At 41.6% G+C, this 1,153,433-nt stretch overlaps 7 protein-coding genes, 1 long non-coding RNA gene, 2 other non-coding genes and 4 pseudogenes across 37 annotated transcripts; 2 read left to right on the forward strand and 12 right to left on the reverse strand.

Moving 5' to 3' along the window:
• The first annotated feature begins 102,665 nt into the window (after positions 1-102,665).
• LOC101107972 (transcription and mRNA export factor ENY2-like) lies at positions 102,666-103,070 on the forward strand (annotated as a pseudogene).
• A 98,396-nt stretch (positions 103,071-201,466) lies between these two features.
• TRNAC-ACA (transfer RNA cysteine (anticodon ACA)) lies at positions 201,467-201,538 on the reverse strand. Its single transcript has one exon. It is a non-coding gene; the product is annotated as a tRNA-Cys (tRNA).
• A 4,637-nt stretch (positions 201,539-206,175) lies between these two features.
• On the reverse strand, positions 206,176-234,168 carry TBX4 (T-box transcription factor 4). Of its 2 annotated transcripts, none has more exons than XM_004012423.6 (8): positions 233,641-234,168; positions 232,779-232,873; positions 224,339-224,458; positions 222,673-222,820; positions 211,920-212,072; positions 210,896-210,984; positions 210,534-210,769; positions 206,176-208,344 (listed from the first exon to the last, which is right to left on the reverse strand). In XM_004012423.6, the coding sequence occupies exons 1-8, from the start codon at positions 233,845-233,847 to the stop codon at positions 207,725-207,727; spliced, it is 1,668 nt and encodes a 555-aa protein (XP_004012472.5). In that variant the 5' UTR covers positions 233,848-234,168; the 3' UTR covers positions 206,176-207,724. The 2 variants fall into 2 exon arrangements, with proteins under 2 accessions (XP_004012472.5, XP_027831130.3); XM_027975329.3 differs by having other exon boundaries at positions 206,176-208,347.
• Positions 234,169-266,227: 32,059 nt separating this feature from the next.
• On the reverse strand, positions 266,228-277,574 carry LOC101108146 (gamma-interferon-inducible-lysosomal thiol reductase-like; annotated as a pseudogene).
• Positions 276,907-281,009, reverse strand: LOC132657388 (collagen alpha-2(IX) chain-like). Of its 2 annotated transcripts, none has more exons than XM_060395170.1 (2): positions 277,425-281,009; positions 276,907-277,014 (listed from the first exon to the last, which is right to left on the reverse strand). In XM_060395170.1, the coding sequence occupies exon 1, from the start codon at positions 280,978-280,980 to the stop codon at positions 280,024-280,026; it is 957 nt and encodes a 318-aa protein (XP_060251153.1). In that variant the 5' UTR covers positions 280,981-281,009; the 3' UTR covers positions 276,907-277,014; positions 277,425-280,023. Both variants share the same exon structure in this region, with proteins under 2 accessions (XP_060251153.1, XP_060251154.1).
• A 95-nt stretch (positions 281,010-281,104) lies between these two features.
• Positions 281,105-291,916, reverse strand: TBX2 (T-box transcription factor 2). 2 transcript variants are annotated; one of them, XM_042255349.2, is made up of 8 exons: positions 291,204-291,916; positions 289,815-290,082; positions 288,716-288,862; positions 287,461-287,537; positions 287,191-287,354; positions 286,143-286,777; positions 283,473-283,871; positions 281,105-281,779 (listed from the first exon to the last, which is right to left on the reverse strand). In XM_042255349.2, the coding sequence occupies exons 1-8, from the start codon at positions 291,596-291,598 to the stop codon at positions 281,501-281,503; spliced, it is 2,364 nt and encodes a 787-aa protein (XP_042111283.1). In that variant the 5' UTR covers positions 291,599-291,916; the 3' UTR covers positions 281,105-281,500. The 2 variants fall into 2 exon arrangements, with proteins under 2 accessions (XP_042111283.1, XP_027831129.1); XM_027975328.3 differs by lacking the exon at positions 281,105-281,779 and having other exon boundaries at positions 282,434-283,871.
• Positions 291,917-298,981: 7,065 nt separating this feature from the next.
• BCAS3 (BCAS3 microtubule associated cell migration factor) lies at positions 298,982-906,360 on the reverse strand. Of its 24 annotated transcripts, none has more exons than XM_042255338.2 (27): positions 906,124-906,360; positions 893,077-893,164; positions 888,960-889,014; positions 880,808-880,883; positions 860,238-860,344; positions 833,286-833,367; positions 794,843-794,915; positions 748,065-748,172; positions 747,254-747,330; positions 732,744-732,820; positions 729,284-729,367; positions 722,054-722,224; positions 710,821-710,914; positions 685,959-686,092; positions 669,191-669,455; positions 642,951-643,101; positions 631,988-632,032; positions 622,349-622,473; positions 620,052-620,217; positions 617,145-617,245; positions 591,305-591,405; positions 588,709-588,905; positions 582,649-582,746; positions 321,813-321,980; positions 311,359-311,424; positions 302,960-303,050; positions 298,982-299,785 (listed from the first exon to the last, which is right to left on the reverse strand). In XM_042255338.2, the coding sequence occupies exons 1-27, from the start codon at positions 906,179-906,181 to the stop codon at positions 299,749-299,751; spliced, it is 2,895 nt and encodes a 964-aa protein (XP_042111272.1). In that variant the 5' UTR covers positions 906,182-906,360; the 3' UTR covers positions 298,982-299,748. The 24 variants fall into 24 exon arrangements, with proteins under 24 accessions (XP_042111272.1, XP_060251139.1, XP_042111274.1 ...); XM_060395156.1 differs by lacking the exon at positions 906,124-906,360 and adding an exon at positions 894,561-894,622; XM_042255340.2 differs by lacking the exon at positions 631,988-632,032.
• On the reverse strand, positions 899,441-899,550 carry LOC114117045 (U6 spliceosomal RNA). The gene has a single exon (XR_003590840.1). It is a non-coding gene; the product is annotated as a U6 spliceosomal RNA (small nuclear RNA).
• Positions 906,361-910,014: 3,654 nt separating the features above from the next.
• PPM1D (protein phosphatase, Mg2+/Mn2+ dependent 1D) lies at positions 910,015-969,825 on the reverse strand. 2 transcript variants are annotated; one of them, XM_042255352.2, is made up of 6 exons: positions 969,170-969,825; positions 949,955-950,180; positions 941,231-941,355; positions 923,582-923,772; positions 916,040-916,282; positions 910,015-911,782 (listed from the first exon to the last, which is right to left on the reverse strand). In XM_042255352.2, exons 1-6 carry the CDS (start codon positions 969,639-969,641, stop codon positions 911,225-911,227), a joined length of 1,815 nt encoding a protein of 604 aa, XP_042111286.1. In that variant the 5' UTR covers positions 969,642-969,825; the 3' UTR covers positions 910,015-911,224. The 2 variants fall into 2 exon arrangements, with proteins under 2 accessions (XP_042111286.1, XP_042111285.1); XM_042255351.2 differs by having other exon boundaries at positions 949,955-950,183.
• A 29,966-nt stretch (positions 969,826-999,791) lies between these two features.
• On the reverse strand, positions 999,792-1,000,454 carry LOC114117020 (peroxiredoxin-2-like; annotated as a pseudogene).
• Positions 1,000,455-1,018,298: 17,844 nt separating this feature from the next.
• LOC114116991 (rRNA-processing protein FCF1 homolog) lies at positions 1,018,299-1,019,011 on the reverse strand (annotated as a pseudogene).
• A 41,049-nt stretch (positions 1,019,012-1,060,060) lies between these two features.
• APPBP2 (amyloid beta precursor protein binding protein 2) lies at positions 1,060,061-1,120,387 on the forward strand. Its single transcript, XM_004012425.6, has 13 exons — positions 1,060,061-1,060,506; positions 1,078,930-1,079,018; positions 1,081,222-1,081,373; positions 1,085,394-1,085,517; positions 1,098,682-1,098,850; positions 1,102,683-1,102,772; positions 1,105,252-1,105,319; positions 1,105,400-1,105,505; positions 1,106,374-1,106,498; positions 1,109,468-1,109,553; positions 1,111,259-1,111,449; positions 1,112,733-1,112,898; positions 1,115,409-1,120,387. The coding sequence occupies exons 1-13, from the start codon at positions 1,060,369-1,060,371 to the stop codon at positions 1,115,660-1,115,662; spliced, it is 1,758 nt and encodes a 585-aa protein (XP_004012474.1). The 5' UTR covers positions 1,060,061-1,060,368; the 3' UTR covers positions 1,115,663-1,120,387.
• A 905-nt stretch (positions 1,120,388-1,121,292) lies between these two features.
• LOC132657389 (uncharacterized) lies at positions 1,121,293-1,124,993 on the reverse strand. The gene is made up of 2 exons (XR_009595440.1): positions 1,124,734-1,124,993; positions 1,121,293-1,123,476 (listed from the first exon to the last, which is right to left on the reverse strand). It is a non-coding gene; the product is annotated as an uncharacterized LOC132657389 (long non-coding RNA).
• Positions 1,124,994-1,132,747: 7,754 nt separating this feature from the next.
• Positions 1,132,748-1,144,385, reverse strand: CHCT1 (CHD1 helical C-terminal domain containing 1). Its single transcript, XM_004012426.5, has 6 exons — positions 1,144,335-1,144,385; positions 1,142,074-1,142,175; positions 1,141,652-1,141,827; positions 1,140,192-1,140,291; positions 1,136,215-1,136,410; positions 1,132,748-1,133,228 (listed from the first exon to the last, which is right to left on the reverse strand). Exons 1-6 carry the CDS (start codon positions 1,144,383-1,144,385, stop codon positions 1,133,149-1,133,151), a joined length of 705 nt encoding a protein of 234 aa, XP_004012475.2. The 3' UTR covers positions 1,132,748-1,133,148.
• Positions 1,144,386-1,153,433: the final 9,048 nt, after the last annotated feature.

Genomic DNA, 1,153,433 nt, shown 5'->3' on the forward strand with positions numbered 1-1,153,433 from the left:
ATATAATTTATTCTTGCCAAAATCTTATTTTCTCCAAGGCTAAAAATTTCAGTTACTAAGAATGCATATAGAGATGTGGCACAAGCTTATAGTATTCCCAAGTGGTGGTACAAAAATTCTGTGCAATGATTTCATGGTAGAAACAGGTACATAGTCTCCTCAGATCACAGCTTTGACCAAGATGGTTTTGCAAGAAGTAAAGTACTAGGCCTTTATAAACAGTAGAAGTAGAACATTTTCATTAGTGATAAAATACTTTTTAAAGAGATGTTTTAGAAAGTTCAAGTTAAAACATATAAAAGCATTTAAAAGAGTATCTGACTTATGGCAAATCCTCAGTTATTACTTGGTAAATCAATCATATATGTGGAGCACACTCTTGCTTTATATGGAGTCTCCCCTAATGATGATAGATAGATTAGATAGATAGACAGGTGATAAACTGACAATAAAGACTCATTGTGTTGTATTCAGTTCTGTCGCCCAGTTTTGTCCAGCTCTGCAACCCCAAGGACTGCAGCATAGGCCCCCCTGTCTATCACCAACTCAAGTTCATCAAGTCGGTGATGCCATCCAACCATCTCATCCTCTGTTGTTCCAGGGTCTTTTCCAGTGAATCAGTTCTTCGCATCAGGCTGCCAAAATATTGACCACCAATGAATATTCAGGACTGATTTCCTTTAAGATTGACTGGTTGGATCTTATAGTCCAAGGGACTCTCAAGAGTCTTCTCCAGCACCACAGTTCAAAAGCATCAATTCTTCGGTGCTCAGCTTTCTTATGGTCCAATTCTCACATCCATACATAACTACTGGAAAAACCATAGCTTTGACTAGACAGATCTTTATATAGTAATAAGGAGAAGTCATTTGGCTAGTTTATTTTTTAAAGCTTTTGAGATATTTAAGACAGAAGTTTTTTCATCGTGTAATTTGCCTTACCCATTCAATCCAAATTAAATAATTATCTAATAATTTATTTAAAGACTAAAAATACATAGAACATACAGGCCACGAATCAGCAAAACAACTAGTTGGAGAAAGGGCTTGATTCATGGAAGAAAAGTACATTGTAAAGAGCAGATGTGTCGTGACTTTTAATATTTACATGAATTATTTTAAGTCTCTCAGTTGTGTCCGACTCTTAGCGATCCCATGAACTGTAGCATACCAGGCTCCTCTGTCCATGGGATTTTCCAGGCAAGGGTACTGGAGTGGGTTGCCATTTCCTCTCCAGAGGATCTTCCCAACCCAGGGATTGAACCTGGGTCTCCCACATTGCAGGCAGACGCTTTACCATCTGAGCCAGGGAAACCTGAATAATTGTGTTAGAAATTAATGCTTTATTCTTTCTTGTCTTTTATTTAAGGCATTAATTTTTTGAAGGCTTTTCTGTGTTATGTCTCTACAGTATGACCTTGTGCTACATTCCTATAGTTAAACACATTCAGGCTACTTAATTCTTTGGAGTTGCTTATAAAACTTCATGAAATCAAAACGCCTATTGTAAAATCACTTGAAAGATTGGTTATTGTCATTTAATCTCTGATGACATTTTTTGGATAGTTGCTTACTACACAGTTCTTGCTCGTGATCTGTTTAGCCTCAGATTTATCAGCGTGCTGCACAAGATTTTAGTTTAATCTTTATGAATTTGTGGTAGATTCTTATCTATTTCCATAGACAATTGCAGTCAATTTTTTGTAAATAGGCAGTATTAAAACTGAACTTTTTCATAATAAAAAATAAATTTAAGACCACATCAGACAGTGAATGTCTAAGAAAGCTAAAACTAATATAAAGTAGCTATGTAGCAATTAAACATAAAGACATCACTTCAGGAAATGGAAATTTAAATAGATGACCTAGGCTTATGATTTTCTAGCCTTAAATGATTTTCATGTCTACTGAAAAAAAAAGCATTTTGTTTCTTAAGGTTTCATTTGATAGACCATTAGCTGCCTGGCTTCCTGTACTCTACAATGGGGCCTTGTTATAATATCCACGTGATCTGAGCCAGTGGATCACCTTATTGGTGAAACCATCTTATAATGAAGTGCTTTCACTAATTAAACTCCTGGACAAGATCCAGAACAACCCATCTTATACCAAATTCCATCTGTAATAAACAAGTTTCAACATATGCAAGGAAAACAAAAATTATATGAAACTTGCTATTCCCATAAATTTAACCTTTGAAAATCTAACCTTTGTAAATTCTGATTAAAAGGAATATTTGTTAACAAGGCACAAAGAGGTAGATATTTAGTACACTTTAAAATAAAGCAACTTTTATGATTTTGATTCTCTTGTGCTTGTCCCAAAAATGTCATCATTTTACATTAAATTATTTCATGTCAGTATTTACAAAGATAAATTTAAAATGTTTTCTTTGTCTCCTTGCTATTACAAAGCACTAACTGTACAAGTGCCATGTCATTTATGTAAACTAACTTAGATGCCATCATCTTTTATATATGATACATATATAGTTGAAAATATTTAGAGATATATTAAATACTGATTGTTATTTTGTATCAAGTATTGTCTTGGTACATTTTCCCTTTTATTCAGACTTTTCAGACTTTCCCTTTTTTTCAGTGTTATGATATTCCTATTTAAATACTAACTATTCTTTCAAACATTGATCTCTTTTATTGTATCTGTTGTAAAAGGACCCAAGTAATCCACCTTGCCACTCAGGATTTTATTGCTTGTGAAGTTGAATTATTACCTAAAGCAGAAGGCAGTAGGAAATATAAAAAAATACTTTGTGCCATCCTTAGTATGTCCTGGGCTGTGCTCAGTCGCTCAGTCATGTCTGACTCTTTGCGACCCCATGGACTGTAGCCCACCAGGCTACTCTGTCCAGGGGGTTTCTCCAGGCAAGAATACTGGAGTGAGTTGCCATGCTCTTCTCCAGGGGATCTTCCCAACCCAGTTATCGAACCCAGGTCTCCCACATTGCAGGTGGTTTCTTTACCATCTGAGCCACCAAGGAAGCCCCATCCTTAGTATGGGCTTACCTAAATACAGTAAGGTAGAGTGATGTATTAATATTCCTCTATTTCAGTCTTTAAAGTTGATTGGCACTATACATGGGTGTTACCATTAGGCATGGGAACATTCCAGTTTCATCTGCTGACTTACTTTGAGCAAAAGTTATTTACCTTCTCTGAACTTCTGTTTTTCACCTTTAAATGTTAATAATTTCATTAAAAATACAGATCAAACATGAGTATCAGATACATAAAAGCTTTTTTTTAACATCAGACAAGGAGAAAGGTAACAGAATTTGGAGTCAAAAGTATGAGTTTGAGTTTTTTGGCCCTATTGAGTGGCCTTGGTCCTATAATTTTAACTCATAAAGCCTCAGCTTTATTTTCTGGGAGTGAAAAAAGTGAGTAATATCTACCTAAGAAAAGTATTGTGGTGATTAAATGAGATGATATGCAATATGTGAAAGTACTTTATAAATTTTGAGCTACTGTCCAAGTAGTAGTTCTTAGGAAACTTCATCAATAGTATAACTGTTACCTCAGGATCCTAAAATTGCACTTTCAAAAGGACTAGTAAACCTGTTAGAATTTGGTCCAAGTGCTGAAAGGCACAATTGAGCTTTGTTAAAGATTCTATGTGGTTATTCTTTCACTAGCAAGACTTAAGTATTGTGAAAATGTATTTTCCATTTCATTTTTATATCTTAAAATATATGCACGTTTCAGTAAAAAAAAAAAAAAGGTCATCAATAGAACACTGAATGTAAGTTGCACTGAGGATGTTCTATGTAAGATCCATAGGGGGGAGTTTTGTTGGGGGCGGGAGGTGGTCTATGTTGTTTACTGCTAAACTCCCAACATTATATTTACTGACTAAATTAATTGATAGACTCTATTAAATGTGTATTTCTATTAGGACTTTATATATGCTACTTGGCTCTCATAAATGCTCATTTCATTTGACTAATTTCTAGACTCTAATGACCCTTCTCTTTCCAAATTTGTTATTCTCATTGCCCTAACAGCATTAAATCCCTCATACTTCTTCTAATCCTTTAGTTGCAGGCCAGAGATTGTCTTTTCTCTTTCTTTTTTCCAAAGTGGATGGTTCTACCAATTTTAACCTACAAAGAATGTTGGATCTTTGTACATTCTGTTTGAGATGTCCATAAACAGCACTGTCCTTCACAATTGGATTCTAAAATAGGAATTGAATTTCATGTTAACTAATTGATCAGCCAAAGTGACAGCTATCTTGTAAGACTTTTAAGCCCATTGTCACCCTGGGACAAAGTTAGTTTTTCCTGCCTTTGTCCCAGTGTAATATTTATTATATGGTATTGCAATTGCTGAGAAGTCTGTCTCTCTGGCCCATTGTGACCCCTGAGGATCCAGACACTTTTCATCCTACCCGGCATTTAATCATTCATCTACTTACTCCTCTAACACATTTTGAGACCCTACTTTGTATTAAGAGCTACGCTAATACTCTGGGGATACCAACGTTAAGTATGACAAGGATATATCCGCTAGGGATTCACAACCTAATTCACATGTAAGTAAACACTCGTGCTACAGTGATAAGAGCTGTAGCACGGGCAAAGCAGTGTTTGTTGAGTATATGCATACTGTAATGCACAGTTGTGATTATAGAGGGTCTGTAAGTTAACAGCATCATCTGTTTAACACAGGAAACATCTTGACAGAGTTTTAAAAATATCTTAACGGAAAAATGCTTACAATTTTAAAATATATTCTCGAGGAATTGCAGAATATGCCTCGTTTCCTGAAGTTCCCGTATTCAGATCTCTTAGCCTCCCTACTCTGGATTATGGAATGTTAACTTACCCAGAGGGAACAAAGCAAGAACAGCAGTGCCTTGGAGTATAGCAGGTAGTGTAGTGTGTCAGAGAGCGTCCAGACCTGGTAGCTCATTTGGTTCTCAGAATACCCTGCCAAAGTCAGCAACACGGCGGTGTTATCCTTCTTCTTATAAATGAGGAAAATAAAACATTGCAGTGAGACTACAATCAAGGTCATGGTGTACTTTTCCACTCTTTGTCGTATTTCTGTGCTTTTGTATAAATTTTAGTCCACCTTTGTTTTCCAGACCCTCTCTATGATAGTTATAGTCTTGAAATTCTGAAAGCAAGGCTCACAACTTTATATTTTATCCGAAGGGGGTACTTTCCAGAATGTTTTTACAGCATTTTTACAATATTAAATGAAGATGCATTAACATTAAGGAGTATTAGCTTTTTGAATACAGAAACCATCCTGGAGCATAGTATACTGCTTGACACATAGTAGGTGCCTAGTAAATATCTTTTAATGAAAAGAGGTTGGGGGAGATGAAATCTCAAAACAACTCAAAAAGCTGAGCATTACCTAAGGTAACATAGCTGACTAATGACATTGGAGTCAGAACTAGAGCCAAAGTGTCGTAACTTTCTATTCCAATGTCCTAACACCTTTCCAGCACCTAATACCGAACCCTCAGCTTCTGACTTCCACTCCTGTGATTTCGCCTCCGTTTCATCTCCTCACTTCCACTGACTCAGCCCTACTCCAGTCCCCCACCTACACCTACTTCCTCAGTCTTCTCCTAGCTTATCAGCCTCCTTCAGTCTTTCCTTCCTTGCTTCCCAGTTTGGACTTCAGTCCGTCACTGGGACTATTCTCCCGCCAGCATCCTGAACTTCTGTCCACCTTTGTAATTCTATTCCAGTCCTGCAAAATCCTCAAACCTAGTTTAATATCAGTTTGTCTTTGCTGTTACTGCCCTGGAAAGTTGAGCACTGCTGAAATTTATGTAGAATAGTGTGGATTGGTGCCACTACAGAGTTATGGCTTCCAGCCTTGATTAGATTCTCAGCACTGCTTTTCAGCTCATGTATTTTCCCAGGCTATTAATAGTTCCCCTCTCCCCTTATCCACCAATAACTGGACTAGACTGACACGTTGCTTCTTTTCTCAGCCAAGTGCCCTTTCCCAGTTCTGTGCTTTCTCTGGATAATCGTATTCTCTTCTGAACTATGCGCTGGATGATTCCTGACACATCATCCAGCTGACTGCTCCACATCCTGGATATCCCATAGCATCTCAGTCTCGATTTGTATAAAACAATTCTTTTCTGAGACCTGCTCTTCCTGTTTCAAATGGCAGCACCCGCCGCCCCCCCCCCCAATCTATCTAGTTCTCCAAATATGAAACTACTACTCAAGTCATCCAAATTGTTGAGTTGAGCAAAGTTGGTCACTTTCCATCTTCATAGTGATTGCATTAATTCAGATCCTCAGAGTCTTTTCCAGACTAGCATTAATAGTTCTCCCACCAGTTCCACTGGTCCTTCTCCAGAAGTCCCTCCTTCTGCTTTGTTGCCATTTAGCTAGTCTAAAAAGCAAAGCATTTCACTCACCTGTTTAAAATCCTTTTATATACATGATCAGGTCAAAACTCTACATGAAGACATACCAGATTTTTTTTTTCATTCTACTGAAGTGTAGTTGATTTACAATGTCATGTTAGTTTCAGGTGTACAGCATAGTGATTCAGTCATATTTTTTTCCCTTATAGATTATTACAAAATACTGAGTACAGGTCCCTGTGCTATACAATAGGTCCTTGTTGGCTATCTGTTTTATATATAATAGTGTCATTTTATATATAATAATGTGTATGTGTTCATCCAAACCTCCTAGTTTATCTCCCCATTTTTTCCCCTTTGGTAACCATAAGTTTGTTTTCCAAGACATCTCAGACTTTCTTGTGATCTGGTCTTTGCCAGCATCTCAACCTCATCTCTTGCCACCCTGTGCTAACTTTATACTGAAGAATAGTATTTAAAACAAACCATGCCGTTTCACATCCGCTGCCTGTGCTGGTGCTCTTCCACCTATGCAGAGTTCTCCTCCCCTTTACGGGACAAACTCATACTCATCTTGAGAAGTTCAGCTAAGGCGTTAGTCTTCTGAAAACTTACGCTGTCCTCCCAACTGCGCTAAGTATACTTCGTCTAACTTTCTGCCCCTCTACAGCATATTAATTGTATTTTCAGCATTGCTTATTTTTGCTTCTGTCTTTTGTGCCAGACTTATGTTTGTACAGATTAAGACCATGTTTGTCTTTGCACTCTTGCAGGTGGTACATGCTTTAAAATAGGAAGTTCCTGATTTATGGCACTGTTCAGTTCCATAAACTGAGCCGAACCGTGTTATCCTGAGACTGGCGACTTTAGTTAGGTATTGCTTTTATTTGTTTATTATACTTTTGCTGCTGTTTTAGTATTTTAGATAGACCAGAAATTTAGAAATCATCTCCTTCCCTTGTGTTAAACAAGAGGTAACAGGCCCAGAGAGATTTAGTAGCTAAACCAAGGTCACTGATAGCAACACCCCACACTGTTTTTGGTGTAGTTTAGTTCGTATTAACTTAGCCTCTTTCTCAAGACACTCTATGAGAAAGGTACAATTTTAGATTACTAAAAATTTAAAAATTAAGATACTAATTATGAAGCCATTCAGTCACATTCTTTGGACTTCATCTAACTATAGAGTTTTTATGAGAAGCAGCATAGCTTGGTGATAATAGGCTTTAATGATAATATACTTGTTTTACAGTTACACTATGTGCAATGTCTTCTGCTTGACTAACATATGTACACAAACATACCTTAATAAATTACTGCATCCAATAGTCTGTATTTTTTGGAAACCAGCATAATTGTTAGTGTGCTATGCCTTTCCTAAATATTTTTCACCTTCTTCTTTTCTCAGGAATTTATTTGAAATGCTTTTTCAAAGAATACTGTGCTGATAAATATCCAAATAATCTTTCTGAACGTTAAATTGTACACAATCCTTTTGCCATTGTTTAACTGAGTTGAATACAGATGAGAAGAAAAAAAATTTATTTTATGCCACTCATGACATTGCTGCCCTTGAACATTTAAAAGCCACTTAAATGGTTTATCAGACTTCAGTAAACAATGAAGGTAAACTGACTGCATTGCTTCCTGGTCTTTTTCTAAAGTCTTCAAGTATAAATGAGGCAGGTTTTTTTTTTCATTTTCATGTGACTTCTGAAACAAAAAGCAATTTCCACTGTCTTAAGAATTGCGAAGGGCGAAGAAATAGAATCTCAAACTCTGTTCAAAACAAAAATGTATAAATAAGAAATGCCACTTTGGGACAGAGGAGGCAGTGATCTATCTGTGTCTAATAATGACTCCCTCCACCCAAATATTCCCAAGGCATACAAATTCAGATCTCATGCATGCTTTGACAGGCTTGACTTGGGAAAAGGATGGGCAATAACTCATGGAAACAACCTTCAGGATAAAAGGGACTCAGTTCCACAGCTCTTCTAAAAACAATGGGATGAATGCTTATTATATACAAACAAATGACACATAAACCCAAGTCCCTTTTCTTTTGTATAAATAAGTCTCAGGTTGCCTACTGCCCTTTTACAATTTCCCAGCCACTTGCAAAGCTGTTAATCATATTTACTTTTTTCCTGCCTATACCTGTTTTTAATGTTAGATAGAAGGGACTAGGCCACACATTATGATTTATCCCAGGCCCTGCACTCAACCAGAAATAATCCTAAACTCCGCTCATTGCTCAAAACAGTATGGCCAAGGAGAAACATACTAGTTTTATTCCAAAATACTGACTTAAAATAACCAAGCATCTATTATTTACCCATTTTCAACATCAGTGGATTCATCTAAACTCTCTTTTCTACCCATTTGAAAACTGAGAGTCTTAAGTTCTATGATAATATCAGTTCATTCAATACTTTAGCATAAAAGACACTTAAAACCATGACTTGGGATTTTCCCTGGTGCTTCTCCCTCAGAGGTGGACCATTCATGACAAGTCTGAATGTTTACTTTGGTTACAAATGTCTGCAGAAACATATGGTCAGATCATATGGTTCTAATAATGTTCCCTTTAGTACTTTGCAGCTTTGACCAATTTCAATATTTTTTCTGGAATTGGAAATTCTTTCTTGTGGGAATGTACTCATTTATCAAAAAATGAATATGTGGTTGTTAAGAACTTTTGGGCTTAGTGCAATATGGAAGACTGTAAGAAGTTTTTTTGAGAACTACAACTCTGCACAGATTCATAGTCTTTTTTATTACACAGATCCTTCCCATTTCATCTGTATACCTTTGAGCTTGAAGTGAAAGGCTATGTTGTTAGTTTTTTTTTTTTAACTACATCATGCAATGTCTCCTCATTCTGAGTTTCCATTCCTGCTTTTTCAGTAACTTCCAGGCACAAATGCAATTCATTCCCAAAAGAGGTTGGGAGGGTGGAGTGTGTAGTAGGCGTTCTTGATCTATTATCTTCTCTCTGAGGTTACTGAACACTTCTGTGGCAGAGGACCGTTAATTCCTACCAAAGATAGCAAGTGCTCATTGAATCCCGAGAGCTCTCACTTTCGTCATGAAAGTCTGGAGTTTTACTCACTTCATTAAAAGGCCAGTCCAACATAAAGATTGTCTTTACATATTAGAGATTTGTTTGGTGGATTATTCAATTGAACAATATGGAGAAACTTTTTGTCCTAAAAGCAGATATATAATGATGATACCTATTATTGTTATGAATGCGTACTGTAAAAGGAAGAATGTTGCTCCCACAGACATATTCCAGGGTGGAAGGTTGGACAGAATTACTTTAGTTTTTCTAATTGCTGAGGAACAAGTAGTATTCTTTTTAAAGTCTTCTCTTAGATTATGAATCTTCACATATTTTCTATTACAGGTTCTATTATGAGAAAGATTACATTCTCATTTTTACGTGATAATGAAATTTCTGTTTTAAAACTAACTGGTGTTAAAATTGTTAAGGGTACCATTCCACATTTAATTAATATAAGCAAGTTTTTCTTACTGTAGAATATAGAAATTTGTTCATAGTGGTCTCAATTATACATGGTTTTATTTGAAAACAAGGAATTACATTTTTCTTTTGAAAAACAGTTTTGATTCTTAGGAGGGCACAAAGGAAAATGGACTGGAGCATGAATTTTGGATTTGGACATTTTAAATCCCAGCCTACTGTTTTTAAATTCTAATTTGTACTCCCTGAAACCCAGTTTCCTTATCTGGAAAATGAGGACAATAATACATACTTCAGTGTTGCTGTGAGAGTAAACTTATTTGAATTTATATGATAGACATTAGCAAATGTCAGCTATGGCTTTTTTAAAGCTTATTTTCTATACTTGTCTATGTTAGACTAAAGATTATTGTTAAAATTTTCCCTTTTTAAAATAAATATGTTAGGCTAATGGTTTTCAAAAATATTATCCAGTTTTAATGTACAGTTCACTTTCTATTAGACCTTTATAAGTGAAATTGAGATGTTGAATCTGGTACTTCAGAGTTTATGAAAGGCCTTTTAAAATTTTTTGTATGCATGGAGAAAGGTTTATCTTTAAATGCCATCTGGAATATGAAAGAATGTTCTTTAACCAGCTACTTACAGTGTAGAAATTGTATCAACCAGTCTCTATTCCCATGTCCTTTAATTGGTGCTGAAATAAGTGACCCTAGAAACCTTGCTGAATCAAGGGTAAGTTTACATTTGTTCTTGAAATTTAATATGGAGCTACTTATACATAACTATACTGTGTGCTGAGGATGACTATAATTAATAATGCTCATTCTCTCTTTTAATTAAAAAATGCAAAGTATGATATGGTATTAAGGATGAACTATTCCTAGCATAACTTAGCATTTGGCATTAAACCATAAGTATTAAAGCTAAAACTAAAAACTCTTTTAGTATAGCAGCATAGAAAAATGAGACACTTTGTGCTTTCACATCACGGTGAAATTCCACTTTAAAAGTCTGCATTGTTAAAGTAATTCTCTCTTATCTCTGTGTGTTTTTTAATCTATTCATTTACACTTAATCAGACGATGCAAAGATTAGCCTTGTAAAATAGGGATTGGATTTCCAACTCAAGGTACACTACCAGTGCACATCCTAAACCAAGCAGATTCAAAATTATAGTAGTAATGTAAACAATTTGGTTATAGACTTTACAGTTCCATCAGAGGATGGAAGTGCTTTCACCAAATATATTCTTTGAATAAGACTATGTTCTTAAAGAACTACGAATAACATCACTTAAATAAAATGAAATCCCACGTAACCAGGTGTAGTATGATTTTTAAAGATATTTTCTTAGTGTAATATAGTAGGGCAGGTTAAAATGTGAACTCTGCAATGAGACTGGTTGGATATCAAATTCTACTTCTGCCTCTTTATTGGCTCTATGACCTAGAGCAAGTTGCTTATCTGTGCTTTATTTTTGTGCAAAACTGGGGAGATAATAATACCTAACTAATATGGTTGTTTTAAGGATTAAATGAGTTAATTCCTATAAACCACTTACAATGTTGTCTGGAATGATGATACAAGAGCTCATGCAACAATAATCATAATGATAATAATGCTATATTATTAATAATATTACTTTAGAAGTTTATTTATTAAAAAGAACAGGATCATTCATTATCCTAGCATTAACAAAATTAGAGACTAGAACATTTACCATTTTAGTTTTTAAATTATCTGATGATAGCTAGGTATATGAACAATTTAAACTATCATATTTCTGTTTTTGCATCATGAAATGGTAACCTAGTCCCTTAGCAACAAGAAAGGCTCCACTGCTGTGGATTTTATAAGGTGAGTTTCAATACACATTCAGAGGAAATACCATTTATAAGCATAGAGTTAATTGAATGCTCACAGGAAGAGCATAGTTAAGTACTATTCCTTGGTGGGCTGGTGAAATATGCCTTACAATTACTACTTCACTGTGGGAAAAAAAACAGCTTGTCTTTCTTCCAAGGAAGGTAAAATTGGCAGTATGGGAACATTGAAAAGTTCTGGCAGGTTTATATATATATATATATATATATATATTTAATTAACTCTTCCCAATTGGAAATATAATAAAGATTTTTCTAACAAGGTTTTGTTCCATTGTCTTGTCTGATAAGTTTAGGCAGGAGGGTAATCATGACCTTATTTTAGTTGGGACCACTGGGGATTATCTTTCAAATATGACTCTTTCTTGTGTAGTTATGCCTCTATATCATATCTATCCATATTACACAGTTTATTAGTGAGTTAGGAAATTGTATCATTTATCATGTGTTAACCAAACATTCCCATCACCTGTGTTCAGTTCAGTTCATTTGCTCAGTCGTGTCCGACTCTTTGCAACCCCATGAATTGCAGCATGCCAGGCCTACCTGTCCATCACCAACTCCCAGAGTTTACCCAAACTATGTCCATCGAGTCGGTGATGCCATACAGCATCAGGGTCTTTTCCAATGAGTCATCTCTTTGCATCAGGTGGACAAAGTATTGGAGTTTCAGCTTCAGCATCAGTCCTTCCAATGAACACCCAGGGCTGATCTCCTTCAGAATGGACTGGTTGGATCTCCTTGCAGTCCAAGGAACTCTCAAGAGTCTTCTCCAACACCACAGTTCAAAAGCATCAATTCTTCGATGCTCAGCTTTCTTCACAGTCTAACTCTCACATCCATACATGACCACTGGAAAAACCATAGCCTTGACCAGACAGACCTTTGTTGGCAAAGGTCTCTGCTTTTTAATATGCTATCTAGGTTGGTCATAACTCACCTGTGTTACTGAGATGTAACTTTTTATTCTCTTGCTTAATCTTACCTAATAGTAACATGGTAAATGAATTGATGCTTTTGAACTGTGGTGTTGGAGAAGACTCTTGAGAGTCCTTGAACTGCAAGGAAATCCAATCAGTCCATTCTAAAGGAGATCAGTCCTGGGTGTTCATTGGAAGGACTGATGCTGAAGCTGAAACTCCAATACTTTGTCCACCTGATCCGAAGAGCTGACTCATTGGAAAAGACCCTGATGCTGGGAGGGATTGGAGGCAGCAGAAGGGGACGACAGAGGATGAGATGGTTGGATGGCATCACCGACTTGATGGACATGAGTTTGAGTAAACTCCGGGAGTTGGTGATGGACAGGGAGGCCTGGTGTGCTGCGATTCATGGGGTCACAAAGAGTCGGACACAGCGACTGAACTGAACTGAACACAGTAAAATTCAGATATTATTTTTCTGCTTGTTTTAATATAGTTATTCTTTTTAAGTATTGAAGATATTTGGAGATCTAAAATCTGAAATGACTACATGCAAATGAAAGATTAGTTCTGCTGTTTCTGGTTTTACTGAAGGTGGGTTTTATAGCTGTAGTTGGAATCTCACTGATGAAAATAAAATGTGCTCTAGAGATGCTAATATTTTTAACCCAGATATATCATATGTAACTTAATAGCTTATGGAAGATATATTTTAATTATCATGAAAAGTAATAAACTATTTTCTCTGATTTATGATTTTTAACATCTCCCTTTTTCCTTTTATCTTTAAAACACACACTGAGTATTAGTTTTATAGAAAGTTCTGTAAATCTGTTTTTTCCTTATTGACTTATTTCTCTCACTTATTCCTGTTTATAACCCTTCTCTCTTTTTTGGCTTCTATTTATACTAAATTAGGACTTGCATACTAGTACTCCTTAAATAGGACTTCCCAGGTGATTCAGAACGTAAAGAATGTGCCTGCAATGCAAGAGACGTGAGTTCAATCCGTGGGTTGGGAAGATACCCTGGAGAAGGGAATGGCAACCCACTCCAGTATTTTTCCCTGGGAAATCCCATGAAGAGAGGAGCCTGGCTGGCTACAGCCCATGTGATTGCAAAGAGTCAAATGTGACTGAGCAACTAACTTGCACTTTCACTTAAAATAAATGTATATAACATGTCAATTGATTAGAAGATGTAAAATGTTAATTATCCCCAAATTGATAGACAGGTTTAATGAAATTCCTGTCAGAATCCCAGAAAGAGTTTTGCAGATATAGACAAAGTTTTAAAAATGTGTATGAAAAGGAAAAGGCACTGGAATAGCTAAAACAATTTTGAAAAAGAATAAAGTAGAAGTCCACTTGATTTCAAGACTTGGTATATACCCACAGTAATCAAGACTGTGTGACAGTCTTGACATATATACACTCAGTTCAGTTCAATCGCTCAGTCGTGTCTGACTCTCTGTGACCCCATAAATCGCAGCACGCCAGGCCTCCCTGTCCATCACCAACTCCCGGAGTTCACTCAGACTCACGTCCATCAAGTTGGTGATGCCATCCAACCATCTCATCCTCTGTCGTTCCCTTATCCTCCTGCCCCCAATCCCTCCCAGCATCATAGTCTTTTCCAGTGAGTCAACTCTTTGCATAAGGTGGCCAAAGTACTGGAGCTTCAGCTTTAGCATCATTCCTTCCAAAGAAATCCCAGGGCTGATCTCCTTCAGAATGGACTGGTTGGATCTCCTTGCAGTCCAAGGGACTCTCAAGAGTCTTCTCCAACACCACAGTTCAAAAGCATCAATTCTTCGGTGCTCAGGCTTCTTCACAGTCCAACTCTCACATTCATACATGACCACAGGAAAAACCATAGCCTTGACTAGACGGACCTTAGTCGGCAAAGTAATGTCTCTGTTTTTGAATATGCTATCTAGGTTGGTCGTAACTTTCCTTCCAAGGAGTAAGTGTCTTTTAATTTCATGGCTGCAGTCACCATCTGCAGTGATTTTGGAGCCCCCAAAAATAAAGTCTGACACTGTTTCCACTGTTTCCCATCTATTTCCCATGAAGAGATGGGACTGGATGCCATGATCGTTTTCTGAATGTCAAGCTTTAAGCCAAGTTTTTCACTCTCCTCTTTCACTTTCATCAAGAGGCTTTTGAGTTCCTCTTCACTTTCTGCCATAAAGGTGGTGTCATCTGCATATCTGACATTGATATTTCTCCCAGCAATCTTGATTCCAGCTTGTGTTTCTTCCAGTCCAGCGTTTCTCGTGATGTACTCTGCATAGAAGTTAAATAAGCAGGGTGACAATATACAGCCTTGATGTACTCCTTTTCCTATTTGAAACCAGTCTGTTGTTCCATGTCCAGTTCTAACTGTTGCTTCCTGACCTGCATACAGGTTTCTCAAGAGGTAGGTCAGTTGGTCTGGTATTCCCATCTCTTTCAGAATTTTCCACAGTTTATTGTGATCCACACAGTCAAAGGCTTTGGCATAGTCAATAAAGCAGAAATAGATGTTTTACTGGAACTCTCTTGCTTTTTCCATGATCCAGCGGATGTTGGAAATTTGATCTCTGGTTCCTCTGCCTTTTCTAAAACCAGCTTGAACATCAGGGAGTTCATGGTTCACATATTGCTGAAGCCTGGCTTTGAGAATTTTGAGCATTACTTTACTAGCATGTGAGTTGAGTGCAATTGTGTGGTAGTTTGAGCATTCTTTGGCATTGCCTTTCTTTGGGGTTGGAATGAAAAGTGACATTTTCCAGTCCTGTGGCCACTGCTGAGTTTTCCAAATTTGCTGGCATATTGAGTGCAGCACTTTCACAGCATCATCTTTTAGGATTTGAAATAGCTCAACTGGAATTCCATCACCTCCACTAGCTTTGTTCATAGTGATGCTTTCTAAGGCCCACTTGACTTCACATTCCAGGATGTCTGGCTCTAGGTGAGTGATCACACCATCGTGATTATCTGGGTCGTGAAGATATTTTTTGTACAGTTCTTCTGTGTATTCTTGCCACCTCTTCTTAATATCGTCTGCTTCTGTTAGGTCCATACCATTTCTGTCCTTTACTGAGCCCGTCTTTGCATGAAATGTTCCCTTGGTATCTCTAATTTTCTTGAAGAGATCTCTAGTCTTTCCCACTCTTTTCCCCTATTTCTTTGCACTGATCGCTGAAGAAGGCTTTCTTATCTCTTCTTGCTATTCTTTGGAACTCTGCATTCAGATGCGTATACCTTTCCTTTTCTCCTTTGCTTTTCGCCTCTCTTCTTTTCACAGCTATTTGTAAGGCCTCCTCAGACAGCCATTTTGCTTTTTTGCATTTCTTTTCCATGGGGAAAAGATCCCTGTCTGATCCCTGTCTCCTGTACAATGTCATGAACCTCATTCCATAGTTCATCAGATCTAGTCCCTTAAATCTATTTCTCACTTCCACAGTATAATCATAAGGGATTTGATTTAGGTCATACCTGAATGGTCTAGTGGTTTTCCCTACTTTCTTCAATTTAAGTCTGAATTTGGTAATAAGGAGTTCATGATCTGAGCCACAGTCAGCTCCTGGTCTTGTTTTTGTTGACTGTATAGAGCTTCTCCTTCTTTGGCTGCAAAGAAGATAATCAATCTGATTTCGGTGTTGACCGTCTGGTGATGTCCACATGTAGAGTCTTCTCTTGTGTTGTTGGAAGAGGGTGTTTGCTATGACCAGTGCATTTTCTTGGCAAAACTCTATTAGTCTTTGCCCTGCTTCATTCTGCATTCCAAGGCCAAATTTGCCTGTTACTCCAGGTGTTTCTTGACTTCCTATTTTTGCATTCCAGTCCCCTATAATGAAAAGGACATTTTTGGGGGTGTTAGTTCTAAAAGGTCTTATAGGTCTTCATAGAACCGTTCAACATCAGCTTCAGTGTTACTGGTTGGGGCATAAACTTGGATTACTGTGATATTGAATGGTTTGCCTTGGAAACGAACAGAGATCATTCTGTCGTTTTTGAGATTGCATCCAAGTACTGCATTTTGGACTCTTTTGTTGACCATGATGGCTACTCCATTTCTTCTGAGGGATTCCTGCCCACAATAGTAGATATAATGGTCATCTGAGTTAAATTCACCCATTCCAGTCCATTTTAGTTCACTGATTCCTAGAATGTCGACGTTCACTCTTGCCATCTCTTGTTTGACCACTTCCAATTTGCCTTGATTCATGGACCTGACATTCCAGGTTCCTATGCAATATTGCTCTTTACAGCATTGGACCTTGTTTCTATCACCAGTCACATCCACAGCTGGGTATCTTTTTTGCTTGGGCTCCATCCCTTCATTCTTTCTGGAGTTATTTCTCCAGTAGTGTGTTGGGCACCTACTGACCTGAGGAGTTCCTCTTTCAGTATCCTATCATTTCGCCTTTTCATACTGTTCATGGGGTTCTCAAGGCAAGAATACTGAAGTGGGTTGCCATTCCCTTCTCCAGTAGACCACATTCTGTCAGACCTCTCCACCATGACCTGCCAGCCTTGGGTTGCCCCACAGGCATGGCTTAGTTTCATTGAGTTAGACAAGGCTGTGGTCCTAGTGTGATTAGATTGACTAGTTTTCTGTGAGTATGGTTTCGGTTTGTCTGCCCTCTGATGCCCTCTTGCAACACCTACCATCTTACCTGGGCGTGGGGTATCTCTTCACGGCTGCTCCAGCAAAGTGCAGCCGCTGCTCCTTACCTTGGAGGAAGGGTACCGCCTCACTGCCGCCCTTCCTGACCTTCAACGTGGGATAGCTCCTCTAGGTCCTCCTGCGCCCGCGCAGCCACCGCTCCTTGGATGTGGGGTGGCTCCTCCCAGCTACCCCTGACCTCGGACGCGGGGTAGCTCCTCTCGGCCGTTCCTGCGCCGTTGCAGCCTGGCACTTTCGGCTGCTGCCCCTGACCTTGGACATGGGGTAACTCCTCTTGGCCGCTGCCCTTTGGGCATGGGGTCCTCCCGGCTTCTGCCCCTGACCTCGGACGTGCGGTAGCTCCTCTCGGCTGCTCTTAGTGTGCTGGTCGCAGCCGCCTGCACTTAGTATATGTACATTACCATGTCTAAAATAGTTAGTTAGTGGGAAGCTGCTATATAAAATAGGGAGCCCATCTTGGTGCGCTGTGACGATCTAGAGGGGTAGGATGTGGGGAGTGGGGGAGTAGGAGGAGGCTTAAGAGAGACGGATATATATATATACACGAGACCATCTTACCTGCCTTCTGAGAAATCTGTATGCAGGTCAAGAAGCGATAGTTAGAACTGGACATGGAACAACAAACTGGTTCAACACTGGGAAAGGAGTATGTCAAGGCTATATATTGTCACCCAGCTTATTTAACTTATATACAGAGTACATCATGTGAGATGCTGGGCTGGATGAAGCTCAAGCTGGAATCAAGAATGCCAGGAGAAATATCAGTAACCTAAGATGCAGATGACACCACCCTAATGGCAGAAAGTGAAGAGGAACTAAAGAGTCTCTTGACAAAGGTGAAAGAAGAGACTGCAAAACCTGGCTTGAAATTCAACATTCAAAAAACTATGATCATGGCATCTAGTCCCATCACTTCATGACAAATAGAAGAGGAAAAAGGGGAAATGGACAGATTTTTATTTTCTTGGGCTTCAATATCACTGCAGATGATGACTGCAGCCATGAAATTAAAAGACGCTTGCTCTTTGGAAAGAAAGCTCTTACAAACTGAGACAGTATATTAAAAAAACAGAGATATCACTTTGCTGACAAAGGTCTGTATAGTCAAAGCTATGGTTTTTCCAATAGTTATGTATGGATGTGAGAGTTGGACTGTAAAGAAGGCTGAGTGCCGAAGACTTGATGCTTTTGAAATATGGTGCTAGAGAGTCTCTTTGACAACAAGGAGAACATACCAGTCAATCCTACAGGAAATTAACCCTGAATATTCATTGGAAGGACTGATACTGAAGCTGAAGCTCCGATACTTTGGCCACCTGATGCGAAGAGCTGACTCATTGGAAAAGACCCTGATGCTGGGAAAGATTGCGGGCAGGAGGAGAAGTGGGAGACAGAGGATGAGATGGTTGGATGGCATCACCAACTCAATGGACATGAATTTGAGCAAACTCTGGAGATAGTGAAGGACAGGGAAGCCTGGTATGCTGCAGTCCACAGTGTTGCAAAGACTCAGACCTGACTGAGCAACTGAACAACAACAGGAACAACAACATAGTTACGACTGACTCGCATTGTTGTGTGGCAGAAACCAAAATGATATTGTAAAGCAATTATCTGCCAATCAAAAATAAATTAATTTTTTTAATGACTGTGATATTTGTGGAGGAGTAGACATGTGCATCAATGGAATGCCATAGAAAATCCACAAGTTTACCCATGCAAATATGCCCAGTTAAGTTTTGACAAAGATGCAAAAAAAATTCAATGAAAGAAAGATTACCTTTTCAATAGATGGGGCCACAGCAGTTGCACATCCAAAGGCAAAATAATGAATGGATGGCATCACTGGCTCAGTGGACATGAATTTAAGGAAACTGAGGGAGATAGTGATGAACAGAGAAGCCTGGTGTTCTGCAGTTCATGGGGTCTCAAAGGGTCGGACACGACTTAGCGACTGAACAGTAGCAACAAGGCAAAATAAAACAAACTTGGACAGAAACCTCACACCTTACACAACATGTAGCTCAAAACTGATCAAGGATTTAAATGTAAAGTTACTAAACTTTTATGTATTTTTAAAATTAATTATTTATTCATATTTGGCTGTAACAGGTCTTCATTGCTGCATGCGGGCTTTCTCTAGTGGCGGTGCATGGGCTTCTCACGGCAGTGACTTCTCTTGTTGCACCGCATATGCTCTGGGGCACACAGGCTTCAGTAGTTGCATCACACAAGCTCATAGTAGCGGTGCCCAGGCTCCAGAGCAATGAATTCAGTGTTCAGTAGCACTGAATGGGCGGGCTCAGTAGTTGTGGCCCATGGGCTTAATTGGCCTATGGCACGTGGAACCTTAGTTCTCGGACCAAGCAGCAAACTTATGTCCCCTGCATTAGCAGGCAGATTCTTAACCACTGGACCACCGGGGCAGTCCCTATTAAACTTTTAGAAAACAGTCATAGGACAAAAATTTTTGAGATTCAAAGCCAGGAAAAGAGTTTTTTAGACTTTACCCCAAAAGCATGATTCATAAAAGGAAAGAATAATCAAGTGGACTTAATTAAAAACTTTCAGTCTGCAAAACACGCTAGAATGAAAATTCAAGCTACAGAGTGGGAGAAAATATCTGAAACCACATTTCTGACCAAGGACTGTCAAATAGGTGAACCCTCAACACTAATCAGTAAAAAGAAACAATCCAATTAGGAAATGAGCAAAAGACATGAGATGTTTCACCAAGGAAGATATAAAAATGACAAAGAAGCACATGGAAAGACAGCTGACAGCATTAGCCATTAGAGAGGCAGATGAAACCAAAATCTGATATCGCTACACACCTAACAGAGTGACTAAAATTTTTAAGTTGTGACAATACCAAATGATGAGAATACAGAGAAACTGCATCGTTTAAGCATTACTATGGTAGTATACGGAGAAGGCTCTGGCACCCCACTCCAGTACTCTTGCCTGGAAAATCCCATGGACAGAGGAGCCTGGTAGGCTGCAGTCCATGGGGTCGCGAAGAGTCAGACATGACTGAGCAACTTCACTTTCACTTTTCACTTTCATTCATTGGAGAAGGAAATGGCAACCCACTGCAGTGTTCTTGCCTGGAGAATCCCAGGGACGGGGGAGCCTGGTGGGCTGCCGTCTATGAGGTCGCACAGGGTCGGACACAACTGAAGCAACTTAGCAGCAGCAGCAGCAGCATGGTAGTATAAAATAGTACAACCATTCTCAAAAACAATTTGGAATTTTCTTTAAAAACCGAGAATGACAGCTTCCCTGGTGGCTCAGTGGTAAATAATCTACCTGCCAATGCAGGAGACACAGGTTTGATCCCTGATTCAGGAGGATCCCACATGCTGTGGAGCAGCTAAGCTTCACTGAGAAGCCTGCGCACTGCAGTCACAACTAAAGGAAAGCCCAGGCAACAACAAAGACCCAGCACAGCCAAAAAATAAATAAAATTATATAAGAAAACAACAAACCAAGAATGAACATTCACCAAAATAGACTACATTTATTAATGAAAGAGTAGAAATCATACAATATCTGCTCTCAGACCACAATAGAATTAAAATAGAAGTAATAGTGCTTAGTCTCATCCAGCTCTTTCTGGCACCATGAACTGTAGCCCACCAGGCTCCTCTGTGGAATTTCCCAGGCAAGCATACCAGAGCGGTTGCTTTCTTACTCTGGGGATCTTCCCGAGCAGGGATTGAACCCGGGTCTCTTACATCTCCTGCATTGGCAGGTGGGTTCTTTACTACATGCATCCCCTGGGAGGCCCAGATATAACACAAAGATAACTGTAACATCCTCAGGAACATGGAGATTAAGCAACATGCATCTAAATAACACATGAGTCAAAGAAGAAATCTCAAGAGAAATTTTAAAATATTTTCAACTAAATGAAAAAACATCAAACTTTGTGTGATACATTGAAATCAGTGCTTAGAAAAAATGTACCATTGAATGTATTTATTTAACAAAGATCTAAAATTTTAAATCTAAGTTCTGATCTCAGGAAAGTAGAGAAAAGGGCAGAAGAAAAATAATAATATAGCAGAAATCAGTGAACTTAAAAATAGAATATAAGTAGAAAAAGTCAATGAAACCGAAAGCTGCTTCTGTGAAAATAAAAATTACTAAGTCTCTAGCCAGACTAACTAAGAAAATAGAGGACAAAAATTACTAGTATTCAAATGAAAGAGGGGACATCAGTACAGAACCTAAAACTTTAAAGAATAATAAAGAAATACTACAAACAATCTCTGTCCACAAATTTGACAGCCTAGATGAAATAGATCCCATTCCTCAAAAGACATAATCTGCCAAACTCACACAAGGAAATAAGCAATCTTAACAGGCCTTTATCTATTAAAGAAATTGAATCAATAAATAATAACCTTCCAAAACAGAATGTACCCAGCCCAAATGGGTTCACTGGTGAATTATACCACACATTTAAGGAAGGCATTATACTAACCCTTCACAGTCTCTTTCAGAGGTAAAAGGCAGAAGGCATACTCATGAGGCCAGAATTACCTTAACATGAAAATCAGACACCAACACTCCTTTTCAACATTGTGCTGTAAGTCCTTACTAAGGCAATAGACAATAAGCTATAAAAGATACATGGATTGGGAAGGGAGACACAAAACTGTCTCTGTAGATCACATGGTAGTCTACGAAAAAATCTGAAAGAATCAACAAAAAATCCTCCAGGAACTAATAAGCCATTCATAGCACAGAGTCGGACACGACTGAAGCGACTTAGCAGCAGCAGCAGCAGCAAGATGGTGGGATACAAAGTTAATCTAGAAAAGTCAAATGCCTTCCCTGTTACAAGCAATGAACAAGTAGAGTTTGACGTTAAAAGCACAACACCACTTACATTAACACCCCTCAAAGTGAAGTCCTAAGGTAGAAACCTAAATATGTGTAGATCTATATGAGGAAAACCATAAAGCTAATGCAGGAAATCAGAGAAGAAACAGATATTCCATGATTGCAGTTAAGAAGGCTTAACACAAGGTCATTTTTTCTCGAATTGATGTATAGATTCAGTGCAGTCCCAATCAAAATCCAAGCCAATTATTTTCTGGATAGTGCCAACCTGATGCTAAGTCTGTGGGAAGAGCTTCCTCCGAGGCAGCCATTGAAGAGCAGCAGCCGTGGCTCTGCTGTGGGCCTCATCAGGGGTCACAAGGGGACCACAAAGAAGCAAGCTGAGGCACTGCTGCTGCAGGGGCATGTCCTGAAGCACTGCAGTTTCATGGAAAACATGATTCAAGAGGCGTGCAGCTTTGCTTCTTATAAGCAGCAGGCCACGGACTGCTCAAGGCCTCCAAGGGCGAGCAGGCCCTCAAGTCCATCAGAAAAAGGCTGGGGATACACATCCATGCCAAGGGGAAGGGAGGCGGGCTGAGCAATGTCCTGGGAGTTATGAGGAAAGCAGCAGCCAGGAGCACTGAGCCTGTGCGCCTCTGTATATAATGAAACCTTTACTATATATATACAGTTTATTAGAAGAGTCCAAGGACCTGGAAAACCAACACAACATTGAAGAACAATATTATAGGACTGAGACTACCCAACTTTAAGACTTAACTGTAAAGTTATGGTAATCAGGACAGTGTGTTATTGATGAAATGACAAATAGATCAATGTCACAGAATAAGAGCCTGGAAGTAGACCCCCATAAATATAGTCAACTGATATTGGATAAGGGAGCAAAGTCAGTACAATGGACAAAAGGTAGTCTATTCAAGAAATGGCTCTGGAACAACTGGACAACCACATGTAAAAAATTTTTTTCACAAAAATTTGTTAATTTTTCACAAAAATTAACTCAAAATCAATCACAGACTTAAAACACAAAGGTATAAAACTTCTAGGAGATAGCACAGGAGAAAACCTAGATGACCTCAGGCATGACAATGACTTTTTAGATACAATACCAAAGGCACAATTCATGAAAGAAATAATTGATATTCTAGACTTAACTAAAATGAAAATTTTCTGCTGTGTGAAAGACAATGTCAAAGAGAATGGGAAGAAAAGCCACAGCCTGGGAGAAAATACTGGCAAAAGACACATCTGATAAAGAGCCATTATTCAAAACATATGAAACCCTCTTAAAACTCAAGAAGAAAACAAACAACCCAGTGTAAAAATGGGACAAAGACCTTAACAGATCCATCATCAAAGATGATATACAGGCAGCAAATAAGCACATGAAAAGACGTTCAACATCCTATATCATCAGGAAAATGCATATTTAAACAGCACTGAGATAACCACATACCTATTAAAATGGCCAAAATCAGGAATACTTACAACCCCAAGTGCTGATGAAGAGCAAGGAATTCATTCATTGCTGGTGGAATGTAAAACTGTACAGCCACTTTGGAAGAGTTTGACAGTCTGTTACAAAACTAAACATATTTTTGCTGTACAATCCAGTGATTACACTGCTTGGTATTTACTCAAAGAAGCTGAAAACTCACACATGAATGTTTATAGCAGCTTTATTCGTAATTACCAATACTTAGGAACAACAAAGATGTCCTTCAATAGGCGAAGGTACAAATAAATTGTATTATATCTGGTCAATGGAATATTATTCAGCACTAAAAGGAAATTAACTATTAAGCCATTAAAAGACACTGAGGAACTTTAAGTACATGTTACTAACTGAAAGAAGTCAATCTGAAAAGGTTACTTACTGTGTGATTCCAACCATATGACGTTTTGGAAAAGGCAAAACTATGGAGACAATAAAAAGATCAGTAGTTGCCAGGGTTTGGGGATGGTTGAAAGGATGAATAGGAAGACCACAGAGAAATTTTATGACAATGACAGTATAGCATAATTGTTGTTCTTGTTTAGTCTCTACATTGTGTCTGAATTTTGTGACCCCATCAACTATAGCCCACCAGGGTCCTCTGTCCGTGAGATTTCCTAGGCAAGATTACTGGAGTGGATTGCCATTTCCTTCTCCAGGGGATCTTCCTGACCCAGGGATCAAACTCAGATCTTCTTGCACTGGCAGGTGGGTTCTTTACTACTGAGCCACCAGGGAAACCTTTAGTATAAAAGGTACTATAAGGATGAATGTGAAAAAAGGGAAAGTGTTGCTTGGTCGTGTCTGACTCTTTGCGACCCTGTGGGATGTAGCCCACCAGACTCCTCTGTTCATGGAATTCTCCAGGCAAGAATACTGGAGTGGGTAGCCTTTCCCTTTTCCAAGGGATCTTTCTGATCCAGGTATCAAACCTGAACATCAGATGGTAAAGAGTAATGGTAAACTATAATCATAAACTATATAGATGGATGCTGTGCCAAGTCTCTTCAATTGTGTTTGCAACCCTATGGGCCACAGCTCACCAGGCTCCTATGTCCATGGGATTATCCAGGCAGCAATACTGGAGTGGGTTGCCATGCCCTCCTCCAGGAGATCTTCCCAAACCAGGGATTGAACCCACATCTCTTATGTCTCCTTCACTGGAAGGTGGTTTCTTAACCACTAGCGCCACTCTGGAAGCCCCAGGGATGGATACATGTAATTAATACAGCGAAAAGTGAAAGTGAAAGATGGTCAGTTGTGTCTGACTCTTTGTGACCCCATGGACTATACAGTCCATGGAATTCTCCAGGCCAGAATACTGGAGTGGGTAGCCATTCCCTTCTCCAGGGGATCTTCCCAACCCAGGGATCGAACCTAGGTCTTCCACAATGCAGGTGGATTCTTTACCAGCTGAGCCACCAGGGAAGCCCAATTATTACAGTATCATTATCCATTTTGTTCATAAATACAACACCAAGAGTAAACCATAATGTAAACTGTGGACTTTGTGTGATTATGATGTGTCAATGTAAGCTCATCACTTACAACAAATGTATCACTCTGGTGGGGAATGTTAACACTGAAGGAGGCTATGCATGCCTGGGGTCAGGTGATCTATGTAAATTTCTGCACCTTCCTCTCAATTTTTCTGTGACCATAAAATTGTTCTGTCTTAATTATTAGATGAAATCCCTTATGGTTATACGGTGGAAGTGAGAAAGATTCAAGGGATTAGATCTGATAGAGTGCCTGAAGGACTATGGACGGAGGTTAATGACATTGTACAGGAGGCAGAGATCAAGACCATCTGCAAGAAAAAGAAATACAAAAAGGCAAAATGGTTGTCTGAGGAGACCTTACAAATAGCTGTGAATAGAAGAGAAGCAAAAGGCAAAGGAGAAAAGGAAAGATATACCCATTTGAATGCAGAGTTCCAAAGAATAGCAAGAAGAGATAAGAAAGCCTTCCTCAGTGATCAGTGCAAAGAAATAGAGGAAGACAATAGAATGGGGAAAACTAGAGATCTGTTCAAGAAAATCAGAGATACCAAGGGAAAGTTTCATACAAAGATGGGCTCATAAAGGACAGAAATGGTATGGACCTAACAGAAGCAGAAGATATTAAGAAGAGATGGCAAGAATACACAGAAGAAATATACAAAAAAGATCTTCATGACCCAGATAATCACAATGGTGTGATCACTCACCTAGAGCCAGACATCCAGGAGTGTGAAGTCAAGTGGGCCTTAGGAAGCAAAACTAACAAAGCAAGAGGAGGTGATGGAATTGCAGTTGACCTATTTCAAATCCTAAAAGATGATGCTGTGAAAGTGCTGCACTTAATATGTCAGCAAATTTAGAAAACTCAGCAGTGGCCACAGGACTGGAAAAGGTCAGTATTCATTCCAGTCGCAAAGAAAGGCAATGCCAAAGAATGCTCAAACTACCACACAATTGCACTCATCTCACACGCTAGTAAAGTAATGCTCAAAATTCTCCAAGCCAGGCTTCAACAGTATGTGAACCACGAACTTCCATATGTTCAAGCTGGTTTTAGAAAAAGCAGAGGAACCATAGATCAAATTGCCAACATCCGTTGGATATCAAAAAAGCAAGAAAGTTCCAGAAAAACATCTACTACTGCTTTATTGACTATATCAAAGCCTTTGACTGTGTGGACCACAACAAAGTGTGGAAAATTCTGAAAGAGATGGGAATACCAGACCACCTGACCTGCCTCTTGAGAAACCTGTATGCAGGTCAGGAAGCAACAGTTAGAACTGGACATGGAACAAAAGACTGGTTCCAAATAGGAAAAAGAGTACATCAAGGCTGTATCGGAGAAGGCAATGGCACCCCACTCCAGTACTCTTGCCTGGAAAATCCCATGGACAGAGGAGCCTGGTAGGCTGCAGTCCATGGGGTCGCTGGGAGTTGGACATGACTGAGCGACTTCACTTTCACTTTCCACTTTCATGCATTGGAGAAGGAAATGACAACCCACTCCATTGTTCTTGCCTGGAGAATCCCAGGGACGGGGGAGCCTGGTGGGCTACCGTCTACGGGGTAGCACAGAGTCGGACACGACTGAAGCGACTTAGCAGCAGCACCTTGCTTATATAACTTGTATGCAGAGTACATCATGAGAAATGCTGAGATGGATGAATCACAAGCTGGAATAAAGATTGCTGGGAGAAATATCAATAAGCTCAGATATGCGACACCACCCTTATGGCAGAAAGTGAAGAAAAACTAAAGAACCCCTTGATGAAAGTGAAAGATGAGAGTAAAAACGTTGGCTTAAACCTCAGCATTCAGAAAACTAAGATCATGGAATCTGGTCCCATCACTTCATGGCAAATAGATGGGGAAAGAGTGGAAACAGTGACTGACTTTAATTTTGGGGCTCCAAAATCACTGCAGATGGTGACTGAGCCATAAAACTAAAAGACGCTTGCTCCTTGGAAGACAATCTATGACCAACCTAGACAGCATATTAAAAAGCAGAGAGATTACTTTGCCAACAAAGGTCCATCTAGTCAAGGCTATGGTTTTTCCAGTGGTCATGTATGGATGTGAGAGTTGGACTATAAAGAAAGCTTAGCTCCAAAGAATTGATACTTTTGAACTGTGGTGTTGGAGAAAACTCTTGAGAAAGTCCCTTGGACAGCAAGGATTTCCAACCAGTCCATCCTAAAGGAAATCAGTCCTGAATATTCATTGGAAGGACTGATGCTGAAGCTGAAACTCCAATACTTTGGCCACCTGATGCAAAGAACTGACTCACTGGAAAAGACCCTGATGCTGGGAAAGATTGAGGGCGGGAGGAGTAGGGGACAACAGAGGATGAGATCGTTGGATGGCATCATCAACTCAAAGGACATGAGTTTGAGTAAACTCCAGGATTTAGTGTTAGACTGGTAGGCCTGGCGTGCTGCAGTCCATGGGGTCACAAAGAGTCAGATGCTCCCGAGCGACTGAACTGACTGAATCATTACACACAAAAAAAATCTAATAGTGCAAACCCCATATAACAGCAGTAGTTCTCTAGGTATGTATCCCAGAGAAATGTAGACTGTGTTTATCCAGAAATCTATACACAAATGTTTACAGGAGCTTTATTTATATTAGCCAAAAGATGAAAACTATGCAAAAGTTCTTCAATAGATGAGTAAACAAACAGTATATACATACTATGAAATACTACCCAGCAACAAAATGAATGAATTATTAGTACACAAAACAACCTGGACAGATCTCTAGAAAATTAAGTAGAGTAAAATGTCAGTCTCAAAAGATTGCATACTGTTTGATTCCATTTATAAAAAATTCTTGAAATGAGTAAATTTTTCAAATGATGAATGGACTACTGGAGAATTAAAGAGGGATTAAGGAAGAAGTACAGATGGGAGCCCATGGGTGTGGCTGTAACAGGCCAACACAAAAGATCCTTGTCACACTGAAAATATTGCATGTTGACTCAATGTCAATATCTTGGTTGTGATATCATGTTCAGGTTCTGCAAGGTATTACACTTGATGAAACTGAGTAAAAATTCATAGGATCTTACTACTATATCTTACATATCAGTCTCTAATTATCTCAAAATAAAAGGTTTAATTCTCTAAATGAAGGAGAAATTGTGATCGTCTCAAGTGAACAAAAACAGAGAATTCATCACTAGCAAACTTTCCCAGCAAGGAATGCTAACCAGAGTCCTTCAGGCTAAATGAAAACACACTGAATGGTAACTCAGATCATCGTGAAGAATAAACAGCCCTGGTAAAAGGAACTACAGAAATAAATGTTCATGACTGTAAATTTATGTTTCTTTAGTAGCCCTTTTTATCTAACCTCTTTTCAATAACAACATAATGTAATGATTATAAAACTATCGATGAGGTTATAGTAAAGATGTAAGTTGAGTGGAAATGATAGTACAAAGGAGGGGAGAATGGAAATATCAGAGAAAAGATGGTGTGCACTCTTAAAATTAAGATACTGTTAATCTGAAATAGATCGTTTTAAGTTAAGATGGTGGTTGTAATCTCCAGAACAGCCACTAAGCAAATAACTCAAAAAATATGGGAAAATATGAATTTTGAGAATACAATTTAACTGATAACATTGAGCAAAATTTTCTCCTGTTTTTCTGAAGAATTTCTTCTAATATTTCTCGCAAAGCATGAAAGTTGTCTACTGGCAACAAATTTCTCTCCATTAAAAAAATTTTTTTCGACACATACACACCGCTATATTTATTTATTTATGGCTGCTCTGGGTCTTTGTAGCTGAAGCAGGCTTTCTCTAGCTGTGGTGCTCAGGCTTCTCCTTGTGGTGGTTTCTCTTGCGGAGCACAGGCTCTAGGCATGGGCTTCAGTAATTGCGACACGGGGCTCACTAGTGGTAACTTGAGGACGCTAGAGCATGCAGGCTTCAGTAGCTGTGGTCTCAGTAGCTGTGGCTTGGGAGCACAGACAGTAATTGTGGCAGACGGGCTTAGTTGCTCCATGGCACATGGAATCTTCCTGGATCAGGGATCAAACCCATGTTCCCCTGCACTGGCAGGTGAATTCTTATCCACTGGGCCACCAGGGAAGTCCAGATTCCCTCGATTTTTGTTTGTGTGGAAGGATATTTATTTTTCCTTCACTTTTGAAGAATTCTAGGTTGGTTACCTTTTTCTTTTAATACTAAATATTTCACTCCTCTCTCTTCTTGCTTGGATATTTCTTGAAGAGAAGCCCAATGTATTTATTCTCTTTGCTTCTCTATAGGCAATGTGTTTTCTTTCTCCAGCTTCTTTAAAGATTTTGCATTTGTCTTTGATTTTCTGAAATCTGAATATGATATGATTTGGTGCAGGTTTTCTGGAGATTTCCTCTTTAGTAGTGGATAAGCTTCCTGGATCTGTGAAAGTGAAGTCGTTCACTCGTGTCCGACTTTTTGCGACCTCATGGACTGTAGCCCACCAGGCTTCTCTGTCCATGGGACTTTCCAGGCAAGAATACTGGAGTGGGTTGCCATTTCCTTCTCCAGGAGAGCTTCCCTACCCAGGGATTGAACCCGGGTCTCCCACATTGTAGGCAGACGCTTTACCATCTGGTTTGATGTTTATCATTGATTTCGGGAAATTGTCAGTCATTATTGTTTCACGTATTTCTTCTGTTCCTTTTTCTCTTTTTCTCCTCCTTGTGCTGTTCTCATTACCCATGTTACACCCTTTGTGGTTGTTAACTGAATATTTCTTAAATATTCTGTTCTCTTTCATTCTTTTTTTCTCTTTGCATTTTACTTTTGGAAGTTTCTATTGACATTTCTTTGAGCTCAATGATTCTTTCCTGACCTGTGTCTCCAATCTATTGATGATTCCATGAAGGCATTCTTTATTTTAATTATTGTGTTCTTAATTTCCAGCATTTCCTTTAGATTATATTTAGAATTTCCATTTTTCATATTATTCATCCATTGTTAAATGCTGTCCACTCTTTTTTTTTTAATTTTAATTTTTACTTTATTTTACTTTATTGGTTTTGCCATACGTTGACATGAATCCGCCACGGGTGTACATGAGTTCCCAATCCTGAACCCCCCCTCCCACCTCCCACCCCATATCATCTCTCTGGATCATCCCCATGCATTAGCCCCAAGCATCCTGTATCCTGTATTGAACATGGACTAGCGATTCGTTTCTTACATGATAGTATACATGTTTCAGTGCCATTCTCCCAAATCATCCCACCCTCTCCCTCTCCCTCTGAGTCCAAAAGTCCATTCTATAATCTGTGTCTCTTTTGCTGTCTCGAATACAGGGTTATCATTACTATCTTTCTAAATTCCATATATATGTGTTAATATACTGTATTGGTGTTTTTCTTTCTGGCTTACTTCACTCTGTATAATCGGCTCCAGTTTCATCCATCTCATTAGAACTGATTCACATGTATTCTTTTTAATGGCTGAGTAATACTCCATTGTGTATATGTACCACAGCTTTCTTATCCATTCATCTGCTGATGGACATCTAGGTTGTTTCCATGTCCTGGCTATTATAAACAGTGCTGCAATGAACATTGGGATACATGTGTCTCTTTCAATTCTGGTTTCCTTGGTGTGTATGCCCAGCAGTGGGATTGCTGGGTCATATGGCAGTTCTATTTGCAATTTTTTAAGGAATCTCCACACTGTTCTCCATAGTGGCTGTACTAGTTTGCATTCCCACCAACAGTGTAAGAGGGTTCCCTTTTCCCCACACCCTCTCCAGCATTTATTGCTTGCAGACTTTTGGATCTCTGCCAATCTGACTGGTGTGAAATGGTACCTCATTGTGGTCTTGATTTGCATTTCTCTGATAATGAGTGATGTTGAGCATCTTTTCATGTGTTTGTTAGCCATCCGTATGTCTTCTTTGGAGAAATGTCTATTTAGTTCTTTGGCCCATTTTTTGATTGGGTCGTTTATTTTTCTGGAATTGAGCTGCATAAGTTGCTTGTATATTTTTGAGATTAGTTGTTTGTCATTTGTCCACTCTTTCAGTTAGAAACTTTAGCATATTTATCATATATGTTTTGAGTTACAAGTATGATAATTTCAACATCTCTACCATATCTGAGTCTGCTTTTGATGCTCTGTCTCTTCAAAAAAAATGTTCTTCTCTTGTAGTATACCTCTGTTGCTGTTTTTCAGTTGCTCAGTTGTGTCCGACTCTGTGCGACCCCGTGGACTGCAGTGCACCAGGCCTCCCTGTCCATCACCAACTCCCGGAGCTTGCTCAAACTCATGTCCATTAAGTCGTGGATGCCATCCAACCATCTTGTCTTCTGTCGTCCCCTTCTCCACTTGCCTTCAATCTTTCCCAGCATCAGGATCTTTTCTAACAAGTCAGCTCTTCTCATCAGGTGGCCAAAGTATTGGAGTTTCAGCTTCAGCATCAGTCCTTCCAATGAATATTCAAGATTTATTTCCTTTAGGATTGACTGGTTTGATCTCCTTACAGTCCAAGGGACTCTCTAGAGTCTTCTCCAACACCACACTTCAAAAGCATCAATTCTTCAGCACACAGCCTTTTTTATGGTCCAACTCTCACATCCATACATGACCTCTGGAAAAACTATAGCTTTGACTATACAGACCTTTGTCAGCAAAGTGATGTCTCTGCTTTTTAATATGCTGCCTAGGTTTGTCATAGCTTTTCTTCCAAGGAGCAAATATCTTTTAATTTCATGGCTGAAGTCATCATCTGTACTGATTCTGGAGCCCAAGAAAATAAAGTCTGTCACTGTTTCCATTGTTTCCCCATCTATTTTCCATGAAGTGATTGGACTGGATGCCATGATCATAGTTTTTTGAATGTTGAGTTTAAAGCCAGCTTTTTCACTCTCCTTTTCACTTTCTTCAAGAGGCTCTTTAGTTCCTCTTCACTTTCTGCCATTAGAGTGATATCACCTGCATATCTGAAGTTGGTGATATTTCTCCCAGCAATCTTGAGTCAGCTTGTGCTTAATCCAGCCTAGCATTTCACATGATGCACTCTGTATATAAGTTAAATCAGCAGAGTGACAATGTATAGCCTTGACGTACTCCTTTCCCAGTTTTGAACCAGTTCTTTGTTACATGTCCGGTTCTAAGTATTGCTTCTTGACCTGCATACCAGTTTCTCAGGAGACAGATCAGATAGTCTGGTATTCCCATCTCTCTAAGAATTTTCCATAAGTTGTTAATTAGTGTTTATTTAGATAAGAAACAATTATCAAACTCCACTGGATCCAAGGTATTTTAGAATTATAAATCTGAGTGAAACAATCCCTTCAAGTTTTTCAGAAAAGACCATCAGTAGAAAAAATTAATCAATGAGACTGCTAAATCTCCAATGACATGCTTTTTCTGTTTTCAGTGTTTGGAGATCAAACCAAATTGGTTTAAAATGTCTCTAAAAAATATGATACATACGACTTATAAAGAAGTTTGGTCTATTATTTTCCTAGCTGATCAGATAAGTGAGTAGTTAAAAAGGTGCCCTTTGTCTAGTAGGGATTTTGTGTTTTTCCTTTTTAGGGGAATCCATGTTAACACATTTGATAAACTTTTATCTTAATGCGCCTTTCTGGAATCAGTCTGACCTCAATCTGAACAAAGCCTTAGTCAATGTTTACAGGTGGTAGCTTGGTGATTTTCTCAGCCTGTACATTTATTATTGACTGTTAATCAGATTCATCATTAAAGGTTTCATCTGCCACACAAATGCATAATTGACTATGTCTGAGTGGCCACCTTTTGTCTTGAGCAGATTGTTAAAACTGCATTAAGCATCATTAGTCCAAAACAATGACCTTCTTAATTTGTCCTTTCTTGTTTTCTAACAGATTGGGTCTTACTATTATTGCAAACACACTATAAATAACAGTCTTAGGGAAAACTCATATGAATTCTTCTTAGTTTGTAACAGGCATTTTTATTGAAGGATATATGAAATAATTGCTAATTATGTTTATTAAACTGTTTCCTTTTGTGAGTATTATACTGCACCATTCAGAATCCTTGGGTTAAAAGTTGTATGAAAGTGAGAAATTTGTAAGCATTGCTCTTCTACTCTTGTATCTTATTATCCAACTTATTAATGAAATAATATAGAAGTTAAAAGGATTAAGTATATTATTTAAACTTACAGGTTTTCTCTTAAAAATCAATCAATAAGATAGAATTAAGCAAAAAATAATCATGAAAGTATAATTTTAAATACTATGTGTATATATCTACATTTTCCTACAACATATTTTTCTTAAACTCTTATTTGCTGATCCACAGAATTTTATTTGGAAAAATATCTATCTGATTTCCAAATGAATTATATGTAGTGACATCTTTCTTGTTTAATTTCTATTACTGTGGCTATGAAATGCATGAAGTTGGCTGTCATCTGTGTTCTGACAATTTCTTCATAATTGGTTTATGCAGAATGTGCTTCATACTGATCTCAGAAAATCTTTGGTAATCCGTCTGCTTCTGGAGCTGAGACTTGGCCACAAATGAAATTATTGCAGCCTTAGAAATGAAATCCTCACTGGTGAAGGGTTCAGGTGGACTTAGCTTTATAATCTGGTTTAAAAGTTTTGAGTAGATCGAAGTAGATGATTGTATTTTGTATTTTCTATCAGTGAGCTTTTAGGGAAGAATATTTATTATTTTATATTTTATCAAAGAACTGAATTCTCTCAAATGCATAAATTCAAAATCATACTGAGTTATTGTCAAGCATAAGTAAAGCAATTATTATAGGCTATAAAATTTATTTCTGTAGTATCTATTTGAGTGAAAATATTCACTTTAAAATTATCTAGTACCTTTGCTTTTTTACTATTCTCATTTAGATTTATCATACATCTAAGTTTTTTCCAGCTTCAATGAAATATAATCGACACATATATAAAACTGTATATATTTGAAATGTACAATGTGATATTTTGATATTGTGAAGTAATTACTGCCATCAACCTAATTAGTATACCTATCACTTCTCATTGTTACCTTTGTGTGTGGGTGTGTGTGTGGTGAGACAATTAATACCTACTCTGTTAGAAAATTTTGAGTATACAATACATGGCATCTGGTCCTATCACTTCCTGGCAAATAGATGGGGAAACAGTAGAAACAGTGACAGACTTTATTTTTCTGGGCTCCAAAATCACTGTAGATGGTAACTGCAGCCATGAAATAAAAAGACACTTGCTCCTTGGAAGAAAAGCTATGACCAACCTTGACAGCACGTTAAGAAGCAGAGACATTACTTTGCCAACAAAGGTCCATCTAATCAAGGCTATGGTTTTCCAGTGGTCATGTATGGATGTGAGAGTTGGACTACAGAGAAAGCTAAGCACTGAAGAATTGATGCTTTTGAACTGTGGTGTTGGAGAAGACTCTTGAGAGTCCCTTGGACTGCAGGGAGATCCAACCAGTCCATCCTAATGGAAATCAGTCCTGAATATTCATTGGAAGGACTGATGCTGAAGCTGAAACTCCAATCCTTTGGCAACCTGATTTGAAGAACTGACTCATTTGAAAAGACCCAGATGCTGGGAAAGATTGAAGGTGAGAGGAGAAGGGGACGACAGAGGATGAGATGATTGGATGGCATCACCAACTCTCTGGACATGAGTTTGAGTGAACTCCGGGAGTTGGTGATGGACAGGGAGGCCTGGCATGCTGCGGTTCATGGGGTTGCAAAGACTCGGACATGACTGAGAGACTGAACTGAACTGAACTGATACAATTCATTATTAGTTATCATAGTTACTATGTTGTACATTAGGTCTCTAGAATTTTTAACTGAAAGTATGTACCCTTTAGCCAATGTCTCTCCATTTTCTCACTTCCCCCTGCCCTACCTCTGATAACCAATTTTTTACTCTCTTACTCAAAGAATTAGGCTTTTTTAGATTCCACATATAAGTGAGATCATGCAATACTTGTATTTTGTGTCTGGCTTATTTCACTCAGTCTCTTGATGCCCTCCAGTTTCATCTGTGACATGCAAATGGCAGGATTTCTTTCTCTTTTTTTTAGGCTAAGTAATATTTTATATTACATTTGAGTATGAATGCATATAACATATATGCATATACACATGTACAGACACACCACATTCATTTTCTTTATCCATTCATTCATTGACAGTACTTAGGTTGTTTTCATGTCTCAGCTAATGTGAATAAAGCTGCAGTAAAATTGATGGCACCCACTCCAGTACTCTTGCCTGGAAAATACCATGGATGGAGGAGCCTGGGAGGCTACAGTCCATGGGGTCACTAAAAGTCAGACTCAACTGAGCAACTTCCCATTCACTTTTCACTTTCATGCATTGAAGAAGGAAATGGCAACCCACTCCAGTGTTCTTGCCTGGAGAATCCCAGGGACAGGGGAGCCTGGTGGGCTGCTGTCTATAGGGTTGCACAAAGTCGGACACGACTGGAGTGACTTAGCAGCAATGGTAAATGATGTTTGCTGCTGCTGCAGCCTACCAGGCTCCTCCGTCCGTGGGATTTTCCAGGCAGGAGTACTAGAGTGGGGTGCCATTGCCTTCTCCAAAATGATGTTTAGTACCTTGTAATTTACCCACTGTCTGTTCATATATCTTTTTTGGAAAAATGTCTACTCAGTTCCTCTGATCATTTAAAAATTGGATTTGTTTTGTTTTTTTTTTTTGCTGTTAGTAGTATGAGTTCCTTATACACACAACACACACACACACACACACACACACACACACGTATATACCTGGATATTTGTTTTCCAAATATTTTCTTCCATTCCATTGGTTGTCGCTTCACTCTGATGATTGTTTCTTTTGCTATGTAGAAGCTCTTTAGTTTGATGCGTACCCACTGATTTATTTTTGATTGTTGGTTTGATGCAGTCCCATTTATTTATTTTACTTTTGCTATGCATTTGCTGTCATATCCAAAAAATTATTGCCAAGACTAGTGTCAAGGGTCATGAAGATCTTTTTGTATAGTTCTTCTGTGTATTCTTGCCCTCTTCTTAATATCTTCTGCTTCTGTTAGGTCCATACCATTTCTGTCCTTTATTGAGCCCATGTTTGCATGAAATGTTCCCTTGGTATCTCTAATTTTCTTGAAGAGATCTCTAGTCTTTCCCATTCTATAATTTTCCTCTATTTCTTTGCACTGATTACTGAAGAAGGCTTTCTATTTCAAATCCTAATGCTATGAAAGTGTTGCGCTCAATATGCCAGCAAATTTGGAAAACTCAGCAGTGGCCACAGGACTGGAAAAAGTCACTTTCATTCCAATCCCTAAGAAAGGCAATGCCAAAGAATGCTCAAACTACCACACTATTGCACTCATCTCACATGCTAGCAAAGTAATGCTCAAAATTCTCCAACCCAAGCTTCAACAATACGTGAACTGTGAACTTCCTGATGTTCAAGCTGGATTCAGAAAAGGCAGAGGAACCAGACATCAAATTGCCAACATCCACTGGATCATTGAAAAAGCAAGAAAGTTCCAGAAGAACACCTATTTCTGCTTTATTGACTATGTCAAAGCCTTTGACTGTGTGGATCACAATAAACTGTGGAAAATTCTGAAAGAGATGGGAATACCAGACCACCTGACCTGCCTCTTGAGAAATCTGTATGCAGGTCAGGAAGCAACAGTTAGAGCTGGACATGGAACAACAGACTGGTTCCAAATAAGGAAAGGAGTATGTCAAGGCTGTATATTGTCACCCTGCTTATTTAACTTATATGCAGAGTACATCATGAGAAATGCTGGGCTGGATGAATCACAAGCTGGAATCAAGATTGCTGGGAGAAATATCAATAACCTCAGATATGCAGATGACACCACCCTTATGGCAGAAAGTGAAGAAGAACTAAAGAGCCTCTTGATGAAAGTGAAAGAGGAGAGTGAAAAAGCCTTAAAATTCAGCATTCAGAAAACTAAGATCATGGCCTCTGGTCCCATCACTTCATGGCAAATAGATGGAGAAACAGTGGAAACAGTGTCAGACTTTATTTTTGGGGGGCTCCAAAATCACTGCAGATGGTGAGTGCAGCCATGAAATAAAAAGACACTTGCTCCCTGAAAAAAAAGCTATGACCAACCTAGACAGCATATTAAAAATCAGAGACATTACTTTGCCAACAAAGGTCCATCTAGTCAAGGCTATAGTTTTCCAGTAGTCATGTATGGATGTGAGAGTTGGACTATAAAGAAAGCTGAGCACCAAAGAATTGATGCTTTTGAACTGTGGTGTTGGAGAAGACTCTTGAGAATCCCTTGGACTGAAAGCAGGTTCAGCCAGTCCATCCTAAAGGAGATCAGTCCTGAATATTCATTGGAAGGACTGATGCTGAAGCTGAAACTCTAATACTTTGGCCACCTGATGTGAAGAGCTGACTCATTTGAAAAAACCCTGATGCTGGGAAAGATTGAAGGCAGGAGGAGGAGGGGACGACAGAAGACGATATGATTGGATGACATCACCGACTCAGTGGACATGAGTTTGAGTGAACTTCAAGAGCTGGTGATGGACAGGGAGGCCTGGCATGCTGCAGTCCATGGGGTGGCAAAGAGACGGACATGATTGAGTGACTGAACTGAACTGAATGTCAAGGGGATTTCCCTTTATGTTTTCTTCTAGGAGTTTTACGGTTTCAGAGCATATATTTGAGCCTGTTTTCCATTTTGAGTTGATTTTCATGTATGATGTAAAATAAGGATGCAGTTTTTTTCTTTTGCATGTGGATGTCCAGTTTTCTCACCATCATTTCCTAAAGAGGCTACCCTTTTTTCATTGTGCATCCTTGGATCCTTTGTCAAAGAATTACTAGACTGTACATGCTTGGGTTTATTTGGGGGATCTTTATTCTGTTCCATTTGCCTGTGTGTTTTTGTTTATGCCAGTACTATACTGTTTTGGTTACTATAGATTTATAATGTAGTTTAAAATCAGGAAGTGTAATGCCCTTACATTTGTTCTTTCTCAATATTTCTTTAGCTATTTGGAGTCTTTTGTAGTTTTATATGAACTTTAGGATTTTTGAAATATTTCTGTTAAAAATGCTCTATCCTTTGCAGTTGTCAGGTTTTGTTGTTAGTAGTGGTGTTTTGTTTTTTTGGGTTTTTTTGTTTTTTTGTCCTTCTAAATACTGATATTTTGAACAATGAAGAGAATGGACATTGGTAGTCTTTTCAGATTGCTCTATGGGTAGTTCATCTCAATCATTTACCAAGTAATCTGTTTCCAGAAATTCAGTCTAAGATGACATATGTATATATACATACACACACACACATATATATGTTTTGTTGTTGTTCAGTCACTAAGGCATGTCTGACTCTTTGCAACACCATGGATTGTACCACACCATACTTTCCTGTCCTTCACTATTGCCCAGTTTGCTCAGACTTGTGAAAAAAAAATGCTCTAAAGTTTTTATGGGGATAGCATGATTTTATGGATCACTTTGTATAGTATCTAATTTTAACAATAATAATTATCCCAATCCAGTACAGATATCCTTCCATTAGTTTTTGTCTTCTTCAATTTCACTCATTAATGTTTTGTAACTTTCAGTTTAAAGATTTTTTGTGTCCTTAGTTAAATTTGTTCTTAAGTATTTTACCTTTTTGATGCTGTTATAAATGGGATTGGTTTCTTTTTTGGATAGCTTATTGTTAATGTATAGAAATACAGCTGATTTTTGTATGTCGATTTTGTGACTTTTAACTTTATTTATTAGTTCTAAAATTTTTTTTGAAGAAAAAAAAAGGTTTTTAGATGGTGTCTTTAAGGTTTTTATAAAGATCATGTCATCTGCAAACAGAATAATTTAACTTATTCACTTCCAATTTGAATGCCTTTTATTTCTTTTTCCTGCCAGATTGTTTGGGCTAAGACTTCCAGTACTGTGTTGAATAGTAGAGGTGAGAGTAGCTATCTCTGTCTTTCTCCTGACCTTAGAAAAAATTTTTTTTCAGATTTTCACCATTGGGTATGATATTAGCTATATACTTATCATAGATGGCCATCATTATGTTGACGTACAGTTCTTCTACACCGAATTTGTTGAGTTTATATCATAAAGAATGTTGAATTTTGTCTAATGTTTTTTCTGCTTCTATCAAGATGATCATATGATTTTTATTCTTTTGTCTATTAATGTTATATATCACATTTACTAATTTTCATATGTTGAATCATTCTTGCATTCCAGAGATAAATGCCACTTGATCATGGTATGTGATCCTTTTAATGTGCTGTTAAATTCAGCTTGCTGATATTTTTTGAGGGTTTTTCCATCTATGTTCATCAGGGATTTAGCCTGTAATTCTTTTCCTTGAAGTATCATTGTCTGGCTTTTTTAGTAGGGTAATGCTGGCCCCATAAAATGAGTTTGGACATGTTCCCACCACTTCAATTTTTATGAATTTGAGAAGAATCAATATTAATTCTTCTTTAAATATCTTGTGTATTTCACTCATGAAGCATCTGGTCCTAAAATTTTGTTGTGGGTGTGTTGGGCATTTTTAAAATTATTGCTTCAATCTTTAGGCTTCTGTGGTGGCTCAGATGGTCAAGAAACTACCTGCAATGCAAGAGACCCAGGTTCAATTCCTGGATCGGGAAAAATCCCCTGGAAAATGAAATGGGAACCCACTCCAGTATTCTTGCCTGGAGAACTCCATGGACAGGGGAGCTTGGTGGGCTACAGTCCATGGGGTCCATAGAGTTGGACACGACTGAGCAACTAACACACTTTCAATCTCCTTAATAGTAATTCATCTGTTTGGGTTTTTTATTTCTTCATGATTTAGTACTGGTAGATTGCATGTTTCTAGAGATTTATCCATTTCTTCTAGGTTACCCAATTTGTTCATAGTAATCTTTTATGAGGGCTTCCCTGATAGCTCAGTTGGTAAAGAAACCACCTGCAATGCAGGAGACCCTGGTTCAATTCCTGAGTTGGGAAGATCCACTGGAGAAGGAATAGGCTACTCATTCAAGTATTCTGGCCTGGAGAATTCCATGGACTGTGTAGTCCATGGGGTCACAAAGAGCAGGACACGACTGAGCAACCTTCACTTTCACTTTCAATCTTTTATGATCCTCTCTGCTTCTGTGGTATCAGTAGTAATGTTCCCACTTTCATTTCTGATTTTATTTTCCTTTCTCTTTTTCCCCCTTAGTCCAGCTAAAGACTTGTCAATATAATTTACTTAAAAAATAAAAAACTCTGTCTTTGATCTTTTCTGTTCTTTTTCTAATCTCAATTTCATTTGTTTTTGCTCTGATCTTTGTTATTTCCTTCCTTTTGCTAACTTTAAGTTTACTTTGCTTCCCCCGCCCTGCCCTAGTTCTGTGAGGTGTGAAATTAGATTGTCTAGTCAAAGTCATTTACTTTTTTTGGCCACACCACCTGGCATGTGGAATTTTAGTTCCACAAAGAGAGATGGAATCCATGACCCCTGTAGTGGAAGCTCAGAGTCTTAACCACTGAACCACCAGGAAAATCCCTCATTTTATTTTTTTACTGTAGATGTTTATGGCTTTCATTTCCCTCTTAGAACTGCCTTTGCTTTGTCTCTCAAGATTTACATTATGCTTCCATTTTTGCTTGTCTCAAGATAGTTTATTTCTCTTTTGATTTCATTTTTAACCCACTGGTTATTTAGGAATATGTGGTTTAATTTTCACATATTTTGGATTTTCCAGTTTTTCTCCTGTTACTGATTTCTGATTTCATATCATTTGGGTCAGAAAAGATATTTGATAAGATATCAGGATTCTTAAATTTCTTAATTCTTGTTTTGTGGCCTTACAATTTATCCCAGGAAAATCCTGTGAGCCTTTGCACGTGAAAAGAATGTACACTCTACTGTTATTGGATGGATTGTTTTGTTAGGTCTATTTGGCCTGAGGTGTAGTTCAAGTTCAACATTTCCTTATTGATTTTCTGTCTGGATGATGTATAGCTGTTGAAAGTGAATAATGAAATCTCCTACTATTATTGTATTGTAATCTACTTTTCCCAGACAGTGTGTTAATATTTGATTTATGTACTTAAGTATAGTAATGTTGGGTGCATATATATTTACAATTTCTATATCCTCTTGATGAATTTACTGCTTTATCATCATGCGGTGATCTTCATTGTCTCTTGTGACTTTTTTTGACTTAAAGATCACTCAGTCTGACTTAAAAATAGCTGACACCTGGTTTCTTTTTTTTCCCAATTACATGAAATATCTCTTTCCATTTCTTTCCTTTCAGTCAGTGTGTGTCTTTAAAGCTGAAATGAATCTGCTGTAGACAGTATATAATTGGATCTTGTGTTAAAAAAAAATCCATTCAGTCATTCTATGTCTTTTCTGGAAAATTTAACCCATTTACATTTATGTTTTATCTATTTCTATCTTATTGTTTTCTGGATGTTTTTGTAGCTTCTTTCTTCCCTCCTCTATTGCTACTGTCCTTTGTAAATTATTGATTATTCCTTAGTGGTATGCTTTTATTCCTTTTTCTATATCCTTGTGTATTTACAACAGGTTTTTGGTTTTTGGTTACCATGAGGCTTACCTAAAATATCTTATAGTTATAACAGTCTATTTTAAGGTGATGACTTCAATTGCAAAGAAAAACCCTACACTTTTCCTGCCCCCCAATATTTTACTCTTTTAATGTTACAATTTATATCTCTTAAAATTGTGTATTAATTAATAACTTTAGCTATAGTTATTTTTAGTACTTTTGTCTTTCATCTTTCATACTGGAGTTAAAAGTGATGAACACACTACCATTGCAGTATTAGAGTATTCTGAAACCAGTGAGTTTTATTGTTGGTTGGTTGGTTGGTTTTGATTGTGTTGCATGAATTGTGGTATTTTAGTTCCCCAACCAGGGACTGAACCTGGGCAGTGAGAGCACAGAGTCTTAATCACTGGATCTCCAGGGAATTACCCCTCCATATGTTTTTTATATTGCTAATTATCATCCTTTTGTTTCAACCTTGAGAACTCCCTCTAGCATTTCTTGTGAGGCAAATTTACTGATGATAAACTTATCAGCTTTTGTTTGTCTGTAAGAGACTTTATCTCTCCTTATTTCTGAAGGACAGCATTGATGGGCAAATTTTTTGGTCGGTAGGGTGTCTTTTTGTTTATGCACTTTGAATATACACATGCATGCCTGCTCAGTCACTTCAGTTGTGACCCTATGGACTGTAGCCTGCCTGTGTCTTCCAAACAAGAATACTAGAGTGGGTTGCCATGCCCTCCTCCAGGGGTTTTTCTCAACCCAGGAGTCAAACCTATGTCTCCTGTGAGTCTAGCATTGCAGGTGGATTATTTGCCACTGAGCCTGAATATACACATAAACACATCAATATTGTCTCCTGACCTACAAGGTTTCTATTGAAAAACCTCGTAGTCTTGTGGAGATTCCCTTATATGTGATGAGTCTCTTCTTCTACCACTTTAATAATTCTCTCTTTTTGATTTTTGACAGTTTGACTATAATGTGATCTCATGAAGCCCTCTTGGGTTAAACTTGTTTGGGGATCTTTGAGTCTCATGTACCAGGGTGTTCATCTACCTTCCAAGATTTGGGAAGTTTCCAGCCATTATTTTTAAACTTTTATGAAAAAATATCAATTTAATTAGTCAGTGTGCACTTCTTATAATAGATACCTTGATGTTATATTAGATTTCCAAATCCTTTGAAGAGCAGTTAATAAGTGATCTCACAGTTCATCATCAGTGAGTGAAAAGGAATTCCATTCATTATTATTTCAATATAAGTATACTTTTTAAATAAGAAGTCACTTACCGTTTCTTATTGTTCTATCTTTTCCATTTCTATGCTTCTCTCATATGTATTTGTTTTACTTTTACTCCTTCTGATATGTCTTCAGTATCCTGAGATACTTAGTTTATCATCCCAATAAAGTATTTAGCCATTATTTCTTTAAATAAGCTTCCTGCCCCCTTTCTCCCTCTCTTCTGAGATTCTCATAATGCATGTATGAGTATTTTATGGTTTCCCATATATCCCATAGTTTTTCTTCATTCTTTTTTATTCTTTTCTCCCCAACCCCTCTGATTTTATTATTTCAGTGACTTATTTTGAGTCTATAGATTATTTTTTCTGTCTTATCAACTATGCTATTAATGCTCTCCGTTGCATTTTTCACTTTATTTATTGTGCTCTTTAACTCCAGAATTTGTCTGGTTGTTTTTTATGAGTTGTGTCTCTTTGTTGAACTTATAATTTTGTTCATGTATGTTTTCCCTGGTTTTGTTGAGCGGTCTGTATTTGCTTATTGCTTGTTGATCTTCCTTAAACAAATTCTTTTGAATTCTTTTCTCCATATTCTCGTCAATACTTACTATTTTTTGTCTTTTTTTTTTCCTTTTTTTTTTTTTTTTAGTTTTTATTTTTTAAATTTTAAAATCTTTAATTCGCCATTCTGACAGCTGTGAGGGGATATCTCATTATGGTTTTGGTTCTCATTTCTCTGATAATTAGTGATGCTAAGTATCTTTCCAAGTGTCTGTTGGCTATCTGTATGTATCCTTTGGAAAAATGTCTATTCAGATTTTCTGCCCATTGTTTAATCAGGTTGTTTGGGGTTTTTAAAAATGTTGAATTGTATATATAATTTGTGTATTTTGGATGTTAACTTCTCTCTCTCTTTCTCAGTCTTTCTCTCTCTCTCTCTCTCTCTCTCTATATATATATATATATATACATATATAATTTGCAAATATTTTCTCTTAAAAATATATATAATTTAAAAATATCTTCTCTTAATCTGTAGGTTGCCTTTTCATTTTTTTGATAGTTTTCTTCACTGTGCAAAAGCTTTATAGTTCTATTTGTTTATTTTTGCTTTTGTTTCACTTGCCTGAGGAGACAAATCCCCCCTCCCCAAATATTACTAAAACCTATATTGCCTATGTTTTTTTAAGGATTTGTATGGCTTCAGTTCTTACATTAAAGTCTCTAAACAAGTCTGAGTTTATTTTTGTATATGGTGTGACAAATTAGTCCAATTTTATTCTTTTGCATGTACCTGTCCAATTTTCCCAATACCATTTATTGAAGATAGTGTCTATTCCCCATTGTATATTCTTGCCTCCTGTTTTGTAGACTAATTGAACGTAGATGTATGGGTTTCCTTCTGGGTTTTCTATTCTCTTCCATTGATCTATGTGCTTATTTTGGAGCTAGTACCATACTGTTTTTGATTACTGTAGATATGTAGTATAATTTGAAATCAGAGCATGATACCTCCAACTTTGTTCTTCTTTCTCAAGACTGATATGGCTGCTCAATGTTTTTTGTATTTCCATACAGATTTTAGAGTTATTTGTTCTAGTTCTGTGAAAAATGCCATTGGTATTTTGATAAGAACTGCGTTGAATCTGTAGATTGCCTCAGGGAGTATGGTCATTTTAACAATATTGATTCTTTATATTTATGAGTATGGTATATTTTTCCATTTGTTTGTTTCATCTTCAATTTCTTTCATCCATTTATTAGCAGTTTCTGAGTTGTTGTTTAGTTGCTAAGTCATGTCCACTCTTTTGCGATCCTATGGACTGTAGCCACCAGGCTCCTCTGTCCACAGGATTCTCCAGGCAAGAATACTGGAGTGGGTTGCCATTTCATTCTCCAAGGAATCTTCCCAAACCATAGATCAAACCCATGTCTCCAGCATTGCAGGCAGATTCTTTACCACTGAGCCACCTGGAAAGCCCGATAAAAACAAATTTTATTCTTTTTGATGTAACTGTAAATGAAATTGTTTTCCTAATTTATCTTTTTGATAGTTTGTTATTAGTGTGTAGATATGTAAGATTTTTGTATATTTTGCATTCTGAATTCATTCTGTATTGCTGAATTCACCTATTAGTTCTAGTAGTTTTTAAGCTTTTCTGTATGTTTTAAAGATCACACTCACACACACACACACACACACACACACACACACACATACATAATCATGCCATCTGCAAACAGTGAGTTTTACTTCTTCATTTTCAATCTTGATTCCATTTGTTTTTTTTCCTTGGCAAATTGCTGTGGCTAGGGCTTCTGATACCATATTGAAGAAAGGTGGTGAGAATGGGCATCCTTGTCCTATCCATGATCTTACAGAAGATGATTTCAGCTTTTCACCATTGAGTATGATCTTAGCCGCTTGCTTGTCATATATGGCCTTTTTAAATTTGAGGTGTATTCCCTCTCTACCCACATTATTGAGAGATATTACCTTAAATGAATGTTGAATTTTGTCAAAACATTTTTCTGCATTTATTAAGATGATCATATGAGTTTTTATTCTTCCTTGTTAATGTGGTGTATCACATTGATTGGTTTTTGAATATTGAACCATCCTTGCATCCTTGGGCTAAATCCCACTTGATCTTGGTGTATGATCCCTTTAATGGGTTGTTGAGTTCAGTTTGCTGACATTTTGTTGAGGATTTTTGAGCCTATGTTTATCAGTGATATTGGCCTTTCTCTGTGTGTGTGTGTGGTTTCTTTGGTTTTAGCTTCATGACTTTTGCCTTGTAGAATGAGTTTGAAAGTGTTCCTTCTTTTTTTTGGAATAGATTGATAACAATAGGTGTTGACTCTTTTTTAAATATTTGGCAGAATTTACCTGTGAAGCCATCTGGTTCTAGACTTTTATTGTTTAGAGTTGCTTTTTGTTAGTTTGTTTATTACTGATTCCATTTCATTATTGTTAATTGGTCTGTTTATACTTTCTATTTCTTTCTGATTCAGTCTTGGGAGTTTGCAGATTTCTAGGAATTTATCAATTTCTTCTAGGTTATCCATTTTATTGGTGTATAATTGTTTGTACTAATCTCTTATGATACTTTGTATTTCTGTGGTGTCAATTGTAACTTCTTTTTCATTTCTGATTTTATTTATTTGGGCTCTTTCTCTTTTTTGCCTGATGAGTCTGGCTAAAGGTTTATCAGTTTTGTTTATCTTTTCAAAGAAGTAGCTCTTAGTTTCACTGATCTTTTTTTTCAGTTTCTATTTTACTGATTTCTGCTATGATCTTTATTATTTCTTTCTTTGTATTAATGTTGAGTTTTGTTTGTACTTCTTTTTCTAGTTTATTTAAACATAAAGTCAGGTTGCAATTTTCTTGTTTCCTGTATTAAGCTTGGGTCACTCCAAACTCTCTTAGAACTGCTTTTGCTGTGTTTCATAGATTTTTCTATCATGTCATTTCCATTTTCATTTGTCTCCAGAGTATTTTTTTTTATTTCTTCTTTGATTTCTTCAGTGACCTAGTTGAAGTTTAGTAGCATAACTGTTTAGCCTCCACATGTGTGTTTCTTGCAGGATATTTTTGTTGTTGTTTTTCCTTTCATAATTTTCATATTTCTAGTCTTTTTTTTCTTCTTCTTTTTTTTCATTTAGAGAAGTCTGTTTAACATTTTTTGTAAAGCCGGTTTGGTGGTGCCAAACTCTCATAACTTTTGCTTGTATGTAAAACTACCTCTCCTTCAAATCTCAATGATAGCTTTGCTGTGTTGAATTATCTTGGTTGTAGATTTTCTCCTTTCATAGTTTTACATATATTGTGTCACTCCCTCTGTCCTGCAAAATTTCTCAAGAAAAGTCATATGGGTGTTCCCCATATGATATATCCCATACAATATGTAACTAGTTGAATTTTCTTTCTGTTTTTAAGGTTCTCTCTTCTCTTTAATTTTTGTCATTTTAATCACAGTATGTCTTGGTGTGGATCCACTTGAGTTTATCTTATTTGGGACTCTCTGCTTCCCCCAAATGAGTGTCAACTTTTTACCCCAAGTTAGGGAAATTTCCAATTATTATCTCTTCAAATTAGATCTCTGCCTTTCTCTCTCTCTTTCTTCATTCTGAGGCCCCTATAAAGTGAATGTTAGTATGCTGAAGTTGTAGAACTCTCATAAACTGGCCTCATTTTTTACAATTCTTATTTTTTTTCTGTTCACCTTGGGAGATTTCCACTAGTCTGTCTTCCAGATTGCTGATGCATTCTTCTATATCTTTAAATCTACTGTTAATTACTTCTTGTGCATTTTTGAAAATTTCAGTTATTGTGTTTTTCAGCTCTGTTTCATTCTTCTGTATATTTTCTAACTCATTGTTAAACTTCTTGCTATGTTCTTTCATTATTCTCCCAAGTTTGATGAGCATCTTTATGATCATTACCATGAACTCTGTTGAGTAGATTGCTTATCGCTACTTTACTTAATTCTTGTTCTGAAGTGTTACCTTATTTCTTCATTTGCAATATATTCTTCTGTCTCCTCATTTTGCTTAATTCTCTGTTTATTTCTATGTATTTAGTTGGTTGGCTACATTTCCCAGTGTTGAAGAAGTATCCTTATGTAGGAGACATCGTATGGAGCCCTTTCCTTCTGGTTATCAGAACTATGTGCCCTGGAAGCATCCTCGATGTGGGCTACATGTGCCCCTCTATTGTGGTGGGGCCAACTATTGTTGGCATGCTAATAGCCAGGGCTGGCCCTTGGCCCAGGTTGCTGTTAGTTCCTACCTCATGCAGGGGATGCTAGCTCACTGGTGCATGTGGCTGGTTTTGCTGGCTGCTTGACCTTGGGGGCATCCCAGGACTTGTATCAACCACCTGGTAGGTGGTAAAGCCCTGGAACTCATAGCCTAGAGGGAGGAGTCCAAAATGGTGTTGCCAACACTAGTGTCCTCTTTGTAGAACAAGCTCCCCCAGATGGCTGCTTCTATCATCTGTATCACCAGAGACAGACCCAGATGTCTTTTGTCTCTCTGGGAGTCTCTTCCAGATCAGCAAGTGGGTCTAACCCAGGCTTCTTTCAAATTACTGCCTCTACACTGGGCATATGAAACCTGTGTGAGCCTTTATGAGTGGATTCTCTTTTTCCTGAAGCCCTCTGTATCTCTCATATCCAAGCCCTGCTGGCCTTCAAGAGCAGATGTACTTGGCTTTTTTCTACCTAGTTCAGGACCCCTGGATGAGGGAGTCAAATCAGACCCCTTGCTCCTTGGGGAGAACCTTTTCGATTGTGATTGTTTTCCCATTTGTGAGTTGCCTACCCAGGGATGTGGGTCTTGAATGTACCCTGTTTCCCTTCCTCCTACGCATCTTGTTGTGGTTCCTTCTTTATTTCTTTATTTGTTGAAAATTGTTTCTACTAGTCTTTAATTGTTGCTCTGTAAATAGCTGTAATTTTGGTGGGAAGTGAGCTTAAGGTCTTTCTATTCTTGCATCTTGGCCACATGCTATCCCTCCCACCCCCAATGGGGAATATTTTTTAAAACTTTCAGCTATCTTCATACTTAATGAGAAACTTCAAACTTTCCTACTAAGATCAGTACGAAGCAAGGATGTCCCCTTTCGTCACTCCTTTCCAACACTGTTCATTGAGATACTTATGTATAGATCTAACAAAATAGGTACAAGATCTATACAGGGAAAACTATAGAACTCTGATGAATGAAATCAGAGAACAATGAAGTAACTAGAGAGATATTCCATGTTTATGGTTAGGAAGACTCCATATTGTCAAGATGTAAGTTCTTCCCAACTTGATCTCTATAGATCAAGTAGAGTCTTAATCAAATCCCAGCAAGCTATTTTGTAGGTATCAATAAACTGATTCTTAAATTTATGTGAAGAGGTCAGAGATCCAGAATAGCTAACACAACACTGCCTGCATACATGTACAGGTGCTCAATCACTTCAGCTGTGTCTGACTCTTTGCTACCCTATGAACTGTAGCCTGCCAGGCTCCTCTGTCCATGGGATTCTCCAGGCAAGAATACTGAAATAGGTTGCCATACTCTCCTCCAGGGGATCTTCTAGAACCAGAGATGGAACCTGTGTCTCTTGAAGAACAATATGGTAGACTCAGACTACCCAAGTTCAAGACTAACATAGTAATCAAGACAGTGTGGTATTTACAAATAATAGACACATAGATCAACAGAACAGAAAGAAGAGCCCAGAAATAGACCTCTGTAAATATACTCAGCTGATATCTGACAAAGGAGCAAAAGTAGTATAATGGAGCAAAGATAATTTCTTCAACAAATGGTGCTGGAACAACATGCAAAATCATCATTATACAAAAATTGACTCAAAATGGATTACAGATCTAAATGTAAAAGGAGCATAAAATTTCTAGAAGGTAACAAAAGAAAACTTAGATTACCTTGGGGGTATTGATGATGTTTTGGATAAGGACCATAAACGAAATAATTGAGAAGGTGAGCTTTATTAAAATAAAAACTTACGTTCTATGAAAGATAATATCAAGAGAATAAGATAGTTCATAGCTTCAGAGAAAACAGTCACAAAAGATTCATATGATCAGTTCAGTTCAGTCGCTCAGTCGTGTCCGACTCTTTGCGACCCCATGAATCGCAGCACGCCAGCCCTCAAGGACCATTATCCAAAATACACAAGGAACTTTTAAAACTCAAGGAAAAAACAACTCAATTTTGAAATGGGCCAAAGTTCTTAGCAGACACCTCATCATGGAAGATATACAGATGGCAAATAAGCATATATAAAGATACTCAACATCCTATGCCATCAGAGAAATGCATGTTAAAATGATGGAATATCACACACATCTATAAAGTGGAACACTGACAACACCAAATGATGACGAGAATGTGGAGTAACAGGAACTTTTTCATTGCTGGTGGAATGCAAAATTTTAAAGTCACTTTAAAATATAGTTTGACAGTGTTTAGGAGATAATGAAGGACAGGGAGGCCTGGCATGCTGCAGTCCATGGTGTTGCAAAGAGTCAGACATGACTTGGTGACTGAATAACAATAATATTAGTAATAATTTCAGCCAGGAATAAACTTAATTATGGCAAAAGATTAAGCACTTTTCTCTAAGAGCAGGAACAAAAAAGGATATCTGCTTTTACCACTTCTGTTCAGCATTGTACTGGAGGCCCAAGCCAGTGCAAGGAGTGGGGTAATAAAAGTAAAGCATACAGATTTTAAAGGAATACGTAAAACTGTTTTTATCCACCGACATCATGATCACCTGTGTATAAAATCATAAAGAATAGATCATTAAAAGTTACTGGAATGAATCAGTGTGCTTAATGAGGTCTTACAATACAAAATCATTACAGAAGTAAATTATATTTTTATATGCTGCTGCTGCTGCTAAGTCACTTCAGTTGTGTCTGACTCTGTGCAACCCCATAGACGGCAGCCCACCAGGCTCCCCTGTCCCTGGGCTTCTCCAGGCAAGAACACTGGAGTGGGTTGCCATTTCCTTCTCCAATGCATGAAAGTGAAAAGTGAAAGTGAAGTTGCTCAGTCGTGTCCAACTCTTTGCGATCCCATGGACTGCAGCCCACCAGGCTCCACCATCCATGGGATTTTCCAGGCAAGAGTACTGGAGTGGGGTGCCATTGCCTTCCAGTTGTCTGAAAATTCACTTCTTTCATATTTATTTTTGAAGGGTATTTTTGCTGGATGTAGAATTCTAGCTTATAATTATTTTCTACAACCATTTTGAAAATAGCAATCTATTGTCTTCTGACTTTCATTGTTTTCATTGGAATGTCATATGTCCTTTCTTTCCCCTGGCTACTTCAAAGACTTTTTATTTATCATTGGTGTTCAACACTTTGACTATGATATTCCCAGTCCACTTTTTCTTTATGTTTATTTTCCCTGGGGTATTAGCACTTCTTGAATGTGTGGCTTGACATCTTTTGTGAGTTTTGGAAAATTCCCAGGAATTTTCAAATCTCTTCAATATTTCAATATTCAGTATTTCACATCTTTTCAAATACTTCTCTTTCCCATTCTTCCTCTCTGCTCCTTCAAAAAAGTCTTGGAATTTTTGTACCCAACTTATTCCATGTTTACTGGAAGAAATACCCTCATCTCTCTGTGTTAATGTTTTTAGACAATCATGCTATAATTTTGTTGCATGGTATAACAGAAGTAATTCATTACTTAAGATGAGTACCAAAGCTCTTGAATAGCTTTCCAAAGGGCAAGTGTAATCTTTCTTTATTTGATTTATACCTTCCTGTGAATTAAATGGATGTTTCGGCTTTAACAAAAGAAGCATCAATCTCAAATACTGTTTTGGTACTTTGTATTTTATAAGCATTAACTTCTATTCACCCAAACTTATGGAAAAAGTCTGTATCCTTCATTTATTGCTACCAGCCAGGGATATATGATTGTGGATGCATATTTCTGTTTCAAGTTTTGTTTGAGCAGCTTCCAAAACATCATCCTATAGGTTTTTAGAATCTGTGCCAAGTTCTGCTCAGATTAAGTTTCTTTGTTAGAACTGCTTTTTAAAGCATCTGGATCAGAAATCATATACCTCTGCTGCATAGCAAAGAAACATTTGGAAATCATCATAGACATCACAATAGAGGATAATAGTATTGTATGTTTTTTCTCAGTATAGGTAAAGGCTACAACAACAAAAAATTATTAAGAATTTTTAAAATGTTGGGTTGATATTGTTAAAACACGTTAAGCAGCCAATAGCTTGCTTTGAAAATAATAATATTATTCCTAAAGCTATCATGGAATATTTCTGAGTAAAAGTAGAGATTTCTGCTTTTGCCTATTATTAGTGCTATACATACATACAGCCATGTTAAGAAGGCATGAAAGATTAAAATTGTTAGTTTATCATAATTTTATTTTTGTTTCTTGCTCAAAAGACCTAAATTATTCTCATATCATTTCAACAAATAGCATCCATTTCTTTGGGGTGATTTAGATTTCATTAGATGACAATAATCCATATGCTCTCCTAAAAAGAAAGACCTTCCTTTATTTAAAAAAAAAAAAGCAAACTAATAAACAAAAATCTCCAAGGAAAGCCTTCCATTTCTATCAATAATATAATATATTGTGTCATTTTCATGAATAGGCTAGAATTTAAGAAATGGTCTCAGAACTTTTGTGCCTATGAAACAAATCTATTGGTTTTAGACTCTCCAATAGTTTCCAAAATGATTAATGGGTTTGAGGGAGGTCATTTAATTATCCCATATATAGCCATAAGAAGGTACATTTAGGCTGCGGTCTGGAAATCCAAATGATTTAGTGGATAAGCTCCTGACTGGAGAACCAGAAGAAAAAGAATTCCTTTTCTGGCTGGAGTATGACCTTTTTCATGCTTCCTTCTGTGCTTTGCTTAAATTTAGAAATAACTTCCTCCTCAAGTTATCTAGGTACATCACAACCTAAATGTACTGTCCCATGACTACATGTGGTATAATCAAATGTCTCCAAATCTTACCAATCATGAAACCATACTAATTATGATTAGTATAACCATTTTGGTGCCTAATAAACATCTGTGGTTCTAATGTTTGTGAGTCAGAGCCTTCATATCGGTAGAGGTATTTTTCCAAAATCCCTGATACATATTCCTTTTTCTTCATCTTATTAGCTAAGGAAGATATTAGAGGAAAGAAGGACAGATTCTTCAGGGAGTAAAGAAATATACTTTTGCTTCTTTATAGCCTACCTTATCTCCACCTAAAAGACAGCTAGAATGTGATGTCTGAAATATGTGTAGCAATGAAGTTTTTATTGATTGATATAAATATGGATAGCTTTGTTCAGTTGAATACTGCTGGTAGGAGTTAGTGGCGTATGTAATACATTATCTTATTACACTCATTTTATGGAAGCTGGTCCTGTTGGGACAGTGGAAAGAGAGCTTACTCTGGCTTTCTGGAAAAGCAATTAATCCTCCTGCTTATGTAGCGACCATGTCTTGGATCACATTGGTGTGCTGGCACTCTTTCTCCTTTTATTAAAACAAAAATGCAGCTGCTGACCAGAAGTACAGCTCTACAAGTGGGGCTTTCATCGTTTTGGTAAGAGATTCATATCCAGGGTTGACATCATTTCAGTTATGGCATTTTCATTATTAAAGCTTGGAATTTCAAGTTTGTTTATTAAAGATTTAAAGCTATAGGTTAAATCACCAAATTGAAATCCACTTATTTTCCCATACTATGATAAGTGGATAGGTGTGCTAGAAAATATATTTTTCAGATTTTCCCACCAAATGAATTATTTTAATTGTGAAATGCATTGTATCATACAGAAACTGACACTGTCCCCCTGAATTAGCATTCTTCTTTATAAAAGTAACTTTCTACATCCTTTAGTTTCTAGTAAATTTAGCAAATAAATTTAGCTCTAAAAAGAGCTATTGACTATTAAGCGTTGACAAAAATAGTGGCGAGGACTTTTATTTAGCCCTTGTGGCAACTTTGCTGTGTACATCATCTGTTTCTCATCAGTCTCTAAAATTGATAATTCTTTAAAACATGTGGCATTCACCAATGTTTACAAAGGTTTTAAACTCAGTATAGTCTCGTATATACGGTTCCCTTAATTTGTAATCCTATCTTTTTCACAGCAGTGCATCTTTCATTGCAAAGCAAAAATTAGCAGAATGCTTGTAATCTAAGGTTTAGTGTAAATTCTATTTTAAATAGAAGAATTAACATTGTATAGTTAACAAAGACACTTTCACAAAAATATTAAGGAAACAAAGTTTCAGATACATTGAGAAAAGTCTGGAAGTGCCTGTAGTTCAGGGCTATTGTCCCTGTGGAGTCAGAGTGTGCCACCAGTAAATCTGTCTGTTCACCAACCAGGAAGCCCCCAGGCCAGGAGGTCCAGATAGTTTCATTACACTGGCAAGATTGATCAAATCGTAGAATATTGATTGAATGTTTGAGCCTGTCTCCTTTCCCTAAAGATTGGGCTGGCCCCAAATCTCAACCCTCAAATCATGCGTTTGGTCTTTCTGATGACTAGCCTTATCCTGAAGCTTTTATGGGCCCTATCTTGAGTAACCTCCTTAGCATAACAAAGGCATTTCTATCACTCAAGAAATTTCCAGAGTTTTTGAAGCTCTGTGCCAAAAACTAGGGACAAAGGTCAGATATGGGTTTTAATTACATCATAGTTCCATATTATAATGACTGTTAAATATAAATAGTTATTGCAATAAAACCCAAAGAGATATTTTAAAAGATAGTTCTGATGAAATTTCACTTGCAGAGATAATCAGTAAATAGATCAACCCTGGGATTTCTTTGGAAGGAATGATGCTAAAGCTGAAGCTCCAGTACTTTGGCCACTTCATGAGAAGAGTTGACTCATTGGAAAAGACTCTGATGCTGAGAGGGATTGGGGGCAGGAGGAGAAGGGGACGACCTGCTAAGTAGCTTCAGTTGCATCTGACTCTTTGAGACACTATGGACTATAGCCTGCCAGGCTCCTCTGTCCATGGGATTCTTCTGGCAAGAATACTGGAGTTGCCAGTATTATTGAGTTGCCATGCCCTCCTCCCGGGGATCTTCCTTAGGAATTTCCTCTCCTATGTCTCCTGCCCTGCCAGGTGGGTTCTTTACCACTGGCGCCATCTTGTGGGAGTTGCAAATTTTAAATTTCTATATCTACATTTGAAATAGATTTAAAGATCCATTATAACTGGTAACTTATTTGATGCAGAATTGTGAAAATAATATTCTGATTACAATTTTAATATCTAATAAATGCATCTAGTTTTTTTAAAACATAAACATTGCTAGAATTTCACAATCAAGTGTTTGCTGAGTATATTTCTTACATGCTCAACACTATGCTAATAGAGGGAATGAAGCGGAAGTTTAAGACATGGTCTCTGCTTTTAAAGAATGTAAAATCCAATGGGAGTTGGATTGAATTAGCATACATAGCACAACCACAGGAGTTATATGGTAGTGGTGTGGAATAAGTTAGCTTCACCAAGGAGGTAGAATTTGCAAGTTTTAAACAAAAAGCATGTAAATTCCTTCCTGAAGTTTTATACAAGCATTCCTGAAATCAGGTCTTCTTTGTGTTCATTAGGAGATTATAACGTCTTTCCTAAAAAGTATGGTTACCACAGTTCCTTTTACAGAGAAGCAGATCTATTTTAATGCTAAAACATCACTATTTTATGTTTTTCTAAAACATAGCTGCTAAAGATTTAAAGCCACATTTTTGCAACCTTTCCTGTTCCTACTTCAAGAACCAGATAGAGTTAAGTTGATGTTTTTATTCAATCCTGATATTAGGCTGCAAGTTCTACTTTCTTTTTTGTCCCTCCCCTTTGTAGAATAGATCAAGAAAAAAATATTAACAGGAAGTGTCCACAAAAACACTTAAATTATCAATGGGGATACATTTGCAGGAAATAGTTCTTCATCTTATTCCAATTCTATTAAAATTATTTCAGAAAACATAAATTTTTAATATGAAAACTTTAAACTAAAATTAACATCCATTTGGTGAATGTTGTTGTTAACTAGAATTGTACAGATCAAGACTGTTTTACAATAGAGGAGTCATTTGTGGTCAGTGGGGCATAAAATGTGGTTTTAGATGCCAAAGTGTAATGAAATTAAATTTATGTCACTCTTTTTGCTTTCTTTTCTGTGGACTAATCATGAATCTACTATGTCACTCAAGTTTGTTTAACAGCTGGTGTTGATGAAAAGACACTGGTCTTAAAATATAGTAAGGGTGGTTATAATAAACCTAGTACAATATGCTGAGAATTTTTATGAGTCAATTCATAAAGTACATGGGAACTTGTAAAAAGAAAATCAATACCTTAGTGAAGGATAAATTTGGGAGGGATGGATAATATCAGAGCTTTGCAATTATTCTATCATTTGTTTTTAAATTTTTTGAAAGCTATTTTAAAATTATATGTGGATTACATTTGCATATTTTAGCTGGCTATTTGTCTTATTAGATTAGTAAACAAGTCAAAGATACCTTACTAAAGAACTTTTCCCAGTCTGATAGCTTCTAGATGTTGAGAAAAATTGGGTATGATGATATTAATTTGCTGTTAACTAATGTCGTACAACATTGCTAAATGACAGTCCATCTGTCAAATTAACGTCATGACATCCTACTTGTTATTTTAATATGTTATGAGGATGAAATGTGTTTTTTAGATATGTTTTACATTTGCACTAAGTAATGGAAAGTACAATATATTATGTGCCTGTGCCCTGAGGAGAGTTTTTAACAAAAATAATTGAAGGTAATAAATCTTACTCCGTTTCCCTCTCTGTTGCCCCTGCACCAGCATACATACCTTCTGTATTATTCTATCTTCTATGCATAGGAATCTTGCTAGATAGTAACAAAGGCTGAACACGATTGTGTGTGCTATAGAATAAACTCCATAATACTTGCGAAAATTTTGCTTTGCCCTAAAATGTCACTTTAATAAACCTCTCTATGATCACTTTTATAATGTTTTGATCCCCTCTGCTAAGACTGAAATGTGCTCTTGAATGATGTTGCTACTGAACATAAGACAAGTTTTTCAAATAATTAGGAATGTCTATAAGCTAATAAATCTCTCCAATGTTTAATTTGTATACCTGGTAGGTGTTTTTGCTTAAAAGAGTGTGTATAAGGGTGATTGATTTATAATGTGTTTAAATTTTTTGTTTGTTTGTTTTGTTTAAATTGTCATAGGTAACAGTGATAAAATTTGCTGCAAAGAACTAATGCAATTCATATCTGATATATAACTTAACATTGTCTTTAATCATGCCTTTATCTTGCCAACATTTCTTAATGTGAATTTTTAAAATGTGAAGATAGTTCATTTTAAGCACATTATTCTAACAGCTGGTATTCCTCATAATGCTTTATTTTCATGTGTAAATATATAGCACATATGATTATTTTTAACAGTGATTAGAGAGTTTCATAGCTTTTGTGTAACAATACCCAGAGCAGTTTCAGTGTATATTTAAATGTGACAATGTATTGCGAAAAGTGAATTTTTAAACTATTTAAATAGGATACTTTTCAACAAGAAATAATGATGTGAATGAAAACTAATCCAATATATATGAATGTAGCCCAGGCTTGCAATATTGGTTTATCCATTAATTTTCTTACCCCAGGTGTTTGTTTAGTGGGAAGTCATCTCACAAAGTGATGATAGATGTATTTTACTCAGAACTGGTTATACAAGTCCAACATCTTGTACTTTTCATGCTCAAAACTGTTTGCTTAGAAACAATTGCCTATAAATGTTTTAAAGTCACAATTCAAAAAAATTGTTCATGATTTTTTGATAGAAGGAACACTTTCTAAAAGCTTTCAGTGAACAAATTAGAACATATAAAAACCTAGGTAGAAGTGAATTTTATTCATAATTTTATTATAAAATTCTTATTGAATAATAGAACAGAAATTTTTCTAAAATGGAAACACTTTACTGATTTTTCACACTCTTAAGTCATACATTATCATTTTTAAATAGCAGATTTTTGTTGTAAAAATCAAACAATAAGAAAATATCAAGATTGTAAATTTTACCTATAATCTCACCTTTCAGAGAAAACTATTGTTAACACTCTGTTGTATATCCTTCCAGGATATTTTTGAACAAAATACTTTAAAAATATACTTATGCATAGTACTTTGCGAGCTGATGTTTTCACTTCGTATATCATGGGTATCTTTCCATGTCAATGTAGGTAGTGATGATAATTTTTAATGATGACATAGTATTCTGGTCATAGTTAACTCCCTACAGGTAAACCACAATTCATTTGTTGTTATTTTATTTCATTTGGAAGATAATTGCTTTACAATGTTGTATTGGTTTCTGCCATACAACAGCATAAGTCAGCCATTAGGGTATATATGTCCCCCTCATTGAACCTCCCTCCCACCCCCACCGCATCCAATCTTTCTAGGTTGTCACAGAGCACTGGGTTGAGCTCCCTGTGTTTTACAGCAACTTCCCACTAGCTGTTTTACACGTGATAATATACGTATTTCAATGCTGTTCTCTCAGTTCATCCCACCCTCTCCTGCCCGCGCTGTCTGTTCTCTGTGTCTGCGTCTCTATTCCCTCCCCGCAAATAGGTTCATCCTTGCCGTTTTTCTAGATCCCATATATACGTGTTAGTATGTGACATTTGTTTTTCTCTTTCTGACTTACTTCACTCTGTATAACACACTCTAGATTAATCCAGCTCACTAGAATGGACTCAAATTCATTTCTTTTTATGGCTAAGTCCTATTCCATTGCATATATGTACCACAACTTCTTTATTCATTCATCTCTTGATGGTCATCTAGGTTTCTTCCACATCTTAGCTATTGTAAGTAGTGCTACAGTGAACATGGGGGTATATATATGTTTTTTTGAATTATGGTTTTTTCACCTCAGAATTTATTTAATGAATCTATTGACAGACATGTAGGTTGTGTCCAATTTGAGGCTATTATAAACAATGTTGTATTGTTTAATGATTTTCTTGGAAGAAAAATTTATAAAAATTGAAATTACTGGGTTAAGTGTTTAGATGCTTCAAAGTTTTACACAGCTCATCAAATTGCTCTCTCAGAGTTATGCTGATCAGTATATAAATTTACAGTGTCGCCAACGGTTGTATGGTGCTCTCCACCCTCCACCACCCTGTGTACAGTCCATGTTCCTAATATTTGCTAATTAGATGCAATGGAGTAGCACATCTTACACATTTATTGATGATTTTAGATTTCTTCATTTGTGGAGTACCAGGAAGTGCATGCTTTTTCCCTAGTCTTCTAAGTATTTGTCTTTTTCTTATTGATTAGTAACAGGTTTGTAGTGATGATATTAACCCTCTGTATATCATGTATTGAAGTTTATCCTTTAACATGATTGATGTTATATGTCAGCTTCTGGTCAATTATATTTTGTTAAATCTTTTTACTGATACAGTGCATGCTAAGAAAGTTCTTTCTCACCCAGGTTATGAAAGATATTTTATTTTATTCTAGTGCTTCTACAGTTTATTCCATTTATTTCCTTTCTAGTCATTTAAAACTGGTATAATTAACTTATGATAAGTTGCACATATTTAAGGTATACAATTTGACAAGTTTTTATATACTTGTGACCCATGAAACCATCAGCATGATCAAAATAATGAATATATCTGTCACCCCCAAAAGTTGTTCCATGTCTGTTGTAGTCCTTTCCCCCACCTCTTTCTTCCTCACCTCTCACCCCCATCCCCAAACAGTTACTGATCAACTTTCTGTCCTGTAGATTAGTTTTAATTTTCTAGACTTTCATATGAATGGAATCGTAGAGTAGGTATCCTTTTATGTTTGGCTTCTTTAACTTAGCATAGTTATTTTGAGATTCATCTATGTTGTTGCATATAACAGTAGTTCATTCTGTTTTATTGCTGAGTAGTATTCTTTCTATGAATATAATAAAATTTGTTTATTTAGTTACATGGCGATAGACTTTGGGTTATTTCCAGTTTCTGGCTATTACCGATAAAGTTACTGTGACCACTCATGTACAAGTTTTTGCATAGACATATGCATTCATTTCCCTGAGCAAGCAACTAAGTGAATGTTATGGTAGGTGCATATTTCACTTTTTGAGAAACTGCTAAACGTTCCCAAAGTCATTATACCATTTTACATTCCTTCCAACAAGGCCTAAAAGTTTCAGTTTTTCCATATTTTTACCAATATTTGGTAGGATCAGTTTTTAAAATTTTAGCCATTTCCGTGTGTGTGTGGTTGTATTTTATCACAGTTTTCATTTGCATTTCTCTAATGACTGATGATGGTGAGCATCTTTTCATATGTTTTAAGATATCTATATATTTTACTTGATGAAATGTCTGGTCAAATCTTATGTCCATTTAAAATAATTGGGTTGTTTCACGACCCAATCAAAAAATGGGCCAAAGAACTAAATAGACATTTCTCCAAAGAAGACATACGGATGGCTAACAAACACATGAAAAGATGCTCAACATCACTCATTATTAGAGAAATGCAAATCAAAACCACAATGAGGTACCACTTCACACCAGTCAGAATGGCTGCGATCCAAAAATCTGCAAGCAATAAATGCTGGCGAGGGTGTGGAGAAAAGGAACCCTCCTACACTGTTGGTGGGAATGCAAACTAGTACAGCCACTATGGAAAACAGTGTGGAGATTCCTTAAAAAATTGCAAATAGAACTACCTTATGACCCAGCAATCCCACTTCTGGGCATACACACCGAGGAAACCAGAATTGAAAGAGACACATGTACCCCAATGTTCATCGCAGCACTGTTTATAATAGCCAGGACATGGAAACAACCTAGATGTCCATCAGCAGATGAATGGATAAGAAAGCTGTGGTATATATACACAATGGAGTATTACTCAGCCGTTAAAAAGAATTCATTTGAATCAGTTCTGATGAGATGGATGAAACTGGAGCCGATTATACTGAGTGAAGTAAGCCAGAAAGAAAAACACCAATACAGTATACTAACACATATATATGGAATTTAGGAAGATGGCAATGACGACCCTGTATGCAAGACAGGGAAAGAGACACAGATGTGTATAACGGACTTTTGGACTCAGAGGGAGAGGGAGAGGGTGGGATGATTTGGGAGAATGACATTCTAACATGTATACTATCATGTGAATTGAATCACCAGTCTATGTCTGACGCAGGATGCAGCATGCTTGGGGCTGGTGCATGGGGATGACCCAGAAAGATGTTATGGGGAGGGAGGTGGGAGGGGGGTTCATGTTTGGGAATGCATGTAAGAATTAAAGATTAAAAAAAATAAAATAAAATAAAATAAAATAATTGGGTTGTTTCTTAGCAAACATGAGAAAGAAAATGGAGCAGGAGGAGTCGGGCTCCCTGACTTCAGATTATACTACAAAGCAACAGTCATCACAAAGTATGGCACTGGCTCAAAAATAGAAATATAGATCAACAGAACAGGATAGAAAACCCAGAAATAAACATATGCATTTATGGTCAATTAATCAATGACAAAGGAGGCAATAATATACAATGTTGGAAAGACAGTCTCATCGACAAATGGTGTTGGGGAACTGGAGAGCTACGTGTAAACAAAAATGAAATTAGATCATTCTTTAACACCATACACAAAAATAAGCTCAAAATGGATTAAAGGCCTAAATGTGAAATTAGACACTATAAAACTTCTAAAGGAAATCGTAGGCAGAACACCTTGATATAAATCGTAGCAATATCTTTTCTGATCCATCTCCCAGAATAATGGAAATAAAAGCAAATATAAACAAATGGGACCTACATAAACTCAAAAGCTTTTGCACAGTGAAGGAAACAATAAACAAGATGAAATGGCAACCCACAGATTAGGAGAAAATATTTGCAAATGATGTAACCAACAAGGGATTAGTCTCCAAAATTTACAAACAACCTGTGATGCTTAACAGCATCAAAAGAAACACCCCAATAAACAAATGGGCAGAAGACTGAAATAGACATCTCTCTGAAGAAGACATATAGATGTCCAAAAGGCACGTAAAAAGATGTTCAGCATCACTAATCATTAGAGAAATGCACATCAAAACTACCATGAGACATCACGTCACACAGGCAGAATGGCTATCATCAAAAAACCCACAAATGATAAATGCTGGAGATGATGTGGAGAGAAAGGAACCCTCCTTCACTGTTGATGGGAATGTAAATTGGCAGCTGCTATGGAAAACAGGACATATCTGAGCATATATTTGGAGGAAAACATGATCTAAAAGGATACATACAACCCAGTCTTTATTCATTTTTTCATGACTATGGGAAAAACCATAGCTTTGACTATATGGACTTTTGTTGGCAAAATAATGTCTGCTTTTTAATATGATATCCAAGTTTGTCAGAGCTTTTCTTCCAAGGATCAAGCTTCTTTTAATTTCATGGCTGCAATCACCATCTGCAGTGATTTTGGAGCCCCCGAAATAAAGTCAGTCACTGTTTCCACTGTTTCCCCATCTATTTCCCATGAAGTGATGGGACTGGAGGCCATGATCTAAGTATTCTGAATGTTGAGATTTAAGCCAGCTTTTCACTCTCTTCTTTCACCTTAATCAAGAGGCTCTTTAATTCATCTTCGCTTCCTGTCAATAGGGTGGTGTGCACAGAGTCGGACACGACTGAAGTGACTTAGCAGCAGCAGCATTGCATTGCATATCTGAGGTTGTTTATATTTCTCCTGGCAATCTTTTTTTAAAAAATATTTTTATAAATTTTATTTTTACTTTAATTTACTTTACAATAATGTATTGGTTTTGCCATGCATTGACATGAATCCGCCACGGGTGTATACGAGCTCCAAATCCTGAATCCCCCTCCCACCTCCCACCCCATATCATCTCTCTGAATCATCCCCATGCACCAGCCCCAAGCCTCCTGTATCCTGTATTGAACATTGACTGGTGCTTCGTTTCTTACATGATAGTATACATGTTTCAATGCCATTCTCCCAAATCATTCCACCCTCTCCCTCTCCCTCAGAGTCCAAAAGTCCGTTCTATACATCTGTGTCTCTTGCTGTCTCGAATACAGGGTTATCATTACTATCTTTCTAAATTCCATATATATGTGTCAGTATACTGTATTGGTGTTTTTCTTTCTGGCTTACTTCACTCTGTATAATTGGCTCCAGTTTCATCCATCTCATTAGAACTGATTCAAATGTATTCTTTTTAATGGCTGAGTAGTACTCCATTGTGTATATGTACCACAGCTTTCTTATCCATTCATCTGCTGATGGACATCTAGGTTGCTTCCATGCCCTGGCTATTATAAACAGTGCTGCAATGAACATTGGGGTACACGTGTCTCTTTCAATTCTGGTTTCCTTGGTGTGTATGCCCAGCAGTGGGATTGCTGGGTCATAAGGCAGTTCTATTTGCAATTTTTTAAGGAAATCCACACTGTTCTCCATAGTGGTTGTACTAGTTTGCATTCCTACCAACAGTGTAAGAGGGTTCCCTTTTCTCCACACCCTCTCCAGCATTTATTGCTTGTAGACTTTTGGATCGCAGCCATTCTGACTGGTGTGCAATGGTACCTCATTGTAGTCTTGATTTGCATTTCTCTAATAATGAGTGATGTTGAGCATCTTTTCATGTGTTTATTAGCCATCCGTATGTCTTCTTTGAAGAAATGTCTATTTAGTTCTTTGGCCCATTTTTTGGTTGGGTCGTTTATTTTTCTGGAGTTGAGCTGCATAAGTTGCTTGTATATTTTTGAGATTAGTTGTTTGTCAGTTGCTTCATTTGCTATTGTTTTCTCCCATTCAGAAGGCTGTCTTTTCACCTTGCTTATAGTTTCCTTTGTTGTGCAGAAGCTTTTAAGTTTAATTAGATCCCATTTGTTTATTTTTGCTTTTATTTCCAGTATTCTGGGAGGTGGATCATAGAGGATCCTGCTGTGATGTATATCGGAGAGTGTTTTGCCTATGTTCTCCTCTAGGAGTTTTATAGTTTCTGGCCTTATGTTTAGATCTTTAATCCATTTTGAGTTTATTTTTGTGTGTGGTGTTAGAAAGTGATCTAGTTTCATTCTTTTACAAGTGGTTGACCAGTTAAAGAGATTGTCTTTACTCCATTGTATATTCTTGCCTCCTTTGTTGAAGATAAGGTGTCCATAGGTGTGTGGATTTATCTCTGGGCTTTCTATTTTGTTCCATTGATCTGTAGTTCTGTCTTTGTGCCAGTGCCATACTGTCTTGATGACTGTGGCTTTGTAGTAGAGCCTGAATTAAAAAAAATTTAATCTCCTGGCAATCTTGATTCCAGCTTGTGCTTCATCCAGCCTGGCATTTCTCATGATGTACTCTGCATATAAGTTAAATAAACAAGGTGACAATATACAGCCTTGACGTACTCCATTCCCAATTTGGAACCAGTCTGTTGTTCCATGTCTGGTTCTAACTGTTGCTTCTTGACTTGCATACAGATTTCTTAGGAGGCAGGCAAGGTGGTCTGGTATTCCCATCTTTTGAAGAATTTTCCACAATTTATTGTGATCCACACAGTCAAAGGCTTTTGTGCAATGAAGCAGAAGTAGATGTTTCTCTGGAATTCTGTTGGTTTTTCTATGATCCAATGGATGTTGGCAATTTAATCTCTGGTTCCTCTGCCTTTCCTAAATCCAGCTTGAACATCTGGAAGTTCTTGGTTCATACTGTTGAAGACTAGCTTGGAGAATGTTGAGCATGACTTTGCTGATGTGAAATAAGTGCAATTATGCAGTAGTTTGTACATTCTTTGGCATTGCCCTTGTTTGGGATTGGAACGAAAACTGACCTTTTCCAGTCCTATGGCCACTGCTGAGTTTTCCAAATTTGCTGACGTATTGAGGGCAGCACTTTCACAGCATCATCTTTTAGGATTTGAAATAGCTCAGCTGGAATTCCATCACACCACCAGCTTTGTTCATGGTGATGCTTCCTAAGGCCAACTTGACTTCGCAGTCCAAGATATCTGGCTCTAGGTGAGTGATCACACCATTGTGGTTATCTGGGTCATGAAGATCCTTTTTGAATAGTTCTTCTGTGTATTCTTGCCACATCTTCTTAATATCTTCTGCTTCTGTTAGGTCCACAGTGTTTCTGTCCTTTACTGAGCCCATCTTTGCATGGAATGTTTCCTTGGTATCTCCAATTTTCTTGAAGAGAGCTGTAGTCTTTCCTAGTCTATTGTTTTCCTCCATTTCTTTGCATTGTTCGTTTTGGAAGGCTTTCTTATCTCTCCTTGCTATTCTTTGGAACTCTGCCTTCAGATGGATATATCTTTCCTCTTGTCTCTTTCCTTTTACTTCTCTTCTTTTCTCAGCTATTTGTAAGGCCTCATCAGACAACCATTTTGCCTTTTTGCATTTCTTTTTTTTGGGGGGATGGTTTTGATCACTGCCTCCTGTATAATGTTATGAAGCTCTGTCCATAGTTCTTCAAGCACTTTATCTTATCAGATCTAATCTCCTGAGTCTATTTGTCACATCCACTGTATAATCATAGTGATTTGATTGAGGTTATACTTTTATGGTCTAGTAGTCTTCCCTACTTTCTTCAATTTAAGTCTGAATTTTGCAATAAGGAGTTCATGGTCTGTGCCACAGTCAGCTCCTGGTCTTGTTTTTGTTGACTGTATAGAGCTTCTCCACTTTCAGCTGGAAAGACTATAATCACTCTGTTTTCAGTATTGACCATCTGGTGATGTCCATGTGTAGAGTTATCTCTTGTGTTGTTGGAAGAGGGTGTTTGCTATGATCAGTGTGTTCTCTTGGCAAAACTCTGTTAACCTTTGCCCTGCTTTGTTTGATGTTAGACATAGATTTTTTTGGTAAATACCTTTTAATAACTTGAAAAAAGTTTTATTTCCATTTGCTGAGCATATTTATCAGGAATAATTGTTGGATTTTGTGAAATGCTTTTTCTGTGTCTATGAGATGATAAAATAGTTCTTTTTTCAAGTGTTAATAAAATGATTCATATTGATTTATTTTTGAATGTTAAACCTACCTTTCACTCCTGGAAGAAATCCAACTTTACTATTTTATATATTGATTATATTTGCTAAAATTTTACATATAATTTTTATGTCTATGTTTGTTAGTAGTATTGGTTTACTTTTCTAGTTTGGTCTAGTTTTCTTTTCTTCTGATATTTTTGATGTCTTTGATATTAAAGTGATGAACTCATAGAATGAGTTGAGAAATTTTACCTACTACTCACTCTTTGGAAGTTTGTGTAGAATTGATATTATTTCTTCCTTAAATGTTAGGTAGGAATCAAAGTACAGTTTTCTCTGTGGGATTGCTTTTTTTAAAAACTTTTAATTTTATATTGCAGTATAGCTGATTGACAATGTTGTGATCATTTCAGATGGACAGCAAAACGTGGGATTGTTTTTTCTTTTTGTTGTTGTTCAGTCACTAAGTTGTGTCTGACTCTTTGTTACCTCAGGACTATAGCACACCAGGCTCTTTTGTCCCACACTATCTCCCAGAGTTTGCTCAGATTGATGTCCATTGAGTTGCCGAAGCTATCTGACCATCTCATTCTCTGCCTCTCCTTTCTCCTTTTGTCTTCAGTCTTTCCTAGCATCAGGGTTTTTTCCAATGAGTCGGCTCTTTGCATCAGATGGCCAAAGTATTGGAGCTTCACCTTCAGCAACAGACCTTCCAATGAATATTTGGGATTTATTTCCTTTAGGATTGACCGGTTTGATCTCTTTGCAGTCCAAGGGACTCTCAAGAGTCTTCTCCAGCACCACAATTTGAAAGCATTAATTCTTCAGTGCTCAGCCTTCTTTATGATCCAACTCTCACATCTATACATGACTCCTGGGAAAACCACATAGTTTTGTTTTACAGACCTTTGTTGGAGAGGTGATGTCTCTGCTTTTTAATATGCTGCCTAGATTTGTAATAGCTTTTCTTTCAAGGAGCAAACATCTTTTAATCCCATGACTCCAGTCACTGTCCACAGTGATTTTGGAGCATAAGAAAATAAGAATCTGTCACTGCTTCTACTTTTTCCCTTTCTATTTGCCATGAAGTGATAGAACCAAATGCCGTGATCTTAGTTTTTTGAATAATGAGTTCCAAGGCAACGTTTTCATTCTCCTCTTTCACCTTCATCAAGAGGCTCTTTAGTACCTCCTCACTTTCTGCGATTAGAGTGGTATCATCTGCATGTCTGACACAGCTGATATTTCTCCTGAAGATCTTGATTCCAGCTTGTGATTCATTCAGCCCAGCAGTTTGCTTGATGTACTCTGCATAGATAACTTCATTTGGGAAATAAAGCTAGAGACAGATGGGGCTTTGTAGGAGAAATTTAGTCTTTATCCTGCAGGTTATGGGAAGCTATCAAAGGATGGTAAGTAGAGTTAATGTGATACGTTGGTGTTTTGGGACGATCACTCTGGCTGCAGTATAGAAGATAGTTTAGGGAGGGACAAGACTAGAGGCAAGAAGACTAGTTAGAAAGTTATTGCAAAGGCTCAGGTAAGTAATGATGCGGCCTGAACTAAACCAGAAGCAGTGATAAAGGAGGTGTATTTTATTTTATTTTAAATGTTTGTTTATTTATTTATTTGGCTGCCCCTAGTCTTAGTTGTGGCATGTGGGCTCTGGAGCTTGACAGCTCAGTAGATGCCACGTGCAGGCTTAGTTGCTCTGTGGCATGTGGGATCTTAGTTCCCTGACCAATGATCGAACCTGTGCCCCTTGCATTGCAAGGCAGATTTTTAACCACTGGACCAACAGAGAAGTCCCCAGAGGCATATTTTAGAGATTAACTAAAATGAATTAATGATTTAGCTATTGATTTAGGTTGGAAATAATGGTGAAGATAAGAGAAGAGAATGCGGTGTGATGTTTCTCATCCATTCAGTTAACCATTGGATCTGAAGATAATTCTTAAATATCTTCTCTAGGTCAGGTACCCCACTGGGTGCTGGTGATCCACTGGTGAGAAAAATAGATATGTCTCCTACCCTCATGAAACTTACAGGCACTGGGGAGAGAAGAATTAGGCAAATAATTGCATAAATAAGGACATAAAAATTGTGGTAACAACTATGAAAGAAAGGAACAAAATACCTTGAAAGAGGAGAGCAAAAACTAGTTTAGAGTAGGAGATAAAGAAAGGCCAGCCAAGCACATAATTGAAAGGGAAAAGTAGCCTAGGTGGAGGGAGCCCCAAGTTTGAAGTTCTTGAGATAATAAAGAGCTTAGTGTATTTGAGAAACCAAAGGAAGCCAGAGTTGCTGGAGCTCCATGAACAATTCTATAAAACAAGATTGGTGAAGTCATCAGGGTCCAGATTATAAAAGGTCATGTGAGCTCTCTTAAGGATTATTAATTTTATCCTATGGAAAAGGGGAAACAACTGAAAAGTTATACTGAGGACCAACATGATCAGATTGGAGTTTTAAAAGATCACTGCGGGGGAATTCCCTTGTGGTCCAGTGTCTAGGACTCCAGCGCTTTCACTGCCAAGGGCACAGGTTCAATCCCTGGTCAGGGAACTAAGGTCCTGCAAGTCACTGGCATGGCCCCTCCCCCAAAAAATCACTGTTGTCACAGTATGAAGAATAGATTCGATTTGAGAATGACCATAGTGGAGGCATGAAAGCTCTTGCAGTGAACTGGGTAAGGAAAAAAGAGGTTGTGGGTTGGATTAGGGGTGACGTTAGAATAGCTGTATAGATATGCATGTAGAACCATCTTCAAAGCAGAATTAACAGGACCAAGTGATGAATAAAGCAGTGGGAGAAAGAGATATTGAATTAGAGTCTTTTTTAAGGTGACCCTTTTCCCTTAATTTCATTTTCAACACAATTTTAGCTCAGACAGCAATTCAGAGAGAGTTTCCCAGTAAATTATCTAAGTGGTCTTTTTTATATTGAAGTATAGTTGATTTTCAATGTTGTGTTACTTTCTACTGTACAGCAAAGTGATACAGCAGTAGTGTACAGCAAAAATATCAGTTTTATATTCTTTTCCATTATGGCTTATCACAGGATTTTGAATATAGCTCCATATATAGTAGGACCTTGTTTTCTATCCATTCTATGTATAATAGTTTGTATCTGCTAATCTCAAACTCCCAATCCATCCTTTCCCTACTCCCCCTCAAGAGAGGCAACCACAAATCTGTTCTCTGTCTGTGAGTCTGTTTTTGTTTTGTAGATAAGTTCATTTGTGTCATATTTTAGATTCTACATATCAGTGATATCATATGGTATTTGTCTTTCTCTGATTTACTTCACCGAGCATGATAATCTTTACGTCCATCCATGTTGTTTCAAAGGGCATGGCTCTTCTTTATGTCTGAGTAGTATTTCATTGTATATATGCACCACATCTTCTTTACCCATTTACCTGAGTAGACATTTATGTTGTTTCCATGTCTTGGCTATTGTCAATATTGCTGCTATGAACAATGGGGTTCATGTATCTTTTCAATTAGAGTTTTCTCCAGACATATGCCCGGAGTGGGATGCTAGAATCACATGGCTAGTTATTGTTCTTGGTTGCAAGATGTAAAAACCAACTCTGGCTGACTTAAACAAAAAGAGAAGTTTAAAAATAGGGATTATGAACAACTCATGAAATTGATTGAAAGGTTAGAGAAGTAGGATTAGGAATGATGGAGTAGAGTCAGAAGGAACTAATTGACAGCCTTATCAGGATACCAGCCCCAGAATGAAAGAAGTCTAACTGATTTTTCTATCTTTGTCTCAATCTACCTGTGACTCAGAGTCCCAGAAAAGGCACTCTGAGCAGCTGAGCATTAGCTATATGCCTGGCTTTTGGTATAAGACAATAAGAGAGGAAGAAAGCATTAATTGCATCTGGGAACTTCTTCAGCTTTCATACAGGGCAGGCACATTATCTTGATTTACAGTCCTCAAAATTGCACAAAATTTCGTGAAGGATATACCTACTCCCCACCCACAAAATTAAGGTGTGGTTAGAAAGGGAAATTGAATTTGGGCTAGCCAAAGAAAAATCAAATATCCACCTCAGAGAGGGAGATATCAGGGATGACTCCTTTTCTCAGACTTAAAAAACACAAATGTCTGATTAATCCAGTTAAAGAGAAAAACCATGGGCACAAAATGATGTTACTTGTGCTAAAACTCATGATATCAAACCTAGATTTAAGACCTAACCTAATTGCAGTTTTGACCTTCCCCAGAAATGTAATCTTAATCAGTTTGAAATTTTCTGGTCAGCATCAATCAGGTTAATCTGTCATGTGGACCCTCTCCATCACCCCCTCAGGAGGAAGAAGAGGCAGTCTGCATGATAAAAACTCTTGCTAGTTCTCCCACAAAGAAGACCTCTGGCCCCAAATAATCTTTTACTTTCTTTCTTAATTACTTCCTTGCTCCACCCTCCTTTCTACAAAAGCTTTCCATTTTGTACCATTTCTCTGAGTGCCTTCTAGTCGCTTGATGGGATGCTGCTTGACTCCTGAATTAATTGTTAAATAAAGCCAATTAGATCTTTAGATTTACTCAGCTGAATTTTGTTTTTTGACAATCTTCTTTGAAGTATTAAGAAGGTCTAAATGAAAGAAACAGAAGACCTCTTCACCCAAGGACATGACCTCTTTGCAGACTCTCTACCCTTAAAAAAAAAAAAATGGTGAGAAGCACCCTACTACAAATGGAAAAAGGAGCAAATTTGGGAATAAACCTGCAGTCCCCTGGGCATATTAATGACTGAAGGCCTTATAGTCCTCTTTAATCAGAGAAGGCAATGGCACCCCACTCAGGTATTCTTGCCTGGAAAATCCCATGGATGGAGGAGCCTGGTAGGCTGCCCTCCATGAGGTCAAGAAGAATCGGACATGACTGAGCGACTTCACTTTCACTTTCATGCATTGGAGAAGGAAATGGCAACCCACTCCAGTGCTCTTGCTTGGAGAGTCCCAGGAACCGGGGAGCCTGGTGGGCTGCCCTCTATGGGGTCTCACAGAGTCGGACACGACGAAGCAACTTAGCAGCAGCAGCAGCAGCAGCAGCAGCAGCAGCAGCAGCAGTCCTCATTAATAGGCTTCCCAGGGGGCGGTCCTAAGATGGTGGAGGAATAGGACGGGAGACCACTTTCTCCCCCACAAATTCATCAAAAGAACATTTAAACGCTGAGTACATTCCACAAAACAACTTCTGAATGCTGCCAGAGGACATCAGGCACCCAGAAAAGCAGCCCATTGTCTTCAAAAAGAGGTAGGAATAAAAATAAAAGACCAAAAAAAGAGACAAAAGTGGTAGGGACGGAGCTCTGTCCCGGGAAGGGAGTCTTAAAAGAGAGAAGTTTCCAAACACCAGGAAACACTCTCACTGCCGAGTCTGTGGCGAGCCTTGGAAGCACAGAGGGCAACATAAAAGGGAGGAAAAATAAATAAATAATTAAAACCCACAGATTACGAGCCCAACGGTAATTTCCCCAGCAGAGAAGCAGCGCAGATGCCTGCATCCGCCACTAGCAAGAGGGGGCTGGGCAGGGAGGCGTGGGCTGCATTGCTTAGAGTAAGGATTAGGCTTGAATGCCCCGAGGGTAATCAGAGCGAACTAACTTGGGCTAGCAAACCAGACTGTGGGATAGCTACCACGCGAAAAGCTCTAATATAAGACACCGCCAAGACCGCACACAGAACAATGGACGGAACAGAATTAGCCGGCTGCAGACCATCCCCCTCTGGTGACAGGCAGCCAGAGCCAGAAGGGCTGGAAGGTGGCAATCGCAGCCCCAGAGAGACATTATCTACCAGACTTCAAGCAGGCTTCTTTGCTAGCTAAGACTTCTTGGAGTTTGGACAGTCATCATCCGCCTGAGAAGGTGTGCCAGTTGTACACCCAGAGAACCGAGCAGCAGGGATGGGAGAGGCGGTAAGTTGCAGCAACCACACTCGACAAACACCTCATCACCTGAGCTGCTTGGACCTGAGAAGGGCACAAAACGCAGGCCCAACCGAGTCTGTGCCTCTGAGGACTACCCGAGTGCCTGAACCTGAGTGGCTTAGACCTGGGAGGTGCATGCAGCCCAGGGCCGGCCTCGGATGGTTCCCGTTGGAGCAACCTAGAGCCTGAGCTGTGTGCACCGTGAGGGGGCCAGGCCCAGTGTGGCTGAGACACTGCGAGCACACACCAGTGTCATTTGTTTGCAGTGTCCCTCCCTCCCCACAGTGTGACTGAAAAAGTGAGCCTAAAAAAGTGTCCACCACCACCCCCTTGTGTCAGGGCAGAAATCAGATACTGAAGAGACCAGCAAACAAAAGAAGCTAAAGCAGAGGGAACCGTCTTGGAAGTAACAGGTGCAATAGATTAAAACCCTGTGGTTAGTACCGACTACATAGGAAGGGGCCTATAGATCTTGAGAAATATAAGCCAAACCAAGGAACTATCTGAAAATGAACTGACCCCACACTGCCCACAACAACACCAGAGAAAGTCCTAGATATATCTTTACTATTTTTACGATCATTTTTTTAAACTTTTTAAAATTTTTAAGTCCTTTATTACTCCTTTAATTTTCATTTTTATAACCTACTATAACCTTTCAAAAAAAAAAACCCCATTTTTAAAAGCAAACTTCATATATATATATATTTTTTTTTTTTAATAATTTTTGTGACTTTTTTCTTTTTCTTCTTCTTTTCTTTAATATTGTATTTTTGAAAATCCAACCTCTACTCTAGATTTTTAATCTTTGCTTTTGGTATTTGTTATCAATTTTGTACCTTTAAAAACCGAATCTTCAGTACCCATTTTTACTTGGGAGTGAGATTACTGGCTTGACTGCTGTCTCCTCCTTTGGACTTTCCTTTTTCTCCACCAGGTTGCCTCTGTCTCCTTCCTCCCCCTTTTCTTCTCTACCCAACTCTGTGAATCTCCATGTGTTCCAGACGGTGGAGAACCCTTAGGGAACTGATTACTGGCTAGATCTGTCTTGCTCCTTTTCATCACCCCCCCCTTTTATCCTCCTGGCCACCTCTGTCTCCTTCCTCCCTCTTCTCTTCTCTGTATAACTCCGTGAACATCTCTGAGCAGTCAGACTGTGGAGCGCACATAAGGAAGTGATTACTGGCTAGCTTGCTCTCTCCTCTTTTGATTCCACCTCATCTCATTTGGGTCACCTCTAACTCCCTCCTCCCTCTTCTCTTCTCCATGTAACTCTGTGAACCTCTCTGGGTGTCCCTCAAAGTGGAGAAACTTTTCATCTTTAACCTAGATGTTTTATCAATGGTGCTGTATAGAAGGAGGTCTTGAGACTATTGTAAAAATAAGACTGAAAACCAGAAGCAGGAGGCTTAAGTCCAAATCCTGAGAACATCAGAGAACTCCTGACTCCAGGGAACATTAATTGATAGGAGCTCATCAAACGCCTCCAGCCCTACACTGAGACCAAGCACCACCCAAGGGCCAACAAGTTCCAGAGCAAGACATACCATGCAAATTCTCCAGCAACACAGGAACACAGCCCTGAGCTTCAATATACAGGCTGCCCAAAGTTACTCCAAAAACATTGACATCTCCTAACTCATTACTGGACACTTCATTGCATTCCAGAGAGAAGAAATCCAGCTCCACCCACCAGAACACCAACACAAGCTTCCCTAACCAAGAAACCTTGACAAGCCACCAATACAACCCCACCCACAGTGAGGAAACTCCACAAGAAAGAGAATTCCACAAACTTCCAGAATACAGAAAGGCCACCCCAAACACAGCAATATAAACAAGATGAAGAGACAGAGGAATACCCAGCAGGTAAAGGAACAGGATAAATGCCCACCAAACCAAACAAAAGAGGAAGAGATAGGGAATCTACCTGATAAAGAATTCTGAATAATGATAGTAAAAATGATCCAAAATCTTGAAATAAAAATGGAATCACAGATAAATAGCCTGGAGACAAGGATTGAGAAGATGCAAGAAAGGTTTAACAAGGACCTAGAAGAAATAAAAAAGAGTCAATATATAATGAATAACACAATAAATGAGATAAAAAATACTCTGGAGGCAACAAATAGTAGAATAACGGAGGCAGAAGATAGGATTAGTGAAGTAGAAGATAGAATGGTAGAAATAAATGAATCAGAGAGGAAAAAAGAAAAACAAATTAAAAGAAATGAGGACAATCTCAGAGACCTCCAGGACAATATTAAACCCTCTACCATTCAAATCATAGGAGTCCCAGAAGAAGAAGACAAAAAGAAAGACCATGAGAAAATACTTGAGGAGATAATAGTTGAAAACTTCCCTAAAATGGGGAAGGAAATAATCACCCAAGTCCAAGAAACCCAGAGAATCCCAAACAGGATAAATCCAAGGTGAAACACCCCAAGACACATATTAATCAAATTAACAAAGCTCAAACACAAAGAACAAATATTAAAAGCAGCAAGGGAAAAACAACAAATAACACACAAGGGAATTCCCAAAAGGATAACAGCTGATCTTTCAATAGAAACTCTTCATGCCAGGAGGAACTGGCAAGACATGAAAGAAAATAACCTACAGCCCAGATTATTGTACCCAGCAAGGATCGAATTCAAATATGAAGGAGAAATCAAAAGCTTTACAGACAAGCAAAAGCTGAGAGAATTCAGCACCCAAACCAGCTCTCCAACAAATGCTAAAGGATATACTCTAGACAGGAAACACAAAAGGGTGTATAAACTTGAACACAAAACAATAAAGTAAATGGCAATGGGATCATACTTATCAATAATTACCCTAAACGTAAATGGGTTGAAAGCCCCAACCAAAAGACAAAGACTGGCTGAATGGATACAAAAACAAGACCCCTATATATTTTGTCTACAAGAGACCCACCTCAAAACAGGGGACACATACAGACTGAAAGTAAAGGGCTGGAAAAAGATTTTCCATGCAAAAAGAGACCAAAAGAAAGCAGGAGTAGCAATACTCATATCAGATAAAATAGACTTTAAAACAAAGACTGTGAAAAGAGACAAAGAAGGACACTACATAATGACCAAAGGATCAATCCAAGAAGAAGATATAACAATTATAAATATATATGCACCCAACATAGCAGCACCACTATATGTAAGACAAATGCTAACAAGTATGAAAGGGGAAATGAACAATAACACAATAATAGTGGGAGACTTTAATACCCCACTCACACCTATGGATAGATCAACTACACAGAAAATTAAGAAGGAAACACAAACTTTAAACAATACAATAGACCAGTTAGACCTAATTGATATCTATAGGACATTTCACCCCAAAACAATGAATTTCACCTTTTTCTCAAGCGCACATGGAACCTTCTCCAGGATAGATCACATCCTGGGCCATAAATCTAGCCTTGGTAAATTCAAAAAAATTGAAATCACTCCAAGCATCTTTTCTGACCACAATGCAGTAAGATTAGATCTCAATTACAGGAGAAAAACTATTAAAAATGCCAACATATGGAGGCTGAACAACATGCTGCTGAATAACCAACAAATCACAGAAGAAATAAAAAAAGAAATCAAAATATGCATAGAAATGAATGAAAATAAAAACACAACAACCCAAAACATGTGGGACACTGTAAAAGCAGTGCTAAAGGGAAAGTTCATAGCAATACAGGCATACCTCAAGAAACAAGAAAAAAGTCAAATAAATAACCTAACTCTACACCTAAAGCAACTAGAAAAGGAAGAAATGAAAAACCCCAGGGTTAGTAAAGGAAAGAAATCTTAAAAATTAGGGCAGAAATAAATGCAAAAGAAACAAAAGAGACGACAGCAAAAACCAACAAAGCCAAAAGCTGGTTCTTTGAAAGAATAAATAAAATTGACAAACCATTAGCCAGACTCATCAAGAAACAAAGGGAGAAAAATCAAATCAATAAAATTTGAAATGAAAATGGAGAGATCACAACAGACAACACAGAAATACAAAGGATCATAAGAGACTACTATCAGCAATTACATGCCAATAAAATGGACAACGTGGAAGAAATGGACAAATTCTTAGAAAAGTACAACCTTCCAAAATTGAACCAGGAAGAAATAGAAAATCTTAACAGACCCATCACAAGTAGGGAAATTGAACTGTAATCAGAAAGCTTCCAGCAAACAAAAGCTCAGGTCCAGACAGCTTCACAGCTGAATTCTATCAAAAATTTCGAGAAGAGCTAACACCTATCCTACTCAAACTCTTCCAGAAAATTGCAGAGGAAGGTAAACTTCCAAACTCATTCTATGAGGCCACCATCACCCTAATACCAAAACCTGACAAAGATGCCACACACACAAAAAAGAAAACTACAGGCCAATATCACCGATGAACATAGATGCAAAATTCTAGCAATCAGGATCCAACAACACATTAAAAAGTTCATACACCATGACCAAGTGGGCTTTACCCCAGGGATGCATGGATTCTTCAATATCTGCAAATCAATCAATGTAATTCACCACATTAACAAATTGAAAAATAAAAGCCCTATGATTATCTCAATAGATGCAGAGAAAGCCTTTGACAAAATTCAACATCCATTTATGATTAAAAACTCTCCAGAAAGCAGGAATAGAAGGAACATACCTCAACATAATAAAAGTTATATATGACAAACCCACAGCAAACATTATCCTCAATGGTGAAAAATTGAAAGCATTTCCCCTAAAGTCAGGAACAAGACAAGGGTGCCCACTTTCACCACTACAATTCAACATAGTTCTGGAAGTTTTGGCCACAGCAATCAGAGCAGAAAAAGAAATAAAAGGAATCCAAATCGGAAAAGAAGAAGTAAACTCTCACTGTTTGCAGATGACATGATCCTCTACATAGAAAACCCTAAAGACTCCACCAGAAAATTACTAGAGCTAATCAACGAATCTAGTAAAGTCGCAAGATATAAAATCAACACACAGAAATCCCTTGCATTCCTATACACTAATAATGAGAAAATATAAAAAGAAATTAAGGAAATAATTCCATTCACCATTGCAATGAAAAGAATAAAATACTTAGGAATATATCTACCTAAAGAAACTAAAGACCTATATATAGAAAACTATAAAACACTGGCGGAGAAGGCAATGGCACCCACTCCAGTACTCTTGCCTGGAAAATCCCATGGATGGAGGAGCCTGGTGGGCTGCAGTCCATGGAGTCGCTAAGAGTCAGACACGACTGAGCGACTTCACTTTCCCTTTTCACTTTCATGCATTGGAGAAGGAAATGGCAAACCACTCCAGTATTCTTGCCTGGAGAATCCCAGGGACGGGGGAGCCTGGCGGGCTGCCATCTATGGGGTCGCACAGAATTGGGCACGACTGAAGCGACTTAGCAGCAGCAGCATAAAACACTGGTGAAAGAAATCAAAGAAGACACTAATAGATGGAGAAATATACCATGTTCATGGATCGGAAGAATCAATATAGTGAAAATGAGTATACTACCCAAAGCAATCTATAGATTCAATGCAATCCCTATCACACTACCAGCGGTATTTTTCAGAACTAGAACAAATAATTTCACAATTTGTATGGAAATACAAAAAACCTCAAATAGCCAATGCAATCTTGAGAAAGAAAAATGGAACTGGAGGAATCAAACTGCCTGACTTCAGGCTCTACTACAAAGCCACAGTCATCAAGACAGTATGGTACTGGCACAAAGACAGAACTATAGATCAACGAAACAAAATAGAAAGCCCAGAGATAAATCCACACACCTATGGACACCTTATCTTCGACAAAGGAGGCAAGAATATACAATGGAGTAAAGACAATCTCTTTAACAAGTGGTGCTAGGAAAACTGGTCAACCACTTGTAAAAGAATGAAACTAGAACACTTTCTAACACCATACACATAAATAAACTCAAAGTGGATTAAAGATCTAAACGTAAGACCAGAAACTATAAAACTCCTAGAGGAGAACATAGTCAAAACACTCTCCGACATACATCACAGCAGGATCCTCTATGACCCACCTCCCAGAATACTGGAAATAAAAGCAAAAATAAACAAATGGGACCTAATTAAAATTAAAAGCTTCTGCACAAAAAAGGGAACTATAAGCAAGGTGAAAAGACAGCCTTCTGAATGGGAGAAAATAAGCAACTGACAAACAACTAATCTCAAAAATATACAAGCAACTCCTGAAGCTCAATTCCAGAAAAATAAATGACCCAAGGAAAAAATGGGCCGAAGAACTAAATAGACATTTCTTCAAAGAAGACATACAGATGGCTAAAAAACACATGAAAAGATGCTCAACATCACTCATTATCAGAGAAATGCAAATCAAAACCACAATGAAGTACCATTTCACGCCAGTCAGAATGGCTGCAATCCAAAAGTCTACAAGCAATAAATGCTGGAGAGGGTGTGGGGAAAAGGGAACCCTCTTACACTGTTGGTGGGAATGCAAACTAGTACAGCCACTATGGAGAACAGTGTGGAGATTCCTTAAAAAACTGGAAATAGAACTGCCTTATGACCCAGCAATCCCACTGCTAGGCATACACACCGAGGAAACCAGAACTGAAAGAGACACGTGTACCCCAATGTTCATCGCAGCACTGTTTATAGTAGCCAGGACATGGAAACAACCTAAATGTCCATCAGCAGATGAATGGATAAGAAAGCTGTGGTACATATACACAATGGAGTATTACTCAGCCATTAAAAAGAATATATTTGGATCAGGTCTAATGAGGTGGATGAAACTGGAGCTGATTATATAGAGTGAAGTAAGCCAGAAAGAAAAACACCAATACAGTATACTAAAGCATATATATGGAATTTAGAAAGATGGTAACAATAACCCTGTATGTGAGACAGCAAAAGAGACACAGATGTATAGAACAGTCTTCTGGACTCTATGGGAGAGGGGGAGGGCAGGATGATTTGGGAGAATGGCATTGAAACATGTATAATATCATATAAGAAATGAATCGCCAGTCTAGGTTCGATGCAGGATACAGGATGCTTGGGGCTGGTGCACTGGGATGACCCAGAGGGATGGTATGGGGAGGGAGGAGGGAGGGGAGTTCAGGATTGGGAGTGCGTGTATGACTGTGTCGGATTCATGTTGATGTATGGCAAAACCAATACAATATTGTAAAGTAATTAGCCTCCAATTAAAATAAATATATTTAAATTAAAAAAATAATAATAGGCTTCCCAGGTGGCTCAGTGGTAAAGAATCTGCCTGCCAATCAAGAGACACAGAAGACACCCTGGATTGGGAAGATCTCCTGGGGAAGGAAATGGCAACCCACTCCAGCATTCTTGCCTAGGAAATCCCATGTACAGAGGAGCCTGGTGGGTTACAGTCCATGGGGTGGCAAAGAGCTAGACACAACTCAGCAACTGAACCACCACCACCTGTCCTCTTTAACACTCTTAAGGACTGGAAAACATTTTCTTTAGTTCTCCTATTTTCAAAACAATTAACTTCAGCTTCCTAGTGACCCTTATACCTACACAGTTTTCCTATTTTCTCTGCCACACCAAACTAAATGTTAAATTTCTTTCCTTCCTATACAATGTCTTCACTCTCTCGTTTTCTTCCTTCACTGATTGAAATAAGCAGTGCTGTGGAATTTGAGGTTTGCACAATTCAGTATTTCTTAGGAGTACTTTTTTGAGAGGGGTAATTTTAGATTTGGGGACCTTCTATTTGCAACCAAACAGCATCCAGAAATGTATGCATCTGATATTTCACTTGGTGAGCATGATAGGGGAACAGTATTAGTACTTTGGTCAAAAGCCCAGGCTTTAGGAGTTCTAGAGAACAAATTCCATATGGAAATTCCTGGAGTTGGTAGAAAATTAGTGCTAGTGCATGCATGCTCAGTCGTGTCTGACTCTGCAACACCATGGACTATAGCCCTCCAGGCTACTCTGTCCATGGGATTTCCCAGGCAAGAATACTGGAGTGGGTTGCTCTTTTCTCATCCAGAGGATCTTCCCAACCTAGGGATCAAACTCGCATCTCTTGGATCTGCCTGCATTGGCAGGCAGATCCTTTACCACTACACCACCTGGGAAGCCTTAGAAAATTAGAATTGTTCTCTAAGTCATGGTTGTATCTTTGGTCCTATTTGAAGAATTGACACTGCTATCTGGACATGACTATGAAGGTACTGTCATGAAGATGGACCTGAGTAAATGGGAACCACTCTAATAAACTGAGATCCTTTAACAAACATCATTTTGGTCAGAACTAGTGATGAAAGACTTACCGTTTGTAGTTATGAGACTATAGTATTTTTATCTCTCATCCATAGTCACCTATTGATGCAACACTTGGAAGCCATTTTGGATGCTTTCTTAAGATTGATTTTCTTTCCTACCTGTAAATGGGGTCTGAACCATGCTTCAGCTTGCCCTATTCACTTCCATAAATCTATCCTTGTCCCTAATCTTGTCTCAATCTGTCTGTTGCTTTAATGAGTTCCAGTCTAAATTAATCCCATTGTTAATCCTATTGTTTGTGCATTTTGCTATCGTTTTGCAGTCACCTTTTCCTGGTTCCTGCCATTTGACCACGCACTCACTTAATATTATTGCAGCTCCAACTTGTCTGCATAAAGAAACTAATGTGGTGTATATTGGTATTTGTTGGCAGATCTATGGGTCAGATGCCTGCAATGCAGGAGACTCAGGTTCGATCCCTGAGTAAGGAAGATCCCCTGGAAAAGGGAATGGTTACCCACTCCAGTATTCTTGTCTGGAGAATTCCACAAACAGAGAAGCCTGTCAGGCTACAGTCCATGGTGTCACAAAGAGTCAGATACAACTGAGCAACTAACACTTTCACATTTCTCACTTTCATCATTATAGTATCCTGGTGGCTCAGTGGTTACGAATCCACCTGCCAGTGCAGGAGATGTGGGTTCTATCCCTGGGTCGGGAAGATCCCCTGGAGAAGGAAATGGCAACCCACTCCAGTATTCTTGCCTGGGAAATCCCATGGACAGAGGACCCTGATGGGCTACAGTTCATGGGGTTGCAAAGAGTCAGACATGACTGAGAGACTAACACTTTCAACAAGCCCACAGTGGTTGAAAACTTCCCACTGGTTTTGAAGGTCATCATTGCAATTATATCAGTGAACACTTCTTTAAAGATGTAATGCCTGAATATGCTAGTGTAAAACTTAATAAACAGAAATTTCAATTAAAATAGAATCAGGTATTAAGTCAACTATACTTTATATATATGTATAAGTTTATATATATATTTAAAATTATATATATATAAAATTATATATATATATATATATAATTACTTGCACACACACACAAAAGAGTAGGGAGGCCACAGTGGGAGCTCTCATGCCCTACAACAATAGCAGAGCCCAAGAGGAGAAAGAAAGACCTACTCTTCTTGCCTGGAAAGAACATAGGGAATGAGAGACTGTCACAACTCAGCCAATGAAAAGCCGCTACAAACTCTCAAACACCAGTGGACTCTGTTTGCTAGAGACTGCCCAACTTCCCTTTCCCCTCTTTAAAAGAATTCTTCTCTCCTTGCTGTGTGGAGACTTGCAGGTGGCTTACCACAGCTGCAGACCCTGAATTTAATTCTTTGTTGATCCGAAGTGAATCCATGTTTTTCTGGAGAAATAACAGTGTATTTGTTTTATGTCAGGGCTAAGGACTGGGGAGGAGGATGATTCAAAGAGAATTCATAGTTCTTGCCTCAAATAGCTTACTGTCTCGTGAGGGAGAGGGAAAAATAAACAATTAAGTTCAACATAAGTATAAATAGGAAAACAAGCTCAAGGAACTCAGGGTCTTACAGAGATGAGGATAAGGAAGATTTCACAAAGAAGTTAGAATAAAACTATATTAAAAGTTTCTACAGTACCTTGTATGTTCTAAGTGCTTTACATATATTTTCATTCATGTAAAGTATCATTTTTAAAGATATAGGTAGGATTTTAATATATAACTACAGAGGGATGAGCATAAGTCAAAGCCCAAAAGCCTGACTCCCAAGTTCTTTCTTATCTGTAAAAAAGAAAGGTTGGACTAATATTATCTCTTTCTCAAGACCAGTAAAGGATCTGATTAGACTGCTTGGAGAAGTGGACTGCATGGCTGACGAGAAGTCCCCAGAAGTAAGATCTTTTACTAGGGTTAGTCACTGTGCTACCAAAAGCTAGATTATGGAGCTACTTTACCTACTATAATGTCAGCCTATAGTTATTTTTCTTTTTATAAATCTCACCTAAGTAGTGAATAATTTTTTCCCATTCAGAGAAGATAAGCATTTTGAGAGTGTGTTGCTATAGACAATTTGAAACAAGATGTACAAGAGAAAACAGGGCTACCTCCCCAAGCTGTGAACACAGGGAGAAGCCTTAAGTGCTTGGGTGGTGGCAACAAAAGCCGGAATTTAGCATTTCATCACAGGATGTGAGAGAGTAATCTCCATTTGTATGTGTAGAGAAGACAAGTCATTTAAACAATTTATCTATTGCTACATAAGGAATTGGTATTGGACAAGGAATTAAATCTAATTCAGCTAGCATATATGATCAGCTGCAGTTTAAATTACCTTTCAGGTAGTTGAATAAGCAGGAGGTAGAACATACAGCTCTGTTAATTTTGGCTAATGTCAAACTATCGTCTGCCTGTAACCAAGCAGGCTGTCATTTTAAGACCAGGGCCAGCCCCTCTATTTATAGTGCTATAAATCCCAAAGGTCTATAAGTTAAAGCTGGCCACTTACAGAGATCTCTTTGAGACTACATATATGAAATGAATAATGGGATTAAAATTTTAAAAATTAAATCCAGAGAGGTTTCCCAGCAGTTATGTATAAACCTTCACTAGGTACATTTTCCATTTTGGATTCTGATGGATGGGAGCCAATAGTTGGTGAAGCCAGCATCACATACTTCAATATACTTGATACTTAAATGCTTAGTATTTTTGGCTGAGTATAAACCAACATTTTCAAATCAAGTGAGCATGATGAAAATTTTCATAGGTTAAAAAAATACCCACCAGTTTTAATAAGACACTAGAATCCCATGATGCTTTGACATCTAATCCCAATATTTTAAAAAATATTTTTATTCATACATATTTCAATGTTATGTATGTATTTATTTTTGGCTGTGTGGGGCTTTGTTGCAGATAGTGGGGGCTATTCTTGGCTGTAGTGCATGGACTCCTCATTGCAATGTCTCCTCTAGTTGTGGAGCCCGGGCTCTAGGCTTGTGAGGTTCAGCAGTTGCAGCACATGGGCTCAGTAGTTGTGGCTCATGAGCTTAGTTGCTCTGAGGCATGTGGCATCTTCCCAGACCAGGAATCAAACCCATGTCCCCTACACTGGCAGGCAGATTCCTATCCACTGTACCACCAGGGGAATCCCCTAGCCCCCATTTTTAAGTGCATAGGGAAAAAAAAAAAGTATTTATCTTTGATGGCTTTGGAGAAGAATCCTTTGAGAATCCAAATAAAATAAATATATATATATATATTAATTTTTGTTTTTATTTTTAAATCTTCAGACTTAAGCAATGTATATATATATTTATAAAAATACATATAAAACAAATAAAATTATCTTCTTATTTTTAAATTGTCAGACTTAAGCAGGAGAAATTATATTAATGCAAACTTACACTCACTAAAAAACCAATATACAAATTGGAAGGGACAGAAGCTGTATGTGGCATCTTTCCATATTGCTTTGCTCTGGCTCCCTCTGGGAAAGTGAGGCATTCATAATGTCCTTGGAAGGGTGATGAATTGAGAAACATTGTCTTCTGGTGAGACTCTGAACTTAAGTGTAATCCTTCTTAGGAAGCTTCACATCAGTAGTTCCTTTACAGACCCAACAAGTTACCAGACAGAAACTGTGACATTTTCTCAGACAGAGATCCAGATGGCAACAAGCCAGAGATAAGAGTAAAGGTGTAATTTCTTTGGGTGTGATGAGAAACAGAGCTGTAGTTATATATTGAAATCCTACCTATATCTTTAAAAATGATACTTTACATCAAAGAAAATATATGTAAAACACTTAGAACATACAAGGTACCCAGCTGTGGATGTGACTGGTGATAGAAGCAAGATCTGATGCTGTAAAGAGCAATATTGCATAGGAACCTGGAATGTCAGATCCATGAATCAAGGCAAATTGGAAGTGGTCAAACAAGAGATGGCAAGAGTGAACGTTGACATTCTAGGAATCAGCGAACTAAAGTGGACTGGAATGGGTGAATTTAACTCAGATGACCATTATATCTACTACTGTGGGCAGGAATCCCTCAGAAGAAATGGAGTAGCCATCATGGTCAACAAAAGAGTCCAAAATGCAGTACTTGGATGCACTCTCAAAAACGACAGAATGATCTCTGTTCGTCTCCAAGGCAAACCATTCAGTGTCACAGTTATCCAAGTCTATGCCCCAACCAGTAATGCTGAAGAAGCTGAAGTTGAACGGTTTTATGAAGACCTATAAGACCTTTTAGAACTGACACCCAAAAAAGATGTCCTTTCCATTATAGGGGACTGGAATGCAAAAGTAGGAAGCCAAGAAACACCTGGAGTAACAGGCAAATTTGGCCTTGGAATGCAGAATGAAGCAGGGCAAAGACTAATAGAGTTTTGCCAAGAAAATGCACTGGTCATAGCAAACACCCTCTTCCAACAACACAAGAGAAGACTACACATGGCTGTCACCAGATGGTCAACATCAAAATCAGATTATCTTCTTTGCAGCCAAAGATGGAGAAGCTCTATACAGTCAACAAAAACAAGACCAGGAGCTGACTGTGGCTCAGATCATGAACTCCTTATTACCAAATTCAGACTTAAATTGAAGAAAGTAGGGAAAACCACTAGACCATTCAGGGATGACCTAAATCAAATCCCTTATGATTATACAGTGGAAGTGAGAAATAGATTTAAGGGCCTAGATCTGATAGATAGAGTGCCTGATGAACTATGGAATGAGGTTCGTGACATTGCACAGGAGACAGGGATCAAGACCATCCCCATGGAAAACAAATGCAAAAAAGCAAAATGGCTGTCTTGGGAGGCCTTACAAATAGCTGTGAAAAGAAGAGAGGCAAAAACCAAAGGAGAAAAGGAAAGATATAAGCATCTGAATGCAGAGTTCCAAAGAATAGCAAGAAGAGATAAGAAAGCCTTCTTCAGTGATCAATGCAAAGAAATAGAGGAAAACAACAGAATGGGAAAGACTAGAGATCTCATCAAGAAAATTAGAGATACCAAGGGAACATTTCATGCAAAGATGGGCTCGCTAAAGGACAGAAATGGTATGGACCTAACAGAAGCAGAAGATATTAAGAAGAGGTGGCAAGAATACAAGGAAGAACTGTACAAAAAGATCTTCACAACCCAGATAATCATGATGATGTGATCACTAATCTAGAGCCAGACATCTTGGAATGTGAAGTCAAGTGGGCCTTAGAAAGCATCACTATGAACAAAGCTAGTGGAGGTGATGGAATTCCAGTTGAGCTGTTTCAAATCCTGAAAGATGATGCTGTGAAAGTGCTGCACTCAAATATGCCAGCAAATTTGGAAAACTCAGCAGTGGACACAGGACTGGAAAAGGTCAGTTTTGATTCCAATTCCAAAGAAAGACAATGCCAAAGAATGCTCAAACTACTGCACAATTGCACTCATCTCACATGCTAGTAAAGTAATGCTCAAAATTCTCCAAGCCAGGCTTCAGCAATATGTGAACCGTGAACTCCCTGATGTTCAAGCTGGTTTTAGAAAAGGCAGAGGAACCAGAGATCAAATTGCCAACATCCCCTGGATCATGGAAAAAGCAAGAGAGTTCCAGAAAAACATCTATTTCTGCTTTACTGACTATGCCAAAGCCTTTGACTGTGTGGCTCACAATAAACTGTGGAAAATTCTGAAAGTGATGGGAATACCAGACCACCTGACCTGCCTCTTGAGAAACCTATATGCAGGTCAGGAAGCAACAGTTAGAACTGGACATGGAACAACAGACTGGTTCCAAATAGGAAAAGGAGTACATCAAGGCTGTCTATTGTCACCCTGCTTATTTAACTTCTATGCAGAGTACATCATGAGAAATGCTGGACTGGAAGAAACACAAGCTGGAATCAAGATTGCTGGGAGAAATATCAATAACCTCAGATACGCAGATGACACCACCCTTATGGCAGAAAGTGAAGAGGAACTCAAAAGCCTCTCGATGAAAGTGAAAGAGGAGAGTGAAAAAGTTGGCTTAAAGCTCAACATTCAGAAAACAAAGATCATGGCATCCGGTCCCATCACTTCATGGGAAATAGATGGAGAAACAGTGGAAAGAGTGTCAGACTTTAATTTTTTGGGCTCCAAAATCACTGCAGATGGTGACTGCAGCCATGAAATTAAAAGACACTTACTCCTTGGAAGAAAAGTTATGACCAACCTAGATAGTATATTCAAAAGCAGAGACATTACTTTGCCAACAAGATCCGTCTAGTCAAGGCTATGGTTTTTCCAGTGGTCATGTATGGATGTGAGAGTTGGACTGTGAAGAAAGCTGAGCACTAAAGAATTGATGCTTTTGAACTGTGGTGTTGGAGAAGACTCTTGAGAGTTCCTTGGACTGCAAGGAGATCCAACCAATCCATTCTGAAGGAGATCAGCCCTGGGATTTCTTTGGAAGGAATGATGCTAAAGCTGAAGCTCCAGTACTTTGGCCACCTCATGCGAAGAGTTGACTCATTGGCAAAGACTCTGATGCTGGGAGGGATTGGGGGCAGGAGGAGAAGGGACGACCAAGGATGAGATGGCTAGATGGCATCACGGACTCGATGGATGTGAGTCTGAGTGAACTCCAGGAGTTGGTGATGGACAGGGACGCCTGGTGTGCTGCGATCATGGGGTCGCAAAGAGTCGGACATGACTGAGCGACTGAACTGAACTGAACATCTTTGGATGTCGGTGACCTCTGTTCAGCCCTTATTAATATTCTTCCTCATTGGTAACATTAAAGGGAAAAACTTGATAGTATCAGGGCAACAGAGGATGAGATGGTTGGATGGCATCACTGACTCAATGGATATGAGTTTGAGCAATCTCCAGGAGATAGTGAAGGGCAGTGAAGCCTGGCGTGATGCAGCTCATGAGGTTGCAAATGGTCGGACATGACTTAGTGATTGAACAACAACAAACATTGGAAAGCAAAATCTTCGGGACCTTCATAAATTCAGACTTTATAAACTAAGGAGGAGATTTCAGAGCAATGACTGACAAGAGTTTCAATAAAGGAAAAAAGAATTCCAAACCAGGAATTTGAAAATTGAGGAAATTCTCAGTGTTGATGAAAGATATGGATATGGAGATTTAAGGAAAAGGAATTGGTTTCCCTTGGGAAGTCTGAAAACTCCCTGGAAGCGTTTTTTCCCTGGCATCCAGGTTGAATACAATTTCATTTTTTTTTCCTGTTCTTGAAATTCCTGGCACAGTGTCCATTTGGCAGTTGAGACTAATTTACATTCTCTTGTTTGCTGAAATTAGAAAATTTTGTTTGATTTTGAGGCACAGAAGTTATGTTTGTCCAGAATTACTATATTCCCACTATGAACCATTTTGCTGCCATTATATTTAAATCAAAATATATCTATGAGTCATGTAATTTTAAATCAAATAGAAATTCCATGACTAAAATTTAATTTCTCAGAAGATGATGATGCCAATCAGCTCCGAGCTCTTCAGTTTAGTTCAATGCTCAGTTGTGTCCAACTCTGCGACCCCATGGACTGCATCATGCCAGAGTTCCCTGTCCTTCACCAACTCTCGGAGCTTGCTCAAACTCATGTCCATCCAGTCGGTGATGCCATCCAACCATCTCATCCTCTGTCATCCAGTTCTCCTCCTGCCTTCAGTCTTTCCCAGCATCAGGGTCATTTCCGGGGAGTCACTTCTTCTCATCAGGTGGCCAAAGTATCGGAGTTTCTAGCTTTAGCATCAGTCCTTCCAATGAATATTCAGGACTGATTTCCTTTAGGATGGACTGGCTGGACCTCCTTGCAGTACAGGGATTCTCAAGAGTTTTCTCCAACACCACAGGTCAAAACATCAATTCTTTAGTGCTCAGCTTTCTTTATATTCCAACTCTCACATCCATACATGACTACTGGAAAAACCATAGCTTTGACTAGACGGGCCTTTGTTGGCAAAGCAATGTCTCTACTTTTTAATATGCTGTCTAGGTTAGTCATAGCTTTTCTGCCAACGAACAAGCGTCTTTTAATTTCCATGGTTGCAGTCACCATTTGCAGTGATTTTGGAGCCCAGGAAAATAAAGTCTCTCACTATTTCCATTATTTTCCCATCTATTTGCCATGAAGTGGGACCGGAAGCCATGATCTTAATTTTCTGAATGTTGAGCTTTAAGCCAGCTTTTTCACTCTCCCGTTTCACTTTCATCAAGAGGCTCTTTAGTTCTTCACTTTCTGCCATAAGGGTGGTGTCATCTGCATATCTGAGCTTATTGATATTTCTCTCGGTGTTCTTGATTCAGCTCTTAGAATACAGGAAATAGAAAATTCACTAATTTGGCTACAGCTCACTGGAAAATGCCTGGGGATTGAGATTCATTTTGTTGACCTAATTTGCCTGGGTCAATTTAGGTAATACAATGGAGGAAGAAGAGAAAACAAGGAGTCAAAGAAACCTGGCTTCTCATCCAGAGTGTCACTTATTAGCTAAGTGACATTGGACAAGTTATTTAACCTTACGGAGACTCAACTTTAAAATCTGTGTAATAGGGATAATAACACCTATTCTGCACTCCTCATAGGCTGGTCAGTTATGAGAATCAAAAGAAATAATACGATTAACAGTTCTGTATAGGACTTCCCTGGTGGTCTAGTGTTTAAGAATTTGCCTGCCAATGCGGGGAACATAGGTTCAATCCCTGGTCCAGGGATATCCCACATGCCACAGGGCAACTAAGCCCGCAAGCCACAACTACTGAAGACCGTGCGCTTAGAGCCCATCCTCAGCAACAAAAGAAGCTACTGCGAGAAGCCTGTGCATCATAGCTAGAGTAGCCCCAGTGCACAGCAACAAAGATCCAGTGCAGCCATTAAAAACAAAATTCTGTGTAAAGAGTTAAGAAGTGTCTAAATATACTATGCATTCACATATACAAAGGGATATATAACTATTAAGTAATTACTGCCGGAGTTATAAAACATAGATCTGATTGTGCTATTTTCCCACTAATTAAATGCCAGTGGTTCCCTGTTGACTGAAGATAAGTTCAGAATACTTTCTCATAGTATAAATAAACCTTTAGCAGATTTTACAGCTTTACCTTTCGCCTCTCACCATTCCCCACATCGACATTCATCAGCCGCACCAGCCTTCTCAGTGTTCTGCAAGCAAAGACACCCTTTCACCTCGCCACTTCTTTGCTCATGCCATTCCCTCTGCTTGCCATGTTCTGTTTACTTGTCAAGACTCAGATGGAAGATTATAGAATACAGTGGTTAAGAGCAGTTGAACTGAACCAGATGTGAGTTCAAACTACTGCTCTGTATCTGGTTAGCTCATGTGGCATTCGCCAAGTTAATTTACTTCTCTTTATTTCAGCTTCATGATCTGCAAAATGGGAAATATAATGCCTCCCTCATAGGATTGTTGTGCAAATTATACAAAATGATATAAGAGCACATTGTGAATGGCCAATGAATGGTAGCTAATTCTTTTTATTACTATTTTAAAATATTTTCTTTTCCGGGAAACCATTCCTGACACTGTCAGACAGGGTTGTTCCTTTACCTTCACGGCACTTTTATACGTACTGTGATAGCACTATGGAACACAGAATATGTAACATTTGAAATGATACTCTTTTAAAAAATATTTTATGTGTTATTTATTTGGCTGTGCTGAGTCTTAGTTGTGGCCTATGAGATCTTTTTAGTTGTGGCATATGAACTCTTAGTTGCGACTTGTGGAAGCTAGTTCCCTGACCCCGGACCCTGCATTGCCTGGAATCTTAGCTGCTGGACCACCAGGGAGGTCCCTGAAATGACACTCTTGTTCCTTTATTTGCTTGATTGACTACTTGATGGTCTTTCCATTGTGAACTATAATATCTTCCAAAAGATGTTTAACCATAAATGTATTAATACACTATAACAGATCATTGTTCCTGGAAAGAAAAGCTATGAACAACCTAGACAGCATATTAAAAAGTAGAGACATTGCTTTGCCAGCAAAGGTCTGTCTAACCAAAGCTATGGTTTTTCCAGTGGTCATGTATGGATGTGAGAGTTGGACCATAAAGAAACCTGAGCACTGAAGAATTGATGTTTTGAACTGTGGTGTTGGAGAAGACTCTTGAGAGTCCCTTGGACTGCAAGGAGATCAAACCAGCAATCCTCAAGGAAATAAGTCCTGAATATTCATTGGAAGGACTGATACTGAAGCTGAAACTCCAATACTTTGGCCACCTGTTGCAAAGAACTGAATCATTTAAAAAGACCCTGATGCTGGGAAAGATTGAAGGCAGGAGTAGAACTGGATGGCAGAGGATGAGATGTTTGGATGGCATCACTGACTCGATGGACATGAGTTTGAGTAAGCTCTGGGAGTTGGTGAGAGACAGGGAAGCCTGATGTCCTGCAGTCCATGGGGTCTCAAAGAGTTGGAGCGACTGAACTGAACTAAACTGAACAGCTAATTATAAAGTGAAACTCATGTAGCCACCTGAGCTGGACCATTTTATTTTCAAATTGATAACCTGGGAACTGTATTTCCCAGAATCCCCTTCCCTGAATGGCTCTGGTTTACGGTTGGGTGAAAGAACATATTGTGTGAGATTTGGGAGATGGAGGTGAAGCAGCAGCGATTCCTCTCTGGAGGCCTTTGGTTCTAACTTGTCCTCAATCTCCTCTGCTTCTCATGCAGCTCTTCTTCCCAACAGCCGTCCCAGGTTGATTACCAAATGTTTGGCTGCAGACTCACAGAGGCGGTAGCTTCTCATAGACTTCTCCGCTGGTTATTCCTTTGCTGTCACAGCTGAACAGCTGGGCAAGCTGGGCTTCAAACTCTTCCATCCTCCAACTCCCTCGTGAAGAACGTCACTTCTCCAGTTTCTCCTACAATTACTTATGGTCTAATTTCTGTAATAAATTCCTCTCTCTAACCCAAAGTGGATTTGCTTTCTTGATTAAACTATAACTAAACATACCATTATCCAAGTCAAGAAACAGAATATAACAAGCACCCAGGAAGTCCCCTATAGGTCCCATCCTGATCACACTTGTTTCCTTTCTCCCAGGAGTAACCATGACCTGACTTACAGTAATCATTCTTTTGCTTTTCTCATATTTTATTACATCTATGTGTATGCACTCTTAAAATATATAGTTTAATCTGTTTTTGAACTTTATGGAAATGGAATTTTACTATATGTATTTTTTGTGCCATGCTTTTTGCACTCAACATGAAGTTTTTAAGATTTGTTCCCATTACTATGTGAATCATATGCCAATTTGTTTCATAATACACCAAAATTTATACATTCTTTTCTGTTAAAGCTGTTTGTTTATATGTCCCTCTTCCCCATTTGGTTAACAGGAATGATGTTTTATCCATTTTTGCATCCTCCTTCCATTCCAACTCTATTTAACCCAACATATAACATAGTGTTTACCTGTCGCAACTAGGACCTCAACACTGAGTCACAACCCTCTGTATTTCTTTAGTCATCATTTTCCCCTCTTCTACACAACTTTATTTTAAATATTTGACATTGTCCATAAACCTTTAACTGTCTTGCATTCCCCTCATTTTCAGCAGATGATTCCTCTAAGTTCTCAGAAAAAAAAATAGATGTTATCAGATATGAGCTCCTTTAGGTTTGTGCCTTCAAACCTGAAACCTACCTGCACCTATATCCATCTTTTCCTCCTCCTCTCTTATTACAGCAAAAAAGATGCCTTTCCTATTATTCAAGACTAATTATTCTATGTGTTCACTGGATTTTCATTCCTGCCTTGGCTGATCATCTTCTCTCTTTTCTTTATGCTTAGCTACTCTTTCTAGTATTTAAACTTGCTGGACTCTCTTCTATCTCAAGAATAATGCATATTTATCTATCCACCAACTGTAATTATGTCTTCAGTTACTACACTCTTCTCCCTCAAGGTCAAACTTCTTGAAAGAGCAGTCTAATTCAATTTTCACATTCCTTCAACTCCTATTTCCTTTTTAGCTCATTGCAATATAACTTCCACCTGATCATCTCTGGGCTCTACATTAGAAACTCTCACAACTAACTTCCATTTAACCAACATAATACAAATTAATTGGTACTCTCCATTACCTTTATAAAGCATACCAACTGATGCCTACAGCACACTGAACACATATGAGTAATACGTTACTGCTTAGTTTATTTATGGATTTTTGTTCTCACTAGATTGTAGTGGGCTTACCAAGAATCAGTTACGTTGAGATATCTGGCGGTCTAGTGCTTCCAATGCATGGATGCAATTTTAATCCTTAGCCCTGGAACTAAGACTCCACATGCTGTGCAGGCAAAAAAAAAAAAAAAAATTAGTTGTGTCTATTCAATTTGTTTATACGAGGTATAATTTTTACTCTAATTATAGAAGTTGGTAATTATGGAAACCATCATTTATTATTATATGAAATATTAATAGTAAAAGAAGATACTTGTTTCTATGAAAATTGAATCAAATATTTTTGAAAAATCATAAAAGGAAAATGGCATTAAATGTTTTCATCGGATTGAGGTGAACAAAAATAGATTGGGGAAAATCATATTTAGGGTTCTGAACTCAGATTGTGAACAAGCACTTTTTTCCCATTTTTTTAAAATTATAGTGAACAATACACAGCATGAAATCTTAACCATTTTTAAGTGTAGAGGTCAATGGTACTAAATGTATTCATAATGTTGTGCTATCATCACTACCACCCATCTTCAGAACTCTTTTCATCTTGTAAGACTGAAACTGTATACCCATTAAATTCTAACTCCCCAATCCCTCCTCTCCTCCTGTCGCTGATAACTATGAATTTGACTACTTACTATCTCATGTAAGTAGAATCATACAGCATTTTTCACTTTGTGATTGACTTATTTCAGTTGACATGATGTCCTCAAGGCTCATCTATGTTGTAGCATGTCAGAACTGCATTCCTTTTTAAGTCCATATAATATTCCATTGTGTGCATATAACACATTTACTTATCCATTCATCTGTCAATAGACATTTGGGTTGTTTCTATGTTTTAGCTATTGTGAATAATCTGCTATGAACACAAGTGTACAAAATTTCTTTGAGATACTACTTTTAGTTCTTTGAGGTATACCCAGAAGTGTAACTGCTGCATCACATGGTAATCCTATTTATAATTTTTTGAAGAATCATCAAATTGTCTTACACAGTGATTATACCATTTTACACTCCCACCAACAGTGCACAAAAGTTGCAATTTCTCGACATCCTTATCAAAAGAGTCATCGTAATGGATACAAGGTGGTATCTCATGGTAGTTTTGATTTTCATTTCCCTAATAATTAATGAATTTAGAAAAAGCAGAGGAACTAGAGATCAAATTGCCATCATCTGTTGGATTATAGAAAAAGCAAGAGAGTTCCAGAAAAACATCTACTTCCTCTTCATTGGCTACTCTAAAGCCTTTGACTATGTGGATCACAACAAACAGGGGAAAATTCTGAAAGAGATTAGAATACAAGACCGCCTTTTCTGCCTCATGAGAAATCTGTATGCAGGTCAAGAGGTAACAGTTAGAACTGGACATGGAACAACAGACTGGTTCCAAATTGGGAAAGGAGTATGTCAAGGCTGTATATTGTCACCCTACTTATTTAATTTGTATGCAGAGTACATCATGAGAAACGCTGGGCTGGATGAAGCACAAGCTGGAATCAAGATTGCTGGGAGAAATATCAGTAACCTCAGATATGCAGATGGCACCACACTTATGACAGAAAGAGAAGAGGAACTGAAGAGAGCCTCTTGATGAAAGTGAAAGAGGAGAGTGAAAAAGTTGGCTTAAAACTCAACATTCAGAAAATGAAGCTTATGGCATCTGGTCCCATCACTTCATGGCAGATAGATGGGGAAACAATGGAAACAGTGAGAGATTTTATTTTCTTGGGCTCCAAAAATCACTGCAGATGGTGACTGCAGCCATGAAATTAAAAGACGCTTGCTCCTTGGAAGAAAAGCTATAACCAACCTAGACAGCATATTAAAAAGCAGAGACATTACTTTGTCAACAAAGGTCCATCTAGCCAAAGCTATGGTTTTACCAGCAGTCATGTATGGATGTGAGAGTTGGACCATAAAGAAACCTGAGCACTGAAGAATTGATGCTTTGAACTGTGGTGTTGGAGAAAACTCTTGAGAGTCCCTTGGACTGCAAGAATATCCAACCAGTCCATCCTAGGGGAGATCAGTCCTGGGTGTTCATTGGAAAGACTGATGTTGAAGCTGAAATTCCAATACTTTGGCCACCTGATGCGAAGAGCTGACTCATTGGAAAAGACCGTGATGCTTGGAAAGATTGAAGAAGGAGGAGAAGGGGACAACAGAGGATGAGATGGTTGGACGGCATCACTAACTCGATGGACATGAGTTTGCTCAAGCTCTAGGAGTTGGTGATGGACAGGGGAGCCTGGTGTGCTGCAGCCCATGGGGTCACAAAGAGTTGGACATGACTGAACAACTGAACTGAACTGAATAATTAATGATGTTAAGCCTCTTTTCATGTGGTTAATAGCAATTTGTATATCTTCTTTGAAGAAATGGCTGTTCATGTTCTTTGCCAATTTTTGAATGGAATTGTTGGGGGGGTTTGTTATTTTCTTTTATTTATTAAGTTTTTTTCTTTCAGCACTTTAAATATATCAGCCAACTACCTTCCAGCTTGCAAAATATTTAATGAGAAATCTGTTGATAATCCCATTGAAAATCTCTTGTATGTGACAAGTCACTTCCCTCTTTTGCTTTCAAGATTCTTTATTAGTATTTGTCTATCAAAAGTGTAATTATTATGTATCTTGTTGTGATTCTGTTTGAATTCATCTCTTTGGAGTTCCTTGGACTTTTTGGATGCTTATTTTTAATTATTTATTTTTATCAAATTGGGAAAATCTTCAGCCATCATTTTCAAATATTCTCTCTACACCTTTCTTTCTCTTCTCTTACAGGGATCCTCACAATGTGTGTATTGGTCCATTTGATTGTGTCCTACAGGTCCTTTAGACTCTCTTCACTTTTCTTCAATCTTTTTTCTTTCTATTCCTCAAACTCAATCATTTACATTGTCCAATCTTCAAGTTTCAAATCCTGAAAGATGATGCTGTGAAAATGCTGCACTCAATTTGCCAGCAAATTTGGAAAACTCAGCAGTGGCCACAGGACTGGAAAAGGTCTGTTTTCATTCCAATCCCAAAGAAAGGCAATGCCAAAGAATGCTCAAACTACCACACAATTGCACTCATCTCACAAGCTAGTAAAGTAATGCTCAAAATTCTCCAAGCCAGGTTCAACAGTTCGTGAACCATGAACTTCCAGATGTTCAAGCTGGTTTTAGAAAAGGCAGAGGAACCAGAGATCAAATTGCCAACATCCGCTGGATCATGGAAAAGCAAGAGAGTTCCAGAAAATCATTTATTTCTGTTTTATTGACTATGCCAAAGCCTTTGACTGTGTGGATCACAATAAACGGTGGAAAATTCTGAAAGAGATGGGAATACCAGACCACCTGACCTGCCTCTTTAGAAACCTACATGCAGGTCAGGAAGCAACAGTTAGAACTGCACATGGAACAGCAGACTGGTTCCAAATAGGAAAAGGAGTACATCAAGGCTGTCTATTGTCACCCTGCTTATTTAACTTCTATGCAGAGTACATCATGAGAAACGCTGGACTGGAAGAAACACAAGCTGGAATCAAGATTGCCGGGAGAAATATCAATATCCTCAGATATGCAGATGACACCACCCTTATGGCAAAAAGTGAAGAGAAACTAAAAAGCCTCTTGATGAAAGTGAAAGTGGAGAGTGGAAAAGTTGGCTTAGAGCTCATCATTCAGAAAACTAAGATCATGGCAGTTGGTCCCATCACTTCATGCGAAAGAGATGGGGAAATAGTGGAAACAGTGTCAGGCTTTATTTTTTGGGGCTCCAAAATCACTGCAGATGGTGATTGAAGCCATGAAATTAAAAGACACTTACTCCTTGGGAGGAAAGTTATGACCAGCCTAGATAGCATATTCAAAAGCAGAGACATTACTTTGCCAACAAAGGTCCGTCTAGTCAAGGCTATGGTTTTTCCTGTGGTCATGTATGGATGTGAGAGTTGGACTGTGAAGAAAGCTGAGAGCCAAAGAATTGATGCTTTTGAAGTGTGGTGTTGGAGAAGACTCTTGAGAGTCCCTTGGACTGCAAGGAGATCCAACCAGTCCATTCTAAAGGAGATCAGTCCTGGGTGTTCACTGGAAGGACTGATGCTGAAGCTGAAACTCCAATACTTTGCCCATCTCATATGAAGAGTTGACTCACTGGAAAAGACCCTGATGCTGGGAGGGATTGGGGGCAGGAGGAGAAGGGGATGACAGAGGATGAGATTGGTGGATGGCATCACCGACTCGATGGATGTGAGTTTGAGTGAACTCTGGGAGTTGGTGATGGACAGGGAGGCCTGGAGTGCTGCAATTCATGGAGTCACAAAGAGTCAGACAATACTGAGTGACTGAACTGAACTGACCTTCAAGTTTATTGATTTTTTCTTTTGCTGGCTCAAATCTGCCGTCGAATCCCTCTAATGAATTCTTAATTTCATTCATTGTTCTTTTCAGTTCCAGAATTTCTTTTTGGTTTCTTTCTAGATTTTCCTATTTCTTAATTGATAGTACCATTTTTTTGATACATTGTTTTCTTGACTCTCTCCACATTTTCCTTTAGTCCTTTGAGCATCTTTAAAGGAGATTTTTGTTTGTTTGTTTAATTTTTTTGACAACTCTGCATGGCTTGTGAGATCTTAGTTGCCCAAGCAGGGACTGAAGCTGAGCCCCTTGCAGTGGAAGTATGGAGTCCTAACCACTGGACCTCCAGGAAAGTCCCTTAAAGTCTTTATCTAGTAGATCCACTATCATGTCTTTTTCAGGTGCAGTTTCTATTGATTTATTTTTTTAATTGAATGGATCCTACTTTCATGTTTCTTTGTATCTTGTGGATTTTTGTTCAGTACTGGGCAGTTGACTTGAATAATGTGGTAGCTCTGGAAATCAGGTTCTCCTATTTCCCAAGAATTTGAAGAGTTTTGTTTTTGTTTATTATTATTATCATTAGTAGTAGTAGTATCTTGTGCCAAGGATTAACCTGAGGTGTAAACTTTGAGTTCTTTTCGGGTCTTTTCTGAGCCTGTACTTTTCCCTGGCCAGGCACGATGACTTTCTGATTTTCTTCACTCACCAAAAGGGAAAGGAAAAATGAAGGGAATATAAAAATGTACCAACCTTTTAAATTCCCTGAGGTCACTTCGGATAAGGGGATGGAGGTTGCAACAACTGGGGGAGGTACAACAGTGGGCACCCATCTCTCGGTCTGCACCTCCGAGTTTAGAACCAGTAATCAACAATCAGAGCACAGATCCCTGATATTTTATGGACAGAGATCTCTCTGCTACCTTGGTTCCTGTGAGCTACATTGCAAGCTGTTCCTGGAATCTGTTCACAGCTATCTGCTTCTGAACTGAGAGGTGGGGAGATGGATAAAAACTACTGTGCTAAGAGCTGAAATTGATCAAGATTAACCATAATTTACCATCTAAACCTTCCATTGGGATTGCAAGACTTCAGGAGAGTCTAGAGTTCCAAAATGGTTACATCAAACAGATTCCACCAGTATAATTGGTTTAAAAGGGAGAAAGAATCCTTGTGCTTCTTCATCATCTTTTCAGAATCCTCTCCATGAGTGTCTTTAAATTCTTGATTTACTTTAAATAATTCCCCCAAACAGGGAAATACATTTATGACAATGCACTTATGTATATTAGTTATGCAAGAAACCTGAGGCTGATTTCAATACACAGATTCAAATAACAAACCATAAAGCAATGTTTAAGCCCTATATCAAACACTGGCAAATAAATGTACAGTTGTATGTTTTAGATTAAAATAATATGGGAAATAGTGTAATTTTGTTTGTGATTACCCAATTTAATCACTTTTCAGTTAACTACTAACTGATTGGAGACCCAGGTTTGATTCCTGGATCAGGAAGTTCCCCTGGAGAGGGAAATGACAACCCACTGCAGTATTCTTGCCTGGAGAATCCCATGGACAGAGGAGCCTTGCAGGCCACAGTCCACGGGGTTGCAAGAGTCAGACACAACTTAGCAACTAAACCACCACCAATTCCCAGGTCCCACGCACAAGACATTAATTAAAAGAGTTTCTACTGTATTCTGGATAATCTGTAACTTATATCCTCTAAGTCCCATAGATGCATTTCATGCCAGCCTTACTTGACCTCTTGGCAATATCTGGCACTATTGACATATGTTATTATTTTTTTTAACGCTGTCTTTCTTTGGTCTCCATGCTACCACATTCTCCTGGTCTTCTTTCTCTCTTTCTTACTCCTCAGTTTTAGCAGGCATCTCCTCCTCTGCCCAGCTCTTAAACAGTATCTCAGGGGTTTTTCCAAGCTTTGTATTCTTTTCACTGTATACTTACCTTAAATGATCTGATTCATTCCTGTTGCTGATGCCTCACAAAGCTATAATTCCAAGTTCAGTCTCCATCTTGAGGCACGCACTTATATATCCAACTGTCTTCTTAATATCTTTACTTGAATACCCCTCTGGTACCTCAAGGATAGTATATTCAAAATGGACTAATCACTTCTCCCCCAATGAATGATTAGAGCTGATTCTTCAGTATCCCCAACTCAGTGAGTGGCACCATCACACCTTTGTTTTCAAACCAACAACCTAATAATTGTTCCTAACTCTTCCTGTCCTTATCTGTGATAGCCAATGAATCTGTTCCTTTTACCTTCTGAGTATTTCTCAAATCTATGTACCTCTCTTCATCTTTACTGCCATCATTCTTTCCTAATTTTTATAATAACCTACTAAATGTTCTTCCTACCTCCAGTCTCTCTTCCTACCATTTCACTCTGCAACTAAAGTTACATTCGCATGCTTCAGTGTGGGTACAACTGAATTAGTAAGATGGCTTGTTAGGCTCTGTATGGTCCAGCCTCTACCAGTAGTCTTGCTATCCCCCAAACAGTCTAGCCATGCTGACTTTTTTTTTCAGTTCCTACAACATCATGCTTCCTTGCCCTGAAGATTTTACATGCTATTTCCCTACCTGGAACACTTCTACTCATTTTTCAAATCTCAATTTTAAAGTCATATCCTCAGGAGAGTTAACCTTATCCCTAGACTAGCTTAGATCTTCCTGAAACATGTTCCTATTACTGTAATTACTTACTGTAATTACTTATTTAATATTTGTGTCCCTACTAAATGAAGTGTCTATAAGAATAGTGGCCTTATTTATCCTACTCACTGCTGGATCCATAATCCAGTGCCTAGTGATACTCAATAAATAGTTGTTGAGTGAGTGAATGAGTAAACAAATTGGCAATAGTTAGCACTTGATAAACGTTTGTTGAATGAAACAGTCAAAAAATATACTACAACTTTATATTCAGAGCAGAATTGTCCTCAGTGAGCCCAGTGACATGGAAGATGTTATTCAAGTATCTGGAATTCTGGAGTTCTTTTTGAAATTGCCTTCAGAAATGTGATATATTCTTCTAAATACCCTAGATAGTGGCAAATATTAAATGTTTACCCTTTGAGGATGGATTTTATTTTGGAATTAGCAAAATCACTCAGAGCCAAGATGGGTAATCATGCTGGGTAACACTATCAGAGGTGAAAAATTAGGTGTGACTATAAATTAATGAGTCTGACTTTTTTGTACGGCTCATAAACTGGGTCTTAAGGCAGTTCCAAAAGAGAAGTTCCAAAAATGTTTTGAGCAATGGCAAGATTGTTAGAATATTTGTATAACTTCCCAAGGGAACTACTTTGCAGGGGGTACTGCTCATTCAGATGTATACAGTCAGGGATGTTTTGTTTCATTAAATAATTCTTATTTCCTTTAGACACAATTTCTACCTATGTATAAGTTTTACTCAGAGCTTCAGGGAGAGCATGATATAGTAGATAGAGCCCAGAAATGTGAAGTCCATGTTACTTATCATCACCGTTATTGTGAACATTTAATAATGAGCAAAGCAATTACAAATTAATCATCACTATAATTTGGCCACATAGCACTGCAAAGTAAAGCTGCTTTAGCCCACCTACTTTAACTACCTCTCCCAGCTTAAAAAAAAAGTTATGAAATGTAGGGTAATCCTTTGCCAAATAAGATAGCTCTCAAGGGTACCAACCACTGTGAGATTTGGTTGGCTCAGTTTATTGAAGCTAATGAGTGAGACCAACTGCCACAGATGGTGCCTTCAGACTCTGGTCAGACATCTCAAAAATATGTATTATTGGTCACAAGGGAAATTATAGGCAAGAACAGAACTACAGAAATAAATCTATCTTCCCTATTAAAAGCAAAAATAATAGAACTCTCTTAGATCTCCCACTACATACCAGAAACTATGCTAAATTAGGCCCTTAATATATAAGTATTTTTTTTAATTTCAGAAATCAAAGCTAAGAGAAGTTAATTAATTTGTCCATTATCATACATCTAGCAAGTAGAAGAGTTAGACTGAGAACCTGTGATCTGTATAATTCCAAAGACCCAGTTCTTTCCACTTTACTCATCATATGCAAAGTTGGTACATTTTAAATCCCACCTTTAACACTCTAATTCTTTTTGTGGCCCATCTTCTCACCAGTGCCTCAGTTTTCTGGTGACTCTCCTTGCTTCAAAATGAGTATTAAAATGTTTCTATTGAGTATATTTTTCTCAACTTCTTACTATAAAGTTGAGTGTTTTCTGATTGTGGTCTCAGGAACTGTCTTTGAAGAGTTATGCCTAACTTCTAACTTCATTGCTCCAAAAGTTGTTACTAAGGCTCAGATCCTGCCTATACGACCTGCCCTAAATAAACTAACTTTCCATGGTCTTTGCTTCCTATGGAATGCTAACGCACCAATCTTTCTTTGTGGGGAATTTTTCTTGCCACCTGACATTGAGTCTTCTATGGGAAATGGGAATGGTGGTTGATGGGACATTTCCAATTACTAAATCTGATGTCTACACCTCGTCCAAGCATAGACTCCAACTTGTTTGTTCACCTTGCTACTGTCAGCCTCCCACATAATACGTTGACTGTCATAAAGTTTTTGTCATATTTCCATCTTGATCATGCCATTATGTAGATGGAACCAAATTTATTTACCACTTTTAACTGGATGCCCTTAAAGAAAAGCATTTGTCTTGGGTAGATAGTATGACACATTATCTCTGTCTTCTAACTTAAAATTAGCAAAAAAACTATGTTGCAAGAAGCTTTAGTCCCCAATGACAAGGAAACACGCACCTAAAGGAAATTAGAAAAGGATAGTAAAACTTTATGCCAAAAATTTAGCAATACATTCAAATATATACTAAACTATAAATAATTTTTTTTTACCTATTAACAAGCTAGTACACTTTAACTCCACGGTTTTGTATTTTTCCTTTTGTCTCTATCCCTGACTGATTTCATGGCATTTATTTTAAGAGTCTGTTTCTAGCTCCTGATAAATTTTAACTCTTCACCTGTCCTTCATTGTGATTTAATTATCATAAGCATCTCTTAAGTCACATCCATTCATAGAGCTCTTTTCTGGGTCTTAAAATAATGTTGAACCTTCTAAATCATGTTCTGTATTCTCAAAAGTCTTCTTGGATTGTAATGGGAAGATTACAGATGTGAAAAATAATCTTACCTAAGACAAATATTTTTTGGTAAAGTGAAAGTAACTCAGTCATGTCTGACTCTTTGGGACCCATGGACTGTACAGTTCATGGAATTCTCCAGGCCAGAATACTGAAGTGGGTTCTCTTCTCCAGGGGATCTTCCCAACCCAGGTCTCCCTCATTGCTGGCGAATTCTTTACTAGCTTTACTACCAGGGAATCCCTAAATATTTTTTAAGGACAATCAAAAAGAATATGCAATGAAGCTAATTAATAGGGGTCTTGAAATTGCTGTTTTAGCAGGTCTCTCCATCCATATATTTATCCTCCTCTTGCTCAGAACAACCTATAGTAGTATTAGTCTGCTAATATTAATTTTACAAGAGTTAGCATCGGGAATTATTCTTACCAAATATACTAGGGAACTAAGTCACAGCAGACTTTTACAAGGTCTTGTGACAATCACAGAAATAATATTTAGATGACCTGACTTCTCCTTAGTTATTTACTAAAAATAAGTTGATTTCTAAGGAGGTCTAACTACATGTTCCTTTGTTATCTGTTGGCATACGGTATTATTACATGTTAGAATACTACTATATATGCTAGTATAGTTATGTATTAGTCTATGTATTTTTCCTCCTGCAAAGCTTTAAGTGTGAAAAATAAATTCCAGGGTGTGATAATAAGTGCTAAGAGAGTCAAGGGTTACTAAGAAGAAAACCAGAGAAGAGAAACATGCGCACGGTGTTGAAGCAAACTAGCAATGATTTTCATAATTCTCTGACTCAGGGCCTTTCAGACTTTTAAAGCCACGATTCACATTAATAAATACATTTTATTTTAAGACTCAGAGTAGTTACCCTTGCTATGTGTAGTACACCTTTGATGCTATTTCTGTTTCATTTTAAAAAATTCTGATCAGAACCTAATAAATGGGCCAAAATTCATAGTTTGAAAATCACTGTTCTGGGCAACCAAGGAGTGCGTCAGGTAATGGTCATCAGCGCAGGGGTCATTTTGTAGCTGGGAAGCTCTCACCCTTGGAGATGGTGGTTAGCAAGATGCACAAAGATGTACAGATGAGAGCAGCGATTAACCAAAAGTTGATGGAAACTGGAAAAAGAGAGGGCTTCCCTGCTGGCGCTGCTGGTAAAAACAACCCACCTGCAATGCGGGAAACCTGGGTTCGATCCCTGGGTTGAGAAGATACCCTGGAGAAGGAACAGAATGCCTCAAAGAGTTGCTAGAAGCCAAGTTAATTAATGTGGCTGAAAGGACACAGTTGAAGTCACACCATTAAGAGGTAACTCAAGGAAAAGGACTACAACATGTTACTGTTGATGACTGGGTGGCTCAAATCACACCCAAAGGCAGAACCAGGTGCCTGACAGTGTAAAGGAGGAGCTCCTAGGAGAATAAGAACATTCCTTGCTTAGCAAGCCAGCCTTTAAGACTGAATTAGATTGTGTCGTTTTGTGGTTTTATTTCTGAAAGTAAAACTTGCCATAAATTAGGAATCAATTTCCCAAAATAAAATCCTTTTTTTTTTGGTATGATGGTATACAGATTTTGGCTTCCCTGGTGGCTCGGTGGTAAAGAATCTGCCTGCCGAGGAAGGAGACGCAAGAGACACAGGAGGATCCCTTGGAGGAGGAAATGGCAACCTACTGCAATATTCTCGTCTGGGAAACCCCATGGAGAGAGGAGACTGGCAGGTTACAGTTTATGGGGTCACAAAAAAGTCAGACACCACTTACTGGCTAAACAACAACAAATATGTTTTCAGTAACAATGCATATGTTGTATTGATTTTTTTCCACTCAATGTGTTGTTTTAATAAATATCTCAATGAATGAAGAAAAAAAAAATCACTGCTTTAAGTTGTCCATATCTACCAAGGGGGAGAAGAAGAAGAGGAGGAGGAAGAAGAATTAGTTAATGATGACATAGGCTAATCGAAGTCAAATTTAGTAAGAGATATTTAATATGATCCTTTTTTCCCCTCACTAACAAATATGTACCTTTTCTTCCAAAGAAACTTGTGTGTGAAGTCGCTCAGTCGTGTCTGACTCTTTGCGACCCCATGGACTGTAGCCTACCAGGCTCCTCTGTCCATGGGATTTTCCAAGCAATAGTACTGGAGTGGATTGCCATTTCCTTCTCCAGGGTATCTTCCCAACTCAGGAATCGAACCCAGGTCTCCCACATTGTAGACAGACGCTTTACCGTCTAAGCCACCAGGGAAGTCCAAAGAAACTTGGTATACTTGAATTCATATTTTACTTAACACTCACCTGGGAACGTAAAACATTGTGTTTACTAGTTATGGATCTTACAAGAAACATTTTTTTCTGAATTTTATACCCGATTTTAAAAACAAAAGATATGACACAAGTGGTATTCTAATTCCATCTTTAAAAATTTCCAAGGGAAGTTATGTTTCATATTTTAAGAGTCCTGAGGTTTCTTGTTCTTATTTCAAGTGATTGTCCAAAAGCAAAGATGTATTTGCTTTTTTAAAAGATCAGCTAGTGTGAATTTTGAATATCAGGTTTCTGCTTTCACAGATAAATCATTTGTATCAAATTCATCTGTTTCTTCTTCCATCACAAGTGGATTGCAGCTGGCTGCTTTAAAAACCAGAATTTGGATTCTATTAACAGCTCTGGTGTAAGTTGCCTCTCTGATGTCTGGGCTTCTTCAGTGCTGCACACACTGAACATGGCTTTAGCACAATTACTTAAAGCTCCTTCAATTAGAAATTGCAAGACAGTTGTCATCAAATTTATGTAACATGGATCAGTCAAGCATCTGGAAGAATTTGTATGTGCAACAGATTAAAAACCTACAATGCTTTCTCATCTTGAAATATATTATTGATTTTATAGCTAATGGAAAAATCAGCAGTGTTTCCCTTTTCCTGGTTTTAAAAATACATATACATCAAACCCAATCTCAAAGTATATGTTTTTTTTAATTGCAGTTAGGAAATACATAATCTAGCTTTTCTTTTATCAGAGTGAAATGTTAGCATTACTTTTAAGACATGACATAGAAAAATCACAAGAAATTGATAATTTTTGTATAAAGTAGCCTAGTTGCTAAGCATGATGAATTTTTCCATCTGGAGAGCTCATTTAAAACTTCACTCTACTTCTAAGCAATATTGTGTCGTATAGTAGAGTAGACGGTATAAAAGGCCAGGGATTTGGACTTAGCATATCAATTAATTGATAATGTAGATTTGGGTGATATGCTTATCCTTTCTAGCCCTTGGTTTCCTACTTTTTAATTTATTTTTAAGATTTTTAAAAATGTGGACCATTTTTGAAGTCTTTATTGAATTTATTACAATATAGTTTCTGCTTTATGCTTTGACTTTTTGGCCATGAGGCATGTGAGATCTTAGCTCCCTGACCAGGGATCAAACCCGCACCCCCTGCATTGGAAGGTGCATTCTTTTTGTTTTCTTTTAGTTTTCCTTATTTATTTTTATTTTTGGCTGCGCTGGGCCTTTATTGCTGCATGCAGGCTTTCTCTAGTTGTGGTACATGGGCTTCTCACTGAAGTGGCTTCTCTCATGGAGCATGGGCTCTAGGAGCGTGGGCTACTAGGCTTCAGTAGCTGTGGTTCTCGGGCTTAGTTGCCTAGCAATATGAGGAATCTTCCCGGAGCAGGAATTGAACCCATGTCCCCACATTTCAAGGCAGATTCTTAAACCACTGGACCTCCAGGGAAGTCACCTAATTTTAAAAAATGAAGATATTAACCGCATGGTTTCTAACTTCCATGGGAATAGTGAGGGTTGAGATAACTGAGTCTACAAATATTAACAAATTATCCACTTTTTTCTTTCTGCATTAATTAATGGGTACACCTCATAATCTAGATAGGAAATAAAGCAGTATTTTTGCTTGAATGTTTGAGAGTTTAATAATCCTTAAAAAAAAAAAAAATCTCTGACCCCACTTAGGAACAACAACAAAAAAAGAGGTTTCTGAAAGTCTGTCCTGGTTATCTAGGCAAAGCTTGTGATGACTAGAGTAAAAGAATAAATCCTATAGGAAAACACATTAGCAAAGACTGAAGTGAATAATAAGATGAAACAGTGTGCTCATCCACCCATGTCAGTGAGAAAAGGCAATGTGTTTTTGTACAATTGAATTGAATGAAAATTACACTAACATATGAATCCTAGGGCTACCCGAGAGAGAATGGTGACCATCTGGGGTGAAGAAGTTTCTTCTTCATGTAATCACAGTGATGACATCATCCACAAACGGCAGAACACAGTGAAGTCTTTATCTTTCATTCCACAAGGTGGTGTGTTTTATGTATAAACTATTCGGGTCGTGTTTTTATTCTGAATCTAATGATGTGCTTTTTAAATGGTTTTCTTATTTTTGCCTTGTTAGTACATCACTTAGTATCTTGCCTCTGGGTCTAACAAATTGCCTGATGCTGATCTAGGTGCACGTACTAGTTCCCAAATTGATAACACATGCCAAGATTTTCTGTCTTGCCCTCAATAAACATACTCCTGGGGGTGTTCTTGACCCTGATCTCAATGAAAACTCCGACTGTGTTCCCACTCTGCAAGAAGATAAGTTTCCATGTGCTTTCCCCTCTGTGGATATGACTTTAAAAATCAAATATACTTTCGGGAAATAATATGACTCTTTTCTTAGAAATATTATTTGCATATAGTATAGGACTGAATGAGGTTTGTGAAATAATATTAGAAGTTATTTAAAACAAAAGCTGAAGAATTGTTGGCAATAAACCTCACCAACTTTAACCTAAAAATCTACCTTGTTGCTGTTTAGTTGGTAAGTCATAGCTGACTCTTGCAACTCATGGACTGTAGCCCACCAGGCTCCTCTGTCCATGGGATTTCCCAGGCAAGAGTACTGGAATGGGGTGCCATTTTCTTCTCCAGAAGATCTTCCAGACCCAGTGATTGAACCCAGGTGTCTTGCATTGACAGGCGGATTCTTTACCACTGAGCCACCAGGGAAGCCCAAGAATCTACTCAGAACCTGCCAAACACGTAGGATTCTGCTTTTCTTCTTTTCCATAATGACTTCTTCAACCAAACTCCCTCTGAAAAACTGACTCTCAAAAGAGTCTAAGATTAGTTTCAAGGAGTCTAGGTTAAAAGTGTTTTCCAATTCTTTGTGTTTGTCTCCTAGATCTTTGTTTCAGATACCTCTGCAAACTGAACGTCAGTGGGGTAAGGTAAGATACGAACTTATTCACACACTGCAATGTATATTTAGAGTGCATTCACCATTAATTAACTCATTCATTCATTCTCTCACTCATTTGCCAAATATTTATTAAATGCCTCCATCGTTCCAAGAATTATGCATTAAAATTAAGGGTACAAAACAACAAACTCTAAGAATAATATTATAGTAATGACAGCATTAAACCTAGTAATATTCAGCAAGTTGAATGAAACAATAACTTTATTTTAATATCAAAGGTTTTCCCTCCATTTTTCATTATTGATTTGAAATTATTGTTTCAATTATTTTCTGGTTTCCTGTCTTCAGCATAGTTTAAGCTAAGAATTATTTATGGTTTAAACACCACAACTTGCCAAAAAAAAAAAAAAGGATCAGAAAATGCATTTAAACTTTTTATGAGTTTTAACTGACTCCTAATTGTTATTCCACTTTAATGTTTGCTTTAAAATAATTTTATAATCTTATCCTTGGGTCCTAGAATACTAGAAAAATGGAAGGAAATGTTCTCTGACAGCAGATCTATGGGGATTGAATCTTAGATGTTATTTATTTAGAGAAGATTATAATAGTAATGAGCTCAGAGATCAGGAGACAGTGTACACTACAAAAGCAAATATACTTATTAATAGGATACATAATAGAAGGTTTAACTGTGTATACAACAGAAATGAATAGTCACTTTCCACCCTGGGAGCGGCTGGTTGTCTTCTTAAAGAGTGTCCTTGTTCAAAAGTAAAGCAAAACTAGTGATCAAATGCTTTCCTTACTAGAGATTAGCTCAAGTGTTTACCTTTGACAGTCTTTCTACTTGGGGCATAAAAAATGGCGTGTTAAAATGAAAAAACATTCTGTATACTGAGAGAAAACGATGCTATTTAATGGCAAGATAATTCTTATTCAAACCAAAAATGTCTTTTTTTCTTTCACTCAAATTGAGTCATCAGAATGTTCAGTATTAAGCTTAAGCCGATAAAAGGAAGAAAGAATAAAATATTCAGAAGTTCAACATGTCCATACTTACACAGTTTCAAGCTAGAAAGGGTTGGTTAATTATCTGCTGCAATATTTAGTGCTGTCTATTTCTGAAGTGCTGTGCAAAGACCAACAAATTGGTTCTAAAAATTCTATAAAGTTTGCTAGGGTTGTCCTTGAGATTTCTAAAGCAAAGAGAAAAGAGATTATTTTAGTGGGTGTACTCTGGGTTGAGGGGACTAGAGCATGTTTAAGACACCCTTAAAATTAACTCTGATTGAAAGTAAGGTATGCCCTTCTGCAACATTTAGCGAGTCTTCAAGATTGTAAATGATGATTACCAAAATAGACAATAAATGCTAGGAATCAGCGTAGAGGAAACCAGATCTATAGTTGATCTTAGAGCAAAGAGTTATGCTACTCTTTAGGAACAGGAGGAATTAATATACCACAATTTTGTCTTATGCCCTAACTACTTCAGTAGTTAGATTGAAAGCAAGGAAGGTAGTTGTGCTTCCTCAGTGAACTCTGCACGCATATGGAACATACTACCCTTGCACTCAAAGGCAGTTACTCTAGCATCTAATAAGGGTGCAGCCATGCCTGTCAGATTTTTCCAAAACAAGGCTCAGTGAAAGCTATCCCTTCCCCCAGGAGCAGATCTTCAAAATTAGAAAAGTGATCAGAAATTTGGAGGAAAAAAAAAAGTTGGGGCAACACTGTGTCAGTTTCTATATGAACTCCCTCCTCCCACTGCCTTTTTAAAAAATAAATTAACTCATCATGAGATTTTCAAATGCATTCTTTTAACATATGGTAAGAGTGTAAACATACTGGATTTATTTCAGGGGGAAAGTAACCTGATCGATTCAAACAGTACCTCGGAATTTATTCAGTCATGTCAAAAGTCACAACTTCTTTTTATCACTTTGGATTCACAAAATTGCATCAGGGGAAGATATATGCTTGAGTGTGATTGCTCCCAGACATGCATTTTTCCCTCCATCAGGGATCTGAAATAATACTAAAAAAAGCCAACTTGTATTGGTGTGGGTTTTAGTGGCATCCATCCAGAATGATTTCCTACTGAATGCTATGCCAAACCTGTGAAATAATAAGGATATATCATGACACCAGTAATTTTCTCTCCGGCATCTAAAACTCAGATCCTTCTGTTGATAGAACTGTTCTCCCTTGAGTTGCTTCTGCTAGGTGAGGGGAGATGTACTGAGCAGGCAAGTATGGGAGTGAACCTGGGAAAAATCAAAAGAATGTGAGAAATTGCTTAATAATAGAAGGGTTCTAATAACAGAGATAATGGTATTCTTACACTTTGAAATGAGCAATGCGAAATTCAAAACTCAGTTTAATTGAATGTAGAAAAAGTATGCTGCGTGCTCAGTCCTGTCCAGCTCTCTGCGACCCCATGGACACAGCCTGCCAGGCTCATCCGTCCATGGAATTTCCCAGGCAAGAATACTGGAATGGGTTGCCATTTCCTCCTCCGGGGCGGGGATCTTCCCGGTCAGGGATCGAACCCGTGTCCCCTGCATTGGCAAGGCGGATTCTTTACCACTGAGCCACCTAAACTAAGGTGAAAATATCTCCTGGAATAAAGTCAAGTACTGCCAAGGATTGAGTCTTCATTCCTTCTCACTTGGACGAGTCCCTCCTCTTGCACATGTGTCTTCACGCTAATAGGCAGCAGGAGACACAGTTGCTCTGTTTTCTTCCCAACCTGAGAGGCCTGAGGATGAAGTCAGAGATCATCTGCTTGTGAATATGGGGAAAAGAACCCATTTTTACTGCAAGGATTTAATGTGACATTGATGGTAAGTGACGTGATCACTGAAAACACATGCCATCTGGAGTCTTGCTGATTGATGTGCAAACATCTGACAGCAGAAACCCACGTTGTCAGTTTGCTTTCCCGGTTGTCTTCCTGAGGTCTAGTCAGGAAAGGATCCTCTTCATTTCAAATGTTGGGGCATGAATCACGCTGACAAGAGAAATAAAAGGGCCTTCTAACTGGCCTTATTATTCCAAAGTGTAAGCAACAGGGGGAATTTTTCTAAAGGTGAGACTCAGGACTTTTGAAATCCCCTTTAACCAATTCTCTTAGAATGAATAACATCACTAGAACCTGTTTCCTTGTTTAAAACAATGTTTGATTGTCCTTTTCGACGTGTAGCTATTACCTTGAAAGTGTTTGCTGTTCTTCCGGTTCTCTATGTGACAACTTTGATTAACTCGTGCATTTTTGCGAAATGAAGAATTATGGCCCCTCATGCCTTTGTGTGAGTGCAGATACTGCAAAGAGAAAGCAGGACTTTACCATGTGCAGCAAGAGAGGGACTGACTTCAATTAGGAAACCTCTCAGGAAGCAGCCAGGAGCCTCTCCACCTGAACTAAGTTTGGGAGACAAGTGAGGTTTGGTTTTAATTGGTGCGGTCTGACCAAGCAAATCAAAAGAATGATGTATTTATAAGCTCTGGAGTGAATGGTATTCTTTAGAATCTCAAAAAACTATTTATTATGATAAATACTAATCGTACGTGATTCTGTAAAGAAAAGCACTTGGCAACAACATGTGAAATGATGGTATTGGATAATGCGATGTAGTGGAAAGTCATCTGAACCCAAAGCCTATAAATACTTCATTCCAAAGGCAGATTATAATTTTATTTTTTGAATTGGTTTTTCATTGGTTGGCTCATTTTATGTTTATTTTAATAACAGCACCTATTAAAGGTTTTCTACTATAAAAACCATACATATTTTTCATTTAAAAATTGGATAATATAAGCAAAACCACCCATAGTTTTACTACTGAAAGGCAATCAATGTATGTTTCTATCCACAAAATTTTATATTTTTAAATATATACCACATATAAAATTTTGTATTCTGCTTTTAAAACTTACTATATCACATATTTTGCATTAAATTCCAAATTTTCTTTTATTAGCTACGATGACAATTGTCAATTGAAAATACTATCATGTTTGCCATTTCTTCTCATGATAAAGAAGGCTGCAATGAACCTTTCTCTGCAAAGCTGTGTTTCTGGATCATGGTTTATATAATTAGTTTCCAGATATAGATTTATTAGTTTAAACTATAAAAAATTTCAAAGGCCTTTGATAGAAACTGTGAAACTGTTTTCCAGAATGACTGTTTCCCTACACTCTCTCTAGCAGAGTGTGATATTATTCGTTTTCATGGTTCATTCAAATGACTAATTTTTTTTTTTAACCCTCTTGGGATTTTTGTGAGGCACAGTGGAATTTGGAAAGAGATGTGATTGTTTCCTGGCTCCTTCCTTAACCCTTCTAATCTCTCCTTGTGCAATTTTCTTTATCGTGAGATGAATTACAAAATATCTCACCAAACTGTTTGTGTATATTTTACACAAAAAATAAAAATAAATGGAAAATAATTCATAATTTAAAAATATTCCTTAAATGCCTACTATACATGAGATTATTTTACATACAAGTATTTTTTTTTAAACTGGGAACACCTAACAAATTTTAATTTTCCCTAGATGATAGTAGTTTAGGGAATGAGAGGATGAAAATTTGGGGTTAGAGAATCAAGAGAACCACTTTCTGTTCTACTCTTTCACTAACTTGCTACATGACCTTGCACAAATTACTTAACCTCTTTGGGTCTTTGTTTCTTCATCTAGGAAGGCAGTGGATTTAACCAGATTATCTCTAAAGTGCTTTCTGACTCTTAAGATTCTTTGATGCTATCAAAACCATTTTTCCAGAAAATAATGACCCTCCTGACTATTCCTCCTTCCAAAATCCAAGTGGAGAACATCTGAAATATTATTTCCAAAAACTTTTAGTGAGTTCAAAACTAGATGTTTGTACTGGGGTAACTTTCATGTTCCTATCCAAATTTACTTTAAAGAAATATCATAATGAGATATCATCATAACCTTTGCTTGATCCCTTTGTCAGTTAAACAAAAACAGATGAAAGTAACAGCAAAGAATCCTTTAAAAATATAAGTATACTGCACAATGTGCCAAATGATGCCCTACGTTTTATCGTGTAATGGTGGGTTTCAGTGGAATTTCACACAGGTCTCTCAGATTATAATTTGGGAATCAAGACTGTAGCACAGTAAATATTCTGTCTCATAGATAGCAACACCTTATCTGGGCTGCAGTGAACATTTAGTTTGTTTATTTCACTTTTGTATACACTCTTAAATATGATGCTAACAAGGAAGAAATCATTTATTTCCTAGCAGGATTTTCTTACAGAACACTTAGTTTGATTTTTAAAAAATAACAGCTTTATTGAGATATAATTTACGTATCATAAAATTCACCCTTGAAAGTGTACAATTCAGTGGTTTTTAGTATATTTACAGAGTTGTAAAACCATCACCGTAAATGTGTTTTTAAAACAAAATGAAAGTGTGTGGACAGTACACCAATTGCTTCCTTCTGTTTATTGGATTTGGTATTATGTGTAGTTTTTTTTTTTTTTTCACTCAAGACATGGTTCAATTGCAAGAATTTAAACTATTCAGAGTTAATGAAATAATTGCTGTGTTATGGGCACATTTTTTATTTAATTTGAAATCCACCATCTACCAAATCCTACTTGGAAATCTTTTGTTTACATAATATAGAAAAATTGCCAGGGCATGTGTTTGATGGTTTTGCAATATGATGAAAGGTGAATACGAGACTGAGGAGAATTCACGTTTCTCAATGTATTTGAAATATTCAGAGTCAATCAAAACTTTTTGCTCCCTCTGTTGACTTAGAATTCTAGTGGATGATTAAACATGTAGCCCAGAGGGTGGTTGGGGGGACTTCTGAAGGTGAGAGAGGGACGATCTGGTCTTTTCAAGCCATGAAAAATAAAACCAAAATCCTGCTTACGTTTTGAGAAAGCATTGGTATGGTTCAAAGTGCTAAATAATAACTGAGACATTTATATTTTTATCCTAAACATTTCATAAAATCAGTTATGAAAGAGTTAACTAGATTTTTGTCACTAAAGCCTTTGCAGTAAACTTACTGTAATTTTTTCTTAACTATTGTATAAACAAACTGAATAACTTGCTACTGCGTCAAATGACTTTTTTTTTAACTTGTACCATTAATACTGAGGCTGTAAAAAATGCAACACTACTTTTGTAACTGTAGATAAAACCTTTTCTCTTTAATACTCCAATATAAAGTTTCAAATGTAACATCTCACTTTTCTTCCCCAGTCCATCTCTTAGGAATTGAGTGGGTTGTCATAAATTATTCTTTCATTGTTAACTTTGAGAAATTGACACCTGTGGAAAATTTGAAGCAAACCTCTCACTAGAGAGAGAGGTGACAAAGAGGAGGCCTAACATTCTTGCTAGGACCTCAGGGCAGTTGTAATGATAAAGAGTTTCTTCTTTAGGTGTAATTTGTACAAATTACTTGCAATGACCTTGAATAAGTCATTTAACCCTCACATGCCTTATTTTTATCATGCACCAAATGAGAGTAAAGAGTGATCTGAAAAATGGTGGTGATGATCTTACTTGCAAAGAAGAAGTAGAGACATAGGCTAGAGAACAAACATACAGATATCAAGGCGGCAAAGGCGTGAATCGGGAGACTGGAACTGACTATCAATATACACTATTGATACTATGCATAAAATAGATAGCTAATGCAAATCCACTGTATAGCACAGGGAACTCTCCTCCGTGTTCTGTAGTGATGTAAATGGGAGGGAAATCCAAAAAAAGAGGGGATATATGTGAGCAACAAGCTGACTCACTTTGCTGCAGGACAGAAAGTAACATAGCATTGTAAAGCAGCTATATTCCAATACAAATTAATTTTTAAAAATGAATGGTCTAGTTAAGTGATTGCTTATGATGATCAAAAGTATAGCATCAAATGTATATATTTTGTCCCTCAGAAGGACATTAAAAACTAATATTTTTAATGACTATCAATTTTCTGTGATACTTTTATCATATTCGGGGAACTAGTTGGACTCTTTAACCTGAAGTACACGGACACATTGTAAAGGAACGAATAAGCTCACTCTTTTTATGGTATTTTGGAAACATTGTGAACGTTGATTTTTGTTCTTTTGTATTTCGGTGAGTATTGAGATCTATACGAAGCAAAGTTAGCTCAAGGAAAATAGCTGACTCATAATGAGATATAAGAAATATTCAGAAAAAGAATGTAAGACAGCAGAGACTGAATACTTGGCTGAGAAAAAACAAACTTGGAAACAATAGAGACTGGAAATAGTGGGCATGATTTTAATTTTTGTAATATTGGTTGGTTATTTCTGGGAAGAGTCTGAATTGTATAAATATGATTTATATCTGAGTTGGATGCTACTTACTGAGGCAGCATTGTTCTCTAGAGAAAAGACAGCTCTCTGCTGTCATCTTATTTCCTCTGCTTGTTGTCAAAACAAAGAGGGAAAGAGCAGAACCCAAGTAGAGGGGTCCAGGTGCAGTGCTGGAAAATCCTGGTATCAGCACCCCCTGAGCTGAGTCGTCTGCCTATGTCTGACTGGTTTATAACTTCACTCAGAAGTGAGTTCATCTCTTCATAAGAATAATGAACATAATTCTTTTTAAAAGAATTTTTTCCTAGTCATTCCCTCTGATAGGCATGTATGCTGTGGGAATTCAGGAAAATTCGTATGAGGTAGACGTATCTTTTGTATGAAATTTGAAGTGAAGCTAAAATAGATTGCTTTGGTAATCAGAAGAAACCTCAGCTAAAAAATTTTTTGGAACTAATGAATTTATTTCATGAAGCGACCGAAAATGTAATTTGAAGTGTATGAACAGTGTATGAATTTGACTGAACCCAGGCCTGGTGTTGTTCTTTTTCATTATTTTATCAAAGCACATGGAAAATTCTGGCTGTAGATGGCAGCATTGCACTAATACATCCTTTCTAAAGCCTTCCAGGGTGAATTTGGGGAAAAGATGCTAAGAGCTCTGGTGCCTGGAGGACTGCAGTCCATCCACTAAAACCAGCCGCAATTTTTCTTTGTCGAAGGTGAAAACTTCCCTTGATTCTACAAGCATCCACCTCTGAATTCACTACATTCAGATTCATCCTCAAAGCTTTGAGAGTGCTCCTTTAGTTGTGGGGTTTGGCAGACACAATGAATATGTATTTTATTAGGGCTTCTGAAAATACCAGTTGAAGGGCCTTTGAAAACCCAGATTTGTCAGCCTTTTGCATTAATGGGTCTTTGAGTTGTTTGTTTTTCTTCCTGATTTATAGATAGCACCCCATTATAGAGGCAATATATCTTCATTTAAATAACTTTCAAGTTATTTATGACGGGCAATGACTCTGAGGCTGAGGTGTTTAACTTTGTTTTATTTTTGTTAACAGGTTCATTCTGGTGCTAGTGGTAACAGTAGAACCTAAAACAAAAGCAGTTTTACAGAGTTCTCTGGATGATTAGAATAATCTAGCTAATTGCATGAAAGAACCACGTTTTTCACCAGAAGTCCTTTTTCACTTTCAACTATATTCTAACTTTAAAAACTTTTTAGTTTATTTATTTATGTTGGCCGTGCTGGGTCTGCATTATGATGTACGGGCTTCTCTTGTTGCAGAGCTCAGGCTCAGTAATGGCGGTGTCCAGGCCCAGTTGCCCGGAGGCATGTGGAATCTTAGTTCCCCAGCCAGGGATCAAACCCACATCCTCTGCATTGGAAGGCAGATTCTCAATCACTGAACCACAAGGGAATTCCCTAACTTAAATTTTTAACAACAGCAAATCATAAGTTGCCAGTCAATGATAAAAACTCACTATGTGACAGATATGTATGGCTCTTTTGTGTCATATTTCATTTAACCCTTGTTACAAGCCTGTTCAGTTCAGTTCAGTCACTCAGTTGTGTACGACTCTTTGTGACCCCATGGACTGGCACACCAGGCTTCCCTGTCCATCAACAATTTTCCAGAGCTTGCTCAAACTCATGTCCATAGAGTCGTTGACGCCATCCAACCATCTCATCCTCTGTTGTCCCCTTCTCCTCCTGCCTTCAATCTTTTCCAGCATCAGGGTCTTTTCCAGTGAGTCAGTTCTTTGCATTTGGTGGCCAAAAGTATTGCAGTTTCAGCTTCAGTATCAGTCCTTCCAAGTTATTCTTATTTTGCGCATAAGGAAGCAAGGGCAAAGAGATTCAGTGACTTGCCCATATTTCATGACTAATTGTGGAGGAGCCAAGCTGCAATACAGGTTTTTTTTGTTTTCACATCAGTTTCTTCTCTTTTTTTAATATTTATTTATTTGGCTGCACCAGGTCATAGTTGTGGCACATGGGATCTTGGATCTCAGTCACAGCACACAAGCTCTTTAGTTGTAGCGTATGGGATCTAGTGCCCTGACCGAGGATTGGACCCAGGACTCCTGCATTGGGAGCATGCAGTCTTACCCACTGGACCACCAGGGAGGTCCCTCAGATCAGTTTCCTCAGAACCATCCCAGCTGCTTCTCTGAGGAGAAGGATGGACTGATAAGTAAGACATGAGAGATTTAAAACAGAAAGATGGACACCATTTGTAAGCAAGTGCTTGGGATGGGTAGATGGGTGATTTTAAAAATTGGTTTCTTTGTTCAATAAATACTTATTAAATGGCTGGTATGTTCCAGGTCCAGGATAAGAACTGCAGAAACATTGATATAGTCTACTATACACAGTTCTTGCCCTTTCATAGACCGTAGGGTGAGACACACACACAAGTCTATTATAATACCCAGGTACTCGTGTACTCTATCATTATCTGCCTTATGTGGTAATATAGGAACAAAGAGAAGGCAAATCTTACCTGGGGTAAGGAGAAGAGAGCCTTCTTGAAGGAAACGATATTTCAGTTGCATTTTATAGGCTGGACTAGTCAATTTTAAGGGATGGAGAAAGGGCATTCCACACAGAGGGGTAGCATATATCAAAGAGAGCATGATCAGCACATTAAATAATGTAATCTCTCCAGTGTTCTTGCCTGGAGAATCCCAGGGACGGGGGAGCCTGGTGGGCTGCCGTCTATGGGGTCGCACAGAGTCAGACATGACTGAAGCGACTTAGTGGCAGTAGCAGCAACTCTAATACTAAAGTGCAGAATTTAGAAATAATATTATTGAGTTCAGAGGGCTAGGGTCACTATTTTTTCATCAATCCTTACTATAACCTAAAAACTATTTTAATAATGCTAAATCTCAAGGACACTTACATGACAACCTTATCCATAAAAAATATAGTTAAGTACCTGGGAGGGGAAAGAAAATAAGAAGACTGACATTTATTGAATAGCATTCATGCTGTTTCAACACTTCAATTAACTCTGTAATACTAATATTAATTGTACCTATTTTATGTTACTTGGAGGAGGGCAAGGCAACCCACTCCAGCATTCTTGCCTGGAGAGTCCCCCTGGACAGAGGAGCCTGATGGGCTGCAGTCCATGGGGTCGCAAAGAATCGGACACAACTGAGCGACTAAACACAGCATATTTTATGTTAAGACTTAAAAACATTTAGGAACTTGCCCACACCAAGCTAGGAAATGGTAAAACCAGAGTTGGTGGTTTGGTGACTCTAAAGTCCAGGTTCTTTTTATGCTTTTGTAGGAAAGGAAAAATATCTTTCCCCCTACTGTCCTTCCAAGATTTTGACTGGGGTCCCTGTAACAAAAGACAGATTAACAAGAGTAAAGCAGACAAATTTATTTATGAGTTTTATGTAATATGGGAGCTTTTGTAAGGAAACAATGACCCTAAGAATGATTTTATGCAAGTGTGATGAAGAGTAGAAAGTCATGGGAAAGCGTGACAGGATAGAAAGAGTATAAGCTGAGTGTAGTAGACTGAGGGACACTCAGTAGGGCCTCTTTGGTGAGAGTCCTTTTGGTGTCCCTCTGTCTTCAGACATAAGGATGCTCCTCTCCTCCAGGTCTGGGTGGTGGCGCGGTTGGGGAGGGTGGGTAGGGCTCTCACATGAGAGTCTTATGATCTGTTTCGGGGAGGCATCAGAAAGTTCCACCTGGAATTGCTGCATCTCAAATTCCTTTAACGTAAGATATTCAATGGGCTTCCCTGCGGCACTAGCAGTAAAGAACTCGCCTGCCAATGCAGGAGACATAAGAGACATGCGCTCAGTCCCTGGGTCAGGAAGATCCCCTGGAGGTGGCTGTCCTGGAGAATCCCCGTGGACAGAGGAGTCTGGCAGGCTACAGCCCGTAGGATCACAAAGAGTCAGACACGACTAAAGTGACTTGGCCCGCACACACACACACACACACACACACACACACACAAGATATTCAGTGTCAAGGAGCAACATATCCTGAACCCCGTCACTTTATTTCCTTGTAAGAGCCCACAGTTAAGGATCACAAAGTCTATACACTGTAACTTCCTTATGTACTTTACCCATAAGAAAGTTCCTTGAACTCTGATTCAGGTGGTTTACTTTCATAAATCACAAATCTATTTCAGTTACCCACTTCTCATCATCTCAGACAGAGATTAAAAATTAACTTCCGCTCTCTGCCTCAGTTTTACCACTAGTACCACACTGCATACCACTTAAGCCATTTTCCTAAAACAGAGCTAGTCGCATCACTTATCCAAACAAAAACCTTTACTGCCTTCCAGTTGCCTTCATCATAAAGTTCAAGCTCTGCACAGTATTCAAGGTTTTCCACTTAGCCCTGGGCTTGTCCAGCTGTGTGTTTCTCTCCTTCCCACTCTCTCCCCACCCTACCTTCCCCTCTCTTTCTCCCTCTCCCTCTGTCCCTTGCTTCCTCTGTCTTCCCCTCTCCACCTGTCCCCTCCTCTTCCTCTGCCTCTTCCTCTGACTCTCTCGGTCTCATCCCCTTTCCTTTTACCGTGACCCTAGTCACGCTGGAGTTTATTATTGTTCCCTGAACATAGTATATTCTTTTCCCCTAAAATGTTCTTTCTATCATTCTCTATCTGATATGATCTGCCAAAATCTGATTCATCCTTCAAAGCACATTTAAATGTTACCAATCCTGTGAAATCATCTCCCATCCCCCCTGGGCTAAATTTACACTCACAATACTATTGTCACCTGGATTACTGTTCTTAGCATTTTATTTGATGATTCGCTGTGTATCTGTACACCAGTTAAATGGTGAGTGTGATCATGCTCACCGTAGAGTATGAAAGTCATTAGCCGAACCTCAAAAACTGAAATACTGGACACTCAGAATGTTTATCGAATAAATAAAGCTTAGTTATCCAAATTCACAGAGGCATTAAAAACAGTGAATTAGGAAGGGAAAAAGGAGATTATAAGTTATGATAGGCATCGTGATTGTAGCAAAAATGGCAGCTGTCACAAAGGGAAGGTAGAAACCGCATCTTCTTTATTGGCAGGTGGGTTCTTACCACTAGCACCACCTGGGAAGCCCCCACATAAAACATAAATGACTAAAAAATACCAGTCTGGGACACTTTGCTGTGGAGCCAAACATCCAATTTATTTTGGTGAACCTTGAAGTGGCACTATTATTATATTATAGAATATAATTGATACTAAGAGTAATGATCTCATATCATTACAAAAGTATTTACAATGTGTTCTGTATAGCGTGTTTAAGAAAGCATGGTAGCATAGACATAGTCATGTAGATGAGTGGAATAGAACTGAGATTCCAGAGATAAACCCATGTGTCCACAGTCAACTCATTTTTGACAAAAGTGCCAAGACTATTCAATGAGGAAAGCATAATCTCTCCAACAAATGGTGCTGGGACAACTGGAAAAGAATAAAGCTGGGCTACTACCTTACAGCATATACAGAAATTAGTTCATAATGGATCCTAAATGTTGTAAGCACTAAAACAGTATAACTTCGGGAGAAAATTTTGATGTCATTCCTTATGACGTTGGATTTGGGAGTGGATTCTTAGGTATGACACCAAAAGTGCAGGCAACAACAGAAAGAATAGATAAATTGGGCTTCATCAAAATTTAAAACTTTTTAGATCAAAGGACACTAGAACATGAAAAGAAAACCAAAGCACAGGAAGCGTTATCTGCAACTCATATACCTGATAAGCATCTATTATCTAGAATATATATAAAACTCTCACAACTCGACAGAAGATACACAGTTCAATTTAAAAATGGGCAAAGGACTTGAAAAGGCAATGGTCAATTAGTGCGTGAAAATATACTCAATATCATTTGTCATTCAGTTCAGTTCAGTCTCTCAGTCGTGCCCGACTCTTTGCGACCCCTTGAACAGCAGCACACCAGGCCTCCCTGTCCATCACCAACTCCTGGAGTTTACCCAAAGTCATGTCCATTGAGTCAGTGATGCCATCCAGCCATCTCATCCTCTGTTGTCCCCTTCTCCTCCTGCCTTCAATATTTCCCAGCATCAGGGTCTTTTCCAGTGAGTCAGTTCTTTGCATCAGGTGGCCAAAGTATTGGAGTTTCAGCTTCAGCATCAGTCCTTCCAAAGAATACTCAGGACTGATTTCCTTGAGGATTGACTGGTTGGATCTCCTTGCAGACCAAGGGACTCTCAAGAGTCTTCAACACCACAGTTCCAAAGCATTAGTTCTTCAGCGCTCAGCTTTCTTTACAGTCCAACTCTCACATCCATACATGACTACTGGTAAAACCATAGCCTTGACTAGATGGACCTTTGTTGGCAAAGTAATGTCTCTGCTTTTTAATATGCTGTCAAAGTTGGTCATAGCTTTTCTTCCAAGAAGCAAGTGTCTTTTAGTTTCATGGCTGCAGTCACCATCTGCGGTGATTTTGGAGCGGAAAAAAATAAAGTCTCTCACTGTTTCCATTGTTTCCCCAACTATTTGTCATGAAGCGATGGGACCAGATGCTATGATCTTCATTTTCTGAATGTTAAGTTTTAAGCCAGCTTTTTCACTGTCCTCTTTCACTTTCATCAAGAGGCTCTTTAGTTCTTCTTTGCTTTCTGCCATGAGGGTGGTGTCATCTGCATATCTGAGGTAATTGATATTTCTCCCAACATCTTGATTCCAGCTTGTGCTTCATCCAGCCCGACACTTCTCATGATGTACTCTGCATATAAGTTAAATAAGCAGACTGACAATATACAGCCTTGATGTACTCCTTTCCTGACTTGGAACCAGCCTGTCCAGTTCTAACTGTTGCTTCTTGATCTGCATACAGATTTCTCAGGAGGCAGGTCTGGTAATCTCATCTCTAAGATTCTTCCACAGTTTTTTTGTGATCCACACAGTCAAAGGCTTTGGCATAGTTAATAAAGCAGAAGTAGATGTTTTCCTGGAACTCTCTTGCTTTTTTGATGATCCTGCCCTTTTCTAAATCCAGCTTGAACATCTGGAAGTTCATGGTTCACGTACTATTGAAGCCTGGTTTGGAGAATTTTAAGCATTACTTTACTAGCATGTGAGATGAGTGGATTGTGCAGTAGTCTGAACATTCTTTGGCATTGCCTTCCTCTGGTATTGGAATGAAAACTGCTCTTTTTCAGTCCTGTGGCCATTGCTGAGTTTTCCAAATTTGCTGGCATATCGAGTGCCACACTTTAAGAGCATCATCTTTTAGGATTTGAAATAACTCAACTGGAATTTCCTCACCTCCACTAGCTTTGTGTGTAGTGATGCTTTATAAAGCACTCTTGACTTTGCACTCCAGGATGTCTGGCTCATGGTTATCTGGGTCATTAAGATCTTTTTTTGCCACATCTTCTTAATATCTTCTGCTTCTATTAGGTCCATACCATTTCTGTCCTTTATTGTGCCCATATTTGCATGAAATGTTCCCTTGGTATCTCTAATTTTCTTGAAGAGATCTCTAGTCTTTCCCATTCTATTGTTTTCCTCTATTTCTTTGCATTGATTGCTGAGGAAGGCTTTCTTATCTCTCCTTACTATTCTTTGGAACTCTGCGTTCAAATAGGTATATCCTTCCTTTTCTCTTTTGCCTTTCATTTCTCTTCTTTTCTCAGCTATTTGTAAGGCCTCCTCAGGTAACCATTTTGCCTTTTTGCATTTTTTTTTCTTGGGGATGGTCTTGATCACTGCCTCCTGTACAATGTCAGCAACCTCTGTCTATGGTTCTTCAGGCACTCTGTCCATCAGATCTAATCCTTTGAATCTATTTTTCACTTCCACTGTATAATCATAAGGGATTTGATTAAGGTCAAACCTGAATGGTCAAGTGGTTTTCCCTACTTTCTTCAATTTAAGTCTGAATTTTACAATAAGGAGTTCAGACCTGAGACACAGTCAGCTCCCAGTCTTGTTTTTGCTGACTGTATAGAGCCTCTCCATCACTGGCTGCAAAGAATATAATCAATCTGATTTTGGAATTGACCATCTGGTGATGTCCATGTGTAGAGTCTTCTCTTGTGTTGTTGGAAGAGTGTGTTTGCTATGACCAGTGCGTTCTCTTGGCAAAACTCTGTTAGCCTTTGCCCTACTTCATTCCGTACTCCAAGGCCAAATTTGCCTGTTACTCCGGGTATCTGTTGACTTCCTACTTTTGCATTCCAGTCACCTATAATGAAAAAGACATCATTTGGGGTGTTAGTTCTAGGAGGTCTTGTAGTTTTTCATTGAACCATTCAACTTCAGCTTCTTTAGCATTACTGGTTGGGGCATAGACTTGGATTACTGTGATACTGAATGGTTTGCCTTGGAAACGAATAGAGATCACTCTGTCATTTTTGAGATTGCATCTAAGTACTACATTTTGGACTCTTTTATTGACTATGAAGGTTATTCCACTTCTTCTAAGGGATTCTTTCCCACAGTAGTAGATACGGTCATCTGAATGGAATTCACCCATTCCAGTCCATTTTAGTTCACCGATTCCTAAAATGTCAGTGTTCACTCTTGCCATCTCCTGTTTGACCATTTCCAACTTACCTTGATTCATGGACCTAACATTCCAGGTTCCTATGCAGTATTTCTCTTGACAGCATTGGACTTTACTTCCATCACTAGTCAGATCCACAATTAGGTGTTGATGCCCTGGCTCCGTCTCTTTATTCTTTCTGGAGTTATTTCTCCACTATTCTCCAGTAGCACATTGGGCACCTACCGACCTGGGGAGTTCATCTTTCAGTGTCCTATCTTTTTGCCTTTTCCTACTGTTCATGGTGTTCTCAAGGCAAGAAAACTGAAGTGGTTTGCCATTCCCTTCTCCAGTGGACCACGTGCTGGCAAGGATGTGCAGAAATTGGAAATCTTGTGCTTTGCTCATGTGAATATAAAAAAGTGAAGCTGCAGTGGGAAGAAGTTCGGTGTTTCCTCAGAAAGGCATAGCATTACCGTATTATCCAGCAGTTTACTCCTAGGTATATACCCAAGCATTGAAAAAAATGTGTTCATACAAAACTTTGTAAACAAATCTTCAAAGCATCACTATTCATGATAGCTAAAATGTGAAAACAACCCAAATATCCATCAACTAATGAGTGGATTCTATAAATGTTAACATTTTGCTGGATTGGCTTTATTTTTGCTTCTCAAGAAATAAAATATTACAGGTAAAGTCCCTTTTGTATCCCTCCTTGATTCCATTTCCCTTCCTCCTGCTTCCAGAGAAAACCACTGTCCTGAACCTGATTTAAAGTGACTCTGTCCCACTTATTTTTTACATGTTGAATCCATAAGTATTCCATAGTGTTGTTTGATGTGATTTTTAAACTTTATATGAAAAGTATCATACCTATCCAGCTGCATTTTGCTTTTATCACTCAACATTTTATTTTATTTTAGGCTAAATCATGTGGCCTGTGGGATCTTAGTTCCCTGACCAGGGATTGAACCTAGGCCCTTGTCAGTGAGAGCACAGGATTCTAACCACTGGACTGTTGGGGAATTCCCTTGACATTTTAAATATATTACAAAACTTAGGTAACTTTGAGACATTAAAAGATTGTCACAAATGTCACCTAATTTGGTGTCCCTCCATTGAGTGTTCCACTGTCTCCATGCAACCCTGTTTAACTATTTCATTAGCTGAAAATTCTAATGAATCAAGGTAATATATGAAATACAAGACAATTCTGTGGTCCAAAAATATAGTTTTACTATGGTATATATACTTTTCTGTTAAAACTAAAATTAAAAAGTATTTAAGCATACTTAAAAGGGACAGCAAGTACCCAAGAATTTTGTTTAATTATATTTCAGTTTCTGGAGGACATTGGCCATATATGTAATTCAAATTTTTATAAAGATTAACATTACTGAGAAATGTAAGCACATTCCAAATAGTCAGATAACTTGGCAATAAAACTATGCAGATAATCATATAAAGTCAAAAGTATGGGCTAGATCATAACAATATTTAATATCAAACACACGTGACTCTGCATGTTTGTATCTTTAGATCAGAACTTACAATAGTGTATACTCAGACCAATACTTAGGCTTCAACCATATTTGCTTTGAGAAACTAACTTTATCAATGGGTAAACTTTGGTGTTTGATGGTTTTATACATCCTTCAGGTACTCCTACACCTCACTTGAGTCTGGCTGTTTTTCATAACTGTATATGAGACAAAGGCAATCATTCTTTTGACTCAGGAAAGATATTTATTCTGACATCAAGTGTTGTGTAAGCCCCTGAGCTTCTCCTCCCTCTCCCATTCTGCCATTTTTTTGTACTCATGCTGTGAGCTACAAGAACGCAAAGATGGACCAGAGGTTTATCTCCAGTTAATATCCTCCAGCACCTGAGCAATTAGGTTGGCAATTCATTTATGTATCTTTCTGGATGGATTGTGGCTAACTCATGATCCCCCTCAATGACAGCATTTTCCTGGGTGGTATTTTTTGTTGTTGATCATTACGCTTAAATATGAGTTATTTTTCTCTGTGAATCATTGTATCAACATATGTGTGGTTGGTTAAGTAAACACAAAGGAGATAAATGAGCTAAATCCGAACCTGTAGAAACACTCAATTTTCAGTGCTTATAGTAATGACTTGCACATTTGTAATATTTATATCTGGGGGGTAGTGAGTGTGCAAGCAGAAAAGAAGAAGATAGGTGGAGGTAGGTAGGGAACGTTTCCCATCATGAGCTCAAGACAGGGAAAGAAAAAACTGGCTTTTGAGTAACAAATATGCGCATTAAACACTTAAAAGGAAATAAAGATACTTAATAGTTCTCAGGTAGAATTAGTCACCATAACATTGTAATACCTTCCAAAGTGTGCTTCTTCTTTGAACTTCCAGTTGAAATGAAACTCATGTTAACTAGCATGCAGCTTCTTGTCTTAAATATCAACACATTTCAAAACCAGGTTGAGAAGTCAATTTCAGTGTTAATCTAGGAACAGCCTAGAATAACCTTGGAACTTCCTTTAACTTTAAAACAGACAGCCTTCCAACTCTATTTTTTTTAAAAAGTTCATTGAGGAACTTTTCAGCTTGTTTTTGCTTCATTTTCATTGTTGGTTTTCATAGAGATAATAGTTCTTAATAATAATTGTTTCCAGTGAAAAGAAGTTCAAGGCAAGTTGAAAATACTTTTGAATGAGCTCAAACAACTTACAATTTATATAGAATGCAGCACTCTCTTAGTCATAGGCAATATTGTTTGGTCATTGTTAACATGTTAGGTACAAGATCAATGATTTCTGCCCAATAATACCTTGCACTTTAAAGTGTGTTTAGTGTTTACTTATCATCTGGTTTTAATGTGGTGGAGTCATAATACATAAAAGAGGATATTCACTAGAGACATCTTTTGGGTTACACCCATTAACACAAAAGTTGTAATGTTTTCCAAAATGCCTTCATTTAATTACCAGTTATGCCAAACTTTTCACAAGTTGCATCAATGGTGAGTCACTTATACTAAAATCCACCAGTGTGTACAATAGAACAAAAGAAAGGCGCAAAAGAAGTTTCAGTCTCTAGACAAAAGTAGAATTTTCAAAAGGTACAAAGAAACAACCTTTTGTCAACTTTCCATCCTATAGAGGAGCTGTAAGAAAAAGACTAAATAGTCTAGTACCATGTAAACATTTAATAGAAAACTAATATTTCAGCAGGTGTGCATGTAGAATACAGTAATCCTTTGATCATGTTTCTGAAAAGGTTTTCTTTCCCAGATATGTTGCAGCAACTTTTCTTAAAGGTATAGCTTTCCTTTCTGGAAATCTTTTGATATAATTATTAGCTTTTGTTTAAAAAAATAATAAAATAATAAAAATAAAAACCTCCACAAAAGTAATTTGGAAAGTAAGTATTGGCCATTCTACTTTTAGAATAGAGTAGGAAATAGCAACCCGTTCCAGTATTCTTGCTTGGAAAATTTGGAAAATTCCATGAACAGAGGGGCCTGGCGGGAACCACGAGGTTCCAAACCATGTGGTTCCAAAGAGTTGGACACAACTGGGCACACATGTGCTGCTTTAAAATCTCTCCTATTTTGATAAATTTGCTAACTTCTATTATTAGTCTTGTTATTAACTGATTTTAAGCTTTAATGTAGTTAGAATTATCCTTTTCTTCCTAAGACCACACTATATTAACATAATTAATTTCACTAATAATTATAATGATAAAATAATAATTAGATGAGCGAGTTCGCTAATCAAATATTTATAGTATTCCTATTACATATTTAGAACTAAACGATATACTGTGTTAGATAAATTTAAGAAGCAGTTACTGTCTTCAAGAGGTTTATAGTCTGAGGGAATGACATTAACATACATTAACATAGTATGTTCAGGATTAAAACTATACATGACACCAAAATAATAGCCAGCCAAACTGTCAGCAATTAGAAAAGTTGTTGTTGTTTTAAAAAAAAACTATACAATTTTTAAAACTATAAAACATATTAAGGTTTTGAGGTTATCACCTCAAAACACTGCAAAATGTTTCCATCAAGTTTTGTCAAAGTCCTATTGACATAGGCTGAGGACAAATGTCTCCATCGCTGCCTCACATTCTTTAATTCAAACCTGCATCCTATCTTGCCTCCAAGATAGATTTCCTGCCTCTCTCTAATCTTACCCTCTCCTAAATCTGTCATCCATATTGCACCCGGAACAATCTGCCTACAACCGCTTGCTTAAAACTCCAATAGTTCCTCACTGCCAACAGAATAAAACACAAGTTCTTTAATGTGCATGTAAGGCTTCTGGCTCCTCATTGCTCCATCTAGACTTTTATGTTCTAGTAATACTGGATTTTCTTTTTTTTTTTTTTTTTGATCCCATATACACACGTACTATTTCAGACCTTTGATGCCTTTTTTCTTATTATATTCTCTTTACCTGGATTGCTCTTTCTGTGAGTCTTTACTTGTCTAATTTCTTATTCATCTTTTAAGACTGCAATTCAGGCATTTTCTCCTGAGGTCTTAGGCTGAACTTAAAAATCCCTTTCTCGATTATCCCATAACAACCTCTGGAAATCTATATTCAGGGTCTAATGTATGGTGAAAGCATTTATACACATATAAAGAAGATATGTCTTCCTTTTTATGTCAGCAGTGCCTAATACCAAACTTAATGCATACATTTGTATGTTTTCTGGTGTAACCATCTAACTGTATAATAGTTTAGTAGGCATTTTCTTTCTTGTATATTGCTTTACTATTTTTTAGCTAATTTGCTTGGGCCAATTATTTGCCTCTTTGTAACAGTTTGTTCATCTTTAAAGTGAAGATAATAATTGCTAACATTTATTAAGCACCTGCTATGTTACAGGTATTCTTCTAAGTACTTTGCGTGTGTGTGCAAAGTGGGGTAGATGCTATTATCATCCCTATTTGACGCATAAGAGAACTGAAGCATAAGAAAAGAAACTTTGGGGCTTCCCTGGTGGTCCAGTGGTTAAGAACCCACCTTTCAATGCAGGGGATGCTGGTTTGATCCCTGGTCTGGAAACTAAGATCCCACATGTGGGGCAACTAAGCACGTGCACTGCAACTGCTGAGCTCACCCGCTCTGGAGCCCAGGGAGCCACAGCTAGAGAGAAGCTCACACAAGATCCTCCTGACACAGCCAAAAATAAATAAGTATTGGAAAAAGAAAAGAAAGGTAACCATTTTGCATAGTTAGTAAGTGGGATAGCTGAACTTCTAGCCTTAAGCTGGCAGATTCCAGAATTCAAACTTTTAACAGCTTCACAATGCTACATCACATGAGCAAGGTTAATCAGGGGACTAAGTGAGATGCCAGTGACTACATTTTGTAAAAAGCATATGCTGTCTTTAGGGTTTTCTATGTAGAGGATCGTGTCATCTGCAAACAGTAAGAGTTTTACTTCTTTTCCAATCTGGATTCCTTTTATTTCTTTTTCTTCTTTGATTGTTGTGGCTAAAACTTCCAGAACTATGTTGAATAGTCGTGGTGAGAGTGGGCACCCTTGTCTTGTTCCTGACTTTAGGGGAAATGCTTTCAGTTTTTCACCATTGAGGATAATGTTTGCTGTGGGTTTATCATATATGGCTTTTATTATGTTGAGGTGTGTTGCTTCTATGCCTGCTTTCTGGAGAGTTTTTATCATAAATGGGTGTTGAATTTTGTGAAAGGCTTTCTCTGCATCTATTGAGATAATCATATGGCTTTTATCTTTCAGTTTGTTAATGTGGTGTATCACCTTGATTGATTTGCGAATATTGAAGAATCCTTGCATCCCTGGGATAAAGCCCACTTGGTCATGATGTATGATCTTTTTCATATGTTGTTGGATTCTGTTTGCTAGAATTTTGCTGAGGGTTTTTGCATCTATGTTCATCAGTGATATTGGCCTGTAGTTTTCTTTTTTTGTAGAATCTTTGTCTGGTTTTGGTATTAGGGTGGTGGTGGCCTCATAGAATGAGTTTGGGAGTTAACCTTCTGCAATTTTCTGGAAGAGTTTGAGTAGGATAGGTGTTAGCTCTTCTCAAAATTTTGGTAGAATTCAGCTGTGAAGCCATCTGGTCCTGGGCTTTTGTTTGTTGGAAGATTTTTATTACAGTTTTGATTTCTGCACATATGATGAGTATGTTCAGATTTTCTATTTCTTCCTGGTTCAATTTTGGAAGGTTACACTTTTCTAAGAATTTGTCCATTTCTTCCATGTTATCCATTTTATTGGCATATAGTTGCTGATAATAGTCTCTTATGATCCTTTGTATTTCTGTGTTGTCTGTTGTGATTTCTCCATTTTCATGAGTTTTGTTGATTTGATTTTTCTCCCTTTTTTTCTTGATGAGTCTGGCTAATGGTTTGTTTATTTCATTTATCTTCTCAAAGAACCAGGTTTTAGTTTTGTTGGTTTTTGCTATAGCCCTTTGTTTCTTTTTCATTTATTTCTGCTCTGATTTTTATGATTTATTTCCTTCTACTAACTTTGAGATTCTTCATTTCTTCTTTTTCTAGTTGCTTTAGGTGTAAAGTTAGGTTATTTATTTGAATTTTATCTTGTTTCTTGAGGTAAGCTTGTATTGCTATGAACCTTCCCCTTAGCACTGCTTTTGTTGAATCCCATAGGTTTAGGTTGTCATGTTTTAATTTCCATTCATTTCTATGCATGTTTTTATTTCCTTTTTGATTTCTTCTGTGATTTGTTGGGTTATTCAGAGGTGTGTTGTTTAGCCTCCATATGTTTGTGTTTTTAATAGTTCTTTTTTTCCTGTAATTGACATCTAATCTTACTGCATTGTGATCAGAAAATATGCTTGAAATGATTTCAAGTCTTTTGAATTTACCAAGGCTAGATTTATGGTCCAGAATGTGATCTATCCTGGAGAATGTCTTGTGTGCACTTGAGAAAAAGGTGAAATTCATTGTTTTGGGGTGAAATGTCCTATAGATATCAGTTAGGTGTAATGGGTCCATTGTATCATTTAAAGTTTGTGTTTCCTTGCTAATATTCTGTTTGGTTGATCTATCCATAAGTGTGAGTAGGGTATTAAAATATCCTACTATTATTGTGTTACTGTTAATTTCCTCTTTCATACTTGTTATCATTTGCCTTATGTATTCCTATGTCAGGTGCATATATATTTATAATTGTTATATCTTCTTCTTGGGTTGATCCTTTGATCATTATGTAGTGACCTTCTTTGTCTCTTTTCACAGTCTTTATTTCAAAGTCTATTTTATCTGATATGAGTATTGCTACTCCTGCTTTATTTTGGTCTCCATTTGCATGAAATGTCTTTTTTCTAGCCCTTCACTTTCAATCTGCATGTGTCCATTGGTCTGAGGTGGGTCTCTTGTAGACAGCATATATAGGAGTCTTGTTTTTGTATCCATTCAGCCAGTTTTTGTCTTTTGGTTGGGGCATTCAACCCATTTACATTTGCAGATGACATGATCCTCTACATAGAAAACCCTAAAAACATCACCAGAAAATTACTAGAGCTAACCAATGAATACAGTAAAGTTGTAGGATATAAAAATATACAGAAATCCCTTGCATTCCTATACACTAACAATGAGACAACAGAAAGAGAAATTAAGGAAACAATCCCATTCACCATTGCAATGAAAAGAATAAAATACTTAGGAATAAATTTGCCTAAAGAAACAAAAGACCTATATGTAGAAAACTATAAAACATTGATGAAAGAAATCAAAGATGACACAAATAAATGGAGAAACATACCATGTTCATGGATCAGTTCAGTTCAGTTCAGTCACTCAGTCGTGTCCAACTCTTTGTGACCCCATGAACTGCAGCACGCCAGGCCTCCCTGTTCATCACCAACTCCCGGAGTCCATCCAAACCCATGTCCATTGAGTCATTGATGCCATCCAACCATCTCATCCTCTGTCTTCCACTTCTCCTCCTGCTCTCAATCTTTCCCAGCTTCAGGATCTTTTCAAATGAGTCAGCTCTTCGCATCAGGTGGCCAAAGTATTGGAGTTTCAGCTTCAACATCAGTCCTTCCAATGAACAACCAGGACTGATCTCCTTTAGGATGGACTGGTTAGATCTCCTTGCAGTCCAAAGAACTCTCAAGAGTCTTCTCCAATACCACAGTTCAAAAGCATCAATTCTTCAGCACTCCGATTTCTTTACAGTCCAACTCTCACATCCATACATGACTACTAGAAAAACCATAGCCTTGACTAGATGGGTCTTTGTTGATGGATCAGAAGAATCAATGTAGTGAAAATGAGTATACTACCCAAAGCAATCCCTATCAAGCTACCAATAGTATTTTTCACAGAACTAGAACAAATAATTTCACAATTTGTATGGAAACACAAAAAACCTCGAATAGCCAAAGCAATCTTGAGAAAGAAGAATGGAACTGGAGGAATCAACCTGCCTGACTTCAGACTATACTACAAGCTATAGTATCATCAAGGCAGTATGGTACTGGCACAAAGACAGAAATACAGATCAATGACACAAAATAAAAAGCCCAGAGATAAATCCACACGCCTATGGACACCTTATCTTCGACAAAAGAGGCAAAAAATATACAATGGAGAAAAGACAATCTCTTTAACAATTGGTAGTGGGAAAACTGGTAAACCAGTGTGAAAGAATGAAACTAGAACACTTTCTAATACCATACACAAAAATAAACTCAAAATGGATTAAAGATCTAAACATAAGACCAGAAACTATAAAACTCCTAGAGAAAAACATAGGCAGAACCCTCTCTGACATAAATCACAGCCAGATCCTCTATGACCCACCTCCCAGAGTAATGGAAATAAAAGCAAAAAATAAACACATGGGAACAAATTAAACTTAAAATCTTTTGCACAATGAAGGAAACTATAAGAAAGGTGAAAAGACAGCCTTCAGAATGGGATAAAATAATAGCAAATGAAGCAACTGGCAAAGAATCTCAAAAATATGCAAGCAGTTCATGCAGCTCAGTACCAGTAAAATTAACAACCCAGTCCAAAAAATGGGCCAAAGAACTAAACAGACATTGCCCCAAAGAAGACATACAGATGGCTAAAAAACACCTAAAAAGATGCTCAACATCACTCATTATCAGAGAAATGCAAATCAAAACTACATTGTGCTGCCTCTCAAATGTTAGTTATTATAAATACAGTCACTGTGTGCTCCCTACAGGTGAATTTTATCACATAAATCTTCCCATTTACATTGTATGTATCTGAAATTAAATGCGCTTTAATCAAACTGGGTTTATTCCATTTGGAACCAAAAGGAAGTATTCCTAAGTGAAATATATCTATCATTGCAAATGAGGACTTTCAGGGTTGGCACCTTTAAATAACTTGCTTACCTTCTTAAAAGGCATGCGTTTAAATTTAGAATCACATATATACTAAATTACTTACACATATATTGTAACTAGTGGAGGAAATCAATTAAAAAATTCTATTATGATTTAGAAATCTAAGTAGTTCATTATCTAATTAGTTACTTCTTAAATAAGAAATATCAGCATTATATCCTCTTCTAAAGAATTATAGCAGATAAAATAGCCACAGACACATTAAAAAAAAAATCCTAAATTGGGATCCACTGCTTACTGGAAATAGAGGATATTAGTTCCAAACACCCTTACTTTAGTGGAGCTAGGTGACAAAATAGAGTGATTTCATGTTAGCGCTGGTTTTTAACATTTAATTTCCTTTTACTAAAGTAGTTTGACCTTTGTGGAACATGGGAAACGTAAAAGGACCGAAAGAAAACCCCAGGGTTCTCTCCAGAACCATCTTCTCCAAAGGATCTCACAAGCAAACCATCTGCTCTAGTATTACTCAGATGGGTAGGCTTATATCTTCTAACAGCAGAAATGCTAACTGAATCTCCTACACAAGAGACCCACAGGTTAATGTTGTCCTTAGAAGTTATATACATGATATAATATGGCATGTTTACCTAGCGGGCTTGCTACGTGCCTAACATGTGAAGTTCCTTCTCATGTCTGTTTGTTTCTGTTGGACTCTACGTGTTAAAAATAATATAAGGTCAAATTCCATAGGAAAGCATGGTTCTGATTGAATTTCCAGTTCCAAACTCTGGACCTAAGCCAGTAGGATCTGGGAATGCGGCAGGGAGAGTATGCCTTACATGGCAGCACTCAAAAGTGACTACTTAGGTTGATTAACTAGTGGTGAAGATAGGTTTGGAAAGAGATTTCAACCAGGCTAATTAGCAAGCAGTCAGATGTGACAGAACAGTGAGTAAAATATACGCCGCGTCTCTGGAAGGGAGCTAAAAAACGCACTGGGAAAAGAGGGAAATAAGTCAGATATGTGCTGGGGCCAGGGTGAGAAAGTTAGCCCCATTGCTTGCTTCATGCTGTTTAAAAATAGAAGCGAGAGCTCTTAAACGTGATTTGACTTAAGACTCAGAGTCCAAGCCTTAAGTCTGTGTCTTTAACTATATAATTTTTGGTGCAATTTATTATAGGCAATGTTGCCTTTAAACCTATTTTAGAGTTTGAATTAAGACATAAAATCTTAAAAAAAAAAACAAGCCCTTATGCATAGGTCTCCTGTTTTGATTATTAAAATTTAATCACTTTTCACACACACACACACACACACACACACACACACACACACAAAGACCTTATGATGTCCCTCCAAACTGCTTTAGTCTAAATTTAAACTCTGAAAGGATCAGTTTCTTATCTTCATAATTTCCTTTGTAAAATAGCCAGCAAAACACATGTATTTATGCTGACACTTTTTGGAGCTAATGATACTATCATATGAAAAAATCTGCTCAAGAAAAGTACCCTTTTAAAATGGATTGTGATTGTGAAGATGATGACTTCTCTTACGTGACTCACACAATTAAAACTTTTAACCATTGTTTGGTCACTCACACACACTCAATTTTTGTCTCTTGGATTTTGGTTCTCACTCATATTTCTGCTCTGGGACACTTTCAGTCATCTGCCTAGAATGCCTTTCTCACCTTTTTAGCTTAATAAAATCCTGTTCATCTTTCGAGGAATAATCACATTTTAAAATCTGGCTACACCACCTGTTAGTTCTGGCACTTGGGACTTTCAATCTTCATTATGACATGCAAGATCTTCAGTTACAGCATGCAGGATCTAGTTCCCTGACCAGGGATCAAACCCCAGGCTCCCTGAATTGAGAATGCAGAGTCTTAGCCACTGGACTATCAGGGAACTCTCTAAGCAATATTAAATATTATCTCTTATAGACTCTTCTCTGCTTCCCACCCTCCATTCTTCCCCACGGAATGATTCTTTCCCCCTCTCGTGGTTCTGTAGAATCCAGTACTGCTTCTATCACAGCATTTATCAGGTTATATTACAGGTAGTCTGTGTTTGTCATTCTCCTAAATGAATTGTAAGCTGCTTGAAGGCAGGAATTGCCTTCTTTATCCTGGAACACCTATTCTCCATGTTCAAGAAATTAACAGAAAGACTTGCACATGGTTGACAATATGTTTTGAAGCCAAAGAACCTTCAAAGTAGAAATTCTGGTGAGCAGGGAGCATCCTTCCAAACATTGTCCTGCTTTGCTATTGAACTAGGCTTCCTATTTGTCCACATTCTCCATGATATAGAGAGGGGCTTTCCTTCTTATACTGGCAAATTTGTTTACCAGTTGTTCTCACTATGAGACTGGACATGTTACTTTGAATCCATTTATTTATTCAGAAAGTGTGTGTTCACTATCTACTCTGGCATTGCTGAAATTTTCAGCAATGTGAACTCATCATTTTTCCAAAATACTGATAATCGTATCTACCACCACGATTGTTTATACAGCATTTTGCAGCTTCCAAAACTCTCATTTCATTAAAATTTCCAAAATGGATGGAGTGGATATTATTATTATCTCTACTTTTGAGGCGTTTCTTAGTTTCCTAGCTAATTCACTGAAGAATGTTTTTGTTGTTTTTCAGTCACTCAGTCGTGTCCTACTCTTTGTGACCCCGTGGAGTGGAGCATGCCAGGCTTCCCTGTCCTTCACTATCTCCTGGAGCATGCTTAAATTTATGTCCATTGAGTCACTGATGCCATCCAACCATCTCATCCTCTGTCACCCCCTTCTCCTCCTGCCCTCAATCTTCCCCAGCATCAGGGTCCTTTCCAATGAGTCGACTGTTTGCATGAGGTGGCCAAAGTACTGGAGCTTCAGCTTCAGCATCAGTCCTTCCAATGAATATTCAGAGTTTGTTTTCCTTTAGGATCGACTGGTTTGACCTCCTTGTTCTTGTTTAACCATGTGTAATTATAAAATTTAAGATCTCTAAGGGACCTTAAAGGGCTTCCCCAGTAGCTCAGCTGCTAAAGAATCCACCTGCAATGCAGGAGACCCCAGTTCGATTCTGGGTTGGGGAGATTCCCTGGAGAAGGGATAGGCTACCCACTCCAGTATTCTTGGGCTTCCCTGGTGGCTCAGATGGTAAAGAATCCACCTACAATGCGGGTGACCTGGCTTCAGTCCCTGGGTTGGGAAGACCCCCTGGAGAAAGGAACAGCTACCCTCCGCAACATTCTGGTCTGGAGAATCCCCACAGACAGGAGCCTAGCGGGCTACAATCCACAGGGTCACAAAGAATCAGACAGGACTGAGTGACTAAGCACACAGCATGGGACCTTAAAAGGTCCTTTCCTTCCTCTTACAGACGAGTAAAATATCTGGACAGACATAGTGGCTTCTCTGTCACATATCCTTTTCTTTAAAAATTGGAGTATAACTGCTTTAAATGTATTAGCTTCTGCTGTACAACAACACGCATCAGCCATATATACACATATATCCTCTTTAGCCTACTCCCAAAGTCTCCCTTTGGGTTCCCTGCATCATACATCAAACTCCCACTGGCCATCTATTTTACATATGGTAATGTATATTTTCCAATGCTATTCTCTCTGATTATCCCACCCTCTCCCTCCCCCACTGTGTTCAAAAGTCTGTTCTTTATGTCTGTGTCTCTCTTGCTGCCCTGCATGTAGGATCATCAGTACTATCTTTCTAGATTCCATTTATTTGCATTAATAAACAGTATTTGTCTTTCTCTTTCTGACTTGCTTCACTCTGTGTAATAGGCTGTAGGTTGATCCACCTCGTTAGAACTGACTCAAATGCATTCCTTTTTATAGCCGAGTGATAGTCCACTGTGTATATGTGCTACAATTTTCTTATCCATTCATCTGCCAATGGTATGTCACGTATTCTTAATAAATGGCAGAGTCTAACCTGCAGTAGCGTCTGTCTTCTGAGTCCTAGTTCTAGCCACTACCCCTATTGCCTCTAGGACAAAAACAGTCCTGAGGGCGTCACCCTCATTTTTGAGATATTCCATTCACTCATTTTGGGGAACTGTCGCTTCGGACACAGTTTTGTACGTCTTGGTGTTCGTATCAGTCTTCTTCCTGGGTTTGTGTTCTCTTTTTCTTTATCTGCCTTCACTACCTGAAATGTAAATTTTACGAGCTACCATAACTTTTCTATGCAATTTTCTCTCTCAAGTGGCTTTTATCTAACCCTCATGTTTTTCAAAACTCCTAGTTTCTAGGCCTTTAGTTCCTACTTCAATATTCATACAGGTAATTGGGTAGTTTTATAACATTTACCCAAAGGTCTACAGACATACCTGGGTGATGTGATATGTGGGCAACATTGCCTGGTCCTCCTCCGTTGCTGAGAATTCAAGAGTTTTAAACTGGAATGAATTATTAGAGATATTTGGTCTAGTTCTCTTGTTTGCCAGATAAGGAGAATGAAAATTTTAAAACTTGCCTAAATTTGTATAGCCTAGATCCAAATCCAGGATTCTAACGATGATCCTCCTACAACTTACACGGCTTGTTGAATGGAAATAAGATCTCTGAACAAGGACAAGGGCAATAATTGAATAGAAGGGTGGAGGGGGGGGTTGGGGAGGGGAGAAGGGAAAGCAAGAGTTTCTGCTAATAAGGCTCCCAAACCCAAGGATCCAAAACTGTTTAAAATTTTTAAAAATTGACCTACTTTGCAACCTGACAAGTCTTCTGCAGAGCCTGACAAATCTTATCTTCCTATTTTGATTAATCAAATTATTAGAAATGTGCTGTGTAGCACAGGGAACTCTACTCAGTGCTCTGTGGTGACCTAAATGGTAAGAAAATCCAAAAAGGAGGGGATATATGTTTCTATATGGGACTTCCCTGGTGGCTCAGTAGTAGAGAATCCTCCTGCAAAGCAGGAGACCTGAGTTCTATCCTGCGTTGGAAAGATCCTCTGGAGAAGGAAATGGCAACCCACTCTAGTATTCTTCCCGGTGAAATCCCAGGGAAAAGGAACCTGGCAGGCTACAGTCCGTGGAGGTGCAAAAGATTCGGACATGACTTAGCGGCTAAACAAATATATGTATACATATAGCTGATTCACTCTGCTGCACAGCAGAAGCCAACATAACATTGTAAAGCAGCTATACACCAATAAAGAAAAAGACATGAAATCATTTTTTCCTAAGGAAAGTGATCTTCGTGTGACAATTTTCTAGCGTTGTATGTCATTTTACCTCTAGAAGCAAGTCCTTTTATTCTTTTCAGGACACATTATAGAGAGACACTGATTGTGTCTCAGCTGAGACTAGTTGAACTTAAACACGGTATGTGAACCCTTTATAATTTATTAACAAGATTTGAGCACAGAGGCCGATTTTTGTAAAATTTGGTTCTGTGAGACAGAGTCTTTTGCATTGATTTAGGATACCTACATTCAGACTGAAACTTTCCAGACTTGAGAGTGTTCACATGTTCGTAGCTTAATTGTAAATCATCTTTCATTTAGAAGATTTAAAGACAGGCTCAAGACCTAAATCTTTTCAGTCACCTTCCTAACTGGGAAAAGCCTCTAGATGAGCCTTATTATGGTTTTTTTGAATGGATTAGAACAAACAGTTTGATAACAGTTCAAATAGAACAAATACCATCAGAAGAAAAACAACTCTTGCCTCCAAGAGTTAAATGTAAAATTAGGTGTCATTATAAGGCATTTGGAAGACGTTTGAAAGCCGTCTAGCCCAAGCAGGCCAAACCGCTTGACTGTAATGGGCAGCAAATCAAAACCAGAGTGGGAAGCTTGTTTTCTCCTATTTGTTTTGCTTCATTCTCTTTGATTATTTTGGCAAAGTTAAGCTGAAACGGCAGTGCTCTGAAGTTCTGTAAATGTAAGCTTTTAATTAGGTTAAAGACTCCTTTGCAGCTCTTGTCGAGTGCTCATTTTGTGCTTGGAATGCTTTCTTCCATACTTTGGTATGTTTTGAAAGGCGCTGTGGTCCTCTTTGTCAGTTCCCTCCAGTAGCCATGGAAACCCTCTGTGGCTCTTTTCCTGAGTTTTATCTTTTCTTGGAAGTTGCTCTGTAGGTGCTTCGTGCATTTGAACATCTCGGATTGTCTGCTCATTTGCACGATTAAAAAAAAACAAACAAACTGATTTCTGCTTCAAGTTGACTCTGTTTAAAGATCTTCTATTTTAAATCATTTTTAAGTGTTCAAAAACTTTTCATTAACCCCACCTGTAGATGGTAGATTTTTCTCACAAGAGAGTATTTTCTACTTCACTTTTTTTGCTATGATTCTCTTAAAGATTTAGCTGCTTTGCACATGTTTTTATACCTGTGGTTTTAACTAATAAATGGAACATAGGAGAGAAATGGTTATCAAATGATGGTATAAGACTGTAGCTGTATGTGTTAAGAAAAAAAAAGTATGGTTTTTACGTTGATATTTTTCATTTGGACAAAAACCTATAAATAATACTCTCATGTACTAGGATTTTAAGAAGTTCAAGTCTCCCCTTTGAAGAATTCTTTTGAACATTGTAAGGATCATGAGGAAAATCTGGATCAAAATCAAACAGGTTAAAAGTGTGTGTATAGAAACATAAGTCACGTTTAGTGTGTTTTGGTGCAGTTAGAGGAAATCGCAAAATGGGTTTCTTTCTGAAATAGGAAATATATTGCTTATAAATTAGTAACCACAATTAGAGGATACTCTATTTTCAGTTAGAATCTGGTCTGCTTTTTTCCTGGAATTTAACACTTATCTGTATTAAAGATTGGGCTTCCCAGGTGGTGCTCATGGTAAAGAATCCGCCTGCAATGCAGGAGACTGGGATTTGATCCCTGGGTTGGGAAGATCCCCTGGAGGAGGGTATGGCTGCCCACTCCAGTATTCTTGCCTGGAGAATCCTACAGACAGAGGAGCCTGGCCGGCTACAGTCAGCAGGGTTGCAAAGAGTCGGACACAACTGAAGCGACTTAACACGCATGCGCCGCTTGCACTACCTTCTAGATAAAGCAGCCACGCTTATGAAAATAGATCCTCAGGTATGTGTGCCAATATTCAGATGTTAAGACTGTCTACAGACAATCTTATCACACTTACTTTGTGAAACAGGTGACTGAACTGATCTGGGAGCTTTGGTTTTATTTTTGTCAGTGTTTAATTTCCTGCCACGCAGATGCACTTCGTGTTAAGGGATTTATGTGATTAAGTGGCAAAATGACAAACAAGGTTGTCTGGCGCTCATCTTCTCTCTTTAGTCGACTAATCACCTTTGGGATTCTGGGCTCGCTCAGTGAGTGAGTCCCTTACGCAAATATGCCACGCTTCTCAATCTAGACATTTGATCTGTAGACGACCATACTGTCAGAGGGGGAGTCAAAGACAAAAGTTACCATTTGGATTTAGGAAGAAATTTTATAATCCTTGATTGGACATGGTTTCCTTGGTTAGTGTAAGCATCTTTTCTCCTGGTAAAGTTGACAGCCCTGTCCTGCACATGTATTTACTTCAGCTTGACTGGGACTCACAACACCGTTGCCAAGATCTAAAGCCTCAGGAGAGTTAAACTAGTCAAGGCCATATCTTACAGCGATTCAGCATCATTTTCTTAGAAGCCTGCTGTTCACAGTGAAGCCCTGAGGCCTATACAAAATCATTCTGACACCAACACTATATTATAGTCTGCATATATCTCTCAGTTGCCCTTGACTTGACACACAGCTTGAGGGATTTAAGGTGATTAATAGCTCTCCCTCTCTGCTCTCTAAGGTGATGATTACCTCCCTGCAGGTACTATCATCCTAGCCTATTAGTGGTAGTAATGACTGGGATTTATGTAACACTGTCTTAAGGAAGATTACAAAGTATTTTATGCTTATTATATCCTCCCTTTGAGGTATAAGCCAGAATTGTTATTTAGAGCATTCTGGCGGGGAAACTGAAGCACTGTATTTAGAGGACTTATCTTCAGGCCCACAGATAGACAGTGGCATAAGCAAGGTTTATTGTTGATCTCCTGATTGCCAAACCACTATTCCTTCAGCCAGATTGCTGCTCCCTCTTCATTTTTCAAAGAAGCCATTGACTTTTATATTTCACCTGAGCCACTGAAAACAACAAAAATATATCTATGCACTACCTTGAGTTTGCATTGTAGCACACAATTCTCTGAATGTGGTTTGGCATCAGTTCAGTTCAGTTCATTTGCTCAGTCCTGTCTGACTCTTTGAGACCCCATGGATTGCAGCACGCCAGGCTTCCCTGTCCATCACCAACTCCTGGAGTTTGCTAACTCACATCCATCGAGTGGGTGATGCCATCCAACCATCTCATCCTCTGTCATCCCCTTCTCCTCCCACCTTCAATCTTTCTCAGCATCAGGGTCTTTTCCAGTGAGTCAGCTCTTCGCATCAGGTGGCCAAAGGATTGGAGTTTCAGCTTCAGCATCAGTCCTTCCAATGAATATTCAGGACTGATTTCTTTTAGCATTGACTGTTTGGATCTCCTTGCAGTCCGAGGGACTCTCAAGAGTCTTCTCCAACACCACAGTTCAAAAGCATCAATTCTTTGGTGCTCAGCCTTCTTTATAGTCCAGCTCTCACATCCATACATGACTACTGGAAAAACCATCAGTTCACTTCAGTCGCTCAGTCGTGTCCGACTCTTTGCGACCCCATGAATTGCAGCACACCAGGCCTCCCTGTCCATCACCAACTCCTGGAGTTCACTCAGACTCACGTCCATCAAGTCAGTGATGCCATCCAGCCATCTCATCCTCTGTCATACCCTTCTCCTCCTGCCCCCAATTCCTCCCAGCATCAGAGTCTTTTCCAATGAGTCAACTCTTCGCATGAGGTGGCCAAAGTACTGGAGTTTCAGCTTTAGCATCATTCCTTCCAAAGAAATCCCAGGGCTGATCTCCTTCAGAATGGACTGGTTGGATCTCCTTGCAGTCCAAGGGACCCTCAAGAGTCTTCTCCAACACCACAGTTCAAAAGCATCAATTCCTCAGCCCTCAGCCTTCTTCACAGTCCAACTCTCACATCCATACATGACCACGGGAAAAACCATAGCCTTGACTAGACAGACCTTAGTCGGCAAAGTAATGTCTCTGCTTTTGAATATGCTATCTAGGTTGGTCATAACTTTCCTTCCAAGGAGTAAGCTTCTTTTGATTTCATGACTGCAGTCACCATCTGCAGTGATTTTGGAGCCCAAAAAATTAAAGTCTGACACTGTTTCCACTGTTTCTCCATCTATTTCCCATGAAGTGATGGGACTGGATGCCATGATCTTTGTTTTCTGAATGTCAAGCTTTAAGCCAACTTTTTCACTCTCCTCTTTCACGTTCATCAAGAGGCTTTTTAGCTCCTCTTCACTTTCTGCCATAAGGGTGGTGTCATCTGCGTATCTGAGGTGATTGATATTTCTCCCGGCAATCTTGATTCCAGCTTGTGCTTCTTCCAGCCCAGCATTTCTCATGATGTACTCCGCATAGAAGTTAAATAAGCAGGGTGACAATAGACAGCCTTGATGTACTCCTTTTCCTATTTGGAACCAGTCCGTTGTTCCATGTCCAGTTCTAACTGTTGCTTCCTGACCTGCATACAGATTTCTCAAGAGGCAGGTCAGGTGGTCTGGTATGCCCATCTCTCTCAGAATTTTCCACAGTTTATTGCGATCCACACAGTCAAAGGCTTTGGCATAGTCAATAAAGCAGAAATAGATGTTTTTCTGGAACTCTCTTGCTTTTTCGATGATCCAGCGGATGTTGGCAATTTGATCTCTGCTTCCTCTGCCTTTTCTAAAACCAGCTTAGCTTTGACTAGATGGACCTTTGTTGGGAAACTAATGCCTCTGCTTTTTAATATGCTGTCTAGCTTGAACATGGTTTTTCTTCCAAGGAGCAAGAATACCTTGTAACGAAAACCTCTGTGACAGAGTGGCCTAACTCTGACTCCTCAAGGGTGAGGCATGGAGCTGTTGAGCTTCCTTTGTGTAAGCTGTTCAGCTACACAGCTTGCATGCTGTGAATGTGACTGGATGATATTAGAGGGGGTGTCAGCCCCCTTTATGTTTGGAGCTTCAGTTTCTCTTGTTTTTAACTTTCATTAGAGTCTTTCTCTCATCAGCCGCTGTACCAAACCTCACATTCACATGTGACTATAGGAGTTGACTTAACTATTTTGTAATTCTATCAAATTCATTATACAAAGTTTGGATTATGCCTTTGGTACTTATATGTACAACCAAACCCTCTAAAACTTAGTTCCTTTGGTCAGGATCAATATCTGTCTTATAGCCTTTCTAGCTATAAAAATCCACTCTGATGAAAAGAAGAATTTGGTTTCACTCACATTTCACTTTTAAAATGTTGTTGATGAAGGACCCCACCTAAGCATATTTTTTTCAGGTGAAATTGACTACTTCCTGAAATATAGGCATATTTTAAAACACAATTCTTTGTTGTTGTTGTTGTTTAGTTGCTAAGTTGTGTCCGACTCTTTTTTGACCCCGTGGACTATAGCCTGCCAGGCTCCTATCGTCCATGGAATTTTCTAGGCAAGAATGCTGGAGTGGATTGCCATTTTCTTCTCCAGAGCACCTTCCCGATCCAGGGATCAAATTCATATCTCCCGCATTACAGGCAGATTCTTTACTGCTAAGGCACGGGGGAAGCCCAGATAACTCCAACTTTAAAATTTTTTAAATTTTATATTGGAGTATCATTGATTAACAATGTTGTATTAGTTTCACACATACACATGTATCTACTCATTTTCAAATTCTTTTTCCACATAGATTATTACAGAATATTAAGCAGAGTTCTCTGTGCTATACAGTAGGTCCTTGTTGGTTATCAAATATAGCAGAGTGTATATATATTAATCCCAAGCTCCCAATCTATCTCTCTTCCATCCTTCCCCCTAGGAACCATAAGTTTGTTCTCTAATTCTGTGAGTCTATTTCTGTTTTGTAAATAAATTCATTTGTATCATTTTTTTAAGATTCCACATATGACTGATTTATTTGTCTTTGTCTGATTTACTTCACTTAGTATGAAAATCTCCAGGTCCATCCACATTGCCACAAATGGCATTATTCCATTCTTTTTAATGGAATAATATATTACAGATAATTCTTACTTTGAAGTAATTATTTAATGTGCTGTTTATAAAGGGAAGGGAAAGGAAAAGAAGGGATACTTAGAATATTGAGCACTGATTTTGTACCAGTCTTGGTGAGACATGTTTTCATAAATGCTATTTTATTCAAACCTCATAAAACCTGCAAGATAAATATTATCTTCTCCCATTTTAATAGAGGAGAAAATTTAGAATCAGAGAGGTTAAGTAACTTGAACCAGTTATGCAGTAATGAACTAATAAACAGCAGAACCCGGATTCAAGCACTAGTGTGTCTGGTGGTTATTAGCCAAACTATAACCGGAGACATAACAGATGGTATGGACCTAACAGAAGCAGAAGATATTAAGAAGAGGTGGCAAGAATACACAGAAGAACTATACAAAAAAGATCTTCATGACCGAGATAATCACAATGGTGTGATCACTCACCTAGAGCCAGACATCCTGGAGTGCGAAGTCAGGTGGGCCTTGGGACGCATCACTGTGCACAAAGCTAATGAAGGTGATGGAATTCCAGCTGAGCTATTTCGAATCCTAAAGATGATGCTGTGAAACTGCTGCACTCAGTTTGCCAGAAAATTTGGAAAACTCAGCAGTGGCCCCAGGACTGGAAATGGTCAGTTTTCATTCCAATCCCAAAGAAGGGCAATGCCAAAGAATATTCAGACTACTGCACAATTGCACTCATCTTACATGCTAGCAAAGTAATGCCCAAAATTCTCCAAGCTAGGCTTCAACATGAACTGAGAACTTCGAACTTCCAGATGTTCAAGCTGGATTTAGAAAAGGCAGAGGAACCAGAGATCAAATTGCCAACATCTGCTGGATCATAGAAAAAGCAAGAGAATTCCAGAAAAACATCTACTTCTGTTTCACTGACTATGCTAGAGCCTTTGACTGTATGGATCACAACAAACTGTGAAAAATTCTTTAAGAGCTGGGAATACCAGCCAACCTTACCTGCACCTGAGAAATCTGTATGCCGGTCAAGAAGCAAAAGTTAGAACCAGACATGGAATACCAACTGGTTCCAAATTGGAAAAGGAGTATGTCAAGGCTGTATATTGTCACCTTAGTTATTTAACTTATATCATGTGAAATCCTGGGCTGGATGAAGCACAAGCTGGAATCAAGATTGCAGGGAGAAACATCAATAACCTCAGGTATGCAGATGACACCACCCTTTGGCAGAAAGTGAAGAGGAGCTAAAAAGCCTCTTGATGAAGGTGAAAGAGGAGACTGAAAAAGTTGGCTTAAAACTCAACATTTGAAAAACAAAGATCATGGCATCCGGTCCCATCTCTTAAAGGTAAATAGATGGGGAACAATGGAAACAGTGACAGACTTTATTTTGGGAGGCTCCAAAATCACTGCAGATGGTGACTGCAACCATGAAATTAAAAGAAGCTCACTCCTTGGAAGAAAAGCTATGACAAACCTAAACAGTGTATTAAAAAGCAGAGACATTACTTTACCAACAGAGGTCTGTCTAGTCAAAGCTATGGTTTTTCCAGTAGTCACGTATGGATATGAGAGTTGGACCATAAAGAAGACCGATTGCCAAAGAATTGATGCTTTCAAACTGTGATGTTGGAAAAGACTCTTGAGAGTCCCTAGGACAGCAAGGAGATCCAACCAGGCAATCCTCAAGGAAATCAGTCCTGAATATTCATTGGAAGAACTGATGCTGAAGCTCCAATACTTTGGCCACCTGATGCAAAGAACTGACTCACTGGAAAAGACCTTGATACTGGGGGAGGCAGGAGGAGAAGGCAACAACAGAGGATAAGATGGTTGGATGGCATCGCTGACTTTATGGGTGTGAGTTTGAGTGAACTCTGGGAGTTGGTGATGGACAGGGAAGCCTGGTGTGCTGCAGTCCATGGGGTCACAAACAGTCAAACATGACTGAGCAACTGAACTGAACTGAACTGATACCTGGAGAGACCCCTGTATAAGTTTAAACAAGTATCATGGAAATAGTGGAACTAAGGCTTTCCTAAAAGGAAAGCTGTACACATGCAGATATTAAACAAAAGAAATCTCTCCCAGTCCTATAGGTTGTGGCATTTGAGAAAATCTTCTCACAAAACACCACTTTAAAAGCTAACTGTAATGTTTAAAAATCTTCTGAGATAACTATGAGAAAACCTGAGGGAAAATGAATGCCAGAGGCTCAATGGCTTGGCAGAATCAAACGTCTTTTGGTTTCAGACTTTGTGGGGGAGTAAATTTTAGGAGAATTTGATGCTTCCAGTCAATGTTTCAGCATCTGAGTAAAGGAAAAATTATCTGAAAAGGAGACTATTTCTATTGACCATTTCGCGTTTCTAAGCACTTACCATTTTAGATGGAGAGTTTTTCTTGAGAGGCAGGAATGGACGTAAGAAAAGCACCCTCTCCCCTTTCTAAAAGGATCTAAGCATAGACTGGGGGACATTAGATAACATTTTACTTCCAACTCTTTGATTCAATGGATTTAAGTAGTATAAATATTAAATTTGCTTGTAATTGTGACTTGACAAAGCTTCAGGAAAATGTAAGCCTCAAAAAAAAAAGAAAACAATAGCAACAGCAACATGGTAGTAATCAGACCCAGCACACACTTACAAACCAGAAGAGAGCAATAGGACAGGCTCCGTGAAGGTCAAGGTGAAGAAGTAGTTCCAGGAGGTAAGATGGAACCTAGATTCTGCGTTATAAGGATGTCTGCATAGAGTCCAGTGACACAGATACCCATGTCCCTCTGCAAACCATTTCCGAACTTTAGCAGGCTGTAGACTGCATGTGCTTGGCTGATGTTTTTCCGAATGTCTGATCCTAGCTTTGAAGTCATTTCATATTCTCAACACTAGAGGTCCTCAGCGCCACTTCAACTAAGTGCCACTGCGACTATCTCTTCAACGGAAACACTGAAAAATTCTCCCATCCTTGAATTACTTGGCATTTATTGTTGCTTGTGGAATTTAAGTCATTTTGTGGATACTAGTGTCTATTTTTATGTCACTAATAAATGAAAAAAATTGAGTCCTCATTGCCTGATCTTGGCTTAAATTTTCACAGTCTTTTGTGACAGCTGAAATGATGTGTCAAAATGAGTTGATTCCATAGTGGGATATTTGAAAAATACATAAATCATTTTCTTGAAATTTTGGAATAAAAAGACCATGAGAAACTATTTAGAGAAAACTTTATTTAAAGTTTCTTGAGATGAAGGACAACAGTGATTCAGTGGGGGAGGTTTTAGGGGTTACCAGTTCTGGAAATAGATGGCGAAACAGTGGAAACAGTGTCAGACTTTATTTTTGGGGGCTCTAAAATCACTGCAGATGGTGACTGCAGCCATGAAATTAAAAGATGCTTACTCCTTGGAAGAAAAGTTATGACCAACCTAGATAGCATATTCAAAAGCAGAGACGTTACTTTGCCAACTAAGGTCCGTCTAGTCAAGGCTATGGTTTTTCCCGTGGTCATGTATGGATGTGAGAGTTGGACTGTGAAGAAGGCTGAGTGCCGAGGAATTGACGCTTTTGAACTGTGGTGTTGGAGAAGACTCTTGAGAGTCCCTTGGACTGCAAGGAGATCCAACCAGTCCATTCTGAAAGAGATCAGCCCTGGGATTTCTTTGGAAGGAATGATGCAAAAGCTGAAACTCCAGTACTTTGGCCACCTCATGCGAAGAGTTGACTCATTGGCAAAGACTCTGATGCTGGAAGGGATTGGGGGCAGGAGGAGAAGGGGACAACAGAGGATGAGATGGCTGGATGGCATCACTGACTCAATGGACGTGAGTCTGAGTGAACTCCAGGAGTTGGTGATGGACAGGGAGGCCTGGCGTGCTGCAATTCATGGGGTCGCAAAGAGTCGGACACAACTGAGTGACTGAACTGAACTGAATTCTGGTTTTCTTAAAATTTCCAATTCACTTATGGTCTATTATGTTTAGAACTATGGATCTACAAGATACTTGAGGAAGGAGAGGGTAGATTTTGGGGGTTTTTGTTTTTGTCTCAGGGTTTTTTTTTTTTACTTGAATTTTCTGCCCATAGATACCATTCACTAAGAATGTCCCCAGTTACACTTTCTTTTCACCCAAACCCTGCATTGTCCTTGTTTGCATGCGTGCTAAGTTGCTTCAGTCATGTCCTACTCTTTGAGACCCCATGGACTGTATCTCGCCAGGCTCCTCTGCCCATGAGATTCTCCAGGCAAAAATACTGGAGTAGGTTGCCATGCCCTCCTCCAGGGGATCTTCCCAACCCAGGGATCAAACCCACATCTCCTGTGGTTCCTGCATTGCAGGGAATTCTTTACTGCTGAGCCACCCAGGGGAAGCCCGGCAATGTCCTTAATTCCCCCCAGTTGCTTATACTCCATAGCAAAACAATCACTGTATCTTTCAGTTCTATCTCCTGTGTATTGCTTGCACTGTTTCCCATCACGGCTCTAGTTTAGGCCTTTAACTTAGCTGTTGGAACTGTCTTCATGCTAATCTCCCTATTTCCAGTCTCGCCTCCTTCTAAACCATTCCCTGCATATTTACAAAACCACCTTCCTAAAATGCCATATTCTCGCTTAATACTTTCAGTGGTTTTCCATCACTACTCAATAAAGCCCAAATTTCCTTAACATAGCCTACGAGTTCTTTTATAACCTTGTCCCTAACTATATTACCAGCTTTACTGCTTCCTTCTCCCTTCACCACAGCCCTCAAACCTACGTTCTAACCATATAGTCAGCTACTTAGGGTTCTTCAAATGCATCTAATTATTTCAACCGTTCTGTCTTTATGTGCTGTTGTTCTGATGCTACTTTCTTCTCTAACTCCTTGTTTGCCTGAAAAACATCTAGCTTTTTCCTTAAGACTCTGGCCAAATATCTACTGCTTTGAAAAACGTTTCCTGAACCCCAGGCACAGTTAGACTCCTGCCCTTTGTGCAGATACTCTACTGTACATATGCTTCCTCTAACATACTCCCCATATTATATTAGCTACTTTTCCTGCAGACCAATGGTTCTGAGGGGAAGAGGGAGCGTTTGGCAATGTGTGGAGACATTTTTACTGTCACACAGGGCAGAGGCAGTGCAACCGGCACCTAGTTGGTTAGGAGACAGGGACTCGGCTTAACAACCTATAATGCCCAAGACAACCTCTCACAACAAAGAATTATTCAATCAAAAATGCCAGCACTGCCAAGGTGGACAAACTCTGCCAGACTGTAAATGTGTGTCTTTTTTCAACTTTGGATTCTCAGGATGTAGAACGATATTAACCAAAATTACATAATAAATACATAGGATTCAATGAGTAAAACATTTCATAGGATTCTCTGAAGGCATTCATCCAAAGGTAGAAAAAATTCTTTGAGAAAATAGCCGGAGCCCAAATTCAATCACGTGCAAAGGTATAATTTTGAAATGCATTTAAAAGTTCTCTTCATAAGCATGAAATTGACAGTGTTAGTTGCTCAGTCACATCCAGCTCGTTGGGACCCCATGAACTGCTGGCTCAGATGGTGAAGAATCTGCCTGCAATGCAAGAGACCTGGGTTTGATTCCTGGGTCGGGAAGATATCCTGGAGAAGGGAATGGAAACCCAGTCCAGTATTCTTGCCTAGAGAATCCCATGGACAGAGGAACCTGGTGGGCTACAGTCCATAGAGTCACAGAGTTGGACATGACCGAGCAACTAACACTTTTACCTTATAAGCATAGAGAGACTAGATTAAAATTACGGTCTGGTTATGTGCCTACTTCTTCTCTTAAAAAGTCATGTAAAATGTAAGGGAACATGTTAAATGAAGAAAAATTTCATCAGATAGATATTTTGAAGAATCTCTACAAGAGATTACAGAGGATAAAAGGAAGAAAATAATTAAAGAAATAATAGAAGAAAGTTTCCAAGATCTAAAGGGAAATAGAAGCCTTCAGATAGAAAAAGCCTACATCAGAATACCAAGGACAAAGAGAAATACCAGAATACCAAGGATAAGGAGAGGAAAACCAAATACTCTACAAAGGAATAGATGTCAGTTTCAGTAGTAAGCCTGGATGCCAAAAGATAATAAAACAATACCTCAAGTTAAAGATAGAAAATTATTTTAAAGCTAAAATCTTATTCCTAGCCAAGGTATCATTTAGGTAGGGTGGAGAGATGCAAAATTAAGACATTTTCAGACACATTAAGACTTGTAAGTTAATCACTCACAAACGTCCTCTTTAGAGAATTACTAAACAATACAACTCAACCAGTTTCCCCCCAAAAGGATTTATAGGATTAAAAAATATATAAGAAACAAATGCTCAGCAAAGAAACAAAACCTAAGTAAGTCTAATGATGTTCATGAACAATAAGAAATAATTAACAACAACCTGGAACTAAAATGCAGATAATTTCAGCATGGGCAGTAGGAGGGGAAAGATGAGAGTACAGGGAAATGAATGAATGCTTGCTAAGACAGTGCGGTCTTAAATCACTGCAGATGGTGACTGCAGCCATGAAATTAAAAGACACTTACTCCTTGGAGGGAAAGTTATGACCAACCTAGACAGCATATTAAAGAGCAGAGACATTATTTTGTCAACAAAGGTCCATCTAGTCAAGGCTATGGTTTTCCAGTGGTCATGTGTGGATGTGAGAATTGGACTATAAAGAAAGCTGAGCGCTGAAGAATTGATGCTTTTGAACTGTGGTGTTGGAGAAGACTCTTGAGAGTCCCTTGAACTGCAAGGAGAGCCAACCAGTCCATCCTAAAGGAGATCAGTCCTGGGTGTTCATTGGAAGGACTGATGTTGAAGCTGAAACTCCAATACTTCGGCCACTTGATGCGAAGAGCTGACTCATTTGAAAAGACCCTGACGCTGGGAAAGATTGAGGGCAGGAGGAGAAGGGGACGACAGAGGATGAGATGGTTGGATGGCATCACTGACTCAACGGACATGAGTTTGGGTAGACTCTGGGAGTTGGTGATGGACAGGGAGGCCTGGCATGCTGCAGTTCATTCATGGAGTTGCAAAGAGTTGGACACGACAGAGTGACTGAACTGAACTGAACTGAAGACAGTGTGGTAGGGGGCAAAAAGAGTATTGATATATAAACTAACCAATAGGAAAAATGATAGAAAATATTTTAAAATTTAAATTAATATTTAAAATGTAAAAATAACCATTAGAAAAGTAGAATCATATCTTTCAAAACAGTAAAAGGAAAATAGAGAACTAAATCATCCAACAAAATGCAATAAATAAGAAAAAAGAAGAAATCACAGTAAGTAAAAAACATAAAATAAGGTAGCAGGACTGAGTCCAGTTATACCAGTAATCACAATTAATGTGAATCAGGTTAAATTCTCCAACCAAAGGATAAAAACCCAATTGGGCTTTCAAATCTTCCTATATGCTGTTTAAATGTGTGTGTGTGTGTGTGTGTGTGTGTGTGTTTTACAAAATGATAAAGAAAAGTTTAAAAGAAAGAAATGGAAAAATGTATCTCATGTAAATGCTAACAGAAATAAAGCAGATATAGGAATATTAATTTCAGACAAAATATTAGTTTCAATCTAAAATGTGAAAACAATCCACCAAGGAGAAATAAGACTTTTGACCTTTTATCAACTAAGAACATAGCTTGGAAATATACAATATTAAGCAAAATCTGATAGAAGTACAAGGAGAAATTGACAAATCCACAATTAGAGTGGGAGTTTCTAGCAACCTTTTCTCAGAAATCAAATGATCAAGTGCACACACAAGAAGTACAGATAGAGAGGATCTAAAATACACACCAAAAAGCTCTTTTTGTTGTTGTTCTTAATTGCACTCTGGCAAATGGCAAAACTCTCAGAAAATGAGCCATCAGAGAAATGAGAAAGTGAACCAACTGGAGGAAACAGTGAAAGAAAGGATTAAAGGAGATACTGTGACCATAAAATGAGGAAAGTAAGAAAGATCTTCTCGTGCCTTTCCCTCACTCATTCTGTTCCTTGAAGCATCTCTGTTTTAATGATACACATAGAATATTATACCCAACAAAGAAGAATACACCTACTTTTTTTAAACATCCATGAAAGATTCTTAGAATTTAGCCATGAATTAAATTACAAAGAAAATTTTTACAGGCACCAGAATGGAATGATCTCTCTATGTTCTGCAGATCTCTGACCATAATGCAGAAAATGATGATTAGGAAGTAATAATTAAAGGTGTGTCCCCAAACCTCTCTGTACAGAAAAAAAAATTCGATGTCCTAAATGCTGTTGTATCAAATCACAAACTATTTAGAAATGCAAACCAATAAAAAAAGCACAACATATCAAAATCTGGTGGAATCAGACAAAGTGATATTTAGAGGAAATTTTCAAGCATTACCTGCATTTATTATAAAATAATAAAGATTAAAAATGAATTAAGTAAGCATTCAACTCAGAGAACTGGGGAGGGGGGACATAAACCCTAAAAGGACGAAATAACTAGTCAAGATGGCAGCAGAAATTAATAAGAAGATCAAACTAGAAACCAATAAAACTAAAGATTGGAGTTTGTTTTTGAAGACCAGTAAGAAGTAATTTGCTTAGGCAAATCTGACCCAGAAAAAAAGAAAGCACAAATAAACTCATTGGAAAATATATAAAGTTGTATTTATATATCCCAAATTTGAAAATCTAAATGAAATGAGGGATTTTTCTGGGGGTCCAGTGGTTAAGACTTTGTCAGGTTTCATCCCGGGTTGGGGAGATAATATCCCACATGCCTCTCAGCCAAAGAACATAAACAACAAAAGCCATATCATAATAAATTCAATAAGGACTCCACAGAGAGGCCACATTAAAAAAAAAAAAACCTTAAATGTTTAAAGAAAATAAATGAAAGACTTTCTAGAAAAGTATAACTTAGCAAAATCTACTTCACAAAATAAACAATTTTAAATATCAAAAGTAAAAGCAATTTTAAAAGTGTGAAAAAGCCTTCCTCTAAGAAGGCATCAAGCCCAGTTGATTCTTGATGGATAAAATGCTCTAGAATGTAGAGAATGAGCTCAAGCTTTCTAACTCAGCTCCTAGGCTGAACCCAAATCTAGCTGAGGTCAGTATGTACTCCAGTATACACTACTGTCGTTTATAAAAGATTCAAAACTTTAAATGACATATTCAAAAATCAAACCCAGTGATGTATTAAAAAAATAAGTGCAGTATGTCCAATTAATGTTTATCTCAGAAATTCAAAAATAATTTAATATTGTGTAAATTATCAGATTAATAGAGGGGAAAAAAAGGTGGTCTCCAAAGTCCCCACCTCAAAAAAAGAAACATTTAATATAATTCAGCACCATTCCTCCTTAAACAAACAAAAAACAATATAAAATTTAGTACATTAGTAGTAGAAAGAGACTTCCTTACCTTGACGCTTATCAGAAATATACAGGAAATATATTAGCAGTCCCTTCAAAATCTAAAACAAGATGGGATGCCCACTACAACTACTGTTTAATGTTATCACTGAAAGCCAATGCAATATGAAAAGGAAAAGAAATGAGAAAAATATTGGAAACAGAGACAAAAGTGTCATTGTTTGCAGGCCACATGAAAGTCTGGTTAGAAAAATCAACAGCTCTAAATACTAAGAGAATTTAGCAAAGACGCTAACTAAAGATCAACATAGAAAAATCAATAGATTTCTCATATCCCAGAAATTACATGTAATAGATAAACTGGGAATAAACCTAACAAGAAATCCAAATGACCTGTATAGAGTGAAATACAGAACTTCAGTGAAAGTCATAAAAGAAGAATCAATGGAGACAAACACCATGCTCTTGCTTGGTAGACCCAGCATTGTAAAGACGTCAGTTCTCCTCAAATTGCCTGTAAGTTTAATGCAATCCCAATCAAAATCCCAATAAGTATTTTTCATGGAACTTGACAAGCTGATTCTCATTTACTGAAGGCAAACTGAAGGAGACCATGAGAAAACTGTTAGACACAGAACAATGAGGGGGGAATTGCCTTACGAGATATGAAAATATACTGTAAACCTATGATAATTAAAACATTCTGACACTTGTGCAAGAATAAGCAATTCAGTTAATAGAACAAATGCAGAGCTCAAAAACACACGCTAGTGTACAGAAACTTAGTTTATGATAAAAACAGGTGTTTCAGGGTATCATTTACCAGTGAGGTAATTCACAGTCAACATAGACAAATAAATATCACAATCTCACGCCAAATACAAACCTAAATAACTTAATTAGAAAGCTAAAAGAAAAATAGCAGGAAAAATAGAAATCAATATTCTAAATTTGGTCTGTGAAAGTCCTTCCTAAGCATAATGAAAAATCTAGAAACCACAAAATAGACTAAGAGTAAATGAAAACTACTGAAGCTGAAAACATAGGAAGTGTTTTAAAAAATGGCACAACCGTAAGCATTTACAAACACTTCTGAACTCTACACTTACCATATATAAATTATACCTCAATTTTTGTTAAAAGATAAAAACTGTAGGGAGAAAATAATTGCAAGCTCCATGCAAAATGTATGTATATGAATAAACTAATTTGGCAGGCTAGACATCAAAATTTTAGTAGTGGATATTTCTGGATTATAGGCTAAATTTTATTTTCCTGTTTTCCTCCTTTGCAACCTGCAATTATTTTCATAGGTTTACAGCATATGTTATAAATTCATTTAATGTAAGAGATACAGAGTACTATAAAGCAATTAGAGAAATTAGAAACCAAGAGTAAATATGACAATAGACAGAAGAAATAAAAATAACCAGTTATCATTTGAAAAGATATTCAAATACACCAGTAATCAGGAAAAGGCCAATGTAAGCAATAAATACCACTTCTTTGCCCATTTGGCTGGCCAAAACTTTTAAAAAGATAAGTAATAGCTACTGTTGATGAGTGTAAACAGTAGACACTCGTATGAATCACTGAGAACTAATGGAGTTTGAAAGGTGATTTTAAGTTCTCATCAGCCATTCTCATCTCTGAAGTTTCTTGGTTTTTATCCTAGATAACTCCTTACACCTATAAATGTTGAAATATATATGAGGATGTTTATCAAAACATTGTTTATAACAGCCAAAAATAAAAGAGAAATAACATAAACATTCCCGGAGCTAAGTAGACTAGGATTCTACGGACTCATGAAATATGCTCTCATTTATAAACAAGACAAAAAATGAAAATATATAAACAAGCATAGATAAGATACAAATGTATAGAAAATAATCAAGAAGGATACACCAAACTATTGAGTAGTTACAACTTAGGGAGGAAGTAGAATTGGAAATAGAGATGAAAAGAAAGAACTTTTTGATATTTATGCTATCTACTTGCACATTTTTGAAAATTTAATGAGACTATTTCTTATATAAAAATTTTAAATTTACATAAATGTTTGAAATGATACCATTATTATAAAAGCAATGCATGTTTATTATAGAGAAGTTAGAGGAGGAAAACAGGAAAATAAAATTTAGCCTGTAATCCAGAAATATCCACTATTAATATTTTGATATCTAGCCTGCCAAGTTAGTTTATTCATATACATGCATTTTAAAATAGAAATGGCATTGTATACTGTGACCATCTTCGCTAACATAAAACTGTGTGCAACATCCTTTTCAAAAGGATATATTCTCCTTCATTTGTTCAGTAAGTACTAGGAATACAACACTGGGTTCAAGTATAATGTATTTAATTAATCTTCTGTTGTACTTTTAGATTTCTCCCAATTTTTCTCAGTGTTGAAATACCTCTATGACAATTCTGTCACTGCGATTTTATTTGTGATTTTATTTCCTCAGACTAGATTCCTAAATTGCTGGAAGTGTTGTTGCTGGATCAGATATCATGTGCATTTCCTAGACCTTTGACATGTATTTCCACAAGCCTTTTGGTAAACTACTATTTAATACCCACCAGCAGCGCCTGAGAGCAGTTTCCCAATGCCCTGACCAACACTGGGATATTGTAATTTTTAAAAACATGAATTTAATAAATAAAGTCTAGCATTTGTTTTTATTTGTGTTAGTCAATTCTTTGATTATGAATAAAGTTTAATATTAAGGATATTGACCCTTTGACAGTGTGTTGCAAAAACACATAAACTTTTTAGCCCCCAAGCCATAAACTAAGATTACATTTGATTGCCTTTAGAAGTCTCAGTAATATTAGTTGCTTAAACATGCCCTTAAGCAAGTATTATGTGTTTGTGTGTGTGTGTGTGAAATACATCACTCTACATACGAAAAAATAACATTACCATCTTGGCTTGTGCTTGACTCTCATATTCCCTTCTAGAAAAATTAATTTATTTTCAATCAATTAACAATGTTTTAAAAAAATTAAAATGTTTTCTGGAAAACTACATTCTTTGGGAAAGCCTTTCTTCATGAGAGATTAAAATCTGCCTTGGACTTTTACATGGATTAAGTTTTAAATTAGTATAGAAGAATAACAATATGAATCAATTTGATCAAAGAAAAAGTGTCACTAATTATTTAAACAAGACACTTACAACAGGGATTTAAAGGCAAAGCAGCGGATTTCCCTTGCATGTGGATCAAATCAGAAGTATCCCATAATTGACTCTTTACAAGACCCTGCTTCAGTATAATGGACTAGATATTAAAGCTCTAAGTATTTAAAGCTAGTTTCCGTCTTTCTCTAAATGGAGGCCCGCCACTAAGAGCTATTTTACAAGTCTGACACATTAGCTACATCGCAGGGAAATACACTGGCTCTGCTTCTAGGGTCCGGAATTTCAAGTGCTTTCAATAGTTAAATGGTGTGAAATGGGTAACATTGAACCTGTGAGAAGCAATGAGCGCCTAAAAAATAAATTCCAGATGGGAAGGCTGATGGAAAGGGATATAGATACTGTAACGGTTCTTTCAATGAATTAATTCCAAAAAGGGCTCATACTTTTTCTTTTTCCTGTATTTTTTAGCCAACTTATCTGTGCATGACTTTGGGAAAGAAAAATATATTATGATTTTCCCATTCTATTATTTAACTTTGTTTAGAAACAAAGCAGGTTTTGTAAACTATTACTGTCAGATCAAACACAGGAGTAGCATAGGAGGAGTCATATAAGGAGTATTTTATAACTTTCTTAAAGCAGTAAAGTCAAAAGGGTCAAGTCAAGACCACAGCTCTTCCTTACAGTGTAATGTTAGACTAAATAACTAACTGCTTCATATGTTAGGATTCCCACTACAGAATAGACATTTTGGTACCTACCCCTGCAGTACATTTTTTAGCGTAATGAGGTATGTTTTCATGTACCCTAGCATTTTGATCTCATAGCATCTTTAGTAGGTCACATACAAAACAACTTTGAGGAAGAATTATAGTGTAGTGAGAAGAGTTTTAATGTTTGGCTAGAATTGGGTTCAAATCACAAATTTGCCACTTAGTCATTAATCTGGGTCATTTTACTTAATCTCTCAGGGTCTCAGCTTCCTCCTTTATAAAACAGAGATCATAGTCATATCGCCAGAAATGCTGAGAGGATTATACAAGATGATGTCTGAAAAGTGCTAAACAGAGCAACTAACTTGTAAGTCCTCAAAAATCATAGCTCTTATTATATTCACTGTGAGTGCTTGTTGAATTAATTTTTGTGTAATGTTTCTACCCCATAATCAAAATAATTACTAATTGATATCCGAAAGAGATGTCTATTTTGACACGCAAATATTAGTCATTCTTTCTCCTGTACAGAATATAGAATGTTGGAAAATGCATTTGTGCTTCTACCACCCAATATAATGAATAGAATAGAGCCAGTGCAACACCCTCAGAGTGGATTTTTGAAGATCTAGCTTCATAACATATCAAGGCAACTGCAAAAACCAAGAGCTCCAAGCCACTGCCGTATTCCGTAAGTCTGAAAGTCACATCCGCCAGTGAAAGGGGACTCAACGGGCAATCCCCCGCCCTCCATTTGGCAGTAACTACTCGTCACTGAAAGGTGCTGGAGGAGTCGAGATCGGGGTCTGGCTCTGACTCTAGTTAAAGTCCTCCATGTTTTCATTACCAACTCCATTTTTATGGCTTAGATCTTGGCTATAGTAAACTCCAGATTGAATAGACGCCTCAAATATACATCTGAGACCAGCATTCAGTCTTAAATAGCAGCCAAGTTGCCTGCAGATGCATTTTTTTTTGAAATGGGCCATAGAAAGGGTTTTTTTTTTCTTTTTTTTTTTTAAAGTCAGGCTTCAAGCAGCCTCACAAATCATTTTTACGTGGCTTCCTGGACCTTTGTTTTTAGCAAATCCTTTAACGGGGGATAGACTCATTTGTGTATTTCTTCAAAGGAAGGATTTTGCAGGTAGCTCTTCATGAGGTCTGTCACCGTCTAGATTTGGGAGAAAGAGAGTTTTAAAAGAGTAGAGATGTTTACTTTGCGGAAGTCATTGTTTGGTACCTGTAGCCATTAGCACAGGAGCTAAACCACTGGCAATGTGGAGTAAAAGCCAGTGTCTATACTACAGGTCTGAGGTCCCAGGACTGAGCTGGAGATGAAGCAGTGATGTTTTAGAATCTCATTAACATCTTTCCATCTTACAATTTCTTTTTTCTCCAGCTTTATTGAAATCCTATTAGCATTACTAATAAATGGACCTGGCTCCCCATTAACCTAAGAGCAGATTGTGGCCTATTCATTTTATAAGTGTGAATTCTGTTGCACGATGCCCGTTCTGAAAGCAAAGTCATTTAACATTATGAAGTTATTTTTCGTCCCTTCATTCTGGGTTTTTGAAATAAAAATATATATGTAATTTAGGTGGCGTGTGCCTCTAACTAAGTTAAAACATAAGCAAATCTACTTAGCCAAAAAGCCAAATTTATTCTCATTTTATTAGGCAGGTGGTGTACATATTAGATGATTTCCCTCTCGGGTTTTACATTTATTTCATGTGTTTTCCTCCAAAGAACAGGAGTTATTCTGTCAAAAGTGGGGAGGTGAAACCTCGGTTAAGGGGATACTGCAAATTCTACCCTTTCAGCAGAAGTAATTTATAGTTTCATAATATTCCAGAGTTTCTCTTTGTCTTTTGCATGACAATTTATGACCAGGGTATTTTCATGTTTCCCTTACTCCTTGGTACAAGCCTGAACAAATAAACTGTGTGCATTTAGGGTCTGTTTCCCGGTGCTATTTTCCAGGTAACGTTATTTTTTCTTCCCCCGACCTCAGATGACATAAGCTGAATTCTGCATTGCAGTATTTTAATCCAGAAGGCACATAATTTGAAACTAAACTAATGAGAATGAGCTTTCTGTGTTATTTTGTCTAAAAATATTCTTTAATCTATTTGTTAAAAACCTATATCCTGAATAATTTTTTAAAGTTCTTGGCTTCATAAATATAAATGTATATATATATATATACATACATACATACATATATATGTATTTTGGTCTTTTGTTTGTTTTGTGTTTGTGTTTGGTTGTGCTGAGTCTTCGTTGCTGTGTGGGGGCTTTCTCTGGTTGCAGCGAGCAGGGGCTACTCTCTAGTTGGGGTGCATGGGCTTCTCACGGAGGTGGCTTCTTTTGTTGTGGAGCACAGACTCGAGGCGTGCAGGCTCAGCGGTTGTGGTGAGTAGCTTAGTTGCTCCCTGGCACGTGGGATCTTCCGGGACCAGGGGTCGAACTCATGTCCCTTGCATTGGCAGGCGGAATTGGATTCTTAACCACTGGACTACCAGATAAATCCCTTTATTTGGTATACCTAAAGAAGGACTTTTTCAGGCATCTGCTTTAGGGTTTTTACAAAAATTATTGTTACAGGTATAAAATTGAGGGAAAAATAATACAACAACCCCCTTTTTGCTCTAACTTAAGAAATGAAACATTAGCCATAAATCTGAGGTTCTCTGTGTGCCCATCTCCTTAGTTGCATCCTCTTTTGAGTCCCCTAGATGAGCGAATCTGGAATTTGTCATTTCTAGGCATTTCTGTATATTTTTTATTGCATATGTATGTATCCCTAACTGATATTTAGTATTAATATCCATTTTTAACATATTCTATGCATGTTGTCCTACTTGCTTATAAAACTTGCTCTTTTCTCTCAACATTTTGTGTCTGAGATTTGCCCACATTGATACATGTGGCTCTGACTCATTAATTTCCATAGCTGTAAGGTATTACATTGATGGTTAAACCACAATCTATGTAGACATTTCCTGTCAATGGACATTCAGTCTATTATTGCTTGCTAGTATTAACATGGCTGCTGTGAATATTCTTGTCCATATATTTTGTGCATACATATGAGGATTTTTCTAGGACATAGCCCCAAAGTAAATGCATATTCACTCTTTTCTACTTATCGCCAATTTTTTTTGCCAAAGTGGTTGAACCCCTTAAACTCCCACCAACAGGTTCTGCTTCACTGTCTCACCAACACTTAACACTATAAGGCTTGGAAATTTTGTTAATCTGGTAAGTATGAAACTCATTTCCCTGATCACTGAGTGAGATTTACTATCTATTTCTTTGTTAGCCACCCATGTTTTATCTTCTGTGGAATGTAAGCTCATGCCTTTTGTCTTTTTTTGGGGGGTGGGGAGGGGATTATTGGTCTTTTTTATACAGATTTGTAATATATCCTGAGCACTTAACCTTTGTTTGTTCTGTGTATTACAAGGCTCTTTTCTAGCCTGTGCCTTCTCTTTTCATCTTCTCTGTAGTGTGTCATTTGATAAACTAAAGTTTCAGTATCTAAAACAGTCAAATATATCTATCTTTTCTTTCTAGCTTTTGCTTTTTATGCCTTGATTACAATAGTTTCATAATAAATCTCAATTTGGGATGAGAAGATTTTCTCCATCTTGTTTTTATTCAAAAGCATGTCTTTGGATTTTTAAAGTGTGATTATTACTGCTTTTCTAATAGTAGGACTTTACTCTGAACAGCCTTTTCTAGATTTCTGATCATTGCCATACAGGCACTGATTATATCTTTTACTTCCTCTGCTCCTTCTCTACTTCATTTCCATCCGAGTCTTCTGCCTGCTTGGATTTCCAGAAAAATGTAAAAAAAAGAAATATGGTTATCCCTATGCAGATTGTCAAATGAATGATTGCTCACTCTATAAGGATAGAAGATTCATACACTTTTAATGCTATTTAAAATTTTTAATGCTAAAAGGAATCCTAGATGATTGATTTAAACCCCTTCGTAAATGATACAAAGATGAGAAAATCTTTAGCTAAATCAAATTTCTCTAGGTGGTAAGAAATCTAACTAATAATTAAATACAAAGAGCATTTGCTTTGGATTCAGCAGTTCCTCTTACCAGCTACATTATTCAGCCTCTCTAAACTTTGTTTCCTCATCTGTAGAATTATCCCACAGTGTTTTTTTAAAACTTTTAAAAAGATTACTTATTTACTTAATATTTTTTGGTCTTCGTTGCTGCTCATGGGCTTTCTCTCATTGGGATGAGCCTGGAGTCGGGAGTTGTGGTGCATGAACTTAGCTGCTCCAAAGCATGTGGGATCTTCACAGAGCAGGGATTGAACCCGTGTCCCCTGCGTTGGCAGGAGGGTTCTTAAGCACTTTTTCACTAGTGAAGTCCCCTATCACAAGTATTTGTAAGGATTAAATGTTAAATATCCTGCACGATGCCTGAAATAAGGAACGGAATAATGTTATTCTTTTGCTGCCCCCATGATAACCCTTTTTCTTGGTGGTGAGCACAGTGCTTTGGGAATACAGTCTTAGGGGACTCAAGAAAGCTTCCCTAAAGAGGTAATGCTCAGCTGAAACTTGAAGAATATGTAACGGTTAGGGTTAGGCAGGGCCAAGGACACTCCAGGACCACAGAGCAACATGTGTTTGGGAAGAGATCACAGTCTGTTTCTTTAGACCACAGCTATCTTTTGATAATTAATAGAGAAAAGGACTTCCAGAGTCTTCCCTGAAGGTTATATACTGTGGTGATGTTTTGGCATGAAGGGGTTGGCTTTCTTAATGAGTTTTGGATTTCCATTCCTTGCTAAGCATTTCTATCAGTTGTGATTGTGTCAGCATAAAGGCAGTATAGAGCAGTGTATTTCAATTTGGATGCAGCTCTGGGAGTTCCCAAGATCCTTTCAGGGGGCCCACAAGGGCAAAACTATATTCTTAACAATACTAAACATCATTTGCCTTTTCCACCATGTAAATATTTGCAGATGGCTCAAAATGATGGTAGATAAAACTGCTATTAATAACGTGCAGTAATCAATGCATTCTTCACCACTGCACACAAAAACAAAGCAACAAATAAAAGCAGCCAGTTTCATTTGAGAAATTCTTGATGAAGCGAGAAACATTATTAATTTTTATTAAATCTCAACTCTTAAGTACTGGGCTTTTTGAATAGTCCATGTAACAACAACAACAAAAAGCGTAGAGCACTTCTGACTGCTAAGGTATGATGGCTGTCTCTAGGAAAAGTGCTATGCAGCTGTTTGAGTTGAAAGTTGAGCCAGCTGCTTTTTGCACAGAATCTTGTTTTTACTTGAAAAAGTTACCAACAGACAAGTTGTGATTACTGAGGTTTGGCAGATATATTTTTCAGTTCAGTTCAGTTCAGTCGCTCAGTCGTGTCTGACTCCTTGCTACCCCATGAATCGCAGCACGCCAGGCCTCCCTGTCCATCACCAACTTCCAGAGTTTACTCAAACTCACGTCCATCAAGTCCATGATACCATCCAGCCATCTCATCCTCTGTCGTCCCCTTCTCCTCCTGCCCCCAATCCCTCCCAGCCTCAGAGTCTTTGCCAATGAGTCAACTCTTCTCATGAGGTGGCCAAAGTATTGGAGTTTCAGCTTTAGCATCATTCCTTCCAAAGAAATCCCAGGGCTGATCTCCCTCAGAATGGACTGGTTGGATCTCCTTGCAGTCCAAGGGACTCTCAACAGTCTTCTCCAACACCACAGTTCAAAAGCATCAATTCTTCGGCGCTCAGCCTTCTTCACAGTCCAACTCTCCCATCCATACATGACCACTGGAAAAACCATAGCCTTGACTAGACGGACCTTAGTCGGCAAAGTAATGTCTCTGCTTTTGAATATACTATCTAGGTTGGTCATAACTTTTCTTCCAAGGAGTAAGTGTCTTTTAATTTCATGGCTGCAGTCACCATCTGCAGTGATTTTGGAGCCCCCCAAAATAAAGTCTGACAATGTTTCCACTGTTTCCCCATCTATTTCCCATGAAGTGATGGGACCGGATGTCATGATCTTCGTTTTCTGAATGTTGAGCTTTAAGCCAACTTTTTCACTCTCCACTTTCACTTTCATCAAGAGGCTTTTAGTTCCTCTTCACTTTCTGCCATAAGGGTGGTGTCATCTGCATATCTGAGGTGATTGATATTTCTCCCAGCAATCTTGATTCCAGCTTGTGTGTCTTCCAGCCCAGCGTTTCCCATGATGTACTCTGCATAGAAGTTAAATAAGCAGGGTGGCAATATACAGCCTTGACGTACTCCTTTTCCTATTTGGAACCCGTCTGTTGATATATTTTTAATGACGAATAAAAGGAACTAGTTATTTCAACAATTAATATAGTATTTGTCAACCATGATAAAAGTCTAGCTTCCAAGAAAGATTCAAATTTTAGAAAACTTCAGATATTTTAAACTAAATCAATAGTGATATTAAGAAGGTTGATTTTTTCGTATTGCATAATGAAAAGTGCCAACATTTGGAAGATCTACCCAACCCAGTGAACAAACATTTTCCAAATTACTAATGACTGATATTTAAAACTGGGTAAATGATCCATTCTAAGTGCATGAGAGACTAATGATTTTAGTGTAACAGAGTAAAAAAACTTCATTGATAAGGTTGCAGATCCTACCTGGCAACTAACCTCTAAGAAACTACTACTTGTGAATTTCGGGGGGTAGCATCAAACAGAAACAGTCACAGCTATCTCCAAATCCTGCGTAAGACACTTTTCCAACTATGGGTCTATATGGCTGTTTCTCTTCATGTACTTCTGCCAAAACATTTCACAGCAGATCAAATGCAGAAGGAGGTATCAGGATCTCTCTGTCTTCTATTAAATTCAACATTAAAGAGATTTGCAAAAAATATAAAGCATTACAACTCTTCCTGCTATTTCTTGTTTGTTTGTTTTGGAAAATATAGTTTTAAAAAATTACTTCCATTAATATACATTATCATATAATGACATTATCTTTAAATCAATTAATAAGTACATACATATTATTTTCTCAATTTTAGTTTCTAGTTCTGTAAATGCTGATAGATATAACTTACATACATAAGAAGTCTTTGGGGTTCTTGAAAACTTTTACGAGTAAAGGGTCCTGAAACCAAAAACTATAGGCAGAGAAGAAACTTTGAGATTTAAAGAAAACAGTAACCAGTATGTTAGTAATTAGCACGGTTGATGGATTGTGTTGGGTTAGGGCAAAACTGTGATATATTACAAGATAGCAGAGTGAATTAAAAAATGTATCACTGGAGTCAGAACTGATTTCTCCTAATTCTACCATTAAGCTACAGTTACTTCAAGTCAAGTCACTAGAAGTCATTTCCTCTTAGGGCTGCTAGAATTAGCAAATAAAAACATAGGATACTCTGTTACATTTGAATTTCAGATAGGCAATGAATAATTAGTATGAGTATGTCCCAGATATTGAGTGGGATTCACCTTAACCAAGTGTCCTGCATTTTATCTGGCAGGTCTACTTCATTCCTGAAGGAGGGCATGGCAACTCGCTCCAGTATTCTTGCCTGGAGAATCCCATGGATGGAGGATCCTGGTGGGCTACAGTCCATGGGTGGCAAAGAGCAGGACACGACTGAGCAACTATCACTGTTTTTTTTTTTTTTTTAATAATTGATCCTTAAAAGTGCTTTTGAAATTTGGTTGTATAAAATGCGAAAGATTGGAAACCACTGCAGCAGACAGGATCTAAATTTTCTCCTGGCTCTTACATCTTATGGACTTTGCCTTTGGGAGTCAGGGGACATGGGAACTACGCAGACTTTTTCTCCTATATGCCTCTGAGACTCTAGTACAATTTCTTTTCTAAGTCGTATTTCCTCACTATGTAACATACAGAGAACGGCTCTCACTCCCCTCTCCTGCACCGTTACTTACTGGGAGTGAATGAAGTCATGTCTGGAAAGTGCTCTGAGCTCTTCAAAGAAGTACCTAGAGAGGGAGGCACCCGTACCCCGCACTGGGAGCAATAGCGGAGTTTTTTAGGATAAACTGAAAAGCTGAGAGTATGTTTAAAGTATTGTTTTTGATTTGCACATCTTCAGTTTGATCCTTAACAACATGTTTGCTCTGATTCCAGGAATTTTGTGATCTTAGTTCAGTGTTGACATTTCACATCCTCCCCAGGACTCTAAGTACTCTTTAAGGAATGCGTGGTTAATGTAGTAGAGAGAAAAATCCAAAATCACACTGTATCTGGGAGCCAAAAAGTCCAGCCTTTTTATTGGCTTCCAAAACTGGCCTTAAACAAACATAACTCACTTTTCTGGAAACACCTGTCAACTTAAAACAAGCGAAAAAGGACAAAAGGAAAACCCTCAAGATTCACTGAAGAGCTCAGTCAGACATCATTTCTAATCTTCCAAAAGTTGTGATTATTTGTTTATTTTTCCATCTAATTTCTTACACTAGCCTTTCACAAGAAATAAAGGCTACATAGGAAGTATCACAGGGAAGAGGATCCTTGATCCAAAGCTCCAGGGGTTACCTGACTTGATTATTCCACATGCTTGGTATTCTCTACCAAAATAGACTTCTTTTTAAAGAGAATCCAATTTCCAATGGGTTTAACCTAGAAAAACAGAAAAAAGCTAATAAAAGCTTGGAGGCTGGTCCAAGGAAAGCATTGTGGCTGCTACACGTTTGGAGGCCTGGTCCAGTGGAGAGGTTTGCAGTCGCTGCCAGTTTCTGCAGTGAATTTGCTGCTCTCTGGGTTGTGGGATGGGGTACCTGGTAGCCTCCTGGTAAGTTCTCAGGAATCAATTATGCTTGACTGCTTTCCTGTATTGCCAAAACCTGTAATAGTTGTGATACTGGAGTTGTTAACAGAAAAATATATTTTAAACACCTGGAATAATGCCTACCACTCTCCTATTCATTCTCTACCCTGAGGCAGTAAGTCCTCTGCATGCGAAACCTTGAAGTTGTGAACTTTCAAAGACTCAGACATGCGTTCGCATATCCAATCACGTAGGTTAGTTCACGTGTCTGGTGCACATTGTCATGTGTGTGCAGCCTCTGGTTGTGCTTTTGTGTACTTCGTACAGTACTGTATAGAATACAGAAATAGCGTATCTTTATTTCAATCCCAGGATGTCCGGAGCAAGTGTAAAAGCAGTGAAGTAGCTGGTACTACTGTACTTTTCAAGGTACTGTACTATAAGATTAAATTTTTTTTTAATTTTTATGTTTGCTTTTTTAATGTATTATTATATGAAAAGTATTATAAGCCTGTTATAGTACAGTACCATATACAGCCAATTGTGTTAGTTGGGTACCTAGGCTAACTTTGTTGGACTTAGAAACAAGCGGGACTTAGAACACACTCTAGCAATGGAACTCATTGGTATACAGGGGACTTATTGTACCTCACACCAGGAGTTTCTACCCCACATCAGGAATTCTAACCAAGCACTATTCAAACTTGATTTTTCTGTTATTAGTCGCTCAGTGATCTTAAGCACCAGATGGACAATGGCCTTCCCCCACCATTCCCCCACATAAAATCTGTGAATCTGGTGCTCTAAGTCCTGCTGTCAGATATAAGTCTTCGTATGATGGCTTTGTACAGATGGAGAAACAGTGGAGACAGTGGCAGACTTTATTTTTTTGGACTCCAAAATCACTGCAGATGGTGACTACAGCCATGAAATAAAAAGACACTTACTCCTTGGAAGAAAAGTTGTGACCAACCTAGACAGCATATTAAAAAGCAGAGACATTACTTTGCCAACAAAGGTCTGTCTAGTCAAGGCTATGGTTTTTCCAGTAGTCCATGTATGGATGTGAGAATTGGACTATAAAGAAAGCTGAGCGCTGAAGAATTTATGCTTTTGAACTGTGGTGTTAGAGAAGACTCTTAAGAGTCCCTTGGACTGCAAGGAGATCCAACCGGCAATCCTAAAGTAATTCAGTCCTGAATATTCATTGGAAGGACTGATGTTGAAGCTGAAACTCCAATACTTTGGCCACCTGATGCGAAGAGCTGACTCATTTGAAAAGACCCTGATGGTAGGAAAGATTGAAGGCAGGAGGAGAAGGGGACGACAGAGGATGAGATGGTTGGATGGCATCACCGACTCAATGGACATGAGTTTGAGTAAACTCTGGAAGTTGGTGATGGACAGGGAGGCCTGGCATGCTGCAGTTCCTGGGGTCGCAAAGAGTCGGATAAAACTGAGCCGCTGAACTGAACTGAACTGATGATGGCTCAAACAGTAAAGAATCCACCTGCAATGCAGGAGACCTGGGTTTGATCCCTGGATCAGGAAGATCCCCTGGAGAAGGGAATGGCTACCCACTCCAGTATTCTTGCCTAGAGAATTTCTTGGACAGAGGTGCCTGGTGGGCTACAGTCCATGGGGTCACAAAGAACTGGGCATGACTGAGCAACTTTCACTTCCACTTTTTTGCTTTTTTATTTGCATATATTGTATAGTATTGTATGGAAGATTTCACGTCTGCATATTGTCTAGGATCTGATCAGGAATTTCTATTTTACTTCCTGCTGAGTTTCAAAATCTACTTGTTTTCCTCATTTTCAGCAGGATTGACTAAAGACAAGAAGTTCATAAAAATTTAGCTGTCAAAGCTGTTAAATTGAGAGGATTTTTTTTTTTGGCTAGTTTTAAGGACCTAGTATGTCTCAATATTTCTCTGAATTCCAGGTTTCTTTGGCTGCTTCTTTTCCATATCTTAGAAAAACTGACTGAACACCCTCTAGATAAGAAAAGTTCTACCTAGAAAGTGCAAAGCAAACAATTAGGAAACATCATGATGGCCAAGGAGGAAAGTAGACATCAAATACAAAATAGTAAATGTCATTATATAAAAATTCTCACTGAGGCTCAGATTGATGCTACCTCGAAAGAGCTCATTTCCAGTATATTATACATGTGGGGAGAAGGAAATGGTAACCCACTCCAGTATTCTTGCCTGGGAAATCCCATGGACAGAGGACACTAAGCACACAAACATGTGGGATCCTAACATCTAAGCACACAAACATGTGGGATCCTAACATCAGTTTGGAGAAGGCAATGGCACCCTACTCCAGTACTCTTGCCTGGAAAATCCCATGGACGGAGGAGCCTGGTAGGCTATACAGTCCATGGGGTCGCTAAGAGTCAGACACGACTGAGCAACTTTACTTTCACTTTTCACTTTCATGCACTGGAGAAGGAAATGGCATCCCACTCCAGTGTTCTTGCCTGGAGAATCCCAGGGACGGAGGAGCCTGGTGGGCTGCCGTCTATAGGGTCGCACAGAGTCAAACACGACTGAAGCGACTTAGCAGCAGCAGCAGCAACATCAGTTAGTAGTTTGGGAGGGTAACGGACAAACAGAGAAGTTTTTGTGAGAGATGAACTCAGCCTGTTGGGTTTTGATGGGCCTGAACCACTGAGAAAGTCAGGTGATTCCAAACTAACTCCTAGAACAGCTTCAGGGAATTTGCTTCAGAGTGAATTTACTGAATCTCTCTGATGGGCCACAGAAAAGGTAATCGATAACTCATTAGAAAACAAAACTAATTTTTTGAGAGCTTACTGTGTGCCAGTAATTATGCACATGCTATTCTATTCTTAAGACAGCTCTGCAAATCAAGATGTTATTGTCCCCATTTTAGAAATAAGAAAATGCTTCAGAGAAATTAAAGGATTTAGTCAAGTTAATGAGACAACTGGAATTTAAAATCAATCCAGTGGCTTACAGGTTAAAGCGTCTGCCTCCAATGCGGGAGACCTGGGTTCAATCCCTGGGTCGGGAAGATCCCCTGGAGAAGGAAATGGCAACCCACTCCAGTATTCTTGCCTGGAGAATCCCATGGACGGAGGAGCCTGGTAGGCTACAGTCCACAGGGTCGCAAAGAGTCAGACACGACTGAGCGACTTCACCTTCACCTTCACCTATAGTCTTAAAAGTCCTTTGGTCTAAATTGGTCCTCTTTATACAAATAGGGAAGCTGAATCCCAGAAAAAGAATATGGACTTTCAAAGTCCATGCTGTTGGTAAGTAGGAAAGCTGTAGTTAGAACCTGTTTGGACTGTCTGATTGCATTTATATGAAGCAAATCTATAGACAGGAAGTGATTAGTGGTTGCCTAAGGGTAAGGTCTGGAGAAGACTCTTGGGAGTCCCTCAGACTGCAAGGAGATCCAACCAGTCCATCCTAAAGGAAATTAACCCAGAATATTTATTGCAAGGACTGATGCTGAAGCTGAAGCTCCAATACTTTGACCACCTCATGCAAAGAGCCTACTTATTGGAAAAGACCCTGATGCTGGAAAAGATTGAAGGCGGGAGAAGAAGGGGATGAAAGAGGATAAGATGGTTAGATGGCATCACCAACTTGATAGACAGGAGTTTGAGCAAACTCTGGGAGATAGTGAAGGATGGGGAAACCTGGTGAGCTGCAGTTCATGGAGCCACAAAGAATTGGACACAATATAACGACAGAACAAGCATAGGGCCTGTGAGGTATAAGGGTGTGATCGTAGATGACACAGAGCCTTTTTTTGAGGTGTTGAAAATGTCCTAAGGTTGAGTATGGTAATAGTCAACAACTCTGTGAACATACTAAAAATCATTGAATTGCACACTTTAAATAGAAGAATTACATGGTGCGTGAATTATATCTCAAAAAAGCTTTTAAAAAATGCATCAGTGAAAGAGAGTATTATAATTAGAGCACTTCTATTAGTACAAGGCCATACAAAGAGGCAGCAAAATAAAACTTTTCCAAATGTTTTAAAAAATGACCCTTAAAACTCAAAAGAAAAGAAAAGTGAGGTGAGGTATGAATTTGAAAAATCACAAGATCAAGGCTGACTAAAATCAAGTCACCTAACATAGGTTCTCACTCAATGTGTTGAGATCTTTCAAGAAATCACAAGGGCTCCCATTGTCAGTTTCAGGTCCTGTGTTTCTTCACATTCAAAAAATTTCTGAACAAGAAGGAAAGGGTTTAGTTGTGATAACAATGAGAAAAGAGGAGAATGCTTTCTGGGGGGCGTGGAGACAGTGGTTGAAATCCACAGAGATATATTAAAAGCCTATTGTATGTTTTGTACTAGGCCTTGTGGGAAACACAAAGATGAATAAAAATACTATGTCCTTGCCCATCAGGAGCTTGCAAACTCTAGAAGAGAAGATAGAGAAAATGATCAAGCTGCCTGAGATGGAGAGATGGAGGGAGGAGGGACTATCGGTCCTGAAGTTTTCTGTCACGTTTCATGCATCACAAGGTTAAAAACCTGGAAAAGCACTAACCAGACTGGTTACAGTCATGACACGGTGTGATGGATGTTTCTTTCTCAAGTGTCTGGTCAGGTCAATCTAAACTTTTCCAGTGTAGATCCTCCAGCAAATGCAACAGTCCCTCTCGGTGATGTGGTTTCTCGTTTCCTCCCCGTTTCCTTCACCGTCTCCTGTTGATCTCCCCACATCTAAATGGAGAGCAGAGCACAGTCCTTCCTGACCTTAAAGATAGCCATCTCTGTCTCCTGTGGCAATCAGAGTTTACCTGTCGGAGCCCCAAATTGGCCACTTGTTGCACGCAAGGCTTCTGTTGCCTTTTTTTTTTTTTAATAGAGCCAGTAATGTTCTGGGTGACTCTGCGGTTAACTGTGGTCTGACCCTGCACCTCAGTGGTTTTATTAGCTGTGTGTTTGGCTCTGGGATCCTCTCTCCAGCTATTGTCGTTATTGAGACTATTTGTGTCTCCAGTGAATCTCCCCTAAATCCCTGGCTGTTATCTGGCCTGGGTATGTGTGTCTAAGAAGTGAGTGCATTCCTGTCTGAAGTATGTCCTGACTGTCTCTGATAGCAGCCATTTCTGACCTAACTTTACTGGTACTCAGATTGATATGATTAAGATTAATGAGGCTCCCTCTCAGTCATGAACCTATTCAAGGATAAACTTGTAAATCCAATGAGTTCTGAAGATGACTAGTTACTACTTACCTTTCAACCTTTAGGGATTTGAAGGATGATTTACAACTGCAGTCTTTTTCCCTCCAACAATCTCATTAGAAAGACATCGAGAAAGATACTGCTTCTGCAGCCCCCAGCTTATTTTTCATGGAAAAACAGCTTTTATTAATAACAATCCATAAATTAGATTTATCTGTTTGTAACAAACAGTGGTTCAATAAAGTCATGGCCCCAAAGGCAGGATAAACCACACACCAACTGAAAAATGTACCGTTCTCATGTTTTCTGTGATAAAATCCTTCCTGGAACGGATGCTTTCAAAATGACGATTTAGAGAACAGTAAAGATCTAGAAAGACAGACAAGAAAATTACAAAATTGTACTAATGTAAAGATAAAGTTGTGAAAAGTATAAGGAGTCTGATTGTATGGTTGTTGTTATTATTTAGTTGCTAGGTCATGTCCAGCTCTTTTGTGACCACATGGATTGTAGCCAGATGGGTTCCTCTGTCCATGGGATTTCCCAGGCAAGAATACTGGATGGGGTTGCCATTTCCTTCTCCAGGGGATCTTCCTGACTCAGGGATCGAACCCACATCTCCTCCATTGGCCCTTGGATTTCCTTACTGCTGAGCCACCAGGGAAGCCCGATTGTATGGTAGAGCCTGTTTCAGGGAGTTAAGTTTTCCAGGTAGCTGGGTGCTTGCCCTTTAAGTACACTTTTCCATGAGTTTAACCAATGCCATTTCCCTGGCTTTTTAAACGGTTGTAAGTTAATCTTCTTTTTGTGACTCAGAGCCAGCCCTATGAATGCGGAGGCAGCATTAACAGTGGAAAAAGCACTGGCTCTAAAGTCTGCAAACCTGCGTTTAAATACTGGCTCCTGCTCTTCAGAGCTATGTGACCTTGGGCACATTTCTTGATGTTTTTGAGCTCTACTTTCGCATTTATAAAATGAGAGTGGTGGAATGAAACTTCACAGTGGCTGATTTGAGGACTAAGTAATATAATGCAGTGGTTTTAAGTATTTCTCACCCCACAGTTCTTTTTGCAAATGGTATCTTATGCAGAGTCCCATTGTGAACAAATAAAAGTGGAAATGCTTTGAGTTTTAAAAGTCACTGTATCTAGTACAGAGCCTGGCACATAGTAGATTTTGCTTAAACAACAGCAGTTTAGTACTGTTATCATTTCATGGGAAGCTTTTATTCGTATTAATGCTTCTATTCTTGTATCTACTTTTTTAAAAAAGTTGAAGTATCGTTGACTTATAGTATTGTGTTAGTTTTGAGTGTATAGCAAAGCGAGTCAGTTACACATACATACATATGTATGTATATATATATTTTTCAGATTCTTTTCCACTATATGTTAAAATATTAAATATAGATCCTTGTGCTATACAGTAGGTTCTTATTTATCTGTCTTACATATAGTAATGTGTATCTCTTAACCCGAAACTCCTAATTTATCTCTCCCCTCCTCTTTCTGTAATCATAAGCTTATTTTCTATGTCTGTGAGTCTATTTCCGCTTTGTAAATAAGTTCCTTTGTATCATTTTTTAAAGATTCTACATATAAGTGATATCATGTGATATTTGTTTTTCTGTCTGACTTAACCTGATAATCTCTAGGTCATTCCATGTTGCTTTTTAAAATTCTTTCTCATGGTTAAGTAATATTCCATTATATATAATTCATACACACACACATATATATACACACACATATATAGCATATCTTCTTTATCCATTTATCTGTCAGTGGACATATAGGTTATTTCTATGTCTTGACTATTGTCAATAGTGCGGCTTTGAACATGGGGCACACGCATCTTTTCAAATTAGAGATTTTGTCTTTTCTGGATACATGCCCAGGAATGGGATTGCTAGATCATATGGTAGCTCTACTTTTAGTTTCTTAAGGAACCTCCATACCGTTCTCCATGATGGCTGCACCAATCTTATATCTGCTTTCTTAATGTGGTCTTGCCATCAAGATGTCTTTTATCTCTTCTCCTTGTAATCATTGCTCTTGCTTACAGAAACCTTTCTTCCTCTTTTCACACATCACTTCTCTCTGATCAGCTCTGGACTTGAAAATCAGGCAACCACGACTTAGAATTATGCGTAAAACAAGAGCAACCAAGTTCTGCAAGAGGGTTTTGTACCCCTTATGTGAGTAAAATACACAATCACCTACTTTGGACTTATACTCTGTAACCCAAATCTTGGTTATCCAGAAACATTTTCTGAAAATACCTACATGGGGGAAAGAATCTGAGTTTGGAAAGCCAAATCTGAATGTTTGACTTCCATACTTGTTAGTTATATGACCTTGGGCAAGTTACTTGATTTCACTGAACCTCTTTAGAGAAAATGAAATCTGTGTGGTAGAATTACAATGATTGAATGAAGATATATATATATATAGATACATATAAAAATATATATAGTAGATAATGGAGTCCTAGACACATAGTACGTGTGTGTGTGTGTGTGTGTGCGCTCAGTCGCTCAGTCATGTCCAACTCTTTGCGACTATGTGGACTGTAGCCCACCAGGCTCCTCTGGGATTCTCCAGGCAAGAATACTGGATTGGGTCACCATGCCCTATTTCAGGGGATCTTCCCCACTCAGGGGTCGAACCTGCATCTCCTGTATTTCCTGCACTGCAGGCGGATTCTTTACTGCTGAGCCACCAGGAAAGCCTGCTGCATTCTTGATCATGCACTGTGCTGAGCTATCCTCTCTGTTAATTTTCCACATAAAATCTTGACGGTCATATGAACTGGAATTTGATTGCTTTGAGTAGCACCAATAGCTAAAAGGTTTGGGGACTTCTCTGGCGGTCCAGTGGTTAAGACTCCACTTTCCCTATGCAGGGGTATGGATTCAGTCCCTGGTGGGAGCACTAAGATCCCACATGCCGTGGCCAAAAAAAAAATAATTAAAGGGTTTTGTCTCCTTCAACTCAGGTCTTCATAAAGACTTTTAAAAGGATCTTTGGAGAATAACTATATATTACAGAATAAACTATATTTTATCAAATAGTTAATTTAAACCTAAGTATAAATACAACTATAATAATAAATGATACATTTCCAACGTTAAGTACTGGAAGAATGGCTTTCTGTAGGTCCAGTTCAGACCCTCATCTTCCCTTGTACGCCGTCTGCCTGTCTTCGTGCTGTCTGTAGTCCTCACTTTTCGACCCTGTCCAAATGCTTTTAACTAATCGCAGAAAATTTTCAGCTTCTCTGTCTGCAGTGGCTCAAAGTTTAGTCTTTAATGACAGTCCTTTTGAACTGTGCTTCCATAGCACTAGCAAAAGCTCTTCTGCGTCTGCTCCCGAGCAGAACCACTGAAAGCTCTCACATGGGAAGGCTGATTCTCTGTGGCTGTGCTCCCTGCAGAAGGCATGGCACCGCCGTCCACTCCTTATCTCACGCAGCTTGCGTATCTCTTGCGCTCGCTCACTTGTTTGCATTGTCGCTCTCTCTGTCTCTCTCTGTTTCTTCTTTTAAGAGTGAGACTAGTTTCCAGGTTGAAACAACTTGAGAAGTCTTCTCCGCTGTGCAGAAGAAATGATATTCTGTGTCATACCACACTTTCCTTTCTGGCTGTGGCAAACCAGAGTTCTGTCTAAATATTTCAGGCCCATGGGTATGGGAACATCAACTATCTAAGGATATCTTACTGAGTTATGCAAAATTTCCTACTTGTTTCCTTTGTTTTGTGTTGTTTTACTGTATTGTTCGGAGAAGACACTGGTGACCCACTCCAGTACTCTTGCCTGGAAAATCCCATGGGCAGAGGAGCCTGGTAGGCTGCAGTCCATGGGGTCGCAGTCAGACACGACTGAGTGACTTCACTTCACTTTTCACTCTCATGCGTTGGAGAAGGAAATGGCAACCCACTCCAGTGTTCTTGCCTGGAGAATCCCAGGGACGGGGGAGCCTGGTGAGCTGCCGTCTATGGGGTCGCACAGAGTCGGACACGACTGACATGACTTAGTAGCAGCAGCAACTGTATTGTTCTCTCATTTAATTCTGATCATGAAACGTAAGGTTTTATAAAACAGTCTCTGAGAACAAGAAAATCACTAAAACTAAAATTGGAGAAAGTATAAAAGAAAAAGGAATCAAGTTAGACAACAGATTTAATTCCTTTTAAAAATTTATACCCTCATTTAAGCCTTGATTGCACCTATCCAAGGTAGTTTCTGAGGTCCTTGGTGATAAAGAGATGCTACATGCTTTCTTTAAATGATAAGTCCCAAGTGAAAGTGTTAGTCACTCAGTTATGTCTGAGTTTTTTGTAACCCATGGGCTATAGTCCACCAGGCTCCTCTGTCCATGGGATTTCCCAGGCAAGAATACTGGAGTGGGTAGCCATTCCCTTCTCCAGGGACTCTTCCCAACCCAGGGATTAAACTCGCACTGCAGGCAGATTCTTTACCGTCTGAACCACCAGGGAAGCCCTAGTGAGACTTTTAAGAAGTATAAGATCAGTCTTTTAAGCAGTGAACCCATAAGGTGATGAGGATTCACTCTTGCTGCCGTGAAGCAAAAAGATTCTGATAGAGGTTTTCTTTCGGGAGGATGTAAACTCAGCACCAGCCAAAAGCCATTGGTAGATCAGAGGGAGCCCTGGAAGCTTCAGGAATGGTACCTTTCTGCGTCAAAAGAAGGATTCACAGGAAGGCAGTGGCTGGCCCCAGGACAACAGCTTGCTGAACTCAGGGCCACTTGGGAGATCTGAGGCTTGGAGAGCCTGGAAGACAGCAGTCTACGGCGGCACCAGAGAGCTTTGAAGCCAGTGAGGCTTCCACAGTCTGGGCTCTACAGCCGGTCCAGGCCCCACACTGAACATCTCCAGATGGGCCTGCATCTCAGCTGCCTTTCAGAGCTGGGCCGAGGGGAGGTTTGAGAGATCTGAGAGAAAAACAAGAGGCCCAAAGTAAAGAAAGCTGGACAGGAAGTTTCCTAGCACCGCAGAGGCCAGCAGTGGCAAGAGAATAGCGCGTCCCCCCACCAGCACTCAACCTTTTACGAAATGCAAAGATTGTGTCAGCGTTTCCATTTTAAACCCCTAATTTCATAGGCTTACAGCTCAAGTCATAAAAATTCACTCTGGGCTGGAGTTTGGCAACCCGTCTCTTAGCTGTTCTTGTGTGTGCAAAAGTAAAGACGTTTCTAGTTTCAGACCTTTGGGGGACTTCTAGAAATACCCCCAAAACTTCATCTGGGAAAAAGGAGTTTCTAACCTGTTATCTTCTATGCAGCAAAAGCCTGCTTCTACAAATACATGAGAAATCTGTTTTGAGAAGATAACATTGTCCCACCGGAAATATGGATTCTCCACACACTGCCCGAGGACAGTGGAAATGAGTGGAATCTAAGGTTATTGCATATTTCGAGTAAAATGTCATGTGACCTTCACTTTCCCTCACCACCGGGGGCTGGAGCTGTTCTTGTCCTAAAAGACATTTGAATTTCCAACTGAGCAGCTTTGTAGGGGGTTGGAGTCAGCGGTTGATTCCAATTTTTACAGGTTATTGGATCTTGACTGTTTACACCTCAATTTAGACTTCCCTTGAAGGTTTGGTACAATCAGAAAAGATAATCTGACATATTTTCTGTTCAGTCGCTCAGTCGTGTCCGACTCTTTGCGACCTCACTCTGCAGTACACCAGGCTTCCCTGTCCTTCACCATCTCTCAGAGTTTTCTCAAACTCATGTCCATTGGGTCAGTGATGCTATCCAACCATCTCAGCCTCTGATGCCCCCTTCTCCTCCTGCCCTCAATCTTCCCCAGCATCAGAGTATGACATATAACAGACTGACTTTCATCAGGAGAAACTTAATGGTAACTCAGGAAAGTATATGGGTAGTCATTACTGAAAAGTCCTCTAACCTCTTCATTTTAAGATTTCCAGGGACTTCCCTGATGGTCCAGTGGCTGAGCCTCCACAGTCCCAATGCAGAGGGCCTGGGTTCAATCCCTAGCTGGGGAACTAGATCCCATGTGCTGGAACTAAGTTCGAAGGCTGCAACTGAAAAAAGAAAAGATATCAAATGCCACAATGAAGATCCCACATGCTGTATCTAAGACGTTGCACAGTCAAAGAAAAATAAGTCAATATGTCCACCCATTCTGCTCTTCCCTAATACCTCTCACTGGCCCCTGAAGCTACGAAGACATTAAAAATATTAGGTAAATTGAAAAATAAATTCCCAAGAGAAAGCTCCTAACAGTGACGTTATAAACTCCAACGTTTGATTAATCAGACAAGTGACTAGGAGTTAATAATTCTATGGGTATGACGGGGTCTCTGAGACCTGTGAGAGCTTGAATCAGATGACTCAGCTCTGTAAGAGATGCTCAGGCAGCCCAGCTCCTTGTCACAGTCAGCTTGATCTGAAAAGAAGTTAGGAGAGGCTGGTCTTGGGACGTCCCTCGTGATCCAGTGGCTAGGACTCCCCCACTCCCAATGCAGAGGTCCCGGGTTTGATCCCTGATTCATAAACTAGATCCCAGTTCTGCAACCAAAGATCCTCCATGCCACATGAAGACTAAATGCAGCCAAATAAATAAGACTAAATAAATGTAAATATTAGGGACTTCCCTGGTGGCCCAGCGGTCGAGAGACTGCCTTGAAAGGCAGGGGATGTGGGTTCGATCCCTGGACAGGGAACTAGGGTCCTGCGTGCCATGGAGCAACTAGGCCCATCCACAACTACTGAGCTCATGCACCACAACTTGAGCGTCTGTGCCCCGCAACAAAAGATCTCCCGTGACACAGTGAGGATCCCGCATGCCACAGCTAAGACCCGACACAGCCACATAAATGAGTATTTTAAAAATACTAAAGAAGAAGATGAGGCTGGTCTTCTCGAGTGCAGAGATTTTTGGCAGCTAAGGAAGAGGAAGAATGACAGTAACTGAGGCATATGTCACAGTTGGAGGAAGGGCAGAGTGGGAGCAGGGCAGCCACCATATGGGACCACCCATGCCTGGGCAAGAGGTTGCCCTGCTTCCCAAACACTCCAAGAGACTGGGGGAGTCAAGGCTTATCTCAGGAGAGAGAGAGGGAAGTTCTGGCTGTGAGGCCTGGTTTGGAAACCAAGGGAGGAATTCATGACTCTGAGCCCCAGTCCTAAGCTGCCAACATGATTTCTCTCTCTGGAAACAGGTTTTTCTATCAACAAAGGGATTTTTTAGAAACATCTTCTTCATTAATGGAGGCATCGCTGAGATGTCTGGGGACCGTGTAGGGGTCAGGGAAACCTGAAGTTTAACTTTTACTTTTGAGATGTCAAAAGCAAACTTCAGATCGACCAACAGTTAACAATTTTACCTACTGCTGTCTAATCCTTTTATCCACTGCAAATTCCATTCCGAACGGAGTCATTAAAGCAAAGCAAAAGTGTTTGGTGAATACTAACTGATTAAGGAAGGGAAGTTAGTGAGATTCCTATTAAAACCAATGTGTTTCTAAGCCCTTAATACTTTCTTTATATTTTTAAATTATGCATTCAACAGAATGCATATAAAGTATGTATTAGGCAGAAGAAGAATGAGATAAATGCTGATGTACCCAAAACACTCCTGAATTCTTGCCTGGAGAATCCCATGGACAGAGGAACCTCGTGGGCTACAGTCCATAGATTTGCAAAGAATCAGACACGACTGAAATGACATAGCATGCATTCACGTGCTCAAAACAAGGCTATGAAAAGAACACCCATATGCCCAATGACTCCTGTATGCTCCTCCCCCGTTTCAGATTCTTTTCCCTCTTCCCTGGAGGTTACCATATCCTAGTTGTCATATTTATTACTCCTCAACTTTTCTCTAGCATGTGGCTCAGCTATTTGAGTGCATATCTCTAAAGTATACTCTCAATTTTTTCTCTTGAGCTTCATAAAAATGGTGTCACACCATATCTTTCTTCCACAATTTATTCATTCAACATGCTTGCAATATTCACCCATGTTGATATATATGGTTTAATTAATTTTCAGTGCTGTAGAATATTCCATGGTTTGACCGTACTAAAATATACCTAACCATTGTCTTTTTAGATGTTTTGGTTGATTCCAACGGTTGGCTCTTGCAAACAATTTTGCTTTGAATCTTATTACACCTGCAGCTTAGGGAACATGATGAGAATTTCTCTAGAAATTTATTCCTGGCAGCTCATAAAGTTTTCACATCTTCAACATCCCCTAAAAATGTCAAATTATCTTCCAAATGTTTATATACAACATCTAGCAATGTGTATTTGTTTCACTCATTCCATATCCCTTTAAATTCTTGGGGTTTTTTGGACATTTCTAAGTTTTGAATGTGAAATGTTATCCCTTTTGATTTTAATTTGCATTTCCCCGATTTTCAATGAGGTGAAGCATCTTTTGAGCTTCACAAAATGGTGTCATATTGTCTCTTTCTTCCACAATTTACTTTATTCATTCAACATGATGGATATATTTACCTGTCAATTATGTTTACTCTTCTGTGAACTGGTTTTTCTATGCAGTTGTTTACCTTTTTCTTATTAATTGGGAGAAATTCTTTCTGTGTCACTTGATGTGCTGCAAATATGTCACTGACTTGTCTTTTCACTTATTTATGCTGACTTTTGATAAGCAGAAGTTTTCATACAGTTTGTTATTACTATCTTTGTTCTTTTCTTACATGATTGCTTGTCACAGGAGGGAAAATAAGCTGGAATTCAGTTCACCTTTTGTAAATGGCTCTGCTAGTCCCTCTTGGGTAGTATTGGTTGGGATGGATCTGGAGTTGATTCGGTTTATTTTACACTTTTTTTTTCTTTTTCCAAAGCAGGAGCCTGTCTCTAGAGGGTCTCAAAAACGTACTGGCTTTTGTTGATAACTTTCACCTGTTTGGGAGGAATTCTGCTTAGTGTCAAACAACCATCCGAGTCTCAGAAAGATTTTCCTGTTTTAAGTCAGTGAGAAATTATAAAAAGGAATCCTTACCCTTACTTAGGGTTGGTGGTGATGTGGCCACACGGAGCTCACAAACCTGGCATCTAAGCCAAGTTCCAATCCTTATCTATGTGTAAGCTCTCAAACCCTCAGCTTTCTTTTCTATTTCATGAAGACAACTGCACTTGCCTCGCTCCCTTGTGAGACCCAGTGAGCTGAATCAGGTCAAGTGCCTCCATGACACACAGCTCTCAAAAATATGTGTTCCCTTCATATTAGGAAGGCTAGTCTTTTGACAGTAGACAGCCTGTTCGGCTCATCTTTGATCTTGGACCAAAAACCTTTCCTCCACAAATCTCCCCAAACTTGCACCTGTACATTTGGCCTATGTTAAAACTAGAGTAGACAAATAATTATTGGCTGGGACTTCTGATATTTTTCTCTTATTTTTTAAGTGCTTGGGAATATTAGTACCATGTGCTTAACCATTCCAACTCAACACACTCGCCATGTTTCATATATTTGTCAAATGAAAAGCTGGTCTTATATTTATAAGCAGAGAATCTTAGGGAAGATCACTTACAACAAAGTACAATTGGACAGTCTGATTTTCATTTTATTAGTCTCAAAGTTCGCTCACAAATGCCACATAGACTTTCCTTCATATTTGGTCTGTCTTCTCTCTCTCTCTCCAGTTATGATCAGAATGACTCAGAAGCAGTTGCATTAGTGTTCCAGTTAAAACCTTCCAATTCCATCTTTACTACTTTTTATCATACAATTTAGGAAGCTTTCTAAGACCTTTCTCCTTGGTCAACCTTTTCATTAATTGACCCTGCTGTGGCTGGCACCAGCATTTGTGATCATGGTAATGCGTTGACCTAGCATATATGCTGCTCATTTTTTCTTTAGTCAACTTTACTTTTTAGTAAGTGTACCAGCCCAGAATCTCAGATACTTTTCGTAAGCCATTCATTCCTTTATTTTACGATCTGTCCTGCTTGATCAGTTGCACTGGTTCACTCATCGCTTTCCCATTCTGAATTACTTTAACAAACTCTTCATTCATTCATTCATTTAATCAACATATGTTGAGTGTTATATTTTACTTTAAAAAATGTGCTCTTGGACATCCCTGGAGGTCCAGTAGAAGAAAGTTTGCCTCCACCAATGTAGGGGACGTGAGTTCAACCCCTGGTCCAGGAAGATTCCATGTGCCATGGGCAGCAAAGCTCATGAGACACAACTGCTGAGCCTCTGCTCTAGAGCCGGTGCTCCAAAACAAGAGAAACCGCTGCAATGAGAAGCCGTGCACCGCAGTGAAGTGCAGCCCCGGCTTGCCGCAACTAGGGGAAGCCCACGCGCGGAAACCAAGACCCAGTGCAGCTACAAAGAAATACATAATTAATTTTTTTCATGTGCTCTTAAATTTACTATTGCAGAAATCATTGCTACAGCTTAAAGTAATGCGGAGCATATTTAATCTGTGTTTCGTTGGTACGTACGGTGCTTTTATTCTGTATATATTCAGATGGTTCTATCTCATTCTACTTTCATTAATATCAAAGCTCTCCTTTGAAATGATGATCTCCGACGTTTCTGTTTTCCAATTCTGTTCTTTGCACACACCACTCTGATGGCATGAATTTTACACTGCTTTCTATCACAGTTATGATTTTACTTGTGTTATCTTCCCTTCTAGATTGTAAGTGCAGCCTAAGTGTCTGCCTGCCTTGTTTCAAAGATCGCTTTCTTCTGAGATCCTGAAGAAAAAGGGGGGCGTGGTGTTCATTTCAAGGGTAAATCTTGAATTGTTCTTCCACTCATTGTATCTACCAGCCACTCTGCCTCAAGTGGAGTGATGTGGAGAAGGCTTCACTTCTTTTTACTGCCCTCACCCTTGGCTTCCTGCAGACCACTTATGCCAAGCTGTATGGATAGCATATTTTCACTGGGGACATAGACAGGCTACCAACACAGCACAGCACACAACTCAGAAGTGAACATCCCTGTCCCAAAGTCCCCAGGCCATCCCCATTACAAAGAATTTTTCCCAGAGAGAAAGGAACTTTCTCTTCTTCGGTTTCCGCTTCTTGCCATCGTCTTAGGCTCTCTTTTCCCTCTTCATATCTCCAGACCTCTCTCTCTTGTGGTCCCACACCGTCTCTTTCACTCTGATATTCTATAGAAATTCAAGTCTTCTCTCTTTCTTTCACAGAGAAACTCAGCTCTCTCTGTGTTGAGCATATCTAGGCTAATCCTTTCTCAGCCAAAAAGTTCCGTCAAAGTGTTCTCCTAAACAATGGACAGGGAGGCCTGGCGTGCTGCGATTCATGGGGTCGCAAAGAGTCGGACACGACTGAGCGACTGAACTGAACTGAACTGAACGTTATGTACCCTGAAAATCAGTTTGGCAACTTCCCTATAGTAGAAGTGGCTGCAATCAGGTGTTTTTTAAATAGCATCATTTCACATCACTACAAATGTGAGGACTGTATCTTTCACACATCATAGCATCTTGCATACGAGGAGCTCTGATTTTGCTATTTCACTCTTTTGGCCTTATTTAACAGAACCATCTGCATTTCCATTGTATGTGAAAAGGAAAGGAGAGGAAAACGAAGGAGATGACTTTACTCCAAGTTTTCCAGCTTAGATGAGTCATCAGCCTCTGCATAGGGCAACAGGAGGAGGAACTTTTTGTGTGGGGAAAAGAGTTCAATTTTGAGCATGTCAAACTTCAGGTATCCGTGTGTGTGTTAGTCACTCAGTCGTGTCCAACACTCTGCAACCCCATGGACTGTAGCCTGCCAGGCTCCTCTGTCCATGGAATTCTCCAGGCAAGAATACTGGAGTGGGTTACCATTCCCTTCTCCAGGGGATCTTCCCAACCCAAGGATTGAACCCAGCTCTTCCCCATTGCAGACTCTTTACCACTAGATATCCATAACAATCATATCAGATAACAATTCAGATAAATATTCTGGTCTCAGATAACAACACCCAAATGGCAATACCTATGCAGATGTTCCACTGGAATTCCATCAGCTCCACTAGCTTTGTTCTTAGTGATGCTTTCTAAGGCCCACTTGATGTCACATTCCAGGATGTCTGGCTCTAGATGAGTGATCACACCATCGTGATTATCCAGGTCGTGAGGATCTTTTTTGTACAGTTTTTCTGTGTATTCTTGCCACCTCTTTTTAATATCTTCTGCTTCTGTTAGGTCCATACCATTTTTGTCCTTTATTGTGCCCATCTTTGCATGAAATGTTCCCTTGGTATCTCTAATTTTCTTGAAGAGATCTCTAGTCTCCCATTCTGTTGTTTTCCTCTATTTCTTTGCATTGATCGCTGAGGAAGGCTTTCTTATCTCTCCTTGTTATTCTCTGGAACTCTGCATTCAGATGCTTATATCTTTCCTTTTCTTCTTTGCTTTTGCTTCTCTTCTTTTCACAGCTATTTGTAAGCCCTCCTCAGACAGCCATTTTGCTTTTTTGCATTTCTTTTCCATGGGGATGGTCTTGATCCCTGTCTCCTGTCCAATGTCACGAACCTCAGTCCATAGTTCATCAGGCACTCTGTCTATCAGATCTAGTCCCATAATCTATTTCTCACTTCCGCTATATAATCATAAGGGACTTGATTTAGGTCATACCTGAATGGTCTAGTGTTTTTCCCTACTTTCTTCAATTTAAGTCTGAATTTGGCATAAGGAGTTCATGATCTGAGCCACAGTCAGCTCCCGGTCTTATTTCAAATTCTGAAAGATGATGCTGTGAAAGTGCTGCACTCAACACACCAGCAAATTTGGAAAACTCAGCAGTGGCCACAGGACTGGAAATGGTTAGTTTTCATTCCAATCCCAAAGAAAGGCAATGCCAAAGAATGCTCAAACTACCACACAATTGCACTCATCTCACAAGCTAGTAAAGTAATGCTCAAAATTCTCCAAGCCAGGTTTCAGCAATACATGAACCATGAACTTGCAGATGTTCAAGCTGATTTTAGAAAAGGCAGAGGAACCTGAGATCAAATTTCCTACATCTGATGGATCATGGAAAAAGCAAAAGAGTTCCAGAAAAACATCTATTTCTGCTTTATTGACTATGCCAAAGCTTTTAACTGTGTGGATCACAAGAAACTGTGGAAAATTCTGAAAGAGATGGGCATACCAGACCACCTGACCTGCCTCTTTAGAAACCTACATGCAGGTCAGGAAACAACAGTTAGAACTGGACATGAAACAACATGGACTGGACTGGTTCAACATAGGAAAAGAAGTATGTCAAGGCTGTATATTGTCACCCTGCTTATTTAACTTATATGCAGAGTACATCATGAGAAATGCTGGACTGGAAGAAACACAAGCTGGAATCAAGATTGCCGGGAGAAATATCAATAACCTCAGATATGCAGATGACACCACCCTTATGGCAGAAAGTGAAGAGGAACTAAAAAGCCTCTTGATGAAAGTGAAAGAGGAGAGTGAAAAAGTTGGCTTAAAGCTCGACATTCAGAAAACGAAGATCATGGCATCTGGTCCCATCACTTCATGGGAAATAGATGGGGAAACAGTGGAAACAGTGTCAGACTTTATTTTTGGGGGCTCCAAAATCACTGCAGATAGTGACTGCAGCCATGAAATTAAAAGACGCTTACTCCTTGGAAGAAAAGTTATGACCAACCTAGATAGCATATTAAAATGCAGAGACATTACTTTGCCAACAATTGTCTGTCTAGTCAAGGCTATGGTTTTTCCAGTGGTCATGTATGGATGTGAGAGTTGGACTGTGAAGAAAGCTGAGCACTGAAGAATTGATGCTTTTGAACTGTGGTGTTGGAGAAGACTCTTGAGAGTCCCTTGGACTGCAAGGAGATCCAACCAGTCCATCCTAAAGGAGATCAGTCCTGGGTGTTCATTGGAAGGACTGATGCTGAAGCTGAAACTCCAATACTTTGGCCACCTCATATGAAGAGCTGACTCACTGGAAAAGACCCTGATGCTGGGAGGGATTGGGGGCAGGAGGAGAAGAGGATGACAGAGGATGAGATGGCTGGATGGCATCACCGACTCGATGGACATGAGTTCGGGTAAACTCCAGGAGTTGGTGATGGACAGGGAGGCCTGGCGTGCTGTGATTCATGGGGTCGCAAAGAGTCGGACATGACTGAGCGACTCATCGGAACTGAAATGATGCAGATGTTGGTCCTCAAAAGAGGAGTAATTTATCTCTTGACTTGGGGATCACTGGGGTACAGGGCACTGGTTGAGCCAAAAGAGAAGTCAAACAGTATTCTAGGAAAAGAGAAAACACAATGAGAGAGGACATGACAGATATCGAACTCAGTAGATACATGACGCCCCTGAAAAGACTAGAACAAGTGGGATCAGATGCGTAATCAAATACGTAATGAAAGAAAACATAAGGAAAAAAGAAAGAAAAGGAAACACAAGGATAAAACACTAGGAGGATTTCAATAGATGTCAGGTCAAGACAAGAAGGTCTACTATCTCTCCACTTATCATGGTTGTCAGATAAATTCTATTCAATGACAAGATATTAATAAAGAGGAAGGAAGGGAGGGGAGAGGTCACAGAATGATCAATGTTTGCAAATGATAAGACTGTGTAATTAGAAAAACCAAGAGAAGCAAGTACAAACTACTAAAACCAAGAGAGTAAACGTACTTATTTACAAAGTAAAAACTGTTCTCCTCCTATTCCTCAGATACAACCACTTAGAAAATATAATGGAAAAGTATTAAAGTAAATATGCTTGTGCTAAGTCGCTTCAGTCATGTCCAACTCTGTGCCACCCTATGGACTCTAGCCTGCCAGGCTCTTCTTTCCATGGGGTTCTCTAGGCAAGAATACTGGAGTGGGTTGCCTTGTCCTCCTCTAGGGGATCTTCTCCACCCAGGGATTGAACCCAGGTCTCTAATGGCTCCTGAATTAGCAGGCGTATTCTTTACCACCGGTGCCATGCATAATAAAAAAAAAATAAGGAAAGAGCAGAAGAAGGAAGTTCAAGGGACTCCTTTCTTATGGTTCATGTTACGAGAGGTAACTATACCCCACACTTTTGCTGTTGCTGCATACGTGCTAGTTCTGAGCCCCCAGTTAAATTGCACACTCCTGGACCACAGGACCTGTCCCTCTTCTGCGTCTCATCTGAAATCCACAAAGTTAAGCACGATATGGGATCTTGGTTTCCTGACGTTGGATCGGGCCCCCACACCCTGCAGTGAAAGCGCAGAGTTTTGACCACTGGAGGACCAGGGAAGTCCATGCCATGCATGCTTTATAAGATAGCATTCCGTGCACATCACTGAAGGTTGGGTAGTTTTGGTGGCCACTTGAAACTTAAGTGCATACATTGTTCCTCTTATGCCAGTTTGATTACCTTTACCCACCATGTGCTGCACTGAAGTCTTATTTTAAAATAATTTTTAAAATATTCATTTATTTATTTATTTATAGCTTGTCCTGCCGGCATGCAGCCGAGCCAAAAAGGACACCATTCACTTTCAGGGCCTTACCACCGAATCTCTGGCTCGGACTTGTCTTCCAGCTCAGAATCTGCATGCTGGACTGCCATTCCACCTCTTGACCTGGGTGTTTTCTAACATCTCAAACCTTCAATAGAACTCTTGGTCTCCCACCTGGAAGTCCGCCCTGCCTGCTTTTCCCCATCATCCAAGCAACACCCTCACCACCCACTGGCTCTAGCCAGTTGCCCCGGATCAGGTTGGGGAGGGGACAAACTCATAGAAAAAGAGACCAGACTGACTTGTGGTTATCAGAGGTAGAGCTCAGGGGAGGCAGGATTTGGATAAAGGTGGCTCAAAGTTACAAATTTCCTGTTGTAAGTACTACAATGTAATGTATAACTTGATGACTAGAGCGAACACTGCTGGAAATTTGCTGAGAGTAAACCCTAAGAGCTCATCACATGGAGAAATTTTTTCCTTTCTTCTTTTTTCTTTCTTGTCATTTTAATTGTAACTATGCGAGAAGATGAATGTTAGCTGAACCTATTGTGGAAATTATTTCACAATGTATGTAAATTGAATCATCATGCTGTGTGCCTTCAACTTACATAGTGGTGTACTGCATGCCAATTATTTCTCAATAAAACTGGAGGTGGGGGATCCGCATGAATCCAGGGTGATATATGAAGAAACATTTAACTTAACCTAAAGATTGTCATTCTCAGTGACGTAAGTCAGACGGAGAAAGACAAATATCATATGATAGTGCTTCTATGTGGAATTCTAAAATGACACAAGTGAATTTATCTACAAAACAGAAATAGAGTTACAGATGTAGAAAACAAACTTATGGTTACCAGGGGATGATGGGGGAGAGAGAAACTAGAAGATTAGGATTGACATATGCATCAGTTCAGTTCAGTCGCTCAGTCATGACCAACTCTTTGCAACCCCATGGACTGCAGCACACCAGGCCTCCCTGTCCATCAACAACTCCCGGAGCTTACTCAAACTCATGTCCATCGAGTTAGTGATGCCATCCAACCATCTCATCCTCTGTCGTCCCCTTCTCCTGCCTTCAATCTTTCCCAGCATCAGGGTCTTTTCCAGTGAGTCAGCTCTTTGCACCAGGTAGCCAAAGTATTAGAGTTTCAGCTTCAGCATCAGTCCTTCCAATGAATATTGAGGACTGATTTCCTTGAGCATTGACTGGTTGTATCTCCTCTCAGTCCAAAGGACTCTCAGAGTCTTCTCCAACATTACAATTCAAACGCATCAATTCTTTGGCGCTCAGCTTTCTTTATAGTCTAACTTTCACACCCATACATGACTACTGGAAAAACCATGCTGCTGCTGCTAAGTCACTTCAGTCATGTCCGACTCTGTGCGACCCCATAGACGGCAACCCACCAGGCTCCCCCGTCCCTGGGATTCTCCAGGCAAGAACACTGGAGTGGGTTGCCATTTCCTTCTCCAATACATGAAAGTGAAAAGTGAAAGTGAAGTCGCTCAGTCATGTCTGACCCTCAGTGACCCCATGGACTGCAGCCTACCAGGCTTCTCCATCCATGGGATTTTCCAGGCAAGAGTACTGGAGTGGGGTGCCATTGCCTTCTCCAGGAAAAACCATAGCTTTGACTATATATGAGCATATATATGCATATATATTTATGCATACTACTATATATAAAATGGGGTTTCCCAGGTGGTGCAGTGGTAAAGAATCCACCTGCCCTTGCAGGGGACGCAAGAGATGCAGTTTCAATCCTGGGGTCAGGAAGAGCCCCTGGAGTAGGAAATGGCAACCCACTCCAGAATTCTTGCCTAGGAAACCCCATGGACAGAAGAGCCTGGCAGGCTACCATCCATGGGGTTGCAAAGAGTCAGGTACTATTGAGGGTCTGAGCACACACACATATATAAAATAGATAAATAATAAAAACCTACTGTATAGCACAGGGAACTCTATACAATACTCAGTAATGGCCTATATGGGAAAATACTCTAAAAAAGAGTGGATATATGTATATGTATAGCTGATCTACTTTGCTGTACACTGGAAACTAAAACTGTGTTGTAAATCAACTATACTCCAATAAAAATTTTTTTAAAAACTATGAAAAAAGTCTCTTCTAAATCACTAGTCTTTTATCTCAGTTGACTGAGCCTAGATTCCCTGCTTCAGTTAGAACAGAGTCACTTGAGGAGTAAAAATGCTTATGGAAATTCAAATAAACAGGGGTATAATAATATTGTATTGTGGCTATCATTTGCATTTCCCTGATGACTACTGAAATGGATCATATTTTCATAGAAGACTTTCAATTTTGACAATGTCATGACACGGATAACCTGAAAATGCTTCTGTTCAAAAACCTTCTGCAAAGTGGATAAAATGTAGCAACTTTCTGCTAAGACAGTAGATCTTAAAAGTTCTCATCGAAAAAGTGTGTAACTACATGTGGTGATGGATAGTAGCTAAACTTTATTGTGGTGACCATTTTGCAGTGTATACAGACATCAGATCATTAACTAGTACACCTGAAACCAATACAGTGTTACTCATCAACTACACCTCAATAGAAATATAGAGCAGTTTTCACTGAAGTGTACAGCTGACCCACTCCAGTGTTCTTGCCTTGAGAATCCCAGGGACGGGGGAGCCTGGCGGGCTGCCGTCTATGGGGTCGCACAGAGTTGGACATGACTGAAGTGACTTAGCAGCAGCAGCAGCAGCATACAGCTGAGCTCTCAAGAAAGTAAGAAAATCCTCAAAAAGGAAAACTGTAATAAGGAACGAAGATAGTCAGTTGTAAATTTAAGTTGATGCTTGAACTACCTGGGGGTAAGGAACCTATCTTACTCACCCAGGGGCTGAAATTTTTTTCTCTTTTTAATTGATTAAGGATTGTATTTTTTCTTTTTTTTAGTAAACTTTTTTGAAGTGTAACCTGCGTAGCAGAAATTTGCACAATCATAATTGTACAGGTTGATATTTTAACAAGTGAACACCCCCATGTAAACTAGTATGCACACCAAGAAACATCTTTTTTTTACTGGCACTCCAGAAATCTCCCTTGTATCCCATCCAATCACTGTCCACCTCTTCAAGGGAAGCCTCTATCCTAACTTCCAACAGCATCAAATTAGTTGTGACTGTTTGGACTTTGTATAATGAAAATGCGTTATCTGTGTACTAATGTGTATGACTGAAAAAGGAAAATGTTCGTCTCTCAGTTGTGTCCGACTCTTTGGACCCCATGGACTGTAGCCTGCTAGGCTCCTCTGTCCATGGATTTCTCCAGGCAAGAATACTGGAGTGGGTTGCCGTTTCCTTCTCCAGGGGATCTTCTCGCCTCAGGAATTGAACACAGGTCTCGCGCATTGCAGTGAGATTCTTTACCATCTGAGCCACCAGTGAAGCCCCTGCATACACATATACTTAATACAGACTTAAATACATACTCATCTAAGTCTTTTTGCTTGACATCTTATCTTTGTAAGACATATCTACAATCTTGCAGTAAGTTGTAATTCATCCATACTCATCGCTGTGTAGTAGTCCAGTGTATGAATACATGACCGTTTGTTTATTTTGCCTACTTCAGATGCCACTGGGTTGCTTTCACTTTTGAGATAAAATGAATAGCGCTACTGTTAACATTCTGTACAGACCTTCTTATCAGCACGTGCACACATTTCTTTTCTGTATATACCTAAGAGGGGAACTGCTTGGTCATCAGGTATGTTCCCATGTTCCTACTAAACATCATTATAGGATACTGACAAACAGTTTAGTAGACACCGTCAAATACTTTTCCAAAGCAGTTATGCCAGTTTATATTCTCACCAGCTGTCTATGAAAACTCTACCAACGCTGTGTTGTTGATATTTTTGCTTTTTTTGGCCATACTGCATGGCTTGTGGGATCTTAGTTCCCTGACCAGGGAGTGAACCTGAGCCACAGCAGTGAACGTGTCCAGTCCTAACCACTGGGCTACCAGGGAATTTCCTTGTCTTTTTCATTTTAGCCATTCTGATGGGAGTACAGTAGTATTGCATTATGGTCATAATTTGCATTTTCCTGATCACTACTGAAGTTTAGCATTTTTTCATATATTTCCTGGAAATCTGGATATCCTTTTTTTGCAAAGACCCTGTACAAGTATGTTGCCCATTTATCTACTGGGATGTCTGCTTTTTTCTTTCCATTTTACTATTTCATATTTTGATCACAATCCATCTGGAATTTATTTTTCTGTATGGTGTGAGTCAAAGGTCAAGCATCACTTTGTTCTACAAGGATATCCAATCGACAGAGCACCATTTTATTTTCCACTGTAATGCCATGTTTTTCATCATTCGGGTAGTATATGTACGTACGTCAGTTTCCGGACTCTGTTCTGTTGTCTATGAAACCTATCTTTGTACCAGTATCATACTGCTTTAAATGTTCTAGTTTTACAACAGTTCTTCTTACCTTATAGTATAAGTCCTCCAGTTTTGTTCTGCTTCAGTGTAAGGGACTTGAGGTTTTAACTGACATATAAGGACAGGAAAGTACCGAAGTAGATACTGAGACTTAGGAATAGATAAAACCCTAAAAACTTTCATCCAGAACAAGACAAATTTTTCCCTCCTTTCAATTTCCTGGTCTGAATTTATTCTTCCTGCATAGTTTAAGAACCCAGGCTGAAAAATCAATGTAAAAGGTAATCTTTCAAAGCAAAACCCAAAACGTTCTGAAGGGATCTGACAGGAGATAAAGACTGGCTTAGGATGAGTTCTTAAAAAATTGTAAAACAACAGAAGAAAAAAAAAAAACTCATGAAACATCAGCAGACCCAATAAATGGCAGAATTAGCTCTTGCTCCCCAAGAACCTCAGATAACAAAATTGTCATCTAGAGATTATTTTAAAGCATGTTTAAGATAATTAAATACATAAAAAGAAGAGAACAGAAAACAGAAAAAGAAATATTTTTTCAAGACTAAACTGACTTGAAAAAGAATCACATAGAATTTCAAAGAATGAAATATATACTCGTTAAAATTGACCGTATTCACTGATTCCATGAAGGTGAAAAGTCTTAGTTAAATAAATGATGGGTTTTAATCATAGAAGCATAAACATGACCTTGATTATTGTCCTTTCCAACTGCAGGCATCAAGCAACCTTTCATCTTTGGTTGTGACATGATTAATGCCAGAAGACACGGAATAAGCAGGAAATGATCAGAATGGACTGGGCATCCCTACCAATTCATCTTCACAGTATTTGTCTTAAACGTCAAAAGTGGCATTTGTAGTGAGACACCACCAAGAGGGTAATGCTCAGAAATGACCGAGCAAAATAGAAATTCAGAGGAAGCTTTCCTGGTGACTAAGTAGTTAGTGTTGGAAGAGGGGTTTTAATGTCACATGAGCAAAATAAGTGCCATCTGGCTGATTCAGGGTTGTGTTGGGTTGTGTTGCAGGCAGCTGGCATAATTCTCCATATTTAACTTCCCCAAGCTGGATAGTGGAACCAGACTTTGGAGTCAAATCTGGATTTAAACTGTGCGTTTTTGTCACAGAATTGGGTGTCTAATCCCTATATTTGGCCCAGAGTTGGGCATCCAATCCCTGAGGTCTCTCTTCCCCTCCCACTTTGAGGACCTTTAACAAAGCCTGAGTACCGTGGACATAATGATAGTGCTCTGCCTACCTGAGTCCTAAGGCCCCTCACAAGAGAGCCGTGATGGCTGTATACAAACACTCAAGTCAGCCACGACACCCAACGTTTTATATATTGGGTTGGCCAGAAAGTTCGTTAGGGTACGAACTTTTTGGCCAACCCAATACATCCCTTTTGGGTTACCTGATAGCTCAGCAGTGAAGAATTCCCCTGCCAATAAAAATACAGGCTCGATCCCTGGGTCCAGAAGAGGAGAAAATGGCAACCCACTCCAGTATCCTTGCCTGGGAAACCCCATGGACAGAGGAATCTGGTGGGCTACAGTCCATGGGGTCGCAAAGAGTCGGACACAACTGAGCAAGCACGCATACATACATCCCTTCATTTCAGTCCTCACAATAACCCTGAAATAGAAATAGACAAATAGAGATATAGCTAATTTCCCCCATTTTGTTTGCCCAAGATCATGTGCTAAATTGTGCCCAAAAGGAGATTTGAACCCATGTCTATTCTAGGTTCTTTGCATAATACTCAGTTGCCAGACTCATGGCTCATTTCAATACTCGCTACATCCAACTTCCTTCTGAACAACAACAACAGCAGCAAGCCCTGGCAAAGAAACAAAAGGCTGGGTTGATTCCCTCCTAGGCAGCTCTATGGTCTTCCCGGCAGCCATGTTTCTGTTGCACGGCTGGCCGTTCCCCCTGAGCTGTGCGTAAACCCCTTCTTATGTAAACCCGTCATCCAGGGCAGGCTTTATTGAGGCCGCCTTCAAAGCCAAGGCGGCCATCTGAGAGGATGGAAGAAACCAGTAAAAGATGGGCTTCTGGGGCGCCATCCCAGGTAGAGTTGTGTTTTCATGCACCAGCACATTTGTGGAGCAAATTTGGTGCACTCATAACGGCAGTTAATGAGCACAAGTGAAGTTCAGTTCTTTGTGTAAACAAGGGAGAGAGCATGTGTCTGAATGTAATTCTGACTGCATCAAGGTCATTTTAGAGCTGGTAGAGCTCTATTTGTCTTAGGAAATCTCGAAAACTTTTATAGGGAATTCGGAAAATATTTTCTGCCAGCAGGAAAGATAAAATCCGTGCACACAAAGTACAGGCATGGGCCCAGAGACTGAACAGACAGACTGCTGTAAAACCCCCGTTTAATAAGGCATTAAAATGCCATCGACCTGGACACATTTAAAAAAAGAGAGAGAGAGAGAGCTATGAAAACAAATACCATTCAAATAATTAGGATCTTATGCCTGAGGCCAGCCTTGATGCCAAGCAGGGACTTCCCTGCAGGAATCGGAGCTGAGCCTGACCCCCGAAAGGAGGAACTGGTGAAGACAAAGGCCAGTTCTGCGCCGGGGTGTCTTTCCCAGTCCCGCTGCCACCGCCTGGCCCTCGATGCTGAAGGCAGAGCATTTCAAACATTTTCCCTCGTCGACATCTTGGGGGACTTTGCAGTCCAGTAACTCAGTGGGGACTCTGGGCCCCGGAGGACTGCTGACGAGTCTTCTGGAAGGGCGCGCTCCCTAAGGTGGCCACGAACCTGTCTCCAGCTCCATAGAGGACAAGGAGGCATTTGAAGGCCCACTCTATTGGGTAAATATGCTCCCCTCGGGGTGGGGGTTGGCGAGAGCACATTTGTTTGTGAATGTAGCTGTAAGGGGAAAAAAGATGTCTTTTCAGCGGCTCCTGCAAATACAGAAGCCGCTGCAGAGCTATTTCCTGCTGCCCAAGCTTCTGAATAGTCGAAGGCCAGGTGCACAGCCGCGCGCTTCATTACCCGCGTCCCCCAAGGTAGTTCCCAACGGCTCAGCCTCAGAAAATTTGAAAAATAAAGGACTTGTCTTCTTATTTCTGGAGTGATTGTTTGTTGGGAGGGTGAGGGGGCAGGGCACCAGTATTGTGTGCAGAACGGCTTGTTATGAAATGATGCTTAGCAGGTCTGATGGAAGGAGCTTTCCTAAAATGGAATTTTAAATCAGATATGTCTCTGATACAGTCGAGAGGACCTTGTATTTTTCCTTTTCATTCTTTTTTAAAAGCTTCTCATATGAGTTTGTGTCACTCATCAAGAACTTTCTTTAAAGAAGCCTGTATAGAAATTTGTGACTTATCCGCATGTTTCCCATATGTTATTTCTTATTCCTCTTGTACATTCTGTTTCTTCCAGTAGATTGTAATCACCAGCAACATTTGAAAATGAGAGAGTGACGAAAGGGAGAGAAAAAGAAAAGAAAAAGAATGAAAGAAACCTAATTAAAGTCTATGCATTTGCTGGGGTTCATTTGAATGGACCAGTTGGTTTCATTTTGCAATACAAAAGAAAAATTCAGGCCTAAGGGCCTAAGACTTTCATTAAATTCAGCTTTGGTAAGTTCTAATAATACAGCGGTTTATTAAAAGTGTGAAAAATGTCATTGCAGAGGCCTTCCCTGAGCTGCAGCCTCACCTCCCGGGTATGAGTCATGCTTCCTCCATGGCCGCCTAAGCTGTAAAGTTGTGGGCAGGATATTTAAGGTCCAGGGAACAGGCTTCTTGAATCTCTCTTGCCATTTGGCTGGGATCACACCCCAATTAGCAATCTTGCCATCCAGAGCAGTAGCTGGACAGCAAAAGTGAAAGAGGGGCAGGGTGCTTGAGGCTGTTGTAAACGATTAGTCCAAAAAGAGTAACGTAAAGCTTAGAACTCAGTCCCCGGCAGGAGTCGGCTGGAGGAAATGAAAGGATCAACAAGGAGAGAGGAGCACCGTGGCTGATTGTTCCTGACCACAGCCGCGGGCTTTTCTGCCTGTGCCGGAAATTGATCTCATCAAAAGCTGAGGATGCAGGCAAAGGATAACGATAAGGCAGGTGATGATGCTAAATCATCCACCCCGCAGAGCTGATGAGATTGCTCAATTCCTCGCCAGCCATTCCCCTTCCTTAACCTATATATTAAAAAAAAAAAAGCAGTGGTGGATTTTTTTTTTCGTATGAAAATGCAAAAACGAGCGTGGATTGGTACACACTGGACCAACAGGAAGCTTCATAATTGCAATCCCTTTCATTTCTTATGAAGTATTTGTACGCAGAACATCTCATTTGGCCCATGAACCAAACCTAGGAGGTTGGCAGCCCAGATATGACCCATCTCTCTTCATAAATAAGGACCTTGAAGCCGAGAGAGGCTGAGGGATTTTTCCAAGGCCTCCAACAAAATAGTGGCAGAACTGGGCCTTTCTTTCAAGAATAGGTTAATTCCTAGTGTCCCTGAGTTTGGTGATAGGTTCTGAAGGAAGAACCCAGTAGAAAACCCAGCCCATCCCTTCCTAGAGGCACTGGTAAAGATAGCTGGCTTTTCCTTTGCAGGGCCACCCCTTCCTAACTGTCCTGGAGTGTTGTCCTGAATCCTGGATGAGCCCCAAACCCCTGAGAGTGTGAGGTGCTCCGAGGGCTGGGGAGACAGCAGGATTCTTCCCAGCATCACTTTCCCACTCCCCTGGCACTGTGTACCTAACTGCGCCTAGATCTCGGCTTTGCCATCTGTTAAAGGAGGCTTAACTGTGAGACAGGAGAAGCAATAAAGTCCTGAAAGGCAATAAAAGGAATTTCCTAGGGAAAAAAAAAAACAAAAAACCCTCACATCTTTTAAGCATCAAAAATGAAATCTGTGTAGACTGGCATTCCATGTCAGGGAAGGGGAGCACACTTTTCTAAAAACATTTAATTGGAGTATAGTTGTGTTGTGCTAGTCTCTACCATACAACAAAATGAATCTGCTGTACGTATACATATGGCCCCTCTTTTTCGGATTTCCATCCCACTTAGGTCACCCAGAGCACTGAGCAGTGTTCCCAGTGCTATACAGTAGGTTCTCATTAATTATCTATTTTATACATAGTATCGACAGTATATAATATGATATTGGAATACATTCTTAAATAAATATGGTTATGTTTTTTTTTAATAAAAAAAAATATGTATATATCTCAGTCCCAATCTCCCGATTCATCCCACTCTCCCTTTCCCACTTGGTTTGTTCTTTAAGTCTGTCTCTCTATTTTTGCTTTGTAAATAAGATCTTCTAAACCAATTTTTTTCAGGTGCCACATGTATGTGCTGATATGCACACTTTTATCGTTATTATCTTATTTAATCTTTTCTATAACCTTGGAAGTTAGGTAGTACTTCATTGGTCCTAATCAACAGGTGGGGAGATGAGGCAAACATCTAATGGGTGGTTATCCAGGTTCCTTCTCTCCACTACCTCCCTGTACCTCTCATTCCAAAGCTCTGATAAACCATTCCTGGAAGATCACACAAATCAGAGCTTCATGGCGACTCCTCTATCACCCTATAGTCACCATAATTTTTAATCTTACCTTAAGGCAAAAAGCCTTAAAGTACATGCTCCCAATATATTCTTTATTATTTAAAAGCACTGGAGAAGACTCTTGAGAGTCCCTTGGACTGCAAGGAGATCCAACCAGTCCATTCTAAAGGAGATCAGTCCTGGGTGTTCTTTGGAAGGAATGATGCTAAAGCTGAAACGCCAGTCCTTTGGCCACCTCATGCGAAGAGTTGACTCATTGGCAAAGACTCTGATGCTGGGAGGGATTGGGGGCAGGAGGAGAAGGGGACGACAGAGGATGAGATGGCTGGATGGCATCACCGGCTCGACGGATGTGAGTTTGAGTGAACTCCGGGAGTTAGTGATGGACTGGGAGGCTTGGCGTGCTGCAGTTCATGGGGTCACCAAGAGTCAGACACGACTGAGCGACTGAACTGAACTGATTGTGTATGTGTGTGTGTGTATGACTTAACAATGTAGACATTAGATATTTGAAAAAGAATGAGATTAAAATAAATAGAAAAGGAAGTTCAGCTGATTCACAGTGCTGTACAGTAGAAACCAATACAACATTGCAAAGTAATTATCCTCCAATTAAAAATAAATTTAGGGACCTCTGTATCGGTCCAGTGTTTAAGCCTTCACCTTCCAATGCAGAGGGTGCAGGTTAAGCCCCTGGTTGCGGAACTAAGATCCCACATGACTCATGGCCAAAAAATCCAAACAGACAACAGAAGCAATATCATAATAAATTCAATAGAGACTTTAAAAAATGACCCTAATCAAAAAAAATCTTAAAAGTATATTTTAAGGAGACTTTAAACAGAAGCACTTATTTTTAAAAAATACAATAGTTGCATGATTGTTTTAAAACATTTAAGCCTACCCTAAAATAAACCCTGCCCTCCATAAAAAAGAAAAGAAAAAAGTGGTAGTATTTCCTTCTGTTACCCTACTTTGGAGAGTCCTACTACAGATTCAGACAGAGTGCTAAGTATAACTAGGAAATTCATGACTGTAGACATTATTGATGGAATCACAGACTCCCAGGGCTGCAAAGGATATGAGGAGCAGTGTGGAAAAAGGAAAAGGAGGCTCAGAAAGAGAGCAAGTCACACAGCCAGCATATGGCTAAACTGGCACCAGGACCAACATCTCCTCACGCTAGGTCCCTAGCCCTTTCCACAGATCTACACTGATGTAGAAAGAAGCCCAAAGCTCCTTTTCTTGAGCTAGAAAATTACATTAGGGTCTTTGGTGTGACAGGCTGGAGCTTAATGCCTGAACGTTCAGTGCTGTGTTTGGAGTAAATGCAGTCCTTCAGCTGCCCAGAAGAGGCAGCCCCTGACTTTTCAGTTGGGCTGCAGAGCACGTGCACCAGGCCTCCAGCACATGGGGTCCACAGAGAAGGAAGACTGCTGTGCCATGTTTGATGCCATTTAAAAGCAGCTCACATAGTTTCCATCATTCTTAATAGAGCCACGTCATTTGACACCCAGCCCTCGCTTCAGGCACCCTAACAAGGAATTCTTGGTGTAAAGGAAAAGCAACTCCAAAACAAAAAGTAACTCTCTTCTAGGTCATCCCAAGACAGCATGTTGTGACCAGGAGTTGGAAAGCAAGGAAATCACCCTGACTTTGCCATCCATACCGTGTGGGGCTTGGGGCCATCGCCCAAAACACTTTAAACAGTTGTTTTAAAGGTATCTGGATTATTTACTGACTGTTGGTTTGGACAAAGCAGACCCAGCCTCATGAAGATGAAGCCTAATGCAATGACAGCTCCTTCCTTTATCAGCTGGGAGGCAACAGACAACCCAAGTTCATGGCCCGGAGTGGGTGGGTGGTTGTGGTTGGTGGAAACAATTGTAAATTTCAGTGCCGCAAATTATTCAGTAAATCATATTTAGAAAAGTCTCCCAATTCCTTAGACCCAAGCCTGAAGAAGTTTCAAATTAGATAGGAATAGAGACACAGACATAGAGAACAAATATATTGATACCACGGCGACAGTGGAGGGGGGGTGGGAAGAATTAAGAGATTGGGATTGATATGTATACACTATTGATATTGTGTATAAAATAGATAAGGGCTTCCCAGGTAGCTCAGTGGTAAAGAATTTGCCTTTCAGTGCAGGTGATGTGGGTTTGATTCCTGGGTCGGGGAGATCCCCTGGAGAAGGAAATGACAACCCGCTCCAGTATTCCTGCCTGGGAAATCCCATGGACAGAGGAGCCTGGTAGGCTGTAGTCCATGGGGTTGCACAGGGTTGGACATGACTAAACAACAACAGAAACGACAAATGAAATAGTTAACAAGTGAGAACATATTGTATAGCACAGGGAACTCGACTTAACGTACTATGGTAGGTGCCCTGAATGGAAGGAAGTGTATGGACATATGCTGATTAGAAACTAGCACAATATTGTAAGACACAGATGTGTATAACGGACTTTTGGACTCAGAGGGAGAGGGAGAGGGTGGGATGATTTGGGAGAATGACATTCTAACATGTATACTATCATGTAAGAATTGAATCGCCAGTCTATGTCTGACGCAGGATGCAGCATGCTTGGGGCTGGTGCATGGGGATGACCCAGAGAGATGTTATGGGGAAGGAGGTGGGAGGGGGGTTCATGTTTGGGAACGCATGTAAGAATTAAAGATTTTAAAATTTAAAAACTAAAAAAATAAAAAAAAATAAATAAATAAGGAAGGAAATAGTCTTGTAAAAAAAAAAAAAAAAAAGAAGAAGTTTCCGATCAGAAGACAGTGAGGAGCCAAGGTTGCTCCATAGTTGATTGTGCAGGCAGGATGGTGAGTACCACTCCCCAGCTCACGCCAGCACCTGTGTGGGACAGAGGTCGAGGTGTGAGGGCACAGGGGAGTAAGGAACACCATCGCTGCCCAGGCACATGCCTTCTCCCAGAGGCTTGTGTAGGAGGCCATGTCTGTTCACCTTGGTTTGGTTTTTCTCTTCTTTAGCGAGAAACAAGGCCAGTCCCTCACAGAAGAGTTTGGGGGAGAGGATAGTTTGGAATTCCCCAAAGGAGAAAGAGATGTGAAGACAACCGAGAGTGGAGGCTGGGATCTAGTACTACAGGCGCTTATTTGCCCGGAGGAAGTAACTGGATAAGAGGACAGAGAGCTATCAGCCAGAGCATCACTGTGGGTGTCGGCCTGTCAAGGCAGGAGGTTCTCAGATAGCTTGTGACCCTGGGGACCAGGCTGTGACCCTGAACCTGAACTGCAGGAGTGCCCCGCTTTCTCATTTCACCCACGACAGTGGCCAGGAGCAGAGGACTCAAGCCACTCCAAGCTGCAAGCAGAGTCCCCAGTGAAGGCAACATTGCTATCCTTGAGTGGCCTCCTGTCTCCTGCTTGGGCAGTTCCCTGACTCTACGCGTCTGAATAGCCTTCACCCCGAGATGGATACTTTACAACAGCCCGAAGCTCTGCAGCCTCACACAGCTGGCAGCCCAGACCTAAGGCTTTGCCGCTGGGCAGACAAGCCAGGCCTAATGGAAGAGAAAAATTGCACTGATGTAGGCACTCTTTACAAAGTAGAATCTACATTATTCCACAAGTGTTTGGGGTGGGCAGGTGGTTAAGTCAGCTGAGGGTGTGCCATTTACCCAAAAGTAGAAAGGGAGGGGAGGCCTGGAGGGTGGGGATGGGTTCAAGACTGAACTGGCGGAGTCGGAGGTCCTGACATTTCTTAAGTAGAACCATCCAGGAGACAGACTCAAGAGAGGGAAGCGAGGTTAGACTTGAGATGCAGCAGTGTTTGTTGATGAAGGACGCCTGTGGAAATAGCATCATTGAGGGAGAGCAGTTAGTGAGAAGAGTGGAAAGTGAGAGTGAAAGCTGCACAGTCGTGTCTGGCTCTTTGCGGCCCCATGGACTACAGCCCGCCAGGCTCCTCTGTCCCCGGAACTCTCCAGGCCAGAATACTGGAGTGGGTAGCCATTCCCTTCTCCAGGGGATCTTCCCAACCCAGAGGTTGAACCCAGGTCTCCCACATGGCAGACACATTCTTTACCATCTGAGCCACAAGGAAAGCCCAAGAATCCTGGAATGGGTAGCCTATCCCTTCTCCAGCAGATCTTCCTGACCCAGGAATCAAACCGGGGTCTCCTGCATTGCAGGCAGATTCTTTACCACCTACCAGCTGGTATATAAAACTGATAAACAATAAGGACCTACTGTGTAGCACAGGTTACTATATTCGATATCTTATAATAATCTATAATGGAAAAGAATCTGAAAATTATATACATATATGAAAGTGAAAGTCACTCAGTCGTGTCCAACTCTTTGTGACTCCGTGAACTATACAGTCCGTGGAATTCTCCAGGCCAGAATACTGGAGTGGGTAGCCATTCGCTTCTCCAGGGGATCTTCCCAACCCCAGGAACGAACCCAGGTCTCCTGCATTGCAGGCAGATTCTTTATCAGCTGAGACATGACTGAAGCACCTGAGCGTGCGTGCACACACACACACACACACACACGCACACACACACACACGCACATATATATACATATGGGGTTCCCTGGTGGCTCAGTGGTAACGAACCTACCTACCAATGCAGGAGAGCCGAGTTTGATTCCTGTGTCGGAATATCCCCTGGAGAAAGGAATGGCAACCTACTCTAGTACTCTTGCCTGGGAAATCCCATGGACAGAGGAGCCTGGCGGGCTCCAGTCCATGGGGTCACAAAAGAGTCAGACAAGACTTAGCAACTGAGCACCTGAGTGTATCTGTGTGTGGGTGTACATGCGTGTATTCACACACATAGATACAACTGAATCACTTTGCTGTATACCTGAAGTTGACAGGTTGTAAATTAACTGTACTTCAATAAAAAAGTGAATGTGTGAATGAATAAATGAGAAGGCTAATGCTCCAGCCCTTGCACAAGAGCAGCGTCAAAGGCCTAGACGGAGGAAGGGCTGTCTAGGAGGGAGGTCCCAGGGTCAGGAGGAAAGCGAGGGACAGGAGGGCCTGGAAGTCAGTCTCAGGCCTCTTGACTTCCGTCCATAGCGTTTGGCCACAGTTTCTTTCACTCTTCCCTCTTCTATTTCAGGCACTTCGATAACCCTAACATTCTTCTTTTTCTCTAAGTCTACTACTTTCATTTTGAAAGTAGTACATGTTCATTGTAACAAGTCAAACAAAAGAGAGATGTATGAAGAAACAAACTATCAGAAAACAGTCCTTCCTAAATTGTTCCTGTGCTCCATCAAACACACACACATATACACACAAATACATATCACAGGCTCACACATCACTCACAAGCATATAGACTCACATACCACACACATAAGTTGCACACACATATGTGCACACATACACAGAGGTTTTGTTTTATATTTCACACAAATGGGAAGCCATACATATTACTCAGAAATTTTTTCACATAATATATCATGGAAAAGTGAAAGTGAAGTTGCTCAATCGTGTTCGACTCTTTGCAACCACATGGCCTGTAGCCTACCAGGCTTCTCGGTCCATGGGATTTTCCAGGCAAGAATACTGGAGTGGGTTACCATTTCCTTCTCCAGGAGATCTTCCCAACCCAGGGATTGAACCTGGGTCTCCTGCTTTGTAGGCAGACGCTTTACCGTCTGAGCCACCAGGGAAGTCCATATATCATGGAGGTATATATTTATATATTTCTTGATCTTGTTGATTGCTATTTAATGATCTATAGTTTGACTCTGCCAATGTATTTTTCATTTTCTAGTATTATTGAGATCATATTCTACATTCTGTTCTATAGTGTTCAATCATGTCTGACTCTTTGTGACCCCATGGACTGTAACCCACAAGGCTCCTCTGTCCATGGGATTATCCCAGCAAGAAGCCTGAAGTGGGCTGCCATTTCCTCCTCCAGGGAATCTTCTCAACCCAGGGATCGACCTGGCATCTCTGTGTCTCCTGCATTGGCAGGCAGATTCTTTACCACTGCACCACCTGGGAAGCCCATATACTATATTACAATCCTCTTTTTTCACTTAGTTTTTAAATCATTTCCCCATGTCATTAAACACACTTTGTAAACACAGGGTCAATGACTACATCATATTCCAGAATCTGAGTATATCATAATTTACTTAACCATAATTTACTCTCTGCCGATTCGAAGCTATTAAAAATAATAACCACAATGAACATTATAGAACATTAAGCTATATCCACATTTCTGGTTATTTTCTTTAGGATATGAACACTTTTAGAGTCTTTGTGCGTACTACCAAATTGCTTTTTCCAGAAAGACTATAGCAATCTGTTCTCCTGCCAGCAAGGGCTAAAAGAGGCTACCCACATCTTTTCTTAAATGTTGATTTACTTGTTAGAAAAAAGCAGTATATTATCACTTTAAATAGCATTTTCAATTATTAGGGAGGTTCTTCTTGTTCAAGTTCATTAATCATTTGTCCTTCTTCACTTAAGAGCAATCTGATGGGTGGAGATGGAAGGAGGGAGATTTAAGAGGGAGTGGATATATATGCGTACGTGGCTGATTCACTTTGTTGTATAGCAGAAACGAACACAACTAACATTATAAGGCAATTATACACCAATAAGATTATTTTTCAATTAAAAAAAAAAAAAAGAATGATCTGATCATGGGCACCCACAGCTCTCATCTTCCAAGCCAGCCCTTTCTCCCTCCTCTCCAGCCCTGCCCCAGCCCTGAGCCCTCCTGGCCTGGCTGTTCACTCCTCTCCGTGGGCTCTGAGATCAACCTCCCCATCCAGCTTCTGCATCCCATCTGCCTCTCCTGTTCCCTCCACAGTCCTAAGGCCAGTCTTTCTCACAGCCTCTGTGCCCAAGGGTGCCCCCTTGTTCTGAGTCCCCTACACCCCTTGCACCAGAGAACCAAGCACAAGCCTAGAATTCTCCAGCAGGCTGCCAGGGTTCGCCATCAGCCTGGGGTCAGTGGTGATGGCGGGCAAACCCAGCAGGGCCCTTCTTGCCCCGCACTGGACCCGGGTACCTGGGGAAGGGCACCCAGCAGGGGCCTAACCTGCCGGCACTTTGCACAACCTCATCTCATCTTTCCCATTTTCCTGCCCTCTGCATAATTCCAGCTCGGGCTTTAATTTTCTCAAATGATACAATTTGGTGGTTTGGGGTTTCTGCAGGAGAATTTCTGTGATCCTCAGAGTACTGGGGCCTGTTTGCTCTTGTTAGAGAAGAGGGACTGTGGATGCTCTGCAGACCCCGTCAGGCTGTGGTAATAACCAGGGGCTGCTAGCGCGGCAAGGCATAAACCTGGTCCTTCTTAGTGAGACTTCGCAGAAATCCCACTGGAGATTTTTCGGCCCCTGCCCTGTCTACTTTCCTTCATCATGATAAATGACTGAAAAGAAAACTATCTAATCTCCAAACTGCTCGCTCTTTTTTTTCTTCCCCCAACGCTTTCTTCAAGGAGAGATGGAAGCACACGGTCACATAAAACAGAGTCCTTCATCGCCTGCTTCTCAGGAGACGGTTCTTTCCCTTTTCATCCGGGCCTGTTTCTGATCTCTGATGGGCTCGCCCTGAAAGCTCCAGCGGGGCCCTCTCTAATCAGCTGCGACAGACTCGGCTGTGGCTCCGGTTGCCCATCGAAATTGAATTGATTACCTGGCCCCTTTGCCATTTTGTTCTGCACACAATTGCTTAATAGCTGTCACCTTGGCTTTCAGTCGCAGCCGGCTTTGGGGCTGACTGGTTCCCATTACTCAGGATGGCCAGTGCAAGTTCATCACCTTTACAGGATGTCCGTGATTGATTCCGTATGCCTTGGAGACCAGTAATGTATTTGCATAGCAGGGCGGTGGGCGGACCAAATAGAGATCTCTAGGCATCGGGAACTGCCAGGTTTTGCTGGCGGCCATATTTGAATCTTACCAGGGCTCCTTGTCATGAGTCTGGCCTCTGCTGACCTCCGCTGCTAATGAATTTGTAAATTAAAAAAAAACCAAAAAACAAAAAAAAAACAGCCTCTTCTAACCTTTGCTGTTGCCACCTGCTGCCTGTAAGGCGGGGCAGGGTGCGGGGGGTGGGGGAGTTCGGCCCGTGGGACCCCAGATTTTCCCGCCTAAGCTCCTGCCAGACTTTGAAATGAAGCTCTCTCCTTCCTCATTCCCTCCCCCTGGTCACCAAGCAGGAGAAACCTGGCTTGGAGGCAGACATCTTTCAAGTGAAATCCTTTGCGCTGGGAACTACTTCAATTAGACAGCAGGGGGAATGTTAACATGCCCTCCGGCCTTTTAAGTGGGTTTTAATTTTATGTTGTAAGATAAGACACTGCATGGCTGGGACTGCTACTCCTTCAGGAGGCTCCATTAGTGGGAAGAGGCGAGGCCTCTTGACCCCCTGAGGCCCAGCGGAGGCTGCAAGTTGGTTTGGTTTTTTAACAATTTGTCAGCCTGACCCAGCTTCATCTTTGCGTTCTCCCTTCAGTGATCCCAGGCTCTTCTGCTGTTGGCGGGGAGCTGGGTGGCTGAGTTGAGGCTGGGAGTCTGGTCCAGTTCCTCCCGGGGCCTGGCCCTAGGCTGAGAGCAGGGCCCTGTTGGGGGTGGGGGGGGGGGCGGAGGCAGGGTGTTGAGGGGGCAGCCTGCCTGCCTATGGCTCACAGTTGAACGTTCATCGTTTTTTTTTTAATTTCCCTTCCCAGGCAGGGCACCGCCACAGCAGCCACTTTTCATGTGGCAGGTTTCTGGCCTGATGATGTATGACCTGTTGGCGCTACTGAATGGTGCCCTTTGTTCCAGGGGATCCCATGTGCCCCCTTTTTATTGACTTGTTGATTCAAAGGGGCAGGAAAGTTCCACAAATCCCACTGCAGGCCCTGTTTTAGCCCTGCCCAGGTGGGGAAGTCCACGGACCTCATGCTTCCCAGAAAAGCTGGTAGGAAGCTGCGGGCTGCCTGAAGACAAAATCTCTCTTAAGAAGCAGCTTTCTTTACCTTGAACTCAGGCAACTGTGTGTCTGGAGAGAGCCTAGGAACACACATCAAGCTCCCAGCCCTCTACTTGTGGCGTATTCCAGAATGCCATCTGCACCCAGAAAGAAAAGAGCAGAGCAGGTGTGTGTTAGGAAGAGCCCCCGCTTCCCTGTCCCCTGGGCCAAGTTCAGTGAAGTTTTTCTCTGTGACTGACAAGGTGGGTATGTATGTGTGCATTCAGCCGTGTCCAACACTTTGCGACCCTATGGACTATAGCCCGCCAGGCTCCTCTGCCCATGGGATTCTTTAGGCAAGAATACTGGAGTGGGCTGCCATTTCCTCCTCCAGGGAACTTTCCCAATCCAGGGAATGAACCTGTATCTCCTGCATTAACCAGTGGACCCTTCACCACTGAGCCACCTGGGAAGACAGCAGCAAAATGAAGAAGGCGCCTGGCTTCCTTCTGCAGGGAGAAGTCCTGCCAGAGAGCAATCCCAGGGCCACAGGGGAGGACTCTGGGGAAATAGGAGACAAGATTGATGTCTACCCAGGAGGAAATTTCATCTTAATCCTGCTGAGGACAAGGATTTACAGGGTACCCCTTACCCTTGTCTTCTCTTCCCTGGCTCCCTCCTGGAGATGGTGGGTGACAGTTAGCAGTTTTGGAAAAGGAGCCAGGAAGGGTAGGGAGCCAAAGAGGTGAGGAGTTGCTAGGAGGGAGACCCAATACACCTTTGGACATCAGTTTCTCTTCTCATTTAGGACTGTGAACCTGGACTGGATTTTGTCTTTTTTTTACCCCATCTTAAGACCAAACTTCAAGGATTTGGCAGAGGACTGGACAAACAGCGGTCTCTGCCAAGCCTCAGTATCCCTTCTAGGGGGTGAGGTGCAGGGGGTTGATGGTGCACACATCTGACTGTTGTTCCAGGAAGCCGCAGGCTCTGACTCCAACCAGCTCTTCAGTTCCTTGTCTGAAGCAGCCACACAGATCCCACCAAGAACTCCCTACCTGTGAGCGTACTTCCCCCACATTGCAAGGCTGCGTATCCCTACTCAAAGGTGACAGATTCTTGTATACTGTCTCCCTGCCCTTCTGGGGTTTTCATGGGTCCTGGAATCCAGACCCACCATCTGGGGAGTAGCGTGAGATCAAAGGCACGATTGCTGCCTTGGTCCTAAATTACTTCCCTCTAAGCTCAGAGGCTCCAGGGTACAAATGCACAGAGGCACTAAGGGTTCCCCCTGGCCCTTGAGAAACTCAGTAAGGAAGAGGGAAAGCAGAGACTGTGGCGGAGCCAAGAAATGACAAGTCAGGAGTAAAGAGCATCCACACACTTCACAGTTGTAAAATGGCTTTATGTTCCAATATGTAAAATAAAATGTCCATGCTATATAACAAAACACTTGACGTTTCATATCCCGTTTGCTAATGTGTCTTCTAAAAAAGTGGAATCTGTAGTGTGTGTGTTTATATATATTTATTTATACATTTTATCTGTCATTCTTTGTTAACATCAAATGTGTAATAAAAATTTAAATAGATGTCTTTCCAAATACCCTCTCCAAGGTTCATTTTATTAAGTTTATTCGTTTAAAAAAAGAAAAGCAAAGCTGAATTTGACATGTGGCCTGCATTTGTGAGATATATATATTTATATATTTTATTTATTTTATTTATATAATATATAAATAGCTATTCGGCATGCAAAGAGTTTAGTGATTTCCCAAATTTTGATTAGAGAGTTCCCACCAGCCCCACGGATGGGCTGGTGACATTCAATGCTGAAGAGCTGGGCTCGGGACCATGGGATCCACCTTCCCGGAAAAGCATTATCCTTGCTCTGAGCTCACTGGCTGAATTTACTGGAAGAAAGGAATGCTTTCTCAACTCTCATTTTTATTTCTGTTGGGCTCCAGGTGCCAGAGGCAAGGGTTTTCTGGGAGCAGAACAGGCTCTGGAGGTGCTGAGCAGCGCGGTCTCCTGGGGACACCGCCAGGTCAAGTGCGCTTCCTAACGGCCAATTGTAGGCTGCAGACCGCGCCTGAGCAGAGAGTCTGGCGCATCAGAGTGAGGGTTGTATGCTGGGGACCAAGGTGGACGGGCTCTGTCCTTTATAAGAAAACCTGAATGATGCCAGAGATGTTATTGGTTGTGTTTTCACACTTCTTGGAAAAAAACAGGGTTTTAATACCTGTCAACTGGTGCTTAGCCCATGATTCTCTCTCTAAAAATGGTCCCTCAGACCTCAGAGCTCCAGGGATCAATTTCCAGGCCACTAACCGAGCAGTCAGCCCTCCTCTCCGAGCGGGCTTGGAGGCTTAGCTGAGCCCACCTCTCAGGTAGTCTCGCAGACTCTCCGGAAGCTGAAGGAGTGGGCCTCCTCCTCCCTGAACAAGATGCTCAGCGCCTTTCGCAAGAGCCAGGACTCTGCAAGATGGGCAGACAGCCCCACCTCCCCAGCCAGGAGAAACCTCCTCCCCCAACCCCCTACTCTCGACTTGCCCTGCCAGAGAGACTTCACCACCTGGCCCCTGAGTTAATCAAAAATTATAAAAACCTCTAAGTGACTCACATAAACACTCCACTCCCTTCCCACCCAAGGGCATGTCAAGAGATGTCAGAAAAGACTGGATCCAAATCCTGCAGCCAAAAATCTCTTCTTCGTTAAGTGTGTATTTTTTCTTTTTTTTTTTTTTCTTTTTCTTTGTCGGGGCCTCAGTTGTATGTCAGAAGACAGGTGCTCTCCAAATACAGGCGCGCGGGTCGCGCACTGCACCCCACCCTGGAAATACCTTGCTGGGTTTCTTGGTGAGGGGGCAGGCCAACCCTCAGAGGTTAAGACTGGGTTAACACGGTCCAGGGGCTGCGGAGGGGACCTGGGAGTCATCCGTCAGTCCAGTTCTCCACGGTCCCCATGCCTGAATGGTACTGTAAGGAGGCTTCCCGGGACAAGGAGAAGCTCTGCGAGTAGAGGAACTCGTTGGCCGCGTTCAGGTGTGGCGAGGGCGGCTTCCGCTCGCACACGGTGCCCGGGAGGCCGCGATCTCTGGGGAAGGAGGCGCTGGGGCCCCGCTCTCGGACCTGAGACTGGGAGAGTTGATTGTAGACGCTGAAGTGGGCGTTGCCCGGCGGCTGGGAGCCCTGGGCGGAGATGGTGGGCAGCCGGGGCATCATCGTGGTGGCGGTGAAGTGCGTGGGGAAGGACTGGTAAGGCACAGTCTCCATGGTCTGAACGCTGTAGCTCGTGTAGGGGGACACGGACGTCCACATGTTACAGCTTAGAGGGGGCGGGGGCAAGTCGTCCACCCCGGACACCCCCGCGATCTCGGGCCCCGACCCTGAGTACATGCAGGCCTCTCGTGGGGTCACCTCGCTGCAGTAGGAGGGGCTCAGCATCTGCTGGTCGTAGGGCGGGGGAGAACGGAAATAATGGTCCTCCCCCACCGCTGAGGGTGCTTCCAGATAAGATCGCTTACAAGGTAAGTCCAGGTGGCGGGCACTGTCTGCTGGAAGACAAAGAAACCTCAGGAAGAGCCAGGTCTGCCAGCCCAGGGCCCAGAACACCACTGCCCCACCACCACCACCCCGCTGGATGCCAGGACAGCCTATCCTTGTCATTGGTGGGAGTGGGGTGCCCCACACTGCCACCGCACTCCCAGACCATTTTAATCAGCGACAGCTTTTATAAGGTGGCAGTAGCCCAGAAGTGGTCAGATCATGGACTGCACTCAAAGGCCACTGGGGGACACCGCATCACTGGACACTGAGTGATGTGTTTAGCCAGGCGGCATATGCCTTTGATCCCTTGCCGCCCTGACTCTTGGGGACAGTAAGAGGCTTTAATGTGCACTGGCATTCTTAGGCCAGGCCCACCCTGGCCAAGGAAAGTGCAAGCGACTGCCAGCCCACACCAGGCCCAGAGGCTACAATCTGTCTGAATTAGCCAGAAAATTAAAGCCACAGTGCTTCTGCCTCCATCCTCCGCTCCCAGGAAGGCCTCAGCAAGCCAAAGCTACTCACAGGCACGTTCCTGTTGCTTTCATAAGAGGAAGGAAACCTTATGTATGTTCAAAGAAGTCCCATCAGATTGTCATTACGCAGATTCCAACATAACAGGGTTTACACAATTAAGAAATGGAGCTGTTAATAAGTAAAAGGTGACTTGCACTTCTAAGGCGAAGCTAATATACTCTGTTAGGGGGAAAGATGACATTAAGTGCCCCAGACCATGGATGTGTATCTTTCAACATCCTCAAGCACGAAGGCTTGATTCTGAACGAGCTCATCCACCCCTGGGACCCAAGGATAACCCAGGCCTGAGCACTTGGGCAGCAGCCCACTCTACAAATTTAAGAACACTTGTCCAGTTACTTGTCTTGGCCTCCGTCCTTCTATCTAGGGATTCTCAACAGGAAATCGGCCATAGACAATAGGTAAATAAATGTGTATGGCTGTGTTCCAAGATTTTATTTATAGATACCAAAATTTGAATTTCATAGAATGTTCATATATCACGAAAGAGTCTTCTTTTGATTTTTTTTTCAACTATTTAGAAATGTAAAAACCATTTCGTATGATTCACAGATTGAACAAAAATGGACTGCAGGCCAGATTTGGTCCAAAGGCCACAGTTTGCCGGCCCTTGTCTTAGGTCTCTAATTCTAGTAGGACTGGCGCAGTGGCTACTCAGGGGTCTTCCAGGGTGGTCCCTAGGAGCTGGGCTGAGAGAACATTCTGTGCAGCAAGCAAAGTCCCCAAACCTATTCCCAGGAGAATTTCAGTGGCCCTGTGAAGACTTCTGACATGGTAATACTAATCATTTGCATTTTATAGAAGACAAACTTGAATCCTCGTACCAGGGCACAGATGTTCTGGTTGGCTCGAACTCCTCTTCCTCACAAAGAAGCCAGCACGGACAGGTCCGTGGCCTGTCTTCCTGGCCCCCAGTCAACATCCCCCAACAGCCCCCATCCACTCTCAAGAAGCCTCTGGAGATCTGATGGGATAGGGTGGGGAATCTGTGCTCGGCCAGGACTCCCAGGGTCAGGGTGGAGGTCGCTTCTACAAATGACAAACTCCGGACTGGGACGCTTCCGCCTCCCCCATGCCCAGAGGCAGCGCCTGGCTCACTCTGCGCCCTCTGCACACCCCGAGGAGGTGCTCAAAGCAGCGGCTGCCAAGGGACACCTGGAACTGGGGACTGCATGCGGCAGACCCTCCGATCCTGTCTTCTGCTCCCCCGCCCGCTGTGTGCTCACTTCTGCCCTCATCACTCTCTCCCCGATGCCTGTAGCAGCCTCTGTCCACGTCACCCCCTCCTCGTCACCCCGTCCCACACGACTGTCGCAGCAGGCTCCACATGCCTGTCCTCGATGCCAGTCTGACTCTGTCCCTCTTCTGCCTAAAATCCTTGTCTAGGGGACACCCCAGCCACAAGCTGTCTGCATGCAAAGCAAAAAGCACTGAGCCTGACCATGGTCCCCAACGCTGTGGGCTCGCTCTCCCAGGCCACAGCAACCTGTGTGTGTGTGTGTGTGTGTGTGTGTGTGTGTGGGTGTGTATAACAGAGAGTGTGTATGCGCACACACACCCATGCACGGCCGCATGCTCACGTGTGCGGTGGGGAGTGTTTGTGGGGAGGGCATCACCCCCATCCCGACCCTCCGGGGCATCCAGACCAGGAGTGAGCTACCTCGTCTTTTCAGGCAGTGGTAGAAGAGGCTGGAGTCCCTCTGGGCTGGGAAGGTGTTGAGGGGAAGGTCCTGGGGCTCGGCCGCGGCAAACTGCATGTGAGCCCCGTTCTCGTACTGGTAGTGCTGGAGCGCCTGGTGAGCCCCGTGCAGGGGGCTGACGTCAGGCTTGGACGACAGCTGGGTGGAGACAAGCCTCTGCCTCACGATGCTTTTGGAGATCACGGGGTATTCTTTGCTGGAGGCGAGGGAAAGACAGTCAGCCGGAGACAGGAAGGGAGGGGAGATACTCTGAGGGTTCTCGCATTCACATGCTTGAACCCCGTCCACCCGCCCCAGGCCCCCTGGCCAGGGTGGCCCCCACCTCTGCAGCCGGGCCACACGCAGGTCACTGTCGTCACTGCCCCGAAATCCCTTGGCGAAAGGGTTGTTCTCAATTTTCAGCTGTGTGATCTGTCAGGAGAGGAGACACAGAGGAGTCATGGGGGGAGAGGCCTGGGCCGGCCCTGCCCACCCCCAACCACAGGCAGATTCAGAACCCCAGGCAGCATCTGGGGAAGTGGCATCTTGCAGGAGCCTCCCCGGCCTTGAAGTGCTCGCTGCAGCCCTTACCCGTTCTCCTAGCGGCAGACCCCCATTCTATGTCCTGCACTCCTGAATTCAGCCCCTCGCCACTCTCTCCTGGGGCCTGTAACTGCTTCCCACCCACATCACCCCATCCCGCACAACTGCCACGTCAGGTTCTGCCTGCCTGTCCTAAACGCCAGTCTGACACAATCTGACACAAGAGGGACAGTCGTGTCCCTCTTCTGCCTAAAATCTTTCCCCCACATCCGACCAGTCCCAACACAGGTCTAGAAGCCTTCAGGGAAGGGCAGCTTGGGCGCAGGCAGGGAGGAAATAGGCTAGCCCGTTAGGGGATCAGAAGACAGTCTGGGGTAGTCGGGCTGGGGCGGGAGGTGGGCCAGGATATGCCAGGCGCGTGCTGGGGAAGGGCTTCCGAATGGCTCAGTCACCTGCTCCCCCACCACTGGCAGTGCCCAAGGGCTCCTCTCCCACCCTCTTCCCCTACTCTCTTGCAGGCCCGGAATCCCACCAGGGAGAAGACTGCAGAACAAAAGGGCCCCACAGTGAAGCCACAAGGCAAGCTCCACGCTCCCGGTGTTCCTAGTTGCCACCTCTGTCCGTCCCGGGCATGGACCATAGACAGCTGTGCTGGGGATCAGGAGCCTCGTCTCCTTCCCCTGCACGTCTTCCATTCTCACGGCTCTGCAGGACTGAGTGGGTTCCTGAAGCGACTGCCCTGCCCGTCTTGCACCGGGGCTTCACTGCCTGCCTCTCTGGTGGCCCAGAAATGTGTCCGCGCTGGGGGCGGTGGGGGGCTGTACCTTGTGATTCTGGTAGGAGGTCACAGAAATGAAGGAAGTCTCTGGGAACACGTGGGTGCAGAAGGCCGTGTTTTTGGAGCCAAAAGCATTGTTCTCGTCGGCCTTCACGATGTGCAGCCGTGGCTGGTACTTGTGCATGGAGTTGAGGATGATCTGGAAGAGAAGGGTATTGAGTCAGTGCCAGGGCCTTCAGCCTTGTCCAGCCGGCCCGAGGCTGGATTTCCTTCTCCTGAACACCCAAGTCTCCAGGGTTTGACCACAGGGGGCTGAGCCCAGAAGGGTCCAAAAACCTCCCTTGCAGGGTGAAGAACCAGGCCTCTGGGCCCCAAACTCAACCTCAGGGGCACCCGTTGGCCTGTCTGCTTCAGCACCAATGCCTGGTCCCAGGGCCTACCAGGTGACAGCCCCTTTGCTGTAGTAATGGGGGACGGAACCGTTTAAAGGCCCCCAATGACTCGACACAGTGTTAGTAGGCGGAACTGAGTTGCAGGCACAAGTCCAGGTGCCACTGACTGATGTGTGATCTCAGGCAAGGCCCTGGGTTTCTCTGAGCCCCGGCCTTCAGCCCTGTGGGCTGCCTCTTCCCCGGCTCACCCCTCCCCACATATGTGGGACCTGCCCTATGGTGGGTGCTCGGCCCTCCTCTCAGGACTGTCAGCAGCAAAAGCCCAGGGTCTGCAGGACGGGGGAGGGGGAGGCCGAGGAAGATGAACTCTGATCCGTCCAGTCTGGGCAGGCGCCAATCCCTTCATCCGCAGAGGGCTTGCAGAGCCGAGGCTGGGAACACCCTGATGCACCCAGCCTTCAGACCCGCCCCAGGCAGGCCACAGCCTGGGCGGGCGGGGGTTGGGGGGGAGAGCCATCGTGGGCTGAGGTTCACAGTACCAAGGCCGGAAGAAGACCGGAGGCCCCGGGCACCCCCCAGCCCTTTGGGTGCCTGGGGAGAAAGGCCGAGTGCCTGGGACACTCAGCCCGGAGCCCTGAGACCAGCACACGGTAGTTGCGGCCCCAAAGCCTCTTCCTTCGGCCATGCCCCACGGTAGCGGCAGCATCATATGCCATTAAAATGTATTTTTTATCGTTGACATTTGCCAGACACCCTCCCCACTGGAGGTAGGACAGGCATTTGGGGCATTTTATCAGCACCGCGCTGGTTTTTGTTAACCCTTCAGCTCCCTTCCTGGCTGGACGAGGCTGGTCCCTGGCAGAGCTCCTTTCTCTCCACCAGGAAGTGCCCCCCTCTTGGGCTGGCTCCCCCACTCCCCACCACCCGCCAGGTTCCCAGGGACCTGGCCTGGGCTGAAGCTTAGTGGGAGATTTAACCCCTGAGTGACAGAGTGCCAAGCGAGGGTTCAGAGCCAGGTTTCCTCTGGCGGGGCTCGGCCTCCTCACCCCCTGGGAAGGAAGGCGGCTCAAGGAGAAGCTCAGCTGAAGGAGTGGGTGGTCTGGCACCCAGGCTGCAGGCTCTGCCCTGCCCTGGCCTCCAGGTCTCGCTGGGCGGCTCCAGCAAGAATTCTTCCACCTTCTGCACCGGCCCCTCCCCTGCTCCACTCTCAGTGGAGAGTGACAAACCTCCAGAGCCTCCTGGGACAAACACAGAGCCCCCCGAGCCCCAGATCCCATCTGCAGCTGGGGAACCCACTGGCCAACATGGGGCCTGCCAGGTGAAACACTCAGAATGAGGCTGAAGCCAGGGAGGCCTCCTTGGACTGTCCATTCCAGGAGCCCAGAGAGGGGCACTGGGGAGAGCGGCTAGGGACACACTGCCCAGTCAGTCCCCAGAGGTTCCTCTGTCACCCTGCGTGGTGCCAAGGTCTCAGAAGACCCAGCAGCTGAGTGCCTGGGAGGTGACCTAGGGGCCGGATTCCTGCCTCCGCACCTCCGCACCTGTAGCTCTCTCTGCTGTCTTGATCTTTCTGCCCCCATTCTCCCTCATTTTCTAGGCCCAACGCTTCCAGGAAATTGTCGCAGATTACCTGAGGCCTGCTCTAAACTCCCAATTCTGAAGCTTCCTTTCCCCAGTACGGTCTACTGAGCTATGGTGCTGCTTCCAGGGGCCTCCCGTTCCTTCTTGTCCCTCCAGTTAAATTATAACTCCTCAAGAGAAAGGGCTGTATCTTCTACTCCTTTTGCACCTCCAGGCTCCTCCTTTACTCCAAAGCAGGAACAAGTGAGTGCAAGACCAGGTCAGGGGAAGAGGAAATCCAGGGCCGTAACCACCAGCTCTCTGTCCCCTCCTCCCTCATCTTTCTCTGCCCACAGGATAAACTCTAAGGCATGTTTCAGGCAGAAGCACTGAATGAACACGTGCACAGACAGTCCTTCTGTGATCACTTACATGCTCCAGCCCCCCTGGGTGTGGGGTGGGGGTGAGGGGGGCCCAAGGGGAGAACACGGACAGGAGGCAGACAGAGCCCAGAGCAGGCGCTGTAGTCCCAAGCAGTGAGGCTGTGCCATCCCTAAGGACCGCTTGGGACAGACCACAGCCACCCTGCGCCTCTGCCACCTAAGCAGTCAGAGCTCTGGGCATCGTCAGGCCCCCTGGCCACTCACTGTCCCCCACCTCCGAGTCTGGTCAGTGACCAAGCCCTGTGATTCCACCTGTAAAACAAAGATCAGGTCACTCCCTTGCTTAGAACCTTCTGGGTCATCCAGGAAGACTGCACCTTGCTTGAAGGCAAGGCCCTTTGTATTTCTCCCTCTTCCTCCCATTTTCCCACCACCACCACCAAAACCACCATTCCTGCCATATTTAAGGCTCAGTACTTGGCTTCTGGGCTTCCCTGATGGTTCAGAAAGTAAAGAACCTGCCGGCAATGCAGGAGACCTGGGTTCGATCCCTGGGTTGGGAAGATCCCTTGGAGAAGGGAATGGCCACCCACTCTAGTATTCTTGCCTGGAGAATCCCATGACAGAGGAGCGTGGGGTTGCAAAGAGCTGGACACGACTGAGAGACGAGCACCTCACTTCACTTCACATGCCACTTCACTTCTATTCCTAAATGCCACCTTTGATGGTTCCCTCTTGTCCTTGGGATAAAGGCCAAACTCCTTAGCCCATGCATCAGCCATGGTCCTTAATGACAAGGGTGGAGAGACCGCCAAACACACCTTCTAGGAGAGTGAACCAGACAGGCAGGCAGAGAAATCTGGGGGAGAGAGCCACTGCCAGACTCGCAAAGGAAGGTGGGGGCCCCGAGGGGAGCCCAACTCCAGCCACAGGGAAGTCAAGGGGGGCCCAGAAGTGTCTACAGATCTCTGCCCATGAGCTGCCAGTCCTGGGCAAGCACTCGGCCTCCAGTCATCGCAGTCCCCATCTGTACAGTGAGGCTTTCGACTACCTGGTCCCAAACACCCTTCCTGACTCTGCCAGTCTGGAACCTGGGCAGGTGTGTGGAAGAAAGTTCCAGCCACTGAACTAATCCAGACTCAAGCTGGAGCATTGGCCCTGACCGCCTGGGAGAACGGGAAACCAGCTCGGTGACTCACACCTGGCTTTCCTCGGAAGTTCCTCGGGCGCCACACTAAACTATTTTGCCAGAGCCTCACATTTATATTTCTTGCAGAGGACATGGGGCCAAATGGGCCAGCCACGTCAACAAACCTCACTACACGGCTGGTCCCGTCATCATCGCTGTTCTACAGAAATGGGATTCATTATGTTCTGGCTACAATTCAGAAGCCTGTTCTATTTTAACAATTGTGATAGCGCCAAACAGCCATCTCCTCGAGAGATCGCCATGGCGTGCTTGGCTTAACGAGGCCCAGATTCATCTGCGCTGGAATCACAGAACATTAGGGCATGGAAGGGCAGGACATAGCGATCACTCTAGTGCCACCTCCTCATCGTACAGATGAGGAACAGGAGGTGAGTAGTGGGAACGAGACGTGCCCAAGGACACACAGCTGGTGGGAGACTGGATCCGGAGAAGACTCCAGATGGCCCTGGAGAGAGCATGAACTGCTCTCAACCACAGGCTCGGTCATTAATGATAAGATTTCAACTAAACATGGCGGGAGACGAGGATCCACCAGGCCCCGTCGCCCCTCGCACGCGCAAGGTATCTGGATGCTAGGCACACTAGTGGGGCTAACGTCTGCCTGTCAAATATTAAAACCAGATTGCTTCCTGCCTCACATTTGTACTTTCTGAGATGACCTTCTCCATCATCCTTCTCACCCTCTCCCACCCCACAAAGAGGTTTGGGACAGAGACAGGATCTGCAGCTCAGAAAAGTTTTAAAAAGAAGAAGGAAACACTGAGACCACAAAGGCCCAAAGATTGGCTCAGAGAAGACCCAAACCAGGACTGAGTTGGACGGCCCATCAGCCGACTCAAGAGGCCTGGGCCGGGCAGGCCTGAGTCCTCACGCCCAGGGGAGCGGGCGTGGTGCCTTCTCTGCCAGCCAGTGTGGACAGAGCACAGCCTCTGTGCCAGGCCCTGTGCTGAAGACTGTCTACACAGCACACAGTTAAGCTTTACAACATCCTTGTAAAGTATTAATTGTTGTTGATGTTCATTTGTTAAGTTATGTCCCATGGACTGTGGCCCACCAACTGGAGTGGGCTGCCGTTTCCTTCTCCCAGGGGATCTTCCCCACCCAGGGATCGAACTTGCACCTCCCAAATTAACAGGCAGATTCTTTGCCACTGAGCCACCAGGGAAGCCCCAAAGTATTAACAGGTGTTAGTATTCGCCCCACTGTAACAGACAAGGAGCTGAGGCTCAAGAGGGTGCCGGTATCTGCCCAGCCTCAGACAGTGATGGGGGCAGAGCCAGCATCAGCACTGATCTCTGAGCCTCAGCTCATACCTGCACCTGTACCTGGCCGGGGAGGGTGGGCCGGTCTAGAGCTGGGTGGGGAGTCTGTGTCCCAAAGCACCCAGCAAGGCTTGGCACATCATCAGGGCTCAGCAAATGTGGGAGGAAAATAAAGAGATCGGTAGTTCTGGGTGCCCCCGGCATATGCTTTGCAGGAACATCAGCTCCCAGCAGAAGTGCCTTCGCTAAGTAAACCCCGCTTCGGCAGGTTACTGAGAGAAGTAACACTCACTCCTACTCACTGCCACTCACACTGTCCGGCAGCAGGACACGATGGTGGTAAAAAAAAAAAAACAAAACTCCTGGTTTACCTTCTAGCGGGAAACCCACACGGTAATCCAAAATCAAGCAAAGATCAGTGGTGAGAAAAAGTGGCAGACGAGAGACTGCATTGATGATAGTAACAAACGCGATGACAGGAAATGTGAAGGGCCTTGAGAAGAAAACCCTTGAGTACACTTTTGACAGACAAAAGGCAGACTCCAGTGAAGAGAAAGGCACCATGATCAATGCCCCCCCGGGGAAATTTATAACTTAAAGTGATTCTAACAAAAATACAAGTAAGTTTTTTTCTCAACACTACAAGCTTATTCTAAAGCTCATAAAAAAAAAAAAAGACAAGACCAGCCAAGAAAACTCTGAAAAAAGAAGAGCAATGGGGGAGGACCGAGTCTGCCAGACACTAAAACCTATTATGATGTCTCAACGGTTAAAACACTGGCGTAGGAACAGACACAGATTCAGGAGGGGATTTACTGTACAGAACCAGAGAGTGTCCTAAACCAGAGAGGGGAGAGGGCTAGTCAGTTATTGGTGTTGGGACCACTGGATAGCTCTCTAGAAATAAAAAAAGTTGGATTCACACTTGGTATCTAATGCCAGAATAAATTGAAAAAGGGCCAATGGTTTAAATGTAATAATAAATCCATAAAATACTGTAAGAAAACACAAGAAAAATCCCTTATAAGTAAGGAATGGATAGGGGCTTTTCAATTACTCAAAATCCAGAACCCATAGAGAAAAGACCAACACCGTCAATCAAAAACGTCTGTGTAGGATTACCACTCTAGGCAAGACCAATAAGACCAGTGACAAACTGGGAAAGCATATAAGCAACTCAATTTCACAGATGGGAGCTAAATCTTTCTAGCTTATAAAAGCTTCTAGAATGGATAGGTGACTTTTAAAAAAGTAATCTAAGAATGAGAAAAGGATAAGGGCAGGAGTTCACAAGAGAGGAGATCTCACAAAAGTAAGACGCTTATGCTTACTCATAATAAAGGAAATAGAAACTGAAGCTATAACTGATATCTGTGTTTCAGCCATGAGACTGGAAAAGATCCAAAAATTTCTCTCCCACCATGTTCGTGAGGCCACAGCGATGGTGGGAAGACACGTCACTGTGACACCAATGCAGGACAGGGTGACAAATTGCAAATCCATATATCCCTCAAACAGGCACTTCATCACAAAGAATACTTGGCAGAGGTATAAAGTGATATACGTACAAGCTTAATCGAAAGAGCAAAGATAGGGAAGCCTCTAATTCCTTCCATAAGGACTGGCTACACGATTAACGGAACAATCATTGGATGAAACTCTACGCAGCTGTGTAAAAGGAATGACGCAGCTCTACGTGGATGAAATGATCTCCGAGACACTGAGTTTACAAAGCAAGGTGCAAAGTGTTTACAACATGGTTAACTTCTGTGTCAAAAATAAGGGATCTGAGACGGTATTCTGCCTGCATATGCAAAAAGAAACACAGAAAAGAAATTAGTAACACTGGTTCCTTGTGGCCACAGCTGGAAGAAACTAGGTGGATGGGAAACCAGTGGAGGGAGATGTCTCACTGCAGACCTTTTTCGCTTGTTCACTGATTCATTTTTCAATCATATGAATGTATTTCCTATTTAAAAACAAATTTGACAAACAAGTATAAAATTATAACTGTGGCAAGCACTCAAATTGAAAAGTGTGCGGTGCACTAAGAGCATATAATGGGGACCCCGAACTGTCTCCCTGAAGCCGTGGCATTTGAGCTTGGATCCCAAGGCTCAGGAGTAACTGACTAGGCTAAGAGGCCCGTGGTTAGTGGAGGAAGCACACTGAGGGGACGGTGCCTGTGCCATTCTGTGGCCCGGGGAGCCCACATCCGCAGTCTGGGGCTAACTCAGCCTCTGCAAGGCTCAGACTATGTGAGCAATCATAAGCTAACCTTTCTCCTCAGCAACACGGGAGTCGAGAGACACAGGAGGTGGTGAAGATGGCCATCTCCCTGCACACACACACACACACACACACACACACACACACACCACGCAGCCATCCCCTCCCTGCCACATACACACACACACCCACCCACCACGCAGCCATCCCCTCCCTGCTACACACACACACACACACACACACCACGAAGCCATCCCCTCCCTGTCTCCAGATTAGGAGAAAGGCAAGACATAGGAGGTGGTGAAGATGGCCATCTCCCTGCACACACACACACACCACGCAGCCATTCCCTCCCTGCCACACACACACACACACACACACACACACCACACACAGCCATCCCCTCCCTGCCTCCAGATTAGGAGAAAAGCAAGACACAGGAGGTGGTAAAGATGGCCATCTCCCTACACACACACACACACCACGCAGTCATCCCCTCCCTGCCACATACACACACACACACACACACATACCCACCACGCAGCCATCCCTCTCTGCCTCCAGATTAGGAGAAAAGCAAGACCCAGGTGCCAGCCATCTCCATGTCCCACTGCAGGACGCAGGCCCCAGCCTAGCAAGGCTCTCCTCAACTGCCCGGAGCAGCTTCTCTTCCTATCCCGTGGTCACCTGGCACAGGACCCTGCTGGGGACAGGGGGCAGTGAGCAGGAGGGGAGGTTGGCAGGTGTCCTCTTAGCCAGCAGAGCCACGGGTCCCAGGCTGCCGACCGTTTCTGCCCCTGCTGCCTGCTTATGCCCAGAACCTAAAGGTCACACCCTGACTCTACCCCTCAAGAACAGAGGGCTTTCCTGGACTCACAGCAAAAACCCGCAGGAGTTTTCTAATCAGAAGCCAATTCTATCTTTTCTGAACACGTGGCCTGAGGGGGTCCTGGAACCTGGACCCTTCTCCTGGGTGGCTGGGTGGCACGTGGGAGACAGCTGCTGATGTCTCTGAAATCCTGAGTGGGGAGTCCGCCGTCCACCTGGCTGGAGAAAGTTCCCTGAGGTGTGGAAGCTTTTAGGAAACATGGCAAAGTGTGGACACCTTTGGCCGTGTGGGAGGACGTGTCAGGGGCAGGTTCACAGTACAAATGGGTTTTTCCCAGGTTTCTGCACCGAGAAGCCAGGAAGGGCGACTTGGAGAGCTCACTGCTCCAGTTGGCACAGACCAAGGGGCAGAAAGCCAAGGCTCAAATGGGCCACTTTGCCTTGATATGCCTAGGAAGTTAGCTCATCCTCCACAGCCCTTCCCTGCAGGGTCAGAGGCTGCGCGCTCTCCAGTGATGCTCTAGATTGCTGAAGATCTGACAGCTGGAGCCCTGGGTACCAAAAGATGGGGGGAGAAGCCAAAGGAGCACAGGCTTAGGCCTCAGAAGGCAGGGGTCCATCTGTGCTCTGTTACTCCCGGCTCCTGAGACAAGCACTTTGTCTCCGTGAGCCCCGCCACCCCCACAGAGGGTGCAGTAACCAACAGACTGCACTTGTTGGGAAAACGTGGGGATGGGGAGAAGGAAGATACTCTACACCCCAACCCTCCGGGGAGGAAGCTGAGTTAGTACAGGGAATAGCCCCCCAGCCGAGGAGAGGAGGGCCCCAGGCTGGTGTGGCGAGTGTAGCCAGGGGCACGCCCGACATCACAAGCCCAACAAGCCAGCCCCACTGGGTGCTCAAGACCACTGCAAACCCTTTCGGGACCCCAGAGGAGCCACCAAAGCAGCAAGCCAGGGTGAGAAACCTGCTGCTGGGCGACGAAAGTCGGGTCACACCCTCCTGCTTCCAAAACAGCCCCACTTTTCAACCACCTGACTCCCTCCCCTGGCCCTCTCTGCAGGGGTCCAGGGAGGTGGAAGGGTCCTCAGAGACACTCCTGCAGCTGGGAACCACGAGAGCGACCTGTGTGGCTAAAATTCTCACCAGAGCTTTGATCCCTGGGTATTTCTGGTCACTCACCCAAGGATCCAGCTCCCACCCAGCTCTGTCCACCCCAATGGTCGGTCCCTGGGGTGTGTGTGTGTGTTGTGTGTGTGTGTGTGTGTGTGCAGTTGTGGGAAGAGATGTGGCTCCCACCATGGAGGCCTTCACTAATCTTTCAAGGTTGATCCCAAAGCTTGGCCGAGCAGAGGAGGCCAGAGAGGAGCTGACCACGAGCAGTCTTGGCCAGAATGGCAGTCTCTCTGGCCCTCGGTCATGAAAGACCCTGTGATCTGAGAGGTGGGGGCTTGGCTGACCCTTCCCCTTGGAGGGCGGCCTGTTGTCGCCCCTGGGGAAGGCTGCAGGGGCACATGTCCCGGGGCCCACCTGGGTGTCTCTGTCACACACCCAACAGCATCCCCCTGTGTGGGAAAACCCCATGCTGCTTGCCAAACAGACAAGTCAGGAGTTGATCATATTAACTAAGCATTCTCCTAATTGTTGGTTTATCGATCACCGATGACTTGGAAGAGAACTGAACAGACTCTGAGAAAATTACAACCAAGAGCTGCTTGCCAATTACACACCCATCAACCAGAAAGGACGCATCGCTGGCATTCTCCATAAGGAGCTATGATTCACAGAGTGCTGATTTGCACACAGCTCCCCAGAAACAGAACTGAGGTGTAAAAGAGGCACGTGCCTGCATGCCCCCCACCCTTGCCTTCCCCAACCACCCCCCCACACAGATGTTATGAGCGTGCAGCCGGGGCAACCACATCCAGGAGCCAACGGCACCCACTCCATCAACACCCCACCCTGTGTCTCCAGGGTAACCATGCGTAACCTAGAGGGGCGAGGCTTGCTCCCTGGCAGATAATACTGGGTCCCCAGGCTTCTGTTTGCCACGCGTATGAGCTAAAAATTTCCACATAAAGAGCTTTTTGTGGGCCTGCCAGGGCCAGACTGGGGAAAGAATGAGCTTCAGCAGCCTGGACGGGGCGTCAGCAGCAGCATCCCTAGGGTTTCAGAGTTGCTCTTGTGAGAGCCAGGCCCCAGGCAAGGCCAGGAAGGGGCTGACACAGGAGCCAGTGCAAGGCCTGCCTTTCCAGGGCGGGCGGCTGCGGGGCCAGGCGGACGCCAGGGATGAGGCTTCTGAGCTCATGGGTGACTCTTTCTCAAGACAGTCTCCTGGTCTTAGGCCCCAGCAAGGCCAGATCTGGGGAAACTGAAGCTGAGATTTGTGAGATGGGGGTCCATCCATGTCGTCGTCATCATCAAGTGTTACTTGCTCAGTTGTGTGTCCAACTCTTTGCAACCCCATGGGCTGTAGCCCACCAGGCTACTCTGTGGGATTCTCCAGGCAAGAATCCTGGACTGGGTGGCTATCCCCTTCTTCAGGGGATCTTCCTGACCCAGGGATTGAACCCACATCTCCCACATCGCAGGCAGATTCGTTACAACGGTAAAGGGAAACCATCATAGTCGACATTCACTCAGAGCCTCTTGGGCGCCACATGCCTTCTGCATAATCTCATTTAATTTTCACCTGGGCATCCCCATGTTCTGACAAGGAAACTAAGGTGCAGAAAGGCTAAGAAACTTGCCCCAAGTTACCCAGCCAGTAAGTGCCAGGGGAAGGATGCTTACTGTGGAACTCAGACCCTGTGCTCTGGCCCATAAACCCGCCTGGGACTGGGTCCCGAAAATGGATTCTCCAGATGAGCACCTCTAAGCGCCCCACCTCCCTGCCCCAGCACCCACACTCGAGGCCAGGCAGCCCCCTGCTTACATGCCCGAAGGGGTCCAAGTGGTTGTTTGTCAGCTTCAGCTTCTGGAAGGAGACCAGCTGCCGCATCCAGTGGGCCCCCGTGGCAGGAGAATCCGGGTGCACGTACAGCCGTCCAGGCATGGCCGGCTCAGCCTTCCCTGCCACCATCCTGCCAATAGAGTGTGGGGAAGCCGCGGTCGGTGAATGCCCTGCGGTCTTGGGGAGCCCAGATTTCCTGTCTCCCATCCCACAAGAGCAAATCTCCAGAGGCCTGAGAACCACATCACTGCTGGAGCTTACTGCACCGTCCATTTAGGGCTTTGAGGGTAAAAGGGCAGGGGGGGTGGCGCAGAGGAGAGGGTACTGGGAGGGATAGCTGTCCTGAACCTCCCGTATCTCACTGCAGTAGAGAAAGAGGGAAACTGTAGAGAAATGGGATGGTTTATTTGAAGGAGTGGGGCTAATCACAAGTGTGTCATGGGGAGATTTAGGCACTTCCATGTCTGGGTTGTATTTACACTTTTTACATGTTAGAAATAACATTATTTGGAGGTAGCTTCTCAGGCGACAGAAACGATTTTCAGATTGCTTGTCCCCAAAACAATGGTGAGAAGTGAACTGGTAGCTGTCCACTCAGGGAGAATCTGCCTTGAGTGCTAAACCAGCCCAGAGAGAGAACAGAACCGAGCTCCTGGCAGGACCCGGCCACCGAACCTGGCCTCCTGGGCTCAGGTTCTGCGACCTGACTACCCCACACAGCCACGCTCACGTGCTGGGCTGTGGAGTCATTCATCCCTCCCACTCTCTCCTCAGGAGCTGTCCTAGGCTCCGGGGGGCAGACGGCGAACATGAACGGGATGGCCCAGGAAACACTGCCTTCATTTACTGGGTCCCAGTTTGGGTTCGGCCTTTAACCTGCCTGCTCTCCCTGGATGGTGGACATGCAGCTTAAGAGGGAGGGTCCTGGGGTGGGTGGGGGTGGGAGGAACTGGGAGATTGGGGGTGACACCTATACCCTACTGATGCTATACGTAACACTGATAATGAATGAGAACATACTGTGTGGCCCAGGGAACTCTACTGTGCTCTGGAGACCTGAATGGGAAGGAAGTCCAAAGGGAGGGGATGGATGTGTATGTCTGGCTGGCTCAGTTTCCTCCACAGTGGAAACTAGCACAACACTGTAAAGCAGCTGCGCTCCAATAAAAATTACTTTAAAAAAAAACAACACAAGAAATAAAAAAAAGCAGGAGCAAGCGGGTGGAGAGACAGAAGAGAGAGTCACAGCCCAGGATCTAAGCGCGGACTGTCAAGGCCCCCAAGGAAAATTTCTGCTGTACCCCCAACCTCCAGCACAGCCCTGTCAGAGCCTAGACCCACCCAGCGCTGGGGCTCACACGTCACCCCACAGCCCAGTCACCCACCCTTGGGTGTCCAAAGCCATGGGGAGAGCGCAGACCCTTGAGATCCATCAGACACCCAAACACTGTGGCTCGTTTTCACTCCAGCCCCCACCCCATCTGCAGCAGGTGTGCAGACGACCCTGTGGCTTCGGCAAGCCCGGTGCCTGAGCTGCGGATCTGGCCAGTCAGTGGGACTAACTGGTAAGTCCCCAGACCACACGGCAGGCAGGGGACGGGTGTGCATGAGTGGGAAGGCGGGTGACGTGAGGGTCCCGAGTTCTTACCATTTGTTGTCACAGAACTTGTAGCGGTGGTCATCCGCCGGGACGATGTCGATCAGCAGGATGTACTTGGTCTTGGGGTTCATGCCCGTGACCTTTACCTTGTAGCTGGGGAACATCCTCCTGGGGGAAGCCAAGGGGTGAGGCAGGGGCAGGGACAGAGCACCGGAGGGACAGCACAGCGCAGGCGAGATCTCTCGGCACCAGTTGGAGCTTCCTGACCTCGTGTAAATCACTTCCCTCTCTGGCCAGCCCCTCCCACCTCCCCTACAAGGAAAGGGCTGCACAAGCCACTCCTCTGAGCCCCTGCAGTTGTCAGCCTGTGGCTGTGAGCAGCTGAAGCACAGAGGCCCTGCTCAGGACTTTAGCACCAGCCAGGCTGCCTTTATCTTCCTCCTGTCTGTCATCCATACACAACAGAAGTTCCAGAGGGTCACTCCAGGGGACCAGAGCAGAAGACCTGGGAATCCCTGGCAGCTTCCTCTATGGTCCATGAGATGCCACCTCTGGGCCTTGTCTCTATGGAAACAAACCCCCAGCCTCAAACCAACTTGCAGGAGAGTGCTGCGGGGTCTCTGGATGTGTGTGGAGAAGAGGTGTTTATCCCTGTGAATGCCTTGTCTGGGCCTGTGCACGCTAACTGGGTCTCAGGGAAGGTCAGTCCAGGAACCTTGAGGAGAAGAGCATGGATTTCTAGAACCACCCTGCCGTGGTCCACAGCCTGGCCCCACCACTGACAAACCACGATGCCTTAGGCAACTGGCTTGGATGTTTTTACACCTTGGTTTCCCTATCTCTGGTGAAAGAAAGTGAAAGTGTTCATCGCTCAGTCGTGTCTGACTCTTTGTGACCCTATGGCTTATAGCCCACCAGGCTCCTTCATCCATGGAGTTCTCCAGGCAAGAATACTGGAGTGGGTTGCCATTTCCTTCTCCACTCCAAAGGGGGGACGTTATCAATACACCCATCTCACAGGTTGCTGGGTGGATTGAACGAATCCACTTTTGGCTCTTACCACTGACCCTGACTGCTCTCCTTCCTCTGCAGGAGGTATGACCGACCTCCATGAAAAAAGACTCATCAAAAAGAAAGTCTTCCAGTTCCTGCAGCCCATGCTGAAACTGCCCAGGACCCCGAGGCTCAGGGGACATTTTGGAGAGGGACACTACCTGGGACCACTCAGCGCACCCACACCTACAACATGTACACATACCTGTGGGCTATCCCCCCGGTCACCAGGTCCCTGACCCTGGACTTCCCCAGAGGGGAACTTCCTCACGGTCCTCATCAGACCCTCGCACCGCTTCTGACCTTTTACAAAGATACCTCCGAGAGAGGCAGGATCAAATCCAGCAGGACAAACCAAGACAACTGGGACCCAGATCCCCAGAGCCGATAGAGTGCCCACGCAGTCCACTCTGGGAAAGCCAACAGGGGGCCTCTGGCTCTCACGAAGCCAAGAGACAGCACAGGGACCCTCGAGAGTAGCTGTCCTAAGCGCCCCACAAACAGATGACCTGAGTCTCCCATTGCGTCAACATGGAACCAGCTTACCTCGACAGGGCAGGGCTTCCAGAAGGGATCAAGGCCTGCCCCCAACCCCACAGACCCTACAGCAAGCCCAGGACCCTGAGGCGGAGCGTGCCCTGGCCTCTGCACCCTCCCTGGTTGAAGGACAGGCCCTTGAGAGCCTTGCCAGGGGCCGGGGTGCAGGAGCCGCGTGACCCTGTGTGCGCCCGAGCGCATGCGTTTGCGGACCCAGAGGAGTGCGCATGCGCGCATGTGTGCGTGCCTGGAGGGAAGAGGGAAGTTCTCGCTGCAAGTCTAGGGACTTATAAACTGTGTGGAAGAATTTGTCTCAGATGTCAACTGAAAGCATTTTTGAATGTCCACCCCACCCCCTCTCCAGGAATGGGAGGAGCGAGAGGACCCAACCCTGCCTCCTGCTTACCAGCCCCTTGCCCAACCCTGGGGGCGCAGCTGGAGCCTGCACCGCCTCGTTCCTGTCCCAGCCTCGCCTTGTGAGCCTGAGACTGGAGGGGAGGGAGGGAGGTGGCACTTGCCTCAGCTCCCCCCATCCTTAGGGGAAGGCCAAGAATCCCGTCCCCTGCAGGCTACCATTTTGCAACGGCTACAGAAACAGCCACAGAATGACTTGGGGCTCTCCCGGAGTCAGGACCCTGTACTTGGCCTGTTTCTCCTGCAATCACTCCAGGTGGCAACAGCAGAGGACAGACCCAGCTTCCCCCCACACCCCCACCCCCCGGGCCGGTGACCACTGCCACAGTCTTTATAATCTAGGTTGGTGGCGGGGGGCAGCAGGGTACTAGATCCTATTTTTCCCCCTTCTACTCCCTATCACATTTTAAAAAAGATTTTCTTGATGTCTTTATTGAATTTGTTACAATATTGTTTCTGTTTCATGTTGTGGTTTTTTGGCCCCAAGGCATGTGGGATCCCAGCTCCTCAACTAGGGATCAAACCCATACCCTCCCCATCGGAAGGTGAAGTCTTCACGGCTGGACCGCCAGGGAAGTCCCTCCCTACTGCAGTTCATCTCAGCAGCTCAGGAGGCCAGGCTGACACGACTGGTACTTTTTAGGAGGCAGGCGAGGAGCTTGTGCTCAGCCGCTCAAGGCCTGGGGCTGCTGTCCTGTGATTTGGCCTCTCTTGGAAGCTGGGTGTGGACCAGGTTCCCAGCTGATAACAGCCTTCAAGAGGTTCTGAGGGAGTTGGGGCAGGGCAGGAAGTTGTCTCCTAGCCTCTGCCTCCCTTTCCCCGCTTCTGAGGGCAGGAGTCCTCAGAAGGGAGGATGAGGTAGGTGGTCTCAGGGTGGATTCAAAGGTCCTTTGCTCCAGGATGAGCAGGCCCAGGCTCAGTGAGCACCCCTGACTTCGTGGAAACAGGTATCTTCATCTCTCTGAGGATCCAGTGTGGTGGCTGTTTCTGGACCATGGAGGATGCAGGCACTGGGGACCCTGGGCCCCCTCATCTCCCCACCTAAGGGGCTCCAGAAGGATAAAGGCCCTCTGTGCGCGAAAGGCGAAGGAAGAAGGTGAGGCATGCCAGCCCGCCAGCCTCCTGCCCCAGCTGATGGCATCTGCCCTTTGGTTCCAGAGGGGCTGAGCTTGGAGCCCAGAGGCCTGGCGTTGGAGTGTGCCCCAGGAGGGCAGGACGCAGGCCACAGGGGCCAGGAAGGCCTGGGAGCCGCGACTTGCCCTGGGCTTGCCCTGCACTCTACAGGTCCTCTCTGTTGCAACAGATGAAACCACAGATGAAACCGTCTGAACTGCTTCTGTGATTTAGGATAGAAAAAAAGATACCCGAAAACCAACCCCTTTGGGGGGAAGCGAACCCCTCAGAGGGACAGGGAGGGGAGACGTGACTCTGCACAGCCCGTGTGGCACTCAGCCCTGGCACCCGGCTGGCAGGGAAGCCCTGTCTTACTTGTGCCCAGCACCCGTAGCCACCCAGAGGCGGGCTCCGTGAGCCTTCTGTCCTGCCCGCTCCCTGCGCCCCTCCGCACCCCTTGCACGTGAACCATGGGCCTCCTCTCTGAGGCCAGGGGCCCCCTCTCCCGGCTCTGGGTCCCCGCCCCCTCAGGGCACTCTGGGGGACCTCGCGGAAACCGCTCCGCCAGGGGATAAACAAGCAGCCTGTCCTGCCAGGCCGGGAGGAGATGAAAGCCTGGGGGTTTCTCCTCTGATCATGCAACAGGCTCTGGAAGGGTGCGGGCCTGAAGCCTTATCTACCATACTAGGAAATGGTTTTAGAATGAACTGCTAAAACAAGCTTCCTTGGACGTTTCTTGGTGTTGGAGGCTTTCAGGGCGCGGGGCAAGGGTCTGGGGCATTTGGATTTTGGCAACAAACCAGTAAATACGAACGATGCTGAGAGAGGGGCCAACAAGCTTCATCTGGGCTCAGAGAGCTGTGGGGTGCCAGGGCCTGGGCCCAAGGAGGGGGCAAAATTCAAGGTGCTGACCTGTTCCCTCTCCACCAATCCTGCAAGGAGCTGGGGTAGCAGGGAAGAGAGGACCTGGGGGATTGGACAGACTCTCTCCAATCAGCGGGGACCCCAAACTCCAAGTCCACTGCAGTCCCAGCTGCTCAGGAATCCCAGGAGCAGCTATGTGCGCTTCCCTGAAAATGGAGTTGCAAAATCAAATCCAAGGGGTGAGAAGCCTGGAGAAGGCTTTTGAGGTGGGGAGAAGTGGTGACTGGGAGGGCAGACAGGGGATGCTGGGGGTCAGTAATGTTCTGCTTCTTTATCTGGGTGGTGGTAACACCGGTGTGTTCAGTTTGTAGAAGTCCATAGGGCTGTACAATTAAGACTTGTTCACTTTTCTGCAGGAATGTTCCACTTCAATAAAATTGACATTAAAAATTATATATGTGTGTATATATCATAAAGATGTGTACACACATACACAGAGGCCAGAGTTTGAAAGGAAAGGGCTTTAGGAAAAGGGTAGGGGGTCCACAGAAAACCCCATCTATTTTCTATCCCTAGTGTCTGAGGGTCTTAAAGAAGAATTCTGGGTGTTTTGGGAACAGGTTGGGGCCCAGCAACTAAGGCTGAGTTTGGGGGTGGGAGGTAGGGGGTGCCATTTAATACTGAGACCAAAGCTTTTGTAGCCAAATGATTTCTGAGAGCAATGGACAGAGCAATGTAATTTATTTCCACTTAACACACACACACACATTCACATACTCACACACACATGCACAGAGTTTTCTACTTCTCTCAAAGCATTTTTCAGAAATATTTTCCCTAAGATGGGGGCAGGAAAGAGGGTGTGTGGAATGGATGCTGTTTTGGAAGACCAGTTGGTTCTCTGAGATTTTTTTTTTTTTTTGAAGACACTTCCTTCTGATAGACTTTTGCTTTCAGAAAATACTTTAGAAAGAGATCAAAGCACTCTCTCCCCAGCCCACTTTCCCAGTGTCTTCAACCCTTACTTCTCTTATCACCCACGCCACTGGGCTCTGACGCTCTGTATACAGAGCGAGGGCAATTGGCTTTGAAGCCCCGGATTAAGCCGGGCCAAATCCTTGCCTCAGAATAACAAACAATACAGGTTCAACAGGAGTTCTCATCAGTAGTTCATTTTTCAAACACAAATTCACTGTCACTAACACAAGCAACATTGAACTCAACAGGCTATGAAGGCTGATAGTGGAGATTTATCTGGTGGCAAAACCATGACCTAGGAGCGGAGCAGTCAGACGGTTAGGAAATTTTCATATTGGGGAGGTTTTTATTTAAATTTTGTGGAGCTCACTTTTATCTGTGTTTGGGAGAAAAGGCAGTTTCTCACATGGATCAAGCTTGGCAGAGATGTGAGGTGGCAGAAAGGGCCCTGCTCTCTGCAGTTAAGGGCATAAACTCTCTGGGTGCAGCCTTCTGAGAGGCTTAGAGAACACTCTGGCCCCATTTGACACTCGACTTCAGGGCTTCCTGAGCATTCAGAAATCGGCTGTCTTGAACTGTGGCTGGCATGTTATTCACCCTCTCGCGTTGTCAGAGAACTTAAAGTCACTGTCCGATGAAGGAGACCCTGTTTCCCTTTGGCCGTCAGCTCTTCACGGGCTTAAGGCATAACTAAGGACTCACACTGGCTTGAGAACATTCGGGCTCCTTTTCTCCAGCCCCCCTCCTTCAGCCAGAGAGCAGTCGTGCCCCTAACCAGCCAGGGTCTCTAGGGCAGCACAAGAACTCCACCTTGAGCAGGCCCCCATAAACAAGCAATCAAGGGGATTTCTCAAAGTTGGGGTTTCGTTCGGGGGTGGGGCATCACTTCTTGGCTTGTGTAGAACCTGGTAACTGCCTAACCCTGCTGCTATGGGCAAGGGCCAAATGCCTCCCCTTCTCAGGGGTCGGGTTTATGTTCTCTTGGTTCTCCAGCTCAGGCAGTCTAGGACTCCATGACACAAGGTTCAGGAGAAACATCAAGAAACAGAAGTGTCCCAGGAAGGCCGATGGTACAGAGCACAAAGAAGAAAAGAGGGAGAGGCACCAGACAGGACACGGAGGAGCCAGGAGCCTGAGCAAAGCAAGCTGCCTTTCAAGGCTGCCCTGGGCGGGAGGCGGGGGGAGGAGGCGGACACAGGGGTCGGAGCGGTGAAAGTGGTCTCTGAAGTCAGTGGGCAGCTAGGCAGGGGGTTCTGTGAGAACCGTGCTGGCAGGGGATGAGGCTAGTGACTTTCCTAAGCACTAGGCTGGTGCAAGGAAAACTTTCTGCCAGAGAAATGAAAGACTGCGATGGATCCTTAATTGGCCAACATCATCACGGCCATTTAAAAATTATTATCATCATTCCCTGAGGTCCATCTCTAAGCCTCCATTAGGATCAGGCACAAATATCTGCCTGAAGCCAGTCACCTCTGGAAATGTGGGATGTGTGTGTGTGTGTGTGTGTGTGTGTGTGTGTGTGTGTGTGTGTGTGTGTGTTGGGAGAGGGAGGGAGGAGGCCTCATGCAGGTGCAGGAAACCCCACTGAGGAGAATCACAAATGCCTTTTGTTTAAAAAGGCAGGGGCCAGGCATGCCCAAAGAGCATGCCGGCCATTCATTTTCAAGAGACAAGGTTATTTCTGCAGCCTAAAAATGGAAGTTCTGGATCTTTCTCTTCTTTCCTTCCCTACATCCCAGCAGTAACAAGAAATAACCACCTCTCCCATTCACACCTATAATCCACTTAGCAATTTACCAAGCACTGCTCACAATATCCCTGGTTTGAATCTCAGAGTAACTGAAAAAGAAAGAACGGCAGGTAGGTCTACAGTCGCCATCCTGTCTGAACAAATACCTCTGAGCCACAGGAAATTTGGGGACTACCGCAAGTGCACACAGCTAGGATAAGGCAGGGTTCATGACACCTGGCCCCCACTGTCCTCAGTGAGTGCTCCATGAGGCACTCCCCTCACCACATCCCCCAATATATCTTCCCTCCCATTCCCAAGTGCAGCAAACTCAAGCCCTGACATCTTGTTCCTTCCCTGATAGAAGCCCTGGATGGCCATAGCACCTCCCTGACTTAGGCAAAAGGGCAGGGAAATACCCAGACCCCCATCCCCAACAAAACAAAAGAAAATCTGCAAGGCCTGTCAGTGGGCAGACTGGAAGGACCCAGCACCCCTACTCTGTGTACAGCAAACCACCAGCTTTTTATGTCCTTTGACGCATCATTCCCTAAGCAGCTCGGCGGAAGTTCTCTAAAAAGGAGAAGAAAAACGCTGAGTAAATGCCGGACATTTCTCTAATTGTGATGAACGGAATTCGCTAGCATTTACTGTGTGCTTACATGTGCCAGGAGCTGTGCTAGGGCTTTACAGGCAACTGTACAAAGACCTCTTATTTTACAGATGGAGATGAGGAGAGAGCAGAGACGCTGAAATACCTGGCCAGAGGGTTGCACAGATGGAAGGAGGTGAGCCGAACCGGAAGCCCTAAGTCGGACTCCCCATTCCTGGCCCCTGATGCTTCACCGTCTTATTCCTCAGAAAACTCAGCTAGGGGCCCACGGCCAGACAGAGGGACATTTTCACACCTAAACTGTACCCCGGAGACCGAAATCGAGTGTGAGTTGGTGGAGGAGGCAGAGGAGAGGGAAGGGACTCCGGAACTGAACTTTCTCCAGGTTCGGTCTGCAGCAAGCCCCCTTCACCTGATAACCACCCCCCTCGCAGTTCCAGCCGCACCCGGGCCGCGCCACCCCAGCGAATGTCTCCATCCTGCCCGGGGCCGCGGCTTCCTCCTCTCTCCCTCTCCTCCCGGGTCTCTCCCACAGACACCAGCGCATTTTAAAGATGTTTCCACTTTATAAATCACTCCTCTCTGGCAGCCACCCGAGGACTGCTCCCCGAACAACACACACACACATACACACACACCCAAAGGGTGCCTTCTCCTTGGCTGAAGGGGACCGGCAACGGCCGAGCGGCACCCGTGAGATGAGAGCCTTGGGGTTCACGCTCCCCACCACCCCACCCCACAAAATTTAGGGAAATAGGAAAACATGGTCCAGTCCCCTTCTTCCATCTGTGGAGGGGCATCTCGAGTCCCCAGTCAATGCAACCCTGAGCAGGTCCCCAAAAAGGAGGCGGACAATGCTGCACCCCCACCCCCACGCCCTCAGGGCCCAAAAGTTCTGGAGCCGGGACCTCCGGCGGCGCGACCCGAATTTGCATTTCATTTGCATAACACTGCCCCGCCCCTGCCTCCGGTCCCGCCGGTCCCGCCGCTGCCTGGGCCTTGCAGCTCCCTACCGGCTGCCCGCGGCCAGTTCAGAAGCTCCGGCAGACCAGAAGCTAAGGCCTGAATGGCGGAGGAGGCTGAGTTGTTGTCCTCTGGGCTGAAGATCTAGGGGGCTGCTAAGAGAGCCCCTGGGGATCCCCACTGCCCCCGTCTGTCACCCACCCCGAAGGAAAACCAGCGCTGACCTGCCGGCCTTGGTGATGATCATCTCGGTGCCCGCCTCGTGGAACTTCTTCCAGAGCTCCTTCTCGTGCAGGCCCACCTTGATGTTCTCGATGGTCTAGGGAGGGCAGGGAGGGACTCGTGTCGGCCTGGCCCAGGGCTCAGAAAGGAGGACACAGGCCCAAGGGGCCAAGCAGGACACTGCCAGCCCCTCTAGGAGCCCAGGCTCCCGGAGTCCTGGCAGATTTCGTTTCACAAAATGGTTCTGTACCATTGGTGAGTTTTAAAAAATGTGAATGTAATCAGTGAGTCTCCCTTCTTCGGAGCTGCACCTACAGACGGGCCCACAGAGGACACGCACACCGACCTTGCCTGGGTCAAGGACACACTCCTACACAAACATAAACACTCTACCCAACACGGCCACAGACTTGCGGGCAGACACACCGACCTGGGAGGGGCACCTCTGCCCCAGACCGACAGCGCCGCACTCGCAGGCGCGGCCTGCAGACCCGCACAGGCAGAGGGCGTGCACAGGGTCACGGTGACGTCCGTCCCCTCGGCCCCCGGAGCTGGACGGATTCCCGCAGCCTCCGGACCAGGGGCCACTCTCCCCGCCTGGTCCCAAGGCTTTCGCCTCTCGTCCTCTCCAGGTCGAGGCGCCGGACCCTTTTCCCAGGCTCGCTGCACTGCGGGGTACCCCCTGTCGCCTGTCCCAGAGCAACCTCGAGAGCGCAAAGTGGAGGAAGGACGAAAGGCAGAGAAGGCGCCCTGCCCGGGGGAGCGCGGCAGTCCTGCCCGCACTGAGGCGGGTTGGACAGACGCTGGCGGCCCTGCAGACAGATCGACGCCGGACCTTCACGAGACGGCCGGCCGGGCCCTTACCTGCTCGGCGGCGGCGGTGGCGACGGCGACGTCGGCGCCGGGGCCCGGGGGGCTGGCGAGCGCGGCTCCGCTGAGGCCTGGCGCAGACAGCTCCGGCTCCGGGGCGTTGGCAGCGTTGACGGCGCTGGCGGCGCTGGCCTCGCCGAGCGCGGCTCCCGGGGCCCGGAAGGCCTCCTCGCTCTCCGACAGGCCCTTATCCTGCAGCATCTCCTGTGGGCACAGCACACACGAGTCACATGCCCCGGTCCACACTTGCCTGGGACCCCGCAGCCCTCTGGAGCCTGGCCTTGAGGGGGCTTCGGCCCTGGCGCACGTGGACCCCGCCCCCTCCTGAGCTGGAGGAGGGAGAATACGCGGGGGGCCAGGACCCTTTCCTCCTCCCTCCAGGTCTGGACCTGTGAGGGTTTGTGCGCGGTTCAAGGTCCTGCCTGCCCCTGGGTGTGGGGCTGTGCGAGGAGTAGGTCTGGGGGAAGGACCGCCCTCTCGGCATGGCCCCAGCTGCACCCCGAGTCCCTCCTCCTGCTGGGCTCTAGTGGAGCCTGAAGCCTGGTTCTTTTTCGGCTGATCCTCCATCACTGGGGTCCAGGCTCCCTCTTGGCCCAGGGCAGCTAGGACCCTTTCTGAGCTGGAGGAGAGGAGAGTCAGGCCAGGAGGGGAGGGCCCAGGTTCCGGGGGCTCCACACCAGCAGAGAGGGCCTCTCTGTTGAGTGGCCTCTCAGGCCCTGGCTCACTCCCCTTCCCTAACCCACTCCCTCAGACAGCAACCAGGTAGATGATTCCTCAGCCAAAGGGTTTCCCTCCTTCACAGTCCCACTCCCTCGCCACCTGTGTGGCACCCACTCGTGCACACACATACTCACACCCAGACGCAGCGGGCAAGTCACCTAAGGAGCCACATTTCCCTAGGGTCGCTCTGATTCAGGCCCTGAACTCAGCCAGGGACACTCCAGCCGTGCCCTCACATGCACACTGGCTGGCTCGGTCACTCACATTTTTAGTTACAAAGGGCTCTGCTTTTCGGAAGGGACCCAGACCCCTGCCAACTAAGGACCAGGCCAGCTGGGTGGGCCCAGTTCACCAGCACAGCCTAGTCCTGCCCCTTCCCCAAGCAACTAGGACTATTCACCCTCTTGCTCATGTGCCTGCTCCCTTCTGGAAGCTGGTCCTGGGATGTCAGGATGAAAGCCCGGCCTGCAAGGACCTACCTGTCCTGCCTCCATCATGGGTGCAACCCTGCATTATCTCTGCTTCTCCTTTCCACCTCCTAGCTCTTCTCCCTTCATCTGGATCTGGGCAAGCTCTAGGGAGGCTTTCTAAATGTCCAGCTGCCTCTTTGGTGACCAAATGTTCCCCCTTTCTCCTCCTACCTTCTTTCTGTCCTCCCCAGGATCTCTCTGGGCATTCCACAGCCCAGGCCTCTCATCCACTGGCCTCCTCATCCCAGGCCTAGACATCGGCTCCCAGGGCCTCACAAAGTAAACAAGCCAAGTGCAACCGAGGAGATAAAAAGGGGCCGGGGCCAGTTGGGGCTGGGAAAAGCCCATAAAGATAAGGCCGACAGCCCTGCCGGTCCTTGAGCCACAGGCATGGAGGAGGCAGGCCCGCGGGGCATAGCCAATGCTAGCACGGTCCCGGGGCCACAGGCGGGTTGCGGGACTGAGCCTAGAAACCCAGGAGACCCCACGCAAGGGGACACCGCACCACCACCACGAGGGTGGTTATGCACTCTGGCCCAGGAGTTGGTTCCGATAATATCTGGGGTCAGCCTGGATGGGCCCCCGGGGTCGGCTGGTCCAGGTGTGGCGGCCTCCGGGCCGGGAGGGGCCGCCTGGTGAGACGCTCTCCTGGCCGGTAGGTCCCCTGCGGGGCACTTGTCACGCGACGCCCCACGACTTGCGCCGCGCTCTCGGTCCTGCCCCGTGCGGAGCACATCCGCGGCCCGCGGTCACTGAGCGCCAGTCCCGACGAGGGACGAGTGCTGTGCGGGGCTCTCCTTCCCCAACTCGAGGTTCGCCTCTTCCCGGTCTCTCAGCCACGCAGCCACATCCCGGCATCCCGACGATTCGCCTTCCCTGGATCTCTCCGCTGGTTTCTTTGTCTTCCCGCCCGGCACGAGCAGACCCGAGGTCCGGTCCACTTGGACCCCTAGCCCCGGCGCCCTGGGACGCCGGTACCACCAGGTCCGGCACCAGCCAAGGGCCGCGGCCGGCGCTCGCCCTGCTCCTAGAGCCCTGAGCGGGCGCGGCCGGTCGGCTCCGCGCCCTGTGCGCTCGGGTCCGTCACTTTCAGCTGTCTCGTTTTTTAAGGATAGCATTTTTCTTTCCGTTTCTAGATTACTGGTGATACTTTTCTTGTGCCGGGGGAATTGTTAACAGTTTATACTATTTTAAGCATTTTAATTATCTTTATTATCAGAGTAGTATTCTGGCCAGTTCAATAACATTAAAACTATCCTATCACACACTAGTTATTAGTGCTTTTATTTGTAATACTGTGTGGTTAAAGTACTGGTTTGATTTGTTAATGCGTCATTATCAAATATGTTGTTATGGCTTCCCTGTCACATCATTCTAGGGCCTCCTGGCATGTCAGTAATTCTATTAGTATTCTACTAATACTTAGGCAATCATTAAATGCAGTCTTCCAATAGATCATGTTAATCTATCATTATTTTTACTCCGTATCCCTAAAATACAGGGATAAAATAAAATCCGTGGCTGGTTCCGCAGTCTCCGTTCTTGGTCACAGTTTCGATAATTTATTTACCATAATATTATTGTTCTCAATATTCACATTAATTTTTTTCACATCCGTATAACACTCTTTGTTATTTTACCGTTACTTGTTTTGTTAAGATTGTTCATAATACTCCAGGTATTCTTCATCACATTGTTACAATATCTCGTTACTCCGTCATTATTTGTAATGTTGTGGATCTTAATTCGCTAGTTATTTTTCATCACATCATTACTTCTCGTTACTTTGTCATAATTTGTCATATTGTTGTAGCTCTTAATACTCTGATTATTTTTCATCACATTGGTACACTACTTCTTATTACTCTATCATTATTTATACTGTTGTTGGGACTATTAAAACCTTGGTCATAAATTGTCATATTACTCCAGTAATTCTTGTTGCTCTCTTTATTTATAGTACTATTGCTCTTAAGATTTTGGTTAACATTTATTATAATAATTCACTACAGCATCAATAATAAATTATATTATAGTATTCTGTCAATACTAATATTAGTCTTTCCCTTATTAGTATTTTCATTGTTCACCTTTTTCCTATGGTTTTATCATTTTGACACTATTGCTCCTTCTTATTCTATTGCTATTGATTTTAATACTACTGATTTTAACATTCTTCTCACATTGTTCCATCACTTTATCTATGATTCTTTCAAATTTGAGGTTACAGTTTTCACTTCGTTTTAAGAATGACTATTATTTTATTCTTTTAAAGTCCCAAGTACTCTGTTATGCCGTTTAGCCCTGCTTTTTGGGTAATGGCTTATATTTTGGTAATTCTTGACCGTGGATCATTATTTATATATGATCATTATTTATATATATTTATATATCCTTGCTTTAATTTTGACGACCCTGTTGCATCAAAGGCTCTAAAGTCCAATGTTCTCATCACACACGGTTCCACATCGATATTCGCCAAGTACCGGGCCCTCAACCTTGGCCTTTCTTCTTCTGCAAACGCCAATTTCAAGACCGCCGCTCTGCGTGTCTCATCCTAACCTTGTTCCTTTGGCGCTGTCGCTGTCCTCCCTATGCTCTTGGGTCCTCAGACCCAATTCGCCCGGCTGCTCGGAGGAGAGGTCTTGAGCCACGACCGCTGGGAGTCGGGCCGAGGCGGCAGCCGGATCGGAAAACACTTCGCGCCGCCCTCTTGCCGCCTTGACCGCCCCCGAAGTTCTTACCCCGGTCGCGTTACTCGCCCCCTTTCCAGCTCATCCTCTTCCACCTTGCAACCTCACCCTGGTTTCGGGGTGGCCCCTGTCCCTCACACCCTGCTCACCCGCCCACGCCGGGACCCTCACTCACCCTAACTGCTCTGCAGCAAGCGCTGGTGCTCGCGGCCCGAGGTCCACTGCAAGCCCAGATCCGAGGAGCCCGGGTCAGCCGGGACTCCGACTCGGGGCCGCTGGGTCAGGGTCCCGCTGCCCGCCGCGCCCTCGGGGCCGGACGCATCCCGGTTCTGGAGCGGGCCCTTGATCTCCGAGGCTGCACTTCGGGGCCTCAGCTCCCTCCCCTCCTCCCTCCCTCCGGGGCCGCCCCCCTCCCCGCGCTGACGTCGCCGCTGTCAATCAGTCCGCGCCCGCCGCCCCCCGGGGAGGGGGCTCAGGGTCCCTGGGCTCCGCTGCCGCGGGACCCCGAGCTCCGAGCGGGCTGCCTTCTCCCCCAGCGCGCGGCCCGCTGCCCTCTCCGCGGCCCTTGGGCCCCGCCGGCCGGCCCGGGCTGGGCTGGGAGCCCCGCATGGTTTAGATTAGAGGGGGCAGGAAGAGAGGGCGAGCGGCCCGGCCGCGCCGCGCGGCTCCCACCCGAGGCTCGACAACCCGGACGGCCCGCCGGCCGGCCCGGAGCGGCGGCGCGGCCCGCATCCCGGGACGCCGCACCCCGGGGTCAGCGGGGCCGGGTCCCGCTTCCAGACGGCCGCCCTGCGCGGAGCCGCGGACCGCCGGGCCCCCCGCCCGCACGCGCCGCGGTCCGAGCCCGCTCCTGGGGCCGTGCCCGCCGCGCACCCGCGCCCCGCCGGCCCGCACGGCGGCTCCCGACCATGCCAGCCACACATTCTCACACCTCCGCGCGCCGGCCCGCGCTTGCGCCTGCGGTCGGGCCCTGGGCCTTGTCGCGACGGCCGGGCCCGGGCCTCGTCTGGGACCGACCCCGCTGCTCACCGGCCCGCGCTCTTCCGGGCCCACCGAGCCCTGCAGTTGGGCGCGGGGGTCACGGGTGAGGGCAGGCCCTGCGCCCAGGCGGGGAGGAGGCCCCGTGGCCCGGGCCTGCAGCGGCGGCGGCGGCGAGGAGGTGCGGCGCCGGCCTGAATCGGAGCCCAGGCCCAGGCTCCGAGGTGCCAGCGCTTGGCAGAGCCTCTTGGGGAAACTGCGGCCGAGGGCCAGGACTCTGCCAGCAGCTCCTCGAGATCCCGGAGGGCTGAAGAGGAAGCCCAATGCCTACGACAGTCTAAGAAGCCCAGACGGCTTCGCACCGAGCCAGCCGGCCTCTGGGTCTCGAAAGTGAGTGCCCCTCAGCGGTCTAGACCTCCCTGCCCGGCCTCTGTCTCACTTAACTCCATGTCTCCATGTCTGTCTGTGCCTCCCCGCAGGCCCCTGCAGCTGCACAGGCAGGAAGTCCCATGTGGACCGCAGCCTATGCCCAGCCTGCCCACTCATGTGCAAAGGCCCCGGAGTCCTTGGTCAACAGAATTCCTAGATAAGCTCCTCAGTTCTCAGCATGGGCTGCATCCTCAGTGGTGTTCCAACCTCTCCAATCAGCCTCTGTTCCTTTCCAGATTCTGACCTCAAAAGCAGATTCATGGGAACAGGACAGGGAAAATCCTTTGCTGGATGTCTCCGTCCCTTTTATAATGCTAGGAGATGGAGAGCCGGGCATCAAGGCTTTCCCCACCCCCTGCACACAAAGCGGGAAGGAGAACACCAACTCAAGAAAAGCCAGCTGCCCTTCTCAGGAGCCTGTGATGCTGGTCCATCGTGGGCCCACTGCCCAAGAATCCCTGTCTCTCCCCATCAGTACCAGAGCCTGTGGCCCCATCTTCCCTTCATGACTTCTCTCATGGAGCAGGCCCTGGTCATGGAGTCCCAAACCAGGAAGGGAAAGTAAGGTCTGAGAGAGGTGGAGAAGCTTAATCCTCCTCTAATTGTGCCTCCTCCTGGAGTAGAGCCAGGGAAGGCCCTGGTATTTCAGGAGATGCCTGGGGAGTCATGTTTCCTGTGTTAGGGAGAACTGGATGACATTCCTCAGGGTCTGGCCCAAGCCCCCTCCCATGTCTTCTCCAATAGCCTGGAGGGAAATCCCTGGCAGGTAAATATCATTTGGACTAACCAAGCAACTACTGTGTGGCATGGTGAACAGGGAGGGCAGTCAATCACCAGTACCATGGGAAGACCAGAGTTAGGCCAGACCCTGGAAAGAGTTTCCTGACAGTCATGGAGGAAGTTCATAATGAGACCATCTAATGTAGCTCTTTAGAGAAGCTATAGAGTAGAAACTTCCTAGCAGTTCAAGGCTTTCTGGAGACTCATGAGAGATAACCTAAATCAAAATTGACCAGTTCATGATGATGTGGAGAAATGTGATATGGAAGAGACAGGCTAGGTTTTGGTGACTAAAAGGAAGGGGCAAACCAGCCAGCAACTGAGGAAGAAAAGGGGAGAGGTTATATGCACAAATTCTCCATTACTAGAATGGAATACATTATTTTGTTGATTCTAAGAAACACATTTTTTTTCACATTTTGACATCTCTTAAATTAGGATGCATCTTAACATCAATGGTGTGTCATAGTTTAAGTAGCAGTTTTATTTTTCTTAGTGGTACATAGGGGTGGGGAAAGCCTTGATGCCCTGCTCTCCATCTCCTAGCATTATAAAAGGGACGGAGACATCCAGCAAAGGATTTTCTCTGTCCTGTTCCCATGAATCTGCTTTTGAGGTCAGAATCTGGAAAGGAACAGAGGCTGATTGGAGAGGTTGGAACACCACTGTCTTCCCTGGTGGCTCATATGGTAAAGCGTCTGCCTGCAATGCGGGAGACCCAGGTTTGATCCCTGGGCTGGGAAGATCTCCTGGAGAAGGAAACGGCAACCCACTCCAGTACTCTTGCCTGGAGAATCCCACAGGCGGAGGAGCCTGGTAGGCTACAGTCCATGGGGTTGCAAAGAGTCAGACACGACTGAGTGACTTCACATAGAGTAATAGATAGGATAGTTTACAATTGATGAAGTATAGTATTTGCTGATAAATGGCCTGTGGAGAAAAGGAAAAGACCAATTTTTTCCTCCAAGGACAGATGCGAGGAGTTCAAAGTACAAACACTCTCCTCAACTAGCTGAGCTAAGTTGATCATAGCCAAGTGTCTATAACACCACCTTGGGTTACTCAGGGGAAGAGTCTCAGGTTTGGTGTCAGACTGTCCAAGGTTTTGAAATCTGGCTCTGAGTCCTGGCTCACTATTTACCAGCTGTATGACCTTGAACAAGTCCCTTGACACCTACATAAAAAGGGGATAATCACACCAACTGGTGCAGTGGTAAAGAATCTACCTGCCATTGCAAGAGACAGGAGACCCAGGTTCAATCCCTGGGTTGGGAGGATCCCCTGGAGTAGAAAATGGCAGCCCACTCCAGTATTCTTCCCAGGAAAATGCCATGGACAGAGGATCCTGTAGGCTATAGTCCATGGGGCTGCAAAGAGTCAGACATAGCTGAGTAACTGAGCATGCATGTGCATAGCAACATACTAGCAAATTGTGAGATTTGGGTAAGTCAGTACATATAAATGCCTGGCATGTAGTAAGTAGATAATAAAGGTTAGTTCCCAAGTATTTATAAAATTTATTTTACCCCACCTCTTTCTCAAAAAGGCTTGAGGTGATTTATAACCAAAATAAGAAAATAATAATACAAGTAGAAAGGCAAAGTAGGGTCGAGGAAAAAGGAGAAAGAATATATGCCATCACTAAGTGTTGAAGAAGTTGCTATAATTGAGAGAAAATTCTGGCTTACTACCAACAGGGCAAAATGGTAGTTCTCCATTTCAGAAATGTGGAAACACTATTTCCTTGGTGAAGAATGGGGAAAAACTTTACCTTGGCCCTAAACATTAAAGTATTAATAGCTTCTCATATAAATGTTTATTCTTATTCTGTACATTGTCTTATCATTTACAAAATGGTTCCACAGCTACTTTCTCACTTGATGCTGTATTAACTCTATTTTTAATCTCCATTTTATGGATTCATCCACCCAAAGAAATATTTATCGAGTACCTACTATGTGCCAGACACACAAACAAGAGGAAAGGCCAACTAAGCATTCTATTAGTTAGCCAGCTGCTTAGCTAACCACTTACTAACTGCAAATTCACAAACAACCTAAAAATGTACTAATTCATCACCTATACAATCAGTCCCAAAGGGAGCAGGGACTACAGGATAATCTGGAGAATCCTAGTCAATACGATAAGGTGGCTTGTTCAGAGCCTAGGGTGGGCTTGGTTGAAGATGATTACTTGAGATGGCACCATATGGTAGTGAAAAACAATTACAATTTTTTTAGAAAATCCTAGGTTTTGGAGCATTTAATCAACACCCAACATCAAGCCCCACCCCAGACCAACTGAGTCAGAATCTCTGAGAATAGAGCCAAGGTTGTGCCAATCATGGAAATCCTATTTCCGGCTCTCCTAGTCTCTTTCATAGCTAGGAGTGGTCATGTGACCCAATGTTGGCCAATGAGGCCCAAGGGAAAGACTGGAGGGGAGATAGGGTGTGGGGAATTTTTTGCTTTGTTGATAAAAAAAAGGAAGACAGTCTTCTTTTCGCCTGTGGATGAGATCCTTGGAGTCCTCATACTCTAGAGACCTTGAGGCAAAAAGGATGAAGATCAATGTGCTAAGGATATCAGAGCAAAAAGAAAGAGCCTGGGTTCCTGATGCATCACTGAGCAGGTAAACCTGCTCTTGCAATGTGAGAAAAAATAAACCCTATTTCTTTACATCATTGTTAGTTTGACTCTCTATTGCTTACAGTCTTACTCCTGAGATATATGTGAACGTCCCAGCTCAGTGCCAGGTGAGTCCTTGGTGTTCCATAATGAAAAATACACATTTTAGTGTCTTTATGTGTTCTTGTGTATGTGCACATACCTTCTCATTCCAATCCAGGAAACAAAATCCCTCCACACTTCCTCCCAGCCACATATTCTGTGTGTGCTATGATCTAAGGCCTGGGATCCTTAGCAAGAGAAAAAAGAATGGGTGAGGCAGCAGGGAATTTACCTGTCCCCTGTGTCTTTCTTGTTACCCAGTAGCCCTAATTCTTGGTTCCAGATTCCCCAGCCAACATCCCACTGGGATTATCAAACTCAGGACAACTGGTGGGGGCAGGAGCTTGAGCTCATTCTGGAAATTGGAGGATGGAACAAGGAGAACGGGTAGTGGGTGGCAGCTGCCGCTGCAGGTGCTTCCCCTCTTACCACAGGCATAGGTCTGCACACCTGACCTCTCACCCTGGCCTCCCAGGCCTTCTCCCACAAAGAGAATTAGGAAACTTCCAGTTAGAAGGAACTGGGGACTGGCTGGATCCTGGACCTGGGTGAGACAGGCTGCTCTGAGCTGCCTCAGGACTGAGGACAGAGGCAGTGGTTCACCAATAACACAGGTAGATCCCTCCTAAAATTCTCACTGGAGGAACTACAGAGAGAAAGAATGAATCATCAGATCTGGGTTTTGCAACCTAGATCTCCTGTTCCAGAGTCCTTAACAGTAGGTGGATTCACTGCAGAAAATCAGCTAATTTCTTCCCCCTTACACTACATGCTCCTGAACTGCCACTTCTTTCCATTTCCCCCGATAAGACTTCCCTGAAACACACATTTATTTTACAATCTGTCTGAGGAAGGTATATCCGCACTATCGTTGTGGTCAGAAATTATTTAATTTTTCCACCCCCCTGCCCCTTCTTTCCTTCTCTTTCTCCCTTCCATCCTTCCTAAGCATAGATTATCCACAACCAGCTTTTAATTTGGGTTCTCAAGGGTTTTTCTGAATAAGGGGCTGAAACAAATCAGAATTCAAGAATAAGAGAGTATTTAGGCTATCAGACAGCCCTTGAAATTTGAAGTTTAAGAAAACCTGAATTCATGTCCTCAACAGGCTGTTGACAGAGGGACCTAGAGCATGATCTCCTTTAAGCCTCTGTTTCCTCATCTGTAAAATGAATTGAATAATAACTGCCACCTCATGGGGTAGTAGAAAGCACGAAGTGATTTCACATAGATAAAAGTGCTCGCGAGCTTTCACCCCTCTCGCTGCACTTGGTCAATTCTCTTGCTTCTAAGCAGTCAGAGGCACGCTGGGGCTGTTAACTGGTCAGACCTCCATAGTAAGAGTTTCCATTCCCTCAGCCGAAGCTGGGTGGATGGAGCTGTCCAAGGAGCCCTGCGCTCAGGGGCCATGCCAACACTGGCGCTGAACAGGGCACAGCCCCCGGCCTGTGCGTTCTTGGGAGGTAGCACCCCAGACCGTGGCTCCTCTAGAATTCAACAAACCCTCGAAGGGGAGGGCAGGAAGGCGTCCAGAGGCCCGACCCCCACGTCTCTGCATTTTCTGAAGTTTCCCCTTTGAACACGTTCCTTTATTTATTGGGCCTCATTTAACCTCAGCCATGTCCTCCTGGGATCATTTATTTGGTAACTGTCACTCAGCCTGCTCTGGTATTAACCTCATAATCCTATTGATTTCCTCCAAGCTAGCTGGGGGCTTTCTCGACTTCTTCCCGGGGCCGGTAGGGGCTGATTCCCAGTTCTGGTCATTACCGAGGAAGAGGCCCCAGACGGGAAAGGGCCTGCCTGGAGGACCATCTAGGGGTTCCTAGTTCCCACCTTGGCTCCTTCCAGGCTCGGAGAGGCAGATTGGTGAGGCCTTGGATGCTTAAGTGTGAGGTAAAAGCGGCTGAGCACCCACCAACCCTGCCAGGAGTTCTCTGACTGGCTACCGAGGCCGTCTTTCAGCTCCAAAGGCCTGCTCTTCACCAATCGCAGCTTTGCTTGGCCAGGAGCCCCGCCCCCTTCCGCCATCTTGGACTCCGGAGGGGTAACAGGTCCAATCACTGCGGTGGAAGGGGGGAGGTGGGGCCGAGTCTGCAGCTCGTGCCCACGTGGCCATGGGCCTGCGTCTTCCCGCCACCTGCGGCTGGAGCCTGGCCCCTGTCGAGCTGCAGCTGCAGCTCCCAGACACCACCCCTGCCCGTTGCCAGGGGATTAGTGTCCGTCTGTCGTTTGGGATCGCCTCGGTGGGGGTTGTCCCAGCCCAGACCAGGGCCTCCCTTTTGCCCTTCCCACAACCACTCTCTCAAGGGCCCAACCTGGGCGGAAGGGATTGTGTTGGGGATCCAGCAGCCTGGGGTGCTGATCTCTCCCAGAGCGGAGGTGTGGGGTGACGGGAGTCCCCCCTCCCCACCAAGCCTGAGCCACATGTGCTGGGAAGTTCATTTCCCCTTGTTTTGCAGAACGGGCTCAGGGATTGACCCCAGGAGTGACCCCAGTGTCAGGAGGCATTAATGATCTCCATACGGGCAATAAACAGGCAGACGGTGTGGAGGTGCCCTGGAATGGGGCAGCCTTATTAGCCTCACATTCGCTCAAGGGTAGAGGCTTAATTAGCAAGGGCTCCCTCCCCCAAACATCCTTGAGCTCCTTGGGTACATGGTTGGAGACACTGGAGCCCTCTGGCTGGTTCCTCTGCCTTGTAGGCCTCCTCAGGAGGCAGCTTCTTGAGGGCTCAGCTTAGCTATTTGGCCACTTCCAACAGGAATTCTTGCTTGCTCCTGATGAAGTCTCTCTTCTTTTAAAAAGCCTCCAAAGACCAAATTCACACGTTCTGAGTCACCTCTCTTTTTTGTCTATAAGAACCCAGGAACAAGAAGACCTTCCTCCTCTTTTAACTTAACTCTCCCTAAGCCCTATTTTCCCAAAGAGCAAGGGGACTAAGTAGGTGGTTGCCAGCTTTTTGGGGGGGGGGGGGGTGGTGGGAAACTGCCTAAACATGAAAAACACAATCTGATTTGTCATATTTCCCTCCAAATGTATTTCCATCAGGTTGGTTACTTGTTCTAGATGCTTGTTGGTTACTTATTCCCACCCAGTCTAGTGGGAGAGATAGACTTGTAAACAAAAGCCCAGTAATAAAAGGGGCTCAGGGCTATGATCTATTTCCATGTTAAATGCAAAGAAAGTACAAAAGAGGGGATGACTAACTCATCCTTCCTTGTTCCATGAGGTTCCACGAGGAGATAACATCTGAGTGCATTTTTGAAAGATGAATATGTGTAGGATCCTGAGAGGTAGAGGATATGAAAAAGAAGTCCCAGGAAAGCAGAAGGGCAAGTATTGGGTTGGCCAAAAAGTTTGTTTGTGTTTTTCCTAACCATCTTCTGAAAACAAAACATTCTAAAGGAGATCAGTCCTGGGATTTCTTTGGAAGGACTGATGCTATAGCTGAAACTCCAATACTCTGGCCACCTCAGGCGAAGAGTTGACTCATTGGAAAAGACTCTGATGCTGGGAGGGATTGGGGGCAGGAGGAGAAGGGGATGACAGAGGATGAGATGGCTGGATGGCATCACCGACTCGATGAACATGAGTTTGAATAAACTCCGGGAATTGGTGATGGACAGGGAGGCCTGGCGTGCTGCAATTAATGGAGTCACAAAGAGTCAGACACAACTGAGCGACTGAACTGAACTGAATAAACTTTTTGGCCAAAGCAATATAAAGGTTCAGGGGCTTTCCTGGTGGCTCAGTCAGTAAAGAATCCACCTGCAGTGCAGGAGACATAGGAGATGCTGCTTCAATCCCAGGATTGGGAAGATCCACTGGTGAAGGAAATGGCAGCCCGCTCCAGTATTCTTGCCTGGGAAATCCCTGGGCTACAGTCCATGGGGTCTCAAAGAGTCGGACGCAACTGAGTAACTAAGCACGCATGATACAGAGGCACAAAGGGCATGTCTGAGGAGCAGCATCACTGCAGTGGTAGAAAACGAAGCTTTGTAGAAAGGTACCGTTTGGGAACGGCCTTGTAAACCCTGTTAATTATCTAGATAGTGATTGCAGGACATTGAGCTCCTCAGAGACAGCGCAAATGAGAGCTCAACAGGTACTGAGTGACTCAGCTTCACTGAGGAAAAAAGATTAAACATGAGCAAGGAGAGCCTAAGAAACTGAGAGGCGAATTGTCATCATATGCATTCTTTGTGCAGACTTACCAATTTGCACAAGAAGGGAAGTCCCTGGCAGGCCAGTGGTTAAGGACCATTTGCCTTCCGATGCAAGGGGTGTAGGTCTGATCCCTAGTTGGGCAGCTATGATCCCACACGACTCATGGCCAAAAAAAAAAAAAAAAAGATAAAACAGATCTAATGTTGTAACAGATTCAATAAAGACGTTAAAAATGGTTCACAGAAAAAAAAAAAAAAAAGAAAAGCACAAGAAGAAACACCCAGATGCTTTAGTCAGTTTCCTGGAGTTTTCAATAGACCATGTCTATAAGGAGAAAGAAAAATTTGAAAAAGAAAGAAAAATGGGCGGACAAGGCCCATTGTGAAAGAGACATGAAAACCTGTATCTCTCTTAAAGGGGAAACAAACAGAAAAAAAATGTTCAAGGGTACTCAAGAGGCTTCCTTCAGCCTTTTTCTTATTTTATTCTGAGTTTGACCCCAAATTCAAAGGAAAGCATCTGGGCCTGTCCATTGGTGATGTTGCAGAGAAACTGGGAGAGATGAGGAATAACACTGCAGCAGATGACAGCCAGCAGCCTTATAAAAAGAATATTGAAGGGAAAATATGGACAGGATATTAGTGTCTACTGAGCCAAAGGAAGCTGATGTAGCAAAAAAGAGAGTCACCAAGGCTGAAAAAAAGCAAGAAAAAGAAAGAAGATTAAAAGGGGGAGAAAGAGAAAGAGGAAGAAGATGATGATGAATAAGTTGGTTCTATTGAAGTTTTTTTTTTTTTCTTGCCTTTAAAACATTTATGGAGAAGGAAATGACAATCCACTCCAGTGTTCTTGCCTGGAGAATCCCATGGACGGAGGAGCCTGACAGGCTACAGTCCATGGGGTCGCAAAGAGTCGGACACAGCTGAGTGACAAAACAGATTAAAACATTTAGCTCCCTCATACGCAACTCCTTTTTAAGAAACAACTGACATGTAAGGCTGGATAAGATTTGTTTTTACACTGTACAGTGTCTTTTTTCCCCCCTGTAGTTACACTGACAAATGTGTCTTTAGCTAGCTCTGTTTTGGTGGTATTTTCAATGGCTGCTAACCTGATATAGTGTGAAGGTTATAAACCGGTATGGAAATTTAAAGTAGGTTCTTGTTGGGCTTCCCTGGTGGTCCAGTGGCTAAGACTGCACTTCCCACTGCAGGGGGAACAGTTTCAACCCCTGGTCAAGGAACTAAGATTCCACATGTCTTGTGGCTAATAATAAATAAGTGAAAAATAAAAAGTACTTAAAAATAAAATAGACTCTTGTTGGTGCACCACACAAATTATATATGAGGATGGTAGTCTTCTCATCGTCAGTTGTCTTTGATGTGGTTTATATTAATACAAAATAATTGTTGTTCTGTTACTGAATACCGCTCTGTAACTGCATTTTTTTGGGCTCCAGAATCACTGCACAGATGGTGCACCAGAGTCACCACAGATGGTGACTGCAGCCTTGAAATTAAAAGACGCTTACTCCTTGGAAGGAAAGTTATGACCAACCTAGATAGCATATTCAAAAGCAGAGACATTACTTTGCCGACTAAGGTCCATCTAGTCAAGGCTATGGTTTTTCCAGTGGTCATGTATGGATGTGAGAGTTGGACTGTGAAGAAGGCTGAGCGCCGAAGAATTGATGCTTTTGAACTGTGGTGTTGGAGAAGACTCTTGAGAGTCCCTTGGACTGCAAGGAGATCCAACCAGTCCATTCTGAAGGAGATCAGCCCTGGGATTTCTTTGGAAGGAATAATGCTAAAGCTGAAACTCCAGTACTTTGGCCACCTCATGCGAAGAGTTGACTCATTGGAAAAGACTCTGATGCTGGGAGGGATTGGGGGCAGGAGGAGAAGGGTACGACAGAGGATGAGATGGCTGGATGGCATCACTGACTCAATGGACGTGAGTCTGAGTGAACACCGGGAGATGGTGATGGACAGGGAGGCCTGGCGTGCTGCGATTCATGGGGTCCCAAAGAGTCGGACACGACTGAGCGACTGAACTGAACTGAACTGCAAAAACAAAATGTTGCAACAATTTTGTTGACCATCTGAATTCCTCTAAGTAAATACAATTTAAAAAATCAGTATTGTTGTCCTTTTCCTAGGTCTGAAGCTTTTCTTATTGAGGGGAAGCTTGTCTTTTGCCTTCGCCCATTTTGGATCACATAAATTATTAGCGTGTTTATCTTTTCAATACAGTTAGCTGATAAAAAGCTATTGTCTACACACCTTGTATATGATGAAGGTAATAAAAGTTGAATTGAGAACAAAAAACCCCCACAACTCCCTCCCCCAAACCCAAACCAAAACCCAAGCAAAAACAACAGCAAAAAAACTTTATTGAAGGGCAATGGGTAAACATGAAGGGTTTTTAGCAGGAAACAGAACTGGACTGATCAGATTTGTGTTTTAGAAGGTGACTGATGGTAGGGTGGGTAGATTTAGGGGTGAAGAATGGTAACAGGGATACCAGTTATGAAGGCAGGGAAATTATTCAAAAGATGTTTAGAAGACGTGGAGCAGGAAAGAGGCTGGAGTTTAGGATGTCTCTGGGTAGGAATATGATAGACATTTGTGATTTTGTATCCAAAGAGTTGACTCTCCTTTTTCAGAGTCAGAATCCCAGTTTCATTGTAGAGGAAAGAGTCATTGTCATTGGGTAGAGCTGGATGAGAAGAGTTTCAGTGAAGGAGCTCTGCCCAGCCCCAGTCAAGACATTAGATGCTCTCTTCCTAGAATTCTAATCTTGAGCATCAAGGCAGAAAGAACAGAGGCAAAGGAATTGACTCATCCTCTTTGGGCCTCAGCTTCCTTACCATACAGTTCATTTAAGATTCAACAAACGGACTGCCCTGGTAGTCCAGTGGTTAACGCTCTGCATTTTCACTGCATGGAGTGTGAGTTTGATCCCTGGTCTAGGAACTAAGATCCCATACGCTGTGTGGCACGGCCAAATATAATAATAATAAAATTCAACAAATACTACATAGTGAGTAACATTCTTCTTCTTTTATTTCATTGAAGTACAGTTGTCTTACAATGTTGTGTTTATTTCTACTGTATAGCAAAATGATTCAGTTATATGGTGTGTATGTATGCTCGTGTGCTTGATTGCTCCGTCGTGTCTGACTCTTTATGACCCTATGAACTGTATGTAGCCTGCCAGGTTCCTCTGTTCAGGGGATTTTCCAGGCAAGAATACTGGAGTGGGTTGCCATTTCCCTCTCCAGGGGATCGTCCCAGACCAGGGATCAAACTCACGTCTCCTGTGAATTCTTTACCGCTGAGCCACAGGGCAGTTTTTAATCCTTCCTGACCCAGAGATCAAACTCGTGTCTCCTGCATCTCCTGCACTGCAGGTAGGTTCTTTACCACTGAGGCATTGGGGAAGCCCGTGTGTGTGCGTGTGTTATTTTTCATAGTCTTTTCCATTGTGGTTCCTCACAGGATATTGAGTATAGTTCCTTGTGATATACAGTAGGACCTTGTTTTTATCCATTCAATATGAAATATTAATAGCATGTATCTGCTCATCTCAAACTCCCAATCCATCCCTCCCCATCCCGCTTTGCCCTTGGCAGCATGGTAGGTAACATTCCTATTCTACATTCTCCAGTCTTCGTGCCCTGAAGGAGCCATTCACCTGTACCCACTGTTCAGCTCCCCATAGCTGCTCCTACCTCGGTCACTTCCTAGCCTGGATTTTGAGCCTTCCCTTCGAGTCAATGAGTTGCTTCATCCTTCCAATAAATCCCCTCTCTCTGCGTTCATTTCAACAATTCCGAAAACAGAACCCTATCTGGTTGTGATGACATTGAGAGAAGGGGCAGCAGGCAGAGATGAGTTTCGTTTTAGCTGTGCCAGGACTGTAGTTGGAAGGATGGGGGGCTGAAGATTCAGAACACATCAGTGCATGGTGGGGATTCACCTTGTAGCTGAGAAAACCAGTACGGGAGAATTCTCTAAGAGAAAAAAGAAAGAAAAGAAAAGAAGGAGACCAAGAAGAGAATCTGGAGGGTGTGGAAAAGAAGATAGGAAACAAGTCCCAAACCGTGCTTGGGACTTGAACCCCTGTGGCTGGGACTCAAACTCAGCCAAAACCCACAGTACCTACTTTCAGGACGTAATGAAGCTTGGGTCCTTGATGTCTCATTGCAGAAATAATTCAGTGAGCAACAAAGTAATAGGTTAAGAAGTGGATTTATTCAGATACAGCCAGAAGCACACTCCACAGACAGAGTGTGGACCATTGCAGACGGCAAGTGCAGCCCTGAAATTTGGTGCGGTTAGTTTTCATAGGCTGGATAATTACATATGGTAATGAGTGGGAGGATTCAGTTCAGTTCAGCTCAGTCACTCAGTTGTGTCCAACTCTTTGAAACCCCATGAATCACAGCACGCCAGGCCTCCCTGTCTATCACCAACTCCTGGAGTTCACTCAGACTCATGTCCATCGAGTCCGTGATGCCATCCAACCATCTCATCCTCTGTCATCCCCTTCTCCTCCTGCCCCCAATCCCTCCCAGTATCAGGGTCTTTTCCAATGAGTCAACTCTTCGCATGAGGTGGCCAAAGTATTGGAGTTTCAGCTTCAACATCAGTCCCTCCAATGAACACCCAGGACTGATCTCCTTTAGGATGGACTGGTTGGATCTCCTTGCAGTCCAAGGGACTCTCAAGAATCTTCTCCAACACCACAGTTCAAAAGCATCAATTCTTCAGCACTCGGCTTTCTTCACAGGCCAACTCTCATATCCATACATGACCACGGGAAAAACCATAGCCTTGACTAGACGGACCTTTGTTGGCAAAGTAATAGCTCTGCTTTTCAATATGTTATCTAGGTTGGTCATAACTTTCCTTCCAAGGAGTAAGCGTCTTTTAATTTCAAGGCTGCAATCACCATCTGCAGTGATTTTGGAGCCCCCCAAAAATAAAGTCTGACACTGTTTCCACTGTTTCCCCTTCCATTCCCCATGAAGTGATGGGACCAGATGCCATGATCTTCGTTTTCTGAATGTTGAGCTTTAAGCCAACTTTTTCGCTCTCCTCTTTCACTTTCATCAAGAGGCTTTTGAGTTCCTCTTCACTTTCTGTCATAAGGGTGGTGTCATCTGCATATCTGACATTATTAATATTTTTCCCGGCAATCTTGATTCCAGCTTGTGCTTCTTCCAGCCCAGCATTTCTCATGATGTACTCTGCATGTAAGTTACATAAGCAGGGTCACAATATACAGCCTTGATGTACTCCTTTTCCTATTTGGAACCAGTCTGTTGTTCCATGTCCAGTTCTAACTGTTGCTTCCTGACCTGCATATAGGTTTCTCAAGAGGCAGGTCAGGTGGTCTGGTAGTTCCATCTCTTTCAGAATTTTCCACAGTCTACTGTGATCCACACAGTCAAAGGCTTTGGCATAGTCAATAAAGCAGAAATAGATGTTTTTCTGGAACTCTCTTGCTTTTCGATGATCCAGCGGATGTTGGCAATTTGATCTCTGCTTCCTCTGCCTTTTCTAAAACCAACTTGAACATCTGGAAGTTCACAGTTCATGTATTGCTGAAGCCTGGCTTGGAGAATTTTGAGCATTACTTTACTAGCATGTGAGATGAGCGCAATTGTGCGGTAGTTTGAGCATTCTTTGGCATTGCCTTTCTTTGGGATTGGAATGAAAACTGACCTTTTCCAGTCCTGTGGCCACTGCTGAGTTTTCCTAATTTGCTGGCATATTGAGTGCAGCACTTTCACACCATCATCTTCCAGGATTTGAAAGAGCTCATCTGGAATTCCATCAGCTCCACTAGCTTTGTTCGTAGTGATGCTTTCTAAGGCCCACTTGACTTCACATTCCAGGATGTCTGGCTCTAGGTGAGTGATCACACCATTGTGATTATCTGGGTCGTGAAGCTCTTTTTTGTACAGTTCTTGTGTGTATTCTTGCCACCTCTTCTTAATATCTTCTGCTTCTGTTAGGTCCATACCATTTCTGTCCTTTATCGAGCCCATCTTTGCATGAAATGTTCCTTGGTATCTCTAATTTTCTTGAAGAGATCTCTGGTCTTTCCCATTCTTTTGTTTTCCTCTATTTCTTTGCATTTGGCTTCTAGATTCCAGGGCCTGGCTTCTAGAAGCCATCGGACTCCAGGAGTCTGCACAGGCCACTTTCTATTTGTGTGACTTCGGGAAGATCTCTTTACTTCCCTGAGCCTCAGTTTCCTTATTTATAAAAAGGGCGCGCTGATCCCACTTCCTCTGTTTCTGTTCCTCAGGGCTACTGCCAGCTCAGGTACGAAACTGTCAAGTGTGCGCATAGGCAGGAAGTCGGAGGAGAGAAGGGGTGGAGAGTGAACAAGATGCAGGCAGGCACTGTGAGAGAGCTGTGTTCAGGGGACTTTGGGGTCTGAGAAGCAGGGTGGGGTGGGGATTTGGAGTTAGTTTTGGAGGCTTTACTGACAGCTGGTTGAGTCTGGACGGCAGCCAGCCACCGTGAGACGTGAGACGGAAGGGTGGGTTGTGAAGGAGAGTCTGCTGCAGGGATCCAGGACCTCGGCAGATTGTCTTCAGCTTCTCAGCTGGGCCCTAGGCTCCTCGCTGAGTCTGAGACAGAGTTCCCTAGGACAGGCCCTCCAGGTAGGTGAGGGGTCCAGTGGGGTGTGGGGACTTACTGGCAAATTTTTGTCAATGTCCACAAGAGAGAAGGATGATACAGGAGGCACGCACTAAATTGCTCTTTCCGGAAGCCCCTGGGAAATCAGAGAACCAGCTTCTCATTTGGTGCACCCCCCCCCACCCCAATTCACTGCAGCCAGCTCATCTGAACCTCCAGCAGTCTGGAGGGAGGTCGACTCTTCTCTTCCCTCCCCTCCATCTGCTCTTTCTAACATCCCCAGGCATTTCTTTTCCTCTGTGACACTCTGGCTAGTATCTTACACTATACTGACCTCTTCCTTGCTCCAAAAAAGTTCTTTTTCTGCCAGGACCACACCCTTTCTTGGCCAACCCTTTAACCGATTTTGTAACAGGAGGGAAGCGGGCAGGGCACAAGTTTTGAAAGACTGCCATAGCCCAAGGACACAACTTGAATGCATTAGAATCAAATGGGACCAAGTTGGCCGACAAGGCCAGGCCTTGATCTTCAATCAGCAAGTGAAATGACACACCCAGAAGTGCCATGACAGTTCCAAGCCACTGTTAAGAGACCAAGGAGTGGGTGGTGGCCCAAATCCTAGAAATCTCCGCCCCTTCCCAAAAATAGTTGGAATGTTCATGCAAAGATGGGCTCGATAAGGGACAGAAATGGTATGGACCTAACAGAAGCAGAAGATATTAAGAAGAGGTGGCAGGAATACACAGAAGAACTGTACAAAAAAGATCTTCATGACCCAGATAATTACAATGGTGTGATCACTCATCTAGAGCCAGACATCCTGAAATGTGAAGTCAAGTGGGCCTTAGAAAGCATCACTACGAACAAAGCTAGTGGAGCTGATGGAATTCCAGTTGAGCTCTTTCAAATCCTGAACGATGATAGTGTGAAAGTGCTGCACTCAATATGGCAGCAAATTTGGAAAACTCAGCAGTGGCCACAGGACTGGAAAAGGTCAGTTTTCATCCCAATCCCAAAGAAAGGCAATGCCAAAGAACGCTCAAACTACTGCACAATTGCACTCATCTCACATGCTAGGAAAGTAATGCTCAAAATTCTCCAAGCCAGGCTTCAGCAATACGTGAACTGTGAACTTCCAGATGTTCAAGTTGGTTTTAGAAAAGGCAGAGGAACCAGAGATCAAATTGCCAACATCCGCTGGATCATCGAAAAAGCAAGAGAGTTCCAGAAAAACATCTATTTCTGCTTTATTGACTATACCAAAGCCTTTGACTGTGTGGATCACAGTAGACTGTGGAAAATTCTGAAAGAGATGGGACTACCAGACCACCTGACCTGCCTCTTGAGAAACCTATATGCAGGTCAGGAAGCAACAGTTAGAGCTGGACATGGAACAACAGACTGGTTCCAAATAGGAAAAGGAGTACATCAAGGATGTATATTGTGACCCTGCTTATGTAACTTATATGCAGAGTATATCATGAGAAATGCTGGGCTGGAAGAAGCACAAGCTGGAATCAAGATTGCTGGGAGAGATATCAATAACCTCAGATATGCAGATGACACCACCCTTATGGCAGAAAGTGAAGAGGAACTCAAAAGCCTCTTGATGAAAGTGAAAGAGGAGAGCGAAAAAGTTGGCTTAAAGCTCAACATTCAGAAAACGAAGATCATGGCATCTGGTCCCATCACTTCATGGGGAATGGAAGGGGAAACAGTGGAAACATTGTCAGACTTTATTTTTGGGGGGCTCCAAAATCACTGCAGGTGGTGACTGCAGCCTTGAAATTAAAAGACGCTTACTCCTTGGAAGGAAAGTTATGACCAACCTAGATAACATATTGAAAAGCAGAGCTATTACTTTGCCAACAAAGGTCCGTCTAGTCAAGGCTATGGTTTTTCCCGTGGTCATGTATGGATATGAGAGCTGGCCTGTGAAGAAAGCTGAGTGCTGAAGAATTGATGCTTTTGAACTGTGGTGTTGGAGAAGATTCTTGAGAGTCCCTTGGACTGCAAGGAGATCCAACCAGTCCATCCTAAAGGAGATCAGTCCTGGGTGTTCATTGGAGGGACTGATGTTGAAGCTGAAACTCCAATACTTTGGCCACCTCATGCGAAGAGTTGACTCATTGGAAAAGACCCTGATACTGGGAGGGTTTGGGGGCAGGAGGAGAAGGGGACGACAGAGGATGAGATGGTTGGATGGCATCACGGACTCGATGGACATGAGTCTGAGTGAACTCCAGGAGTTGGTGATAGACAGGGAGGCCTGCTGCAATTCATGGGGTCGCAAGGAGTCAGACACGACTGAGTGACTGATCTGAACTGAACTGAACTGAGTGCCGTTGTCGCCTCTCTGCCAGCACAGGACAAGCTGTTGGCTTCTGCAGTTTGGCCAGAGGTGCTCTGGGGGCGTCCTGGGTGCAGCTGTCAAGAGTTTGGCCTCTGGACTCACGTGCCTTGGGTATTACCTTGGGTAATTTAGCCTCTCTGGGCCTCAGTTTCCTCATCTGTAAAATAAGCAAATAAAAAAGAAAGAAAGTAAAAGTTTTAGTCTCTAACTTGTGTTTCTTTGCAACCCCAGGGACTGTAGCCCACCAAGCTCCTCTATCCCTGGAATTCTCCAGGCAAGAATACTGGAGTGAGTTGCCATTCCCTTCTCCAGGGGATCTTCTCGACCCAGAGATCAAACCTGGGTCTCCTGCATTGCAGGTGGATTCTTTACTGTCTGAACCACCAGGGAAGCCATAAAATGAGCAAAATAATACCCATTTATGTAATCAGATCATTAAATATTCGGAAAGCATTTAGAACACTACATAGTAAATAGATTTACTTGAAAGAAAATCAGTGAACCCAGGGATTTAGGCAGGATAGCACTTGGTTGAAAAAGACGAGATCCAGTCACTCATGGTGCTGCTGCTTTAGAGTCAAATATCTGCCATACAGGAAACCTGCCCGTCACAGCAGGCTGCAGAGGAAACAGAAGAGCCAAGCACTGCCAACATTGTACCATATTCCCTTCACTTCTTTCTTTCTTAAAAAAAATTTTTTTAATGTATTAAATTTTAATGAAATAGATCTAGAAAAGTCAGTCATCAGCTTTTCAGATGAGGGTCATTTTGATGAACCATTGAGCGCCTTTTGTGCCTATATAAGAATTGGTGTCTGGTTTTTTTTTTTTTCTAATGTTTTTAGGGTTTTATCCCCTTTCCAATTAATATTTAGTTCATTACTTGTGCTCTTGGCTACTTGTAACAGCGAAGAGTGGGAACAACAGAAATGTTACTTAATCATGACCACTTACCAAATTGTATGAGCGGTGTGATCCAAGTTTTATAAAAAATTAGTTACATCTCAGCAGGAGTACATGGCAAGGTGTGACCAGTAGTTGCCCCAGGGAAGATAGGGTTGGGGGTGTTCTACTTTGTTCTTTTGTGGGTTATGTTTTCCTTTGGCTCACCTGTAAATTTTTCTATAATGCGTATGTATTGCTATTTTTATTACAAAAATAGAAATAAGAACAATAATGATAAACAGTAGGTAGCTTTAGACACTTACCGTATGCCCGTGTAATTAAATCCTTGATACTGGTTTCCCAGGTGGTGCTAGTGGTAAAGAATCTGCCTGCCAATACAGGAAACGCAAGAGACCAGGAGGATTCGATCCTTGGGTTGGAAAGATTCCCTGGAGGAGGAAATGGCTACCTGCTCCAATATTCTTGCCTGAAAAATTCCATGGACAGAGGAGCCTGGCAGGCTACAGTCCATGGAGTCGCAAAGAGTCAGACATGGCTGAGCAACCGAGCACGCACGCACACATCTCCATTAGCTCATTACATTAAGTAAACGTAAACTATGAGTTCCGTAAGCGGGTGCATCAGCTTAATGTAGGCGCTGTTATCCACTTAAAAAAAAAACCTTTTATTTCAGAATAGACTTATAGAAAAGTTGCAGTTGGAGTTCCCCAGTGGCCTAATGGCTAGGATTCCAAGCTTTCACTGCTGTGATCCGGATTCAATCCCTGGTCAGGAAACAGATCCTGCAAGTCACCCAGCGAGGTCAGAAAAACAAAGGTGCAAAGATGGGCACCCCAGATAGCTCACCTCCAGTCTCCCCTACTGTTAGCATCTTTTACACCACATGAATAGGGTATATTCGTCCCAACTAGTGAGTGAATATTATACATTGTTAACCAAATAGAGGCTACCCTTACTTGATTCAGATTTCCTTAGTTTTTGCTTCCTGTCCTTTTTCTGCTCCGGGATCCCATCCAGCATACCACATCACAGTCAGCCATCGCCTCTCCTGAGGCGCCTCTTGGCTGAGACAGTCAGCTTTCCTTGTGCTCAACAACCTCACAGCTTTAAAGACTGTGTGTCAGTTGCTCAGTCACTCGGTCGATCTCTTTGTGGCCCTCTCTTTGTGGACTGTGGCCCTCCAGGCTCCTCTGTCTGTGGGATTCTCCAGGCAGCTGGAGTGTGTTGCGATGCCTTCCTCCAGGAGATCGTCCCAATCCAGGGATCAAACCCGCATCTCTTAACGTCTACTGCTTTGGCAGGCGGGGCTCTTTAAAACTACGCCACCAAAAAATTAATAAATAAATAAATAAAGAAAACTACGCCACCACTGGTCAGGTATGTGGATTCTGCCCCTTGATTGGGGTTTGCCTCATGTGCTTCTCCTGATTAGACTAGGGTCGTGGGTTTGCGAGAGGAAACCCTCAGAGGTTTCAGAAGCGCCCTTCTCATCACATCCGACCAGAGGGACGTGTTACCCAGATGACTTACCACTGATGATACTGACCTTGATCACTCGGGTGAGGTAGTGTTTGCCAGGTTTCAACTGGGATGTTCTCTGCTTTTTTGGGAGCAGAGCAGAGTCAGGCCGAGCTAGAAGCCAAGCACCTCCCTCAGAGTCCAGGGCCCCATCCTGCTCCCTGGCTGGGGGGCCTCTGCCCTGGACCCTCTTCTGTGGTGGGAGATGCTGACTCAAGACCTTCCCGTCTCTTGCTGTGCTCGGCCTGGTGTCTGTGCGCCTCCTCAGAGGCGGTGGTCTTGCTTCTGCCAACACAAGAGGAAGCAGGGGAGCTCTGGGGGGCCCCCAGCCTCTCCCCTCGGACCCCACCAGTCAAAGACAGGACCAAAGTCAGGAGGAAACACCCATGCAAGACGGACACCCTGGGGGGCACACATGCAGCCCCAGGGGGCCTAGACCAAGGTTTCTCAACCTCCCACTGTTGACGTTTGGGGCCAAATAATGCCTTGTAGTGGGGCTGCCCTGTGGTTGCAGGACACTCAGCAGTGTCCTGTCCCTCTCCGGGGGCCTTGAACATCCCTACTCCAGGTTATGGAAACCCCAAATATCCCCAAGCACTGCCACTGTCCTTTGGGAGGGAGGTCAAAAATCACCCTCATGTAGAAACACTGGCCTAAACAGACAACTGCTGGGTTCTGAGGATAGTGTCTGCCTTGATTACATTCTTTTCCAGAAATATATTCCTATTTATTCAATATGTAACCAACTGTGACTTGATTTGTATACTTTTAAGATTGAAAGCAAAAGGAGAGGGCGGCAGAGGATGAGACTCAGTGGACGTGAATTTGAGCAAACTCCAGGAGACGGGGGAGGAGAGGGAGGCCTGGTATGCTGCAGTCCATGGGGTCACAAGGAGTCAAACATGACTTGGCCATTGAACAACAATGACAACAAAGCAACTTTTCACATCAGCAATTTACAAACTTTTTATCAGAGCATGATGTCCTAATTTGGGGGTTTTAAACTATGGTCTCCGTGGCCTGTTCTCAAAGAAAGGATAGCAATCATCTTACAGCTAAGACTTGAACTCCTATCCTTGACCCAAAGTTCCAGTGTCCTGGGGAAGAATCTGCTTGGCTTTGGGAAAGGGTGTAGCTGCTGACCCAAGGCGTTGGGGCATCTCTGGCAGTGACACAGACCCTTCCTGAATGTTGTCTCTGCACCACACAGCCTCCTGGTGGGCAGGGGATTTGCCCGTGCAAGCAGGATGGCAGCTTGCTGAGCAGGGGGTGCTCACAGCCCCGGTGAGTCTTCTGTGGCCTAAGTGAGCGCAGGATGGAACATCCCCCCCAACACATCCATCCAGACAGAGTGGGCAGTGTGTTTCCTAGGTTAGCACTGAGTTCTCAGGCCAGAGGAGCAGACACTGTCTCATCAAAAGATACATATATTTGGTCCGTATGGTGGTCTCAAAAAGACATTTGCCCTTCTAAAAGATGGTGGAATTGAAGTAGAAAGCCCTGTTTTTTGCTTTTCCCAGGATGGACCAATAAGGGGAGAGTCAACCAGACAGGCGTACTTCTGGCAGACAGGCGAGGTCTGGGGATGGAGGGAGAGAAGATGTTGGTAAACTTTGACTCTCACTGACCAGAGGCAGAGTGGGTAATTCAGTTCAGTTCAGCCGCTCAGTTGTGTCCAACTCTTTGTGACCCCATGGACTGCAGCACACCAGGCTCCCCTGTCCCTCACCAATTCCTGGAGCTTGCTCAAACTCATGTCTACCAAGTTGGTGATGCCATTCAACCATCTCATCCATCCTCTGTCATTCCCTTCTCCTCCTATCTTTAATATTTCCCAGCATCAGGGTCTTTTCCAATGAGTCGGTTCTTCGCATGAGGTGGCCAAAGGATTGGAGTTTCCACTTCAGCACCAGTCTTTCCAATGAATATTCAGGACTGATTTCCTTTAGGATGGACTGGTTTGATCTCCTTGCAGCCCAAGGGACTCTCTCAAGAGTCTTCTCCAACACCACAGTTCAAAAGCATCAGTTCTTTGGCACTCAGCTTTCTTTATGGTCCAACTCTCACATCCATACATGCCTGCTGGAAAAACCATGGCTTTGACTAGATGGATCATCGTTGGCAAAGTAATGTCTCTGCTTTTTAATATGATGTCTAGGTTCATCATACCTTTTCTTCCAAGGAGCAAGCAACTTTTAATTTCAGGGCTGCAATCACCATCTGCAGTGATTTTGGAGCCTGAAAAAATAAAGTCTGACACTGTTTCCACTGTTTCCCCATTATTTGCCATAAAGTGATGGGACCAGAAGCCATGAACTTTGTTTTTTGAATGTTGAGTTTTAAGCCAACTTTTCACTCCTCTTTCACTTTCATCAGGAGGTTCTTCAGTTCCTCTTCACTTTCTGCCATAAGGGTGGTGTCATCTGCATATCTGACATTATTGATATTTCTCCCAGCAGTCTTGATTCCAGCTTGTGACTCATTCAGCCTGGTGATTCACATGATGTACTCTGCATATAAGTTAAATAAGCAGGGTGACAATATACAGCCTTGATGTACTTCTTTCCTGATTTGGAACCAGTCCATTGTCCCATGTCTGGTTCTAACTGTTGCTTCTTGATGTGCATAAAGATTTCTCAGGAGGCAGGTCAGGTGGTCTGGTGTTCCCATCTCTTTCAGAATTTTCCACAGTTTGTTGTGATCCACACAGTCAAAGCTTTGGCATAGTCAATAAAGCAGAAATAGATGTTTTTCTGGAACTCTCTTGTTTTTTTCGATGATCCAGCAGATGTTGGCAATTTGATCTCTGGCTCCTCTGCCTTTTCTAAATCCAACGTGAACATCAGGAAGTTCACGGTTCACGTATTGCTGAAGCCTGGCTTGGAGAATTTTGAGCGTTACTTTATTAGCGTGTGAGATGAGTGCAATTGTGCGGTAGTTTGAGCATTCTTTGGCATTGCCTTTCTTTGGGATTGGGATGAAAACTGACCTTTTCCAGTCCTGGTACTCCCTTCCAGTTCAAAGTTCTTTTCTTTGGCCATGTACAGCATTCCCACCTGTGCCTGAAATGGAGATCAAGTCAAACCTTTCTCTAAACTTACCTGATCTGAAGATTTACCTGGGCACTTGTTGAAAATAAAGATTCCCAGGCTCTTTCAGCGATTCTGACTCAGTAGGTCAGGGACTGGGCCCAGATGTTTCTAGTATCTCATGGGCTTCCCTGGTGACCCAGTGGTGAAGAATCTGCCTGCTAAGCAGGACATTCATGTTTGATCCCTGTGTGGGGAAGATCCCGTAGAGGAGGAAATGGCAACCCACTCCAGTATTCTTGCCTGAGAAATCCCATGAACAGAAGAGCCTGCTGGGCTGAGGTCCATGGGATCGCAAAGAATGGGACACGACATAGCATCTGAACAACAGCAATAAGCACAAGGCAAGCTGGGCAACACCGAGGAGGCAAATTTGTATTCTTTGCCCCTGGCATGTTCTTTTCATCTAGTTCCTCTCTCTCTTTGAGAATTTGGCAAGTCCTGGTACTACCTGGGGCTCCTGAGGATGGGACTTATCCATCTCTAGGGTCGACCAGATGCCTACACTGAGGGAAGTTCAATACATTTTTGTGGACTAAGTAACTTCTCAAATAGACCTCCTCCCAGGCAAGTCCCATATCCTATTTTTATTGGAGTAGAAGATGAAGTATTCAACACACAAACTTCATAGAATTTTCTTTTTAATCAACTTCATTGAGATACAGTTTTACATACAATAGATGGCACCCATTTAAAGTATCTATTGGATGAGTTCTGACAAGCGACAAGTTCTGACAAGTTCAGCATTGATATAACCACAAAAACAAGATAAAGACTATTCCATCATATCCAAGAGTCCTGTCTTGTCCCTCTGCAGATAGTCCCCATTTTGCATCAGCTCCAGGAAACTTTTCCCTGGCAACTCCCTATCACTATAGATTAGTTTGCATTCTCTATCAGTTCAGTTCAGTCGGTCAGTTGTGTCTGATTCCTTGGAACCCCATGGACTGCAGCACACCAGGCCTCCCTGTACATCACCAACTCCTGGAGCTTGCTCAAACTCGTGTCCATAGAGTTGGTGATGCCATTCAACCATCTCATCCTCTGTCATCCCCTTCTCCTCCTACCTTCAATCTTTCCCAGCATCAGGATCTTTTCCAATGAGTCAGTTCTTCACATGAGGTGGCCAAAGGATTGATATTTCCAATTCAGCATCAGTCCTTCCAATGCATATTCAGGACTGATTTCCTCCAGGATGGACTGACTGGATCCCCTTGCTGTCCAAGGGACTCTCAAGAGTCTTCTCCAACACCACAGCTCAAAAGCATCCATTCTTCGGTGCTCCGCTTTCTTTATAGTCATCCGTACATGACCACTGGAAAAACCATAGCTTTGACTAGATGGACTTTTGTCAGCATTCTCTGTAATTACATGTAAACAGAATCACACAGTATGTAGTCTTTTGTGTCTGGCTTCTCTCTAAAATCTAATGATTTTAGATTCATCCATCCATATGAATCCATACTTAGATTCATTCATGCATTCATCCATCCATCCATCCATTCATCCATGTGATACATTTATTGGTGAGTAGTGTTCCATTGTATGGATATAACCACAATTTGTTTATTCAGTCACCTGGTAATGGGCATTTAGATTGCTTCCAGATTTGGCTGTTGTAAATAAAACGTCCATAAACGTTCATGTACAAGTCTTTGTGTGGAAATACGTTTTCATTTCTCATGGAATTTTCTAGGACTGGGGTAGAGGTAGCCAGGAGTAGGGAGACAAGAAAAAGCCTTCCCTCATCTGTTAAGTCAATAAACATTTATGAGGATGGTGACGTGCCAAGCCTGGACTACAGGCTAAGACAGCCAGGACAAAGAGGGCTCTTATGACCTTTCAGTGTGGTCAGCACCGTGGCAGAAGTGCCCTCTGTGGAAGGGGGCCAGCCCAGCGAAGGAGGCCAAGAGGGCCTCAAAGGTCTTCAGACCACAGTCCACCAAGAAGGCTTCATTTGGAATGCAGGTGTGCGAGGGAACATTTTTTAATGGCTCTGAGGGAAAGACTTTTAAATTAAATTATCATATTTTTTTCCCACTTAACACCAAGGTAAATTTCCCTAAGAGATGGGAGTTTCCACTGGGAGGAGAGAGAACTGTGGACAGACCCCTCTGGGGACAGTGAGTCTGTGTAAGGTTTCTGGACAATCAGAAAGAAAAGTATATTCGTGTAGCACAAACTTGGTGGCTCAAACAAAAGACATGGATTCTCTCATGGTTCTACAGACCAGAGTTTGGAATCACGGTTGTGTGGGGCCACACTCCCTCTGGAGCTTCTAAAGGAGATCCTTCCGATTTCCTCCCTCCCTTTCCCTCCCAACCCCTCTTTCCTTTAAGACCTAAATCCAGGATGACGTCACTTGAAATCCTGAATTGATTGCATCTGCAGAGACCCTATCCAAGTAAGATCACCTTCACAGGTACTGGGGGATAAGATTTGGTCATCTCTTTCTCAGGGCACAGTTTAACCCACTGCAAATGGTGAACTACCAGGAGTTTAAAAAACTCTGGCCCAGAAGCTAAATAAAATAATAGTAATAAAATGAAAGTGAAAAGTCACTCAGTGGTGTCTGACCCTTTGTGACCCCATGGACTATATGTCCATGGAATTCTCCAGGCCAGGATACTGGAGTGGGTAGCCTTTCCCTCCTCCAGGGGATCTTCCCAACCCTGGGATTGAACCCAGGCCTCCCACATTGCAGGTGGATTCTTTACCATCTGAGCCACAAGGGAAGCCCATTAAAGTCAATATTATTAAGAGTTTCCTACATGCTAAGATCTGTCCTGAACACTAGACGCAAATTCTCGCATTTAATGCCCCTGGCTGTTCTGAGGCATGTGAGGTCACTGGCTGCAGCCCGATGAAGGAGGAAACCACGGGTGGTGCCAGGCACTTGATTAACATGCTCACAGCTGCACGGCAGTCTGTCCAGCCCCAGAGCCACTCCAGCACTTTACAGGTGATGCAGCAGGTGTCCCCCTAAAGTTCTTGGAGGTCTTGGACATCTTTCTCCTTTCAGGGCTTGGGGGAGTTGAGGTGGGGGAGACCCTTCCCCTTGGGAAGGGGACAGAGGTGGTGAGTGAATCTCCTGCCAGCTGGCTTTGCCCAGAGTGCTTTTAACCCTTGAGCCTGGGAGCCACCACTGAGTCAGAAGGGCCAGGCAGAGGCCCACACACAATCTGGGAAGAGAAGCTAAGGCAACATGATGGTTTTGAAACATGCAACTCAAGAGTGGGGCAGGAGACCCAGAGAGGTTAAGAATGAGGGTGCTCGGGGTGAGGCTAGTCAGCAGCTGAGCACTGCCTCGGGCATCTCTTCCAACTGGGGAAGAGGTTCGCACTGCCTGGGAGTCTGGGTGGGCCAGGCAGCCACTTTCTTGGCCTGGCATTTAGGAACAGGCTATGGAAAGCGAAGTCCTGACTATACCACCAATGACAAGAGGCAAAGGGGGCAGAGGGGCCCTCTCCCAGTTTAGCCAGTCCTCCTTTCTATATTCTCTTCTCCCCGTTCTTCCTTAGATAATTAATCTACTTTCTTCAGGTCATCAATTTTGAAACCTACCCATTGCCCAAACCAACCGTCAAAGAGCTGAGGCCAGTAACTGACAATCTCCAGCTTCAGTGTGGGTTGAGCAGTTTAGAAAAGCACTCAGCACAGATTCATTACCAGGCATGTTAAAATAAATGTCACTATCACTTAGGTGCTAGGCAGCTAGGCGTTATTTATTTATATGACTGTGTCAGGTCTGAGTTGCCACAGGTAGGGTCTTTGTTGCATCATGCAGGATCTTTCCTTGCGGTGCACCGGCTCTCCAGTAGTGGTCCATGGGCTCAGTGACTGCAGAGCACAGGCTTAGCTGCTCCACAGCATGTGGGATCTTAGTGCCCCGACCAGGGATCGAACCCACATCCCCTGCATTGCAAGGCAGATTCTTAACCACTGGACCACCAGGGACATTCCAGCAAGGTGTTCTTATACATTACCTTTTTAACCCACAGTTACCCTGTTAGGTAAGATTATTATCTCTATTTCAAAGAAATTGAGGTTCAAACAGGTTAAGGTCTACCTGACTCTAGAACATTTGCCCTTATCCCCCCATACATCAGTGGTTCTCAAAATGTGGTCCCTGGACCAGTGGCCTTGGCATCACCTGGGAATTTACCAGACATGAGAATGCTGGGGCTCTATCCAGAATCTGATATTCTTTGGGAAGAGCCCAGCCGTCACCCTCTAGGTGATTCTGATGCAAGTTTGGAAACAACGCCCTGCAGTATCCTACCCCCTTCAAAGATTCGGGCAAGCCAAAGTTCTTTTGTAATAGGACGTTCAGACTGACGGATGAATGAAATAGCCTCTCTCCAGAGTTTAGTAAAGACTTTCATCTAGTTCTCATGAAATCTTTGAGGACAAATGAAAAGACCAGTGAGAAAGGAGGCTGGTAAAACACGACAGTGTGTCTTCAATCCAGAGGCACAAGTAAGACCAACAGCAGTTGGACAATCAAAGAGTGCTGATTAACAGGTCAGTACAAATCTGGCAGGAAGTCTCCACCGAGGAGCCACAGGAGTCCACCCAGTTTGACTTTTTACTCAATGATATGGAAAATGACATAGCATCAGCTTGGTAGGTGTCACAAACTGGAGGAGATGGTAAATACATCAGATAACAGAATGAGGACCAAACATGATTTTGACCAATCAGAAGGAGACATAGATATGAAATCCAGCACACGATTGCCATGTATGGTTGTGTAAGCTGTTGACTACCCAAGTGAATTCTTTGAGTTGAGAAACTAAATGGGGGCTGAAATTCAGGCAGCACTTCACTTAATTCCACTCAAAAGGAGAGGAACCTTTAAAAATTTCAAATCAAAGGTATTTTATGAATTTGCAACATGCTGGCTCACCTTTTTCTACTGGAGTAAAAAAATATACATGACATAAATTTGTCATTTTTTAAAAATTACAATAGCTGGAAGTGTCTATTAAACTCTTTTTAATGTAGCACCATTCACAGTGGGGCAAGATTCTTGATTTCAGGCAGGGCAGAGTTTTGCGTATGGGTTTCATGGAATATGTAGAAATTACCTGGATAAGCAATGGCTGCTGAGTCAAGGATCAGAAAACTAGGGGCACGTGAGATCTTGTTCTTGCATCAGCTCCCTCCCAGGGCACCAGCCATCACTTGAAGCAGGCATCCTTGGGAGAGCTGGCTATGAGTTGGCAGACATCCGACATCTCATCCACATACAACTGGCAGATGAAGAGCTAGCTGGTCCTTCTCCTTCATGGATTTCCCTTTGTCAGAAACCTAGGGCACATATTCGTGGGGAGGCTGCAGAGCGTCTGTGAGCTGGGCTTCGGTGTATAATAGCTGCCTGCCACCATCTCCCGTTGCACACTCCATCATGGAGTCCAGGGACACCTTGGGAGCTTAGATCTGCAGGCAGCACGGCTTCAGATTTTTCTCCACGTCATCCATTTCCTCCACGCAGACAATGATCAGGAAGACTGAGTTCTCCAGCTGGTCTAACCAGCAGGCCTCCACCTTGTTAGCCGCACTCCTGCTCACCATGGTGACACGTGAACTCCCGCAGGCTGCTGACGTTTCGTTCCTGAGCGTTTCTGTAGGGCACCAAAAGAACACTGAGGATTTTCTGGACCATCAGTTGCTATGGGAGGAGCTCTCGGTTGCTATGGGAAGAGCTCTCGGTTGCTATGGGAGGAGCTCTCGGTTGCTATGGGAAGGTAAGCAGCCAGAGCACAGCTCACACCGTAGAGCTTACACTGATGCGCAGGGCAGCAGGGGGTCAGACTCTGGAGGTGCCTGCAGCCACAGCTCACTGGCCTTGCAGGGGGCTGCCCCCTCAGGGAGTTTTCCCAGTGGGAAAATATTTTTTCCATTCTGTTTGCTGTTCTTTCACTCTCTTGATAATGTTTTTTGAGGTACAGAGATACTTAATTTTGTGAAGCTTATCTTTTTTTCTTTCCTGTCACTTGTGCTTTCGGTATCACGTTTAAGAAACCATTGCTAAGCCTAGAGTCATGAATATTTTCCTGTATAATTTCTTCTAGGATATAGTTTTAGCTTTTAAACTTAGGTCTTTCATCCATTTTTGAGTCTGCATATGATATAAAGTAAGAGTCTAAGTCCATCCTGTGCATGTGAATATCCACTTTTCCTAGCACCATTTTTTTGAAAAAACTGTCTTTTCCCCATTGAATGGCTTTAGCTCCTTCATGGAAAATCAACTGACCATAAATTTGAGGGTCTGTTTCTTGGCTGTCAGTCTATTTCTTTAGTCTATATGTCTATATGTCAATACCACACTGTTTTGATTACTGTAAGTTTGTATTATAATTTGAAATTGGGAAACCTGAAACTTTGCTCTTCTTTAAAAAAATTTTTGGGGGGAGGGGACTATTTAGGGTTGCTTGACATTCTACATGAATTTTAGGATGAATTTCTCCATTTCTGAAAAAACTACTATTGACCCATCACTTTTGATATTTAAAAAAAAAAAAATCAGTGCCACCTGTCCATAGTGGAGAGTGGAGAAGGGATCTGCATAGAAGCAGCTTGAGCCAATATTGCTCCGTGGCAGGCAAAGAATGAGTGACATTTTTGTTGTTGTTTAGTTGCTCAGTTGTGTCTGACTCTTTGTGATCCCATGGACTGTAGCCCACCAGGTGCCTCTGTCCATGGGATTTTCCAGGCAAGGATACTAGAGTGAGTTGCCATTTCCTTCTCCAGGGGATCTACCCTACTCAGGGATCGAAACTGTGTCTCCTCCATTGCAGGCAGATTCTTTACCACTGAGTCAGCAAGGAAGCCCCAAGTAACTCTGGACTCTGTTTAAACCAGTGCAAGAGGAGAGAGGGCCCTGAGGCCTGTGCTCCACCCACTCAGGCCCACATTTTTCTAGAGGACTCTTGAGACCACAGATACTGTCTCTAGGGACAGGATAATATATACTGTGAACAGTCCTCAGTTGAGGAAACTTGGGAGATGACCAGGTAGAGTCAGAGGAAGGGGTTGCGTGTGTGTGTGTGTGTGTGTGCGTGTGTGTGTGTGTTCAGTCACTCAGTCATGTGCGACTCTTTGTGACTGTATGGACTGTAGCCCACCAGGCTCCTCTGACCCTGGGATTTCCTAGGCAAGAATACTGGAGTGGGTTGCCATTTCCTACTCCAGGGGATCTTCCTGACCCAGGGATCAAACCTGCGTCTCTTACATCTATCTCCTGCATAGACAGGCAGATTCTTTATCACTAGCGCCACCTGGGAAGGGGTTGTATGGTAACTTTCAAATATTTGGATGGGCCACCCTACCCAAACTTTCTCTCTCTTCTCCTACCTGTAAAACAAAAGCTTCCCCTACAGATGAATGAAGACGAACAAATGATCTGGAGCTAGTCAAGGCTGTCCTGTTTCTAACATTGGTGAAGTTTTTAACTGTTAGATCAGTTCACATCTGTAACAAGCTGCTACCTTGGGAGGTGGTGAGCTCTGCATCATGGACAGTGTCCAAACAGGGCCCAGGTGATGGATGACTGATTCAGTATGGCAATAGGAGTCAACGACCCCAGAGACCGTTTCAGTCATGGAGCAGGGTTTATAAAAGATCCTGTCTGAGAGTGTGGCCCCCTTCTTCTCCCAGAGCCTCTTCTCTGTGACAGGTGCTGCAAGAATGCTGGGAATGACATGGCTGCCAAGAGGAATCTACTTCAAGTGATGTTTCAATGTCCCTCGAGAAGGAGGCAGAGTAACAGACAAAAAGAAAAAAGAAGAAAAATAAATAAATGAAGGAGGCACAGTGAAGAATGTCCCTGGTGGTCCCGTGGCTAAGACTCTGCACTCCCGCTGCTGGGGCCTGTGTTCCATCCCTGGTCAGGAAACAACTAAATCCCACATGTGGCGCCACTAAAGATCCCACACACTGCAACTAAGATCCTGTGTGCTGTACCTGAGACTTGATGCAGCTAAATAAACAAACAAATATTTTTTAAAAGGGAAGGCAAAGTGACGTTCTGGGAAGGGCAGACAGACATAGGTCCCAGCTGGGGCTCTAGTTATACAGTGCTGGCAAGTTACTTTATCTCTCTAAGACCCAGTTTCCTAATTGTACAATGGGAGAATAATACTGACTATAACTGACCGTATGCATACTGTCTGCCCCCAGACAGTTCTGGGGCACCAACTCCCACAGCCTCATCCTCTTGCTTGCAGATCTGGCCAATTATGGTTGCCTTCCCCTTGCCCACTAAGTAGATATGGAACCCTCAAAGGAACCGGTCAGAGTCTCGGCAAGTGATCTGCTCGACACACAGAGAGCCAGGCCTCTCTCTTCCCCTGGGATGGAGTGATGTAAAAGCCACCTGAGCCTCAAGTGCTTTGGGCATCTCTCCTGTTTTGTGGGGAGAATGTGCCTGAGAGTGGAGCCAGTACAGAAGAGAGTCAGCTTAAGACCCGGAGCTAATGAGAGACATCCTGGGCTCATCTGACTCCCTGGATCCAGCTATGCCTGAAGTCCACGCCTACTTTTACCAATTATGTAAGTAATAAATTCCAGGTTTGGCTTGAGCTAATTTGAGTTGGGCTTCTGTCAGCAGGAATCCGAAGAGCTTTCTGCAGAGCAGTTGTGTGGATTCAGAGAAATATTGCCAAGTACCTGGCACTTAGGCAGGCATTTTGGGAGAGCCCAGCAAGCTGTAACCATAATGGATAACAGTGGCGGATGGGAATGGTGTGTTTGAGACAAGTGAGTATGTGATTCCCATGGTGCCAATCAGCATTTCCTTGGCTTGTTCTGAGGGGCACAGGGGGCAATTTCCTCTCCCCTTGGGCCACAAAACTGGATTTCTATAACCACGGTCGCCCACAGCCAAGCTCCCTGACCCACAAAGAGGCCCATCTGCGGTGGGAGAAAATGACACCAACCAACCCAAAGAGAAGAAATGACAGAGGAGGCCAAGAGCGTGAGAGCCGGGGACGGCCGTGCGCCCGGCCACCCGTGTTCTGAAAGTGGGCTGCCCCCTCGCCTGTTCTCCAGGTACCACATGAGCCAACAAACTGCTCTTTTTCTTCAGCTTCAGCTGGATTTCCGTCCCTTGCCAGCAAAGGATTCCTGACTGACACGCCCAGAGGCCGGCTGAGGTGAGGCCGTAAAAGAACCAGTGGGTTGGCTCTGCGGCTGGGACCGTCCATGCCTGGCTCCCGCGTGGGAAAGGCTGGCTTCCTTGCCTGTCAAGCAGCTCTTACATCTGGTGTCTCCCCGGAGGGGGACAGATACTGCCGATGGAGGGTACTGATGTCACGGTCAAATGCCCTCTCCAACCGCCACCCCTCAAATCCTCTGAGTAAACTGTGCCCATAAGCCGTGTGCTATCTGGTAGGTGGGCCAGTCTCAATGACTGCATGGCCTCCTGCCAGTTTGGAGGGTGGGCTGGGTTCCCCTGCGCCACTGGAGGATGAGGGTGAGAGCTTGAGTACTCTAGGCTGAGCCCCCACGGCAGGTTTGACAGGTGGAGAAGTGCGTGGGGCCTTGGTAATACTCGGGGCGCCCCCAACCCCCAGCCTCCACCACATTCTGCCCTGGGTGCCCAGCACAGCGCCCTCCGTCTTTTTATCTGGGTGTCACTCGACAAATGCTGAGCAGATGCTGCGTGCCCGGCGTTGTGCTAGGAACATCGCGACAACCATGAGCAAAGTGAAGCTTATGTTCTAGTGAGGGGAGACAGTCAATAAAACAAGTTTAAAAATTCATAGCATGTATGATGTTAAAAATGCCAATAAACAGAGGAAGGGAGAGAGAGAGTGGGGAGGATGAAGGTGGGTGACTATTTTTACAAAGGTCGACCAAGGACAGTCTCAAGAGAGACATTGGGAAGAGAAGAGGAATGTGCCTGGCATGTTCAAGAAATGGCAAAGGATTGCTGATGGGAATGGAAAATGGTGCAGCCATGTTGGAAAACATTTTAGCAGTTCCTCCAAAAGTTAAAGTTATCCGTTGAACCAGTCAAGTCCACTCCTCGCCATAGACCCAAGAGAAATGAGAACATGTGTCTACCCGAAGACGTGTCAATGATGTCCACGATGTCCACAGCGGTATTGTTCATAATAGCCAACAAGTGGAAGCAACCCAAATGTCTATCAATGGACGAATGGATAAAGAAAATGTGGTATATCCATGCAATGGAATATTATTCAGACTTAAAAAGGAATAAAAGTGCTGATCCCTGCAAAGGACAACATGGATAAGCCTTGAAAATATTATAAGTAAAAGAAACTAAGTCACCGAAAAACAAATGTTGTATGATTACATTTATATAAAATGTCCAGACTAAGCAAATCCATAGGGACACAAAGGAGCTCAGTGGGTGCCAAGGGCTGGGGTCAGGGGTAATGACGGCTAATGGGTCAGGATTTCTTCTGGGGTTGAAGAAAATGCTCTGGATTTGGATAGTGGTGATGATGGCACAGCCTTGTGAATGTACTAAAACCACTGAATCATATACTTTAAAAGGATAAATTTTATGGCATGCACATTTTAATCTCAAATTTTTTTTAAGACATTAAGAAATAAGGAGACCAGTGCCCCTGAGAGAGGGAGAGTGACGTCTGGAACACAGCAGTGTAGAAGTGGCTCAGGGGCTCAGGGGGCTCAGGGGGCTGGCTCAGTGGTAAAGAACCCGCCTGCCAATGCAGGAGACGCAGGTTCGTTCCGGGGTCCAGGAAGATCCCACATTCCAAGGAGCAGCTGAGCCCTTGGGCCGCAACTACTGAGCCTGTGCTCTAGAGCCCACGACTGAGCCCACGCACCCTAGAACCCGCGCTCCGCAACCAGAGAAGCCGCTGCAGTGCGAAGCCCGCACCCCGCAACCAGAGAGCAGCTCCTACTCAGTGCAGCCAGAGAACAGCCCCCACAGCAATGGCGATCCAGCACTGTCAAAAATAAATGAAGGAAATTATTTTAAGAAAGCACTCAGTGTGTACTTGAAGCGACATAAAAGCGAGACTAATTAACACCGTTGCGGCCCCCGTCTTTTCCCTGTGGGGAAGAGACCTCTGGATCCTCAAATGGTGAGAACCAGTGACCACAGCTCTCTGTGGGCCTGGTTAGCTCAGATTTCTCCACAGCTGAGGATTCTCACTTAGTCCCTCCCACTCCAGGGGACAAACGGAGGAGCTCTGGGGAAGAAGGGCCACCTGACTCCAGGGAAAGACCCCTGATGTGAAAGGAGCCCTCCGAAGCTCCACGATCTGCTTCGCTGGACTAGTCCTTCACTCCTTCCCCCTTGTGGAACCTGCGCTGGGCCCTCTGAACCGGTTTTCCTGCCCATCATTGGGGGGGGAAGGGAAATGAGCCCTTGGCCCTGGCCCGGGGCTTGATGCAGTGAGAGGAGACCATGCCTTTGTGTGAGGGGGCCAGGAAATTCTGAACCTCTGAACCGACGCCCTGGGGCCCAGGTCAGGGTCTGCTCCCCGGCAGGGGAGCCCTGGGAAAAATAAGTTTCCACCAGTGATCTGGAAAAGCGGGAAGGGCTTGGAAAACAAGGCACTGTCCAGAAAGATGGGGAGGGGGTGCGGGCTGGACAACCCTGGGTGTTTGGAGGTTGAAGTGCAAGGACACGAGGCCGCAGAGACTCAGACACAACTGAAGCAATTTAGCAAGCCCCGAGGTCACCGTGCACGCCGTCAGGGTGGCCCCGTTTCCTCTCGTCCTTTGCAGGATCCGCAGACGAGTCTATGTCAGAGACCCCTACACTTGAGGCTCAAAGGGTTAAAGCCACCGAGCTAGAGGTGCGGCTGGGAATTCAGCTCAGGTCTCTGTGGCTGCACAAGGTCCTTGCTCGTATTCACGTCCCTCAGTGTCATCGCCTGGCAGCAGGACTAGCCAGAAATCAGGACGGCGGCACAGAGGGCAGGCCCGGACCCCAACCCTAGAGGTCGGCTGGAAACCCCTGTCCTGAAATCGGCCTGGAGCTGAAGGGACGAGGTTCCAGGTCCGACTCCAAGCCGGGATGACTCTAGATCCCCACCTAGTGGTGATAGGAGGGTACTGCCGCACCGACCCCGCAGTTCAGTGAGACAGGCACAGGCAGGTCAGCAGCGACCCACTCTCCAGCAACAAACACCCCCTGTCTGGGCCTGGGGTGAGAGAGGCCCAGGAGAAAGGGCCTCTTAGGAGGCAGAGGAGGCCCCACCAGCTGGCACCAGTGGGCTTCACTGCCCTCCGGATTTCTCTGTAGCAGCCTGGTCAAATGTCGGGGCTCTGTGCTCAGCCACAGACCCTCCAACACCCAGCCCCCTACCCCCACCCCTTAGCCTGACATCCAAGTCTAGGACAGGTACCCCTGGCTCAGGGACTTGGTGGTCTGTCACCCCAGATGGTTAGGGTCTCAGTGGCCCGAGGTGGTCTCCAGGGTAGAAGGGGTCACCCAGCTCTGGTGGGCTCAGCCCTGGCTGCTGCCCAGGCCGCGGGAGAATTTGCCCTGCCCCCAGATGGCCCCCAGGTCCCATCCTTAAGCTCCTCCAAAGGACCAAGTCCTCCCCAGGAGGGGCAGGGAATCAGCGTTCACTGCATCAGGTGCTGCTCTAAACAGCCCCTCATTTCAGCCTCAAACAACCCCGAGGGCTAAATACTATAATCTCCAGTTTGAAGAATCGATGGGGAGGAGTACACTAATGTGCCCACATCACAGGTTCATTGAATCAGTTCAGTTCAGCCACTCAGTCGTGTCCGACTCTCTGCGACCCCATGGACCGCAGCATGCCAGGCCTCCCTGTCCATCACTGACTCGTGGAGCTTGCTCAAACTCACGTCCAACTATAAAATGATGTGAGCGACACCCACTCAGAAGGGAGAAGGCCAAAGGGAAGGTTCTTGGAGAAGAAAGTGATTCCAGGCAGAGGGCAGGGCATGAGTGTGAGAAGTCTCTGAGGCAAGGCCAGAAGGGTTACCCCAGACCTGGGTAGGTGGACAGTGGGGTGGAGGTGTGCGGGGTGGGGCTGGGGAGAGGTGGACTGGGGTGGGGGCGTTGTAGGCAGGACTCATATAAGCCCCTCTCCCAGGCTTGACCCCAAGAGCGCAGGAAGACTTTGGAGGGCATCAAGTGACCTTATCTGGTCTGTATTTCAAGAAGGTCCTGCAGGCAGGAAAGATCAGTGGGCAGACATGCTGGGAGAGTCCCACTGGTCCTGGGCAGAGGGCCTTGCCCTGGAGTCGCGGGATGGGGGATGTTTTTGGCTCAAGGCAGGGGTTCAGAGGCAGCAAAGACCCAGAGGCCAGAGAGCCCCAGAGCCCTTGGGGAAGAGAGTCACCCAGGGTGGCTGGAGAGCAGGGTGCGAGGGCTGGGAGGGCCGAACATAGTCCATTCAGGCTACTGTAACAAAATTCCAGGCTGGGTTCCTTGTAAACAACAGACATTTCTTTCTCCCAGTCCTGGAGGCTGGAATTCTGAAATCCAGATGCCAGCATGCTCCGATGAGGACCTTCTTCCAGGTCGCAGATGTGGAGGAGAGAGTCTCTTTCTTTTCTTTTTTTTTTTTTTAAACTTTGTTGAGATATAATTTATGGGATATCTTTTATGACAGCACCGATCCCATTCAAGAGAACCTGATCCTTACAACCTAAGCAGCTCCCAGAGTTTCCACCTCCTAATACCATCACTTTGGGAGTTAAGTTTCAACATGAATTTTAAGGGGACACAAACGTTCAGACCATACAGCAGCCTGGAGGCTTCTCCTGAAGAGACAAGTCCTCAGGCAAGATACCTGCCCTCCCCCAGGCCTCAGTTCCTCAGAAGAGAGAGCAGGAACTGTCTTTAGTCGACTCCAAGTGAACTGCAGCTACTGGTCCAGGGCCGGGCACACACAGCCTGAAAGGATCAGGTAAGGGCTTCTGGAGGGGGCATGTCATTCATTCACTTATTTGGTCACTCATTCAGCAAATGTTTCTTGCACCGCTTCCACGTGTTAAGCAGTTTTAGGTCTGGAGACCCAGAAATAAGCAAAGCAGACACCAGCACTGCCTTGCAGGAGCCAGTGACCTCATAGGAATTGTGTTAGCCACTCAGTCATGTCCGACTCTTTGCGGCCCCACCGACCACAGTTCACCAGGCTCCTCTGTTCATGAAAATTCTCCAGGCGAGAATGCTAGAGTAGGTTGCCATTTCCTTCTCCAGGGGATCTTCCAGACCCAGGGATGGAACCTGGGTCTCCTGCATTCTTTACCATCTGAGCCACAAGAGAAGCTCCTAGGAAACAGAGACCCTAAACAAACGTGTCCCTTCCCAGAGGAAATGTGGCAAGGCCAAAAGGTAGTGTGGGAAAGGGCTTGGACCTAGCAAAGTGGGGCAGGGGGAGAACCTCAGAACTTCAGAGAGGCTGGAGCTGCCTTCTCCACGGAAAATCACCCCCACTAAGAGGGTGTAGGCTTGTCTCTATGTGTTTGCATGCACAAATATCTGTATGGTAGGTACAGGTATATGTCTGTAAGTGTGTCTGTGTGTGTCTGTGGGCATTTGTGTGTCTAAGTGTGTTTCTCTGTATGTCTCTGTGCATCTCTCTGTGTGTGCAGGTCTATATGGGTTTGTGTGTGGTTGTTAAATGCATGCCTGTATATGTAGGACTGTCCATATATGTACACATTTGTGTGTCCGTGGCGGGGTTAGCATGTTACATCTGGGTCTCCATGTATGTACATGCATATGTGTGTGGGTGTGTGAGTGGCAGGGTGACCAACTGGGTGACTTGCTACGATCTAAAGAGTTTCTCAGAAGTTGACCTATCAGTACGAAAGTCAGAACTGTAGGAGACACAGTCACGTCAGAGTTGTGGGAAGCCAAAGCTGGGAGGGTGGACAGCCCCTCCAAGGAGGAGATAAGACCCAAAGTGAGTATCACAGAGTGTGCATGCTCAGTTGTGTCTGACTACATGTGGCCCCACGGACTGCAGCCTATCCATTTCCTCTGTCCACGGAAATTCTCCAGGCAAGAATACTGGAGTGGGTTGCCATTTCATTCTCCAGGGGATCTTCCCGACCCAGGGATCGAACCCATGTCTCCTGCATCTCCTGCAGTGGCTGGAGGATGCTTTATCACTGTGCCAAAGTGGGACAAGGCTAAATTAGAAGGGGGGTGGCCTGGACTGAGTACCCAGTGGGATGGGCAGCAACTCTCAGGGCTCCAGGAAGGAGCCCAGGCTTGGGGTTGGCCAGACCACGCCATGACCCAAGATTTGCTTCTTAGCAGCTCTGTAACCTTGGGCAGGTCTAAGCCTTGGTTTTCTCCTCTGTAAAATGCAATGAGCATATCCACTTGCCCAGCTGAGAATGAAATAAGAAAAGGCATGCCCAGCATGGGCACATGGTGGGTTTTCCACAGCTCCTCCCCTCGGGCTGAGGAGAAGGTGTGGAGGGGCCAGAGGATACCTTGTTCTCTAGGGGATGGAAATGAAGAGAGCAAACGTGCCTGAGCTTAGCACTCGCTGGGTGACGTCACCTCTGCTACGGTTTTACCCAGAGGAAGTCACTGCCCCTTGGGTGGGGGAGGGGGCCTCTGCTGGGCTGACATGAAGCAGGGTGGCCACCCTTCCCCTGATGTCCTGGTCTTGGGCTCCAAGCCAGGCTGCTTCTCCCATGGACACGTGGCCTGGTGGGCCAAAGAGGGCACCCGGCCCCTTTGCCCTTTCCCAGCCGCGAGGCTGACTCTCACCCATCATCACTTCATCAGCTATCATTTCCAAGGAGCAGGCCCGTGGGATTGTGAAAGAACTCTTCCTTTATTTACTGGATGGCTTGGGGGCACGTCACTTCACCTCCCTGAACCTCACTGTCATCGGCTGTGAAATGGGGATTCATCATGAACACCCTGCCAATGAAAGAAAAAAATAGTAAAAAGAAAAGGGGGCTTCCCTGGTGCCTCAGATGGCAAAGAATCCATCTGCAGTGCAGGAGACCTGGGTTTGATTCCTGGATTGGGAAGATCCCCTGGAGAAAGGAATGGCAGCCCACTCCAATGTTCTTGCCTGGAGAATTCCATGGACAGAGGAATTCTGTCCTAGTGGGCTACAGTCCATGGGGTTGCAAAGAATCAGACAGGACTGAGTGACTAACACTTGACTTTCAGTGAAAGCCCATACACAAAGGTGCTTTGACTGCTCCCCACCCCCCACCCCCCACCCCAAGCCTTACTCCAGCTAAGGAATTAGCCCGTTGGGTATCCTAGGTCTGGGAGGCACCCTTAAACAAGAGTACCTGAATGTCCTCATGAGTATGTACCTGAATGAGTATCCCCTTGTCTCTTTTGAAGAAGTCACAGTCAGCGAATAAACTGCGGTGCTGGGTGCCCAAACCACCCTCCATCAAGCTATGCCTCTGCTGCAGCGTGTACCAAGGAGCAATCTGGCTTGGATGGGGGAGGAACCACATCCCACAAGGATGCTGGAGGCAGCTGGAGCCAGCCAGTTCCGGAAGTGTTCAGGACCTGGAATGTGATTTCCTAATTGTGAATTCATTCTGGCCACCAGCCCTGCCCCCACCCCCAGGAATCTCATCAACAGCCTGTGTGGATGACTCCGGCCCATGTCCAGGCTTAGGTTCCTCAAACTTAAATGGAAGTGGAGTCCCAGCCTTTTATCTATAGACCAAGACTGGGGGTTGGAGTCTTGGCAATGGCAGATCAAAATCACCTGGTCGCTCACAGACCAATTTGATTTTACTCCAAACCACTTATTTTCAGGAGGAGGATTTGGGGCCCAGAGGAGGAAGTCACATTGTCTAAGGTCATTAGACATTGGAGGACATTCAGGTACAGCGAGTCAGAGCTTGACCTTATACCTATCCTCCCAGCTTCAGCGGTAGATGGACCTGGAGAGAACTACTAAACTTCCAGGGTTTGATCCTCTCCTGGGTTACGCTGTGCTGAAGGGGAAAGAGCTGGAGGCCGAGTACAGGAAAGACACCGGCTGGGGTCACACAAGCTGGTGAAGTGTGTCCTGGCTTTCTAGCTGTGGACCCTTAGTTAACAAGAAGGGAGGTCATCTCTGGGAGTGAGATGACCAGAGCTCCTCCGGAGACCTTAAGCATCAGCTGGAAGCAACCTTTCAACCCCGCCACCGAAATCAACTTGGACCTCACACTCCCTCCTCCCCATTCAAACCTGACCCAGAACCTCGGTGGCTTGTAAACCCAACCCTGTCGGGCTGACTCCTGGGGCCTCCTCAGTCCCCACCACTGAAACAAAGCAGACCTGAAGCCTCCCCAGGCGTCTGGCACCCGGGCCTACGCGGGCAGGACCCTGGGGGTGAAGCTTTGCACCCTGGGTCCGGCCCGTCCCTTCACCCCACACCTTCGAGGGCCCCCACTCGGCAAAGCAGTTCGTCCAGCGCGCGACGAGACCAAGCCCATAGCTCCGCTTTTGAGACGCCCAGGCGGTCGTCCGGCTGCCTCCGGCTTCAGGGGGGAACGCGAAGGCTCCAGCCCGCGGCGCACGCAGAGGGCGGCCGGGCCGGGCCGGGGCGGGCTTGGGGGGTGTTTGCAGGTGGGGCTTCGCAGGCCGGGAAACTGGCCCGGCAGGGCGGTCCCAGGAAAAGGGAAGAAGCCGCCCACCCCATCCCGAGCCTCGGGCAATTCCATCCTTGTGTCTGCATCCTCTGTCTGGAGTTTCCTTCGGGTGCGCGGAGCGCCTCGATCTCTCAGCGGCCTGCGTCCACCCCCTGGCCCTGTGGCCCAGTCTCGGAGAGGATCCTGCCGCGGCTCTGGGTCCAAGGTAGGCTCCAGCCCCGGGGCGGGCTGTCCGGCTGCAGCTCGGCACCTGGCCTGGAGCGCCATCTGGTGGACATGTAGGGGGTTGCCACGGCCTGCGGACAGGGCCCGCTCCTAGTCGGTTCTCCGCCCGGAGCTGCGGGAGAGGGGCGCTGGGCAGAGGGGCTGCCGTCGGCTCCGGGAACCAGGTGCTTCAAGGAAGAAGTGAGCGGTAGGGGGAGAGGGTCCGCGCCTCCAGAGAGCACAGAAGGAGCTCTAGGTGCAAACCAAAGTCCCCGGCGCGTTCTGGACTGAGACAGGGATGTATTCAGCGAGCGGGAACAGGTTGCACTGCCAAGGGCGCGCGCAAGGCAGTGCCTAGATAGGACCCGGAGCTCAGGCTCCGTCCCCTTGGCCCCTGACCCCCGGGAGCGCACAAGTCTCCCCTCTGCTGCCCAGGCCCTCGGCCCCTCGCCGGACCGTGTAAATGCCCGGCTGGTGCTACGGACTTTGGCGTCCAGGGAAAGGAGAGGACAGAGTGGGATTGGATTGGGGGTGCTTCCGAAAGCCGGGAAGAAAGGCAGGCTCAGAGTTTAAACCTCGGTTTCACAGAGACTGTCCCCTGAGCCGTCCCTTTTCCTGGGACTTGGGGAAGAGGGCGGGTAGGGGCCTCGAGCTGGGGCTTTCACCTGTGGGGTGTCCTGGGGGCGCGTCCAACTGAACGCACCCCTCTGGCTCAAGGGGTTGCCCTGCATGGGGTACCTTGGGGAGGCTGGTCCCAGTTCTGCGTCCTTGGGGTGGGACTGGGGGAGGGCCGGGCCACTGGTGCTCAAGATTTCCTCCGAAGATAGGAGAATGACTTGAGAGCTGGGGAGACTTGGATTGACAGAAGAGAAAGCGAAGTCCCTTTGGCTTCCCAGGGTGGCTCAGATGGCAAAAAATCCGCCAGCGATGTGGGAGACCCTGGGCTCGATCCCTGGGTGGGGAAGATCCCCTGGAGGAGGGCATGGCAACCCACTCCAGTATTCTTACCCTATGGACAGCGGAGCCTGGCGAGCCACAGTTCATGGGGTTCACGAAGAGTCGGACACGACTGAGCAACTAAGCTCAGCACAGGTCACGCAATCATTGCTGCCTAGCCGCTAGGGGTCTCATGGAGAGCCCCCTCCTCCCCCAGCCTCCAAGCTCCCCTGTGACTCACACTCCTAACCCCAACACCGACACGCACAACTCCCTCCCACACCCCCTCGGTGCCAGCGCTCAGCGCCCCGTGGCGACGCATCAGGTCAGCAGCGCCCATCACGCCCAGATTCGCTGGTCCGCTGGGGATCCTGCCGTCTAGGGCACCCCCCGCCCCGGTGCCAGGCCCTGAAGGGTTAAAGAGGCCTTGGGGGCACCGGAGCGGCGGGACGCGGGGCGCCTGGGCTAATTGGCGACCCGGGAACAATGAAGGCGGGGAGGCGGGTGGCTTAATTGGGATAGAGAGCGCCCTGGCCTTTGTCTGAGGCCCGACCGCGCGGGTTCCCGCAGCAGAACGCAGGAGGCTCGCAGCTGGGACCCAGCGCAGGGCGGCGAGGGCGACCCCGGGAGGGGGGACAGTGAGGTGGGGGGCGGCGGTGACGGGGGAACGGCTCCCCAGGCCGCGCTCGGGGCCCCGGGGCGTCTCGGGGCCCTGGAGGATCACTCCACCCCACCGGGGCGCTGCAGCCGCCCTGCGGCGAGAAGGCGGCCGCCACCAAGCCGCTCTGCGCGGCCGTGACCGCGACCCTCCTCGGGAACCGGGTCTTCCCGCTGGCGCGGCCGCGGCGCCAGCTCCGTGCTGCCCCCTGGCGCCAGCAGCCCGCTCCGCAGCCTCTTCACCACTCTCCCTGCTGCTGCTGCTGCTGAGCCGCTTCAGTCGTGTCGGACTCTGTGCGACCTCATAGACGGCAGACCACCAGGCTCCTCTGTCCCTGGGATTCCCCAGGCAAGAATACTGGAGCGGGTTGCCATTTCCTTCTCCAATGTATGCCTGCATGCTAAGTCGCTTCAGCCGTGTCCGACTCTGTGCGACCCCATAGACGGCAGCCCACCAGCCCGTGGAAGTGTCCATGGGATTCTCTAGGCAAGAATACCAGAGTGGGTTGCCATTACCTTTTCCCCATTCTCCCTAGACAGTGAGAAATCAGAAGAAACCCACGCGCCCTTCTTCAAATGTTAGAGACCTCCAATAAACACACTGTCCACGCAGGGTTTTATTTGAGCCGAGAAAGGGGCCTTTCTGCCCCGCCCTGGTCCTGAACTGCCCTCCTGCACGCCCGAAGGTCAGAGGCAGGGAAACCCCAGTTCACCCTCCCCAGAGCCGGGACAGTCTTCTGCGCCCTCGCACTGGTTCACGGGCCGACACCCTCCCCCGAATTCAGCGTGGCGTGGGGGCCGGCTCCCTCCCTGGAAGAGGAGGACACGATTCTCTTCTTTGCAAATGGATGAGCCCACGAAGGTGTCCAGGGAGCCTGGAGGCCAGTTCTCCACCCTTCCTCCATCTTACCGTCCCTGATGTCCCTGGTGAACTGGAAGCCAGCGCCTCTCGGCCTCGGAAGTGCCCAGGTTGAGCTGCCTGCTAAGCCAGGGCATCATGGACACTCACACGCTTCAAAAAGAGGAAGCAGCTGGGAAGGGGTGATGCTGAGGAATGGGCAGACCCCGCGGTGGTCTGAGGGAATGACTTGCCGCTCTCCCACCCCTTCCACTGCTAGGATTTGGGGCTGGAGACACCTGTCGGCTGGGTGAGGAGGGGTGGAGAGGCCGTCCTCCTGGGGCAGCAGCTGTCCTGGCAGACTCGGGCCACTGGGAGCGAGGCCTAACGGCGACTGACACAGTGCGACTCCCTGCGCGATCTCCAGCTGAACCCACTATTGTACAGGGGGAAAGTGGGAGAGGAAAAAAGAGCCTCATGAGCCCCAGTCTTCATACACTGCCCCCCACCCCCGAGAGAGAGATAGATGCTTTCCACAGGAGGACCTGCAGTCTAGACTCTGCCACTCTGGTCAACAATCCTGATAGGAGAGAACGTGTCCTTTTGAGGTTCAGGAGACGGAGGGGTAGAAAAGGATTCTAGGTTCTCGGTATTTGGGTGACCATGGCCAAACTCCTCCTCCGGAGGGAGAGAGAGAGCACCCGTCTTATCAGCCCCCCTCCCAATCCAGAAGCTCCGAAAGGAGATGCAATTCCACGGTGGCGCGCGCCCCAGGCCGGGAGCCGGGAGGCCAGGCGCGGAGTGGCGGACGGCGGAGAGCGGCCAGCAGAGGGAGCCCGGCCCCCGGCCCGGCGGCGGCGGCGGCGCTGGACGCGCGCGGGGAGCTCACGGCGGCGCGGCGCCTCCCCGCCCGCCCGCAGCCCGCGCCGGCGCCGCCCGGCCTCGCGGCTCCGCTCGCGGCCCCGCCGTCCCCGGGGGAGCCGCCGCCGCGAGCCCCGGGCGCCCGCCCCGCCATCCCGGCCTCCGGTCCCGCCTGACGCGCTCGCCGGCGCCCCCTTGCCCCGCGCGGCCCACAGAGCGCACTGCGCCGTTTACTTCGCATTGCAGCGTTTTATTGTTTTCTCGAGTTTTTGTCGTTTTCGTCTCGCTCCGGAGCGAAAAGTGAAAACCTGAGGTGGAGCCCGCGGGCCGGGCGAGCAAAAAACGCCCGGGCGCAGGGGCCGAGGGGCTGGCGGGGTGCAGGCTTCTCTGGGGGCCGGGGGCCCTCTCCCGCAGCCAAGGACCTCCTCCCCACCCCCCAGCCCTGTACAATATAGATGCTCATGTAAAAGGAAAAAAAATTATAGGCTATGAGTTAATCTCTAAATATTCTGTACACAGCAATGTACACCTTTGAATAAATTAATACCAATTTGCATATTCTGGGAATCTTAAAGCTTATTTACACAAATTACCATTTATTTCATAAATATCTCTTTTTTCCCGCCCCCTGGGGACTCAAGGCAGAAATGCCACTCCCTCCGCTGACCCAGGGGTGGGAGGGGCGCCTGTCCGGGAGAAGAAATGGAAGGACTAAAGGAACAGGCCCCTTTCAGCTCAAATCTACACTGACTTCGTCTTCACTGACCTCAGCTCCCCTCACCCCAGATTCTCAAGCGGTTCGGGGCTCCAGGATAGGGGCCTTTGGAGCTTCCTCCCCTGACCCCTGCACCTTCTGGCTCCCCAGCCAGCCAGCCCCTGGCTGATCCAGGGACGAGGCCTCCCCCATAGCGCTGGAGGAACCCGGAGAGGCCCCGCCGATGACACCTTGACACCAGAGCAGACCTGGACCAAATCCAGTGGCCCCAAAGCGACTCTGTTCCGGATTCCTTGTGAGGCCCAGGGAAGTGTCCCAGGCCCCGGCTGGCCGATCAGGGTTTCATTCCGGCTGCAGCCCGCTTTCTCTCCTTTATTTAAATAAATACCCATTCTGTGCTGTACACGTCCCAAGCAGCAGGGAAGGCAACCCAGGAGGCCTGCGCGGTGGCGGCGGCGGCGGCGGCAGCGGCAGCGGAGCAGCAGGGCGGGCCCCCTCACTTGGGCGACTCCCTGCCAGGGGAGAGGGCTCGCTGGCTCTCCAGCCCACTCACCAGTCTCTGAATGCTCTGCAGTTCACTGGCCGCCTCTTTGGCCGCACCGCCGGGCGACAGGGCCACGCGGGCCGAGGCCCCCACTTTGCGGAGGGCCAGCTCCGGCAATGGGCTGGGCTCCCGGCTATTGCCGCCGCCTGCAGCCTTGGAGCCCTCCGCCGCCAGCCCGGTGGTGAGGAGACTAGTGCTCGGTGGGATGGAGACCGGGATCTGGTAGGGGCTGAAGCGCAGGCGGGGCCGGGCACTGCCCAGAAAGGGGCTCCGGGACAGGGAACCGGCGGCAGCCGCGGCCGCGGCCGCAGCGCTGGTGGCTGGCAGAGCCGAGGCCGCGGCCGCAGCGGCCGCCATGTAGGTGTAGGGATAGGGGAAGAGGCCTCCGAAAGTGGGCATGGGGATTCCCTGCAAGAAACAAAACAAGACAAGGGTTAGGCATCCCGCCTGGGGTGTTCCTGGGGGTGATCTGGGTGCTGGTGGCCGGGCGACAACTGGGAATCCTTGCCCTACTCTGTTCAGGAAGACCGGTGCTCACATAACCTTACTCCCCAAAGAACGCAGGTAGTAATGGGCCACTATGCCTACGTCCAAACCCGCTTAGAGGGGAGCCCACTTAAGGTTATGATTGGGAGCGGGCCCTATCAAGCTCTGTGCCAGGTATTACTCTAGGAGTAAGGGAAGGCCATTACAGGCGGCTGAACTAGCAAAGGGCCTTGGGGGAAGAAACAAGGCCAGCTGGGGGCCAGGTGGCCGGCAGGTAACTTTGGCTGTGTTGGCAGGGAGGTGCCACTCGCTTCCAACAGTGCCCTGCCCTGCCTTTCTATCCACAGGTGCCCTGAAAGGCTGGGGCCACGTAGGACTGGAGGAGCTTTGTACAGTCTCCCTCTCTCTGCCCACGTGCTCAGGGGTTTCCTGCCCCGGCCAGGAGAAGGCTCCAGAGGCCAGTCTGTTCATAAACTGGCCTGAATGCAAAGAACTCCCAGCGGCTCCCTAGTGGCAGCTGAAGAAAGAATGCAGAGCCTTTGCCTGTGGAAAGCCCAGTAGCTGGGAAACCCTGCACAAAACACTGCCTGGGGCCCAGCTTTTGGATTATCTGACCTTTGAGATCATGGTTCTCTCCACGGAGTATGTGGGTATATGGGGAGGAGGGCAGGAGCTGACTGAGCTGGGCTTCCAGGAGCCTCGGGCCTGGCTCAGGCAGGGAGAAGGAAGGGAAGTAGCTTAGTCAGGGATGACAAAATACCCTTCCTGAGAAGGTCAAGCCCTACTGAGCATTCAGACCTGGCATCTCAGAGGAAGGAGGGGGCTTCAGATCTCCAAGGTTCTGTCTCTTTCTGATGGCCATAGGAAGATCCCCTGGAGGAGGGCATGGCAACCCACTCCAGTATTCTCGCCTAGAGAATCCCCATGAACAGAGGAGCCTGACTGGCTACAGTTCATAGTCGCGTAGAGACTGAAGTGACTTAGCACTTAGCACGCACAGTACGATGGCCATAGGTGAGCGGTTAACCACTAGCAGTATACCTAGTGATGCCTCCTGAGTGCTGAGTGCCTGTTCCCTGGTCTTGCACCTGTTAACCAGGCTGCCTCTAGAGGCCCTGACTTCCCTGTGACCTCTGCGATGCCCATGCTCAACACCAGAACTTGTCTGGGGAGGAGGTATTCACATACCTCCAGGCAAATTAAACCTCCAGGCTCTGAACTCCACTTTCTGGAGGCTTCCTTACCAGCTCATACGTGATGCCAGTGCCTCCAACGTTCACTCCACACACCCCTGATGCTGAGCTCTATTTAAAACTCATTTCAGAATCCCTCCCCCCACTTTAAAAATATTTGCTTCTGAACCGAAGGAGCCTTCTCAGACCTAAACTCCTATTTTCCTTCCCTTAAGATAAGATCTTAAGGGTTCAATTTGCCAGAAACCTCAGAGGGAAGAAAATGAATGTAGAGATTCCAAATCTTTCTACAGGGAATATTCCGCCCAAGCAACCAAAGAGGCCACTCTCCCCTTCGGATCTTCTAATTTTGCTGCTGCCCACAGTTTCATAAGCTCTCCCCTGGGAGCTCAGAATTTCGACCTGGGCCTGGAGGACTGAGATGTGTAGCTGGGGGAGTTGGGAGACTCACTGTGGGGGAAGGAAAAGCCCCATCCTTTGCCAGGTGGCTTCCTGAGGGTCTGAAAGGAGCCCAAGACATCTGGGAGGTGGGTCAATTTGGTGGTCAGTTATCCAGAACACACTGCAAATTCTCCTACTTTTTTTGTCCAGCCACTTTAGCCTTTCTGGGACTAACTGTGGTTCCCAAGAAAAATGTCCTGAGGCAGGCCAGGCAAGTGGACTTACAAAAGCTGGAGGCAGCCCCAGTGGGACAGGGCGGAAAGAGTCTAATGGGTCCCAGTCTATTCTGGGGTTAGAGGGAAGAAAATAGGTCCAGAGAGGGTCAGGGACTTGCCGAAGGTCACACAGGAGTCAGAAGCAATCTCCTGGCCAAATCCTGGACCTGGTCCTGGTCTCCCAGAAGCCAGGCAGGTGTGGTTCAGAGGGTCCACCGGGTCTCCCCAGGAGGGAGTCCTTGCCGGCTGGAAGCCTGGAGCGCCTTCAAGCCCTATGCCTTCCTCCTCTGCCCGCCTCGGATTCCCCTTCCTTTCTCATGCTGCTGCCAGCTCACAGGCCTTACCTGAGATGCCAGCATGTGCTGGGAGAGGTGGAATGGGAAGGGCCCGGCGGTGCTGGCCGCACTCCCCGCGGGACCCAGCCCGCCCGCGTCCAGCCCGGTGGCGGTCCCTGGCCCGCCGCCTCCGCCACCGCCGCCGCCGCCGGCCACCGAGGCTAGTAGGTGGCCCATGCCCATGGCAGAGAAGGCTCCGGGCCCCATGGCGAACTGTCCCGGGTGTAAGAAGAGCGGCTGGCCGGCCCCCAGCGGCCCGAAGAACTGCTGCCCGTGCAGGTGGCCGGAGAAGGCCAGGCCGGGCAGGTGTCCGGCGCCCAGCGGGGACGCGCTGTCCGTCTGCACCACCAGCGGCGCCAGGCCGGGCTCCTTGCCCTCGCCCGCCTCCTTGCGCCCCTCGTCCTTCCGCCGGGCTTCGGCGCGCTCCTTCTCTAGGCTCCTAAGGCCGAACGGGCCGTTCCCGCCGCTCTCGGCCGGCTCCTTGCCCCTCTCGGGGCTGCGCCGCTCCCTGGCGCGATCGAGTTCGGTCAGGCGAGGGGGGCTGCTGCTGTCCAGGGCGGGGCTGCGGCCAAGCGCCGGCCCCGCGCGCTCCTCGCCCAGCCGCTCGGGCTCCGGGTCACTGTCCGCGGCGCACTTCTCCTCGGCTGCGGGGAGAGAGGATGCGCGGCGTTACCGGCCCGGGGACAGACAGGCGCGAAGTCAGAGCCGGAGAGACGTGCACAAGCCTGCTCTCGGGAGGCCACGTCGGAGGAACTCCTGGAATCTCGGGGTTGTAGGGGTCACCCCATCCAAGATCCCTTATTTACAGTGGGGAGGAAAGTGAACCCGGCAGAGGAGGCCTTGCTGCCGCAGTCACACAGCGCCAGGGCCCTAGCTCAGAGCCCAGAAGGATCTGCGGGCCGCCAGGAACCGCACTCAGGGGAGGCCTGGGGTAGAGGCCCGTCCCAGACTCGCCGCTGACGCTCCCCCCAGGCCTTTAGTTAGCCAGATGCTGAGCGCCAAGCCAACCCGGCGCCCGGGGGACACCCTGCCCTTCTCCTCCCGGCCCCACCCGCACCTCTGGTCCGGTGCAGGCGCAGGGGACTGGGCGCCGTCCCCGGAGAGGGTGGCGGTTCCCGCGCAGGGGGAGGGTCGCAGGACGAGGCGTCCGACTCCGCGCCGTCGCGCTCCGGCTTGCAGTGCTCCTCGTACAGGCGCAACGACGGCAGCGTCAGCTGCTTCCTGCGGATGAGCCGAGGGAGCGGGTCTGAGCGCAGCCCACCCTCTGGCCCCCTCCACGTCCTGTCCCCCCAGGCACCCGCCTGCCGGCAGCCCCGCGCACCCTCACCTTTTCTCCCGCCGGCCGTTCCCGGTGTCCCGGAAGCCCTTGGCAAACGGGTTGTTGTCGATCTTAAGCTGCGTGATCTGTGGGGACCAAGGGGGCGGTGCCAGGTCAGGCTGCGGGCTCTTCTAGTCTGGCCCGGGGCACCTGGAGGTCAGAGGCTGCTCGCCCCAGAGGATAGCCCCTGGGGAGGGTACCCTGGGTACCTGTCCACCTGGGCTGGGCCGCCCCAAGCCACAAAGCAAGGTGAGGTTGGCGGGCGGACTTCGAAGAAAGCGACCTCCGAAAACTATTTTCGAGATATAATCCCTCGACTTGCACACACAAGCCCAAAGCTGTGCACCCCGAGTGGAACTCTGTCCAAGCGAGCATGCAGGCCCACCCGGCCATTCGAGTTAAGGGAACCCCGCACCTGAGCAGGAGCACACGGACAGCAGAGCACACCCAGGTCAGCAAACACACATGTAGACAACCACACGCACAGGTCTGCTCACACGCAAGTACACACATGTAAAACAAGTGCCCAGGGAGTCAAACGAATTCACACACCTCCACACGGATTCAAGGCACTCCAAATGGTGCACGCATATACCGGCCCAGGACAGATCGGTTCACAATGACAGAAAGAAAAAAAAAAAGAAAAAAAAAAATACGGCCGGCAGGACACTCAGACACTGTTCTTCAACCCAGAGGGGTGCGCACAGAGAGGGTGTAGAAAGAGAGCAGCCAGGGGAAAGCCCTTCCCCTTGAAGGAAAAGTCTCCAAGCACATCCCAAGGGGTCCCAGGCCTGAACTGACCCAGAGAGGGATGAGGGGCGGGAGGGGTGGTGGCTGTCACCTGTGCCCCCCACCCCCACCTCTGGCTCTCCCAGGAGAGGGAAAACTAGGCCCCAGGTTCCCAGCAGCCGGAAAGCCTGGGCAGATTGCCTCGGGCGCCCTCTTTTCATTTAAATTCCCATCCCTGAGCCAAGAAATAAACGAATAAAATGTAAAAATGTCAGCGCGGGGCCCGGAGTCTCTGCTAATTGCTAAGTAAACATCCCCACCCCAAGGAGCGCCCAGCTGTTCGCGCGCCCCGGGGAGCGTGTGCGTACGTGTCGCGGGCTTGCGAGAGAGAGTCCGGGGGGTTTCGCTGGGTGCTGCGCTTACAGAGACTGGGGGCCCGGGAGCCGATCGTGAGGGTGCGGGGTGCGGGGGGCGGGCGTGCAGGGGGCCGCGGGCGGGTGTGAGTGGAGTGTCGGAGGCCGCCCGACCCGCGCACCTTGTCGTTCTGGTAGGCGGTGACCGCGATGAAGTCGGTCTCGGGGAACACGTAGGTGCGGAACGTGCTGTAGGGCAGCTTCAGGATGTCGTTGGCTCGCACGATGTGGAAGCGCGGTTGGTACTTGTGCATGGAGTTCAGGATGGTCTGCAGGGAGGGCGAGGGTCAGCCGACAGCCCCCAGCCTGTCTCCCGAGCCTTTCTATTCTCTGGGGGCCGGACCTCCTGCCATTTTTCTCAGTCTCTCTCACGTTCTGCCTTTCCTACCTCATCCCCAAACCTTCCCCCCTTTTCTCCTGTCTTCTCTGCGCCTTACCGCCCCATATTAATTTTTATTTCCCTCCCCCTCGATTTTATCACAGTTTCTCTTTCCATTAAAAAAAAATTACCCCAGCTGGAAACCGAAATAAAACAAAACCCACTACCATTCCACTCTTAACTTCTCTTCCTCTTCATGCCTAAGCCCCTAGTAAACCCAGGGAGAGAAGACTGGAACCTTTGCGGCCTCACCGACCTGCCCTACCTCCGGATGGGGTAGTCCCTTTAGCCCCATGAACTGCCCCTTCCCATTCACTGGTGCCCTGGCTCAGGCAGAAACGGTGAGAACCCCAAATTCCCTTATCCCAGGTCAGGCATCTGCCTGAGGGAGGAGGAAAAGGTATGGAGGGAAGTTGTTTGAACTTTTAAATCTCCTCCTTTGGGGATGGGGCTGGTCTTGGGGAAGGGTGAGAACCAACTGAGGTCCTGGGCCAGTCTTCCAAGCTCAAACCCCAAAGACCAGCGGCTCCACAACCCGTCCCAGCTGCACCTGCCTTCTGCTGGACTCCAGAAGGGAGTTTGGAAGGCCTGAGATTTTGAGAGTTTGGAAAGTGAGATTGCGGGCAGCCTGGAGCTTAGTGGCCACGAACCCCAACATTCCCCAGGCTTGCAGAGCAGAGCCTCTGCGTCCAGGCAGCAAAGGCCACAGGGCAGTGATCTGGGCAAGGGCACTCTGGGGGTTCTGCGAGCACTCCCCTCTGGGGAACCGGGGTCTCCTCTCCTCCCCACCACCCCCTGCAGTGCTAGGTCCTCGACCCCCATGGCACTTGGCCTGCACTCACGAAGCCGTGCTTGTCCGAGATGTTGTTGGTCAGCTTCAGCTTGTGGAAGGCCACCGGCTTGGCCATCCACTGCTCCCCCGTGGCCGGGCTGTCCGGGTGGATGTACATCCGCTTGGGCATCTCGGGGTCGGCCTTGCCTGCCACCATCCAGCGTGAGTTATGGAATTTATACCGGCAGTCATCAGCGGCCACAATGTCCATCAGCAGGATGTATTTGGCCTTCTTGTCCAGGCCGCTGACTCGCACCTTGAAGGGAGGAAACATCCTCCTTCGAGAAAGTGAAAGAGGGAGAGGTCAGGGAACCCACTGGATCTCAAAGACCCCTCTCCCCCGACGCCTGGAGCTTCGCCACCCGTGTTCCTCTGTTACCCTTGCTCTGCCCTCTTAGGAAGGTCTGGGAGATTCCACCTGTGGTGGTTATTCCTAGGAGATCTTATTTCTGCCTGTCAAGACCCTCTCCTGTTATAAGGCTTGCTCTTAGCCCTGTGCTCAGGTCTAGTGACCCCTTTTTTCTCCCTCATCTGAGATGAAAGCCGAGCTCCAAGAAAGAAATCCCGGGCCTTTACAAATAAACCCGCTTCTCATGAACCTCCCTGAAATTCGTTCGTGGGAATATGTCCACTTAGGGCCGAAGCTCTCAGAAGTGCGGTCGAGTGTTAGTTTGCGGGAAGGAACTGGGTTACAGCAGCAGAACAAGGACCCTGACCCTGAAGTTCGGGCGAAGAGGGTGAGTGAGCCGAGGCCTGGATTCTCCGCTTCCGAGCCAGAGGCTTGAGCGGTTGGCGATTGTAGCTTTTCTTCCGGCTTCAGGGCCTAGGGAGCCGTGTGCCTCCGGAGCTCCTGGCTCCTCGGCCGGGACAAGGCTCACAGGCCGGGTCAGGCTGCGGCTGGGTCAGCTCGCGGCTCGCGGCGAAGGGCCGCGACCGGCGGCAACTGGAGGGCCGGGCTGGGCCTAGCAGGGGTGAGAGTCTCATTCCGGGCTCCGGGGTCGGAGGAGAGCGCGGGATACGCCGCATCTTCGCGGAGCACAGAGCCAGATTCGCCTCCGAAGCAGGAGAGAGGGGTCTCGGGGCTGAGGAGTTGCGGCCGAGACCGCTGAGACCCTCCAGGGCCGAGCCGCGGGGCCTCCTCGGCTTTGGGACTCTGAGTGCTGGGGGACTATTCTGCAGGAGCACGTTTTCGTTTTCAATTGGGAGACTTCGATGCTTCGTTTAAAAAAAAAAAAATTCGTTCGGTGCCAAATGAGAAAAGTCGACTCGATCGTCTGTGCGTGGCTCGGGGGCCGGAGCCGAGAGCTGGGAGTCGCGGGCGGCGGGCTCGGCGCTGGCCAGCGCTGTCGGGCTCCCCTCCCGCCCACCCGCGCGCCCTCCGGCCAGCCGGCCGCCCTACCTCCCGGACTTGGTGATGACCATCTCGGTGCCCAGCTTGTGGAACTGGTCCCACAGCTCCTTGGCCTCCAGCGTCACCTTGGGGTCGTCCTCCACCTCGTCCTCGGGCTCCAGGCTCTTGAGCGAGCGCAGATGAGCGGCGGGCGGATGCGGGCCGAGTGCCGAGACGTGCAGCCCCGCCTCGGCCGCCGCCGCCGCCGCAGCCGCCGCCGCCGCCGCCCCCGCCAAGCCCGGGTCGGGCAGCGGCTTGGCCAGAGCGCCGGGCGGCAGCGCGAGAGCCGGGAAGAAGGAGGGCTGCGCCGCCGCCAGGAAGGCGGACATGGGGAAGTCGGCCGGCCGTGGCGCGTGGAACGGGTGGTAAGCCATGGCGCTGGCCGCCAGCGCCGGCTCTCTCATCGGGACATCCGGCCCAGGCGCCCGGGGGCCGGGGCCGGGGGCGCGCGGCTCGGACCCCCGGCCCGGGCGGCGGCGCGCACGGAGGAAGGGCGACCCGGGTGGCAAGCGCGGTGGCGGCTCCTCCCGGTTCCCCGTCCGGCGCACGGCGAGGGACGCGGGGCGCTGGGCGCGGGGGCGGCGGGGGCTCTGCGCGGGGCTGGGCTGGGCTGGGCCGCTCCGGCGCCGGGGACCACGCGCGACTGGTTAGATCTTGTCGTGATCTCTGGAAAACTGTGACTATCTCACATGTCCTGCCCTGCTCGGATCCCCTGCGCTAACGAGCCAGGCCCCCCTTGATTGCTGATTTTACGCTTTTTGGACCAATTGTGGGTCTCCGGGGGCGGGGTTTTGACAGCTCAGGCCAAGCTCGGAGCGGGAGGGGGGGCCCGGGGAGAAGGTGTCGGAAGCCTCAGCAGTAAGAAAACATGTCAACAGAATAAAATATTAACCAATGACGGGCCAGCGGGCCCCGAGACCCCTCCCACTGCCCTGGACCCCACCCCGCCGCCCGCGCCCGCGGCTGCCTGCGCCCGGGCGGGAGAGCGCGGCGGGCCGAACCGACCCGCCGAAAGGGCCTGAGGCGGGGGGCGCCCGGGCGCCAGGGCCCGCGGGGAAGGACCCCCAGCCGCAAGCCGCCCCAAGTGCAAAGCATTGACACGGCCCCGCGAGGAGAGGGGGCGCCCTCCTTCTCCCACGCCCGGCGACCCCGCAGCCCTGGCCCGCGCCCCGGCCTGGCCTCCGACCCCGCTCCCGGCCGCGGCGCCGCCCGGGCCCCTCCACTCCGAAGGGAGTCAGCGGATGCTGGAAGGAGAGGCCGGTGGGCGGGCGAGGCGGGAGGCGCCGGCTGCCGAGGTCCCGGAGCGGAACCCAGGTGGCGGGAGCCGGTGAGTGCGGCGGTGGCAGAGCCCTGGCGGGGCCGGCGGGGGCGGGAGGCGGACGCGGCTTTTCCTCGGGGAACGCGGGGACCCCCCTAGCCCGCGCCGACCCCCTCACAGGAAGCCCCTGGAAGAACCGGGAGTTCCGGGAAAGCCCTAGACTCAGCCCAGTATCCTTTTGCGTCCCGGAGCTAATCGGAGCTCTCCCAGGAGAGCGGGTCCTCAGGACCGGGAAGGTGTAAGCGCACCTTCCGCCGGGCACCAGGCGGCAAGACGCGGGCGGATCCCGCCCCCAGGTTCTTGACCCAACGAATTTTCGTCGCATCCGGTACTAGAGACACAAGCATGCCTCATCCTCAACACTGGCATCTTCTCTACGCCACTTTTCTGGAGTTGGTTCCCAGCTCTCGAAAGCTCACGTCTCCCGGGTTCCGTGGTGCCGACTAGCGAGTGTGGGGGTCTGAGTGTCTGTGCGCACCTGCGGTTGAACCTCCCTCCCCCCGCCCCGCAGCCAGACTTCGTTCTCCCGCAGGACCAGGGTTTTCTCCCGCCCTCGGTATGTGTGTGTGTGTGTGTGTGTGTGTGTGCGTGCGTGTGTGTGTCTCGCGCCCACGGTGGTAGTTCCCTGTGCTCAGCGGGAGTGTCGAACTTAAGGCGGGCGGCCACACACCTGCCTCGGATCAGTCTCGAACCCTGACGCTGCCTGATTCCTGGCGGTCGGAGGGCAAGACGGACCACGCAGTGGACACGGGTGACACGCCTGCCCGCACCCCTGATTCAAATGCGAGTTAGTTCGGCCGGCACGGGCTCTGCCCTGGCGTGGTGGGCGCGTACAGCCCGCTCCCGCAGAGTCCATGCGTTGCGCACACCAGTCGCAGGGACTCTTTTGCTGCACATGCAGACCTGGCGTGTAAAGTCTGATCACCCTGGGCAGTGCAGTTTGGGGACCGGCCGGAGTGGTTTGGCCTCCGTGACCTTTTTTCTCCTTTCCTGAGCCGACCCCAGAGATCTCGCTACATCCCTGTACAGCGCGCCACAGGGCGCCGCCCCCAGAGGGTTTTCCTTCCCGACCTCACTCTCCACTGGGTCGCTCCACTTAGTGCCTCCTCTCTGTCCAGAGCGAATCTTTGACTCCGCGTCGCGCAGTCTATGCAGCCGGGGCCAGATTCATTGCCGCTTTGCCCCGGCAAAGTCCTGCCGGCTCCATCTTAGGCGAGATGTTGCCCCTGGGGAGGGATTTGTGTGGACAGGATTGCGCAGCTGGTGGGGTGACCAGATAAGAGCCAGCGTTCCGTACCCAGGAATTCGGCCTGGGAATCCGCCCAAAGTCGTGTGTGTACGCGTACTTTCAAACTTAAGAATGGCGTGGAAAACACCTAAGTGTGTGCAATTTGCACATTTCCCTGGGGAAGGTCTGTACCTGGTAAAGGGGTCCAAGACCCAGAGAATTTGAAACACGCTGGCCCAGGTTGTTTGCCCAAGAAACCGCGTGGCGACGGTGCAGCGGCTGCCTTTGGGGGACCACGATCCCACCTAGCCAGCCACTGGGCCACGGACTTGCCCTCTGGCGGCCTCGGGCTCTTTCTCGGCCCGGACCGCATCAGCTGCCCTGCCCTGCCATCCCGCAACCAACCCGAGGTCCCGCTACAGCCACTCTTAATAGTCTGAATTAACGTCCCCATTCCCCCCACCGCGCCCAACACCTCCCGCCAAACTCTCCAGCGAGGAATATCCTTGGCTCAACGAAAACCTACGAAGGGGAGGCCCAGGCAGCCCCGGAGCTGCGCCGTGCGGCGCTCAGCTCCCGCTCGGCGCCTCCCCCGCTGGGTCTCCCCTCCCCTTCCCCTTCCCGGGAACAGGCGCCTCCGGGGGGTCCCCAGGGCTGAGAGTGCGTGTCTCTTTAAGAGGCCCCGGGGGGCGCCTCGCGAGCCGCCCGGGGCTGAAGGGGGAGGGAGCGGGAGGGAGCGGCTGGCGCCAGGCGGCCGAGGCTCCACAACAAAGCTCCGGCCCCTGTCACTTCGCATCGGTCGAGCCCCGCAGACGGGCGGGGGACGCGCGCTCAGCCGCGCCCCCCCTCCCCGGCCGTCCAGGGCCCGGGCGTCGGGCGGGCGCGGGCCTCGGGCCTCCCGCGCGTTGCACGCGCTCCGGACCCTCTGCGCCTCCCGCAGCCCGGAAACCGGGCGGGGGCGGCCCGGGCCGGGTGTGGCCGCGGCCCTGAGCCTGGGCGGGCTGCCGTCGGTGCCGGGCCCCTAACCTTCCGCGCGGTCAGAGGCCGCGGCGGGGGTCTTCCCGGGTCTCTCGGGCTGTGTCCCTGGGCGGAGATCCGCCTGGAGTGATGGCCTGGGGGGCACGGGCCTGTGGCAGAGGGGGCACGCGTCCCCGCGGGTAGCGGGGCGCTGGCCTGCGGCGGGCACCGAGTGCGCGGCGCTTTAGGAGTGTGCCCGGGCTGAGCGCGGCTGACGCGCGGGGCCCTGCGCCCGTGACCAGCAGTGCGGTCGCCGCGGGGCGCGCGCATCTTCGCCTTGGCTGGTTGTGTGCGCAGGAAGGAGGGAAGAGGAGGACCGCGTGGCCTCCCATCCCCGTCTCCCCGACCGGACCCGCGCCTTCCGGAGCCTTGGCGCCAGCCTGCCCGGTTCAGTGGCCGGGCCTGGCTCCCCCGCAGTCCCGGGTCTGCCCGGGGTGGGGGCCGCGGCCTCGATGACCCCGGCCCGCAGCGGCCCGGCCTGTCCCGTTCACTTAGACAAATTGCGGCTGACAGGCGCGCAGTCTCTCTGGAGTCGCCGCCCGCCCGTCGCCTCCCTCCCGACCCAATTACCCCGCGCAGGGTCGGGCCAAGTGGCTGGGACCGGGCGGAGGGCGCGGGAGGCGCGACCTCTTCTCCGCCGGTCTTGCGCGAGGCCTGGCGGCGGGGCCCCTTCTTCCGGTCAGGTTCTGGGGATGCCCGGTAGCAGCACGGCCCCTGGGGTCCTGTCCCCAGGCTTCCAGGCTGGCGGGAGGCCCGGGCTGGCAGCTCTGGCGTGGGACAGCCCTGGCCCTCGAGGGTGGTCGCTCCGCGCTTTCGAGGGCAAGCAAGGTCGCAGGGCCCCAACACCCAGGACGCGTCCCTGCCGGACTTTAGGCGACTTCCACAGAGTGTGGGGGACTCCCGTCATCCCGGGAGCTCCTGGGACTACTCTGTGCTCTGGGGTCGAGGTCCCGGGGTCGCAGCGGTCCGCTTGGGACGCAGGGGTTGGTAAAAGTGAGGTGGACCTGCACAGGTGTGAGTTCTCAGGTGTAGGTGTCCAGGATCGTGGCAGAGTGAACAGGCCACGATGCTCCGTGGCTTGAGAGAGGGGGCAAAGCACAGGCAGGACCCCCGCCCCCGCAGGACCAGCCCACCTGCGAGAGAGGGGCGGGGCTGGCCTGAGCGCTCTTGGCAGGTTTTTCATTCACTTTCTGCAGAGACGCTTTGCCGGATTCCCTGGAGCGGCTTCGAGGCAGTTCGTGACAATCGGGTTCCAGCGTCGCCTCACCCGCCCTTCCCTCTCCCTTCCAAAGAGCTACCTGGCCTGTCCCATTAGCCTCTAGGCCTCCAACCAACCTTTTGCTTTTTTGACCTGCAGCTTCCTCTTGGATCTTGGACCTTGTTGCTTGTCTCTGCTGGGTATATTCCTGTCCCCCCATTTTGCAGATGAGCCCAGAGGGGCAGTCATTTACCGGGGGCCACACAGCTACCGGTGGCAGAGCTGAGATGGAACCCATGGACCTTAAAAGAGAGCAAGGCCGCTCCTTAGCAAGTTAGTGATGTCGTTGCTGGCCCAGTACCTACACCTGCACAGGCAAACAGGCAATACTGAGACTCCTGGGCCCCAACCCTCAAGCGGGGCTCTGGGTTCTTCGAATCCAAGATAGTCCAAGATGCTCTTCCCTTTTGCCCCTAGAGTTTCCAGCTCTAGGTCTGCAGGAGGGGGCTGCTTTCTCAGTGACACAGGGACATAGCAGCAGCTTCAAAGCCAGCCAGGGGCCAGGCCTGGATGCTCTTAGGGGTAGGGAATGGGGGAGATGGGGCCAGAGTCTTAGACTGTGTGGGGGCCCAGGACAGGGAGGTCGATGCAGAACAGAGCCCCCTAAGGGAACTGGCCAGGGCACGTGAGGCAGCAGGGAGCAGACAGGGGTCAGCAGATTAGCTGTGTGACTTCTTAACCTGGGACAAGGGCTCAGGCTTCTCATCTGCCAAAATGAGGACCGAACAGTGCTCTCTGGGGTGCCTTCCAGTTTAGGGATTCTCTGATCTGTGAAAATCAGAAAAATCAGCAGCAAGCAACTATTTCCAGTCTCGGACTGGCAGCTGCTTGCTCTGGCCTCGGCTTGCTTGCAGAGTTGACACTAGTGTTGGACACAGGTCGGTGGCCCTGAATTTACCGTGGGGCCACTGGGCCATGGCCCTAGTCAATCCCAGACAGTGCCCTGCCTCCTTGAGCTGCCACCCCAGTTCCCATCAGCCTCCGCGCAAACCATGAAGGTATTTTTTTCCCCTCCATCAAATTGGGAGAAAGTCCATAGTAATTTGCCTGTTGAGTGGGTAGCATTGTAAGAACCAGGGAGGTCACATGGCTTCCTCAAGGTCACCTGGTCAGGCCATAATTAGATGCATGTCCTCCTAGGTGATGCCATCCTGCTGGGGGGGCGGTGGGGGGGGGAGCTGCTGGAGGTGAGGCAGAGATTGCCCTGGGAGTTATCTCTAGAGGACGGGAGGCTGGCTGCTCCAGGGCCAGTGGGCAGTAAGGCCCCCCACCCTGGGGCCCAGTCTCACTTCCAGCTGATTACAGGCTGTGGCAGGGTCTATAACCTCTCCAATTAGCCGGAGGCCAGACCCAAGGCCTCTCTGATAACCCCAGCTCCAGTGGCAGCCGCCATGGGGCCAGCTTATCTGGCCTCTCTTATCCTCCCCCTTCCCCCACATACTCCAAGAGTTGCCCTGGCTGTGAGCAGATGAATAACCAGATTGTCCTGCAAGCTCAGCCGGCAAGTCCAGCCCTACACCCACCGCTTTCCCTGACCGAGGGAGGCCACAGCTGTTTTTTGCACCCCCTGGAGAGAATGGGCTGAGCCAGGGAGGACTCCTGACTCTAGGCTGCCAGTCAGTCCCCTGAGTGGTTGGGGAGCACTCCTGGCTCTCTATCTTTGCTCCGGCGTCTGTGTGCTGGAGGGTGGGTGAGAAAGCTGGACCCTGCCTGGAGCTCTGGACATGGCCCCAAGGAGCCAACCAGTAGGCACAGGCAGGCTGGGGGCACCCCTCTCTCCTGGCCCCCTTTTGACTGAAACACGGCTCTGGAGGGGTGGGGCTGTGCCTGGCATTATCAGTGTGTCCAACTGAGCCAGAAAGGGGAAAGCTGCTGGTTGCTGTCAGCCCCCGCCGGCTGGGCCTCCTTCTGTCTGGGCATGTGATCCTCTGCCCGTGGGTCCCTGGGCAGGAGGGACTGGCTTCAGCCACCCTCTGCAGGGCCGGCCACTCAGCCTGCGGAGCGGAGCGTGGTTTGGGTCCTGTCTTCCCCCACCACGCCCAGCTGGCTCTCCACTGAAGATTAAATCTGTCCTTGGGTGCCAGGGCTGGATGGGGTGCATGTGAGCAGGGCCGGGGCCCCAGGGCTGCCCTGCTCTGGGTGGACGGCTGGAAGGCAAGGCCTGCCTGTTTGTGAACTCACCTCTTCTGTGGGTTTTGCATTAAACTTCACCCCAAAGCACGCCTGGCTCAGTGGTTTCCTTCAGTACCCCCAGGCCTCTCCAGGGTCTCCGGGGAGGCAGGATGGGGACTCGCACCCATTTCCTTCCCACTCAGCACCCTCTCTTCGCTACCCCCCCTGCGCTTGTCTCCTTCCTGCCCATCACCTTAGGTCCAGAACTGGGAGTGGGGAGGGGACCGCATCCAGAACCTGTTATCCAAGGTTCTGCCCATTCTTCACCTTCTGAGTTTGCAAAGAGAGGTATGGGACTTCCCTGATGGTCCAGAAGACTCCCAGCTTCCAATGCCAGGGGTGTGGGTTTGATCCCTGGTTGGGGAACTCAATCTCACAAGCCTCGGGGGTGCAGCCAAAGAAAAATTTAAAAATTAAGAAAAAAGAGATATATGCTTTAGAAGAGGTAATGACAGGGAGCCTGTCCCAAAGAGAAGGCCAGAGTCTTCATCAGGCTCTCCTTCCCACGGCAACCCAGCAGCACATTCCAAGGACCTGACTGCCACAGCCAGGGAGGCCCAGGGTGCCCTCCAAAACCCAATGGCTCCGGTGACAGGCAAGAAGGTCAGAGGATGCGTTTGTCAGACGCCACCCAAGTTCTGGAGTAAACATCCTCCTCCACCTTCCTCCTTGCTCCTTGACTCCCCAGCTCCCGCACTCGTCCAGGTGGGGGCGTTGGGCGCAGGGCCATGTGGTCAGGCTCCCAGGACCCTGCTCGGTCCTTGGAGAGAACCCTGACCCCAGCCACTCAGGGATGGACACCAATTGCAGCGTGATTTATTGAACAAGACGTGCACTTTTTGACAGGGCCTCAGAAACCACGGTTTCCTTCACCGAACAGTACAGGATCAGGGTACAAGGGCTTACAGACAAAAAAGACAAATCCTTTCCATGAGCCGAAGGGGGGAGAAAAGAGGAAGGGGAGCTTCTCTTTCCCTCGTCCTCCCCTAATACTCCGGGCCTCACTTCAGCGCCAGCGGGACGCTGGGCAGTGTGTGCTGAAGCCAGGCCTGGGTCGGGGCTGGCCGCTCGGGGCCAAGATGCCCGCCGAGCCATCCCCGCTCCCCACCCTAGCCACCCCCCACTCCACCCCCAGCAGGAGCTGAGTTAGAAAATACAAAAGCGGTCCGAGGCGGGACGTCATGTGCAAATGGAGGCGGGGACGGAGCTTCTGCAGAGTCTCGGCCGTGGCCTGCCCCACGACGGGGGCAGAGGTCAGCGCGGGCAGAGGTGCTTTGGAGAAGGGTCTCTTCTCGATCCAGGAGGCTGGGCGGCTGTCGTCACGAAGCTTGGGAAAGGTGGTGGGTTCAAAGAGGAGCGGAGTCTGAAGGGTAGGAGCGGACAGGGGGGCGTCTCCCTCTCCCTCCGGCAGGAGAGTGGGCCGGCCAGCCTGAAGCAGGCTGCTGGGACCTACGGGAAGCTGGTAGGGAAGAGGCTGAGGGGCTGACTCTCGTTGGTGGGCAGCGGAGACCGGTAGCCGTCGAAGTTCCTTGGGATGCTGCCGCTGGTGGAGCCCGAGCTGTTACTCAGAGTCTCGATGCTTCCCTCTCGCTGGAGTTCTGTAAGACAGGAGAGAGGGCCAGGCCAGGTCAGGGGGCGTTCTCAGGGGGTAGGCGGGTGGGTGTGCACTCTGGGCCGGCTGCCTGCCCCGAGGCCAATCTGGGCCCACTGACATCCTTCTACGGTGGGCGGGGCGGGGGGGAAGTGCCCAGGGAGAAGCCCGCTTGGCTGGCAGGCTCCCGTCGTCTCCTCAGCATGTGAACCCCGTTAGCCAGGAGCATGGCTGCCCTGATGATACATCTGGACCACACTGCCACTCGTAGGGCACGTGCCCAGGCCTGGTGCAGACTCGTGCTCAGCCAGCTTGCTTCCCAAGTCCGTGAGGCTCCTGTTCTGGAGCTCCTGGTCTGGCAGGAGGCAAGAAGCCGGGAGGCAGGAAGGACCGAGGTGTCCCCGTCTGGTCTGTCTGCCCCTCGCCTCCCCCACCAGACACCCGGGCTCAGCCACTCACTTGCTCACGCATCCTGACCCACACCATCTGCCTGCCTGCCGGGCCCCTCCTGTGCCCTCCCCCTTCAAGGGGGAGTGCCTGCTTTGAGAGGGGCCTACTTGCCTGGAGTGCCTCCCTTCCCCTTCCTCTGGGCTCCCACGTGTCCTGGAGACCCCTCTGGAAGGGACGTGCTCAGGGTCCACCCGGGAGTCAGGTCAGGAGGCTCCCAGCCCCTCCCCTGGCGTCTGTAAGCCAGGCTACCATCTTGGAGATGGCACCTGGCTCCATCTCCTTCCACTATGGGCACCTTCCTCAACTGCCCTGCCATCTCTTGACCCAAGACAGGTACTGGGGTGGGTGGGCTGGGAACAGACTTCCCAGCATGCTGAGTGCAAGGCAGAAAGAATTACTTCTTGGCTTTCTGAGAGTGGTCAGTTCCTATCCCCTTTCCCTCACAGTGAGATGTGGGCATACATATCCCTTGGCAAACTCTGGGCCTCAAGCCAAGATGAGGCACCTGCGGTTTCTCCTTCCCCAAGGTACACCTGCCTGGGACAGAGTGGGAGGGGGTCTTGCCTGTCCACCCTGGACACCCAGGCTCTCAAACCAGTCATTTGAGATAGCAAACGAGTGCGCTCAAACGTGACACGTGTCTGGTCTCTTGTGCCTGCAGCCCGTGCCCAGGCCCCTTGTCACCCTCCACGCGCAGCACAGCTGGCTTTGGTTAGGGGATGGGTCATGGCCTTCACTCCTGGGCTGGCCACCACTGGCCAGCGAGGAAGTGACCACTGACCCCCACTCCCCGTGGGTGAACCCTGAAGCATGCTGGTGGCCCAGCAGCAGCAGCAGCAGCCACAGAGTGGGTCGGGGGCATCTGTGCTGGCCTCCTTCAGATGCCTCCCGGTTCCAGTGTGAGGCGTGAGGCACCAGCTGTGTCTGGGGCCCTGGCTGGAAGGGTGTAACTGCAAACCAGAGCCTCTCAGCAGGTGGGGGCCGTGGACATGGGCTGCAGGCCTGGCGATGGGCCCTGACTGCCAGGAGGCACCGGCTGCCCTGTTGGGCCTGACCCTGAGAGTTAAGTCAAGTCATCCAGATACTGCTGGAAAACCCAGACCCCCGCGTGGGCTCTCTCCTTCTCCACTCAGCCTCTAGCCTCCCCCTCATTTGGGGCCCGTTGTGCCAAGAGGGACAGGTCAGGAAAGCAGGGAGCAGACCCCCAGTTTTCTACACGGAAGCTTAGCACTCCAGGAAAGCTCTCCCCATCCCCTTGGTTTCCCACGAGCGCAGCCAGGAGGCCCTGGTCCCGGTGCCGGCCGTCCCGGCGCTAGGGGGCGCCGACAGCAGGCCGGGAGGGAGAGAGGAGGCGAGGCCCCAGCAGGGCAGTAAGGGATGCCGGGCCTCAGGACTCCAGGCCTCGAAGAGAGCCCAGGACGAAGGGGCAGAAGAGGCAGCAGCCCGGGGCAGGCCCAGCGTTCCTGATGCAAAGTGCAGGCGCGTCCATACCGCCCCGGAAGCCGAGGCGCAGGGAGCCTGGGACCAAGCGGGGGACTCCCACTGCCCCGACACAGGCCTGCAGCCACCTCCCAGCAGCGCAGGGACCCCGGCCCGCGAGTCCGCACGGCCGCCTCGTACCCCATCCTGTGAGAGTGCGGGGACAGGTGCCACAGGGATTTCAAGATGACTCTGGGGCTCCTGGGGCCAGGGAGAGCCTGCGCTGTCTTGCTCATGTTTTCTTTTCACCAGCGAAGTCTTGGGTGAGATGGAGGTGGCCCCGGCCTCCCAGGTGACCAGGCTCCGCTGGACTCATGTCCCAGGTGTCTCCCCTGGCCTTGTCCCTCCTCTCATTGCCTGTGGCTGCTGCCCACCAGATAACTCCCAAAGCTCCCTACTGGTCTCCGGACCCCCAGAGCCCCCGTCTCCAAGCCACCACATCCCAAAGCCAGAGCGTTCTGCCGGCAGCATGAACCTCATCTTGCCTTTCCTCTGCTTAAAACCTTCACCGTCTACTAAGGGTCCTTAGGATGAGGTCTCTCAACGCCTCACCTCTATCAAACTGCCTTCCGGGACCTGCTCCTCTCCAAGACCTCACCTCACTAAAGTGGATTTGAGGAATCCAGATAATGAGCTTGGGCAGTCTGGGGGCCTCGTGAGGCTGCTCCAGGCCTCTGGGTGTGTGCTCATCTGGGGAAAAGCCCTTCCCAGGCTCCTGTGGCCCCCAGGACACCGACTTATCTTTGAAGCTTAGCATGCCTGCGAGCCTGTGCTGTCTCCCTGGTAGCATGGCCAGGCCCCACCACACTCTGTACTGACTCCTGCCCGGGGCCCCCCGGCACGCTGGGCATCGTCTGCTCACATGTGTCACCATTCATGTTGGGGGAGTCCCTTGGAGGCCGGCTCTGTGCTTGATTCCCTAGTGCCAACCACAGGGCCTACAAAATAGTTGGTGTTCAAAAAGCAGTTCTTGAGTGAATGAGTGGATGAATGAGAGTGAGTGAGGAGGGAAAGGGGTGGGTCATTGCTTCTGCAGCTCGGCTGCCAGTGTAAGAACCCAGGGCCCGGGTGCTCCTGGGCCGTTGCCTACATGCCCTGGTCAAACCCCTTGCTCTCTGCTCCCTGAGATAGGACTGTGTGAGTGTGCGAAGCAGATGTGGATGTGGAGGAGGGGTGCACACGCGGCCCCCCGCAGGCCACCCAGCCGCCCAGCCCTTTGGAGCAAGCGGCGAACGGAAGTGTGCAGCCTTACCTTCCTCCATCCCGAACACACGCTTTGTTACTGTTGGGTTGTTCGCGGGCGCTGGGCAGTTGGCATTGTTTTTTTTTTCCTTTTTTTTTCCCTTTTGAAAAGAAAAGCATTGAGGAACCTTTTGGGAAAAGATCCGGACAATGATGGAGTACACTGATGTCGGCAAGCAGGAGGCGAGGGCACCAGGAGGTGTGGGGAGCTCACGCCGGGAGGAGGGTAAGCTGGCAGCAGAGTTCTGCAGTGACATGCACGTGTGGGGGGCTGGGGACCAGTCTTGGGGGCCCTGGAGATGGAACTGTTGTGGCAGAGCCGAGACCTCCTTTGTCAAGGGGGCGACGTGGGGGGAGAGGGTCCGTCCCCCGAGCAGGAGGAGCAGCTGTGGGGAGAGGAGAGGCGGGCCTGCCGCCCCATGCAGTGCCCGTGCAGGTGGGACGCAGGAGAGAACAGGAGGCAGAGAAAGCCTGCGGTTTCCAGGGATGCCTCCGTGTGATCTGACTCAGTGGTCCAGCTCGGGCCACCGCCCTCCTCCCCCCAATTCCAAGACCCCCGGGTCTGAACGGCAGCCGTGCAGCTGCACTGGATTTGTGAGGAAAGCCCACCAGCAACCTGCCAGGGCTGCAAGGGAGAGCGAGCTGGGGGCCTCCCCACTCAACACAAGTATGTGGATTCTGGGTGGTGGAAAGAGCCCGCTCTTACAGAGGCTGCTCTCCAGGCCCCTCAAATAACGGACTGCACTCGGACGGAAAATCTTACTGTGACCTCATGTTCCCCAGCGCCTCTGTGCGCCTGAGGGGGTGGGTGCTGGTCTCCCCATTTTGCAGGCAGCTAAACCAAAGAGCAGGAAGCCACTGGCTCTGGGTACACAACCCCTCGAGAAAGAACTGGACTGATGGAGACGTGACAACTCCAGGCATCACTCTGACTAGTCCCAATACCCTCCACTGGCTGCGTCCACCCACTCGCTGCTGGCTCTTTTTGGAAAATGGGGCCTGCCACCCAAGCTGCCCTTTGAGGTCATGGGTGGGACGAGGTAAGCCACAGGGGGTAAGGGGTGATGGAATGAGCAGCAGCTCCAAAGAAGAAGCCTCAGCTCTCATGAAATAAGCAAAGGACCGAGAAAGCTCAGTTCTCACGCCACCCTCACTCTATATGGAGCCTGGCAAATTTCAAAGGTCTTGGGGGGCGGGGCGCAAACAGGTGGCTGGCCTTGTCAGGGAGAAGCGACCCTGGTTCCCTGGGTGTGTATGCCAAGGGAGACCCAGGGGGAATGGAAGGAGGCAGGAGCCTGGCTGCCCGCAAACGCTGCCCCCCTCTTGGGGTGGGCCGTGCAGATGAGGGACATGAGGGAGATGGTCTGTCCTGGCCCCTCGACTCTCATCGGGAGACTGCGGCCCCTCGGCCAAGGCAGGGGCAGTGGAGACCGGCTCCTGGGAGATCTGGGTGGATGCTGATGGCCAGGGCTGGCTCCACCTGGGGAGAGGCAGAGGATGAGCCAGGAAGCGGGGACACAGCCCCGGAGACGGCACGGGGGGTGGGGCATGAGGAAGCCCCTCCCTCTGGAGTGCTGGTCCCCGAAGAAGCTGCTTCACCCTGGAGGGCCTTCTTCCCTGGGCCTATCCTCTCCCCAGTATATAACCCTTCACTCCCTCGAGGCCACTCTACGCCTGGCAAGGCAGGGACTTTTGGGGACACCCTGGATGCAGGTCTCTCTAAAGCAACAGTCACTTTCCTAAGCATGTGGTCTTGGTTCCCCCAACCCCGGGGAGGCATGAAACCCTGAGGACACAGGGTCTCTGTGAGTTTCAGGGAGAGCTGGGGTGCCCAGGAAGGCAGGGGACCCGGGGGGGGGTGTCAGGTGTGACGCACTACCTTGGGCTTGGCCTTCGGGCCTCTTCCAGGCCAGATGGCAGTGGGGGTGGCTGGAAAATCAGAGCCCCCAGGGAAGCCCCGGTCTCTGGACTCAGAGGGAGGCCTGTTTCGGGGACCAGTGAGGGCAGTGCTGTGCTTTGGGGAGGAGGGTCCCTGGGCCCCCTGGTTCAGCCCCCAGGGCCCCCTGGCACTTCTCTTACCACGAAAGGAGCAGCGTTTGCTGCGGGGCCCCTCTGGTGTGCTCAGAGGCTCCAGCCGGCCCAGCTCTGCATGCTCGGCCTCGCGATGCTGCTCATTAAAGGGATTAGCAGAGCACTTTTATTGGGCCCGGCTGCAGCCACACACCCCATTCCCAAGCTAACCTCCCGGGCAGCCTGCGGGGAGCAGGATGAGGCCTCATGGCGGAGTCTCAGGCAGCACTGGCCACAGGCTTCCAGCAGAGAGAAGGGAGGGGTCCCCCACCCCGCCCCTCAGCCTCAAGGCCCAGGTTGGGGAGGCAGATGAGGCGAGTGGTTCAGAGAGCCGGCTCTGGGCCCTGCGACCTGGGAGACTTTAGGCAAGGTCCTCAACCCCTGTGCCTCAGTTTCCCAAACAGGAGGCTAGCAAGGTCTGTTTCATGGTGCGCTTGTGGAATTAAATAATGCATGCAGAGTGCATCACAAAGTGCTTAAAGCTTCCAGTCAGCAAATGTGAGTTTCTCCCATTGCTGCAATCGTATTAGTGATTGTGATTACCCGCAAGACCTTGCTGGGGGTGCCCTCTGGCTGCCCTCCCCCGGCAGGTGTCCCTGCCATCCAGACCCTCACCCCCACCCCTTCCCCACTGGAACCCTGGGAGAGTCTTTCTTTTTAATCAAGAAATGGCCTGAAGAGGAAGATGGCAGATATGTGTTTACAGCTTTTCATTTCCCTCCTTGCCTCTTTGGAAGTACCCTCTTCCAAGCTGGAAAATAAATTTCCAACCCTGTTGACGTGCATTGATTTTTCCCTCCTGCGTGCACCTCCCAGTTCTCCCGTCAGCAGGACCTGTGGTTAAGCCCCCTTCCTGGGCTGGGCTCAGTGGTACCTCTGAGGAGCGATGGGGGGTGGTGCAGGCAGAGCACAGAGCAGCCAGCCAAACTGCCCCATCCTGCCCAGTGCCTAGCTCAGAGGAGGTCTGCAAACAGAAATAATCTGGGTTCCTTTCCATGGTGAGGGGTCTTGGCTGGGGGCAGGGGGAGGGATCCTCTGACCCAGATCTTCAGCATCTTTCCTGCAGCCCCCTGGGATATACAGGGAGAAGACCAGGGGACCACAGGATGGCTTTGAGCTCAACAAATGGTTCTAAATGGGCTCTGCCCCAAGCAATGGACATTATCCACAGGGGGCCTTCCAATGAGGGCCTGGGACCAGCTGTGCAGACGCAGAGACAGAGGTGCAGAGGACGGGGGCGGTGGCTGCCCGCCTCCTGCAGGGCTCAGCTTCCCGTGCAGGAAGAACCCAAAGAGATGGTCTGGATGCCAACAAGGGGGTGGTCCTGGCGGACGTGGCTCTGGGCTGCTTGTCTCACACCAGCCCTGGGCCTGGAAACTACTGTCCTCTCTTCCAGAGTGTCACTTGGGGAGGTGAGGGGGTCTCTTCAGGGAGAAAGAGGGGGGAGTCGGCTGAGATCGCTTCCTGAAACTCGGACAGCTCTGTCCACACTGTGGGTGAAGCTGGCCTCAGCCCCAGGGCATTTTTCAGGTGGTTCAAAGGGCAGCAGTTAAAGAGGAGGTGACCTGCAGGGGAGCCCTGATTTTCTTCCCACTCGGACACACCCACCGTGGTTCCTCCTGCCCCCTCGGCCCTCCAGGGTTGCACCCTCAGGCACCCCCACCAGGCTGCAGAGGTGCCAGCTGACCAGGGACCCGCTTCTGTACCCACACCAGGTCTTGGGGGCTGGGTGGGGCTGAGAAGGTATCCTCTCTCTCCTCCAGCAAGGAGTTTCTGCTCCCCTCCCAGGCTTGCTTGTGGAAGGAAGGAGGGCAGTTTCCCACAGTTGAGGGGCTGAGGATGAAAAGGCCCTTCCACGTTCAGATAAGGGGAACCCTGATCTGGTCGACGGAATAAAGGAGTGGATAAAAAGATGGCTAACAATGGCCTGGGACTCTCCCAGGCTCCACACCTGTGTCTGAGCTCTGAGGCTGCCTACTTCCGGGCCTCTCACCGCACACTCAGCCTGGGGTCCCTGAGAGCTTGTGCCCCCAGCCCCTGAGTCCTGTAGCCAGTGAGCAGACACACGCCTTCCTTCCCGACAGGAGTCTCTTCCAACCTAAGTGCTCCTGCAAACCTGCTTTCTTATCTCCCTGCCCAGCTCTTTTTTCCTGGCTGTCCCGCAGGTACTGAGACCCAGAACATCACAGGATGAGGCCAAGGTCACATGGCCTGCCTTGCCCCTACCCCCTTCCCTTCCCCAGCTCCAGACGTTCAGGGCAAATACTTGCTGCTCTCGCCTTGGGTCCCTTGAATTGTTTCCCTCGGCCACTGGGGCCACGCGTGGGTGCCTAATAACCTCAGGGTTTGGGGGAGACTTGGGGCCTAAGGGAGACCCCAGTCCTTCTGGTCATCCACTGGCCCCTCCCCCGGAAGATGAAAGTCATGAGCAATACCTGGAAAGGATGGCTAAGGAGACCATCAGGTGGAGAGCCCTCTCTGCGTCTGGAGGAAAAGACACAGCCCCTTCCTTCCCTCCAGGAGGATAGGTCCTCAGGGCTCTGGAAAAATCCTACTCAGAGCAGGCCAGTCTGGCATTAATACGCGAGGCAGGGACAGAGAGGCAGGCTAGATCCTGGAGCTCCTGGTGGGCCCGGTGGGGATGACACAAGAGGCGCATGCCGGAATGCCGGGGAAGAAGTAATCAAAGAGGGAAAAAGAAGAGGGGAGGGAGGCATGAAGAATGAGGAAGGGTCAGTGTTCAAAAGGCGTCCTCCACCTGCAGCTGAGTGTGTGTGTGCATGTGTGTGTGTGTGTGTGTGCATGTGTGTGCATGCGGGCACGTGTGTGCGCGTGTGTGCATGCATGCGGGCATGCGTGTGTGCTGGGGTGGGGCAGGGAGCACAGCATCTGAGTTCCAGGCAGAGCAGCTCCCTGCCCAGCCTTAGACAGGGGGTTACCCAGGAGGTGGGCTGGGGTCTGGGGGTTGCAGCCTTTCCCTGAGGCCCCTCCCACCACAGCCATGACGTAGCACCAACTCCAGGCAGGGAGAGACCCACTCCCAAAAGCCCCACGTGACCCAGGCCCTCTCCAGGCTTAAGGGCAGGAGGGCAGGACCCCCCATCCCGGCCGCCCAACAGCACCCCATGCGCGGGGACCCTCTCAGGGCCACCACATCAGTCTAACTGTAAATCCAGACCCAGGCAGAGTGAGTCCTGTCATGGAGTATTACACATGGGGCCAGCACGGGCGGAGCCGATCTGGCTCATGATCCCGGTTTTGAGTGATGTGATAACTCTGGCTGGAACGTGCTTGAGGTCAGCCTGATGGAGAAGCGGCCTGGAGCCGACCCTGAACTAGCCCTAAACCCCGCCCTGCCGCAGACGTGCTCAACGACCTGGGCAAGTCCCCACACCCCTTCTCCGCTTTACCACCTGTCAGGCAGGAGGGCAGCGGCTGCCCTGGTGATCTCACAGGCCGTGTGAGGCTCTGAAGAGAGGAGGATGTGAAGGTGCTTCGAGAAGCAGGATAAGCCCTGAGGGCATGGCAGAGACTCTCACTGCAGTGGGGTCCTGGCTAGAGAGCTGGGGGTGCCGTCTCTGAGGCCCCTGGAGAACCGGTCCTCACCCAGGATGGCCCAAACCGCCCCCTCCAGCCCCAGGCCAGCAGCACGGCCCAGGGGCAGAGCCTCGGCAGATGGCACCTGAGACAGACGTGGCGGGGTGGAGGGGGGCATAGAGCTAAGGGATGCCTGGCCAGGCTCTGGGAACAGCCTCCTCTGCACAAGCCTGCACGTGGCGCCCCGCGAACAGGCTGCTCAGCACGGCTCCGGGGAGGACACGGGCTCCCAGCGAGGAAACTGTCCCAGCGAACCAGGTGTCCAGCAGCCAGCCTCAACCTGCCCTGCCTCCTCAAGTGAGGTCTTCTCAAGACCCTCTCTGGGGCTGTGAGATGGCGCAGTGTGGCTTGCAGATGGCAGGGGAGACGCTGCTCCCCAAACGTGGCTGGCCTGATGGGCTCAAGCCACATCTGGTTCCCATTCAAATGTCCAAACGTAATTAAATTCTCTCCGACGCAGCGGAAGAGTTTGGTAAGATGTGGCTTTCCCCCTTCCACCGGGGTTAAGAAATCACTGTCTCGCACTCCGGTGGCTGACCGGCACTCCTCTCGGCCGCTGATCCCTCCTGCTCCACCAAGGAAGGGCCTGTGCTCGGCTCTGTTTTCTCGGGCTGAAGGGGCCGGGGCCCTCCCCGCAAGGAAGAACAGCCGAAGCCAGAGGTCCTGCGGGCTTCGTCGGGGCGGGGAGGCGAGCCACCCTGGGCAGACAGCTGTGGGACCCAGGCTCACCCTGGGGACACACCAGTGTCTGGATGTGCGGGGTCTTGTGACACCCTGCCGAGGGATTCCCTCTCTGTAGCTCCTCACAGCAGGATGCGTGTGCATCTCTAGCCTGCCTCTGTGGGCAATGCAGCCTCCCCCAGTCAGGCCCAGGGTTGAGGGGCGGCTGCCCACCTCCCATGCACGGAGGAGGGTTGCAGACAGCCAGGGGCAGCCCGGGAGCCTGCCTGAGGGACCCCCGGGGCCGCCACGTCACAGGGGCTTGCTGGTTGCCTCTGGCCTGTCAGAGCCCCAAACAGGTTAAGGGGCAGCTGGGTCTAAGGTGCCGGGCCTCGGTGGGATGGAGGGCGGTCCCTTCCACGACGTGGAGGTCCACTCACCCGAGGCGCTGGTGCCTCTTCTGGCCTTCTATTCAGCCCCTGCCTGAATTCAAGCACAGTTCCCTGGGCGGGTTTGCCTTTTCCAGCTTCCCTTCCCAACTGAGCACCTTCAGTATACGGCTTCTTTTTACTTAGGGATTTATGGCTTTCACGGTAATGGGTTCCATTCTACTTCTCTATGGCTATTTTCCTAATCACTGTGGTATAGGCTTTATGAGACTTTTTTTTAAATATAAAATAAGTCGGGGTATTATTATTTTTGAAACGATCTGTCCTGCGAGTTAATGACTTCAAGAGGGTGTAGATGCTCCCCAGAGACAAACGGGGGCTGGGAAGGGGATAACTCTGGTGGGGGTAATCGAGAATCTTCCAGATTCAAGAGAGGTCCCTTGATGACTCTAGGCCAGGTTGCTCACTGACACCCCTGTCTGAGCTCTAAGACCACTTTTAGGCTCACAAGGCATTTCCACACCAAAGACCACTCACCCTGGGCCCAGCACACACAGCAATCCCAGTACTGCTGACCTGGCTCTAAATAGGAAGAATTTTGTATATCTGGTTCCAAATGGTTAACGGTTAGTAATGGATTTAATTTAATTTCTGGGTGGCATGACCGCCAAGGCCATGTGTCTGGTGCCTTCATATCAGTGAAGGTTTTAAGGAAATAAACCCAGTTCATGGATCAGTCATCCTAGGCCAAGCCTAGCCAAGACACTGGCGCTGGGGTCAAGGTCTCTGTGGCCCCCGTTAGGGTCCCGGCCTAGGATCCTGAACCCACAGTCATGAGTCTCAATTAATCGCCGTGGCGCCGCCCGCTGCAGAGGAGAAGGTGAGCAGACGCTGCGTTAGCCTTTGTGCTCTGCACACAGACTGCCTGCTGGTGCCGGGGCTCTATTCATTATTCAATTCAGCTCGCTCAGACGAGCTTTTCCATTTGCTCCTCCAGGAGGAATAACAAATCTAGAAATGCAATTCCACTTTGCTGTATTAAGATATTGATTTGCCTGTCGAGTGGAAGTGCATTTGTTCCGTCACCCCCCCTCCTGTGGGCAGGAAGGGGTTAACCAAATGTTTATCACAAGGCTGGCTTCAGAGTTGAAAGTAATGTGATCAGTAATGAATTTTGTGTTACATTAGGTTGTATAAATGGACAGACAAGCGCAGACAACAAGTGGCCAGGAGTCGGGGCTAATCTAATGATGTAAAAATAGAGACAGCACCAATTATACTAGGGGCCAGCTCCAGGCTCCTGCAGGGACTGCAAATGAATAGGTACAAATCAAATTACTCACTAATAGACGCACTACAAGAGGGGCAGTCAATGGTAAATGCATTAGAGCCTAGTGACCTCTCTGCTCTGCACTGCAGAATCCGAAAATTTGACTTCCATCTTAAAAGTGGGGGGCGGGGAATGAGCTTCTCAAAGAAACTCTTGTTGGGGGAACAAGAGTGACTACTCCCCACCCCAAACCAGGCCACGGTCAGAAGGTACCCCCCGTCTGAGTCGACCTCCTTCCCTCGCTCCGATGCCTCCCAAAGCCTGAGCACCAGGGGGTGGTGGGGTGGTGGTGACCTCTGGAGGGGACAAAAAGGGACCAGGGGATGAAGCCCTGCACGTAGGCAAAGACAGGAAGTTACATACCAACACACTTCACAGCCACGTGTCTCTCAGGGGTGGTGGTTTTTACTGCTACGTCAAGGGCTGTGTCTGTATCGAAAATAAAATATTTCTTTAAAGAGGATTGCAACACGGACCCTGCAGGGAGCAGCCGGTGCCGAGATCAGGGGAGGAGAGATGCGAATCTGGTCTGGCCACTGGGAGCTGCGTGGGATGCTTGCGGTCTGTTCTGAGGTGCGGCGCGTGCAGAGCTTCATTTATTTCCCACCAGCCCAAGCTGCTCTGTCCTCACCCCTCTGCTCCTCCTCCCAGTCCCGCCAACTTTCCTGCCTGGGGATAGAGGCAGGGAAGGCTGTGGAGGTCCCGCCAGCGCGTGGGCAGCCCCTCAGGTTTTCTTCCTTCTGTCAGGCTCTAAGAATGGAGAGACCAGGCCTGAAGTTCCAACCTGCTGGGCAGGGCGAGGGGCTGCTCAGAGAAGCCTTCTGACGTGCCCCAACGCATGAACCATATGCTTCTGTTCAGCTCCCAGTGGCTTGGGGAGGCATCGAGTATGAAACCAAAGACCCTCCAAGCGGTCGTCCAAGGACCCGGCCCATGCCCGAATGGAAGCGGGGGCCCTGGTAGGCCTGGCCCCACCTGCTCCCCCGTCTAACTGAGCCCTAAGGCCAGCCCCAGTCACACACATCGAAGTGGAGAGTGCACACTGGTCCTGGCCAACTGGAGATGAAGGGAACAGGCCAGGAAGATGAGGCCCGGCCCCCAGCCGGGGCAGGGACAGGCACGCAATGGGAAAAAAGCATCCTGAACAAATGAAGCAACAGGATGTCAATTCTCCGCAAACTCAATTAAGCACATGGAGGGGTGGGATTGCAAGCTCTCGGGCTACAATAAATAAAACACATGTGAGGGGGTCGGGGGGAGTCTGGGAAGCCTGGGGCTGGGAGATTCTGCCAACATATCTTAGAATGCCTTCTGGAGTGGGCCTGAAGGTGTCTGGCTGCGGGGTGGCGGGGTGCAGGGGTGGGGTTCAGAGAAAAGTGAGCAGGAAAACAATCACCCAGTGTCAGAGAGTAGACAGCTGACTCTGGTGTGGGTGCTCGGAAACGCCTCCTTCTGTTAAACCCAATCTGATGGGCATGGCTTGGCCTTCTCAGTACAGGCCTCTCTTCTGCTTTAAGAACTCAGGCTCTGGCTTCCTAAGGGGTCAGAGGGCCATTTCCAAAGTTTATTGTCTGTGTGTCTGTCTTTCCTCTGTCACCAGCCATCCCACTTCGGGGGTGGTCCAAACACCTCAGACCATCTTCTGAGGCAGAAGGGCAGAGGTAGGGGCCGAAGGGAAAGATGGGTATTTAACCATCCATGACTGTATTCAACTTTGTTCAGATCTTACACCTCGCAGAAAGGTCAATGGTTAAAGATGAATTCTCTGGCAGAAGAGGAGGAACAGAGAGAAAGCCTCCCTTTTGTTAACCATTTACCTGTGTTCATGTCTTCAGAGAAGGGCCCTTATCTGGGGGGTCCAGTGGCCCTTCTCCACCCTTTGTCCAAGCCTGTCCATTTCCCACAGGAATTGCTGCTTCCCTGTTGAGGCAACGCCTGGAAAGGGGACTCTGAAGATTCACCTGTGAGGTCACGGGGGCACTTCCTCCTTATAGATAGGAATCAGTGTGCTCTGGTTAAAGAGTTCAGAGTCAACTTTGGGCAACTGAGAAATGAGCAGAGATGCTTCTCAGCCCAAAACTTCTGCGTTATAGCTCTGCCTTTGCCTGGGACTTTCAACAGCCTTAGGGGAGAAGAGAGGGGCGTGGGGGTGGCGGGGGGCAGAGGGAGAGGAGGCGGGGCAGGGGAAGCTGCCTACCTAGAATGGGCCGGGAACCAACAAGTGTGTATTTTAAACACAATCCCTTTTCCCATTGCTTTGACTGGCTTTCATTGACCTCTCAGGAGCCACAAAAGCCCATCCAGTCATTCAGCAAACATTAACTGGAGTTCAACTTGGCTCTGCTCCCAGAGCTGGATGCTGGGCAGGGAAAAGGTTGCTGGATAGAGGTAACAAAGATGAACTGGATTCAGTCCAAGGACCCGGAATTGGGCTAAGACACGCCGGACGGGCAGTCTGGCTGAGGTAGGCGCTGGAAGGACCACCGGAGCTGAGCCTTACCCCAGTGGGCTGGAGAAGGGAATACGCGCTGCTCACTAATGTTAAAGACAGCATGCACGGCCTGTCCTGGACCAAGCCTCCTGTGCACAGGCAATGCAGAAGTTCAGAGAGAGGGGAGATTAGAGCCTGGTCTACAAAGCGGACTGGGTAGGGGGCGAGGGCAGCAGGCCCCTGAACACAGACAGGTCAGCAGGGCTCGCGCTGGGGATGATGGCCGAGGGTGTCAGCATGAACTACGAATGGGGGGTGACTGTGGAGGGGGTGGAGGGGAGAGGCTGGAAAGGTGCGGGAGCCGGAAAGAGACTCTAAAATGTGACGGCAGGAGCCCGGGCGGTCAGCTGCAGGCCCAGGAGGGCGGACAGGGAGAGTGGGCCCTAACATGAGGGCGGCTTCCTTCTCTGAGGCTCCCGTCTCGAGGGTAATGGGCGGAAATGACTCAGGTGACTGGATATTAAGAACCGGAAGTTCTTCCTGGGCATCTCCTTTTGATCCCACAGCTCTGAGTTATGATTTCACAGCAAAGCTTTCATTTTCTCCTCCTTTGTCCATCGTAATAAAGGACATCTACTGAGTGGTGGTGTGACAGGGCGTTGGCACGGGTGGCATGGAGTCTGAGGCGTCGAAGCCGTTTGGGAGGTGGTGCCTTGAGGACAAGACAGGAGGAGACGAGGCCACCGAAGCGCTCAGCATGGGGAATGGCGGCGGCCAGGACGTGAAGGAACAGGAGGCCAATGTTTACTACACTTCGTGGCTTCCCTCTCCCAGGCCTTAGTGAGGAAGAAAGGAGAGAGGGGAAGCTTTCTCTTTCCCTGAGGGCAGGAACTGTGCCCAGGGGCACCCTCAGAGAGCCCGCCTACAAGGGGAGCCCTAGAGAGACAGCACAGGTCTCCAGAGGAGGCAGTGGAGAGGAAGCCCTGAAAGCATTTTGTAAAGACCCTGAAGAAGAAAATCTAGGGCCCAACTAGGTAAAGCAGAGAAGGATCTACGGGACTGGCCAAGTTGCTTGGACGATGGCGCTTGCCGGAGAGTAGGGATGTTTAATAGCTAAGAGAGGGCTCTGTGGTGGCTCCCCGGTGATAGAGCCCGCCTCCCAGTACAGAAGACACGGGTTTGATCCCTGATCCAGGAAGATCCCACGTGCCATGGAGCAACTAAGCCCCTGAGCCACAACTGAGCCCATGCACCCTAGAGCCCGTGCTCTGCAACCAGAGAGTAGCCACTGCTCTCCCCAACTTTTTAGAGAAAAGCCCGCCCGACAACCAAGACCCAGCACAGCCAAAAACACAAATACCCCCAAAATTTAAAAGCTAAGAGAATTAATTCAGCCCCCATGCCTGCAATTATGGTCACGTGATCACATGGCACCTGTGATGGGAGGGGATAGTACGGCTCCTGCCGCCTTAGCAGGAAGAGGTCCCCAAGCCTCAGCAGTGAGGCAGGCAGGAGTTCCAGGCCCGTTGGAGCAGCTAATCCTAGACGAAGGATGCAGGGGCCAGCATGCAGGGTTATGTGTTTTGGGGTGCCTTAGCTGGTCAACTCCAGTACCAATAACTAACACTGGTTGAGAGCTGAATTCCTACAGTCCTGAAATGAAAGCTATTAGCGCACACACACACACACACGCACACACACACACACACACACACACACAGTGCTTTGAGTTATCTTTTGCAAAACATAGGTTGTCAGTGGGTATTTATTAATTCACTTATTGAACACTTCCTGAGATCATTTAAAAACTTCACACTGTTCAAAATGTTCTTTCCACGTTAGGAAGGAAAAAAGGTACTTTTCAAAGTACCTTTACACCTTTTCTAAGAGTAAAGGTAAAGATTTCTGACAGAAATCTTTGGAAGACCTTTAGTTGAAAATAAACTCATAGCCTTTTCGGTTGAGTAATTAATATACATTCAGGAAAACTCAGAGGATTTAGCAGAATAAACTAGAGCATTGGTTTCCAAACTAGATTACAATTCATCAATGTGTTGCAAAATCAATTTAGTGGGTCCAGACTGCATTAAAAAAATGAAATAAAATAATCCTACAGTGCTTTGCCTATACTACTGTTTTCTGAAAGTTCTGACTAAGAAATATTTGAGAGAAAGTATACTTGAGCAAGGAAGTAAGTGTATGGAAGGTAAGAGGTAAAGACTGAGCCCCTGGGGGGTTGTAATCCCCAAGAGTAACTGCTTCTGGACTAGAAGAGTCAGTTAAAGAGATGCTGGACACAGCTCCATGTGCTATTCAGGAGCTCCTTGTCTGTCATTTTATATATAGTAGTATGTATATGTTAATCCCAAACTATGCTCAGTAATCCCAAACCTACAGGGGAAAAGAATCTGAAAAAAAAAAATGTATGTATGTATAACTGAATCACTTTGCTGTAACCGGAAACTACACTGTAATCAATTATATTTCGATTAAAAAAATACTTTAAAGAAAGAGACGCTAGACAGAAAAAGTTGCAGCCTCTTTCCTACCCCGAGAGCTGTGATCAAACAGGAGAATGAAACAGAGTTCCCAGGACTGTGGGAAGCCAGCTCTTGACCGTGACTGCTGACTTAGAGAGCTCCTGAGAGTCACCAGCAGCCAGGGAGGCAGCCTGCGACAGACGCGTGTCAGGAATACTTCAGGCAGCTGATCAGGACCTGTGAATTAGGCCTAAGGGCTTTTGCTATTGGATGTGGGAGAAAGCCAAAAAAATTAAAAAAAAAGACAAGGTTTAGCTAAATAGTGATTGAAAGAGTTAAGGTCTAAAGTGACAATGAAATTAATACGTATCTAGGTGTTTATGAAAATTTTTTGTGTTATATTTTTGCCATTTTTGATTAGTCGCTAAGTTGTGTTTGACTCTTTGCGACCCCATGGACTAGACAGCCTGCCAGGCTCCTCTCCATGGGATTTCCCAGGCAAGGATACTGGAGTGGGTTGCTGTACCCTTCCTCCAGGGGGAATCCTCCTCTGGGGGACCCAGAGATCGAACTCACGTCTCTTAGGTCTCCTGCGTTGGCAGGAGGATTCTTTACGGTTGAGCCACCAGGGAAGCCCAGGTTATATCTTCCCTCAGACACAAAATGACTGGAATAAGTAAATGTTTTGCTTATGGGAAAAAAAAAATCCTATTTTTCTAGAAAAGGCAATATTGAAAGGAATGTCTGCTAAGCGGGAATTAGTCAAGTTATTTTGAGGGGGAGTGATGGAGAGAGGAGGGGGCCGCGGGAGACAGCATTCCAGGCCGAAGGAGAAGTATGTGCAGAGGCCCCGCAGGCAGAGAGAGCACGTGTGCTCAGGGACCCTCCGGGGAGTTGAGTGGGGCTGGGGCTCGCCCAGAGCAGGGACAGGAGCCTGGAGAGAGGGCAGTGGCTGGTCACGAAGGACTTGGTGCGCGACAAGCCGTGAATCCAGGAGAAAGACGAAGCTGAGGGCAGAGCAGTCCAGTGGATAGATACATGGAAACATGGGCGGGGGACTGGACGATGGGCTTGGAGATCAGGAGAGAAAGCCAACCTGGAGGCACTTTGGAAATCATCGGTTTATGGATAGTAACCGAGGCCACGGAAGCGGAGGAGATGGCCCTGGATGGATGGAGGGAGGGGAGAAAGGATTGAGATAGGGCCTTGAGACATGGATTTAAGGCTGACAGAGGAAGAAAACTCAGGGAAAGGATGGAGAAGTAGCTGGAGGCAGAAGAAAACCAGGGGCATGCGGTGAGGCAGGAGCCACAGCGAGATCACTCCAACATCACCGGGCCTGGCTCACCAGGCCAACACTGGGGCAACATGGACACTCAGGGGGGACTCTGGGGAGGATGGGCATTGTGGTTGCACAGCCTGCAGGCAGGGACTGCTCTTCCTCTGGACAGGAGGAAAGGGGGTTTTCAGGGTCTGGGCGCAGGAGGCCAAGGGATTTCGCAAATGCTGACCACTCTCTTCTGAGTGGGAGAGACAAGCTGGTGGGAGTAAGAGATTTGAGGGGAACAGGAAACCTGGAATAGTATCCATCAAGAAGGAAAGAGACCGATTTTAAGCTGGTGGATGGATGGAGCCCAGGTACCACACTGAACAAAGAGCAGACTAATTCATACTCAATAAACAGCAGTAACATGGGAAAGATGATAAAATACAGACTCTCAGAGGACCAGAGACACAAGAGACTCTCTGAGGGAATGAAAACAGGCTGGAAGCCACGGCAGTGAAGCAGGGGCTACAGCGAAACCACTAACATGGAGGTTAGGCGCAGGATCCCAGGCACCCGGCAGTTCCTGCACATCTGCCGCAGGCCAGACACTGTTCTAGGCACTGGTGTCTCCTGTGAGGGATGAGTGCAAACTGAGAATCAGGAAAAGGTGCAGAGAGACTGCCTGGGCTCACTGGGGAGTAGAGACCGCACATTGGCAGAGGGGCACCAACCCATCTGAACAATTCACGACTTTTCTTCAGCCACCTAAGTGTACAAGCAGGGTTGCTTGACCTAAATTTTGCTTTGCTGAATGGGGAGATGTGATGATGTTAGAGAGAAAGCAATTTAGTCAGTTATTTTCAAGCTGGACTTGCAAATCCCACATGTGATCTAATTATTCATAGACTACTTGGTCAGCAGCCAACCTGGAGGCCCGAGCCAACACCTGCCTCCTAGTTAACCATGTTTTAAAATGGATCTTCTCTGACTTTATACGCATGGTGAAAGTGAAAGTGTTAGTCGCTCAGTCGTGTCTGGCTCTTTGTGACTTCACTGTAGCCTGCCAGGCTCCTCTGTCCATGGGATTCTCCAAGCAAGAATACCGGAGTGGGTTGCCATTTCCTTCGCCAGGGGATCTCTCCCAACCAGGGAACAAACCCGGGTCTCCCGCATTCCAGGCGGACTTTGCCGTCTGAGCTACCAGGGAAGCCCCGTGCACAGAGATCTTGTCCAGCTGCAGGTGCTGAGTCAGCAGGGTTTGGTGGGGCCTGAGATTCTGCATTTCTAATCAGCTTCTGGATAGAGATGTTGCTGCTGGTTCGCATACCACTCTTGGAAGAGTACGGTTTTGAAAGGCTTTGCTTTACTTTGGGGGAGAGCTGGTGTGCACTATGGTGCAGCTTACCAGTGGAATGCTGGGGCTGGCTGGCTGTTACACTTTCAGGAATTCTGCTAGATGACTGAGATCGTGTTGACAGCCTGAAACTGGCTGTAATGGGAGCTTCTATGCTATGGAAATGCCCAAATGCTATAAATCAGGACTTTCCTGCTTCCCTTTGTAGAGCTGGCTGTTAAACCCTCACCAGCACATCACTGGCTAAATCTGTACAACAGTGAAACATGGGTACGGCGGGCTTTGGCGTCAGGGGTCATGAAAGCATGTGCCATTCACAGCTTGATAAAGAGGCCACCTGTCCCGGATGTACACTAAACAAAGAACCTGCTGGAGGCATTACAGGGACTGATCGTCTCTGCCACCTCAGAGAGACCAACAGAGGCAGACGCCTGGGTCACCCTATCCTCCACCCAGAGAAGCAGGTTGTGGAAAGAGACAGGGACCAGGAGGCTCCCTTGAGCAACGGGTGACGTGCAGGAAATTCTCAACCACATCACACTGTACTTCCCTGGCTATCCCCGGGCAGCAAGCGGACTCTGCTGGGGGTGGGTCAGCCTGCCCTTTCTAGGACCCACGGCTGCACTGCTAGGCTGATACTTTATCTGGAATTGCGAAATGTGAAGACTCAATCTCAACAAAGGCAGAGGGGAACAGGTTAACTTCCACGATATCTGCTTTACTTAGTGACCTTTAAAATCACGGCAGAGATGGGACTTCCCCAGCGGTCCAGTGATTAAGACTTTGTGTTCTAATGCAGGGGGTGAGGGGTTCAATCCCTGGTCAGGGGGCTGGGATCCCACATATCTCAAGGCCAAACACCAAAACACAGAAGAGAAGCAGTGTTATAACAAATTCAGTAAGGACTTAAAAAATGGCCACGTCAAAAATAAAAAATCTTAAAAAATAAAAAACCAAGACAGAGTTTTATATACATATATAAAACACACACACACACTCACACACATGTCAAAGTAAACCAAATGAATCCCATTTGGTGACAGTTTGGGGAGGAAAATGAAATCCCTCAGCTCTCAAAGGGCGTCTCCTATTTTCTGACCTGTGGGTCAGGCAGTTTTAATTTCCTCTCTCCCTCTCTCTCTTTTTTTAATTTCATGAACCCGCTTAAGGCCACAAAGACTCCTGAATCCCTCAGCTGTCCGGCAGATGAACCGCTGCCAGCTTCTCTCAGGTTACTAATGGTCCGTGCCAGGCTGAAGTTCCCCAGCCCGGCCTGAGCGCGCCTTCCCGTCTGACTGCTGGATGATACGGCCGGGCTCTCCGGGGCTTCCGAGGAAGGCGGCCGGGAGGAGGGCCGACCCTCAGCCGCTCTGGCCCTGGAAGAGTGGCTCCTGGGCATGTGTCCGGTGCCACTGGCCCTGCTGGTGTGAGCGAGGCTGGACGGGGCCCCAGGGTACAGGGGAAAGCTGGGCTGCAAGTGAGGCTCATGAAGGGAAAAGCTTTTCTTCCAGCTTCTGAGCAAAATGGGGTTAGTAAGTGTTAGTCCCTCAGTCGTGTCTGACTCTGTGATTCCATGGACTGTAGCCCGCCAGACTCCTCTGCCCATGGGATTCTCTGGGCAAGAATACTGGAGTGAGTAGTGATTTCCTCCTCCAGGGGATCTTCCCAACCCAGGGATCAAGCCCGGGTCTCTTGCATTGCAGGCGTATTCTTTACCATCTGAGCCACCAGGGAAGCCACATGGCGTTCAAGTCCCCTGATAATGGCTCTGCTCCTCATCTCTGGGTCCAGGTGGGAGAACAATGGTGTGATGAGCTGCCGTTCACAAGTCAGAGGATTTTACAAGGAGGGCTGAGAGGTGGTGTGCCTGTGTGTGTGTGAGTCAAGGGTAGAACATGGTTGGTTGCAGCTTCCAAGGCCTGCATCTTCCTTTCCAGGGAAGAAGGAGGCATGGAGAGGGGGTCGGGGGGTTGGTCCTCAGAGACGGCGGTCTCCCGTGGCTGGATAAGGCTCCTCTCCATCTCTAGCCAACTCCTTCTCTTGCATCTATTCTGTTCGTTTGCCAATTATCACACGAGCGCTATGGGCAGGCATGAAGCTAATGCTGTGGAGGTAGAGTTGAGGACAATATGTCTCTATCCTCTTAGGACAGAAACAGAGGAACTGAATGGAATGGGAAAGAAGAGAGGGAAAACTTAACCACTAAACCCAAAGATCTAAAAGACCGAGAGGTTCCACAGGGAATTGGGATTGCATGATAATGTCAGGCATTCCGAGTTCTGCCAAAAATGCTTTGACTCTCAGTCTTGCTGGTCCTACTTCCTGCCCCAGATGTGTCTGTTTCTCCTCCCTGGGATCCTCTCTCCAAGGAGGCGCATGGAGCGGGAATGAACAGTTCACGGTAAAGGACAACAGGCTTGAGAGGACTCAGGCAGGCAAGAGCAGGAAGACCTGCAGCCAGGATCTGAGGATCTGTGCTCCATCCCCTGGTGACCTCAGAACACCAAGAAGATGCCTGTTGGGTGGTCCTCCTTGGACATAAACGCTGAGCTAGAGCCCTCACTAACAGCACAGATGTCCAGGAGGAGCTTTAGGAAAAAGGAGAGGCAGGCTGTACTGTAATTCTGTAGAGATGGAGGGGTTATGGCCTTTCCTAAGTGTGTGTGTGTGTGTATGTGTGTGTGTGCTTATAGCTGCTTGCCTGGGGCAGGGCGCACCCAATCATCCAAGGATGCAAGAAACTGCCCTAGCCCCCAACTGCTGGACTCACTGGCAGACAACAGTACCAAGGCCAAAGGCAGCATAAGAAAAAGCTGTCTGGCGGGGGTGGGGGCGGTGGTCACACCAACCCTGCCTGCTTCATCCTTGCCCCTCGGGCTTGCAGGACCCACTGACACTCGCCAATCTGTAAAGCCTGCAGCAGGACAGAGGAAGGTGTGCTGCCTCAGTGTTCGTCGCCCAAGGGCTGCTGAAACCTTAGTGGGCAAGGCGGTCCCTTTCCCTGGAGAAGGCTGTCCTTCAGGCACTGCCTGTACAACACAGTGGTGGAACCACAGCAAGTCTGTAGGCAGCAGTCCATGGAGCAGGGGTCGGTTCCATGGGAACTCCCCTCTGCACCGGGTTTCTCAATACCAGAAGCTTCCAGAATGGATGGCAACCAGAATGTTAACTAGAGAAACACAGAGGGTTAAGACAAACACACGCACCCTCTCCCAGCAGAGAAGCTCCACACCCACAGGCGCCGCTCACGACCAAGTCAGGCTAGGAGTGCGAGGCCACCTTTACCTGTTCCGGGTCCCACCACGTCCCGGCTCGGGGACTCAGCCATGGCATCGGCCAGCCGCTCCCGCAGGCCCTCCTCGGTGTGCTCCATGGAGGCCATGTGCCGCAGCCCAAAGCCCTCTGGCCAGCTCCCACACACCTCCAGCAGGGTCACGCTCCGGTCAAAGGTACCTGCAGCACACACGGGGACATCCGACCTGAGTCACCTTGCAGAGGGCAGGCTGTTGTCGGCGCTGGCCCACCGCCACCTCCCCACCCCCGCCCAGGGCCTGTTTCAGCCCTTCCTGAGGCTGGAGGAAGGAACACAATGAAACACAGATGCGCGGGGCAGGACGAGACAGCTCATGCTACCAGCTCAGGGCGTGGAGACCACCACGGTATGGGGCTAGTAGTTTTTGAACTGTTTTTTTTTTTTTTTTTCCTATTGAGTGGCTTGTAAGATCTCTATTCCCTGACCAGGGATCGAACCTGGGCCCTCAGCAGTGAAAACATGAAAAAGAGTCCTAACCACTGAACTGCCAGGAAATTCCCTGAACTGTTTTCGGAGGACCTACAGGGTTCCCCTGAAGTCTTCAGGGACTACTTCAGGCTGGAGGTCAAGGGCAACGGAATCCTTGCCCAGGTTCAAGCAAAACTCCCCTATTTGACTCTGTTAATGCAACAGGACTTCCCCTAAAGCTTCATTTTTAAAAGGGCTTACTGAGTTCACATTAAAAAAAAAAAAAATGTGTTCAAAGCCACTATAGCCTCTAACCTATACCAAATGTCCTCATTTTACATCTGAAGCTCAGAAAAGTTACGTCCCAAGATCCAACAGCAGGTCTGTGGGCCGGTTTGGTTCAAGGACTTGGACGCCCTGACAGTTCGGTCTACACCTCATCCTCCTCCACTGCACAGAGTTCCCCAAGACATGCGCATCACTGGGGCACCATCTGGGGGGACGGCCGCAGGAAGGCTGGGTGACAGCATCTTCCCCAAAGATCTTTCCTCCATCAGGAGCTGCAGCCCAGTTCCAAAGAGTACACGGCGCTCTGCTGAATGCCAAGCTTAGACTTTACATGCAAGATCACTTCAAAGGCTACCTTTAAATGACTCGACTTTATTATACAGCAAGTCTTCTGTGAAAGCTTATTTCAGCCGCTCTCTCTTGGAAGGAGATTATAGTCATGCTCTGTTACTTTAAGCACATACCCTTTCCCCAGTGATTAGGTAACTGAATCCACCACATTTATTGGGCTTGGTTCCTGCCAGCACCAGGAAGATGGGGAAAAAATGCAAATGCCAATGTTTCCCAAAGTTAAAAGTACACCAACACACACTCTTTTTATCGGGCCTTGCTTCTCCTCTTTGATCAGCCGTCAGAAACTATCTTCCCTCGGCAGCCTGGACTGGGCAGCGTCAGCACACACTCCCTGCCAATGACAGGTGGTAATAGAGAGGGTGCGAGCCCCAGCCCCGGCAGGCGGCCCTGCCTCTGATAACGGCCCAAGCATCGAGGTGATAACCATTCGTAAACACTCCGACAGCCGGTGACTCCATACATCAGCAAAGAGGGCCAGATAATCCTGGGCTCTCCTGACCAGACAAAGGCCCTTGGCCAGTCCGCTGGGATTTCTATGTGTGGCTGGGGTCACTCCTGGCTCCTGAATGTCATCAGCCAAGTTTGGCTTTGATTTATCTCTTGCCTAGTTGGAGGGTGGATTCCTGGTGCCGGAGGAATGGGTAGCGTCTATAAATGCATCTCCCCAGGAAGAGGCCCACCTGGGGCGGGGGTTGCTGGGGATCAGCTTGCTGGGTGGCACCCGGGAACGGGGACCTGCCCCGTACCACATCCTCTCTCCATTGGGCAGGGTCAGGTGATGGGCCTGGGGAGCCAGGTGCTAGGCAGTGGGGCTGGAGTGCTCAGTGTCAGCCCCTCAGAGGCCTGGGCTGTGCTTATCTTGCCCTGGAGCCCACATTCAGTATCAGCATCAACCATGACTCAAAGGTGCCCAGTCCCCAAGGACACGCGAGGACTGATGACACCCAGCGGACTGGCGATCCCACTGTCCACTCACTAAGTGGGGAGAGGCAGGGCCCTGCATGTCGCTTTTCCATTTCTGAAGTGGAGCTAATAACACTCTGCCCTGTGTCAAAGGAGGGGAGAGATCAAGTGAGGTTCCTGCCAGCTCTCCTCCAGCACCGCCCTACTCTTAGTTGACAAGATCAAGAGCTACAGCACCAGTGTTTCTCTGAAGGGTCTGCCTGGGACGTCTATGCCTAGTAATTTACAGAAGAGGAGATTAACAATAATACACGGGCACACTCCTCTGCCCTGTGCACTCAGGGCTGAGGCAGCAGCTTCTTCTTCTTTTTTTAATGGACAGAGATGTCCCAGAGCCAGGGAAAGGACAGAGAATCATTGCTCCTTTTCTCACTTCGCATGAGCACAGTGCCTGCCTTGAGAAAGGTGCTCAGTTAAGGTTTGTATGGACTGTGTTTGGCAGTCAGGGCAGGTAAGCTGAGAGCAGGACCGGGAGAAATATCAGAAGCCAAATCAAGAGGACAAGAAAACAACGCAGCAAGATGTTATAGCAAAAGCTGTGTAGGACAGAGGCTGTGACAGAGGGCAAAGGCCGGAGGAGTCTGTAATATTTTAAGGGACAAAGTGACAGGACACAGGAGAAAAAGATCAGGAGTTAGTGTTAGAGTGGAGAATGGAAGCAGAAATATAGGCTCCAACACAGGAGCTGTGTGTGTCCTGGCTCTGGGCAAGCCGGTTATCTTTCTGGGCCTCTGACTCCTCATCCATAAAAGTGGAAAACCAATACAGTCTCACAGGGGTGTTGCAGGGTATGTGTTAGATAAACGGCGTATGGTGAGTTCTCTGCACATAAGGGGTATGCGCGTGTATATGATAATAATAAAAAGTTTACACCATGTGAAGTTTCGTCATAGATGGTGACTACCACGACGATCCTGACAGGCAGGGACAGGTACCACTCCAGCATATGGGAGAGGAGCTGAAAGCGCAGAGAGATTCAGGGAGGCTCAGGGTCTCCGAGTGACAGATCTGGAACACAGGCTGCTAGTCCTTAGCTAGGAGCTCATTCTATCAGCTGCATCTGCCCTGGAGAACTGTTCTAGGGAGAAATCACCCCTGTCTTTCTTAACTTGTTCTGGGAAAAAACTCCTGTCACCTTCAACCATGGCCTTTTAAACATGCTTTCCATTCCCAACCTGCCCAAGTTTCTTGGAGTATCATGATTAAAGCTATAACAAACAGTGTATTAAAAAGCAGAGACATCACTTTGCTGACAAAGGTCCGTCTAGTCAAAGCTATGGTTTCCCCAGTAGTCATGTACAGATGTGAGGGATGGACCATAAAGAAGGCTGAGCGCCAAAGAATTGATTCCTTCAAACTGTGGTGCTAGAGAAGACTCTTGAGAGTCCCTTGGACCGCAAGGAGATCAAACCAGTCAACCCTAAAGGAAATGGACCCTGAATATTCATTGGAAGGACTGATGCTGAAGCTGAAGCTCCAACACTTTGGCCACTTGATGGGAAGAGCCGACTCACTGGAAAAGAGCCTGATGCTGGGAAAGATTGAGGGCAGGAGGAGAAGGGGATGAAAAAGGATGAGATGGTTGGATGGCATCATCGACACAATGGACATGAGTTTGAGCAAACCCCAGGAGATGGTGAAGGTCAGGGAGGCCTGATATGCTGCAGTCCATGGGGTGGGTCACAAAGAATCAGACAAGACTGAGCGGCTGAACAACAAACAAATCATGATTATGCTGAGGAGCCATTCTGTCTGTTGGATGGCACACAGGAGAAAAGAAAAATTGATAGGAGATCCAATCTGCTCTCTCTCAGCAGGGGCACTGTGAGGAAGCAGGGGGTAGGAGACTGGGGATACAAAAGGGAAGTGAAGTATTAGTCACTCAGCCGTGTCTGACTCTTTGCGACCCCATGGACTGTAGCCCTCCAGGCTCCTCTGTCCATGGAATTTTTCAGGCAAGAATACTGGAGTGGGTAGCCATTTCCAGAGGATCTTCCCAACCCAGGTCTCCCACATTGCAGGCAGATTCTTTACCAGCTGAGCCACCAGGGATCCCCTTCCCAAGCAAGTGTTCAGCAAAGGAGCACCCAATCATTTCTACTGTCCCGAGAGGCCACGGAGAGGAGGTACTTAGTGGTCCTGCTTAGAGGGCGAGGAGGAGTCCCAGCAGAGGCTCAGCAATGCCCCTTCCTGCCCATCCTTCCACCCCTCCAGTGCAGATGAGGGCAGCAAAGGAGCTCACGAGGTCTCCTTGTCCTGGAGCGAGAGAAGGGCTGCAGGTGTGTGTGTGCGTCAGCAGGCGCTGGGGTGAGAGGCCAAGCCCTGGGGAGAGTGAGGTCACCTCTGGGCTCTTAGGCAACTGCATATCTTGTCAGCGTGGTCGACGCTGCCATCATTCATCTGGCCAGCGCACAGACACTCCATCAGATGGGCTGGCCCTTCGAGCCCCATTACGGGGGGGAAGGGTCAGTTTCAAGGGGCAGAAGACACTTAGTGCAGGCTGCTTGCAAAGCACAAAATACATGTACTTAGCAACTCAGATCTTTAGCTGAAGCAACCCTCTGCTGTTTACCAAGCCTTCTCACGTTGATTATTTTGGTGAACTCACACATTCATTAAATATGGATTAGTGTCTACTGTGATATGAGTCAAGCACTGTGCTGAGGGGTGGGGAAAGAAAGTGAGCCAAAAAAAAGGCCCACAAAGCTCAGGGAAGCAGCTGTGATCACCGTTTCACAGATCTGCGTTTTACTGAGAGTGCTGAGACAACTGAAGGTCACCCGTCCTGGGAGTGACAGTTTTCCCTGATACTTCCTGGGAGCCCCTTCCATCAGGCCCACCTCCCACCCTACTCTTCCTGGAATATTTCTAAGATTCAGTTTAAGTGCCATTGGCGCAACGAAATCTTGCTATAATGATAATCAAAATTATCAGGAGCGCTCTTCCACGAAGTTTGATTGTCTACAAAGTTCTTTACCTGTCGGGGGGAGGCTGGTGAAAGCAATAAACTCACCACCCCCGAAATGTGTGTGCTGGCAAACATGAAATGATACAGGCCATTTTGGGGTGCTGATGGATGCCTCTGAAGCCCGTCCTCAGAGTCCCAGGTTAATGAGATCGGTTTCATGGCGTCTTTCCCACGCTGCCTGACATGATTCACACGATCTGCTCTTCAACCTAGTTTAGAAGCCGCTTGAGGGCATGGATTCCTCCAGAAGCCACAAGTCTGTAATAAACACTGGGCTTTGTGTATTGCGCTTGCTCAGAACATGTTTATTGACTGATTACAACCATCTGAGAAATTTGACAGTCGCTCTGGAGTCAATATACCCTTTGGGCGTATTGTCCCAGAGATCATACCTCTAGGGCCAGCATGGTGAGGGGAGAGACGGAGGTGGGCAGAAAAAGCAGCTTCGATTAGAGGAAGGAAGCAGCTAAGTGAGTGAGCAGAAAATGCTGCAGTATCAATTCTTAGTGTCTTCTGTGCACTTGTTTTAGAGCCAAGGTGCTGGGAACTGGAAGAACCAAAACAATATAGAGAGTCGGGCTCGTACAGGTGAGCTTCCTGAACCCTTCATCCCAACTGCGCATCCTGTATTATACTGTCTCCCCAGAGGAGAAACAGGTCAGGTTCTTGGGTTTCACCACGCCCATTAAAGGCCTGCCAGTGACTGCTGGTGAGCCAGCAAGGTCCTGGGGAGGCTGGGGGCACACGTGCTCTTTTGTGCCCCACTGTCGAGGGGCAGGGAAGACCAGTGGGTGAGGCGGCATGGGGGAGCTGGGATGTCCTCGGAGCTGACAGTGTCTAATCACACCCTCGCTATTTAGGAGACTGTGGCTCAGCCTCCGCTTTGGACTTTCATGAGAGCCTGCTGATCTGATTTCCAGCCACCAGGGAGGCCTGGTACCAAGGGTAAAACTTGTCATTAAACAATGCTCTTCAAGGCACAAGCCCTCAGGATGAGAGCGCGTGATGATCATGATATCCATGATAACTCAGAGATGATCCCAGGCATGATGAGACCAGCCACTGGAGAGTCTCCCCACCTGCTCTCCAAACTAGCTCCAGACTGGTGCTTTCACATTAGCATGGGGTGTGGATATTAGCTTCCTGGTTATTAGATGTGGCCGCGGGCATGTTTCCTTGTGTCAGCATGCGCTATGGCATGGCTAACAGACATGAGGAGGGGAGGCTGAGGGCAGAGGAGGACCCCACCTGTCCCTCTCAATCCTTCAGGTCACTTCCCAAGCTAGCTGTAACCCACATCCACCGACGGAGTACAGAGCAATCTTGTGGACTCAGATTATCAAATGTTCACCAAACTTGTGGCTGGGCACTACCTTTGTTCTGTAGTCATCCATTTGGCTGTGAGGTTCAGATTTGGGAGTTAATTCATTCCTAAAGGCTCTACTTCTCCAGTTCAGAAGTGAACTTAGGAAGAGAAGGGAAAGGTACCAACAAAGCACAGAAACACCTAGGCTGATGCTGGAAGCCAGGGGTGCGTCCAGACGTGCTGACGGCACGCCTGTCCTCACGGGCCCTCGGGGCCACGAGCAGGAAGGGACTGTTCACTGCTCATCAGAGGTCCGTGAACAGACAGCTGTGAGGGGCCAACATGTCAAAGGCACCTGAGCCAGGGAAGAGGAGTTCAACAGCAACCAAGACACCAAGAATTTCTTTGTAACGTAAAACAGAGGAGTTAAAAGCAACGATACAAATGAGCTTATTTACAAAACAGAAACAGATACACAGACTTAGGAAGGAACTTGTGGTTGCCAGGGGGTAAGGACGGTGGGAAGGGATAATTAGGAAGCTTGGGATGGACAGGTACACAACGCTATATTTGAAATGGATAGCCAACGAGGTCCTACTATATAGCACAGGGAACTCTGTTCAATGCTATGTGGGGGTCTGGATGGGAGGGGAGTTTGGGGGAGAATGGACACATGTGTATGTACGGCTGAGTCCCTTTGGTGTCCGTCTGCAACTATCACAACATTGTTAATCTGCTATACTCCAATATAAAATAAAAAGTTTTAAAATAGATAGTGAATAGGAAAAAAAATAGTCATTTTGACAACTATTTGCCCTACTGCAATGTCTGTTCACAACTCATACTTTAAAAAGCTTATAATAGAGATGACAAATCCAGACATCCAGGCTGTAACTGGAACTCTCCCATTAGCTTCTCTGCTTACTCTAGGCCTTAGTTTCCCCACTTACCACATGGAGAATAAACGAGTGACTCATTTAAGGGCTCTGCTAGTATCTTCAATGTAATTCATAGTAACGCACTAACAAAGTAATGGTGAAATGATGTTTGAGGTGCCTAGGGTATCCAAGGACCTCCCTGGTGGCTCAGATGGTAAAGCGTCTGTCTACAGTGTGAGAGACCCGGGTTCGATCCCTGGGTTGGGAAGATTCCCTGGAGAAGGAAATGGCAACCCACTCCAGTACTCTTGCTTTGAAAATCCCATGGACGGAGGAGCTTGGTGCAGGCTACTATCCATGGGGTGGCAAAGATATCCAAGGGCACCAAATTTCATTTTCTGTGAAAAAGTAAAAGTCGCTCAGTCGTGTCCAACTCTGCAACCCCACGGACTATACAGTCCATGGAATTCTCCAGGCCAGAATACTGGAGTGGGTAGCCTATCCCTTCTCCAGCAGATCTTCCCGACCCAGGAATTGAACTGGGGTCTCCTGCACTGCGGGTGGATTCTTTACCAGCTCAGCTACCAGGGAAGCCCTCATTTTCTGTGAATCAGTTCCATTAATCAAACAACCACCCCTGTAAAGCAGTCTTGCCTGGAAGAAGCAAGGAAGGATTCTCCCATGGAAACTTTGGTGGGAGTGCAATGCTGCAAACACCTTGATTTTGAACTTCTGGCCCCAGAAATATGAAAGAATAAATTTCTGTTGTTTTAACTCACCAAATTTGTAGTAATGTGTTATGGCAGACTTAGGATAATAATACACCTATAAAACAGGGAAACGAATATCTGCCTTCCAGGGCTGTCACAAGCATCTGACCAGGTAGTACACTAAAGGCCTTCCCTGGTGGGCCAGAGGTTAGAATCCGCCTGCCAACGCAGGGGACACGGGTTCGATCCTTGGTCCTGGTTGATCCCACGCGCCAAGAAGCAACATCACTACTGAGCCTGTGCTCTAGAGCCTGAAAGCGGCAACAGGAGAAGCCACTGCGATGAGAAATCTGTACACCGCCAGGAGAGAAAGCCTGAGCAACGAAGACCCAGTGTGGCCAGAAACAAATGTGGACAGTACATGAACGCGTGCTTTGCGCAACTGCACAGGGCCACCGGGCCACTTCAACATAGCGGACAACCCGGGGGCTGTGTGAGCAGCTCTTCTGAAGGACAGTGGGATCTGCGAGAGGCTTAGAAAGTGAGTGGGGGCCCTTATAGGCCAGAAGACAAGCAGCTTGAGGGAGATACTGGGCAGGGAGGGGAAAACAGTCATATCAGCTCCTAGTCTGGTCAACTCCATCGTGAAACCTAAGTGCATCTGTGTTATTATGTAGCCAGAGCCTTTGATGGGGAGTCATAGATGGCATCAGCACGGGTGTGTGTTCCCACTTCTCTGAGGATGCCTGCAGGGGGCACAGGAGGGCAGGACAGGTGGCCTGTTAGCTTCGAGGTCAGGCCCTTCATATCCTCTGAGCTCCTCATCTGCGGGTGGGGAGAGGATGCTTCGTCATCCTAAATTCTTTAATGGATAAACAGGATTGTAGTCAACGTGGATAAGGATGAAATGAGACAGACTGTTGCTAGTAGGAATACTGGGCTTCCCTGGTGGCTCAGTGGTAAAGAATCTGCCTGCCAATGCAGGAGACATGGTTCGATCCCTGGGTCAGGACAATCACGTGGAAAAGGAAATGGCAGCCCGCTCCAGTATTCTTGCCTGGGAAAGCCCATGGGCAGAGGAGCCTGGCGGGCTACAGCCCATAGGGTCGCAAAGGGTCAGATATAACCTACTGACTAAACAACAACAAAATGGGAATATTATAGAGAGAAACCATCTCAAGGGCAATGTGGCAATAAGTATAAAGAGCCTTTTAAAAACATGCTGAACTACTGACCTGGGGATGCTACTGCCAGAAACCTAACCCAAGTAAGTAAGATGCCAACAACCTTCATGCATACAGACGCTCACTGCCACTTGAAAAATAGGGTATTTGTTAGTAAACTATGTTTCATTGTGGCCGAAGAATACTAGGTAGGCTTGAAAAACGACGTTTATAATAGTAGAAATTCTATAAGAGATGATGCTAAATGATTTGAGATCAACAGATACACACGACTAGAAATAAAACAGATAAACGAGAAGACCTACTGTATAGCACAGGGAACTCTTTTCAATATCTTATAAAAACCTACAGTGCAAAAGAATCTGAAAAAGAGTCTATAACACACATATCTGAATCACCTTGCTGTAGACCTGAAACACTGTGAATCAACTTTAATTCATTGTTCTTACAAAAGTAACACAGGGACTTCTCTGGCAGTCCAGTGGTTAAGAATCCATCTAGCAGTGCAGGCGACATGCGTTCGATCCCTGGTCGGAAGCTAAGACCTCACATCCCTCGGGGCAGCTAAGCCTGGTGCCACATCTACAGAAGCCTGCGTGCTCTAGAGTCTGAGCTCCACAACAGGAGAAGCCCTGGAGCTGCGACAAGAGAGAGCCCAGGCGCAACAGACACCCAGCGCAGCCTAAAAACAAATAATATATTTTAAAAAGTAAAACAAAACCATATAGTAAATATACTATAGTATATTAGTATTTCGTATAGTAAACTGAACAATGTAAAGAAATCGTAAAAAAAAACCCCACTTTACATGATTCATGTAAAGTGTTATTAACTGTGGTTGCCTCTGGGCAGTTGGGTTATATGGGACTCATCTGTTACTTTAAGCCTTCTCTATATGCTTCTTATAACTTCCATAATCAGCGTACAACGAGCCCACAAATACTAAGAGAAAACTGAGAAAACAATGCCCGTGGCAGGAGCACTCATGCTGGGACCTGGATGCGGAGCCTGTGACCCGCACGGGACGGGAAGCCCGCTGGGCTGGCTCCCGAGCCCTGTGCCTGACTCCGCAGGGGCACCTGAGCCTGCGGCCCCGCCGCCCACACGCGGCTTCTCTCCCAGTGGCCTGGCTGGCTGCACGCGATGTTGACCCATCCTTGTGTACCTCCGGCATGTTTCTTACTAACTCATATCAGGAATGTGCACCAACCGGCATGTGATAGATGACAAACAACTCCACCTCTGTACAAACTGCATACATCAGATCAGACAGGGCCAGTGGAGCTCCCTGGAAGGAGTCGGTTTTTACATCGAGTTCCTTTTCCTGTCACTTTCGTTCCCACCCTGCCCTGCCCCTCAAAACTCCCACTATCCTTTGGATGAAGAGGATGCAGCTTCCTAGGAGACACCCTTTCGTGTCTGCCAAGGAAGGTTCGAGCCCCTCACACATCATCAAGAGGTCACCGAGCAGGGCCCTGCCTTTTGTCTGGGAGAAGGGTTCAGTCATCTCGGAAGGAGAATTTCCACTGGCTTCTCACTCGGACCAGACCTGGGGGTGCCTCCAACAGCAGAGCTTTCCGAGTCAGGCTGACACTGGCATTTCCCAGAGAGGATCTCAGAGACCCTCTCCTCCTCTGCTTTAAATGAGGCACAGTCAAGATTCGTTCCCTTCCAGGTGGGAAGAGAAGAATCATTTTGCAGCTCGACTGCAATGAAAATATTCCCTCGGGATGCTTGGGTGGCTTCTGAGGGTGGAGAGAAAGCTCACACACAGCCTAGTGTCATGGGACTCTTACGGCAAGGCTCAGAATACACTGCAGGACCAATAGTACCCCGGGAAACCTAACAGCTCCTTGAACGGAAAGACTTTACGCCACTGTATCGCTCAAGACAAGTAAGCACACAAACTAGGTTTTCTAGGACAGTCCCGACTCCATCTAACTAGTTCGGTGATCAGATATCAGGAAAGGGAAGACAATAAATATTTGTTGAGTGTCTCTTTTGTCTGGGATCAGCCACTTCATGGGGATGAGACATCGCTCCAACAAGTCTAAGAGGTTGGTGCTAATATTCCCATTTTAAAGATCAAGAAACTGAGGCAGAGGGAAGTAACTTTTTGCCCAAGGTGACAATATCAAAGGTACAGTCAGGATTCTGATTCTTCCTCCAACATCTGTACTTTCCTCATGAAAATCCAGGCTGAATTTTGATTTTAAAAACATGGCTGCAGGAACAAGAAGGGTATTTTCAGTGGAGCCTGTCTTCCTATTCCAGAATTTTAAAGTGGTTCTTGAAATTGAGCTGTAGTGGGGGTGGGGGCAACAACCCCACTAAAATCCTGTGTTTGTCTTAAAAGAGATTACAGTGCTCCACAAAGAAGCCGAATTTGAGGCTCTCACCTAAGGAGAACTTTGAAGGCGGAACCTGGGGCTAAGACATCCTCTATTTTTATTAATTAAGGGTAATGTTTCAAAACCATCAGATTTATCACCACTGGATTTCAGATAAATGCACAGGCAAGCATGACTTGTCCTTTGGGTTATTTTTGCTCCTCCCTGAGGATCTGTATTTCCTCACATGAGACTTCTCTGCGTCCTGGGCTGGCTTGAGGTGGATGGAGGCCCAGCTTTGCAGGCCTGGGTCCTGCTAACCTCAGGGCTTTTCAAAGGCCGGAGAGGGATGGGTGTGCACAGTGGGTGCTACTGCCATCTGCTCCTGGAAGCAGGGGTAAGAACTCGCCTGCCAATTCAGGAGGCATAAGAGACACGGGTTCGATCCCTGGGTCGGGAAGATCCCCTGGGGGAGGGCATGGCAACCCACTCCAGTATTCTTGCCTGGAGAATTCCATGGACAGAGGAGCCTGGCGGGCTACAGTGTGTGGGGCTGCAACGAGTGGGACATAACTGAAGCACATACGCACACCCCGGGGGCAGAGGCTGAGGGGAGAGGATGGGAGCTGCCCACCCCCACCCTGTGCTGCAGGAGGCTCCTGAATGCGCCTGTGGGTCCTGGAGCTGACTGGTTCAACATCCTGGCCATTTTTTGCTTTGTTATTCTGGTAGTCACCGAACTCTGCAGCCTTGAAAATGGTACCTTCAGCTCAGGCAACGGGCATTTTCATTAGGAATATGTGGTCAGCTTTTACCAATCTCCACCACCAAGATCCACCAGCCCTCACTCCATGGGGTAAACGTGCATCAGATTTGCTGCCGCAGGCACCTTGGGATGAAGCTCTGGGCCTGGCCTGCCATTCTGTTGTGGGCTCAGTTATATTACATGTCAGGATCTCTACTTGCCAGGCCCTTGCAACAAAGCTGTTCAGCAAAGACTCAGCCTCGGCCTTAGGGGAGCCAGATGAGAAAAGCAGTGCTGGACAACACGGGACACCGACCGGAGCTGGGGTGGCTGGGGACGCCGTCCATCCGAGGTGGAGACGGGTGGTGGACAACCCACAGTGGGGGAGGAGGGGTGTCTGAGCACAGAAACAAAAGCAGGGATGTTTCTCAACTGGGGGCCATGAGTCAACTCCACAGGAGCAGGAAGTCTCCCACGAAGAATGAAATCTCATGTAATTTCACAGAATCATTGCCTATTTTCACACAATCATTTCACTTTGATTCTGTAGTGTGTACCGTAGACAGGACAGACAGTGGTGATCCCATTTTACGGAGGAGGAAACTGTGGGTCAGATGGCTCGAGGACTTGCCTCAGTCACCGTGTGGTCTCTTGCTCACGGGGTGGCTATGAAGCCACCCGTTCAGGTTGTCTGTGAACAGACCCGGACACGTGAAAGTATCATTGGGGCTGCCTGTGGCGGGCACAAAAGTAGGATCGAAGTGGGGACCGGTGAGCCACTCTGCCGGAAGCTTGGCTCGGGCTTTGCTGGGGTCCCCTGTCCTTGACTTCTGGCCTCATTTCCTGGCCTAGCAGCCCATGGGGGAGGAGGTGGAACTCTGCCTGGTATCGCTTGAATTTATCACAGAAGGGTGTGTTCAGGGCTTGTTCTGCATCTGAATCAGTGGGGTGCCCAGGAACTGTCATTTCCTGTCTTGACATGTCCAAGGAGTTGTTCAGCCCTGGCTGGTGACCACGACTAGCAGCCCAGGCCTGGAGACCAGGGAGGATGGAAGAAGTCGAGCGGCTGCAGGAACACACAGCGGGGAGCAATGAGGCAGAGAAATCTGCACGATGACGATAATCGCTTACATTCACACTGCCTTGCCCTCTACAAGGTGCTTTCACAGGCCTTTCCCCACCCTGATCACACAACACCCTCAGGCACGAAGGCAAGGCTACTGTTACTAGTCCCCATTTCACAGCTGAGGGAAAGTGCAGGGAGCTGAGCGGGTGGTAGAGAGGAGACTGGGGAACCACCGGCCTCCACACCTTCCATACTCAGAGGGTGGGCCTCCAACCAGGGGCAGCGGGAAGCCCGTCAGGAATGGAGGCTCTCTAGGCCCCACCTGAGAGAGGAATTAACCAGCATAGGGGTTTAAGTCAGGCCCCCAGGGCATGCACAAACCGTGAGGCAGGAGGCTGACAGCGCTCCCCCACCCGCCCCGGCCCTGTCTCCCCACCATTCCTAGAGCCTGTTTGGGTCTAGACAAAGACCTCGAGGCCCAGGGAGGGGACGGGTTCCTGGCCCTGAGAAGAGCAGGAGCAGACAGAGCCTTGGTCGTGCAGGTCCGTCCCAGACCCCTTGCATCCAGCGGATGCCCGAGGGCCATCTCCCTTGCCTCCTCTGCCCCCCGCCCCGCCCTACGCGTCTACCACCAGACCACCCTCAGTGGCCGGCCCCTCGGCCTCTCCCCTTGGTTCCAGTCTTGTGTTAAGTGTTGACACGAGTTCTAAGGCCCAGGGTTAACCCTCTATTAAAGCAAACAGAGAGGGTCGCAGCTTGTGCTAAGTCTAGGAGCCAAGTGGCAATGTGTGCGTGTGCACGTGTGTGTGCTGGCAGGTAGGATCGATGCTTGGATTGTCTCTGTCCATCCCCCTTGGGCCTTCCTGCCTCTAGGAGAAGGCTGGGGAACTCTTGTTTGCCTGGGAAGGAGGCTCCGCTCACGCTCTGCAAAATACCTACTTCATTATTAAGTGTGAAAATGACCCCCGAAGTGTGTTAATCTGGTTATGATTTCCCCTCCGCTCATTGGTCGCACTGTGTGCCAAGTTTGGCGCCTGTGGGTAAAGCGATTCGTACGCTGTGGCTGGAGACTGGGGCCAGGATTCCCCCTCCTTTTCCTCCACTTCTGCTCCGCTGGGGCCAATCAGGATGTTATTCATTTCCCCAGTTGAGAAGCGAGTTCAAAAAGGCCAGCAGAGCCTCCTCTGCCCCTTCCCTGTGTAAGCAATGCCAACCCCTCCCACGAGGAGGAAGCGACATATTTTGTTTCTGCTTCACTCACGCAAGGAGCAGGTTTACAGAGTCGGCCCAGAAGGAGTGTGTTTGTTGAAACCTATCTTTTCATCTCTGGACCGAGGGTACACAGTGAATTAGAGGAACAGCAGAGCCATCATAAGGAGAGGGTGGGTGGAGGGAAGTCAAGGCACCCAGAAACCCTTAGGAGGAGGCTGGAGACCTCATGTCACCACATCCGCAGACACGGCCTTGTCATCTCCCCTTGAGTCAGAGCTAACAGCTGAACGAGAGAATTAATTTCTCACTGTGCTTCATCTGAGTTTTAGAAGTGCCTTTAGGGTAGAAAAGTTACCAGAATAGCTTTCTCATATGTCTTGGACTGTTACGAAAAAAGTAAACAAATAAAAACCAAGCCATTTTCTTATAGAAATACCTACCACGCTGCTCAATGAACATGCAAACTCACCGACATCCTCTTGGGCAAGTCATTAACGAAGCAGTCTGGATATGAGCTCGACAATCTCTTAATCGGGGGGGGGGGGTGACTCTCTAGTTCTCAAGAGCCAAGATGGTGGGGTACCCCATGGACTGGTGAACCAGCCCTCCTCCTCCTCCCCCTGCCTGCGGTGTCTATCTTCAAGGCCCAGTAGTAACCTGCACCCTCTGAATCTAGCTGCAGTCTCTTTTCTTCATGGAGCACTATGTATCTTATTTTTAAAACCACAGGGAGGGGCTTCCCTGGTGGTCCAGTAGTCAAGTCCACCCTGCGATGCAGGGGACGCTGGTTCGATCCCTGGTCGGGGAAGATCCCACATGCCGGGGAGCAACTAGGCCCCGTGCGCCACAACTGCTGAGCCCACGTGCTGCGACCACTGAAGCTTATGCGCCCTGGAGCCCGTGGTTCTCAATAAAGAAGCCCCCAAAACGAGATACTTGTGCACCCCAACTAGAGAGTAGCCCTCCTCAACTGGAGAAAGCCTACTTGCTGCCATGAGACCAGGCACAGCCAAAAAATTGCTAATTAAATAAATAAAAACCTAAAAGAAAAAAACATGGTGAGATGAGAGCAGGGGGCCAGATCCTTTGGACCTACGAGGCGGTTATATGGTCACTGAACTCTGCTGGCAGAAAGAGCATGTGGTTAAGCGTGGGACATGAGCACAGGCTTTGGTTCTGGTCTGCTCTATGTGACTCTGCGGGCCTCCCTGGTGGCTCAGCGGTAAAGAAGCTTCCTGCGACGCAGGAGACATAGGTTCAGTCCCTGGGTCGGGAAGATCTCCTGGAGGAGGGCACAGCAACCCGCTTCAGTATTCTTGCCTGGAGAATCCCATGGACAGAGGCACCGACAGCCCACAGGGTCACACAGAGTCAGACCCGACTGAAGCGCCTTAGCACGCACATACGCATGTGACTTTGTGCAGGTCTCTCAACCTCCGGGCACTGAGTTTTCTCTGCTGGGAAAGAGCAATAACAATGCTAGTTATTATGGCTAGTTATTCATAATTTTCAAAATCACGTGAAGATTCAAATGACAAGGTACAAGACAGAACCTTCAAGACGATAATGTGTATCGGCTTGCAAAGTACTGATTCTGCTTTCAGAAGTCAGATGGATGGCCTTAGGCTGGTGCTTTCGCCACTTCCCTCCAGCTCCTCTGAGACATCAGGAGGGTGTCTGAGCTGTGTGGCTTCCTGTGGTGTGGGAACATTCGCATAGTTTAGCTGGGTTGCTCATTTCTAAACCAGGAATGTGAAAGTCACCCGTAACGTCTTTATTATAGCTTTCACGTTGCACAAGATCCCCCGCTGCTGCCCTCCAGGATCAAACGGGCTCACCCTGCAGTTGTCCTGATGTCCTAGAGATACCTGAGAGCCAGGAGCCTGCAGCACAGATCTTGCCACATAAGAGGTGCCCAGGAAAATGCTTATTAAATGAATGGATGGAATGACAAGGCTTAGTTATCTTTTCATCTGAAGTATGCGTGTATCATGGGTCTGAAAGGGAGCTCCTAAAGGCATTTCTCAGCCACCCTCCTACCTCCAGGCAGCATCACCCTTCAATCTCTCTTTTTAAAATAACTCCAAAAAGGAGAGGTCCCTATGCTCCTTAGAGGGACTCTCCTGAACCCTCGACTCAGTAGCCACCTTCCGCCTACAATATTAATCTAAGTATAATCAGTATCTCTATTTATGCTGGAAAGATCATATCCCAAGGCCAATCGTTTAGGAAAGATTATTTATCTTGGTCGCTTATTAAAGGTGATGTTTGAATTTTATAGATTCACAACTTTATACTCAGGGCATAGGCCCTCTGAACAGCTTCTATGCTTAATAAGAAATACCTATGGTAGGGACAGGGCTTCCCCGGTGCAGGAGATGTGGGTTTGATCCCTAAGTTGGGAAGATCCCCTGGAGAAGGAAATGGCAACCCATTCCAGTATTCTTGCCTGGGAAATCCCATGAACAGAAGAGCCTGGCAGGATGGGGTTGCAAAGAGTCAGACATGACTTAGTGACTCAACAACAACAATGGGAGAATCGTCTATACATCCAACAATCTATACATTGTTGAGAATAGCTGTCTTGAGCATATTTCATGGATCTCACTGCTGAATCAGTGAGTAGATTTAGTCCCTAAGCCTGTAAGTGAATAGAGTCGGCTCCAGCAATGGCGGTAACTTCAAAATGTCTTCTTTGTCTACACGCGCTGTCTCTTTTAAACTTCTTTAATGGTCAGCTTTTTAACATACGGTGCTTTTTTTTTTTTCTTTTTCAAATACTGGATTACATTCAGATCCATTATTGCACAAAGTGGAACCGGCAATCAGACTGTCTACACAAGAGGGCAGTGAGGGTAAATGCTTTCAGAGAAGTAGTGCGGATCAATTATCTATCTTAAATGCAGGATTTCCACTGGATTCCCGAATCCTCAGACAGTTGTTCAGAAATGCTCCTTCAGATCAGTGGGTTAGCACTTCCATTTCCACACATCTGAGGAGTCCCACCATTCACAGTGGCTCCTGACTACAGGGATTCTTCGGAGCTTTAGGTCAGAGTCTGTGTGTAGGGTGGCGGCATGGTTGATAAATGGCAGGAAGAGTGCCCATGTTATATGATGGAAGAACCTCTGATCTGGAACATCATTCGCAGACTTTCCTAATAAGAAGAATCCCCAGGGTGCTTATTGTAAAAAAACCCCATTCTTGGTCTGTCTCCAAGATGTTCTAATGCAGTAGAAAACAGATAGATTAGCAGATCCTGGAAGAGGGTCTGATTCTTACCTGGGAAGCTTAGGAACCAATGCTCTAGAGAAGCCGGGGCTCAAATCTAGCCTTAAGAATCTCTCAAGATTGAAAAAGCAGGTGACTGTCCCCCACATCACGACCGTGGTAGCTCACTCACAACCACGCTCAGAGGCTGTAAAGGAAAGCTGACTGCGTGAAAGGGGCCTTGCAGGCTGCTCGCGTCTCTGTTTCCTCTGATTTTCCTCCTTCCTCTCCAACCACTCCTCAAGCCTCTCCAAGGCCTTGCTCCTTCTGCTCTTCAAATGTTGGTGCTTTTTCCGGGTTTCATTGTTAAGCCTCTTCTCTTCCTTTTCTGTGCACCGTGCCTGGGCGAGCTTATCAGCTCTCAGTCACAACTGCCACGGACACATGACCAACTTCCAAACCGTGCTTCTGACTCAGTTCTCTCCCGGCCTCCCAAGCCACTTGTGTCAGACCGAGCACATTCCCTGGGCACCTCCAAGTCCCGTCCAAAACAAACCCATCACCTTACTGCTCCGGAATGTGGCCTTCCTTCTCTAGTCCCCAGACCAATGGCCACACGATCTTCTTGGTGGCCCCAGGAAAACCCCTCCTCATCCCATCCCCACAGTCAGCTGACCAGGACGTTCTCTGGGTTTTACTTCTTAAACCTCTTTTATAAAATTAGTTAGTTAATTCATTTTTTTGGCCGCACTGTGTGGCTTGTGGGATCTTCGTTCCCTGACCGGGGATTGAACCTGGGTCCCAGCAATGAAAGTGCCAAGTCCTAACCACTGGACCACCAAGAGATTCCTTTCTTGAACCCTCCTGAATCCGCCCCCTGCTCCACAGCTACTGAGCTCAGGCCCTCATCAGGTCTCGCGGGGAAACGTCGACGACTTAACACTGGTCTTTCTGCCTCTGTGTGGTTTCCCTTCTTTTCATTTTCCTTAGTGCCGCTTTGTCTACAACACAAATCTCAACATCTGCCTCACCAAGGCTCGGGATAAAGCGCCACTGGCCCCGGTCGCTCTTCACACTCTGCGCACCACGCCCCCCGCCCCCTCCAGGCACGCCGCCCCCTGTACCTTGGGAGTTGCTGCTCCCGCTGCCTGGACTGTTCTTCCCTAGTGCTAGTGTTAAGTCGCTTCAGTCACGTCTGACTCTTTGTCACCCATGGACTGGAGCCCTCCAGGCTCCTCTGTCCATGGGATTTTCCAGGCAAGAATACTAGAGTGGGTTGTCATATGCTCTTCCAGGGAAACTTCCTGACCCAGGGATCGAACCCCTGTCTCTTATGTCTCCTGCATAGGTGAGTTCTTTACCACTAGCGCCACCTGGGAAGCCAAGTCCTGTTTACCCCTGAAGACTCAGATCAGCTGAGGAGTGGCCTAGCACTCTTCTTCCAGGGTGGACTTAGGTCTTCCAGCACCCTGGGCTTCCCTTCCTCAGAGCCCCACGTGCAGTCACTTACACAGCAGACCCTTTTGGGGGTCTATTGGGGCTTCCCTGGTGGCTAAAGAGCCTCTTGATGAAAGTGAAAGAGAAGAGTGAAAAGTTGGCTTAAAACTCAACATTCAGAAAACTAAGATCATGGCATCCGGTCCCATCACTTCATGGCAAATAGATGGGGAAACAATGGAAACAGTGACAGACTTTATTTTTTTGGCTCCAAAATCACTGCAGATGGTGACCGCAGCCATGAAATTAAAAGACGCTTGTTCCTTGGAAGAAAAGCTATGACCAACCTACCCAGCATATTAAAAAGCAGAGATGTTACTTTGCCAACAAAGGTCCCTGTAGTCAAAGCTATGGTTTTTCCAATAGTCATGTATGGATGTTAGAGTTGGACTATAAAGAAAGCTGAGCTGAAGAATTGATGCTTTTGAACTGTGGTGTTGGAGAAGACTCTTGAGAGTCCCTTGGACTGCAAGGAGATCCAACCAGTCCATCCTAAAGGAAATCAGTCCTAAATATTCACTGGAAGGACTGATGCTGAAGCTGAAATTTCAATCCTTTGACCACCTGATGGGAAGAAGTGACTCACTGGAAAAGACCCTGTTGCTGGGAGAGATTGAAGGCAGGAGAAGGGGGTGACTGATGATGGGATGGTTGGATGGCATCACTGACTCTATGGACATGAGTTTGAGTAAACTCCAGGAGACAGACAGTAAAGAATCTGCCTGCAATGCAGGAGACCTAGGTTCGATCTCTGAGTCGGGAAGATCCTGTAGAGAAGGGAATGGCTTCCCACTCCAGTATTCTTACCTGGAGAATTCCATGGGCAGAGAAGCCTGGCAGGCTAGAATCCATGGAGCTGCAAACAGCTGGACACTAACATGTGTATTATTGAGCAACTAACACTTTCAACTTATGGTCCAGCCACCGTGCTGAGTGCTGGGAATTTGGTAAAGGTGACAGACTACAAAAAGAACAATATTTTTTGGTCTATTTTCTCATTAGGGTGTAAGTTTCTGGAGGGAAGCATCTGCTTCTTCTTTTTTTAAAAACCTCTGTATCCCAAATGCAGGCAGGAGGAGAAGGGGACAACAGAGGCTGAGATGGTTGGATGGCATCACCGACTCGATGGACATGAGTTTGAGTGAACTCTGGGAGCTGGTGATGGACAGAGAAGCCTGGTGTGATGAGTCCATGGGGTTGCAAAGAAGCAGACACAACTGAGCAACTAAACAACAACAATCCTAAATGCACAGCACGGGGCCACAGTAGGAAGGAAAAGGGGAGGGAAGCAACTGAGGTTGCTTAACCTGGAGAAGAGATTCAGACAGTTGAGATTCTAGTACTCAAACATTTGAAGAGCAGTTTTACAGAAAGGGGAATAGATGTGTGTGTGTGGCGGGTGGGCGGGGGGGCGGGGGGGGGGGGCAGGGGCCAAAACAGGACCCAGGGGAGAAAACAGCACATTGGTATGTCTCAGGCCAACACGAGGGGAGGGGCCACCTGACGCAACAAGCTGCCCCCGCGGCAGACAAAAGGCTCGACCCGAGCCCGAGCGCCTCCTGAAGCCTGTCTGGAGTCACGTGGTGAGTCACGTGGTTGGGCACTGGTCCCTCGGCTGAGTCTCCACAGCACACACACACCTTCAGTGATGGGACTGTGGTCGAGTAAGCTCTTTCCATGTCTTTCCTTCAACTTTGCAGTGTTTCATTTTATTTTTGTATTCAGAGGCTAACAAAGGCAGGATAGGAAGTGGTGAAAGGCTCAGGCATGTACTAGTAATATTATATTGGGCAAATCAGTTAATGCTCCTGGTTCAATGTATACATCTGTAAAACAGGAGTAAATAAAAATAGTACCTGATGCAAGAGCTGACTCACTGGAAAAGGCCCTGAGGCTGGGAAGGAGGAGAAGAGGGTGACGGAGGATGAGATGGCTGGACGGCATCATCGACTCAATGGACATGAGTCTGAGCAAAGTGCGGGAGACAGTGAAGGACAGGGAAGCCTGGCGTGCTGCAGTCCATGGGGCCACATAGAGTAGGACATGACAGAGCGACTGAACAACAAAAGCTTAAGCAAACATGACTGATGCAATTAATGCTTAAAGGGACAGCAATCCCACTGATCATCAAAATGACCCTGCCAAGTTCTTCTGTTTCAGAAAGAAGCTGTGGTATAAAGACACTCTGTATTAGGCCAAGGAGCTGACCTCAGGGCCAGGATTTGAGACATCTCATATAGTATTCCTTTCGGGCATTAAAAAGAAAGTTTTCTCTCTGATTTTTCAATCATACTAAAATGATCTGACAATAAAAGGAAGTACTGTCTTCACCAAGAGAATACAAATGCTCTTTGTGAATGACATCACCTCTCCCAAAGGAATTATCTGGCCAACCAGGGGAGAAGCTCAGAGCTCATCACACAGTCTCTAGAATAGCGCACTGCATCCTTGCCACAGGGCTCACCACACCTAAGTACCAGTCCCGAGACTTCAGAGAGGACTATGGCGCTACACCCCTGTCACCGCCTCAACAAGCACTGCCAGATGCTGAGAACGCGGGGTGCTCAGATGCCTGACCAAACCAACCCCCTTGGCCTCACAATTCTCTGACCTCTGCACACCAATGACCTTCACCTTCTTTCTAGCCATTCATTCACCTGGATCCTTGCAATTGGCACTTCCAGTGTTTGAAGCAAGAGACCCCGCAATTTTGATCATGAAACTTCCTATCTGTCAATTTCATTCACTTCCTTATTTATACTGGGTTGGCCAAAAAGTTCATTTGGATTTTTCCATAACATCTTACAGAAAAATCTGAATTATCTTTTTGGCCAACCCTATCACTTCATGGCAAAGAGATGGGGAAAGAATGGAAACGGTGACACAGTTTATTTTCCCAAGCTCCAAAATTACTGCAGACAGTGACTGCAGCCATGAAATTAAGATATCTGCTCCTTGGAAGAAAAGCTATGATAAACCTAGACAGTGTATTAAAAAGCAAAGACATAACTTAGCCAACAAAGGTCCGTATAGTCAAAGTTATGGCTTTTCCACTAGTCATGGACAGATATGAGAGTTGGACCGTAAAGAAGGCTGAGTGCCCAAGAATTCATGCTTTAGAATTGTGGTGTTGGAGAAAACTCTTGAGAGTCCCTTGGACAGTAAGGAGATCCAACCAGTCCATCCTAAAGGAAATCAACCCTGAATATTCACTGGAAGGACTGATGCTAAAGCTGAAGCTCCAATACTTTGGTTACCTGATGGGAAGAGCTGACTCACTGGAAAAGTCCCTGATGCTGGGAAAGATTGAGGGCAGGAGGAGAAGGGGGTGATAGAGGATGAGATGGTGCGGTGGCATCATCAACTCAATGGACATGAGTGTGAGCAAACTCTGAGAGATGGTGAAAGACAGGGAAGCCTGGTGTGCTGCAGTCCATGTGGTCGCAAAGAGCTGGACACAACTGAGTGACTGAACAACAAAATACTAATGATGCTTTTCAACCTCGTGGAGTCTGACAGTCCCTGAAGCCCTCCTTAATATCTCAAGCCACTAGCTCCCTCCTGGTGATACTTCACCATTGCTGACCCCCTGCCACCTCTCCCCCTGGTTTATCTGCCCCTCCTGCTTTGCTAGAGGCATCCGGAATGATCCATCCAATCATCAAATTTCTCTATTCCTGGGCTGCTGAGCTGTGCTGCAGAAAGTTGACTTGTGTCAACTGGCACCATGACAAATGTATCAGGCAGGCTCTCCCTGCTCCTCAACCTTAAAAAAAATTTTTTTTATTTCCCATTTGTTCCTGGTCGGCTCCCTCCTGGATTTCCCCATCTCCTCAAGCTCCTCCATCCTGTCACAACTCGCTCCCTCACTCTCAGCAGATGACCTGCCAACTCACTGCCTTTGGGATTTCCTTTTGAGTTCTTTCTTTTAAAGATTCAGAAGTCCTTGCCTCTTAAAAGCGACCCGGGGCAGGAGTGACAAGCACAAAACACGGCCCCTGAAGAATCGTCGAGCCAGCCAGTCAGGCAGAGCGGAAGCAGAGCCTCCTCTGGACGGACAAAGTGGGCGTGGGGGTGTCGGCTGGGAACACGCCCGCAGCCCTCCCTGACTCTGCTCTCCCACCGAATGTGTTCTGCGGAGTTTTTGATTTTGCCCTTGTCACTTCCGTTCTCCGTCAGCCTGCTGGTGCCGTGTGAGGCTGAGTGCCATCCTAAGGTGGAGGGAAAGCTGATGACAGCCGGCGGTGAGCCCCTGCCCCAGGGCGGGTGGTTTATAATCCAGATTACCCGGGGCTGCCTCCAAACGAGGAGAGACAGAACAGTGATCATTCCGGGGAGATTTGCGTGTGAGTGTGTGTGTGTATTCACTGCAGAGTCATCCCCGGATTTGGAAAATACCTGTCCAAGGTAGCAAACAAGAGGCTATCATGTTACCACAACTCCTGGCCTTGGTGGCCAAGCTCTTTGGTGGCCCAGCCCGGCTCGCTCCCCCCAGGCTTGTCTCCCTGACTCCCCCTTGCCCCTTGTGTTACACGTGATGTACCTCTTTTACTTCCTCGGGTAGACTCCTCCCTCTCACCTCTGGGCCCTCACAATCTCCGGACGACAGCTTGAACAGAACTGGGCAGGTCCGGTGCCCCTCCTATGCACTCCCATAGCAGAGCCCCCTGAACCCACCTGATCACATTCTCTCCACGGACGCTGCTGGTTTGTCTGTTTCTCTTTCTACAATGTAAGCCCACGATGGTGTAGAGATCATGTTTTGCTCTTTACCATATTCTCAAAACCTAGGATCCACCTATGCCAACGTCTTGAGACTAATCCCTGAGAATCAAGGGTTTTGGAGGCTAACGGAAGACTAACATCAGTGCATAGAAGGGGAAAGAAAGTCCCAGAGAAAATAACGCTGCAAGAGGGAACCGGTCTTGACCAGAAGACCCAGAGTTGACTGATGCCTGGTTTCTCAGTGCAACAGCTCCAACTTTCAGCCCAGGGTCTTAGATAAAGAGGCCCGTGTCTCTGATGAAGCAGAAGAAACAGGTAGGAGGTTGGCCCTTTAAGACCCAGAGGGTCTGCTGGCCAAGGCCGATGAGAGAACGCAGGTCCCTCTGTGCAGAGGGTTCCCGTAGTCCAGCTCCTTGTCGGTGTCAGTGAGCCGCTCTCCTAGGCTCTTTGGGATGGGAGTTGGGTGCTGGTCTGATCTGTACCCTCAGCCTGCCCTCCAGGCTCTTGGCCCCATCTCCTGGTCTTTGATCTTATGACTGACCCTTGCCTGTCTTAGCCCACCCGGGCCCTTCCTGCCAACCACATTTCACCAGGCCAACTCCATCCAAGTCTGCATCCAACCAGGCACTCAAACCAGCTGGAACAACCTGACTTCACCAACCGGGCACCAAACAGAGCACTGGACTCTGTGGCAGGAAGAGAAAGTGGGGGAGTGATGCAGAAAGGGTGCCCCATGGAGGCTGAAGAGCTGATCGAGCGAAGCGCGCTGCCACAGATTTGCTTGTCTCATTCCAGGCAAAATGCCCAACTGGCACTGTTTTCAGAGGAATTAAGCTGCTTTTGACTTAGACTGAGGATAATCACAAGTTCCTGGAGGATAACGCTGAGAAAGGAACTGTCAGAAGAGACATTTGATCACACTTAGACCTGGTGGAGGAACGGCCGTGGGCTGCTGGTTATCTTGCCATCCAGCTGTTTGGCACAAACCCCTGCATACGCTCCTCTAATAGTACTTCTCATCGGGGTCTATACATCAGAATCCACAGGGGAGCTTTTCAAATATACGGAGGTGCAAGTCCCGTCCCAGATCATAACCCGAATTTCTGGGGCCTAGGATTAGGGAGCCTGGGCATCTTTATCTTTGAAAAGCTCCCCTAACCCTATACTCTAATCTGAGCCCTAACCCAGGTGACTCTGAGGCAGTCCCTGTTGCCATAAACCATAGCCAGGCCTCTCCTCCTGTCTAAGTTAGTGTGTCTGCCTGAGACCATTACTATGCAGAGAGCAGGGCACACACATCTATAACTCTCTCTTCTCAGAAGCCACCCTAGTGTCGTTTTCAACTGAATGCCCGCGGAAAAGCTTGCGCCGCAGCTGGCATGTTTAGAAACACTACCACCCCCACCCTGTGGGGCAACAGCCTTGGCCAATGTGCTCATGACGGCAGAAGGAACTGATGGAGGCATTTGGTGCCTACTCTCCACGAACTCACCCCTCCTGAGTGGCCCCACATGCTGGGGAACTAGGGTGAGGTGGCTCAGAACTGATGACTGACTGGAGTAAGCAGGAACACTTGCATTCTCCTTCAGAAGAAAAAGCCCTTCACACGCTGCATGGATAAGAACCTCTGGCGCTCCACTGCATTTATTTCTGGAGGGCAGTGTTCACTGTATGCTCAAAACTGAAATGAAGGTGACCGACACAGGCTTGCTAAGTGGATATCAATGGAGACTGTCTTCCCTCTGGGTTCTCTGCCTATGTGGGTTGCTGGCCTGCTGAGGGAGAAGGGGGTGGGGTAACTTGGCGTTTGGAAGATTCCTCAGTGGCCATATGGCTCCACTCACTGAGAACTGAGAAGGAAACATTTTCCCTTTTTTTTTTAATTACACGATATTTGCCTTACAATATTGTGCTGGTTTTGGCCATGCACCACCATGAGTCGGTCACGGGTATACCTATGTCCCCTCCCCCTTGAACCTCCCTGGCACCTCCCAACCCGTCCCACAGCTCCCAGCACAGGGGTGAGCTCCCTGCATCACACAGCAGCCCCACCGGCTGGCTGCTTTACGTATGCTAACGCACATGTCTCCACGCTACTCCACCAACGCGTCCCACGCTCTCGCTCCACACCGTGTCCACAAATCTGTTCTCTATGTTTGCATCTCCATTGCTGCCAGAAGGAAATGTTTTTAAGAACCAAGCTCTGAACCACCACCCTAAGTTCATGATTTCCACCATGGCCAATTGCCTGCCTTTATCTCACAATAACATTTTTTATTCATTGTTGCTAGAAAGGCATGTTTTATGACACCTAAATTCCTTAAAACTAAAATATTGTGTTATTTCTAAATAGGACATTGTCTTCCAAATCATTCCTGGAAGGGGCCTGTCAACTTGCGTCCCATTGCCGGCAGCTAAGTTTAAGGTAGTTTGGGTATGGAGAATGGTCCTTAATATCCAGGTGGACCCAAGGGGGCAGGGTATAGGTCAAATGATCACCACTTCCCCTAGCCTCTTTCTGGATGCCAAATCTCAGGCTATAGAGACAGCATGGGAAGAACAGTCAAGACTCTGGATCAAGTGGGTTTGATGGGTTCTGTGGAAGGACTGCTGGCCTCCTGAAGGAAGGGAGAACCATGTGGTGAAAAGGACACTGGACTTGGAGTCAGAAAGCCTGGACCCATCACTGGCTGGCGGAGTGTCACTGCACAAACACTTCATGCGAAGGACACTTCACTTCAAGTGTCCTCAAGTGCAAAATATCTGCCCTCCCTGTGCGAAGCTTTGTTGGAACAATCAAATAAAATTGGAAGTGTATATATGCTCTCTATAAATTCTAAGAGAAAGTGTTTGTTAGCTGCTCAGTAGTGCCTGACTCTTTGCAACCCCATGGACTATAACTCTCCAGACTCTTCTGTCCATGGAATGCTCCAGGCAAGAATACAGGAGTGGGTTGCCATGCCCTTCTCCAGGGGATCTTCCAGACCCAGGGATCAAACCCGGGTCTCCTGCATTGCAGGCAGATTCTTTAACAACTGAGCCAGCAGGGAAGCCCCTAAAGTGATGATATAGTTTGAGAAATGCCAGGTTTTCCTCTGAGGACCTGGCCCATCCAGCAGTCCACTCCTGACTCTCCCACATCCCTCAGCCCCTGGGATGGAGCCAGCATCATCTGGTTCCTCCCAGAGGCAGACATCTCTTCTCTGTTTCACAGCAGCTCCGCTTTGGCTCCGGGGCCATTAGACTAAACAGCCCCGCTCCCTCCTCCAAGTCCCGCCCCTCCCCCCCGACACCCCTCATCCTTCAAAGATTTCCCGGATTCACCATCACACTCTCCAACACAAACCCCATCAAAAGTCACCCAGATGGTCCTTCCAACAACTTGGCCTCTCAGCTTCTGAACCACCTCACTGCTAGTTTACTTCTACCACCTGGTAAAGAATCTGTGTGCAATGCAGGAGGCCTGGGTTCGATTCCTGGGCTGGGAAGAGCCCCTAGAGAAGGGAATGGCTCCTCCAGCCTCAAATCTCTGATACCTTCTCCAACTTTTTCACCTTCAGCTGAAGCCTTATGACTTTGCTAAGAAAACGGATGCAATTAGAAGGGAACTGAATCCACCCACCCCTCTGCATCTGAGCCAAGACCAATCCCTCCATGTGTGAGCTGGACCCCAGATCCTCCTGCCATCATGCTGCTAGTTTTTCTTCCATTCAAAGAAAGGCAGACTCTTGGGGCCCTCCTCCTCCTCTAGCTGCCCCCTCATTTCTCACCTCCCCTTAAAACTCCTGGAAAGAGAGGTCTGGACTTGCTGTCTATAATATCCTTCCTTCCCATCCTCTCTTGGAGCCCACTCCAGTCAAGGGGTTGCCCCCACCTCTCCACGGAAATGTTTTCTCCAAGGGTGGTGAGCTTCCCGCTACTAAACCCCACGGCCGCTTCTCAGCAGGCCAGGTGTGCATTTGCCATGACCGATCCCGCTCTTCCTTTGGCTGCAATATGCCACTCACCTGGTTTCCCTCCCATTTTCCAGCAGTTACTTGTCAGTGTCTTTATTCTCCCCTCCAGCCTCTAAATGCTAAGATGCTCAAGTTCACATGCAAAGCCACAATCTGCTCAGAGAAGGACTAGAGGGCCCGGGAAGCCCTCATCACAGCTCCTCCCTTGTCTTCCCACTGTGTACTCATCACCTCGGTTTTGCTCTCACTCGCTGCAGCAAAACCTTTTCTCCAGTAGCTCTGCTGGTGTGACCTGGGGATGAAGGAGAGTGAACCCTGGCGGGACAGATGGTAAAACAGACCGAGGGCAAGGGTGGTGGCCACTGTTAGACTTGGTGTTCAGGCCGAGAGCTTCAGAACGTGGTTGCCAGCCATCAGCTTTGCAACCTCCACCGAACCTTCCCCGGAGGTCACGTGTTGCTTCTTGAACAGGCTGACTAACAGAGTCCAAAAGAACAGGAGAGAATGGGAGAATCAGATGGGTTTTTGCAAGCTTTCTTTTTTGAATGAAGATGTTAAACTGCCTCGTTAAGAAACTGAAGACAAAGATGGATGTGACGACCATGAAGCGGAGAATCCAGGGTTCATTTTATTTGTTATTTTTCGTGTGTGTGTGTGTGTGTGTGTAAGGTGTTATTTTTCCTGTGTGTGTGTGTGTGTGTGTGTGTGTGTGTGTGTGTAAGGGTACCAGATAGGCTTCCCATTTGAGGACTGAAAAGGATTTGCATTAGGACACTGAAAAAAAAACACACACACCACACACCAAACTTTTCTTAGCGTCACAGGGGAAAAGGCCTTCTTCCTGGGAAATGGGAAAGGCACTAGCTCGAGTGAGGGCAGGAGGGCCTACTCCCCCATGGGCCTGAGTTTCCAGATCTAGTGGTGTCGGGCTGCCTCCTATCCCAGGGAGGGGCCTTCTCCTTTCAAGGCTGGGCTTCGCCTGACTCACAGTTCCAAAAGCCCCTACCTCCACTCAGCCAGCAATGCCAGAAAAACATCTGCTACCCCTAACCCTCCACTTCCCCAAAGAAATGATTAAAAAGTTAAAGAAACACTTCCATATGGAAAAATCCACTCCCAACAGGTCACCACAGAGATACTTCAAACACAATAAAACAGGAAGGACTGAAAAAAAAAAAAAGGCAGAGAAGTTCATAGAACCCACACAATCTTTTATATATGGGGCGGGGGAAGCCACCCTGTAACTTTCCACAGTTCAGAACACCATTTGGCAGTTAAGTATGTCCTTAATCTGCTCGATTTGCTCATTACAGTAAAAGGTTAGAAGAATTTGAGAGTGGTGGCCAAAAATACTGCCATAATCTCTATTCCTAAAGTAAACTCACAAAGTGAATTAACTTCTTCAACTGAAATATTTCAAAGTTGAAAGTCCCACCTCCCCCTACCTAAAGACTAGCCACAGGGAAGACACGGTCACTTAAAATCAGAAGCACTTGAGTAGATGTACGGTTATCCATCCAACGAACATTTATTGGGCATCTAAATACAAAAAGGTCCACGACCAGTCACTGGGATACAAAATGAGGCATGACATTCAACCTACCCTTGAGGTGATTATACCACAGAAGGGACACCATGATTTTCAAGCCAGAACTCAGACCTTCCACAGGAGAAGGGACTGAATGGAAGCAGTGGGGAGAGACTCACAGCCCTGGCTTGAAGTCACACAGATCCAGGATCTAGCTGTTCATAAACCTTGGCCCTGCCATGGCTGTGTGTCATCAGATGAGGCCCCCACTGAGCCCCGGCCTCCTCAATGATAAAATGAGGTGAGAACCAGCTTCCTTGCAGGGATAATATAATGCTTAACAGAAATATACATAGGCACGCCACTAATGGTTGAAACCAGAGAGACTTTTTCCATCTCGAACGCCCTGTGACATGCTGAAAGGCTTCAACTAAGAGCCTTGGGTTTCTTTAAGGCCAGAGGAGAAGGAGCAGACAGAAAATCATCTCCAAGGAGTGAAAGAAAAAGAGAAAAAGGGAAAAAAAGGAACACTACCAAAAGGAAAAAAAGAAAAATCCCACCGATACTTAGCTTAGGTGGACGTTCTTTGGAGAGGGAAAAAAAAAAAAAAAAACAGAGGCAGTTCACACAGAGCTTGGCAAACCCAAGGCTGAGGGAAGCCCGTCGGGAGCTTGGCAGAATGGTGACCGGGCACTTTGCTGCTCGAGGGGCAGACTGGGCCTCCATTCCAGGAGGCTGAAGGCTGACTTCTTTGGCTACCTCCCCTGGGCCTTAAATTGCTTCCTGAGGCAAGGACCCAGCTAATGGTTTATTTACAACAGGAAGAAGCAATTACCTTGGAGAACATGGAGCCATCTACCCCACTATTAGCCAGGAATACGGGCACTCTCCACCAATAACCCCGAAGATATACGGAGCAGCGACTGCCCCATTTAAAGACACAGCCCCGGCTCTCCTCCCCACACTGCCCTGGGAGGTGATCACGAACCAGGCAGGAGAAAGGGAGCCCGGCCAGCCACACCAGGCCTTGAGTTGGGAAGGTATAAAGTCATTTTTGGTTCTGCTAACGCCTTATTGTGTGATGCCGGGCCTTTTTGGTGAGACTCCATCATGTCTGGGGAAAAGCCACAACACATTCATGTGCCAAATCTAGCTCTCCCCAAAGAATGCCGTCGGTCATGCTAACACAGTGCTTCCCTGGGGGCTCAGCGGTAAAGGAGCTGCTCGCAATGCAGGAGATGCGGGTTTGATTCCTGGGTTGGGAAGATCCCCTGGAGGAGGGCATGGCAACCTACTCTAATAATCTTGTCTGGAAACTTCTATGGACAGAGGAGCCTGGAGGGCCATAGTCCATGGAGGTCACAAAAAGTCGGACATGACTGAGCACACAGACACACAACAGACACAGACACACACAGACACACAATGTTAAAACAAACAGATCCTTGTGGATGAGTGGAACCGAGCATTAGGACAAAATCCTCAGGCCTGGGAGTGCGGGGAAGCCAGGCTTGGAATGAGCACACTGCACCTTGAAACTAGAAAGTCAGATGACCCAATAGGGAAAAATCAACAGGAGTGCCACCAGGGGAGCTGGGCTGGGGGTGAGAACAGGTAGGCAAGGTTTCTAGAAAACCCCAGAGAGAGAACAGGAGGAAAGCTGGGAGCTCTCTATGGGAGGAGGCTGACAAAGACAAAGGGAAAGAAGCCTAAGGGAATGCAGGCTGTCTGTTCTGATATTTAATATCCGAGAACGAAAGGCAGGAGAGGTGCAAAAAGCTTAATAGTATTTGTAGTTCAAATTAAAGTGTTCAAAGCCCCGTTATAGAGCAGGGTAATGTATGCAATGACATCTGGGACTGTAATCAGCAAAGCGCTTTCAAGAGCTGCCAAAGCAAACAGCCAAATAACAAATCCACTTTACAGATCATCAATCTGGTCCCGGACTTGCCAAGGTAAATAGTACAAGGCTGAAGTTTGCTTTGCAAACCAGGGAGCTGAGAGTTTAGCGAGGCCTCGATCCAGAGCAGCACCATTGGGGCAGGGCCTCTGGAGCTTTGCTCGTGTCAGGGGAGTCCGATGAGGCCGGCATCTGAGGAGAAGGCAGGCGGGGGGCCGCCAGAGCCCCCCTCAGTCTGCAGGCCGCCGGAGCCCCCTTCAGTCTGCAGGCCACAAGGACTGCCAGGCCAGGCTGTGCCTGCTTAGGTGCCCACTCTCCAGCCCAGACTCAGGCCAGGCTGAAGTCTGTAGACTTTTAAGAAGAAAATCCAGCCTAGAGTTGGGTTTTTTCCCTCCCTTCTTCCTAGTCACTGTGAAGGGCTATGAATTCCCAACACGGGAAAGGTGTCTCTCAGAAGCCAGGCAGTCTTTGCAGGAGGCGCAGCCTTCGGCAGGGGACAGGGGGCACGCGTTCCAGCTCACAGGCACCCAGACTCCTTGCTGCTTCTGAGTCTGCAGCGGCCCTGAAGGATGGCAGAGGTTGTGACCTGTGGGCACTGCTCAGTCTTAGAGAACAGGGGAAAGGGGGCCGGCCTCGCCTTCATTTCCATACCCAGCTAGCCTCAGCAGCCTAGAAACACAGCCATTGTGCTCCTTTCTCTTCCACCCAAAACTGTCTTGATGCAATCTGCCTTAGTCCCTGAAGGGCAAGAGAAGGGACATTTGTAATTCCATATTTATTTATGTGATTCTTTGTTTAATGTCTTTCCCCTCCTAGATTGGGCTAATGACTTCCTAATTGCCTAGGTCTCTGCATGACAGTATCCCCAGGGCCCCCTGCAGAGTCTAGTCCATATGTGTGCTCAGTCAGACCCTGCAATCCCATGGGCTGTAGCTCTCAATAAGTATTTGGTAGCACTAAAGGCAGATGACCAGCAACTACCAAGTACTGAGCACCTCGTCTGGGCAACTCATCTAAAGACAGTTTAACCCTTAACGAGAACTATATGAGGTATTATTAAAAAGTGGTACTATACCCACTTTCCAGATGAGAAAACTGAGGTCTATTAAGCAAAACAACTATTTAAATAAATTTCCCTCAATGCGTAACATTATTACTTGGCAATAGGAACTCTGCTGGTAGGGATACAGCTGCTTAGATGGTCCCTATGCCTTCTGTCTTTGCATTTCTCCTAGTGTGGGGTTCAGAGAAGCAGTGAGGAAAGTTATCTGTTGAATGACTAGCAAAGAAGAGTAGAGTCCACTCTGCTTACATCTTGTTCGGTTGGCTAAGAAGTTTGTTCTGGTTTTTTTGCAAGATCACATGAAAAAACTTGAACAAACTTGTTCTGGGCTACTCAATACCACTCTAAGTTGTTGTTTCGTCACTAAGTCATGTCTGACTCTTCAGGGACCCCATGGACTGTAGCCCGCCAGGCTCCTCTGTCCATGGGATTCTCCAGGCAAGAATACTGGAGTGGGTTTCCATTTCCTTCTCCAGGGGATCTTCCTGATCCAAGGATCAAACCTGCATCTCCTGCATTGGCAGGCAAGATTCTTTACTGCTGAGCCACCAGGGAAGCCCCACTGTGCTAAGGGCATGGGGCAAAAACAGCTGATTTGGGTGACAGGGGATGAAGGAGAGACAGTTCTGAAAAACCAAGTGCCTTGACTGAGGACACATGGTAAGTCAGCCCTGGAAAGCAGGACTCAGCGGCGAGGTCGGAGGGAACGTCCCCGTCCCACCTGAGAGGAATCCGCTGCCCTGAACTTACAGGGTTTTCATGGAAACAGACTTGACTAAAGGCAGGTTTGCCTAGGTTGACTTGCTGAGAAGCAGAAATGGGCTGAAAACGATACAAGGCTATGAGAGGCGGGCAGTGATGAGTCTGAGGGAGAACGCCTCGGCCTTCTAGGACCTTCTGTGGTAACAAGAGTGCCGGCGCCATCAGAGCTTCATTCTCGAGGCCGAGGTCCAGAATCGGGTCAGGCGTTTACTGGGCACTAGTGAATACTACTTGCTGCTACAATAAGTCATCCCTGTGACACTCATGCTTTCCAAAAAGGACAATTCAATAATCTCTCTGGCCCTCCTGCTATGATTTATCACGTGCAAGGCACTGGCTTGATGCTTGAATACACTCTGTATTATCCTTACGCTAAAACTCTGTAACATGGGCTTTATCATTCTGCTTTACAGACAAGGAAACTGAGGCTCAGAGAAGCTACAGAACATGCCCAAGGTCATCCAGCTCACCCGTCTCCCACATGCCTTTCCCCGACTTCCAAGGAAGGATGCCCATGTTCGCCTTCCCTCAACAGCTCTCAGCGGACACAGCTTTGACAGGAGCTGGGAGATCCTTTGTCCATGTTCCCACTGCGTCATGATCATCTGTTTACACATCTGTCTGCCTTGCTAGACTATGAGCATCTGAAGGGTGGTGAGATTGTGTCCGATTACATTTCGGAATCTCTAGGGCTTCGGGGCCCTAGAATCTGAATCTTGAGGACTCATCAACTTACATGTTGAATTTTTACAGGGGAACAAATTGGTAAGTGTGAGCATGCGTGCTGACCTCATATCTCAATCAGGGAAACCAAGGACCAGAAAGGTTCAGGAACTCGATAAAGCTGTATAGCTATTCTAGTGGGCATAAAAGGGGCTCTCGGGCTTGGGAAGGAAGTAAGAGCTGGCATGACCGTGTGGTATGCACGGGACTGGTGAGGGTTGGGGGCAGCAGGGTGTGGGCCGAGAGGCCCACCTGGCTCACAAAATACCTCCATTTTGACCAGGGTCTGGCTTGAGGTCACAGACAACTACTATCACCTGATGAGAATGGGTACCCTCTGAAGACTACAGGTCATGTACAAACCCCTCTGAAGATAGAGCTTTTTCTGTCTTCAGAGCAGCAGTGGTGGACAGAATCTTTGAGGGTCCCTGGGCAGTGACTGTGCTTGTTCTTCTCACAAGGATTTCATCTTTCTGCTTAAACAGGCTTCTCTCCTGACCCAGATGCCAACCAAGGCCCAGAGATCGGCCTGAGGCGTCACCAGGCTGACAGGAAGAGCCTTGTAAAAGCACCTTGATGAGGCTAACACAGAGGGGCTTGAGGAAACCCTAGACAGCAGCCTGCAGTTTGGGGGAGGACAGAATTCTAGAAAAGAGCTCTGAATCTGGAGTTAAGGGCGAGGATTTGGTCCTGGCCCTGCCTCTTACCAAGCAACAAGATTTCTCTGTAGTTTGAGGAGACAATTCCTACTTCAGAGGGTGGCTGTAGGGATTAATAAAGGTATTGACTCTGAAAGAACTTTGTAAAACCATAACATGCCTTTCACATGAAGTTTCTTCTTCTACTGTCAAATGGTTCCCCTTTCTTCAACCTACAACCATGAACTCTACCCAACACGAACATAAACCCCGCCCCATCACAAACATAATGGGCAAGGGTTCCATCCTGCTGGGGAAGGAAGCGGATTTCTAGGATGGTGAAGGGAGCTGAGAAGAGGAGGCTGGTAGTCAGAGCAGGGAGTTCGAGGCCTAGAGGGCTCCTGATGTGAGCGCCACACGGAGCGGCTAGCAGCCGGGTACACTGCAGGCCCGCCGTTCTGGTGAGACTCAGCTCCGGGGGGGGGTCACCAGTCAGTATCTGTTCAAAGAACCGCTTCTTCTCACACCCCACTCAACTCAGAAGAGAAGCCATTTAGGTTCCTCTTCACAGAGCCTCTCCAGAGAGAGGAGGCCTAACAGGGACTGCCCCCTTCAGAGAGCCGGCCAGTGGCCCAGCTCCAGGGCCCGGCGGGCTGGGCGGCAACTCACTGCATATGTCTGAGGCAGCCTCACCCTCTCATGGGAGGTCGAGACGCACATGCCAAACCAGACACACATATGGAGAAGATTAGCCCGACGTGCAAACGAGACAGACCGGCACAGGAGGGTCCGTGGAAAAAGACTGGCTTGGTACAAACCAAAAAAAAAAAAGAAAAGTACACCACCCAAGCCCATGGTGGGCTAAGTTATGGGCAGATAAAGCTCTTGTCAGCCCTGGTGATGGGTTGAGGGTTCAGAAGGGTAGTCGCTTCAGGTCAATAAGCACAGGCTGTACACCTGCTGTGTGCTGAGCACACACTGACAAACCCACATGGGACAGAAATGACAGACGTGGCGCTGAAATGTGCTCCTTGTTCATGGGTTTCTTGACAGGAATCCCCTTTCATTTTCCCTGAGGAGTGGGATGTAAGAAGGGTTGTATTATTCGGACCTTTCCTTTTTGCCAAGGTGGGCAGTCAGGGCATTCTAGAACAGAAGCGGGGGCTGCTCAGCACTTTCCAACCAGGCCACAGCCCCAGGAAATTCCAGAAGCTCCAGCATGCACTCTGTCAGAAAGTGACCCAGAGAACAGAACACTCGGGTATCAAACAAGCCAGTGGGATCATCAAACACCTTTAGAAAGAGGCAATTTCTCTGGGTATCAGCAGGAACCTTTGAACACTGCCTAAGGAGCCCACCTCTCACGCCCAGCCTTCACTATCTCCACCCCTTTGTCCTGATAGTTCTAGGGGCTGCTGCTGCTCCACGGATATTTCTCTTGCGTTTCAGAAAGTCTGGAAGCTCCTAGAAGGCAGGATAAAGTCTTACAGGCTTCTCTCACCTCTACCACACCCAGCACTTGTAGTAGGCTGTCAACGACGAACACACATGGAAAACCTACTCTGTGCCTGGCACTGTGGCTTCAGGGACCATCGGGGAGATGGCAGAATTGTTTCAGCTGTGATTGTAGCAGGTCAAAGCTATTGGGGACCACTCAGCACCAGCTGCTGATCTTGCAAATGAGGACACTGAAGTCCAGAAAGGGAATATTAGGTGTCCTCTGGGTACTCATCAGCTTGTGTTACTGATGACTGAACAGGCAGGTTGGGGGGCTTTCTTTGGGGCTGACTTTTGAGAAGCTGTAGGGTCATCGGTTCAGCCAGCTGGCCACAGACTCATGCGTCTGCCTCCCCCATAAGACCTTCTGCTGAGGGGAGCAGCTTGCTGCCCAGTCGATTCAGGTGTGCCTTTGGGAGCCGAGGACAATTCAGGAATGAATACTGCTCACAGGACATTCCCCCCAACTTGTGAAAAGAAGCTGGAAATTTCAGCAACTGAAGCCTTTTCAACTGGGAAGAGACCTCAGGGCATCCAGACCTAATTCTGTACTGCACTCATTTGCTTCCCTGGCAATTTCTGCCCCTCAACAGTAAGTTGCTTCAGGGCAGAGACTGTATCTTACTCACTCTCTCCACTAGGCATCTCCAGAGCCCAATGATGGTTGATTACAGGAGATTGTCGAGAAATGCTCACCAAACCAACATCCTGAACCTGATAACAGGGAGCAGCCTCCTAGAAGAGTTGGCACTTGAGCACGGTCTTGCAGGACCCTGGCGGCTCAGTGGCCAGGAACTTGCCTGCCGATGCAGGAGATGCGGGTTTGATCCCTGGGTTGGGAAGATCCCCTGGAGAAAGGCATGACAACCCACTCCAGTACTTCTTGCTTGGGAAAGCCCATGGACAGAGGAGCCTTGCGGGCTACGGTTCATGGGGTCGCACAAGAGTGGGATTTGACTAAACAAAAACGACTTGCAGGGTCCATAAGCAAGTGTGGCTGAGTCACACAGGTGAGCCTCGAGGAAGAGCAAGTAGAAGCAAAGAGACCTTCCTGATCACCACCCAGTAGGCACTCCTGGCCCCTATATAAAATCCTCACTCTCATTTCCAATTAGAAAACTCATACATGTTTTTACTGCAAAATATATATACATAAAACCTCATAAAAATGAAAATTCTGTTTTTAACTTCCCCAGATAACTACTATTAACATAGGTTTGGTTTCTTTGCTAGCAATAAAATGATATTATACACACCGCTTTTCAACTGCTTTTTGTAAAGTCTAACAGTGTTCCTCATACCTACCTGCTATGGCTATGATATGTACACACTCAAATTTACTGTTACCCACGCCTGTATTGATCGACAGCTGTGTTACTTGTTAATAGCTTTTCTTTGCTATTACAACAGCACTTTTTCCTGTACCTTAGTAATTTGACTGATATTTTTATAGGATAAGTTCCTAGAAGATAAATGGCTAGGTCAAAACGATTGAACTGTTAATATGTATATGGTTATCACCAAACTGCCCTCCAGAAAGGGTGACCCAGTTACACATGCCACTGCCAGGGCCTGAACAAGCACCAAGCATGAAGGAGAGCCAGTGCCTCCTGCTGAACTGTTGTGAATGGATCTGTGGCCCGCACCTCCACCTGAGTTCCTGCGTCAGTTCCCTCATTCTCTGTGGGCTCTGTTGCCTCATAGCTACACCCTGCACACTTGGCTGGCATCTAACTCTCAACACAGTCTCATCACACTTCTACAAAATCATGAATATTTACATTTATTATATTAATTTGTAAATGTCTCCCAGCCTCTCCAAATTGATCTGGGGCTGCCTCAAGGGAGAGAAGACCTCTATTTCCACCCTCTATCGTCTCCCAACCTCTCTCCCCATCCTTCTCCAAAGTAACACCAAGCCCAAACATCTCTTCTGTGCTGAAGACCCATAGATTCCACTCCCCAGAAGTGGAGTCCACATCTTGACATCTCCATAAAAGCTCAAGTCGGAGCTGACTTCTCCACGTGACTGGCGACTTTCAATGAATGAAGTGAAAAGAGTAAAATAAGTCAGCAAACTGGAGAGCATCCTTAACATCTTTTCTTCCCTCACTCATACTGATTCGATCACAAAGGCCTCTGACTGTATGTCCTAAATATCACTGCTGTCTGCCTGCTTCATTTTGTTACTGAGACCAGCCTAATCCATCCCATCACCTCCTACTGGACTTCTGCAGAAGTCAGTTTTCCAGCGTGATCTTTTCAAAACTCATACATGATCCTATCACTTTCTGATAAAAATGTATTTCCTGTTGCCATGGGGTTGCAAAGAGTCAGACACGACTGAGCGACTTCCACTTTCCCTTTAGGATGAGACTCAAACCCTTCCCGTGAGCAGCTAGACCCCACAGCCTTACCCATGCTACTTTCTGCCCGTTCCTCCCTTGAACACTGAGCTATGGCCACACAGGACCTCTTTCTTCGTTTTTCAGGTTAATTTGTATTTGAGTGGAGTTTATTTATATTGTTGTGTTAGTTTCTGCTGTACAGCAAAGTGATTCAGTTATACATAGGCACTTTTTTTAGATTCTTTTCCCATATAAGTCACTACAGAGTGCTGAGTAGAATTCTCTGTCCTGTACAGGAAGTCCTCATTAGTAATCTATTTAATATAAAAGAGCGTGAATACGTCAATTTCAGTCTCCCAACTTATCCCTGCCCACCCCCTCTTCTCCCTTGGAAACCGTAAATTTGTTTTCTATATCCACACAGGCCCTCTTTCACCTTGACCACTCCCCTCACCTCTTATACCCCTGCCCTCTTGGCTGACTTAACTCACCCCCCTAGGGCTTAGCCTCAATGTGACTTCTCAGGAAAAACTCTCCCCAAATAGCTCTTTCAGATGCTCTCATACCACGTGGAATGCCGCCTTCGTAAGGCTTCACACAGTTTGTAATCATGTTTATTTGGGAGTCTATTTGATTAATGTCTTTTTCCCTCCCTAGACCATAGGCTTCACAAGCCCCATTGTGTCCAAGCACAGCATTTGACAGTACACACAGCGGCATTGAACAGCTACTTGATGGATGATGAACTAATGAATGGCGGGTGCTCAGGCACATATGACAACACGATTTCTCAATTCTTTTCTGTCAAGGTCTCCTCACTGGCTATTTTAGCCAGATTTAATCAGATACTGTGAGTCTTTTCGTGGGAGAAGCACTCAGGCTGACTGTTCCCAGCTGACAGTCCCTAGGGACCACCCTACACTGTTTATCCTACTACAGAGACCAGCAGAGATGGAGTCGCTCTTTTCAAAAACACCTCCTTGAAAGAGCCCCTGCTTTGCGGAGTTGGCCCATCTCTCTCTCGCCAGTCAGGCCTGTTACTCCTGGAATCCAGCCAGACACTTTTTGAAAAAGAACCCCTGTCACTTTAAGATTTTAGTCCCTTGCTTGGGCCATATATCAATGTTCTTTGCTGCAGTGGCTATGCTGCCTGCTGTTCAAATTTGTCCAATTAGACACAGCCCCATGGGGTGGAATTCAGTGTGAAATCTGCCTGCCACTGACCAAGAATGAATTGGTGTCAAAGCTCCTCCTTTGCTGGGCAAAGCCCACAGGGAGCCAAACACAGGTCTTCCCCAGAGATGGCTCACCACCCTCGGGCAGTGCCCAGTGCCCTGAGGCTGAGGGTCACCCTTCCCACCCCAGTGACACCTGAGGACTGAACAGGGCAGGGTGGGGAGGGGCAAAGCTGCTGGGGCAGGTGTGGGATGGGGTGGAGGCTGAGAGGAAGCACCAACAGACACAGAAAGGTACGGCTCGCAGTTCCTTGTCATCTCTATTCAAACAGCACAGAAACCAGGATTCTCTCCCTCCCTGAACACAACTAAGCTACAGCCTACGTCCTGAGCTGTGGTCCGTGGAGACACAAACACTCAAAGTCTCTGAACAGTGACACAGTTGGTGGTGGGAAGAGGCATGAGATGCTTCCAAAGCACAGGCAAGGGATTTCCCTGGTGGTCCAGTGGTTAAGAATTCACCTTGTAATGCAGGGGACGTGGGTTTGATCCCTGGTCTGGGAAGATCCCACATGCTGCAGATCAACAAAACCCACAAGCTGCCAACTACTGAGCCTGAGCACCACGAGAGTTCTGTGTGCTGCAGCGAAATCCGCGTGCTGAAGCTAAGACCTGGCACAGCCAAACAAACACTGCAAAATAGATAAGCAATGGAAATTCGCTGTGTGACTCAGGGAACTCAACCTGGGGCTCTGTAACAACCTAGAGGGGAGGGAAAGGGTGGGAGGTGGGAAGAGATTCAAGAGGGAGGGACATATGTGTACCTATGGCTAACTGAGGTATGGCCGAAACCAAACCAATATTGTGAAGCAATCATCCTTCAATTAAAAATAATTAAAAAACAAAAAACAAATTAAAAAAATAAAGCACAAGCAAAGTGCTCATGAAACCATGGAAATGAGTTTCCAGGTAACAATTGTGAACAAAAACCCTCCTTTGCAGTCAGTCTCTAACTTATTTTTTAAATGTTCTCAAATTTCGTCTCGAGAAGCTCAAACTTAAACTTAAGAAATTCTTAGGATATTAGACGTTTGAACATGGAGAGACTTCAGAGGTCATCTAACCTACATCCTTAGTTTCTACACGAGGTGCCTGAGATGAGGGAGAGGAAATGACATAGCCAGGATTATACAGGCAGTCACTAGCAGGGTGGGAAGCCAGGCAGCTGACTCTGAGCTGGGTTCCTGGGTTCCTGCCTTCCTGTTCGGCACTGCCTTCTTTTCTGGGCTATTCCAGTTTGCTTTTTAACACATGAGCAATGCTGAGTCAGGACATACTATGCTCATGAACCCGTAGTATATGGAGTTGGGATATATTAGAACTGCGATTATTTACATATATCATAAATATATAAATACATGTATTTGTTATACATACATATGTAATCCCAGTTCTAGTTTCCTCTACATGATCAATTCACACATGATCAATTCACACAGGATCTGTGCTGTGGGCTTCAGTTTCATCAATGTGTATAGTAAAGGAAGTTGGGGGCTGTAAGTATTCCAAGGCTCCCTTCATCTCTCATTCATTGATTCACTCATTGAAACATTTTCTGAGTGCTTAGCATGAGTCAGCCACTGGGGACACAGAGATAAAGGAGGAGTCTTCAGACTTCCCTGGTGGCTCAGATGGTAAAGAATCTGGCTCCTGGTAAAGCAGGAGACCTGGGTTCAATCCCTGGCTTGGGAAGATTCCCTAGAGAAGAGAATTCTGTATTCTTGCCACTTCTGTATTCTTGCCTGGAGAATTCCATGGACAGAGAAGCCTGGGGGACTACAGTCCACGGGGTCACAAAGAGTTGGACACAACTAAGCAACTAATACTCGGGACTTCCCTGGTGGTCCAGGGGTTAAGAAGCTGCCTTCTAATGCAGGGGACACGGGTTCAATCCCTGGTTAGGAAACTAAGATGCCACATGCCCCAGGGCAACTAAGACCACACGCTGCAACTAGGGGCAAGTCCGTGCACAACAAAGATTCCCACGTGCGCCGCAACTCAGATCTGATGCAGCCAGACAAACAGATATTTAAATTTAAGAAAAAGAGAGAGGAGAAGTCCTGACAGGAAGAGAGGGCCACAGAAGGCCCCGCGTGCTAAGTGCTCTAGCAGATGCCCGTGCCCTGGGAACACAGAGGAAGGAGGCTCGAGCTGAAGCAGTGTCAGAATTCCTGCTAGAAGCTGGGGTGAGCATGGTGAAAGCACCCCCAAACACTTCGCAGACCCTAGCAGCTCGAATCCGGTCTCCCACCCAAGCCTTGACAGTGACTTATCATCTCCAGGAAGAATGCACAGATGAGAAGGAACAGGTAGTCTGGGAAAGAGGAGGAACAGACAGCCCACTAACCCACACAGGGGACCGGGGGGCCCGAGGAAAAGCAGAGCTGCTGGATAGCTTACGAGCAGCGGAGCACAGCAGCTGGGCCCCGCCTGCTTCCTGGGGATTCTGCACCGTGCTGATGAATGGTCTCCGGGTCCTCACAGGGAAGAGGGGCTACTCAGGAAACTGAGACCCACCTTTTGACTGAGAAGCCATATGGAGGAAGGGAGTGCAGAGTGCGTTCACCAGTCCCTGCCCAAACTCACCCCTTCCATGACCCTCAAGTGAATAATTTTAAGAACATCTAAGATCTTTTTTTTTTTTTTTTTTTGGTGGGGAGAGGGGCATACCGTGCAGCTTACATGATCTTAGTTCCCCCATCAGGGATCGAACCTGGGTCCACGCAGCATGGCGTCTTAACCAATGGACCGCCAGGGAATTACCGAAGATACTGCTGAAAGCACTGGACATTATCAACTGACTTTCTCCTCCACACCAATCTTCCAAGGTAGGAAGGAGTTGTTTCATTGCCTCATTTTACGGGAACGGAAAACGCAAGGCAGTTCAGGGCCAGTGTCTCCACGGCTTTCTAGGGAGAGTCAGAGCTGAGACTGGGACCCAGGGCTAGGACTCCCTGATGCCAAATTCTCACTGCATGACTTATTTTCATGTTGTAGTGGAGGGTTCCACATATATTCATATTTAACCAGTGAGATTTCAGAGGGAAAATTAATCAGAATGGGTTATAAATGAGTCCTTCCCCCTGGGGAAGTTTGGGCTCTAGACAAAAGTCTTCTCATCTTTAAAAGACTCCCTTTTGTGAAATGAACAATCTGGCCCGTGGTCATCAGCTGTCTAAAAGACTGCTGGGTTACAGCGAATTTCCCCATGTGATGTTAAATCCATGTGACCATTATCCTTTTTCTTTCTTTAAAAAAAAAAAAAACCAACGGCTAAGCAGCTCAATCAAATTAATTGTGGTGCTTTCAAAAGGCATCAAAATAGCCACGACTCTCCCCCGCCAAAAAAGGAAGGCGCCTTGTTTTCAGGGAAAGATGTAAAGTCCTCACTCGAGAGTACTCAAACAGATATTCATTCCATGACAAATCCTCCTTTTCTCTCAGAGCATTTTTTTTTTTAAGAGAGACTTAAAAATATCAACACCAATAATGAGACTATATTCTCAGCTTACTTCTGGCCAAATTTTATTTTCAGCTTTGAGTAACTGGGAGTTCTTTATGGCCAAGGACAAAGAAACAGGAGGCTGGAAAAACCTCATTAAAGAGCTAAGCAACACAACTCACTTGTTTGAAATGAAGTGGAGGCCAGAGAGAGGGAGGAGAAAGGGAAGCAGGGAGGGAGGCATGGCAAGGCCATGCACTTGGCCAAGCCTTGGGCCTGCAGAAATGTCCCGGCCAAATCGTGGCTGAGTTACAACTTCCCTCCTAAGAGGATGGCCGAAGGCTTGCAGGGGTGGGTGTAACCCCAGGAGGCAGTCCTGGTCCTCAGCAAGAGTGAGGAGAGGAAAGAATCCTTTCTGCTCCTATAAACTGCTCGGTTTGGCAGCTCTCCTAAAACAGAACCTTCCAGAGACTAGCACTTTCCCTCAGAGTGAGTCCCTTGCATTTGCCTGGGTTTTACAATGAGCAAAGCCCTTTCACACGTGAGCTCACTTAAAAAAAAAAAGTTTATTTTATATGGGGTCGCAAAGAGTTGGACACGATTTAGTGACTCAACAACAGCAACAACGAATGAGCTTGTGGTTACCAGGGGAGAAGGGAGGTGGTGGACAGGTTGGGGTCTGTGATCAGCACGTACACACGCTATGTTTCAAACAGGGAGAGGAGGTGGGCGAGGAGACGTGTAAGTTCATCTCTCAGTGATAACCAGCATCTTTCTTCTGCTACTGCTTGGTCCTGCCTTGGATTAGTAAAGTGCGGCCATTTAATTTCATGCCACATATATCCAGAAAACTGGACGCTAGGAGGGAGCTGAGAGTCTACTTTAAACAAATAAGCAGAAAAGGGAAAATGGAAATACCACATGTTTAGTTGTATCTTTAAAGCTCATAAGAAGAAAGGCTAGATGTAAGGATTCAAAAGACTTAAATTCTAGTCTATAACTTACCCATCATATGATGTGGGAAAATCTTAAATTCTCTAGGCCTTTTTTTAAAAAAAAAAAAAAAATCTTTAAAATGAACTAATAATAATAATCCCTGCCTATATCACCACATGCTTTAAGGTTCATCTGAGATAACATCTTTGACAGCTTTCTGTAAATGTTAGAGCATTATACACCTATGATACATTATTATTATTATGACTGAAGAGCTTATTACACACGTCTCAAGCAGATTGAAGAAATCCTCTTTGCCTATTAAGAAAACATGTGAAACATCCAAAGCAAATATTAGAAAACGTCTAATTATATCCTCTGGGTCCTGTCACTACGGCAGGTGAATTCTTATGACTTAAGAAAAGTAAAAGAACTGGGCTGAAAAAAGAACCCGTGGTCACATACTTTCTTTCTTCAGTGTGCCCTGGAGGAGAGTCAGGGACAAGTGAGGAACCCAAATCTTTTCAGTCTGAAGTGTAGCTGTTTAAGACTGATACAGAAATAAAAACTGGGTTTTAGAGTCAAAGTGACCCGAGAGGATGAGATGGTCAATAGCATCACTGACTCAATGGATGTGAATCTGAGCAAACTCTGGGAGACATTGGAGGACAGAAGAACCTGGTGGGCAACCGTCCACAGGGTTGCAAGGAGTCGAACATGACTAAGTGCCTGAACAAATAACAATGACAATCGAGTTCAGGTTCGAGCTCTGCCAAAGTCTATCCATGACCCTGGAGCAATTTACTCAACCTCTTCAGGCTTTGGATACTAACCTGAAAAATGAAGAGGAGAATATTTATTTGTGCAGAGTTGCCATAAGAATTCGGAACTTTGTATGCAAATTCTGTATGGCCGGTAGCAGATGTTCATTGCATACGTCATCTTGCATTTTACATAGTTCCTGAAAGGTCATAAAATTCTACTGGCTTGCTGAAGGAGGTCGCTATGAGAGAAAGAATATAAAGACACTAGTATGGGAGTGTGGAAAACCCAGGCTTTGAAGGTTTGAGACTAGCTGTGAGAGCATGCGCCAGGAACAGCCCAACGCCCTCATCTGTAACACAGGAAAAGTGCTATATTGTCCATATAAAGACTACAAAACCCAAACTAGGAACAACTCTACCATGTCAAGCATATAAAAAGGGATCCATAAACATCAGTCACGGGGCACAAGTCATTTTCTCAATTTATCCCTGTTTAGTTCACTACATCTGAAATTTCCCTCTGTAGGTACCATAAACATGTTATACAGACTTTTCTATTTCTTTTGCTCTTTCTTTTGGCCCATGTGGAAAGGTATATATGCACAAAAGTGGCCAATTATTTTTTCCTGGCCCATCACGTAGAAAATGTCTTTGTTTTTTCTTCTTTGGGCAAACATTTGGAATCTTGGATATAGAATAATAGACAACTTTGGTATAACAAGAGTGTAACATTTAACTGAATGTAACAAGCGTATTTAGATAGTAAACATCAGAGATATAGGTGTGTCTTGTAGGCCTCAGATGTTATCCCATCTGCTCTCATTTCCTATCCCTCCTGCCTCCATCCTTGGCCTCTTGTGCTCTAGGACAGCTCTGAACACACCTTTGCCGCCATATCTGTTCTCACAATCTCATCCAAAAATGCCTCTTCTCTCTCAATTCCCAGCTTACCTACTTTTCATCTTATAAATGATCTTAAGTCCATCACCTTAGCTGAACCAGCTCTCATTTCTAATATTCTTAGAGTAGTTGATGAATAAACATATGTTTACTTGCTATTTCTATACTGGAAGAATAAAACTGAAGGCTAGAAAACCAGCAGAAATATACTTTTTCCTATGGAAAATTTCTCATAATAAATGCATAGGGAAAAAACTGTTTTCCGAAAATTATGAGTTCAGTCTGAAAAAGACATTTGAAATCCACCTTCAAAGATACACACTACTTTTCATTTTAATGGAATTATAGCTATTTATAGTCTGACTAATGACTAAACAGAGATACAGTACAGCACAAGAGAGGAAAAAGAAACGACTTCAATGTCAGAATGACAAGCCATCAAAAATCTGTGGTTTATTAAGAAAAGGAAAAAAAAAAAAAAGGAGATCTCCTAAACAGATCTAGATGGCCCAGCAAACTTTTGAATTTAATCTTGTGATACACTGTAACGACAAAAGGCCTCTACGGCATAGCAGGCAAATTTATAAGAATATGATCAATACATTTGACATATTATTTAATTATAAACTCTAGTGACAGAGACAATATGAAAACCTAGCGTCAACATTCTGACAGCAGAATAAATAAATAGATATAATTATTCCTCATACTAATCCCAGAAGAATTGTAAATTATCAGGCCAGACTGGAGACCTGAGTTCTAAGGTTTCCTTAATGTGATACAGTTTGATGTAGGGGGTGTCATATCACCAATATCATGCCTTTTTATTAGAATGAAAAGGTCTCTGAGGATTTCAGGTTCAAATGGTCAGAACAACGCCAGATTCTCTACATATTATTAGTATTTCCCGATCATGGCTTCCCACTGGGATACACACATGGAGAACTGTGGGGAGGGAAGAAGGCTAGCGGCGCAGGCAGAGGCAGGAGCCGAGAATCGCTACTGTCGCTGTTGTTCAGTCTCGCAGTCGTGTCTGACTCTTTGCAACCCCATGAACTGCACCACACCAGGCTTCCCCGTCCTTCACCATCGCCCACAGTTTGCTCACACTCATGTCCACTGAGTTGGTGATGCCATCTATCCATCCCATCCTCTGTCGCCCCCTTCTCCTCCTGCCCTCATCTTTCCCCAAATCTGGGTCTTTTCCAATGAGTCGGTTCTTTGCATCAGGTGGCCAAAACACTGGACAATCAACTGTGCATGCTCTGGATCCTGGAATCTCGACTAGGAGGCGGAAGCCCTTACCCATCATTTCACAGAGCAGGACAATGAAAACCAGAGAAAAGGATGGATGTGCTCAAGGTCACAGGGCTTCCTGGCAGAATCAAGTCCAAGCCCAGGGCTCATGATGTACAGTACAAAGCTCTTTCTCTATCCCGGGTGAGAAAGCAATTGCCGAGGTGGTCAGCTAGAACATGGCCAATATAGCCATGGCTAGCTATTATCGTACCAACAGAATGAACGCACTTTCCAGCGAGGGCCAAGAGAAATGACAGTTAACATTTAACATTATGGGACCACTTCAAAGGCACTCCAGCTGGACTCTAATGACGGGAGATGAAACTGCCAACACTAGCAGAAAGTTGCAGGTGGACAGCTTGGACTGGAAATAGCACACACGTCCTTGGGGCAGAGTGCTCTGCAGAAACCCCACACAAGGCAGCCGCCTCACTGCAGGGTGGGGAAATATGGGAAATAACCTTCTGTCTGTCCATGGTTCAATATGTTATTAAGCTGTTCATTTCTCATTAATGCTAGAAACAGTCATGTTTGCCATTTAGTGGAGGGTGTGGCTGCTGATGATAATATGAAAGGGAGATGGTGCTTCTGGGTGGGTGTCAAGAAAGACTATTACTTTTGTTACAAGAAGAGTGGACAGCTGCTGCTTGGGTGCCACCAATGAATAGAGATTGGACTGCAGATCCTGGAGCCTTAGGAGGAAAGTTCCAATGTAGAAAGGTCAGTTCATTCTGGAATCTCTATTCTTGCCTCAGAAAAGAGCAGAATTCACCTGTAGAACTCTGGCTAACTTTTGGCCACAGAGAGTCTCTTGAATGAAGGGTTGATTCCACCTACCAGGGAAACAGTCCATTCTTTTTCCAGCAGATTCTAGTCTCTTCTAGCAGATTCTAGTCCCTTCTAGCCAGTGTTCTGGTCCCCAGTATGATGATGGATGAAGAGGAGGAGAGGAGCAGGACAAAGCTCTGGCAGCAGGGTGGGGGTGTCTCTGCCCTGGTGTCCCGTACATCCCGAGATGTCCCAAACATGAACACTGCCCAGGCTGTCCCTCCACCACTTGGTTTGACTTGTCAGGCCTGCAGAGCCACCCTGGTCAGGGCAATCTGGCATGTTCCACCTGGTTCCTCCCACCTTCAGACTTCATCCAGGGTCTTGGCCTGAGTCTGCCCACAGATGGGTGGAGTGGAGAAGCTGGCCTCAGGCCCCGCTGGAAGGCTGTGCCTGCTCCGGGCTTCTGTCCCCTCCCCAAGGAAAGAGTCCCCGGGATATCTGTGCACTGGATCCCTGCCTTGAGCAGGCTCGGCTTCCAGGAACAAGACTGGGTCTCACCCTGCCACCCACTGTTTCCCCACCCAACTCAGGAGAGTCTTGCTAGATTCTCAACGTGCTACTGAGGCCCCACTGCCAGCTGCCCCTGCTGCTGCTGCCATGCCACCAGCCCAGACGTCTACATGGGGCTGTTTCCTAGAATCTCCATCACTCCATGATTCCAGTACCTCCCTGCTCCACGGCCCAAACACCAGAACCGTCCAGTTGATCAGGCCTAATTCTCAGCACAGGCCCATGAACGAGCAGGTGTTTGAGAAAGGCCATTTGCTGATAAGGAAAATAACACCATCCACAGATGAATGAATGAAAGCGCCGGACCTGTTATCCAGGCAGTGTTGCCCTTATGTCGTTTTATTACAACCTATTATATATGGCATCTGGGGGTGGGTTCCGGAGAAGAATTCTCTCTCTCTCACTGGTCCATCAGCTTTGCCCTGATTCAGTGAGGGTGGCAGGGAAACGTGGAGCAGAGGCTTTAAAAGCCGAGCAATGAAATGCACAAACTGATCAAACACCTGGTGGGGGGGGGAACATAATACAATGGGTATAATATATACATGTGCATATATTAAATTCAGAGAGACATAACTCTTTAGAAACCTGAAATTTTTAGGAATAGAAAGCAGTGAAAGATGAGCACATACTATAGTCATCTCGGACTTGTGTCACCAGTCTCCAGAGTCTGATGGCATCATCAGTGTCTGTTGTGAGAAAGGACCCTTGGTTCCTGCTGTAGCACTTCCAGAAAAGGACTAGCTATGGCCAGAGTGCACTTCTTACACCAATCGATCGCATACATGAAGAATTCCTTAGGGGAAGAGAGCTAAACATAATTTAAGTTGAAACTGTTAATTTAATAAACCTAAATGGCAGGAATTGTTGGCTATTACCCTGAGGAATTGAGCACAGCACGTGCAGGGTTGCGTGTGAGCCTAAGTAGGTGTTTGAGAAGAGGGCCATGCCATTCGCAGTGCCTGGACTTCTTTTCTGAAGAATTTGCCTTTTCTCTCTGTTTATTTCCTCCTTCTCCTTCCCTCCCTCTCTCCCTCCTTTATTTCTTGGATCAAACAGTAGGTATGTACAGCTCTGGGACCCTATCTTTGCTGCTCTGAGAATGACATCCTAGGCTCCTCTCCCAAATGGCTCCCATTCAGCACATATTTACAGAGTGCCTACTATAGATCAGATACTCAAAGCACCAGAGCATCCCCGATGGAAAGATAAAGTCCCACCCCTGAAGAGGTGACAGAGGATCGGGGAAAGATAAAGTCCCACCCCTGAAGAGGTGACAGAGGAACCGAAGGGGAGACGAGGGAGGGGAAGTTAGGATACTGGACACGGGAGGGATTTCCTTGGTAGTCCAGTGCTTAAGACTCTGCTCTTCCACTGTAGGAGTTTGATCCCTGGTTGGGGAACTATGATCCAGCAAGCTGCGCAGTTTGGCCAAAAGAAAAAGATACTGGCCATGGGAACCACTGAGCTTACTGAGGGGGTGAGGGACAAAGTTGTGCAAAAAGTCCTGCCACTTGAGGTGGTTCTTTTCTCTTTTTAAAAAAATTTTATTATCTTTTTTAAATTGAAGGATAATTACTCGACCACATTGTGTGGGTTTCTGCCAAACATCAATGTGACTCAGCCATAGGTCTACTGATGTCCCCTCCATCCTGAACGCCCCCCTCCCACCTCCTTGAAGCAGCTCTTGGAGGAGGAGCAGGTGACATCTGGCTGACAGCAAGGAAGAGGAGACAAGGCGAGGGGCCGAGGAAGGGGACATCCTGGCGGGAGCAACGGCAAAGGGTGAAGACTGGGGTCAGGGAATGACTAGCCTGTTCCGAACCCAGGCCCCACGTTGGGGGAGCAGGGGTTGTGGCTGGAAAGTGGGGCTTTGGGAGGCTCATTGGAGCACTGGGCCCGTCATCCTGGCGCTGTCTTTGACCGGCAAAGTGGTGCTGCCCGTCCGCAGGCTTCTCTGCTCTGAGGTGAGAGCACAGACCCCCAGGCTGAGGGTCCGGTCTGAGGCGGTTCTGGAGCCTCTCCTGGGCCTCGGAACAGGGAGTGCAGGCTGACACGGGTGGAGGTGCAGGAGGGCGCGCCACTGGAATGTTTGGGAGAGGATTAAAGGCATTTTCGAAGCCAACGGTTCCACGGATGGGTGAAGGGGAGTTCCAACACCAGATGCACGCGGGGATGGCTGAGAGCGTTTGGGTCCGGAATTCCCGTTGGTGGCTGGAATCAACCGCTCTGACAAAGGCCACCTGGACAAGCCCCGAGCTGGAAGGAGCCCGACGCACTCCCTGGGTACGACTGATTGGCCCAGAATATCAGGTTAGTGAGTTGAAATAATTAAACATCAGGCCAGCTGTTTTCGGCCATTAGGTAACATTTTTCATTTTGGAGACCACACAACGGAGAGGGGGAGAACCGAGAGATAAGACCTGTGTTTTGATTTACTGAGTCTCTGCGGCAGATAAAGTCCAGCTTCTTGGAATCCTTCAGGCAATTACTATTTCAGGCTTGGCAAAGACTGGAGTCTGAAAACTAACTATTGGGCTTGTCTTGGCAAGACTTGAAGTCACTGTTAAGTTGTACGGCTGTCCCGGGCGGCGGTGGCGGAGGGCAAAGTCAGTGGCCAGAGGGAGCCAGGGACCGTAGAGCTCAGAGGAGCCCAAGGCTGGCCCTCCCCCAGCACGTTCTTAGAGAGGGAGTGTGGTCAGGTGGAGAAGGCCCGGGCCCGCTGGTTGCGATCCTGTGGTTCCCCTTCTGGCATCTGCTCTTGTCGGTCCTATGGGCACTGCTCACACTCCCCACCTTAGTATCCTCTGCTATAAAAACGGCGAGAGAGCATGCTTATGTTTGCAGGGGTTGGGGGAGGAATGCAGGGGACTGGCAGGTTGCCCACTGCGCTGGCTTGGGACACTCGGGAGTGGGGGGGCCAGGGTGGACAAGGGGACACCAGGAGACCTCGACTTGAACCTCCTCCTCATCCCTCACCTCGTAGACAAAGACACTGTGCTCAAGTCACTTCCCCGGTCTGGGGCCTCAGTTTCCACCTGGCGTTAAAATGCCAGGGAGCTGGATCAGACTGGCTGGAACCCAAGGACCCTCCTCGTTCTGACCACCTGCCCTCCCCCAGATGCCGAAGAAGATGCATGGCGGGGCTGAAGGCATGCAGAGATTTTTATTTCGAATGGAAACGAGAAAAGGCCCGTGCACTCCAGCTGCCGTCCCCCACAAACTCCTGGAGCCAGCGCTAAGTATGGGGCGGGGAGCGCGGGGCCGCCTGAGGAGACAGCAAGCCCGCGTGTGGTCACTGGCGACTCCGGACTGAAACGTCTCTTGCGCGAGCTCTTCCACTTAATTGGGAGCTTGCCTTCCCAGTTGTATATTTTTATCCTGCGCCCTGGAACCCAAACCGTGAGGCCTGTAGCCAAAAGCTGCTTCTTGTTTCGTCGTTAACTGCCTCGGCCCTGCCGGGGTCTACCCAGGCCGGAAAGGCCTCCTTGGGGGCCGCGCCTCCTCAGGCGAGTGGTGCTCAGGGGAGGCTGTGGGGCTGGACCAGAATCCCAGCCCCGTCCTCCAGCTCTGGAAATAAATCCCCTCCACTGTCTGGCCCACACAAATCCCAGTTCAGCCAGGCCTCTCCTGTGGGGCTATTCTGGTAACAAAACGCCTGAGCTCAGCAATTCTTCTCTACTCTTACCCACTCTCAGTGAGAAGCCAACTGGGCTATTCCTTAGCCTCCGCTTTCCGTGTCTGAAATGTGGTTGAAAACTAATATCCCAGATGTTTCCTCATATTTTAAGTGGAACCACAGATTAAGCTTCCTGCAGGAAGGCAGTGTGGCACCGCGGAAGGAGGACGGTCTTGGGGAGTCAGACCGGCGTCTGAATCGGGGCTCCAGCCTTTGCAGCTGCATGGCCCTGAGAAACCCACCATTTCTTTGAAGCCTGCTTTCCTCTTCTTTGGGAATAACAGGATTCCGTTCTCCTCAGCAGCAACCTCCATGCGCACAAAGGCTGTCTGATTTGTTCATCATGACATAGTCTACACCTCACAGAGAGTATGTTTGTGAATCAGTACACACCGAGTCTGTGATTAAAAACCTCACAGGATTTAGAGGAGCCCAATGGCTTTCCTGGTGGCTCAGATGGTAAAGAATCTGCCTGTGACACAGAAGACCCAGGTTCAATCCCTGGGTCAGGAACATCCTCTGGAGAAGGGAATGGCAACCCACTGCAGTATTCTTGCTTGGAGAATCCCATGGACAGAGAAGCCTGTGGGCTACAGCCCATGGGGTCACAAAGAGTCAGACACGACTGAAAAACTAACAACGGGATTAAAGATGTGAAGTGTCTAACCTTGTACCTGGCCTTAAAAAGGGCTTATTCAGATACCCGGGTCTCTGCAGTACCTGGAGACATATCCCTTCTACTGAGTGGAGTGGGTGCTCAGAAAAGAAGACAGCCCTTGGTCATGTTCATCGAAGGAAGAGGCCACCTTGTGGGAGAAAAGACAGGCACTTAGAAAGCCCTTCGATTTGGGGATCTTTTCCTAAAGCTCACTTCCTGGCCGTGGAAAAAGGAGCCAATCAGATGCAAAGCCACTGATGTCACAGATGGATGGGAGTCGTAGGAGGCCTTAGGTAATACCAATGGTTTTCCTGGCCTTGGGGTCTTCCAAGGAGATTCACAAAACTAGATCCGGGCATGGAAACCAGATTTTCAAGGGCCCTGGGTACACTGGACTATTGTTCCAGGACAGAAACAACTCAGAACAAAGTGATGAGTGGGATTTTCCTTGCATTGGCCACAATACATATGTTTGTTCAAGAAAAAAAAGTTGGAGCGAGGAGACATGAACGTCTGCTACTAAAGAAAAGCCTGTTTGTGCCAGCCACAGTGGTGGGATTGTTCAGGGAGTTCATCTTGAAAGTCCAATTACCCCAACAGCATGGCCAAGGTCAGTGTCATTTTGGGGTGTGGCAACGCTCCAGCCTCTTCAGTACCAGATGTGAATTACCCAGGGTATCTGCCTTGTGGGAGAACTGGCATCTGCTAGACGGGCCAGCCCATCTCCTGGCTGATACCACTGGTCTCCTTGCTACCTTCCATTCCCTTGGACAGGCTTGTCTAATGGATACACCACGGGTTTTATAAAAAGTAGGATCCTTGACTGAGATTTGGATCCATCATTCCTACGGCGTTAATCAGGAGGAACACTTGCAATGGCTGGCACGTCTTAATGATGATCCAGGACCCATATCTGAGCAGCAAGAGATGAAAAGATCCCCCTGCTTCATTTCTAACTCCCAGAAACCACAAGGACTTGGAGCAGTACAAGTCTTAGGAGGCTGAGATGTGAAGTGACCTATTCGCCCTAACACTTAACTTCAAAATGTATCTTTTAAACACAGGATGCCAAGTTCCTTTCTGCCCTCAATTTCAGGGGGATTTAAGAGCAACAATCTACCTACAAATTCTTCAAGCAGCCCAGGATTTATTTAGTACATACTGACTCCTTCAAATAGTGGATAATATGTCTGCATGTAGATTTAAAAAACAAATATCTAAACTTTTCACAAGTCAGTCTGAATAGACCTTACAAATTTGAACACTGAAGGATGTAATTCCATCAAGCAAAGGAGGACCCAACCTAAGAGAGGTGCCACCACTTAGAATCTCCAATCTCTGGGGTTAGTTGTAAACTTTCTCAAAAGGAAAGCTGATTTTAAATCAATGTCATAAGATAAATAGATACTGATAGGGAAAGCAAGTTAGGTTCTCTGTATAACAGGAGCTTAAATAAGAAAGGATAGGTACACATATATTACATTTAGATACATTCCCATAAAATATGTGACCATAAATAATAATAGCTAATTATTATATACAGCATTTACTGTTAGGCATTATTCTCTGTGTGGTGGGCAGGCAGGCAGTATTTTAAGTGTTCTACACATATTAACTCATTGAAGCTGCACAACAACCCTCAGGTGTGGGTATACTATTTTACGGATGAAGAAATGAGACACAGAGAGGTTAAGTAACTTGCCCAAGGTGGCACAGCTAGTCAGAGGCAGAGCTGGGAACTGAAGTCGGTGAACACTGCTCCAGAGCGCAGGCTCTAACCCACCAAGCTGCCACTACTGTCCTGGGAGGTCCTCTGAAGCCATGTGGAACACAGCCTTCCCTCTTCTGCATTCCACCTCCCAGCTGCCTCCCTCAGACACACACACAGGCCAACGGAACTGGGAGTCCTCTTCCTTTCACAGCATTTGCCACCAGAACGATCTTGTTATATAGAACAAGACTGGGAGCTCTAGGAGGGCAGCGTGTGGAGCTCAGATCCTTGATATGTCCCTCCTACCTCTAATTTTTGGTTCACAGCTTGGCTCGTCAACTGGGCGCTGGGGGCAGTACTGGTTTCCAAGAGACGGTTCACATGCAGGCTGGGGAGAGACTTGGGAGTTCCTTTGATTGTCTCATTTCTGATTATTCAGAACACCCATCAAAATATGATGGGATGAGTGGCTCAAAGAGATGGGGGGCCCTAGGCGTGTACGTGTAACAGGGAGGAAGGGCTGGAAACCTGGAAGCTGGGAGAAGGAAGAAACGTGATCTCTTCTGATCCATTCACCTGGCAACCCATGGCAATTTGCACTGATAACTGAGAGCCAGGATCATGTTCGTTAACCCCTGAATTCTCATTTTTACTATTATTAACCATATGGACGGCAAGGACTAATTCCCACCATATGGCTGGGACACGGCCTCCTTATTACGAAACACAAGGTGGTAGCCTAAATGCTGTAGTTTTTATAAGGAAAGCTGCTTTAAGCCTAGGCTTTTCTGTTAATTTTATACCTTCATCTTTAACCAAGATGCTCTCATTTGCCAGTGTTCATGGCTTCCTTTTACAAATTGCCATTTGACTTTAGGAGCTGCTCCTTACGAGGGTGTATAGACCCATGGGAACCTCCTGGTCTCCCCCTTGTCATCCTGTCCTTCCTCCTCAACCCAGAAACTGGCCATCGCTTTCCCCAGCAGCTGCTTCACAATCCAAAAGGCACCTGGGTCACCTCTCCAGCTCCAGATTTTGTTCAATGTGCTTCACATATGGGTTTCCTTGGGAAGAAGGATGTCACTCAGGGAAAGGAGGTGACGCCTATCTGAGATGGGAGTTGTTCTTTCACAGGGAAAACAAACCTATCAGAACGTTCTTTTGTGCCATGATGAAGCTGAGACGTAGAGGGTCAAGTGAGTAAGTCAGGCTGGCTATGCCACAGCCCATCTGATACCCACTTTGGGTAAACTGATGCCCCTGTAAGTGGTTCCCTGCTACATCACCTATAAAAGGGGAACGTGGGGAGTGATGCTCAAGTTTAGTACCCCCAGGGTTCTCCCCACACCAGTTCCCTCAAAAGATTTCTATCTCTACCTAATCCCTCATTATCTGAGAATGAATGGGGAGGAAAAAGGAGGCTCTGGATATCTTCTTGAAAAATTTGAGAGATGTTTGCACATCAGTGGAGAGCTATCTAATTCCCCTATAAACATTCACACACAGGCTAAGGTTCTCTTTTCCCCCCTCTTACTAGACCCAGCACTGAAAGGAATATTACTCCTTTTAGGGGTAAAAAATTAACCCTTGTTTGGGTCAAGCATCATGAAATCCAAAGGGAAACACGATTTCATGCTAAAAACACTCAGCGGATGGGACAGAGGGGTTCTTGGTATCTCTGCTGGAAGAGTCTACAAGACCGGATGGAGGGGGCACATATAATACTCCCCCAACTGACTCAGACTTTGGTACATAAACTTTACAAGTACAATGTTGCCAGATTCCGGTGCATAAAAAAGTAGCTCAAAAAAAACTCAAACCATAAATAATGCCAAGTAATAAAGGAGGTGAATGTTTCTGTTATTAGATTCTTTCATTGTATAAATCTGTTTAATAAGCTGGCTAGGAATCACTGATAGAAAACAGACTTAGTATGGTGTTACAGACCAACCCGCGCTAAGAGGCCAGCATGGGAACTCCTGCCAAGTTATATTTTTCTGTTCTTAACCAATGCAACTTAGAATGTAATTGTTGTTTCCTTGTTCAAAAATGGAAAATGTCTTATGAGGCTGTGTTCAGAGGGAGTAGACGGCATGCGTGGTGTCTCACGGTACTCCTTGTCTCTCTCCTCCCCTCCTCCCACCCCAAACCTCAGCATTTGAAGGCACTTTACCATATTTATAGATCCACGCTGCCTTTTGTCTTACTCACTGAGAGGGACTGGGGTCTGTGTATAACTCCTACTTTTTTGAGTCCTATTTCTCAACATTTATATGTGTGTGTTTAGAAAAATCCCTCCAAATATCCTCCTATGACCCAAGAACCATGGCAACCACTTTGGCTCAAGAAAGTCACTGGATGCTAAAGGGGGTGGGATGGGATGGGGTGGTGTGTGGAACGGAGGTCTCTGAGGCCACATGCATCTTCCAACATGATGGTTTCTAACGGCTTGTTGATGTTTCTCTGGGGTTGGTTACTATCATCGTGATGTGCTGTAAAATGAAATGCTATAAACTAGCTGATGGCTTGAGGAGAAATATTTGCCAAATGGCATAAACAACAACACCAGGAGTCCCCACACACTTGGCCACACTCACAGGGCTTGCACACTTGTACCTGTCCCACTGCCGGCTGGCCTCCTTTCTGACCCTCATTCCCAGGTCCTCCTTGTCAGGAGGCCCACACACAGCTCACTAGATACAACAGAAGGCAGTGGGGTGAACTAGGTATTTATCTGCCCCACTTAAGTGGTGCCTGGAAAATGCAAGTCTCAGTGGTATAAAGGTACCTCATTTGGAGATGAGCATAAACTGTAGTGTTGCGTTTGTAAGTCCGTGTCAGATGCTTTGCTGTGCATTTTACACAGGTCATACAGAAGTGCCTAGAGAAGGTGCTCCCCACAAATGAGTTAAAAGTTAGCATTAAATACTTTTAATTTGGTTGTTTCCCAATGAGTTGGCCATTATGTTCTTAGTCAGGCACGTAACCCCTTCTAGAGAGCACTGTTTATGTGGGAAACAGTAATTCAACGTGGAGCACGCGGATATGAAGTTAGTTAGCGCCCTCTCTACAGTTTCTGGCATTTACAGAATTCCTTTTGTCTCTGAATGTTCTTTTTTCAGTGCATTGAGGGGACAAAATCCCATTGAGAAAGACTGGGATTATTTTTTTATATATCTTCATTTTCAATTAAATTTATTTTGAACCAACCATAGGTACACATATGTCCCCACCCTCTTGAAACTCCCTCCCACCTCCCACCCCTCTACGTTGTCACAGAACCCTGGATTTGAGCTCCCGGCATCATACAGCAAGTTCCCACTGGCTATTTTACACACGGTAATGTTTATGTTTCAGTGCTAAGATTGGGATTATGGATAGTTCGCACAGGTAGATGCCAAACACAGAAAAAAGTTTAAAGGGGCCACTGAGGAATGTACAATATAACAACTCTAGCTAACAATACTGTATTGTATATTTGAAAGCTGCTAAGAGGGGTAGACCTTAAAGGCTCTCACACAAGAAAAAAATATGTAACTATGTGAGATGATGGATGTTAATCTTATCGTGGTGATCATTTTGCAGTGTGTATGTGTATCAAACCTTTATGCTGCACAACTTAAATTTATACATGCTGGTGTCAATTATATCGCCATGAAACTGGGAAAACATAAAAAGGACCACTCGCATGCTGACTACAGAGGCTAAAGAAAGAGGCTTCCACATTTCTTATGCTTACAGCCGCAGGACATGCAAGGCAGAGAAAGAAAGGATGAGTTAGATTCTTTTCTGAGATTACTCTCCAAGAACTCGAGTCAAAATCTAGTAAATGCTAGTAACAGTGAGGGGGTAATGGGAAGAATTACAGGTAGTATTTATTGTTCTCCAAAAAGCACCCTAAAAGCTGACAGAAAAATTTCCTTCAGGGAACAGTCCCAGAGGAATGACATGGCTGAGGTAGACAGCAGTGTACTTTCAAACGAGATGAGAAGCAACATTCAGCAAGTGCCAACCCACGCCCGACAGGAGGCGGGGTCCTTCATCCCTCCTTTTCTAAATTCTGTGGCTTATGGGGAAGGAAAACCACAAAGACTCAGCAGAAACGGCTCTCTGATGGACACTGTCAGACCTGTGAGAAAATCACAGAAGCGGAGGAAACTGGCCCAGAAACTCTTATGCCAGGTTGGCCAAGACACTCAGAGCTGTTCCTAGAAAGATCTGATGCCAGGAAATAGCAGACTTAGAAATGACCACTCTACCAAAGCCTGGGGAAAAACTCCAAAGTTCCATTAAGGAATGAATAAGAAAGGTGAAGATTCTATGGGCTTATATTCCAAGAACTATTTTAAAGAAAAAAGCTTTTTTAATTATCTCTGAAAATAAATAATTGGTAATACTGACTATGTTCTGGCTTTCAAGGTGAATTTTGTTTTCATCTGAAGACAAAGCAAAGCCTATTGTTGTTTAGTTGCTAAATTGTGTCCAATTCTTTGTAACCTGTAGCCCTCTAGGCTCCTCTGTCCATAGCATTTCTCAGGCAAGAATACTGGAGTGGGTTCATTTCCTTCTCCAGGGGATCTTCCCAACTGAAGGATCAAGCCCAGGTCTCCTGCATTGGAAGGTGGATTTTTTTTTTTTTTAACCACTGAGCCACCAGGCAAGCCCAAAGCAAAGCCTGCTCATCTCTAATAACTAAATATAAGCCTGAAGTCTGGCTCCTATATAGTTATAATCAAACCTCTATCACGGTGCCAAAGTACTTTAGCTGTAAAGCCAAGTGTCCATTGGGTTCATTATGCTCAGCTGTGTCTGACTCTTTGCTACTTCATGGACTGTAGCCCAAGAGGCTCCTCTGTTCACGGACTTTTCCAGGCAAGAATACTGGAGCAGGTTGCCATTTCTTCCTCCAGGAGATCTTTTCGACCCAGGAATCGAACCCACATCTCAAGTATTGGCAGGTGAATTCTTTACCAATGCACCACCTGGGAAGCCTGTAAGTGTCCAGAAGGACATTAAAAAAGCACACACAACAGAAAGTTCCATATATATGTCAGCCTCATGGGTTTTACAGATTAGATGCAGAGACTCTAAGAGTTCTGCCCAAGATCACACAGCTGCCAAGAAAAGAAACCAGGACCAGAACTCAACTGCACCCTCTTTTTTAAAAAAAGCACACTGCTTTCCCACATACAGGATTTGGGGCTTTATAATGTTCTTACCAACTGTTTGAAAACTGGAAGCCCATATGAGAGGGCGTCTGAATCAGAAGCCACCCACTGAGGTGGATTTGAAGGCTAAGCCTCAGGACCAAGGTCTGTGAAATAAGAACACATATAGACCTCAGGGACTGGGTTATTCTCATTGTACGGTGACCTCTTTCTGGCAGAAGCAAGACAGGGAAAATGGCAACAAAGGCAGTCCTCACTTTTGATCACCTCCTAAGTGCTGGTGACTCTTCTAAGCATGCAACTCCTTGAATCCTGACCACAACTCAGTGTGTATGCACGTTTAACAGACGAGGAAGGGGTTTAAAGAAAGTATTTCAGTTTTATGCTGCAAAGTGGTGAACGATGGACTTCAGCCCAGGCTTGTCAATTTTTCAGAGACCACACTCTTTCTAGAATGCCAGGCTTTTTTACTGGTTGGGCTTAGCATCACTTTTGGCTCATGGCCCCCTTCATGGTGAGTGACCGGCACACAGCTGCATTCTCCCTTCTTCACCCTATACTGAGTGGCAAGGGAAGTGTTACTAACCAAACTGAGCAGCGGGGCCAGAGTTCAGTGGATTTGTGATTTTCCTGGGGTCATCTGGCAAACCTAAGAGATGCCTCCTCATTCATTGAAAGGCCTGGATCCCATCTGGAGAGGAGCAGGGCCCTATAAAAGTGGCAATCCAGGGCTTCTCTCACGGCCCAGCGCTAAGACGCCATGCTCCCAAAGCAGGGGGCCAGGATCAGTCCCTGGCTGGGGAACTAGATACTGCATGCCGCAACAAAGATCAAAGATCCTACGTGTGACAGCTAACACCTGGAGCGGCCAAAACAAATAAATAAAAATAAATTTAAAAAAAAGAGGCAATCCTCCTAAGAAAGGTCATACATACCTGTCGCTTTGATCCTAACAGGAATAAAACCTTTAGAAAAGGACTGGGAAGGAAATGGTGAGATCTGAGGGTGTTAAGCAACTAGAAGAGGCATACTGGAAGTTCCAGACGCCATGGAAGTGTCTTCCTCTACCTGAGACACTGAGGCACGTACAGAGTTCTGTGAAAGCCCAGCGGACGTGGTACCTATCCACTCTCCCCATCTCCCCCACTCTCCTCCTTCCATGGGGAGACAGGATCAGATGTGGAAGTCACATATGTCCTGAGTTTCACAGTAGGACTGAGAACGGTAAAAGCCAAAGTTTCCTAGGCAGCAAACAGTGTGACTCACATGGGGAACCATAAAAATTTGGGTGATGCTGAAACATGAAATTCAAGGCAGGAAGTGGTCAGAGCTGGGGATGTGCAGACAGGCAGAAGCCAGAGCAAGGGGAGGCTTTCTTCAGACCATGACAAGATCTGCCGAGAGCAAACAGGAAGCCTCAGACAGACCTCGGAATTCCCAGGCGACACAATGGTAAAGAACCTGCCTGCCAATGCAGGAGACAAGAGTCGCTGGTTCAATCCCTGGGTCAGGAAGATCCCCTGAAGGAGGAAGTGGCAACCCACTCCAGTATTCTTGCCTGGGAAATCTCATGGATAGAGGAGCCTGGTGGGCTACAGTCCAAGGGGTCGCAAAAAGTCAGACACGGCTGAGCACACAGCAGCAGAAAGAACTCCAGGCAGGACAGTGACAAGGCCAGACGGGTGGTGTCACAGGACAGAAAAATGGAAGCCGAGGTGAAGAGTGGAAGAGCAGACAATGGCAATAAAGAGGCCATGACCCAGGCGGTAGTAACAGGAATAAAAAGAAGAAAGGCCAAGTCAGAGAACCTTTGGAGGAAAACATCAGCAGGAAGGTGGCTGATCTGTGTGGAGGAGGAGGCTGTGGTGAGGATGACCCCCTATTTCCAGATCTGTTGACATGAAGGATGGTGGTGCCATTGCCTGGAAAATAGTGGCAGTGGTACTGTTGAGAGTGGAGCATGGATAGGATGGGTTAGGCTAGAAAATGATGGCCACCCTTCAGCCAGCCAGCCAACAAGTATTATGGAACATCTATCAAGTGCCAGGCACGGAATTCCGTGCTAGGATCACAGAGGTGACTTCAACCTTCGCTCTTCAGGAGCTTCCAGTCCAGAAGGGGGTCAGAATCGTTAGTGGAAGACTACAGCATGTTGGGATATGTGCTGGATACAGATGGGACAGAAGAAGATGGGGACACATGGATTCTGTCTCAATCCACGTGGAGCCAGAGGCAGGCGGTGGATGGCGGGGAGCGCTGTCCCATACCTGGGCCCGCTTCTTGTGGGCTGGTCACTCCTCGCTGCCCCCACACCTCTAAAAAGAAGTCCAGGACAGAAATGAGAAATGACAGCAGGAGGAGAAAGCACCAAAGTCCAATTCACAACAGGTGGTAAGCCTGTCAGTTCAAATCACTGTCCTGGAAGCCGAGCAGAGTCGGGGTTCAATCAGAGCGGGGCCAGATCAGAACTCCAACTCCAGCCAGCCTACGGCGCTAATTGCTCAGTGGAGCCCATGTGCTCCTCCTCACCCACTGCATGTTTCTCTGGCAGTTCAGAAGTTCCAGGCTCCCGCTGCGTCCCCGCACACGGGCATGTGTTTACACTGCCCGCCCCCCCAGCCCCGGCCCGGCCCAGCCCGCCTGCCTCCCCACCCCGGCCCGGCCTGGCCTGCCCTCAGAGATGAGGGACTATTTTTTCTCCTTTTATTTTTTTTAGGCCTTCTGCAGCAGGGTGCACTCTGGGTCCCCATATATCCTTTTCATTTTGTCCCAATGAGATGACATTTCGATATTATTTGAAAAATCAATAATAGCCCTGCTTTGCTGGATCAGCACACAGGACGGTGGCTGCAGTGCTTTTGAAACCACCTCCGAGGTTTCATTACTGGACCCACCTTTGCCTTCAACGGCCCACTTGAAAGGCAGGCTGGGGGCTCATCACGAGCTCCACTTCCTCAACATCCTTTGCACTGAATGTTCTAGAACACAGATGGTTAGAGGACACTGGAAGGGGCCTGAAAAATGGGCTCCTCTCTTGAAGTCCTGATGGTACAGATGAGAAAGCTGGGAAATGATCTGCAGTCTAGATCCCCTGAGTCTACAGTCAGAACTATCCCACTTCACTGTCTTTCAGTGTCTGGACTACTACAGAATTCTCTCAGATAAAAACACACCCAGGGCCACAGCTGATCCTGAAAAGAACAGTCACATAAAGTGAGGTTGTTTTTTCTCTCAAAGTTGGGGGGGGCAGAAATACATGAATTCTGGAATCCTGTCACTCATCAATGCAACCTAAACTCTCTATATCTTAGTCGTCTTCCCAGTAAAATGGGAGTAACAAAGACACGGACTTTCTGGGTCTGTTGTGAGGATTAAATATGAGAGCTTATGACTAGGTGAATAAATCATTTAAAATAAGTGTAAGACTTCTAAGGTGAGTCTAAAATACGGCACAAATGAACTGATCCACAGAACAGACACAGACTCACAGACATAGAACAGACTCGTGGTTGCCAAGGGGAGGCCGAGGGATGGACTGGATGTTTGGGGTTAGTAGATAAAAATTACCACAATTAGAATGAGTAAACAAGGCTCTACTGCAGAACACAGGGAATTATGTCCAATCTCCTGCGATAAACCATAATGGAAGGGAATATAAAAAAAAGAGGGTATGTATGTGTTGCTCTGCTGTATAGCAGAAATTAGCACAACACTGTAAATCAACTGTACTTCCATTTAAAAAATTAAAATAAGTGTAGAAAACTCTGCATCTTTATTTCCATTTCTCAATTCATAATAAAGAGGATATTCCATTCCTCAAGAGTCTAAAAATGACCATACTGGAAAAAAAAAAAAGAAGAAGAAGAATTTGCATTTCATTATTGGAATGGTGTGGTTAGCATGTTGAAGATTCTATTAGATGGTACCAATTTTCACATTAAGTGGACATGAGTTATTGCTGAATACTTGAAGCTGTCTCTGGAGCATAAGACATCACAGCCGTGACACTGAAAGACAGGATGAGGAAAGTCCACGTGTGCACCAGGGAGGACAGGAGGACCATGGAGTGGGGGAGGGGAAGACGCTGGGCTCCCCTCCTGGCAGGGCGCGAGTGGGATGGGCAGGGGCTATGAGCTCATTGTGCAAAGATCGCAAATGTTTCTCAGCAGGAGCTGATGGAAATAACCTTTCCTTGGCAAGACACTGGGTCTTTGCAGAATGGTACTAAGAGGCCTAGGTGGCTCTGAGTCACCTAATTCTAGGGATGGTCTGGCTTCTTTTTCATTTACCCCTTAAAACTCCTTACATGAAAATATGAAATTACAACACACAAATCTGCGGGAAGGGTAGAAAGGGAGCAGATTTTTCTTTTCCTTTTGGCTGCTCTGCGTGGCATGTGGGATCTTAGTTCCCCAACCAAAGATGGAACCCTCACCCCCTGCAATGGAAGGGAGGGGTTTTAACCACTGGACCCCCAGGGAGGTCCAGAGGCAGATTTTTCACACTGCAAAAGAATTATTTCTTTCTGATGAAAGGTCTTTTAAATTGTAATCCCATTCAGAGGTTACTAACCTGGGGTCCACAGGTCCCCAAGCAATCCACGGATAACATTCAGGTGATCTGTGGAGTTGGATGGAAAAAAAATTCCAGCCATATTTTTACTAACCTGTAACTGAAATTTGGCACTTACAACAATTATGAATGTAGGCAGTATACAGCAGCTAGCAGTGCCTATGACTGTCATCCACAGAAATCACATTTTTATTGCATGTTACTATTACTGCAATTTACACAGGGTTTGGAAATCTTTTTCTGTAAAGGACCAGAGGGCCAATATTTTAGACTTTGGGGGCAATATGATCTCTCTCCAACTGTTCAACTCGGCCACTGCAGCATAAAAGAAGGCAGAGATGACATGTAAATGAATGAGCATGGCTGTGTTGCAATAAAACTTTATTTACCAAACAGTCTGTGGGCTGTGGTTTGCTAATCCTTGATGTACACACATTATGACTTTATAGTAGCAATTAGTTTTGGTTATTTAATATGCTAAAATGTATATATCACTATATTATAAATGTGAGAAGAAAGTGAAAGTGAAGTCACTCAGTCGACTCCGACTCTTTGTAACGCTATGGACTGTGGCCTGCCATGCTCCTCTGTCCATGGGATTTTCCAGGCAAGAATACTGGAATGGGCTGCCATTTCCTTCTCCAGGGGATCTTCCCGAGCCAGGGACTGAACTCGGGTCTCCTGCTCTGCAGGCAGACTCTTTACCGTCTGAGCCACCATGGAATCCCTATTATAAATGTGTAGGCATATAAAATATTTTAATAATTATGTTCTTATACCTTTTATGCATTGAAAAATATTCTGAGAAGGGGTCTGTAGGCTTTACCAGGTTACCAACAGTCCATGGCAGAAAGAATTAGATGCCTTGTCATAGGTAAATGTGCTTGTTTACTAATGACCCCTGGGCAAAGACTAGAAGGACTGGGGAAGAGGAAGGATGGAGAAACAAAGTCAGCATGTGGCAGACATTGTCAATTGAAGCTCATCAGATACGCGATAAGAACCTTCCTGGGACTTTGCTGGCGGTGCAGTGGATGAGAATCCGCCTGCAGTGCAGGGGACAGATGTCCCATCCTGGGTTCGGGAAGATACTGCGTGCTGCAGAGCAGCAAGGTCTGTGCGCCACGACTGCTGAGTCCACTTGCTGCAGCCACAGAAGCCCACTCTCCTAGCACCTGTGCTGTGTCACGAGCGGAGCCAGTACAATGAGAAGCCTGCTCACGGCGACAAAGAGGAGCCCTTGCCACAACTAGAGGAAGTCTGCACGCAGCAACAAAGACCCTGCACAACCCCAAACCTCCCTGCACTTTCTGTGGCAGGTGATAGGAAAAAAGAAAAAAAGACATAAATTCTTTTCTCCATTTTCAGTGACTGCATTAAGAGAGTTCCACTTTTTGTACATTTCTTCTCTCTTTGTTTAAGAGGCACTCACTCTCCCCATCTTGCCTCCCCATGCAATTACTTCTTGCTGTTGTGTATTTTTCTGAAGTGTTTATAGTGAAAATCTGTTCCTTAAGCACGATGAGTTCACACATCTCAAAGTGAAACTTGCTTTCTGATGATTTCTTTCCCCAAATATAACTTGAACAAAATCTTCTGACATATTAGAAAGCAAGTGCTTTCTTAGGAGTTTTTTTTGGGGGTTGGGGCCATGCTGCTCTGCATACAGGATCTTAGCTCCCCCAAGAGGGTTCGAACCTAGGCCCCTGGCAAGGAGGGTGCTGAGTCCGAACCACTGGACTGCGAAGGAATTCCCTAGAATTTTCCATTTAGAAACCTGAGATTGAAGGGATGGGAAAGCTGAAGGGGGAAAGGGACACAGGGACCAGGCCTCTCTGTGCCTGATCAAAGTCAAAGCTCTAGAAAAATACCCTTAGGGTTTCAGAACAAAGAAACCAACTGGAAATGCACATGGCAAGTCACATCCTTCTCACAGAAGACAGGCTGTTTCGTCCTTCAAGTATAAGTCATATTTACATCTAATAAAGCAATGGCAAAATATAATGTGAGGAGAAAGCACCTTCTGCTTAGTACTGTACTAAACAGCTCTGGATTACATTTACAATTTTAATAAACTGATTTGTCAAAACTGTCAGAATCAAGGGAGATCATCTGGATACCAGATGAACAAAAATATCTGCAATTATAAGCTGTCCATTTTTCTCTTTCATCTTCTATATACGTATCTGTGAGCAGCTACATATTTCCATGCACATACATACACATAAATTTTAAATCATTTAAAAAAACCTGTCATAATAGAATTCAGGAGAGTAGAAAATACAGTTCTCCTGGGAGAGCAATGGGACTTGAAGGCTGAGCTACATTCCCCGTCTTAGGACGATCATCCTTTTGCTGAACTGTTGTGTCAGAGCCCAAACATTTCAGTTTCATTACCACCTGAGTTGTTCCTCATTCTCCCTGATCACTTACTTATTGCGTGACCACAGGCACGTAACTAAACCTCTCTGATATCTGAATGTGAAATAAACATTTCGAGAGATGCTAACCGCCCTACAAAAGTGGCACATGTATTAATGAGATTCCTTTGGGAAAGTAACCCAAACCCTCTGAAGAATGCTACAGGACTGCCATGAAATAATCCATACGAATACCTATCCCAGGTTTGATCAGAATCTCATCTCTGGCAGTGTAAGTGTCAAATTACATGTGACAACTCTCACCTGGAAGGTAGCCTGTACTTGAGGGCATTGAAATCTCTGTTCTGATAGGGGCGTAAGAGTGAAAGTGAAAGTCACCCAGTCTTGTCTGACTCTTTGTGAACCCGTGGACTTAAAGCTCAGCGTTCAACTCCCATTGCGCTCCCAGTCCATGGAATTCTCCAGGCCAGAATACTGGAGTAGGTAGCTATTTCCTTTCCAGCGGATCTTCCCAACCCAGGGATCAATTCCAGGTCTCCCACATTGCAGGCAGATTCTTTACCAGCTGAGCCACCAGGGAAAGGTGGGAGGATGCAGCCCAAGACACAGGCACCAAAGCAGCCTGAGTGCCATCCCCTTTGGGGGCCTGGATCAGACTCCCTCTTGCAAGTAGGTCAGAAAGACAGTGGGACTAATCATCAATGATCTTTTTCATCATCATTCTCAAGGTAGAAGATTTGAACTGGAGAATCAACTCAGAGAATAAAGATGCTGAGAAGAGCCAATGTTAGCGGGGACAGATAGATCAGGACATTTGGGAGAGCTCAACGTCCTTTTCATTTCATTTTGCTCTTACTTGAAGATCGATAAGAAATGAAGACTCTCAATAAGGCTAGCTAGAAAGCTGACGTTGTTTAGGGAGAGGGAGGCAGGGAAAATGGTTTTTTAAACCTGACATTCTAAATGACCCCTGCTGTGTTTTAAGGACAACGGTGAATGTCTCTGTGGCAATTTTCCAGCCCCGCTACACACCAGGCACAGAGTGTGCTGTAAAGTACCATTGACTAAAGTATTTTGCTGATGTCCAAATCTGTGTCTTTGGTGAGTGAGGAGAATCTGCCATTCTAAGCAACACGTGTGGCCTTTTCAAATCAGAAATGGATGCAAATACAGGCTGCTAGTGCTAGAAGGGACCCTAGAAACCAGCTGGGATGTGTTACTTGAATTTCCGGAGGCAAAAGCTAAGGTCTAGATTGGGTGAGTGATGGACTTGATGTTCATAGTGAGCTGCTGACGAAGCTGGACCCCAGTCAGTCTCCAGATGCTAGTCCAACACGCCAACCAATCCACCTCTGAAATTATTCTCTCTGGACTATTTAGAAACAGTCATTTTGAGGGGTGAGAAAAGTGGAATACATTACTAACAAGGGGTAGAATAAAACATTTTTGAAAGCCTAGCCATTTGCCTACGTCACCCTCTCCATCAGACTCAGCTGGCCTTGTCTGCACTGTCCATCCATTCCTGGGACCCACATCTCACCGACCTTTCTAGCAAGAACACCTGGGCTTGGCTTTCTCTGTGGCCCTGCTCCCCTGTCTGTCCCCACAGGGGTCTAGGTCTCTGCCGACTGCCGCTTTAATCATTTGTTAATTTGCTTAAACATCTGGTCAAATTTTGGACATAATCTCAACAGGAGGGTTTATGCTAACTTCTCTTGGAAGTTGAGAGTTTCCACATGCCCGCTGCTCCACTCCCCCACACTCACAAACACACAAGCCAATCGTCAAGGGCAGTGAGGCGGTCTGAGCCAAGAAAGAGAAAGGCAAGGAGTGTGGCCTGTCCCTGTTTCTCTTGGCTGTTTCTTGAGCTCCTTAAACGCCAAGTAGACGCCTTTTCTCTCCTCTCCCCCACCCTCCTTCTGTATGAATCGTACAGCTTTCTGCTCAGTTGCCCAATCAGACCTGGAGCATCACTGTGGACTCTTCCCTCTTAATTACATTCCGGGCGCAATATGCCACGAACCCTCATAAGTCCTCGAACTCTCTCTGTTTTGTACCTCCTCTCTATTCCCACCTTCCTTCAAGCATTCCTCACTTATCATTTGGATTAATCCAGTTATACCTGAAGGTTTTCCTGGATCTAGCCTCACCCCACTCGAATCCATTTTCCACACCGTAGTCCAAGTGGTTTTTCTGAGATACGTATCTGATCATGTTGACTTGCTTAAAATTCCACAGAAGCTCCCCAAAGCCTTCAGCCTCTACCATGACACCCAAACTCCTCATGATCAGCTCTCCATTTCTCTCAGCTCGTCTCTCATTTACGCCCAATAGCCTGGCCTTGCTGAACTACATGGAGCTTGTGCCCTGGACGCTCCTGTCGGTGACCCTTGTCCAAGACTCTGTCCCTCTGCACTGCTGCCTGGCTAATCCCAACTTGTTCTTCAAGACTTGGTTCAAGCAGTCATTCCTCCAGGAAGTTTCCCCTGGCACCCAGTTGGTGCTTAATAAATTTACTGAGTAAATGAATAAACCAGACAAAATGGTAGGAAGATGCTCTAGCAAACACATCTCTTTCCTATAGAAGCACAGTAGTAACTACCGAGGGAAAGAAGGAGTGGAGGCTGGAGAACGAGAACTTTGGCCAAATGTAACATCATCACGGCAGGGGAAGAGGCATCCTGCTTCAGGCACCTTTGTCAGAATCACCTTTTCAAAAGTGAGATGGAATCAGGCTTCAGAAGACCTGAAGCCTGGAACAGCAACACTGCCTGCCTTGGAGTCATCGGGAATCAGCAAATCATAGTGAGTGATTTCGCTGATATTGGCAGCAACTGCCCTATCAAACTGCCATTAAGTCTAACTCAAGGTAACCACGGAGAATTTGGAATATCCAAATGACCTCTGGGTTGTGGCTGCCTAACCTGATTGGGGGAATGAAGCAGTGGTGTAGGCAGATACAGGGATGATAACACATCTAGATTCTGGGTCCCTAGGAAATACTTTGGGAAATATTTTACTGAGTATCATCAGGAAAACAAAGCTCATGTTCAGAGAAGAAAGGGAAACTTTTCCTGATCCCCTGGGGCCAGTGCAGGAGCTATCTAAGTAACTGTTATGGTTAAAATTGTCACAAGTTTCAGAAATTTCAAATGAACCACAGACATCTCAACTTACTCCTCTTGACCTGAGTGGTAGCAGAAATAGGCTCTACCATAAATAAGCATGGAGAGGCTTCCCTGGTGGCTCAGTGGAAAAGAATTCACCTGTCAATGCAGGAGATGCAGGTTTGATCCCTGGGTCAGGAAGTTCCCCTGGAGGAGGAAATGGCAACCCACTCTAGATTCTTCCCATGGACAGAGGAGCCTGGTGGGCTACAGTCCATAGGGTCACAAAAGAATCGCGCACGGCTTAGTAACTCAACAACAACAATGTAATCAAAGAAAGAACTAGAAAAAGGGATCTTCACCTGGAAGCCACTGCCTTGGCTCACGGGGGCAGCAAACTCACAGCAAAGCAGCACCTCCATGATCCTGGAGACAGAGGCGGCTCCTCTTCTAAAAGACTCTCCCTGCCTGCCCTGTGCCTTGGGGACAGTGTTGGGCGCTGTGAGTCTCAGAGACAGAGGTTCTTGAGTCCGTCCACCCCCTGGGAGCCAGACTGCTCTCTGGCCAAAGTCTCCATCAGCAACACCTCCCTGTCGCCATCACCTGCTCCTTATAAACCACTTGACTTGAGAATTCAGTCTGAGGGAAGGAGAAAGGGGTGGCGGGCTAGGCTGCCCAGTAACCCAGCACGATCATTCCAGATGTTGTGACTCACTTAAAGGGAGCTCCTTGTCCACATTGCTCATCTCAGGCAGCTTATTAGGGAGCGTGCCCTCCAAAGGTTTAAGATAAGTCTCTCGTGGAGAGTACATTCCCCAATCAAGACTTCATCACCCAGCAGGGCCTATTTAGAAGCTGGGTTTCTCAGCTTGTCTCCTCCGTAAAGTGACACCAAGATCTTCCTGTCAGCCGCAGTCTTGAGTAGTGATGTCATTTAAGGGTTTGGTCTTTAAAGAGCGGAGGCGGTCTTGGTTTTCTAAATTAGTGAGAGGGTTTAAATGCTGAACTGCCCTGCCCTACTTCTAGCACGGTACGAGGAGAGAGAATTGTCTTAGGGGGCAAAGAACCTCAAGGGTAAGAAATAAACCAGAAGTCTCAAGAGAAACTCCGTTGTAAAAGATTGATCTTATCCCCAAGACCAGTTGTTATCAAATGTAGGCTAGATTTCAGTGAATGGGACTGGATCAGAGGCTGGCAGTAAGGAATGGAGCTGTCCAATTGTGTTTAAGAGACAACACTGTCTAGAGAAATCTGACAAATAGAGGGACAGGGGAGATGGAGCAGAAGAGTTAACCAATGGGACCAGACAGTTCTGCCACCCAGCCGAGGCCTGAAAGTCAACTCAAGGTCTTTCAAATTCAAAATCTACCCACTAGAGCCTGAAGTGAATGTAAAAGTGTCAGGCATTCAGTCATGTCTGACTCTTTGCAACCCCATGGACTGTAGCCCACCAGACTTCGCTGTCCATGGAATTCTCTAAGCAAGAATACTGGAGAGGGTAGCTATTCCCTTCTCCAGGGGATCGAACCCAGGTCTCCTGCATCGCATGCAGATTCTCCACTGTCTGAGCCACTAGGGAAGCCCACTAGTAAGTACCTGAAGGAGTATGTTCAAACAGCACTAGACAAAAGCTCTCTATTTCTTATCCCTCCTCAGGATTCCTGAACTCATACTATCAGTGTGGAATTTTTTAATAACAAAAGGAATTCTAAATACCATGCTGTGGGTAGCATAACTCTGCCTGCTCCTTGTATGGCTTAATCAAACATTTAAAGATTCTCAGGATGGGTGATTCTTCCTGGGCTGGTGGGAAGTTCCATGTCTCTCAAACACAGAAGCAAAGGACTGGCGAGCATTGGGACACGACAGGGCTACTACCTACATGCGGGCCCAGAATATAAATACAGGTTATTCCACTCCAGCCTCCTTTCAAACATAGTGAGTAAACTCCATTATGAGTTTAACTACAGTCGTTGGGCATCCCTCCTACACATTTCCTTTTTAAATAACCACTTATTTTGGAGGCTGGAAGATACAAGGATGAAATGCTGTCATCTATTACTCAGCTCCTTGGACGGCAGACACAACAAGGTGCTTTCCAGCAAGACTGGTTGGCCGCTTTCAGCAGCCCTCTGAAAGCCTGCTGCACATAATGGAGCTGAAGTGTATGCCGCGCCTCACAGCATCTCACCAGCACATGGCCTTTCTTTTCTACTGGACCACTGCTGATCCCCGGTCACCTGGCAACTACATGATGGTTGTGATGATGTCTTAGAAACGGCTGGTTCGCGTTATGATGGAATAAGAAGACCTGATTCTGTTTTTTTCTATAGACGTTCTCTGAGTCCTAGTTTTCTCAATTTAAAAATGAGTCAGTATAGACACAGAACTTACAGTTTCCAAAGGGGAAAGGGGGCGGGAGAGGAGGATAAATTAGGAGCTTGGGATTAACAGATATATACTACTTTATATAAAACAGACAAGCAACAGAGTCCTACTATACAGCACAGGGAACATACTTGGTATCTTACAATAATCTATAATGGAAAAATATCTGAAAAAGAATATGTATATATGCACATAACTGAATCACTTTGCTGTACACGAGAAACTAACACAACATTGTAAGTCAACTACACTTGAAAAAGAAAATGCCGGGAAGCTTAAATTAGTGGTTCTTAATTTGTTTTCCTCCATCTCAACACATATGGGCTTCCCTGGTAGCTCAGATGGTAAAGAATTTGCCTGCAAATTCAATTGACCTGAGTTCAATCCCTAGGTTGAGAAGATGCCCTGGAGGAGGAAATGGCAATCCACTTCAATATTCTTGCCTGGAGAATCGTATGGACAGAGGAACCTGATGGGCTACAGTCCATGGGGCTGCAAAAAGTCGAACACAATTGAGTGACTAACACTTTCTATTTTCACATATCTGAGAGACATGCATATCTCAGAGTAAGAGTGGGAATGATTTTTAAATTGGGGTAGGGAAGATAAGAAATAAAAAAAGTTATCAGATTGGAAGGGCAGGGGAATTTTCTCAAACTGTGAGATTTCCAGCTTAAAGGATTTCTAATATCCTTTCTAAATAGAAAACTTTGCCCACCTCCACATCCCCTAATTTTTTCTCCACTGGTTCCCCAGTGAGGTATGGATCATATCTCCTTCAAGATTGCATCAGTAATATTTTTTTGCTAACATGCTGGTGGTCCCTGAGCTTGCTCACAGAACATGAGTTCCCAGAAACTCTTCTGGTTGCCAAAATTTAGCAGTAATTGGCGTTTATACTTGGGGAAATCTTTATCAAAAATCTCATACATATATCAAATAATGCATTTGTCAAAAATAACTCCCCATAAATGATTTTTTTTTTCTGGCACATATGATTACAGGTTATTGCTGAAGTTTCTATGATTTAATTGGAGAATTTTAATCACCAAGGGTTCAACACTGCAAATATTCTGTGTGCCCTGATGAAAAACAGACATCCCAAGGCCAATTTTTAGAAACGAAATCCACATCCTTCGTTACTTGCATGACATCATGTAGGGGATAGTTTGCAAGGCTACGGCAACTCATTCATCAAGGACAAACACTGGGCGCATGATTAAGAGACCCTCTGTCTTCTCCGACCCTGGCTTCACCTACCCAATTCCCAAGCATGCAGGAACCCCCTCACCTCCCGCCCATCTCTTCTGAAACGAAGGAACTGTCCTTTCAATTCCCTGCAGACCCACCTGGGGATAAAAAAAAAAAAAAAGAGACAGAGAGAGAAATCTAAGAACTGCTCTGAGAAGGTTCAGAGGCAAAGAAGGAAGGTGGGGGTGGGTGGGATTGGAACTCATCTAAAGAAAGCATGGGGGTGATCCTAGAATCCTATCTCCTGGAGGGGTGAGTGGGTGCCAAGTTGTGCATTTCTCCTAAATGATCCCAGCAGCTGCAGCACGTTATATGTGGCGACTCTTGTAGGATCTGAAAGGGTTTTCAAAGTCACGCTGGCAGCTGCCTGCTGTCGCCCCAGTCTGTAATGATTGAACCTCTTGTTCCTTTTATAGAGTTGTTCTCTCCTAATAAAACACTAAAGGCTGGTCCGAGCAACTGTTCCAGGATCACTAGATGCACTGCTCCCTCCCTCTTCCTCCTCGCCCTTCGTGCCTTTGCTTTTCTGGTCACAGTGGAGCTCTGTGTAAATTGCTCCAGCACTGACCTGCAGCGGCACACCAGTGCACGCACGGGTTCACACGAGCACCACCGACCCCAATGCAACCGAGCCTGAACTCGCGTCCACTTCCAGCTATTTCCCGAGTTGCTTCTTTCAAACTGGGCGACCCTCCTAAGTACATGAAAACACGCACAAAGCACACACTGCCGTAAGCGAGGAGCCACAGTTCATCGTGGCGGGAGCCTGGAGAGGTGACACCCGCAAGCTGTTTGTCAGAATGCAAAGCTGCGACTAGTCAGCTTTTGGAAGAGAAGCACTACAGAATAAGCTGGGCCTTTTGTTGGTTGGTTGGTTGGTTGGTTGGTCAAGATGAACCGTATTTGAAAGGTGTGAACTCCTTGCATACTTCAAAATGCAGATGGACACACCACCATCCCAACTTAGGAATCAGCTCAGCGAGGGTTCCCTGCTCATCTCAAACCCCACCGTCCTCCCAGCTGTGACCTGGGAATTTCGGAAAGAAAGCACGGCTCCCTTTCCCACGTCAAGGCCAGCAACATTTAAAAGTGGCCTTGGTTTTCAAGTTTCATACCTACTTTACACTGGATCTGAATTTTTATATTCCCATTTAAGACTGTAAGTGCCTCATGAGTGGGAGCCTGGGTTAGTCAGTTTTTAAATCACAGCCTGGGATGTAGCTATCATTCAGAAAATGCTTGCTGAATAAACATGGAAGCCCTGAAAACAAAAATGGACTTGGCTTGTGGGTGCTAGGCAAACCCCAAAAGCCCCTTGATCACATTTGTTCCCAAGATTCGGAAGACTTTCAGTTGGGCTTTTAGTGAGGAAATCCTACCTACGCAAAATAATTCTATTTAAGTAATGGCCATTTGACTAGAGATGAAAATAACAGAAAGACGCTTCAAGCCCTAATGGGTAGTAAACAAATTAGAGGCGCCTAAATTCTCTGTGCAGCTTCTCTTTATCTTAAGATCTCTCTGAAAGTATACATAAAAATGTCGAAATTGGTGACTTAACCTTTTAGCTCACTCTGGTTAGCATTCTTTTCTCTTTACACTGAGTGCTGAGTATTTTATTTAAACTGATTTTTTGTTACTATAAAATTTTTAAAAATATGTAAGGAGATAAATTGGTATAATGAACCCTAAATAGTCATCACCAACTTTAACTCATAGCCTCTTATTTCACATATATAAATTAGTTTTTAAGATAAGTTTTGTGACAATCAGACTTTTGCCTAGAGCTCCCCCAATTAGTTTATAATTACTACCAACTCTTTAGTTTTGAGAAAAACCTCCCACTCAGAAGGTGGAAGTTTTGAGCCAAAATATGACATTTGACTTGGGTGCAGCTGCTTAAAATATGTCTTCATTAAAGTCAGATGAAGGAGATAAGCTTAGTCTCAGCCTTCAATGGAACGCAGTCAACGTTTGCATTTTTTCTTTTAAGTATAAAAGTAGAACTGTTTTCCACCACTCCCTCCCATGCTCCCTTCACACACACACACACACACACAAACACCCTGAAATACCCTCTTTTCTGAACAATTCCGTCAAGAGTGCGTTCCCAGACCTTTGGGTTGTGAGCACACAGGCCTCTGATTCCCAGGTTCTACACTCGCAACTTAGAAGGAACCCAAAGGCAAGGACACGGGGCAAAATGAATGCTCAAACAAATTGATTTTTAAGGAACAGACCTTTATACATCTTTTTATTTTTATGGCTTAAGATGGTGCAAAAATGTTACTTACTCCCTAAACAGTTATTAGTCTCTGTAATGTAACATAGCAGATACTTTCTAAATCCTTTTAGCCTTCTCCCCCTTACTGGAAAGATCATCATTTTTTTTTTTTTATTTCAAAGTGGATTTAATAAAGAAAAGGAGTGCTGTTAAAGAAATACGTGAGGCTTTGACATTAAGCAGTGCAACCCCGGAGAGTCGGCAAGAACAGGGTCTCTAATCTCCAGTGATTTATAGAGGCTCTTCCTTCATCTCTGTGCTTGGGGAGGGCCAAAAAGTTTAGAGACAGCCTGGCGTCCCTCTTACTCCACACCACTAACTCCTGCTGGCCAGGCTGCCTGCTAAAACTTTTAACCCTTTAGCTGCCAGCTGCCAGCACATGCATTAAAGCCATTTTTTTTTTTTCTTTTGCTTTCAGAGGATGGAGTGATATCATATCGCAGTAATGCCCATGGAGATAAACCCTGATGTCTGATACTAAGACAATATAAGCCAAGGCAAGAAAAGAAGCTTAAAAACCAAACTGGGTTCCCCTAAAGATGTTTGGAAAAGGTTAGGAGTTCCTTTTCAAGAGTGAATGAGAATTCGGGGGGTCATGTCCACACCACAATCCCAGCATTCTTTGTGAGCCGGCTGTTATGGAGGCGGCTTAGTGTCACTATGTGTGACACTTAGTACTTGGAAACAGAACTCAAGGTCAAAGTTCCAGAGTATGATTAGAAGGAGGAAGACAACATGAAGAACCTGAAATGAGTTGTTCCAACAAGTGAACGAAGGGGTGCGAAGGAAGGGAGACTAGCTTCCTGACTAGGGATCGAACCCGTGGCCCCTACATTGGGAGTGCAGGGTCTTAGCCACTGGACCAACCAAGCAGTCCCTCAAGCAGCTTCCTGAATCACAGAAAACACACAGGGTCTATGGCTAGAGAACAAGGAAGGTCTTTCACAGCTTGCTCCTCCTCTGGGAGGCCATGGTCTGTGGTTGCCTCAGGCTTGGTTCCCTGTCTCTGTCACTCAGAGAACTTCAGCTATATAAGAGAACTTACCCAAGTCACGGTCTTGGGCTGAACCACACCTTTTCTCTTTAAACTTCTTATTTTGTATAAGATACAGCCGATTGACAATGTTGTGATACTTCCAGGTGCATAGCAAAGGGACTCAGCCATACATATGCATGTATCCATTCTCCCCCCATCTCCCCTCCCCCTCCTTGTATTTGTCAACAAGGCCTGACAGGAGATCTGAAGTAGAAAGCCCACGCTGATCTCAAGCCACGATCGTCTGCAAGTGGAGACAGCCCTGGGAAAAAGCTCTTACACTACATAATCTTGGGCCCCTGCCGCCTGGGCCACTCCTGACAAAGAAAGAGACAGAGCTCTACTTTAAGAGGCTTTCTAGAATCAAGTACCCAGGTCAAGACAACTGACAAAGATCAATATCCCTTACTTGAGGGTTGGCAGATGGCAAGGCAAGGACACAATATTCACCACTGACAGGAGCGACGGCAAGCTGCAAAAGACCTTCCTCATTCGCTAGCCATAGACAATGTAAATTTTCTGTGATTCAAGAGGCTGCTTGGGGGACTTCCTGGTGGTCCGGTGGCTAAGACTCTGAACTCCCAATGCAGGGTTCGATCCCTAGTCAGGGAATCACACTGACTAGGAATCCCTTAGTCAGAGAGATCTCACATGCTGTAACTAAGACCCGGCACAGCCAAACAAATGAGTTAATTAAAAAAAGAAAAAGCAGCAGCAGCAGCTAGTTGAGCGTCTATCTCCCTTGATGGTGAGGCTGGAGAGGGAACTGAGGCAGAAACTGGAAGCAACTTGATCAAGAGCTTGAAGCCAGTGGGGAAAATCAGAACTGGAGGCCAAAGCTCCAGGCTCACAGTCCACGACACCTTGATGAAGAGGGGTCAAGGGTTGTAGATCTTAGACCCAAGTTCAAGTCCTAGCTTCTGTCTTTGGCAAGTGATTTCATCTTAAGCTTCAGTTTACACCTCTTAAAATGGGAATAATAAATTATCTATTGCTGTGAATTCAACAGAGAGAATCAAATATTGAATAAAAGCCTTTAGAATGCTACCTAGCATATGGCACATACTGGAAAAAAAGGTTCTGAATTATTGTAGTTGTTCTTCAGTTCAGTCGCTCAGTTGTGTCCAACTCTTTGCGACCCCATGAACTGTAGCACGCCAGACTTCCCTGTCACCAACTCCCGAAGCCTGCTCAAACTCATGTCCATCGAGTTGGTGACGCCATCCAACTCTCTGATCCTCTGTTGGCCCCTTCTCCTTCTACCTTCAATCTTTCCCAGCACCAGGGTCTTTTCCAATGAGTCAGTTTGCATCAGGTGGCCAAAGTATTGGTGTCTCAGCTTCAGCATCAGTGCTTCTAATGAATATTCAGGATTGATTTCCTTTAGGATGGACTGGTTGGATCTCCTTGAAGGCCAAGGGACTCTCAAGAGTCTTCTCCAGCACCACAGTGCAAAAGCACCAAATCTTTAGTGCTCAGCTTTCTTTATAGTAGTTGTTTTTATTACTGGTTTTCTTTTTTCCCCCTTTGGAAATTCACGTGCTGGTCCCACCCAAGTGAAAAGAATAAGAAGTGTACTTTCTTGGAATAAGACACGGCCCAAAGCTGCTCTGAACCAAGGCAGTATGGCCGACACTTTCCCCCACGACAGCCGCCACCATATGCTTCCTTATTTCTGCCACGGGACATACCACATTTGGTTGTAATTTAGTTCGGTACAGATCTGCTCCCCAACTAGCTAGAGCTCTTGTGGGGCAGAGTCCATAGCTTATTCCTAGTCACATCTCCAGCGTCTGGCTCAGTAGGTGGCCCACAAATGTTTACTGGATGAATAAATGAATGAATGTAGTTTAAAGGGCCCAGAAAGCCTTCTCTGCTTTTCTTTGTTTGGGCCAGAGTACAGCCTGTCTACATAGCCTGCATTCTCACTCATGGGAGCCCAGGGCAGAATTTAGATGCCAGTCATCTTTGCAGTCCAAACTTCCCTGAAGGTGACATGCTCAAGGAGTCGCTCTGTGACTCTTCCACCACGCTGGGAAGTGAGCGGTTAACACATCACGCCTCTTAGCAGCACACTCCAGATCCTGGCCCGCTGTTAGTCCCTATTTTGCTGCGTTATTTTTTGGTCCTGCACCCAGTAGCAGCATGCTAACGTGAGAAACCTCTTCTAGGCCCAACTGTCATTGGTCTACAGGGTCAAAAATATCTGGCCCAGTTATCAGGTGGCCCATTCGCCAGGCTGGCTCTAACCAGAGACCTTTTCCTGTACCTGCCAGACTTCACCCACCCTGTAGTAGGAGCCAACATCAAGCCAAACCCCAGAGACCACTGCTCCATCTCCTGTGATGACTGTCAAAGGTAGATTCGGAGGATCTATGAGCAAGAAGGAATGTGCCACACGCCCCATCCAGGCTCACCAAGGAAAAATGGCACAGACCTTCCCTGTGACTATGGCAAAGGGATCCAGGAGAAGGTGTTATCATACTTTCATAAAAAAAAAAAAAAAAAAAAGTGATCCAAGAGGAAGATGTGTGCAGGGTTAAGCTGCTTTGTAAGCCATCTGTTGACTCACATCCATACACTGGGAACTCTTTGGAGACAATTCCCACCAGGTGTTCTCTTTTATCAAACATTCCTGGTCAACAAGTAACCAAGGTGTCACAATATTCTGACAGCTACCGCCAGGCGCTGATTTTAGGTCTGAGATTCCATAAGGCAATCTCCAATGGTCATTTGACTTTTTCTTAAGACAAGCTCCCCAGGTCTTGAAAATGAAAAATTAAGTGGTGGAGCTTTAGAATTCAGAGAATTAAGCCAGTTTGCCCAAAGCTGGGACCGGAAATGGGGAGGAAAAATGGAAGAACTGGGCGGGGCAGGCGCTGCAGGCTCTTTACCTTGGAAATTGCAGATCCCCAGCTCCAGCGTTCTGGGCACCCTGGATAAACAGCCTTATCGGCCACCCACACTACTTCAGTGAGTAAAAGGGCTTAAGAATGTAAATCACAGTGGAGTGAAGTGTGATCCTAATTTGCACTTAATCAAAGCCAATTAGAGAGACATTATTTACACAAAGCCCATGCATCTCAATTATGCGGAGCACAGCCCACCACAGTTTTGAGTCCAGACCTTAATTCTGCTTAATTAGAGAAGTAAACATTTTCACTGAGTCAATCCCCCAGTCTAGTCTAGAGCCTATGGGAAAACTGAACCAAACACACAGAGTTCCACACTTTAGCGCCAAGAAAGTGTAACTGACACCTGTTGGAAATCAGCAGAAAACAAAGACAAGTATTCAGGCCTGGGGGCTCCTCTGGGCCTGACTAAGTAACTGGGTCCTCTCTTTTAACACACATGTGTTAGCACCTACCTTGCCAGGCACCAAAGAGCGTAATAGTGTCTCTTCTGTTTCTGCACTTTAGCAAGATAAACCGCGACCCAGGAGGATGGGAAAGCAAAGGACCCCAGTTTAACGCTTAGTTGATAACTTTTTTCATTTCTCTGGTTCATGTGGTACCTGGTCTACTGGTGGAGGCAGATTCAGGGTAGCTGGCTGAGTCACCAGGGGGCAGAAAAGGCTCTGAGGTCATGACAGAGCAGCTTTGTCTGAGTAGAGACTGAGGACAAGAATTTATGGCAACAAGGCTTCAGAAGCCCACAGATGAGATGACCTGGAGAGGGCCCTGGTGAGAACTCCTTGGGAACATCGCCCACCCATCCATTCTACAGTGCTGGGGGGACATCTGCTGCCCTTTCTGAGCTCACTGTGCTGTGCCCTGTCCTGCCTAGGCAAATCCACACACTTTATGATGAGCAGGGATAAGGGGGCGCTCTCAGCAGATGCCCTGACAGCTCACCTAAGGGTTCCTCCTCTCCGTGTTTACAGCCGTCTACCTGGCCTTACGGGAACCAATCAACACCCAGGCAGGTTGAAAAGGGCGCTCAGGGCTGGTGCACTGGGATGACCCTGAAGGATGGGATGGAAAGGGAGTTGGGAGGGGGGTTCAGGATGGAGAACACATGTACACCCAAGGCTGATTCATGTCAATGTATGGCAAAAACCACTACAATACTGTAATTAGCCTCCAATTAAATTAATTTTTTAAAAAAGTCAGTAGAGTTGAAGCCTAAACAGCATCCTCCAGAGCTCAGCTGGAGAAAGCAAAAAAGAAATGCAGTGAGAAAAGAAATGCGGCTGTGGCTTCATCGCTGATTCCAAGGAGCCCCGAGGCAGCAAGGTCAACTCATAACACCAAATACGATGAAAGCTGCCCAAGTGAGGGAGTTCAAATTCTAACCTGAACTGTAGTTCTCAAGTTCTCACCAGAAAATCAACTTATTTTTTTAAATCTCATTTTGGTACACATCCCCCTCTAAATTCACTTGGCCATTCCTTTGTCAGCTCTGCCTCCTGCCAAATACGGACAGACAAGGAGAGTGAAATAAATAGAAAGTACCTGGCATGAAGTGGGTGCTTAAGGAGAATCTGGTGGATCAACTGTAGGAGCCAATTAGATTCATGGGTACTTTTCCAACACAGATGGTCCCCTTAGTCTTAAAAAATGAGAAAATCTCTGAAGGGACTGGGCAGTGTCACTGAGCATCCCAGTGGCCCAGCTACTCTCACCACATAAAGGAGCAAAGCAAAGTGGAATAACCGTCACAACTTCTAGCGTTAAAACATCACATCATAGTATTATGCAGATATAAGAAGTCACGAGTGGCTTTAAAGAGGGAAAAACAACAGCCAAATATACGTATATAAAACTTACTTCAATAAAAATGTTTTAAAAATTCACATTTTAGGTAGATAAAGGGATAACACAATTTGTCCGATTCATTAAACGAGGAAAAGAACCCAAAATAACAGTGTTAAATTCTTCTCAAACTGAAGTATAGCAACTTTGGGAAGGGTTTAGTCAAGAGCACCCTGTGTTCACAGGCTTCCTTCTTTTTCATTCAATCCAGCTCTTCTATTTTATTAGCAGGGACCAATCCAAACACAATTTTCTGTAACTTAAGCATTTAATATGTCTTTGGAGCCTTCATGGGTCAAACAAGGGAATTTTCCCTTGCTGACATAGGAAGTCACATTTAAGAGTAAACCAACTCTAGTTCCCCAAAGACTTTTGCCTTTGAATTCATTTGGCACAACCTCAATGAACTGGGTTCTCTGTTTCTGCATATTAACCAAATGCCCTGTCCACTTTCCCCAACCATCCAACGCTCAGAAGTCACCAGTCTGGACATTTGGGGAGAACCTCTCACTAAAGACAAAATCTGACCTTCTTTTGTCAGCTTCCAACTAGGAAGCTTAGTAAAGACTTCACAATGATAAGATATTCCCAAAGATGCAATAAAAGAAATTTCAGATTTATGAGGTTTGCTTTTTCCTAGAGACACATTTTATTTTAAACCTGAGACCCATTAAGGAGAAAAATAACAAAAGCATGTCTGAATGTGTTCACTAAAAAACCAACCCAAATGATTCCTTTACAGCCTAAAAAGTACTTGCTCATATATTACCTCATTTTGATCATATTAGATATTTACACAAACCTGAGAGATAGGTACACAGTAGATAACTGGTATCTCTATGTTACAGTGAGTCAATGAGGTATTCTGAATCCAAATTCAGTGTTTCTTCCACTATACACAACAGCCTAAATGGAAATAGTTGTTTAGGAAAATTTTATTGAGCATCTATTAAGTGTGCAACCTTCTTGCAAAAAGGGAGTAACAGAAGAATGTGAAGATTTATCATGAAAAAATAGGAGAATTTTCTAATTAATAGAGAAGTGGAGAAAGTTATTCTAAGTGTGATGCAAACTCCCAAAACTGTGAAAAATTACTGATAAATTTAAATACATAAAAGCTTAAAATACGGCAAAAGTGTCACAAATATATTAAAAGATACTGACAAAATGGGAAAATATTTATAATACATACACAAAATGCTAATTTGCTTAGTATGAAGAAAGTTTCTCCAAGTCAATGCAAATAAGACCAACCCCCAAAACCACAGAATAGTGAGCAAAGAAGATGAAGAGAATAATATATATATATAGAATGCAAATATGTGAAAAGATGCTCAATGGCTAAGAGAAGTGCAAATTAAAATTACAGTGAAGTATTACATTGAATCTGATTAGCAAAACTCAAAAAAATTGATCAAATGCGGTTTTGAAAAGATATAGAAAAGCAAGCACTCTCACACTGTTCATGGGAATGTAAGATAGTTTACAACTGTGATGGAAAATGTGGCATTTAGAAAATAAAATTACAAATGCACCCACCTGAAAGTAATACAACACTGTATACCCATTATATTTCATTTTTTTTTTAAATAAAGAACAAACAAACAACCCCCCACCAAAAAACCCCAAATGCACATGCCCTATGACTTGGGAATTTTACTTCTAGGAACTAATTGTATAGCTACACTAATTGTATATCTACACAAATGCTCAAAAATATAAAAGGATATTTACTTTAGCCTTGTTTATAATGAAAAAAGGTTGAAAACGATTTATACATCCAACAATAGGGGTCCTAAGTAAATGATGGTAAATTATTGCAATGGAAAATTATGCTGTCTCTAAAAAGAATAAAGAAATTCAATAAATACTAAAAAAAGAAAAAGTATCTGAGATACACTGACATATGATAAAACCAAAGGACAAAAGAGTGTGCCTTGTAGGGTGTCCCTTTGATATAAAGAAAAAAGGATGTTTGTATGCGCACAGAATATCCCTGGGTTGACACACCAGAAACTCGTTAACAGCGATTACCTCTGGAAGACACTGGAAGACAGCGGAGGGAGACTGCTCACTACATACCATTTGGACTTAATTGTCTTTTGTAATCGCATGGTATATAGTATCTATTCAAAAAGCTGAGATACCATGTGAATAAAGTAGGCCAATGAATTGAGACTTGCTGGAAAAAGCCTTTGGCCTGTTAAAAGTCCAGAGATACCCACATGGCTCCATCTTTGCTGCCCAAATGAGCAGGCATGTGTGAGAACTGGCAGAGCCCTCGGCACTGGTACTGCTTGTGTAAACACTAAGCCGTCATAAGAATGTACTTGAAGGGGCCACATCTTGCTGGGCACAGATACACACATACACACAAACAGGCTGGGCACAGACACATACACACAAACAGTACCCATCTTTTCATCTGAATAGGGCTCCCCTGGTAGCTCAGTTGGTAAAGAATCTGCCTGCAATGTAGCAGACCCTGGTTTGATTTCTGGGTCTGGAAGATCCCCTGGAGAAGGGAAAGGCTACCCACTCCAGTATTCTGGCCTGAAGAATTGCATGGACTCTATAGTCCATGGGCTTGCAGAGTAGGACACAGCTGAGTGACTTCCTGGAAATCACTTTTTTCATCTGAATATACTCTTTCTTTCAAGTTATAAGAAGCTTTCACATCCATCATTTCACTAATCTTTACAACCACATTCCAGGGAAGGCACTTTGTTATATGGGTCTGTACACTGAAGTTCAGATGCAAAATCTAAGTGGCAGATCTGTGACTCCAGCCTAGAATGCCTGATTCCAAATTACATGTTCTTTCTACCAGGTCAACTACCTCACACTCTCTTCCAAGGAGAAATCAGTGACTCCTCCTCTATGCCCAAGCTGTGCCAATTAAAAGCTACAAAGTAATTATTCTGTTTACACAACTCCCTGGATCCTGTGATATTCATCGGTCTCCTTGGACTTTCACAGACTGTAACTTGCCTTTCTCGGGGCATCTATGGTGTTCAAGGGTGGAGTAAGCAATTTGGACTCCCAAGGACTCTGAGATGCCTTACAAGTCTACTCTTCAATGAAATAGAGGATTTCTTGAGTTCTGCTGACAGTGGGGAGAGAATTATTCTAGGGATGAGCATTTAACTAAAAAAAGTACTCAGAGTTCTGCAGTTAAGCTAAACAAAGAATTAACACAGAGACTGGGAGAGGGAGAAAGAGCTGAGTTCAGAGGAGGTTTAACAAAACTCACACCACCTCAGACATCCAGCTGGTCTGAGTCAGCCAAGCCCAACATGGCTTGTGGTTACCTGGAGGGCTGTCTTTTTAAAAACTCAAGTAGAGGGATCAGAGACACCTCATCAAGGAGTCTCAATGGCTTGGCCCACTATTTTAAACATGGTTTGTGGTCTATACCAGGATGGACTGAATAACTCAGTATCTTCCAAGGGATTAAGACCGACTGTAACATATCCCAATGGCAGTGATGGGGACAAGTGAACAGACATTGGGCTCACATCAACATTAGAGACACATTTTTGCTAAACATATCTTCCGCAAGGCTGCGGGGAAAATCCGCAAAATACAAACAATGCCTAGTGAATCCTTTGGCCCCAACAGGCTAGGCAAAAGCTGTCATTCAAAAAGAATCCAAACAATAAGGAATGGAATGGAACGTCCCATCTGCTCACAAACCTGCCCACAAAGGGAATCACTGATGGAGGAAAAAAGAAGAAATAAGCAAGAGCTGCTATTCTGTGAAGAGTGGCCAGTTCTGGGGTTGCACCTTTTTAAAAACAACAGCTTTATTGAGATATAATACACCTATCATACATTTCACTCTTTTAAAGGGTACAATTCAACAGCTTTTAGTATAGTCATAGAATGGTAACCATTTATTTTACAAGTTTAATTATTTCCAAAAGAAATCCTGTACCTCTTCACCACCACCTTCTAAACTTCGCAACTCCCAGTTCCGGGGAACCACCAATCTACTTTCTGTCTCTCTAGATTGGCCTATTTTGGACATTTCATATAAATGGAATGAAACAACCTGTGGCCCTTTGTGACTGGCCTCTTTCAGTCACAAATATTTCCAGGGTTCACCCATGTTACAGCAAGGGATAAGAACTTCATTCCTTTTTATGGTTGAATAATATCCCATTGCATGGACATCCTACATTATGTTTATCCATTGATCTGTTCAGGGTTGGGTTGTTACATCTTTCAGCTACTGTGAATAATGCATACAAGCATCTGTTTGAATCCCTGCTTTCAAGTCCTTTGGGTATATTCATTAATCAGTTGATAGCTGTTTCAATTTCTTGGCTATTAATGATTATTAATTATTACTTGAAATGAATGTTACCACGAACATCTGCGTAGACATTTTCATTTCACTTCATTATCTTTCATTTCATCCTCTTTTACTTAGGTGTGAAATTGCTAGATCATATGGGAACTCTATGTTTAAAAATTTGAGGACCTGCCAGAGAGTCTGCTAAAGCAGCAGTACCCTTTTACATTCCCAAAGGCAGTTCCAATTTCTCTACATCCTCACCAACATCTTTGAGGTCACAGCCCTGCTGGTGCATGCAGAGCGGTATCTCACTGGGGCTTCGAGTGGTGTTTCCCTGATGGTTAATGAAGTTGAGCATCTTTCCACATGATTATCAGCCATTAGTATATCTTCTTTGGAGACATGTCTATTCAGATCCTTGCCCATTGTTTAAGTTCATTGTTGAGTTGTAATACTTATTTATATAGTATAGATAAAAGTTCCTTTTCAGATATATGATTTGCAAATTTTTTTTTCTTATTCTATGGGTTGTCTTTTCACTTTGTGATACTGTCCTTTGAAGCATAAAAGTTTTTAATTTTGATGATGTCCAGCTTATCTACTTCGTGTTTCTGCTTTTGGTGCCATAGCTAACAAACCATTGCCTAATCTAAGCTCACAAAGATTTACAGCAATGTCATCTTCTCGGAGTTTTATAGTTTAGCTCTTATATTCAAATCTTTGATCCACTTAGAGTTAAGTTTTGCATATAATATAAGGCAGGGGTACAATTTTCATTCTTTTGCATGTGGGCTTTTAACTGTTTCATCATCATTTGTTGAAAAGACTACCTTTCCCCAAATGTCTTTGCACCCCTATTGAGAATAAATTGACCATAAATAAGGGTCTATTTCTAGACTCTCAGTTCTATTCCACTGATCTATATGTCTATGTTTATGCCAGTACTAGACTGTCTTGATTACTGTAACACAGTAGTAAATTCTGAAATTGGGTGGTTGATGCCTATAACTTATGTTCTTTTTTTTTTCCCCAAACTGTTTTGACTATTCTGCATTCCTCAAATTTATACATGAATCTTAGGACCAGCTTGTTGACTTCTGCAAAATCAGTTGGGATTTTTATAGAGACTTAGTTGAATACACAGATCAATTTGGGGAGTACTGTCATCTTAATGATATTGTCTTCCAATCAATAACATAACATGTCTTTCCATTTATTTAGGTCTTCTGTAATTTCTTTTAATACTTTGTATTTTTCAGAGTATAAAGTTTATACTTCTTTTGTTATATTTATTCCTAAATATTTTAATCTTTTGTTGCTATTATAAATGGAATTGCTTCTTAGTTTCATTTTCGATTTGCTCGCTACCCTTGTGTAGAAAGCCCTTCATGGATCACAGCCTTGTCATGGTGCAGGGGCTTGTGTAACTCAATGAAGTGTGAGCCATGCTGTGCAGGGCCACCCAAGACAGACAGGCCATAGTGAAGAGTTCTGACAAAACTTGGTCCATTGGAGAAGGAAATGGCAACCCATTTTAATTCAGATGACCATTATATCTAGTACTGTAGGCAAGAATCCCTTAAAGAAATGAAGTAGTGCTCATAGTCAACAAAAGTGTTTGAAATGCAGTACAATTTTTGAGATTGGGTGCAGTCTCAAAAACAACAGAATGATCTCAGTTCATTTCCAAGGCAAACCATTCAACATTAAAGCAATCCAAATCTATGCCCCAACAGCTGATGCTGAAGAAGCTCAAGATGACCGGATCTATGAAGACCTACAATATCTTCTAGAACTAACACCAAAAAAGGATGTCCTTTTCATCATAGGTGACTGGAATGCAAAAGTAAGAAGTCAGGAAATACTTGGAGTAACAGGCAAGTTTGGCTTTGGAGTATAAGATGAAGAAGGGCAAAAGCTAACTGGCTAACAGAGTTTTGTGAAGAGAACACCCTGGTCATAGCAAACACCCTTTTCCAACAACCCAAGAGATGACTCTACATGTGGACATCACCAGATGGTCAATACTGAAATCAGACTGATCATGTTCTTTGCAGCTAGATGGAGAAGCTTTCTATACGGTCAGCAAAAACAAGACCTGGAGCTGACTGTGACTGAGATCAAGAAAGGGAAAACCACTAGGCTATTAGGTATGATCTAAATCAAATCCCTTATGATTATACAGTGGAAGTGATGAGTAGATTTAAGGGACTAGACCCTGTAGACAGAGTGTCTGAAGAACTATGGATACAGGTTCACAACACTGTACAAGGGGCAGTGACCAAAACCATTCCCCCAAAAAATAAATGCAAGAGGCAAAGTGGTTGTGGAGGCTTTACAAACAGCTGAGGAAAGAAGAGAAGCAAAAGGCAAGGGAGAAAGGGAAAGATATACCCAACTGAATACAAAGCTCCAGGGGATAGCAATGAGAGATAAGGCCTTCTTAAATGAACAAAGCAAGAAAAGAGGAAAACAACAGAATGGGAAAGACGAGAGATCTTTCAAGAAAACTGGAGATATCAAGGGAGCATTTCATGCAAGGATGGGCATGATAAAGGAGAGAAATAGTAAGGACCTAACAGAAGCAGAAGAGATTAAGAAGAGGTGACAAGAATGCAGAGAGCTATACAAGAAAGGTCTTAATGACCCAGATAACCATGATGGTGTGGTCACTCACCTAGAACCGGACATCCTGGAGTGTCAAGTCAAGTGGGCCTGAGGAAGCATTATGATGAACAAAGCTAGTGGAGGTGATGGAATTCCAGTTGAGCTCTTTAAAATCCTAAAAGATGCTGCTGCTAAAGTGCTGCACTCAATATGTCAACAAATCTGGAAAACTCAGCAGTGGCCACAGCACTGGAAAGGACAGTTTGCATTCCAAGCCCAAAGAAGGGCAATGCCAAAGAATGCTCAAACTACTGCACAATTTGTGCTCATTTCACATGCTAGCCAGGTTACGCTCAAAAGTCTTTCAAGCCAGGCTTCAACAATACGTGAACCAAGAACTTCCAGATGTACAACCTGGGTTTCAAAGAGGCAGAGGAACCAGAGATCAAATTGCCAACAACCACTGGATCATAGAAAAAGCAAGAGAATTACATCTACTTCTGCTTCACTGACTACACTAAAGCCTTTGTGTGGATACAACAAACTGTGGAAAACTCTTAAAGAGATGGAAGTACTAGACCATCTTATCTGTCTCCTGAGAAACCTGTATGAGGGTCAAGAGGCAATAGTTAGAACCAGACATGGAACAACAAACTGGTTCAAAATTGGGGAAGGAGTACGTCAAGGCTGTATATTGTCACCCTGCTTATTTAACTTACATGTAGAGTACATCATGAGAAATGCCGGGCTGGATGAATCACAAGCTGAAATCAAGACTGCCAGGAAAAATATCAACAACTTCAGATATACAGATGATACCATTCTGATGGCAGGAAATGAAGAGCAACTAAAGAGCCTCTTGATGAAAGTGAAAGAGGAGAGTGAAAAAGCTGGCTTGAAACTCAACATTCAAAAAACTAAGGTCATGGTGTCTGGTCCCATCACTTCATGGCAAATAGAAGAGGACAAGTGGAAAATGGTGACAAGTTTTATTTTCTTGCGCTCCAAAACCACTGTGGATGGTGACTGTAGCCATGAACTTCAAAGACTCTTGCTCCTTGGAAGTAAAGCTATGACAAACTTAGATACAGTATTAAAAAGCAGAGACATCGCTTTGCCAATAAAGGTCCGTATAGTCAAAGCTGTGGGTTTTCCAGTAGTCATATACAGACCTGAGAGTTGGATCATAAAGAAGGCTGAGCACCAACGAATTGATGCTTTTGAACTGTGGTGTTGGAGAAGACTCTTGAGAGTCCTTTGGTCTGCAAGGAGATCAAATCAGTCCATCCTAAAGGAAATCATGAATATTCAATGGAAGGACTGATGCTGAAGCTGAAACTCCAATACTTTGGCCAACTTAGATGCGAAGAGTTGACGCATTGGAAGAGACCCTGAGGCTGGGAAAGACTGAGGGCAAAAAAAGAAGGGGGCAGCAGAGAATGAGATGGTTAGATAGCAACACTGACTCAACGGACATGTATTGGAGCAAACTCCGGGAGACAGCAGAGGACAGAGGAGCCTGGGGTGCTATAGGCCGTGGGATCACAAAGAGTTGGACAACAAAGAGACTGAACAACAAAACTGCTCTAAAAAGTATCTGTTAAAAAAAATTTAAAAAATTTAAAGGATAAATACTGCATGATTTCACTTACACGAGATGTGTAAAATAGTCAAACTGAGAAACAGCAGAATGTGATTACCAGGGGCTGGGAGTAAGGGGGAAACGCGGTGCTGCTGTTCAACGGGGAAACAGTTATGGTTTTGCAAGATGAAAAATTTCTAGAACTGTCATACAACAATATGCATAAAGTCAACACTATTGTACTATACACTTAAAAACAGCTGAATTGGAGGGGGGCGGAAACTGGATAAAGGTGGGCAAAAGGTGTGAACTTCCAGTTATAAGATAAATACTAGGGATATAACGTACCCTATGATAAACGTAATTAACACCACTGTATGCTGAATATGAAAGTTGTTAAGAGGGTAAATCCTAAGAGTTCTCATCACAAGGAAAGAAGACATTTTCTTTTTCTTTTGTGTCAAGTAAGATGATGGATATTTACTAAACTTATTGTGGGAATCATTTCATGATGTGTATAAGTCAAATAATCAGGCTGTACATCTTAAACTTATACAGTGCCGTATGTTAATTATATCTCAACAAAACTGGGAGAAAACAGGGTAAAATGTTTTTTTAATGGTTAAAATGGAAAATTGTACGTTACATATTTTTTAAACCACACACACACACACAAAGCATCTAAATCAGGTAAAGGGGAAGCAAAAGAAAACTTTAAAATGTGGTGGGGACAGAAAAGGAGGGGGACAGACAGACGCTACTGTAAAATTCTGCCCTCTCACGTAGAATGAGGATACACCTTTAGGACAGAGTTCATGGCTCATTCACTTTTGTGTCTGAGTGGTCAAGAGAACCTTTAGTTAATAAAGTATTGAATGAATGAATGCAGCAGAGGCAGGGATGGAAAAAAAATCAAAGTGTTCAAGGTCATAGATGGCTGGAGACAGTGACTCTTTGGTGAGTGACTTCAGCCTGAGTGACATCTATCCGTGAGTCACAGCAGTTACTCTCCAGGCACAAAATGTAGGACATGATATTAAATATTCAAGAGAGACATGACCTGGTTTTTGGGGGGGCTGGGGGTGCCGCGTTTTCGGTGAGCTGTGAGCACACACAGAACTGTATTGGACAGGTCTGTGGACACAGGAGACCAAAGCAAAAGAGAGCAGTCTGTAACCTCCGCGGTCATGTTTCAGGTCAAGCAGTCCTCCCTTCCTGGCTCTGCTCTGGAAAATTCCGTGTTTCACCTGCCTGGCTCCTTCCTCTTTGAATTCAGAATCAGACTGTGAGCCTGTGGGCAACCCAGGCTACCTGCCAAGGATAATATGTTTCGGCAACATGGCATTCATTCATTTATTTGCTCACTCGCTCACTCACCCACCAGCGGCTAAGATAATTTCTAGTATGGTAGCTGTCAGTTAGGGCCCTTAATGTTTTTCAGGGACTGGTCAATCTCTCATTTAAGCTTCCAAAGAAATAAAAGGCTTGGCATCACTACTTATTCTCTTTGAAGTTACCAACCACAAAGGAAATTTAAAAACTAACTTTCCTATCCTACTAGACAGGAGACAAGGAGAAAAGAACCTTATTTTTTAAATTCTGGCTTTATGAAGAAAATAGGGAATGCCCCTATTTGAATGCATCTCTGGCCGGAGATAGTTAATCTCCAGCGATGGATGATGTGCGTGTGTGAGGACGCTGTTTATTCTAGACTTTCTGCAATTTACAAATTGAAACAAATAATGGTGGAGACATTTGCAACTATGGAAAAAAGGGTGTTTACAAAGTGGGAGAAAATAGACTAAATAGGCTTAGATGACAGAAAATTTCTAACACGGCATGGGATGGACTCCATAACAACAGAAGGTGCAAAGGATTATGAGTCATACTTGTTGTAGCAATTAGATCTTTTAGAAGATTTTCTAAGTATGTCAGTTTCAGAAAACTGCATCTACATGCAAGGTCACGTTAGTAAACCCTGGGGACACTGGACAGGGAAATTTTCCTAGGCCTCTTGTTTCATCTCTCCAGCCTTAGATACAGCTTCTCAGATACAGGTCTTAGTTTAGTTGTTAAATCATTCAAGCTCAAGGTGCTTCTCACACTTTCCTTTGGAAACTAATTCTCCTTTCCTAAGTCGTTCCTTAAATGGCCTTGCTCACAGCAAGTTTTCCTGTGAGAAGCCTGAGAGAAAGATCACCTTTAAAAATTCACACACCAGTCATTTTCTTTGTCCACCCAATGGGCTAAGGTCTGTCTCTTCCTGTCTCTCTCTCTTTTTAAAGCCATCTGTCTCCTCTGCCTATTGTACTGTTTCTATTTTTAGCACTGAATTTCATATTAAACTCCTCAAATGCTACAGTAAAAATGAGGTTTAACTCCAAACCATAATCCCTAACTTGCTATCTTGGTTGTTACAGAAGTGTTCACATGAAAAACATCAAATTGCTTATTAATGGTCAAAAAGGGTCTGCCTGACCAGAGACATCTTAATGACAGTAAGGACAAATTTCCCCCATGTAGAAGCTGACCCTGACTACATGGACTTTCATACAAATTTCATATCTTTATAAAAACAATAATCAAACAGCAATTCATTAGCGATAAGGAAGGGAAACAGTTTAGTATCCATACTGGTTTGCACAAGAAAAAGACACTTATCTTTTATGGGGTGGGAGGGAATAACTATTCTCCAGTTCAGTTAGCAAGAGAAGGTGTAAGTTCACAAGTGCTTATTGCAAAAATATAGTTAAATGTTTTTTAGGATAAAGGGAGGGAACATAGTCATTTGCTCTTTTTTTACACAAAGCCCAAGACAGCAGTGCATACCCAAACACTGGGAAATAGAACACTTGATGGAAAACAAAACAAAAAAAAAAGAATGATGATTTTATGCAATGAGATCCTGAAGTTCATTTCTTTATCAAATGAGCTTGTTTCGCTAAGTTTGGGTATGTCTTGGCAATCCTCGCTTAAAGTCAACATGAACTGAAGCCAAGAAAAGATTATAGAAACCAGGCCCACGGAAGCAGAAATTTGGTCTAGAATATTTTCCGAGGAAAATCTTGATTGGACATTTTTCTTCCTTGGACAAGAGGGAAAAGAATAGATTATTGAATGTTATGTATCAGGTCCTATGCTATGTTATATGCAGTATCTCATTTAGTCCTCAAAATAGCCTGGTGAGATAACCTGTGTTAAGTAGCTCTATGAGGTTATACAGCTAATTAAAAAAAAAAAAAGTGGAATGGAACCCTGGGCTGTCTGCCTCTAAAGACTAGATCCCTCTACAGGGCGACGTCTTTCGACCATATTCTACTGTGCTCTCTCTGTGCTAAGTTGCTTCAGCCATGTCCGACTCTTTGCGACCTATGGACTGTAGCCTGTCAGGGTCCTCTGTCCATGGGATTCTGCACTAGCCCTTTTGTATTTTTAAAACCTGACAATAACTTACCATATAGCCTTCTCTTCCTTCTTGATTCAGAGTTTTAAAAATGTTTTTAAAGATATAAAATGTTATGGATACAGATGAAGTCTCTGTGTACCTTATCCCAATCCCGTGTCTCCTTCTAGCCCAGCGTCACACTGCTCTTACTCCTCCGCCATCTGTTTTTTTTCCTCAACATGTTTTGTGGTTTTGGTCGAACCGTGTGGCATGCGCATGCGGGATATTATTTCCCCAACAGGGATCACACCCATGCCCCCTGCCTTGGAAGCACAGAGTTTTAACCACTGGACCACGAGGGAAGTCCCTCCTCAACATGCTTTTTAAGACTTATCTGTGCTGCTCCAGTTCATTCATTTTTACTCTGTATAATGAACACACCATGATTTCTTAAAAAATCCCTTCTTTTGCTCATCTGCAATGAACATTATTATTCGAGTCTTCTTTTACATAAGTCAGAACTTCCCCTGGACTACATACCTAGGAATGGAACAGCAGGATCTTAGAAATGATAATGATAATAACTGATAACTTAAACAGTGCTTGTTTTGTGCCAAACATTATTCTAAGTGGTTTATATATATTAAGTCGTTTAATTTTCATGATAACCTTATAAGGATTCTGTTATTATCTCTATTTACAGTGACAGGGAAGTAGCCTGGAAGTAGTCTGATTCTAGAATCTATGCAACTTTACCATATATCATGTAGTCTAATTATCACCTTCTAAAATGATTATATCAATTCATACTTCCAGTATCAGTTTATGAGTTTCAACATCCTTGCCAACACTTGTGATCAGAGTTTTTAACCTGTGCTATCCAAACATGATGTACTAAATTTTTCCTATACTGTTTTTCCTGGCATAATTTATTGACCAATAAATAGTCCATCTTACAGCACTGATTTGTATGGTGTCTCTATCATATTTCAAGTTGCTACACACATGTGGATTCCGTTTTACTATTTGCCTCTTTAACGATACCATTCTGCCTTAATTGTTACAGTTAAATATATTTTAATATCTGGTAGGATAGAAATTGAGAATCTAATGAAAATCATAATAGATCTGTTGGTCTCCAAAACTGTTCTTTCAGAATTTCAACCCTTTGGTTTTCCACGTGAAGTTCAAGATCACCTTGAAAATTTCTATGGAAAGAAATCTGTGCTGGATATTCTGATTGTTTCTTCAGATTCCCTTCCTACTTTTCACCTTGCTCCATCTCCATGAGGCTGTCCTCCAGAAAAACAGCATCAATTGGGTCCCTTCATCCTGGACTCAGCCACTGAAAGTCAATGACAGGAGAAGGAAGAGCAAGAGGGAAAACAGGTCAGGGTATCTTCCCTCATTGGTTTTGTTGCCAGGGGTCACAATTACCACTGGCTGTTCCTATTGCTTTGTCTGGACTTTTGTAAATAAGCCCATTATTGCCTCTCTTCAGCAAACACTTTGGTGTGTGTCACTGGTTTCTTGATCACTTACTGACTTCAGTTCAGCTCAGTTCACTTGCTCAGTCGTGTCCGACTCTTTGCAATCCCATGAATCGCAGCACGCCAGGCCTCCCTGTCCATCACCAACTCCCGGAGTTCACCCAGACTCGCGTCCATCGAGTCAGTGATGCCATCCAGCCATCCCATCCTCTGCCGCCCCCTTCTTCTCCTGCCCCCAATCCCTCCCAGCATCAAAGTCTTTGCCAATGAGTCAACTCTTCGCATGAGGTGACCAAAGTACTGGAGTTTCAGCTTTAGCATCATTCCTTCCAAAGAAATCCCAGGGCTGATCTCCTTCAGAATGGACTGCTTGGATCTCCTTGCAGTCCAAGGGACTCTCAAGAGTCTTCTCCAACACCACATCAAAAGCATCAATTCTTCGGTGCTCAGCCTTCTTCACAGTCCAGCTCTCACATCCAAACATGACCACAGGAAAAACCATAGCCTTGACTAGACGGACGTTAGTTGGCAAAGTAATGTCTCTGCTTTTTAATATGCTATCTAGGCTGCTCATAACTTTTCTTCCAAGGAGTAAGCGTCTTTTAATTTCATGGCTGCAATCACCATCTTAAAATCTATTATAATTTTGGTTAAAATTTCATTTCTCAATTAATTTGAGGATAATGAACACCTTTAATATTCTGAGTCTTCTTATCCATGAACATGTAACCATTTATCTAGGTCTTCTTTCATCTCTTAAGTTTTTTTTTTTTTAAGATTTTTTTGATGTGGACCATTTTTAAAGTCTTTACAGAATTTCTTACAATGGTGCTTCTGTTTTATGTTTTGGTTTTTATGACCTTGAGGCATGTGGGATCTTGGCTCTCTGACCGGGGATCAAACCCACCCCCCCTTGCATTGAAAGGTGAAGTTTTAACCACTGGGTCACCAGGGACGTTCTTCATCCCTTCAATTTACTTTTACAGATTTTCTGTAAACATTCTACATATCTTTTCTAAGAATTATTCCTAGCTTCTTTGCGCTTCTTTGCATTTGTAAAAAGGGCCATTGCTTTAATTGGTTATTGTTGGCCTGTAGCAACACCATCAATTTCTGTATCCAGCATCCTTGCTGAACTCTTTTATTGGTTCTAATAGTTTGTTGATTCTCCTGAATTGTCTATGTAGCAAATCATATCATCTGCAAATAAGGTCAGTTATCTCTCTTTCCTTCCAAATCTTACATTTCTTAATGCTTGTGCTTACTTTATTGCATTGGCTAGTACTTCCAAATAATGCTGAATAGAAACAGTATTAATGGGCATCCTTGTCTCATTTCTCTTTGCTCTCTCTTCACTGAGTAAAACCACCATAAATTCTAAAGTTACGCCTCCCAGCTTCCATCTGTATAAGTAACTGTATACAAATTAAAGGAGGCACATTAGCCAAGAGAGTCATGTGACTACCATGTGCCTCAGAGCATATGATGTAACATTCTAATAAAGACACGACACGCCTCGACAACCGCAGTCTACAGTGAAATAGCCTTACGTGAATTGTGAGCCTTGGCTTGGGTATAGCTTATTTACAAAATAAGGTTCAACCACTTCCGGCATAAGCCACCATCAGTTCATATTCCAGAAACTGTGGAGATGATCACATCAAACATTGCATGATTTTTACCATGTTAGCTTTTGAAACTGGAGGGAAAAACAGGCAGAAAAGAAATAAACAGAAATAAACAGCGTGCTCTCTCTCTTTTAATGAATGTAATAACAGAAGAGTAATGAGGTTGGAAAACAGATGTGGACAAAGGAAAACGCATGCTACAGTGTGGCCCACACAATCTGGAAGGGAATGATAAAAAAAAAAAAAAAAAACAACTTTACAAGCTGTTTTGAGTCTTGAATTAAAAGGAGTAATCAAGCAAGGCTGACTTATAAAGGGTCAAGGGGTAGCATCCTGCAGCAGAGAATAAGCAGGACTCCTTCTCCTTCACTGTCTCCTGCCCAGCTAAGTCCAGGAAGGAGGATTTTTTTCCCATGCAGCAGCCTCTCTGAACATATTTTTGATTCTGGGTTTAATAACTGCCATCTAACCTCCTTCCCCTATCCACCCGCTCCCTAGGGAGGTACTTCCCTAATGGGTTGGCCCTTTTCAGTCTGGCTTTAGCCTCTGGCTCTTTATATTCTGAACAGGGGCACCTCAGTCTCCTTATATTACTTCCAGGCAAAAAAATGTGTCCAATTAGATAAATGTATGTGATGCTGGTTTGGGGATGCCCTCATTCTCTGATTTCTTCCCACACCCTGTTCACCATGTTCGTCTCCTAGAGTCAATTAGAATGTGTATACTCAAAGAATTCCAACTTGAGAGTATCTAAATCCTCAAGCAGAGGGCTTTTTTGTTGTTGTTGTTTTTAAACTTTAACAGTATACATATAGTAAAGCAAAGAGGCGAATGCAGCATCAATAAAAGAAAGACAAAGCCTTATCCTGTTTCCAAGGAGATTAACCACACAAAGATAATTTTTTTCCCTCTGCTCCTGTGGGCATTGTTATTAATGGCGTCTTATGGCAGAACTGTCAGGCGCTCATCAGTTTACCGAACTATGTTAGTCTGTACAAAGCATCTCTCAGAATGGTCCTGTGAGAAAGAAATCTGCTGAAGTTGTCTGACTGGGGCCTCTGAAAGCTTTCAAACTCAGCTACTGAAGTCCAGCCAGCATCTAATTTTACCCGTGAGTTCCAGGAGAGAGGAAAGCTGGTGGGAAGATTACAGAGTTCCTTGAAGCTCTGACCTACAACAGGAAGAGAGTTGTCAGCCTTCGTGTCTCTCACTCCAAATCCCAAGGCAAACAACAGTGGCGGGGCGTTTTATGACACGTTCCCATTGTAAAATTGCATATTTCAGAAACGTGATGTTGGCTCCCTCATTTTCCACAGACCTCGTGTCAGTATAAACGGATGACCTTAAATGAATTTTTCACTTAAGCTTTTCCATTCGAATGTGTTTAATGTACTTGGGCTTCTCTGGATTTTCTTAGAAAATGGTGGGCATCTACTCTTGTCAGTTGGCCAGTGCCTCTACACATTCAAGTCTGATCACTGCCTTAAGGTCTGGGAACTACTGGTAATGTTAGCGTGAAACACTACAGTGATTTCAGAGTTTCAGGGGCCTTTTATTTTGAGCTTTTTGTAAACAGAGTGGAAAAACGGGGCTTTGAAGTTACATCTTGGCTTCAGCACTTAGTAACTTGGCTGAGTTACTTAACGTCTTCAATACCTATCTGTAAAATGGGTGTAATAATACCTTTCTTAAAGGCTGGGAGGACTCATGACATTCAAGGTTAAGCAACTTGCCCAGTGCTTAAGTCATGTAGTTCAATAAATGTTACCTATTGCCAATCCGAAGTGACAGACAGCAAATTTGCAGTTATCTACAGTAAAGATGTCACTGAGTGACACCTCCTAAGGAAAAAGATGACCTCAGGTGCCCCTAAGAGCATGTGGAGGATCCGCCAGTGCTAGAGCAGAAGTGATAGCAAGTATCTGGTGTCAGGGAGATCTCCAAAATGATTGTCCCAGGCCAGTAATGGACAGCTGCCCACCCCAGGGCTGGTGCCCTGGGAAAGAACATGAGCTTCTTCTTGCTGGTACGCTGATGAAAGGGAAATAAACAAGAGAACCAGCTCCCATGGGGAGAAACGTAAATGGCTTCATTAAAATTCTTACGCTGACCAACTTGCCTTCTGGAGTAGCAGTTCACACAGTAGCCTAAGAAAGGACCACAAGTTAGGCCACCCTCGGCTTCTCCAGAGTTGAACAGATGAACTGATATCCTCAGTCCCCACGGACAGGAACTGACAATTGCTGTGCTTAAAGTCAGCTGGACTCCCATCGGAACAAAGCACAAAGCAAACTGGAACATCAACCATAACTCTGGGTTGTTATCTGGCTGAATTTTAGTGTTCTCAAATTCTACGTGCCCTCAAGAAGAAGAGAGATCAACACAGATTAGTCCTTAAGTTCTGCTTACTGCCCTCAGCCTCTTCCAAAGTAAATAAAAAGTGAAGTCGCTTCAGTTGGGTCTGATTCTGTGCGGCTCCAAGAACCTTAGCCTGCCAGGCTCCTCTGTCCATGGGATTCTCTAGGCAAGAATACTGGAGTGGGTAGACATTCCCTTCTCTGGGGGATCTTCCTGACCCAGGGATCAAACCTGTGTCCCTTATGTCTCCTGCACTGGCAGACAGGTTCTTTACCATTAGTGTTAAAGAACTATTAACTAAGCAACTACAAAGTACCAGGTACTACTGCTAATCCATACCATTCATCTGCCTGCTTTTAGAAAGAAACATTTTAGAAGTGGCTCAGCTACTAGAAAGCTTCTTCAGTATCTGACAGAGAATAACAAGGTTACTTCTGACATTCAAATAAGCTGTTTAGGAGAGAAGGGCACTGTATACTTAGACCCTTGGGTTTAAGAAGGAAACTCATCTTTTAATCAGAAATGAAATAAGAATCCCCAAGAGCTCAAGGCTCACTGCAACATCTGTCAGTTTAGAATGGATTAATAAAATTAGGAGGGATGGCAAAATCTTATCAAGAGGGAATTACAAATCCAAATCCATATGCTGGAAGGGGATGGGATAGTCAGTTGTCAATATTTAGCTAGTGTCCTGTGATTCTTTCACAGAGTAACACGAGGCTTCCCAAACAAACTACAGAGTATGTTTACCAGTCTTTGTTACATTAGATGAATATACTAAAATTATTAGTAGTAAATCTCCTGGTTGGAAAATCATGGCAGAATGGGTGAGCATCCAAAAAGGCTACAAGGAGGAGTGATATTTGATCTAAACCTGGAAAGATGAATAGAACTTCTCTGAGAGTATATATAAAGGGACACTGATGACAAGAGGGCTTTTCAGAGAAACAGGACAGTGTGCACAAAAATATGACAGTGGAGAGACTTCCCTGGTAGTCCAGTGGCTAAGACTTCACCTTCTAATGCAGGGGAAGTGGGTTTGATCCCTGGGGAGGGAAGACTCCACATGCTGTGTGGCGAGACCAAAAGATTTTTAAACAGTGAAGGTGGCAAGGTAAAAGGTGTGTTTAAGAGAGATAAGTAAGTAAATTCAGCACAAACAGTCCATCTAAGGGAGGAGTGGGCGGTCAGATAGAAGAGCTCAGTTTGAACCAAAGGGAGCTCAGTTTGAAAATGGGAAGGGGGGCTTTGTGATGACTGTGAGGCAAGGTGCTGGCGTTTCATTCAGATTCACAGGCTCTCCTTTGAGGTGGTTTGCTAGTCACATGTGTACAGAAGAAACAGGCTAAGTGAAGGTCCCGCATTTACGGCAGAACAGTCACGTTTTTTAATTACTTGATTGCTCCTCGATTTCATGTTCCCCACCACCACCACTACCACTGTGTTACCTTACACAGGAAATTAATGAACTTGGATTTCTGTTATCTGAAGGTGGCAACACAACACTCAAGTTTCCGAGGGAAAAAATATTTCGACATGATCAAACTATTTGCTATTTGGGGAAACAAAAAGACTCTTCTGGACCACTAAAGTCTCCCATTCGAAGGAAGGTAACCTGGAAAAAAGTTTTCTTGAAGGAATGACTTGAGGACATGGATCGAAGACCAAGGTTCTGGCTTTTATTAGCAATGTGACTGATTTCTTTTTAAATCTTCATTTATTTATTTTTAACTTTTATTTTATATTGACATATAGCCAATTAACAACGCTGTGATAGTTTCAGGTGGACAGCAAAGGGGCTCAGCCATACATGTACGTCCATCCATTCTCATCCTAGCTCCCTTCCCCATCCAGGCTGCCCCATAATATAGCAATGTGACTTCAGATGAGTTTCTTTCTCTAAGTCCTATTGGCAAAATGGGGATGACAACATCTGTCTCACAGGTTTATATTTAGAACACACACAAAGTGGGTAGAAATGCTCTATAACTACACGGCATAAAGAAAAAACTTTTAAAAAAATCCAACATTCTTGATTTGGTAGAGAAAATTCCTACACATAATTTGAGTTCACCCCCAGAAACTGCTCAGAGACATCCATACACGTGGTAAGAAGGCCCACCCCTTACTTGTAGGCTGCTCAAACACTATCTGCAGGGGCTGGGGTTAAGGCTGAGAAATTTGGGCTCCTGTGTGATGGGATACAAACAGCACTAAAGCCCTTAGGTCCCTTCTGTAACAGTTATTTTTGTGTGGCTCTGCCTCTTGTTCACCTTTGTCTCCCACTCATCTCTCTCTGGGCCCCTGACTCAATGGTTTTAAAGGTATTACATGAACAACAATCTTAAATGCACAGCATTCCATGGACAAAGACATTCCATTTAAAGAAATCTTCAAAACAAGAAACTACCTCGTGGCTTGAAAAAGGAAGGCTTAATGACCCATGTTGTCTGATCCAGCTCAGGGTCACTCTGAAGGCACTTGGAAACACAGCACTCTCATGTTAAAAAAGAAGCCTCAATTATATAATGAGTCATCAGCCCGCTTAGCCTATGACTACCAGCAGAGGTTGACAGAGGGTGGGAAACATTTTATTAACTGCAAAAAATGAAGATCAAAGTCAGAAAATAAATATGATATACTTGCGACTTGGGAGCTTCAGAAAATAATCTCTCGTTTTGAGCAGACTCAATTTTCAGGGGAAAATGGATTCGGTGGCATCTCCCATCCCTAAAGTCTAGGAACAAAGCTGCAGAGTAGCCTGGCAAGAAAACTAGCAAGGGACCCAAATTCCTGAAAGCCAAACACCATCCACTTATTATTTTATTAGGTGTTATTCACTGAACACATAAACAAATTGCTAGGACTTTACTACGAATAGCTCAGGGAAAAGAAAGCTGTGGTAAGGTTCTTGATGTGAGCAGCTCAATCAGGAAACCTTTAGTCCCAAAATGCTACACACAATGTGGTCAGGCGAGAAAACGTCTTCCCCAAATGAGCATTCGATGGAAAAACTCCACTCAATACCCACAGCTGGCACTTACGTCAGTCAACTAGCAAGAAGCACAAAAGTCAAATCAGAGTCTGATTCCAGGGCCCCTACTAACATCACTGGTGCAAAGATGTGGCCTCTGGGGTTTCAGAGAAGGATGGGAAGACTTCTGGGCGCTGATGGTGTTCAAAAGTCTCTGACCACTGGAAGTCATCACCAGTTTCCCATGATGTTGTCCAGACACCATGGGACATGGAAACTGAAGAGAGGGAGTCATGGAGGTCTCTGTGGGCTCGAAGGGGAAGGAACTTGGGTGCACCCATCCAGGCTCTCTTCCTACCTTGTCAGGTGACGTTGAGATGAACAGTTACCTCTTGAGATTCAGTTTTGCTCTTTGCAAAACAAGGAATGTGATGGAAGGGTATGTTTGACAACCATCAGAGAAGGGAAAGCTCTGATATTTTCATCCAAATCTGGGGCAGAGAAAAGGATGAGGAACTGGTTCCAGTCTCCAGTAGCTCCAAGCAGAGCAAAATCTGAAACTTCAATAAGTCATTGTGCTCCTTCTGTGACGATGACAGCTCTCAGAAAAGCTGCTTCAGTGCCTTTAGAGTGAATTGAGATTAATGAAACTAAAAAAGAGGTCCAGATAGGAAGGTACCAGGAAAAGTGGGATGTCATGAAAGGGGTGTTTCAACACAGCCAAGGCAATCCCAGAGCCTAACTAACATTTTAAAAGGGAAAAGCTAAAATATTCTTATTGAAAGTTGGAATGAATTTATGGTTGATGTTTCAAGATAAATGATGATCAGTGTTGTGGTACTGCTGTTGGTAAGGATGCAAGAACTTTCCAGCAATCAAACACTCTGCTTATCTGCTATTTAAAGCAGTGTAGTTAAATTAATCTTACCAAGTACTTGGTCAAACATTTTAGAAAAACAGGAAAACTGATCTGACACTAGGGCAAAGGAGAGATAAAAGCACAATGAAAATACAACTGACGCATAAACTAAGAAACCAATTTTACTTTTTAAATCAGTGAGTGAGCCTTAAGTTAAGCAAAGGGGCTTCCCAGATGGTGTTAATGGTAAAGAATCTGCCTGCCAATGCAGGAGACCTTAAGAGATGCAGGTTTGACTCCTGGGTTGGGAAGATGCCCTGGAGGAGGGCATGGCAACCCACTCCAGTATTCTTGCCTGGAGAATCCCATGGACAGAGGAGCCTGGCGGGCTACAGTCCACGGGGTCACAGAGTCGGACATGACTGAAGCGACTTAGCACGCATGCGTGCAATACCTAAGGAAGCGGTCAGCTCTCTTGAATTTTTCTGGTAGGGTTGTTTCTATGCTAAGGAATATGGTCATGACTAGGGTTTGAATAGGGTCCCAGTGGGCCTGATGTAGTAGAAAAGCTGAGGGACTGAAGTCTTATGGGTACTATCCTAAGGCTCTTTCTCCTATTTTCCTTTTATATATAAATAAGACAAGGGCTCCAGGCAACTATGAAGTTAGAGTAGCAAAACGTAAGGCAAATCACTTGGTCTCTGGGAGCCTTGGTTTTTCCACAGGTAAACTGAGGAGACTGAACCATAATATATAGTCACTCAGTCATTCCCAGAGTCCTTTGCAACTAAAATCACATAATGAAGTTAGAATGTACCATCAACACCCCCCAAACACACACACTTCTACACCTCTGCTCCTCAGCTGCAATCTGACGGCAGAACTTCATGGAGCACTAGACCAGAGGTATTCACAACCCATCAGTCCTGGGTATGACAGTTTCCTGGTGGTAGAGCTAAGACTGTGAGTGCTATTATGAATGATAATAATAGCTAACATCACTGAGCTCTTATTAAGGGCCAGGCACCAAAAATGTCACAACAATTTATTCAGTCAATCCTGAAACAACTCTGTGAGGAATTAACCCTGATATGTACCCATTTTGCAGATGAAGAAACTGAGGCTGAGGCACAGTGCGGTTAGGCGAGCAGCAGGGAGCAAATGATACAGCAACAAATCATTGGATCCCCAAGATCCAAGGAGAAGGGACCACAGGGCTCCTGAAAACACTGCAGGATGCTAAGGACAGGACAGGGCTCCCAAGACGGAAGATTCAGCCCACTGAGGCGACGCTAGTGGGTTTAGCTGACTGCGAAGTGGGACACATGGGTGCCGTGTTGGTTCTACCACTGCAGTTAAGCCAAGTCCATTTCCTTGTCTATAAGACAAGGGCAGAGCAAGAGATAACCTTCAAGGCCCTTTTCAGCTCTGACATTCTCCATGAGGGACCATGTCCCATAGGGACTCAGCAACTGTTTGATTCCCAGGCTCTTTTTTTCCCCCAAAGTTCTTCATTTCTATTTTAAAAAATTGCACGTTCCCGTGGCCCTGGAATGCCTGCCTCCGGCCCCTCTGGAGCCCTGGGTTATGTGAAAGCGGCCGTGCCAAGCTGGCCCATGGGCGGGGCCGAGGCTTCCTGGCTGGCCTGTGACATGTTCCTGACGTACTGTGTGGTCAAGGAGCTGGAACTGGGGGGGCTGAACAAGGGCCAAGCCTTGCACTTCAGCTTCCTGACCTGGCAGCCATTCAGAGAGACCCTGCTAAGTGCTATTTCCTAAATACACTCTCTTTTCATAACAATCTTACCACATTGCTTTCCTTTACAAGCGCTCTTAAAAAAAGGGAACTGGACTCCTTCTGGTTAATCTACACAGACTACATTTGGAAACCATCAGAAACTGAACTCTAAACAAAACGTTATTAATGTGTTGTAATCTGCCCTCTATGTTGCAGATGAAAAGAAAATGTTTTATAGTTTCAGAGCATACGTTTTAATTGCCTTTTAAGAGTGCATATACTTTTAGTACTCAGTGTTATAAAACTGTAGTATCTGTTTCTTGATAACTGTTGAGTGATCTCAGCTATTTTTATTAGTTTTTTTCCCCCCTTATCCTTTTCTCCCTTTTTCTCCTGAACTGCCACCATGCAAAGTTCCCTTAGATCAAGCTTGATAGGGGGCTCACATATTTGAGATCTTCCATTATAAATAGCTTCTTAACAACCTCCACCTCACTATAAAACACTTGTTCCTGAAAATGAGTTCTATAAACAAAGATGGAGTGGATGGCTTTGTCTAATAATCCAGTAGGGCTGGGAACCGAGCAGTCTCGCCTTTTCCCAGTTGCTCTTGCTTTTTATGGGGGCCAGATGACCCACAGAGATCTGATGCCCTTGCTACTTTCTCAACTGTACAGCCTTGTCCCAGGAGACTAACATATCCGTCAGCGGCCCAGAGGTTTCAAGGGCAGAGTCATGGCCATACCAAGATCCAGCCTGTTTTTCAGCAAAGAATCCCAAATTCATTAGAATTAGGCCTGAAATTAACAGAGGGGTTGGCCTCTCCACCAGCTGACAAACCCCAGGAAGACCAGGTCACTTGACAAGAGTCTAAGGGGCTGAGGTGTCCACTGTCCCACCCTGGATGAAAAGTGCCCAGCTCATGGACCAATGATATAAACCTGAATCACAGGCTCACAGGAAATGAAGTGACCTTTCTCAGCTCAGGGCTTCCTGGAGCAGGGCTGGGGGATGGGGACATTTGGCCATCTGGATGACTGGTCAGCAGGAAACTGCAGAATTTGCCAGGGGTCTTCTGAGTGGTCCAAGTATTAAGTGTCTTCAGTGATGGACCACAACAGCAGCCACAGCTGATAAAACCTTCCAGGATCACCCAATGTAAGGTAACGTTCCCAGAAATCAGATTCAAAGAGACTCCTTGGACCAGACAGTTCATAGAGACAATGTGGTCCATCACTCATTTTCAGGTGGGGAATTGAAGCCGAGATGGGCGAGTTATTTACCCGAGGTTCCGCGCCTATGTGAGCTCAGAAACCTGGCTTCTAGTTCTTTGCCTGGCTCTTCACCGCCACAGGACAACCACTGCTGAGTAAAGGAAGCGTCACTAGGAGGAATTCCCTTTAGTTATCTGAAAATGGAAGCCTGTGCCCTTTAATTTCAGTTTCTTTTCAGAGATAGTCATCTTTCTTATCTCAAACATTAACTCCAATGTTTCTTAGTCTGTCTCCAGTGTTTCCCTAATGTCTTCATGACTCACTGGATATTATGGCTTGATACAGTACAGAGTGGTGCTCAGTTACAACCTTAGCTTCTAAAGCAATTTTTCTTTTAATGAAAAACAAGCCTTTCTCTCAGTCCCCTTGCCATCAAAACTTGCACAACACATTGAGAATTCTTGCAATGGCTTAGCAGGCTCTGTTTTCATAATATGTCAGTCAGAATCCACAATGTGAAGCCGCAGTTGTTTATAAATCTATCACAACTGAAATTTTAAATTGGAGTTTTCTTTCCTACCCTTGCTTCAATAGTCTTTTACTTCGTGTATGGGATAAGGGGGAAAAAACCACTAGGCCCACTCAGATCTCACTGCGCGCTGACAACCAGGAGGCAAAGCCATCTGCTGGGTCCAGGGCATGAATGTCTTAAAACACCCACCAAGCAAACCCGACCTTCCTTATGGGAAAGCCAGGCCATTCCACAGCTCTCTTTAGTTCTACAATGGATGCTGTTATTCAGGACCTTATTTTTTGATCCTCTTCAAGCCTGCCTCATTCAATTTCTGGATTCTTAATCCTTGGGGCAGGTGACATTTTAATACTCTAAGAAATCAGCTCAAAAGAAAGCTTTGAAAAACTGGGTCATCACATTTTAGTATTCCAGGGGTCTATCAGCTAGATACGGCAGGCCTCTCTCTCTTCAGACAGATCACAGATTAAAGGGTAATAATTATAAAAAGACAGGACAGAGAACAGCTACTTAAAAACATCCTTGGAAATAACTTCTTCTACCACCATTTTACAACTGCTTCCAAAGAGTTCTCTTCTGAGATGAACAATGTGAAACCAAGAGTTCTCCTTGAGACAGGTTGAAAGTCCTTCCATTCAGTTGTTTTTGTATTAATCGGTGCTCCTAAAACAAACTGTTTCTTCAGCCAGGAACATAATTCTATGTTGGGATACTGGAGTCTGTCTCTCTCCTTAAGATCTCAGCAATATAGTTTTTGGGTGTGTTTCATGACCTTTTGTGCTAGCAAATAAGCCTTTGGAGGATTAAAATTAACTTTTCTCATCCTAGTTTAAAGAGTACTCTGCTCTGGGAACATCAAAAAAAAAAAAAAAAAAAAAAAAAAAAACGCCTGAGTCTTGTGCCAAATACCAGTCTAGCAATGCTGATATTGCTTTCAAGGTTCTTATTTTAAGAAGAAATTTTTACAGAAGTAGCAGAGAAAGTAGCAAAAAGAATCTACAAAAGCTCTTCTTTTTAAGATCAAAGAAGAATCAAGTTTTGTTACCAGTTTTTGAGAGTATACAACTACTTTAAACTACTCCAAGTGGTGTAAAGCATTAAATGTGCTTCAAACTTCTTGACAGAGAGATCTAAGAGTAGTCACTCAACTCGACCTAGGTATCCTAATAAGGACCATATAGAATATTCAATGAAGACTTGGTATCATATGTGTTAGGAGCTTTGAAGTCAGGCTATCAGATTGGTCATTTGCCACAGAGCAGGCTAGATAAATTCCCACAATGACACACTCCTGGAATGAACACTAAGGGATTCAGGTCAGTGCTCCTTCCTGCTAAGAAAGCACAGGGCAGGCAAATTCTCACCATACAGCCTTTGCCTCTGATCTTACATCTTACCTGTCCTCCCCAGACCCAGGACTCTGTGGGAATTCATGACAATCTGACACTTGGATCCTCAATTGCCATAATCTTTATGAGTTGATTTCTTTGAAAGTTCATGGGAAATAGGCTGGAATCATTACAGGGAAGGTACTTTAGATTTTCTTAGAAAAAAAAAAAAAAGTGTCAGCTTCAACTCCAAAATCTATTCCTTTACAAGGAGCACAGATAAAAATTGTATTAAATCATCCAGAGGAAAATACAGGACTTTAAAATATTTTAAAGGACTTTAAAGGACTTCAGACTCAAATAGGGTGTCATCCATGACAGGTACAAAGAAGAAGGATCAGAAGAAGTTCCCTTGGCTGCCTTCACGGGGCAAGGATTCAAGAAGTGCTCAGGAAGGCAGAAAGCTTTCCAAAAGAAGCTAATTCGAAAGACATTTCCAAGTCAACATCCAAACCAAAGAGATGTGGAAAAATTCACAAAAGCATCCTAACAAAACATCCCGACAAAGTACCCTAACTCCTTTTTGCAAACCCACAACGGGTAGGAGCAAAGTTCTAATGTGACAGCCTTTTAAAGCAGCAAGATGCAACCACAAATGTGGTTGCTCTTCCAACATTATTTCCTTTGGGAAAATTACATGGGTGGGTAGGGAAGCAAACCCAAGAGGACTGCAGTTTACGAGGCCTGAGAGGTAGGCTGCACAGAACCAAGGAGTGGGGGCCTCCTGGTCCAGAGGAGAAATCTCACCTATTGTACAAGGTGGCGAAGATCTCTGGCTGCTCTTCAGGCAGAGTATGCTGCTCTCCATTTGCAAAACTGCTCAATAAAATTTTACTGGCAAGGCAAAAGGAGAAACATCTGCTATACTCAAGAGCAGCTGTGGTCAGCAATAAGGCAGCTGGCACAGGGTCAGCGCTGTTCTTGCTGGTAGGTGGTATTGTGGTCACCAGTAATTACTTTGGAGAATTTCATGGAGTCAAGGATAACTAAATGGACAAAGAACATTTTATTTTACTTTCTATCTTTAGCCCAGGAGCAAAAATCGTGACATGCTGTACAGAATTCAGAAGCCCAAAGTAGTCCCTGTTTTTCATGGAAGGACTTCTGTTACCTCAAAGACTGGAAACCCTTAAACGTAAGTATTTCAAACAATATGCTCTTGACAAGTGACCTCTCCACTCATTATTTCTGATTGAACAGTTCCTGTAGATTGCATTAGTCTTTAAGTGTTTCCTTTTGCAGATATATTACAGAATACTTTATAAAGAAAAATGTGAAAATTATATTGAGCAAATCAATAAACGGTACACGTTTTTAAAAACCTCATCTTTATCAAATTTACATGATACCTTCAAAGTTAAATAAACCCTGCACAGAGTGGGATTTTGGAGTGTAAATAAAAATCTGTTCAAGGCATGCAGTTGATAATTTTTCTACAGAATGATGTCAGAAAGTAGCAGTTAAATTAATATACACTGTACTTAAAAAAATTAAACACTTGGGAAATAACCTCTCGAGCCACTGGAAAATGACAATGTCTAAGATATTTCAATCAAGTTAATTTCAGTACCAGAGCAATGCATTTTTCCCACCAGAAACTATATGAAAAAAACAAATTAACCAAAATGGGCCTCCGAATGATGGGATAACATCAACCTCAAAGAGAATGTCATGATTGCTTGTCAATTAAGTTACACATACTCAAAGGCGAAACTAGCCACATTCATTTTAAAATCATGTCAAGGCCGAATGGTTGATATTATATTAAAATGAAAGCATGACTTGCATTTTGAAAAAGAAAAGGAAATGCTCTTGCCAACCAAGAGAGCTAACCTGCAACGGCTGGTGTAGTTCAGGTATGCAAGCTCCAGTGAGGCCATGCAAGGTGAACCATGTCCAAAATGTTATTGGATACACAACCCCAGGGCTTCCCCTGGGGTGGCTCAGATGGTTAAAAAAAAAAAAAAAATCCGCCTGCAAAGCACCTGGGTTTGATCCCGGGATTGGGAAGATTCCCCTGGAGAAGGGAATGGCTATCCACTCCAGTATTCTTATCTGGAGAATTCCATGGACAGAGGAATCTGGTGGGCTATAGTTCATGGGGTCGCAAAGAGTTGGACATGATTGAGCTACTTAACACACAAGCCCTACGTGTACCCCTTACTGCCGGGGCTCCTAGAACATCCTTAGATGTTTTGGGAGTGGAGGGAGAGACTCAGGGACCAATTTCAACCAATTTTAGACCTATTTCTGACTCGACCATCTCTACAACGCCACTTCTGATCAGGTTAGGGTCATGGTAGGTCCAGGGTTCTCCTAGGATGGAAAAGAACCCCTGGCTGGCATTCAAGGCACATCAAAGCTGGGTGTTAGAAGGCTGGGATTCTAAATGTCAGCCTTGTTAGTCACTGTGTGTAGATCACTTGAACCCTCAGAGCTTCAGACAAGTCAGAGGAGGAGGGCTTCCAGTTTTGATATTACTTTGAGCCCACGAAGATCCTAAATCCTCTAGACTCTAAACAGGGGCCCCATGACTTTCATAGCCTTCACAGCTAGGCGATAAGAGGTACCTAAAAACTCCTGCTGTTTTTTTCTCTTTCGATGAGACTTTCCCTATCATTTTAAAAAGTACTCAATTTAGGTGCTCCCTAAGGAACGGCTTTTATGGTAGCCCAACATCTCATAGTTCTAACATTAGTCTACTGTCTTAACAACTGAATAGTAGTCAGAGGACTTCTCTAACTTTGATTTGGACATATAACATTTTGATCAGAAAATCAGAGAAAAACTGATTGATATCCAATAGTATCATTTTTTTAAATGAGTGATTTTATTGATTTATCAATAATATTCACTTAAATATTGTCTAAAATTACAGTCCAATATACTGCATTTAGGAAGACAAGTAGTGAAACCACAAACCCAATGGAGTTTCAGTTAAGTCTTAAAAAACACCATGGTGTCCCTGTATGTCCTGTTTTGCAAAATGTAGAGTCAAAGAAGTTTGTGAGCATCAGGCAATTTTAATACTAAATGAAAATAATCATCTGAATTTTACCCATTTGTTCTTTTATGACACATATTTTGCTAACTTCTAGTCACCCTGTTTTTAAACTGATGCCTTTGCTGATGTTACTTCTATAAACTGAATGGACTTTCCTTAGTTTTTTTGTTTTTTTTTTAACCTGCTGAAAACTGATTTGTCTTCTAAAGACACTACCTTCTAAAGAATTGGCAAAAATAAATCCTGATACATCCAAAGATGAGATAGTATGCACCCCATTATATGAGATTATAAATAAAGTTTTCAAACTGTCTGGAAGAAACTGGGATTAGGGATTAGTTTGTAAAGACAGAGAGAGATGCAATAATCTTTGGAGAACTGTGATCAAAACTATTCCTTCTCGTCAACATTAGCTCAGAAAAAGTGGGATAAAACCTCTAAAAGAGCAGGCTGACTGGCAGAAGCGAAGTTCTGAAGGTAAATTTTTCCTTTAGTTCTCTGAATTCCAGGCTCTTTTCATCTCATGAGACTTTAAGTACAGGTTCTGCCATTGCTCTTTGCTTTCAGTGATGTCTTTGTCTTTCTTAACATACATATGAGTCAACTTTTTGTTTGTTTGTTTTACTTTTTGGCCACACAGTGAGGCAGGTGAGATCTTAGTTCCCTGACCAGGGATAGAACCCACACCCCCTGCAGTGGAAGCTTTAAGTTTAACCACTGGATTGCCAGGCAAGTTCCCAGTTATGTCTTTCTAATTGGAGGAAGGGTCTAAGCATGATGGGCAAGTCAGTGAGAAAATTCTTATCATGGCTAAAGCATAAAAAATACAAAGGGAGGAGGGCTTGGGTCTGGGCACATTCACCAAATATGGACTAATTCCAAAAAGACATGAAAGTTTAAATACCACTTTAAACGTCTTTATGTGTTAACAGGTAGAGCAACTCAGGGCTATTCAGGACATATCTAAGAGTCTCTTAGGTCAAATTCTGATATTTATACTGTCTTCTTCATGTTCTTGGCTTCTTAATCTTGAATAAGGAGAACCATTCTGGTTCTAGATTTACTTGTCACTGGGAAAGCGTTCTCCTTTAATTAAAACACACACATATACTGAGTCACACTGCATTATCATGAAGGCTCTTAGATTTCTTACCAAATTAAGCATTTATTCAAAAAAGCTTTTTTAAACCCTTTATGTTTACTATTAGTAGAAGGAAAAGTATAATGCTTAAGCTGTTTTTACCTTAAAACTATCGTCTTATTAGGCTTATTTACTTTCTCTTCTGTTATTAGCTTAAAGAGATGGCTAAGTTGTTGCTGGCGTGTGTGTAGTAAATCTTGATACAAGACAAGCAGAGAACAGCAGAGCAAAGGGCAGTGCAGGCACAGAGTGGCCAAACAGGCTGCTTCTGCCACTCGCTTCTACACATAACCTGTAAATCAGTAGCAACAGCAAATTCCTCATTGACTTCTGGAATCATTTCCAAATAGTCAAACCTCCAAGGTCAAATCCACCAATCCAGGATGTCTGTTGTACTGAGAGGCCCCCAAAGAAAGGACTGCAATTTCGTGCTGACTTCTTCAGAGGGCGAGAGACAGCGAGTGGGAGTTGCGGGGGAGGGAGCTGATGGATTCTCATGGCAAGAAGCCTCTCCTGCCCAAATACAGGAAAATTCCCAAGTAAGAGTGGCATATTGAAATCTAATCAAATGGCTAGCCTATTTTTGCCCTTGGATTCGTCAAAACCGTCTTAAGAACAACAACCCTTGGTACCTTTCAAGAATGCTTCTTTCAGAGGAAGGTTTTAGTTAAGATGCTCTTCAGTTTGAGTTTAATTTAAAATTTAGTCCCAGGGCTCCTGACACAGGTAAATGAATGTGGTCGACTGAATGAGATAAGATCGGGCTTGAACTTCTTAGGGGATGTGTGCTAAAACAAGTAAGTTTTAAATGAGCATCAGCTGCAATTTGGTCCTTTTTTAACATCATGATGTAGCGGAAAGAATATGGACTTTGGGGGTCGGAGAAACCTGGGTTCAAGGCCTGTCTCAATCACTTATCTTTTCTTAGACACGGTTCTCTTAAAAATACTATTCTACCTGGCAGGACAGTTGTGAGGGTAAGAAAATATATACACACAGTGTCTATCACAGAGTAGGCATTCAATAAATGATTCTTTTTGCTATTAATACTACTACTCCTACTATTATTATTATTTGAGGTAATACGGTTACTTACAGTTTCCAATCATCCAAATAGCCACATCAAAATGTAGGTCACAAGGAGAATGTAACTGTCCTAATGGAAAATCCCATAATCCCAAAATATTTTTATCATATACACGTTTAAAACTTAAGTATAAGACTTTTAGGCCTGTGAACTTTCAACACAATAGCTATGCCTTCACATACCTGAGTGTTCTGAAAAAAAAAAAAAAATTCACATTGAAAAGGTCAAGTTGTAAGGCCATTTGATTAAAATAGTAATAAAAGAGTAAACATTAACTCACAATTTCTCCTCTGGTCTTTACTATTCCAAGTAGTATCACCTCCCAAATAAGTTGCACCTTAAGACATTTTAAGATTATCTTGATTAAAATCTTTAAGTTCTTAATTTTAAGTAGGGAAAACCTAATCTCTGAAAGCCAAGTTTAATACTTTTACCACGATCTAGATCTTAACTGCAGCATGCTATCCTCTGCTACTCCTGAAACATGACTGCCCAAAGTAAACGAAGTTCTCTTTTTATATTAATTTTAGAGCCACTAATAAAAATGCAAATGATTAACATCAGAAAGGAAGAATTGTTCATCACTAGGCCACCCAAATTTCCAGAAGCATTATAAGTTATAGAAAGCTTATCTCTGGAATTTCAATAGTTTTCTCACAGGTTTCAGAGCTATCTACTAGAGGCTTTGCAAACTGAATTAAATAACAAAAATAAAGCAAATGAATAACCACCCTCCAAATCTGTCAATATTTCAAATCTAGGCTTTCCTCCTGGGTATATAACTATCCTCGAGGATAATTCTGTTCAAGCTAGTATCTCCTCTCCAAATTCACTTTTAACCCATGCTAAATAAGGATGTTGGTACCAATCAACTCCCATTATCTAAAAGAGGGTAACCCATTTAATTCACTTTTGCTTTTGTGTCTCAAAAATAAACTCACTAAATCAGCACCTGATCTTTTCCTAAGAAGAGTAAGCCTATTCTGTATGTAGAAAAAAACTGACTCAAAAATAGGTTATATTGCTTCCACTGTTAAAAACATCTACAAGTAAATTTAAAAATCTGAAATATCCAAGCATTTGGATTTCTTATTTGCCCGTCTGGACTATCTGCAATATCCATTTCGATTTTTGCTATTTCTAACTGCGAAGCCATCACAGGAGTTGGCCTCAGGGCGGGGAGAGGAAATCTGGCTTCCACCTCTGGGACACACGTTTCAGCGCTTATGTCTGACTGACCCTGCCAATCACCTCTCCCAGAAGCCACAAGCCTGGCTTACAATAACAGAGTATATCAAAGAGGACAGGAAAGACAACAAGACAGTGGCAGGGTCAGCAGAGGATAAGAACACGGTGAAGATGCCCTGCGGAGGCAGGGAAGAGGGAGCCATATATTCAAGGTATTAAAATATGTTTCTTAGAAAAGGTAACATCATAAATGCACAGGACCTTGACTGCCAAAGTCAGCCCAGTACGACTGTAAAATCACTGTTAGACACAACTAGGAGAGCAGATTGTCTCCTTATGATGGGATTGATCAAGGAAAAACACTCCAGTTCACATGAACTTGGAATTACAACCCATACGCTTAAACCAGCTTAGAGTGATGATTATGGTAACTGTATATTGACTTCTGATATAAAGATCATCCAAATAAAGCGACTCTTTTCACTAGAACCATCTAACTCCAGAACTGTGATAATCTATTCTTGCCTCCATAGAAAAACACGCCTGATCCATTCTGCACTGTGATCATCAACTCAGCAGACTTAAAAGGCATAGAGAGTGGGATAGAAAAGAAGTTAAGAGGTGGCGGTGGGGGTTTATAGTCCATCTACATTTGACCTTGACTCTGCTACTTATGGGCTGTGTGATCTTGGGAAAGTTACTAGTTTCTCTGAATTGCAGTTTCCTCAGAAAATTATTATGAGCACTCAACATCCAAAAAAAGGTAAACTTTCAATATACATTAACTCAGGGAAGCCTGATATGCTACAGTCCACAGGGTTGCAAAGAGCAGGACCTGACTTAGCAATTGAACAGCAAATTATTAAAGACAGGTAAAAACAAAAGATAACTTTTAAAGGCCACACTCATGGGCCTGACATTCCCAATCTACTTTTAGCCTCAATCAACTTTTTCAGCCTTTGCTTCTGCTACTTCCCTTCACAGCCAATATCCAACTTTCCTGTATCTACTCCTTTATCTGTGTGGTTCCTTCCACATAAAATCACCATTAGAGTCACTTTCAAAGTTTCAAGCCTACCATTCTAATAATACCTTCTTCAAACAGCCTTTTTTATTTTCCTCATTCCTCTTCACTAAATTACTCATAATATCTTGCTACCTTCTGACAACTGAGTATTTTATGCCATCTGTTATAGCCGGTTGTATATAAACAGAGCAGCTAACACAAGGCTTAGATACTTACATACAGTAGCACTTAATAAATGTTGATTAGAGGAATAAAGGAGTAACATCGATTCTCTCTCTCTGCTAGATCTAAGGAAAGGAGCAGCTCGCCTTCACCCTCCCGCTTTCCTCCAGAACCCCACGAAAATGCTGCTGCCTCCTTAACTCTGGCAGGATGGGAGACGCATGATGCCGGGAGCCTAAGCTGTGAACGCTGGCACTTTGCTTTTCGCCTTCAAGGAGTTAAACTGAGTCCCGGGGAGATAAAAATCTCTGGTTTTTATTGTTTAGTGAGAATGCCTGACAAAGGAAGATCCAGCTGCAACTGTAACATTCCAGGCTCATAAGGCGCCAAGTTTTACTAACTATAATTTAACTGGTCCGACTGCTGCAGTCCAAATTCTTGTTTGGATAATCAGTCTTTGTTTGAATATGTTCAAAAACAGCCCAGGCTAGCATTAGCCTCTGGGTATGTCATGTGAGCTGATTACCCTGTGGCTCCCAGTAGCAGAAACTCATACACAAGAGGAGGATTATTTTCCTAGTATTACTGTTACGCTAACATATAATCAGCCCTTTTCTCCCAGTCTCCACATCTCTTTCACGGCCTCCCCCAACCTTCCTCCTCCAACCTTCCCCACCCCCCCACTCCTGCCTTTCTTTTTTCTTCTTTCTTTTCTCTCTCTCTCTCTCTCTTTTTTTTTTTTAATAATTCAAAAGTCTTCTTTTCAAGTTCAACCAAAGTTGAAAGGTGAAAAGGTCAAGAAAGTTTCATGGCTGTGGCTGTTTAGAAAAGGGTAGGACTAACTGGGGTCTCTCTTGCTCAGCCTCTACTCAAGGCTCAAGAAGCTCATATTTCACTGTACTTCTGCAGCACCCAGTCGCCTTGACACAATCTGTTTGGAATGAAATTAAGCCCTTGTTAATCATTTTAAACATAATATATTAATAATAATTTCACCTGCCAAACAATCATTTCATACTTAAGTAACTCAAGTGGCTCATTTGTTTGTTAAAAAAAAAAAATCCAAATTCTCCAAGTTGTACATTTTAATCGAAGGACACTTACTTGGGACCTGCCCACCCTGCCTGTCTGCAAGTCATTTGGCTCTAACAAGCCAAGAAGGATTCTGGAAACTCTGTACCTATCCTGTCACTTGGGCCAACTTGGTCTGGCCATTCTCAAAGAGCCCAAATGCGCTGATGCATTTACAGTGCTTAGGACAGAGGCTGGCTGATAGAAAATGCCAGATGGTATTTGCTATGAGAATTTTGGGGAAGAAATCCTGACTCGAGGGTATAGTTCTAGCAATCAGTGGGAAAACTGCTGGCAGGGAAAGACCATGGCTCAGAAAAGGCTGGAATGATTGGTACATGGGTGGGTGAAATGCTGTAAACTGGGAAACTGATGTTGGAGCTCTCAGCTGGTCTGGAATTGTAGGTGTAAATCTGGTCCTCGCGGCTCCTACATTGCTGGAGGGAAGGCCACCAAAGGAGAAGGAAACTCCGATCCCTGGGAGGGAGATCTGTTTATTTTACAATTAACAACAGCAAAGGAACGCTTTCTGAAATCTTCCCTGGAAGGCTCAGAATTTAATCCTATACAACATTTTGGTATTGAATCTTCAAGGCCTTAGTTGAGATGACAGGCAGAAATCAGAGTACTTCAGACCTGCTCCAGAGAGAGAGACACACACACAAGGAAACAAGAAAAGCTCCTTCTGGGGCCAAAATTCTAAACTACGCAGTGATCTAGCATTCGAGAAAGAAGAGGAAACAGAGGAGGCTGCACACTAGGATGCAGCGGAAAATGACAGGAAGTGGCGTCGAATGCTTGAAGGGTTATCACAAATCTGTTGTTGTTGTTGAGTCACTAAGTCATATTCAATTTTTTTGTGACCCCCTCATGGACTGTAGCCTGCCAAGCTCCTCTGTCCACGGGATTCTCCAGACAAGAACACTGGAGTGCGTTGCTGTTTCCTTCTCCAGGGGATCCTCCTGACCCAGGGATCAAACTCGTGTCTCCCGCATTGGCAGGTGGACTCTTTTGCCCCTGAGTCATCTGGGAAGCCTGTCATGTATCTTCTACTCTGTATTCTTGCGCCAAGCATTCCAGGGCAAAGAAGAGCAGGCCTACTGTGAATTCCCACAACTTCTAACAGTTGCATGGTAGACTGTACTCATCTTTAACATCCATGAATTACATCTTTTACTCACTTAAATCATGCTGAAATTTAAGACCATGTTTTTCCTCCCTGCTGTGGGTATTGTGTGAAAAAAAACACACACCCCGCTGTTATTAATAATGCTCAGTTCACATTAATTAGAATTTTAGAATGTCATAGGCCAAAGAGCGCTTAAAGAAAAATTGAAGTAGAAGTGTCTCGGGGCCAGAAGTGAGGCCAGAGAAGGACTTTCCATGTATACTCCATGAACAAAATATCTCCACTTGGATCTGTTTTCTGTATAGGGGTCCTGAAAAGATTTCACTTGAAAATCAAAGGTTCTGCTGTTAAAAAATTTCATTAGAAAAAAAAGGCTCTGCTGTTGAGAAGGAGGGTATAAGAGGAAGGTTTGAAAACCAAAGAGTCGGTCCAATTTTTCATCTTGAAGTTAAAGAAACAGGGGACAGTAAAGTTGTGTCCAAGATGATCAGTGCGTGGAGAACAGGGTTAAGACAAGAACCCCTCTGCAGCCCCCAGCTCAGTATATATACTCCATCTCCAATATACCTTTTAAGGAAGCCCTCCCTCCATTCACTATGTTTGGATCACAAGACTGCAACCTCAAAAGAAATACTTTTTAGCAATATTTAACTGGCACTGTAAGTCGAATCAACAATCATCTTTAGATCTGCACAATGAAGTAAGACAAATGTAGGGGATGGCCATCTTTAGTTGCAAAATCACTTCTGCTAAAGCCATTAACTACACAGTGTTCTCGGCAGCTCGGGTTTTACAACAAAACCCGTAAAAGCTGGGGGTCAAAGCTTCTCCCTTAGGGTTTAAAGGTGTGAAGCTTCCAAAATGCTTCTTGGGCTTTCAGAACCTTCCCAATCAGCTCTAATCTTCATCACCTCCTTCTGATTATCCCTGTTTTGCTAGACAATATGGAGGCAAAAAATAAATAAATAAAAATAAGAAGGAAGTATTTTTAGCCTCTTTTTAAGTGGTGACTAAGTTTATCACACTCCTACTCAAATTAGTCATACAGGTTAGTCCCAAGGGAGAGCAGTCTGGCTACAGATCATTGCAAAGGAATGACTTCTTGGAGGCCTAAAACAAACACTTAGCAAGGCTCATGGTTCTATCTGGAAATATAGTCAAATAGAAGCAAATTCCATGAAATTCCCAACTGATGCAAGCAACATTATTTTATATCTTACAATACTAGCTTGGGTTAGCGGCTGTGGTCTGTTAAAGAGATAGATGACTCTAAATGATGATAAAGGAAATAGTTATTTTAATAATGATAATGATAATTTTTTTCCAACATGCTTATTCACAGAGGCTGAAGATGCCAACACAGCAGCACTGGAGAAGAGAGACAACAACTGAGAATAAAACAGGACTTACAAAGGATTTCCCACCATTTTGGTTCTTTTTTTCCTTTTAAGAAAGAGAAAACTGGGTCTTGAATCCTCCTGATGAAACTCAGGGACTTCAGGTTTTTAAAGTTTTTCACCACAAACAAGAAGATTTTCAGGGCAGAACTAGCACATGGGCCACGAAACTGGTTATCTTCAAGGGTCTGTCCAAGTGCCATAAACGCAACAAAGATTCCCACAAGAGTCTTTGTTTCTCTGAATCTGAAAACAACCCCTCCTTACCATGCCAGATAGTGTTTTTGAAGGGAATTAGCCCCCTACTCTTTTTTTTTTTTTTTGCCAAAATGCATTAGTCATGAAACATTACCACCAGTAGCTCCAGTTACATAAAACCTACATGCTTATCCAAAATTAATTGTTTCCAAGCTATCTGGGAAACTAAGCATGCTGTGCATGAATAACTCATAGTCACTAACTTTCCGGAATATTTTAAAACCCTAACCTCCTTACTTCTTTTGAAAATAAGATGTCTTAACACTCAGCATGGTTGTGTATTATAGATTCGGAATTCAAAAAGTTTCTAACATGGGTTAAGAATGGCTTTGCCACTTAATGACCTTGGTGTGAGTGCCTAAACTTTATAAAACCTGTTTTATTATCTGTAAAATGGGAAGAGAAGCAATTTTTAAAAAACTCTCTGCCAATGTTTGTGTTATTGCAGAATTGCTAGAGTTATCCAGTGGTGGGCAAAGGAGAGCTGCATTGCTTGAAAATTTTAGGGGGAAAAGTGAAGGAATTTAACTGACAATTTAAGACAAACATACATATTGTGGATGAGAATATAATATCAACACTAACTTTGGGACAAAGCCATAGCTTCAAGAAAAATTTTAACACAGTAACAGTCAAGGTTGTGGCTCTAGAACCAAGGACTGAACAAGGGGGGCACATAAGCACCTCTCTCCTGCTCTTCAAGGTACTTTAATGGAAAAGTCTTAAAAGCACAAGAAGGGGGTTCACTAACTGAGACTGGGGCTGTCGAGGAAAAACACTGTTGAATTTAGACACAGAAGACTGACCTATGATTTAAAAGATGACAACTTTCACTCTTTATGATAACATCCAATGATTTTGGAAAATACTGTAATTATTGGACCTGTTACTTTAGCATGTTGAAATCCTTTCAGTTCAGTCCAGTCGCTCAGTCGTGTCCGACTCTTTGCGATCCCATGAATCGCAGCACGCCAGGCCTCCCTGTCCATCACCAACTCCAAGAGTTCACTCAGACTCATGTCCATCGAGTCAGTGACGCCATCCAGCCATCTCATCCTCTGTCGTCCCCTTCTCCACCTGCCCTCAATCCCTCCAAGCATCAGAGTCTTTTCCAGTGAGTCAACTCTTCGCATGAGGCAGCCAAAGTATTGGAGTTTCAGCTTTAGCATCAGTCCTTCCAGTGAACACCCAGGACTGATCTCCTTTAGAATGGACTGGTTGGATCTCCCTGCAGTCCAAGGGACTCTCAAGAATCTTCTCCAACACCACAGTTCAAATGCATCAATTCTTCAGCACTCAGCCTTCTTCACAGTCCAACTCTCACATCCATACATGACCACTGGAAAAACCATAGCCTTGACTAGACGGACCTTTGTTGGCAAAGTAATGCCTCTGCTTTTGAACATGCTATCTAGCTTGGTCATAACTTTTCTTCCAAGGAGTGTCTTTTAATTTCATGGCTGCAATCACCATCTGCAGTGATTTTGGAACCCCCAAAATAAAGTCTGACACTGTTTCCCCATCTATTTCCCATGAAGTGACGGCATCAGATGCCATGATCTTAGTTTTCTGAATGTTGAGCTTTAAGCCAACTTTTTCATTCTCCTCTTTCACTTTCATCAAGAGGCTTTCTAGCTCCTCTTCACTTTCTGTCATAAGGGTGGTGTCATCTGCATATCTGAGGTGATTGATATTTCTCCTGGCAATCTTGATTCCAGCTTGTGCTTCTTCCAGCCCAGCGTTTCTCATGATGTACTCTGCATATAAGTTAAATAAGCAGGGTGACAATATACAGCCTTGACGTACTCCTTTTCCTATTTGGATCCAGTCTGTTGTTCCATGTCCACTTCTAACTGTTGCTTCCTGACCTGCTTATAGGTTTCTCAAGAGGCAGGTCAGATGGTCTGGTAGTCCCATCTCTTTCAGAATTTTCCACACTTTATTGTGATCCATGTAGTCAAAGGCTTTGGCATAGTCAATAAAGCAGAAACAGATGTTTTCATGGAACTGTTGCTTTTTCGATGATCCAGTGGATGTTGGCAATTTGATCTCTGGTTCCTCTGCCTTTTCTAAAACCAGCTTGAACATCTGGAAGTTCACGGTTCACGTGTTGCTGAAGCCTGGCTTGGAGAATTTTGAGCATTGCTTTACTAGCATGTGAGATGAGTGCAATTGTGTGACCGTTTGAGAATTCTTTGGCATTGCCTTTCTTTGGGATTGGAATGAAAACTGACCTTTTCCAGTCGTGTGGCCACTGCTGAGTTTTCCAAATTTGCTGGCATATTGAGTGCAACACTTTCACAGCATCATCTTTCAGGATTTGAAATAGCTCAACTGGAATTTCATCACCTCCATTAGCTTTGTTTGTAGTGATGCTTTCTAAGGCTCACTTGACTTCACATTCCAGGATGTCTGGCTCTAGGTGAGTGATGAAATCCTTTAAAAATACACTATTAATTATCGTTTCTTATCAAAGGCAGCTTCTTTGGTTAAAGAGTTCAACTTGTTTACAGTCTCCTTCATAATTTCTAACACTACGAGGGCTTAAGAGCATCTCAAAGAAAAATAATAAAGAGCTCCTGAAACCATTCAAGGCTTCACTGAAGAGCCAGGTGACTGGTCCCACAAACGGGAGTCATGCTTGGCAAAATGAGGAAGTTCCTGCTGCTGCATTCTACTGGCCTAGGGGGATGATGCAAAAATTTGCAAAAATGAGTGTAAAAAAAAGGCATTCTCAGTAGAACAAGACGTGAAAAACTTTAGGACTGAAAATCTGAAGGGAGAGCCTCCAGGTGGGAAAGGAGTCTGTGTCTACACCTGTGGGTGAGCCCTTGCTCTCTACTCCCTGGGGTTCATTCCCAAGAAAGAGGAAAAGTAATGCTACCACCACTGCACGAGCTGTTCTTCTCTTTATAAAGGCTTAAGGATTTATCTGCAAATCTCTCTTTCCATGCTGACCTCAGTGCAAATTTTACATAAAGTTAAGAGAGAAAAAAAATCATTATAGAAAAAATAAACATGGTGTTCTGTGATGACCCAGATAGGCAGGAGGTGGGGGTGGGGTGGGAGGAGATCCAAAAGGGAGGCGATGAGCTTCCCGGGTGGCTCAGGGGGAAAGATTCTTTGTGCCAATGCAGAAGACACAGGAGACCTCGGTTCGATGCCTGGGTCAGAAAGATCCCCTGAAGAAGGAAATGGCAACCCGCTCCAGTATTCTTGCCTGGGAAATCCCATGGACAGAGGAGCCTGGTGGGCTACAGTCCACGAGTCGCAAAGAATCGGGCATGACTGAGCATGCAAGAGCCTGCATATGTACACACAGATTCACTGATTCACTTCACTGTACAACAGAACTTAATACCACACTGTGATGCAATTACCCCCCGCCCCAAAGAGAAACAGCATCAAAAGCTATGTTTCCCAAGGTTTCGGGTTCTGAAAATCTCTCCTAGAGCCGCACAGCACAGGTGCTCTGCTGGACCATCATCCACAGGACCTTCGCCTGCTTTCTTCTCTCTCGGCCTCCGGTCCTTCTCTCGGTCAAGTGACCAGCACACAAGGGCGCCCCCCACACTCAGGACTGGCGCTACTGTCCACCTGCTCATCTCACCTCGAACTCTCAAGGGCAAACATGAATGCTCCCCTTTTCTGTTTCAAATCTCCCCGTCCCAAGGGTGCCTCTGCCATCATGATCGTCTCTGGCCTGTAGGGCATGTTTAGCTTTCCACAGCGGCAGGGACTACCACCCACCACAGAGGCCAAGTCAGTTATCTTCATTTGGGGTCCAGGAATGAACCTCTGGGCGTCCTGAAGTCCCTGAAAACATATACAACATTGTGTGTCTGAGAGTATCCACCCCCTTCTTCTGGAGTGGACTCACAAATTTCATTAGCTTCTCAGCTCTGTCTATGACCCCAAAATGTTAGGAACCGCTGACTTAGATTTTCCAGATTTAGGTGGTGGAACCTGCACCCCTCTGGAACAGTCTGTGAGGAGCCATTGAGGTCATTCCACTACATTCTCAGACATGCAGATAACACCACCCTAATGACAGAAAAGTGAAGAGGAACTAAACAGCCTCTTAATGAAGGTGAAAGAGGAGAGTGAAAAAGCTGGCTTAAAATTCAATATTCAAAAAATGAAGATCATGACATCCGATCTCTCCATGACAAATATATGGGGAAAAAAATGGAAACAGTGACACACTTTATTTTCTTGGGCTCCGAAATCGCTGTGGTTGGTAACTATAGCCATGAAATTAAAAGATGCTTGCTCCTTGGAAGAGAAGCCATGACAAACCTAGATGGCATATTAAAAAGCAGAGGTATCATTTTGCTGACAAAGGTCCATAGAGCCAAAGCTATGGTTTTTCCAGTAGTCATGTATGGATGTGAAAGCTGGACCATAGAGAAGGCTGAGAGCCGAAGAATTTATGCTTTCAAACTGAGACACTGGAGAAGACCCTTGGAAAATCCTTTGGAGTGTAAGGAGATCAAACCAGTCAATCCTAAAGGAAATCAACCCTGAATATTCATTGGAAGAACTAATGCTGAAGCTTAAGCTCAAATACTTTGGCAACCTGATGTAAAGGGTCGACTCATTAGAAAAGACTGATTCTGGGAAAGATTGAGGGCAGTAGAAGGGAATGATAGGAGATGAGATGGTTGAACAGCATCACTGACTCAATGGCCATGAGCTTCAGCAAACTCTGGGAGATGGTGAAGGACAGGGAAGCCTGGTGTGCTGCAGTCCATGGGGTCGCAATGAGTCTAACATGACTTAGCAACTGAACAACAACCACTACTCCGAAACAAAGATAGTCTGTATCCATCCCGGGTAACAGTGTAACATTAGCTTCACATAGAGTAACTCTAACCTGTATGAAGGGGGCACTAGCACCCACATACAACATCTCATAAATGCCCAGCCTGGAGCCCCTCTCCCAGTCTTCATCATTCCTTCCCCAGAGGAAAGCATATTCTATTTCATGCATAATCTAGTTACCTGAATTTCTGGTCCTCAGAATTAGAAGCAATGTACTTAAAAGGAGGCTTCCCTGGTGGCTCAGAGAGTAAAGCGTCTGCCTGCAATGCAGGAGACCTGGTTTCGATCCCTGGATCAGGAAGATCCCCTGGAGAAGGAAATGGCAACCCACTCCAGTACTCTTGCCTGGAAAATCCCATGGACTGAGAAGCCTGGTAGACTACAGTCCATGGGATTGCAAAGAGTCAGACACGACTGAGCAACTTCACTTTCTTTCTTATTTAAAAGGAAAGAGATGGTATAAGTAGATGCACTGATAACAATAAGAAAAAACTTGGTCTCTCTGAGCCTCAGTTCCCTCATCTGTAAAATGGACACAGTGAGAGCTTGCTCAGAGGGTCACTGTGAAGATTAAATGAAGTTTCCCATGTGATGTTATGTGTACCTAGCATATATTACATAGTAAGAGGTTTCTTACTGACTGGTTGTCAGTCTTGATGGCAGAAAAATAAAGTCACAGTTAATACACATGAGTACTGGAGCTATTTTGCATCTGAGCAAGGAATATGACACTTAAAAATAACCTCAACCTTTAAGATGTAAGACCTAGTACAACATTATTTTATAACAATGAGTCATTCAACAACTCTAAACACAGTATTTCTAAATTGTATATACATATATGCAAATGTAGAAAAAGTATAAAATCATGCATAGATAGGATGATATACACCAAACTGAGGCCAGTGATTACCTCTGGTAGCAGTAATTAGTTAGGAGGCTCTAGTTTCTTTCATGAAAAAGGTGAGGATGAATACTACATGTTGTTTTTAAGTTTTAAAATTTGCACAATGGGTCCATGTGGATACTATTATGTTCTGTAGTTTTCTATATGTTTGGAATATTTCATAATTAAAAATTAAAAATAGATAAAAAGAAAAAAAGAGTTATTCAATAATTAAGAACTACATGCCTAAGTTGTATAATAGCTCAAAGGGTCCTCAAGAAGCAAACAAGCATGAATCCACTTGAGAAAATCTCCATGCAAAGGGTTAAAACATTTAAAATAGTTATCTGCACACTTTCTTCTCCAAATATGCACAAAAAGACAAAGTGTCAATGTAACTTAAATGCTTCAAATATGGGGCCCCCTTTTTTTTCTGACATGCTGGAGTTACCCAAAAAGTAGGTATTGTAGGACAAATTTTTTTCAAATTCAATAGAAAGGATCATGGACCAAACAGCGAGAATTAAAATGCATATGAATGGCATTACTGTGGTCAGCAGGTGTTTTAGAAATCACACTGTTTTCTGAATGTACAACAAGAATTAAATCAGAATCAGGGGCTCTCCTGGTGGCTCAGTGGAAAAGAATCCGATTGCCAGTGCAAGAGACACAGGTTCGATCCCTGGTCTGGGGAGATCCGACGTGCTGTGGAGCAACTAAGCCTGTGCACCACAGCTAGTGAGCCTGTGCTCCACGAGAGGAGCCACCACAACGAGAAGCCAGCAAGGCAACCGGAGAGCAGCCCCCGCTTTCTGCAGCCACAGAGAAGTCCACAGCAGTGAAGACCCAGCACAGCCAAAAATAAATAAATAAAATTATCTTAAGAAGACTCCATTATGAAAAAAGAATTAAATCAGAATCAACATGTGATAGAGAAAAAAGTGAACCTTAATTTGCAAAAGGACAATCATATATTCTGTAGCTGAAAATATATGGGTAGTGTCCATAATACCATATGTAAAGAAAATAGATCCATTGAAGAATCACTAATACCTAAGCTTTCACCCTCCCTTCCTTGGTTGTACCCACTGGAAATAGGAATAAATATCCCCTTCACCACCATACTAGATCCCGCTAAAGTCTGAGGTGGAAAATGAAGCTGGGAGAATAACCTGATTACATATGCATCATCAAGCACAAGCACAGATAAATGCTTCTGGATTGTCGGGATAAGACGCTCAGGGCTTATTAGGGCTCCTTGATCCAGAGAGATTTAAGGATCTGGTTTCAATTAGATGCTTTAAGCTAGTAAAACTACGTTCACAAATACACACTTATAGAAGAACTTAAAACTAAGATAATTAAGATGCTGAGGAAAGGAATTCCATTCCTTTCCTTCCCCTCCTTTATTTGCAATCCCGTTGAAAGAAGAAAAAAAGAGCTGAATGATTTCATGAATTAAACAACGGTGGCAAAATTAAATAAACGAATCCAGAAGGATCTTCACAAACCGAACACTGATACAGTGAATCTTTGGGGAGGAAGTGTACAAGTTCATGACCTTTGACACAGTGGCCACTGGCTAAAACCAACACAAGTGTAAAAAGGTAAACTTCAGAAGCAAGTGGAATTAGATCAATGCAGGGAATTCAGATGGTTGCTTATTAAGCGAAAAAGGGTAACTATTATATTTAGCACATAATCTGTGTCCTTCCAAGACTGTTAGGCCTTAAAACAAAGGTAGGCTGGGTCAAGAAAGAAGAAAAGGAGAGATGAGTCTTATTTCTCTAAACAAATGCCTGAGCAAAACTCACATGTCCACCAGAACAGACTTGCTACCAGTGACTGCTTCCATTCTAGATCACCGTTGACAAATTTCTTATGGTCAGATTAACTTCTGACATGTCAAAAACATCTGTAGGTGGTAGCTATGGCTATCAGCATGGCATGGCTTTGGAGTTCAAATCAAACGTCTCGCTCTTTGTGTTCATAAAACCAAAGGCAGAAAAGCAGAAGAAAGGGTTCTACCTGCCGTCAGTCTGCGCCGCCAAAGTGTGGCTGTCAAGCACTTGAAAGATGGTTAGTCTGAATGGGGATGTGCCTTAAGTACAAAGTGCACAGCAGATTCCCAAGACTTGGCAGGGAAAAAGCCCGTCAAATAATCTATTAATCATTTGTTTATCGATTAAGCCTTGAAATGGTATTTTAGATATACTAGGCACACCAGGAAACTGAAGGACAGAGAGTTAAAGGAATTTCAGGTCACAGAGGTAAGCAGCTGAGAAAACAAGATTCAAGGACAACTGACCAACTAACATTCAAGACCCCATACTCTCCAGTCTAACTTTTCAGATGGTCTCTCCTTTCGCCTTTCTTTGTCACACCCTGTCCCCTGCAGGCAACCCAGAACACCTACTTTCCCTGTCTGCACATCATGTCTTCAGGGTACTATTCTCCCCGCCAGGAATGACTTCCCTTTTCCTATTTCCATATATAACAAAACTCAGCTCACATGACACTTCTTCCATGAAGCCTTTCCTGAACTTCAAGCGGAAACTAATTCCTTTTTCTTGTATTACTTTTTAGTCATAGACATATTTAGTCTATCTTCTTGATAAGAAGAACTTGGCTTTGTGCATATTTAGATCACCTATGGTTCCTAGCCCAGAGATCACATAACAGGTGCTCCAAAGTTCCTTTAATAAATGAATGGGTATTTGAAGTATTTAAAGATACAGGATAGAAACTAAAACTGCTTTCTATCCTCAAAAAGGTGTACAGTCAAGTACAGGAGGAAAGATGGACTAACCAACTGATATAGAGCAAACGCTTTTCTGTCCCCAGTTAGAGGAGGCCAAAGGGAATTGAAGAATGGCAACTTCACTCTCACTCACCTCCTTCTATTCAAATCCTAGCACGTGGCAATGCTTGGCAGACATCCTTCAGACACGATCAGGCTATAACTGAGTTCTAGCCATACTGCCTGGCTGACATCTGTAGCAACAACTTCACACACCACAAAGAACCCAGACTTAGGAAAGCAGCTGTTCTGAAAATACCTGTGCTCTTTCATCATCACATGGCCGCCTTGCCAGTGGCTCTCAGAGATGCCAATATAAATTACTCCATACTGTGTTCTAAGAAATCAAGATATTCCTCCTGGCAAGTGTATCCTAATTGCTGGTTTTAAATTTTTTAAAACTTGACATCCGGAAAAGACACTGTGTAGCCCTTTATAATGACTCATGGTTAAAGATATCTTTTAGCGAGATGTTGGCAGGTGGTATATAAAATAAGGAAATGCATGAACATGAAGAGAGACAGTAACCAAGATGACCGGATGAGGCTGCTTGCCAGCCAGCCAGGACCTGATTAGAGGTGTCTCTACTAAGTAACATTTTGAAATATTTGTGAAAAAAAAAAAAAACCAGCTCTGAATCCTGTCATGTGTGGAAAGCAAAAATAAACATTTATAAGAAATGTATTCCACAATTACCATCCCCAGTTATGACTAAGGGTAGGGAGATACTGCATTGGCGATTCCTCCAATGTGGAGGATTAAACTACTGAATTTGGGACCAGCAAACCAGGAAATGAGAAAAGTCCAAGGTGGAGTAACATCACCACTGAGGGAAACCTGAAGGGCTAGCTTTGGGTTACACGGGCGACAAGTTTCAGTCCCCACTTTTCAGGGAGGGTACAAGGATGAAAGCAGGGGAGGTGTGTGCACAGGGAGCAGCAAATGGCTTTACTCAAGGCAGCTGAGTGAAGCAGAAGGGAACCTCAATGCAAACCCCAAAGCCAGCGGGGCAGAGGAATCAGCCCGACCTGCGGACCAGTCAATCCCCACCTTGACCAAGACCACTGATCACATGATGTAACTTACAAAATCAGCCATAACACAGAAAAAATTAACTGCACTGCCTCACTGGTAAGCTATACACGTAAGGCAGGAGTGCAGAATTTCACAGAAAGATCTATCAGGTAAACACATCTTTACCTCGGAGAAAATACATTGAGCAACTCTGAAAATAGGAATGCCACAACTCTCTTCTTTTTCAGTAAACCTCCAAAATTTGAGGCCAGGAGCCATTTCCTTCTCCAGGGGATCTTCCTGACCCAGGGATCGAACCTGGGTCTCCTGCATTGGCAAGTCAGTTCCTTACCACTGAGCCATCATCACGAAAACAGAAGATTCTCTCCCACTTTAGAGAAAAATGAGGCCTTAAAGAAAGGAAAAACCATCCCAAGACCACAGTAGGCAGTCAGGCCTAATCTTGATTTTACTATTCTTTTTTAAATGTTCATTTATTTGGCTGTGATGGGTCTTAGTTGTGGCATGTGGGATCTTTTACTTGTAGGGCAGTTGGGGCATGTGGGATCTGGTTCCCTGACCTGGGATCACACCTGGACCCCTTGCATTGACAGAGCAGAGTCTCAGCCATGCGAGAGCAGAGTCTTAGCCACTGAACCACCAGAGAAGTCCCCCAACCTTGATTTAAGACTGTAAAAGAGAATATAGATTCTCAAAACTGAAATCTGGAGCTTGACAAGTTTAGGGGTGCGCGTTCTCTCAAAGGTTTATGCCGAATATTTTTATCATTTATTTACAGTTCCTCACCATTCTTTCATATCCTGGCTAACTGAATCCTTCTGCCATTCTATATCCCCTACACTTGTATCTTTATCTGCTTGTACTATATTATGACCACTAATAAATTCCCTAAACTGGGCACTTTAAATGTATGCAGGGATTATATATACATTTATTGAGTACTGGGCATGTGTATTCTTAACAGAAATAGTAATATCAATCCCTGTTAACCAAACACTTGCAACTGTGTGCCAGGCACTGTGCTATAACTGTACATTTTCTTCTTTAATCCCCAACAATACGAGTAGGTTACAATTCTCATTATAATTTTCATTTTACAAATGAGGAAGCAGAGGCAGAGGGAGGTAGACCCACTGTTGGTTAGTGATGTGATTAGCTTTTCCCTGACTCCAGAATTTATACTCTTCGCCATTACATTCTCCCATAGGCCATATTCTTGCGGTTTTCCCTTTATGTTACGTAGCCTCCTGCAGTTTTCTTTATTCAGTGCCTTGCTGAAGACCCCAAACACAGGCACATGTAATAAAGCCATTTTTATGATCTTAGTTGGAGTAACAGTCCCAATAGGAGCATAGCTAGCAGCAGCTTCAGGAAAGGTAGCTAGCTGTAAGAAAGCAAAAAACAGGCTTGGGCCTTCCCAAGAATCCATTTCTGAATGTGTCCCAGAGGTGCACTTTTTTTTCCCCCTTCCAACCTTGATAATCAAATTTATCCCTTAATAGCTAAAGTCATGCCTCTGCTGGTGACAAGAAGTTAAGAATCTTAAATCTCTGAGGGACAGATGACAGCCTAGTACTATCAATCTGGTTTGGGAAGAGAAGGCCGTGAAATGGCCTTAAGTGTCTGATAGGAGATTCTTCGCAGGCAGCCTGAAAAATCCGTGGAGGGTGATAATGATAAAAACCAATTCTCAGCAGGTAGAGCTTGAAGTAAAAGCAGTTTTTCTCTGACATCAGAAGGAAGTATTCTTAGACCTTCTTTAAAAAGAGCCAGGCAAGCTATTGTTTCTACTCCCTCAGAAGGGAAATTGATGGAGAGGGACAATCAAAGCTGCTGATGTCTGCACTGACACTTCCAAACACTGGGATTCTACTATGAACCACACTTTTTAAATGAAACACAGACATTTTCTTCAGGGGTGGGAGGTGGGATAGGGGTAGGATGTGTGCCTTCCTGAGAAGACTGGGTTCTTGCGTTTTAGTAAAAAGTTTATTATTCCAGCCATCATGTTTTTCTTCCATTTTTATCACCAGTTCCCTTTCGGGTACCCTGTTGACCTAGGGCACAGATAATCAAGGACCATCTTTGGTGCCACAGCTAGGTCAAAGTCATATCATTTTTCACATCATTGTCTTAGTTAAAAGAATTCTAGGAGAGGTGGATTTCCATCTCCTTTCATCCTACGATTTGCGGTTTTAAGTCACTAGTTGGGAATTCAGTCACTTTGTTGCAGCTAAAGATCAAGTAATGGAACTTTCACTTTTTTTAATTTTCAAAGATCAAGTAATGGAATCCAAGTTGAAACTGTATTAATTCACTCTGCTTTAACCCTGGAGACGTATTTCATAAAAATCCAAGTATTATGAAATAGTCAAAATTGTCTTCATGTGTGGAAAGGTGTTTTCTTCTTTGGTGTGCCTGTCAGCCATGAAATAAAACTCTAAAATGTGGGAAAGCTAGAAAACAGGAGCTCTGGGCATGGCATTCTCCAAAGAGATCCTTATGACTCTGCCAAATGAGAACACTTTAGTTTTAATGACACACCAGGACTTTTCTCTGAAAGGTTCTGGGAATGGCAGACTTATTCCTGGTTAGACCCTCTCTCTCGCCTTAACCCCCATAACCCGTCTTGTTTTTCCTGCCCCCAACAGGATGGGAAGAAAACGTCCTTAGGAGACCTTTCCTTTTTTATATTACACAATCTCATCTCTGGAATTCAAGTCCTCTTACGGCTCAGCCCAAATAAGAAGTGCTTGTCACCAGGAAGGCGGCCATCTGAACATGCAGCAGCTGGATGAGAAAAGAGGGCATGTCAGCCCAGAGCAGCAGAGAGGGTTTCTCACGGCAGCTATTTGCAACCCTCCAAGGAGCTTCAGAGGCTGCCCATTAAAACCCTGTTAAAACACTTCTGATGTTGTCAGCAGCAGAGAGCTGAAATAGCACAGCGATCGCTGAGATGCTATCTGCCTCGAGCAATTCAATGGTACTGTCAATACTATGAGCAAGAAGGTACAAGATAAGCAACAACCTAATTTCTACATCAAAATTTCATAAACTCCCTCAGTGGGCAGCACTCCATGTGGGCACATAGAGACCAAGCCAGTGGATCACCCTGGGGAGAAAAAGAAAAAAAGACCTTTGTGTTCAGATCTGGCCCCAAAGTCCTGAACCTACACACAGCTACTGAACTTACAACACTCCCTAGGAAATTTGTCCAGAAAGGAATTGCTGGAATGAATGGTCCTTTCCCAGGCACCCCTGGGCACCAGTCAAGACATGGGATTTCTGGATGAGGTTCCTTTCTCAGAGGTCTTAGTATGTTCAAAAGACAACTTGCTGTATCAACATCCATCCACATTTGTTCCTCATGAGAAGAGTCCAGTTGTATCGAAAAGGCTACAGAATCTGCTGGATTTCATACTTCACTGCCCTGCTTCTGATTTCCTACAACAGTATTAGTCACAGAGACCAGAATCCTAATTCCAGAGCACCTTTCCTTGTCAGCAATATCAAGAAGCAGCTATCTGTTTTGGATCTGAGCTGATAACAGCAGGTTACAGAGGTGAATCCCTCTGTTTTAGAAGCACACACCCTGGTATCATTCCATTTGGTGGCTCTTTCTTTTGGCCAACATAGGGTGATAAGCAGAGTGGCTGTCATTCATACTGGTGGACTTTTAAGGGTGAAACGCTGAGCACCGCTGATAAATAAACCGACACGTGCAAGCAGGATCTGGGGAGACTGGGACCTATGGTTAGCCAGGTTGAGTCCTCGCAGTAAATCGAGGCTTGAAAAGTTGTGTGATGGGATAGGAAGTGAATAAGTGGTTTTTTCCTCACAGAATGAACAGCAGTCTGGAATGAGGATGCTCAGCCCACCAGCTGGATGTCTTTCTTGCCTAATAACAAACATCAGGCTGTTTGATCCACAGTCGTTCACGCAGACAACAGTGCCAACTCAGCCCTGACTTCTCGGTGAGAAGGCGGGGGCGTCACCACGTGATTACAATGCAGTCACATTTACCCGCTGCAGTTTCACACACAGGGTCCTGGGACAGCCAGCAACATGTTTCCAGGAAATCTACCTGAAGCCAAGAGCATGCTGGTCTTAGGGTCCTCTTCTCTAGCCCCAAAGGACAGACCCTAGTGGACAGAAGGTAGGAAGGGGACTCCAGACTGAGAAAGCCAGTGCAGCCAGCTCCACGAGGAACAAGAGATAAGCACTCAATTCAACTTCTCATGACCCAACATTTAGCATTTCTTCTTTTAACCTTCTTAGTTATCCTTATTCAAGTTGGCTGGAGACCATGAAAGCCCAACCAGGCTAGAGGCAAAGCAATATTAAGTGAAGACCTACTTGGAAAAGGTCTGCTAATCTCAAGATTTCTGGCAGTCACTAGTCTACCTAAATCATCAGTGGCCAATTATAACTGTTCACTCAAAACACAAAGGTATCTAAGAGCCATAAATTCAGTAACCAGACTACTCTGAGGAAGTCTGACACTTCACTTGCCTAGTTTATTTTGTGCCTGGCATTAGACAGTATTTAAAAATCATTTTGAGGAAGGGAGAAAATAAGGCTTCAAGGAGTTTCAGCAGAGCAAGTATGAGTCACTACATGATCAGGAAAAAGATTTCTCAAGCATATCAATGAGTGAGAGGAATCTGCCTGATGATACCAGATCTGTAAAACCTAACATGAGATAAAAGGGAGAGGGATTCTGAAGGGTGTCTAGGTCCTGGGAATATGCCCTTCATTTACTTGTCCAGTCCTTCAATCGCTCCAAATAACCATGACGGGGGAAAGAAAAAGTGTTTCTGCTCTCAGTTCCAGTTTATCTTTTTCATACAAGATTTCCTATAATTTACATTTCTAAGGCAAGCCAAACTCAGTCACAGTGATTCCCGGGGCACAATATCCTCACCAAATACTTCCAAACCATTGTAAGGACTGGAGATCATCCAGGTGGGAAAAGAATCTATTCTTTTCAAGAATCCAGATTTTTCACCATCACAAAAGGCAGTGTGCGTGTGTGCATATGAAGTCGCTTCGGTGGTGTCCGACTCTTTGCAACCCACTGGACTGCAACCCACCAGGCTCCTCTGTCCATGAGATTCTCCAGGCAAGAATATTGGAGTGGGTTCACAAAAGGCAGAGAACACTTTAAAACCAGCACTACATGGGGATGACCCAGAGAGATGTTATGGGGAGGGGAGGTGGGAGGGGGTTCATGTTTGGGAACGCATGTAAGAATTAAAGATTTTAAAATTTAAAAAATAAAAAACTAAAAAACAAACAAACAAACAAACAAAAATAAAAAAATAAAACCAGCACTAACTTTAAACTCTTCGTGGCAGACAAGGACTTGATATTTAGATAAAGGAAAACCTGCACAAGTATGTCCAAACTCACTGTTAACAAACGCACATTCAATTCTGCTACCTTAGAAGAATGGGTTTGAAAATTATCTTTAAAAACATTTTTTACTGAAGTATAGTAGATTTACAATATTGTGTTAATTTCTGCTATACAGCAAAGTGACTCAGTTATACATATGTATAATCTTTTAATATTCTTTCCTATTATGTGAGAATTATCTTACTTCATATCAAATCAACAAGTATTTATTGAATTGCCTAGTTCATAGATATTGTATAAAATAGAAAGAAAGTATTAGCTGCTCAGTGGTGTCCGACTCTGCGAGTCCATGGACTGTAGCCCGCTAGGCTCTTCTGTCCATGGAATTGTCCAGGCAAGAATACTGGACTGGGTTGCCATTCCTTTCTCCAAGGGAATCTTCCCAACCCAGGGCATTGCAGGCAGATTCTTTACTGACATTATGACATAGGCTAAATCCTACCTGTGTTTTAATTTGGTTTCTTCACTCTGAACAGTTAGGTTTTTGTTTGTTTTTACTTTAAACTTCTATTGAGGGTTAGGATGAATTCTAGAGAAAAATAGCTTCTCCCTCAATACTCTGTAAACCTGACTTAAGGCAAATCAGACAAAAGAGTGACAGAAATCCCAATAGGAGTATCTTCTGTTGTAATTAAACACATATTGACATCACTCTAAATCCACTATGCTCAATTTCTGGACATCCCACGATACACTAGGAATTTCTCTCCTCACTTACTTACTTTATTTATGGGAAATGGGAAGAGACAACTCACATCAGCTCCCTAATCTGAAATGATGCTATACCTCCACAGGGAGGGAAATGGCTGAGAGATTATGGAATAAAATATACAATCAGCAAGATACTCAGCAAAATGTTCTGAAATATAAGAGATCTATTGCTAGGAGAACCAACATAAATATATATTTTCATAATTTAGAAAAACAGACTTATATATTACACTCGTAAAAGTAAAAGAGATTCAACTAAGACAGAGGTTTTCCTGGACTTCTCCAGTGGTCCAGGAGTTAAGAATCCACCTGTAATGCAGGGTACAAGGGTTTGATCCCTGGTCTGGGAACTAAGAACCACAAGCCATGGAGCAACCAAGCCTGTGTGCTGCAACTATGAGTTTGCACACTCTAGAGCCCGTGTGCCACAACTACCGAAGCTCAAGTGTTCTGCAGCCTGCAACAATTGAGTCTACACACCACAACTAGAGAGTCCCATGCACCGCAACGAAAGATCCCACACGATGCAATGAAATTCCTGCATGTCCCAACTAAGACCCAAAGTAGCCAGATAAGTAAATAATATTAAAAAAAAAAAAAAAAACAGGTTCTCAAATTTGGCTCTACACTGGAATCATCTAGGGAATTTTTTTTTAATTTTTATTTTTACTTTACAATACTGTATTGGTTTTGCCATACATTGACATGAATCCACCACGGGTGTACATGAGTTCCCAAACATAACCCCCCTCCCACCTCCCACTCCATATCATCTCTCTGGATCATCCCCGTGCACCAGCCCCAAGCATCCTGTATCCTGCATCAAACATAGACTGGCGATTCGATTCTTACATGACAGTATACATGTTTCAATGCCATTCTCCCAAATCATCCCACCCTCTCCCTCTCCCTCAGAGCCCAAAAGTCCGCTCTACACATCTGTGTCTCTTTTGCTGTCTCGCATTAGGGAGTTAAAAAAAATACTAATGTCTGTGCTTCACCCTCAACTGCTCTGAGTGCAGTCTGGAGAGAGGGAATTTTTGAAAGGTTCCCAAAGAATTCTAATGTGCAGCCAAGGTTGAGAATCACTGCATAAGCGTTGCTGGTGTCCATATCTAATGAAGCCTGGATATCTTGAACTGGGGGCAGTTAGCAAATGGAGGAGGTGAATATGAAAGAAAGAGAAATTGGGAGAAACTAAGAGTCGGACACGACTGAGTGACTGAACTGAACTGAACTGAATGTTAATCTTTCACACTTCTTGTAAATAATCACAATTTACTTTGAGATTAAGGAGCTTTAAAAATATGTCAAATATGCTCGTCTGTATTCTAGAGTCTGCAGCACAATGCACGCTCGTTTCCACTCTATGCAAGGGAGCAACGCATGCTAGCTAGGAGACGTATTCAAGTGTCTGCATGTCTCTAGGTTAGGTCTTTCACAAAATACTAAACTGAAGGAGAGAGCGGTAAAGTGTTAGGAGAAAAGAGGCCTAGGCAGTGACAGAGACAAATAAACACCAAGACCACCAGATTCTCCATCCAGAGAAAGAAGAGTCAGCTAAGCTAGTTCTTTTCTATGGTACTTTGATGCCTGAAATATTTTCTCTAACTCATGGGTTTCAAGAGACATCTGTTTCTCTCTCAAAAGAGTTAAAAGAATTAGACATCAGTGAAATATATCCTGGTCTTTAATTCTCAAGAAGCTAGCTCCCTGAACTGAAAAATATTAGACCAAGCCAAGAAATAGATTAAGAAAAATCATAATAATAGACAATATGTGAAATTAATCCTGGTTAGTTACATTTCCTGCTTATCTGCTCCTGCTATCAAAAGAGAGATCCTGATTAGTTCCTTATATTTTATCTAATGGATGTAACAGAAATGTAGGTTGCATTTATAGGCTAAGCCTGCACATTAACTACGCAAGTGGCAACTTTTCTGAGATGAAACCAATAACAGACTTGTGGTACATTCATTGATAGCCAGAGACTACCCTTTTGAATAGTTATCTTTCAGTAGTTTCCAGGAAAGTCACTGTTAATCCCAAGTAGGTCCAACAAAATATGCCTTTAGTTGGAATGCGATTCTTTGAAACCAGCCCTACAGAGTCCTCCCTTGAGGTTAGTTAGTATCTGCGGCCCCACTTTAACTCAAGCAACCGGGCCTCCCCGGTGGCTCAGTAGTGAAGAAGCTGCCTGCCAAGGCAGGAGACACAAGTTCGATCCCTGATCTGAGATCTCACATGCTGTGGAGCGACTAGGCTTGCGCGCCACAACTATTAAGCTTGTGCTCTAGAGCCCAGGAGCCACACTTACTGAAGCCTGTGCGTCCTAGAGCCCACGCTCCACGGCAGGAGAAGGCACTGCAACGAGAAGCCTGCACACCGCAGCTAGAGAGGGGCCCCAGCCCGCCACAAGTAGACAAAAGCCACTGCAGCACGGCCAAAAATAAAATAAATAAAACGTTCAAGAAAGAGACAGCTGCATTTAAAAAAAATCCAACCACCACTCTGGACAATCATTCTGCCTTCCACTTAAGGAGGCATTTGGCTGGCAGAAGGCCTCACTCAACCCTTTCCACTTATTGTATGATTTTGCTTTAAATTCCCATGATGCCTAACTTTTGTCCTGTGAAAAATTTATGCATAAGAATTAAACAAAGGAAGGAAACTAACACTTTCTAAGGCACTGAACAGTTGGCTAAACTCTGAGGAACACAGAAAAAGTGTGACACAGATCCTGCCTCAAAGAAGTTAACTATCTGATGCGGATTCAATTCTAAAACATAAAAGCAACTGCACACAGAAAAATCAAAGAGGTATTAACTAAATACGGGAATAACTCTCAGGAAAGGCTTTTGGAGGAAAGGACCAGAAGAACATATGGATACAGGCAAATTTGCAAAGGAAGTTCATAGAAACATTGCTAACCAAGGTCATTGCCCCAAAATGGGACCTCCACGAAGGCCATTTCATTTTCTAGTGTGATTTCTAAGATAGGTTGAAAAATGGAAATTGGAAACTAGTATTAGTGAGCGTAATAATTGCCTTGGTTACAATTAAGGTGGGGGTAGTATCTGCCTAAAGCAAGGCAAATATAAAGCTATCTTGGCTAAATCCATTGACTTGCGTAGGCTTCCCAGGTAGCTCAGATGGTAAAGAATGCCTGCACTGCAGGAGACCTGGGTTGGGAAGATCCGCTGGAGAAGGGAGTGGCAACCGACTCCAGTATTCTTGCTTGGAGAATTCCATGGGCAGAGGGGCCTGGCAGGTACAGTCCATAGGGTTGCAAAGAGTCGGACACAACTGAGCAAACACTTTCACTTTCACTGACTTGCATATACATACATCGCGCATGCGTGCTTCCTTAGTCACGCAGCCATGTCTGACTCTCTGCGACCCTGTAGATTTGGCCCACCAGTCTCTCTGTCTAGGGATTCTCCAGGGAAGAATACTGGAGTGGGTAACCATTTCCTTCTCTAGGGGATCCTATACTGTAGGTGGGTTTTTTACCATCTGAGCTACCTGTGAAGCCCATACATGCATACTTACATTTTATACACTCATGTCTATTATATTTATTTTAAATATATTATTATATATAATTTTATATATCCAGGTGTACATATAAAAATAAAGTATGTGTATATGTGTATAAAACTTTATCCCATGCCTTGTCTTTTGCGGACTTCAGATAGCTCTTTGAAGGTGTAGACAAATTCTTTGCTGTAAGCAAGTAATTTAGGGGGTTAGTACATATATCGGGCTTCCCTGGTAGCTCACCTGGTAAAGAACCCACATGCAATGCAGGAGACCCTGGTTCGATTCCTGGGTGGGGAATACCCCCTGGAGAAGGGATAGGCTACCCACTCCAGAATTCTTGGGCTTCCCTGATGGCTCAGACGGTAAAGAATCTGCCTGTAATTCACGAGACCTGGGTTCGATCCCTGGGTTGGAAAGATCCCCTGGAGGAGGATGGCAACCCCCTCCAGTATTCTTGCCTGTAATATCCCCATGGACAGAGGAGCCTGGCAGGTTACAGTCCATGGGGTTGCAAAGAGTCGGACACAACTGAGTGACTAAGCACAGCACAGTACATGTATCACCTTATCTTTAGACTGAGCTCCAAAAGAGGATATCCTTCCAATGGAACAGATCTCTTTCACAGGTAGGCTTTTTGTAAATGGGATATGTATACTCTTTAAGAAGCAACAAGTTGAGAATATAAATCTGTCAAGTCTGGAATATTCCTATTGAGTTTTACAAATGGCAGAAAACAATAGGGTACCAGTTCTTTCTAACATTAGCCGCTTTGTTCCTCTCACGGCCTTACAGAAAAGATCGTTTGCAAGTCTTCACATCCTTACAAAATATTCAGATTCTTCAATGAAATGAGGTTCCCACATGGTGGATACACCCACACAAACTGCTACAGTGAATGAAGAGGATTATAGTCAGATCTTTGATGATCCTAACTTTATGCGAAGGCCCTGCTCTGGTGGGCAGCTTTCCCTCCAAATCTATGCCTGAAAAATTTTACCCAAGAAACAGACCCTAGACCTTCAGAAGAGCTGTTTGAGTGGTTGAGTCGAAACATTTCCTATGTAGGAACATTTCCTGGTGTAAGTACAGTGATGGCTCCCTGGCTGAAATGTCAGAGGCTTTTTGCTGTTGTCGTTGGAGAAATGACCTGGATGCAAAGAAAAGATCCTGAGTCTAATGATGCATAATTCCTCCTCGATCAATGCACATCTGGAATACCAACCTCAGGAGAGCCTGCCTGCCTTATGCAGACACCTCTGCTGCTTCGAGATAGCGCTCTTTTCAGCCAAAAGCTCTTACACGGAGCAACACTCACTTTAAATCACCTTTCAAACAGCTACTCATCCAAGGGAAGACAATTCAAAAGGGATCAAACTGGGCAGCTAAGAAGTCTGCGGCTAGAGACACGACAAAAGAGGTCAGAAGGGACCCAGGGAGAGGATGGCTCTCAAAGGGACAGGAGAATCGCTGGATGTTTACCTTCTTGTTTGAAAAGTCTTTCGGGGCACAAGTCTGGTCAATACAGAAGCACAGTCACTTGGTGGCCAACTGAGCTATCGTATGAACTAACCAGGCAATGATTACAGATGACAGAGGGGAAAAGGGAAGAGGGGCTGGTTCTAGCAATTGTGAAGGGGGAAGGTGGAGAATGTTAACATCGTTCCATTTCTTCTGAAGAAGACAGACTACTCTCTACTCTCACCCCAGGTTTTTTTTTCTCCTTTCTTCTACCCAGGGCCAAGACCCTGGCTCCAAGAAGGCTGTGGGCAGCTAGGACTCTGGTTCACTTCCACCATCTCTAGGGATGTGGGTCCAGCTTGGCCGGGGACAAACTGGAGAGAGGATGCTTTCAGTTGTTGAAGGAGGCTTACACATGCCTTTATTTCCCCACGATAACCTATCCCTACCTGCAAAGAAGCAAAATGCCCATGGAGAGTAGATTTCCTGTTTCTTTTCCTGACTCCCTGAGATGGGAGAGCGTATTAGCTGAAAAAGTCCCTTCCTTTCACTCTCCATTCATGTCTGTTTTAATTCTGAGTTAGGGAACCACTTTGTGATCCTATTTAATAGCTGCCCCTGGAATTGTCTCTGCTGAGCAGTTTACTAGTACTCTTACCACAGCATGAGGATTTGATGCTTAGCACTTGGTCACAGGGCGATTTCAGCAATAGATCCCAGATGAGAACTTAGTGAATATGAGCCTCTCCCCGATATTCTTCCTGGCCACAGGTATGAATCAGTAAGAAATTCAGAACGCTTGCTTTTCAAAAAAATTTTTTGATGTGGATCATTTTTAAAGTCTTTTTGAAATCTGTTACAATATTGTTCTGTTTTCTGTTTTGTTCTTTTGGCCACGAGGCATCTGGGGATCTTGGCTCCCTGACCAGGGATTGAACCCGCACCCCCTGCATTTAAAGGCAAAGTCTTAACTGCTGGACCATCGGGGAAATCCCAGAACACTTGCTTCTTAATGCTGGCCCCATCTTTCAGGACTTAACTCCAATATTCACTCCTTTAGGAGTTCTGGATAGCATCTCATAGACTATAAAGGTAAATCTCTAAATGGCTCCAAAGGGAGCTTTCAGGACTTAAAAAGCCACTCCTTCACAAAAGCTACAAACTTCCTTATTACACAACAGGAACAAATCCGCTGGCTTACTTCACCTTCTAAGGGATGAGTGACTCCTCCACCTGATGGGATGACAGTAACTTCCATGGATGTGATACGGCAGTCACATACCAAATCAGCACGTGCCAATATTCTTGATGAGATCTGGCTCGATTTTAAACTTCATATTCTATCCTTTCGGGAACCCTGACACCTTCTCTCTGCAACTGATGGAATCGGCTCCCAGACCTGATGGATTCTGTGTCTCATTAGAGCACGGCTCAGACCTTTCCTGTAGAGGGTGAAGACTGGACCACGTTCAACTGGCTTTCTGTTCAGTCTCTTTAAAAAGCAATGGCAGCAGCTCTCCTACAAAATGGTCCAGGGCGGCCACCTAAAAGGGTGGGTGATCTTCATAAATGGACAGGAAACAGAAAAGACGAGTATTTGGGCGGGTGACAGATCCCTTAACTGGCCCTTCAAGATACGAGCTGTTCTGTTAAACATAGGGCCATTATGCTGGCCGGCCATCCACTTTAAACCCCAGAGTGATTAAAATGCTGGCAGGAAATGAAAGCTCTCTATTGAAGGTCCTTCCCTGAGGTCCTAATTTCAAACCAAATTTTACAGCACCGCACAGGAACAAAGGAAGCCCAGTCTTCCAAGTCTTCTTTTTGTCACTTTGGACAAAGACACCCCCTCATACTCTTCAAAGAACAATGGCCTCTGTAGAGCCACAGCCACGCCAAGAATGGGCACAAACCATACAGAAACACATTTTAAAAATACATTTTACACTGCCCTTGACATTTCAGATAAATAGAAACCACGGTGCTGAAATTCCAAATATTTCATCCTCTCCCTCCTCCCTTCGCCTCTATAATGAGAATTTTCCTATTCTCCCAATCTACTTGATCTTTGACATTTTGGCCTCTGTGAATGGAGGATACAGTGGAGTAGCCAAATAAATTAATTATTCAGATAACTGCATTTTATTAAAATAATCACTGGCATTGAGACACAGTCGCACAATTTTCCACCATCAGGAGACAAGGATGGCTATGAACCTTTCTTTTATTGAAACGTCGCCAGAGTCTTTCCTGTTCCTTAGTCCACTGTGACCAAGCCAGGCAAAACATGTTATCAGGACAGGATTTCTTTTCTTTCTTTTTTTTTTTAATAGCTGTTGTTTCGGGGTGGCCCTTTTTTTTCCCCCCGTCTTCTTCTGCAGCAAAAACAGCTTTCATGTTTTTACTGAACCACTTCAGACTCACTCTTCCACACAGTGGATGTTTACTTGGATTTCGCAGGCTGAGAACAGCTGGTTGTTTCCTAACAAATGGAACACGAGACCATATGTTTCAACATTTAAGCAATTTTGAACCAGAGGTATAATTCTGACTGTCCTTTGTGGAAACTGTATGTTAAATACCCAAAGGATCCGCGCCATACTAGAGATACGGTACCCCCTCCCCTCCCTTTTTTAGCGCATTTCCCTTAGCAACAAAACCACTCCACACCACTTACATCACACACTCACACCACAAGTTTGCAGAGAGTACTGGTGAGCTGAGTGCAGCCCTGCTTCAGGGGCAGCTGTATTTTAAACAGGAAAAGACAGCTAAGCAGACTTTTTCCTTCTAATTCTGTTTGGGAACAAGATGTGTCTGAGGCCCTCTGAGGGCACATCAACAATATGGATACCTATTTTCTTCCCAGAAGCCCGGACCTAACAGATGTATAAAAGAGGAGGCTCTGATAGTCATAGTCAGGATGACCAGATGCTGTATTTCTCCCCCCTTTGCTTTTCAGAACTTTCTCGTGTGAAGCTGGGCTAGTGAGGTTCAACTTAAATTCATGCCGAGGATGAGATATGTCCTAAACCGAGGAACTTTTCACAAAACTTACTATCTCAGCTCTCCCATGAAACTTATTATCACATTTCTTTTAAATTCAAGACTTCAATATTAATCATTAATAACATTGTGGCTAGTGGTAAAGAACCTGCCTGCCAGTGCAGGAGATGTAAGAGACCTGTGTTTGATCCCTGGGTTGGGAAGATCCCCTAGAGGAGGGCATAGCAACCTGCTCCAGTATTCTTGCCTGGAGAATCCCATGGACAGAGGAGCCTGGCGGGCTTCAGTCCATGCGGTCACAAAGAGTCGGACACGACTGAAGGGACTAACGATGCATACATGCATTGTCATAAAACAAGGTATGGATTTCAAGTCAGGCTGAGTCAGAGCATTAGCAAGACGTTAGCACTGCATCAGGAGGAAGAGTCTCTTGTTCCTGGAAGATGAGAGCTCAACTTTAGAAGAAACTAAATGCAGTGAAAAGTCAAATATATGCAAATAGGCAATACAGTAAGTCAAAGACCAAGTGCAGGAGAGTTGAACAGGAAGCTACCAGCCTCTGGAAGGCCTGAGAGCTCATGAAACCTCCCCATTTTGAATTTAGATTTTGAAATAATAAGTTGAAGTCAATACATTTGTATAGGTCATTTTCTAAAATATTAAATAAGAATTACTTATTAAGATAAACTAGGTAAGAGGTAAAAACTGTAGGTAACAGGCTGTTTTTACCCTAGACTCAGAAAGGCATTTCTTTGGACTCGATCCTAAATGCCCCAGTCTCTATAAGTTCCTGTATATGTCATTAGATATAGTTTTTGAAGAAGATTTTTTAAATAGCCCTCCTTATTATCATTACTATACACTTCAAGGATAATTTAAAGAGGTGATCAATATTAATTCCCAAGATTTTTTTCTCCATCCACGTTCTTATATAACAGGGAAATTAATAATACCACCAATATTTTTCTTTCTCTGATTTCACTTAAGTGCAAGAATCCTACAGAGAATTTTACAAAGCCAATGTGTTCAGCCATGTTACTAATAAAATTTCAGCAAAACCAAAACCATTATTCCTCCCCACCACTTTCACCAAACAAGACACACACGTGTCCTTAGTTGCTCAGTCATGTCCGACTCTTTGCGACCCTACAGGCTGGAGACCATCAGGCTCTCCTGTCCATGGGGATTCTCCAGGCAAGAATACTGGAGGGGGCTGCCATGCAGAGGATCTTCCTAATCCAGGGATCAAACCCAGGTCTTCTCATATTGCAGGTGGATTCTTTACCATCTGAGCCACCAGGGAGGCCAAGACACAAATACATGTATGCATTATTTCTGTCTCAGCTTAATTCTCACAGCTCCAGGAAAATTCGGAAAATGGACCTTCTGCCAGCTGACTTTCTTTGAGCTCTGGGACAGGGCAGAGCTCCTCTCCTGGGTTTTGGAGCAATATAGGGATTGCGTGGGGGTTGGAGTGATTGGAGAGGGCAGTTACATCCGTGCTTTTAAGATGTTACTCAGTACACAAGAAAATGTGTACCAAAGCGTTCAGTGTAGTTTTGCTTGCAGAAGCAAGCATTTTTAACCAACTGCTACAGGGAGGCAGTTAAATAGATTATAACATCTCCATATAGCAGAATGCTACTGGAAAGAGCTCAAGGAACTGGAGCAGAGGCCAAGGAGTCAGAATACCTTCGTTTGAATCTAGTCTTATTTTTAAAAAACTTATTTATTTATTTGGCTGTGCTGGGTCTTGGTTGTGGCATGTGGGATCTTCTTCAATCTGGGCTGTGGCATGCAAGACCTTCAGTTGCGGCATGCAAACTCCTCCAGTTCCCTGAACAGGGACTGAACCTGGGCTTCTGGCACTGACAATGCAGAATCTTAGCCACTGGACCACCAGGGAAGTCCCTAGCTTTGGCTTTTACTATCTTTGTTACCTTGGGCGCAACTTTAATGTTTCTTTAAATCAGTTTCTTCATCTATTAATACTTATATCCTAAAGTTATGGTGAGGATTAAGTGAATTAACACACATCTGCCTTGAGAAATCGTTTCCGTCCTTATTAATATACAGACAATGAAAGAATAAGGCAAATCTACAAGTGCAACATATACTGGCAAGAAGACAGCATCTGTTAGAAATTGGTGAGAGTAAAACACCAGTTGGAGAGCAGTACATAGAGTAGTATGAGGACAGGGAAGAAAATCTGAATTTCTGTGCTTTCATGCATATAGCAGATAAAAGTTTAAGAAATACCCCTGCTCCACTGACAGATGAGTGGAGACAAAAGATGTAATGCATACACGCAATGCGATACTACTCAGCCACGAAGAAGAATGAGACAATGCCATTTGCAGCGGCAGGGATGGACCTAGAGCTATACTAGGTGAAGTAAGTCAGACAGAGACAAATACCACACAGTATCACTTATATGTGGAATAAAAAAAAATGGTACAAATGAATTTATTTCCAGAACAGACAGACTCACAGACATAAAACACGAACTTAGAGTTACCAAAGAGGAGGGTGGGTGGGGAGGAACAAATTGGGAGTTTGGGATTAACAGATACACACTGTGAAAGATACATACTACTATGTATAATGTTAACAGCAAGGACCTACTGTATAACACAGGGGACTATACTCAATGTCTTATAACAACCTATAACGGAAGAGGATCTGAAAAAGAACACACACACACATATGACTGAATCACTCTGCTGTGCACCTGAAACAGATGCAACATTGTAAATCAACTACATTTCAATTAAAAGAACATTTTAATAAAATAATTAAAAAATAAAAAGAGATATCTCTGCTATCTTTGGCATTATATCAGAGTTTAGGTTTGGAGAAGGAAATGGCACCCCACTCCAGTACTCTTGCCTGGAAAATCCCATGGGCAGAGGAGCCTGGTGGGCTGCAGTCCATGGGGTCGCTACGAGTTGGACACGACTGAGCGACTTCATTTTCACTTTTCACTTTCCTGCACTGGAGTAGGAAATGGCAACCCACTCCAGTGTTCTTGCCTGGAGAATCCCAGGGACGGGGGAGCCTGGTGGGCTGCCGTCTATGGGGTTGCACAGAGTTGGACACGACTGAAGCGACTTAGCAGCAGCAGCAGAGTTTATGTGCATGAAACTTACAAAAGGTCTAAGAACAAATATTAATCCTATGTCTTCAAATAAAAAGAGACTTGAAAAACACACTCCTCTGTAGCTTACATATCAGTTGTTCCCCTAATACCTCTGTTCCTTCAAAACAAAATTAGTTTGGATCTATACTGAATTCTTTAAACTAAAAAAAAAAAAAAAAAAAAAAAAAGTCCTAGATAGATTCAATGCAAAAATTGTTATATTCATAAGGGAAAACTACCTCATAATTTTCTAACATAAAAAAGTAGTTTTAGTTAATATGATAGTTACAAAAAAAACTAGCATAAATTATAGATTATATATATATATATATACATATACATACAAAGCAAGATAAAATATGCCTTATTGTAAAAAAAAAAAAAAAAGTTATTCCCAGAACTCAAGAATCATCTAGACAGCTCTGACTCAGAATATAGGGAAGGCTGTGTATACGATGCCCCAAGAAGGCCTGAGGAGGCCCCCAGCCCCCGGCTGTTCCAACGTGCAGTCCCTCCAGTGTATGTGTCAAGGTGACAGCATTACAAAAGCTAGTGGATCAGTCTGAAGCTAAAACTCAAAGGCACGGTTTAAGTTCCTTTTTCAAAGGTGATGATTGCACTAGGTAAGGCTTTTTCCAAGATTATGACTTATCCCACACATTCTGAATCATGCAAGAGTCACTCATTGACGCAACATTTATTAAGTGTCTATAACTAGAGTGGCAGAAACAGTCCTCTAAAACTTAGGCTGAAATCTATGTTCCTCAGATACATGAAAAACTTATAGAAGTAACGGAGAAGTATAATGCGGGAATAAGCTAGTCTCAGTTGGCTCATTAGGTGGGAAAAGAGACACATGTAATTGCTTTTCCTTTAAAAGCTCAGACTCTACTGATCAGATGGGTACAGATAGCACAAAGGGCTTTGGGGCAAAAATTACCTTCGTAACTGATCACAAAGGCTGTTTTTCCGATTACATTTGCCTTAAACGCTGCTCCTGACATAGTTCACACCCTAAGAATACCAAGACTATTCATTTATTAAGAACTTGCGTAAAACTAGGTCCATTCCACAGGCCCTGCAAAGCTTTGTTGTTTAGTTGCTAAGCTGCCTCTGATTCTTTGCAACTACACTGACTGTAACCCGCCAGACTCCTCTGTCCTCGGGACTTTTCAGGCAAGAATACTAGAGTGGGTTGCCATTTCCTTCTCCAGGGGATCTCCCTGACCCAGGGATCAAACCTCGGTCTTCTGCATTGCAGGCGGATTCTCTACCGCTGAGCCACCACTTAGGCCTCTTTAAATGAGCCATTTTCAGACTAAGCAGAGTGGGAAAAGCCTGCCGAACAAGGGTCTAGAGAATATAAAAGCAGCACATTCTCTGATGAGCAGTCCTTTCTCCTGCCCTCGTCCCTCTAGACCAGTGGTGGGGTTAGCAAGCTGGACAGCATGTGGTAGCAATCACAAAGACCAATTTGTTCTGAGCATGTCAAGGTCAATGACATTATGGCTGAGGAGACTGTCTTGAGCACTGGACGTCTGCAACAGTTCCTGAATGTCACCCAGGATCACCTATGGTGTTTGTTTGTCATTTCCTCCACACTAGCTCTCAACAGCTATCTTTCCTATAGACTTAGACATATGCAGAAATGGCAATACCTCATTCTGGTGGTCTTCTGTTGGTCAACAGATACATGCTATTATTGATGTTGACAAGGTGGGAGGCCCACCAGGAAGTCCGGCTGGATTTGTTGAAATAAAACAATTTTTCCTTCCTGAAACACATTTTATCAGGAAACTGGTCTCTCTGACTGTATCCCACTCAGGATATATTGCCTGCTCTACCTCTAGGAGACAGAAAAGGAGGAAAGAAATGTCTCCCCCCACCCCGCACTCCCACTCCCTTTTACTTTCAACATTTTTGGACAGGTAGAAAGGAGAAAAATCACACTTCTTGTATTTCCCAGGCAGGAAAGTTCCAAAGAAAGTCACTGTTGTTGGTGCTTTTTAATAATAAGAGAGTCTTAAAATGCTCTTCATTTTAACAGTGGACTGGAAAAGTGAACAGAGTGGGAGAAATCCACTGCATATTTGTCAGAAATTGCTACTTAACTTCTTCTAACTGTGAATCACAAGTTAGCCTTTGATTTCAGATAGAACTGGACTTGTTAATTTTTTATCCTATTACTCTTTCTCCTCCAATTATTCCTGATATTTAATAAGTTCCAAGGCATTTGTTTCATTCTCAGCCAATGTCAAGACTGAATAATACAAGCGGAATCAGTGTTTTCAAAGGTAATTATATTCCAGAAACACTTAATGTAAGGGCTATAAACTGTTTTAAAGAAAGTTACAGTGACGAAGCAACAACAATTTTTGTTATTTTTAACATGGGTATTTTCGTTTAAAAAAGATTCCACTCAGTGTTTCCCAAATTCAGTGTTTCACATAATGGGCCGTCTAATATGAATGTGGGAAAAAAAGACAAATCCAAACATGGAATACGCTTTTCAAAAAATAGTGAACTAAATGTAAAGGTCCAGTAAAATGTGATATTTAGATTTTTCTGAACTCGTTCACATGACCTTCCTTCTATTTATAGAAGTGCAGCAATTCCCATTTGAATATAGAGCAATACCTTGTAGGAGAACTTGATTTAGCACAAATAAACTTGGGGAAAGTGTTGACTTAAAAATAAAACACTGGAAGAGGAGGGAGGGGTTTTTCTTTCCCCCCTCTGTGAAAATTTCCGGAAAAGCTGTAAACAAAGGCAGGTTTGGCTCAGACACTGAGTGACTCTGGTGAGCTGAGGAGGATGAAGAGTGTATCAAACCTCCCAGAGTGAGGAAATGTTTGTAAAACAGTTAGTAAATCACAAGGAGCCAGGGTCACCATGCTGAATAAGCCGAGGGACTCAAAGCCAAAACCCCAGCTGTGAAAGAAGGGGCCCGGCGTGGCTTCACAGCTTGAACCCCATTTTGCATGATCTCTCCAGTTCCATCCTCTGCCCTTTCCCCTCCTGTCGCTTCAGAGCTTGGAGGGCTCCGCGATTAATTAGCTAGGGGCCAAGGGTACTGCTGACTATCCCCTATTGAGTGCCAAGGTGAGGATCCCTGGTACAATGAAAATAGAGTGATACTGATCAACTCTTTGGTCCTAGGGACAAAGCTGAAAGTTCCAGCTGGGAAAAAAGAATCACACTCAACCCGGAAAAAAAAAAAAGTTTACAAAGATGAACAGGAGGCAAAATATGTAGCTGGAAGTTTCTATGGATTTTGAAATCTCTTTTCAAGCCCCTTTTTGATCACTAGTCTCCCTAACTCCTCTGTGATACATCTGTTAATTATTCTTTCCTTGATTTTACACAGATGAAAATGTGGAAACTGTTAAGTCCTTCATAAACTGTCTCTTTTGTGCCCCGTTGTCCCCCAGAAGTCAGGAAGACAAAAGTAAAATAAGAATAGTAAAAAGGGAGAAAGAGAAGGGAACACACAGTCTGGAGGACTCTTCTCAACTACTCTGGGCAGAAAGTTCTTTTTGGCTGGATGGACATTTAGTTCTCTTCATTCATCTTTAGTCTCCAAAAATGACTTTTTGAAGACTGCCTATTCTTTCGCTACACCAAACTCTATCTGCCCACACAGAGACTAATACTATGCACTTAAACTATGAAATAAAGGAAGAATAATTATTAATGGTTTTTAAAAATTCTTAAAGTGAAAAGTATGATGATAGATGAAAATGTTTATTTTTCAAACACTGAATGAAAGGAAGGTGAAAGTGAAAGTCGCTCAGTTGTGTCCAACTCTTTGTGACCCCATGGACTATACAGTCCATGGAATTCTCCAGGCTACAATACTGGAGTGGGCAGCCTACTCCAGTAGGCTTGGATCTCTTCTCCAAGGGATCTTCCCAACCCAGGGGTCGAACCCAGGTCTCCCACACTGCAGTGCGGAGTTTTCACCTGAGCCACCAGGGAAGCCCAAGAACACAGGAGTGGGTAGCCTATTCCTTCTCCAGCAGATCTTCCTGACCCAGGAATCGAACTGGGGTCTCCTGCATTGCAGGTGGATTCTTTACCAACTGAGCAATGAAAAGAAGGTGGGATAGACAAAAAAGCAGGCACCCCGATCACCACCAACAGGGACCAAAGATGGACAAAGTAAGGTGCAGTGCTTCCGTTAAAAAATAATTTGGAAAAAACAAAAAAAAGAAGTCTTGAAATTGTAAACAAAAACCTCATTTGGCAGCACCAAAATATTTCCTTTTGAAAAAAAGAGGTAAAAAGCACAGGCATTAGCAAACTTCTCCAGCAATTACACATAATTTAATATGAACCCTGATTCACAACAGAAGATGAAAAAAATCCTCATCGCGATGCTGATGCTATAAATATAAACTGCTTAGAGAAAATTGGGTACCTTGATTATCTAAATTGAAATAAGACAGATACATTAGAGTCAGCTTTACTGTTGAAAAGCTACTGACTTGGTGTAAGTTATCCGGGCTGTTTATTTCTACTATTGGCGCATTACCTTTACTCCTTTTAAATAGACTCTATGAGAGCAACAGGACATGCGCTTTTGAGTTGTTTTTCTGGGTTGGCACTGAGTCAGGCACACTCTCAGCTCATCTCTCACACTTATGTCCCAATGGCAGGCCAATGGTGATGCTATATAATCCTCAGCTTTGCTTTGTAAAAAATTCATTTGGTCCATCCAGAGATCAAACAAGATTTTCGGCCCAATGTATTCTTATTCTAACTAATGGAGTGATTAGCCCAGATAGCCTAGGGCAGAAAAACAAGGCGTATCAGAAGGAGAGGAAACTCTTGCTTGAGAGGGCTAGTGGATGCTTTGAGTAATGTTTCCAGGCAACTGGGAAAAGTATAGGCTTTGGAGCCAGCTCTGGGATCAAATCCTGCCCTCAACCTTGACAGCTCTGTTGGGCTGGGCCAGTCGTTTCATCCTCTTTGCAAAATGGTGGTAAAAATCACTACATACCAACAGTGTTGATAGAGCTAAATGTGATACTTTTGAACATACTTGGAATGGCATCCAACACATAAAAATACTGAAAATGTCAGCTTCTTTCCCCTTACTTCTCCCCTCATTTCACTGGAGTATACACAAAAGCCTTTAAAAGTTTCTGGTTTTTTTGGATTGCACATGGACCCTAAGTCACATACATGAAGCCACACCACTCTCTCATCATCAACTGGAACTTGTGCAAACGCCATAGGCCTCCCGGCTCCCACCTCCTCCTGCACCACATTTGTTATACTCTGAGTCAAAAGGACTCCTTTAAGCCTCAAAAAAGAGAGTGTCCCCCCCAAAATAAATGGCCTTGACTCAAACTTTGGATATGTAGCTATTTAAACATGTTGTTCACAGCTCATGTTCTCAGCTTGCGGAATTCCTCTTGGATCCTGTCTCCAGTGGCAATGGATGGTTTCCACATTACATTCTTTGCCCCCTTATTCAGCTGGCAAGCCAGATAAAATAAAAATAAATTCAGAAAACACACACACACACTTCAGTGCTATTGTGAGATAGACAAGTAGGTGATTAATATGGGCTGGAGATATGCTTATCATTAACAGGCCTCCTGGTTCTGATTTTGCTACTAGTATGTGCTTGCCCATGTCAGGTAGTCTGCCTTCGAGAAGAAATATTGCTGTCACTGTTTGATTTTAGGTTTAAGTTACAATATAGCTTACTGATTTTTAAAAGCAAGATATCGTCATTTTAATGGGACTGAAAGACAACTGAATATTGACCTATACTTTTTTTTTTAAACCATTTTTTACCTCTTTTGCACTGTCTGGTAGGTGGGTGAAGGATACTCTCTAAGGATCAAAGACAAACATTTGCCCCGTTAAAAATGACTCAGAGCTTCTAACTTGGCTTCAGAATCCTACATGAGGGTTTCTTCCTTCCCCCCTCCTTCTGCCCTTCCTTCCTTCTCCCGTCCGCTCTTCCCTTCCCCTCCCCTCCCGTCCTTGCCTTTCTTACTCATGGAGATATTACCGGGCTTAGGCCATGGTACGGAGACATATCCCCTCAAAAAACTGCATCTTCCAATTCTATTTGGAGTTTCAGCACTCGATTATAAGGCTCAGAGAAGTTTCTTCATTTGGAGAAATAAAAATTTGGCCTCATCGTACCTGGCAGTGTGGGTGTGGCAAAGAAATAAAACTCAAATGCAGGCTGAAACAAAAGCAATATCATAATAAAAACATATTAACAAAATGAGAGAGCCAGCTGGGCGGCCAAACAACTGGAGATATCTTACCACCACCCTAGTTGAGAAGCAACAGAAATTTGCTCCATTCCTAAAGCCTCTCCAACAGGGATGGGGGGTTGGTCACAAAGAATGGTGATCCAGGAGGTTCACACTGCACGCCAGCTCTGCCACGTATTTTCTCCCTGGCCTTGGGCAAGTCAAGGACCTTTTCTGAAGCTCAAGTTCCTTTACTGTGCGCTGAAGACAATCTCTCTCTCCCTAAATCAATATGGCTGTAAAATGATAAATGCAACAATACTTTGTCAACAGTAAGTGCCATGCTGATGTTGGTTATTACTATTATCAAACAGCATACTGACAAGCCACTTGTCACTCATGCTCACGCTCAGTCCTGTCTGACTCTCTGCGACCCCATGGACTGCAGCCCACCAGGCTCCTCTGTCCATGGGATTCTCCAGGCAAGAGTACTGGAGTGGGTTGCCATGTCCTTCTCCAGGGCATCTTACCCACCTAGGAATCGAATCTGCCATCTCCTGCATTAGTAAGTGGATTCTTTACCACTGAGCCACTCGTGAAGCAAGAATAATAAGTTAATCAGCTGCTTTTATTAATCTACTTTTTAGTCACTCAAACCTCTTTGAATCCCTCTGATGTCTCCTGAAAGCTGTGTTGTGACCTAAATGAAAATTTTATCTATTAAGTCAACAGTCAATTCTAAGTTGTTGTTTTTTCGTTTTTCTGGACAACAAGAAATGAAGGGGCTCGAGTTCAAACTGGCTTAGACAGGATGCTGTAGTTAGTTTTGTTAAGTTTTTTTGCCCAAGTATGTTTCTACTTAAAATCATCCTTTTGCATTATTCTGCAAGAGAGGGTAACTCTTATCTCATCCAAAATTGGTGTTTCCAATTTCCTTATATAACAAGGCTTGAATGTTGTGGAGGAAGTAGCCAAAAAGCAAGGAACCAAGAAAGATCAAAAAGCAAGAGACCTATACCCTATAAGGTTAAGAGGTTATGACCCAAGGGCCCTGAAGTAAGGTGGGAAGTCTAGAAAGATGTTTTCAGGTATGTTTAGGGAACTAACTTTACAGGGCTTTTTGAAAAGCCACAGAGATAGAATCTAATGCTTAGGCCGAGATTACTGGCATGAATATCCTTTACAAAGAACATAGGGATCCATTCAAAATCAACCTGCCTCTGTTGGAGAAAGGAGCTTTACCCTCTGTATTCACTGTTTATAGTGAGCATTTGTCTACTCTGAAAGTACTTCTTTTAACTTGTTCATCACTGTCCTAAACCTTTGATACGGCACAGTCAGACTACAAATTAGAAGGAAAAGTATATGTGATTAGATAACCACACTGAATCACATAGCCATCTAAACAATGGTGCTAACTGCAACCTAAATTTGGTTGTGATAGCTAGTATTCACCTTGAAACGAAGAGAGGAAAAACGCAGTCAATATACTATCATTAATGTAACACCACACACTGGCTTCCTTTCTGTTTCCTTTAATATTTGATAGGAAGTGGTTGTAGCTGCGGCAGCATGGATAGAGTAAGACTGGCTGGTTGCACATGTATTATACAAAAGAAAACCAATACACATATATATTATGTGCCCTGGCGGCTCAGTGGTAAAGAATCTGCCTGCACATGAAGGAGAGGTGAGTTCAATCCCTGGGTCGGAAAGATCCCCGAGAGAGGGAAAATGGCAACCCACTCCAGTATTCATGCCTGGGAAATTCCATTGACAGAGGAGCCTGGCGGGCTGTACTCTAGCAAGACCACAATGTATTACGGATAGGAAAAGTTTTAAGAAACATAAAAATAAGATGCAGAACTGCATTAACTAAATTCAGGAAGGACAGCCTCTACCGGACACTTTTTTTAACTAAGAATTAAAAGATAGAGAAAATGTTTGTTTCAATTATATATTATTAGTCATCAGAGTATGGTAAAATACATTAAAAGTCTTTGGACCTTGTAAACATATATTAAAGACATTACTCATCAGGGAAGAATCAGTGATTTCAAAGTATCATTATCTTAAAAGCTTTAGAAACATGCACCTTTCAAACTTCCAATTAAGTTAAACTAATCTGCATCAATCTAAGGAAACATTTAGACTCTCAGAGTCAGGAAATTAAGCCACCAGTTCTTAAATTCAGAGCATACCTCTAAGTCTGTCTTGCTTTTGTACTTAATGTTTGTAGATAAATGCTAAGAAAATGCTCGAGACAAACAGTGTATTCAAATCAAAAATGCACAGAAACTAAAAAAAAGTGGCCAGGTTAATGGAACCAAAGGTACAGGAATACAATGATAATTTGTCAAAACCACTTTTTCCATACTCACTATCCTGCAAAACATGACTGATCTACTATAGAAACTAAGGTAATAAATAGTGCCTCCCTCCCAAAACACTTTTAGCATAAAATGGCTACAGATATTTTAGAAGAAAACATTTAAATGACTGAATTTAATCAGTATTTCCTACACTTTATTTATGTTCATATCAGCAAACATCTACTGGTACTTTCATATGTCTAAGACCGTGGAGAAAACCCAGTTTTATTCTTTTATTTCTGTCTTGCCCTCAAAATCTTTAAAATCTAGAATGACAAAGACAGAGAAGACAGACTCCTAACATACTCCTAACACATCCAACACACACATTTATTACTTCTCCATGGAAATACTTGAGTAAAACAATCTAGAAACTGTCAAAATACCTAATAAAATATTGATGCTTGAATGACACTTGCTTTGATACTGCAGAGCCAGAGTAAAGTGGGAAGTAAGTACAATTACACAGCAGATCTGGGTAAATCTGGGATCAACAGAGCTGATGATTCAAGTCTTCTGCAGGTCTTTATCCAGCTTGGCTTAGCACTATTCTTCTCAGGATAGGGTCTTCTGTTTAAGGCATCTGGGAATGCGTACCTGCGGAGGGGTCCCCGCCATCCTCCAGCTGTGGTCATCTCTACTACACTGGCAGGAAGATGAGAAGAGGTATCTGAGAGGCTCACTGAAGTTCCTTCCAGATGTGACATTCTGTGAGCAAAGCTAAAATGTTGCTTTCAGTTTGACCATTCCAAGAAAGAAAACACGTTATTTAACTTCTGTCTCAGACCAGCACATTCTCTAAGATAATGTCTCAATTTTGGCAAAAGACCCTAATTTATGTCTCTTTATGGATTCCAATATCATGAGCTCATCCTACACCTAAAAAAAATGCATTCATTATGTAAGCTTTCTCTTAAGCAAATAGAAAGCTGGAGAGTAGGAAAACACTGTTTGCCATTCAATCTGGCGTCAGCAGAACTTTCCATTATTAAGGAGGAGGCTGCCCATTTCTAGATAATGAGGACAAATTTTTCATCATCGTGGTGCCTTTCATTTCACTATGTCACTCTGGAAGGGTCTGAATGTCCTATACGCTCCACCTTTGCCTCTTGTAGCATCAACAGGTTATAAAAATAATACTTTGTCTCATGGTATGCAACCTTAAGATGAACTCGGGGAAAATGGTATTCGTTATTCTGTTGGATATATTAGATGTGCAATAACGATGTATTTTAAAGTAAATCAAATTACAAAAACGAACCCTATCCCTTGGATAAAGTTCTGGGAGTGGGCCAACACCACAATTATTATCTTCCCTAGCATTGAATGTTCTACATAAGTGTTTGGAAGATGTAAACAGGACATAAATCTGAGATCGGTTCTTCAATCTGTCTACAAATAACCATGACATTATATATAAACTATACTTTAGAGCATATATGCTTTCTGTTTAAGCAGTTAAGAAGTGTATTAGACACTATGATAAACAGAAAAAACAGAGCGTGAATACCGATAAATGCAAGCCTTCCGTCTCGGAAAGTCTTCACTTATTTGATTAAGTTAGGTGAAAAACAGAGCAGTCATGCTTGTAGCCTTTCTTCCTTTCCCCTTTCCTCTCCTCTTTTTATTTCTAATGCGAATCGGAAGTCTATGTGGAGCAGTCTGGCTAGCCCCAGTCTAACCTCCCCATCTGGAAGGGGACTAACCAGCCTTGGGGCTACTTCCAACCCTTCCCAGCTGTTGGGTTGGGGTTTTTTGTTTTTGTGGGCTTGAGAAAGCATATTTATATAAATGATTGCCATATCCTTTGCCAGCTGTTGACCCTGCTCTTGTCCCGGCTGGGGCATGGTTTTCATTTTTAGCGGCCACAGACTGGAACTGACCCTGATAGAGTTAGCACGCTATGCAAACAGCTTTACGCGCTATTGCTGTGACAGTTCAGACAATGGATGCACAGTGTAATCCAAGGGACCGGTGTTTCCCTTTGGGCAAATGTCACAGAATCCAGAGCTGGAAGTATCAGTTGAAAAAATAAATTCTGAGATGCACTGTGTTATAGAACAACTTCTCTTCAGTTATTCAGACTGCAAAGATTTCGGCTAGCGTCATAGCAGGGATGTATCAGCAGCAACAAATGAGTATTCTCTTATCCACGTATAAACCTGTGTATAAATGCTTCTGATGCTAACGTCCATAAATTTAAAACAACAAAAAAAGGTTCTTGTACCTTAATAGGACAAGAAGATGAAAATCAGTTTGGGCTTTTGGTAATTATTTTGACCTACATATACAATCATTCCTAAAGATCCAACTTGATAATTTCTTAGGCACATTACTAACCAGAAAAAAAAAAAAAATCTATGTTTAATCTGCGGATAACTGTAGTCACAGAAAACTAGAAAGTTTAGAAATATTATTAGGGAGAGTACAGTTGGGGGAGGGGCCCCACAGGGACAGGAGGGGTGAATATTCCATTAAGGATAATGCATCCTGAACAACTAGTTTTCATCTGCAGCTAAAAGGGAACAAGAGAATAAACAGCAAATTTTTACAACTTTCATAAATTTTCTTAAGTCCTTCTGTTCACAAGCACAAATGTATATGTGAAGAATAAAGAAGTTTAATTAAAAAGAAATATACTGTTAATGCTTAAAGTGATACACTTCAAAAACTGAAGACTTCTAATATTTGATAATTTACAGGTCACTCAGTCATTGCAACAGATTATTATTTTGAGAGTCTAATTGTAAAGAGAGAACAGCAAGACAGCTAGCTTGTCAGAAAGAAGTCCTGTATAATGTTCCCTCTCCCTGCAAGCCTGCAGGCTGGCTGGCTATGGCAGATGGAGTCTGCCATACATAACTGTAATTAAAATGTGAACCCCATCTTAGAGGTCAGAATAGACTAGTTGACAAACAGAGAAGCCGGGAGATGGAAAGAAAAAATATTTCCTGACATAAGCATTTTCAGTCTTTGAAAAACAATCCAAAAGGAAATATAGCCTATGAATTTAAGCGTCACATACTTAGTATATCTTTTAAAAAAAATCCTCAGAAGCTGGAAGTCTGGAATTGCTTTAAAGGCAGCTCAGAATTTCAATCAGCTTTAGCACAATGAAAATTTCAAGTGCTGGGGGAATTAACTGATGGGATATTTGAAGCTTCTATGAACTCTGATTAACTAATGACAAAATCTGTGAAATCATAAGGCGATATTTTTTCCTCTCATGCAAATATATTTGTAATAACGGGGAAAAGAAAATAAAACCATATATTGCTAACAGTAGATTCTGACTGAAAATTTTCATACCATTGGTACAAGCTAACAGCACAATCTCCATATTATTTTGTAAATAGAGTATGACTAGATTTTTAAGTTTAATATTATATCTCTGTGTTTTACATTTATTTTGATCACTGATGTATTGGGGCTTAGTCTACCATCTTATTTTGTAAGATCTGTTCTCCCTTGCTTATTATGACACTGATAGTTTTTTATAATCATTTTTTCTCTATACGTTTGTATGTTATAGGTTATATTTCTGTTAATGGTTTACCCTTAATTTTTATCATACTATATACAAATATAAAAATCCCTAAGTTACTCAATATCACAATATTTGTCCTAAGTATGCTTTAATTGCCACTGAACATGCTCACAGTTTCTTTGTCATTACTGTCTGGCATTTAAGTTCCATGAAAGGTATTATTATTACAACATTCACAGTTAACGGCACATCACTCTGCACTCACATTTTCATGATGAAGTACATCTTTAAAGGATTTTTTTTTCCAGCAAGAACAAGTCAAGTCAGTAGTAAACCCTTACTACCCTGTGAAAATACTAAATGAAAATTTTAGCTGGGTATAGAATTGCACTTTAAGAGTTATTTTTGCTTAGCACTTCTGGTGTATTGCTCCACTGTCTTCTAGCATCTAATGTGCTCAAATAGAAGTCTACCGTCTATCTAATTTTCATACCTATTTAGGTAACGTATCTTTTCTCTCTGATAACTTTTAAAAATCAGTGGTCTTCAATTTTACTATAAAGTAGGTAGATATGAATTTGTTTGTATACTCTGCTCAATACTCAGCTATACTTTCAAAATGATGACTAAATCTCATCTATTCTACAAATTCTAGATGTGAGCATCACTTCTTGGTCATTTTCTCTATTTTATTTTGGAACTCTTACTAGTCATAAACCAGAGTTTCTAAACTCCTTATTTTTTTAGCTATTATTTATTAACTATTATTTCACTTTTTTTATATCTCTGTGCTGCTTTCTAAGAACTACTATCCAAAAATAGTCTATAACTGTTATTGAGTTTTAAGTTTTCAATATCTTTATTATTTTATTGTTACTACTATTTAGCTTTGCCATGTCTTCTAAATTTTCTTTTCTATTTTTTCTGTTTTATTTTTACAATAGTTTGTGATCAAAGTACAGATGTGTAACATCATCTTTATTCAAAGAGTTCCCACAACCAACTTGTTAGTAGTCTCTAAATCATCCACCTTTTGATTTTCCCTTAAGCCAAACCAGCCTTATATACTGAAGCCAGGCTGTAAATTTCTTATATTCAAATTATTTCTTATAGTTTTTTTAATTATAATTAATTTCTTATACTGAATTACTATAGTAATGAGGGAAAATATTTAAAAACATTCTCTTAAATATCAAAAGAAATGAGAAACATCAAAGAAATGCAAACTTAAAGCAAAAGACACCACTTGTGAATACTGTGATGTCAAACTACTAGAGTTAAGAAAGAGTTAAGAGAGTGTTAAAAAAGTAAAAAGAAATCATTTTTTACACGGCAGTGCAAACCTGACAAGCCATCTGAAAAGTGATTTGACCAATATATATTAAAAAACCCAAAGAGAATGTATACCCAATAGACAGCATTTTTACTTCTAGAATTTGATTGTGAAGAAACAATAAAAGATATATAGTAAAATGTATAAGGAATTCTTTGTTTATAAAAGTAAAAAACCAAACCAACAATAGCACAAGAAAAGCAAAGGGATAAACTATTCATTAACATGAGACTGGTTAAATAAGTTATGGAATACTACACAGTCACTTTAAAAATGCATCCATATACACAAAAGAGAGGCAAAAAGTTATAACAAAATGTTATCTCTGGAAATATGTTAATGGGTAACCTATATTTTATTTTTTTTGTAGTTAGGGTATTATTGATATAGGACTATGTACGTATATCTCTGTAAAAATTAAGTAGAGATGGGGGTATAATTACTCCTAAATGTACAGAAGGCAAGAGTGAACTTGAGGCCAAGGAACTAAATCCCTCAGGTGATTGTCTATAAATGCAAATATATCCCCACTTGCCCAGGGTTATTTCTTCTTATTATACAAATCTGAGCTCTCCTTCCTTCTTTTCAACACCTCTAATCCAATCTCCTCCTTGATCTGTTTCTCAGCCTTTTGGCTAAGATCAAGTGCAATCTCCTCCTTGTTTGGGATCTTGCTCTGTCAGGCATCCAATCTCTCTTCAATTTCTGATTCACTCCTCACTTCTGCCTTCTTCCCTTCAGACCATAAATATACTTAAGGTTTTTAAAGGAAAAAACAAATGTTCCCTTGAAAATGACGTTAAAGAAGAGACATCCCATGTCCTGTTTTCTCACTTCCTGTTAATTCTTATTCACTCCATAGTTTGTGGCTCTCATGCTTACTGCTACATTCAAACTGCCCTTGCTAACACCTCTCATGATTTGCCAGTTGCTAAATTCAATATATATTTCCATCCTTGTCATCCAGGACCACTGCACAATCCTATATTTAACGACATTGCTGATTGAAAACCCCACACCCACTCCATGACTTTTGGTGGCATTGCACTCTGTGAGTTTTAGTCTTGATTCTTTCTCAGCCCTTTCTGAACAAATCATCCTTTGCAGGCCTATTATATTTTTCTGATTTTCAGGTTCTTGACCTCCCCATCTTTCTTACTGCCTACACTTTCTCTTTCATCTACACTGATAACTTCCAAATTTTTACTTAGGGCCAGGTGGGCTGCCTTGGCTGTCTCAAAAGTACATCAATTTCAACCTTCCCTAAAATTAAAAGTATTAAGTTCCCCATTAAACTGCTCTCCCCTTATAGCCTCTCTTCCATTCAATCAACACAGACAGAAACCTGGGATTCATATTAAACTCCTCCCTCTTCCTCATGCCTCATATCCAATCATCATGCCTGACAGTTTTTACTCTTCAACACTTCTCCACTTGTTTTCCTACTTCTCTTCATTCTTCTCCTTTCATTCCCACTTACCACTGCCCTAGTTCAGGTCAACACTCTAAGTGCTCTCCCTGACCCCGGTCTTAATCTTTTTTCCAAATCTGCCTTCTCTGCAGCTACCAAATCGTATTTGAAATGCTAGCCTAACTATATCACTCATCTTCTGCTTAAAATCCTTGTCCATTCCTTACAAAATGAAGTCCAAACTCCTTAACTAACACACACACTGTTCAGGATTCATCTCTCACAACTCCTGCCTAGGAATTTATATTATGGCAACCTCTGTATGAGCCCTTGACAGATACCATGGATTTTCTTGCCTCTATACCTTCACTTACACTATATTCTCTACCTGGATTGCTACCTCCTCATCCGGGGTGTCATATCTCTAAAAAGCTTTCCTTAAATATTCTCTCCCTTAACTAACTCCAAGCGTGGAAGGGAATTCAGCAACAAAGATGATACCCTTTGAAGTTTGCTGTTCTCTACAGTATAATACAGAGCTTTCCAGGTGGCGCTAGTGGTCAAGAATTGGCCTGCCAATGTAGGAGACTTAAGAGACGCAGGTTCCATCCCTGTGTTGGGAAGATCCCCTGGGGGAGGGCATGGCAACCCACTCCAGTATTCTTGCCTGGAGAATTCCATGAACAGAGGAGCCTGGCAGTTTACAGTCCATAGGGGTTGTAAAGAGTCAGACATGACTGAGGCAACTTAGCACAGCATGCACAGTATAATATGATTAAAAATCCAGTTGGTTTTCATCTCTTCCTTATCATAGGTTTTATATACTTGAAATTTTCTATGTATGTACATTACTTTCCTCTCCTTCTTTTACCCACTGAAGCTTGGTACTGCTTTAAGGACTCTGAGAGGTCTGCATTAAGGACTGTTCTCTGCTTGCTTCACCTTGTACTTATAGGGTATTCACTATATACTTATTCAGAGGCTGAGGTTGACTCCTAAGGTTAGAGAGAAAAAGAAAGCGAATTACCTATAGCAATAGGCTTTTAAAAGTAAGTAAATTTTCCTACTAGTAATTGAATCAGCAATGTCATAAGAGAAACAACTTTGTTACAGAAGACCTAACATCAACTTAGCTTCCAGAGCAGTCTTGTGGTTCATATCAGAATGTAAACTAGGAATTATGAGGAAATTCTCATGGGGAAATTCCACAGAGAACACTTGTTACACAATGACTAATAAAACTACATTATAAGAGGTGATCTTTTTGCTGAAGAGCAGAGAGAAAAAGAATGTTTCAAATACATGGCACCAACTAAATAGGTCCCTAAAGTTAAGCAACAATAACAAAATTTGCTAGTTTAAGAGTTGGATATTGTTTATCAGCAAGAATAGCAAAAAGAAAAAAAGCCAAAATAGTTTAGGGAAGAATCCATCCCTGAAATACTAAAATTCTGCGTGTATTGATTCATATGTTTTGGATTTTTGGGTATGCATATATGTGGGGGGGGGGGTGGTGGTGCAGGAAACAGACCTTAAGACATCAAAAATATTTTTTTTTAATAGCTGTATTTGCGCATCAGGAAATGAATGTTAAATGTATAAGATTTTTTAAATCTTAGAAAAAGTTCACATTGCTTCATGTACCAGGAAAAGCGGCCACAAAGAGATCTGGATAGATAATTTCTTTTTAATTTTATAAAATTTAAAAAAATCAAATGAGAAAGGAGAAAGTCTTCTAAAGGGGGCAAGATTAATTTGGCATGTTATACAAATAGGAGGAAATCTGCTAAAATGAAAAAAAGAGGGGAAAACGTAGCTGCTAATCTTAGGTTAATAGTAAATGACCCCATCCACTGTTAACCTCAAAGACTGACCTCTTGACCCACAGCCAGTGGCCCTGTTCAGAAACATGTTGCCACCAGAGTAAATAAAAAGAGAACATAACGTGCTGAAATTGTTACTGCTAATGACAAGTGACACACACTTTATACTGCCAATGAGCAAGCCATCAATAAATAACTCTAAATGTTTGCCAATATTCTGCTAGATTGTAGTTTCCTGTGTTTTTACATTTTTAGTTATTTATTTATTATGGAAGAGAGAGGGTAAAATTATTATTCTGATCTCTAAAGATTTTAAAAGGAAAATTTTTAAAGTACTGATTATAACAGTAAGGGGAAAACCACATGGGTAGATGGGCTGATCATCAGCGCTACTCAATAATTCATATCCACACTCTTTAACTAGCACGGTCCATGCTAAAAGACAAATGGTAAAAGGGGCATTTCACGGACATTCCAGAATTCTAGCCTAGAACACAGGTCACAGACATAAAGTCCAGTTATAGGAAACTCTAAAAGCCTGGTATTCAGAGCATTTTAAGTTCTTAGAGTCTCTTAGTGAAGGACCGATCTGTTCTGATAACACTTAACATCTGAGGTTTGATTGATGTTGACAAGTTGATTCTATATAAACCAACACGTGGAAAGTGATAACACTTTGATAGTTCTGAAATTTTGAACTCAATTTATAATTAAGTTTTATTTCCCTTCTTTTTCCCCTCCACCCAAATAGATAATGTATAAAACACTTCTAGAAGGATAAAGAAATTAATAATATTGTTGGCCTCCAAAGACAGGAATTAGCTGATTGGCGGACTATGGGAGAGAAAGATTTTCCACTCTTGTACCCTTCCGTATGTTTTGAATTTTGAACCTATTAAAATTTTTGAAATATTAAAAGTAACACAAAAATTCAAATGAACAAATAATGCAGATTATGAGCATATCTATGAACAAATTCAGAAAGCAGGAAAAAAATACAAGAATGAAAAGATATGAATTACAAATGGGAAGCCAGCTCTGAGTTAGCAGTATAAATTTGCATGTGTATAAACAGTGAAAATAGAGGCAGATGTAGGGACACATAACTAATTTTAATAAAATAAGCCCTAATACACAGGTTTAAAATGATTATATAGAATGTGTATGAATTCACACATAATATATAGTACAATTAAATAATAATTTAAGCAAGTAGAAAGAAATGGAAAACTATATTTTTCAGAGTAATTGGAAAATACAAATTATACTTCATCCTCCACCCCATCCCCACACCTCTCCCAAAGAAATACTATTTAGTCAAGTATACAGATGAAACTAAATTGTATACACACAGTTTTGTATTGTATATTTTCTTATATTTTGTACTTTATTACTAGGAATTTTCAACTTGAAGATGAAATGAAAAAGGCTTTTTAGCACAGTTATAATTTGTAACCAAACAAGAGCATACAAAATAATATAATGCATAATTCTCATAATTAAATTATATTTAACTGGAGAAAGTAACCAGTTTCTCTCAATTTCTCACTCAAGTTTTGTATTTTTATAAAATGTTTCCTGCTTTAAAGTTGTTCAATAGTGAGAGATGCTTTGACATGCTTTTAATTGATTCGTTTTACACTCAGAAGGAGGATAACAGTGATTTGTGAAAAGGATTTTTTTCTGTCTTGCACACATCTCTCATTTGTCCATCTTAATTCAATTAAAGGAAATAAGGACAGTTTGACCGATGAATGAACCATATTTTAACCGAGGACACTTCTATTTAAACTGGAGTGTATCAACCACTGTAATTGTCAGTTAGTTACTTCCGATTTCTAACTTTTGTTTTGAGAGGTCACAGCATGGTCATGAATGAGAAGAACATATTAGAATATGGATAAGTATTTAAACCATTAGTCCATTAGCCATTTTAAGAAAGCATTTTTTAAATTATTACTGGCTTGTACAGTGATAATTCAACTCCAGAAGTAGCTTTTGTCATGCTGAAGGCATAGGAATACAAATACGATAAAACTTTTGTTTCTGTAAGTTGAAACAGTAGGCAGAAGTTTTATTATGCTATGCTGGGCCTTACAGGTTTTGGTAAGATGTTTTGTTGTTTTAATTAGCTGTACAGGGGTATTAATTTACCTTCAAGTAAGCATGCCCATTTTAAGTGCTGCCTTTCAGGAGATTACGGTTTTTAAAAAGCATATAGTATGTGATCATCCCCACAATCAAGATATACAACATTTCTATCACTTGAAAAAGTCCATTCACACCCCTTGGAAGTCAGTCTCTTTCCTTCAACTCCTGGTCCTCAGCAATCACTGATCTGCACTCTGGCACTAGTCTTGCCATTTCTAGAATTTTATATAAATAGAACCATGCAGTAATAGTATTTAATGTGCCTTTTCACTTAGCACAACGCTTTTGTGATTCATCCATGTTGCTATGTGTATCAGTCAGTAGCCCCTTTCCTTTTATTGCTAAGTAGGGATATAATACAAATTTTTTTCTCATCATAAACAGATGAACATTTGGTTTGTTTAAAGATTTTGTTTCTTATGAATACAGCTGCAATAAACAACATTTGAGTACAAGTCTTTGTATAAACATATGTTTTCATTTCTCTTGGGTAAATATATGTGAATGGCATGATGGAATCATAAGGTAGGTATATGTTTAACTTTATAAGAAACTACCAAACTATATTACAAAGTGGTTATACCAATTTGCATTTCCAACAACGATGTTTAAGGGTTCCACAGTTTTTCCACATCCTCATCAACTCTGAGTATTAACATTAATACTCAGTATAATACTCAGCATAATACTCAGCCATACTTACAGTTACAGTATCATTTCCCTAATGACAAATGTCAGAACATCTTTTCACACACTTGTCACTTTTTTATCTTCTTTGGTGAAGTCTCTGTTCTAATACCTATAGTTTGAGCTATTTCTCATTATTGGGTTATAAGAGTGCTTTACATATTTTGCACATGATTTCTTTTTTCTGTGCATGCAAGCTAAGTCACTTCAGTCACGTCTTTATGCTTTGTGACCTCATAGACTATAGCTTGCCAGGCTCCTCTGTCCATAGGATTCTCCAGGCAAGAGTACTGGAGTGGGTTGCTATGCCCTTCTCCTGGGGATCTCCCCCACCCAGGGATCAAACCTGAATCTCTTGTTTCCTGCATTGGCAGGTGGGTTCTTTACCACTAATGCCACCTAGGAAGTCCCAATTTCTTTATTAAATAGACTCAGTTCTTGCTATCTGTGGTATTTATATTCTATAAAGACATCATGAACAATGAACTAATGAAATCAATGAAATTTTCTGGGGAAAAACAGAGTGAGCCTCTGGTTATATTTCCATCAAATAAATTAGGAGAGGCCTGTGGAACCTGATACCACCCTTATGGCAGAAAGCAAAGAAGAACTAAAGAGCCTCTTGATGAAAGTAGAAGAGGAGAGTGAAAAAGTTGGCTTAAAGCTCAACATTCAGAAAACTAAGATCATGGCATCTGGTCCCATCACTTTATGGCAAATAGACGGGGAAACAATGGAAACAGTGAGAAACTTTATTTTCTTAGGCTCCAAAGTTACTGCAGATGGTAAGTGCAGCCATGGAATTAAAAGATGCTTCCTCCTTGGAAGAAAAGCTATGACCAATGTAGACAGCATACTAAAAAGCAGAGACAATACTTTGCCAACAAAGGTCCATATAGTCAAAGCTACATTTTTTTATAGTAGTCATGTATGGATGTGAGAGTTGGACTGTAAAGAAAGCTGAGTTCCAAAGAATTGATGCTTTTGAACTGTGGTATTGGAGAAGATTCTTGAGAGTCCCTTGGACTGCAAGGAGATCCAACCAGTCAATCCAAAAGGATTGTGGGTTCTTTACCACTTGATTCTTTACTTGAAAAGGAATATTCACTGGAAGGACTGATGCTGAAGCTGAAACTCCAATACTCTGGCCACCTGATGCGAAGAACTGACTCATTGGAAAAGACCTTGATGTTGGGAAAAATTGAAGGTGGGAAGAGAAGAGGACAACAGAGGATGAGACAGTTGGATGGCATCACCAATTCGATGGATTTGAGTAAGCTCCGGGAGTTGGTGATGGACAGGGAGGCCTGGCATGCTGCACTCCATGGGGTCGCAAAGAGTTGGACACAACTGAGCGAATGAACTGAAATGTGGGGGCTCCTCCCCATCTTGCACAAGCAAGGGAACTGGGACATATAGTCCCCTTTTGAAACTATGCCTCTGTGGAGTGTCTCCCAGTCTGTGTGATCAGAAAGGATAGGAGAAACCTAGAAGTTGCATAAGCCCAGCAACACCCACTGAGAAATGGCGGGCAGAACTGATAGTCTGCAGAGCTAAGCCAGTGGCTCTGCTCAGCCAGGGAACCTCAGGTGCAGGTCTGTCTGAGTTAAGACAACAAATACAGAGATCTACCAGCTTTAGAACTGTTTCTCTCACCAGTCCCGAGGGGAGGAGTAGTAAAGAACCTGCCTGCCAATGCAGGAGATGTAAGAGATGTGGGTTAGATCGCTGGGTCAGGAAGATCCCCTGGAGGAGTGCATGGCAACCTGCTCCAGTATTCTTGCCTGGACAATCCCAGGGACAGAGGAGCCTAACAGGCTACAGTCTTTGGGGTTGCAAAGAGTTGGACACAACTGAGCATGCATGCTTCTGGGCTCCCACCACACCTGGGCAGAGAAACTAATTCACAGCCCTGCCCGTTGCTAAATATAGCCTTCAACCTGACCAACCAAAGAACCTAACCAGAGCACACAGGAAGCTGTGGAGCCCACCCAAATGCCTGCTTAGAGTGGCACTTGAGAAGGAAGCAGAGTCCATGGCTTTCCCCATCTGCAGGGCAAAACTGGTGGCCTCAGTTGATCAGGGAATTCAGTGCACACTCTTGCCTGATTCCAGGCCCCCATAAATGAGCCTGGGTCCCATCTTGTTGCCCTGCCAGAGCAGGGAAGCTCAATCATAGCCCTGTCAACTACTGAATATAGTATTCAATTCCAACCATCTAGCCTGACTGAAGAATACAGGCAACCAGGGAACCTCCGACAGCCTCACTTGGGTAGGAAACCAAGCCAGCAGTCCTAGTCAATAGTAGTCAGACAGTGGGAGGATTTTTTGCAGAAACTAATGACTGCAGTGTTACTATGTCTCTGGCTGATAATGTGTTAAGGAAGTTCAGTGAGCTTCAAGAATATACAGACAACTGAATGAAATTAGGAAAACAATAGATAACAAAATGAAAAGTTTTACAAAGAAACAGAAACCACCAAAACCAACGAACAGAAATCAGAACTCCTAGAGATGAGAAAAATACAGTAATTAAAATGACGAATTCAATGCAGACTCAACCACAGAAAAGACAGAATCAGTAACCTGGAGGATAAGACACTGGAAATGATCCAGTCAAAGGATCACAAAGAAAAAAGAATGAAAAAGAGTAAAGGAAGTCTATGGGACTTATGGGGGCTTCCCAGGCGGCACTAGTGGAAAAGAACCACCTACCAACGCAGGAGACATAAAAGATGTGGGTTTGATCCCTGGGTTGGAAAGATCCCACAGAGGAGGCCATGGCAACCCACTCCAGTACTCTTGCTTGGAGAACCCCATGGACAGAGAAACCTGGCGGGCTATAGTCCATGTGGTTGCAAAGAGCACATGGGACTTATGGGACACATGGGAAAAAAAACGAAACAAAACCGTATTTCTTTTCCAGAAGAAGAGAAAGAGAAAGGGACAGAAAGTACATTTACAGCAATAATGGCTGAAGGCTTTCCAAACATGGAAAGAGAAATAAACATCCAGATCCATAAGGCCCAAAAGACCCAAAATAGGTTGAACCCAAATAAGGCTATACTGAGACATGTGATAATTAAATTGTTAGAGTCAGAGACAAAGAAAGAATTTTAAAAGCACAAGAGAAATCAGAGAAGTTATATACAAGAGAGTCCCACAAGACCATCCATAGATTTCTCAGCACAAACTTTTCAAGCCAGAAGAGAATGAGGATAAACATCTTCAAAATATTAGGGGTCGGCGGGGGGTTGGGGTGGGGGGAAACTGCCAACCAAGAATTCTATACCCGGAGAAGCTGTCTTTCAGCAATGAAGGAGGAATAAAGACTTCTCAAACAAACATAGCAAATCCATACTCTGTTCTGATCTGCTTCATTTGAGCACAACCAGTGGCCTGAAAAGTTTCAGGCCTTACCACAGAAGCATGGGCTCAGGCCAGGATCTAATCATCTCTTGTCCCTTATGAATCATATCAACTAATTAAATAAAGTTTTATATCCAATTGCCAATTTTCTGCCAACTTCTAGAAATTCAATGACAGAAGAGAAAGTCTGGCCTCATGGAGCTTATACTCCACCCCTGGGCTCTACATGGCTGTGTTATGTTCTCCTTTCAAGTGCAGCATGGCTGCTGCTGCTGCTGAGCTGCTTCCATCGTGTCCGACTCTGTGCGACCCCACAGACGGCAGCCCACCAGGCTCCCTCGTCCCTGGGATTCTCCAGGCAAGAACCCTGGAGTGGGTGGCCATTTCCTTCTCCAGCAGCATGGCTAGGACAGTTTTATTTATGTGCCTGAATAACAGAGCCTCCTGCAGTTAATGCCATCTGTGAAGGTAAACTGCTGCTTTCTGTTCCACTGCAGAGACACACAGAATGGGGCTAATGCTCTCTGATAAAGGCAGCAGGTATCAGCCCCCGTGTGTATCAAGGTCTATCACTTGCTGTAACAGTCTCTCTCAGCTGTTTCCTCATACTTGTAAGGCACACCTGTTACCTAAGTACCTGACAATCAACTCTTGGATACCTTGGAGGCAACTGACAACATTCAGTAATTATCTCACATCCTCTGACAACACAGGGTCAACATTTAAGCGAAATTATTTCTACCCAGTGGTTGCCAGTTTAACAGAATATGGGCTCAGTACTTATTTATCACAGCTTGTGGTCTGTATAGTTTAATTGCTTATCTATGGCCATAATCATTTTCTGTCTTGGTTTATCTGCCAAGATATTTTAATGAAATGATGTATCATCTTCTCAAACCACTCATTATACAGAGAAAAGAGAATATTGTAAAGCTCTTGGGATTAATATAAAAATGTACAAGGGCTTCTCTGAGCTTTTAATCAGTCCTTCACAACAAGTCCCCTACACTAATGACTTAATGATGTTTGGCAAAACAGAGCACTGAATCTGGTCTCAGACACTAGAATATCTTTAATACTGAGAATTAATTACATAGCAACTCTATGCTAATATATCTCTCTCTAAAAAAAAAAATCTCAGTGAGCAAGAGCTTACAAACATGTTTTTATGAAATATCACAGCAAACACAAAGGCCTCTCCATGATATACAACTGAATATCCTGCTGAAAATATCTAAAGGGAGTTTTTGTAGAAAAGGGGTCCCCAACCTCCAGGATCTAATGCCTGATGATCTGAGTGGAGCTGATGTAATAATAATAATATAGTGCACAATAAAGGTAATGTGCTTGAATCATCCAAAACCATCCCTCTCAACCCCAGTCTGTGGAAAAACTGTCTTCCACGAAACCACTCCCTGGTGCCAAAAAGGTTGGGGACCACTTTTCTGGAAGATGGATGAGCCTAGGCCTAGAAGAAATTGGACTACAAGAAAAGGACTATATCATTCCACCTGCAAATTTCTAGTAAGTACAGACATTCCCCCCTGCCCTCTGGAGACCATCAGGTTATTCTTGTGTTAATGACCTCACACAGCAGACAGAGCCAGTCTTTCTGATTCTCTTTCTTGTAGAATGATTTCCCTAAAGCCAGTGTTGGGCAAAATGCCACTAATACCACCATAAAGCCCCTACAGTGCTTGAAGGGGGAGGCAAGAGATAGAGGGGTTAGGAGGTAATCAAGCTTACAGATTAAAGCTTACTAAAGCTACAAGATGAGCACAGCTCTTGGTGTTTATTAACTCTTCTAGTACTGAGCGCTCCTCCCCCACCCTCATGGCACAAATCACAAAGGTCTTTTCATCAATGGACCTCAAAGGCAGGCCTGCTTTAAGCTTCCAAGTACAGCATCTCTACTGGAGTGTTCTTTGGTATCTGTTAGCCAGGCAACAGTCCCTGCTTTTCCATGTAACATTAGAGTTATTCACGCCTGCAGACGATGAGATCTTTCTATACGTGCACTGACATCTGTGCGGGCTAAATATTGTAAGCACTATGTTCTAGACTTTGTTTCCCCCAAAGGCCTTTTTCTAACACACGCAGACACACAAAAGGCCTTTTTCTGTGAGGACAGGAGACTGTAATAGGAAAAAGTTAAAATAAGAAAAAACAAAACAAAAAAACTTCAGAGCAAAAAAAAAAAAAAGACAAACCAATTTTGATTACAATTCAATGGTTTATATCTGCTCCACTAATCTACTCAGGTGGAGGTGTCCTAAGGATTAATTTCTTTCTTTCTTTCTTTTTTTTCATAAAACAGGCTGATGTGAGGTATTCACCAGGAATGCCTATCGCAGCCTGGGGATCTAATTCAGTCCTGCCTTACAAGCACACGTGGGGCACCAGCTCTGTGCCACAGTGCAGCCACAGTGCTGTGGCACTGGGATGCACAGGGCATCCTTGCTGCTTTTCTTGGAGCCCAACTTCTCCTAGGCCTAGGGGCATCCATCTTCTAGAACGGCAGTCCCCAACCTTTTTGGCAGGATGCCCTGCGCATCCACCTTACCAGTACTGCACCTCAGTTTTTGAGTACATTAAAACAAAACCCAACAACTCCTTTGCCCCCCCCCCCCCCCCCCCCCGCCCCCCGCCAATTCCACAACCTAAGCCTAGAAAAACCCCAGGAGTTGGTGATGAACAGGGTAGCCTGGCATGCTGCAGTCCATGGGGTCATCGTAAAGAGTTGGAAATGACTGAGTGACTGAACTAAACTGAAGCCTAGGAAAAACAGTCACATCATTTCTAGAATTTAACAACTATAGGACTTCTGTGGATAAGCTAATGCTTATTATTTTGCAAACCTCCAGCATCTTCATTTATTATTTTTACTTTTGACATCTGGAAGGGCTATACATACCAGGTTGTTCAATTTAGGGGTACTAATTCCTAAGGGATATTTATTTGATTTGAAGTCATGAAAAATTTCCCACCTCGATTTGATAAATTATATCCCTTCATCCTTACCACTAACTTAGAAGTTATGTAAATTATCCAGATGAACAAAAACAATTTACGATTATAATGTTGTTAAATGAATTAGATAACAATGACTACAGCTTCCCAATTATAGTTTGAGACAGATAAATTTATACTTTATTGATAGCAGGAACAGAAAGCCTAATCACTAAACGCCAGCACAGTCTGGTTTCTGTAGGGTAATGACCCATCTCTATATTCATAACAACAATCTCAATCATCATAATTCACATTTTAAAAAAAAGAAAAAGAACTCTAGTCAAGCTAATGGAGGAAACGTGTGAAAAGTGATTGGCTGGGTAAAACTCTGTATGCAGCTGGAGGGTCCTAATTGATTATATTGTGCTGCAACTAAGCCTCCTGCTAGCACAACAGATCTTTATCTAACCACATTTCAATTGATTTTCACTGATAGTCTTCTTTCTTATGTCTAAGGCTTAAAGTACTAAACTAATAAAAGGATAAAAGACTTTGTAATACAGATTTCAAAATATAATGTCCAAGCAGGACTTCCATGGAATAGGATGGCAGGCTGGGTGTATATAGCCCACCACATACATAAGAGCCAGAACCTGTGAATTTGGGAGGTAATTAAAAAAAAAAAATGTTTAGGATTTTAGTTTGTATTTCAGAGCCCAAGGCAAAACACTAACCAAAACATTCAAAGATACAAATGTCTAATATTTACTCTATTTTAGGATGCAGAAGTATAAGACAAAAGCTTATCCATTTAGTAGCTCTTATACAGGTTTCCATGTAATATAAAAATTTCTGTTTTATTGGTTTAGTACAGTATCAAGAGTTGTCTCCTCATTAAATACTCATTAGTTTAAAAATAAGTAACAATGGCTAGACATTGTTCATCTTTCAGACGAAAGACCTACTGGATTAACTGAACACAAAACCAAAAATCTCAAAACAGAATTAATGTATGGAACTTAGAATGAAAGTATAAACTGTCATTTAGAAGTTAAACAGTTTAATTGACATACAATACACTGTGTAGATTAAAGAGTACAATTTGATGTCATAACATATGTACATACCTATGAAACCATCACCACGAGATAATGACTGTGTCCATCCCTGCAAAAGGCTTTCTCAGATGACAATATACTTCTCACTTCATCTGACCTCTACATCGGAAACTGTTCACTGGCCTTCTATTACCATGGATTTGTTAGCATTTCCTACAATTTTATATAAATGAAACCAAATAATATGTATTTTTTTGGTCAGATTCCATTGACATTTTGAGATCTATCCATGTTATTGCAAGTTCATTTTTATTGCTGAGTAGTATCCAGTTTCATGGATAATTACCGATTTATTTATAGATTTGTAGATGAACATTTGAGTTGTTTTCAATTCTTAGCTACTACAAATATGGCTGTTATTGAATTCTGATATATGATAAAATTAAGAAACTGCTGAACTGCTTTCCAAAGTTTGTAAAATTCTGTATGTTCAGCAATGGTATATGAGGGCTTCAATTGCTCTATGTCCTTGCCAAGATAAGGACAATATTTTGGTCAATATTAGATAATCTGATAAGTATGTAGTAGTGTCTCAAATATAGTTAAGAGTTTTTATATATTCACATAATCTGGACATAAGCCTTTTATCAGTTGTGTAAACTGAAAATATTTTCCCCCCATGTGTGGCATCGCATTAACAGTATCAGTAGAAGAACAGATGTTCTAGACTTTGATGAAGTCTGCTTTGTCAATTTTTTTTTTATGGATCATACTTTTGTTATGAAAACTAAGAAACTATAGTTTTTCTTTAATAGACTATACTTTTGTTATCAAAGAATCTATAGCTTTTTTTTAATGGACCATACTTTTGTTATCAAAACTAAGAAAAAAATTGATTTCTCTATTTTTTGTTATTGTTGTTTTTATTATTTCCACTTTGATCCTTATCCTAGTGGAAGGTAAGAGCTGAAGTCGCTGACCTGAAGCCTTTCCTCACTAGGTATTTAGTGCTATAACTTTTCCTCTAAGCACTCTGTTAAAGCATTCATCCCACAAACTTTGATATGCTGTGTGTTAATTTTTACTCCATTCAAAATAACTTTTAAACATTTCTTCTTAAAACTATGACTTATTTAGAAGTGTTCATTTTCAAATATTTGGGGACTGTCTTCAAATATCTCATGGTATTGATTTCTAATGTAATTACACTGTGGTCAGAGAACAAACTGTATGATTCGAATCTTTTAACTTTATTGAGGCTTCTTTTATGGCCCAGAATATGAATCATCATAGTAAATATTTTATGTACATTTTTTAAAAAGGTGGTTCTGCTGTTGGTGGTGGTTGGTTTTTTCTTTTTTTTTAATAAATGTCTATAAGATTAAGTTGTTATTAGTGTTATTCAAGTCTTCTATATCCTTGCCAATTCTTTGTCTTTTATTATTGAGAGAGGGATGTGGAAATCTTCAACTATAATTGTATGTTTGCCTAATTTTGCTTGTAGTCAGCTTTATTTCATATGGTTTGAAACTATAATCAGACACATCAGTTCAGTTCAGTTCAGTTGCTCAGTCATGTCTGACTCTTTGAGACCCCATGAATCGCAGCACGCCAGGCCTCCCTGTCCATCACCAACTCCCGGAGTTCACTCAGACTCACATCCATCGAGTCAGTGATGCCATCCAGCCATCTCATCCTCGGTCGTCCCCTTCTCCTCCTGCCCCCAATCCGTCCCAGCATCAGAGTCTTTTCCAATGAGTCAACTCTTCGCATGAGGTGGCCAAAGTACTGGAGCTTCAGCTTTAGCATCATTCCCTCCAAAGAAATCCCAGGGTTGATCTCCTTCAGAATGGACTGGTAGGATCTCCTTGCAGTCCAAGGGACTCTCAAGAGTCTTCTCCAACACCACAGCTTAAAAGCATCAATTCTTCGGTGCTCAGCCTTCTTCACAGTCCAACTCTAACATCCATACATGACCACAGGAAAAACCATAGCCTTGACCAGACTTAGTCAGCAAAGTAATGCTATCTAGGTTGGTCATAACTTTTCTTCCAAGGAGTAAGCGTCTTTTAATTTCATGGCTGCAATCACCACCTGCAGTGATTTTGGATCCCAAAAAACAAAGTCTGACACTGTTTCCACTGTTTCTCCATCTATTTCCCATGGAGTGATGGGACCGGATGCCATGATCTTTGTTTTCTGAATGTTGAGCTTTAAGCCAACTTTTTCACTCTCCTCTTTTACTTTCATTAAGAGGCTTTTTAGTTCCTCTTCTCTTTCTGCCATAAGGGTGGTGTAGACCTTTAGAATGGATATGTCCTCTTTAGGAATTAATACCCTTAATGCTATGAATGTCCCCTTATTTTATAATAATATTTTTCTGATGTCTGTTTTGTCTATTAATATAACAGTTCCTGCTTTCTTCAGTTTTTCACTGGTATATTATTTCCATCCCTTTACTTTTATTCTATTGTATCTTTAATTGGGTTTCTTGTAGACAAACTATGGTTGAATCTTCCCCTTTGATCCAATCTGACAATTTCTGTCTAATTTTAATTGGGTCTTTTGGCCATTTATATTTAATATGACTTTTGGCATGTTGGATTTAAATCCACCATGATGTTGTATATTTACTATTTGTCTATATATTTTTTTCGGGGGTGGTTCCTTATTCTCCCCTTGACTTCTTTCAGAGTAACTGAATATTTTTAGGGTTCCATTCTATCTAGTTTGTTATTAGCTATATAAGTTGTAATTTTAGTGGTGGATTTAGCATATGTTTTTAACTCATCCTTAAAGATTACCTTGAAGGAATATCACACCACTTCACGTACAGTATAAAAACCTTATAACTTTTTAACACTGCCTTAAAGCAATTTAATTATGATGTGCCTTATGTCATGCTTTTAAGTTCTGTTAGGCAAAATTGTAATAGTTTAGGAGAAATTTTGCCTCACTGCAGAGGAAAAAACTTTCTGTGTATTATCCCCATTTGCCTATAGATTACGAGATTTTCCACTCTTACTGCTGGAAACAGAGGACTCCCAGTCCTCTGAGAGCACTGGCGAATGCTCACTCTAACCCTTATAAGGGGTTCCTTCCTGGGCCTCGGGTACTTTCTCGTGTGCTGGTCAGCACTCAGCTGAAGGCTTACAGGATGTCCTCTGCAGATCTTTAGAGCCAGATATCTGTACAGCTCTCTGTTCTCTAGTACTGAGCTCTGTGAATACAAGTTTCTTGGCCTCCCCAAACTCCCAGCTTCATCTTTTCCACTGAGAAAGACTGCTGTGCTCCATGCGGATTCCCCCTCCCTTGTTACAATGTGTCCTGCTCATGAGCCAGCACAACCGTAGCCAGCACAACCGTAGGACTCACTTCACTGGTTCCGCATCTCTCAGGGTAACTGCCTGATACCCAATACCTTGAAAACCACTGTATTATACAATCGTCTACCTTATTTTTTTCAGGTGGAAGGCTATGTCTGATACATGCATTTATTGCAGGCCTTGTAAAATTCCATGTACAGTGTATCCAACTAATGTTTAGAAAATGAATGCCAACTATTTCACCTTTATGAAAATCAACTGAGAGATACTGAACAAAATCTACTTTAAATTAAATTAGTAAAAAATGATCCATGTCCACAAATATCCTTAGCTTAAACTCCAATTCATGATCTTATCACCAACATCAAATTCTGCTTCTCAGATGGTCTTTAACATCTACATAACAAATGAAAAAATATACTGATTTTTCTGATTTTGTGTTTATTTATGAAGATTGGTGTTAAGATTTTCTAAAGTATACTGAGGAATCCTTAACTAAAAGAATCCTCTCACAGCAGCTGCAAAACCCCAAACTAAGTCATTACACTTCTGTGTAAAGGACTGGACACATGCTATCTTCATTCTAGATTTCATACACACACACAAATCTGTTAAGTTTAAAATGATTTACTATTTTCCTTCAAGTAAAACACTTTAAAAGTCATTTAAAAACAGGCTTATTAGCAATATAAGGCACTGTATAAACACAGGAATGAAACCGGGTATTTGAATTGTTGAACAGACACATTTCTTGTTTATGAGATTTTAAAATTACCATGAAACATATTCCAATTTTAAATAATGTGTTAGATCAAAGCACAATAAGAACCCCTTATATTGCTCCTTAAAATAGATCATGGTTTCAGATGCTTAAGAAAAGAACAGGCTCCTGCCTAATGTGCCCATGGATGGGAGCATATTTATCCACACTAGTATCTTGAGAGGTGAGATTTTTCTGTTTGTGGGCACTAAGAAACTAGGCGAAATGGCCAGAAATCAGCTTTCACTACTCTGGATCTTTCAACATCCTAGGACATTACTGATGTGAACCTAAGTCTTTGCAAAACCATACTATACTGTAACTAGAATATAAGGTATGAGCAGTTGTATTTACAGTGACTATAAGCCCTCAAAAGAAGTTAATGAACTGAGGCTGACCTTGATCACTGACTCAGATCCTGTAGCACAGGGCAGTACCTGCTCCCTCTCCCACACTGGCCAACCTCTGCTGCAACAGTAATCAATTTGCCGTCTTGATCTCTCAAGCATATCATACATTTTTTGATCCATCATTAAGCCTCAAACTTGTGGCCTAATTAAATTACTGAGGAAAGACACTTTGGAATTCTAGACTTTGGCAGGAGAAAAAGCAGAGATAAATATTTGAATAAGGTGAGAAAATTATTACCTAATCTCCATGGGGTTATTTATATTCAAAGTCGCTGTTCAAAATAAAATTTTATTTCACTGCATTTTTTAAACATAAAACTGTGTCCAACCATTTGCAGCATGGTAATTAAAATGCCAAACATAAAACAAAGGAGAAGGAAGAAAGAGAAAAGGCTCAAGGGACAAGACATCTCCACATGACAGGTGTAAACAGATATGGAGGTGGTGTCTAAGGGTCATCAAGGTGATCTTCCAGAGTGTAGAAGTTACATGGGAGAAACTGCGGAAGGACAGAAAAAAGCTTAGAGTTAGAGAAATGAAAGGAAGACACAGAGAGATAGATCAGAAAAAAGAAAAGTCAAGCTTGGTCTTCCAAATAAAATAACCTAACAATGAATTTTGTCAATAGGTATAAATTTCAGTTGTTTCCAATGAATGATAAAAGCCAATGGGGAAATCAAATTACTTCTAGAATTAAGAGACAGGCAGTGTCATGTTCTAACAGAGAGGAAAGAAAACAAACCTATAGTTGGTGCAAAGATCACAAAGTACGTTTTAGCAGCAAGGTAAAACCCCAAGCAGAAGTGGCCACAATGGTGAAAACCAGATATGGGAAACAGAGATGAGATAAAGGAGCAGAGAAGAGTAAAGGAAAATAGCAACTAATTGTAAAAACACTAAAAAACAGAAAACAAACCATAGCCACTTCCCTTTACATGGAATGCCCATCCAAATACTGCTATTATGTTCAAACACACCCCCTACAAAAAACCCTATGAGGATGCTGTTAGTCACTCAGTGATGTCCAACTCTTTGTGACCCCATGGACTGTAGCCTGCCAGGCTCACCTGTCCATGAATTTCTCCAGGCAAGAATACTGGGTTGTTCCCTTCTCCAGGGAATCTTCCACACCCAGGGATCGAAACTGGGTCACTGCAGGCAGATTCTTTACCATCTGAGCCACCAGGGAAAGACTAGTTCTCATAAACCCAATTTCTCCCTCCACCACTGGGCACCCACAGCATTATATTCATCGAAGGCTCTTCTGTGGCACTTACTTAAGTTTAGCTCATAGTCCAGTTAACAATACATATTTCTATCCCAGTAGACTGTAAAGTTAAGGATCATTTTTCATAGTATCTAGTGCCTCATGTCCAGGACACAGAAGACTGCTGGATTTGCTGTGGGTTTAGTTGCTACATTGTCTGACTCTTTTGTGACCCCATGGACTGTAGCCTGCCAGGCTCCTCTGTCCATGGGAATTTCCCAAGCAACAATACTAGAGTGGGCTGCCATTTCCTTCTCCAGGGGATCTTCCCAAACCAGGGACTGAACCTGCGTCTTCTGCATTAGCAAGCGGGTCCTTTACCACTGAGCCAACTGGGAAGCCCAGAGTGCTGGGCAGATACCCACTGAATCATGTCAGAAACTTAAAAATACTGATGTTGAGGTCTCATTTCTCTCTCAAAAATCCAACTGATTACAAGTCTTGGAGAGAGGGTAGTTTTGGCAAGAGACTGGCCATGAAAAGATCTGAATTTGAAGTCCAGATATGACAATATTGTGCTATATAAATTTATGCCTGTATATTAATCTTGCTGAGTTCTAGCTTCTCTTAAGGTGGCAGGATTACACATTCTAAGATTATGATTCTCTCTTCCCTGAACTCAAAGCATTTACTATCTGTACATTAATTTTGCAATTGATCATAAAATGCCTTGTGGTCTTTTGTCATCTTTTAAGTAATTCAAATGCATTTGTCTCATCTTTCCCAACCATAGCTCCTTGAATTGAGAAAGGCACAGAGTTTTCTCGTCTCTCACATTTCTAAGAACAGAAAGACACAGCATTCGATAAATACCAGCCTATTTCATACAATGAATTTCTATTTCATAGAATGAATTGATTCTTTACGAAAATGCTCAGAGGGCTGTCACCTAGTGTTTGGAGGCTCTGTCGCAAGTTGCCTTTTAACTAGAAGGAATTCAGAAGAAAGACTGACGAAGCCATCAGTTACAGGAGCTTCTTTATAGGACAAAAATATGTCAGGAAGGAATTCAAGGCTTTTGGCTTGTTGTTGTTGTTCAGTTGCACAGTCATGTCCGACTCTTTGCGACACCATGGACTGCAGCACACCAGGCCTTCCTGTCCCTCACCATCGCCCAAAGTTTGCCCAAGTTCATGTCCACCGCATTGGTGATGCCATCTAGCCATAACCCGCCAAAAGAAGCTACTGCTGCTCCTGCTAAGTCACTTCAGTCGTGTCCGACTCTGTGTGACCCCACAGACGGCAGCCCACCAGGCACCCCATCCCTGGGATTTTCCAGGCAAGAACACTGGAGTGGGTTGCCATTTCCTTCTCCAATGCATGAAAGTGAAAAGTGAAAGTGAAGTTGCTCAGTCGTGTCCAACTCTTTGCAACCCCACGGACTGCAGCCTACCAGGCTCCTCCGTCCATGGGATTTTCCAGGCAGGAGTACTGGAGTGGGGTGCCATTGCCTTCTCCCAAAAGAAGCTACTAGGAAAGGTGTTTTGTTTTGCAAGGATGAAAAGGAACTGGGCAAGGGGCATCTCCCTAACTAGCAGACACCAGGGAAAGACTTACCAAAAAACTTGGTTTCCTTTGTTCATTGATAAGTCCAAGCAGCAATTATCTACTTTAGCAATGATCACTACCATCACAAAGAATTAGGCTGTGTGCCATGGTGGCAGTATCTGGATTTACAGGACCTTACTTTGACTCCAGCTCTAGTACTTGGTAACTGTGCTGATATTAATTAACATCTCTAAGTCTCATTTTGCTCATCTATAAAATATAAAATAACAACTCCTTCCTGAGTCCATTCAAGAATCGAGCAGCAACATGGGTGGGACTAGGAATGACCACACTAAGTGAAGCAAGTCAGAAAGATAAAGACTAATACCTTATGATATCACTTATATGCGGTATCTTAAAAAATGATACAAATGAACTTATTCACAAAACAGAAACAGGCTCACAGACACAGAAAACAAACTTACCGTTACTAAAGGGGAAAGAGGGGAAGGGATCAATTAGGAATTGGGGATTAACAGACACACTACTATATATAAAACAGATAAACAAGCACCTATATGACAGCACAGGGAAGTATTATAATAACCTATAATGGAAAAGAATCTGAAAAAAAAATAGATATATATGTATATGAATAACTGAATCACTTTGCTATACATCACTGCACGTCAACTACAATTTAAAAAAAAGGATAAAAGAAAGAATCAAGAAATCTAAGTATATGTGTGTGTGTTTAGTCGTTTGCTGCTGCTAAGCTGCTGCTAAGTTGCTTCAGTCGTGTCTGACTCTGTGTGACCCCACAGACGGCAGCCCACCAGGCTCCCCCATCCATGGGATCCTCCAGGCAAGAACACTGGAGTGGGTTGCCATTTCCTTCTCCAGTGCCTGAAAGTGAAAAGTGAAAGGGAAGTCGCTCAGTCGCGTCCGACTCTTCGCGATCCCATGGACGGCAGCCCACCAGGCTCCTCCGTCCATGGGATTTTCCAGGCAGGAGTACTGGAGTGGGGTGCCATCGCCTTCTCTGGCTTAGTTGCTTAGTCGTGTCCAATTCTTTCTGACCCCATGGACATTAGCTCACCAGGCTCTTCTGTCTGTGGAATTTTCTAGGCAAGAATACTGGAGTGGGTAGCCATTTCCTACTCTAGGGGATCTTCCTGACCCAGGGATTAAACCCATGTTTCCTGCATCTATCTGCAGGTGGATTCTCTGCCACTGTGCCACCTGGGAAGCCCATATATATAAAACAGATAACTAATAATAACCTACTGTGTAGCACAGGGAACTCTACTCAATAGTCTGTAATGACCTATATGGGGTAAGATGCTTAAAAAGAGTGGATATATGTATAGCTAATTCACTTTGCTATACATCTGAAACTAATGCAATTCTGTAAATAAACTATATCCCAATAAAAATTATTTTTAAGAAGGAACTGTAAACTATGTAAGTGAAGAGTCCTCTAGAACTTAGAATGGTTTTATAAAAGCATGCAACGAGTGCCCTCTGAGTGCTTGACACTCTTAAAGTAGGTGTGGCCACGCTAAACCAGGGTGGGCAGCAAGGTTCCTATGCTCTAGACAGCATCTGGGTGCAAACGGGGTTTACCATAATTCCTTTGGATCCTGGGACTCCCTCTGAGAGAAAAGTCTTAGCACTCTGGGCCCTAACAAGGCTTCCTTTGGAACATACCGGATAACTGAAGAAACTAAGAGATAAGGGTACTGAAATGAGTTAGATTCGAACAGGTAGAAACTGTCACTGCGTGTGCTGTCCCAGGAGGCCCCTCGGCACTCTGCTTCCTGGATGACACCTAGATGGAGAACCACCTAGGGTTCAGTATCCTTCAGTCCCTGTGGGGTCTGTCTGGTTCAGCCTTCTCACAACAGACCAGCAGAGTGGTCTAACCAGGACATTCCGTGCTGGGGTTAAGAGAACATTCTTACCCATGAAGAGGTATCATAGCTATCATATACTATCAGTAAGATACTAGCTTATAAGGACCTAGAAAATTATGAGCCAAGTTTAATATAAAAACTACTTCAGACATAATTTAATATTTCTTTGCTGATTTACAGGACAGTTCAATATCTTGCCACTGTTGCATACTGTATACACGATTCCATGGTACTGTGAGTGCTTGTTTTCTCTCAAGGGTTTTATAAGTTTTCCAATATCAACGTTTCCATCACCCCCGCCACCCCACAAACTTATTGATTTCAGTGACTAACTGAAATAGGATTGCTTCGATTAAGTCTTTGGTTTACTTGAGTTTTATTTCTCTGACTCCTGGATAAATGGAATATGACCACTCCTTAAGCTATATTCCAGAAAGACTCTGGGACGAAAACTTTAAATCACGAAAGAGGATTTCCCAGATGGTCCAGTGTTTAAGAATCTGCTTGCCAATGAATGCAGGGGACACAGGTTCAATCCCTGGTATGGGAAGACTCCACATGCTGCAGAACAGCGAAGCCTCTGCGCCACAGCTACTACAGCCTGAGCATTCCAGAGCCTGTGCTCTGCAACGCCGAGAAGCCCACCACTGCGCCTAGAGTGCAGGCCCTGCAGCAAAAAGACCCAGTGCAGCAAGAAATAATAATAGATTGTAATCAATTTTCTAAATTAAAATAATGAACTACTAAAGAATTTGAGTGACTCTGCATTGGAACAATGTACTGTCGTTATTCCTTCAAACATAAAATATCTTAGGGTCAAGTGTTAAAAGAAACTATCCCGATTCTTGAGAGTTGAGAAACGCTGACCCTCTACATTTTAGCGTAGAAGAAATGTCCTGTTCAATAATATTTATCATCTGTATTGCACTGTTTCGCTCTTAATAGATTCACCATCATCTACTCTGGTGACAAACACATTCTAAGTATTCACTACTGGACCACACAAAAGGTGTTCAACCAAAATCTGTTCAATGTGAATAAACCATTGCCCTGACCTTTCACAAAGTAAGACCAAACTTACGGACCTATTTTACAACCTGAACAATATATGTATGTATATAATTTTTTTAAGGAAAAAATCAGAATACCATGCTGATCCTCTTGAACGTCTCAAATAATAAGGCCTTAAGCACGTACCTAATTCCCTCTTCTCTCTCACATTCCATCAGGGGTGGCTCCTCTGCCTTGGCTAGAGAGCCAGTTCCTCCCCCAAGGAGGGCACTAAGGGAATCAGTTTCAGAGAAAGAAGTGTAGCCCTAAACTGGTTTACTTATTATTTTTGTTTTCAACAACAAAAAGCTGAAAACTGCAAAATGCTATCAGAGAAGTCTGCTGAAATAAATGCAGAGTCCAAAAAAATCAGTGAACCATACCAATAAGGTTTATTACTGGGATCATCTTGGTCTTGCTGCTGTATAACAGACTGTAGCATGTAGCACGGAAAAAGGCAGTGAGGGATTCTCTCAGGATATCTCCAAATAAAATATGCTGTGTGTATCTGTCCTGTCCCTGGACCCATGTAACAGGAGAAAATTTTCTTTCTGTGGAGGCAAATACATTTGAAACATCTCTCTGTTGGGAATTAAAAAAAAACAAAACACCCAGGTGTTAGGAACACTTCCACAATTCTATCGCAAGCCCTCCCTCCAGAATGACTCTCACTTACTCCCATCCCATAAAGAATCAAAATCTTCCTGAACCATACATATTCCTGTAAGAGCGGCAGCTCTATACACATAGCAGTCACTGTCAAGTTTATTTACCCAAGATATTTTCCAAAGAGAGGTCTTCAATTTTTACTTAAGAAAAAAACACTGCAGGACCAGATACATACATATCATTTGGGGGAGTAAAACCATCTACATACCGACCAAATTTTATATTCAATGAACCAAATCAACAATCAGCCTGTAAATGTAAATCAGCTCTACATTTATCTGGCTATTAAGCACAAATTTAGGATTTCTTAGTAGAAGGAATCCAATTTAGCTATGGCATTAAATGTGTGCTTTTTTTCCTTTCTGAGAGGGAATAATATAATTGAATTCTATCCATCATAGCAGATCAGGGCTGCTCATCTTTGTCCAGCCATCGTGTCTGTGAAGGCCAGAGAAAGCAGTAGTGATACTCTTCCAGTACAAACTACTAGTTAAATATCAGCTGAGGAGAATGAGTTCAACCAACCAAACAGCAACTCAGGCACCATGAAACTGGATTTGCGGAGGCTGTTGTGTGTGTGTTTTGCGGAGGAAGGGACAGATAACTACCCTCAACCAGCAACCACCCTTGCCCTTGGCTGACATCACCTTTCCAGATGGCTAGCTCAACCACTGCCAGACTGTTTAAAATAAATACATCGTCTGTATTTCCACTCTAAAATGTGTACGCTGAGGTGCAGAAGGCAAGAAAAGAAAAAGTCACTGATAAAATCACGTGATCGATCAAATATCGCTTAAACCCGCAGGCACGTTTGGTGGCACCGTCTCTGTCTTGTAAAGTATTGAAAAGCCCTGGGCTCTGGGATAATGATAAAAGAACAACTGCTTTAAATTAAATGCAACAAGCAGGCCTTGTAACAGGACCAAAATCCATCCCAGGTTTTTCCTAAATTCCAAAGGCACCAAACTCTTTACCAGTATTTGATAAGAAATGCTTAACACTTTTCTTTTCATATATTTCCTGTAATTACACATTTGTAACAAAATGTGGATTTACTTGGCAGCCAAACCAAAGTGTTTCATATTGCTTTTCGATTGCAACCCTTGCTGCTGAAATACAGTATACTAAAAATGAAATAACTTTTCTATTTTAATGTGGTTATAAGCTTCCTGCTAGGCAGCAACCTAATTGAGACTTTTGATGTTCGTTTTTTTTTTTTAAAGACATGCTATCCTTCATCATCTACAGAGTGTTTTAACTACAGATCTCTTGCAGTCTTCCCAAAGTTGACACAGGGGAGGGGGAGGGTGTGGGAGGAGGAAGGCCACTTTATCAAAGTCATTGGAAATACAAGGTATTAATTATGTTAAATGAAGAAATATGGGCATTTGGTTACTTTTGTGGGTCAGAAATATTTTAATCTGACGCTGCCAGCCAGCTGCCTTTCCCTGAACACCCCTCTACATTTCTACCAGTTGCAGATACATCAAAGCTCCAAAAAGTGAGGAAAGCAGCCACCAGTAGGGCCTTTCCCCATCCCCCAACTAAGGTCACAGTTTTAGCTAGAGAGACAGCAGCACTATCCACTACAATCAGTAACAAGGCCATGATCTTTTTTACATTTTGGAAGTATGTATAGATGTTAGAAAAATTGGTACACCCTTAGCCGAAAGCAGGAAAAAATAAAAAAGCCTCGGTGAATGGAAAATAAAACTTTTGTGATATTTAGAAAAGAAAACAAATGGTGTTCTCGATTGCTCCCAGTCAAAGCAGAGCTGGCTCACACAGATGCAGCTGACTTCTAAGCTTTGCTAAGTCGGCCAAGCACACGGTCCAGAAGCAGAGTTATAGGGAGGGGAAACAGAGCTGTCGGCCCCCAATGCCTGAACGCACTTCATTAAAGCGACACGTGGAAACTTTGGATAGGAACAATCAAGGAAACGAACAGCAATTACGTAAATGCCACATATTTCCTGTATGACCAGAGCAGGGACTTCTACAAGGTCACCTAGTAATATCTGAAAAAAATCCACTCAGCGTACTTTATAAAGGTTTTCTGATCAAGAAATCAAATCTTATATTAAGAAGTCAGATCACTATAACGTGCAATAATTGGGCAAGACAAACCAAACCCAAACAACAACTCTACTTCAGACCATAAAAAACAAACTTTCAGTGACCTGCACTTTCCTGCACTTCATTTCTGATTCTAGTAGCATATAAGCATTTTGGGCAAAGGTATTTACAGACGATCCACTGTCAATAAATATTTTATTTGAATCATAACTACCGCATTTGTTCTTCTTTGACTTCAACTGCAGAAAATTCTCAAAGGAATCAATTTGACTGTGGGTACTAATTTACAGAAACAAATCCTTTGCATATAATATACAGGCACACAGAACTTTTCTGCCCTAGGATTGGGTTTTGAGAGCCCGTATGATAGAATTTTTTAAAGATAAGAGTTAATCAAAATAAAACACGACTATACCATGTTTGTCTCGAACCTTACACTACATTACAGGTAGAGAGCAGGGGCATCTTTTCGGTAAAAATACGACAAACCAAACAGATAACTAAACCCACGAGACTCAAGTGAAAAGACAAAGACCCTCCCTTTCCCTGACTCTGAAAAAACGGATGAAGCCAAGGGCCTTTTCACTATTGTTGACTCATTTCAACCTTATCCAAATGTTTGTGCTTCACTGTAGCCCTCCCACCTCCTTGAAGATGTTAAAAAATGCACAAGATCTCTGTATAAAGATATTCATTATGGAGCTGCCTGGACTTTTTCTAATCTTAATTTAATAAAAATCCACATATCATGAGTCAGGTTTACCAACTGATTTTAAGTCAGGAATAAAGGGAGTTAGAAATACTTTCACCAACAATCCAGTTTTCATCCTCATTTCACATACTACTTCTCGGAATAAAAATGGAGTGATGATAAATCTCACTTTTCTTGACAGTTCATTGTTGTTAGAGGGGACAACTATCACCACAAGGAATCTAAAACTAAACCAAACGGCACCTCTCTCAGCTGATGCTGGGTATACCTTCTCTGAAATTAATACAGAGCAGTGTTCAATTTTGAAAATAAGCAGAAGTAGACATATTGATTTTCTGTTTCTATGTGTAATTCTTATTGAGTAATCAAAGGCAAAAAAAAAAAAAAAATCCTAACTGAGACAGTGAGGACTATAACTCTTCTCAGGCTTTAAAGGATAAATTTTACAAATACACGTGGATTCATAAGTTTGTCCTTTAAATGAGAAAAATTATGTACATATATTTGATTTGTTGATGTTATATTGAGTCAAGAAAATATGCAAGCTGGTATATAACTAATTTCTCTCCTTTATACCTGTAAGAAAATAAACACATTTCTGACAGTAGAACATGTGAACTTCGTATCAATTTTCTGAGCTTTTAGCATTTTCATTACTTGGCAACTTGTGCGCTTGTTAGCATTTTCTAAACACATAAGACCTTTATTTTACACAAATGTAGTCGGACTAGTCTGGTTTTCCCATTGATGTCTAAATAAAACTCCTTTACAGCAGCTTCCTTACTGCCTCATGTACTGTTCCTCTCTCTCTTTAAAGCAAATACCAGAATCATGCTATTAGTGCAACTTGAATTTCATCGTTAAGACATGAATGTTGAAATTATTCTAAAGCCTGGATGAAGACAGCCTGATATTTGATGCAATATTAATGCAATTTGCTTCATCTCAACTAAAGATTCAGTACCAAAATTACCAACAATTACAATACGTGAATTCAGTAAGATACTTTTGAAAAAGGTACCAGCCTTGTAGGTCTAACCTGATTTTTCAAAATGACTCAGAGAATTAGCCTAATTACATGAAAGCAGCCGATGTTGGATTAAAACAAATACCAACCACAAAAAGTCATGCACATATTCTAGCACTCTGAAAAATGACCGAAACACTTAAAAAAAACTTGGCATAAAGGTGTAGGTACTAACATTACAAGAGCTTTGATGGGTCATATAAAGAATAAGAAATCACCTCCCTGATGTTTGAAGGACAAGAAAAGAAATCTTCCCATGTAGAAAAAAATTTCTGAGTATAAGCAAAATATCCAATGATTAAATAAAATTTTAGGTGAATGAAATTGACTAGCATTTTACAATATTAATGCTAATGGTTCATCACAGTCTTGTTTGCACATTTAACAGCTCCCATTAAAACAAACAGAAAAAAGACGTGTGTGCAGGAAGGAGACGGGAAGGGAAAACTAAAGCCATACATGGTAAGGATGGAGATAGAAGAAATATCAAATCAGCCAGAAATATACAATAGCAGTTTCCAATGTTGGGTCAGGAAATAAGGCAGAGAAAAGTTGCAATCTAAAGAGAAAACACTTTTAGGAAATGGCAAAATTAAAACAGAAGTAGATATGTAAAATAGATGAATGAAGACAAGGTCTTCCTGCACCAAGGGAGCTGTTTAGGAGAAACAGTGTCCGTTTGTGGCCAGCGATAATACTTTCCATTCAATAGAGTTTGCAGCTTGCTGATTCATATGATTGCAGGCTGGCGCCCTGCTGGCGAGCCTCTCCACTGAAATTAAATCCACTCTCTTCAGTTATAAATTATAATGCTCTATAAACAACACTCCCATTGGGAATGGGGAGAGAGAGAAAGGGAGGAAGAGAAGGAGAGGGAACAGTGGAAAAAAAAGAGGAAGGGAGGGAGGCAGAGGGAGAAAAAAAAGATCGGAGAGGGAGAGGCTTCTGCACAGTCCACTCACTGTTTAATGTTCTGCTCTTCTGCAACAAACAAGGGGAGTAACTCTTCCCTAGATAGCACTCCTGCTGTAATTCCTCCACTATTTGATGTAGAGCCCAGAGAGGAACGTGGGACAGTAATGCGAGTCTATGAGGAAAAGCACTTAGGAATCAATGAGTATGCAAGAAGAAAACATAAAATAGATTTTATACATGGATTTTTCAAGTCCATTATTGAATAGATCTTTGGAGTCCCAGGGGACCACCAAAATAAAATAAAATTTCTGATTCTATTTATATAAATTAGGTCTACACATGGCACATCTTTCGATATCCAAATCAATCAGAGATATTCCCTCAAAATGCCCAGGCAAGTAAAGGAAACTTAGGAAAGCAAAGATAAAAAGAATGATGCCCAAATGGCCACACACAAGGAGTCCAGGACGAAAAGAAAGTTCAATGATCTGATTACCCACAGCACCCAGAGATGAAACACATTTTTAATGACTATCCATCTCAGAACTCAATGTTAAATTTACAGGAAAGTGATAATTCAATTGTTTAATGTTAAAGAGTCTGTTGGTTATTTTTTTTTAAGGTGTCTTTGAAAGGAAAAAGAAAACAGAGAACATTCAGTTTTGTCAATTAGCTAAATAACTCTTGAAAAGAGTCCATCACAGAGTTGGTTTGAACACATCAGTTTCAGGGCATTAAATTATATCTATATTCTGTGTTTCTTTTGTGCATCAGTCTTGCTTAGCAGTGATTTATGCCCCGAAGTGGGACAGAAACAACTATTGTCATACGCCAATTAGTATTCCAAAGGATCACGTCCACAGGTTACTCATCAACCACAAAAGAACACAGTTCCATATGAGAAAACACCTTTGAAATTTCTTACTAAATGAAGAACCTGCACATAAAAATGTCAGGGGAGGTCAGGGCTGGAGGGAATGAGACAGCGAGGGAGGGAAGAGGTGGGGAGAGAAGCCAGGCTGGTCACACCTAGGTTTGAATGTGATTTAGGAAAACAGCAAAGCCTGCAAACCCAAGAAGTGTCTTCAGTGAGGAAACTCAAGGCAAACAATCCTCCACAAACCCCAGACGTGCATTTCCGTCTCTCATTTACACAGACCCAATATTACTCCCATTTTTCCTCCCAAAGTAACAAGATGAATGACAACTCCAGCTTCCTACTTTAGTCACAGGGTAGAGAAGGGAAGCAAAGAAGACTGAGATTTCAGTTTTAGGCTTGAAGTAATTATACCAAGCTAAATTCCAAACTCTGGGGAAAAAAGAAAACAGAAAACAAAAACTTTAAAATTGGAACATTGACTCAAATCTTAACCAGAGAATCAGGCTCAGGAACAACTCAGATTTTGCGCGCTCTCTCTCTCTCTCTTTTTTTAAAATGTGTCTAGCTGACTGTCTCTCTCTGTGTCTCTGCTTTTGGTTGTGGTGCATACCAAGTAAATTATTTGCTGATAGGTGAATCTCAGCAAAGGCTTTTTCTTCCTTTGAATGCCTGGTGAGCTTGTTGGGAAAAGTCATTTAAGTCACTTAAAACAATCCCATGAAAAGTAAAACTCAATTCTGAAATAAGAGTATAACTTAGAGCTTAAAAATAAATTAAATAAAGGAAACATTAAAAGATAAATGGAGCAGGATGCTCTGTGGCTGAGGTAATCTGAGTGGAAAGGGAAGAAGGAGGGTTACGTTAATAAATGATTAAAAGGCCTTAACAAGAGCCTATCAGGTTGGCCAGGAAAGCATTCTTCGCCTCAGCTCCTCCTCGAGACCACCTTTTTTACATTTGTTCTCAGTGCTGATCAATATGGTTTTCATTTGCTGATTTCCATAATGCCACATGTGATCTGCCAGCCTGACATAATGAAGCTGGAAAGAGCTGAAGTCATTTGAGCATTCTCGCTAGCATGACTGTCGCCAGTTCACCAAATGCCTATTATCTGAAAGCCAGTGTTTTTCTTTTGCTTATTGACAAATACCAGCAGCGTGTGCCCCTAGACAGATGTAAAACCTCAGCACTGGGTGACAAATTTAAATTAAAATTCAAGTTAAATAATACACTTTTTCCTGGAGCTTTTTTTTTTTTTTTTTTTGCCACCACTCAAACTGAAATTTAAGTTTGATTAAATAGAGAAAAACAAGATGTGCGAATAATCCATTTCTGAACACAAATGCTCATTTCTCTTGATAAAAACAAGGTATCACAAAGAATAAAGCACACATCCTTGATGATGCCACCAAAGCCTCAGGAGATATTTAAAGTTCTCCTATAAAGATACCAGTTTACTTGACCTACTACTACTTGCCTCTGATAACATTCACAGAAATTCATATCAGATTATGCTTATCAATTTTTTTACTCCCTATTAAAACTTCTTTAATCTATGCTCTAAGGTGGAGAGAGATTTTTATGATATGTAAGTATCTAATGCTTTTTTCTTTTCCATTGTATAGCAAAACTGAGTTTGTTAAGGTCATCTCACATGAGAGAACCATGCAGAGACCTTCCACGATGCCTGAAAGGTCTCATTACAAATTCTGTGTATTGTGCACTGGTCACTTTTCTATATTCAAAAGACAATTTCAAGGAAAACTGCAGACAGGAACACATTTCTGAAATGATTTATTTTGCCTTTGCAAGCCAAAAAAAAAAAAAAAAAGCCAAAGAAAGTTGCATTTAATCAGAACACTTTAAGTTTACATTTTAAAAATAAAACTATAATTTGAGCCAGTAACTTCACTCACAATAGATTTTATTCCTTTTTATGTTAAACTCATTAAATAATGAATATTCTGGTGATTAACCAATAGTCATGTTTTTGTTCTCAAGAATGTAGAAAACCTGTGGTGGCAGTTTTACACCGAAACTATGAAAACAAAATGATAGAGTTTTGCCAAAAAATCTCCCTGAGTTTTCCCAAAAAGGTGAATGTGTCATGGCTGAGTCAGTGCCCAAAGTTTTATAAATAGTTCTATCTCCAAATATTGCATTTGCTCCCAAGCCTCAGCTCAAAAATCTCTGCTTCACTACATGGGTTTTCTTCCTCCCCTTTCTTTCTCCTTCCCTCCCTCCCTTTTTCCCTACCTTCTTTCCTTCCTTCCCACCCTCCCTTCCCTTTTTATACATGCTTATCCAGCAAAAGAGATGGCTGGCTCAAAAGAAAACAAAACAGAAGGCAGGCAGTGTGACAGACATCTTCAGACAAAGGTCCTTCGAGAGAACCACGTGGTCCCAGGGAACCAACACCAAGCTCACTTACTCAGCCCTTGCTTCCATTCTTTAAAAGAATGGATCTGTTTATTCTCCTTCCTCATGATTCCTTTATCACCAGCAAAGGGATACTTAAATGATGAAAGCTTTAAACTGGCGAGTGCCAGATCACGGACTGTTCTGAAATGTTTGCTGTTGGTGGTGGTGTGTTAATTCCTTTGGAACAACCAGTAGCAGACTCTACCCACAAATGGAAAGATAAGAGTTGAGGCATCACCATGTTACTAAAGAATCTTATAAATGCTACTGAGTTCTGGTATTAAAGTTGATAATGAAGTTAAATAGCGAAGTTTAGCAAAAAAAAAAAAAAAAAAAAGCCAGTACAAGGATTCTAAAGGTGCAGAGAATGCATTTCAGGGACCTTTCACTGGGACTCAGATTTCGGGATTATGGTAAAAGCAAAGGATAAAGAGCACGTGGTCTGTCTAAAAGTACCAAGCTACTTTCTCTTATGAACTCCAAATTTAAGAAAATAAGAGCTGTCACATTACAACGGTGGTGGGGCGTGGGGGTGGCGGGCTGGTGAGGTCAGATCTTTTAAGCACATTAAGTCATCTCTTTCCCTATGAGAGTCATAGTAAAAAGTGTAACATAGCAAGAAAACGGAGAGAAGATGTAATTTTGCCTAGACATGAAGCAGGGGGAGGGCTAGGAGTAATATTCTTACACTCTAGTGGGACTGGCAGCAGACTGCCCTATGGGATATGTAACACTAACATTTTGCTTCCCTTGAGCATGGACTCAGTTGCCTTAACTCTAAAATATCAGCCACCAAATCCAATTATGAGAAGTTACACAAGTTACTGTCACATTGAGAGCACTGTGTGAACACTCCCTCAGATGAACCCTCTCCTACCTCATAACATTATGGTAACAACATAGAATAGTTGGAAAAAACTCACAAAAGATGCAATCCTAATCAGAACAGACTTCTAAAGTGAGGTAATGAGGTGGAGGAGGGGGCATGACAGGGAAGGGCCACTCTTATTTGCAGGAGGAACAGGAAGACAGAGAGAGCTCTACAGACAATTGACACGCAGGGGAGAAAACTATCAAGGCTCTTTTGAGCTCTAGCGAACTCAGGAGGGTTAGAATAACTCTGAGAGTAAGATGACAGAAGAAAAAATTTTTAAAAGGACAAAGGAAAGGCACTATCTCCTGCAATGTCAAGATATCATAAGTAAGAAAATTTAGTAACAGGTGGTTCAGTGATAGAGAAAGCATCTCTGGGAGGCTGTGGATAGCTCCTCTGCTGAAGGTGGGGCAATCCTGTCCTTCACCACCTCATAGAGGGAGGTGTCCCCACCAAGCTCGAGGGCACCTCTTACCCTCCAAAAGGAAAATGACCAGGAATCTGCAGTCTTAAGATGGATGTTGTTCTTTAGTCGCTAAGTCGTGTCCAACTCTTTCGCAACCCCATGGGCTGTAGCCCACCAGGCTCCTCTGTCCATGGGATTTCCCAGGCAAGAATACTGGAGTGGGTTGCCATTTCCTCCTCCAGGGAATCATCTCAACCCAGGAATCGAACACGTGTCTCCTGCATAGGCAGGCAGATTCTTACCACTAAGCCACCAGGAAAGGCCCACAGTATTCGGATAGTAGTGGTCTTTAAAAAAAAAAGAAAACCCATAATCTCAAGATCTTGTACTCTTAATAAAATGAAACATGAAATTGTGAACTGGATCCCTTGATCCTCTCTTGTATCTCCTCCCAGTTCAAGGAGGGGATAACCTAGTCCGCCCACCTTAGCCTCTCGTCGTTGTTTAGTCGCGTCTGACTCTCTGCCACAGCCTCTGCTTCCTGTCGTAATGCTGCTCTCCACAGGCAGACAGAGGACCCTTGCTCCTCTCGCACTGGGTCACTTTGTGGGGTTGCTGCTTGTCACATGTCTTAGAGAAAGTTGCTGGGTGTTGTCAGCAACGTTTGCCGTGTTTGGGGGAGCGAGATCAGGACAGAAAGCTGTGGTCTACAGTACTGCACCTGCAGTACCTGCAAGAGTGCCTAGAATGGGGCGGTCATTCAAACATGGATGCTAAATGATGGAGAGCTTTGGGAGCAAAGCGAGGATCTGCAGGAGTCCTTAATATGTTTTTTTGTTTGCTTTGTTTTAATAGCAGCGGTAAAATTAAAGAAGTAGGAGAAGCAGGAGGGAGCAGGAGCAGCGGCAGGAGCCGGGGTCATCGCCGCCTGTGGGACCAGCTGGCGGCACAGGTGAACTCTAGTTGTCTAGACGCGGCTTTCCAGAAACCTGTGGCTCAGGGCCTTATCAACAGTACAGATTTACTTCCCTTAGATGGGTTCCCAGGGAATGCTGAACTACAAAAGAAGGTTTGAGTGAGGGTGGAAAAACCAAGATCTTGAGTAACGGAAGGATTTATAGTCACGTTTAGCACGTGAGAAATGAAACGATGAGGTAAGTACCTTATTAGTAACGCTCGGGTCAGGACCAGGTCAGGATGGGTTAAGACGGAAGGGCCCTGTCAGGAGCCCTGGAAACAGAGTGGATGGTGCAAGGCATTTTGGACGTGGCCTCAGTTTCCTGAGCTCTAAAACAGCAGCCACCAAATCCAATATTAGAAGTTCTACAAAAGCAAATCCAAGTGTAATCAAGAAAGGCCAAGGAACAGGGAGAGCTGAGGAACCTGTCAGTGGACGGCAGATAAAGAGAGGACCGCAGCATTTTATCTCGTGATCTTCAGTGAACTCTCTGCCGGGGGCAGAATTTTCGCTTTCTATAGCAGGTTGGGCTCTATTGCACAGCTTGTCCCATGGTTCCCACTTTTCAGTCCACGTGGGTGGTAGTGATTATTTTTAATGTATTCCTCCTTCAATAAGTCATAAAGAAGCTTACCTATTCAAATGATCACAGTAAATGATGAGAAATAGCGCACTGACCCCTAAGCAGCAAAGACCCAGAAGGCAACACTTAAAACACAAACTGCCAAGAGCGACCTGATCGGGTTTCATAAATCAGGCCCTAAAAAGTGGGAATGAGAGCTCCAGTAATTGCAGCCTTCTGTCTGGGAGCATACAGTAAAAATAGCCACAGTAAGCACTCCTCCCAGCCAATCAATAGAGTCCTATTAACCTCCCGGCCAATTACAGGATGATTGGCTAAGCAAACAAAGAATTATTGGCTGTTTAGCTGGGACTTCATTCAGGCCTCTCTCTTCCCCTGTTTCTCATTCTGTTCCTCTCCTCCCCACCCCCTTTCCTGTGAGGAAAAAAACCATCTGCAAACACCTGATATTCATCTAAGTCTCTGCAGTTGTACAGTCTTGTTAAATTGTTACCACCTTTTCCACAAGCAGTTTTGGCAATTAACCTCATGGCCAGGGACTTCAAAGAAAACAACTGTTGAGTTTAACCTCTCTGAGCTACCATAGATTCTTTTATGATTTTTCCTGAAACACTTTCATCCAGAGAGGAAAAAATGCAGACTGATAAAAACGAATGTTTATTTTAATATTTGGTTAATTTATTAAGGAGACGAACGCGCCTCAGACATTTCGCCATAACGTGGTGTGTTCGCTTCTCCCAAGTCTCCACAAAGTGAGGTTTTATTTTAATTTACATTCCCAACACATGTGTGCTTCTCTGCTCGTCCACAAATCCTACATTTGCTGGAATCCAAGGATTTGATACATTTGACCCTCTCTTGCCCCTGTTCACAAATCTCTCATATGTTTCTCCAAACTGTTTAAAAGTTCAGAATGAAAACGGCATGTAAAATTAATGCTAAGAACCAAAGTTGCCATTAAAAATCTATTTTCATTTTATATTTTTACCCTCATAGATACACTTTTTACATTAAAAGCAAGGCTAATCCCCAACTCTCAGGAGAATAAACTACCAGCAATAAAGATCAAAATATATGACTGAACAAGCAATACAATTCTTCTTGAGTAATCTTGTGGCCTAAGTGTTTCAATGCAATTTATGCTATGTAACCAGCTTTTTACAGCTGTATATAATAATAATCACGGGCCTGATCTTACCAGCTGAAGGCAAGTTTGTGGAGGTGTGTTAACTCCTTCAGGCCACAAAGTTCATGTCAGAATTTTAACAAAAGTGCTTGAATATTGCGGAGATCCTGAGAGCGACGGATTCCTCCTCTGTCTCTGGCAAGGTCAGGCCTTGTAAAACTGCCGCTAATACTTCTGCCACTCTGTGAAGCAGAGAACTCTGCAGACGGTTTAGAGTATTCGTGCAGCTTTTCTAGAAGTAGAATGAGGTTGAAATAATAAATCTGCAGGAAGGGTAACCGAGTTTTTGTTAGGAATTTAGTCACCCAATGTCTTCATGTTATAATTAACTCCCCCCAAAGCCATACGTCACTGTTCTCTGGAGGATGACATTCTGCAGTATAAGGCTATAGGATGTGATGGTTTTGTGAAGGGTTTGGCTTTAACCAAACAGTGCTTTTCTGCCAAAACTATCCCCAGCACCATTCTCAAGAATCTAGGGGAGAAAAGAGAGGGCAGAGCAACGCTGTAGTTTTTGGAGTCAGACAGACCCGGGGTAAAACTCTACTTTTGCTGTTTATCGGCTGTGTTGAAAGTAGGCAAATACAACCGATGTCTTGCAGGGATGCTGTGAGGAAACACTGGAGTTGAGTCTATAATGCACAAGTCACAAACTTTTATTTGGCCCATACTGTTTTAAAAATCAGGAAATATCCATAAAAATGTGAATTTCCTGTCTCTCTTGACTAAATGGAAGGTCTGGCAACTCCAAGCCCACATTTCTGCAACAGCAACATGGAGCAGAGTAGCGACAGAACCTTAAATGCAGGTGATTTGCTATAGATAGCCCCTGCGGCTTAAACCTGGCGGTTGAAGCATCTGAGTTTTTGAACCCTCCATGAATAGCTTAAAACAGAATTTGGAACTGTGTCCGGGACACAATATTTGGTACACAGTAAGTACTCAATAAAAGAACTACTATACCAAATAAAATCCGTTGACTCCAAAATTGTGAGAGGTTTCATAAATATCAGCTGAACATTTTATGGGGTAGAGAAAATATCAAGTCCTAGAAATAATTTTTGAAAATGTTTGTGTTTATTTTTATATATATTTGAAGGTCTTTTTGAAAATGGCATATATATGTACATGTGCTATCTTCAGAACTTTCTAAATATCTCTCCTGACTAAAGCTCCCATAGCACGTATTTTCTCATCATGCTTCTTCTGGAGTTTAGCACTATATGACCCTAGTATTGGTATCTGCATCCCCAATCAACTTGTAAGCTCCTCAAGTATGTATTCCCAAAGCATGTTGAGACTATCAAAATACCTCTAATTCAGGCAATGGCTAGTCTCAAGGAAACAGGTGAGTGCTACTTAAGAAGAATACTTGCTAAGAGGTAGAAGTCTGTTGGGGCTTCCCAGGTGGCTCAGTGGTAAAAGAAGCCACTGGTAGTTCCTGCCAACATAGGAACTACAGGAGGTGCGGGTTTGATCCCTGGGTAGTGAAGATCCCCTGGAGGAGGAAACAGCTACCCACTCCAGTGTTCTTGCCTGGAGAATCCCATGGACAGAGGAGCCTGGTGTGGAACACAACCATCGGGTCACAAAGAGTCAGGCACAACTGAGCATGCACGCACATGCAGAAGCCTACTTGACCTTCTTTGATAAAACAAACATCTATAATTAGTGCTGCTGCTGCTGCTAAGTTGCTTCAGTCGTGTCTGACTCTGTGCGACCCCATAGACGGCAGCCCACCAGGCTCCCCCGTCCCTGGGATTCTCCAGGCAAGAACACTGGAGTGGGATGCCATTTCCTTCTCCAATGCATGAAAGTGAAAAGTGAAAATGAAGTCGCTCAGTCGTGTCCGACTCTTAGCGACCCTATGGACTGCAGCCCACCAGGCTCCTCCGCCCATGGGATTTCCCAGGCAACCACTAACTGTATGAGGACAAGTGTTTGACATGTTTTTGTTTCTTCAGTACGAGAATGTTCTCTGAAATACTATTTAAGATACCAGTTTGCATAACGAACTTTACGTCTAGACAGTTCACAGGTCAATTTCAATTCCACATCATCACACATTCCGCATCAGTGGGATCTGAATCAGGAACTTGACAGTGTTAACACTCTTTCACTGGGTGTAACCATAAGAGGGTGGGTTACAAGGAAAGAAACTGAGGAACATAGAAGAACAAAGCTTAGGATTCAAAGCTGCCTCTCTAGCGCAGGATTCTCTCGTTTTTACTTTAATTATAGTCCCATACTCAAAGCCAGGAAAACAACCCACCATCTTGATTAGGTTGTCTCAGACAGCCGGGGAGGGAGTGGGTTGGAAAAGGCCGATGAGGTCAGTCATTATAAACAATCTGCATTCACAAGCAATTTTCAGACAGACCCAAACTGGTTCACAGGACATAAGTGATCCTGTGCTACGAACAGTAACGCAGCAGCTGTCTGTCTGGGGTACTCTGTGCAGGGAGGAGTGAGTCCTCTGTAGAGGAGTCGAGGGGTTGCAGAGCAAAGGACAAAAATATGTCTCTACCGGGGAGAAGATAAAAGGCAATCTCAAATTCCAGGAGTGTCTTAGCAGCAGCCAGGGAAGATTTGGCAGTTTCTGCAAACAAGTGGCCCGGGTTGAAGTTTGTGAGGGAAGGAAAACAAAAAAATGAAATCTGTCATGTACATGAAGTTCAGCTCAAACCTAAAACTTCCCCTGTCCACTCTCGTTAAGAGGACTTTCCTATTCGGCAGAACTCTTGGGAGAGAGCAAAGGGACGTCTGGTCATTCTCATGGCAATATTTTTGCTTTTTCCTTCCTTTTTAATTTTGCTATTCTTTGTCAACTTCAGTCAAAGGGGGAGGGCTATCTGTGCTGAACATTTAAGCACGATTTTCAGAAGGAACGTGAAATGACACGAGGGTCTGGTGCTCTGCTGTACAGTTCAGTGAACTCCCCCACACCCCCCCAAAGATCAGCAAGATGGTTGGAAATGCCTCTCTCCGTCTGTTTTTCATCTCCAAAGTCTGTGTACTCAGTAGAGTGTGAAGAGAGCCTCTCTTTTCTTCAGCACATTCTCCCAGTGGTCCTGCCCCCCACCCCCACTCCCTCTCCGTAGCCCCTGCAGCAGAGAACAGGAACTAGAGCAAATGCTTTTGTGAATTAAGAGATCTTGTGAGCGTAAATTCGGCCAGGCTGCTCCTTTCTGCAGGCCAGACCCCGCTGCTGCCCCAGGATGTGAACTGTCAGTTTGCATAGCTGGTGATGAGTTGCAGAACCATCAGCAAAGGTGAAGACGGCAGAAACAAGAAAGATTCAAGACTGGTGGAAATCATTTCACAAGGAAAATTTCAGCCATCAGTGGGAGGAAGCTTTGAAAAATGCTGCCATTTCCGAGTCAGAATGAAGGAAAAATTAAATTACTGCCGGTGAGGCGAGCCAAAGTTGCATCTCCCTCCAGGGAGAGTTTTGATAATGGTAAACATTTGACAGCTGGCCTGGAGTTGTTATCTTGTTCTAACAGTTGTTATGGTCTAAATGAATATTTCTGATAAGGAAGGAGAAAGAAAAATTTAAACACTTTTATGGTTTTTTTTTTCTTCTGTTTTTAAACCTGAGGGGGGCTAAGCCAAACAAGTTTAGAGCCACTGAGAAAGTACTCCGCTGGCCTGATTCTGGTCTGGAAATCTCACCAGCATCATCATTTCCGTGAATCTAGATGAAATAATTCTTTGATGTAAATCAACTTACTATCATATTATCTTTAACCTTTAGCTTTCTCAGTCACTCAAAAACAATTCCAGTCATTGACTTGGAGTACTCACGGAAATAAAGGGTTAATAAGAACAAATGTACCAGTCCAAGAACTTAAGCTCCAGAACCTGCAGAGAAACGTTGCATTGTTACGGAATCTGTTTTTCAGCTACTGAGGATCAACCATCAGAAAATCTTAATCTTGCACAGATTTTATTATTTTATGAAAAATATAGGGCCAAATATTTCAGAAAGGTAACAGAGAAAAAAACCGGCCGAAAGAATTTTAAACTTGAAAAGGACTGTTTACTGGGTGTCTGAGGGTTCTGCATCACACCACCAGGAGATGTGGAGTGCCTGCAGGGAGATTTCATTATAAAACACTTGCTCAATTCCTATATATAGCATAAGAAAACAAGTCTGAGTTATTGTCTGAAACGTTCCAGGTCTTCTCAGGCACTGGATCTATCACGGTATCTAGACATACGCGCAGGAGGCTCAGAGGACAGGCGAGGCAGTCCAGCTGCCTTATATGGGTCTGCTGATAGTTGCGGCCTCAGAGAGAGCACTGAAGTCCTGAGAATTCTATAACCCTAGGCGCGCATGTTAAAACAGAATATCTGCACTCCCAAATTTACTCTGCCTCTGACATTCTCCTAGGTGGGAGTTAACCAGAGGCTGAGAAAGGAGGGACAATGGCAAAGAGAAAGAAGGAGTCAGAACACCGTCCTCCTCTGGAATGAACAAAAACGTGGAGGGTATTTTCAGCAAATTTTATAAACTTTGCACTTTCCTTGCTTAGAGTATAACTGCCTTAAAAGCTGGGAAAATTAGTATTTAACACTCAGAAACAAATTCACAGAGCATTTGCTTGGGGGTATAAACTGAGGATTCAGTCTTCATCCTCACAGTTGTAAGGCACATAGGCCAAGGGAATCCAAGCTATATAATAGGTGTCCAAGCTTTCTGTCACTTGTATGCTTAGAATGCATTTGCAAACATTATGCCCTACGCAAAGGAAAACTTTACCCAAAGTCTTCCCCATTTTTCTTTCAAAAACAAAATCGGAAAATCTACCTTTATTCTTGTATTTGTGGGAAGTCAGAGTTTCATTATTTTTTTTCCCCAGGGACCCTGCCCTGCCTTAGTATGAAAGTATATAAATCGATATTAAAGTATGGTATTTTGAGAATGTTTCAAAGTAAGGTCAAACTGGTGTTAAAAACCCTACTAGTGAAGGCTAAAATAACAGTCTGGCTGAACAGTCTTAAGTGCAGCTGACTCCAATTACTAAGTACATCCTAGCGATTTTTTTTTTTTTTTTTACTAACAAGAACAATGCAAGCAAGTCTTTGAGTTCAAAAATAATGTCAAAGAGAAGTTACTCATAAGAGAAATTAGATAAATTATCCCCATGCTGCAGCCATATAGGCAGCTGACAGTTAACTTCATCTTCAGCACTGAAAAAGTTGAGTTCTTTTTTTTTTTTTTAACAAATATTCGGAAAAAGAGATGAAGGAGATTCTAAGAGGGAATCTGAATGCTAGGGAAAAAATGCTGTTTTTGACTAAAACATATGAGACACTTTTTGGATAAGAGAACATATACATAATCTAACCACTACAAAATCATGAAAACAGGGCTTTCAAGTAAAATTTTTAAAACATTTTATTATGGAGGATTTTGAACATATACCAAAATAGACAGAAAAATACAATAAAACCCAAGCATCCTTCACACAGCCCAACAACCATCAAAACCACGGCCAATCCAGCCCCATCCACTTCTCTCCTCCTGTATTATTTTGAGGCAAATTCCAGATGTCATCAAATCAGACACTACCCATGAAAAAGCAGAGGTCCTTCAAGTACTTTATTCCACACTGAACGCCTCTTTCTGCCTTCATCTCCACCACAAAATCTTTTTTTTATGATAAACCTTTCCCCTTTCCCATAGGACACAGTTACTAGTACACTAACTACCCAGGGCACTGCATGAATCAAGCTGAATAGATGGCACATCTCAAGGTATATGCACAAGACTTGTTTTACGTGTGGGCTCATGACCTTCACCTACACTCCCATTCTTAAAAGTCTATGGCTCCTTTATGCAAATAGCCTCTCTGGACCAGTGTTCTTCCATTACCAAAACGAGGACCCCATCGTCTTCTGGCACCAAGGGAGACAGTGGTCAAGGAAGTATAGTGGTTAAGGCATCAGCTTCAATTGAACAGATCTGATTTTGTTTTAATATCTATTTATTTGGCTGCACTGCATCTTAGTTGCAGCACTCGAGATCTTTGTTGTATCATGCAGGGTCTTCTCTAGAGGTGCATGGGCTCTGGAGTATGCTGGCTCAGTAGTTGCTGTGCACAGGCTTAGTTGCCCTGTGGCTCATGGGATTTTCATTCCACAGCCAAGGATCTAACTTGTGTCCCCTGCATTGCAAGGCAGATTCTTAACCACAGGACCACCAGGAAAGTCCCAGATCTGGTTTTAAGTTTGGCTCTGCCAATTACTAGCTTTGTATCATCTTTGGGCAAGTTTCTTAACCTCTCTGAGTCCCTATCCTCCTCATCTCAAAAACTGGGATAATAATAACTCCCTCAAAGAACTGTTGAGAAGATTAAATGAAATAATATGTGTAGAGTGCTTAGCCAAGAATAGCTAATAAATGGTAGCTCATTTTAAAGAATTAAGCAAGAAAATCTTACATGTGATAAATATCAATAATGACAGGAGGTTACGTATAAAGTAGAAGGGAGGAAGTGAAGGAAGAAATGGAGTAAAAATACTCCATTTTTATAAATCATAACCCTCAACAAATTTCTTTTAAGAACTTAAGTATATCAGTGTAATTGTTTAATGGGAACTTGCAATCAGCTCATAATCTAACATAAAGGTTCAATCTATTTATAACTGTTGATCCTTTAAAAATCAAATGTCTCATACACAAATGTAAACAGCCTTGGTTGAAGAGTGTAATATTTATACACCAGGGTGAGGACTCAGGGTAGAGGGGGGTGAATGCTTGCTGCCTTGTCTAATGAACCAGCCCAGCACCTTTGCTCAGGTGAGCCACAGCAAAGCCAAGAAGTGACAGTGCCCACAGCGGAAGGTAGCAGTGGCGGCAGTGGTCTCTCACTTGGCTTTGTGCCTGAACCATTTCAGAAGCACGCTTTTGAAAAAAATCACTCAGATGAACAAAGGGCATTGGGAGGCATGCTTTTTTGCTTAACATGTGTCAGGACACTTGCAAATCGGGACCAAAATGTATCTTAAATCATGCACTATCAAATCACTACATTATGATCTGTAATATGCCCAAGGTCATACAGTCATTTAATAAGGAAAAGAATGGACATCAACGTCTTATGTAAGAACTCTCTACCTATTAATCAAAAAGCACAAACTAGAAGTTTTCTGCTGACTTTTTAAGTGAGCGTATGCTTTTCTGTCTGTGTTTTTGCATTCCAAAGTTATACAAAGGTTATGCTAAAATGGCCAAATGCCAGAGCGCAATTTTTTCAGGGGAAAAAAAAGAGGGGGAAGATTAGCGACTTTTATGTGGTTTAACAAATCAAGCCTCTGTTGGTATGATTACCAGGTAAATGGCTGACTGTGATAACCACTTAACAGAGTTACTTCTCTTTAGTCTTTACCACATCTATTTAATCCTGCTGCTAGAATAATCTTCCTAAATGTATCACTCACCACCTCAAAAACTTTTCATTCCTTGCTCTCCATTCCAACTCTTTCACCAGCATTTTCCTTTCACAGTCTGGTTCTGACCTCCTTAGACAGCTGAAGCTTCCAAACTTCCCTTCATATGTCCCTTCCTATATATTCAAAGCAGATTTCAATCTGTCCTCAAACTACTCAGTATGTGTCTGCCTTGGTACCTTTGTTTCTAGTTAATACGAGTCCCTTTCCTGAATCTTCATCCATCAGAATGTTACCTATGCCTCAAATTTTAGCTCAAGTGGTCATTTTTTTTCCTCCATACAACTGTCTCTGTTCAACCCAGTTAGAGCTCGTCTTTCCCTTCTTTGTACTTTAAGAGGACTTGAGCTGTCTTGAACTATGGTCACTAGAGTTCGACTTCATCCCCTGAATTCCAAGTTTCTAAAGATCATCCCCTTTTCACTTTTTTTTGTACCCCTCAGAGCATGGAGCATGGTGACTTTTAATCACACTGAACTGTATTGCATATCTGATATCTAGAAAATCATCAATAAGAGCATTTACATCTTTTCTGATAAGCAGTCCACACAAGGGAATTCTTCAAGGGGAATTTCTTAATTGGCTCACCAACTTGGGGTTTCTGCTAGAGACGAAGCCCCCACAGAGCCCATCTGATATACGCACATTACCCAAAAAGAGCAGCCAATTCTCTCCTGACCCAGTAAGAAACGGAAGAAGGAAGACATGTGCAGGAGGAAACACCAAAAGCACAAATATGGAAACAGTGTTTGTGAACCTCTTTAGGCCAGATCACAGACGTCCTTAATTTCATCACATTCCTTAAAAGGAGCAAGTTGGGAAATAGGGAAGAGGAAAAAAAATATCTTTAAGCTTTTTTTTTTTTTTAAGTCTTCCAAATTTGTAGATTAGGTCATCTGTAACTCTAAGGAGAATAATGTACAATATCTGAGACTATATCTAACGTTTCTTGCCCTTTTGGCTAGGATGAAGTGAAGAATGCATCTGGATTTCAAAACTTCAACCACCAGCAATTAACACGAGGTAAGTGCTACGGCAAAATGCATGCGTGGGCGCATGCTCAGTCGCTTAGCTGTGTCCAACTCTTTTGCGACCCCATGGACTGTAGCCCAGTTAGGTTAATCTGTCCATAAAGTTTCCCAGGCAAGAATATTGGAAGTGGGTTGCCATTTCCTACTCCAGCGGTAGGGCAAAATAGATGTAAATAAAAGCTAACCATAACTCTTGTTGGTTATCCATTTTAAATACAGCAGAAATGCATATTCTATGTACTTTCAAAATATAACCAACCTCCGGGGAAATCTAAGCATTAGTACTATAAACACACATGTGCCAAAGCACATGTCCAGGCTCAGTCCTTCCTACACCACGAACCACTTTCTGTCACCACCTCCCAGTTATAGTTCTAAAGTGGCACTTGAGATTGACATACACGCTACTATATTTAAAACAGATAACCAACAGTACCTACTGAATAGCACAGGGAACTCTGCTCAACATTACGTAACAACCAAATGTGAAAAGAATTTGAAAAAGGATGCATATATGTGTATGTATAACTGCATCACTCTTCTGTGCGCCTGAAACACTGCACCACTGTTAATCAACTATACTCCAATATAAAATAGAAAGTTAAAAAAGAAAATAACTCTTGCAAGTCCAAAAATCAAACTCATCTCTGTCTCCATTATAACTGAGTTGCTTTTTCCCTAGATTTAATAGATGCAATGAACACACGTAAGCAAAAGATGAGTCTAAATATAACTTGTCAAAAATTACAGCTAATTTAGGGTGGTGTTTGAAATAAAGTGTTCCTCTACTTTTTATGAATTTATTGCTGATGAAAATATTACAACTTAATATTTTTATACTCAACATCATAATTAGGGCTTTCCTGGAGGCACAGTCAGTGAAGAATTTGCCTGCAATGCAGGAGACCGCCTGCAATGCAGGAGACCTGGGTTCAGTCCCTGGGTTAGGAAGATCCCCTGGGGAAGGAAATGGAAACCCATTCTAGTATTCTTGTCTGGGAAATCCCATGGACAGAGGAGCCTTGAGGGCTACAGTCCACGGGGTCACAAAGAGTCAGACACATCCAAGCGACTAAACAACCACTACCACATCATGATGAAAATAATATAAGTACGAAAAGTATTCCAAAATAATGCATCTTCTGCAAGCAATATACCCAAAGAAGAAAAATTTTTATTAGTTTCCTGCTGTTTTCCTAAATATAACTGTCATTTGGACCAAGAGCCAAAAAAAACAAAGCTATGGCAAAAATTCTAGAATTTCAACAAAGCAAGTCTCTCACTCTAACAATAATTCTTAAACACCTAAAGCAATCAAATACACCAGATGACCCATTTTATTTCTTAATGGGTCAACATTGGGTTTCTTAATGGGTCAAAGCAATGTCTCAACATTGCTAGATGGATAATTTATTAACAATAAAGTCAAATAAAACCTGAAAATTACTTCCTAGAAAATGGTATAAATGTTGAAGTAATATTCTAAGTATATCCCCTACACAGTAATTTTGTCCTCTGCAAGTCACAAAGCTGTAGTATAACAAGAGCCTTTCCAACTGTACCATGAAAGGAGATATTCCTATACTCTCCATATTATTCAACACTGGTAAATTATTCAATCTAAAAGTGGACTCTCTTCATTCAATCTGAAACTGGGGTCCCTGACCCCTAAGATATTTTCTGGGGTTAAGCTTAGGTTTGTGGTTTTATCAAAGCAAAGACTTCTAAAGCTGGGCCGTCCAATCTGATAGCCACTAGACACAAATGGCTATTTAAATTTCAATTAATCATAATTAAATCTGAAATTCAGTTCCTCAGTTACATTTATCACATCTCCAGTGCTCAAAGGCTACACGTGGCCCTCACATTGGTCAGCATAGAATCTAGTGCTCTTCCATCATCACAGAAAGTTCTACTGTACAGTTCCAGTCTAAGGATGACCAGTCTTACAGGTCATATTTGCTTTAGTTCCATTGTTTTAAGGCAAAGTGAAAAAATTGATACTGCCACCTATCAATTTTCTTTTTTCATTTCTAGGCTGAAAATCAAAGCTGTATGACGTTTCAGGATAGATTTCCCACTGCCTCTGGATCCAAAGATAAGAAAGAAAAAAAAAGTGGTCCCCTGGCAGGATCAACGAAAACAAAACTACAACAGCTACAACAAAACCAAAACTCCACCACGGTCCATAAAGCACGCAGGACGGTCTACCTATGAGAAACCCAGCGACAGGCATGTTGAAGAGAAATAATCCTCCCATTATTCAGAAACTGCTCACATCTATACAGACACACTGTCTTGAGTGGATACATGTATTGTCACCTAACCAAGAAGATATACCTCCTGTGGCTAAAAACTGGCTAGTGTACACAACATGGTCAAGTGATACAAACATGGATTTTGAAACCAGACGAGAGCTGAGTCCTGTAGTCCTTCATACATGTTCACTAGTTTCATGACTTTTGAGCAAGTTACTGAACCGTGTTGCATCTGAATGTTCCAAAAGAAGAAAGAAGCAAAACTCAGGTCAACTTCCCAAGGGATCATGATCAGTATCAAAGAGGATAAGGTGGGAATTCCCCGGCAGTCCAGTGGTTAAGACTTCACCTTCCAATGCAGAGGGTGTGGATTGATCCCTGGTCGGGAAGCTAAAACCCCGCATGCCTCGGTAGCCAAAAAGCCCAAAACAAACAGAAGCAATACTGTAACAAATTATCAATAAAGACTTTAAAAATGGTCCAGATCAAAAGAAATTTTTTTTTAACAAGAAGATAACGTATACTTGGCATTAACTAGCACAGTATGTGACATAGTCAGTTGCACTGGTAACTATTCTGTCTTCTATAGAAGACAAAAAAAAAAGACAACCCTCACAATAATAATGCCACTAACAATAGCTATTAGGAAACTGGAACTCTTTCTTAAAAAACAGCTTTACTGAGCTTTACCTGACACATTATACAAATCATCCTTTTGAAGTGCATAAATCAATGTGCATCAAGTCTTCTAACACATAATTTAACATTATCCAGCACCCATTAAGGGCTATGACGACGCAAGGTTCTAGGGTAGTGGTTCTCAAACAGGGACGAGTTTGCCCACCAGGGCACATTGGGCAATGTTTGGGGACATTTTTTATTATCATGATAGGTGCAAGCTATCTAATGGATAGAAGCCGGGGATGTTGCTAAACATCCTACAGTGCATGGGACAGCCCCACAAAAAAGAGTTATCCAGTCTAAAATGCCAACAGCATTTGTTAAGAAACCTGTTGTTGGGATACAAAGATGAACAACAGACAGTATCTATTTGGAGCTTACTGTCTGGTGAAAGACTGCAAGGTGGAAACTGAGCAGAGGATGCTAGGATTGCAGAGAGAAAAGGATGCTTAAGTTAAAACATACTGGAAGACAAACAGAAATTTGCCAGGAGGACTTAAGATGGAAAGGAGTGATTTCACGCAGAGGGAACAGGATGGAAACAGTGCTGATACGCAGGAAGCTTGTTGGAATCTAAGAAGATCCCAGGAGTTGAGAATGGTGAGAGCTCAGGAGAGAATGAGAGAATAGAAGATTACACAGGAGCCGGATCATTGTGATTTTGTATGCCATGCTAGGAAAGAATTTGGAGTTGATCTTTTAATCAGTGGTCAATGCACACTTTCTGTAGTGAGCCAGATAGGAATATCTGTAGGCCATATGGTCTCTGTTACAACTACTCAGCTCTGTAATCACAGCGAGGAGAAAGCAGCCATTGATGATGCGTAAATGAACGAAGGCGGCTAACAAATGAAGGTGGCTTCCTTTAGAAATTTATTTATGGGCACTCAAATGTGAATGTCATAATATTTTCTGGGTTAATAAAATATTCTTCTCCTTTTAACTTTTTCCTACTAATAAAACTGTGAAAACCATGTTTTACCTGTGGGCTGTATATAAGCAGGTGGTGACAGTGTTTTGCCAAGTCCTGCTAGACTGAATACACAGGACTTCAAGGTGACAAGTCAGCTTATAGGATAAAAAATGAAACAGAACATTTCTCTTGAGATCTCTGGAAGGACTGACCATCTTTTAGCCATTCCTGCTAAAGAACAAATGGATGTGGGCCTAAGTTTTGTCCACAGCTTGTGTGCAATACTTACAATGGGGTGGTTTGCTAACTAAAGGAATGAAAAGCTCATTTCAGGCTACTGTGGTGAAATGACATTTACCTAATGCAGATATAAATTTCTTCTTAATTAGTGGGCACTTGACACTAATGTAATCTGATTACTGCAGCAAAGTCATCCTTAAACTAACTCCCCAGTACTGACAGAGTATGTCCTTGAAATAAGCGAATTAGGGCTAAGTGACAAAAAAGTACCAGCTATTAAGAAACAACCCCATATTTATAACCATCTGTTATACTGAAGGAAAAAACCCAAACACTTCATAGTGTCAATATGAGAGGTATGACACAGGGCACTTGAAACACAAGTTAGGAGTTCTCACTATCTTAGTCCTGATATTATTCCAAGGCAAATTCTAGAAACGTTGAACGACTGGAAACCACTTACCTTTTTCAAGAGAGAGAGGTCTGATAATATAGATTTGATTGTGAAGAAAATATGTCACTTTTACTCAATTTAAAAATGTTTTATTAAAAAAAAAACTGTAAGAGAAATATACAACATACTAACCTGGAGAAATATTTCTTTAAAAAACTTATTTCTTCCTGATTCCAATTTCTTATCATTTTTAATAGTCACAATGGTGTACTATTCTAACTAAAGTCATTTCAAATCTAAACAACTGTCATTTACATCTTTGATACAGTTGACTCATGGATAATTATGATCTTTCTTAGGGACAATAATCATATTTCAAAAGGATTTTGAAATATGTTTTGAGGATTAATTGATTTATTTGTAATTTAATTATATAGTGCCTGGTATATAATATACGCTTCACTGAGGTTGAAAGTGAAAGTCGCTCAGTCATGTTCAACTCTTTGTGACCCTATGGACTATATACAGCCCATGGAATTCTCCAGGCCAGAATATTGGAGTGGGTAGCCTTTCCCTTCTCCAGGGGATCTTCCCAACCAAGGGATCGAACCAAGGTCTCGCACACTGCAGGCAGATTCTTTACCAGCTGAGCCACCAGGGAAGCCCAAGAAGACTGGAGTGGGTAGCCTATCCCTTCTCCAGTGGATCTTCCTAACCCAGGAATTGAACTGGCATCTCCGGCATTGCAGGCAGATTCTTGACCAGCTGAGCCACCAGAGAAGCCCTAACTGAGGGTAGGTGTCATTAACACGAAATATTTTACAGTTACTACTTCAGCTTCTCTCTAAATGCTTCACCACAACAGAATTCTCCCCACTTTAAAATACTTTTCAAATATTCAAGAACCAAAAGAATCTAGAAATTGCATGATCAAGCTCTATACCATACAAGTAGATAGACTGACTGAAGTTGAACATGCCTGGTTTTAAGTCTTGGTGACACCAGCCCATTAGCTCAGTTAATTCTGCCAAAACCTTGATTTCCTAATTTATAAAATGGAGATTAAATAAGATAATGCTGTAAGATACTAAGTTCAGTGACCAGCACATACTTTTAAAATCAATAAATGTTCACTATTATTATTGATTTTAATCTTCCTACCATGAAATTTTATTTCTTCTTTCCATCTTTGAAGAAATGTGTGTAAGCTGCCCCATATTTGTTTTGAATGTGACTCCTATCTAACCATACTGACAGGCCATACCGGACTGAGGCAGACCATTTAAATTATTTATTTTCCAAATCAGGCAAACTACCTCTTTCTTTCTTTGTGTGATTCCTTCATTAGTATGTACCGCAACTTCAAAATATCTTAGTAAGTCTTCCAAAGCTTCAATTTTTCCAAATCTACTCCATGGATCTTGGGAATATGTATGTGAAAACCTGCTAAATATGTCTGTGAAATGCTTTGTTAAAGATTACACAATCATGAACAAAAGATGGTGCTTTTGGAGATCCCAAGCAGTTGCGGGCCAGTGAATGTAACAGAAAGCACCCTTCCGATTCATTTGCTTCAAAGGGCTAAGGAAATAACCTATTTCCTTTTCCCTCTTTTCTATCTGGTTTCTCTGATGTGTTCCCAGATACTCAAAGAAAGATTCAGATATCCATGAAATCTTAATATGCCTGTTTGAAGCCAGAAAAAATAAAGAACAGTACGCCCATATTTAAGACCAGGAAGAGTCCATCAGTACTTGAGGGGGAATTCGGTTCAGTCTTGGAAATTACTGAAAGAGTCTTTCTTCTGCGGTTAACATGGAAGTCATGTCAGATGGCTTAAATCTGTATGGAATTCCACAACCCTGAAGCATGCTCCTGAAGCCATCCTACGAACTTGGCAATTACTCCAACAGCCTAAATCTTCATCTGTTGCCAGATAAGCTGCAACAGTTTTTGGCCTTGCCTTACAGCCCTTGCACTTGACATCATTTAGCCTAGACTCAGCCCTTGACCTTGCCTTGATAGCTGGGGAAGAGTTCAGAGGGACCAAACCTCAACAGAAACAATTTTAAGTGTGAACGGTTCTACCCAAGGCTTCTGTCAATGAGCGCTCTTTAACACTGATCTTTAATCTCCTAAATTCAAGAGAATGGGATAACTGCAAATTCGCCCTTGTATCTGAGAAACATGAAGCTCGTAATTTGTTGTTCTTATTTCTTTGTTTTTGTTTTTGCCTTAAGGCAAAAGTACAAAGGCCATAAGGGTAACCTGAAAGGCTCCTCTCACTCTTTTTTTTTTTTTTTTTTAATTTTAGTTTTTTATTTTTTAAATTTTAAAATCTTTAATTCTTACATGCATTCCCAAACATGAACCCCCTCCCACCTCCCTCCCCATAACAACTTTCTGGGTCATCCCCATGCACCAGCCCCAAGCATGCTGCATCCTGCGTCAGACATAGACTGGAGATTCAATTCACATGATAGTATACATGTTAGAATGTCATTCTCCCAAATCATCCCACCCTCTCCCTCTGAGTCCAAAAGTCCGTTATACACATCTGTGTCTCTTTCCTGTCTTGCATACAGATTGCCATCTTCCTAAATTCCATATATGTGTTAGTATACTGTATTGGTGTTTTTCTTTCTGGCTGACTTCACTCTGTATAATCGGCTCCAGTTTCATCCATCTCATCAGAACTGATTCAAATGAATTCTTTTAACGGCTGAGTAATACTCCATTGTGTATATGTACCACAGCTTTCTTATCCATTCATCTGCTGATGGACATCTAGGTTGTTTCCATGTCCTCTCACTCTTAAGGATTCTTTTCATCAGCTTTGTTCATCTGATTGAATGCTACTTAACTTTTCCTTTAATGTTGGATATTTGATGGGTTCCTAAACACACTGAGACTTTTTCTACAAAAAGAAATCCACTTGACTGGATTGGAAACCAGTACCTACTTCTGGAAACAGAAACTAGTTAAAGACAGATAAATCAGGGTGGTGGCATTTTTTGAACTTTGCTTGAATTGATATTTTCTTGTTAACCCATGTAGATCTGCTCTGGAGCTTCTTATTGACAGGGAGAGGGCTCTGGCTGTATCTCCTACTTTTTGTCTTTCCTTCCCTCCACCTTGCCTCCTCAGCACTGAACAGAGTACTCAGCACACTAACCAGCTACATGTGTACTGATCTGCTCTTACCACAATACTCCATGGCATCCAGGGTACTTTGTCTCTCTCCCTCCCTAAATTTAGTTCTGGATATGGTATTTTGACCAGTCGATGGAGTGCAGAAACTCACTGTGTAAGCCTGTCACAAACAATCTATATCCTTAACATGAATCCCAACGTTAAAGGATCTTCTGAAAAGACATAGAATTTTGGCTGGGTTTGACCAGGGCAGTGGATTACAGCTCACGTGGCCACAGAGAGTAAGATTACTGACTTGGTAGATGACCAGAGGCCCAGATCAAGCAATGGCACTTACTTGCAATAACTCCACCTAGCCTCAAGGCATTTTGGAACAGTGTCTTGAGTTATGGACAAAACCCTAGATTTGGGACTTTTGACCTAGTTGTAATCAAAATTAGCAAGTGAGTAGGACTTTGTTTTGACTGGCATTCTATCTTGTAAAAAGAAGAAGCGGAGGTGATTATAGGTACCTAACATCAAATTTAGTAAAAAGCACTGGATAAAAACATCTGAAGTGTGATTTAATGATCTAAGAAATTAGGCAAAAGCGTCAAATCTGAAGAATTTTAAAATGGCTATAGGTCAAAGCATTAAAACTACTTTGGGAATGGAGTGGCTATAAGGGGAACCCAGTGCAGAATCTGCCAGGGGTTAATTGCAACCCTGCATGAAAAGCAGTTAACAAGTGAGAATTAGAACACCCAGGAGGAAAAGAAAAATGTTTCCAGTGCCATAAGAAATAAACAACAAAGTAGGAATATTTCCTTTGGCTACCACTATGTCCTTTTCAAAAGCTCAGAGGAGCTAAGGGGAATGCCAAGGACTGGTTTTCTCTCAACTCCCTCTGAAACATTTGTCTTCATTACCACTCTTTTTAATCAGGGCTCCTTCATGAGTGTTTCTGCTCAGCCCCTAAGGGGCAGCTCTGGTCTGCGATAAATCAGAGTCCACACCGCAAGTCACTAATCAGCACTCCCAGGGAAAGAAAAACAGAGAAGTGCAGACCACGATGCTGAAAAGGCCTGGGGGCTCGCAGGCCTCAAGGAAGAGAGGCCTTAATGTGGAAATAATAAATGGGTGGAGGTGGACGAGGACTCCAGTGCCTAGGACTTATTTCAAAATCTCAAACGCAAATTGTTCACACTTAGTTGTAAAAGTTTAGAAGATAATTTCGTTTCAGCAATGTAAGGGATATTATGTATGGGTTTGCTGTACCCCTGGCTCAATGATTTCCATACCTAATTCACAGATGTCATTAGGAAATTAAAAAAATTCCTGGTGAGAACTCTAATATCTATGACTTTACTTTGCTTAAATGGGAGTACATACATTATGAACATATTACATTTTTTCCTCTGGAAAGGATCTTAGAAATAGTCTTAAAAAAGATTAAATGCAGTTGCTGAAAGTCACCAGAGCTGGTGAGCAGCAGAGCTTCCTCTAGAAACCAGGATTCCAAACACCTTTTACAACCACAGATCTCATGCATGATTCAAACACTGAAAAAAAAAAAAATACCAGTTAACAGAGACACAAAAGTGAAAAGTAGACTATGACTTAGGAAATGCGGACTACAGCCCTATGTCCACCACCGAATCACTTTCCTTGGTTAAATCACCGAACACTGCGAGTCTCAATTTCTTTGTCTGTGAAATGGGGTTTACAAATTTCCCGAATATACTATAGGGCTGCTGCAACATATACACTGGATTGGTCAAAAATTTCATTTGGGTTTTTCCATAAGATATTACAGAAAAAGAACTTTCTGGCTAACTCAATACAAGGTATTATTCAATTACTAGAAGCAACTTTTCTGAGAGCTTAAATGGACTTAGGAGCTAACAAGATGTAAAACTGAGAAAATTCACTTTGCAGAGGAAGACAGATCCAGATTTGGCAAATAATTCCAGGACCCTAGGATACAAGCTTAGATATGAAATCACTCCCGAGATATAAAATCAGATGACAGTGTGGCGTGCAAATTCGCAAGTTAAGAGCTGAGCCCACGGCTTCCAAAATAAATGCTAACTTTTCTAATGGCAAACCTAAGACCTACTTTATATCCAGCCGCCTATGACAAACTGAGGATGGCAGGGACTCCAGAAAGACATCATAGGTGACACTTAGCCAAATGCATGACGCTGTGCACCAATAAAGGCAAACACCTGCCGAGGAGCCAAGGTCTGGTGCCATTCCAACTTTGCTGGCATTTTATTGCCTGTTGCATGTGAAAGCTAAGGCATGATAATGTCCTCTCAGCATGGCCTGATAATATATGGATACTGTCCTTACACAGAGCACAGAGGAGCCCCAGTGACTATCAGGCAGAGTCACAGCAATCCGAAAGTGCTACTTTTCCTCCACTCAAACGTCATTAAAACATAACTAACGAATGAGCATCCCTCGAAGTGATAAACGCTTCCCGCATCTAACTGTATAAAACAGCCTCCTGCTTTTCCTTTTGAAACCAGAAACCTCGTCACTGACTTTATGAAGACAAGCTCTCACAAGACTTCAGGAGAAACAGTTGGATACTGCTCCTAGGAGGACTGAAACTGCTTGGAGCCCAACCAAACTAAAAAGAACAGTTTGACTAGACTGCAGGTGCTTGTAGAAGGGATATACAAGAAGCATGGTTAGAATTGTGAGTTTTCATTTAAAAAACTAGCCTTCATATTGTAAAATGGGAATAATGACATGATAAGACCAGTATTTGTGGAATAAGTTTCTATCAGCATTATGTAGGGCTTCCCTGGAGGCTCAGACAATAAAGAATCTACCTGCAATACAGGGGACCCAGGTTGGATCCCTGAGTTAGGAAAATCCCCTGGAGAAGGGAGTGGCAACCCACTCCAGTATTCTTGCCTGAAGAATCTTATGGACAGAGGAGCCGCAGGCTACATACAGTCCATGGGGTTGCAAAGAGTCAGACAGGACTGAGTATACACTCAAACACACAGGGTAAACTGGGAGAAGTGGCATGGCCAGACAGACTAACATTTAGGGGGCCAATCTGGACACTGCCGCAGTGCTCCAGGCAAGAGGTAATTAAGAATCAGTTTGTGGTTATTCTGATGGATGGGGACAAGGCTTGTACTGACTATTCTCTCGGACAGAGAGAATTAATGATATTGTAACAGCAAAGAACAACTCTCTCTCCATATTAGATCCGTTTCTTTTATTTTAACCTTTATAATCTATCGCTTTTGCTTGAAGTGAAGAATGTCGCCTATAGTCTGAAATATTAATATATGACTGCCCATTCTCAAAGCTCTGTTCTCTGAGGGTGTAACATTTTTTCACTCACATAGACTTTAAAAGATAAAGAACAGAGAATAACATTTGTCTTGTTGGAGTTTTACAGGAACATTGTGACCTGACCTATGACGACAGCTGCAAGAACAAAGGATTCCAACACCAAGAAGTGTGCGGCAACCAACCAGACCCCCCCTCACCTTGCCTTTACTTTAACAATAGTCCCTTGAAACCTCTCTGGGGACTGCTGGGTTCTTTGGGGCATTAGCCACCTATGTTCCTCCCATGGCCCTGCAGTAAACCTTCCTCTGCTCCAAACTCAGATGTCATTTTGGTACCTTTTGGCCTCACTGTGCGTTAGGCACAAAAACTGGCATTTGGTATTAATGCTAAGGAAATCATACAGATTAGTTTCTCATAGTTCACTGGGAAGATATTCTATTTGTTGGTTTTTAAGGAGCTGTGAAAGTTAGAATAAAGAGGAATACTGATGCAATTGTTATTAAGTACTGTTAAGAATCTGAAAGAGCTTTAGATAAAACAGTATTGACTGTAAATTTTGAGTTAGTCATTATGAACTTAGTCAAGTTGAATGTGGGTCTTTCAGGTGTCAACCAAATATGTGATCAGAACAACTGGGCAGATGCTATTAGGGAATCATCCACATGCTCTGGGGGACGTGCCATCTATCTAAGCCACAGAGGCAGAGTATGGGTGATAACGCCATGGAATTCAACACGGCCTTTATGAACAACAACAGACCAAGAATCACTCGTGGTCTAAAGAAGAGCATCAACAGATTTGTTAAGTACAGATATGGATTGTATTTTTCTTTCAAATGTTGCAATTAAGCCAGATATAATTTAATGCTGCGCTGTAAGAAATGAATCAGTCTGCCTTTACACACAAAAATGGGCTTCCCTGGGGGCTCAGTGGTAAAGATTCTACCTGCCAGTGCAGGAGACACGGGTTGGGAAGATCTTCCCACGGGTTGGGAAGATCCCCTGGAGGAGGACATGGGAACCCACTCCAGTATTCCTGCCTGAGAAATCCCATGGACAGAGGAGCTTGGTGGGTGACAGTCCATGGATCACAAAAGAGCTGGATACGACTTAGCGACAGAACACCACCACCACACAAAAATGGCTTCCATAGACCGTGAAGAGTAGCTCGGCAGAAGAAATCAATCAAGGCGTGTTTCCTAAATATGGGCAGAACACACATACAGAAGTTCATGGGAGAATGAAAGGTATCTGAAAGAGGTTCAAAACTGAGGATCAGCACCTTCTACGGTACAAGACCTCCCCCAAGAGAGCAAAGCTCCTCCTCTGTAAGGAACTGAGGTGCTGTAAGGAACGCCTTGAAGTCCAAAATCAAGTCTGGCTGCTAAAAAGCAGCCCCTCTCAGATATATTGTCTTTCCTGACAAATACCCACCCACCAGCAGGCCTGGGAGACACATGGCGAGCAGAGCAAGTTGTCAAAACTTATCATTATAAAACGTCCATCTTCTAAAAGCACAACCTCTGCTCAACACAGTGTTTCCCTTGGAAGACGGCTCTTCTGAGAGCTATAAAAAGGTAGTTAGAATTGATGAGGTAAGCTCCTGTAGTCAAACTAACAATCACGTCAAAAATGTAAAGGTGAGTAACGATGGTGGAATGCTTAACCAAAACCCCTAAACAATAAGGACAGCAAATTCATTAATTATGTCCTTCTACTTCAAAGAATTTCATAATTCTTAGCATTCCTCTCTGGAGAAAAGAAAGCTGCGTACGAGTTCCATGGCCCTCCTCCTTTAATTTCCTTTCTCATTCCATACCCTCAGGTGGCTAGCCTGGTGCTACATGGCCTAGGCTACATGTAAGTTCACAGCTCTTTGCCTGATCTCCTGATCCTCTATCAAAACAGCACTTTCAGAAGTGTTTCCTGTCTAGTTCTGCCATTGCGTGAGTGTTTCCTTGGCTGGATCAGCTGCCAAATTAAGTCCCTTTGGTTTAAAAAAAAAAAAAAACTGCAGGGAACTCAATATAGCCTTGTCCCCCCTCCACCTTAGGTCTGACATCCGGAAGTGACTTAGGAAGTACTCTAATGGTTACCAAATTTTTGGAAACTGATTTAACTTTCCTGAGCTAAACATGTGTTTAGGAGAGACGGCATCACTAATCATCACTTGACCTTGTGACAGACCAAAAGTTGCTGATTTTTTTTCCTTAAAAAAAAGAAAAAAACAACTTCTATCAGCTAGCACAATGATGTAAATGCAAAATCATGCTGTGAGACAACTGCAAACATGCGGATTTCCAGATGTTTGACAAGATAATGCAGAAACACCAAAGAGGAAGGTGAAAAGTTTCCGTCACAAACTCTGCTTGGTTATTTGCTTTCTGGGGACTAGACACAGCTGTCAAACCGTTCAGGATAAAGAAGAACTAAAGGCTTTTTGTTACTTGTCAAATTCTAATCCATTGACTCTGGGTAAAAAGAACTTTGTCTCTGAACAAAGATTTTTCTCTGTACAAAAATTTTTTCCAAATTTGTTGTTACTACTGTGATCAAAAATAACTGCAGTGTTATTTACTCAAATATATATTTATTGTTGGGCTTCCCAGGTGGTGCTAGTGGTAAAGAATTTGCTTGCCAATGCAGGAGATGGAGGAGTCATAGATTCGATCCCGTGGAGGAGGGCATGGCAACCCACTCCAGTATTCTTGCTTGAAGAATCCCATGGACAGAGGAGCCTGGCAGGCTACAGTCTATGGGGCTGCAAAGAGTCAGACATGACTGAAGCGACCTAGCACGCACACACATATTTATTGTTGCCATACCTTTTATTTAAATAAGCTTGTACACCAATCACAGAAGGTACAAATCTGGAGCAAAGCTCTGTACATTCCGCCAAATATCCCCTTCGTACATCAGCCACAGATAAAATCATGTCAAAACAGAATCTTACTTGGCCTGTCCCTGCTGCATCTGCTGCTTTTTATAGACTCATCCTTGACTCACACTATTCCTGGTGGAAGCCTTCCCCTCAAAATCCAGATTTAGTTGTCAGATTTGCAGTATCCAAAAAAAAAAAAAAAAGTGTCTCAAATGAATGCGTTCCTTAAAAGAAAAGCCAAACTTTGGGTAATTACATTCAAATTCCTTAATCACATTAACTGAGCTCACTGGGAACTGTGGTGTTTCTTTCCTATATATCTTCTCCAGAGCCACATAAATGTAATACAGATTCTTTGTCCAAGGGGAAATCCAACATAAAGACTCCCCCTTGGCAAAAGATAGTTTCAAGTGTATGCTGCATGTCTGTTTCATGCAGCTGCTGCTGCTAAGTTGCTTCAGTCATGTCTGACTCTGTGCGACCCCATAGATGGCAGCCTACCAGGCTCCACTGTATCTGGGATTCTCCAGGCAAGAACACTGGAGGGGGCTACCATTTCCTTCTCCAATGTAGTTTCATGCAGCTAGAAGCAATATATGTGTGTGGATATATATGCAGGTTGTATTCAGTCACTCAGTTGTGCCAACTCTTTGCTACCCCATGGACTGCAGCACACCAGACTTCCCTGCCCTTCACTATCTCCCAGAGTTTGCTAAAAACTCATGTCTATTGAGTCGATGATGCCATATTTATATCACCCTCCTCACACCTCATCCAACCCTCAAAAAAAAAACAAGGGGGGAAAATGGATTCAGAGACGATCAGGAACATTTGCAAGTACATCGTTTACCAACAGTGTTAGACGTTACCACAATTTAGTACTACTTGCTTCTTTCCCACCTCTGGGCTAAGAAGAGGATTTTACTTCCCCATCCCCTTAAAACTCTAATCCACCAGTCTCGGAACTTTTTGTGATAATGGAAATGTTCTACATTTTGTGTTGTCTGGTATGGTAGATTTAAAATGCGGCTAGTGCCACTGAGGAACTTAATAGCAAATTTTATTTAATTTTCATTAACTCGGTGGCTCAGCTGGTAACGAACCCGCCTACCAATGTAGGAGACAAAAGAGATGTGGGTTTGATCCCTGGGTTGGGAAGATCCCCTGGAGGACAACATGGCAACCCGCTCCAGTATTCTTGTCTGGAATATTTCATGGACAGGGAGGCCTGGCAGGCTACTGTCCAGGGGATTGCAAAGAGTCGGACATGACGGAGCACACAATTTGACTTTAGATAACCAAATGCACCAGTGGCTATTGCACTGGACAGCACAGCTCTAACCCACGAGCTGTGAGCAGAAGTGACCAGTGTGACGCCTCCAGTGTCCCCTCTCCCTTGCCATGGTCACCTGCAATAACTTGATGATGAAGCTTTAGTTAATCAAGGTCCAAGAGTAGAGACAGCATGAAGCAGAGACTCCTGCAACCTCTGATGGACAATAATGTAGCCAGAAAAGTCACAAAATGTACAAGAAAAAAAGGAGAGCAAGAACTGATCTTTGTGAAGTCCGTATGGGTCAAACATTATCCACAAAAAGCTCAAGGAGCTCCTGCTTCTCATGGACAGGTGGTGGTGGAATGAGAAGGGGACAGGCAGCTGCTCTATCAGCCTAAAACTACTCCTAAAGGTGGAACATAATATAAAATTTAAGAGCCTGTGATAGAGGGTGTATGACTTAAGACATTGTACTAACGGCTCAGAAAAATAACCCAAGTGAAAATTTTAACACATTTTATGTTGCTGTTGCCATGGAAGAGATTTTTGTATTCAAAGCAGCAAAAATATATTTCTGAGTAACAAAATTTCCCACAAAAAGAAAAATCCCCTAGTCATGAAAGAGTTAAAAGCGACCAAAATTAGACACAGTTCATGTTAAAGGTTAGAAGAATAATCAGTCATTTGAAAAACACTACATAAACATTTTTCCGGATGCAATTTTCAGTCCAAGGATACATTTCCCAGTAGAAATCAGCAGCTAAAAAGGAAATCATTTCGTCTCCATAAGTGCCAAATTGTATCCTGATTTTTCCTGGTCTGGCTCAACTTTCAAAACTAGTGGTTCAACTTCTGCAATCTTTCACCCAATGACTATGTAAACACATCTTTATAAGACAGACATAATCCTTGGGTGGGCCAATTTATGTTGGATTATGAAAATACTTAAAATACAAAATCATATAATGACTGTTGTCCTTTGGTTTTTTCAGTAAAAGGAAAGGAGAATCCAGTTAACATAGGCAGTAGTTCCTATGAAGATAATATGATACACATACATTGCTTTCTCTTTTTCCAATGTTTTTGAAAATAAATATTACAGACAAATGAGTAAAGCACTGCATCATATTTTGGCAAAGTGGTATGCAAATTAAGATTTGCAAATATACCTCCAACGTGCTCCATCACATGCCACACAATTGGAATGAATTAAACTACTCGCACGAGGCCAGGAAAAATTCTCACCCTTGGAAATACTTTGGATCCTCAGTATTCGGTCAGAGGTTATAGAAACATTAGTTTTAAGGATAAAGTAATCTTAAGTAAAAACCAAAGATTCATTCAGAATTTATTACTGCCTCTGATTCACGTGTATCTCAGACTATTCAGAATGCTTCCTAACACAACTCGAGCAGGCTATCGAGCCCATCGCTAGGAAAAACCATAAACTGTAAATCTTCACAGCAAGATAAACTCTGCTTTTTCACTTCTCCCTTGAAATTCTAGAGCTTTTATGGTCAGCTACAAAATGCATCATGAAAAAGCTTATCTTGAACATTCAGTGTGCGGAGGGGAAGAATTTTAACTTTTCCTCCAATGAATAAAGTTATGTAAAAGAAGACATTTGAGGAGTCTTTGGAGAGTGCAGAATAAATTACTGCTGCAGATCTGGAAAAGTTCGGTAGAACGTTAAGAGATTTTCACATCTGTGTCTATACATTCATATCTTGGGAATAATGTATCTTCAAAACCATTCACAGAAAAATGTTGTCAAGTACTCCTGCCTTCAGTAAGCAAAGCTTAAGAGTTTCAATCACAAACATTTCATTGTACCATATGTTACTGAGAATTACACCCAATATCCATGATTGTATAATCACAAAAATGATTCCTGCCAACACTATTAAAATTATAACAAAGCAAAGAATTTTAAGTAGATTAATTCAACAAATGTTTTACAAATTATAGTATAACTGTATGAATAATCTTCTAATGGCTATATTAGTCCTTCACGTTTGCTCCTGAGAAAACAAACAAGTGTGTCACTGACGCAGCATGAACAGACTAGAGCAATGAACACAACACAGGGCACATTTTCTCCCCTATCTTAGGAGTGGCCAATGAATGACATGATTTTTTAATTCACAAAATTTTAACTGAGCATAAGACTATACTAGAGTTGCATTTTTCTGTTCAGACGACTTGTTCTGCCCAAACCATCATGAAGTGTTTCATTGAGTGTTTTCATTTAACTATAACTTGAAAGACACAAAACTTTTAACTTGTTGCCACAATTAGAAAATCTTTGTTTCTTCTGAAAAGAATAAATGTATACAGATGTTCAAAACTAAAAATTAAAGGCTGATTATTTTAATTTTGCTTTTAAATTAAAATATTTTGCATTCCTTGCCCATTTAAAAAACACTCTCCAATGAAAGCCACCATTATTTATAAGCGAAGAAAGAAAAGGGAGTTTGTCTTACTTCCCCCTACTCCTCACTTCGCCATTGTCACCTGTATCTGTTTCCAGGAAGCTAAGATTCATTAGGGTTAATCTGCCTACTAAATGAATAAACAAAGGATTTCTCTGTCACTAGAGGCCAGGTGAACTGATAGCATCTTCTGACACAGAAAATCATCTGTACCATACAGCTCAGGAAATTACCTACTGCAATCCCACACCTGGGATCATCTGACAGGTAGATCTTTAATGCTGAGTAATATATGAAAAATTGACTATAATCATTTTTTCAAAGGACTGAAAATCTTCCATATTTTAGAAGAACATTTTTTAGGAAATTAACTTTATAAGTTACCAAGGAAAACTAGTGAAAAACGGAGCAAGTTTTCCATGACTTCTCCCTAAAAACCAACAATGGATGCAAGAACCAGTGTCAAAATGCCAACATGCAATGAAATAAGAACTGACACAGCACCAACATTTTTATGAATCACAAAATCTTAGAACATACATAAATATACATGCAATTCTAGGATAGAATATGATCAACAAACTAAATTTAAAAATACATTATCATTGACATGAATCCACCACGGGTGTATATGCGATCCAATGTATGGCAAAACCAATACAGTATTGTAAAGGAAAATAAAGTAAAAATAAAAATTAAAAAAAAAATACATTATCATAATCCCTACCTGAACAGACTAATTCAGGCCAAATAAGGCTACATGACCTCAGTAGTTTATCAAGATGCCAGGAAAATTATTTGTTAATACATTAAATTGAAAACACTGCTCTACATGTTTCCCTTTGTGGAAAAGGATCCCAGTACATAAAAAGAATTTACTTCCATATAGAAATCATTTTCCAGTTAAATAATCCAATAGGAAAACAACTGGTAGTAAATAAACATAAAAGTAAAAAAATGAGGTCAAAGATAGGTGACCTCTCTTCAAATTTTGGGGGAAGGGGAAGAAATATACCCCAGCTATTACTTTTTTAAGATTTTTTTTTTAATGTGAGCCATTTTTTAAAGCCTTTACATGCTTTGCAATTTGCTACAATAGTGCTTCCGTTTTATGTTCTGGTTCTTTGGCTGTGAGGCATTTGGGATCTTAACTCCCTGACCAAGGACTGAACCTGCACTCTCCCTACACTGGAAGGCTAAGTCTTAACCACTGGACCACCAGGGAAGTCCCAAGATACTACTTTCAAATAAAAGCTGATAGCTTAAAAATCATGTGGGATAAGCAGGTAGGAAGGAGAACCAGAGGACTGATTTGATTTGGTACAAGACACTGTAGCAACCAAATACTTAGACAAAACACGAAAACAAACAGTGGTTAGGGATTATTACCTTCTCACATAGGTTCAAGCCTACAAGAGGGTCTAGTTGTGACACAGAATGAAACAAGACTAAATCTATCAGCCAAACTACTGGGCAGATTATATGTCATTCTCTAGAGGGAGTAGAGACCGAAGAATGCAAAGACTTAGGAAAAGGGTTAGTCAACATTTAATGCATGCTTACCGTGTGTCAAATCCCATGGGAAACAGGACTGTGTTTGCTCAAGGGTGATAAAAAACAGATACGATCTTTGTACATAGGATGCGTTATCAATATTACTACATTGGAATTTCTTAGCTTCACAAGGGTGCCTTGGTTGTTTTTTATACTGTATATGTATATATGGGGGAGGTGTGCATATAGGACAACAGAGCTATCAGTGGGAAAATCCTGACAATGGGGACTTGAGCCTTCTGTTCAACATGCTGCACCTAAGGAAGAGCAGAGTAGAAAAAACTACAGAAGACTTACTCAAAATATGGGCTCTTTCATCGTCTTTTTTTTAATCTATTGGGCCGAGTCTTCTGAAATCAACCATTCAAACACAAATCAAAGTAAATGCAAACTGTCTGTGACTCCCAATAGCCATCAGCTTATATTGTTGTATTGACAGCAGATGCTAAATAGATGAATGTCATATATACATATTCCTGAATTTATTTTTGCTGAGAGGGTCCTTTGGTGTATGTGGGAAAATTCAGCATGTCAGTTTAAGGAAATGTATATGATTTCCCTTTCAAGACCCTACAAAAACATATGGGAGCAAGATAATGTTTGTCCTGACCTGCCAAAATCCTGGGGCGATCACCTTAAATCCGCGCTGCATTCCTGAGTGCTAATGCTCACACTGGGGCTCTTGCATCAGCAGATGTGTGAAAACGCATGTACTCTGAGAACTCCCTCACGGCTCCACATCTGAAGAAGCGCCTCTGCGACAGCTATTCCAGCCAAAAGCTGAAATGATATTTCCAAGTTAAGTATACCTTCATAGAGGCCAGTGTCTGGACAGAAAAATTCAACCAAAGAGTTTGTTATCTGGCTCAGAACCAAGAGGAGCCCGAGCGAATGTGACACAGATTTTCAGGAGGCCTCCCCTGCTCCACGCCCCGTCCTCCCATTCTAGCAGAGATGCTGGGAAATTTTCCTTGCTCATGTAACAATTTCCCACTTCAAACTCATCACTGGAAGAGGCATGCACTCGACTTTCGGCTGTGATTAAAACAGGGGGCATGCTGAATACTGCCAGTAGTTCATTATTTCTGCGGTGGCCAAAAAACGGGCTGAGAACATTAACAAAACCAAACTACCTTTGCATGCTTTCCTTAAAATTTTTTATTGTAAAAAAAATAATAGATTTTTAAGCCTTATAACAGTAACACAAACTCCCTGTAGAAAACTTTGGAAACACCGTAAAGAAGAAAGTTAAAAATGCCCCACATCCCAGCACTAAGAGGTTAAATACTCTTTATATTCTGGTCTTTCGCATTCTAGTTTCTCTAAAGTATAAAATGCAGTTCTGCCTCCTTTTACATTTATAACAGCAAACTGAAAATCAGTAGTCGCGATCTGAGCTAGACAAAAAGCATTAAGCAACCAAGAAAGCATAAAATCTAGAAATGCTCCGAAGGACACCTAGTACGCTCCGTTCTGTGGCGAAGCCCTAACAGTTATGGATGTCTGTGTGTCATGGAGCATGGACATTATATAGCAAAGCTACACAAATATAAGGAGAAGTATTAGTAGCCTGAGGTTTGAATTCACCATTCTCAGTCTAGGATAGGACACGTATGGCATCAGAAGACACAAAAACATAATGAGGTAAATTTGATATAAATGCAACTTTATCTTGAAATGGAGATTATATCCCTTTTCAAGTGCCCATAACAAAGTAAACTCATTAAAAAATAAGTATTTTTGCCAAAAAATAAAATCCCATCTAAGCAATCTTCTAGATCTAATGAACAATTCACAGGAAATTTCAGGGACAAAAGAACACTACAGGGATACAATCAGCAAAATCCTATTTGTGGGAAGAGAAATACTACAGGATAAATGTTTTTTTAAAAACTGTAAGGAAGTGACAAAAGGAGATGGAAGAGAACTTTATATTTTAAGAGAATCTTATGAGACAGCAAGCAATTGCAATGTATGGGTCTTAAGGAGCAGGATTTTTAAAAACAAGATAATCAGAGAATTTAATATGAATTAGAAATTTAATAATAAAGAATTATTGACAATTTATTTCAGGAGTGATAATACTTTGCTTTAAAAAAGTTTATTTTTTGGTGATATGTGCAGATATAGTTACAGATGAAATAATATAATGTGTGAAATTTGCTTTAATATAATTTGGTGGGGTAGTGGGGTAAGATATGAAACTAGTTTGGTCATGAGTTCTTACTTGCTGAAGTTATTTGATTGTTAGGGGGATTGTAATGCTATTCCTCCTGTGTTTGCATAAATGTGAAATTTTGTATAATAATGCATTAAAGGAAGAGAGAGCATTTGTGTGTTTGTGAACTGACACAGGTGTGCACATACAGAAACTGACGATACCAAAAATAGATAATTCTTCTGAGAAGTTATAATTTAAAGGAAAGAAATAGGTCTATACCTGATATTGCTTTTATTTGTTTTATTTAAAAAATTGTTTTGGCTGTGCCACATGGCATGGGAGATCTTAGGTCCCTGAAGAGGGCCCAAACCCTCACCCCCTGCAGTGGAAGCCTGAAGTCTTAACCACAGGACTCCAGGAAGTCCCTGATATTGCTTTTAAAATGCACCTCATGGTTGATAATTTCTAAGTAAAGTTCAATTTTGTGTGGCAAGAGATCACAGTATTAGTAACTGCTGAATCTAGTGGCAGTACATACATATTTGCTACATTATATATTTATTTAAACTTTTTCTACAAATTAGAAAGTTTTCACACACAAAAAAACTGTGAAGTAAATTTCCTATTCATTACCAAGACAAAAAAATTATCTTAGCAATTCCTGCCTGTTTATATCTTCAAATATAATGTTAAGACTCAAATAACAACTACTGGTATTTTGACTGGAATTGTAAGAAAGTTCTGAACTAATTTTGGAATAACTGCATTTTCTATAATACTCAATTTCCTTCTTCAGAAACATCATGTACTGGTAATTAGTGTAAATTATATTGCACTGAAGAGTCTCACTTTTTCTCCTCTTTTTGTACATTTTCTGTATTTCTTCTAGGGTTATTCCTAAGTATTTTATGCTTTTTGGTATTATGATGAGTAAATTTTTTAAAGAACTAGATCATCTAATTGTTTTGTTTTTTTTTTTACTGTTTTACAGAAAGAGTTAGAGTTGGGCTTCCCTTGTGGCTCAGCTGGTAAAGAATCCACCTGCAATGTGGGAGACCTGGGTTTGATCCCTGGGTTGGGAAGATCCCCTGGTGAAGGGAACAGCTACCCTCTCCAGTATTCTGGCCTGGAGAATTCCATGGATTGCACAGTCCATGGGGATGCAAAGGGTCGGATGTGACTGAGCAACTTTCACTTTCACAGAAAGAGTATGGATGTTTTATGCATTAATTAAGTCTCTGGTCAGTAAATCCATTAAAACTTGTTCTTGAATTCTCTCTCTAAAAAAAATTATATTGTATAAAAAATTATATTATCTGTAAATGCTGATTTTGTAAATATATGTCTTCACAATGCTTTATATATTACTGCATTGTCTGAAATTTTTAGAGTAATTAAATAATAATGGTCACAGCATGATTACCTTCTTCATGATTTTAGAAGGAATACCAACAGTATTCTGCATTGAATAGGATGCTGGTGCTTGGTTTAAGTTAGCTATTTCTTAGTATTTAAAGAATTTACCCTTCTATTCCTAGATATCTCAGAATAAATCTCATAAATAAATGCTGAGTTTTATCAAATATTCTTTTAGCAACCATTGAGATAATCATATTCTCTTACTGGACCAATTATATTATATATTACAACAACAGATCTTCTAATTTGACAATAATTCATATTGGGTCACAGTTGATGAGTCTTTTACTGTAATGTTCAATTTGGTTGGTTGGTATTTTACTTGATATTTATAAACCTAAATTCAATGTAAGAATGATACATAGTTCTCTTTTTTAATATGTTTGTTAGATTCTAGTCATTCATTTTTAAAATTCTCTCTTATACAGAATTAGAAAAACCCTGTCCTCAATAGGTGTTAAAAAGTTCCTGAATGCTAATGCTATTTATTATGAAATAGGAAAAGGCAAGAGGCCACAGCCTGCAAGCACAAAGGTGAGATAATGGCTTCCACATCACTTAACTGTCAGCCTTCCTTAGTGTGAAGTGTTGTGTCTAGAGACTCCCAACCAAGCAACCATTTAAAAATATATAGAGTATTAAAGCAATTGACAAACACAAGAACTGTCAACTTTTTGGAAGGTAGTTTGAAAATGGTCTTTTCTTTTTGCAATGTCACGATGGAGTAAGAAACAAGAAAGCCGGGTTAGAAACAAATAATATTCATTTCTAAATTGTAGCACCAGAATCTTGAGAAGCAAGTGCTGAATTGGTAAATATTACTGAACATTTCTATAACTCTCTGGGGTCCTTAGTACTAGTTTGCAACAGTTTATGACAGAATTTACATAGTGACTTGGAGAAAGCATAGGTTCTTTATTTTATAAGAACTCTTCACTCTTTATTCCTGAGTGATGACATTTCAAATGCAAGAGATTCAGAACACAAAGGAACTAAATGAAGGGAGTAACTCATCACCTACCGTATGAGACTCATAGCAGATTATTGAGCTCCATGCTCATCTTTACCTCTTTCTGTAGAGACCGGCTCCAGAGAAGCCCAAGTTTGAGGTCCCCACAGATTTACCAGTAAGGTCTTCAGCAGAGAAGAGATTGGTCTACAAATTCTATTTGTAAAAGAATGGAGCCAGATAAGAGAGATGGAGGGGAAGCAAAGCTATGCTCAGACTTAGCAAGACTCAAGGTTCCTCACAAAAGGCCCACCTCATACTCAGTCAAGGCACATTCTGTGGCCGTCCATATTTCAACGTTTTTCCCTCCCAGTTTTTTGCAACATGTTTCAAAACGAGAAACTACATTGGCAAAATTTTAGCTTACTTGAATGTACACAAAATGCCTAGCCTGGCTTTAAACTTGTGTAATACTGAACATGATACTCTAAGAATACTGGTAAAGTAAAAGGAAGCAAGGAAGAAATGAAAGTTTCAAATGCACCTAACATTATATTATGGCCTTCAAAGTCTAAAATACTTACTGTTTGGCTCTTCAGAGAAAAAGCTTGTTGATTCCTGATACCAAATCAGGAACGTACAATGTATTTTCACTTACAGACAGAAATATGCATATATATATATATATATATATATTTTTTCCTGAGAGATTTGAGTAAACCGCACAAACTAATGGAAAATAGAGTAGATGTCTATTTCTCTACCTAAGCACAACCAAGTGAAAGTGAAAGTTGCTCAGCTGTGTCCAGCTCTTTACGACCCCATGGACTATACAGTCATGGAATTCTCCAGGCCAGAATACTGGGGTGGGTAGCCGGTCCCTTCTCCAGGGGATCTTCTCAACCCAGGGGTCGATCCCAGGTTTCCCACATTGCAGGTGGATTCTTGACTAGCTGAGCCACCAGGGAAGCCAAAACCCTTGTATATTAATTACAGCCAACCCTTGAATAACAGGAGTGTGAATGGAGTGGATTGGGGATTAGAACAGGGATTTTCCCCCCACAACAGTAAATACTACAATACTGTACAATCTGCTACACAAAACCCTGGGCATGAACTATAGCTGAGTCTAGAAAAACACATGTTTCTACTAGGCAGGTCCACTTCCACCAGAATTTTTTAAATTTCCAACAGTAAATACTATAATACTATGCAATCCACGTTAGTTGAATCTGTGGATGCAGAATGGGAACTGTGGACAGGGATTTTCAACTCTGCGGAGGGTAAGTACCCCTGACACCCACGTTGTTCAAGGGTCAAATGTATACACAAAATAAACATAAGACTTTGAAGGGTTGAAGAAAGGCAGCAGAACGGCTAGGACCTTCACGACACAAAGAATAACACAAAAAGAAATCCTTGGGGTTTCTTTATGCCTCAAATATCTCAGACTTGGAGCTGAAGAGGCCAGCAACCTGAAAACTCCAATGGAAATGTTAAAAAAAAAATAAAAGAAGTCTGAACAAAAGCCTGATCTCTAGCCAAGGGAATAGGAAAGGCTGAAGGCAGAGACTTTTAGAAAAATAACTGCTTTATTCTAGACAAGCACCAAAGGAAAAAACTGTGGTTCTACCACCACCCAAGCCAGCAAAGGCCAACTTCCCTGCCACAGTGGTGTCAAGAAAGCCAGTTAAAACAACAGGTTTGGGGACTCCTCTGGAGGTCCAGTGGTTAAGACTTCGCCTTCCAATGCAGGGGGTGCAACTTTGACTGCTAGTTGGGAACAAAGATCCCACATGCCTTGCGGCCAAAAAACCAAAACATAAAACAGAAGCAATATTGTGACAAATTCAACAAAGAGTTTTAAAATAGCCCACATCAAAAGAAATCTTTAAAAACAGAGCAAGAGCAGGTTTAAGATCCAAATCTCGGGAAAATACCCAGGTTCAAATTGAAAATCACTGGACATACCAAGAATCTGGAAGACATCAAACTGAACGAAAAAAAGACAGTCGATGGACACGAACACCAAGATGACAAAGATGTTTAAGCGATCCGAGAAAGATTTTTTTAAATGCTGTGACAAAAATGTCTCAAAGAGCACGTAAGACCATCCAACAAACAAAAGAAACAAACAGAAAGCTTCAGCAATGAAACAGAAACTCTCAGCAAAGAAGATGTAAAGAAGAATCAAGCGGAAATTCTGTACCTCCAACATCTAATACAATAAAATCAAAAGTTCAGTGGGTAGATTCAATAGCAGAAGGGAGGGACAGTAAAAATAAATCAGCAAACTGTAAAAGAACAACAGAAATTGCCTAGTCTGACCAACATAGAGAAAACAGACTGAAAAATTAACAGAATTTCAGGGATCTGTGGGATTATCATAAACGACCTAACGTGGGTAATAATGTGCCGGAAAGTGAGGGGAAAGAAGATGGGGGTGAAAAAGTATTTGAAAGAACAGTGATTGAAAACTAACCAAATTTTGCAAGAGACATAAATCTACACGTTAAAGAAGCTGTGTGTGTTAGTCGCTCATTCATGTCCGACTCTTTGCGACCTCATAGACTGCAGCTCACCAGGCTCCTCTACCCATGATTTGAATTCTCCAGGCAAGAATACTGGAGTAGGTACAGCCTTTCCTTTCAGGGGATCTTCCCAACCCAGGGATCAAACCCGGGTCTCATGCACTGCAGGAGGATTCTTTACCATCTGAACCACCAAAGAAGCTGAATGAACCCCTAATAGGACACTCTCAAAGACACCCATGAAAAGACTCATCATAGTATAACTTCTGAAAACTAAAGACAAAAACACTTAAAGGCAGCCAGAAAAAAAAACAACAGTTTAACTAAAAACACCTCAAATGAGAGCAGATTTCTCATCAAAAATGCACGGAGGCTAAAAGAAATTGAGTTGTTTTTTTTTTTGAATAGGTAAGAACTGTCAACCCTGAATCTTGTACCCAGAGAAAATATATTTCTCTAGACTTTCTCAGATGAACAACAACAAGGAGAGCTTGTTGCCAGCAGACTTACTCTAAAAGGACAGCTAAAGGAAGTTCTCCTAAGACAAAGAAAACAATAAAAGAAGGAACTCTGGAGTACTGAAGGAAGAAGAAATACAGTGAACAAAAATGTGAGTAAATATAATAGGCTGTGCTTTTCCTCTTGAATTTTCTAAACTATGTTTAAGAGTCGAAGTAGGACTTCCTTTGTGGTCCAATGGTTAAGAATCTGCCTGTCAAAACAGGGGACAAAAGTTCAATACCTGTTCCGGGAAGATTCCACATGCCACGGGGCAACTAAGCCCATGCACCACAATTACTGAACCCACACTCTAGGGTCCACAAGCTGCAACTGCTGAGCTCATGGACCCTAGAGCCCATGCTCTACAACAAGAGAAGCCACTGCAATGAGAAGCCCACACACTTCAGCTAGAGACTTAGCCTCTACTTGCTATAACTAGAGAAAGCATGTGTGCAGCAATGAAGACCCAACCCAGCCATAAACAAATAAATAAATTTTATTTTTAAGAGTTAAGCTAAAAGTAACAACCACACATGTGGTTCTAAATGTGTATAGAAGAAAGATTTAAGATAATTATATTTTATTTTTTATTTTTTTATTTTTTTTTTTATTTTTTAAATTTTAAAATCTTTAATTCTTACATGCGTTCCCAAACATGAACCCCCTCCCACCTCCCTCCCCATAACATCTCTCTGGGTCATCCCCATGCACCAGCCCCAAGCATGCTGCATCCTGCGTCAGACATAGACTGGTGATTCAATTCTTACATGATAGTATACTTGTTAGAATGTCATTCTCCCAAATCATCCCACCCTCTCCCTCTCCCTCTGAGTCCAAAAGTCCGTTATACACATCTGTGTCTCTTTCCCTGTCTTGCATACAGGGTCGTCATTGCCATCTTCCTAAATTCCATATATATGTGTTAGTATACTGTATTGGTGTTTTTCTTTCTGGCTTACTTCACTCTGTATAATCGGCTCCAGTTTCATCCATCTCATCAGAACTGATTCAAATGAATTCTTTGTAACGGCTGAGTAATACTCCATTGTGTATATGTACCACAGCTTTCTTATCCATTCATCTATAGGGGGTTTCCCAGGTGGTGCTAGTGGTAAAGAATATGCCTGCCAATGCAGGAGACACAGGAGACCCAGGTTCAATGCTTCCTGGGTCAGGAAGATCCCCTGGAGTAGGAAATGGCAACCCACTCCAGTATCCATACTTAGAAAATTCCATGGGCAGAGGAGCTTGACGGGCTCCATGGGGCTGCAGAGAGTCGGACATGACTGAGGGACTAAGCAGCAGCAGCATTTTAAATATGAAGAGTGAAGGGACATAAAGGGAGGAGACTTCACTCAGACTGGTAAAATGATACCAGTAAACTGTGATAAATTATACATAGTTAATGGAACAGCAACCACTAATAAAGCTATATAAATAGCATAATAAAAACATTATAGATAAATCAAAACGGAATTTTATCAAATGGTCAGGCAACCTACAGGAAGTCAAGGGAAAGGAAACAAACAGCTAAAACAGAACAAATAGAGAATAAAAAATTAGAGAAAAGACTTACGCTCTAATATATAAATCATTACACTCAATGTAAATGGTCTAGAAAAATGAAGTAAAAGACAGGTTGGCAAAGAGAATCAGAAACATAGACTACATGCTGTCTGTGCGAAATTCACTGTAAGACATAAAGATAAACACAGATGAAAAGTAAAATTTGGAAAAATAGTACATGATCTTAAAATCATCGAGAATAACTCCACTAAGCACCTAAACAACAACTAGAAGAAAAAACTTTCAACTTAACTATAATTGACATATATTAGTTTCAGATGTACAACATAATGTTTGATATACATATATACTGGGAAATATCACAACAGTCTAGTTAACATCCATCACCACAAACAGTTACAAATTTTTTCCTACGATGAGAACTTACAAGATCTACTCTCTCAGCAGCTTTCAAATACAACGCAGTATTATTAACTATAGTCACCATGCTTTACATTCCCAGGACTGACTGACTTTTAAATGAGAATTTTGTACCTTCTGACCACCCTCTCCCATTTCACCCATATCCCTCCACCTACATCACCCCCCACCAGCAACCACTGCCTGTTATCTGCATGTATGAGTTTTTATTTAGATTCCTCTTACAAAGTATGATCATACGGTATTTCTCTTTATCTGACTGGCATAATGCCTTCAAGGTCTATCGATGTTGTCATCAGTGGCAGAATTTTCCTTTCGTGTCTGAATATTACGTTGTGCGTGTGTGACATTTCCTTCATCCATTTATCCATCAACGGACCCTTAGACTGTTTCCATGTCTTGGCTATTGTAAATAATTCTACTGTGAATGTGGAGACACAGATACCTTTGTCACTTAATGTGTTTCTATAAGTATATGTTATGTTTATATATATAGAACAATCATATGATTGTGCTATTTTTAATTTTTTGAGGAAATGCCATACTGTTTTCCATGGTAGCCACAGCAGTTTGCATTCTGGTGTTCAAGTTTACAGTACACAAGGGTTCCCTTTTCTCCACACTCTTGCCAACACTTGTTATCTCTTGTCTTTTTCACGACAGCCATTCTAACAGGCATGAGATGGTATATCATTGCGCTTTTAATTTGTATCTCCCTGATAATTAGTGTGTGGAGCACATTTTCATGTACCTATTAGCCAACTGCATGTATTCTATGTGATGTCTCTTCAGATCCTCTGCCCATTTCTTTAATGACGTTTTTTCCTCTATTGAGTTGTATGAGTTCTTCATATATTTTGGATATTACCCCTTATTAGATACATGATTTGCAAATATTTCCTCTCATTCTGTAGGATACCTGCTACTTTTTTATTTTTCTTTTGTTTCTTTTGACATACGGAAGTTTTTTAGTTTGATGCAGTCTTGCCTAATTGCTCTGGCTAGGACTTCCAATACTATGCTGAATAAAAATGGCAAGAGTGGGCAACTTTGTCTTCTTCCTGATCTTGGAGGAAATTTTTTCAGCTTTCCACAACTAAGTATGATGTTAGCTGTGGACTTGTCATACATGGACAAGCTGAGTTGTCATACATAGAGCTATCATACATGGACAAGTTATTATGTTGAGGTATGTTTCCTGTACACATCTTTGAATAAGAGTTTTTATTATAAATGAATGTTGAATTGTCAAATGCTTTTTATACATCTATTGAGATGATCCTATGATTTTTATCCTTAATGTTGTTAATGTGGTATAGCATATTGATTGATCTATAGATGCTAACTCATCCTAGCATCCCTGGAATAAATTCCGGTTAATTGTGGTGGGGGCTCCTTTTAATGTATTATTGAATTTGGTTTGTTAAATTCTGTTAAGGATCTTTACCTCTTGTTCATTAGGGATACTGGCCTGTTTACTTTTCCTGTTGTGTCCTTGACTGGTTTTGGTATCAGGATAATACTGACATCATGAAATGAGTTTAGAGGTGTTTCCTCCTCCTCTGTTTTTTGGAATAGTTGAGAAGTATTGATATTATTTTGTCTTTAAATGTTTAAAAACATATAAACCAAAGATCTATATATGGGAATTTTATTTCTTCTTAATTACTATGGTAGAAAAAATCAGAAACTGAAAACTTTAAGGATAGAACACTAGACAAATGATTCAGAGACTATAACCATTAAAATATCTATATTTTGGAAAATACTGAACAACTTGAAGGAACTCTGATGATGAGGTAAGCTATAAAATATTATTTAATATTAAGTCAATATTAAAATATAAATTTTAAAAGGTCAAGCACTAAGAAGTTATATGCCAAAATGTTAAGAATAATTATATCTATGGAATGAAATTAGTTTTTAAATTTTATTTTTCATACTCTTCTGAATTTTCAAAAATTTCTGGAAATAGGACAAACTAAATAAAATACCAGATAAGTAACAGATGAACTCAACCAAACTTCCCTCATTCTTCTTTTTCCCCAAAATGGACCAGTACTAAAGCTCTTCCATCTTTCTTGTTTTTTTTCTTCTCCCCAACACTGAAAGCAGGAAGTATAAGAATTCTGTAGGTTTTTCCTCTAGTGTCAGCAGAGTCATGGCTTTTCAGGGTCTGGTTTTCTAGCCACACTCCACTTAACTTTTATTGAAAACCTCACAAATGAAACTAGGCTCCTCCTAAGTTTTTGTGTGATCATTTGGTTTAAAGAAATTAAAGGTCTGAGGAAAGCAAAGTCCAGGTTTTTGGGTAAACCATGTGGGTTTGGAAAACTGGGCTGGTGCGAGGCATTTTTTTCAAAGTGCTATGCCCTGCGGCAGAGTAGTTTTCAATAAACATAAGTAGGAAATATTTAAATAGCACCCAATTTACTTTTTCGTCTCATAAAAAGAGAGGGTTGAAAGAGTGGAGGTGCAGATATGGCTCCAATATAAACCAGAGCTGAGCCAAAAGCATGGAGGAAACCCAAGGAGGTTACCTGAAGTTTGTGTGATTTAACCTGTGATGATAAAAGATTCACAACTTTTCCTCTTCTTACTTATGACTACATTTACATATAAATTTATATACAAGACAACCTACTCAAGGATATTGCTTGCTTTGGAGAGGAAATCCTTAGGTTTCTTCAGTGGTTTCTTGTATTATTTTTATGAAGAGGGCAAACATTTTTCACTACATTGAAGCCCTCAGATACCCTGGAGACAAATGAAGATGCCTAAATAAAGTCCTGTAACGAAGCAGGACTACAGACAATGCACAGACTCCCTCACAAGGTGACAAGTAATATACGATTTGGAGTTCAAGGTGCTGACATGGATCCTAAGTAAATGAGACTTGTTATTTGATCCAATAAATGATGAAATATGAGATTAAAATAATAGCAGGAAAGTGTGTCTTGCTTAGTCCCTGGTAAATGATTTACCTCCTAGAAGCCTGGAATTATGCTTCAAGCCCTCAGCATCTTGGCCAACATGAATGTGTGGGTGGGGAGGTGGAGTGGGACAGAGGACAGCAAGCCCACCCAACTCCTGGAAATTTTAAAGAAAAGGCAAAACTTTCCAAGAGTAATAGTCATTTTGGTAAATGAAACCATTTGTAACTTTAGAGGGTTTTTTCTTTTCCTCCAACATATCATAAAAAAATCCACACTGTGCTCTAATAGGCTATAAAGCTTTGGTTAAAAGAAGGGTCAACAAGAGCTAAAACCACTAATGTCATACTTGAAGAAGGAAGAGTGGAAGGCAGTGACGCCCCAACACTTTCATGATCCCAATGAAAAGTCTCACCCAGGCTAAAAACTATCTGCCAAATTTATGCCAAGAACAAGTTTTACAGCCAAGCTAAATTCTTCTGTGCATATAAGGAGTGTTATAAAAAGAATGACCTATTCAGCATCCCTGGGAGAGATTTTCATTTACAGGAAAAAAAAAAAAAAAGAATTATCAAAACAAGAAGATAAACTGAAACAGAGACAGAAGGGGAAAAAAGAGGGAAAGGGAGACAATGACATATCAAGACAGAGTCCAGAACAAATGTAAACAGCCAGTCTAACCCAATTAGGAGAACGACTGCTCCTCGGGCAAACAAAATGGCTCTATTTCTTCATCTTCTGTAGACTGAGCAAAATGCATGTACACACAAAAACAAACACGACTCAAGTCAAATCCAACTGGGCAGAACTATTTTGCGGTTCTTCTTTGTTAAGGAGATGAAGAGGCTTGAGCAGTTAATTTGTGTTCTGTCATTTCTAACAAAACCCCCATGAAATGGTTAATTTCACTTCAGTACTTGAGTCACCATCTTCCCTATTAGGCCACAGTGATGAGTACCTTTCCCTTAAAGGACTGTCAGAGCTGCCTCAGCATAAGGCACGTGTAGCCATACAGTACAGGACAGATTTAAGAAGAATCTTTGAACATCTAATTGAACAAACTTACTGTAGGAATCAATTGAAGATCAGGAAATGAACTGTCATACTGTCACAATCTAAACACGGGAGAACTGGATATGGGAGAAGGAGGGACTGGGTGAAAATTTCTATGGTTAAGACCTGAGATACCAGAACACTAACCTAATATATTGTTATAGATATCCTTCGAGAAAATTATATATTAGCTAAGAATATAAGCTCCCTTGTAGATCAACTATACTTCAATTTAAAAAGAAAAAAAAAAAAAACAAGCTCTGTAATTAGACTACCTGGCCTCCAAGCTGGGATCTATCACTTCTCTCCTTCCTTGGGTATAAAATAAGGACAACAGCATAATCATTCTCCATGGGAAGCATGACTAATAGACATAAATATATTCCTGAAAAACCCAAGCGAACATTTTTGGCCAATCCAATACTAAAGAGCAAAACAAAATCACTGGGATATAGTAAAAATCTCTCTTCCTCCTCCTATTATTGAAAGAAAGAAACAAGGGGAGAACCAGGGGTTTCTGAGGTGGCACTAGTGGTAAAGAACCCACCTGCCAATACAGGAGACATAAGAGATTCAGGTTCAATCGCTGGGTTGTGACGACCCCCTGGAGGAGGGCACAGCAACCCACTCCGGTATTCTTGCCTGGAGAATCCCACACACAGAGGAGCCTGGTGGGCTCCAGTCCCTAGGGTCACAAAGAGTCAGACACAACTGAGTGACTAAGCATGCAACAAGGAGAGAACTAATGTTTAATGAATCCTTGTTATGTATTCAAGCCATGGTCAGAAGACATCCAGATGTTACAGCTTCTGACTCTCATGCCATAGGAGATAGGTATTTTCATACAATTCTGAAGGACAAAGGGCCTGAAGGTAATACACCTGGCTGGCTACAGAGATGACACCAAACTCACATCTGATCACTAAGTTCAGGCACTTTTGCTACACAACTGTCTATTCCCAAAATGCATTTATCAAAAACATATTTTAATAAGGATCTATGCAAAACATGTTCACGATAAAGAAATTCAGATGGCACTGTCAAAATGGGAAGTAGTATAGTATCCATAATTTCTCTGGGCTATACCCCTTTATTCTAAAAAAGGGAAATTATAATAATACATGTACCTCAATAGATCTCTATGAAGAATAAAGAAGGTAATGCATGTGAAATGCTTAGTACAGTATGTTAAGCAATCAAATGTTACCAAAACCCACTATTCTTCATTATGCATGGAATTTAATAGGCAGCAAGAAACTAAATGGACTACATATAACTCAATATTTAAGTAGAGATGCTAAATATCCTATTTCCCTTTACTTCGATAACTTTCCTCATATAGAGTAGTTAGGTTTCCTTCATAAGGATACATAGTTCAAAATTATATTAATTTACATTAATTTTGATGATCACAACCTCAAAATAATTTTGTCTCAGCTAAGTACATCTTTTAATTTGCATATTACTATTTTTGTGAATGTAAATATTACTACAGAGTTTCCTTAGTAATTAAAAAATTTTTTAAACCCTATGACTGGGACTTCCCTGGTACTCCAGTGGCTAAGACTCCATGCTCCTAGTGCAGAGGGCCCGGGTTTGAGCCCTGGTTCGGGAAGCTACCACATGTCATGTGGCACGGCCTCCCTGCAGCCCACACAAAAAAGTACTACTAAAATTAAACCATAATAAACCACTGTTGATTCCTGACATAGTTTTAAAGCACACTGCAATGAAAATTTCACTATCAACAGCAGAACTGATAGAAGTATCATCTCAGTACCTTTCCATTTATCAGTATTCTGATCCTATCAATGCAACAGGCAAAATTTAGTACCTTTTTGCACATAAAAATACAAAGGCATAAAATGGGTCAGCTGAAGACTCTGTAGTCCCTAAATATTAACGGATAAGCAAAGCAAAGCAAAAACATTTTTCTCCCAGATATGAAAATATCTGAGCACTACTTTTTTAGTTTATTGAAAAGCCTAATCTTATTATTCATAACTAGGTGGGGGAGGTTCTTCTGAGGACACTACACCAAACAAATCAGAAAAACTTTATCATGTGAAACACAAGTCCAGTGTATGGGATTTGAACAGCTCTTACAAGTTTCAAAGTGACTAAGAACTCTTAGAGCTTTATAGTAATAAATATTGTAGTGTATCAAGGTCCATTGGGAATCTCCACTCACGTTATACCATGATAGAAGATCAAGGTGTCAGGTCCATTTAGAATCAGAGCTTTGGGGGCTTCTTTTATGCTTTAATCTATATTGTGAAAAAGCAATTAACAATATTTCCAGGAGAAATACAGTCCCTTTGCCTCTCTCTCCCTCACTCACAAATGTAGACTAGACCGGGTCACAAACACCAGTATTCCTTTAGTTTGCATTTTCCCACAATTAGATGGGTAAAGAAATGTGATGGTGCACAATCACCATGCCTTAGTGAAAGCCTTTTTCAGCTTGAGAAAACATTACCTGATTGATAGTGGCTTTCCTAGCTGAAAATAAATGGTTACTGCTTAAAGGGTAAGAGTCTCTCTGTGAGCTACAGGGCTACCTAGGTGAAGCATGAGCACAATGGTTTTCAACCAACAAAACCTCATCAAAGAGGCTGTACCGATGGCCTCTTAAAATAGATGAGCCACTCAAAGCGTCTGGAGGTGCTGTATTCTGTGACTTCTGAGATGTACACAGTATAAAAATAAGGAAAGATGGTTCCTAGGTCAGATATACACCTTTTGCTGATTGTATGAACAAAATCAAGGTAGGCTACTGTGCTGGGGCTCCCTTCATGATCCAATGGCTAAGAAACCACCTTGTAATGCCAGGGACGTGGGTTCTATCCCTGGTCGGGGAACCAAGATCCCACATGCCGTGGGGCAACTAAGCCCGGGTGCCACAGCTACTGAGCCTGTGCCCTAGAGCCCACCAGCCTTAATGAATGAGCCCACGCACCACAACTACCGAAGCCCGGTGCCCCAGAGCTGCTCCTAACAAGCGAAGGCACCGCAAGGGGAACCCTGTGCACCAGAACGGAAGAGTAGACCCACTCACTACAACTAGAGAAAGCCTGGGAGCGGCAGTGAAGGCCCAGCACAGTCAAAAATTACATAACTAAGTAGAGTAAAAAAAATTTTTTTTAGTCAACTATACTTCAAAAAAGGGGTAGGCTAGTACATATACACAATGGAGTATTACTCAGCCGTTACAAAGAATTCATTTGAATCAGTTCTGATGAGATGGATGAAACTGGAGCCGATTATACAGAGTGAAGTAAGCCAGAAAGAAAAACACCAATACAGTATACTAACACATATATATGGAATTTAGGAAGATGGCAATGACGACCCTGTATGCAAGACAGGGAAAGAGACACAGATGTGTATAACGGACTTTTGGACTCAGAGGAAGAGGGAGAGGGTGGGATGATTTGGGAGAATGACATTCTAACATGTATACTATCATGTGAATTGAATCGCCAGTCTATGTCTGACGCAGGATGCACCATGCTTGGGGCTGGTGCATGGGGATGACCCAGAGAGATGTTATGGGGAGGGAGGTGGGAGGGGGGTTCATGTTTGGGAACGCATGTAAGAATTAAAGAAAAAAAAATAGAAAAAAAACAAATAAAGTGGATCACAATTAAAAAAAAAAAAGGGGGGGGGGTAGGCTACTGTGGTCAGGATGGTGTTCAATATCCTGGAGAAACTGAAGGTTTCAGAGTCGTATCTTTGTTCTGTCACTAACAAGGTAACAAAATACAAGTTATTAACCATCATTTAACCTCAGTTTATTTGTATAAATAAATGAACAATAATATCTTGCGATGGTAACCTGTCAAATTCTGAAAAATATGATAGCTGGTTAAGAGCTTCGTTTATGTTTTGCAAGGATAACGCATGAGCAGTAGTCTAAAAGACTAAAATGAAAAGAAAGTCATCTTTTCACTTCTGTTCCCCAGACATTTAGTTCCCCTCCTAGGAGGCAACTACTATGTCGACTCAACTTCAAAAATTTGGTTTCAATATTCCATGCTGAAACGTTGAATTCATTAACCTTTATTGAGTGCCTATTATGTGTCAGAACCATTCAGGGTGCTGTGGGAAGTTCAAAGATGAGCTCACAGTTTTGAAAGGGAAATGGTTCCCAACTAACTTTAATACGAGGTGATAAACACAACAGTAAAAGTTTAAGAACAGAGGAGAAAGTAATTAATTTAATCAGTGAGGTGGACTGGAATAAAAAGTATAATTAAGAACATGTTTCAAGGCAAATGAAAAGTTTCAGGCACCATACTAACATTTTTCCAAGGTCTCTCTGGCATAGGCCCTCTGATTCAGGAGTTAGGACCCTACCATAGCAATTAAAAACTCTTATTTAGAGGTATTCACTCGTGACTAAAAATCTCTGACATAAGTCAGCCTGATAGGAGGAATGTCAAAGGGGTTATCACGGACGCACTACGTGTCCTCTTTAGGTAGTAAGAAGCTTAAGGGTGAAGGAGTCTTTTCCCAATCATACGTTCTTTATTTGAAAACTGTATGGTGGTGGTGGTGTTCAGTTGCTCAGTGATGTCTGACTCTTTGCGACCCCATGGACTACAGCACAACAGGCCTCACTGTCCCTCACCATCTCCTGGAGTTTGCCCAAATTCACGTTCACTGCATCGGTGATGCCGTCCAGCCGTCTCATCCTCCTTCACCTTCTTCTCCTTCTGCTTTCAATCTTTCCTAGCATCAGGGACTTTTCCAGTGAGTCGTCTGTTTGCATCAGATGACCAAAATACTGGAGGTTCAGTTTCAGCATGAGTCCTTCCAGTGAGTATTCAGGGTTAATCTCCATTAAGATTGACTTGATTGGTGTGATCTCCTTGCTTTCCAGGGGACTCTCAGGTGTCTTCTCCAGCTCCACAGTTCGAAGGTATCAATTCTTTGGCGTGCTGTCTTCTTTGTGGTCCAGCTCTCACAACCAGACATGACCACTGGGAAGACCATAGCTTTGACTATACAGACCTTTGTCGGCAGAGTAATGTCCTGCTTTTCAACACACTGTGTAGGCTTGTCATCGATTTCCTGCCATGAAGTGATCGTCTTCTGATTTCATGGCTGCAGTCACTGTCCACAGGGATTTGGGAGCCCAAGAAGAGGGTAATGAATGACTAACTGCAGAGTTCAAGTTTCAAGTGCAACTTTCGGTATCTGCACAATTGCAACAACGAGCATTTGCGGAATAACTAGGGTCTCTTCAATATTCTTAGAAACCACACTGAAATAGGTTGAAGACTCAAGATGGTCTGTCTGATAGGACTGCCGAGAGCTCAAGTACAACTCACAGGTCTGCAATGGCATTACCAAAATGGTAGCAACTCAAAACAAACCTTTTCAGTTTAATGGAATTTAGGTCAGATCCCTCTATGTGAATATCCTGGGCCTATGTACAAGAGAAGCTGGCTAAAACGACAGTCCCAAATACCCCCACAGTAACACATGTGGGAGTTAGCCTAGTATGACCAGAAGACAAAAGTCGAGTCATTACTTTCACTAGACGTTTTACACACTTGACAACAGATCTAAGGATGCAGGGATTGGCCAGCTAATGTTTTACAAAGATAACCTTCAAACACAAATTTCCATGCCAGGCTAACAAAACTAAAGCAAATCTGACTCAAAGGTCATAATTCCCTTATATTTTATTATTTGGTTATGTAAAAGCTATCAAAGAGGGGAAACGTACTACACAAACATAATTTTTTTTTTTAAAGAAAAAAATGACATGAAAGATCATTTGAAACACTCTACAAAATATGCCAACTGATCACACAGTTTACCCAGGGCTCAAACAAAGGAATAGTGATTATAAACATAATAGCAACTGAAACAAAGAATACTAGGTCAAGATTCTCTTTTCTGGGTTTAAAGAGGTAATATACACACAAAGATGCAACATTCAGTTCAGTTCAGTTGCTCAGTCGTGTCTGACTCTTTGTGACCCCATGAATTGCAGCATACCAGGCTTCCCTGTCCATCACCAACTCCCATAGTTTATTCAAACTTATGTCCATCGAGTCAGTGATGCCATCCAGCCATCTCATCCTCGGTCGTCCCCTTCTTCTCCTGCCCCCAATCCCTCCCCAGCATCAAGGTCTTTTCCAATGAGTCAACTCTTCGCATGAGGTGGCCAAAGTACTGGAGTTTCAGCTTTAGCATCATTCCTTCCAGACAATATCCAGGACCGATCTCCTTTAGAATGGACTGGTTGGGTCTCCTTGCAGTCCAAGGGACTCTCAAGAGTCTTCTCCAACACCACAGTTCAAAAGCAGCAATTCTTTGGGGCTCAGCTTTCTTCACAGTCCAACTCTCACATGCATACATGACCACTGGAGAAACCATAGCCTTGACTAGACGGACCTTTGTTGGCAAAGTAATGTCTCTGCTTTTACTTTTTTTTAACATAAACTTATTTATTTTAATTGGAGGTTACTCTGCAATATTGTATTGATTTTGCCATACATCAGCATGAATCCACAACAGGTATACATGTGTTCCCCATCCTGAACCCCGCTCCCTCCTACCTCTCCGTACCATCCTTCTGGGTCATCTCAGTGCACCAGCCCCAAGCATCCAGTATCATGCATCGAACCTGGACTGGCGATTTGTTTCATATATGATATTATATATGTTTCAATGCCATTCTCTGAAATCATCCCACCCTCGCCCTCTCCCTCTACCACAGAGCCCAAGAGACTGTTCAATACATCTATGTCTCTTTTGCTGTCTCGCATACAGGGTTATCATTACCATCTATCTAAATTCCATATATATATGTTAGTATTCTGTATTGGTGTTTTTCTTTCTGGCTTACTTCACTCTGTATAATTGGCTCCAGTTTCATCCACCTCATTAGAACTGCTTCAAATGTATTCTTTTTAATGGCTGAGTAGTACTCCATTGTGTATATGTACCACAGCTTTCTTATCCATTCATCTGCTGATGGACATCTAGGTTGCTTCCATGTCCTGGCTTTTATAAACAGGGTACATGGGTCTCTTTCAATTCTGGTTTCCTTGGTGTGTATGCCCAGCAGAGTCTAGGTTGGTCATAACTTTCCTTCCAAGCAGTAAGCGTCTTTTAATTTCATGGCTGCAATCACCATCTGCAGTGATTTTGGAGCCCCCAAAAATAAAGTCTGACACTGTTTCCACTGTTTCCCATCTATTTCCCAGGAAGTGATGCGACCAGATACCATGATCTCCGTTTTCTGAATGTTGACCTTTAAGCCAACTTTTTCACTCTCCTCTTTCACTTTCATCAAGAGGCTTTTTAGTTCCTCTTCACTTTCTGCCATAAGGATGGTGTTATATGCATATCTGAGGTTATTGGTATTTCTCCTGGCAACCTCAATTCCAGCTTGTGCTTCATCCAGCCCAGCATTTCTCGTGATGTACTCTGCATAGAAGTTAAATAGCAGGGTGACAATATACAGCCTTGACGTACTCCTTTTCCTATTTGGAACCAGTCTGTTCCATGTCCAGTTCTAACTGTTGCTTCCTGACCTGCCTTCAGATTTCTCAAGAGGCAGGTCAGGTGGTCTGGTATTCCCATCTCTTTCAGAATTTTCCACAGTTTATTGTGATCCACATAGTCAAAGGCTTTGGCATAGTCAATAAAGCAGAAATAGATGTTTTCCTGGAACTCTCTTACTTTTTCCATGATCCAGTGGATGTTGGCAATTTGATCTCTGGTTCCTCTATCTTTTCTAAATCCAGCCTGAATATCTGGAAGTTCACGGTTCACATATTGCTGAAGCCTGGCTTGGAGAATTTTGAGCATTACTTTACTAGCGTGTGAGATGAGTGCAATTGTGCAGTAGTTTGAGCATTCTTTGGCATTGCCTTTCTTAGGGACTGGAATGAAAACTGACCTTTTCCAGTCCTGTGGCCACTGCTGAGTTTTCCAAATTTGCTGGCATATTGAGTGCAGCACTTTCACAGCATCATCTTTGAGGATTTGAAATAGCTCAGCTGGAATTCCATCACCTCCACTAGCTTTGTTCGTAGTGATGCTTTCTAAGGCCCACTTGACTTCACATTCTAGGATGTCTGGCTCTAGGTGAGTGATCACACCATCGTGATTATCTGGGTCGTGCAGATCCTTTTTGTACAGTTCTTCTGTGTATTATTGCCACCTGTTCTTAGTATCTTCTGCTTCTGTTAGGTCCATACCAATTCTGTCCTTTATCGAGCCCATCTTTGCATGAAATGTTCCCTTGGTGTCTCTGATTTTCTTGAAGAGATCTCTAATCTTTCCCATTCTGTTGTTTTCCTCTATTTCTTTGCACTGATCGCTGAGGAAGGCTTTCTTACCTTTCCTTGCTATTCTTCGGAACTCTGCATTCAGATGCTTACATCTTTCCTTTTCTCCTTTGCTATTCACTTCTCTACTTTTCACAGTTATTTGTAAGGCCTCCCCAGACAGCCATTTTGCTTTTTTGCATTTCTTTTCCATGGGGATGGTCTTGATCCCTGTCTCCTGTACAATGTCATGAACCTCATTCCATAGTTCATTAGGCACTCTATCTATCAGATCTAGGCCCTTAAATCTATTCCTCACTTCCACTGTATAATCATAAGGGATTTGATTTAGGTCATACATGAATGGTCTAGTGGTTTTCCCTACTTTGTTCAATTTAAGTCTGAATTTGGCAATAAGGAGTTCATGATCTGAGCCACAGTCAGCTCCTGGTCTTGTTTCTGCTGATGGAGAGCTTCTCCATCTTTGGCTGCAAATAATATAATCAATCTGATTTCGGTGTTGACCATCTGGTGATGTCCATGTGTAGAGTCTTCTCTTGTGTTGTTGGAAGAGGGTGTTTGCTATCACTAGTGCGTTCTCTTGGCAAAACTCTATTAGTCTTTGCCCTGCTTCATTCCGTACTCAAAGGCCAAATTTGCCTGTTACTCCAGGTGTTTCTTGACTTCCTACTTTTGCATTCCAGTCCCCTATAATGAAAAGGACATCTTTTTTGGGTGTTAGTTCTAAAAGGTCTTATAGGTCCTCATAGAACCATTCAATTTCAGCTTCTTCAGAGTTACTGGCTGGGGCATAGGCTTGGATTACCGTGATATTGAATGGTTTGCCTTGGAAACGAACAGAGATCATTCTGTCGTTTGAGAGTGCATCCAAGTACTGCATTTCAGACTCTTTTGTTGACCACAATGGCTACTCCATTTCTTCTGAGGGATTCCTGCCCACAGTAGTAGATATAATGGTCATCTGAGTTAAATTCACCCATCCCAGTCCATTTTAGTTCGCTGATTCCCAGAATGTCAACGTTCACTCTTGCCATTTCCTGTTTGACCACTTCCAATTTGCCTTGATTCATGGACCTGACATTCCAGGTTCCTATGCAATATTGCTCTTTACAGCATTGGACCTTGCTTCTGTCACCAGTCACATCCACAGCTGGGTATTGTTTTTACTTTGGCTCCATCCTTTCATTCTTTCTGGAGTTATTTCTCTACTGATCTCCAGTAGCATATTGGGCACCTACCGACCTGGGGAGTTCCTCTTTCAGTATCCTATCATTTTGCCTTTTCATACTGTTCATGGGGTTCTCAAGGCAAGAATACTGAAGTGGCTTGCCATTCCCTTCTCCAGTGGACCACATTCTGTCAGACTTCTCCACCATGACCCACCCGTCTTGGGTGGCGCCACATGGCATGGCTAAGTTTCACTGAGTTATACAAGGTTGTGGTCTGTGTGATCAGATTGGCCAGTTTTCTGTGATTATGATTTCAGTGTGTCTGCCCTCTGATGCCCTCTCACAACACTACCATCTTACTTGGGTTTCTCTTACCTCGGACATGGGGTATCTCTTCATGGCTGCTCCAGCAAAGCGCAGCCACTGCTCCTTACTTTGGACGAGGGTATCTCCTCATGGCCGCCCCTCCTGACCTTGAACATAGACACCAGAAGTGGGTAGAAAGAGTACCAGCTTGCTAGTGTTAGCAATGGAGTTATATACTCTCCAATGAATCCAATGAATCCAAAGATGCAACATTATTAAGTTTTAAATACTTTGTGATATATTTAAAGGCTTATGTTTTATCAGAAATCAATAATGCAATACATATTGATTATCTGCTCTGTGGCAGGTACCAATACCCAGCATGTGGATATACAAAGACAACCCTTGTTTTCAAATAGCCCTCTATTATATGGCATTACTTTTTCCCTCTTTTTGAAGGCATCCTACCCAGACTCTGCAACTTCATGCACTGTAGCCCTTCAGGCTGCTCTTGTCCATGGAATTCTCCAGGCAAGGATACTGGAATGGGTAAGCCATTCCCTTCCCCAGGGGATCTTCCTGATCCAGAGATTGAACCTGGGTCTCCAGCATTGCAGGCAGATTCTTTACTACTTGAGCCACCAAGGAAGCCCCCAGTAACGCCCATCAGAGGTATCTTAAGCCAAGTGGTGACAGCAATCAGGATCCACATTGACTGTGAAGTCCTTTTATAACTGCACTACTACTATTTTCACATGGCAAGTTAATCTTGATCACAATAGACTTACATACACTGGTACAAACAGTAACTTAAGAATTGCTATCAGTGTCATCACCTTCGACTCACATCCATAGATCATGGATGTTGTAACATCCGCTTACCCAGTTTCTTTTTCTCAGCATATGCTTAGCTGCAGGAAAAGATCAAGTTCAAATGTGTTATGATTTAAGCTGCACTTTTAATCCAAGTATTTGAATCAGTGAGAAGAAATTCTATTTTGGTATTTGAAAAATCACAAGCTGCAAACACTGAAGTCATGACTTTCGCATCAGAGGTAAGATTCAAACTTACGCACCCCCAGATGCTAGAGATACAATGTTCTAATCCTTTAAAAATGCCCTGATCTGCGGTTATTATGATAGCCTCTTAAATACGAGGAAGCAGAGAAAGAGGGACAAAGCCTCTATTTTCCTTCGCTCCATTCACAGCTTAGCCCCAAAGTTCTGAATATAAGCATTTTCTGTAACAATAAGCCACCTTTACAACAACCAGATAATTATAGGTTCAGGTCAAGAACTCTAGACCATATTGATTACAGCTCTATGCAAGAAGGACCCTCCAGCACTGTTTGTATCCACTCTAACAGGGACAGCTTTTAAGTATCTGTGACACTAAGTATTTTCAGTCCTATCAATGCCAGAAATGGAAAGCCAATGACCAGTCAGGCCTGTCAGTCGTTGCCTGAAGCAATAAGGACAAGCTGGGAATTCATCACACTAGAACTTCATCTGCCAGCTGCATTCACACATTTTCACCACCTGAATAGTTGATTCTCTTCAACTCCCACGTGGCTCATTTCAGCATACAGTGTTTTGAAATGAATATTTGATCAGGCAGGGTAAAAAGAGGTTTGGACTTATCTGAGGTGTCACCATAATGCACTCTAAGTATTTCTAAGTATCAGGAACTAGGTGTCTTAAATCCCACTCTTTGCATATTTCTGAAGTGGATCTGTGATCCTAATGAAATATGATTAAATGAGATAAACCATGTGAAAACACCTAACACATCGTTGGGCACATAGCTGTTTATAAATAAATACTAGTTCCCCATTTTCTTACTTCCATCTAATGGTAAACATCCTGACGATTCCTCATAGAGCACTGGGAAACAGGTATCTCATACTGTCAAAGAAACTTAAAAATAATTCTAACTTTGTCAAAATGTTAAACCCTCACCCAAATAAGAACCTAAGAAATAAAGAAACATGGTAGGCTGAAAATTAAAATTGCTTTGTGATTTGTGGACTTTACGATTAGGGTGCTGATATGACAGATATTGTTTTCTTTGTATTTATCCTACTTGGGGCAAGCTAATCTACTTGAAATTGGAGTTGATGTCTTTAATTAATTTTACAAAATATTCAGCCCTTCATTTATTTATTTTGCCCTGTCCTCGCTTTTTTTTCATCCATCCATTCAATGTACTAGAGATCTAAGCAAATACAATTAGGGGGAAAAGAAATGAGGTGTAAAGATGGGAAAAAATGTAACCATCTTTATTTGTAGATGACATGACTGCTGAGCAAAAAATCCAAACAGATCTACTAAAATTAATACATGAATTTATAAAGGATTCTGGATACTAGTTCAATATACCACCCCCCCCCCCAAATTGTCTTCTATATACTATGGAAAAATCCTGAAAAACAAAACCTGCTATTCATTATAGCATTAAAGCATCAAATGACTGAAATAAATGTTACAAAATATGTGTAAGACTTCTACATTAAAAGTTAACAAACATCAGGAGAAATTAAAGAAGACCACTGGGCTTCCCTGGTGGCTCAGTGGTAAAGAATCCGCCTGCCAATGCAGGAGACACGAGTTTGATCCCTGGGTCGGAAAGATCCCCTGGAGAAGAAAAAGGCAAGCCATTCCAGCATTCTTGCCTGCAGAAAGCCTGGTGGGCTATAGTCCATGACGACGCAAAAGAGTTCGACATGACTTGGCGACTAAACAACAAAATAAATGGATAGCTATAAAAGATTCATGTATTGAAAGAGTCCATATTGTTAGGATGTCAAATCTCCTAAATTTGACCCACAGTCAAATGAATGAAAAATGACTCAAATCTCATCTAAATTTTTGTAGAGATGAATATACATTTAATCTGTAGTATGTGTGTATATCAGTTCGGTTCAGTCACTCAGTCGTGTCCGACTCTTTGCAACCCCATGGATCACAGCACGCCAGGCCTCCCTGTCCATCACCATCTCCTGGAGTTCGCTCAGACTCATGTGCATCGAGTCAGTGATGCCATCCAGCCATCTCATCCTCTGTCGTCCCCTTCTCCTCCTGCCCCCAATTCCTCCCAGCATCAGGGTTCTTTTCCAATGAGTCAACTCTTCGCATGAGGTGGCCAAAGTACTGGAGTTTCAGCTTTAGCATCATTCCTTCCAAAGAAATCCAAGGGCTGATCTCCTTCAGAATGGACTGGTTGGATATCCTTGGAGTCCAACGGACTCTCAAGAGTCTTCTCCAACACCACAGCTCAAAAGCATCAATTCTTCGGCGTTCAGCTTTCTTCACAGTCCAACTCTCACATCCATACATGACCACTGGAAAAACCATAGCCTTGACTAGATAGACCTTTGTTGGCAAAGTAATGTCTCTGCTTTTGAATATACTATCTAGGTTGGGCCTAACTTCTCTTCCAAGGAGTAAGCATCTTTTAATTTCATGGCTGCAGTCACCAAATGCAGTGATTTTGGATACACATATAATACATATATACATGTACATCTATTATATAAATATGATGGTTGTTTTGGGGGAATTAAGACCATGTTGTGTGCTTAAAGATAGGAGTCCAAAGAGCTTTTGTATGTGATTATGCCTATCAATATTGAAAACATTTATGTGTTAATCCATTAAAATTTTAATTTTGAAACATTACAAATAATGATAGTCATCCTTTCTTTTTTTGAGGTATTGATGCTTTTGAATTGCGGTGCTGGAGAAGACTCTTGAGAGTCCCTTGGACTGCAAGGAGATCCAACCAGTCCATTCTGAAGGAGATCAACCCTGGGATTTCTTTTGGAAGGAATGATGCTAAAGCTGAAACTCCAGTACTTTGGCCACCTCATGTGAAGAGTTGACTCATTAGAAAAGACTCTGCTGCTGGGAAGGACTGGGGGCAGGAGGAGAAGGGGATGACAAAGGATGAGATGGCTGGATGGCATCACTGACTTGATGCACGTGAGTCTGAGTGAACTCTGGGAGTTGGTGATGGACAGGGAGGCCTGGCGTGCTGCGATTCATGGGGTCGCAAAGAGTCGGACACGACTGAGCGACTGAACTGAACTGAACTGCCCTCTATCTTGCCCATTTTCCCTTTCCCTCTCTTCACTGGTAACCACTATTTTAATCTCTGTGAGTCTAATTTTGTTTTGTTATATACATTCGTCTTGTTTTTTGATTCCACATATAAGTGATAATATACAGTGTTTGTCTTTGTCTGTCTTATTTCACTAAGCATAATACTCTCCAGATTCATCTACATTTCTGCAAATGGCAGAATTTCACTCTTTATTATGGCTGAGTCACAGTCCGTTGTACATACATACTATATCTTCTTTATCCATTCATCTATTGATGGGCAATTAGGCTGCTTCTCTACCTTGATTACTGTGAATAATGCTACTATGAACATTGAGGTTCATGTATCTTTTTGAATTAGTATTTTCATTTCTTCAGATATATACTCAGGAGTAGAACCGCTGGATCGGTTCTATTCTTATTTTTCTCTGGAATATATACCATTTTTGTAGGGGCTGCACCAAACCACAATGCCACCAAGCAGTCCACTCGGGTGCCCTTTTCTCTATATCATCACCAGCATTTGTTATTGGTTGACTAGATTTTTCATTGATAGCCTTTCTGAAAGCTGTGAGATGATATCGCACTGTGGTTTTGATTTGAACTTCTCCTTTCATCTCTGGTGGCTCAGACAGTAAAGAATCTGCCTGCAATGCAGGAGACCTGGATTCGATCTCTGGGTCTGGAATCCCCGGAGAAGGGCACGGCAACCTACTCCAGTATTCTTGCCTGGTGAATCCCATGGACTGAGAAGGATGGCGCGCTACAGTCCATGGGATCGCAAAGAGCTGGACACAACTGAGCGACTTACATTTTGATAGCAATACTGAGCTTCTTTTCACGTGGTCGTTGACTATCTGTATGTCTTTGGGAAAATGCCTATTCAGGTCTTTTGCACATTTTTTTTTCTTTTTTAAAATAATTAATTAATTAATTTTAATTGGAGGCTAATTATTGCCATTTTTAAATTGTGTTTTTATAGTAAGTTGTAAGTGCTATGTATATATTTTGGATATTAACCACTATAGTCATATCATTGGTTAAATTTATTTCTAGGCATTTAATTACTTTTAATCCAATTCTAAATTGTTTCATTAATTTCTCTATAGTTCATTATTAGTATACAGAATAAGCAACATATTTCTGTATATTAATCTTGTATCCTATAACTTTACTGAATTCATTTATTAGTTAAAGTTTTTTGATGGAGGCTTTAAGTTTTTTCATATATAGTATCATGTAATCTGCAAACCGTGACAGTTTTATTTCTTCCCTTCCAACTTGGATGCTTTTTAATTCTTTTTCTTGTCTGATGTCTGTGGCTGGGACTTCCAATACTATGTTAAATAGAAGTGGTAAGAGTGAGTGGGGATCCTTGTCTTGTTCCTGATTTTAAAGGAAAGACTTTCAGCTTTTTACCACTGAATATGTAACTGGAGGGTTTCTCAAAACTGGCCTTTATTATCCTTCTATTACACCCACTTTGATGCGAGTCCATCATGAATGAATACTGGATTTTGTCAAATGCTTTTTTTCCATCTATTGATGTAGGAATTGGAAAAGGATTGCACATATTCATATTCTGAGTCTTTTCAGATTCTGGGGATATTCTTCCCTGATAGAACACTTCATGTGTTAGTTACAATGATATCAGAAGCTATATTATATTATCATTATATTATTAATTAACTCCTGCAGTCTGTCATATTAAAATCCTTTGTTCTGTCTTGCACTTGAAATGAGTCCATTACCGTACATAATTTTATTAAGACCAGTCATTTGGAAAACACTGCATATCTTCCACATGTTGACTTATTTTATGACATAAAATACCATACTAGGTAATAACACCACCTATCTCATCAGAAATGTGTTTAAGTATGGGACCTGTTATGCAGACTGGTGGATACATGGTTTCCAAATTTCTAATTTTCAACTGAAGACTAGAATTTTATCATTGGTAGTAAATATTTGTCAGTTTGTTTTTTTTTTAATGACAGGCTTACTTTGTTCATTTTTGAGAAAATTTCTACCAAATACCAATGTCTGAACGAAGTTTCAGTTTTTCTTTTAAGTAAAATGGCATTCCATGAAAACAGTTGCTAGTTCAGTGCAAAACAAACACACAAGCGCAATTCCCTCAAGACAACTGCTGCTAAGCCGCTTCAGTTGTGTCTGACTCTGTGCGACCCCATAGACGGCAGCCCACTAGGCTCCTCTGTCCCTGGGATTCTCCAGGCAAGAACACTGGAGTGGGTTGCCATTCCCTTCTCCAATGCATGAAAGTGAAACTAGAAAGTAAAGTCACTCAGTCATGCCCGACTTGTAGCGACCCCATGGACTGCAGCCCACCAGGCTCCTCCATCCATGGGATTTTCCAGGCAAGAGTACTGGAGTGGGGTGCCATTGGACAACTAGTGTGCATTAATTCAATTATGATATATAGAACATGAAAAGTACACAAACATGAAAATTTAATACAATTTATTAGCTTCTAAAGTTTAGTAAACTTAATAATGTTTACTGTATCAAAGCAAGCCTTAAGTAACTATATCTTTTTTTTAAAACTATGAGCGAGTTGCATCTGCTATGGGCATAGTTTGGTGCCACTGCTTTTTACCATGCTAAGATGCCATCAGGTTTATATACTAGTGCTTCAGCACCATCTATACTAAATGTCAAGATGGCAAAAAAAGACAAAAAATGAATTCATATTTATAAAAATAGTTTTCACTTGCTGACCCCTTGGAAGTGTATTGGACACTTTCAGAGAGGTCCATGGACCACACCATCTACTGGTATGTGTGTGCATATGTACGTGCATGGAAATGTAAAGATATAAATTAATCTATATTTTATATTCTAGAATAGCCAAGAAACGACTAAAGGAAAAAGTAGAGACATTAATTTGTTATATTTCAAAACTTACTAAAAGGCTAGTTATTAAGATAGTATGATAGTGGTATAAAAGATAGGGGTGTGCGTGTGTGTGTGTGTGTGTGTGTGTGTGTATATGGAAGAAAATAGATAATCCAGGAAAAATACAATTTTTTAAAAAAGCATCGTCAAAATTCACTGGGGGAAAGATCTTTTTGATGAACAGTGCTGGAACACACTTATCAGGAAGAAACTGAACCTTGATCCTTGCCTCATCTCATAATAAAAAATAATTTGAAAAGATTCATAGACTAAATGCAAAAGCCGAAACCATATAGTTACTAAGGAAAAGCACTGAAACACATAAAAGGAAAGACAATGGAAAAAATGTATTTCTGCTTGTCAAAAAACACCAATAAGAAAGTGAAAGGGCAATGAATTGAAAGGACATACTGGCAAAATATCCAACAAAAAGCCTTAACCAGAGTAAAGAACCCCTGAAACTTCACAGACAACAGACCCCATAAAAACTGGTGAAAGACTTCACAGATACACTGCAAACGATATCCAAATCTCTAGTAAGTATATGCAAGGTGCACAGTATCAGTATTCATCAGAGAAAAGCAAATTAAGACCACAGTTTACGGTCACTAGAATGGCTCACACACTGCTGTTAAGAATGAAAAAATGGTATAGTCATTTTGGAATACTTCCTTGGCAGTTGCTAATAAAGCTAAACACATGCCTACCTTCTGAGCCAGCACTTCCAATCCTATGTACATGCCCTGAAGATATGAATGATTATGTCAAAGAAAGACTTATACAGCAAAGTTTATAGCAGCTTTATTAATAATACGCCAAAAGCTAAAAACAACAGAGTAGTGGATACATAAACTGTGTTACATTCAAACTATGCTGCAATGTAAAAAAATGACCTCGTGACACATGTAATACTTGAATGAATCTCAAAAACATTAAATTAAGTAAAAGAAGCCAGATGCAAGAGAATGTACAGAATGATTCTATTTACTTGAGATTCAATATAAACAAAGCTGATTTACGATGATAAAAGTCATAGTCTGGGTCAAAGGTAGTCTTGACTGGAGGAGGAATAAAGGAACTTTCTGAAATGATGAAAATATTCTAACTTTGATCTGAGTGGTGATTATCTGGGTGTAAAAACTGATCAAGCTGTATGATTAAGATATGTGCATTTTTGCTATATGTAAACCGTACCTTAATTTTAAAAAAATCCTTCAAAGATGATCTAAAGTATAGACGTATCAATTTTTCAAGCTAGAAGGAACTTTGCAAATCACCTACTTCAATTCTTTTCTTCATTTTATAGAAGCAAGCCTTGGGTTTTGAAGCCATTTCTTAAAGAGCTAGTTCCAGGCAGAGCAGAGACTAGAACCAAAGATCTGTAAGTGACTAGTCACTATTCCTTCCACTGCCTCAAGCTTCAAAAACAAAACTGTTCCCAGGAACAATTATTTCCACTTTGATTATTTGCTTTAGTTTTTCTCTGACAGTTTTCAACAATATCCAGGGGAATACCACGAGCTCTGGTTCCGACCAGTTGCCTGGGTGAGGTCCCAGGCTGCTTTTTAATTGCTCACTGGGCTTACACAGTCAATGGAGAGAGGCTCCTTTGTTTGTTTCTAAGTTTATAGATGGCACCTATAAGCATAAGCCTCTCAGGCTCTTGGACACAATTTAAAATAGTGTGGCACTAACAGTTTGACACTAATGTCACTAAGACAAATGGAATCCCCGGTTCAGACTTAAACAAATTCTAATACTGCCCCCAATATTGTCCCTCTGCCACCACAGTCTCAGGCAACAGACTACATAAACAGTCCAGCCTTGTATTAAAGATGTAGCAATAATGGTACAAAAAAGAAAAGTTGGGTCTTTGGCCCAAAAGTCTCATGTAAATATGTGGTACCCTGGTATATCAACAGTAGGGAGAATTCCATCAATTCCTTCCCCAAACGCTTAGGAAAGTCATGTCACAGACTTGGTGCTCGCAACAGAGAAAGCCAAGGCGAGGTTTCAGCTGACACAAAGATTTATTCAAAGAAGCAATGTGTCATCAGAAAAAAACTTTCCCAACTGCTTCTTCTACTTCTGTTTACAGTTTCTTCATCTTCAAGTGGGGCAATCATTTTTTCCTTAATTGTGCTGAGCTAAAATTTTCCACACTGTTAACTTGAATTTCATCTTCTAACATCCTATAAATATTAGAGAGAAGAATGAGAGGAGTATTTAAATCAGGAGGAGAGATATGTGACTGAGCACTTTTGTGATGGGAAATCAACTCTTTTCCCTATGTTCTTAATCTCTATAATTTACTTTTGATTCTATAGAGGCAGTAGGTGTTCACTAGGTGAGAGCTGAAATAAGGCACAGACTTCCTCTTTTCTAATGAAAAAGCCAATCTTAATTATCTTAGTTTGAATATTTACTGTTCAAAGTATAAATAGTGTCACAGTAAAATTACTGACCTCCTTTTCCCCCCTCGAAGGGACTCTGTTCACAGGTCAGGACTAAGCCTTCTTTTAATTTCACCCTCATCCCTAATCCTCTTACTGATTCCACAAAGGCTTTGAATACCCAAGGTACAAGTATGCCTGGAGTTTTCGTCACCTTATAATCACAAAGACTATCTGGAACTCTATTAAATGAAAACCATATCATCTATTCGAAGAAACAGCTCAACATTTCAAAAGAACTTCATAGCCTTTATATTTGGGAATTATTTTAGGAAATAATTTGACCATATTGCTGCCCAAAAAGGTACAGCAAATTTTTATAAAAGGAAACAAATTCTTTTTTGTATTTTTTTTCAGTCTTTTGGCCATCATGCATGGCATGTGGGGTCTTATTCCCTGATCTGGGATTGAACCTGTGGCCACTGCAGTGGAAACTGGGAGTCTTAACCACTGGACCATGAGGGAAGTCCCTTAAATTCTTGTCACAGAGGCAGAGAAGAATGGCTAGGTAGGAAACATGACTTGTGAAGGTTTCAGCAAGAGTTCAAGACCATGACTATAACACCATGGTGTCTATCACCTGTTCTAGTTATGAAATCATGGAGCTAAGTGACCTCACCACGGTAGATTGAATGGTGTTTCTTATAAATCCCTTTGCTCTTACCACCAGCATCTCTTTTGCCCCTGATGGCTTTAAGATACAATAACAAAGTTTATATGCCTCAGATTGGAATGGCAACTACAGATACATGAAATATAGCCCTAAAGAATATAGTTCCCCGAGTGCATCAGAGAAATCTCTGTAAGATAAAAGCATGCCTCCATAAGAATATCTCTCCAGCAGAGATTTGACTGCTAGAATAATACCCTTGTTGTCTACTCAACCATATTTTTCTAATAGATATAATCTTTTTAAGGTCTGATGCACAAATGCCAAATACACAAAGCAGGCACAGTTGATCATTCAAAAAATCAATAAAATCAAACCAGTTTGGATTTTCTTCAAGCAAACAAATTATTTAGATATCTGCAAGAATTGGGTGCTGAAAGCCTGAGTTAATTAAGTCCTTAGAAATCATTTAGATGACTCCAGTTGTACAGAAAAAAAGAACATTTCTCTAGAGTCAAGAACAGCAACAAATACCAGATCTGCAACTTTGCCCCTATTTAGTGGAGTGTGATGTTGCACCAATATCTTATGTATCAAAGCCTGCTAGAAAGAATAAGAACTTGTTTTACTGCTCTGTCACAGCTTCCCTTCCCCTTCTGTCATCTGCTCAGGAATGTACACCCAAGCTGCTCTCACCACTTCTAATAACATTTTCTCTATAAAATGTTTACTTTAGTAGAGTCTGACAAAGATGTCTGCTCTTCATACAAGTGGGGCATAAGTTTGTCTTTAAATCTCAGTTGCTTTGAGTTCTTTCTTGGTAAACACCAATTTCCATAGTAAAACTACAAACGAGGACAAACAAACTTAGGATGAACCAGATCTTTCTAGGCTCTTTGTGTGGATGACTCACAAGCAATTAGAGTGGTTATTAAGTTATCCAACAAGTTATACAGCCTGCACATCTTGGAACAAGAACTTCAGCCACCAATGTGGGAAACAAAGTTTGAGCAGGATGCTGACACTGTTTCTACCTTCTCTCCCCCTCTTTCAGCCCTACACCTTTAACAAAAGGACACATGTTATAAAGGACAAAGGAAGGAAGAAATTCTTAGATACTTAACCAAAAGAAAAGTACAAAGGGGAAAAAAGGAAGTAATCCATGACACGTGTTGTCTAGAAACACTGTCTGATTCAGACGCTGATGTTAATCAGCTGGATAGGAAAAAGGGAGCAGTTCCTTCAGATCTCATTTTTCTGGGTAGCCTGTGTGTATAGGTAAATCTATGAAGTCCACTTCCAGAATGGCATTCTCCTTAGACAAGAAGGGAACCTCTGACAATTAACTTCGAAATCTGAGGCATGGTAGTATTTTTTTTCAGTCTCCAAAGATCAGAGGAAACATGTCATGGGAAGTAACATCTACATATAAAACAATTATAGATCTGTTGAGTCTAAAATATACATATACAGAGAGACAGCAAGAAACTGGTTCACAGGTACCTAAAGGTATAGAATTTACACTATGCCTAAATCATCAAAGTTAATAAGTGAAAAACTTGTAGTCTAGGTTAATACATGTCTATGTGAAGGAGTAAAGCACAAACATACGACCTAATCAAGAATCTTTTTAAGAATTTGCTAGCAAGAGTGGCACAATGTCTTGCTGATTTTCGTTTCAGCAGAGTAACACTACGGGACACACAGATACTGAAAGCAGAACACAGGATCCAAGGTGTAAATGATATTTTCACTTTGAAAATGGTCACAGCCATCAGAAGATCTGATCATATCAAGTTATATTTTTAAATTCTACTCCTTTGAAAAGTAATTTGATGAAAAATAATTACACCACCACTAGTTTAGACAGAGCAAGAGCTATCACTAAAACAAAGGGATAACTACAAAGTCTGCCACAGGAACAATTAAAAAGACAGTATGTTTAGTTGCATAAACCGTTTAAAGGCAGGACACAAAGCAGTGAACTCTGGTAAGAGGAGGCGCCACACTGACCATACCTCTCTAAGCAAAGGCAATCAAAACTCCAGATTAGCATCTTCATAACAAGCAGCTGACTCCAAGGCATGGGTCATAATCAGAGACGTATTTCCTGGTTCAGAAGCAACTAGACTCTCTTTAATAGAGGAATCTAAAACAGAATTTCCCTATAAACCTCTCTTCATAAAGAACCCAAATCAGAGTTTGAGATCAGCAGATGCAAACTATTATATATAGAATGGATAAACAGCAAAGTCCTCCTGCACAGCACAGGGAGCTGTGGTCAATATCCCGCGATAAACCACAGTGGGAAGGAACATGAAAAAGAAAATAGATGTACAACTGAATCGCTTGGCTGTACAGCAGAAATTAACCCTACATGGTAAATCAACTGCACTTCAATAAAATAAAGTTTTAAAAAAGAACCCAAATCATTTATAGTTTATCTTGTTAAATCCATAGAAATGTAACACTGTTACAATAGTGGCCCCACTAGACAAAATAGATGAAGTTTTGCCAACAAAATATTATCCACCCACTTAAAAAATGTGATCAATGAAAGAGATCCAGACCATTGGAGAGGTAGAGAATAACTCATAGAAGTCTAATTCCTCATCTATGGTGCTTCTTTAGCTCAGCTAGAGAAAGCACACACATTTCATTGCTCTGGCTGTCATTCTGAAAGGGGCTAATGATTTTCTGCAATGAAAACAGGCTGAGAAAAATAATGGAACTTAGTCACCGAGAAGCGAAGACAAGTCAAGCAGAGGCTCAGAGTTGGGAGAACAATATCCGAGAAACTGCTATGTGTTTCACTGATAGAAATCTAAGTGTTGATAAATCAAAGACGTAAGATCTATTCCTTACTCAAACATCAACAGGAAACTCTTCTTGCAGCAAGTTAAAACAAAATTATGGAATCATTAGTTCACTGAAGTTCCTCTCCATGGCATGAGAGAATTTTATAAAGAGCTAAAGTTGAGATAGTGCTATATGATATATACAGTCTTTCCCCAGACTGTAGCACTGAATATGGCGCATTTAATAACACACATGTTAACTGCTTTAGTGACACGTGTTTCATCTGACCAACAGCCAGTTACTTGACCCTAAGACATTAATAATATGGCAGTTTAATAATATAAAAAAAAAACAAAACCCCCAATCAACAAAGCCTGCTACTGTAATCTTGAATAAAACACTTCAGGTTAAAATATATCATTTCCAGGATTCACAGTTGTAAATGATAATTCCATATGAACAGGATCTGTTAAGCATTCTCAGACCGAAACTATCAAAAAGATTTATTAAGTCACCTATCTCAATATCTCTTGCAGTGCAAGTCTAGGGACCTTAGATATTACTGTGCTTGTTTCCAGGGGACAGCCCTGGTTGCCAAGTTAAAGCTGAGGAACAAGTACGAGCCCTCTAAAATACAAGTTTACACTAAGTATGAAAGCACAGCCCTCGACATGGACCATGCGATCAGACACAAAGTGCAATCCACTGACAAACAGATCAGGAAGCTAAGAAAAAGTACAAGACCCATCAGCGTTCAATCGAAAAATCCAGAGACAGAGTCAGAAACAGAAGCTTTGGTCTTTTTAAAGTGGCCTTCACAAATCAGTTTTGTGTTTGTTTCCATTTTCTTTCACAGTTTAAGCCTCAATCAGATCAGCTGTCTCCAGGGATTTTGAAATTGCTATAGATTAAAATCCTCTCTGACTCAACTGTTTGACTAATGCCGGGTGTTTAATAATTCTACTTGTAAGAGACTTTTTTTGATGAAACCCTGCTGTATGCTAGTTTCAGATGTGTCACAGCTGCGCCATACAGAAAGCATCACTGTCCTTACTTTTGTTATCACTGCATTTAGAGATGAGAAAATGTATCACGGAAAACAGTTCTGTTATTTGGCAGATGGGGGCCGAAAACAATTTTACAATATTAATTTAGCAACCATCACCTATAGAGGCAAAGACCTATTTCCAGGTACCAATGATAAATATTCGTGGCTTGGTTCCAAGGATAGAAAGTTAATAACTGTGATAGACGGAGTTAAGTTAATGAATTTCTAAACTTCATGCTTTCAATAATAAAGCCATTTAAGCTATAGCAGTTGGACTCTCCGCTTCCACAGATCAGGCACTCTGATACTCAACAGGTTGAGTAAATTGAATCCATATATTGTATTTACGTTCTCTGTCAAGGTTGCTTCTCCACATTTGAGAGATCAAAGGCAAAAACAGTCATCAACCCTGTAGCCTTCAATACTGTGTTCATTACAGTTAATCAAGTGCCAACTCCATGGTATCATTCACCAACCTCAACAATATTTAAATGCATGGCGTTTAGCAACAAATGTAGGCACAGTACTGTTTTAATACACAGACACACACGCAACTTGCCACACTCGTGTGCACGCATACTTGCTCGCTCACACGCAGCCATCCCTCCTCACCCTCCTTCCCCAAGAGAAGAGAAAGATGGCAAGAAATATACAGTATCTACATTTGCAAGAAAAGAAGTTTAAAAAAGCATGGGAAAAAAAGCCATTAAACATTTTGTATGTGGTCTTCTACCTGAGGCAGCATCAATCACGGTGGAAATTCCCCTTCGATCAGACACTGGACGGGATGACCCTGGCATGCTGACTGGGTCAGAGCGGACTGGCTGGATCCTGCAATGCAATTGAGTTTAATTCACATATGTTACCAGCATCAAAACTGTCCCATGCTACAACAGACCTTAAATCAGCAATGCTGGAATAGCCCAGTCCATTAAAGAACCATTCCCTCTAAAACAAGACAAATGGGTAAACTATAGTCCCTAAGGTTCTTTCAAAAGACTTAAAGCACAGTATTCTCTACACTCTGGACCCCTTCTTCTCTTTGTGTGGTTTCCAACAGCTTTCAAACAAGGGGTTAAAAAACGGATACTCATTTACAAAGGACAAATGAAATGGAACGAGAGAAGACCCAAAACAAATTATGCCGAACCCTTTGGCATTTGAAAAAAATGGTATGTAGGAAGTTATTTGCAAAGCAGAAGCAGAGACACAGACGAAGAGAACAAGTATATAGACACCAAGGTGGGAAAGGAGAAGTGGGATGAGTTGAGAGAGACTGACATATATACTGTGTATAAACCAGATAACTAATGAGAGCCTACTGTATAGCATGGGAAACTGCGCTCAGAGTTGATGGGAGGGGAGTTTGGCGGAGAATGGATACATGTGTATGTATGACTGAGTTGCTTTGCTGTGCACCTGAAACTATCATAACTATATCTTAGTTACGCTCAAATACAAAATAAAAGGTTAAAAAAAAGGGAGATGAAGAGTTTTAAGAATCTTCAAATTCATGAATAGAATCGTTGCCTTCCTTAAATGACATCAATCGATATAAAAATTTGAGCCACTCCCTTAAAATCTTTAAAGAAAATTATTTTACATATGGCAACAAGCATAGGATAACAAACCTAGACAGCATATTAAAAAGCAGAGACATCACTTTGCCGACAAAGGACCATACAGTCAAAGCTATGGTTTTTCCAGCAGTCATGTACCGATGTGAGAGGTGGACCATAAAAAAGGCTAAGCGCCAAAGAATTGATGCTTATGAATTGTGGTTCTGGAGAAGACTCTAAAGAGTCCCTTGGACTGAAAGGAGAGCAAACCAGTCCATCCTAAAGGAAATCAGTCCTGAATATTCATTGGAAGGACTGATGCTGAAGCTGAAACTCCAATACTTTGACCACATGATGTGAAGAACTGACTCATTTGAAAAGACCCTGATTCTGGGAAAGATTGAGGGCAGGAGGAGAAGGGGGTGACAGAGGATGAGATGGTTGGATGGTATCATCGACTCAATGGACATGAGTCTGAGCAAACTTCAGGAGATAGTGAAGGACGGGGAGCCTGGTGTGCTGCAGTCCATGGGGTCGAAAAGAGTCGGATATGACTTAGCGACTGAACAACATAGGGTAACACAGCTGTGTTGGGATGTGGCTGCCAGGGGGTTAGCTAAAATCTCTACACTCTAACTGAGTTATCTCCACAATATCACTAATTAGCATGTAAGAATCAATTAGAATGTCAGCAAAATTGCAATTTACTACATATGAGTTTAAGTTGCTTAGGAATGGTAAATCTATTAAAGCTAAGAATCTAGTTCCAGCTGTATTTCTGTACTATTCACTGAAGGATTTCTGTATGGCTAAAAGAGCTGAGAGGCCCAGGCAACTTAAAGGAATAAAGACTTACTATAATAGTCTAAGTGTGTATTTTTTGGCAATGCATTCATTCAATAGGTATTTGTTGAGTATTAGTTATGTGTCAGTAGGATTTTAGGAACAAGCAAAAACAAAACACAAAATGCAAAGTCTGTGTGCAGATATATGGTATAGCACATGAGCATTCAAAACTGATGCCAAGGAAAACTAGTGTGAAAATGAATGAAACAGCTAATAAAAGCTCGAAAAGAGGAAATGAGGGAATGAATGCATGGTACACAGCAGAGTGAGAGGATCTTGTGGAGCTGGAACAGAAATTGGACCTCTATACAGTGTTAGGATGATGTATTTATATGCAAAGGAGCAAGAAGATCCCTTTAAACACAGAAGTAGAAAAAGCAAACCCTTGGATTTGTAGCCAAGCATGATAAATGCAGGTCATCTTGATGAGCATGATCTGGCTTATGCATAGAGTTTATAGAGGATACTGATGAAGATAAGAAGTTGATAAGCACGATGAGACATTACAGAAGCCTGACATTTCAATTATGGACTGTAGAAAAAGGATCCTCACTGAAAGCACAGGAGTAATGTATACGTGTTTGTTGTACGAAAGGAAGAAATAGGAGGGGGGTGAAACATGCACTTGGCCTAGCAGTGGAAGTTGGAAATGCTGCTCACTGATCACTGCTCTAGTGGTGCACTACCCAGCAGCCCTTCTGTATCAGCTTATTCTCCCAAGCCAGTCACGGTGACCCCATCATCTCATGGTGAGATTAATTAGGTCTGCAATGAGTGGGTCTAAGCAAATGTGGGCCAATAAGAAAAGAGGAAGAGTTTACTTGAAGTTTCTAGGAGAGCTGTTTTCTGGGTCTTAATGAAAAACAAGCAGCTAGCCTGTTAGATATGCTCAGTGCATGCAAATTAAAGCTCCCTCCCAGTCTAAATAACTTATGTGGGCTAATAAATTTCCTATTATTAACTCAATTTATAGCACTGGAGTTTCTGAATTAACCAGGGTCGTGGGTGGAGTGTGGTTTGGGCTAGCTGAAAGAAGGTTGGCCAAGAACTGATGTACTGAAACCAGGCAACAGATACACAGGGGTTTAGTCTATCCTTCTTAATTTTACAAATTTTATATATGCTTTAATGTTTCCATAAAAAAAATACAAAAATAAAAACAAACTGGTAGAGGTGATGAAAATGTCCCAGAATTAGGAGGATGCAGCAAAACATAGTGACTATACTAAAACCACTGAACTGTACACTGTGTTTTATATCATATTAATTACATATCATTTAAAATAAGATGATTAAAGTGTGAGAATCTAACGTATCACACAGTAACTATGGTTTTGATAATATTGAAGTTTGCTAAAAGAGTAGAAGTTAAATGTTCTCACACAGAAAGATCACAACATACATATATAAAATGTATCAAACAATGGATGTATTTCTTAACTAGATGAAAAAATGAAATGAAGTTGATTTCCCAGGAGCTAACCTCAAATGGAAAACTAGGTTTTATATCTCAGTTTCTTTTACATTATCTATTTCTCAGGTCTATTCATAAATATTTCATTGACCTTTTTCTTCATGTTAAATCCCTATTCCAAATAAGGAGCTGCTATGAGATTAGCCAGGCTTCCCTGGTGCCTCAGTGGTAAAGAATTCACCTGCCAATGCACGAGACATGGATTTGATCCCTGGGTCGGGAACATCCCCTGGAGAAGGAAATGGCAACCCACTGCAGTATACTGGCCTGGCAAATCCCACGGACAGACGATCTTGGTGGGCTATTGACCATGGGATCATAAAAGAGTCAGACACAACTGAGGGATGAAACAACATCGAGGTTAGCCATGCCTGATCCCCTTATGGATATGACAGCCAACAACACACCTGACAGTTGCCATTTTGGTTAGGATACAGGGAGGCAGACTATCCCAGCATCATACTGATTCTCAGTGATCTGGGGTAAAGAAGGCACTGAATGTGAAGGGCCAGTTGCACCGAAAAATCTAAACAAGACTTCACAATTTAAAGGAGAAAGTAAAATCAGCAGCCATAATGCCATTGTACATAAGCCGAAAGAATGGTAGAACCAGACGTAAGGAGCCAGGATAAAGTGATAGTGCACAGAGATGAGAAGACTATCAGGAGTGGGATTTCTAACTGGATGCTGGGCAGGAAATGGTACTAAACAGGACATGTAATTGAAATAATGTGACATAAATCTGAATTTTTCACCAAAATTGTGTTCTAATGGGGTTAAGATCTTAACCAAGGGCCTATATGCTCAAAATTTTAAATATAAACTGCAAGCAAAATACAACAAAATTATAAACCTGGGACTAATATAAAGGTTTCTAATATTTACATATGCCCAACAAATAGGATATAAACAATTTAAAGATAAATACCAGAAGCTTTGTAGTATAAGAAAAAGGAAAAGTCCCTGAGGAAAATTCTAGAAGGATTTCAGGAATAAAGCTCTATCTGAAGCAGCAAAATAGAGAGCTCTTAGACAAAGACCTGCATCTGAAGTAATGGGTAACAAAGAAAGCCAGAGGAGGTCCAAAACAAAGGAACCACCATCCCTGGTGGTTCAGCAGCTGGGACTCTGCGCTCCCAATGCAGGGGGCCTGGGTTCAATCCCTGTTCAGGGAACTAGATCCCACATGCCACAGCTAAGAGTTTGTATGCTACAAATAAAGATCCTGCATGCAGCAACTAAAACTCAGCACAGCCAAATAAATAAAAATGTTTAAAACTCAAAGGAACAGAGCTGGGTGTACAGAGCTGGAGATGTTCTCCAAAGAAAAAGGACAGACTCTTATCAGAACAGCAGGTGACAGTCATCAGGAAAAAAAGAGGGGGGGGGGGTTGTCGCTGAGAATCTTGTGAATAGTAAAGAGAATAAACATAGTTTTATAGGTCCATTTTATTACTATTTAAATAACAGAATAACCTACAAAAACAGATGAATATGCACTGAATCACTAAGCTGAGAACTGACTCTGCTTGACTTCCTGAAAATGGATCATACTTTATAACTGATATTTGTGAAAAATGGTCCAGCATCCACTGAGTTGCCTCATAACTTAATAAAGTTCTATTTCTAGAAAGCTGAAGAAAATATAATAGACCCAAAAGAGAGAAAAAAAAAAAAGTGAAGAAATAAACAAGGAAAGCAAACTAAAATAAAAAACTAAAATACTTGAAAAAGTATTACAGGAGGCATGTTTCATTACCTGTGCATGTGTGCTAAGTCGCTTCAGTTGTGTCTGACTCTCTGCAGCCCTACAAACTGCAGCCCACCAGGCTCCACTGTCCAGGGGATTCTCTAGGCAAGAATACGGGAGGAAGTTGCCATTTCCTCCTCCAGGGAACATTTCCAGGGATCAAACCTGGGTCTCTTATGTCTCCTGCATTGGCAGATGGGTTCTTCACCACTAGCGCCACCCGGGAAGCATTACATGAGTTGTTCTTAAAGAAGATGAGATGGTTGGATGGCATCACCAACTCAATGGACGTGAATTTGAGCAAACTCCAGGAGATAGTGAATGACAGAGAAGTCTGGTGTGCTGCAGTCCGTGGGGTCGCAAAGATTTGGACACGACTTAGCGACTGAACAGAAAGAAGAAACTAGTCCTAATTCACCTCTACAACAGCTGTGCCTTAACAAAGATAAAAATCTGTTATATATTTGTATACTTACAGTATAAAAATTTGTTACTAATGTTGACAAAGAAGTAGAATAAAAACATATTCCCAACCTATGATTGGAACACATTTTTCAAACAATTTTTTTTAAAAAGAGATGCAAGAAAAAAGTGAGAGGGTTATTTTAGATTCAGATAAACATATAATGTAGAAATTTTTCTGAAAAGAACACAAAGAAAGGAAATCATATTGCATTAGACTGGGCCGTTCATCAGTACCTTGATATGTCAAGTCTTGGTATAACAAATTAAATTGCTAAGCAAACTTAAGTTGCAAAAGTCAAAAAGTTCTCAATTATGTTTAAAACAAACCCCTAAAAATAAAAAGCATACTTTGTAAACTTTGTATGATTCTTACAAGTGAGGATCAAAGAATATATATGATGAAAACACAGAGATAGAGGATAATCAGAAATATGAGAAAGGCAACATAAAATAGAATGGCTTTTAAAAGTGCACTGAATATTCGATCCAGGAAAGTACAATCTGGAACACAAATATTTATTGGAGGTGATGAGATCTCACATAAGACCCCCAGTGATTAATAATGAATCACAAGCTACAGTGCGTGTGTTCTGCAACATGATACAGTGCAAAAGAGGGAAATGTAAAGATTATGCAAGATGTTCACTACAAATGAACTTATTAATCTGGTCAAATCACTCTCTAGCTCTTATTTCTTACCTGAGACTGTTGAGGTCAAGATCATCTGTATCAAAATCCGAAAGGGGCTGTGGAGTATCACTTGGACCATGAGACTGCAACACAGATGAACTGGATGATATGACTGTGGTTTGGCCTGAGGGATGGATGGTTTTGAACTGGAACTGCGGACCCATCCACAGACGTCTGTGGGGTCCGGTATGCGTTACAATTTCTACCTGGAACAGATCAGGAATCATGATTGAGATGTATCATGACCTCCCTCTGAGAGCCTTTCATGATCCCCCCATCTCATCTCTGAACACTCACATTCTCCAAGAAGCCCATCTTAACCTAGTGGGAGAAGGAGAGGGTATCATCCATAATCAGAAAGCTGTGACCACAGCAGCCTGTATAGACATCCACTACATCCATCTACTGGTTTGTCATAATATAATAAAAATTCATTTAGTGTTTGTATGCGTATAAACAAACACACACACCCCATACACAATACAAAAATCATACGGATATAAAAGGACCAGTTGCCTGCCTCATACACCTAGTGTCGGCTGCCTAAGGACTACCTATTTCACTAATATTAGACAGTCCTTATCACTCTGTGGGCATGCAATGAACACTACATTTGACAATCCACATATTAAAAGTAATTCCTTCACTGAGGATTAAGCTCATAACAAATGTGAAGTTGTTCTTGAAGTATCCAAGGAAAAGAAAAGGTCTGAAATAATTTAACACTCACAGCCAGTTTCTTTCCACAATTAAATATTATAGTATTTCGTATACTTCTCCAAAAATTCCCCCAAATTCACTTTTAAAAGAAGACAGGATTACAAATTTTCTCTCAAACTAGATTTGTCTTCAGAAATACCATTTCTTAACTACAGTGTTTCCTCAGCTCCCATGAATGTTGACATAGGTATTTTAAATGCTGCAGAACAGTAATACCAAAATGCTTTATGAATTTCATGCTCTATGGAAGAGGCAGGGAATGTTGCCAATATTAGACAAAGCAGAGAGGAGGACACGCGGTAAAAGCTAAAAATAAGCATGTGATTTTATAAATGAGTGACTTGAATAAGAGACTAAATATGCAAACCTTTGGTGAGACGGTATTTCTCAATGTCTTATAATTGCTACATCCACGTCTATATACACAGTTCACAGAACTGACTTCCCATGGGTCTTAGTGTTGCCCTGAGTTCTTTTATATTTAATCACATTTCTCTGATTGTGGTGATTAATTCTTAACAAAACACAACTGAAAAGGTTCATGGAGTGCAGCTCTGTGTTTGTAAAGTCCTAAAGGGCAAAAGCATCATGGTCTTGGAACAATATCCACATTCCCGCTAATCATGGGGAGAAAACGACTCAGATTTAGGACAGTGATTTCTCATTCAAGGAGTTGTACTCAGCAACATAAATGAGGCCACAGATAAAGCATGCTGTGTATTTTAAGCTCAAAACCATCAGTGTCACAGAGCCGAGAGGTAAACAGATGCCTGTGCAATTTCACTGAGGCGATGGCCAGATGTTCCAGCTCATCCGCCTGTTGTGTGCGGTACAAACATATTGTGTATACTTTCACACTGACAGCACACATTACCCCTTTTTCTAATTGAAAAGTTGAAGCGAAGGACAGTGGTTTCTCTGCCAGCATCCTTTTTTTAAAAACTGCATTGCGGTATCCTCAAGAAAGGACGCATCTCCATGTGCAACCTAAAGGAGCTTTTCCTGTGAGTATTTTCAGTGTGATGAAATGTATGTCACCTAGAAACAATTTCATTCTCTGGGTTCCAGATTCCCTTTAGTAGTGTGGGCTCTCCTCCCTGAGAAAGCAGTGAAACTGCACCCGGGCTCCTAGGAGGCACCTGTCTGCTGAAAAGCCGCGGGATTTGGTAATCCGAGACCTGGTCATTAACTTTACCCAGTGATGTCAGACTTGAAACAGACATAACAGCATCTGTAATGAAGTCACTTGTAATCTCATCATTTTGAAATCTGCCCAAGTATCTTTTATTTCAAAGCCCTTGAGATGAAGACAGCTTCACCTGGCAGGGGGAGGAAGGGTCCATGGAAGCTGTTACAGGACTGATTTGGAGACCCTTGGAAGCCACATGACAGGAGCTTAGGCAAGGAAGGCCGGCCGGCACTTGTGCAAATTAGGAGGCAGAACTTCCCTAATCAAAGTCGGCCCAGTCTTCACAAAATGTTGCCTCCACAAAAGAATGCCCGAAGATTGTTGAATGGCTTCACCATTTTAACCAGGCCAGTTCTTATCTTAATCCAAACAGTCCATCTGAAATCCAGGGTTCTGGGGGATATAAATGGCTTGTTTGAAAGATATGCGTACTTTATGTTCTCTGCATGAAAGCTAATGTACACACACATATATGTATATGTGTGTATAAAATATATGTATATGTAGCCCTGCAGCAGTATTTCTGAGAAATTCTTAATATGGAAAGATGATTAATTCTTGATGACCATAAAAATATTCCGAATTCTGCCCGTTTTCCTCTAAGGAAAATTTTTTTTTTTAATTTCGAGAATAATAAGAGCTAAATGGATCTCTGTTTTCTGTCACCTTAATAGACTCAATGTTTCAGAGTCTCACCTGAGACAGCCACTCTTCATCTTCCTGTCCACTATGGTCAGACGCTAAACTGTCATAGGACCCGTGCCGAGTAATGGGCCCAGGACTTCCAGGGGGGACCACTGAAAGAGAAAGAAAACATATTTAAACAACTTTAATCCATGCCGTGAAAAAAAAAAATGAATATGGGCATAACCATCCTGGATAATGTGGTGATTTATAAGCTAAACTAAGACATGTAACACACAATTCAAATAACTAATGAAGAATAAAGATTAAATTTCTTAGGAGCAAGAAAAATCTCCAACTAGGAGCACACCTTAAAAAATATCTGTGGGAATCTAATCATTACATGTATCACTGTTGAAGAAATAAAACAACTAACTGAATCTTAACAGCACAAGTACATAAGAAGCAGTGACAATTCCATTGCCTGTGCACCAATATAACTCCTATACCTCAGGACACTTCCATGCCTTCCACCTGACAAAGAAGTTGATGCAGTTTTTATAATTTGGGAAGGAGTTTTAAAAACAAGTATCATATAAGATTCTTTAAGAGTCTACTTAATATTTTCATATAAATGGAAGGCATTAAAACATTCTAAATTTTAAAACACTTTTAGTTCCTAAAACAATGATTTATCAAAAGAAATGTTTCTCTCTCTCTTTTTTTAATGCTTCTATAGTTCCCCTGATTTTTAGGTCATAGGATATAGGCTTAAAACAGAAACAGCCTGTTTATCATACACAGAACCTCTGCTTAGTGTCAGTCACTCAGCTGTGTCCAAGTCTTTGTGACCCCAAGGACTGTGGCCCACCAGGCTCCTCTGTCCATGGAATTCTCCAGCCAAGAATACTGGAGTGGGTAGCCATTCTCTTCTCCAAGAGATCTTCCTGACCCAGGGATTGAACCTGGGTCTCCTTCATGGCAGGAAGATTCTTTACTAATGGTAAACATGCCTAGGTTAGGAAGATCTCGTGGAGAAGGGAATGGCTACCCACTCCAGTATTCTTGCCTGGAGTATTCCATGGACAGAGGAGCCTGATGGGCTACAGTCCATGGGGTCACAAAGACTTGGACATGACTGAGTGACTGATCTTTGCTTAGTCAAAGCCATAAAATGATTCAGTAAACATTTATTGAGTTCCTACGAAACAAATATTATCCCAACAAAAACTTACTTAGCCTCCTCTACTTAAAGTCCCATACTTTTTATTTGCTTATTTTTATTATAAAATAGCACTTTAATTTTTTAGAAAAATTTTAGGTTCAAAACAAAATGGAAGAGAAAATACAGAGATTTCTCATACATTCTCTCCCTCATTAAACATTTTAATACTAAGAGAAATAAAGCAATCAAGTACTGAGGGTAAATAGAGAAAAGAAAAGGAAGAGAACCAAAGAGGAAGGAAAGAGGGTGAGTATTAAAGAAACCTGGAAGAAACAGAAAAGAATGAGAGAAAGAAAATAATCTCAGAATTTCTACCACCCAGAGATATGTTTCTATACTTCAATATGTATATTTTCCATAGGCTACATTTCTAAAATTGAAATCAGAGATTATGAACATATCTATATTTCTTAATGCATATTCCCAGAAAAAGATATACATTTCCACAAGGAGTAACTCACAAGCCAATCTCACAACCCTCTTGCCAGAACAAGTATTTTGAAGAACTAAATCTTAACAAAACAAGTGTAAGTGAAGTAGACAGAGCAGAACGTAGGGCAAGATTTTAAGGAAGAGATACTCACAAAAACCTTATCTCAGCTAGTTGGGAGGGGAGAAATGATACTTAAGCCAGTCAATCACTCATCAGAGGGAGATAAATAGCATTAAAATATAAGATTTGCAATGGTTAAAACTATTAGCTGTTAGTTCTTCAAAATCCTAGTTCTGCAGCTGAGAGGCAGGCTGGCAACTGGCACAAAATACAACAGATCACCAAAGCAAAACAATTCCCTAGAATTCTGAACATAATGAAGAAAAGAATATCATAATAATCAATTAATGTTGAAGCATCTTTTTAAATAAAAACTGATAAGTAATTATGTTTGCAAAAGGTTAGGTGTTTCCCAACCACTTGTAATCTTTTAATAAATAAAGTTGAAATTCTTAATACAGAACAGAGCAAGAGTATGCCTCAAAGCTGCCCTCTCCTTAAAGACTAATCAAGAAGGCAACTAAGAACAAATAGTTAGAGGTCAGCACTCTTTGGAACGCAGCTGAGGTCAAAGAAAATTTTAAAGAGGTGAATGAATAGGCCATGCATACATCTGAGAAGAAAGTGTTACAGAAAATATCAATTACAAAGATTTTGAAGTGGGACCATGAAATGTTTCAGTCATGTCAGGAAGCCAGTATGGTAGGTACAGTGAGGGAAGCTGAGAGTGGAAGATGAATCAGGAAGGCAAAGAGGCCAGGGAGGGAGAGTCAGCAGATGGTTTAGGACTTTTTTTTTTTTTTTTTAAATAAAGCTAGGGTAGACAGATAACTGGAAAAATTGGAAGAGAAGTGAGAAATTATACCCTTGTGTTACTAACTAGTACCTAATGTGATTTTTTCCCCAAGAGTTTGCAATATACTCAATATGTGCTGAGCCCAGCCTACTATCTGCTGCAGAATAAACACTTTATAAATAAATTAATGAATGGAGCTTTTGATTCTGGAATAAATAATGAAGGATACCAGGATGGCAGGATACCTTATTCACCCATCATCAAAATGGGGATGAACTTGGGACTTCCCTAGTGGTCCAGTGGTTAGGATTCTGTGCTTTTACCACTGAGGGCCTAGGTTCAATAAGATCCTGCAAGCTGCAAGCCACAGCCAAACAAACAAACAAACAAAAAAAAGATGTGTGTGGAAGGGTAAATTTAAAAATAATCCAATGACAAAGAATGGTGAGGAAGAGGATTATAGCTGAAAAAAAAATCAGTCCTGGGTTGATGACTTTTGAGAATTTCAGGTACATGGAGAGTCATTATACTGACACAGTTTTTTTCTAATTTTGTGTATGTTTGAGATTTCCCACAGTGAAAAGTTTCTCAAGGAGGAAAAAAAAAATCTCTTTCTCCTCCTCCTCTTCCCACCCATCCTGTTTCCCAAAGGAACTGGTAAAAATATCAATCATATATCTATGAAACATTAAATCTGAACCCTAAATTTCTAAATAGAGATTGTGAGAAGAGTTACCATACTTTATGTTCACTAAAAAACAGTATTCCAATTAAGAATGCTTCGAAGCATTCAGAAGATTCACAATATAAAAATATGTGTGGTGGAAAAATATTTTTCAACATAAAGTAAACATCCTTTCCCTCTCCCTCACATTTCTTTAGATTTAAAACTTTCTCCAATCCAGGTAGGAAGAACACTCCATGATTACTAGCTGGTACTAGCTGGTGGAAACAATGACATACCCAGTCACAAAGAAGAGAGGAATTCAAAACCCTGACCCTGGGATAAGAAAGAGAGATTTAAAGTATGAGTGTTAGGAGCAAAGCTCCCATGGTTTCCAAGCAGCTATTAGGAAAGACATGCAGAAACTGGAACAAGAGCCCCACAAACAGAAAGGGGAAAAAAGAGGGTTCCCAAGGAAGGGTACTAAATGTCAGAAAGAGTTTTAGGGATGAACAACTGTGAAGAATCCTAATTTCATTCTTGGGTAGTTTCAGGAAGTAGCAGGAGATTCCACTTGGGAAGTAGCACGGAGATTTTACTCTTCTCCAGTAGAAGGTGTGCACACAGTGTGTTTCCACAGCTGAGCCTGTGACAACCTCTTCAAGGCCCCTGTGAATGTGATGATGAATATTTACCATACATTCAAGAGTAATATGGACAAGGTCCAGGCAATTGTCAGGCTTTGAAAAGGCTGTGAAACAAGGACAGATGCTACAAAGACCTATATGAACCAATGTGCTAACTAGTTGCTCAGGCGTGTCCGACTCTTTGCAACTCCATGGACTGCAGGCAGCCAGGCTCCTCTGTCCACGGAATTCTCCAGGCAAGAATACTGGAGTGGATAGCCATTTCATTCTCCAGGGGATGTTCCTGACCCAGGGACTGAACCCAAGTCTCCTGCATTGCAGGCAAATTCTTTACCGTCAGAGCCATCAGGAAAGCCCATGAACCAATACAATAGCCAACAATTAAATCTGGTAAGGAATTGGGACATCTCAGTGGTTAAAAAGTAAGAGGTAAAATATCTTTAGCAATCCCATCTCATATCTTTGCACTATGTAAGCCCTATAGAATTTAGATGCAACTATGTAGGAGGTCATAATTGATTGAGATTAATTTGTCCCTATTTGTTAGGATAGAGGTACAAAAGAGGACTGAAGAGAATTTATAGAAAAATAAAGTTACATATATTGCAAGCATGAGTTTAATGGACCAACATAAGCACCTTCTAGCTAAAGAAAAATAGTATCTTTTACATTTACCAACTATTCTTAGGGGTTTCCCTGGTGGTTCAGTGGCAACGAATCTGCCTGCCCATGCAGGAGACGCCAGTTCAGTCCCTGGGTCAGGAAGATCCCCTGGAGGAGGAAATGGCAACTGACTCCAGTATTCTTGCCTGGAGAATCTCATGGCAGAGAAGCCTGGCGGGGTGCGGTCCATGGGGTCACAGAGAGTCGGACATGACTGAGCATGCAGCACTGTTCTTAGTTAATGATCCTGGGTTAGGAAAAGGGATATGGAATTTTGAAATAAAAATCTCTGCTATGCTCTATCCCTACTTTTAGTACAGTCATTTAAAATAAACCTATCCATCTAACTATAAAGGGTACAGTGTCAATTTTTTTTTACAGAATACAACTCCAAAAGTACTGCCTGTACACACAGGCATTTGATAAATATAGATCAACAACCCAGGGCAGGCTGAGCAGATCATTATGAGGTAACTGTGAGCTAGACTTTGTTTATATTGTGTTTTCAGGAAAGCAGATCATGCTTCTAGTGAGTAAATAAAAGTTAAAAAAAAACCACGAAGTGTATTTTAATGTCTTACAGTGATATATGAGTATGTGTACGTATGTGTGTATTCCTGTGAATATATTTATACTTATACGTGTTTATGTGCAAAGCAAACAAACAAAAAAAACTTCAATGTTGACCTTTGCAAGTTAGTCTCGTTAATCAAACCTCCCCAAAATTTCCAAGTCAGTAGAACAACTGAAGTAAAATTATGAACAGAAACACTGAATGGTCCTCTGAAAATACCCCTACAGCTGAATGCCACATAACAAAATTCTCAGTCTGAAAACAGAAAATGTCAATTCATAATATAGCTTCTCAAATCCGTAAGTAGTTACGAAGGGGATCAATGAGCATAGAATTTTTACAAATTACCCACATTAAAATATAGTAAAGAGTCATAAACATTGTATTAACAGATATCTAAAATGATACTCTGAAATCTCATTTTTAACACTAGTTAATGGACTACTTAAAGGTTAGGATACATAGGTTTGAGTCAAGCTTCCAAGAATGAGTTATTACCAGTCCTGAAGAAAGGTAGGACTCTCTCTGACATTTCAGGCTGTTTTATCCAAATAACTGTATATCCTCAATTCCAAGAAATCGAATTCTTTTTAGAATACCCAGAAACTAACAGCTAGATCTCAATAACCTAAGTTCATCTGCAACAAATCTAGTCTTCCAGTTGAAAGAGAGAAAGTACATTTTTATAATTAATATTAATACTTTATATTAGAACAGGTAATTACTTTTCTTAAGTGTATTGGCCACGGTTTGGATACTCAGGAAAAAATTAGATCTCCTAACTACCAAGTTTACAACAGGGGGCAGAGGACCTAGATACTCTATTAAAGAAAGAATTAACCATAAATATGAAAGGAATAACTATTTGATCTCAGCACCATTCATCCTTAAAAGCAATGAAAGGAAAAAGAGTTGACAATACATTTGAAAGTTAAAAGAGACTAACCACATACAGGTTATAAGCATCGTTTTCCTAAAAACTAACACAAAGCATACTGCTGCACAACGAGCCGCGCTTATTTATAAACTCACTGAAGGGACCATCTATCTGATTCTGTTATGTTCTTGTTCTAGTCTTTCCTGCATCTCTTGAACTCCCAGTAATAAATTCTCGTAGCTTCAGAGGACACAGCTGCTAATCAAGCACAGGCTCCGCTGCTAGCGAACTCCAAGCTCCCAACTTTAGGAGATGCTAAAAAAAAAACTGCTATACTTCCTGAAACGAATCCCAGTGCCACTGGAATCAGGGAGATCTACTTCTCAAGTAAGGGGGTGTGGAGTGGGGCTGACCCAAATGGTATCTACTTTTTTATCTGAGATGCAACTTTCGGCTTTAACTGCTGTTGCAAAGCCTAAAATACGTTCATATGTTGAACAAACAGCACTAGAAAGAAACTTAGAGAGTCTTTCAATATGAAGAAACAAAAATGAATCCCAAGGTTTTTATTTGGAAAAGAGAGTGTGGGCTGGGTCATATCGGCAGCTAAGTGGGCTGCAGAATAAAGTATTCTCCAGATTCAGGACCAGACTCAGTTTTTGCTTGCCCCTACTCCTTAACATATCCCCACAAATCCTCTGCGAATAATAAAACCCTTACCATGCTGAAGTCTTTAGTGGAGACCTGAGAGGTGAATAATGTTGCGCCAGCATTATTCAGTCCTTTCAGGTTATTTAGGGGAACAACATTCCTTTTTCTAGCAGCAGAGAAATTTGTGAGTTAAATGACATCATGCTGCCTTGAATGAAACAGCTCAGGCTCAAAGTTCACCCAAAGGCCAACAGTGATAAACCCTCATCCAAGGACAAACTTCAATATATTTTTGGTACTTATTAAAAACAGCATTTATAGAGCAGCCATACAATAAGAGAAGGCTCTTTACCAAACTCTGTTTCTGATCAGAAAGCACTCAGGATCTGAGGAAGAAATTCTGCTTGGAAAGGTAGTTTCTTAGTTCAGAAAATAATATTTGCCTTTTAAGAAGAAAGGCTCAAAGACAAGTAATCCAAAAGCAAAATGGACTAAGGCATTTCCTAAGGAATAAGCAATTCACAGAAGAGGAAATACAACAGCCAACAAACACATATAAATAGTAGTAATCAGAGATTTGCAAAATTTTACAGTTTATGCTTTCATACTATCAAACTGGTAAAAATTAAACTCTGGACTTTTTAAAAATAATTTTTTTGAAAGGAGAAGGCTTTCAGGTCAAAAATAACACACCTAACTATCTCTATGAAAGTCTAGAAGTTTTCTAACATAAATGTTTCCATTTAAATGTAAAGGAATTTGCTGAATTTCACACACAGAATAATCCAGCAATAGCACGATATATTACTGGTTAGTCTGTTCATTAGGAGCCATCTCTTGTCCAGTGCAACAACAGCTGAAGCACTACAACACATATAAAAGGGAACAGGCTCTACCTACCTATATATTAAACGGATCAATGATCTTCCTTGCACCCTGACCCTGCGGTACCATAGATGTTCCCTAATTAATTATTAAAGTTTTCTAACAGTCAGTCATTGTACATCTCTGGTTTCACTTTCCTTTTATTCCACATTCCCAGAAGAACAGTCACAGGCAATATATAATTAGAAAAATGACGTATCCTCATTGCCTACGAGATAACAGATTTCATTGGGTAACTGACAACACAGGGTGCATCTCTGCCCCACCCTGCTCTTCTCCCTTGCCCTACCCCCAAAGCATCATTTCATATTCCCACAGAAGACATACACTAAGGAGCTTTCATTTGGTTCTTCCTGCTACCATAATGGTTCACTGCCATTTTGCATCTGGACAAGCTATACCTGGGGGTAGTCTGGAATGGTTCACAGTTTAGTTTTGCTTGTCCGTGTAACTCTAAATGTTGTAAAAATGGACACATAGAATAAAACATAATGGCTTCATGCTATCAGCAAGATCAGCTACTCCAATGAAAAGTTTAAACTGTCCCAGCACACTTCTGAGAACTTAATAGGCTGCAACAGTCCCTTCAAAACATTTGCAATAAAGGTCACCTGGAAAGATACACACAATTTAATGTGTATTATGGCAACTCAATTCACAGAACAACCACATTTTTATACATTAAACCAGCAGCAGGATAACTAGGAAAGTCCACCCTGGCTATCTGAAAGGAACATAGCATGTCTGTATAATACCTTGCTTGCTGCTTACAGGTAAGTTTGTCTTGCCAAGGGTTAGATAATCTACTCAGAAAAATAAGTCTAAAAACAACAAAACCATTCTTATCAAAGCTCACCTTTACATAACAGTTGCCTCAGGTAAGAAAGGGATGAAGGGATGACTCATTTTCCACTAAATATTCCTTGGCACCATTTAAATTATGTATACTACATACCAACTTAAAATTTGATAATTATAAAAATTGAGGAATAAGCACAATTCAAGTAATATGTTTAGTGAAATCAACCTAACAACTCAAGAAAAGAAAACAGAGAAATCACAAGCACTTCAATGAATGATGGAAACCCAATGCATGAAACGAAAAGTTGAGTTTATAGCATTTTCCCTCATATTTCCTTAGGTTTTGTGACATTTTCCTTAAAAGGGGAAATGAAAGTGGTTTTACACACTCTTTCTCTCATACTCATTGCACACATCTTTGTTTATTAGCTTTTAGCATCTACTCAAGTACACATGGGCTTCCCTGGTGGCTCAGCGGTAAATAAAGAATCTGCCCCCCAATGAAGGAGATGTGGGTTCGATCCCTGGGTCAGGAAGATCCCCTGGAGAAGAAAATGGTATCCCATCCCAGTATTCTTGCCTGGGAAATCTCATGGACAGAGGAGGCTGGGGGACTACCGACCCTGGGATTGCAATCAGATATGACTTAGCAACTAAGCAATCCAATCAAGTACACATGGTGGTGTGTGTTTTTATTGAGAGAAATGACTGTTTGCTGGTGCTAATTCTGGGCAGAATCATGAGCTGTAATCTCTTGATAATGGCAACTGTATTCTCACAGCTACCTCTCGTTAGATGCATTTCTTTCAGGAATAATCAGTTCTCAATTCAAACACTCTAAAATACAATATCCTCTATAAGAGACTAAGATGGGAGAGCTTATAAAGAAAGTATTGTGAATTGATGTCTTGGAAAATTAAAAAAAATTACTATTTTGGATTATTAAACTGAATTCAATAACCAATGTAGATAAGTAGGCAACAGGCCAGGTATTGGAAATGCATTGTTCTCCATCTCACCTACAATGGCACAATTGAAGAGCAAAGAGTTTAATTACTCAGTCTAGCCTCCACAACAAAGTCCGACAAAAATAAAGAGGTAGTTGTGGGGCTTCCTTGGTGGTCTGGTAGCTAAGATTCCATGTTCCCAATGCAGGGGGCCTGGGTTAAATCTCTGGTCAGGGAACTAGATCCTACATGCCACAAGTAAGAGTTTGCATGCCGCCACTAAGACCCAGCACAGCCAAACAAATAAAATTTTTAAAGTATTTTAAAGGGGGGGAGGGGGAGTTGTTTGGAAATGGAAAAATAGCAAAAATCTTTTTTTTTTTTTTTGCAAAGAGTTAATGCAGATTCTTCCATGCTTCCCTTATTTATTATCCAGTTACATTCCTGATAAGACCAAATCATTATACAGCAGGAAGAATTAAGTGCAGATTTTCCCATGCCTAAGCAGAAGAGCAAAGTTCTCTTGGCATGCAGAGTTAAAAGCTTTTAGTTGTGGAAGACATCAACATTTTCAACCTATACTTTAGAATATAATTTAAAATCTTTTCAAACAATCATTAAGGACCCTTGATGTATTCCATAAAACAGAGAAATTAAATGCTTAAGATTTTTACCTCTAAATAAATCAGAAAATCCATAGAAACAAGAGGACTGGGGAAAGAATGAAACAGAAAATACTACCCTACAAGCACCATAGGGTTCTCTCTCTTTCCAAACACAAGAGAACACTTTTGAAGGCTTGTTCTTTCCTGGACTGCACATCGTACAACTACTAGAAAGAGCTAGTAAGTCTTTGTCATTAGATACACGCAAGTGTTGCTGTTGTTGTTCAGTAGCTAAGTCATGTCCATCTCTTTGTGACCCCATGAACTGCAGCAGGCCAGGCTCCTCTGCCCTTCACTATCTCCTGGAGTTTGCTCAAATTCATGTCCATGGAGTCAGTCCATCTCGTCCTCCACCACCCTCTTCTGCTTTTCCCATCAGTTTTTACCAGCATCAGGGTCTTTTCCAATGAGTCAGCTCTTTGCATCAAGTAGCTAAAGTACTAGAGCTTCATATATATATATATACAGACAAATGCAAGTATTAAATAGGTAAAAAGATACAATAGTGATGGCTTTCTCATAATACTTTATCCACCATACATTAAAAAACAACAACAGCTAAAAAGATTTCTGTATTTCCTTTGTGGTACAGTGATTAAGAATCCACCTGCCAATGTAGGGGACATGGGTTTGATCCCTGGTCAGGGAACTCGATTCCACATGCTGCAGGGCAACTAAGCCCATGCACCACAGCTACAGAGCCTGGGCTCTAGAGTCCACAAGCTGCAACTATGAGCCCACATGCACAATTACTGAAGCCCTCACACTTTAGAACCCATGCTCTACAACAAGAGAAGCCACCACAGTGAGAAGCTGTGTACCGCAACTAGAGTAGCTCCCGCTCGCCACAACTAGAGAGTCCACAGCAGCAATGAAACCCAGTGAAGCCATAATAAATAAAATTTTAAGATAACATCAGAAACAAGAGCAGCAGAACGTTGTTAATTCTTCAAGCTGGGTAATATGTAGATTCATTATACAAGTCACTGTACTTCTGTGTATGTTTGAACATCTCCATAATAACACACTTTTAAGACTACTTCATGAATGGAAAAAACAGCAAATATTTTTTGACCTGCAGATGGACAAAGAGTCAGAGTCACCTTGATTCTTTCGTGGCAAGACTAGGAAATCTGTGAAGGATTCAGGACTACGCTGTTTTCTCACAGCATCATATATGTGAGACTCACCCATGCTGACTTTAGTTTACCGTAGAACATTTAATTTCTGTGCCATGTAACAAACTGTATAGTTCATCCTTCCATTTTCCCTTCTTTCATCCTTTTCCTTCCTTCCTTTATTCCCTCCCTCCTTTCTTCCTCTCTCTCTCATTCCTTTTCTAAGGAATTCACCTGCCATAAGAAGACAGGTTCATTATAAACTTCAAAAAAATACGGAGTAAAAAACAAAAGGCTCACCAGAATAGTGAACAATGATTTCAATGATAATCTCAGAAAATCAAATGTCCTTCTGGCATGTCAGAAGTTGGGTTTCAGAGTCTTAAGGCAACTAACTATCAGAAAGAACTTCCAGAGGAAAGCCTTTCAGAATGCAGTGGACACCAAGAAATATCCCAATTCCCATAATTTACTAATGGATTGGAGATGCTCAAAACAAACAGGTCTAAGACAAATTTTCAATTTGCTTCAACAAATTAGAGTTACTAAGTAAAACTGCTTTTTATAGCCTTGAAAATGCTCACATTAAAACCTTACTTGTCCAGATGACCACTTAACAGAAGAGAAAGGATTTAGCACAAATGTTTGCTCTTCACTGTCATTTTCAAAAATTGCTTTATGTATTTTCACTTTTGGCTGCACTGGATCTTCATTGCTGCACACGGACTTCTCACTGCAGTGGCTTCTCTTGTGCACAGCACAGACGCTGGGGTGCACAGACTCAGTGGTTGTGGCTCGTGGACTTCGTCACCCCACAGTACGTGGGATCTTTCAGGTCCAGGAATCGAACCTGTGTCCCCTTCAAGGCAGGTGGATTCTTAACCACTGGACCACCAGAAAAGTTCCTGTTGTTTGTTAACAATAAAGCTATGCCACCTGGCAGTATCTCAGTCATAAAGCCCTTGGAACACAGAGTGGCAACAAAGACCTCAAAGGAGAACAAGAATACTATTTCTGTAAATGTCACCCACAAAGCTAATCTATAGTTATTTTTTTATTCTATCTAAGGTAATGTGTGAAGCTTTTTGGATGAATTCCCTCATTTAATCTAAAAACAATTTTAGAAGGTAGGTATTACTAATTCCCATGTTAATGGTAGGTAAACTAAAGCCCAGAGTGGCTATTTGCCCAACGTCACCCAGCTAGCAAACAGCAGGAATGGAATTTAGAACTGCAAACTCCAAAGACCATGTTCTTAACCTGAAGTATGAACTGCTTAAATTCATGATGTCTTTATTATTATTACTATTTACTTCTTTGGCTACGTTGGGTCTTAGTTACAGCACATAGGATCTTCACTGTAGCATACCAATCCTTTCACTGCAGCTCATGAACTCTAACAGCAGCATGTGAGCTGAGCTGCTGTGGGATCTTAGCTCCCAACCAGGGATCGAACCTGTGTCCCTGGCATCACGAGACTGATTCTTAACCACTGGACCACAAGGGAAGTCTCCAATTAATGATGTCTTTATCTGTAAGTATTTTAAACTAAAATTTTCATGTAAAACATCTTGAGAGTTGTTTATCCCCAAATATAAACTATATCACTGACTTAGTCTCCATGATTTCTTTATTCCATATCTTAACATAATAATTTTCTCATCTTAATAAATATCTTAATAAATATCTATGCATCTTGATCAGAAAAGCTATCAAACAATGGGGAAAAAATGACTTTGACCAGAAGTCTCAACATACGCAAGTTACAGACATTCAAGGAAGCCTTCCATGCAGTAAGAGAAAAGAAAGTACTTCGGGCCACATTTTACATTCTCTATAATACCCCTGAGGAATTAGAAGATTTCATTTTAGAAAATATTGGTTTGGTTTCATACTTAAAGGTAGAAATGGCATAACTATAGAAGGACCACTGGCACCTAGAAAACAGCCTTGGAAGGCAACAGAATGCCTAACCCCCAAATATTCCTTATAATCTCAGCTCTGACCCAAACTTGACATCACATAAGGGAAGTTCTGAGGCTCTTCATGTGGTTATAAAATACAAAGAAAGCATAGTAGAAAAGGCAAGAAACTAATGGCATAAAGGCAATAAAGGCAGTTCAGTGTTTCTCGTCTCTCCACCAACTTCCACAGAATCACATGGCAGAAAGCTTCCTGTCATATGACAACAATAAGGAGAACAGATTCAAACTGGAGAGGGACAATCAAGGGCATTCACCCACCACCCTGCGCCTTGGTCACTCAGTTGGTTACCTTCAGTAAGAAAGATCGTGAGAAAAAAATCTGTTTCCAAAAAGAAGTTGAGTGATGATCACGGTTTTTACATCATCAAAGCAAAAGTAAAGCTTTTGACTTAAATAATAGGAGAATGCAAAGGGCAAGATAGACAAACAGAGGTATAGCTGAGAACTGAGCAGAAAAGCTTAGTTTCTCTTGTATTTTCTATTCTTCTGGACTAAGAACTAAAAGTTACCATGCAGTCATAAAAGCCTGGCACACAGAGCACAGCAGAAATTATTATTTTTTATTACGTAAAGGGCAGTGGCCAAGAGCAGCCCTTCTGTTAACAGCAAAGAGGTGCAGGTAAACACATAAGCACTGCTACCATGAAGTAGAGATTTTTGTTTTAACAAAATCTATATTTATATGATTATATTTCCTATGGTTGAGAGCGGCTATAATTAATGGATTTCCCTCCTTCTCCTAATGCAGCCATTTGTCAATTCAAATACAGAATGTCCAATCAATTTTGATGTATTTAGTAAGCAATTTGTCAAATGGTGCTATAATCCAGTTAATATATTAATTCTTGGCATGGAGAGAGCTCTGCCATCTACATGGTTTTCCATAGCTGGTGTGGAGTGAAAAATCTGTGCTGGAACTCAACGGTCACTCTCTAGAGGTGACACCTCTGTGTCCGGGCATCAGGAAGCACAGTACAGTTCATCACCTAATAGGGAAACTGCTTTGCCGAACTAGACACCTGGAGTCGACTGGACAGTGTAGCTGCCAGTTCACTGTACTAAACTGGGTTTCTTTGAGTGCCTGTGTGTCTCATATATTTTAAAAAATTGATCAAGCCAACATACGTGACACTAAATGCAAAGTAAGCTTCTGAGAGAGGAACAAGGCTTTATTAATGAAATGTATGCATCTTAAACTTAAAAAATACTTTTATAATGTTTCTTCATATGAACTGGTAAAGAAGTGGCTCTCAATCTTTTATTTTTCCTATCCCAACATCCTTCAGGTAAACGACTGATTTCTATTAGTATTTAACAAGACACTGTACTAAGGCCACATAGGAACCAGTGGTCAAGATTCTTAGAAGGCCCTCTTCAGTATACACAGTGTGATGCTCTGAACATGACAGTTTCCTTACTTCATTATTGGAAAAGATATAAATATATATTTCATCCAAAAGTCACTATGTTATCTCCATCTTTTTCCTACATCTGTCTATGTACTGGGGGCTGGAGAAAGAGTAGCAGAGATTTCAAGCAGGTGGCCCAAATTTATATGATAGAATGAATCTGGGTTAGAGAGATAAAGGAAGGATCAAATTCTTTCTCCAGCTTTCTAGTGGGATATTCAATCCCTACCAGTTTGGGCAGAGCAGGGAATAAAAGAGAGATTTTCAGTGTATCACAGATAACTTCCATGGGCATGTTTGGCAAATTCTTTCCAAAAATGATGAATCTATCCATTCACTGTATCCAAATCTTTCCCCATTTCTCTATCAGGAAATGCACTAGCAGAGATGAAGGCAAATCCTTTCTAGAACACAAAACTGAAAAACAAGGCAAAAAAATTTCATGTTGTTGTATGACAGAAACCAGCACAACATGTAAAGCAATTATCACCCAATTAAAACTAAACTTTTTAAAAAACAGAAGAAGAAGGAAAGAAAAGAGGAAAGGATATTGCATTCATAGTCCAGACATTAGGCTCCCCTTAGCCCATTTAGGAACCATGAGCGAGCAAACTGCCAGAGCGGTTTGGCACAAGGCTGTGTCTTTAAAACCTGCCATGTACACTAGTCCTCCAGACTACCAGACGTCCCATTGTTCGATGTGTCTGCTGAGAAAGGTGCCCTATGTGTCAGAAAAGCACACTGAATCTTTTTCAATGACCCAGGGGGCAGAGGTCGCGTATTATAAATGGATAATGAGACCTAATGTAGTGCTGCGAGTATGGACAATGAAAGGGTCTATCCATAGCCCCTGGTGGATTGGTCATTCAGGCTTTTATTTCCTCTGCACACTTAATGGAGTCAAACAATTGACAGAAATTCTATAGAGAAGGCTGGAACTGGGAAAAACAACTGTATCCTAGCTCTGATAGACAGATACAAAGAGTGACCCTGAAATGGCGCCAGAACTCCCATCACCACTGACAGAGCAGACTGCTGTAGCATTCCCCCTAAATTCTCATTTAGCCATTTGTTAGCAATTAACCTTCCTGATGGAAGTGATGGTGCATCAAACTACAAGCTCCCACCAACAACAACCCATTACATTACTGCAGGTGAGCAGATCAGACCATTCTCTTTTGGCCCCTTATTTTTGGAGAAAAGGGCAAACAGATCCCCCCACACCCTCCATCTTGTATCCCCACTACCCAATTAACAAAAAGCAGATTCAGAGGTATCAGTATCTGAACAGAAGAACTTTAAACTCTGGTAAAGTGAAAGTGTTAGTCGCTCAGTCATGTGCAACTCTTGGCAACCGCATGGACTGTAGCCTGCCAGGCTCCTCTGTCCATGGAATGCTCCAGGCAAGAATACTGCAGTGGGTAGCCATTCCCTTCTCCAGGAGATCTTCCCATCAGGGACTGAACCTGGGTCTGCACTGCAGGCAGATTCTTTACCATCTGAGCAACTAAACTCTGGTGGGATAGAGTAAATGACATCAGAAGCAGCGGTACTCATGGACTAGAGGCTTTATGACCAATAGATCACTTTTCTTTAATCTATCAGAAGCAATGTTCTACCCCAGCCAAATCTGCCAATTCAATGGCAATGAATATTAACAGCATAAATGGAAACGAACATACTCAATTGTACCTGGGAAAAAAGAGCATGTCATAAAACAAAGGAACAGTAAGTTGTAATAACACTCATAATTTTGTAAAATGAAAAAAGACATCTAAAAGAACAAAACAACCCTCTATAATAACTTTTCTTTTGTTTCATTTCAATTTTAAAAAACAATTACAACAGGATGGTGCTGTGACATAAGAACTTTTTTCCTCCCATATGATGAACACTAAAGCAGATGATGGAAATAATAAGATGTAATTAAAAATTAAGTCTAGGTCATTATGTTGTAATAGAAAGGACTTTTGATGCTGAAACTTCTCAACAATAAATAAACAATGATAGAGAAACCCAACCAACTATTCCACAGGTATGAAGATCTATGTAGAGATACAGGTATCAATAAAAAGCATGTATCCTATGAACACAAAGGGAAAGAAAGTACACTGAACTTTTTGATAAACTATATATTTTCATTGAGGAAGAAAATGTATTGAATTTCATAATGTTCCTCAAGTTATACAGCATATATATGGCTAAATTCAGGGTCAATATTTCTCAAACAGATAATACGGCTCTTAGAGAAAAACACCCTTTCACTAAAATCATTTCTCTAAGGAAGGACATATGTCAGTTGATAAAATTAAGTATAAATAAGAGAATCCACCAAATATAATTCAATATGAAGTGGTGTTTTAAGTACTGCAAATATTCAGACCTAGATAGAGCAGTATGACACACCCAATGACCCAACAATGGACTATAAATACTCTATAAATAAGTCCTACATTACAAGTTTCCTCTACAGGAGAAAAACATTTCTTTCTTTCCCCTTCCACCCTACCAACTCTTGGGCAAATATTTATTATGGACAATGCAAGGAAACATTGTTGAGTACCTCAACCATACTTGGTACATACCACAACAGCGATGCAATCCAGGATGTTAGGTTAAATCTAACGTGACACTCTAAAGAGAGCGGTCAGAAAATTACTGCATGTTTAATTGCTTTTCCAGGGCACTGATGATGACCACGGTACAGGAGACCAGTACTTTTTTCATCCTTTTTGTACCAGAATCTTCAAAATAGATCACCATTGTATTGTAAAACCAATAAAACGAGATAGTGAAATACTCTAAAAATGTCTTCACTCTAAACCTAAAAGTGTGATTTTATTACAAGGAAAAGCATTTCCTATTTTTACTCTCATAGTTGTACCTGGTAGGCCAGCAGCACAAATTTAGATCAGAATCAAGATCTCTAGAATCTAACCTTAAATATGCTGCCTACTTGTGTTTTTCATAGTTCTAAAGTGTTAGCTGCTCAGTCGTGTCCAACTCTTTACAAACCCAAGGGACTGTAGCCCACCAGGCTCCTCTCTCTATGGCATTCTCCAGGCAATAATATTGAAGTGGGTTGTCATTCCCTTCTTCAGGGAATGTTTCCAACCCAGGGATCAAACCTGGCACTCCTGCACTATAGGCAGATTCTTTATCTGAGCCACCAGGAAAGTCCTTCAAGCCCTTCACAGTTCTAGGTAAAAGACAAATGTCAATACTAGCTTTAGGTATCATCTACTTCATTATACATAAAGACTTAAACAAAAGTGCTAGTGAAGTCCAAGTGATCAGTAAAACAACATTTTTAAAAAGTCAATATATCAACAGACAGTCTAGCTATTCAAAAGTAACATTTCAGGTGGATTTTTTGAGTGATTTACATTGAGTTTTTAAATGTTATGCTGTCTAAATCATAATGAAACCTCATCTCTTCCCTCTAAATTCTCTCTGGGATAAAATTATTTCAGAGAAAGTTTACATCAGTTACTGATTATAATCCGAAAAATCTCAGAAAGGAGCTCAAATCTATAAATACACATACGGAGTATATATAGATGGAGTTTCTGAGTTATCTCCAAGAACCTACCGAATATTATCACCACACTTTATTACTTTGCCAACAAAGGTCCTTACAGTCAAAGCTATGGTTTTTCCAGTAGTTAATTATGTATGGATGTGAGAGTTGGACCATAAAGAAGTCTGAGTGCCAAAGAATTGATGCTTTTAAACTGTGGTGTTGGAGAAGACTCTTGAGAGTCCCTTGGACTGCAAGGAGATCAAACCAGTCAATCCTAAAGGAAATCAGTCCTGAATATTCATTGGAAGGACTGATGCTAAGGCTGAAGCTCCAATACTTTGGCCAGCTGATACAAAGAGCCAACTCACTGGAAAAGACTTTGATGCTGGGAAAGACTGAAGGCAGGAGAAGAGGACGAGATAGTTCGATGTCATCACTAACTCAATGGACATGAGTTTGAGCAAGCTCTCAGAGATAGAAGGACAGGGAAGCCTGGCATGCTGCAGTCCATGGTGTCTCAAAGAGTCGGAGGTGACTGTGTGACTGAACAACAACAAATATACTACATGCACCAAAACAGAGGCAACACTGTAATCAGCAATTCTTTCTCCTGCTCAGGGCAATATATTTCTCTTAATGTTTCAGTGAATGATATAACCTTTCGTTCAAGCCAGTCATCTATTTCTCTTTACTTTTCTTCAGTAACCTCATATAGTCCCAAATCCTACAGATGCAACTTGTTCAATTTCTCCAAAATTCAGCCACTTCTCTCCATCCCCACTAAGAATTAACTTCTTCCTTCTTTAATTAGCCCTAAGCAAAAGGCTATTTTTTGAACCATCCATAACAAAGCTTAAAAATAAACAAAGAAAGAACAAAATTTATTCCAAGTAACTTGAGAAGGCCAAAGGAGAAGAGGGTGGCTGAGGATGAGATGGTTGGATGGCATCACCAATTCAATGGACACGAACTTGGGCAAACTCCAGGAGATGGTGAGGGACAGAGAGGCGTGGTGTGCTGCAGTCCGTGCGGTCGCTGAGTCAGACAACAACTTTGTGACTGAACACCAACAACAGCTTGAGTACCTCTTAGGAATAGAGAATAATCCACTAGTCAGTAATGTGAAACTAAAACTGCCCAGCATCCTATCAAAAATCATTAGGTACACAAAAATGCAGGAAGGCACACCGAGAAGAAAAAAAATCAGTCAACAGAAACACTCCCCAACAATACCAGGGTGAAAAGAGTTAGCACACAAGGATTCTAAAGCAACTATTACAAAATAAATGCTCTATATGTTCAAACGTACATGATGAAGAAAGAAATGAAAGACATAAAAGAACATCCAGATGGCACTGGATGAAAAATATGGTATCTGAAATGACAAATGTGTTAAATAAACTAGCACACTAGACAGAGCAGAAGAGATGATAATATATATACAAATACACAGAAATACAAACTATACAAAATCAGGGAAAGAGCATTTTTTAACTGAGCAAAGATCAGTGAGTTGGGAAAATATCAAGTGGTGAACATACATATAACTGCAGTCAGAAAAGGAGCAAAGAGGAATGATAGAAAAAAACTGAAGATATAACTGCACTAAAATTTTCAAATCTGATGAAAACTAAAATCCCACAAATCAAATAATCTCCAAGGAGAAGAACACCATACCACAATTTTATAATTTAATTACTTTTCCCATCTGATCTTTACCATTTCCTTTCTTGTGCTATAATTCACTCTACTTTTGCTAGTTTCCTAATATGAAAGCAGACACCACTGATTTCATTTTATAACATGGGCATTTAGTCCTATGAATTTCACCCTGAGTACCATTTTAGCACCATCCCACAAATTTTTCATTTTTTCTCCAAAGTCTTTATTTTTAAATAACTATAGATTCCTATCAAGTTGCTAAAATAGTACAACGAAGGTCTGCACAGCCTTCACCTAGTTTCAAAACCAGGAAAGTATCATTGGTACAATCCAGCAACCTTATTCAGATTTCACTAGTTTTTCACATACAATTTTACATATACTCATTTTGTGGTGAGAGTGTGAGGAGGTGTTTATATGTAATTCTATTCCATTTTATCACACATTTATCTGTATAACCTCTGCTTCAATCAAGATACAGAACTGTTCCATCAAAGATCTACTGAATTGTTTATGGTCATATTCAACCCTCCCTCTTACTCTGTCTCTCTACAGGATGCCCTTGAGAATCATCCAACTTGTGGCACGTATTTATACTTCAACCTCCTATTCTTTTCTCCCTGAATAGTAGTCTAAGATAGGGATGTGTTCTGTTTTTATTTTCATTCAGCTAAAAATATCCTAATTTCCCCTTTGATTTCTCCTATGAACCATGTATCATGTAGAAGTGTATTGTTTACTTTCCATATATTTGTAGATTTTCCAGAGATCTGTTAATCATTTCTAATTTAATTCCATTGTGGTCCCAGAATATACATACTTTGTATAACTTGAAAGCTTTTAAATTTATTGGGACTTGTTTTATGGCCCGGAAGAAGGTCTGCGCACTTGAAAAGAATGCACACGCTTCTGTTGTTGGGTGGAGTGCTCGACTTCGTCTAATAGTAATGTAGCAAGTGAGAGTTTAAAGTGGGTTTTCCCAGACTAGTGGCTGCCAAGGGGGTGGGGATTGAGGCAAGAATGGAGTTAGTGGATATAAGCTTTTTTTTTTTTTTTCCCCCAGATATAAGATTTTATATATAAATGGGTAAACACCAAGGTCTTACTGGAGAGCACAGAGAACTATAATAAGTAACCGATGATAAATCATACTGAAAAAGAATATTTTAAAAAGGAATGTATATATATGTATCAATATAACCGAATCCCTTTGCTGTAAAGCAGAAATTAACACAACATTATAAACCAACAGCTGTTGCAGTTCTTCAGTTGCTAAGTCATATCTGACTCTGCAGCCCCATGAACTGCAGCAAATACATGTCAATAAAAATCAACTATATATCAATAAAAAATATATCGATTTTAAAAAGTGAGTTTCTCCTAAGCAGCATATAACTGGGTTTTATGTTTTGACCCAACTTGACAATCTCTGACTTGTCCAGTATTTAGGCCATTTATAACTAACATGAGTACTGATGATGCTAAGGGTTACATCAACTTGCTTATTCTTAACATTTTACTTCCTTTTTCAGCACTTGGCTTTGCTTTTTATTTCATCATACATCTTTAACAACACAGTCTGCCTCCAAACGATGTTAAAGTCAGACATACAATAAAAACCTTACAACAGTATAGCTCCATTTCCCACTCTCCTGGCTTTTATACTGCTCTTGTCACACACACGTATGTGTTTTACAGACCACAGTACATTCACACTATTTTTGTGTTAGCAGTCAATTATATTTGAAAGATAGTTAAATAATTAACAGAAACCCCATATACAGGTCTTAACCATTTTCACTGTGTATCAAAGCTATGTGTGCATCTTGCATGATCCTTTGTTACCATTTAACAAAGAAAACTCAGTAAACTTAGGAACTTCTCACATACCCATGGATTATCTTAGAAGTTCAAAGCCTGACCTATCCCCAACAAAGCTAGTTAATGTCAGCAATTTAAAAATACTGCTGCTGCTGCCAAATCACCTGAAAGAAAAGGAGGAAACATTATTTTTTGCCCAAATAAAACTTCCCCAGTTTAACTCCGTAAGCCCTGTTTTTAATTTACAATTTGGGAAGCTCGGAAACAGACTAAAGAAAAAGTATTATCTACTTTGGGATCACATTCAAAGCTGGTTGATATGTTAGTCTCGTCTTTGTTTTTGGCAAAGGAATACACTGAAATAAAACGCCTATTTTAGAAAAGGTTAACTATAGTTATGTATTTTTTCTGAAGGAAAAAAAAAATCCTGTTACCACAAAATAACTAATCATCACTATTGTAATCTTTTTATAAATGATTCCTAAGATTTCTTATGACCCAGGCAAAACTTTTTTTTTAATATTAGATTCTTAACTTTTACCCTCACTGAGCTAGATAGCAAGATTAGACTACCATCTGCGTATCTTCTTTACACACATAAACTAATCAATCTACTCAAACCATATGACTTTTTTGGCTTATTCTAAACAGCAATTTCTTATGGCTCACCCTAATAACAAAGAAGCAAATTCCACCTCCAAAGTGACCTTGTAAGGGGCAGGTTCATATGAGTCAATGTATACACCAAAATTGTTCAATTTTGAATCATTCCATTCAATTAGTACGGGTAGTAAACGTGACTACAGTTAAGAATACAAAATTTGGAGTTTTCACTTACTTCACTAAATTTAGGTAAGAAGTCTTTAATGTTCTGGCACGTTTCCCTTTCCCTGCCCAGCAGTGACCCTTAGGCCACATATGCAGAACTTTTGTTTATCAACTAGTGGTGTACTTGTTATGATTACAGGGCTGGAAGGGGAGGTGGGGATTCCTTGCTAAACATCCTGCTCTCCTAGTCTCTTCTCCCTGCGACAAAGTGTCTTTCGCATTTCCATTTACATCATTCTTTGTCCAGTATTATTACAACTTCCGGAGTTTGTACAAGTCTACTTCACTAGATCCACAGATTCAGACACAACCAAAGAAAATGCTGGTGACGCTAGCGAAGTCTGCATTAGTTTTACTCCAAATGATTATATTTGGAGATACTTTCAGTACTCTATTATCAATAGTCTGCAGATTTTCAACATGGTCAAGTAAAACAAAACTTCCTGCCGCCAGGTACAATATCATCTTTTCAAATGGTTTCAGTAAGGGAAATGGTGAGAAGGCAAGAAGGTAGTAACAAAGTCTTCTTCAGGAGGTTCTAACCTGCATAAAGATGGGCTCAACAGATGGGCAGGTAAAGGTACTCTCTCTAAACCGGCTCCAGCATTGCTTTAACCAGTTATATTTCAGCTTTTACTCCCCTGATGCAGATGTCCATGTTTTGAATGTTTAATTTCTTCAGTCGTGAAATATACTAGTTTGTCCAGGACTCTAAATCAAATAGCCTTTTTCTTAAAAAAAAAAAAACAAATTTGGCTGCACTGTGGTAGGTGGGACCTTCAGTGCGTCACACTAGATCTTTCACTGTGGCACACAGACAATAGTTGTGAAGTGCAGGCTCAGTAGTTGCGGTACTGTGAGCTCAGTTGCTCCATGGCATGTGGGATCTTACTTCCCCAACCAGGGATCAAACCTATGTTCCCTGAATTGCAAGGCAGATTCTTAACCCTGGACCACCAGGGATGTCCCTCAACAGCCTTTCTTTATGTAAGAAAATGTGACTTCAAAATTCAGGCAAAATCTGTGTCTCTGCTGTCAATGTAAAGAAGTGATATAATACTTATTACAGAATCACCTATCTCTGCGATTCATAGGGTCACAAAGAGTCGGACACGACTGAGCGACTGAACTGAACTGAGGTGTTTTTTAAATTAAGTTATGTCTATAGTAACATTTCACTGGATAAGAGGAAACATAACAATTATGTAACCTAGATATAGGACTCACATATTAGTCTGTCACTTAGACAACAGATCTGGCAACAAGGTCAAGATCACAGATTCAGACTAGGTATTCCATTGTTAAATCCCTGAAGTCTATTAATTGAAAATATTTCTTATTTATTTCTGAAATAAGAAAGAAATGTTCAGAACGATGCTTAGTATCACTGCATTGACCACAGTAACATATTTATAAGAGCAAGTATTCTTATTGACACTTTATACTTATCAAGTTAACAAGAGGTGGTCTGGAACTAGAAACTTGGCCTTTTTATCCTTATTCCTATGCTAGTCCATCTGGAATTCAAAACATCTACCATGACATGCATTATATTACGTATGTTATTTAGAAATCAAACAATCATCAGTGACCAGTTCAAATTGCCTAATTTTGTTCTAGTCCAACTGTGCAACATCTCACAGGTTTATTCTGTCTTCTCTGTAAAAGCCTTAATAAACACCCTCCCATCTTGCTCCAGTATCACGTAGCCACTACACCTCTTCCCTACTACTGAACCTCTTCTTACAACACTGCCAGTGTGTTCTTTCTAAGCTGAAATTCTGATGGTGTTGTTGCAATGTTTGGAAACGACTGACAGCTTGGGCTACAGTGGCGTTTCTTCAGTCATGCACCTGGGGGGTTTGTAGTTCTAAGAATTGGACAAAGGTGTTTAGAGCTGTTAAAGTTAGCTTAACTCACTGGAACAAATAAGTCAAGGAATAGAGATAGCTGCATTTTTTTTTTTTTTTGAAACTTTGCCTGTATCTTTTTCTACATGTTTGGAACTTGCTACTGTTTGTCTACTGTAACAGACTTGTCAAAATAACTGAAGAGGACTTTCCTGGGGGTCCAATGGTAAAGAATCTGCCTGCCAATGAAGGGAACATGAGTTCAATCCCTGGTCTGGGAAGAGCCCTTATGCCACAGAGCAACTAAGCCCATGTGAAACAACTAGTGTGCCTGAGAGCCCATTCTCTGCAACAAGAGAAGCCAGTGCAATGAGAAACCTGCACACCGCTATGAGAGAGTAGCCCCTGCTCAGCTCAGCTAGGGAAAGCCCACCTGCAGCAATGCAGACCCAGTGCAGCCAAAAATAAATAAAAAGTATATTCAAAAATAACTAAACAAAGAAAACTGGTATTAATGCCGAAATAGTCAACTATACTTAATTCAACAATTAACTATTTTTACCTCTGTAGAGAGGTATGGGAAAATGTTTCTATAAACATTGACATGATATATCAATATATGTTTTTTCCAAGTCATATGACAGAGTTAAATATATGCTGAGATAACCTAGAACCTAAGAACTTTTATATACTCTGCTTCTTAAACCAGAAAACCACTTACTATCCCTCTGTAAACAATTTAGCAACTTAAGCCATTGCCTTCACAATTCCATGTATAACCCTTCATTGATGACCTGTCTCACTTTCTTCTATGTTTTGATAAAACATCTGTCTCCTGAATTAGATACTGAATTCACTGAGGACAGAAGCAACATACTACTCTCATTTAAACCACGAGTTCCTGACACAGAGACGTCATTCAATAAATACATGCTGGAAGAATCAGTGAATGAAACCACCAATTATTCGTTACAATTATGGAGCTTCATAACTTTACTGCAAAGTCAGTACACTTCCTCTGTTTCCAGTATAACATATGACACATTATAAACATAAAATTGTTTTACAAATTTTTTACTTCATACTGTATAACGCAACCAGGCAAGAAAATAAGTCTGATAGAATAAAACTCCATTAAAAACATGTCAGTGTTGATTTACAGAAAATTTCCTAAAAGCATACAGTACTCAGAGCCATTTATTTAAATTAAGGATTCAGTGAATTCTACAGAATTGCATTATAATTGTAAAGAATTTTTAATTCTATGACCGTAAGCTGGATAATAAATATTAAATTATCTTTTCCGGTCTCACCTACAAAGAAGGCTGTTTCTAGTTCAACGTATACTTTTTCCTCCTTAAGTAAAAAAAGAACCCAGATCAAAAGTAAACAAAATCCTTATGGAGCTGCAATCACTACTTCAATGTTGCAAAACAATCCTACAAAGCAAAAAGCCTGCTAATAACAATTTCCACAGCAAAAAGTGTGTGACTTCTTTTCATGTCAGAAACAGATTCCAATTTTTATTATATCCTAGAATCTTTATTTTTTAAAAAAAATTTGGGGAATACCCACCAGATATTCTCTATCAATTTATATAAAAGTAAGGGTATATGTCATGACGAGGGAACATGAACATCCAGAGCCACAATTAATGTGTGCTAAAGCTTATGATGTATCGTATTAAAATATCTTCCTTGCCTCCATCAGATTGTTTATGGCCTCTGGCCTATGTACCACTGGTAATATGCATGCTTACATTAAAAGTCAGCATTTTAAGATGAAAGTTCAAAATAGTGTATGGAAGGAAAAATCAAGAACTACTCACAGCCGGCAAGCAGGAACTGATAATACTGTACTGCGTCTGCAGCGAGGAGCAGAGGGTGGTTTGCATTAAATGGTGGCTGCAATTCATTCCATTGAGGAGTTCTAAGGAAATAACAGAAGACTATTAATATTCAGGCTTAATAGATGGAACATAAATCATTATCACTGTCACCACTTACAGACACTGATATAAACTCATACTATCATTTTAATCATTAAAATGAACTTGTTGGAGTGCTGAAACCTGAAACACAAAGCCATCTGCTTAGGAAGAATAAAAAGGTGGCAGTGAGTCATACAAATTACATTGAGTCAATATTAGTTTAATAGCAGATGACCCTCCAACATAATAGACAAGACATTCAAAACACTGAATAGAGAGGAAGTGTGAAACTCAAATGTCACAACTAATTTTTACCTAATTTCTGACAGCTGTTAGTGTTTCTGACAATTGTTAGCGCCCTCTATTCTTAGAATATATTTGCATTTTAAAATAAAATAAAGCAGAAAATAATGGTTAAAAAAACACAGTTAATGGTTGACTTATTAAAGACCTGATTATCTTGAGTTCCAAAATAAGCCACTTATTTCAATGATGGTGCACTAATTTTAATTAGATCTGCCCACTCCTAAATAGCTTGACACATAAGATATTGATCAGATCAATCCAGTGCAGTCAAGTAGTAGGAAAGAGTGCTGGAGCCACCAAAAATCAATACAAGAATATTTTTAAATGTCAAAGAGAGAGAGATCATTTTCATATCCTTTTTTGTCTGTTTCCTTCCATACATAGCTTCCCTGATGGCTCAGACAGTAAAGAATCTGCCTATATCACAGGAAACACAGGTTCGATTCCTGGGTCAGGAAGATCCCCTGGAGCAGGCAATGGCAACCCACCCTAGTATTCTTGCTGGGAAATCCCACAGACAGAGAGGCTACTGTTCATGGGGTCTCTGAGCTGGACACAACTGAGCAACTAATACTTCCACACACATCAGGACCAATTTTCTCTGTCTCTCCTGTACCAGTATACATTATTTTGAATGGGCTTTGTCCTATTTCTTATTTCTCCCTCTTTACACTAGATTATAAAAGTTCTAATGACTATATACTTTCAAGGAGGACTCTGACTTTAATAAGCATTTTACAGTGATGAGCCATTTTATCTTGGGGAATCATTTTATTTATTATTATTATTTTTATATTTATTTACTTGGCTAATATTCTTAGGAGCATAATTCTTGACAGCTAAACAGTGGCAATGCCCATCAACTGATGAATGGATAAACAAAACGTGGTACATCCATATAAGTCACTTGGCCATAAAAAAGGAATGAAGTTCTGCTACATGCTTAACATTGCTGGGCATTAAAAACACTGCACTAAGCGAAGGAAGTCAGACGCAATAGGTCACATTTTGTATGATTCCATTTACATAAATGTCCAGAGTAGGCAAATCCAAAGACACGAGGTCAACTGGTATTGCCTAGGGCTGAAGGGTTGAAGAAGAATGGTTGGAGGGGAGTGATTGCTAACAGATACGGGGTGTCTTTGGAGGGTGATGAAAACTGACTGTGGTGGTCCAGTGGTTAAGAATCCATCTTCCAATGCAGGGGATGTGGGTTCGATCCCTGGTTTGGGAACTAAACTCCAACATGCTGCAGGGCAACCAAGCCCATGCACCACAACAAGAGAAGCCCTCATGCTGCAACGAAGACCCCACCACCCTCAAAAAACTGACTGTGGTGATGGGTGTACAACCTAGTGAAAATTCATGTTAAGCGACTGATTATATTATATGCATTAAATATAAATTATATCTCAATTTAAAAAGGAATGAATTATCAAAAAATGCAACAAGAGGCATTTGTTGTTCAGTCACTCAGCTGCATCCAACTCTTTGCGATCCCACGGACTGCAGCACGCCAGGCTATCCTGTCCTTCACTATCTCCCAGAGTTTGCTCAAACTCATGTCCATTGAGTCCGTGATGCCATCCAACCATCTCATCCTCAGTCACCCCCTTCTTCTCTTGCCGTCCATCTTTCCCACCAATCAGGGTCTTTTCCAATGAGTCAATTCTTCGCATCAGACAGCCAACGTAATGAAGCTTCAGCTTCAGCATTAGTCTTCCCAGTGAATATTCAGGGTTGATTTTCTTTATGATTGACTAGTTTGATCTCCTTGCAATCCAAGGGACTCTCAAGAGTCTTTTTCAACACCACAGTTCAAAAGCATCAATTCTTTGGCGCTCAGCCTTCCTTATGATCCAACTCTCACATCCATACATGACTACTGGAAAAATCATAGCTTTGACTAGACAATAAGAGGGATAAACCAAAATAATTTTGCTGGGAGAAAGAAGACAAAAAGAGTATCCACTCTGATTCTATTTATATAAAATTCTAGAAATTAATAAACTGACCTACAATGACAGACAGCAGACCAGTGGTTGCCTAGGGCTCAGTGGGTGAAGTAGGAATCAAGAGGGGCAAGAGGAAAGATTACAAAGAGGCATAAGAAAATATCTGAGGTGAGAATATATTCATAATGTGGGGCTTCACAGATGGCATAGGGGTAAAAGAATCTGCTTGCAATGCAGAAGATATGGGAGTCACAGGTTTGATCCCTGAGTTGGGAAGATGCCCTAGAGAAGGAAATGGCAACCCACTCCAGTATTCTTGCCTGGGAAATCCCATGGACAGAGAAGCCTGGAGGGGCTACCATCCATGGGATCGCAAAGAGTCGGACACGACTTAGCAACTAAACAACAATGTATTTATAATGTTAATCATGGTGATGTTTCACAGCTGTATACATATATCAAACCTTATCAAATTGTACACTTTTAATATTTTATACCTCAACAAAGTTGAGTTTTTAAAATAAAAAACAAAAAGAGATACTACCTAACCAGAGTCCAGCTGGCTCGAGGAGATGTCATCATTTCCAGTGGGGTGTCATCACTGATCTTGGGGGCGGTGCTTAGTGGTCGTGGCTCCATCACGTGCTCCACTAAGGTCCCATAGCAGCTAATAATGTAGAGGGATTCAACTACAACTTGTTTGGACTGATCTACAAACAGAAAAACAGATGCTGGATATGTGATAATGGCATAAAAGGAGAAGAGCTTCATTTTTACAAGTTACTGACCCTTCAATCTGTTCCTGAGGCTGGCTGTGAAAATAAGAAAGCAGAAACTTTTTCACACGGTGCCCGCTCCTTGTCTAAAGGTTATTCTTATAAGTAGATGCTAATAAATATGAAGGGCTTCTTCAATGACTCAGTAGGTAAAGAATACATCTGCAATGCAAGAGACGCAGGAGATGCAGGTTCGATACCTTGGTTGGGAAGATCCCCTGGAGGTGGAAATGACAACCCACTCCAGTATTCTTGCCTGGCAAACCCCATGGACAGAGAAGCCTGGTGGGCTACAGTCCATGGAGTCTCTAAGAGTCGGATATGACTTAACGACTGAGCACAACAATAATGAACATGAAAAGGTCTTTGCTATCAAAATATTTTTAAATCTTTAAGCAATTTATTTCAAGAATGACACAAATATATTCAAAATTCTAGTATGCTGAAACAATATTATACAATCTTTTGCATTTGCCTACAGTGTAGTAATTTGTCCCACAACACGCAAAACGAATACCAGGTGAGAGAGGGAAGGACGGACAGAAAAGAGAGACTGTGTCTGCCTAAATCAGCCTAACTTCTCACACACTCCCTCTCAGGAAAGTTTCTCCTTTAAATTTCTGGATTAAAACAAACAAATGAAAACCAGGAGCAAATCCTCCTCCCCCAAAGCTTCTTCCTTCATTCCTTTCAGCGGGCTCACTGGCCCCCACAGTAAGTGAAGAACAGTCATGCTTTGAGGTCAGGTGCTGAATATGGACCTAATCAAATGACTTTATAACAAGTACACATGTCCTCATTACCAAGACAGGTTTAGTCCTCTATCTGGGGTTTTACAGTAAACCTAGGAGAACATAAAATCCCTCATGAGTGCTGGGCGGGTCACCTTATCTCTTTGCCAAAGGACTCAATTACAGCTGATTGGAGAACATGGCTAATGACCAGTCAGTGGGACACAAAGAGCAGCAAGTTAAAAGGGTAATTAGAACAGAAGGGAGAAGCATTTGAAATGGAGCTTCACAGAGGGTTTTAACTAGTAACAAAAAGTCATTTCGATAGCATCATTAAAGCAAAGGAGGTAACAAAAAAAATAAAGATGGGATAAGAAAATGGAAGGCTTGCCTACTCCACAGTATCCTCTCCCACTTAGGTAAAGAGCCTGCTGTGCCTGGGATCCTATTTCCAAGGAAAGGGCCACTGAAAGGCGATAACGAGGGAAAGAGCTGATGTCTGACTGCCAGTATTAAGCGTCAAGGAGAGCCGTTTTGCCAAGAACAATACAGCCTGTGGAACTCATCAGTAGAGGGCTTCGCTAACAGTTCAGTTTCTGACCTACTTCAATAGAATCACAATAATAAAGAGGAAATTTTTAACATTCAAAATAAAACACTTGGTCCAGGAAAGGAGGCACTCTTTTCTACGTAAGAACGATAAGGGATCATATACAGTATTTCTGTAAGCTGATTCTGGTGGTCAAAGAAAGGATTTAAATAAACAATACTATGTAAGTTCAAAGGGACACTGGTTACCATAAAAGATTCTTATTTCTGAGTGGGAGCCTGTATATCTTAATTTATAACATGGCAGAGCTGTTGTTGATTATTCTTAGAGATGTATCAGAAAACCTGGATTCAAACTGATACCACTGCCAACTAACTAGCATTTTCAGCTAAATTACTTAAACCCACTAAACTCAAATTATTCATCTCTAAAATAGGGATAACAGCATTTTTCCTCTCCACAGTTCATAGACAATGGCATGAAAATATCATTTGAGAAGAATGTAAAAGATACATATAATGATATGGGACTGACAACTTTGACAGCACCTGTATATTGTCAGCAGCAAAACAAAAACACTCAGTGGGCAATTTATTTCACATTTATAGTGAGAGGACAGCCTTTTCTGTTGACGAGACTTGAGTAGTTGAGGAAAGACAATGCTAACTGAGTGGGGGGAAAATTCTGCTATTGGGCTGAAGCTTATTCAAAGAGAACTGCTATGAGTTTTCTTCAAGAAACACAAATTACATATGGTGAGTTTAACTTCAGTAAAAACACATACCTTTTTCTCTTTTCAGACCTGCATTATTTGCAAACCACGATCGGGATGTCCCAAACGTTGCTGCCACACAAAATTCTCCGCCCACTGATTTGCTTGGTGAAATTTGTGGAGGTGGTTTAACTTTGCTTAAAAGATAAAATGATAGAAAAAAAATTACCAAGATGAAATCACAGTCCTCAAGATAATGACATATTTCCCTTAAAATTCGGCCACATATAGACATGCGTTTTGCCTTAAGTAGAACTGTGATCGGCAGCAAAACTAGTCCAAAGTTTCAAGGTATTATCAGAATAGCAGCTTCTAAGACCAAGAAGAATTGACTTCTTTCTGAAGAATATGCTGCCAAAATCCAAGCCAACTTATTTGAAGTGGATAATATTTCCCTGGATATTTCAAAGTGGAACAATAAAACCAGCATAAACCTCTCATAATAGTAGAACAGCTTATCATTTCATATTAAATGTAAAACGTGAGACTGACAATACAGTTGAATGGAGACAGCATGTATGAAAACACAAGATGATACAGAATGGAACCCTGACAATGCTCGCAGCCACATGCGATGTATGGTTAGACAATGTCTGGAGAGGAGATCTAACGATCTAATGCAATTATAATCACTGATCTTCCTAGTTCTTACTTTTTCTTTGTGGATTTGTGAAAATGACAGGTCTATTTTTGTTCTGTTTCTTCTAATGTTTAAGAATACAATAAGTAACTTTTGCTACTTCACGTAACTACCATAAAAAAGCACAAGCTTTCCTCTTTGCTTTCCCCAAATCAGCTTCCAGCTTCTAGTACAATCAACTTCTGATGACAACCTATTGTCTTCTTTCACTCCTGTATCTCTTCTCTATGTCAAAGTCTGCCCCCAAAGTTCCTTAGCAATTTCGCCAGGGACCTTATAAACTCTGCTAGACAGTCTCCAATGTCAAATGATATTATTTCTACTTTCCTTTGCTCATTATCCTTTATCTCTTTGTCTTTTAATGAAGTAAGGTTAGATGGAGAAAGACTGGGTTTGGGGGGTCAGGTAAAAACATGAATCTGAATCCCAGGTGCAAAAGCACCTGTGTGAATTTCGCTTGTTACTTAACCTCTCAGAGCTCACACAACTAATATATAAAACAGAAAGATCATAATGCCTACCTCGTAGTGTTATTTTAAGGATTACCATATTACACGTGTTCTCAAAGTGTGGACCCTGGCACTGAGAAGTTCTTAGACATGCAAATAATCTTCAAGCCATGCCCCACCCTGACAATCTGTTTTAACAAATCTTCCAGGAGATTCTGGCAACCACTCAGGTTTAAGAACCACTGATTCTGTAACGTGCAGAAAGCACTCAGGGCAGTGCCTTCCCATACCTCAGTTCTTCGTGCTAACTATCTCCTATTTAGCACACAGTCTTAAGTTTTTAAAAGATCAGACTTCAGTTCGGTAATCTCAGTTTCCAGGTGTTATGACACGTGAAATAGTCTCACGTATCTGATTTCCTGAGCCCTCTGTTTTGATGTCTTCCTGGTAGGGAAAGCAAAATGTCTGGATCAGAAGCCACTCTGCTTGGTCCTTTTGGTGTCTGCCTTTGACAAAATCCATACGATGCACCTTGTCATATATGACAAGGCCTCTTCTTTCCAACATTAACATTTTCTAAACACTCCAAGTTATTACCCATAAAAGTCACATCCATGCCTAAAACACTGAAGACTTCCACTGACAGGGAACAGAATAATAGCTTCGTGTGTGTGTCAAGATTCTGTGATAAAACGAATGTTTCTACAAACAATTTCATATCTCTGCTGCATCTGCCGCAGCTGCAATGTTGTTGTTGTTGTTCAGTCGCTCAGTCACGTCCAACTCTGAGATCCCATGGACTGCAGCACACCAGGCTTCTCTGTCCTTCACTGTCTCCTGGAGTTTGCTCAAATTCATGTCCACTGAGTTGGTGATACTATATAACCACCTCATGGTCTGCCACCCTCTTCTTCTCCTTTAGCCTTCAATCTTTCCCAGCATAGGATCTTTTCCAATGAGTTGGCTCTTCACATCATCAGGTAGCCAAAATACTAGAGCTTCAGCTTCAGCATCAGTCCTTCCAATAAGTACTCAGGGTTGATTTCCTTTATGACTGACTGGTCTGATCTCCCTGCAATCCAAGGGACAATCAAGAGTCTCTTCCAGCACCACAATTTGAAAGCATCAATTCTTCGGTGCCCAGCCTTCTTTATGGTCTAACTCTCATAGCCGTACATGATTACTGAAACACCATAACTTTAACTACATGGACCTGTGTCAGCAAAGTGATGCCTCTGCTTTGTAATACGCTGCCTAGGTTTGTCATAGCTTTTCCTCCAAGGAGCAAGTATCTTTTAATTTCATGGCTGCAGTCACCACCTGCCTTGATTTTGGAGCCAAAAAAAAACAAAATCTGTCACTGCTTCCACTTTTTTCCCATCTATTTGCCATGAATTGACGGGACTGAATGCTCTTAGTTTTTTGGAAGCTGAGTTTTAAGCCGAATTTTTCACTCTCCTCTTTCACCCTCATCAAGAAGCACTTGAGCTCCTCCGTGCTTTAGTTCCTCTTCACTTTCTGCCATCAGGTGGTATCATCTGCATATCAAAGGCTGTTGATATTTCTCCCGGCGATCTTGATTCCAGTTTGTGATTTACCCAGCCTGGCATTTTGCATGATGTACTTAATGTGCATATAAGTTAAATAAGCAAGGTGAAAGTATACAGCCTGGATGTACTTTTCCAATTTTGAACCAGCCCGTTGTTCCATGTCCAGTTCTAACTGTTGCTTCTTGACCTGCATACAGGCCTTTCAGGAGGCAGGTAAGGTGGTTTGGTATTCCCAACTCTAAGAATTTTCCACAGTTTGTTGTGATCCACACACTCAAAGGCTTTCATGTAGTCAATGAAGAAGTAGATGTTTCTCTGGAACTCTCTTGCTTTTTCTGTAATCCAGTGGATGTTCACAATTTGATCTCTGGTTCCTCTGCTTTTCCTAAATCCAGTTTACACATCTGGAAGTTCTTGGTTCACATACTATAGAAGCCTGGCTTGAAGGATTTTGAGCATTACCTTGCTAGCATGTGAAATGAGCGCAATTGTATGGTAGTCTGAACATTCTTTGGCACTGGCCTTCTTTGGGACTGGAATGAAAACTGACCTTCTTCCAGACCTGTGACCATTACTGAGTTTTCAAAATTTGCTGGTTATGTTGAATGCAGCACTTTAACAGCAACATCTTTTAGGATTTTAAATAGCTCAGCGGGAATTCCATCATCTCCACCAGCTTTGTTCATAGTAATGCTTCTTAAGGCCCACTTGACATTACACTCCAGAATGTGAGTGACCATACGATCATGCTTATCCAGGTGGTTAAGATCTTTTTTGTATAGTTCTTCTGTGTATCCCTCCCTGACATCTCTTCTGCTTCTGTTAGGTCTTACTGTTTCTGTTTTTTATTGTGCTCATCTTTGCCTGAAATGTTCCTTTGGTATCTTCAATTTTCTTGAAGCAATCTCTAGTCTTTCCCATTCTATTATTTTCCTCTATTTCTTTGCATTGTTCACTTAAGAAGGCTTTCTTGTCTCTCCTTGCTATTCTCTGGAATTCTACATTCAGTTCGGTATTTTTCCCTTTCACCTCGGCCTTTCGCTTCTCTTCTTTTCTCAGCTATTTGTAAGGTTCCTTCGTAGTCTTTATTTCCATTGTGTGTGTGCTCAGTGATGTCCGATTCTTTGCAACCCCATGGACTTGGATTTTCCCAGCAAGAATACTGGCGTGGGTTGCCATTTCCTCCTCCAGGGGATCTTCCTGACCCAGGGATCAAACCCACGTCTCCTCTGTCTCCTGCACTGGCAGGTGGATTCTTTACCACTGAGCCCTTGTTTCTGTTACTGAACTGCTATCAGGAAGCTGTAAGTTCCTGTAACTATTAATAGCATCTTTTAACTTCCATTGGTTAGTTTCGGGAGGCTGGAAGGCTGAGGAGAGAGGCGGAAAAAAAATTCCAGAATTTTTCTGAAAGGTGCTTCAACTGTATGACTTATTTTTTACTAGAATCACCATCAAGCAGCAATGACAGTACAAAATATACAAATTCAAAGTTCTTTGCAAATTCCTGAGTTATTTTTGTTTTTGTTGTTTAAATCATGTGGTAAGCAACAAGACTGAAGCTGACACTCCTATACTTTGGCCACCTGATATGAAGAACTGACTCATTTGAAAAGACCCTGATGCTGGAAAAGATTGAAGGTGGGATGAGAAGGGGACGACAGAGGATGAGATGGTTGGATGGTATCACCGACTCAATGGACACCTGAGTTTGAGTAAACTCCGGGAGTTGGTGATGGACAAGGAGGCTTGGCGTGCTGCAGTCCATGGGGTCACAAAGAATTGGACACGACTGAGCGACTGAACTGAACTGAACTGAGGCAACAAGACAGAAAACAAGTAGCATGCCACTTCTTAAGACAGTCTATGGTGCATCTAAGCTATGTATCCTAAATAGATTTTTAAAGTTGCTACTGGGCCAGTTGGCTACTTTTGTAATATAATAATCAATTTAGTCTTTAGTCAAGCAAATATATATTTTGTATGTTTACTGGCTTACAGTCTAATTATTCAATGTCAAAAGCTGAAGTCTCAGACTTTTTTAATGTTATATATAACTCAATTTCTGAATACATGACTAAAATGCATCAATATAGTATCATTTTACATAAACTCATTATTTCCTGCAGAGAATAAGTACCTTATGTTAAAAATATTCTTAAAATTATGAAAAAATTATCATTTTTATTCTTATATTTCATTTCTTCTTATGCTTCTGATAGGGCCTTCATAAATCACATTAGTAAGAGTTTGTGTTTAATATTAAAAGTTTTTATCCCTGAAAATAACTTGCCACCTCCTGCATGACACAAGGCAATGTATTGGGTACTTAGCATATTTGGTGAACACAGTCATAACAAGTTTAGTTCTATCATCAATCTACCTTTGGAATGATTATGGTATTTAAGCAAAATAGAAATTTTAAATATGTGCAGTATATGTGTACAAGATTTTCTGAAAAATAGAAAAGACACATAATCTAAAGAAAATATTATTATTAATAAAGTATTTTCTATATGAAATATCCAAAGGAAGAAAATTTAATATTGGTTCAATTTCCCATTTATCCTGAAATTTTAAAAGACCAAGACCAGGTGGAATATCGGGTGGAAATAGAATTGAACTTTTCCCAATGACCCAGAATATTTCTACTGCAAAATCACCTTTTGTTGGCAGAAAGATAAAATATTGACAAATGATATATATGTGAAAAGAATAAAAGAGAAAAGTGCTAGCCTTGTAACTCATGCTTATTTATAGATTGGTGTTCCAACCATTTTAGAAAAGCACTCCAATATTAGCCTTCTTTTCTTTCTTCTCAATATCTATCTCCCTTTATCTTCTGAAAGAGACTTAAAAAATTCTATTATAAGACATTTGCAAGTTTAAAACAAATGCCTCTCACTGTTTAACTAATTTACTCAATTAGTAGTTGATAGAAAAAAAAATATGTGTATACAGGGGTCCAAAAATTCAATTGTGTTATCGTTACAAATGAATACAAAACATCCTGATAGAGGTGGTGGACTCCTATCCATTAATGACTCCTGCACTATACTCTCCTGTGCCATAAATAATTCCAAGGTCAAAAACTAAAGAAAAATTTGCCTTCACTTGTGAGCAAAACATAATGGACTACAGAATGAATTCAACCTTCGCCATATCAGAAAACATCACATTTACAAAACTTAATACAAGAGACAACATAATCAAAACTAATATATGATTAAAAAAAAAACAACAACAAATAAGGTGCTAAATTGAAACTCAGGATTTTAATATTTCATCATTCCTTCTGGGAGACCTAACCATCTAACCATAGGATGAGAATCATTTTTAATGCCATCAGATGTTCTAGGGACATTAACATGATGACATCTTTAAAAATATTTACAAAGACTATGGAAGTTACCCATTGGCTCCTTCTGCATTATGTAATTCAGTCAGATAAACATATTAAATTTCTCTGCTTGTTTTTTTTCTCCACACTCTAACCACAGACAGACTGAAAAAAAAAAAAAAAGGCAAGGCTCTAAGGATACAGGCTTTAAAATTATAGCAAAATTATGTGCATCTGGATAATTTTCTATGTTCTATAAAATAGGGTATAAGTGGTGAATCTGTGGATGGCATGAAAAGCGACTATGAGGTCTGGGGCCTTGTTTAGGACACAAGCATGGAAAAGGGATAAGCTGAGATAGAAGCACCGTTTCTTTCATTCCCTGAATCACAAGGGTACAGTCAATACTTCAGTTCAAATCTTAGGCAATATTTATATAAGAATTACAAGTGGTGTTATACCTTGTGTTAAAGAGAAAAAGCTTTTCTTTATATTCCTCACTGTGATTAGGCGTTCAAAAGGAGTTTAGAAGTTTCCCTCATTCTCAGCTTTATGTTCGAAAATAAAAACTAAGAAGGAAAATGAAAGTACTGCATTTTTTAAAAAGATACTAACCAGGTATCTAAAAGTATTCTATCACAAATTCTTTTTAAAGATCTAAGAGATTTTCTTTGAACTCGGCATATAAGATTCTCCTCTCCATATAAATCTTTTCTTCTGAAAATGAATTTATATTTTTTTCAATAGTGTCAGAATAACTAGATTAGTTGAAATTAACTATTTATAAACAGATTGAAAACTTGGCACTAATTAAAACTTTAAATATAATTTGATACGTAAGTTTTAACTCCTCTTTAAAATTAACCTTATATACTATAAAGATATATTCAAATGAACTACCTTTTGTCTACACTGTTGTGCATATATTTTTTCTTTCACTAAGAAATTTAAAAAACTAGGAAAGTTTACTAGATGCAGATTAGGAACTCCATAACAACTTGTTACTTATTTGTAATATTGAAAGCAACATTCATTTTTAAAATTTCACTGTATTTCTCTTAAATTTTATGCATTTAAAAAGTGTATCATGTGTGATTCTTTTACATCATTTATACCATCATTTAAATTCCAAAATCCTAGAAAATACATAATCTTCAGAATGTATAAAATGGCGAAAGTGTTGAAGTTGGTCTGCAGAGTTAACTTTCCAACAAGTTTATTTGGTTGTCAAAGGAAAAGAAATTATTATAAACTGACTCATCTGAAGCCGCATGCATTTAAACAATTAAAACAGTTTATCAAAGAATGGAGAAATTAGCAGAAATTGTGATCAATCAAAAGCAAAATCTCAGCTAAATATAAATGTTTCAACAGAAAAATAATTAAAAAATTGTAAGAAATTTATATAACATTTTAAGAGGAACTATAAAAGTTTCATATTCTTCCAAAATACAAATCCTACCCTATACTGAAAGTCCTAAAAACTTGATGAAATAAAGAAATGATTTTATTTAACATAGTATTTATTCCAAAACAGTAAATGAAAACATTCTCAGGTTGAATGCTAAACATGGAAAAATAATAAAAACTCTTAAAACAAAGAAGCTTTTTATAAACAACATGGAAGAAGTTGTCAAATTTATATTCATTTTGCTGCCTTAATTTGAGGTTTCATTAAGATCTTAATGGGAAAAACATGCACCACCAGTAAAGAGACGTATTTTAAAGGAGGATCTTTTAGGCTAGTACAAGTGACTAAAAACGAGTTTCTTGCTAGCTAACGATGGCATCAAACAAACCACAAAGCAGTCTTCTAAAAGACAGGCAATGATTTAAAAGTCTACTATATTTCATATATCCCTTTCTTTAATCTGGCTCTTTTAATCTTGTTTCAACCTCAAATCATTTCTGGTTGACAAGTGCTTTTGCTTAAATTTGAGGAGCACATAAGCTGTTGAAGGCATGGGCTTTTCTTATTTCACATACAACATTTGTCATTCCATCTTTATGTCTATGCTAAAACTTCAAACTTTATTAACATACTAAAACTTTTTTCTTTGTACTTAAAATGAGAAATTTATCCTGAGATGGAATTTAATTCTAAATTGAGTCTACAAAGAAGTCTTGTCATATGTTGAATCTAGCATTTAAAATTCCACTGTTTGCTACAAGCTCCTCAGTTAGATCCATGTATCTTATTTGTTTTTGGAAGAAAATCTAGTTAACACAAAGAATGAAGATTGACTTTCAGGGAGTTTTTACTCATGTATACCCTGAATTTGCTTATCACAGTTTCACAATCTGTGTACTAATTTTGATACTGCATTTTAAGGAGGAAATCTTTACGATGATTTATCACCCTACTCTAATGCAATAATGAAAATTTCAGATGTTCCTATTAGTGTATGAACACTGAAATTAGTTTGTGTCAAATTATTTCTTTTTGTCCAAGAGGAAAAAAGACTGTAAAACTTTTCCCTAGGACCGTAAGACAGTATAAACAAGTCTCAGAAGCAGTTATGAGAATTTCACATACATGTATTCTGACTAAATTTATAAAACTGGTATAAATTATACCAAAATGTCTCGTCGGCTCACTCACTCCTAGAACCAAAACAAAACAACAAAAACATGATCTAACTTAAAGAAGCTTCTTCTCAAAAATGGAATTTCCCCCTTAAACCAGAAAAGAAACCATAGCATGGCAGGTAACATTTACTGAGCTCTTATTATGTGCCAGGCACTGTTCTAAGTAATTTATACGTTGGTTCACTTAATCCTCATAATGAACCTATCAGGTAGGTACTACTGGTAACTCTAATAGAGATAAGAAAACCAAGATATAGACAGGCTTTAGAAAACTGCCCAAGATCATATAGGTAGTAAGTGTGTGACCTGGAATTTAAGACCTAGACAGTCTGATTCTGGAGCTCTGACTCTTAACTATTTTGTTAAACATATTACACCAAGCTCTAAATACATTCTACTGCACATCTTTACATAAAAGTATGAAATATACCGTTTCTTTTCTATGGTCATCATGCTAAGACTGACAAAGTTATATTTTATGCACTCTTATATAATAATGCAAACAAGTTATAGTGGGTAGGTGCTAATAACTCAAAATAATCAGTTATTTAGGAATTTAGAGGAGTTTGTACATAAAACCCAAATTTCCCCACGTAGCTCCTTAACTACCTAAACTATTCAAAACAGAACTGACTCTTTTTCCTTTGGTACCAAAAAAAATGCAGTAAAAATTTATAGGGTATTTTTAGTATAACTTAAATATATTTATATTTCAAAATAAATCATGTCTTCAGAAGTTCAGCATGTCAATGTAGGGAGTTTCTATCTTCTATCACTATAATACTAAAAGATTTAAATGTGGGTGTTGGCCATTTTTATATACCAGCATTATTATGAGAATTCTTCTCCTTTCTTTTTTTTTAAATATTATTCTATGATTTTTTAATGTGAATTTTCAAAAAATGAAATGAAACCAAGAAAACTGATCTTTTCAAGCTTAAATACCAACATCTACCAATGACTCAGTAATTCGGTGCATCTATCTGTGATCAGGCCATGCAACTGAAAACAAAGTACAAAACAGAGTTACTTTCGGAGAGAACAGCAAAGGAATTAGGCATGCGGGACTGAACTGAGACTCACCATGGAGCTTTTATGGAAAAACACCCCGCTCCAAACAGATAAGGCCTTCATGGAAAAGGGGGGAAAAGGCACAAAAATATTAGAGGAAAATTCATTTAATATTAACAAATACATGTTGATCATACTGTTAAAGAGTATGGATAAAATAGCTAAAAAAATTAGTAATCGTTTGCGATTCTGCTGTCAATACTAACAAGTCTGATATAACCACTGAACAGAAGGATGTGTAGTAACAAGTCCCTTCATTTTCATAAGGTTCCAGATTTCAAAATGCTCTGTTTCTCCCCCTTTTCTGGAGCACCCCTGTAGGGTTCCTAAGGTAAAATAAAATTTACTTCAGAGGCCCTTTAAAACAAAGTGCAAGTTAAATGGAATAACTGGATGGAGAGAAGAGTGGAACCAGTAGCAACACGTGTGGAACACGAAATGTTTAACACCAGTGAGAGAGGACTCGATAAACATTTGATAAGCACCGTTGCTGTTCACCAGCTGTCTCAGAGCCACAGAAAGGACGTATTTTCTAAGCTGCTTCATTCCAGTAAGCGGTACTGCATACTGCTGGTCAAAGGAACTAACACTTAATACAAGTCCGTGGTATGATTTACTTCCATTTTAGGGTCACATTCCAGGAAATCAGCATTTCTCTTAATAATGACAGAAGAGGTTAGCTTCCTCTATCTGGCCTATACCGGGCTAGGTTGGAATACAGGAAACTAAAGCCACAATTGCTTGTTTTAAACATAGCTGGGGATACAAAGGCAGACTTCCATGTTACACATATTTCTTCTTAATATTCTGTTCATAGCATTTAAGACATGCTATGCATACTTGCACAGAGAGAAGACTGACTTAATTATATCCAGAACAGAATACTGTTGTTGCATCTAACATTTGGAAGGAAGACATAACAAACTAAGAAAGAAAGAGCACTGCATAACTTGGTAATTCTCTTCTTCAACTTTGGTGCCAAGAACATTAAAAAAGAAAACTCATGCTAATTAGCACCAATCTCCCAGTGCAGTGGACGCACAACACCAAGTACAGTTCTGAGGACTGAAGTACAGAAGATACGAAGAAGAGAACAAAAGAGCAAGAGACTATTGATATTAGAAGAAACTGTGAGTTGGGAAGACAGAGATAATAGAAAACTTTAGAGATGATTCAAATGCAAAGCAAGGAAATCTCTTGATATAAGAGAAGACCACAACTAGAGATATGATTTCATCACTCACATCTAAAACAATGCATTCCAAAATTGTTTTGACTGTGATCCATGGAAATACACAGTTGGCTCTCCATATCCAGAGGGCCCATACCCACAACCAACCATAGATCAAAATCATTCAGAAAAAAAAATTCCAGAGAGTTCCAAAAGGTAAAACTTGCTATGCACCAGCAACTATTTACAATTTAGAAAAGACTTAAAGTATATGCATAGATGTGTGTAGATTATGCAAATACTAGGCCATTCCATATAAGGAACGTGACCATCCGCAGATTTCAGTACGGGGTGGGAACTGATCCCCCTCAGATACTGAGGGATAAATGTACTAAAGTATAAGCTCATGTGTACTTGAACAAAACAAACAAATAATTTAATGAGTGTGAGGGGTTTTGTTTGTAATCAATTTTACTATTTCCATTTCAATGTTTTGTGGACCTAGATAATATAAGGCTGTTAAGTCTGAAGAACAAGGAGCAAGATTACATTTTATTATATTCTATTTCATTAATGAAAAAAAAAGTTAGCCATGATTCCCCCCTTCCCTTGATTTCATGATTCACTGATTACATCAGAAACAAAATGTTACTGGAACTCATCCTGCACTTGACCAACACCAATTTAAATAACTGTGACCATGTGAAGACACCAATCTTTCAATGGCACTGTGATACCATGAAATAATGATCAGAAAATGGAAGGTTCAAAACATTTCCACAGGCCCACAAGTGAAAGTGAAAGTTGCTCAGTCGTGTCCAACTCTGCCACCCCTCGGACTTGGTCCATGGAACTCTCCAGGCCAGGATACTGGAGTGGGTAGCTTTTCCCTTCTCCAGGGGATCTTCCCAACTCAGAGATCGAACCCAGGTCTCCCACACTGCAGGCAGATTCTTTACCAGCTGAGCCACAAGGGAGGCCCAAGAATACTGGAGTGGGTAGCCTATCCCTTCTCCAGTGAACTTCCGGATCCAGGAATCGAACCGGGGTCTCCTGCATTGCAGGTGGATTCTTTACCAACTGAGCTATGAGGGAAGCCCCTAAGATACTGCCTAAGTGAAGAAGTTATTGTTGACACATACTACCCAACTTCTTTACATTTTCTTCCTTAGGCAGACACCTGAATTAATCAAACAGTCCAAACTATTCTGACAGAAGCTTTTGTGATCTGGAATGTCTGGGCATGAGTTGCTCTTTCCCATAGATTGTACAGAAGCTGGATAAGTCTCCCACCTCATTCCAAATCAGAATACAGGGTTCCCATTGGAACCAGATTATCCATTTTAAATGTAACATTGTATACATGTCCATCCCAAACTCCCTAACTATGCCTGCTCAATGTTAAGAGGCAGCCTGGACAGGAGGGGAGTTTGGGGAAAAACAGATACGTGTATATGTATGGCTAAGTACTTTTGCTGTCCACCTGAAACTATCACAACATTGTTAACCACCTATACTCCAATATAAAATAAAAAGTAAAAAAAAAAATCAGAATAAAGCTGATTCATCGCAAATAATCTGCAAGTTTTCTCTTAGTCCTTAACGGTTTAAATGGCTTCTGAGTGACCCCCAAAACCAAACAAACAAAAATGAAACAAAACTTTAACTTTCTACAGTTCAAAAGACCAGCTGATTGTCCCACCTACAGAACCAGTAAATACCTTTTTCCAAGTTTAAATTTCCTTATGTATAAAAAGTAACATATTAGCCGAACAAATTAAACACTTTTTAAAAAATCTGCTAGATTCTCCTTCCCAGGCAACAGCAGCATGTTACCAACAAGATTTCCACAACTTCACAATCCCCAAATGCACTGTTAACTCTCACTCTCTAGACACTGCAGTGAACAGGCACGCACTGACCAGCAGCATGGTCAAGCCTGAAGACAACATGGCTCTCACTGTTCACAGTCTAATTCAGTTGTATGCATTAAAAGTCATCCTTCTTTGGCCAAAGAAGAATCTAGAGACTGACCCAGCTCAAGGAGAAGACAGGGGATGGGGAAACAGGTGAGGACTCCTTCCTGGCATGGTCCCAGTCCATACTCACCCACTTCTTAGCCGCTCCTACAAACTGGATCTCCGCCACATACATGGAAAAGACCCATAAACACCAAAGAATTAGAGTGACTGATGTAGTCACTGATTTGGTATGGGGAGTGTCAGCTGTTCTTTTGAAATGTGCCCGCCTCATCTTTTCTCAGTAGTGAAAGAATGAAAATAAAAAGTCACAAAGGCCAAGTCCATGATCCAGCTGTCTTCACCTATGGCTTTCCACTCCAAAATCCTGCAGCTGTAGTTTTACAAGGGGTGGTTTAAAGGAGGAAAACAGCACGTGAGTCAGAGTGTAAGCTGAATTAAAATGGTCTGTACTAACAAATGCAACTTCAATTATCATATTCAGGTGTTAAGAATGTGTATATTTCCAAACACTATTAAGATTCAGCAGGTTGAGCAATCCTGCCATGTAAAACTATCCACTTAGTCATGATTATGTCCTTCTGAAGCTGAATTCTGACTGGAAAACATCAGGGTTCGCCAAGAGACTAAAAATCAGAAATACTAGTCCTGCATTAAGTGACATTGCCACTGGTTCTCAAAGTGTTTCTTCTGGAGATTCTCAGAAGACAAGAAATAACTGTGCTACATATCAAATCACTGTGGGCCCACATGCTAAGTCGCCTCAATTGTGTCCAACTGCTTTTGACCCTATGGACTGTAGCCCGCCAGGCTCCTCTGTCCATGGGAGTCTCCAGGCAAGAATACTGGAGTGGGCTGCTGTGCCCTCCTTCAAGGGATCTTCCCAGCCCAGGGATCAAACCCATGTCTTTTATGTCTCCTGAATTGGCAGGTGGGTTTCTTTACCACTAGTGCTAGCTGGGAGGTCCCATATCAAATCATTAATACTATGCAACTCTTTAAACTCTGATTCATTTTTTTAAAGGCTACACAGTGCCACATAAGCTTTGGTCTTCCTAGCTGAAAATAAGACCAATAAAAAGACTGTTCAAATGTTAAGAGGAAAATAAAATCAGATTTTATTTGAACATGGTAAAACCCTTTATAACCTGACTCTGCTGCTAAAAGGCAGTAATAATAATTAGATTTCACCATCTTCAGAGTTAAATATAGTTGGCACCTAAAAAACAGCAAAGAAAGGAGAGGGTGGGATGAATGAGAGAGCAGCAGTGACATATACACTACCGTGTGTAAAAGAGACAGCTAGTGCGGATCTGCTATACAAGACAGGGAGCTTAGCTTGGTGCTCTGTGCTCTGTGCTGACCTAGACGGGTGGGATGCGGGGAGCGGAAGGGAGACTCGAGAGAGAGGCGAGATAGACAGATAGATATATCCCCATATATATGTGTACTTATACTTGACTGACACTGTTGTACAACAGAAACACAACACTGTGAAGCGATTATTCTCCAATTAAAAACAAACAAACAAGTCTGAAAGTCCCACTTTCCAACTAATCATGTCCTATGAGAATGCAAGCACTGTCACTTAACAGACATAAGAATGAGCCCATATAAATATTAAACATACTGAACGGAGAAAGGGCTGTACAACATTATCTGTGAAATAGTAAGGAAAAGCAATAGTCTAACACCACATTCCAGGAACCCCAATGACTGTGCTACACTCTACACCCCCTCGTGTTAAACAGTAACTTTGATGGACTCACATTCCCCATGTGCATACAAACAAGTTAGTCCTCATATCATTTTCAAGTATTACTCTAAATTTTTCATTAATTTATCTACTAAAGAGACCTATGGCACTACTGGCTCTCAAATTATTGTTCTGAAGGCAAAGTCAAGCTGAAATATCCAGGTGAATTTTCTAATCTGAGATATATTCAACATGCAAATTTAAACTACAAGCTCAAGATTTTCATCAGAAAAAACTCTCTTGTTCAATTTCCGCCAGATGTGGCAGAAGAGAGACTAGAATAGCACACACAGATTTCCAAATTTCCATAGAAAATAATGCTTGCTAACTTGTAAAACATTATACAGGAGACTTAATCTCCTCCCCACTCCCACTCCCCAAAATTCACAGATTTATGGGAAAAGGGAACAAACTATGGAAAGACTTAAGTACTCTACTGACTTAGTACAAAAACTGGAAACTCAAACTGCGCATGTATACTGCACATGTAAACACATCCATCCTAAGGAAAATACACATTGCTAGGTATTTTATATCTGGAATGAAACATTTATAGCTTAGTTATCAAGAATTAATACATACATAAGACAGGACTAGGAAGTGGAGGATTACCATTTGGACTACAAGGAGATCAAACCAGTCAATCCTAAAGGAAATCAACCCTGCATGTTCACTGGAAGGACTGATACTGATGCTGAAGTTCCATTACTTTGGCCACCTGATGCAAAGAGCCAGACCCTGAGGCTGGGAGAAAATGAACGCAACAGGAGAAGAGGGCGGCAGAGAATCAGGCGGTTAGACAGCATCACCAACTCAAAGGATACAAGTTTGAGCAAACTCTGGGAGATAGTGAAGGACAGGGGAGCCTGGGTGTTGCAGTCCATTGGGTTACAGAGTTGACCATCATTCTTTTTGTGTGGGACACAACTTAGTGACTGAAAAACAACCACCACGGTAACTGGGTGGGGGGTGGAGGGGTGTCTTTTTCCAAATCTTTCCCATTTAATTCTTCAAACTTCACCTGTAAGATTTAAGGCTTAGGTCAAAGTGTCTAAATAAGCCAAGGCAGAACAAAGTGAATCAGAAAGAGGAACAAACCTTCCTCAAGGACTATATGCCAATGTCAGTTATTCACTTAGCAAACTCTGATGGCAGATTTGGTCTACAAATTTCAACTAGAGATAATCAAATAAATGCTATTTAATGCTTCCATTTCCAAAGAAGAACAATCATCTATGTTTCCTAAATGGAGCTCCTGTGAAGCACTGGCCTAGGGAACAGCAATGAATGAGGCTTAGAAAGTACATAATAGAACACCTGTTGGAAACTCACACACTGTAAGGCTGACAGGTTATAATCCATACATACAAATATACCTCGGATGACGAAATTCATGTAGGCACACTGGAAATGGCAGAACCAAGATAAGAAGATGGAGCTTCAGACTCCTAAGATGATATTCTTTCACTATATTCCCTAGCCTACTTCTCCAGAGTCAAGCCTAAGGTTCCTAATACCTAGCTCAAACTGTTCACAAAAAAATGAATACATACAAACATGGTGGAGAGCGAAAGTAGCAGGAAGCTGCTCAACTTAAGAAAACCAGTGAAACACAACAAATAGTACCAGGTTACTTCACTAAACACGTCAGCTAGTGAAGGGCAAGGAAGTAACTTCATTCCCAATTTCTATATTTTTTATTCCCATGAAATTACTAAGACCACTTTGAAAAAAGTTTTATTTGTTTATTTATTTGGCTGTGCCGGGTCTTAGTTGAGGCATCTGAGATCTTCGATCTAGGCTGCAGAACGCAGGATCTTCAGTTGTGGCTTGTGAACTCTTGGTTGCAGCATGTGGGATCTAGTTCCCTGACCAGGGATTCAACCTGGGCCCCTGACTGGGAACGTGGAGTCTTAGTCACTGGACTACCAGGGAAATCTCTCTGACCACTTTTTGAAATATCCTGTTCCCCGCTTGTGCCCACAAAATGATGCATGTGTCAATAATTTTAGATTTAATGTATATAAAATTATGCATATTGATGAAAAATTGTCTACTTAGTAAATTTTCACATAGGAAGCCTTTTAAAAAACCCTTCATCACTTATTTGATCCATTAATTCAGTCAAACATCTATGAGCTATTGCTTTGAAAGTCCCTACTACAAAAAATTCACACTTGAAAACAAGGAGCAATCCCTTGGCACCCACCTTCACTTTTAATAGATGAGAACTATGCTGATTTACACATGATAAAAACAATATGGAGGCCTTTCCAATCCTCTCGTCTTAGACTGGAAGAAACGGGTTTTGTTTGAATGAGCAGCTATTAAACCAAATGATTCCTAGCACATCTTTCGCCTTCATCAGTGTATACCACAGTTGGGCTGAGCAACAGCTGTTGCCAAAATAGGCCTTATTTCCTCCCAGTGCTGCTTCAAGGTATAGAGCATGAAGGTGTAAATACATCTGTCTTCTGCCATTTGCAGTTCTACTGGCCTTGCGAATGTCTGTGAGTAAGACAGATGGTCCCTGACACTGCACAGGCTTTCAGGGATGTATCTTTCCATAAATAAGGGGGCAGATGTGAAACGTGGTAAGCACACGTCTATCCCCTGAAGGTTTGGGTTGAGGTTTCCATCTAAATTTGGTTATTTAAATACAGGATCCTAAGCAATCCTTGGAAATCTCTATGCTAGAATGCATTTTTTAATGTTCATTTTATGCCATTATGGCAAATATCTAGGACATGGAACATATATTTGTAACTAGATATAATATCAGGTGTATTGGAACTTAATGCCTATAAATGAGTCAGCTCTGTGTTCTCTTTCTACATAATTAATGTCAAATACATCTGTAAGTTTTATTTTTTAAATGCTAGAAAACACATTTCACTGAAGCAAAATTAGAGTAAATTAGGATTTCCACAGTGACCTGGAAAATTAAAAGACTGTTTGCTCATCACTCTGGTGACCTTAATGTGCTAATCAAAATCCCCAGGACACAATAAAACTTGATGGAAATAATGCAAGTGAGCTAACTGCAGCTTAAGAACTGCTGCTGCTGCTGCTAAGTCGCTTCAGTTGTGTCCGACTCTGTGCGACCCCATAGACGGCAGCCCACCACGCTCCCCCGACCCTGGGATTCTCCAGGCAAGAGTACTGGAGTGGGGTGGCATTGCCTTCTCCAGCTTAAGAACTGGCCACAGTAAAAAAAAAATTTAAACAAAAATGAAATTAATGTAAATCTTAAAATCTAATGGGAGAAATCTAATGATTCAAACCATTAGATGTGCTTTGGGATGTGCTTCAAATCTCAGCATATGTCAAAAATGGAAATTCAAGGAATACCTTACTCTCCCGAAACAAGTACTACTTTTGGTTAATCAAAATACATGTATGTCACTGAAACTGCTAAGTATTGAGATAGTAAAACCACAAACTACACTCTGATAATTCTGTGACCAAACAGTACTATAAGAATTATACAGACAAGGGCAGGGAAGCCTAGCACGCTGCAGTCCATTGGGTCGCAAAGAGTCAGACGCGACTTAAAGACAACAACAAAGAATTATAAGTAATGTCACAATAGCAATTTCTGAATACAGTCAACAAACTCTTCAGAAAATGGTTTAAGAGTATTAGGTCTTATAGTCTAGCAGTAACCTGCATAAGTTATGAATACTATCATCAAAGTGTTTTTTGTCACTGTAATCTGTGTTAATAGGAAGAGAAAACAGAATAGTAGGAGGGGAGGGGAAAAAAAAGAGTGGATGGGGTAATTTCCAGAGCACCAAAGCTCTGCCACAAGTAAAGAATTCACTATAGACAACAGACATGTGGAAGAAAAAAACTAATAAAATGAGTTTTTGGTGGATGTGTATGTATGTGAGTGCGTGTATACAGAGTGAGAAAAGATAAATAAGGCAAATTCATTAAACTGTTAACATTTGGAAAATCTGGGCATGAAGCAATTCCCTTTTCTATTGAAATAATTACTTTATTTTAACTGGAGGATAATTTCTTTACAATATTGTGGTGGTTTTTGCCACACAGCGACATGAATCACCCTCGAGTGCATATGTGTTCCTCCAACCTGAATCCCCCTCCCACATCCCTCCCCAGGATTTCCTTTTACTGGTCTAATAACTTTTTTTTTTCCCAGTAAGTCTAAATGAATCTCTATCAAAATTTTGGAAATTAAAAGCCAAGTACTCATTATGGGACAAATATTAATTTTTCTCTCTAAACACTTTAAGAAAGGACATGCTAAAAAGAATTTTAAAATTTGGCAAAAATAAAAGGGTTTAAGAACTGAGATAAAAGCCCAGCAAAAAATATGATACATGGATCTTAAACTAATATTAATTTCAAAGCACACAATTAAAATTCCTATCACTTCATTCATTAATAATTATTAAATTAGGATACAAGAAACATAATACACATGCTCTAAAAAATATAGGAACTGTAATCAAGTTTTTAAAAAGAAAAGGAAACATAAAAGTTATGTAAGTTCATACAGTATGGTAGCTTAGGAAGAGACTAGATGATAAATAGTTCCCACCCATCTAAGGACAGACAGAAAGAATAGCAAGAGGGAGAGTAAAAGAGGTGTGATGGAGTTTATCTTTTTATCATGGGAAGTTTCAAATATATGCAAAAGTAAGCTCACTTTCTAAGTGTGTATTAGTCACTCAGTCATAACCAACTCTATGAGACACAACAGACTATAGCCCACCAGGCTTCTCTGTCCATGGAGTTCTCCAGGCAAGAAGACTGGAGTGGGTAGCCATTCCCTTCTCCAGGGGATCTTCCTGACCCAGGGATCAAACTTGGGTCTCCTGTACTGCAGGTGGATTCTTTACCATCTGAGCCACCAGGGAAGCCCCCAGAAAACTCACTTTCTAATCCTCTCCACAAATAGTTTGAATTGAATTCTAACATCACACAATTTCAGGCATAGAACTTCAGTCACTATCTTAGAAATAAAATTAAAATCACGAGGAACAATTTTGAGTGTTCTTTCACTTATATTCAGGAAAGATAGACCAAAAAAGGTAGAATTATCTACTGACATCTGTGAATGAAAAAATACTAAGATTATGATTCAAGATTTAGTCCCATTTTTATTTGATTCTATATCCCAGAAATATATCATTATCCAAAGAAAAAAGCCAGCTACCTGTAAATTTAAGTTCATAACCCCTTTACTATTCATAGTGACTCTTATTTATTTTAAAATAAAGAAACTAGAAGAGGAAAGGGAAGTAAAAATTCTACTTAAGCTACCACTGAAGGGTTAAAAAGCTGAAATCAATTTTTAAAAATATAGCCAAATGATTTGTATCACAAGATGTCAGATTTTGGAGCTAGGTTTGCTGTTTCCCAGCTTCTTTCCCCCCGCCCCCATCTTAATACACCACAAACTCAATTTCTACATTCAAAATAGGATCACTTTATAGGAAACATCACTCCACTAGACAAAGGGTCAATTTCGGTGTCACAGTGAAATCTAGAGCTCAAAGGCCTGGTCCCTGAGAATGAGTAGTTCTTCTTACAAAAGTATCTCATGTCAGCACTTTACCACCTAGCACAACAATAATGACAGATTATTATATGTAAATGGTACCTCAATATAGATGTTTTTTCAAAGTATCAGAAGCATGGTTGTCATATTAAGTTCTCTCTCCTTAGTCAAAATTTGGGGGCCATTATAAATCCAAATCATGTCCACAAAATCAAGAAAATGAAACTGTGCTACTTTCGGACAAAGCCACAAGGCAGGAACTACAAGACTGAGTAGATGGATCTGGTTTTCATTAGCCAATACTAGTTCTCACAACTTGTCACTGCTTGGTATTTTCCTATGAATGTGTGTGTACATGCCTGTGCATGAACGTGTTTGCGCAAGTTCTATACTTTGTACTTAATCAGGTGACATTAAGTCTCATGTGGGCTGGGAATGAAGAAAATAATCAAAACCACCCAAAGAAAAAGTATGCTTTATTTTTATGTATTTAATCCTCTAAAATAGCTATTTAAAAAGTATCAAGCCTGAGGCCTTACCCTGTTCGTTTGGTGATGGTACCAAGTGTCATTGGCTGCTTGATTTGGGCGAGAGGCATCAACACCATCAGGCTGGGGAGAGGAGAGAGTCGAGGGTTGCCAGGGTTGTTGTTGGCAAAATTATTGTAGGAGTCTTGGCTGTTGAGCTTCCCTACGAAGAGAAAAAAGAAAAGAAAAGCATCACCAAGAGAAGTTTCCTTCTCTGACAGGATTTGCACTGGCTCCACTAATCTTTTAAGAAAATTATCAAAGGCAGACATGATTCTAAAAGAATCATGAGTATATGGAAGGGGGGAAAAAAACAAAGGACTCTGGTAATACCAAACATGACTTGACTATGAACAGAGACTGTAGTCTTTGAGGATGGAGGCTTGGAGAATACAGAATTGGGTAGATGTTAAATGGTTATACAAATAATTGGCATAAAACTGAATTTTATGGTGTTACAAAGAAATATAGGATAGTAAGAGAAAAAAACAAACAAACAAAGAAAAGGTTTAAATTAGTCTAAAGTAAGCAGGGAACATTTCCTTAAACAAGCTTGGGAGTCAGAGGGGAAGAATATTCCAGCCATGGCAACCTATAAAGCCTCCAGAGGGCAGAAGAAACATGAGGCATAAGGATGTATATCCACAGAGAATAGCATGAGAGGCACAGGATGAAACTGACCAAAATCAACAGGCAAAAACACTGTCTTCCTCCCAAAATGTACCACTACCCACCATAAAATTAAAAATCATGAATCAATCTTTTATTTTATGACTGCATTAATACAAAAAATAAAAAGAATAAGAATTATGGCTCACTAACAACCAGGAAAAACAAACTGAAATAAAATCTGATCTGCATAGAGAGAAATCACTCCCATCTCACCAATAAGCAAAATTCCTCTTAGGTACTTACCTTTTCTCCCATTTGGCTCTGCATTTTCCAGAATGTTCTATAAATGAAGTATGTACCATATTGAGTCTTACCTCTTTCACTTGCCAGTAAGCATCTGAGATTCAATCACTCTACATTTTCCTACAGGTATCAATTCCTTCCTTTTTATTCCCAAATATAATCTCATTGTATGGAAGTACTACCGTTTGTTTATCCAGTCATTGGCAAAAAGACATTTGTTTCCAGCTTTGGTTATTACAAATAAAGCTGCCATAAACATTCCTGCAAAAGTTTTTGTATGAATGTAAGGTTTTTTACACTCAAAGGAGAAAAAGAAAGATATACCCATTTGAATGCAGAGTTTCAAAGAATAGCAACGAGAGATAAGAAACCCTTCCTCAGCGATCAATGCAAAGAAATAGAGGAAAACAACAGAATGGGTAAGACTAAAGATCTCTTCAAGAAAATTAGAGATACCAAGAAAACATTTCATGCAAAGATGGGCACAGTAAAGGACAGAAATGGTATGGACCTAACAGAAGAAGAAGATATTAAGAAGAGGTGGCAAGAAAACACAGAAGAACTGTACAAAGAAGATCTTCAAGACCCAGATAATCACTTAGAGCCAGACATCCTGGAATGTGAAGTCAAGTGGGCCTTAGGAGGCAGCACTAAGAACAAAGCTAGTGGAGGTGATGGAATTCCAGTTGAGCTGTTTCAAATCCTGAAAGATGATGCTGTGAAAGTGCTGCACTCAATACGCCAACAAATTTGGAAAACTCAGCAGTGGCCACGGGACTAGAAAAGGTCAGTTTTCATTCCAATCCCTAAGAAAGACAATGCCAAAGAATGCTCAAACTACTGCACAATTGCACTCATCTCACACGCTAGTAAAGTAATGCTCAAAATTCTCCAAGCCAGGCTTCAACAATACGTGAACTGTGAACTTTCAGGCATTCAAGCTGAATTTAGAAAAGGCAGAGGAACCAGAGATCAAATTGCCAAAATCTGCTAGATTGAAGAAGCAAAAGAGTTCCAGAAAAACATCTATTTCTGCTTTATTTCTGCCAAAGCCTTTGACTGTATGGATCACAATAAACTGTGGAAAATTCTGAAAGAGATGGGAATACCAGACCACCTGACCTGCCTCTTGAGAAATATGTATGCAGATCAGGAAGCAACAGTTAGAACTGGACATGGAACAACAGACTGGTTCCCAACAAGAAAAGGAGTACGTAAAGGCTGTATATTGCCACCCTGCTTATTTAACTTACATGTAGAGCATATCATGAGAAACGCTGGGCTGGATGAAGCACAAGCTGGAATCAAGATTGCTGGGAGAAATATCAATAACCTCAGATATGCAGATGACACCATCCTTATGGCAGAAAAGGAAGAAGAACTAAAGAGCCTCTTGATGAAAGTGAAAGAGGAGAATAAAAAAGTTGGCTTAAAGCTTAACATTCAGAAAACAAAGATCATGGCATCCGGTCTCATCACTTCATGGGAAACAGATGGAGAAACAGTGGAAACAGTGTCAGACTTTATTTTGGGTGCTCCAAAATCACTGCAGATGGTGACTGCAGCCATGAAATAAAAAGACGTTTGGTCCTTGGAAGAAAAGTTATGTCCAACCTAGACAGCATATTAAAAAGCAGAGACATTACTTTACCAACAAGGGTTCGTCTAATCAAGGCTATGGTTTTTCCAGTAGTCATGGATAGATGTGAGAGTTGGACTATAAAGAAAGCTGAGCACTGAAGAATTGATGCTTTTGAACTGTGGTGTTGGAGAAGGCTCTTGAGAGTCCCTTGGACTGCAAGATCAAACCAATCAAAACTAAAGGAAATCAGTCCTGAACGTTCATTGGAAGGACTGATTTTGAAGCTGAAACTCCAATCCTTTGGCCACCTGATGCAAAGAGCAGACTCGTTTAAAAAGACCCTGATGCTGGGAAAGACTGAAGGTGAGAGGAGAAGGGGATGACAGAGGATGAAATGATTGGATGGCATCCCCGACTCAGTGGACATGAGTTTGAGTAAACTCCAGGAGTTGGTGATGGACAGGGAGGTCTGGCGTGCTGCAGTCCCTGGCATTGCGAAGAGTCGGACACGACTGAGCGACTGAACTGAAGTTTTTTAAAATATATATCTAGGAATGGAGTTGCTGATTGTAGTATATGAATGTTTGCATGGAGATAATAATTATATGTTTAAGTTTATGAGGAAATGCGAAACACTTTGACAAAGGAAATGATCCATTCACGTTCCCACCAGCAAAATATGACACTTCGAGTTTTCTGTATCCACAATAGAATTTGGTGTTGTCACTCATTTTGATTTCAGCCATTCTGGGTAAATACGCGGCTGCTGCTGCTAAGTTGCTTCAGTCAGGTTCGACTCTGTGCGACCCCATAGACGGCAGCCCACCAGGCTCCTTGTCCCTGGGATTCTCCAGGCAAGAATATTGGAGTGGGTTGCCATTTCCTTCTCCAATGCATGAAAGTGAAAAGTGAAAGTGAAGGCATTCAGTCGTGTCTGACTCTTTGAGGCCCTATGGACTGTAGCCTATCAGGCTCCTCCGTCCATGGGATTTTCCAGGCAAGTGTACTGGAGTGGGTTGCCATTGCCTTCTCCAGGCCAAATATGGGCCAAACAGGTTGCTGTTTTTGTGGTTCATGAACTTATCTGTCATCTATTTATTTTCTTTGTTAAAATACCTATGTAAAGCTTTTGCCAATTTTAAAAACTGGGCTAATATTTTTGCTGAAATGTAATTCACACACCATAAGATTGATCCTTTTGAAGTATACAGTTCTATGGTGTTTGGTATATTCTACAGAATGATACTAGGATCGCTATTTAATCTAAGAACATTTTCATCACCCAAAAAGAAAGTCCATACCCTTAGCAGTCACTCTTCTTTTCCCTACCCATCAGCTTTTGATACAGGAATCTGTCCAGTTTCTACTGATTTGTCTATTCTGGATAATTCATATAAATGGAACCATACAAGGTGGCCTTTTGTGAGTGCTTTTTCCGATTATGTTTTCAATGTTTATTCATGTTGTACCATGTGTCAACAGTGCATTCCTTTTAATGGCTGAATAATATTGTACTGTATGGATATACCACGTTTATACCAGCTGATGAATATCTGGGTTGTTTTAATAGGCTACTATGAATAACGCTTCTATGAACATTAGTACATAGGTATTTTTGTGGACTTGGGCTTTCAATTTTCTACGGTACATATGACTAAGAGTGGAACAGTTAGGTCTATATTTAATCTTTTGAGGAACTGATAAACTATGGCTACACCAGTGTACAAGGGCCCCAAATTTTCCACATCCTCCACACCTCTTGTTGTGGTCTATCATTTTTATTTTATCCATGCTAGTGGGTGTGAAGAGGTATCTCATTGTAGTTTTGATCTGCGTTTTTAAAATATCTTTTTCATGTGCATTTTAGTTAATTTATATAGCTTCTTGGAGAAATGTCTATTCAAAACATTTGCCCAAAATTGAGTTGTCTTTTTATTGTTCAGTCATAAATTCAGTCATAAATAAGAGTTAAGCTCAGAAGGTAAATCCCTTAGCAAAAACATGGTTTATAAATATTTTCTCCCCTTCCTATGTCATCTTTTCATTTTCTTCATGGTATGCTTTGAAACATACAAGTTTTTAACTTTGATGAAGTCTAATTTATCTATATTTTCTTTAGTTGCTTATGCTTTTGTTGTCATACCAAAAAAAACACTGCCCAGGCCAAATATACAAAGATTTATAGCTATGTTTTCTGCAAAGAGTTTTATATTTTTAGTTCTAACATTTAGGTCCCTAATTTTGAATTAATTTTTATAAATCATGTGAGGAAGGCATTCAACTTCAGTTCTTTCGAATGCTGAATATCCACTTGTTCCAGCATCACTTATTGAAAAGATATTCTCTCCCAACCCAGAGGATTATCCTGGCACCCCTGCTGAAAATCAAATGACTGTAAAAATGTAAGAAATTATTTATGGATCTTATTCTCAAATTTAAAAAGTTCTTTATATATTCTGGATATAAACCTTTTATTAGATATGATTTTCAAATATTTTCTTACCCTGTTCTGACTTGTCTTTTTGTTCTCTTACAGATCTTTTAACAAGCGGAATTTTTTTTTAAATAAATTCCACTTCATGAACTTGTTTTGTACATTCTTATTATAAAGATTCAATCTAAAAACATTTTAATTTTTATATTTTACTCTTACAAAAATATAATGAGACTTCCCTGGAGGCTCAGTGGAAAGAATCTGCCTGCCAATGCAGGACACACAGGTTCGATCCCTGATCCGAGAAGATCACACACACCACAGAGCAATTAAGCCCCACGTGTCACAACTATGGACCCTGCACTCTGAAGCCCATGGAGCAGCTACTGACACCTGCGTGGGCTAGAGCCTGCGCTGCTCAGGAAGAAGAGCCACTGCAGTGAGAAGCCCACGCGCTGCAGCTAGAGCAGCCCCCACGCGCCACAGCCAGAGAAAAGCCCGTGCAGCAGCAAGGACCACCACAGCCAAAAGCTAGCGACTTACAGAAATAATACATGTCTTCATGGTTCACAGTATTTATATGAGATAGCTAACTTTATTGTAAGGTAGAAAATATGATTTTTTAAAACAGAATAATGAAACAAATGAAAGGAAATGAAACAAAATCTCTGACGTTTAACTGACATTTACTACAACCTTACAAATATGCATTTCTATTTTGTTTGTTTGTTTCTTTAACCAGCGTCCTCAAAATAGTACCAGCAATGTCTATTACTTAGATACTGAGGTACGTTAAGTCTGAGGCAAAGCGGGATCCATGATCTCTCATTTTTCCATTCAACTGATATCCTGGCCTAAAGACAAACTGAGCTAAATTTTGTTGAGCTGATATGTTACACCAATTTGTTCCGCTATCTGAAAATAAAAATAAAATATACATAGTCACCGATAAGAATGAGACGAGAGTATCAGAAGGGAACATACTACACTGCAGAGGAGAAGCACCCTTTGGGCATTTATTACTTCTATATTATTTGGTGTCACCACCTTGTAAGCCTACTGCTACAAAATCCAAATAAGCTACAAATTTCCCAGACAGAAGAGTATGAAACGTAAAGGCACATGTTAGGGTAACATTAGCAACGTCCTCTTCAGATACAAGCCACATGGAATTAGAAAATTTAGATCAGTGTGTTTGTTTTTCTGATTTCTGTAATGCTTTGAAATTCTGCCATATCGGGATGGTTTCTAAAATAGCCATTACATAAATCCTTGCCTAAATACAGACACACAGAACTCCTTGAAGATAATACTTTAACTTTCAAAACTCCAAAAACCCTTGTTCCAAGAAAACTTTTCCCAAGAAAGAATAAGGATTGTGAAGTATCTCTGTCACAGCAAATAACTGTTTTTCAAAGGGACTTAAGATAGGAAAAAATAGTAAAATCAGGTTGAGTTGTTTTTGTTTCCAAGACAGTCAGTAGTCTGTTACAAATCTTTGATGGATCATCATATCCAATAAAACTTCCACCTATATTTTGTCATTATCTGCAAAAATGCCAGCTCACATTTTGATAGAGATTGCACTGACTCTGTTGATCAGTATAGGAAGTATTGCCATCTTAAGCATATTAAGTCTTTCAAGCCAAGAACATGGGATATCTTCTCACTTATGTAAGTATCCTTTAATTTCTTTGAATACTGTTTGGAGCTGAAATCAGGCCACAACATGAAATATGTCACAAGCTAATGAAATTCAAGGCCTATGTTTAACACACACATATCACAACAACAGTCAAATATTTGTTGAGTGCCTCAGCCGAAGATCATATTCTGTGAGGACTGCATTCTTTGCTGTTGCAAAGCTTACAGTCTAATATGCATGAAACAGGAATAATTAAGTGCTAATTGCCTGGTACTAAAGATCAGTACACATGGGATCAATTATTTGGAGAAGATATCAGGGAGCAGATGGGACATGACTTAGGCTTTAAACGATGGATAAAATATGGGTAAGAGCAGGAGAGAAGAAATATTCTGAGGATGAAGGATAACATGAAGAGCAGAGACTGTAAAGTGATGCCACAGATGTGAGCAAGAGTACGAAATCTCTTAGAGAGAGAATTATAATGGAAAGCAATGGGAAGAAAATATATTTCAGTTTTAGAAGAAATATTTCAATTGAAGTGGAAGTACCTAAATTTAGGTACCTAAATTCTTCAGCAAGGGAACAGCACAGATTTTGAGAACACTGAACTTAAGAGATACAATGAGAGGTCTAGAAAGTGAAGCTTTTCACTGAGAAGCTGCAAATCTTGTGGTTTAGTTAGGTTAGGTTGACTTAAAATCCTTCACTGCCCCACCAGCATAAAAACAACCTCAAGGTACATCACACCTATCCTTCTCAGTCTTCTGGGACACCCAAGTATTTATGAGCTTTTATTCTTGGTGTCTGTATTCATGACGGAACCTCTGAAACCCAGTGCATCTGAAACAGTAAAGTAAGCTGGCTAGATTTTATGTTCATAAGAATAGGGGTAGTGTCTGACTTATGTTTTATTACGTGGCAAGTAATTTATTTAAAATGGCTTTAATGAAAAAAAAAAAAATGTGTTCAACAACACCAAGGTTCAGAAAGGCAAACTCAGAGAGAAAGCTGATAACTCTGGTAATCTTCTACTGAAGATTACCTTTTCAAAGAGCTTCCTTGTGGCTCAGTTGGTAAACAATCTGCCTGCAATACAGGAGACCTGGGTTTGATTCCTGGGTTGGGAAGATCCCCTGGAGGAGGGCATGGCAACCCACTCTGCTATTTTTGCCTGGAGAATCCCCACAGACAGAGGAGCCTGGCAGGCCACAGTTCATGAAGCCGCAAAGTTGGACATGACTGAGTGACTAAGCACAGCATCGCAATCTTCAATAGTGCAGCTTCACTAAAGAGGCAAAAAATCAGATTTGTTGTTGTTGGAAAGGGATAAACAATGGGTACAGTAACAGGAAATGATCATGGTAATGGATACAGAACACAGACTTAAGGACTTTGAGGCTAAAAAGACATTAACAAGATGAGATAATGTACCAGGCAAAGGACTAATTCAACATTCATTCTTTCAGTTCACACTTTTGGAGCCTTATTGGTATGAGGCCCTGTTCTATGCCAGGCTGAACAAATCCCAGGACTCCTAAAATTCATAACATAATAAGATAGAAAGACTTTAAAGAATTTAAAGGGAGCAAGCGTGCTATGAGAGACATCCTCAAAATGTCTCAGGAAAAAAAGGAAGGAGATATTTTTACTACTGTTGTTTCAAATTTTAAGTACAGAGGCAGGAACTTATATCTTCCCATCTTTAATTTCCAACTAGAAAATAATGGATGAGAGATGTGTGAATAATTAATTCGGGAATTAGTAAAATGAGGGAACTCACATAGACAAGAAATCTCATCATCTCACATATAATGATTTATACATAAAAATATACCAAATTTTAAAATGAAAGTTCATATTGAATCTAATACACAAAAATAGTATAACGATCCTTTCTTCCCCTTTCAATTGCTCAAAGTCTTTATTTAAAGATGATTCTATCACCTCCTTGTGTCATGGATTTTCTTGGAAAATGCAGCTAGAATTTAACAAACCTCCAGATTTATCCTCCACAAAAACTAAAGACTCCTCCAGAATAGTATCAGCATCTTACTAATTGTTGACATCTCAATAGATGTTTGTTGAATGAATGAAGGAAATACATTTTTTCTCATATCCAGTAAGTACAGGAAAATACAACCCTATGATCTATAGGAAAAAAAAATAAATTTTGACAGGAACCCAAAGTACTTCAGAAGATAGCAAGGTGCTAGAATCTATCGCTTTCACTACTCGCTTTAGCCTCAGGTTGACCAGGAGCACAGGTTTGGTAACTTTAAGAATAGATCTTCAGCCACTCCCTTATGGTTACATCAAGCCTAAAGTTCCAAGCCAGGATTTTTCATTAAGCCTGAGGCTTCTTACTATAATGAGATTTAGCAGAAGAAACTCATAGTATCCTAAACCTTGGACTTGGCTTAAGTATGTCCCTCCAGCTTATGCTTCAGCTTTCCTTTGGACGGAGAGGGAGAACAGTGTCCCTTTCTTTATTTCACCTTCTAAGCACACATATGATAGTGACCTTAAAATTCAAAATGTCTGAGATCAGTGAAGAGTCACTATGTCAATTCTAAATGTCACCTTCACCAACCATTCTTTACTATGTTAAGTATAATGAAAACAGTAGAGGCTGTTTAACTGCAGCTTTAGTAGTGGGCTTCATAAAACTTTGAAATACATACAATATCTCACACACCATTCTACTTACAAACCCCAGCTGGGATAAGACCTGTAAGTGGCAAATGCCATGAGAATGGATATTCTCACAGTATTTCTGGCACATCCAAACAGAGGAAGTCCCAAAACTCTCATGAGAAAATAAGCTCTTCTAAAACTCTCATCCCAGTTCTTTGGGCTTACTCTATACAGATAAACTTCCATAAGCCTTCAGGCTTTCGGGTCTTTAACAAAATCCACCAGAGCTTTGATCCTTTAGAGGTTTACCAGTCCCCAAGATAGACGGCGTTCTCTTGGGGGAAAAAAAAAAAATCCCAAGTTCCAATAATATGGTTTTCTCAAAGCAGGAATTCTACTTGCGAACAGAAAATCATTTAAAAATCAGAGTGTTCAAAACATCCTTTGATGTTTAAAGCAATGATATTCTGTTTTCAGTTGTTTATTTGTTAATGGTTATTATTGTTTTTAACATTACAAAGTCCTAAGCCAGAACAGTTCACATTGGGGTTTAACTACTGACTTTCTGTATTTCCTTGTACAAGTTGGCATTTTTGAAAAAGGAATTATGAAAACAACCTTGTGGGGTCTTTTCTTCCCCCCGTTCTGCTTTCTGGATGAAGAGTACCTGCGAGTACTTTGGGAAAGGACTCTCAGGCTCCTCATGAGTACACTGTCCGTGTGTGAGGTGGACAGGGTGTGATCTCTGTTTACTAAAAAATGCTGCTAACTTCAAAATGCCACCTTATCATGTGTGCATGGTCCCAAAATATGTTTTCACACACTCTACCCTGTAAAATCACAGGGGGAAAATGGATGAAGTTGAGGATAAAAGTAAAGACAGAAAATAACAATGGTCTTTGTTGCTGCGCTGGAGCGGCAGCCTGTCAGGTCAGCCTTGCAGAGGTATATTCCCAAACCAGTCATCATTAATGGACTCACTTCCACAGGAAAAAAAAAAAAAGACAGAGTCTGAAAACTCCGGACAAAAGAAATCCCTGCAGACAAAGTAAAAACAAATTAAAAGACCCATTATAAAACACAGATGCTACAAGGAAAATAAACTTTCCAAGATTTACTGGGCTTTGACAAACTTGAACATTTGTGGAAAAGACATCAGCAACAACTCCCAGGTATGTGGCTGCGAAGCTAGACTCCTTTCTGTTTTATCTTTACCCTCCCTACACAAGCTGCCAGGCTGGTATTCTTAGCTTCTGGACGCAGTGATGTGAGAACATGTGAATGTGGCAAACTGCCAGCCACAAGAAATCTCTAAAGCCGGCAAGAGCTGAAATTATTGACCACCTCAGATTATGTTAAATATTAAAGTTAATACCAGTGTATCTGTGTGTACACATGTATTTCTTCTTAAATGCAAACCAGAAGAGGAAAAATAAGACATAGATGCAATTACAGGCTTCCTTCCCATCCTTTAAAAAAATTTCCCTACCCTACCATGCTGTGAACAAAGGCAAATAAGAGCAGTTAAAATAACATTATGCAATCAGGGGATCAGAGCTGTAGATGAGAAAGTACCTTAAAACAGTATCACATCAGTGAGATAGAGAAAACTTTTTGTTTCAGGTTTCTAGAGGCACAAGCTACAGATTATTGCTAATGAGGGTCTGAGGAAGATTCTAGGAACAGAAGGTATAAGAAACTAAGAACTACAATGGAAACAAGTGGACCAAATGGAGAGGGGGGAGGATAAAGAAGCATTGTCTTTTGTTGTCATTAGGGATGCAGGGATAAATACAAAAATGGCAGAGATTCACGTGGAAAAAAGCAAAAGGACACTAGGCAGAGTTGATGATTGGACACACTCTTATCTCCTTTAGGCACTCCATTTTTCAGAAGCTTTACAACAGAAACATACACAAAATGAGACTCCAACAAGAGTTTCAAATTCTCTTCTCCTCTCCCATTCACAGGACCCACTCTTGTTCTGGGATACAAGCCTCCCAATCAGCGTCCTTGGTCCCCTAATATTTTAAACCCTCATGCTGTGCACCTGGAGCAATGAGGCATACTGAGAACCAGAGAGTGTGTGACAGGCTGCCAATACTGGAAGACAATTCTACAGCAAGAACTCTATTACCGAACATCTCATGACTGTCCTTCCATCAATGTCCTTGCTCTAGGACCTCACAGAGATAGATGGTTCACACTCAACATCACGTCTTTCCAAAATAAAAACTGGCAGTAAGTTCATACGGGGCTTATTTTTTGGTGCCTTGGCTTTCCACAGAAGACCAAAACGTCCAGTCTGCTTTTAATATCCCGCTGTGGAATCGACATGGATAAAAATCCAAAATATACCAATGAGTTTAACCAAGTTAACTCTGTAGTTGAAAAGCTCCTAACTTCTAGACTCTGTCAAAGGGAGTACAATGGTAGCTTGTTTTGAAACAATCACTAAAATCTAGGCTTTGAAAAGTTAAAAATGTACTGAGCTCTGGCTTGCCATCTAATTTAACATTAAAGCTTTCTCAGCTAAACACTCAATAATTATTTAATCAAAACCAAATAAAGTCCTTTCTGAATATATAAAAAGTATCCTGTGCAAATGGGAATTTCCTGACTGTGGGCTGCTTGGAGTTGACATGAGAGTGTCTATTTCTCTTTTTCTTTCTCTCTTTTTTTTCCCCTTTCCTAGATGAGAATGACAAGCTTCCCAGCTGCAGTTCCAGGACTTTCACCTCCTTTTTGACCTTTTCTCAGGCGTATTCCAGTATAATCTGTAATCTACTCAAGTAGGAAGAGGAAACAGCAGCGCCCTGGTGAGAAACAGCGCCTTCTGACCCACATACCAAACTGGGCGGAAGCAATGCTTGTTCACAGGAGCCAAGGCGAGCAGAACACACACAATTAGGAGAAAATGAATAATGCATCCATATTTTTTTAAAAGACTGTTAACAGAACAAGCAAACAGCTTTGGTGACAAAGTGCAAGATAGGAAGTGTTCAAGGCCAATTCTGATTCGGTACTGACTTGCTCTCCCTGCAACTTTTTTGGAGAGTAATAGGTGGGGAAGCAAAGATACTGTAAAAACGTTTATACATTTCAAGCAAAAACACTTGTTGCTTTTTCTAGTAGACAGTTCACAGCACAAGAGACATAACTATAGGTACTTTAGGGAGGGATAGGAGGGTAGAAAAATAGGAGAATACCCACAAAATTGACTTGAAAACAAGAATCCAATTTTTTTTTTTTTTTGCAAGATGGTGATTGAGGCTTTTAATGATACTGTCATCACTCTTCCTATCACATACAAAGGAGCTGCATGGAACATCACACTAGTGCTTATTAAATGTCAGGAGAATTAAAACTTCACATCCTGGAGAATTAAAACTGCACTAATTATTAAAGTTATCAAGGTATAAATTTACAAATAATCAAATATACAATTTGCTAGGTGGTTTCTTTTTCCATCTGCATACTTTCTCATCAGTTAGTTATTACCTTAATGTGTTCACCACTGTTACATGTAAATGTGTTTTTCTTTCCTTAAATCTAAAACTCAATAAATTTAGAAAATGTATATGTAAAAACTAGAAGTCAAAAGGAGCTGCTGCTAAAACTATATGCAGAACAAGATCAGTCCACACTACTCTTAAAAGATTCTAAAGCTGTCTGAGAACGAGGAGCCCTGGAATGCAAAAATAAGCCTAGAAAGAGAGATGAGATCAAGAGTTAGAAACAACATTCATAAAAATACAAATGTGGGGAAACAGAAATATTTCCAGAAATTTTCAGAGATAAAATGTGTATGGGGACAGGCAATTAAATATATTGTGTGAACATGTTTTGTCTACATTTCCTTTCCACTCTATTTCTGGCATAATCTGTTCACAGGGCCAACCCAAATTTACAAAATGAATTTTTAAAATCTTTTGCCATAATTGGGAAGTTCATTACCTTAGTTTATTATTCTTACAGCATTCTAAGATTTGAGATGAAGAATATTTGTAAGAGCTGGTTCTCTTAATATTTTAGAAGTTTCAGCAATTATTAATTCACTTTAAACATTAGGATTGTAGTTTACCACTCTTTCAACAATGAAAAATCAAAACAGTAAATGGACTATACTTAACGCTAAAAGGACTATACTTAACACTAGAGGGACCAAAGCAAACTCTTTGTATAAATAAGAAGAATAAAGGAAAAAGATCTTGAGACTTTTGCTTTCAGATTCACATTATTCCTAAATCTAACAAATTTAAGCAACCTCAAAATTTCCCAGTCTTCTGAACTGAGCTTAAGCAGAGTTTTGGGAGTAAGTGCTTAGAAGTGAAAACTTTTAATAAACTTAGTGAAAAAAATCCCCAGAACTAAAAACCCCATTATCTGACATCACTTAAACCAAATTTGGGATTAAATGAGTTCTCCAAAGTATAAATAAATCCTCATTAAAATGCTTTTTAAAAATATACTACACCCATATCTCTCATACTTAAATATCTTGCAATGATATCATGTCAACAGAGCAAACAGAAGTACTTAACTGACAAAGGAAAAAGCTTATAGAAACTTCTCGGCAACATTCAGTAAATATAATACTATTATTTAAACTGAACATATAAGATGTGCAAGAATGGGAACTGGCACTGAAATAAAAACAAACACTGTAACAAGATAAAATGCTGAATAAATTGCCAGATTCAAGGTGTAATGTTCTTAGACTCAGAGGACTCAAAATAATTAAAACATTTGCAGAACTGGTCTTTTTCCAGTACATTAAACACCGTACACTGAAAGAAGAACTAAATATTAAAATCCAAGTATTTTCTGCTGAATAACAACTATCACAGTACACTGGAAGCAACTTTCCTAATAATAAAAAAGACATAATTCAAAATAGCAATAGCAAAGATGTTCCCCACAACCTCCTTCTCGCTCCCTTACCCCCACTCCATAGAAGCCTTCCTTCTTTTAACTCATGACCATTAAGGATATTTTCTGGCTCTACTTCAGCATCATGACTCAGGTCATGAGAAGTGTCAAAGATGCACTTCCTTCAGATGGGAAAGAGCAACAGATTTTAACAACCATACAAAGATGGGAGTACTGTGCAAAAGAGCCAAATCAGCATTTTTGACAGAAGGGAAGATAAAACCTTTTCTACTCACATATATTTTATTTCCAGCTTAAAAACACTTAAATAGCATTCTATCTAAAATATGCTTACATGTTCTGCTCAAGAAGAAAACAGGAAACCCATACACAATTTAGCTGCCTAAATTATCAACAATGTATGAGAGAGAACTGTTCACCAATCAAAAAAGAAAAAGAAAAAAGTCAAAGTATACCCTATGAACATTAATAAATAGTTCAAGTCTTTGTCTTCTAAATGTATTTCTCCAAAAGCAAAAACCATGAATTTACCTGTTTACATTAAAAACTACTTTTGATAGAAAAAGTCCTTGAGCGAGAGAATCACAAAGAAGAGTGAGACCTGACCCTACCTGGGCACCTGAGAATGAAGACTCTACCACCTTCCTTGCGACTCTGCTGCCTTAGCAGGAACACTTGATCAGCTGGATTACTGCCAGGAAATCATATTCAATTAACAGTACTGTCGCTTTATATTTTCTTTCATCCATGATTTTATCAAAGTGTACATGTTTTAATCCACTCCACATTAGACAGGAGTGAAATATTATTGAACATTTGTTAATTCCTGACCAGGAAAGATTCTCAGCACTGAAAAGGGAATGGCCTGTCTCGTCTGAAGCTGCCAACAACGGCAATGCCCACACTAACTCTACTCTATCCATTTGAAACAGCTTCACTCCTGTGTTTCATTCTAGCTTCAATATTCTCACCTGCAAAAACACATCATCCAATGTTAATAACTCTTTCAATGAACCTTAAATCCCCTTCCTTTTCTCATCCTTCTCCAAATTCTAAATGTCATTTTATGCTAAGATCCATTATAGTTTCTATTTCTCAACAGAAACCATTATGGTCTCTATTTCTGTGTAACCCTGGCACAGCACAGACCCTACTCGCCGTACCCTTCTACAGTTTGCAAACTTCAAGCCAGCAGTCAGGTTTTTACTTCCTGCTCAGTTTCTTAAGTTCAAGACTGCTCATGGCTGCTACTCCCAAGTCTCATAATTTGTAAATCCATTTACTTGGGTCACTCCTGCAGACACTGGTCATTGGGTATCAGAATTTTCCTACTTAATTATCTTCCTCATTGGAAAACTAAGGCTAAGCTTACCTACAAATTGACAAGCCAAATCCTCTTATAAGGAGGCAAAGAAATGGATCAAAAATTATTAACTACCTTTTAAAGAGATAAACAATTTTACATCTATAGAATTAGAAAAGGGTGAGATAATAAAGAAACATTCACAGAAAAGGATATTAAAAGCATACTGCAGAAATTTTAAAACCTGTAGAAATAAAAAAAAATACTGTAGAAATTAAAATGCAATAAGCAGGTTATGAGATAAAGTTGGGGATATTCTTTTAAAGTAAAACAAAAAGACAAAGAGATAGAAAATGGAAAAGGAAGTTAGGGGTTCAAGGTAGGAGATCCATTATCCAAATGACATGATTTTGAGAAAGGGGCAAAAAAAACAAAAGAGCAAGAAATAAATTATCAAGAATTGAAGCCTCCGAGTGGGAGCAGTGGGTGCAGGAGAGTGCAATTTTTCATTATAAAATTGTGATATCATTTTACTTTTCAATAAATGTATGTACTGCTTTGGTACAAAAATTTTATTGAATAGGTAAACAAAAATAAAACTCCAAATGTCAGCAGAAAGGCATCAGGCCTAACGATGCCTCAGTAGTGGAGTGTAATCACTGCTCCCATAAAGTACAGAGACAGATCCTTGAGTAGCAATATACAGAGAAACAAAGAAAGGAACTGTTAGAACACACAGAAACCATTCCCTCCGATGATTAACTAAAACATTTGCCTTCATTCAACTCCCTAAATTCATTCATAGGAGCTAGGTACCTGGATGAGATACTAAAACTAGATAATAAATGACAGCAGTTTATTTCAAAAATTCAATTCTGTAATAAGACTTTGAGGAATAAATCATAGAAAACATAACAAAAAGGAAGCTAAGGTATTACAAAATCTTATACGGCTTCAATATCCATAGAACACCACGTTCATGCCAGGGCGGCCATGATTACAATCATGGGAAAGTTTAGAAAAGATCGCCCTCTAGAGGAATGTCTCATTAACCATTTTAAAACAAAACTTGAAACCTGCAGTCTATGACCTGCCAAAGTTAAAATACAGAGAAAACACAAAATATTTCATAAACAGTAAAAAGCAAAATAAAAAGTACCAATTTAGCTTCAACTGATAACTACTTTGGCCAGAATTTATTTTAAGGAATAAAATTAAAAAGAGAGAAAAATATGCCATATTACAAATGATATAGATAAAAGATAAAATAGTCAAAAAGACTTGTTTTTATTGTATTAAATTTAATATAAAGTAAAATTTAGAGATAATATAAGAGTTTTTAAAATATATTCCATAGGTGATTTTGTTTTCCTCAAAACTATCTTATCTTAAACTTTCTCTCAATTTTGCTATGAACCTGTAACTGCTCTATAAAATAATCTATTAAAAAATCATGCTATCTTTATTTAGTAGACGGTTTCTTCAATTAGGGCTTGTGAAATAGAAGCACTTTGTCTTCAGGACAGTATTTATTATAAGGCCTCTCTTTTCAATCTACTTTCCCTAAAGAACTCATCTGCCCTCTCCAATAAATAAGAGGGAGTGACATAAAAATAATTTAAGTATGCATAGTTTTTGTGCATAGAAATCTAAAGACAAAGATGATCAACTAATTTATAAGAAAAAAAAAACTCACTAGGAAAACTAATAGACTTAAAACAAGAAATTAGAAACTTCACCAGAACTACAAGAAAGTACATGCAACCAGTTTAAAAAAAAAAAAAAGGTACTAAACTATGATAGCCTAAAAGAAGATTTTTATCCATTTAACATGTATACACTATATATATACTCTGTGTCATATGAGGCATAAAATTTAAAGCAGAGCTACAGTGCACATGATTGATTTTTCTTGGCAAAAATTAAAACATACAAATGGAAACTTCAATCCAGAAGTAAACAGTGATGTGGAAAGAGAAGTCAAGAAACATCACATTATTATTGATTGTCTTAAGGACATGAAACTATATAAGGTTGAAACGTGTGGTTGCTTTGTATTTACAACTGTGATGTGGTCTGTATCAAGAAAACTACCGATCAACAAAAGTAAGTAATTACAATAAACCATCAAATGAAGGCTATAAACAGAGTTTCTAACAAAAACAAAGAATGCCTGATATAGATGCCAAGAAGAAAAGTGATGCTACCAGTTACTTAGAAGCACTTTATTAAAATAGGGAGACTTCAAGTCCAAGAAATTGGAGGCCCCATCTACAGGACTCAGAGTCCTATCAACTACTTCCATTTGAAAGAAGCAGAATCTGGAATTCAGACGCCTGAAGCTATGATTCCCTTGAGGACTTATGACTTAATGGAAAGGAGACACCTCTGAGAACCACAGAAGTGAATCCAAAATCTCTCTGTTGATGCAACAGAAAAAAAAAAAAAAAAAAAAAGGAAAAAAACAAATTCTTTGAAAGCCCTATCACATAGTAACTGCCATATTCTTGAATCCAAACTGGAAAACTAATTTGCAAAATAAAGAAATGCAAAGGCCAGAGAATGGATGGATTAATTTATTCAACAATATTTCCTAATGTATGGTATCGCATACATAAAGAAAGCTGAGCACCAAAGAATTGATGCTTTCGAACTGTGGTGCTAGAGAAGACTCTTGAGAGTCCTTTGGACAGCAAGAAGATCAAACCAGCCAATACTAAAGGAAATCAACCCTGAATATTCATTGGAAGTACTGATGCTGAAGTTGAAGCTCCAATACTTTGGCCACCTGATGTGAAGAACACTGGAAAAGATCCTGATGCTGGGAAAGACTAAGGACAGGAGGAGAAGGGGGCGACAGAGGACCAGATGGTTGGATGGCATCACCGACTCAATGGACACGAGTTTAAGCAAACTCCAGGAGATAGTGAAGGACAGGGAAGCCTGGCATGCTGCAGTCCATAGGGTCATAAAGACTCAGATACATTAAGAAACAATGTCAGAAATCAACTTACTAATTTTGAGCTTAATAATGCTACAAGATCCTATACATAATAGGGTCACAATTATATTTCAGTCACTTATTATTGGATGAATTCTTCATTTACTCTCTTTTCTGTATATAAGGTACTATACAAAAATATGAATAGTGAATAGGTCCTATATACCTCATCAATAATAAACAAAATCAATAATGAAACTAATCACAGCAGGTAATCTTCTCCTAAGTTATTTCATATGTGCCAGACACCATTCAAAGTGCTTTGATCCTCACAGTAACTCTGTAAGGGAGGTACTTTTATTATCCCCATTTTACTGATGGAGAATTAAGGCACAGGCAGAGCAAGTACTGTGTTTGAATTAAAGGAGTCAGAAAGTCACCCAGCTTCCACCACAGGAAGTCTGACTGCAGGTCCTCCAACTGACTCCAGAAGAAAGAAAGTCACAGTTAATAACGGAGATCATCAAAACTAATAGGTAGAAAGCAGTAAGCAATCAATCCAGATAAAGAACTTACAGAAGAAACACATACTGGAGTTAGGCACTTTATGTTAAGAGGGAGAAAGCACACTGCGAGCTGAGCTGAGCTGCCAAGATGCATTCAACATTTACCTGAAGAAATAAGCAGAAAGCAACTCAGGTGCAGAAACAAGGTGTCGACTGAAGCTGAAAAGCAAAAGCAAGTAATTAAATTTGCTTGAAGCGTAAATAATAGTGCCAGAAAGGGTTTCTTCATTCAGCAAAAACTTCCTAACTGGTACAGGGAATGCCTCATCTCCCAGAGGACTACTTGCCTGTCTCCTTGAAGCTCCCAATACCCGCAACCACACTCACTTCCTATTTCTATGAGAGAACACAAGCAGTCGTCTCTTCGCCCTCTAGTGTGAGTGCACGCATGCTCAGTCAGGTCCGACTCTCTGTGGATCCCATGGACTGCACCGTGCCAGACTCCCCCATCCACAGAATTTTCCAGGCAAGAATACTGCAGTGGGTTGCCATTTCCTAGTCCAGCTTTGCCCTCTAACTTTTCCTCATTTTCCATCAATGCTCACTGAAAGGCCTGTCAGTATGGCCTCCAATTTCTCTCTTCCCATCCTTAATAAAATCCACCCCTATCAGGCCCCCAGGGCTCCACCAAAATTGCCCTTATCAAAGCCACAAGTCCTCTCTTGACTAAATGCAATGGCATTCTATCTTTTTCTCAGTCCTTATCTTAATTGTCCTATTGGCAGAATTTAACACATTAATCACTCCCTTTCTTTTTTCAGGGAAAAAAAAAATGTCTTCCTTTGACCTCTAGGATTTCTCATGTGTGGCTTTCTTTCTATGCCACTTACTACTTAAAGTTGAAGGCCCTAGGGCTCAGACCTGGGACATCTCCATCTTTTCATACTCATTCATTTACTAGGTGATCTCCTCCTGCTTTGGCTTGCTTTATCTATGCCTTCTCAACATTCATTCTCAGCCTGTTCCTTCCCACTGAACTCCAGATTCATAAAACCAACGACCTGCCTAGCATCACTAGGTCAAGATCCCTCTTAAACTAAACATATCCAAAACATGTCCGTCTCCTAGTTTCTAATCCTGTCTCTATTCTCAGACCTGCTTTACCCCCATGATCCTCATTTCCTGTGATAGCAGTCCCACCCTTCCAGGTGCTCAGGCCAAAAGCCTTACTGGTCACCCTGACTTCTCTCTTTCCTCGCCTGGATTTCTGCGATATCCTCTTCACTGGTCTCAAAAGGGTTCTAATCTTACCAGACGGCAGACGGTGCATTTTCAATACACATCTCCATTCTGCAGTCTTGCCATGTCACTCAAAACCCTCCACAACTTCCCTATTTCACTCTGAGTAAAATCCAAAGCCTGACATGACCTGGCTGCACTTCCTCTCTGACCACATCTACTCTGCAGCTTGCATGATGCTTCTCAGCCACATGGGTCTCCTTGCCACTCCAGGGACACTCCAGATACATTCCCAGCTCAGGGGCTTTCCACTGGCTGTCTCTTCTGCCTGGAACACGCTCAGCAGGTATCTGCACGACTTCCTTCCACAGCTCCAACAGAATTCCTTTCAAATGTCATCTTCTCAGTAAGGCCTGCTGGAAGCATCCTAATTTCAAACTGCAGTCCTCTCCGGTACACCCTATTTCCCTTCCTTTACTTTGTTCCATAGCACAGAAAACTATCTGTTCATCCATCCATCCACCTACCATCTATCCTATGTATCATACATACCACTCCACTAGAAAGTCCGTTCCATGGAAACAGAGATGCTTTCCTCTTTTAGTCACTGCTGTATCATTAGAGCTCAGGAACGTAGTAACATTAATGAAAAGTTCTTGAATAAAATGAAAGAATCTTACAGATGTTAAAATGAAAAGCAACATTACCATGAATGAAAAGTTCTTCATTCTGACAAGTAATGAATTGTTTTTATTAGAAAAGCTTGATGGATGTTTGAAAACTTTCATTTGAAGACTTAGAATCTACATTTTACCAAATACTACGTGAGGTACCAAGGTACAAATATGAATAAGAAAAAGATCCTCTCTTCATAGAGGTCAATCCACTGGGAGACACAGGCATGCAATGAACAAATAACATATTAAAATATAATAAAATTATGTTCACAGTACCAATACCAAGCCTGATAAAGAAGACACAACATCAAGAGATGTTTAAAAGAGGTTTAAGAGATGAAGTGACAGTGTTAGCTAGATCAGAATGAAGTAGGGTTTTAGTAAACATTCAGGGGATAAAAATTATTTCCAGAAGAGTATGTCAAGAAATGAATATATGTGGCCTTTTCAGGGAAGAGTATGGAAATGTAGGTGCGGTGGGACAAGAAGCTGGGAAGAAGATAAAACCTTCCATAACATCCCCAAAGCATGGTGAAACACTGAAAAACTGAAAGTAGGAAAGTGGAAGAGTGTATTTACGGTTAACAAAGAAAATGCTTCCAATAGTTAACAAAAAAAAGGGCTAGAGGCTACTGAAACAGATGAGGTAAGAAATGATGGTAAGAGGTTCTTAATCATTTCTGTCGTGGACTACCTCAACAGTCCAGAAAAGTCTGTGGATTCTTTCTCAGAATAATACTTACAAATGTGTGGGATATAATACACAGAATTACAAAAGAAAACTGTATTATTATATTGAAGTAGAGCTAGCAGTTTATTTTAAAAATTAAGTTCTGCTATAGTAATACATGTAAATAAATATTAAAAGCAGTAATATTACATAATAATATATAAAAATTCTCAAGCAATGATGAGCATAAACCATATTTCAAAATATATCAACAATTCAAAACACTTCAAAATATATTTTTTGTATATGATACAAAAGCATCTGTGTTTTTATTGGTGACAGTGTTACAAGAACTGCTATTACTAGCGTGTGTTGTCTATATTCATAGTAAAAGAAAACATTTAACTTTGGGTAGGGGATCATAAACCTAAAGTTGAGATATTTTCCTACCCACGTTCATGGATCTTAAGAATGCCCTACAAAGACTAAGGTCCAGGCAACAAGATTAGAAATGAAAGAGATATTTAGAGAGAGTTATGTTTCAAATAAATAAACATCCTCTGTTCAGTAAAAAATGGCAAATAGATAAAATAATCCTAACAAACTGGATTGCCTCCAGAAAGTAAAAAGGAAATATCCCTATATCAACTGTTATTTAACAGTTTCCTTTACTTTGCTAAAAAGAGCACAGACAAACAACAGTAATACCGCCAAAGCATGATTCATTTTCAAGATGACTCCCTCCCCGTTCAAAAGTTTACATTGTTTTTGACTAGCATCAGATTGTTTATCCACACAAACTGTAAATACATCATTTTTAGAACTAACCAACAACAATGCCCATTTTGTTTTGACATGTACCGTACAAAAAGAACATAAAGAAAAATGACCAGCACTCGAATGTCTGCACTTGAAAAATGAGAAAAAATGACGGAGTAAGCAGGTAAAATTCCAACTTAATAAAACTTCAGCACACATTATGAGAAGGAAAATGTCCCCTAAAATTCTTTGCTTTCAAAGGGGAATTTAAGGACAGCCGTGTTGCCCCAAAACCCATAATCTTCTCTCTGAGATGTCTTCTCTTAACTTTATGCAAAAATATTAAGAAAGTTGTGAAAGCAATAATGCTGAGACAAAATAATATATTTTGACAGAGAATTCAAGTATTACTCTTCAAAGGCCTGATCTTTTACAAATGACAAATCCTTAATTGGCTGGCACTTAGCACTCTTCAGCAAAAATACATGGAAAGGTATTTGTTCAGCACTCAGTATGTGCTTTTTCCCCTTAGACAAGAGCAGAGATGACCTCAATTTTCTGTGCATCTTATGCCCAAAGTCTAACACAGAACCCAGTATATGGTATCTTATTAGAGAAGGAAGAATGGGAAGAAATGAGGAGCTCAGAAGAACACTCTGAAAAGGCACACATGCAAAGACTATACATTCTCCCTATTTTTCTACTAATACATCTGGTTCTCTGGTCAACCTAGCCACCCAGTGTGCACACTGAATCTCTCTCTATGAAGTTTATGGTGAAACTGAAGTTAAGAAAAATATGCAACACAAAAAGCAAAGCCCTTGAAGAACCTATGTTGTTCAATGTTCAGTCACTAAGCTGTGTCTGACTCTTTGTGACTCCATGGACTGTAGCATACCTGGCTTCCTTGTCCTTCACTATCTCCTGGAATTTGCTCAAACTCATGTCCATTGAGTCGAAAATGCCATCCAACCATTTCATCCTCTGTTGCCCTCTTCTCCTGCCCTCTATCTGTGCCAGCATCAGGGTCTTTTCCAATGAGTCAGCTCTTCACATCAGGCGGCCAAAGTATTGGAGCTTCAGCTTCACCATCAATCCTTCCAATGAATATTCAGGGTTGATTTCCTTCAGAATTGACTGGTTTGATTTTCTTGCTGTCCAATGGACTCTCAAAAGTCTTCTCCAGCACCACAATTTGAAAGCATTAGTTTTTTGGCACTCAGTCTATACCACCACCTAATTATAGAACAAAGTTGTATTGCTGTTGTTTAGTAGCTAAAGTTATGTCCAGCTCTTTTGTGACTCCATGGACTGTAGCCCACCAGACTCCTCTATCCATGGGATTTCCCAGGCAAGAATACTGGAGTGGGTTGCTATTTCCTTCTCCAGGGGATCTTCCTGACTCAGGGATCAAACCCGCATCTCCTGCATTGGCAGACTTTACTACTGAGCCAACAGAGAACCCAATGTGACAAAAGTTACACCAAAAACTGTAAGGAATCATTTCTGAAGTAAAATGTCCTGCAAATAGCTGAAAATATGAATAAATATCTCAAAGCTTTCTAAACCTTTTAAGCATGCTAAATACTTTTTTTAATGACTGTTTTCACCCAAGACTTATTGTAAAAGATTTTCATAGACCACTAGTTAAATATAAATGAATCACAACTGTTCTTATAAAAAATAATAGAACCAAAGCACAAAACATCATCTAGGTAGAAAACAAAGATCTCAAACTTGGGACTTGACTGGTGGTCCGCCAGGTAGGACTTCACTTCCTAATGCAGGGGTTGTAGGTTCCATCCTTGGTCAGGGAGAGAAGATCTCCACATGCCTGCCTTGTGGCCATAAAACCAAAGCAACATAAAACAGAAGCAATGTTGCACCAAATTCAATAAAGACTTTAAAAATGGTCCACATTAAAACAATCTCAAAACAAAAACAAAAAAGGGCCCAAACTTTTCTGAGTTGCAGAATTTCTCCCCAGGATTCTAGTTACAAATATATTTTTTCAGTCTATCTTAAAATTTCCTCCAAAGAAAAAATATATCTAAATTTATCTATTACATGTATCTTTAATTGACTAGGTATTACAAAAGCCCATGTGTTCAAGCAGGAGCTAAAACAAATAAGGATAAGGATATATCCAGAACCACAAAGATATACTCTAACAAGTACTTGTACACACATGTTCATAGTACCACTATCCACAAAAGCTAGAAGGTGGAAACAACCCAAATATCCATCAATGGATGAATGGATAAAATACTGTGGGACATACACATAACAGAATACAATTCAACCATAAAAAGGAATGAAGTGCTGATACATACTACAAAGTGGCTGTACCTCAAAGAAGCCAGAGAAAACGTGATATATTTTATGACTGCAGTTATATGAAATATCCATATCAGGTGCATCTGTAGAAATGGAAGCAGATTGGTGGTTGCTAGGGACTTGGGCACAGAAGAGTGGGGAGGAATTTCTTAAAGAATATGCAGTTTTTGTTTGGAGTGAAGAAAATATATTTGGAACTAGACAGAAGTTGTTGTTGTAAAATTGCTATATCATGTACAACTCACTGGAACCCTATGGACTACAACACACCAGGCTCCCCTGTCCTTCACTATCTCCCAGAGTTTCCTCAAGTCCATTGAGTCAGTGATGCCATCCAACCATCTCATCCTCTGTCACTCCCTTCTCCTCCTGTCCTCAATCTTTCCCAACATCAGGGTCTTTTCCAATGAGTTGGCTTCTTCCCATCAGGTGGCCAAAGTATCGGAGCTTCAGCCTCAGCATCAGTCCTTCCAATGAATATTCAGGGTTGATTTCTTTTAGGATTGACTGATTTGATCTCCTTGAAGTCCAAGGGACTCTCAAAAGTCTTCTCCAGCACCACAATTCGAAAGCATCAATTCTTCAGCACTCAGTCTTCTTCATGGTCCAACTCTCACATCTGTACATGACTACTGGAAAAACCATAGCTTTGACTATAAAGACCTTTGTCAACAAAGTGATGTTTCTGCTAGATTTCCAAGGAGCAAGCATCTTTTAATTTCTTGGCTGCAGTCACCATCCACAGTGATTTTGGAGTCCAAGAAAATAACTACAACCACTCTGGTAGTATCTACCAAAGTCAAGATTTGCATACGTTGTAACCTAGTATTTCCACTCAAAAATGAGCACACATTTGTGCTATGAAACATTTTCATATCTTCATTATATATAAGAACTCCACAAGAAACCACCAAAATATAAATCAACAGTTGGAGAAAGAATAAATAAGTAGAAATATATTTATACAAATGGAATATGTAAGAGAAATGGAAATAAATGAATTAAACCTACACAGAAACATATGAATTAATCTCACAAACAATAGTGAGCAATAGTTCACTTTTTTAAAAGTAAGGAAGTGATTACCCTAAAGTCAGAATCACGGTTTGCTTTTATGGAAAGGGGGCACAAAAATGGAGTTCTGACGCTTTATTTATTGGTTAGGATGATGGTTATACAAGTATTTTCTCTAAAATAAAGTAACGACTTCTATGTATCTTTGGGATTTGGGGGCTTTTTGTGCAACACATTGATAGAAATCCCACAGAGGTGTATTTTAAGATAAAATGCAAATGCTGCTCTAAAATATGTATGACTCAAGACTATCCCTCTCCCACAATAGATATTTCTTAATAAATTATAGTACTGACTCTGGTTAAAGCCAGAGTTTTCTGGAAAAGATCTACAGATAAAAAATTCAATCTCTAAATTTATGAAAACGGTCTTGAACACCATATTCCATATACATGGCATCAAGTAATCCTTATACAGTTAAAAAGTTAGGGAGTTAAAATAGTATGGTAATGATCATCATCACCATTATTTGAATTTATTAAATGATTTAATATATTAAGAATGTCCTCAAATGAACCCAAGATCTTCTTTGTATGAACAGAGTAGAAAAATGGGTTTACTTTATTCCAGATCTCAAAAATTAAAGGTAAAAGGGAGAAGGACTGTTGGGAACAGTGAAGAGAGAGAAAACTGAGTTTACCATGCAGAGGGGATCCAGAGGGGCTGCTGGATAGACCTGGAACAGGGCTACAGCGACCTCCTTGCTTAGACGTCAGTTCCTGTTCAATCTCTTCCAGCCCAGCGCTCTTCTGGAAACGGCTCATACGATTCACGACTCGTGGTGACATATGTGTTCGAACACAAGGCTGGCCACCATACGGGTTGATTGGGAAAACATGGGAAGTGCCCCGGAGTGTACTGACCACAACCCAGCGACAGTCATGGCTGAAGCATATGTCTTGCACCTAGAAATGAAACATGGAAAAACACATGACTGCAACTATTCAGATTTAATGAAGAACATCACACACATATTTCCAAATATAAACAGAAATGCTTGCCTGGTTACCAAATTTATCTCAGATCAGGTTATCTTTTCAAAATGCTTATTTTAAAGATTAGACTCATTCTAAATAGTGATCAAAACTTCACATCAGGGATTTGATAAGATTTAGATATTCTAAAGGGAATTCTGTCCCTTGCTGTATAGAGTGCCAAATCAGAAAACAAGACCCAGGCGGTTTCATCTATAAACCTATATTTTAAATATATATATATATATATATATACACACACATGGATAATATTCATTTCTTTAAAGGCATCTGCCTTCCAAAAAGTATAGAAGAGAAAAATTAAAACATACATTATACAATGTATACAAGGTGAAGTTATTAATCTAATCATTTGTTCAACAAATACCTGCTAGGTAACATGCTAATAAACACTAAGAACAAGAGGCAGATAAAATCATCCTTGATCTCACAGCCTACAAGGAAGGAAAGACATAAGAAATTAACAAAAATATAACATATAAAAGTGAAAAAACTATTACATATGAGGCACAGTGGTAACAAAAGAGAAGGAATATACAAAATCTGCTTGTGACAGGCAAAAAGGAGATGTTCGAGAGGGTAGATACAGGATCAGGAGTGGCATCAAAAAACATGATCTGAATAGTTCTGGGTTCTGGAAATGAGTTTTGAAGTAGGATATATTTATAAAGAAAAGAGAGAAGAGCATTCTAATTCAGACATATTAAGATATTCTACTTTGGATATAAATGCATTAGACATAAGATGGAAGGGGCTTCCCACGTGGCTCAGATGGTAAACCTAAATTCAATCCCTTGTTCAGGAAGATCCCCTGGAGAAGGGACTGGCAATCCACTCCAGTATTCTTGTCTGGAGAATTCCATGGACAGAGGAGTCTGACAGTCTACAGTTCATGGTGTCGCAAAGAGTCAGATACACCTGAGAGACTGACACTTTCACTTTCAACATGGAAATGAGTGGCAAGTAATTCTCTATGCCAGAAACAACATGAAAGTCAGAGCAAGTGGTATCTGGATTTTACTTAGAAAAGAGTGCAGTACAGATTTCAATTCCGAGCAACTCCCTAGCAGTCCAGTGGTTAAGACTCAGCACTTTCACTGCCCTGGGTCCGAGTTCCATCCCTGGCAGAGAACTAAGATCCCGCAAGCAGCACGGCACAGCCAAAGAAAAACAGAGCATTCAGTTCTTGAAGGATGACTATGGGAGTGAAATGCAGGCAAGTGGATTTGTAGTAGAGATAAGGATAGCTGAAGGAAAGTTAGGTAGGAGTTCCTTCGATAAACACAGCAGCTAAAGGACTCTGAAGAGAAGAAGGAAGAGAAAATGTCTCAGAACACTACTGCTGCTGCTACTGCCAAGTCACTTCAGTCGTGTCCGACTCTGGGCGACCCCACAGACAGCAGCCCACCTATGACGACCCAAATGCCCATCAACAGATGACTGGAGAAAAAAGATGTGATACATACATACACACAATGGAATATTTCGGCCATGATAACAATTTAAAAATATTAAAACTTATGTATTGCAGTGGTTGGCAAACTGCAGGCCATATGCTCTCTCTCAGCTATTTCAACTACTCAACTCTGCCCTTCCAGTGTCAGAGTTACCATAGAAATATATATAGATCAATGCATGCAGTTATGTTCATTAAAAAAAAGAACTTTTTTTACAGAAACAACTGGCTGGCCACAGACCTGATCCAGGTAAAGTTAGTCACTAAATTGTATGACAGTTATCAGACACTAATATGGAATTTCCAGTATTTTCATATTAACAAACTGAATTTATTCCTTTTATCTTGAAACCAGTCTAATGGTGACAATTTAAACAAAAATCTCTATTTATTTTTATACTTTAAAAAGATAGCCAAGTAAAATTCAATACTGCTTTAACCACAGTCTCTTGAAAAACAGGCAAGTCACAGGTACATAAGAAAGATTTCTACACTGGCTAAATGATAAACTAATTTTCCAGAACATAAAGCAATATCAAACAGTATTTTAAAAAATAAACCAGACAACAAAAGTATGGTAATTTAAAGATACTGATGAGTAGGATTTAACATGAAAAATGCACGTGTCTCTATATATATGAATACAAAAAATAGTAGCTAACATTATAACAACATGAGCTAAGTAAAACTCTTGAAGCAATCCAAGAAGCTAATTTCCAATATATTAAATCTTTGATAAGCCTAAATTCAGCTTAAAATCTTGACTAACATTCCAGAAATATCCTACAAATAAAAGCTGAAGTATTCATCAAAGTACAAGAATCTAGAACCTTTGAAATAAAAAGAAATTTTAGTTTTATACATCAAACCAGTATTTCATTGCAAGACGACTGATAGAAAAAATGATCAATACACAGATAAAGCCTAAACTGAACCGCATGCCCACCCATGTCAATTATTGTGACACATCCCAACTGCCACGTTAATGTTATAATTAAAGAAGCTCCTGATTCTTTACGTGAGAAATTTAACTCCCAGAGAGTCTAGAATTACAAATAGAAAGTCATTCCTCAAGTGTCTCATCTGCCTTCTTTGCCTACAGTAACTTTCAACTAAACAAATTACAGAAAAGCAAAAGAAAAGGAAGCAGCAGGCCAAAGAAAAGGGTAAATGGCAGAAGCAAGAGAGAAGAAACACAGCACCAGACGAATTTAATATTGTTCTATCATATGCATTAACACAAGCCAGAATCAAATAAATTAAAAAATCTTTAGGCTTATTGAGTAACTTACATTCCATCATCAGTGGAACTAAACCATGTTATCTAAAACCTTTTTCCAAAACACTTATAATCAAGACAACTTCTTGGTCTTGTCAAGGAAAAGAAGTTTCCTTCTTTTAAGAATACTTCTAAAATGAGGTGGTGGTAACAAACAGTATCAAGGCAAGAAGACAGAATCCCACTAAAAGCTCACTTAGAAAACTGCTGTTAGAGACGTGATTCTGCTCTATGACCTTAAAGACACATCAGGATACATAAATGAGCAGAGACGAGCTGCTGAAGACATCAGCAGTCAAGAAACTAGGGAAAGTTTAATCCTTTAAATAACGTTACAGAGGATAACAAGTCGCCTATCCACAAAATGCAAAATGATGTAACTCTCCATGTTATCAAACAAGTTGGGTGGTTTTTCACATTTGTTAAAAACAAGAAAGACGGGGAACCTTCATTAGGACACTCATTATTATCAGTTTTGAGCTTTTAAATGAGCAAATGTCAACATGCTTAACAAGATATAAATGAGAAATACACAGTGCTTAATTATTTTGCAAATTTCTATTGGGTTACATAATTTATTGCTCTATAAATACATTATTTGGCATATTTATAACATCTCACACTTGCTTCTTATTGTAATGATGCAAAATTTGGCTATGAGAAACCAATTAGGCCTGTAGAAAACTAAAATTTTTCTTAAAACTTAGTACAGCTATATTTCAGTAATTCTAATTTATACAAACATTTTTTCAGCAATATAAATCAATTTCATTGATTTATTCACCCAAACAATATTTGGGGCAACAAAAATCTAATATAGCAGACATATATGGAATAATTATGTCCAACATTTTATTAAAACAAAACCCCAAGAATATATTCATTCACAGAACAGGCTGAATTCAAATTACATAAAAAACAACAGTATTTGAGCACTAGAATTAAGTGTTATTACATTTAAGAATCTAAGATACAGCAATCAGCATCACACAAGGCTCTAAATTTATGCCACCAATCTACTCCATGGTTTCAACTAACCAGTAACAGCAGTTTAAAATTTTAGGGTTATTTTAACATCCTAAAATCTAAAGTAGATATTCCCTAACTTCAGTGTGCTAAGAAGCACCTAGATTATCTAGAAGAAATACAGATCTTTGATGCCACGTTCAAAATTACAATTCAGGAGGTGTTGGGAGGTCTTGGGGGAGACACGATCAAGAAATCTGCAGGTTTTGAACACTCAGATAAGGACTCTGCAACTGACCTTAAGTCTCTAATATAGAGCTAGAAAAATTAATAAACTGACCAGAAATAGCAGCCCTGTAGCCCCATACCAAACCTTAGAAATTATGTAAAAGATACTTTTAAAAAAAATTAAGTAAAAGCAATGATTTCCTAGGGTGTGAGTGGGGCAGTAGACTGACTGGAAAGGGCCAGAGGAAACTTTCTGAGATGATGAAAATGCACGATACTTTGATTTATGGTTATACAGATGTAACTAGTGGATGGCACATTGAACACCCAACCTCCTGCCTTCACAACCTCACCTGCCACCACTACAGATGCCTCCTATGCACTGCCCGCAGCCTCTCTTACAGCAGGCGCTGACACAGTTATGATCAGCCAGACAAAAGCAGGATGCTGCTGCAGTATTCTGGGAAAGTATCCACTTTCCTCATAAAAGGAATTAACATCACTGAAGCTGTCCTTACTGTGTGAATTCATCTTACTGCTTTGAATTCAGAAACGATGCCCAGCAGAGTGGCAATTACAAAGTGATCACAAGAAAAAGAAAGTCACTGAGACATTGTACTAAAACCAGCAGCAGCCTTCTTGTAAGGTGAGAAATAAACCCTGTGTTTTTATTTCTGTAGCCAAATATATGCCTAAGGATTCAATTACCAATTCCCTTTCCAACGCCCTTTTAAAAAGAAAGAAAACCTGAAAGCAGAGAGCACTCAGATAAAATATCTCAAATCCCAGGGTACTTAACTATCCTTCAGAAGCCTGTTAAGAATGGCAATCAAACCATAAAGACAAGTCCCATACCACAAACGCTAACTGGTCAAGGTCCAAGCCATCAGATGAGGTTATGTTTAATGAAAACAAAGGAAAATATTTAAAATAAGCTATGTGCCCAAGAATGAATACATAACATTAATTAATTAACATACAATATATTAATATGGACTTCCCTGGTGGCTCAGTGAAAAAGAATCTCCCTGCCAATGCAGGAGATGCAGGTTCAATCCCTGAACTGGGAAGATCCCCTGGAGAAGGAAATGGCAGCCCACTCCAGTATTCTTGCCTGGAGAATCCCATGGACAGAGGAGCTTGGTGAGCTACAGTCCATGGGGGTCCCAAAAAAGTTGGACACAACTTAGCTACTAAAAACAACATAGATATTCCCAACCCAACAGTTCAATGATTTCTCTTTCAAAATTGATAAATACACTTTCATTTAAAATAGTCTAACTGGGGATGACCCAGAGAGATGTTATGGGGAGGGAGATGGGAGGGGGGTTCATGTTTGGGAATGCATGTAAGAATTAAAGATTTTAAAATTAAAAATAAATTTATTTAAAAAAAAATAGTCTAACTGACAAAGCAACAAGATTAAAAGCAATAAGCTGGTGTGAGAATAAGTTGCTTAAATGGAGATGTGGTAAAGACAGAAAATCCATACATAGCGTCTAACTCATCTGCCTACTCCCTCCCCATATCGATTCTTCAGATTCATTTATGTAGTCAATAACATATTCAGGGGAAGCCTTTGAAAGCCTGCACTCTGCTAGGTGCTAAAAATTTGAAAATGAGCTAAAATAAGTAGCACACTGAACTCTTGGGCATCTATGTCAGAGAAATGAAAACTATGTTCACATAACATATTCATAATAATGAAAACTAAATAGTTCAGGTGAATGTTTAAACAAACTGTGAAAGTTAGGTTACTTACAAAAGGGTAACATGAGGGGACTGTTCAGTTTCTTGACAGCAGTGGAGGACACACCAACCAACACATGTGATTAAAATATATACATTTACATACACATATACACACACATGAACACAAGTAAATCAGGCGAAACCTGAAAAAGATCAATATATTGTGCCAATGTCAGTATACTGGTGGTCATATACTCTAGTTTTGCAAAATGGCAGCACTGGGATTAACTGGGTAAAACGTACATGGGATCTCTTAGTACAATTTCTTGTAAGTGCACATGAATCTATGATTATTTCAATAAAAATCGAAACAAACAAAACGCGGATGTGACACCTTGGGAACACCACGGTGCCAGCAGTGCCACAGGAGCCGACTCCTGCTGAAGCCTGAACGTGAGTGGAGACGAGGATGAGGGGTGGCCCCAACACGCCAAGGACTACTGTGTGAACCGTGGCAGTGCCAGGAGTGGGGACAGAAAAGAAGGGGCTGCTGTGCCCGGATCCTCCCTGGACGCTGGTGAGTAGCACTGCTGCTCATCCAGAAATAACTGGCATGAACGCTTTTGGCCAAATGAGGAAAAAAGGCTAACACTCCTGGCTGCTCCCATCGTATCTGCAGGCTGGCCTCCCCCGCCACCAAGACAGGGGATCATGAGATCACCTGGCAGCTGTCGCTGGAAAAACTGGCATGAGCACCTTAAACACGTTAGTCCATGTCCTCGTGTAAGGGGAGACAGCCCATACCCTCGTAGAAGCAGAAAACACCCCAGAACAAAGCGTAAGCATAGTTCAGAGAACTAACGTGACCTTGTGCATGCGTGTGTGCATGCTCAGTCGTGTCCAACTCTGTGCGACCCCATGGACTGTAGCCCGCCAGACTCCGCTGTCCATGGGACTCTCCAGGCAAGAACACCAGAGTGGGTCACCATTTCCTTCTTGAGAAGATCTTCTAAAAGTAGAGGCTGAACCCGCATCTCCTGCATTGGCAGGCAGATTCTTCACCACTGAGCCACAGGCGGGTGTACTATTGTAGTTTATGTTCATGAAGACAACTAGTGGCAGTTTCTGCCTTGTGGCAGAAAGCGAAGAAGAACTACAGATGAAAGTGAAAGACGAGGGTGAAAAAGTTGGCTTAAAACTCAACATTCAGAAACCTAAGATCATAGCATCTGCTCTCATCACTTTGAGGAAAATAGATGAGAAAACAGTGACAGACTTTATTTTTCAGGGGCTCAAAAATCACTGTAGATGTTGACTGCAGTCATGAAATTAAAACATGCTTGCTCCTTGGAAGAAAAGTTACAACCAACCTAGACAGCATGTTAAAAAGCAGAGACATTACTTTGCCAACAAAGGTCCATCTAGTGAAAGCTATGGTTTTTCCAGTAGTCATGGATGGATGTGAGAGTTGGACTATAAAGAAAGCTGAGCACCGAAAAATTGATGCTTTTGAACTGTGGTGCTGGAGAAGACTCTTGAGAGTCCCTTGGACTGCAAAGGAGATCCAACCTGTCCACCCTAAAGGAGATCAGTCCTGAGTGTTCATTGGAAGGACTGATGCTGAAGCTGAAACTCCAATACTTTGGCCACCTGATACGAAGAACTGACTCATTTGAAAAGACCCTGATGCTGGGAAAGATTGAAGGAGGGAGGAGAAGGGGACGACAGAGGATGAGATGGTTGGATGGCATCACTGACTCAATGGACATGAATCTGAGTGAACTCCGGGAGTTGGTGATGAACAGGGAGGCCATGGGGTGCTGTAGTCCACGGGGTCGCAAAGAGTCAGACATGACTGAGCAACTGAACTGAACAACTAGTATTAATGGCTTAATTAATTGTACTTACATGCTTCTATGTGTCAGGGGGGTATCCTCTGCCATCAAGACCAAAGCCCATAGCAGCTCACCTACTAGGCTTTCCGTTTCTTCCCATGTTATGTAACAGACACATCAGAATCCAAGGAAAAAGTGAAGGCGGAGACTTAATGGCTGCTAAAGCATGCAGAGGTGTTGTCCCAGTACAACATCGCCACCTGCCTGAGCTAGCATCCAAGTACACTCCGTCTTTTAGATGGCAGCTACTAACCTGCTTCTGGGTTCTTGTCACTGAACAACTGACTCATGGAGCCTTTGTGATTTTTTCCAGACCCGTACTGGGACAAGTCAATTCCAATCCAATGATGAGCATGGTGGAAGGTTCCAAGAGGGATTGCTAGTCAAGTGGAAAGGGTATACTCCAGAATGTGTTCCAGAACACCCCCAGGAGCACCTTGTTTTCACAACTACTTTATCACCTACTCTACTGCCTGAAGCAATGCCAGTGGTTCAATAAGCCCTTGAATCACAGAGTTTCCTTTGAATGCCTGACTCACTGATGTTTGGCTAAGATGAATAGTGATGGTATTTACAGGCCCAGAGCAGCTGCATAGCACCAACAAAAACTTGGGATAGACAAACGTAAGGATCAATCAGCACAGCAGGATAATGGAAAGCTGTCGCCTCTGCTTTAATTGAGGAGTCACTATAACTGCGGGCCAGTGATGCCCATTCATTTTTGTATGGATGTTTATGTGCTACAATGACAGGTACTACAAAGAACATACAGAATGCACAGCTATTTTACTTTCTGGCTTTTTAAAGAAATTTGTGGATCCCTGCTTTAGATAATCCCCCTAAGGACTGTTAATAGAAATGTTATATTTATACTGAAACTTGAGCATCTGTCAATGGCCTTGCCAATGGTCTGGAGTGCCATGAAGGAGATTATATACTGGCAGATTGCAGATGTCCCTCTTTTAGGGCCAGGAGCTGTACAAACACATCATGGCTGGTAACGGAAGAATCTGGGTCACTAAGGCCCAAGGTGCGAGTCCAGCCGCTGGTGAAGAAGGCTAGAGTCAAGCTGCTCATCATAGCTGCTTTGCCCTGCCCTGCATAGTGATTTCCATCCAAATTCATCAGTTATGCACCTTTGCCCATCTACTGTCCACTGCTTCCTATCATACAAAGTATACAAGATGTCACAATTTAAAAGCATAAATATACTACAGGTGTTGTGGGTTAGCTGTTCAGGACAATATAGTTAACAGGACTGCTCAGAGATTTGCCCTTTTGTATGTATTTGTATGTATTTGTATGTATTTAGTTGTTCAGTCATGTATGACTCTTTGCGACCCCATGGACTGTAGCCCACCAGGCTCCTCTGTCCATGGGGCTTCTCCAGGCAAGAATACTGGAGTGGGTTGCCATGACCTCCTCCAGGTGATATTCCCAATTCAGGGAGCGAACCTAGGTCTGCTGCATTGCAGACGGATTCTTTACCGTCTGAGCCACATCAAATGTTTAGAAAGTGTTATTAAACTTAGTTTTAGGTGCACAGACATTTAAATCTCCCTGATAATTTGACTCTTGAACATTGTGAAATATCTCTGGTAATAGTCTTTTGTCTTAACCTCTTTCTTAGTTGATATTAATATAGTTGAATTTTTAATATTCATATGTTTATTATTTGCATGACATACCTTTTAACATGTTTTAACTATCATTATATTAAAGACTCAAAGACAATCTTTAGTAGGTAATTTGTCCCTTTAGTTTTAGAGTTCTTTGGGCTGAAATATGTCAATATTTAGTATATGATTTACATGGTTGAATTTTGATGTACTATTTAATTTTGTTTTCTGTTTATCCTCTCTGTCCTGTGTCTCTGTTCTTCCCTTTCGGCTAGAACTTTAATTACTTTTGAATTAATTAAACATTTTAAATGAAGTTTTGCATTTTTAAGTATAGTATAAATGAACCTTGGAACAGTATAACTCCATATACCCATTCCCACCCAACCACCAATGGTATTATGCTATAGCTATCATATGTATTACATGTATACAATATAAGCCCCAGAAAATGTATAAATTTCTTACATATAAGAAGTATCTTAACATTAAATTTAAAACGTTAACATTTATATTTTAAATGAATTAAGAAAGGGGGGAAATCCTCTTTAATGTGAAGTTGATAATTTCTCAGATATTTCATCACTTCCAAAATATCCAAGTTTGCTCTGGTTATCCTTTCTCCCTGCACAACAGTGTGGATTTGCAAAGTTTACTGTTCACGTCATCATTCTTGGACTTCCTTGGTGGCTCAGACGGTAAAGCATCTGTCTACAACGCAAGAGACCCGGGTTTGAGCCCTGGGTTGGGAAGATCCCCTGGAGAAGGAAATGGCAATCCACTCCAGTACTATTGCCTACAAAATCCCATGGACAGAGGAGCCTGGCAGGCTGCAGTCTATGGGGTCGCAAAGAGTCGGACACGACTGAGCGACTTCACTTCACTTCATCATTCTTAAATGATACTCTTGCTAGATGGAGAATTTTTTATCACCAGTACTTTTTTCTTTCAGTCCTTTAAACAAGATATTCCACTGCCTTCTGACTTCCATGGTTTCTGATAAGAAGTCAACAGTTTGAAAATGTTTTTTCTCTGTATGTGTTATTTTCCTCTGGCTACTTTCAAGATTTGTTTTGGTTTTCAGAAAGTTTACTATGTCATTCTTAAAATTCAGCTTTGTCATATTCAAAATGTGTCTTTCAGTAAATCTGAAACGTTTCCCATCTTTATTTCTCCATGTATTTTTTTTTCTGCCTCATTCTCTCTATACCTTCTCCTACACAGATCAAAAGGAATTTTGCTCCAGGATGGATCATACATAGGGTGACAACTATACCTAATTTGGATAATTTTGATGAGGAGATGTGAACTTTGAGTCTGATGACATTTTAAAGAGATTTTACTGTTAAGAACTGATGTTGTAACATGCTGAGATTTCCAGGGATGTTTGTATGGGGTAAACGTATTTTGCACATGAAATTATCCTGAATTGGAGGGTTCAGAGAGGGTGGACTGTAATGAAGTAAACAGTGGCTCAAAACAAGACATATCCAGATCCTAATCTGTGGAACCTACATACACTGCATTATAGTACAAAGAGTGACTATTACCTTATATGACAAAATATGTGATTAATATCTAGATCAGAAGTTATCCTGGATTATCAGTGCTAATATTAAATGGAACCATTTAATTATATTAAATACTTATTTAATGTACCCTTAAAAGATACAAAGACGAGGAGAAGACACAGAGAAGAGGAAGAAGAAATGAGACCACAGAGATAAATACTGGAGTGGTATCTAGCCATAAGGAAAGAAATGCTGAGTCACCAGAAGTTGGCAATGGCAAAGAACAGATTCTCTGTTAGAACTCTAGAGGGAGTGCAGCCTCGCCAACACCTTGATTTTGGACTTTGGGCTTCCAGAAATGAGAGAAAATAGATTTCTGTTATTTTAAGGCCATTTGGTTTTGTTCTGTTATTTTAAGGTAATTTGCTATGACAACCACAGGAAAGAAATGTGCAGTAAATTTGTATACAATGTGAATTTTATGTTATGGACTCCCCATAACTGAAGTTGCTGGGTGGTATGGCAACCTTATGTGAAGATTTTCAGAAACTGCCAAACTATCTTCCAGAGTAGCTGTACCACTGTACACTCCCCACAGAACTGTCTGCAAGAGCCAGTTCCTCCACTCATTCACTTGTTGAGAGTTCCCTTAAAATGTGGTGTAGATACCAGACAACTTGAGTCTAACTCAAAGGGTTTCTCCTGTGTTTTCTTCTAAAAGCTTTACAATCATAGATTTTATATATTTAAATCTATGGTCTAGTATGAGTTCACTTTTGTATATGGAATGAGACATGGGCTAACACTCATTTTTCACACATAAATACCCAGTCAGTCCATTACCACTGTTGAAAAGACTAACTTGTCTTCATTTTGCACCTGTGTCAAAAATCAATTGTACACATGTATGGAAATGTGCCTGTTACTATACCTTTAGTAAGTCTAATTACTAGGTAATGCTCCAACTTTTTCTTTTTCAATATTATTTTGCCCAGTATAAGTACTATGCAGAGAAAGTGCTTATTAATTTTTATCAAAAATGTTTAATACTGCTGGGATTTTAATGGAGATGGCATTGAATATACAAATCAGTTTGGAGAGAAATTATATTCTAACAGTATTATGTACTGTAGCCCAAGAATATGGTTTAACTCTTTATTTAATCAGATCTTTACTCTCAGTGATGTTTTACAGTTTTAGAATACAGTCCTACATGTGATATGCTCATTGTTTTTAAACTTAACAATTTTTTTTTAATTGACAACTGTTTTGTTTCTAGTATATGGTACCTAGAAGTCTTGTTAAAATCACCCATTAGTTCTAACTTTTTTGTGGTATTCATTAGATTTTTTGTATGTCATCTTTAATGTAATTTTACTTCTTCCAACTGGTATGATGGTGGTTCTTCCCATGGCTGCAGATTTCTCGGCAGATCTCAAGGGTTTTTTCTTTGTAGCTTTCATCTCTCTGATACTCAGTCCTGAGAACTCCATGATCTTGGACTTCCTAGACTCACCAATATCTCATCACCAAAGGGAGTCTAGACTCCATTTGGGTTCCCCTTTCCTGTACCATAGGCTTTTTCCTGAACTGACCATTGCAAAGAATCCACCTGCCAACCCAGGAGACACAAGAGATGTGGGTTCAATTCCTGGGTAGGGAAGATCCCCTGGAGAAGAAAATAGCAACCCACTCCAGTACTCTTGCCTGGGAAATCCCATGGACAGGAGCTTGGCAGGCTACATGCAATCCATGGCATTGCAGAGTTGGACAAGACTGAGCATGCACACGCAGGTACCTTCCTCCTTGAGAATTAAACATATTCATCATACCATTTTGCAGGATTGCTCTGATAAAGTAGAAGTAACATGTTTCTAATATGCAGAGGTTTCCAAAGCAAGTGTACCATTGATCAAAATTAGCATGTTAAATACAAAAACTACTAGTGTCAGCTTCGGTAAGACTTTACAGAAGTATATTTTTAAATACCGTAACGTTTTACTACATATGACTTTACTGATGAAAACTAAGAATATTTTGCTAACTACACATGTACTTTATGAGGAAAATTACTGTCAGATGCAGAGGATATCCCAAGTCATAGATCATAAAACAACTTAATTCAACATAATTAGATCCACATATTTGATCCTTTTTTCCTTGCATGATTAAAGTATCCTCAGAGTTCTTGGAAGATTCCAGAATGACATGATTTTAAAATACTCAAAGACAGGCAGATTACTTGCCATACAGATTTCATCATCAGTGTTAAATTTTATATATCATGTCAAAATCATTTCAGTATACATTTATAAAAATTAATTTTATGGTTATCAATTGTGTTTCCTTAGATCTTGATGTTTAAGGTTTAAAAATTTCCAATCTCCTAAATTATATGGTTTTCCTACCTGTTAAATAGGAATAGCATTGGCATTAGCAAATATTATACCTACAAACATTTGTCCATGTGCAGCACACTGTTTTATGGATGAGAGACCCCAAGAAGCTTAAGCAAGATCTCTGTTCTCATGTTAGAAATTGAATGACAAATAATGTTAATGCAAAAGAGGTATCAAAATTGGATGTAAATTTTTTACAAGGTGTTGGTGCTTAAAATGTTCAAATTACTGGAGATTATAGTTGAGGTGGAGCATATCAGTAAGTAGGGAGGACAGGACAGGGATTAAAAAACAATAAAGAAATAAAATGTTGGGCTTTCCTGGTGGCTGAGTGGTAAAGAATCAGCCGGCTAATGCAGGAGACACAGCTTGGATCTCTGATTTGGAAAATCTCACAAGCCATGGAACAACTAAGCCCATGCACCACAACTATCGAGCCTGGGAGCTGCAATTACTGAGCCCACGTGCTGCAACTACTGAAGCCTGTGCGCCATGGAGCCCGTGCTCCACAACAAGAGAAGCCTCTGCAATGAGAAGCCCACACACCCCAACTAGAGCAGCCCCCGCTTGCCACAACTAGAGAGAAGCCCACGCAGCAGTGAAGACCCCGCCAAAGATAAACAAATAAAATTACTTGTTAAAAAATGAAAAGAAATAAAATGTGCCCTGTATTGTACAACACAGGGAATATAGCCAGTATTGTTTGGTAACTATGAACGGAATATAACCTTCAAAAACTGTGAATCACCATGCTGTACACCTGCAACTTACATTGTACATCAACTATACATCAATGAAAAAAATCTTTTCGAAGAAGTAACATGTGCCCAGCAGCACACTTTATAGTGAAATAGTAAATCTTGACTAAAATGCTCATCTAATTGAAAACTTCCATACGAAAGCAGTAACAGCAAATGGTTATTAAACAGGAGAAAGCAACTTCATTGTGCCAGAAAGTAAGGACACTGTCAAAGAATACTGTACATATTATAAGCTAATAGATGTCAAATATGTCAAGCTAATAGATGTCAAACTAACAGGCTCCAACTGGCTAAATCCAGACTGTTCTGAGTACTAAAATAATTTTTGAATGAATATAACTCATTTAACAAAGAATCTATTCAACTAAATGATATATGTAAATAAAAGAAGTAATAAAAAGTTTGATGAGGAATGGGATATTTATATAGTTTTAATTGACTTCTCCTAGCCCACTATCCACTCAGGCCACAGCACAAAGACAGCAGACTAAAAATGTCCTTCTCCGAGTCTTCCCCTGAAAGCAGTATATTTGCGTACTTTAAAAGCTGCTGTCTGAGGGCTCAGCTCCCAATCAGTCTGCATCTAGGTGCTGAGATCCACACCACATCAACAAAATGAAAAATAAAAATCATATGACCATCCCAATAGATGCAGAAAAAGCATTTGACAAAATTCAACAAGTATTTATGATAAAAACTCATTGAAGTGGGTACAGGGGGAATATATTTCAACATATATTTCAATACATTTCAACATAATAAAGGTCATATATGACAAGCCCAAACCTAACATTATACTCAATGGTGAGGAGCTGAAAGCACTTTCATAAAAGCCGAAAGCATTTACAATTGCATCAAAAAGAATAAAATACACAGGAAAATTTAACCAAGGAAGTGAAAGACCTGTGCACTCAAAACCATAAGATATTGATAAAAGAAACTGAAGAAGACACAAATAAATGAAAAAACATTCCATACTCATGAATTAAAAGAACCAATATTGTTAAAATGTCCACACTATTGAAAGCAATCTACAGATTCAATGAAATCTCTATCAAAATTCAAATGGCGTTTTCACAGAACTAGAAAACAATCCTAAAATTTGTAGGAACCACAAAATACCCCAATAACAAAAGCAATCATAACCAAGAAGTACAAAGTTGGAAGCATCATGCTTCCCGATGTCAAACTGTATTACAAAGGTAAAGTAAATCAAAACAGCATGGTAGAAAGTTTAAAAATAGGAGATAACTATTAACAAAGAAAAGACCACAATTATTACTTTTAATTACACATTGTTTTCAAGTTCCAAACTAATGCAATAACAAAAATAAAACTGAAAACAGTCAAAAATTAGCATAATACTTGTCAGAAAGTATGTTCTATATAAGGGCTTCCCTGATAGCTCAGTTGGTAAAGAATCCACCTGCAATGCAGGAGACCCCAGTTTTATTCCCTGGATCAGGAAGATTTCCTGGAGAAGGGATAGGCTACCCACTCCAGAGTCCTTGGGCTTCCCTTATGGCTCAGCTGGTAAAGAATCTGCCCACAATGCAGTTGAGAAGATCCCCTGGAGAAGGGAAAGGCTACCCACTCCAGTATTCTGGCCTGGAGAATTCCATGGACAGTCCATGGAGTTGAAAAGAGTCAGACACAACTGAGCGACTTTCACTTTCACATTCTACATATAAAATACAAGAAAAATTCTTCTGAAAAAGTATTGGATCTCAAAATAGAGTGCAGCAAAGCAGGAAAACACAAATCTAATACAAAACAATATATAACCTATTATACCTCAGCAATAATAATTTTAAAATGTAATAATTCCTAGATGTAAAAATTCTATAATTAATGATGCAAATTCTAACTGCATTAAAATGTAATTTCAATGTAATTCAAATTAAAAACTTCAAAATATTCTTTATATAACTTCAAAATAGTGTTACATAACTCAATATTCTTTATATTACCCCATAACTAAAATGCATTTCAATGAGAAAATGCTCAATAGCTGAAAATGTTTTCAAAAATGAATAATAAGTCTGCTATAAAACAGTAAAAGTGAGTAACACAGCATAATGCTGGTGAAAGGTACTGCTTTATTTTTACTTTCTATTAGAGGAATTTCTTAATACACACTAAGTCTAAAGACTGTTATAATGAACCACCAACATCAACATCACCTAGCTTTGACTATCATTAACACTTTGCATATTGTTTTCAACTTATGTCTTAGTTTATTTTGTTCTGCCAGAACATTCAAAAGCAAACCAGACATATCATATCATTTCACCAATAACTACTTCAGCATGATTGCAGAATATATGCCTAATAGACTGGACTTGAAGAAAACAAACAAAAGAACGGTTTGGGCACAGGAAGAGAAGAATAAATAGAACTTCTGTTTTATCAACGTTCATGGTTCACCTACTGCTTATATTATTAACTGGGTCAAAATAGGATAAAGTTCTTAATTATCTGACCCAGTCTAAAAAACAGTATTAACTCACCAACATTAACGTTAAGCTCCAGTATGATATAAATAACCTCTGGATTAGATGTCATATTACACAAAGAAAACACCTTGTGAAAAAATATACAACTTACTTTGGCTTCAGTTTCTCCCCTGTGAAGAGTATATAAATGATGGACAGCACTTTGTGATGAGGACCAAGGATGAGTCAAAATTTGGAAGACGTGGAAGTCATGGCCAAGGGTATCTGTTGTGACTAGAAGCATTCCTGAAGGACACACCAAAAAAGGGTAAAAATAAACACCATTATGTATGTGGATAAAATATTTTCACAAGGCATTCATCATACTTTAAAATATTACTGAAGGGAAAAAGTAACCAAATATATAAGAACTTCCTACAATTAAAAAAAATTAAAACACAGGAATTTTTTTCCCATGGGAATACAAAACCTTAAGGTCACATCAGTATTCAAGTATAGTGACATACTTACATGTCAAGGTTTTATGATGTTCTCATGCAACTAGTAGAGAAAAGTTTACAATGCTGGAATCACAGAGTTCACAAGCATTTTAAAATAGCAAATCTGATAACAAAGAATGTGAAAGACTTTCCTCCATGGAATTAAAACCCACTTTCACTTTTTCCATTTCTCAAAACCTGAATTCTAAGTTCCAATTTAAGTACTATTACAACTAATTGTACCCTACTCAATCCACTAGTTTAAAACTTTTCTCCACTTTGCCTATTTATTTAAATTCCCTACTGTCTTTCACAAAGCAAATTTTGATGAGATGTCATAGCTAAGAATTATGCACCTAATACAAGGTCACAAAAATTTTGGTTTCCTGTTCAATTTCACAGTTTTATATTTTACATTTAGGTCTTTCATCAATTTTGTGTTAATTTTTGTACAAAGTGTGAGGTATTAGAAATTATCTTTTTTGAAAATGATGTTCAATTGTCTCAGCAGGATTTCTTGAAGAGGCTAATCTTTACTCATTAAATTTTTTATCTTTTATTCTACATTCAATGTCAACATGCCAAAGATCGACTGGCCATATTAGGGTGCGTGTTTTTCTGGAAGTCCTATTCTATTCCATTGATATCTGTGTCTATCATTCACTAATATCACACTTTCTTAACACTATAACTTGGAAATCACATACAGCAAGTCTTTGTTTTCTGACCTTTTCCAAGATTGGTTTAGCTATTCTAAATCCTTTGCCTTTCCAAACACAGATTCAGGTTTTCGATATCTATATAATGGGGATAACGAACATCTTAACAATAATGAGTCATCTGATCTATGAACATCGCATATTTCTTGATATGTCTTGCTTTTTCTATTTTAGCATATCGATTATATTTCCTTAGTGCTACTATCAATGGTACTCTTATTTCAATTACCAAATTTTCCTTGGAAGTATATAGAGATGTAACTGATATTTATATAAATATTTGTATGCAAGGAGATCCAACCAGTCTATTCTAAAGGAAATCAGTCCTAAATATTCATCAGAAGGACAGATGCTGAAGCTGAAACTCCAATACTTTGGCCACCTGATGCAAAGAACTCACTCACTAGAAAAGACCCTGATGCTGGGAAAGATTGAAGGCAGGACGAGAAGGGGATGACAGAGGATGAAATGGTTAGATGGCATCACTGACTCGATGGACATGAGTATGAGTAAGCTCTGTGAGTTGGTGATGGACAGGGAGGCCTGGCATGCTGCAGTCCATGGGGTCGCAAAGAGTCAGACACAACTGAGCGACTAAACTGAACTGTATGCATACCTACATACTCTACAAATTCTATGAGCTTTTACATAGAGTACATGGAATTTTCTTTCTGAACATATAGTATGTGAATAGACATAGTTTGATTTTTCTCCTTTCCACACTACAAGAACTACACGCCTTTTTATTCTCTTGACCTGCTATTTTTGCTGAGGTAAACAAAAATGACGAGAGGCAATATTCATGCCTTGTTCCATGTTTCAGAAAAAAATATTCAATCTTTACGCATGATACTAGTTGTAGATTTTCTGTAAATGCTATGTATCAACTTAAGGACATCATTTTCTCCTTCTAATTTGTTGAGAGTTTTAATAATAAACAGATGTCAAATTTTGTCTAATGCTTTTCTGCACCTATGAGATGATTATGTGGTTTTTCTTCTTTGGTCAATTAGTATGGTGCATTTTAATAATGAAAGGTTATCAAATGTGGAACAATCTTGCATTTCTGGAATAAACTCCACTTTGTCAAAATCCTTTATTACATGCTGCTGCACCGAATTAGCTACTATTTTGTTGCTGTGAATGTGTTCCTGGGGGATACTGGTTTGTAATTTCCTTTTCTAATACTGTGTTTGTCTGTTTCTGGTACTAGGGTAGAGCGGGTTTGGTTGCATAATGTTCCTTTTATCTTATTTCTAGAGGAAATACTTTAATAAATGTCCAGTAGAATTTTCCAGTGAAACTATGTGGGCCTTTTCTGTGTTTGTGTGAAGACTTTCAGATATAGTAATTTAATTTCTCTTTAAATTTTGTTAATATAAAATGTAGCATAATTTTTATAATGTAAAATATATTGTAATGTTTTTTCTTGGAAGAATTACTCTCTGTAACTCAAGGAAATAGTCTGTAGGGTCTTTAGTAATGTCCAATTTTTCATTCAGGATATTGAAATTTTGTATCCTTTCTCTTTTTTTCTTGGTCAGTCTAGCTAGAACTTCTCAAAGAAACCATTATGGTGTCACTGGTTTTCTCTTTTCCATTTCACTGATTTATCTTCCTTCTTTTGCTATCATGACCATCTGTTACTATTTCCTTCATTGCCCTTGCTTTAGTTTTATTTTCCATTTCTTCAAGTTTCTTAAAAGCTGAAGCTTAGATTATTATGTCAGGAAGATATGTTGTTTAGTTTCCAAATGTTTGGGTATATTCCAGTTATCATTCATATACTAATTTCAAGTTTAATTCCATTATGATAAGAAATTAAAGTTTGTTTTATATCTCAGAACAACATATCTTGCTAAGGGTTCCTTGTACACCTGAACACTTGGTGAATTCTATCAGTGTCAATTAAGTTAACTGATATGTTACTGGATCTTTAACATCCTTACTTGTTTGCCTACTTTTGTTTTCTATTATTGAGTAGGAGTTGACATCTCCAACCATAATTATGGATATTTTTTTCAGTTATATAAGCTCCCTAAATTTGAGCCCTATTTTTTTAGGTTCATACACGTTTAGGATTGTTACGACTTCTTGGTGAATCACCTCTTTTATCATAATGTCCCCTTTTGACCTTAGTATTTCCCTTATTCTGAAGCCAACTTTCTTTGGTATTAATATCACTACTTTTTCATTTTACTTTCACAGTCAATATAATTATAAAATGACTCTGTTTTGGATAATAACTGGGGTTCAGTTTGGGGTTTTTTTATTCCTATCTCAAACTTTTAATTACTGTTTATAGATCAGTCACGTTTAGTGTAACTTGAGGGTAAGGCTGGATTTACATCTACCATATTGTTACCTTTTATTATTTTTCTGATTGTACCCTTGTGGGTTTTTTCCCCTTGATTTTTTAAAAAATTTTACTTGCTACTGGAGTACAGCTGATTAACAACGCTATGTTAGTTTCAAGTGTACAGCACAGTGGATCAGTTATACATGGATCTATTCTTTTCCAAGTCCTTTTCCCATTTAGGATTTTACAGAATATTGAGTAGAGGTCTCTGTGTAATACAGTAGGTCTTTGTTGGTTATCTCTTAAATTTCACACTTGTTTTTACTTTTACTTATTTATCTGCTCTTACTTCCTTCCCTTTTTTAGATAATTTCACTATTTTTAATATAAAATTTTAACTTATTTATTGGTTTTACTGGTTTTTCCAGAAATTAAAATATACATATTAGAATGTTTGTGTTTGTTAATATTTTGTCCAGAATATATTTGCTTTCTGTGAGAAACAGAAGCAAAATCATATTTTGTAATTCTTAAAACTTCTTTGTTGAAAGAATATCAAGCATCTATGGAAAGATAAAGTGGGCATTTATATGGGAAGGTGAAGTATATATGAGTTTTCTATTTATTGGCTAACATATGGTACAGCTCCAGTCATTATATTTGATTAAAAATAGCATTTTAGATGCCAGTATCTTGGCTATTTCCGAGAGAATACATTTTAGATGATGAACCATGTCACTTATTGAGATCTATAACAATTTATTTAACATTGCCAACCATTCTGTGCACAGCTATTAGCATGAGGTCAATAAATACTGTTGTTATTCATACAATAAATTTCAAAGATTGGACATGTTCTTTTTGTGGACAGTATTTCTTGACTCCTATTTTTTACTTAGTTATAGTAAGTCTGAATTATCACAATTCTACTACTATGTTTTGATTCCACATTCCCACAGCAAAATTATTTCTGCACATGAAAAACAATTCAGTGGAAACATCATTATGACAGGAAATGTGATGCACTTGTATTTATAGCACAAATATATTACTCATTCCCAAACATAAACTTCACTTTCTTTTATTAGCGTATCAATGATTTACTCATAATTAGCATTCACATAGTAGTCCCTATTAGCCAAATCAAGACTCTTATTGTTTTGCATATGAAAGATAATCACAAATACAAACTTTTCAACATGCTCCTAGTTTTTCAAACTGGTATGCAAAACAACTTCAAATTTTAAGAGAATTAGCCATTGAAAATCTATCCTGATTATCTTCTTGTATCCTGTCTCAAAACGTTTTCTTCCACTTATTCATGCAAATACAGCTTATATAACTCAGAAATAAGTCCAACATTTTGACAAAACTTTAAAATAATTTTTTTTAATTTATCGAGAGGAAAGGAGGAAATAGCTAGTGTAGTACTATACCAATAATATGCTTCCTTTGAATTTATAATTTCCTCTTTTGCACACATTCTGCAGGAAGAAATGACAAGCTGGTTTTTTTTTTTTTTCTAGAAAACAAGTTAAAAAGCAGATATACATAAAAGGAAAAACTTGTACAGAGTAGACTGTGGCTTGAGAACTATTTATGCAGCATCAGAAGACTAAACCAGACTCCAGCCTGGCCATAAACTAAACCCACGCCCCAAATGAGGTGCCAAGCCACAAAAAGCATTTGCGTCATCTGGGAATACAAGGAAAAGAAGGACTTCTAATTATAGGGCCTGGAAGCGGAAGCCTAGAGTGATTAGCTGTTTAGGCGCTGCTGTATGTTTATCTGGAAGCTTCCTTTCCTTCACTCTCAGCCTTAAGTTTGATAGATGAGCGCTAGCATTAGAGGGTAGGGACTAAAGCTGCTGATGGTACATGGCGTTCCCCAAAATCTGAGGTAGCTGAAGACTGAACATTAGGGCTTTTGTGGCCTCATAAGAACATAAGTCTTTTCAACTGGGCGTCAGCTGGTTAGCCCAAAAGGCAAAATTAAAGAGTAGCAAACCTCGACTGGGCATATGCTATAAAATCTTGGAAACTTGAGTAGGGATGTCTTTTCTGCCATATCCTATTTATAACACCTACCTAATTGTATGGTTCTTTATCACATGCACACATATGAACTGGAAGACAAATTACCAGCTTATTCACACTCTCCTCCAAAAACAGACACAACCACTGATATGTCGGGTCAAATGGAAATCTTTACAGGGAATTCAGATTATCATCACTCATAAATAACTGTACATTTTAGTATTAATTATTGCAAATTTAATACTTTCTCATCAACACCTATAGAGATGAAAACCTAAAAATTATTAAAGTTTGTAATTTGCAAACATCCTAACATCTTTATTTAAATAATTACTTTCTTCCTTTCACTTTACATAACATGAAATTGTTACCATTCTGAAGATATCTTTGGCCATATCCAATGGCCACATCCAAAGGCCATAATCAAGATAGAGAACACGTGAAAAAATTCTCTTCTATTTGCAGTCCATCCCCTCCCCATCACCTGGCCCCGGCAACCACTGATTGACTTTCTGTCATTACAAATTAACGGTGGCATTAATGGTAGAGAATCTGCCTGCCAACACAGGAGATGCAGGTTTGATCCCTGGGTCAGGAAGATCCCCTGGAGGAGGAACTGTGGTGTTGGAGAAGACTCTTCAGAGTCCCTTGGACTGCAAGGAGATCAAACCAGTCCATCCTAAAGAAAATCAACCCTGAATATTCACTGGAAGGACTGACGCTGAAGCTCCAATACTTTGACCACCTGATGCGAAGAACTGACTCACTAGAAAAGACCCTGATGCTGGGAAAGACTGAAGGCAGCAGGAGAAGGGGACGACAGAGGATGAGATGGTGGATGACATCACCAACTCAATGGACATGAGTTTGAGCAAGCTCTGGGAGATAGTAAAGGACAGGGAAACCTGCTGTGTCCATGGGGTCACAAAGAGTCAGACACGAATGAGCGACTGAACTGAGCTGAGGCATATTTAATTTGATAAGAAACTGAGAAAATGTTTTTTCAAGGCAGTGGTATCATTTTACTTTCTTTCCCATGAACTCCATAATTTTGCAACATTTGGTGTTGCTGATATTCTTAAATTTAATCACCTCAGTGAGTATTTGGTGGGTTTCTTATGGTTTAAAAATGCTATGCTCCTTGGCGATCAATGATGCTGGGTGCTAAATAGTTACTTGCATATTTCCTTGACTTTACTGTTCAAATCCTTTTCTTATTTTAAATTGTTTTGTCTTCATTTTATATACATTAAAATTATATTTTATCACATTATAAAAATATTAAAAAATGTATATGTGTGTGTGTATATATATATCTCAGACATATACTTATAGCTTATATATACCAGTTCATTTGCTTCACCATAAGTTTCCCAAGTAATGAAGACCAATCTGATGGTTTGTTTCTTTGGTGTCCTATCTAAGAAATCGTCCTCTATGCCTCCTGAGTTACAATGATACAATCCTTACATTTTCTTTTTGAAGATTTATAGTATTAGGTTTTAAATTAAGCGTATGAGTGATTTTGAGTTAAATTTTTGTGTATGGTGTTAAGGAAAAGTTTTGCTGTTGTTCAGTAGCTAAGTTGTATCCAACTCTTCGTGACCCCATGGAGCATAACAGGCTCCTGGGTCCTTCAACATCTCCCAGAGTTTGCTCAAATTCATGTCCATTGAGTCAGTGATGCTATCCAACCATCTCATCCTCTGCCACCCTCTTCTCCACCTGCCCTCAATCATTCCCAGTATTAAGCTCATTTCCAATGAGTCAGCTCTTCATATCAGGTGGCCAAAGGACTGGAGTTTCAGCTTCAGCGTAAATCCTTCCAAAGATATTCAGAGTTGATTTCTTTTAGAGTTGACTTATTTGATCTCCTTTTGTCCAAGGGTCTTCTCCAACACCACAATTAAAAACCGTCAATTCTTCAGCACTCAACCTTCTTCGTGGGCCAGTTCTCACATCCATACATGATCACTGGAGAAACCAGCTGACTTTTCACCAAATGGATATACCAGGTGTTCTAGGACCATCTCTTGAGAAAATCATGCTATCCCTATAGTGAATTACTTAACACTTTGGTCAAAAATCAAATCATCATAAGAGTTTGATCAATTCCTGGACTTTATTCCATCCATCTATGACTATACTTACCCAAAACCATCCTTTCTACATTACTAAATACTTATTTTTAAAAGTATATATTTAAGTAAGTCAGAAATTTAGGTAGTGTCACTATTTTTAATTTATTCATCTTTTTCAAGATTGATTTGACTATTTTAGATCCTTTGAATCTCCATATCATTTTAGAATAAGCTTCTGTTGATTACTTCTGGTTTAAACATTCACTTAATAAAGTTAACTAATACTGAACAATATTAACACAAAATACTAATAGGATGTCAAAGCACAAAAGTGATAAAATATCTTTATGAAAATGTGGTTTTCTCTCATAACTAAATATATGATTTTTCTTATCATATAATATTATAATCATCACAACATAGAGGTCACAAGGATGGCAAAAATGTACAATTTTTAGATGAAGTAGTTCTTGGGGACATTATTATGTACCAGCACAATGCTATTGCCCTATACAGATACAAATACACAAACACAAAAGCAGTACTAACTTAATGTCACAGACAATCACTGCCACAAGTTCATAATAAAATACAAAATCAATGAAGGTTAACAGGAATTTGGTAGACAGATCAGTCTGCTTAGAAGACACATTTTATATATTAAGATTTTAAGATTTAATTTGAAAGGTAAATTTGGAAATTTAGGAATTTCCAAAGGAACGCCATTTGATATACTTCAGAGATGCATGAAAATAGAAACTTAAAATTTTCTGGATGGAATGTATACAGAGGTGGATATGTGTGTATGTATGTGTGTGTAGAAATTCACCAAACTATACACACCTTTGTACACACAATCTGTATCATGTAGCTACAGCCCAAGAAAAATGAAGATGAACCAAAACAATAACAAGGATGAGGGAACAAGATAATTTTTATGGCTTTAGCTAGAGTGAAAGGAGAGAGAGATGATAAGATGGTAAATAGAGCAGTTAGAAAGTTAAAACTCTACCCCTACTAGTGGAAAAAAAAGACACATCAAAAAACATAGCAGTCACAGAGGGATGTATATGAAATGACAATACATAGAAAGGAGTCAAGAAAGAGGGCTACAAGCCTCAGATGTGCAAACTGGCCAAATGATGGTCAGAGCAGCATTATTCATGAATTCCACTTTGTATACACAAAAATACAACAGATTTAGTTCAGAGTTCTGACAGGGGAGATCAGAAACTGTTTAACACATAACAATTAGATGGAAGATAAAACTGGGTCATCTCACTTAGCACTTTCACTTTAGGAATATTTGCAAATGTAGCAAATATTTTTCTTAGCCCATCAAAAAGATATGATTTGAAAAGAAAGACTAACAACAATAACAAGAATAATCAAAATCTTCCCATGAAATAATCAAAGGGATGACATGGGAGTGGGGGGAACCTAGTTTATTTTTTATTAAATAATAATATTATTTCTTCTATGCTGTTGGTAAGAGTTTGAGTAGACTGCTGTTTTTATGTCTTCTTTTTCATCTTCCATTCCTAAATCCATTCCCCATTGCCATCCTTTCCCCACCATAAGTATGCATCATACTGAATTTAATATATGTTCTTTGAAATACATATATCCTTGAAAATTTTTCAGAATACTGGTCAAACTATTTAAAAATATATATATATTTATATGTGTGTGTGTGTATATATATATAAATAATATGTACAGATAGAGTATTAGTCACTCAGTCATGTCCAACTGTGTGTGACTCCATGGACTGTAGCCCGCCAAGCTCGTCTGTCCATGGGATTCTCCAGGCAAGAATACTGGAGTAGGTTGCCATTTCCTTCTCCAGAGGATTTTCCCAACCCAGGAATCAAACCCCAGTATCCTGAATTGCAGGCAGATTCTTTACTGTCTGAGCCACCAGGGAAACCTCCAACATGTATATACATATATTTAATATATGGCAAGAATATAGACCAATCTGAACGAGGAAACTGAAAGAAGCCTGAAGCTGGAGAAGGGCCAGAGTATATAAGAAGAGTGGAAAGAGAAAGGGACAATGATAGTCAAGGCTTAACCATTTTAAAGTTGTCCTGATAAGCAAAAGTACAGTTCAACCTTGGCTACTTCGCCTGTATCTACTTGGTTATAGACATCCTTTTTTACCTTTTTCAAAATGTAATACTGGATCTAATAGATACTTGCAGCTGCAGTGTTATGGGCATTTATATTTGCCTCACATTTTTACATGGTAGGTATGCCACTGTATGTATTCTCATCTTTCATTAATCCATTCAGGATTACCTGAGCACCTTTGCTGTAGCAGTGGTGATAGTGAAGCAGCAGGGTTCCTTCTTATTGACGGACATTCAGAGTCCAGGGCTGCATTAGGACTTTCATATACCCTGGACATTTTTGCCTTCATTGGCCCCCTCTTCCATGAAAAAACTATTTTATGACTACAGTTGCTGGTTTAAATGTATATTATGGATATTAAGGCATTCCATTAAAACTTTATATTTTTTTTGCATTTTAAAGGAATTAAACATTTTGATGGGACCCTAAAATGACTGCGGGCATGCTGCCTGCTGTACTTTATGGCCAATCACACCTGAAAAATTCCCTCTGACTCTCATATAACCCACTGCCACAATGAATGCAGAGCGAACACAACAAATTCTTCAGGGAGTAACTCATTACGTGAGTAAAAGATATCACTTTACAAGACGAAAAAACAGGAGAGTAACTACAGACTTCTAATGGAAACATCCCCACGAAAGGGTCGGGGAGGAGGCAATAAATTCTTCAAGCTGCTTCTGCACTGCTAGTGACACAGCATACGTGACTAACACTAAGACACCTGAAACTGTCAGGTGAGAGGAAAATCCTAAAGCCGCCTAATTCTCTAAATTGAGGAGACATTGTAAATGTTAACAAAAATCAAGACAAGGTATTTTACTGACCATTTGCTATGATCAATGGGGAAAACTACAAAAAACAAACAAACAAAAAATCCGACTATTTAAATGATTAACCCAAGACCACCAGCACCTTTCAATATATAGAATTTAAATAACCAGAAAAATGCCAAGTCTGTTAAAGATGCAGCCAAGCATTCAGAGGGGTTCATGTTTAATCTACTTTACTAGAGACCCAACATTCATTTTCCTCTTATTAATGGATGGAAAAGCAATTTCCCTGCCAAGGAAGGGTAATTATTTAAGACGTGGATGTGTTGCCCTTCACAGCTCTAGGCTACTCAGCTGGCAGAAGTAACGCCTCTGGAAAGCAGAACAATTATTTACTGAATTAAAGACAACAGGTCTGTGAGAAACATCAGGCCACACTGCAGAGAGCTGAGAATTTCTTCCTTATGTTTCTAATTTCTAAACTAATTAATTAAAAATACATATCTTCTTTGATGTCAAATGTCATGAAACTAATAATATTCCCATCTAGTGTACCAAGTCACAAAAATGTAATGTAGTTTCCACAAGATACTTTTAATTTCAATATTTAATTACGTGTGATATGCACCTACATTTAATATAATTTGCATCATGGAACAATCCCACAATTGAGGGAGGGAGACAATTTTTGTTCAAATCAGAAATTGGAAATAAGTTGGTTTTATTCACGAACGACTAAGTACATTAAATTAATCCCTTATCATGGCCCGATTATGTTGCTGTTCAGTTGCTCAGTCATGTCCAGCTCTTTGCGATCCACAGATTGCAGCATGTCAGACTTCCCTGTCCTTTACTATCTCACTCAGTTTATTCAAATGCAAACCACTGAGTCTGTGATGCCATCCAGCCATCTCATCCTCTACTGCCCTCTTCTCCTCCTGCCCTCAATCTTTCCCAGCATCAAGGTCTTTTCTAATGAGTCAGCTCTTCACATCAGGTGACCAAAGTGTTGGAGCTTCAGCAAAAGTCCTTATAATGAATATTTAGGACTGATTTCCTTTAGGATTGACTGGCTTGATCTCCTTGTCATCCAAGGGACTCTCAAGAGTCTTCTCCAACACCACACTTCAAAAGCATCAATTTTTTGATGCTCAGCTTTCCTTATGGAACAACTCTCACATCCATCCATGACTACAGGAAAAACCATAGCTTTGACTAGATGGACCATTGTTGGCAAAGTAATGTCTCTTTTTAATACACTGTCTAGATTGCCATAGCTTTTCATCCAAGGAGTAAGCGTCTTTTAATTTCATGGCTGCAGTCACCATCTGCAGTGATTTTGGAGCCCTAGAAAATAAAGTCTGCTACTGTTTCTACTTTTTCCCCATCTATTTGCCATCAAATGATGGGACCAGATGCCATGATCTTAGTTTTCTGAAAATTGAGTTTTAAGCCAGCCTTATCACTCTCCTTTTCCACCTCATCAGGAGGTTCTTTAGTTCCTCTTTGGTTTCTGCCACTAGAGTGGTATAATCTGCTTATCTGAGGTTGTTGATACTTCTCCCAGCAATCTTGATTCCAGTGTGTGCTTCATCCAGCCCCCATTTTCTCATGATGTACTCTGCATAGATGTTAAATAAGTAGGGTGACAGTATACAGCCTTGGTGAACTCCTTTCTCAATTTTTAACTAGTCGGCTGTTTCACATCCAGTTCTGACTGTTACTTCTTGACCTGCACACAGGTTTCTCAGCAGGCAGGTAATTGGTCCAGTATTTCTATCTCTTTCAGAATTTTCCAGTTGGTTGTGATCCACACAGTCAAAGGCTTTAGCGTAGTCAATGAGGCAGATGCAGATGTTTTTCTGGAATTCGTGCTTTTCCTGTGATCTGTTGGATGTTGGTGAGCCAATGGATGCTCCTCTGCTTTTGTAAGTCCAGCTTGCACATATGAAAGTTGTCAGTTCACATACTGCTGAAGCCTAGCTTGAAGGAGTTTGAGCATTATCTTGTTAGCATGTGAAATGAGTGCTATTAACAGCAGTTTGACCATTCTTCAGCATCACCCTTCTTTGAGATTGCAATAAAAACTGACCTTTTCCAGTCCTGTAGCCACTGTTGAGTTTTCCAAATTTGCTGGCATCTTGAGTGGAGCACTTTAATAGCCTCATTTTTTAGGATTTTAAACAGCTCAGCTGGAATTCCATCACCCCCATTAGCTTTGTTCATAGTAATGCTTCCTAATGCCCAAATGACTTCACACTCCAGGATGTCTGGTTCTAGTTGAGTGACCACACCATTGTGGTTATCTGGGTGATTAAGACCCTTGTTGTACAGTTTTTCCAAGTCTTCCTGCAACCTCTTCTTAATCTCTTTAGCTTCTGTTAGGTCCTTGCCATTTCTGTCCTTTATTGTGCCCATTTTTGCATGAAATGCTCCCCTGGTATCTCCAATTTTCTTGGGGAGATGTCTAGTCTTTCCCATTCTATTGTCCTCCTCCATTTCTTTCCACTATTCACATAAGAAGGCTTTCTTATCTCTCATTGCTATTCTCTTGAACTTTACATTCAGTTAGTTGGGTATATTTTTCCTTTTCTTTTCAATTCTCTTCTTTCCTCAGCTATCTGCAAGGCCTCCTCAGACAATCACTTTGCCTTCTTTCATTTCTTTTCCTTTGAGATAATTTTGGTCACAGCCTCCTGTACCTGGTGGCTCAAACTATGATAAGAATCTGCCTGTAAGAGGGGACTCAGGTTTGATCCCTGGGTGGGAAAAAGCCCCTGGAGAAGGAAATGGTTACCTACTCATTTATCCTTGCCTAGAGAATTCCATGTACAGTGAAGCTGGTGGGCTACAATCCATGGGTCCCAAGGAGTCAAACACCACTGAGCAACTAACACTTCCAAGATTATAAAGACATGAGACAATTAATTAATGTAACTACTCAATGTACACTTACTACCAACTATGTGAAAATTACCAGGTTAATAATATCTGGGAACAAAACAAAAGCATAATAGCAAGGAGAGATAAGAAAGCCTTCCTCAGTGATCAATGCAAAGAAATAGAGGAAAACAACAGTATGGGAAAGACCAGAGATCCCTTCAGGAAAATTAGAGATACCAAGGGAAAATGCCAAGCAAAGATGGGCTCAATAAAGGACAGAACTGGTAAGGACCTAACAGAAGCAGAAGATATTAAGAAGAGATGGCAAGAATACACAGAAGAACTGTACAAAAAAGAGCTTCAAGATCCAGATAATCATGATGGAGTGATCACTCACCTAGAGCCAGACATCCTGGAATGTGAAGTCAAGTGGGCCTTAGGAAGCATCACTACAAACAAAGCTAGTGGAGGTAATAGAATTCCAGTTGAGCTATTTCAAATCCTGAAAGATGATGCTGTGAAAGTGCTGCACTCAATATGCCAGCAAATCTGGAAAACTCAGCAGTGGCCACAGGACTGGAAAAGGTCAGTTTTCATTCCAATCCCAAAGAAAGGCAATGCCAAAGAATGCTGAAGCTACTGCACAATTGCACTCATCTCACACGCTAGCAAAGTAATCTCAAAATTCTCCAAGCCAGGATTCAGCAATACATGAATCGTGAATTTCCAGATGTTCAAGCTGGTTTTAGAAAAGGCAGAGGAACCAGAGATCAAATTGCCAACATCCACTGGATCATCAAAAAAGGAAGAGAGTTCCAGAAAAACATCTATTTCTGCTTTATTGACTATGCCAAAGCCTTTGACTGTGTGGATCACAAGAAACTGGAAAATTCTGAAAGAGACAGGAATACCAGACCACCTGACCTGCCTCTTGAGAAGTCTGTATGCAGGTGAGGAAGCAACAGTTAGAACTGGACATGGAACAACAGACTGGTTCCAAATAGGAAAAGGAGTACGTCAAGGCTGTATACTGTCACCCTGCTTATTTAACTTATATGCAGAGTACATCATGAGAAATGCTGGGCTGGAGGAAGCACAAGCTGGAATCAAGATTGCTGAGAGAAATATCAATAACCTCAGATATGCAGATGACACCACCCTTATGGCAGAAAGTGAAGAACTAAAGAGCCTCTTGATGAAAGTGAAAGAGGAGAGCGAAAAAGTTGGCTTAAAGCTCAACATTCAGAAAACGAAGATCACAGCATCCGGTCCCATCACTTCATGGGAAATAGATGGGGAAACAGTGGAAACGGTGGCTGACTTTATTTTTCTGGGCTCCAAAATCACTGCAGATGGTGACTGCAGCCATGAAATTAAAAGGCGCTTACTCCTTGGAAGGAAAATTATGACTAACTTAGACAGCATATTAAAAAGCAGAGACATCCCTTTGCCAACAAAGGTCCTTCTAGACAAAGCTATGGTTTTTCCAGTGGTCATGTATGGATGTTAGAGTTGGACTATTAAGTAAGCTGAGCACCGAAGTATTGATGCTTTTGAACTGTGGTGTTGGAGAATACTGTTGGACTGCAAGAAGATCCAACCAGTCCATCCCAAAGGAGATCAGTCCTGGGTGTTCATTGGTAGGACTGATTTTGAAGCCGAAACTCCAATCCTTTGGCCACCTGATGTGAAGAGCTGACTCAGTGGAAAAGACCTTGATGCTGGGAAAGACTGAGGGCAGGAGGAAAAGGGGACGACAGAGGATGAGATGGTTGGATGGCATCACCAACTCAATGGACATGGGTTTGAGTGCACTCCAGGGGTTGGTGATGGACAGGGAGGCCTGGTGTGCTGCGGTTCATGGGGTCACAAAGAGTCAGACATGACTGAGCGACTGAACTGAACAGAAAATATGTTGAAAGGATACTCTGGATGAGTGTAAATAAATTAAAAACTAGGAAGAGGGAGGTTAACAACAAAGCAAACAACAACAGTTAATATTTATTAAGGTCTCACTATATTTTAGGTATTGTTTTAGATGACAGTACAGCCCTCATTTTATTGATGAAGAAACGAAAGTACTGGGAGTGATCCAAGCAGATTAAGTCATTTGCCCTATTAAGTAGCCAGGTTAAGGGGGGACATGATATCCTACATAGGGTCAGGTAAGTTTTCCCAAAATGATACTTAAGATGGGACTCAAGAGACACTAGGGCTTCCCTGGTGGCTCAGACAGTAAAGAAACTACCTGCTGTGTGGGGGAACCCGGATAGGATCTCTGGGTTGGGATGATGCCCTGAGAAGGGAATGGCTACCCACTCCAGTGTTCTTGCCTGGGAAACCCCATGGACAGAGGAGCCTAGTGGCTCCTTTGCAACCCCAAAGAGTCAGACATGACCGAGCAACTAACACTTTCAAGAGATAAATAAGAGGCAGGAAAATGAGCATTCCCGGCAGAGGTAAAATGATGTAACATGTTTAAGGAGCTGAAAAATAACTAGAATCGCCAAATACGGGAGGAAACATGTCGATAAGGTTGAGGTGGTAAACCTGTGCCATGCTGTAATACTTTTAGACAATACACTCAATAATAATAAAGTTGTTGAAAGATGTTTGTATCATTAACATTTCTCACAAAACATGTGAATATCTTAAAATGGAAGTAAACATGGAACATGATACAACAATCATAGTTGAATAGAATAACCTAGGATTGGGCTGTGATAAAATAAGACTGAATGATTTTCATACATATGGTTATAGAATAAATGTCTGTAGAGCCCCTAAATTCCTATAATGAAATGCCAGAAACCTAGTGTGGTTATATGTGGAGTTAGGGGTGGGAGCTATATGTGGAGCTGGGGGTGGTGTATCTATGGAAGTAATCAAGTTTACATGAGGTCATATGGGTAAGGCCCTGATGTGAGAGTATTAGTGTCCTCATAAGAAGAGTCACCACAGAGATAGCTCGCTTTCTCTCTCTCCTTGCTCCCTTGCATCCAGGAAAGGCCATGCAAGGACATGTTAAGAACGTGGCCATTTGTTAGTGATGAAGAAACACCTCAGGATAAACCATCAGCCACACCATGATTCTGGACTTCCAGCTTCAAACACTGTGAGGAAAGAGATTTCTGTTATTTAAGCAACCAAGTCTATGGTGTTGCCTTCTGGCAGCCTGAGCTAATATATGTTCACAGGTTACTGTCTAAACCACGTATCATAGAGAGCATTTTACATGCTCAAATGACCAGTAAATAGGCTTTTGGGCTGGATTTATAAGATCAAAAGAGGCTGTTGTTCTTTCTCTATCAGAAACTGGTGAAAAAACAAATCAAAGTTATAAAAAAATACTATTGAAAACTAAGTTCAATACAAAGTAATTAAAAGTAGCTGCTCTCACATTGAGCAGAACAGAAGAAGGAAGAAGAGTTCAAACAGGTAAGGGTAAGGAGAACTCAGTAACATTTTAAACAATTTTCAGTTGCTCCATTTGAGCTGATGTGATAGATCAGAAAACTGCCCCCACAAAAATACAACTCTGTACCCAATTAATCAAGAGGGATAAGATTAATAATGCCAAAAGCTATGAACAAAGAGAGCTGACAATTGCTGAAAGAAGAAATAACCATCAAACTAAACTATCAAATCTAGTTGAAACAGTCCTCAAAATTATGGACAAAACACAGATGTTGACAGTCAGAAAATGCTAAAAGAAGTCATCTTCATCACAGAAACCAGAAATAGTCAACGGAGGTGTGCTACTTAGGAAAGTACAAAAGTAATTCAAAGGAAGAAGGATAATATCTTGGAAAAAATAATGAACTAGCAAAAAGCAGGGACCAACCACGACCTAAACCTGTTACCTTATACACAAAAATAACAAAAATATTTAAATTATAAATTTAAATATAAATGTGAAACTAACATCCTGTTAGAAAATTACATAGGAGAAAATCCTAGCGCCCCACCCAGACTGGTGACCATTTCTTAGACATGAACACAAAAATACAACTATCAAAATTTTAAAAAAGCATTTGACAAAAAGCAAAGAATTTTGCTCTGCAAAAGACCCTATTAAAAAGATAAAAGGAAAAACTCACTGGGAAAAGAGATTTCCACATCACATATCTTACAGAGGATCCATAAAATAGAAAATGATGAGACAACCAAATGTTGGCCAAGGATGCAAAGAAACCTTGTCTAGAGGATTAAAGGGAAGTTTGAGAAAAATGTCTCACCAAGTAGGAGACATCAATAAAGTGATAGCATTATAAAAATAAACAAACACAAATCTGGAGTTGAAAAGTACAGTAACTGAAATGAAAAAGTCAATAAAGGGGCCCAAATAGAAATTTAAATGGCAGGAAAAAATCAACTGAAATTATCCAGAATGAGAGGGGAAAAAAAAAAAGAAGAAAAATGAACAGAGTCTTTGAGATCTGTGGGAGATAAATCTGCAGGAGTCCCAGAAGGAAAGAAGAGGGGGAAAGAGACAAAGAAACAATGACTGAGAAGTCCCAAATTTCATGAGAAACATTTAGGACAGTGAAACTATTTGGTATGATACTGTAATGGTAGGTACATGTCAATATTAATTTCTCAAAACCCGTAGAAAATACAACACCAAGAGTGAACCCTAATGTAAACTATGGACTTTGGTTGATAATAGCATGTATGATAATAGTGTGTTGATAATAGTATGGGTTCATCACTTGTAAGAATATGATCACTGTCAGGTGGAAGGCGGATAGTGTGGGAGACTGTATGTGTGTGGGTGTGGCATGTGGGCAGAGAGAGGGGGAAAGCAGAAAGAGGAGAGCTCTCTGTACTTTCCATTCAATTTTGCTGTGGACCTAAAAGCACTCTAAAAAATAAACCTTATTAATTAAAAAAATAAGTTCCCTAGAAAATGTTAGTCACTGTGTATCTAAATAATTGAAAGCAACAAACTTACACCACCCATACTGAAGCTGCCCTGATCTAAGCACAAGGTCTCTCTGGCACTTCTAAACAAATCATAAATGTTGCCATTAAAATATTTGTTTTAATTCAGGACTCGGAGTCACAGCTAATAAACAAGAACGGGAAGGAGAAATTGAAAAACAAACTGAATACAGCTGCTGAACTAAAAGTTTCACAACTCTATTTAATGGTATCCCCTAATTTCTTTTCTGAATAGGTTCCACACAAGGCCAAACTGCACGCCACCCAGTCAAGCAATCTACATTTTCTCCTTAATTCCCTTAGCAGTGTTTTTCCATCATGTAAATTGTTTCTAAAATTTCTCAGGAGTTGGACAATATTCCTGAGTTGATCCTGGATTTCGATATCCAGGACATTTTAATAACTCTGTTATCTAAAGATAGCTTCTCTAAATAAAAATGTTTAACAGTGAGATATACACAGATAAACTAGTTAGAGAAAATCAGGTTTACAAACAAAAGACAGGCAATCAACTTTTCTTATCTGTTTTGTTTCACTTAGTTTTCTAAGTGAACTTCCCTATACTTTCCTAAGTAGTACCAACAAGTACTACTCTTATTATTGGCCACATTGCAGACCCAATGAGAAAATCTTTAACCAAACAGAGAATTCCTGGAGTGTCAGTTAAAACTTGCTGAATATGGATAGGGAGGCCTGGCGTGCTGCGATTCATGGGGTCACAAAGAGTTGGACATGACTGAGCGATTGAACTGAACTGAATATACATAAATTTTGAAATATATATTGGATCCATGTAAGGAAAAACTGGGGTATTACTGGAGGATCTACAAGTTATATTTTGAAAGGGCCAATTTATTTTTTTTTAAATGTGTGTACAGCATGGTAAGATGGTAAGATTCAGTTAGATGCCATTGTGTGTCCATGGTGAGTGTGCTAAGTCACTTCAGTCATTTCAACTCTTTATAGAGAACTTAAATCTTGATAGAAAATACATTTGATCTCCCCCAAATATTTTTTAAGTGTTACAAAAATAATTACAGGGAAAAACAGTAACTACTAAGGTATTTACAAATAGCAAAGAAGCCTCTTGACTCAAATATTTTGTACATATGTCTCAGTCCAAGAGTGTTAGAATAAACCAAGAAATATGATACAGAAATTAAACAAGCAAAATAAAATGTCACCTAGTGATAGGAGCTGGATAATAGGTAGTCACAGCTGAGTCCAATGCCTTTCTCTGAGAAGCTGTTCAGTTACTGAATAGCTAAAACAAAATCAAGACTTTCAAATCATTGAGAACTGAGTATTTTATACATATACTTGTTTATATTCAACCAATAAAATTCATATTCTGAACAGCAAAACACTCAGAAATAAACAATAAATAATTAAGATGAACTGTATGCAATGGCATGAAATCTGTGCCTATCAGCTTCTATACAAGATCCTGCAAACCAATTTTCTGAGTGCTTGCTGAATTATGAACCCTTCATTTCAAACTTTTAAACAGATACAAAGCAGAAATGATGACACACTGAAAAATTAATCTGCTCATAATAAACTGATGAGTCCACTGTATACAGCCTTTACTTCAAAATCTATGTCAGCCATGCCATATTTTTCTTGCTTCATTCACTCAACTAATATTTATTTATTTACTAGGGACTGAATCATTATTTCCTAATGAATCATCTTTTGGCTCCTGTTTAGAACTGGCTTTCTTTTGAAGAACTTTCCCCAAAAGCAAAATACCAAGTTAATATTCATCTCCTAGCATTCTGTCCTTGCTCCACAAAGGACTTGTCTTCCTTTTTTCTTTTTTTTTTTTTGGAAGTCCCTATTCTACCAGCAGACTCTATGGGTAGGGGACTAAACCAGGCACTGAGAATGAAGTCTAGCTTCCGATGTGTTTAGCTGAAACAAGTGAAAGCATAAATAGGCTCATAAACATTTTAGTGCCATGAAAATTTTCAGCAATATGATGAAGCCTAAGAACCTCTTTCTCAGAATAATATTTTTTAAAGACAAGGTAAAATACTTAGGATTATTAAAATTGACATGCAGTAGAATATGTGCTTTTTTATTAATAGTAATACATTATAATACAGGCTCTACCATGATTTTGAACCATAGCATTAATTAGATAATTATATAAATAACATAAAAAAGATATGAAAATATCCATTATTTATATTACCAATTCACAATAAAGCTAGTAGTTCAGTAGTTTATTGTACATATTGATAAGCGAAAGAATTTTCATTCAAGGTTAAAGAAAACAGGGTTTCCCTAGCAGCTTAGACAGTAAAGATTTCGCCTGCAGTGCAGCAGACCTGGGTTGGATCCCTGGGTTGGGAAGATCCCCTGGAGAAGGGAACGGCCACCCACTCCAGTATCCTTGCCTGGAGAATCCCATGGACAGAGAAGCCTGGTGGGCTACAGTCCATGGGGTCACAAAAAGTCAGACATGACTGAGGGACTAACACTTTCACTTTTCACTTTCACTAAAGAAAATAAAGATGCGATTTTTTTTCCCCTAAGTTCACATACTCTCTAAATATTTTCCATGGACCTCTCAGACCCAGGTTAAGAAGCTGTATTTTAGATTCAAGAAGAAATATAAGAGATCCTGAAACTCATAAAATATCAAGGCTTCCCTGGTGGTCCAGTGGTTAAGAACTCACCTGCTAACGTGGGGATCATGGGTTCAATCCCTGGTCTAGGAAGACTCCACATGCTGAGGGGCAACTATGCCTGTGTGCCACAATCACCGAGTCTTAACCTAGAGCCCGTGAGCCACAACTGCTGAAGCCCACACGCCCCAGAGCCCGTCCTCCTCAACCAGAGAAGCCACCACAATGAGAAGCCACAACCACAACCAGAAGGGAGACCTCACTCTCTGCAACTCAAGAAAGCATACACGCAGCAACAAACACCCAGAGCAGAAAAATAAATAAATTTTTAAAAAATATTGACAATTCTCATAAAAATCTCTTTCTTCCAAGAATTATAAGATTCGGTGTGAGACTGAATAAAGATAAAACAGTATAAAAATGTCAATTTACATGTACTGAAGCATTACATACCAAAGGAAAGATCAGTCAAAGAAATAATTGATATTGGACTTCATTAAAGTTAAATACTTTGATCTTCGAAAACCACTTCAAGATAATGAGAAGACAAATCACAGACTCGGAGAAAATATTTACAAAACACATCTGATACAGGACTCTCATCTAAAACATACAAAGAACACTTAAAACTCATCAATCAAAAAACCAACAAACCAATTTAAAAATGGACAAAAGATACAGACAGCTCAGTAAAAAATATATACAGATGACAAGCAAAGTATGATACAGTAGAACATTATTCAATGCTAAAAAGAAGTGAGCAATGTAGGCATGAAGAGATATAGGAGAGTTGGACACATTAGTAAGTGAAAGAAGCCAATGTGAAATGGCTAACTAAGTAACATTCCAAGTATATGGCATTCTGAAACTATGGAAAGAGAAGAAAGATCAGTGGTTGCAGGAATTGAGAGAATGAGGAATGAACAGGCAGAGCAACAGGGATTTTGTTCAACTGTTCAAACTCTTCTGTGTAGTACTATTATGATGGGTTGTTGCTGCTGTCATTGTTTAGTCACTAAGTCATGTCCAACTCTTCGAGACCCCATGGACTCCTGCCCACCAGGCTCCTCTGTCCATACACTTCCCAGGTAAGAACCACTACTGGGGTGGGTTGCAATTTCCTTCTCCAGGCGATCTTCCCAACCCAGGGATCGAACCCATGTCTCCTACACTGGTAGGCGGCTTCTTTACCACGGAGCCACCAGGGAAACCCTTATAATGGTGGATATATGCCATTATCTATTTGTCAAAACCTTGAATGTATAACACCAAGAGTGAATTCTAATGTAAACTGGAACATACAGGCTGGCAAAAAAATATTTAAAGAAATTATTACTCCAAGATAAATTATACAGTTATACAATTAACATGCTGGGAACACAGCAAAGTGCAGGACCTACTACACAGCACAGGGAATTATATTCACTATCTTGTAATGACCTACACTAGAATCTGAAAGAGAATATATATATATATATTATACAACTGAATCATTTTTCTGTGTACCTGACACTGTAAATCAACCACACCTCAATATAAAAAATTAATAACATTTTAAATATAAACATAATTTTAATCTTTCCATTAAAACATAAATTTGGGAGTTAAAACATAAATCAAGTGGCAAATGTAGAACAAAACTATGAAATCACAGGAATTTATGGTCTTCTAGAACTAACTGCTACACGATGACAGAGGTAACTACAATATCCTTTAAGTTATGTAAGTTGTTTTTATAACAATGGAGATTCACAGACAGGGAAAAATATAGCTTCAAATGTCTGAAGCATCCCAACTCTGGCCATATGAAACATATTAACACAAAGGAGATCTGACATAACAGATGGACTATCAAAAGTGAGTCATTCTGGTTACTCTAAGAAGAGTACTGTAAGTGACATAACTTCCAGACTGTTTCTTCAAATTCAACTGAAATCCCACAACATTCAGAGCATTTCAGTAAATCTGTCTTCATTAATTAAATCTATCCACTGATCAACAATTACTACAAAATCTTCCTTTCTATTGAAAATGGCTAATTAAGAGGAGGAAGATGACTCAAATACTTTATATTACCCTCCTATGATCATTCTTGATCTCAAAAGATGAAAAGAAGGAGGAAAAAGATGGGTCTTTCCATTAGTTTTAACTAATATTCTGCAGAATAAGAAATGGCAGTCTCCTCAGACCCACCAAGCAAGCCAAAGTCCATAAACTAATGAAGACTATTTCAGCTCTGAAGGCATCATCATCAAAGTATTTTTAAAATAAGTCCACAGTAGTGAAATTTTACCACTGGAAGTATTAAACAAATTCCTAACTATGAAAATTGGTAATTAAAGAGGAAGTGTTACATATTTACCCTGCCTTTTACATCCAGGAAAACTGTGGCTCATTTCTGGTTAATGAGAGAAAACTCTTTCTTTAAACAGAGTTAACAGAAGTTAATCAATGCTGTAAATATGATAGAAAAACTACCATTCTATAGCCTTCAATGTATAATAACAAAGCTATTTAGTAAAAAGTTGTTTCAGAAATGAGACCAAGGGCTTCCCTGCTGGCTCCGTGGTAAAGAATCCACCTGATGATACAGGAGACACAGGTTCGATACCTGGTTTGGGAAGATCCCACGTGCCACAGAGCAACTAAGCCAGTGCACCACAACTGTGGAGCCTGGGAACCTCAACTACTGAAGTCCAAGTGCCCTAGAGCCCGCACTCTTCAACAAGAGGAGCCACTGCAATGAGAAACCCGTGCACCACACCTAGAGAGTAGCCCCTACCCACTGCAACCAGAAAAAAGCCTGTGCAGCAACGAAGGCTCAGCACAGACAAAAATCAAATAAATTATTTTTTTTTTAAGTAAGAAATGAGGCCAAAGTAACACTTTGCACTTGCAAATCTCCACAAGAGAATCTATTTTCAAAATAATGGACATTTGATGGTCACTAACTTATTCATGTGATCAAACGTACAAGACAGCCTAATATAATGTATCCCCTGCTAGGATGAAATGATGTAGACAGCAATATGTAGGAAGTTTGAAAAAAATAATCTTCAGGCCTGAATGTATTTAAAAGCCTTTAAGGAAAAAAAGAAAAGCATTATTATAATGAAAATATATGTGACAAACACAGAATTTGGACAAGATAACTAGTCTGGACATTGCAACTTAGGGGGGGAAAGGCGAAAGCTATAAACTGGAAAAGAGCTAAAGAGATACAAAGTGGAGAAGGAAATGGCAACCCACTCCAGTATTCTTGCCTGGAAAATTCCACGGATGGAGGAGCCTGGTAGGCTCCCGTCCATGGGGTCACAAAGAGTCGGACACGACTGAGCGACTTCACTCACTCACTCACTCACAAAGAGACATAAAACTTAAGGAGTGAACTTTAATTAGATCTTGATTTGAATCAGTTAGAAAACTCATTTTTGAGACAGTTGGGAAATTTTAAATTATGACTTGGATTTTAGATAATACAATGTGTTACTTTTCTGAATATAATATACTATTAGGTTACAAAGTACAAGAAGGGCCTTACTCTTAGAAAATGTACGCTTAGTTTGTAGTTGGTAAAATGTCATCATATATGTAACTTACATTCAAACAGTTTAGCAAAATACATACACACACATTATATAAAATGGGAAGACTTGTTTCATCAACATGACATCTGTCACTGTACTGTTTAAAAGGAATGTGCAGTTACAGAGAAAATGCCATTTACATACCTAAGGAGTTTTGAATATTAAAGTCCTTGCCTTATAACACAGAAATAAATGTAACTCAACAGCACTGTTTATGTACTATTCTATATCCACTATTTATCTTTACTACTCAATCAAACTTTACTCAGTAAAATTAATCTTTATAGGGTTTCTAAATTTTTATTATAAATTCATTCATTCAATAATCACTGAAAACTACTTACTTAGGTCATATAACCTAACACATATATTTCATATTTTCCATTTCCAAAAAATTAGGTAGAAAACTCATAATATAAATAAGGGCAAGGGGAAGGACATACCACTTGTATTAAAAGCCATACAGCACACTGGTTTTTCATGAGCAGGGAAATGGGCCACGATGCCATCACTGTCAGAATCCTCGCTCACAAGCACCTTTGCAGAAAGGAAGAAGGCAAATGGAAGTTAACCAATTACTGACCTTGAAGATACACAACACCACTACATCCCTGACCAAGTAACAGGCTTCTGCTACATTTGAAGATTATTCTTCATAATACAAAGTGAGAATGCCACTTCAGAAACAGTGAAAAGATGTAAATTGCCCCCAGCGAATTAATCACATAACCTCTAAAACAACTGGTTGACCTGACTGCAGATGACAATGATTTCTTGAAGCTTCAGTTCAGAAAAAATGAAAAGCCTAAAATCAGCTCTACACAGCTTTATCTAAAAATAGGAATAAGAGTTCTTATTGTGTTATGGCCTGCTGAAAAACTCTTGCCCATGACTGGAACAGAACAGCAAAAAAAAAAAAAAAACATTATAAGTTAAATACAAACAGGCATATATATATTTAGGGGAATTACCAAATAATTTTTACTTAAAGTACAAACACTGTGGCCTTTAACCTCTAGTTTTTAGACGGACACAACACTTCTTTGAAAATACTACCAGTAGAACAGGCAGTTTGGTATGTCAAATTCATTCCCCTTCCTTTTCTTATAAGCATACTGAAATACAATTTACATTCCATATATCTGCCTATTGAGAGTGTACTATTCAATGAGCCCTAGGGGAAAAAGTTTTAAAACAGCATGTATTCATTTCGCAAAGCAAGCAATTAGCTCAAGAAATTAAAACTTTTACATATCTAATGTTACAAAGGGAACACCTACTATACCAATATTGGATCATGATACTCAGACAAAGAATTTATCTGAAGCAATCCAGGAAGTAGTCCTACACTGGCAAGGTTAATTTTTCTTTTAGACTTAGAAAGCTTTACAGAGGTATAATTTACATAAAATTTATTTATGTTTACAATTCAATATTTTTATATAGCACTATAACTGTTACAACAATCCATTTTAGAGAAATGTCTGATTTGTCATCCTTTTCCTATCTTAATGCTTTGATTTTCTTGCCTTATTGTTCTGGCTAGAACCTGCAATTCAGTCAAGCTGCAGATTGTCAAATTTTTTGTCTATAGGTCTTTTTTTAATTACCACTATAACCATTTTTAAGTATTCGGTTCAGTACCGTTAAATATATTCACATTGTTAACAGATTTCTAGAACTTTTTCACCTTGCAAAACTTAAATTCTATACCCACTAAACACTAAGTCTTCTTTTTCCCTCCTCCCACCCTTAGTGACCACCTTTCAACTTTGTTTCTATGCTTTGACTTTTTTAGAAATTCAAATTAAAAGGAAGAATTTAGTATTTGTACTTTTGTGACTGGCTTATTTCCCTTAGCACAATGGCCTCAAAGTTTATCAACACTGTAACATGTGAAAAGATTTCCTTCTTTTTAAAGGTTGTGTAATGTTATTACACTGTGTGCGTGTGTGTGTGTGTGTGTGTGTGTGTACATTTCTCTTTATCCATTTACCTGGTGGTAGACATCTGGATAGCTTCTACCTCCTGGGTACTGTGAATAATGCTACCATGAACATGGGTGCGTAAATACCACATCAAGATCCTGCTTTGAATTATTTTGCATATAAAGGCGGAAGTAGGATGACTGGATCACATAGTAACTCTATTTTCAATTTTTTTAGAAATGTTCATGCTGATTTCCATAATGGCTATATCATTGTATATTCCCACCAAGAGTTCCCAAGGGTGCCAACTTTTCCCCATGCTTGACAAGTTATTTTCTGTTCTGTTGATAGTGCTCATCACCTGACAGGTGGGAGGTGATACTTCACTGTAGTTTTGATTCACTAATGATTAGTGATTCTGAGCATTTCGTCATATGTTTATTGGACATGCCTACATCTTCTTTGGAAAAGTGTCTTGATTCAAGTCCTATGCTCATTTGTTAACTTTTTTTAATTGTTGAGTTGTAGAAATTCCTTATTTATACTATATATTAACTCCTTATCAGATATATGATTTACAATGATTTTCTTCCACCCCATAGGTTGCCCTTTCACATGGCTGGTTATTTCCTTTTAGGCGTAGAACTTTTAAAGTTTGATGTAGTTCCATTTGTCTATTTTTTACTTTGTTACCTGTGCTTTTGGTATTATATGCAAGAAATCATTGCTCGATCCAATGTACTAAAGATTTTCTCCTATGTCTTCTTGCAGGAGTTTAATAGTTTCCAATCTCATGGCTGAATCTAAAATCATTTTTGTATACGGTATAAGGTAAGGGCCCAGCTTCATTCTTTTGCATTAGCTATCCAGTTTTCCCAACCTCATTTGTTGACAGCGTTTCCCCACTGTGTAGTTTTTCACCCTTGTCAAAAATATTTTGGATGTATATGCATGGGTTCATTTTCACATTTTCTACTCTTTTCCATTGGTCTACATATCTATCTTTACGCCAGTATCACATCATCTTAATTACTACTGCTTTGTAATATGATTTGAAGTGAGGCAGTGTTTTTTTTACCCCAAAATTGTTTCAGCTTTTCAGGGTCCCTTCAGATTCCATAAGTATGGTTTTCTCTATTACTACCACAAAATGTCATAGAGCCTTTGATAGGTGCTGCATTTAATATCACATTGGGTACTATGGATATTTTAAGAACATTAAGCCTTAAAATCCACAAGCATCAGTTATCTTTCCACTTTTCTATATCTGAAAGATGCCTTTCACATCTTTTAGCAACATATTATAGTTTTTAGTGTATAAGTCTCTCATCTCCTTGGTTAAGTTTGTGCCTAAGAGTTTGCTTTCTTAAAAAAAAAAAGACAAAATTGACAAACCCTTAACTAGACTAACAAAAACAAGAGAGAAAATTCAAATAGCTAAAATTAGAAATGAAAGAGAAGCCATTAAAACTGATGTCACAGACATAAAATGGATTATAAGATATTTCTATGAGGCCCTCATTGCCCTGATACCAAAAGACAAAAAGAAAACTACAAATCAATATCCCTGAAGAATAATGATGCAATCATCGAAAAGAAAATGGGATCAAACCAAATTCAACATATGAAAAGGATTATACACCAAGAAAAGTGAGGTTTATACTTGGAATGTAAGGATAGTTCAACATACAAAAATCAATCAATGTAATACATATCACATTAACAAACTGGAAAACAAAAACCACACGGTGGTCTCAATCAGTGCGGAAAAGGCATCTGACAAAATCCAACCACTTTCACGACAAATCACTCAGCAAACTAGGAATACTGGGAAATTACCATGTTTAGTAATATAATAAGTCACATACACAGAGTCCAAAGTTAACATCACACAAAATGGGGCAAGACTGGAAGCTTTTTCTCTAAGATTACCAGAAAGGCAAGGACGCTCTCTCTCAGCACTACTGTTCAACACAGTACTGTGAGGTCTAGTCATAGCAACCAACTCAAAAGAGAGGGGGGAAAAAAGGGAAAGAAATACAAGGCATAAAAATGGTTAAAGAAACTTCCCTCTCTAGATTACACACACACACACACACACACACACACACACAGAAAATTCAACAAAGTTGCAGGATACAAAATTAACACTCTTAATTGTATGGCAAAACCAATACAATATTGTAAATTAATTAGCATCCAATTAAAATAAATAAATTTATATTAAAAAAATAAAATCTGAAAAAAAATTTAAGAATTTTTAAAAATTATTTTTCTACATAGTAACAAACATTAATTAAAAAAAGAAACTAAGAAAACAATCTCATTTGCTATGCCACCAGATTTACCAAATTTGTTAATATTTTCAAAAAACCAGTATTGATTTTCCCCATCGTTTCACTGCTATTTTGTTGACTGCTGGTCATATTTCTATTATTTACTTCATTTGTCTTGCTTTCATTATAATTTGCTGTTTTTAAATTCTCTTGATGGAGAGCTAAGGTTATTAATTTAGGACCATTTTTCTTTTCTACTATAAGAATTTAAAGCTATAATTTTCCCATTAAGGAATAATATAGCTACAATTATAACTTCTGATATGTTCTCTTTCTATGCTCATTGCATGCAAAATATTTTCTAATATTCTTGAGATTTTTTTAATATCACAATTTCATTCTATTATTGATTTCCATGCTTTAAATTTGATTTATGGCCAATCACATGGTCTATCTTGGAGAACATTCCAGATATTCTTAAAAAGAATGTTAAGTCTGTAGGTTGGGGGATGGGGAGTTTCAGATCATATTGGTTGATAGTGCTAATCAAGTCATTAAATCTATCAATCTCTTAAAATTTTTGTACAGTTTTTCCATCAATTGTTGAAAGTACAGTATTCAAACCTCAAACTCTAAATGTCAGCTAGAATTTCTTCTTTCAGTCCGTCAGATTTCGCTTAATGTTTGCTGCCCTATGTTGCCGTGTGTTTATCATTTTATCTACCTACTACATTGACTCTCTCATCGTTATAAAATCTCCTTCTTTTTTTCTGGCAATATTTCTTGACTTAAAATCTTTTATCGGATATTAATATAACCACTCCAATTCTATTACCGTTACTGTTTGCATGGTACATTTCTTACAACCTTTTACTTCAGCCAATTGTCTCTGAATCTAAAGTGATTCTGGTCTGACGATCACTCTCTTTTAACTGGAGTCCATTTATAGTTAATACAATTACACATATAATTGGATTTAGGTCTGCCATTTTCCATTTACTTTTATGTCTCAGGTGTTTGTTGCTCTGATCCTCTTCCTTTGTATTAAACAATTATTCCTAATGTTTACTATTTTTATCTTCTGTTGATTTTGGGGGAGCAATTTCTTAGTGATTTGCTACATAGGTTGTAAGATGCTTTATAGAAAACAGGATTACAGGTTAATTTCAGACTTAATTGTGATAAATTACAGCTCCTTGCTCCAACATAGCTCCATTTCTTTTCCCACTCCTTTGAGATACTACTGTCTCGTGAATTATCAACTAAGAAACATCATATTTCCTGAAACAATCTTCCAATTATATATATATATATATATATATATATATATATAAATGCTGGTATGTTTGCTGCTGTTAAAGGTCTCTCAGACTCTCTACATGGCATCAATTCTTCCTCTCTATTCTTTCTGAATCAGGCCCAAACTGAGATTGCACGCTTGAGCTATGAGAGCACACATTATCCTATTCATCACCTACCAAGTCTAATGAAAACACTGGTGGACTTAGGTTTTAACCTTCTATTCCAAATCAAGTAAATCCATCCTCTAAAAGGGAACTGCTTGTTTATATGGCTTACTCTGCTCTGGTTAAACTATCACACTCACGAAGCCCCTGGCAGATGTAGATAAAAGAAATATGAATTTATGTTTATCACTTCTTTCTTAGCTTTCTGATCAATTTCCAGAGCCCTCCCCCCAAAAATAGTTACTTGTGAAACTTCTGTCCATAATGTACTTTTCATCTGGGAAAAAGGGACTGTGAGAACAGAGGAATGGGGAGATATTATTTAATGGGTACAGATAATGAAAATTTCTGGACGTGGATGATAAACAATGGTTATTCAACACTGTGAATGTACTTCAGTTCAGTTCAGTTCAGTCGCTCAGTCGTGTTTGACTCTTTGCAACCCCATGAATCGCAGCACACCAGGCCTCCTTGTCCATCACCAACTCCCAGAGTTCACCCAGACTCACGTCCATTGAGTCAGTGACGCCATCCAGCCATCTCATCCTCTGTCTTCCCCTTCTCCTCCTGCCCCCAATCCCTCCCAGCATCAGATACCACTGAATTGTAAACTTAAAAAAAGGCTAAATGGCAAATTTTACATTATATATATTTTACCACAAGTGGGGGGGAACATGCATTACAAATTATTTCTCTCATCTCTCTTTTCCATTCTTCCATTCAATTTTCAAAAATGTTAGGGAGGAACACAAGAAAAAGAAGTCTTACAGAAGCAGTCTCCAGGGAAGTCTGCTAAATATACTAAGGATTTGCTTTAGGATACACGGCATATTCATGGAGTTGTGCAACCATTATGACAACCAAATTAGAGCATTTTTATCACCTAAAAGGAACTTCAGACCATTGACAGTCACTCTGCAACCCCCTGTTTTCGTCCAAGTCCCAGCCCTAGGCAAACAATCTACTTCCTCTTTCTATAGATTTGCCTGTTCTGGACATTTCATATAAATAGATTCATACAATATGTATTCTTTTGAGACTGGCTTCTGTCACTAAGCACAATATTTTCAAGGTTCATTCATTTTGTAGCATTAATACTTTACTTCTTTTTACTGCTACATAATATTACATTGTATGTCTATGTCACATTCTATTTACCCATCCATTGATCAGTCAAAGTACATTTATTTGGGTTGCTCCTATTTTCTAGCTATAAACATTCATGTACAAATTTTTACACAAACATATATTTTCATGTTTTCTTGGTTATATACCTCCTAAGAGCAGTTCTCTTAGGAGACAATTGCCCAATCAAATGGTAACTCTTCTCCAAAGCAGCTGCACTGTTTTATGTCCCCACCAGCAGTGTGCGAGGGCTCTCATTTCTGCTCACTGCCCTTTGGTATATTATTTCCAGAAAGATGTCTATTCAAATCCTTTGCTCATTTTAAAATAAAGCTATTTATCTTTTTATTATCTAGCTACAGGAGTTCTTTCAATATTCTGAAAACACACAGAAACGAATGCAGGTAAAAACAAATGGTGAGAGCTAAATATGGTCAGAAGCCTAGTTAACAGTAAGGTGTCATCGTCAATAACCTGGTTCTGACATTTTATGCCCACCATGTAAGATGTCACAGTTTGGGGGAACCTGGAGGGAACTGGGTGAAGGGCACATAGATGTGTCTGCAACTTACTGTGAGTCTACAATTATTTCAAACTTAAAAGTTAAAAATGTAGAGTATGCCACAAGCTTTTTAATTTCTCTCGTACTGATAGGTGACAAGTGGTATCTTGGCACAGTTTTATCTTTCTCTGATAACAAGTTAAGTCTATAGATTTTATACCAGTTGTATATACTTTTTTCTGTGAAATATTTTATCCTGCCCATTTTTCTATATCAAACCAATCTCTTATAAGAGCCTCTTATCTTTCATGTATTATAACTCTGTACCTCTCTTTGCAATACAATTAGTATTGGGTACTCTATTTGATGGTGCTAATACAGAAGCCATCGAGCAAAAGGGCTCATTAATCTTGGTGAGTACCAAAACGTCTTAAAAATATATAGGCTTCTTTGAATCTTCTCTGTATGAGCTTCACAAATATAACAACAACGAGACACTTTTGAAAAGACTGTCTCCACTGCATCATCACCTTGCCTAAAATATCAAATCAATACCAAAGATATCCCAAATCAGTTGTCCTAAGACTTTATTTTCACTCACTATCTAAACAGGCTAAAATCCTGTAACAATTTAATATTATTAAAGCAAAGCACTTTAATTGATACAAGGTGGATAAGGCTTTACCATATGAACAAAAAGATAGACAAACACCACAGGAACCACTAAGTTTTTATGAATTACACTTGTATTTACACTCAGGGCAAGAATAGCTCTAGTTTATGTCATCATTCTGCAGTATTTTTCTTTGATTAGAGACTTTGCCACCTGCTAACTTAAATTATGTTACTTTTAAAAAGCAAATTATACTGCTTATGCTTTTAAATAAAACATGGAAGTAACATAGGCAAAATGGACAGTCAACCAAATCTATTCCTCTTTAACGCAGTTACCATACAGTGATCCTGCCACCATCAAATAATACTAATCAATTCAGCATCAGAAAGATGGTGAATCAAATTTTATATACTATCCCTGTAAACATGAAAATATCTCTACTGAAGTCTCAATGGACTTAAATAGCAAAAGTGAACTTAATGTCAGCTTTAGCTCCTAAGATGGAGATGGACAAGAAAAAACCACTGCAGTTAAGGTCAAACATCAGTGGGAAAGGGCTTAAAGTGATAAATCCATGACATTAACCACTGCAGTCTTTTTAATACAATCCAGCATAACTTAAAAACAGCTCTGTACTCCAACTGAACTATTTATCAGAGACCAAAATGTCTTCTTGACAAAAAACAGATTCATGTTAATAAAAGAAGGCACTATTATACTGAAGAAATCTTATTGCTTTAAAAAAATACTTATGATTCCTTAAAAACGTACATAGCAATTTCACATTTATTTCCTGTCTTTTAACAGAATTTTAAAATCAATCTAAATTTCAGAATATAAATAGGAATGGAAAGAGATTATGCTCTCAACAAATGATAGAAAAGAAAAAATTTCTCAGGTTGAGCAATACTTTCAATTTTTTAACTTTTCAAAGCTAACATTTTATTATTCTTATTTCCTAATGAACTAGTTCAGTTGTTTCCAATGTTAACAATGCACTTCTCACAGAAAAAATAAACTTTCATATAATCTACAATCCAGTTCCATATTCTAAATGTGAGAATTCCAATTTAAAGTTATAAAGAGTTAACAAAGAACTAGGGGGGGAAAAAACAAACCACATTTGAAAACACAAGACCTAAGGCTATGCTTTTTGTATAAATTATTTTTACTCATTATATAAATTAATGAGTTATAGCTCTATTTCATCAAAAATAATAGGAGATAACAGTTTCAACTTTTAAATCACCACACATCAGTCTGTCAACAAATGCTAGATGTTTCACAGACTTAGGTATACCTGTCAAACTAGACAATATTGAGGAGGGTTGTTACTACTTAGTAAACGTGGGTGGCCTTGGAGATGAATTAATTAAGAATCAAAGGACAAAAGAAAATATTTGTTAATACTCATAAAACACTAAGTGTTTAAATATTTAATTCCAATTTAAAAAGAGAACATCTGTATGTGCCTGTCAACTCGAGCTAATTAACACAACTTAAAAAAAAAGTCATTGTAGTCAACTGACAAGTCTGCTAGCACTTCATTAAAAAGAGTTTTATAGGAATACAAGCCTGTAACATATCTGATTAACCACAAAGTTAAGATGGGAAAGGCAGAGAATTATATTATTCATATTTTAAATAAAATATAGTAGCCAGAATTGCAAAGATTTTTTTCTTTTCACTGCAGCACAGTCTATTGTTTTGAAATGCCACTGGATCTTACTATAGGAATTAGTATATGAGTACAGGCCAATGTAACCTCTCATCAAGAAACAGAACCATATATACTGGAAGCAGATTTCTAAAAAAAATGCAATATTTAGGATTACTATTCTAATGGCTCACATAACTATGTTCTGAAAACAGAATTAAATATAAGTTCTATGTTTATATTTAATATTTAAATAAATATACTGAATATAAATCGAGATAATTTGTATTTCCAAATCTTGCTCTACTCCTATCTCATTCTAGTAATCAATTTTAGATTGTGTATTTACAGCAAAGATCACAAGCCATTAAAATTACCTTCCTTTAAGAAATGCATTTTAAAATCCATAACTATGATTCAAAAGAAAGTACCGTTTATGAGTGCATGGGGGAGAAAAACAAAACCAAACCGGTTTATTTCTAGCAAGACTTATATAAGCATAGCATATTTTTCCATGTTTATAATCACTCTTGAATGTTTCTAAACCTAGACTGTAAAAATCTGTTTTACATGAACATATAAGATCTATTTTTAATCTGAACATATTCTATTTTTTATCTGAACATATAAGTTATTACCATTTACATATTCTAATATACTCTTTGAGATTTTGTATATTGTTTTTCATATTTCTCAGGAAATATAGGTAATAAAATTTGTAATAAAATTCATTATTTGTCATTTATAACCACCACGTGCATGCATGCTAAGTCACTTCAGTTGTGTCTGACTTTTTGCCACACTGTGGACTGTAGCCCGCCAGGCTTCGCTGTCCATGGAATTCTCCAGGCAAGAATAATGTGGGTTCCATGCCCTCCTCCAAGAGAACATCCCAACTCAGGGATGGAACCCACATCTCTTTTGTCTCCTGCATTGGCATGTGGGTTCTTTACCACTAGCACCACCTGGGACACGTAATTAGTTATAACTAGACTGATTCAGCTTATACAAAGTGTCATTTAAAAAAAAAGAAACAGTATTAAACAGTATAAAAGATATATAATTATTTATTTATGGAACAAATGTCCTGATGAAGAGATAACAAGAGAATTCTAAAGAACCTCAATTTTAACTTCAAGTTTGCTACATTAACAATGTTTGAAATAACAGGTTTTAACATGTTACTTCCCAGGGGACTCAGTGATAAAGAATCTGTCTGCCAAGAAGGAGACTCAAGTTTGATCCCTAGGTCAGGAATATCCCCAAAGTAAAGAAATGGCAACCCTCTCCAGTATTCTTGCCTGGGAAATTCCACAGACAGAGAAGCCAGGCAGGCTACAGTCCATTGGGTCACAAAAGAGTCAGACACGACTTAGCGACTAACAGCAACATCATTTTTTAAAAGTTTCTATGCCAATTATAGTGGGCTTCCCAAGTGGCTCATTGGTAAAGAATCTGCCTGCTAGTGCAGGAGACACGGGTTCAATTCCTAGGTCCAGAATATCCCCTAGAGGAGGAAATGGCAACCCACTCTAGTATTCTTGCCTGGAGAAAACCCATGGACAGAGGAGCCTGGTGAGCTACAGTCCACAGGGTTGCAAAGAGTAGGACACGACTTAGTGACCGAACAGTAACAATAATGCCACTCTTGGGGCTTCCTCGATGGTGCTAGTGTTAAAGAATCTGCCTGACAATGCAGTAGACATAAGAGATGCGGGTTAGAGTCCTGTGTTGGCAAGATTCCCCTGGAGAAGAAAATAGCAACCCACTCTAGTATTCCTGCCTGGAGAATCCCACAGACAAAGGAACCTGGAGGGCTACATAGGGTCGCAAAAGAGAGACATGACTGAAGCGACTTAGCACACACGCATGCCATTTATAATTATTACAAAATATTGGTTATATTCCCTGTGTTGTACAATAGTTACTCATCATTTTTCGAAAAAAACAAACAAAATTCTAACCTGAAATAACCTTAACTTTCTACAATTCCAAATTAACACATCTCCAAGGCCAAACACATTTTGTATGCTTGATCCCAAATGATACTCTTAATTGCTCCATCCTCTGCACAGAATGAACATTACAGGCATCACAAACTCTTACCTGGCCCTCTCCAACTGTTTCAGTGTCAATCACTGTGATGATTCCTGGGACCAGAGGACTCCGTCTTGAATTACTATGGATGGCAACATCATCTTCTGTCACACCTGAAGGGAGCGTGCCCGTCAGCTGGGTCACCACTTTCCCAACCATTGTCAAGCCAGTTTTCAGCGTCTAAACAATGAAAGGTAAATGTATCATTCTGCATCAGTACTTGGATCCTAAATAGAAATATGTGTTTTGATAATTCAGATTAAATTCTTTATTTTCTAATAAGCTCATATGTAGCAGTGCTTTGTCACAGAAATTCAGACTGACTTTTTATACAATCTAAAATTTTAGTTAGAAAATTGGCATTAGTTTGAGTAAATGCTATCAGTAGGTACCCTCAAGTCAGCATGGTGAGAATTAGGCCACAGGTAAATAATTACGGAGTTTGTTTCACATGAGAATACAATTATATTTTTATTAAAAATACTAATTTTCTCCCTCTCCTCAATGTATGTAACTTAAAATATGTGAAATATTAAGAAATAGGAACTATGTGATATTCTATTTTTTTTAAATTGTATACACCTAATTTTCAGTCTACTTTTTAGCATAAAAAAGACTAAGCTACAGATAGAATCCATACGTGAAAACGACTTTCTCATTTAAATCTATAACATGATGCTATATAATACTGTACATCAAGATTTGGAATGTAGGTAATGCAGACTCCATCTAAGATATTTCAATTACTACCTGAATGAAACATCATAAAATTAGTTAAAAGGGTTCTTTTCTCTCCAGAAACAGAAAACAATTTAATGCAATATTTCTAATATATTATTTCAATTAAAGACGTTTCATAATTAATTTTAGTTCCATTTCATTCAAAACGAATAGTTAAAAAACTAACTCATCTGTATGTTTTCTTTTATGTGAATTTCATCTGATTATTCTCATAACCATTAACAAACAATCATGTTAAGTAACGGGGGTTTTTCTTTTTCTCTGAAAGGGAAGAAAGCAAAAACAAAGAGAAAGCTGTGTGATTCATACACATTAACTCTAACCATTAAAGCCAAAATAAACTGTCCAGTCTACATGGGATATATCAAAAATTATGTACAATGTAACAGACACATCCTCATTATTGTGAGGAAAAGTTTTTATTAAGATACCTTATAAATTAATCTTCAACAATGTGACTTGCTCTTTTAAAATAATTATGCATCTATATTCTGACATAGGCTACATCTAAATTTTAAAAAGTATATTGCTTCCACAGCATATCAAATATTAATTTACAAATGATAGGCAAAGAAGGTTGTTTATAAAGGCCTAAATATAATTTAAGCAACAATAAGATGGAACTTAAAAAAAAGGAAATGCACATAATATATGTATTATTTTACTGTAGCTATTAATATATTCCATGGAACCTTTATTATGAACTCGGAATTGGTCAAGGCTCTTTAACAAACAAAGATGTGGATAGATGTCCTCACACACCTCGGGTTTATAGAAGAGAAAACTGAGGCTACAAAAGTTAAGGAAAATGGCAGTTCAAACAGCCAGTCAATAACAAAACCAGAACTCAAAACCAGGACTTGCTCCAAACCACTATCCAATATTGCCCTGTAATCTATTCCTGATACTACTTGTGATCTCACACTTCATGAATTCAGAACACATATATATACTGGGAAGGAAAAAAGGAAAAAATAAAGTCTATCATAGTGTTTCCTAATAAATACTTAAATAAAATGACCAGCAAAGCCATTTGCAGAATTCAAGCAAAATGATATAATTTACAGCTGACTGAAACCAAGAAAAAGCCACAAATCAATTGTAACAGTTTTGTTTAGTGCTAAAAACTCAAACTGCAGTGATTAGAAAACACATTAGTGTTCTTCAATTAGCAGCCAAACATTTGTTTCAATAATTCACAAGAAATGACTTACACAAAGTCTGTTAGCGTGTTGTCAAGAAAGCCTCCAAAGGACCAACAAAACCAGGCGCCACAGTGTATTGATGTCAAAAGCTGGCCAGGAAGCCTGATTAACCTCTGAGATGCCTCAGCTGATGTCCTCACTCCATTAATGCTAATGGAGATGCTCCCACTTCAACGGAGCTATCCCCTTTATCAAAGGAATGCCTTTCAGGTTTAAAGTCTTTGATTGTATATACTCCCCATTTGCCCTTGAGCTTATTATTTCATGCTCTTATACCAATGAAAAGGAATAAAACTAAAATAACTGGAGCACACAGAAAGTGGGAAGTAATGTACCCAAAGCAAACCACGAGATAAAGGGAACAGTTAATACAAGAGAACTGGGAAAGAACTCCAGAAAGAGGGGAGAAACAAAGTAGTAGTTTCACAGTCAACGGTGAATAAAGTATTACAGGAGGAGTTAATGATGTTTCTCACCCGCCCCAAAGCACTCAGGGCTCCTGGCGGCACCTTCTTCTTAGTGGACCAAACCCTAAGGCCCAAGTTTAACAGCCTCAAATCTGTAATTTGTATAGTAAGTGACAGGACAGTACTCTCATAGCTCATTAACTTCCAAAGTAAGGTCTTAGGATGTAAAAGAGGGGTACTGAAAGCTTTCTACATTAGTAAGGACCTTTACCTTGGGGAGAAGTTTGTTTCCATGTTAGAATCACACGTACCAATGAGCACTGCTATCCTCACAATCTGAAGAATATTAGAAGAATATTCACAGAACTAATCTGGACTGTAAAGTGCTGAACCTAAGACTATAATGTATGTGTCAGACAATCTACTGTGACCAAAACTTCAAATGAACATGGTACTTATTCTGTTCTATTGCACAGAGATCTGCCAAAGGTCACTAGTCATCTTTAACCTTTCTCAGGCCATATCAGTTGTCCTCCTTATCCATTAGGACTAATGGTGCTGCTCTCACAAAAGCTGTTAGTTGTCCTAAGAAGTTATCAGATAACAGAGAAAGCAGAGGCATTTTTATTAAATCAATTCACCATGCTGGGTTTAAAACTCATTAAAAGGAAAACTCAAATAGGACAGTTACAGGGTAACTAGAATATATGGACCAAGATTTAATAAATGTTTCAAAATAATCCAACTTGAACAATTTCAATATTAAAAATTTTCTTTCAACATGACCTCAGAGAATTTATTATTATTATTATATTCTTTATAAGGAAAAGTCAAGTAAATTATTTGGAAAGATGAATTTTAAGTGCTATTTGAAAATCCAGGGGGAAAAAAAAGATTATTTCCTTGAAAACAATTTAAGCACATATACAATTAATACAATTTATATTTACATTTACAATGTGAGACATCAAAAAGAATTAAAAGTTCAATAATTAATCCTTCTATGTAACAAAGAGGTAACCTCTATGAAGCCACATTAAGAAGCTGTCATCGGAGAGAAAAATATCAATGATTACTTTTGTCAGAGAAAGTGACTTAGTATTTTCTTAAGGAACACATATTCCATGGCTTTTAAATATTTTTTCATGTTACAGCTCAACAAATATCATATTACCTAGAATTATTCAAATGCTAACAATAATATAATAAATTTTATTTTCTATTTTCAATATGTAGGCTAGGTAAATCAGATCAATCCTACCAATGAAAACAAGTAGGAAAACTAGAGTGTTTCTTTTTTTTAACTCTGCTTGAAGGTACTGAATATTTAACAAAATAGTGATGAGTTATCAGGTCCAAATCCAAGAGAACAGGGAAATTCAGCTATGGGAGCTGGTATTTAGGCCTAAATGCACTGGATGATGGGCTTCCCCAGTGGCTCAGCAGCAGAGAATCCACCTGCACCACAGGAGACGCAAGAGACGCAAGTTCGATCCTTGAGTAGGGAAGACCCCTGGGAGGAGGGCATGACAACCCTCCAGTATTCTTGCTGGAAGGATTTCACGGACAGAGGAGCCTGGCGGGCTACAGTCCATGGACTCTCAAGAGTCGGACACGACAGAGTGACTCAACAACGACAACTAAGAGACTGAGGAGAACTTCTGATCAACTTGTGGTGGGAACTAGGTTGCCATGTCCTACTTTCCCCGCATGCCTCATGGTGAAATATAAAGGGACATACGACAGAAAGAAGAGTGGACTTGTACTAATCAGGCTCTCACAGCTATTTCAGGTGACCTTTATTTAAATAATTTAAGTACTTTCAATCCATGAAATTGGATAAAGATGATCCAAGCCTGAGAGCGTCACAGAACTCTGATATCTCAAACTAAAACCTTTTTCTAAAGATCTTTTAAATCAATTTTAGCAAACAAAGAGTCAAGACATCATAAATGAGAACGAAGAGAAATAGTAAACAACAAAAACAACAAAAATGGAGCCAGATAATGGAATGATCAGAAACAGAGCATATTTACTGTGTTTAAACAGTTTGGCAATTTGACAAAAACTGAATTCATGAGAACCAAAGACTATCACTATTTACTAAAATGTTTTATCAATACACACATGTTCGATTTCATCAACCTCTTTTGGTACATCGATTGAGATCATTTTTATCATTTTCTCCTTTATTATGTTAATGGGGCCATGAGACTCACTGATTCTGAGTAACAAACCAGTCTTATATTGTGGAATTATCCCAAATGAATTGTGACACATTACCCCTCTGTGTAATTTTTTTCTGCTAATATTTTATTTAGGATTTTTCATATCTATGTTAATGATTTAATGAGTAAGACAGGACTGTAGCTTTCCTTTTTCGTAACACTCTTGTTAAGTTTCAACATCAAGGTAATCCTGCATTATGAAACAAGATTAGGCATAATCTGACCTTTTTATTCTATATGAGTCTTTGCAATATTGCCATTGTTTATTCTTTTTCTAACTGAAGTATAGTTGATTTACAATACTGTGTTAGTTTCAGGTGTACGGCAAAGTGATTTAGTTATACATATACACATTTTTCAGGTTATTTTCCATGATAGGTTATTACAAGATATTCAATATAGTTCCCTGTGCTCAACGTAAATCTTTGTTATTTATCTATGCCATTGTTCATCTGTAAACATTAGATAGGATTCTCTGGTTAAAGTTTCTGGTTTGAAGATATCTTTTTGTGAGGTTTTACTTTTCTTAGTAAAGTTTCTATACCCACTTAAACAACAAAGTACAGGAACTGTCATGTAAAAAATGTAAAATAATAAATTTCAAATTATACTACTTAATTATTGAAGTAAGGTTTATGTTCTTACCTTGGAAAACTGGAACTGCTTGTATCTCAGAAGGTTAATTTACCCACAGTTTCTAATATTGAGTAACTTATTAGAAGAAATTACATTTGGGGGAAAAAATCACCCCAACTTTCTAGTCTTTCCCATATAAAATATCCACACTTTGAATGTGAAATGAAGAATCACTCCAGATCTGATAACTTTTTAGGAAAACAATTCGACAGTATTTTCAAAGAAATCTCAAAATATTCATGTCATCTAATTCAGGAATCCATAAATGCACAGGAAAAGATTATATAACTATAAGAAAAATGTTTTTTAAAATATTTCATGACATTTAAGCTAAATATGAGTTAAAAGAGCAGGGTACAATATATGACAGGACATGTTAAGACTAGCAAGAAAACAAGTGACTTTTGCATTCATGGCTATATTTTTTCCCTTAATTTTACAAATGTATAAGCAAGAACATGAATAAGCACTAAAATCAGGGTAAAGTAGTTAAAACAAAAATTAAACATTAATCACTTTATCTAGGAGTTAATGGCAGAAACTTCTCTTTCGTCAGAGGTAACAGTGAATTGCAATCAACACCAATTTCACTGGTGACTAATGGCCCATTAAGGTGCTGTCATCAACACGGTTTCATAGAGTTTCAGTGAGGAAGACATGAGTGTGTTCCTCACAGTTCACAATATTGCAGTTTAGAAAATTAGGGAGTTTGGATTTGTTTTTTTCAAAGCACATCAAGTCTAGCCTCATTCCAGTAAGTCTATTTTCAGCAAACAGTTAAACAGCTAAACAGTTACTGAATGAAGCAGGTCACTTTCCCTTTAAGTAGGCGCACAAACACACAATTATACCAAAGAAGAGCTGGAAAATTATCCCCGGTCACACAACTAAAAATTATTCAGAATAACAATACAGTGAGCTATCCTGACCAAAGTATGTGACACAGATAAGCCAGAAAGAAATTCAATACTTGAGAACTAGATCTCATTGGTATATTGTAAATTAACTAAATAACACCAACGCTGCCTTTACTCTGTTCAGATTTCTCTTCACTGAGCTAACGATCATAACTTTTTCATACCCAATACAGAAAAGTAAGCCATTCTTACAAAGATTCTGAAATCTAATATACACTGCTGTAAGCAAAAAGCCATTCAGCATTTTCCTTTGACTGAAAAATATGTAATGCTTCTCTCATCAAACCCCATCATGGAAGCATTTGTGATCAGTCTTGAAGTATTTCTGTATTTGTTTTACATAAAACAGTGTGACCTTTGATTCCCTCTCTGTGGTTTGTTTTAAACTGTTGTTCTTTTCTGAATAGTTGTGCTTTCTATTACATGCTGTCATTCAGATTCACTATGTCATCCCTATTATTAGAACTGTTTTGTTGTATACTTCACAATTCAAAAGAACGGTGATTATAAGGATACCTTATAATCAGCATAAAGTTTACGAGCCATCATCAAAATGAACCCTCACGCATACACAAAAAGAACTCACTTGACAAACAGGCAGGGGGGCAGTTCTGTGACATGAAAGGGTCTTTGAATGCACCAGGGCCTTCACTCAAGTTTTCTTAATGAGTAATATTCTTTTTGTATCAAGAAGATTCATAAATGTTCAAAAATGCAAAGGGATGTCAGTATGGGTAGAATGATGCAAATCACACACACACACAAAAATAGAATCCAGAAGTCACTACTTAAAATATACAAAGCTTCTTTCCAAAGTAATTATAGACTTTGACCTAGCAAACAGACGTAAATATTTTAAACTAGATAAACGCAAACCTTAAAATCATTACAAGAGAAAATAAAGTGTGATTTAGGAACCTTAAGAGATTAAATACCTAATCATTTAGGCACCAATTCTCAGGTGACAAAATAATTCTGACTTACTTCCTAAATTTGTTCGACACTTGTGAGTGAAAAGGGAAGGGACAATCTCAGTACAATTCAGGAGAGAAATGTGATAATTACTCCACGTAAGCAAACCTCCCAGAGACTCCAGGCTACTCACTTTAGCAGCACTAATGACTGTGGCAGTGTAAGACTGAATGTTGTCTCCACAGGCTCCACCACGGGACTGATGACATCGAATCAACTGCAAAGACAGAGAGAGTGACCATTCTGTTCAACTGTTTAACTCTACAGGCTCTTAGCATAGAGCTTATTTACCGCACAGAATGATGGTGATGGGTGGGAATGTTTGCATGAGCCCTTTTCTGACAAACAGCTAAAAGCCCTGCTGAGACACTTTTACCCCTTTTTATAATCTATCGGTGCCACTCAGGCAGTTTCATGCTCAAATACGATTTTTAATTACAAGATGAATAGTCTTTAAGAATTCATAAACTGAAATGGTAGGATTTAAGATCTGGCAGACTTTCCACAAATAAATTTTAGAAACATAATCAAAGGACTTAGCCACGACTTCCTAACATTAAATATTTAACATGCTAGCAAATTGGAGGTTTTGTCCTTTTAATTCCTACATAAAGACAGCAAAAGAAAACTTTAAAAAACAGACAAAAGAGTGTGCCATATTTCCATTTTCGATTGTGTTTGTGGGAAAGTGGCACAAATTATGCATAAATCAACTATGACACATATAGTAGCTGTCCACTTCAGAGGGCTCACTAGTTTTAACATCAGAATGAAAGAGACATATCCTTATTCATGTCCAATGTAAATAAGTAACTTGCCAATTTTCAAAATGAATCACTAGTTTCACATGCATGATTCTCTCATGTGTTGAGCAATAAACCAGGACTGAAGCCTCTACTGCCCCTACACTTTCTAAATTTAGGTTTAAAAAAAAAAAAGAAAGGGAAATATAAAAATTATTAGCCATATTTTTATACCTAAAAGTTTTTAATAAAATGGCAATAGACTATTAGAATAACTCCACACTGTGATATGAATTATTAAAAGCCTATAGAAATCAAAAGCTTCCTCTCCCAAAATATATTTTTTTAAATGCCTTAGATAATTTAAAACCACTCACCCAATAAAAACTAATGTGTGAACTTTTTATTCTTTTATTTTAAAATCAAAATTTTCTTCATCTCTGACATTAAAAAGAAACAATCCCTTAAGACAAGAGTGGTGAGGTATTTCCCAAATCACAGGTAATTGGTAAATATAGCCCAACACATGGGAAAAGAGAGAGTCTGGAGGGTGCTCATTTTAGCTAATGAAAAGAATCTCCCTCATTCACCCATTCACTCATTCATTCATTCACAAATACACATTCGAAGAATTATGAAAATTATCCCTCTGCTGCCTCCTGCAGGACATGCAAGGAAAGACATTATCTTAGAAACACTACCATCTTTTCCCAGTCTCAGCTAATTAAATAATCAAGGAAAACAAGCCATACTATTACCTCTTCAATTCAACTAAATCTGAGTCAGCATTTCTACATAAACATAACTAAGCCAGAACTCCGTTTAAAACTTAGACCCATTGCAAAAAATATTTGCATCTGAGGTGCATCAAAATGAAAGAAAACTCAGAAATTTCTGTAGTGCAAAACCCTTATCACAACTAAATTCTAGGAAATACTGGTAAGTGAAAAAAAGCAGTGTACAAAAGAACATATATATCTATATACACACACACATATATAAAACGTTATCTTTTAGGAAAGAAAGGGAAATATATATATATATATCAAACACGATACAATATATAAGCATATAAATAAAATATAAACAAAAATACACAATTACCTACCAAACAATACATCATTTATACATTATTGTTTGATACATAATACATAATTGAATAATACAATGTAACAACAATGGAGGAAGGAAAAAAAAAAAGGGACAAAGAACAAACTAACTCAAACAACCTATGAACACAGTATTTGATCTCATATCTTCAGTCTTAGGAAGTAATAGAGAGAACTGCAAAAAAAAAAATCCTGAACTCTTTTTAGTTGGTTTGATTTTTGTAGCAGTGTGAGCAAGCAATTCTGCAATTCCTTTTTGTATTACAGAATTGAAGAGATGAAGAAAACGTGCTGATGCCATGGTCTCCTATCTGAAACAAAGGAAATGGGGACAAACAGAGAGAATCCTGTGGAAATGCCTATGTAAACTCTTCATTTCCAAAATGTATTATGTATACATGGAAATACATGGGTGCACAAATATGCATCTGTGTATATTCGCCTATTTGTGTGTATATACAGAAGTATGTTTGGGTATATAACATGCATGTTTGTGAACTCTGTCCACTGAAAGAGTCTAGAAGCAAAAAGACCCCAGGAACAGTAAACACGTCTACTGGACAAAGTTTAGGTATCTAGTATCACTGTCAATTTTAAAGAACCAGTAAAATCAGACAATTTCAGGCCTGAGACAGGGCAAGTACAAGTTGCATCTGGACACAGACTTATGATAGTGAGCAAGGAAAGAGTATTTCTTTTTTAATTTTGATGAAGCCACAACACAATGTCACAAGCAGCAGACTAAAGGGGCTCTTATTGATTGACTCTGGGACAATCTGAAAACCAAAATAATTACAGACAGAAAAATATTAAAAAAACCACTGGAAAAAAAAAGGAATCCATGAGCCCATATCAAAAATACAGATACAGTAAGATTTTTAAAAGATGGGGAAGTTCTTGATTATAATAGAGAGCCAAATACCTACTCGTGGAGAGTGGACTGGAAAATCATTGACTTGGAATATTCGTAGGAAAGACTGATTCAGGCAAGAATCATCGATGGGTGCTAAGCTTAGGTAAGGCTAAGATTTTGATGAAAAGTAGGATGTAAGCCTGCTCTTTCCAAATTATCTATTGGTTAACAAGAGCAAAAGAAAATAGTGATTATTCAGTACGGAAATTGGACAAGACCCTGACAAAATTAGCATCACCAATAAGGAACAGATGTGTATCGTGTACCTCCAGATGTGATGCTGTGGGAATTATGGAACAACCCCCATGCACTGTTCCAGCCAGGAATACAGAACCCGGTTACAATCAAGAGAAAACATCAAAAAGCTCAAAAGAAAAATCATTCTATTAAAAAGAGTAAGGGGCAGAGGTAGAGGGTTGTTACCAATCTTGTAAAAGACAAAGAAAGAAAGGGACACTCCTACAAAATAGAATGCCTGATCCTAGACTGGATGCTGCACCACAGGAAAGAAGCTTTTTACAAATGACAAGATAGGGTTAATTGACAAACTTGGAACAGGGACAGTATAACAGATAAAAGGAATTTATCAACATTAAATTGGCTGATAACAAGTATTTTGGAGGCCCTGAGATATATGCAACTTACTCTGAAATGGTTCAGAGGTTAAGTTGAGTCGAGAGTACATGGGTACAGCTTGTTGGACAATTTTGTGGTGCCCAATTAAAACAAACCAAACTAGTAAGGTACACATTCATTACTAGTTGTGAATTACCTTTGGAAAACTCAACACTTGCTCCATAACAATATTCCAACGTGCGCTCTGCTTACCTTGTTTTCTGCATAGGCAAGCCAGCGACTCCCAAGAGCAATAGGATTCATGTTGGGTCCGGGACAAGGGTAGCAGCCTGAAATATATCAAAGGGCAGTATTAAGAAATTTCTTAATAAATTTTCTGTTGATACATCATATTTTGATGCCATAAAAACAGAAAAATCAAGTGCTTTTTTTTCCCCAAATCTCACTTAAAATTCTCATAACCTAGCTATTATTTTAATGGCTCAAAGAGGTTCGTTTTTTTTCCTCCTTGATAGTTTCCTTTGGATTTTGACTCTGTTCCAATAAGAAACAAATCTGGGAAGAAATGGTATTCGCTTTTTGCAAAAATTGGGCATTTTTAGTTATTCCTAGAATAAGAGAGAGACGCCAAGAAGAACCATATAAAGTTCATAACCCTACAGTTTCAAAAGTCTAGCAAAATCATTTGAAGAAGAAAGAGAAAGCATACAATTGACTCTGGAATTTAAGGGCAAAGAAAAGGAAGATGTATACCCAAAATGAAATGACATAAACATGGAAGGAAGGAGGTAGCAGAAGTAACTCAGGTATGGGGCCAATGGGGAGAAGAAATCCACATAGGGTGCACGAGCAGATGCTGGGGAACTAATTTACACAATCCTGAGCATTTCCTTTAAGCATCCAACTTCACTCTTCTTGCTTTCAGCCAAGCCAATAACAAACTGGTAGAAAGGATTATTTTGCAGTTCTCTTCCTAAAAAAAATTAATCCCATATTCCTGACAGTGGATACCCATACCATAGAAACACCAATGCCATCTTCCTGAACTCCACTGAACAAGACATGACACAATTCAGTCAAGTAAGTGGTACCTGTCATCCTTGAGGCTCTCATCTCCCCTCCTGACTACACCAGTAAGGTCTCTGGGCAGAAAGTCCTCATCCATCAACTACACAGAACAATATTTCAGTGGCTCACAGAACTGCTTTTAAAGGACTACTCAAAGGAGATTGGAGAATCAAAGGGCACAAAAAGCCTAACCTAAAGAATTTTAGGTCTATCATTCCACATGTATCTCATTAATATTTCACAAACACTTTTCTCTAAAATGTACACTAGAGCAAGGGCCCCCAACCTCCGGGATTCTAATGCCTGATGATCTGAGGTAGAGCTGATGTAATAATAATAGAAATAAAGTGCACAATAAATGTAATGTGCTTAGATCATCCTAAAATCATCCCCTCTCCCCACCTCGTGGAAAAATCGTCTTCCATGAAACCAGTCCCTAGTACCAAAAATGGTGGGCCCTAGAAGATCAAACTGAGGTTATCTGTTTCATAGTTTGGGGCTTTATTTGGAATCTAAATTAATATAATGAGACAGATAGGTTTTTATAAAAAAATAACTTTTCTTACCATGGCCCCCTCCCAGAAAAAAAAAAAAACACCCAAACTACACATGAGCATAATTAGAAAAAACAGCATAATTGGGAATAGCTTGAACAGCACACCTGAAAATATCTAACCCAGCAGAAAGTCTCAGTCTAGTACTGATCCTGAGAGGGAGAGAGCTATCAAGGCATGAACAATAATTAACTACTTTGACTTGTACTGTCAAAAATAAAAATAATTTATATGTTCAGCAATATACTATCTTTTTGCTTTATTTTCTATCTTCCTCCCACTTGATAAGGCATTTGTGTCTTCTGTTCACAGCTAAATCTCTACTGCCTAAAATAATACCTGATAAATAGCTTAATAAAAATGCTGAATAAGTTAAACAATGTAACTAAATACTAACCAACCTTAATATTTATAAGGCATATAGGCAAAAAAGAAAAAAGTCTTCTAATGAAGAAAATTTTTCAAATAGTGTGCTTGCTTACTCTTTAGGCTAGGCTTTCTGTGTTCATTTTAAAGCCATTTTTTAAATAGAAATCTTCCTTAATTGTACATTTGTGCTTCCCTGAATTCAGGAAGGCTTTTGAGTAGCAATTTCTGAACTGATACTGCTGTTGTTTTCACAACCACTGGAGAAACACAAGTCACCGTTGTTTCTGGTACCCTTTAGTTTTCATTTCAGCTCCTTCAACTTCATCAATTTTGAGTTTTCTTTTCTTTTTTTGGCTAAATTGAGTGGCTTGTGGGATCTCGATTCCCTGATGAGGGATTGAATCTGGGCCCTTAGCAGTGAAGGGCCTAACCACTGGATTGCCCGGGAATTCCCTGAGTTTTCATTTTTAAAGAAGATGTGGAACTTATAAAGAAGATATGAGCCTAAAAGAAAGTCCATATGTCATACAAAAATACAAGGTACCAGCTTTCTAATTTGCTGCTCACTGTTAAAAGAGACTTTTTCTGTGTATTTCAGAGTTTAAAGGATGGTGTATGGAAAACTTTGGATTTCCGAAAAATCACCTTCTGGGTAACTGTGATGTTACTATAATCACTGAATATTGCATATTATGGACATATACATAGAAAAAAGGACTTCCCTGTTGGCTCAGTGGGTAAACAACCCACCTGCAATGCAGGAGACACAGGAGATGGTTCAATCCCCGGGTCAGGAAAACCCCCTGGAAGAGGAAAATGGTAACCCACTCCAGTATTGTCTGAAAAATCCCATGGACAAAGCAGCCTGGTGGGCTACAATCCAAAGGGCTACAAAGACTCAGACATGGCTGAGCGACTTAGTATACAATATAAGCAAAGACAACATACTTTAACATATATATCGCACAGTATTTACATAGCAATTCCATGATTACACTCCCATCTAATTCACACCAAAATGTACTTTATCTGCCTGCCAATATAGGAGACATGGGCTTGATCCCTGGGTTGGGAAGGTCCACTGGAGGAGGAAAATGGCAACCCACTCCAATATTCTTGCCAGAAAAGTCCCATGGACAGAGGAGCCTAGCAGGCTACAGTCCCTGGGGCTGCCAAAGAATTGGATACAACTTAGTGACTAAACAACAAATACACGTATTTCACATACACTTTCAGAACTGGAGAAAAGAGCATAAACATGGTCTCTAAGAAAATTTCCCTTTTTAAAATGTGATGTAAAAAAAGAACCAAATGAAAACCAGAAATAAACACCTGTGAATTGTGGCATTACATTAGAGGTGACTAATCTCTTGAATTTTAAAGTAAACATGTGCTTAGCTGCTCAGTCAAGTCTGATTCTTTGCAACCCCACAGACTGTAGCCTCGCAGGCTCCTCGGTCCATGGGGATTCTCCAGGCAAGAATACTGGAGTGGGTTTCCATGCTCTCCTCCAGAGGATCTTCCCAACCCAGGGATTGAACCCAGGTCTCCTGCATGGCAGGCAGATTCTTTACCATCTGAGCCACCACTTAACTCAATTCTGATAACAGTTTGCCTCAACAGATCCTAATAAGTATATCTGCTTTCCAAATACTAAAGAATATCAAGGAAAATGTAGTTTACAATTCTTCATTTCATTTTTTGAGTCAACGTTTTTAGAAAGCCAGTGGACCTCAAGAATTAGCGTGTACTGGAATGAAAGCAAATTGTTTTTCTGCTCTCCGAAACACGTTTTATAGCTAGAATCAGCAGACCATCAGCCTCTCAGCACTATCTCAACTTTAGAAGCATGACTCCTATAAACATTAACCACTGCCTCCAGCTAAACTCTGAAAACAAGTGAAGGAAAACAACCACCACCACCACCACCTAAACCTCTACAATACTAGGACTAATTCTAACAAGTTTATAACATTTGTGAACAAAGTAAAAGAGAACTGGATATTAAAAAACCTCAAGTTTACAAATTTAAATAAAGGTAAGATCCACGAAAAGCCCCGCTACATGAAGATGATTCCATAACTAAAAGACTGAGGCAATTTTACATGGCGTTCTTGCAGAATAGAGGCCCTAGCGGAGTGAAGGCCTGAACTCATTTTGAAATACAAAGGATTTAACTACGCTCTGTAATACCCTGCTTTATTTTCCTTGAAAAGAACAACTCAAAAGATTTCACACCTTTTTGGAAAAAGCAGATGTCTGCATTTATGATCAACTGACTTTCAACAAGGCTACCAAGACAAGTCAATGGGGAAAGAATAGTCCTTTCAACAAATGACGATGGGCCAACTGGATATCCACGTGCAAACAAATGAAACTGAACCCAGACGTCGCACTGCATACAAACTGGAAATGAATCAAAGACTAAAGCTTGGAACAAAACCGTGGTAAATCTTCATAACCACAGGCGATCCTTTCTTAGCACAAGCCTGCTCAGTCATGTCCGACTCATTGCAACCCTATGGACTGCAGCCGGCCAGGCTCCTCTGTCCATGGGATTCTCAGGCAAGAATACTGGAATGGGTTGCCACTCCCTTCTCCAGGGGATCTTCCCGACCCAAGGATCGAACCTGGGTCTCCTGTATTTCAGATAGATTCTTTACCATCTGAGCCTATTACATTTAGGTCTGTGACTCTTTCTGAGTTAATTATTGTGAAGGATGAATAGTCTGAGTCTAGATTCAGTTTCATGCCTATGAATGTCCAGGTGCTCAGCACCATCTGCTGAAGAGACTATCTTTGCTCTATTATGCTACCTTTGCTCCTTCATCAAATACTTATTTCTGGGCTTTCTATTCTGTTCTGTTGATCTATTTATCTGTCCTTTTGCCAATACCACACTGTCTTGATTACTGTAGTTTTATAGTAAATCCTAAAGTTAGGTAGCAACATGGAGGAAATTTTATATTATTAAATAAAATAAGCCAATCTGAGGAGGCTATATACTATGATTCCATCTATATGACATTCCAGGAAATCCAATGGTTGCTGGGGGTGGGGGGGGGGGGTGGGTTGGGGAGGGCAGAGATGAACAGGCAGAGCACAGAAGATTTTTAAGACAGTGAAAATATCCTGCATGATATTACAATGATGGGTATACAGCAATACACATGCACACACGTGTGTTCAGTCATGTGTGACTCTGCAACCCCATGGACTATAGTCCCCCATGGAATCCTCCAGGCAAGAGTACTGGAGTGGGTTCCCATTTTCCTCCTCCAAGGGATGCTCCTGGCCCAGAGTCTGAACCTACATCTCGTGTCTCTCCTGCACTGGCAGGCAGATTCCACACCACTGGGGAACCATACATGTCATTATACATGTATCGAAGCCCAGTGATATACAACACCAAGAGTGTGTCCTAAGATAAACAATGGACGTGAGTGATAATTTTGCGTCAGTGTAGATTCCTCAAGTGCAACAAATGCACTACTCTGGTGAGGGACGCTGACAATGGGGGAGACTATGCACGTGTGGAGCTGGGGGCATATGGGGAATGTCTGTGCCATCTGCCCAGTTTGCTGCGAATGTAAAACCACTCTAAAAATGTAATAGTCTACTATGTTCAGCGAAGGACACAAAGTCACAAAAGACCATACACTGAATGAAGTTCAGAAAGGACTATAAAAACCCCTCCAGAAAGACATGAGGACATAAAATATTAAACACCACTTCAGAGATTTATTTGACAATCTTACTGCTGATTAATGACCCTCTTAAGATTCCATGAGCTTTGAATTTAAAACTTGATTTCATTTTTGCTTTATTTTTTATGTATACAAAACAGTAATGCCATTCAATGGCTCAATGGATGAGAATTATTAATATGTGCAGAGAATAGGGAAGCCATGCTATTTCATGGCACACATGTTTAGAATCCACTTCATACTACACACCTGCCCGGGCTACAAAACATCATGGTAGCCTAGTCTTTCGTATATTTATGGGAACCCAAAAGAATAGCATTTTAACTTGAACTGGTCTTAGATGCCACATTAACCTGCCAATCTCTCCTTACGGAAGTTACAAGCTTCCTTAGAAGCATAAAAAGAAAGGCTCCTCTTCTCAAAATTAAAAATAATTTTGCATTTTAAAGATCCTTTAAATACATTCCTTATTTACCACTAACATAAATGAAGAATGTACACTAACACTAAGAAATAACGATAGGATTGTAAGGATAAATTTTCCTCCTCAAAGCAAAAACAGAAGCCAATGGAAAGAGTTACTTACTACACAATACTTTGGTCTCTCTGGAGACTTCGTATCTGAGTTTAAATTTAAGCACACTGGAAATGACTGCTAATGACATCTATCAGTCTTTGTCCTTTGTTTTCTTAATCATACGTGGGTTTTGGATTTCCACATCAGACAGCTGCTCAAGGCCACCTTTTCTGTTGAGCCAAATACAAAGGCGTCTCCTTTCTCATCACACTGGCTGCATTCCCTTTCCAGCTCTATCGGCTCTCTTTAGCTGACCCTTCCACCCTTTGGCACAAATCCCCATGATGCTTTCTCTGATGAACACAGTTGTGTCTACTTACTTTACAGACTCATCATTGTATTCATACCCAACTCAGGCAATCACCATTGAAAGCTTTTCAAACTTTCCGAGAAATTAAATGCTTGCTTGAACAAAACAATATCCTCATTAAGAATTTGTCACTCTACATAGGCTTTAGTACTAGTTCTTTAAGAACTAGAAACCATTCAATGGGGGTGGGGGGAGAGGACTACACGGCACAGGAAAATGGACTACCACATATGCTATTCTCAGTATGCCCATCAGCTCACCTGTTCCCCAGGCGCTATATCCTGGCTTACAAGAATGAACAACCCAAATTCGGAGAAATACATATAACCTATACCATGCTTCTTTCGACCTCCCAAAAGTTTCAGTCTGCTTAAAGGAATGGGGGAGAGGGGAAACTGCAAAAACTGGGGGAAAACAAACTTCTTTAAAGTCAGAAAATGGCTCCATTTGTTCCTTGTTTTTAAATATTAAGTCTTGCTCAATTCTGCTTAAAACACTGACAAAAATTTCTTAAGGTACAGTTGCATTTCAAAGAAAAGAAGCTAAATTTCTTCAGAAAAATGTGTCAAATATCATCAATCTTATGAACCTAACATTACTCAAATAAATCTGGTCTACAGGGTTTTCAAGTAAAATAAAATAACATATAACCAAGACTGCAACACTTCTTAGTGGAAGTATGAAATGAGGTATATAACTACTACTGGCCAGAGTATTCGAGATGCAAGGTTTGGGGGGATCTGTTATGAAATGCTACAATAAATAGTAATCGGAGTGTGAGGAAAGAAATCACAAACTTTTGTTGTTTTTTATGCTTTCTGAAGTCCTTTTTTTAATATAAACTACAATACATATTTAAATACGATATAAAGTAGTAGCCAAGTCAACCAAGTAAACATATGCATACATATAAGCAGTACTCAAAACAAGAGACAGGATATTATAGAATCCCAAAAGCCCCTTCTCGCACCCCCTTTTTCCAGGTTATGCAGCATTCTGCATTCTGACAACTAGTTGGAGCTGATGGGCATACTGAGAATTCCATATGCGGTAGTCCATTTTCCTGTGCCATGTAGCCACTTAAAAAGCATCTGACTGCAACACTAAAAAAAATCTGGTGATCTTTCCATATTTCTTCTTCCCATCATGAACAATTCATGGAATACAAGAGAGACTAACAGTTTAATAACACTTGTTCAACTGATACTTTAATAATACTTGTTCAGTGGTTCAGCAATACAGAGGGAAGCATTTAGGACTATATAACAAAGATTCTAAAAAAACATTAACTAAATAAAAAGAATAAAAGCATTAAGAAAGTAATAACATCTCAGTCTCCCATTCATTTTTATCAAAATCAACTGATATTTTGTGTTTCTTAAAGGCTTATAAGGGCTTCTCTCAGGTGGCTCAGTGGTAAAGAATCTGCCTGCTAATGCAGGAGACATGGGTTCAATCCCTGGGTCAGAAAGATCCCCTGGAGAAGGAAATGGCAATCTACTCTGGCATTCTTGGCTGGGAAATCCCATAGACAGAGGAGCCTGTCGTTCCAAGAGGTTGCAAAAGAGTCAGACACAACTTAGAGACTAAAACAACAACAAAGGCTTATAAAACAGAAGCTCCTATTCCTGAAAGGGGAAGCAATACTCCAGATACGGGAGAGAGACTCAAGAGCTGATCATTCAGTTCAGTCGCTCAGTCATGTCCGACTCTTTCCAACCCCATGAATCGCAGCACCTCCTTGTCCATCATCAACTCTTGGAGTTTACCCAAACTCATGTGCATCGAATCAGTGATGACATCCAGCCATCTCATCCTCGGTCGTCCCCTTTTCCTCCTGCCCTCAATCTTTCCCAGCATCAGGGTCTTTTCCAATGAGTCAGTTCTTCACATCAGGTGGCCAAAGTATTGGAGTTTCAGCTTCAGCATCAGTCCTTCCAATGAACACCCAGGGCTGATCTCTTTTAGGATGGACTGGTTGGATCTCCTTGTAGTCCAAGGGACTCTCAAGAGTCTTCTCCAGCACCACAGTTCAAAAGGATCAATTCTTCGGCGCTCAGCTTTCTTCACAGTCCAACTCTCACATCCATACATGACCACTGGAAAAACTATAGCCTTGACTAGACAGACCTTTGTTGGCAAAGTAATGTCTCTGCTTTTGAATATGCTATCTAGCTTGGTCATAACTTCCCTTCCAAGGAATAAGCGCCTTTTAATTTCATGGCTGCAATCACCATCTGCAGTGATTTTGGAGCCCCCCAAAATAAAGTCAGCCACTGTTTCCACTGTTTCCCCATCTATCTCCCATGAAGTGATAGGACCAGATTCCATGATCTTAGTTTTCTGAATGTTGAGCTTTAAGCCCACGTTTTCTCTCTCCTCTTTCACTTTCATCAAGAGGCTCTTTAGTTCTTCTTCCCTTTCTGCCATAAGGGTGGTGTCATCTGCATATCTGAGGTTAGAGACTCAAGAGCTGATCATTACAAAGATATAAATTTTCAAACAAACTCATACTTTAAAAAAGTTTTGTCCTTATTCCAACCAGAGGGAGAAACTTCATTCATATATGCATTCATATATTCATTCCTTTAAATACTCGCCAAATTTATAATTCCCAGATAAAACCTCTACGCTTTCTCTAGAGACGAGTACTGATCTTCTACAAATAATTTTCCTTCTCATCTGATTACTTCTGATAGAGTTGTACTACGTTCTCAACCATTTTGGCAAACTAAAAATCCTGGAAAAGAACCACTGATGCTTCAAAACTTGAAATAGCTGTGATAAATGTTTTCATATTATAAGGAGCAAAAATAAGCATCAGAAATATTTTTAAGTTAGCCAGAACATAATGGATATATTTTACCTTGCATGACGGACCTAATTTGCTTAAACCAAATCAAGATGCACAACTTTGTTCTCAAGATTACTATAGGGTATCAAAGAAAGAAGGAGTAGACAGAAAACACATACAATAAGACAGAAGGTAAGTGTCTTAACAGAGGGAGAGATAATACTATAAGAGCATTCCCAAAGGGTACTGGGTAACAAAAGAGATCTCTAATCAGATAAATCTGGGAAATACTGAAATGTGGTAAATAAATTTAAACAGATTAAAATGTTAATCACCACTGGTATCCTCCAACAGAAGGCAGCATTTCCTAAGTCTGTTTTACCAGGGCATCCTGATTTACACAGCATGTTGAAAGTCTACTGTTCTGCAGACAGATTTGGGAATTGCTATCTTCGGGGATTTAGGAGGAGAGGCTACTTTAAACTAAGGGGATCAAGAAATACTTCATATAAGAACTAATATGCACACTGGGGCTAGAAAGACACATGGGATTAAGTTACTGTGGGGAGACAGATGGTAGTGAAAAGGCCATTTCAGGCAGGGAAGCAAAGCACCAAAGCATCTCCAAAAACTGATATTTGTGAGTGACTCAAAGTAAACGTAGCATAAGCGGCATGAAAATGGATTGTAGAAACAAAAGATGTAGCAAGGACACTGGATTTTGGTAAAGAAAGTTTATCTATGTCAAAAACCTTGGGAGTTCGGTTGGAAAGGATGCACAAGTTTATACTTGTTGACCAAAGTTAAATCAAGTATGGCCTTTGTTCAAATCAAAAGACCTCAGTTTAGACGATAAGTTACTTGATCATTTGGCAATACACAAATAATGATTCTGCAAATTCTTGTCATTTAAACATAGATGATAGATTAAATTGTATCTCACAGATATGCTTTGAAATAATTTGGGAAGGGTATAAATGAAAAAGATTGTCCACAAGTTAGTACTTATTGAAACCACATCATAAGTACATGGTGGTTCATTACACTACTGTCTTTAAACAATTGTATATATTTCCTGAAATAAAACTTTGGGAAAGAAAAAAAACACTCAAAGAAAATGAATGGTAAATCTATGACTTCAGTAATTTAATAAAATACAATATGTTTCCATATCACTAAATGACTACATTTATCAAATATGCAACCTTTTCGAAAATCAAAAGTGACTAAAAATTCACCTTTCTATAAGAACTGCATAACTTCAAGTAAGAAAAAGAAGACATATTATATTCTATCTTTTTCTGCTTAAAGGTATTTTTGCTCTTATTTCTACTATAAATGGTTTAATTGGGAAAGTACAGTCAAACCCCACGTAAACATGGAATATCTTTAATGTGCCAGTTTCTATATTGATCCTGCCAACTGATTCAAAAGCTTTGCATATTTGCTGTAGGATGACCCAAATAAGGATATTCCAAAAATAAACTCTCCTACTGTAAAATCTCAGACTGCAAAACACTCCCCCAGTAAAGCTGCAAATATCATTAACGTGCAAAAACAAAACTTTTTTTTTTTAATTGTAACTACAGCCTACAGTGAGGTAGGATTTTGTTTAAATCTTATTTATAGATCTTTATACATTTCCATCACTCATTAGTAAAAAACAGACACATGTCAACTGAAATAAATTTCACTCATATTTAGATATATACAATTAAAGATACAGGCTATATGTACATGATTATATGCAAAATGCAATTAGACCATCTAAGCTCCACCTGACCTGCCTCTTGAGAAACCTGTATGCACGTCAGGAAGCAACAGTTAGAACTGGACATGGAACAACAGACTGGTTCTAAATAGGAAAAGGAGTACGTCAAGGCTGTATACTGTCACCCTGCTTATTTAACTTCTATGCAGAGTCCATCATGAGAAATGCTGGGCTGGAAGAAGCACAAGCTGGAATCAAGATTGCTGGGAGAAATATCAACAACCTCAGATATACAGATGACACCACCCTTATGGCAGAAAGGGAAGAGGAACTAAAGAGCCTCTTGATGAAAGTGAAAGAGGAGAGTGAAAAAGTTGTCTTAAAGCTCAACATTCAGAAAACGAAGATCATGGCATCTGGTTCCATCACATTATGGGAAACAGATGGGGAAACAGTGGAAAGAGTGGCTGACTTTATTTTTTTGGACTCCAAAATCACTGCAGATGGTGACTGCAGCCATGAAATCAAGAGACGCTTACTCCTTGGAAGAAAAGTTATGATCAACCTAGATAGCATATTCAAAAGCAGAGACATTACTTTGCCAACAAAGGTCTGTCTAGTCAAGGCTATGGTTTTTCCAGTGGTCATGTATGGATGTGAGAGTTGGACTGTGAAGAAAGCTGAGTGCCGAAGAATTGATCCTTTTGAACTGTGGTGTTGGAGAAGACTCTTGAGAGTCCCCTGGACTGCAAGGAGATCCAGCCAGACCATTCTAAAGATCAGCCCTGGGTGTTCTTTGAAAGATATGATGCTAAAGCTGAAACTCCAGTACTCTGGCCACCTCAAGCGAAGAGCTGACTCACTGGAAAAGACTGATGCTGGGAGGGATTGGGGGCAGGAGGAAAAGGGGACGACCGAGGATGAGATGGATGGATGGCATGACTGACTCGATGGATGTGAGTTTGAGTGAACTCCAGGAGATGGTGATGGACAGGGAGGCCTGGCGTGCTGCGATTCATGGGGTCACAAAGAGTCGGACACGACTGAGTGACTACTGAACTGAACTGAAGCTTAAAAATTACTAAGATAAATTTTGCATATTTTCTCCAATTAAACAGAGTACTATGAAAAGCCTACTGATTCTAATGTATCAAAATTATTACAAAGCCTATCCTTTGAATCTAACTATGAAACACACAAATCTAATTATTTTAACTATCTCTTTATTATAAAGTTTAATTTTTTCTTTTAAAATTCTATAGTGGGTATTAAACTAATCAATGAAAAATCTATATAGTTTACTTAACCACTGAATAAAACCAGCATAAATATGGAATCCTGTTGAACTGTGGTGTTGGAAAAGACTCTGGAGAGTCCCTTGGACTGCAAAGAGATCCAACCAGTCTATTCTAAAGGAAACCAGTATATTTATCAGAAGGACTGATGCTGAAGCTGAAACTCCAATACTTTGGTCACCTGATGCAAAGAACTGACTCATTTGAAAATACTCTGATGCTGAGAAAGATTGAAGGCAGGAGGAGAAGGGGACAAGAGAGGATGAGATGGTTGGATGGCATCACCAACTTGATGGACATGAGTTTGAGCAAGCTCTGGGAGTTGGTGATGGACAGGGAAGCCTGGCATGCTGCAGTCCATGGGATCACAAAGAGTCGGACACAACTAAGTGACTGACCTGAACTGACTGAACTCTCCATTATTAACTTATTTACATATATTAATGTCTCTCTAGTCACTGTGACAACTGACTTTGTAGCCTAGCATTTATTACAAAGAAGGAAACTGACATCTATTGGCAAGTGTAATATTACTTTCAACATACAAAACGCAGTAGGCACAGTGTTTAAATAAGGCTTAAATTTCAACACATACATTGTCATTTAAACAAACTATCTTAACAAATAATTATTGAAGAGTTCTCCCCAATTTAATACTCAGCTGAGGCAGCAAGAGCTATCCATAAGTATAAAATTAAAATGGACTCACAATAGAGATATCTAACTTTTCAGAAGCCAAAGCACATGATATCATTTAATCAATGATAAACAACAGAAAAGTATTGATAACATGTGAAGACAAATGCTCAGGAAAAACTGGCATCTTAATCTGGCTGTAATATTCATATTCTGTTCTAAATTATTCCTGTGTAGCCCACAAACTTGGAAGAAATGGAAAGCTTTATACATGATTCCTCTATTTCTCTACTTGTTTTAATTCTAACAATGAGTGACATAATTATAAAGTAATATATTAATGCATAAGGTTTGTATAGGAACAAAGAATTAATATGCCCAAACAGACCACGTAGTATCCAAAGCTCACTATATTATGTGTATGCAGCATTTGTGAATGAAGATGTGAGTAACAAATCTATGCTCCCCCAAAACTTTTAATTTATAGATGAAACAATAAAAGATCCTTTCTAGGAATCTATTTTTAATAATTATTAAGACATCAGTAAATTTCTGATCAGCACAATATTACTGATAAGTAGGTCAATGTATTCATCATTCAAGAAATATTTAATGAGAGCCTACACTGTGCCAGCTAATGGCCTAGGTGCTGGAAACACTAATGTAAATGGTAAATGGTGTACATTACACCTTGTCATAAAACAAAAAATATCTCAATGAACATGATCTCTAGTATTATCTCTGTAGATCTCTGAAAGAAATGACTACAAGATCAAGGAGATGAGTTGTATACTGTATTCTTCTTCGTAGGATACAAAATGATAAACTATACATTACAATGAATTATTATGCATTGTTATGTATAGTACATATTATGTAATCCATGCAATTACATATAGACTACAAGGTATTATCAAGAACATGAGCTCTTATCAGAAGGGAATAATGTCTACTACCAGGGCTTAATATACGGAAAAACATCTGGTAAGTAAGTGTGTAAATAGTTTTGGTATTTCAGGAGATACAGTAGTATGACTGGGATTCCCTATACATAACAAAATTGATCTCTGTTCCAAAAGAACTATTTCTGCAGCATACACATAACAGAGTCTCTGAAAAAATAGCTATAGCTTTGCTGGTGAGTGTTAGACGTTAAAATGTAAACGAGGGAAAACTATTGCTCCACTAGACTGTATTTTTTTTTTTACTCTAACTCCAGACTTCCTACAGACTCAGCCCTTGGAATTTCCAGCCTGCTGGACTGTCCTACGTGTGAGTGTGTGTCTCTGTGTGTGTATGTGTATCTGGATCCAGAATCTGGGCTTCTTTCTGCAAATCCCGGCAGAGTTGTGAGAGGCGGGGGAAAGAAAGAGTGAAAGACGGACACAGTTCCCTCGTGAATGATAATGCAGTTACATCCACAAGAACGTTAGGTTCATTAGATAATTTAACAACACAGTTACACAGATCTAAATTAGTCACAACTACTCAAGGAGAATATACGAGGAAAAACTGAGTATACGACAAAGCATCTACAATAACATGAAGAAAACATGCTGTGCGCTGAACACACGTGCCATAAAATTATATTACTAAATAAGGCATGCACAGAAGCAGAAATACAGTACCTGAAGAAGCAGGAAATACTGATGCCATGATTCCAATTAGCCTGCTGATTCTATCAAGTACATAATATAAACTCAAAGGCATATAATAGGAAATAAATCAAGTTGATACATACTTGTGACAAAAAATTTTTTCGTGAAAGTACAGCTATCAAAGGCAGCAATTTTCTCCTGCAATACTACGACAAGGATCCTAAAATTAGAGGGAAAAAAAATCATATAAGAAAATGTTAATGTGAAGTTCTATAAACTGAATCATAAATAAATTAACTCAGTATCTACCATAGCAATTTTTAAAAATCAAACACATCTTATAACATATAAGCTAGAAACATCTGCTTCTTAGATATAAAAATATAGCCACAAAATCCTTAATATGATCAAGACAGACAAGATTAGAGGAAGAAAAGTGATAGGAGATTTACACCTCAAAATAAAATTTTAGTTTTTATAATATTTTAATTCATTATAAATCAAATGAACCTATCTTCATTAAGAATGTATGAAATCAAAAAAATGCTGGCTATTTACTAAAAGTGTTTTTCCATTGCTGGCTCAAAGTCATGGAATTGAACATAAAATGGATTTATACAACCTGTCACTTAAAATGACTATGGAATTTCCCAACACAAGAGCCAAAGAAGAAAGGGAGGGAAGGAAAACAGGAAGGAAGAAAGAGGAAAGAAGGAAGGAAAGGACTGAGGGAGGAAGAAAACTCAGACAACTGTTATTCAGTGTAAATGAGATATTTCTGCTTAAGGATATATTAAAATTAATCAGAATTTGTATTTTTCCCAAAGTCCAAGATTTAGAAATAATTAGGAAAAAGTTACAAGTTTTCAAAACTAAAATGCATCCAAAATGAAGCCACTTTAGAGTATTGCTACATGCTCTCTTGTACAAGAAACACAGGAAATACTGCTTTACCTTTTGTTGCAATGGAGATCATAGATGGGCGTTTTAAACTGAATGGACTTGACCATCTCCCCAGTACGAAGTGAATATAAATCCACACAACAGTAAGGTGGACTTGTGCTACAAAAACAAACAAAGAGTCATTATGCTTTAAAAGGTGGGAAGGCCAGTAACTTTTCTTGTTAATAATACACTCAAACCGATTATATACATATATATTCCAATCAATTTATCTCAGGAATGCCAAATGAAAACAAATAATGAAATATCACTCAATACTGTAGAACAGAAAAATTATAAGATGATCTCAATAAATAAAGTAAAGCATTTGAGAGAATTAAAACCAGTTCATAAGAAATATTTCATTAATCTGATAAAGGATACCAACCTTAAAACTAGTCAACAAAATTAGCAATCACAAAATCGTGAAATACTGAAATGTTTCACCCCAAAATAAGGAATTAGAAAAGAATATCTGAAGACTATGGCACTGTACACCATACAGTATGGAAGGTCTATGCATAAGAAATTACTACAAGAAAGAAATAAAGCTACCATTATTTGCTGAGAACTTGATTGTATAAAACCCAGTAACACAAAGTTGCAATATATATACAGACAAACCTGATAATAATATAAGATTAACCATTAATGTATGCATTAATATGTAAACTGATAATTACTATGGATTATCAATTAATATATGGATTTACCAAGGTCACTAGATAAAACATTACCTTTTCTATTATAAACTAAGGATAAACAATTATGAATGAGATCAAAGATACAAGTTAATTGAATACCTCAAATAATTCAATTTCTAAAGGAAAGATTTCAATGCATTTACAGAAAAAGGAACAAAGCAAACAAAACAAAAAGGCCAAAATGAATGGATGTATATACCCATAGGCTGACCGTTTCTAAACAGATACATTTCAAGCCTAATCAAGAATCTACCAGAAATGAGATCTCATCCATAAATAAACATTCAAAATAAGATTTAAACTATAAACACAGTGTGCTCCAGACACTAAAACAGATGATGAGACCAATGTTTCCACCTTAACAAAGTAGGAAAAGAGACAGTAAAATCAAATCAAAGTGAAATGGAGGAATTAATACAAATCAATGAAATAGAACTCAGGAAAGCAAAAGAAGAAAATGAACGAAACTAAACCTAATTCCTTGAAACAGCTGATTTGAATATTCCAGTATCTACAAAGGAACTGAACTCATAACTTAAAATTTCTTACAAAGAATTTCTTAAAAATGGCTTCATTTGAAAACTTTACCAATCCTTGAAACAAGTTTAGATATCCTATACAAATTCTTTTAAAGGTAGAAGAGAAGTCACCAACTTACTTTATGAGGCTGTAACACCTGATTCCCAAAATAAACAAATACTTCACAAGAAACTATATATACATTCACAATGTCTCATGAATATACATCAAGAATTCTCAACAAAATATTAATAAGTCAAATCCAGCAATACAAAACTAGATGAGATTCTTCCTAAAATAAAAGACTGTTGAATAGAAGAGAACTTCTTCAACCTGATGAGGGGCATCTACAAAAAACCCACAGATAGGAGATCAACACTTTCCTGAAAGATGAGGAACAAGGCAAAATCAGCTACTCTTAACTTCAATAACCTCAGATACACAGATGACACTACCCTTATGGCAGAAAGCGAAGAGGAACTAAAAGCCTCTTGATGAAAGTGAAAGAGAAGAATGAAAAAGTTGGCTTAACACTCAACATTTAGAAAACTAAGATCACGGCATCCGGTCCCATCACTTCATGGCAAACAGATGGGGAAACAATGGAAACAGTGGCAGACTTTTATTTTAGGGGGCTCCAAAATCACTGCAGATGGTGACAATAGCCATGAAATTAAAAGACGCTTGCTCCTTGGAAGAAAAGCTATGACCAACCTAGACAATATATTAAAAAGCAGAGACATCACTTTGCCAATAAGAAGCTATGGTTTTTCCAGTAGTCATGTATGGATATGAGAGTTGGACTATAAAGAAAGCTGAGCACTGAAGAACTGGTGCTTTTGAACTGTGATGCTGGAGAAGACTTTTGAGAGTCCCTCGGACTGCAAGGAGATCCAACCAGTCCATCGTAAAGGAAATCAGTCCTGAATATTCACTGGAAGGACTGATGTTGAAGGTGAACTCCAATACTTTGGCGACCTGATGCGAAGAACTGACTCATGTGAAAACACCTTGATGCTCAGAAAGATTGAAGGCAGGAGAAGGGGACGAGAGAGGATGAAATGGTTGGACAGCATCACTGACTTGACAGACATGAGTTGCAGTAAGCTCCAGGAGTTGGAGATAGACAGGGAGGCCTGACGTGCTGCGATTCATGGGGTCACAAAGAGTCGGACACAACTGAGTGACTGAACTGAACTGACCTACTCTTACCACTCCTGTTCAACAATAACAACAAGATTTAATTTTTAAATCTTTATGAAAATTCATAAAACATAGTTTGGGGTACTTTAAATGTATAAGAAAAGAGGAAATCCTGCCACTTGACAACAACATGGGTTGAGGGCATTATGCTATGTTAAATACAAGAAAAATACTGTATGATATAATTTATATAGTGAATTTAAATAAAAACTCAACTCATAGAAAAAAGAACAGGGGCTTCCCTGGAGGTCCCATGGTTAAGGCTCTGAGCTTCAAATGCAGGGGGTATGGGTTTGATACCTACATCCCACATGCCACAAAACATGACCAAAGAAAACAAATGAAGTTTTTTCTTAATCCAAATTAAAAATTTTAATAAAAAAGAACAGATTAGTAGATGCCAGAGCCCAGGTCAGGTGGGGAGGTATGAAACAGGTGAAGAGAGTAGAAAGGTACAAACATCCGGTTATAAGATCAGTAAGTTCTGAGAATGTCATGTACATCACGGTGACTACAGATAACAATGTGTGTAGGTGCTCAGTCGTGTGCACCAACTGTTTGCAACCCCATGGACTATAGTTTGCCAGGCTCCTCTTGTCCATGGAATTTTTTAGGCAAGAATACTGGAGTGAGTTGCCATTTTCCCCCTCAGGGGCTCTTCCCCACCCAGGGATCGAACCAGCTTCTGGTTTTTATGCCCTGGTCTTGTAGCTGTAGGGCATGTGGAATCCCTGCTCCCAGACCAGGGACTGAACCCACACCCCTGCACAGGACGGTGAAGTCTCAACCATTTGATTGCCAAGGAAGTCCCTGGCCATAATGTTTTAAAAGAGACTTTACTATGGAAGATACATATATAGTAACTAAGGGCTTGAAAAAATGTTAAATATCACTAATTATCAGGAAAATACAAATTAAAACCACTAAGGGATATCATTACTAGAACGACTAAGATTTTACAAGACAGCTAATTTAAGATCGCAAGACTTTCATACATTGCTACTGGGAATGCAAAAAGGTAGTCACTTTGAAAAGTAGTTTAGCAGCTTCACATAAACATATCTAAGTCATGCTGTGGTACTTTGTTATTCATTTTTTTTTTTCTACGCACAGTTACATGTTGATCAACAGGTGAATGGCTAAATGTATTGTGATATATTCAACCAACAGAATATTAAAAACAGGGCAAACTATCCACCTGACAGCACAATGAGTCTCAAAACCATCATGAAGTTCTTGGGGGAAAAAAGGTCAAACATAAAAGTCTACATACTCTACGGGTCCCTTTCAATGAAAAGCTAGAAAGGTAAAACTGTAATAACAGGAAGCCAGCCGATCAGCGGTTGCCAGCAGCCAAAGAAGGAGGGGAGTACAGAACGCAAAGCGGCATGATGGGTGCCCACTTACAGGATGACAGAAATGGTGCTGGGTCTTGACTGTGCTAGAGATGTACACAACTGCACACAACTGGCAAAACTGAAGATGGGGGAGCATCTTGTAAAACCTAAATTCCCAACTCCAAAACGGACACAAGGCAAAAATTCTTTTCTTAATGTTCCCAACTAATTAATCCAGTCCTCTGCTGAGAAGCAATGAGTTAATAATGAATGAAATCTAACATTTTGCCAGACCAACTGGGAAGGAAAAAACAGCTTGTCACCTTCAATTAGCAGCTCATTAGAGCCACGGTACACTAGAAACTGGAATTCTGATCATTTTGCTGGCATCCATACAATGTCACAACTGAGAGTCTTCCTGCAGAAAGCCTTCAATAGTAGACAAAACAAATGCTATGAAGGTTCAGTTTAGAGTTGAGTGAACAAGACGTGGTAGAGCTAAAAAATTCTATTTATATATGGAAAAAACCTCTCCTTCAAAGCCTAATAGAAAAAGATAATTCATTTAAAATCAGTTTTCAGAAAGTCACACATTCATAAAGGAGTCACGCTATCTGCCAATAAGACAGTTGCGTACACGCCTGACATATCCTTTTGTTCTCTATTTTCTCTCTTTTTAAAAGCCTTGACTATTTCCCTGGGACACAGCAAGACAATCTTAATTTTCCTCATGGGTAGGCTGATGAGAAAGCTTTCCATAACATCAGCAGTATGCAAGCCCCATAACAGAAAGGACGTGTGTTGTGCTAAAATATACTGGTAAGAAAATAAGCTTTCACTTTATTACTAACGTACACCAAGCAGTGTCAAAAGCTGTATACAGAAGTCTTCATTAGATTTCTGGAGCTCAAATGGGTTAACATTTTTATTGGTTTGCATCTGACATTTAAACCTAAAGTTGTGACTTCACTTTAAGATAAACTTAATTAATACCTTAAGGAGAAAAAGTTCACACGGAAGTGTAGAGAATCTAATTTAGAACATGACTGAATCTATTGCAAGCAAACCAGAGTGGGAAAGAAAAGCAGAAATGATGCAATTTGTCTTATTAAATGATTGGTTAAAGGACTCTAAACTGTGCCCAGGCACCACTGCCTTTCCAACACATAAATAATCAACAGGGGTAACATAAAGTTATTTAGTACTTTTAATGAAATATAAAATAGAAATGAAGGCAAATTCTGCTTAAATGACCTTTCCTTTACCTAAGTAACTTGTTTTATAGTGAGTAACCAGGACATACATTAAAATTTTTTGCACTGGAGCAATCTTTTACCTGCTATATACATGACCTATACACAAAAAGGAAGTTATAAAGCTTTTATTAGCAAAGGCCTAGTCCTCCCAGAGCCAAAGGTATGGAATTTACACATTTAATTCATTTCAGTGAAGAGAATTTCCTTGAATTATTGAAAGAATAAATTTTTAAAGCTTTCATGACTGAAAATGAAAGGGATAAATTAAGCAATTATATAATATAAAATAGCTAAACTGGATTTCTTAAAAGCAAATCCTGAAAATATACAGAAGATAAACACCAAGAGGAAAAGACTAAGGATTTTCATTTAAATACGTGGCTTATTTTATTATTTCTTAATTTTTATGTAATCTTTCTCATCAGATTTAAAAATTTTTTAAACATGCTTGATGTTTTAGAGCAGTTTTGGGGTCACAACAAAACTGACCAGAAAGCACAGATTTTCCCATGTAGTCTCTGCTCCCATTCATGCCGTCTACTCTATTACCAATTTCCCCTACCAGAGCGCGGTATTTGCTACAACCTATAATGACACATCATAGTCACCCAATCTCTACAGTTTACAGGATGGTTCACTCTTGGGGTTGTACATTGTATGGGTTTGGGACAAATTTACAGTGACATATATCCAACAGTATAGCGGCATACCTAACAGTCTCACTGCCCTAAAAACCGTTTTTTGTCTTCCTATGCATCTTGTGTCCGACTCTTAGAGACCCCATGGACTGCAGCCTACCAGGCTCCTCCGTCCATAGTCCATGGGGTCGCTAAGAGTCGGACACAACTGAGCGACTTCACTTTCACTTTTCACTTTAATGCACTGGAGAAGGAAATAGCAACCCGCTCCAGTGTTCTTGCCTGGAGAATCCCAGGGACAGGGGAGCCTGGTGGGCTGCCGTCTATGGGGTTGCACAGAGTCGGACACGACTGAAGTGACTTAGCAGCAGCAGCATCTCTCCTAACACTCACCTTCTTACTGTCTTACTGTTTCTGTCTTTTCCAGAATGTTGTTTACCTGGAACCATACAGTATGTAACCTTTTTAAACTGGCTTCTTTCACTTACTAATTTGCTTTTAAAGTACCCACGCCCCGTTCTTTTCATGGCTTAACATCTTTTGTGTTGTTTCTCAATCACCATGTCAGGTCTGACTCTTTGGGACCTCATGGACTGCAGCACACCAAGCTCCTCTCTTCTCCAGTATTTCCTGGAGTTTGCTCAAACTCATGCCCATTCAGTCCCTGATGCCATCCAACCATCTCATCCTCTGTCACCCCCATCTCCTCCTGCCCTCAATCTTTCCCAGCATTAGGGTCATTTCCAGTCAGTCATTTCTTCGCGTCAGGTGGCCAGAGTACTGGAGTTCCAGCTTCAGCATCAGTTCTTCCAATGAATATTCAGGACTGATTTCCTTTAGGATGGACTAGTTTTAGGACTGAATAATATTCCATGATCTGGATGTACCACATTTTATTCATCCTTTGACCCACAGAAGGACATCTTCAGTTCAGTTACTCAGTCATGTCTGACTCTTTGCAACCCCATGGACTGCAGCACGCCAGGCTTCCCTGTTCATCACCAATTCCCGGAGCTTACTCAAACTCATGTCCATTGAGTCGGTGATGCCATCCAACCATCTCATCCTCTGTCGTCCCCTTTTCATCCGCCTTCAATCTTTCCCAGCATCAGGGTATTTTCAAATGAGTCAGTTCTTCACATCAGATGACCAAAGTATCTGGAGTTTCAGCTTCAGCATCAGTCCTTCTAATGAATATTCAGGACTGATTTCCTTTAGGATGGACTGGTTGGATCTTTTTGCGGTCCAAGGGACTCTCAACAGTATTCTCCGACAACACAGTTCAAACGCATCAATTCTTCGGCACTTAGCTTTCCTTATAGTCCAAATCTCACATCCATACATGACAACTGGAAAAATCATAGCCGTGACTAGACAGACTTTTGTTGGTGAAGTAATGTCTCTGTTTTTTAATATGCTGTCTAGGTTAGTCATAACTTTTCTTCCAAGGAGTAAGCGTCTTTTAATTTCATGGCTATAGTCACCATCGGCAGTGATTTTGGAGCCCAAAAAGACAAAGTCTGTCACTGTTCCCATTGTTTCCCCATCTGTTTGCCATAAAGTGATGGGACCAGATGCCATGATCTTAGTTTTCTGACTGTGAGTTTTAAGCCAACTTTTTCACTCTCCTCTTTCACTTTCATCAAGAGGCTTTCTGCCATAAGGGTGGTATCAGCTGCGTATCTGAGGTTACTGATATTTCTCCTGGCAATCTTAATTACAGCTTGTGCTTCATCCAGCGTGGCATTTCTCATGATGTGTTCTGCATATAAGTTGAATAAGCAGGGTGACAATATACAGCCTTCATGTACTCCTTTCTGTACATAGAACCAATCTGTTGTTCCATGTCCAGTTCTAACTGTTGCTTCCTGACCGGCATAAAGATTTCTAAGGAGGCAGGTCAGGTGGTCTGGTGTTCCCATCTTTTGAAGAATTTTCCACAGTTTGTTGTGATCCACACAGTCAAAAGCTTTGGCATAGTCAATAAAGCAGAAGTAGATGTTTTTCTGGAACTCTCTTGCTTTTTTGATGAGCCAACAGACATTGGCAATTTGATCTCTGGTTCTTCTGCCTTTTCTAAAACCAGCTTGAACATCTGGAAGTTAATGGTTTATGTACTACTGAAGCCTCACTTGGGGAATTTTGAGCACTACTTTGCTAGCGAATGAGATGAGTGCAATTGTGCAATAGTTTGAACATTCTTTGTTATTCCCTTTCTTGGGGACTGGAATGAAAACTGACCTTTTCTAATTTTCCAAATTTGCTGGCATACTGAATGTAGCACTTTCATGGCATCATTTTTTAGGATTTGAAATAGCTCAACTGGAATTCCATCACCTTCACTAGCTTTGTTCGTAGTGATACTTCCTAAGGCCCACTTGACTTCACATTCCAGGATGTCTGGCTCTAGGTGAGTAATCATACCATAGTGGTTATCTGGATCATGAAGATCTCTTTTGTATAGTTCTTCTGAGTATTCTTGCCACCTCTTTTTAATATCTTCTGCTTCTGTTGCTAAGTTGCTTCAGTCATGTCCGACTCTGTGCAACCCCACAGATGGCAGCCCACCAGGCTCACTCATCTCTGGGATTCTCCAGGCAAGAACACTGGAGTGGGTTGCCATTTCTGCTTCTGTTAGGTCCATACAATTTCTGTCCTTTACTGTGCCCATCTTTGCATGAAATGATCCCTTGATATATCTAATTTTCTTGAAGAGATCTCTAGTCTTTCCCACTCTATTGTTTTCCTCTATTTCTTTGCAATGATCATTGAGAAAGGCTTTCTTATCTCTCCTTGCTATTCTTTGGAACTCTGCATTCAAATGGGTATATCTTTCCTTTTCTCCTTTGCCTTTCACGTCCTTTCTCTTCTCAGCTATTTGTAAGGCCTCCTCAGAAAACCATTTTGCCTTTTTGCATTTCTTTTTCTTGGGGATGGTCTTGATCACTGCCTCCTGTACAATGTCACCTTCGTCCATAGTTATTTAGGTACTCTGTCTATCAGATCTAATCGCTTGAATCTATTTCTCACTTCCACTGTATAATTGTAAGGGATTTGATTTCAGTCATACCTGAATGGTCTAGTGGTTTTCCCTACTTTCTTCAATTTAAGTCTGAATTTGGCAATAAGGAGCTCGTGATCTGAGCCACAGTCAGCTCCCAGTCTTTTTTTTGCTGACTGTATAGAGCTTCTCCATCTTTGCCTGCAAAGAATATAATCAATCTGATTTCAGTTTTGACCATCTGGTGATATCCATGTGCAGAGTCTTCTCGTGTTGCTGGAAAAGGGTATTTGCTATGACCAGTGCATTCTCTTGGCAAAACTCTTATTAGCCTTTGACCTACTTCATTTTGTACTCCAAACAAATTTGCCTATTACTCCAGGTATCTCTTGACTTCCTACTAGTGCATTCTAGTCCCCTACATTGAAAAGGACATGTTTCGGGGTGGTAGTTCTAGAAGGTCTTATAGGTCTTCATAGAACCATTCAACTTCAGCTTCTTCAGCATTATTAGTTGGGGCATTGACTTGGATTACTGTGATACTGAATGGTTTGCCTTGGAAACAATAGAGTTCATTCTGTCATTTTTGAGATTGTACCCAAGTACTGCATTTCAGACTCTTCTGTTGACTATGATGGCTACTCCACTTCTTCTAAGGGACTCCTGCCCACAGTAGTAGATATAATGGTCATCTGAGTTAAATTCACCCATTCCAGTCCATTTCAGTTCGCTGATTCCTAACATGTCAATGCTCACTCTTATCATCTCCTGTTTGACCACAGTGGAAACAGTGACAGAATTTATTTTGGGGGGCTCCAAAATCACTGCAGATGGTGACTATAGCCATGAAATTAAAAGACGCCTACTCCTTGGAAGAAAAGCTATGACCAACCTAGAGAGCATATTAAAAAACAGAGACATTACTTTACCAACAAAGGTCTGTCTAGTCAAGGCTATGGTTTTTCCAGTAGTGATGTATGGATGTGAGAGTTGGACTATAAAGAAAGCTCAGCACTGAAGAATTGATGCTTCTGAACTGTTTTGTTGGAAAAGACTCTTCAGAGTCCCTTGGACTGCAAGGAGATCCAACCAGTCCATCCTAAAGGAAATCAGTCCTGAATATTCATTGGAAGGACTGATGCTGAAGCTGAAATTCCAATACTTTGGCTACCTGCAAAGAACTGACTCATCTGAAAAGACCCTGATGCTGAGAAAGATTGAAGGTGGGAGGAGAAGGGGACGACAGAGGATGAGATGGCTGGATGGCATCACCGACTCAATGGACATGAGTTTGGGTAAGTTCTGGGAGTTGGTGATAGACAGGGAGGCCTGGCGTGCTGCAGTCCATGGGGTCGCAAAGAGTCAGACATGACTGAGCAACTGAACTGAACTGAACTGAATTTGCCTTGATTCATGGACCTAACATTCCAGGTTCCTATGCAATACTGCTCTTTACAGCATCAGACTTTACTTCCATCACCAGTCACATCCACAACTCTGTGTTGCTTTTGCTTTGGCTCTGTCTCTTCATTCTTTCTGGAGTTATTTCTCCACTCTCTCTAGTAGCATATTGGGCACCTACCTACCTGGGGAGTTCATCTTTCAGTGTCCTATTTTTTTGCCTTTTCATGCTGTTCATGGGATTCTCAAGGCAAGAATACTGAAGTGGTTTGCCATTCCCTTCCCCGATGGACCACGTTTTGACAGAACTCTCTACCATGACCTGTCCGTCTTGGGTGGCTAGACATGGCATGGCTCATAGTTTCACTGAGTTAGACAAGGCTGTAGTCCATGTGGTCAGATTGGTTAGTTTTCTAACCAATGATTGTGGTTTTCATTCTGTCTGCCCTCTGATGGAGAAACATAAGAGGCTTATGGAAGCTTCCTGATGGGAAGGTCATCTTGGTTGCTTCCAAATTCCAGCAATTATCAGGAAAGCATATAGAAACACCTATGTGTAGTCTTTTGTACCGATGTAACTCCTTTGGGTAAATACCATCTAAGACAATTGTTGGATTGTACAGTAAAAGTATGCTTGGTTATACAAAACTGCCAAACTGTCTTCCAAAGTGGTTTTTACCTACCAGAAATTAAGGACTATTCCTACTGTTCCCCTTTATTAGCATTTGATATTGTCAGTTTACTGAATTTTGGCCAGGTGTGTAGTAGTATATCCTTGTTGTTTTCCTGATGACAGATATGGAGCACCTTTTCATATCTTTATTTGACATTTGTATATTGTCCTTCAGATGAGGTCTTTTGCCCAATTTTTAATCAGGCTGTTCATTTTCTTATTTTTGAGTTTTAAGAGCTTTGTGTATTTTGGATTACAGTCCTTTATCAGATATGTGTTTTTCAAGTGCTTTCTCCCAGTATGTGTTTTAGAAGAATAGGAGTATGTAATTTTAATGAAGTCCAAATTTTATTCAGAAAATTGAATCTGTATAGGAAAAACCTCAGAAAATTTTCCAGAATGAAGAAACAAATAAAAGACGAAATGAAAGACAGCAGATTAAAAGAACTGAACAGAGATTCGACCTATAAAAATTCCTAATCCTCAAGACTGCAGTGTCAATCTCTACCTGATAGTTTTCAGCATGCTAACCTTCTTTGGTTCTTCTACAAGCCCAATCACATAAGCCAATTCCTTGAAATGAAAATCACGAGTGTGTGTGTGTGTGTCTGTGTGTGTGTGTCTGTGTGTGTGTCTGTGTGTCTGCATGTCTGTGTCTGTGTGTGTTTGTGTCTGTGTGTGTGTCTGTGTCTGTGTGTTTCTGTGTCTGTGTGTCTGTGTGTGTCTATGTGTGTGTCTGTGTGTGTCTATGTGTGTCTACGTGTGTGTGTCTGTGTGTGTCTACGTGTGTCTGTGTCTGTGTGTGTGTGTCTGTGTGTGTGTCTGTGTCTGTGTATACTGAATGATATGCTGGGGAATCTAGAATATAGCACATATGACCAGAGTCAATGCTTGCTCAACAAAGAACTGTGAAGATATTACTCTTACATCCCTGGCCAAACTTTTGACTTCACAAGCCAGAGGTAAAGGCTAAGGCACAGCGGTAGGTGGTATCATGACACATTCAAAGGGCTGTCCCAAATAAAGTCTTTACAAAAGGTGCTTGAAAAAGTCAATAAATGATGCGCGGCTATAGACCTCAAGAAGCAAAAGAACAAACCCTGGGAAAGGTGCAATATGATGTTCAAAGTTGCCACATTACCATATGCAAAATGTTCACTGTCCCATAAAAAACTGCAGTGCACACAAAGAAACAGGAAGATAGAGCCCATCCAAAGAACAAAAACAAACTGTGAGAAACCAACACTGAAGAACCTACACAAAGAACTTAAACTAATTGTCATAAATAAGCTCAAAGAGCTGAAAGAAACCACAGACCAAGAATAAAGGAGAAAGATGAATTCACAAATTAAGAATATCAATAAGATATTGGTACATTAGGACATAGGAATCACAAAGAAATAATGGAACAGAACGCTCTATTGTTGTTTAGTCGCTAAGTTGCATCTGACTCTTTTGCAACTATAGACCGCCAAGGTCCTGTGTCCATGGGATTTTCCAGGTAAGAATACTGGAGTGGGTTGCCATTTCCTTCTCCAAAGGATCTTCCCAACCCAGGGATCAAGCCTGCATCTCCCGCATTGGCAGGTGAATTCTTTACCATTAAGCCACCAAGGAAGCCCAAAAACTAAAATGAAAAAGGCACCAAAGGTTTCAAAGTATACCTGAAGAACAGAATAGGCAAAAGAAAGAATTTCCAAACTTGAAAGTAAGATGAGTAAAATTACACATCAGAGTTGCAGAATGAAAACAACAAAAATAAACACAGCTTAAGTTTAACAATATACAGCAACTAAACTTAACCAACCTATAGGAGACTCTACCCAATAATGACAGAATACACATTCTTTTATGTTAGCCACAAAACAAGTTTTCCCTAAATTTAAAAACAATGAAAACAATCTCTCTAACCAAGCTGGAATGAAGTTACAAATCAAAAGCAAAAGGAAAACTGGAAATTCACAAATATGTGACATTAAACATAGCACTTCAAACAATTACCATGTCACAAATATGTGGAATTAAATAATAAACTCTTAACAGTCAACATCACATTAACAGAATGAAAGGGGGAGAAACAACATGATCATCTCAATTGATACAGAAAAAACAACTGCCAAAATTCAACACCCTTTCATGATAAAAAAAAACATACAAGAGACTAGGAATAGAAGGGACTTTCCAAATATGATAAAGGGCATTTGCAAAACACTGCACTCAGGGACAAAAGACTGAATGTTTTTCCTCTAATATCTGAAACAAAAAATGGATGCCTATAGTCAACACTGTAACCAAAGCAATTAGACAAGAAAAAGAAACTGAAAACTTCTAAGCTGTAGAAGAAATAAAACTCTATTCACAGACATGATCTTATATATAGAAAATTCTGAGGAAGTCACAGAATTGTACTAGAAATGATAAATTCAGGAAAATTTCAGAGTACAGATCAACATATATAAACCAGTAATTACCAACCGAAAATAAAAGAAAGCAGTTCTAGTTACAATAGCAATACAATATCCACCAACATTCCAATAGTTTTTGCAGAAATGAAAAGTCAGCCTAAAAGGAAATGAAGTTTCAAGAGGCCCCAAAAAGGCAAACAAAAGAAAAAAGAAAAAAACTGAACTCACATTATCTGATTTAAAAAATTACAACAAAGCTATATTAATCAAAACACTGTGATACTGACATTAGACACATAAATCAATGGAATAAAATTCAGAGTCCAAAAATAAACCCATATATGTATGATCAATTAATTTTTCAAAAAGATACCAAATATCTTCCATAAATGGGCTGGGAAAACTGAAGTTTATGTGCAAAATTTGGACTACTATCTTATTTACTTTGGCTGCATCATGAGGCATGTGGGATGTTAGTTCCCTGACCAGGGATCAAACCCACTCCCTCTGCATTTGGAAGCATTAAATCTTAACCACTGGACCACCAGGGAAGTACTTGGACTACTATCTTAAATGATATATTAAAATTAACTTAAAAAAAATTAACTCAAAATGTATTAAAGACCTATGTATTAAGAGCTAAAACTATACCAGAAGAAAATATAAGGGTTAATCTTCATGATCTTCAATTTGACAATATTTTTGTGACACCAAAAGCACAGGTAACAAAAGAAAAAATTATGTTATACTACTATTTAAAACTGTTGTGTATCACAGACATTGCCTTAAAAATTAAAAAACAATCAAAAAATAGAAAATATTTACAAACTGTGTATCAGATAAGGGTCTAGTATCCAGACTGTATTGAGAACTCTTGCTATTCAACATCTAGAAGACAACAACTCAATTACAAAATGAGCAGAGGACACAAACAGACGTTTCTCCAAAGAAGATATATAAATGGCCAACAAGTATATGAAAAGATTATCAAAATCATTGATCAGTGGTGAAAGGCAGAGCAAAACCACAATGAGATATTACTTCACAACCCTCAAGCTTGGTCATAACAAAACAACTGAAAAGGAGGAGGTATTTGTAAGGATACAGAAAAAGGAGAATCCTGGTCCATTACTGGTGAAAATACAAAATGGTACAGTTGCTGTCAAACACAGTTTGGTGGTTCCTCAAAAAGCTGAAGATAGAATTACCATATGACCCAACAATTCCACTCCTAGGTATATACCGAGAAATGAAAGCATGTGTTGACACAAAAACATGTATATGAACATTCATATCAGCACTGTTCATAATAACCACAAAGTGGAAAAAACCCATATGTCACTTTAAACGATGAGTGCATTAACAAACTGTAGTATCCCCACGCAATGTAAAATTATGGTGCCCTAACAAGAGTGAAATTCCAACCGTATGATGCTCTAGAAAAGGCAAATCTGTGGTGACCGTAAAAAGATGTACTACCACTTCGAAGTAACATTCAGTTGCCTTTTCACTTACTTATTTGAATATTAAATTTCAGCAATCTAGAGTTATGATTTACTGTTTAAGCTTTCAATCTAATTTCTTTCCTTTAAGTCATATATGGACAATTATGTTAAATTAACACACATGTAAATAAATTTTTACTATTATAAACCATACTGAAACAAATCTGAGTGGGCTTCCATTTCTCATTTTCTTCTGTAACACACTACAATTGTTGGTATCCTTTTCAGTTCATTTTATACACAGATAATGCTATACATGTTGTAAACATGGTGAAATATTCTGACAGTCTGTTTCAAATCCAACAATTGCTATTTAAAGCAAAAGTCAGCAATACAGTGAGGCCTACTTAAATGAACCATTAAACGGAGCAAGGAGCATGTATTGGTCAAAGAACAGGAATTAAGTAAGAGTTTTAAGTATGTGTAGTTAAGTATTCCTATCAAAGTACATCTTTTCATAGAATAATCAATAATCCCTTTTCTAATGTCAAATACTCAGTCAATAGCATCTAGAAAGTAAGGAATAACCTAGGTATCTTGGGCTTTCTGTGAAGACTTAGAACAATGTAATTGAGCTCCTTTCTACTTAAATAATTAGTAAGTATACAATAAACATATATAAACTTTATATATATTTAATGCACAGAAGAATGAAGATGGTGATCTAAGATTTATATCATTGAAATTTAAAATGACTGAAAATAATATATTACCTAGGTGCAAACTATTTTTTATGCCTGACAGAAATAAGAATCACAAATAATATATATTAAGCCTCTAAACTTCTAATTTTCTATCAAAAATAGTTAAATTTTGAGTCTTGGAGTCTACTTTAAAGTTTCTTAACAATATTTTTTTCTTAATATTCATATATATTATTAGAATCATAGCCATCTCTTACTCTGGACAATGTTTTAAAAAGAGTTTTTTTATAATGCAATACAATGAGCACCACGTTAAAGCAATGTGAGATATGGCTTTTATGATTTGAAAATTCTAAATATTAATACCATTTTCCTTTACAAAAGTTTTATTATTTTTATTCATTATCTTTAACAGACTGAACCAAAATTAGGAAAAGCGGAACAAAGTATTTGAAAAAGTGACATTTTCCAAGAATGTGCATGTGTAAGTGAAACACAAAATAGCAAAGACATTTTAAATCTACCACAAATTGCAAGAAGCATGGAAACACTTATTATTAAATGGGAAAAAGCTGCACAACCTTCAACATGTGTTACTGAATCTAATTCTTTAAATATAAGAGGAAAAATTTTGATAGTATTACATTGTTTGTATTCTTATTTTGCTCCTAAAGAACAAAAGCCAGTTGGTGGCATTTATTTATTAAATAATTAAAAAGAAAAAGCCAAGTAAATGGAAACTTAACCATATTAAAGGCTAAATTTTTGATTAGCCTAGTTAATAATAACATTTATTCTTCTGCCAAGTTCAGAATAAACACTAGATAATTAAACCTTCCAACACTACTACAAGTTGAGAGAGTGGTATTAATGATGCTTTTACATGGAGTGGTACCCAGGCAAGAAGGAGTAAGCCTCCACACAAAAACAGGAGGCAATGTAAAATTTGGCTTGGAATCAGATGCTCTTCAATAGGGTCACACACTAAATAAGAAGCAAAGACGTAACACCACTATATATATATTTGAAGTAAGTTTCTATTGTTTGCAATTAAGTACAAAGATCAGTTAGAAATATTCTACCTTCAGGGAGATTTCAAAAACAATTAACTGGTTTGTTTTTAAGGACAGAAAATAAAGTTTTAACACAAGGAAATATGTTTAATATACCACCATGGAAAAAAGTGCAGTGAAAATTCAAACTATAGAAGAGATGTTACAGGGAACAAAAAAGTCTGCAGATTAGATCATATATCCATATACAAACAATGTAAACACTATATATGTTACACATTTATGATACGGTTTTTCATTTATGCCTAAACAATTTTTGTCCACTAAACACTATTCCTAAATATAATACTTAAAATTTTGTTTAGGAAAAATTTTCAAAAACTTTATATAGTGTGGTAGAGATCAGCAAATTTATATCCCAAATCCAACCCTCACTGCCAGTTTCACCAGAATACAGCCACATCCATTTATTTATTTGCTATGGCTAAGTTGAGTAGTTGCCACAGAAATTATATGGTTCTCTGAGTGCTTCCTATACAGAAAAAAAAAATCTTTACTGACCCCTGTAACATAGTTCTCTAGTTCTAGTGTGACTGAGTTGTTTTACACTCTCTTTCTCAGGGTCTTTTAAGTACACACCTCAGTTGAGAACAAATATAAGGTGAGCCTGAGTTCCTGAAATATAGAACTCTACAATGATATATTTTGGGATTAACCATTTTGATGCCTGACGTTTCCTCCACTGCATTACTTTGCTTTTCTTTATTTGGGAACTATACAAATATTCTAACTTTATTCCCATTTTGTCCAAGCTCTCATTTTATTCAGCTTTCTATCTAGTCTTCCTTCTCGACTTTCTAATTCCTTTTGTCAGTTCTGTGATGAATTTGTGAGGCTTTTTCCTTCTGTTTCTTCCTGTAGGTCATGTCTCTCATATTATCTCACCTTGTTTTCCCTAAGTTCTTATATTTCTGCTTTGTGCTCACTCTTTATAGAAATGATTGTGAAATATCTATTTGCAATTATGAACTACTCCACGGCAACATTATTCTATTGATTGGTCTTCACTTGCCAATAACTCTTCTCTAAGGGATTTTCCATTTGTACATTTCATGTTAAGTTTTCCAAGATCACTAGTGTTCAACTCTTTGCAACCCCATGGACTCTAGCCTGCCAGGCTCTTCTGTCCATGGGATTCTCCAGGCAAGAATACTGGAATGGGTAGCCATTCCCTTCTCCAGGGGAATATTCCCAACCCAGGAATTGAACCCAGGTCTCCTGTACTGCTGGCAGATTCTTTATCATCTGAGCCACCAGGGAAGCCCAAAGTTATTCCTAACACTGCTTATTATCTTTATCATACCATAAAATCTGTAGTAATGCCCTTTCATTCACTCTTGCTATTTATAATTTGTATGTTCTATTTTTCTTGATTGTCATGCTAAAAGGTTATCAATTCTATTGATATTTTCAAAAAACTAGTTTTTGACTTAACTGATCTCCTGTTGTTTGTCCATTTCTTTTCATTAATTTCCATTTATTATTTCCTTCCTTTTACTTATTTTAGGTAAACTTGCTCCTCTTTTTTAGATGATTAAGGTGAAAGCTTTAGACGTTTCTTCATTCCAAACATAAGCATTTAGTGCTATAAATATCCCCATCCCTTCTTTAGTTACATCCCATATGCTGTGTTTTTTCATTCCTTCAGATCAAAATCTGCTCTATTTTCTCCTGATCTCTGTTTGACCATTTTTAAATTTCTAAACATTGTAAAGATTTTATAGACACATGTTTATTACTGAAGTCTAACTTAATTGCACTGTGGTTATAAAAAATACTTTGAGACTTGCTGTAACACCCAGCATATGATCAGTCTTGGTCAATGTTGTATGTACAGTATGTGGATACAGTATTCTACACGTATCAGGTGAGTCAAACTGATGTTGTACTAAAAGTTGATGTCTTCTATATTCTGACTGATTTCCTATCTCTTAGTTCCACCATTTACTAAAAGAGGATTGCTCATCTCTAACTTTAATTGTTTCTCTATTTTCCTTTCAGCTGTAATATTGCTTCATGTATTTTAAAACATAATTGAAAAGTCATTTTTGTAAAAGACTGAACATATTCAAGGAAGAACAAATAAATATATGTCAGTCATTGCCACTAAAGAAATAAATATTAAATAATAAAATACTCATTACACATGAGTAGGTATTTTTATAGTATATAGTGTGTTAGTCATTCAGTAGTATCTGACTCTTTGTGACACTATGGACTACAGCCGGCCAGGCTCCTCTGTCCATGGAATTCTGCAGACAAGAATACTGGAGTGGGTTTACATTCTCTTCTCCAGGGGATCTTCCTGACCAGGGATCGAACCAGGGTCTCCCACACTGCAAGCAGATTCTTTACCATCTGAGCCACCAAGGAGGCCCATTTTATAGTATTTAAGTATGGATACATTTAGAGACCGGAGAAGGCAATGACAACCCACTACAGTACTCTTGCCTGGAAAACCCCATGGGCAGAGGAGCCTGGTAGGCTGCAGTCCGTGGGGTCGCGAAGAGTCGGACACGACTGAGCGACTTCACTTTCACTTTTCACTTTCATGCATTGGAGAAGGAACTGGCAACCCACTCCAGTGTTCTTGCCTGGAGAATCCCAGGGACGGGGGAGCCTGGTGGGCTGCCATCTATGGGGTCGCACAGAGTCAGACACGACTGAAACGACTTAGCAGCAGCAGCAGGAGCAGCAAATTTAGAGACAGAGGGGTAAAAATCTAAGGCAACTACAAATACACTGGATAAAAGTTCTAGTCACATAGGAGGTATGGTACTCTGCTGGAAATAAAAGAGCTTTAAACAAAGTTATGAATATTTGGAACGGCTAATTGTCAATTTCTATTATATCTATTTATTTAATATACCATCCAAATCTAAATAGTTCAACTATTCTGACATCTGTTAAGAAAAGAAAATTTTTCAGTAGGTAGAAAGCTAAAGTGCAATCATTCAAGAATAGAGCAAAATCTTCCAAGTCTCCAAGAGATCATCAGATCTCTTTTCCCAATAACACAAGGGACAAGTTTGTCAACCTGGCAAACATCTCTTCAAAACTCAAGATCTGAGGATATACCACCCCCCCCAAAAAAAAATCAATACAAATTAGAACATTTTAAAGCCTCTCAACTGGTGTTCATTGGAAGGACTGATATTGAAGCTGAAACTCCAATACTTTGGCCACCTGATGAGAAGAGCTGACTCACTGGAAAAGACCTTGATGCTGCGAAAGATTGAGGGCAGGAGGAGAAGAGGACAACAGAGGATGAGATGGTTGGATGGCATCGCCGACTCAATGGACATGGGTTTGCGTGCACTCCAGGAGTTGGTGATGGACAGGGAGGCCTGGCGGGCTGCGGTTCATGGGGTCGCAAAGAATCGGACACGACTGAGCGACTGAACTAAACTGATAACATGATCTAACATGAAGTAGTACATAACTATGCTAAGGTTCCAAAAACTAAAACCTTAACACATAGAAAACAATGCATTTCAAACTCCAAAAATAATATATGACAATTCATAATAATACACATGTGAGATATTTCTAAATAACAATGAACCATATTAATAAATTCCAACTAGTCCAAGGACAATGACAATAACATTTAAAACATATAATGAATTTCTCTAACAAATAAGGAAAAGAACTGTCCATTAATTCTGCCAAAATATTTTCCATGATTTTTTAAAATCATTTGGAGATATTAAAACATTCTTAATGCAGGAATATAAACAAAGGTACTAAACAAGTCTAGTAAATGTCATCTATACATGAACTTACATGCCCTTTCACTCAAAAGAACCAGAAAACTTCAAAAAGACAGAAACTACACTTTATCAGTGCACATTGAACATAACACTACTTGTTAAAAGAATCTATTAAGAATTAAGAAAAGAATATTAACTACTTGCTATCAATTAACAATGCTCTATGATTCTAGGATACTAGAATGGTATATACATGTTTATCCAAAACCACAGAACATAGGTTTGTCCAAATATATATTTATATATTTATATAAATCTATATATAGCACAATGCATTACTGAACAAACTCAAGAGAGATACTGGTAAAATTCCATTTATGAAGATATGAAAATTTTTGACTCTCACTTTTCTAAAAGAAAACGCCACGCTGTGGCTGCTCTGTGATTTTTATTATTGTGCATTTGATAAGTACCAGCCATTGTTATAAAGATAATGTAATATATTATTTCCTTTAACCCTGATGTGATCTATTTATAGAGGAAGGTTTTTCATTAAGCCTTTTCAACAATGAATGATCATAGGAAAACATTTCTATCAACAGCAAAGACTTCAAATGTTGAAGAGTTAATGTTTTAAATTTATGATATTAATTTACTAATTGATTAGGAAAATGATTTACAGAAACAGGATACAAAGAAAACAAAGACTGAAACCTGTAAACATGGCTCACCAGCATCAAGTTTCCAAAAAATCAAACAGAAAACAAATATATCTGCCTCTGGTATCCACATAGTAAATATTATAATTAGTCATAATTACAGTATAAGTGGGGCTTCCCTAGTAGCTCAGACAGTAAAGCGTCTGCCTACAATGCCGGAAGCCCGGTTCAATCCCTGGGTCAGGAAGATCCACTGGAGAATGAAATGGCAACCCACTCCAGTATTCTTGCCTGGAAAATTCCATGGACTGAGGATCCTGGTAGGCTACAGTCCATGGGGTCTCAAAGAGTTGGACACGACTGAGAAACTTCACAGTGTAAGTGTTATGCTGTATTCTTTTAATCATTCAGGATACTAAAATCTTACTTTGGGTATGGAACAGGGAAGGACTGGGAGTTTGGGATTAGCAGATGCAAGCTATTATACACAGGATGAATAAAGAAGGTCCTATAGAGCACAGGGAACTATATTCAACATTCTGTGATAAATCATGATGAAAAAGAAATATTCATGTGAATAAACTTGTAGCACAGCAGAAATTAACACAACAGTGTAAACCTGCTACACGTCAATAAAATTTTTTAAAAATAAAATCTTGCTTTGTAAATCCCAATGTAGAAGAAAATCAGTTTTCCTTGATAACAGCAGAAATGTTAAAAAATTACTGACTATTTTATAAATTTTGAAGATATATGAACTTGGGGAGTCTAAATTCTACTATGATCTTTTTTTTTTTTTTCCTTTTCATGGACAACATAAGGTAAACCACTGGCAGAGGGATATCAAAAAACAGGAAAAAAGGTAATTTAAAAATTAAAATTTTACTTAATGATTAAGAAATGGATTATAAGACATTTCCCTAAAGAAAGAAGTTAATTTTGAGTCATGATATTATAAAGAAACTTTGAATACTAGAAAAATACACTTAGAAAAATTTGTGTGTTCTTTAAGGTACAAGCAGTAACACTCCAACAAAAGAAAGCAAACTCTTGCTTGAATTTATTTCTCAGAAAGTAAGCTAATTTGTTAAATGCTTATCTGTCATGATAAAGTGTATACAAAATCATTTTGCATATCGACAGATAAATATAACTATAGTTTAACTGAAAAACATTAGATACTTGAAATGAGAACACTATAGTGTATATATATACACACATACACATACACACACACATACACTTTCAGAGCACAACTATACAGTTCAATTCTTCTAATTTGACTTACTAAAAACACAAGAAAGTCATTATTTGTACCCTATAGAGTATGTTTGTTTGAAACCTATGAAGAATAGTCACAATCTGTAATACCTGATAAAGCCACAAGATTGTCCTTTCTGTTCCTATGATATCAGGTTTAGAAAATAAGCAGATGACGCTTTACATACTTAAAATAACATGCAAAGTTATTTTATAGTGAAAGTGAAAGTGAAGTCGCTCAGTCGTATCCGACTCTTTGCAACCCCATGGACTGTAGCCTACCAGGCTCCTCTGTCCATGGGATTTTCCAGGCAATAGTACTGGAGTGGGTTGCTGTTTCCTTCTCCAGGGGATCCTCCCCATTGTAGACACTGTGGCTTTACCATCTGAGCCACCAGGAAGTCCGTATAAACTAAACTGCAACACCACCAAATGCCTAAGATATAGATATGGTTAAAAATTAAGAGTCATTTTCCATTATTTCTTATGAAAGATTGGGGTTTTTTTAGTAGTTAGTCTAATCTGCCTGCTCTTATCAAGGCAGGTGGAAGCAGGAGTGGTCGAGAGGGATTGCGAAACCAACCAAAACTGTGACATACGCAGATTACACCCAAGGGGCTACTCATAAATTTCAAACAATATCTTACAAGTGAAACGTGTAACTGCCCTCCACTAATTAAAAAATTTTTATAAACATCTATAGGGAAGAAAGTGAAAATAAATTATTTGTAATATAATTGTGAAACTCTGGTAATTCAGAGGAACAATTCTTAGTCACAGTTCACAAAGAAAACTACTATGTGAATGGCCACAGATGCACTTATACAAAATACAAAATACTAAGGCTATATTGGAGCAATTTGTAACCACAGCTTAACCATAGCAAGATGTGAATTTCTGATCCAACCTTGTAAGAAATCTTAGATTTAGATTTCATTATGAGGAATAAAAATGTCCTTATTGCCCAGGATCAAGAAAACTAATATACTACCTTCACAAATTAACGCTATCTACACAATACCTAAATAAAAGACCGTCAAGATAAATTTCTTCCCAAGTGAAACCATGAATATATTTGCATTACAAAACAACAGTGCAATTAGATTTTTCAAAAATTATATAAAAGATATTTAAGAAGACTAGGAGACAAAAGTTAGCACAGACATTCATATGACACAAAAACAGACTAATTGAAATTTAGATTCTTTCAGAATACATAAAATACAAGGTCAAAGTATTTATCCTAAATATATTATAGCAACACAGATTTTAAAAGAAGAGGATGAAAAGCAGGTGGTGACAGATGAATGGAACCAAGTAAAGCTTCAGAGAAATTAAAGGAAAGTATCTCTAAGGTTCTGGTCCGAGCTAAAAATGGAAACTGGAAATTCCCATTTCAGCTTCCAGGATTAAGCAGTTTAATAGCCATCAGTCTGATGCTCCAAAAGTTTATAAGCCTCCAAAAGGCTTTATTTTGAAAAGCATACTTTAAGATCTAACTTCTCCTAAGAAATGGGCAGAATGTTATTTCTCACTTATCAAAAATAACTTCTTTACATATTGAACCTAGATTTTTAAATAAAGGAGAGACTTTAAAAAAAAAAAAAAGACCATACCTCGGGCAAGCCTCAGTTCACTGGACCTATGTCACATTGATTTATAACAGTTATTTCTTAGGGGAAAAAAAGCACACACAGATGCAAACAATTACTCTATTTTTGTAGGCAACAAGTGAGGTGGGTGGTAACTGAGAAATTTTTTTAAAATCCTGTCACAATATTCTGCTTTTTCTTAAGAAACCCTCCTCACACAACAAACGTTTGCCACATCAGAGAATTTCCAGGGCCCGAAGCACCACTTTGATTCCAGACCGCTGCAGGCATTAGCAGGAGGTAATTAGGGTAAAAAGTTCAGCCACAGTTCCATGTCTAGAGTCCTGCCAGAAATAAATTTCCTCTCTATTCACTGGTTTCTACTGTACCCTCCTAAGAATCATATTGAAAACACATTTATCTTTGCGGAGTTTGTTCCTCTTCTAATTAACGTTATGGCGTTTACAGTGTTTAATAATTTAAAGCGTCCCCCCATTGCGGCAGTTTTTAACAGTGGAGGGGTGCATCATCATTTTTCCTATACTGCGGCTTCACTGGACAGTGACTCTCAGAAGTATGCAGTGCAGCTGTTTTCATCAAGCTCTCTGGCCATCATAAACTTTACTTTTATTTCCTTGTTTGAAAAGGTGCATGGACGAAACTGACAACAGATGCGTTCAGTATGTTCGTTGAAATTTTTCAGGGAAATGAAGACTAGTAAGTGAATATATGTTACTTTAACACAAATTTATTATATTTCATTATTTCCACAGAGATAAATAAAACTGTTACACTTAAATAAGTGATAAAACCTAAATATACCATACATTTAAACACTTAAAACTTTAAGGAGGGAGGTTCAAAAGGGAGGGGATGTATGTATACCTATGGCTCATTCATGTTGTGGTTTGACAGAAAAGAACAAAATTCTGTAAAGCAATTATCCTTCAATTAAAAAATAAATTTTAAAATATATTTTTAAAAAATTTCAAAGAGGACACTCCGAAACGGACACTCAAAATTCTGTCTCTTGTTCATTCCTATCCATCCACAAGCACGTTGATCCACCCCCACACCAGGAGGCTCTAATTAACATGCCAGTTATTGTATAATAATAACTGTTTTAACCTTTGGATACTGTGTTTGAAAAATAAGATGTTAGTAAAATCACTTGAATGCCAAGAAAAAAGACTTGTTATACTAAAAGTTACTAACAAAGACAAAATCACTTAACATTAAGATATAACACATTCAAAATACTTTTTTAAAAAAATCTTGCTTCTAGGATAATATACCGTTTGTGACAACTACCTGTAGGCCAGATTTATTTTTTAAATAACAGTAATCTGCTTCTAAACATAAAATACTACTTCAAGTCATCTGTAATTTTAAGTTTCTCGGCAGAGAAGTCCAAAGGAGTTTTTGTATATCGCTCCTCCATATCCACAGGTATATTCAGCTTTACAAACTGAAATAAAGAAGAAAATTGCAGCCCTCTGTAATATCTCACACAGAATATAAATCCAGGATTTTATCACATTAAAAAAAAAATTGAACCAATCTGCTCTACCAATCTTACTTTCCCACGCTATTCGGGACTTCCTATTTGTCCATCCTTCCCTGCCCCTCATCGTGATATGGATGGCTTCAAGAATTTCTGCCATCTTTAAGCGAAGTTTTCCAACTAGACTTATAGAACATATCATGCTTTGTACCATTACAGTTTGATTTACATTTCTCGAACAATAAAGATCTATTTAAATATATTCTATAATTGGAATTAAACTAGGAAAATAAATTAAGAAACAGAATTTTTAAACGAATACAAAAGGAGAAAAAGCAAACCTTTAGATTTAAATCCTAATTTTTTCTTTTTAAAATTTATATTTTAATTGGAGGGAAATTGCTTTACAATGTTGTGTTGGTTTCCATCATTAAACAAGCCAAATCAGCCATAATTATACATATATCCCATCTCCATATACTGACATTAAGTAAAGGTTCATAAAATAATAAAATCCTGGCTTTTCATCGTATTTACGTAACAGGATATCATATATAAGTCATATACCAATAATGAAGCAATTTTCTATATAATATTGAAACCAAAAGAATATAAATGCTTTCCTTTATGGTGAGTGAAAGTGAAAGTGAAGTTGCTCAGTCGTGTCCGACTCTTTGCGACCCCATGGACTGTAGCCCACCAGGCTCCTCAGTTCATGAAATTTTCTAGGCAAGATTACTGGAGTGGGTTGCCATTTCCTTCCCCAGCAGATCTTCCCAACCCAGGGATCGAACCCGGGTCTACCACATGGCAGGCAGATGCTTTACTGATTATATTCTAATTAGAGAATATCTGCCCACCTTAAAATCATGAAGATATTTTCTTCATCTTCAAAATTTTCTGTTCTTTTTTTCTCTGACCTTTAAGCCTACAATACATCTTAAGTTGATTTTGCATATGTGATAGGAAACAAGTTTCTTCATTTTTCATATGAATACTCAAATGACCCAAAACCATACACAAATCACCTCTATACTACAGAGCCATTTTTTATTATAAAAATATGTGAATCTGTTTCTGGACTCCATAGACAGTCCACTAATCTAATGGTCTCCCCTTATGCCAATGCACCTTGCTTCATAAATATCAAATAGTATAATCCCATCAACATTGTTCTTTAAAACTATCTGGGCTATTCCTGGGCCTCTGTATCGAAAACCATGTGCATTCTGGAGTCAGATTCATGACCTTGAGGTAAACAGAATATAAGATGTACTAATCCTAAAAGCATGGACAGGGCATGTATTAAATCTACTCCAACAAATGAGTAAGAAAAGGTCATTTAACACAAAAGACAAATAGGCTTAAAAGTTGGTCATGCACTTCAGAGGATGCTGAAATAGATTTAAATATATACAAAAGTATTCAAATTCCATAGCTGTCAGTAAAATTAAAATAAAAACCGCCTGAGATGCCAATGCATATTCATCAAGATGGCTAAAATGAAGACTATCAATGCCAAGCTCTCACACAAAGTACTGCAATTGGAAGGCTTATGAAGATAACTGGTATAACCACTTTAGAAACCTGCTTGGTAATATCAAGCAAAGCATAACTTATGACCATGCAACTCCACTACTAGGTACATATACCAAAGAGAAATAGACACCAAAAATTGTACACACATATATACAAATGCTCGTATCAGCAATGTTCACTAGAGCCCAAAACAGCAAATTATCCAAACGTCCATCAACACAGAACACTGCCCTAACATTCTCTAACCACATTCTCTAGTATTTTTTACACATCACTTGCCACCATAATATATATTGTATTTATTTGTTTCTCTCTCCCTGCTAGAAAGTTAGCTCAGTCAGTACATAGATCTTTTGTCTCCTCAGATCCAAGTGGCTCAACTTTAGCCCTATTGACATTACAGGCTGGAAAATTCTTTGTCATCAGGAGTTGATCTGTACTTTATAGGATATTTAGCAGCAACCTTGACTCTACCATAACACTAGCACATCCCAGTCCCTAGATATGACATCCAAAAGTACCCCAGGCATTGGCAAGTGTCTCCTGGGGATCAAAACCAGCCCTCTCAACTCCTCACCTCAAAGCCACTGCCCTGGAGTACTACTGTACTAGAAAATCAGCTGAAATATAGTAGGGACCCATAACGTAAGTACCCATAAACATTTCTTGAAAGAATAATAAAATTCCTTCTTAGAACAAAAGGGGGAAAAACATTAAAGCACTTTTTCAGATAGCAGCATAGGTAATCTACAGCAAATATTTTAAAATCATACACACAGGTATGATTTATGCAGTAGCAAACAAGGATTCCTTACACCTTACAGAGGCATGCAGTAATGAATTCATTATCAATTAATTAGCTTACTTTTTGACAATAACATATTTAAGTTTTAGTTACAGCAAATTACCTTTTTCAATTCCCAGTACTTTGATTCAAGTAATAGAACTATGAGATTTAGCAAGATTTTTATTCTGCTAAATACCATACAACTACATTACCAAACTATTTCCGCCAGAATTGTGAAATAATACTTGATTTGAAAACGAACATGGTTCTTCATAATGAATTACCTAGTTTTCGGCAACAATTCTGTCTTTGGGATAAACATAACAGTGATCTCTTTTCAAGGCTTGTTCACTGTGCACATGCCCGTTCCACCAGGAGGAAGCATGCCTGGACGGAATTCCACAAAGTCAGAATCGAGGCAGATGTTCTTTTCCTTTTGGTTTTCCTTTAATTCACAAATCTTGTAATCTAAGCCTGAAGTTGACTGAACCAACATTTAAACCAGTACAGCAATAGCAGCCAAAAACTCAATCTGTTTTCTATTTATATGTCAAGACTGCATCCTTTTGGTGGCTGAAAAAACTGTTGTTTTGAAATGATTACACAGAAAACTGCAACCCCTTTAGTTGTTTTGTGAACCAGTTCTAGAGTGAAAATGTTTCTTTTAAAGGGCCTTTAGTTTAAGATACAGAGCAGAAGAAAAAACAACTTTGAATTCAAGGTTCCCATCTTTTGTTTTGAACTACGTAATAAACAGTCACATTAAATACCATGACAGCAAAGTTATCTCCCCTCAAAAAAGATCTCAAGGATACTCAAAGAGACTTAGTACATAGAAATGTGCTTCTGCTACTGAGCGCTGGAAGGAGCAGCAGGGTGCACTATAAAAAGGCATGAGAAAACTATTGTGGGTGTGGGCATGCTCATTACCTCCACCAGAACGATGGTTTCATGGGTGTGCACGTATGTCAAAATTTATCATAACATACACTTTAAATATGCGCCGTTTGTGATGTTTCAATTATACCTCAATAAAGATATAAATAACATGGGTTTTCTTGGGGAATATAAACAAATTACCATTTTTCAATGAACATAAAGGGCTCCAGTTCATCAGACATACTAAGAGACACAGTACTGGGTTAGGATATGAAGCCTACAAACCTGTAACACAAATTCTGGACAAACTGGGCACAGCCACGTGCTTCCAACAGTTATACAGACAACACTTTCAATTTATGTATAAATATATATTATGTATAGATTTCTTTATATATATATGAAAAGAAATTCCTAGTAAAGAGTTTTCCTTGGGTGCCCTTACTGTCTTTCTAACCAAATAATACGAGGTGTATCTAATAAGGGCCTGACATTGTGCTAAACACCTGAAAATACTGCCTTATGTAATCCTCACAAAGACATAGCGTAGGAGTTGTAAATGAACATGATCTTACACTTATGGAAACTGAGACTGAGAACTATTGAATAATTTCAGTCTAATAATTCATATCTAGGTCTGTGTGACCCCAATTCTCTGTTCTTTCCATTATTCTATACTTATCCATGGATTCAGGGTTATCAGTGAATATTACAGGGTACCAACCTTAGGCTAAATGCATATGCAAAGAACATTAGAGAGCCCAAAACGAAAATCAGATCCATTACACATAAATAACACTATAGGTAGAGTTCCTATTAGATTAGGACTACAGAAGCTGCCACTGAAGGCCCACTGTCATTCAGGATATCATAATGTCAAAATCTGTCACTTGTCAAAACTAAAATTTCCTGGCTAACAGCTCTGGATTGATACATCTATAGATCTGTACAAGTAATAGGAAACCGTGATGGTTTTCCCCTCAGAGGTAGTCAGCAATATACACCTTCAAGCCCAAAGCAAGGTAAGAACAACTTTGCTACTGCCGTTTAGTTTCTAAGTTGTGTCCAATTCTTCTGGAACACCACAGACTATAGCCCACTAGGCTCCTGAGTCCATGGGATTTCCCAGGCAAGAGTACTGGAGTGGATTGCCATTACCTTCTCTAAGGGATCTTCCTAACCCAGGGATCAAATCTGCATCTCTTGCATTGGGGGTGGATTCTTAACCACTGAGCCATCTAGGAAGCCGAGAACAGAGTCCAGTAGAAAGACAAATTGAGCTATGTAATTTTAAATTTTCTAGTAGCCACATTAAAAAAAGAAATAAGTGAAATCAATTTTAATACATTTAACATAATATATCCACAATATCAGCATTTTCATTGGCACCAACCATGTTTCAGTTGCTCAACAGGCAAATCTGCCTGAAGAGTACTTGAAGGGACTATCTAGCCAGCTAATAATTTAGGCGCACAAATCCTAAAGAGAAGTGGCAACACAAAAAACACATCCCAAAGAAAGAGTTATCACCATGTTCCCAATTCACTGTAGTGACAGCATTTCAATACTTACTCTCTGAATAAAGGTTCAAAAATTGATGTGGATGCATTCCCCAAAAACCCCTATTAAAATCAGGCAGAACCACAGAACAAGAATTAGATGTAGCTCTTTGCAACATGGCCACAGGAAATGCAAGCAGTAGTTAAATGAAGGGAGAGATGGTCCCATTTCAAATAAAATCTGTGGCTAATTTCTGTTCTCAACAAATTTGAAATCAGACAGTATAGGAAACAAACCTTTCACAAGTGATTTCTCCTTCTTTGATGACATCATTCTCTAACACAAAATCTTAAAAAGCCAAAGAAGAAAGTTTTAGACCTGGTGGGAGCATACGATGGCCTAATTAAAGCTTCAAGCTCTTTCCATTTGTGACAAATATTTTAAACAAAGTATACTAAATATGTATATTAATATTCCATATTAAGGAATATGTGTATCAATATTCCATATTAAGGAATATGCATTAAGTAGGATAATATATATAATAAGATAGCACCAATATTCATCATTAAATAAAACATGCCATAATATATTAATAAGAGGCAAGAAAAAGCAAGGTGCAGATGAGAACAATACAACCCAAATATTTTCACAAACGCATTTATGCAAGTATATAACACCACGTGGGCTTCTCTGGTGGTTCAGATGGTAAAAAATCTGCCTGCAATGCAGAAGACCTAGGTTCAATCCCTCGGGTCAGAAAGATCCCTAGGAGAAGGGAATGGCAACCCACTCCAGTATTCTTGCCTAGAGAATTCCATGGACAGAGGAGCCTGGCGGGCTACAGTCCATGGGGTCACAAAGGGTCAGACACAACTGAGCAACTAAACATTTGACTTGACTTGATAACACCACCTAACTCTGAATCTCCAAAGGTCTTTGAAAAACACCACCTATCAACAAATAAGGCAAATGAATCACCCTGAAATCACACTACAGCATAAGTATGAAAGGGATGAGAAAGAAAAGCTAGGAACTTTAAATAATATTTACCTTATGATAGAAAGTGAAGAGGAACTAAAAAGCCTCTTGATGAAAGTGAAAGAGGAGAGGGAAAAGGTGGCTTAAAGCTCAACATTCAGAAAACGAAGATCATGGCATCTTGTCCCATCACGTCATGGGAAATAGATGGGGAAACAGTGTAAACAGTGTCAGACTTTATTTTGGGGGGCTCCAAAATCACTGAAGATGGCGACTGCAGCCATGAAACTAAAAGATGCTTACTCTTTGGAAGGAAAGTTATGACCAACCTAGACAGCATATTAAAAAGCAGAGACATTACTTTGCCAACAAATGTCCATCTAGTCAAGGCTATGGTTTTTCCACTGGTCATGTATGGATGTGAGAGTTGAACTGTAAAGAAAGCTGAATGCTGAAGAATTGATGCTTTTGAACTGTGGTGTTGGAGAAAACTCTTGGGAGTCCCTTGGACTGCAAGGAGATCCAACCAGTCCATCCTGAAAGAGATCAGTCCTGGGTGTTCATTGGAAGGAATGATGCTAAAGCTGAAACTCCAGTACTTTGGCCACCTCATGAGAAGAGTTGACTCATTGGAAAAGAGTCTGATGCTGGGAGGGATTGGGGGCAGGAGGAAAAGGGGACGACAGAGGATGAGATGGCTGGATGGCATCACCAACTGGATGGACGTGAGTTTGGGTAAACTCCAGGAGTTGGTGATGGACAGGGAGGCCTGCCGTGCTGCGATTCATGGAGTCGCAAAGAGTCAGACACGACTGAGCAACTGAACTGAACTGAACTGACTGAGGCAGAGGAGGAGGGGGCAAAAAGGAGATCCTGATTCAATACCGGCAGAACCGGAAATTTCCTGGTGGTCCAGTTGGAGAGGACTCCACGCTTCCACCGCACGAGGCATGGGTTCAACCAAAGAAGGTGCCTTCTCTGCTGACGGAGAGCAGAGGGGGATTACTTGAAAAACAAGGAGAGAATGCAATAGTCCTACGATGGTGGAGCATAGTTAAACCACCCAGGATTTGCTCTCAGAAGCAAAGGGGTCTCATCCTGAATAGGGAAATGCCACAAACAGGTCTGAGATCAGTTGGCTCACACCCTTGATTACTAATGAGTCAAATAGGGTGATGAGGGGCTTCCCAGGTGGCGCGAGTGGTAAAGAATCTGCCTGCCAATGCAGGAGACACAGGTTTGATCCCTGGGTCAGGAAGACCCCCTGGAGGAGGAAATGGCAACCCACTCCAGTATTCTTGCCTGGAAAACTCCATGAATAGAGGAGCCTGGTGGGCTACCGCCACAGGTTTGCAAAGAGTTGGATATGACTGAGCAGGCACACACACACAGGGGGATGAGGGTGTGTGCACGACCAGAGATGCTTGCATGTTTTTCCTTAAGCTCTGTACTAATGATTATATAACAACCTGTATCTTGCCCGAGGACATGTTTCTCCTTAACAAGAACCTTCTGACTAATCCTTTTATCTTAAGATGTATGTTGTGGGAGTGGGTCTGGTAAGATCTTTCTATTGTTAGTTCAGTTCACTTCAGTGGCTCAGTCAGGTCCAACTCTTTGCGACCCCATGAACCGCAGCACACCAGGCCTCCCTGTCCATTACCATCTCCCGGAGTTCACTCACACTCGTGTCCATCATGTCTGTGATGCCATCCAGCCATGTCATCCTCTGTCGTCCCCTTCTCCTCCTGCCCTCAATCCCTCCCAGCATCAAAGTCTTTTCCAATGAGTCAACTCTTCGCATGAGGTGGCCACGGTACTGAAGCTTCAGCTTCAGCATCACTCCTTCCAAAGAAATCCCAGGGTTGATCTCCTTCAGAATGGACTGGTTGGATCTCCTTGCAGTCTGAGGGACCCTCAAGAGTCTTCTCCAACACTACAGTTCAAAACCATCAATTCTTCCACGGTCAGCCTTCTTCACAGTCCAACTCTCACATCCATACATGACCACAGGAAAAACCATAGTCTTGAGTGGACGGACCTTAGTCAGCAAAGTAATGTCTCTGCTTTTGAATATGCTATCTAGGTTGGTCATAACTTTTCTTCCAAGGAGTAAGCGTCTCTTAATTTCATGGCTGCAGTCACCATCTGCAGTAATTTTGGAGCCCAAAAAAATAAAGTCTGACACTGTTTCTACTGTTTCCCCATCTATTCCCCATGAAGTGATGGGACCAGATGCCATGATCTTCATTTTCTGAATGTTGAGCTTTAAGCCAACTTTTCCACTCCCCACTTTCACTTTCATCAAGAGGCTTTTAGTTCCTCTTCACTTTCTGCCATAAGGGTGGTGTCATCTGCATATCTGAAGTTATTGCTATTTCTCCCAGCAATCTTGATTCCAGCTTGTGCTTCTTCCAGTCCAGTGTTTCTCATGATGTACTCTGCATAGAAGTTAAATAAGCAGGGTGACAATATACAGCCTCGACATACTCCTTTTCCTATTTGGAACTAGTCTGTTGTTCCATGTCCAGTTCTAACTGTTGCTTCCTAACCTGCATATAGGTTTCTCAAGAGGCAGGTTAGGTGGTCTGGTATTCCCATCTCTTTCAGAATTTTCCACAGTTTCTTGTGATCCACACAGTCAAAGGCTTTGGCATAGTCAATAAAACAGAAATAGATGTTTTTCTGGAGCTCTCTTGCTTTTTCCATGATCCAGAGAATGTTGGCAATTTGATTTCTGGTTCCTCTGCCTTTTCTAAAACCAGCTTGAACATCTGGAAGTTCATGGTTCACGTATTGCTGAAGCCTGGCTTGGAGAATTTTGAACGTTACTTTACTAGCGTGTGAGATGAGTGCAATTGTGCGGTAGTTTGAGCATTCTTTGGCATTGCCTTTCTTTGGGATTGGAATGAAAACTGACCTTTTCCAGTCCTGTGGCCAATGATGAGTCTTCCAAATTTGCTGGCATATTGAGTGCAGCACTTTCACAGCATCATCTTTCAGGATTTGAAATAGCTCTACTGGAATTCCATCACCTCCACTAGCTTTGTTCATAGTAATGCTTTCTAAGGCCCACTTGACTTCACATTCCAGGGTGTCTGGTCATAGGTGAGTGATCACACCATCGTGATTATCTGGGTTGTGAAGATGTTTTTTGTACAGTTCTTCTGTGTATTCTTGCCACCTCTTCTTAATATCTTCTGCTTCTGTTAGGTCCATACCATTTCTGTCCTTTATCGAGCCCATCTTTGCATGAAATATTCCCTTGGTATCTCTAATTTTCTTGAAGAGATCTCTGTTCTTTCCCATTCTGTTCTTTTCCTCTATTTCTTTGCACTGATCGCTGAAGAAGGCTTTCTTAATTCTTCTTGCTATTCTTTGGAACTCTGCATTCAGATGCTTATATCTTTCCTTTTCTCCTTTGCTTTTCACCTCTCTTCTTTTCACAGCTATTTGTAAGGTCTCCCCAGACAGCCATTTTGCTTTTTTGCATTTCTTTTCCATAGGGATGGTCTTGATCCCTGTCTCCTGTACAGTGTCATGAACCTCATTCCATAGTTCCTCAGGCACTCTATCATACCTAGGCCCTTAAATCTATTTCTCACTTCCACTGTATAATCACTAAGCGCAGGGGGCTGCAAGCCGGCGCACTAAGCGCAGGCGGCTAAGCGCGGCCGAGAGGAGCCACCCCACGTCGAAGGTCAGGGGCAGCGGACTAGAATGCCAGGCTGCGACGGCGCAGGAACGACCAAGAGGAGCTACCCTGCGTCCGAGGTCATGGGCGGCGGCCAAGATGAGCTACCCTGTGTCCGAGGTCAGGGGCGGCCAGGAGGAGCTACCCCGTGTCTGAGGCCAGTGGCGGCCGGGAGGAGACACACCACGTCCGAGGTCAGGGGCAGCTGGGAGGAGACACGCCGTATCCGAGGTCCGGGCAGCAGGGAGGAGCTACCCCGTGTCTGAGGCCAGTGGCGGCCGGGGGAAGACACCCCGTGTCCGAGGTCAGTGGCGGCTGGGAGAAGCCACCTTGCGCCCGAGGCCAGGGGCGGTGACGCTGAGGAGCCACCCCGAGCCCAAGGCCGGGGCGGGGGGGGGGGGGGGGCAGCTGCAAGGAGCCACCCACGCCCGAGGCCAGGGCCGGCGGCCGGGAGGAGCAACCTGAGGAGCGGTGGCTGTGCAGCGGCCCTAGAGGAGCTATCCCAGGTTGAAGGTCAGGAACAAAGGCAGTAAGGAGCTAGCCCTCGTCCAAGGTAAGGAGCAGCGGCTGTGCTTTGCTGGAGCAGCCCTGAAAAGATACCCCACACCCAAGGTAAGAGAAAACCAAGTAAGATGGTAGGTGTTGCAAGAGGGCATCAGAGGGCAGACACACTGAAACCATACTCACACAAAACTACTCAATCTAATCACACTAGGACCACAGCCTTGTCTAACTCAATGAAACCAAGCCATGCCTGTGGGGCAACCCAAGACGGGTGGGTCATGGTGGAGAGGTCTGACAGAATGTGGTCCACTGGAGAAGGGAATGGGAAACCACTTCAGTATTCTTGCCTTGAGAACCCCATGAACAGTATGAAAAGGCAAAATGATCAGATACCAAAAGAGGAACTCCCCAGGTCATTAGGTGCCTAATATGCTACTGGAGATCAGTGGAGAAATAACTCCAGAAAGAATGAAGGGATGGAGCCAAAGCAAAAACAATACCCGGCTGTGGATGTGACTGGTGATAGAAACAAGGTCTGATGCTGCAAAGAGCATTACTGCATAAGAACCTGGAATGTCAGGTCCATGAATCAAGGCAAATTGGAAGTGGTCAAACAAGAGATGGCAAGAGTGAACGTCGACATTCTAGGAATCAGCGAACTAAAATGGACTGGAATGGGTGAATTTAACTCAGATGACCATTATATCTACTACTGCAGGCAGGAATCCCTCAGAAGAAATGGAGTAGCCATCGTGGTCAACAAAAGAGTCCGAAATGCAGTACTTGGATGCAATCTCAAAATGACAGAATGATCTCTGTTCGTCTCCAAGGCAAACCATTCAATATCACAGTTATCCAAGTCTATGCCCCAACCAGTAACACTGAAGAAACTGAAGTTGAATGGTTTTATGAAGACCTACAAGACCTTTTAGAACTAACACCCAAAAAAGATGTCCTTTTCATTCTAGGGGACTGGAATGCAAAAGTAGGAAGTCAAGAAAACACCTGGAGTAACAGGCAAATTTGGCCTTGGAATGCAGAATGAAGCAGGGCAAAGACTAATAGAGTTTTGCCAAGAAAATGCACTGGTCATAGCAAACACCCTCTTCCAACAACACAAGAGAAGACTCTACACATGGACATCACCAGATGGTCAACACCGAAATCAGACTGATTATATTCTTTGCAGCCAAAGATGCAGAAGCTCTATACAATCAACAAAAACAAGACCGGGAACTGACTGTGGCTCAGATCATGAACTCCTTATTACCAAATTCAGACTCAAGTTGAAGAAAGTAGGGAAAACCGCTAGACCATTCAGGTATGACCTAAATCAAATCCCTTATGATTATACAGTGGAAGTGAGAAACAGATTTAAGGGCCTATTGTTAGTAACCAACTGAAAAAGTATGTAAGTTGATAAGACTAGTGGGACAATCTCTGCCCTCTTCTGACATCTATGTCAGAAGTTTTCTCTACTCCTTTTCACTTTAATAAAAACTTTTGCTACAAGAAATTCTGAGTGACTGAAGCCACATCTTTGGTCCCAAAGTGAAATTATCTCCTCCGGAGATCACAAATCTGACACCATCCACCATAAGCTATCACAGGAAAAACTGGTTGAGACAAAATAAAAACTAAAACCAAGAATACTACAAAACACACACACGTAGTGACTGTAAACAAGAAACTACTACTTTAAAATACTACATTAATGTAAAGTAGTACATTAAAAGTACTACTACATCATCCTTTTCACTAAGTATACAAAGGAGCAGATAATATGGCTCATGCATCTACTGCTGTATGCCAGATCACTAGAAATCATACTGGCTTAGGACAATATAAAAGGTACTGCTTGCTCAGTCATGTCCAGTTCTTTGCAACCCTTTGGACTGTAGCCTGCTAGGCTCCTTCCCTGGGATTTTTCAGGCAAGAATACTGGAGTGAATTGCCATTTCTTCCTCCAGGGGGTCTTCTGACCCAGGGACTGAACCTGTGTCTCCTGCGTTGCAGGAGGATTCTTCACCTGCTGAGCCATCAGGGAAGACCCACTTTATTTCTCATGAAAGAAGAGTGAATTCAATTGACGGTTGAGAGAACAGAAAAACGGGACGTGTGCAAATTAGAACTACAATGAGAAAGCATTATGTATTTATATTAGAGTGGCTAAAATTTAAAAGTCTGATAAAGTCAAGTAAGGAAGTAACAGAATTTAGAAACCTCATACACTGATGGTAGGAGCATAAAATGAGACAATCATTTTGAAAAACAGACATCTAACATATGATTCAGTCATTCTACTTGCAGATATTTGACCAAGAAAAAAGAAAGCACATGTGTATATGAAGACTTGAACATTAGGTTCAAAGCAGCAGCATCTGCAAATCCACAGTCTAGAAACAACCAAAATATCCCTCAACAACTCAACAACCAAACTGTGGTACACTCATACAGTATGAAACTAGTCAACAATAAAGACAAAAAAGCAAATGATAAATGCAACAACCTGAATGGATCTCAAAATAAATATACTTTGTAACAGATACAATTACAAATATACTTTGTAAGTATAACAAATACATTTTGCATATTTTATGATTCCACTTACATAAAACTCTAGAATATGCAAATTAATATCCAGTGACAGAAATAAGCTCAGTTCTGCATGCTACAACACAGCATACAAAGTATATTTTGTTTTTTGTTTGTTTTCCGGGTATGATTTTTTTAGTTTGGTCACGCTGGACCTTCAATGTGGCATGCAGGCTTATCTTGCTCTGGAGCACAGGCTTAGTTGCCCTGCAGCATGCAGGATCTTAGTTCCCTGACCAGGGATTGAACCTGTGTCCCTTGCATTGAAAGGTGGATACTTAACCACTGGACCACCAGGGAAGCCCCACAAAGTATATTTTGAACACAGAGTTCATTAGCTCAGTTGAATACAGAAGGAACCAGGTTCATCGTGGCTCAGTCTGACCATGTGCGTAGGCAACAATAAATGTTATAGCTTATTCCTACCTGGCCTTTGTTTATCTTGTTCCTTCCTCTCTAACTTAGCAGTCTCAACTCTTCCTTATACCCCTATTCCACCAAGGCTCCTTCACCTTCTTTTTAAGGTGAAATTCCATATTTACTAGTAAACTTTTTATCAGTATTAACATTTTTTTAACATTTTGATCAGGATTATTGTTCTGATTACTTTGCATATTATTTCCTCCATATCTGTTTTCCCCATAACCTCAGTTTTAGTGTGAAATTTTGCAGCATATAAGCATACTGTCCCCTCTAAATACACTCTGCCTCCACTGCACCCGGCTCCTTGCCGTTGGGAGACTGGCTGGCCGGTATCAGATTGCAGCAGTGGGCTCCCTAACCCTTCAGAAGTCAGCCTCCAGCTTCTGGCTGGGTTCAGCCTGAGGGGCCATCGGGCGGCCGCTCACTCTGCTGTCAGGTTAGAGCAGACAGACCGAACGCCTCCACCAGCGGCTTCCACCAGGTAACCTCTTGATGTGGCTCTCACTGTAGGTTCTGCTAATGGCTCTCCTTGCCAAGAAATGATGGTAAAGGGTCTCAGGTCCTCTCCACTTTACTTAAACTCTCCTCAAATTACCCAGTTGGAATATGTCTTCTATTTCTACCAGGACCCTAATAGCACAGGTTTTCAGGAATACATATATCATGTGATAGCAAGAAAGGCAGTTCTTCGAAAATTTAAACCAGGATTCCTTTGATTTGGTCACCTACATATAAACATTTTGGTGGGCTATTTGAGATTTGTACCAATTTCAAGGCTTGCAAGGAAATATACAATGTCTATAAAGATGATCTTACAACAAACTACCAAAGGGCATCCATAGTTCAGGTATTACATTTTGAAATAAATACATTAAAAAACTTTCCCCTGTTACAGTAATGTCAGCTTATTTCCTTATGGTTTTGTTTCACCCATAATCAGATAAACAGGACAAGCTCTGAGGGCATGATATCGGACAACCCAGTACCCTAACCCATCTCGTGAAAACCCTCTGTGCCAGAGAGTCAGGTCTCACATAAATGGTATATCAAAGATGGAAAAGCCCAGTCTTTGAATGCAGTAAAGAGAGTCAGAAGGCCAGGCAGAAAGCTAGAAGAAAATGCAGAACACCCACAGAAATGTAAAAGACCAGAGAGATGTGCAAGTGAAAAGACTGCGTGCTTGAAGGAAGGCCAAGGAGTAGCTCAAAAAGCCCAGGTGATAGAGCATTGAACACTGGAAGAATGGCCTAAATCTCTTTTCGGATCTGCACAAGCAACGCCAGCTCAAACTGTGATGCCATCAGATCCCACAACACAGCAGGAAGAAAATACATTAAAACAAAATATTTAGGGACTTCCCTGGTGGCCCAGCAGTTAAGGATCTGCCTGCCAATACAGATGACACAGATTCCATCCCTGCTCTGGGAACTAAGATTCTACACGTCGTGGGGCTATACTTAATCCATGTGCAACAACTACTGAGTCTGCGCATCCTAGAAACCATGCTCCGCAACAAGAGACGCACCGCAGTGACAAACCCAAGCACCGCAATGAAGAGTATCCCCCGCTCACTGCCACCAGAGAAAGCCTGCATATGGCGACAACAGCCGATGCACCACACCAAGACCCAGCACAGCCAATAAGAAAATAAACAAATGAATAAATAAAATAGTTAGCATCACATGTAAGGGTTCTGTGACATCTCATGACAAAAAGAACTGTTGGATACCCAGTATCCCGAGCAGCCTCCCTTTTGGTTCTATTTAACATAACCCTTATTTATTTTAGACACAAGTTGAAATAAATCCTCTTCAGTAACACTTCAGGGTGGTGAAACTGTGCTTCACCTCCACCTAAATAACTGCTGCTTTAGCTCAGTGGCTACCAAACACCGGTCTCACAGAATTCTGTCAGTCCAATGTGACCTTTGTTAGCAATCTGTAACAAAAATGCAAAACTATTAATGCTGTGAACTAAGTGTATTTTATATGATAAACAGCCCTTAATTTTGAAATCAAGTCTTTATTCCTGTTCAACTATTAAAACTATTTTGCTTTTTTCAAGGTAAATTTAAGATGTCTGTGGTTTGCCAAAATTTTCATCTAATTATTAAAATTCAATCTTGCAAATATGGCCATCGAGTGCATATTTAACAAGAGATAAGAGATTCCTAACTAACTGAAATAAAGACATTTTCTCACTCTTTTCATTGAAGTATAGCTGGCTTATAAGGTTAGTTTCAGGAGTACAAACATAGAGATTTGGTACTTCTATAGATTATATACAATACAAAGTTATTATTATAAAATATGGACTATATACTCTGTGTTGTCTATTACAGCCTTGTATATTATTTATTTTATTTGCAGCGTCTGTACCTCTCAATCCTCTTCATCTATTTCAACCCCTCCTTCCATCCTGCTCCCCTCTGGTATTCACTAACTTGTTCTCTGTATACGTGAGTCTGTTTCTGGGGAAAATTTTCTCACTCTTACAAGAACTTCCCACCACCAAACAGATGTATGGTATGAGTCTCCAGATAAGACTTTCTTTATCTTATATGATCATCAAGTTTCTTTCTATTCTAACATTCTGTGATTCTATGTAAAGATCACATATCCACTCCAATAATGTGTATGTGATGATATTATATTGGATTAAACATTCTTCAAGGTCTGTAGTCAGCTGCTGAATAATCATACTCTTTTGCAGCTATTCATAACACCCAACAAAATCCTAACCATGAACAACTTTATTACTGAAGCAGGTCAGCACGTAATATACAACACGTTTTCACTTCCTAAGAAAGTGTACATTCCCTAGTATATTGTCCATACGTGCCCTCCCTCCCTCAAATTATTACACAAGACACTGACTTAATCCCTGGATCAGTATGCAACAAACATTATGTCCCACCTAGACCTTCAACGGCTTATCTGAAACGATGATGGCACAGTGTGTGTGTTTCTCTCTCCTCCCTCTTCTTCTCCCTCTACACAGACATATAAACATGAAGAAAGAAAACATCACTATAATACAATAGAAAAATAAATGGCATTTAAAGACTGTCATGAATGTAGTAAGACTGTATCAAAAATTGTGGGCTCAGTGCAGTGTGTAAATATCTAAAGGATAAAATATGAGGAAGGACCAGGATTATTTCCATAGCAAATTCCCCCCTTTCTTTGAAAAGGGATTGTTGTTCAGTCACTAAGTCACATCCAACTCTGTGACCCCGTGGACTACAGCATGCCAGGCTCTTGCGTCCTCCTCTATCTCTTGGTGTTTACTCATTCATGTCCATTGAGTCAGTGATGCTATATACATTTATAAATAAGAAAATTTATACATCAAAAGGAAATTTTACTGAACTTCCCTAAGATAAACTTACTAAGTGATATTAATTTTGAATATAAGCAACTGACAAGTATCCAAAGCACCTTGTGCTCAATAAAGCATTTGTCATGGAAATGAATGGCAACAAACATGTCTTGTGCGTCCCAAACGGCTAAGAGGAGTCCTAAGATTCTGTGCACTACTGGCCTTTGAAGAAGACATCAACACCAGGTTCAGGACATGTGGTTCCTCAGATTAAGACATTTTCTCAACCATAAAAAAAAGAAAGTGTTACTAATATTCAAATAAAGGATGAGTATGACTGTACAGAAAACTTATTAAAATTCATTTAGCAAAAAACAAATAGTTTTGGGCCCTGCTAGTTAGAAGGTGCTGTGCTTAAAACCAAGAAAGAAATATCTTCGCATTCATTTATCAGTAACAATTCTTAAAACAACCCAGCAAAAGATACTGACATAGAGCCATCTCTTTGCAGAATGAAATAAATTTAAGGAGCAGACATGGGAGAGGGGAAATGAGTGTCTACAACAGATTTTTTCCAGTATGCAAATACTATTTTAATCAGAACTATATTATATAATCGCCCCTGTGGTGATTAATGTATCAACTTGGCTATGCCACAATAATCAGATTTGGTCAAATATTATTCTAGATATTTCTGTGAGTGTATTTTTTTATATAAGAATAACATTTAAATTAACAGAATTTGAGTAAAGCAGGTGATGCTTCATAACTTGAATGGGACTCATCCAATCAGCTGAAAGTCTTAATAAAATCTTCAAAAAATTGACTTCCTTGGAGGAAGAGGGTTAGAGATTGCAACTCTTTCCTCAGTCTGCAGATTCTGGATGTTCAGGCTTCACAATCATGAGCCAATTTCTCAAAATCAACACCCCCATTCCCTTCTTCCCTCTCTCCTCATATATATAATCCCACTCCACACTGGTTCTAATTCTCTGGATTAGACTAATATAACCCACATACCATCAGAGTCATCTCTCAATAAATAATCTCATCACCTACTATTATATTCAAGTGACACCTCAATAAATGAATCCTGTAAAAATAAAAATAATCTCCTTGGGACTTCCAGGTTGTCTGGTGGTTAAGACTTTACATCCCCACTGCAGGGAGTATACGTTCAATTCCTAGTCAAGGACGTAAGATCACACGTACCACACAGGGAGGCAAAAAAAAAAAAAAAAATCTTAATCATACACTTAAGCAGGGTTGCTAAGGAATGGAAAATCTTTCAACACTTGAAAACCAAACTCAGCAAATAGTTGATTATCTTCCACAAACATCTTTTTGTGGGGCTTCAACAGGACTGGGTGTACCTGAATCGTAGAGGTTTAATAAACATCAGGAAAAGTGAAGTCAAGGAAGGTTTCCTTCACCACAGATACTTCTTCAACTCTTCTCTGTGGTTTCCATTCCCTTTTTCCTTTAAAGATCTATTTATTTATTTTGGCTGTTTTGGGTCTTTGTTGCTGCATGGGCTTTCTCCAGGTGCTGAGAGCAGGGCCTACTCTCTAGCAAATCACATTGCACACGGTAGCCTCTCATTGCGGTGACTTTTCTTGTTGTGGAGCACAAGTTTCAGTAGTTGCAGCACGCAGGTTGAGCAGCTGTAACACGTAGGTTCAGCAGTTGCAGTGTGTAGGCTCAGGAGCTGTGGCACACAGGCTTAGCTGCTCTGTGGCATGTGGGATTCTCCTGGACCAGGGACTGAACCCCTCTCCCCTGCACCACCAAGGGGGGTGGGTTCTTAACCCCTGTACCACCAAGGAAGCTCTTCCCATTCCCTTTCACCTTTCTTGTTAACATAACAGTTCTCTGCTCCATGTGCTGACCTGAATATAGTGTTGTGTTCTTCTAGCAAGCTTATTGTTTCACCTTTTTTTAATCTCTTCAACTCTAGAATTTCCATTTGGTTTTTCTATAATTTCTTATGTCTAACTGAGATTCTCTACATGTTCAGTCATTGTTACCAAGCTTTCCTTTCATTCCATAAAAACGGTTCATTTACTTTTTAGAAGATATGTATAACAGCTGCTTTAAAAGCCTTGTCTCTAAAATTTAACACTGGAAGCAATCAGCAGCAGTTTCTATCACCTACTTCCTTTTCTCAATATTTCATACTTTGCTATTTTTTGGCATGTGTCATAATTTTACACTGGAAATTAGACATGTTTTATAATATGGTATAAGAATTCTGGAAAGCTACTTTGCTCCACAATATATAGTTACCAGTGATTCTGCTAGATTTTATTTTTAATTCTTGCTTTCATTTTAAAGCCTGCTTTCCCGGGGGCTGCCCCTGTGTCTGAAATAGGGAACTGAAAGTGGAATGATGCTAAAGCTGAAGCTCCAGTACTTCAGACACCTCATGAGAAGAGTTGACTCATTGGAAAAGACCCTGATGCTGGGAGGGATTGGGGGCAGGAGGAGAAGGGGACGACAGAGGATGAGATGGCTGGATGGCATCACTGACTCGATGGACTTGAGTCTGAATGAACTCCAGGAGTTGATGATGGACAGGGAGGCCTGGCGTGCTGCGATTCATGGGGTCACAAAGAGTCGGACACGACTGAGCGACTGAACTGAACTGCCCCTGTGTCTATGCAGCTTAGTGATTAGCCAAAGGTTCAACAGAGAATTTATTCAACCACCCTGAGTCAATAAAGGTTGTCATTCTTTCCAAAAGGATCTCTGTGCGTGCAGAGGAACACATTCAACAGTCAGACATTTTCAAGTCTCCCAGGTTTTAGTTTCCCTTAGATGCTTTCATGGCTCCTTTGCACATACATGAAGCTTTAGCTGGTCATAATTTTAGGCTAAAAGAGCCATGGGCCCACACAACCCCGTGGCCATCGTTCCGTGGACAATGCTGCGGAGCATGGCCATGACATTCCTCACCGTGGAACAATCAACCAAGTTGGAATCAGAAAGGGTGGAGTGTGACTCAAGCAGCTCCAGGCATGAATGCCACAGATTCCCACAGCTATGACTTAATATTTACCAGTCTCTCAAACATAAACACTTTGCACATTGTTGGAAGCCTTTGGTTGAGTTCTAGAGAAATGAAATGGTTATTATCTATCTTGCAGATGAATTTCACTGTAAGTCACAAACTTCCGTTTTTCCTAAGAAAAACGGTTTCTGTTCCCTAGCTATTGCTTTATAACCTATTCTGGAAGTTCTTAGTCTTCTATAACACTGCCAAACTTTCTTATTCCTTTAGGCCCAGCACATGCTGTGCCTTCTTCATGAGGCTTTCTCCTATCAATCCAGGTACACTGACCTCTACCTTCTTTGAATTCCGATTAGATATCACTGGGCTTTGCAGGTGGGGCAGTGGTAAAGAATCTGCCTGCCAGTGCAGGAGATGAAGGCTCAATTTCTGAGCAGGAAGATTCCCTGGAGTAGGAAATGGCAACCCACTTCAGTATTCTTGCCTGGAAAATTCCAGGGACAGAGGAGCCTGGCAGGTCACAGTCCATGTGGTCACACAGAGTCAAACATGATGGAGCACACACACACACACACACACACACACACACACACACACACACACACACAGATGTCATTATCCCATAATCATTTTCTATGTGCCATGTTTTTGCTTTCAACAACATTCTTAAATCTTTGGGACACAGAATTAGGTTTTCAGGTTTTATATCCTTATCCCATACCTAGCAAAGTGATGAGTACACAGTAAATTTTTGCTCACTTCAACCCAAAATTTTACACTGGAAGAAAATTGCCTTGTAACACATGGAGTCAAACCATTTCCCCAGAAAGCAACAATTAAGACTCCAAGATCAATCATGTTACACCGTTAGCACATTCTTTCCTTGTGCACTGCATCCATGACCCAGACACTATCAGCTGAAAGCACATGACAAGGACTACTGGCTACCAAGCCTAATATTCATTTTGATCCTCTACCTTACTAACAAAACCACAGTAATATCCCTGATTTCCTTGTAGCTAGGAGTTCAAGATGAGGTACTAACTGATAAAAGACAGTAGCCTTCTTGAGATCAAAAGGGGAAGGGGTTGTACTCTAAAAGATGTCAAAGCTAGAAATGGAAGAATCTAGATCATTAATGACACCTGGCAGAAATATTTCACTGGCCATGGACTGCCTACCCAGTCATTCAATTCCAAGGTTTGTACAGGCCACTGGAACTTTTACGAGCAGTTGAAAACAATTCCTAACTGGAATTATATAGTGATAACTAAATCGCTATAAGCCATTATGAAGAATATTGTTCTCATTTAATATATAGAGAAAGTAGGGAAAACTTGACTTCATGAGCAATAACAATTAAACATCTTAGTCAGTAAGCCTCTCACTGTCACAAATGCAATGGGCATGGAACTAAGAGTATGCCTGCTTGAAGAATTTAGAAACAGAGTGGATATATGTAGATGCATAATTGATTCACTCTGCTGTTCATCTGAAACTAAACACTAAAAATCAACTATACTCAATAAAAATTTTTTTAAAAAAGTATGCTTGCTTGGGTTTGAATCCACAGTTTCACTGTGAGAATTCAGTGACTGAGTTTCTCTAAACTAAAAAATAGGAATAAGAATAGTATCTATTTCAAAGTATTGCTAACAGAAATAAAAGAGAAAATTTATGTAATGCCTTTAGAACAGTGTTAGGCACATGCTACAACAACAAATTGTAGGCCAATACACAATATGCACTAAGCTATATTATTACCATTAAGATATATTAAATTATCTTCTATTAACATCTTACCTAAGGATCATAATATATATTCTAATATAAATATAAAAGCACGATGGAATATACACTACTATATAGAAAATAGATAATCAACAAGGACCTACTGTATAGCAAAGGAGGAACTCTACTCAATACTCTGTAATAACCTATATGGGAAAAGAATCTGAAAAAGAAAAGATATACGTATATGTATAACTGAATCACTTTGCTCTACACTTGAAACTAACACAACATTGTTAATCAACTATACTTCAATATAAAATAAAATTTTTTTAAATCCTCAAAATAATGTAAAGAAAATGTTAATAACAGTTGATGATGATGATGTAACACTAACTTCTAATCCACTGTAGAAGGCCATTATAAATACTAAAAAAATAAATAAACAAAACGAAACATATTTTTCTTAATGATGCTACTCTTTCATGACTAAATTCTGATATACTGCTGGCTTTCTTTCATGTCCTGCTATCATCCTACATTTGAGAGGAAACGGTTGAGCAGAAAAATAAAGTGGCCTATGTGGCAAAAACCCTAAATATGTTATTAAGTCCTGTCCCAACCCTTTTGTAAAAGCATAGTCTTATGGTAAACAAAGACTTGAAAACATTAAAGTTCCCCCTCTGAAATAACACAAAATTTTAACAGTGGTTCAAAAAACTTTTTTTTAATTCCTTACCCAGAAGATCCAGTGCTCTTACAAACACCAAGGAGGGGCCTTTTTTCAGCAAAGTTGTCACACTTTTGAGCACCTGATAAGGAACATGAAGTAAAATGTAAAACAAAACTTCAAAAAGTATCCTTGTATATTTCCATTATTTTCATCCTCTCAAAATATTTATGGCTAAAGAGAAAGCAAAACATTCATTTAATTCGATATATTTATATAATTGAACAAAAAAACAGGAAAGCTATAAATAAACCTATAACTACTTTTTAAATGAACCAACATTTAAAATCTTTTTTATAATTGGCAACAACCTCAATTTCACACATGTTCTCCATGCAATCAGAAAGCTACCCCCAATTCCACCAAGTAACTACCTAAGAGTTGTATCAAAATTAAATAAAGTAAGGTCACAACAGAAACTTTAAAAACTTCAAAATTGCAGGCCATTCTCAATGTACGACAGTGTAAAATCCTGAAAAAAGACTAGTAAACTGAGTAGCAATGTATTAGAAAATAAAAATCAGTCAGACCATGAAGAATGAATGAAAGACATTGTCAAGTAAAGAGCTCCAAGAAACAGCACAAGCAAAGCACCCTGAATGAAGTCAGAGGATGCAAACATACATCACTTGCAATCAACTTTTTAGTTTGCTGCTTACAAACAGGTAAAATCACCTGGAAATGTGGCTTAAAAAAAAAAAAACAAAAAATTTGAAACTATCATTAATAACTTTTTTTAAATATAAGAAGATATTTTAAGCATGAAACAAAATAACAATGCAAAGAAAAACTGATGCTTAGAAATAAAAGAGAGATCTGGCAAATTAGAAAGATGGTAGATATTATTTGAAAATTCAACACAAGAATATGAGAATATTTCCTAGAGAACAGAGTCAAAAAAAAAAAAGGAAAAATCCACCCGCAAAAAAAGAAAAACGGCATTAATTTATATACACAGCATTAATTTATAAACAGGCTTCCCAGATGGCTCAATGGTAAAGAATCCACCTGCTGATGCAGGAAAGGTAAGTTCAATCCCTGGGTCAGGAAGATCCCCAAGAGGAGGAAATAGCAACCCACTCTAGTGTTCTTACCCAGAGAGGAGCCTGGCAGGCTACAGTCCATGGGGTTGCAAAGAGTGAGACATCACTGAGCGACTGAACACAAACACACACGAGAGAACTGTTAAAGGACCGTCTCAAAGTTCCAGCATATAGAAAGGAATTCCAAAAAGAAAGAACCGAGAAAAATAGAAGAAAGAATCCATGAATTGTTTCAAAATTTTTCATAGAACAAACAAAAGAGTCTATAAGCCCCCTGCAGGTCTAATACAATGAATTCAATAGCTGAACCACATGTCCATCATTTCAGGATACTGAGTCCTAAAAAGAATTTTCTATAGAAGCTCCAGGGAAAATAAAAAGGTTGTTTACAGGATCAGGAATTTAAATGACTGCTCTAGATACTACACTACTTATCCAAAAACCTACAGCTAACATCATGAATCCATTCCCCCTAAAGTCAAGAATAAGGCAAAGTCTCCACTCTCACCACTGGTATTCAACATGGTATTGGAAGTTCTAGACAAGACAGAAAAGAAAGGGGGGGATTTCCCTGGTGGTACACTGGAATCCACCTGCCAATGCAGGGGACACAGGTTCGATCCCTGGTCCAGGAAGATTCCACAGGCCACAAAGCAACTAAGCCCAAGGGTCACAACTACGGAACCCAGACTCAGGACTGAGAGGCGCAACAACTGAGCCCATGCTGCAACTACAGAAGACTGCGCACCTGGCGCCTGTGCTCCACAGCAAGAGAAACCACCACAATGAGACACCCGCGCACCGCAAAGGGCGGGCAGCCCCTGCTCACGGCAGCCAGAGAAAGCCCCCGTGCACAGCAAAGGCCAGGCACGACCAAACACAAGTGTAAAAATAAGAACCTTAAAAAAAAAAAAAAGAAAGAAGTACAATGAAAGAACAAGGATAAAAGGAAAAGAGTGGGGAGGAAAATCATATGGATAAGAAAGGAATAAATAAAAGTCCCAATTTGCAGGGCTTCCCTGGTTGCTCAGACGGTAAAGAAGATGCCTGCAATGCAGGAGGCCTGGGTTCGATCCCTGGATCTTCCCTCCAGGAAGATCCCTGGAAGAGGAAATGGCAACCCACTCCAGTATTGGTAAATCCCATGGACAGAGGAGCCTGTAGAGCTACAGTTCATGGGGTCAAAAAGAGTCAGACTCAACTGAGTACACACACACACACACATATTTGCAGACAACACAACTGATACATCTAAAATCCCAAGGAATCAACAACCAAAACTCCTAGAGCTAGTGAGTTAGCTCAACAAGGTTACCAGAGTCAAGATCAACATACAAAAGTCAACTGTATTTCTAGGGACTTCCCTGGTAGTCCAATGATTAAGAATCCACCTTGCAAAGCAGGGGACACATGCCTGGTCAGGGAACTAAGGCGCCGCAACAAATGATGCCGCATGATGCAGTGAAGATCCAGCGTGCCACAACTAAACTCCAATGCAACCAAATAAACGAGTAAATATATCTTTAAAATTTCTAATATAAAAATGAGGAAAAGATCCAAACCGACACTTACAGTAAATATAGAAATGGGCAATAAGCAGATGAAAAAATGCTCCACATCACAGGTCATCAGGGATTCAAATCAAAACAATAAGACACCATTCCACAAGCATCACACTGCCCAAAATGTAAAACAACAACAATATCAGATGCTGACAGGATGAGAAACAATAAGAACTCTCCACCACCGCCAGAGGGAATGCAAAATGGTATGGTCACACTGGAGAACAGTGGACAGTTTCTTACAGAACTAAATGTACCCTTACTACAAGATCCAGCGATCATGCTTCTTGGTATTTATCCAAAGGAGCTGAGAACCTCGCTCACACAGAAACTTGCACATGGATATGGACATCAGCTTCGTTCACAGCTGCCGAAAGTTGGAAGCAATCAAGATGCCCTTCAGTAAATGGGTGGATAAATAAATGACAGTAGCTCTAGAATTTGCTCTATGACACAGCGAGCTCAAATCTTGTGCTCTGTGACAACTGAGAGGGGTGGGAGGGAGATTCCAGAGGGAGGGGACATACGTGTATCTATGGCTGATTCATGTGATATATGGCAGAAACCAATAAAATATTGTAAAATCCCCCAATTTAAAATAAATTAAAAATAAATAAATATAGTGCCTCCGGACAATGGAATATGACTCAGGATTAAAACAAAATTAGCTAGCAAGCCATGAAAAAACACAGGGGAGGCTTAAATATATATTGCATTGCTCTGGAAAAGGCAAAAGTCAGTTTTTAATATTGAGACAGTGAAAATATCCGTGGTGTTCAGGAGTTTAAAAGGAGGAAGGCATGAATAGGCAGAGCACAGAGGATGTTTAAGGCAGAGAAACTACTCTATAGGGGCACAACAGTGTTGGAAAAGGTCAGTTTTCATTTCAATCCCAAAAAAGGGTAATGCCAAACAATGTTCAAACTATAGCAAAATTGCAACTCATTTCACATGCTAGCAGAATCATGCTCAAAATCGTTCAAGCTAGATTTCAACAGTACATAAACCGAGAAATTCTAGATATGCAAGCTGGATTTAGAAAAGGCAGAGGAATCAGAGATCAAATTGCCAACATCTGATGGATCATACTGCTCATACGGTTCTCAAGGCAAGAATACTGAAGTGGTTTGCCATTCCCTTCTCCAATGGACCACATTTTATCAGAACTCTCCACCATGACCTGTTCATCTTGGGTGGCCCTAAAGGGCATGGCTTAGCTTCACTGAGTTAGACAAGCCTGTGGTCCATGTGAACAAATTGGCTGTTTTCTGTAATTGTGGTTCCAGTCTGTCTGCCCTCTGGGGAAACAGTGGAAACAGTGGCTGACTTTATTTTGGGGGGCTCCAAAGTCACTGAAGATGGTAACTGCAGCCATGAAGTTAAAAGGCGTTTGCTCCTTGGAAGGAAAGTTATGACCAACCTAGACAACATATTAAAAAGCAGAGACACTACTTTGCTAACAAAGATCCGTCTAGTCAAGGCTATGGTTTTTCCAGCAGTCACGAATGGATGTGAGAGTTGGACTGTGAAGAAAACTGAGCGCCAAAGAATTGAAGCTTTTGAGCTGCGGTCCTGGAGAAGACTCTTTGAGAGTCCCTTTTACTGCAAGGAGATCCAACCAGTCCATTCTAAAGGGGAAAAGTCCTGAATATTCATTGGAAGGACTGCTGAAACTGAAACTCCAATACTTTGGCCACCTGATGCGAAGAACTGACTCATTTGAAAAGACCCTGATGCTGGGAAAGATTGAGGGCAGGAGGAGAAGAGGACAACAGAGAATGAGATGGTTGGATGGCATCACCGACTCGATGCACATGAGTTTGGGTGGACTCCGGGAGTTGGTGATGGACAGGGAAGCCTGACGTGCTGCGGTTCATGGGGTCACAAAGAGTCAGACACAAGTGAGCGACTGAACTGATCTGATGGATCACAGTAAAAGCAAGAGAATTCCAGAAAAACGTTTACTTCTGCTTCACTGACTATGCTAAAGCCTTTGACTATGTGGATCACAACAAACTGTAGAAAATTCTTAAAGAGATGGGAATACCAGACCACCTGACCTGCCTCCTGAGAAACCTGTATGCAGTCAAGAAGCAACAGTTAGAACCAGACATGGAACAATGAACTGGTTCCAAACTGGGAAAGGAGTATGTCAAGGCTGTATATTGTCACCCTGCTTGCTTAACTTCTATGCAGAGTACATCATGCAAAATGCCAGGCAGGATGAAGAATAAGCTGGAATCAAAATTGCCAGAAGTGTCAATAACCTCAGATACACAGATGACACTACCATAATGGCAGAAAGTGAAGAGGTGCAAAAGAGCCTCCTGATGAAGGTGAAAGAGGAGAGTGAAAAAGCTGGCTTAAAACTCAACATTCAAAAAACTAAGATCATGGTACCTGATCCATAAATTTAAGGCAAACAGATGGGGGGGGAAACGCAAACAGTGACAGACTTCATTTTCTTGGGCTCCAAAATCACTGCAGATGGTGACTGCAGCCATGAAACTAAAAGATATTTGCTCCTTGGAAGAAAAGTTGTGACAAACATAGACAGAGTATTAAAAATCAGATACAACACTTTGCCAATAAAAGGAGTATAGTTAAAGCTATGGTTTTTCCAGTCATCATGTACGGATGTGAGAGTTGAATCATAAACGAGGCTGAGTGCCTAAGAATTGATGCTTTTGAACTGTGGTGCTGGAGAAGACTCTGGAGAGTCCCTTGGACAGCAAGGAGATCAAACAAGTCAATCCCAAAGGAAATCAACCCTGAATATGTACTGGAAGGACTGATGCTGAAGCTCCAATATTCTGGCCACCTAATGCAAAGAGCTGACTCACTGGGAAAGGCCCTGATACTAGGAAAGATTGCAGGTGGGAGAAGGGGATGATAGAGGATGAGATGGTTGGATGGCACCACTGACTCGATGGACATGAGTCTGAGTAAACTCTGGGAGTTGGTGATGGACAGGGAATCCTAGCGTGCTGCAGTCCATGGGGTCGCAAAGAGTCGGACACGACTGAGCGACTGAACTGAACTAAAAGTAGTCAAATCCTAGAAACAGAAAGAAAAATGTGATTACCAGGGCCTGGGATAGAGGGAGAAATGGAGAGCTGCTGTTCAGTGGATATGGAGTTCTTTGAATGTACTTAACACTGCCAAGCTTTACAATTAAGTTTACCAGGAATTCCCTGGTAGTCCAGTAGTTAGGGCTCTGCACTGCCACTTCAGGGCATATGGGTTCAATTCCTGATCAGGGAACTAAGATTCAGCATGTCACACTGCATTCCTCCCACCAAAAAGAAGTTTGTAAAGATTTAAAGACAGTAAATCTTTTGTGATTTTTACCACAGTTTTGAAAAAGGTACAAAGAAATTGTGTGGTTGCACAAGTGTGTGCCTATTGGCTGTGTGTCATTAGGCAGATATATAGACAGATATTTAGCAACCTTAAGTGCTAAAAACAAACACATAAACATCAATTTCAGGATAGGGTAGTCTTCTTTGGGGTTCACGATGGAGAGAATTTTGGGGAGGGGTAGACAGGGGGCTTAAGCACTCTTAACAGTGTTCCATTTCTTTGCTAGATGGTATACACCAAGTGTGGGGCTTCCTAGGTGGCTCTAGCAGTAAAGAACACCTCTGCCAACGCAAGAGACACAAGAGACGCAGGTTCAATCCCTAGGTCGGAAAGATCCCCTGGAGAAGGACATGGCAACCCACTCCAGTATTCTTGCCTGAAGAACCCCATGGAAAGAGGAGACTGGCAGGCTATATAGTCCATAGCATCACAAAGAGTTGGACACAACTGAAGTGACTTAGCACGCACATATACACCAAGTGTAATGTAAATGTTAATATCCCACATTAATGGATCCCTCCAAAAATAATGAGGTTTAAATGTGGCTACACATTTATATTGTGCTCTGACATAATATACTTTTAAATTGTAATAATAATTATACAAAATAGGTTAAGACAAGTTATATGATCCATTCACAGACTGTATTATCATACCTTAAAAAGATCAAAACTATAAACACAGTGTTGATGAATAAAGTTCCCCATAAGCAACTTAAATTATGAGAAGCTTAGAACAATTAGTGTCTACATTTTCACTAAATATTAATTTACTATGGATTGTGTGCTTTTCCCCCTGCTAAACAAATAAATCAGATTTCACAATTAACAATATGACTTTCAAATGAAGCACAAGTTAAAAATTAACTAGTCCAAAGCCCATGATATTTATGCTTCAAATTAATTATAACTGAGTTTCAGCTACACAAGGCCAATTCTTCACTCCTACATTTTTCACCTTCACCTTTAACAATACCTATTCTGCCTCTGCCTCCTGGTGCTTTGACAAGGTCTTTATGGTTTGTACCTGGTATTATACACACCAATTTGCTATTTTGATGAGTGGCACATCATGTTTTTAAAGTGCAAATAATACTGGCAAGAAAGGTTTCACTGTCTTTGTGTTTTTCAAACCTGAATTGAAGAACCTCACTGGTTTCCAGTGAACTACTGGGTTACAAATGGAGAAGGGAATGGCCACCCACTCCAGTATTCTTGCCTGGAGAATCCCATGGACAGAGGAGCCTGGCAGCTACAGTCCATGGGGTCGCAAAAAGTCGGACACGACTGAGCGACTAAAATACACTGGATTACAACAGTCCTACCGAATTTGCTCTCCAGGTCAGTCACCTGACACTAAAGATTTATACTCTTCATGGATATTTAGAAAAGGTAACCAAGCAAAAAATTTACACTACAAAATAAGGCCCTCACTAAAGAACAACATAAAGCCAAAATCACCCTCTGTACCAGCAAAACTGTCCAGAAATAGGAAAGACTAGTCTACAAAAAGCACATAAATCATAACAAATCCTTCAAATTTCTTTGAGGCACAGTGTCCACTGAATTTTTTTCACAGTTGGAAAACTATGTAACATAACTTTAACTCTGCCTTAAATAATGTTGTTATGGACAGTTTGAATAAACACAATTTTTTAAGTGTTGGTATAAAAATTCTACAATCTCATGACCACTGTAGCTATTAACCTGATTTTTCTTGCAATATAAATAGCATGTACTCTCCATGATGCCTAATGGAGTCATCACCCTCCCATAATGTAATCCTCCAAATTGTAGAGGATTAACTTTTTATATATAAAATTGTGTTTATTTGCATGTACAATAGAGAGAATGACGTTACACACACCTGTTCTACAGCATTTAACAGAATGTAGCACGATGATTGAAATGAAAAGCGGTTAGCTAAATCCATCAAATATAAAAACTATTGCAATCCTGTTGCAAAGTCCTTTTGTTAAACTCCTTTTATTCTAAATCCTTTTAATTCTGTTCTATAACACTAAAACATTTATAAAAAAGCTTAAAATCCTAATAAATCGCACAATTAAAGTAATGAAAATGGGCCTGCCCACCAAGTCACCAAACTCCTTCCCCCTCAACAAAATTCAACAGTTTTCATGTCAGAAAATGTTAAATGATACCCTCTACCACACACACCATTGTGAACTCGCTTAAACTGAAGCGTGTAGATTCATTAATCAGCCTTAAGAATTTCAAGATACCAAATAGAAACCAGTTCTGCATGGATCCAAAAGCATATTCAGAGGCAAATAAACATCCAACTGATATTAAGATTCTAACTCTACTCTGTGATGTTGAGGATGATATCTGGAAAAGAGAGATTTTTACATAAAAGTATGTTAAGTAGGCACTAAGGAATTTTAACTGAGTCTGCCTGCTGCAGAAAGATTCCACTGAACAATTTAATTCACTTTATCAGTTAAACTCTTTCCAAGTCTTCCATTCCATTTGTTATTTTATTGAAATAATTCTTTCAGAAAATATTTAAGTCAATGGGGTTGTCCAAACCCATTTTCCTTATAGATTCTCTCAATGTGAGCTTCAACCTGTAGTCATATTTTGCAGATATAAATTGTAGGTAGAAAGTATGATCCTATGCAGTTTGTAGTCAATATATCTTATTGTATGTTAATTTCAGATTTGGGGTAGATATTTTCCCACTAAAAAGTTCTATTTTATTAGACAATGTTCTATTTTATGCTATAAAACAATCTCCATTATGAACTAGATTACTCCTCATGTTTACTTCTCACCTAAAAGAGAAAACTATTAGGAATATTTTAGTACAAAGAAGACAAAGCTAAAATGGAAGATGCAATGAAGAGGGAGAAATGGGGAAACAGATACACAGGTTGCAGGTACCGTCAACCAACCACAAGAAAAACAGGACAGAAATCATACTGCCTTAAATATGCTTTATCAAAACATGATCACCAAGTACATCTCTGCATTTGCCTCAAATATCCAAAACATGCATATACATTTTAGACTCCACGGTGACAGAAAAACATTAAAATGTTAAAGGCAACATTTTTTAGTTCTTCCTGGCTTTCTTATCTTCCTCTGTAAGTTAAACGCTTTAGTATACGAAGTATCCCTTAATATACAATAGCGTCATATTATTTCTCTTCAAGGATTGATCAGGCCCTTTATGTTCTTTCACGGATTTGACTTGCCAGACCTTTTAATAAACACCAAACACAAATCATACATGTGATAAAGGAGTAAAATGAGACTTTGAGAGGCTAAATCATTTTCTCAAGTTGCTGTGGTACTAAACTACATGTGAATCAGAAAGAGAGCCCAGAATTTGTTCCTCTGTTTCTCTGGCTCGCTGAAAAAATCACTGTCGGAAAGTTATGGTTGAGAAGAACTCCACTGGAAATAAATAAAATTACTGATAAAAGCTAATGTATCTAATCGTTCAGTGCTTTAATTCTCTCATCTGCAAAGTGGAGATAAGTACCCGTACCTCACATAGGATTGTTGTGAGGATTTAAAAAGATAATAAATGGAATGGCCTAAACAAGGTGCTGTGACAAGAAGAACTCAATAAACTTTATGCAGTTATTATTGTCGCTGGCAAATGTCATATTGTGAATCTATTCATCTACTTTCCTGGTAAGAAAAAAATACTGTTCACAACCTTAACTCCTTCCGTGCTCCTTCACCAGGGTGACAGTATCTCTCTGACCTAGCTCTCTGCGCTGCTAACCCACACTGGAATGTGCCGAGGACACTTCTGCCTCAGGAACCATTTTCAGCTATCTCCTTAGAACTGTCAAGTTATACTCTAGTCACCTCCATAGTTGTCTTACACACTGTTTTTAGGTCATTGCTGAAATACTTTCCAACCAAAAAGATCATCCTCTATCATGCCTCCACTCCTTATTTTGACTTGTTTTCCTTTAAAGCACTGAACAGAGCCTCGTATTATACACATCTAATTGATTTACCTATTTCAACACACTCAAATGGTGCCTCAAACTCCATGACACAAGAACACATCTATGAAAGTTCACAACAGCTTTACTCATAATAGCTCAAAATATATGAATCCAACTCAATAGAAAATGAATAATGCAATCATAAAATGGAATATGATCAAGTAATAAAAAGAAAAGATGTACTGATACATGCAACACTGTCAAGAACAGGAAAACGACTCCTCTAAAGTGAAAGCGAGACAAGAGAGGCTTCTGAGGGGGCGAGGTTGACTGGGAAAGGGCATGTAAGGACCTTCTGGGGTAACAGAAATATCTTTATAGAAGTATGAGTTACATAAGTGCATGCATTTGTCAAAACTCAAGCTGTAACAGGTAAATCTCTGCACTTCTCTACTGTAAATTACACCTACATTAAGAAATTGAAGCAAATAAGCAAGTTGTTTAGCAGCAAAGAAAATAAACTGTGTGCAAGACATGAATAATGGTTGATTCTCTTGCCTGGAAAATCCCATGGACAGAGGAGCCTGGTAGGCTGCAGTCCACGGAGTCGCAAAGAGTTGGACATGACTGAGCGACTTCACTTTCACTGTTCACTTTCATGCACTGGAGAAGGAAATGGCAACCCACTCCAGTGCTCTTGCCTGGAGAATCCCAGGGACAGCAGAGCCTGATGGGCTGCCGTCTATGGGGTCGCACAGTCGGACACGACTGAAGCGACTTAGCAGCAGCAGAGTGGTAAGAACAGAGGTGGGCTTTTCCCTCTTTTTCATCTAAAATATGACCAAAATATCAGTAGTCAGTCTAGGAGAAGGGTATACATGAGTTTACTATCATATTCATTTCACCATTCTGCAAGTTTTATGTTTTTTGCAGAAACAAGTTGGAATATGCATTCTAATAAGTATTAGCCTGGCATGCTACGTCCATGGGGTCACCGAGTCAGACACAACTTGGCAACTGAACAACAGCAACAGTGCATTAGAATAAAAGGATTAACATGAAGATGTAAAATACGGCATCAAAAACACAAAATGTGAGGGAGGGGAGTTAAAATGTACACCTTCTAGGTGTTAGAACTTAAATCATTACCAATTTAAAGCAAGGAGATAGAGTTAAAGATCAAAATTTATGAACCCAACAGCAGTAACAAATCAAAAGCCTAAAATAAATATACAAAAACTAGAGAGAAAGTAACACAAGCGTACCACTAAAAAAAAAATCAAATCACAATGGAAGAAGCTAAAAGAAGTACAGAGAAGAACTATAAAAATAACCAGAATAAAAGGAACAAAACGATAATAAGCACACACACTTTTAAATGTCAGTGGAATAAATGCTTCAATCAAAAGACACAACTGCGGGGGGGTGGGGGTGGACTGGATTAAAAAATAAGACTCATCTATATTCTGCTTAAAAGAACTAAAGACACGCACAAATTGAAAGTGAGAAGAAGTAAAAAGAAATTTCATGCAAATGGAAACAACAAGGGCGGTGGTAGCAATATTCATATCAGACAAAATAGTCTTTAAAACAAAGTCTATAAAAAATAACAGAGAGCATTATTTACTGATAAAAGGATAAGGATATAACACTTTAAAATATATGCACTTGACACATGAGCATCTAAATATTCAAAGCAAATATAAACATGGACACAAAAGGAGAGCTTGACAAAAATACATTAATAGTAGGGGACTTTAACACCTCACTTACATCAATGGACACATCATCCAAACAGAAAATCAAGAAGGAAACAGAGATCTTAAATGACACATTAGACCAATTAATCTTAATAGATATCTATAGGACATTCCATCCGAAAAGATCAGAATACACATTCTTATCAAGTACACATGGAATGTTCTCCAGGATAGATCATATGTTAAGCCAAAAATAACTCTCAACAAATTTAACAGAATAGGAATTGTATCGAGCAGTTTCTCCAACCACGATAGTATAAAACTAGAAAGCAATTATAGGAAGAAAAATGGGGAAAATGAAAACAATGTGCTACTAAAAAACCAAAATGGATCAATGAACAAATCAAGGAGAAAATCAGAAAACAGCTCAAGACAAATGAAAATGGAAACACAGCTTTCTAATATCTGTGGGATGCAGCATTTGACAAAATTCAACATTGATTCATGATAAAAACTCTCATCAAACTGGTTACAGAGGCAACATTATCTGAACATAATAAAGGCCACTTACAACAAACCCACAACTAACATCATGCTCAACAGTGAAAAGCTGAAAGCTTTCCCTCTAACATCAGGAACAAGGCAAGGATGTCCACTCTTGCCACTTCTATTTATAGCATTGGAAGTCCCAGCCACAGCAGTCAGACAAAGAAAAGATATAAAAGGCATCCAAATTGGAAGGGAAGGAGTAAAAGTGTCACTATCTGAAATGGCATGGTATTACATGCAGAAAATCCTAAAGATGCCACCAAAAATATATATATATATACTATTAGAACTAAAAAATGACTTCAGTAAAGTTGCAGGATACAAAATTAATACATTTAAAAAGTTATTACTTTTCCATACACTAATATTAAGCTATCAAAAAGAGAAAGCAAAAAAAAAAAATCCCATTTAAAATCACGTCAAAAAGAATAAAATACCTAGGAATAAGCTTAACCAAAAAAGTGAAAAGACTTATACTCTATAAACTATAAAACACTGATCAAAGAAACTGAAAATGACATAAAGCCATGGAAAGATGATATCCTATGTTCATGGACTGGAAGAATTAACATTGTTAAAATGTCCATACTTCCCAGCACAATCTACACATTTAATGTAATCCATATCAAAATACCCATGACATCCTTCACAGGACTGGAACAAATAATCCTAAAGTTTATATTTGACCATGAAAGATCTTGAATTGACAAAACAATCTTGAGAAAAAAGAACCAAGTGGGAGATATCACTCCCTGACTTCAGATTATATTACAAAGCTACAGTAATCAAAACAGCATGGCACTGGCACAAAAAGAGACACATAGATCAAAGAAAGAACAGAGAGCCCAGAAATAAACCCACACATTCATGGTTAATTAATCTACAACAAAGAAAGCAAGAATATACAATGGAAAAAAGACAATCTCTTCAATAAGTGGTGCTGGAAAACTGGACAACTACATGTAAAAGAATGCAACCCGAACATTTCCTCACACTATATACAAAAATAATGTCAAATGGATTAAAGGTCTTAAGTCGGGAAACCAAACATAAGCCAAACACCCTTTGAATTTTGGCAGAATTCTGACCACATTTGAGAAGTTGACATACTTTCCTGACACCAGTTCTACGAAGTATATGTTTTATATTATACTCAATTTCTACGTCCACATAGCCACATGTCATTCAACCTCCCCAAGTTTGAGCACACTTTACACAGCACAGTTTTTATCACATGATAAAGAAATCTAGGGATGTCAAACATAAAATGAGAAACAATAAAGTCAGAAATAAGTTTCAAGCCATTTATATGGCATTATCTTATAGTTTATAAACATGGAAACTCTATATACCAGGAAAGAATACATTTCGTTTTGAACAAATATGCTCAGGTAATTGAAAATTAATTCTGGCAATTATTGAAAACAGAAGAAGAAAACTATAATACCAAAATCTTAAATTGCTTAGAAATCATCTATATTTACATACACAAATATGTAAAAATAAATATATAATCACTTAAGGAATTTAACTAGCATAATATGTTAAGCCTTAATTTCAAATGGCCAAAGGCCAAACAACCTATTTTACAGTCACAAAAACTGATCTGAACATGAGCAGTTTGAAGTCAGACACAAATGGACTTGAGGTTTATGACCTTAATTCTGAACTTCAGTCCCACATTTGTAAACTGGAGATTCTACCTTACTTGAACATAGCAAGTGATCAAAAATAATAGCTATTATAATAAAATAAGACTAAAATGAAAGAATTCTGTGGGACCTAATGTTAAAAAGCTGATAAAATAAACTTTTAACCATAAACTAAACATAGCAGACAATTATTAAGTAGTAATTATGAGCCTCACAGGGCCACATCAGAAAGGATGAAACAGATAAACAAAGTCATCTCTCCTGAATAGGAAGTTCTAGACTACTCAGGAAACTAGTAAGAAATTATAAAAAGCAAAGTAAATAACAGGCATTAAGCTCTCTTTTAAAGCACGCAAAAAGCTCAGATATATAATCTTTCCTTGGTTGATCAGAAAGGTTTAATGGAGGTGCTTCCCTGGTTAAGAATCCATCCGCCAATGCAAAGGACATAGGTTCAATCCCTGGTCTAGGAATATCCCCCATGCTATGGAGCAACTAAGCCCAGGCACCACAACTACAGAGCCCACGTGTCACAACTACCGAAGCCCATGTGTGCAGAACCCGTGCTCAGTAACAACAGAAGCCACCACAATGAGAAGTTTGAAATCTGAGATGCCCCTGTTCACTGCAACGAAGACACAGAGCAGCCAAAAATAAAGTAATATTTTTTTAAAAGAAAAGAACGGTTCAATGGAGAATGTCAAATTGAATTAGGGTTCCTTGGAGAAGAGGGATAAAGGAATTAAGGAAAAAATCAAACACGGAGACAAGAAAATACAAATGAACGAAGACTAAAGTCTAAAGTCTGTATAATCTGCTGGAGAAAGGCTTTTCCAACTGACCAGCAGAAAGTAGAGTCCAAGAAGATCATGTGCAAAGATCCTGAATTCACCTCCTCTCATGGGCATACCAAATCCACAGCTACACAAAGATCATTTCCACTAGGAAATGATCTAAAAACCAGATGAACTACTTCCCCACAACAAAAGACCACAACGAGACAAGTGAAGGGACAGACAGAGGACTTCTGTGGCGGTCCACTGGTTAAGATTCCACACTTCCAATGCAGGGGCCAAGGGTTCGATCCCTGATGGGGAAACTAAGATACCACATGCTGCACAGTGTGGCCAATTTTTTTTTTTTTAATTAAAAAAAGGGGGGCAGAAACAAGGTCTCAGCAAAAATCCCACCCCTGGCTCCACAACACCAATAGGGAAGACTCACCCATCTAGAATTCCCCTCCTGAAGGAGTAGAGTTGATGCCTCACATCGGGCACCCCACCCCTTGGGAACTGCACTAACTAGAAAGACAAGCCCCCCAAATGTCTTCCTTAGAAAACCAACGGGGCTGACATCCAAGGGACCCAAAGCACTATATGAAAACTGGAATTCTCCTTTCAATGGGTCTGCATGCAGTCTCACTCAAACTAAGATCAAGCAAGAAAAGAAAAAAAAAGACAGCAATTTAGAAAGTGCCTAGACTATTTGCGAAGGAAACTCATTTGCTCATCTAAGAGTAACTGCTGGAGGGACAGGGAACAGCAGAATCTCACCTTGGAGAGCGCTGGTGGACACCGTTACTGCACTCTCCTGCTAGCCTGCCAGCAGAGATGGGCTGAACCAGAGGCAGCAGCCTCCCTCCAGCCTTGCTAAGTCAGGCAGGGTGGTGGCAACCACTGCCTTGCTGAGGCCGGAAAGCTCAGGGGGCTGCAGCACTCCCTTTTTACTGGTTGGAGTGGATGAGCAGAACAGACAAACATTCTACTGCTCCCTAGCTAAATTCCGGCACTACACTTAGCTACTCCGTGGCGGAGGCTGACAAGCATGAGCCAGGCAGCATTCTCCCACCCCCAGGCCAAAGCTGGCAGGGGTACACAGGACAGGCACTCCCCTGCTGCATGGCTGAAACCATGGGCATGTGGACTCGAGACCTTTTCCCACTGTCTCTGGAAAGCCAGAGAGTCAGCCTGCCACTGACACTCTCCAGCTGACTTGCTAAAGCCAGCAGGCATGCGCAATCCACACAAGGGCCACCCCTCGATTGCCTAGCCCTGTTGGACAAGGAGGCCGACATTATTAAGCTCTAGGGGACTATAACAATTGAAAAGACAGTTCTTGGCAGGCCACCACCCCCACGGCACTGCACAGAAAGTCAAATGAAATTCAACCCTAGTCTGCTTGTGAAAAGGCCCCATTTACTTAGCCTGGAGCTTTGGCCTGAGGGACAGGTTTCAGGTTTCCCACACACCCAGAGCTAAGGAGGTGCTCCCAAGGAGATGCCAGCCCTACCTTCTCCTCTGACCTTACTACAGCTCTAAAAGACCTTCCAGAAAGGAGCTGCACAACTGTCCAGAGCCTCAATTTTTCTGTCACCCAGAGTACTACAGCTCTCCTGGACTGGAGGCCAGCAAGAATTACAAATGTGATGCACATATTTCTATACTTTAAAAGATCCTGCCTGGGGGTCTGGCTTCCAACCAGCCTGAAACTAGGTGCTAAATGAGATTTCTCCTATTAAAACACTGATAGGTCTTAGCACTCCCTCAAAAAGCCTACAAGGGGAAGGGAATCCATAGAGAGATTCCAAAAAAGTTTGGCAACTGAATATATGGAGGAGGCTATAAGGAAGACAGATAATCTTTAGGCTTCTTATGGTGACTAAAGTCAACAAGCATAAAAGATATAAGGAAGTTCTCATAGCAACACTCTGAATGTAGCATGAGAGGGAGAGAAAGGGAGATGGGAAAAGACACCAGAATTCTAGAGCCACTTTTTCCATCCTGCCAGTGGTGGAATGGAGGTCATGGGGCACCCTCTTCACAACTGCTCATTTTAGGCACTTTTTCAGTGAAATTAAAAAATAAAAAAATTATATCTTACTTCATTTGTCATGGTAGATAGGATAAAGAAAAATAGTGTTGATGCCTACAGTCAATTAATCTTTGACAAAAGAGATGAAAGTATGTAAAGCAGGTAAATAATAAGGTACTACTGTACAACACTGAGAAATATATTCAATATTATGCAATAAACTATAATGAAAAATAATCTGACCAAAAGAACATGTATATATACATATATATAACTGAATCACTTTGCTGTATACCAGAAGCTAACACAATATTGTAAATCAATTATGCTTCAATTTTAAAAAGATTTTTAAAGGAGAATATCATGTACACTTGAAAGACTATAAAACTATGGTATAAAAATATAATAGACAATGAACTTGAAATCATACTACAGTGGCCTGTTCAAAATATGAATAAAAATACCAAGAACAGATGTTAGCCACAGTCATATTCTGGTTAGAGAAAACATATATAAATACACTACTTTAAAAATGCAGAAGTGACTTAATACTGTTAAATTTAAAACATTAGCACCTTTAAAGAATACGTTTTTATATAAGAAAATCTCTCAAGACAAAATATATACAAAAAGAAACATCCCTCCTTCTTATTTCTTCACTCCAAACTTTCAGTTCTCATTTCTGATTTCCACTTCTGACCAAATATGGTTTCTCTTGCTTGCGCCTTTCTCCTCTCCACTTACAGCCCCAAACACAAAGAATTAAGACCATTAATAATCCTTGGTGGGGGGCTTCTCTGGTGGCTCAGACAGTAAAGAATCTGCCTGCAATGCAGGAGACCCAGGTTCGATCCCTGGATAGGAAAGATCGCCTGGAGAAGGGAATGGCAACCTACTCCAGTATTCCTGCCTAGAGAATTCCATGGACAGCGGAGCCTGGTGGGCTACAGTCCAGAGTCACCAAGAGCTGGACACAACTGAGCAACTAACACTTTCACTTTTTCAACCCTTGGTTCACTTTAACATTAAATGCTTGGACTTCGTTTTTACATTTTAATAATATAATAAATACCTATTAACCCATCACCCAAGATAAGAAGTAAAACATTACCAATAGTTCCCATTTACTAACACAGATTCATACATCCTAAACCCTGTCACTCACCCACTACTCAGTAGCCCCTCTTCCAAATTTTGTGCTTTTCACTCCTTTGCGCACACACACACACACACACACACACACACACAGAGATACACACACAGAGAGACACACACACACACACACACACACAGACACACACACACACATAGACACACACACACAGAGATACACACACACACAGAGACACACACACAGTTGCATTTTCCGTTTTTGTATTATAAAATTTGAGAGTTTTGATTAGTCTGTGTGTCTGGTTGTTGCTGTTAACTGTGAAGCTATATAAATTCACCTGGCCTCAAATTAGATTCTTTCCATGTTCCACAAGTGAAATAATGGAAATTCCAAAATATTCCCAGAGGGAACACACATACACATAAAAACTGACAGACAGACTAAAAATGACAAGAGGGAAAATCTCAGTGAAAACTAGGTTAAACAGGAGGTGCCAAGAAGATATTCAAATGATAACAACTGAGGCCCAGTCCTCTTGTTTTTCAAGATTAAAAGCATCACAGGCAAAGAGGGAAAAAATGCCATTCTCTAAAAGGTAAGAATCATCGTAATCCCCTGACAATAGTAAGGCGAGAGAGAAAGTTCAAGCCTCCTTTACCTATTCATGAAATCAAAAGGAAAAAAGAATCCCTTGATGTTTCTATCATTTTCTTTTTCTACTACATCTAGTACCAGAGAGAAGAAAGCACAATTAAAACTACAATAACTAAAAATGCTTGCACCTTTTAAATGATCCGATATTCAACTTCCCCAAAGACACATTAATATTTAACGTATTCTACAAATAAAATCCAATACCATTTTATTTTTCTTTATTTACAAATAAAAACCCCACAAGCCTAAAATATTTTCTTGCTGACCCTTTAAGAAAATGTTAGCACACTACTGCCTTCGACTGAAGGCTGTTCGGACATATCAAACAAAAACTGAGTAATTTGACTATATTCCAGAATCAAGCCCAGAAATATTTAAAGGAATACAAAATATCAGCCCTGAACAACATAAAATTCACAAAGTGTGGCATCCAATGGAATGTTTCAAAGCAAGAAAACCTGATTCATAATTAGAAAAGCAATCAATTGACAGAACAGATTGACATTTCTTTAATGATGTAGAGCTGACTTACAATATTACATATGTTTCAGGGATATAACATAGTGAGTTACAATACAGTAATTCACGATTTTTAAAGACTATACTTCATTTATACTTATTATAAAATACTGGCTATATTGCCCATGCTGTACCATATATCCTTGTAGCTTATTTTTAATTGAAATATTAGTTTCTGGTGTACAGCAAAGTGATTCACATATATATGAATACACACACACACATACACACACACACATTGTTGTTGTTCAGTTGCTCAGTTATGTCCAACATTTTGTGATCCCATTTACAAATACTCTTTTACAAGATACTGAATATAGTTCCCTGTGCAACTCAGTAAGACCCTGTTATCTAATTTTTATACAGTGGTTTGTATCTCCTTGTAGCTTATTTTATACCTAATAGTTTATAACTCTTAGTTCCCTGACCCTAATTGCCCCTCTCCCCTTCCTTCTCTCCACTGGTAACCACTAGTTTGTTCTCTGAAAGTCCACTTCTTTTCTGTTACATTTACTAACGTACTGCATTTTTTAGATTCCACATATAGGTGATATCATACAATATTTCTGTATTACTTATTTTTCTGACTTAAATCACTAAGCATAAAACCCTCCAAATCCAACCATGCAAATGGCAAAATTTCACTGTGTGTGTATATGTGTATATACATCTTCCTTATCCATTCATCTATTGATGGACACTTAGATTGCTTCTGTATCTTGGCTACTATAAACAGACTTTATTTTCCGGTTCTCCAAAATCACTGCAGACAGTGACTGCAGCCATGAAAGTAAAACTCACTTGCTCCTTGGAAGAAAAGCTATGACAAACCTAGACAGTGTATTAAAAAGCAGAGACATCAATTTGCCGGCAAAAGTCCATCTAGTCAAATCTATGGTTTTTCCAATAGTCATGTATGGATGTGAGAGTGGGGCCATAAAGACTGAGCACCAAAGAATCGATGCTTTCGAACTATGGTGATGTTGGAGAAGACTCTTGAGAGTCCCTTGGACTGCAAGATTAAACCAGTCCATCCTAAAGGAAATCAGTCCTGAATATTCATTGGAAGGATTGAAGCTATAACTGAAGCTCCAATACTTTGGCCACCTGATGCAAAGAGCCAACTCACTGGAAAAGACCCTGATGCTGGGAATGACTGAGGGCAGGAGGAGAAGGGGATGACAGAGGATGAGATGGTTGGATGGCAACACCAACTCAATGGACATGAGTTTGAGCAAACTCTGGGAGATAGTAAAGGACAGGGAAGCCTGGTATGTTGCAGTCCATGGAGTCGCAAAGAATCAGACGCAACTGAACAACTGAACAACAATACTGTGAACAATAGGGTACATGTATCTTTCTGAATTAATGCTTCAGCTTTTTTTCTTTCTGGATATATACACAGGAGTGGAATTGTTGGATCACACAGTAGTTCTACTGTTAGTTTTTTGAAGGACCTCCATACTATTTTCCATGTGGCCACAACAATTTACATTCCCACCATCAGGGTATAAGAGTTCCCCTTTCTCCACATTCTCACCAACATTTGTTATATGTGGCCTTTTGGTGACAGTCATTCTGAGAGGCATGAAGCTTTGATCTGCATTTCTGATGATTAACAATGCTGAGTACCTTTTCATGCGTTTGCTGGCCATCTGTACAGCTTCTCTGGGAAACTGTCTATTTAGATCTTCTGCCCATTTTGTTAAATGAGTTGTTTTATTTAATGTTGAGTTGTATGAGCTGTTTCCATATTTTGGATACCAGTCAGTCATATCACTGCATCTTCTCCCCTTCAGTAGATTGTCTTTCACTGCGTCAGTTGTCTCCTTGGCTGTGCAAAAGCCTTTAAGTTTAATTAGGTCCCATTTGTTTATTTCTGCTTTAATTTCTGTTACTTGAGAAGACAGATTTTTTAAAAATTTCTACAATTTATTGTTTCTGGTCATCTATTTAGCTCTTTGATCCATTTTGACCTTATTTTTGTATATGGTACATGAAAATGTTATAATTTCACTCTGAACATGTAGCTGTCCAGTTTTCCCAGAGCCACTTATTGAAGAGATTGTCTCTACTCCATTGTATATACTTGCCTCCTGCATCATATATTAATTGACTAAAACTACATGGGTTTATTTCTGGGCTCTTTATTCTGTTCCCTTGATTTATGTCTGTTTTTCTGCCAGTACCACATTGTTTAGATTACTGAAGCTTTGCAGTATAGTCTTAAGTCTGCAAATGTGATACCTCCAGCTCCATTCTTTCTCAAGATTCTTTTGGTTATTCGAGGTCTTTTGTGTTTCCTATAAATTTTAAAATTATATGTCCTAGTTCTGACATTTTCACAAGGAGGGCACTGAATCTATAGATTGGTCTGAGGAGCACGGTCATTTAACAATTTTAATTCTTCCAATCTACAAACACAGTATAGCCTTCCACAGGACAGACTGACATCTAAATGCTATGATAAACATACTCTGTTTACACAAGAAGGTAAAAGAGAATGTGAGCATGTTAAAAAAAAGACATGGGAGAGCTCTCCATAAACAAGCATATAAACACACATACAACTCCTAAAAATGAAAAATGCAGTGTCTGAGATGAAAAATATACTAGGATAGATTAACAATATATTAGACACTGCAAAAAAAAAAAAAGATTAGTAAACATGAAGAGGCAGCAATAGGAAGTAATGAAGACACAAAAGGGGAAAAAAGACTGAAGAAATATACATACACAGAGTTATAAGCAAGTAACTCTTAAAACTCAACAAGAAAATAAACAATCTGGGCTAAAGACCTGACAGATACCTCACCAAAGAGGACATATAGATGGCAAACAAGCATATGAAAAGAAGTGTCCCATCACGTTATTAGGGGAAAAAAATTCAACAAAGAAATACCGTAACACAGGTAGTAAAACACTGACATCAATGCTCATGAGGATGTGGAGCAACAGAAACTCTAATTTCACAGAATATATGGGTATTTTCTACATTTTCTGTTCAGTGTTTCTGTAAGCCTGAAATTGCTCTTAATAAAATGTATGACCAGAAACTGTAAAACTCCTAGAGGAAAACATAGGCAAAACACTCTTTGACATAAATCACAGCAAAGCAAAAATAAATAAATGGGACCTAATTAAACTTAAAAGCTCTTGCACAATGAAGGAAACTATAAGCAAGCTGAAAAGACAGCCTTCAGAGTGGGAAAAAATAATAGCAAACGAAGCAACTGACAAAGAATTAGTCTCAAAAATATACAAACAGCTCATGCATCTCAATACTAGAAAAATAAATGACCCAATCAAGATATAGGCCAAAGAACTAAACAGAGATTTCTCCAAAGAAGATATACAGATGGCTAACAAACACATGAAAACATGCTCAAAATCACTCATTATCAGAGAAATGCAAATCAACAACACAATGAGGTACCATTTCACGCCAGTCAGAACAGCTGCTATCAAAATGTCTACAAACAATAAACACCGGAGAGGGTGTGGAGAAAAGGGGACCCTCGTACACTGTTGGTGGGAATGCAAATTAGTATGGCCACTATGGACAACAGTGTGGAGACTCCTTAAAAAACTGAAAACAGAACTGCCATACGACCCAGCAATCCCACTGCTGGGTATACGCACTGAGGAAACCAGAATTAAAAGAGACATGTGTACCCCAATGTTCATCACAAGACTGTTTACAACAGATAGGACATGGAGGCAACCTAGATATCCACGAGCAGACTAATGAATAAGAAAGTTGTGGTACATGTACACAATGGAATATTACTCAGCTATTAAAAAGAACACATCTGAATCAGTTCTAATGAGATGGATGAAACTGGAGCCAACTGTACAGAGTGAACTTAAGTCAGAAAGAAAAACACTAATACAGCATCAGTTCAGTTCAGTCGCTCAGTCGTGCCTGACTCTCTGCAACCCCATGAATCGCAGCACGCCAGGCCTTCCTGTCCATCACCAACTCCCGGAGTTCACTCAAACTCATGTCCATCAAGTCGGTGATGCCATCCAGCCATCTCATCCTCTGTCGTCCCCTTCTCCTCCTGCCCCCAATCCCTCCCAGCATCAGACTCTTTTCCAATAAGTCAACTCTTCGCATGAGGTGGCCAAAGTACCAGAGTTTCAGCTTCAGCATCATTCCCTCCAAAGAAATCCAAGTGCTGATCTCCTTCAGAATGGACTGGTTGGATCTCCTTACACTCCAAGGGACTCTCAAGAGTCTTTTCCAACACGAGAGTTCAAAACAATCAATTCATCAGTGCTCAGCTTTCTTCACAGTCCAACTCTCACATCCATACATGAGCACTGGAAAAACCACAGCCTTGACTAGACAGACCTTAGTCGGCAAAGTAATGTCTCTGCTTTTGAATATGCTATCCAGGTTGGTCATAACTTTTCTCCCAAGGAGCAAGCGTCTTCTAATCTCATGGATGCAGTCACCATCTGCAGTGATTTTGGAGCCCCAAAAAATAAAGTCTGACACTATTTCCACTGTTTCCCCATCTCTTTCCCATGAAGTGATGGGACCAGATGCCATGATCTTCGTTTTCTGAATGTTGAGCTTTAAGCCAACTTTTTCGCTCTCCTCTTTCACTTTCATCAAGAGGCTTTTTAGCTCCTTTTCACTTTCTGCCATAAGGGTGGTGTCATCTGCATATCTGAGGTTATTGGTATTTCTCCCGGCAATCTTGATTCCAGCTCGTGCTTCTTCCAGTCCAGCGTTTCTCATGATGTACTCTGCATAGAAGTTAAATAAGCAGGGTGGCAATATACAGCCTTGACGTACTCCTTTTCCTATTTGGAACCAGTCTATTGTTCCATCTCCAGTTCGAAGTGTTGCTTCCTGACCTGCATATAGGTTTCTCAAGAGGCAGGTCAGGGGGTGTGGTATTCCCATCTCTTTCAGAATTTTCCACAGTTTCTTGTGATCCACACAGTCAAAGGCTTTGGCATAGTCAACAGAGCAGAAATAGATGTTTTTCTGGAACTCTCTTGCTTCTTCCATGATCCAGCGGATGTTGGCAATTTGATCTCTAGTTCCTCTGCCTTTTCGAAACCAGCTTGAACATCTGGGAGTTCATGGTTCACGTATTGCTGAAGCCTGGCTTGGAGAATTTTGAGCATTACTTTACTAGCGTGTGAGATGAGTGCAATTGTGTGGTAGTTTGAGCATTCTTTGGCAATGCCTTTCTTTGGGATTGGAATGAAAACCGACCTTTTCCAGTCCTGTGGCCACTGCTGAGTTTTCCAAATTTGCTGGCATACTGAGTGCAGCACTTTCACAGCATCATCTTTCAGGATTTGAAAGAGCTCTATTGGAATTCCATCACCTCCACTAGCTTTGTTCGTAGTGATGCTTTCTAAGACCCACTTGACTTCACATTCCAGGATGTCTGGCTCTAGGTGAGTGATCACACCATCGTGATTATCTGGGTTGTGAAGATGTTTTTGTACAGTTCTTCTGTGTATTCTTGCCACCTCTTCTTAATATCTTTTGCTTCTGTTAGGTCCATACCATTTCTGTCCTTTATCGAGCCCATCTTTGCATGAAATATTCCCTTGGCATATTAAGACATATATATGGAATTTAGAAAGATGGTAACAATGACCCTATATGCAAGAGAGCAAAAGACACACAGATAAAAAGAACAGACTTTTGGACTCTGTGGGACAAGGTGAGGCTGGGATGACTTGAGAGAATAGCACTGAAACATGTATATTACCATATATGAAACAGATCACCAGGCCCAGTTCAATGCACGAAACAGGGCACTCAAAGCCAGTGCGCTCGGACAACCCAGAGGGATGGGATGGGGAGAGAAGAGGGAGGGGGGTTTGGGACGAGGGGACATATGTACACCCATAGCTGATTCAGGTCAACGTATGGCAAAAACCACCACAATACTGTAAAGTAATTAGCTTCCAATTACAATTAATTATTGCGACCCCACAGACTATACAGTCCATGGAATTCTCCAGGCCAGAATACTGGAGTAGGTAGCCTTTCCCTTCCCCAGGTGATCACCCCAACCCAGGGATCAAACTGAGGTCTCCCGCAATGCAGGCGGATTCTTTACCAACTGAGCTATCAGGGAAGCCCCAATTAAAAAAAAAAAAAAGTCTATTAAAACAAATATATCTATGCATTTTATTTCTTTAGAATTTCATACCCAAAATTCTTCACAAATCCACATTTTTGAGAAAGCACCATACTACTTTTCACAGTGGCTGCACTAGCAAAGCACATGGATTCCAAATTTTTCCAATTCCAGCCTCACAATACTTCATTTTCTGTGGGGCTTTTTTTCTTTTCTTTATTCTATCCATTATAATGGGTGTTACATAATGGATGTGAAGTGTTCCTTTTTGTGGTTTTTATTGGCATTTCCCTAATGATGATGCTTGGAGAAGGCAATGGCAACCCACTCCAGTACTCTTGCCTGGAAAATCCCATGGACAGAGGAGCCTGATAGGCTGCAGTCCATGGGGTCGCGAAGAATCAGACACGACTGAGCAAATTCACTTTCACTTTTCACTTTCATGCACTGGAGAAGGAAATGGCAACCCACCCCAGTGTTCTTGCCTGGAGAATCCCAGGGACGGTGGAGCCTGATGGGCTGCCGTCTGTGGGGTCGCACAGAGTCAGACACGACTGAAGCAACTTACCAGCAGCAGCAAGGATGATGCTGAGCATCGTGTGCTTATAAGCCTTTTGCATATCTTCTTTGGAGAAACGTCTATTCAAAATCCTTGCTCATTTTTCAATCAAAATGGGTTTGTTTGCTATTGTTAAGTGTTTCCAGTTTTTTATAATACATGAAATGGTATAATATTACCTGAACGTACGTTGTGATGAATTAAAGATAAATACTATAAATCATAAAGAAGCATTAAAAAACAAAAGAAGACAAAAAAACATATTTAAGATATACAACACAGGAGATAAAATGGAATTATTTTATGATTTAAATCCCATAATACACACATTAAACAAAATGGTCTAAAACACAATGATAATCAGGATACAATACTGGATTAAAAAGCAACACTCAATTACATGCTGCCTACAAGAAATGCATTTCAGGTATAAAGAAAATCAAAAGTTAAAAGTAAAATGACCATAAGAGATATACCATGACAAAACTACTCAAAAGAAAGGAGGAGTGTTTCAGAGCAAGAAATATTACCAGGGACTTCATTAAAAACATCAGTACGGTTCATGTCTGACTCACGTCGCTCAGTCATGTCCGACTCTTTGTGACCCTGTGAATTGCAGCACGCCAGGCCTCCCTGTCCATCACCAAATCCCAGAGTTCACCCAAACTCATGTCCATTGAGTCAGTGATGCCATCTAGCCATTTCATCGTCTGTCGTCCCCTTCTCCTCCTGCCCCCAATCCCTCCCAGCATCAGACTCTTTTCCAATGAGTCAACTCTTCTCATGAGGTGGCCAAAGTACTGGAGTTTCAGCTTTAGCATCATTCCTTCCAAAGAAATCCCAGGGTTGATCTCCTTCAGAATGTACTGGTTGGACCTCCTTGCAGTCCAAGGGACTCTCAAGAGTCTTCTCCAACACCACAGTTCAAAACCATCAATTCTTCAGCACTCAGCTTTCTGCACAGTCCAACTTTCACATTCACGCATGACCACAGGAAAAACCGTGGCCTTGACTAGATGGACCTTAGTCGGCAAAGTAACGTCTCTGCCTTTGAATATGCTATCTAGGTTGGTCATAACTTTCCTTCCAAGGAGTACGCATCTTCTAATCTCATGGCTGCAGTCACCATCTGCAGTGATTTTGGAGCCCAGAAACATAAAGTCTGACACTATTTCCACTGTTTCCCCATCTCTTTCCCATGAAGTGATGGGACCAGATGCCATGATCTTCGTTTTCTGAATGTTGAGCTTTAAGCCAACTTTATCGCTCTCCACTTTCACTTTCATCAAGAGGCTTTTAGTTCCTCTTCACTTTCTGCCATAAGGGTGGTGTCATCTGCATATCTGAAGTTACTGATATTTCTCCCGGCAATCTTGATTCCAGCTTGTGTATCTTCCAGCCCAGCGTTTCTCATGATGAACTCTGCATAGAAGTTAAATAAGCAGGGTGACAATATATAGCCTTGACGTACTCCTCTTCCTATTTGGAACCAGTCTGTTGTTCCATGTCCAGTTCTAACTGTTGCTTCCTGACCTGCATATAGGTTTCTCAAGAGGCAGGTCAGGTGGTCTGGTAGTCCCATCTCTTTGAGAATTTTCCACAGTTTCTTGTGATCCACACAGTCAAAGGCTTTGGCATAGTCAATAAAGCAGAAATAGACGTTTTTCTGGAACTCTCTTGCTTTTTCCACGATCCAGCTGATGTTGGCAATTTGATCTCTGGTTCCTCTACCTTTTCTAAAACCAGCTTGAACATCTGGAAGTTCACGGTTTACGTATCGCTGAAGCCTGGCTTGGAGAATTTTGAGCATTACTTTACTAGCATGTGAGATGAGTGCAATTGTGCAGTAGTTTGAGCATTCTTTGGCATTGCCTTTCTTTGGGATTGGAATGAAAACTGACCTTTTCCAGTTCTGTCGCCACTGCTGAGTTTTCCAAACATGTCTATACATAAAGAAGACTTTACTATCCTAAATGTTTTGTTCTCAATAACAGAATGGCAAAACACATAAAGCAAAAACTCATAAAATTACGAGAATTCATTAACAGTGGAAGATTTCAACAACTAACTCCTATAACTGACAGAATAAGCAGAAAGGCAATATGTAAGGATACAGAAGAAAGGAACAGATAGAAAATATTCTGGGACATAAAACGTTATCTCAGAACACTTAAAAGGACTAGAATCACATAAACTATGCCTTCTAATAACAATGGGATTGAATTAGAAATTAATAATACAAAGGTTCCAGGAAAATCTCTCAAAATTTAAAAGGAAAACAATATCCTTCTAGATAATTTATAGTTCAAGGATAAAAATAACAAGGAAACCTAGGGAAAAAAACTGAATGAAAAAAGAAACACCAAAATCACAACCTGTAAACACACACACACACACACACACACACACAATTCAGCAAAAGGTAAACAAAAATGAATTAAAATTGAAAGGTAAATACTTCTGAAAAACCTGTATTCTGAGAGAATGTTGATAATGGGGGAGAACAAGTATGTACTGAGTCAGGAAGGTATAAAAGAAATATATGTACCTTCTGCTCTATTTTGTTATGAACCTAAAGCTGCTCTAAAATGTAAAGTCTTTCTTTTTCAAAGCCCATTAGGGTAAGTCACATGAACGAACACATCTTTGTACATATTTTATATACATATACACACACATATCTAAAGGAGGGATTCTATCTAGAATATGTATATAGGACTCTTACACCTCAATAATAAAAACACCATTAAAAATGGGTAGAAGATTTGGAGAAACAATTTTATAAAAACAATAAAAAGGCAAATAATCACAAGAAAAGATGATCAATATTATTAGTCATTACGAAAACTGGAACATTGCCAGTCGGAATGAAAATCAAAATAGCCACTTAGGAATTTCAATTTAGCACTTTCTTACAAAGTTAAGTTGACACTTACTATGTATGTGCTAAGTCACTAAGCACACACAGCCTTTTATAGCTGTGCTTTTTTAATTAGCATAATGTTTTCAAGGTTCATCAGGTTATAGTAGTTATCAGAACTTCAATTATTTATGACCAAATAGTATTTCATTATAATCACATTCTATTTATAAACTGACAGACATCTGGATTGTTTCTACTTTTGGGCTAATGTGAATAATGCTGCTATAAATACTCACATACAAGCTTTTGTATAGATATGTTTTCATTTTTATTGGCTATACACCTAGGTGTGGAATTGCTGGGTCATATGACAACTCTGTATTTAACTTTTTAATAACTGTCAAGCTATTTTCCAGTGGCTATACTATCTTACATTCTCAGAAGCCATGTATGAGAGTTTCAAATAGCCCACATCCCACCAACATCAATTATTATCTCTCTTTTGGATATAGCCATTTTAGTGGGTGTGACGTGGAAAGGGGGACTTCTTACAGTGATAAAAGGCTTTGTGTTTTGATAGTTACAGAACAATATCCATCTGGCAAAACTCATCAAATTTTCTACTTAAAATTAATGAGTTTCATGGCATGAAAATTATTTCTCAATAAAGATAAATCCTTTAAAAGACTTACTTTAAAATATCTATTATTTATAAAATTATGAGTTTTCGTTTTCACACCTAGGAATGTATAGGGATAAATAAACAATTTCCAAGACCATAATTTGTCCAATTCACTAAGACACCTACAATCTTCTTTATAGTTCTACAGTTTAAAAAAAAAAAAAGGGCATTTAAACTGTACTGATAAGGATCAGCATCTCCATTACAAGTCTGTTTATTTGGGTCAGAATCATTAAGCTCACATGTAATTTAGTTGCTTCATGTTACACCTTTGTTTTTATCTGATTTGAGATATCCGTCACTAACCCTTCTGATGTACTTTTAATAGTTTATACCAAGTCCTATAAAGGGAACCAACATTTCTTTTAAAGGGCTGATTTAATTTAGAGTGAACGTATCTTGAATAGATTACAGCTGTCTTTGTGATATACTTCATCCCAACAGCTTAAAATTTTCAATGTACTTAATGTAGGAAAATAGATTACCTATATATGGGTCCCAATATTGACTATCTTCATCGCTCTTCACTGTTAGACTAAAAACCAAGGACTTCGAATATAATGAAGACACAACTGAAGATACCTTAGAACTTCAAGTCTGAACGAAAATACAGAAAAACAGAGCTACTTTTACAAATTTCAATGAATACAAAATTGTTTGATTTCTGCTGTCAGAGTCATAGCCTAGAAACACCTGGACTTGTTAAAATTATTTTCCTGTAATAAAGGAAAAATCATATAATGGAAGACAATGAGGCCTAAATGGTTAAGGGTGAGCTTGAAACTTCAAATTCCAACTGGATCACTTAACAGCTATGTATCTTGATGCTAGTCACCTACCTCTTTGAGCTTAGTTTCCTCACCTATAAAACAGGGTAATGGTATTCACCTTGCAAAATAGTGGTAAGGTGGTGATAATGTTTATAATCAACCTAGAATTTTATCTGAAGAGTATCAAAGCAATATTATACATTTGATTTGTCCATTTACTTCCTCTCTTTTCTCTTTAGTATACTTCCTACTCACTATAGCCCTCATAGGAAAAGTCCCAAACTATACGGATCAAATATTTAGGTATGAACTGAGAATAAATACTCTTAGATCAGTTTATCTAACTCAATAACATGGCATCACCAAAATCTAAAAGGATTTTTAAACTAAAAAAGCAGTATTTCTAAAACAAACATTCTCCTTTAAAAACACTGTTTCTCTGGCCAAAAACATTTTAAAAAATTTAAAGTGAACAGAACATATGTTCCCAAGTTAGAATTCACCTAAATCACAGGGTTCACAAAATTTTGTAAAAATTTAAATGATCCCAAGTGACAAAGGCCCCAGTGATAAGGACTAGGTGTTATGAAAAAAAAAAAAAAATACACAAAGCAAACTGAGAAGTAATTAGAGCAGAAAACATTAGGGAAGCCCTAAATCTCATAGTTTGGCCATTTAAAATGTCGATAAGCCTGTTTCCTCTTTGCAAAATACTGGTGATGACTGTAAGCAAATGTCAGTTGGCCTACTTTCGGAAAGGCGCTAGTGTTTTGGATGAACAGACTGTGAGTGTGTGTGTGTTTACAGGGTTTACTTGTTGAACCATAGTTATTAGAGTTTTACAGAAAAAAAAAATTATGACAAACCCTTCTGGAAAAGTTAATCAGAATTTCTGAATTCATATGACTAAACAAATCAAACAGCTCTTCCTTGATTGTGACAAAACTTGTTTGAAAAGGATGAAACACGTAGCCAGCACATTGAGAAAATAATGAAATTCAACACATACAAAGTGCAACCTATTCAAAAATTTGCAAAGAAAAAAGGAAATAAGAAAAAGTTTAACAATTCTAAAGGTGTTCTGCTCATATCTGTTTCTAGAAAATAACTTCAGCCATTCATATCATGAAACAGCAGCAACAATTAGTGTTTTTGACTGCATGGGTGGGCTGTTTACAATACTATAAGCTTCAAAAAAATACTAGGCATTTACACTCCAGTAGGGAAAAATAGGTTGGACCTTGCGGTTTTTTTAAAAACCTTTTAATATTTTAGGATGTGAACTGTGAATTCCAGGCATAGCAGAACAAAAAATAATAGTAACTTTCCAGCAGTAAGTAATAATAAAATAACCTAAAAGGAATAAGCCAAGTTGTCTACCCAGTGTTTTAGATGAGAAACAGGATTTTGGCTCATAGACACTTGAGGAAACTGTATCTCCACAGTTCGTCTGCTCTCAGAGTAAAAGCCCTAGTTTATAAGAATTTGCTCTAAAACAAGAAAATTCAGACACCCAGTATATTAGACTCCTAAGGATAATATAAGGTTCGATCTGGATTTCTAAAAAAATCTGGCTCAGGTGAGAAGCCAAAATGGTCATCCACTCCATAAGCAATAAGCAAACGGCGTAAGCACCTGGCTAATATAATTCCTGACAGAATTACAAGCTCCGTTAGAGTCAAAAATGGTGCTATCCATTTGGTCAGTGATAAATGATTTTTAAAAATACATTATACCAAAGTAGAGTTTTAGTTTTCCTCTGGCAAAATACTGCATAAATCCATTTGGTGGGTACCACCTGTAGATATTCCACATATTACACAAGGCACTGCAGAGAATGCAATGATTAAAAACAACTATACCTGAGGTTCCAAAGGAAGATATAACAAAGGAGAAATTTCCCCAAAAAAGCTATGAAAATCAGAGGTTGGCAAAAAAAAATTCAAGAAGATATAATAGAAAAACTTCAACTTTCAAAGAGAGTCATGATTTAAAATTAGATATGGTAAAGATATGCAAAGATTTTGTTTGTATGAAACTAAAGACACATAAAAAACTGATACATATCACAAGTAACAGGATAACTTGCAAACTATATAGGATGTCCTATATAGTCCTTGAAATTCTTCAAGCTAGGCGTCAACAGTACATGAACCAAGAACTTCCAGGTGTACAAGCTGGACTTAGAAAAGGGAGAGGGCCCAGAAATCAAATTGCCAACATCCACTGCATCACAGAAAAAGCAAGAGAACGCCCAAAAAAAAACATCTACTTTTGCTTCACTGACTATTCTAAAGCCTTTGACTGTGTGGATCACAACAAACTGTGGAAAATTCTTACAGACCAACTTACCTGTCTCCTGAGAAACCTGTATGCAGGTCAAGAAGCAACAGTTAGAAATGGACATGGAACAACAGGTTCAAAATTGGGAAAGGAGGAAATCAAGGCTGTATACTATCACCCTGCTTATTTAACTTATGTGCAGAGTACGTCATGAGAAATGGCAGGCTGGATGAAGCACAAGATGGAATCAAGACTGCCAGGAAAAATATCAACAATCGCAGATATGCAGACGATACCACTCTAACAGCAGAAAGTGAAGAGGAACTAAAGAGCTTCTTGATGAGGTGAAAGAGGAGAATGAAAAAGCTGGCTTAAAACTCAACATTCAAAAACAAAGATCACGGCATCTGCTCCCATTACTTCATGGCAAATAGATGGGGACACAATGGAAACAGTGAGAGATTTTATTTTCTTGGGCTCCAATACCATTGTGGACAGTGACTGCAGCCATGAAATTAAAAGATGCTTGCACCTTGGAAGAAAAGTTATGACAAAACTAGACACCATATTAAAAAGCAGAGACATCACTTTGCCGACAAAGGTCTGCATACTCGAATCTACAGTTTTTCCAGTAGTCATGTACAGATGTGAGAGCTGGACCATAAAGAAGGCTCGGCAGCAAAGAATTAATGCTTTTGAACTGTGGTGTTGGAGAAGACTCTTGAGAGTCCCTTGGACTGCAAGGAGATCCAACCAGTCCATTCTGAAGGAGATCAGCCCTGGGATTTCTTTGGAGGGAATGATGCTAAAGCTGAAACTCTAGTACTCTGGCTACCTCATGTGAAGAGTTGACTTATTGGAAAAGAGTCTGATGCTGGGAGGGATTGGGGGCAGGAGGAGAAGGGGACGACAGAGGATGAGATGGCTGGATGGCATCACCGACTCGATGGACATGAGTTTGAGCAAGTTCCGGGAGCTGGTGATGAACAAGGAAGTCTGGCGTGCTACAGTCCGTGGGGTCCCAAAGAGCTGGACATGACTGAGTGACAGAAGTGACTGATAATGAAGCTGAAGCTCCAATATTTTGACCGTGTGATGCAAAGAGCCGACTCACTGGAAAGACCCTGATGCTGGGAAAGACTGAGGACAAGAAGAGAAGAGGGTGACAGAGGGTGAGATGGCTGGATGGCATCATCAACTCAGTGGACATGAGTTTGAGCAAACTCTTGGAGATAGTGAAAGTCAGGGAAGTCTGGTGTGCTGCAATTCATGGGGTGGCAAAGAGTCAGACACAACTTAGTGACTGAACAACAATACAAGACGTCTACAGACACAGATACATAATAATATATCACTAATAATCTAGTAAAGAGTTGAAATCAGTAGTACAAACAAGCATGGTATTATTAGAATAAACAGCAAAAATATGATGACTATCCACCCTCCCTAGCATTCAAAAGAAAAATTTGCTAAAAATAGGATTTTCCCCCACCACATAGGCATAAGAACCAATAAAGCACAGAACTGGGAAAAGGGAATTCACACATATAAATGACAGCATACTTTCTTTGAGAAGCAATTTTATAGTATCTGTCAAATTTTTACATGAATACATTCTTTTACCTAGTAATTATCCTTCCAGGAGTTATCCTAAAAATAATTCCTTGTATACTTTTAAACTTTATATACTTATATATAAACTTGTATACTTTTAAAACCTTCAAAAGAGATATACACACACACACACACACACACACACACACACACACACATATACACACACAAGTATATAACAATGTAACACATTACGGGGCAAAGGTTTAAAATTAATATAAATGTTCATACAATGAAATAACATAATTTTTGGCAATGCTGAAAGAACTTTTGAAATGGAAAGATGTTCACAATATAAACTGTTCTACATACACAAACATCCAAAAGCAAATACATATAGTACATGTAAAGAACTTGAATCAAGTACTGTATATAATACAAGTTAATTTCAAGAATGTATGAATAGCTCAAGGGTGAAAAAAAAAAACAGGAAATGCATACTGTAAGCTGTCAATACACACTCAGTATCTGAGTGAGGAAATTAAAGAAGTAAAGTAAAGAGGCAACTAGGTTTATCACTAATAACATAGAATCACATGAATTTTCACTTTCTACATTTCAGCATTCCTTGATTCTTATAATGAATATTTTAAGTGGTTAGAATTAATTGTATGGTCTTTAAGAAATTTAAAACATTTAAGACAAAAGTGGCCTCTGATACCACTCCTTGGAAATAATCATTATTAGCACAATATCCATAGCTATCTAAAATTTTTAACTTATACATTAAATTACATATATTGCTATACTTTATTTCACAAGTCAGGTACTGATTTACTTAAAGCCACTGGAGTCATTGGGAGTAATAAGAATTGACTCGATATTAATTTCTAAAAAGGACGGATTTGAAAGATAATAAATAACAGCTTTTATTTGACATGAAAATACCAATTGATTGGTCAGAGCTTTCTGGAAAAGTGCACTGATAAAAATTCTAAAGTAGGTTCATTAAGAAAGTAATCAATTATTATTAGTGACCATGAAAAAATAGGGAAGCACAAGCTGTGCTGATATGAGTAAATGCCAATTAAATATAATAATGACCTTTGTGGGGTAAAAGTACATCCAAATCTTTAAGTTTTTCACTTTTGTTAGGAAACAGACCTTGTACAGAAACACTTCCAGAAAGGGCACTTGCTTTTCTTCTAGATAATAACTTTCAAAAGATTATATCATGTAGGAACATTCAAATATATATTAACACCTTGTATCAAGTACTCTGTTAGGTACTAAAGATTTGAAAACAGCCTACAAACCTACAAGTAAGAGGCAATGAGCAAATAAAATAAACAAAACAGTAAATCCTATGGGAACACTTACTACTGACGCTGAATAACGTCCTAACTCAAGAGAAGCTGAATAACGTCCTAACTCAAGAGGAGTTAGGACATGCGTGTTCTAGAAGAGGAAGTAGAAAATGAGAGACCTGACAGAAAGAAGAGGGATCATCCTAGGAAATGGAAGCTCAATAAAACTATCACAAAGGAGTGTTGCTGCGGAGAGGAAGGTGGAGATAGGGAACACTGGTGGTGGCCAAAGATAATGCTGGAAAAACACACTGTAAGGGAATCAGTTCACCAAAGACCTAATGATTCTGCTGTGCAACAGTTCTTATTGATTTCTTAATTCTAACCATTTGGAGATTTCTTTGTATTTTCTACATACACATTCAAATTATCTATGAAGAAAGATGATTTTATAACTTTCATTCTAATATTTACATCTTTTCTTTTTCTTATCTTATTGTAATGGCAAGGACTTGAGTTCAATAGTAAAGAGAAGTTCAATGGTAAATCCATCCCAAATTCAAAAGGAAATATTTAATATATCATTATTGATTATAATATTAACAGTAGATTTTTTATAGACTTTCTTTAGCATACTGATGTTTCTTTCTATTCCTAATTTGCTAAAAGTTTTTTAAATCATAAATAGGTATTAAATTTTGCTAAAGGTTTTTTCCATTTCTATTGAAATGATTATTTGTGTTTCTTCTTCTTTCTACTAATATGGCGAATTACACTGATTGATTATCAAATGTTAACTAACCTTGTATACCTGGAATATCTTTTACTTGGTCCTGACATATAATTCTTCCTATGTATCACTGGGTTCTGTTTGATAATACTTACATGCAAATTACATCAAGAAAGAGAAAGGGAAAGAGGGAGAAAGGAGAGAGGGAGAAAAAAGAAAAGAAAGACAAAGGAAGGGAGAGAGAGAGGTAGAAGCAAGGGGAGGGAAAGAAGGAGAGGGGAAAAAAGAGGAAGGGGAGGGAGGGATGTGTTGGGTATGAGAAGGTAAAGTTAAGAAAAAAGGTAACAGAAAAGAATTACTCAAGAAGAGTTAACAAGCCACATTCAGACACTATCCCAAAGAGAACAGGGATGAAATTATTGTTTAATTGATCATCCTGGGGGTGTAACAGTCAAATACAAGTCCAGAGAGAACACGGAAAATTTAGGAAAGGAAATCATCAAAAAAGTAGTTTAAGGAACTTTCTCAAAACTATACTACTTGCATTTCTACACTGAAGAGGTCCAGAATAATATATGAACCAACAAAAAACACTGCAAATTTTCAGAACACTGAGAATAAAGCCAACATTCTACTAGATCCCAGAGAAATAAACAAGGCATTTACAAAGAAAAAGGTATCAAAATGACTTAAGATTCTTCAACCATAACACTATATTAATACCTTCAAATTTCTGAAGTAACATTACTTACAAGTATTTCTTATCCAGCCAAATTAACAATGACGAATTAATTAAGAAAGAATAAAGATATCTTCAGACAAACAAGATCCACCACACATCCTTCTTCCAGAAACTAGTAAAGACTTATTCCACCAAAATGCGTGCAGAAGCAAAATGGGCAAAAGAGAGGAATTAGGTAGTCTATTTTCCATTACAAAATTTATCTGATCAGTTGCATGTATAGCTTTAATGAAAACAAATCTAAAAAATTAAATAATAAAATCAACACATGCATTTTGTGTAAGTCAGACATTTAGCTTTGTGAAATTACATCTTAAATATTAAAATTAAAATATTAAAAAGGTATATTACAGTGGATGGAGAAATTTTTCTTTTAATTAGACAAAGTAAATTAAACAAACTCAAATCCTAATAGCAATATTAACTTCTAAAGTTTTATGCTCTCCCATGAAGTATTTCTGCCCAAAGTAAAAAATTTGAGAAAAGTTGAACATTAATAATTGGCATAAATAGGGGAATTCCCTGGTGGCCAAGTGGTTAGGACTCCATGCTTCCACTGAAGGAGGCCTGGATACTATCCCTGATCATGGAACTAGATCCCACAAGCCACACCGTGCAACCAAAAAAATTTTTTAATAAATAGTAAATGGTTGATATAAAGAGAAGAACTTCATAAATGAAATGAAAGGAGAAAAATCTGCCCCTGTGAATTCCATACAAAAGAAATGAAGACACAGCAGACAAGCAGACTCCTTTAGTAATAAGGTTCTTAATTCCAATCATCCAAAGAGAAAGCTGGCTATTCCAAAAACAATCTTCTTTGTCAAAACTTTCACCAAAACACAAATGCAACAGAAAACAGAGTGTGTGTGAAGCAGAGACAGAGCTGATAACTGTACAATGCCACATTCTTCAGTAACAAGGGAAAACCTCCACATGACTGCAGGATATTGTTGACTTATTACTTCTGCCTTTACCATTTCAATTAAGCAGATTTAATAATTAAATTAATCTCTAATAATACTTAGGCACACAATAGTAAGTTTAAATTAACATCATTCTCACTAATTTAGAGAAGGAATTGTAAAAAGTGTGAGGAAGATTTCCAACTTCTGTACAAACTTTAAAAATATAGCAGAATTTAAATATTTTAATATTTCCTTTTATAAGTATGCAAATAGTATTAAAATGATTGTTTTTAATGCACTTGCAAAAACATTACTGAGTGAACACTAGCAAATTAAAGAGAAAATACAGTCTGTAGAAAGCTTATATCATTAGAGTTGGGAGTTATTTAGGCTTCTGAACAACTGATACAACTTAACCATATATCTGATTTTTTTTTAATAAAAAATGCCTAATATTTACATACAACATTAAGAAGTTTTCATTATTAAAGCAGAGATTCAAGGCCAAAAGTCCAAAGTTGTACCTCTGCCATCGCAATAAATACAGACAAGAGACTCGTCTACAATTCAGATAATGGTGAAAACCAAGCTCTCCAAGGCAGTAAGTAAAACTGAGAAGAGCAAAGACACTGAGAACATCAGAGACTTGGGGAATACCCACAGCAGAAAGCTAAAGGAGCAATGTAACAAAAGCAGCACAGTCAGCAAGGGAGGGACCTGGGATGAGTGCGGCCACGAAAACCAAGAGAAGAGGCCTTCAAGGAAGAGCCAGCAGTCAGAGACTAAATGGAGATCAAAGAGGAGGAAGATAAATCAAAACCACAGCAGAAAGTGAATGGCCATATTGAATTGGTTAAGATTACCTATTTCCATCTCAACTGACAGAACTTAAGACTTTATCTTAGAGGGAGGAGGGGAAGGGGTATAGAAACTTGGAGGAAAACAGGCTTTAGTTATCATTCTTGCTGTCTGTTGTCCAAGACCAATAAAAGAGAAACCTCTTTCTGAATGATTTGTTTCTTCTTAAGGGCTACACTCACCAAACTGTGGAGCAGGCAAGATTCTAGCCGCTCGAATTGGGCCATGTCGAACAGAAAAAAGCTCCTGTGCTTCCCCACTGATCTGCAGGAGGAGACAGAAAAAATACAGGAAATGAAAACACAGGTCAGAACATTATTATACAAAAACATGATCTCCTAAATTTTTACCATGATTTTTGGTCTCAAATGTAATATACACACATACACAGATACTAACAGTGACCATACACATTAGGCATATTGATATGTTAAAGTATCATAAATATTTTTAGAAAATGTTAAGAGCATGCATTTCATATGAATAGGAAAATAAAAGGTCTGTTTTGGAAGCCTATAATTATTATCTTTAATAAACTACAAGTTTGTTAAAGTTTATTCGGTTCCTACATGACTGCCCTCCATTTTAGAACAAAGCAGCTAGGATTTTTATTAGTATTCAGCTTTCTATGTATGAAAATAAATATTCTTAACATTCTGAAAAGCAGAACTTAAATGCTATATTAACTTTCACAAATGTGCTATATATGAGAAAAAGCAAAACATGTTGCAAAGAACACTGAGGTGGAGGGTGAATGACCTGGGTGCCAGTTACAGTTCTGCAACCCTAGCTGTTAACCTCCTTGAGTAAATCATTTAACCTGTATAAACCTTTATTACTTATTTTCTTCTCTAAATACATTTTAGTAAATATTGTATACATTTAGGTGTACAACACGAAGATTTGACATACATATATTTGTGTATATATATATATTTCACCTTCTCAGAGTAACCTTCTGTATGTGATAAAAGCACCTGAAATCTAGTTATCTAGTTTTCTTTTCTTTCTTTTACGGCCATGTCGCATGATATGCAGGATCTCAGTTCCCTGACCAGGGGTCGAACTCACACCCCCCTGCAGTGGAAGCACGGAGTCTTAACCACTGGATCACCAAGGAAGGCCAAGAAATCCATTTTTTCAGTATTCAATACAATATAACTAATTACCATCACCATGCCTAAACATTAGGTCTCCTGACTTACTCAACTTATAAAACTGAACCTTTACACTTTTTGACCAACATTTCCTCTACCTCCTCTAAGCCTATATTCTTTGCATTCATAAGCTGAGACAATAAAGATGCTAAACAAACTCAAAATGCTTTTAGTTTCAATATTCTATTCATTAAAAATGTATGCATCTTTAAATTTCTTTTTTATTATACACTACGATCAAACACTATATGAATCTCTGTTCATTCTGAGTCATTATCAAATTTGTTCCTCAAATATAAAGGGTATAGTAGTCTATTAATCCAAAAGTAAAAGAGGTAGACTAATATATGTGTCAAGTGTGAAAACAATTGCTTTTCAAAATTACTAGTTCAAAAGGACAATCTGCTGCTAACTGAAATATTGCACAGATTAAATCATAATTAGTTAAGAAAGTCTTTGCAGAGTACTGTAAGTGGTTTTCTTAATTGTCAAGGTTTGATGGAATACATTATATCAGATCAAGAACATGGCAAATACTGTAAAACTCATTCTATAAACCCAAAAACTTACAACAGATGTAAAAATGGTAAACATTCCATAAAGTAAACACGCCGACGGTTATTTCTTTAAAAACAGGCCTGCCAAACAAGGAATTTAAAATATCAACACTTTATATATTACAAAAGGTCTATCAGTCTTCCAATATTACACAATAAATCTGCAGCGCTGCCTTTTATCAACACTTTTTTTAGCTCTTCAGCTTCTCTTCTACCTGAATTGAAGTGCTGCAAATTGTAAATAATTTTGTCTCTTATAAATGTTAAATTATGCTAATGCCCAAAGAGCCATCATATTCATTTATAATACACAAATAATTAAAATGTATTCATTGTCCACAGTGGCAAATCCCTCTATAGCACTTGGGAAGCAGAAGCTATGAGGAATGCTAGGCTTTTCCCACTAACTATGCAACAACAGCACCACCTACCACCAATTAAACACACAAAAGCTACAAACTCAGGATAGCAAACTAAGAGTTTCAGTTCAGTTCAGTTCAGTCGCTCAGTCGTGTCCGACTCTTTGCGACCCCATGAATCGCAGCATGCCAGGCCTCCCTGTCCATCACCAACTCCCAGAGTTTACCTCTCTACAAATTCCTCTGTAAACATTAAATTTCTAAATGAACTACGAAGGCCATTAGATAACTACAGCTTTTAAATCTACATTTTATTCTTCTAGAACAGAATTTTAAATTTAGAAAAATCCTTAAAAGGTCATTTTGTCCAATCTCCCACCCCATCAAATAATCACACATTCTCTGAAATCTAAAAATTACCATCACCTCTTTGATTTTAAGAACACTTTAACAGAAAGGTATATCACTAGTACAGTCCAATTACATTATAGGTACATTACTGGCTATCTCCAAAGCTGCCAAGCCAATTACTTTTCGAAAATAAATTGCCGTTTGACAATGGATAAATAATATTCTTCAATATACATACTATTTCTACCAAGAATGAAATGAAAAATAAACTGTAAAACAATACTGTAAATATTGCACTGAAGTTATAATTCAGAGTAATGAAAACCACTTCTCACAAATAAGGTTTATTATACCTATAACAAATCATAGTATTCTTAACACAAAATCCACTGCTCTGAAATATTATTTCCATATGCCACAAGTCTAGCCTTTAGTTTTTGGTTCTATCAAATAAAGCTTAAAAAAAAAGTTTAAAAAAAAGTCTAAACATATTTACCTGAGCTGCTATACTAAATTATAATAAAGAACAAAGAATATAACAAACCTGTCTTGCCACATTCACAATATGATAAACGTTTGTTATCACTGGATTTAATACCCAAGAGCTTACTTTGATAAACAAAAACATTTTGAAATCTGAACATACCATGCTTTTGAACATAACAGCTTTTAAAACAAACCAAAATGCCTTATTCTATTCTAAGCTTTTACTCTAAATCCCTCTTTAAATGTACAGCAACAGGTTAAGAAAAAACATTAGGATTGATTACAAAAATACATCCCCATATTCATTACCCCATCCTTCTTACCCCTAAGTTAAGGTCCTAGAATCTTTCATTAAAACCTCAGAGAAGGAAGTGGGGAAAGCACTATCACTATTCACAAAACAGTGATAGAAATTTATGAACATGTTAAAATCAAAATTGTTAGAAGCAGAATTCTAAAGTTTCCTGAGTCACGAACGTCAAGCATGACACTTGGAGGAGAGAACCATTCAAATAATATAGGCAAATTCTACACTGGAATATAATTTCAGAATAGAAAAAGTGCTAATAATGTGGATACAGATAAGATGTGCATATTTTAGGGAGGACACAGAGAAAATGGATATGGTCTTACAGGCTCCACTTTGGCTGCCGTTTTCAATTACCTCTAATCATTTTATACAACATGTTCACTGGCAATATTGCTCTCAAATGAGTGTCAAATTGATTTTTTTAAGCCTTTCAAAGTGATTTTTAGGTTTCTTTAAAAAAAAAAAAAAACTCATTGAAAATAGCAAAGAATAAAATCCTCAGAGATGAGGATTTTAACTGATCCTGGGAAGAATCACCAGGGGCTCTAAGTTCACTTTTAAACCAACACTAATAATAAATAGAAGGGTAGAACTACCAGCAAGGCATGTACCAAGCAAAGTTCCAACTTGCTGGCAACTGCAGTAACTTGGGGAGAGGACCAAATAGGAAGGAAACCTCCCCAATAGCTCCTCATGGTCTCTGCCTTTGTTCTTACTGGCATTTTAATTTCTGATGACAGACTTTTGTTGTTTGGAGCATAAACCGGACGTACCAGTTTGGAGGCACAATAAGGAGAACAAAGAATGATTTGTTCACACTGTTGGAAAAAAATCTTTTCCAACCATAGAAAATAGCTTTCGCATGGTGAAAATATGCAAATTACATACCAAACCAAAAAGCGGTGGAGGGGAGGACAAGTTTAGAATCTCACAACTCAGTCGAAGGCAAGAGGAAATTATAACAGCCGAAGACAATCACACACACACAGAATAGGCTGTAAAAGTAGTGGGGGAGCTTTGTAAGTGCTTTCAGAGAATCCTAAAAGCACATGAAGGTCATCAAACCTGCCTCTGAAATCCTGATGACTTTTCAAAGACATCTGACTGCAAAATAGTAAAGCCAATCAAACACAAAGGACAATAATAATAATAACACTCTACAGTGACACAGAATCAGGACAGAACATATTTACACCCCCAACTTCCCTTTGAGACACTGCAAGTGGAGAACTTTGGTCTGCCATTGATTCTTCTTAGCAAACTTCATTGAAAGATAACAGACACAGAAGTAATACAGAAATCTTAGGTGTATGTACAGCTTAATGAATTTGCAATGTTAATACACATCTGTTACGAGCACAGACATTAAGAAACAGAACATTACGGACATTCAGAAGGTCCCTCCACACCCATTCCCAGTCACGAACCCAAGGCAACAACAACCGTAACTCTCGTGGTCTGGGTGCAGGTTGGAAAAGAATTTCCAGACATGAGACAGAATGAGAAGGAAATGAAGTTTATCAGAGTAGGAGACGCTGTTAGAACAGCGGGCCAGCTCAGGGGAGAACCGACCCTGGACAGGGGTCCGTAGTCCACTTCTATACCCAAGGAACAAGGAGTGGGACAGGGGTCTAATGGGGCATTTGCTGATGGGATGAAGCACATATACTGGGTGGGGGAAGAGTAAGGCAAATACCTTCTCCCTACCCATTATGGCAGAACGTGAAGAACAGCCTCTTGATGAAAATAAGAGGAGAGGGAAAAAGTTGGCTTAAAACTCAGGATTCAGAAGACTAAGATCATGGCATCCGGTCCCCATCACTTCATGGAAATAGATGGGGAAACAGTAGAAACAGTGTCAGACTTTATTTGTTGGGCTCCAAAATCACTGCAGATGGTGACTGCAGCCATGAAATTAACAGACACTTGCTCCTGGGAAGAAAAATTATGACCAACCTAGAGAACATATTAAAGGACATTACTTTGCCAACAAAGGTCCGTCTAGTCAAGGCTATGGGTTCTCTAGTAGTCATGTATGGGTGTGAAAGTTGGACCATAAAGAAATCTGAGCACCAAAGAATTGATGCTTTTGAACTGTGGTGTTGGAGAAGACTCTTGAGAGTCCCTTGGACAGCAAGATCAAACCAGTCCATCCTAAAGGAAATCAGTCCTGAATATCACTGGAAGGACTGATGCTGAAACTGAAACTCCAATACTCTGGCCCCCTGATGCAAAGAACTGACTCATCTGAAAAAAGACTCTGATGCTGGAAAAGATTGAAGGCAGGAGGAGAAGGGGAAACAGGATGAGATGGCTGGATGTCATAACCGACTCCATGGACATGGGTTTGAGTAAACTCCGGGAGTTGGCAATGGAAGGGACGCCTGGCATGCTGCAGTCCACAGGGTTGCAAAGAGTCAGACACAACTGAGCAAGTGAACTGAACTGATGGGATAGGAGGGGAGATAGGTTATACTGCTCAGGAAGACCTGAAATCTGTTAGTAGTTACAACATGGGGGAGGGAAAGACAATAGGGTCTGGTTTTTCCATTGCTGCATTCTAAGACCCTCCTTGGTTTTATCTGCTCTTTTCATCCTTGGGTCACTACAATAACCACTATCTTGATGTTTCTGACATGTAAGTTTTACTTGTTCAAGTTTATAATGAAAACACACAGTATGTACTCTTTCGTGAATGGCTTTTACAACATCACATGCCTGTGAAATTCATTTGTATTGTTGCATATGATTATTTCTGTTGCTATACAGATTTCCACTGCATAAAAATACTACAGTTTATCCATTCTACCACTGGCTGATGGAAGTCTGTTGTTTCTAGCTGGGGCTCATAAAATATCAGGAAAAACTGCACAAACTTTCAAAGGAGAAAAAGGTTACTGTGTGTTCTTTCAGTGGATTATCAAGAATTGTACAGTAGATCCTTTGGGGCTATTTGATTCTGTAAGAACCTGCACCTTTGCTCTTGACCGAGCTATCTTACAATACTTCCAGTTGTAGAAAACTGATAGTAAGGCAATTGACGTTTGCCCACAGAAATGCAAATCAACTTTGTCTAGCAGAGATGCAATTGAATTCCACTGGTAAAAAAGATCCCCCTCCCCCCCCAAAAAAAGATCCCAAGCAAGTACAGTTTTGTCCCAACAGGATATGAGCTGGGTTCACATTTCTTAACAGGTTCATTTCAGCATTCTTAACTGCTTATACCATTCTTCAGATTCTCCTTTGAACCAGCGATAACTTGCCTAACACCTCATTAACAAGTTAAATAAAATCTGTGACACATGTCCATTTTACAGTTGTATAAGTGTCATGATTTTACCATTTTTAAAATGGTAACATCATAAGGAATATTGCTATGAACATTCTTACACATGGCATTCAGGGGACATGTTTATTTGAGTACATACTACTGAAACTGCTTTTGTACTAGGAATATGGGCACATTTTTGGAGATTTTTAATGAAACAGTAACTGAACAACTTACCAGTGTAAGAGAGTTCTCTACCTGTTCCACATCCAACACTTGGTATCACTCTGGTGGATGTTCAGTGGGATTTTAATTTGCATTTTCTTCCAAGAAGGTGCTTGAACACCTTTTCATGTGCTTATCGGAATTCAGTTATACTATTTCATGAATGGCCTGATGAAGTCTCTGGCCCAATACAGCTGCTTGATTCTAAAAACTATGGATTTAGCCCTGTTTAGCAGCAGTGAGTGAAAGGCATAAATCAGTCTTCTCTGGCAAAGCAATGCTGCCTCAACCTAAATAAATAAACAACCTTTAGTATAGTTGTCCTCTACCAGGGTGCATGACGTAAGAGTTCTGTCCTGAAGGACCCTTCATTCCCAGCGTTCTGTATGCTAATCAGCACAAAATATGAATGAGATTCTTTTTAGCAGCTCTGGAAAAACTAGAGCTTTGGTCCATGATTGAATTCATATTTTAATTCTAAATCCAGTAATAAGCAGCTCTCCTCCCCATATAAGGTAAAATGATTGGGTTATAACAAAGTGATAGCCCATGAAATGGAAAAATGTTGATTTATAAAAATTCACACAAACACTCAAAGCAAATACTGCTGCTGCTGCTGCTAAGTTGCTTCAGTCGTGTCCAACTCTGTGTGACCCCGTAGATGGCAGCCCACCAGGCTCCCCCATCCTGGGATTCTCCAGGCAAGAACACTGGAGTGGGTTGCCATTTCCTTCCTAGTAAAGCAAATACAGTCCCTATTAAAGATAGGAAACATAAAAAATTACTGTATCTTCCCCCTATAACTCAAGCAGTTCAAACACAAAAGATAATGTTTGTAGTCTTTTTCTTTGATAAACACTTTAGCAAGTTTCAATCTCTAAAAAACTTAAATAGAGGCATTAATTTACCTATTTTTCAAAATGGCTATAACATATATAGTAGGGCAATTTTAGACTGGAAATATAAAAGACCAAGGCATCAGACATAAAAGACATCAGAAACAGAATTCCTCATGTTTATCTCAAGCACATCCTGACTTCCAGTCAAAAATATCTTTCACACCTGAATTCTCCAAACATTGCCTCTGGTTCCAGCTAGAAAATCTAAAAGAGTTAAAAGCACCTTGGAGAAGGAAATGGCAACCCACTCCAGTATTCTTGCCTGGAGAATTCCATGGACAGAGGAGCCTGGTGGGCTACAGTCCATGGGGTCACAAAGAGTCAGACACAACTAAGCAACTAATACTTGCACTTTCAAAAGCCCCCAATAGGTACGACCCCAGAAGTTTTATTCTTATTCTGAAATCATGGCCTATGGCAACAATGCCAAGTGAGTACAGTACAAGAGGCCATCAGTTACAAATATCACATCAACAACATCAAGGATTCCAACAGTTTATTACAGTAGAAAATAAACTGGATTTGTGTTTATAAACTATTTAAGTGGGCTAAATCTGAGTTTGGCTTTAAAATAAGGGTAATAACATATCTATGTAACAAAGTAATGGTACTAAATTTCATAGTTATTAATAAAATGTTTTATTTATCAATAAAATATTGAAGCTGAGACTCCAATACTTTGGCCACTTGATGGATGCAAAGAACTGACTCATTTGAAAAGACCCTGATGCTGGGAAAGATTAAAGGTGGGAAGAGAAGGGGACAACAGAGGATGAGATGGTTGGATGCCATCACCAACTCAATGGACATGAGTTTGAGTAAACTCTGGGAGTTGGTAATGGACAGGGAGGCCTGGCGTGCTGCAGTCCATGAAGCACTCCAGGTTGCAAAGAGTCGGACACTACTGAGCAACTGAACTAAGTGAACTAACAAATTATGTAAAATACATAGTTGGCACACAGAGAGAGTTAAATCAAGAAGATGCCTTTCAGAACGTCCCTGGTGGTCCAGTGGTTAAAAATCTACCTTCCAATGGAGGGGAGGCAGGAGTTGGATCCCTGGTCGAGGAACTAAGACTCCACATGCCAAGGGGCAACTGAACCCTCATGTGACAACTAGACAGCCCACGAGCCACAACTATAGAGCCCACACACTTACCTGCACACCACAACTAAGACCCCGCTGCTGCTGCTGCTGCTGCTGCTGCTGCTGCTAAGTCACTTCAGTCATGTCCAACTCTGTGCGACCCCATAGACGGCAGCCCATCAGGCTCCCCCGTCCCTGGGATTCTCCAGGCAAGAGTACTGGAGTGGGTTGCCATTTCCTTCTCCAATGCATGGAAGTGAAAAGTGAAAGTGAAGTCGCTCAGTCGTGTCTGACTCTGTGCGACCCCATGGACCGCAGCCCACCAGGCTCCTCCGTCCAGGGGATTTTCCAGGCAAGAGTACTGGAGTAGGGTGCCATCGCCTTCTCTGCAACTAAGACCCTACACACCCATAAATAAATATTTTTTTAAAAAAGAAACATACTGGTTGGATGACTGAACTGATAAATAACTGACTAGGTCTATACTGGCCTCATCATTCAATCTCAACAGTACTTGGCATAATTTGCCTTTGCCCCCTGGTTTTCAAAACATGTTGTTAATATTTAATATCTGGAAATGTGTTATAATACCGTATCATGAAACACATTTGGGTACAACTCATTCTTGAACCCACTGGTGTAACACTTCCTAAGCTTTCCAGCTCTCAAGAGAAGGACCAATCCCTAAGAGACAAGCAGCACCTTCTCTGGGCAGCACGTTTCATCACACTGGTCTTCACACTCCTGGCCCCAGATCAAGGGCCACTCCACCTGGCAAACATCCCACACTCATTCCAACCTTTCTGTGTTTATGTAAAGTTTTTACCTGCAACAGGTTTTCCTACCAAGAATGATGTAAAAACAGCCCACTTAAATAAACAAATGGAGACATCAATCTTTTCTAACTGTCTCACAGGCAGCAGCCATATAGACACAACTGAAATGAAGTTCTTAATAAGTAAACATTGCTTCATCAGTCTTACAGTTAAAAGTAATACCAAACAGAATTTTTTCAGTAAGGAGAAAAACGTAAACTATGGACTTAAGTTAATGAAGTGTCAATATTGGTTCACTAATTTAAAAAAAAGTACCTCGGGAATTCCCTGGTGGTCAGTGATTAGGACTTCACACTTTCACTGCTGTGGGTCCAGGATCAATCCCTGGTCGGGGAACTAAGATCTTGTAAGCCAGGCATTGCCATCATTAATACGAGATGTTAACAGGGGAAACCAGGGCAGGGAGGCGATTATGTTTGAGGGATACAGGGGAATTCTTTGTATTTTCTCCTCAACTTTTATGTAAACCTAAAACTGCTTTGAAAATAGTCTATTAATGTGTATTTAAGTATATATGGAAAATGCGGAGATCCCACAAATAAATTTTAAACTTCTCTGATACCCTCCCAGCCCCTCACCCCCTCCCCCCAAAAAATAGAGATAAAAGGCAAAAAAGTGAAAATATACAGAAAGGTCTTCAGCATGGCCCTTAGCCAGCTAATAGGAACTAGGTCTCCAGCTGCCATGAACAATCCTCTGGGTCTTGCAAAGGTGAAAGGTAAAAATATAGAGAGAAAGGAGGAATGAAGAGGCGTTAAGGTCTTACACTAAAGAATTCAGTTCCTCAGGCAACAAAAGGCCCTCACTTGGTCTGCTTAAATAAACAAGCATACAAGTTATCACTTTGCTAGTTCTCTCACATACATACAGCACAACTGAACTTACGAAGTTCTTTAAAATGAAGACTGGTTCATGACAGTCTTTGCGTTGTTGCTGTGTGTTTTCTGTTTTTTCGGTCAAGCCATGGCCCTTGAGGGATCAGGAATCAAACTCACGCCCCCTGCAATAGATGCACACAGTCCTCCCCACTGGACAGCCAGGGAATTCCCAACAGCCTTTTTAACTTACAGAGTAACAACAATAATTTTTTTTAATCGCAGAGGAAAGGTAAATACATACACACACAAAATTTATTTAGTTAAAGACAAAGGGTAAAAATAAAAACATAAAACAAGAGACAAGGGTAGGAGATGGAAGAGTCACCTTACACTAACATGTTCGGTTCCTAAGCAACAGGAGGCTAGCACCCAGCTACATGAGTGCCAATCACAGCTACAAAGCAAGCTCTCTCCAGTCTGATGATATGCTTTCATTTTAGACATAAGGAAACAAAAGAAAACACGTCCAGATCAAAGAGGCATCAGAATCTCCTGTTAACACTGTATTCAAAAACAGTTTTTAAACTCGAGTTGTTTTTTTTTTTTCTTCCTTCGAACAAGACACTGCCAGGCAGTCGTTTTATGTGCAACAACTCTTCTCCAACAATTTCAAAAACTTAAGATAGCACACTTTGAGCAAAGTATTCCTAATGGTAAAAAAAAAAAAAAAAAAAAAAAAGGTTCTTTTGAAAGCTCCTAAAAGTAGGAGGAAATAGGGGACAAGTTTTCTGTTTCACTTTTTGCCTAGCTAACCACAAATGATTCAGTTAATGTCAGTGTCAGTATCTTTGTAACCTACCCCGCATGCCATCAAGAAAAAAATGCAAACCACAAAAACCACCTAAAATGCATATTTGTGAGGACTAACAACTTATAGAACAGATATTCACTAACCACATAAAGCAGACAGCAACCAAGTCTGTATTTTGGTCTTAACACTAAATTCAAAATACAAAACTTGAGGCAAGAAGGAAGTGAGTTTCAAGAACAATATGAAAACCGCAGAACATAAATAATGAACAGAACTTGTAATCATATTTTCATACTTCCAAATTTTTTTTACACAGAGGGAGAGGAGTATCTTAAGGAAACTTTAACCTTTCCCCTTTATCCTGATTTTTGAAAGGAAGATCAAAGAAAAGCAGTTTAAACTCACACGTTCCTCCGGTTATGCAACGCAGATTTAGACATTACACTTCAAAACCCCAGCCATTACTTCAGCACCACCAGTCCAAATACCATCGCGGGGCTTTGAAGCGGCCCTAATGGTATCTTCCATTTGCAAGTAACACTTCTGTAGTCAAAAGATCTTACCCCGGGTAGATGTTAATGTAAAACCACTCAGACTACACAGACACACACGCCTGGAGGCAGACTAGAAGGTGTTCAGAAGTCAATGTAACACCATTACAGAGCGCGTCAGCCTAGGAGCTGTCATAAACACTTCATAATCACTCAGACACACAAACTGGATTCCCCTTAACTCGTTATTTTATTTCACGCTGAGTACATCTCCAATTGAAAAGGAACAAGAGAAAACGATGCTACAGATAAGCCAATTTTGGCTTATAGCCTTTTTCCACTTTTAAAAGACTGAGCTTGTCATATTTTATTGGCATTGTAAACCTACACTGATATAATCTGTGGATTGACGATAGTTTTGCAGTAGATATCTAACCAAAGAGAAACTGATTATATCAAAGAGAAGGAAGGCTAAGGTTTTTCTTCTGTAAAATAGGTATCATACAAACTTGTAAGATTGACCGGATGATAAAAAATGACTTACAGTGCCAAAAGGTGCAGGAAATGGAGCTACCAGAATTCTTTATATTGCAGATGTTAAGTGTATAACGGTACAGGCTCTTTGGAAAACTCCAGGAAATTTCTAATAAAGTTAAATACATGCCTAAACTATGACCCAGCAATTCCACTCCTAGGTAGATACTCAAAAACAGAGTATTATTCACAGATCTACAATGATGTTCACAGGAGCTTTATTCACTATAGCCAAAAGCCAGAAACACAAATGCCCATCAAAAGAAGAACAGCTAAACAAACTGCAGCATATTCAATCCACAGAAAGAAACACAGTCATGAAAAAAATTAAAAATACAAACTACTACAAAGTGTAACAACACGGATGAATTTTTAAAAAGACACAGCACAAAACATAGACACAAAGTATAATAGCACATGCTGTGTGCCTCTACTTATACAAAGTTCAACGAGGCAAAGCTAATCTACAGTTAGGATAGTGATTACCTTGGGGTTAATACTGTCTGGGGAACTTTCTGAGTAAGAAAAATGTTCTACATTTTGTTCTCAATGGTAGTTCCATTTATTTGCACGTGTACACACATATATACACACTTACATAAACATACATAAAACACACAGTCATCAAACTATAGACTTGACATCTGTACATTTTGTGGTAATCTTTACAGGTATACGTCTTAATTTTTAAAGGTATATGTCATAGAGACACTGTGGTGCCTCCAGACAGAGGGGTATCACCCAGCACTAGAAATAAATGTGCTATCAGCCATGGCAAGATGTGAGGCAGACGCAAATGCATGTCACTAAGTGAAGGAAGCTGACCTGAAATGGCTGCATACTGCGTGATTTCAAGTACAGGACATTCCGGAAAAGGCGAAACTACATGGACAGTAAAAAGACCAGTGGTTGCCAGAGGAGGGAGCACACAGGATTTTTCGATCAGGGCCCAGGCAGAGCGCACTTAGGGCAGTGAGACTCTCTGTGTGATACTGTAGTGGTGGGGACGTGTCATTACACATCTGTCAAAAGCCGCAGCATGCGCAACACTGAAAGCAAATCTAATGTAAACCATGGACTCTGAATGATAATGTGGGGTCGGCACAGGTTCATCAGTTCAAACCTGGCACCACTCTGATGTGCAATGCTGATTAATGGGGAGGCTATGTGTTTGTGGGGGCAAGAGGATGTGGCGGGAACTCTGTATGCTCAGCTCAATTTTGCTGTGAACCTAAAACTGCTCTGAAAAATACTTTTTTTTCCCTTAAGTTATCTATCAAAGAAGCTGAGCTGGTTAAATACGAACTTCAATTTTTTCCTCTGTAAACTGGGAATAATAGTAACTAGTCAAATTGATAGGATAATAAGACAATAAAGGGTAATGTGCCTAAAATAATGTGTGTAGTACATTCTGATTTTTAATAGTTGTTACTATTTGTATTATGAAATTTCACTGTGCAGCACAAGCGTCAAAATTCCCCAAAGCACCCCAACACTGCTCAGGGTTCTACTGCACTCTGCTCAAACCCCCATCGTGACATGAATCTCATAGACTCAGTACTGCCAACATTTTGGACGCAACAATTTTTGTTATGGGAGGTTGTCCAGTACATGGTACAATGTACAGCATTTCTGGCTTTTACTCACTAGATGCCAATAGCAACTCCTAATGATGACAATAAAAAATGTCTGCAAACATAGACGAATGTTTCCTTGGGGGCAAAATCACTCCCATTTGGGAAGCACTGACACAGACTGCAATTAGGCAGTGACACAGCGCACAAGTAAAATGCGATCTCCTCGAGGCAGCGCTCAGCCCTTAGCTACAGTATACATCCCAACATGTGGCATAGACCTAAAGTTCCAGTGTGGCTGAAGGGAAAAACGAGGGTTCTGCTAACTAATTTTTTTAAGAGATTTTAGGAAAAGGGGATAGACTGGGAATGGAAATAGAATGAAAGCAAACAGCAAAAGATTATAAAACTGACTTTGAATCTTTCTGATACTGACTCCCTAGCACACTTAGAATATCCAGCAAAAGGCTGAAATCTTGAAACATATTTATTAACATATATACTCATATATACATGTGCATACATATATATGTGTGTGTGCACATACATATGTAAATATATATGTAAATACACACACACGTATCCTACCAGACAATGTACCTGGCACCAGAGATATAGACCATGAAAACCTGATCATAGTTCTAGAGACACTTACAAAGAATTCTCCCAACTGCTAATGTAAAATCAAGATTTCCAGAAAATACTGAAACACACAGGAAAACTGAATCAAAAATTATGAAATCAGAAACTCTTAACTTTATTCCTTCAGGCCTATGTTCAAAATTCAAACATTAAATAGATTATGAACAAAATTTAGAAGCTAGAAATACTACTTCAGTTCCCTTTTAAAGCCCCCAGAGGGAATTCTCTGGTGGTCTGGTTGTTGAGACACCACGCTTCTACTGTGTGGGGCACAGGTTTGGTCCCTGTCAGGGAATCAGATCCCACATGCCACCTGGCACAGCCAATAAGAAAGTCCCCAGAAACCTATTATTTTCTATTATCTCACCCTTCTCATCTGAAAAAAAAAAATGAGAACACAGTTGATTACTACCGATCAACCTGAATGAATATTAAGGGAAATAACAGGCTTATAATGGATAGCACTTAATTTTAATATTTAAAAATACAGATATTTCAATCCCATTATTCTCACTAAAGTGTGTGTGTGTGTGTGTACACGTATACATGTACAATAAATCTTTGGTATGCTTAACTACACTCAACAACTTTTCCCATCAAATTATATGTATCTAAGCCAGTAGTTTCAACCAAAATTTTCTCTGGAGTTGTGGTTCTCAACCAGAGGATATTTGGCAATGACTGGAGACATTTTTAATTGTCATAATTAAGGGAGTTGGTTTGGGCATTTAGTAGACAGAAGCCACAGATGTGACTATGTATGCTACAATGTACAGAACAGCCCCTCATAATAAAGAGTCACCTGGTCCAAAATGCCAATAATGGCAAGAATGAGTCACAAATATATATAACTTGTATTTGCATACTTTGATGTGTTATATATTAAAATTCATTTAAATTAATTTCTAATTTTAAAAAGTATCAGCCTTTTAAAACAATCATTTGTTAATTCTGTTATCACTTCTGACAGTTCACATCAAGATGACCAGTACTTTTTAAACCAGAAACATATACATAAAGAAAGAAGACAGGGCTTCCCTGGTGGCTCAGTGGTAAAGAATCCATCTGCCAATGCAGGAGACACAGGTTCAATCCCTAATCCTGAGCCTGCTCTCTAGAGCCCCAGGGCCGCAACTTCTGAGCCCATGCACAGCAGCTAGAGTAACCCTTCCTGACGCAACTAGAAAAAAGTCCGCATAGCAACAAAGACCAGGTCTTTGTTGGTCATAAATAAATAAACACAATAATAAATCTACTTAAATGAATTTTTTAAAAGGAAAGAAAGTAGATTAAAAGCAAAGGCATAAGAGAAAACCGTGTGATCAATGTACTCTGTCTAGCTGCAAAGAATCCCCCAGGCCAAGGTGAAGAATATTCAAATATGGCAAACTGGAAAAAAAAAAAAAATGGGACTTAGTCTCAAGATTAATCATTGCATCTGTAGATGAAAATCTGATTGAGTTCATATACTATGAATCCATCAACATAAAGTTCAAAATAGGTAAAATGACCATAATTCATGGTGTTAAAGATCAATGTAGTAGGTCAACTAAATCTAAATAAAACTGGAAAAGACAAACTATAAAAAAAAATTTTTTAATCACTGTAAATATCTATTTCCTGGTTTTGATATGGTACTATAATTTATATGTCACCTCTGGGAGAAACTGAGGGAAATGCACCCAGGACTCTAATAGTCTACAATTTCCCATGAGTCTATAATTTTTTTCAAAATTCAGAGGTTTTAAAAATCAATTTGAAAATAGACTAAAAATAAAAGCAAAAACATAGACATGGTCAAAATTACGTACTCATATTTGGTGGGCAAAGAATGGTCCTTTCAGGAGTGCTGAGTTCATGCGTGCTCGGTCATATCCAACTCTTTGTGACCTCACTGACTGTAGCCCACCAGGCTCCTCTGTCCATGGGATTCTCCAAGCAAGAATACTTCAGTGGGTTGCCCTTTCCTCCTCCAGGGGACCTTCCTGACCCAGGAACTGAATCCATGTCTCCTGAGTCTCCTGCATTGGCAGGTGAATTCTTTACCACTGAGCTACCTGGGAAGTCAGTCCGTTCAGGAAATGGTGCTAATCAATTACATTTTTAAATTTTTTCAATTCAGAAAAGTCTTGACCCCTGCGTCAAACCATATACCAAAAATTTCAAAAGGATTATAAATCTAAAGATGATAGCAATCTTCTAGCAGAAAACAGAATATTTTCACAGCCTTAGAATAAACAAGGATACAAAAAGCATTAAGAATAGAGTAAACCACTTAAAATCTGATTTGGATTTCCTTCATCAAAAGACAACATTAAAAAAGGGAAAATTTAAAGAAACCTATAAGGAAGACTAACAGATAAATGATGAAATCAGAGAATGGACTGGATTATTATTTGTACCAAATTTAAAGGTGCTGGTTTTGATTACAGTGCTATGGTTATAAAAGATAATGTGCTTGTTCCCAGGAAATATATACAGCATTTTTTATGGAAGGAGGGCATAAATTCTCCTACTGATAAATGGTTCAGAAAAAAACCTGCACACACAGAAAAAATTGAGAGAATGATAAAGAAAAAGTAAAATCTCCTTCACTGGTAAATCTGAGTAATGAGTAACAGGAGTTCCTTCTATTAATACAAAATTTTCTGAAAGTTTACATACTGGTAAAACCACTTCGGAAAACTGATTGGCAATATCTACTGAAGTTTTAAATGTACACGTTCACTTCAACACAGCAAATCCACTTCTAGGTCTACATCCCAGAGAAACGGGTGCAGCATATATCCACCAAGGAACACATACAAGAGCACCAGAGCAGCTTTATCCATAATATTCAAAAAGCAGAATCAACAAAAATGTTAATCAGTTGTATAATGGAAAGGCCTCCCCAGTGGCTCAGATGGTAAAGAGTCTGCCTGCAATGCAGGAGATTCAGGTTCGATCTTTGGGTCAGGAAGATCCCCTGGAGAAGGGAATAGCAACCCACTCCAGTATTCTTGTCTGGACAGAGATACCTTTCCATGGGGTTGCAAAGAGTAGGACACTAAAAATAGTATACAGCAAAATTAAGAATAAATCACTGCTACATACAATAACATGAAAGAATCTCATAGTCACACTGTTGAGAGAAAGAAGCCAGACACAAAAGAATAGACTGGATTATCTCTGACCACCCCGCAACACACACCCTGTTTTTTTTAAGTTCAAGAATAGAAAACACTAATCTCTGGTGATAGAAGTCAGAATAGTGGTTACTTAGAGGAACAAGGAGGGCAGTAGTGACAGGCAGGTGGCATGAGGGACTCCTGAGTCGCTGGAAAGGGTCTGTGTCTTAATCTGAGTTGTGCCCAGAAAGTTATATACACACATTAAAAACTCAGTCTGCTCACTGATGATCTCTGCACTTGATGGTATTTAACATATTCAGTGAAATTCCTAAGAAAAACAGCTGCCTTCCCGCACACTCACTGGTCAGCTTGTGTCCAAAGAAGATCTTCCATTTTAGAGTGGAAAAATATCAAAAATATTTCAAACGAGAGATTCCGATTTACAATAATAAATTTCAAACTCATTTTTCAAGTCAACAAAAGTCACAGAAAGCCACTATTTAAACACTGGAAAGACTAAACTTTAGATATAGACTTGTTTAAAGTAATACCTAAGGAAACATATTCCACAGAAAATATTTTCCTCTACTGATCTAAGTGAATTCCACAAGCTACTTAAACATTATGCTTCACTTCTGCTTTTATTAGGGCTTCCCTGCTGGCTCAGATGGTAAAGAATCTGCCTGCAATGCAAGAGACCCGGGTTCGATGCCTGGATCGGGAAGATCCCCTGGAGAAGGAAGAGCAACCCACTCTAGTATTCTTGCCTGGGAAATCCTGTGGACAGAGGAGCCTGGCAGAATTCCACAAGTTATTTAAACATTATTCTTCTTTTCTGCTTTTATTCACTCTGTGACACCCGAAGATCGTCCATTGCCAAGTGACTAAAGAGCCATCCATTACTTCTCTTTCCAGTAATAAGAGACTGAACCAAACAAAATAAGGCTCTACTCTCAACAAAGGCAATTTTTTTGATTTGGGTCCATATTCAAACTTTCTCTGCTTGCCAGTTACCCAAATCACTGACTTTAGATTGTTCCCAAATGAAACCCATAAAAATTGTTTCCTAGCTAGCAATCTCAACATGGCAAAGTTGGCACCCATCTTCTAACAAATAATAAGCTAATTGGTATTCACCTCAAATATGTCCTTGCAGGTTTTCTCTGAAGTTTTCAATGTAAAGGCAAGACAAAAAGTGTAAAAGCCACACTAAAAGCTTTAGGGAAAATAGTTTCTTTTAAGGGAACAGCTGGACTTTTCTTAGCTCAATGTGTTAGCGACACCTAGTGTTGCTTCTTTGCAGCACATCCAAGAAAACACTCCGAATCTTAACTTCAGTTGTTCAGTCGTGTCCAACTCTTTGCGACCCTGTGGACTGCAGCACAGCAGGCTTCCCTGTCCATCACCAACTCTCAGACCTTGCTCAAACTCATGTCCATCGAGTCAGTGATGTCATCCAACCGTCTCATCCTCTGTTGTCCCCTTCTCCTGCTGCCTTCAGTCTTTCCCAGGATCAGGGTTTTTTCCAATGTGTCAGCTCTTCCCATCAGGTGGCCAAAGTACTGGAGTTTCAGCATCAGCATCAGTCCTTCCAATGAATATTCAGGACTGATTTCCTTTAGGATGGACTGGTTGGATCTCCTTGCTGTCCAAGGGACTCAAAAGACTTCTCTAACACCACAGGTCAAAAGCATCAAATCTTCAGCACTTAGCTTTCTTTATGGTCCAACTCTCACATCCATACATAACTACTGGAAAAACCATAGCTTTCACTAGATAGCCTTTTGTTGGTAAAGTAATGTCTCTGCTTTTTAATATTCTATCCAGGTTGGTCATAGCTTTTCTTCCAAAGAGCAAATGTCTTTTAATTTCATGGCTGCAGTCACCATCTGCAGTGATTTTGGAGCCCAAGAAAATAAAGTCTGTCACTGTTCCCCATCTATTTGCCATGAAGTGTTAGGACAAGGTGCCATGATCTTAGTTTTCTGAATGCTGAGTTTTAACCCATCTTTTTCACTCTCCTCTTTCACTTTCATCAAAAGGCACGTTAGTTCCTCTTCACTTTCAGCCATAAGGATGGTATCACCTGCATATCTGAAGTTATTGATATCCCTCCCCACAATCTTGATTCCAGCTTGTGCTTCATTCAGTCCAGCATTTCCCATTATATACTCTGCACATGAGTTAAATAAGCAGGAGGACAATATATAGCCTTGATGTACTCCTTTCCCAATTTGGAACCAGTCCACTGTTCCATGTCCAGTCCTAACTGTTGCTTCTTGACTTGCATACAGATTTCTCAGGAGGCAGGTAAGGTGGTCTGGTATTCCCACCTCTTTCAGAATTTTCCACAGTTTCTTGTGATCCACACAGTCAAAAGGCTTTGGCATAGTCAATAAAGCAGAAATAGATGTTTTTCTGGAATTCTCTTGCTTTAAGATGATCCAGCAGATGCTGGCATTTTGATCTCTGGTTCTTCTGCTTTTTCTAAATCCAGCTTGCGTATCTGGAAATTCTCGGTTCACACACTGCTGAAGCCTGGCTTGGAGAATTTTGAGCATTACTTTACTAGCATGTGAGACAAGTACAACTGTGCAGTAGTCTGAGCCTTCTTTGGCAATGCCTTTCTTTGGGATTGGAATGAAAACTGACCTTTGCCAGTCCTGTGGCCACTGTTGAGTTTTCCAAATTTGCTGGCATATTGAGTGCAGCACTTTCACAGCATCATCTTTTAGGATTTGAAACAGCTCAGCTGGAATTCCATCACCTCCACTAGCTTTGTTCATAGTGATCCTTCCTAAGGCCCACTTGACTTCGCATTCCAGGATGTCTGGTTCTAGGTGAGTGATCACACCACTGTGGTTATCTGGGTCATGAAGATCTTTTTTGTACAGTTCTGTGTATTCTTGCCACCTTTTCTTATTATCTTCTGCTTCTGTTAGGTTCATACTGTTTCTGTCCTTTACTGTGCCCATCTTTGCATGAAATGATCCCTTGGTATCTAATTTTCCTGAAGAGATCTCTAGTCTTTCCCATTCTATTGTTTTCCTCTATTTGTTTGCACTGATCACTTAAGAATGTTTTCTTATCTCTCCTTGCTATTCTTTGGAATTCAGACGGAAATATCTTTCTTTTTCTCCTTTGCCTTTCGCTTCTCTTCTTTTCTCAGCTACTGTTAAGGACTCCTCAGACAACCATCTGCCTTTCTGCATTTCTTCTTCTTGGGGATGGTTTTGATCACTGCCTTCTACAATGTTACGAACCTTTGTGCATAGTTCTTTAGGCACTCTATCAGATCTAATCCCTTGAATCTATTTGTCACTTCCATTGTATAATCGTAAGGGGTCACACCTGAATGGTCCAGTGGTTTTCCCTAATAAATCTTAACTTACTGAACCTCAAATACACTGTTTCATACAACTCTCATCTTTTAGGTACTGTAATGAATACATTTTCAAGATCTGTTTAAGATATTAAGCACTTCAAAAGAGGATGAGAGGACTTCCATGGCGGTGCAGTGGATAGGAATCCATCTGCAAATACAAGGGACATGGGTTTAATTCCTGGTCTGGGAACATTCCACATGCTGCAGAGCAACTAAGCCTGAGTGCCATAACTAAAACAGGCAAAACTAATCTACAGGCAAACTAATCTACAGTGGAAAATAAGATAACAATAGTGGCTGTTTCACAGATGGGATGGAGGAAAAATTGAGAACAGCCATGAGGGAAATTTCTTGAATGATAATCATGGTCTATATCTTGACAGACATTTGGGCTGCTATGTACTTATCAAAGCTCAGGAAGTTTACATATTAAGATCTGTGTATTAAACTGTGGGTAAACTTTACATTAAAAACTAATCAAATATTCAACTTTAATGATAAGCCATGCAAAAGTAGTTAGGGGAAACCATGCTGATTTTGCAATTTACTTTGAAATGCACCCAATAAGATCTATAGGTAGAAAGAAAATTAAGCAAATACAGTAAACATTTTCATGGTATAATCGAGGTGGTGAGTATATATATTTTCCGTAAAACTGGTTCAACTTTGCTCTATATTCAGACTTTTTGAAGTTCTTACAATGGTACAAAGCTCATTTTGTAAGTTTTACCTTGCAAAACTGTAGCCCAGCACCACCTCTGAGATACCCAGCACTTTTTACCTGCTCACCAAGCTCCATCAAAGTGACTCCCTGCTATTTTTAAATATAGGAAACAGAATCCTATATGAGAGAGTACTGGCTTTAAATGCCCCTTCCTCAAATGCCCACAAGACTTACTCCTCCGCACTTCTGCTCTGCAAATCACTGATAGAGGCTTTCCAAGACTACCTTACATCATACAGCAACCCACAACATCAACCACCCCACTATAACACCTGGTATGTGTTTACCTATATCAAAGCATGGTACATGTTTTAATATCATCTTCCCCACTCTTCAATCCACCTACCTAGAATAGATATTCCATAAGAATAATGGTTTTGTTTAGCTCATTGTTGTTTTCCCAGCACCTTGAACAAGGTCTGGCATACAAAAGACAATCAATAAATCTTTGCTGAGTGAATGAATTAATGAATGAAAGAGGCAAGTATAAATGGCATGACTATATAAGAATGCAATTTGGCAAATCTACCAAGAGCCTTGGTATACCTTTTATTGATCTCTCTAAATTACATAATCATAAAGATTTTTTCTCAATATTCTTAAGAAAAAAACTTTAAAAATCTCAATGTCCAACTATAAAGAACATTTCCACCTCAGAACCTCTGACTTTACTATTTGCTGTTCCAATCATAACTGTGGCTAAATTTAATTACTTTCATGCCACTTCCTTATTATAATCTTTTTTCCTCATATTACAATTTATCTTTATTTTTATTTAAATCCAGTTCTTCTACTAGCTCCATTAGAGAAAAGACCCTATTTTGCTCAAAATACATACTTTATTACAGACTTGTGTTGAATAAATGAACACTTTTTAAGTTCTCATATCTCAGTGTACCCAGTCAATCTATGTGTAAGACTGGCTGGGAAAAAAAAAAAAAAAATATATATATATATATATATATATATATATAGAATACAAGCAAGATATTTTAAAATAACTGAAATAAATAAAATAAATAACTAAGATAACAAGAGCTAAAAGAATTACGGGAGTTCAAGAAAAAGTACAGAACTACTGTTTTTTTTGTTTTGTTTTGTTTTTTTTCATATAAATCCCATAAATCTGTTTGGTCTTTAGTCCATGTACTGCTGATTTTTTTAATTAACTTACATTACCATATGTAAAATAGACAGAATTTGCTGTATGACTCAGGGAACTCAAACAGGTGCTCTGTAACCACCTAGAGGGGTAAGATGGGAGGGAGGGAACATATGTATACCTATGACTGATTCATGTTAATGTTTGACAGAAAATAACAATTCTGTAAAACAGTTATCCTTCAAATAAAAAAAATTTTTTTTTAATTTTTTAAAGAATTTTAAAGAAATTCCCTGGCATCCCAGTGGTTAGAACTCTGTGCTCTCACTGCCAAGGGCCACATTCAAACCTTGACTGGGGAACTAAGATCCCACAAGCCACGCACCATGGCCAAAAGAAAATAAAATAAATTTTTTAAAAAAGAATTTTAAGCAAGAGCACCGATATTTACATAACCAAAAAGAGGTAATGACATTGCTGGGCATGAGTAGGAAAGGGACCTATTTATCCAGACCAATAACATAAATAATCATTCTTTCTCATGTTACATCAGATGTGTTGACAGAAGGCGCCGGACAGCTTGGGAAAGCTATGAATACTGGTGTTTTCCTGCAGGCATCTCATACACAAAGTCGCAGGGACTGGGCAGGAGAGATACTACTTCTGCACAGTTTTGAGCTAACTCTACTTAGCTAGATTCTGAGATATCATCTAAGCCTCAACTGCATTTGCGCATTTCATAAAAAAAAACAGTCAATTCTAAAGGAAATCAACCCTGAATATTCATTGGTAGGACTGTTGCTGAAGATGAAGCTCCAATACTTTGGCCACCTGATGCAAAGACCCAATTCACTGGAAAAGATCTGACTCCCTGGAAAAGATCCTAATGCTGGGAAAGACTGAATGCAAAAGGAGAAGAGAGTGTCAGAGGAAGAGAAGGTTAGAAAGTATCACTAACTCAATGGACATGAATTTGAGCAAACTCTGGGAGACAGCATTGGACAGAGGAGCCTGGCTTGCTACAGCCCATGTGATCACAAAGAGTCACACATGACTTAGTGAATGAACAACAACAATGAACTTCATAAAGAATTTTTTTTTTTAATGTTTAGCCAGGATGTTTATTTTCTTAATCTGAGACTCAGAGGTGGGACAATTATATAAAATCAACCTTGGGCACAAACTTGAAGCAAAAACTGAGCTGAAATTCAGACAAGGATTGACTTTCTGCCCACCCTCACTTAACTCAAAAGCAAATAGGCTTTGTGGTCTCAAAGGTCCCTTAGAACCAGGTTTATGTCTAGACTGACCAGCATAAGCTCCTCATCTACACATGGTAACACTTAAATGATAACTGAATGGCTAACTAATGGTAAGTTTCAGAAGGGTTTAGTTAGAGTAATGGGTAACTCACACTAGTCTATAAAGGATGAACATATGAAGGTACATCATAACCGTTTACACTGAAAACTAACACTAAGCTGCCCTACCACTTGCATGGCACATCTTCCGCTACCGCAGAGAGGAAACAGAGCCCTTAGAAAGTGGGCTTTGAACATGAAGTCAGACAGAACTGGGTTTGCATTCCAATTCCTCCTCTTTTAAGTAGTGTGACCTTACCATCTATAAAATAGGATAACTTCTCCCTCACAGTATACAACTCATGAGACAATGTGTACACAAAGCTCTCTGAACACAGTAAGAGCTCCATCAGTGCAACAGAAGGAGCTTATTTTTTCCAAACTGCCTCTTAATTCTTTAACCAGTCTTCATGGGGGCTATACTACTACAATAGTAACAACTGACAGTCAAAGAAAATTCCACAAAGAAAAGATTATTTAGTTCTCTCAAAATACAATCTGGGCATAAGAATTACTTTAAAGAAGTAATTAAAATTACTCAGAAGACCTTTAAGTTACTCAGAGCTAGACACAAGTCAACTATTAAAAGTGATACCTCTAATTATAACCAAACGAAGTGGGCAGCCTGAGTACCACCAAAGGAATGTGCTCGATCTGGTCAACACCCCTAATCCCACAAGGCCCAACCCTGTTAAAGCTCGAGCTTCCTCTTTGCCTTCAACTCTGTCAACAAACAGTAAAGAATCAAAATGGTGGTGACCAAAATGGGAAGGGAATCCAAGAAAGAAGATATATACATTTATACACATATAGCTGATTCCTTCTGCTGTGCAGTAGAGACTAACACAGCATTATAAACCAATTATACTCCAATCACTCAATCATTAAAAACTAAAATTTAGTCTCCATTAGTCAAAATATAGTCTCCATTAATAAGAAAAGATTACATTTACAAAATCCTCTCCTCTGAACACAATCTAGAATTATTTCTCTTGTTAGGAAAAAGCAAACAAACAAAACACCATTACATTTCAGGTCCTGCGTCTACGCCTTTGGCATGATACTTCAATTACAAACAATATTGCAAAGTCTTGAAAAAATGTCAACCTCACATCCCCAAACGCAAAAAAACAAGTTCACTCAATCCATGACATACAAACAGGATTCTTCTATCTCTGCAAAATAAAACCAATCTTTAAGAAATATAAAGCCTCAAATCCTAAACATTTAATAATATGATATGTCATTATTATAAGATTAGTACATGTATGTGTGTGTCTGTGTTAGTGGCTCAGTCATACCTGACTCTTTGCAACCCCATGGACTAAACAGCCTGCCAGGCTCCTCCGTCCATGGATTTCTCCAAGCAAGCATACAGGAGTGGGTTGCCATTCCCTTCTCCAAGGGATCTTCCCAACCCAGGGATCAAACCTGGGTCTCCTGCATTACAGGCAGATTCTTTACCAACTGAGTCACTAGGGAAGCCCCCTATTAAGATTAGAGAGAACTATAACATGATTTACAGAATATAAGAATAAATAATATTTTTACTTAAAATGTTTAAGAATTATGAAGATCAATATATTCATTATTCAATAATCCTTAAGCCAAATTCTGTACTCAAGAACATCTAGCATCTCATTAAATTTGAGGCAATATGTATTTGCTTATAAATCTTCTAGGAAGTAACCATAAGAACTCAAAAAAACCGAAAAGGGAAGAAAAAAAATTCTAGTTGAACCACCCATGCAAAATAGGCTTCAAACAATGTAGTAAATGCGTTTATTAAAGGCACAAATATTGGCCCCAGGTCTCCAACTGAAAAAAAAAAAAACTACACAATAGATGTCCCACCTGCCAACTAGGCCTTCCACCCCAATCTACAGGAGAGACATGATATCTAGGCCATGCCAAACACCAGAATATAACTAAGTATAAGCCAAAGTATGTACTCTCAACTACACTTCACTGAGCTGTGATCCCACCAAGCCTCTTCCTCTTCTAGTACATTTACTTCTGGTCATCCCAGAGAAGCTCATGTAGGACTGAAGATGGAAACTGGGACACTGCTAGGCAATTTAAAACATTTATCGAAACTGTGATTTATCCTAAACTGATACACAGACACAAAATGACCTTAGTTCAAGCTCATGTATACATCATTTCTAATATCAGAAAAGGCGAGGGGAGGGTGCACTCAAGTGTTTCCAATAATTGGAAACAAGTTATGTAAATTAAGGAAAGTCCAAATAAGAGCATTATATGTGGCTATATATCTCATAGAGAAGCTCTTAGAATACTAATTCATAAGTAAAAACTAGCAAAGTACAGACAGTTGTATAGTATGTTCCCTTCTGTTAAGGAAGGGCAGGGTGGGAGAAATATATATGTTCTTATTTGCCAAAAAAATCAGGATACATAAGAAACTAGAAATCCTAGGGAACTAGAAACTACTCAAGATAAAGGAAACTGAGGAAAACAGTGGTAGGGAGTTTTGTTACCCACTTAGACCTCTTGAATTTTGTACCATGTGGATGTTTTAACTGACTCAAAACGTTTTTTTTAATAATCGCTAATTTTTTTAAACCTTCTATAAGCTTCTTTGTTGTTGTTTAATCACTAAGTCGTGTCTAACTCTGCAATTCCACAGACTGTAGCGTGCCACACTCCTCTGTCGAAGGGATTTTCCAGGCAAGATCCCCCGGAGGAGGTTGCCATTTCCTTTTCCAGGGCTTAGCCTCTTTACTCTTTTGTAAAAATTTCAGGAAAAGAGAACAATAATACCTACTTCGTAGGGTTACCATGATGAGACGTGAGATCTTCCATGTAAAGTGATCCCCACAATCGCTGGCCTACTTTACAAACCATTTACCGCATGGTTCAGTTCCCACTTGCCCTTTACTCCTTGGGCCTCCTATGCGGTTCCACACAAAGCAGTCTCTGAGCAACTGCTTGCAAAATAAATGGAGAGTCCTTAGAGAAAATATGGTCACCAGCTAGCATGCTGCAAAGTTTTCTATTTCACGGAGTCAGCATCTTCATACTTACAGGGATGCTCCAGACCTGCATTCCATCACTGTAGCCAATCATAATCAGCAAAGGCGGCTCATTTCCCGTGCTATGAATTTCATGAAATTCCAGATTTCTTGATGTATCTGCATTAGAATTAAATAACAGATGAGGAAATTTAAGACACAATCAATCAACAAAAACGACACTCCTTTAATGCATAACGACTGCTTCAATTATTTTGCAATAAAAAGTTCAGAAGTTTTGGGACTCCCCTGGTGGTCCAGTGGTTAACAATCTGCCCTGCAATGCAGGGGACATGGGTTCAATCCCTGGTCAGGGATCTAAGATCCCACATGCTACGGGGGCAACCAAGCCTAAGCACCACAACTACTGAGGCCAAGCACCACAAGTAGAGAGTCCGACGCAATGAAAGGCCCCACAGGACGCAATGAAGATCCCGGGTGCCACAACTAAGATTTGACCCAACCAAATAGTTTCTTTAAAAATTCAGAAGTTTTGGAAAACATTTAAAGGAAAGTGAAAAGAAAGCTGAAATCACAAAACTAGTAGTTTTTTTTTTGTTTGTCGTTGTTTCGTTGCTAAGTCGTTTCTGACTCTTTTGTGACCCCTCATGACATTGTGCAGGAGACAGGGATCAAGACCATCCCTATGGAAAAGAAATGCAAAAAGAAAAATGGCTGTCTGAGGAGGCCTTACAAATAGCTGTGAAAAGAAGAGAAGCGAAAAGCAAGGGAGAAAAGGAAAGATAAAAGCATCTGAATGCAGAGTTCCAAAGAATAGTACGAAGAAATATGAAAGGATTTCTCAGCAATCAATGCAAAGAAATAGAGGAAAAGAACAGAATGGGAAAGACTAGAGATCTCTTCAAGAAAATTAGAGATACCAAGGGAACATTTCATGGAAAGATGGGCTTGATAAAGGACAGAAATGGTATGGACCTAACAGAAGCAGACGATATTAAGAAGAGGTGGCAAGAGTGCACAGAAGAACTGTACAAAAAAAGAGCTTCACTACCAAGATAATCACGATGGTGTGATCACTCACCTATGACCAGACACCCTGGAATGTGAAGTCAAGTGGGCCTTAGAAAGCATCACTGCGAACAAAGCTAGTGGACGTGATAGAATTCCAGCAGAGCTATTTCAAATCCTGAAAGATAATGCTGTGAAAGTGCTGCACTCAATATGCCGGCAAATTTGGAAAACTCAGCAGAGCCACAGGACTGGAAAAGGTCAGTTTTCATTCCAATTCCAAAGAAAGGCAAAGAATGCTCAAACTACCGCACAATACACTCATCTCCCACGCTAGTAAAGTTAATGCTCAAAATTCTGCAAGCCAGGCTTCAACAATACATGAACCATGAACTTCCAGATATTCAAGCTGGTTTTAGAAAAGGCAGAGGAACCAGAGATCAAATTGCCAACATCCGCTGGATCGTGGAAAAGCAAGAGAGTTCCAAGAAAACATCTATTTCTGTTTTATTGACTATGCCAAAGCCTTTGATTGTGTGGATCACAAGAAACTGTGGAAAATTCTGAAAGAGATGGGAATACCAGACCACCTGACGTGCCTCTTGAGAAACCTATATGCAGGTTAGGAAGCAACAGTTAGAACTGGACATGGAACAACAGACTGGTTCCAAATAGGAAAAGGAGTATGTCAAGGCTGTATATTGTCACCCTGCTTATTTAACTTCTGTGCAGAGTCCATCATGAGAAATGCTGGGCTGGAAGAAACACATGCTGGAATCAAGATTGCTGGGAGAGATATCAGTAACTTCAGATATGCTGATGACACCACCCTAACGGCAGAATCTGAAGAAGAACTAAAAAGCCTCTTGATGAAAGTGAAAGAGGAGAGTGGAAAAGTTGACTTAAAGCTCAACATTCAGAAAACGAAGATCATGGCATCTGGTTCCATCACTTCATGGGAAATAGATGGGGAAACAGTGGAAACAGTGTCAGACTTTATTTTGGGGGGCTCCAAAATCACTGCAGATGGTGATTGCAGCAATGAGATTAAAACATGCTTACTCCTTGGAAGGAAAGTTATGACCAACCTAGATAGCATATTTAAAGGCAGACACATTACTTTGCCAACAAAGGTCCATCTAGTCAAGGCTATGGTTTTTCCAGGGGTCATGTATGGATGTGGGACTTGGAGTGTGAAGAAAGATGAGCACCGAAGAATTGATGCTTTTGAACTGTGGTGTTGGAGAAGACTCTTGAGAGTCCCTTGGACTGCAAGGAGATCCAACCAGTCCATTCCAAAGGAGATCGGTCCTGGGTGTTCTCTGGAAGGAATGATGCTAAAGCTGAGACTCCAATACTTTGGCCACCTCATGCGAAGAGTTGACTCATTGGAAAAGACTCTGATGCTGGGAGGGGTTGGGGGCAAGAGGAGAAGGGGATGACAGAGGATGAGATGGCTGGATGGCGTCACTGACTCGGTGGACGTGAGTTTGAGTGAACTCTGGGATTTGATGATGGACGGGAGGCCTGGCGTGCTGCAATTCACGGGGTCGCAAAGAGTCAGACACGACTGAGCAACTGAACTGAACTGAACTGGGCTATCATGTAGCCAGCCAGGATCTTCTGTCTACAGGATTTTCCAGGCAGGAATACTGGAGTGGGCTGCCATTTCCTTCTCCAGGGGATCTTCCTGGATCAGAGACAGAACCAGCATCTCCAGTACCAGCAGGCAGATTCTTTACCACTGAGCCACCAGGGAACAGTATAATTAGCACAGTGCAGTTCAGTTCAGTCGCTCAGTTGTGTCCGACTCTTTGCAACCCCATGAATCGCAGCACGCCAGGCCTCCCTGTCCATCACCAACTCCCGGAGTTCACTCAGACTCACGTCCATCGAGTCAGTGATGTCATCCAGCCATCCCATCCTCGGTCATCCCCTTCTTCTCCTGCCCCCAATCCCTCCAAGCATCAGAGTCTTTTCCAATGAGTCAACTCTTCGCATGAGGTGGCCAAAGTACTGGAGTTTCAGCTTTAGCATCATTCCTTCCAAAGAAATCCCAGGGCTGATCTCCTTTAGGATGGACTGGTTGGATCTCCTTGCAGCCCAAGGGACTCTCAAGAGTCTTCTCCAACACCACAGTTCAAAAGCATCAATTCTTCGGCGCTCATCCTTCTTCATAGTCCAACTCTCACATCCATACGTGAGCACTGGAAAAACCATAGCCTTGACTAAACCGACATTAGTCGGCAAAGTAATGTCTCTGCTTTTGAATATGCTATCTAGCTTGGTCATAACTTTTCTTCCAAGGAGTAAGTGTCTTTTAATTTCATGGCTGCAATCACCATCTGCAGTGATTTTGGAGCCCCCCAAAATAAAGTCTGACACTGTTTCCACTGTTTCCCCATCTATTTCCCATGAAGTGATGGAACCAGATGCCATGATCTTCGTTTTCTGAATGTTGAGCTTTAAGTCAACTTTTTCACTCTCCTCTTTCACTTTCATCAAGGGGCTTTTTAGTTCTTCTTCACATTCTGCCGTTAGGGTGGTGTCATCAGCATATCTGAAGTTACTGATATCTCTCCCAGCAATCTTGATTCCAGCATGTGTTTCTTCCAGCCCAGCATTTCTCATGATGGACTCTGCACAGAAGTTAAATAAGCAGGGTGACAATATACAGCCTTGACATACTCCTTTTCCTATTTGGAACCAGTCTGTTGTTCCATGTCCAGTTCTAACTGTTGCTTCCTGACCTGCATACAGATTCCTCAAGAGGCAGGTCAGGTGGTCTGGTATGCCCATCTCTTTCAGAATTTTCCACAGTTTCTTGTGATCCACACAGTCAAAGGCTTTGGCATAGTCAATAAAGCAGAAATAGATGTTTTCCTGGAACTCTCTTGCTTTTTCCACAATCCAGCGGATGTTGGCAATTTGATCTCTGGTTCCTCTGCCTTTTCTAAACCCAGCTTGAACATCAGGAAGTTCACAGTTCACATATTGTTGAAGCCTGGCTTGGAGAATTTTGAGCATTACTTTACTAGCACGTGAGATGAGTGCAATTGTGCAGTAGTTTGAGCATTCTTTGGCACTGCCTTTCTTTAGGATTGGAATGAAAACTGATCTTTTCCAGTCCTGTGGCCACTGCTGAGTTTTCCAAATTTGCTGGTATACTGAGTGCAGCACTTTCACAGCATCATCTTTCAGGATTTGAAAGAGCTCTACTGCAATTCCATCACCTCCACTGGCTTTATTCGTAGTGATGCTTTCTAAGGCCCACTTGACTTCACATTCCAAGATGTCTGGCTCTAGATGAATGAAAACACCATGGTGATTATCTGGGTCGTGAAGATCTTTTTTGTACAGTTCTTCTGTGTATTCTTGCCACCTCTTCTTAATATCTTCTGCTTCTGTTAGGTCCAGACCATTTCTGCCCTTTATCGAGCCCATCTTTGCATGAAATGTTCCCTTGGTATCTCTAATTTTCTTGAAGAGATCTCTAGTCTTTCCTATTCTGTTGTTTTCCTCTATTTCTTTGCATTGATCGCTGAAGAAGGCCTTCTTATCTCTTCTTGCTATTCTTTGGAACTCTGCATTCAGATGCTTATATCTTTCCTTTTCTCCCTTGCTTTTCGCTTCTCTTCTTTTCACAGCTATTTGTAAGGCCTCCCCAGACAGCCATTTTGCTTTTTTGCATTTCTTTTCCATGGGGATGGTCTTGATCCCTGTCTCCTGTACAATGTCACGAACCTCATTCCATAGTTCATCAGGCACTCCATCTATCAGATTTAGGCCCTTAAATCTATTTCTCACTTCCACTGTATAATCATAAGGGATTTGATTTAAGTCATAGTAGTTTTCCCTGCTTTCTTCAATTTAAGTCTGAATTTGGTAATAAGGAGTTCATGATCTGAGCCACAGTCAGCTCCTGGTCTTGTTTTTGTTGACTGTATAGAGCTTCTCCATCTTTGGCTGCAGAGAATATAATCAATCTGATTTTGGTGTTGACCATCTGGTGATGTCCATGTGTAGAGTCTTCTCTTGTGTTGTTGGAAGAGGGTGTTTGCTATCACCAGTGCATTTTCTTGGCAAAACTCTATTAGTCTTTGCCCTGCTTCATTCCGCATTCCAAGGCCAAATTTGCCTGTTACTCCAGGTGTTTCTTGACTTCCTACTTTTGCATTCCAGTCCCCTAGAATGAAAAGGACATCTTTTTGGGTGTTAGTTCTAAAAGGTCTTGTAGGTCTTCATAGAACCATTCAACTTCAGCTTCTTCAGTGTTACAGGTTGGGGCATAGGCTTGGATTACTGTGATATTGAATGGTTTGCCTTGGAAACGAACAAAGATCATTCTGTCATTTTTGAGACTGCATCCAAGTACTGCATTTTGGACTCTTTTGTTGACCATGATGGCTATTCCATTTCTTCTGAGGGATTCCTGCCTGCAGTAGTAGATATAATGGTCATCTGAGTTAAATTCACCCATTCCAGTCCATTTTAGTTCGCTGATTCCTAGAATGTTGACATTCACTCTTGCCATCTCCTGTTTGACCACTTCCAATTTGCCGTGACTCATGGACCTGACTTTCCAGGTTCCTATGCAATACTGCTCTTTACAGCATCAGACCTTGTTTCTATCACCAGTCACATCCACAGCTGGGTATTGTTTTTGCTTTGGCTCCATCCCTTCATTCTTTCTGGAGTTATTTCTCCACTGACCTCCAGTAGCATATTGAGCACCTACTGACCTGGGGAGTACCTCTTTCAGTATCCTACCATTTTGCCTTTTCATACTGTTCATGGGATTCTCAAGGCAAGAATACTGAAGTGGTTTCCCATTCCATTCTCCAGTGGACCACATTCTGTCAGACCTCTCCACCATGACCCACCCGTCTTGGGTTGCCCTGGGGCAGTGACCGAGAGGAGCAATCTTACACCTAAGAAGTGGTGGCTGCCGGGGCGCAGGAGGGCCTAGAGGAGCCATCCCACGTTGAAGGTCAGGAACGGTGGTAGGAGAAGATACCTCCTCATCCAAGGTAAGGAGCAGCGGCTGTGCTTTGCTGGAGCAGCCGTGAAGAGATACACCATGCCCAAGGTAGAGAAACCCAAGTAAGATGGTAGGTGTTGCAAGGGGTCATCAGAGGGCAGACGCACTGAAACCATACTCACAGAAATCTAGTCAATCTAATCACACTAGGACCACAGCCTTGTAGGTTAGCACAAGTAGGTTTTAAAAATCAAACTGTCAGGAGGGTACCAGTACCAAGTATCACTCCATCTCACATGAAGAGGAGACTACAGAGCCTGGCAGAGTGACAGCAGTGCCCAGGGGAAACACTAGCGCTGGGTGAAGGACAGCGGAGCAGCGCCCGCAGAGGCAGACAGCATGAGCTGTGTGGGTTCACAAGTTGTATCTGGACACTCTGAGAAACAACAGGCAACAGATAAGGAAGAGTAAGACGCAAGATGGGGAGCAGCGGGGGAACTTCCCCGGAGGTCCAGTGGTGAAGATTCTGTGCTCTCAATGCAAGGGGCAAGGGTTGGATGCCCAGTCAGGGAACTAAGATCCCACGTGCCACATGGTAGGGCCAAAAAAAGATGGAGTAAAGGTCTCTGCAAAGAGCTAGAGGGCTTGTGTAAGTTGGCACAAGAAGCACTGTGCCAGTATGATTACTCTTGTCATAAAATCATGCTACATTTAAAAAATTTTCTAATTAAGAAATTGTTTAAAATAAAAATCAAACTCTCACTAGATACCCAGGAAATACTAATATCAAGAACACAACCACCTATAAAGGCAAATCAAAGTAAAATATTTAGCAAAATTAACTAAATACAAATATGATGTGTAACCATCTAGAATTCTAATATGTATAAATTTAGCAATGGAAGAAAAATTATGTTCCTTTACTTACAGGGGATAGTAAATCCTGACACATCTGAATGCACTGGACATACAGTTCACAATAAAAGAATTATGTGTACTCTTCTAATCAACTTTTCCAGTTCACATCAGTGAATATTAAACATTTATCATCAGTACTATACACTATCCTTACTGAACAGAACTATTACACTTCAAAAATCACTTATCAAGCCTTTTCTTCTCAGATCACAACCTTATCTTCCAGTAAGTTTGCTCAACTATTTGCTTTGTGATTCGCTCTCTGACTTCATTAAGACCTCCAATCCACTGAAACCCTGCCTTCTCCCTACTCTTCAGGCCTCTCTTATATATTTACTCTCCTCCAGCCTTAACAGTCTTTGATCAGGCATCTCAGTAACTTCTGCCGGTCATCTACATTCTCATATCCCTTTGTGTGGGATCTCTGCATGGCACCCAACCAGCAAAACCTCAATGCTAGTTGAGTCCAACCAGTCCACTACCCTAGTATATTCCATGGCAACCAAGTACCACCAGAGAAAATCACACAATGAGACATAATTGTCACCACTATAAATTATCTCCACAAACCTCAACAGAGCCTTCAAAACTGCACAACAAATATACTCAATTTTCTGAAACTTCTTCTACAATCTCAATGACTTTCTTAAACTGTTCTTCAAGCCCTGACTCCACCCAATCTCTCCTTACTCAGCAGATAATGTGTCTCATATATCACACAAGGAATCTAGAAACTTTCTGTTGCCAAAGACCTACATGCATCTGTACCACTCACTCTCTTCTCACTCCACTCTATGACACACAATTCTCTTTCCTTTTGTCTAAAGTAAATCACTCTGCAAGGAGGAAGGGGAGGGTGGGATGAATTAGATTAGGACTCTTTGCGACCCCACAGACTATACACATACAGTCCATGGAATTCTCCAGCCCAGAATCCTGGAGTGGGTAGCCTTGCCCTTCTCCAAGGGATCTTCCCAACCCCGGGATGGAACCCAGGTCTCCTGTATTGCAAGCAGATCCTTTACCAGCTGAGCCACAAGTGAAGCCCATAAATACATTACCATGTGTAAACAGCTAGTGCAGTATACCACAGGGAGCTCAGCTGGGTTTTGCCCTGGATGGGTGGGTTGGGGGAGAGAGGGGAGGTGTGGGCGGGAGGTCCAAGAGGGAGGGGACACATGTAGACATATAGCTAATTCACTGTGTTATACAGCGGAAACTAATGCAACACTGCAAAGCAGTTATACTCCAGTAATTTTTAAAGTGAGAAACCTCCAGTCTGACAAGGGAGACAGATGTATAAGCTGATGATTCTAAAACAGCATGAAAAAGACAACAATAAATGTAGGTGCTAGGGCAGAGATGACTAACATCTTGGAGAAATGATAAAGCCAGAGTACCAAGAGAGACTCCATAGAGCCTCAATGACCTACAGTTTTGAAGGATGAATAGAACTTCTCTAAACAAACAAAAATAAAGTAAATCACTCTGCTTTGGATCCTATTCTCTCTCACCTTCTCAGGGCTCTTTTTCTAACCCTTCTTTTCCTGTATCTCCCATTCCTTCCACGTCCTGTATACTCCCAATGAGTATTTAAACATGCTAAAGTGTCTATCTTTTAAAATGTTTCAAATAAATCAATACCAGTTAATTTTAGATATAAATGACAAAGCCTAAATTAACAAAACACTAGAGGAACACTGTAGAAATGTATTTTCTTGATTATGGTACAGGGAAAATACTTCACAACAGGACACAAAAAACTCCTAGTATAAAAAAACCAGAAGATGGCAATGACGACCCTGTATGCAAGACAGGGAAAGAGACACAGATGTGTATAACGGACCTTTGGACTCAGAGGGAGAGGGAGAGGGTGGGATGATTTGGGAGAATGACATTCTAACATGTATACTATCATGTAAGAATTGAATCGCCAGTCTATGTCTGACGCAGGTTGCAGCATGCTTGGGGCGGGTGCATGGGGATGACCCAGAGAGATGTTATGGGGAGGGAGGTGGGAGGGGGGTTCATGTTTGGGAACGCATGTAAGAATTAAAGATATTAAAATTTAAAAATAAAAAACTAGTAAAAAAAAAAACCCAGCAAATTCTACTACATTAAATTTATTACATTAAAATGGAGAATTTCTGTTTCTCATGAGCCAGCCTGACCAGGAGAGTGAAAAGCCAAGCCAGAGCCTGGGAGAAGAGACAATTATAACCCCACAACGATTTGTCTAATTCACATACATACATACATATAGTTGCTAAGTCATGTACAAATTAAAAATCAATATGAAAAAGGTAGGTCATTAGAAAAATAGGCAGGAGACATGAAAAACACTTCAAAAATAGGATATTCAAATCAATCATCAGTGAACATGAAAAGTGGCTCAACCTCATTTGTAATCAAGGAAGTGTTAATTAAAACCACAATGACAAAACCAAGACTTGGCAGGATATGGAGTGAAGAGGCTGCTTATTTAGTGCTAGTAAATGTAAATCAGTATAACCACTTGGGAAACAGACTATATACACTCAGGTTAAGAGCCCATGCCCTTTGACCAAGTGGTTCCACTCTAGGTATAAACTCATTAGAAGCCTCAGCACAGATACACCAAGAGACAAGAATGCTTACCACAATATTACTGCAATCAAGTAATTACAGCTGGAATCAACCCCAAGTCCATGAAGAGGAGAAAGGACAAGCACAGGGGTACACGGATACAATGTACAATACAACACTACTCAGCACAGGAAAAAACGACCTACTATCATATACCATAATATGGAGGAACCTCACAGACATAACAAGCAAAAGAAGCCAGACACAAAAGCCGATATATGGAACGATTCTCTATATGAAATTCAGAATCACTAGGCAATCAGGTAGCAATATTCTGTTTTCTACCTTAGTTATGGCTCCACAGATTTACGATGTGTAAAAATCCAGTGATCCATACTTTTGTGCTATTTATCATGATATGTTTGCACAATAAATAAGGTGGGTTTGTTTTTATATTTTTGGCTGCTCCAGGCAGCATGTGCAAATCTTAGTTCCCTGAATAGGGATCAAACTTACAACCCCTGCAAAGGAACCCTGGAATCTTAACCCACCAGGGACCACCAGGCAAGTCCCTAAATAAGGGTTTTTTTAAATCATAAACCAGGAATATCCCTGTCCCTTTATTTGACTTCACTATTTCCCCTTCCTAGGAGCTGAACTCTTTGTTTATAACTGCCATCTGTTTCTCATCTCTCATTCACCCCAACCTATTCCAGAACGTGTTTCTGCCCCAACGCTCCTCCCAGGTGACTTTTACTATGGTCATCCGTAACCTCCAAGTTGTTGAATCCAATATATGTTCTTTAAGAACATCTTGTTAAGATTATTCAGCAGCTATAACCAATGCTAACCATATTCTCCACTGGCTCATCCTTTTCTAACTTCTCTTGAAATATGAGAGTTACTCTAAGCAAATTCCTAAACTCACTTTTCTTCTTATGCTAACCCTCCCTAAGTGACCGCATTCCAACCATTGCTTCAGTTACGCTCTGCTAGTGACTTCCTCTGTATGGGTTTTGGATGTCTCAACAGAAGATCAAATTCCACTTAAAGATCAGGATTTCCTCCCCAAACATGATGTTCTAGGGTTTCCTATTTTGGGGAACAGCATGATTATCTATCCAGATAGCAAAATCAGGAACCGCCTTCTTCCTTCCCTCCAGCAATAAATCTATGAGCAAGCTTCCTAAATAGCTCTCTGCTTACACCACCACCACCTCTGTCTACAACATCTATTGCAAAAGCCTGAGTGACTTTCTGCCTTCACCACTGTCCACCAAACTCTGTATTAGAGTCAGAGTGATCTTTTCAAAATACACACATTGGGAATTCCCTGGCAGTCCAGTAATTAGGATTCTGTACTCACTGCCATCGGCCCACAGTTCGATCCCTGACTGGGGAACTAAAATCCTATAAGCTAAGAGGCACAGTTGAAAACAAAAACAACAAAAAATGGCATACCTACTCACTTCTATCCTCTACACTAGTGACTTCCCATCACTCAAATATAAAGATCAAAATCTTGAACACCACTCATAACCAGTAATTTTTTCTTCCTATTTTTTGGCTACAAGGCATAGCATGGGGGATCTTAGTTCTTCAACCAGAAATCCAATCCATGCCCCCTGCAGTGGAAGCACAATGTCAAACTCTGGACCATCAGGGAAGTCCCAGTTATTTTTTATGCTGATTTTCCTTTGACGGGAATTCACTAGCATAAAATTAATAGCACATGATTCTATATTTAGCAAAATTCAGAATCATAAGCTTATTTAATTAACCTAAGGGCATAATTAATTCTCTTTCATTATTGTTTAATCACTCAGTCTTAAGCAAGCAATGCAAAGAAATAAAGGAAAAACAACATAATGGGAAAGACTAGAGATCTCAAGAAAATTAGAGATACCAAGGGAACATTTCTTGCAAAGATGGGCAAAGTAAAGGACAGAAACAGTATGGACCTAACAGAAGCAGAAGAGATTAAGAAATGGCAAGAATACACAGAAGAACTTTAAAAAAAAAAGTCTTAATGATCAGGATAACCATGATGGTTTCGTCACTCACCTAGAGCCAAACGTCCTGGAACATGAAGTCATTGGGTTTAGGAAGCATTACTACAAACAAAGCTAGTGGACGTGATGGAATTCCAGCTGAGTTATTTCAAATCCTAAAAGATGATGCTCTTAAAGTGTTACACTCAATATGGCAGCAAATTTGGAAAACTCAGTAGGGGCCACAGGACTGGAAAAGGTCAGTTTTCTTTCCAGTCCCAAAGAAGGGCAATACCAAAGAATGTTCAAGCTACCCTACAATTTTACTCATTTCACATGCTAGCAAAGTAATGCTGAAAATCCTTCAAACTAGGCTTCAATACTGCATGAATCGAGAACTTCCAGATGTACAAGCTGGATTTAGAATAGGCAGAGGAACGAGAGATCAAATTGTCAACATCCACAGGACCATAAAGAAAGAAATGGAATTCCAGGAAAAACATCTACTTCTCCTTCACTGACTACACTAAAGCCTCTTATTGTGTAGGTCACAACAAACTGAGAGATGGGATACCAGACCAACAGACCTGCCTCCTGAGAAGCCTGTATGCAGGTCAAGAAGCAACAGTTAGAACTGGACATGGAACAACGGACTGGTTCAGCCTTGGAAAAGAAGTACAACAAGGCTGTATATTGTCACTCTGCTTATTTAATTTATACACAGAGTACATCATGGGAAATGCAGAGCTGGATGAAACTCAAGCTGAAATCAAGATAGCTGGGAGAAATATCAGTAACCTCAGATATGCAGATGATACTACCCTAATGGCAGAAAGCAAAGAGGAACTAAAGAGCCTCTTGAAGAACGTGAAAGAGTAGAGACAAAATGCGGGCTTAAAATTCAACATTCAAAAGATGATCATAGCATCCGGTTCCATCACTTCATAGCAAATAGATGGGGAAACAATGGAAACAGTGACAGACTATTTTCTTGGGCTTCAAAATCACTGTGAACGGTGGCTGCAGCCATGCAATTAAAAGACGCTTGCTCCTTGGAAGGAAAGCTATGACAAACTTAATATATTACAAAGCAGAGAAATTACTTTGCCAACAAAGATCTATCTAGTCAAAGCTATGGTTTTTTCAGTAGTCATGAAGAGATCTGAGAGTTGGACCATAAAGAAGGCTGAGCACCAAAGAACCATGGTGTTGGAGAAGACTTCTGAGTCTCCTGGACAGTTAGGAGATCAAACCAGTCGATCCTAAAGGAAATCAACCCTGAATATTCATTAGAAGGACTGATGTTGAAGCTGAAGCTCCAATACTCTGGCCACCTGATGCGAAGAGCCGACTCACTGGAAAAGACCCTGATGCTGGGACAGAATGAGGGCAAGAGGATGAAATGGTTGGATGGTATCACTGACTCAATGGACACGAGTTTGAGCAAACTCCAGGAGATAGTGAAGGACAGGGAAGGCTGGCGTGCTGCAGTCCATGGGATTACAAAGAGTCGGACACGACTGAGTGACTGAACAACAACAAAGTCACTCAGTCGTGTCTGACTCTCAGTGACCCCACAGTCTGTAGCCTGCCAGCCTCCTCTGTCCAAGGGATTTCCTAGGCAAGAATACTAGAGTGGGCTACCATTTCCTTCTCCAGAAGATCTTCCCAACCCAGGGACTGTACCTGCGTCTCCTGCACTACATGCAGACTCTTTACCACTGAGCCACTGGGGAAGCCCAATTCTCTTTACATCTAACATTTAAATGTTCTTTTATAATATTCCACTGCTTTATATATACATTATCTAATCTGATGCACAAAAATCCTGTTTTATACGTAGAGCAGGAGCTGATTTCATTTTATCACTGATAAGAACAAGTTCAGGGAATCCCCTGGTTGTACAGCAGTTAGGACTCTGTGCTCTCACTGCTGGGGGCCCAGGTTCATTGCCTAGTCAGGGAACTAACATCCCACAAGCCATGTGGTGTGGCCTAAAAGAAAAAAACTTAAAAAAGAACACGGGAGTTTCCCAACGCAGGGATCAAACCCAGGTCTCCCACATTGTGGGCAGATTCTTTACCAGCTGAGAGCGGATCTCGAACCAGGGCCTCCTGCGTTGCAGGCAGATTCTTTACCAACTGAGCTATCAGGGAAGCCCTGCCACCCAGAAACAAAGAACAAGGTGGGTACAATTTACTCAAAGCTGAAGAGCAATCTCAGGATTCTCGATCTCAGTCATCTTTGTACCACAGCTACCACCTTGATCACAGGTTGTCACTTTTAGAAGGGCTCAAATGCCACATATAAAACCCTGACGTCATTATACAAAAATCTCTTTTATCTTACTTTAGGTTCTGCTTAGTCACTTGTGCTATTTTTCTTTCTCTGGATGGTGCGAGAGCAGACTTCATTACTTTTAAGTGAAGCTCTTAATTTTGTAAAAATTTTAGGTTATTCTTCAGAACTATTACAGCTTTAAGTAATCCTTATTCTTTGACTTTATGTCTTTTATCATACCATCACTGGTTATTCTATAACTGCTCTTTAACTTTTTCACTGGTTTCTTTTTTCTCCCCTAAGTATGGACTTTACAGTTTTTCCTATAGAGATTTGTAGCATTTCCTCTGCGGTTTTAGATTAACTACAACATTTTCCTTTGATTCACTCATCCTTCAACAACATGTCTATCTTCACTGAGAACACAGTTGCGGCTGCCAAGGAGAAGGGAGGTAGAGGAGAGAAGGATTGGGAGTTTGGCATTAGCAGATGAAAATTATTATATGTAGGATGGATAAACAACAAGGTCCTGCTGTATAGCACAGGGAACTATATTCGATATCCTGTGATAAACCATCATGGAAAAGAAGACGAAAAAGAATGTATAGATATGTATAACAATCACTTTGCTATATAGAAGAAATTAACACAACACTGTAAATCAACTATATTTCAATAAATTTTTTTTACAGTCTATCTTATTTGTTAACCTCACCTATTAGCACACTCAGTATACTCTCTCTCCTTGGGAAAATGTTTGCACTTGGGAGGAGGAGAGGGGGATCCTGGATTTTCTGCTCACCTCAAAAATCAAGGTGTAAGCGTAATTAAATCTTTCCTTCCAAACCAGCTTCTTCTGTATTTCACATGTATGTTGACAGAAGCAATATTCTACCAACACCCAGTCTAAAAACTGGAAATTCACTTTTAGTAGATGCTGACAGGTGAATGAGGGGCTTCCCAGGTGGCACAACGATGAAGATTCTGCCTGCCAATGCAGGAGACGCAGGTGGTGTGTATTCAATCACTGGGTCGGGAAGATCCCCTGGAGGAGGGAATGGCACCCCGCTCCGGAATTCTTGCCTGGAGAATCCCAAGGACAAAAAAGCCCGGCGGGCTACAGTCCATGGGGTCACAAAGAGTTGGACACGACTGACTGACTGAGGGCACACACGTGCACACAACAGCTGAATGAGGATTAAGGCTGAAATGCTCATTTCAGCCAGAAGATCCCCTGTGCAAAGATTCCAAGGTATAAAAAGTTCTCTGCTTTTAGTGACTTTTGAAAGGAAGTGAGGTTAAAGTATAGATACTGAAGCGTTGTAGTTAGATGGGAAACGATTAAGAGTTTGAGGCATTTGGGGATATCTAAGTGAAGATGTCTAGGAGGCAGCTGAAATGGGGACCCAGGCACACTAGAGCAACAGAGGCTTACAGCCCCTACTCTCTGTGCGTGCCTCACACGCTTCCTACTCTATACCTCACCTTTTCTGATAACTGATCTTACCCACCCCCCGCATCAAGCATAGGGAAAGGCACACAACCAGCTGAGCCAATTCTAATGCCATATCCTTGGCCACTGCAACTATTCCCATAACTGGAAGGTAATCCAGACTGAGCATGCTGGATTGCCCAACGGACTCTTTTTTCCTCTTTGATCATAAAGTTATGAACAGAGAGCTTTGAGCAATCACTGCTCCAACCTCGTTAGACAAGTCGGAAAAGAGAAGAAAGCATCAGAGAGGAGCAGTGAGAAGTGAAAGACTTAAGGGATTAAGCCACTACGCTTCCCAGCCGTGGGAGTAGGTTTAAAAAAATTCCCTATGGAAAACAGCATGGTGGTTTCTCAAAAAATTATGAAGAACTTATGAGCCAACAATTCTACTTATGGGTATTACTCAAAAAGAACTGAAAGCAGGGACTCAAAGAGTTATTTGCAAAAATAACTGCTAAAAGCAACATTCTTTGTAAAGCCAAATGAAAAGATAAAATGATTTTTAAAACAAACAGAATATCACACAGACTTAGAAAGGAAATTTAGACACATGTATGATATCACATGAGAAACGCTGGGCTGGAAGAAGCACAAGCTGGAATCAAGATTGCCGGGAGAAATATCAATAACCTCAGATATGTAGATGACACCACCCTTATGGCAGAATGTGAAGAAGAACTAAAAAGCCTCTTGATGAAAGTGAAAGAGGAGAGTGAAAAAGTTGGCTTAAAGCTCAACATTCAGAAAACGAAGATCATGGCATCTGGTCCCATCACTTCATAGCAAATAGATGGGGAAACAGTGGAAACAGTGTCAGACTATTTTTGGGGGCTCCAAAATCACTGCAGATGGTGATCGCAGCCATGAAATTAAAAGATACTTACTCCTTGGAAGGAAAGTTATGACCAACCTAGATAGCATATTAAAAAGCAGAGACATTACTTTGCCAACAAAGGTCCATCTAGTCAAGGCTCCAGTTTTTCCAGTGGTCATGTATGGATGTGAGAGTTGGACTGTGAAGAAAGCTGAGCGCCAAACAATTGAATGCTTTTGAACTGTGGTGTTGGAGAAGACTCTTGAGAGTCCCTTGGACTGCAAGGAGATCCAACCAGTCCATTTCAAAGGAGATCAGTCCTGGGTATTCATTGGAAGGACTGATGCTAAAGCTGAAACTCCAATACTTTGGCCACCTCATGTGAAGAGCTGACTCATTGGAAAAGACCCTGATGCTGGAAGGAATTGGGGTCAGGAGGAGAACGGGACAACAGAGGATGAGATGGCTGGATGGCCACCGACTCGATGCACATGAGTTTGGGTAAACTCTGGGAGTTGGTGATGCACAGGGAGGCCTGCGATTCATGGGGTCACAAAGAGTCGGACACAACTAAGCAACTGAATTGAACTGAACTGATGATATCACTCAATGATGCCGCTTATGAGGTGGCTTAAGTACCTCCAATTCAGAGACAAAGTAGAATGGTGGTTGCCTGGAGTTAGTGAGGAGAGAATGTAGAGTTGTTGTTTAATGGGTATAGTTTCAGTTTTACAAGGTAAAAACAGCTCTGGAGATTGGCTGTGTAACAATGTGAATGTATTTACAACTACAGTACACTCAAAAATGGCTAAGAAAGTAAATTTTATGTTAAGCACATTTTACCACAATTAAAACCTTTTTTCCCTTAAACTGATCACATGCAACTAAAAAAAAAAACCCTATTGAATAGAAAAATCGATATCTAAGTATATTCTTAAACCTTGATATTAGAACTGACCAACCCAGGATAGTAAGAATTACCCCGCAAAGGCTAGAAAGTTGGTAGTTCTTAAACTGGAGCAAACCCGCTGATTAAACCTGATATGTTTCGGGACTCACACTACATGCTCACCTTTAGAGAATGTGACAGAAAATGTCAGGATATTAACCTGCTTTGGCTACTTCTTATATCTTTTTCAGTACCGTGAGTGCCTCAAGAAAAACAATCTTGGGTATAAACGAAACTGCCTGAAAGCAGAAACAAAACGATAACCATGACACAAAGGGCCTTAATCCTCCTTTCTATAAACTCCAACAGCCGCAGTCTCTACCAGACTAGGAACGGAGATACCCAAAAGGATTCGGGAAAGGAGAATCCCAATAACTCAGATTCCTCAGAAGTATCTCTCCTATAAGGTGTTACCTACTCCACCCCCAACTCTGATAAGCCCATAATCAAATGGGCTGCAACCCTGTGGTAAGGGGCCAAGTGGCACCATTTAATAATTCCATGATGAAAAGCAGAGTTCTCAGGCCTGTTAGAATGAACAGAAAGAAATCACCAGAGCATAGTTTAATTCAAAGACTGCAAGTTTTAAATTAACAGCTAATAGAGTTTCACTAATATTATAAAATAACTTAAATCTATGGACAGGTAAAAGACTTCTAAATTGTTTTGCCAGAAAAAAACTCCAAGTCTAGCAAAGAGAAGCCTAAGTACCTAATACAATCTCTGGGTACCCAACTGCTCGACAAAGAAACAGGCTGCTGAGCTACTATGGCTGCGGCCAGAAGCAGCCTCTCCACTGTCTCCCTTACGATGTCATGACAGACAAAAGGCAATGATCAAGGAATCGCATCCCAGCTGTGGAAGACAAAACCAGGGAAGGGCGGGTTGGCTGATCAAGAATCTCTAATGCAATGGAAAAGTGCCAGAGCTAGCAGTAAAGAACCAGCCTGCCTAACGCCAGAGATGCAAGAAACGCGGGCTCCAACTGTGGGAAGATCCCCTGGAGGAGGGCACGGCAACCCACTCCAGGATTCTTGCCTGGAGAATCCCATGGACAGAGGAGCCTGGAGGGCTACAGTACAAATAGTCTGAAAGCGTCGGATATAACTGAAGCAACTCAGCATGCACACACACGGCCTTCTTCAGAGAGATGCTGGACTTGCAGCCAGTGAACCCTACTTTTTCTTTCCCATGTCAAATTTTCTTTCAATTATAAATATCTCAGAAGGTCTGCCACACAAACACCTAAATAAAACATTCCTAAAGAAAGAACACAAATAAGAGACAAATCCAAGAAATGCTGTAAGAGACTAGGGAAGGTAAGGAGGATCAAATATCTCGGTAATATTTACTATGGCTTTAAATCACACACATACATGTATGCCCATGCACACACACCCCTAGGGCCAGAGATGATAGAAAGAATATCCATAAAGTCCAGGACAAAATTTCATACACTATCAATATGATATAGAAAGGAGAGACCAAAAGATATGGGAGTGTGCTACAGTATTTAACAGGAAGATGTATAAATTTAAAAGTTTAATAAGTCAACTAAGATACAGGATACTCTTAAGGACAACCATTATAAGTTCAACACAACACAAAGTCCCAAATAAGTGGTATCCATCTACATTTCCAGATGCAAATGCATTGCACTTCAATAATGCAAAGGCTTTATAAAGCATTATTACTCCAGCAATTCTTATTTGCAGTTAAAAAAAAAACTTTCCTAAAGATTATTTTGATGACATTTTTAAAGTTAATTTTGTGAATTTTTTTTTTTGACCATGGCATGAGACTTGTAAGATTTTAGTTCCCTGACCCAGGATTGAACCTGGGCCCCAGGCAGTGAGAGTGCAGAGTCCTAACCTCTAAACTGCCAGGAATGGCCCAATTATGTGATTTTTTTTTTAAGTCATTTTACTGCTGACATAAACCTTTTAAAAATCAATTACTTTTAACATTCTGCATATGCTTTATTATTTTTTGCTATTGTCTAATATTTTCAAGACCATGACCACATTTCCTTTCTTATTAAATGAAGAAAGTCCTCTAAGACATTGACATCCACAAAGCAAATACACCTGCAGAAGAGAAAAGAGTCTGAATTCATGAGGAAATGGTGACAGGAAACAAAAGATGACAAACAAGTAAGCAGTTCTTAATGAAGAATGGAAAAGAAGAATATACTAGTGACAAGGAAATTTTAAATATAAAAAGCTTTCAGAGAGAAATACTGTAGGAAAAGGTTATGTATCATAAATAAACACCTCTACAAACAAATGTGTTATTCTGCTCAGTACGGCATAACAAGTTGCCATTGAGGAAGTGACAGCCTCCCGCGTTCTGGACAGTAGTTTTTAAAGGAAAATGCAGAACCTTAAACGTCCCAGAGGAGACAAAGACTCAAGAGTAAGGTACCCATCAATGTCCAACTAGGAAATGAAAACAACTCACTGTATTCGTAATTCGGAACTTAATACAGACAACTGGTCCCACAGATGGTGGCCCACTGAATTAGCAACAGCAGGAAGCCAATACCACCCCTAAGCTAGGAAGACAGGGAGGAAAGCAGGGTCCTGGGGTCGCCCCGCAGAAAGGCGAGCGGGGCTGCCCAGGGGAGGAGAGAAGCACGGAGGAAATGCAGCTGCCGAAAGAGAGGGAGAGGGAATAATACTCTCCCTTGCTCCCATCCTCCCTTCCGATCTCCTACCAGAGCCTCCCAAACTCAGCCAGAAGACAACAGACAAGGAGCAGCCCTTTGCAGGAAGGAGCAATGACATGGAAGGAAGGTGTCTGAGAACAAACAGGCCTTGGACTGGCATAAATTCTGCTCAGGAATATAATGTATTTTTAAGAATAATTTCCCTTTTATTTACTTATTTGGCTACACCAAGCCTGGGCTTCCCTCATGGCTCAGACGGTAAAAAATCTGCCTGTAACGCAGGAGGCCCGGGTTCAACTCCTGGGTCAGGAAGATCCCCTGGAGAAGGAAATGGTAACCCACTCTGGTATTCTTGCCTGGAGAATTCCATGGACAGAAGAGCCTGGTGAACTACAGTCCATGGGGTCGCAAGAGTCGGACACGGCTTAGCAAATAAACCAAACTACCACCACCACCAAGCCTTGCCTGCAGCATGCAGGATCTTCTGCTGTGACATTCAAACTCTGAGTTGCACCCTGCAGTATCTAGTTCACCAACCAGGGATTGAATTCGAGCCCCCTGCACTGGGAGCACAGAGTCTTAGCCACTGGACCACCAGCGAAGTCCAGAAAAATATTTGAAAGTCTAAGAAGGTCAACACTAATTTTTACTGTGCTGTTATAAATCCCATACAACTGACCAAACTTGAATTAGAAAAACTTTTTTTCTAAGAAATTGTTATCTTACTTGGACTTAAAGTTTAAGGCTAGGCACTACATGTACAGTGACTCTAAGACTTGTACAATATTAATTCTAATCAAGTTTCTATAGTTGAAAATAAATGTTTTTTGAAAACTTAAAAAGTCATTTTAAGAGAAAGTAACCTGACAAAAGGTAAGGGTTCTCTTTTTGGAATCAGGTCAACCTCAAACATTTAATTCACATGCCCCACCCCCCAAAAGTTAAAAGCATACCATTTAAATCTGCATTTTCAAATCTGACCCAGACTATTTTCTCCTTTTCTTCTGTTAGAGGTGTTCCACTGTAAGCCTGTATAGTAAACAAAAATATTTGAATGAAAATGTTTTATAGCATGAATACTACTGATGTTCAAAACAAAGAGTAACTGAACCCCTCCAACCTCACCAATGCTACATCTTGAGAAATGGCACATTTTGTAATATTTTTATTTTCAAAGAAAGCTATCCAGGAGTCTGATAATCTTGGTCAGAAAACGGCTTTTAGCCTACGAACTGCAGAAACCTAAAATACAATGATGAGAGTCTACTGCAGTGTCACTATAATTCAAAGACACTCAAAAAACTAATCTCCTTTACTGGTCAACAAATAAAGCTGAAGAAATAAACCAAACCACCACACACATTGATTTAGTTTCCAAGTGTTTAGGATCAAGCAATTATACTCTACCTAAAACTGTCAAGATCATTACTTTCTGCTAATCACCAGTTCCAGGTGGGGGGTGCTGGCCAGAGTTGGGGATGGAAAAACCATTACTTTTTCAGTCTCTTATCTGGCCTCTAGACCCAACCTATAAGCTTTCTTGCAAGGGTCACAAAGATAAGCATAAACTGCTGTGAAGTCACTGGGAAGAGTATCAACAGTATCCACCAGCATTCTTTTTACAGTGAACCACTTTTAAAGTTTTTATTGAATTTGTTACAATACTGTTTCTGTTTTATCTTTTGGGTTTTTGGTTGTGAGGTATGTGCGATCTTAGCTCCCTGACCAGGGATTGAACCTGCGCTGCCTGTGCTGGAAGGTGAAGTCCTAACCACTGGAGTGCCAGGGAAGTCTCCCGTCAGTATTCAAAGGGAGTCATCTCTCCACAAAGCAAATGCTTTTATTTAAAAGTATCTAGATTTTCTAGGTTGTATATACTTGCAAGCACTGAGGATGTCCACAGAAAACTGCAACATTTTCAGTTATAAAGTGATATTCAGTTCACAGAAGTTATTTAATATAAACTGTATCAAAAGTTTACAAAAACTACTATCCAATATATAATGCATTATACATGACTTGCTTTAAATTTCCATGTCACTTTAGAGCCTTTTTCTGTACTATACAGTGTTAAGGGCCACTAAAGATATTACTAAAAGACAGGATCATTTTAATAGTAGGTTTATTAAACAAAAAGAAAATGTTATCTTACACATTCATGTGATTTCAATTGTCTTTGTTTAAAAAAAAAAAAACCTGAGATATGTATAGTACAACTAATTCCTTTGGAGAAAAGGAAAATCTACACTAGAACTAACTGATTCATCCACTTTATCATCAACCGTCTCATCCTCATCTTCTTCCTCTTCTTCCTCTGTCTTGCTCTCTTATCCTTAAAAACTCTTGAAAATTCCCTGGGTATCCAGTGGTTGAGAAACCATCTTCCAATGCAGGAGAGGCAGGTTCAATCCCTGGTTGGGAAACTAAGATCTCACATGCTGCAGGAGCAACTAAGCCTCAGTGCAGCCAAAAATAAAAAATCTTTAGAAAAAACAGAACAAAACTTTCCCTATTAAAAATAAAGTTCTCACCTGGGAATAATTTTATATTATTAAACATAGCACTGAGAGTTCTCATATACCAGTCAACCAATTTCACCTACTATTAACTATCTAATCTAACCAAATCTTACCTTACCATGGTACCTCTGTCAAAACCAGTGACTAACACGGGTGCTTTACTACTAATTAAGCCCCAGTCGTTACTGGGATCTCAGCAGTTTTTCCACTAATGTCCTTTCTCTGCTCCAGGATTCAACCTAGGGTACCACATGGCATTTAGGATGACCCCTTTTTCCCTATGTCAGGCTCTCCATTAACCTGGTAAAGCAATAATACATTTTCAAATCTTCTTCCATTTAGCATAAGGCTGCTTGTGTGTGTGTGTGTGCACTAAGTCACTTCAGTTTCACTGCAACCCTATGAACTGCAGCCCACCAGACTCCTCTGTCCATGGGATTCTCCAGGCAAGAATACTGGAGTCGGTTGCCATTTCCTCCTCCAGGGAATCTTCCTAAACCAGGGACTGAACCCACCTCTCCTGCACTGCAGGCAAATTTGTTACTGCTGCGCCATCGGGGAACCCTTAAGGCAGCTTATCACCTCCTTAATCAACATTCTCCCAATTCCTCTGCAACATTTACACAAAGCTCTCCTTTGACTTCTGGCCAACATGCAGCATGAAACAAGGTTAAAAGAGGCTTTTCAGTGGATTGGGATTCTTAAGACTTCTTCTCTTTCCCCTTCGGGGAGAAACAACTTTCACAAGGCTTGCAATACTTTTGCTACGTCTTCAGGTTTTCATCTCTCCTCAGTAGACATACTGCTCTCTACTAAGCATTTTTGAGAAAATTCTATGAAGTTGACCAAAGCATATTGTGTGCCTTCCTGCAGGTTGGCATCTAGAAGGCATGTGACATCATGTCATTTTGCCTCCCAGCTTTCGATGATATCCTTTATTCATGTTTGAGTCGTTTATTGTCGGTGAAGCACAGACTCACCAGGTGCTGATTCAGATTTTTTTTTAATATGTACACACTGCTCTATCTATTTGGCTGCACTGGGTCTTCGCTGCTGCACGCAGGCTTTCTCTAGTTGTGGACGGTGGAGCTACACTCCAGTTGCAGTAGGCAGGCTTCTCGCGGCAGTGGCTTCTCTTGCTGCGGAGCACAGGCTCTAGGCACCTGGGCTTCAATAGTTGCGGCCCAGGGACTCATTAGTTGTGGCTGGAGGCCCCTAGAGAGTGCAAGCTTCAGCAGCTATGAACAGACTCAGTTGCTCCACTGCATGTGGGATCTTCCCAGACCAGGGATCAAACTGGTGTCCCCTGAATTGGTAGGCAGTTCCTACCCACTATGCCACCAGGGAAGGCCCCCATTCAGGTTTACTGGAGGTCAGTGTACTGGCACATAATTTCTCCCCCAGCACTGATTTTTAGCCCTCCTTCAATCAAGATCCAACAGCACTGCTCTCTTATTTAGACTTGATGGTTTTATCCCATTACTGATACAGGACTTGTTATTTCTCCTTTTATTCCTTATCTGGTTTCTAAAACATATACACATTAAGAAGCACAGAGTTATTACTGAATTTAAAAAAACACAGCAACAGTCACTGTAGGTATGTTTTTTCTTCACTGGAGAGAAAATAACTTCCGTTGCATGCTCTTTGTCAAAAGTATTACTTTTAATTATAGCAAATTATTCTACAGAGACCACATATAATTTGCTTGACTATTACTGACATTTGGACAGGCTATAATTTTATTTAGATTGATTTGGCTGCCCTGGGTCTTCGTTGCAGCATGTGGGATCTGGTCCCCTGACCAGGGATCTAACCCTGGCCCCCTACATTGGGAGCACAGAGTCTTAGCCACTGGACCACCAGGGAAGTCCTGTGGCTACAATTTTTCACACTGAAAAATGTCAAAACTTCTCACTGAAAAGTTCTCGGCTGTAACTTTTTCTGAGAATTTTTTAGTTAAGTTTTCCTAAGTACAATTATTAAATCAAAGGGCACAGCTTAGAGCTTCTAACAGCCATCAATGACATCTGTTAAACACAGCAGGAATTCACACTATTTGTGACAGCTGAAGAAGCTGATATAAGTCTGACAACACATTTTCTCCCTCTTAGGGATACTTGGAAACCCAGAGAATAATTTTTAGGTTCCATGAATTCAGTGATTCCCAGGATAAAGCAGGAGTTGGAACATAACCTCAACAAAGATGTATCATTTTCCATGTGGCTGAATGCAAAATGGCAGATTCTGGATTTGTTGTTGTTCAGTCGCTAAGTTGTGTCTGACTCTGCGACTCCATGAACTGCAGCAAGGCAGGCTTCTCTGTCCATCACTATCTCCCGGAGTTTCCTCAGACTCATATCCATTGCGTCAGTGATGCTATTCAACCATCTCATCCCCTGTTGTCCCATTCTCCTCTTGCCCTCAATTTTTCTGAGCATCAGGGTCTTTTCCAATGAGTCACCTCTTTGCATTAGATGGCCAAAGTATTGGAAATTCAGCATCAGTCCTTCCAATCAATATTTAGGACTGATTTCCTTTAAATTAACTGGTTTGATCTCCTTGCAATCCAAGGGACTCTGAAGAGTCTTCTCCAGCACCATAGTTCAAATACATCAATTCTTCGGCACTCAGTCTTCTTTATGGTCCAACTCTCACATCCATACATGACTACTAGAAAAACCATAGCTTTGACTAAACAGACCTTGGTCCACAAAATGATGTCTCCAGCTGTATAGGTTTGACATAGCTATTCTTCCAGAGTAAGCATCGTTTAATTTTGTGGCTGCAGTCACTGTCTGTAGTGATTTTGGAGCCCAAGAAAATGAAATCTGACACTTTTTCCACATATCCCCCACTTATTTGCCATGAAGTGATGGAACTGGATGCCATGATCTTCGTTTTTTGAATGTTGAGTTTTAAGCCAGCTTTTTCACTCTCCTTTTTCACCTTCATCAAGAGGCTCCTTAGTTCCGCTTCATTTTCTGCCATTAAAGTGGTATCATCTGCGTATCTGAGGTTGTTGATATTTCTCCCGGCAATCTTGATTCACCTTGTGATTCATCCAGTCCAGCATTTCACATGATGTACTCTGAATATAAGTTAAATAAGCAGGGTGACAATATACAGCCTTGACGTACTCCTTTCCCAATCTGGAACCAGTCTGTTGTTCCATGTCTACTTCTAACTGTTGCTTCTTGTCCTTGCATGCAGGTTTCTCAGGAGACAGGTAAGGTAGTCTAACATTTCCATCTCTTTAAGAATATTACACAACTTGTTGTGATCCACACAGTCAAAGCTTTAAAATAGTTAATGATGCAGAAGTAGTTTTTTTTTTGGAATTCCATTTCTTTTTCTATAATCCTGTAGATGTTGGCAATTTGATCTCTTGTTCCTCTGCCTTTTCTAAACCCAGCTTGTATATCTGGAAGTTCTTAGCTCACGTACTGTTGAAGCCTAACTTGAAGCATTTTCAGCATTTCCTTGCTAGCCTGTGAAATGAGTGCAATTGTGGGGTAACTTGAACATTATTTGGCATTGCTTTTTTTGGGACTGGAATGAAAACTATGGCCACTGCTGAGTTTTCCAAATTTGCTGGCATAATGAATGCATCACTTTGACAGCATCACCTTTTAAGATCTAAAATAGCTCAGCTAGAATTCCATCACCTCCACTAGCTTTGTCTGTAGTAAGACTTTCTAAGGCTCACTTGATTTCACACTCCAGGATGTCTAGCTCTAGGTGAGTGACCACATCATCATGGTCAACTCAATCCTTAAGAGCTCTTTGGTACAGTTTTTCTGTGTATCTTTGCCACCTTTGCTTAACATCTTCTGCTTCTGTTAGGTCCTTGACATTTTCGTCCCTTATTGGGCCTATCTTTGTATGAAATTTTACCTTAGTAACTCCAATTTTCTTAAAGAGATCTCTAGTCTTTCCCATTCTATTCTGGATTAAATGTGGAAAAAAGGGACCAAGGGTCATCAAATCTGGTCTACCACCTGTGTTCACTGGAGAAGGAAATCTCACCCCACTCCAGTATTCTTGCCTGGAAAATCCCAAGCCTGGTAGGCTACAGTCCATGAGGTGTCAAAAAGTAGGACACGACTTGTGACTGAACAACCTGTGTTCATAAATCAAGCTCTATTTTAATACAGCCATACCTTTTCTTTTATGTAAAATGCAGTGCTGAGCAGTTGTAGCAAAGACTATATGAGCTGCAAAACTTCTCTGGCCCTTTAAAGAAAGGGTCTGCCTGACTACTGCACAAGACCAAGAAGCTTTTTTTAATTTGGCTGCTCCAGGTCTTAGTTGTGGCACATGGGATCTTTAGGTGAAGAATATAAACTTAGTTGCAGCATGTGGGATCTAGTTCCCTGACCAGGCATAGAACCCAGGCCCCCTGCATGGGAACCATGGAGTCTTAGCAACTGGACCACCAGGGAAGTCTCTAGACTATGAAGCCTTTAGGACAGGCACTGAGCATCCCTTAACACAGCACCCAACCAGTGGCACCTGGTTGAGTAAAATCTGCTGCCTGAATTTTTGCTTTCTTTCCACAGTCACTAGAATAATGACTTACACAATGCAAACTTATTAAATGACTATTCTACTTCTTAGATCCATAACTACATCTTTACTTCCACAGGTACCTAACTCTGATCCCAATCTTCACAGTCAATTGCATAGCTTATCCCCTTCCTGATGTATAATCCTCATAAAAACTAAGTTAATCTTCCACCTTGCACCATCATAACATTCTTGGCTAAAACCCAATCAGTTTTAGCAGCCCCCTATTTTCAATCTATTGCTCAATCCAGTATTCTCGTTTATCTAGAAAACTCTCCAACTAGTCCCTCAAAGCCTCTGATCGCAGTCTCTCTCTTCCAGCTGACAAAAAACTGCTTGCTATGCAGGGTATCCACAAACACAAAAGGTGCCTTTGGAAAATTTTATAAAGGGGCACTCTAACGGGAAGGTAGATTATCAAGATGTTCAAATGCTCCTCCCTTAGAACTAGCCTCATATCAAGACTCAGGGGGTAAGAGAAAGGTACAGTTTGTAGAAGACTAAGTTGGATTTTGGCCCTGATTGCACTCTAAGCCTGGGCTATACAAGAGTCTCTACAGCCACAGCAACTTTGCTGCCTACCATACCCAGCTGGGCAGTTTCCTTCACTGTCACATTTGCATTCATTTCAACTGACCCCACTTTCAATGTCCTTTGGAACTTGACTCTTTCACTCTTCCTTTGTTGTGCATTCCCTGAGCAATTAAATATTCAGCCTGTTACTACCAGGTACAGCACTTACTGATATGTTACTACTACCTCTGACTGTTTCAAGCCATTGACTTCCCTACTTACCCAAGTTTCTCAAGAAAAGAAAGCATTTATGTTGCCTTACAGGCCCCAGAGATCTTGCCATCATGACTTATTTTCATCAAAGTTGACTGAATATAATAAAGGAAGACCAAATATGCCTTAATATTTTCCCTTATTTGAAGAACACAATTGATATAATACAATTGAAATCTGGATTTTAGACTTTTCCAGGACCTTCTCCTAAAGCTGGGACACTGGATTTATGAATGCCCTTTTTCATCACTGCAATTACAGATATCATGGCAGTCGGAACACTGACGGCACCAGAGAAAACCAGAACTCTTCCCCTTTAGGAACTCCACTAACCAGCAACTTCTCGAAGATACTGTTTCCAAGAATCACCTGAGATTCTTCCTAGAGACACAAGTTACTGGAGGCCGCCTCAATTCCCTTAAGACAAACTCTCCTGGAGATGCGCCTGGAAATTATTATTTTTAACAAGTGCACCAAGTGTTATCTACGTTAATTGAAGTCTGGGTGATGGTGCACTAGAGATGATCCCAGGAGAGTTGCTCTCATTCTTTATTCTCACAGTTACAGAGTGAGCAGTAAAGGGCTTACTCTCTTAGAGTAACAAACCATTGGTCACTCAGTTGTGTCCGACTCTTTGCAACCCCATGGACTGTAGCCCTCCAGCCTCCTCTGTGCACAGAATTCTCCAGACAAGAATACTGAAACAGGTAGCCATTCCCTTCTGTAGGGGATCCTGACCCAGGATCAAACCCAGGTCTCCTGCACTGCAGGCAGGTTCTTTACCGTCTGAGCCACCAGGGAAGCCCTAGAGTAACAAGTGATACAGATCTGCACTCAGTATTTGGTTAATATAATATCTTGTTAACCAAATGCAAAGCACATATTGCTTATTTCACTTTCAACAGGCAACATTTAAGACAAGAGAAAGATTTTGGAAACAGAACCCAAATAGGCAGTCCCAAGCTCCATCTCTCAACTAGTACCTCACCTTGATTCCTCTTAGGAAATCAAGTCCTAAAGAAACATAATTATGACAACATCAGCACAAAACTAAGGCACATCTAATAGTAACAGCAGGAACAGTTCCACACTACCAATGCTCGCGATGCTAAAACATCAAAAGTCCTTCTTAAGTTGATAATACTGGTATCAAACTCAGGGAACAGAATATTTCAGAATTTCCCTGGCCAAGAGTAAGACATGGTATTTCCAAAACCACAGAGATACTTACCTGAGGCACAACATCTTGTAGAAAAGTCACAACACTTTCCATGTAGGACTGCTCCCTGAAAAGGGGGTGAGATGGACAAAATTTAACATGACAGCTAAATATAAAACAAGGAAAAGCTCTTTCTACATGCTCTAAGAAAGTTATTCATAATACTTAAAAAAGAAAAAAACAACTTTCATCACCGGGTAATTCTGCTAACTTGCTTTCTTAATTTCTCCGAATATGTTTTTAAACGCAAATGAGCTTTAAATTTCTTTCAAACATTAACTCTTTTTAAAAGTCATGTGTTTTGGGGTTTTTTTTTTTTTTGGCTGTGCAACATGGCATGCAGGATTTCCGTTTCCTGACCAGAGATCAAACCTGTGCCCCCTGCAATGGAAGCAAGGATTCTTAACCACTGGATCATGCAAGTGGTTAAGAATGAAAATGGAAGTCCCTCCATTTTTTTAAATTGAAATAGACCCCAGTTCCATTCCTGGGTTGGGAAGATACCCTGGAGAAGGGAAAGACTACCCATTCCAGTATTCTGGCCTGGAGAATTCCAGAACACTGGGTCACAAAGAGTAGCTTCTCTGGTGGCTCACCTGGTGAAGAATCTGCCTGCAATGTGGGAGACCTGGGTTTGATCCCTCGGTTGGGAAGATCGCCTGGAGAAGGGAAAGGCTACCACTCTAGTATTCTGGCCTGGAGAATTCTATGGACTGTACAGTCCATGGGGTTACAAAGAGTCGGACACAACTGAGTGACTTTCACTTCACTTCACTTCATAGTTGAATCACAATATTGTGTAAGTTTCAGGTGTACAGAGCAAAGCGATTCAGTTTTCTATTTTTTCCTAATTCTTTCCCATTATAGGTTATTATAAGGTATTGTACATAGTTCCCTGGGCTATACAGTAAATCCTTATTGTTTACTTTGTGTCTACTAGTGTGTATCTGTTAATCCCATACTCTTAGCTTATCCCTCCCCTTCTCTTTCCACTTTGGTAACCATACGTTTGCTTTATCTGTGAGTCTGTTCATCTGTATTTGTTTTTAAATTCCACATATAAGTGCTATCATAGATTTGTCTTTCTTTGCCTGGCTTACTTCACTCAGTATGATAATCTTTAGGTTCATCAATACTGCTACAAATGGCAATATCTCATTCTTTCTTATGGCCACACAGTCTCTTATTTTGATATACTGGGTTGGCCAAAAAGTTCATTTGTATCTATTGTACCCAATAGATACAACTTTTAACTTGTACGGAAGGAGTGATGAGAGAAGACTTGACTAAAGCAGGATCTTCCTAAGTCAGAGCAGAAGAATGCCCTAGTTAGAGCAAGAAAAACTACTGCTGATGACTCAGTATTCAGTGACCTTCTCTTTAAATTGGTTATGAACCTAATCCTAATCCCTTACCTGTGTACAGCAAAATGAATCTGTTTTGATGCAGGTGCAGGCATTAGGCAGAGAAGGCAGTGGCACCCCACGCCAGTACTCTTGCCTGGAAAATCCCATGGACGGAGGAGCCTGGAAGGCTGCAGTCCACAAGGGGTGCTGAGGGTCGGCCACGACTGAGCGACTTCACTTTCACTTTTCACTTTCATGCATTGGAGAAGGAAATGGCAACCCACTCCAGTGTTCTTGCCTGGAGAATCCCAGGGACGGTGGAGCCTGGGGGGCTGCCATCTATAGGGTCGCACAGAGTCGGACATGACTGAAGCAACTTAGCAGCAGTAGCAGCAGCAGCAGGCATTAGGAGTTATTAAGAAATCCTCACAGAACTCGACATAGGTAAGGCATGAGAAAATATCAAAATGCATAAAAGTGAAGAACTATTAAGGACACTGCATGCGTGTGTGCGTGCACTGTCATGTCCAACTCTTTGCAACCCCATGGACTGTAGCCACCAGGCTCCTCTGTTCACAGGATTTCTGCAGGCAAGAATACTTTAGTGGGTTGCCATTCCCTCCTCTAGGGGATCTTCCCAACCCAGGGATTGAACCCACATCTCCTGTGTCTCCTGTATTGGCAGGCAGATTCTTTACCACTAAGCCACCTAGAAGCCCATATTAAAGATCCTGAAGATATTTCAAATGTGAAATATATGGGTATCAGCAAATGGAGAAAAAAACATTACTCAAAACACCAAATCAACTTCATTTTAGAGAAATGTGAAAAATTACATTTAGAGGAAACAATGTGAGTTATTCTAAATCCTTTTTTTTTTAACGGTAATATGCTTAGATACCTATAAAAACTGATTAGGCCTTCCTCTCCAACCTCATTTTTCTCCCCCTCTCCTTACTTAGCCTGCTTCAGTCACATGCAACTTCAATTTCTAGACCACACCAAGCTCTTCTTTGAATCAAAACCTTTACATCAGCTTTTGTTCTCCATGGATTCCTTCTCAAACTCTTCCCTGTCTTTCAGATCTCCAGCCTTAGTGTTACTTCCTCAGAGAGGCCCTCCCTGACAGCCTTAAATCACACTCTCCGATGTCACTCTCCATCAGAGCACACTGGGCACTGATCACAGCCTGTAATTACTTTATGGACTGTGTCCCCCACTGGAATGTAAACTCTATTACAGAAAGGAATCCCTCTCTCATATTTACCTTTTATCTCCAGAATCCATAAGTCAATATTTAGGCACAGAGTAGATGCTCAAGCATTATTTGTTAAGAGAACACTGAATAAATTAAAGAACTTCAAAAAAACTCTAAAATTACATGTTGCATAACGAAAGCAATATATGTGGAATACCATATGGTGAGGCAGCATAGAACAGTGCATAAAGCGCACAGACTCTGGACACAAACTGCCTGGGTTTGATCCAGGTTTCCTTTCTTGACTGTTATCAAGGAAAATTGGTATCTCTCTGCTTTGGTTTCCTCACCTGTAAAATGAACACTGAAATAGCACCTAACTCACAGCTAATAATATGCTTAACCTGTTGCCATGGTCCTTAGTTAGTGAAGGAATATACAGCCCTGGGAAACACAAGAGGAAAAGGAAGGAAGTTTAATGGTAAATTATCATAGTATGTATATGTTTCTGTTAATCTACAAAGGGAATCTTTATGTAACATGCTAAACTGTCCAAGGGAAATAATCCAAAATGCTACAATTCCCTTCTGAACATTTTTGAAAGACAGAAAACAAACTTCATCTCCTTAGCCAGGTATCCAAGGGTCTTGATTGTCCACCCCAACCTCCTTTAAATAGGTCAACTTCCCTAAGATTTCATTTATGAAAACAGCTTGCCTTTCCCACATTTGCTTACTCCATCCCCTTTGCTGAAAATGTGCCCTTGATTCTAACTGCCCAAATTATATTCTACTTTTAAAGTACGCTATAAATGTTATCCTCTTAACAAAACCTTTTCAGATCTAAAGTACTCCAACTAAATACTTTCCCTAAAATATTCCCTCTAAATTCTCATGCTATTTTGCTGGCATCTTTTTTATTCATTATAGTGCTTACAAGTATACACATCTTAAACTACATTAGATTATAAGCTCCTAGAAAGTACAGATATGCTTTGTCAAAAAAAATGCTTAAAATATAGAAATGTACTCTCTGTGACATTGACTTTGAAACTTTCTGACTGAGACCTGGAGTGATATATTTTACATCACAATATAGTATTCTTGTCAGGAAAATCCCATGGACAGAGGAGCCAGGTGGGCTACAGTCCACAGGGTCACAAAGAGTTGGACACAACTGAGCACATCCACACACACATAGTAAACACACACATACATGTGAATGAATATATCTATGTGCTTGTCAGAACACAATGCTAATCTCCAATTATATTTTCTATTATATTCTATTTTTTAAACAGTCCTGATCGACTTAACTGATTTAATGACCCACTAATCGTTAAAACTGAGGTTTGAAAAAACAGTACTCATGTGTTTTTCATGTAGTCTATAAATGTGCTAAACACATCAACTTGACCCTCCAATTATTGCTTTTATTTGGCTTTGGCAATCAATGATATCTGTCATCCTGTAAAGCCAAGTTAAACAGATTTTCAGAAGCAAGCACTGCTCAGGAAAGAAACCTGACTGTTACTATTCTGAGTAATCTTTCTTTCACCTATCAGGTTCATCTGAAATTCGCTTACGTGACAGCCTGAGGGCGAACCACAACTCCACCAGTACAACGACTGGGTCTTCTGGGGGAATCTGTAGCCATTGCTTCATTCACAAAACCTGTTTCCAGAATGAACAGACAGACAAAAAAAAAAAAAGGATCATTACTGTTCTGGATAAGAAGAAAGATACATGATTGCTCGCTAGAGATCCGTTGTCAAAAAGACATAAAATATAGGAAAATTTCCCAGCAATTCCTCTTATACCCGAAAGGGCAGAGGGCAGAATAGGAAGAAGCAGACAAAAGTACTTTTCAAACTACTGTGAGGTCTTATTTGGACCAAGCCTCAGAACCACAAAACTAGTTAAGACTCTTGTAGGACCCGCTGAGCTCCTGTTAACAGAAACTAGGAAGGGATGGAAAGTCTAGCAGAGGATCACTTTATAAAAACAAATGTGCTACCTTTGTGAGCCAAAATTAGAGAATTAACTGAACTCTAATGTTGAGAAAATAAAAAATATACAAGGTACAGTTTTTTTAAGACCAAATGGAGCAGTGAGGTAACACCTTCCAACTAAGATCTTTCGTAATCTATCAGTAAGACGACATATGTATCCTAATGGGTGTTTTCTAGTCTTATTGTGGTGATCACTTCACAATATATACAAATATCAATCATTATGGGTACATCTGAAACTAATCTAATACTTCATATCAATTATGTATTTTAAAAGAGACTGCATGGTCACAGTTTAACAAGATTTTCAAAATCATATCTGTTAACCCCTCTGCTATTGTAACCTAATCACCAGAGTCTAAGTAAGTAATAAAAACTTATATGACATTAGAAGCCCTTTATCCTTTCCAGTCCCATCACTGCATCCTGATTCTTGAATGTCTATAACAAGCATCTGAATCACTTGGGAGGTTTTAAAAGCATGGAACACACTTGGTTAAGGTTAAAAGAGACAGCAATGTGAAAGATCTTAGAAGACAGCACATAGCCTGGAGCTAATCTTGAAAGCACCTAAAGCCACCTCTTTTAAAACAAGGGGCATTCTATCACCTTAATGGAAATCTCGCCCACAGACGATTCCCATCTGCTACAAGCGAAAGACCCTCTGCCCCAGCTAGCCCAGGGACCCCTTCCTCAGAAGGGACCTTCACCTCCAGCCTCTCAGCCCTCTCATTTCCATTCCACCCTTTATTTCTCGAAACACAGCCTCCCAAGAAACTGTCTTTAAGGACGCCGTCTCCCGAGAACGACCCTCGCCAGCCCCTCAGGCCCCACTCTCTTGAAAGACATCAGCACGGCGCTACCCACTTAACCTCCAACACCGAGCTGCCGCTGCCCCCGGCCGCCCTCTGGCCCCTGGCCCTGCCTCCCCTCCCCCTCCGACCTCCAGAGCCCCTCCTCGCTGAATCTCCGCCAGCCAAACCGCCTGCCCTCACGCTGCCCGCCCCTGGTCCTCGCCCAGCCTCCTCCGAGCCACACCGCACCGCCAGCCCTCTCACCGGCCGCCCCGCCGGTAAACGCTGCGCTCCAGCTCAAGGCTCAGTGTTTGGAGTCTCCTCCTCGTGATTGACGGTTACCACTTCCTACCACGCCTCAGCGGAACTACCTCTCCAGCCAATCCCAGGAGCACACCGGCCGCGGCCGAGCACCGCCCTCAGGGGTCAGCTTCGCCAACCAGCAAGTAGGAAAGAGGCGGGCCCGCCTCCTGAATTGACCCAATCCGCTGGGGCTCGAGGGAAAACAAAACAGTATGCCGAGTTCGAGGGAAGCCGAGGTGTCAGGTTCGGTTGCGAACGCAGGCAGGTGGCTGGGAGTTACACACACGTCTGTTTTCCTCTGTACCCAGCGCCTTCGTGGCCCGGTCACAAAGCGTCATGCCGCAGAAGCCCGTACCCCTCACTCGGGCGTCGCAGCCTAGCAGTCAGACTCGACACCGGGACGGGTGTGTTTACATCGAATTCTCGCGACACCTGGTTCGAAGCTCAAAGCACGTGGACATGGCAGCTGCCAATCACTTTTCGCTGGCCACTCAGCCATTCCGAACCCGCCTTCTGCCCCGCCTTTTTCGATGTGTTTACCTTCCGGGAGCTGAGGCTGGTTTGCCCCCTGTGGGCTCCCGGGAGCCGGGGTGGTGATCTGAATAAGGGTACGGCTGTCTTGTTGTCTGTTTAACCTAGGTGGTGGACCCCGCCTGACTCCTTCCTCACTTGTTTACATTTCCCGTAAGGAACAGATGGAGATCTCCCTGGGGTCATTCCGTCAGTGACATCTTTTTTTTATAATAATAATAACATTTATTGTTATGTTGACCTAAGCACTTCATAAGTACTATCAAATTTAATACCTCTGACAGTCCTCTGAGACTATGGGTCATTAATAGCCATGGGGTTTGTAACAGAGATGTTGATACCTCAGTAAAAAATTTAAAAAGGTTTTAGCACCGTGAGAAGGAAAAAGTTTAGTCGAGAAACTGTCTCACCGGAAATATGCAGTTAATCAGGTCCTGGAAAGATAAATATAGATATAGCCAAGAAGCCACCCATTTGATTATGACGCTCAATTAGTGCCAGTAAAAAAGGACACCCAAACTGATATTTATCAGCCCAATGTTTGAACATTAGGCTAATGAAAGATTTTGAGAGAAATTTTCTTCTTCCACTACACAAATGCCCAGCACCATCAGTCTTTCCTGATTTGCTTCCTACATGAAACCCTATAAGGAAGGAATCTTTCCCAATATTTTGAATTCTTTTTGATCTTTTACTATCCCTGGCTAGCTTGTTATCTCTGAAAATGTTTTTTTGGTATGTCTTATTTTCTCCCACGGAAAGTTAAACTCCACCGAGGCATGAGTTCAGTTCAGTTCAGTCGCTCAGTCGTGTCCGACTCTTTGCGACCCCATGAATCGCAGCACTCCAGGCCTCCCTGTCCATCACCAACTCCCGGAGTTCACTCAGATTCACGTCCATCGAGTCTGTGATGCCATCCAACCATCTCATCCTCTGTCGTCCCCTTCTCCTCCTGCCCCCAATGCCTCCCAGCATCAGGGTCTTTTCCAGTGAGTCAACTCTTCTCATGAGGTGGCCAAAGTACTGGAGTTTCAGCTTTAGCATCATTCCTTCCAAAGAAATCCCAGGGTTGATCTCCTTCAGAATGGACTGGTTGGATCTCCTTGCAGTCCAAGGGACTCTCAAGAGTCTTCTCCAACACCACACTTCAAAAGCATCAATTCTTCAGCGCTCAGCTTTCTACACAGTCCAACTCTCACATCCATACATGACCACTGGAATAAACATAGCCTTGACTAGACGGACCTTAGTCGGCAAAGTAATGTCTCTGCTTTTGAATATGCTATTTAGGTTGATCATAACTTTTCTTCCAAGGAGTAAATGTCTTTTAATTTCATGGCTGCAGTCACCATCTGCAGTGATTTTGGAGCCCAAAGAAATAAAGTCAGCCATGTTTCCAGTTTCCCCATCATTTTCCCATGAAGTGATGGGACCAGATGCCATGATCTTCGTTTTCTGAATGTTGAGCTTTAAGCCAACTTTTTCGCTCTCCAATTAAACTTTCATCAAGAGGCTTTTTAGTTCCTCTTCACTTTCTGCCATAAGGGTGGTGTCACCTGCATATCTGAGGTTATTGATATTTCTCCCGGCAATCTTGATTCCAGCTTGTGTTTCTTCCAGCCCAGCGTTTCTCATGATGGACTCTGCACAGAAGTTAAATAAGCAGGGTGAGAATATACAGCCTTGACATACTCCTTTTCCTATTTGGAACCAGTCTGTTGTTCCATGTCCAGTTCTAACTGTTGCTTCCTGACCTGCATACAGATTCCTCAAGAGGCAGGTCAGGTGGTCTGGTATTCCTATCTCTTTCAGAATTTTCCACAGTTTCTTGTGATCCACACAGTCAAAGGCTTTGGCATAGTCAATAAAGCAGAAATAGACGTTTTTCTGGAACTCTCTTGCTTTTTCCACGATCCAGCAGATTTTGGCAATTTGATCTCTGGTTCCTCTACCTTTTCTAAAACCAGCTTGAACATCAGGAAGTTCACGGTTCACGTATTGCTGAAGCCTGGCTTGGAGAATTTTGAGCGTTACTTTACTAGCGTGTGAGATGAGTGCAATTGTACAGTAGTTTGAGCACTCTTTGGCATTGCCTTTCTTTGGGATTGGAATGAAAACTGACCTTTTCCAGTCCTGTGGCCACTGCTGAGTTTTCCAAATTTGCTGCCATATTGAGTGCAGCACTTTCACAGCATCATCTTTCAGGATTTGAAATAGCTCAACTGGAATGCCATTACCTCCACTAGCTTTGTTTGCAGTGATGCTTTCTAAGGCCCACTTGACTTCACATTCCAGGATGTCTGGCTCTAGTTGAGTTTATATTGTTGAATTTCCCTTAACACGTAACAGGCCTGAATACAACAGATGGTTCAACATTCAGAATTAGTTAATTAAATCATTATTCTCATGTTGTCTCTGACCCACAAAAAGGAATAAAGATGAAATCCAGAGGAGAGCAATAGGTAACAGTAACAAGTAGAATAGCTAGTATTTGTACAAAGTGTTTCAGTCTAAATTACTGTTGTATATGCATTTTTAAACTCCATAACTCTTTCACTATTCCCCTTCAGTTATGGAAGAAACAAGGAGACAAATATGATAAACACAAACTCATTCAATCAATAAATATCTGAACACCTACTAAGTGTCAGTCATATTCTAGACTCTGGAGATACAGCAATAAATAAATCAACCAATGTGTCTTTCTTCAACCAAAGAATTTGCACTCTGATAGGAAGACAGAAATAAACGGACAAAGTGAAGTGAAGTGAAGTCACTCAGTCACGTCCGACTCTTTGCGACCCCATGGACTGTAATCTACCAGGCTCTTCTGTCTATGGGATTTTTCAGGCAAGAGTACTGGAGTGGGTTGCCATTTCCTTCTCCAGGGGAATCTTCCCGACCCAGCAATCAAACCCGGGTCTCCTGCATTGCAGGCAGAGGCTTTACCGTTTGAGCCACCAGGGAAGCCCTCAAAGAGGGAACTTCAAATAGTGTAAAATGCTATGGGGGAAAAAATAAGCCAGATAAATAGAGATAAGAGATAGCTTATTTTAGGTAATGTGGTAAAGGAAGGCCTCTGAGGAGATGGCATTTGAACCAAGATTTCAGTGAAGCAGGTTTTAAGCAGCTCTGAGTGAAAAGCAGTTTAGACAAAACAAACAACAGGTACAAAGGCCTTAAGAAAGGAATGAATGTTGACGAATAATGGGAAAAATACTGTGTCTAAACAAAGTGGATTGGGACTTCTCTGGTGGTCCAGTGGCTAAGACTGTGATCACAATGCAGGGGCCCCCGGCTCAACCCCTGGTCAGAGAGCTGGATCTCACACACCACAACAAAGAGTTCACATGGCTGCAACTAAGAGTTCAAGTGCCGCAATTAAGATCTAGCAAAAATAAATGTGTTCCAAAAACCCCAAAGCAGATTAAGTAGAAAATGATAGCAAACTAGTTAGGAAAGGTAAGCAGTGGCCAAATGGAGTATAGTGTATAGAATTATAAGGAGTTTTAGTTTTATCCTAGGGTGGAATCTATTGGAAGACTTCCAGTTAGGAAGTGTTGTGATCACACTTACATGTCTAAAAGACCATTATACCTACTAAACAGACATTAAACTGTCTTTAGGGAGGGGCCAAGAGTGGTTGCAATGGGTCAAGTAAGGAGGCTATTTCAAGAGACCAGATGGGAGAGCTATCTAGAACTGGGGCTAGAAGTGAAGCAGTAGAGGTGAAAAGTAATCAATTTCAGAATATTTTGGAAGACAGAATTGAAAGAACTTGATAATGGGTTGGATATATAAGAGAAGGGAAAGAGAGAATCAAAGATGCTGCCTGTGTTTTGGGCTTGAGCAACTGAGGAATGACATATTATGGATCTGATGAACCCTCTTGAAGTCATACATTTTTTAGTGGAGAATTTCTGTGATTTGGTTTCATCCTTTGTAAACTGTAAAAAGAATATTATGCTCCTCCGAAGATTTTTTTAGTAATGTGATGGTTTGGTAGGAGGTGTGTTTTATTTTATGTTGTTTACTTTATTGGGTCTTTTTTTTTTTTTTTTTTTTTTGGCATGTGAGATCTTGGTTCCTAGACCGGGGATTGAATCTCTGCTCCCTGCAGTGGAAGCAAGGAGTCCCAACCACTGGATTGCCAGGGAATTCCCAGTATATTTTTCTAAGTTTTAAAACTTTGAAGAGTTTAATGCTGGTACTGTTTATCTCCGTATCAATTGGTACAATTTGCATCATGTTTTATACTATTTCATCTTTGCAAAGACATCGCATACACAAAAACACACATTCAACAACTGAAAAATATGGAATGCTTCATTAATTTGCATGTCATCCTTGTGCAGGGGCTATGCTAAACTTAGTACATACGTATCATTCCACTTGGAGGGTATGTGTTGCCTTAGCAAGCATCAGCCTCGTGGGATTTTTATGAGATGTAAATAAATTTAAAATTCTTGGGACTTTCTTGGTGGTGTAGTGGTTAAGAATCCTCGTTGCAATGCAGGGGACGCGGGTTAGATCCCTGTTCGGGGAACTAAGACACCCACATGCTGTAGGGCAACTAAGTCTGCAAACCACACTGGAGACCCTGTGCACTGCATGATGGAATGAAGATCCCGTGCGCTGCAACTGAGACCCAACACAGCCGAATAAATAAATTTTTTTTAATAAAATTCTCAGAACCAGTTAGAAATGTGTACAAATTAACTAGTTCTTGTCAGTCTTACAGGATTAGAAAGTTCCAAGCCTTAGGACCTACTTTCCTTTCTTATTGAAGCTTTCCTGCCAGAACACAGTGCCGTGTTATCTGCCTTGAACTGGAAAACAGTTTGCATTCACACCTGTATATTTATTCATCCTTTTATGTAAGGCTTTGGTGTGCAGTTCTCAATTCTTTAAGAGACGACAACAGACTCGGTTTTCCACTGTCATGTGAGAACATTAGGCCCCAGCAATGCGTCACTGCCAGATAAAAGTGCTACAGTAAACTGAGGAAACAACAACAAAATCAGCTATTTCTAATTACGCCATTTTTTTTCTTCACAGAGATAGTGTTCGATTCACTCATGAGCCTCAAATAGAAAACAGAATTTGTGGTGATCATGGTTTAACTTTTTGGCTGTGCTGGGTCTTTACCGCAGTGCTTGGACCTTCTCTGGCTACAGCAAATGGGGGCTACTCCCTAGTTGCAGCACGCAGGCTTCTCTTGTTATGGAGCACAGACTCGAAAGCACTCGGGCTTCAGTAGTTGCAGCTCTGGTGCTCTAGAACACAGGCTCAGTAGTTGTGGTGCATGGACTTTGTTGCTCCACAACATGTGGAAGCTTTCCAAACCAGGGATTGCGCCCTGTCCCCTGCATTAACAAGCGGACTCACAACCAACCCAACCATCACGTAAGTCCTGTGGTAACCATGTTTTGAATGAACATGACTTATGGGGGGCTTAGTACATATTGTTAGTTCATGAGTCATTTCAGATTACTGGGTCATGGAGAAAATTTTCAATAATCTCTTCTTTGGATTCCCAGCTGGGAAATTCATTTTCAGTGTAAAAGTAAGTTCAAGCTACAGTCCTGTTTTCTTCCAGTTGCTATAATGACCCATTGTAATAAATCACTGATTACTAAAATCCCGTGGCCCTGCAGTCCAGAATCAAAACTTTGAGATTTGTCAAGGAACTATCCATAAGCAAACCAAACATCAAGATCAGTTAATATTTTCTCCTCTATTTTTGTTTGATAGGATTAGAATTCTTTTTTTAGCCTCAAACGCGCCACTGCCACTTGTTTTGGCCACAAAAACACTTGGACAATATTATTTGACTTAAGCAGTGGTGAAATAATAGACCTATTAATGTTCACTGGTGAACATTAATATTTAATTGTCAGTCAAGTATAAGGAAAAACAAAGAAGGAATTCCCTGGCAGTCCAGTGGTTAGGACTCCACGATTTCACTGCCAAGGGCTCAGGTTCAGTCTCTGGCAAGGGAGCTAGGATCCTGTAAGCCTGGAGCAGGGGCCAAAAAAAGGAAAAACACAGAGGTAAAAAAAAAAATCATGATCATCAGTTTTCTCTCTCTGGTTGGGCATTTTGATAGCAAGGGTGATTGTACATGTGTTAAGGCAGGACATACACTGTAAACCACCTACATACAGACCTGCAAGTTGTGAACTTTCAAAGGTGCGAACGTGCATTTGTGTCTAATAAGGTAGGTTAGTTCACGCATCAGGTGTGCATTGTCGTGTGCGTGTATCCTCTACAAGTGGTTGCACTTTTGTGCACTTTACTGCACAGTATTGTATAGAATACAGTAATACAGTGTCTTTATTTCACACCCAGCAAGTCTGGAAACAAGTGTGAAAGCAGCGCAGATATAGCTGGTACTACTGTACTTTTCAAGGTACTGTACTATAACTTTAAAAATGTTGTCTTTATGTTTTGTGTGTGTTTTATATGTATTATTTTTGTGAAAAGTATTATAAACATACTACAGTACAGTACTGTATAGCCAGCTGTGTTAATTGAGTTCTTATGAACAAACTGGACCTACAAACACGCCCTGAGAACAGAATTTGTGTGTGGAGGACTTATTAAAAAGCAGAGACATTACTTTGCCAACAAAGTTCGTATAGTGAAAGCAATGGTTTTTCCAGTGGTCATGTATGGATGTGAGAGTTGGTCCTAAAGAAAGCTGAGCATCAAAGAATTGATGCTTTTGAACTGTGGTGTTTGAGAAGACTCTTGAGAATATCTTGGACAGCAAGGAGATCCAACCAGTCAATCCTAAAGGAAATCAGTCCTGGGTATTCATCGGAAGGACTGATGCTGAAGCTGAAACTCCAATACTTTGGCCACCTGATGCGAAGAGCTGACTCATTGGAAAAGACCCTGATGCTGGCAAAGATTGAAGGCAGGAGGAGAAGGGGACGACAGAGGATGAGATGGCTGGATGGCATCACCGATTCAGTGGACATGAGTTTGAGCAAGCTCCAGGTGAAGGTCAAGAAAGCCTGGTGTACAGCAGTCCATGTGGTCACAAAGAGTCAGACATGACTGAGCAACTGAACAACAGCAGGGGACTTACGTGGGAAATCTGTACCTTCCCGCTCTAATTTTGCTGTGAAACTGAAACTGCTCTTAAGAAAATGTCTGTTAAAAAGTTACATTTTGGACTTCCCTGGTTAAGTTACGTTCTGGACTTCTTCCAGTGGTTAAGAATCTGCCTGCCAATGAAGAGGACATGGGTTCGATCCCTGGTCTGGGAAAATTCCACAATTAAGTCGTGTGCCACAACTACTGAAACCCTGCACCCCAGAGCCTGTGCTCTGCAACAAGAGAAGCCACCGCAATGAGCAGCCAAAGCACCCTGAAGAGGAGTAGCCCCTGCTCGCCACAACTGGAGAAAACCCGTGCACAGCAGCCAAGACCCAGTGCAGCCAAAAATAATAAGTAAATAATAAAATTAATGAATGTTTAAAAGAATTACATTTATCTGGGGAGGGTAAGAGGGAGGCTCAAGACAGAGAGGACACATGTATACTTATAGCTGATTCCTATTGTTCTGCAGCAGAAACTAATACAACATTGTAAAGCAATTACATGCCCATTAAAAATCAATTTAAAAATTAAATGAAATTAAAATAAGAAATTATATTTCTCTAAAATCCTCCAATTGTGAGTACATTACTTATTCACTCCATGGGTATTCTCTGATGCGTTCATTAGGCTGAAACTTTGCACATTATCGTTTGTGGTAATCTCTAAAAATTAGAATTCGAAACTTTAGAACTGCAAAACCAACATAATCCAGTTACATCACCTCATATCTATTTAATTACAACTGTGCCTGCCATTTTTCTGCCCTGGATGTTACTAGATAACTGTGGTTTCTAAAACACCATTTCCCACATTGCTATTCAGAATTCTAAGTATTTGTTTATTATCTTGGTCCCTTCAACCTAACCCACAGATCTCTTTAGCCCACTCTGCTCATTCGCAGTCCCAGCCAACTTTCTGAAAATACAGTGATAATTTTCTTTTGCTTTGTCATTCTCTTAAAACTATTATCTATAAAGTGGTCACGTAATTTGTCATCCCAGCTAGGAAAGCTTCATGAAGTGAGGCTCTATTAATGATTAAGACAGAGACTTCTCTGGCGGTCCAGTGGTTGAGACTCAGTGCTTCCAATGCAGGGGTATGGATTCGATCCCTGGCCAGAGAACTAAGGTCCCGTATGCCACACGGTGTGGCTGAAAAAATAAATAAGCCAAAGAAAAATAAGGTAAACCATGAAGTATGGTTGGTTGCCCTTTATCTTTGACACATCAGTACTACTCTGTAACTATTTTCTACAGGATTAATGTATAATTGCATTGTCTATTTAGCTAAAATGTAAACTCTTTAACAGAAGGGATTGTTTGTGTTTCATTTCTATTTCCCTTAAGACTCTATTCACTAACAGGAAAAATTAGGTGTCAGAACCCCAGCAATTTATCTTACAATTTGGAGCTGGCGTTTATACTTAAGGACTTCCCAGGTAGCTCAGTGGTAAAGAATTTGCCTGCCAGTGCAGGAGAGACAGGGTTTGCTCCCTGGGGTGGGATGATCCCCTGGAGAAGGAAATGGCAACCCACTCCAGTATTCATGCCTGGGAAATTCCATGGACAAAAGAGCACGCATAGTCCATAGGGTCACACAAGAGTCAGACATGACTTACCAACACACACATACACACACATTTATACCTAAAGACACTAGAAATTAAAACTATTAATTGAAGACCAAAAATTAGTTTCATCAAGTCTTTTTTGATGCCCATGGCATAATTTATTTCCCCTTCACATGCATAAACTTGGATAAAGATTGTTTAAATCAATGAAAACTGAATCTGTAGTAACAGTTTTGAGAAGCTAAAAATTTAATATTAGGAAACATTTATTTAGCTCTATATACCAGTCATTGTAATATGTTTATCTGCATTTTACATGTGAGGACCAAGACTCGAAGATGTTAGTCCACTTACACAGTAAATGCAGGCACCGCGACAGAAGTGCGTGGTCCCTGAGCCTCAGCTTTCTGCCTGAAAAAGAGGAACCTCCAAAGAAAGGGAAAGCTCACGGAGACTCTGGAGAGGGGGCAGCTCTGGAAAGTGATTCCACTGAATACCTCAGGCATGAATCTTATCCTAATCAGCGTATCAAAGACTCTGAGAACTAAACTGGCGGACAGATCACTGCCCAGGTCCCCAGCTAGCCCCTGGGTAATACACACAAGGGACAGATAAAATTACACAACGGCAAAGGATTTGGAAAATGAATCGACTGAAACCACAACCCACGGAAGGTGTGTTAAAACATGCAGACAGGAATGGGGAGGGAACAACCTTTAAAAGAATGACCGCCACTGAAGACCCAATATAAACTAGTTAGAGCCAAGGTGGGGCCAAGATGGCGGATGGCTGACCTCCACTAGACCGTTAGCCTCAGTATGTGCTCATTGTAATACATCAGTGGGTCTTCCCAGGTGGTGCTAATGGTAAAGAGCCTGCCTGCCGATGCAGGACTCAAGAGATGCTGGTTTGATCCCTGGGTCAGGAAGATCTCTTGGAGAAGGAAATGGCAAGGCACTCCAGTATTCTTGCCTGGAAAATACCATGGACAGAGGAACCTGGTGGGCTACAGTCCACAGGGTCCCAAAGAGTCGGACACGACTGAGTGGCTGAGCACACACACGCACAGTACATCAGTGAGCTAAATGACTTGCTCAAAGACACCATGACAGTTCCGAGGCTGGCCATAAAAGGCCAGAAAGTGGGCAGTGGCCCAATTCCTGGAAATCCCTGCCCCTTCCCCAAGACAGTTGGAATAATCCTATCACTCATTACCCTATGAAATTACCCACCCTAATAAAAACTGACAACCCCCCACCTTCTGAGATGGCCCATTTTCTGTCTATGGAGTAAACCCCTGAATAAACCTTGCATTCTGCTATGACTGGCTCTTGAGTTCTTTCCCTCATGAAGCCAAGAACCCACGTTTAGCAGCCATCCCCGGGACTTGCCTGAGATGTGGCAAGTGACCATTCTCTCGTGCCCCACTTTCTTTCCTGTAACAGCACAAATTAACCAGATTGACTGCCTACTAAAACAAAAATATCAATGATCTCCATAAGAGCTAAATAAAGTGTCATAATAGTCAAGTATCTGGGATATAATCCAAAATTACATGGTAGGGGTTTCCGTGGCCCAGGGGTTGGGAGTCCACCTTGCAATGCAGGAGACAGCAGTTCAAGCCCTGGTCCGGGGTCCAGTGTACCACAGCTACTGAGCCTGTGCTCTGTAGCCTTCGAGCCACAACTACTGAGCCCATATGCGGCAACTGCTGAGCCCCACGCACTCTAGCGCTCACGCTCTGCACCAAGAGAAGCCGCCGCAATGAGAGGTCTGCACACCACAAGAGCAGCCCCTATTTGCTGCAACTAGAGAAAGCCCGTGCATAGCAATGAAGACCCAGCACAGCCAAAAGTATTTTCTAAAAATTACATGGTATACAAAGAACCAGAAAAAATCTCAATCCACATGCAAAAATTAACAGATGCCAATACTTTGATGACAAAGAATCATATCTGACACTTTAAAGCAAAATTACACAAATGCTCTTGCAAGCAATTATGAACACTCTTGACATGAATGGAAAAAAAGAGAAAATCTCAAAAAAGAGAGGATACAAAGAACAGAAAGGGTAGGGAGTCCCTGGAGAAAGAGAACCAGGCCTGGTTTTCTCGACAGAAGAGAAGCACTTTTGGCCCAAGCCATTTTGTAATCTAAGCCTGGCTGCAATGCGTGCCCTTGAACAGGTGTCAGTAACTAATGACATATAAGGAAGTAAGGGACTACAGGAACCATGGGAAAGCAGTCAATAGTTCAGTGATGAAAGAGTTCTAGTTCCTCCCCAAGGGGCGTATATAACTACCTGATACATACCCTCTGATACACTCTTTTCCGTGTCCCCCATTTCTTGTTTGTAGGAAACAGGGTTCATTCAGCCTCCTGACCTTCCCTGAGTTCCGCAGATTTAAACAGGTGGTTATTATCAGGGAAGGGAGGGGAAGCAGAACCGAAGGAGGAGCAGTCAAGAAATAACAGTGAGGCTTCGGGACAGGGTCGTGGTTCCTCCTCAAGGCATACACATTATTCTTTGAGCTCTTCAGTAGGAATGAGGCCCCACCCGGGTGGAGAATGGTATCTTAAGGGTGAGCACAAGATTCCTGGAGCCTTCTGCCTCACCACTGACCAATCAGAAGAAAGTCTGCACAGGGGAAGATAAGGAAGACACTTATCCCTCCTCCTCAAATGATTCTCCCTTTAAAAACTTTCATGGTCAAGCAGAATCTTCGGAGTTGGCTTTCGACACTAGACACTAGTCAGCCTTCTCCCAGGTTGCCGACGTCTGAATAAATCAACTTTTCATTTCCAACGAACACTCATCTCTTGAGTATGTTTTCAAGCAGCAAGCAGCAGAACCTGAGTTCGGTAACAGCAATAGCATCCTCCTGGGAGAAGAGTCTGGAGATTGAGGTAATAATTGATCATGTCTATATAATGAAGCCTCCCTGAAAATCCCTGGACTGTGGGCTTTGGAGTGCTTCCAGGTTGATTCACATACTCATGCACTAGGAGGATTCAGTTCAGTCGCTCAGTAGTGTCCGACTCTTTGCGACCCCACGGACTGCAGCACACCAGGCCTCCCTGCCCATCCCCAGCTCCCAGAGTTTACTCAAACTCATGTCCATTGAGTCAGTGATGCTATCCAACCATCTCATCCTCTGTCATCCCCTTCTCCTCCTGCCTTCAATCTTTCCCAGCATCAGGGTGCTTTCAAATGAGTCAGTTCTTCGCATCAGGTGGCCAAAGTATTAAGAGTTTCAGTTTCAGCATCAGTCCTTCCAATGAATGTTCAGGACTGATTTCCTTTAGGATGGACTGGTTGGATCTCCTTGCAGTCCAAGGAACTCTCAAGAGTCGTCTCCAACACCACAGTTCAAAAGCATCAATTCTTCAGCGCTCAGCTTTCTTTATAATCCAACTCTCACACCCATACATGACCACTGGAAAAACCATAGCCTTGACTAGACACACCCTTGTTGGCAAAGTAAGGCCTCTGCTTTTTAATATGCTGTCTAGGTCGGTCATAACTTTCTAGGAGGGTAGTGTAACCTAAATCCTTGGGACAGAACCTCCTACACTTGGGACCCTTCTGGGCTTCATCTGTTCATCTATAGCCTTTATTATATGATAAACCAGTGAACACAGTTCCCTTTGCTGTTCTAGCAAAGATTCAAACCTGAGATGGTGATTGTGGGACACTGATTTATACCAGCCAGTAAAAGTGTTCTATCTTTTTGCCTTTTCATGCTGTTCATGTGGTTCTCCAGGCAAGAACACTGGCGTGGTTTGCCATTGCCTTCTCCAATGGACCACGTTTTACTTAGACTGGAGGCTCCGTTGCTCTTGATAAACCACAACTTCCCCCAATTTAGCACCAAGACACTTGGCTATCCCAGTTCTGGAGGCCATGGAGCTGACAGAGACTCGGTAGCCAGTGCGGCCGGGTGTTCATGGCCTGGCAGGCAGCAGGGCAGGCCTGGGGGGCTTGGAAAGCAGAGGACACGGAGTGCAGGGGCCCTCAGCAGCAGCTTCTTGGCCATCATCTGGCCCAGCGGCACAGTACAGCTGGCCACGTGGGGCTGCACCCGGGAGTGGTTTTCATGGAGGCGGCCACGAGACCTGGCTAGCAAAGGCTTCAAGAAGACCGGCACCGAGGGAGAAGGGGCCAGGACCCTCACCCTCCTTGTTCCAAAGGTCACTAAGGATCTGGCGCAGGAACCTGTGCCGCAACCACCTCAAAGGTCCCTATAGTCAAAGCCATGGTTTTTCCAGTAGCTATTATGGATGTGAGTCAGACGGTAACAAAGGCTAACACTGAAGAAATGATGCTTTTGAATGCGGTGCTTGAGAAGACTCTTAAAGAGTCCCTTGGACAGCCAGGAGCTCAAACAAGTCAATCCTAAAGTAAATCAGTCCTGAATATTCATAGGAAAGACATGCTGAAGCTTCAATACTTTGGCCTGATGAGAAGAAGTGACTCATTGGGAAAGGCCCTGATGATGGGGAAGATGAAGGGCAGGAGGAGAAAGGGACAAGAGGATGAGATGGTTGGATGGCATCACCGACTCAATGGATGTGAGTCTGAACAAAGTCCAGGAGATATGGAAGGACAGGGAAGCCTGGCATGCTGCAGTCCATGGGGTCACGAAGAATTGGATGCAACTTAGTGACTGAACAAAGAAGAAAAGTAGGTGACAATCTGGGGCTTGCAATTGGTATCTTAAGTGTAGGCAGCACCAGGAGACAGCCCTTGTGGGATCAGATGGACAGTGTCACAATAAATTGGAGGACACTCAGTTGGTATCTGCAGAATATTGGAGCATTTCTTGGTATAGGAAAACCCACACATCTGGCACCTTCGGTAAAGGAAGAAATTGTGTTTGTCTTCCTTTCAGTGGACATGGCTAAGCAGTTGTTGTTCAGTCACTATGTCACGTCCGACTCTTGTGAAGTCATGGACTGCAGCCTGCTGGCTCCTGTGTCCACGTATTTCTGAGACAAGAATATTGGAGTGGGTTGTCATTTTCTTCTCCACTGCATCTTCCCAACCCAGGAGTCAGACTCTCATCTCCTGCATTACAAGAACCACCTGGGGAGACCCCGTGAAGTAGGAGCATAGTTGAGTAACATAGCCAGGGGAGAACACTAAAGAATGAGGAGGCTCTGTGATGCTCTGATGTGGAAAAATCTTCCAGATATAATATTAGGAGAAAAACACATGTATAGCTGTAGGTCTTTGTGTAGACTTGTTGGCTACCCTGAGGACTAAAGTGAGGGTATATTCATTATGTACCCATTTTATACATTATGAAGTTTCCATCATGCATTACACTTCTGATCTATATGTGATAAGCAAATAAAATTTAATAAAAAGAGACATTAAAACATTACTTGTGATTTCATGACGTCTTTACCTCCTTAAAGAACAGGCCTAAAAACAGCCCTAGGAACCCATACCAAAAAAAAAAAGTTAATTTTACCTTTCAGTTATGTATGTCAAACCTAAAATGTTTACAGTATTAGATAGCTACTAGTATGGTATGAAACTGGACTATTAGACTAAAAATATAATCTAGGAAAAATTCCAACATTTTTACATAAAAAAGTTGATCTGAAAAACAAAGATGAAAAAAATCTTTCACAAAAAAGTGAGTCCAAAAGTGTTTGCTACTTGCTGTCATTATCTTGGAAAGATCTGAAAAACAAACTCTAGTCTTGAAAAAAGAAATTGAAAGTGTTAGTCCACCTCTTTGCAACCCCATCAACTGTAGCTTGTCAGGCTCCTCTGTCCATGGGATTCTCCAGGCAAGAATACTGGAGTGGGTTGCCATTTCCTTCTCCAGGGGATCTTCCCGACCCAGGGATGGAACCTGGGTCCCCTGCGTTGCAGGCAGACTCTTTACTGTCTGAGCCACCAGGATCTATCTCTAGTCTTGAAAAACTAGCCAAAATTCAAACAAACAAACAAACAAAAAACTAGCCAAAATTAATGTTTCACCTGCAGCACTTGTTCTCAGTTAATCCTCTTACCGACAGCTGGCATGCTTCCAAGTGCACAGCTCCTAGCATACTGTTGGTGCATGGTCAATGCTGAATGCATGAATTAACTCTTCAATGTCTCATTTAGAGCCCTATTCTAAAGTCATACATTTTTAAAAGTTCTCTTTGTAAAGCAACTCATCACACCAAAACAACATACTCTTAGTATTTCAGTATTAGTTCCTTTTAGTTTTTTCAAATAATACAGTTTTATTCACTTTCAATTGCTACATAATATTTCATCAAATTCTTACAAACCATAACTTATAAACCATAACTGACCTAATCATATTCTTCTTGTTGTATATTTAGCCTGAGTTGATGTACTCTGCATTAAAATTAGAGTGCAAAAATGAACATTACATACATTTTAAGTTGTTACTCTAAAGCTTGATCATGGCATAACACAAAGTTAATATATATCATTAAAACAAACCAATAACAATAATTCAGCAACATCAGTAACAGTTCACTGATTTATTAGATGAACAAACATATCCATATAATCAATGAAAACTGTACGATATATAAAATAATTTAAGAAATGTTGGGAATTAGCAGCACCATCCATTATTGAAATAGCAAGAAAAACTTCACATATTTTATGCAAACACGAGAAGAGGATATAACCACTTTAAGACTTATTAATGCCACTGAATGTCTGGGATGATTGAAAAGGGCATCTCTTTAGGCAAACATACCTCCTTCTACTTCAAAGATCTGGTGAGCAAATCTGATGGTTGATGTTTTAGAAAAAATGCTACTGAATGAAATAAGAGATACTGCATAGTATTTTAATTAGGACAAGGAGACTAACACCCAGCTACTTTCGCATGGCTCAACACTTCGGCTTCTATGAAAAATTTAGTTCTGGATTATGAAATTAGAAATAAAAAATAATTTAAAAAAGACACTAGCTGTCTCTAAGAAACATTAAGTGAGACACAGGTCACTATGAAAATACATCACTTTTCCAGTTTGCTTAATAATTTACTTTAAAAAGTTGTGTAGTTTTCATCACAAGTGACATACAAATTTCTTAATAAGCATTTTTAAAAGTTTTAATGTATTTCTAAAATCTAATAGATTTTTTTTTTTAAACCTTTAGCCCTGTTGTTACATTTACTGTGTATCAGAGTAAGAGACTGAGTTTGTGTGAAGGATACAAATTTACACACATTTTACAGCAACTTACACCCTAACATCTACAAAATTCACATTTATAATACAAGCAAGTACAAGGCCAGGCTAAAATTGTTGAATTCCAAAAAGTCAAACTCATACTATTTTTATTTTGTCCCCTTAAAAAAAGTTCAACTTCGGCACCAAATTCAAAAAAGCCCTCTTAAGAAGTTTGGAAAAAATTTCCAAACATATTTCAGCAAACACAAACAGTTTTTCTGTGCTGGTGAAGTAAAGGATTCCCAATTTTCTTCTGGCCCCTGAGTCTGCGTCGCATGGTAAGTTTAACAGAGTTCTTGCGCTGGGAGGTTGTGGGGAGGCTTGCAGGCTGAGCACCACTGCTACGACTTAAACCATTCCGTCTGTGCTTCTTCATAAGAGGGCCAGAGTTGGATTCTTCTAATGTCCTTTTGAAGTTTGCCGGAGGGGTTCTTTCAACTTCTTGGGCTTTCATTTGACCTGGGCTCGGTATCTTCACATTTTTTTGGTCCATGATGGTGTTTGTTGAATTGGTAGGCCCCAGGCCAACAGACAGGCTATTATTCAAAGAATCATGTATCCTTAAAGTCAGGGCTTTAGTGCAATTTTCTTCTAGTGGCTCTGGATCTTTTGAGGATATGACTGCAGCCTGGACATTCCCTCGAGCTATCTCAGGTGGGACTTCTAAATAATTCTCTGAGAAGGCATTACTACGAATAAGGGCAGGTATATGGTCCTTGGAGTTCAGCCTTGGCCATGGGTCCTCCTCCAGGGGCTGAAAAACAAGAAGGTAAGACCAAGTGAGAAATAATTTATCCTAGAATTCAGCTTAACCATTGGGGAAATGAAAGGGTTTCATTAGAATAAATGACAAAATTGTTTACTTGGGGGGTTTATTTCCTACTTTCTATATTTAATTTCTGAATATTTAGTAGTGTGGAAAAAGTAAAGTGCGACACTAAAGCAATTCTGTCACAATGGAAATTCAGACTGTCGCTTTGTATCCATCTCCTGAACACTAGATGCTGTTCTGGGATTTGAGAAAATAGGATATATGGGAATGTGCTAAGTATGGCTAGGGCAACTTGCAAAGATACAAACAAAAATCATATGCAATTTTCAGGTGTTGTTTCTTAAAAGCTTCACAAGGAGGCACAGCTGTGCACTACTTTAGGTGCAGTGCACCAAAGCTAAATGTCGGAATATCCTCCCATCTCCAGACAAGAACATTCTTCCTATCAAATAAAAATCCTCCACTATTTTAATATTTTATAAAATCACTATTTCAATAACTTTCTCAAGGACAAATTTTAAGCATAAATACTTCCTCTTCCCCAAATGTGTGTATCATTTTCCTCAATCTTTCCTCTTTCAATCAAATCAAATTTATTAAAATATTTTCCGAAAATAAGTAAATCCTTTTGTATTTAGAATGGTAAATAAAGATATATTATTAGTCACCTTCTGATTTAAAATTCTCTAGGAATAAACACCTTTTGAAAAAGTACTTTATAAAAAAGCATATTTGTAAAAGTAATGTTTCCTTTAATGTTTCTAGAATTAAGAAGAAAAAGGGAAACTGCAGGAATCTAAAAGCATTTCAACTTAACCATAAGCATGAACATGCTTTACTAAGAAAAATAAACCGACTTTAGGTCCACTGGAGGCTAGAGATGAGAAACTCTGAAGTTCCTAACGTAGTACTGCCCCAAATAGAATACTGCTATGCTTTTTAGAATGCTTTTATTTATTTATTTGGCTGTGCTATGTCTTAGTTGCAGCATGCAGAATGGTTGCAATATGCAAACTCTTAGCTGCAGCATGTGGGATTTAGTTTCCTGACCAGGGATTGAACCCAGGTTCCCTGCATTGGGAACCTGAAGTCTTAGCCACTGGACCATCAGGAAAGACCCTTAAGCAAAAAAAAACCTAAGTATATTTCTTTCTTTCTGGGGTCACTGGTTCATTTATTTATTTTACATTGCATGGTTTATGGAAAGCCCAATTCTTATCTGTTTTAACACTGACTAGATGTTGGGCAGCAATCTTATTTTGAAGTACTGATGTTGAGAATGGATAACAGAACAGTCTCTATTCTCGAACATTCACATGTGGCTTTCAGCAATATCAACGACAACCTGTCTGTAAATTTATCCCCTCTGCATTAGGTTGATTCCAGTGCCTACCCTGATCACAAGCATATACTGACTGATCACAGAAAACTATACCTCACCATACGTAATTGTTGACTAAAGGTTCATCTTGCTTTAATATAAAAAAGGATTTGCAACAAGACCAGGCAGCAGATAAATTCTGTAGACAGAAGATTTCCTACTACCAAACAAGCACATTACTAATTTAGGGACAAGGAAAAAAGATACTAATCAGGCCACTTATAGGAAAAGAACATAACTGCTTTAGCTTGTACAACGAGGTTTAGACATTAGATGGAATTTCTTTACAAAAGAAAAACAATGGGATGATTTTAGAGTTAACACAGTTTGTTGTAATTTCTGTTGTGCTGTGTTCTTTTAAACTCACAAACTATTATTCTGATACCACAGGTGCACTGACTTTTCTTCCCCTACTTATTCTTTAACTTTTCCATTTCCTTCTCTTCTTATTGGCATTCTATGGGAATATACCGCATCTGTTTGCGCAGCCAACCGCTTAGACTTCTGAGACTCATTTCAGATTAATTACCACCTGTATGCTAAGCCTTCTTACATGTTCATAAAACACATGATATTGAGAGGTTACATCCTAAAAATTCACACTTGCAAAGATCACACTTCAGAGATCCACTTTGAGAGCTCCATATATTTACAATCCAACAGTAAACAGCTAATTACAAATTGTGCCTAGAATGCAACTGAAACTAAGTGCTAATCCTCTGAAAGAACTCTCTTCCTCATTCCTCCTTCCTAGAGCTCTTGGCTTACTTAAAAAACAGCTAAAATTAGTTTTGCCCTAAAGAAAGATGGAGAAAGAAAGGTGTGCCATAGTAATATATCACTTAAACAGAAGTATTTCTACTATTTTTGTCCCAAAACAAAGATTTGAGTACTGATTTAGCTGACAATTCAAACAGAAGTTGACATGTCTGTAGAAGTCTTAAAAACCATTCAAAATCAACCAAAATGTCATTATATTTATCTAGATGCTACTAAACACAGGATTATTATTATAACAATGAAATAAATCAGAGATACTCATGAGTAGCCATGGTTAACTAAGATAAAAGAAACAAAACAAAACACAATCTCTTGAGCAGAAATCTGTCTTTATTTACTTGTTAGGCCAGAGCCTACAATAGTGATTATTCTGAATGGCTCTAAATATTTTTTCATATTTAGGTGTGGCTAAATGGTTAACAAATAACCATGCCTACACAGAAGTTAGTCCATACATAAATCTCCTAATCTTTACTTTAGTATAATTATTAGATCATTATTTTTCAGAATTTTAAAATATGTTTTGAAGGGCTTCTCTGGTGGTCTAGTGGTTAAGAACTGCCTGCCAATGCAGGGGACAGGGTTCCATCAAGGGTCTGGTAAGATCCCACATGCTGCAAGGCAACCAAGTCCACGAGCCAAAACTACTGACGCCCACGTGCCTAGAGCCCGCGCTCTGCAACAAGAGAAGCCACCACGGTGAGCAGCCCGCGCACTGCAACAAAGAGCAGCAGCAGCTCCTGCTCACTGCAACTAGAGACAGCCTGCACAGCAGCAAAGACCCAGGATGGTCAAGAGCAAGTCCTTACACAGTGCTTTAAAACTTATTCCTGCAATTTTACTAATGCCAATCCACAGATTAACATTAAGAATGTCCTATTACAGTATCTTCTCTCCCCTCATTCTTACCTCCATCCTGTGGCACCTCTATACTACCTACAATTCAGTTACAAATACAAACAGTTTGGGGAACACAAAAGTAATGAATACTTTCAAATACAGAAACTGGTGAATTCTGAAATGAACATAAGCTCCTTCACAACACTCAAAAGAGAATGAAGAGACTTTAAAAGTCCTTGACTTTTTAAAAGTCTCACCCTGTATTATTATTCAAGAGTTTTCAAAGAAAGTTTCCACAAGAAATTCTTTTAGGAAAATAAGCATAAAATATTAATTTGTCAATTTCTAAATGAAGAGTCCATGTAAGGAAAATTAAGTTACCGTATATATGTGAAGTAAAAGATAGGAAAGCAATAATGGAAAACTTCCAAGTACTCTATACAGGATCACAATACCCAAAATTACATAAATACTTTGTACTATGCAGCTTTGATCATCTTAAAAAACTGTCTCAATACATGACATAAAATCCCACTGTGTTTCCCATTTTAATGGTCATTCTTCTGAAAGCACATTCTCAGAAGGCCAGGTGTATCACAGCAGTTATCAATATTACTAATTATTAGCAGAAGATTGGAAAAAAGCAGGAAAAAATTGGGATGAAATCAGAAAAAGGGGAAATACTACAGCATGTAAACTTATTTCTGAGCACATCTTAAATTCATTCAATATTAATATGGGTAAGTAACAGGAATGATGTTTCTAATTCATGTTAATAGGCTGATATCCTAAGGTCCAGTTCAGCCTTGATTCTGTATCTTATTCAAACTGCTTAATATCTCGGTCTTATTATCTATAAAATGGAATTAATTATCTGCACTATTTAGCTTCCAGGGTTATGAGGTTCAAATGAAATACTACATATGAAAGTCCATCACAAGCTTTTAATTTAAATCTTACAAACGTGCATAATATTAGAAAGGAATCAGTATGTTCCAAATATTAACAGTCGTCAGGGGCCTCATCTAGCCACTGTCTATCAGGTGCTCTACGGAGATCCAGCATGCACTTTAGTACCTCTGGGTGCTAAATAAGAAGCACTAACTAAGAGGTACTGATAAGAAGTTACGTAACAAAATCCAAAATCCTATTTTATAAAGAATCTGAAAACTGTTTTCATGTAATACTAATCAGAGAAATTCCATCTATTACAACTTAAATACTAGAGAACCGTATACCTTGACTGGTGGTGTGGAACACGGAGAAGGAGTCATCACACAGGTTTCTTGACTGTTATAGGAAGGGCTATCAGTCAGGTTCAGATAGAGCTCATCGTCACTGGTGAAATTTCCCTGACTGTCCACTCCCGGAGAGATGCAGATTACTATGGCACTAGTGTTATCTGCTCGAAGCATTCGCTGCCTCCAGCGGCCTAGCGCTCGATTCACAAGCATTTTGGCACAAGATTGTCCATGCTCACCCTGTATTTAAAACAACAAAAAAAGAGGATAACTCAGACTCCATTACCACTATGGTTGTATCAAATTAATACAGATTAATAATGTTCAACAAGGCCTACATAAATAATTAAAATTTCAAACCTTACCCACAATCCCTATAACTATGTTAAGACAGGATTGCTCTAAATTAAAAAACAAATCACTAAAACAAAGCCTTATCCCGTGGTTAGATTTCATCTGTATTTTTATCTTTTGGGGAGCAAGAAACTTGGTCTTCACTGTAACCTTACTTAAAAAAAGTTATACAGAAATTATCTAAAAGGGGGAAGTAAACATCAAGATATTACAGATAAACAACTATAGGCCAATAAAAATTAATTTTAAGAAGTATTACAATAAATAATTCACAAATGAAATAATCATACATGAAAAAAAAAATACACACACACACAGCAAAGGACCAATTTCCTCCTAAAATAAGAGATTCTGCAAATCAAAGACAACCCCAACATAAAAAAAGTGAAAGGACATGAACAAACTTCAGAGACAAACACAAATGGTTCTTAGCTATATATATATATCTGTATCTATATACTGTTGCTGTTCAGTTGCTCAGACATGTCCAACCCTGTGCGACCCCATGGACTGCAGCACACCAAGCTTTCATGTCCTTCACTGTCTCCTGGAGTTTGCTCAAACTCACGTCCATTGAGTTGATGATGCCAACCAACTACCTCATCTTCTGTCAGTCCCTTGTCTTCTTGCCCTCAATCTTTCGCAGCATCGGGGTCTTTTCCAATGAGCCGGCTCTTTGCATCAGGTAGCCGAGAACTTCAGCTTCAGCATCAAAGTCCTTCCAGTGAATACTGAGCATTGATTTCTTTAGGATTGACTGGTTTGATCTCCTTGCTGTCCAAGGGACTCTCCAGAGTCTTCTCCAGCACCACAGCTGGAAAACATTTATTCTTTGGCACTCAGTCTTCTTCATGGTCCAACACTCACATCCATACGTGACTACTGAAAACCCATAGCTTTGATTGTATGAACCTTTCTTGTCAAAGTGATGTCTCTGCTTTTTAATACACTGTCTAGGTTTGTCATAACTTTTCTTCCAAGGAGCAAGTAACTTAATTTCATGGCTGCAGTCACAGTCTGCAGTGATTTTGGAGCCCAAGAAAATAAAATCTGTCACTGTTTCCAGTTTTTCCCCATTTATTTGTCAGAAAGCGGTACAACCAGATGCCACGATCTCAGTATCTTGAATGCTGAGTTTTAAGCCACCTTTTCCTCTCCTCTTTTCACCTTCACCAAGAAGCTCTTTAGTTCCTCTTCACTTTCTACCATTAGGGTGAAAGCATATCTGAGGTTATTGGTATTTCTCCTGGCAATCTTAATTCCAGCTTGTGATTCATCCAGTCCAGCATTTCACATGATGTACTCTGCATATAAGTTAAATAAGCAGGGTGACAATATACAGCCTTGATGTACTCCATTTCCCAATTTTGAACCAGTCTGTTGTTCCATGTCCATTTCTAACTACTGCTTCTTGACCTGCATACAGGTTTCTCAGGAGGTAGGTGAAGTTGTCTGGTATTCCTATCTCTCTAGGAATTTTCCACTATTTGTTGTGATCCACCCAGTCAAAGGCTTATACATACATACATACATAAATGGTTAATGTCACTTATATGAAGAAAAAAGCAATACAAGTCATTATAGTATAGAGATCAAATATATACCAACAGTATGCCATCAAATTTGGAAAACTCAGCAGTGGCCACAGGACTGGAAAAGGTCAGTTTTCATTCCAATCCCTAAAAAAGGCAATGCCAAAGAATGCTCAAACTACCGCACAACTGCCCTCATCTCATATGCTAGTAAAGTAATGCTCAAAATTCTCCAAGCCAGGCTTCAGCAATACGTGAACCGTGAACTTCCTGATGTTCAAGCTGGTTTTAGAAAAGGCAGAGGAACCAGAGATAAAATTGCGAACATCTGCTGGATCATCGAAAAAGTAAGAGAGTTCCAGACTATGCCAAAGCCTTTGACTGTGTGGATCACAATAAACTGTGGAAAATTCTGAGAGATGGGCATACCAGACCACCTGACCTGCCTCTTGAGAAACCTATTTGCAGGTCAGGAAGCAACAGTTAGAACTGGACATGGAACAACAGACTGGTTCCAAATAGGAAAAGGAGTACGTCAAGGCTGTATATTGTCACCCTGCTTATTTAACTTCTATGCAGAGTTCATCATGAGAAACGCTGGGCTGGAGGAAGCACAAGCTGGAATCAAGATTGCCGGGAGAAATATCAATAACCTCAGATATGCAGATGACACCACCCTTATGGCAGAAAGTGAAGAAGAACTAAAGAGCCTCTTGATGAAAGTGAAAGAGGAGAGTGAAAAAGTTGGCTTAAAGCTCAACATTCAGAAAACGAAGATCATGGCATCGGGTCCCATCACTTCATGGCAGATAGATGGGAAACAGTGGAAACAGCGGATGACTTTGTCTGGGCTTCAAAATCACTGCAGATGGTGACTGCAGCCATGAAATTATAAGACGCTTACTCCTTGGAAGGAAAGTTAAGACCAATCTAGACAGCATATTAAAAAGCAGAGACGTTACTTTGCCAACAAAGGTCCATCTAGTCAAGGCTATGGTTTATTCCAGTGGTCATGTATGGATGTGAGAGTTGGACTATAAAGAAAGCTGAATGCTGAAGAATTGATGCTTTTGAACTGTGATGTTGGACAAGACTCTTGAGAGTCCTTTGGACTGCAAGGAGATCCAACCAGTCCATTCTGAAGGAGATCAGTCCTGGGTGTTCATTGGAAGGACTGATGCTAAAGCTGAAACTCCAATACTTTGGCCACCTGATGCGAAGAGCTGACTCATTTGAAAAGACCCTGATGCTGGCAAAGATTGAGAGTAGAAGAAGAGGACGACAGAGGATGAGATGGTTGGATGGCATCACTGACTCGATGGACATGGGTTTGGGTGGACTCTGGGAATTGGTGATGGACAGGGAGGCCTGGCGTGCTGCATTTCACAGGGTCGCAAATAGACACGACTGAGCAACTGAACTGAACTGACTGAACTGATATACCAAAAGAAACAGTGAAAAAGGAAAAAAACAAAGTAAACAATTTCGTTATACAAATAAATGTGGCTTAGAATAAGACTAATAGCATTATGTTGTTGTTTAGTTGCTAAATTGTGTCCAACTCTTTGCAACGGCATGGATGGTAGCCCGCCAGGCTCCTCTGCCCCATGGGATTTCCCAGGCAAGAATACTGGAGCGGATTGCTATTTCTCCTCCAGGGGATCTTCCTGACCCAGTGATCAAACCCCGCATCTCCTGCATTGGCAGGTGCATTGTCTACCACTGAGCCACCAGGGAAGCCCCCAAAGCATCATACAATGGATTTATAACTGTTAAGTTTCAAAGAACAGAAAAGAAAAAGGATGTGCTCCAGGAAAGAGTTTCATGTTTTAAAAGTACCTCTAGAAACAGCTGAATAATGAAAATGAGTAGAAATGTTTGAAAAAGAAATGTGCCACGAACTATAAGCTGAAAATAATTTTTACTTAATGTGATAAATAGATTGTGTTGCAAGATTAAATAGTAACATGCTGTAATGTATAGTATATAATAATATATAATGTACTACAGTACTATACATACTTTATTAAAATATATATAATACATATGTCATTTAACTGTCAGCTCTACCCCTAAAGTTTATATAGTCAAACTGAATAAAGAACTGGGTTTTTTTTTATTCTCTCCTTGGGAAACAGGTAATCATTTTTATTTGGGGTTGTCTGATCTTGGTCATATTACAGTATTCAATACATTAATGATGGCAAACTGCAAAAACTCATCTCAGCTGCTTTAGTATTAAGCCATCCTTGCATCCCTATGAAAAGCATCACGTGTAATGGTGTTTTAAAACATTGCTTGCCCCCCTTCTAATATGAAAAATACGTACGTCAATTGATGAAAGGCAGCATTAATGTGTAACTCATCGATCTATCACATCCCCAGTGTGCGCGCATGCTGCTCCACTCGCCAAACACCAGTGCCCTGAGAACTCGCTGAGGGGCTCTCCCTCTCACCTCTGTGTGCCTGTTTCACTCCCAGCAACGCTCCACAGAAAGGAAATCTGTATCAGCCATTTCTACTAAGTTACTTGCATTCTCCCTCAGCTCACTGATTCTGCTGACTTCAAAGTCGCTCAGTCATATCTGACTCTTTGCAACCCCAAGGACTATACAGTCCATGGAATTCTCTAGGTTAGAATACTGGAGTGGGTAGCCTTTCTGTTCTCCAGGAGATCTTCCCAACCCAGGGATCAAACCCAGGTCTCCCACATTGCAGGCGGATTCTTTACCAGTTGAGCCACCAGGGAAGCCCCTGTCGACTTGGGCCACTCCGTAATACCGTGTCCTTTTCTTCCACCACACTGTCTCACTAGGTGAATCACAAATTGCTGTGGCTTTACTTTACTCCTGTTAACACTGAAATTAGCATTTCCAGGCATTGCCTTTCAGTAACTGCCTACTGAAAATATCGATCTAGATGAACCAAAGGCACCTCCTATTCGACATGCCTACATATCATCCCTCCTCACAAAATGGTGTGTTTCTTCTTCATAACAGCTTCCAGCCATCACTAAGAAATTTGCGCGTCATACTCTGCCTTCTTAAAACCCAAGTTCTGTCAGTCCTATCACTTAATGTATTTCTTTTATGCTTGTGTGTGTGTAGCAGATATAGTCTTTTTGTTTTTCCATTGCTGCCTTAGATCAAGCTTGCACAAATTTTCATTTGGAACGTAACAGCAGCCTCCGTAGAAGAAGCCTAATAAACTCATTAAGAAAAATCAAATCAAAGACACTGGCAGTAAAAATCAACACGTAAAGAGAAATGAAGACAGATCTTATAAATATGACTCTATTCATCGAAATTCACTTTCTCGTGGGGATTCTTCACTAATCACTGCTGACACTCATTCTCTTTCATTGCCAACTTTGCTGGTTTAATTTTATTAAGGGGTCAAATGGTTTTCCTGCACATCCTAATAAATACAATCTTCACATCCATTGTCATCTACCCTCTATTTTATATTCCACTCTGTAATGAGGACGCTTTCTAAAATGCTTTTCAATGCTCTCCACTACCTGGTTACAAAGACCTAACTTCATAACAGACCACTCAAAACCTTTTTGCCTCTTGTTTTCCAATCACATCAAGTTACTCGTGAAACTTGAATGTACTGTAGTCTTGTCTCTTCGACTTTACACATTCTACTCCTTTGTCTGGAAAGCTTCACTCTCCTCCCTTGATTTCTTAACCTGGCAAATTCAACTCCACCTTTAAGACTTGCTCAAATACGAGTCTCACCCATGAAACTTCCTTATGCAATCTTCAAGTTTCCTATCCTCTCTCTCTCTGTCCTCAACACCTGTTCTAAATATTGTTCTATAGACGCTCTTTCAATACTCATTTAGGTGTTTATGAATAGGTTCCTCCAGCCCAATAAAACTGGCTTATGGCCTCATTATGCCACTGAAATGTTTCTTTTTCTCTCATCATTAAAGAATTATAAATCCAGAGACTTCCCTGGTAGTTCCAGTGGTTAAGAATCTGCCCTCCAATGCAAGGAACTGGGTTCAATCCCTGGTCAGGGAACTAAGATCCCACAAGACACGGGACAGCTAAGCCCATGCATCATGACTACTGAGCCTGCATGGCACAACTAGAGAGCCAGCATGCTGCAACTAAAATGCGACACAGCCAGAAAAGAAAAAGAATTATAAATCCAACAGACATGGGAATTCTCTGGTAGTTCAGTGGCCAGGACTGCATGCTGTCACTATCAAGGGTCCAGGTTCCCTGGCCAGGGAACTAAGATCCTGCAAGCGAGCACAGCCAAACAAAACAATATTTATTTTATTTAAGCTTTCTTTTACATCTAACATCACCGACCAAATGCATCATGCTGGACCCGAGTGTGTAGAACTGAATTAGTGGTGAAGAATCTGCCTGCCAATGCAGGAGATGCCAGAGATGCAGCTTCAATCCCTGGGGCAGGAAGATCCCCTGGAGTAGGAAACGGCAACCCACTCCAGGATACTTGCCTGGGAAATTCCACAAGAGGCTCCTGGCAGGTTACAGTCCGTGGGGTCACAAAGAGTTGGACATGACTGAGCATGCACGCATGCACCTGCCATTAAAACAACTCCCAGTCAAATGGCACTGACAGCTATCTACACGTCCTAGTTGCAATGATATGGCAAACGCTGAGCAAGGGCCATAGTCTATTCACCTCTGCATCCTACGTACCTAGTGCCTAACACGGCAGCGGAGGGAATACATGCAGGCAATTTAACACAAGTTCTTTTATGCTGTCTCCTTATCTAGCTTCACTGATCCTCTCATGTTAGGAAAAGATCATCTTTTCCAAGGAGCCACTGACTCCAGTTACTTCCATGTGCTTTGGACCTTCATCTCTTATTTCTCTTACTCTGTCAACCTTTCTTGGAAAGACTTTAAAACTGTTTTCAAGATCCTGTCTTTTCCTAACAATGGCAATTCCCTTGTCTTGCTGAACACTCACTACATCTATTTCCTAGGCTCACAAAGTATTCTTTCGTCATCACTCCAACCTGCCAGCTAATGTTCCAATCACTTCAACTGAAACTCTGCATCCTTGAAGATCACTAATACTAGAAGATTCTAACTGTAAAACCCAATACCCTGTTTACATCCATCTGCCTCTACTTCTTTGTAGAATTTGACATTGCTGGCTACTGCTCCAAAAACATTCTCTTTCCTTGCTTTCAATAACATCACACTTTCCCAAATCTTCCTTTGTCATTGCTCAGAATGAAGAGATCAATTTTCAAGCAAGCCATGAAGGAAAGAAAAGAGTTTTCTCACTGATGGCTGTTTCCAAGGTTTATAGGTATATAAAGTATAGGTATAGGTAACAGCAGTACAGGTAACAGAGTTACCACATGACCCAGCAATTCCATTCCCAGGTCGATGTGAGAGAACCAAGAACATGTCCACACAGAACTTGTCCACAAATGTTAATAGCAGCGGCATTCAAAATAGCCAAAAAGTGGAAACTGTTCAAGGATCGATTATTCCCCTAATGAGCTGCAGAAATCTATACTTTACTTTCTTCTCCAGCCAGGGCAAATGCAAAGACCTACTCCACAGGTACACGCTTAGTTCACATTCAAGACTCCTGACGAAAGCACCAGAACAATGCGTAGGTGATCATACTGAATTGAGTTACTTCTCACCATCAAGTATTTTTTCTCCTCTTGGTCCTGGCACATTGAGATGGCGTCTTGAGGTGGGATCATATTCCAAAGTCCATCACTTCCCAAGATAATATACTTGTGCTTCTGGGGGTCAAGAGTGTGGACGCTTGTGTCTGGTTCAGGTGACACCACAAACTCGCCACTGAAGAAATCATAGCTCCACAAATCACCTGGGGAGCAGGAGGCAGAAAAAGCCAGAAGCATTATTTCCAAGAGAGTAGTATCCTATCAACAGATTAAAGAAGAAAATTTACATGTTCATCTCAAAAGATGCAGAATAGCATTTGATAACATTCGAAATCCATTCATGATTTTAAAAACGAAAAATCCTTAGCAAACCAGAAATTTTTAAAGTTAACTCTCTTATTAACCTGATAAAAGCATGTCTTCTATCACCACTTTTCTTCCAGTTCTATACGAAGGACCCTTCTCAACACAGTAAGAAAATAAAAATATATCATTTACATGTATTAGAAAGGAGAAAATAAAACTATCATTACTTGCAGATAAGTTTATTTCTACATAGGAAATCAAAAAGAAATTAGATAAATTATCAGAACAGGAACACTTAGCAAGGTTGCTAAATACTCAATAAATAAAAGTCAGCAGCATCTCTATATAACAGCAAGAAACAGAAAATAGACACAGAGAAATAAATTCTAATCAAGGATAGGAAGATCATGAAGATGTTAAGTCTTCCAAAAATAACGTCAGTGTAATTCCGACTAAAATCCCAAAAGGATTCTTGTAGAATTTGACGAACTGACTCAAAAATGTATAGGAAGGACTACTGTGCAGCGCGGGAGCTCTGCTCACCATTCTGTAATGACTATACGGGAAAAGGGCCCAAAAAGAGTGGCCAGAGGTGCCAATGTACGTATCGCGGATTCATTTTGCTGTATCGCAGACACTAACATGACATTGCAAATCAACCATATTTCAATTAAAAATTGTTAAATACATAGAAAAGTAGGGAAAAAAATAAAATGTATAGGGAAGAGCAAATGGCCAAGATTAACTAAGATAACTGTGAAGAAAAGATAAAATGGGGGGAACTTGCTCTCTAAGTAGGAGTTCTAGTGGCTAACCGAAAACCTGTTAATCCCCTAGGCCAATAAAATTTGATGTAACCCCCTACATCAAGTCGGTAAGGATGAGTGCCAGTCACTTGGAAGAAAATTGCAGAGATAAAAATGAGCATTTTTATGCTTTTAACCTATCTTTGGACGCTAAAAAGTTTTAACCAGTCTTTGGAGATCAATAGTTCACCCTTTCAGTGAACCAGTAAAATAAGATTCTTACATAGTTATCCTCTCCTTGATTAGCTCCACATAAAACAACGCCTAAAACTTCTGCCTTTCAGAACGACTGGATGAACACCTCAGAATGTTCAACATAAAAAAACTTTTAGTTGAATCAGCTCATCAACAAGATCAATAAAACAGAAATAGAAAGAAAATTTATAGAAACCATCCATCCTTTTGTGATGCACAAGATAACCAAGTAGGACAATATAAACTCTTTGCTCCCTGAAACAGGAAGGAAGGGACAAAGAGAGGAAAACAAATTTCTGCCTCTTTTGTTTGTTGTGATAGTCTTTGGGGAAAGACCTTAAATTAAGAGCAAAAAGTTTTCAGACAAGAGGATAAGTTGCGTTTGCCGCTGCTAAGCAGGTCTGACTTTTGCTAAATAAGACGAAATTCTCTGTCCTCTCATTATTCAAACTTCACCATACTTTCCCATCAGAAATACTGGCCATTTCAACTATGCTCAGAGCAGAAGGAAAGAATAGCTCGAAGCAATTACCCTAATATAAAATAGCAACTCACTGCTAAACCAGCCTCTTGAAAGGGGTAATTCATTCTTCAGAGTAACAAAAGAGAACACATATGACCACTAAAAGCTAGTTATAATCCAGGCCAGCTCACAAAGAAACATTCATCTCTTTATACCAGTAAAAGAAAAATCCCTCACTGAAACTATAAAAATGAACATGGATGGAAAAACAGTTAAGATAAATATTAAAGTAGCAATTACAGGGTTTATACGTGATGTTAAAAGCCTTCAAAAGTAGTTTTTCCCCCAATATTTGGAATTAATATTGCCATTCCAAGCAAGAACTTAGATTTACATACAGCAGAATCCCTAATATGTCTAAAATTAAAATCTACGTTAAAAAAAAAGAAATTCCAACTTTCAATCTAATGCAAACTATATGACCTTGAAGAAGGGTCACAATTTCTCATATGTAAACTAACAATAATATCTTTATAAATTGGAAAATATTTTTAAATAAGTTATTTCACATAACACAAAAACCAAAAGATACAAAAATCTCTGTTCTGACTCATGTGCTTTCTGGTTTTCCACTGAGGGAGTAACTGTTGTCCTCATGTATTCTTCTAGAGATGTCTATATATATATATTTATATATATACATACAAGTATATATGTATACTCCTTCTACAAAATCATTCTCTCAAGCTTGCAACTCCCAAATCACTAGTCCCGAATATGCTGTTCATCTCTTTTCTTTCCCACTAAACCTCAATACATTTCCAGAAGAAACATACATTTCTTTTAACTTAAATTTCTAAAACTGTTTCTTTTATTAATTTTTTTGTTTTTGGCGATACCATGCAGCATGAGAAAAGGGCTTCCCTGGTGGCTCAGCTGGTGAAGAATCTGCCTGCCAAAGCAGGAGACATGGGTTTGATCCCTGGGTCAAGAAGATCCCCTGGAGAAGGAAATGGCAATCCACTCCAGTATTCTTGCCTGCGAAATCCCAGGCACAGAGGAGCCTGGCATCACCAAAGAGCGACTAGACAACAACTTGGCATGTGGGATCTCAGTTTCCTCACCAGGGATCAAACCTGTGGCCCCTACAATGGAACCAAGAAGTCCTAACCACTGGGTCACCAGGGAAGTCCCAAACTCTGGGTTTTGAATAGGACTACATATCAATAACCTCAGACACGCAGATGATACCACCCTTATGGCAGAAAGTGAAGAACTAAAGAGCCTCTTGATGAAAGTGAAAGAAAGTGAAAAGTGAAAGTGAAGTCGCTCAGTCGTGTCCGACTCTTTGCGACCCATGGACTGTAGCCCACCAAGCTCCTCCGTCCATGGGATTCTCCAGGCAAGAATACTGGAGTGGGTTACTTGGCCTGAAGCTCAACGTTCAGAAAACTAAGATCATGGCATCTGGTCCCATCATTTCATGGCAAATAGATGGGGAAACAGTGGAAACAGTGACTGACTTTATTTTTCTGGGCTCCAAAATCACTGCAGATGATGACTGCAGCCATGAAATCAAAAGACGCTTACTCCTTGGAAGGAAAGTTATGACCAACTTAGACAGCATATTCAAAAGCAGAGACATTATTTTGCTAACAAAGGTCCATCTAGTCAAGGCTATGGTTTTCCAGTGGTCATGTATGGATGCAAGAGTTGGACTATAAAGAAAGCTGAGCGCTGAAGAAATGAATTCTTTTGAACTGTGGTATTGGGAGAAGACTCTTGAGAATTCCTTGGACTGCAAGGAAATCCAACCAGTCCATCCTAAAAGAGATCAGTCCTGGGTGTTCACTGGAAGGACTGATGTTGAAGCTGAAACTCCAATACTTTGGCCATCTAATGCAAAGAGCTGACTCATCTGAAAAGACCCTGGTGCTGGGAAAGACTGAGGGCAGGAGGAGAAGGGGGCGACAGAGGATGAGATGGTTGAATGGCATGACCGACTCAATGGACATGAGTTTGGGTGGACTCCGGAAGTTGGTGATGGACAGGGAGGCCTGGTGTGCTGCAGTTCATGGGGTCCCAAAGAGTCGGACACGACTGAGCAACTGAACTGAACAACAAACCTATAGATCAATTCGGATAGAAGTGTCATCTTAACAATATTGTATTTCTCAACCTGACAATATGGTGTATTTCTTCTTTAATCTGAGCATAAGGATATTTCTTCTATAGAACCACAGTCAGAAAATGTCATGCTGATCCAGAATTGTGTAATCTTCAATTTAAAAATCTTCAAATTTTTCCAATCATCTCAATAATGCCTCTCTTTTTTGGCCACACTGCATGTCCTGCCTGACAAAGGATCAACCCCTGGTCCCCTCAGTAAAAGTGCTGAGTCCTAACCACTGGATCACCAGGGAATTTTGCAATAATTCTTTTTTTTTTTTTTTTTAAGAAACATTTATGGCTGTGTTGGGTCTCTGTCGCTGCTTTCTCTAGTTGCAGCAAGCAGGGCCTTCTCACTGCAGTGGCTTCTCATGTTGCAGAACATGGGCTCCAGGGCTCTCGGGCCTCAGTGGCTGCAGCATGGGACCTCAGCAGTTGTGGTACGCAGGCTTAGTTGCTCCCCGGCATGTGGGATCTTCCCAGACCGGGGATTGAGCCTGGGTCCCATGCATTGGCAGGCAGATTCTGAACCATGGGACCACCAGGAAAGTCCAACAACCCTTTTTTTTAAATGTCCAGGATCCACTCAAGAATTATTCATTGCATTTAGTTGGCATATTTTTAGTTGTTTTTAACCCAGAACAACTCTCTAGGTTTTGTGATTTTTGTCATTCATGACACTGATAGACGACTGTCAAGTCTCCAGGCCAGCTGTTCTGCAGAATGATCCTTGATTTAGGGTTTTGCTTTCTGTTTGCTTCTTTGTGTTCTGCAAGATATAAAGGCTTGTGTTCAGCTTAAATTTGGTTTTGGCCAGAATGCTACATCTTTCTCAGCTAGGAGGTACACTGTCAGTCTGAGCCATTGGCAATGCCGAGTTTGATCATTCAGTTAAACTGCTGTCCACCAGCACTGTCAAGGTATCCCCAAGTAATCTGAAGGGTGATGGTTTGAGACTGTGAAATATCCTGTTCCTTACCAAAAAATGCCAGGTGTTAGCATCCATTAATGATTCTTGCACGAATCACATGTTATTGTGATGGTTGTAAACTGAAGACAGAACACTAACCTTTACTAGTCGTCTTTCCCCACCTATGTATTTTTGGCCGCACTGGGTCGTTGCTGCACTCAAGCTTTCTCTAGCTGTGGCCTCTAGTTGCAGTGCCCGGGCTTCTCATTGTGGTGGCTTCTCTTGTTGTGGAGCAGAGCCTCTAGAGCCTGGGCTCAGGAGTCGTGGCACACAGGCTTAGATGCTCCGCAACATGCTGAATCTTCCTGGACCAGGGATTGGACCTGTGTCCCCTGCACTGGCAGGTGGATTCTTAACCACGGGACCACCAGGGAGGCCCCTAATTATCTTGTGTAAAGAAAAGCTTTCCATTCTTCTACTTCTTTATAATCTTTTTGTTTCAGTATGGACTTAGGGAGTCTCCTGCACTTCAGGTAGACTCTTTACACTGAGCCACCAGAGAAGTCTTCTACATGGCTTTCAGTTCGGGTCAGTCGTTCAGTCGTGTCTGACTCTTTGCGACCCCATGGACTGCAGCACGCCAGGCTTCCCTGTCCATCATCAACTCCTGAAGCTTACTCAAACGCACGTCCATCGAGTCGGTGATGCCATCCAACCATCGCATCCTCTGTCTCCCCCTTCTCCTCCTGCCTTCAATCTTTTCCAGCATCAGGGTCTTTTCCAATGAGTCAGCTCGTCGCAGCAGGTGGCCAAAGTATTGGAGTTTCAGCTTCATCATCAGTCCTTCCAATGAATATTCAGGACTGATTTCCTTTAGGATGGACTGGTTAGATCTCCTTGAAGTCCAAGGGTCCTTCAAGAGTCTTCTCCAACTCCACTTCTGCGCTCAGCTTTCTTTATAGTCCAACTCTCACATCCATACATGACTACTAGAAAAACCATAGCTTTGACTAGACAGACTTTTGTTGGCAAAGTAATGTCTCTGCTTTTTAATACGCTGCCTAGGTTGGTCATAGCTTTTTTTCCAAGAAGCAAGCATGTTTTAATTTTATGGCTGCAGTGACCATCTGCAGTGATTTTAGAGCCCCCCAAAATAAAGTCTCTCACTGTTTCCATTATTTCCCATGGCTTTACCTGAGACCAAATGAGTAGGAATCAGAATTGAGCTAAGTGTTTTTATCATTGGTCTAGGGTTTGTACACCATTAAATGGGCACAGAATGTTCTTCCTCTACATACTGAAGGGAGGGATACATCATGGCAGATGCTGCTGGTTGCCTGTTCAATGGCCATTTCCCTTTTGCTCTCACTAGGGACACTGGAATGATACCAGATGAGAACAAGGCCTTTCTTCTGGGGTTCAGTGTGTTCTCTGCTCACTCCTGAGACACACTGTGGCCAGCAGGGTGCAGGACACCTAGTAGCCCTTATCCCTAGGGAATTTCAGCATCACCTCCTCACACTCACTCCTTGAGTGGCTTCCCACGAAGAGGTTCTCAGCAACTTTTGTCTCACCTAATCCATCCTCAAAACTCAACCAAAATCATCTCTTTAAAACACAGATTTAAGGCAGATGGTGGTGGTGGCTGCACAACAATTTAAATGTACTTAGGTCCGTCTAGTCAAGGCTATAGTTTTCCAGTGGTCATGTATGGATGCAAGAGTTGGACGGTGAAGAAAGCTGAGTGCTGAAGAATTGATGCTTTTGAACTGTGGTGCTGGAGAAGACTCTTGAGAGTCCCTTGGACTGAAAGGAGATCCAACCAGTCCATTCTAAAGGATATCAGCCCTGGGTGTTCTTTTGGAAGGAATGATGCTAAAGCTGAAACTCCAGTACTTTGGGCACCTCATGCGAAGAGTTGACTCACTGGAAAAAACTCTAATGCTGGGAGAGATTGAGGGAAGGAGGAAAAGGGGACAACAGAGGATGAGATGGCTGGATGGCATCACTGACTCGATGGACGTGAGTTTGAGTGAACTCTGGAAGTTGGTGATGGACAGGGAGGCCTGGCGTGCTGCAATTCATGGGGTCCCAAAGAGTCGGACATGACTGAGCAACTGAACTGAACTGAATATACTCCAACTGAACTGAATTCTTAAAATGATTAAAATGGTAGATTTTGTTATAGGTCTTTTGCCATAATTCACACACACACACACCCTAGTTGCTTCCCTAATTCTGCAATAGTTTACTCTTACGTAACTCCTAACCACAGCCTAGGAAAATGCAGTCTTTTCTCACTTGATCAACGCCTCTTACTCTCATACCTATCTATGTTCCACACACCCTACTCAGAGCCCCTTATGTCCGCCAGGCCTCCTCCTATCACAGAGCTGTTCACAAATGCAGTTCTTATGCCAAGAACACATTTCCTTCCCCTATTAGCTTTTGTAATTCTTCAAAGCTCAGTTCAAACATCACTTCAGTGGCTTTCCAGTTAGGTAAAATACTCCTATTTAAAGTTCTCTTTAACAGACATACAAATACTTAAGAGCTGTCATTTCTTACTTCTTTTTGTGATCACTTGATGAACGCCTGTCCCCTTCTCTAAACCATAAGCTTCCTTGAGGGCAAAGACCTGTGTTTGGCACTATCGTTTTTCAGTTGCTAAGTCAGGTCTGACTCTTTGCAACCCCATGGACTGCAGCACACCAGGCTCCCCTGTCCTTCACAATCTTCTACAGTTTTCTCAAACTCATGTCCATTGAGTCGGTGACACTATCCAACCATCTCATCCTCTGTTGCCCCCTTCTACTCCTGTCCTCAGTCTTTCCCAGCATCAGGGTGTCTGCACTCAAATATCTGTACAATGAATCAATGATTTATAAGACTCACATGCAATTCCATCAGGGAGACACTAGGAGGCACCTTTGCTACATCTGCCCTCAAGTAATTTTGATCATCAACAGTACAAATTTTGATAAGCAAACTTCTCTCCCAAAAAGCTAGAAGAAAAATGACTATTAACCATAAGAATGGTGCTAAATACCATAATTTAATTTTACTACGGGCCAGTAAGAATTACCACGCAACAAGTTAAACTTTAACAAAGCATTTCTTTTAGCTTAAATATTCAAATCTAAAGGATATTATCTTTTTAATGCTGTATACCTTAAACTTAATATATAGTACTATATGTCAGTTAAATCTCAATGAAGGTATCTGAGGTGAAAATATGGGATAGAAAAATAAAATCAAGAGAAAAATCAGAACTGATGTTTTTCATTACTGAAACAATATCATCTCTCCCATACGTCTTTTTATACGAAAAGATCCATTTATCTCCATACATTTGTTTACAAAATTATGTTAATGCAGTTGCCACAGGACATTACTGTAACAATTGTATTTTATCTCCTACATGGTGTTTTGCACTGGTTGAGTGGATCTTTCCCATAAACTGTGATTATTTCTTCCCTTTTTAAAACAACAGTAGCAAACCCTCTCCTGGGTTTTGACTCCAGCTAGAGCCCCATCTCTCCTTCCCAAATTCCTAGGAAGAGTGTCTAAAACTTGTTATATCAAAATTTCCTCTTCTCGCTCTTTCTTGAACCAACCCCAGTCACAACTGTGGTCTCACTATCCAACCAAAAGCCACTTTGTCAAGGTCACCAATGACTTTCACATCACCTCTCAGATCTTTGCTTTACCTGAGCTTTCAACACTATTTAAATACCTTTTTTTTTTAATTGAGGTGTAACTGACATATATAAGGAAATACTCACCTTCTTGAAATACTTTATTCTCTTAGTTTTTAGGACACCCTCCCGAACTATCTTCTATTTTACTTGTGGCTCTTTCTGTCTTGTCTTACCCCGTTCCTCCATTCATGCCCCTACCTCTTAACAGAGTATCTCAGGGCTCAGTCACTGGACCTTTCCATTTCTTCCCCTCCCCTTTTCTACCTACACTCAATCCCTTGATTCAGCCACAAACTGATGTCTTTAGCCTAGCTCTTACTAGCTGATTCTCATAACCAGAAGCCAAATGGATATCACTGCTTCAATATCTGATAAGCACCTTGAATGTAACTTGTCTGAAACTGAACTCCTGACCGGCCCCTACTAATGCGCTCTGGCCCCTACTAATGCGCTCTGGTCTTTGCTCCATCAGTTAATGGCAACTCTTCCTTTCAAGTTCCTCAGTTTAAAAAAAAAAATTATGAAAAGGACACTGAGGATTGTTGCTCCTTCTGCCTGAATCCTCATGCCCCAGTCACCCCCAGGCCCTCACCTCTGCACTCCAGCATCATCTCTTCACACCTCCTCTGACCATTCCATTTAAAATTATGACTCCCGCCTCCCACAATGTTTCCTGCTTTATTTTTCACGGCAGCACTTTTCACTGCATACCACAATATATATTCTACTTATTTATTTTAGTTTATCATGTTTGCCCCTACTATAAAGTACGATCCATGGGTCAAGAAATCTTCACCTGTTTCATTCACTGCCAAATCCTCAAAACCTAGAGCAGTACGTGTAACATAGCAGGCATTTAATAAATACTTGGTGAATGAATAAACAATCATGAAGAAGCGGGGACTCTGTGCAGTTCTAGAATATTTGCACATACTGATACTTCTTAAGAAGTAGAGCTTAATCCCCCTCCACTTAAGGGCAGACTGAGTGACTCACTGCTAACCAAAAAAAAAAAAAATACGGAGGAGGTGATGAGATGTCACTTATTTATGATACTAGATCATAAAAGCACATCGAGGCTGCTTCCCTGTTCTCTCTCAGATCACTCACTCCAAGAAGGCGGCTCTACTCGCTCCACAGCATGAAGACACAGCAAACAGCCCTACAGAGAAGCCCACTGGGCAAGGAATGGAAGCCTCCTGGCAACAGCCATGTGAGTACATCGTCCTAGAAGTGAATGCCCCACCCCATTCAAGCTTTCAGAACAAAGTCATACTTGACAGTTTGACTGCAACCACTCGAGAGACCCTTGAGCCAAAACCACCTAGTTAAGCCATTCCCAAGTTCCTAAGCCACAGAAACCATGGGAGATGATAAATGTTTTGAACTGTTAGGTTTGGGAATATTCTGTTAAGACAGCAATAGATTCTTAATACAGTGAGATTTTAATAGCCTGGTATAATCACTTGGGGGGAGAAACTTGGCATAACATAATAATGCTAAAGATATACATGTCTTTATACATCTTGGACTGTGCTTTCCAAGTGATATGCCATGGATGGTCTAAGTGTGACCGTGGGTCAACAGGGTAGGTCCTGAGTGGCTAGAACCTCTAGGTCAGTTGCCCCCAGCCTTGAGTAGCCTTCCCTCTTTATTCTAAAATATTATCTTATTATTTGTGTGTCATGGTACTTTAAAAGTTGGTGAGTAATGTAATGTAACCCAGCAATTCCATTTCTAGTTATGTGCCTTAAATAAATCTCATAGATGTACACAAGGAGGTATTTATTGCAGCATTTTTGGTAATAGCAAATGTGTGCATATAACCTAAATGTCCACCAATCAGGGCACAGAGGGAAAAACTATAGGTTCATATTGGAACTGAATGTACAGCAGTTAATGCATGAACTAGAATCATACAAAAACATGGATAAATCTAAAAATAATGCACGGTGAAAAAACAGCTAGTTGGAAAAGCTATTTTAAATACAATGGAAAGCTAACCAAGGATCAACTATTTTAACATTACCATGCACTCTCAGAACTGTAAGAAACCCAGTTGTATATTCTCTAGCTTCCGAGCCAATGTAGACATCTCTGTCAACCACCCAAGCACTTTTAGTGAAGGAAAGGCTCACTACAGTTCACAAAATAATGTTATTATTTTTTATCATCTGTAATAATTCTGTCTTACTGAGCTAAAATATGGTTCTCTCTTTCATAGTTCATCACACCTTTTTTCTGAGAATTTTCACCTGTTGCTCTTTTTTGCATGCTCAGTTTTTTGAAACATTCAGTACTTGGAAGCTCCCCGCCCCCTACACCCTTGGCTGAGCCACACAGCTTATGGGATGTCAGTTCCCCAACCAGGGACTGAACCCAGGCCATGGCAGTGAAAGCCCAGAATCCTAACCGCTAGGCCACCAGGAAGCTCTCAACACCTTTTTAAAATCAGGTTAATTTCTCTTCTAGATGACAAAACTTCACAAATACTAACCCAGCTATAGGTGTCCTCAGTATTTTGATTCCAGGTTATACTCTGCCCAATTATCCTGTTTAAGTTTAGGAGAGTGGCAGCAGCACCCAGTGGAAAGAGTGGGGAAAATGTTTATTTATGGCTGCGTCAGGTCTTATTCACACTTGCAGGCTTAGTTGCCCTACAGCATGAGGGATTCGTTCCCTGACCAGAGACTGAACCTGTGTCCCCTGAAATGAAAGGCAGATTCTCAATCACAGGACCACTAGGGAAGGTCCAAACTTATACTTGTAAGTTGAACAAAGCTGTACGCAAAATCCCACCTACACAGACTTGGTCAACTGACTAATCTGGAAAGGCAGTTTCTTAACTGATTAGTAGGACAGTCTACTGTATTACTGCATTCTAAGACTATATTAATTTATTATGGCTAAACTACACCTAGGGGTTTCCAAGGTGGCTCAGTGGTAAAGAATCCTCCGGCCAATGCAGGAGACATAGGTTCGATCCCTGGGTCAGGAAGATAGCTTGGGGAAAGAAATGGCAGTAGAAGGAAACCTACTCCGGATTCCTGCCTGGAAAATCCCATGGACAGAGGAGCCTGGCAGGCTAGTCTATGGAGTTGCAAAGAACTGGACATGACCAAGCGACTGAGTACGCATGCACGTAACACTGCAGAATTATCTCATGCTCATTAGCAATCAGCAAAAGAGACAGCAAAACAAAAAACCCTAGTTCTCTCTCAAATGAAATGCTACGAAAGCAGATAATCTCCCAAAGCATATTATGAACTTAAACCTAGCACTTTTTATTTACTTTTCTTGAATTTCATATTATTACAGCCAGCCTACTAAAAAAAAAAAATCTCATCTGGAGATCATTTCAAATGTATAAAGTGATAAAAATCAAAACATATCAAAGAACCCCCATCTTTACTCAGATTCATTATTGCTGACATCTTGCCCCATTTGCTTGCTTTCGATCTACATATGTATAAAGATTCTGTGCATGTAACCTTGCAACAAAAGTGTTTTAAATAATAGTCTTTTATCCCTAAATACTTCAAAGTGTGTTTTCTAAGAATAAGGACACTGCAGTTATCAACTTCATAAATTTATATTAATATAACATGTACCTAATATACTACCTACCATTCATATTCTGAATTGTTAGATGGCCTAATAATATCCTTTATAGGATCCAGTTGAGGAGCCGGAATAGCACTTACTTAGAACATTTCTTTAGCCTCCTTCATCTAGATTGCAGCCATGCATTCTTGACCAGGGTACTACCTAGGGGAAGTGTGTATCACACATCTGAAGGCATACAATGTACTCATTAGTGACGGTAATTTTCATCATTCAATGTGTTGCCTGATTTCTCTACTCTCTAATTACTATTTTTCCTCTCTGGCAACTAAAAGTATTTAAGCAATGCTAATAATATTCTGTTGCTTACATACTTCTGAATATGCATAATACACAAAATCGAGAACTACACACATTATTTCTTTCTCTAGATAGTTAATGTTGAAACTAAGCTAAGGGGAAAAAAATCACATCACTAAAGATCTCTTCAACTACACACTCATCTATTAATTTTGTATTGATTAATATATCCTGCAAAAAAGCCCATCTATTATTCAGCCTCCACCTTCCCACCCTTGTTGTTCTCTCTTTTATAGTTCATCACACCTTTTTTCTTTTTGAGAATTTTCACCTGTTGCTCTCATTTTTGCATGCTCAGTTTTGAAACATTCAGTACTTGGAAGCTCCCCGCCCCCTACACCCTTGGCTGAGCCACACAGTCATGCCCAGTCATGTCCGACTCTTTGTGACCCTATGGACTGCAGAAAGCCAGGCTGCTCTGTCCCTCACCATCTCCCAAAGTTTGCCCAATTTCATGTCCATTGCATCGGTGATGCCATCCAGCAATCTCATCCTCTGATACCCCCTTTTCCTTCTGCCCTCAATCTTTCCCAGCATCAGGGACTTTTCCAATGAGTCAGCTATTCACATCAGATAACCAAAATACTGGAGCTTCAGCTTTAGCATCAGTCTCCTCAACGAATATTCAGGATTAATTTCCCTTAAGGTTGACTAATTTGATCTCCTGACTATCCAAGGGACTTTCAGGAGTCCTCGAGCACCACAGTTTGAAGGCATCAACTCTTTGGCATTCTGCCTTCTTTACGGTCCAGCTCTCACAACCGTATGTGACCACTGGGAAGACCATAGTCTTGACCATATGAACCTTTCTCGGCAAAATGATGTCTCTGCTTTTCAACACACTGCCTAGCTTTGTCATAGCTTTCCTGCCAAGAAGCAATCATCTTCTATCTCACAGCTGCAGTCACCATCCACAGTGATCTTACAGCCCAAGAAAAGGAAATCTGTCACTACTTTACCGTCCCCCCTCTATCTGCCATGAAGCCGGATGACACGATCTTAGTTTTTTTAATATTTAATTTTAAGCCAGCTTTTTCACTCCCCTCCTTCATCCTCAAGAGGCTCTTTAGTTCCTCTTCACTTTCTGCCATTTCCCCACCCTAACACCATCCCAATAAAAGCCAACACAGTATGTAATAGAGAAACCTGACTTAGTAGCAATTCACAAGAGAAATATTTAGAGATCTGAGCTTAATAAGCCAACTAACGTGAAAAGATTACTAAAAGCTAATGACAGTTATAATTCTAAAACTCCATTATTACAAGTACAATGCTCAGGGAGCAGGAACTACATATTTCCACTGTACTTCAAACTGATGAGACCACATCTTGCAGTGTTCTTAATTCTGGAATCACGTTTATTGGGGGAAATATCCAGAGGGATAGGACAAGACTAATGGAAGGTCTGAAATTAGCCTAGAGAAACATGCTAGCCAATTCTGAACAGGAAAATGACTGTCATTATGCAAAAAACTAAACACACTGACCTGTCTGAAAGCTTCATGGAGACAGATTTTAACTCATGGACTGTCTAATAATGCAACAACGTGTCCTTAAAAACATAAAGTAAAGATTACGGAAGATACTCATGTGTGCTGAATTATTTATCTGAATTACTCCAGCACTGTACCTGAACAGACCAGCAATGTTAGAAACAGGAACACCAGTTGGTTTTTCTGCTCTTTCTGCTGCTCCTTCACCTGCTCCTTCTTTTCCTCTCTGAAGTCACATAAGGGTTTCAAGGCTTACGTGAAAAGCAAGGTACATACACACTCACATACTCCAGATAAACTGGCATCTGCTTTTCTAAACTGAAGTTCACCTTACTTTTGAACCTGGAGAAAGACCTTGCCCTCAGACCATGTTGAGTTCCCCATGAAACTCCTCTCCATTCTTCAGGAATATTAATTCCTTGCCTCCCATGCCCTCGGGAGCTCACTAATGCTACAAATGGCAATAGTTAACTTGAAATTTGCCATCTACCTGAAAAGTAAAGAAAAGCTGACTATCACTTTCCCCCCTCTTTTTTCCTTGCTAACAGTTGAAGGGTCAATTATATCACATATATACTATGAGTGAATGGCCTGGGTAACTAAGACAAAAATCTTTAAAATAGGTGCTTAGAAACTGCTACAGGCCCCCAAAATGGCACCCTGGCCTCCAATGTTATTACCCTGTAATTTTAGCCAGTATGAGCCTTTAAAAACAAACTCGATCATGTCATTGCCCTACTTTAGTAAACAACAACAGTAACAACAACTAACATTTACAGAGCATTTACTATGTACCAGGCACTATATTAAGCACTTTGCATGTGTCAAGTTACCCAATACCCACAACAGTATGAAGCAGGCCCCACTTTACAGCTGAAAATACTGTCACAATATATTAAGTAATTTTCCCCCAAGTCTGTACAGTAAATGACAACACTGGGATTGGAGACCTAGGAACTGCGGCTCGAGTCTACCTCTTAATCACCGGGGTTTATTTCCTCTCCTCCTCTTCAATCCCTTCCCAAAATCATTTAAAATAAAATTCCTTCTCATGCTCTAAAAAGCCTTGCAGGATTTAGTCCTTGCCTACCACCCATAATGTCTTCATCACAGTTCTTTCCTTAGTCTGTACCACCCTTCTCATCAGGCAAGCGTCCTCACCTTCACCCTCATTTTAAATCTCTACCCTCTCTCTCTCACTAAAGACAAGGAGCCCTTTCCTTCCAGCGTTAGGGTTCTTTGCATACAAATGACAATTTCCAGTTCAGGTTAACTTAGGTCAGGGTACTTCCAAACAACTAAGCAGGAAAATCCAATCACATCAATGAGCACTGCCAAAGGAGGTCAATTATCACCTGGACGTATTCATACCAACCAGGTTTCTTGGCTTTTAATTTTGATCCTTACTGGATTCACAATTCAAAATCATGGAACAGGGAATCTAACTGATCCAGCTGGGGTCATATGCCTGACCATTTATATTTTACTAAAGGACTCTAAACAGGAATGTCTAAACTAAGACTGCACAGAGTAGGGGAGATACAGTTTCCCAAAAGGGAGTCAGGACATTATTCAGTAGGAAAAAGAATATGTGCTGAACAACCCCCACCACCGCTCCTCCCAAGTCCAACGTCCACCAGTGGCCTGACGGCCGCTGCAAGTGTTCTGCCTTTGCTTGGACTTGGCCCCTTTCCCTCCTTCAGGTCTTATTCAAAGGCCACTTTTTTAAAGAATCTTCCTTAATCATCCTCTCCAAAGTACCTCTTCTCCTGGCCACCACCTATCCCTCCCATCAACTACTGGCATATCATATTGCTTAATTCCTTTTTGATGCTTTTTAAAAGAATTTTCTCATTTGTTTGCTTATTATCAATTCTCCCCATTAGATTATAGGTCCATGAAGGTTGGGACTACGTGCACTTGATCAAATACCAAAGATGAACAAGCAACAGTAGCATGATCCTTTAAAAAATGCAAATGAGGTAACATTACTCTTTAGCTTAATATCCTTCAATGTTTCCCAGTAACCTTAGTCTAGAACAAAAATATCTGATGTTTACATTTGCCTCAATTAACTCCCAACTTTTGATAATTCCTAGAACATGCCAAGCTCTTTCCCAATTCAGGATCCATGCCTAGAATATTCTTCAACAGGCTCTTCACAAAACCTGATTCTTAGCCATCACATCTCAGCTAAAATAACACTTCCTAAAAGGAGCATTTCCATCACACTACCTAAGATAGATTTTCCCTTCTAAATTATTCTTTATCACAGGACCCCTGTGATTTCTTTCTTTCATATTTCCTAGTCTGTAATTATTTCATTTACAAATCAGTTCAGTTCAGTTCAGTCGCTCAGTCATGTCCAACTCTTTGCGACCCCATGGACTGCAGCAACTCCCGGAGTTTACTCAAACTCTTGTCCATCGAGCTGGTGATGCCATCCAACCATCTCATCCTCTGTCGTTCCCTTCTCCTCCCACCTTCAGTCTTTCCCAGCATCAGTGTCTTTTCCAATGAGCCAGTTCTTCACATTTGGTGGCCAAGGTATTGCATTTTCAGCTTCAGCATCAGTCCTTCCAATGAATATTCAGGCCTGATTTCCTTTAGGGTTGCCTGGTTTGAGCTCCTTGCAGTCCTAGGGACTCTCAAGAGTCTTCTCCAACACCACAGTTCAAGAGCATCGATTCTTCGGCGTTCAGCTTTCTTTATAGTCCAACTCTCACATCCCTACATGACCACTGGAAAAACCATAGCTTTGACTAGACAAACCTTTGTTGGCAAAGTAATGTCTCTGCTTTTAATATGCTGTCCAGGTTGGTCATAGCTTTTCTTCCATGGAGCAAGCATCTTTTAATTTTATGGCTGCAATCACCATCTGTAGTGATTTTGGAGCCCAAAAAAACAGTCTCTCACTGTTTACAGTACAGTGTACAAGCTACCTTTTACAATGTACACGCTTACCTTTTACAATGTACAAGCTTACCTTTTAAAAAAACTGAAATATAATTGACCTGCAATATTATACTAGGTTCAGAACAGGTTTACTTCTTTATCACCCATCTCCCCAACTATTTATTCTTCCTCCCTGAGGGCAGAGTGTATCTGTATCATCACTCCAAACCCTAATACAGTACCTGGTACCAAGTTAGTGCTCAAGTATCTTTAGAGGAAGAAGGAAAGAAGGAAAAAAATGGTGTTTTCTAAGAGAAATTTTCTTTAGAAGAAAACTTCACTAGTACATCCAAAGTAAGATATTTCTATAGTTACAATCCTCTAGCCTTCCTTCCAAAAGAAAACAGAACAGAAAATAAGTATGTTAATTTTGTCACAATTTACTTTGCTAGCTAATGAAAAAGAAAAAAGAGCTTTGAAGGCTCTGAAGAGAAATTTGAAGGGCTAAGTAGGAAAGGACATTTAGAAATAGTTTTAAGGCTAACATCAAGCCTACGCATACATTTACTTCCTTAGGAATAAATGGAAACTATCAGAACATTGAACATAACTCAGGATCAAAGAGCAAACGGCACTGATAATCCTCCTCTCAATTAGGTTTTCAATCATTTACTACAGTATCTATTTACACACTCAGCATGTGCCAAATGAGGGTTTAATTCTCAGTCTTGTCTTTTATTTTACCACCATACGCTGCAGAACATCCAACATGGTTTCACCAAACAGAAGTCCTACTTACCAAGTGCTCTGGCTACTGCCAGGAAGGGAATCTGGTCAATGACTGTGCTCCTCCTCACAGGTCCATTGTGAGTGAGCCGAGGCCGTTTCCAAACCACACGGTTCACCCCAGACTTGTTCATCACGCTGAAAGATAAGAGTTCACAGAAATACACTAAGTGATCACAATATATCAACTCAAGTAGTTCCACGTTAAATAACTGTTACAATCAGATTGTATTATCACAATACAAAATACAAAATAATGATTCATCTGCTTTAGACACGTGCATAAATCAAAGTTCCTGTTCATAAGGCAAAGACAAAATAGGGTAAATTAAGATGAGAATTTGGAGATTATTTAGGGAGCGCAGAGGAACAGAAATGAGTAGGTAGCATGTATACAAAAGCAAGATAATTTGATAACTGAGAAAACTGAGGGGAGGAAGAAGGGGTTATAAAAGAAGAGGGAATACATAAAAGAAGTCGAAAAGGTTGTATAGTTTTTGAAGGATTTAAGGGCACTGAAAACAGAACTTCCGCTTTAGTATTTTTGATCTGAGGAATTAACAAGAAATGCCTCACTAGAAATACCTATGCATTTAGATATTTCTGTACTTAGAAATGTGAGACTAGACCTTGGAAACAGATCAGCTGTAGAGAGAGAGATCTGGGAGTTAGAGAACAAGAAAACCCTCCTAGAAATTTGGTGTAGGAACAAGAAAAATCTGTAATTAATACACAGAGTAGTTAGTACACTCCAGGGTGCCTAACATTGAAATATGGTCAAATATTTCAGCAAAAAGCATAATACTAAAAACACAGTAGAGATGGTCTCTCAACCTATGCCCGAATGACTGAAATGGGAAACTGGCCCTTAAATCAATTTAACTATAATCTGCCTGGAATTAAAAAATAAATAAATAAAAGAAAAATGTTTCCCTGGAAGGTTTAAAAAAGTTGAGGGGAAGAGCGGAAAGAGCATTTCCAAGAAACCAATATTAGCCTGCCTGATATCAGGGTTACCTGCCAGATAGATACACGCACAAGACTGGATTCCTGACTCTCAGTGATAGGTGACATTCAAGTTACCAAATTCAGTCTTCACACTCAGGTCCCAGGCGTGCACTGAAACCCTCTGATTACAGTCTGAAATTCATTTCATCTATGGCAGGTCAACTGACAATCACCTGCGGTCCTCCTGTCAGTTACTCTTCTCCTTATTAATGAGCACTATGACATCCTGATATACACGTGAGTCTCAATAGTTTACTATGCTGACTGTGAGCAGCATGACTCTGTCCCCCTAAACTTAATGAACTCAGAAACTAAACCGGTTCCAGACACACAAAGCAGAAAATGGAACAGACAGTGGTGACCATCTCCACAGGAATGTCGCTAAGAAATGCTGTGGACATCAGCAGCGGCCAGCCAGCTCACCTCTATCTAGGCTCTTCTGCTTCTGCTCTAACTTCAAAGGAATGAAGATACTAGAGAAGAAACAACAAATGGAATAAAAGTTCCAGCAGAAACAAAGGCATAAATATAGATAAATGAGAAAAAAATCTCCAAGTCCAGAAAAACATGAATATAGCAGAAAGAGAACAACCGCAACCATCCTTCTAAAGTAGAAAACAAGCCTCATGAGACAAGGGCAGGCCAGGCGCCTTAAGCAGCGCGGTCTCACCAGACTTGCAGCAGTGATGGCAATGCTCCCTCCGCACATTCTAACATGTAGCAGCCACCAGCCATGCCCAGCTACTGAGCTCTGTCAATGTGGCTAGGGCAAATGAGGAACTCAATTTTTAATTTAACTTTAATTAATTCATATTTAAGGTCAAACAGCCACATGGGGCTACAATAACCAGACAGAACAGGAGGGGAATGAAACAAGAACACGGTAGATATTTTGGTCGATGTTAACACAGAAGAGAAATATCAAGAGAGTTGCTCATTTACTCTCCCTTTTGAGAATTAATTTGTAGTACTGAAAGAAACACTGTTCCAGGTCTTAGTAAGCATCAGCAAAGGAGGTTATCTTTTTTTTTTTTTTTGAGGTTGGAATTGCTTTTATTGGGGCAGGCCCGCCGTGGTCAGGTAAGTGATCCAGGTGAGTATTCCGCCTCGGAGGCAGCAAAGGCAGGCGCCTCCTCAAGCCGCCTCCTCGAGCCACCTCCCCGGGCGAGGAGAACAGGCCAGCTCAGTCCTAGGGCAGAGGTGGGGGCGGACACCCCCCCCCCCCGCCCCGGGCGATGCAGCAGGAGCGGGCGGCACCGGCTGGACTGCCCTGGCAGCATCCCGGGCCAACTCGGGGACTGAGGCTCCCTGGGAGAGGCAGGCAGGCAGCACCGGGGAAGGGGTGCCCAGCAGGCCTCAGGAGGCAGAAGCCTACTGGGGCCCGCCATACCTGGCTGGCACGTCTAAGCGCTGGGCAGTGGCGAGCCTTTCATCAGGAGGGTCTGTCTCCCACCCCAGGTCTGCGTCGTTGGGGCCTGGGGTGCGAACGGGGACACAGCGGGCACTTACTAGGGAGCTGAGGCTGGAGGGCTGAAGCCAGAGGCCTGGGGTCTGGGGGCCTGGCCTAGGCCGGCTGGGTCTGCTTGGGGACCTCACCCTCCAGTTGGGAAGAGGCTTCCTGAGCAGCCCAGGAGACTAGGGACTTGCTGCGGCCCCCACAAAGCGAGCGGGTCGGTCCTAGAGACAGAAGCGCTGATCCCTATGGCCCTGCTGCTAGGGGCTCGGTCCCCTGCCCAGGCAGATGGGGCTGGGGCTGGGGCTGGGGCACCGCGCCCAGACGGAAGCCCCTGGGGAGATGGAGGGCTGAGTTGGGAGGAGGTTACTTTTTATTTTATGCTTTCTTCAAAGCTGACCCTCAAAAAGCAAACAGTAAAGACTACATCTACCATTCATGGACTTCCCCTGGCAGTCCAGTGGTTCAGACTCTGCTCTTCCAAAGGAGGGAGCCTGGGTTCTATCCCTGGTGGGGATCTAAGATCCCCCAGGCTGTGTGGCGTGACCAAAAAAAGAAAGAGAGGGAGAGAGAGACAAAGTGTTTGTTGCTGTCCAAATCTTTGCTAATATCCAACCAAAACACCATTCACAAGAAACTATGGGACACAAGAGTTGCGGGAAAAGAGACACCAGCATTCTGCCTTCCTAACAGCTTACACCCTGTAGCTCTTTCCTAATCCTGCTCCCTAAAAAGTCAGGCCTGCGCGTGTGCCATGCTCAGTCGCTGCAGTCGTGTCCAACTCTGAAACCCTATGGACTGTAGCCCTCCAGGCTCCTCTGTCCATGGGATTCTCCAGGCTAGAATACTGAAGTAGGTCGCCATGCCCTCCTCCAGGGGATCTTCCAGACCCAGGGATCAAACCTGTGGCTCCTGCATTGTAGGCACGTTCTTTACCACTGAGCCACCAGGGAAGCCCCAAAGTAAGGCTTAACAGAAAGTAATTACAGTAGCTACCCACATTGCTTTCAATATAACACTCCTGGGAGCTCTCTTGACACGTAATATTCAAAGTTATTATGGTCTCTGAGCATAAACACCGACAGAGGAACAGATGACCAAATAAGAGCACTGGCTGTAAGTTTTACATCCAGTATCAAAACCCAAAGCAATGCTGTAGAATATGCTGTTTCTCTTGCACTTCCTGCCATTGTCCTGTGTGATTAAAAGGCATACAAAAGTATCAGCCTGATATGCAGGGGCTGACAGAGAAGCAACAGAAGGCTGGGAAAACAGAGCACTGGCCAGTTGCCTAGGGTGAGGACAGAAGGAAAGGAGGAAATAACTTATAACAAAACAGCTCAATTTGTGCAAAAAGACACCTGCTCTCAAATGGCAAAGAGTTCCTCCAGCTGTCCAGATGGTATTTTAAGTAACAACACAAAAACCATAAACTCAAAAAATAAAGTTAAATACAAATACATAATTTAAAATTTCGTAAAGAAAAAGATTTTTTACCAGACTAATGAGAGGAATCAGGCCTACCAATATTAAAATTTATTAAAAAAGCCTCAATTAAAAAAAAAAAAAAGTATGGTATTGGTATTTAAGGACACCCAGAAAAGGCCCAAATTTGGGCGAGCCATAAAGTTCGTTCAGGTTCTGCCATATCATCACATGGGAAAACCTGAAAGAACTATTTTTTTTGGCCAGCTCAATAAATATGATTGCAAAGCTCACTTTACATAACTACCAGTAGTGGTCTCAGATGCACGCTGACCTTCACACTTACAGGACCTAATAAACTAGAGCATGAAACCAGGTTCACCTGACTCTGCAGGATGCAGGACAGGAACCAGTCCGCCAGAACTGCAGCTCCAGCAGTGCCACCTTCGGCAGTGATCCTTACAGAAATCCAGGAGCCAATTTCCAGCCACAAATGAGCTTCGTAGGCCACAGGAATCTGTGTCTCAAGAGCCCCTGACTTCCCGGTCCCCACACAAGTCCAGCTGCATGTACACAGGGCAGCCAAGATCCCTGCTTTCCAAGGGAAATCTCAGGTCCCTGCTTTCCAAGGGAAATCTGAGGTCCACAGAAATCTTTCCTATCCACCTGCAGTTCCACTGGAGGATCCTTCTACAAGGAGCAGTGTAACACAGTTACATTCCACATTTATCCTAACCAGGGAAAGAGTGCTAGAAGAGGATAAACTCCAGGTCATCTTCCCACTATAGAAGGGTTTTACGCCTGGTAAGCCTTCTAATCAGCAAGGAATGGCTGTGGAATTGTTCAAGTGGCTACTGATGGACAGTTAGAAAAAAATATGAACTTGAATCTCTACTACGTAACTTTAAAATTCCACAGCTATAAGATTAAAATGTAAATGGTAAAACCATACAAATACTAGAAAAGTGGCTCTTGAAATATGGGTCAGGGACCCCCCTGGAAGTCCCCCAGACAATTTCAGGGGATCTGCAAGGTCAAAATTATTTTCCTAATAATACTAAGACCACATGCATACAGTGGAGTTTTTATTTTTTTATTTTTTTTTTACAGTGGAGTTTTTAAACAGCTACAGAACTTGATATATTGTATGATAAAAGATGTCAATATTTGGATGATCTGCATAACCCAGCTAACCAATATTTTATAAGTGACCAAAACTTAGGTTTCAAAATCATGCACAAGGGCTATATACTTTATGATTCCAACTATGTGGCACTCTGGAAAAGGTAAACTAAGGAGATAATAAAAAGACCAGTGCTACCAGGAACAGAAAGGGAGGAAGGGGAAAGGAGGCAGAGCACAGAGGATTCCCAGGACAGTGAAACTATTCTGTATGAAACTATAAAGGTAGACACCTGTCATTACACATCTGTCAAACCCTAGAATGTACAACACCAAAAGCAACCCAAATGTAATCTATTGACTTTGAGTGATAATGATGTGTTAATGTATGGTCATCAACCATAACAAATGAACCACTCTGGGAAAGAGAGCTGATAGTGAAGAGACTATTCACACAGAGGAGGCAGGGACTCCTGTACTTTCTGCTCAATTTTGCTATGAATCTAAAACTGCTCCAAAAATAAAAGTCTATTTAAAAGATCATGCATGGATGAAGATATTATTTAACCAAAGGCTCTTAACTGATACACCAATGGCTCTCAATGAAAGAATATGAAAAAGTTACTGATAAGATTTCAGATACCACATTATCAAGAAATTCCCTCTTGATGAATTTTAGAACAGTATCAAAGAAAAATACCCCCCAAATATGAAAAAGCTTTAAAACAGTCTCCCTTTTCCACCTATATATCTATGTAAAATATGATTTTACTTTACATACTGCAACCAAAATACCTTATCACAACAGTCTGAATGCAGAAGCAAATATAAGAATCTAGCTGTCACCTACTAAGCCAGACAAGAAAGAGACTTACAAAACTGTAAAACAGTGCCAATCCTCTCAAATATTTGTTTTGGGGAACCAGCTATTTTTTCATTAAAAAAAAAAAGTTCTTTATGTTAACATATAATGAGCTTAATATTGTTATTTTTCAATAAATTAACAAATATCTGAAAACATCTTCATTTTAATTCCTAATATGGTTAAGTCAATATATCTGACCCATATAAACAAAAAAACTCTCTGAGGGCCTCAATTTTTAAGAATGTAAAGTGTTCCTAAGACCAAAGTTCATAACTGTTGTATGAGAAGAAAATATAGAAGACTTTATAACCACCTCAGAGGGAAGGAATTATGTATAGGCACAAAAACCAAAAGTCATAATGGTAGACACGGATAAATTTAATTACATTAAAATAAACTTCCACATGGAAAAAAAATCCCAGGAGCAGAATCAAAAGACAAACTGTGAAAGCAACATCTGAAATTCATCACATACACAGAAATCTAATTTCTCTAACGTACATGTGGCCCCTATACATTAATACAAAAAGAAGGCTGACTACTCTCCCTCATAAATAAACAAAGATGATACACAAAAACACACAGAAAAGGAAGTCTATATGGCTTTTCAACAAATAAAAAAGAAATTCAACTTTTCTCAAGATAAATTCAACTGAAAGCATCACCAAGATGACTTTTTTTTTTAACCTACAACTGGTGATGGTCAAAAAGTTCTATAATTATGTTGTCAGGGTCATTCACATATATTGCTGATAGAAATATAAACTGGTACAATCTCCATGAAGACAAATAGTTACCAATGTAATTTTATATCCTGCTTACTGTGACCAACAAGCGTTCTCCTATATTATTAAAAGTTCCTGGCAGGGGAAAGAGGGAATTGGTCAAAGGTACAAATCTCCAGTTATAAGATAAGTAAGTACTATGGATGGAATGGGCCACATGATGACTGTAGTGAACACTGCTATACGATACACAGGAAAGTGGTTATAACAATAAATCCTGAGGGTTCTCATCACAAGAACCTTTTTTCCCCTTTATTTTTTCTCTCTTTTTAAAAATTGAATCTGTATGAGAAGATGGAGATTAGTTGAACCTACTGTGGTAATATTTCACAATATAATTAAACCAAACCACGATGTAGTACGTCTTAAATCTACACAATGACATGTCAATTATCCCTCAGTGAAACAGGCAAAAAACGGTATATTTTTTAAAATCCCTCATATGTGTTGGAGGTCCTTATATGAGTCTACCCCTACTTTTTTGTCTATTTGTTCTGGCCATGCCATGCAATTTGCAGGATCTTAGTTCCCTGAGGAGGGACTGAACCTAGGCCCTCGGCAGTGAAACTGCAGAGTCTCAACTACTGAACCACCAGGGAATTCCCTGACCTTTACTTTAACGTTTGAAAATTTTCATAATACCATTATTTTTAAAAATTTTGTTCACATCATATCCAGTTACGAATATAATTAAATGTAATTAACCATTTTCCAGATGTTGGGCCTTCAAGTAATTTTCAGCTAAATTAACAGTCAATAAACACTGCTGCAATCAATAACTCTATTTAGACATTTTGGTCCACATTTCATATTTCTTCTTTAGAGGAGATTCCTGAAATTACTCAGCCTATATAAATTTGAAGTTAGTGGTATGTTGGTTTTTGTATAGGTCATACCAATATATAATCCTAGCAACGGGATACCCATTACAATTAAAACACTGCTAACTCAATAACAAAAAATAGAACTTCACTTCAATGTTAAATAGTTTTTCAAATGCTTCTACTACTGTTTTTAATTTTTCCTGTCATTCAAACTTCTCCTTTATGCCATCTGAAGGTGGCAGAGTTTTACTGCTTCTCTTACTGATCTTTTGAACTCTTGGTAATTTAAGGATGTTAATTCTTTCCTTCAACTTATTATTTCTCTGAAAAAAAAATTCTTTTATTTAATAAAAACAAGAAAGGAGAAAAAAGTAACAATATTACGGTAAGACTTGAGTTAAATGATTATTTAGAAAACACTGGATTCTGTTTACTTCCCTCAGATCCTTGATTTTTTAAAAACTGCTATTGGAATGATTTTTAAATTTTCTTATGTTATTCCTTCCTCTGCTTGTAGAATAACCTTGCATTTTAGTTTGTATCATAAAAATACTATGCTTAAGTCAAATTCACTTCATAGTTTACAAACTGTCTCAAAACACACTGAGAACATAACACAGAGGTTTGCCATGTACATGACTTACAAACCAAAGGGGAAAACTGAAGGCTAATTCTAACAAAATTCTATTCCCCAAAATAGATTCAAATTGTTCTGTTCTAAAACTCTGAGGGCTGCTTTGTCCAGATTCTGAAGGGCATGCTGTTTAGTGCTTATACAAAAGGCTTTAAATAAATCCCTGTTTGTTTTGTTACTTGAGTGCCATTAAGATATTATTTCCTTTTGGAGCCATTTATCAGAAATAAATCAGTCAATTCAAAATAATAAAATAAATATGAATATACATGGATACTTTACCAGGCAAGCAAAAATCTGTAACTTTATTAAAAGGGATAAGTAGGTCAATCTGGTAAGTAAAGCTGCAGCTGCTGCTAAGTCACTTCAGTCGTGTCCGACTCTGTGCAACCCCATAGATGGCAGCCCACCAGGCTCCCCTGTCCCTGGGATTCTCCAGGCAAGAACACTGGAGTGGGTTGCCATTTCCTTCTCCAATGCAGGAAAGTGAAAAGTGAAAGTGAAGTCGCTCAGTCGTGTCCGACCCTCAGCGACCCCATGGACTGCAGCCTACCAGGTAAGTAAAGCAGAAAAGGACTAAATAAAACCAAGAGAGGAAAGACAGAGCAGGACAATCATTACCTCCCACCAAGTCCTTCGATTCGCTCTCTTTCCTTGGGAAGTTCCGGCTTATGGTCCTGTGTCACCTCCACAGCTCGGATAAAATCATCCTTGGGATCATCTTGAATTCCAAGAACCACCCCCGAGTCGCCCACGTGAGCAACATACATCTTCAAGCCTCGGATGATGACCACGCTGGCAGTTGTCCCTGACGTGCTGGGAAGACCTGTCATAGTCTTTGGCCATTCTGCTGTAATAGAAAAGAAAAAATGTTACTTTCAGGTGTATACATAACTACCGTGGCAGAAAAAAAACTGCAACTTACGTTGAGCTAGCATGTTAAAATCTGAATGAGCACACAAAAATATTTAAGAAACATATTTGAAAGCTATTAAAGAAGGACTTAGGTTAATCCCTTCATTCTTACATTAATAAATTAATTATATAGATAATGCAATTATATTGTGACCATCAAGGCAATCTTAGGAGAAAAATGTTACATCATAGGTTTAGTAATTCCACATAAGTCTTAGTCTTAACTACATTTAGTAGCAAGGATATGTTAAAAGTTTGATACCATACTGGCAGCAGCTTATCATCTGTTTATATTAATTTTTCTCCAAAAAGAGTTTCAGAAAAAGCTACTTGATTTGTTTTTAAAATAACTCTGCTGAGTATTCATAACCTAATAAATAACATTTACCAAGCACCTACTGGATACCACTTGCTAAGACCTTTACCTGTGCTAAGAGCTTTACCTGTATTATCTCATAACACTAACAATAAGCTAAGATCAGTTCCATTATTTTCATTTTGCAGATGAAGAAACCAAAACTTTGGTTAAGAAAGTTGCTCAAAATAACTCAAATATTTTAAGTAGCAAAGATCCCATGTATCTAATTCCAAAACCTATACTGATTATATTCACTATCATTTAAAACTTCTGAAATATTCTATGAAATGAAGAGTAGTCATTCAGTCGTGCCCGACTCTTTGTCTGGTGGACTACAGCCCACCAGACTCATCTGTCCACGGGATTTTCCAAGCAAGGATACTGGAGTGGGTTGCCATTTCCTTCTCCACGGGATCGTCCCAACCCAGGGACTGAACCTAGGTCTCCTGCACTACAGCTAGATTTTTTACCGACTGAGCTACAAGAATGAAATATTCTATAACATTAAACATTACAGTTCAAGATAGCAAACAAAGTCTGAACACTAACGTATTCTCCCCACAAAATCCTACTGAAAAGACAGATTACAAATAATAAAAAGTTCTGAAACACAGTCATGAAACACAGAGAAGGGTCATAAGAAAATCTGAGGAATTCCTGAAATTTTAAACAAATGCAACTGTATTGAGGGGAAAAAAATCAGAATGCAAAATTTGTAATTCAATAGGAGGAAAAAGCAGTCAGTAAAGAAGGCAGTACATCAGTATTCCTTGTTAACAGAGTTCCAGAAAAGTTCAAACTCAGAGGCAGTGACAAAGGCTGAAGTAAGGAATGGATGGTGGAAGCTTGGCAGATTCATTTAAAACTGGGAGCTAGGTTAGTGCCTAACCTAGCACATGGTAAAAGGTGAAATACTTAAGTTCCTAAGATGTCAGTACTAACTACAGTGCGTGCATGCTAAGTCGCTTCAGCCATGTCCCACTCTTTGTGACCCTACGGACTGTAGCCCGCCATACTCCTCTGCCCAGGGATCCTCCAGGCAAGAATGCTGGAGTAAGCTGATGTGCCCTCCTCCAGGGGATCTTCCCAATCCAGGTATCGAACCTCCATCTCTTATGTCTCCTGCATTGGCAGGTGGATTCTTACCACTAGCACCACCTGGGAAGCCCCAGTACTAACTATAATACTTCTCTTCTTTTTAATTAATTTATTTAATTGGAGGATAATTACAATATTGTGATGGTTCTGCCATGCATCAGCATGAATCAACCGCAGGTGTACATGAGTCCTCCCCATCCTGAACTCCCCTCCCACCTCTCTCCCCACCCTACCCTATCCTCCTAGCTTGTCCCAGAGCACTGACTCTGGGTTCCCTGCTTCATGCATCAAACTTGCACTGGTCCTCTATTTTTGCAGGTTTCAGAGCTATTCTCTCAGATCATCCCACCCTCGCCTTCTCCCACCGAGTCTAAAAGTCTGTTCTTTACCTCTGTGTCTCCTTTGCTGCCCTGCATGTAGGACCATGGGTACCATCCTTCTAAATTCCACATATATGCATTATTATACAGTATTTGCCTTTCTCTGACTTATTTCACTCTGTGTAACAGGCTCCAGGTTCATCCACCTCATGAGAACTGACTCAAATGTGTTCCTTTTTATAGCTGAGTAATACTCCATTGTGTATATGTACCACAACTTCCCTATCCATTCATCTGGCAATGGACATCTAGGCTGCTCCCATGTCCCAGCTATCGTACATAGTGCTGCCATGAATCCTGGGGTCCATGTGTCTCTTCCAATTCTGCTCTCTTTTAAGGAAAGTGGTGCATCTGCCAATGGGAACAACAGGATCTCAAAGGAGATGTGGGAGAAGAAATAAATTCCGCCCCCGCCAAGTGGATGAGGTGTCACTCAACTTTTATAGCCATGAGCCTTCTTTAATATACTAGGCTGACTAGTTCTTTTCTTTTCCAAAATTATATATGCCAAAAAGCCATCTCTTGAACCCTACAGTGCATCTCCCTGGCCCATCACATGATACAGATGGAATTTATCCTCCAGAGTGACCTGTCACAACAGAGGGCTTCCTGCAGCACAGGAAACAACTGCTGAGGGAAACCAGAACAGCTACCAATATTGATGTAGCTAGAAATTCATGTACAGATACCATATACACACGTAAAACCATCTGCAACAGTACCAGACACATGGTAAGTAGTTAATAAACATTGGTTTGTGGGATTCTCTGGTGGCTCTGTACTTAAGAATCTGTCTGCTAATGCAGGAACATGGGTTCGATTCCTGGTCCAGGAAGATCCCACAGGCGACAGAGCAACGAAGCTACAGAACCTGTGCTCTGAAGACTGAGAGCCTGTGTTCAGCCACAAGAGAAGCCACTGCAATGAGCAGCCCTCACTTACCACAACTGGAGAAAAAGTCTGCACAGCTACAGAGACCCAGCAGAGCCAAAAATAAAATAAATAAATAAAATTTTAAAACATCAGTTTTTGTTATTACCATTATGTATTTAAGAAAAAAGCAAACAGCCTGAGAGACACCAAGTGGAGCTGCAAAAAAAAAAAAAAAAAGCCCCAAGGAAAACAGTTGTGGCTAGATTACTGGCATAGATCAATGGATATAAATACTTATATAAAATATCAATTCTATTTTTGTAAAATAGAAAAAATTACAAAATGTAACTTTAAAAACAAGATCCCATCCACAGTAACAGCAAAAGGTGTGAAATATCTGGGAACAATGCTAACAAATCTCTAATAAGACACTTATGGAAAAGTAGTAAGCCAGTGAACAAATAAAACAGCACAGACCCATGCATATTTAGACACTTGGTATGTGAACAGTGGAGAAAAGACAGACATGCAATAAATGGGGCTGGGACAAAATTTAAAAACTAGTGACTCTGAGTTCCTGATGCCAAACACAAAAAAATCAATTCCAGATACATTAAAGACCAAACATGAGGGACTTCCCTGGTGGCACAGTGGATAGGAATCTGCCTGCCAATGCAGGGGACACAAGTTCGATTCCTGCTCCTGGAACTGAGTAGGGCAATTAATCCTGTGCACCGCAACTTCTGAGCCTACGGGCCCTAGAGCCCGTGCTCCACAACAAGAGAAGCCACCGCAGTGAGAGGCCTGCACACAGCCACTAGAGAGCAGCCCCTGCTCGCTGCAACTGGAGAAAGCCTGCGTGCGGCAGCGAAGGCCCAGCAAAGCCAAAATAAGTCAATTTAAAAAAAGGCCTAACGTGAAAAGCAAAGTTAAAACGCTCAGAAAATGCACAAAAAGGTACATTCGTGATCTCAAGGTAAAGAAGGATTTCCTAAAGACAAAAAATGGACTAGCCATGTAAAATAAAATGACTGTGAAGTTGTACTACCATCAAGACTTTCATTCAAACATATTAGAGTGAAAAGACAACTCACAGAATGGAAGAGGATATGTTTGTAACATATATGGGCCAAAGGAATAGTATCCAGAATACGTAAAAAGCTCCACAAATCAAATCAATAAGACTACTCAACAGAAAAACACATGAAGAGCCTAAACAGGCTTTGACAAACGAGGACATGCAGACAGCCAGGAAGCACGCGGAGATGTCTGGCTTCTTTATTCATCAGGGAAATACAAATTAAAAGCCGCAGTGAGATACCACACATAATTATCAGACTGCATAAAGCCTGACAATAGTAAGTTAAGAATGTGGAATAACACGTTCTATCGTCAACTACTGGTAGGAGTGTGAACTGGTACAACTACTTTAGAAAGCATCTAGGCATTATACGGCAAAGGTGAAGACAGGCATACTCTGACTGTCCATTACCCTTTGGTATACACGATAAATCAAAGCACATGTGCACACAATACCTATGAATGCTCACAGCAGCACTGTTCATCTGGGCTTAAAATGAGCAACAAGTCAAATGTCCTTCAAAATAACAATAGATTATATTACATACCATGGGTAAGAATCTCACAAGAAGCATGAGATAAAAGAATACATACAGCATGATTTTCTTCAGAAAAAAGAAGAAAACTACCATGTTTACAAGCAACAGGCAAACTATTAAGAAAAATAAGTAAATCACTACAGAACTACAATCACGTAAGTCAAGATCCTGGTTGCCCCTTGGGGGAAGTGAGGAATATGAGATCAGAAGGGCCTACTGGGGTGCAGGCAAATGTTCTCTTTCTTAACTGGATGGTGTTCATTCTATGATTATTTATTATAGTGTGCATTTATGTTTTACGGCCTTTTATGTATGCATGCTATATTTCAGGGGTTTTTTTTAAGTTAAAAGAAAAAAACAGCAGCAGGAAAAAGGCATCAGTTCTGCATAGATCCCAGCAGACAGCTCTATAGACCATGCAGTTCTGCAGTTTGGTTATAGACATCATTTCTTAGAAGCTCAGCCTAGAGTATGGTATATGTTTCTTTAGACCTTTATTCTATGGCTCTAGGTAAAACCTTTCCTTTTTTTTTTTTTTAAAGAAACTAAAAAAGATTGTTTTCTGCAGCTAAATATAATGAGAACGAAGTGAACTCCCAGAAAAAAGAGTTCTTAAGCACATTCAGAAAAACAAAATTAACCTACAGTATACAAGTAATTCAGCTGTTGGCAAAAAGCACCTAAAATGAGATGAAAAGGGAGGAAAAAAGCTAAAAATAAAAAGGATATTCAAAGAAATGTTAATGTTTAAACCACATTTTTTGTCAAAAGCACTAATATATTATGAAAGATATTCTGCAATGATCTAAAAATACTGAATAATCCATGCTTTCCCTATTCATTTGAAATGTCACCTTTTATCATATGTTACATCTTGCCTCAGATCTATTTCTGGACTCATCCTACTAATCTATTTATGGTGCTTTTTAATAATTGGGAGTTTAAGTATCCTCCAATTATTTTTCTTTCTCAATATTCTCTGAAGTATTTTTCCACATTAACTTCAGAAGCAACCTCCACCCTGTGGAGGTTCTGAGCGAAATTGCAATGACTTTATGTATTAAGGAACCTGCCTCTTTATAATGTCTTCCTTAGCCTTTCTTGTTTTCTACTTTACATTTTAATCAAAAAACAAAAATGATTTAAAACAAGGAGCATATCAAAAACAGTATCAGATAGTATATGAATTCTGATTTAAGCATCTTTTAGAATATGTAAGTCATTAAAACAAAGACTAATAAATTTTATAACACAAAAATGTAAAATTTCTGGATGAAGTAAAGCTATTATAAACATGTATAGAAAGTATATGTTCTTTATAATAAGTTTAAATTTGGGGGTACTTATATATACTTATCATGTTTTAATATCTATTAATATATCCTGAGACTCATACGCCAAAGCCTTTGACTGTGTGGATCAGAATAAACTGTGGAAAATTCTGAAAGCGATGGGAATACAAGACCACCCGACCTGCCTCTTGAGAAACCTATATGCAGGTCAGGAAGCAACAGTTAGAACTGGACATGGAACAACAGACTGGTTCCAAATAGGAAAAGGAGTGTGTCAAGGCTGTATATTGTCACCCTGCTTATTTAACCTCTATGCAGAGTACATCATGAGAAACACTGGGCTGGAAGAAGCACAGGCTGGAATCAAGATTGCCGAGAGAAATACCAATAACCTCAGATATGCAGATGACACCACCCTATGGCAGAAAGTGAAGAGGTACCAAAAAGCCTCTTGATGAAAGTGAAAGAGGAGAGTGAAAAAGTTGGCTTAAAGCGAACATTCAGAAACAAAGATCATGGCATCCAGTCCCATCACTTCATGGGAAATAGATGGGAAACAGCGGAAACAGTGTCAGACTTTATTTTGGGGGGCTCCAAAATCACTGCAGATGGTGATTGCAATCATGAAATTAAAAGACGCTTACTTCTTGGAAGGAAAGTTATGACCAACCTAGATAGCATATTTGAAAGCAGAGACATTACTTTGCCAACAAAGGTCCATCTAGTCAAGGCTATAGTTTTTCCAGTGGTCATGTATGGATGTGATAGTTGGATTGTGAAGAAAGCTGAGCGCCGAAGAATTGACGCTTTCAGACTGTGGTGTTGGAGAAGACTCTTGAGAGTCCCTTGGCATGCAAGGAGATCCAACCAGTCCATCCTAAAGGAGATCAGCCCTGGGTGTTCACTGGAAGGACTGATGCTGATGCTGAAACTCCAATACTTTGGCCACCTGATTCAAAGAGCTGACTCACTGGAAAAGGCCCTGATGCTGGGAAAGATTGAGGGCAGGAGAAGGGGAAGACAGAGGATGAGATGGCTGGATGGCATCACTGACTGAATGGACATGGGTTTGGGTGGACTTCGAGTGGACAGGGAGGCTTGGCGTGCTGCAGTTCATGGGGTCGCAAAGAGTCAGACACGACTGAGCAACTGAACTGAACTGAACTAAGACTCATTTAACTCTCAAGAGGTAGGCGCTATTTTTTTTCTAAGTTTTGACTGCTAGTTTTTCAGTTTGTTGCTGCACCAGGGCTTTCTCCAGCTGCGGTACATGGGCTCATTGCAATGGCTTCTCTTTTTGTGGAGCACAGGCTCTAAGAGTGAAGGCTTCAGTAGTTGTCACACACGGGCTTAGCTGCTCCTTAACATGTGGGATTTTCCTGAACCAGTGATCAAACCTGTGTCCCCTGCACTGGCAGGTGGATTCTTTATCCACTGTGCCACCAGGGAATTCCGAGGTGGGTACTATCTTGATTCTATTTTAAAGATGAGGATACTCAGGCACAAAGAGGTAAGGTCACACAGGCAGTGAATGGAGAAACTGGGATTTAAACCCAGGCAGTTCAACAGAGTCCTAATCACTGCACTAGGAATTTTTACAGCATTCTAATGTCAAAGTAGTACAGAACAGTAGAAGCCTTCAGGAAGCAATTTGAAAAACATGTAAGAGTCATCAAAAGATAAAATATATTATTCTTCAACCAAATAATTCAGCTTTCGGAAATTTTTTTTTCCTGCAGAAACATCCAAATGGAGAAAAAGGCTACGTTGCTTTTGTTGCTGTTGTTGAGTCACTCAGTCGTGTCCAACTCTTCTGCGACACCACGGTCTGCAGCCCACCAGGCTCCTCTGTCCACGGAATTTCCTGGGCAAGAATACTGAAGTGGGTTGCCATTTCCTTCTCCAGGGGATCTTTCCAGACCAGGGATCAAACCCACGTCTCCTGCACTGGCAGGCAGATACTTTACCACTGAGGCACCAGGGAAGCCCTTATGTTGCTTTTACTTTAGTCTTTACTTACAGTATTAAAATACAGTACACACGCGTCTAACACACATTCGCCCTTCCAATACTAGCATCCCAATTTTGTTCTGGAGTTCACAGCCTCCATTGCATGCAGTCTTTAGGACGGAACTAAAAACCTGCTTGCTCCTGGCTTAGCTGTAGGCAAATGACCTGTGTTACTCTTCATATATTTGCATCTTTAGATAGAAAGGCATAAAGCCAACTTTTGGAGCTGATTCACCCCAGAAACTAAAACCTTTCAATGAGTGTCCACCAGCTCCTATCACCTAGAGCCCCAGAGATCCCTGCTTCTGTCCGCTGCGAAACCTGGTTTAGCCTTTAGTCTGATTCTGTGAGCTGCCTAACATCCTACTGAACTCCCAGGCTCTTTTCCCTCCTCATTGTAGATTGAGTCACTGTGTTGTTTGCAAAGGATTGTAATACAAAACCAGCACCACAGAGTAGGCTGCAAGCAACTGCTTCTCAGAAAAATGTCAATTAGTTACGGAACCAATAAGGGGTAGAAGACGTTGAGTCTCCTGTTCATATTCCAGGCAGTAACCAGTGGTGAGACAGGGCAAACAATAAGTGGATAGTCTACAGTGAGCATACTAGCTTAGAATTATGGTAATAAAACTTCTCTGCAAACAGATCCAACTCCGGCCAACGGTTCCATGACTGAGAAACAACAAACAATTTGACATGACTGTTAAGGAGCAGAACTGTGTCCTTCCAAAAAAGATATGCTGAAATCCTAATACTCAGTACCTGAGAACATGATCTTACTCAGAAAGAGGGTCTTTACAGAGACAGTCAAGTTAAAATAAGTCGTGAGGGCGGGCTCTAATGCAGTAGCACTGGTGTTCCTACAGAAAGGGTAAATACGAACACAGAGACAGACAAACCCGCAGAGGAAAGATGGGAAACGCAGAAGGGAGAGTCATCGGACTAGAGGGCTGCTCCTACAAGCCAGGGAATGCCACGAAGTCCTGGTAAACATGAAGCTAGGAGGGGTAAGGGGCTTCCTCTCAGCGCTGTCAGGAGACAGGAACAGCATGGCCCAGCCAGAGCCCTGATCTTGCACCCTGGGCCTCCAGACCTGTGAGACAAGAGACTTCTGCTAAGTCAACCAATTTTTGGTACTTTATTATTAAGTTCCAGAAAACAAACACAATGATATGAAGGAAACAATTCAAAGATTTAGGGAAATAGGGACCTTAGATTAAATCTATTATATGAATATGCATCCCACTTATCCACCCCAAGAAAAGTTGAGAAGACTCTTCTTCAATAATTAAGGAAGTAATTGAGTAAACAACAAAACCTTTTTTTAATTGAAGTATAACTGATTTACAATATTGTGTTAGGTATTTAGCAAAGTGATTCAGTTAGACATCTTTTTTTTTTTTTTTTTTCCTTTCTTTCTTTTTGGATACACCGCGTGGTATGTGGGGTCTTACTTCCCTGACCAGGAATGGAACCCAGGCCTCTTGCATTGGGAGCTTGGAGTCTTTGACACTGAACTACCAAAGAAGTTCCTATATACTCTTTAATCTTTTCCACTATTGGTTATTATAAGATATTGAATGCATTCACTGTGCTATACAGATATGCTTACTGTTTATCTATTTTATATACAGTACACCAAAATCTTTTAAACATATTTTACTGACTTTTCTCTCTAAGCAAGAAATACTAAGGGAAGAGGCTGCCATGAAAATGGGTCTCCTGACCTCTGTGGGTGGGAAAATCCTGAGATGATGGAGATCAGATGAGAGCAGTTAATTACCCAAAGACAATGGTTACTTCTGGTATGGTTACTTCACCAACACCAGGGGAGAAGAAAAACTGGATCTCCAGAATGCTCTTTCAACAAAAAACAAGAAACAAAACAATCTTCCAAGTTTAAAGAATTGTTAACCATCTTCAAAGTGGTATGTGGCCGTTTTCACATGCAGCTAAACAGGAAGGAAAAGGAGATACCCACAACACTGAGTAACTACTGAACAACAGCTCCAAGATAAAAATTCTGGAGCTACAGAATACAGCCACAGTCCACTGATAAGTAAGAGCTAAGGCCCATGGAGGTCAGGTTCTAAAGACTTTCGATCCAGTCTACCTGAGACCCAATGGAACCCCAAACCTATCTATCCCACAGCTTTTGGTCCCCAAATAACCTCAGCAACTAACAGCTTCCTCTCACCGTTCTCAGTAATTGGTCAGAAAGTCTGCTACGGTAGAAAAGGCCAAGTGCAAGACTACCAACAGCACTCTCTTCCAAAATAGCAAGTTAAAAGCATTACCACATCTCTCAAAGAACCACAAAGATTTGTGTCACCTAAAACATGAGCAGAGGTGATGATCTGATATAGTCTCACTACTCCAAAAGTCTGACAGTCTGAAAATGACAGGAGATTATAATCAAATTTAATCAAATGATGATGCCAAATGTTGCTGCGGTTTTGATTTATCCTCTTCACTGAAACAAATAAACACAGCCTTGGTTACCTGGTATGCATCCAACTGCAGGGGTCTGATGAAGAGCTAGCTACCTAGATTCCTCTTCCGATCGGACACCTACTTCCTCAGGTTTACTTCCCTGCCCCCTCAGGAATAATCCAAAGAACTTTTTTCTTGAACCAACAGAAAGTCAACCACCACAAAATATACCATCACTCCCAAATACTATTATAGTATCTAATTCCTGTCTCTCAGTCGTGTCCAGCTCAGCGACCCAGCCAGGCTCCTCTGTCCATGGAATTTCCCAGGCAACAATACTAAAATGGTTTTGCCATTTCCTTTTCCAGGATTCTTCCAGGCCCAGGGATCAAACCCGAGTCTCTGCGTTTCCTGCATCACAGGTGGATTCCTTGCCTAGAGGGTGAAATTTGAGGAACAGAATTGCAATGTAAGCACCGGAAAGCCCTAATTTCTACACCATCAGAATCAGGAAATTAACACTGAGAGCATAGTACCACCTAATCTATAGATCTCACTCATTTTCATCAACTAGCCTAACAATATGCTTTATAATAAAAAATAAAATTCAGGATCCCTTGTTATATATGCTTATCATGTATCTTTAGTCACTTCCAACTTGGAACCTCAGCGTTTCCTCGATGCTTTTTAGGAACACTTGGCCAGTCATTTCAAGAATGTCTCTCAGTTTGGGTTTGTTTCATGTTTCCTCATGTTTGTAACCAGATTATGCATTTTTGGCAGGAACATCACAGAAATATGATCATCTCCCTGCAGGCAGTATACAATTTCGATTTGCCCCATGAAAAGTGATGCTACTCTTGAATCACTCAATTAAGGTGGTGTCTGCCAGGTTTCTCCCTCTAACCTTTTTCTTTTTGTAATTAATATGTTTCACAGGGAGATTATCTGAGACAACATAAATATCCTTTGGAGTGAACTGAATGGTGACCCCTCCCAACACCAATAAAAGATATGCCCACCCAGAAGCTGTGAATGCGACCTAATTTGGGAAAAGGATCTTTGCAAATGTAATTAGGTTAAACATCTTAAGAAGCGATCACCCTGGATTAGAGTGGGTCCTAAATCCAAAGACAAGTGTCCTTTAGACAGAAGGGGAGAAGACACAGGCGACATAAAGACAGTGGGGACGGAACAAGCCAAGAAATGCCAAGAACTGCTGCCAGCCACCAGAACCTAGAAGAGAGGATGGAACAGATTCGCCCTCAGAGCCTCCAAAACGGGATCAACCCTACTGACACCTGGGTTTCAGACTTCTGGCCTCCAGAACCATGAGAGAATACATTTATGTTGTCTTTAGAACATCCAATGTGTGCTAACCACCCCTCTAGGGAACTCATTATAGCAATTCTGTTCCTCAAAGTTTTACCTACTAGTTTTACTGTTTATTGATGTTTCTTGGCTGACTCAACTATTATGATGGTTACCAAATGAAATTTTCTAGTTCCATCACCCTTTCTACATTCACTCTTGTAAAGAAAAGCTTTACATCAGCTTTATTCGTAACAGGCAAAAGCTGCGGACAATACAAATGCCTATCAATGGGTGAAGGAACAAGCCGCGGTATATCTAGACAATGGAATAACCACTCGGTAAGGAGGAAAGAAGGAGCGAACTACAGGCAACAGCATGCGGCAGCACAGATTCTCTAACACTGATGGAAAGTCATGAATGACTAGCAAAAACAGACAAAATCGGTACTTGATAAATGTGGCAAATTCATTCAGCACATGTGATGAGCAAGACGATGAAGGTCCTTAATACCAAAAACTGAAAAATATGAGACTAATGATACAAGCTTAAATTCCATGATTTAGTAAGTTTTCTTCAAATGTGGGGAAGATTCTGGTGGCTCAGATGGTAAAGAATCTGCCCGCAATACAGGAGACCCAGGCTCAATCCCTGGGTCTGGAAGATGCCCTGGAGAAGGGAATGGCAACCCACTCCAGCATTCTTGCCTGGAGAATGCCACGGTCAGAGGAGCCTGGTGGGCTACAGTCCACGGGGTTGGAAAGAGTGGGACACAACAGAGCCTGGCTTTCTCGTTTCCCTTTACCCCTTCTGCCCCTCTTCTGCATTTGTCCATCTCTGTTTCTGTCTTTAAATTTAAGATAATGAAAACTATCTGCCAAACATAGAATCAACAATCTAGGTTAAGACCAGTTTCTTCATAATTCATTTCTTTAGCCACATTCTTTTAAGTAAATGCTTTGCTTTTCAGTTGAAAAATTAAAAAAATAAAACTTCCCATATTTCATCGTCCTTTACAAATACTGTGGCGAATTTCCTGTAATCACATCAGCGATCTCACTTCATTCATTTCAAGTGTATGCTGTTACCTTTCTAATGGTTCTCTTGATGACACAAGTCAATGAACTATGATTCAAAGGAATAAAAGCTGCACGTTGCTCACTATCAAAAGGAAAGGGCAATAAGAACATTATTTCAAATGAATAAGCCTAAAAAGAAGCACACATAAACTCTGAAACATTCTTAGAAGGCAAGTATAACACAGGAACAGTACATCCACACATAGGAATATAAATCAATTAGGCATACACTGTAACTTAAGATCAAGAAGTAATAATATGAAAAAAAATTTTTAAGAATATGTTGGGACTTCCCTGGTAGTCCAATGGATAAGACTCCATGCTCCCAATGCTGGGGGCCTGGGTTCAATCCCTGATGGGGGAATTAAAATCCCACACACTGCAACTACGCCTGTGCTGCAACTACTGAGTCTGTGTGCTCCAGAGGCCATGAGCCCCAACAAGACCCAGCACAGCCAAAATAAACAAACTTCAAAAAGAGGATATGTTGGGAATTCCCTAGCAGTCCAGTGATTAGGACTCCAAGCTTCCCACTGCTGGGGGCCCAAGTTCAATCCCTGGTTGAGGAACTAAGACCCCACAAGCCACATGACATGGCCAAAAGAAAAAAAAAGAAAAAAGGATATATTCACATTCTCTCTCACTCTATGCTATACTCATCAAGTCCCTCTGCCTCAAGACAAAAATAAGTCATATAAAAATTTTTAGATAATTCAAGTTTTCCTCTGTAAATTTGGCAAGAGTATATAAGCACTTGAACAATGCTAGAGAGGTCAAGCTTAACGGTAATTAAATAAATGAAGAAGGGCTTAGGGGACTTCCCAGGGGGTCCAGTGGTTAAGACTCCACCCTCTGCTGCAGGGGGTGTGGGATCCATCCCTGATTGGGAAACCAAAATGTTGCAGGTCAGAAGCGGCCAAAAAAAATAAGGGGGTGTGGTGTAGAAAGACAAAGAAAGCATTCTTTAAAAATATAAGAAAGCCCTCCCCACCCACTAGTATGGCTATTATTTTTTAAGAAAAGAAAAATATCAAATGGAGGCAAGAATGGGGAGATATCAGGACCCTGGGAGAACTGCTAGTGGCAACGTGAAACAGTGCACCTGCTGTGAAGACAGTTTGGTGATTCCTCAGAAAATCAAACACAGAATTACCAAATGACCCAGCCAGTCCACTTCCAGGTTTAGACTCCAAAGAACTGAAAACAGAGAATCTAACAGGCACTTCTACACTCAAGTTCTAGCAGCATTAAAAGATGGAAACAACCCAAATATCAATGGATGAATGGATAAAATGTGGTGTGCATATACAGTGGAATATTATTCAGCCTTAAAAAGGAAGAAAATTCTGACACATGCTACAATTTGGACAAACCTTAAAGACATCATGCTAAATGAAATAAAATTCAAAAAGGGCAAATGTTGTATGGTTCTGTTTATATGAGGTACCTAGAAGAGGTGAATAGCAACTGGAGGTAAAATGGAGGTTTACCAGGGCTGGAGAAGAGGATAATGGGAAATTACTGTTTAATGAGTACTGAATTTCTGTTTGGATAATGGATAAGTTCTGAAAATGCAGAGTGGTGATTGTTGCACAATCCTATGAATATACGTAATGCCACTGAATTATACACCTAAACCTGGCTAAAATGGTAAACCGTATGCATATACATTATAATTTTTAAAGGGGGAAATTTTTAATTTTAAAAAAAAAGGTAAAAATGCCAATTTAATCACCACACCCACAGAAATTCAATTAAACTAGCAGCCACTTTGGGCAAGGAATTGCATGGTCAGCCCTAAAAGATTAACCATAAGATGTGTAAGGCAGTATCTCTGCTCCCAAAGACCCCAAGATTTAGCCGAGAAACAGACAAAATACAGCAGTTATCTCACAATGGTGCGAATCATCTTTACAGGGATTCCACAAGACCAAAACCATTTTCATAATATTTCTAAGTTTATTTGCCCTTTTCACTGTGTTGACATCTGTACTGATGGTTGAAAAGCAGTGGCTAGTAAAACTGCTGTTGCTTAGCAGGAATCAAGGCAATGGTACCAAAGTGAACTAGTAGTCCTGTATACGCTATAACCAGGGACTTCCCTGGCAGTCCAGTGGTTGACTCTGCACTTCCAGTGCAAGGGACTGGATTTGATCTCTGATTGGGAAACTAAAGACCCCACATGCCTCAAAGTCAGAAAAACATAGCCACTCACTTCCAGTTTAAAAAAAGAAAAGGGAGAGCTTCCCTTGTGGCTCAGTTGGAAAAAAAAAAAAAAAAAAGGGAAACCAGTTTAACTTCTGAATGTCCTTGATGATGCAATAAAAATTAATTTTACTAAACTTCCATCCACGAATACATGTCTTTTCAACATTCTGTAAAACAAGAAGGGAGGTGCATAAAAGGCTTCTGTTGCATAGTATGGCTGTAAAGAGGAAAAGCATTTGTGACTGAGTGACTTATGGAAAGAAGTAGCCACAATTTTCACAGACCATCATTTTTACTTGAAAGACTGATAAAAATGACTTAGTAAGACCTGAGCAGGGAATTCCCTGAGGTCTAGTGGTTAGGATTCTGGCCTTTCTTTTTATATATATTTATTTATTTGGCTGTTCCAGGTCTTATTTAGTTATTCATTCTTCATAGCTCAGTTGGTAAAGAATCCGTCCCGGTTCAATTCCTGGGTCCAGAAGATCCGCTGGAGAAGGGATAGGATACCCACTCGAGTATTCTTGGGCTTCCCTTGTGGCTCAGCTGGTAAAGAATCTGCCTGCAATGCGAGAGACCTGGGTTCGATCCCTGGGTTGGGAAGATCCCCTGGAGAAGGGAAAGGCTACCCACTCCAGTATCCTAGCCTGGAGAATTCCATAGTCCATGGGGTCACAAAGAGTTGGACACGACTGAGCAACTTTCACACTTTCACTCCGAGTCTTAGTAGAAGCACATGGGATTTTTACTCTTCAGTGTTGCACACGGAATCTTTTTTAGTCTCCAGAACATAGTTTTTGGCATGTGGAATCTAGTTCTCCAACCAGGGATCAAACCTGGGCCCCGTGCACTGGGAAGGCATTTAGCCACTGGACCACTAGGGAAGTCCCAGGTCTGTGACCTTTCACTGCTGTGTCCCTGGTCAGGACACTGAGATGCTGCAAGCCACAAGGCACAGCCAAAAAAAAAGAAAGACTTGGGCATGTGGCATACATTTTTTTCAAAATGCAGTTTTTCAAGAAAAGCAGACAGTTATTTGTTGCCAGTGATAAACTTCGAACTGCTGCTTAAAACCTCGTATTTATTTGGCTGCATTGGGTGTTAGTTGCAACAGTCGGATCTTTATTGCGTCACGTGGGATCTTCCCTCACAGGGCATGTCCTCTCTAGTTGTGGCATGCAGGCTCAGTACTTACAGGCCCGTGGGCTTAGCTGCTCTGAAGCAAGTGGGATCTTAGTTCCCCTACCAGAGATGGAACCTGAGTCCCCTGCACTGCAAGGCAGATTCATAACCACTGGACCAGCAGGGATGTCCCCAAACCTCATATTTTAGAATTTACGTGTCCACTACCTTGTAGTGATGACAATAAACTTGGTAACTTCCCAACCTTAAGACTTCTCTGATGAGATCAGTGATAGTAACAAATGTGGGTATTTTAATATTGTATAATGAAATGCATCAATACTTGGAAGATCTACATAAATTCAGTGAGCCATTATTTTCCAAATGACTCATGTACCATGCCACAAGAACACATGTGGGTAAAAGGCTGATTCAAAGTGCAAGAGAAACCAATGGCTCTTACTGTTAAAATAGAAAAGTTCATTGATGATGTTTTAGATTCCACTTTGACTAATCTTAAGAAATTACCACTTCAGGGTGGAATATCCACAATTATCTGAAAAGACAAACTATTCCTCCCTTTTTCTACTACATATGTGTGTGAGACTGCCATATAAAGCAACTTGATAAATTTGATTTAATCGAAATTAAAAATTTCTCTTTAAAAAACAATGCTAAAGTTGCAGACTGGGAGAAAATGTTTTCGAATTGTATATCTAATTAACGTCTTGTATCCAGAATGTATTAAGATCTCTCAAAACTCAAAGAAACAAAAAATGGGCAAAAGATTAGAATATTTATTTCAATATTTATCTTGGGGGAAAAGTGATTTTTCACTTTAAAATGTCAACACACAATAAGCTTATTTTTAATAGGTTAAATTTCATTAATTTCTCAGTTTGTTTTTTTGTTTTTTGGCTGCGGTGGGTCTCCCTTGCTGCATGTGGGCTTTCTCTAGTTGCAGCAACAAGGGGCTATTCTTCATTGCAGTTCTTGGGTTTCTCACTGCAGCGGCTTCTCTTGCTGCAGAGCCCAGGCTCTAGGCATCCAGGCTGCAGTAGTTGCAACACAGGGACTCAGATAGCTGTGGCATCCAGGCTTAGTTGTTCATGGCATGTAGGATCTTCCCAGACCAGGCACGGAACTGGCGTCCCTTGCACTACAGTGCAGATTCTTAACCACTGGAACACCAGGGAAGCCCCTAAATTTCTCAGTTTTAACTTCTCATACAGTTAAATATGATAGATGTAGCCCACATAAACAAAAGCTGCTTAGAACCTCGAATCATTTGAGTACAAAAGGTTCTGATAGCAAAAAGTTTGAGAACCACTACTATAGCCTGACACACAGGAAGACTGTGTTTGTCAAGACTTCCATATAAGTATCCTACTCTTTTTTCCTTCAAGTTTTGATGATGGAGTATAAGGTTAACTGTGGGAACAAAATAAGCTTTAACATTTGGTGTATAAATCTTGGTTCAGAAAGTACATATATGTCAACAGACATACGCATTCACATTTAACAGCAGGATTTCTGCTTTATTAAAAAATGTTCAAGTAACAGGGTTTATATTTTATCCTTTCAGTGAAAACACATGGCAAATTTATGTTGCTCCAAGTGTACTCCAAAATACACAGGATTCTAAATGTTCTCTGCATCTAATTTTCCTCTATCTTGTCTTGCCGTCCACTCCCACTTGCCCTACAAGCAATGAAATGACAAATTTCTGGAATATGCTGCTGGTGCTTTCAGCTGTGCTCTGCCTACACAAAAACAAAACAAATCCATAATAGGGGCCTCTGGGATTGGATCAAACAGCCTCCCACAGGCGGACTGGAGGTTCTATGAGTCAATCAAACAATTCTTGGCAGAAATCCAGGCAAACAGAAAACAGACTTTGAAAGAAGCTAGTCTACAACTCTATGACAATACTTTTAAAAAATGTTCTGTATTTGATTAACCTTTACACTCTTCTCTATGTCTCTGTCCCTCTGCTGAAAATAAAGCAACATTATGCTACCTTAAACAAGAGGACTTTCTTAAACAACAGAAGTGGTATTGTGTTTTCTCTAAAAAAAGATTCATGCCATTCATTCACAGCAATGCCTAAGCACCTAAAACTCTGTATGATAACACAGGTTGGGAACAGAAACATCGGCTGCTTTAGAACACATTCAAAGCTTTGATGAAACTACAACTACATCAAATTTTTAGAAATTAGGGTCTCCGATTCCTTTTGGCACATCAGTAATTCCTTATCTCTTCCTACTTTGACGGGTATCTACAATTTACAAGCATTTTTACGTGCAAACTGTTGAAAACTCTCTGACATCAATTAGCTAAGGTAAGTACCAAAGGGTTAAAAACAAAAAAAGTGCACTTTCGAAAAGCCCTAAACTGAATTTAACACCTCCCGCTAACGGGGCCAGTTTAAGTGGTAAGAACCCATTCCATGCTTTTGTTTTTCATAAGCAGTACAAGCATAAATATCCTAGCAACATTTCAGGATCACCATACCGAATTCCTTCCCAAGACTAAGTCGCTGGATGATAACTTTTTAGCCTCTCTACTATAGCCAACAGCTTCCTCCAACTACCAGCCACCCGGGGTCAATTTTGGAGGCCTGACACCGCCGGTAGGAGGCCATCGATAGGCACAAGTCCTTCAAGAGCAAAATTATGACAGATTTGAAGGAGACACTTTTTTTTTTTTTGACATCTCCCGCTTCCTTCGCGCGTTCTGGGTAGCAACACGTCTTCAGTGCATCTTTTGGCTAAAATCTGGCGCCAGGTTTCAAACACGCTTTCCGGCTGGCTGCCACCAGAGTGGCGTAGCGAAGGGAGGAGGGGACGGCTCCCCACCGATCCTGGCCGGGGCGCGGGGGGGTGGAAATAAAGCGAGGGATGTCTGAAAGGAGACCGCAACCCTCTCCTTCCGAAAAGCCACTTTCCTTTGACCGGAGCCCCCCATCCTGGAAAGCGCGCTGAGAGACCGTGGAATTTTCCCTCCCGTCGATGGACACACAGAGAGCGCCCTCGGTGGCCGGGGGTTGGGGGGCTCGCGGGGCCGGCGCAACAGAAAGCCCAAAACTGCCCGGAGAAGAGGAGGCGGGAGGCCGCAGCAAGCCGAGGAACTCACCCAGCTTCTTCCACATGGCGAGATGACAGGCGAGGAAGCCTTTGCGGATGGCGGCGCACACCTTCGCCGGCTCGGACGACGTGAAGCCCCTCTGCTTCTTGATGAAACCCCACAGGTGCTCGCGGGCGAACTGCGCAGCCTCCCGCCCGCCGTGCCCGTCGCACACGGCGAAGAAGGCCACCGAGGAGCGGCGGCGGCAGCAGCGGCCGGGAGCCGGCGAGGCCCCGGCGTCGGGCGGCGCGGCGCGAGCCTCCCGGGCGGCCCCCGCGGCGCCTCTCCCCGCCACTTCGCCGCCGGCCGGGGGCGGCGGTGACCGCGGCGGAGGCGGCGGCCGCGAGGGCGATCGCCGCGGCGAGGGCTCTTCCTCGGCCGCCGGCTCGGGCTCCACCACGATCTGAGTAACGTCCTCCATGTACTTCCTCCCGCCCTGGTCGGAGAAGACGCTCACTCCCAGCGAGTACAGCCCCGCCATGGCCGGCTGGCCGCGATCCCGCCGGTCCCGCGCGGCCCGCCGAGTCCCCGCGGCGGGAGGCACCCTCGGCGCTCTCCAGCCAACTATTGTTTATCTCCGACGAGGCCGAGCCGGGGGAGGGGGCGGTCCCGGAGGGAGGAGGTAGGGGGGGCGCGCGCGATGTCGGGACTTGTCCGCGAGAGCTGGGCCCGAAAGCCGGGGGCGGACGGAGCCCAGCCGCTGCGCCTGCGCAGTAGGCCTCCCTCGCCTGCCCGCCCGCGCCCACCACACAAATCCGACGTTCTCGCCGGCTGACGTCACTCGGCTCTACGGAGCCGACCAATTCGGAGTCGGGTTGGCGCGCGCGCCCGCCCTCCGCCCCCAAGCTTCGCTCCTCCCGGCAACGGCCGCGCTCCTCCGTCCTGACCCGCGCGGGCGCTGGGGGCGCGCCCGACCCGCCCGGCTTTCGCTTCGCCACAGCGAAGCTTTTTCGGCGGGTGCTAAAACGCTTTATCTGCTAGTCTGCTGGCAGGCACCTTTTGGCACAATCCCCGGGATCACGATGCATGCAGCCGCCCAGGGCGTGCCGCTGCTTGCCTTGCGGGGAAAGCCGTGTGGGCTCGGGCCTCCGGCGAGTCCGGAGAATCTGCCGAGAAGAGACCTTTCATTTCTTGAACTGAAATGGCGGGAAATCTCACTTCGGAAGGTGGTTTGCGAACAGGCTGGGGGGAAAAAAAAGCATGCCACCGCTGAGCTGGATTTGGGTGGGATGGATCTGGCCGGGAGTTGACAGCTCAAATCCAACCTGTGTTAAGAAAACTTGGGATATCCATCTGGTCGGCTACCCAGTCGCATTTCATCGTACGTCGGAGACTGAAAAGACATATTTTTTAACTTTTTTTTTTTTTAACATCTTTTCACGTTTTGTTGAAAATAGTTTTTCCCACGAGCCCTGGGTGCAAGTATTTTACTCCTTTGGTGGGATCACTTGAAAATAGGTTACAAAAACTGCCCAGTGCTACAGGGCTCCAACAGTTCGGTTACCTTCCCGCGTCTTCTCCCAGCAAGTTACAATCTATGAACTAAAACCTTTGCACGGATTTCAACAGCACTAAACCAAGCCTCGGAGTGGGCAGGTTGGTATGTTGTCACCAGCAAACGTTCTCGGGAATCAGTTTAAAGTTCACTTTGTCAGTTTTTGGCCGCTTCACCACCATCAGCTCTCCTCTCTGTTCTTTCCAGCAGAGCCTTGGAGATTTTTCAAGTGGAATGACGCTAGCACTGGGAATGGGGAAAATGTTCATTTTTCGACATGTGACACAGACATAAAATAGGAAAAATCCTTCTACCAATAAAATATAAATAAAAATCATTTCAAAATGTAGCAAATCTGACTAGATCAATTAAATTGAAAATGTACTTTGCATCAAAATGCACTAGGCCAGGTGGTTCCAGAGGGTAAAAGGACTCGGGAAGAAAAATCCCAGCGTGTTCTGAAAGATGATAATAATCCCGTCATCAAAACCTGACAATTATAACACTGGAAGGAAATGATAACCTATATTTCATAACTATCAATAAATGAAAAAAAAAAAACCAGTATTCTCCATAACACCACCTGAAAGAACAGCTTGTGTAGCTCTGTATTACTCTTAAAGAGCTTACCCACCTTCCTTTCCATTGCAAGAGATAACAAAAAGATAATCCCTCCAGTTCTACAATCCTTTTTACTCAGTCACAACCGGGTAGCCTCAGGGTCATCTATCATTACCCTGATTAACATCTCCATGCTACTCTCTCTTTCTTTTCATCTGATTCAGCAACCTGCTCTTCACAAACCATCCTAAACCATTTCACCCCACCCTTTAGATTTCAACATCTGTTATCACCCATTTCCTCTATACCTCACCTCTTCTCTAAATCTTCCCATCAACTTCCTGTTCTGACAGAAAGCTGCTTTGTGTGTGTGTGTGTGTGTGTGTGTGTGTGTGTGTGTGTTTGGTAGTGTGCAGCTCTTTGCAACCCAATGGACTGTAACCCAGCAGGCTCCTCTGTCCATGGGATTTTCCAGGCAAGAATACTGGAATGAGTTGCCATTTCCTACTCCAGGGGATCTGCCTGACCCAAAGATTGAACCTACGTCACCTGCATTAACAGGCTGATTCTTTACCACTAAGCCACCTGGGAAGACTGGTTTATTGCCTAGCAGAACTACCTCCCTTCAGTTCAGTTCAATTGCTCAGTCATGGCTGACTCTTTGTGACCCTATGGACTGCAGCATGTCAGGCTTCCCTGTCCATCACCAATTCCCCGAGCTTGCCCAAACTCATGTCCATTGAGTTGGTGGTACCATCCTACCAACTCATCCTCTGCTGTCCCCTTCTCCTCCCACCTTCAATCCTTCCCTGCATCAAGGTCTTTTCCAACAAGTCAGTTCTTCGAATCAGTTGGCCAAAGTATTGGATCTTCAGCATCAGTCCCTCCAACGAATATTCAGGACTGATTTCCTTTAGGATGGACTGGTTGGATCTCCTTGCAGTCCAAGGGACTCTCAAGAGTCTTCTCCAACACCACAGTTCAAAAACATCAATTCTTCAGCGCTCAGCTTTCTTTACAGTCCAACTCTCACACCCATACATGACTCCTGGAAAAACCATAGCTTTGACTATAGGACGTTTGTTGGTAAAGTAATGTCTCTGCTTTTTAATATGCTGTCTAGGTTGGTCATAGCTTTTTTTTCAAGGAGCAAGCATATTTTAATTTCATGGCTGCAGTCACCATCTGCAGTGATTTGGGGGCCCCAAAAAATAAAGCCTGTCACTGTTTCCATTGTTTCCCCATCTATTTGCCATGAAGTGATGGGACCAGATGCCATGATCTTAGTTTTCTGAATGTTAAGTTTTAAGCCGACTTTTTCACTCTCCTTTCACTTTCATCAAGAGGCTCTTCAGTTCCTCCTCACTTTCTGCCATAAGGGTTGTGTTATCTGCATATCTGAGGTTATTGATATTTCTCCCAGCAATCTTGATTCCAGCTTGTGCTTCTTCCAGCCTGGCATTTAGCAGTATGTACTCTGCGTATAAGTTAAATAAGCAGGGTGACAATATACAGCCTTGACATACTCCTTTTCCTATTTGGAACCAGTCTGCTGTTCCATGTCCAGTTCTAACTGTTGCTTCCTAACCTGCATATAGGTTTCTCAAGAGGCAGGTCAGGTGGTCTGATATTCCCATCTCCTTAAGAATTTTCCACAGTTTGTTGTGATTCACACTGTGAAAGAATTTTGTGTAGTCAATAAAGAAGAAGTAGATTTTTTCTGGAACTCTCTTGCTTTTAGGATGATCCAATGGATGTTGGCAATTTGATCTCTGATTCCTCTGCCTTTTGTAGATCCAGCTTGAACATCTGGAAGTTCTCAGTTCATGAACTGTTAAAGCCTCACTTGGAGAATTCTGAGCATTACTTTGCTGGCATGCGAGATGAGTGCAATTGTGTGGTAGTTTGAACATTCTTCAGCATTGCCTTTCTTTGGGACTGGAATGAAAACTGACCTTTTCCAGTTCTGTGGCCACTGCTGAGTTTTCCAAATTTGCTGGCATATTGAGTACATTACTTAAACAGCATCATATTTTAGGACTTGAAATAGCTAGTTCAGCTGGAATTCCATCACCTCCACTAGCTTTGTTCATAGTGATGCTTCCTAAGGCCCACTTGACTTTGCATTCCAGGATGTCTGTTTCTAGGTAAGTGATCACACCATCGTGGTTATCTGGGTCATTAAGATCTTTTTTGTATAGTTCTTCTGTGTATTCCTGCCACCTTTTCTTACTATCTTCTGCTTCTGTTAGGTCCATACCGTTTCTGTCCTTTACTGTGCCCATCTTTGCATGAAATGTGCTGTTGTTATCTCTAATTTCTTGAAGAGATCTCTAGTCTTTCCCATTCTATTGTTTTCCTCTATTTCTTTGCACTGATCACTGAGGAAGGCTTTCTTATCTCTCCTTACTGTTCTTTGGAACTCTTCATTCAGATGGGTATATCTTTCCCTTTCTCCTTTGTCTTTAAATTCTCTTTTCTCACCTCCCTTACAACATTTCTACCTCCCTTACAGCATTTCAAGTACAAGAGAATATTATTCCTCTCATAGGTATTCTTACATTTGAAACAACTTCTCATGTTGCCCCAAATCATTTCTCTTCCTTTTTCCTTGAAACCCCCCAAGCTACTTTTCTTTGCAGTCAGTCTAAGCACGTGGGCTTTGGTATTTGCAGCATAGGCTAAGTAGGGCACTCCAGCTCAGTAGCTGTGGTTCATGGGCTTAGTTGCCCTGTGGCATGTGGGATCTTCCTGGATCCAGAATCGAACTCCCGTCCCCTGCATTGGCAGGTGAATTCTTAACCTCTAGAACACGAGGGAAGTCCCAACTGGGAAATGGAGTATTTCCTGCTGTATCAATAAACGAGGGTGTCAAAATCATCATCAATTCCAGCCTTCCAGGGCAACCAGGAAGGAGAACAACACCTACCATCCAGCCCCTTTCAGGCTGCAGCCACTCCCTATGGTGAGCACCGAAGAGAAACATGATGCTGGCCCCAGATAGCCAAGATAAATATGAAAAGTGAGCCCAGACTCTTGCATCTTGCCATACATAGAAAAGTGCTAAATTCCCAAACTTGAGATATCTGGTTTTCTTTAATTCATGAAAATACTTCTGATGTTCAGACTACCTACCCTTTGTTGCAAACTTCTATATAGCCTGACTCCTCCCCCTGCCCAGAGCAATTCTCTCAAGGTCACTTGAAATGCTATCTCCCAGGCTTGAAGTCCTAAAAATTCCCACCAAATAAAACATAACTGTCAACTTTTAGGTTGTGACTATTTTTTTAACTCAACACTACACAAACTCTTTTAAAGGTAATGCCAGCTGCCACTGCACCAAGATGTTGTCACCAACTGATCCCTCTTAACTCCCCCTTCATTTGTTCATGGATCACTGTCTTCCCTTCTTCCATTATTCTTATCACTTCTCAGCCACTTTATGTTTCAAAATATTCATCATATTTTCCATCCAACACCCTGGCTTCTCCATACCTCATCCTCCTTCTTACCATTACAGGCCTTGTTATCGTTAAAGGCATCCCCTAAATTTGTGTTTTAGTTCCTGTTTCCTCTCCTCTCAAGAGCTCTGCTCCACCAGTTATCCTTTCTTGCTCTTACTAAGGTAGGAGATAGGTGGGCCCCTGGCCTGGACAAATAGATGGGGAAATCATGGCAAATAGATGGGGAAACAATAGAAGCAGTGAAAGCTTTTATTTTCTTGGGCTCCAAAATCACTGCAGATGGTGACTGCAGCCACAAAATTAAAAGACGCTTGCTCCTTGGAAGAAAAGCTATGACAAAACTAGACAACATATTAAAAAGCAGAGACATTACTTTGCCAACAAAGGTCTGTCTAGTCAAAGGTATGGTTTTTCCAGGAGTCATGTTTGGATGTGAGAGTTGGACTATAAAGAAAGCTCAGCACCAAAGAATTGATGCTTTTGAACTGTGGTGTTGGAGAAGACTCTTGAGAGTCCCTTGGACTGCAAGGAAGTCCAACCAATCCATCCTAAAGGAAATCAGTCCTGAATATTCACTGGAAGGACTGATGCTGAAGCTGAAAATGCGATACTTTGGCCACCTGATGTGAAGAACTGACTCATTGGAAAAGACCCTGATGCTGGGAAAGACTGAGGGCAGGAGGAGAAGGGGACAGCAGAGGATGAGATGGTTGGATGTCATCACCGAATCAATGGACATGAGTTTGAGCAAGCCCTGGGAGTTGGTGATAGACAGGGAAGCCTGGAATGCTGCAGTCCATGGGGTCACAAAGAGCTGGACACTGAAGAGTTGGACTGAGCAACTGAACTGAGCTAAACTGGGCTGGACAGCTGGTGTTTGTCAAGTGGAGTAAAATTCAAGCTTTGTTCTCACCCAGACACTCTAAGGACAAAGCTAGTGACAAAAGCTGAGCTCTGCTAAAGTGATAAGGTTCCCACTCCTGAGGTCAAGAAAGACTTCCTAGTCTGCACATGACCAAGGAGGCTTTCTTGGGGGTTGAAAAGGGAGAGGGATTCACCCCACAATAAGTGTGGACATGCACCCATAGGCCTCTGCAATGAGATCCATCTTAAAAATTGTTGTGTGCACATCTTGAGGAGGATCCTAGGACTGGTCACATGTGAAGAAAGAAACAAAATAATTAGCCAGTGCAAACAAAGACCCAGAAGGAGTGTCTTATGTAAGTGATTTAAGTTACCTTCTTCCTGGGCTCCTCATTCAGGATGCCTACACTCCTCTCTGGGTGTGTATTTCTGCCTAGTTTCTGACATAGACTGTTTCTCTGTATGCTCTCCCACACGCTGTGCTGTGTCTCTAATAATAAAGCTTCCTGTTTTTACAGTTTTTGCCTCCTTGAAATATTCTTGCTTTTAAATGTGGGAAAGGGCCAGGGCTACTTTGCTTCTAGCCTCTAGCTCTTGGTGGAATGGTGGCTAGAATTCCTGGTTTTTATACAGGCTGCTGCTGCTGCTAAGTCACTTCAGTCGTGTCCAACTCTGTGCGACCCCATAGACGGCAGCCCACCAGGCTCCCCTCTCCCTGGGATTCTCCAGGCAAGAACGCTGGAGTGGGTTGCCATTTCCTTCTCCAATGCATGAAAGTGAAAAGTGAAAGTGAAGTCGCTCAGTCGTGTCCGACTCAGCGACCCCACAGACTGCAGGCTACCAGGCTCCTCCATTTATGGGATTCTCCAGGCAAGAGTACTGGAGTGGGGTGCCAGTGCCTTCTCCCTTATACAGGCTACCCAAGTTCAATCCCTGGACAAGGAGCTAAGATCACTCTTCAGGACCGGTCACTGCTGTCTCTCCGAGATTACTACCTCATCAGTTTCTCTTTTTCTACCGGATTATTTCCATCTTTGTACAAATATGTTCTGGTTTGTATTTTAACAAAAATACAATGACAAAAGCTACCTTGACTCATTCTACCCAATTTTTCTGCTCCCTCTCTTAAAAAAAGTTTTAAAGATTTGTCTCTTTCTAGAGTCTACTTCTGATTCCTACCTCATAATTGCTCCTTAACCCAATCCAGTTAAGCAACCATCCCCCTAATGCTAAGATTGTTTTTATGTCATAACCAGACCTCTCTGTTTCCAAAGCTTATGATGACTGTTCTGAACTTACTGACTTCTGTTCTAACTGAAGCAGCAAGCACAGCCACTATTTCCTTCTTGAAACTTAATATGCTTCCTTCTGGAAACTTGGTTCTCTTAGCTTGTGAGAGACCACACTAGGTTTCTTCCTTCCTCATTAAGGGACCCCCTTTTCATTTTCTTTTGCTTATTTAACACCAGCTAGTCTTCAGGTTGTTGGGAGAACTCAGGACTTTGTCATAGGCTCTTTTCTTTTCCTGTACACTCTTTGCAAGCAACAGAATTCAGGACCGATGTTCTGAAAACTATTCACTGATGACTCCCAAATGTGTATCTCCAGTCTGAACTTTTCCCTGAATCCCAGATTCTGAATGCATCTGCACACTTGACAGTTCCACATGAGTGTCTAATGGGCATTTCATTTTAACATGGCAATAACAAACTCTTGATTTCTTCTCCATATCTCCTCCTCCAGGTCTTGCCAATATCAAAAAGCATCATCATCCACCAGGCTGTTCAAGTCAACAAACATTGGAGATTTTTATTCTCTATTTCCTCCATTTTCTGTCCTTTTCGTTGTTGTTCAGTTGCTAAGTTGTATTTGACTCTTTGAAACCACATGGACTGCAGCACACCAGGCTCCCTTGTCCTTCACTATCTCCCGGAGTTTGCTCGAATTCGTGTCCGCTGAGTCAGTGATACTATCTAACCAACTCATCCTCTGTTACCCCCTTCTCCTCTTGCCCCCAATCTTCCCCAGCATCAGCGTCTTCACCAGTGAGTCGACTTTTTGCATCAGGTGGCCAAAGTATTGAAGCTTCAGCTTCAGCATCAGTCCTTCCAATGACTATTTAGGGTTGACTTCCTTTAGGGTTGCCTGGTTTGATCTCCTTGAAGTCCAAGGGACTCTCAAGAGTCTTCTCGAGCACCACAATTCAAAACCATCAATTCTCCAGCATTCAGCCTTCTTTCCTATCTTTCTAATTTATCAGCAAATCCATTTGACTAAATCTTCAAAATCAATACCAAACCCACTGCTTTTCACTTCGTCTCCCACTACCTTTCCATTCTAAGCCACTATTACCTCTCACTTATGCCACCTGATCAGTCTTTTCACAAGTCTTATTTCTTTCACTCTTGGACCTCTGTAAGTGCTTCCCAGGTGGCTCAGCTATAAAGACTCCGCCTGCAACACAGGAGACGTGGGTTTGATCCCTGGGTCGAGAACGTTCCCCTGGAGAAGGAAATGGCAGTCCACTCCAGTATTCTTGCCCAAGAAATCCCATGGACAGAGGACTCTCGCGGCCTACAGTCCATGAGTCTCAAAGAGTCAGACACGACTTAGCAATTAAACCACAACCACCTCTGCGATCCCTTTTCCACTAGCTACTATCATGATCTTTCAAAACCATAAATCAGATCAAGTCATTCCCCTACTCACTGCTCTCAGTGACTTCCCATCACATTTAAAATAAAATACAAACTCCTTATGAAAGTCTACATGATCTTCTTTGTCCCTAAATGTTTGGAGCATTTAATGACATTTAATTCCCCCTTCCCCACTACCCTCACAGCCTCAGTGACCTTTCTATTCCTTGAAACAGCCAAGTTTTTAAGAGCCTTAAGACTTTTTGCATTAGCTATTCCATCTCCTTAGGCAATGGCAGCCCGCTCCAGTACTCTTGCCTGGAAAATCCCATGGACGGAGGAGCCTGGTAGCCTGCAGTCCATGAGGTCATGGAGAGTTGGACAAGACTGAGCGACTTCACTTTCACTTTCATGCATTGGAGAAGGAAATGGCAACCCACTCCAGTGTTCTTGCTTGGAGAATCCCAGGGACAGCGGAGCCTAGTAGGCTGCCGTCTATGGGGTCGCACAGAGTCGGACACGACTAAAGTGACTTAGCAGCAGCAGCAGCATTCCATCTCCTTAGAATGCTACCCGCACCTCTACCATCTTCAAAAGAATGGCTTCTTTTTGCTATTAGATCTCAGTTTACTAATCCTATCTAAAATAAACTCCCTATGCATGCGTGCTAAGTCGCTCAGTTGTGTCCAACTCTCTGCAACACTATGGACTATAGCCCACCAGGCTCCTCTGTCCATGGGATTCTCCGGGCAAGAACACTGGAGTGGGTGCCATGCCCTCCTCCAGGGGATCTTCCCAACCCAGGGATCAAACCCGCATCTCTTATTTCTCCTGCATTGGCAGGTGGATTCTTTACTACTAGTGCCACCTGGGAAGCCCCCAGCCTCCCTATATCTCTATCATATAACTCTAATTCTCTGCAGAGAAATTCTGTCATCTTTTTTGTTCGTTTGTCTATTGACCGTATCTCTCAATTAGAATACAGGCTCCACAAGAACAGAGAACTTGTCTTGTTCATTTCTATATTCCCTGAGTCTAGAACAAAAAGTCATTATATAAGTTGGTTACTTCATCCTTTTAGCCGGAAATGTGTAAAATTTATGTGAAGAAAACAATGAAAGTTTACCAAAGGAAAAAATAATTCCCTGAATAAGTGGAAAAACATGTCACATTCCTAGATGAGACACTTAATTTGTTATAATTCATTCTACACATTTGTTATAAATTTAAATCAAAATTCTAACTGGGTTTTTTTTTCGCTTAACAAGTTGATTCTGAAATTTATCCAGTGACTTCCTTGTGGTCCAGTGATTGAGAACCCCCTGCCAATGCAGGGCACATGGGTTCAGTCCCTGGTGTGGGAAGATTCTACATGCCTCAGGGCAACTAGGCCCATGTGCCACAGCTACTGAAGCCCTCTAGAGTCCGTGCTCTGCAACAAGAGAAGCCACCACAATGAGAAGTCCAAGCATTGCAACTAGAGAGTAGCCCTCGCTCGCTGCAACTAGAGAAAGCCTGAGTACAGCCACAAAGACCCAGTGCATCCATAAATAAATAGATAAATATGTTTTAAAAAATAAACATAAAATGTATCAAGAAGAGAAAATGGATAAGCATAGCCAACATGTTATCAAAAATGAAGAATATTAAGATGATTAGCTGTCCTGAAGGTACCTGAATATTCTATAAAGTTGGGAGTGGTAGAGAAAGGGCAAATGAACCAAGAGATAATAGCACAGACAGAGTCCAGAAAAGGATCAATATATATATATGTGAAGAGAATATATGATGGTTGTGGCATTTCAAACAGTTGAATAAAAGCCTGATGATTCATGAACTGATATTAGGACTCCAGGCTATCCATTTGTTGGGACAACTCACCATCTCTGAAGAGGAGAAAAGGTGAAGCCCTTAACTGAGACCAACTCTAAAATAAAATGGCAGGTGGATTAAAGAGGTAAATTAAGGGGGAAAAAAATGTAAAACTGCAAGAAGAAACAATGAAATTTTTTTACCTATCACACAGGCAAAATCCTTTTAAGATTGATAATAAGCAGAGGTGGGAAACAAGTGGAGACTCATAAACCTTTAGTTTATTTCTAGCTTCAGCCCATATCAAATGAAATTTAAAGTACATCTATGCTTTGACCTAGAAGTTCCACTGCTAGTAATTCATCATAGAGTATCTTTGCAAGAGGTACACATATAAAGATTTTCGCAGAAGCATTGCTCATAACAGGAAAGGAATAAATGTTTTTTAAATGCTAGAATAAAAGATGGGATAGAAAATACTAAAACACCTGGAGCTTTTCTTTTTTGTATTTCCAGTGGGTTTGTGCTTAAAATATCCTTTTCACTTCTGAGATCAGTTAAATGGTGTTAACATTTCATGCTTTCTTCTAGTATTTTTATGTTTTAAAATGTGTTTTTACATTCACATTTATTTGAAATTATTTTGGCATGAATTAGATTTGAATTTCTTTCAAATAGGTATGTTTTCCAATGTCTTTTGTGCAATGACCTTATTTTTTGATAAATCAGTTAGTGATATTCCCATTATTAAAACAGGAAGTTTTTCATATACTTGGATCTATTTCAGTGTTCACTACTCTTACTAATTTGTTGACTTGGGAGTCATATCTTGCTTTTAATGACTGAGTTCAAAATCTTCAAATGTATACCGTAACAATTAATCTTAGAAGAAAAATAAGACACTAATTAATTTGCTGTTGTTTCTTCCTGTGGCTAAGTAATAGTCCATTGCTCAGCTATTAGAGTCACCCTTCGTAATTAGAGTTATGAGATACTGTGCCTCAAGAGGTTAAATTCTTAAACTTGCTTTTACTCTGACCCTGTTGTTTTTGCAACTCAGCATTTAACAAAATAAGCAGTCTAATCTGGCTACCACTGTTTCATTCATCATGTGCAAATGTAAATTGGTAGGAGACACCAAACTAGAATCACGGCTGCCAGGGTCCCAAAGGTGTCAAACTTGTATGTGTTCTTAACTAGCCATGGAAATTCAATCTGTCACGTTCTCTGCAGCTAACTGGTTTTGCTGTCATTAGTGTGGAAAGAATATTCATACCTTTTTACTTTAGGTAGCTCTACTTACACAGTTAGGCTTTTCTTCTAAAGAGATATAACCTACTCTTAGATTGATTATTGCTTTTCCTTGAAGAAAATTTCCATTTTATCAGTTTCTGAAAAGTTAAACAAAAGTCGTTTAATACTTTGAGGAATGCATTTGATTTTACCCTTGAAGTACTGTGTGCTATTAATTTTAGTTAACAGTCAATCCTAAAGGAAATCAGCCTTCAATATTCACTGGAAGGACTGATGCTGAAGCTGAAACTGCAATACTTTGGCCACCTGATGCGAAGAACTGACTCACTGGAAAAGACCCTGATGCTGAGAAAGATTGAAGACAAGAGGAGAAGGGGGCGACAGAGGATGAGATGGTTGGATAGCATCACCAACTCATTGGACGTGAGTTTGAGCAAGCTACGGGAGATGGTGAAGGACAGGGAAGCTAGGCGTGCTGCAGTCCACGGTGTTGAAAAGAGTCAGACATGACTGAGAGACAGAACAACTGCTTACTATGCTTCTGCTGGAAGTTGCAACCTCCAAATAGTGCGCCCTTCATAATTAGAGACAAAATCAGAGAAGACCACTTTAAGATAGAAACTAGCAAAAATTAAGCAATTGATTTATTTAGAGGTGCTAATATCATAATTTTGGTTTCTGAGCTATGGCAGGAACAGAGCATTTTAGAATACTCACTGCCTCCTCTGTGTTGAGCAGAACTTGTAAGGTATATCATAATTTTTTTTCCCCCAGATTTTCTTTTTCTGTCCAGTCTGCGGGAACTGAGTGAACTTAGAAAGGAGTTCAGAGTTGAGTTTTAAAGGTAAGCCATTTTTAACAATTTATTTCACTGAAGTATGGTTAATTTGCCGTGTTGTGTTAATTTCTACTCTATAGGAAAGTGATTCAATAATACATATACATATATATATTCTTCCCATATTCTTTTCCATTATGGTTTATCATAGGATATTGAATATAGTTCCCTGTGCTATACAGCAGGACCTTCTTGTCTATCCTTTTTTATTTTATTAGTTTCTTTATTTCTGGTTGCACTGGGTCTTTGCTGCTGCACGCAGGCTTTCTCTAGTTGCACAAGCACGGCCTACTCTTGATTGCAGTGCACGGGCTGCTCTTGGTGGCTTCGCCTTGTTGTGGAGCACAGGCTCTCACACACGGGCTTCAGGAGTTGCGGTGTGTGGGCTCAGTAGTTGCGGCTCTCGACCTCTAGAGCTTGGGCTCAGCAGTTGTGGTGCACGGTCTTAGCTGCTGCACAGCATGCGGCATCTTCCCAGCACAGGGGTAGAGCACACGTCCCCTGTGTTGGCAGGTGGATTCCTATCCACAGCACCACCAGGCAAGTCCAGGAAGCTTGTATTTTTTAATGAATATTGGTCAACCAGCAAGAATACTTAATACTTATAATTTGCTTTTGATTGAATCCTTTTATTTTTATTTCTGGAATATCCTCTCATCAGAAAAATCCTGAGCTTTTTCCCTCCAGCATGTGCTTTACCAGAAAAATCAGTTTCACTTTCTTGTGGTTTAATCTGGCACAAGTTACTTAGTACTATCTCCTAAATTGTTGTAAAAAAAAAAAAAATAGTGCATAGAAAATGCTAGGATAGTACCTGCGTACAATAAAAGCACTCAATAAATGTTAGTTCTTATCATTGTTAGTAGTCATTTATTTCTATCAAACTTCTTGATTAAATTTTCTCAGTGGTTTTATTTTTTCTCCTTACTTTCCTATAATCTGAGCTCCATCCTCTTTACTTTCCTGAACCATCTACTTCTTACCTGCTAGTTACTAATTCAATTCCATTTCTCTTGCTCATCGACTCCTCTGCTTGATTTGTAGCTTTCGCCACACACACACATATGTACTTTAAACATTTTAACTTACACTCCCATATATTCATTTACCAGTCTTTTGATGTAGGGCCGAGACCTTTACTTTGAATATGAGTCTACTGTTTGGGGTTCAGCACCCCTCCTTCTGCCAGAAGCCACATCAATAGTGTATCACCTATGACTTTCAGTTTTCACTTCCTTAAAGTGGAACAAGACTTTCAAAACTGGTACAGAGTGCTCTTGATGCAGAATTCTGCTGGGTGTTATAACTTACACAACTCGCCATCCACTTTTTCCAGTTGTCTCTCTCACCCACACCTAATTCACAACAATTTTTAAAAACGGATTTGCCTTTGTTATTAATAAAGCTTTCCATTTAGTTTTTAATAGAGAGAACTTTATTTTTCTTCCACTCACATTTCATCATGTTATGCAATATTTAATTAAACCAGAACAACTGGAACAAACAGGTTTGTGAACCAGCATTGACTCAACACCTGGGAGCAGAAATGTCTAGCAGAATGAAAGTCTAATCCAAAGATTCGTGTGCAGTGGGCATCTGGACATCAGTGTCCTCTCTGGAGGCAGAGCAGAGCACTGATTAATCAGGTAAGTGGTGCCAAGTGGTGGGAAGAACTTCTATTGTGTAATTATTCTTGAAAGAACTTTATGAAAAATGAGGTGGCAAAGTCAAAGAACTCATAGAAAATGACTGAGACTGGCTTTGTAATAAGAATAACGTAACTTACTCTGCTTACTTACTGCAATAAACTATTGTAAACAATAACAATGAAATATCTCCCAATACTTTTTTTGAAATATTTATTTATTTGGCTGCGTCAGGTCTGAGTTGCGGAACTCGGAATCTTTATTCCGTATTTGCAAGACCTTTGTTGTGGCACACAGACTCTCTAGTTGCAGCACCCAGGTTCCATTGCTTCTTGACCAGTGGGATCTTAGTTCCCCGACCAGGGACCCAATCTGAAAATGAAGCTTAACCCTAAGAGGAAGAAGATCTGAGAGCTAGGTCTGGTGGCAGTATTTGAGCTTCGTGGGTTTTTAAAAAATATACTTATTTATTTTTGGCTGTGTTGAGTATTAGTTGTTGCATCAAGCTTTGAATAATGTTATGATTATCCCTGGACCCACCAATGGTCTCTTCAGTTCCCCTTTTCAATGAAATCAGTTTCTCTTGAATTTTTCTTCACTTGCAATGTAAAGAATCTCCACTGACAAAAATAGAAACCTCCTGTTTCTCTTCTGAAGGGAACTGGGGATGGCCTGTAACCAGTGTGGTTGGTCTTGTTCGTCTGGGCCCTGAACCAACCTGTGCTCTTCTGTGTTGCAGTGTTGCTTTCTTTTTTTTTTTTTTTTTCCCCAGTGTTACTTTCATCAGATGTGTTCTGTTCTGAGATTTCTGATTCGTTTTGTTTCCTTTTGATAGATCATAGTTTTTGCTTATGAACTAATTCAAATTATGGTCTTTATACACTTAGACTTTATTGATTTATGTGTAGCAGGAAATTGTTCATATGTTTACTGGCTTTCTACTCCCAGAAACTCCTATTACCCCAAGGAGAAACTCATAAATTCACTTCAAGTTTATACCTCAGGAAAGTGATGCTAGAGGTAAATATTGAACTTTTTGTTTCAAAATCCTTGCTAAGCAAAAATATATTATTCATTAGAGCCAGTTTTTGTGGAGGGGAGGGGCTTCCCTGGTGGCCGTGTAGTAAAGAATCCTTTTGCCAGTGCAAGAGGTATGGGTTCGATCTGTGGGTCAGGAAGATCCCCTGGAGAAAGAAATGGCAACCCCCTCCAGTATTCTTGCCTAGGAAATCCTATGGACAAGGGAGCCTGGAGGGCTACAGTCCATGTGCTCACAGAGAGTTGGACATGATTTAGCAATTAAAACAACAATTTTTGTGTTTGATGAAGATGATAAAGATTTTACAAAATTAGAAGACAAATGCAAGAATATTCATTGCACCATTGTTTGCAATAGCAAAAATAAAAAAAAATCCATCAAAAATGGAATAGATAAGAGTATGTGGTGTACTCATATGACTGTGATAGCTGTTGGAAGGAATGGTCTTTCAGGAATAGTATGTCGGACATTATTTGACTGAGTTATCAATATTCCTAACTCCTGTCTCCATTTGCCATCTCCTCTGTAGAAGATATAAAAGCTCAACACTCCCTTCCCAAACTCCATTGTACCTGGATCTTTGGGTAATAAAGATTAAGAAAATACAGGGACTTCCCTGGTGATCCAGTAACTAAGGCTCTATGCTCCCAGTGCAGGGGGCCTAGGTTCAACCCCTGGCCAGGGAACTAGATCCCGCATGCCCCAACTAAGACCTGGCACAGTCAGATGAATAAATAAATATTTTTTAAGAGATCAGTGAAATATAAATGGAAATTTGTTGGGGGATTTTGAAGACAAATGTAGTTGGTACTCCCTTTCCCCCCAGCATACAATCAGAAACGAAAGGAAATGCCAAGAGAAATACAGAGATTCTGGTCCTGACATTACTAAGCCATGGAAAAAATGCCAACATCTAGAGTATTTGCTATGTGGGGGAAAAATACCCTTTAGAGTATTTGCTATGTGGGGGGAAAATCCTTGTTTAAGTAACTCTCTTTTTTTAAAGTGAAAGTCGCTCAGTTGTGTCTGACTCTTTGCAACCCCATGGACTATAAAATCCATGGAATTTTCCAGTCCAGAATACTGGAGTGGGTAAGCCTTTCCCTTCTCCAGGGGATCTTCCCAACCCAGGGATCAAAGCCAGGTCTCTCGCATTGCAGGTGAATTCTTTACCAGCTGAGCCACAAGGGAAGCCCAAGAATACTGCAGTGGGTAGCCTATCCCTTTTCCAAGGGATCTTCCTGACCCAGGAATCGAACTGGGGTCTCCTGCATTACAGCCGTATTCTTTACCAACTGAGCTAGTTACTTCAGGGAAGTAACTCTCGGTTGGATTTTATACTATTCTCAGCTAAAAGCATCACTAACTAGTATGTTGTAACAATATGGATATATCTCAAAAGTATCAGTCACTCTGTCATGTCTGACTCTTTGCAACCCCCTGGACTATAGCCTGCCAAGGGGCTCTTCTGTCCATGGAATTTTCCAGGCAACCATATTGGAATGGGTTGCCATTTCCTACCCTAGAAGCCTAGCAGGCTACAGTCCATGGGATCACAAAGAGCTGGACACAAGTGATCACATACACACACACACACACACACATGCCAGGGGACCATTCCAACCCAGGAGTCTTCTGTGTCTCCTGCACTGGCAGGCAGATTTTACCATTGCATCCCCTGGGAAGACCAAAAAGAATGTTACAAGATATAAAATAAATAATGTTAAATGAAAACAAATTTACATGGTCATAGCACATTGTTATACAAATTTGAACACATGTAAGGCAATACTTTATATTGCTAAAGTAATATATTTTGGGTAATATATAGAAAATATAAGGTAATTTAAAGTCTAAAATCTAAAAAAAAGTGCACTGAAAAAGTACAAACACATCAAGGCAGTGATATTTTTGGAGGTGAGGAGATAGGTCATAACACTTTGGAATGCCTAATGAGAGGTAAAATAACGTCAAATTCATCTGTGATATTTTTCTTCTTTAAAACAGAATAAAAAGTATAACAAAAATGGTAACCATCTTCAATCCTTGGTAGTAAGGACAAGGTGTTCATTTTATTACTCTCTATATTTTTCTGTATTTAAAAACATTTCTCAAAAAGACAAAGTGAATGATTCTACAGGCTGTATGAGGAGAACAACTAATGGAGAAACTTCAGAGCTTACATACTGGGTGTGTCCGAGAGACACTTTCATTTTGTGCCTCATCCTCTTTACAAAGGTAACCCTGCAGAAAGTCAATCGAATTCCTCCAGATTGTTTGAGGATCAGATGCAGTAGGGGATGTGCCTCATTTCCTTGGGAAGGTACTCTCCAGCCTCTAAACCTTACCCTCTAAGCTGTCTTAAAACTCAGCATTCAAAATACAAAGATCATGGCATTGAGTCCCATCACATCATGGCAAATAGGCGGGGAAGAAGTGGAAACAGTGACAGATTTTCTTAGGTTCCAAAATCACTTCAGACAGTGACTGCAGCCAGGAAATTAAAAGATGCTTGCTCCTTAGAAGAAAAGCTATGACAAACCTAGACAGCATATTAAAAAGCAACTTGATTCTAACTTGTGTTGGGTCTACATGTTTGTGGGCAGCATGTGCTTATGCTTTGTCACTTAGGCAAGTCTAGCTCTTTGAGATCCCATGGGCTGCAGCCCGTCAGACTGCTCTGTCCATGGAGATTCTCCAGGCAAGAATACTGGAGTGAGCTACCATGCACTCCTCCAGAGGATCTGCCCAACCCAGGGATTGAACTCAGGTCTTCCGCATTGCAGGGGGATTCTTTACTGTCTGAGCCAGGAGGGAAGCCCATGAATACTGGAGCAGATAACCTATCCCTTCTCCAGGGGATCTTCCCCAGCCAAGAATCGAACTGGGGTCTCCTGAATTGAGGCAGATTCTTTCCCAGCTGAGCTAGCAGGGAAGCCCTGTAGGCAGCATACAGTTAACTTTTTGCACCGGGTGGGGTTCTAGTCTCTGCAAAACAGTTCAAAGGACATGACTCAGAGTATTATCCATAGTCCTTGAGGAGGAACTAAAAGTCCTTGACTCATTTAATGGCTAAAGTACTATTATTTTGCCTTGCTTGTTTTCCTTCCTTTTGCATTTTCTCACTTCTCTGATTTTTTGAAATTATTTTTATTTATTTGTTTCTGGCTGCACAGGGTCTTTGGTGCTGTGCGTGGGCTTTCTCTAGTTTTGGTGAGTGGGGGCTGCTCTCTAGCTTCGGTGTCTGGGCTTCTCATTTCGGTTGTTTTTCTTGTTGCCGAGCACAGGCTCTAGGTGGGCGGGCTTCGATAAATGTGGTGCACAGGCTTATTTGCTCCGCAGCATGTGGGATCTTCCCGGACCAGGGATCAAACCGATGTCCCCTGCATTGGCTGGCAGATTCTTAACCACTGAACCACCAGGGAAGTCCTCACTTCTCTGATTAAATTTAAGCTTTGAAACTCAGAGAAGACCTAGAAGGCTGAAGTTTCCTACAGACAAGAGGCAGGGAGAGGGTATGTGGGGGATCTGTCCTGGGAAGACCCCCTAGGGTCTTGCTCAGTTACAGATTTGTTATACAAATACAGGAGCGTTTCATGGAACCTGAAGGCAGGACCTTGAATAGGGACTTGTCAGGAACCAAGACAATTGTTCTTTTTATCTATCTAGGAGCATAAAGGGTGTCAACTATGCCTTTCTCCGCAGACCAGTCCTTTGTTTGCTCATCAGCACACAGTCACTCAGCAAATATGTTTTACATTCTTACCTTGGACTAAGGCTCTTCAAGGCACTGTGGCTAGAGAAGAGAATCAAATAGACTAGAACACATATCCCCAAAATGTTCATCTAAGCCTTTCGAACTGACACGTTCTTTTGATTCCAAGAGCCCCAAATTTTTGGACTTCCTGCTTCTATTTCTCAATTTTACTTCTACAGGTTCAAGTGAAGGTCTTATAACTCCAGAGAAAATCGGTTTTAGGTTGGAGCAGTGCAGCCTCCTGACCTAGTATCAGCAGAGGGCACCAATGAGCCTGAGGAGCAGTGAAAGAGCATTCTGGAGCCCAGTCAGACCTCTGTTCTGACTTGTGTGTTCCAGGTGCCCCTCAGCTGTGCAGAGAGTCATCTCTGAGGTTTCAGGTTAAGGCCTAGAGTTGGGAGTCACCGTGACCACGATGAGATAACTAGCCTTCCTGAAAAACATGGAGAGGGACTTCCCTGTGGTCCAGTGGCTAAGACTCCGTGCTCCCAAAGCAGCGGGCCTGGGTTTGATCCCTGATCCGGGGAGCTAGATCTCACATGCCACAACGAATGATCCTGCAAGCCACAATGAAAATCAGAGATCCTGAGTTTAGCAACTAAGATCCAGCACAGCCAAATAAAGAAATAAATACTTTTTTTTTTGTTTTTCAAGTGGAGAAAGAGTTAAAGTTAGTATCTGCTGGGAAACTGAAGTAGAAAACCAAACCAGCAGTGCAAACAGAATGTCACACTAAAGGAAACAGACTGAGACACACAAAAAAAACAGATGCAAAGGAAGGAGACAAACAGGAGTCAACAAGATGAGTAAGCGCATTTAGAAGGTTTATTATTCAAAATTAAATCCAGAGGAAGGACAGACATTAGGCCCGGTTGATCCGGTGATTCAGTGATGTGATGAGACCCTTCGCTTTCTTCATTCCGAGTTATAAGGAAGACCACATTGCGTGCTTCCCCAGTGTGGTGAGAGAAGGAATGACTTTCCACAACTCTTTCTCAAGTGAAGATTTCCCAGAAATCTTCAGCAAACCTCTCTTGGTGCTCATTTGAAGTAGCTTACGTGAGAATAACCTTTATTTTTAGAAATGTTTCATTTAAAAAATATCTGGGGACTTCCCTAGTGGTCCAGTGGATAAGACTCTGTGTTCCCAACGCAGGAGGCTCGGATTTGATCCCTGGTCAGGGAACTAGATTACCACACGCCGCAACTAAGAGTTCGCATGCCACAGAAGACCTGATGTAGCCTAAAAAATAAATAAATATTAAAAATTTTTTAAAATTCATTTCTGGCTGCACTAGGTCTTTGTTGCTGAGCAAGGGCTTTCTCTAGTGTCAGTGAGCCAGGGCTCCTCTCTAGCTGCAGGGCTCAGCTTCTCATTGTGGTTGCTTCTACTGCTGCAGAGTTCTAGGTCATACGGGTTTCAGTGACCGTGGCTTGTCATCTTTGTTGTCCTTGGGTATGTGGGATCATCCTGCACCAGGGACTGAACCCATGTCCTCTGCATTGGCAGGTGGATTCTGAACCTCTAGAACACCGAGGAAGTCTGCAATCACTTTTAGATTAGTGGCTCTTAACCACAAGGCAGTCTTCTCTGAGGAGACTTTGGGCAATATCTCGAGACATTTCTGGTTGTCACAGCTGGAATAAAGGGGTGCTACTGGCATCTAATGCTAGTTGGGTAGAGATCAGGGATGCTACTAAACATCTTGCAATGCACAGGACCTCCCCCTCCCCACCAAAGCTCCAGAACCAAGAATTATCCTGTCCAAAATGTCAAGAGTGTCGGGGAATTCCATGGTGGCCCAGCGGTTAGGACTCTGTACTTTCACTGCAAGTGACATGGATTCAATCCCTGATCAGGGAACTGAGATCTCGCAAGCCTCAAGGCACAGCCAGAAATATAAAAACAAAATGTCAAGAGTGTTGAGACTAGGAACCCTGCTTTAGACCAAGTAGGCTCACTTCTCTGAAGCACCCAGCCTGGGTATGGGAGGGCTGGTAATGAGTGGTCAGAGAAACAGGTGTTCCATATGCTCTTATGCTCAGTCATGTCCAACTCTTCGTGACCCCATGGACTGTAGCCCTTCAGGATTCTCTGTCCATGGGATTGTCCAGGCAAGAATGCTGGAGTGGGTTGCCATTTCCTTTCCCAGGAGATCTTCCCCACCCAGGCATGGGAGCCAAGTCTCTTGCATCTCTTGCACTGATGGGTGGATTCTTCACCACTGCCAAAGGAGGAGGATGTTAAGACAAACATGGGACTTCCCTGATGGTACAGTGGATAAGAATCCACCTGCCAGTGTAGGGGTTAAGGGTTCAATCCCTGGTCCAGGAAGATCCCACATGCCTCGGGGTAGGTAAGCCCATGTGCCGCTACTATGAGAAATCCCACACTCTAGAGCCCAAGAGCCGCAACTACTGAGCCTGAGTGCTGTGGCTATGGAAGCCCGAGCACCTAGAGCCCGTGCTCCACAGCCCGAGCACCTAGAGCCCGTGCTCCACAGCCCTAGCACCTAGAGCCCGTGCTCCACAACAGGAGCACCTAGAGCCCGTGCTCCACAGCCCGAGCACCTAGAGCCCGTGCTCCACAACAGGAGCACCTAGAGCCCGTGCTCCACAGCCCGAGCACCTAGAGCCCGTGCTCCACAACAGGAGCACCTAGAGCCCGTGCTCCACAGCAGGAGCACCTAGAGCCCGTGCTCCACAGCAGGAGCACCTAGAGCCCGTGCTCCACAGCCTGAGCACCTAGAGCCCGTGCTCCACAGCAGGAGAAGCCACCACAGTGAGAAGCAGTTTGGGGGAGAATCAGTTCATTTCAGTCGCTCAGTTGTGTCCAGCTCTTTGCGACTCCATGAACTGCAGATCACCAGCCCTCCCTGTCCATCACCAACTCCCGGAGTTTACTCAAACTCACGTCCATCAAGTCGGTGATGCCATCCAACCATCTCATCCTCTGTCGTCCCCTTCTCCTCCCGCCTTCAATCTTTGCCAGCATCAGGGTCTTTTCTAATGAGTCAGTTCTTCGCATCAGGTGGCCAAAGTATTGCAGTTTCAGCTTCAGTATCAGTCCTTCCAATGAATATTCAGGACTGATTTCCTTTAGGATGGACTGGTTGGATCTCCTTGCAGTTCAAGGGACTCTCAAGTCTTCTCCAACACCACAGTTCAAAAGCAATTCTTTGGCACTCAGCTTTCTTTATAGTCCAACTCTCACATCCATACGTGACTACTGGAAAAATCATAGCTTTGACTATAGGACCTCTGTTGGTAAAGTAACGTATCTGCTTTTTAATATACTGTCTAGGTTGGTCAGAGCTTTTCTTCCAAGGAGTAAGTGTCTTTTAATTTCATGGCTGCAGTCACCATCTGCAGTGATTTTGGAGCCCTGCAAAATAAAGTCAGCCACTGTTTCCCCATCTATTTGCCATGAAGTGATGGGACCGGTTGCCATGATCTTAGTTTTCTGAATGTTGAACTTTAAGCCAACTTTTTCACTGTCCTCTTTCACTTTCATCAGGAGGCTCTATAGTTCTTCTTCACTTTCTGCCATAAGGGTGGTGTCATCTTCATATTTGAGGTTATTGATATTTCTCCTGGCAATCTTGACTCCAGCTTGTGCTTCTTCCAGCCCAGCATTTCACATGATGTACTCTGCATATAAGTTAAATAAGCAGGGTGACAATATACAGCCCTGACATACTCCTTTTCCTATATGGAACCACTCTGTTATTCCATGTCCAGTTCTAACTGTTGCTTCCTGGCCTGCATACAGATTTCTCAAGAGGCAGGTCAGGGGTCTGGTATTCCCATCTCTTTCAGAATTTTCCATAGTTTGTGGTGACGGTAGGTGCTGGGGGAGAATGGACACATGTATATGTATGGCTGAGTTCCTTCACTGTTCACCTGAAACTGTTCCAACACTGTTAATCAGCTCTACCCACAATACAAAAGAAAAAGTGTTGTTTTTTTTTTAAAAAAGCACGTGCCCCAAAACCTGAGAGGAGCCCCCACTCACCACAATTAGAGGAAATCTTCATGCAGCAATGAAGACCCAGCACAGCCAAAAATGAATAAATAAACATAAAAAAAATTTTTTTTTAATGCTGACAGGAGATACCCAAAAGAGGGTAATAAGTGATAGAGAGAGGGGGAGTGTGGATGGTCCCTGAGAAGAGAATGCTATCTATAGCAGTGTTTCTCAAACTTTATTATTCACCTGGGGATCTTGGACTCAACGGTGGGATTGAGCCAACAGGTCTAACAAGCTCCCAGGTGATGCCAATGATGCGTCATGGGCTCTGCTTTGAATATTAAGAATTTAGAGCAGTGGTTCTCAAACTGAAGGGTGCATCAGAAACACCTCGTGGGCTTGCTAAAACAGGTTTCTGGGACCCATTCCCAGAGTTTCTGCTTCAGTACTTCTGGAATGGGGCACAAGAATTTGCATTTCTAATAAGCTCCAAGGTGCTGCTGATGCTCCCTGTCCGGGAATCATATCTGAGAGCCATCGATTCAGCATGGAAGCGAAGAGAATCACCTTAGAAGCAAAACAGCTTCATCACTGAGGACATAAGGAAAAGGCAGACAAATGCATAGGTTTGGAGGGTGGTGGGAGGCTGAGGGGGGCTTCCCTGATAGCTCAGCTGGTAAAGAATCCGCCGGCAATGCTGGAGACCCTGGTTCAATTCCTGGGTTGGAAAGATCCACTGGAGAAGGGATAGGCCACCCTCTCAAGTGCTCTTGGGATTCCCTGGTGGCTCAACTGGTGAAGAATCTGCCTGCCATGAGGGAGACGTGGGTTCAGTCCTTGGGTTGGGCAGAGCCTCTGGAGGAGGGCATGGCAACCCACTCCAGTATTCTTGCCTGGAGAATCCCCATGGGCAGAGGAGCCTGATGGGCTACAGTCCATGGGATCGTAAAAAGTTGGACACGACCTGAGCAACTAAGCACAGCACAGCACAGGAGGCTGAGGAATTTACTGACCATTGGCCTACACCTTCTCAGTGAAATAGAAGTGAAATCAGCTGAGAGCAAGGGAGAGATTGATGGGATAAGGAGCTGTAAATATTAGGTGCAGGCTTATGACTTTCTAATTAGCCCTTCTCGTAACCCAAAAAGTCAATTTATTTTGTTACTGATTAAAGGAACATTTTTCAATTACTTCATCCAGACAATCTGACCAGAAACTTGTGTGGTGCAGTGGAAGAAAGATTAAGATTTTGTTAAGCTTTTCCTGTGGCTGGTAACTAGAAGCATCTGCTTTGGAAAGGGCCAAGCCTGCAGGCAGATTCTTAACCACTGAGCCACCCAGTAAGCCCATAATAATGGTTACTATTTGTTGAAGGCCGATTTCATGCCAGATCCCTAGTATACCATAGGGTTAATATAATAGCTCTGCAAAGGTGAATAGTAATACATCCTTTAACAGACAAAAATCTGAAGTTAAAATTTTGTTTGAAGTGAGGAATTCCCTAGTGAACCGGTGCTTAGGACTTGGCGCTTTCACTGCCAGGGCCTGGGTTCCATCCCTGGCAGAGGAACTAAGATCCTACAAGCCGCTGAAAGTGAAAGTGAAGTCGCTCAGTCGTGTCCGACTCATTGCGACCCCATGGACTGTAGCCTACCAGGCTCCTCCATCACTGGGATTCTCCAGGCAAGAGTACTGGAGTGGGTTGCCGTTTCCTTCTCCAGGCGATCTTCCCAACCCAGGGATCGAATCCGGGTCTCCCGAGTTGCAGGCAGACACTTTACCATCTGAGCCACCACAAGCCACTGCTGCTGCTGCTGCTAAGTCACTTCAGCTGTGTCCGACTCTGTGCGACCCCACAGACAGCAGCCCACCAGGCTCCTCCGTCCCTGGGATTCTCCAGGCAAGAACACTGGAGTGGGTTGCCATTTCCTTCTCCAGTGCATGAAAGTGAAAAGTGAAAGTGAAGTCGCTCAGTCCTGTTCGACTCATAGCGACCCCGTAGACTGCAGCCTACCAGGCTCCTCTGCCCATGGGGTTTTCCAGGCAAGAGTACTGGAGTGTGTTGCCATTGCCTTCTCTAGGCACAGCCAAAAAAAAAGAAAAAAATAATTTTTTTTTTTTTGCTTGAGGTCAACAAAGTCTCCCTATTTCCCAAATTTTAGATGGAAAAAGATTATTTCTAAACAAAGTATTATACACTGAACCTTGACTTAGTGACTAACACACACACACACACACTTTCCAACTTTGGGATCTATCAATCTCCCTAACAGGGCTTTACCTTCAGTTTTTGAGGTGTTATTTAACATCCAGTTCTGAGTAGTTAAGGGTAATCCTATTCACCACTTTTTCTATTGCAGCATAGTAAAGAGAAAGTGAAAGTGAAAGAGTCTCTGTTTAAAAGAAAGACATTTTCCTCCACCTCAGTCCTGTCTGACTCTTTAGGATCCCGTGAACTGTACAATCCATGGAATTCTCCAGGCCAAAATACTCAAGTGGGTAGCCTTTCCCTCCTCCAGGGGATCTTTCCCAACCCAGGGATCGAACCCAGGTCCCCTGTATTGCAGATGGATTCTTTACCAGCTGAGCCACAGGGAAACTCATAGTAGGGAAGAACAGTAAAGAGAGAGGAGGAAACAAATTAGTTAACAAATATAGTACAAAAACGTAAAATCCCCAAAGACAAGTGACAGTGTCATGGAGATTAGATCTGAGAGAATATTCAGAAGATGGAGTGAAATGAGACTATGTCGGAACTGTTGGGTAATTGGATGGAGATGATGGTAGGGAGTGAGGGGGACCAGGGAGAGTCTCTGTTTAAAAGAAAGATATTTTCCTCCACCTCATCTGTCAGTGGATTGATTTCCCCATCTTCATTTCAGAAGCTTGAATCTCATACAGACATTTCAGTGAGTGACTTTTTTGGGACGTGTTCCATGGGACGGAGTATGAAGAATTCTTCCTCTCTTCCCCACCTCCTTTTCTTTTTTTAAACACTTGTTTATTTGCTCGGCAGTGCCAGGCCTTAGATGAGGCATGAAGGATCTTTAGTTGCCGTGTGCAGAATCTTTGCTGGGGCATGTGGGGATCTAGTTCCCTGACCAGGGATCGAACCTGGGCTCCCTGCGTTGGGAGGATGGGGTCCTAGCCAGCGGACCACCAGGGAAGTTCCTTCCCCACCTCCCTTTCCACAGACATACCTTTGTATCCAATTCAAGATGAAAGGATAGTCACTCAGCCCCTCCTGTTCTCTGAGCCAGGCGAATCTCAGCCCCACCCCATCTCCCAGTCTTCTGACTCTTGAAATGGGAAGGGAAGGAAGAATAGCTGAGATCTTCTAGGCTTTTCAGTCCTTTGGCGACTTCATCTGCTTTCTGTGGTCACACCCAGTCCCTGTTTCATTGGACAAGAAATGAATACACATTGAATACGTACTGTCGACAATGGCTTGGACGTTACTGAGCAATAGAGCCAAACTAGACCTGCTCCAACACGATCGCCCAGCTCCCCAGCCTGCATGTCATGATACAGAATCCACCGAGACCTGATCTGAAACTAGCTATACTCAGAATATCAGAGGTACCGAACAGGACACTAGAGTTTCATGCAGAAGACAACTGAACTCACTTATCTTTCTTGGGTTTTACCCCAGATATGGGCAGCTCATCTTTTAACTTCTGTGTCTCCCTCTCTTTCCTTTTTATATTTTTTTTTTAATGTGGACCATTTAAAAATGATCTTTATTGAATTTATTATTATATTGCTTCTGTTTTATAATATGTTTGGGGTTTTTTTTTTTTTTTTGGCCCCGAGGCACGTGGGATGTTAGCTCCCTGACCAGGGATGGAACTCACACCACTCACTGGAAGATGAAGTCTTAACCACTGGACGGACTGCCAGGGCAGTCTCCATACTTTTCTTTTCCTCTCCTGCACTTTCAGGCCAACGCCACTTTACTCGCTCTTTCCTGACTCATCCTCCCACGCTCCCTTCCCCAAAATACTTTTCTGCTGTGCCTTCTGGATATTTACTCCCATTATAAACGAACTCCTCTACAGTCTTTTCTCCTCTATAATCTTCCCTCCCTCCCTTCTCATTTTCTCTTGAAAATCCTACTTCTGGGACTGCTCTTCTGAAGTTAGGTGGCTCATAACCTCCCACAATCCATACATTGTAGGGGCTGGAGGGAGTTCTCCTTTTTTTTTTTTTTTTTGTTAATTTCCATTATTACTAAACCAATACTCCTCTCAGATGGGTAAAAATTCCTCCACCACTTTTCTGTCTCATCCACCGGTTTATGGTTCTAGTCTACATTTACAAGAGCTTGTCGCCCCTGGCTCTTGTCTACTGCTAACCCCCGTCCTTGCCAGCACCCTGATAATGTCATCTTCCCTTGAAAGAGACGTGAAACCTCATGATTATGAGCCACACTTCAGTGACTTATGCAACTCAAGTGATACATAGTTTCACTCCAGGTCAAGCGGACTCACCCATGACCATGTGCTCCCTGTTAGGAATCTTTGGGGGATCCCTTGGCAGTCCAGTGGTTAGGAGTCTGCACTTCCAGGGGCCGGGTCCAACCCTGTGGTTGGGGAACTAAGATCATGCAAGCTGTGAAATGTGGCCAAATGTTAAGTAAAAATAATAATAAAATGAAAAATGGAGATCTTTGACTTCAATGTACCTACCAGTCTCTATTTCTACCTCTTCCAAACCCTAGCTTTTATTACTGTTTTGAGAGCGTACAGAGTCCTGTAGGTTCTTTTTTTTTGCCAGCTTTGAGGTTTGATTGACCCAAAAAAGGCATAGGGATTCTTTTATTTTGTTGAAGTATAGTTGATTTACGATGTTGTGTAAATTTCTGAAGACATGTAGGTTCTTGATCTTTCTTTTCTCAACTCATCAGCTCCATTACTGCCAAACTTCCCTTGCTCTGTAGTCTGACCTCCCTGGTTTATCACCTCAACTGGCCCTTCAGGAGCACTCTCACTTCCCGCGTCCCTTCCTTCTTCTGTTGTCACTGAAAGGTGTGTGTGTGGGGGGTGGTATACAGGCCTGCTTGTCACTCAAAAGCCAGTAAACAGGCCAGGTCACTGGAAAGGAAAGTTTGCTTTATTTCAGATGCCGGCAACCGGGAGGGAGAGTGATCCACCCTGTCCAAAAGCCGACACCGCTCCCCCGGCCCTACAATCAGGGAGTGAACTGATTTTTATAGACAGAGTGGGAGGATTACAGGCAGAAAGAATACAGTCATCTCTACATCTTCAAATTGGTCATCAGTGTTCTGACCAACATCATCTTGGTTGTTGTAGGTACCGTGAATCTTCAGTTCCAGGGCGCACTTGTTCCCATTTCTTTGCAGTCAGTTCTCAGAATTGTGGCAGCTCAAGTCCTGGGCACTGTCTGGTCGCCATGCAGTTAACTTCTCCACCTGGTGTTTTGGTATCTGTAAGACAGCTATGAGACAAGTCACAGGGTATGGCTCAGAGTATTATCTATAGGCCTTGAGAAAATATTAAAGGTCCTTGACTCTGCTTAATGACTGCATTATTATTATATAGTGTCTCTGGACTGTTTTCCTTTGTTTCGGCATTTCTCACTTCTCTGATTAAACTTATTTTTTTTATAACTGCAGTTTTTCACAGGCAAAAGGCAGGCAGAAGATATTGTGGGTGGCAGAGGGGGGATCGGGTGGTCAAGGACCATATGGTCCTGCTCTGTTTTACTATCGGAAAGTGAAAGTTGCTCAGTCGAGTCCGACTCCTTGAGACCCCATGGACTGTAGTCCATGGAATCCTCTAGGCCAGAATATTGGAGTGGATAGCCTTTCCCTTCTCCAGGAGAATCTTCCCAACCCAGGGATTGAACCCAGGTCTCCCAAATTGCAGGTGGATTCTTTACCAGCTGAGCCACAAGAGAAGCCCAAGAATACTGGAGTGGGTAGCCTATCCCTTCGCCAGAGGATCTTCCCAACCCAGGAATCTAACCGGGGTCTCCTGCATTGCAGGAGCATTCTTTACCAACTGAGCTATGAATTGACTGACATCCAACACCATCTTGAGAACAAATCCAGTGCTGTCTTCTCTGCCCCTATACCAAGAATGATGAGGCATGCTACAAGGATAAGTACTGCCTCAAATTTCTGGAGCTGTATACCCAGAATAATACTCAAGAACCCCCTTCCTTGTCCTTAGTTGATTCTCCTCCTCTTCCATTCTCTCTCCCTTTCCAAGCTTCCCCCACGCACCTCAAGCCCTCTCAAACCCACAGCTTACTCATTAGTTTTTTTTTTAACTAGTTTTTAAACTTCTTTTTTTGCTTTTTTGACACAGGCAGCTGGCGCGGCCTGGCTGACAAGTCCAGAACATTCCAGCCCCAACCTTAACTATTCAATGTTGGCACTTATTTTTTCTTTGCTTTTATTTAGAGGTGCCACAGGGAGGTTCTCCCACCAGGAACTAAGCCCCCTGCTGTGGAAGCTCGGAGTCCTACCCACTGGACCACTGGGAATCCTCTCTTCACCAGTTTTTAAGTCACTTTCATGTTATGCATCTATACCGGTATTTATTGGTCAGTTTTACTTATTTTTATTTTTCCCAAATCGTTTGCTTAATCCAGATTTCCAATATATTTCTTTGACATCTGCAGATTGAAAGCAACTGAATCACAGAGAAGAGCTGACAAGAGAGACGGAAGGGAAAGATCACTTTGCTCCCCCTTTTGACCCACCAGCGCTGCTCAGTTATTTGAGCCACTAATCCTTTTTCCCTGAAGATAGTTTAAATTGGATTTCTGGCATGACCTAAACTATCTTTGCTAATATATCTCTCTCTGTATGCTGTATCTATCTTTTTCTGCTGTGTTTCATAAGTCACAGATCCAGTGATTTTCCTCATTATTCATATTTGAGTGAGGATAAGTCTAGATCGGGCTTCCCTAGTGGTTCAGTGGTAAAGAATTCGCCTTCCAGTGCAGAAGACATGGGTTAGAAAATCCCCTGGAATAGGAAATGGCCCAGTCTAGTACTCTTGCCTGGAGAATCCTGTGGACAGAGGAGCCTGGTGGGCTACAGTCCATGGGGTTGCAAATGGTCAGACACGACTGAAGCAACTTAGCACACACGCACTCACTAATACTTTACTAATCACCTCTAGGCCTGTTCCCAGTTATGTGGGCTCCAAAGAAGGGGTCACCATTCACCTAGCTCTCAGCTAGGAGGTTAAAAAGGCCTTGGCTTAGCCCCTCTTCCATCTTGGACCGTCAAGTCTAAAGAGGCAGGTCTGGCCTTTCCTGGGTCAGTAAGGGGCACACACAGGTAGGGGCACAGATGGTGGCCAAGAGCCCAAGCTTGCCACCCATCTGCCAGCCTGGTTGTGTTTAGAGAAAGATTCCGTTGTTGTGGTTCACGCTGGGCTTGACTGCGTGACTGCCTGGCACCCAGCCAGCGGGACAGACTTCCTCGTGTTCCCCTGTGAACTGTAAGGCCTGGACCAGCCGCAGAGCCTCATTCACAGAGTACCCAACAGGCAAATCACTGCGGGTGATCTGGGGATCACCCTTGCCATCGATGATGAAGAGGCCCCTGTAGGCAATGCCTTCGTCTTCCTAGGGACCATAATCATGGGACCAAGTTTCTGGTTACATGGGCCAGCAGGGGGATGTTCAGGGGCCCAAGCCTCCCTCCTTCTGGGGGGTGTTGATCCAAGCCAAGTGAGTGAACTGAGAGTCCACAGAGATGCTCAGCACTTTGCAGTTCAGCTTCTGCAACTCCATAGCATGTTGCTGAAAGCGATGATCTCCATGGGGCACACAAAGGTAAATTGCAGATGGGAGAAAAAGCAGGCCCTGTATTATCCTTTGTACTCAGAAAGCTTCACCTTCGTGAAGGCACCATCCACCACTGGGGGAGCCTGGAATTCCAGGGCGGGTTTTCCAATACACGCGTTGCCGGATGCCATGACTAAAGCTGCGTGGCAAGGGTGGGTGCATGGACTCTGAGATGGGCTGACTCCTTTAAAGGCCCCCACTCCAGTATTCTTGCCTGGGAAATCCCATGGACAGAGGAGCCTGGCGGGCGGCAGTCCATAGGATCACAAAAGAATCGGACACAACTTAGCAACTAAACAATATCAACAAGTCTAGACCAGCAAACTACAGCCCATGGGCCATATCTGGCCAGGGGCTAATTTTGTTTTTAACAGCCCACAGGTTAAAAATAGTTTTTACATTTTAATGCTTACATTTTTAAATAATAAGAGCTTTCACTGTGCGTCTTGGCCCACAAAGCCAAAAATGTTTATCCATCTGGCCCTATAAGAAAAACTTGGCCAACCTCTGATTTAGAAGGATTTGATAATTGACTATAAATATTCTGCGTTTATTTTCTTTGGGTCTCTCACTATTTACCTGGCTGCTCTTGGAGTCCTTCATTATGTGGGTTTAAATAATAAGTTCAGAATGTCAGTTTTCTGCACAGAATTGAGAGGAAGTCAGAGTCATGGGTTGTCTCGTCTAGAAGTTCCTCCGGGTAGACTTTTATCTATTGTTTGTTCAAATTTCTGTTCCAGGTAATAGTTTTGGGGATCTATTCTCTTGTTTGGCTCGGCTTCTGCTTCAGGTTCATGTGTCTGGCTTCCTTCCTGGTTGTTTTGTAAGTTGAATTTCCTCATGGGGTCAGTTGCCCCTAAATATAAGGGAACTTCTCTCAGCCCGGAGATGAGCTTCTTGCTTTAATGGGATGTACAGTCAGGGAAAGACTTCTCCACAGGTTTTTCTGTTTTCATGGCCTCCTTTTCATTCCTCAACTATGTGCAGGTGCTATTAATCTATAGCATTAAAAGAAATTCCATGTAGAAATGGCCCTATCTCTAAAAAAAAAATAAATAAAACGACACACACACACAAACTGCCTTTTCTAGGAGACTGTATTTCTCTGTTTAGTGGGTATTAGTGAGGATCTGCTAGGATTTCCTCTATTCAGTTTTCATGATACTACACTAATCTCTCAGAAATGAAAGGTGTAGGTTTTAGTCTTAAATTGAGTCCCAGGTGACAATCGTCCAGCAGAAATGATTGTGGTATACATCCATGTCGCCCTTCCCTTGTTTCATCAATGACATGTGTTTTCATCATTGATGTTAATATTCCTTTATTTAAATCAATTACATGGAGATAGAGGAGTTGGTGTATATTTCTTTCACTCACACTCAATCATTGGAGGTTAACAAAAACTCACTAATGACAGAAAACTTTTGTCAGATTATCAACTGGGATCCCCAAAAGGCATGGTTCGTGTCCCAGTAGTAAAGTCATGAATGGCGTGGAAACAATCTGAGCTGATTCTTAGGGGAAGGACTGAGACGGCTGGAGATAAGATATTATTGATTGGCTCCACTAATGCCAGGCAAAAGGTCCAGAGCTAAGCAGGAGAGATTAGCGCCTCCTCCCAAATAGCCCACCATGCATTTCCTTCCCCATAGTTAGCAATGGTGGATCAAGAACACACCCTGGATGACAAGCCAGATAAAAACGAGGACAGGAAGAAGCTACTGGGATTTGTTCCAGCCAGGGCACTTGTGCAGGGAACTTAACAGTTCTCAAGTTATCACCTTCTGCCTAGGGTGCTGTTTCAGTGAGCAGTCTTCTGCTGCGCAGCAGGCTAGTGGGAAGTTCTATTTTTTGGGGGGCAGGGGAGGGGGGTGTGCTTCCCTGCCTCTCTGTTGCTGCACGTGGGCTTTCTCTAGTGGCAGGGGCTACTCTTTGTTGAGGCACACAGGCTTCTTGTTCTGGTAGCTTCTTTCTCGCTGTGGAGTGCAGGCTCTAGGGAACTTGGGCTTCAGAAGCTGCAGTGCACTGGCCTCGTTGCTTCTCGCATGTGGGATCTTCCCAGACCAGGGATCAAACTTGTGTCTCCTGCATTGGCAGGCAGATTCTTTTTTTCTTTTTGGACAGGTAGATTCTTAACCATGGATTGCCAGGGAAATGGGATGATCTGATGAATATGTTCCAACTGTTGCGGGAAGCAGGACCCCTTCCAGGGCCCGAAACCAGGCTCTTCTCTAACACTCAGAAGTGAACTGTCTGAGGAGACACATGTGCTGACAAAGCAAGAGATTTAATTGGGAAAGGGCACCCAGGTGGAGAGCAGCAGGGTAAGGGAACCCAGGAGAACAGCTCTGCTACATGGCTTGCAGTCTCGGGTTTTATGGTGATGGGATTAGTTTCCGCGTTGTCTTTAGCCAATCATTCTGACTCAGAGTCCTTCCTGGTGGTGCACGCCTTCTTCAGCCAAGATGGATGCCGGAGAGAAGGATTCTGGGAGGTGGTCGGACATGTGGTGTCTCCTTTTGACCTTTCCTGAACTCTTCCGGTTGGCGGTGGCTTATTAGTTCCGTGTTCCTTACCAGCATCTCCTGTAGTGAAACAACTCATGCAAATAGCTGATGCCTGGCCAGGGAGGGCGGTTTCAATCAGTGAGCTTCCACTCACACAGTGACTTCTGGAAGTTCCATTTAAGAGAACTGTACACCTTAAGGATAACTGAAATAGTCCACACCAGAATGAGTTTAAATCACAACTGACTCTGAGTCTGATGGAAGCAGGACGAGCTCTAAGTAAAGACTCTGCTGAGAGGTGGGGGATATGTGAGAATGGACCATGTTTAGGAATGAGCTTGCCTGGAGATCAGCTTCCAGAATGACAGAGGGAGGACCTCAGTGAACAAACTCTCCCACAAAAAAAAAACAGTGAAAATAGAAGCAAAACAACGAACATCAACCTTTTTAGAACTTGGGAAACTAACCAAAGCCACAGAGCAACCTGAAAATCATCTATCTGAGAGAAACGACAGGACTGTGCTTATAAAATGGGATCAGTGGTATTTTGTGAATGGGATACTCTTTCCATCCCCTCCCTCCCCAGCTCAGGTGGGTGGTAGCCACAGAAAGCCAGCAGTCTCTCAGCCAATGGAGAGGACTGACCTCTTGTGGAGCTCATTGAAAAGCAACACCCCCAGAGCACAGTCAATATTTTGTCTGAACTTGGAGCTCCCTGGAAAATCTCTATTCTTAGGCAGTTGTGGCTGTTTGATTTGACTCAGACTTCAGCGCAACAGAACAAAATAACCCTACTCCCAGGGCATTATCAAAACAATAGCCATCCACTGGCAACGTAGCAGCTCCCTGAGGCTCTGCTTTCAGTGGAGTTAGCAAGAGGCAGGCTGGGAATCTGAGTATACCTTGGAGAACTGGATAATCATGGGGCACTCTGGAAATCTCTAACATATTCCAGGGATCCTGAAATGCTGTGTGAATTCACAAGGTTTGCACAGGAGAGATGTGGAAATGAAGAAGGTCTTATTCACTGATTTCTGACTTTCAGGCTCTTCGCAAAACAAAAGTGAAAGCTAAGGAGATCCAGTAAACTGCCTATAGTTTGAAGGCATGCGTTCTCACAACAGTCCCTTGGTAAAGGGTGAAAGCCATAGGGATATCCATGGTAAAGGGTACCTCCTGTTCCTAAGTAACTTAAAAAAAATTGTATTGGACTGCACCAGGTCTTAGCTGTGGCAAATAGGATTTTTTTTTTTTTTTTTTTGCAGCATGCAAACTCTTAGTTGAAGCAAGCGGAATCTAGTTCCCTGACCAGGGATCGAACCTGACCCCTGCATTGGGAGCTCGGAGGCTTAATCCCTGGACTGCAAGGAAAGTTCACCTAATGAACTATAATTTTTCTTCATAAGGTTAGGGAATGAATAACAAGATCTAGAACCTCATTCTCAAGGAGTGTGAGAGGAGGGGAATTATTCGTCTGGAGAAATTAGAGGATGAAAATGAGGCTCAGTCCTGTCTAACTCTTTGCAATCCCATGGACAGTAGCCCTTCAGTCTCCTCTGTCCGTGGGATTTTCCTGGTAAGAATACTGGAGTGGGTTGCCATTCCCTTCTCCAGAGGATCTTCTGAACCCAGGTCTCCTGCATTGCAGGTGGATTCTTTACCGTCTGAGTCACCAGGGAAGTCCAGAGGGTGAAAAGGGAAAGTGATACAATAATGTAATCCTGTGAAGATTCAAAAGTGACCCTGGCATTGAGACTGGGCCCCCACTCCCGAACCTGAGACTCAAAACCACAGGGGGAAATGAAGAGCCACAGTGGCCTTTGCCTTCCTCTAATTTACCAAGGAAATCTACCCTATGGCCAGCTGGTGCTCAGTCCCTTCAGTCATGTCTGACTCTTTGCGACTCCATGGACTGTAGCCCCCCAGGCTCCTCTGTCTGTGGGATTCTCCAGGCAAGAATACTGACGTGGATTTCCATGCCCTCCTCCGGGAGATCTTCCCGACCCAGGGATTGAACCCATGTCTCCTGCGTCTCCTGCATTGCAGGCGGATTCTTTACCGCTGAGCTACTGGGCAAGCCCCATGGGCAGCAGGGAGTATCAAGAAAAGCAGGGAAACAAGGGGCTAAGGAAGAGTAGGAATGAACTAGGGATCCTCGGGCATAGGGCCTGGACCATGCACTCCCTTCTGTCCTTAGAATTTTCGTGTTTGTCATGTGTCATCTCTGGAAAGTGAAAGTGAAGTCGCTCAGTTGCATCCGACTCTTTGGACTGTAGTCTACCATGGGATTCTCCAGGCAAGAGTACTGAAGTGGGTTGCCATTTCCTTCTCCAGGGGATCTTCCCGACCCAGGGATCGAACCCAGGTCTCCTGCATTGCAGGCAGACGCTTTAACCTCTGAGCCACCAGGGAAGCCCTGGAGTGAAGGCAATAGCCATGACTGCTTGCTCTTGCCTCTGTCGGGGACTCAGAGAATCATTAGAGCTATCAGAATAAGAATTAGGAGGACAGCAGGAAGGCAGACCATATGTCACCATAGCCTCAGTCCTGGGCTCCTCCCTGGAGTGAAGGTCGGTGCTCCCTTTTGGATGGTCCAGGATCTCCATTCACCCTCTTTCCCATTCCATCAAAGCCTTTCCTCTTCCGCCTTGTCCAGTTCTGGATTCTTTTCTCTCCCCCTTCATCCTTTTTTTCTTTAATATTTGTTTATTTATTTGACTGTGGCTGAGTCTTCACTGTGGCTTGCGAATTCTTAGTTGCAGCATATGGGATCTAGTTCTCTGATCAGGTATCAAACCAGAGACCCCTGCGTTGGGAACATGGAGTCTCAGCCAGGGGACCACCAGGGAAGTCCTCTGCTTTACCTGTCTCTGTTCTCTGCAGTCTTCTCTCCTTCTTACAACCATCCCCAGCCATAGTTCCTTAGAGGGACCAGGTGCCAAGATATCTAAGTCCCTGTACTGAAAATACCAATAATGACTCCTGAGTTCACCTGAAAGCAGAGCCTGAGACAAAGAATTGAGTGAAGGTAGTTTATTTGGAAGATGATCCCAGGAGGGCCTGAGGAGAATGAACCAGAGAAGGAAGAGGCCATGTAAGGGTCATTATCTAGATGGTTGCTGTGGGCATCAGGGGCTCCAGTTAGCCAGAGAAACTACTTCCGAGAAACCGCAGAACGCCTCCCAGAATGGTGCATCTGAAGGGTGGAAGGCTGGATCAGCATCCACCCCCATTCCCCTTTGGATGACTTTGCTCCAGACTATACTTTGTCTGTGGGCCTAGCAGGCTCCTGTGGCACTGGGAAATGTCCTGGGGCAGAATATGTAGGCAGTCATGGGCTATCCCGTCAGTTAGTGCTAAGTATACCTGAGCTCACATGGAACTAACCACTACAGCTGCTTCTGAAAGCAGAGACGGGTCCACGTGACTCACTGTAAGAACCCAGAGGGTCTGCCAGGTCCGCTCCTCTGATTTCGTCTTGACTTTTGGCTGAGCTGGGTCTTTGTTGCTACTTCATTTTCTCCAGCTGTGGCTGGTGGGGGCTACTGTCTAGCTGCAGTGTTCTGGCTTCTCCTTGCAGGGCTTCTCTTGTGGAACAAGGGCCCTAGAGCTCTCAGGTTTCAGCAGCTGTAGTGCACGGATTCGGTTGCCTCCTGGCATGTGGGATCTTCTAGTTCAGGGATCGAACCCACGTCCCCTACATTGGCAGCCAGATTCTTAACGACCGGACCACCAGGCAAGTCTCCTCTCTCTCTGTGTTTTTTTTGGTTATAGTTTTAAGTTTAATGTTGTAGTTAGAAATTTGAGAATGATGTACAATAATGTCTGCATGTATGCATAAATACAGTCCCCTCCTCTAATTCTTTAAAAATTTTCATCAGAAACCATTGTTGGGACTTTCCCAGCAGTCCAGTGGTTAAGACTTGTGCCTCCACTGCAGGAGTGCAGGTTTGATCCCCAGGTAAGATCCTGCATGCCATGTGGTGTAGCCAAAAAGAATAATTTTTTTTTAAATTTCTTAAAAATTAAGAAACCATTATAGATGACACAACTTGAGATGGGGGTTTATTTGTGTCACTTCCTTTAGCTGAAATTCAAATGAGAAATTTCTGGGTGGCAGAGAGGGAGAAAATGTACAATTTCCCTAAATCTAGGCTAGAGCAACAGGGGAAAGAAACAGAAAAGGGCTGTAATGGCTTGTACGTGCGTGTTCAGCCCCTTCAGTCGTGTCCGACTCTTTGTGGCCCTGTGGACTGTAGCCCGCCAGGCTCCTCTGTCCATAAGATTCTCCAGGCAGAAATACTGGAGTGGGTTGCCATGCCCTCCTCCAGGGGATCTTCCTGACCCAGGGACTGAACCCGCTTGTCCTGCATCTCCTGCATTGCAGGTGGGTGCTTTGTGGCTGAGCCACTGGAGAAGTCCTGTCATGGCTCAGTAAAGGTCAAATCACATATAATTTGGAGTTTCAAGTACTTGTGTAAGTTTCAGATAATTTTTCCGCCTAAGTCCAGAAATTGGATTTCAGTGTTACTGTGATATTTCTCAAGAGAAGATTTGAAGGATCTTGTCTAGAAGTGTTCTATGTCAGAGGTCATGGAATGCTTCTTACCTTTGTTTAAAAAGTTTTCAGAGGTTTTAGTTACTGCTGTTATGGATGGGGAGAAAAAGTCATGACTTCCATTATTTTGTAAATAATAAGGCACCTATTGATTCTCACATGATACATGGGATTTTTGGTTTACTGATTTTCCTGTTGGGTATGAGTGTTCTATACTGTTGGAGAGTGAACTTATCCACTACTAACTTCCTATCGTTGCCTGGGGCTTCTCAGTTGGCTCAATGGTAAAAGAATCTGCCTGCAATGCGGGAGATGCGGGTTCCATCTCTGGAGAAGGAAATGGTAACCCACTCCAGTATTCATGCTTGGAAAATCCCATGGCCAGAGGAGCCTGGTGATCTACAGTCCATGGGGTCTCGAAAGAGTCAGATTCGACTTAGTGACTAAACAACAGCAACGTTGCTCAGCACCTGAACCTCCATATATTTTCCCCAACTATCTTGATTATCACAATAAGCAAGAACTTGGACAAGATGAATTGCAAAAGCAAATACTTTCCTTTTAATGACTGTATTGTGATTAACTTGGAGGGGAGCAGAAGAGACAAAGAGAAAAGATGGTGGAGTCATCTGAAGCTCTCTAGGGCTGATGTGTGTTGTGAGTAGACCCAAGTGGAGAGTTCGTTCATCCCCAGGTCCTTTCTATTATCCTCAAGTGACATTTTGGTCAGAGACATTACTTTGCCAACAAAGGTCCATCTAGTTAAGGCTATGGATTTTCCAGTGGTCATGTATGAATATGAGAGTTGGACTAGAGGGAAAGCTGAGTGCCAAAGAATTGATGCTTTTGAACTGTGGTGCTGGAGAAGACTCTTGAGAGTCCCTTGGACTGCAAGGAGATTCAACCAGTCAGTCCTAATTTCCTAAAGGAAATCAGTCCTGAACATTCATTGGAAGGACTGATGCTGAAACTGAAGCTCCAATACTTTGGCCACCTGATGCGAAGAACTGACTCATTGGAAAAGACCCTGATGTTGGGAAAGATTGAAGGCGGGAGGAGAAGGGGACAACAGAGGATGGGATGGCTGGATGGCATCACCGACTCAATGGACATGAGTTTGCGTAAACTCTGGGAATTGGTGATGGACAGGGAGGCCTGGCATGCTTCAGTTCATGGAGTCGCAAAAAGTTGGACATGACTGAGCGACTGAACTGAACTGTTATACTAGTTCTGTCCACCAGGGGGCATTTGCAAAATAGCATACATATGTATAAAATTATGTTACAAGATTCACTCTTGCCTAAATGAGGAATGATCCAAAGTTACAAAGAAGACATCTGGTTTCAAAGAGGATGTGCCACTTCTAAGAAACCAGGTCCTTTGAGGATACTTTAAGTAGACAAGAAAGATGTTACTTAAGGTCAGGATGTGAGAGAGATTTCTATTGCCAGTCCATGGTGAGCTACAGAAGCTCAAGGGTCATCTGGGTTCCAGGTCTCAGTATAGGAAGTATTTGCTGACCCTGATTTTTCTTAGGATCATAGACAGGTTCTGTATGGTTTGGGGCACCAGAGTTCCCCCTTCTCTCTTGGACATTTCATACAATGCTTTAACCCAAAATAGACAATTTGCTTATTGCCTCACAGAAATCTTCCTCCACTTTGAATGGACACGAAAGTACCAACATCAGACTTTTTACTTATCTCCAGCAAACTGATAAGAAAGCAGACACCTAGAGATTAACCTTTGCAGATCAGATTGGTCGTTTGTTTGTGGGACTCTCAACTACCGAAGTACTTATTGGTTTTATCCTCTGGGCATCTCTTCCATTGCTTTCTTCTGGTGTTAGACTTACTCTCTAGGCAGAGAGTAGGTCTATGGCCCAAGCAAGGCTAATCTTACAACACCTCACCTGCAAGGATGAGGCCACTGGCCCAGAAGTTATGGGCATGTGCCAATTCTGCCTCCCAGGATCTGCAACCTTAGATGCAGATGCATAAAAATAGTTTAGGATAGAGATGCCTTATGGCAGTATCCTAAAGAGAAGTTCTGTGAGGTGACCGGACTGTTCTAATGTCAATTCTTTCCAATATAGGGAGAGCAAGTAGGCAAGAAAAAGAAATAAAAGGTATCCAAATTGGAAAAGAGGAAATAAAATGACCTCTATTTGCAGATGATATGATCTTATATGAAGAACATGCTAAAAAAATACATTAAAAAACTGTTAGAGCTAATAACTAATTTGAGTAAAACTGCAAGATACAAAATAAACACACAAAAATCAGTTGTATTTCTGTATACCAATTATAAAAAATATGAAAAGGAAATTAAGAAAACAATTCCAAAGAAGCCATGGGGATGTGATGCACAGCATGGTGACTATAGTTACGAATTTGTGAAACCATTTGGTGTTATTTTGGGGGCCCCAGAGAGCTCTGGTACCACAGTCCTTTATGTCTCAGTGCAGAAAAAATTCAGTGAGAGGCAAAATGATGACTATAAAAGTCACTTATTAGACTAGGACACTTGTGAGGTTTATAAACAGGTGGGTGAGAGGCTGCCATGCTCCAAGAACTTACTGGACTACAGTTTTAGTAGGAAAAGTGGGGAGGGGGAGAAGAATTTCTTTGTCTTTCTTGAGTAGACGTCACGCTTCCATCATCAGCTCCTTCTCCAGGTTGGGCAGGGGAGTTTTCTTGTCCCTGTGTAGTCAAACTAAGTCCATAAATTATCGTTTTTTTGTTTTTATGTGTGCAGAGAGCATGTCCTAGGGATTATTAACTTCCTGAGCTCACTGGGCAGGATATGTGTCTCATGCCACCATTGTTTTATTGTCTGGGGGCATATCTCGTGCTTCGGTTGCATGGTTTTGTTGCTAAGCAATCCTGCTTGGTTTTGTGGTTCAGCAAACCTGCTCTCTTGAGTAATCATTACTTCACAGGGGTCTCCCATATTTTTTTCTACCTTTTTTTTTTCTATTAACTATTTTTTCAAACACTTTTTCCCCTTTAAATTTTTTTTCCACTTACCTGTTTTTGGCTGCACTGGGTCTTCGCTGCTGTGCATGGGCTTTCTCTAGTTGCAGCAAGCAGGATGGCTCTCTCTAGTTGTGATTGCTTCTCATTGCAGTGGCTTCTCTTGTTGCAGAGTTGTGGTGCACGGGCTTAGTTGCCCTGAGGCATGTGATATCGTCTCAGACCAGGGATGGAACCCATGTCCTCTGCATTGGCAGACGGGCTCTTAACCACTGGACCACCAGACAAGTCCTGGGATTAACCATTTAATCACTCACTTTGTCCCTATTAAATCTGTATTACATATTTGAAAGTTGCTAAGAAAATAAACCTTAAAAGTCCACAGAACAATAGCTCCTCAACAAGAATGAAATACTTCAGGATAGATTTAACCACAGAGGTACAAAACTTGGTAAACTGAGAACTATATACAAAGCTGGATGAAATTGAAGACCTAACTCAGAGGAAAGATATCCTGTGTAATGGATTGGAAGACTTCATATTGTTTAAGATGTGGGTACTACTCAAAGGGATCTACAGATTTAATGCAATCTCTAGCAAAATCCCAATTTTTTTGCAGAAATGGACAAGGGCAAGATTATTTTCTCCATTCTAAGTGTTCTGATATGCTCATATTTGAGAAATACTTTCTAAATCACATAAAGAATCAGTATAAAAGAAAGAAAGAAATCTTACTTAAAAATGAATTTATGGAGAACAGTATGGTGGTTTCTCAAAAAAATTAAAGACAGAATTGGCATATGATCAAGTCCTGGGTATATACCACAAGAACTGAAAACAGGGACTTAGATATTTGTACATTCATGTTCACCGCAGCATTACTCACAATGCCAGAAATCTAGCAGCCCAATTGCGCTTCCAAAGATGAATGGATAAACAAATGTGGCCTATGTAAACTGTGGGATATTATTCAGCTAAAAAGGAATGAAGTTCTGATACATACTACAACATGGATGAACCTCGAAAGCTATGTGAAATAAGCCAGCCACAAAAGAAAACATATTGTATGATTCCACCTATGTGAGGTACCTAGACTAATCAGATTTGTAGAAAATAGGAAGTAGAGTAGAGTTTACCAGGGGCTGGGAGAATGGGGAACAATTGCTCAATGAGTGCAGTTTCTGTCTGGGATGATGAAAAAGTTTTGGAAATAGTGGTAACAATTGGGCAATATTGTGATTTGGCACTAATTAAGTGCCACTGAGTGGTACACTTAAAAATGGTCAAAATGGCAATAACAAAAAAAGACTACTATTATTTTCACGATTTCTGAGCTACTTCATCAAATTCCTTTCCTTTTTTCTTTCCTCCCCTGAGCACGTAGCAGTCCTTTTTCTGTGCTTATAAATTCTAAGGAATTTGACTGATACACTACTATCAACCTCCCATTCTTTACTGATTAGGGATCCTGAGTGGTCATTAGAAAAGCCCTTGAATTTGTGGATTTTAAAAGTCTACAGTGTTGGTTCAACCACAATGGATAAGAAGAACCCATGGGAACTGTGTGTTTAGCTTCTTGAAAAAAGGTGGGAGAAGGGTTTCCCTGGTGGCTCCGTGGTGAAAAATCCACGTGTCAGTGCAGGAGACAAGGGTTCAATCCCTGGTCCAGGAAGATCCCACCTGTCAAGGAGCAACTAAGCCCGTGTGCCGCAACTACTGAGCCTGTGCCCTAGAGCCTGGGAGCTGCAACTACTGAGCTCACATGCCACAACTACTGAAGTCCAAGCACGCCAGAGCCCGTGCTCCATAACAAGGGAAGCCACGGCAGTGGGAAGCCCGCGGGCCACAAGTAGAGGGTAGCCCCCGCAGCAACGAAGATCCACATAGCCAAAAATAAATAAAGACAATTTTTAAAAAGAGGAAGCAAATCTGCATTTGAAATCCTCAGCTTTATGAATTCGGTTGAGAGAGGTGGAAGAAGGACCTCTGGCAGAGGGCAGAGTCACTTACAGGAAACTTGAAACAAAGAAGCAAACAGTGGTTTTTGTATAGAATCCGCAGAGAGTAGACTATAGGTCATCAGCAGGAGAGGGAGGAGAGGCGCTTATCAGAAAGAAAGGCTGTGCTCTTACAGTGAAAGGGAAATATGAAGAACCTCTTTCTCAGATATAATAGTTCAGAAAACAGGCGGTCTATCAACCGCTACTATTTCAGGGATCCCAGAGATGTTTGGGACCTCAGAAGATTTAGCAGAGGAGTGGTCAAGTAGTAATTCCACAAGTAGCTGAATCCTCCCCCAGAAAAAGCCCCAAAGTTCAGGAAATCATTAAAAGCATTACAAGGTATCAATAAAAGCAACAAAGAACAGGGCTGGTACTTGGGTTAGGTAAATGAGACAGTGAGCAGTTAAAAGCATGCTCATGGGGTACTTCCCTGGTCGTCCAGTGGTTAAGACCCTGCGCTCCCAACGCAGGGGGTGTGGTTTCCACCCCTAGTCAGGAAACTGTGATCCCATGGGAAATAATTTAATTAAATAAAAAAAGGTGCTCAGTCCTAGGGACCTACAGATGTCATGCTCAGACACTCAGTCGTGTTCAACTCTTTTCGGCCCCATGGACTGTAGCCAGCCAAGCTCCTCCGTCCTGCCAAGCTCCTCGGTCCATGGGATTCTCCCAGCAAAAATACTGAAGTGCATTGCCATTTTCTCCTCCAGGGGATCTTCCCAACCCAGAGATCTCCTGCATTGGCGGGTGGATTCTTTACCTCTAGTGTCCCCTGGGAAGCCCCCTACAAGCATATGGTGTGTATAAAATAGAAGTACTATTCAATCGCAATTTCTGATCTCAAGTCAAATTCCATTAGATCTCAATGCCTATTTAAAATACAGTGTGCTTAGATTTGTTGCTACTTGGTCCTTCTCCCCTTCAGAGTTTAGAGTCTTGTGTGTGGGGGTGGGAGTGAGGAGAGAGTGTCAAATTCTCACTCTCCACCTGTCTGCTTGCAAAGAGTCGGACACGGCTGAAGCAACTTAGGACTCACACCTGTCTGGTCCTCTACTTTGCATCACCTTTCTCAATATTTTTTTTGCTTTACAATACAGAAGTAGCCTTTGAGCTTATCAATAAACCTGTATTGGCACTTCCTGGTGGTCCAGTGGTTAGGGCTCCATGCCTCCACTGCAGCGGGCACAGGTTCAACCCTTGGTCAGGGAACTAAGATCCTGCATGCCACGCAGTCAAAAACAAAAACAAATAAACAAAAACAAAAATGTATTGATTTTTGTTCCTGACCTTGCACAGTGATGTCCTCACCCTCCACCCCCATTTCCCAAAAGCCGGGGGAAATTTAGAGCTAATTGTAGGTCGTCAAAAGTCTCTTCTGGAAGAAGAAGAAAAAGATGATCTGGAGGATATGGAAGTACACATTAACGTTTGGAGTGGTGTAGCGCATCACACATACGATGGCGTGTGTTACAAGTAGCGTGCTTGGGCAGTATATGAAGCTGGGCTTAGGATACGAAGTGGAGGGAAACCACAAGTGTTGAGACCCATGAGATAGGAGCCAGACGGCACCACAGAAGGTCGCGTGTGAGACTGGGAGGGGTGCTGGGCTGACAGCGGGCTGCCCGAGGCTGTGGGAGGTTGAGGGGAAGTTTTCAGACCTCAAGCTCATTGACTCACAGCTTCCTCTTAGAAGAGCCCCTCAAGGCAGGAGATAGAATTATGAAAATAACTCTATGTTCCTGTAATAGTTTCCTAGGGATACAGTAGCAAATTACCACAAACTGGATATCTTTATTTTTTGAAAGTTATTTATATATTATTTATATTACATATTTCTTTTTGGCTGTGCTGGGTCTTCGCTGCTGGGCAAGGGCTTTCTCTAGTTGTGGCCACCGGGGGCTATTTTCCCTTGCGGAGCTCGGGCTTCTCAATGCAGTGGCTTCTCTTGTTGAGAAGAGCAGGCTCTAGGCTCATGGAGCTCAGTATTTGTGGCGCGTGGGCTTACTTGTTCCATCACGTGTGAGAGCTTCCAGGACCAGGGATCAACCCTGTGTCCCCTGCATTGGTAGGCTGATTCTTAACCACTGAACCACCAGGGAAGCCCAAACTGGATATCTTTAAACAAGAGAAATGTGTTCTCTCGAAGTTCTGGAGGCAAGAAGTCCAAAGTCAAGGCATCAACAGGACCATCATCTCCCTGAAGGCTCTAGGAGGCTTCTTCCCTGCCTTATCCTAGCAGGTGGTTGCTGGCAGTCCTTGACATTTCTGGGTTTTTGATACATAACCCCAGACGTAGCCTCTTTATTGCATATGTTCTCCCTGTCTATGTCTCTGTTCAAATTTCCTTTTCTTGTTACTGTGATAACAGCCATGGATTCAATTCAGTTCAGTTCAGTCGCTCAGTCGTGTCCGACTCTCTGCGACCCCATGAATCGCAGCACGCCAGGCCTCCCTGTCCATCACCAACTCCCGGAGTTCACTCAGACTCACATCCATTGAGTTGGTGATGCCATCCAGCCATCTCATCCTCGGTCGTCCCCTTCTCCTCCTGCCCCCATTCCCTCCCAGCATCAGAGTCTTTTTCAATGAGTCAGCTCTTCTAAAGAAGTGACCGAAGTACTGGAGTTTCAGCTTTAGCATCATTCCTTCCAATGAACACCCAGGACCGATCTCCTTAAGAATGGACTGGTTGGATCTCCTTGCAGTCCAAGGGACTCTCAAGAGTCTTCTCCAACACCACAGTTCAAAAGCATCAATTCTTCAGTGCTCAGCTTTCTTCACAGTTCAACTCTCACATCCATACATGACTACTGGAAAAACCATAGCCTTGACTAGACGGACCTTTGTTGGCAAAGCCATGGGTTAGAGCCCCTCTAATCCAGTATGACCTTATCTTGATTTGAGTATAATCACAAAGACCTTGTTTCCAAGTAAGGTCACATCCTGAAGAGAACTTCAACAAATTTTTTGGGGGGAGGAGGACATAATTCAACCTTATCGATGCCTGAAAGTAGAGAAAAAAGTATAGGTGGTTCAGTGTTAGAATGTTTTAAAAAAAATCAGCTTTATTAAGGTATAATTTATATACTATAAAATGCACCCATTTTATTTTATTTTTATTTTTAAGCCACACAGCATGCAGATCTTAGTTTTCTGACCAGGGATCAAACTCATGCATTTGAGTTTGCACTGGAGGCATGGAGCCTTAAAACACTGGACTGCCAGAGAAGTCCCAAAATACACCCACTTTAACTACACAGTCCTGTGCTTTTAAACAAATGTATACACCCATGGAGGGTTTCCCTGGTGGCTCAGACAGTAACGAATCTGCCTGCAATGCAAGAGAGCCTGGGTTCGATCTCTGGGTTGGGAAGGTCCCCTAGAGAAGAGAATGACTACCCACTCCAAATCTACTTGCCTGGAGGATTCCATAGACAGAGGAACCCGGGGGCTCTAGTCTATGGGGTCACGAAAGAGCTGACTGACTATGTAGGCACACATGCATATACCCACGGAACCAGCACCATGACTATTCCAAAATAGTTCCCTTATCTTCCTGTGTAGCAAATCCCCCCATCTGCAGCTCCAGAAACCCACTGATCTGTTTTCTGCTACTATATCTTAACATTTGCCTTAAATGGCAACCCACTCTAGTATTCTTGCCTGGAAAATCCCATGGATGGAGGAGCCTGGTAGGCTACAGTTCATGGGGTCGCAGAGTCAGACACGACTGAGCAACTTCGTTCACTCACTCATATAAAAGCGTAAGCGCTCAGTCGTATCCACCTCTTTGTGACCCCATTGACTGTAGCCCGCCAGGCTCCTCTGACCATGGGATTCTCCAGCAAGAATACTGGAGTGGGTTGTCATTCCCTTCTCTAGGGGATCTTCCCAACCCAGGCATTGAATCCAGGTCTCCAGCATTGCAGGTAGACTCTTTACCAGCTGAGCTGCCAGGGAAGACTTTCCTATAGTTATATATAAATGCAAGCATGCAGTATGTAGCTTTTGGTGTCTGGCTTGTAACTGAACAATTATTAAGTGCTAACCACTGTTCTTCCAAGGAGCAAGCATCTTTAAATTTCATGGTTGCAGTCACCAAATTAAAAAAGACACTTGCTTCTTGGAAGAAAAGCTATGACCAATCTAGACGGCATATTAAAAAGCAGAAACATTACTTTGCTGACAAAGGTCCATCTAGTCAAAGCTATGGTTTTTCCAGGAGTCATGTATAGATGTGAGAGTTGGACTATAAAGAAAGCTGAGCAGCAAAGAATTGATGCTTTTGAAATGTGGTGTTGGAGAAGACTCTTGAGAGTCCATTGGACTGCAAGGAGATCTAACCAGTCTATCCTAAAGGAAATCAGTCCTGAATATTCATTAGAAGGACTGATGCTAAAGCTGAAACTCCAGTACTTTGGCCACCTCATGCGAAGAGTTGACTCATTGGAAAAGACTCTGTTGCTGGGAGGGATTGGGGGCAGGAGGAAAAGGGGATGACAGAGGATGAGATGGCTGGATGGCATCACCGACTCGATGGACATGAGTTTGAGCAAACTCTGGGAGTTGGTGATGGACAGGGAGGCCTGGCGTGCTGTAGTCCATGGGGTCCCAAAGAGTCAGACACGACTGAGCAACTGAACTGAACTGAGGGCTGCTCATTGTGGTGACGTCACTTGCTGTGGAGCACAGTTTCTAGGGCTCTCAGGCTTCAGTCGTTGTGGCTCATGGGTTCTATAGCACGGGCTCAGGAGTTGTGTTGCTTGGGCTTAATTGTTCCGTGGCAGGGGAAATCTTCCCAGAACATCGATCGAACCCATATTCCCTGCATTGGCAGGTGGATTCTTAATCACTAGACCACCAGGGAAGTCCCAGAGATATGCCTTTTATTAAAACATGGAATCATATCCTTAAGGACTTAGCTTAAGACTCTCCTTGGCATTGTGCCAGGAATAGAGGACCCACAGATGAAATGGAACTTCATAGGTTTTATGCATGAGATAAACACAAAGGAACCAAAAAGAAGATGTAGTAAACCTTCCATCACTATTTTTAACAGTTCAACATTATCCTCCTTCTTTTAAAAAATTTTTTCTTATTTGGCTGTGCCAAGTCTTGATTGTGCCCTGCGGGATTTATTTCCCTGACCTGGGCCCCGTGCATTGGATAGTGCAGAGTCTTAGCCAGTGGACCCCCAACAAAGTCCCTCAATTCTTGGCTTCCTCACTTCAGATAGTCTTGTGATTGCCTCCCAGAATCAATGCAATTCTGGAGAATCAGGCTCAGAAAACCAGCAGAGGCCAAGACAACTGAGTTGTTTGTGGTGACTCTGGCCTAAGAAGCAGCAGTCACCACAGCTGTCTTTTATCAAGAAGTGTTTACTGACCCTGCCATGGCGAGGCTTTGCCAGAGTAGCCCCTCTTGTGAGTGAATTCTGACCGTCGTTTTTTCATAACTATACTCAAGACTCAAATTCCAGGGCAGGAGCATTCGTCTGGGTGCTGGCCAGGGGAAGAGGGCAGGGAGAATTGGCCTCTTTGGTTTCTGTAGTGGGAGGTGAACTAGCTCCTCTCACTATGGAAGAGGTTAGTCCGCTAGTGTGAGTCTTTGGAATAACCATGACAAGCTTCCTTCCCTTTTTTTTTTTTTTTTTTCTTTTGCAAGGAGACAAAAGTAATTCAATTGCTGCTGTTTGGGAATTGGAAGTTTACACGCAAGGTAAATTTTTCTTTTCAGGCTATCACAAGATAAATGTCTTGACTTTTTTTTTTTTTTTGCTGCACCCCAGGGCATGTGGGATCTTAGTTTCCACAACCAGGGAACGAACCCCTGCCCCTGCAGTGAAGCATAGTCTCAACCACTGGACCACCGGGGAAGTCCCAGGGTCATGACTCCTTATTGTGGATCTTCTCCCAGTTGGGTTTTATTTATTTATTTTTTCACATTATAGCATGTTTAATGAACTTGCAAAAGAGAAAAAGGGTTAAAGGAAGGTGGAGAAATTTTCTCTTCTCATTAGAACCGAGGGGCTCCGTAATCATCTGGCATCCGCTCAATGTTGTACCTCTGGTTAGAAACGTACATGATGGGAACTCCAGGGATCTTCTGGATTCTTCGTTTAAGGTCCCGGTCAACTGTGGCCACAATGTAACACTTGTGCTGAGTTACTCTTTGTACTAAGCAGTCATCTGCATAGGTTCCTTTATGTATACACGTAATCGTTCAAATCTTGGATCCTTGGCAATCCTTAAAGCCACTCTATACTTCTGCCCCAATTTCTCAGTTTCAGCCATTACACAGTCCGTTATACAAGGGATACACTTGGCATACAGACAGTCCATCACTGACTGCACTAAGTCCAGTTTGGCCTTAATGGAAAAGTTGATAAAGTTGGTATTGACCAGAATGTGGTAAGGTGGGCCCAGCTGTGTGTTATATTGGAAGAATAAGCCGGAAGGGTATTGGGGAACTTCTCTTTCCTTGAGTGCACTGGGATCTTTCTTTTCTTTCTTTTTCGGTATTAATCTATCCTTTTCTTTAAGCCTCTGATCTCTGAGACTAAGCATTCGCTTCATGGGCGCATACTTCCGTGTTTTCTTTGGCTTCCGCATGTTCATGCCGCGCTCTTGTTTCTTCCGGAACCCCCAGTTGAGTTTTATTTTCACAGATGGTGTGCTCTGGCATCTGGAATGGACTGATAAGATTCATGACAAATCTGAAACAGGGAAGCCCTTTCTTATTGCCTCCACTCTCTTATCCCAACAAAAGAAATTCTGCTACAGCCAATGGTTGGCTCCCAGCCTATAGATTTAGAGTGCTATTAGGTTATGGAAAATCAGTATTGCATAAGTTTTGCGGACAAGGGGATTATGCTGAAATATTTTCATGTGTTCTTCTAGAACTCAGGAATAGTATAGAGTTGGGTTGACCCACTGAGGTCCAGTGAGAGATGGATGGAGCCGCAGTTGTCCAAGAAAGAATTCTGACAATATGCTGGCGCTTGACTGAGAATGAGACCGTTCCTGCTAAAGCCTTGAATAAGGAGAACTGGGAAAGGGGGAATTTGGGGACTTTAGTGCTTCCTTGGGTACATTAATTTCTCTTAAAATATAAGACAGAAGGATCATTATGTTCAATTCCAAATGTGGCGGTTTTTAAAAATAGATGATTTATGGTGTTATTTGGGTGATGTCAGTCAATAAACTAAATTTGAAAATATGACTGAGCAGAAAATAAGGTGTGACATCTCATGCCGTATATAATGTGGCTGTTGTATTAAAAAGTGAATGCTGTGCCTTGATCCATTCCAAAGGCTTCAGAGGCCAGGATCAAAGAGGCATTCACGAAGGCCTTGAGGAGCTAGACTGCCTGTCTTATTTACTCCAGACCAGTGTCTGGGAGGCTGGCCCAGGATGTGTGGGCAGCATTTGTCTATTACCTTGATCTCCTCCCCTAGAACATCCAAGAGTACGCTGTGTTCCAGGAAAAACTGATACACAATAGTCAACACAAGACGTCTGAAAAACTTGCCTGCTAGACTTCAAGTCTGACAAGATACTAGAAAACTTTAAAAACATAAAACAGGGCACATGAAAATTTAAAATACTTTTCCTAAGGCCCCAAATCTCCATAAATGAAAACAAACTCCAAATGACAAACCAGGGAAAATAATTTCCACCGCTTGATAAAGGGTTAGTATTCTGAACACATATATTAGAAGTAAAGCACTCCCTAAGGGGAAAAGAAAGAGAAAAGCGTAAATAAGCTGCTCATGAAAAATAATAAACAGGGACTTCTCTGGCAGTCAGTCCAGTGGTGAAGACGCCTCCCTTCCACTGTAGGAGGCATGGATTCCATCCCGGGTCGGGGAACTAAGATCCCATATTCCTCACCATATGGCTGAAAAACAAAACAAACAAACAAATGGTTAACGTGAAAAGTTTTCAATTTCACCAATAATTTAAAAGAACTGAAAATGGCTCTTCAGCCACTATGAACCTGGGGAATCCTGGCCAGGAGAAGGACATCAGAGCTCACGGTCCTCCCATCCCTTCAATCCCCCCAGAAGCCCCTCAATAAAATGGCTTGATCTCCCCCCAAAAGTTAAATAAAATAAATGTACAAATGAACACAACAATTAAGAAATGCTTTGGGACTTCCCTGATGGTCCAAATGGTTAAGATGGTTAAGAACCCACCTTTCAATGCAGGAGACGCAAGTTCATTTCCTGGTCAGGAAACGGTGATCCCACATGCCTCAGGGCAACTCTGCAGCTGCTGAGCCCGAACACCTCAAGGAAGACCCAGTGCAGCCAAAGTAAAAAAAAAATGAATAAAAATAAAATTCTATGAAAGAAAGAAATGTTTTCACATGCTAGAGAAGCAGCAACTAAAAGTCCAATACTACCCAGTGAATTTCCAGGTTATGAAAATTAAGACATCACGTCCTGCTGGCACAAATGCAAATTGGTAGAGCTTTATTGCAGAGTTATAAAACAATGCCCATCAACCTGTGTATTCCTTTTTTTTTTGGCTGCGTCTTGGGGCTCCTGGACCAAGGAAAGAGATGAATCCTAACCACTGGACCATCAGGGAATTTTTAATGTATTCCTTTTAAAGCATCGTTTGTTCTACTAAAAATGTATCTTACAGATATATTTAAACAAATGGAAAAAGGTGCATGCACAAGATTGTTCATTGCCACATTATAATAGGAATAAAAGCCTAAAGTTCAAGGTAAATGTCCAATTAATAGAGAAAATGAGTGAATTAGTAAACATTCACTCAGTGGAAGACTCTGGAGCCATTAAAAAACATATATTTTAACTGCATCAATGTTTGGCTCAATAAATTATTACAAAGCAGTTACAGCTGTTAACAGCCCAGATGCCCATTCATGCACCCGTGCAGTCATGAGCATCTTCTCCAGGGGTAACTTCCTGGTTTCCATCACTATACATTACTTTTGCCTGTTTTGAAATTCATGTAAGTGTAACCATAGCATATTTTCTTTTGTGTCTGGGTTCTTGTTATGAGATAGACCCATACTGAATGTGGCTATAGCTGGTTAATTTCTGTTGCTATGTGATATTTTTACTAGATATTCAAAAATTTATTTATCTGTTCTACAACGTGGTTGTCTCTAGTTTTGAGTTATTATGAATAATGTTCTATGAAAGTTCCTCTTATATATTTTCACTAAGTCTACATTTTTGTTGGTTATACACCTAGGAGTAAACTCTTGTGTTTCTATGTGTACATTGTTTTAGTAGATGCTGCCAAATAGTTTTCCAAAATGGTTGTGCCAATTTATATTCCCACCAGCAATGTATGAGAGTATCAGTCGCTTATATTAAAAAATCCCTGGTGGTCCAGTGGCTAAGACTTGGTGCTTTCTATGCAGGGGGCCCAGGTTCAATCCCTAGTCAGGGAACTAGATCCCCCATGCCACAACTAAGATCCAGGACAGCCAAATAAAATATTTTAAAAATCAAAATTATATTTATTATGCTTAACAATAGCTATATCAAGGGAGTGGGATTAGGGAAGACTGGGAAGTTGTATAGTTTATATGTTTAAGTACTTGTTTTTTAATAACAGCATTATTTCTTTTTAATAAACTAATACTGTTTTTCTTCTCTATATTCCATTGAGTTTGTAAAAAGTAACATCTTGGGCCTTCCCTGGTAGTCCAGTGGTTAAGACTCCACACTTCCATTGGAAGGAGACGTGGGTTTGATCCCTACTCAGGGAATTAAAATCTCAAATGCTGCATGGTGTGGCCAAAAATAATAAGTAAATAAATAAATGAAAATTATAAAGTAAAGTCTTAAATATAAGGACAGAGATTTGGTCCAAAGAATTGGAAAAGACAATTAGGCTAATGAGAGTTCAGTGAGTTGGCATCAAATTTAACTTGGAGCTGTCTGATAGTCTAGGCAGGATATATTCTAATTCAGGGTAAATAGGTGATCTCAATAAGTCGTGTGAAGAACATGAGGAGGGACTTCCTTGGTGGGTAGGTGGTAAAGAATCCACCTGTCAATGCAGAAGACACGAGTTCGATCCCTAATCCAGGAAGATCCCGCACTCGAGGCAGCTAACCCTGTACAACGGTTAAGCCCACTCGCTCACCTAGAACCTCTGCTTGGCGACAGGAGAAGTGATCACAGTGAGAAGCCCGAGCACTGCAACAAAGAGGGGCCCCCACTCACCGCAACTAGAGAAGAGCCCGCGCAGCAACTAGGACCCAGCACAGCCAAAAATAATTAATGAATAAAGAAAAGTATTTTTAAAAAATCATGGGGAGCATGACTCATTGTGCACTGACTGATTAGGCAGCGGCCGATTTTTTGGCATGGTTGAAGACCAGATTTCAAGAAATAGGGGAGCAGGGTAGGAGATCAGGTAGGAATAGTGAAAGAGATGGAAATGGAGGTTTGGACTGGATTGTGGGTGTGGCGGTTTAGTCCCTAAGTTCTGTGTGTCTCCTGCAACCCCAGGGACTGTAGTCCACCAGGCTCCTCTGTCCACGGGATTTCCCTGGCAAGAATGCCAGAGTAGTGCTATTTCTCTCTCCTGGGGGTCTTTCCGACTCAGCCGTCAGACCCGAGTCTTCTGCATTGCAGGCAGATTCTTTACCGACTGAGCCATCAGGGAAAGCCCTGGATTGGACTGTGAAGGGCTTTAAAAGCCAAATTAGGAAGTGCACACTTTATGATTTGGGCAATGATGAATCATCAGAAGTTTTTAATCAGGGAATGATTGAAGGCAGGAGGAGAAGGGGACGACAGAGGACGAGATGGTTGGATGGCATCACCTGAGCAATGCACATGAGTTTGAGTAAGCTCCAGGAGTTGGTGATGGACAGGGAGCCCTGGCATGCTGCAGTCCATGGGGTTGCAAAGAGTTGGACACCACTGACCAACTGAACTGAACTGAAAACCATAGATTTGTACTTTAGAAATATAATCAGTAACCATGTTAACAGTTAACACCCTATCTTGCTAGTTATTTCCCTGAAGAAATACAGCTTAATATAACCACTGGCACAGGAATCAGGTGTCTACTTCCCCATCTATCCAACGAACTAACAGACCAACAGTAAATATCCAATGAACTAACAGACCAACAGTAAAGCAGAGATGAGTCCTTCCAATCCTCAGTCAATTATTTTATAAACCAACTCTGAGAGAAAGACCTCCGTTCTCTTCCTCAACAACAAAAAATCCTTCAGGACCGCTCTCAGTAAGTGTTTCCTTATAATGAATCAAATAGGATATCTCTTTCAACTATTACTGGGTGGAATAATTCCCACTTTGAAGATATTTCAAAGGGGCTTCACTTTTTTGGGTGGGATAGGGGTCCTCCTATTGGAAATCAAATTCATCAGGACCAGTGAAAATTGGGAAAGATAGATTTTTGGAACTTTAATTTATAAGAGGAAGGGAATTTCACTTTTTGACTGCTTTCTCTGCAAGAAAGCCAGAGTGTGTGGGTCAGAAGGGCTGGATTCAGGTTGGCAATAAAAGTCTTTACTTTGGCCTCAGACCTCAGCAAAATTACAGCTTAGCATTGGAGCACTGGGATCTTGTCCATATTTACGCAATTGTACTTCTATTCCCTTTTGACCTTTGTGTGTGTGTGTGTGTGTGTGTTCTTCATTAATCAGAGTTGTAGTTGGAGGTGGGAAAGGAGCATCCAAAGTCCCCAGCAACACTATTCATGGTAGTGTACATTGGTATGATGTTTATTGAAGGAAATTTGGCAGTATTTATCAAGTTTTTCCACTTGCCAATGCAGGAGACACAAGAGACACTGCTTTGATCCCTGGGTTGGGAAGATCCCCTTCAGTAGGAAATGGCAATCCACTCCAGTACTCTTGCTTGGAAAATTCCATGGACAGAGGAACCTGGTGGGCTACAGTCCACGGGGTTACGAAGAGTCAGACATAACTGACGGTCTGAGCACACAGCACATCAAGTCTTTATATGAACATACCTTTTTCACTCAGCAATTTCATCTCTAAGAACTTATCTTTTTTTTTTTTTTTTTTTTTTGGCCACACCGCAAAGCATATGAGATCTTAGTTCCCCAGCCAGGAATGGAACCCACTCCCCCTGCATTAGAAGCACAGAGTCTTAACCACTGGATGGCCAGGAAAGTCCCTAAGAATTTATTTTAAAGATAATACAGAGGTAGGCAAAGATATGTAAGGAATGTTTGATTGCAATATTATTAATAATAAAAACTGCAAGTAACCAAGGACAAGACAGCTTAAATTATGGTGTATATATTTTATACTCTATTACAATTCTTCTGATTGCAAGCAAAAGAATCAGATTTTGGATGGCTTGGAGGGGAAATGAGAATATACTCAAAATAAACTGTATTTCATGAAAAAGAAGGAAATAAAAGTGAGGGAGTTGTCCTATTTACATAATTCTGTATTCTGTGTGTGTAAGAAAGGCTCATTATGTTTATAATCTTAAAATCTTTAAGAAATAATTGTGGGGTTTTTTGCTTTTGTTTATACAAAAGCTAACGTAAATAATATATTCCTAGGGCAGCAGTTTAGATTCATTAGGCCCAGTTTTACTGTTTGTACTGACCTCAAGTAACTCTTTCAAAATTCTTCTAAACAACATGGTAGATTAGTTATTTATTACTGTGGCGCAAGATATACCAAAATTTGATTGTTTAAAACAGCAAATATTTGTCATTTCACAGCGCTTGTTAGTTAAGAATTCAGAAGCTGCTTCGCCAGGTGGTTCTGACTTAGGATCTGTCATGATATTGAAATTCAGATGTCAGTTGGGGCTGCAGTCATTTTAAGACTTGTTGGGGTTGGAGAGTCCCCTGCCAAGGTGGTTCACACACACAGCTATTAGCAGAGCCCTCAGTTTCTTACAGGCTCTTGGCTGAGGGCCTCGGTTCCCGACGACGTGGACCTCTCTATAACGCTTGAGTGTCTTCGCGGCATGGTAGCTGTCCTCCCACCCGCCTTTCCAGTGACTGATACGAGAGACAGCAGGCAATTGCCATGTCATATTATACCCTAGCCTCAGAATGGACACACCACCACTAACTACAGTAGTCTCTGTTCTGTGTGACCAGCCCTGAGCCAGTGTGAGAGAGGATTATACAAGGGAGTTGTTTAGGAAAATGTACTGTTTTCCCTTACTCTCACGCTCTAACTGGTCACCAAGCATGTGGGGTTCTCCCCCATTGACCAGTATCCCAGCACCAGCTGGGTGTCGATAATTCAGTTCAGCTCGGACACTACCTAGAGCTGATATCAGATACCATAAGTTAGGCTTGGTCCCACAAGCCTGCCCTCACTTCATATATATGTTACTTCATAACATAATGAGCCAATCTCATGTCCCAGGTTGCCACCTGTGCTTCTTGTGACTGACGAGTTACAAATTGGGGTTCCCATCTCCCTCTCCTCAAGGTTAACAGTTTGCTAGGATAACTCACAGAACTCAGGAAACACTTATTTATGTTTACCAGCTATTACATAATAAAGGATATGAGGGGCTTCCCTGGAGGCTCAGTGGTAAAGAATCTACCTACCAATTCAGGAGATGCAGCTTCGATCCCTAAGTCGGGAAGATCCCCTGGAATAGGAAGTGGCAACGTGCTCCAGTATTCTTACCTGAAAAATTCCATTGACAGAGGATGCTCGTGGGCTACCGACCATGGGGTCTCAAAGAATCAGACATGACTGAGCACACGCATATGCGCAAAGAATATAATAGAGGACTCAGATGAACAGCTAGAGGAAGCGGTGCATAGGCGAAGGTCTGGAAGGGTCCCGGAGTGCAGGAGTTGCTCCCCTGTGGAGTTGGGATGTGCCTTCTTTTCAGCACATGTATGTGTTCACCACCCCAGAAGCTCCTTGAACCCTGTAGTGGGATTTTTATAGAGGCTTCATCACACAGGCATGATTGATTAGTAGCTTGATCTCCAATCAATCTCCCCTCCTCAGGTAGGAGGTAAGGCTGGAAGTTCCAAGCTCCTAATGATGGCTTATCCTGTAAGGTGACCAGCTCCCATCTGAATCCGACCAACAGTCACCTCATTAGAGCAGAAGATGCTCCTGCCATCCAGCCTCCATGGATTGAGGAGCTCTGTGTCAAGAATCAGGGTCAAAGACCAAATTTTAAAAGAAAAGATATTCCTAGCACCTTTATCACTTAGAAAATTACAAAGGTTTTAATAGCTCTGTCCAGGAACCCTCTTACCCTGTTGGTGGGAAGGTATATTGGTACATCCAGTATGAAGAAGAGTAAGGAGGTTCCTTAAAAACTAAAAATAGAACTACCACATGACCCACGTGCTTCCCTGGTGGCTCAGAGGTTAAAGCGTCTGCCTGCAATGTGGGAGACCTGGGTTCGATCCCTGGGTTGGGAAGATCCCCTGGAGAAGGAAATGGCATCGCACTCCAGTACTCTTGCCTGGAGAATCCCATGGGTGGAGGACCCTGGTGGGCTACAGCCCACGGGTCATAAAAAGTCGGACATGACTTCACTTTTCACTTTCACTTTTCACTTTCACCACGTGACCCAGCAATCCCACTACTGGGCATATACCCTGAGAAAATTCAAAAAGATACAGGCACCCCAATGTTTATTGCAACACTATTTACAATAGCCAAGACACGGAAGCAACCCAAATGTCCACCAACAGAGTAATGGATGGAGAAGATGTGCTACATTTATACATGGAATATTACTCAACCATAAAAAGGAACAGAATTGTGTCATTTGCAGAAACATGAACGGACATAGAGACTGTCACACACAGTGAAGTAAGTCAGAAAGAGAAAAACAATTATTGTATGTTAATGCATACATGTGGAATCTAGAAAAATGATAAAGATGATCTTATTTGCAAAGCAGAAATAAAGACGCAGACATAGAGAACAAACATATAGATACCAAAGGGGAAGCTGGGTGGGTGGGATGGACTGGGAGATTGGGATTGAGGTTATACACACTCAAAAGTGCTGCACTCAATATGCCAGCAAATTTGGAAAACTCAGCAGTGGCCACAGGACTGGAAAAGGTCAGTTTTCATTCCAATCTCAAAGAAAGGCAATGCCAAAGGATGCTCAAACTACCACACAATTGCACTCATCACAAACGCTAGTAAAGTAATGCTCAGAATTCTCCAAGCCAGACTTCAGCAATAGGTGAACTGTGAACTTCCAGATGTTCAAGCTGGTTTTAGAAGAGGCAGAGGAACCAGAGATCAAATTGCCAACATCCGCTGGATCATGGAAGAAGCAAGAGAGTTCCAGAAAAACATCTATTTCTGCTTTATTAACTATGCCAAAGCCTTTGACTGTGTGGATCACAAGAAACTGGAAAATTCTGAAAGAGATGAGAATACCAGACCACCTAACCTGCCTCTTGAGAAACCTATATGCAGGTCAGGAAGCAACAGTTAGAACTGGACATGGAACAACAGACTGGTTCCAAATAGGAAAAGGAGTACGTCAAGGCTGTATGTTGTCACCCTGCTTATTTAACTTCTATGCAGAGTACATCATGAGAAATGCTGGGCTGGAAGAAGCACAAGCTGGAATCAAGAATGCTGGGAGAAATATCAATAACCTCAGATATGCAGATGACACCACCCTTATGGCAGAAAGTGAAGAGGAACTGAAAAGCCTCTTGATGAAAGTGAAAGAGGAGAGTGAAAAAGTTGGCTTAAAACTCAACTCAGAAAACAAAGATCATAGCATCTGGTTCCATCACTTCATGGGAAATAGATGGGAAAACAGTGTCAGACTTTATCTTTTTGGGCTCCGAAATCACTGCGGATGGTGACTGCAGCCATAAAATCAAAAGATGCTTACTTCTTGGAAGGAAAGTTATGACCAACCTAGACAGCATATTAAAAAGCAGAGACATTACTTTGCCAACAAAGGTCTGTCTACTCAAGCCTATGGTTTTACCAGTGGTCATGTATGGATGTGAGAGTTGGACTATGAAGAAAGCTGAGCGCCGAAGAATTGATGCTTTTGAACTGTGGTGTTGGAGAAGACTCTTGAGAGTCCCTTGCACTGCAAGGAGATCCAACCAGTCCATTCTAAAGGGGATCAGCCCTGGGTGTTCTTTGGAAGGACTGATGCTAAAGCTGAAACTCCAGTACTTTGGTCACTTCATTCGAAGAGTTGACTCATTGAAAAAGACTCTAATGCTGGGAGGCATTGGGGGCAGGAGGAGAAGGGGAGGACAAAGGATGAGATGGCTGGATGGCATCACGGACTCGATGGACGTGAGTCTGAGTGAACTCCGGGAGTTGGTGATGGACAGGGAGGCCTGGTATGCTGCGATTCATGGGGTCGCAAAGAGTTGGACACGACTGAGCGACTGAACTGAACTGATGTATAAAATAGTGAGAACCCACAGTATAGCACGGGGAACTCTACTTGGTCTTCTCTGGCGACATAAATGGGAAGGAAGTCTGAAAAAAGGGGGATATACGTATATGTATAGTTGATTCACTTTGCTGTACAGCAGAAAGTGACGCGGCAGTGTAAAGCAACTTCCAAAAAAAAATTGCTCTGACCAAAGGGCTAGGGATGAAAACCAAAATATAGACTTATATCACAATGTCAGAGGAGTAACTACTAGGAGGCAGGGATCCCTGAAGGTCATTTTGGAGGCTATTTACAAACAGACTATCTTGATTGCTTCTAGGGCTGGTTTGGGCTGGAGCAGCAAAGGAGGTTTCTCCCTGTATATGCTTTTGTACGTTAAAAATTTTGACCCATATTGAACATATTATGTATTTAACAGAATTAAGGGAAAAAATTCTCCTATCAGCTCCCCGGCAATCTTGTGGCAATCTTGTGGCAATCTTGATTCCAGCTTGTGTTTCTTCCAGTCCAGTGTTTCTCATGATGTACTCTGAATAGAAGTTAAATAAGCAGGGTGGCAATATACAGCCTTGATGTACTCCTTTTCCTATTTGGAACCAATCTGTTGTTCCATGTCCAGTTCTAACTGTTGCTTCCTGACCTGCATACAGATTTCTCAAGAGGCAGGTCAGGTAGTCTGGTATGCCCATCTCTTTCAGAATTTTCCACAGTTTCTTGTGATCCACACAGTCAAAGGCTTTGGCATAGTCAATAAAGCAGAAATAGATGTTTTTCTGGAACTCTCTTGCTTCTTCCATGATCCAGCGGATGTTGGCAATTTGATCTCTGGTTCCTCTGCCTCTTCTAAAACCAGCTTGAACATCAGGGAGTTCACGGTTCATGTACTGCTGAAGTCTGGCTTGGAGAATTCTGAGCATTACTTTACTAGCATGTGAGATGAGTGCAATTGTGCAGTAGTTTGAGCATTCTTTTGCATTGCCTTTCTTTGAGATTGGAATGAAAACTGACCTTTTCCAGTCCTGTGGCCACTGCTGAGCTTTCCAAATTTGCTGGCATAATGAGTGCAGCACTTTCACAGCATCATCTTTCAGGATATGAAACAGCTCAACTGGAATTCCATCACCTCCACTAGCTTTGTTTGTAGTGATGCTTTCTAAGGCCCACTTGACTTCACATTCCAAGATGTCTGGCTCTAGATTAGTGATCACATCATCACGATTATCTGGATCGTGAAGATCTTTTTTGTACAGTTCTTCTGTGTATTCTTGCCACCTCTTCTTAATATCTTCTGCTTCTGTTAGGTCCAGACCATTTCTGTCCTTTATTGAGCCCATCTTTGCATGAAATGTTCCCTTGGTATCTCTAATTTTCTGGAAGAGATCTCTAGTCTTTCCCATTCTGTTGTTTTCCTCTATTTCTTTGTATTGATCGCTGAAGAATGCTTTCTTATCTCTTCTTGCTATTCTTTGGAACTCTGCATTCAGATGCTTATGTCTTTCCTTTTCTCCTTTGCCTTTTGCTTCTCTTCTTTTCACAGCTATTTGTAAGGTCTCCCCAGACAGCCATTTTGCTTTTTTGCATTTTTTTTCCATGGGGATGGTTTTGATCCCTGTCTCCTGTACAATGTCACGAACCTCATTCCATAGAGAAATATCAGTAAACTCAGATATGCAGATGACACCACCCTTATGGCAGAAAGTGAAGAAGAACTAAAGAGCCTCTTGATGAAAGTGAAAGAGGAGAGTGAAAAAGTTGGCTTAAAGCTCAACATTCAGAAAACGAAGATCATGGGATCTGGTCCCATCACTTCATGGGAAATAGATGGGGAAACAGTAGAAACAGTGTCAGACTTTATTTTGGGGGGCTCCAAAATCACTGCAGATGGTGACTGCAGCCATGAAATTAAAAGACACTTACTCCTTGGAAGAAAAGTTATGACCAACCTAGATAGCATATTCAAAAGCAGAGACATTACTTTGCCAACAAAGGTCCGTCTAGTCAAGGCTATGGTTTTCCAGTAGTCATGTATGGATGTGAGAGTTGGACTGTAAAGAAGGCTGAGTGCCGAAGAATTGATGCTTTTGAACTGTGGTGTTGGAGAAGACTCTTGAGAGTCCCTTGGACTGCAAGGAGATCCAACCAGTCCATTCTGAAAGAGATCAGCTCTGGGATTTCTTTGGAAGGAATGATGCTAAAGCTGAAACTCCAGTACTTTGGTCACCTCATGCGAAGAGTTGACTCATTGGCAAAGACTCTGATGCTGGGAGGGATTGGGGGCAGGAGAAGAAGGGGACAACCATGGATGAGATGGCTGGATGGCATCACGGACTCGATGGACCTGAGTCTGATTGAACTCCGGGAGATGGTGATGGACAGGGAGGCCTGGCGTGCTGCGATTCGTGGGGTCGCAAACAGTCGGACACGACTGAGTGACTGAACTGAACTGAAATGATCAGCTCCCCATGATTTAGACTGCTAGCTCTCAAATTTAGCATGTTTCAGAATCATCTGAAAGGCTTGTTAAAAAAGATTGTGGGCCCACACCATCAGTATTTATTTATTTTTTTTTTTGGCCAAAATAAGTAGTATTTATTATAGGGATAAGATTTTTGGTACACGAACAAATATCCATGACTCTCTGGTTAGGCTATATTTTGAAAGAACTAAGTAGAAAATGAAATAGACAAGTGTGGTATTTAACTCAGTACATAAATCATTGAGTACGCATTTCAATAAGAACCTGGTTTGTGAAAATAAAGGGAAGCATTTAAAACAGCTTCATTTATTATTTAGTTGTATAAATAGGAGTATATCTGTTTATTAACTTGAGTATTCTCTTCTCAAGAACTTCATTGAGTGTATTTAAAACCGAAATGAATATACAATGAATGCAACATATGTCAATAAACTAAACGGGTACCCAGAGTTTATCAACTGTGATGACTATTTTAGAAAAATTATACATTTGTTGCTAAATCTTATTTTTATTGTTTTAATTAGTTTATTTTAATTGGAGGCTAATTGCTTTATAATATTGTGGCAGTTTCTGCCATACATTGACACGAATCAGCCACAGGTGTACACATGTCCCCCATCCTGAACCCCCCAACCTCCCTCCCCATTCCAATACCCGCCCCCCCGATCCCATCCCTCTGGGTCATCCCAGTGCACTGGCTTTGCGTGCCCTGTTTCATTCATCAAACTCGGACTGGTGATCTGTTTCACATATGGTAATATACATGTTTCAATGCTATTCTTTCAAATCATCCCACCCTTGCCTTCTCCCACAGTGTCCAAAAGTGTGTTCTTTATCTCTGTGTCTCTTTTACTGTCTCGAATATAGGGTTGTCATTACCATCTTTCTAAATTCCATATATGTGTGTTAATATACTGTATTGGTGTTTTTCTTTCTGACTTACTTCACTCTGTGTAATAGGCTCCAGTTTCATCCACTGGTAAAAGAATGAAACTAGAACACTTTCTAACACCATACACAAAAATAAACTCAAAATAGATTAAAGATCTAAATGTAAGACCAGTAACTATAAAACTCCTAGAGGAAAAGATAGGCAAAACACTCTCTGACATAAATCACAGCAAGATCCTCTATGATCCCCACCTCCCAGAGTAATGAAAATAAAAGCAAAAATAAACAAATGGGACCTAATTAAACTTAAAAGCTTTGGCACAATGAAGGAAACTATAAGCAAGGTGAAAAGATAGCTTTCAGAGTGAGAGAAATAATAGCAAGCAAAGTAACTGACAAAGAATTAATCTCAAAAATATACAAGCAGCTCATGCAGCTCAGTACCAGAAAAATAAATGACCCAATCAAAAAGTGGGCCAAAGCACTAAACAGACATTTCTCCAAAGAAGACATACAAATGGCTAACAAACATATGAAAAGATGCTCAACATCACTCATTATCAGAGAAATGCAAATCAAAACCACAATGAGGTACCATGTCATGCCGGTCAGAATGGCTGCTATCAAAAAGTCTACAAGCAATAAATGCTGGAGAGAGTGTGGAGAAAAGGGAACCCTCTTACACTGTTGGTGGGAATGCAAACAGTACAGCCACTATGGAGAACAGTGTGGAGATTCCTTAAAAAACTGGAAATAGAAATGCCATAAGACCCAGCAATCCCACTGCTGGGCATACACACTAAGGAAACCAGAATTGAAAGAGACACGTGTACCCCAATGTTCATTGCAGCACTGTTTACAATAAGGACATGGAAGCAACCTGGATGTCCACCGTAGACGAATGGATAAGAAAGCTGCGGTGCATATACACAAGGGAATGTTACTCAGCTATTAAAAATAACGCATTTGAATCAGTTCTAATGAGGTGGATGAAACTGAAGGCTACTATACATTTCTTTCTTTCTTTTTAAAATGTTATTTATTTACTTTCATTTTTGGCTGTGCTGGGTCTTCATTGCTGCTCAGGCTTTTCTCTAGTTGTGGCGAGTGGGGGGTACGCCCTAGCTGTGTGAGGTGCAAGGGTTTTTCATTGCAGTGGCTCCTCTTCTTACGAGGCACAGCCTCTAGGGTGTGTGTGGTTCAGTAGTTGCGGCTCCCAGAGCAGAAGCTCAGTAGTTTCGGTACAGGGGCTTAGTTGCTCCAGGGCATATGGGATCCTCCAGAGCCAGGGATAGAAACTGTCTCTGCATTGGCAGGCAGATTCTCTACCACTGAGCTACAAGGGAAGCCCCCATTCAGTAGATCTGCGGCAAGGACTGAGAATTTTTATTTCTAGCAAGTTTTAGGGTGATGGTGATATTGCTGGTCCAGGGACCACATTTTGAAAACCACTGATTTAAAACTTCTTGCTCTAATAGGAGAGCCATTAGCTACAGGTGGCTATTAAGCCCTTCAGATGTGTCTAATACAAACTGAGATGTGCTGTAGGTGTGAAATACACACTGGATTTTAAAGGTGTAGAAAAATAAAGAATGTAAAATATCTCCTTAGTAATTTTTAATTGATTCTATGTTGAAATGATAACATTTATATATGTATTAGGTTAAAGAAAATATAGTAAAAATAATTTCACTCATTTCTTTTTACCTTTAAAATTTTTTTCTTGGCATACATTTGCTTTATAATGTGTTAGTTCCAGGTGTACAGCAAAATACGAAAATATAAAATCTTTTTTAGATTTTTTTCATTATAGATTATTATAAGATATGGAGTGTAGTTCCCTGGGTTATACTGTAGGTCCTTGTTGGTTTGTTCCTTTTTACTTGTTACTGGAAAATTTCATAATAACATATGTGGATGGTATGTTTCTATTGGACAGTGCTGATTCAGATCATTCTTCTGTCCTGTTCAATGCTTACTATTTCTATGTCCTTTTGTGGGGTACCTCGCTGTGTGGCAGACATATAGGATCTTAAGACTCCACACTTCTAACCTCCTGCATTAACCCCTGGACCACCAGGGAAGCCCCTAATTCTGTGTTCTTTAACGCCAGGAATATGCTAAGAGATAAACTAAATTGTTAATAGGTGACGATGACTTGGTAGATTCACTCCCAGTTAAACTATTTTCATTTTAACAGGAGGCCCACATGTCCACCTATAAAAGAGTAATAAGCATGAGGATTTTCTCTGACATCCTGACAGCCAGGTAGAAAAGATACCTTTGGTTAGGCAGACATTATCAACCCTTCCCAGCTTCCACTGAACTCCAACCACTTATATGGCCTCAGAACACGGGGGGCAGGAGGAGGAGGGCAGGGATTGCCTGAAGACAACCAAAGAGTTCATTCCTTTTTCTCAGGCTTGACAGGTGTTTTTTCTTGTAATGAAGGCATATTAAAAAAAAAAAGCTAAATTAATGTGGAACTACACAGCAGCTCTTTTGAAGGTTTTTCAGTTATTACTTCATGAACGTTATGTTCTTTTCTTTAACTGGGTCAAAGAAGTTCACTGAATACATTCAGCAGTGAACATTTTATTTTTTAGATTACTCTCTTTGTTTTTGATTGTGCCGGGTCTTTTTGCGGCATGCGGGCTTTCTCTAGTTGCAGTGAGCAGGAAAGTCTTTTCCTTGCGGAGCTTGGGCTTCCCTTGTCACAGAGCCAGGCTCTAGGCACTCAGGCTCAGTAGTGGCGACGCGTGGGCTCAATTGTTGTGGTTCACAGGTTTAACTGCCGCCCGGCATATGGGATCTTCCCTGACCACGGATCAAACCCCTGTTCCCTGCACTGGCAGGCAGGTTCTTCACCACTGGACCACAAGGGAAGGCCAACATTTTCATGTTTTAACTTAATAATTTGTTAGTTACTTTATCAAGGAGAAAGATTGGCTTTTAATTTCCATATAAGAATAATAATACACCAACTAATTAAGCCATATGAGTTACTTAATTTTTAACTTAGTACCCCTAATAGAATTATATATTTTATAATTAGTTTTTTTTAAGTTATGCGTTCACTTAAGAGTCAAATGGTTCTATTATAGTTTTATTATGTAAAACAGCAACCCTCCTTTCAGTTTTCTGTTCTCAGATTGTTTAAGATTGGAAATTATTTTTTCCCTCAAGGTCATGTACCGAGTCTATACACTAATTAAGACTTTGCCAACAACAGTGTTCCTGTTGGGAAATTTGATGCCCTTGTTATCCGTCTATGAAATATTACAAAATATTTTCCCCATTGGCCACCAATTTTTACCTTCTCAAATGATTTTCTTTTTGGAATTCACCTCCTTATCTCTAAAATAACCTGCACTGGTGCTTCTTATTTTTCAAATTCAGGCATTATCTATGGTCTTCCTTTCATGGAAGATGAGGATTTGACTCTTTTTTAAAATTAGCAAATATATTTTTAAAATTGTATATTTGGCTGCACCAGGTCTCATTTGTGGCACACAGGATCTTTAGTTGCAGCATGTGGGATCTAATTCCCTGACCAGGGATCGAACCCTGCCCTCCAGCATTGGGAGTGAGTGTCTTAGCCGATGGACCACCAGGTAAATCCCAGGATTTAACTCTTCTACCATCTCTACCATGTCACATAGGTACCCTTTCCATTTCCTTATCCTTCCCATATAGTTAGTTTATAATTTCAATAGATCAACAGTTCTGTCAGTTCAGTCGCTCAGTCGTGTCCCACTCTTTGCGACCCCACGAATCGCAGCACGCCAGGCCTCCCTATCATCAACTCCCGGAGTTCACTCAGACTCACGTCCATCGAGTCCGTGATGCCATCCACAGTCCAGCCACATCCAGCCATCTCATCCACAGTCGTCCCCTTCTCCTCCTGCCCCCAATCCCTCCCAGCATCAGAGTCTTTTCCAATGAGTCAACTCTTCGCATGAGGTGGCCAAAGTACTGGAGCTTCAGCTTCAGCATCATTCCTTCCAAAGAAATCCCAGGGTTGATCTCCTTCAGAATGGACTGGTTGGATCTCCTTGCAGTCCAAGGGACTCTCAAGAGTCTTCTCCAACACCACAGTTTAAAAGCATCAGTTCTTTAGTGCTCAGCCTTCTTCACAGTCCAACTCTCACATCCATACATGACCACAGGAAAAACCATAGCCTTGACTAGACGGACCTTAGTCAGCAAAGTAATGTCTCTGCTTTTGAATATACTATCTAGGTTGGTGATAACTTTTCTTCCAAGGAGTAAGTGTCTTTTAATTTCATGGCTGCAGTCACCATCCACAGTGATTTTGGAGCCCCAAAAAATAAAGTCTGACACTGTTTCCACTGTTTCCCCATCTATTTCCCATGAAGTGATGGACCGGATGTCATGATCTTTGTTTTCTGAATGTTGAGCTTTAAGCCAACTTTTTCACTCTCCTCTTTCACTTTCATCAAGAGGCTTTTTAGCTCCTCTTCCCTTTCTGCCATAAGGGTGGTGTCATCTGCATATCTGAGGTTATTGATATTTCTCCCGGCAATCTTGATTCCAGCTTGTGTTTCTTCCAGTCCAGCGTTTCTCATGATGTACTCTGCATAGAAGTTAAATAAGCAGGGTGACAATAGGCAGCCTTGACGTACTCCTTTTCCTATTTGGAACCAGTCTGTTGTTCCATGCCCAGTTCTAACTGTTGCTTCCTGACCGGCATACAGATTTCTCAAGAGGCAGGTCAAGTGGTCTGGTATACCCATCTCTTTCAGAATTTTCCACAGTTTATTGTGATCTGTAAATGCTATTCTTTTCAAGTTTAGTATTACACTGTGATTTCTCTTTTTTCTTACATGTTTTGCCTTTTGTGGAGTTATACTGTTGATTTTAGTTTATTTAACTTTCTACTTATTTATTAATTAAATCCCAAACTTCCTCTGGTTATGTAAATCTGCTCTTAAAACATTTAAAAACAGTACTATTCTAGCAATAATATTCTTCCAATTTAACCTTATTTTAGACATCTTTTCTAGAGGGAAAGGTTTTTAACATTTATTTATTTGACTGCACTGGTTCTTGGTTGCTGCATGCAGGATTGTTTTAGTTGCAGTGTGTGGAATCTAGTGGTATGCAGGATCTAGTTTCCTGACTGAGAAGATCGAACCCAGACCCCCTGTGTTGGGAGCTCAGAGTCTCAGCCACTGAACCACAGTGAAGTCCCTTTTCCAGAGTCTTCTGCTGGGCTCTAGTCTATACCGGTTCCTCTCTAGGGCTGTGCCACTGTCCCGCTGGTTTCTGCCTTTACTATTACTATCATTCTAAGGCTTTACTTTAGCTCTGTTTTGGTTGGTCCCTCAATTTTTCGGTTCTGTTTCCTATTCTTTTCTCTTTCTTGGTTTATTCCTTCATTTTGGTAGAGTCCATTCTTTAGCTGTTTTATGAGGACAGGTAAGTGAGGAGCAATTTTTTTTTAGATGTTCTATGTCTGAAAATATTTTTGCTTTACTTTTACACTTAATTGATAATTTGGCTGAATAGGGAATTCTATGTAGGAAATAATTTCCCCTCAAAGGAATTTTCTGACACCATACACTAATAAAAATATTCACAATGGTTTTGCTGTTGATAAGTTTGATGTCACTTTGATCGTTTTTCAAAATATTCCTGGAAAGATTTATTCCTTGTCCTTGATGTTCTAAAATATCATGGTAATGAGCCTTGGTGAATGTTCATTTTCATTCATATTTTTCTAGGCAGTTGGTAGGCCCTTTTTGTCTAGAAACTCATGTACTATAGTTTGGAAAAATAATCCTAAATTATACCTGGATTATTTTCTCCCCTCTATTTTTCTTCTCTTTTTCCTACTTCCTAATATTTGAAAATGTCATTCCTCTCAGCCTGATTCCCTATTTTTTTCTTTTCTATTTCCAATCAGTTTTTTTCAGCTTCCTGGGAGATTTCCTCAATTTTCATTTCCAAAATTAGTATTGCGATTTTAACTTCTGGGATCATCTGTTTAATTTCCAAGATGCTTGTTGTTGTTCTGTCACCAAGTCGTGTTCAACTCTTTGTGACCCCATGGATTGCAACACAGCAGGCTTCCCTGTCCCTCATTATCTCCCAGAGTTTGATCAAATTCATGTTTATTGAGTCAGTGATGTTATCTGATCATCTCATCCTCTGCCACCCCCTTCCCCTTTTGCCTTCAATCTCTCCCAGCATCAGGGACTTTTCCAGTGAGTCAGCTTTACTAGATGGCCAGAGTATTGGAGCTTCAGCATCAGTATCAGTCCTTCTAATGAATAGTCAGTGTTGATTTCCTTTAGGATTAACTGGCTTGATCTCCTTGCAGTCCAAAGGACTCTCAAGAGTTTTCTCCAACACCACATTTTTCAAAAGCATTAATTCTTTGGCATTCAGTCTGCTTTAGGGTCCAACTCTCACATCCATACTTGATTACTGGAAAAGCTGTAGCTTTGACTACACGGACCTTTTTCAGCAAACTGATGTCTCTGCTTTTTAATATGCTGTCTATGCTTATTGCTCTCTAAAGTTTAGAATTTAAAGTCCCTTTTAAAATTGCATCTTCTTCTTGTTTTACAGATAAAGTATATCTGAAGATATGAGACTTAGTTTTTGCATGTTTTCTTCTCCCTAAATATATAGGTTTCCTCCAAGTTGCTTTTTCTGTTTGCTCTGGTTACTGTGTTTTATATTAGATGCATGGCTGCATGCTCATATTTAATTGAGATGCCACCAGGCTCTGTCTGCAGGTGGGACTTGTTCACTGTGGGCCTTTACTGACCTTTGCTGAGGAACCCTGATGTCACTTTCTTTTTTAAAAAATATGTATTTATTTGGCTGTGCCAAGTCTTAGTTGCAGCACACAGGTTCTTTAGTGGCAGCATGCAAACTCGTAATTTGGGCAGCATGTGGGATCTGGTTCCCTGACCAGGGATCAAACCCCGGGTCCCCTGCATTGAGAATGTGGAGTCTTAGCCACTGGACCACCAGGGAACTCCCTTGATGTCACTCTCTATAGTTCTTTTGGGCTAATCAGACTCCCTAGAGAAGCCCCTTCTCCTGCATGAAGGGTACAGACCTGGCTGTCAGCATTCTGGGAAACCAGAGGAAAGCTAGTGGATAGTAGAAGCATCTGAACATTTATAATAAAATGTTTTTCACTCATTGAACCTGTTTTTAGCATGAAACTCCTACCTTCAGCTGAACCTGGTATCCCCTAGACCAGACACCCTGTGTTTTACCCTCTGGAAAGAATAAGATTCCATTCTCTGCTTCTAAGAAGAAGCAGAGCTGTTTGGCAGCATGTGTGGAAGTGAGCACTTAGGAGCCTAACATTTCCTAGTCAAATTTTTAGTCAATCTGTTTTTAGCCACTCCTTTTCCCCCAATTCCAGAGGTACCTGGTGCCAACAATTCCTGAGTCTTTTGTGAGTTCTCTGACACAAATCAGATTAATTCTCTATTTTCTCCATTGCTGGTTGAAGATTGTGCTTTCTTAGACCGACTAAGTCAGAAAATACCCACCCATCTCATCTACATTCCAGTTGCCAAAACATTGTCGCTATTGCCTCCTTTCTTGATTTCTTTATTCTTATCAGTCTATGCTTCTTAAAAAAAAAAAAAAAGTTTAGGGACTTTCCTGGTGGTCCAGGGGTTGGAAATGCACCTTGCAATGCAGGGGATGTGGGTTCAATCCCTGGTCAGGGAACTAGATCCCACATGTTGCAACTAAGGCCCAAGGCAACCAAATAAATATATATATATTTAAAAGTTTACTGTTGCTGTAATGGAGTGTTGGCAAGAGGGAACATTTTGACAAAAAAAAAACAAAAACACACAGTTCTTCAAGCTACTGTTTAAACTAGAAGTCAGGAATATTTTAAATACTGTTAAGAAAAAAATTAATATAAAGCAGTTATTGAATTGGCTAAGATAGTCAACAAATCACACATATTCTACTTCTTATCTCTCCAACTTCTTGATAAAGTGATTCAAGAGTTGTAAAAAGGAATAATTTTAGCTTGTGTTGACTCCTTTTATACCTTCTTCAAATAATTCCCATTGGAGCTGAGTTATATGACAGATTTGGAAAGAGGCAATTTTTAAAAAAATAAATGCATTTATTTTTAATTGAAGGATAATTGCTTTCAGTATTGTGTTGGTTTCTGCCAAACATCAACATGAGTTAGAAGAGGCTATTTCTTATATAAGCAATTTTTTAAAGTTTAGGATTATCTCATTTTAGAATGAAAAGGAAGGCTTTCCCACAGATTACTTTGGGGGAAAATGTTAGCTGATATCATCTTTATTTTAGGTTACTGAAAGATACTGCTGCTGTTGCTGCTAAGTCGCTTCAGTCGTGTCTGACTCTGTGCGACCCCATAGATGGCAGCCCACCAGGCTCCTCCATCCCTGGGATTCTCCAGGCAAGAACATTGGAGTAGGTTGCCATGTCCTTCTCCAATGCATGACAGTGAAAAGTGAAAGTGAAGTCGCTCAGTTGTGTCCGACCCTCAGCGACCCCATGGACTGCAGCCTTCCAGGTTCCTCTGTCCATGGGATTTTCCAGGCAAGAGTACTGGAGTGGGGTGCCATTGCTAAGCCACATCTAAATATAGTGTACTCAACAATATTGCAAAATGTCAATAATAATTGTAGCTGGATAATGTATAAGTGGCAATTTATTATGTTTTTGTTTTCTGTTTTTTTAAATCACATGATAAAATCCTTATTTTATTTAGTTTTTAAACTTTTTATTTTGCACTGAGGGATAGCTGATTAACAATGTTGTTATAGTTTCAGGTAAACAGCAAAGGGACTCAGCCATACATATACATGTATCGGTTCTCCCCTAAACTGCCCTCCCCTCCAGTATGCCACATAACATTGAGCGGAGTTCCATGAAAAAATTTCTAATCTAAAAAAGTATAGGGACTTCCCTGGTGGTCCAGTGGTTAAGACTCCACACTTCCAACGCAGAAGTCCTGGGTTTGATCCCTGATCTGGGAAATAAGATCCACATGCCACTCGGTACGCCAAAGATTAAAACAGATAATAAATTTTTTAAAAATGTATCTGACTCATTATATTCAAAAATATTCATTGAGCACCTAATTGTCTGTGTTGAGTGCTCTTCTAGACATTGGAGATAAAACCGTGAACAAAACAGGCAAAATCTCTACACTTGTAGAACTTACATTTCAGCAGGAGAGGTAATCAACATAATAATTACTAGTACGTTGGAAGATGGTAAGTGCTATGGTTTTTCCAGTAGTCATGTATAGATGTGAGAGTTGGACTACAAAGAAAGCTGAGCAGCAAAGAATTGATGCTTTTGAACTGGTGTTGGAGAAGACTCTTGAGAGTCCCTTGGACTGCAAGAAGATCCCACCAGTCCATTCTGAAGGAGATCAGCCCTGGGATTTCTTTGGAAGGAATGATGCTAAAGCTGAAACTCCAGTACTTTGGCCACCTCATGCGAAGAGTTGACTCATTGGAAAAGACTTTGATTGGGGGCAGGAGAAGAAGGGGGCAACAGAGGATGAGATGGCTGGATGGCACCACTGACTCGATGGACGTGAGTCTGAGTGAACTTCGGGAGTTGGTGATGGACAGGGAGGCCTGGCGTGCTGCGATTCATGGGGTCGCAAAGAGTCGGACACGACTGAGCAACTGAACTGAACTGACCTGAAGCAGATAATGGAGAGGATCAGAAGCAGATGGGTTGGAGGGCTACTTACAACATTATTTAGGGTGATTAGGAAAAGTCTCATTTGAAAGGCATCATTTGAGTGAAGACTTACAGAAGGTGAGAGAGTTAATAGTGAAATTATTTGTGAGAAGAGTGTTCCAGGAAGAGAGAACAGTAGAGCAAGGTGACCACTGTGGCTGGAATAGAATGAGGAAGAAAACCGTAGATCAGGTCATGGAAGTGAGATGGGGTGGAGGGAGCTTCGGATCATATGGAGTCACAGTGGCCAATGTGAGGAATTTTGTTTTTACTTTAAGCGAATGCAGTACGATTGTCTTAGGAGACTATCTCAGTCATCCAGATGAGAGATGATAGAGGCTTAGACTGGGGTGGTTGCAACATGCATGGTGAAAGGTGATCAGATTCTATATGTATGTTAAAGGCAGGACCAATGAGATTTCTTGGTGGGTAGGATGTGGGGTGTGAGAAAGAAGGGAATCAAAGATGATGCCAAGTGAATCCTGGTGAGTTTCCTGTATTCCAAAGATAAAAGAAACTCATAACTTTCCATGCTTTCTCATCTTCAGCAGTAGACGGAGAGTGACAATGGAGCAGCATTAGCTGTTTTTTGCTTTGTTTCATTCATTTTTGGCTGCACTGGGTCTTCGTTGTTGTGCAGGGGCTTTCTCTACCTGTGGTGCACGGGCCTTTCATTGTGGTGGCATCTCTTGTTACGGAGCCCCTCAAGCTTCATTCAGTAGCCGTGGCATGCAGGCTCAGTAGTTGTGGCAAACGGGCTTAGTCGCCCCATGGCATGTGGGATCTTCTGGGACCAGGGATCGAACCGGTATCTCCTGCATTGGCAGGTGGATTTTTAACCACTGGACCACCAGGGAAGTCCAGCATTGGCTATTGTAAGGCAAGAGGATCATGATTCTAGACTGCTATACCTGGCTCCCTCTGACGTGGCAATTTACTTTGGCAGTCAGATTAACTGGCTGAAATTCAACTAACTTTTGTCAACTACAACAAACAGAGAAAGAAAAAATTTTTCAAAAAAAAGGCTCAATCAAATCACATCAGTGAAATTCCTCAAGACTCCAGCACTTCCCTTACTTTCTTGCTCTGGGAGGGTGATCACTTTCGGGCCTGCTCCACACCCAGGGCTCTCCTCCCAGGGTAGAGCCTGCAACAGGATGATGTAGCCTTGGAGCAGGAGGCCTTCCTTGGCGGAAAGAGTGACTGACACGTGTTCTGAGGGAGTGCAAACCATCTATCAGGAGAGATTTCTTTCTTCCTTGAGGAAGGATTGTAGCAAAATGAAACACAAATCACAATAAAAACATCATAAAAGAGAAGCATGATTTATTAGAAACCATGATAAGCCAAAAAACCAATGAAGCTGACAGTTAAGTATAAATCGTCATTGATAAAGTAATTTTGAAATTTAACCCAAGTCTTCAGAAGAGATTTTAAAACTGAAGAGACGAAATAAGAAAAAGTAATAACAGTCTTGAACTAAATCACAATAAAAGTGGAGGCATAAGGTAGCGGGGAATGAAATCTTGTTCCAACTATCCTGGGTAGGGCAGCAAAATTATAGATAACAGATCTTGATGGTCATAAAAATATTGGATCACATCATAATTCTTAACAGATTGTGGGCCACCACAAGTAAAATAGAAAAGGATTTAAACAGAAATTGCAAACCCAAACGTCCACAGGGGCCAGAGAGGTAATATAGTAGACATTCTTCTTTTTGTTTGAAAAAAGTATACTATAGTTAGCTTGGGCTGATATGACAGATGCCGCAGACTGGTTGGCTTAAACAACAGAAATGTATTTCCTTATGGTTCTAGAGGCTGGAAGTCTGAGATCAGGGTGCCAGCATCATCAGGTTCTGTGAGAGCAGTCTTCCTGGCTTGTAGACAGCTGTCTTCTTGATGTATCCTCATATTGTGGAGAGGGCAGAGACTGCAGTCGGGTGGGAGGGCTCCAGTGAAGTCCCTATCTCTTTTTTTCTTCTCTTCTTATAAGGACACTAATCCCATCAAGAAAGCCCCAATCTCATGACTTCAACTAAACCTGATTATCTCCAAAGGCATCATCTCCAAATACCATCATTTGGCGGGGGGTGGTGGTGGGGGGTGGTGGGGGGTGTTTACGACTCCATCAGATGAATTTTGGGGATAGGGAAACAATTCAGTCCATAACAACAGTCCTTAGGTCTTCAATAAAACTGACAGCACCATGCAAACAGGAGCATATTCTACCATAAGAAAACAATAGTAAAAGCAAAGATTATAAATATAAAATGCAATTCACTCACCAGTTTGGAAAAAGAACACAAAATAGGGACTCCAGTGGACCAGAGGGGACACATCTCCTCTAGGGGGTCCAGCAACCATTCAGTTCCAGACGATTGTTGCCACATAAAGCTAGGGACCCCATGTTATAGACCTGATTGTTCAAGTGTGGCTAGAAAAATATTTCAATTTCTGTATAAAAAATCCAGATTTTTCAATGTTGATTCAAAGAAAGTTAAATACCCTATGAGACAAACATCCCAACCATATCTGTGGGTTGGATATAAAGCTATATCATTTGCAACCTCTGATATAGGACTTCAAAATTACTACAGAATAAAACAAAATACATAGAATGCGTGAGTCAAAATAGAATGAGAAACAAATATGTAACTCATCACTATAAAAATAAATATAATAAATTCTTCCAAAGGCAAAGACAGGTTGAGAAAAGAAAAAAACACCACCTAAGGAGGCACCTCAAACAACATGACTAAGAAACCTTGAAAGTGAAGGGAGATGTTCATTTCAAAGCACGTGCAATCCAAAGGAAGGCTTTAATGACTCAAATGACAAGGAAATGCATGGGTTCACGTAACTGGAAGACTAAATTTAAGGCGGGGGACTTCCTTGATAGCCCAGTGTCTAAGACTGTGCACTCCCAATGCAGGGAGTCCAGGTCTGATGCCTGGTCAGGGAACTAGATGCTAACATGCGGCAGCTAGGAGCCCATGTGATGCAACTGAAGCTCAAGGATCCTGCCTGCCGAGGCGAAGACACGGTGCAGCCAAATCAATCAATCAATTAATTAAAAATAAAGTTAAGGTGCAGTTTATGGTTGTTTGTTTCTGTAGCTCAATAGCTTTATCAAAGACCCAGATTATTTGGTCTATCTGATTTGCCATCCACAATATTGTATTTATCCTAAAGTTGGCTTTTATGACAGCAAGATGGCTGCCAACTACAATCTGAATACGGATTTTCATGTCTATGGGCAGTGGGAGAGAATGGCTTACCCAACTGTTTTTTCTTTCTTTCTTTTTTTAAAAAGGGAAGCTCAACCCTTTGGTCTAATTTGGACAGTTTAGTAAATTGCCTATTCCTAAATGAATAAAGTTTGGAGAAGGCAATGGCACCCCACTCCAGTACTTTTGCCTGGAAAATCCCATGGACAGAGGAGCCTGGAAGGCTGCAGTCCATGGCGTCGCTGAGGGTCGGACACAACTAAGCGACCTCACTTTCACTTTTCACTTTCATACATTGGAGAAGGAAATGGCAACCCACTCCAGTGTTCTTGTCTGGAGAATCCCAGGGACGGGGGAGCCTGGTGGGCTGCCGTCTATGGGATCGCACAGAGTCGGACACGACTGAAGTGACTTAGTAGTAGTAGTAGTAAATCAATAAAGTTTACTGGGAATGCCACATTTTGATTGATTTGGCTCTATATTCCTAAACCAATATTGTATTAGTTCTCTATTGCCACATAACAAATTACCCTTAATCTTCATGGCTTAAAAGAACAATAAATATTTATGATCTCTCAAGGTTTCTGTGGGTCAGGAGCAGCTTAGCTGAGCTGTGCTGGGAGCTCAGGATCTGACATGAAGATTCAGCCAAGTGGTGAGGTGCAGCTGCAGTCCTCTGAAAGCTCAACTGAGGCAGGAGCATTCCTTCCCAAGGTGACTCGCTCACATGGCTGATGCCTCAGTTCCTTTCTTCAGGGTCCTTTGCACAAGGCTGCTTGAATACCCACACGACACGGTGACTGACTTCCCCCTAAGTGGCTGACTCAAGAAGGAGAGTGCAGAGTAGAAACTGTGTCCCTTGAAGTCACATAGCATCTGTCATCATATTCTACTTGTTCGATGTGAGGCACAGTAGAAAAGAAACTCTTTTCCCCAATATGTAATTTCAACCAAAGCTGCAGGATTATTTCATGTCAGCTTGCCTGGATCATTATCACTCTGATCAAACCTGGGTCTTGTACTAGCCCTTAGAGCTGAGCGGCTGGGTCAGTACCATCTGAACTGAACTGAAAGTGGGGGAGATACAGGTCCCCTCCCCCAAATCAGGGTATTGTTATCAGAAGAAGAAGGAATAGATACTGGACAAGACAAAATAAAAGATATCCACCATAGTGCCTCTGTGTTACTTGAAGTTGTTACAGAAAGTGTGCTTTGCTTTTAGGGAAAAAAGGAATTTCAAGACAAAACAAGTTTAAAGATATTAACAGTGGTTATCACTGCATGGTAGAATTACAGTAAAATTTTTCCTAGTTTTCTATTTATTCCAAGTTTTCTTTCATGGGTATACCTTACTTTTATAATCAGAAAATAAAAACTATTATTTTATAAAAGACAAAATTTGCCATTGGAAGAATGGAAATAGGAGGCAGTGCTGCAAAAATTTTATTGCAGTACATTAAAAAAAAACCTATATAGCCAAAGTAACAGAGAAAAGAAAGAAAATAAGAATATACAAAGGAAAATGTAAAACTTGATTGCTGGAGCAAAATCAGATATACCAGTAATTAATACATGAATTCTTTTTAAAGGTAAATTCCAGTATATATGTTATATTGATCACAAAAATGACATAGAATTGTTGAGAACAAAGTAGAAATCACATCTCTACATAACCATCTTTCTCTCTGGGAATAAAACATGTCCCTGCTTTCATTAAAAGCCTCTTTTGCATCTTTATTGTTTTGTGGCTTTTCTAACATAGTCCATTCATATTTCTTATTAACTTTATAGTTATGTAAGTTATACATTTTAATGAATAAAGAATATATTTTTTAAAACTAATTAATCAAGCAAGGTGAAAAGACAACTTTCGGAATGGGAGAAAATAATAGCAAATGAAGCAACTGACAAACAACTAATCTCAAAAATATACAAGCAACTCCTGAAGCTCAATTCCAGAAAAATAAACGACCCAATTAAAAAATGGGCCAAAGAACTAAAAAGACATTTTTCCAAAGATGACAAACACATGAAAAGATGCTCAACATCACTCATTATCAGAGAAATGCAAATCAAGACCACAATAAGGTACCATTTCACTCCAGTCAGAACGGCTGCGATCCAAAAGTCCACAAGCAATAAATGCTGGAGAGGGTGTGGAGAAAAGGGAACCCTCTTACACCGTTGGTGGGAATCCAAACTAGTACAGCCACTATGGAGAACAGTGTGGAGATTCCTTAAAAAACTACAAATAGAACTGCCTTATGACCCAGCAATCCCACCATTGGGCATACACACCGAGGAAACCAGAATTGAAAGAGACACGTGTACCCCAATGTTCATCGCAGCACTGTTTATAAGAGCCAGGACATGGAAGCCACCTAGATGTCCATCAGCAGACGAATGAATAAGAAAGCTGTGGTACATATACACAATGGAGTATTACTCGGCCATTAAAAAGAATACATTTGAATCAGTTCTAATGAGGTGGATGAAACTGGAGCCGATTATACAGAGTGAAGTAAGCCAGAAAGAAAAACACCAATACCGTATACTAACACATATATATGGAATTTAGAAAGATGGTAATGATAACCCTGTATGCGAGACAGCAAAAGAGACACAGATGTAAAGAACAGACTTTTGGACTCTGTGGGAGAGGGAGAGGGTGAGATGATTTGGGAGAATGGCATTGAAACATGTACACTATCATGTAAGAAATGAATCGCTAGTCTAGGTTTGATAGAGGATACAGGAGGCTTGGGGCTGGTGCACTGGGATGACCCAGAGAGATGATATGGGGAGGGTGGTGGGAGGGGGGTTCAGGGTTGGGAGCTCATGTACACCTGTGGTAGATTCATGTCAATGTATGGCAAAACCAATACAGTATTGTAAAGCAAAAAAAAAAAAATTAAATTAAAAAAAATAAAACCAATTAATCAATGTATGAATTGACTTTTTGGTTACGCTGGATCTGCGTTGCTTTGCATGGGTTTCTCCCGCTGCAGGCGAGTGGAGTGCTACGCTCTGGCTGCTGTGCACAGGTTTCTCAGTTGCGGTGCCTTCTCTGGTTGCGGAGCACAGACCCAGGCTTGCAGGCTTCAGTAGCTGTGGCTCCTAGGCTCAAGAGCATAGGCTTAGCAGTTGTGGCCCATGGACTTCGTTGCTCCGAGGCACAGGGAATCCTCCCAGACCAGGGGTGGAACCCACATCCCCTGCATTGGCAGATGGATTCTTAACCACTGTACCACCAGGGAAGTCCTGTTCTTCTTCTTTATTCTTAATCTTTATTCAGTAGTTTATGTTTTCCGTGCTTTTGTAATCTTTCTTTCCATTTTATTTCCTAACTTGCTATAGTTTGTATACAGGAAAGTCACTGTTACTACTGGCAGGAACGTAAATTAATAGTGTATTAAATACTTTCTAGATAGTCAAATCTACAGGAAAGAAGATAAGAGTGTCAGGAGTTGTAAGTAAGGAGGAAAATATAAAAGACTGTTTTCTTTTTTAAATTTGCTTAAAAGATAATAACTGTTACAAACAGAACAAAATAAATGTAAGGATGGGCCTATAATAAGTGTCCCAGGGAAGGATATGACATCAGATTCAGTATAAAAGAGCAGGTGAATTTATTGGTAAATTTTTATTGTAAAGTTGCTTCATTGTGAAGTAAGAAGTGTCAGATAAGTAGGGATAAGAACTGAATAGAAAGTTCAGAGTGGGAAGTGTGAAGAACTATAGTATTGACTCTAAACAGATTGATAAGTTAAGAATATATATTATTAGGCACTTCCTTGGTGGTCCAGGGCCTAAGACTCTGCACTCCCATTGCAGAGGGCCCAGCTTCAATCCCTGGTCAAGGAACTAGATCCCACATGCCACAGCTAAAAGATCCTGCGTGCTGCAACTAAGACCTGGCACCACCAAATAAACCAATCTTTAAAGAAAATATTATTAGCCTTAGAGGAAACACTAAAAAAGTAATTTTAAAAAAGCTTATAGTTAAGCTAGTAGGAAATAAAATGAAAAATTTTAAATATTAGATTATTATTCCATTTATAAGAAATTCTAAATCAGAACTAATCAATAGTATGAGAAAATCATATCAATGGGTTCCAGGAGTGGAGCAGTTGGAGAGAGTGACTGCAAATGGGGCATCAAGGAACTTCTGGGGAGACGAAAATGTACACTTTTTTGGGAGTGGTGGTTTCATTTATGTGTACATTTGTCAAAAGTCAACTTAAGATATTTCACTTCTATTGTATATAAATTATGCCTTAATAAAGTTGCCATTTTCCAAAGGTTATTCTGTCTTTGAAGGGTAAATCTACTTGGTGCCTTCATTTAGACATCTGTAGTTTTTGCTTGCCAGATATCTCTGACCTCATCTTTCGGTATTATCATCTGGTATTATTTTCGTACATAATTACTGGTTTCCTACTTGACGTAATCTTGATGAATAGTCATATGTATTGCCTTGTCCCCCTCTGACCAAAGATGGACATGTGACCCAAGTTAGCCAGTATGACTTTCTGCCCTTGGAATTTTAATCTTGAGTCATATGATCCAAGGACCAAAAAACAGTTGGAGCTGTTTTATCCTGCTAGTGATCAGCCTCTGTGAGATGGTCCATGCCCATCACTGCTTTTGGATCTCAGAGCTTTTGGATCTCAGATTTCTCTCTCTCTTTGGGCCCTCTCTGCTACATTGAAATTGTCTACCCCTTTGTGGAACAGGCTGCCAGTGGCCAGTTCTGGGAGGCTGTCCCAGGCTCTTGGGTACATAGAATCATTCTGTTTTTCTGAGCAACTCTTGGGTTGCCCAGGGGTCACAAAGAGTCGGACACGACTGAGGGACTGAACAACAACATGCCACTCACGTGTCAAGCTGGGGTGCCCTGTGATGTTCTCTAAGACCCATCTCCCTGGGTCTATCAAACTGCAGTTTCTACTGTGTGTTCTTACTCCCTTTCTGGATGCGACTTATGAACGTAGACCCTCTGGGAAATTCCCTGGCGGTCCAGTGGTTAGAGAGGGCTTCCCTGGTGTGGCTCAACAGTAAGAATCCGCCTGCAGTACAAGAGACACAGGAGACACAGATTCAGTCCCTGGGTTGGGAAGATCCCCTGAAGGAAGGCATGGCAACATGCTCTGGTATTCTTGCCTGGAGAATCCCACAGACAGAGGAGCCTGGCGGGCTACCCTCCATGGGGTCGCAGAGTCAGACACGACCGACCGAGGCGACTGAGCATGCACTCACCCAGAGGTTAGGGTTCTGTGCTCTCACTGCCAAGGGCCTGGGTTCAACCCCTGATAGGGAAGATTCCACAAGCCGAGCAGCATGGCCAAAAATAAAGAATAAATAAAAAGGAAAGTAGACCCTCTGTATTCAAGCCTCCTCAAATATTTCTTTTCATTTTTACTCTGGGATCCATGCAAGGGTTTGGAGATGAAGGTCTTCAGCTACCTATTTAATATTCAATGAGTGTGAACTGGTATTAAAACATTTTTGTATTTCACAAAAATTCACAACACAGTGATCAGCTAGCCCAATAAGAAGACAGTGTATTAAATATACAGCTGAAGACAATAAAGTTATGTTGGAAAAAATGTTTAGGCAATACATATCTAGAGCCTTAAAAAAGTACAAATTGCACCTTAATTTATAGATGTTTCCTCACCGATTTAAATAGATATATGTATAAAGATGTTCCTACAAATTCACACTCATTAGGATGACTATCAACAGTGGAAAATAACAAGAGTGAAGATGTGGAAAAATTGGAACCCTTGTGCAGGTCCAGGGTCAGGCATTCACCTAGCAATGCAGGGGATCCAGGTTTGATCCCTGATCAGGGAACTAAGCTCCTACAAGCTCCAGAGCAACTAAGTTCAAGCACTGCAACTAGAGAGTCTGTGCACTGCAATGAAGGATCGCGCATGACACACTATTAATAAGACTTAAAAGCAGCCAAATAAATAAATAATTATTTGTTTAAAATAGAATTACCATGTTGTTGTTGTTTAGTCGCTAAGTCATGTTCGACTCTTTGCAACCCCTTGGACCGCAGCATGCCAGGCCTCCCAGTCCCTCACTGTCTCCTGGAGTTTGCCCAAGTTCATGTCCACTGAATCTGTGATGCTATCCAACCATCTCAACCTCTGCTGCCCTCTTCTCCATTTGCCTTCAATCTTTCCCAGGATGAGTGTCTTTACCAAAGAGTGGGCTATTCACATTAGGTGGCCAAAATACTGGAGCTTCAGCTTCAGCATCAATCCTTCCAATGAATATTCAGAATTGATTTCCTCTAGAATTGACTGGTTTGATCTCTTTGCTGTCCAAGGGACTCTCAAGAGTCTTCTCCAGCATCACAATTCAAAAGCATCAGTTCTTCAGCACTCAGCTTTCTTTATGGTCCAACTCTCACATCCATACATGACTACTGGAAAAACCACAGCTTTGACTAGACGGACCTTTGCTGGCAACGTAATGCCTCTGCTTTTTAATACACTGTCTAGGTTTGTCATCACTTTCCTTTCAAGAAGCAAGCAACTTCTAATTTCATGGCTGCAATGATTCTGGGATCTCTCCAGGAAGAGAAAATCTGTCGCTGCTTCCACTTTTCCCCCTCATATTTGCCATAAAGTGATGGGACTGGATGTAGGATCTTAGTTTTTTGAACGTTGAGTCTTAAGCCAGCTTTTTCACTCTCCTCTTTTACCCTCATCAAGAGGCTCTTTAGTTCTTTGCTTTCTGCCAGTAGAGTGGTTTTATCTGTATAGCTGAGGTTGTTGATATTCTCCCATCAATCTTGATTTCAGCTTGTAACTCATCCAGCCTGGCATTTAGCTTATAAACTAAATAAGCAGGGTGACAATATACTGCCTTGTTGTACTCCTCTCCCAATTTGGAACCAGTCAGTAGTTCCTTGTAAGGTTATAACTGTTGCTCCTTGACCAGCATATAGGTTTCTCAGGAGACAGGTAAGATGGTCTGGTATTCCCATCTCTAAAAATTTTCCACAGTTTGTTGTGAACCACACAGTCAAAGGCTTTTGTGTAGTTAATGAAACAGAAGTAGATGTTTCTCTGGGATTCCTTTGCTTTCTCTATGATCTAACAAATATTGGCAATTTGATCTCTGATTCCTCTGCCTTTTCTAAACCCAGCTTGTACACCTGCAAGTTCTCAATTCAAGTACTGCTGAAGCCTAGCTTGAAGGATTTTGAGCATAACCTTACTAGCATGGGAAGCGAGCACAAGTGCCCGGTAGTTTGAACATTCTTTTGTACTGCTCCTCTTTGGAACTGGGATGAAAACTGGTGTTTTCCAGTCCTATGGCCACTTCTGGGTTTCCCAAATTTGCTGACACATTTAACAGCATCATCTTTTAGGATTTAAGTAGTTCAGCTGGAATTCCATCACTTCCACAAGTTTTGTTGGTAGTAATGCTTCCTAAGGCTCATTTGACTTCACATTTCAGGAAGTCTGGCTCTAGGTGAGTGATCACACCATCATGGTTTTCAGGTCATCAGGATCTTTTTTGTACAGTTCTTCTGTGTTTTCTTACCATGTCTTAATCTCTTCTGTTAGGTCGTTGCTGTTTCCCTCCTTTAAACTTCCCCTCCTTGCTGAAATGTACCTTTGATATTACTGAGATCATTGTGTCATTTTTGAGGTTGCACCCAAGTACTGCACTTTGGACTTGATTATGAGGGCTACTCATTTCTTCTAAGGGATTCTTGTCCACAGTAGTAGATATAATGGTCATCTGAATTAAATTCACCCATTCTCGTCCATTTTAGTTCACTGATTCCTTAAATGTCGATGTTTACACTTGGCATCTCCTGCTTGACCATGACCAATTTACCTTGATTCATGGACCTAACATTCCAGGTTCCTATGAAATATTGTTCTTTAGAGCATGGGATTTTATTTTCACCACCAGACACATCCACAACTGAGTGTCATTTCCGCTTTGGCCCAGCTGCTTCATTCATTCTGGAGCTATTAGCAATCGCCCTCCGCTCTTCCCCAGTAGCATATTGGACACCTTCCATCCCGGGGGGGCTCATCTTTTGGTGTCATATCTTTTGCCTTTTTATACTGTTCCTGGGGTTCTGGCGGCAAGAATACTGGAGTGGTTTGCCATTCCCTCCCCCAGTGGACCACATTTGGTCAGAACTCTCCACTATGACCCATCCATTTTGGATGGCTATGCACAGCATGGCTCATAGCTTCACCGAGTTATGCAAGGGCCACGACAAGGCAGTGATCCATGAAGGGTAGAATTACCATATGATCCAGCAATTCTACTTCTAGGTATACACCCAAAAGAATGGAAAACAATGACTCAAACAGATGTTTGTATACTCTGTTCATAGCATTATTCACAGTTGCCAAAATGTGAAAACAACCCAGATGTCTATGAACTAATGAATGGATAAACAAATGTGGTATATACATACAATTGAGTGTTATTTAACCTTAAAAAGGAACTGAATTCTGATACAAGCTACAACACGGATGAACCTTGAAAACATGCTAAATGAAATAAGCCAGACACAAAAGGACAAAAATTGTATGATTCTACCCATATGAGGGACCTAGAATATGTGAACTCATAGAGACAGAGAGCAGATTAGAAGTTACCAGGGGCTGAGGCGGAAATTGGGGGACTATTGTTTAATTGGTACAGAGTTTTTGAGAGGATGAAAAAGTTCTGGATGGATAATGTTGATGGTTGCAAAATAATCTTACTGTACTTATTGCCAACACATTGTACATTGAAAATGGTTAAAATAGTAAGTTTAATGTTTTGTATGTTTCACAACATTTTTTAAAAGGAAAAATTAACTATTTTAAAGTGTATGCTTTTCACAGTATGAGTTTAAAGGAAGTAAAGTTTTGGAAGCAGTGAACTCTGTGTTTTTCCCCTCCAAAAGAGAAGTAGGAAGACCTATTCATTTATTAATACAATTACTGAATGCTCACCTTCTGTCTGCAGTAGACTTGGTATCTGAAACACACAATTTTGTCTAGTCCTCAAGAAGCTTACAGGCCTTCTGGGGAGATGGCATCCACACACGGTATAATTAAATTGTAACGTATCATTATAAGGGATGTTACATGGCAGTTTATAATTGTGATCTTTCAGTTTTCCTTTTCTCTTGAATTATACGTTCTTCTTCTCTTTTGATATACTCTTTTTACTCTCTCATACTTAACTATCTTTGAAAATTATCAGGTTTTTCCCCCAGTCTTGAAACCTATCCCAGTCTGCCTGTGTATATTATAGAAACCTCATCCTTAAAAAATTCAAAACTGGACCCAAACTCTCAGTATATTGTTAAGCTCAGTAGATGATCTCACCACATATTTTGTCTTCTGAGTTAAAAATCTGTATCATTTGTATATTTGGACTAAACAGTTTGGTGGGGAGTTGGATGTGGCTGGAATGCACTTGGGTAGGCTAATACCCCTATCAGATGGCTACATGAGGTGGTTACACGACTGTATCACTTTGCATATAGTTTACTCTGTTCCTGTTTTCTATCTCATTGAAAAAGTTTCAAACTGTTTACTGTTCCAGATAAAGAACCATAACTCTGTTTCAAAATTCTGCATGTATTTTAAGCATTCTGATAATTAGAAAATTTCCTAGAAATTGGAGGTATAGTGTCAAGGTGAAATGAACTCACCTATGATTGCTCAAGTAACTCTGTGTGTTATTATCCTATGAACTTCACTGCAACTGAAAATGCTTTAATTGACCTGTTTTAGAACTTTTATGTAACTATTACATCCAAAACCAACTCATTATCTCCTTACTACTCTTATAACATCCCAAGGAAACTCTATCACAGTGTTTCTCACATTTTATTGTGATTATGGATTAGATGTCTGTCTTTTCAAAACTGACCCTTAAACATTTATTCTGTACTGGACCAGCATTAGCAGCAAAATACAAAACCACTCAGACCCTCTATGCTGATTCTCTACTTCCTTTCTTTTTACATTTAATTTTTTTAAAAAAATAATTACATTGATTCATTTTTAATTGAAGAATAATTGCTTTACAATATTGGATAGGTTTCTGCCAAACATCAACATGTGATTCTCTACTTCTGATTGTCAGGGTAAGTAGGTAGACTTCGTGCAGGGTAGGTTTTAAGGGGGCTTCCTCAAAATAAGGACTGGCAAGTGATAGGTTATACTTGCTATTGCTCTTAGGATCAATATTAATGAAGACAGTAGAGAACAAGATTGGGGGAGCATCCTAGCAAGTAGCAGTTTGGATTAATTTTGGAGACAAGAAGCCACATGTAGCAAGCAGGATGAATTTAAAGAGGTCCAGGCAAGATGGATTGTAACCATGAACATGTACAGAAAAAAGCTTTTGAATATTCTGCAGATATGGTAATGGTACTAAAAGATGAGAACAGGGCAGAATTTCCCACCTGCATTGTGTCCCCAAGTGATAGAACTTGTTGGAAAGCCTTGCTCTGTTCTTCGGTGGTTGCAAGTTACAGGATCCAGTCATTCTGCCTCTGTGATGTGTGGTGCCATAGGTGTGTCTTGATGACTACTTATGAGGACCATGTGTTGGCCTGTGGTTGATGGGTGTTGACTATGTGGATTTAGACTTGAAGGTCTCTGGAAAAGCCTCTACAAATTTAGCACAAGAGTCATTATCTCAGGCTTCCCTGGTGGTCGAGTGATTAAGAATTCCCCTGCCAGTGCAGAGGACACAGGTGCAATCCCTGGTCCGGGAAGATACCACACGCCACAGAGCAGTTAAGCCCATGTGGCACAACTACGTAGCCAGTGCTCTAGAGCCCACGAGCCACAACTACTGGACGTGCAAACCTAGAGCAGTGCTCCGCAATGAGAAGCGAGGCAACAAGGAGCCCGCACTCCGCAACTGGAGATTGCCTCTGCTCGCCGCAACCAGAAAAGGCCTGCATGCCGCAACGAAGACCCAGTGCAGCCAAAAAGAAAATAATCTTTAAAAAAATAAAAGGAAAAAAATCCTTCTCTTCATTCTGATACCTATGGTTAGGTGGTTCACTCTTATAGGTAGTATAGCATAGCCATTGAAAATTAAGAAAATTGTCCAACACAGGATATGAATTGTCTCATTCTTCTGAATGAATTCATATGTTTAGTAGTCCTGAGAGGGAATAGGTTGATTATGGAGTCTATTCAGTGATGGGTTTCTGGGAACTGTAGGGGATTGGAATGGGGTATTCCAGTAACCTGCTGTGGCAACCACTACAACTTTAGTGATATAAATGAAGAACCATCTTATCATGTTTTTGTGGGTCAGGATTTCAGAGCAGAGCAAGGATACTTGCCTCACTTAGCTTACTGATGCTTGGACCCTCATCTGGAAAGACTGGAAAGGCTGTTCAGTTCAGTCGCTCAGTCGAGTCCGACTCTTTGCAACACCATGAATCGCAGCACGCCAGGCTTCCCTGTCCATCATCAACTGCCGGAGTCCATCCAAACTCATGTCCAGTTTGTCGGTGATGCCATCCAACCATCTCATCCTCTGTTGTCCCCTTCTCCTCCTGCCCTCAATCTTTCCCAGCATCAGGGTCTTTTCTAATGAGTCAGCTCTCCACATCAGGTGGCCAAAGTATTGCAGTTTCAGCTTCAACATCAGTCCTTCCAATAAACATTCAGGACTGATCTCCTTTAGGATGGACTGGTTGGATCTCCTTGCAGTCCAAGGGACTCTCAAGAGTCTTCTCCATCACCACAGTTCAAAAGCATCAATTCTTTGGCACTCAGCTTTCTTTATAGTCCAACTCTCACATCCATATATGACTACAGGAAAACCATAGCCTTGACTAGACGGACCTTTGTTGGCAAAGTAATGTCTCTGCTTTTTAACATGCTGTCTAGGTTGGTCATAACTTTCCTTCCAAGGAGCAAGCATGTTTTAATTTCATGGCTGCAATCACCATCCGCAGTGATTTTGGAGCCCAGAAAAATAAAATCTGACACTGTTTCCATTGTTTCCCCATCTATTTCCCATGAAGTGATGGGACCAGATGCCATGATCTTCGTTTTCTGAATGTTGAGCTTTAAGCCAAGTTTTTCACTCTCTTCTCTCACTTTCATCAAGAGGCTCTTTAGTTCTTCTTCACTTTCTGCCATAAGGGTGGTGTCATCTGCATTTCTGAGGTTACTTTTATTTCTCCCGGAAATCTTGATTCCAGCTTGTGCTTCTTCCAGCCCAGCGTTTCTCATGATGTACTCTGCATATAAGTTAAATAAGCAAGGTGACAATATACAGCCTTGACATACTCCTTTTCCTATTTGGAACCAGTCTGTTGTTCCATGTCCAGTTTTAACTGTTGCTTCCTGACCTGCATACAGGTTTCTCAAGAGGCAGGACAAGTGGTCTGGTATTCCCATCTCTTTCAGAATTTTCCACAGGAAAGGCTGAGGGTAACTGAAATGTCTTGGTGGTGGTGGTTTAGTTGCTCAGCTGTGTCGGACTTTTGCAACCCCGTGGATGGTAGCCGACCAGGCTCTTCTGTCCATGGGAATCTCCAATCAAGAATACTGGAGTGGGTTGCCATTTCCATCTCCAGGGGATCTTCCTGACCCAGGAATCGAGTCCAGGTCTCCTCCACTGCAGGCAGATTCTTTACCAGCTGAGCTATGAGGGAAGCCCAACTCATGTCTTAGGATTGAGAAATCATGGGGAGGTTTCTTCACAGAAACACCTGATACCTGAGCAGGGATGACTCAAAGGCTGCATTCAGCTGGGACTGTTGACCAGGAATGCTTACATGTTGCCTCTCCATGTGGCTTGGGCTTACTCAGAGCACAGTTGCCTCAGAGTAGTTCATCTTTTTACAAGCTGGCTCAGGAATCCAGGAGTATTCCAGAGAAGAAGGTAGACTCTGTGTGGCTTTTTCTGGCTTAGCATCATTTCTGCTGTACTCCATTTGTTGAAGCAGACATAAGTCAACCAGATTCAAGAGCAAGGTACTTAGACGCCCCCTCCAACATCTCAATGCAGGGAGACATTCCAAGTTAAAAAGGGTTATGAGTCTTCTCTAGCAGTCCAGTAGTTAAGATTTTGGGCTTCCAACACAGAGGGCGTGGGTTCAACCCCTGTTTGGGGAACTAAGAGTCCACATTCTGCAGGGCTCAGCCAAAGAAGAAAGAAAAAGTTACAATGTGTATTTCCTCTTGGAATTCTCAGGATTTTTGGACCAAGTTCATTTCATATAGTTCTGTACAGTGGAAGGCTTTCTGCCAAATTTGAGGCTACCAGTAGTCAAGGCAAAGGCCCTTGTCCACCCAAATGTATAGGTGGCCAAGACAGCTTAGCAGGCCTCCTCTGTCTTCCATCCTTCTGTAGCCAGGAGTGCATGATTCAAGATCTTCTTCTGGCTCTGCTGGTCATAGATGATTACTGTCTTCTTGCTGACACACAAATCTGATTCTTTTACTACCTTACACTCTTTTAAGGATTCCCTATCATCTCTAAGATAAAGTCCAAGGTCATCAGCATCACATTAGCACCTTCATGATCTGACCTTGACCACTGAAAACTCAGATGCTATGCTATCATCCAAAATATGAAAGGCAGCATTTATATAATTATTGAGTTCAAATACCAGCTCTGCTGGGACTCATTAATTTTCTAGAGTACAACTGAAAGCCTTTCTTCCTTCAATTGAGGGCAGACTGCAACAAAAATGGCCTAGTTTTCAACTTTCTCCTCTGTTCAGCCAGTTCACAAGGGCCTGCAAATGGATTCCAATTCTGGAATTAGCACCTTAAGGTAAGGATTGGTTGTTTATATGAAATTAAAATAACTGAGTATTTGCATTCTTTTACTTGCCAATTCTGGTAACCCTATGTTAAGGCCAACCACAGCTTTCCCTGGTTTATTGATTATCGAGTAAATACTGGTATAGACTGAGAAGAGGACTGAGTGTTTGTTTCCTTCTTTCTTACCAAACTATTTAACCTTTTAACACTGACATACCCGGGTGAACTGGAAGAGCCACTTCCAATTCTTTTAGCTCTAAATGTCAGCACATTATTATCATCGTTGTTTTCAGGTTTTACATTGCTATAGCATGACTATGAGACCGACAGTGTCACTAATTACAATTTCCTTAAACTAGAGCAGCAAGATGTTGCATGAAGTTCTTGAAATCTAAGACACGGGAAATTAAGTTACATAAGTAGCAGATGTTCAGGCTGAGGATGGAAGAGAGCTGTAACAAGAACTCTCAATTATTTCTCCCCTGAGGCTGCGACTAGAACTAAGGGAGAAAGTTGAAATCTTCCTTTCTGTTTTACCAGGAAGTCATATCACGGCCACCACTTAGCCCTTTTTCTCTCACCACTATTTGTAATTTCATAATCAGGCTAACCGCCCCACCAGATTTTTCTAAAGTGGTTTTTTTTTGTTTTCTGTGTGTGTGTGTGTGTGTTTTTTCCGGTAAATTTCATCAGGAAAAAGAAACAGTAAAGTTCAAGCAGTGCGATGGTTACACAACGCAAGTCTCCCTTTCATCCTAGTTCTAGGCCGAAGGTTCCTAACTCGATTTAGGAACCGGAGCCGAAGGGACTGTTTCCAGAGCCATGTGAATTCCCTGAAGGCGCGATCTTCAGTGGACTGACAAATTGTGCATCCAAACTTTCGCCTGCACCTCGAAAGGGTCCTGAGAACTCCCGAACAAGGACTGGCTGAAAGGAGAGACGAAGCTGGAGACTCGGCAGCAGCTGGTAAAACCTGTCATAACTCGTCCCAGCGAAAAACAGTTCCCCCTCAACCACCCAGCCCCGGCCCCCATGGAAAAACTCTGTTCCCCGTGGGCGGGATCACCGCTCTTTCCTTCCCGAGTCTCTTGCCTGCCGCATTCCTGCCCTCCGGCGCGTCGGCGTGCGCTGACGTCATGACGCCGCGCGCGCGCAGTCCCGCCCCTGCAGAGCTCGGCGCTGGGACGGAGCCCGGGGTGCTCGCAGACCCGGAATGTGAGGCCTCGGCGCTGCTGGCCCCGTTTCTCTGGCGAGCTTTCCCCCGCGGGCCTGCGCCCGCCGCCCGCAGCTCAGCCGGGAGGAGTCAGGGCGGCTGCGCCCTTCTGCCGTGTGCCCGCGTGGCCGCCGCCGCCGCCGCCGCCCCTCGGAATCCTCCGGGGCCGCTGAGGAGTTCGCTACGGAGGGAGGCGGGGGCCTTCGGGAGGAGGAGGCGGAGGAGGCGGAGGAGGCGGAGGGAAGGAAGATGGCGGCCGTGGAGCTCGAGTGGATCCCAGAGACTCTCTATAACACCGCCATCTCCGCTGTGGTGGATAACTACATCCGCTCTCGCCGCGACATCCGCTCCTTGCCGGAGAACATCCAGTTCGACGTGTACTACAAGGTACGGGCCGTGGGCCCGCTCTTCCCGCCGCAGCCCCTGGGGCCGCACCCCCTTCCACGTCCGCGAACCCCCGCGTTTAACCCCTCACCCCTCATAGTGGGATCGGCGCCCCGAGACCTCTGGGGCGGTGCCGGGCTGTCCGGTGTAGAAACGCTCCATCTGCTATCTTCCTTGTCTCAAGCTCTCGGCCTTGATGGATGGGATATCTCTTCGCAGTGAGACTCCTCCCCCGCCCCCCGCCCGCTTTTGGTGTTCCCTCGTCCCTCGGGGCCCCTTTGGGGTAGGCCTGTTTTGCGTGGACTTCCTCTATTGCGCCCTTGTCCCACTCAGCCCTTGCCTTCCAGCCTGTGACTTCGGGAATATTTTCTGCCCTCTCTTCCCCAATTAAGTGTCAGCATCAGCTGGACTTTTTTTTTTTTTTTTTTGCTCTTTCCCCCTCCTTTCTGCCTTCTTTCTCCTCTCGCCTCCCTCCTTTGCAAGTATTTTTCTTTTCTTGCTTCGTGTCACCTTTCTCGTCGGTCATTGGGAGGAAGTTGGGGAATTATTGGAAGTAATGATGTGCCTTATTTGCGTATCCTTTGAACCTGTGGTTTTTGTTTATGTTGATCCTTGCGGTTGAATAGGCGGTTTTATTAATACGGGAATGGTGATAAACTACCTGAAAAGAAGAACGTCTTTCTTAAAAAAAAAAAAAAAAACAAAGAACACTTTAGAATTTAAATCGTGTTCATGTAGTTGAAAGTTGTAATCTTGCAGCATTCCTAAATCGCTCCCCCTCAAAAATCTGAACAAAGTCTCCAAGTTCAGTCTCCAAGGAGGTTCAAGGGTAAGCGTCTTTAGACGTGGACAGTCTTGCAGTGTTTAGAGAGGGAGGAGAACTTTATGGACTCGGAGCCTCCCTTTTCGTCTCCCCCTACATTTGAATGTGAACAGTGGCCTTATTATTCAGTCCTCTTTGCCTTGAATCGGCGTGGATATCTCCTCGTCTCCAGTAGCCACCCATGCAGAATTTGATCAGAAGTAAAAGTATGATTTATATTTTAGATCTAAACACTTCCTCTTGATTTGTAAGTTGGCTGGAACATTGTAAACTAAGATTTAACAGATGTGTATGTTCTTACATGTATATGGTGTTTTACGGCAGTTGTTTCACTGGGAAGATTGCCCGCTTTCTCCACCCCAGAATATTTTTTCAGAAAGCTGCTGACTTGCTACATTCTGTCTGCTAAATCCAGCTGCTTTACACCAGTTTAACAATTTTTACCCCCTAGACATTTGGAGAATATTCATTTTGGTCATTAATATTATTTTGGGGGGGGGGGGCAGTGGTTAAGGAAAAATCTGCCTTTATTCCAGATCCCTTTGATACATTTACTTTTGTGTGTGTCTAAGGAAGTTTTGTGTATTTAAAATGTATTCCTCACAGGAAGGATGAGTCAAGAGTTCTTTCTCAGCTTGGGAAACTGCAACTTTGTGTGTATGTTGTAACCTTTTACACTTTTTAGAGAAAATCATTGGAAATTTAATCAAAGTACATTCAGTAGTTGAATTTCTTCAAAGTACTAGGATATCTTTCTAGTAACTTTCATTTCTAATTGAAGCTTTTCATTTGAGCATTATTAATAGTGACTGAACAGATGGTGCTTGTTGCCACATTTTGTGTTTCACATAGTCCGCAGAGTTTTAATATGGCGTCTTTTGGGTGCACTTTTTATTCCTTAATAGTTGTCTGCCTGTTGGAAATGTGGAAAGGAAGGTATTTAACATATGCCTGAAAGTGTAAGTGCTCTTACACAGTGATTTTAAGTCTCACAATTAAACTAAATTAGGGTATTAACCTGTTTTATAGGTGGGAAAGTGAAGTAATTTAGTCAAGGTCTCATATCCAGTATGGAGAAGGCAGTGGCACCCCATTCCAGTACTCTTGCCTGGAAAATCCCATGGACAGAGGAGCCTGGTAGGCTGCAGTCCATGGGGTCGCTACAGATCGGACACAACTGAGCAACTTCACTTTCCCTTTTCACTTTCATGCATTGGAGGAGGAAATGGCAACCCACTCCAGTGTTCTTGCCTGGAGAATCCCAGGGACGGGGGAGCCTGGTGGGCTGCCGTCTATGGGGTCACAAAGAGTCGGACACGACTGAAGCGACTTAGCAGCAGCAGCAGCATACCCAGTATTCTGATTACCTTGCTTTCTTGCTTACTGTTGACTGTTTCCAGTTTTCTCCAGTTTCCAGTTTTCTCCAGTTTATAGTTTCCAAGGAGAACCCATAATCAGATCCCTCCAGTTGCCCCAACTTCCATCAATAGGCATAGTCACAGACAAAATTATAGTGTTTGTGCATCAAACACTACTGTGCATCAGTAGCTTCAGGTGCAGCTTTAGAAAATGGGGTTTTGGAATAAATAGGAGATGAAGAAGCAGGTGTGCTGACTGCTCCTAAGAAGGGAAGAGAAAGGGATGATCTATAGAAGGGTAAAATGTGAAAGCTGCTGTTAAAGTTTAAGGATGGAAGATGTTAAAATGTACTTCTTGTCTGAGTGACAGACACCAAAACAGAATGAGGGGTTGAATGTACAAGTGAGGCAGGAAATAAATTATGGAGCAGAGACCCTGAATAGAGACATTAATTGAGTGAACTTTGCCCCTTCTTTGACCATCCATAAATTAAGGTACCAGTCTTTCATTGGAGTTAGAGAAAAGACTACTTCCTCTAAGATCAGATGGAAAGATGGAAAGACATAAAGTGTAAACATAAGTAAGCTTGCGAAGAGTGGTTGTAAGGAATTAGGATAAGATCGCTTGCTGGCAGTAAGGGACAGGAATGGCGGCTTTTATGTAGAAAGGCTAAACAGAAGTTGGAATGGCTGCTAAGGTGTATAGAAAGGGTTGCTCACTAAACATATGTTTTTTAAAAAATTGACAGAAGGTATAGATGGTTCAGTAAAACAGTACTGAATAATGTCTCTGACTCAGAATGATGTTTCGCTAAGGGTACTCAATGATTTGGGAACAGAGGTAGATAAAGTGAATAGAAAGAATTGTGAAATTATATACCAAGTGAAAGCAAACAGTGAAGGGCTGGGTCCCTCAAAGAGTGAAGTTTGTGATCTTTTTATTGTAACTGCTGAATGGTCTGTTTTGTATCCTATTCCAGTGACAGGATTTGCCATAGAGTTAAATTTTGACCAGGTGAATTTATCTCAGTAATGTGTTTTATGTTTTCAGTCTTTAACTTAGTAATTTGGGGGGTTTAAAAATTATTATTGTAAGTCTCCTGCTAAAAACCATATGAATGAATTCCTGACTTAGTATTAGAATTGTATTTTTTCTTCCTTTTTTGTGTTTATTTCTATTCTTAGTTATGTTCACTCTCAACTAATATTCTCATAATCTTTTTAAATTGGCTGGTAACAAATGGAAAAAAAATTTCTTGCAGCATATTTGACAACCAAAGAGTTAATGTTTTTTCACATTAGAAAGCTCTTCAGACTAATAAATTGAGAACAGGAAATTCTCCAGTGATCCACTGGTTGGGATTCTGCCCTTTCACAGTCAAGAATCCAGGTTTGATCCCTGGTTGGGGAATCTCCAAGCCCTATGGTGTGGCCAAAAATAAATATACAAATAGCAAAACCTTTTGTGGAAGTGGGGCATAAAAGAACATAAATAGGCAGCCATACCCTGTATATGGATGGAAAGGTCATATGTTATAAATTTGTCAGCTCATGTCAGTTTAGGCTTTGAATTTATTGCAAGTTGAATCAGAATCTCAGGATTTTACTAAGTGTAGGAAACTTATTAAATATGATGCTTACATGGAGGAATTAATTACCTGAGAATAAATGAGCCAAGGAAAATTTTAAGTGTACAACATTCAGGATAGTCAAGTATGTTAGAAGACCATATATATTTTAAAACAATATAGTATTGGCAAAAGAAGAGCAAAGAAGGAAATTAATTTCTAGGACATAGTAGACAGTCTACGTGGAAGCTAAAGCATATTTAAGAATTTGTTTATATACTAAAGTTATAGGGCAATGCTGTATTTAAACAGTTGGGAGGAAGTTGGTTATCGGGGGGGAGTGTTGGACCTCTACTTAACATTTTACACCAAAATGAATTCCAAGCAAATTAAAGATTTAAATATGGCAAATGATATCTTAAAAGCATCAAAATAAATTACTGGGTCAGTATCTTACAGTGGGGAATGACTGAAATTCTTCTTTAAAGAAATTATTTTTAAAGTAATTAACAAATTTAAAAAGTGTCAAATGTTACAAAAATGAGTAATGTAAAATGTGAAGTCCTCTGTTATTCATCTTGCCAACGCTGTAATACTGTCCTGGCTTAGCGAAGGCTTCTCTAAGCATGAAACCAAAACCCAGGATGAAAAAAAGAAATGGATTCTGTTGAATACATTAGAAATTGGGGGGAGGGGGGATTGAAAGCACATTTTTTAAAAAAGACTATGCAAATGACCATACCTAGACAGCATATTAAAAAGCAGAGACATTACTTTGCCAACAGAGGTCCATCTAGTGAAAGCTATGGTTTTTCAAGTAGTCATGTTTGGATATGAGAGTTGGACTATAAAGAAAGCTGAGTGCCAAAGAATTGATGCTTTTGAACTGTGGTGCTGGAGAAGACTCTTGAGAGTCCCTTGGACTGCAAGGAGATCCAGCTAGTCCATCCTAAAGGAGATCAGTCCTGAATATTCATTGGAAGAACTGATGCTGAAGCTGAAACTCCAATACTTTGGCCACCTGATGCGAAGAACTGACTCATTTGAAAAGACCCTGATGCTGAGAAAGATTGAAGGCAGGAGGAGAAGGGGATGACAGAGGATGAGATGGTTGGATGGTATCACCGACTCAATGGACACGGGTTTGAGCAAGCTCCAGGAGTTGGTGGATGGGACAGGGAGCCCTGGGGTGCTGCAGTCCATGGGATCGCAAAGAATCAGACATTGAGCAACTGAACTGAACTGAATTGATGCAAATGACGTTTGTCAGGTAAGAGATGAATTTCCTAATACAGAAAGATCTAATGTTCATTAGTATATAAAGTACAACCAACTGATTTCCAGAAGACCTGAAGAGCTAGCTCACAGAACATGAAACTGTGAATGGCTAATAAACATCAAATGAAATGCAAATTAAAGTGCAGTGTCAAGCCAAGTCAATCATGAGGAAGAAATCTGGAGAACTTACACCATCGAATATGGAGCTGTAACAGATAGGATAATATGGGAATGCCATATTAATAGACAAAAAGCCCAGTGGAGGAGTTCAGTCCATTAACAGACTGACATGTGTACTGTCACCTGGTCTGTCGTAAAGGTGACACAGTGGTACAGTGGGGAAAGGAAGATCAAGTAGTGTTGGTTAGTTGGATATCCATGTAGAGGGGGAAGGATCATGATCTTACCTTATATCATACACAGTTACCATTTTCGGTGGATTGCTGATCTAAATGTACAAAGCCGTTTTTTAGGAAAAAGTTTTCACTGTGTCAGCAAAAATATATTAAATAGGATACAAAAAATGAGCTAAATGTAGAGGTAATTTGGTATATTGGCCTATTTTAAGATTAAGAACATCTGTTTATTAAAGATAGCATTAAAAGAGTGAAAAGCGAAGCCACAGAGTGGGAGAAAATATTTGCAGCACATATTATCTCATAAAAGATTAATCCTGCATCTAAAAAACTAGAAATAAAAGAAGAAATAGCTAATTTTTTTAAAATGAGAAAACAATTTCAATAGACATCCAAAAAGACATTCAAAGGTCCAGTGAAACATTTTGGAAAGATGCTCAACCTCATTTTGTCTTCAGGGAAATTGCTGTTCTACTATACTCCCTTCAGAATGACTAAAATGAAAAAGAAGTGTTGGTAAGGATGTGGAGCAATCAGAACTCTCTTAAACTGTTAGTGGAAGTGTTAATTGATACACCATTTTGGAAAACTCACATTATCTGCTGTAAAGAGTGTGTGTGTGTGTGTAATTCCTCCTCACGATTATAACAGTAATGTGTGTGTGTAACTCCTCCTCACGATTATAACAGTAATGTTCATGCAACACTATTCATAATAACCAAAAAAATGGAAACTATCCCAATAGCCATCAATAGGAGAATTATAAATTGTGAAATAGTCATGTAGAGGAATATTTTACAATGAAAATGAATGAACTGCAGTTGCGAAACCATATGGATATCTCACAGGTGACATTAAGTGAAAGAAATCAGCAAAGGAGTATATACCAGAGGCTCCCAAACTTTCTCCCTTCACAGAACCTTCAGGTCAGAAGAAATACCTGACAGCTCTGTTAATTAAATAGTTAGATATAAAAAACTGAATAATACTTATGTCCTAACAACACAAGAACCATTAAAAAAATGAATAAAAATTGAAAGTATTTTACTCCATTCTTAAATAAGCACGATTACTCACTACTGAAATGTATGTGTCAGACACTGTACAACTACTCAGATCTTGAAATTGAATTGGAAACTACCATTCTTATTTTCTGTTACATGAGTTTTGCACGTTCGTTTTATCATAACAACCACTGAAAATGCTGCTACACAAAGATAAGATGTCATTGAAAGGAATATAGCAGTCTAGTATTTGGCATGGTTTAATGTAAATGTTGAATATTGTACCTTTCAAATTTAAAATATCCTGCAGTGCCCCGGGGCATTTTGGTGCAGCTTGGAAAATGTGGATATATAGTGTGTGATTCCGTTTACATAAGGTTCAAAAACAGGCTTAAAAAATTTTAAAGTGTTTTAAGTCTGGAGAGGTTGCCCTTGGCAGATGGTGACAGTGCAGGGGCATGAAGGGAGATGTCTGGGATTCTGATAGCGCTCGGTTTCATTAATGTCATCTGCATGTTGGTATCTGGGCATGTTCACTTTGTGAAAATTTATTGAACTTTGCATTCTTTTTCTTTTTAAAATTATGTGTTTTTATTGAAGTATAGTTGATGTACAATGTTATATGTGTTACAGGTATACAATATAGTGATTCACAATTTTCCAAGGTTGTACTCCATTTATATTACTGTAAAATATTGGCTGTGTTCCCTGTGTTGTACAGTATGTTCCTGTAGCTTATTTTCTACGTAATAGTTTGTACTTCTTAGAGCTTTACATTTTAAATATAAGTTGTGCACTCATCTGTGTACATGTCATATTTCAGTAAAAAGGTTTAAAAATTACTATTCCTCTTCACTTGCCAGATTATCATGGTTTAATGATTCAAATAACTCTTATCCTTTAATCTACAATACCATGAAATTTTCCTATAGGAATGCTTGTTGACTATACAGGAAATTCTGTTCAGGAATGTTAAGTACAGTATTGTTTATGGTGGCAAAAATTGAAAACAACTGTTTGCTCATCCATCAGGAATGGAATATTGTACTTCATTTAGAAAGAATGAGGATGCTGGATATATTGGTGTAAAGAGTACACGGGGAGGGTAAAAGCTTGTCACAAAGTAGTATGAATAACAATCATGTTTGTTGTTTTTAAATGAGCGAATATATGTGTACATTTGAGTACGGGTTGAAAAAAAACCTAGAGGAACACAAAATTTCAGTAGTATTTATTCAAGGGAAAGAATTGTAGTTGTTTTTAACTTTGTACATATATTCTCTCTATATTTTTATACTAGAATTTTTGTATTTTGTTGTGTAAAAGAAGTAAAATTGAATTTTTAAGAATAAGCTATCTGTCACATGAAGTTGTACTAAGAGGGGAATAGCCTAAAAGCCGATACTCTAAATATTAGTGTGACTAAGAAGTCAGATGGCACAGCAAAGAATCTGCCTGCTATGCAGGAGACCTGGGTTTGATCCTTGGGTCTTCTGTTTTCAGGGGCTTCCCTGATGGCTCAGGTGGTGAAGAATCTGCCTGCAGTGTGGGAGACCCAGGTTCAAGCCCTGGGTCAGGAAGATCGATCCCCTGGAGAGGGGAATGGCAACCCACTCCACTATTCTTGCCTTGAGAATTCCATGGACAGAGAAGCCTGGTGGGCTGCAGTCTATGGGTTTGCAAAGAGTCGGACACGACTGAGCGACTAAACACTTTCACTTAAGAAGTAGGTCAAGGTGATTGGTTTAAAAGAAAAATAAGTCAACTAATTAAGTAGTTAATTGACCACATTAATCACTAGTTAGCCACATCAAGAAATGTGAGAGAAAGCTCCCATTCTCAAAACTAGGAATGAGAAAGTAAAAATAACCATGGATACAATAGAAAGGGGGGAAATAGTCTTTTAAGTTGTAGCATAGCTTGTATGCATGCATGCTAAGTTGCTTCAGTTGTGTCTGATTCTATGCAACCCAGTGGACTGTAGCCCACCAGGGTCTTCTGTCCATTGGATTCTCCAGGCAAGAATGCTGGAGTGGGTTGCCATTTCTTCTTACAGAGGATCTTTCTGACTGAAATGTGTGTTTCTAGGAAAGTAGAAATAACAAAGAGAAGTTGATAGACTAAAACCATAAAAGAAGTTAAATTATATTTTCCCCTTTGTCCACATGCCTCTTCCCACAGCAGACAAAACTCCCACATTATTAAACTATCTTGGGTATAGTCAAAGAATAGTTGATACTTTTGATAGTTTTTTAAAGATCTATATTTGTCTGTGCTGACTCTTTGTTGCTGATTGTAGGACTTCTCTAGTTGCAGGGAGTAGGTGGCTTCTCTTGTTGCAGAGCACTGGCTCTAGGGTGCTTATGCGTGTGAGCTAAGTTGCTTCAGTTGTGTCTGACTCTACATAACCTATGAACTGTAGTCTGTCAGGCTCCTCTGTCCATGGAACTCTCCAGGCAGGAATACTGGAGTGGGTTGCCATGCCCTCCTCTGAGGGATCTTTCTGACCCAGGCATCGAACCAGAGTATCTTGCATCCCCTGTATTGGCATGCAGGTTCTTTACTGCCAAGCCACCAGGGAAGCCCTGGTTTTCTGTTTTATAAGTTCCTTTCTATGTTTTCTAATTAAAAAAAAAAAAAAGCATCTATGCAATTCTGCTGCAATCAAAGGAAACAATATTTGTTTCTATTTTTTGGCTGCATGGTATATGGGATCTTAGTTCCCTGAGTTCCCTGATCAGGGATTAAACCCTTGCCCTGCAGTGAAAGGGAGGAGTCTTAACCACTGAATCACCTCAGAAGTCCCCAAAACAAATGTTTTAAAGTTGGCTATCTAGAATACAGAATGCGGTTTGTTGTTTTTAGGGTTTTTTCCCCTAATTAAAAAAAAAAATTACAGTGTAGTTAATTTACAGTGTTTCAGGTGCAGGGAACGACGTCTCATATAGAGACAGAATGTTTTCTTACAGCCATGGACTGTAGCCCACCAGGCTGCTCTGTCCGTGGGATTCTCCAAGCAAGAATACTGAAGTGGGTTGCCATTTCCCGACCTAGGGATTGAACCTGGGTCTCCCACATTGCAGGCAGATTCCTTACCATCTGAACCACCAGGGAAGCCCCTCTTAAAACCATACTGTCTTCTTTCTACTGCCTCATGGATACACTCCTGATTTTCACCAAGGTTGGTAGTGATGCTTTAAGAAGAGACGTCCAGAAACTTCTTACCTACATACAGAGATCTCTGATACCTATTTGGTTATATATGACTGGTTATCATTGTTGGCTAGATTTTTCATCTAACTAGACTTTTGGGGCTTCCCTCATAGCCCAGTTGGTAAAGAATCTACCTGCAGTGCAGGAGACCCTGGTTCGATTCCTGGGTTGGGAAGATCCTCTGGAGAAGGGATAGGCTACCTACTCCAGGATTCTTGGGCTTCCCTTGTGGCTTAGCTAGTAAAGAATCCGCCTGCAATGCGGGAGACCTGGGTTCAGTCCGTGGGTTGGGAAGATAACCCTGGAGAAGGGAAAGGCTATTCACTCGAGTATTTTGGCCTGGAGAAATCCATGGTCTGTATATTCCATGGGGTCCCAAAGAGTTGGACACGACTGAGCGACTTCTCTTTCACTTTTCACTTTCATGCACTGGAGAAGGAAATGGCAACCCACTCCAGTGTTCTTGCCTGGAGAATCCCAGGGACGGGGGAGCCTGGTGGGCTGCCTGTTATGGGGTCTCACAGAGTTGGACACGACTAAAGCGACTTAGCAGCAGCAGAGCGACCTTCACTTTGACTCTCAGACTTTTGTCTTGACTTTCCATTTGTATCACGATAGCATCTTCCACCATTAACACAATCATATTATCTTGAAAATGTTCCATTGACCCGCCAAGTGAGAGAATTAGAGAATCTGGGTTCTAGACAAAAGTTCATTCTTATAATGATTGAGGAAAAAACTCTTTAATTTCTCCTTTAATGGATGGTGAATCTAGTATCATATATGTGGACAGGGTATTTAAAGTTAGGAATGGGTTACGTTCCCATTTTGAGAGTTAGCTATTTCTTGTACTTTAAATAATGTGAATATGTCTACTTAGCTTACTTATCAGTAGACAAAACACTTTGTCCTGCAAGATGCAAATAATCATATGTTGTTCAGTTTTTTTTTTGTTTTTAAGTATAATGGAACCAGTGAGTGTGGAGCAGCTGAGAAATGAAAATGTCACAAAAGCAATAATGAATTTGTTTACTTGGCTGCATCAGGTCTTAGTTGCAGCACGTGGGATTTTCATTGCATCCTGTGGAATCTTTCGTTGAGCTTCATGGACTCAGTGGCTGTAGCTCATGGACTTAGTTGCTCTGAGGCATGTTGGATCTTAGTTCCCTGACGGGGAATCGAACCCACCTCATCTGTATTGTAAGGTGGATTCTTAACCCCTGGATCACCAGGGAAATCCCAGAAGAAGTAAGAAATTTAAATGTTGGTTTACCTCCAGAAGAAAGCATTTCTTTTAAAATTAAATGTGCATTATGTTAAGATACTTCTTTAGTACTTGCTTTAATCCATGAATGTATAATCTGAGATCACAGTGCACTCAGGCAACAGGGAAAGGACATCACATGTAACATACAGTGCAATATGAAAATAGAAGAAAGAGATTTAAATTATATTCCAAAGTGAATTTATCTAGAACTACATTTCAGATGAACTTTGAGATTAGAGAACAAGAATAAATGTATTTTACGTGTGTTAAACAAAACAAAATATTGCTGCTTTTATTTATCTTAGAGGTAAAGGATATACTTGTTTAGCAGTAATGGATGCATTATTTTTAGAAAATGTTTTATTATGGCAAAATTAAACACAAAAGTAGATGGGATAGAATAATGGATCTCCATGTGTCCATTGCTGAGCTTCAGCAGTTACTAATTCTTGGCTAGTCTTACTGCTGAATCCATTTTCTACAATCCCCTTTCATATAGTATTTGGAAACACATCATTTAATTTCATCTGTAAATATCTTAGTAATCATCATACTATTATAACACCAAAGAAAAATTAATAATAATTCTTTATTAAATTGCCAGTCATTCAAATTTTCAGTTTTTAAATGTCAAATATGTGTATAGTTTTACAGTTTGTTTGTTTGGATCAGAATCCAGATAAGATCTGTGCCTTGGCTGTTGGCTGATATATTTCTTAAGGCTCTGTTGGTCTGTAGATTCCCTATCCATCTGTTTTCTTATCTTTGCAACTTATTTGTTGAAGAGACAGGATCCGTTTTCCTATAGACTACAGAGTTTCCTTTGGTTCCGAGATTCCAGTGATAAACCTTTAAAACATTTTCATCATCCCTTGTAGGTGTTTCAGCCTTTTTGCTTGTGAATACTTCATAGGTTTCACTGGTTTCAGACCAGCTTTTAAAGCCAAGTTCAGGATTTGGGGGCTGTAGATTATCTAGGTAGTATGAATTTGGACTGCATACTTAAAAATGTCCTAGGCTGGAGGTTTTAGTTTTTTACAGCGGACTTTGCCAGGGCTGTGGGAGATGTTCTAGACTTTTATTCCTGGATTTAGTGAGTCAGTTCAGTGCCAGATTCCTTTGCTTAAAAGGATCTGCTGCCTTTAATCCTTCCTATCTATTTGGTCATTGCACTCTGGTCCACAATCACTTGGAGCTATAAAACTGTTCTGTTTTTCTCTTCAGCTGTTTTTGAGTTCATGTCTCCTTAATTTGGGGGAGCTATGAAGTTTCTGCTCTTAATTTCAAACTCGGCTATTTATCCCCAAGTTGTTTTGTGAAATTTTATCCAGCATTACTCTGTTTGAAAAGAGTCTGCAAAGTTTTTATCTGTTTGTCGGTGCTGTCTGCCATATTGCCAGAAGCTTGACTCCTATTCCTTATCAAACCTCTCCCAAAGTGCTTTCTTCATTGGTCTGGGTATTTTATTTGTGTTCCTAAAACACTGCCTGTCTCGGTTGTATAATCTGAACATCATTTATTTTCCTGCCTTGACAGCCTCTGAATTTTTTGAAATCACAGTTCTTTTTTTTTTTTTAATTTTAAAATTTCTGGCCACGCCATGTGACGCATGGGATGTGGGAACTAAGACATGTGGAATCTTAGTTCCCCAGCTAGGAATCGAGCCCACACTTCCCGCACCCCCTGCAGTGGAAGTGCAGTCTTAATCACTGGATCACCAGGGAAGTCCCTGAACTCACAAAACAGTTCTCACTGTCTTTGTATTCCAGTGGTGATCATAGTCACCACTATATTCTCCAAACCTAGGACAATCTGCCTTACACAAATGTTCGTGATATTTATTAAGTTAATTTTTAAAAGTAGAATGTTCCTAGCTATAATAATCTTGATTTTGATATGAAAATTACAAAGGTTAAACAAGTTCAGTAAGCTGAGAGTTTAATACAATGAATACACCAGGTACTTGGTAAAAGATCAGATGTCAAATTAGGGAACACCTATTTTTGTCTATAAATTTAAGCAGCTATTACAATTTGTTCTTGATTTTTACATTCAGATACTGGCACCTTATGTTCTTCACTGTAGTTTATTGAGTTTGCATTCAGATTTGTTCTCAGAGTTTATTGTATGGGCATGGTGTGTCGGTACAGTAGAGGACAGGACAGGGGAACCTAGTAGATGTCGCTTTAAGATGCTTACAGTCTGATTGAGGAGACAGTAAATAACTGTCAAATCAGGGTTTTTCCCTTAATGTCAGATTCATCAGATGAATTTGGGCAATTTCAATAAAAAATTATAGAATAGCAGTATTGAATACTTTATTCTCTAAATGATAAGCTCCAGAGGTAGAGGGTATGTTTTAATTTTTTTGTTTGTTTCCTGTAAGGTTCTGAGTTCTACCCAGAGTAGATTGCTACCAGTTTGGATTTTGCATTCAGATAATATTGAATATATGTCTATTCCTAGGCATTGTATTGGGCATTGAGAATATAGTGGTGAAAGTGGTCAGTGTAGACTGTAATGGAATGACATGTTTAACAAATTATCACTTAAGTGAATGTGTGTATGCATGCCTTGGTGCACCTGTGGAAGAAAAACACATGTTATAACAGGGAACAGAACTTAGTTTGGGGAGTCCAGGGAAGGTCTCTGAAAAAGTGAGGTGTTAGCTGAGACCAATAGGATGGTTACAGATTAACCAAATGAGGAATCGTCGCATCAGTGTCTCATGTGCAGGCAGCAGGTTTGTGTACAAAGTCAGGAGGTGGAATAGAACTAAAAGGTTATTGTGGCAGAAATGTGTAGGGGATCAGGGAGAAAGAATGGTGAAAGATGAGGTTTGAAAGCTAGTAGGAGTTAGATGACTTTTAGAGACTCGTAGACCACATTAACAATTTTGGATTACGTACACATTGAAGGTGCATGCTTTTAAACAGTAATGGCATGAAATGATTCACTTTTTCAAAAGTTCATTCTACCTGCTATGTGGACGTTGACTAGAGGAGAACAAGAATGATAATGGAAAGACTCAGTCCAGTTCAGTCGCTCAGTCATGTTTGACTCTTTGCAACCCCATGGACTGCAGCACGCCAGGCTTTCCAGTCCACCAATCCCGGAGCTTGCTCAAACTCGTGTCCATTGAGTTGGTGATGCCATCCAACTGTCTCGTCCTCTGTCGTCCCCTCCTCCTGCCTTCAGTCTTTCCCAGCATCAGGGTCTTTTCCAGTGAGTCAGGTCTTCACATCAGGTGGCCAAAGAACTGGAGCTTCAGCATCAGCCCTTCCAATGAATATTCAGGACTGATTTCCCTCAGGATTGACTGGTTTGATGGAAAGACTAGTTTTATGAAACATTTGCGGTAATCTGGTAAAATATGTGAAATATAAATCCTGTACCATAGATGCTCATGGGTTATTGGATTGTTGCACCCTGCCTTCTCTCTTATTTCCTTCCGCTTGGTGCTTCTACCATAAGCGCAATATCAGCAGTTCTTCGGTGACTGAAAGAGAGGGGTAATTGTTCCAAACATGAGTGAGATGCATGAGTTGCAGAGAGTATGTGTGGGTGGGTGTGTTTGTGACTTCATAGTTATTCTTAGACCATAGTTTTGGGCTGTTTCTTTTATGTCTTTTTCTAAACTTTTCTGAAGTTTTTGTTGTTGGGAATTAGCCTATTTTGTTTCCTAATTTGATATTAACACTAATCTGTTCACTCAGCCTGGTAATTTTGGATTGGCTGAGAAAGCAGATATGTCAGTTCAGAATGTCTTGGGCTAAGGAAGGCTTTCATCTCCATCTTTATCTTCCAAAGAGTTCTCTGGGTTTGAGGCTGTCTTGCGTTACCCTTGCAATAGCTGCCCTCAGTTTTTATAGAAAAAATGTTTAGTGTCTGAAAGCCCTTGCTTCTGACACATCACCAGGAGTTTCACCTCTTTATGTATTCAAGATATTAAATCCTATATAAGTGTTCCTAATATTTTACCTTTGTTATATTTTAAATTTTTGTTTACAGTATTTTATATTCATGGACATTTTCGGTGTTTATGAAATCACATATCTCTTCTTTATGACTTTGCCTGTAGTATATACTGCTTTTAGAAGGGCAGTATTACAAGGTTTTTAACATGAATGTTACTTAATTGTTTAATATTAATATTTAGAACTTTGATAAGACTAGGATTTATTATTATCAGGAGGTACCTTACTTTGTTTCTACATTTTTATGCATTCTTTATTAACTGTTTTTTTCTTCTAATGATTTTAAAATGCTCCCTTTATCAAATGTTAAGTTTTTATGTATACTAAGATCTGCTTTTGAACTCTGCATTTTGTTCCATTGATTGGTCCATCTTCATACTTGTACAGTATTGTTTTAGTTGTATTTTTATTGTCTGTTTTCATATCTGTTGGGAGATAGTTTACATCTAAAAAACAAACTTGTTCTTTTTATTTTCTTTAAGGTATCAGTAGCTAAAAGTAGTTGCTAGTCCTTTAATAACCTCCTTACTCAGTGGGTGCAGAATTTAATAATGAAACATATTATGTAATAATGAACTAAAATAAGTCAAATTTTAAAATATCTGATGTAAGAATCATTATCAAAGAACCTAGAGCTTCAGTTTTGTTTCTTCTTAGCTCTACTCTATAAGATATATGAATCTATGAAGGGATTAATCTTCTATTATTTCTTTTAAAATTGTTTAAATTGCTTGTTTGATACTCTTTCTTACCTCCTGATATAATAATACCTTTGAGAAGTATTATAGTGTAAGTTATGAAGAACATGGATGTAAAGACAGACTGCCTGGAGCCAGATTGTCACCCTACTTCTTCTTAATTGTATGATTTTGAGCAAGTTATTTAACTTTATATGCCTCAGTTTCCTTATCTGTGGAAGGACAGAATGAGTTGCTTAGGAAAAGTGCTTAGAACAGTACCTGGCACAGTAAATGCTGTTTATTTTGGATTGGTAGTCAAAAGTCCTGTTCATATAATTTATAAATTTGCATTTTGGGGGAGAAGCCTGATAAGGTGTGTTTTTTTAACTGAAGTATAGGTGCTGTGCACGAAAAGATGATTGGATGATTTGAAACAGTTAAATCACTCACTATTCTTTACACCCAATTTAAATGTAGACCCATTTGTAGCTAGAAAAAGTGAACTGCTGAGAGATTTAAAAAAAAAAGCTTGTGTTTATTAATAGGCATAGTTTTAATATACTTAAAATGGTAACTAAGCTTACATCTTTCCTTCAAACCCCATTTGTTAGGAAATTTTCAGTATTAAAGGGATATTGAGTTATAGAACATATAGTTTAATTGTTTTATTTGACTAGTGAATACAGGCAAAAAAGTGGTATAACTTTCATTTCTTACATTTTACAAAAGAAATTCTAAGCATTAAGTTTACTAATGGCTTATTTTGATAAGAAACTAAAGGTTTTTTTGCTCCTAAACTCTTTTTGAAGTATGTATATGTATGTATTTTGTTAACTGCATTTATTTTTCTGTCCCAAATCAGAAATTTATCATACTGGTAAGTCCCAAAATAGGGGTTTGATTATAAATTCTCAGCTTTATTTTTCCTGAGTTTTTCCTTTGTTAGTTAATAGTGAAGATGTATGTGATGGTAGTGAGTTTTATCATAGGCATTCCCAGAAGCTCTTTTATTATTTATTTTTACCATAGAAAATGTAATCATCTCCAAAAATAGCAAATCTTTTCTCATGAAGGTTTATGCTTAATATGAGTTCCCAACTACTGTGTGAAGGTAACATTTCTGCTTCCCCTTCCTGAGCATGTGGAAGGTGGTTCTTACCCTCTCTCCCCCCACAGCAGTCATCACGGATGGTTCACAGAAGTCTTTGGGGCAGGAAGAGGGGACTTGTGTGCTGTGATGAGTCTTGGTTGTTTTACGTGGCCTTCTCCTGGGGAACATGGGCTCTGGAGCATGTAGGCTCAGTAGTTGTGGTGTGGGCTTAGTTGCCCTGCGGCAGGTGGGATCTTGGTTCCCTGACGAGGGTTCGAACCTCATCCCCAACATTGGAAGGAGGATTCCAACCACTGGACCACCAGGGAAGTCCCTGCAAAATGGTCATTGTTACATGGTAGTCCTATGCTGCTGCTAAGTCGCTTCAGTCGTGTCCGACTCTGTGCGACCCCATAGACGGCAGCCCATCAGGCTCCCCCATCCCTGGGATTCTCCAGGCAAGAACACTGGAGTGGGTTGCCATTTCCTTCTCCAGTGCATGAAAGTGAAGAGTGAAAGAGCGACCCCATGGACTGCAGCCTACCGGGCTGCTCTGTCCATGGGATTTTCCAGGCAAGAGTACTGGAGTGGGGTGCCATTGCCTTCTCCGTGGTAGTCCTATATCTACCTAATATGACCTGGCAGCCTTCCCTAGTGGCTCAGACAGTAAAGAGTCTGCCTGCAAGGCAGGAGACCAGGGCTTGATCCCTGGGTTGGAAAGATCCCCTGAAGAGGGAATGGCAACCCACTCCAGTATTCTTGCCTGGAAATTCCCATGGATGGGGGAGCCTGGTGGGCCCCAGTCTGTGGAGTTGCAAAGAGTCAGACACGTCTGAGGGACTAACACATACACACCCCATACATCCCCACACCAACACACACACACTCTCCACCTCCATCATGACTAGTGATTTATCCCTGAGTTTGTAGTATGTTTTCCCTGTGCAAAGTTAACTAGCCTATTTGGCAAATGAATTCAGGAGTATGTCCTCTTTCTGAAACCCATGTTTTTGTCAAATGAGCTAAGTGTTAAGTGCTCATAATGTAAAAAGTGAGTTGATGGAGCAAAATCTCTGCCTTCCATAAGGCGCTGTATAGCAAATAAAAATTGAGTAACATATGGTGAAGTTGAGGCACGGGAAAGAGGGGCAGTAGTATTTTTTTAACTGTGTGTATGTATGATTTGGGATAAACATTTAAGACATTTATTTAAACACTGTTTTAAATGGAAGTTTTAGAAAGTCAGGCAAAAGGAATGAATGAGTGACATGATTAGAAGTTGTGCCTTACTAGATTGCTTTAGGCGTGATGTACTGTGAGTCTGCTTGTGAAGTTTCGTGCCCAGTACTGATCTGAGAGTCTTGTGTTCTGAAGAGCCTTTAATGGGGCACAGTGCCTAGTTCTGGCTTCAGAACATTATCTTTGCTATTATTTTGATAATTTTACTTTATCCAGTTTTAAAGAAAAAAGTTTCTTGACTATAACTGTTTTAATGTTTAATAGATAATTACAATATATAGCACTTATTGTTGCTTAGTATTTACCAGATACTCTTTTATAAATATTAATATCTAGCTATTTTATATGACTGTTAAAATGTTTTATGTGAATTACAGAGGTGTGTTAATTTGGCATTACATTTCTCATAGCATAAGCATCTTTTCTGGTATTACTGTGTAATTGTAACTTTGAGCAGTATTCATAATTCATGAAATATTAAGTCCATGAAATTACATTCATAAGTATCATTAAAGCAGAAATTGGCATTAAATTTTATTCAGTGATTTATTTTTTATTTGTTTTTAATTTCAGCTATACCAACAGGGACGCTTGTGTCAACTGGGCAGTGAATTTTGTGAATTGGAAGTTTTTGGTAAAGTATTGAGAGCTTTGGATAAAAGGTAAATTCATTTCATAACAATTATGGTGAACTATACTATACATATTCTGAATTTTACCATTGTGATCATTTTTTAAGATTACAATTCAGTAGCTTTAAGTGCATTCATTTTGTTTTGAAACCATCAATATCACCCTTGCTTTCTGTGTTCAAAAAGCAAAGAATGAATTCATCTTCCATGTTCTGGCTATTATGTGGTAGGAGTTAAATGTAGGTGTAGGTGACATGGCCTTTGATTGTTCTTGCTGTTATTCTTCCCTAAATTTAAGTGCCATTTCTTTTTCCTAACCTACATTTCTAGGAAGATAAGAATATAGTTTTACAAAATACTCTCTAATCTCTAGTATGAACACTGGCAAGTTGTTTCATTTGTTCAAAAAATTAAGTAAATACTTGTTAGAATCCCTGTATGTGTCAGATATTGTTTTAGATGTTGGGGTTACAGCAGGGAGTAAGTTCCTCAAGGTCTCTTCCTCATGGGGTTTGTATTTTAGAAAAGGATGATACAGTAATCAACAAGTAAATCACATGATTTCACTGTTCAGGAATGCCTTGGGAATGGGGCCTGTGTACTTAGCCTAACAGAAATTTCTTGGTTAGTTGATTAATTAAAATTAATCTGTAGAAAAATAACAGATGAGAACTTCATTTTGGGACAAGAAGGCTATAGGAAAACTTTCCTAAAAAATTCTTTAAGAAGAGGTTAGTTTTCTGGGATTTGAATTTCTATATGCAGTTCTAAAGATGGCCATTGTAAAGATTTAGTGGACTACCTCTCTTTCATCTCTCAGGTTATCTTTCACCAAGTCCAAATCCCTTGGTAAGTGTTTAATGTATTTGTGAAACTAAAAGCATGTAGTTTGACTTTTCCTCCCCTTTATCCAAAGCAGTGACTTGGTTATTTACAGTTTTGTTTAAAACAGTTTTTTTATTGAGATGATTCACATACCATAAACTCACCATTTTGAATTGTACAGTTCAGTGGTTTTTAGTATTTTCACAAGTTTTTGCAGCTATCACCACTGTCTAATTCTGGAACATTTCCATCATCCCAAAAAGAAACCTGGTACCCATTAACAGTCACTCTCTGTTTCCCCTTAGCCCTAGTCCCTGGCCTACCCATAATCTACTTTCTGTCTCTGGATGTATGTATTCTAGACATGTCATTTAAATGGAATCATATAATATATGCTCTTTTGTGACTGAGTTCCACTTAAAATGTTTTCGAGATTCATTCGTGGTTGTTGTTTCAGTACTTCATTCCTTTTTATGAATAATTTTCCATCATATGGATAGACTATGTTGTGGTTATTTAGTCATCTGTTGATGAGCATTTGGGTTGTTTCTACTCTTTGGCTATTATGAATAATGCTGCTGTTAAGTGCTCACGGACAAGACTTTGTGTGGACATAACGTTCTGTAGTGTGCATATGTAACTAGGTTGAGTAACCCCTGAATTGTTTTCCGTGGCAGCTGCGCCATTTTATGTCCCTGCTACCATGTATGAGGGCTTCCCAGGTGGCGCTAGTGGTAAAGAACCCACCTGCCAATGCAAGAGAGCCAAGTTTGATCCCTGGGTCAGGAAGATCCCCTGGAGGAAGGCATGGCAACCCACTCCAGTATTCTTGTCTGGAGAATCCCATGGACAGAGGAGCCTGGTGGGCTACAGTCCATAGAGTCGCAAGAGTCGGACACAACTGATATGACTTAATACGCATACACGCACCCATGTATGAAGGTTCAAATTTTTCCATATCCTTGCCATCACTTTTTTTGTAAGTAGTATTATAGCCAACTTAGATGGTGTGAAGTGGTATCTCATTTGTGAGTTGATTCGCGTTTCCCTAATGACTAATGATATTGAGCATCTTTTCTTGTGGTTATTGGCCATTGGAAATCTCTATTAATATCTAGTGCTCATTTTTAAATTGGGTCATTGTTGAGCTACAAGATAATTTGTTTTTAAATTTATATTCATTTATCCTTCACAGTCATCAGTGTACACATAGAGCATCACTGGATCCACTGAGTAAAAAATATTAGGCTAAATTATTATGGCATAACAGGCAAAAAGCTGCTTTTTATCTTATCCCATCTTTGAAAATAATGGTATTATTACTTCAAAAAGGCAAGTAAGTGTTTTCTAAAAGGACAAAATATGTTACCTTTATAATAACAATAATGACCTTTTCCTTCTCTTTCAGGCATTTGCTTCATCATTGTTTCCAGGCTTTGATGGATCATGGTGTGAAAGTTGCTTCAGTCTTAGCCTATTCATTCAGTAGACGGTGCTCTTACATAGCAGAATCAGATGCCGCAGTAAAGGAGAAAGCCATTCAGGTTGGCTTTGTCTTAGGTAGGTAATGGTAAAATAGAGGAGTGTTTTGTCCTGTGACATGACTCAGAATTAAACCTACTGGCATTAAAGGATTCTCCCAGTACATTCCCAAAGTCAACATAAGGAGGTTATGAGCAAAACATCAGAACTAGGTGTGATACACTGAACATTAACTTTGTGCTAAGGACTGTACTATGCTTTTAAATACTGTCTTTCAGAAAAAATCCTCATGAAATTCCAGTGATGTGATGGTATTAATAGCATTTTACAAATGAGGAATTAGACTCAGAAAAGTTGAGTAATTTGCTCAAGTCACATAGTAATGGAGCTAAGTTTAGAACCCTGTGGGTTTGTGATTCCATACCACTTACCTTCCTACTGTGTCAAACTGCTGCCAACCTCTTCCACAGCTGTGACATGGGACAAAGCTCTTTTGGGACCTGAGTTTTCCCATCTCTAAAATGAGGGTAAATCTGCATTCCTCATGGGCATATTAAAAAATATTGAAAACATAAATGGAAAAGGATTCTAAAAAGATATTTATGCTACACTTACAGAAAAATATTGTTTAACTTTTGCATAACATTTTAATACGACTTTTATAAATTATTTACATAGGTAAATATGTTTCAGGCACTTATTATTGAAGTTATTGCTACCCTTTTGTGTCAAATATTTACTTTGAAATGATTGTGGATTCACTGACAGTATCAAAACCAGGAAATTGATACTGGTTTAATAGTTTTACCTAGACTACAAATCTATTAGGTCGACCAAAAGTTTGTTCGAGTTTTTCCGTAACATCTTACAGAAATACTCAAAGGAACTTTCTGACCAATCCAATATTTAACATTCTTTGGTTTTTATATATACTCATTTGTGTGTGTGTGTTTAATTTAAATGTAGTTGACCTACAATATTATGTTGGTTTCAGGCATACTGCACAATGATTTGGAATTTGGTATGCATTATGAAATGATTGCATGACAAGTATAGTCCCCATACAAAATTATTACAATAATATTGACCATGTTTCTTAGGCTGTATATTATATTCCTATGGCTTATTTATTTTCTAACTGGAGATTCATACCTCTTAATCCCCTTCACCTATTTCACCCCATCCCCACCTCCTTTCTCTGGCAACCAGCTGTTTGGTTGGTGTATTTATGACTATTTTCATTTTGTTTTGGTTTTAGATTCTACATATAAGTGAGATAATATGATATTTTTCTTTCTCTGACTTAATTCATTTAGCGTGATACCCTTTAGATTTATCTGTGTTGCAAGATTTCTCCTTTTTTAAAAAATTGTGATTGGGTAGTACTCTACTGTGTGTGTGTATAAATGTATCTCATAGTTTTTTTTATCCATTCACCTATTGATGGATATTTAGGTTGCTTCCATATCTTGGCTATTATAAATAATGCTGCAGTGAACCTTGGGGTGCATGTATCTTTTAGTGTTTTTGCCTGTTTTTGGGTAAATACTAAGAAGTGAGACTGCTGGATCATACAGCAGTTCTATTTGTTATTTTTTGAGCAACCTTCGTATTGTTTTCCATAGTAGCTGTGCCAGTTTACAATCCTACAAACAGGGCAGGAGGATCATCCTCATGAATACTTGTTGTTGTTTTGTGGTAATAGCCATCCTGACAGGTAGGAGGTGATATCTCATTGTGGTTTTGATATGGATTTCCCTGATAATTAGTGATGAGAAGCATCTTTTCATGTATCTGTTGGTCATCTGTAAGTCTTTTTTGTTTTTTTTTGTTTTTTTTTTTTTGTAAGTCTTTTTTGGAAAAATGTCTGTTCAGGTCCTCTGCCCATTTTTTAACTGGGGTGTTTGATTTTTGAGTTGTCGTGTATGCTTTTTCTATGCAGTTAATTCCATGTAAGTATTCATATAACCACCATTACCATCAGGATACAGGACTGTCCCATCATCACATTCTACCATTCTTTTTAAGAAAAAATATTTATTTTAATTGGAGGATAATTGCTTTACAATATTGTGATGGTTTTTGCCATACATCAACATGAATCTGCCACAGGTATACATGTGTCGTCCCCCACTCCCATCCCTCTGGGTTGTCGCAGAACACCAACTTTGGATGCTCGTACATCCAAAGTACATCCAAAGTTTGCTGCTTCATACATCAAACTTGCCCTGGTCATCTATTTTATATGTATCTACCATTCAATTTTAACTATCATTTTAATTAATCACATTAATACGTATGTCTCTCTCTCTCACACGTCCACATATATTCTTCACCAAGTTTTCATGATCATTTCCTTCAATATTAGAGAAAATTTTTTGTAGTGATCATAGACAGTTTGCTGGAAGAACTCGACATTCTTTTCCGAAAAGAATTTTTAGCATTTATCCTTTGATAGTCCCATGGACTATAGATTGCAACACAGAATTATGACTTAAGAATGTCTGTTAACAGTAGAGTGTTTGTGATCTTGATGAATGTTAATATTGACGTCCATTTAGTCCTAGATGGTCATGTAAAAATCTGTGTGGGAGATCAAGGAAGATGAAAGGCAGGAAGGCTAATATTGACTGAGCTCTTCTGTTGTCTCTACACTCATACCAATCTGCCCTCTGCACGGAGCCAGATTGAACAACTATATTATCAGTCTTGATCCTAAAATTACTGAAACAGTGAAAAAACTTCACACCAGAAGTCTGTGTGATGTATACTTTTTAAAAAATTGCAGCTTTATTGAGATGTACTTCACAGGCCATGCAGTTTACCCAGTCAAAGTATACAGTTCAAAGGTTTTTAAACTTAAGATCCCACAAGCCGCATGGTCATCGCAAAGCTGGGATCCTGCTTCACTGGTATGGGTGCCTCAGAGTTCTGAGAAGAGGGCCCGTGGGTCTAGAATCTTGACCTCTAGGAGGGGCACCTCAGTGACTAGTTCTTTGATGGGATCCTGTGAATCTGGGTCTGTAAGTGTTGGAAAGCTGCAGCTGGAATTGATTTACAGAGGTGAATTGCACTGCCGGAGTAAAGAAGCATTGCCTTTGGGCACTGTCAGCAGAGCTCTTTCTGATAGAAACCGGAAGGCACTGGGGGTGTCTCTTACTCCTGTAGCCTTGCAGCCTTCTCTCTAAGGCCTTCTTTTTAGAGACTACCAGGGAGCCAGCTGGCAAAGGAGAAATGTGATGATAGAGTCCTAGCCCGGCATCATCAGACAGCCTAGAAGCTGAAAACCATGATAGCCTCACAACCAGCACAATGCCCAGTATGTTGAGAGGATGAGTAGGAGATTGCTTAATACGAATACTTATAATCTCATTAATCCAGTCGTTTAGTGAGCACCCTAAAATAATAATCATATTTAGGGGAAGAAGTGTTCTAAAGCACACTTCTCTCCATTTAAAATATTTGTTTCATTATACACAATTAAACATAAAACACCAGACTGAGCAAAATATTTTTTCTTCAACCCAGCTCCTATTGACACTATTAAGATTAGTTGGCACTATCAAAAAATGTATGAAACCACTAGGAGGGGGTCATGAGCCTCAAAAAAGAACGACAGTATTCTAAGGAAGTGATGCCCAGATGCTCAGTGCATTAGGACTGTTGAAGGACAGCAATTTGATTTTTTGTTAAAAAAAAATTGAGATGATCTAGCACTACTGTTTCTTTTAATCTGTATGTCCTCTGAAATGTGCTTTATTGTAAGAAGATGAAATTTATTTGATTGAAAAGTTAACGTTAACCTGCATGATGAAAATGTTAGAAAAATCACTAAATATAGTGGCTAATTAACTGGAAAATGTCAGCTCTCAGTGGAATATTTTTAGAGGGTTAAAACTCTTGATTCCTAATCAGGGTGTCAACTTGGATCTAATGCCGCTAGTTTGTTTGAAAGTTTTTTTTTAATTTCATAGTCAATGTCTTTGTTTTGGACTAGAAAACACAGAGGTTTTTTCTATTTTAGATAATGTTCATGGTAAGCATGCTTTCAGGTGATTGTTAAATTATCTGAAGATTTTGGTTTCTCTTGTCCTTCAGGTGGCTTTCTTTCAGATGCAGGCTGGTACAGTGATGCCGAGAAGGTTTTTCTGTCTTGCCTTCAGTTGTGTACTCTACATGATGAGATGCCTCATTGGTTTCGTGCAGTCGAGTGTTGCGTGAGGTAAGCTGGAGCGGTCCTGTGTTACATGCTGTCATGGTGCTGGTGGCTTTTCTAGTTCCAGCTCATCTAACGAACTCCAACATTTGGTTAACCTTCTGAGATGACATTCATGTGTCAGTTTCACTGGTCTGGCCTCTTGTCTCTCATCTCCAAAATAGAGTTATCTCGCTACAGACAGCTTAGATTGAAGTATTATGAACCAGACTGTGTTTTATATCTATCTTTTTTCTTTGTCATAGATCTTGTTTGTTAATTCATTCAATAAATATTTATAGAATGCTGTACTAGGCACTGGATGCTTGGAGAAGAAATATACTTTTTTCTTGGGTGTTTTTTTGTTTGCTTGTAACAAACAGAAATGTTTGTTTACATTTCTGGAATCGTACATAACCCAATTAGTATTTTACTTATAAATAACTTCTTGAAAATTCATTTTTTTACAGATATACTTAAAGGCAAGCAAATTCAGAAGTACTCTGTGCTTTTATGATCTTTATTTTTTTGTACATGTAGCATTTAGTTTTAGCTGTTTTCATGTAGGTTTTCTCTGTGTCCCCCACCCCCAATTTGATTTGACACTTCTTTAAAATAATTTTTTTTATATATATAAAACTGGAAAGTTGAAATAAAGTTTAAAAAAGAATGAAGAAGTTCCTTGTCATAAGTTAACCAGAGTCTGGTCAATTTACTGAATTTATTATATTTTTACTGAATAAGTGATGAAATTTCTTGTGTATCTTAGAAATGAGTTAATTAAATCTGAACCTCTTGAGAGTTAGAATATAGGTTCTTTCACATAAAACCATTGTTGATTTATATTAACATTTACTAATGCTCTCTGCTCAGTCTTTTGAGGTTATTATACTGTTTTATACAGGGCTCACTTGTGTTAGACAAAACTTCAAATCCTGAAGTTAATTTTATAATGTGGAAACTTAGTTATAAATAATATTTTAGAAGCTTAGGACAATTGCCCAGAGATATTTTATGATAAATTATAGTAATAATTGCAATCCCAATAATTGTAGCCCACCAAGTTCTTCTCTCCATGGAGTTCTCCAGGCAAGAATACTGGAGTGGGTAGCCATTCCCTTCTTCAGAGGAATCTTCCTGACCCAGGGATCAAACTCTAGTCTCCAGCATTGCAGGCGGATTCTTTACCACCTGAGCCACCAGGGAAGCCCCAATAATAATAATAATTGTGTGCAGAAGCTATAAAGGGATTGGTTATTGGGCCTATATTTTGTAGTACTGATAAAAAATAATCTGTGTCATCTTTCCTCTCTACTTCTGCCTGTCCTAGGAATAGGAGACTAGACTATATGGGATTTTAGGGGCTAGCTAAATGTTTCTTTGTGTATGAACTAGTTAACTTAGAATTTAAAAAATCCATTTTGTATGATGTCATTGTAGATTCCTCTTTCATAGCAGGCAGTCTTTTGACCTACAGGTATAACATTTTCTTCATATATATGCTTGCTTTTTACTCACGAAGTCAGATTTATTTCTTCTGGATATCTAACATTTCTCTTGTCTGTCTGATTTTAAGCCTCTTACATAAATTTTACATCAATATAACCAAAAGATTTTGTTTTCTCCCAGGACTAGGGCTCCTCTTCTCTTTCCTGTTTTTTATCAACTTTAGCATGTAGCTCATTATGTTTGTAAATGTTACAGGCAAGGAGAAGGGCAAAAGGCTCATGCCAGCTGAGTTCTTTTTTTCAGACAGAAAATATAGTTTTCCCAGAAGTCTGGGCCTGTCTTCTTTGCTTACCTCTCTTCGAAACTAGAAAGCTGGGACAGACTCTGCGTATCCTCCAACCAGTACAACGTGGTCTGGAGAGCAGAACGTTTTTAATTGTACATTTTACTGCTCCAAATGAACTCATGGGTCTACATTAAGGAATGGGGAGAGTGGGAAACGTTGGATAGGTTTCTGTAAATTCAGTTACTGTTTTGGCTGTCTTTAGAACAAATACATATGAAGAGAAAAATACCTGTGCCAAGAAACAACTATTTATAATACTAGCTTACTGCCTGTATATCTAGACATCTTGTTCTTAAGAATTTGAAATTTCAGAAAAAAATTGGCTTCTGCACAGCTATACTTGATTAATTCTTGGTCATGATAGGCATAAGTAAAATTTTTAGTATTATAGTAGTAGTGTTTGAAAGAAAGATTAAATTATTCTTAGCTTTTGAGTTGGGAAGACTCTGTTTTGGAGAACAGATGCTAATGAAATCCTTTAGCCAGCCCAAGGAGTTTTGAGCCTAATCTAAGAGTGTGTTTTTAAATTTAATAGCACAAAATCAGTTTCTAATCAGGATGGAATAGAAGCAGTATAGAACAGATGTTGGAGAATCATCTTGTTAAACCTGGTACCATTTCTCAGTCTTTGTTTTTTTCCTTGAAGACACGACTTAGTTTCTTTTACTTTAATTTTTTCTATTTAATATCTTTGTTCTGTGTATGCATGTGTCAATTACCAAACAAATCGAAACCATTCAAAAAGCTATGAAGAAGAAAATAAATATGATCTGTAACTCTGCTGCCCAGAAATAACCACAGTTATTATTTTGGTATATTTTGGGGATTTTAAGTGAAAAATTGAACTTGCCAAACCGAGAGGAAAAGACTTGAATCTAGCTTAAAGAAAGAACCCTGAGCCCTAGGAAGATGAATTTCTTAAAATCTAAGAATAAGTAGAAATTAGAAGCTAGGAGACAATAGCAGTATCTCAGTTACTCTGAAAATACTATATAACATTTAGGATAAAATTAAAATTTTTCAAGTGTATAGAGACCAAGTATACCTCCATGGTTTTTTTCTAAGGAAAATAGTCAAGAAATTTCTCTAACCAGATAAAAGTTCAGTAATAGCAGATCTCAAGGTAGGGGAAGATAGTGTAGAAACAGTGATAAATAGTATTGTAATATATACTAGACATAATGGAGTAGAAAGAGCATGAAGAACAAATTATAAATTTGTAGTATGTCTTATGTAAGGATTTTTTTTTTCAAACTGGAAATGAAAAGGAAATTATAGAAACGAAAAACGCTAGTGGTTCAGTGGCTAAGACTCCAAGCTCGCAGTGCAGGAGGTGTGGGTTCAGTCCCTGGTTGGGAAATAGATTACACATGCTGCACCTGAAAGATCCAGCGTGCCACAAGGAAGATCAGAGATCTGAGTGCCTCAACCAAGACCTGGTATAGCCAAAGAAATAAATATTTTTTAAAATAAGAAAATAAACTCTCAGTTACCACCTACTATTAAATGTAAGATGATTTTCTTTTTCCCCCTGAAAATTGAAAAGAGTTGCCTTACGAAGCCCCTCATATTATGTGATGTTCTTTCAAGTCAGTTGTTTTGAACAAAATACTATTTGGGAAAGAAACGTTAACCTAAAAACTTAGCCTGTGCCAGCATTGGGAAACTCATAGAGGTCACCTGCCCGAATTTTCTTTTTAAGAAAGTAATGAAGAACTTCCCTGGTGGTTCGGTGGTTAAGAATCTGCCTGCCAGTGCAGGGGAAATGGGTTCGATCCCTGGTCTGGGAAGATTCCACATGCCCTGGGGCAGCTAAGCCCATGCTCCGCAACTACAGAGCCTGTGCTCTATAGTTCATGTGAGGCAGCTACTGAAGCCCGTGTGCTCTAGAGCCCGTGCTCCACAGTGAGAGAAGCCACCGCAGTGAGACGCCTGCGCACCACAACTAGAGAAAGCCTGCAAGCAACAGGGAAGACCCCATGCAGCCAGAAAGAAAGAAAGTATTGGAGTTTAATACATTTAAAATTACTCTGGAAGTCATAGCCTTATAGTTGTGTTAGATATCTTTATTAACTGGCTTCTTGAATATTTCTTTGAAAGGTAATGGATTAAGTGGTTTGGTTGCAGAAATTATGGATGTCCACTTGTCTTAGGCAGGATGAGAAAGCCCAGTGGTCTTAATTCTTTGCAAATGGTTGATGTACCTTTGGATAAAATTTCTAGTAACATTATACCAGGCTCAAAAGTGCTAATTTTCAAACAAGTGAAAATGTTTTACTCTGAAAAACTGTTAGGTGATTGAAAAAGTAGTTTGATGATGAAAATAAATCTTTTAAGATGCATGTGAATAGTTTGGTAACATTTCATAAATTGCAAAGAAGAGAAGTTTTAAAAATTTAATTTAGGTTTAAAATATTTATAACATAAAGATGATTTAAATATTAGAGATTTCAAAATTTTATCATATATATCCCTAAAACTTAATATGTTCAAGTTGGCAAAAAACCTTTTTGGATGGAAGGTGGAGGCTGATGTTGTTATGTTCAGGTTGCTTTATACTGGGCATATATGATAGCCTATTTTAAAAGTATGTATTTGGAAAAATGTAGTACTATAAGGAAGTATTATAAAAGTCTCATCTTGGTGAGGGGAATATGAATGGCTGTCATTATTTAATGTTCAAACATTGTCAGTGCTTAGGGAAGGGTATATAATAAATTGATTAATGGAAAAACGTGATAGACATTCCAAATTAGAATACTGAGAGTGGAGTGGTAAGAATGATTGAAGACTTGTCCAGGCAAGATATAAGCAAAGAGAACAGAGGACATAGCTAAGTATTGATAAATGAAAAATGGGAAAACCAAATACAAGTGTCATTACAGTACATGTTCAGTTCAGTCGCTCAGTTGTGTCCAACTGTTCGAGACCCCATGAATTGCAGCACGCCAGGTCTCCCTGTCCATCACCAACTCCCAGAGTTCCCTCAGACTCTTGTCCATCGAGTCCGTGATGCTATCCAGCCATCTCATCCTCTGTCGTCCCCTTTTCCTCCTGCCCCCGATCCGTCCCGGCATCAGAGTCTTTTCCAATGAGTCAACTCTTCGCATGAGGCAGCCAAAGTACTGGAGTTTCAGCTTTAGCATCATTCCTTCCAAAGAAATCCCAGAGCTGATCTCCTTCAGAATGGACTGGTTGGATCTCCTTGCAGTCCCAGGGACTCTCAAGAGTCTTCTCCAACACCACAGTTCAAAAGCATCAATTCTTTGGCACTCAGCCTTCTTCACAGTCCAACTCTCACATCCATACATGACCACAGGAAAAAAATGGTCTCAATTCCCCTGTCTAGAGACGGTGACTGCCAAGAAGGTGAAAAAATGAAACCCGGCTATATACTGAAAATAGCCTCAAACAGTAATATCAACAATAAAAGCAGAATTCTGTATAAAAAGCCCATTAGTTGATTTAAAAGGATGTTGATAATAAAACGTACAGTCCACAAACAAAAAGGTCACAAACGCAGGTATAGCAAGTTAAGATGGCAGCCCTCTATGGCTTGCACAGCGGAGCTTGACGAGCTACTGTCCGTGGGGACACAGAGAGTCAGACCTGATTGAGCATGCACACACATAGGCACGTAAGCAGTACACCCTAAAAACACAATTTGATTTTAAAAATATATGTAGAAGTCGAGTATCTCCAAAGTAGGTTAATTCTGAATTCATAGAGGTTATCAGGGTACTAGGTTTTCCCCATCTTTTCACTTCTGTATCTCCAGTGGTTGTAAGAATGCTCCTATGGTTTGAGGTATCCCATGCAGATTCCACATTGTCCAGCAGAAGAAAGACTGTATTTTATCTGTGATGACAAAAGAGCCTTTCTTGGAAACCACCGAGCTGACCTACCCTTGTGTCTCATTAGGCAGAGCTAGATCATTTGTTTACCTCTGAATCAGTCACTGGCAATCTGAATAGGATCGCTATGTTAGAATTGGCTTAAACTAATGATTTACTCATGAGTCCTACAAGAAAGGAGTCAGTGCCTCACAAAATCAGGGTTCTACCAATAAGCATGAGATGAGGAAAATGCCTTGGTTAGGGAGCCAGCAGTATCTGCCTCCTCTCACAGGGTTTTGCTCCCCCATTTAAAATTAAAACCATACCAGATAGGTATTTCCTAGAAATACAGTTACCTAAACTGACCCAAGAGAAAAATAGAAATTCTTAATGAAATCTGTAGCAAATTGACTGAATCAGAAATCAGAAAAGTCCAGGACCAGAAGGAAAATTTTAAAAATAATTTTTTAAAAAATGTGGCAAAACTAGAATCCTTGTTCATTGCTAATGAGAATGTAAAATGGAGCAGCTGCTGTGGAATAGTTTGGTGGTTTCTTTAAAAGATGAGCACAAAAAGTACCCTATAACCCAGCAGTTTCAGCCCTAGGTATATATATCCCAAAGAATTGAAAACTGGGATGCAAACAGATACCTATATGCTAGTGATCATTGCAGAATGTTTCACACTGGTCAAAACGTAGAAATGACTCAAGTATCCGTCGACAAAACAACCCTTGAGCAACGTGGGTTTGAACTGTTGAGTGTCCACTTAATACACAGATTTTTTTTTTCAGTACATACATAATACAGACTACACGATCTACTCTTGGTTGAATCCGTGGATACAAAGGCCTGACTGTAAACTTATATGAGGATTTTTTTTTTTTTACTGCCCTAAAGAGTCAGTCCCCCAACCTCCACATTGTTCAAGAGTCAGTTGTGGATATACAGCAAAATGTATTCAACCAATTTTGATATATGCTACAATATAGGTGAGTTTTGAAAGTAATATTCTAAGTGAAATATGACAGATACAAAAACACAAATATTATATGATTTCACTTAAATATCTAGAATAGATAAATTTATAGAAACAAGAAGTAGATTGAGGTTACCAGCAGCTGGGGGATGTACAGAGAGAATGGGAAGCTATTGTATATTATAGAGTGTCTGGGGTGATGAAAATGTTACAGAAATGCAAAGTGATTCATAAAAAAATATACTTGGATAAGCGGGAGAGAATTTTTTTTCCCTTCAGGTTTACTTTTAACATACTTTGGTCATGTCTGCCTAAAACTAGTTATCTTGCTCAGTCTTATAGTAAATATATTTATAAACTAGTGGCCTTTGACCAGGGGTTGTGAAGTGAAAGTCGCTCAGTCGTGTCTGACTCTTTGCGACCCTATGGACTGTCCATGGAATTCTGCAGGCTAGACTACTGGAGTGGGTAGCCTTTCCTTTCTCCAGGGATCTTCCCAGCCCAGGGATCGAATCCAGGTCTCCTGCATTGCAGGCGGATTCTTTACCAGCTGAGCCACAAGGGAACTCCAAGAATACCAGAGTGGGTAGCCTTTCCCTTCTCCAGGGGATCTTCCCGACCCAGGGATTGAACCGGGGTCTTCTGCATTGCAGGTGGATTCTTTATCAACTGAGCTATCAGGGAAGTGGTGTGGCCTTTAGATTTATATATTTCCCACTTCAAACAATGAGTGACTTAACTAATTAAATGGTTGCTTTTGATAATAGCTGTTGATCAAGTAGCTATGATTTTATGTTGTCATAAAAATAAAATACTATGGGACTGTGGGTATACGAGAAGTCTGTTTATCTTCTCAGTTTTGCTGTGAACCTAAAACGGCTCTAAAAAATGAAATCTGTCTTAAAAAACTATTAAAAGACTGTGCTTAATGGTTATGCCATGTTTGGAGAACCTTGAGAGCCTGTCTTTTCCTTAGGCTGAACACTGAGGTAGAATTTGATCCTTGGTTGCACCAGAAGTTTCTTGGATCCTGCATCCTGCTCATTGTAAGCCCAGATGAACACACAGACCCTGAAGAGTCTACGTATGTTGAATTTGCCCTTTTGTTTCAATAGATAATCAGCAGAGACTGGAGAAAATATCAAGCTGTGCTTTTTTTTAGCATGAAATACTTAAGTTTGCTACCCCCATCATATGCCAATTACTAATTTTCAGAAACTTTTAGGGAGAATACCTACAGTGAAGTTTGCTGGAAATGCAGTTACTAGTGTTGTAGAAATGATTGGTGAGCATGTTTCATTCTCTAAATTTAATTTTTTTTTTTCTCATTCAGCCATTTGGATAACTATCAAATCTGTATTTTCTTATTCCAGTCCTTTTTTCTCAAGGATTTTTTTTTCCCCTCCTGGGCTGCTGTAATTTCTTCTGTCTGGGTTGCCTTACCTCCAGTCTTGGCTTTACTGTAATCCATTCTGCACACTATAACCACAGCTGTCTTTCTAAAATTTTACTGTTTAATATGGTAACCATTAACCACCTGTGACTATTTAACATTAAGAATTAAAAGTCAGTCCTTAGTTACACTGGGCATATTTCAGATGCTTATTAGCCTCTTGTGGCTACTAAATTGAGTAGAGCAAATATGGAACATTTCAGTTGGTTTTATTAGACTGTGTTGTCCTACAGCATAAATCACTCACTTTTGCAGCCAGAATGCCTTACTGTGTCAGATTAGACCCTATGAAAATCTTTGTTTTCTCTAGTGTGGACTTCCCTGGTCGCTCAGTTGGTAAAGAATCCGCCTGCGATGCAGCAGGCCCTGGTTCGATTGCTGGATCAGGAAGGTCTGCTGGAGATGGGATAGGCTCCCCACTCCAGTGTTCTCGGGCTTCCCTTGTGGCTCAGCTGGTAGAGAATCTGCCTGCAATGCGCGAGACCTGGGCTGGGAATATCCCCTGGAGAAGGGAAAGGCTTACCCACTCCAGTATTCTGGCCTGGAGAATTCCATGGACCATATAGTCCATGGGGTCGCAAAGAATCAGACAGGACTGAGCAACTCTCACTTTCACTTTCCTCTACTTTCTGTCTCTTCACATGATCCATTATTCATGATATTCCAGGCATGTTGGCTTTCTTACTATTCTTTGTTTATGACAGAATTATTTTCCCTTTCTCAGGGCCTTTGTACTTGTTTGGAACATGTTTCCCAAGATCTGCACATGATTACCTCTTACATTTAAGTGTCAGCTCAGATGTTATTTCTACAGACAGAAGAGAATTCTCTGTGTGCTCTAAGCCCCTCCTTTAAGAAGGTTTTGATCAAATAACCCTATTTTTTTATCATCCTCATAGCATTTATCTTTAAATGTCTTACTTATTGATGTCTGTCTGCCTACCTTAATACACCATTCCCCAATAGAATGAAGTTCTTTCCCTTCCAGTTTTCCTGAGATATAACTGATACACAGTACTGTATACATTCAAGATGGTGTGCAACAACGTGGTTTGACTTAGATACATTGTGAAGTGATTATCACAAGTTTAAGGAGCATCTGTTACCTCATGTAGGTTCAATATTAAAGAAATACAAAAAATTTTTCCTTGTGATGAAAATTCTTGGGATTGACACTTAACAACTTTTATATGTTTAACATACTGTAATGTTCTTTTATCATTAAATTAACAGCCCTCATACTTATCTTATGACTGGAAATGTGTAACTTTTGTCTGCCTTCGTCCACTTCCTCTCCTCCTACCTCCCACCTTTGCTAATCGCAAATCTGATATCTTTTTCCATGGGTTTGTTTTTAACGTATAATTGATCCATAGTACTCTTCTTAGTTCATGTTACACGACATAGTGATTCAATATTTCTGTATAACTCAAAATGATCACCAGATAAGCCTAGTTATAATGTGTCACCATACAGAGATTTTACAAACTCATTGACAATATTCTCCATATTGTACATGACATACCTGTAACTCTTGCAGCGAGAAGTTTGTACCTCTTAACCTCCTTCCCGTGTTTCTTTCTGTACTCATTCCCCTCTGGCAACCACCTGTTCATTCTCTGTGTCTGTAACTCTGTTTCTGTTTGTGATGTTCATTTGTTTTTTAGATTACAAGTATAAGTGAAGTCATTCAGTATTTGTCTTTCACTCTGACTCATTTCACTTAACATAGTAGCCTCTGGGTCCATCCATGGTATTGTAGATGGCAAGGTTTCGTTCCTTTATTACTGTGTATATGTACCACATCTTCTTTATCCATTCATCTATTGGTGGACACTTAGGTAGCACCCATATTTTGGCTATTGTGAATAATGTTGCAGTGAGCATAGGGGTGCATACCTCTTTTCTAATTAATGTGTTTGTTTGGATAAATATCCAGGAACTTCTGTCCATTTTTTAATCAGGTTCTTTGTTTTGGTGATGTGTGGATTCTTTGTATATTTTGGATATTAACCCCCTATCAGATACATTGTTTGCAAGTATCTTCTCCAATTCAGTAGGTGACCTGAATTGGTTTTTTGATAGATTTCCTTGTTGTGCAAAAGCTTTTTAGCTTGATGTGTTCCCATGTATTTACTTGTGTTCTTGTTTCCCTTGCCTGAGGAGACATATTAACAAAAAATTAGTAAGATTGATGTTAGAGAGCTTACTACCTGTGTTTTTTTCTAGAAGTTTTATGGTTTCAGGGCTTACACTCATGCCTTTCATCTGTTTTGAATTTAGTTTTGTGCATAGTGTGAGCAGGTAGTCCACTTTGATTCTTTTGTGTGTTGCTGCCCAATTTTCTCAACACCATTTATTGAAGAGGCTGTCTTCCCCATTCTGTAGTGCCTGCAGAGTTAGAATGAAGCTCCTGATGGTCATAGATTTCTTTCTGTCTTTACTAGATTTCACTTTTTTTTCATTGTGGCAGGGATCATTGCAAACTCTGGGTTATTAAATCAGCAATTTGTCAAATGACAGTGTCTCTTTATTTTGTATTACTTTAACATGAAAAGTCTGTATACCAAACATAGTTTTTCTACTTTTATATTTCTGGTTTAAAGTATAAATCTAATCCACTCATCTGATAATTACATATATTTTTTCTTGAAGTTGAAATTTGGGGGCTTCCCTGGTGATCATTGGGTAAGACTCCATGCTCCTAGTGCAGGAGGCCCAGGTTCGGTCCCTGGTCAGGGTACTGGATCCTGCACACCACAGCTAAGAAAAAAAAAAAAAAAATCCTGCACACCACAAGTAAACATCCCACATACTGCAACTGAGACCTGTTCCGCCAAGTAAATACTAAGATAAATAAATGGGGAAAAAAAAAGAAATTCGGTATCATGAAAGATACTTCATTCAGAATGTTTGATTAACCTTGTTGCTGTTGTTCAGTTGCTTAGTCATCACTGTCTCTTTGCGACCCCATGAACTGGAGCAGGTCAGGCCTCCCTGTCCTTCACTATCTCCCAGAGTTTGCTCAGACTCATGTCCATTGGGACATTGATGCTTTCTAACCATCTCATCCTCTGCCACCCCTTTCTCCTCTTGCTCTCAGTCTTTCCCCATATCAGGGTCTTATTTGACTCTTGGTATCAGGTGGCCAAAGTAATGGAGCTTCAGCTTTAGCATCAGTCCTAACAATGAGTATTCAGGGTTGAGTTCCTTTAGGATTGACTCGTTTGATTTCCTTACAGTCTAAAGGACTCTAAAGAGTCTTCTCCACCATCACAGTTCAAAAGCATCAGTTCTTTGGCACTCAACTTTCTTTATGGTCCAAGTCCCACATCCATACACGACTACTGGAAAAAACCGTAGCTTTGACTGTACATACAGACCTTTGTCAGCAAAGTGATGTCTCTGCTTTTTGATACACTCTCTAGGTTTATCATAGCTTTTCTTCCAAGGAGCAAGCATCTGTTAATTTTGTGGCTATAGTCACAGTGATTTTGGAGCACAAGAAAATAAAATCTATTGCTGTTTGCACTTGTCCCCATCTATTTGCCACGAAGTGATGGGACTGAATGCCATGATTTAGTTTTTTGAATGTTGAGTTTTAAAGCCAGCTGCTTTAACCCTCATCAAGAGGCTGTTTAGTTCCTCTTTATTTTCTGCCGTTAGAGTGATACACTGTGTTGTTTTATATAAGGCTTTTAGTCTTTCTAAAAGCAGTTAATTGTATGGTGAGTGTTGGAAGGATGCACATTGTGTAATGTTCCACCTTATTGAATAATCCTGATGATTTAGAATTACTCCTTTTATTTTTGGCTGCGCTGGGTCTAACCTGTGACGTGTCAGATCTTTCTTTGCAGCATACGGGATCTAGTTCCCTGACCAGGCGTCAGACCTGGGCCCCTGCATTGGGAGCACACACAGTCTTAACCACTGGACTACCAGGAAAGTCCCCCAAAGTACTCTCTTAGAATAGATTGGTGATTGCCTAGGGGGAGGGAGAGGGATGAATTGGGAGTTTGGGATTGGCAGATGCAAACTGGTATATATAGACTGGATAAACAACAGGTCTTATTGTATGGCATAGGGAATTATGTTAATACAATATAGTAAATCAACTATACTTCACTTTTTAAAAATAATAAAATTATTCTCTTTTTTCCTGACTATACAACAGAAAGCTAGAGATCAGAAGATTGTTACTGTCTTTCTTATCTTGGGTCATTGATCTGGTAGTATTTTTGGAATAGATGTAAAAGTTAGAAGTATCTGGGTTTCATTTAATACTCCTGAAGAATGCTTCCTAACCTCTCCATACTTGGTTTTCTTTTCCTTTTTTTATTATACTTGGTTTTCATTCATTTCTTTATTTTCCACTTGGTTTTCTTTTAAATGATGTTTATACCTTGTTCCCTCTCAGAGCTGAGCATTTTCATAAAATTATATTGGCATGATATATGGATGTAATGTTTTAGCCAATATCATAATAGATTCTTAAATATATGTCAAGTCCTCACAGTGTTCTGTCTCATATATGGTCTGTACAGATGTATAGCCTGTTGCTTTCTTGAGCTCAGTCTGACCTAAAGCATTTTACTACTCTTACATATCACTAGATAATCAGCCTGGTTTTGCAGATACTTGTGTGTAAAAAATTCTCTATTTTTCCATTATAGAGGATAAAGGTTATGAAAGAAAGAACTGGCAGTATCACCTTTTTCAGTAAACTTGTCTTACTAGAAAGATAATAGAATTAAGCATTTTGTGTTCATTATTTTCCAAATCTCTTATAATAAAACTGTATTACTTTGGGATTTGGAACAAAGAGAGTTAAGTAACACATGTAGTACATGATGAGTGCACAAAGGATGCAGAATCTTTAGCGAGGATACGGAATCAACGTTGGGTCAGATTAATCGTCAGTAGCTTTCTGGGGTGAACATTCGCTTCTCTCTGTGTGTCAGTCAGTCCCCGCTGGAGCCGGACAGTGGTTTTCCAGTGCTGCCTCGTTCCTTCTCTCTGGTGACCTTCACTCGTTTGGGTGCTGCATAGCCGTCTGTAAGAGATTCCCAAGTCTCCCGTACAGAAGGTAGCCAGCAGAAATAGGCTCATATTATTTGTGCAATTGCAGATTGCTTCATGTGCGAAATGGAAACTGCAAATACCATTTGGGTGAAGAAACGTTTAAGTTAGCTCAGACATATATGGATAAACTCTCAAAACATGGCCAGCAGGCAAACAAAGCTGCACTCTATGGAGAACTCTGTGCACTCCTATTTGCAAAAAGTCACTATGATGAGGTGAGTGTTTTGAAGTATATTTCATTATAACCAGTAAGTAACTGTTAAACTGAAAATAAGTCATATAATCTGATATTTGTCTTAATCTCATTTTCGCATACTGGGTTTCCGTAAAGCAATATACATTTGTAATGGAATATTTTGAATAGGCAAAAGGAGTATTCTGAGAGATGGATTTTAAACATACACGTGTAAAATTTTGCATTTGTTTTTAATTTGACTAAATGTACTTCTGCCTAAATTATTTTGACAGCATGCTCTGTTAAATGAACCTTTAGTGGGTGCTTTATTATTGGTTGTATAGCACCTCATGCGAAGAGTTGACTCATTGGAAAAGACTAATGCTGGGAGGGATTGGGGGCAGGAGGAGAAGGGGACGACAGGATGAGATGGCTGGATGGCATCACTAACTCGATGGACATGAGTCTGAGTAAACTCCTGGAACTGGTGATGGACGGGGAGGCCTGGCGTGCTGCAATTCATGGGGTTGCAGAGTCGGACACGACTGAGCAACTGAACTGAACTGAGCTCTGGGTAAACTCTCATAACTTGAAGGCATTCATTTCATTGGGAACCTAGATTTTATTTATACTTTAATTGCATTGTTTTGCTTCTATCTCTGAGTTATCAGAAAGTAGTAGCCTCCATTTTGGCTTTATAATATTAAATTAAGGCTTTGGTGCTAATGAATACATAGTTGAAAAGTGAGCTGTGTGGGCTTAACTCTTTTACAAGGTTACTTTATTTATGGAAGAATATCATAATTATTTTATTGCCCTGTCAGATAGCTGTCATTTACTTTAATATTTTAAAATTGCCCTAATGTCAATTTTTTTCCTGCAATGTAAATATATATGTATATATTCCACATTTAAAGGAAAGTTACCATTAGAAGTAAAATTAGAGATTCTATTTTTTTTTAAATTCTAATTAGAGAATAATTGTAAAGTGATGTTTACAACCCCAAAGCTAGGATCATCCTGCTTTTAATATTTAGCAAAGAAGGCATTATCAAAGAATGCTTTTGTTGAAGTGCATGGTGAGAGTTTGCAGGTTTTTTTAAGAAACTGCCAGATTGTCTCTACCAGCATACGTTCCCACCAGGAAGGAGGAGAGGTTACTCCGTACCCTTGCCAGCATTGGATGTTGTCAGTGTTACAGATTTTGGCTGTTCCAAAGAGGCATGCCTCATTGTTTACATTAACTATTTTTCAGAGCTTAATATTTCATTCTAAGATGAGTAAGTTCTGAGGATATAATTATAGCATGCTGACTGTAGTTAATACTATATGTATATTTGAAGTTTGCTAAGAATAGCTCTTAAATGTGTTCATCACACACAAAAGAGAACACTGAGGTGATGCATATGTTAATTAGATTGATTGTGATACTCATTTCACAGTGTATATATCAAATCTTGTACACCTTAAATATATACAAGTTTTATTTGTCAATTATACTTCAGTAAAGTTGGGGGGAAGCTTTATTTTTAGTCATCAAGCTTATTTGTTAAAATATAAAATCCTAATCAGCATGCCTGCATTTTCTCAGAAGGTTTATATATTTTTTTCTGGTTCTTTTTGATGCTGAATTCTTGTGTCTGCTGAATTAGTTCTGTTGATGAATTGTTTTGCTGCCCCTTTTATGCAGTAACTGTTCCAAAGTTTATCAGTCTAGATATAGAATTTGGCCCCTTTCTGTTATTTTACACACCAAAAACAACCCCATTCACAAAAGGCCTTTGTGTGGACAGCCTTTATGGAAATGAGAATGAAGTATACAGCAGTTGTATTTGCCTGCCTTAAAAGTTCTTTTGGGAATTCCTGGCGGTCTTTTGGGAATTCCCTGGTGGTTAGAACTTTGGCATTTCCACTGCAGAGGACCCAAACTCAGTCCCTGGTGGGGGAACTAAGATCCTGCAAGCCATGAGACATGGCTAAGTTCTTTAGGTGCCCCACCACGACCATCTTTTATCTCTCCACATATGTCCTCCTCATCTTGGCTGTCTCTGATTGCTCTTTCATTGTTTCTTTTCATCTCTGTTTCTCATACTCCCCTGCATCCTTCTTTCTGTTCTGTAAAGTGAATCATGTCTTGCCATTTTTTACTCCTGTACTCAGCTCTAGGCCCATCTTCTTCTATCCAGACTCACCAGTATATTCAGTGGAACAGAAATACCTTTTATTCACCAGTTTCCACTTAATTTACCAGCAGTTACTGTTTAAGTGATAGTTATTTTCTTTCTGAACATTTGAATTGGGAGGTATTATACTGGAGAAGGAAATGGCAACCCACCCCAGTATTCTTGCCTGGAAAATACCATAAACCGAGGAACCTAATGGGCTACAATCCATGGGGCTGCAAAAGAATCAGACACGACTTAGCAACTAAATGGCAACCAACAGCAACATACTATATTTTATTCATGATCTTTGGAATTCACTGCACATTCATGAGGAACATTTAAGTCTAGAGATATTTCTTGTGTAATTTTGATAGTTTATAAATTTGTCATTGATACCTACAGAAAAGTACACAAATCTTGAGGATATAGTTTGATGAATTATCACCATATTCTCCTCTTAGTCCATATAGTCTAGGAAATACCAAGATAATATCAACCTCCAAATAGCACTGACTTGGAATAATATCAGTTGATTTCTTGCTCATGTTGTTTCCTGTCTTGGTCTCTCTGTGGCTCTGCTTCACATCATATCTACACGTTGATCAAAACCCGCATGTTGTGGAGCAGCCTCTATCTAGAACATTACTAGCACTGGAGCAAAGGCAAAAGCAGTATGGGGAAGGAATTACTGGTTCTTGAAGCTTTCTCCTAGAAATGGCACATTTCACATCAACTCTGCTTATATTTTAATTAATATTTTGGCTAAAGGAAATTTTTAATGTGAAAAGGAAGTTTTATCTTTCTTCAAGGAGGGACAGTAAATATTTTAAAAGCAATATTACAGTTTACCACAGATTTTACGCTCTTACTCGGGCAAAATTAGCTTATTTAGTATCTTACAAACCAAGTTTTTTTTAACCCAAATCATTTTTTGCTTATTTTTTCCTGTTTCATTTTTGCATCAAAATTGCTTCTGAATAGTTAGCATCTTTTAGGTGGAATGAAAGAGGTGGAAGCTTGTAGAAGAAAACAAATGTTTACTTTCTAATTTTCAGGTGGTTTTCCCCACATTTTTATGATCTTTTTGTAATACTTTTTGTTTCCTTGAAGCAGTTCTTACTATCCAGAGTAATTTTGCTTCCCCACCCTCCACCCTACTAAGCACTAGGAGATGAACGACATTTTATTTTTGTTCCCTACTAGATACCTAGGTCCTAGCACATTGTGTGATACTGTCTCAAAGAGGTGTTGTGTTGGTTAACTGTATTACTGCACATAAAATGCTTAGAACAGTAGCTAGCACAAAGTGAGCACTCAACTACACAAGCGATTATAGTATAACAGTATAGCAAAGAAGGGCCACAGTAGGGGGAGGAAAGTACAGGAAACCTTGTCCAGGGCTGAAACCTGAAGGACAGCCTAGGTGGTTTAGGGGGTTGCGGGAAGGAGGGGAATGTATTGTAAGGCAGAGGAAATGGTCTGTGCCGAGGCTCTGGGACAGAGAGAACATGCTTCTGATGTCCTGAATATGTGTCACATATCCAAAGAAAACGTAACAAGCATACTTCTAAGAAAACTCGGCCTCTGAGAGGAAGTTTAAGTGCGTATTGTGTGTGTCTTCTCACTCAGGCGCCTGAGAGCTTGCGGGGAGTCGTAAGCGTCTCACTGAACACTGTCACAGGGCTTGCTCTTCTGTGAATTTTTCAGGCGTACAGATGGTGCATTGAGGCAATGAAGGAGATCACAGCAGGCTTGCCAGTCAGAGTCGTGGTGGACGTTTTAAGACAAGCTTCTAAGGTAAATATGACGTTAGAATTATTAAATGGATTATAGAGTTTAATAAGCTTCAAATTTGTGTTGGTTAACATACTGTTTGGGGGCTTTCCTAGTGGCTCTGCCTGCCAATGCGGGAGACACAGATTCAATCCCTGATCTGGGAAGATCTTTCAAAGAGAAAAATGGCAGCTCACTCCAGTATTCTTGCCAGCTCACTCCAGTATTCTTGCCTGGAGAATCCCAGGGACAGAGGAGCCTGGTGGGCTGTAGTCCATGGGGTCGCAAAGAATCAGACACAACTGAGTGACTGAACAGCAGCAACCACCACCTGCTGTTTAAAAAATTAAGTGTTGCATACTCATGGATACCAACGTCTATTTTCTACATTTTTTCCGCTCAGTTTCAGGAATCTGGCTGCTGCTTTAACCTTTACAGCAACCCGAATTCCTTATGCCCTGACGTATGGGCTTTGGTCACTTTTCTCCTAAAGGATAGCCTAGTATTAAATCTTTCAGTCACAGTATTGCAGTCTCACAGTGTGATAGCTTTCTGTTCTTGACTTGATGGGCAGTACTTACTTGATGTTTCTTTTTACTGGGTAAAAAAGCAGAATGAATTAAGTCTTTGAAATCATTTAGTAATATTTTTAAATTGCTTTAGTAAACTGAAGCTTTAAAGCATTGATATAATTTTCAGATATAGTATTTCCCAGAGCTTTTCAATTTTGAATATTCCACTTTGGCTGGTTTTACTTATGGAAATTTCATTTAGAAGAATTTTCCTAAAATGACAGAAGAGTCTAAGATTTCTGTAAAGTAAGTCATTTTAGAGCAAGTAAATAGCATAAATATTCAGGTAATCATTAGAGCTAAAAAACATTGAATATACGTTTAGTATAAAGACAGCTTGATTTATGTGCAAGATTTATAATTCTGTATTTAAATGATACTTTTTTAGAGAGTTAAAGTCTACTGACTTTCCCATGAATCAGAACATTTTAAGAAGTAATAGGAATACTTGGAATTCTGTACATTTAAAAATTATTAGATAGAAAACTTCCAAATAGTTTTAAGCCACTGGGATATAAATAAGTACTTTAGGAAATAATGGTGAACCCTCTCTCCCCACCCCACCTCCCACTATTTTATTTTTTTATTTTTAGATGTAAATAACATATTTAATTTTTTTAATAGAATTGAAAGTGGGTTTGTCCCCCAACAATCTAGATGGAAAATGCCCTTTCCCATGAAGTTTTCTAAGTATAGATAAATATACTCACCAAAAAGCATCTCTTTGAAGTACTGCTAACTTCATTAATGTCTCTGTGCCTCAGTTTCGTTCTCTTTAAAGTAGGAATTTTGGGACTTCCCTGGTGGTCCAGTGGCTAAGGCTCCTTGCTTCCAATGCAGGAGGCCTGGGTTTGATCCCTGGTCAGGGAACTCGATCCCACATGCTGCAACTAAGACCCGGTGCAGTCAAATAAATAAATAAAAATTAAAAAATAATAATAATAAAGTGGGAATTTTGAAGAGACCTTACTTGTTGATTTTTTCCTTTCGATTAAATGAAGCAGAGCATGTAAAACACCCAGGACATTGCTTAGTAGAGCTAAGTAATATATTTCATTTAGGTTTTTTTTTTTTTTTCCCTATACTGCAAAGCTAGTCATCAAGACAGTATGGTACTGGCACAAAGACAGAAATATAGATCAGTGGAACAAAATAGAAAGCCCAGCAATAAATCCACACACCTATGGACACCTTATCTTTGACAAAGGAGGCAAGAATATGCAGTGGAGAAAGGACAATCTCTTTAACAAGTGGTGCTGGGAAAACTGGTTAACCACTTGTAAAAGAATGAAACTAGAACACTTTCTAATACCATACACAAAAATAAACTCAACGTGGATTAAAGATCTAAATGTAAGATCAGAAAGTATAGAGCTCCTAGAGGAAAACAGGCAAAACACTCTCTGATGTAAATCATAGCAGGATCCTCTATGACCCACCTCCCAGAGTAATGGAAATAAAACCAAAAATAAACAAATGGGACCTAATTAAACTTAAAAGCTTTTGCACAACAAAGGAAACTATAAGCAAGGTGAAAAGGCAGCCTTCAGAATGGGAGAAAATAATAACAAATGAAGCAACAGACAAAGAATTAATCTCAAAAATATATAAGCCCCCCCCCCCCCACTATTTTAATAACATGCAAGAATGGGAATATATGAGCTTTTTAAGATAACTTTGTTATAACAGTTTAGTTCTGGGCATGACTGAAAATTTTAAGTTTTATAATTACCCAGGATATGTACACATCTGTTTATAATGGAATTTTCACATACTTGGAAGGAAAGAAATTACGAATAGATCCATTCTATTTATGTTTGAAGATTTTTTTTCTTTTCAACCATTGTAGTTTGAATATATAAATCGTATTTATTTTAACACATTCATTAACTGTTTGTGAGTTATTTAACAATTTTTCATTTCATCTTTAGGCTTGTGTTGTAAAACGTGAATTTAAGAAAGCAGAGCAGTTAATTAAACATGCTGTGTATTTGGCACGGTACGTGATTGTTATTAAAAATACCATTTAAAATTGTCTCTCTCTATTTTATATCCTAATGGTTTTGTATCTTTTTATAGGGATCATTTTGGATCCAAACACCCAAAATATTCTGATACACTGCTAGATTATGGGTTCTACTTACTCAATGTAGATAATATCTGTCAGTCTGTTGCAATTTATCAGGTATGTTAATAGTTACACTTTTTCTTTCAACCTAAATTGACTTGCTGACCTATAATTCGTTTATGGTGTATAAACTACTCTAAAAATAACTTTTTCGGAGCCCTTTCTCATATATGGCACACCATTATTTTACTAAATACTAACAGAAGTAAAACTTGAGTTCTTTAGGAATTAAAGAAGTAAAACTTCTTAAGAATTACTGTTTTAGGAATTAAAGAGACTCATCTAGGGAAAAAGTTTGGAGTTGTGGGTCAGTATTTAGGAGTAGTTTTCAATTTTTTCTTTTACCCAGATGATGTCTTTGTTGTTACTTCAGCACAAATCATTATAGCTGCCTTTGTAGTAGCAAGAAGGGTAGATAACAGTTATTTTAGACCTTAGTCAGTCTTAGGTACATGATTTGTTATGCCATCACTCTGGACAAGGTATCCCTGATTTCATAGTTTATTTCTGAAGAGGATATAGAGAAAAAACACTAATGTAATTCCTAAGACATGTGAATGACTTTTTTTAGTAAGCCATTGCCTTTTAGTTCAGACTTACTCTTCAGAAAATCAAGCCGTGAGTGACTTTTATGTTCTGTTGTGATCTAAATTTGGAGAAGGAAATGGCAACCCACTCCAATATTCTTTCCTGGAGAATCCCATGGGCAGAGGAGCCTAGCAGGCCACGGTCCATGGGGTCGCAGAGTCGGACACGACTGAAGCCACTAAGCATACACGTGATCTAACTACAGCAGAGCTTTTTTCCAAAACTGATGGGGTTGAGTATATAAAATATATATTTAAGTCACTAGACTGCTTAATTTAACTAGGTAGTGTTTTCTAAGGATTCACAGTACTATCAGTTATTTTCTTGACTCTTTCAGGCCGCCCTTGACATTCGGCAGTCAGTGTTTGGTGGCAAAAATATTCACGTAGCAACAGCTCATGAAGACTTGGCTTATTCTTCTTATGTTCACCAGTATAGCTCTGGGAAATTTGACAATGCACTGTAAGTTCTACTTTCCTTTTCATGAGGAACTAAATGCTATTGCTAGTTTGTTTTGTTTAGCTTTTTCCCTAACACAGTACTATTTAACGTATAAATTAATGGATTAAGGTTGTTCTCCTGGAACATTAACAAGATCCCTAAAATGTTCTTGAAGTCATTTAAAATCATCCCAATTTATAAGCCATTCATTTAGATCTTATGTGGTTTGACACTGAGACTTTTATATCATCATCATATAAAATGTCTTTTTTTTTTTAAGTATCTCCTTCCGTAATCTTTCCTTGACTAATACAGTAGTGTACAGACTTGATCATAACATGCAGATATACTGGATAATATTGACAGTCATCTTTTTTAATGCATAACTGAGCCTGTAAGAGAGAGGGAGGAAATCCCCAAGGGCCAATAATGCACTAAAACCCAAAAAGGGTAGGCATGAACTATGGTGTAACTATTCTGGGGTGAGAAGGCTTAGAAGGCCTTAGAAGTTTCTGTAACCTTGGTTGAATATCAGTCCTGGTTTTAAGAGATAAGGCATTTAGCCCACAGGAGGCTGTGACTTAAAGCCAAGATCAAAGCTACACCCTCAGGGGAAGAGTAGACCAGGGGAGAAACTGCCCACTGGCAAGAGAGGTGACATGGAAGTTTGTCCATCTTAGGCTGGGCTCTCAGTTGAACAAAACGAGCCTCATGGGGGAATTTATAGGCTATAGACTTCTCCCTTGTATTTGGGCATCATGCATACAGGAAACCTCAAACTGAGGAAAACATTAAGAAGTACTTTGAGACTGCTGATTTCTTTTAGGATGCTTTTAAGGAGAAAATACAAAGCTCTTGGTAATAATTAACCTTCAGTCCAAGCCATACAGACTTCGCATAGACCTAACTCTACCTAAGATGAACTCACCATAAAAAATGGTTTTAAATAAGGGAACGTTTTCTCTGTGAGTCAGAAGACATGATGAATAAGATTAGAACACTAAAAATATCAGTTAACAGAATGTTTTGGTTGATGCTATGAAGTAAGGATTCTTAGATGACTAAGGGTATAAATGGGTTGGCAAACTATGGTCTGAAGGCAAAATAAAGGTTTATTGGAACCTGTCAGTGCTCATGCACTCATGTTTTGTCTGTAGTTGCTTTTATGCTACAACAGCAGAATTGAATAGTTGGGACAGAGTGTGTACCACATAATCTTGAGATGTTTACTGTGTGGCCCTATAGAGGGAAACTTAAGGGAAGAAGGCAGATATAAAAATAAACTGAGGGAACTGTATGTATATCTGAGTCACTTTGCAGTATCCCTAAAGCTTACACAACACTGTAAATCAAGTATACTTCAATACGACAAATAAATGGGACTTCCCGGTGGTTCAGTGGTTAAGACTCTACACTTGCACCACAGGGAGCATGAGTTATTTCTGGTTGGGGAACTGATATCCTACCTGCCGCACGGAGCAGCCAAAAATAAACAGTAACATAAAATGATTGAGACATGCTGCAGCTTGAACGAATCTTTAAAACAACGTGCTAAGTGAAAGAAGACCACACCACATTTATATAATTTCATTTGTATGAAATGTCTAGACTAGGCAAACCTGTAGAAACAGAAAGTAAATTGGTGGTTCCCTAGAGTTGGGGGAGTTGGAGGAAAATGAAGTGACTGCTAATGGGCACAAGGTTTCTTTTGGGGGGGATGAAAATATTCTGAAATTAATAGTGATAGGTGCATAACTCTGAAATATGTCCCAAACCTCCTATTGTACACTTTAAATTGTGGTGGTATGAATTATGTTAATAAACACTTATTATGAAAACAAATTATAATAGCTAGAATTGGAAAATAGTCATTGACATTAAAACTCAGTAGGCAAATTAAACAGCAGACTAGATACAACCAAAGAGACAGCAATTTGGAAGATAGATCTGAGAAAATTGATGATCACTTCAGTTCAGTTCAGTGGCTCAGTTGTGTCTGACTCTTTGCGACCCCATGAACTGCAGCATGCCAGGCGTCCCTGTCCATCACCAACTCCTGGAGTTTACTCAAACTCCTGTCCATTGAGTTGGTGATGTCATCCAATCATCTTATCCTCTGTTGTCCCCTTCTCCTCCAGTCTTCAATCTTTCCCAGCATCAGGGTCTTTTCCAATGAGTCAGTTCTCCACATCAGGTGACCGAAGTATTGGAGTTTCAGCTTCAGCATCAGGCCTTCCAATGAATATTCAGGACTGATGTCCTTGAGGATTGACTGGTTTGATCTCCACTCAGTCCAAGAAGGATGGGAATAGGTGTGGAGTTGTTTGAAAAGGAACTGGCAGATAAAATAGACAACTTGCCTTCTGTTTGACAGGATGAGCCATGAAACAATAATCAAACATGTCAGATGAGAATACATGCTGTGAAGAAGAATAAAATAAGCTGAGTTTAGAGAGTGATGGTAGATTTTCTTTAGGGTCTTGTCTATAGGCTGGTCTGGAAAGACGTCAGTGAGGGTAAACCATATGGATATTCAGGGAACAACCATTCCAGAGAGACAGTAAAACAAATGCAAGAATTCTGGACTAGAACTGCTTTACATGTTCAGAAAACTGCAGTTCCTGTGTGGCTAGAAGGGAAAGAGGGAATTATTTCTGAGACTGGTAGGAGATGTGGTCAGAGAGGTAGCCCAGTGAAAGATCATGTTGTATTAAGCCTTGTAGGCTGTGATAGTTGGTTTATGAGGGAGATAGATGGGAATCCACTGGATGTTTAAAAGTTCATTTAATTATCCTTCAAATAGAAATAAATTAAGGGGGGGCGGGTGGGGAACTCAGTATACAAAAGATTGGAACGTTAAAGCAAGAAACTAGTTCTTTACCACAGCTAGTTTTAGAAATTCTACCAGTATTAATGTTATAAATTATGGGGTTTTTTAATGCCTAAATTATTTGTAACATAAATGCCAGAATTTATCTTCTGTATTGCAGGTTTCATGCAGAAAGAGCTATTGGTATCATTACCCACATCCTACCTGAAGATCATCTTCTTTTGGCTTCTTCAAAGAGGGTGAAAGGTACCCTTTGTAATCTAGTCTCCTATAGATAGATAGATAGATAGATGTATTTTAAGGTTTCTTTAGCTGTCAATTATAATAGATGTCTACTCTCTGACATTTTAAAATTGATGGTATATGGTATAAAATAGGAATGTTTGTTTATTTCCTCAGAATTAGACTGTATATTGCTAAAACAGCCAGTCACTGATTTAACATATTTGCCCACATCTCTTAAGAATTTCCAGTGGTTCATAATGAAAAGTCGTTTGCTCCTCTCATACAGCATTGTTAATAGGCTAGAATACCGTTCTCTCTTCCTTCCTTGCACTTGCCTCTTCCTCCTTTTTCTCTTCCTTTCATTCATCCCTTCCTTCCTTTTGAGGGGAGGATTGAGGAATCACAGTGACACTGCAGGTGTGTTTTCACGCACCTTCACCTTTATTGTGCAAGGTTCTGAAACTCCGTTCCGTATCAGGCTACCTTCAGTGCTGTAAGGCTCTTACCACATACCACTTTCTTCTTTACTTTTCAACTCTTCTGCAGTCACTACCACGGGCCTTTCATTTTGCTGACGATTGGGTCACCTATGTGGCAATTCCTTGCATGATGAGTAACTTTTACCTTGATTCTGGAACTAGGCTTTACCTCTCCTCTAAGTTTGCATTTTTGAAGTCATGCAAGTAATACATGATTAATGTCAAGAATTAAAAGAAAAAATTAAGTTACTTGAAATCTCATCAATCCAGAATTAACATGTGGGCGAATATTTTTTTTAGACTTTTCTTTCTTCGAAGACTGAAATGAGTGAATAATTTTTTTTAGTTCTGTAACCTGCTTTGTTCACGCGATGTAGCACAAACATTTTCTCGTTTCAATACATGCAGGTATATGTCTTTTTCCTGATTTTTTCTGATGTTTTTCCTAATTTTTTCATGTTTTTAATTGCATGTCTCTTATTGGACCTCTAAATTTTTTTTAACCTTTTGTTCTTTAAAAATGCTGCTGCTGCTAAGTCGCTTCAGTCGTGTCTGACTCTGTGTGACCCCATAGACGGCAGCCCACCAGGCTGTGAGCTAAATCTCTTACTTTTGTGCACATGAACAGTTTTCCTAGCAATAAAATTGCCTGGTTAAAGAATATGTATTTATAAAACTTTAAATGGAGTTTGAGGGTCTCGAATAGGACTTTGAAGTTAAATTATCTTCTTATCTGATTTGACTGGTCAAGTGAGTTAGGAGGAAACCAGTTCTTTTACTTCTATTTGGTTAAAGGTTATATAGTTTGCAAATGTGGTTTCAGAGTTTTCAAGAGTGGTTAGGTAGTCCTTGACACAGTTTCATAATTTTAAAAAACTTGCCTTTTCACTTTTGTCTGTCTTGTGTTTGTTTAAAAAACAATTTCACGTCAGCAAAGCAAACTGATCTGGTAAAATAGAGGGTAATTCTGCAAAATAATTAGTTGTATACTGTTGTTTTTCTTACATTTGAAATCCATTATACTATGCAAAATAGAAGACCCCAAAAGTGTTTTTTTTCCTTTCATTAAAATGGAGTACGCTCATCTTTACCAGTTCTTTGGTATGTTATATGGTTTATGGTTCTAAACCATAAACATATATAAGTATATACAAATAACATTTATAAATTTTAATTCTAAAGTTTCTGTTCTGGTGAGCTTTGATACATGGTTTGAAAGTGCACTGATTTATTGCCTTCTTATTCAGCACTTATTTTAGAGGAGATTGCTATTGACTGTCATAATAAAGAAACTGAGCAGAGGCTGCTTCAAGAAGCTCATGATTTGCACCTGTCTTCACTCCAACTAGCGAAAAAAGCTTTTGGAGAATTTAATGTGCAGACTGCAAAACACTATGGAAACCTTGGAAGACTTTATCAGTCAATGAGAAAATTTAAGGTAGCACATTTTACTGTATTTTTCTAAGTAATCTTAGGTAATAAAGTACAGTGTGAATAACAAATCTTAAGTAATGCTTCTTCAGTAATCTTAAATTATAAAGTATACATTTATTATACTTCCACATTATTTCACATAAGAATTGAGAAAATAGCTAGTATAAAACAGTCAAAATATAAATAAAATTCAAAAATAGAAAAATATATATACCAGACTTAAAACATAGCTCTTAGCTAATAGTTTAAATCGAACACTTAGCAGAATGCCTGACACATAGTTAGGTGTGCAAGGAAATGTAAGATAATGCAAGTATTATATAATTGTAGTGGTAAAAGTATACTGAATTTAGTTTCCTTTTAGAATTTTGGGTTATAAATTCGTATTACTGTTCATTCAGTTCAGTTCAGTCTCTCAGTCGTGTCCGACTCTTTGCGACCGCATGAATGGCAGCACACCAGACCTCCCTGTCCATCACCAACTCCCGGAGTTCACTCAGACTCATGTCCATCGAGTCGGTGATGCCATCCAGCCATCTCATCCTCTGTTGTCCCTTACTCCTCCTGCCCCCAATCCCTCCCAGCATCAGAGTCAACTCTTCGCATGAGGTGGCCAAAGTACTGGAGTTTCAGCTTTAGCATCAGTCCTTCCAATGAACACCCAGGACTGATCTCCTTTAGAATGGACTAGTTGGATCTCCTTGCAGTCCAAGGGACTCTCAAGAGTCTTCTCCAACACCACAGTTCAAAAGCATCAATTCTTATACGGTCACAATAAGAAAGGAGTGAGAGTTGCTATCTAAGACATTCATTTTTATCTGAAAATCAGTTTACACATTCCTCAGTTAACCTGTTTAGTTTATTGAGATAAAAATTGTCAAAACTCAAAAAAATGAAATAATAAAGTATACTTCCATGTAAAATAATATGGAGTTTCTTAACACAGTTCAGTTAAATTTTGGGGTGTGTTAAATTGAAAGAAGTTTTCATTTTAGAATAGTTTGATGTTAATTTTTTCTAACAGCTTTTTATTACATGGACATGTTTTCTCTTGTCATTTTGGTGTATTTCAGTGTTTCGTCAGCTTATGTGCGTAGATAGCTTCCCCAAGCCAGTGATGCTTCCTATAGGCAACTTCTGGAACAGTGTAGTGTCTTCTCTGATCAGATTACCTTATGCCATCATAAGCTGTTTTTGGCATTTAGAAGAATGTTACTAATTGGACAAGAGTTGTTGACATAGTAAAAAGTATAACCTAATGGTTAATACAGCTTGATTATTTTTCAGGAAGCTGAAGAAATGCACATCAAAGCAATTCAGATTAAAGAACAACTTCTTGGTCAAGAAGATTATGAAGTAGCCCTTTCAGTGGGACATCTGGCTTCTTTATATAATTATGACATGAATCAGTATGAAAATGCTGAGAAACTTTATTTGAGATCTATAGCAATTGGTATGTTTAAAATTGTTTTAATTGATAAGAGATCAACATGTCTTATATGTTGTATAGGGAAGTGTTAATAATAAATGAGTTTAGAGCTGCTCAGGATCTCCAAGAGCCACTCAGAAGTCTTCTAAAACATTTTGCTAAAGATTATTTATTGATAATTGAAGCCAGTAATAAGAAATATGACAGTAGTGTGTCAAGTAAAGGCAAAAATAGTTATTTTAAAAATTTGTATAAACAATACCTCTAGCCCATCCTCACCCTTCTCCTGATTTTAAAGTAGACCAAGTTCAGCTGTTTTAGAACTTGATATAAATGAAATACAATGTATGTTTTTATATGCTTTGTTTCTTTGGTGAACATCAATTGTGAAATATATCAGTGTTGTTCATATCCCTGTTGCTTGTTTATTTCCAGTGCCTTGTAATATTGTATTGAATTAGTATATCATTATTTATCCATTCTACTGTTGATATTCAGAACATTTGAATTGTTTTCAGTTCAGTCTTATCACAAAATAAGGTCCTGTGGTCATCATCTAATGTTGTGCCTGTTAAAACTCTTCTCATGTTTTTATTAAATTTGTCTGTCACTGTTTTCTTGGTTTATGGAAGTTCTTGATATACTTTAGATGTAACAAGCCCTTTGTTAGTTAAATGTGTTGCGGATAACTGTCCCTCTACTGCTTGTTTCTTAATGGTGCCTTTCAAAGAACAAATGTTCTTAAAGTTTAATGTAGTCAAATATTGCTCTTTCATTTTATGGTTGACACTTTTTAAATTGTGTTTTGGAAATCTTTTTCTACCCCAAAGTCAGAAGATACTCTTTTGGAAGATGATCTTCTGGAAATTTGTGAGATAGCGATCACATTTCTTCCCCTCTTCCTTTTTCCCTTCTGTATGGATATACAGTTGACCAGGACCATTGTTTCAGAACACTGTCTTTCCCCTCTGCTGGGCTACCTTTGCCTCAAATCATATATCCATGTATGTGAAGACTCCTCGTTATCCATAACAGATTATCTTGCTTAACCCTACAGTACACATAAAGTAGTTTTAGAGTTGTTAGCCCATAGCACTATGAAAACCAAAGTTACTGCTTAGAGCCTAATACTCATTTACATTTTACCTTGTCCTTAACCTGAAGGTATATAATCAGAATACCTTGTCCAAAATTTGCTTAGGTTGCTTATCTCCCTGCCACCTGCTGTCAGTGAGTTACTCATTTATGAGAGGACTAGGTTTATTTGCTTATGTTTGTATAAAATTCCCCTGTTTTTATTTAGTCTGCTAAATTATTTTATTGTGAAATATTAATACTCTGAAAAGTCAGAACTGTAGAGTTCCCTTGCAGTCCAGTGGTTAAAACTCCTCACTCACTGCTGAGGGCCTGGGTTCGATCCCTAGTCAGGGAACTAAGATCCCCAAGCCACATGGCATAACCAAAAAAAAAAAAATAGTCAACTATATAGAAAGGTCTTCTCACAGATGTGTGACTGCCCTTAATTTCTCCTTGCCACTCATTCCTACGAGTAACCGGCCTTGTTAGTTTCCCATTTATTTTCCTGTGTGTTTTGGTTTTGCTTTCTATTTTTGACTGTGCTCAGTCTTGCTGTGTGCGGGCTTCGCGGTGCTGAGCATGGGCTCTCGGCATGCAGGCTTTGGTGGTTGTGTCTCTCAGCTCTAGAGCTTGGACTGTGGAGCGGTTGTGGCTCACTGGCTTAGTTGCCCCAAGGCATGTGGGATCCTCCCACACCAGAGAGCAAACCTGTGTTCCCTGCATTGGCAGGTGGATTCTTAACCACTGGACCACCAGTGTTGTTCTTCTGTATATTTTTTGGCATAAGTGTTCAGAGACATAAATATTTTACTTTACATAAAAGGTGGCATACTCCAGATACTTTGCTTTTTTAAAACCAGTATGCCCTGTAAATGAGCTGTGAGCTCTTTATGAACTCCCTTCACACTATGAAATTTTATAATTTTATTCTAGAGAGACCAACGACCTTAGACAAGAGAAATTTTTTTTGTTTAAGTCTTAGAAGTAGGCTGTGGGTAAGACTGTGTCAGTAAACCCCGATAAAAGAATTGAATCTGTTTCAACTAGAGGGTGGAATGATTGGGAGTTTGGGACTGACATAAACATACTGCTGAGTATAAAACAGATAACTAGTGAGAACCCACTGTATACCACAGGGAACTCTACTCGATGTTCTGTGGTTACCTAAATGGGAAGGAAATCTAAAAAACTGTGGAGATACATATACACACACACACACATATATATATGTATGTATGTATGTATGTATGTATGACTGATTCACTTTGCTGTATAGCACGAAACTAACACAATATTGTAAAGCAACTGTATTCCGATAAAAAATTGTTTAAATTGAATCTATTCCTTTTAAAAGGAATAAAACAAAGACACCCTATTTTAAAGAACTAAGCTTGTGTTGTAGAAATTATTTGTTATTTCATTATTTGAGCTTCCTTTCTTTTTCTGTTTATTTTCAGGGAAGAAACTTTTTGGTGAAGGCTACAGTGGACTGGAATATGATTACCGAGGTCTCATTAAACTTTACAACTCCATTGGAAATTATGAGAAAGTGTTTGAGTATCACAATGTTCTGTCTAACTGGAACCGGTTACGAGATCGGCAGTATTCCGTGACCGATGCCCTTGAGGACGTCAACACCAGCCCCCAGTCCACTGAAGAGGTGGTGCAGTCCTTCCTGATCGCGCAGAATGTTGAGGGACCGAGCTGCTGAGGGAAGACCTCAGTTCACTAACTTACCTTTTCCCAGATTCCAGGGAATTCATACTGTGAAATCAAAACCGTGTTTTTTGGGGGGCTGGAATTTGCATTGAAACACTGGTCCAGTCCTTTGACCCTATTTGGGTGATCCCTTTCTTGCAGAGTGTCCGTAGGAATAAGCATATATTCAGTTATATTCAGCATGTACCGCATGTATAAGTAGTCTGGCCCATATTTTCAACCTCGTAGAACAAACAAGAGGAATTTTTTTGTTTTCTTTTTTTAAAAAAAAGTAATTCATTTTGCAGAAAGCCTGAAAGAAAAAAAGAACCCCTAAATAAAACTATTTAAGAGTTTAAAAGAGTTGCATTCTTATTATGTAAGGATGATTTTAACAACTTTTTAACATATAATTCTTCCTTGAGGAGGTATTCAATACTGTACTGTAAAGAAATTTTATGGGGAAAACCTTTATACACAGTCTAGAAAAGCTAACACAAGTGCTAATAGCAGAGGGACACCCTGACTTAGGTCTGGTTACCTTACCTGGAGAGATGGATACAGCCACTCCAGGGCTGTGATAAGGGGGAAGGACTGGCAGATTCATCTGAACTGGACCAGTGTTGACCTGTAAGTAATAGAAACGCTGATAAACCAGCAGTTTTAACTCTTTGGTTGTTTTGGTTTTGTTGTGTTTTTTGGGGGTACAAAAAGGCAAGATGCTCTGATAGCTTTTGCTAACAGGACCAGGAGGATCTGAAAAGGACCAGCCTAATGTAGAGAGGGGTTATTTGGACCAGAGGTTTTAGATGATTATTTTAGCCCCTGCCTTTACTTTTATTGTAGAATGATTTCATTTAGATGTATTATGAAAACTGATAATACAGAAATTGTATTCATGTAATAGACACCAAATTAGGAAAATCTGGCAATTTCAGTGGCATATCTTTAGTCAAGGCACACAGATGGCAGTGCCCTAAGCAAGTCTATAAATATCTGCTGCAGCCATCCTTCTCATTTTAAGTGCTACCCTAATAACGCAGTTTGCAAGTATATTGGCTGAGTCATGAAATAGCTCATGTCCAGATGGGAATTTTAGGTTAATGTTTGGTTTATGGGGGTTAATGGTAAAACAAATGCCGCCAAATAAGCAATTCTTAGAAATCCTTCATGTTTATGATAAAAATATTGCAAGCAATAGATCATTTTATATGAAATTCAAGAGTCAAATGTAAAGATTTCCCCTAATAATATATCTATTTCACTAACTCGTCTTTCTGTTTATTGGGTTTTGATTTTTCATTTAAGCCAGTCAAGTTATTTAATGTTGAGGTAATATTCAAATTTGAGAAGTTGTAACATGTAGCAATTCAAGAAACAAAAAAGGTCTGTTGCCTTTACCTCAGTTCTTATTATAGTGGCCTGTTTGGTGCCTCTATAGTTAAGAATCAGGGTTTTCCCCCCTATTTTCAGGGGTTCATGACTTGGCTGTTAAGAGTTGTTGCTCCTGGCTAATGCTTGGAGTGGTCTGTGGGTGAGTGGGTGTGTGCTGAATTTAGGTTTTCTTTTAACAGGCGTGTTGGGATGGGAGGGGGAAATCTAAGCTGTCCACCACATGGTGCAGAAAAAGTTACTGGAAATTTCGGATCAGTTCGATTTTAAACACTTTTCTGGCCTTCCCGAATATAAGCTTGTTTAAAGCTGTTATTTGCCATCTTGTTAGTTATGATCCCACTGTTTCTAAGTCCCCAGGAGGGGATTTCCTAGGGGAGGTAGAAGAAATGAAACAAGCCCAGTTTTCTTTAAGATGATAGCTGTGTGGTTTTGAACCCTGGATTTAATCCTCGTACTGAATTATTTTGAATTGAAAAGAGCACATTGGCACACCTGCACCTCCCCCTCCCAGTTAATTGCAATCTAATGCCAAGAGGCACCTCTTTATTAATTACCAAATAGTCTGTGTGACCAAGGACTAACATTTTTAAGTTACTCAGCTCTATCCTCATGGGCCTATATATTTAATACCTCCAAAGATTTTAAGGATAGGCTTTGTATACTTTTGTTGGTTATTTAGAGTCCTGTGGTATGTTTGTGGTATAGGAATGTCATGGTAAATTGTTTTTCAATAAATATTTTGAAACTTAAGTTTTCATATGAAGTTTTTTTTTTTTTTTTAATCTGTATTTTTCGTTTTGTGCATATTACAGCATTTCCTAGAATAAAATCCAGCAAATGACTTAAGGCCTCATCTTCTCTAATTCAGTTTGAACTCAGATCACACTCAGTGATAAAGCAACATGATATTTAGAAGCCTAGGATCACAGGGTGATGTTAAATGACAGCCAGTTTTTCTTAAAAAAAAAAAAAAATCATTGTTGATAGTTTGCTGTATTGCCACTGCTTTAATGTAGTTTCTGTAAATCCATATACTTAATGCAGACACTCTAGATTGAGAAAAGAGATTGCTAGTTTCTGATAGTGATATAACTTAATATGCTGTTATTTCTGGTTCTAATGAAGAATAATACCCTAATAATTTTAAGTGTGGGTTTTATCCTTTTAGTTGGAATGTTGAGGATAAGTTAGGGAGGTGAATATCATCGTGATTCATGGGGGTAGGGGAAAAAAGTCTCAGAGTAAAACTTACTTCACAATAACCAATTGCTTGAACAAATTTTTCGTGTATGATGCGATTGTGTATAAGAAAGCATAGACCAACTTAAAAGATTTTTCTGGCAGTTCAACGAAGTAATATTAAGTAAGAGGCCTTTGGTCTCATCCTTTACTGACTTTGTTCTCTCTTGTACTCGGGTTTTTTCCCCTGAAGTTTGGTGCTACTCAACTGGGTGCATCAGGGAGCCCTGTAACACTCCTGTACCAGGCACCTGGTCAGTCACTCCTTTGTTCAGTTTCAGAGAGCCAGTTTAAGGTTTTTTAGACCATAATTTTTATGGGTCGCCAAAGCTGACTTTGTCCAAAGCATTAGGACCCTTATCATTATCAAAGCTCTGTCTCTGTTAAGCTTAAGCAGCTGGCTATTGCTTTGGAATAGCCTCCATGCAGGTGTGCTTTGTTTTGTGAAAATGAAAGATTGGACAAAGACCTTCGTAACACTCTTAGGCTGTTAGAAAAGAGTTCATAATTTTGAGAAAACTAGATCAGGCAGCTGCAGTCTTATAAATAGCGTGCCATTTGGCTGCTCCTGACAGTGCAGACAGAATGCTGAACAGTAAACTCATGCCTAGAACATGATTGAAACTTGGCCCATACTTTACAGATGGAAAGAATGGTTTGCTAAGTAGGAGGAGGGACAGCAGGCTTTCCCCGCTATCCAAAAGCAGAGTGTTCCCATGAAACCTCTTTAAGCCAAAACAGGTGAACAGCAAAGTGGCAGTTAGCTTAGGGCACATCTTGCAAATAGATGCACAAAATAAATTGCGATAAAGCACAGAAGCTCACATGGGGAAAGCTGTGGCGGCTTGAAGCTGAGGTGCCGAACATAGTTCCAGGAGAGGAGCGTGGCTGTGCCCTCCTGCTGCTCGCTGCTGCCGCCGCCTCAACAGCCGTGTGCAGACAAACGCAGAACACCATTTTTGCTGTTCACCTTTTTTTGTGAAAGTGATGCTCCTTTTTGGATCTGTTTTCTGTTAGTAAAAACAGGTGCTAATGCAGGTCTTTGATAAAAGCAAAGTAGGATAAAGTGAACTCTCAGAAAGAGGAGGATGCCTGTATTAAACTGTCACTCTAATCTTTTTTTTCCCCTGAATCTGTAGCCTGGCTACTTCCAAACTGTTCTTTTTCTGGATGGCAAAGTTACTACTGGAAAAATATTTATAAGTAAAAGCGTCTCTAAGATTTTTATTTTTGCTCTAAGAATTAGCATATATATTTCACCTCTTGGAGGACCTCAGTTCTTGCTAGAAAATTCCTTTTTTTTTTTTTTTAATCTGACATTTTAATTCATCTCCAGCTTGAACATTAGTTGTCCGCAGATCTCAGGAATGTTGTAGGCAGAAAACTGGTTTTACCCTGTTGGTGACCTGAAGGAGTGTGCTTGAGGATTTGTTAAAATAATGCTGTTCTTTAATTGCAATCCTAGGCATCTGTAGCATGAGTGGCCTTAGTGAGTTTGTTGAAGTGCACATTTGTTTTTCAAAAGTAAAATTCAAGATTAAAAATATATGCTCTATATAGTATCTAGAACACTTGGTTTGTGGTGCACAAGTGTTGGATCACTAAGTAACTTTGCAGGTTCCATTCGTGTAACGTTACTCATTTCGGTAGATTCCTTTTATGGGAAGATCTGTTGCCATGGTAACTAAAACCTTTTCACTTTAGTTCTACTTTTATGATGTGAATGAATGCTATGTTTTATTAAATATTACCAGGTCAGTACTATTTTTATACTTTATTAAGCAACTGGGGATTTTAGTTTAATAGACTCAAAAAGCTCTTACTGAAACAAAAGCAAATCAATTCTTTACATGAAAATCCCCACTAATAGTGCCACAGTAATTTCTATAGAAATATCTAAGGTCATTGATGGATTTTTTTAAAGACAGTTCTTCATTGTGTCAGAATGACCTTTCATATCACCCTTACCACAAACTTGTAGTGCCCACCATTATTTGTAACCATTAATACCATACTAAGTATGTTTGTAACCAGCATTGTGATATATTCTGTACTTGTATTGCTAAAAATGAATTATTGACTTAATAAATATAGTGTTCCTGCATTCATGGTGTATCTGTTTCCAGTTTAGTTGTGCTTACTTTTGGTTGGGACTTGGGACTATTCAAACATCACAGGCTTTTTTATTAGCGAACAACACGAGAGAAACTGTCAGAACTAGAACAGCGGTGCGTTGCTTCTAGTGAGACGTGTGGCAGACGAGACGCTTGACCTGAAGATGGTGCTTACGAAAGTGCTTATGAAACACAAGCACTGCATGAATGCAGAGGGCTTTGGGGACTTTACAAGAGTAATCATACCCTTCTTTTCCCTAGGCGCACACAAAGGCTGAGAAAGGGTGATGAGACAAAGTTCTGCTGGGTGTCTGTCAGTGGCGAAAACCCTGGGTGTGGGTTATGGTTCTGTCCCTGCCTCTTAACGGTAGGAATTTGAGATGTGTCATAAACCTCTTTGTGTTTCATTTCCTCGTATGAAAGGTGGGGTCAGGTTAAGTCTTTTCAAAAATCCACCATGAAACAGCATGAATCTAAAGCACTGAAAATAATTACAGGAAATGAAACCAGGTTGTGAAGAAAACTGATGAATGTTAGGCAAAGTCCCACCTTCATTTGGAATAGTCAGCATTGACTTCATCACCTGCCACCTTTGGTGATATATATATATATATCAAAATTATATATATATATATATATATATTTTTTTTTTTTTGGCTGAGCCATGTAGCTTGCAAGATCTTAGTTCCCCGACGTGGGATTGAACCTGCATCTTCAGCAGTGAAAGCGCAGAGTCCTAACAACTGGACCACCAGGAAATTCCCTGGTGTTACTGAATGTAAATTTATTTCCTTTTCCATCTCCATGACTCTGAACATGCTCTTCTGTTGTTTAAAATGCCATTTCTTGCATAAACTCTTTCATCAGGCTGAAAGGACAAGGGAAGCTTGAGTTGCCACTTAGTGCTTAGTTAGGCAGCATTTTATTTGAAGCTTTGTTAAAGCGATCATCGTATGATCATAAGTACACCCCTGTTCACAGCAGTGTTACTCACCATAACCAAAAGGTGAAAGCAACAAAAGGTAGTCCATACATACAGCATAATGTTATCCAGCCTTAAACAGGAAGGAAATTCTGACTCGTGCTACAATTTGGATGAACTTTGAGGGCGTTATGTTTGTATAAGCCAGTCACAACGGGGGAAAGCAAGTAAATAGTGTATGATTCCGTTCACAAGAGGTATCTAGGCTAGTCACACTCAGAAAGTGGCATGATGGTTGTCAGGCTGGGGAGGAGGAAAATGGGGAGTGGCTGCCTCGTGGGTGTAGAGTTTCAGTTTTGCAAGATGAGATATTCTAGAGATCAGTTGCATAATTAACACCACACTTACAAATAGTTAAAATGGTAAGCTTTATGAGTTACTATAATTTTTTAAAGTTTCTGGATAACTGCATAAAGCAGTTAAGTCAGGCATGACATATGAAGTTTGAAAAGAGTGTGATTGTGCGCGTCCAGACAGTATATTGATAAGCCTTGTGAGATACATTTGTGAATTAGAACATTGATGTAACATGTCAAAATTGATTGGCATTTAACTTCCTGCTCAGCACAGAATCAGACGGTTTTTCACTCATCAGTTCAGTTCAGTTGCTCAGTCGTGTCCGATTCTTTGTGACCCCATGAATTGCAGCACGCCAGGCCTCCCTGTCCATCACCAACTCCTGGAGTTCACTCAAAGTCACGTCCATCAAGTTGGTGATGCCATTCCCGGAGTTCAGTCAAACTCACGTCCATTGAGTCAGCAATGCCATCCAGCCATCTCATCCTCTGTCATCCCCTTCTCCTCCTGCCCCCAATCCCTCCCAGTATCAGAGTCTTTTCCAATGAGTCAACTCTTCACATGAGGTGCCCAAAGTACTGGAGTTTCAGCTTCAGCATCAGCCCTTCCAAAGAACACCCAGGGCTGACCTCCTTTAGGATGGACTGGTTGGATCTTGCAGTCCATGAAGAATCTTCAGTACCACAGCTGAAAAGCATCAATTCTTCGGCGCTCAGCCTTCTTGACAGTCCAACTCTCACATCCATACATGACCACTGGAAAAACCATAGCCTTGACTAGATGGACCTTTGTTGGCAAAGTAATGTCTCTGCTTTTCAATATGCTATCTAGGTTGGTCATAACTTTTCTTGCAAGAAGTAAGCATCTTTTAATTTCATGGCTGCAGTCACCATCTGCAGTGATTTTGGAGCCCCCAAAAATTAAGTCTGACACTGTTTCCACTGTTTCCCCATCTATTTCCCATGAAGTGATAGGACCAGATGCCATGATCTTTGTTTTCTGAATGTTGAGCTTTAAGCCAACTTTTTCACTCTCCTCTTTCACTTTCATCAAGAGGCTTTTTAGTTCCTCTTCGCTTTCTGCCATAACGGTGGTGTCATCTGCATATCTGAGGTTATTGATATTTCTCCCAGCAATCTTGATTCCAGCTTGTGCTTCTTCCAGCCCAGCGTTTCTCATGATGTACTCTGCGTATAAGTTAAATAATCAGGGTGACACTATACAGCCTTGATGTACTCCTTTTCCTATTTGGAACCAGTCTGTTGTTCCATGTCTACTTCTAAGTGTTGCTTCCTGACCTGCATACAGATTTCTCAAGAGGCAGGTCAGGTGGTCTGGTATTCCCATCTCTTTCAGAATTTTCCACAGTTTATTGTGATCCACACAGTCATTTGGAAAACTCAGCAGTGGCCACAGGACTGAAAAAGGTCAGTCTTCATTCCAGTCCCAAAGAAAGGCAATGCCAAAGAATGCTCAAACTACTGCACAGTTGCATTCATCTCACACGCTAGCAAAGTAATGCTCAAAATTCTCCAAGCCAGGCTTTAGCAGTATGTGAACCGTGAACTTCCAGATGTTTAAGCTGGTTTTAGAAAAGGCAGAGGAACCAGAGATCAAATTGCCAACATCCTGTATCATCGAAAAAGGAAGAGAGTTCCAGAAAAATCTATTTCTGCTTTATTTTCACTCATGCTGCTACTTTAACAGTTTTGAGTATTTTTCTGTTCTGTTAGTGGCTGTGACCCGTTGCCAGTCCACATTCTACAACTGTTGTGTTGGTATTAGAGTCATCACATACCTCTATACAAGATGAAAAAGAAAAAAAAAAAAGACCAGTTATTTAAAAAACCACCCTTGGCACTTTTTGACCAGGAGGAAGTTTACCTAGTATGTATTTGATCAGACAAATCAAATCTTTAACTTTTTAGAAATAAAAGCTGCTTTAGATAAATCTTATCAGAAGGTGAGAGTTCCAGGGAGCCAAGGTGCTTATGATAAAAATGAAGAATTATAAAAGGAGCTGGACAGAAGTAAGAGTGCTTGTTTAGAACTAGTTGGAATCCAAAATGGCTGCATATTTACAAGGGGAGACCATGAGATCATAAGGTTACAGCAGCAGGTGCTGGCGATGGCCTTGGGTCTGGTACAGTTCAAAGAAAGTTCAAGGTTTTCAGTGCTGCAGGGATGCATCTGAGACCAAATCCTCAGTGGTCACCCACTCCATTTCTGTGTGCCTGAACTGTGAGTGGGTACCCACTCCAGTTATTCTTGGGCTTCCCTTGTGACTCAGCTGGTAAAGAATCTGCTTGCAATGTGGAAGGCCTGGGTTTGATCCCTGAGTTGGGAAGATCCCCTGGAGAAGGGAAAGGCTACCCACTCCAGTATTCTGGCCTGGAGAATTCCATGGACTGTATAGTCCATGGGGTTGCAAAGAGTCGGACACAACTGAGCGACTTTCACACATGAACTGTGAGTGGGGCTTCCCAGGTGGCGCTAGTGGCAAAGAACCTGCCTACCAGTGGAGATGTAACAGACAGGGGTTCGATCCCTGAGTCAGGAAGATTCCCTGGAAGAGGGCGTGGCAACCCACACCAGTATTCTTGCTTGGAGAATCCCGAGGACAGAAAAGCCTGGTAGACTACAGTCCATAGGGTCGTGAAGAGTCAGACACAATTGGTGAGTTAGTACACACACATGAACTGTGATTGCTCCGTAATAATTTCAGTTTGTCATCACTATACGGCAATAGATAATTCCAGCAATAGAGGATGCATTAAATTATGGCCCATCCATCCAGTGGCATACATAGTCATTAAAAATTAAACTTACCATATATAATAGTACGGAGAAAAGGCCATGATAGAAATAAAGCTGGAGGTCAAAATATAAATCAATACAAAACACGAATGAAACAGAAAAAAGAGCAAATATGCCAATACGTTAAATGTGGTTACCTCTTTATTAGTAGAGTTGCAGGTATTAAAAAACTACTTTATAGTATTTTCCAATATAATTAATTCATATAATAAAAAATTCGTGATAACCCGTGTAACTAACCTTGCAGTTTTTGCCTTTGTAAGCCGCCTCCATTTTGTAGGCCAATGGAAGACAATTCAAGTGCTCCTTTAATCCGTATCTCCCAGGCTGCAGTCCTAACAAATCCCAAATACACACCTTTTTATTTCAGTCCTATCTTGTTTCTAAAAGTTTGGTTAACAGTGCCATGTTATACCAAAACTTAATTGGCTTAAACCAAAAATATTAATTAACAGCTCCTGTGGAACTGGAGTTCAGGAGTGGCTTCACCGAGTTGTTCTAGCTCAGCAGACCTCATGAGACTATAATTATGGCAACCTTAGACTTGGCTGCTGCTGGAGAATCTGCTTCCAAGCTGGCTCACTTACATGGCTGTTGGCAGGAGGTCTCAGTTCCTCCTTGTGTGGGCCGCTTGTTGGGGCTGTGAGTCTTTTTGACATGGCCACTGACTTCCCCCAGGACAAATCATTCCAACAGAAAAAGCTACAGTATCTTTTATGACCTACCCCAGGAAGTCATAACTCATCATTTTCACCATACTCTATTCATTAGAAGTTGGTCCTCCCCAAGAACAGCTCACAAGGGAAGGGGAATTAAAACCCTTGCCCTGAAAGAAGCAATATCAGAATTTGTGAGTATATGTATTTTTAATTTGTTTGTTTACTTATGGCTGCTTTGGGTCTTTGTTGCTGCGTGGGGGCTTTCTCTTTTCGCAGTGAGCGGCGGCTACTCATTGCAGTGACTTCTCGTTGCAGAGTATAGGCTCTCAAGATCAGTATCTGTGGCTCACTGAGGCATGTGGGATCTTCCCGGACCAGGGATCAAACCTGTGTCCCCTGAATTACCAGACAGATTCTTTACCACTGGACCACCAGGGAAGTCCAAGTATTTGTGGATGTATTTTCAAACCTCCACACTGGATATTTAAATTGCTTCCAGTTTCTCCTCATTGGAAACTTCCTCCCTGATACTATCCTTGACAATGAAGCTTTGTGCACATGTTAGATTCCTGTCTTAGAAATAAATGCCTAGTTGTGGAGTTGCTGAGTCAGATTTTGACACGTGCTATTGGGTTATATCAGTTTCCATTCAGGTTGTAATGTATCAGAATGCTTCTTTTTCCACATTCACATCCACAGGGGTCTTTATGATTTTTTTTATTACTAATATGATACAAAGAATTATTCTTTTCATTTGCATTTCTTGGATTAGTAATAAGGCTATGCATTTGGGGGTCTATGACTGGTTGACTTTTCAGGGTCTTAACTGTCAGGATCTTCCTGCTGGTAAGGAGCATCCCTAACTCAGTTCTGTCTGCATGAAGAACATTTCATATTATAGACCATCTCCTAAGGCTCTGAGCCTCCTGTCCCTCTTCCCTGGAAACTTACCAGCTATCAGAAGTCAAGACTTGATTTGGACTCCAGTCTGGACCTTCATCCCATCTCCTTGCAGAAAGTGAATCCTAGGGAAGAGGTCTGCGTAGAATAAGCTTCCAGACTAAATATCAAGGCTGAAGACTACCTTGCTTGTTTTAATTCTACATCTTTTAAAAAATAAATTTATTTGGCTTCGTTGGGTCTTAGGGGCAGCATGCAGGATTTTTAAGTTATGGCATATAGGGTCTAATTCCCTGATCAGGGATCAAATCCAGGCCCCCGACATTGAGAGCGTGGAGTCTTAGCCATGGGACCGCCAGGGAAATCCCAAGACTATCCTGTTTTAAGCCAAAAGAATTATGGCTCTTTTGGAACTAGGAAAGAGGCAATGGTTTCGCTAATCTTTTGAAGCTTTCTGTTTTTGAAACTTGTAAGTATGCAAAAGTAGAGAGACTAGTATAAGGAACCCCCTTACAGCTTTCATCCAGCTTATAAATACGTGGCCAGTCTCATTATGACTGTTCTCTCAGCCACCATGCACCCTGACCTTGTGACCCAATTATTTTATTTCAGTTTTATTGAGATTAACTGATAAAATAATACAGCACTGTGTAAGTTTAAGATGAACAGCAATCATATTTGACCTACATACATCATGAAATGATTGCCACAATGAGTAAACATCCATTATCTCATATAAGAGAAAAAGAAGAGAAACTTCTCCTTACAATGAGAACATTTAGGATTTGCTCTCTTCACTTTCACACGGAATATACAGCAGTGTTAATTATACTAATTAGGTTGAATGTTATAGTCCAAATACTTAGTTTATCTGATAACTGGAAGTTTTTGTCTTTTGACCACTTCCCTCTGGTTCCTCTTTCCTCCTAGCCCTGCCTCTGATAACCACAAATCTGATCTTTTTCTACAAGTTTATTTGGGTTTTGAAGTATAGTTGACCCACAACACTATGTTAGTTCCTATTACACAACGCAGTGATTTGATATTTCTATACATTACCAAATGATCACCACTCCACTAGATGTTTTAAATCAAATCCCAGAATCATAGTTTTATCCACAAATATTTTACTGTTTATCTCTAAAACATAAAGACACACACACACATATATATATATATAAATCCAAAATACTATTACTAAACTCAAGAACTACTAACATTCCTTTACATCATCAAATCATCCGTCCATGTTCAATTTCCCCGAATGTTTCATGAACGTTTTGTAGAACTGGTTTGTTCTAATTGGGATGCAGACAGAGTCCTCCTATGTGCTTTGGTTGTGTCTCTTCGATCTCTTAATTTTTAGATTTCTTCTCCCTCTTTTTTTCCCCTTTGAAGTTTGTTTATTAAAGTAACTGGTTTGTTTACTCTGTGGATCTTCACATAGTCAAGAGTTTGCTGAGGGCTTCCCACTGCGCCTTTAGATTCGCAATCAGGTTGATGGAAACAAATAGCCCCAGGTCATTCGCCTTAAAACCTAAGTCAAGAAACAAACAGTCGGCCAACCAGACGTGTAGAATTGGTATAGAATTTAAAGGCTCAAGAGACAGTTTTCTATGACAGTTAACCTAGGATATCCTCTAATGCACATTAATGAAGTCTCCTTTGTGTACAGTTGGGAAGGTCCCCTGGAGGAGGAAATGGCAACCCACTCCAGTATTTTTGCCTAGAGAATTCCATGGACAGAGGAGCCTGGCAGGCTACAGTCCATGGGGTCACAAAAAGTCGGACACAACTGCGCGACTAATATTTTATTTTATTTTTTATTCCCTGGCCTATGCAGGGTACACAGGTTTGATCCCTGGTCCAGGAAGATCCCACATGTCACAGGGCAGCTAAGCCCAGGGCCACAACCGCTGAGCCCAAGTGTCTAGAGCCTGTACTCCACAATAGGAGGAGCCAACACAGTGAGAAGCCTGCAACCGGAGGAAACCTGAGCAGAGAAACGAAGACCCAGCGCAGGCAAAAACAAATAAATAATAAAACATTTTTAAAAGAAGTTTGCTTATTCTGTCCCCATGGTATCATTTAATACGCTCCCCAGTCCCTTGTATTTCTTATGAGCTGGTAATTAGATCTAGAAATTTGATCAGATTCAGGTTTGAATTTTTTGCAAACACACCACTTAGGCTGGAGGCCCATAAATGTCTGGCTATTTTGCTTTATGATATTAAGATTGATCTGTGAATTCAGATGTTGTCTACTGTTTGACTTGACCATTAAGGTTTCAATAGCAATGATTATTTTTATTTTTGAAATTTCATTTGGCTCTTTTTAGAAACTGAATACTCTTTCCCTATCATACCCTGTTTTGTTATTGTAGTGTCTTTTTCTCCTGTTTCAGTAAAACCCAACTCTACATGAGCAGAGAGATCAATAGCCCAGAACAAAAAGTTCAGAAGTAGACCCAAGTAAATCAGGAACTTAATATATAATAAGGATGACATTTCAAAACTGTGTAGAAAATGGATTTTTTTTCCTTTCTATATTATATCCTATAAATACACTCCCACTTGTGCAAGGATAACCGTTTAGCTATCTGAAAAACACATATATTGGAATCCAATTACACAACTTTAAATTCCAGATAGACCAAAGATTTAAATGTAAAAACTGAAATCTTGGTGCTAGAAGAAGGAAAGATAGAATTTTTAAAATGTATTTTTGGTGGCATTAGATCCTCGTTGCTGCCCCCAGCCGGTCCTCTAGATGCGGCACACGGGGGCCCCTCTCCAGCTGCCCCGCGCAGGCCTCTCACTGCAGGGGCTTCTGTGGAGCGCAGGCTCTCGTGTGTCCGGGCGTCAGTATGCGGCTCATAGGCCCTACAGCATAGGCTCAGTAATTGCGGTGCATGGGCTTAGTTGCTCTGTGGCCTGGGGTACCTTCCCGGACCAGGGGCAGAACCGGTGACTCCTGCATTGCAAGGTGAATTCTTAACATCAGTTAAGAACATTGGACCAGCAGGGAAGCCCGAAAGATAGAATTTTAAATAGTCCCTGAGTGAGGAAGATCTTTCAAAGTCATAAAGAAACCATTTAAGTAAAGATTGATAATTTTACTTTATTAAAAAAATGTCTGCATGCACGAAGGGAAAATCATAAAGTCAAAACTAAGGAGCATTGGATATGGAGTCAGGAGACCTGGAAAGTCCATCTCTCAACTCAGCTGTGGCAGCCCCTAAGCCTCTGTTTTCTTCTCCGTAAGGCGGCAGAATCTCCCTGACGAGTTTGACATGAAGATCCAAGGAGGATGGATACAAAGAAAGCACTTGGCCATCTCCCCAGTCGTGGGATCCAATCGTTCATTCTACAAATATCTGTTAAGGGATTTCCCCAGCAGTCCAATCGTGAAGACTGCCTTCCAATGCAGGGGAAGCGGGTTTGATCCCTGGCTGAGGAACTAAGGTCCCGCATGCCACTGGGTGCAGCCAAAAATTAAAGACAAAAACCCCAAATGTGTGTCAAGTGCCTCCTGGGTGCTGGGCCTGTTGTCACTGGGATACAGCAATGAGCAACACAGACAAAAAGCTCTGTCTTTGTGGAACTTCTATTTTAATGGGAGGAGAACATCAATAAACCAGAAATAGAATCATTAACTAAATTATGTAATATTTGAGAGGTATTAGTACTTAAGGAAAATAAAAACAGTAAAGGATATTTGGGGTGCAGAGGTTGTTGGACTTTAAAATAGGGGATTACGGTAGGCTATCCTCAGGAGGTGATATTTGAACAAAGATTTCAAGGGAAAGAAGAAATGACCAAGTGGGTATTTTGGTAAAGAACATTCCAGACAGACAGGGGCCTTCCCTGGAGGCCCACTGGTTGAGACTTTACACTCCCACTGCAGGGAGCCTGGGTTCCATCCCCTGTCTGACCCAGGAACCAAGATATCCACATGCCTAAAGGTGCGGCGTGTGGAATAAATCAATAAATGGCTATTTTTAAATAAAGGAATGTTCCAGACAGAGGAAATAGCCAGTGAAAAGATCTGAGGCAGGAGTATACTTTAAATTTTTAAAATTTATTTGGCTGAAGCAGGAGTATACTTTAAATTATTATTATTATTTTTTTTAATTTGGCTATGCTGGGCCTTAGTTGGAGCACATGAGATTTTTGGTTGCGGCATGTGGCATCCAGTTCCCTGACCAGAGATCAAACCAGAGATGGGCCCCCTGTGTTGGGATCATGAAGTTTTAGCCACTGGACCACCAGAGAATTTCCCAGCAGTATGCTCGTCTGGTATGAGAAAAGCAAGGATGAGCGCAAAGAGGTCCCAGAATGGACAGGGATAGATCATACAGGGCTTTGTAGGCTCTTGCAAAAACTTTGGCTTTTAATCTGAAGGAGATAAAGAGCTGTTGGAGGGTTTTGTTTGTTTGTTGGAGGGTTTGTATGTTTGTTTGTTATTTTTAGAGCAGTTTTAGGTTCACAGAAAAACTGAGCAGACGGTGCAGAGATGTCCTGTAGACGTGCTCTGCTCTGCACGGGCTCCCCCGTCACCCACACCCTCCACCAGAGCGGTTATTGATTACAACTGATGGACTTACACTGATACAGAATTACCACCCAGAGTCCACGGTTTACATTAGGGTTGCTCTTGGTGTCACACATCCGACGGGTCTGGGCCAATGTATGATGGCATGTATCCACCACTCTGGTATCATACGGGGTATTTTCACTGCTCTAAAAATCTGCTGTGTTATTGGAGTATTTTGAGCAGAGCAGTGTCTGTCTTTTTAGAATTCTGAGACCTACTGAATTTAAGGAAAGAGTTAAGGGGCCGCCCCCACCCCCCAAAAAAGGGACTTCCCTGGTGGTCCAGCGGTTAAGAATCTACCTTTCAATGCAGCGTATGTAGGTTCAATCCCTGGTCAGGCAACTAAGGTCCCACACGCCTCAAGGCAATTAAGCCCACCTGCCTCAACTAAGACCTGATACAGCCAAAAAAAAAAACAAAAAAGAAAGCAAGCCTCCAAATCCAAGCCTCACCTCTTGCACATTTTTCCTGCAGGCCTCCCGATTTTCCTGGTAGGAATCTCCCTCCCTGGCTCCTGGTCTCCAGCTCTTTGCACAGGAAGAAGACTGTAGAGTTCCAGAATTCCTGTAGGGGGCAGTGTTGCCTCACACAGAGGTCACTTCATTGGTTTGTTCCCTGAACAGCCAGCTTTTCCCCTGGGACCTTGTCAGTGAGATCGATCAGGAGAAAAGTGGAGAGCCCCCAGTTGTCAGAGACACCCTCTGACCTGCTGCTCTTCTTTCACAAACCCTCCCTGCTTTGTCAGGACTGGCGGGGACCACCCAGTGAGGCTGACCCCTGGCCCCTGCCTTAGCCTCTCTCATCTCGCCTCTGGGAGGCAATGGGTGAGAGGACCAAAGAGATGGGGTGGCCGCCTCCCTTCCCACTGGTGCGTTCCTGTCCTTGGCCTTCAGGTCTAGATTGCTGTTCATTTTACCATTTAAAACCTTTGATAGTATTTACTCCTAAATACAAATTGAAGGAGGGGAGGAAACAGGGTCACACACATTTATTCTGGTATCCCCGCCCCCCACCCTCCACCCTCCATGGACACCGGATGCTCTGCCTGGAACAGAGCCGTGATTCTCCCGTGTTCTTGGAACACGACTGGACCTGCTTCTCCTCCTGGAGTTGACCGCTGTCTCCCTGGCCTTTCTAGCTAGAGACAATGTGCCATCTTCACTTCCTCCCCTTCCCCTTTTGTCATCTCCCACTTCCGTCACCAAGAGCTGTCCGTTTAGCCTTAGCCCCACAAATCCACCCTGCCTCCATCCATGCACAGCTTCACCATGTTTGTGTATACACCCTACGGGTGGTGAATACTAAAGGCGAAAAGGGTCCAACGTACTAATAGAGAGGAGTGAAGAAGGCCAGTGTATAAGGCAACAGGGAGGGGTGGAGACTGTGGTGAACTGGAGAGAATATCCGTGAAACCTGAGCCCCAGCCAGGGGTTGTCTGTGAGAAGGCACCTCCGAGTGTGGCCAGGTTTTTCAAACTGTTGTTTCTAATGTGAAATGTACCAAGTTAATATTGGCAACTGACTTTTTAAAGGAAGTTCTACTTTAGTCATTCAAAATGCCCTAGAGAAGTGCAGCTGCCTTAAAAAAAAAAAAAAATTGCTTTTTGGCTGAGCCAGGTCTTGGATGTGGCATGCAGAATCTTTCGCTGCAGCATGTGGGCTCTGAGCTTTGGCATGCGGGATCTAGTTCCCCAACCAAGGGTCCAACCTGGGCCCGCTGCATTGGGAGCACGGAATCTTAGCCACTGGACAGCCAGGTAGGTCCCTTGGGACGATGAATACAGTTCCTTCTTTGGTCTCCTGACTCTACCCTTTCTCACTTCCACGTACTTTGCTGGTACCCATGTCACATCAACTCCTTCCCCTGCCTGGCATCTCCCTTGTCACTGTTCCCTCTAAGTTCCCACAGGATCAAGGGCAGATGATTTAGGAAGGCACCAGACTTATCACCCTCCAGTTGACTCCTAGCCCACTGCCCTCCCACCTGTGCTCTCTCCTGGCAGACACATATCAGGCCTATGTCACCTCCCTTAAGGCCTTCCCCAGACACCGGCATTACCCTGTTTAATGTCTATCTGTGTGTGTGTTTCCCCCAGACTGTGACGGTCCTTGACACAGCAACTGCCTCTTCTTACTCACCTGTGTATATGGGGGCCATTTACTATTCAGAAGGTGGCTGGAAAATATTCATTTTTAATTAAAAAAAAAAAAAGAATGAGACCTCCCCTGCTCTCTGCAACTAGAGAAAGCCCGCAGAGAGCAGTGACGCCCCAGTGCAACCAAATAAATAACTTTAAAAAAATGAATGACAATGATTAGCCAAGTTGAACTGTCTAAAGGATGTTTATTTCCTTGTCCCATTTATGCACAATTAAGACTGAGCGTCCTTTTGATAAAGACAGCTTCTTCTTTCCCCTCACTGGTCCCTCATATCCCCCTCCCCTCAAGGGCAAGTGCTCTAGGATCCAGGGCAAGCTGGTCCTCAGCCCCAGCTGGGTCTTCTACGGACAGGTCTCTGGAGTGTCTGGGGCTTCCTTAATCCTCCTTCTCTTGAGTTTCGGCTCTTGAGGAAGCTTAGAACCTGAAAACGAGGAAGGTCAGAGACAGTGCTGATGACATCACAAATAGAGAATCTCAGCCTGTAACATTTGCCGGCTGCGGTGGGAAGAGCAACAAAAGCTTACCTTGCTTTCAACCTAAGTCCCTTACCCGTTTCTAATCACAGAAGCCAGAGGTCGGTCCTGACTGCGCCCCGGGCTTAGACTTTGAGCAGCCCATTTCCTTACTCTGCGCCTGCGTGCAATCCCTCGGCTGGGGTAAACTGGGGTGATTCCTCTCCACTCCTGTCTCCATTCACTCCCCAGTTTCCAGTACTTTGCTGCTGGGTTATTTGCAAACATCATTGCCATCTTTTTACTTAAGAACTGACTCATGAAAAAAATAAAGAACTGATTCATGAACACAGTGCCCAAGAAACACCATGAAGCTCATATTTGGGGGGATGGTGTCAATTTCACTGATCTTTTCTTTTTTAAAAAAGAAATATTTATTTATTGTTGGCTGTGTCGCTTCGTTGCAGCATATGGGATCTTGGTTGCCCCCTGTGGGTGTGAGAATTTAGTTGCCCTGAGGCATGTGAAATCTTAGTTTCCCAGCCAGGGATGGAACTTGCATCCCCTGCACTGGAAGGTGGATTCTTAACCACTGGACTGCCAGGGGAGCCCCCACACAGGTCACGTTTAATTTCATGATAGACTCAGAGATTCACCCGGTCGTGGTGGCCCCACCTGGTAGTATGCGTTTTCTCACGTAACACAGTATGAAGAATAGCACCTCGCCTGAAACGTATGCCAGTCAGAAATGTGTTTAACACAAATCCATGGGGACCCTTGACCTACAATCCTGCTCTGAGAGAAACAAGCTTCAGAGATGCCAAATGCAAGCAACAAGAAAAAAGCAGGAAGTAGAACGGTCTGCAGGACAGTAGCCTGATCTCCAGCACATCGGGGTGGAAGAAAAGGGAGACTCAAGTTAAAAGAGACTTAAGAGACAGAACCAGGTGAAATGCATGGTTTGGGAAATTAAGTGCAAAAGGTATCTTTGACTATTGGGAAAATTTGAAAATGGAGTATTTAATTCAATGAAGATGTTGACGTGGAAGGTTTCTATAATTATCTGAAAAAGCAAGTTCAAGTCCAAACCACACATATAGCATGGTCTCATTTTGGTTTAATACAGGTGTTTATACACATGAAAAGCATCTGGAAAGTGGTAACTGTGGATGACAATGTGATGTTTATATTTTCTTATTTTTTGTTAATCTGTTTTATCTATTTTTCTAGGATATGCTTGTGTTTGTGATGAAATGTTATTTTAAGAATTACAATTTCAGGGGCATCCCTGGTGGCCCAGTGACTAGGACTGTGCACTCCCAGTGGCGGAGGCCAGGGTTCCATCTCCAGTCAGGGAACTAGATTCCGCTTGCAGCCCACATGCCTCTACAGAGTTCGCATGCTGTAACTAAAGGTCCCGCATGCTGCAACAAAGTCCCGAGTGCCTAAACGAAGACCCAAATAAAGAAGTTTTTTTAAAAACACTTAAAAAAAAGAATCACAATTTCAAGCCCAACTTAACACGCCATCTGCAGCTTTCCCCTGTTACCTGCCACTCTAGCCCTCTCTCTCCACCCTTCACCTCCAAGCCCAGCCTGTGTGCTCACTGCCTCACCTCCACACGGAACTCCCTTCCACTCTTTGTCTCCCCCATCTCTCTCCTTTTTCCTTTCTCTAAAGCCTGTCCCAAACCTACCTCCTTCCAAACCTCCGGACCTACCCTTTGCCCTATGACCTGAGATTGATCCTTAGTGAAAGGGGGACGGTCATGCCCAGCTCTTCCGGGTGCCGCAGGGGTGGGTGAAATTAAGAGACACGATGCACCTGGTACAGGGAGATGCTGGCTCCAAAGCCTGAACCACACTTTGCTCATCTGATTCTTGGACTGCCTGATCCAAATCATCTTAATGATACTGACTGCCCTTCATTCCATTGTATGTTTCACTTCCTCAGTCTAAGCAGTAGGCACCAGAGCCACGGGCCCCCACAGAGCCCAGGCACGGGTCTGGGTTTGGGGCTCTGGGCCCTCTTCATTGACCCATCCTCACTTCCCTGCTCCCTCTGGTCCAGCTGTGGCCGCTGAAAAGGCCCTGAGCGCGGCCCCGGCTGGCCCAGCCTTCAGAGAAACACCCTGGGTCCAGTTTAGGACCACGCTCTGGGGTCCTAGGTTTCCCTGTGTGCCTTCATTTTCTCCCACAGGAGCTAAGCAAGAACAGCTACACGTGGCCCCAGAAGCCAGTTCCAGAGGGTGAGAGGTAGGAGATCTAACATCTCTCTGATCCTTAGTGCCCGGAACGGGCCTTCACAGACTCCAGCCTTGCTGGGCCCCCCTCACTGAAGACTCTGTCCTTTAAGCCCACAGCCTCAGTCCAGGGGCCGTGGTCTCTGGACTGGCCTGGACTGGCTGGACGGCCTCCTTCCTGAGGGAGTGACCCCTTCCTTCCACCCGCAGCCCGCCCAACACCAGGAGGGCACAGCCTGCTGCTCGGCCACTTCCTGAGAGTCCCTGCTGTTGGCCACTAGAAATGGCTCTGCTTCTGATCATATGGGAGCATGCCTTTGTTTACCAGTTAGCTGGAAAAGGCACATTTCCCGAGACCTCCAGGGGGAAACTGAGACAGAACAAGAAGGAAACACACCTAAATATGATTATTAGTCCTGCTTGTGGGTAATGGGTGACTTTTCTGTTTTATCCTATCTGGCAAATCCCAGGGAGAGGCACCTGGCAGGCGACAGTCTATGGGGTCAGATACGACTGAGCGTGCCCGCACAAACTTTTCAAATTTCCTACAGTGAGCCGACCTAAGAGAAGGAGGGAAAAAGAGAAAAGAAAAAGTGGAGAAGGGGAAGGAAAATGGACAAAGAGAAATGCAGGGCAGAAGAGAAGATGGGGCGGCCAGAAGAGGACCAGGTCAGGCGCTCCCAGAGGCAGACGGGCCGCTCCTCCGGGCATACCTCTCCTGCGGGGGCCCCTGGCTCTCAGCTCCTTCAGCAGGCAGGCCGGGTGGCCCGGGGCCTGCAGCTTGGACAGCCTCTCCTTCATGCCACTGAGATGGCTACGGAGCCCCCAGGCAGTGCAGAGCTTGGGCAGACTGTCCTCCTGGTCAGCCAGCAAGGAGCTCTCCGGGGCATCCAAGGGGCAGAAGGCCACCTGCAAGGGGACCAGGGTGTTGATGAGGAGAGAGGGGCCCGCCTGCCAGAGCCAGAGCCCTGCCCGCATCAGGAAGCTGCTGCGGCCAGGCTGCGCCTCACGCTTGGGCAGCCAGGCAGGAGTGAGGACCACAGATGCTGGGGGGCGGCGGGGGGACCATGGGGATCGTGAGGCCAGGCTGCCAACTCTGTCTTCTTGGGTGGATCTTTCCTTTGCAGTATCTCCTCCCTCTCGTTTTTGAGCACAGTGTCTTATGTGTTTGTAATTACACAATGGGACTTAAAAAAAATATTTATTTGGCTGTGCTAGGTGAGGAAGATCCCCTGAGGGAGGGCATGGCAACCCACTCCAGTATTCCTGCCTGGAGAACCCCATGGATGCAGAAGCCTGGCGGGCTGCAGTCTGTGGAGTCGCAAAGAATCAGACACGAACGACTGAAGCAACTAGGCATGCGTGGCTGTGCTGGGTTTTAGTTGTAGTGTGTGGGATCTTCAGTTGCGGCATGAGAACTCTTAGTTAGTTGCTGCATGTGGGATATAATTCCCTGACCAGGGATTGAACGCGGCTCCCCTGCATTGGGCAGAGTCTTAGCCACTGGACCCCCAGGGAAATCCTGGTGCTTATTTTTTAAAGTCCTTTGCAAAATTAAAATCGAGAGCCTGGAAACATCTTTTGAAAGTTCCTTGGCTGCTGAAATCTAGGAATGACTAAAATGGCAGCTCCTCATATTCTTAAAAGGAATCACTGAATCTATCCCCACATTCATGTTCAGAGAATGAAATAAAGACCCACAGAGAAAGTGAAAGTCACATCCAACTCTTTGTGACCCCATAGACCATACAGTCCATGGAATTCTCCTGGCCAGAATACTGGTGTGGGTAGCCTTTCTCTTCTCCGGGGGTCTTCCCAACCCAGGGGTTGAACCCAGGTCTCCTGCACTGTAGGCAGTTCTTTCCCAGCTGAGCCACAAGGGAAGCCCAAGAATACTGGCCCAAGGCTACTGGGTAGCCTATCCCTTCTCCAGGGGATCTTCCTAACCCAGGAATTGAACTGGAGTCTCCTCCATTAGAGGAGGATTCTTTACCAAGTGAGTGATCAGAGGATGCTATTATAGTTGCCCAGCTGGAGCAATGGGCAGCATAAGGTCAGAGCAGGGCTCTCCTTTGAATGAGATTATGTTTGAACCCAGCTCTATCCTTCCCATTTGCTGCGTGGTCTGGATCAAGTTGCTTCACCTCCCTAGATTAGGCACCCTCCTTTATACACTGTGGACAATAATTCTAATTACCACCTAGGGTTACTTTTGAAGAATGACGTGAAGGAACATAAAGTCTCCTAGTACATAAAAACTGTTCCCTGTAATTATCCTTTTGGATAGTGCTTCTCAAAGGGTGCTCTGTGAAATATTCTAACCTCACAAACCGCCTGAAAAGTGGGATCCACTCAGAGTGCAGGAGAGAAATAAATGGATTCTAATGTAACCCAGTGTGAAAAGCTCATTGATAACAAATCCGAAAAGGCTACATACTGTATGATTCCAACTATACCTTCCAGTTATACAGTCCAGAAAAGGAAAAACCATGGAGACAGTTAAAAGATCAGTGGTTGCCAAGGGCCTTGAGGGGAGAAGGAGGGGATGAATGGGGAGAGAACTGGGGATTTTTAGGGCAATGAAACTTCCTTTTTCCACTGTAATGATGGATACATGTTACTGTATATTTGTCAAAACCTACAGAATGTACAAAACAAGGAATACACCTTAATGTAAACTACGGACATTATTTATTAACAGTGTATCCATATTGGCTCATCAAAGATACGAATGTACCCCTCCAATGCAAGGTGTTAATAATAAGGAAAACAGGAAAGGGTAAGTATGGGAACTCTGCGCTTTACCCCCAATTATTCTATAAACCTAAAACTGCTTTTTTTAAAAAAGTCTATTTTAAAACATTCATTGAAGGAATTGCCTGTGGTCCAGTGGTTAGGACTCTGCACTTGCTCTGCAGGAAGCATGGGTTCAGTCCTGGTCAAGGAACTAAGATCCTGCTGTGTGATGCGGTAAGTAAATAAATAAATAAACAGCTTAATAAACAAACATCCACTGATATGGTTTCAGATTCAATATTGCAGTTAAGTAACTGCCACTTGCTGAGTTTTGGTGTCAAAAAATATTCACCTTTATCTGAAAACGCTAATAAAATACTCCTCTCCTTTCTATTAATAATTATATATATATATATATATATATATATATATATATATATCAGTAGGAGGCTGGATTTTCTTATGTACCAAATCATTATATCGTAAGAGATTGAGCAAAAGCAGATATGAGAAGCCAAGTGTCTTCTATTAAGCCAGACACTAAAAGATCTGCAAAAATAGAAAGCAATGTCACTCCTCTCACTAAATTTGTTTTGGAAAATACAAATATGAGTTATCTCTCATAAAAATTATGTTAACATATAATGGGCTCCTTGATTTTTAAATGATTAGCAGGTACATATTTTGAACTTTTTCTTTAGCTTTAATTTCTAGTAGGGCAAATATCAATAGATGTAACCTATACAAACACATTTCCAGCAGTCAAGTATGGATGTGAGAGTTGGACTGTGAAGAAGGCTGAGCACTGAAGAACTGATGCTTTTAAACTGTGGTGTTGGAGAAGACTCTTGAGAGTCCCTTGGACTGCAAGGAGATCCAACCAGTCCATTCTGAAGGAGATCAGCCCTGGGATTTCTTTGGAAGGAATGATGCTGAAGCTGAAACTCCAGTACTTTGGCCACCTCATGTGAAGAGTTGACTCATTGGAAAAGACTCTGATGCTGGGAGGGATTGGGGGCAGGAGGAGAAGGGGACGACAGAGGATGAGATGGCTGGATGGCATCACCGACTCAATGGACGTGAGTCTGAGTGAACTCCGGGAGTTGGTGATGGACAGGGAGGCCTGGCGTGCTGTGATTCATGGGGTCGCAGAGAGTCGGACACGACTGAGCGACTGAACTGAACTGATACAAACACATTTTGTGGGGTTATGGGATTCCCTAGTGGCTCAGAGGTAAAGAACATGCATGCCAATGCAGGAGACACAGGTTTGACTCGTGGGTGGGGAAGATCCCCTGGAGAAGGCAATGGCAACCCACTCCAGCATTCCTTCCTGGGAAATCCCATGGACCAAGGAGTCTCTCAGGCTACAGTCCATGGAGTTGCAAAGAGTCAGATGCAACTTAGCAACTAAGCACCACAAAAATTAAGAGGGGAGAAGTGATCTGAGACTAAAATGTTTGCGAATCACTGTTTTGGGACAAAGCCTACCGGGGATATTTATCCTCTGGCCTTTGCAATGGCCTCCATAGCCTCCCCCAAGCTGGCTATGCCTCTCTGCCTGGCCTGGGTCGGCCCCACCCACGGCTCCTCAGGAACGTCCTTGCTCCTGCTCAGGGTGTGGTGGTGGGTGGTGTGAAGCTGTTTCGGCCTCATGAGCCCACTCTGTGCCCACCCGGGAGGCAGTGGAGTTTTCCTCAGGCAATGAGCATGCGAAGGACTAAAGAGTACTTGTTCTATCAGAGGGCTCTTCAGGAAATTTCCTGCCAGTCCAGTGTTGAGGATTCCGCACTTTCACCCCTGGGGGCCCAGATTCCATCCCTGGTCAGGTAACTAAGATCCCTCATGCCACATGCTGTGGCCAAAAAAAAAGCACAGCCCTTCAGGCTCAGACCTCCCCATACAATTCAAGAACGCGCCACCCAGCCCTCTGCCGGCCAGGGAGGAGCCTCACCAGGAACTTGGCGGTCTGGTTGTTCTTGGTATACTTGTAGAGTTTGCGAAGCTGCTTCGCCTCCAGCTCTGAGAAGAGGGAGACAAACCGCCAGAGCATCCTGAAAGGCAGGGGAAACGAGGCTGAGGGGGCGGGGCCGAGGCTGAGAGGGGAGGAGCCCAGCCTCTCTCCCTCCCGCACCTGCCTTATGGCCAGGACCACCGGGGAGTGAATTTTTGGTTGGGCGCATGGAGGGTGGGATTCTCCAGGCCTTGAATCCCCTGTGTTTGGTGATGAGCCCCCACTGCACACAGCAGTTATTCTATCAGAGTTCTTTCCCCGACTCCAAATAGGGAAAGGAGTACGTCAAGCCTGTATATTATCACCCTGCTTATTTAACTTCTATTAACTTTCTATTAGAAACGCTGGGCTGGAGGAAGCACAAGCTGGAATCAAGACTGCCGGGAGAAATATCAATAACCTCAGATATGCAGATGACACCACCCTTCTGGCAGAAAGCCAAGAAGAACTAAAGAGCCTCTTGATGAAAGTGAAACAGGAGAGTGAAAATGTTGGCTTAAAGCTCAACATTCAGAAAATTAAGATCTTGGCATCCATTCCTATCCTTTCATGGCAAATAGATGGGAAACAGTGGAAACAGTGTCAATTTTATTTTGGGGGGCTCCAAAATCACTGTGGATGGTGACTGCAGCCATGAAATTAAAAGGTGCTTTCTCCTTGGAAGAAAAGTTAGGACCAACCTAGACAGCATATTAAAAAGCAGAGACATTACTTTGCCAACAAAGGTCCATCTAGTCAAGGCTATGATTTTTCCAGTAGTCATGTATGGATATGATAGTTGGACCATAAAGAAAGCTGAGCGCTGAAGAATTGACGTTTTTGAACTGTGGTGTTGGAGAAGATTCTTGAGAGTCCCTTGGACTGCAGGAGATCCAACCAATCCATTCTGAAGGAGATCAGTCTGGAATGTTTATTGGAAGGACTGATGCTGAAGCTGAAACTCCAATACTTTGGCCACCTGATGCAAAGAACTGACTCATTTGAAAAGACCCTGATGCTGGGAGGGATTGAAGGCGGGAGGAAAAGGGGATGACAGAGGATGAGATGGTTGGATGGCATCAGCGACTCCATGTACATGAGTTTGAGTAAACACCGGGAGTTGGTGATGGACAGGGAGGCCTGGCGTGCAGCAGTCCATGGGGTCGCAAGGAGACCACTGAGCAACCGAACTGAACTGAACTCCTGTCCCCGGGTGAGGAGAGTCCTTTATCCAATCAGTGCTGCCCTGAGTCACTACAGGGTGCTGTTCTCTCTACCCCTCTTCACCACACTCACTCCAAGGTCCTGAGCCTTCCACACTAAGGTGAAGGACTAGGAGATTTGCACTAAGGAGTGACCTCGATTCTGGACGGAGGGGCCCAGGAGAGAGGGTGACGGTCGGGGTAGGGAGGCTGTCCTACTTCTTCCAGTGCTTCATTTCCCAGGCCCGGCAGTAGTGCTGCAGAAAGGTGTTGATGTGGTCCCCTAGGATCACCAGGCTCTGCTTCATGTACTTGAGTTTTTTCTTCTGCGGAAGGTCCTTTGGCAGGTGCAGCTTTCGCAGGAACTTCTTCAGTGGCCTTAGATATTCTTTACACTGAGGAGGCAACAGGGGAAGTGAGGGGCCATAGGAGAAAGAAGAGAAAGTGGGACAGCCCCACAGAGCCAACAGGTGGCCCAGCTGCAGCCCTTCCGACCCAGTGTTATGTGAGAAGGCCACTTCCTTCCCAGGAGGGTGTCCAGTGGGGCCGTGAACTATGGATCCGAGGCCTGCCAGCTTCTGACCCAGATCTCCTGACCTGTGGGGAACAGGGTACAAGCCCCAGGCTGGCCCCTTACTCACAATTTTGAAGGTGTCCCGGTCAAGGCCCTTGGCATGGCGCACAAGGGAGTCTTTGGCTGGGGCGGTATTGGAGCTCTTCTCTAAGCTGGGTGCATTCATCCCCTGGAGGAGACAGGGGCAGCAGTCAGCTGGGGCCTAGGGCTACTGCTCCTGAGAGGCAGTGCTGGGCAAGCACTGATCCAGACGCCAGCCAAAGCCCCTCTCCATTTTCCCAGTGACCTCCTCCTTGACCCAGCTCTCAGGCCAGTGAGCCCTGGGCAAAGGAAACCCATCTCTGAGAATCCCTGCTTAGAAAACCAAGACCACCTAATCCATTTCTTGTACAATATTATAGCTCTGTATACTAACTAACTTTGCAAAGCACTTAACTCTTTTTCTTTTGGATCATAAAGAAAGCTGAGCGCCAAAGAATTGCTGCTTTTGAACTGTGGTGTTGGAGAAGACTCTTGAGAGAGTCTCTTGGACTGCAAGGATATCCAACCAGTCCATCCTAAAGGAGATCAGTCCTGAATATTCACTAGGACTCATGCTGAAGCTGAAGCTCCAATAACTTTGGCCACCTGATGGGAAAAACTGACTCATTGGAAAAGACCCTGATGCTGGGAAAGATTGAAGGCAAGAGGAGAAGGGGACGACAGAGGATGAGATGGTTGGATGGCATCACCAACTCAATGGACATGGGTTTGGGTAGATTCCGGCAGTTGGTGATAGACAGGGAAGCCTGGTGTGCTACAGTGCATGGGGTCGCAAAGAGTTGGACACAACTGAGAGACTGAACTGAACTCTTTCTGTGTATGGTTAACTTCTTTGTTTTGAGGAGAGGACTGCACTGGGTCTTCATTGTGGCTTGTGGGCTTTCCCTCTAGTTGCAGAGCTTGGGTTCTCTAGTTGCAGTGAGTATGCTTAGTTACTTCACAGCATATGCGATCTTAGTTCCCCAACCAGAGATGGAACCTGGGTCCCCTGCATTGGAGGGTGGATTCTTTTTTAAATTTTTTTTAAATTTATTTACTTTTTTGACCATAGTGGGTCTTCATTGCTGCATGTGGGCTTTGTTTAGTTGTGGCAAGCAGGAGCCACTCTTTGTGGCGGTATGAAGGCTTCTCTTTGCAATGGCTTTCCTTGTGGAGCATGGCTCTAGGGCTTGCAGGCTTCATAGGCTCAGGGGCTTAGTTGCTCTGAGGCATGTGGGATATTCCTGGACCAAGGATGGAACCTATGTCCCCTGATTTGCAAGGAGGATTCTTAACTACTGGACCTTCAAGGAAGTACCAACATTAACTCATTTTATTCTCCCACAGATTTTGTAAGGCTAGAACTCTTTATTTTTGGTTACAGATGAGCAGAGGGTACCCGAGATGCTTAAGTAACTCCTTGGGGGAAAGGATCATCATTCATTTACTTGCTCATTCAACAAACACTTATTGAGTTCCTAAGTCCCAGGCCCAGTTCTTTGTATCCCTAATCTTTAGCTTCTTGCCAGACTAACAGGCCCTCAGGAAAGTGGGTGACAGTAATGGTGATGATGAGAAGGATCTTGCTGGCAGCAAGCTGGAGCAAAAGAAGTTGAAAATGAATCACAATGAGGTGACTTCAGAATAACACTTGAAGTCAGAGCACAGAATTAGATTGACATGAGATTTACACCTGCCTTTTAAAAAGCCTCCCAGAAAAGGGAGCGTGGGGGCTTCCCTGGCGGCGTAGTGGTTAAGACTCCAGGTTTCCACTGCAGATGACACAGGTTCAATCCTTGGTCAAGGAACTAAGATCCTGCGTGCCTCACGGGGGAGCCGGAACACAAGAGAGCGTGAAGCCCTGCCTGTGTTCAGGGGGCACAGGGAGATTTCAGGGAAAGGGCGGGAGAAAGATGCAGAGAGAATAGGACACAGGCTCCACCAGACTCCAGAGAGAGGGAACCCTGGTGGGTCAACTGGATAAACACTCCATACAAACCAGACAGATTATGACCCATTACACACACACACACACACACCAGCCTGTGAGTGTTCATAACTGACAATCGTCTTGCCAGGAATCTCCCCCATCATCTTGCCAGGTATCTATGTCCTGGATAAGCATCTGTCTGGATGAGTTAACCTTCTCTTGTTCTTTCAGTCCCTTACTGGTGAACCTCACCATTTCCCGCCCCCCCCCACCCCCCCCCCGCTCCCCGTCTTCTTCCTTGACACTCCTCTGCCTTCCCAAGCCAGCCCCTGAGGTCCTCCTTTCCTTCCCCCCTCACACCCTTAGCCCTACTTGACCTGCTCTAGAGGCTCCTCCCTTTCGTCCGCCTGCCCATCAGAGGCTTCCATCTCAACAGGAGCGCTGATGGGCTCCACAGCGGCACTCCCCGAGTCCCCTCAGGCTTCCCACCTCCTGCTTCTGGGCCCCCAGTGACTCAGGGAGTGGCACTCGGAACTCGGGGCAAAACCATGGCAACGGCCAACACAGAGCCCAGCGCCCCTCCCCCACGCGGCCCGGGTTCCCCCGGGTGCCCCGGAGCCCGCCCTGCAAGCCAGCAGCTTGGGCCAGGCGCACCCCAGACTTTGTCGGGGCTCACAGCTGCCCAGGAGGGGCGGGCACCCCTTCTCCAAAGAGCACTGTCGGGTGCTGTCGATTTTGAACTTGGGTAAAGCTTTAGGAATAATTCTCCTGCCTTCGTACCATTCAAGCCCTCCCCCGCCCCCCGGTTTCAGAGTGGGCTCGCCTGTGGGCTCCCCCCCCACCCCCGAGAGGAGAGAGAGAAGAGGTTTCGTAGCCGTCCTTTTCGGACCGGGGACAATGGGGAAGAGGATGCAGGGAGAACGTAGCATCCTCAAGCTCTCCCGGGATGCATCTTCTCTTCCATCGTCCGTAGCCTCCAGGAGGGAAGGAACCCACTGTGTTGGGTTGTGGGTGGATGGTGGTGGTGTTCTTAGGAAGTATACGAAAATACTAGCCACCCTCGTACCTCTTCCCCGGGGTAGGTCCCAGGGCTGGTGGTGGTTTAGTCTCTCAGTCGTGTCCGATACTTGTGAGGCCCCATGGACTGTTGCTCGCCAGGTTCCTTGTCCATGGGATTCTCCAGGCAAGAATACTGGAGTGGGTTGCCATTTCCTTCTGGAAGGGATCTTCCTGACCCAGGGATCGAACCCAGGTCTCTTACGTCTCCTGCATTGCAGCTGGATTCTTTACCGACCCTGCCACGAGGGAAGCCCCGGGATCACGGCTGGGAAGCCCCAGGTCTCAGTCGTGATCCCATTTCCTGAAACCACCACCCGAGAAGCACAGAATTCCCGTTATTTGCCTTGGGTCCCCCGCCACGAGGGGCGGCGCCGAGGTTCGGGTAGGAGTCCGGCCGGCCTGGCTTTTCCCTCCTGCGTCGCCCTCGGGGGAAGCCAGGCCGCAGGCGTAGAGGGGGCTGGCGGGGTCCGCGCGTCTCCCCGGCCGGCTTGTCCTGGAGGCGCTCCGGGGCGCGGGGCCACGCCGCCCCTCGTCTCTAACGCGGCCCTTGCATCCCCCGTCAGCTCGCCGGGCGGGTCAGGGCGGTGGTAAGACTGCCGCCCCGTCCCCTCACCTAACCAGCATCTTCTTCTTTGGATCGCTGGACACCCTCTGCTGGCCGGTCCCTTCCTGTTTTCTGGGCCCGGGCCCCGTTTTCTCCAGCCGGTTCTGCGCTCTCCCCCGCCTTCGACAGCAGGAGTCAGCGTGCAGTCTGCAGACACTTGCTGCCGCACGGTCTTCCCAGGCCTCTCTCTCGCCATCTGGCGGCGGTACCTGCGACTGACAGGAATATTTAACTAGACGTTGTAGGCTTCCCGGGTGGCTGAGATGGTCAAGAATCTGCCTGCAATGAGGGAGTCCCAGGCTCGATCCCTGGGTCGGAAAGATCCCCTGGAGAAGGAAATGGCAACTCACTCCAATATTCTTTGCCTGGAACATCCCATAGACAGAGGAGCCTGGTGGGCCACAGTCCATGGGGTTGCAAAGAGTCGGACACAACTGAGCGACTGCACTTTGACTTTCCTAGAGGGAGGACAAGGTGGGTTTGTTTCCAAACTGGAAAGTGTGTTCTCTGAACATTAATTCAAGATTATTTTTCGGCTGTTTTAAGAAGGGTAATTATATTGGCAAGAGTGAGGGGAAGAGGAAATCTTTGGCACACTTCTATTGGGAGTGGTAATTAGTTTTTTTAATAGGCATTTGCTTTGACCCATAAATTCTGAAAGTGTAGGTGCTTGGTCATGTCTGACTCTTTGAGACTCCATGGACTGTAGTCTGCCAGGCTCCTCTGTCCATGGAATTCTCTCCAGGCAAGAATACTGGAGTGGATTGTCATTTCCTTCTCCAGGAGATCTTCCCAACCCAGGAGTCAAGCCTGTGTCTCCCCCATTGCAGGCAGATTCTTTCCCATATCTACTTAGAGGAATTAGCCCTATGGAGAGAAGATGTAGGAGAAGGAAATGGCAACCCACTCCAGTATTCTTGCCTGGAGAATCCTGTGGACAGAGGAGCCTGGAGGGCTGCTGTCCAGAGGGTCGCACAGAGTCAGACACGACTGAAGCGGCTTAGGAGCAGCAGCAGCAGCAGAGAAGCTGTAAAGGAGGAAAGTTACGGGGGTAACAGTTTGGAAACAGCTGTCATGGATAGGAAAGGGTAAATAAACTGCGGCACATCAATACTTTAAAAAATACTACTCTAATATTAAAGTTAAAGTCAATTAAAAAATACTTCACTACTAAAATAGTACTGATTATTAAAATACATGTCTGATTCTGTGACTCCATGGACTATAGCCCGCCAGCCTCCTCTGTCCATGGAATTCTCCAGGCAAGAATACTGGAATAGGTTGCGATCTTCTCCAGGGGATCTTCCCCACCCAGGGATCCAATGCGAGTCTCCTGCATTGCTGGCAGATTCTTGGCCATGTGAGCTGCGAAGGAAGCCTGGCTATTAAGATACGACTGACTTTCACTATACAAATTAAATTTATACGAATAATTTAGATTAAATATGAATTAAATTTTTAAAATTTTAAATTACTACTCTATATTTAATGACGTGGAAAACAAACTAAAACACCATGTATGGTATGATCCCATTTATTTTAAAATTTATTTTATTGGTGTATGTATAGTTGATTTACAATGTTATGCTGATTTTTACTGTACAATAAAGTGATCAGTTATACATAGATATACATTCTTTCTCTTATTCTTTTCTATTATGGTTTATCACAGGATATGGAATATAGCTCCCTATTTACCATGCTCTGTGTAATAGCTTGCATCTATTAATCCCAAACCCCTAAGCCACCCTTCCCCCACAGCCCCTCTCTGATGGCAGGAAGTCTGTTCTGTCTGTGAGCCTATTTCCGTTTCGTAGATAGGTTCATTTGTGTCATATTTTATAATAAAATTTTTATTGTATCTACTTTTAGCTTAGTTTTTCCTTTTTTTGGCTATGCTGAATCTTTGTTGTCTCACAGGCTTCTCTCCAGTTGCGGAGAGTGGGGCTTCTCTCTAGTTGCGGAGAGTGGGGCTTCTCTCTAGTTGCGGTACATGGGCTTCTCATTTTGGTGGCTTTTCCTGTTTGGGAGCATGGGCTCTAGGGTGCTCAGGCTTCAAGAGCTGCGGCGCTTGAGCTCAGTATTTCCGGCTCGCAGGCTCTAGAACACAGGCTCCGTAGTTGCGGCACCCGGGCTTAATGGCTCCGTGGCATGTGGGGTCTTCCCAGACCGGGGACCGAACCCGCGTCTCCTGCACTGGCAGGTGGATTCTTTACTTGAGCCACCAGCGAAGCCCCTGAGCCATATTTTAGATCCCACTTATAAGCAATACTGTACGGCATTTCTCTTACTGTTTCTGGCTTCCTTCACTTAGGATGATGCTCTCTAGGCCCATCCATATTGCTTCCCTTTTCGAGGCTGAGTAGTATTCCATTGTGTGTGTATGTGGTACACCTTTAACCACTCGTCTGCCACCTGACGTTTGGGTTGGTCCATGTCTTGGCTTTCTGAATTCTGCTGCTATAAACGTAGGGGTGCATGTATCTTTTTGAATTATGGTTTTTGTTTGTTATACGCCCAGGAGTTGGACTGCTGAATCGTGTGGCAACTCTGTTTTTAGTTTTTGAGGACCTCCATACTGTTTTCCATTTCCACCAATTTACATTCACACTAACAGTGTAGGAGGGTTCCCTTTTCTCCACATCCTCCCCAGCACTTTTTATTTGTAGATTTAAAAAAAAAATAGTAATGACAATTCTGACCAGCGTGAGGTGGTAGCTGATTGTGATTTTGATTTGCATTTCTATAATGATTAGTGATGCTGAATATCTTTTTCTGTGCCTGTTGGCCATCTGTATGTCTTCTTTGGAGAAATGTCTATTTAGGTTTTCTGCCCATTTTTTGATCGAGTTGTTTGTTATTTTCTTATCGAGTTGTATGAGCTGTTCGTTTATTTTGGGCATTAAGCCCTTGTTGGTCACAGTATCTGCAAATATTTTCTCCCAGTTCATGGTTGTCTTTTCATTTTCTTTATGGTTTCCTTTGCTGGGTAAAAGCTTCTAAGTTTGATTAGGTTCCATTTGTTTATTTTTGCTTTTATTTCTATTGCCTTGGGAGACAGATCTAAGAAAATATTGGTACAATTTATGTCAGAGAATGTTTTGCTTATATTCTCTTCTAGAGTTTTTTACAGTGTCATGTCTTGTACTTAAGTCTTTAAGCTATTTAGAGTTTATTTTTGTGTACAGTGTGAGAGTGTGTTCTGACTTCATTGGTTTGCTTGTGGCTCTCCAGCTTTCCCAGCACCACTTGGAGAAAGACTTTTTTTTTTCCATTTGTATATTCTTACCTCCTTTGTTGACGACTAATTGGCTTAGGTGTGTGGGTTTATTTCTCTATTCTATTCTATTGATCTGTATGTCAGTTTTTGTGCTAATACCATGCTATTCTGATACTGTAGCTTGGTAGTATCATCTTAAGCCTGGGAGGGTTAGGCCTCCTACTTTTTTCTTTTTCCTCATGATTGCTTTGGCAATTTGGATCTTTTATGATTCCATATAAATTTTAGGATTATTTGTTCTAGTTCTGTGAAAATGTCATGGGTAATTTGGCAGGGCGGTATGATCCCATTTTTGTATGTGTTTATATATATAGAAAAAAGTTTTGAAGGATACACTTCAAAATATCGAGGGTGATTTTTCACTTTCTTTGCATATTGTCTGCATTTTTAAGGATGATGAATATACTTTACAATTGCAGTCAGAAAGAAAGGAGAGCTGTGTATGTTTTTAAAAACTACTCATAAGGAATAAGGAAACTTCCCTAGTGGTTCAGTGGTAAAGAATCTGCCTGCAAGGAGGAGATGCTGGAGGCGCAGGTTTAATCCCTGGGTTGCGATGATCCCTTGGAGGAGGAAATGGCAACCTGCTCCAGTATCCTTGCCTGGAAAATCCCATGGACGGAGGAGCCTGACAGACTACAGTCCATGGAGTGGCAAAGAGCAGGACGTGTCTGAGTACACAGCCCACAGCACAGTGTAAGGGGTAAGTAACATCATTAAAAATGTCATATAATGCCAAGTTTACAAACAGAACGTGGGAGCTTCCCTGGCAGTCTGCTGGTTAAGACTCTGTGCTTCCAGTGCAGGGAATGTAGGTTTGATTCCTGGTTGGGTGACTATAAAATCTCACATGCTACATGGCGTGGCCAAAAAAAAATAGAAAAAGTACACAAAAGATTATCACATTATAACTCAAACTTAGGTAAGCGGATGTGAATATGGACCAAGGCTGGTAGAAAACACACACACACACAAAGGAACAAAGAATATTTGTACATTTATTCCTCCACCAGCCCCAAACAATATCTAAAATTCAGAAGGGGGAAGTAATTATCAGAACCCCAAAGCTTGTTTGGCTTTACCTGCTCTCTACTCTTACCCCTCCTCTTCCCTCCCACAGCCTCCAGCAAATGCTATACTCTGGATGACTGCCCTATTTTCATAATGGTTTTATTATAAGCCATTATGAAGTAGGAAGTAGCCTGAAGAGACAATTAAATCTAACAGCAGCCACGAATGCTCAATGCTCAGCATTAACTAAGACAAAGCAAAACTCCACTGCCTTTGGGAGACACTCTTTAAAATCCAATTGGTCAGCACGAAATGACGAGCAGGACAACTCTTTCAATAGAGTCATTCCTCCAATGTTTAATTTAAAAAAATCCTTAGTGCCACATACTTTAAGCAGGAGGGGCTGGGTGTGGAGAAGGGTGGAAGTGAGCATGTTAATTTGTCCACCCTTTACTTTCTGCAGGCTGGCATGTTCCTTGATTATATGGATCAGGGGTTAGAGAGGAATTCAGCATAGAATTGGGGCAAAGGTCGACAGAGTCCATGCTTCCATTGATTGACGCTGTGGAGGGTCATAATGAAAAAACAGAATGGGGAAAACTAGAGATCTCTTCAAGAAAATTAGAGATACCAAGGGAACATTTTATGCAAAGATGGGCACAATAGAGAACAGAAATGTTATGGACTTAACAGAAGCAGAAGAGATTAAGAAGGGGTGGCAAGAATACACAGAACTATACAAAAACAGATCTTCATGACCCAGATAACCACCATGGTGTAACCACTCACCTAGAGCTAAACATCCTGGAGTGTGAAGTCAAATGGGCCTTAGGAAGCATCACTACGAACAAAGCTAGTGGAGCTGATGGGATTCCAGCTGAGTTACTTCAAATGCTAAAAGATGATGCTGTGAAAGTGCTGCACTCAATATGTCAGAAAATTTGGAAAACTCAGCAGTGGCCACAGTGTTAGGGGAAGCACACTGACTGAAACCGCCCTCCCTGGCCAGGCACCATAGTAACCATTTGCATGAGCTGTTTTACGACAGGAGGTCCTGGTAAGGAACATGGAATTAATAAGCTGCCACCAACCGGAAGAGTTCAGGAAAGGTCAAAAGAAGACACCACATGTCCGACCACCTCCCAGAATCCTTCTCTCTGGCATCCATCTTGGCTGAACAAGGCGTGCACCAGCAGGAAGGACCCTGAGTCAGAATGATTGACTAAAGACAACCTGGAAACTAATCCCATCACCATAAAACCCGAGACTGAGAGCAGTGGCAGAGCAGTTCTCCTGGGTTCCCTTCCCCTCCTGCTTTCCGCCCGGCGCCCCTTCCCGATGAAGTCTCTTGCTTTGTCAGCAGATGTGTCTCCTCAGACAGTTCATTTCTGAGTGTTAGACAAGAGCCCACTTTTGGAACCTGGAAGGGGTCCCCCTTCCTGCAACATCAAGACTGGAAAAGGTCAGTTTTCATTCCAATCCCAAAGAAGGGCAATGCCAAAAATGTTCAAATAAGTTAGCCACACAGTCATGTCCAGCTCTTTGCGATCCCATAGACTGTAGCCTGCCTGGCTCCTCTGTCCATGGAATTCTCCAGGCAAGAATACTGGAGAGGGTTGCCATTCCCTTCTCCAGTTCTGACCCAGGTCTCCTGCATTGCACAGACTCTTTACCAACTGAGCCACTAGGGAACCCTAAGAATGTTTGAACTCCCTCACAATTGCACTCATTTCACATACTAGCAAAGTAATGCTCAAAATTCTCCAAGCCAGGCTTCAACAGTACAGGAACTGAGAACTTCCAGATGTTCAAGCTGAATTTAGAAAAGACAGAGGAACCAGAGATCAAATTGCCAATATCCACTGGATCATAGGAAAAGCAAAAGAGTTCCAAAAAAACATTTACTTCTGCTTCATTGACTAGGCTAAAGCCTTTCAATGTGATCCACTGTGTGGATCACAACAAACTGTGGAAAATTCTTAAAGAGGTGGGAATACCAGACCACCTTACCTGCCTCTTGAGAAACCTGTATGCAGGTCAGGAGGTAACAGTTAGAACTGAACATGGAACGATGGACTGGTCCAACAATGGGAAAGGAGTACGTCAAGACTGTATATTGTCACCCTGCTTATTTAACTTACATGCAGAGTACATCATGAGAAACGCTGGGCTGGAAGAAGCACAAGCTGGAATCAAGATTACTGGGTGAAATATCAATAACCTCAGATATGCAGATGACACCACCCTTATGGCAGGAAATGAAGAGGAACTAAAGATCCTCTTGATGAAGGTAAAGAGGAGAGTGAAAAAGCTGGCTAAAACTTAACATTTAAAAAACTAAGATCATGGCATCTGATCCCATCACTTCATAGCAAATAGAAGGGGAAACAATGGAAACAGTGGCAGACTTCTTGGACTCCAAAATCACTGCAGATAGTGACTGCAGCCATGAAATTAAAAGATGCTTGCTCCTTGGAAGGAGAGCTATGACAAACCTAGACAGTGTATTAAAAAGCAGAGACATTACTTCGCTGACAAATGTCCATCTAGTCAAGGCTACGGTTTTTCCAGTAGTCAAGTATGGATGTGACAGTTGGACCATAAAGAAGGCTGAGCACCGAAGAATCAATGTTTTTCAACTGTGGTGTTGGAGAAGACTCTTGAGAAGCCCTTGGACTGCAAGGAGATCAAACTGGTCAATGCTAAAGGAAATCAGTCTTGAATACTCACTGGAAGGACTGATGGTGAAACTGAAACTCCAATACTTTTGCCACCTGATGGGAAGAACCAACTCACTGGAAAAGACCCTGATGCTAGGAAAGATTGAAGGCGGGAGGAGAAGGGGACAACAGAGGATGAGATGGTTGGGTGGCATCTCTGACTCGACGGACATAAGTTTGAGCAAGCCCCGGGAGATGGTGATGGACAGGGAGGCCTGGTGTGCTGCAGTCCATCATGTCTCAAAGAGTTGGACGTGACTGAGCGACTAAACAACAGCAACATGAGGATCATTAAGGTCAACATCATCATTCTGACTCCTTCTTGGGTAGAGGCCTTAGATTCTGCAGAACTCAAAGATAATTATCAGCTTGCTCTGTGCTTCCCTTGAGGGGGAACCAGGACTCTGCTTTATTGCTGCCCTGGGTCTTCGTCGCTGCACACGGGCTTTCTCTAGTTGCAGAGAGAGGGGGCTGCTTTTCTTTGCAATGTGTGGTCTTCTCTTGTTGCAGGGCACAGGCTCTGGGCATGCGGCCTCAGTTGCTGTGGTGCCGGGCTTAGTTGCCCCAAGGCATGTGGAATCTTCCAGGACCAGGAATTGAACTCATGTCCCGTGCATTGCCAGGCAGATTCTTAGCCCCTGGGCCACCAGGGAAGTCCAAGCTATTGTTTCTTGACTGCGTTTCCTTTATCCTTGCTTTCCCTCTCCTGTTTTAAGATTATTAGTTATTGAGACCTGATCAAGGGCAAGCGCAGCCAGGCTTAGATGACAAAATACCTTAAGCCTAACTGGTTTCTTTTATG

Source organism: Ovis aries, chromosome 11 (assembly GCF_016772045.2).
Source record: "Ovis aries strain OAR_USU_Benz2616 breed Rambouillet chromosome 11, ARS-UI_Ramb_v3.0, whole genome shotgun sequence".
In the NCBI taxonomy this organism is placed as follows: Eukaryota; Metazoa; Chordata; class Mammalia; order Artiodactyla; family Bovidae; genus Ovis; species Ovis aries.

What these genes read in the sequence shown, in the direction of transcription:
- LOC132657388 (XM_060395170.1), bottom strand. Translation starts at nt 280,980, where the DNA reads ATGGACACTTCCACGGGCTGGTGGGCTGCCGTCTATGGGGTCGCACAG.
- BCAS3 (XM_042255336.2), bottom strand. Translation starts at nt 906,181, where the DNA reads ATGAACCCTGTTTCCTACAAACAAGAAATGGGGGACACGGAAAAGAGT. An exon ending in GAAAAAATTTTTTGTCACAA is followed by an intron (nt 732,821 to 747,253) that starts GTATGTATCAAC and finishes GATATATTTCAG; the next exon opens with GCTGCTACCCTTGTCCCGGA. An exon ending in CGTGGCTGTGAAGTGTGTTG is followed by an intron (nt 299,786 to 311,358) that starts GTATGTAACTTC and finishes CCTGTCTTACAG; the next exon opens with AACTCCAGCGAGAGGGAAGC.
- CHCT1 (XM_004012426.5), bottom strand. Translation starts at nt 1,144,385, where the DNA reads ATGGAAGCCTCTGATGGGCAGGCGGACGAAAGGGAGGAGCCTCTAGAG. An exon ending in GAAATGAAGCACTGGAAGAA is followed by an intron (nt 1,140,292 to 1,141,651) that starts GTAGGACAGCCT and finishes CCTGCCTTTCAG; the next exon opens with GATGCTCTGGCGGTTTGTCT. An exon ending in ACCAGACCGCCAAGTTCCTG is followed by an intron (nt 1,136,411 to 1,140,191) that starts GTGAGGCTCCTC and finishes GTCCCCTTGCAG; the next exon opens with GTGGCCTTCTGCCCCTTGGA.
- TBX2 (XM_042255349.2), bottom strand. Translation starts at nt 291,598, where the DNA reads ATGAGAGAGCCGGCGCTGGCGGCCAGCGCCATGGCTTACCACCCGTTC. An exon ending in GTCATCACCAAGTCCGGGAG is followed by an intron (nt 290,083 to 291,203) that starts GTAGGGCGGCCG and finishes ACTTTCTCGAAG; the next exon opens with GAGGATGTTTCCTCCCTTCA. An exon ending in TCTCGGACAAGCACGGCTTC is followed by an intron (nt 288,863 to 289,814) that starts GTGAGTGCAGGC and finishes CCCTCCCTGCAG; the next exon opens with ACCATCCTGAACTCCATGCA.
- APPBP2 (XM_004012425.6), top strand. Translation starts at nt 1,060,369, where the DNA reads ATGGCGGCCGTGGAGCTCGAGTGGATCCCAGAGACTCTCTATAACACC. An exon ending in TCAGGTTGGCTTTGTCTTAG is followed by an intron (nt 1,081,374 to 1,085,393) that starts GTAGGTAATGGT and finishes CTTGTCCTTCAG; the next exon opens with GTGGCTTTCTTTCAGATGCA. An exon ending in CATGCTGTGTATTTGGCACG is followed by an intron (nt 1,105,320 to 1,105,399) that starts GTACGTGATTGT and finishes ATCTTTTTATAG; the next exon opens with GGATCATTTTGGATCCAAAC.
- PPM1D (XM_042255351.2), bottom strand. Translation starts at nt 969,641, where the DNA reads ATGGCGGGGCTGTACTCGCTGGGAGTGAGCGTCTTCTCCGACCAGGGC. An exon ending in ATCGAAGGACTTGGTGGGAG is followed by an intron (nt 941,356 to 949,954) that starts GTAATGATTGTC and finishes CTTATCTTTCAG; the next exon opens with CGTGATGAACAAGTCTGGGG. An exon ending in GTTCCACACCACCAGTCAAG is followed by an intron (nt 911,783 to 916,039) that starts GTATACGGTTCT and finishes CTTGTTTTTCAG; the next exon opens with CCCCTGGAGGAGGACCCATG.
- TBX4 (XM_027975329.3), bottom strand. Translation starts at nt 233,847, where the DNA reads ATGCTGCAGGATAAGGGCCTGTCGGAGAGCGAGGAGGCCTTCCGGGCC. An exon ending in AAGTTCTGTGACAACAAATG is followed by an intron (nt 222,821 to 224,338) that starts GTAAGAACTCGG and finishes CTCTATTGGCAG; the next exon opens with GATGGTGGCAGGGAAGGCTG. An exon ending in CGTGTGGCCCGGCTGCAGAG is followed by an intron (nt 210,770 to 210,895) that starts GTGGGGGCCACC and finishes CCTCGCCTCCAG; the next exon opens with CAAAGAATACCCCGTGATCT.